This window comes from Chrysoperla carnea, chromosome 3, assembly GCF_905475395.1.
Source record: "Chrysoperla carnea chromosome 3, inChrCarn1.1, whole genome shotgun sequence".
Taxonomy (NCBI): Eukaryota; Metazoa; Arthropoda; class Insecta; order Neuroptera; family Chrysopidae; genus Chrysoperla; species Chrysoperla carnea.
This window is the reverse complement of record NC_058339.1, coordinates 82069090-83222522: the sequence shown is the minus strand read 5'-3', so window position 1 is coordinate 83222522 and position 1153433 is coordinate 82069090. Positions and strand designations below refer to the sequence as shown.

Here is a 1153433-nt window from a genome sequence, read left to right as displayed (position 1 = left end):
TGAAAAAATTTTGGTATAGATGATTATCAAATCACCTTTTTTTCTTTCAAGGGTCCAAAGTAGAGAAAAAATTTCCATTTTCTCGAAAAACATAAAAGATAGAGAGTTGAAAAATTGTAGACGGCTTCAAATAGTTAGTCTTTTGATTCTAATTTTATATTAATCAAACCAATAATATTTAGGATTTCTTCGGAGTAATTTTTTAAGCAAAAAATTTATTTCAGGTCATTTAGATTCCAAGAGGCAAACAAATAAAGCTTCTAGAATAAATTTTCGTGGAAAAAATGGATGCCTATTAAACGGTTTTTATATTTAATCGTACATCTTACTTATAAAATTAATACTAGCACTGATATTCAACTTTGTCTATATAGGATATTACAACTAATTTTTACAATTGTTTATTTCACTTGTTTTATGCAATTTTCTTCTAATTTTAACAATGAACGACTTCGTAATTTTGAAGCTATGAGCGCATATAAATATTTTCAACGCCCATAACAACAGCGTCTCAAATTCCCAACGTTTCAGAAACATATTTGGGCAAATAAATTCAAAAAGGAATTTAATATTTCCATTCTCCTTACTTTTAAGAGAAACCAACCCAAAGAGTTTTTTCTAAGAGATATTACTTCCAGGTCATATAAGTTTGGTCATAATTAAAGCTTCACCGAAGTCAAATACTGTTGATATAAAAAATAAACTGTATTATTTATTTATAAATTATTTAGCATTTTATTCATATTTGATTATGTTGTCATGTCTAGTATTTGTCAACAGATTCACATAAATATTTCAATGGGCATGAAAATCATGCTGCTGACATGATTTTACATACAATTTTAAATGTATCATAACTATCCTAACTAATATAATAATTGCTAAAGAAACTTTGTTTGTCTGTCTATCTGCCTGTCTGTTATGTTTTCACACCTAAGCCGCTGAAACAATTTTGCTGGCTTCCGATATAGAAATAAATTGCACTCAACAAAATTACACAACTTTTTGCGGCATCAATAATACTTGTTTAGGTTTGTCTGGGATAAATGTATTGGATCGTAACTTTGATAATAGTTTAAGTTAGTACTCATAGATGTAGTTATACATGTACATTTATATTAAAATGAAATCATTATCGCTATAACTGATGTATGAGTTGTTCTAAAATAAAGCTTAGAAAGCTTAAATTAAAGTTTATAGGTTTATAAATTGTATCACGATGTTGTTGTTTTTTTTTTAACTGAAAAAAATATATGCGTTCTTTGTGATAGCCATCTATTTCCATGAAATGGAAACTGATTGATCGATCAACGCATAGCTAAAACAGCTCGGCCTAGAAGAATAAAATTTTACAAACGTTTCCTAAATGAGGTAAGTGTGAACTAAGAAGGTATTTTTAGAAACTCAATTCCCTTATGGGATAAAGTTAGGGTTGAAAGTTTGCATGACTAATTTTTTCAAAAAATTCATTCTTCAAGGAAATAAAAACGGGGTGAAAAGTTTACATAAACCTTTGCCATTTTTTATTTAAGTTAGAAATGTATACATTAATATATCATGGTTTGAGACCTTATATTCTTGCAATTGACGTGATTGTTGAACAACCCATTTTTTGAGCGTGTTAGTCTGTTAGTGTATCAGTACTTTGAATATAATGCATGAACTTATGAAAACGTAACAATGACATTGCATACGTTATTTCTAAGAAATTGGAATAATGATACGAAATCAATAACATGCACCATTTTTAACAGGTATACTGCAGAAATTAATTTAATTAAACTAATTTCTTTCATTCATTTGAAAATTAGACACGAACATAAATTTAATGAATTATAAATATTTCCATAAAAATTTTGTTGTGGAATGGCCATGGAACATCTATGTATTATGTGAGTTTTGTTACGAAATAAAACAAATGGCTCCAGAGATTTTATCACGAATATTTTTGTAATTTTTGTCTGGTAAAAATAACACTTAATTATAAAACTTAATTATATAAAAAAGTGCTTAAAAATACTTAGTTTTAGAAGCTTTATTCAGAAATGAGCACTATTAATCGCAATAACGCAACCGCTCTCAGGTACCGAACATGCTTCATCCCTATTTAATTTCAATAAGAAAAGAAAAATCGAAAATTCAGCGGAATCTTGAAATAAACTTATTTGTGACATTAGGTTGGGTTAGAGTGACTGCCCTGGGGTGGTACACAGTTAAAACATATGTTTGTTGTGATACCGAAAAGAGACCTGACCGATCCGGGGTCACTACTACATGATCACTTGAAGGTCTTTAAGACGGATTTGTTATCAAAGAAAGGCTGATACAATAGTCGCGACGATTTTGCTTATACAAGCCCTTTGAAGCTGTTTTAGATCTTCGGAACGCCTACGATTGTACTCAGACCATATATTTTTAGCAGTACCAAGTGCGGAACTCTCAACTCTCTCTGTCTAAGATTGGCCTTTCTTAAGATATCATCCTTCAGGAGCACATTGATTTATAAGATATCTTCATTCAGGATACAATTGATTTTGGAATAATGATAAAGAATGCATACCGAACACCTTACGAGTGCCATGTCAGTGTGTATATGGAGGTCTATTATGAAGGCATACTCCCCCCTTCTACTAGAGTAATATTTAACGATATGATGTCTATATTCTTGGTAAAATACAGATACATAATCATATTAATTAAATATTATTTGATATGAATTCATAGTAAATACTAAAAATAATATTTGTAAAGGGTGTTCTCAAATGAACGTTAGAAATAATGTAAATTTTTCATTGATTCATTTGTAAACATTATAAGGTTTTGTATGAAACAGCATATCGTTCAAAATTTGTAGCATATGGTGTAAAACTTCACCATTTACCAACAAAAACGAGCTTTTTTGTCGAAATTAGTTTTGCCCATTTTGTATAAATGTTGCTAAATATATACTGTTGATGCAACTCTAATTTTATTTCCCGAAGGCATAGATGGTTACCGAATTATTAATATAATGCTTGGATGTCAAAAGTTTTGATATAAAAAATGAAATTTTCTTTGCACATTCGAAACAGCTCAATCATTATTCTCACTTAACTTTCTTTCTTTGCTCTTTACCGCAGTTTACCGCACTCATATGATAATCCCTATCCCTATCCCTATATCCCTGTATATATTATAAAGGTGAAAGAAATGATGTTTGTTTGTTTGTTTGTTACGCTTTCACGCAAAAACTGCCGAACGAATTTGAATGAAACTGTACAGCAATATAGCTCATACATCAGAATAACATGTGAGCTATAATTTATAAAGATATATATTTATTTTTTTAAATAAAAAAATTAAATTTAATCTGACATTTTACTGCTCCATCTATAACCATCACTTTGAACCATTAATTAAATATTTCTGTAAAAATTTAAAATAGACAACCAACTCATGGCTTTCTTTTCTGATATACTGTGCATATATTTTAGCTGTGTAAAGCAATCCCTGCGAGTGTTGTGGAAGGAAGATAAGTGAGATTGTGAGAGGTGGTGGCTATTAAGCGGTGGTTTTTACTTTTAAGTCCAGTGAAGCGGACGAGTATCACGCTAGCAATAATTTCACATCAAAAGAGCAATAATCTAAGATAAACTTTAATAAATATTTTCATAAAAAATTTTAATTAAAACAAATTAATTTTTTTGACCTTTCACTGCGTTCTATCTATGATCATCATTGCAAAGCATGAATTAAAAATTTCTATAAAAAGGATGAAAGATACAATTTATGGGTATCTGTTCAACCAAGTATTTCTAACATACTCAATGCATTATGACTATTTTACATTTCTTTAACAAAATTGCAAACTGCACATACACTTCTACTTTTTACACTTTTACATGTGCAAATGTGTAAAACAATTCCTCTTTCGAGTGTTATGGAAGAAGAATAAGTGAGAGCAAGTAAAATGAAGGCTACAACGCCCGCGATGGTCTTTACTCCAGCGAAGCGGGCGGGTATCATGCTAGTATTCTATCAAAATGTACAATATTAATTAGTACGTAATTTCTTGTTTGTTCTTCATTTATTTCAATTAATGATAACTGCACCTACTTCCTTGTCCTAGATTTTAAAATATTATTTATTACGTGTGTTCATGTTGAACGTGAGACCAATGAGAAATGGAAAAAGACAAGAGAGAATCAGCATTTCATTCATTCATTTTAATATTACGTCAAATGCTAGAGATCGGAAATACTTGTGTATAAGGTTGTTAAATCAAAAGGTCAAAACAGTTATTTACTAACAGTTAGGTGTAAGTACTAATTTCGACAAAAAATAGTTCCGAGAAACCTCAATCGATTTTCATTAGTCTATGAGGTCATAAAAAGGTAATGCGCATAATCCGTTTTAAGATTGCCACTTCGAAATTCCGTAAAGTGGGGATATAAATAAGAAATCCGGAGTATAGTGAAAATAATCTGATTATATCACCGAATTATAACACTATACAATATTATAATAATTTGTATCGCCTCTTTTAACCTCCAAACTAAAAAAAAGGGGTTTGATCGCTATGTTTGTGTGTGTGTGTGTGTGTGTCTGTCTGTCTGTGGCATCGTAGTGCCTAAACGTATGAATCGTTGTTTTGTTTTTGTTTCATTGGATAGGTAATTTAATGGAGAGTTTTCGAAGATATCTTTCAAATGCGAGTTTTGGATTCCGTACACGAAAGATTTGTCGAGAAATTCTTAAATTTTGTAAATTTCACTGAAGTCACTCGATCAAATGTGAAAAAGCGTAAGGAGTCGCTTTAATAAAGCTTGTTTTCTTACACGGTCATACATGCATGGCCTTTATTACAACATAAAGTATCTGATAATACTATAATATTGCCGTAAAATTTATAAATATGGCGTTACTTAGAATACTGTATGTCGTAAAACTTTTGCGCCAATTACATTAGTACAGTATTGCGTTCACGTCTATACTTTGAGAGGGATATCAGCAAATTTCATATTTTGATATTATGTTGAATCTTTTTATCATACTAATCCATGGTTTAATAAGAAATTAAATACCTCAGCACAGGTGCATCGTCATTTTAATTCACAACTTTAAAAGACATCATGTTGTAGGAAACTCGTAATATAGCATCGTTTGATAGTTTATGTGTAAATATGTAGTCGAACAAAAGAGACGTTCATATATTCACAAATTATATATTTACATGTGTAACGGTCTGTAACCAATTCACATGCTACATACTATAGAAGCTAAAACTTCAGACATTATTAACACAGAATCTTGTCCAACATGTTTAACCTACTAAGTGTTTTATAAATATCTAACTAATATATATCAAGAGCCAAACAAGCAAAATTTTGACCTTCTTGCACCGTGTTATAGTTAAAATGCGATTTTTTTGTATAAGAACTGACAACACCACGGTAAAGTTTATTTCAAGATTTCTGAATTTTGGATGTTTGTTTGCTGATTGAAATATGGGATGAATACTTTCTGGTATCTAAGAACGGTTTACTGTGTTTGCTAGTGCATATTCCCGAAAAATCTGCAAATATTACTGATTTTTAAATAATTTTAGCATATTAATTTAGTAATTATAATTGTGAGACAGTTTTGCTATAGTAAGCTACATATATTATTCTAATAACTACAAGAATTTTTTAAATCATTTCAGTGTGGCTTTAATTTTAATATGACTTAGTTTGATTATTAAAAAATCTAATTTGATTTTGCTTGACAGAAGTTTGGTTCTATTACTAGCATTCCGCATTAGTTAAGCCGTACTTATGTGCAAGACATAGTTATAGGAATGTTTGGGAAATTTACTGGAACATTCGTATCGGTTTAATTATAATTGGGAGAAGTTATGTGGTTGTTAAAAATTTTATAAAACGAATATTATATTGAAGAAAAAAAAAACGATGAAAATCATGCATGAAAATAATATTGAAACTGTCCTCCTTGCTTCCGCGCGTTGGGTGGATGGAACTTTAATTTAAAAAAATGTTCGGCACCGATTGATATTTCTTTGTAGTTTATTATTTTGAAATATTAAGTATTCTAAATGAAGGCATGGTTTTGTGGTTACGGTGCTCGTAAACTTTCGCTCTTTTTTCGGTAATAATGAGTAAGTGTATCCTCTATCCCATTCTCTATGGCCTTGGCTGCTATTTACAAGTATATTACCAGCAATATGGTGGTAGAAGAAGTTCGTGAAAGAATCAACCTCTTTATACCAAAGATTATTGTAATTTATAAATCTGCCCTTCGCCAATTAGTTTAGACAGCTCATATTGTTACTTTGCCTGTATATAGCAATGTGAAAGCCCAGCGTCCATTAAAAATTTGACAATTCTGGCTCTTAGTTTATAGAAATAAAATGTAATGAATCATTTTATTAAAATTCATTTGTGTGTAACATTTAATTTGTCATAAAATTATGAATATATTATATGAATTAATTTGTCTTAAGATTATGAATAAATATTATAAAACGAGAAATACAAAAGTGATGATATTTGTCGAAGATTGAGGACAGATTTTATAATTATTTGATGTTAAATTAAAATAAGTATAAAATAGTTTAAAAAACTAAAAAACACGCTTTTAGCACGCACTAAAAATTACAAAAGTGCATTTCAAATAGCCTGTCCTCCATCTTTGACGTCCGCCATATTGCATTAAAGTCATGTGACTATTTTTTTCGTATTCCTGACAGAAAACCCTTTCATTTGATATCCATATCATGGGGGTGGATTTCAAACAGCCAGTCCGCCATCTTGGGGAGGCGGCCATATGGATTTGTAATGACGTTTCTTAGCTAGTCGGGTATTGTCATCAGAACTCAGAGCGTGTGCAAAATTTCATCCTAATCGTACACCGGGAAGTGGGTCAAATTAAGATTCCAAGATTTTCTTACATACATAGTTATTAGTTAGTTACAAATGAAGCGAATAAAAGCGTCTTAAAAATTCCGTAGATTCCAAAATTACGAAAAAATTAAAAACTTACAGCAAAAACTATAATCGAGGAATTTTGTCTTTGCTATTGTGTCTATAACAGTTGCAAACTTTATTGTATTCATGTGTTTAAAATCTCATGTTGCATTTTACTTATTTGATATTTTATAAGGATAGGCCTGTAGTTCTTAAATTGAGTGATGCATTGAAAAACTCCTATGATTTGGAAAAGTAGGAAATACAATTTACCTTGGTTAAAAATATATATTTGGGCTAGAAGACTTTATCGAAATGTTATAAATTTTTTATTCATTCTTCGAGACATGTAAATGTTAATGAAGTATAGATAAAGTTAAAAAATGTAAGATTTATTTTGGGAAACTTGGTAGGAACTCGTTGTAATACCTATCGTTTCTTTTAGATATCAACTTCAAAACATCATTGTTTCGAAATTTGATATTGAATAATGTAAGCGAAATATGAATAATATCTACTAAATTCCATATAAAATTTTATTTTGATAGTTCAACGTTTTATGGAGTGAACTTTATCATGTGATATGTCACTACAAAAAAATAAAATATCATAACTGTAAACAAAAGTATTATACTTTAAAAAAATTTTATGAATATTTTACATTTAAATAAAACAAAAACCACTCCATTTCTTTGAAAAATAATTCGCGTTTTCTTTCGTCACCTCTTGAGACTATATGACACACGTAGCATACATAGTATGGTTATCATCTTAGCCATTATATAAATGCTATAAAAAAATAAAAACAATTCTTGCTGCTTAAGACTTTTAGAGACTTATCATAAATTTATTTTTACAGCTTTTATTTGGTCTTAGAATAACTTAAAATTTGAAAAATGGTGGCATTTTCTCTTACAACTCTTTCGACTGTAACTATAGTGTATATAATATAGAATGTTTATGGCATCGAAATTTTATTTGTAGGTTCCCATATTACAAATACCGTTTTTATTCGATTGTTATTTTTCGATTGTTTTTTATTTTTTATTTAAAAGACAAGGGAAATTTTACAAAATTTAAAAACCCCCGAGAAATTTTTCGGAACGGAATCCAAAACTCGCATTTGAAACATATCTAAGAACACTCTCCACTAAATTATCTTTTTCCTAAAAGCCTTTTCCAAACATAACCGATTTTGAAGATCATCACCAATGTTTTCTTTTTTTCGAGTACAGAACTCTTACCTTCCACTTGAATCATAGCTAAGAATACTCACCATTAAATTATCTTTCAAATGAAACAAAAACAAAAAACCGGTTAATTCGTTTAGGCGCTACGATGATACAGATAGACACACACACATAGCGGCCGAACTTATAAAACCCCTTTTTTTAGTTCGGGGGTTAAAAAATATATTAAATCATAAAATGTAAGCACTTTTTATGGGCTCTATTAATACAATATAATAATATGAGATTATTTGCAAAAGCAAGTGTAATATTCTATTGATTTAATAAGTCTCTCCGTGAAAGATTACAACAACAATGTGATCATAAACATACATAGACGAAGAGAAACATACATCCACACTAACACTCGTAACATTGCGAACATTAAGAATGAAATTTGATTGATTTTGATTTTCAGGAAATAAAATATTAACTTTCTATCAAAACCTTTAAAAACAACAAATAAAACTTTCAAGTAAATATAATGTGCTAAAATTCGTTTTTTAAAACCATAATAACACAACAGTGAACATATTGTCACACCAAGTTTATATCTAAATTGTGTCATTACTGTCTGACGAGAAAAATGGGTTTTAAAAAGGTGTAAAAATGTATACAACACCACCGCAGCAACAACACATTTCACACATTTGGATAACGACAACATTATTTAGTGTACAAAAAACAAACTAAAAATATTCGTTCTTTTTAAAAAACACAAAAACTTCATATTGTTACAACAATACAGAAGGAAGAAAACACAAACCGACCACCACCAGTTTAACAACGAAAATCATGCCTTAGTTATTACCCAGTTGGTATCTAGAAAAGTGTTCTTACACAATGTACTAAAAGTTTTACATAAATATGTTAAAGGCAAAGTAAAGGTATCATATGTCACCAGATATATCTTACATTAAAAGATTCTCTTTAGGGGGTGGCGGGTATATGGTATTCGAAGGGTATTATTTTTTCAGGGAGGATTTTTTTATACTAAATAATAATGCTATTAATTAAACACATTTTAGATGCTTAAAATCCACTTTATTTAAGATATTGTCTATCTAAATATTTTGTTTATGTACATTTCGACTTGTTAATCATCTTCACAACACTCCTGACTAACAAGTCGAAATGTACATAAACAAAATATTTTGATAGACAATATCTTAAATAAAGTGGATTTTAAGCAACTAAAATGTGTTTAATTAATGTTAATAACTTCCACAAATTAACGCTCTCAAACTTAAATTAATAATGCTATGTCGCAAATTAAGCTCAGTTCGGTACTTGATAATAATGAGTTCAACATTCAACTATTATTTCCTTTAATTGCCACCTACGTGCTAAATATGCCGCAGAAGGGTTTATCGACACTGAATTACCAGTCACAATGATGCGGGATTTAAAATTATTTCGGATTATTTATAGATTTTAAACCGCTATCGCTGATAAAGTCATTCAAAGGCAATAACTATGAAATCATAAAGAAAGCCGGAGAAACATGATGTCAGATTAAGAGAATTATTTACTCGAAGTTTCGATAAAATATTGATATTAGACAGATAGAGTGAACACTGAATAAAAGGTCACAAATGCCGACCACTGAGATTTGCGAAAGATAAAGAAGAAGCTATCGGTTATTAAGAGTACCGATGTTCGAAAATGAATGAGTGCATGACAAAATATTTAATGTTAAAGTTCAAAGAAAGATTTCTAAATTGTTTCGAAACGGCAACCGATTTGAATGTCTTCCACATAGCGGTAATGTCTCAAGGTGAAATTACACCCTCTAAAATATATGGCTCGCACCTACTAAAATGTCGGCATTAAATGGCGACATACCGCGGGCGGAATTGGTTACGCCTAAAGCAGTAGCACTAACCGGAACATAAGCGTCAAATTGAAACTTATTCGAACAGATTTAGAAAAGGGTCATACGTAGCCTTATAAATTTCGTACATCCTGTATGCGTATGGTGCCTAGGATACTACCACATATAAATAAGATAAGATTTATCTACTTATGAAAGGTAGTATACACGTGTGCATACATGCATGTTTGTATATGTGTGTCGGTTATAATAATACATCATTGTATTTAAGTATTTTTAAATGTAACTATGTACAACAGGAGTATGGGAGATTGTTCTCTCACTGTAAACCATGGAATGCAAAGTATTACATACATATTTACAAGATAAATCTTCCTATGTTAGTTTTGTTAAGAAAATCCTTTCTTAAATCGCAAAATAGTTTAGTTTAGCAGAGAATGGTAACAACGTTCGTTCTTCTTATTCTCACTAGAGATCTAAAACCGTGCTTTTATGATGATTATTATTATTACGATATTCTTTTACTACTCATATTTCTGAATATTTTTCTTTTATAAATATGATAAGGAATTATTTTCATGTACACAAAGTACAGGTAGGAAAATTAGAAATAACCATTCGTCAATACCAATAATAAACGGTAGTATTGCTGTCCAAGATTATGTAACTGTTCTCTGGTATACCAAAACCCTCGCGCACCCTTTTATATTACAACTACATGTATGGATAATGTAAAAATTAACCGCAAGCAATGATGCACCTTTGGCGAAATACTCAATTACACTTATCATCAGCTACTGGCCTATTTCAGTTCTTCTTATCATCGTATTGTTTGCCTGGTGTTCTGCACTGCATTTCATGACACAATGTGGAGCAAATATCAACTAACTCACTCAAGGTCTAAATGTTTTATTACAACAATTTTGGTTAAGAACAGGCATGTTATTGCCTTCTGCGCGTGTAGAAATTAACATCTAGTTTAATAAATACTGCGATCTTCTTCAAGAATTACAATAACTACTCCCTAAACGATTCTTTTCATCAACGATTGCCAAGTCGAAATCTCTCCAAACAGAGACAAGATTTTTTAAGCTGCTTTGCAGAAGGCATACTAGAAATGAGAGACGTAAGAGAGCAGGAGAGACATTCATGCCTTAATATATGAGGTCATTGAAACCAAACATAATAATTGGGACAGTAAGTACGTATCGCATGACCTTGGAATATATACCCGTTATCCACTTACCCTCTTCGAAAGACCCTTCTATGATAAAAATAATCATAATGAGTTCACAATCAAGATTGTCAAGACTGCTCTTAAATTCTTGTTAATGGCTGCGAATATGGACACATTATACTTTGAAGATGTTATCCATCACATCACATGTAATAGTTACATCATATTTTTATTTTAAATTACTTAGTGATTATATGTCACGGAAGAGAGAGAAAGACTGAATATTTTAAGAAAAATTTAAAACGTATGGCAGGCTTAAATAGAATAAGACAACATGTTCACGTTTTATCATGTAATATGAAAAGAAAGCGTGGGTATTTTATACTTTTAGGAAAATAGGATAGAGAATATATTTGTCTAAACAGTAAAATGTATTTTTTGTATTAAAAACAAAGATAATACATTTTTAAAAAACCTTTGCATAAAATATTAACTGAAATTGTATAGCCAAAAATTTATGAATCTCAAATTGTAATTCTATTAATTCTTTTAACTCGCAGGCAAAGGAATTCGATCGATTCCAAGAAAGGTCAATCATTATCACGGGAATACTTTCCTGCTACCAAACGTGAAGCAAATTAAAAATGCTGAAGCAATTAATATTTTTGCAAACAAATGTTTATGCTTTAAAGAAAAGCCTGAAGGTCGAGGGTTGGGTATGGTTAGTTTAGAACATCGGGCTCCTTGTGATACCATACATCTATTTTACCATTTTTGTCGCCCATAATTACATTTACCAGCTCCTCAAATATTTTGAGAGGTTCAGTGCACCTTCTTCATTTATATAGCATGCACCAACCTATCAAAACCATTAACTAACTTAATTTTTTGTTGAGACGGCAGGAATCGAACCCGCTACTCTATGCATACCGCGTACAGAATTGGTTTCGCTTTAACCAACTGATCTGCTAGGGTTGACGATAAGGCCGTAGATATAAAGTAGCGAATAATTATTTTACTTATTTGCAATAATTCAGATATTTATATAGACCTAGTTCTTAGATAGTTTAATAATACTTTGAAAGCTATGAGCATCGCTTCAAGCTTTTTTCTAGAGAGCTGCATCAAGCTTTTTTCTGAGAGGCGATTTTCTAGAGAGCTGCCCTTTAACTTATTGACTTTGATTCGGCAAGTTGCCGGATTAAAGTCAATAAATTAAAGGGCAGCTCTCTCGAAACTCGCTCTTGTTCTCACATAGATCGGCTTTAGAACTGAAATCAACGAAATTTTTAAATAAAAATCGACGTGCACATCGATATGCAAAGATTTACGTGTTTATTCATCATTTTCAACTAATTTTTATAAATTTTGATTAAAAGTTTTTCAATACATATAAATTTTATTACTTTATAAAATAAAAGTGTTAAAGAAAAAAAATAAACGAAAACTCTCGTGACTTAGTTAACTGAAAACGATAAACGAAAATGATTTAAACAATTTCCTTGTTTCTTATCCATTCATTCAATCAAATGTCATCGAAATAAAAAATAAAAAAGGTAATAATTTCAAGAACATTCAATATTGTATAATTCACCCAGAGTAGGATCATCTATAAAAGAGTTGATATGAGTTCATTGTTGGAATGTAAAGATAGTGTTGATTACGCAATCGTTTGTTTTTTTACGTCATATAAGTAAGGAAAGAAAGCCAAACATATATAAATACATGCCACACACACTTAACTGATATTTCCATATAATACATACTATATAATTTGCGACTAATTTGAGCTCTCAACAGTGATGTTTACGAAAAAATGATTCAAACAAAAGTTGTTTATTTTTTTATATTCATCAATATTTTTAGCGTTAAAAACTGGGGCCTAAAGTTAGTATACCTTGATATATTTCATATACATAGTATTAAAAGAAAGAAAAAGATAAAAATATTTCAACAACCAAATTATGCCAGAAATATAAACAACAATTTCGTTAATTTACAGAGAAATTATGCAAATTTTGTTATTTTTATTGCTATAAAATTACAATTAAAAAATAACAGAACAATTCAATTCGAAATAGTAATTGAAAAATAATTTTTTTAACTACATTTTCAAAACCGCCTCTGTTCAATGTACATAAAAAAAGACATTAATATACTTTATAATGGCGTATACAATGAAAATTAGTTTTCATTTTAAAAATTATATAAAAGTTGATAATTTGAAAATAATAATAATGTATAGAATATACAAAAAATGAAAGAAAAAAACCGTACTTATACAGGACGTTTCAAGATTGCATGGCACTATTAAGATATAATTTAAGAATATAACTGTAAGAGTAACTATTGTTCCTACCACCATAAACTGAATCTTTAATTCGTTATCAAATATGCTACGGATTAAATATAACCTAAGCAACGCCTGTTCATGTCCGCCTGTGCGGACTGAAATTCATTCAGTCCGCGCACAAAAGAATCTACAAGTGAAAAAATGGGAATCTGGATGGCGTTTAAAGAGGTCTAGAAGTACTCACATGAACTGTTTTGTTTATCTAAGTCTAGAGAACACATAACATTAAATAGTGCCGCACAATTTTGAAATCCCCTGTATCGCAATATAATACATTCGATTCAATATATTTTCCATAGTTTTTTTTTTTCAACAACAACACATTTAACGTTATGTGGGAAGACAAACTTTGATTCAAGACAAAATAAGTAGTATGAAGAGGGTAAGATGTAGTATCTAGATTAAATCATTTTGTGTTTCTCGGTAGAAATTGATACTAACTGAGTAGCATTTATATTGAAAGGGTCGTATTTCATCAGAATGCAGGTAAGCAAACGGCTGGTTAACAATGTAGTTTGTTTTGGAAAAAGTAAAAATTAAATTTGTTAATTCTTCAGATTGTCTATTTACAAGCTGAATAGAAAATATTTTATAATCCATGCCCAACGTAAACACGTAAACCGTTGGAAATACATAAAAGTGGTATACCTTGAATCTTACAACATAATGTACCTTGATACATGGGATCGATGCATGATAATATGCATGCACTTGTATGAAAATTATACTCCAATTTTTTGTTCATGAGCAAAGAAAAAAAAAAGCCAGTTGAAACTTGTGTTGGACTTTCAATAATTCATTCACATACATTCTATAATGCTGTTAACAATTAAATGCAGTAAACTGTAACAATTACATGTTGCAGAGAGCATTTTTATAGTTATAATCAGTGGGGGTGATTCTAGGTTCATTTGAGAGTATTATCTATGGTACATTATGAAGTTGTATGTACCCTGGATTACAAGTTTTTATCGATAGTTGTACTCTAATTCTCAAAAAAAAATACATAATGTTGAGGAATAACAGTGGTATAAACTAAGACACATGAAGTTGCCCTCTTAGCTCAGTTGATTAAGGCGTAACCAATTCCGTCCGCGGTATGCATAGCAGAGCAGGTTTGATTCCCGCCGTTAATTAATAGTTGTGATGGGCTGGTGTAGTGCATGGTATATACATGAAGGATAAATGAAATTATCACCCTATCCTTCTGGGACTGCTTATATAATCTAGCCTAATCCAACCTAAAATATACAAATGTAAATGTTGATTATAGGTACAACATCTTCCCCTGCATTAAATGAATAAAAAATTTGTTATAATGATATAGTAATTATCAAGTAAATATTTCATACATATTTAAATGAATAAATGTCTAGGCAGTTTGTTTGAATTTTTTTTATGATATTGGTGGGTTTGTTTTCTAACTAAAGTTACTAGAAATTATACTATTGTAATGTTTTATTATTTATAGTATTATGTCTTTATTAAACTTCTCATATAGATTCAATATTCTTTTGTTATACAAGAATGTATTTATAGTTTTGTTATAATATGTAATTATTCGCTCCGTGCATGAGTTTTATTTCAAGCTGTCACCATAAAAACGAAACACTAATCTATGGATTTTGAGGTTTACCTTAAAATTCAATACTATTTTCTAACAAATTTTAATAAGTTATTTTGTTAATTTTTATCCCTGAACCAAAAAAAGGGGTGTTATAAGTTTGACCGCTATGTGTGTGTGTGTCTGCCTGTCTGTGGCATGGTAGCGCCTAAAAGGGTAAACCGATTTGGACTTTTTTTTGCTCCGCTTGAAAGGTAATTTAATAGAGAGTGTTCTTAGCTATGTTTTTTAGGGATTCGTACTCGGAACAACTAAAAAATGGGCCATGATCTTCAAAATCGGTCCAGTCAAAAAAGGTTATTTCATGTAAAGTTTTCTGATATATGTTTCAAGTGCGAGTTAAGGGTTCCGCACCCTAAAAGTTTGTCGGGTTTTTTTTTTTTTTAAATTTTGTAAATTTCACTTGTACTTTTATAAAATATTATTTATGTAATTTCATCTCTTATCTCTCGTCTCCAATGCAAAAAGTTTAAATTATTGTTATTTTTCAATAATTCTAATTCAATATTTACTATATCGTTAACAAGAAAACAATTGGAAATAAGTTATCACTGGAAGCGCTGACGTCGATCTGATTCTCCCTATCATAACAACGTACGGAGTCAATACCCTTTTCATGACTTTGTTAAGTTCAATCCTAATTTTTTAACGCTTAGAAATATTGATTTTTGTGAGTGTCCTCATAATATTACCTAATGTTTACACGACTACCAAAAACGAAAACAATTTGTTTTGTGATTTTTATAAAATAAAAGGTTAAAATTATTAATAATTCTTTGGCGAATTTAAGCATTTCGTTATTTACAGTATAGCAACAAACTGTTTGTGTTTGTTTTATATTTTCCACTAAAGCTTTTCAACTCAACTTAACTGCATCAAATATAGTTCTTATACCTTCTAATATTATTAGTACAAAAACGATATACAGGAATAAATAACAATAAACACAAAACAAGGAGGTACCTTCTATATTTAGAACGTTTAATGTGGAATTATATAAAACACATTAAATACGGGCAGAGTGTTTGAAAAATTACATATAGGTAAATAATAATGCTTTTTTAAAGATTTATTTATTTGAGTTGGCAATACTTTTGTTCGTTAACCGATTTGACTGCTATTTGTTTAGTTAGGTTTGCCATTTCATAATGAATGACTAACGACTAAATTATTAAATTTTTTTTTAATAAAAATTTCTGTAATATTGTATTAATTTCACGTAATGAATCTATTGAATTGAATTTAGCCCCATTTAATTTTTTTTTGCGTGTATGTCACTTGTCTACGCTGATAAACCGGACACGGTTGAAAATTTGGAATACAACAGTCAGAAACTACTAGCAGAGTACGTCGGAGGTAATAACTATTTCCCGCTAGAGTTGTTTGAAATACTACTGAACTATTGCAAACTGACGACTGAAATATTGCAAAAAATTGCGAAGTTACAAAAAATGATGAATTTTGAACAACTTTTCTTTGGAAACTATTGGGCCTTCAGTGACGATTTTATATTGTAGAAAATTTAGTCTACTTTAAAAAGGTACATTTTAAAAAGGAAACTTCAAAAACTACCTATTCAGTGTTGATAATTGAAAAAATCTGAAGAAAAAAATGAAATTATTTCGCGTTTTTTTATTTTTGACAAAGTTGCGTTCGTCGCTCGAGGTCATCAACTTGGATTATTCATTGGAATAACATCATAAACAAGTCTGCTAAAAATCAGAACTACCAGATTTGATGCAGACTGTAATATATAAAGTTGCTGTAATATTATGACTTCTCTCCCTTATGTTTTCCGTAGCCCACTGTATTGAAGTAAAATATTAAATATTTAAATGTTGCATTGTTTAAATAATACAGAATATTTGTTGTATGTCTTATATATTGTGTACATAAATTTTATAATACAGAATATAAAATCTAATTTAGCAATCACTTACAGTACAGTAACTAACTATTTCATTATTATTTTAGTTTATTTATAAACAGCAGATTTATTAAAAGACTAGCGGCCCCGACGGACGTTGTCCCGTAAAAACGTAACTCCAATTCATGAATACCTATACTACGTTTAGCCTGTCCGCTAAACCCATCCCGCTAAACCCCAATTTAACTCCTATTTATTGGAGTGGCCTGACCTTCGACCTTTGGCCTGACCTTTGATAGTAGAGCTCGCTGCGCTCGCATATGGCTCTAATAAATGCCTATTGACAATACCTGAATACTGTTAAAAATACATAGTACACATAGTATACATAATGTGATATGATTTATATGCGCTCCCACCATTTAATGAAATTTCATTTTTTTGGTACGGAGCCCTCAAAAACAGTTGTACTGGACCAAATTGTAAATCTAAACCATCCTCGAATCCCCTTGAACTCACACAAAAAATTTCATCAAAATCGGTCCAGCCGTCTAGGAGGAGTTCAGTCACATACACACGAACACAAGAAATATATATATTAAGAAGATTTAAAATTTTAACTTTTCAATTAAGTACTATACAATCGTTACATGATTGTTAAGTGAATATATAATAATTTTATTAAAAACTTAAAGAAACCCCCGGCATAAAATCAGGTCTGATCGCTTGGTTTGTAGCATCGTAGTTCCTTAAAAATTTTCAATATGAACACGAAAGTGTTACCCAACAAACTGAAATTTTGTGTGTCAATTAACGAGTATTTAATACGTCTTCTGTATAAATTTCAAATCGATTCTCTGAACTGTTTATGATAAATTAATTATTAAAAACAGCCCTTTTTAAATGGTATCATTTGAAGAAGTGGTATTAAATGTTGCTTCGTCGTCTTTTGTGAAAAAAGACCTATAAAAAAATCATATCGATTCTCTGTACGGTTTATGAGAAATGTGCCCTTTTTTTTGGTAAAAAAAAAAATGACTTTGATAGTTAGTTTTTCCTAAACCGTTCAGAGAATCGAAATGCATTTTTCAAAAGACGTATCAAAGGTGATTATTTATTTATTTTTACATTTATCACTTAATGATTAATTAAGTGATAAATGAAATTTCAAACTTTTTGGATAATTTTCATTTTTTTTGGTATCAAAATACCTTAATACCTTAATATCAATTTAAATATTTGAAAGGTTATTTAATCAAGAGTGTTTTAAGATATGTTTCAAGCAAATCTACTCAGCCGTTTGAAGATCATTGCCTCTTTTACAGTTACACTATCGATCATAATCGCTTCATTCGTATAGAGGCTACGACGCCACAGATAGATACACAGTCACGATAAACTTATAACAGCTCGCTTTTAAGCCGGTGGTTAAAAAGGCAGTCAAAGCTGGTTATAGTATGTACTTATGTATACATACTGGCCGTAATAACCGAAAATACACTGAAAATACTAAACTGAAAATAAAGTTATAGGATTCAAAGTGGTATTCGTTCGTTAGTATTATTAGGTCATTATGGTCGATATGTCTGCCTTAAATTTCAATGAATGTCTGTGGTATCGTAGCTTGTAACGGTTGAACTGATTTTGATGATATTTTTTTGTTTGCTAGATAATTTGATCGAGATTGTTCTGTGCTTCAGAATGGTGTTTGAACTCTGATGACGTCACAAAGTAAAAAATTTCATTTTTTGATAGCACAGGCAAATTGGATCCGATCTTATTGGAATATTTTTTGAAATCCATTAATTTTGGGTTGTTCTTTTCAGCTGTGATGACAGTTTTTCGCTAGCTATCATTTATGTGCGTAATTTTGGGAAAAGGACTTCACATTCTTGAAACCTCTTAGAGCTAGGTTTATTTCGATCATCAATTTGAAAGGTTTGACCCAAATTTAGTAGGATTAAATACTTGGTTTATCAAAATTGGATAAAATTTGGATGTGATAGTAAAACAAACAAAAATAAAACTCGGTTCATCAGTTTAAAAGCAGCAATGCCATGAGTTAATTGATCAAAACTGTCTTTATGCCGAGAGTTTCTATAAATTTTCAATTTAAAATCATTCTTAATACACGCAGACATAAAAATCGAAATATGAAAATTGAAAGACAAAAATCTAAATTGAATTGATTTCATGAGACACGGTTGAAATCACTTTTTCTGTTTTTTCAAACCTATATAAATCCGAACGTCAGACAAAAAGACTGACAAAAGTTTCACCACATTATGGGCTACCGGTCTAATAATAACAAACTAACTTTTTTTTTCCTCAATATATGTCAAATAATAACTAATAAGACGAAAATGCTATTTTTATCGGTAATAAAATTCAATATCAAATAAATTTTTCTATATAAATATTTAATTTACAGTTTTGCAAATGAAAATAATAAATGGTGTGTATATGCATCGACAACGTCAGTAAATACAGGAAGAAACTTTTATTATGATAATAATGTTTGAAATCCGTTCGGTAGAATGTTTACTATACGCAATATAAATATCTGATTAATAAAATTAATGATAATAAGTTAAATATTTAAATAATATTTTACAGCGAATGCAATAATATTGTTGTTTATTAAATAACCTTTAATCTTTATTAAAGGATTTTTAAATAAATTTTTGCTACAGACGTTACAATACACAGGGTTACTACGAAACATTGACCACATTTTGTGGACTTATAGTTGGCAAAATCGTTAACCGTGCTGGATTGTACGAATAAATAATTGAATGAACATATATTCAAGTTTTGTTTGCGCTGTTGCAAGTTTAGGAGAACTTCCTTGTGTCCAAATAAATTTCAAGGCAACTTTGTGAAATAGTCAGTTTCATCATACTCCAACATATAAAGTTTTGTTGGTATTGGGGATTTGAATTCAAGAGATTCTACAATAACGTAAACAAAACTTGAAAAAGTTTCTTTTCATTGGCCGTTTGTTCAAACAGATACGCTCTTTATTTCAGTTTTTGATAAAAATACCGACTGTATCTCCCTCGTGAAAAAATAAAGTAAGTAATATAATCGAAAAGTTTGTTTTTTGGAGTTTTCCCGGAAATATTGAATTTGAGCATGTCTTGTTTTCTTGATGTCTTCTTTTACTATTTTGGAACTTAGTTAACAATCCTTCATTACTATCATGATAATTTTTATATTTTTAGTTTTTGTGACTTATTTGTTCTGCTATGTACTAAACTAGTAGGTAATAAAGGAAATCAATTGTATAATAGCATCTTTCTTCCACTATATCTAATATATACGGCATGATTAAAATTTCAATTTTGTTATGTACAATAAAAAAAAAAAGAAATCCTTTTTAAAATTTAACACAATTTCCACATTGTTGCAATGATAATCATTGTAAAAGTTTACAAGTAAGTGTACAAATAATAGTATTTAACACCCAATCAATTTAATTGTACTCCTAACTATTATGTATCAATGTGTTACATTGTAGCAGAATGTAACGAAATTACTAGAACTAGACTATCATAAAGATAAATGTAGCACGAATATTGGTAAATGTTAAATTGAAAGAATCTATGAATTGTTAATCAGAAAATAAATTTACCAAAAAATATATAAAAACTGTTATAGAGAAGGTAAAAAGAAAGTGTTTTGTAGAAATTGTCTAGGCTTGGTAAAAGATTCTTCATTAAGGTAGTACAAGCAAGCATATACTTGTGGTTAAAATTATTTGTAACTTATTTTAAAATTTGATTATGAATATTGTTAAAACTTCATGAATGTAGACGAAAAATAAGAATAAAAATTTTCTGTATCTGCCTTGATTTTCGAAATATAGCTAAATAATTAAACAAAATTTTCAATTTTCGATATTTTGAAAATTACTCCAGATACCGAAAAATTTTATTCTTATATTGTCAAGTTATAATGTAATCCACCATTAAAATTGAAAATGGTTGTTTTTTTAATTGGTGTTCACTACCGAGTCTATACATCCTTAATAAGTCGGGCTCAACGGGCTTTTATTGTTTTCAATAAATTATTAAGGCTTTTACTTTAATGTCAATAGTTTTTTTTTTTTAATTTCCACCGAAAAGTTTTGGAGAAATCTATGAAAACATATCTACCGTTTTACGATAAGCCAACTGTTAAATATGCCTACTTTTAAAGTCATTTATTTGTTTAAATAATCGGGCAAAATCCCTCTTCCCCTTAAATTTTCAGTTTTGAGTTAGATTTAGCCCAACTTCATATAAAAAATCAAGCCTTTTATCCAGAATTGCCATGGCGCTCATACATTATTAAGAGATTTTAAAAAGTTATTCTCGAAGTTACGTTACTTTTATTTTATGAGTACACTCAGAAGCGGATCTACTAGCGGTACACTCAGGAGCGGAGTGCCTTTTGAATTGCAGCCCGATATCCAATAGATACAAAAGGGTTCCATGAATTCTAATGGATTAGCAAGACATAAATATGGAACACGCAGATCTGGAAAGTGTAAGTAATAATATTGATTACTAACCAGATGACGTAGACGAACATTCAATGACATATATTTCAGTTTAAAAGAAAAATTCTTATCCACAAGAAAAACATTTCTTTGAATATTTCCTCGAAATTAGAAGAATCATTTTTTTCAAAGCAGTTTCGTTTTTAAAATGTGGTATTATTATAGGATGAAAATTAAATCTTTATGTGTTACAATTAGTATAATGCCTTTGTTATTTCATAAATAAGTTTAGTATAGTAATCCCAATTGCAAGAACCTTATCGGTGGATGGATTTATCTATTAACCTCTCGAGAATTTATATACACGTTTTATTTATCGTATAAATTGTGCGTGCTTTATTAAAACAAAATAATATTCACAACAAATGAATCGAAAAACAAAACCATCTTATAACTTTTTGCAGTTTGTACAATTTTTAACTCGACTGCCAAAAAGTGGTTATGTTTTTCGCACTTATCTTGTATGTATGTATATTTATTTTGTAAATTTCTTTATTACGTCGTATCTTCCAAACAGCTGGATGAATTTTCGAAATTTCGAAAAAAGCAATTATCCTTAGATAGGTGTTGGGGATTTAAATTGGAAAGATTTGAGCCGGTCTAGATTTTAATGGAACCCGAAAGTTAAAGCCGCTGTGTGAAGTACTGGACTTCTTAGTTTCTTTTCAGTTTTTATTTAACGAAGTCGGGAATTTTTTATCAAAAAAAAAATTTTTTTTTAATCGTCGCTTGAACGAGACGAACGAAGATGAAATATGTGAAGATTTTAAGAAAGAAAAGACTGCCCTAATAGACTTTTGTATTCTTAAAATTTGTGTCCTCCGCAGATTTCTTTCATAGGCGTGACAATTAGGTCCAGTGACTCTAATGGCTTCTTTTGGCGTGGTTTCTTTTTTGCTTAAACTAATCGAGACGAAAAATAATGTATATTGTACTAAATTGTTAGCAGTTGTGGTACATCATCAAGACATGAATTATTAGTGCTGAACGATTGCAGACAGCTTCATGCTTTATAAAAAACTGTGATTATCATAGTTTTATTACAGCTGTCCGCGAAAAATTCTTAGAAGACGAATGTTTCCACACATTGTGCCACAACTTAACTACAACAACATAACACACTTATTATTTCTTATAAACAGAAGCTGTTATCATAAAGGTTCACAAAGTGATGAAATTTTCATAGAAATATCTTATTGCACATATAATAAATTCAAAGTAAAATAAATTTTAAAGCTGAAAGAACACTGAAGAAAAATACATTAGGATAACTCTTACATATCGAATTTCACAACGATGTAGATATTTTCAAACATCGAAAACTAATACATACCATGAGATGCAACCAAACAGCAGCAATCGAAATTGAGAATATAAAATCACTATTATTTGTTTGTACAGTAATATGTGTTACGAAGGTGGTGATTCTGATTGGTTCCAGTATTGGAATAAGTAGTTGTTACATACAAGAGATGTGACCTCCTTCTGGTCTTCTTCTGGATATAATATAAATTGAATGTGTAGCCTTGTGCATGTAGATATGTATGCGATCTGTGGTTTTACAATACAATGTGTGGTTTTTCATCGAATGTAAGCACGCATTCTCAGAACATGTTCGAAACACAAAGAATGTAATGTAATTCATTTTGTTTTTAATTTTTTTTTTTTTTCGTTTTGAAAGTTATTTTAAATCCAAACTGCTATAAATTTTTTTAGAAAAACACAAAATTATAGGTAGTTATAGAGACTGCCAACAGAAGCGAAAACTTAACTGCCTTTTTTGGAATAGGCTTTTGTCCTTAATTTGAAAAATTGGTTTGTACGTTACATTAGTATCTTATTTACACCAAAAAAAAAAGTATTATATATAAAAATTACTATTTACAGTATGTATTTTGCATTTTAAAAAAACAATTCAAATTTACTTCTTAAACAGTGTTGAGTATCATGGCGTCTTGAATGCCATCTTGAATGACTTGGCATACAACCACTTTTGTATATGCAAGCTACAAGTATTTGCTAGTTTACATGTTTTTGTTTTTGTAAGCTTACATAGCCTTTCATATGGCGTGACGTAGTACCTTTAAAGTACATCTGATTTTTGTTTGCTGTCATGTGACCGAGTGTACAATTTTAATGAATTTATTTTTTTTAAATAACAATAATTCTTATATTTTATAAAAATTAATTTTGTGTTTTGTTATTTTAATCCAATTGATTTATTCTTAGTAAACAAAAGCCTATTTATTAAATATCAAAAATATGTTCTCTTTGTAAGAACAGCCAGTTTCTGATAGAAGAAAATAATATTCAAATTTTTCCTTTTTCACTTAAAAGCAACATTCAGTTAGTTCTTTTATGTCTTGATGATATTACGAAATCCCATGTTCATTTCGAGATTTTGATGCTTCTTTCATGACCTTTTTTTTTATATATATACACATTTAAAAGCTCCCATTTTGCACTTAAATTTTATATTATAAAATAAAACAGTAAAATTATACATAATAATAATGTTTGAAGCATTGAAGCACATACATACCAACCTAAAAAAATCTTATATTATATAAAAAGATATAACGGATAGGTGTCCTCAAGTATTCATGTGACTTCAACTCAGACAAGTAGAGTACACTACCAGAGGATCATGATAGTAGGAGAAGGTGTAGTATCAAGGAAAAAAATTAAAAATTCAACTTTTAAAATATCCAAATGGAACTTATCTCTGTTCATAGCACTATTACCCCACTAGAAATAATAGAATATTTATCACCGATCGATAAATACGTATGATCCATGATACCTCAATAAAGTGATCTATGATTCCTTAAGAGTTCCATGGTACAATATCATAATAGACCACGGGCTTCTATAATACCTGAAAGTGCTCTCTTCAAACTGTTACAGTTCATTAAAGGACAGAGATCTTACAGGAATTTTGTCGTCTGAACGCCTACTAAAACCTTCAACTGGTATTTTTAATGAATCGGGGTGAATGAAACTTCTTCTTTTTACTTTACATACGCTAACTTGTACATGGTAACCTTTTACAAAGGAGAAAACCATTGTAAGATTTAGTGTTAATCTCTTATCATGTATCCGTGGCATAACAAGTTGCTTGATTCAAGGTACATCACGGTGTATCTTTTTAAACTTTGCCTTTACCAAAAAACAAAAGTAGAAGTCAAGTTTGCAGTTTCGATGACCAATTATTTCTACTTCCCTTGAAATCAAATGCACATGAATAATCATTCTCTATATTGCTTACCGTTTTGTAACTAAACTTTGGCGTCGTATAACTGCTATCTTATAAACAGCAGCAATATTTATCAAGAAAGAACAAACCATAGTAAATTCTATTCTTGGTACTACATCTTACCCTGTAATACTATAATATTCTCCTATATTCCTCCCATATATCCATAGTCTCCAACAGACCAACAACAACTACTCATTATAAATGGTTTGTTTGGTGTTGTCTATCTCTAAGGAGCTATCGTACCATTACCCATTGGAGATGTTTTGAAGAGAACTTGTCGATGTAATGCTAAATGTAATGGACTTTAACAAAACACCAACGCCAACACGATTCTATGCTGGACTCTTTCTCTCTCTTTCTCTCTGGCTGGATGATAAATTTACATAATTCCTAGTCGATATGCCAGGATCATGATGACACCAAACATTGTATTTTAAGTTTAGTATCCAAGAGGATCTTCTCACAATGATGCTTCTCTGAATGAGGTGAATGAATGGTTGAATGCCATGATTCTATATATAATTTCTGAACTACTATCTTCTAAACTATAAAGTAGATATACTTTCATTTATTCTTCACTTAGTTCTGGATGTTATAACAATGCTGATATTGCACAAAGTTTGAAAATAACTTAATATTGGTGTGTATGTGTGTTTGCAGTTGATTGAGCGACTGACCAAATTATATTCAACAGTCGAAAATATGGGTAATATTTTAAAGCATACTTGAAAATATGTTAATTGTATTTAGGTAAATTTTCTTGAAGAAAGTAAGTCATATAAGTTTAAATTTTTTTGAAATATATACAGGATGGCTTTTTTAAGCTGACATATGCTTGAATCTCAATTAATAAATTTAATCAAGGAAAAGGTTATGAACGAAAATTGTGAATTTCAAAGGCATACATCTTCTACTGACATCGAATTCGATATAACTTTTCAGGTTCAATTAAAACGTCACTCTGATTTATAACTGATGATAGTGCCGGGTCAATATTTTTAATTATAAGGTATTAAATAATTATTTATGTAGTATTAAATGAATAATTAAGGAATAAAATCGTATAATAGGCTGGGATGCACGATTGATCCTGTCTATTATACGGTTATTTCACTTCATTATCGATTATATACTATTTAAATAATTAGTTAATACATTATATTTATAAATATTTACCCTGTACTAAGGTATGTATCGCTGAGATACTGTTTGCCTGAAAGCTATTTTTATACGTTGGACCGTTTTTGAAATAAAAGAACGCAGAAGATGGAACGCTTAGCTATACGTACCTTCGCGCAGGGTCAATATTTATAAATACAGGGTACTAAATAATTATTTAAGTAGTCTTTTATCGATAATTGAATGAAAAAATTGTATGATAGACAGGGTTAATCGTGAATCCCAGTCGAATATGCGATTTTTTTCCTTAATTATTCATTAAATACTACTTAAATAATTATTTAATACCTTATATTTACAATTATTGACCAAGCACTGAATTATTTTAAGCTGAGCGCACCATCTTCTGCGCCCTCTATTTCAAAAACAGTTCAACGTAAAAAAAAAAAATCAAACCAAATTTGTAGAAAAGACAAAAAAACGAGATATTCACAAAAAACTGATTTTCGTGACCTTTGATTTTGAATATCTAAGGACGCGAATGCGTGATCATATGTGGTTTTGAGACAACATTTGTTCTATCAAAATAAAGGTTTGTATAAACCCTAAGATGATTGGAGTAATACATATAGCCTATTTTAAGCAGTTACTTAGGGAACTTGGGTTCATTTAATTAGTTTCAGTTGAAAACAAAGAATTTTTATATTCACAGAGCTTGTTTTTCTTCAGTCAAACTTTAAAATGTTTTTAATATAAAATAAATATTTGAAAACTAAAATATATTTATACATAATATTTAATATAATAAATAATAAAACAATGTTCTCTAATTCCTTTGAACTAGTTTTGTAATTAAATTTTAAGTAAAATGTTAATACATATAATTCTATCATATTAATCTCTTATTATGTTGCCAGAATTTATTACATATTTTATTTAATATAAGGAATATGAAATTAACCTTTACTTCATTACAATATTATGTACGTTCTATGTTATTCATTGGCAATGCAGAGACATCTTAACAATGACATCATGACTAAAACATGAGAACCACATTTTGTTAAATAATAATACATTATAAGTATATGCAAGATGAACAAAAATTGAACTGATCAATATCTTCAATAATTTGGTTTTTGAGCTGAAATGGGAATTCATACAGTAGGCAATATTACATGTCAACGGATGTGGTAAGGAAGTATATCTAGATTCTAAGAGGAAAGGAGAACTTCGTCCTATCTATCCAAAAAATATATAAGCATCAACCATAAAATCGACGATAAAATTTTTTTTATGCATACCACTTTTTTGCAGTCTTTAAACATAGAATAACAGTCATCCAGTCACCTTTCTTCTTAGAAGAAATATACGGTCAATTTACGTTTCTAGGCTAGTTTTTGGTAAATATGTGAACTTTAACCCCTTCCTCCTTATCTCAAAAAATCAAAAGTTAAGGAGTTTTGTGATTGCAGATACCTTTGATTAATCATGCAGAGTATCAGAATACACCGTTTCTGTAATTTTGAACGAATGCCACATTATAAATCATTCGGGAGCCTTTGATTATAAAAAGTCACCCCTCCATAATTTGAAACACTTGAATTTTTCATTAACCCTGGTTTTGAGTATCGAGGTTAATCCTTATTGCTATAGAGGTTTCTATTCAATTTTCATTCAATGATGAATTTCGTGAATCTATTATGGCTAGGTATGCATTCAAGTTTTGGAACACGAAGAAGCTTATGAAGAATTATTTGCCTTATTAATAGCTCAGAAATAGTTACAAAATTCTACTAAATTTTTTTAAAATTTCTGACCAATGAAAGCGATGTTGGAATAGGGCCCGATTTACATCGCTTTTTTATAACTACTAACGTCAAGAAAACAAATACTTTCGAATAATCTATAAATTTGAGCTTTCAGATTCGGTTTGATACTATTAAATAGTGAATAAATTTGTTGTATTTCTCTTATTATTACAAAAAAAAATTCAAAATTCAAAAATTCTTAGTAATTTCTCAATTGCAATTTTATTATTATTTGTTTAGACGTTAACTGCCATTTTTGCTTAATTTGAAAAATAAAATTAGGGCATAAATTCAAGCTAAATCTTTATGATTTTGTCAAATTTGCTCAGATTTTTTTAAAACGTGTGTATAATGTACAACAGATGATAATTATGAAGAGATGACGGAACGTAACATGTGGCCCAATATACCATAGGATCACACATAGGTGTACATATTTGATAATGTAGAGAAGAAACTGAAGACAAACGAAGGACTGGTTTGCTTATGATATTTTATATACATTCATATAGTTGTGGAGGTCAAATAGCGGAAATGTGGGCCCGCGGGCATATTGTACCATTATTGTGTATACATAATCCCAAAACAGAAGCTATATTGTAATATTATTAAATATCTATGTATATATTTATTTTTAATCGAATTTCCATTGAGAGCGTCTAAATTTTAGACTTAAATTTAACCTTTATATATAACTAGCATGATACCCACCCGCTTCGCTGGATTTAAAAGTAAAAATTGATAAAGACCACCCTGTTATAGCCTCCACCTCTTTTTGTTTCACTCATCCTCTTTTTATAACATTCGAAGTAATGATAGGGATTGTTTTACACAGATAAAATATACGGTTTTCTGTTTTTTTAAATATAAAATAGACATAATTCATTGAGTATATCAGAAAAGATAGGCCATGAAATTTTTTATTTGACTATTTTTAGTAAAAATAAAAATTCTTTAAATTTGACATTACTATAAATTTACAGGTTCCTGTAAAAAATTTTTACTGAAATCTGTAATTTATGGTAATGTCAAATTTAATTTAATTAAAAATTTTTTTAAAAATTATATATCTTTATAAATTAGTTTTTGCGGGAAAGCGTAACAAACAACAAACAAATAAACAAACAGACACACAGACAAAAAACAAACAATTTTAACTACTCAAAACAACAAACATCAGCTTTAGTTCTAAGTTTGTACCGCTTAGAGGTATTGATGGTTAGAAAAAAATGTGAGTATGGGCGTTTTTAAAATAACTTAATTAGTTCATGCCCGTTTGTCCGTCCGTCCATCCGTTATGATCATAACTCAAAAACGAAAAGAAATATCAAGATGAAATTTTTAAAAGGTGCTCAGGACGTAAAAAGCTACTTTGAGTTCGTAAATGAGTAACATACCCTGTGAATTATGGAAAAATTCATAGGCTTTTCCAATAAAACAAATTTTCAAATATTTCTCATATTAAAGTTCCGACACTTAAGTTAATGGATAACTTTTTGGTGAAATACCGGGTGTGTTTTTTGTGGGTAATCTGAGATAATTTGTATCATCCTATCACACGTTCGTTGAACTTTATTTGTAAATATTTTGTTTTAATATGTGTCATGTTTATGTCATTTTAAATCGATTGTGTATCTGGAATCAAGTCTGTTTCTGCATTGGGTTTTGGAAAAAGGATTATAGACTGTCACCACGTGACAGGAAAATCAAGTATTTTACAAGAAAGTATATTTAAAAAAAGTAATAGTTTTAAAAACTAAAAATAACGATTTATTGAACTAAAAAGCATAAAATCATTTTTGTAATGCTACATTCAAAGCTTGAGATGCTCTAGACTAGGTTTTTTTTATTTGCTGATTTGAAAGAAAACGGCTACCCAACTTTTTTAGTTTTACATTACAATAAAAAGCGTATTTTTTAGTTTTATAAACTATTTTTTCTTTTTTCTTTTTTTTAAATCTTGCTAAATGCAAGATTCTGTAGGTAATAAAATCTTTTAAGTTATTAAAAAAGAATACAAAATAATCTATTAACTGGGATGGAATCGAACTCATAGCCTTCCGCATGCGGATTGGACACTATTTAAAGAAAATATTACTAAAGTAGGATGAAGTTATTAAATTATTGATTATTAACAAAAATAAATATAAAATTTTCTTATCTTTTATAAAAATTTTAAAACCGCACACATATTTTACCTATTAACAGCTCAGAAGGCTCTTAGGAAAAGAGCTTATTGCCAACATATAATAACAATCATACAAAAACCGGTTAATTAAGTAAAATATAAATATAAAATGATTGTATAAAAGGAAGTCGTAAAAATACTTTAGGCAACATATTAATATTATAAAATTAACAGGTCGAAAAAAAATTTATATCGAAAATAAAACTAATTTGAACACATATCACCTTCGAATTTTCGACATATTGTTAAATAGATATTATTTAATGTTTTACAAGCATACATACATATAGACCTTTCAGAAACACTAATGGTTTCTATATGTGCAAACGAAAAGGTCATATGTAATATATTTATAAGTAGTTTTTCATTCTATTTTAAATTTTCATTGTGATAGGGCTGGGTGGTTTTTTTCGAAGTACATATTCTAACTGATATACTAACTACATATATGTGTCTACTTGTCACAGCGTTCATGTAGAAATTGTGTTAGGTATATTGTGATAGAAAAGGTTAATATGGCGGCAATACGACTATTTTTAGAAATGTTGTTAAATTGAAGTGTTCATTCTTTCTACTTGTTTCTATAATGTTTCTTGGTGGAAATTAGGTTAGTTGATTTTATTACATTCTTTAAATTTGTTTTTTAAGCGTGTTTTTTGAATGGATTTAGTGGTAAAACTTGTGTTTAAATGAGGTTTGATTAGATTTGGTTGGAAAATTTATTCTTGTGGAATAATTTGAAATTGAAATGTTATTTAAGCTTTCTTTTTTCGATTTCACACTGTTGATTATGTATACACTTGATAGTTGAAAAAATCACGGCGAGATAAAAAAAAGTACGAGCTGCGGAAGTTTTCGAGTAATCAAGATTTAAAAATTATTAATAATTATAAAATTACTTTGGACGTATGAGGAATGTCTTGGTAATGCCTGTTTCAATCAAATTTTCTTAAAACGCTTCTAAGAAACCGTGTTTTCATAGATCATATACGGTGGGTCATATTAATCGGTACATCTAAGAAACTCCTCAAATAGACTACCTGCAAAAACTGTTACATCCAAAAATTATTGAATTGAAAGGAGGATATTTATTTGAAAAATTTTTTCTGAAAGGATATCATATTCTAAGCACTTTTTTCTTATAATATGACCGAAGAAATTGAGCCCACGAAATCTTGAAGTTTTTATTAGTTCACAGTCTACACCCGCTTTTTGTGGAACAAGTTCATTTGTTGTAAATTGGGTCCATAATATCCGCTGGAAGCGACGCAGGAACCACATTTTTGTCGCAGCTAATAGTTTTTAGCAGCAGCTGACACTGTCCATATTTCACATGCATATAATAAAACCGGCCAAACATAGCATTTTAAAATATTAATTTTGGTTTTATTACTTTTGTTCTCGTTTATTAATAACTGTTCTTATTATTAAATATTACCTTCGATAAAGCCACAGTCCAACTTTGCGCAGTCAGAATTTAGATTCATTTTGAGGTTATCTTATTTGGAAATTATCATACATTTAGTTTTTTTGCACTAATTGTTAAGCCGTATGTTTTACATGCTTTAAGAACGTTGATTATTAAAGCTTGTAAACTGTCTTCACTGTCACTTATCAACACAGTATCACCCGCATACCGCAACTTATTGACATTTTTTCCACCTACGTTAACCCCCTTAATATCCTCGATATTTTCAAAAACCAGTTCTGCGTATAAGTTAAATAATTCAGGTGAAAGAATACATCCCTGTCTCACTCCCTTCTTTATTGTTACGTATTCGGATACACCACCATTAAACTTTATTGCTGCCGTTTGATTCCAATATAAAGATTTTATGATTTTCAAGTCTTTTTCGTCGATGTGGATTTTTTCGAGATGCTTTACTGAAATCCAGGAAACAGATATATAGTGATTTATTTAACTCTAAAGATTATTCGCATAACACTCTGAATTGGAACAATAATTCATTGCGTGTGTCTTTCCAATGAACGAAACCACTTTGGTCCTTATACAACCCAAGTCTTTATACAACCCAATAAATACAAAAAATCAGAATCAATCAGGTCTGATTCTATAACGGAGGTTCCTTGAAATTTTTAATTTATTATTATGTAATATGATTTTTATTTCGATTTTTGGGTTGAAAAGAAAAGTTTCTTTCAGAGAGTTAATAACAAGCGCAACAAATATTTAACATCTACGTAGAATGTATGTGTATTCGAGGATGATACACATCAAATATTTTTTTATGTGTTTATATTTTTGTTTTAGAGAGAAGAAAAATACGCTACTTCAATTGAATATCCGTTTTGATACGCATTCTAAGTTTTCTACATTTTGATTTCGAATAAAAAAAATTGTTAAATCATAAAATAAAAAGTAGGTTAAACTTGTTCAAAATATTATGAAATTATAAAAATTTATATAATCGGTAACTTTTCAAGTATGTTAGTTTTATTACTTTGTTTTTATTTTAGAAACTTGCTTTTTGAACTTCTTTGTTTATCTTCAATAACATCGGGTGTGAAAATTTTCTCAGATTCATTGGTTACCCCTAGAATGAAATCGAATGTACCTTATGAGCTGTTCTAAACTTATTGGAATCAAAATCATGAGGCCCCAAAAAAAAAAATCTTCGCACTTATCTTCTATACGAGCTTAAATGTCTCTTGATCTGGAATTTAGGAGCAAATAACGAGGAAACTCATTCATTGTAACTTTACAGAAAAACATCGTCCTGAAAAAGAAGTTCATATATTTCAAGAAAATATTGATTTTTTGAAAAAATGTTTCAAGCTGTATGTATTTATAAAATAAATTGTTGCATGTCTGTATAGAATAAATATTTTTTGTGCCTAAATATTTTCTGCACCTCTCCAATTTTTCTTGACGATGCTTTCAAGGTGAGCACAGAATAGTAATTCGTCTGTATTCGTGCTCTCTATGTTACTCTGCAAATCACAAATTCCTCTTTCATACAGAATAAAGCGTCTTAATGAAACTAATATCTATAAGTACGAGTTTCATTGAAAAAAAATTATGGAGCTTTTAACTAAATCTGTAGTAGAGTAAAAGCTTTTCAAAGCACAATATTTATATGAAAATATAATGAACAGATAAATAAACAATCAAAATCAAAGTATTATACACAATCTATTTTGAGTGAGAGCTATAGTTTGTTATTAAAGCTGTTATTTGTTTCATTCATTTGTTTACAGTTGATGAAAATCTCTATAGTTATAATAAACAATACAGAAAATAATAACACACTTTTAATATTAACATCATTCCCCAACTGACTATCTTTATGTATTTGCTTAATGTTACCAACTCGCTTCGATGGGCAACTGCAATTTTAATTATAAAGACTATTGCGTTATAAACTTCATTTCATTCATTTGCCTTCATTATCCCCGCTTTTGTCCAAAATTTCGCTGGTTTTAATTTTTGATGCAAATTCTAAATTTTTTTGAAAGCAAAACACACCCGTCTTTGTTACTCGCTGGTCATTCTATTAGTAGAATAATTTTTAAAATCGCTTCGGTAGTTTTTCAATTCATCTACTTAAATGTATTTAAAAACTTAGTCCTAGATCCCGGGAATTATGGCTGTTCGATGATAAGTCATTCAGTCTGTTATTCTTTTATTTGTTATCATAACATTTGCACACCCACTACACCGGACGCGCAGATATAATATGTATATAAAAAACTGAAGGGATTGATTTTTCTGTTCTGATTCGTGTAATATTTATTAAGTTGGATGGCAAATTTAATACTTACAAGAGAAAACAAACAATTGACTGAGTTAGTTTTCGATATACCATGTATGGACAGTGTTGATTACTCTGTCTGATACTATAACTGATATAACCATAACATACATACTATACAATTTTGTGCTCTCACGGGTATGTTGTTTAATATTTTAAAGGAACATTTTTTACATTTAAATTTTTGTTCTATCTCTAGCGGTTTACAAGATAGGTCCTACGCAGCAAAGACCCAAATGACCTTATGACTCCTTAGAAAAATTCGAAAAAATCGTAAAAAATTATTTGTTTCGGAATTTGATGAAACTCAGTTTATAAGGTAATTTTGACCCAAGAAATTCAAAAATCGAGTTTATTTGGCGATTGGCCGAATAATTTTCGAAAAAAATGATATTTCGGATCGGTTTCCGGTATTATCTCGAGAATTATTCGCCCAATCGTTAAATGAAACCGATTTTTGTATTTTGTGGGTCAAAATTACCTTATATACAGAGTTTTATCGAAATTGGAGACGATAAATTTGTATCGATTTTTTGCAATTTTTTCAAGGGGTACCCCTTAGAAAAATTCGAAAAAATCGTAAAAAATTATTTGTTTCGGAATTTGATGAAACTTAGTTTATAAGGTAATTTTGACCCAAGAAATTCAAAAATCGAGTTTATTTGGTGATTGGCCGAGTAATTTTCGAAAAAAAACGATATTTCGGATCGATTTCCGGTATTATCTCGAGAATTATTCACCCAATCGTTAAATGAAACCGATTTTTGTATTTTTTGGGTCAAAATTACCTTATATACAGAGTTTTATCGAAATTGGAGACGATAAATTTGTATCGATTTTTTGCAATTTTTTCAAGGGGTACCCCTTAGAAAAGTTCGAAAAAATCGTAAAAAATTATTTGGCCGAGTATTTTTCGAAAAAAACGATATTTCGGATCGATTTCCGATCGATTTACCTATACCCAAATTTTTTTCGTAGCATCAATATTTTTAAGTTACAAACTTGGGACTAAACTTAATATACTATGTATATTTCATATATACATGGTATAAAAATATGATCTGATCTGATCTAATAATAAGATGAGATATATTTTTTATAAAATTTTATTGATTGATAAACACGCCTATGATAGCTTGTTTATTGAACAAAGTTGATGTCTATTTTTCAATTATGCTATTATTTTCATAACTTAATTATTTTTCTTCTGACGCCAATTTCGATTGGTTAACAGATCGATGTATTTACCTATATTGACTTATCTGTTCTTACCGACGGTAACTTGACCAATATGTTAACCAATCAAAATTGGTATAAGAAGAAAAAATAATTTAATTACGAAAATATTGGTATAAGTTTGACTGCTAAATCCGTTATGAAAACAAGTGAAATATACAAAATTTGAAAAAACTCCGCAAATGCGATTTTTGGAAACTTAGCTATAAAATGTTCTCAATCAAGACGGTTCGACCGTTTAGGGGCTACTATGCCACTGAGAAACACACAGACGCACAGATAAACTTTAGACTTTATAGACTTTAAAAGGATACTCAGAGAGCTATCATTTTTTGGGACAAATTTTTGGAAATATTTTAATTGAAATGGAAAAATTTTAACTGAAATTGAAATATTTGTGTTGAGTTTGTTCTTTTGAATTATTGTTTTTAATTACCTAATTATTTTACCATTTCACTTTTCAAAATGAATTGAGACAGGTTTATTTGACCATTCATTTCAAACTGAATCAATTTTAAAGATCATGGCCAATTTTTTAGTTTTTTCGAGAACGGAACTCGTGAGCTTGCACTGGAAACACTCACCGTTAAATTACCTTTCAAATGAAACCAAAAGAATTAAAATCGATTCATGCGCTTAGACCCTACGGAGCCACAGACAGACAAACACACAGACACACACATACATAGCGGCCAAACTTATAACACCCCTTTTTTTAATTCGGGGGTTAACAAATTGATTAAAATTAATTTCATTGAAAAAAGTCATGAACACTTTTCATGTTTTAACCAATGATGACCATTGACTATGACCTCATCAGATTAGAAGGTCATGAATATCAAAAATGAACTATACAGATGACATACTTTATGCTTGTACACCTACAAAGTACACTCATATAATATAAATATACCTCTACAATTCATATAATAAAATTGGAAGTATATGATAGAATGATATTAATATAGTTGAGTTGGTTGATTGTGGTTTTGTCAGTAGGTATATGTTGTATATATATATATATATAAATGTAGTGGCTGGTTCACAAGTAATTAATGTCATTGTGGCTTTTATTTGAAACAGCAGCATTTACAATACATATAAACATATAATATGTTATATAACAATTTAAATATATACATACATGTAATATGGAAAGTAAATGGTACTACAATGTTTCAAGTATTATTATTTGTATATATTAATTATTGTTTTAAAAGTGGAAGAGCTAGTGACTATGAATTAAATAACAATTATCTGTAGGTTTGATCAAAATTTGATTTGTTAGAAATAATATGATATCGTAAATGACAGAGTTGTAAATATTATACATTTATTGGATAAAAAATGATGATCAATTTCTTGAATATCTTATTATTATAAAAAGTATTTTTCCGTTCAACCATTAATGATAGCGGGATCTTGGTATTTGTCTTGGCTAAACATAAAAAGAAACAAGGGAAAACAGACAATTGACTAAGTAAGTTATTAAAATATAATGTATAGACAGTCTTGATTACACATTCAATTGTATTTGTACGACATGTAAGTAAAGAAAGATAAACAAATACACACATACATAATATATGCAACATATAAACAATAGGTACTTATATATAGTTCGATTTTAGAAAAATTAAATTTCTGTAAATTAATTATTTAAAAATATTTATTTATTTATTTATTATAATTTGCAATTCCACTCTTTTATTTAAAAATACGTTAACATGTTTCGGGTTTTATCCCATTGTCGAAACTAACTAAGAAATATACAACAGGTGACAGAGTATTTTTACAAAAAATCTTTTACAGTGGGATAAAACCCGAAACATGGTAACGAATTTTTAAATAAAAGAGTGGAATTGCAAATTATAATAAATAAATAAATATTTTTAAATAATTAATTTACAAAATTTTATTTTTCTAAAATCGAATTAAAATGAACTTCCACAAATTAAAGCTCACAACAATCAATTAAATACTTATATATAGATATAATATAATGTTTCTAAGCTAATTTGCGTTCTAACGGATAAACAGTGATGTTTAAGAAAAATATTTCAAACAAAAGTTGTCTAATTTTTTATAAGAAACATTTTTTACATTTAAACTTGTGTTGTTGTACCTCTAACGGTTTACAAGATGAGTCCTACAGTCCGTTTACTAGTTAAGATCGCTTACAAAAACGTACAAACAACCATGTCAAACTTTTAACACCCCCACTTTTTGCCGGGAATGTAATTTATAAATCACCTGTAGAATATTTAATATAATTTAAACAGTAAAGTTTCGAACAGTAACTAAATACGAACGTGCTATTATTATTTATAATAATTTCAGTATTAAACAGAAATATGACGTCTAATGTCGGTTGGCTCATAATATTATTAAATGAAATTCAATAAATAGGTAAAATATGGTTGGTAGACTTATTATTACGATTGTTATCTTGCTACCTAATAACTAAATTAAAATGATTTTATCTACCTATATTTGTTTTAATAATGAAATGTGTGTGTGAGATAATGAGAAACTAAAAATATTAAATTTGTTTTTAATCCTAGCTCCATCAAAATTTCTAAATAAATAGATAATAAATATACACAAACAAATATTTAAAGGAACAATATTTTTACATAGAATTCTATCCCAATTTCAAACAGCTGTATGAAAAATTATCGAATTTGAACCCAAAATAGCTCATTTGAAAACTTCCTCTTTCTAATTTGAGAATCCTTGGCGTAATATTTTTTTCCAACTCTTGTCACGTTGAACGGAGGAACGTTGAACGCGTTGAATGAGAAATGTTGTTCCTATACTCTATATGAGTTTAGATTCGTAACAAAATTGAAAAAGTTTACGACAAATTTGTTTAGGACACTCGAAATCTTTTATAAAATTTCCCGTATGAGCTTTTTAAACCAAAATATTCGCTTTCCAAGCAAAGTTGACACTTTTGGATTCAAAATTCTGAATTTACTTTGGTGGAGTTATGGATGGTCTCGTTATTGAGAATTAACTATACAGGCTTCGCCAGGATCAATACATTGTTTGCTCATTGTACAAAACCCTACTTATTACTATACAAACAGTACCTGCTTTTTTTCGAGCACTTCAAACTACTTCTAGTGAGAGTGTGCTCGTACATTTACATGGTGTCATAAAAAAGCACTATTTCGTCATTTTCTGTAAATTTTGCGTTATTTTCTACCGATCATGAACAAATTTACTGGTAGAAATCATCGAAAACATGTATCGCCTTTACTTACACATAATATTTAGATGTATGTTCATAAATTATATTTTTTTATTACTAAACTTTTGCGCGCATTATGGTATGGAATCCTAAATAAAACAAGAGTTCATAGTGCACTCTTGGGATAGTAATAAATTTTTAACGTATATAATATCCATTCGGAAAATTTCATAATAGCAGCTATGTGCAAGTAAAGTAAGCAGAGAAAAAACAACAACAAACAATTTAACTATAAATTATGAAAAATTTTAATGTTTTCTAAAGGAATTTAAAAAATAATATCATTTCCTTTTTAAAAATATTTCTAGAATGAGGACATATAATTGAAGTAACATACCTACAAATTTATAGGTCTAGGGCTACATGAAATATTTGGCAGTTTTCATAGCCGATGTTTTTTTTTTTTTTTTTTGAAGGATCAAACAAATTTTTAATTGCTTGGCTAGCTTAAGTTTATTGAATATTTATTGAAGGCGATATTCAAGATAATTGAAAACAGCGCTTTTTCTATCTGACTTAAAGACAACACGAGACACACAGATGTCATCCATAGCAATGAGATACTAGCAAAATAAGTCGAGAGTGTGGTAGTGAATGCTTTACTTCGGCTTGCTCTATTGAGAATTCAAGACGAGGTCATCCCGTCCTTCAATTGCCAGAAAAATGATTTTTTTTTATTTTGTGCAATTTTCAGATCTCTTTAAAAAGATACACCCGGTTATGAGAATTTTCGTTGCGTAAAAATTTGTAGCCGCGTCGCCTCTTTGACAACAATCTGTCAAATTTCCAGTCTTTCTCAAATTACGGTTTAGGACGAAATGAGAAATTCTACGCCTTACTCAAGATCTAATAGTTATTCTACATGTATGGTTAAATGTTAAATTAGACATTATCCTTTCAAATAAATCACCCTCAACAATTTAATAAGGAAAGTAAACGGTTTCTTCTCTTTACTCTATGTGTATGTCTTTACTCTAGGTATGTCTGGTTAATAGGAGTTAGTACAATGTTACCTCTACAATATTTTATTGCATAGTTACTATTATAATGTGGTTCAAAGGTCTACCTCTTGAGATACATAGTAGCGTCACTTTGGGGAAGATGCAGAATTGCCTTCGAAAAAAAACAAGCACAACAAACCTTCCGTCTTCCTTATGCGAAAACATTTATAATGTATTGCAATACAACCTCGTTAAATAAAAGGGCTTATAACAAAACGGCAACCCAGTCTTTAAAATCATTATTCCATCTCGAAACAGGGGTTTAAAATCCACACATTTGAGAGCTTGTCATTCCCGTGATATTTTCCTGTGAAGCAAAATCACTGATGCACTTTGATATTGTTTTAAATAACGAGAATAGCTCAAACAACAAATTTTGCGAAAGTTTTTCTTAACCTTGATTTATGGCATGAAAATAACTTCTGTACGGAGGTGTGAAAATCATATTTTTGTATTGTAACAAACATGTAGATATTTGTCCTAGCTATCCGGATTGAGAGCTTTCGCAGCAGTTGTTGCAATTTCGATGTCAGTCATACCAATAAGGTACTTGCGAAGTAAAACGAATTTGTGATAAGTAGTGAATGCTTTACTTCAGCTAACTTTGGCGAGTATTCTCGACAAGGACGATTGGCAAGACTGTGGCTAAGGAGTAAGGAATACGCGGAAATGTTTTATAACTTTTAAAATATTAGAATCATACAATACTAAGGTAGGTATGTATCTACATAAAATTAAAGTTAGATGGTGGTATTTCATTAACGTATATATAATCATAATATCTACATAATATCCATAACAGCATTAAATTAACCGTGAATAATTATGCTTACCTACTTACATTAAAGCACTATGTATCAACCATACCATACTATGTGGTACAAAAGCGTCCCAATAGGTGGCGAACGGGTAAGTAATATATCTACGGGTATACTGTACATATTCATATAGAAGTCATATTTAAGAGGTGTATGAATATGTCACCCTCAAATACATCGAACTTTTGACTAGGCGAAAAATTTGTTGTAGAAAATACTTGATTCAAGATCCTATTAACCTGTATATATAATCATAATATCTACATAATATCCATAACAGCATTAAATTAACCGTGAATAATTATGCTTACCTACTTACATTAAAGCACTATGTATCAACCATACCATACTATGTGGTACAAAAGCGTCCCAATAGGTGGCGAACGGGTAAGTAATATATCTACGGGTATACTGTACATATTCATATAGAAGTCATATTTAAGAGGTGTATGAATATGTCACCCTCAAATACATCGAACTTTTGACTAGGCGAAAAATTTGTTGTAGAAAATACTTGATTCAAGATCCTATTAACCTGAATAGATACTTCTAGTTTGAGGCTGACTCAATGTGATGGATGAAATGTCATTGAATGGAAGTATGAAGCTCTGACTGACAAATCCGGATATCCTTAAATCAATTAAGTGATTATCAATGAATCAACAAATATAACTGAGGAGTTACATAATGTTTCTCCAAATGGTATTTAAGGTTTTTGTATAGTGTAATTTATCTACCATCAAAATTTAATTACGATACAACAAAAATTGAAGGCTCTACACACAAAAATCTGAAGGTACACCTTCAGCATAGATTTTTCGTATGACCACTTACTTTATTCAAAGCAAAAAGAGAACTTGTGTTTTTTTTTTATCTAGAAGTGATATCGATGAACTCATCAATTTACAAAGAAAATTTTATTAAGTTCACTTTGTTCAAATCCCATAAATCAGCAAAAAGCCAAAGATATTTAGATTATAAGATTTAAGACTAAATTTTTTGAAACAACTTTATTGCATTTTATGTAATAAGATTAGAATTTGCCTAAAATTGGGAGTATTGTAAATACGATAATGTTATGAAGGAAGACGTATACACAGTATCAGAAAGTTGCAAATTTTTGGTTATGATAATTTGAAAAGAAATTCGAAAGTAGATAGTTAAAATCTCAAATTATAAGAAATGTTAAGCATATCCTTGCAATCATACATTAGAACTAAATATACATTTTTTTTAATTGTTTTATGGTTTTTCTCAAAATAGATTCTATGAACTTGGTTCGCCTTTGCTTCATCCAGCTCCTCATTATAAATTGAATTTGGAGGTGCTACCTTCATACAGATTAACTCTTTAATGACAACAATATTATATCTGGACACATTCACATATATATACATGGTTATAATTATTTAAATTACATTAAATATTCTGTAAATTAGATTTTCATTTAGAACAATACACTACATTAATTTTTAGTTAATATAATAATAAAAAGCTTTATTTAACACGTTTTAAGATTAAGACAATAACTTACTTCCTTTTTAAATGTTTTATCGTTAATGGTTGAGAGATGTTTTAATTTTAACAATCACAATTAGAAACTTGTGTTACCCGATGTGCCATTATATCATGTTGTAAGGGTTGAAAAATTTATTTTCAAGTCTAACAGCAGTTTTTGTCAAAATATATATTTTAGCTCCATAGAAACAAAACACAAACTTATAAATAAAATAAAAAAATTTTGATTCATTTGAAAATAGAGCAGACGCTATATAAGGTTGATTGTGCAAAAATCAAGGACACGTAAAGATGTTAAAAAAATTTTAGAACCCTCTCTGGAATGTTATTGACCCTATCTGGTAAAATGATGTTGATACATTTAACATATTCGTGATTTTGCTATAAAAGATTGCTTTGCAAACAAAACTAGATATGTATGTGAATAAACAAATTACTATGTTTTGAGCCTAACTAGGATTTAATTGACCATTTAGTTTACCAAAAACCAATAAACAAAGAATACTTTTTTACGAATATTAATCATAATCCAGAAGTGAATTGTACAAATGGCAACGTAATTTTTATCTACTTCATTGTGATGCTTGATATAATATGTACACTGTAGAGCAACATACGGTAGTATTTGTTGTAGCTTTGATAGATTTACTACGCTTATACAACTACTGTTTAGAAAACCATATTTTTTCTCTTTCTTAGCTATCACGTTCTCACTTACGTCGATAAAAATATCTTAAATGTTTTCAAATGAAATTTAAAATGTATTTTGTTGAAAATACAATTTATAATTTAATTGAAACTACAATTTATATAATTTTCTAAAATGTTTTTTAGGTGGTAAAAAAATAATTTGGAACAATTGATTCATTTTGAAGAATATTTGGTATAATCCAGAGGTGAATTGTACAAAAGGCAACGTTGTTCAATTAACGTGCTGGCTGTGCGACAGTTGTGTTGCTTGCTATACCATGAACATAGATGAGAAATACATCAGAGTATTCGTTGCAGCGTTGACAGATTTACTGAGGTAATACAACTACTATTTAGAGAATTATCATTAGAAAAACCAGATAAGTGATAAAACAAACACACTGTATAGTATAATCCATTATTATCTAAAATAATAATTTTGAATGGCCCAATGAAAAACCTTAACATTAAACTTTTAATAAACATTTTTCTCTGTTATTAAACAATATTATGGTACCTACTTTAATTAAAACATACAATATTTATAACAAATATAAATGTATGTGTGTATAGATATAAATGTGAGCAAACGGTACGAATGAATGGAAAACAAAGTTTTTGTTGAGAAACAAACTCCTTTAAAAAAAAAAATGCAGAAACAGAAAACCGAAATTTGTACAAAACTATTCCGTAGGAAAATATTTGAATAAAGTTTTTTGTTATGTTTATGAACAAAACAAAAATATTATAATATTTAAAACCACACTTCATAAATAAATAAAAAATTTAATAATGTTTTGGAATTTTGTAATTACCTTGATTGCGTTCGATGTACTCATTTGGGAGTGATAAAAAAAGTTATATAGCAAAAACAACTCTGACACATTATTGCACTTAATAAGGTAAAATCACAGCAAAATCACATTACGCGGCGTTTCATATGCAAATCGATAAAAAATTCAGATCATTTCTTCTTCATATTTTCATGTTGAGCTTAAACAATTACGTCAATTGAGTTCGTTTTTACGGATAATACACTAATATCGTCGTTAAAATAGGAAATGTTTTTAATCGAGGTGCAAGCTTCGATTTTACTAACTTCTATACATCATGTCAATGTTTCAATCGCAAACACATTTTAAAAAATAAAGTCTGTTTCAAAATAAAAATTTGCTGGGTAACGTTCTGTATTTAAATAAGAAACGGTAAATAATTTTCATCAATTAAGAAACCGAAATTTCTTCATATTACCTAATTGGTATCCAATCTCGCATATTTGATTGTTTCTAACTGTGTTAAGCCACCGTTAATATTTTTTCAGTCACGGATGTAAGATACGACGATATTTGGCTAACGAAAAAATCGTTTGGCATATTAAAACATTACTGTTTGGCAGATATTTTCGATATGGCACTAATTGACTCGTATTAACATTTTTTATACGTATAGAAATTAACTGTTTTGTTTATTTTATCGCTAGGATCATACATCCCTTTTCTTAACTTATGTTAACTTATGTAGTTTTTGTAAAGAACTAATTTTTTATGTTTATTCTCATTGTCTTTGTATTTTATTCATCAAAAAATTATTCTATTACTGATTGGTAATCATAGTTTTGATTTTTAACCGACTTCCAGCAAAAAAGGAGGAAGTTATCAATTCGACTTTTTTATTTTTTATGTTTGAACTTTCGACTGGGTGAACCGATTTTGATGATTCTTTATCTATTTGAAATCTGGTGCTTCCCGTGTGGTCCCGTTTTATTTTGGTCCAGTTCTGACAACGGCATCAATGAGAAAACCATAAAAGTCTTAAATTTGCATGCACGACAAGAGGACGAATAACTCAATATCACACCCACCGATTTCGATGATTTTTTTTAGTGACAAATTAGTTAATATATTTTTGATTCACTATAAATCACAAAATAAAAAAAAAAAACTTTTAACAAAAAGAAGACCGACTTCAAAAGAAAAACTTTTCCAAAACTTTGGAAATAACCATATTAATTTGTTTTGGAAAAGTTTTTCTTTTGAAGTCGATTTTCTTTTTGTTAAAAGTTTTTTCATGGTTATATACTTTCGAATGAATTGTACCATTGTCAAAAGTACAATATTTGAGTAACAATCGAAGCTAATGCTAGTGAAAATGGGTTAATTATAAACAGGGAATGCAGCACTTATATAAAACGAAGATCAAATTCGAAAAAGTATCTGTCAATAAAATTATGTAATGAATTTTCCTATCAACCCTATGTCCTTTTGTACAGCATTTTTCAACCTTGGTATTTCCACCCACAAGAGATTTATCGATTATATTTATGTGTAAAAGCTGCACTAAATTTCCCATACCGAAAATACTGACCCTAAGACTTTTATTCTTCTCTAGTTTTGGTGTACCTGAGGGAAATCATTTCACAATTTCTATTTTAATACTTATAAAAATTACAAATATATTGATAGCATTTTTATTCAAATTTTTTTTTTTTGTTTTGATTTGACAATCTTTTAAGTACTATTTTTATTATCAGAAAAAACATCCTTGACAAAGAAAATTCGATAAAAATTCAATAAATTTATGTATTAAGTATAACAATTTTCGAAAAAAAAATTCTATGAATTATATATTAGATGGAATGGAATACAAAAATGCAATTGATGTTCAATTTTCGAGGGGTTGATTGTAATCTGTTGAAGTATAGAATATCTTCGAACTTTTATGTGAAGGGGAAAAAGAATATTTACCTTTATGTCATATTATATTGAAATAACGAAACACAGACACTGATTGATAGGATGATAAAGAAGATATTAAATAAATATGAGTGAAAAGAATAAAATGGTAAAAAGTTTTTTGCTTCAAGTTGTTTTAAAAGACTCAAATGGAAATCTTTTATCATCATGCAATGTAATTATATATTGACGGTATTGATGTCGCAGTTTTATTATCAAAGATGTTTTACTATAAAAATTCTCTCAACTTATTCAAAATTCCTACTTGCGATTTTATTCTTTCATATATTTCCAGTCTTAAAATACGTGAGTTAATCATAAAAAATAATGATCGCTTATTCCAAATTCGTTTGTAAGGTTTAAAAAAAATCGTTGGCTAAGCTTTTTTTAGAGAAAACAACAAATAATATTGTAAATTTTTTAATGACTTGGGCTTCAAAACAATGATAATTTGAATGTTTCTGTTAATTTTTTATTCTCTTGGTGTCTAGTCTAGAATATTTCTTCAAAAAAGAATAAAAGCAGAAGAACTATTATCTCAAATATGCTTCACAAAGAGATCGATAGAAATATCCCTTCTAAATTGTTGTGTATTGTGATAAAGGGAAACGGTATATAGATGCATTTGATTGTATCGATAATTTTTGGAAAAGGTTGCTCTAACCAAACCACCAGAAGGTGTTGCACAACTTATTAATTATGTACATTTGAATAAAATACCTTTGTTCTATCTTACATTTTTATCACGGGTAGTTTAATGACAGTCAGCGGCTTGTAAATAATGATGTGGGTGGTATCTTTAAAGCTTCATTCTTGTATAACTATTATCACTTGAATAAAACCAGATCCACATATGAGCTTCATATTTAAAATAAATGATTAACAATCATGCAGACTGCTGACAGAAGTAAAAACCTAAAACTTTAGACCAACTGTGTTTTTATACCATGTATATATGAAATATACATAGTATATTAAATTTAGTCCCAAGTTTGTAACGCTTAAAAATATTGATGCTACGAAAAAAATTAATGCTATAATGCTATAAAAAAAATTATCCGTCTGTCCGTCTGTCTGTCAACACGATAACTCAAAAAAGAAAAGAGATATCAAGCTGAAATTTTTATAGCGTACTCAGTGGGTAAAAAGTGAGATCGAATTCGTAAGTGAAAAGTTTTTTTTTTGAAACATTTTTTTGTAACCATCACTGTTTACCCACGAGGGCGTTAATTAGGTGCAAATTTTATAGTATGTATTAATATAGGAATATTAGTTTTGTTTGTGTGGCTATTTAAAAGTGGATATCTTTTGTTTTTTACGTGACGTCAAAAAACAAACGATTGCGTCATCAACACTGTCTGTGCATGGTATTTCAACAATTAACTCAGTCAAATGTTTGTTTTCACTTGTTTTTAATATTAATTATAGTATGAATAATTAAAGTTACCTAATTTAAATTGAATATTCATATACTTGCTGAGAGAGATTCTGTCAAGTCCGGGATATTTATTATTGGGGAGAGTATCAATTTTATTTTTTAATTCTTTTGGAGGTATATGGATTTTGTGGATTGCTTAGGGATCGAGTAATGCGGGATCATAATTTAGGAGTTTGGTGGCATTTTCAACCGTCCCGGATGGGAGAGTAATTATTGCCATTTATTTTGTCATTGGGAATTTAAGAGGTAGTGTAGTGTAACTAAGGTTTTATGGTCCGATTAAGCCTGTTTATTTCGATTTTAAGGCCTGGTCACCTTATTTTTGGTAGGATATCCTTACGTTGTTTCGATCTTTTATAAGATCTTGAATTTCTAATAGTAACTAAGGTTGTATGGTCCGATAAAGTCTGTTTGTTTCGATTTTTAAAAATAAAATAAGATCTTTGATTTCTAAGAGTTAGAGTTATTACAATTAAGTAGGTTTTGATAATTGAACTGCATTTTATACATAGTAGATAAAATGAAAAGTTAAAAAAGTTGATGAAAAGTTCTTGGGTTACTAAATAATACACCGGCTTTTTTTATGAAATATGTTATTATAGATCATTGTATTTGCATTTAATGTAGTTTTCCTTTTTTCATATTATTTTTATATTCATTTTTCATATTATTAAACGTGCAACAATTTCCGTTCAAATTCCACAAATATTTTTCTATAGAAATATATTAATATAGGTATATGTATAACATATTAAATATTAGTAATATTTATGTTTTTAAAACTTATGAAATATTATTAATATTAGGGAAAAAAAATTCCTAAAATATTTTTGAGGAATAATTTTTTATTGCTTATCTTGATATTAATTTTTATGCATAAATTAAACATTTTAGAATTCAGTTTCTAGGTTTAGTGAATGTTTCAACTACCTGCTTCAAAAATGAAAATGGTAAATGTTTCAATGCCAGTACTCAGTTCAGTCGTTAAAATCTACTACTAAATGAAAATACTTTGTATGAATCCTGCTCTTAATTATGAAAGCACGATTTTAAATGCCGTTAGTTTTTATTATAAAACATTATTTAAAAAAAAAAAAGAAATTAAATTAAATTAAATCGATTAAAAATATTATTTATCTGAACTAAATATTTTTGTTATTCAATTATTTAAAAAAATGTATTTTTAACTTTTTTAACTAACTAAAAAACAACTTTTTTAACTTTTCATTTTATCTACTATGCATAAAATGCAGTTCAATTATTAAAAACTACTTAATTGTAATAGCTCATAGAAATCAAAGATCTTAATTACATCGAAACAACGTAAGGAAACTCCACCCAAAAATAAGGTGACCAGGCCTAAAAATCGAAACAAACAGGCCTAATTGGACCATACAACCTTAGTTACTCTTAGAAATCCAAGATCTTATAATAGATCTAAACACTCCTTTTATATTTTTTTATATCGAAAAGTGTTAATGGCTATTTTTAATTAAATAGAAATTAAAATTAATTTTAAGCAATTTTTTCCATGAATAGCAAGCCTATAGCATTATTTTCGTAATTAAATTATTTTTTCTGATAACAATTTGGATTGGTTAACAGATCGATGTAGTCCTATATTGACTTACACCTGTTCATATGGTATCAACAGATCTACACCTATCTTATAACCAATTGAATTTTGAATCACTAGAAAAATAATATAATTACGATAATAATGGTATTGAATTGCGTTTCATGCGAAAAAATTGATTAAAATTATTTAAAAATAGCCATGAGCACTTTTCAATAAAAAAATTATGATAGAAGTGTTTAAAAGTCAATAAAATTTCATAAAAATACGTCTCATATAGCTATCAGATGGGTAAAGATCGCTCATACACCGTCTTTTTTTTTCTAATAAAGTAACCTAGGCTTTCTTTGAATATATTTATTGTGTAGATTCAAATAAATACCATTACAAACCTTAGTGACTCTCCGGCACGGGCGTATCCGTAAACCGGCACTTTAAAAATTTCAATTTACAAAGTATTAATCTATCTTTCTACTAAACTATTAAGGGTGGAGGCGCAATTGAAAAAAAAAAAAAAATGGAACTACTACGCTGTATATATTTATCAATTATAGAAATTACAATTTTCACCACCCGTTAAAAATTTAAGATCAACGACCTAGTGAATGACTAAACTGTTACACCTATATTTTCATGAAAATAATATAAAAGGTTGGGTTTATAATTATAATAATAATAACTAAAAATAACATACAAAAATAATAAATATTTGTTGTACAAACTACATCATTCGTTTTTTTATATTTAAAATAATATGTTTATTCATTTATAAAATTATTTATATTAAATTAATCCATTAAAATTTTTTTTATATATCGTATGCAAAAAAAATTGTAAAAAATAAAATAGTATATTTTACACACAAAACAAATAAATTTTTTTCTATTTCTGAATCATTGATTCTATTTTATATTTTACGGCAATCATTTGGTTGTAGCTTTCGAGTAAACGTATTATGGACTACAGTATGGTATAGTTGGAAACAAAATCATGTTCGCTTATTTTATATAGGGGGTTTTCCAATAAGAGTGCTACTTTTCTCACATTTGAATAAAAAATTATATTAAATTGAAAATTCATAGAAAGTCCTTGGCTTAAAATCAAGTCTGTTCGGTTCGTTCGTGGAATCGTAGCTCCTAAACAGATTAACCGGCATTGAATTTTTGTTTGTGTGAATTGAAATTTGGTCGAAAATTTTCTTAGCTGTTTCTTTAAAAAATCAAAATAGGTTCATCCGTTTAGGAGCGAAGATGCCAAACACATAGATGCAGTTAAACTGATAATACGCTTATTTTTAATCGACAGTCCGTATTACTGCCTATCATTTTTTTTTCAAATTCTAAAAAGTATTATTCTTATTGAAAGACCCTATATATTAAATGTACAGTATGGTATATAGTTATGTACATTCAAGACAAACAAAATTGTAACAGTCTTCAAAAAAATTCTGAAGAGAATAGCATAGGTCATGTTGCCGCATGTGGATATTTTATAATGTTTGTCACAGAATAATTTTTGCAACTATGTTCCTTATCGCACGATATTTGTTTGCTGGTTGGGAGTTCAAACCAAAAAAAAAAATGCAACAGGCATCAAAAACCGACATCTAGGTTACCTAGGAAACTAAAAATTTTTCAATCGATCAGGTTGAAATGAATTTTGAGAGAATGCAAAAATCTTTTTATAACTGTCAATTTGTACTTTTTGTCCATATTTTATGTTTTATTATTTTAAAAAATTGACTTGTGAAAGTTTTCAGAAGTTAAGGAAAACAGATAATTTAAAATAAGTACAATGCAAATTTTATGTTATGTCATAATAACTATCCTAATAACACAGTAAAAATTAAAAGTAATTATAAAATTAAATTGTTAAATCAAACAAGTATTTCACTTCTAAAATTTATTCCTTAAATTCTCAGTATAATATCTTGTACAAAAGAAATACAGTTCCTACCAGGTGTCCCACGACACCTCTCGATCTTTTTTCTCTTCTTGTATATTTTATAGTATCAATACTTCTTGGACATCAAAAGTGAAGATGTTTGAATCGTTGACTATTTTCATTCAACTCATTTTCACAATTTCACTCTCAATTTTAGTTTAACATATTCATTCAATTTTTCCGATCACAAAAGTACACATACACACACACAAACACACATACACACACACACACACACACACACACATACATGTTCATTTTGACATAAGGTTTGAACTATGTGCAAGTGCATTTGAAATGGTATAAAAATCGTTGTTTAATTTAATTTTCAATTCTAAATTGAGTTGTTTTTGTTTTTTTTTTTTATCGATACAATAAATATTGATTACGAATGGAAATAATTTGACCGAGGTTAATAAATTTGTTGAACGTGAAATTTTTTTAATCTCAATCCATTTATATAATTATATGAATAGTTCGTTTTTTTTAAATGTAATGTGATGAAATCATTAGTCGTTGTTAGCATTCCGTACCATCAATTATATTATTTTAATTTGGATTAAATGGTCATGGATTAACATGGACAGTGGTGTGCATTACATATAGAAAAAAAATTACAGATAGATAGAAAGACACTGCCTACCCTACATAATAGGGTATTTGGTTTCACACATTTTCTTACGATTACTTCGATGTCCATGCATCATCACTTACTGAATAACCCTCACGGTTTGCCCATTCGTCGATTTGTTTCACGAAAATAATTTTGGCTTTAATTTTTTAGCTTAATGATGAGTGGAAGTGAGTATATTTTGAATCCTCCCTCCACTTTAAGAGTTCCTTCTTATAAATACGTTTTCGCTAACACTCAAATTTGGAAAATAACATAACCGACACTAAACTATTCCAACAAAATTTTGGATTCTTACTCCAGTGGTTAGATATAAACTTATTTTTAGGGTTTATCTTTGCAGAATTTTATTTCATCGAAGCAAGCTCCGTATATACTATTCCACATCTAACCGTGCAAATATTAGTAATGTTTTCATTCACCACATTATTGAATTTGTGAATCCAGAAGAACCTAGCTTAGCCCAGTGCCGAGTCTCTGTCAGACATAAATTAATTGCTATATGGCAACACAGTTCATTATAATTTTAAATCCTGCAAATCTGATGGAAAAGCGTAAATTTATTACGAATATGATAATAATAATTTTAATGTGAAACATCATATTTTCAACATAGCTGCAATAATTTGTTATAAATACGCTTTTTTCCATAATTGTTGTATATTTTTTACATAACCATCTACATTATTTTTCATAATTATAAAAATATTATATCATATACAATTTAAAAAAAAAAAAAAACAAAACAAAACAAAACATATTTTATTCGTATAATATATCCTTTTTTTATAATATAGTTGTAGAAATAGTTATGGATTATTCACCTCATTAACTAGGTCAAATTTTACAGAAAGTCTTAAAGGTAATTATGTATAAAATATCATACGTATTTAAATCTATGTATAGTTCATAAATACATGTCTTTTTTACCTTTTTAGCTGGAATATGTAACATAAAATACGAATATCTACCCAGTTTTATGCAACCAGAAGTCGTTTTGGTAGTGAAGATTGATTCCAATTCATTATGATTAGGAAAATAATCAAAAACTGAATTCGCGTCTGTTTTTGAAACGTGTGTTAAACTAAGCTATTCACACTAATTTTGACGTGCGTGAGAATTCTTTTTGACAAACATAATACTAAGAAACGTTTGTTTGAATGAACGTGTGTTGAGAAAAACTGTTTAAAATGTTTTCTTCTCACTAAACTTTTCTTTTCGATTTATTTCGTATAAAGCTTTCTAAAATGAGAGATAGAAAGTTTATTTTCTTCTAAATTAAAATCTCATACGATAAACTGGCAAGATTGCCGACTTTTTTGAAGCGGTGCTTGAGCAAGAAAGAATCTAAGGTCTTCTTATTAAAAAGCCACGTGAAATCATAATTATTCTTGTTTTATGAATTTTTTTCTTGGACAAAATTATGGTTTTTGTTTGAAGGCTGTAGGAGTATATTCTCATCAATGCCAATAGTATGGCCTAGCAACTTACATATTATCGCAAGTATATCTACCAGAACAAATATATCTAATTTTATTTTTTCAGTGATTTGCGAGGTGAGTTCGAAGATGACAATTTCTTGAAGCCATTTGCTTCAGTAACTGTGTGTTTAAACAAAAATAAAAAAAGAATCCGACTGTGTAAAATAAAATCTGAAAAGGATGAAATAAATCTAGTAGTTTACATAGCGACGTTAACAGTTGGAGCCCATTACTAGGAAGATCTACATCGATCTAGATTTTAATGGGCGCCGAAATTTAGAGTCGCTATTTAAACTACTAGGCTTGTTTCTTCCTTTTCAGATTTTATTTTACACAGTCGGGTTTTTAATTTTTTTTATTATTATTTATTTTATTATAGACTTTAGCGTCCCAGTACTAAAAAACCCTCTCATAATACTATATTAAAATTTTAAGCCCATTTATCCCTTGTAATAATAATAATAATAATGGGGTTTAACCTCCGTTTCTTTGACATATGCGCCCATAACAGAGGCCACCCTCATCATTATTTGTTAATCTTTATTTATTTAACTTCATACATGTTTACAATTTGATGTGGGTGAATTCGAAGCGACGACAATGTGATCAATTCTACCTTCCTCATTATTATTATTTTATTAAATTGTTCACACTGCTGCCGCCAAGATTCGAACCCGCAACCTAAGTCTAAATAGACAACCAGCCAGAGTCTAATGCCTTAGACCGCTCGGCCATTTAGAGCCTAAATGGCCTTTATCCTTTGTAATAAAATTATTAAAGGTGTATGTTATATATATTTTTGAAATGCCCTTTTAATTTCCATTATTTTGATACCCTTTGATAGGTTTTGTAAACTTTTTTTTTATTAACGGATTACTATTTCGCTCCAAAAATCCGCCCTCTTGTTTTGTTTTTACAATAACCTATGAATGGGCACTTGGATTTTTGAGACAAATATAACGATATCTTAAATATTGAAATCCATTGTGCCGTTTGGAAGATACGAGGTAATAAAGAAATTTACAAACAAATATACGTTCATACAATACATACATACTAGATACGCGAGAAAAACATAATCACTTCTTGACAGTCGGGTAAAAAGGAAATAAATATTTGGCCATGCACATTTATTTATTAAAAACAATATAACGTTGAGTATAATTTAAAATTATGATTTGTATATTTGAAAATGTAACCATAAATACAAAATTGAATGTAATCACTGGCATTCATTTAAATAAGTATATTCTGCACGTAGAGCTAACTAGCAAGTTTATTAATAATTGAAATTACATAATTCGATGATGATGAGTATCGGATATACCGAACGATCCATTCATACATTTATACTAAAATTAGTAAAATTATATTCAATTAGAAACAAAATAATGAATAATATTATTGTGTATTTGATTATGAAATTATTTTGAATTGCCTCAGTACTCCATTATCATCTTAACTGAAATATCAGCCCAACAGTGTGGAATGAACCAAATCAGAATATTTCCGTTTATATCTGGAAGCGAAGTTAAATTAAACATGTAAAACAAACAATTGACTGAGTTAATTGTTGAAATACCATGTCATACATAAAAGTCACACACTCAGATGATCCACTTGACTTTTGTTGGTCATTCACGAACTCGACTTCACTTTTTACGTCCTAAGCACGCTATAAAAATTTCAGCTTGATATCTTTTTTTCGTTTTTCATCTATAGAAAAAATCACCAGAGTACTTTTTTGCTTAAAACTGATAAAAAATATTTTTTATTTTGATAAAATTCAAAATTTTGTGTTTCTCGATCATTTCACCGTTAATTGCCCAAAATATGCTTGGCAAAGTAAAAATAATGAATTCGTCTATTTATCAACAGGTTTTATTCCACTGGTGAATAATCGGCTTGTGTATTTGATAATATAATTGGATACACATATTATTATTAGCGTAGTATTCAATTGATATATTCAATTATTATTAATCATATCTAATTTTCAAATTATTAGGTATATCTATATAATATTATAATATAATCATTTACAAATAATGATTCCTATAAACTTTATTTATATTTGTTTTATATTATATTTTCACTTAGCAAATATGTATATTGTTTTGATTTTACACACACGCGTCTTATCATATACGCCAGTAAAATCTTACAAAAAAAAATAACAACCATGCTATTTGAACTCCTAAGGGGAGTATGAAACTACGTTTTGCACTCAAAGAAAAGTTGTTATAATTGCGGAATACGTGAAAAACTGCAAAATTTTTAGACCTGTTTTCAGTTTTTGCGAATCAATTTAAAAACTATGAGCTTTTGAAAGTATATTATATTTGAAGCAATTGAAGCCAACCCACAGTTACAACCTACTCCGTATGTCTAATAGTTTTTGAGATATTATGCTTGAGAAATTTATATGGTTTTCAGAAATGTTAAAATTTTGAGTTTTGCTGATATGAAACCATTAGAGATTGAATAAAAATTTAAATGTAAAAAATGTTTCTTAAAAAGAATAAACAACTTTTGTTTGAAACTATTTTTCTTTAACTCTATTGCTTTCTCGGAGGAGGCAAATTAGGGAAAACTTTGATATCCATTTTTGCCAAAAATACACAGATGAAAATTTTAGGATTCAACTAATAAGATTTTGAATGATGGTCAACCTACTTACAAATGACGGCCAGGAGGCGATTTATTGCTTTTTGGTAGGTTAGTTTAACCCCTTACAGGAGTGTGAAACTACGTTTTGCGAACAAAAAAGTGGTGTTACCTGCGTAATAGGTGAAAAACTTAGAAAAAGGCAGAAAATTTGGATCGCTAATTTTTTTTCTTGCAAAACGTAGTTTAACACTACCCTAAGGGGTCCAAATAGCATACCAAAAAAAACAGCTTTACATCGCTTTGGTCGATTTTTATGTCAAATTTCACTGGCGTATTATAGGTATTATTAAATAATAAATTAAATAATGTTATTGCACTAAAAAACAAAAAGAAATTGGTTTATAATTTTAAAATATTAGTTAAAGGGTCAATAAAATAAATTAATAAAACTAATTATTTATGTTTATTTACTATATTTTGTTTACCAAGGCAAAAAGACTTTGTCTTGGATTCATGCCAAGCAAATAAAACTGATAGAAACATCTGTATCAAAATATTTTAATCTTACTCTTATCAACTTCAATTTAAGAATATTAAGAATAAAGTGCTGCATTTAAGAAAATTACGAAAATTTGTATTCACTTCGGGTATGCAATTTCAAGACATATTAAAAAACCAATGTCAATATAAGAATACGACTTCGCTTACCAAACATCATAATGGAATTCAAAAATACGATACGAAATAGAAATTTGAATGGTAAAAGCCACAAAAAGACGAAATATGCTTTTTTAAACGCTAAAAATCACGCTTTATTATCCGAGAAAATGGATGAAAAAGAAAGAAATAATTTTTCTGAAATAATAATATTGAGAAACGATAAAAATTATAATTAGCGTCTTGAATTTCTACAATTGAAATTTTTACAAGAAAATTTGGTATTCAATTCAAATTGATATAAATGGCTAATTACCTAACTTACCAAACTTACAAGTGGTTAATTTATTCCGATTTTTTAGTTCCTTTACCTAAATAGACTGCAAATTGTAAACCGATGAATTAATTTTTCTTAATGATAAAAAAAAACTTTTTCATCGAAGTTATAGAGATTTATGTCAATCTTTTTTGACGCGTTAAATGTCAAGAAGTTTTCTACCAAATATTATTAAGTATTAACGTTTTCATTTAGCTCTTTGCTTGTGGTATACGATATCTGTCTATCCACTGTATCACCGCGAATGATAAGTAAAAATCTATCCATTACTTTCCAATGCCTAACAACGACACAATAGTAATTATAGAATATAGAAAAAACACATTGCGGTATTCATGAATAAAATATAATTTTTTTCCACCAATCTTTTAACCATATTTATCTCTACAATTTTATTTTTAATTTGATTTATTTTAATTTTCTGTTTGATAGAATATGAATTGACGGTTGAGGTTTAAAATTATTTTGTACGGCTTTTCTGATAATAATAATTAATTAATGTAAATGATTGACTTTTACCGCATGAAAAACATCACATCGAATGTTTTATATTACTAATCAAGTATAAAATTTTATATTTGTAATCTTGAATGTGAAATGCACAACTATTCAGGTGCAAATATATCCCAAAGCAAACGCTTATTGGGACAATAATAAAGATAATCCTATTCCAATGGATCTTCGACTTACTAGAATACTTCAAGTCAAAACAATATTTAAAGAAATAATAACTAGTATATAATGATCCTAGGTCAGAAAATTAAATTTTTTGGCGAAAGTGATATATAATTTATAACAATAAGTAAAGTTTGGAAACATGGAATTCGTTACCGGACACATTTTACTGTTTGAAGAAGCTGGCTCGTGCTATTTTATCATATATTCATCTATCTATGCCTGCAAGTCATTATTTCCAGAGATAAATAACATTAAAGAAATCTTTCAACAGATGACTCCAATTAGCCTTTTTCCTCTGAAGATTAAAAAATGATCCTCTACATGATCCTCTACATTCATTCTACTAAAACAAGCCTCTTACTATCCTAATATAAGTAAAAAGTCATTTGTCATCTAATCTGCAATAGTCACACTAATGACACTTTAATTTAAATTATGCGTATAACTGAGAATTCGCAAAAGATTTCTGTTTGTTTTTGTAGTCAATAAAGTCAAAATTATTTGACGGCATGTCTATGACCTCATTATGCGGACGTTGATGCTTAAAGAGTCGCCACTCCTGAACTATTCATTTATCTATTACAGTTTTGGAGGATGGCGGAAAGATAACACGGTGCAAACCGGAATAAAACAAAATATCAGATCAAAACATACTTTTGGTAGTTAAAGCCTTCATATAAACAAATTTCAGTGATAAAAAAAGATTTATAGAAAATTTCCATCACGAGAGAACTATGAACAGAAAATTACAATAACCCGATTAATATCTAAAAAATTATAAAATTTGGGATAAATTAATTTCACTCGTCATCATCCAGTGTTATTAATAAACATTCAAGACATGGAATAAGCGAGCTAAAATGCCCTGAAATGAAAACACAAAATTTGGAATTTATAAGAGATAAATAAGTTTATCATAACTTTAGCTGTAAAAAAAACAAATTTTACTACAAGTTTGCATCATAGTTTAGTTTAAATCATCTTTTTGTACCCATTACAGGAAACATTATACTCGACAAAATTTCGTTTTTACTAGACACAAATAGTGATATCGAAAATTTTCAAATTTCAAAAGAAATGTTCATTATAATTATCCTAAAATCATTTTTTAGTAATTAATGAGCACACAAAAAGTTCACATTGTGTGTGTTGAAGATTTTTCAACAGATTTTTCGTTTACATTTACATACCTACCTAATGAAATCAATAATTCATTTAACCATTTTGATGAAAGGTAGATTGAGAGTAGTAGATATATTCAGAGTTAAAAGTAAAAACCACTTAAACCATTAATGTCATTATTTTGTCCAATAGTAAGCGAAATTATAAATTTATTTTAACCGGTGCATATTTTAAATATGTAATTATATACAACTTTATTGAATTAGTTGTAATTATAATAATTGTGTTTTTCACTTGTACATTGTGTTTTATAAAACATTCGTTGTTTTTGCGCTAAATAATAAAAGTTGTGCTATTTTATATCCTATATAACATTTTTCTTGCTTATTTTTTCTAGATACGCGAAATCTTTCTTATTATTTTTTCAATTTCCATGATTTTTGCCACGGGTACCGCATTTCGCATGACTCGAGTTAGTAAAAGCATACTATTCTTCTATTAACATTCTAGTTTTGACGACATTTTTAATCTCTTATCATTAATCGGACACATGAGCAATGACAAAAAGCTGATGAGCTTTAAACCTAGCTACTAATTGATAATTAGAATTGTATCAAATAAAGTTAATAAAAGTTCTTATTGAATCAGACAGACATGTAATAAAAATACTCTAATGAAAACACTTCATCAGTTTGTGAACTAGGACCACACAGATGGGTGTTTAGTCAAGAAAGGAAATTTAATATACTGATAGCATATTTAGTCACTTAAGTGGCTTAAATATCTTTCGCTTGGAGCTTTACTCAACAAAAATATTAAAAACAACTTGCATTATTCGACATGTTATACCCTGTATAAATGAAATTTATATCAAGGTACACTAATTTTAAACCCAAGTTTGTAAAAGAATCAATTTAAACTTAAAGGAAATAATTAATGAAATGTAGCGGACGCTGTTAAATAAAACAAAAGTAGTTCCCCGTAGGAACAGCTAATTGGATAATGGAACCAAAACTTTGAATACAAAATTTTAAGAGGTGTTTTCAAAACCACAAAACACTTATTAAAGTCAATTTGTATATGCAGAAGAAAAACATTTTGAAGTTCTGGCCTAAATTTGTTGAGAACAAACTAAACTAAGAAATCGGAGGAAAAATAACATGCAACACTACTCAGCGGTTATAATTTCAAATATAAAGACGACACGGTAAAAAAAATTCTGGATTGAAGCAAGTGAGTTTGCTTACTAGTACTCTTTTTCTCCGTATAACATAAAATATTAATGTTAGGTTCTACAAAAATACAATAAAAGTTCTAACTAAGTATTATATATCTATTCTACTTTTTAAAGTAAATAAATAAATAAAATAAAAAACCATTTAGAATTTTCTTCAATTCATCCCTTTAAAAAAAAGTTTTTTTTTATCCAGTCACGTTTCAATACACTTCACCTCTTAGACCATGTGCTCATAATGAAGTAAAACTTTGATGATTTGGAGAAAAAAGAGAATAATATTTTAATAAAGAAATAGTTTTTCCAATCCTAATGTGAATATAAATTATTTAATATTTCTTTCCGGTTACAGCAATTAAAATTAAGAATATATACCTAAGTATATACAGAATTTAATTGAAATCACTTATCAAAGCAATTCATGATAAACTTCCAATCGTTTGTGTTGTGTTGTTTTAAATAGAGACTCGATTACTATAATTTCTACTTGTCCGATTAACTAGAAAATTTGCACTGATATACACAACAATTTGATAATAATTCCAATTGAACAATTTCATAAAAATTTTAATTTTATTTTAGTAGCCTTTTCAGGATCACTAAAAATAATAATCTAAACTTGTATATGTTATTCGCTTTTCATGCAGATCGTCGTACGGTGGAAACATGGATTGGTTTCGGCCGTAGGATCATCCACAATAGATGTCATTTACATTATCAGACCGTTGATCGCATTTTTTTAATTCTATTTTGTTATCCAAAGAGAGTTTGACGTAGCGAGACTGAATAATAATAATTAAATTCTAGTTTAACAAATGAAGACAAACAATTGACTGAGTTAATTGTTGAAATACTATGTATAGACAGTGTTGATTACTCTATCACATTACACATACCCAAATAATATATACGAAAAATGTTTGAAACAAGTTTTTTTTTTTATAAGAAACATTTTTTACGTTTAAACTTTTGTGCTATCTCTAACGGTTTACAAGATGGGTCCTACGTACACAAGACCCAATTGACCTACGATGCTCATTTACGATCTTGACCTTACTTTATACGCCCTGAGCATGCTTTAAAATTTCAACATGATCTTTTTTGAGTTGTCGTGTACACAGATGGACAGACGGACAGAGAAACTACCTAAAATGGACTAATTAGGTTATTTTATGAACACCTATATCAAAATTTGTTCGTAGCATCAATATTTTTAAGCGTTACAAACTTAGGACTAAACTTAGTATACTTTGAAATATATTTCATATATGCATGGTATAAAAACTAAAAACACGCTTTATTGCAATACAAAGTTGAAAGTAATTTTAATTGTAATGCAAAATTCAAAGAGTGCTCGATATGAGTCATATTAGTTAATTTAAAAATGAATGTTTTCTAGTTTTCTATAATATATATCTTTATTATCAAACCTGTCTTTATTAATTCCCCAAATGATCGATAAAAAGAATAATTCGAATTGGGCTTAATTATAGGCTCACGGTCTGTAGGTAGTAGTTTTCTATGTTTTATCAAAACAATCTATATACACCCATTTTATACAAATACAAAAACATTCACCATGAATAAATTGTAAATGGATTAAAATTAATTATTAAAACATGGCATAGTAATAAAAACTATATTATACATTAATATTATTGTTATGTCTAAATTCAACAAAAAAAGACTAAACACAAAAAAAAAACCGTTCTGCGATTTTCGTATGACCTTAACAGGGCAGATCAATAAGTTTGGGATTCGATAAATCAATGGATTCATTTCCTAAAATGAAAATTTATGATCAGCAAATAAAAATAATAATTATATTGTTAAATAATTCAAACACAGATAATTCATAAAAACTCGACAAATAATGGCAAAAGTGTAAAAGGCAGTACATGGATGCTGACAATTTATTTATCAAAAACCAGATGAAATAATTGTAGTTTTAGTTTAAAAAAAGACATACTTCTGATTTAGTTGTCAACCCAATATGTGAGTACATTTGTACATTTTTTGATTTGATTAAGATATTTATTATGACATAACATAAAAATTGCATTGTTCTTACTTTAAATTATCTCTGTTTTCTTTAACTTCTGAAAACTTTCACCACTCAATTTTTTGAATGATTAAACATAAAATTTAGACAAAAATTACCAATTGACAGCTATAAAAAGATTTTTGTATTTTCTCAAAACTCATGGCAACCTGAATCGGTTGAAAAAGTTAATTATAACGTGCCCAAGCCAATCATAAAATCTAGAATTTCTATTTTCGTGAAGAAAATAGAAATATTTTTCGAGGAAATAAAAAATAAAAAAACTATTTAATTATTAAAATGGTTTTTTATTTGTGTTTGTTGTATTCAATTGTAGAGTAGAGAAAAAAAATGTTTAACAAAATTTTTCGAATTATGAAAATAAATATTCTGTCTTCATATTAAAGTAATTATTTATAAAATGGTTGGAAAGAAAACTGTGTATTTTATAATTTTTTTAGTTGATATAAATTATTTAATATATCTTTCCGGTAAAAGAAATTATAATTAAGAATATATACCTAAGTATACAGAAACAAAGGGAAATAACTTATCAAACTTCTTCCGATCTAAATACAACATCATATTTTTTCAAATACGAAATTTCACGTTAAGAATTTGTGTCTGAACTTGGGGTATACATTTTTATTATTATCTAGTTTGGATTAACATATTCATTTTCAATTGATTTTCACCCACAGTGTCGGATGATTTTTCTTAAAGGGCACAAACAGCATAAATAAGTTTTAAGAGGAGTTCACATTACATAACTGGCGTATTCAAATTAAAGAATTGAGATCCGTTCAAGAGTTAAAGCTATAAACTATTTTGATTTATTTCACTCTGTAAGCAGGATTAGTATTTCTCTTTTACAAAGGAATTTGTTTTATTGAAGGGTCATATAGAGGTCATATAGGCGCTATGAGTTTTCAAGAGGGAAAGATTTCGGCAAACCATGTTGCATAATCGATGTTTCGTAAGCGGCCTAAAATAAAACCTCATCTGTTTTTGTTTGGAAGATTGTGTGACCTGTAATGATATATATTTTTGAAACAGATTATCGTTTAGGAAATTATAAAATACCGTTGTCAAACTTTTAAATTGTCAGGGGAAACGTAAAGAGAGAAAAACTACTTTTTTCAAATGAATTAAAGTATTGTTGCATATTTTCTTTTCTTAAAATATGAAAGTCTATTATTATAAAATTATTACAGTTACTTTATACATTACAGTCTGCATCAAATCCGGTAGTTCCATTTTTTGCAGACTTGTTTATAATGTTATTCGAATGAATAATCCAAGTTTGTGACCTTGAAAGCCAAACGTAATAATAATTTTGGATTTTGGCGTTTTTAACCCTAAAAAACTAGTTTTTTTATGGAACCTTTTCAGAACGTTTTTAAGAAAACTAAATTTACTACGATATGAGATTAGAATGGACTCTGCAGACCCAATACTTTCCGAGATAAAGCCTTTCAAAATTTATCGACGTAACTCTATAAATCTACCGGACTTGACGTTATCTCGGATGTATAAAGTTACGACGATACATTTTGAAAGGCTTTATCTCGGAAAGTATTTGGTCTAAAAAAGATTTCAACAAAAAATTAGTCCTTTAGGGTTATAATCGCCAAAATCCCAAATTCTTACGGATTTTTGATTTTTGACAAAGTTGCGTTTGGCGCTCGAGGTCCCAAACTTGGATTATTCATTGAAATAGCATCATAAAGAAGCCTGCAAAAAATTAGAACTACCGGATTTGATGCAGACTACCCCGTACTTTCAAACGACAAGGTTACTGTATTAAATATACTATTCATTAATATAATAAACAGCCTATCAGCAAAAAGGTTATAATTATTTTGGCACATGAACATCGAAAATGTCATAACAAATTTTACTATAATTGATTGATCGATTTATCTCATGAAAAAGTAAATTTAAAAAAAATTAATTTTCGTATAATGCTTGAAAAATGCTTACATCCTTAACACTCTTATATTTTTAATTTAATATAAGCCATAATTAATTCAAATAACTTTCAAACACAATTTTATGTTTATTAACACAAAAATACAGGGAATTCCAAAAAAATGTATCATAGAAAACTCTGAACATTATGGCAGCCGGAAGCTACCAGATTGTTAAACCTACATTAAAACAAATCTTCGCCTTTTATAGGAAGCAAATAAAAAATATGTATAAAGTTTTTCTTCAACTACCAAGTGTGACATAACAAGTTTGATCGCGGTTTTTGGCTTTTATTGTATTGGGCGTTATTTTTATTCGAAAGATTGTCGAGACAATGCAAATGTAAGAATAGTTTTTGATAGGTCTACCAAATGCAGGAAAAATTTGGGTTGAATAGTGTAAATCAAAATACATTCTAGAAAAAACTGAAATTGGCTGTAAAATTTTGTAGTTATCTAGATTTCAAGATTTACTTTCAAGATAATTCTTCATTACAAATTGTGTGTTAACATAGACTCTCATTCTTAGAAAATTTGAATCTCTTTCGACATAAGCCTAGTTTTTTTACCAAATGACTGTGCTTGCAATACTATCCTAAGTCGACAATATTCTTGTAATACTCGAGGAGTAAATTTCGTTTGGAAAATCATATTTAATTTTTATCCAGAGTAGTTTTTAATTGAAAAACCTTGTAGAAAGATAAATTTTTTGTCCTTTGGAACACCCAATACTCATTTTTATTAAAACTGAGCTCGCTACAATGATTATTAAAACTAATAAAACTGATGAACGTCTTAAAAAATTATAATATTCTTTTTTGTATTCTTTGAAAGCTGTAAAAAAAAGTCATGATGATTAAAAATAGGCATAAAAAATTTGCATAAAATAACAAAGTAGTCATAATAATTTATATTTTTATTTGTACCTTTAAGCATAAAATACGTATAGTCGTAATAAAATGACATATTTGTTTTATTTTATGTAAGACTTTTATCATTATTACACATCAAAGAGTTTTTTGATTAGTTCATAAAATGATTATACACTTTGGGAAAATTTTAACTATTTTTAATATTTATTTTATGATAAAATTCATTATTATCGTAATTTTTCTGAAACCTAAAATGATGAGTTTAAAAAAAGTTATAAAAGGTTAATAATCATTTTTAATATTTACGATAATACTTAAATTCTTTCGTGATTCGTCCTTACGTACTGTCGTCTAATGTTTGTTTACAAAACGTGCAAAAAGAGGAAAAGAGGTGGAAAAATTATCGAAAACAGTTTATAAGGTTTAATTCTTTTTAAATTAATCAATGGAAAGTTTAAAATAGTTCCATTGCAAAAATCAGATTGACAAGCGTTACTCTGTGATTTTAAGAAAACTGCGATTGGATTTCGGCCGGTGTTGAATAAATAGATGAATAAAAAGCAACCTAAGTAATTTATAACGATCTTGTTAAAATGAAATGAATGAACTTTATTGTCATTCATAACTCGCTATTATTATGACCTAATTATTCCATTTTTTTCACATTAAGACCGGCATAATATCATGATTTTCGCGATAGAACATATTTCTTTAATAAATCCTATACGATTCTTATGGGTAGTCACGATTTTTAAATTTCTCAAATTATCGATTCTGATAATTTGCTAATTCTTAGTGTAAACATCAAATTATCGATTCTGATAATTTGATGTTTACACTTAGATTATGGAGATGTGGCGCTAACGTTGTAACGCAGATAAAAACATACACCTTCAGGAGGGTACATTTGACATTTGATTTGCTAGAGGAGAAATTTCACTGGAGAACTTAGATTCATTGTATTATGAAAATTTTTATTTTCTTGTTCCACGTTTTGTGATTATCATTGAAGACTTTAAAAATAGGATATAAGTCTTTGAATAACTTGTATCCTCACGCGAAATTTCCGCCAGATAAGCTCCTGAGTAAGTGAATTCAGCTAAGAAAACGTAGAATCCTGTTGAACTTCAAAACTGAGAGCGAAAGCGATTTTCCATAAAGCATAGTGGAGCCCTAATTATTTAGATATACAAATCAATCACATACCATTTAAAGATAAATGCTTATATTTATTTAGTTTACTAATCGATACTCTTCAAAATCTCTCAAGCATGTTGAATACAATATTATTAATTAAATTTCATTTAAACTGTCTTTACGGGAAGCAGAGAGCTTTAACTTTTTGACCATTGGAATTCGGTGTATTCGCTCTGAGTCATTTATTTACATAAGTGAAAATTTAATTTGGTAACATATTTCCTCATAAGCTACACGCATTTCCCTACAAAAATTGGTGATAAAATTATATTTTAAAGGGTTTAAATTTTGACAAACATACAATTACATAAAATTCATATAAATGTAATAAATTATCAGGCTATAAAAGAGTTACTGTTACCCCCCTACACAAACCCACAAAATACATAAAACGGAAAGTTTTCTTGGAAAATAAGCGACAAGATTTTCAAAGTAAATAATTATATTCATCCCAGTTTATTATTCATCATTATACTTGATAAAACATTTTTAGGAGTAATATAACTTTATTTAATAAGTTCAAGAATGTTTTCCCAAAAATATTTTCTACATTGTTTATGTTAACTAACATCTATTGTTTTCGATCTTACTACTAATAATGTGTGAACATGGATACATAAGTACATACGTAAAGGGTTAGACAGAGAAATGTTCGATTTTGAAAACGAGGTGAAATCTAAAAAAACATAAAAAAAAACATTTATAAATTAAGTTAATTAAGTTATAAATTAGTCGGATTTAACTACTTGCGACTTTACCTTGTAATTTTAACTGAAAATAAAAGAATCAGTAGTGTAGAATACTTTATCAGGATGGCTGACCACTAATATTTGAAGCTCTGTGAGAACAGAATCCTAGAAGAATGTGCATGTCTCAATAGACATCATATTACAAGAGTTATTATTTGAACTCATTTATATTTAGTTAGTGTTCTTAAGGTATTTCTAACGACATATAACTAATAGTAATTTTGCAAGAAATTGTTCAAAAACGATGTTTTCAACGACATAAAGTTACAAAAAAAATTGTAGATGCATTGACCGTCTCTGGTAGCTGCTACAAATTTTTAAAGATGCCGGTATTTAACAGGTAAAAGATAGGAATCCATACCATTTAGAAAGGATTTTAGTGGAACTAGGATGCTTCTTGCCTAAATAGAATTTAATTGACCTACTAGTTAACGAAAAAACAATAAGCAAAAAATAATTTTTGACGAATATTAATCATAATCCAGAAGTGAATTGTAAAAATTACAACGTAATTCAATTTACCTACTTCATTGTGCTGCTTGATATAATATGTGCACTGTATAGCAACATACGGTAGTATTGATTCTAGTGTTGAGAGATTTACTACGCTTATACAACTACTGTTTAGATAACTATATTTTTTCTCTTTCTAAGATATCGCGTTCTCACTCACGTCAATAAAAATACCTTAATTAAATGTTTTCAAATGAAATTTAAAATGTATTTTGTTGAAAATACAATTTATAATTCAATTGAAACTACAATTTATATAATTTTCTTAAATGCTTTTTAGGTGGTAAAAAAATAATTTGAAACAATTGATGATGGGATTAACAACGTTTTCAAAATTGTACAATTCTCTGTTCCATTCTGTACTAACATATATACACACGTACCTACATGAACACTCTTTTTGTAAAACATTGCTTGTTGATTAAATTTTATTTAGTCGAAATAATATAGGAAATATTAATAAACTTTATTGCTTAAATAAAGTCATAAATGAGTGATGTGAAAGCTTTACGGAAAACAAATCAACTTTTTTTTAAATTTAAGAAACAAGTATTTTGAATAATAGTAATAATGTTATAACTAATAGAATAAAAGATTTTCCAAAAATAATATATTTTTCGGGATATATCACTGATTAGATAATGTATAACAAAACCGTTATAAGTAAACCGTTGATAAACTTCGAAAAGTCTTATGGGTGTTGCTATAATTGATACTATTAGCTTCATCAATATGTTATGTAACACTCTAAATTTTAGTTTTTGGTTTTAATTCATGATAGTAAATTTTCTTCTTGGAGGAATTTGAGGACACATAAGAACCAATCCCTCCAACCGCAAACGAATTTTGGAATTTAAGAGTTAAATTATTTTCTTATTTAATTTTATTAAAATCCGAACAAAAATTGTGAAGTGTTTTTGTCCTACAAAAACAGAACTAGACTCTTTAGGATTATTTTAAATCAAACAACAAGTTCGGAGACATATGAATGCCTACATAAATTTTCAATTAGTTAGAAATTATTTCAATGTGCTATAATTGGATCTAAAACATTTTACAACCTAAATGTCTGTCACTTTTTAAACTTCTTGTAACAAATTAGCATACGCACATATATATTAAAACATCTTGTCACGCATCTACTTCGTGATTAATTATTCTTTGCGTACAGAAGAAATGTGTATTTTTTTTACATTTTAATGAAATATTATTTAATTTTTTTTTTTTTCATTCTTCTTATTTTTTTTATCCAGTAAAATTAATATCCTTATTAATTAAGAAAAATATTTGTGAAGCACTTACATAATAAGTTAAAATAATAAATTAATCGTAAATATTTTTCTTATTCTTGTGTGTCAAAATAATTGCCCTTACTTCTCACACGGTATCGTAAAAATAAAAATTATTAAGTAACACTATTCCCGATGATTATTTATACTGGTTTACTTACTGCATGAAACTCCACTAAAGTTATTTATTAGGTGTTTAAAATTTTTTTTTTTCGGGCATATGTAGAAAAAAATTTTAATAAAAAATGCTTTTTAAGGGACAAACTTTGACTGTACTAAAAAGTAGAAAATAATTTTATCACACCCGACTATTTGTAGAACCTTAAGCCGCTCAATTCAAAATATCAAAAATGAATCGGAAAGCTTCATCTACTCTACATGCCTGATTGTTTTTCGATTCATTCTTGATATTAAGCGCCTCAAGCTTTTACAACAATCAGGTATGAGTGACTCATAGATTAAATTATTTTCAATTTTTTAGTAAAATAAAAGCTTGTCCCTTTAAAAGTATTATTTATTAAAATTTTTAATTTCACAACCTCTTAATTTTAGCATGGGCTTGTAGTCAGTCTTTAACGACGCCAAGTAGTCAATAAGCATTCCTAAGAAGGTTCAAATGTTAAAACTAAAATAATAGCGGAATATGAAATGACTAAGTCATTAAAAGAATGGTCTCCAAAGCATGTAACTCACAAGTTCATTCATCTATTCAATACCTGCTGAAACCCAATTTAAGTTAATTACTTATCATAGTTATATTTTTAGCCACCAGTTGTCGCATGGTAAAAAGGATTTCCCTAATAGGTTATTAGAAACTTAACAATAATGTGAGATGTGTTATTTGCATTTTGTGTTAATTTTTCAAAGTAACCGCCACAATGACGTAGATATCAGTGACGCATAAAATATTCACGTGTAAATAGACACACTCCACATTATATACATGATATGATAATTAATATCACAAAGTATACGTTACGTGTATTTTCATGACAAGTAAAAGTAGGTAATATGATGACTACCCATCATTATTATTATTATGGGTGATGAAAAGAGAGTCTTTTACATTTACAACACAAACTACAAAACCGAAACGTAATGTACATTAATTAAATGTTGTTTCCAGTAATAATACAAGTCCTGGGTATGACCCTCACAAGGTATCTCAATAATTCTTTTGATAAGTAGTTTCTTTTTTTATATTATTTGAAATCAGAAACCTTTCAGATGTGGTTAATAATCTGGAGGGGAATAGGCAATGTCGCGAATGATATATCGACGACTAGCCTGCCCGCTACTGATAGAAGTTTTGAATTTCGAGAAGATTTTGGTTATATGCTTTAGGTGTCACATAGGAAAGGATTTTTTGAAATTCATCCCCTAACAGGGTGTAATAAGGGATGCAACTTTGTATGAAAATATATATAAACCGTCATTTTCGAGTTCACTACTTAACCGATTTTAAAAGGTCTTTCATCTATTGAATGCTACGTTATCAGCAAATAAAATGAACTGTATTTTATTAAAAAAATTAAGGTTCCTCACCAAAAGTAAAAATCCATTAAATATTGAAACCGACATTTTTGAGTTCACTACGTAACCGATTTTAAAAGTTCTTTCACCTACATTATCACCAATTAATATGGGTTGAACTTTTTTTCAAAAAAGTTAGGATTTTCGGATTAATTACAAAATCTTTGCACTTCCCACCCTACATTGGTTGGAAAGTTACAAACTGGAAACACTAAATAAAAATACTAAAATATCTACTATTAAAATAAAATACTACTTATATGAAATAGTCAAATTATTTGTCAAAATTAAGTTTCTAAAACTTTCTTTACGATTAGCATTTCCATTTTACTAATAAATAATACAACCAAACTCCAAATTAATTTTCTGAGAAATATACTGCCATCATTTAAAAGTTCATAGACCTCATCCAAACTGTCGCAGAGTATTCACGACGAATACACTCGTTAAAGTTAGCCGAAGTGAAGCGCTTACTACCATACTCTCGTCTTACTTCGCAAGTATTTCACTGCTATGGCTAACATCGAAGCGGCAACATCTGCTGCGGTAGCTCTTTAGTACAATTTATCTTGATTTTTTATTTCAATGAAAAACTATAATTTGAAAAAACATTGTTTTAAGCTACAATAGCTACGGAAATATACATGTAATCACGAGAATGTGGAGAACGATGCTTGCCTGTTTTGTCTGAATGCCTCGTACTGGCTGATTGGGACACAAATAACCGCTTTTTGTCCAAAACCTAAGTCTGAAAATTTCAAGACGATTATAGGTGAAACATCACAAGTATCACTTCCACATTTCTACATTCTCGTTCCTCGACCGACTTTGTGCTACTTCGACAGAGTGTGATGGAAGCTATACTGATCCCAGAATACAAAGTTACACAAAACAGTATTTTTAAATGATTTAAAAAATCGTAAGGATCAAATGATTTCCCGCTTTCGATTTTCAGAGTGAGCAAACAACGACTGTCTACCAAAATATCCATCAATACTCACCTATTGAATATTATTTTCAGAACAAATAGATTGTTCAGTAGATGAGGTAAGTAAGTCATTTAAATTGATCGGTTTCAACGTCAGTATAATATTTTAGTATGCAAAATATTAAGGATCTAGAATATTTAATATGTAGGTATGTAATTGTATACGAAACATTGGTAGGATAATTAGATCCCAAGTTAATTGATTCAGTTTGAATATTCATTATTTTAATATTGCATCATTAGCAGAAGCTAAGTCACCTGGTTTTGAGATGAAAACAGGGAGAGAAAGGTGATAATGGTTTAAGGATTACCCATCGATATTTATAGCCCAGTTGAAATAACACATTGATGAAGACTTTTTCAGTTCTCAATTTATCCTGGATTTGAATATTCTCAAGAATTTTGCTAATACTTAAAAATATAAAAATAAAATTGTAAAAATCAAATAATTTAAAAAAGCCAATAAATGTTCCTTATCGCGTAATCGACAGATGTGGGCTAGAAGGTTTATACTTGACAGCCATTGTTTATTGTATTAAAATATTAATGGTATTCGAGTCCTAGTCAATCAACTAATTTTTAATTTTAATTTTTAACTACATAGTATTCTCAATGAGGGCGTTGTTTTGTGCTTACGGTGCCTGCTTCTCATGAAAAATGTCGTCAGGTCAAAAAATTTTTTTTAAATTTTTAATTAAAAAAAATTAAGCTGATTATCTAGAAATATACATAGTGTTCTGAATGAGGTCATGGTCTTGTGGTTATGATGCTCGTACACATGATAAAAAACTGGATTAAAGCTTGAATCAGTAACAGAACAGATTCGAAAAGAGGTAGTACAAATACCACCTGCAAAACTTAACAACTTAAATCGCCTGCAAAAGTATCTAGGTCTAGATGGACGTCATTTTGAAGGAGTGAAAAGGTGATTTTGCTTCACAGCACTACATTTGTTTAAAACATGCCTAGGTAAATAATTTTCTTTAGTGCATGGGTAATTTTTTTTAAAATAATTTTTTATAAAATTTAAGGTGGTAAAAAAAAATTTAGAAAAACTTGATGAGATTTCTTTGTACCTGTACATCAAAATTCGTAGTCTTTTCAGTGCAGATTCTAATGAAAAACCTTTTACCCAAGTTGAATTTAGTAAAGAAAAAAGAGTTCTATCTAAGCATAAAAATTGATGTCATCTCTTTCATATTTTACATACAAAACATACTCTGTTTTTCTATTCATATAATTTACAAATAAACACAAACACAGAAAAAGATATAGAAGAAAGTAAGGAAGCTTCAATCTTCTACCACAAAACGTGTCAAACATTTTTGGTATGTTTTATACACAAAATCACTATTTTATTCACGTTATATGTAACAAGAGAAAAAGAAAATAGACAAGGTAGAAATAAATATACGTTTAACAATATGATATTGTATGATGATTTACCAACCCATAATTGGTACAAAGAACTTTTATTTTATGTTTTAGATGAAACTTATGCTTTTTATATGAAAATATTTTTTATATTGACATTAATTTAATTTCAAATATATTGGAACAATAAGAACAATATGTGGGTGAATAATAACATAATGGCTTAAGAAAAAGTATATCTTATAGAAGAAAATAAAGAAAAATTCCTGAAGTTATCGGAAAATTCCTGAAGTTATGGTTGGAATAATCCACAAGTTTGTCGGCACTAATATTTTTTATTACATTGGTACTATTGTTTTATCGAAATCCTGCAAAGATTTCAATCAAAAGTATTGCGAACAATTAGTAACTCCCCGTGATGTGTGCGTAATGACCACAGTGCGTGAAGAAATTGCGCTTTTCAGTGATACATACCTTGAACGCATTGAGCAGCATCCAAACTCTTGGACAAGTGTGACAGTGTGAACAGACTAAACAGACAAAACGTGCTAGATTTAAAATTTAGATTTATTTAACAGTCATTGTGAACAGACTTCACAGACAAAACGTGATAGATTCAAGATTTAGATTTTAAAAATCATTCTGAACAGACAAAAGTTGCTAGATTTAAAATTTTGCTTTATTTGACACAATCATAAGATTAAGGCAATTCATATACTTAGTTTAAGCATATTAAGGTGATCACCAGTGGATAGATTACCATTCAAGTCAACATTTTAGTCACTAGATCTATTTATAGTACTTTTAGTAACTGATAATAGAAAATAGGAAAAAATTACATTGGTAGAACATATAGCATCCAAAAACGATTCGTAGAAAGATAGAGGCTAAAGGCATTAGGATGCAATTTTTCACAATTCTTCGATGCCATATACATTAAAGTGCCATCCGTAATCATTTCATTCCAAAAACCTCCCAACCCTTCATAAAAAATTGATTTTTAACGTGCAGATTAATATTTTTACCTTTTAGAAACCTTATATGAAATCAAAATGTACCAATTTTAAACCTTAGTTTATAACACCTAGAAATATTGATGTCGTATTAATAAAATTTTGGTATAGGTGCTCTTAAAATTACCTAATAAGTCCATTTTCAATTGCCTGTCTCTCTATACAACCGTCTGAAGCTGAAATTTTTATAGCATGCTCAAGACGTTGAGGTAAACATAAGTCAATTGAGTCTTGAATCCATAGGACCCATCTCGTAAGAAATGGAAGCAAAGTTTAAATGTAAAAATCCTTATATAAACTAAACAACTTTGGTTTGAAACTTTTTTCGTAAACATTATTGTTTACCAGCCAGGGCGCAAATTAGGACAAAAGGTGTCCATTTTCACTTAAACTATAATAGAAAGGAATTTCAATATTTGCAGGTAGTTTCATTTGATGGCCATTGAATACTTGCAAAAAAATTTTGAGTATTCGAAACCAGACTATAACTATTCTAATTAATTAAAAATAATGCAAGTACAGACATTCAACACTTTTCTTCACAGGATATTTCAACAATTAACACAGTCAATTGTTTGTTTTCACTTGCTAAATTGGAATAATTTAACAGAATGTTGTTTTTCAATTATTCCAAAACTTAATTTTTTTTTTAAATATTAATTAACCATCAAAAATCATTAATTTCCTTAAAACTTAAACCACATTTTCTTTATTTCCTCACAAATATGAAAATCTCACACTTCTTCAACTATGGGCCAGAATTGAAAGAATTATTTAATTTCCACGAAAAAGATTTTCATAATGTTTATAAGGTCCTGAAAAAAAATTATCCACTCTCACAATAAATTTATAATTGTCTTAGTGAAGCAGATCAGTATTTCAAGTTTTTTAAACAGTCTCTTTTTGAGACAATCGGTTTCTTTGATAATATTGTTTGAAGTAGCAGCATATTTTTATATTTCTTATAACAAGATAAAATATAATTTATTGACATTTACATAAAATATAACGCAAAAAAAAATATTAGAATACAAGTTGGCATCAATTCTCAATATTAAACTATTCAATAGATAAAATGACATTTTTAATAGACAGAAAAATAATAAACTGAAATATTAGTTGTGTCACAAAATACACTATTATTCAACTATAATAGACTATGTAGAAAAAAATGTTCTTATCGATTAGATTGGATGATAATAAAAATATTATTGGCATTATTTATTCGCTTTTATAGTAGAAAAATATTACTTTGTCAAGGTTAAGTTGAAAATGTTACACATTGTGCCAAGGGCCCACAGGGCCCAGTTAATTAAGATACTTGATATGAATCTAAAGGATCCGAGTTACTCCTGATATGTGTATATTATTAACCTACTTCACACCAAAAAGAAAGAGGTTCTCAATTGGAGTGTTTTTTTTTTTTATGTTTGTTACCTCGGAACTTTTGACTGGGTGAACCGATTTGGATGATTCTTTATCTATTTGAACACAATTTGGTCCAGTTCTGACAATGGTATTCAAGGGAAAACAATATAAGTCTAAAATTTTCATTAAGTATGTGCGCGAAAAATGGGGGAATAGCTCAGTATCACGCCAGCCGATTTCGATGATTCTTTTTTTAGTGACAAAATAGTTAGTGTACTGCAGATTCACTTAAATCATAAAATAAAAAACCTTTTAACAAGTTTCCTTGGCTGACACCAACTCCAAAAATAACAATAATTGTAACTACATTATATTTTCGTTATTTTTTACTTTTTAGTGCATATAAATTTGTTTTTTTTTTTCTTTTAAATTTTCTATTTTCATTTTCCTTGAGTTAAACTCGACGGGCTATTTGTTTCTTAAGTTTACACCTTTGTATTGCATATAAGAAGCATCAATAGTAATCTGACGCTTACATTTCCTTGTAACGGGATTAATTTATAAATTTCGACCATACTGTAAAATTGGCTTTTTCCTAAATATTTTACAAAACATAGAGTTTGAGCAGATCTTTTCTATAGTTTCATTCCATAAAACTTAACCAACAGCCATGTATTTTTTTTGCTTTTTTCTACGTTTTTGAAAATTCATTCTTGCTATTGAAATTGACATCTTAAGATACCTTGGAAATAGGGATTATAATCGCTTCAATTTCTTCATTCATTGGCAAAGAAAAATGCGTGAGCATTCAGAATTTTAAAAAAAATGTTTTCAATGATTTTCACAAATATTTTTATTCAGCAACACTATTAGCGACACAGTAGCTCGGATAGTAAAATATCATTTTATTTAAATATAAATAAAATGAAATTATCGCTCATTTTCGATAGTTGTGTGTTTTGATCTTTTAATACTGGTAACGCTTAAAAAAATTAACTAATAAAAATCAATCCGTTGAATTTTTCCAATCCTAATACCAATATAGCCCAATGAGGCATACGACAAAATCCGTTTAAAACAAATAATAAAGAACTTCCACTATAAATTGTTAGCGTACTCTTAATTGATAAAACGATCATACATTCTATGACGATATATTCGTCGAAAAACATACTTTTTTTATTTTTTTTATTTTTTTTAGCATTTTTTATTTTTGTTTTTAAATTGAAACTGAAACAGTTTTAAAGCGAAATAGAAAATTAATAAAGAGGACAATGCTCTCTGGGTTTAATAAATATTCTATACACTTTCGTTAAATAGAAAATTTATTGAATACATCGTATGTTACTTCCATACTAATTTTGAAAGTGTGCAGTTTTAAAAATAAAATATTCATGACATTTTTTTTGGTTCATATATTTTTTTCCATAACTTTATTGGCTGGACATTTCAATTAGCCATTTTCCTGGGAAGATTAAAAAAAGATCCGCTAGATGGCAACACTAGGGGGAGGGGTACAAATATATCCTGCCATTTATAGGATCTTTTTTTAATCTTCCCAGGAAAAAGGTTAATTAAACTACCACTCAAAAAAAAAAAAAATAAAGTGTTTAAATAAAGCATTTTATCCGGTTAGAGCTAAGATACCACAGATAGACACACACATACACACGTTTAACTTATAAACCCCTCTTTTAACTTGAGGGAAAAAACAAATTTAAATATGTAAATTGGTATCTGTAATTTGTAATAGAATTTGCACCATTGAGCAATGGAAGTGAAAACTTTATTTCTTGTGTTGGTATTGTGGTAAAAGTATCCATATAAATACCAACCAAAAAAAAAAAAAAAATCGTATAGATACTATTTTAAATTCTAAATGTTTCGGAGCATACAGGTATTATATAATATATATTGTACGTTAGAAATGTGAAAACTTAGGTAGATAAAGATAGTTTGTTAGAAATTGATAGAAGCGTTACATACAATTTATTTTTTGCAATATTTAGTGATATAGCTTTGATTAGTACCAAATTATAAAAATAATCTATTTTTATATTGCGTGTGTTGTTAGTTTCCTGTAGTATCGTTTTACATACTTTTTATGTTTAATTGGTTAATACACGAAAATATTCTAAAATTAAATACCATCGAAGCTTTCTAATGTACACATTTAAAATTCTTTTTAATTGCCTTGTGAAATAAAAATGTTGATGATCTTCTAAATACTAAATTTTTCTTGAGCCATCGATATTAGGGCGTTTCGATGTTCAGAAAGAAAGTGTTACTTACCAAACAACTGAAATTGTGTGTCTGTTAATGAGTATTTAATACGCCTACTGTTTAAATTTCAAGTGGGTTCTCTTCAAGGTTTACGATAAATTGATTATTAAAAGCCTTTTTTATCTGATGGTATTTGAAGAGTGAATAAGTAGGTATTTTAAAATGTTTAACCATTTACATCCCAAAATTAAGAACTGTGCATAAATGGAAAAACTTTTTTTGGTTAAAACGCTGACTTTGATAGTTAATTTCTCCTAAATCGTACAGAGTTAATTTCTCATAAACAATTCAGAGAATCGATATGAATTTTTCACAAAAGTGAAAAATTTTTAATTGATAATTAAAATTTCAAATTTATTGGATCATTTTAATTTTTCCGATATTTAAATACCTTATGAATTGATGAATGAAAATATGTACTGCTTAAATCAATGCATAGCAAGTTGTTTGTTACTGTGTAAGATAATTTCATGAGACACATCAAAATTTTCGAGTTTATGCTTCAACAAAAAAATGCAAATCAGAGAAAATTCTCAATGTTTAAAATGTACCCTGTATAATTATCCGGGTTTCTCTCGACATGTATGGGTAGTTATATTTATATAGTTGTATAATACAGATAGAAATAGGTATATATTTAGTTTGAATTTCAAATTTGTCTCTGGATACTTAATTCTGTACATAAACTCTATTTCAATATAATAATAGAATTTCTATCTGAATATGTACATGCCTGAATGTTTTCAAATGACTGTAAGCCCTATTTATGTATTAATTTATATACTCATACATACTGTTGAGTTAGAAGATGTTGTACCTCGGATATACTTTACCTTGAATCAATAGATATTGTGAGATAGACTCAGTATCACGACAAAATTTACCTACTAGAAGACAAGCAGTCGATAGTCTTCAAGTAAAATACAAATAACTTCTAATCTTTTTGTATTTTAAAGTAAAAATTTGTCTTTTATTAATTATTTATTTATTTCTTACAATTGTGTTTTGTTTTTTACCCGACTGTAGAACGCAAAGGAGTGCTAATGTTGTTTCTCATCAGTTTACATATGTATGTATGAATGTTTGGCCATTTGTAAGACACTATATACCAAACACGTGAACTGATTTGGATGAGTCTAACGTCAATCGATGCGTCTTAATCTTGCGAGGGTCGACACTGAAGATATGGCAGTAATTAAAATTTAGTATATGGCAGTTATGAAAGTTTAATATATTTTTTCCACAATATGGCGTCAGCATTGATCATTGATTAGGTATTGAAAAACCGAAAAAATTAAATTTAAAAAAATCAGAATAATGTGTTAAATAAACACTGCAAAGAAAAAAATCTGTTTAGTAGTGTACACAGCAACTTTAACAGTCAGAGGTCCAATAAAATCTAGACCGACTCAAAGTCGAGTTCAGGATGTTTACAAAGGAAACTAGTAGAGTTTACAATGTTTGAATCACATACATTGTAAAACGCTCTTCTCTAAAGTGAATTGTTAAGACAACATTTTAAATGAGCGGCTTCATCTACAATCGATAGCGCTGACCCTAGAAAAAGTAGGGTTTAATTCACAGTGCATAACGATTTTGTCTCAAGTGTCACACGTATTCATCGCTTTAGCTTAAAACATACAAAGTATATATGAATAATAGTGCTACAAACAAAGACGATTTCTATTGTCTTATTTCAGACAAAGGACTATTAAGTAAAAACATGAAAATTTTATTTCCTGGCACTATATTCTCCACTACTCTTATACGTATGGTATCGGTTTTAAGTTTAAAATCTACCTCGTAGATTAAACTACACATTTCACCGTAAACAACTTAACTAAAATAGTATATTTCATTCTATTAAATAACCATTTTTAATGAGGTAAAACGTGTCTACTTCGTCCATAGGGATATAATATGTTTTGCAAGTGTAAATTTCAATATATGTTTAACTACTCCCACATAATACACAACTTATTCGTCTACGCAATAAATTGATATTATTTAAAAAACAGGATTAATTTCCTTATTAATATTTGATAGATTTATGGTTTTTAATTGGTCATCTAATACGTTTGCCTAATGAATAATTGGAGATAAGGTATTTTTATGGCTTTAATACTGAAGTAAATTTATTTGATTATTCTGAAAGAAAGATGAGTGATGGGGTGTGTAACAGAGGAAGTGTGTAAAAACTGTTAGTCAGGCATTGCAACTGCCGGTAGAAGTAAAATCTTAAAAATTTGGAATAACTGTGTGTTTTTTTTTAATTTTTTAATTAATTATAGCATGAATAATTAAAATTGCATAATTTGAAAATTGAAATTATTAACATACTAGCCGAATTCGAGATGTCAAGACTCTGGAGTATAAATACAACTCACATGTCAGAATTTCAAGTCAATTCATCGACTATTATGGTTAAGAGCTCAATTTGTAGTTAATCAAAAATTAAAAAAAAAAAAAAACTTTAACAAAAGTTGTAGAGTTGGATGGGAGACACCATGTTCTACCGTTAGATTGGACCTAGTTCTCCGAGTTGCTATATAGTCATTTAGATCCCAAAAGTTAAGAGATAAAAATTCTAAAGTTATCCTAAAAAAAATATTTTCGATAATCGTTAGCTTTCGGGTTAAATTTTTTAGTAAAATGTTATCAAGGACAATAAAGGTCATTCATTTGTGTTAATAGCTTTTAAGTCCAGGTAAGTTTGAAGCGCCTTTGAAAGGCAAGATCAAATGACCTTGAAACAAGAATTTCAGATAAAAAGTGATGGACACAGACAAATATTCTCTATCGCCCTTGACAGCTTCTGGCTAAAGCATTTTTCTGTAGCTAGCGTATTTTCTTTCGATAAAATGAAATAATAACATATTTTTAAGTCGCATTTACCTCGAAAGCTTTTTGAAAAAATGTTTATAATAAAAAATAATAATGTTTTTGAGGATCAACTTTCGAATTTAAAGTGTTACTCTTATCTTTTAGTATTTAAATCAACTATTGAAGCAACGTGGAGATAAAGGTTCAATCTAATGAAAATATTTAAATAAAAAGTATTTTTTGAGTCAACAATCACAATACATAATTCAAAAAAAATAAGTTTGATTGCTTAAAATTTAAACTATAAAAAAAAAATATTTTCTTGAATCAAGAAATTATTTGCCATAATGAGAATATATTTTTGTTGCAAATAGTACTTTTTTAATGTAGTTACCAAAATCTTCATACTACCTTCATAGCTTTCCACAACCACCGTCCTTCTTAAAAACTTGAAAATGATGTGAGGTCATGAAAACGTGGCAAGGTTTAAAAAAAGGTACAGTTTTAAAGAAAAAAATAATGAATATTGAAAACTGCATATCGAAAATAATTTGTTCGTGTAAAAATCATCTCTAGGGACTTGATTTCCGTTTAACATTCATATGATATTATTTTATTACCCATATCATGTATTTTTTTTTCACAGTAAGGTAAAAATTTTTCTATATTTTTCGGGATATGATTTATTTTATTGTCGAATAGATTTTTCCAGAAATCTGATACAAATAAATCTTCACTTTTACATTTATGGTGAAATAAATACTAACATATCGGAAAACCACATACATAAAACCTAATAACAGTCGATGTGTTGTTGTACAGTAATAGAAATCAAAGCTTGGATGTATAAAATCTATATAATATTTAGATATGTGTTTTGTCTTTTTCCTTCTTTTTTTAACCGGGTGCTTATAATTCTCAGAAAAATTCTTCAATATTTTAAATTGTCGATAGTTGGCGATTACTTAAAGGTGATCAAATACGATTTCTATTTAAATTATAATGAAACAAAACCATATAAGATATGCACATGATATCATTTTTTATTTTAGATCGTAGTATTTGTGTTTGAAAATGATTTAATGGACATATCCTTTAAGAAGTACTGAGGGCAGAGTGAAGGACTTACGAACACTTAAGAAAAAAAATGAGAATTTTGCTTAAGGTATTAAAAAAAAACATGTTCTGATTAATAACATTCTTAGAATGGCTACCAAGCTATTATATAAAAAAGAAAAATAATTTTTGCAATAACACGTTAGAGCAATAACAATTTATATGTATCTTCAATGGTGATATCGGGCAATGACGTCACTAACTTGTATCTTATTCTTTGTTTAATATGGAATTTTAGAAATTCATATTTTGCGTACTTCTTGTATTTCAAAAATCAACTTCACTTTTTTGTCCGTGCTGTAAGAATTCTTCACTGTGAAGTGGTAAAAAAATTTAGCCAACATGCCTATTACACTTCCATACCACAAATACACCAAACTGTTATTTTTTTGTGAATGTTAACGTGATTAATTTATATGTGGAGTTCAAATGAGGCAATTTCTCTAATCAAACAGATCCATGATTGTATGAAAAAACAGATGCAGCATATTTTTGGTTAAATGGCATAGGGTAATAAGCATTTCTAGTTTGTAGCCCAATAAGACTATTTATTAATCATGTATGCACTCAAAAAAAAGTAATAGGTTGGTTTTGTTTTGTAGTATGGAAGTGTAAATGGATATATTCTTGCAAAAGAAAATTCCTTTAATAAATATAACATGATTCAATGTCTAAAATCTGTTAGATATCTTTTATTTAAATGTATAAATATAATTTGATCTCCTGGTATTATCTATGCATGTGCTTATTTCTGGAATTATCCCTTGCTATAAAATTATTTGTTTCGGTAAAATTATTTGAAACTCCTTCGAAAATTATCAATGATGCATTCGGTATAAAAAGCACTGTACCACAAATGGATATTATCCTTGTACCACAAATTTTACAATTAATTACAACTAAACATAATTGGAGATATAAATGGGGATAACACCAAAATGCATTACCTTGCTTGTTACTTCTACATATATTTCCAAGTCCAAAACACCGGGTACAATATGTGTAGTAAATAACCGTATTAAGTACTTTGACTCCTACATGTATGTACTATATGCATATAGAAGATAGTAGGTACTAGCCTAACCAAGAGACGTCGATTTTGTAGAACGAGGTACTTCACCTTTTATGTATAGTATTAACCCAGTACAATACATATTGTTAACTTTCTGATAAATAATTATTTTTTTCATCCTAAAAATCAATCCAAATTAAAAATGATTCAAATAAAAAGGTTTCAAAGGCTTCCCATTTTTAGGTAATTGTCTTGCTTTGGACATAGCGTCAGACAGTTCTAAATACTTATTGAGGGTATTATAATACAATTACCATCAAAATGTGGATATCAAAAAATGAAATAGCTTCACAGTGTTTGTATTAACTTTTTTAATTCTGGAAAATTTATATAAGAAAAGGCATAGTCTTCTCATCTTTAACCTTGTCAGAACACAAATATTTTTTGGGAATGAAAGAGATTGGGAAGTAAATTTTAGTATATCCATGGCATAGCCCAAAAGTTGTAACATCTGATTGCTTATTTCTTCCTTAATGATAGAGACCTCTTTTTTAAAACACTCATGTAAAAATTACTTGATGCAGTTTTCTCTCAGAAAATTTTTTGTTTTCATGAAGATTGTATATCAATAGGCATCCAGGAATTCCGTTTGAGAGCTGCAAGATGCTCCTGAATGAAAATATCTTAAGAAAGGCCAATCAAAGATTTAGGGAGGAACGCACTTGTAGCACTATAAGGTAGATATGATGTGACTACAATCGTAGGAATTCCAAGGATCTTATATCGCTTCAAAGGTACCCTATTAGCAAACCCGCTGTGGCGATTGCAGGACACTGGCTAGATGGCAGATATGCTAAACGACTGGTATGTCCCAGTGAATCACGACTGTAGGTCTCATCTTCTCTGTCATTTACTAAATGCTATTTTGAGTCAGCTTTTCTTTGAAAATCTCTGAAGTTTTTTGACGTCAAAGCACTATTGCGGTTCTTAAACATTTTCAAATGGTTCTTGGAACTGTGTATGTATATCCCACCTTAAGACAGCCACTATAACCTAACCTCAATCTATGAAACGTCACTTTTTTATATCTTTTTTTCTGTATAAAAGGCCTAATATTTAGGTACAGTTTTTTTTCGTTTTCAAATACAAATTTTGTAATTTCAAGAAAAATTTATAAATGAGAAATATTTTTATAACGATTTTACCATACATTATTAGTTAGTGGTTTAGCATCTTAAGCTCATATCCTCTACGTTTTGTTAGTTTGGTTGCATTCTGCTTTTGTTCAAACTACTTCGTCAATTCATCGTAAAACGTAAAGGTATGGTATAGAGTAGGTAATGATACGTTACGTTACCTATAAGCAAACTACCTTTTTGGTCGAAGGGCTTTAACCATCTAACAACTATACATATACATAATATAGGTAAATGTGTACATACTATCTTATAAGTCCGTACGTTTTACATATGGGATGTCTGTAATGTTTTGGTCTTTCCTCTTTTATATGCATATATATATATATATATATATATATATATATATATATATATATATATAGAGTCAGTCCTCACTCTAGCTAGAGAGTATAGCTTCTATCTGAACTTTGATTTATATTATCATGTGCAGTCAATCTAGTTTCTTTGTTCCAATTGAAATTATGGGTAGGTATGTATGTGTTGTGGTTACATAGCTTTTGACTTTTTTTTAAAATATATATAGCGTGTCAAATCTTAAAGGATCTGTTTTGTAAAAATCTAGATCGCTGGAGTGTGTTTTCCCATAATGAACAAACAAAAACAAAACTAAATCTGCCACAAAAACAATACTGAAACTGTAATAACCATTACTTTGCCAGTGTCCAAAGAGATTGTATTAGTTGCAGTTTTGTTTCTTTTCAACTCAAGTTTAGTTTTGTTTTTGTTTGTCCGTTTAGCAGAAATAAGGCATTAGGAAGATATAATAGACATTTGAGGTATCTGAATTGATAAAATTGAACATTCTAACGGACAATAAAATCTGATGTTTGAAATTGATTCGAGAAATTGCTTGTCGTATGAGAAGAAAACGATATCTTTTATTGATTTTTGACGATTATGATAATTTTTTACGTTCGAAAACTGCTCATTCTATCATTAAATTAACTTGTTTTTTGTTTTGTTATTGGATCTTTACTTTATAAACTGAGTTTTATCAAATTGCCAAACAAAATATTTTTTAAGGGATAGGTACCGCTTAAAAAATCGAAAAAATCATGAAGAAAGTATTATTTCGGAATTTGATAAGACTCAGTTTATATGGAAAGGTAATTTGATCCAAAAAAATTCAAAATCGAGTTAATTGATCATGGTTAGGAGAAAGTTGAAAAATTCATTTATTTTATTAATTCCTTACAATGAGAAAATCGATATACTTGAGTTTAACATTGCTTGAAGATCGGTTAAATCCTTGTACTGACAGCTCTACGTGCTTTAAGAAATGTCATTTCTTGTGTGTTGAAAAGTAAATTACTTTTACGATTACAAATTAAAAGCAAGTTTTCTAGTCCAACTGCAAATCATTCTATTTCTTGCAAATAGAAAGGTTAGAAATTAATATATTGGCAAGGATGATAATTGAAAAATATTACATCAGTGCCGCTTTTATATAAAAAAAAAAACCAAAGTTATGTAGTGCAAATTAAACTGTTCAACTAGAAACTGAATTTAAACAAGAATGACAAATAATTTGTATTCTACCATGTTCAGATACCACTTGCCATTAGAATTGTATATATATTTATTAAATTCATTTATAATATCGAAATATCAAAAACAAGTGAAGTTAATGATCTTTCTAGTACTCTCCAATATGATTTTGAAATGAAAAAAAAATAATAGAAGTTCATTTTAACCCAAATCAAATTACATAAACAAGTCCCAAACAAACACACTTTAATAAAATTATCTGTCTTAAAGAATGTTTTTTCTAATTATATTTTAATACAATTTATATATATTATTTTTATAAAATCGAATATCGAATCGAACATGGTACCTAAACAATAGCAAAATCAATTGGTCGGAAAATATGAGCTTTTATTGTGAACATTATCATATATTGAATTTCTCATATTTTCATGTCATTTTCTCTTTAATAATTATTATACCCAAAATAGAAATCAATAATCATTAACGATAATGTAGTTTATTCGTGCTCAGTATAGGAGCAAAATCAGTAATTACCAGTTCACTATTTCAATAAATTTTACTTGTAAGTTGACAAAGTTTAATTGTAAGACTCGAAAAAAATCAATTAAATATTATTTTTCCTTCAATTTACCAAAACATTTTTAAGACAAAAATTGGGAGGCTATCAAAGCACATCTGTAGCGATTTTTCTTTCGCATATTATCATAGCCACGGAATTCTCTTTAATACGTCCGGGAAGTTTTGCATTGCATGGTAATTACTGAGTATAAGTGATGAGTATACGTCGAAGATAATAACAAGAACAATGAATCTCGACAAAAAAAGTATCCTTTGGCGTCATCGACATTTTTAAAATTGTAATCTTAAAAGAGAAGAAGAAAGAAGTTCAAATACACAACATTAACAAAAACCTCATTTCTCCCCTTGCTAAAATCCCCTTGCACACTGGACCTACATTTTTAATGCGATAAAACCGTAGAAAAATTGAGGCTGTGGGGAACAACTGAAGTTAAATCAGAGTGGTAAAATTGATTGAAATTTCTATATCGTATACTGTATTATTCGAAGACTAAAATAATTAAATAATTAATATTGGAATTGGATAAATGCGAATTGCGTCTGCTATCCGAGACTCAATCAGATGGTAACCGTTTGTTTGTCTCGTTATTTAAACCGATTTTCAACAGTTGGAGGCTAGTATATTAACAACAGATTAGTATCCGATTGGTCTAATAACCGAGTACTGATATTTGTAAAAATTATCGACCAAACGGAGTATGGTATTATCGTCATTTTGGTATAAAAACGTTGTGCAAACTTCATTAAAGGGGGTAAAATATATAAAAACATGCTCTTGTTGAAGGATAAACCAAGAAACAAGCATACTGCCGAGCTCATCAACCACATACCAAAACCCAAAGGTTTTTTTTATCAACGTCGTTATACTGAAAGGTATCCAATCGATTTCAAAGTACAATAAGAAGACTCATTCAGGGAAAAAAATTTCAGCCATGGAAAGTTTTGTGTTATTTGTTTCCAAATTTATATTCAATCAGTAAACATAATTTTTGAAAAAAAATAAAAACTAACTAAAATGTAAAAACTAAAAACTAAAGGTCCTTTCGAACCTTTTTAGTTCATACTTCAATTAAAGTGTATGTTGACTTCTTTTTAATAATTTTTTGTTTAAAATGTAAACTAATTTTAATGTACATAGCTAATCAGAATATGAATTAAAATTTATTGACTTAGGATCCATCGAGTCAATTGGAAACAATTAATTTAACAAACATGTCAAATAATTTTTCGAATAACATTTGAAGTGAAGAAAATCAATTGAACGGAAAATTGTAAATATTATCATTTAAATATTTGTGTATGATGTTATCATGTAATGTTTCTCTTGACAATAATTATTATACACACACAATAAAAATCAATAATCATTAACGATAACGTAATTTAACTAATTTATTATTTAAAAATTATAAGTAAAAAGTTTTAGTAGGTAGGTATATGTTTTTAAAACTTACACAAAACAATTAATTGGTATGTTTCAAATGACTTTGAGTTGACTTTTCACTTACCTGAAACAGAAAAGAAACATTAAAATTAGAAAATTATTTTTAAATAAATTATATGTGTATAAATATATATCACTTTTTTTAAATTGACCCTGTAACGTTGTAAAATTACTTATTAATAAATTTCTAATAATTTTTAACATCAATATTTTTACATGTAAAATTTTCAAATATCGAAGAGGTTTATCATATTTCTTATTTACATTTTTTCCATATTCCATTGATATTTGATGAAAGGCGATCTATTAAAGTCTTTTACAGTAAATAAACCCAAAAGCTATGGCCTATTCTAGATTAAAATGCCGGTTTTTTTTCTTACAAATAAGCCAATTAATCAAAATCGTGGAAGATGTTAGTGTAAATATTTTTTCTGAGGCGGGTGTCTTCGGCCTGGTACTCCTGGTACTCCTTACAATTAAGATATTCCTTTGAATTATTTTTTACATAATCTTAAAATAATAATAACTAAGTGATTAAATCCGCAAAGTTCTATCTCTTCAAAGTTCACCAAGAACCAATTCTCGAAAAATGCTAAAAAATGGGCTGTGACACTGAAGGGCTTCCTTACATAATAATTTGATAATATATGATCTGACTGAGGTATCTTTATTATTAGTTTTTTGATTATTTATATAAAAAAATAGCAGCTACGTGTCCACTTCGTTGGACAATTTCTATGTTAAAACAAAGGCTACTGCGATGTAGCATGCACTTTCCTTGTCCTCATCTATCTCTTCTCTTGCTCACAATTTCATGAGTTTTAATTTTCTGGTACACAACCCCAATTTTTTTTTAATAAAATACATCCCATGTTCATTTTTTTCACCACCTAAGGAGCTAAATTTCTTAAAATTCTTTAAAAGGTGTAAGCTTCACATAATGATTAACTGTGCTAAGATCTGGGGTATAGTTTTAAAGATCTTGTGCTAGTCAGTCAATCAGCCAGTCAATTGTATTTCGCTTATTTATATTTAGAATAATTGAATATATTAACTGTATCAACCGCCTCTAGATTTTATAAATGCATTTTCCTAGCTAACCATATGATTTTTCATTGCAAACTAATTTTTAAATAAATCATAGCTACCTGTACGAGAAAAAAAAATAAAAGTTTGTATGAAGAAGCACATCTTTTCATTGCAAACTAATTTTTAAATATGTATGTATTAAAATCATAATCATCACTACCTGTAAGAGAAAAAAAAAAAAAAGTTTTTATGAAGAAGCACATCTGTATCTCACTTTACAGGTAGTGTAAGGCGGTAAAATCAATATTAAATTTTTTATGTCAGTTCCTCTAACGTCAATATTCAAAGATATCATCAATCCACTAATTTAATAACAGTGTTTTGTTTTCAAAAAGCTGTAGATTTGTCATATCAAGTTTTAATACCAAACAGAAATCTGTTGAGTTTCTATATTAGAGAAAAATATTGAGAATAAAATTACGAACATTCAGAGAATTGGGAAAAAAATATGTCTGTATGTTATTGACATACAAATATAAAAATCAAAAAAAAAGTACACGATACTCTGAGCTCCGTGTATATAATATAGCTTTTGTATAAGCTCCCATATAATATGAACTTTACATATATAGGACATATACGTTCTGTTTTAGTGTGTCTGTATATGTATGTGTACATTATATTCACAGGGCTTTTAAAAAGCTCCCTCGACATCCTTGATTAAAACTCACACTTTAAATTTTATACCATTTCCCCGTAAGCTATATTCTATTGATGAGAATATTTTTCAAATCAGAAAAAATATTTTTAACTTTACGTTATACGGAATTTTGTTTGATTTGTTGATGTGTTGTAAATAAAACGTTCTTTTGTTTATTTTTCAAAGATCCTACCACAGAAACATCCTACCGAAAATTTCAAGAATAATTCCGAAGGTCTAGTATACATTGTAAGCAATACTTGTTCTTGATCGACGATAATGTGCTATAGAAAAATCAAAGCAAGGTATTGCGATCATGGGAGCTTAGTCATAAGTACTCCAATTTCAGCACATTCAATTTCAGCTTCGGAAGCATATTGTTTAGCTGATAGAAAATCTCAGAAAACCTTTTACTTAAAAAAAGAAAGAGATTACCCACGATAGATCAATTGGTTGAGTGGTGGACTTGTAGAGGGCTGGACTCCAGCTCGAGAAAATTTAAATTAAAAAATAGATAAAAATGGACAGTTTACGTGAATGATGATTTCAGTTTTTCTTTCAATTCTCGAAAAATTTTCGAGAAAGAGTCACCGCCAATTAATCGTACATGATCTTTTTTTAACCCATTTAATTTATAAAAATAATACAAGCACTGATTCAAGACTTTATAAATATTATTTCAACAATTAACTCAATCAATTGTTTATTATAATCATAAGACTTATCTTGTAAACCGTAAGAGATAGAACAAAAGTTGAAATGTAAAAGTTGTTCTTGTAAAATATACTTTTTTTTATACTTTCGTTTGAAATATTTTTTCGTAAATATTCTATCAATATCACTACTTTTTTTCTCAACCACAGTAACTCAGTTGTTTAAAGAGTAACCAATTCCGTTCACAGTATACAGGAGGTACACTCAGGCTCTCAAAATAATTGAGGAGCTAATAAATATATTATCAGCGGAATAGGTGTTTAAAACACATATATGGTATCACAATGGCTTAGGCTTTATGTCGTGATGGAGCAAATTAAAACAAAACTTAAGGCCTCTTCTAGTCGTCTCCTGAAAAAAATTCAAAAAACCAAAAAAGAATTTCAGAAAATTTTTCTAATTTATTAAAAATTATAGAAGCGCTGGCCTTCAAAAATTTCTATACACAGACAATGTTTTAACAACTTACTTAGTTAATTTTTATTTCCAATTGTTTTTAATTTGATTTACCCAGGTAGAATTGTTTTATAAAATTTTTTGTAGATAAGGTAAAAAGGTATTATTGAATAACTTATACATATAATATAGAACCACCTATTCAATATAGGCCATTAATACTACACTCATCTATTCAATATTATTTTGTATCTAAAAAGTTTTTTGACATACATTTAAAAGTTCGCCAGAGGGTTATACCTATTTTTGTAGAATATAGTAGTGTGCCTCTATCTACGTTCTGCGAATTAAATACATTTATATATTTATAGAATATGTAGGTAGAAAACTATATATTCATGAATAGAAAACGTTAACTGTTGTATATATTGGTTTACCACAAAATAAAATTCTTTAAAGAAGTTAGTTCATATACATTTATAATGTGTTTGATTTTATTATAATGAGAGTCTATAAATTATTGAAGAATGAATATGAAATCTACCTTAGTTTTAAGGAAACAACACATTAAGAGAACGCATTTTGTTAACTTCCCAGAGGAAGTTAATGTAATGCGGCTGATTTTAGAAAATTTTCAGTTTTTACATATTTCCGCGGTTTCAAGGCCGCAACACCCGAATTGAAATAGCAAATATATTAATGGGCAAAGGATTGGTTATTCCTTTCTAAGAGAAGTTCTACCAAGCAGTTAAAAAAAGCTCAGATGATAGTCTGGCATTGTAAGTAATCAAAATATTTAAAATACTTAATATACTATATGGAGCCAGATCGACACTTATCAGGAGCTATTTAAAATACGCTATGTTGTTTAAAGGAGGTTGTTTATTAAGAATATCGAAGTTTATAAATCGGGTATTTTTAACAACTCTTGAATGATTTAGACTTCTTAAAATGACTAGAGGGCATAAAATGTAAAAGCATCCCTAAGCATTTATAATTAAATATATATATGAGCTATCTTAATTAATCTTACCTTGTTAGATTAATTTTCAAAAACCATCTGCCTTTATAATTTTATGAACTCTCTGTATATTACATCTGTGCAATATGTTCTTTATATGAAACCTAGTATGTATATTATTTGCTTTCAACTAAAGCGATTATACAATAGCAGTTACATACAAGAGAATCGTATGAAAACGATTTTGATTTTTTCCAGAGAAAAATACCATCTGATATAATCTTATAATATGAAATGAAATTTTCTTATACGTAAAAGTATTGGAAAGTAGAGCTTCTTATCAGTTTATATATTTTCATCTTGCATTAATCAAAAAAAATTGTTTTCTATTCATTGTATTGAATATTTTCTGAAATCAATACGTGTAGGGTTATTTCCAGAAATAATAGGAACTGTTATGATAGTAGCGAAAAACCACTTAATGAATGAACCACTTAATGAATCATTTCCCAAACGTGAGTCGTTTTAAAGTTTACATTTTTAATTATAAGGCTCTAAATAAAATTCTAAAATAATAAATTCGGATCATACAAATATTGTAAGGGAAGTATAGAGCAGCAAGTTATGTTTAACTCGTGCATCAAAAAGCTGTCTGTTAAACAAAATCGGATAAAGCAAGGCGAAACACTACAAGTATCACATGCACCCATTCGTGCTAAGTTCGTGCTACTTCGTCAGAATGTAGAGGAGGTTCGAGAATTAAAAACTCCATCTCATTCTCGTGGATATGACCTAATCGTTTTCTAAAGACTACAATTAAAACTAGGAAGGTAGATATGTAAAGTAACCTGATAAAAAAGTTCGAACTTTGAAACAAAAAACAGGAAAGTTCTTTATTCCCATTTTTATACCTTTAGAAATTATTGTTGACAAATATTGACGCGGAAAAATGATTATTTACAGAGACATAACGATTTTATCATATTAAACATCTGATTAGATATAAAAAACAATTACTTATTTTGTAATATTTTACGATACAACAGGAAATGGAAATAATATAATGGATCGACTGCCATATACAAGGTGGACCATTTTATTCTAGTATGACTTACAGCTTGTTTTGTAGTTAACCAATATAAAAATAACTGAACCAAAATTTGCATAGTTTGAAAGAGAACATCTTTTCTGACATCAGATTGGACCTAGTTTCTCCTGGTTGCTTTAATAGTCAATTTAGATCCAAAAAAGTAAGAGATAGAATAACACTTAAAATTATAAAGTTGACTCTCATAAGGAAAACCAACATTTTTTTATTTAAAAGATTTTTCCAAAATCGTTTGCTTTCGGAGGAAATGCAACATAAAAATGTGTCATTATTTCATTTATTTGAAAGAAAATACGATAGCTAAAGAAACTTTTTTTACCCAAAAGTTATCAAGGACAATAAGGAACAATAAAGTCCTGGTAAATGTTCAAGATTCTTTCAAGATCAAGGTCAAATGAGTAGAAGTTGAGTCAAGGACAACTTTTGGCCAAGCATTTTTCTGTAGCTACCGTGTTTTCTTTCGATTAAATTCAATAATGACAGATTTTTCCGAAAACTCACGATTTTATTAGCCATGATAAATTAAAATGTTCCACCTTGTATATAATATATTCGAATATCTTTTCAGAATAACATTTACCACGTGTATCAGAAATAACAGGAATACAGATGAAAGATGTTTTTACAATCCCTCAAAGAGTGGTGAGGGTATCCAAACTACATAGTTATTGAAATAAATACCACGATACTCAAAATAAAATTGTATATAAGGAAATTTTATTACAATAATTCTATTCAACAGACTTACATGTCGCTTAATATCGATATTTCGATTGTAACGCAATCATCGTCAGTAGCAAAATTTATTCTTATAACACATTACAAACATTTCACACAAAATTAAAACTAAATAGCGCAGCTATAACTGACGAGAATTCTTTTATGGCTTGAACTAAAAAATATGGCTTGACGATGATTGCGTTGCAATCGAAATTTCGATATTTAGCAACATGTAACTCTGTTGTATGTTTTTTAATTGTATTTTTTAAATAGAATTTCCTAATATTCTATTTTATGTTGAGTATCGTGGTATTTATTTCAATAAGTATGCTCATGGCGAAGTCAACAAAAATTCATCCCATATCCAAACTACATTTAAAATTAAGTAAATTTCTCAAATACTCTTTCAAAAATGTGAAGATGGTACTTCCATAGTGATCTAAATTTCAATTTATTTTAAATAAGAGTTTTCGCATGTGGACACAAAAATAGATTCTTTTCATAATTTTTCCAAACCACACTCACATATTTTTATTAATATTAACCAGTAAAAATCATTATTTTTCTAACAAAATCAAAACATCAGCATTTTTTTTTTAAATTTCTCTAAAATATAATAATGTTAGGTTCTTATAAGTTCATATAAACTTCTGCAATGTTGGAAGTAAAAATTTATATATATATATATATATATTATTCGAGATCACGGAATGTATAGGGTAGCAGGTTCGATTCCCTCCATCGCAACAAAATTAATTTAATTAATAGTTGTGATGGACTGGTGTATTGCATGGTATATGCATGAAGGAGGTGCACTCAGCCTCTGAAATTGAAGAGCTGATAAATTAAATTATAAGCGGCAAGGTGGTAAAACACATATATGTTATCACAATGGGCTCTATAACCTAAGTGTGTCCTTCGTGGACAGCCAAAGAAACCTAACCTAACCTACTTTGAATAATGACTATAAAAATTTACCTTGAAGTATTAACCGTTACTTCTGTTACAGATAGTATATATAGTATTTATACATGGAAAAATACAATCCATTTTCATTTCTAAGTGTTAAATACATTTTCACATGATAAATGATGATGATAAAAATAAAAGACAAAAATATAATATTTTGTATTTGTATGATATGTATACAAAAAAATAAAAATATCAACCTAAACCTGTATTTGGATGAAATGAATGAAAATGGTTTTATAAAATTAATAAATCCTTTTTATTTATTTTATTTTATTTTTATTTAGTATTAACTAATATTCCCATCTATGAAATTGGCTGGTGGTTATGTTTTTTTGTTTTTATCCCTTACAGCTTAATGATTATCCTCTTGTAGGACTAAAACCAAGCGTATTATTTAATAGTGGTTTCAGAATGGTAGGAAATTTGACTGCTTTGAAAATTGTCTATAATGAGTTCTGTTAGTGAAAACTTCTTTACTCGTGTTGAGTGATTTTATAAGAAAAGTTTTTAAGCAGGGGGTAAAAAATCGGTTTGTGGTCACCATAGCTTGGATCGTCACCTCGGAAACATCATGCATACCACGCTAATAACCGTGGTTCATGATTAATCACTGAACAATCACAAGCTAAGCAACATTGGGGGAATGCATATTTTATATATAAAAATTAATCTTTCGCATATTTATGGTAGCAAAACTCAAGCGGTAGTTGCTAAAGTAGTTGAAAAAACGGATTTTACATTTTCGATTCCATAATCTTCATTTTTGGATATCATCCTAAATAAATAATTCACCAATTTTAAGTTTGCTGATTGAGTTTCTCAAATTTCAAGTTGTTCTGAAAGGGCTGCCAAATACTTCACCTGATCCTAGACCTAAAGAAACCATAATGACAATGTATATTGGTTCGTTAAATAATTCAAGGAATAAATATTTGTAAAGTATTTTTAAAACCGGAAAATAAATAGAATTAAATTTTGGTATCAGAGTAAATTATTTTTTATACACTGTATGTTAAAAGTTCAAGCAACAAGACATTCTTTGCTTGACTCCTGAGCATATGAATAACACCTATGGACTCGCAATATTAGAAACTATTAAATTACATATGTAAGGCTGTAATAAGAAAAAATTAGAACAGAAATAAAAAAACAAGCATGATATTGAATGATTTGCCATTGGAGCTTGATCCTTGATCCTTCATATGAGGAGATAAGCTCAAAAACTACACTGAACTACGAGAGGGGAGGGTGGAAATGAAGTAAAACTACGTCATTTTCTTAGAATTTTTTTCTTGCAATGAAAATAATTTGCAGTTTAAGTTGCGATATATGGATATTTAATTATAAACATTGCTTATTTTTTGTATTTGAAACTATATATTTATATTTGAAACTGAAAGCTATAAAGAATGTTCGATTTACATCTAGGCATATAAATATCACGAGTATGACAGAGTAGATGCGTTAAGCAATGCATCTAAGTAAGAGGTTATTATAGGTGTTATATGAAATGGCAAAGTGACTTGTATCGTGGCTTATCTGTTGTAGTTCATCTATTCAACTAAGAAACTCCGACTCTCCAAGCGTCTTACAACTATCAAACGCACTTCGAAGCTTCAACACATGTTTATAACACCTCTCTCTTAGATATATCGTTTAACGCATGTATTCTGTCATACTCGTAATAATTATATGCCTAGATGTAAATCAAACATGTCGTATTCTTACAATGTCGTACGTACGCGTCACTTGTAGTCGTATATTGTACGGCTTCTATGGATTTATCACGTTCTAACAAGCCTACATGACAGGACGAGTAGGTAGACTACATGGAGGGAGGGATTACAAAATGGCTGAAGTTGAGTCAAGTAGCTAATGTATGCTCCCTCATAGTAACTCAAAGGTTGTGTACTTGCTATGAAACCAAACTTTCATGTGAAACATTTCGCTTACACTGGTTATATAAACGCGAAAGCTATTATCAAGTTTATATTATTAAAAAACCACAACATAAAATTGTAATCATAAACACAGTGTTTTAAGACTTTTAAAGAAAATAAAATAAAGTCAACATTGTAATAAATATATTGTTGATACCAACCAACCAAGAGTGGCAGTATTAAGTCAGTGACATTGCCTCTTGGGGCTAGAGCAGCACAAATTTTAAAATGTGTTTGCTTATGCTACATAATATGTACAATTGTCACATAACCTTTATGCATTTAAAATTGTCATAATATTATATATATCTCTTGTGATGTTACACGACATAGCTTATTTTATTCTTCTGCTATATGTTTATTTTTTTTTGTCTACAGTTTTACTACTCTGCATTAATAATGTCCCTTATGATTTGTTACATTTGTTAGATAGAGATATATAAAATATCCTACGGTTGAGGTATGTCTGTGTGTCAATCTTGCAAATAATCCATCATCTTTTATATCAATGCATACCTGGGATTTTGCTCTGGTAAAATAATTTGGTCAAGTGAGAGCCTGACTAGCGCACGAAGGGTTCCGTACCATCATACAAAGTAAATTTATTTTATATATTATCCTGATATCCGACCACTTCGCTGGGGGCTCGAAATAGGGATAGAGATTGTATTACACAGGTAAAATATATACCATTTTTTTGATTAAATATATATTAGTCATACTTCATTGGGTATATAAGAACAGATGCCCATGCATTTTTACCATTTTCACATTTTTACGTTTATAATGTTTCAAAATGGTATTATTTATGATTCAAAATGTTGGTCATAGATGGCTTTGGCGCAGTGTAATGTCAAAATCAAAGATATATATAAAAACGACCATGGTAAATTTAATAACAGAAGGTATCCTTCTATGAGTAAAGGCAAAAACTATCATTGGAAATGGGAATTACAGAAGAATATACATGGATTTAGCCAAAAAATTATAAATCCTAGAACTTTACAATATTTTCCATACAAAAGAAACGAAAAATATTTTTTGTGCTTGTTCAATATTTGTACATCTACAACATGGTTACTTTAGTTATGCAATACTTCTGCACAATAGTGGATAAACTTTACAATATGCGCTAGTACAAATTTTTCCACACTAACCCCTTACTTCATTGTGGAGGCTGGTGGAGGTTATGCAAGTTAGATAACAAATAACATAAGCATTGCTGACGTATGAAAAAGTTATACAAAAGTATGTGTTTGATAGTTTTGTATAATACAAGTATAACTTGTATGTGGTTTTTATCATAACTCTGATTTATTATTTATATTTCAAATGTGCATAACATGTTTTCATATTTTGTAAGAGGTTCTCAAATATCCATACAAAATATTGAAATTAATTATTTGTTAAATCTTAAATGAGGTTTTTTTTTATATATGTAATTCAAGCCGCCTTCTACAATTTCTATCTTTCTTGTTCACTGTCTAGTTTTTGATACGGTGCAAACGAAAAGTATGATACATGTAATAAGAACGGCGACAATGTGGTTATCTTTGAAAAATTTGTTTCTTATCCCTCGATCGGCAAATGGGAGCTAAAAAAAAGAAAAAAAGATAGTCAGCTAAGGGGAATGTCGACTTTAGTGAAAACTTGAAGGTTTGGAATAGCTGGCCTTCAGCCTTTCTCCCGCCCCTTGGCATAGGAGCTCGCTACACTCGCATATAGGTCGAATAAATGCTTATTCACAATACCTGAATAGTAATAAATAATACCTCAATACTATTTAAATAGCTGTTCACAATTCTAGAAAAATTGGTGGAAGCGCAAATAAATACATTTGAATAGTAAAGTGCAATGTAATAATTATTTATTTGCGTTTCCACCATTTATTTCAATTGGTTTTAATATTTTGATGTGGAATCCTCAAAAAAATGCATTCACGTGAACACACACACAAAAATTCATCAATCTCGACACATCCGTTTAGGAGGAGTTCAATTACAAACACCGATGACGCGAGTTTTGATTTTTAATCACCTAAAAAGTGCTCAATGTGCAAAAAGAAGTTGTCTGGCCGATGCTTTTGTATAGTTTTCTTCTTGAAATAGAAGAAGTCTTCTGAATGAAATCTTGGTCTTATGTTTACGGTGCTCGCTTCTAATAATAAAAATAAAAAACTTTCGAATGTCAATATTATTTTTTTTTTTTTTGGTGGACGAGCTTAAAAATTAAAAAATACAAAAGAGAATCATAATCATTATAAGTAAAAAAAATGGTGAAGAATTCAAAACATACATTAACTAAACACAAAAAGAAGAATCATTACTAAACACAAATGTGGCAGAGAAAATAAAAATTGTATATGAAATGAAATGAAAAGAGTGTTTTTAAACGGTTTTTATTAAAAATGTCCGTTTTAATTTATTAAGTAAACTTAATCTGATTAAATACGAGGATTATGTTAGACATTTCTATACATAATACAAAACGTTCTACAACTACATCACAACTAACTGAATATAATAACGATGGTGAAATGTTTTAAATAATATGTTATTTTCCTAAATGTATTACATACATACATGTCACAATTCTAATGTTAAAGCTGCATTAACATAATAAATCTAATAATACTATAAAGTAGCTAACCCGGAAAACTTCGTACCGCCTAACAGTCGATTCTTTTTTTTTTAGCTTATTCGGCTATTTGGGATACATCGTTACAGAAAGCAGCTGGATTCAAACTTCACGGGTCTGTCTTAACCGAATTCTTTCACGTTCATTGCGATTTTCACGTTCCTGGGCAGTACGATTAGATTGATAATTAATTTGATTTGTTGCATTAAGGGTTCTTCTGCCTAAATTTGTCCGCCGCCTTATAGGAGGCATATTTAGTAAGTCACAAACACACAGCACTTTTTTAATTTTATAGAAATTTTTAGCTTTTAGATTTAATATTATTATAGATGCATAGAGACGTTTACATTTCAATTGATATTTTACCCCAGACAATTTACATTTTACCATCGACAATTTGTTTTTGAGTAATGTTAAAATAGTATAAATATTCATAAATATTGACATTAATATTTATACGATACTAAAGTCACTCAATTTCTTTGCTTTCCCGGAACCCCTCTACTAACACTGAAACTTTATGGTATGATATTAAAGTTCAAATTGACTTTTAATTATTATTACGAATTTTCTGTATGGGAATATAGAAAAGTGTTGTTTTTAGACTTTTTCAGACAATTTTTAAATTTTTCTCTCTGTAAAACCATCCTCGTACTTCAAGGAATATTATAAAAAAAGAATTCGTGAAATCGGTTCAGCTGCTCTCCTGATTAGCGCTTAGAAACACATTAAGTGAATCATTTTTATATTATATATTAACGGCTAAATGTAAAATCCAAATACGCAAAATATAACTCAAGAAAAAAGTATAGAAAACAAAAATTCGGATTCCATTTGAATGGTTTTGGATTAAACAATTTTTTAAAATCAAATTCCAAACTCAAAATAGAACCAGAATTGTTATTTTTCTCTATATTTTATGTTCTTTTTGAGCTTTTGTATAGTCAGCTTTACATTTTAACTGTTGATTTAATTATTTTTCGGTTGAAATACCTTAAATTTGATAACAATCACAATATATAATCTTGAAATATTTGTATCTATAGCTTTGTTACAAAGTCCTGGACAATTGTTTTGAAATGCATAAGGTATACTTTTTTACCATTCAAGAGCTTTTAGTACAGTTAAAGATGTTATAAAAAAAGGAAAATGTAACAAACCGCTCGCATTTTGGTAAAACATCATGGAATGTGTGTCTGAGGTGAAAAATATCATTACTAACGCATGAGGCGCAAATGTTTCTATTTGTTAATAAACAATAAATTGTTAATTCAATGGATTATTTAACAATTACATCATACAAGTTGCCGAGTTACTATTTTTTTAAGTGAACTTTAATATTGATCGTTTTATTGAATTAAAAGTTTATCGTTTATTAACAAATAGAAATATTTGCGCCAATAACTCATGCGCTACTAATGTTATTTGAAACCTAAGAAACGCATTCTATGAGGTTTTAGCAAAATATGAGCATTTTCATTCATTTTTCATTATTTTGCGATTTTTGTAACATCTTTTACTGTACTATTTCATATGATATCAAATGAAAGTCGCAAATGTGTCGAGTCAGCTAAACATAATACATTTTGCAAATTTTTTTTTTTTTTTTAGTTGGTCGAATATCGCGAGTATCACATTCATTTTTATTTGTTAGGAAAAACATATAAATATGTACAAGCTAAAAATGCTTTAGGTAGTTAAGGAATAACAGCTAGAAATTTTCTAATGAAGTGGCTTTGATTATTTGGTTGTATCATATATCCATCCATACTATTTTCACAAAATTGTACGGATTGTATTTTGATATACGAATATATATACTTGCTGTTTTTTAACTGTTTAAGTTTTTAATTGTTACACTTTTATGTGCCAAAGTGTCACAACAAATTAAATTTTGTTGTAAAAATTTTTAATAATGCTTTAAAAGATATTTTAATAAGTTTTTGTTACCACATTTTTATACAAATTTAATTATCAATTTGATTTTTTAGAAGCTTTTAGGTTATTATTTAAATGTCGACAATACAACGACTTAGTTTTATATTCGGAAAATCACTAATGACGTTAAATAGTCAATATAGCAGTTAAAAGCAGTTTGAAATTTTAAAAATAACGGCAGTGGTCTATTTAATAACTAGACTTTTAAATATTGGCTAAATTATATTAGACAGCTATCGTCTCTTAAAAGAAGGTTCTATACACATTTTTCAATGGTGTGAAATCATTATTTGATTGGCGTGAAACTTTATAATTTTTTTAAGACTCCTCTTAAATATTCATTGGTGGAAAAACAAATTTTATAAAGAAAAGCGGTTTTCCAGATAAGAATGGTTAAAGTTACAATTAAATTTCAAGAACTGCGTTTATACCCTTTAATCTATCAATTTGAAAATTGGATATGTTATAGGTACTCATATTTGCCCTGGTTACTTTTATTTTTCGAAAATCCTGTTAATTTTCACAATTTTCCTTTGTCGCATCCAATTATAGTGGAATACGAAAAAGTACCTAAGTTTGACTATTCTTTTCGTCTGAGGAGATGTTTGACCTTTGCAATTGGTCTGGCTGATGAGATATAATTTTGTAATAGTTTCCTGAATAACGTATTTAAAAATCAAGCATTTGCAAATATAAGTGAAGATCATTAATTTTTCTTTGCGCTTTAAAGCGTTTGTCAGTAGTTGTGGTCAGTGAAAAGTGTATGGCGACACTGGATACTACTTTAGAGTGATATTTTACAAGTCAACCATAAAAATTTAAGTAAAGTGACTCTTATTTTTATTCACCTTTCTCCTCTTGTACCTCATTTGCCACAGACTCAACTTTGTGATTGCGCAAGCGTTCTTACTAGATGAAAACACTACCCAGAACGTAAGATTTCCTTTCTTTAAATATAAGTGACGTCTATTCGCTCTAGGATCTTAGTCTAATAGAATTAATATTATGTTTCATTAAATCGGATTACTAGACTGCTAAGACTGCATTACTCTTGTCCTGTATATAATTTAAATAATAATCACAAAATTTATTTTAGTTAAGAGTGATGTTAAATGTATATTTATATAGTTAAATAAAAATCAATCAACTACAAAAAGTATAGTGATGAATGAGTCACGGAAAATTCAATGGAAATCCGAGAGAAAAATTTACACATTATTATGCCATGTTTATATTTTATATATCTAAACTACCACGAGTCTAAAAATACGTTTTTTTATAACTGGTAAAATTTACGAGTTATTCTTAAGGTAGTACGAGCGCCAAGGCAATTTTAAACTTAGGATTGAAATTATTCGTATCTTAATGATAATGAATTTTGTTATAACTTCATGAATGTAGACGAAAAATAAGAATAGAATCTTTCGATATCTGCCTTAGTTTTCGAAATATCGAAGTTAAATGGTTAAACAAAATTTTCAATTTGCGATATTTTGAAAATTACTCTATATATCGAAAAATTTTATTCTTACTTTTCGTCTTGTATTGTCAAATTATAACATAGTTCATCAACAAAATTAAAAAAAAAATATATTTTTTTTTTTAAATTTGTCTCTCCACCATCATGCTCATGTCCTTAATTAGTCGGGCAAAACGGGTTCTTTAGTTCACCAATAATTTAAATAGTTCTTTTTTTGTTTTAACTTCCACCGAAAAGTTTATATCCGCCACGATGTTAGCAACGGAAAAACTGCCTGATATTTTTAATTTATATTATTCAAAGAATATTTTAAAATCCACAATTTTCGCGGCTTTTTCAAATTTACGCACAAGTTAACATAGTAAGAGCATCAGGAGCTAGGCGCACTTCCTTCCTACCCAAATTATAAATCCGAAAAGAAATATCGAAGATCGAGCCATTTTAAAATCAAATTTTTTGTGAAGTTACTATACCATTCTTATAAGTACAGAAAGAAAGCTGAATATTTTAAGACAATGTGTAAATTTTGAGCAAGAATAATATTTATGTTTTACAAAATACAAATGCGTGTAAAGTTTAGTTACACATTTGTTTTATATACATTTGGATAGCTACCATAACTTGAATAACTAACGCTCTACATTCTATGCTAATGTTTGTGTAATGAAAAAAGGTTTTTCATATTATTAGGCATTTTTTCTACGAAATTATAGACTTATGCACCTGCTTATGATTTATGCATCAAAAAGTCAACGGAGAGGGTCGAGGATAGGTTATTAATTCATTTTGTAGGCCCTACAATACTATTATAGTAGTTTTGACCTATATAGTAGAAAATAAATAAATATATCCCTGTATATATTATAAATGTGAAAGTAAGGTTGTTTGTTTGTTTGTTTGTTACGATTTCACGAAAAATTTATTGAATAGATTTGAATGAAACTGTGCAATAATATAGCTCGTATGATGTATGACAATTTAAAAAGATATATTAAAAAAAAAAAAAAAAAGTAAGTAAGTCTACGACATTTCACTGCGCTCTATAAGAATCTATGAGAATCATTTTGAAACATAATTTCTGTAGAATAGGAGAACGTAGAATTTCTGTAAATTTCTCTAGAAATGGTGAACGGGATACAATTCATGACCACCTATTCTGATATATTCATCAAGATTCATCTAAAATTCATCAAAACATTTTTAAGATTAATTTTTTTTCGTAGTATAAAATATAACGTGTAAATTATTATGATATTATTATTATTATTATATAACCACCTAATTAGTAATTTTTATAATCTAACAATTTTGTTCGTGATATAATATTTTTTTTTAGCATAATAATTAATTTAGTTTTTTTAGGGGTAGAGTTTGTTATATTTTTATTTTTGTTAAGTAAACAAAAATATTTCTTCTAAAATATGTGAATTATTTTATTTTTTTATTTATATCTAAAGTGGTTTTTAACTAATTATTTACAATTGCAAACAATTCACGAATTTTTAATGAGAACAATTTTTTTTTTAATTTTTTTAAATCTTATATTTGATTGTATCTCTATTCCTTTTTGTGAGGAAACTTTTAATTAGGGTTAGCATGGCGAAAAAATTTTTTGAAAAAAAAAATTTGAACCAAATTTAAATTTCATGAATATTCCCTATTTTCTACCATTTTTTTATAATTTAAAATAAAATTTTGATATTTTATCTTAGGTTTGTGTGGATATTTGAAAATTTCATTATATAACACTAGCTCAATACATCAAATTTCCCGTAATTTTTGGTATCTAATAAAAGTACTATTTGTTATACTTCGATAATCAAAGTAAAGTATATACATTTGCTATGAAAATACCTAAAATATTTAAAATTCTACAGAAATTTATATTGAAATGTTTGATATACAAAATATTTTCGTTAAAATTTATGTCTCATTATTCAACAAAGATCTAGCTAATACTCCAAACAAATTTTCTTTTTGATAAAAAAAAAGGAAGAAGAAAATAATGTTAAAATTGTTTTTAAATATGTTTTTATGTCTATAGAAATACATATATGGACATCAATATAGAAAATGAGAAAATGGGATTTCAAACAAAGTTTTTTCTTCTACATAAAAATACATAATGTATTAATAAAAATGAATACAAATATCATAGAAACAGAATGTATCGTAAAAATTGTCCAGAATCTTCATATTATGTTTTCATATTGATTTTCTGTTTCTACTCAACCGTTTGAAGATCATCATCTTTTTTCTAGTTGTTTTAAGATTAGTTATTAACTTCTAGGTATTTTAGAATTCGACAAGGTATGCTCGATGGAGGACGAGTTTTGGTTCAGTTCGCGCACTGACCCAGTTGACGCCATCTTAGCTTGTTCCCACTTCTTGATTCAAAAAATGTTTTAAAAAACCTGAATACGTTTGTGTTAAGAATCCTTGTGTGAAAAATAGTTCCTTACAATAAATGAATAATTAATGATTAATTAACTTTTTCCGCCTCAGATTTTTTCTATTTTTATGACACAACTTGATATTGCAAATATCTAAACAATACATTGACCGACTTGAAAGCTCGAATGGAATAGTAAAGGCGCTGAGTGCTTCGCGCCGATCTTATGTAAAATCATTTTTGTTTACAATTTACCATATCTCCGATTATATTGGTCCTATCAGCGGGTCAAATTACGTCGAAATACACTCCTTGTTCGGTAGGACCTACACTATGAACAAATAAGCAATACGGCGGTGACTGAGTACCATGCGAGAGAGTGGGAGAAATACCCCATCCTACTCCTACCTGCATAAGAGCATACATTCTCTAGTTCTACCATGGTTTTAGGTATGGAACTCTAAACTAGCACTTGAAACATAGCTAAGAACATTCTTGATATACCTTGCACATAAAAAAACAAAATATGTTCATCCGCTTAGAAGCTATTAGGATGCCACAGACAGACCCGCAGATACACAGGTACGTTAAAAGTATAAGACTACACTTTTTAGTCGGTGGTTCAAAATAGACCTAAACGTACTGATGGTTCGTGTATTGCCATAGATTTTGAAATTTTAAAGTACCATATCATTGTACATGTACAATGTTAATTTTAATGTCAATAGGAAATGAATACGCGTGTGTTAATAGCATATCTCGTTCATTTTTTAGGTGAGTGTATAAGAGAGTTCGCATTATACAGTTATTCTATTCTCTCTCTTCCACTTCCACAATAAATTCGTATTCATATACATAATTACACAGACCCAAAAATAAAACTTTCGAAAGCACGATCTTTTGTTTTCATATATATGGAATCAAAACATGTTCTGGATACTTTTCTACTTAGGGTACTTTATTTGTAACACTCTGAATGTTGGTATTTGTATTAAGTATAGAAAATATCATCTGTAAAACACATGTAACTTTTATTGAAAAACATTTCTACTCTTACTTTCACAAAAGAATATTATATATGGGTATATATGTATACCGTTTTTCCAAATCAACACAAAGTATAAAGAAATGTTTCACTTCAATTCTTTATAACATTGGTTGAAGTATTATAAGCAATATTAGTATTATTGTTGTTATACAAGGTTATTCATCACAGTTGATATTAGCAGCACTGGAAATGTTGTAAAACATCAACTACATATTACTAATTTTAATCGATCTGTTATTGCTATGTTCGATTTGAGATCATCTATTTTGTTTAAATTAGATTAAAGGGATCATTTGGCAATTTCTATGAAAACTAGAGCACATTTTGAATCAATTAGTTACAATCATCTTTGAGTCTTCGAGAGTTTTATTCTTGGCGAAAATGTGTTTATATCGTGTGAAGTATCAGGTTACCATATCAAATCCACAAAAAAGTATCTATTGAAATTATCGTTTACATTTTACGACGTTGTTTTTAAAATTGGGAATTTGTTTTTGAATAGTAGGAGTTTTTGGAAGTAAATGCCATAACGAAGTTTTGTGATCTTACACGGTGAAAATTGCTTACCGAAACCTATAAAACCATAGACTACAATCAACATAATTCTTTCTTAAGACAAAAGGTGTATATATTGCTGCCATACTTCATATTTTGAAATTTAAGGTAAAAACGATATTTCTGAACCAAATATTGTGGTGAGAAAACCAATTACCATAGAAATGAATGCATTTCTTTCAAAGCCATTCGTAAGACAAACGGACTTACTTCTTAATCGGAATGCCTTGGTTCTTCTACATAAGATTGTTCGCCTTTCAAGTTGTTTAGCATATCCTTATTCATGTAAGTATGAATCTCATCATAGACTAAAAGCCCATGCTAAAATGTTTTCCCTGATGAAATGACTCACTAGGAATTATGTTGAAAAAGATGCTCCTATATGTAAAAGTAAGTAAGCACCATAACGTCTGTTTTGCGCGGCCTCTCCCTTGGTGGCTCATCCCTGCACCAGCAAATATGTATGGCGATGCCAGATACTAACTCTGGATAAGTATTCAAAGCGAATGATCTAAATTCCTTACCGAAATAAAGCACGTAGAAATTCGAAAACTAACGGGAGATCAAAAAAATTTTTTTGCTTCCGGTACTGTAATTACCGAATTTATTTATGTACGAAATTTATGTAATTCATTTCGAATACTTATGCAGTGCTAGTATCTATCAACGCCGTACATATTTGCTGGTACAGGAGTGATACACCAAGGTATGTGACATTCATATTCTCACCTGTACTCACCTGTACCGAGTAAAACTGAGGCCATGGTGCTTAAGCTTATTTCTACATCTAAAATCACAACATTCAGGGACCTATAATTTATAACCCATGATGTACAAGTGTAATAAAAAAATTTTATATTTCATGGAAAATTTTACAATTTTTGCAAAGCTGTTCTCAAATTCAATTCAAAATATAACGGGATTTGGCATGCACAATCTGAACATGAAAATCCTAGGATTGAGTAAATCCAAGCCTTTTTTTGTTTGTGCCTGCCAAATTCCACAGCATTTCGATAATTATTTTTATAGTAAAAGCTTCGCAAAGCATTTCATCATAAAGCATTTTTTTTAGAAAATATAAACAGAAATGCATACATACATTTTACCACAAAATAAATTCAAAATTAAAAAATTTTAAAGTTGTTACCTCTTCTACTTGAAATAATCCTGTATAAAACAATATAAATGCTTATTATAGTTTATTCAAAACCATTCATCTTAAAATATCAATGATGATGTAAATTATTATTATATGAAATTCAGATGTATAAGAAAAAACACATATAATGAAACGAATATTAACATATACTAAAAAAAAAAAGATAATATTGTATTGTGAAGGTAACTTATTCCAAAATAAAGAAAATTTTATTTTTTATTTTTTTGTATAACTTTCTCCATGTTTTTTCGTTTTTCATAAAAGTAATAAACGTAAAACAGTTCAAGCTCCTATAACAGTAACAAGTAGATTCATTATCAAACACACACTGATTCTTTGCATTACGAATAGCAGCTTAATGCAAAATTTCGTAAAAGTTATATCAGTTTCAATGTTTTGAATTAAAATTTGCCCTGAAGTATTTTCACTCATTTTGATGAGACGTCGCGTCGTGCATTATGGCCAGTCATAAGCAGGCATTAAAAGAGTAAGCTACTTTTTATTAGACAGTCCAATCATTTGAACAATATTATTTTCAGTTACTATGGTTTCTTAAAACGCCTCATTAAACCAAGTTTAAGTAAATTATTATGGTTCTATTTTGAGCCACCAATTTTCGCAAGGCAAAATGACTTTTTCAACAACTTCATTTTTGCGAATATTTTACTATAAAAATAATTACCGAAATGTTGTGGAATTTGGCAGGCACAAGCCACAAAAGGCTTGGATTGACTCTATCCGAGGATTTTTATGTTAATAATGTGCATGCCAAATCCCGAATTGAATTTGAGAAACACGTTTGCAAAAATTGTAAAATTATCCATGAAATATAAAATTTTTTTATTGTTACACACTTATACAATATGGGTTATAAATTAAAGGTCCCTGAATTTTGTGATTTATTTAATAAGAGCAGTCATTGCTTTGAAATGGCTTTTGTACTGACATGCAAGCTGTGTGCTCGTGTAAAATTGTGTACTATAAAATCAAATATTTCAATGAAAAGTTTTTGGAAACCGATGAATGATTATATGGATGACATAGTAATATAAACAAGCTTGGTTTTGTATCATTGAGTTTTGTGTAGACAGTATGTCCAATTAAGTCGTGTAAAATGAACAGCATATAGAAAACTTCTTTTATTGTTTGTTTTATGCAACAAAACTTGTTCTTGATACAAAGTTTAGCATGACCTAAAACGCAAAATGAAATAATTAGAAGAGTGAAGTTTTTTCAAAATTTATTGACAAGAGTTGATTGAATTGAAAACTAGGGTCAGATTAGTCCAATCAATCTACAGAACTACTGCAGACAATTGAAGGCCGAAAACAAAAAATTAGCGTATAGAAGAATTGATTCCAAGAAAGATTGCGGGTTTATTTCCGGAATTTCATTAGCGAACTGAACCTTAAATATTCCCAAAAGTCAAATGAAACCCTACTTAAGTTAAACTAAGAAATAAATGTTATGCTCGAATCCGAAAAGATTAAGTAGGAAATTTTTAGGTGTTGAAAATATCTTTCGATTTATGTGTTGTTCAATATCAATTTGAAACTTTTTTTTGGTAACAATAATGCTTTTGGCCATCTGAATCTTTTTCAATCATCAGATTGACAAAAAAAGGTATTTAAAATAAACCCTTTTCGTGAAATCCGACTTTATCCACCTATGAAAAAAATTGATTATTTTTACCAACTCTTCTCTGTGTTATCATTGATAATATATGTCTACAGATCAACGTATAGACAATTGGCTTTACACAAAACTAGACAGTGCCTGCCTAAATGTCGAGAAGAGTTAGTAGAAATCACAAAATGTGTTATGTCATGGTAGATAGATACTACTGGATATCTGGCCGTAGTTTTTGATTAGAATCAACTTTTTTCCATAAAAATTGTCGATATTGTAAAAAATAAAACTACTTTACTCTTGAGCAAAATTGACATTTTGCGACAAATCTTGTATACGAATGCACAAAATTGATGTCTAATTATTTCATATTGCGTTCGGGGCCATGCAGAATTTTTTATCAAAAAATTTTTTTCCATAAAATAAATGATAAAAAAGTTTAACATATGGTGTCGACTTAATTGGACACACTGTATACATAGTTCTTCTGTAATATATATAGGTCAAACTTTTTAGATTCAAATTCAGTTTTCTGAGTTATAAAGGGAAAAAAACAATATAATGAAAGTTGTTTCCACAGAATATCAATTCATAAAAATACGTGAATTAATGTTCAAGTATATTTTGTTTGTAGGCTTGTTTGTTCGGTTGTTTGTTTTTTTTTACGAAAGTTTTGTATTTTTTATTACGAATCATGCCTATATTTTTCTGTTGTGCAAACTGAATATGTAATAATATCTTTCTCGTCATTTAATAAAAGGTTTTCTCAAAATATTTTTTTAGTTTTCTAGGATATATTTTCTGTTCCGCCTAACAAAGAGGAGGGGGTGTAATAAGGCTAGCGGGTCTGTGTTTCTGTGTGTCTGCCTGTATCTTCGTAGCACTAAACGGATGAACCTATTCTGATTTTTTTAAAGGCATTTTGAACAAGTTATTAAGTCTAACAATGTTTCAAGTTCTAACGTAGACGATAACATCTAGAAAAGAGATGATGATCCTCAAACAGATGAGTAGATTTACTGAAAACGTGTAAAATGTGTAAAAACACAGCTAAGAGCTCTATCAATTAAATCATATTTCAAACAAACAAAAATCTTCCGTTTTGGAGCTACCAAGCCACAAATGAATCAATCGGACCAGATTTTGTGTCGGGCGTTCCTTTAAATTTTTAATTTAAGAGACCTTCTAAATTGACTGCAATGGCGTTAATGTTACGTTGTATGATTCTTACAAAAACAAAGAATTCTTAAAAAATACAATAATTAAAACAAGTGAAAACAAACAATTGACTGATTTAGTTGTTGAAATATCATGTAAAGACAATCTTGATTACACTTTCACATTACACAAATATACATGTCACACATACATAACTGATATTCCCCTATAATATATACTACAATTTGCGCCTAATCTGCGCCCTCGCGGGTAAACAGTGACGTTTATGAAAAAATATTTAGAACAAAAGTTGTTTATTTTTTTATAAAGAACATTTTTTACATTTAAACTTTTGTTCTACCTCAAACGGCATACAATATGGGTCTACAAGACCCAATTAGGTACACAAGACTCAATTAACCATGCTATAAAAATTTCAGCATGATATATTTTTTCGTTTTTGAGTTATCGTCTACACACACGAACAGACAAACAACCGGAAATGGACTAATTAGGTGATTTTATGAACATTTATACCAAAATTTTGTTAATAGCATCAATATTTTTAAGCGTTACTAAACTTAGTATACCTTGATATATGTAACATATATACATGGCATAAAAATAAAAGAGTTATGACTTTGAAATATACATTGAAGTTAATTTTTATCATTTTTTAAGTTCCTTGCAAAAAGAGATGTTTTTATTTGAAATTTCTAATGTAGGTTCCAATTAATCTTGACTTCCTTCCGAGTCAAGACCAAGATCTTTGATTACAACTCTTTGAACCCTTCAACCTTTCTTTACTTTTCAAAAACAATTTTTTTCCGAATAATGCTAAGAGAATATAGTTTTATTTCGTTTGTATGTTTTCTTTTAATAAAGGTTTCTCTCTTTAAAACTTGAAAAATTACAGTTTAAGTTCTGTAAAAATCTCTTATACAACTAACTATAATTGTTTTATCCACTAACCTCAATAGAAAGAAGAAAGTATTTTATACATAAAGTTTACATGAAAATAAAAATTCATTTTATTACGTTTAATTCAATTTTTCACTTAGAAATCCAATTGAAGCAATTTCATTATCAATAATTTTACATCAAATTTTTTTATTTTACTTATTGCAAGTTTTTTTTTTTTTTTTTGTAAATTTACTTTTAAATCTCCCACATAAACATTGAAAGACTATTTAGCATTACTTTTCAAGGAAAGATGTATAAAATAAAAAATATTAAGGTCTAGATCCAAGCGTAGTATTTGATTCTACTCTGACAATATTAACACGCTTTTATATGCTTGACCTGTATTGTATGGATGTAACGGAATCATTGAACGTAATTATCACCGAGTTGTAGATGTCCAAGTGCATAATTCATCAAATCGGTTCCGTAGTTTTTAAAATATTAACTAATGTAAGTGGCTGTGTTTACTGTGTGCAAAGGTAGACCTAAGCTCATTAAAAGGTATAAAATGAAATAAAATCGACAAAAAATTCACAAAAAAGTAACAAATAATTTTGCCACTCTATTAGCGAAAGTTGGTTAAGGCGTAACCAATTCCGTCCGCGGTATGTTGAGGGTAGCGGGTTCGATTCCCGCCTTTTAATTTAATTAATAGATGTGATGGGCTGGTGTAGTGCATGGTATATGCATGAAGGAGGTGCACTCAGCCTCTAAAATTGAGGAGCTGATAAATGAAATTATCAGCGAAAAGGTAGTAAAACACATATATTGCATCACAATGGGGTCTATTAGCCTAAGTGTTTGCTTCGTGGACAGTCAATATAGCCTAACCTAACCTTAAAAATAATTTTGAAGTACTGACCCCAATCAATGATTTCCTTGCGAGAGGCAACGCTTTGAAATCGATGCTAATGAAATGATTCTTATCTAAAGATATGGAATTTTTCGTCGGTTCCATTATTTGCAAAAAATGTTTATTCATTCAAATATCTTATTTTATCGTGCAACTGAAGTTCCCGCCTATGGACATTTGCGAAGATAACAAAGTCATTAAGTAGTTAACTACAAATACTACGATTGACTCTAAACCAAGAACGGTCGCTGTGAGTTCTCTGATGTTTAGAGATAAAACAACCTAACGTAGTTACCGTCGAAATAAAATTTAAATAGTCAATGGTGTTTTTTCTTATTTTGTGTATTTTATATAGGGCAGTTTCGTTGGGAAACGAATAAAAAGATAATAATATTTGTATAAGTCATCTCCCAATAGGGTATAATGTGAATTTTACATAAATATTAACCTCACTTTAATATAATTTAATTTTAAAGTACATGTCACTAGATGGGTGCGTCATATTGTTATTTCAATTTTAGACCGGTCCTCAGTCCGAGTAATAGATCGGAATTCTGAACAGAACGCTATTCATATGAATTGTAACAAAACATACAAAACACACTTATAACTTTCTCCAATAATTCTCATTCAAGTTTACTTCGAAAAATAACGATTTAACAATATTGATCTTTGAAGCATTTTTATGCTGCAATAATTACCCGGCCAAATTAAATAAAAAAATATTAGTAAAGGTACAAAAGCGAAAATTTTAGATCAGATAATTAATTTAAGAATATCTCTTTACTTTTTTCCCTGGGAGCCATCGTTTCGGAGATATAACGATTCAAAAAGTTGGAAAGGTTGTTACCGTCATTATGTGTATAAGTACACTATACATCACTGAAGATGTACAATACAAGAAAAATATTTTTCTATTGGTCAGTGTAACTTGCATATAAACAATTTTTACTTTCATATATCCGTTGGGTGCATAGTCCTGATAGGGATAATCAAATCGACGCCAGTGAATAAGTTTGGCGTAAAGGTGGCTGTTATGACTAATTTTCAATTCTTTACATGTAAATGGTATAGTAAATGCACAGTTAAAATTATTGAAATATAGCAATTAAACTTGTTGCATTAGAAATTGTGAAATAAGATACGAAATTGTATAAATAACATTTTTTTATATGTAAATTCACGCAATAACCGGTTGCGAATTTTTGTATCTTTGGATGTTTAAATTGACCGGATAATAATTTTAAAGCAGTTATACTCAAGCCATTGAAATGAAATTTTGCCTATAAATTACGTTTGAATAACAATCCATGACTTGGTAAGTGACGTCATTCTGAAACCAAGATGGTGATTAAGATACTTATTTTTCATGCTATCCTATGATATGGGTATTAAATGAAAGGGTTTCTTGAGAAGAATGCGAATAACATATGTAAATCGGAAGACAATGCCATTTTGATAGAAAGCGCGACCCGATTTTATCATAGCTTCCACCATATATGATATCCATACTTTTTTAAAGTAAAAAAAAAAAATTTTTTTTCAATTCCTCGTACATGACTATTCGTTAAAGTCTGAGATGCTTCATGTCAACCTTGGTATTTAAGACTCATAGAAATAATTATTTTATACTTTTTAGTACAATAAAAACTTTAAAAGTGCTTTTACTTTTTTTTTTTTTTATTTCCAAAGATTTTAATAAAATACAAATCAAGTCTCAAGGATTAAAACAATGTAACTTATTAAATACTTGACCATAATAAAGAAAAATGAGTTACGAGTAGAAGTCCTTTAACCATTACTCATTCAACTATTTGTATAGTTAAATATGACGAGTTTAACAGCCAATAAGAACAAAGTAGAATAACTTTTATTCGTAGCAATATATTATACATGTGTATATTTCATATTCATTCATCCACAAAGGAATGTGAATAATCCATAGGGACAATATACAATTCTCTATATAATACATATTGTGGTATGGTAGGTGTAATAACAAACGCACGCAACGCAAGTCGTAGGTATACATATAGATTAATACATATGATTCGCGTATTTAATACCCGTTCGTTCCTATTGTAATCTATAAAAATATGTCATGTTTAAAAATAAAAATGACAAATATTGTAAATAATATAAATATAGTAAAAAGTGTTTATAACAGTTTTGGTCCTTCTCCACACTCTTCCAAATTGACACAAAGTCGGGCGACAAAGGAGTTGGTGCAAGAAAAACTTTTGGTGGTCACCTGTACTCACTTTGCCTTCGCAAGACAAAAGCAACACGAAGCAGTCAAACGAATACAGACTAATTTCATCTCTACATTCTCGTGATTACTGGTGCTGTTCAAAAGCTATAACTTAGATTAGGTTAGGTTAGGTTATATCGACTGTCCACTTGAGACACACTTTGGCCACAGAGAACTATCACAGCAGCTGTTGCAACCTCTATGTCTATGTCAGTGAAAGCAATCAGATACCTGCGAAGTATGATAAAAGTGTGGTAGTGAGTGCTTAATTTTGGCTAAATTAGGCAAGCATAATCGGCGAGGATACTCCAAGGGAGTGTAGATGAGAGGGTAGAGAACCGGCTGGTTCAGATTGTAAGAAAAAGTTAGGTTAAAAGTATCTTGTGTATCTAGTTCCCAGTCACTACGTCTTGAACCATTAAAATACAATGGAGGAGTGTTTAAGCGTAAACTGCTTACAAATAAGATCATAAAATTATGACTGGTTCATATCGGACAGTCGTCTCATGGCGAGAGCTTGATTATGACAAACGAGGTAATTCTTCGTTGTTTATTTCTATTTATTGTGGCAAGGAAAAAACCAATGAACTGAGTAGCAAAAATTCTAAAAATCATGCCTACAATCCCCTCCTGATATGAATTTTTAAAAGCATTAACCATTAGTAGTAAAAATTATTGACAAAATATTGTATTGGCTATTGAGAAAATCATTTCCCTAAGAAACAACCTTTTTGTTTAAACAGAACAAAACTTGGCTTAAACTGGGTTCCATCAGACGTTTAATAAATTAAGAAACCCTAGCAATTTACAATAATACTGTTAAAATGTATGTATACTAGCCACTCTTTTAATTGTATAACCATTCCATATACCACTGCTGTTTTTTTAAGATTTAAGCCTGCTTATGCCTGTCATATTGACTATTTAACATCATTAGTGATTTTCCAAATGTAATCATGACATGAATCAAGCAATTAAAAACTAACTTGTGTTTTTTTATTGGCTAACATTTGTGTTTTAAAACAGCATTGGGGTATTATCGTGCTATCGTGGATATATAAAATGATTCTTCTGTCGATGTAAAGATATTTCACTGTATTTTGTTCAAATAAACATGTATTCTGGCATTGTTTATAGGATTTAAAATGATATAGTTTACTTGTAATATGATAAATGGGTGCAATTCATAAGTGTATTGTCATTTTCAAAATAAAATTCAATAAGTAATGTTAAATATCTCCTATATTTAGTGTTGATTAACAAACAAAAATAAATGGCCCAATCGTTAAAAAAGTAAATTTTCTCTCATAGGACATTTATACGGCAGAGCAGCCATTTTCAAGATAGAGGGGAAGAAGAAAATAAAATTATTAAAAACTGAGACCAATTTCTGCTCCTTACCCAATAAGCTCGCTAATGATCGTACAAGCGCTACATACTGCTGGCAAATATTCCTCCCTACTCCTCCTCCCAAACGCCCGAAAAAGGGTAACATGGTTTGATTGATATAAGTCCCGAAGGGAAGATGGATTATGTCTGCTGGTATTATGTAGCATTTGTGCAGTCGTTATAGTTAGAACTTATTTGGCAAGGGGCTGAAACTTTTTTCAATTTTTACTCCTTTTATTCTCGACTTCCCCTCTACCTCGAAAATGGATACTCTGCCATGTATATGACACACGAGAGAAAGCTCCACATCGACTCAGGAGCTTATTTACCACAGCAGAAAGTTAGGGCTCATGGATTTTTTTACCTGCCATATCTTAGAATATAAGTTCATTCATACATTTGACCAGTTTTGTATTAAATTAAAATTCCCCGATTGTCGCATAGAAAAATAACTTTCACAACATATTTTATAACCGTACCCTGTCTTTTGCGTTTTATAATAAAAATATTAAAACTTTTCAATCATTTTGATAATTTAAGCGCATATAAACGCGTATTATTTTTAATCAAGAACTTTATAAAAACTTGTATTATTTGCATTATTTTTAATGTATTCATCATATTGCATGCTTTTATAATTATAACATTTCCATAATAATGTCACACCTTTGGTTTTAATTACTCATAGTTGCACTGCCCACAACATTAAGTGTTTCGACTTACCCACTTTATATTCTAGTAAGCATTTAATATAATGGTAATAGATTGAATTTAAAATTATATAATATATTAAAAGCATCGATTTAATGCAACCATATAATAATCCGATTATATCATACAATGTCCTATTGTATTGATCATAAATTAATTATTTATAAAATAATCTCGATCTCGATTATTGTAAATATTGATTCTTTAATATTTTACAAGGTTTTATTCAGTGTTTGTATGTATATATGTTTGTTTGTTCGGAGCAAATCTTTTAATTGATTGTTGTTATAATTACGAAAAGGATACTGCTCCAAATATCAAATATCAAAGATGGTACAGGCGATGAGAAAATTAGAACATGCTTACCAAAAGAATGTCGATTTATTAGCTCAGTATGCTTCTTGTAGAGGGTTCGATTCCCGCCGTCGCAACAAAATTAATTTAATCAATAGTTGTGATGGGCTGATGTAGTGCATGGTATATGCATGAAGGAGGGGCACTCAGCCTCTGAAATTGAGAAGCTGATAGATGAAATTATTATTAATTATGAAATTATGGTATCGCAAGGGGCTCTATAGCCTAAGTGTGTCCTTCGTGGGGACAACCAATATAGCCTAACCTAACCTACCATAAGAATGCCACCATTTCATTTGATATTCAAATTTTGAAAATAATTTTTAATTATTTGGATGCTGTTTTTTATGCCGACCAAATTATTTGTCATTCTTGCAACTGAATTTTAAAGCAGCTATGATATCCTCAACTGATTGGGCTGAAATTTTGCAAACACGTTCAGTTTCGATGACAATGCATGGCTAGGTAAGTGACTTCTTTCTAAATCTAATATGACGGCCCAACCAACATAGCAGACTAGCTTTAAAAAAAATTCCTGTACGAATGAGTTGTACAAAGACATTTTTATTTTAATTTTTTTATTGCAATAGAAACAAGAATGCAAGGAAAGTATGCAATTAAATTTGCTACTTTGTAATATTTATCTGATTTTTTTATATTTAGAGTATTATTTTCTAACATTTTTCTTGTTAGTATTATTTGTTTACGATCAATTAAGGGTGAAGAAGTGCAATAAAGAAAACGCATTATTTAAATAATAAAATTAGAGTATCGCAATCTCATCTGATAAAACCAACAAAAGTCAAGCTCTGTACAATAAAAAATATAAATAAAAACTGTATGATACCACCTGAGCACACACTAAATGTATGTCAAGAAACATGAAACCTCATATTTATATCAAAAAGAGTAAACAACACCCTCACTGAACAACAACAAACCTACCTCAGTAGGAATGAAGTTGGAATAAAAAGTAATCAAACAACGAGCATGATTGCGTGTACATAATCAAAACATAGTTTTGCATTTCATTGTAAAATAAAACGAATGAAAAAAAAAAAACAACCACTTTCTTCTATACCTCTCCTCGACTAGGGTTATTTATAATACTTTCACTAAAAAGGGTATTAGTTATACCTTATGGTTAAACTAATAACTTAAAAGTGACAAATTCTAACAATAGTATAAATGTGTTTTTATTACATGGAAACATGTCGACGGAACCGAAAAAAAATAACAATATGGTAAACGATTTTAGTTTTTTTTTCTGTTTGATTTGTAGTTTATGTGTTCGTTTATAGTTTTCGATATAAATTTATGGAGCAAACAAAGCCTAGAAAAATATTTGTGTATCAATTGAAGCTACCTGCTGTTGAAAAGTCATTCAATAGAAATCCATCATATCTTACTCAAATTTATTTTATCAATTTAAAACAAGTGAAAATAAACAATTGACTGAGCCAATTGTTGAAATACCCGGGGTATCTCGTCGAGTATACTCGCCAAAATTAACCGAAGTGAAGCACAAAATACCTACCACACTTTCGTCTTACTTCGCATGACTATGAGTGACATTAAAATGGTAAAAGTTGCTGCGGTAGCTCTCCAAGTGTACTCTAGTACCATTATTGTTTTGATTGTTAAATATTCACCGTTATCAATAACACAATAATGTTTTTCTCTCTCACACCACGGGAGCAAACAAAAAATGCCTAAGATCTTATGTTCATTGCCGAACGACGCGAGCTTTTGTTCCCTAGATGTGATAAAACTATTTTTTTAATCCACAATTTATTTTTTAGCCAAAACTAAACTACAAAAGTATTCACGATACTATGGAGATGAAGCTCAACTGTACTCATCTGGGTGCCTCGTGTTTTCATTCACGAAGTCGAGGTGAGGCTCTGGGCAGTACATTTTTACGAGTCCTTTTTAAACATTAAATTTAACCTTACGAGCTTTTTGTTTTGCAAATGTGTCGATGACAGTGTCGAAATTAGTAGTATGCGAAATATCCTGAGCCATAGTTGATCTCAAATACTTTTCGATCAATTTTAATTTTTAGAACGACCATTCAGTACTCAAGAGGAATTTTTTAGCGCGAAACATGGGCTGTGGACAGGGCCACTGACGACGAAGAAGTTTCATCACGGAATTATCGTCCCTCAAGCGACTATTTACTATACTTTACGAGAGTGTGGAGGTAGGGGGCTTTATATTAAGAAGTGTGTTAATGCACCAGTGATTATTCAACATGTTTCATCCACAATTATTATATTCGTTGAAAATTAATTTCGCCATTTGTATAATATATTGTTTTGTGGTTATCAGAGTGTACCTACCCATTCGGTAATACTAACCTATAATCCACCTACTACTACCTACCATATTGTTATTAAAAGCGAGGTAAAATAATGAAATGCGTGACTTATAATGTAATTGTGGTCAATTGCGTTCTTTTCTTTTTTTTAATATAAATTATTATTGATTAAATAATATATTACCCCTTCTTTTTTGGCTGTTGTGTGTATGTGAAGTATTTATTGTTGACACGAAACTTCGAAAAACTAATTTGTTACTTTAAAAAAAAAAAATGTTTTAATTATATCAAAAATTTAATAAACCTGTTGAATTATTATTATTCGACCATTTAGTGTTTGTTACTAGAATGAATAATGATCCGTAGGGAAATGAAAGAGTAGGTATGGTATTTTTAGAAAATAAATTTATGTGTTCATGAAATGAAAAACCTTCTCTCTGATTATTGTTATTAGATTCGTTTTTGGTATATAATTTATTTTATTTATTTATGTTATCAATGGTATTTATGTTTTAAAGGTTGGCTTAATGTTTAATAATTATGTTTTTTGGTGAAAAAATTTAATTTATAGACCGTGGGAGAGAAAAGATGCTTTGTTAAATGATTAATACATACTTGAAACTTCGCAAGTGACTTCCTTTTGGCGAGTCTGACAAATTTCTCTTTACTCTTTATTATTCTTTAATAGGGCGAAATTTCGCCCTATTAGCTCAGTTGATCAAGGCGTTACTAATTACGTCCGCGGTATGCTTAGCCTTAGCCTTTTTCCTCTGAAGATTAAAAAAAGATCCTCTAGATGTCAGGATATATTTGCACCCCCTCCCCTACTGTTGCCATCTAGCGGATCTTTTTTTAATCTTCGTAGTAAAAAGGCTAATTAAAGCATTATATTTTTTAAATAATACTAATAAAAATTTTTAACTAACTACATAAGACAAATTATAAACATTAACATATTATCATTAAATCCGGACATACAATAATTAATAATTCTAGGCCTTTTTCCTCTGAAGATTAAAAAAAGATCCGTTAGATGGCAAAACTAGGGGGGTAAAAATATATCCTGCCATCTAGAGGATCTTTTTTTAATCTTCAGAGGAAAAAAGCTAATTAATTAATGGTTGTGATGGGCTGGCGTAGTGCATCTAGTAGTGTAAACTATCTAAAACATCCTCCGTTCGTCGGTATAAAATAAAATGGATACGGTCCACATTTTGATTGTTTCCATGTAATTTTACCTTAAAATCATTTTACAAAGTAGGCATTGTATTTTGTCAGAATTGTTTTTTTACTGACAGCTTTACACAATATACATCGAATCACTTTTATACATCGAATATGAACATGTAATTTTAATATGGATCCAGAATTAACAATAAATTCAGAAGTGAACGAAATGGTATGTTTTCTAAAAAAATTTTCACATCATATTTCCAGTTTTTATTTAAACAATTCTACATGAAAAGTTGCAGGAAGTCGAAAGTCAAATCTTTAAAAAAATTGTGAACGAGATAATAAACAAAAAGAAAGTGGTTTACATAAAATTATATCTTCCAAATTGAGATTTTAAAAGCATATTGACAAATCAAAAAAAATTTATATAGCTTTACAAAATCAGTTGAATTTTTACGTTTACGGTGTTAATGATCGGGTTCGGCATTGACCCATTTAAAATAAATTGATCCAAGTTTATACAAATTTTGCAAAACCGCAAACGATTAATCAAATTTTGATAATTCGAATAATATAAGAATGAATTATCGAATAAAACTTCTTTACGAAATAGATCTTTGTAAAATTGTTGTCCGTTTCCGAAAAAGTAAATTATATTTTAAGTAAATTTTAATTTTTCATTACAAATCCAAATTTGTCAATTTCTTTCCACTTGAATATTCAGAAAATTAAATAAAGTTTACTTTTATTAGAATGTCGTCGAAAAAAGAAATGTAGACAATAAAGAAGATATAGACAAAAAGGAAGACAGAACAGAAAAAGTTGTCGACGACATTGTAACCAAAACAGAGGACGGAGATAAATCAACCTTAGAAAATATTTTAAGCAAAACAGAAGACGGAGATAAATTCATTCCTAACAAAATAGAAAAGGAGGTCGATTCCACAGATTCATCAAAAACAGAATCGATTGTACCAGAATTACCGGATATCAAAAAAAGTGAAGCCAAAAACACTAGAACAGATATTATAGCAACGAAAGCACTTGTTGAGAAAAAGCCGAGTAAATTCAAACTATGGTTTTTACGAACATTTTTTTTCAAGAAGTTTAATAAAACAAAAATTGATTTGAAACGTAAAAGACACGATTTAACTGTAACGGAAAGTGGTGTAGAACGTTCTACGTCAGTAACACCATCGTCTAGTTCATCAAGTAGTGTAGCTCCAATTGAAACTATTTCAGAAAATAAAGACAAATTAGGGCAACAAATGATATGTGCTCCAGTCTCTGTTGTTACTGAACTTGTTAAAGAATGTGGAATCATTGATTAATTATGTACTATATTTTCGACATTCATTTCAAAACACTTCCTGACAATCATCAAAATTTTTTTGTTAATAATGGAGAACTTTTTTATTTTCAAATGTAAAAGGAAATTTTGAATAAAAACATTATACCTTTTCGAATTTTGTTAATTAGAATTTTGCAAACCTGAATTACCAGTTATACTTAATAAGATATTTACGTTCAATATTCTGAATAATAAAAAAAATTTCCCCACATTTAGATCTTCCGGGAAAAATTTTTTGTATTTTATACTTTTACAAAATCTCAAAAGCTTAGATGATAAAGATTATCGATTAAGATTTATTATTATTATCGATTTTTTTTAAAGAAATAGTCGATAATTAAAAATTCCTATCCGCCTATTGGAAATAATAGGATGGATCTAAAAACTGTGAAAGAACTTTCTAAACAACTATTGCGTTGGTATTGGGACTTTTAATATTCAATAAAAACTTTTCTCACAAGCAAAGGCTTCTTTAAAAAGTGTAGAAGTGTTTAAAAACGGTCTTATCAACAATTTGCTGTTCTGATGATTTGAAATTTATATGGTCTGAATTAATGAATCCGGACGTGTATTCATCCCCCGAATCATACTTACGAATTTGGAATGAGCCGGCTGGAGATGATAATTTCGACCAAGCAAATAAAAATAAATAATTTGCATATATAAACATTTATATCTCATTGAACGAGCCAACAAGATATTAATACACAACAACAAAAAATGATAAATATCTTTTTCGGGGGAATGAAAAAGATGTGTAAGTCGGTCGTTGTACGCATAATTTTATTTTCTTATAAACAATGTTTATATTATAAACAATGCATAAATTATTTTTGAAAGTCTATTGGGAAATGTATTATCATGTTGAAGAAAAATTGGCTTTCGGTGTACCCACACACTCCATTCGAAAAAGTCATACCAACAACGTAACGGTGAAAAAAAACTGATTCTTCTTGTGATAAGTATCTAAATGTTTCTTACACAACAATACATAGGTTGATGTCTGTTTGAATATATTGGTCGTAGAATAAAACTGTATACGACCTTTTTCTTTTTTATAGACAATCACCTATTTCGGGTTTATTTTACGACCAATTTCTTTTATCGTGGAACGAAACGATAAACTTGTTTTTTTTCTATGATTTTAGAGTACAGTACCTATGCTCTGACAAAGCTAGGTACAAAATTTTGAAAATATAATGAAAATTCAGAAATTATTTTTAACCCTCGAACTAAAAAAGGGGGTGTTATAAGTTTGATCGCTATGTTTTGTGTATCTGTCTGTCTGTGGTATCGTAGGGCCTAAGCGGATGAACCGATTTTGATTTTTTTGTTTCGTTTGAAAGTTAATTTAATGAAAAGAGCTTTTAGCTATGTTTCAAATACGAGTTTAGGGTTCCGTACCCGAAAAAACTAAAAAATTGGTGATGACCTTCAAAATCGGCTTAGTTTAGAAAAGGCTTTAAGGAAAAAGCTAATTTGTCGGGGGATTTTTAAATTTTGTAAATTTCACTTGTTGTTTTAAGAAATTAGTTGGTGTTCACTTTAAAGTTTTTCGAACAATTCTGAGTTAGAATCAAAGCTTAGAGCTGAATGCTATTTGGGGCTGATACAGCATCACACGTTGCTTTTGATAATCGTTGCTAAATATACCCTGAGAAACCTGAAATTAAGTAGTTTTTGTAATCGTCCCCCTTCCAATATTTTTTTCAGTTTTGTTGAATTCTAGTAGGAACTTTGTTTCTTTATTTTATTATTAACAAGAGAAAACAAACAATTGACTGAGTTAATTGTCGAAATACCATGTATGGAAAGTGTTGATTACCTGTCTGATACTATAACTGATATAACCATAACATACATACTATACAATTTTGTGCTCTCGCGGGTAAACAGTGATGTTTACGAAAAAATGTTGTTTAATATTTTATAAGGAACATTTTTTACATTTAAATTTTTGTTCTATCTCTAACGGTTTACTAGATAGGTCCTACGCAGCAAAGACCCAAATGACCTTATGACTCGAAAAAATCGTAAGAAATTAATTGTTTCGGAATTTGATGAAACTCAGTTTATAAGGTAATTTTGACCCAAGAAATTCAAAAATCGAGTTTATTTGGCGATTGGCCGAGTAATTTTCGAAAAAAACGATATTTCGGATCGATTTCCGGTATTATCTCGAGAATTATTCGCCCAATCGTTAAATGAAACCGATTTTTGTATTTTTTGGGTCAAAATTACCTTATATACAGAGTTTTATCGAAATTGGAGACGATAAATTTGTATCGATTTTTTGCAATTTTTTCAAGGGGTACCCCTTAGAAAAATTCGAAAAAATCGTAAAAAATTATTTGTTTCGGAATTTGATGAAACTCAGTTTATAAGGTAATTTTGACCCAAGAAATTCAAAAATCGAGTTTATTTGGCGATTGGCCGAGTAATTTTCGAAAAAAAACGATATTTCGGATCGATTTACGGTATTATCTCGAGAATTATTCGCCCAATCGTTAAATGAAACCGATTTTTGTATTTTTTGGGTCAAAATTACCTTATAAACAGACTTTTATCGAAATTGGAGACGATAAATTTGTATCGATTTTTTGCAATTTTTTCAAGGGGTACCCCTTAGAAAAATTCGAAAAAATCGTAAAAAATTAATTGTTTCGGAATTTGATGAAACTCAGTTTATAAGGTAATTTTGACCCAAGAAATTCAAAAATCGAGTTTATTTGGCGATTGGCCGAGTAATTTTGGAAAAAAATGATATTTCGGATCGATTTACGGTATTATCTCGAGAATTATTCGCCCAATCGTTAAATGAAACCGATTTTTGTATTTTTTGGGTCAAAATTACCTTATATACAGAGTTTTATCGAAATTGGAGACGATAAATTTTTATCGATTTTTTGCAATTTTTTCAAGGGGTACCCCTTAGAAAAATTCGAAAAAATCGTAAAAAATTATTTGTTTCGGAATTTGATGAAACTCAGTTTATAAGGTAATTTTGACCCAAGAAATTCAAAAATCGAGTTTATTTGGCGATTGGCCGAGTAATTTTCGAAAAAAACGATATTTCGGATCGATTTACGGTATTATCTCGAGAATTATTCGCCCAATCGTTAAATGAAACCGATTTTTGTATTTTTTGGGTCAAAATTACCTTATAAACAGACTTTTATCGAAATTGGAGACGATAAATATTTTTAAGCGTTACAAACTTTGGACTTAACTTAATATACTATGTATATTTCATATATACATGGTATAATTATTACTATAAAAATATTTATTATTCAATATGTATATTTAAATTATACATATATAGCGCTTCTACATATAAAATTATTTAATGGATTGGTATCTATTTAATTTTATTGGTAAATTACCAGATTAGAATAATTTTGTTTTGATTGCTACGAAAAGATGTATTCATGTTTAATGTCAAAAGCCATCGCTGAACATTAATCAGAAGTTACTAGAGTTATAGTTGATATGGATGCGTTTCGACGTGATGAACTTACACTCGAGAAACGAGTATCGAAAGCACAATACTACGCGTCATTGAGAATACTATTAATTTATTGCAAGATAATAAATTATAAACAAGTGTCGTTCAAGCTTTTCTAGGCCCCATCCGCCGAACGTGCGATAAGGAACATAGTTCCAATGAAATGATCCTCATTTGTAATTAAATTCCATAAAATAATTGAATTTTAAGTTAACCGTGGTACTCAAACCCATTCGTCAAATACATACTCAAAACTAAATAGTAAATAGATATTTCTGGCATTATATATTATACAATACATTAACTAAACAAAACTATTTTAAATTGAAAAACTTAACAAGTTGTATATAGTTGACAGTAATAGTTACCACATAAAACTATTTAAACTATAGTATACACATTATACATTTAAATCATTATAGTAGAAATGATTTAAATATTTTATCAAATGAAAATTGTTCTATTTTATTATTTTGTAAAAGTATTTCAATTGTAGCTAATGCACGAAATTGGCGTTTGCTATGATTTTCTTTCCGAAACGCGTAAAGAGTGGCTGACATCAAAGAGTTTTTAAATTTACAAAACATTAATGCAAATAATATTCTCAATAGGAAATATGGTAATAGGTCTTGAAAACCGAAAATTTCTGAACAAGTGTAGAGAGGGAGCAGCCTCATTTTGTTTTCCGTGAAGATCTGTTAATGACCGATATTGATTGATTAAGTGATTTTGTGCGAGCCTTGTAAGGTTTGTTCAATTGATACTATTAGCGAAAACATATAATTGTCGATTTTTTAATTTTCTGCTTTATTAAAGAAAAATTCTACCAGTCTATGTTCAGTAACCGCTGAATAGACGATGATTCATAGGCGAGGTGAACGTTATACTTGAACGAATTTTGGATGATTTTAACTTTCCGCAAGAGGTGCTTTGTGAGATTCGCGTTTTGACTATAAACATAACCAAATACATAAAACCATTTGAAGGTATGAACATTTGAGTGCATTTACAATAGGTTATGGATAAAAAAATTGAGTCAATAACCGAATTCACGAATAATAAACACGCTATTATTTTGTATATAAATGTATATTTAATATTTGTTGTAAATTCAATAATATAAGAGTCAATATTGAAAATTATGTTTACAACATAAATATACAAAATTATATTAATATCAGTTTATATGAAATTCTATTTGAATGGTATTAATCATATCATCAGGGTATAATGATTTATATACAGTATACAAAATATGTTCCAAATTTGTATTGCTTTTAAATTTACCTTTGCAGTTCCAAAAGCCCGTAGATGTTTTAGATGTTTTGGAAATAGTAAAACGCTTTGTATGGACGCCACATTAAATTATCAAATAGGTATAGAGACGCCATATTCAGTCAAAAAAAATTTTATTTATTTTATTTAAGGTCGCCTTAGTCAAAAATTATTTATTTTATAATAAAAGGAAAAAAAATTGGTAGGTAGGCAGCATATGATTAAAATAAATTAAAATTCTAACGAAATGAGTAATATTTTTCCTTTGACCAATCATAAAGTCGTTTTAAAGTGGACACAACATTTTAAATCCGGCCGAATTAACAGATAAACTTCTGTATCATAATAATACTCCTAATTTGATGAAAAATTTGGTGAAATTTTTACCAAATTCGCTCAGAGAGAAAAAAATCTAGCGAGGGGAGACATGTCTCTCTGCAGATAAAAAAAAATCCGGAAAATAATGACGAGAATAAATAATAATGTGGTCGAAATACGTAAATATCTATAATTTATTAAAGAATCTAGGTTTTGAGGCTAATTTGAAATTATTTTATATGTATGCTTGCCTTTTCTGTTTAATTTCTTTCCATGGTATTTCAGATAACGTAGAATCTATCGTCTTCTAATCGCCATGCTTGATCGAAGCCCAAAAATCCACAGATTTTTTTATCCAAGTTACGGAACTTACAAGGAAAATAAAATTTGTATTACAACAATTTGAACATTATTCTTATAAAAATTCGGTAGTAAAACAAAGAATACATTTCACATATCGATAATCTTCGAAATCTAATTTTCAAATAATTCGGGTCCTCCATTATCTTGGAAATTTTTTCCAATTTGCTATAGGTACTTAAATCAATGTTTCTTAACGTTGTTATTCTAGAATTCTTCCCTTTAAAGAAATGCAATAGAATTTTCATGTTAAAAGGACATGTAATAAAGTACAGGATTATCTATTCGTATCCTCAACAAAGTATACAAATGAATAAAATCTGTTCTTTAGTAAAATGTGCAAAAAAATAATTCCTTCGAAAAGAAATAAAACAAATTTTTAAGCTATTTTCACAAAAGAAAAAAAAAAAAAAAAACAAACAAACATTTGTAATTTATATCAAGCAATAAATTTTACTGTTGTGGTTTTTGGTATCGATACCTGCATTTTGTAAATGCATCTGTTACACTTTTTTTGTACTCTACTAAATGTAAATTTTGTATTGTGTATGGTCGATGTATCAATATGTAAATATAAACTAAAAAACAAAAATGCAAAAAAATTGCACGGCAATGCAATAATTTGTTCAACTTGTTAAAAATGTTTCATTTTCAAAATGCATATTCATTTTATGCATATTCCAATCATTTGGATAGCGTGTTAAAAATATTTATAAAATTCCATTAGAAATGCGAGATTTTCATTTAAAGGATAGTCCGTTTTAATTTAAAAGTAAAGTAAAATAAAACAGGAGGTTGAAATTTTCACATTCGTTCCGTGCGGGCTTAGTATGGTACTTACAGGAGAGGGAGTGTAGACAGATGATTCTGAAAAGTCCCATGAATTAAGAACAAGCCAAGACGTTCCAAACCAAGTCCCAAACCTCAAATATTGTAAAGCCCGTGAGACAATTATGTTCTTAAATCAGTGATAGTGAACCATATTACGGGAGTCTACCGTAATTAGGGAAAATAAGAAGTAATTAGTCTGCTAGTTTAATTGTAAAAAGATACCCGATTTTTGTATTATTTTTTTTGTCAAAATTACTCTAGAAAGTGATTCTTATTCAAATCAGAGATAAATTCCTTGTTTTTTTTCCTCGATTTAAGGTTGTTTAATTTTTCAAACCCGTTATCTCTTGTTCCAATCGTTGTACATACGTTTTATCTTTGAATAGATTGACTGATTGAGTTTATTGCAAACACTATGTATTTTGTTTATAGATTTATCTGAAATATAAATGATTGGATATGCTCTTCGATTTGAATTTAACTGATATTTTAATATATCAAATATACATAACATAAACAATATCACATATCTATCGACACACAATTGTATATAAAAAACAAAACGCTTAACTCAAACTAAAACTGAAAAACAGGTCGTATTTACTCATTCAAAAATAGTTTCGTATACAAACTATATTATTGAGATTAATGTGAATTGTGTTCTGTTTGGGTAAAATGTTACCCAAAACACACACGGGAATAAACAATACATGATATAAAGACAAACAGGTGTATTATGTTGAATAGATGGGATCTTAAAAAACCATTGTAATTTACAACAATAGTGTTCAAATGGATGAATAAAGTGTCTAGTAACATTTACAAAATTTAAAAAAACCCCCGACATATTTTTCGGGCACGGAAGCTTAAACTCGCTCTTGAAACATGTCTAAGAACACTCTCCATTAAATTACTTTTTTCTTTTCAGCCTTTTCCAAACTGAGCCGATTTTGAGGATCATGGCCAAATTTTTAGTTTTTTCGGGTACGGAACCTTAAACTCGCAATTAAAACATAGCTAAGAGCATTCCCCATTAAATTACCTTTCAAACAAAACACCCGCTTAGGCAGATCGCTGCCATAGACAGATCGACAGATAGACACACAGCCAGAAACATACAAATACCGGTCAAACTTATACCACCCCTTTTTTTAGCTCGGTGGTTAAAAATAGTAAATTCAATGGTCTAGTCTACGTACAGAACACTGTGATGTTGTTCAGCCTACTTATGACTGCCATGTTAACTAATTGATGCTATTAGTGATTCATACTTGAATCTTCGTGCGTGGCTTCCTTTTGACGAGCCTACCAAACTTTCCTCTATGTTTTTTTTTTCGAAAAGAAAAATTATTAATGTCATCAAGTGCTCATAGTGTCCGAAAAATTCCCTTATGCGTTTTTCACAACGATAACTCAAATATGACGTTATCATGCTCATTTAAAAATGCAGCCTTTTCGAAAAAAAATCGTAGAGGAAAGTGTGGTAGATTAGTCAAAAGTAAGCCACTCAAGAAGTTTAAAAAAAACCCGCGTTGTCCTACGGTCTAAAACTCAATTAAAAATTCAATTTCGGGCTCAAATTTTCGCACTTAAAATCGAAATATTCTTCATATAAGACTCATGACAATTTAAATACATTCCAATTTGAAAATTAAATAAATTTTCGTTAAAATTAAAACTAAAAAGATTTCCGATTTTTTCTTTAATTTTTTCTAATGATACTGTTAAGAAATTCGTAAAAATTTCGAAAAATATTTGCCTCCCCAAGCAGTTAGAACCTGACGGAAACAGGATTGTATTCAAAATATGATCAACTAGTAACGTAAATATTTAAATAGGCAGACAACTCGTTCAAGTAACTTTGGTTTTCGTAAATTTTCGATCAAAATTACCTATATTCATGATTTTCATAATTTTTTCTTTCCATGTTAAGATAATCGTAAAAGTTGGATAAAGTATGTGTTTTTATTTTTCAGGAATAGTTCAGTTTGTATCAAAATTATTCTTGATTTGTAATGGATTTAAATGAAAATTTTTTAAGTACTAATTAATAGGAAAGTTTCCGATGGCAGACGCGTGGACAATTCTCGAAGCCTATAGTCTTCTAGGCGGTTATGCTTTTGGTGGCCTAAGGGCAGAAAATTTTCAAATAACTTCTGATTTAACGTGTCTGTGTATCTATAAGTTTATCTGTGGCATCGTAGCCTTCTAACAGGATGGACAGATTTTGAATTTATTGTTGTTTTTGTTTGAAAGGAAATTTGATCTAGAGTGTTTAGCTATGTTTAAAGTAAGAGTTTAAGGTTTCGTACCCGACGACAACTATAAAAGTGGTGATAATTTTCTAACGGATGAACAGATTTCCGATCAGATCGAGAATTCGCGGATGATCAGATTCGAGTATACTTATGAATCGATCAAACCCGATTTTGTGTCGAGGGTTTTATTAATTGTGTGGAATACCACAACTACTTAGTGAACACCATGGGATAAATAGATAGTTTACGATGATACATTTCAACATGATGCCATAGACGATAGAGAAACAATAGTATGTACAGGCTTATAAACAAAACACATTGTAGAATCGGATAAATAATATTCAATGCATTTTATTTATTTATTTACGTGTTTTTAGTCAAATAGTTAATCAATTACCAAAGCTGTTAGCTTTATTTAACTGTTTCACTAACAAAAAAACTTTGGTTTTTTTTACAGAAAAATACTGTTTTTTAATCTCGAAAATGTAACGAAATAATATTTTGTTAAATTTTCAATGTTTATTAGTTTATTGGTATTTAAATGAATTCTGGATATCTGTGAAAATGTGAAAAATTTGTTGTTTACCTCTATTCTTAACCGACTTCAAACAAAAAAAGGAGGAGATTATCAATTTGACTCTATTTTTGTTAATGTGTGTTACCTCAGAACTTTAGACAGGGAGAACCAATTTTAATGATTCTTTATCTGTTTGAAAGCTGGTGTTTTTTCCGTGGTCCCATTTAATTTTGGTCCAGTTCTGACAACGGCATCAATGAGAAAACCATAAAAGTCTTAAATTTGCATTAAGTATGCACGACAGGAGGACGAATAACGCAATATCACGCCAACCGATTTCGATGATTCTTTTTGTAGTGACAAATTAGTTAGTGTACTTCAGATTCACTAAAAATCACAAAATAAAAAAAAGTTTTTCTTTTGAAGTCGTTTTCGTTTTGTTAAAAGTTTTTTTTTATTTTGCATGATTTTATTAAAAAAAAAAAGTTGTTCATGTGATACCCTTATGGTCGCCACTATCCAAATTTCCATTTCTATTCATGATGAAAGAACTTTTTTTAACTACTCAAAAACAGGTTTATATAGCACGCCTAGAGTTTTGTTAGACGCTCTGTATGCAAGAGGTACTAGAATTAAATATCGATATTTAATGAAAAATTAAAAAAAAAATCCTATTCAAATTCATAAAATCAATAATTATTGTTTAAGCCGTGAGCACTCTCTCAAGCTATGTGCATTTTGCTTATGTTCGATATAAGACATAGCTCTGTGCCCAAAAAATAAGGTGACATTTTATTTATTTTGAAAATTCTTTATTTATTCTTTCAAATCAATTTCACCCCCTTCAAAGTAATCCCCTCCCGATGCTCTTATGCTAACGGATTTTCCAAACTTCGAAACATTGGTTGTAGTCACTTTCCGGGATTGCCTTCAGTTCCGTCTTCGCTGCGGCTTGAATTTCCTCTATCGTATCAAAACGTTATCGTCGGAGCGATCTTTTGAGCTTGCTGAACAGCCAGAAGTCGCACGGGCTAGATCAGGTGAGTACGGTGGTTGCGGCAAGATATGGGTTGAGTTTTTGACGAAATGATCTAGAATTATGAGTGAAGTATGGGAGATGTATTATCGTGGTGTAAAAACCATGAATTGTCTTTCCACGATTCCGGCCTTTTTAGGCGGATAGCGTTACGCAAATGACGCATAACGTTCAAATAATATTCCTTGTTGACTGTTTGGCTGGGCGGAAGGAATTCATAATGCACAACAAACGCGCGCAGTTTAAATTCAAATGTCACCATGTCAATGGTATTTGTGGTTGAAATTTGTTCTATTTTAATATAATTTTACCTATTTTAAAATTAAAAATTTTTCAAATTTTTTTAAAAATAAATTTTTGAATTTCTATCAACTTGGTAAAAGAAAAAAATATTTGTTAAATTTGCAAGAATTATCTCTTTATGTAAGGAGAAGTGTGTTTCTCTATGGTGGACAATAATAAAATAACACTCATTTCTACCATCACCCACTTTTCGTCCAATCTTGACACATCAGTAACCTAACGAAGATTGGCGTTTGGCCCAGTTTATATTTGGGCTAATACAAATGATGCTATTTGACATTTTGAACAATTGGAAAATATTTTGTGAACTAATTTCAAAATATTGTTTTAAAATAACTTTTTGACTAAAACATAGAAAAGACCAACTAGAATCAATAAAGTGAAAAAGAGCAATCTAGAAGGTGTAGCAAAGTTCTTTTTCAAATGCTTTAATTTCTCGATAAAATGAATTATTTACTAAGCGACCCTTACATTTCCGGGGTTCGTCGTATAGGATCTTGAGATGACTGGATGGTACTTTTCCAAAAGGAGGAAATCTGTAAAAGCTTGTGTTAAATAATTTATGAAAAAACAAGTAATTGAATATCGTTTTGAAAGTTTTTGAGCTTGTACGAAAAGTCTAACAGTTTTTTCCAGCCTTTAAACTTCATTAAGAAATAAATTGATACATTACACAGGTAGGTACCTGTTTAAGATTTTACATTTAATTCTTGTTCTGTTTTTTCTTTTTCTTTCACAAAAACTCTTAATTTGTTCGTTTATTTTTTAATTATTACTGATTTTGCTCCAACGATACCTCTTTTGTCTATACAAAACTAAAGAATATATCAGGAATCGCTGTTGTTGTGGGAAAATAAAGGAACAATAAATGTAAAAATAATTCAAATCTCGTGTAACGTTAAGCCCGGAAATTCAAACAATGCAGTGTTGTTGTATTGTTTATGATGATGGCCAAAATCCAAGCTTTCAACTTCGAAATACAAAATTAGACTATGTTTTAGGCCGAAACCGTCTCTGTAAAAGAAGTTTTCTAATTCAGCCTGCGGAACCTTGGACTATTCATTCGACCAACATAAAAGAAATGAGCGAGAGATGTCATGGAGCACTCGCTAGGAAATATATCTTTTTATATTTATGTAGGCACTTTTAATTAAAAAATTTGACTAATTTTTTTTAAATAAAAAAAAAAACTTTTGATGTGAATGTGTATTGACTGGACCCACTCTTGTCAAAATTGAAAATTTTTAGAGCTGAATATTTTTTTTTTAATACTATCACGTATACATAGTGAAAGGATAAATAAACTTCTAAATAATTTCTTAACACCTTGTATCTGTATACATATATTGCTCATTTAAAATAATGACTAGAGTCATACAATAATAATATTCTATAAAAGTTTATGATTATAATATGTTTAAAACTAAAAGTTTCTGGTTCCTCTATAACATTTATAGCATATTAAAATAATAAAATATATGTAGCTATAATAATAATATGATATTTTAAGTAAAATCTTTTATCAGAATATGTCATCAAAATTGAAACTTATACAATAATTAATGACAATATGAATGAAATAAAATTGAACTTTTGTTATATTATTGTATTATTATAATTCATATTTTGCACGAAATAAATTTTATTGCATGTTTTATGTGCTACTGACTTCTCTATTTCTATATGGAAGAGCTTTCATTAAGAGTGTCCTATCTTGAAACAAAACAATTTATGATATCATAATTTAAAAAAAAAAATACATTATGACAATCTTGTCAATAAGCCGCTCTTGGAAATACATATAGTTTCTTTATATCGTTTTAACTTCTGTATCATTTCATCATATGCTTACTTTAATATTTCTAACAATGATTTCCTCATTTATGAAATAATGTTGCCTATATCTATAAATAATTCATTTTATTATTTAAAAAATAAAGGCAATATTATTACATAAATGATACCAACATGGTGAAACAGATATGTCTTCAAAATAGCCTATGTGATCGGGTAATAGGAACATTGTATTTTATGCTTACGCTTCCCCCAGTGAAGATGTATGTGATCATTTCAAATGATCCACGCTTAATAACTCTTGACTTGATGTGATCATTATTTTAAGTGAAAACACGTTTATTTAGATATCGAGGGGGAAGTTCAAAAATGGTACCTACAGAATTTTAAAAAAGGCAAATGGCACCTTATGATACATCATTTCAAAGGTCATAAAATTATCTTTAGACCAGAAGATTGAATTCATATCCTCCATCCTCTGTGTAGTATTTCTTAAGAACCAATCGAAAGATTTCATTTTTCTTTATCATGGTTAAAGCGAGAATTTTATGCCCCTTCTAATGAGGCAGAACAAAATGAAACGAATGTGAAGGAATGAACTCTGAAATTTTCTAGATACCTTTCCCGTCGATATCTAAATCGATGTGTTTTCACTCAAAACAATAATCACTTCAGGACAATAGTTATTACGGGTGTATGCTTTTGAAATAATCACACTTCTATATAAATTGCCGTCACAGTGTCCGATATTCAAACTATTAAACAACTTGTATCTCAGATGTCATAAAATCTGATAAACAAGTGGTTTAATAGTTTGAATTTCGGAAACTCTTTATGTAAAACACTATATATGAACTTCTATTATATATATTTTAGAACTATAAATTATGATTATTTGAATAATATGTTGTGTGAATATTGCAAAGGATTCCTTGAATTTATTGTATGTAATGATCTATTTTTCTATTATTCAGTATTATTAGGTTAGTTATTTGTATGCGGAAAATGTTGTTTTTCCTTGGTTAGATTTCAAATAATCCTATAAAAAAATGTGTTGTATAAGATAAATAATACTGCGGTTTTCATACAGTACAACAAATTTGCAAAACCTTTTTTTGTGATTTCGTATCGTCGCAGATTGTTCGAATTTTAGGCGATTTTTTCTCGTCTGTCGAAATATCAAATTTTGAAAAGTAATTTTTGTCTTTGCTGAAACACTACAACAAGGAAATAGGGTAGTAAATTCAAATCTTGAAGTTTTCTTTTTTTTTAATGGTTGGTAAAAGCGTTTCTTTGAAAGAAAATGTAAGTATTAAAATTATCACAAAAAGGGGAAGTTATTGTTGAAAATAGTCCTTCAAATGTGTATTTAAGGAAAATTGAATCAAAATAGAAATGTAAAATAGTTCTATATAGATTCAATTTTCCTTAAATACAAAATATTTTTTTTAGGTTAAAAATGTACCGCGAACAAGAAATTCGAGAACATATAAATATGGGAAAATTTGAGTTCGGTAACTTCAAAACATTTCTAGATAGCCTTGTTCTCGTTCTATAGAATTTTTTTAATGTGAAAATGTATGAAAAATTATTAAAAAATAGTCATCAAACTGATTGTTTCAAATGCAAAATTGAAAATTTTAAAAACGATTAATACGATAGAGTTTCAGTCTCTTTAAATATTATTTGAACCACTGATGATAGAAAAGTAGTGACATACTTTTAAATGGAATATATTTTTTTATTTTTGTAAACATATTTTGGTGGAAATTTTAAAATTTATGAAACACTAAAATGTCTATCCCGGTTCGCCAATTTATAAAATCATAAACGATTTTACAATATTAAATTCGCCATTGAAATGAATAAATTTGAAACATTTGCCCTAACACGCATAATTTTTCTCATTTTCTTACCCTAACGTCAAATTGATAACATGAAATCAAAGAATTGATTTCGTTTTTCGACACATAAAATCATTCATTCTTCAAATATAAAAATTCAAAATTCAATAAACGTACATGTAAATATAACAGACATCATCAGAGAATGGTTGAAGACATGAGAATGGTTGAATAACAGATATAACACGATCTTAACATCACATAGAATAGAATTTCGAACAAACAAAACAACCCCCTGAACTGTATTTCCGAGTATTTGTTCTGTGTGTTAATAATTAATGTTGAAGAAGTTTACTTGTGCTAACATACACAAAGGTATTATAATTTTCTAAACAGAATATTTCGATAACAAAGAAGTCGTATTCATATATTTTTTAAAATTCTATAACGTATTTATAGGTCTGTTTTACTTAAGCAATAACAGAAATGTGTCTTGAACAGTATGTACGGATCCAATCAAGTAACCAGGAAATGGTTTACGCTGAGTGATTAACAGTGCACCAATCACACCATAGGAAATATATAAAAGAAGTAGTCTAATATTTCTATGTAGTAGAAAACCTAACCTATATAACCTATATAGAAAAAATCATCGTGAAACAGTCACCATATTAGTGATGAATAACATTTCTCAGGAAAATAATTACTATTAGCTAATTGACACTAATAATGAATGTATAATTAGAGTCAAAATATGTTAATAATATGGAAGTATTTTTAATATAATGAAATTGATCAGGCATTTGACCGAAACTTTTATTTCGCATACATTTTTTTTTTTGAAATTTTATTTCAAATATCTAGGTTTTTTATAAATTATCTTTGACGATTATACATAAACCAGGAAATGTTCAGATGAATTAGGAAGTTTCTATTTTTGCCATACATTTTATATGAAGTCTTATAAAGAATGAATAAAACAAAACAAAATTTTGTTGTATTTAAAATTGACTAACTCAAGATTTGAAACTGGTGCAATAATTAAGCACAAAAGTGATAGCTAGGGAAAAACTGACATAACAGTCAGTTATCTCAGTTTTGGGTCTGAAAAGAATGACCCAATATTAGTGGGTTTCAAAAAAAATTCTAATTAAGATCGGATCAAATTTGCCTTTGTTATCAAAAATATCGAATTTTTTGACTTCATGACGTCATCGGAATTAAAAAAATTTAATTGCATTCTATCATCAGAGCCATAACGTAAACTGATAGTATTATACATAAGAAATTTAATAAGATTGGTGACATCCATTCAGAAACGCGAAGAAACAAAATTTTTCCACAATATTCACTGACCGTTTTCCAACCGCTACCCCTTCCCCTCAGAATAATTGCTTATAACTTTGAAATTACTTTCTATAAAAATTAAATTAAAATCTGCCACTCTGAACATGGTTTAAATGATAATGTGCAGAAATTTTAACCATTCAATGTCAAAATTTGAAAATAATTTGAAAATGTCTTATACATTTATTTTTACCGATTTGTTCAATACAATCGACCTTATAACAGATCGACCAAAATTATTGGGATAATATAAGTGTTCTATTTTTAAAGTCTATAACGAGCTGATCAAAGTTCACATTCTTTACTTATACCTTTACACAATAAATATACGCCTTCCTCATTTTCGATCACATTTTTTATTTATCGAAATATTTTCCAGTTTATGAATTACACTCATTCGAAGTCAACAAATCATTTATCATTCTATTTTCGGCAAAAAAAATTATGTAACGCACACCAAACAAAATAACAAAAATAAACATGTAAAGCGTACAGACAAGCAGACGACAACAACTCTCTACGTATAAAAATTAAATAAATTGCCTCCTATATTTTATCCATAAAAACCGGCATTAAAAATTGATAAACAAATATAATATATTACTAAAAAAAAAATACTAATGTGGACGCCATATTACTTCCTCGCATACATTATACTATAAACAGGTACATGGCCAAAAAGATGGATCGAAACTATCTCCAAAACACAATTATAGTCTACTTCGATAAATTTCATTCACTTTTTCTTCGGAAAATAACGGATTTTTTTTTGTTACTCAAATAGGACGTGACGAACAAAGAAATGGCACAATAGTGCTAAGTCTATAATTTTTACGACAAATGGTTTGTGACTGATGAGAAATATAAGAAGATGTCAATAAGGGTATAAGAACATCTACAATTGTTCTAACAGGCCCATATCTTGAATTTCAAAATTTTACAACTTGGACTTTTTGAGTTATACGAAATAATTACGAACGTTACGTTTAGTTGTCACGCTAAAATTAGTCCAAAGAGATTATGCGATATTCAAAAAGAATATTTAAGTTGAAAATCGTTTGCTTTGAACAAGGAAGTAAAAAACCTTATATACAAATTATTTTTATATTATAAAAATAAAAACATACCTATTCAAGGTTTTTGTGTGGGAAATAATATACTACACACAAACATACACACCATAAAAATTACAACATGGAATCCGGAGAAAAAAAAGCACATCATACAACAAAAATCATCTCGAAATTCTCAATGAACAAAAAAAAAAAGTTTTTTAATTTTCAGATAGGATGAACGGAACGGTTATGTAATAATAATAAACAGGGCTATACGTATATGGTACACTTGAAATGAAAAAAATTGAAATAATTTGTTGTTAAGATGCTTTGATGCGTCAGTAAATACGCCCTTGAAAAAACTTTTAGTCCGAGAACTGGAAAGTAGTTCAGATCTGTAGGGAGGATGAAGAACGTCTTACATACGAGAGTGGTTGCGTTAATTAACACGGGATGTGCACTTATAAAGCAATATAATTTCTGTCTGGCAAATTAAAATAACATTCTTTAAATATTAAAATGGCAGTCATAATAAAATGATTTGAATACATTTAATCTTGCTCCTATAATTTATATTGGGTTTTTCGTTGAATTTCACCCCATAATGTCATACACATTAACCGTTATTCTCAATGAAACAACTTTGAGATGTTTAAACGCAGTCTTTTGGCGCTCTCTGTTGATGACGTATTAATATGTGATCTGTCAAATGGTGACAGTTTAATGTATAATTTACACTTTAAAAAAATGAATTTAGAACACAGAATTTACACTCGTTGTTATTAAAATTTCTAATGAAAAGCCGTAGAATAATATAACTCAATGTAATACCATACAAAATGTAAGTAATTAATACCATACAGTATGTCAATGTTTGGCTTGTCAACAAATTTGACAAGTCAATACTATGATGTCACGTCCGTTTAAAAATTTGAATTTTCGTTTTAGAAATTTCAAATTTCTTTCACTGAATTTGTACTTTTATTAATTAATTTTAAGTAATTAAAAAGATAATTACTAAAATAATGGTGTAGTTGAAATCTCCAGCCAATAAAGTTACGAAAAAATAATATTTAAACCAAATTATTATGTCAAATTTTTTTTTAAAATTTATAGTTCGAAACGAAACGAAAACAGAAATACAATTTTTATTCCATGGAAAGAAAAAATTAAGAACAGACAAACAAAAATTTGGGTGTATTGATGTTGTTGTGAACAACAGATTGCTTAGCGACGATGTGGGTTCTTATTAAAAACGCTAGATAAAGTATTTCTTACCTAGGAAACCCATGGCTAAAATCACATGAAAAAATTATGTGACAATAATTTTAGAATCAACAATTTTTCGAGAATACGGTCTTGGAAAAATGCAATATCCGTAAACACTCTCAGGTTATTCATACTTAATTAATTTCTCTCTTATTTCAATAAGAAATGAAATATCCTAAATTCAGCCTTCTTAAAAACTTTTTCGTGGACGCTTCCAGCTGTTATACGTAAATTACATATCATATGTAAATTACGTTTTCCATTGAATATCAGTTCAATTTTCCAGCAAAACTGTGTACAAATATCTCTATATAATAATAATATGTAAACATACAAAATGATTAAATGGTGTTAAAGAAAATTGGGAAGGAAGAAAATAGAATAATTTCCTTCTCTCGTTTCCTATTTGTTACACATGTTGTTATGTGTATGTATATCTATGTCTATACGTACGTACGTGCATGTACGTGTATTTATAATACATGAAAATTCCACACAAATTCACGCAGTTCCTACTTCATATAACGTGTGATAATAATATAAGAACTTGGTAAGGTTTGGTAAAGTATTCGTCGATAATAGTACATATAAATATATTATTGTATGTAGTTTGGTTTTTGTGTTTGTATAAATCACATACATGTTCTTCTCTTATTATTATTATTATTATTATTATTTGTTCAATCTTTGATTTTATTATGTTAGTATTCGGTGTATTTATACGTTCCTATGATTTTCGGAGAAAAAATATTTACGGAATGGATGTAATTATACCATGTATATATAAAATATACATAGTATATTAAGTTTAGTCCCAAGTTTGTAACGCTTAAAAATATTGATGCAACGAAAAAAAATTTGGTATAGATGTTCATAGAATCATCTATTAGTCCATTTCCGGTTGTCCGTCCGTCCGTTCGTCTGTCAACTCGATAACTCAAAAACGAAATATGATAATAAGCTAAATATTTACGGCGTGCTCAGGACATAAAAAGTGAGATAACAGAGATCATTTAAAGTAAGTACAATAAAATTTGTAACTTTTGTAATAATAAATATCCTGATCAAACCAAACGTAATGTACGGATATATTGAGTTGACTACTAAATCAGAATATTACATGTAATTCACATAGTAAATACTATAAAGTTAGTACAAGTAGCTATAAAATTAAATTATTTAAAGAATCAAACAAGTAGTCGTCTTCAGAAAAATTTTCAGGAAAATATCTTGTTAATAAAAGAAGTAAGCGCTGCATGTATAATGTACCAAGGTACGAAAGGAATATAGTTCTTACTGGGTGCTCGACGACATCTATCGATTTTCTTTTTCCATTAAATAGTATCATTAGAAAAAATATCGTAGGAAAAACAAGAGTTTTCAGTGGCAATTCCAAGTTAATTTACTAAATAATATTGTATTAATTGTTCTTTTATAGATTCTATAAATATTTTTATACCATTTTCTAGGCTGTAATAGTAAAATATTGTAACTCGATTCCGAGTTATTATTATTATGGAATTTTAATAAAGTGTAAAAACGTTTGTTGTGAGAACGGTAACAAAAAAAAAAGTTCATAAATTATATTTTAATTGGTGTTACTTGGAAATGTAATCAAATGAATTTTTTATCACATAGCAGCAACTACACCACCACATTCAGTCATTACTATATTACTATCAACAGAAAAACAGCAATAAACACGCTATATAATTTATTTATTACCTATATAGTATTACGATAGATGATAGTCTTCAAGTTCTCCCTTTATGTTTATTTGATTTCAAGTTGTTCGGATTGGACTGCAAAAAGTGACAGTATATGATACGCCAGTAAAATCATACAAAAAAAAAAAAAAAAAACAACTAAAATCGCAAAACGCGATGTAAAGCTGTTTTTTTGATGTGTTATTTGAACTTTATAAGAGAGTGTAAAACTACGTTTTGTAAACAAAGAAACGTTGTGCTATCTGCGTAATCCGTTAAAAACTGCAAAATTTTCGGACTATTTTCAGTTTTTGCAGTTCAATTAAAAAATTATGAGCTTCTGACATTACAAGCTACTATCAATTTGAAAGTATATCAAATCTGAAACGCAATGTAATAATTGAAATGGTTGTCATGGAACTTTGAAATGTTTCAAAGCAAAGATAATCTAAGAACAGATTATGGATTTTTTGGCACAGGGCTGAGCAATGGACCACAAGTATTCAAATCAGTGTCAGTGACTGCTTGATTGCCGAACACCTTTAACCAAAACTTCGATGAGTATTTAGTCATTATATTACTACTTATCAGCGATAGAAAAAATAGCAATAAACACGCTATATAATTTATTTATTACCTATAATAGTAATAATTTTAGATATACTATAGATAAATACAGTTAGTCAGTCATGTTCGTTCTTGGTTCTCCCCACACACTTAATGTTTGTTTGATTTCAAGTTTGCTTCCATGTTGAATTGTATGTACTATACGTAGGTACTACATAATTGTGACATATATTTTTTATTTTCATGTCACAATATAAAATTGTTGTCAATATGTATCTACTAAAATCTAATAAATTATTTATTAACTGAATGAAAATTAACTACGAATAAAACTTATCGTTTATCGTTTAGAATGTAATAAACACATATTTATCAACCGGAATTTTTAGTTATCGAATCGATATGTATCAGCACTATGTTTGACTAAACATTTGGTGTAGGAGAACATGGGGTAATGAGAGCCCGCGGATAATGGGAGCGAGTCCAAAATGGACTTCCCTAATGCCCGTAATTATGTCAATGAAGTTTGAATGTTTGTTTGATAGAGGTAGCCTAAATCGTACAATGACTTAGTTGCACTCATTCAGTTGTACGGGACGATTGTTTGTTTTTTGCTACACTGTTACAACAAATGCAAAATAATAATGTCCCAGGTGAGCATTAAAATACATACGTTTAATATTGCATTTACGTTATTTATATCTCTAAATCTATCTAATTAAAGGTATGACTATTGAAATTTTGGTGGATTCAAGGTTAAGCCTGTAATGAGAGCTGTATTGCTCTCATTACCGCATCGCAAGATTTTTTATTCCTCGTACCCATAACAATTTGAAGTTGGAAATAGGAAAAAATACGACGGTTATAATGTTCATTCCACCTCTTTTTATTTTTCCACGTCACAACACTTACCCCAGCGGGAAAAAGATGGATCACTGGGAGCTATCTACACCTGCTCCCATAATGGTTGGATAAACGAAACCATTTTGTCACCAAATGTTCCTTTTGTTATTTAATTCTTTGGTATATAAGATTAGATTTATTTGAGCCTGACTGAAATTAAAGATAATACTACTCTAGACTGATTAAAATTTAAATGGCTCCCATTCGACTAATGGGACATTTATTGCCTCCTATTTTCCGAACGTTTGGGTAATTGGAGCGAAGACACAATTCAGAATTTTTTTAATTTTCGCCAAACGTTAATTAGGTTTCAGATTTTTCTGTGATTTTCTGGTTATCAGATAAGCACAGCTTACGTTCATAATAAATAAAAATTTAATTTAAAGAAATTATGAGTTTTATTACCAATCGTCCTTAGATGGTGCTAATTACCCCACGCTCCATTAAGTCTTGCTATTCGTCAGCATATATATATTCTTATGAAGAAACCTCTTTTGTTACACCGACGTTAATATATTTCAAATTTTTGTTTACCTTTTATTTAAGTCAAAGTCCTTCATATATGATATTTTTAACAGCTTTGCCACATTAACATATGATACCACTTGTCTTGGTCAAAGCTAGTGCAAAATCCAAGACAAAGATATTACCACTTCCTTGCGTCACGTAGTCGGGTAAAAATATGGTTACAGCGCTGGGTACATTTGCAGGAGGATTCAAAAAATATGATAATTTGAGAAATAATTTTCTTCGCCATTTGCGTGAGCCTTTGAGTGAAATTGACGTTTTGACGATTGTACACTTTTTGGGGTTACTACAGTAAAGAGATCGAAAAAGGAATAAAGTCCCATCAAAAGAGAAGTTTATCAAGAAATGTAAATAGATACATTAAATTTTGTTAGCGCCGCTTGCAAGGTTCCTCAAACTGAATAAAGGGTATAAATTAATACCGTGTGTTATTTCATTTTTTGTTTTCTTTAAAACAACTGTTCTTCAAACACAAAAAGACGATTTGTTTTACCTTTACCTTTTATTTGTAAAGCTCTTAAAACATAGATTTAAAAAAATTGTTAATCTCTTTGTAAATTCTAAAACAATTTTTAATTTGGAAAACAGATTTACAATTTTTTCTATTTTCTGATATAAAGTAGTTGTGTCCCTCCTCAAAAAATCGAGATTAAAATTGTAAGTCACGTTTGAAATGTCTACAAGGTATCCATTTTATCGAATTCAAACGTTTCAAACGATTAGTTGAATAACAGGCTTTTAATGTGGTTGTTTAGTAATTTTGTGAGAAATAAGCTAAGTTGTTGTTTTCTAACTACATAAACTCAATTGTCGATAATCATGTTCTGAACGCCGCTTCTCGAAAAGGCAGCTTCTGCTAACTATGGTCCACTTGAACAACTTATATGTCATTGAAAGACTTATATGTAGGACCAGTCAGACCTACGCATACTGGTTTGAATCGGATAGAGCGTACTACAATTCGTTTCTTGCAAAAGATGGAGAGGAACTGAAAAGTCTTGAATTGTCAAGAATGAAAAGTCTTGAAATGCCGTGTATTGCGCTTAGCAGAGGACGTATTGACGATGAAAAAGCTGAGGAGTGTACAACGACGTGTGTCTAACAACGAATTCAGGGCCAGGCTGCAGTAATGTAAAATAGGCAATGTCACAATTTTTTGTGTTTTTTGAAAAACTTTTATTATCATGTTGTAGTTCATGTAAGGAAGAAGTAGAATTGGACGTTAAAAGTGTAAAATCTTCGAAAACACATATCTCAATTACCTATCTGTGCCATAAAGTTGTTCTTCCCCCTTCCGTTGATTTTCTTATCACTTCCAAAATTAACTAAACAGTCTCATATTTTCATTATCAATAATTAAATTAAATAAATACGACATAATATGCCCATAGTTTACGAAGAAGTTGACCAGTTTTTGCTTTTCTTAAATATAAAATTTGTAATTTCCTTATTAGTATTTGTGAAATGGACATATTTAGCACAAGTAACGTATATAACATTAATTGGGTTTGCCAGAAAGTAATTAATCTTGCATCTAAAGACCAAATCTACCACAACTTGTGTTTTGTTCTAATATTTCTTTGCGCGTTTGAACTTGGTAAATTGCAAATATAATATGAAAAAGCGCTTGTTGTTTGTTTGTTTATCGTGTATAGCCAGTATACATATATTTGATGAAAAACAACATAAAAACCCAAACAAAACAAAACAAAAATACATATATAAACCTTTGGTGTATAAAGAACCTAGAATTATACATAGAAACATGCAATATTCGTGTGAGATGTGTCTCTCACATGTGTAAACGGTTAACGGTTTATATAAAAAAAAAAGGGTAATGTGTAGTATCCCGGATACAATATACGTTGAATCACTTTATATGCCAGTCAAATCCTACATTAAAATCGCAAAGAGCGATGTAAACCTGCTTTTTTGGTATGTTATTTGGACACCTTAGGGGAGTGTAAAACTACGTTTTACAAGCAAAAAAAAGTTGCACTACCTGCGTAATACGTGAAAAACTGCTAATTATGGGTTTTTTTATCAGTATTTTCTAGAAAATTAATTTGATTTATTTCATAAAGCTCGCAAGTTGAAGCTTTCTAGACACCAAAGCAAAATAGACACCAAAGTATTGCCCTCATTTGTCCCTGCACGAGAAAACAATGATGTTTACGAAAATTTTTTTCAAACAAAAGTTGTTTAATTAAGTATATGGAACATTTTTACATTTAAACTTTTGTTCTGTCTCTAACGGTTTAACAAAAGCATAAGTCAAAATTATTATTAATGAAATTTTTCAAGCATCATATATCAAAAACTATAATACATGAAGTGCAAAAATTGAAAAAAGTCAGAAAATTTTTCAGTTTTTCACGTATTACGCCGGTAATACAACCTTTTTTTGCTTGCAAAGCGTAGTTTCACACTCCCCTAAGGGGTCCAAATAACATATCAAAAATGTAGCTTTACATCACGTTTGATGATTTTATCTGTTTTTTTTTTTTTTGTAAGATTTTACAGGCGTATTTATTGTTTCTCGATGGAACTAGTAACTACATGAAGAGAAAGTTTATTACTAGATGGAAAACAACTAAGATAATGAATATCTATTTCATTTGTTTACAATTGAAATAGAAATAACATAGTGTTTCAAAACAAAAAGTTTTGCACCTAAAATACTACTTATTGGTAAGTATTTCATATTTCAATTTTCCACGTAAAGTAAACTGATAAGGAAAACAAGTTTGAGCAAAAGTTACAATTATTTATTTTAGATTAGTTTTCAATTATTTATTTAGATTACCATGTATGCAATAAACCAGAACAAGGATTGCAGCACAGTAAAAGTGGTAAAAATCTCGTTCAACTAGGACCCATAAAAATGCAAGTTGAAGTTACTTTAAGGTACTCAGAGAAAAGGATACCAGAGAGGGATACTTATAAGGCCTTCAACGGGTCGATATTATAAATTGTATTATGCTGTTCCCTTGAGTGAACGATAAGGTTTACATGTTGAAGAGAGTACCTTCAGGGGCAATCAGTGGGGAGAGTTTTTGGGTACAAAGTAGTGTGAAATATGGCAGACTATGATTTTGTACCATGATTCATGGTTGTACAATGAATCGCGAAATTTTATCGATAGCTGTTTAATATTTAAAAAAATAACTGTGTTGAAGAACTGTAGTGCTAAAGTGAGGGTATTTTTATTGTTATCTATGTGTATATAGATGCGTTAAGCAATGCATCTAAGTAAGAGGTATTATAGATGTTATATGAAATTGCAAAAGTATGTCTTACAACTTCTAGCGTCTTACAACTAACTCAACGCATACTGAAACTTCAACACATGTCTTTAACACCTCTTTCTTAGATGAATTGCTTAACGCATGTATTCTGTCATACTCGTGGTAGGCCTATGCCTAGATGTAAACTGAACACTAGGTATATTGCGAGTAGTATATAGAAGGGAAAAGGGAAGTAATGATAGGTTCTCTAAATGAATCAATGATTCACTAAATGAATCATTTATGGAATCCATTGTAATGAATCATTATCACGGGGGAAACCATGGAAGGTTGCAAGTTTTTAAAAATGTTAAATGATAAATGTTTGTTTACTGGTACTATACTCAACCTTTTTACACATAATAATGTAAAAAAACTTCTTTTAAAAAGTTGTTAGTACTTTTTTTTCCTTAAAGGTTGGTAAACTAAAGAGATTGGAGTAGCTTTACCAATATGTTACAAAAATGTTGTTACATAAACAAACACACATGTTCGAATTGGTTCTCCCGTTTTTTTATGTTATTTTATACGTCACGTTAAAACTGGTGGATACAAAAGGATTTGTTTGCTGGTTTTAATATAATTTTTCACCTTAATTATACATTTTTTGTGTGGAATTTTCAATGTACTTTGTAGTATACAGGATACACAAGGAAAATTGTTGTCAATAAAATATGCTTTATGTCTATTTTTTTTTTTTTTTTTTTTTTAATTTATTAGTCAAAAATATCCTATTTTTTTTTTTTAAATTACAATATATTCTATTCAAATAAAAAAAACTAACCAAAACAAAATATTAATTTTTCTTTTATACTGTCCTCACCCACTCACTTCAAATACCTATTTTTGACTTCTTCATATTTTTTCCAGAAGTATCAGATAGCATCACTCACACACTTGTCTTTTCTATTTAAAATTTCCACTGCACTTTATAGTAGTTGCAAAATGGTTTCGACTTAAATAAGAACAAATTAAATTAGACTTGTATATTAGTAGCTTTATAATGGTAGTTGACATGCGTTCCTGTAACATCTAAATGTTAAATGACTACGAAGACTACAATGAATGAATTTATCCTCTTCATTTGTGAAACTAATTATTTTTAGACCGTCAATTCATGAAATTATTTGGATAAAAACCAAATCCGAGATGATCACCACTGCCTAAAGCCAAGTACTGGAGAATTCGGACATCAAATTTTTTTGCACTGCGCATTCCAGTTGGTTTGTGCTAGAATTAGTTTTAGTTGATTTTTTTAAACGGGTAGTATTGTAAAAAAAAAAATCTGCCTGAAGTAAACAAACCCTTTTCCACTAAAACTAATGTACAAATCAACCCGATTTGGCAATGCAATAAAATGATTTCGAATTTAGTTTTATTTTCAGACTGTGATCATTCAGACTGTGACTTGTGATAAAATGAAGTTCTAGAATGAAGCTTTATAAAGTAAGTTGATAAACCGTTGTAGATAGCCATTGTAGTCTCTTTAGAGGCTAGGAGAATATATGCTAACAACCACTTCTAGAATCCTCCATATTGACGTCTTTTTGGCTAGGTTTTCAAAAAACTACACACAGACTAGGTAGAGAGTTAAGGAAATTTATTATACATTATGATTATGTGAAGATTATGGCTCTGGCACAATTAGAAATAGCTGAAATTTTGGATGCAACTATCAATGTTAAAATAATATTTTTGAAATTTAAAAACACATTGGTTTTGCAATTACATAGTTTTGCGATATTGATTTCCCCATCACATGGTATTTTTCTTTGTATATTCCATGTACTTTGTGGTATGTATGTTTGATACTACTTACAATGATTTAAAAAAAAAATTACTACAAACAGTTTACAAGATTTATTTTGTGAAATATTATTAAACATACTTTTTTTGTCTTTTAATATAATTTGCATCAGTTTGTTTTGTTTTTTTTGCTATTGAACCATTTTTGGAGTTGTTGTATGAACAAAATATGTGTGATGTCGATAATTTTATAAAATAATTATGTATTTATAAATATTATAAAAACAATGAGTGTTAGTCCACGGGCCCACGCCCAAATAATTTACTGATTACACCGTTGAAACTTTGTGTATGTGTGTAACATAAGGATGTTCTTGCCGACAGCAAATACATCTTACATTAGACAAATCTTGGAAGCAGGGTGTTATTTTCATAGGATTTGGAAAGCTCTTGGTTGCGCCCCTAAGCTTTAAATTGAAAGGAATTTGTTTTATTGATATTCTTACAGAAAGATAATTGCAAAGGAAATGAAAAATAATGAGGCCCAGCTTTCAATAAAACGGAAGGTTTTTGACTGAATATAAAAAAATTGCGATTTTGTGAGCGACTGTTATGGAGCATTCGCCAGACAAAATTTTTCATTTGTTATTCGATTATCTTGCTGTCAAAATTTTTAATGATTATCTTTCTTTATTTGTGTGAATTAAATTATTAATATAAACGAAGTAAATTATTAATAATATTATTAATAATTGAAGCCTCCTGAAAGAGAAGTCTTGGCTATGAAAAGTGTCGCCACAGCTTCTCAAACGTTTTTCGCTACCAAAATGTACCCTGACCCGTAACCTATACAGTTTTACATAACAAATTATTTTAAAATTAATTTGTTTTTTAAAAATGAACGAGGGTGTTAAATTATAATTAACTGGAATTTATTTTTATACTAAAATTAACTAAAACCGATCAAATTTTTTTATAATTATTTTTAATTTTATGTTTAACACTTGTTTATACATAGCAAAAAAATAAAATTAATAAAAACAATGGATAACATTAAATATTGCAGATCGTATGACGTTGCTTCATATTTTAATCTCAAATACTGATTGCAATTACGAGGGAATCGAGAGCCAACTGTTATAGTATGTTAATGTTTATTGTTTAGTTTAATATCAAGGAGCTGATGTTTATATACTGGGCCTGTATAATTGTGCAAGTTTATGGATACATCCATTACGATTGGCCTCTACGAGCAACCACCGAAATTCAAGAGGACAGCGCTATACACAGCTTAAAATGATACTAAATTCATGCAATGATACTGTTTATTCCGGTACGAGATTGTGGTTTATAAATCTATAGTGTTAAGCAACCTTTAACTAATTAATTTAAGAATAAAGCAGCTTTTGTTACTTTGTTAACAATTTAAAGAAAAGCGAGTTTTAACTATAGAATTCAAAAATAAGACTTTTGTAGTGATTAGGTACAAATAAAAATATTCTAAGAAAACTAATTTAGCTAATGAAAATACAAGAGAAAACAGTTTAATACTGTTTATTTCAAGATAACTGCATTAAATGTATATAAAAAAAGTGAAGAAAAACAATTGACTGAGTTAATTGTTGAAATACCATATATAGACAGTGTTGATTACTCTATCACATTACACATATACCTATACATGTCACACATACATATCTGATAATCCCATATTAATACGTACTATAAAATTTGTGCCTTCTAATGTGTGCCCTCGTGAGTAATCAGTGATGTTTACAAAAAAATGTTTCAAACAAAAGTTGTTTATTTTTTTATAGGGAACATTTTTTTACATTAAACTTTTGTTCTATCTCTAACTGTTTACAAGATAAGTTCTACGGACCCAAGACCCAATTGACTTACGTTGCTCATTTATCTCTCCTCATTTTTTACGTCCTAAGTGCGCTGTACAAATTTCAGCTTGATATCTTTTTTCGTTTTTGAGCTATCGTGTTCACAGACGGACGGTCAGACAACCGAAAATGGACTAATTAGATGATTTTATAAACACATATACCAAACTTTTTTTCGTAGCATCAATATTTTTAAGCGTTACCAACTTGGTACTAAACCACGGGTCTAGTAATTATAGTAGGGATGTAGTATAAAGTCCTACTTTAGACGAGGGGGGTGTATCACTCAGGGGGGAAGCAATGTGCCTACTTTTGATTGGCTGCGGCTCTCATTTGCGGGAAATTCAAACAGAACGATAATACTTCGTGTGTTTTAGATTTTAATAGTTCTATATCCATGGTTTTAGATTGCCTCAAGCAATATGCCTGCTTTTGATTGGCGGTGACTGTTCGCACTCTCGATTGCGGGAAAATTAAAATGGGTAACGAATTCTGCGTGTGTTGTAGATTGGTCCGAGCAAAAAATCTTTCTATTTAAAGTAAAATCTTTTACCTTAAAGAAAAAAATGTATTTTTTTTAAAATACAATTTAGAAATTAATTACAATATTATAATATTTTTAAATAATTATCCTTGGATGAAGACTTATTTTAAACTTCACTTATTTAAAGTAAGATTAGGATCACGGGTACATAATTCAATACATAAATAAGTAATAATTTTCCCAAATAAATTTTTACATGTTTTAAAAATTCTATAATACGTTGAAATTTAGTATTGAAAATTATCGACGTATTTTCGAGACATTCTTAAGAATTATATTAGTTAACTTATAATAGTTGTAACACTAGGATTGAAGATTGAATATTCACTAAATTGAATAGAATATTGTTGCCTTTAGGTTACTTATATCGTTGAAAAAATTGTTTTAAAACAAGCATAAATACTTCACGTATTTATTTTTCCTTACAAATTCTACTTTTCTTTTGAATATAAGATTATTTATTTATGATTATGTTGTCCACACACGTCAATCATATGTCAAACATGTTTCCATTCTTAGAAACGAATTAAAAACACGTAAAGAAGGCTTTGAGCATACTTTCAGCATGCATCTAGCTAACAGCCAATAGAAAGTAGGTGCAATGATACCCTGCCTCTTCCCCCTGAGTGAGACTCACCTCACTCGGTTATACTCCATCCCTTTTAAAATATTCCTATATCCATGGACTAAACTTAATAAACTATGTATATTTCATATATACATGGTATAAAAAATTTTTATATAAAATGAAGGTACTTTCTGAATCATTATTTTCCATGTATAAGACATAATAATGCTTAAATCCATTGTAGCTATTGTAAAAAAAAAATAAAAAAAGATTCTCAATATAAATTTTTTTTTTACTCATTATTAATTGCAGTATTAAAAAATCAATATGTGTAACCATGACTTCCACATTAATAATAGGAAAAAATGTACTACAAAGTGTATATTTATTAGAATGCCACAAGTGGTATCTTTGTAATTTTGATTTAGAAGCCACAGGTTGAAAGTGCATGGTGAGTGAAAATCACTGTCGAAGAAATACTTTTTTCGGTATTTGCACACCTGATGTAATTTATTTATATTTTGAAACTGTGGTTATTTAGTTTAGTTTTTGAATTAAAGTTACCTACGATTTACAACGATATTTATTAGGTTACTTAAAAATTTTTTATTGCTAATGCATAGAATTTGCATAGGCAGAATTATAAGCCTGCCGACATTTTTCGGAACAACTTGTCAATGAGTAGGACGAAATGCTATATTTTTTATTTCTTACGCTAAAAGTTTTAAATTATATTTTACTCGAAAACAAAAACATATGAACAATCACTATTACCTTTTCTTGTATTTTAGCAGGTTCCTTTGGTTTAATTTTTTTTCCCTTAGATGTCGCTATTTTTAATATAAAGAGTTCTTTTTTTAATATTGATAGATTTTGCGCCCCACATACTTCACTAGAATTGGTATAAAAACAGGAAATATTAATCCATTTTCAACGAGTACGCAATTTAAAATATTGCAAATCTAGGGCTTAAAAAGTGCAGCTGTCACGATAACACCCTTTCTCAATGTTGCTTTACTAAGAATTATTCCCAAACAAATTTTTGACCTGCTACAAACTAAGCCAAATAGAGACGGCAGCTTTATACATAGAATGAAAACTTGAGTTTTGAAAAATTTGTGGCACTATAGTAATGCTGTTTATTAAACAGACTAAGGGTAGGTATAAGTACTCTATCCACTTTGAACGATTAAATAACGATGAGAGACCATTACCGAATAGAAGCCTGCGAGATTGGAGTTTATACATAATTTATTGGCTTTGTACAAGCAACATTTTTTTTTTTATATAATAATAATATTATTATTATAATTTAATAAGATTATACTATATAATATATACTTTATGAGTAGAACAATATTTTTTATTTATAATAATTTTTTTTCTATGCTCGTATCTCTAATAAACACATTTCCAACAAAAGAATTTCCAACCATTTTCTAAGGTAATATTTTATTGCGAGCTAAATAGGTTTTTTTTCTTTATTTTTATTTCTGGAAAAGCGAATGTTAGGATTTATATAAAGTCACATTTTTCTTCAAATCGGATATTACATTTTTAATTTTTCAATAATTTTTATTTCGAAAACTCTAGAGAAAAAGTCAATAGCGTACTTCTTTGCTTAAAACTGATCCAAATATTTTTTGTTTTGAATAATATTCAAAATTTGGTACGTATATAGATTTGTTTAATCAAGAATAACTGTTTTCGATAAACAAATAATAAAAACTTTAGTATTGTGCCGAGTTAATTGGACACGTGGTATATGAAAACAAACAGTAACTACCAAAGTCTTTATACAAAAATAAAATTTACCTTAACTAGCTTATGACGATGCCAGTTTTTCAACATATTCCTTATGACATTTTACTAGAAATTACCACATAATGCATAATGCTGCTTATAGTCGTATAGATTAATATATCGTAAGAATATGATTAAATGTTACTCAATCAAAAAAATAGTATCGATGGCATTTTAGTTTCATTTTGAAATTGTAAGTTCAATTAGTTTCATGTCTTGTTCATGTTATATGGCTCGATGATTTTCAAAATATTCATTACAACGCGCGACCTAAAGCAGCTGTGATTGCCATTTGGCTGGGATAACGTACCACACAAGTGAATGATACTATATACTCAAATTGTTCAATTTACGATTATAGAAAGGAAATTCTTAATGGAAAACCCATTTCAAGATTTTTTGGATAATTATTAATAAGAAGAATTTTTAAAATATTTCTTACTAATCAAGTTAGATAAAAAAGTTTTGACCAGGAATGGTTCTAAGTGACTCAGGGGACTGATAGTGCAGAAATGAATTTACCCGTATTAGTTTTCGAGAGATACTAGATTCAATACAAGATGTTTTTATCTCTGCTCATGGCTTCGTTTTTAGTCTTTGAATAATAAATAGGCCTAATATTAAATGAAAAATGCCTTCATCATAGACATAGATAATCGTCTGAGCGTTGTCTACCCAACTATGAAGTAAGTATGAACATAAACTTGTCAGATAGACGAAGCAATTGTGCGGCCGGTTGATCGTTCTCTATGCTTTGTTAAAGGAATAGGGATTAGAGACAGGTATTGAGTGCACTGATATTTTCTCCCGTTCTAGAAAGTGGTAAATGTTAGGATATTATTGCATCTTCTCTTTATGTTTGTTATCTTACTAAGTCTAAAGTAATTTCTCACTCTTTATTCGAAATTATATGGCAACAAAATGTGGAAACAATGAACAAGCAGCAAGTATCACAAACTATCCGAAGGTTTTATATGTGATGGTTGCCTTGTTTTGTATGTCAAACGCGTTCCAACAGTATTAGTAGTTGTGGCAGTGACTGGCATCTGTTTGACAGTCAAATAATATACCATCAGTTTGATGTCAGTCGTCAGTCATTCAGGCGGCACAATAATAAATTTTATACAAATAGACAACAACATGTATATTGGAGAATAGAATTATAGATTGGATATTGAATTGATCAATTTTACATTGTAAAATTTTACAATTAGAACAAACAAAAAAAGTTATCGATGCAGTTATATCACATTTTTTTATGTGTGTATTCTACTATTATTATTTTTGTCATAAATACGTTCGTGTCAAATTGCTTGGAAATTGTCACATAAAAAAAATGGAATCAACGATAAAATCACGATTCTAGTTTCGTTTTTTTGTTAGTTAGTTTTATTACGATTGTGAGTAAAATTTACTGTATCTTATAAATAAAGTATGGGAAATTAAATTGGACTTTCTAAGATCAGAGAAATTAAGAAAATATTACACAATACTATCCTGAAATAAAGCACTCTCTAGGAAAGTAGAAATTGTCACCTTTTTTCAAGAGACAGGCATTATGCTCTCCATACCTATCTCACGTTTTTCTTTCACCCATTTCTTCCCGTACTAACTTTATAGCTGAAGTTATGAAGAAGACACGTTGCACTTAGTATTAGTCCTTTTGTTCAAGGAATAATAACGAAGCCTAGAGTAACTTTCTAATCTCTGTTCCTCGCTATGCCTGAAAACAAAAGATCTTTGACTCGATATCTTGATAAATTATTCGCTCCATTATCGTTTCCCTGATTCACCTAGAACCATTTCTGGTTTAAATTTTTTGTGTTTTGTTCAATAAAATTAAAAGTGCCGCTTTATTTTGTGTGTTCTAAAGTGAACGGGAATCGATTATTTTGTTTGCCACAGAAATCTTTTCAACAGAAATTGAGAAATTCTTATCTGCTGACTCTGTAGTCAGCAGATATAACAATTATGCAAAGAAGAAATATATGCAAACCAGAATTTATCCGTGGCTTCCTTGCTTGCTTAAAGGGGTAATGTTTGTCAGTAGGCAGTTAGATTGAAGAGTAAGTCCGTCGCTCCCTCGGTGGCCAAAGGTCCAATGTGTTATCCTATATGTATTTTACCACCTTTTTCACTGATTTTTAAACCATGTATATGAAATATACCAAGGTATACTAAGTTAAGTCCCAAGTTTGTAACGCTTAAAAATATTGATGCGATGAACAAAATTTTGGTATAGATGTTCATAAAATTACCTAATTAGTCCACTTTCGGTTGTCTGTCTGTCTGCCGTCTGCGTCTGTCCGTCTGTCATCAAGATTACTCAAAAACGAAAAAAGATACCAAGCTGAAATTTTTATAGCGTGCTGAGGACGTAAAAAGTGAAGTCGAATTCGTAAATGAGCAACATAGGTTATTTGGGTCTTGGGCCCGTGTTTAAATGTAAAAAAAATTAAAAAACTTTAGCCTGAAACATTATTTCGTAAACATCACTGTTTACCCGTGGGAGCTCATATTATGCGCAAACTGTAGAATCATATGGGTATATTAGTTGTATGTGTGTGACATGTATGTATGTGCAATGTGACAAAGTTATCAACACTGTCTATACATGGTATTTCTACAATTAACTCAGTCAATTGTTTGTTTTCACTTGTATTTATAATTTTATTATTTATTTATTTTAGAACACTGAGTACACCTCTTTGATGCATATACCATGCATTACACTGGCCCATTACAAATACTCTACGCAGAGTTCGTACGGCATTGGTTTGAGAGAGTTAACTACAGAGGTAAATAAGTTATTCTTCTTTAATAACTATTGTGCACTTATTCAAACTAATATGTAATTTGACAAAACTATCCTCAAGAAATGAGATATTTTTTAAGATAAAAAGTAGTGTTATTCACTGGATTTCTCATTTTCTATGTGCATAAACTTATGTAGATCAAATGCTCTGTTTCGATTTGAACAAGAAACAAAAAAAAGACAAAAAAAAGCCTATTTCGAGTTATGGTTGCTATGGAGTAACTATTACAGTAGCCTTTTTTATCAAAAGTTAAAACGAAACTCGAAACCGTAATCCTCTTTTCGACAGTATTATTACACTTAACTAATCGATATGTCGAACCAATACATTTATACTTCTCAAGAATTTAATGAAATAACATGGAACCAGAATTACGTCGTTTTACAATACACAAAGCAAAAGATTATAATAAAACGAACAGAATAGAAACATACTCTAGAATTCTCGGAAACAAAATATTTCCCTTTATAATATGAAGTACAAAGACATAGAATGAATAGATGCATAGATTCGAATAATCGATTACAATTTTCTTTTATATATAAAACTGTAAATTAATTTGTATTTCTATTTTTAGTAATATTTCGATTAATTCTATTTCTATTTTCAACTACAAAATCAACATCATCCATGCAGCTATAGTTTGTTGTTTTTTAATTAATCTTTTAATCTAATTTATAATTGATTATTACTTGCATATCTTAATTCTTTCATTACGAGACTATAGTTCGAAAGCTTATGGTTCTTTTCTAATATTTTAGTATGTGTTTTGCCTGTATTACAGTGTGTAAAAATCTTGTATAGAAAAAACCTTCTTTTTTTTTTTTAGATTTGATACTTCTTTCCCGAATTGCCAATTTTGTCAAAGTTTTGGAAATCTTGTTATACCATGTATCTGAAAATCAAGGTATACTGAGTTTAGTCCCAAGTTTGTAACGCGTAAAAATATTGATGCTACCAACAAAATTTTGGTATAAGGTTTCATAAAATCACCTAATTAGTCAATTTCCGACTGTCCGTCCGTTCGTCTGTTAACACGATAACTCAAGAAAGAAAAAAGATATCAAGCTGAAATTCTTACAGCGTACACAGGACGTAAAAAGTGAAATCGAGTTTGTAAATGAACAACATAAGTCAATTGGGTCTTGGGTACGTAGGAAAGAAAGTTTAAACGTAAAAAATGTTCCTTATAAAAAAATAAACAACTTTTTTTCTTAAACATCACTGTTTACCCGCGAGAGTGCAAATTGTATAGTATGTATTATATGGGAATATCAGTTACATATGTGTGACATGTATGTATGTGTTATATGACAGATTAGTCAACATTGTCTATTTATGCATGGTATTTCAACAATTAACTCAGTCAATTGTTTGTTTTCACTTGTTTAATCTTAATTTCTTGTAGAAAAGAGAAGAATCCACATCTTTCATCTAAATGACCTTGACTTTGAAAAATTTATAGCAATTAATAACTACAAATGACCATCAATGATATTTTTCCGAAATTGAACAATTCTTGAGATAGACAATAAATATTTTATCTGAAATATGGGTTACATACAAAAACGAAAAGAAATTTTTAGGATTATTGTAGAACCAATCCAAAGGATCCAGATTGTAAAAGTTCTATGAATTCGTTATCGATCTTTTTTACAAGATATATTCTTCTTTAAAAGACTACCTCAATATACAATCAGAAACTTGAATAACCAAGAACAAAGTCTCGTTTAGAGCCGATGTCAAAGTAGACATAAAATATTACAGAAATTCAGTAGCTTAAATGAGAGAAATTTCTTTATTCTTCTAAGCCTATATCGTAAGAATATTCATAAACAACATCAAAATTTTTATTTTTTGGGTATGAGAACACTAACGAAGTCATTCAATCTTAGACAATATTTCAACATTAGCAAGAATTTTGAAAATGACATCATTTGAGATAGATTTTTTCAGCGTTTTTTATTCGTTTTTGGGGTGAATCAGGCGGGAATCTTTAAAACGCGGTGTTTATCATCAAATTGGAGATTTTCCAAAACAAATATTTATAAAAAAAGGCGGAATATTACTGAGAGTTTGTTTTCCCTTGTTTGTTATTGAGATAAAAACTGTTTTTATTGATCAAAAAAAGACAGCTGGTGCTAAGAGTATTAAAATTTTTATTAAATGAGTATAAAAAGCTAAAAAGGTTTTATTTTTAAAATTCAGTATGAGTGTATAATCAACTCAACTCCATTTTATTAATTTTTTAATGTAATCTTGTGAACTTACAGCTTCATGTATATAGTTTTATGGTTTCAAAGAGAGCATATGAAATGCATTTACATGTAAATATTTTATTAATATCCAGTATAAGCTGCCATTAGTTCGTTCAGAGTATAGTTATATATTCTTTGTTCTAAGAATTTTAGTGGCTGCAATTTTAAATGAAAACCAATATGGAATAATGAAAGTCGTAAAATTTTTATGCATTGCTTAGAAATACAGTAATTTGGATTTAAATATTTTCATTTAGATGAAAAATGTTTTTGGTTAAGTCTTTTTGTCATGCTACAATCGGTGAATTATAACAGAACTACGATAACAGGCTTACTCTGGGTTTCGAAAGGTTTTGAATAATTTTGCATAGATTTTCATTGGAGCGTACTTATTTTTTGTAATACATTTTCTCGTATTTATTTATCGATTATTTTCTTTATTTTATCAACTTTTTGAAGAAAAAAATATGGTGTTTTACTTTCGAGGTTAAATTCGCTTTTTATTGTGACATCTAACGAGATTCTAGTTTCTTCTAGTTTCACTCCAATATCTTGGTTCCGGAGATATTGAAGTGAAACCCAATACACTACATACCTTTTTTAATACGCTTTTGTTAGCTTTTTACGTATGTTAGTGTGTAACGGAAAATTTGAACATGATTTTGGCGGAACGGAAACTTTGAACATGATTTTGGCTCCCTTCAAAACGTCGGATAAACTCGAAATACTACTCAAGAACCGATGACAATACAATAATTTCGATAAATTTATTTGATTCAGGATTTTATTTGATAATCCACATCAGGATAAACGATTTCCATATCTGAAAATATACACATTTATTTGCACTCCCATCATATTTACACTGAATTTTTGATAAATAAATAATATAGAAACTAAAAAACACAAAATAAATAATAATTCCAAAAAACTTAAAAACATGTTTCTGTAACTAGCTGAACTTAAAGGTAGAAAATAATTCCTTTAACTTCAAAAAACTTTTTTTATCGTAAAAAGCGTAGGGTGCTTTTTAATATATTTTATAATGACTTTACTTTTACCGGTATCTGTCTGTAAAATATTTACAATAATTGAAATTTGGCACTCTATGTTTTTTTACGATCAAAGGATATTTTTGAATTTAAAGAATTTATTTTCTACCTTTTAGTTAGCTTACTTTTAGTTAGTACCAGTCAGTTACAAAGGGTGTTTTTTAGTTTTTTTCGATTAGTATTTATTAAACTAAATTTTTAACCTCTGACAAAAATTTTAAAATAAATTTTATAAGAAGCTTTTGCATGTGTGACCACCAATCATTATAGAACCACGTTGAGTATCTCCTAAAAATTTTAATTGAAATAATTCAGTCCTATTTGGGTAAAATCTGATAATGAATTTGTGAAAGTGCTGCCAACAGTTCAATGTTTAACTTTTTATATGAGTAACATGCAAATGTATAATTTACCAGCAATCACAAAAAAATTTAAGCATTCAATTTTCCTCACACATCTTGAAGAAAATAATTTTTAATGTATGTGCAATATTATACTAATTATTCTAATTATGTTAAATGAATAAATATCTTCTGTAGGTGAATTACAACAATGCTCTTCTAATAATACAAAACGCATATTAAAAACCATAATTGTGATTACATGACTGACTATAATATACTATAGAAATAAATACATTGTTTCACATACCATAAATTAAAATATATATAGCATTCATTATTGTACTTAAGGATGATTGTTTTTAGAATAAAAAAAGTTAAAACAAACAATTGACTTAGTTCATTGTTGAAATACCATATATAGACAGTGTTGATGACCGAATTAGTTTTTTTTAACGTCATGTAAATAAAGAATCATCCACTCTTAGATAGCCACACACATGTAACTGATATTTCCATATAATATTTACTAAAAAATTTGCACTTAATTTGCGCCCTCGCGGGGCAAACAGTGATGTTTACGAAAAAGTTTTTCAAACCAAAATTGTTTATAAGGAACATTCAAGGAACTCAATCTTACTGAACGTCCTTAGCACGTTATAAAAGTTTCAACTACATATCTCTTTTCGTTTTTGAGTTATCGTGTTGACAGGCAGACGGACAGACGGACAGACAAGTGAAAACGGACTAATTTGATGATTTTATAAACATCTGCACCAAAATTTTGTTGGTAGCACCAATATTTTCAAGCGTTACAAACTTGGGACTAAACTTAATATACCTTGTATATATTTTATATACATGATATAATATATGTATGTCAATGTATACGTATGAAAAGTCCCGAAGTACAAAAACAAATTTTTCGATAAAATTTACAAATGTTATTACACTTTATTATGGAAGAGTTAGAAAATAACGGTTTACACTATACCATTAATAAAAACATAGGCAGTCATAGAGACTCCTGACATAAGTGTAAAATTAAAACTTTGAAACAACTGTGCTTTTTGGAATTTTATAATTAATAATAGTATATAGTTTTGTAATTTAAAAATTTTAATATTTAACCTACTAGCCAAGCCCTTCCACGTTTCGATCTGGCTTTGTCTGATATTTACTTTTAGGGGAGTAAATAGAAATTATATAGGATGATAGTTTTTGAGTTATTTTTAAATATTCATTCTCATAAGAACCTCGGGATGCAAAGTATGAATAAACATTCTTGGGTATTCAAATCAATTAATTTTTATATAAGACATACAGTGGGTATAAAAAACTATTAACAATAATAAAAAGGCAATAGCACATTTCGTCGTCAAGCGGTTTTGCAGCCAAATACTGACTGTACCTTTTTAAAAGTGGTTATGTTTAAGTGGTTAATTATATCACGTGATATGCAAGGCGCTTCCAAGGCTACGATCCAAACCATGGTTCCCACTAAACTAGAATTTTTATCCCTTACTTAAATATTATAATAATAAAATCGATCATCGTGGCTAAGAAAGTTTTCGTTTCTTACAGTCTAACACATTTTAGAAAAGATTTGAAAAGGTATTTCTTGTGCTTTGTCTTTTTTAAGCTTTATTTTGATATAGAGTAGGCCTCCTAAGGCTTTTTATACCATGTATATATGAAATATACATAGTATATTAAGCTTAGTCCCAAGTTTGTAACGCTTAAAAATACTGATGCTACGAACAAAATTTTGGTATAGGTGTTCATAGAATCATCTAATAAGGCCATTTTCAAGATATCAAGGTGAAATTTACGCACTCAGAACGTAAAAAGTGAGATCAAGTTCGTAAATGATCAATATAGGTCCATTGGGTCTTGGGTCCGGAGGACCCATCTTGTAAACCGTTAGAGATAGAACAAAAGTTTAAATATAAAAAATATTCCTTATCAAAAAATAAACAACTTGTTTGAAATATTTTTTTGTAAACATCACTGTTTACTCACGAGGGCACACATTAGATGCAAATTTTATAATTTGTATTAATATGGGATTATCAGTTACGCATGTGTGACATATATAGGTATATGTGTTACAATATGATAGAGTAATCAACACTGTCTACACATGGTATTTCAACAATTAACTCAGTCAATTGTTTGTTTTCACTTATTTGTGCAAGAATTTTGAATAAGAAATAACCAATGTTTTATTAAATAAATTGGAACTTCTGTATTGAAAAGCTGGCCTCCTTAGGCTTTTTTGTGCAAGAGTTTTAAGTAAGAAATAACCAATTTTTTATGAAATAAAATGGAACTTCTGTAATTAAAAGCTGATTTCCTTGTTACAAAATTACGCATCAAAAATCATATCGTCCAAATGTTAACACCATAGCCTCGTTTAACTATTTAATTTTTAAGAATTTCTATTTATGTTTGTTTTTGAAAAGTAAAATAAAATGAATCTTGTCATAAATAAAACCATCCTATACATCAAAACAAAGTAACATTACATAAGTGCTGAAATCATGTAAAAGTTCTGGAATGTATAAACTAAGTTACGCGATTCAGGATAATATATGTATGGCATGTATATATACGTATACTGGGTGGTCCAAGTTATGATACCAAGACGTTATCAAATGGGAGATAACATTAAGGTAATGACTTTTTCACTTCACATGGTGTTGGAAGAAAAATGATTCTGAGTATTGCGAAAACACCTGTTTAGAAAAATTGTAAATTTGACAGTATGAGCTAAAAATCCTCCAGGAGGCTTTGCTGATAAATTACGAAAATCAACACTAGATACATGGGTGTCTTATCACCCCGTTTCGATTTTTTTAAAAATCTTTAACACCACTGAAATTTTTTTAATTTTTTTTATTCCCATTTTCTATTATAAGTTCTTAGAAGATCTGTAAGTAGATCTAGTGACTAAAAGGTTGACTTGAACGGTAATCTACCATCTGGTGATCACCTTAATATGCTGAAACAAAGTATATGAATTGCCTTACTCTAATGAGTATGTTAAATAAATCTCAATTTTAAATCTAGCACATTTTGTCTGTTAAGTCTGTTCACAATGACTGTTAAATAAAACTTAATTTTAAATCTAGCACGTTTTGTCTGTTCAGGCTGTTCACACTGTTACAATTGTCCAAGAGTTTGATCACAACAGAGTTTGGATTCTGCTCAATGTGTGCAAGGTTTCTATCACTGAAACGCGCAATTTCTTCACGCACTGTGGTCACTTCGAGACTTCGGTGAATATTGTCATTACGCACATATCACGGAGAATCACTAATTGTTCGCAACATTTTTGATTGAAATCTTTGCAGAATTTCGATATAACTATTGCTAACAGTTCCCCAAAGCTGAATGCCATAGGTCCACCCAGGTTTATACACTAAAACTTTATTGTTCCATGATAGCTTAGAATTTGGACCCAAGTTTTTAAAATCTTTGTTGTTATAATCCAATACTGTTATACAATATACTCTATTGACAACTGAGAAGCGTGCTTTAATAATTAGGGCTTACTTTACGTTGCAAATGTAAAAACAATGTGACAAATAATATCATTATTCCAATGTTAATTATCTACCATTTGATGAAATCCTGTTGTTCTAACTTAGACCACCCAGTAAATGCACATTATATGAGTAAGTATGGAAATCCGTACGTAGTATTACGGAAATATGAACAATATAAATAGTTGTTAAAACTATTTAAACGTGTTCTTGAGAAACATGTTTTATAGGTATATACATCTCATCTAAATAATATCCTTTCCTTCCTTTAATAATTTATATATTGTACGTAAGTTTAAAAAAAAAGCTCATGTGGTATGTAACTTTAACGTTTTTTATATTATTATTTTATTTTTCAGCTATAAAAAAGTGAACATCAAATAAATTCCTATATTTCTGCGGTTATTATGGACAAATAACATTGGTAAGCAAGCAATTATGATAATAGAATCAAATTATGTTTGAAGCATTGAAATTTTGGTCCCTATAAACAGAGTTTGAAAATTTCTATATGAATAACACCACTCTTTTTGGATGGAGACTTAAAAACTATTGTATTTTTGTTATAAAAGATGATCCAATTGGAATTCCCTAACCTGTTCTTTTTAACACTCAAATTGTAATTATTATCATAATTATATTTTTAATAATATAATATTAAGTATAATTCATTAACATGACAAATAATGTCAGCTGAGTGAAGGTCTAGCACTGGTCTTCTTCGGCGCATTAATAACTTCGGGTTTTCTGCTACGCTATCAATTACAGAAGCAATATTCTCGGTTGATCGCTTCGCCTTAATAAAGCGTTCGCCTTATATTATCTTCAATGCTTTCAGTAACCTCGAGCTTTAGCACAATGTTATGAATAATTTGCTTAGTAAGGCGATTAAATTGAACATAATCTTCCCGTAAAAGTCTATAAAAAGCCAAATAAAACCGCTTTCAATTGAAAACGAAACATGGCGTTAGTTTTATACCGAGTGGGATACACAAACGTACGTTAATCCTACGATGGTTTTCACATTTTTTCAACTATCGGTGCATACAATAACGAGTTTTTTAGAATTTTGTGAGTGATACAAATTCCATATTTATTTGTTTATGAAATCAAATTTTTGTATACATTATATAAGTTATTCCTATAAATTTTGAAATTATGATACTTGTGATAAATCTTATTTTAAGTTCCAAAGTTTCTGAATGTCTTGTCACTAATTTTATCCATATTGTTTGTCTATAATAGTCACTTACATAGACTTTTAAACGTCATAATTTAATGTGAAAAATCTGATAAAGTGAATATATCAACAATAATATCCGAGAATAGGTAAACTATGTTCACTAATCATTAACTTCTTTGTAATGTTATTTAAGGTTACCCGGACACTACTTTTATATTTCTTTATATGTATAAAGTAAAATCTTAGAATTGATTCATTTAAAAAATGATCAAAGTTATTTACTCACAATTTGTAATGTTTAAAAAAAGTAATTAAAGCAAAGTGGCTATTCGAACAGGAGTAAGAGTAGCAGTTAACTTTCTATTTTACAAGCTTATAAAGAATGAATGTCCGGCGTTTCTCCGTTCTGATATGAAGGTAATTGCATTAAACATATATTCGTTAAATTTGAAATTTCTCTATGACAAAAAAAAAATACTTTGAGGAAAGTGTTAGGCAAATCAAAGTTAGGTCATCACACCGAGACTATGTATTATTTTACTAGGACTACTCTACATATGGCCAAAAACTTGTTTAATGAAAAATATTATATTTTATTGCCACATACAAGAGCTTTAAAAATTAAAAAAAATTATTCTCTGATAATTTTTAAAATTAATGCAAAAATAAAGTGATAACCATCTTTTTTATGTTTATGTTATGCATGATTTAGCTCAATAATTAATTATTAACAAAAAGCATTTCTGTTTTTCATGAAAAAGGTCTATTCACAGCATTCTGAATTTACAGATCTGCAAACATAGAAAACTGAAATTAGATCACTCTTTATTATAGAATTGATTATTTTTTCATAAACATGAATGTTATTATCATTTTAAACATGTGACAAATAAATAATTAAATTTGTTCAAAATAATAAAAACGAAAATACTTTAAATAAATAAATACTTACACATCCTGGATTACATAACTCTTATAAACGTGTTACGTTATAATTACAATATTAAATTGAAAAAAGAGAGCAAATTTTGTATGCTCCATATAATTTTCCTTTAAAAAAAACAAATATCCACATACCTACACGTATATAATAAATCTCTGGCTGTTTTCAAAGTATAAAAATTTTCATTTCTGACATCCATCTTTTTTCTTCTCATCTTTCTTTATTCAAATAATTTTTTTTAGTTGAACCTAGAGCCGAACACAAATGACAAACAAAAGCAAATATAATGTCTTCTTATCAAAAAATAGAATAAAATATGTTTATCACAATATTTTTAGTATGAAAAATGATTCTTATATGAAATTTATATTATTACTTACCGTCAGTAGGTACAATATATGATTTTTACAATGTGTGCGATAATAATTGAAGGGCGAGAGACCAGAGAAACGATACGAGAGTTCGTAGTCAACGAGAGACGAGACGATAATAGGAAACTTGATTTTCGATAACTTCAATAGATAGACAACAGATGTTCGTGAGATGGTACTTATCAGCAAGCTTGTTACTTTGGCTCAAGAGCGTTTAACGTAAACGACTTGTTGCTTCTTGTTTTTCGTGGAGCAGTTGGGTAATTGACTTTCGCAAACAAATAATAAAGATCCAACACAATAATTCACTTTATTTATAAAATACTCGTTTAAAATTCCTAACACTTATACACTGCTTGTATTTTGGGTCATACAGTTGGTGATAATAATAATAAATAATAATAATAATAATTAATTCTATTAACTATCGAGCCAACTGCAGGACAAAGGCCACCCCCAAATCCCTCCACTGGTTACGATCAATGGGGAGTCTATTCCACATTACTCCTGTGTAACTCACAAGACTATCTCTCCATCGCTTAATCTGCCGTCTCTTCCTTCTTTTGCAGTTGTATGGCGTCCAGTTTGTGGTGCGCACTGTCCATCGGTCGTCTAATAGTCTAGTTATGTGCCCAGCCCATTTCCACTATAATTTGTTTACACAAACCGTAACGTCTTTTAGTTAGATTTTATTGCGAATAGTTAAAGATCTTATTTTGTCTCTTAGTTTTACTTGGAACATGCTCCTCTCCATGCTTTGCTGACAAGTTTTTTTCAAGTCAGAGGTATTGTAAACTAGGGTCTGAGCGCCGTAAGTGAGGACTAGACGAATGCAACTGTCAAATACTTTGCGTTTCAGGGCCAACGGTAAATTGGTAATACGTTAATTAATTCGCAGTCCAGAAATCAATCATTTAGACTCAAAACAGGTATATTTTCCCCTGGAACACCTCATATTTGATGTATAATATATACGTAACATATTTTTTTTTATTTATAATGTTTTTATTTTTGCTGCTTCACTGAATATGTATACAATTTTCGTTCCATATTATTATTTATTCATGTTTAATATTTTGTTTATGTATTCTAGGTAGATAGCAAACATGATCTACGCTTGTATGATTGAACGCTGTATGCGCAGCCTACCTAGAGCCTAGCTACCTAACTAGCAGCTTTCAATAAAAAAATTTATTTATTTATGTTTTTTAGTCAGTATGGAATGAAATGTAAATTTTTCTATTAATCAATATCGATCAAAATTTTTTAATAATACAGTGAAAATTATTTATTATTAAAAATTAAAAAAATTATTCAAATATTGTTTGTTTTAGCTATTCTTTTTTATATATTTTATTCATGTACAGGGGTGGCGGGGGGTAGAAAAATTTGCAATTTGGAAAACGTTGTGAAACAAAAACTCTTCAATCTTAAAACACATAAAAAAACATTAACAAATAATAATATATAACGAGAGTTGTCGTGTGATACTCGGTGGGAATTATGTTCCTTTCGTTATAAACTATTTATTATTGAATTGTAACAATATTAGTTTTTTATGAGGATCAACTTTCTTATTTATTCTACCTCTTTCCTTAACTAGAATCTAAATTGACTATGAAAGAAATCAGATTAACTACGGTGCTTTAGTAGTCAATCTAATGTCAGGACATGATAAATTCCATCAAACTATGCAACTTTTTGCCACTAATTAATTTTTGATTATTCACAAAAAAATAATTTTCAAATATTGTGTTTGGTTTTGGTTATTCATTAATTTATCATTAAAAAAAATAATTGATCCAATTTTTCCTTAGTACCATTTAGAAAGATATGACCCCATTTTTTACACAGCCACTACAGTACATATTTATTCAAAAATAGCATAGTTTTTCGAAAATTAACAAATTGTTTTGTGTTACTTTTTGATTATTTACAAAAAAAATTATTTTCAAATATTGTATATGTTTTTGCTCTATTCATTCATTAATCATACAAAAAAAAATTTTGATAAAAATCAGAAAAATTATATCATAGAGTTTTAACATATTCGCTGATATAAAATTTATACAATATTATTTTACGAAGAATTGAATTATTTTTATTTTGCCGAAAAATTGCAGTCAATAATAATTAAAAAATAATTTGCTTATTAATGTAAAATTTTCGCTTTACATTTTAAGACTTAAGAAATATTTGATTGGTCCTAAAGTGATTGGACTAAATTAAATACTGAAACGCGATGTAAAGATATAAGAGGGAAAAACAGGGGAGGCTAGTGTACTATATTTCATACGTCGTCTTTTATATTCATATACGAGCTATATTCGGGCTTCCGTTTTGTTTATATCTTTTCCACTTTGAAGCAGTTTTCAGACAGACTTAACTATAATTATATTTTAATTCCCGATGTTAAAATTGCTAATTTTCTTTTTTTTTAAGTCGTAAATGAACTGTAAATATTCAAAGGTTTAGAAATTTGAATACAGGTACGAGAATTAGTAACGTATTTGAGAGTTAATTGTAAGAGGACTCAATTGCGGATATTTCTTTCGGTATTGAACGTAGGTAAGGAAGAAGTACATTTAATTTCCAAAGTAATGCAATTAAATTTCTGAGTATCTCAAATGGTTTTAAAATCGGCGATATTCGCAGACTTTTTCGGGATTGTGAACCTGTAAACGAAACCGTATTCAGATATCAGCTTCATGCTTGCCTAAGTTTGTATGAGAAAGGAAATATTAAAATTCCATCCGTCTTGAAATCAATTTTCTCGTATATAAGCTACTCCAATAATTGAATGTAAAATTTAAATAAATTACTTGTTTCAAAGTAAAACTAAATCTTAAACGATCATAAAATTAAAAATAAAATTATTCATGATATTCAAAATTATTTATAAAATTCAAACGATTCAAATCAATGCTCCCATTCTTGTTGCCCTTCTATAAATACAAAACACAATAAAGCAATAAAGAACCAATATTTGAGAGTAAAAAAAAAGCATATAAAATTCATTATTTAAAATTTCATCTCCGTTTATATTTTATTTTATTTAACTTTTTAAAAGTTTTTAGTAACTTTTTTTACCCTTATTCTCAAATAAATACTAGAGAGTCAGCCGTTCAGTACACCAGGAGTGTATACCCTTCGTGTGCGGTAGCAGCTACATTTTATTTTTGTTGACTTTATAAATAGCACGTATATATCTTCACGTTTTGTTATATTTACTTACTGTGTTTTCATGTAAGTTTCTATAGTAAGTTTTGCAATTGATTCTTCAGTTTTTGAAGATTTCCAATATGTTTGTGATATGACCAATCTTTCATCTTACTAGTTAGTGTAAATTTACACTTACCTAAGAAGTTCCTTAACATATGTCCGACTCCAATATACCGCCACTTTTTTTTAAAGTTTATAGTCTGGAAAATATTAATTATTTTATCAATCAGACCGTTGTCTCTTCTGGTTGCAGTACCCGCTCCTCATGGGGCAGGGCAACACACCAAAACCCATGCAAGTAAATAAAATAATTTAAACAAATAATAGAAAATACATAAATGATATTGAAAAAAATACGCTCTTCTTTTTTTAAGTTTAATGAAGTGAACTCAACCGAGAATTGAAATAGTTAGAAAAAGTTTAAGCTACTTCCTTCCTCCAGTATCAACAATTCGCATTAATTCTGTAAACCTCGAAAGAAAATTGTTTTTAAACATTAAATTTCCGTTCCGGATTTCATGAATTATAAATTGATAGACCTATTGACTCTAACAACTTAACAACGTAGAAACGACATTACTTGTTTTTATTATTTGTCCAATTATAAGCGCCTGTGGATATTAACGGGATTTATTTACAAAATGCATGATAAGAAGTGAAGTCACCAAGGTTAACCAAGATGATAACGCTGATATGAAAGATGCGTAAGCACGATTTAGTTGAGTCATCACAATGTACACAGACTTCCCTTATTTCACATTAGTCCGCACAAATCGAACGTATTATTTGCAGTTCTGGCAATGCAACAATAAATGGGTTTGGCAAGATTGATTGATTGATTTATTTATTAAATGTCAGCTATAGAGCAAAATAGCCGAGAATATTCGAATGATGTTTGATCATGCAAATAAGAAAAAAGGAAAAAAAATTCTGATATGCGAAAGACTGGCAAAGGGTAACAGAAAATTAAAGAGAAATAAAATAGTTTCGTCTGATGCAAGTGTTGTCAGTTTTACATAAGGGTTATAATTATTTCGAGAAAAATTAGGCACCGCGAATGATTGATTGATTATAACTTCAGATTTAGGGACAGGTGTCTACACGAATAAACAATAGAGACAGTTTTATTCTTGACCTTGGTTCAATAAAGCCGATAAAGTTCGATACAGATGACTAGTCCTGATTATGAAGGTATATAGATTAAAAAAAGAAAATAATATGAACGGATTTTCTGTACGATAACCATTTTCTTATGAAAAAAATAGTGATATACAAAAAAATTTCGACTTAATAAAATAATATTTAACTTTTTACAAAAAAATTTTCTGCTTAATGGAGCGTAAAGTTAAAAGAAATGATAAAATATTAATGATTTGTAAGTAATAGTGCTATCCACATTTGATAATGGTTTGTAGGAATATCGGGACTTCTATGTTTAGGTAATTAGTGTAGAGGTCTATTAATGGTGACAACTTTTGTATGTAAAAAAACTGGGCAACCTGCTATGACAGCACATATCGTGGCAACAGTTAATTTGTTATTTCTTTAATTTTTTTTCCTTATGTAAAAAAAAAGCTATTAATTTAAAACAAGTAGATAATACATAAATAAAAAAGTTTAAAGAAACTCTCAATAGAAAATCAGTTCTGATCGATCGGTTTGTGGCATCGTACATCCTTAACGATTGAACCGATTTGGATTTTTTTTAAAGGAATTTGATGATTTCTCTGCCATTAGAAAATCATGCCCATGAAACACAGCTAAGAACATTCTAGATGAAATAATCTTTCAAACAAACAAACAAAAATTCAAAATCGATTCATCCGTTTAGGAGCTACGATGACACAAACAAATATGTAGATAAACAAATACACAGGCACGTTAAACTTACAACATTCGTCTATTTCGTCGGGGATTAATAATTGAGAAAAATTTTTTATAGTTACTGCAATCAAGGAGGGTTATTTAAACGTAAAAGAGATGTATATACAGGTGTTGTGGCGTTCACACCATATTCTTTTAATGCAATTTGTCCCTCATATGTGTATTGTGGTTTTCGAGAATTACTTTGTTGGAAAAAAAAAAAACTAATATTAAAAAAATGATTTTCAGTTTTTTTTTTCATTTTTTACAACTCAATGACTTTTCAAAATTTTTTTCGATAAACATATACAATATGGTCCTGGTTTTAGTAATAATGATTATTATATTTTGTATTAATACTAGGCAGAAACGAGATATTTATCGTTAAGGTAAATGTACCATATTACGGGATGTTTAGGTATAAAGCACTTTGAAGCTGATTATTGAAATAAATTTTAATATTTTCACTATAAAAATTGGTTTGTCGTACAAAATGATTTATTGGAAATTAGTTTCAATTATTTTTCACGCCTTAGTCTTTAATTTATAGTATTAAACGTTAATTTTCTTTACTTCGACTTTGCCTCTAACTCCGTGACAAAATTTGGATTTGATTCCTGATTTCGAGAATGAAAGTATATGATTCCGGGATACACACTTTACATAGGTAATTGAAAAAAATTGTTTTGTTTAATGAAATCAAGAACATTGATTATTTTCATTTAAAATTTGATTGGAAAACAACATTATTAAATTTTTTTATATTAAAAAAAAAAATTATTACAAATTATATTGCTGAATACTTACTATTGGTAATAAATCACAGGTATTATAATTATTTTCGTTATTAAGTTAAATAAGTTAATAGAAAATTTTATTTTCTGATTCTTGTAATAATAATAAGAGTTATTTTATCGTAAAAAATCATCGAAAACTTATTCAAATAACAAAATATAAATCAATGGGATACTCCCGGAATTGCATACATGAGTTTAAACTTTGCGCATTATTCCGGGAGTTAAAAACACATTAGATACTTTTCATAAAAAGCAAGTATTTAAGAATTAATTAGACAAATTAAAAAAAAAAAAAACATATTCCGTAATTACCTCACAAAAATCTACGGTATCCACTGCTTCTATTGGTATAAAAATATTTTAATAATTATAACACCAATTTAAAATGAGAGTTAAAATAATTACTTGTTGTTTTCCCAAATTACGTTAGACTACCGTTATATGGTTCACTATCAATGATTTAAGAACATAATTACGGGAATCATAATTTAAAGAAAATAATTAAAACGATTTATTTATTCATTCGAATCAATATTTTTACATATTAAAAATATGTAAAAATATTTATTATTTTAAATATGATAAACTTACCAGTAAACTAAAAAAACCTTAACAATCCAACTGTGTCACCTTACGTATACAAACAACATATTCTTAATAAAACCAGATGTTAACTGATTCGTCACATTTTCGTTCGATATAAGTATTTGCTTGTGATTAGGTTTGTTAAAATTTTAGTTCTAGAGGCTCTGTTACTTTATAAAATTAAAAATTTATTTAGTGTTTCCTATTTTTTGAATAAAATAAAAAAACACCCAGAATAACGTCATACACAGTAATAATGTACATTTACCTTAAGTTCTAGCCCACAATCCAATAATACTACTATAGTACTAGAGTCGTAGAGCTACTGCGGTTAGAGAGTATTTCATATACTGATTTGTTTATATGTTTTGTTGGTTAAATGAAATTGTTACAACGATTTTCAACGTCTTTTTTATTGCATTTTTTTTTTACCGCATAATGTTTTTTTTATTTTCTTTATTGTTTGCAAAATTGTAGTTTATTCCAAAGTTTTGGTTAGTAATTGAAATTGTGGTTTATTCCAAAGTTTTGGTTAGTAATTGAAATTGTGGTTTATTCCAAAGTTTTGGTTAGTAATTGAAATTTATTTCAGAAAGTTTTTTTTTTCGTGAGGCAGTTGTCTTGCTTTGGGAATAGAGTCAGAATAATCAAAGCATTCTCAGATTCTAAGAATAAGCATAGTGTCAAAAAGGATATTATAATACAATTATAATAAAATTTTGAAGTCAATTGACTTTAACTCTAAAAATAAAGTTCAAGTAATTAAAACGCCAGAGCATGGGAGAGGTTGTACTATTAACAAACTTTTTAATTTTAGAAATAAGCAAGTGAAAACAAACAATTGACTGAGTTAATTTTTGAAATACCATGTATAGACAGTGTTGATTACGGAGTCGTGTGTTTTTTCATGTAAGTAAAGAGATAGCCAGCCATACATATATGTCACACACACATGACTGATATTCCCATATAATACATACTATACAATATTCGAGCCTAATTTGTGCCCTCACGGGTAAACAGTGATGCTTTCGAAAAAATGGTTCAAGCAAAAGTTGTTTATTTCTTTATAAGGAAAATTTCTTACATTTAAACTCTTGTTGTATCTCTTACAAGATAGATCCCAAGGACCCAAGATCTAATTTACCTGTGTTGCTCATTTACGAACTCGACCTCACTTTTTACGTCTTGAGCACGCTGTAAAAATTTCAACTTGAAACCTTTTTTTGTTTTTTAGTTATCGTGTTGTCGGACGAACATACAGACATGGCAGACAACTGGGCATGGACTAATTAGGTGAATTTATAAACACCTATACTTAAATTATGCTTATTGCATCAATATTTTTAAGCGTTACAAATTTGGGACTAAACTTAGTATACGTTAATATATATTTCATACACATGGTATAAAAACTAACCGAAAAATTTAAGTAGAGTTCCGATTTTAATTTAATATTATTAATTTTAATATTTTGACTTAATATATTTGTCTAAATATCATTCACCAAGCCTTTCAAAAATAAGTAGTCTTTGTCATTATATGAACGTTGTGCATATATTAATATTAAAATTGTTATTTTATCTTCGTTGTTGCAATTTGAGTGCAACCTTACAATTAATTCATCAACGAATTAAATGAAAGAATAAGGATTTAAAACTTTAAATCATCTTATATTTAATATGCGATTACAAAGCATTTTTCTATCGCGCCCAGTATTGTAATTTTCAAAACTTGTCACAATCAAAGGGTGAGTCCATTATACAAAATATTTCTTTATCATTAAAATAATTAATAAATTAATAATAGGAGAAGTTACATTAAATTTATGAGTTTATATTAATATTAATAATATAGTTCAAATTTTAATATTAAAAACGCAAGCCGGTTGGTTTCTTAATTAGTATAAAATCTAATAATATGAAAGTCATTAGTAAAATTAATTATTTTAAGTAAAATAGATCATAAAATAAAATCATTTTAAATATATTACATATTCATAATATTAATTGAAATTATTTCAATAAAAATTTTAGAAAGAGACAAATAGAATCAGGTAATATTTTTCGTATTTATTGGTTCATTTTTACTTTTATTAGTTACATAATATAGAATTATAAAATAATTATCGATAATATTGTTTAACGACAATCTATTTTATGTTGTGTTAAAAGACGAATAGAAGACGTTTTATTCGATAATTTCTAGACTTGAATAAGAATCAAACATATTGCTTTTAAATTCTTTCCAAATTATGCTTCTCAATTTTCAAATCCAATGGTTTAACAGCGTTCGTCATATCTGGAAATACTGTCTAAACAAATTTTTATTTTATATATTTATTTATATATATTTCTTTATTTATATTTTATCTTTGGAGTTTGAAAAACATTTTTTTTTTTAATATTTTATCCAAGCAATTTCTGTTAAGATAATCGTAAGAATTTGATAAAAACTTGTTTCTTTAATATTCAAAATTCCTTCGTTTCAGGCTATTTTTAATATGAAGAAAACTATTCAACTCGTTTCGTTTCAAGTTATAATTCTCGAGATAAAAGATCACAGAAATTAAATCTAAAAGCCAATGAACCGAAAAAAGTCAGTGAGTTATTAAGAAAACGTCAAGCAGCTTTCTGTACAGCAAATTCTACCATACTTTACCTTCTGCATAAAAAAACCACTTTGTACCTACAAAAATTAAATGGTATTATACTAAACACGAAACGTCCATTTATATCCATTGAGTAGAAATTTTCTCTAAATATTTTCTAAGCAATGGTAGGCGTATGTTATACTATGTAGGCTTTTTCCATTTGTTGTTATACTTTTATATTAGCTGACACTAAATAAATATCTTTTGAAAAAAAGAAAATACATCGAATTTCATTTAGTTGAATAGCTGAAGCCATACATAACAAATCCTTGTTTGTACTAACGCCTATAGTGCTTAAGATTAATCTTTATGTAGAAATAAATTATAACAAATTACTTTTATACACTAAACAACATAACATACGAATGAATCAAGTATATTGGGTGGATTAGCAGGACTTCATCGAACGGTAGGCAACTTTAAAACAATGAGAATTTTTTTATATACTTATAGCCGAAAAAGTGCGTTTTTCTTGATAAATTATTTTGAAATTTCGGAAATAAAATAATAATTTAGTGAAAATGCCAGCGAAAAAAAAAGATGATATAATCTTAGAATCTTTCATGATTTGACTCTTATGACGATCATTGTCAGTTTAAATTCAGCACAAATGCCATTTTATTCTTGTAAGCCGATTTTTGGAAACTTAGTTATAAAATGTTCTCAATCAAGTCGGTTTTACCGTTTAGGGGTACGATGTCACTGAGAAACACACAGACGCACAAATAAACACTCCTTCTTAAATCATCAAAGTGATGGTCAAGGACATCAGATGAGATGAAAAGGATACTTAGAGAGTATCCTAAACTATGATCCTTAACATTCATAAATTGTATTATTTTTCAAAATTTTCTTGCCGTATTCTTCACGTTCTTATTTTCCAAGTCTTTCATGGCTCTTTTCTATCTGAAGAATTCCGTAATTTCATCAAAATCAATTACAAGCTTTTATTGAACTTCACTTGTAAGTATGTCCTATAATTTTTCAGTCAATATTTCATCGACTTCCACTCAAGATATCGGACTGCCATTAGGCACACACGTTTGGCTCTCGGGACAATGCAATTTATGGTATGATCTGATTTTCCCATCACTTCCACCAAATTTTATATACATACGTTTTATGGTTTAACATTAAAATATTTAAATAAAAATAATTTTTTAGAGACAAGATTTAAACCGACTTTATTGCAGATACAATAACGTTGCGGTAAAATGCAATATTCACTATAATATTTTTTTTAGCAATATTCACAATAATATCCTTTTTTTCTACAATTTGAACATCGTATCAAGAAAAGGATGCTTTATTGGCTATCGTTGTATTAAGAAATTTTCAATATGTTAGCGTACCATCCTGTGTAAAGTATATAAAAACACTTTACTAACATATACTAGTATTTAAAGAATTAGTCTTAGATAAAATATTTTCCACTGAGTGTTGCAATATTATATTTAACTTAAAAATAAATTTAGCATTATAATGTTTGGAATGTGTTTAAAACACGTTAAATAATAATAATAATAATAATAAAAAATACAATAAAATAAAAAATAAAAACTAAAAGGACCTTCCACACAAAAATCCAAAGTCTGTCTGAAAGAAGTCAGTTTATTGCATTTGGTGGGAGCGGAAGTAAATAAATATTACTTATACTGGGGCTATTTTCGAGAGACCTACCTTTAAAAAATCATTTAATGTTTTTAAATCACACCATTTAATTTAACTGGTTTGTTCCTCTAATATTGTTTTAAAATAACTTATTTGAAGCAAAATTATAAATTAGAATTAATGAAATTTTGCAAGTTAATTCGAAAACACATTTTGAAGTTCCTAAGTTCCGACTCTCTAAAATAATTATAGGGACTATTTTAAAGGGTCAATAAAGAAATACTGTAATCTTATTTAACTATTACTTGACCTTAAAATCAAAGTACAGATAAAAATGAAAATTTCTCATTTTGAGTAGTTGCTAAAGCTTCTAAAGCTTAGTTTTATAATTTTGAAGCCCCTTGTAAGATATGTACTTACTGTAAAGCAAGTAATTAGATCGTACGCTATTGTGGCGCCATAATTATCTATATATCTGTAATTTATCATATAGACTACTTTTTCATCCTTGCGATTTGATTTTCTTTCAAATAGACAGTGAACTGATGTAAAATCGATTTGAGTTTAAAAAAAACTGTTATAATAGTAAAAATTTTAAAATTTGTTAAATCGTATTCATCTCAGACAAAATTTCGAAATTGATGGGCCTTTAATTAGCCCCCGAACCAAAAAAAAAGGGGCGTTATAAGTTTAACCGCTATGTGTATGTGTCTGTGTGTTCTCTGTCTGTGGCATCGTAGCCCCTAAACGGTCGAACCGACTCGATTGAGAATGTTTTATAGCTAAGTTTCCAAAAATCGGTATGACTTGTTTAGTTGTAGGTTAACATGATGAGACTATAGTGGCCAAATTTATACAAGAGTAAATTATTTTATTTGTGCAGGCAATCAATGGATATTGTTTTTTGAGACCAAAAAGATGAAAGTATTCTGGGTCTCGTTGAACAAACGGTATGATTGAAATTTTATTCTAAATAGACAACAATTCATCTATTATAGACAACTGTAATTAAGTCGTTAATTGTTTTTGTAAAAATTTTCTACGAAATATGAATCCTTCATAATATATTGCCTCACAGAGCGGTGATCATATTGCAGACATCGTTCTAAAATGAAGGAAACATCCTTTAAGATGCGAATTTTTAACACTATATAAATGTAAATGTGGTTTTAACATTAATTTTATTCTCAAAAGAAAATTGATTACTTACAAGCTCGGTCATACAAAAGTAATAATATAAATGGTACTAAACGTCTCGTACTTTTTAAAAAATATTTTTTAAAGTTCATTTATTTACTTTTTCAATTTATTTTATAGCTTAAATTCTAACAGAATAAATGGTTAGATTGAAAATAATGTTCGTTTACCAAGAGAATAGCGCAAGCAATATGAATAAAATAATAAATTTAAAAAAATTCACAAGTGTGAATTATGTGACCACACTGAATGAGACCTAGTAGGTTTTAAGAAATACGCCAGAAAAAGTAACATTTGAATTTGTTAGTGAAATAAGACTCTCAAAACCTCAACATCGTCCATGATTTTTAACTTTTAATTCCGTTTTCAGTTTTGTTTTGAATCCATGAAATTAAAAGTTTATCTTAATATATATATTTCTTGTGTGCTTGTGTACGTGACTGAACTCCTCCTAGACGGCTGGACCGATTTCGATGAAATTTTTTGTGTGAGTTCAAGGGGATTGGAGAATGGTTTAGATGTACAATTTGGTCCAGTACAACTGTTTTTGAGGGCTCCGTACCAAAAAAATGAAATTTCATTAAATGGTGGGAGCGCATATAAATCATATCACATTATGTATACTATGTGTACTATGTATTTTTAATAGTATTCAGGTATTGGCATTTATTAGAGCCATATGCGAGCGCAGCGAGCTCTACTATCAAAGGTCAGGCCAAAGGTCGAAGGTCAGGCCACTCCAATAAATAGGAGTTAAATTGGGGTTTAGCGGGATGGGTTTAGCGGACAGGCTAAACGTAGTATAGGTATTCATGAATTGGAGTTACGTTTTTACGGGACAACGTCCGTCGGGGCCGCTAGTTTTCTTATAAAAATTATTATTTATATGAGGTATTTGGTAATTAGATTAATCCTTGTAAAAAATGTACGGACCAATTAAATATGATCTGGAAGAGTGAACCGACGAAGAATTAAATAAATTCAACAAAAAAGATGACACAAAAATACTTGAATATAAAAAACGACTTGAATATAAATATATCAAATAACTTCCATTATTTCGGTACTTCTTATTTTTTTCGATATCTTATTTCGATAACTTACAAGGTTATCATACATTTTGATAACTTACAAGGTTAAAAGGTAAGGTTATTTACTTTCAAGGTTGTGAGTATAACACTTGCAATAAGCAAAAAATGTATGTGGGCGTAGTCCTACGAGAGAGGCTAACAATATTGATCAAGCGCTACATCGAGAGAGCTGAAAGATAAGGACTCTGATATTGGTACGAAACATGATAAACCCACTGATACGACACATAATAAAGCGGCGCATTTGTTGTGCAAGACTTTCAAATTTAATATCCATATTAAAATTTTAAATGGATCTACGGTCGCTATGCTGAATGTCGGAAGAAAATTGATTTTGTCGCAGAGTTAAAAAATCGAAGCCCTCATATTTTAGGACCAAAAAATTTTACAGTTTTAATTTACACATGAAATTAGAGGGAAATACACATCTATATTCTATTAAATTTGCGTGATTTCATTTATTTTCTCACAGAATATTATAAAAGTTTACAATAAAGAATATTCATGTTTTTATACCATGCATTTATGTAATATGCAAGGTATACTAAGTTTAGTCCCAAGTTTGTAACGCTTACAAATATTGATGCTATGAACAAAATTTTGGTATAGGTGTTCATAAAATCACCTTATCCATTTTCGATTGTCTGTCCGTTTGTCCGCCTGTCTGTCAACACGATAACTCAAAAACGAAAATAATCAACCTGAAATTTTTACAGCGTAGTCAAGACGTAAAATGTGAAATCGAGTTCGTGAATGAGCAACATAGGTCAATTGGGTCTTGGGTCCGTAGAACCCATCTTGTAAAGCATCACTGTTTCCCGTGAGGGCGCAAATTAGACGTAAATTTCATAGTAGTATTATATGGGGATATCAGTTATCCCCATATAATGTGACATGTATGTATGTGTAATGTGACAGTGTAATCAACACTATCTATGCATGGTTTTTCCACAATTAACTCAGTCAATTGTTTGTTTTCACTTTTTTTTTTTAATATTTTTAATTCATTGTTTACACCGTTATAACAAAGTTAAAAATATAAATACTGTTTAAAAATGCTGTAATTAACTGTAAAGAAATATTTAAAATACAGAATAATTTTGAGATGTTTAAACGCAGTCTTTTGGCGCTCTCTGTTGATGAGGTATAAGTACGTGAACTGTCAGTTGGCGACAGTTCAATTTATAACTTACACTTTAAACAAATGAATTTCTATTCGTTATTTTTAAGCTTTCTAATAAAAAGCCGTAGAATAATATAACTCAATGTAATACCATATAAAATTTAAGTAGTAAATACCATAAAAGCCAGTACTATGATGTCACGTCCGTATAAAAATTTGAATTTCCGTTTTCGAAATTTTTAAATCCCCACACTGAATTTGTACTTTTATTATTTAATTTTCAATATTTATAAAGATTTACTAAAATAATGGTTTAGTTGAAATGTCCAGTCAATAAAGTTACGGAAAAAAATTTTTAGAAACTAATTTAAATTTCATGAATATTCCCTATTTGATACTTTTACTCTTCAATTAGTTACCATTGGCAAGGACTCACTTTCCCAATTCCAATAATAAGCGGAAGTATTATGAATTTTTTTTTTCTATATTTCAAAAAAATCAATACACATAGATTGTAGACATACCTATACATATATGCCTACAAAAATAAATATAATATAAATGTCTTTTCCTACTTTATAACAGTAATTAATATAAGTATAAAAAAGAAGGTATTCATTTTATAATTTAAAAAGGTAGTAGGTACGCTTAATTAATCATGAAAATTTGAAAGAATCTTTTAAAAAATGTGTATTTCACTTTAAATTTATTCATATTATATTTTTAATGTATATACAGGTTGTCTCAAATAAATACTTTTCTATGTTTGAAATTATGTAAATTACAATGTTATAAATACTTTCGCTTGTTTAAAAATAATATTTCTGTAAGAACTGTGTAAAGACTTTCACGGGAAGATTATGACCAATTTAATTGTCCTAGTTAGTAAACAATTTGCATGATTATGTTAAAATTCGAGGAAACTGTTTCTGTATTATTATACATAGATCAGTCCCTAAACGAAAAATGCCCCACATTGTAGCAGTTGTAAGAATCCTTTCAAGAAAATGTTATTTTATTCTACCAGTAAAAACACTGCTTAAAATATGAGTGAGTCATTTCACCAACTCAAAACTGATTACAAATAACAACTGTCTTCAAAAATCCAAATTACGAATTGTAAAAACAAGTCAAATCGTTAATTTTCGAAGTAAAAGTGGATGAGAGCTGTGAGAGAAGTGTCAGATTCGAGTTCTGATCCATTTTTCGGGCTGTTGGACCCGGATCTCGTGGATTCATCCAAAGCACCTAAACCAATTGGACCATATATATGTTTTAGACACAACGTGTAATTTTTTCAACTAAACAAATTTAATTTTTTTTATGATGATAAAATCTTTATCCAAGTCCGCATTGCTCAAAGAGGAGGAAGCAAGACGAGTATATGAATCTTCTTCCTATCTCAGTTGCTCTAATAGTAATGAGATAAGTACAAAAAAATGTTGTCTCTGTCTTACTCGTATTTTTGGTTGTCACTGTCTTACTCGTTTTTTAGATACAATAGTCTGAGGGACTTCCATAAGCCACGTTTGCCCATGCCTGGCTTAATGATGACAGTCAATTAAAAAAAAAATCGTTTTGTTGAAAAAATTACACATTGTACCTAAAGTAAATATAGTCCAGTTGGTTAAGGCCCTTGGCAAGAATCCAAGAGAATAAGACTCCTCATACATGCGTATTCTTTTCTCTTAAATTAAATATACTCTACAGTTCTATACACCCTGTAAAAAACAGTATGAACCATCATAAAAAAAAAAACCTATTTGAATTTATTATCTGTAATAAAATTAAATTACGTAGGATTTCCTTTGGAAAAATTTTTATTGAGTGATTTCTTTTAAACGAATTGGTTACGTTTATGTACATTGAGGAATGACATTTTTAAATTGTAATAAGGACGTGTGTATACTGTACATTATAACGAGATATACAGTATTTACATGGCACAGTGGAGTATTTGTATCAAATTTCTGGACAAAATATAAAAAAAGGATTTTTAAGCTCACAATTGATTAAAAAGATTATTCAAACCCAATTATTTCATTTTCTACTTGAATCTATTAAAAGTTTTCTGAGCCACTTTTTATCGTATCGATGTTTGCTTTTGTTTCCACGTAATGTGATTTTTTTTGGAATTAGAAGTTACAAAGTTTCACTGAAAAACTGCTTGCTCCTTTTTTGACTTTTGCCTTAAGCTATCTGAATCTTTATTCTTATCCTTGTGCAAAAAGAAACGGTGCAAGTTCGCGTAAGATTTTTTCTCATACAACATTTAAGAATGCTTAAACGTTGCATTGATAGAAAAAATTTTGCCCGAGTTGAGTTTTCTGACTTTTGTTCAGAAATTTGATATAAATACTCCACTGTTCATCGGATCGTGGTGTTTATGTTAGTACCCCAATGTGTACACGTATTTATGTGTATAGTCAGCATTAAATGATTGGCAGCAGTAGCTACAACAATTTAGATTTACCCTAGGTATATGCTAGAGATGATGTGCATATATTTGTTCGGCGAATCTTCCTAATTTAAAACTCAAGTAGTTAAAATATTTTGTTCTTTGTGATTATATTTATTGATGAAAATTGAATATGCAAATACAAGGAACAAATGTACAGAACAATTGTATTTTAAAATAATGAAAAACAATACTAATGATTCTAGGAAAGTTTTTTATTATAGATTTATAGATTTTATTATAGATTTATAGATTTATTATAGTGTTTTTTTCATATACTTTTATAAATTCAACGTTAAAGCAGCAATTTTGTTTAATATCAGACTTATATTTATCAATCTTTCAAAAAGTTAATTGAAAGAATAGTAGAAATTTCGTTTCATTATAGATTCACGGATTATTATCCTCAATTAATTCGTTAATCTGGACACCCCATTATATCCATTCGTGAGATGCTCTTTGCTAGTGGTGTCATCTAAGAGTTTGAGAAAATGATTCAAACAACAATTTTTTTGTATTTGGATGGTAAATTTTTGTCATATTGTATTTAGTGTGCCTTCTAGGGCACACTCCCGGCAAAATGATATTGCTGATTGTCATTTTAAGGCTCAATGTCGGTATTTTACTCTGATAATTAGAAAAATGTTTTGAAATTTATAATTTAAAAATTTATTTTTTTACGACAGAAATGTGGTTGCTTGATTAGTGTATATCTAGCTATCTCTTTCAAAGTTCAATAAGAAATATCTGACATTCAGCAGTTTTAACTATTATACCATAAAAAATAGATTTATGTAAAAAAGTCGATCTTGTTTGTGAATATATTCGTTTTAAAAACTATTAAAAACTTAAAAGAGCGACCAAAATTGAATTTTCAATTTGATTATTTGATTGTTATTGAATTTTTAATACATTTTTAATATCATTCAAATTACCTACATTCAAAATAAAATTCAATTTTTAAAATAGTTTTGTTAATAAACAATTTCATTTTATTAGAGTCAATAACTATTAAACTATTTTTATTGTTATTATGATTTCAAACGTTAAATATAATAAAATCGTGACAACAACACTGCTGCTCCTATATCGTTTCATGACTTCGCCAGAGTTTTGATAGACACTTTTTTAGTATTTATTATGGTGTAGATTATGTTTAAAATGTCTGTCTGATGATGACTACTTATTTTATTTAATCACTGTTTGGTATAGGGGTTGTTCTACAAACCAAAGCAAAAATGAGTCTATTTTATCAAAATCTAAATAAATAACTTGATCAAAGGGGTCTTTCGAAAAAAAATTGAAAACAACTCTTCTTTCAGAATTTGATAAAACTGAGTAGATACTATAATCTTGATCCAAAAACTTCAAAAATTTATTTCGTAATGTGATTTTAGAAACTAGAAATACGTGTAAATCACAATATAATATACAAATAAATTAATTTGTAACTCAGTTTTCATGATATTTTAGCTGATATAACAAAAAATTCATAGTTTGTAGAACTACCCATACAACACCTTCGTGTGTGTAGATGCTACACGTCCAGTAGACATTTTAATATTAAAAATATTTATTTTTATGACTCATCACATTAAATATGCTTTTACGAGAAGCTGGAGTTTGCAAGCATATTTTTAAACTTAAGTTGGCCCACCTAGAGCTGGGATAGGCCATGGAATTTCGTTTCAATTGATACATATTACGCGCATGGCTACTTTTATTTGCTTCTGAATTAATAAAGTGATTCTGGTTTTTCATGAATTGCGTAAAATACGAATTGATTTTCTTTCCCAATTTTAATACGAATTTATTACATTTTGCCATTTTTAAATATAACCAAAAGATTTCCAGAAATTTTTTTTTCTGTCCATGAAATGGCTTAAAATACGGTGGCATAAAAATAATTTAAGTTATTTAGACTTATTAAATTGATTACTACAAGAAGTTTTAATTCAAAACATAGTGCGATTTCATTACTTATGTTTTACTCCAAATTTTAATATTTTAAATTTTCTTCTTTTGAATTTTAGACTCTTTTGACTTTTAACAAAAATAAAACCGATTTCAAAAGAAAACTTTTCCAAAACAAATTAATATGCACTAACAAGTAAAACCTAACGATAATATAATGAAGTTAAAATTATTGTTATTTTTGGAGTCGGTGTCAGTCAAGGAAACAAGAAAGGACAGAACAGTTTGCTACATATAGCTTGGCTGACAAAATGGGACCACACGGGAAAGGGATCAAAATCGGTTCACCCAGTCGACAGTTCTGAGGTTACACACATTAAAAAAAAAATACAGTCGAATTGATAACCTCTTCCTTTTTGTTTTGAAGTCGGTTAAAAATAAAAATGTGCCCAGAAACTTTAAAAAAAAATTTTTTACCTAATAATAATTAAAACATCATACAATTCAGTTACATGAGTTCCCTATTTTTTTTCGATTATAAATAACAAACATAGATTTTGCGTGTATAGTATATTATTTTCCATGCTGAAATTATAATAAAAATATGACTATCTAACATTCTACATAGAATTATGAAATTATAATGTAAAAAATGTATATTATTATAATATTTTATCCATATTGAATCAAACAATATTTTATTGCTTTATTGATAACATGAAAATAATATAATCATAAATTTTATTTATATATATTTTATTATATATAATAATAAATTGTACTATTTTAATACCATGTGTGGATGCGTGAATAATAAATGATATTGGATAGCGAAAATTTTGGGACAAGCCTTCATGACAAGTGTTACATAGTTAATTTTTTTTGGCGTAATTAACCTGTCACAGCCCGAGTCAACCATGCTATAATCTTCAGTCACGTGATCAAAAATTTGCGAACTCGTTCTGAACATGCGTCAAATATTTCGCGAGTTAAATAACAATTATCTTTTTAAATCATTACTTATACATAATTTTATATATATATATGTTTAAAAATGCACTAACTTATTAAAAAGTGAATGTGGAAATATTGGAGTAGAGAAATAAACTAAATAATTAAATTTATTTTTACTTATTTCACAATATTTCTTCATGTTTTTAATTTATTGAGTACAACAGGCCTAAAAATTTCCGAAGCTGATGTGTTATTCCTGACACTTGTGATGAAAGAAATTCTCACAAATTCTCGAACTCGAGAAGCGTAAAATCGAACTGTAACATATCTAAGAACACGATCAAATTACATTAAAAAAATCAAAATCGTTGCATTTATTTTGAAGCTACGATGCCAAAGGCAGACACAAAGATACACAGGTATACAGGTTTACAGGTTCAGGTTAAATTTATATACACCTCCTTGTTAGTTTGGGGATAAAAATGATTCCAAGTTTAATTTTTGGACTTACTGCTGCATAAACCTGAGTTGGATGTAGTTACACTAAAAATAATATTTGTCCTATTTCTTTTAAAAGACTAGCCCACACAACGTCATATGAAGCTTATGCATGTGAATTTTTTTTCCAGAATCAATGTTATTCAACTTTTGTTGCCGATTATGGTATTTATATATATATATATATATATATATATATATATATATATATATATATATATATATATATATATATATTTATAGTCTCAAAATTATTAATATTTCATATGCATATTTGTGTCCACAAGTTAACTATTACCCTTAGCCACAACACCAACTGACTCAGTATTATAAATAAAATACAAAAACTGAGTACCATTGTATTTGTTTGAATTTGTTTTTAATAGGAAAAAAATTTGTGCCAAAATAGAGAAAACAACATTATAAAGTTTAAATTCGTATAAAAATGATTTATAATTACTTTAGTTGTGTAATGTACTTTTAAATTAAAAAATAAATTCGAACATGTATGCACATATCGAAGCACATTCGTGTTTCGTATGAATCCTCAAAAATAGAAAAAGGTAGCTTCTTCAGGAGTAGCTTACGACAACATGAAGTAAAAATATTATGTAAATATTTACCGTCTCCGTTAGCTGCTACAAAGTTTTCGATATTTAACGAGTTAAACAAAGTAGCTCAATTGCTTAGAAAGTAACCAATTTCGTACGCGGTCTGCATAGCGCAGCGGGTTCGATGCCGCCGCCAAAACAAAAATTATTTTATTTAATGGTTTTGACGGGCTGGTGCTATATGCATGAAAGAGGTACATTCTGCCAATATAACTGAGAAGCTGAAAAAGAAATTATCATCTGGTAGTAAAACACATGTCTGGTATCACAATAGGCCCTATGACCTAAGTATGTCTTTCGAGGGCAGCCAACATTCCTTTACACATTAAGGATAGGAGTTCATACAGTTAAGTAGACATTATTGAACAATTTCGTTTTTTTGCTATAGAAAGTAATTTAGCGTACATAACTAGATGTCAGTAAATAAACAAATTAGGGATTCTTCTATCTTTAATATTCCATGTAGTTTACGAAAAGACTACTAACAAAGATTACTGTTTGCTTAACCCAGAAGTAAATTATACAAGCCACATCGTTATTTTACTTTACTTTACGTTACTTTAAGCAATGTGCTGATTGCTATGCTGCGTGTAAAAATAACAAACATGCATGCATCATACGTCATTATGAAATACTTTTGTCCATAGTGTTGCCACAGCTTTTTTTATACGGTACCCTAATATTTGAGTAGATTTTGTTTATAAAACACAGTGAAGTACAAAAAGTGTTAAATTCATAGAAAATACTAATTATATAGAAATAAAAAATTAGTTAGAAAGCTGTTGGGGTTCGAGATAAACATATAATGAGGTTATTTTTACGATGCCATCTACAAATTTTTTCGTTGTTTTGTTTTCATCCGACGATAACGGTTCTAGCAAAAAAAAAAATTATGTATAAAAAAGAGACCAACTGTGTTTGTTATGTGGTTAGCTAATGCTTGTAAGCATACCATTTTTGCGTGTTTATGTGTTTCGTTACTTTTAATGTTTATACTCCTTGGGAGGAAATTATCATAATTCACCAATTATTCGTCTATTCCGAATACGAAACGTCTTATGTGTTTGTATTATCACTAATAAAACTGGATGTTTTTAGTATTCAAGTAGCAATATGTTATTCTGGTGTCTTCATTCAAGTCAAACACTAAAATTGTTGGGATTTAGCCACCATATTTCAGATTCATATTTGATTTTTGGATATATATTGATACAATGTGTATTCAGAAACAGATAATTTATAATTTCTTGAAATCTTTTAATTTTTTAAAAATGTTTGACTTTGTTTAACAAAATATAAATGCCCAATTTTTGGATTTTTTGATGGTACCATTAATTTGTCAAAATTTTTAAGATTCTTTTAAAGGTAGATTAACTCCTCACCGCACTATAATCAAAACAGTTCCAGAATTTAAATTTCAATTAATATCAAATACACGCCAATCTCTAAAATAGCCTGTTTCTCAAGTAAGTTTTCAAATGAGTTTACATGAGATTTTGATTACCCGCGTTTTTTTACTTAAGACCCAAATTCCAAATATCCAAATATTATAATATTTTTAATATGGAGCTGGTTAAAGAGCACTATATGACTCTTTTGTGGACAGGATATATTTTATTTGGCCCTAAAAGTTAGGAGGAGCTTAAAAGGTTAAAAATAAGAATAAAATAATATAAAATTTATTTGAGAAAAACTGTTATCAATTTTCGTTTTTGTGAGAATATTTTTTCAGCTTCATTCATAAAAATTAACCATCAAAATATTGTAAATGGCAAGAAAAAATTCCAAATTTCACAAAAAAGTATTCTCCCCAATTTTAATTTAAAATTTTCTCGGTAAAGTCACTTTACGAAAATATTCTCGTATTAATATAATATTTAATTAAATTTCGTATAATCTTTTTCCTTAATAAGTGAATTTAATTATTTTGACAATGAGAGTATACAGTAAAAAGAGTGGACAGTGTTTCTATTATGAAAATAAGGTTTAGTTCATACATTTATACAGAATATTTAAATACGGAAAACTAGAAAATGGTAGATTATTTCTTTATCCGAGAGTAGGTAGTAAGGTTCACCTATTTTACATTTATTCAAAAAATATGTTAAATAATTTTTTAATCAAATGCAAATAAATGCTTATATATCATATACTTACTTATACCTTATAAGAGGTGATTCAATTTTGATTTCCATATCACAAAGCTTAATATTTGTCAATCTTCAAGTTTTCGCTAGTATTTAAATTTTGTTAAGGTCATCCATCGTCACTATTATGAATTCTTACTTTAAATTATAAATTTTGTAGAGTGAGAGTCAGCGCTTGCCAGACATACGTTATAAAAGCTGAAATTTACACAGAATGTTCAAATGACCATTCTAAGTCAATATTGAACAAGAGAAAACAAACAATTGACTGAGTTAATTGTCGAAATACCATGTATGGACAGTGTTGATTACTCTGTCTGATACTATAACTGATATAACCATAACATACATACTATACAGATTTGTGCTCTCACGGGTAAACAGTGATATTTACGAAAAAATGTTGTTTAATATTTTATAAGGAACATTTTTTACATTTAAATTTTTGTTCTATCTCTAACGGTTTACAAGATAGGTCCTACGCGGCAAAGACCCAAATGACCTTGATGACTCCTTAGAAAAATTCGAAAAAATCGTAAAAAATGATTTGTTTCGGAATTTGATGAAACTCAGTTTATAAGGTAATTTTGACCCAAGAAATTCAAAAATCGAGTTTATTTGGCGATTAGCCGGGTAATTTTCGAAAAAAACGATATTTCCGATCGATTTCCGGCATTATCTCGAGAATTATTCGCCCAACCGTTAAATGAAACCGATTTTTGTATTTTTTGGGTCAAAATTACCTTATATACAGAGTTTTATCGAAATTGGAGACGATAAATTTGTATCGATTTTTTGCAATTTTTTCAAGGGGCCCTTAGAAAAATTCGAAAAAATCGTAAAAAATTATTTGTTTCGGAATTTGATGAAACTCAGTTTATAAGGTAATTTTGACCCAAGAAATTCAAAAATCGAGTTTATTTGGCGATTGGCCGAGTAATTTTCGAAAAAAACGATATTTCGGATCGATTTCCGGTATTATCTCGAGAATTATTCTCCCAATCGTTAAATGAAACCGATTTTTGTATTTTTTGGGTCAAAATTACCTTATATACAAAGTTTTATCGAAATTGGAGACGATAAATTCGTATCGATTTTTTGCAATTTTTTCAACCCCTTAGAAAAATTCGAAAAAATCGTCAAAAATTTTTTGGCCGAGTAATTTCGAAAAAAACGATATTTCGGATCGATTTACCTATACCAAAATTTTTTTCGTAGCATCAATATTTTTAAGCGTTACAAATTTGAGACTAAACTTAATATACTATGTATATTTCATAAATACATGGTATAAAAAGCCAGACCTATCCGAAGGGTCGAACACTCCTCCAGAAGCGGTAGAAGGTCAAATGCACAAAATACACAATCTACATTTTATTCCATGATTATGAACTTATTTCACTGCAATTTTACTTCTAAAATTTTCTTTCGAAACACTACCTTCGACTTATATATTAAAATATTAAAATATTAGAGTGATATTCCGATGAATATTATTATTACTACAGGTAATATAGAAGTAGTTACTCTTGTCTATAATGCACTATATTGCAGGAGTTATTTTATTATTTAAATATTTTCAGTATCACATACTGAATGTAAAAGCACAAAATCTTTACAAAAATAGGCGAGGGAAGTGTCTCCATTTTAAGGAAAACCGTTTCATGTTCTTAAGTTACATGCCAAAAGATAAAGGACAATCTTAATCAAAAAGTTATTTTTTTTAATAGCTGATACCTTTTTTAAACCCTTTTTTTGTCTGTATATTATTTAATTGATGGAAATTGAACAGAGAAGTGACTTTTTAGAAAATAGAAAAATTTTTACATTTAAAAGGCAAAATTGAATCACCTGTATTTTAACTATGGTGTTTTGTTTGCTGTGTACATTACTTGATCATGATAATATGCTTTTCGTAAATATGTTGACATGTTTTCATTGAGGTTGTTCACTTACCTAAAACAAAAAGAAAAATTTATTTTTATACATATTTTAAAATAAACTTTATAAAATTTTATGTATATGGTAATTGAATAAAATGCCAGTTTATAATCTGCAGCGATAGCCTTCATTTTATAGTCGTTAGTCGTTATAATAAAATAAAAAAACGAAAGACTTAAAAGGCAATTCGAAATATTTTATGTTTATTTTATAATGGCTACAGAAAATCATCCAGTTACAAAAAATCAAATCATCCAGTTACAGATATAGAGCTTTCACGATCTCAAATTTTATATTTAAGGCTGGAATACGCTGGAAAAATATCAGTTTATTATCTCTTTTCGAATTTAATTAACGCCATCAGGGATGAAAGGACGAAGGGCCAACCAGAATGGAATAATTTAGTGATTTTATGAACACTTATACCAAAATTTTGTTCATATCATCAACATTTTTAAGTTTTATAAATTTGGGACTAAAATAATAAACCTTATAATTTTATATATTTCATATACATGGTATAAAAGTATAATTATTAATAAATTTTAATAAATGTTTATAAATAAAATGTACATAATGCTTTATATTTTTTTTTTTTTAATCACAATTAAGTGAAAGCTTTTTATATAATAACAAATCAGAATGTATGTATGTTTTTATATTTATTAATAAATGTTTTATGATTTTTCGATAACTCCATTCATCACAATCAATTTCTATACAATCATAAATAACAGAAAATAAACAAGCCGTAGTAGATATAACCTATAGAAGTCCGGCTATATACTTCCTGATCAAAAAAAGAAAATCAATCAAGAAAAAATTATTTGTTGATGAAAAAAATAAGGCATCCGAAATTTTTATTTTTGCTTTCTTCCTCAGGATCATCACTCCCAATCAACTGTAAAAGTCTCGTCCTCCACGAATATTTTCCAAACTTGTAGGATGCATTATAGACGGTCGTGGGGTCATGCTTACTGAAAGAACTGCGAGCCTAAAACTGGGAGACGGGCACAATTGTTGCAAGTGGCATGATTTTGGAAATCAGGTTTTCTCACAAAAAATGTTGGCATAAGGTATGTTAGTAAATAGTTAAATGAGAAAATTTCTCTAAAAATGAAAATCCGAAATAATAAAATCAACTTTAAAGTATACCATTAATTACTTAGATATTTATTAATAATCAGAATAATATGCACAAACTTTAGAAAAATAGACAAATTTGTAGCGCAGGAGCTGCGTTAGCTAAGCGAATTCCCTCAGAGATTGAAAAAAAAAAAAACACATTTTTCTTAAAATCGATTATTGCATTTTTAACTTTTTAAAAATTATTATTTTGAAAAAAAAGCTACCAGAGAAAAAATCACAATAGTACTTTCTTTCTTAAAACTGATGAAAAAATTTTTTTATTTTGAAAAGATTTAAACCTTTGTACTTACTGCAATTTGTACCTTCGAAAATTCGTTAAAAATTTTTTTTTCGATGTGGGTAACAACACCACATCCAGTTCACTGACGAGAACCCAACGAAAATTACGCCGTGAGCTTAAATGCAAACAGATTTATGGTTTTCAAGATATCCGCTCCATATCCGTGAAATACGAATCCAAGAAAATTGCCTGTCTAGTGTTTTGAAATTTATAGTTTGAGCAATTTATACATTGAGATTTTTGTGGTAACTTATATTTTCTTTCCTATTTTGATAAAAACTTAAATTTAAGCTAATTTGAACCCAGCGAATACTAACATGAGCTAAAATCCAATTTAATTGATGCTTTTCGAGATATCAGCCATATATCCGGAAAAGTTGACTATCTATTATTTTGAAATTTTACTTCGGGTATGGATACGTTTTTTGTAATATTTTTGTAATTGTCCTCTCATTCAAGTCAACATTGTGTCCTTTCCAAGGCAACAGCGAGAGAATTATACAGTAAAACTGTTATTATCTTATGCTCTGTGAAAATTTTGTTTTGGTTATCGAAGTGGAAACAATTGATTTCTATTAGTATTTTAATAAATCTATATTGTATATCTTGTATAGGTTAATGTTCATAAAATAGATGAATAGATATTTTATCCATGTAGTCGAATCTATAAATGAAATGCAAAAATTCATTTCAATTGAATGGCTAAAGTTGTTATGTTGTTATCATGATATTGAGTGAACAAACATCAATTTTGATGAATGTACATATAGTGATGATGAATACGGTGAACGAAAGTTTTGGTTAACTATTTTGCATATGAGCATTAATATAGAATGAGCCATAAGTTATTTCTAGTACGAGGAAGTTTGATTCTGAAGCGATTAAAAAAAAAAGAGCTTACTTCTCATGTTTTTTGAAATAGTAAAATATAGCAAATTTTGCTTAACTTTCTACGACACGTAACCCAACATATATAATTTATTCGAAATCACAGAAAAAATTCACACAATCGGCAAATGTGTCTGGTTTTTGTATTTTGTGGGTCAAAATGCCTTTAACAAATATTTTTATCAAAATCTGAGAAAAAAAATTCGAAAATTGAAAAAATCACAAAAATTTATGTGTGTGTTTATATACATGGTTTTATTTTGCGATCAAACACCGAAGTTTTCGAGGTATCGATCGAAAAATTTGCCTGAACATACCATTCCATGTAAACGGCTTAAGAATTCCATATTGAAGAAACTACACGGTAATAAATGCGTGGCGTTTACTACAATGCTGTTATGGTATGGCAGATACTTATAGTATTTGTGCTAGCATATGTAATATTACAGTATCGAAATGTATGACACCCATACTGCGTTGACTCGTTCACCATAACTATTATTATTGAGGGAATGGTATCCCCTCAATACAGTATAAAGTATGGCGTTTACACCGATATCCACAAAATATTTCTCACCGTGTGGCCTTAGAAAATCATGCATATTCAAATTGGAAACGAAACAATTTTACCGATTTTCACAAAAAAAAAAAATTTTGTTTCCGAAGTTGAAATCAGGTTAATTTATAGCTTGGTTTTTTGAGATGCGAATACCTTGTACGAAAATTCGAATAATACGACAATAATCTTGTACGAAAATGTGTCAAATGTGCTGTATTTATAAGTTTTATGGCTCCTGATCTTAAATAATCCAAATCTGATTTTGGAGAATTTGTATTTTAGTTTCTGAAATATCGGCTGAAGAAATTACTTCAGGATTTCAATCCTTCCATATGCTTTTAGTTCTTATCTCAAAAACTACTCATCTAATTGTGAAAGGTATACGATTTTTTCAAAAATAGTTGTCCGACTGCATTATGGATTGTGGCTAGATTTTTTGGTTGACAAGAAACTTTTTTTATATTTGATTCTCATGATATTGTGAACCTGTATATAATCACACCCTGTATATAACCATTTTATTGTATAAATGTGTAGATATTTATCACTTTATTCAATCAAACATATTAATTGTTTTACTATGTAAGGGATTTATTTAATCAAAAACGAAATTATTGTACAGGTAGGTTATAGATATCACCTAATTATAAGGTATACGATATTATTCACAATACTTACGTATTAGGATTCATTAAATTAAAATGTTCTTTTATATTCTAAAAAGGAATTATTACCTAAAACTATATTGTTACTCTTTGTGTAAGTTTGATATATCTCTATATAGGTAGATATTTATTACCTATTATATGTATTTATCGAAAAACATTAAGGTTTTAGTTATTGATGTGATATATCGAACTTAATTCATTATTCATTGAAGTAAATTAATTAACACAAATAATTATTAGATAAAACAAGTTGATGATTATATATAATAATGTATCAGATGTGAAGGATATAACGTATATTATCGGGCCAATTCTATTATAAGAAATATTAGGTTTAAAAATTGTAAGCTGAGTCTGTAAATGATAAGATAAATACAAATATTATTTGACCCCTACAAGACAGATATCGTCTGAGTACAATCGTACGAGTTCCGAAGATCTTATATCACTTCCAAGGACTTCTGTTCGCAAAGTTGTTGCAGCTATTACAGGACCTGGGTCTGATAGTGTATCACGACTATTGCAGGAACTGTCACAATGGTGAGAAGGAGGAAACAATGTCTCATCTTCTCTGTCATTGCCCAGATCTTGATATGAGCAGATGGACTTACTTGAGCCAACCTCTCTTTGACGACCTCTCCGACCTAAAGTCCGTCGACGTCAAAGCTCTACTACCCTTCTTAAACAGTTCCAAATGGTTCATGGTGTAGTGGTCGGGGATGGGCCAACCCTTTTTTGGTATAAAAACGGACCCTTTGGTCCAAGTGTGTCCCACCCCAGGACAGCCACTCTAACCTAAGCTTACCTTGACCCGTTATAATTTTGCAAAAACATTTTATTGAATTTTAAAAAGGAGGCAAAAATTTTCTTTGGGGAAAAATGTCTAGTGCCACGAAATAATATATTTCTTCGTGGCGTCATTTGTCTATTTGTACTAAATATACGAAAATTCCGTTCTAATTTTCGTTTTCTTTTGAATGAAGTTATTGTTATGGGACCGATTATCGAAATCGAAATTTTCAACATATCATTAAGTTTTATAGTCAGGGAAAGGCATTAACAGCAATTTGAAGAAGAAGTACGTGTGAGTGTATATACGTACGTAAGTATGTTCGTGGTCATTTTTTCGTGATCAACGTTGCGATGAAAACGTTAATTAATTTTAGAACTTGTAATATTGATTGTGTAATCTTGAACGTGATTCATACTGTACATATTTTAAAAGGATTACATATCAATATATTAAGATAAAATTATCAAATTATTAAGAATTTATACAAAATAAATTTAATTTACCACAATGATTTCGTGTATTTAAATTTGGTGTTTTAATAACTCATCAGAAATATCAAATTCTCTACCACACATAAATATTTACTTTAAATTATGAATTATGAAATCTAAATGAAAATAAAAAAACTTTTAACAAAAACAAACCGACTTCAAAAGAAACATATCAAAAACAAATTTATATGCACTAAAAAGTAAATAATAACGAAAATATAATGTAAAAAGTTTTTTTATTTTATGATTTTCAGTGAATCTACACTAGTACACCAACAAATTTATCACTAAAAAAAGAATCATCGAAATCGGTAGGCGTGATACTGAGTTATTTGTCCATTTGTCGCGCACATACTTAATGCAAATTTAAGACTTATATGGTTTTCACATGGATACTATTTTCAGAACTGGACCAAATTAAAATGGGACCACACGGGAAGCACAAGCTTTCAAATAGGTAATGAATCATCGAAATCGGTGAATAACGATAATATAATGTAGTTAAAGTTATTGTTATTTTTGGAGTCGGTCAGTCAGGCTAATGTAGCAAACTGTTCTGTCAGAGTTGTTTCCTTGGCTGACACCGCCTCCAAAAATAAGATTATTTTAACTACATTATATTATCGTTATTTTTTTACTTTTTAGCGCATATTAATTTGTTTTGGAAAAGTTTTTCTTTGAAGTCGGTTTTCTTTTTGTTAAAAGTTTTTTTTATTTATAGGTAATTCATGCTTCACTGCCATATATCAAAACCGGGTAACTATAGTACTTTGAAAACCGTAACTTTGCTTTAACACTTGTTTTTTGTTTGTATTAATAGTATCGATATAATTGTAGACATAAATTTTATTCAAAGTATAGATATAGATATATTGTATGATCAGTAAATAATACTCTAAATTCAATTATGTAACATGTATTGTTTAATATTATTAGGTATACACATATAATAATATAAACCAAACATTCTAATTAAACTAATTAATATAAATTGAATAATTATGCTGGTATATGATATTATTACCAAAACATAATATTCTTAACAATACATGCTTAATAACAACGGTTGTAAGTGTTCTTTGAGGTACAGAGTTGACAGAGTTGGATTATTAAAAAAGTGTTCAAATTTCAGTTGCGTATGTTTGAAACTCTGTAAATTAGAATAGGTACTTTCACTTGTTTCAATCGTCAAATGTTAATTTGAACTATTCCTTTTACGATATGAATCATTTGATTAACGCCCAACAAAGCTCAAATTGCTGACTTGTAGCCTAAGTAGGAGTATTGTACACTTCATGTAAGGAAAATGAATGACTAGAAATGTAAATTATATAGATATAAAATGAAATAAAGCATAAACACAATATTGAAAGTAAATATTTAAAAAAAATATATATATATATATATATATATATATAATATATTGATTAACCATAAATAATATTAATGGTGTAATTATTGGCAAATGTGAATTTAACTAATATTGAAAACAATGATTTATATTGTCATGGGCATACAATAAATCAGTATCATATATTGTGAGTTTATACTGTTACCATACCATATATTCCAGCATCTTTTTTTAAACCATTGTAAAACATCCTACCACGTATTACCATATTGATATCAATGTAATCAATATATTAGTATTTTATTACTAGTTTTTAAGACCCGATGAGCATTTCGAACCCTGTTTTTTTTTTTTTTAATATTCCCTGAAAATATAGTCTAATACACTGTATTGAAGGTCAAAGCTGATTGGTGGAGGTGTGTTAATAACCCGTTTTATGATCCATAGAACACGATTGATGGGGTTTTAGTAATATTGGAAATTCGGTATGTATTGTTGCATACAAGGCAGTTTGATGTTACAAAAAAAAAAAACAAAAGAAAACCGACTTCAAAAAAAACAAATTAATATGCACTTAAAAGTAAAAAATAACGAAAATATAATGTAGTTACAATTATTGTTATTTTTGGAGTCGGTGTCAGCCAAGGAAACAACTGTGACAGAACAGTTTGCTACATTAGCTTGGCTAACACCGACTCCAAAAATAACAATAATTGTTTTTTCCATGATTTTTAGCGAATCAGAAGTACACTAACTAATTTGTCACTAAGAAAAGAATCATCGAAATCGGTTGGCGTGATACTGAGTTATTCGTCCATTTGTCCCGCACTGCAAATTTAAGACTTAACGACGAAGTACCAGCTTTCAAATAGATAAAGAATCATCAAAAAGGTTCACCCAGTCAAAAGTTCTGAGGTAACAAACAAAATTAAAAAAAAAAAAATAATACAATCGAATTGAGAACCTCTTTCTTTTTAGTTTGAAGTCGGTTAAAAAGCAATGCACTACTGTTTTCGATCTAAAAGTCAGTTTGGAAAAAGTTGAAAAAATTTAAAAAACTCGCTTTTCTAACAATTTTAAAAAGAAAGAACATGAAGAAAAAAATCAGTTTATCGTAAAAAGCGAGGTTTGGTATACATCAATTATTGTTAATATTTTATTGAGAGATATTGGTAGTCATTATAATATACCTTACAAAAGCACCCCACGGTTTTTATACGATTAAATTTTTTCGTAATCACACAGTATTTTTTTTTTTTGTGACCTTTTTAGTTGGTTACAATAGCGAGTAGTTTTATTTTTTTTATTCTACTTTTCAGTTCAGCTAGTAGTTACAAAGGCGTGTTTTTTTAATTTTTTAAACAATTATTAATTTATATTATGGAAGGTTATCTGCCCTTTCACCATCAAAGAGTTTCAATTCCAACGGTAGGAATAATGCGAAACTTCTCAATATTGAGGAATAATGAGAAACTTTTCAATATTTAGGAATAATGAGAAACTTCTCAACATGGTTACTACTCAACGAATTCAACGCAATTCAACGAAAAACTTGTGGATATAAAATACAAAGAATTTTAATTATTTTAAATAATTATATTAAACTATGCGGTCACACCCACTTAACTCGGTGATTCAAGTGTAAACAAACTCGAATCAAATTAGTTTTTAATTTGAGTAAGATTTTAATAAATTCAGTCGAATCACTTAAGTAGAAAAAGGACTCGAGTTGCATCACTAGGGCAGATTATTATTTAGTCAATTTAAGAGCGATATTCATGCTTCTTATAAAATCATTATTTTGGTCACAATGTAAACATAGTATAATTGCATTCGCTATAAGCAGTGTATTATAGAAGTTATTGATTTAAATTCCAACATTAAATTGTTTATAACATATACTAATTATATTATAACTATTTAGATATTCATATTTTAATAAAATAATAATGATTGTATATGGGTAGATATTATAAAAACAAGTTACCATCTATATAATAGCCATTAAATATAAAAAAAATAGATTTCTGTCATATACATGTAGTGAAACTAAAGTAAGTAAGCACATGAGAGAAGGTGATTGATTAAGACTGTAATGTACAAATTTTAAACATTCTTTGATTACCGTGAAACTATATAATTTTTTTAAAAATCCTCTTAAATATTCATTGGTGGAAAAAAAATTTATAAAGAAAAACGATTTTCCAGATAAGACTGGTAAAAGTTACAATTGAATTTCAAGTACAGCGATTACACTTTTTACTCTATCGATTAGAAATTGGAATATGTTATAGGTATTTATTTTTCAAAAATCCTGTTTATTTGTCAATTTTCATTTTTATACCCAGGTATAGTTGAACAAGAAAAATTTAAAACCCAAGAGGTCATTTCCATGTAGCTGGACTCGCAGACTATATATACAAAGTAGTCTAAGCTTCGGTAGCTAGACTTCAATTTTCAATTCCTAGAAATCGTTAAAATAATGACAATTTCTACTCCTATAGCCGGGAAAGCGTTCGTTTCTATATAAAGTGTGTTGAAATTTTACAAAAAACGATGTCAATTGTAAATAATGTCAAGAAGGTTCCTGAAAAATTTTTAAAATTTAACACACAATGTCCCAAGCATGGAACATTGCACTAAGTTATTGTACACCCACGTATACCACCGTAAGTCATAAATTCTGAAAAATCCTGAGCTCACATTATCAAATTTTCAATTTATTTTTGCAGGCATATAGAAAATCTTCGCAAATATTATTTTTCTTCAAAAAGTTCAAGGTAAAAAAAGGACTCTTTCTCGGCAATGTGTGAATTGAGTAATTGTCAATATTTTAATATTATCTACCATTTGAGGAAAACCTATTGTGGTAACTTGGATCACTCTGTACATATCTAATATTTTAATATTTTAATAGTAATAGCTTTGCTAACTAATATTATTTTAATATATGTATGAAGTGTATATTTATTATATTATTATAGTAGTAACTAGTTACGATAGAGGCACTTTATAAAATATCTACATGTTTAAATATAATCTATTACACTAATAATGTGTGTACTTAGTGTTGGAAAAAATTTGAAGATGAAAAACTAGCTGTGAATTTTAAAATAGTTTAGTAAAAACGAGAGGTGTCGTGGGAAACGCGATAGGAAGTATGTTACTATCGTATCTTCGTACATGGTTTGAATGATTGATTAAGCACATGTTCAATTTTGTAAGATCATTTTGTGCGATTTTATTCTGTCTTTATCTTTAAAAATAATCAGCGCGACTTGTAGTCGGTTTGTTATCAAAATCAAAACCACAATTCCAAAAAAATGAAAATAAACAACAGGATAAGAATTCTTTCAAAATACAAATAACTGTATTAGTAATTAATTATAAACATACTGTTTGCATAGCTGTGCATTGGTCATTCTGAAAATTTCACGATTTAATTTAAGAAGTCAAATATTTGTTTTATTGTTTAAAGAGTTAAATATTATAGCTACTTAAACTCTATACTTTATGAATTATTTGTAATATTACTTTAAAAAAAAAACATACTTCTGATTTAGTAGTCAACACAATATTTGCGTACATTACCCACAATTTGTTTAATCAGGATATTACATAAAATAAAATTTTCTTGTACCTACTTTAAACTATCTCTATTATGTTTAGCTTCTGATAACTCCCAACTCATTTTTTGAATGAAAAAATAAAAATTTTGGACAAGAAATACAAATTGACAAGATACAAATTAAAATATTTTTGCATATTCTCAAAATTCATGGCAAGCTGAATTAGTTAAAAAAGTATTACTTTTTTAGGTAATCTACTTGTCGTATTTTGGGATTGTTTTTATATTTGTTGCACTTTTTTGATTTTAACTAACCAGCAAACATATCATAACGTACGATAAGGAACATAGTTTCAAAAATACTTTGTACTAATGAACAAAACGATATTTTTTCTTGGATCATCCAAGATTGTATGTAAGATCTTGAGGCGTTCAATTTCAAAACAAACAGGAAGATTCTGAATGCCTCAAGCTTTAGAAAATCTAATCTCTACGTCGTATTATAATAATACACATATCAAAAATCCAGCTTAAAATCAACTATTTCGCGATATTGCTAGCCCAGACATAACCATTTTCAAGCATTCGTTATTTATATTTAAAATCATACTCTGAAAGCGCCGGGCAGAGAAACTCCTTGTTGTTGTGAAATAACAATTATAGAAAATTTGAGTTTTATTTAGTAAATATTTAGTATAATCAAAACCAAAGATAAATATCGGCGTATATGATTTCATTAATTCTTAACTTTAAATTTTTCTCTGGGGCACAAATTGTAAACACTTTGAGTAGTTATAAATCCTTTATTTCTTCTTCTCGAAAGGGTTAGAAATATTACCCAAAAATAGTGTTATATCGAATAATATGTGACGTTAAACATTTACAAACTTCCATTAAATAATTTTAATGTTGGTAACAGTTAACCAACTAAATAATGAAACCAGACTCTATTAAAATTTACACTATTACCATTCAATTATAAATTACTGCTTAGAAACATGCTATTTATGAATATTGCTTAAAACATTAGGTACCCAACTATAGTTTTATGCTATTCACGTATGCAAGCTATAATTACCAAGAGAAAAAAAGATTAATAATACGGTATTTATTAGAGTTATATTTTAGGTAATATTTAAGAAAAATGTATTTACACAATGTGAACATACCTTTACATAATGTTTTAGCCCGAATTTTTGATTTATTATATGTGACTATACCTAGAACCAAACTTAATATTTGACATTGTCATTTCTGAATTAGAAATGTGAGAGGCTTTTATTAAGGCTGAGTCTAACTACTACTTCTCTTTCAAAGGACCTGACAAACTATTGACTTGTATGGGCTAAAAATAAACTATTGACTTGTATGGGCTTTGTTTGATGACATTAAGCATACGCAGAGGGCATCGTAAACCACAAGATCGCTGCCCCATTGAGAATACTATTAATTATAAACTATAAAAAAGAGACGATCAGTCAGTGTTGGACACTTTTAATAGTATATCTCCCACTCATCGAACGAACGATAAGGATCATAGTTTCAAAAACTCAGAAATTCACAAAATTTATCGGACGACGGACAACCAGTTATGTGGAGTGTCGAGCAAAGCAACTAAATATTTATTGAATGATCTCAATACTTCAAGAAAACAAGTATTTGATTTCAAATAACCCAGACATTTGATTAAGAAATGTAATTACAATCCAACGATATATAAATGTCATTTCTCTTAAATTAAAATTCAGTTAATTAAAAACAAAAGCAACTATTTCATTTCTATAGAATAATAATAATAATAAAACTTTCCGAGTTGCATAATAAAGTTTCTAATCAAAAATTGAAGACACTACAATATCGTAGAACACATATAGAATACATACATTTCTATAATCGATTATCTTTTTCAAACAATTTTGTAGTAAAATAATGTAGTATATAATTTATATGGAAAAAGACAAATAAATGTTATTTCTTGTTCGTAATAGTGAAAATTCCCAATAGAAAGTGTCACTATCCTGTTGGAATGACTTCTGAATTTAAACAGCATGTAGCAGAACAAGTGATTATTAATGAAACAGGTCTAATATGAGATATGTCTTTTTTAACTTGACATATAATACTTGAAACTTGATAAATAAATTTAATCGGGTAAAATACTTTAAAGTTAGTTTCAAAGGCACACATCTTATAACGGCATGGAATTTGATCTAAGTTTTTAAGTTCAATTAAGCCTCACTCAAATACATAACTGACAAACATTACATTCAAATTATAAACTTGATCTTTATAAATATGCAAACATTTTTTGTAAACCGAGTAGTTGACAATAATTGATTAAAAAATCTAGTTCTTTGTGCGTTTATTCATTTAATTTGCAAAATAAGGTTTTATAGAAAAACAATCCGCCGTTGTTGGATTTCTTGTTATCGTATATTTTCAATTATACGATATAATAATTTTGATATAACGATTTTTAAGTAATAACAACTTTCTAATTTAAAGATTACAACTATCGATAACCAGTTATGGAGTAAAAGGAAGTTTTCATTAAGCTTGATAACCTAGGTCAAGTTTAATATCTGCGTAAGATACGCTCCTACATACCCAAGATTTTTCGCTTGAAGCATTTCTATCGATAAAAGTTATTATTCGAGTTTCAAGCATATGTCAACTTAACAAAACCACCCTGTATATATCTGAATTCATCTCTTCAGAGCAGAGCTACAAATGTGGGTGTGAAATTCTGCACACGCTTTAGAATTTGTACCAAATTCGTTGGCCTTTGAAAAAAATGTTTCTTCTTATTATAAAAACTTGTTGATATTTTCATTCGAAACATTTTCTTACTGAAAGTGTTTTCCTAGCAGTTTTGGGTTATCTTTTACAAAGCTTTAAAAAAATAGAAAAGAAAAATGCTCCTCGTTAAAAAACCAGCAACAACTAAATATTTTTTTTAATATTTAGTTTACACTTATGCATCATATTAAAAACATCAATTATAATCGAAGAGACCATGATGTAAATAGATAGCGTATGCACGATTAAAAGTAAACAACAAAAAGTTTTTTAAAATGATTTTCTTTTTATGTTCTGTACGATCATTTGTTCTAACTCATCCAGTAAACTAGGTATAAACTGCTTTATAAGTATCATCTATATCTATGTAGATAGACATGAATTGGAAAGTGATGAACAATGCACATTAATCTAAAGTTCTCTAGTCACATTTGTAATACAAAAAACGAATATCTATTCAAAAATCGATTCTATGGTATTTTATTATTTGAATATTTTGGTAGTTCGGGCAAATAGTAAAAGTTTTTATCATGAATACATAAAATCGATCTGAGCTACCAAATAAAAAACCGGTAATATTTTCGAAAACACAAAAATTTATTAAACTTAAGCTATAATACTGCATACCTATCTGTCCTTGTCAGTGTGAAACAAATAAACACAAACGTTATCTCGAAAATTACGACTAAAAAAATCGTAATACCGTAATTAATTTTTAGGAATTTACAAAATCGAATAAAGATTCAATGAAACGGATTCATTTTATAAATAAAAAATATGTCCTATCTATAACAGTTTTCTTTCTGAATTATCGCCTGTTCAAAGAAGCACGGTTACTTTTATAACTTGTTAATATTGGAGTTTTTATCAGTACAAGCATTATTAACTGCGAAATTTGAGAAATTTCCTGTGAAGTATTTGGACAATCGCAGAGGTATGTTAATAATGCGTTCACACGTATATAGTACAAAATTTTATCTAAAATGCCTCTAAAATGTGAAAATAAACGATAATTTTTATTAAAAATTTAGAAGAAATAATTCATTTTCACACTAGGGCGGTAATGAAATATTTATCTCCACGCATACTGAGTAAGAAGAGCACTTCTTTCTGACGAGCGTAGATAAAGCTTATTTTATAGGTTGATGATAATTAGATTCAAATGAACCAACGAACTAAACAAGTATTTTTTTTGACTGAATTCATTTTTTTAATTAAAGAGGTAAATGCAACATCCATGAAACCTCTGTTTCTAATTGTCGACTGTTATAAGGTCTAGATTGACTTTTCTAACTCTTTAATATTCGATTCATATTTCACAATTTCCGTTTAACGTAAGGAAGAAATTTTGAATGCATATTTCTTTTATCGGTTGATCTAATTTGAGTTATACTTCGATATAGGAATGAATTCTAAGCAAAAGGTGCCACTGAAACATATTACGAAAAGTTAATACTTTCCGAGTTATTGGCGATTGAAATTTAATTGAAATTTGATGTACTATAAAAACCTCGAAAATGGAAAAAGTTTCAATTCACTTGCATCAAAATTGAGTTATGATGAAAACAAGGTTTATCGGACCTTTCTTTTTATGTTTGATTCAGTACAAAAATTGATAATTACCATGGGAACTAAAATTAATGCTTGCCACTTTCCAATTTGAATATTCTAGCAGTTTCGAATAAATGTATTTTAAAATATTGCCACCCCCCGGGAAAGATCGCACAAATTATTTGTATCTTCTTTAAATGAGCTTTAAACAATGCAGTCGCACAGTTTTTATAAAGATTCATTGAATTTTCCTGGATTCCAAAATTTTAAGATGTTTAAACATTTCGGTCCTCTATTAAACGGTTTGTTTCATTAAAAATATTTGTTTTTTCAACAAACAAAATAATTGTTGCTGCTTATTTTTAACGAAAACATTTATTTGTATTTATTGTAATAAACATGAAGATATTTGTATTAGATACACGCACGGATAGCTACCGCGGCAGCTGTTCCCACTTCGATGTCAGTCATAGCAATGAGATACTTCCGAAGTAAAACCAGATCGTGGTAGTGACTTTTCACGAGAGTGTAAATGAGGGGTTGCAGGGAAAAAATTCGTAGGCTGTTAGGACGTTGTTAGTGCGTGGATTGGTAAGTTAGAAAAATTAATCAAGTGATAACAGACTATGGAAAAATAAAATTAAATCTTGTATCATCTAAATCAATTAAGTGGAGACTAACCAAACATTTTTACATACATACTACATAAAAAAATAAATTTTATTCCAGACATACATTTTTATGTTTCATACAAAACGTGTGGTATATAAAACAAGATTTAATATTGTCAAGATATTAAATGTGAGATAAACACGACATAGATTGTTTCCGCAAATAAATTACAGAAAGACGATTAAAGAGACTGACTACATATATATATATATATATATATATATATATATATATATATATATATATATATATATATATATATATATATATATTAGTTTTCATTCATTTTAGTCTCTGATTTAAAATTATACATCTGTGAGAATAGACCGTGAGCCTATAATTAAGGACTTTCATAGATTCTTTTTGTCGTTTGAATAATCGATAAAGTTAGCTGGCCAACACAAATTTTGCCACAGACGCATGACTTTACTTTTTGAAAAGTTTTCGACGTGCTGAATATGAATCTGAGCGCAAAATTGCTTCAGCACGTCACGTTATCGAGAAATTCGATAACGATATAAATACTTATAAGTATAGAATTAAATAATTATACATATACAATGTATAGGTATTTTAACAATAATAAATTTCATTTTATTTTTGGAAGAGCAAAAAGGATATTGGATTGATTCAAAAAGTATTTTAAAGGAAGAGGGAAGAAAAAGAAAAAATATAATTATATAGAAAAATGAGGTTTGAATTGCGAGTCAGTTTTCGAATTTATGGAAATCCTGTATTTCGATTTTGATGTTTCATTTTTGGTAATTAGACGATTGTTTTTGTTTACCGAATAAATTGAAACAAAGTCAGTGAAAACACCACACATGTAGACAAATGGGAGAAAACTGTAAGCATTTTAAAAATTGTTTTGAAAAATCAAGTAATTATCATCTATTTTTCAATCTCTGCGGTGGTTTTAAACTTCTTGTCAATTGTTACTGTTCATTCTGTTCTCAATGACTGTCTGAATATATGAAGCAGGCATTTAAGTCACATCAGATAAACTCTCATTTTTCTTTATTTTCAAATTTATCTTTATTCATTGGTAGACAAGAATAATAAAAAGTTTATTATGAGCTCACGATCTAAATTGTTTTACATACATGTTTGTACATTATTAAAAGTGACAAACAAATAAAATTTATCACTCACAAAACTTTTGTATTTCACATATAATTACATATAATTTAATTAATAATTACACAAATAATAACGAGTTTATGCACAGAATCTTTTTTTATATATTATTTACGTGAAACGGAATACAAGCCTTGAGCGAATGTCTCCTAATCGAGCTATTTAGTGATTGTGAAATGTATTTGACAAGTCGGAATGTTTTCGGGATATTGTTTTGAATTCAACTTCCGAGAAAAGCTCGAAAAACAATCAAAATTTTTAAGTTATCTAAAATTGAATTTTGTGATTTAAAACCAAAATATGTATCCCAGGAGCTGCGTTAGCTAAGCGAATTCGCTCAGGGATCAAGAATTTTTATTTCGAAAACTAAGCGTGCTTAGAGAAAAAATCACAAGAGTAATTTTTGGTTAAAACTAATAAAAAATTCAAAATTTTGTACTTTGCGCACATTTGTTTTAAAAATATTAACGACGTTCTAATTTTTGACATGTATTAGGTACAAAACAGTACAAAATCTGTAATTTGTGTTCATAAAATTTTGGTGTCGTGAGCGACACGAGATGTCAAACTTTGCCAGGAAGATATACAAATATTTTACCAGGAAGTAAAAATACAATACTGATGTTTCTGTTATGGTTCATTTTTCGTTCACTTAAACACACGTTTTCTAAATAATTTTTTATAAACTTCTTTCTATAACTTCTACAAGAGTATTAAAATTGTATTTAGAGTAAAATTAAATGAAAAATTTAAATAGAGAAAAAAAGCTCTCCGTGATTTGTTTTCAGGTTAACTTAACAAAAATAGCCTAATACTTAAATGAAAACATGTGTATTTATGTTTAAGACATATCGAAAGAAAATAAAAATGGAAATTATTTATTTCCGATGAAAAATATTTTTCATGACCACAGTAATTTCTGTTGTTTATATGTTCATGAATGAATTAAGTTGAACAAGAAAGTCAAATAAATTGAACACGAAGGAATAAGGACAGGAGATGGATTTTTAAATAATGATTAATTTTATTTTGAATTTAAACAACTTCATCATCATTCACAATCGGTTTCTCTTTCTTCTTTTATTATTATTATTTTTTTACTTTATAATAATGTATAGAACACATAATTACTTCCGATTACATTGAACAATGAATATATATAGAAGTATTTCGTGAGGATAATCGAGTTTTCGTGTTTGCAATAACAAACACTATACGTATACAGTTTGTCTGTTTAATAGATAGATATTCTTTAATTTTTGCTTCTTAATCCTTAAGAATCGAATTTCAGAAGTAATATTTTTGTGTGTCCTTGTTGGTCATCTAAATTTATCATAAAATCACATGAACCTTTTTTATGATTACCACATAAAACAAAATTCGTCAAAAAGTGTTTTTAATAGAATCGATATGAAGTTTTCACAAAACGGCGATTAATTCATAAATAAAATAAATGAATTGGCAGTATATAGTCAGTGTGGCACTGAAGTCGTGTGAGTGTTGATCCCTGCCACTGTAGTCCACACGACTAACTTCCCAGAGATGGAAAAAACATTAAAAAAAGGTCTTGTTAGCCTTCATAAATTATTCTTCGAACATGTACTGCAGCTTATGCTGCAACGATCATTATCTCCATAGATAAGTGATATGTTTTATCCATTTTTCAGATTCTGTTTATTCAGTTTTTTCCAGTTTTTTATTACTATTAAAAAACGGCTCAACTAATTCTGCTGCTCTTTCAAATACGCGATTACGCGACGAATAAGCCCAGTCACGTGTTAATGTCATAACTACATACAGTATACAGTAATGAATCATATTAAGGAACTGGTCTAAGGAGATTTAGAAAAAGTCGCTATATACTCTTGCTGTGCAGGTAATAAAACGCTGCTTTTCCCTTTAATTACCTGCGAAGCATCAGCATATAGCGCCTGTTTCTAAACCTCCTTAGACCAGTTCCTAAAAATTTCAGGGTTAACAATATAGCAAAAGCAGATTGTCTAACCAGTGACAACAGCAATACGAGTGTAACAGAACCAATAGATAATATTGTTTCAGCGATAGACGAAGAAATATATCTGGAACAAAAATCGACACATTGAGGGCTTCAGTAGAATAAGCATAGACAATTCGCGAATTTGATTTGCTAAAGTAAACCAGGAGTGATCTAATAAATTTGAAGGCAACTTGTATATTCTCAATATGCCTGAAATCGTTTGTGTAAAAAATATGATTGAAGTAAAATTATTAGATTGCTTTTGACTATATGTTGTATAAGCACACATATATCATAGTTTTCTTACTAGAAGAATTTCTAATGTAGTTATTTAATGTACCTTGAAGCTTTTCCATGGAGAAATTAGTAGTTGGATCCCTTTGTTCTCCGGTAATTAGTTTTAGTTAAATATTAAGCACGTTATTGTTAAAAGCATGCTTTTGGATAATTTACTGCGTTATCTTTTGATGCGCCATGTGTTGCTACGAGAGACTACAGTAGCATGTCTATTGTATTGCCTTGAATTGTAAATTTTTCTATCATAAAGTAAAAGAAGTAAAAGAAGTCTTACAACTTTGCCTAAATTTTCTGAATAGTAAATTTTTTATAAAACTCAATAGGTAATAGTTTTAAACCCACCAGTTTTAAACCGATAGGTAATAGTTTTTTTGATAAAAATAGGTCATGGTATTGTTTATTTTATTAATTTCTCAATTAAAATAACATTTTTTAAATAAAATTATATTTTTCATCAAAGTAATGTTGATTTATTTATATATTTATTTTTTATTATGATTTTTTTTTTTCATTTAATTTCAAACAAAATAATAAATTAAAATATTTTTATGATAAATGAATTCATAAAATTTTGTATATGCTAATTTACTACAATGATTAATGATATTTTCCATATATGAAGAATGCAATTTTTTAAATATTAATAAAAAGTAATATAACATTACACTAGCCGTTATTCATCTGCGACGCAGGACAATTCCATTCTTATACCCAAATATTACCAGTGAATATTGTACCTTGTCCCTTCTTAAGCCCTTTCACGTTGACAGAGCTTATTTTAACTTTTTCAGTGCTCACTAGATTTGGAATTTGGGTAGATAGGTAATGAGATTAATACCTTTTCAAACTTAAAATATATGTGTATGGTATTAATTACTTTTTGTTTTTGTTTACTTTTAATCATGTATACGATATTTATTTACATCATGATCTCTCGATTATAATTGATGATTTATATTATGATACATGCGGCGTAAACTAAATATTGACAAATATCTTATCTAGTAATCATAATTAAAGAGAATTGAAAAAAATACACTTAAAAAGGACTCGAACCCGAAACACGAAAAAGGACTCGAACCCGGACTTCTTGGATTCATATCAAGCACCCTACCAATTAGGCCATTCGAGTTCTAGATAAAACTTTAAACTTTGGAATCATTCCGTTTTTTGAATTTATAAGTTAATTATAGTATGAATAATTAAAATTTCGTAATTTGAAATTATTAACATACTATCTAAACTTGGCCCATTTTCGCTGTGACTTTTAACATTTTTATGACTTTCATCCCCTTTTTTCAATTATTTTTAAATATTTGAACTTGCGGATGTATAAACACTTTTGGATATTAATACAATGACCTGTTTAAACTTTGTGTTCATAAACATACGGCAGCTTATATATAATGTATATATATATAATGGATACAAAAAACTATTATAAATAATAAAAAGGCGACTACACAGAATGTTCTTAAGCTGTCTCCCGCCCAAATACTGACTGTGCCTAATGTTGCTTACATTCTGTGACGAGTCCTGAACCGGTATGCATGTCACATAGTATGTATGTCACTTGGTATAAGTCCGAAGGGACGATCCAATCCATGGTGACCATCAAACTACCTTTCAATAACAAATTGTATTATTCAAAGTTTTTCTTCTTTAAAATTCTTCAAGTACTTCAGAAGGTGCACGATTACAAACAGGCGCTACAACGATGGGTATGTATGTAAAGATTATGTGATGATATCATGAAAACACAAAGAATAAAGAATAAACATTATAAATTCAGGATATTTGAACTTTAATAATAAATGTGATGGCAAGTCATATTAGAGGTTTATTGAACATAAAATACATTATCTTTCGAAATCAATCATAAATTTATGAAATATTCACATTTGCATCATTTTATGCAATGTTTTATATGCTTTTTTTATATTCCAATTTAAAAACTTTGAGGTGAAATTTTCAAAATTTAAAAACTTGTATTTTCTTTATTCTACTATGCATGAGTACTACTACGTTAGTACTCATACATTGAGAAAATCACTTTGCCATAGGACAACTCCAAAAAGCTTGTCGGGAAAGGGTAACACAAGTGAGTCCATCTCTTCATGGTAACATCTGAATAGTGATGAAGAGGACGATGCATATCACTTCTTCTTCTTACCACTGGGGTCGCACCTGGAATCATTGTATTGCACTGGTAGCATTATAGCCCCCGGACAGCATCGGTTTTGTCAAATGATAACTACATACTTGAAACTTGGCGTGAGTGGCTTCCTTTTGGCGACTCTACGAAACTTTCTCTCTACGACTTTTTTCAAAAGTGCTGTGTTTTCAAAAAAGCATTACAACGTCATATGTAAGCAACTGGGAATTTGTAGAAACCATTTGGCAACATTAATAATTATTAAGCAATAAAATATTTTGTTCGATAAAAATACTGTATCGATTAGCTTGTTTACTGCGGAGAGAAAGTATGGTTGATTTGCCAAAAGGAAGTTTCAAGTATGTATTTATCATTTAACAAAAAGGGTGCTGTCCCGCATTCTAGATGTGCAGGAATTTATAGTTTTAAGTCGGAATGAGTCAATAAATAAACCGATTAATTTAATTAGAATTACCCAATATAACTTAGTCGCTAACAAATGTATTTTTATTGTAAATATTTTCAAAATAACCACTAGTCAATTGTTTGAATGCCAACTTTTCAACATTTCAACACACAAATTATGTAAAATAATTTATAAATTTCGTCTCCTACATGTCTACATTCTAAACTCTTTTCAACATATTTATTACAGTAGTTTAGCAATATATTTATTTTTAATATTAAAAATTAAAAAAAAAAAATATATATTAAAAGCATCTTAAAAAACGTCATAAATAAGAATTTAATTTTAAAAACAACAGTATTTTATATTATCAAATTTCATTTTTGATTATAAACGAAAGTATTAATAATATTTCCGGAAATATTTGATGATGAAAATAAAAAAGATTGAAACGATTACATATGTATACAGGGTGCATTTTTTTATACTTTTTTAACTCTCTGATTATGCGTTTGACCAATGAAACTGGACTTTCTTATCATGCTCTATACTGGTTGTCGTTATCTAGGTAACTACCTATTCAATCATCTTTGGCAGGCGATTTTTGTATTTCTCTTTCGAAAATTACTCAATATAAAGACTTGTATCCATATCAAAGACCAAAATAGGATCGCCATTTTTTTTTGCATTCAAGTTTATTTAACATTTGGACGAATAATTTGAGATGTAACGTAGAATTTTGCATAGTCAGCTTTTATTTTTGAGTGATTCTTCCTCGAAAGATACTCATTTGATCGTTTAATGAGGTGGATGTTATGCTATTTGTTTCTCGTTAATATAAATAACTCATGAAGTATGGATGGAAAATAATACTTCGGGTTATCACCCCTTTTACATAATTCTAGTTGATATCTCAGAAACTTGTATTCAAATCGTTTAAAAGACCAGATTTTTGTATTTTTGGGGTCAAAATGATTCTTAAAAATGATTTTTATCAAAGAATTAAAAGTAGCGCTTTGCGGCCACTTTTGGTTATTAAGTACTACTCAAGACACACAAATTTTTTTTAACCATAAAAAGGTTTTTAACCATAATACTCTAAAATTCAAAGGAAACAAAATTACGTACGAAACAGGGGGGGGGAGGTTCAATAATTTGTTACAATATGTTACATAGAGGCGTAGGGGTTGAAAAGTCGTTCTAAATGTGTTACGTAATTTAAGTACAGCCGCAAGTGTCATTACTATATAACAGTACATGCAACTCACATATAAAGTTATACTTAACTAACTTGAAATAAAGTGCAAAAGCCGATTTTTAGAAGCGATTCTGGAAACAACTCGAGAGACACTGCCAGTTATGTGCTTGTTCATTGAAGAAGCAATTTTTCGCTGAAGCTGTGTTTGCTTTTTTCGTACATATATTACTTAACATCCGACTGCATCTTACAGCGCACCCAATAGGTGTATCTATTTAATACAATAGATAAACCAAAAACAAATATGAAATTCCAAAAAAATATAAAAATAATAATTAATGACCTAAATAATTTTATTTATTACCTTAAAATATGTTTTAATACATTTTTCTATTTATTATGTTCAAAACAACAACAACAAAAATAACACAATTTATTTGTCAAAAAAAAAAAAAAATCACAAAATGAAATTAACACTAAATCTTCTTTAAATTTTTTTCACCATGTAAAATATATGATACTTTGGCATGTATCCAAAATATATTATAGGGAATAGAGTTATTATTTTCCTACCTTCTACCAACCAACCAACTCATCGAGTCGTCCGTCCTTCGGTTCGCTATATTTTTCATGACAGTATCATGTTATCCAATATAAATAATTTTTTTTAAATAATAATTTATAATGTCATCGCGCGCGGTATATAATTTGTGGCTTTAAAACTACTCCTCTTTTGTATATCAACTAACCCTAATCTACTAAATTGTTCATATGCAATATTTCATAGTTTTTTTATTTATAGTAAGCACGATGTGATGGATACGACCTTCAGAAGGCATATAAAGGTAGATATCTTTTTATACCATGTATATATGAAATATAACAAGGTATATTAAGTTTAGTCCCAAGTTTGTAACGCCTAAAACTATTGCTGCTACGAAAAAAATTTTGGTATAGGTGTTCATAGAATCACCTAATTAATTCATTTCCGATCTTCTGTTTGTCTGTCTGTCGTCTGTCGTCTGCCCGCCTGTCGTCACGATTACTCAAAAACGAAAAAATATAAAATTAAGGTCGACTTCGTAAATGAGCAACATAGGTCGACTGGATCTTGAGTCTGAATGACCCACCCATCTTGTGAACCGTTAGAGATGGAACAAAAGTTAAAATATAAAAAATGTTCCATATATAAAAATAAACCACCATTGTTTGAAACATTTTTTCGTATACATCATTGTTTACCCGTGAGAGCGCAAATTGTATAGTATGTATTATATGGGTATATCAGTTATATGTGTGTGACATGTATGCATGTGTAATGTGACAGAGTAATTAACACTGTCTGTACATGGTATTCCAACAAATAACTCAGTTAATTGTTTGTTTTCACTTGTTGATTAAGTAAATTAGTATATTCGTGAGAATAAAGAGGATGAAATATTATGAATTATATTGTCACTAGCTTGATAGCTGCCCATTTCGCTGGGTTTAAAAGTAAAACTTGTAAAGACCGCCACGTTATAGCCTTCATTTCACGTATCTCCCTTCAATAACACTCGAAATGGGTGGTAGGGATTGTTTTACACAGGTAAAATTGTACAGTTTTCAATATTGTAAATTTAAAATAGTCATTATTCATTGAGGATATCAGATCAGATGGCCATAAATTGTATTTTTACCACTTTTATGTTTACATTACAGAAATATTTAATTTATGTTTCAAAATGGTGCTCATAGATGGCGCAGTGAAATGTTAGACAAAATTTAATTTTTTAATTTATAAGAAATAAAATGTTACTTTGATGTATGAGTTATATTATTGTAGAGTTTCAATCAAATCCATTCTGTAGTTTTGGTGTGAAAGCGTCACAGACAAACAAAAAACCTTACTTTCACATTTAAAATATAAAGGGATACGAAATTTGATCATTCTTTTGTTATTTTTGAATCTTATCATTGGCCAAGGAAATTTATAAAATATTTGTTTCAAATCGTTAGTTAAAGTTTTTCATCTGTTTGAATTAAATATGCTATCCTCGGAATACCGCTCAACCACAAGAAAAGACAAACATTCAATTTAATCGCATTTATTTTCCACAGGTGTTGTCTATTATAACTATTTTCATTTTATTGTAATTTTCATAAACAGTTAATTTCCGAATTTTATGTTTCTCCTCGCTCCACAAATTATACTTCTCTATCCTCTCTGTTGAGTGAAAATCCAATACACTAAAAACTAATTTTCAAAAAGCATGGTAGATTCCGAAAAACTATAATGATATCATAAAACTTTTGTTCCCATTTTCAAGGCGAAGATATTAACTTTCTATTTGAAAGTAAACAATATTTACACAGGAAAATGTTATATATAACCTGTGTTTATCCGAGGAAAAGTAACAAGTTATGATATTATCTATAATGTAATTATGTATAGATGTTACGGTAAAACCTTGGGAATGAAAATTGCTATGAACATAAGGTCAAGTTTATCAAACGAATAGCGGAATAGCCAAACAGAAAATCTTTCGCGGATTTCTTCAATTTGCTATTATTAAAATTGAATTATTTCACACTAATGCTTCCACATTAATGAAGACACCGGTTGATTGGTGATTATAACAAGCTTTTAGAAAACTGATTATTAAAATTAACAGTGACGTGTATATGTTTAATAAGAAAATGTACTATGTAAAGGTTAAATAACACGTTTTTGATGCAAGAAGTTCAGTAATGAGTATGAGAAAGTATAGAACTAAAATAAAATTCTTAAAAAATAAAACGATTGGGTCCTATCACCATCACTCTTATATTTATATAACCACTATTGATTTGATAAACAAAATTGATTTAACAAAAAGAAAAACCGACTTTAAAAGAAAAACTCGTCCAAAATAAATTAATATGCACTAGAAAGTAAAAAAATAACGATAATATAATGTAGTTAAAAAACAACAAATTTTAACTGCATTATATTATCGTTATTTTTTTACTTTTAAGTGCATTTTAATTTGTTTTGGAAAAGTTTTTCTTTTGAAGTCGGTTTTCTATTTGTTAAAAGTTTTTTTTATTTTGTGATTTTTAGTGAATCTGAAATACACGAACTAATTTGTCACTAAAAATGAATCATTGAACTCGGTTGACTTGATATTTAGTTTTTGTTTGGAGTCTGTTAAAAATATAAACAACCATTTCATGAAAAATCTCAACATGAGAAACTGAGCAAATGTTTCGAAGCGATCGATTCTATGGAAGTTTCTTTAAGCAGTTCGGAATATGAAACTTTTAATCAATTTAAATCAAAGATGCTATTTTGTATTATTTATGACACTGAAAAAGTTTCGTACAAGGAATATTCTCAAGAATTTATGCCACAAAAAGTCTAACAAAACCAATGATGTAAGATAATGTTTCGAAACTTAACCGCAGAAATAATATATTCTTGTTAGAAAAACTTTTTGAATATAACAAACTGTATCAAAATGTAATATATTTGGATGTAAACCAAAATAAATTTTTTGATACAATATATAATTTTGAACAAGTTAAAATTAATATGTGTGACCTTCGTGGGTGAGAAAACAGGTGAACACAGAAGAAGAAAAGAAGAAAAGTGTAAAATTGTAGAGTACTTTAACAACCGCATCAGTATTATATTAAAGTTTCTCTCATTAAAGATTTGTCAAATAAATAAATACAGTGAAATCAGCTTATAAAGACTCCTCGAATTTCGGATGTACGATTTTTAACCAAAGTAACTCACTTAACGCATATAAATAAATTTAGTATCATTAACTAGAATTTTCTTGTTATGAAAATAAAATTACTTGTGAGAAATAACGAATTTTTTGGAATTTCCTTATATCTAATAGAATTTCTGTCAAGTAAGCTTAGGTTAGGTTATATTGGCTGTCCACGAAGGACACACTTAAGCTATAAGGCCCATTGTGATACCATATATGTGTTTTACCACCTTTCCGCTGATAATTTCATTTATCAGCTCCTGACCACCGGCCCATCACAACTATTAATTATGTGGCGACGGTGGGAATCGAGGCCGCTACCCTAAGCATACCGCGGACAGAATTGGTTACACCTTAACCATCTGAGCTAATAGGGCGACTCATTTTGTCAAGTTTGTAATGAATAAATTTATAAAGGAAAACTCTGCAAATTTTAACTAGGTTTATAAAGGCCAGGTTGAAGAGAGAATAATTAAATTTCAATTTTGCTAAACTGCGGAATAAATCTATTGTGAGCAATGAGCGAAGAGAACCCCAAGGAGACCATAAAGAAAAACCATCCACAACGGAGAATTCAACCGAAGGCAAACATCAGAGAAAAACTTGTAGGTGAAGAAGATTTCCAAAAAAATTCTTCTCGTTTTCATATCTAGTCAGAAGACATTCTGTATATAAACAGTTTTTACAGAAAAAAAAACAAATGTTCAAAAAAGTAAAACTGTGTAGATGTAAGAAAAGTGAAAAACTTTTAATAATATAATAACGCATTCTCCTTAGGGAAACAATAATACTTTTCACACCTTTAAAAGCATTTACCAATTTCCTTCCATCAAGAGTTGAACTAAATTTCCCACTTTGATCTAGTTTTTCAAGTATAAACGAAACAAACAGAATATACGAAAATGTGTAGGTATTAATATTTAATGATTTTAAAAACAGATTATTAAATTTTATGACATGGCGATGTTTTAGGGTTCAAAAATGTTATGTTGGGTTTGAAAATATGGAATCCTTATAGAAATTTTCTTTTCACTTTTATCTTCATTTTTCTATAAATTATAAGAAACATATCAGAACAGATAGTAGGGAAAAAAGAAGAAAAATTACTTCAAAATTGAAATTTTACTAGCCATAATTTTGGCTATAAAATAATAAAATTTTCGGTTACTACAAAGCATTTGACGTCATTTGAGAGTATTCATGGATATGTTTTAAATTCGAGTTTAAGGTTCCGAACCCGGAAAATTTGTCGGGGGTTTTTAAAATTTTGTAAATTTCACTAGTTAAAAGCAAACAATTTCTAAGATCCTCGAATTTAAATTACTTTTTTAGGTATTCATGATTCCTGTATATAATCGCTTACTTTCACACTTTATTAATTTTTTGTTACAATTTTATTAAAACATTAACATAATTATGACGAAATTTATTTATTATTAAGATTATGAGGTACACTTTTAATTCGAGTGTGAGTTTTCATATATTATTAAAGTAGATATTTTCATAAGAAAATTTTCCCTTCTCCTGCTTCATTTCGAAAATTCTTTAAATCTAATATAATTTAATGTGTATCTTCAGAAGAATCAATTTTAAATTATTAAAAAAAAATTTGTTTTGATTAATATTATGAAAAGAAAAACTAGGCTGTGTAAACGGGAAAATTTTCTATCGAGAGTGATTTTTTAATAAAATAAATAACACATGTTTATATAAATAAACGGTGGAGAATGATATATATTTACGTAGATAAAGTTTACAGTACAAATATTATGTACACTTCGAAGTTGAAAAAAATAAGTAGTCAAATCCCTGTATATTATAAATGTGAAAGTAAGCATGTTTGTAAAAATTTCAGCTGGATATCATTTTTCGTTTTTGAGTTATCGTGTTGACAGACAGACGGACAGATGGACAGACAACCGAAAATGGACTAATTTGGTGATTTTATAAACACCTATACCAAAATTTTTTTGTAGGATCAATATTTTAAGTGTTACAAACTTGGGACTAAACTTAGTATACCTTTCATGTTACATATATGCAAGGTATAAAAAGTATTTAAAAAGAAACTTTATTTTATTTTAAGTTAATTATTTTACGATTCTATTGGGTTCAATTTTATTGCACAAAAGTATTTGTTTCAAAAAACCAAATAAAATGAAATATTTATAAATTGATTTTGATTTTATTTTATTTATTTTTTCTTCTATTTTTTTGCAACAGAGTTAATATATTTTCCAAGATTGTCAGTTTCTGTTATATATGGTTTATATGTCGTATGCGAATTTTTTTATTTTATTTTTGTCTCTGAATATTACGGAGAAAATTTTGCATGTAATGCATTTAAATTTTTCAATAAAAGCTGTCGTATATGAAATATTGAATTTAATAGAAGTATTAATTCTAATACGACTAGAAAAAGTTTTCAATAGTTTAAAATTAATTAAATGCAATATATTTCTTGAGTATTAAACAGCTGATCATAAATTTAGACAAGTGTCTTGCTGGAACAATCGGACAGAACATTTCTAGCTCATTTGAGGTTTTTTCTTCATTTTTACCCCGACTATACAATGGCGAGGGCTATGTGTTTGGTACATATGTCTGTTTGTTCATCTGTTCGGACCTAGCTTCTAAACTTCTTATCATAATTTGACAAATGAGGTATCGTTAAAAGCGTCTTGATCGCCCGCTGGTTATAGGCTATGAGGCGTTAAAATTGACTACGACGCCCTTGAGAGGACATAAATTTATGATCGAAAACCAAATTTCGATTTAATGAGAGCGTGATTGGTATCAAATTAAAGGGCGTAATTAGCACTTTTCAAAAATATATTTACTTCGTATGGTTACTATTAAGTATGGTTAGCAAATTTCGTTAAATCTGAAAACCAATTTTATCAATACAAATACAAAAGTGCTTGATAAATGGTATACAAGTCAGTTATATAATGTAAACTAAAAACCGATCCGAAAAAGGACAGGAAATTTGTTATTCATGCATACTCTTGTATTAAGCTATTAAAATTCATAGTTGATAATAATGATAAAATGAAAAATTTTAATTGGTGACAAATTTATTTGGAAGATTTTTCAAATAAAAAAATTTATTTGTCAAAAAAATTTATTTGTCGTAATTAAATGTAATTTAAATACTTATTTTTCGCTGCATTTAACTCTTTTTGAGTTTCTATCATGTGATTGTCGTCCTATTGGCTCAGTTGGTTAAAACGTAACCACTTCGGTCTGCAGCATACTTAGGGTAGCGGGTTCCATTCATGTCGTCGCAATAAAATTAATTTAATTAATAGTTGTGATGGGTCGGTGTAGCACATGTTATATGCATGAAGGAGGTGCACTCAGCCTCTGAAATTCAGGAGCTGATAAATGAAATTATGAGCGGAAAGGAATTTAAAGAAAACACTTGTTATGGACTCTATAATAACCATCTAATGATGAACATTTACAAAAACCAATCAATTGCTCGATTGGCTTTTTTTGTTTAGTACTAAATAAAACATTTTAATGCAATAAATCGAAGAGATAATATTGTTAGAAGAAAAAAGCCCCAAACCAACATAAAAATAATATAACTAGAGTTTAATAATAATAAAATTGGTTATTCAAATAAAATTATCACGGAATAGCATTTTGACTATTTTCATATGCCACAACCATTTACATAAATTTTTCTTCAAATATACCAATTTATATCTACAATTCAAGCAATGAAATTTTATTGATATGAAAAATATTATACTACACAACACTATTTCCAGTCTATATATGTAGATCTGACGACCAGTTAAATATCGTCATATATTTAAATAATATGATTTTTGTAGAAATCAACTTGGAACATGTAACAGCAGCAAAAATTTTCCAATGCATTTTTGTTATATATATATTTTTCATTTTCGATGTTTTGTTTGATATTATATCAAAAAATATGGTGCTAAATATTCACGCGATCTCTATATTCACAGCAAGTGTGTTTTATCTAATCATGTTACGTATGTTATTTGAAGTTATTTCGTGTGTAATGTTTTCGTGGGTTGAAAATTAGAAGAACATCTACAAATCTCCACTCCGAATTAATTGTGAGATAGGCAGATGCATATTTTTAGAAAACAAAGGGGCAAGTGTTAAAATAATTACATGCTTTTGAGGAAGGTTTTGGAAATTTTGAAGAGATATATTAGGGAATATTCATTTATTTTTATTTCTATTTTATATCTTTGATTCATTCATTCATTCTAGACACCGGTAGAACATAGTAACAAATAGAAATACTTTTTAAAAATACGTTAATTAAGTGTAAAAAAATATTTAAAATACAGAATAATTTTGAGATATTTAAACATAGTCTTTTGGCGCTCTCTGTTGATGACGTATTAATATGTTACCTGTCAATTGGTGACAGTTCAATGTATAATTTACACTTAAAAAAATGAATTTACAACATAGAATTTACACACGTTACACTCGTTATTATTAAGTTTTCTAATAAGAAATCGTAAAATAATATAACTCAATGTAATACCGTACAAAATATAAGTAATTAATATAGCAAAGTATGTCAACGAATTTGACAAGCCAATACTATGACGTTATGTTCGTTTTAAAATTTGAATTTCCGTTTTAGAAATTTTGAATTTCTCTCACTCAATTTGCACTTTTATTAATTAATTTTAAGTGATTAAAAGGATATTAATTACTAAAATAATGTTTTATAGAAAATCAGATAATCAGTTTATAGAAAAGTGCACTATTCCGGCTTGAAAAATTGTCATTAATTTTATCTACTCTATTGTGAAATTCTGCTGTTAAAGCCTAAATCATTTTATATAAGCCCTGAAACTACATACATCTGCAAAATATCAATTTTCAACGTGATTTCATATTACCTAGTTGCAAATAAATTTTAAACGTTAATAGTACAAAATCTACACAAAATCACTTAAAAATAAAAGTTTAACTTCAAATACCTCTACAATACTTTCAAATAATATTTTCAAGAAGTATCAATCAATATACAGAGGTAAAAATCTTATAAACACAATTTACTTTTTGTATCTTCTTTATATTATATTTACTTTTTTTTTTTATATATTTATGAGAACCAAAAATCAATAAAAATAAAAAACAAATCTTTTACGAGAGCAGGGAAAAATATTACCATGTTTTGTGTGTGACAAAAGTATTTTACATCACACGACGTTCGAGGGAAATGTTATTGGAAGATATGAAAAGATGAAAAAAAAAAAAAAAAAAGAAGCATGCAAAATAGGTGTGGGTTTTGTTGTTATATGGATGTTAAAAATAATCAAAAGTACATGAAGATTTGATTCGGGGGAAAAAATTATTATTTTTTTCAATTTATAGGATGCTTTCGAAAAATGTATTTTTATTTCTCATCGTATAAATCCAATGCAATCTTATTATTACAAAATTGTGTGTTCTACGATTCTTTTTCTAGTAATTCGATAAAAATAAAAAGGCACAAATTTTATCACTAATATAAGAACTAATTAAAATGTTTCCACACAAATACCAATTTGAATTTCCCGGTAACGTACTTTATTTCGTCGCCAATAGATGTCAGGAAGAGGCACATTTTGACAAATGACTTTTTTTTTTAAATAATCCTAGGTGGATCGATTTTTCGCGCCAAAAAACCCCTCAATACGGCGTGGGAGCCGGTTCCGAAATTGCTATATATATATTTTTAAGAATTGCTCGTTTTAATATATAAGATATTACATTATAGTAAAAGTTGCAAATTAGGATCGCCCTTAATCCTACTGCTTACCGTATGCATTAGGATCCCCCTTATTACTTCTGCTTTATCAAAAGTGAAATGTTAACAGGTATGCCTGCAAAGGGTTGTCCAAAAAAAGTGGTCAAGACTATATTAAAAATAATAAGAGTAAAATTATTTGGAGTTTTTCAATCACTTGTATATTCTTTTAATATGCAGCAGTTGATTTGCCTGCCTATTTGCTTTCTTTTTTGTCGCATATATACAAATGGTAATAGTAATTACCTTCATCTGGTAATTGATTGAATCTTATATCAAACGAAAAATAATTTTGTTGCAAATATGGGTGGTATATGACTGTCCGTGAAATATCGGCCAAAAACTGACGTTTGCAAGTTTTCAAAGTTTGAATATTATTTTTAAAACAAATTTTTTAAATTTACATTTATTAAAAAATAACTTTTATTCTGTGAGTAGATCGCTGCAAGTTGACTCGGATTCAGATCATGTACTATTAAAATCAAGCCATGAAACAGTTATCATCCGTTAACTACTAGCCTGTAAGATATTTAATTATTATGACTGTACATACGGCTGTAAATACTTATTAAACAATATTATTAACAATATTATTGTAGATAACATTTTGGAAATCACAATACACACAATACACAAGAACATCAATGCAAATTCACAATACACATATTAATAAAAAATATTTTTTATCACTTCAGGTGAATAATTCTGACTGCATGGGTAGAAAAGTGAAGTTAGTTTTTGAAAATTTTGAGTACGCAAAATATGAAGGTTTAAAATTCCTAAATAAACAAAGAGTAAGATACAGGTTAGAGGGTTCATTCAATCAATTTTAATTTCACTTTCAAATTTTGTCATGTTATCAAGTATAGTTTTACATTTTTATGGGTACTATGACAAATTCGACGTCTGGCAACTACCGTATTAGTCATCACATGAATATTGGAAGACTCTTTTATTTACTATAGTTGGCTGTAGTGTTGATATTCAAAATAATAATATGACATTTTGAACTAATATGAAAAAAATTTTAATAGAAATGCAATTTACAAAGTTAAAAAATCCTCGACAAATTTTTGGGGTTAGGAACCTTAAACTCGCACTTGAAACATAGCTAAGAACACTCTCGATTAAATTACCTTTTTTCTTAAAGTCTTCTCCAAACTGAGCTGATTTTGAAAAGATCATTGCCAGTTTTTTAGTTTTTTCGGATATATAGGAGTACAGCTTATAACATCCCTTTTTTAAGTTCGGGGGTTAAAAACATACTTTTTAAAGAAAAAACTTTCATTGTACTAAAAGGTAGAAAGTAATTATTTCTGTGAATCACACCATACATGACTATTTGTAATTGGGGAAAATGGATACATCCATCAGAGAAAGCCTATGCCACTTAATGGTTAAATCATTAATCCATCGAATAGCTAACAAAATAACTTTTACACTTTGATAACTTTTGGTCGTTTTCGAGGGACAGACGTCTTACAGTCTATGTAGATAAAAATATAAAAGTTTTAGACAAATAAATATATTAAATAGAGTTCAAATTTTATAACACTCTGTAGAAGTTAAAAATATTTTTTTTAAATACGTCTCTTGTATGTATAAGAAAGTAATAAGTTTTGTCAAAATGGAAACAACAAACATGAAAATCGGAAAAAATACAAGAAATGAACAAAAAATAAAGCTTCTGAATACACACGTATTATAAGACGATGTTTATTTTATCTATCAGCTTTTTTCAAGGATATAAATGTTCGATTTTCTGTTTATAACTTCGACCTACAACCACGAGTATTGTTACCCTAAAATAGTGTTAATAGTTTTTTTATTATACATTAGTACTTTGAACGAGAACATTTTTACATATACTTATTTACTAAACACTATATTTGTATAAATAGATTTAACTTTAAATAAATTTGTAGAATTTTGATGAGAATTTTTTAATAAATATTCCCCAGGTAAAGAAAAAATCGGTGGTGACCTTATACTTAATAACAGGGTGCTTTTACGCTGATTACTTCATCTAGTTTCTTAAAATAGAACTTTTCCAATTCTGATCTTTTAAAATCTGGCTGAAACTTTCCTTCTTGAAACTTGAAATATAATTGACTTGTTAATTATAATATAATTGACTTATAAATGGAAACACAGTGTGGCAAGGAATTCATAACTTATATCATAGTGCCATTAAATATATGTTAAAAATAATCCTGATTTTCTGGTAATATTTGAGAAGCGAGGCAGTTATTTTCTAATATTGCGCTCAATTCATGACTAATCGCACTGCATCAATCTAGAAACTAAATTTTCTAACCCAGTTTCACTATACATCAACAAAAATATATTGATAAATTGTATTGTAGAAATTACATATTCGAACCGTGCATGAGTTTTATTTCGGCATTTTCCACGGTAACGATACACTACTTTATTAATATAATTTAAAGTACGAACATTCAAGTCTATGATTTGTATATATGGTTTGCATTGAAAAGTTAATATTGTTTTCTAACAAAATAAAATAACTTTTTATGTTTATTTCCATTAAAATTTACAATTTAATTATGCAACAAGTTTAAATAATTGATATTGATTAATAATTTTTATTTTATATTTACCAATTACATGCACAAATATAGAAAAATATTCATTTTTTTAAATAAATCGTTTCTTGCAAATTTCATACTAAAGAACCGCGGCAATTCAGTTGCTCCCTTTCCCCACCTTTATTTCACAAAACGAAACTGAAGCGAAATTTGTATGTTTCCTATTTTTTTTAATAATTGTACTCATTTTCAATCCTTTCGGCGGTTTTTTTAATTTCCGAACCTACTTTTGAAAATTCTCAAAAACACAAACAAAAATATTTTTGAAAAAATGTATATGGGTTTACGGTATAATATACACAACCAAAAACTTCTTGATTAAAAAAACACTTAGATAGAGTGATAAAATATTGATAAAATGAATTGGTTTATCCAAACATAAATTCATTTTATAATATAATTTATACATAAACAGGATGATCTAAGCTATAACAGTCTAAGCTATAATAAAGTTAATTTTGACACTTGTACCCGGAAAACTGTTTTTTTTCTAGGTACAGAGCTTGGAAGAAATGCATGTTTTTTTCAATATCGTCAAATAAATTTCTTTCATGTCAAATTAACTGATTTCCTAGATCAGTTTTTTGTATTTTATAAATACGTATTTCGACTTCCAAGTAGTCATCATCAGTAAGAATTAGCTAGTCGTGATTACTCTTATTATGAATGTTACTCTTTCCTAATTTGGTGGCGGACTGCGTGCAACAATCGAAATTTATTTCGAAATATCCTAGAGTTCTCATTTATTATCTTCGATAATATTTATAATATCGTCAAAACTTTTGCTTCGTAATTTTCAAAAATTCAATACGAACTAGTCTGCTACTTCTGGTTTACGTAATGAAATATCTTTTTTACGTTTTAGAAATCCTTCTAAAACGTATTGTGCAGCTTTTTGCTTTTGTGTGTTAAATCCATGGAAGAAACTATTTCTTTCTGCCATCTTGAAAGCTAATTCTTGAATCGATATCAGTAATTTCAAATACTAATTCTCCTGCTTTTCCATATCAGGTGGAAACGTAGCATTCCAACATCCCAGACCTTTTAAATTGGTCTCCAAAGTTTTATTACCCAAAGCATGTCTTCAGAGCGCCGCTTGTGGAACAGTTATATTAAAAAATGTCATTATATCATTTGTACTTACCATTTGATAAAGTGCTGTTAATATAACTTAAATCATCTTGTATACCACCTATATAACATAGTTATACAAACTTGCATGTTATATAGATTTCGATGGATTACTGTGTCCTTCGCTTCTTCTACACACAGTTATATATATAATTCTGTTAGCTTCACACAATATTGGTGTCTACAAAACTTAACTCTCTATATTTTAACTGAATATACATAAAACTTTAACGTTATATTGTAAAGTTTGTCATGAAATGATATATTATATGTATAAGATATATCAACGTGTTTGTAATTTTATAATATTGTTACGAAAATCACGTTATAAAGTATGTACACTTTGCACGGATAAGACAATGTGGAGAGTTACGTGTGAAGAGTAGACGATTAGATGGTGTCTGTTTTATTCACCATATGACTACGGATGTTGCTCCTATATCGATAAGTACTAGCCACGGTTCTTAAACTAATAGACTGATGTTGAATCCGTCAAATCTGCACTCATCAATTTCTTGTATGCCTTCAAAAATCATTTCTATAGTTCGAAATCCCGTTTCCATCGAAAAATAACGAAATATCAGTGTAAAATTCAAATTTTAGGAAATATTTGTTACAAGTCTAAAGTTTCTAAAGTTTGTGAAAACACAGTCTCTAAGATACCTGACTATACGTTAAGGAATGGTGCTTTTGAGAAAATGAAACCCAGAATGGATAATGGCAAATTCTTGAAAATAAATAGAAAGAAATTAATAAGCATTACAGTACTAGATAATATAAATTATTACCTAAAATTTTATTCCAAAACACTTGCAGACATGGCTGATTACTTATTATATACAGACATTGTTTGCGCGCAAGACAATAATCTAAGTTTTATTAGTAATCCTTTACAAAATAGCAATTATTATCAAATTGAGGATGATTTTTATCAATTTCAATCTATTTTTGATTACTTATTTAGTAGGAAACATCGTACGTTCTTTTTGTTAGTTAAATTGCACACTTGTGTTAGTTAATTAATTCTATTATCACAAATGTAAACATACATAATACAGAGCAACGTCGAAAATTCAAATTTTATACGAAACGGTAGTTTGATAAGAGTATTGTATAGTTTACAACTTTTCATAAAACAATAGGTAAAATTGGCCAAAAAATTCTTCTTGAACGAATATAATAAACATAAACTTCAAATTGCAAGCTAGGACACTATGTAAAATTTTTTTTTAAGATATTGAGAAACCTTATATAAAAACTATAAAAGTTTTTGATCTAACAATAAAACGCACTGATGATTTGACTTTCATAACCATTTAGATCTAAAAATTTTATCAAACAAATGAAAACAAATAATTGACTGAGTTAATTATTGAAATACCATATATAGACAAGTGTTGATGACGCAATAGTTTGTTTTTTGACGTCATGTAAATAAAGAAAGATAACCACTATTAAATAGCCACACACACATAACTGATATTCCCATATTAATACAAACTATAAAATTTGCACCTAATTAGCGCCCTCGTGGATAAACAGTGATGTTTACAAAAAAATGTTTCAAACAAAAGTTATTTATATTTTTATAAGGAACATTTTTTATATTTAAACTTTTGTTCTTCCTTTAACGGTTTACAATATGGGTCCTACAGACCCCAAGACCCAGTTGACCCATGCTCATTTACGAACTTGACCTTACTTTTTACGTCCTAAGCACGCTATAAAAATTTCAGCTTGATATCTTTTTTCGTTTTTGAGTTATCGTGCTTACGGACAGACAACCGGAAATGGACTAATTAGGTAATTCTATGACCACCTATACCAAAATTTTTTTCGTAGCATCAATATTTTTAAGCGTTACAAACTTGGGACTAAACTTAATATACTATGTATATTTCACGTATACATATGGTATAACAATCAATTGAAAGCTAAAGAAAAATGTTGTATATACTTAGAAAATTTGAAGACACATAATTTGACATTATTTCATTTCATAAGATATTACTAGAAATTATTTCTTATTCATTTTGGGGGAATTTCTCAGGTTATTCGTAATTACATTTAAGTCAAGGATAATTAAGGTTTTTTCAGGGGTATACTTTTACTTGATTATAGAACACTTTTTATTATCAAGGTTTTACTGTACCTGCTTCTAACATTTATACACAACCATAAAAATTAAGTTTACTGTGGTAAGGTTTGTTCATTTTATTTTTTAATCATATCCGTTGAAATAATTCAAAAAAATAGGTAAACAAAATAACAAGCTTAAAGCTACTGTTTGTATACTTTTAAACTCAAAAGGTTAGTTATATTTAGTAGTTACTACTATAGTTGTTACTACAAAAGAAAACAAAATTAAAACGAACAATAATATTTTCGCTAGTGAAATAATTATAACAACGACTATAATAATTTTTTATTTATATATATAAATAAAAAATTAAACGAGAAATTCATTCATTGTGAATAAATAATAAAAATGTGGAAGTGTATATAATACGGTGTATTTTTACAGAATGTTTCAGGTTACTGTATGACATCCCTATCCCTATTCTTATCCCTATTCTTATCCCTATCCCTATCCCTATATATTATTAATGTGAAAGTAAGCATGTTTGTTTGTTTGTTACGCTTTCACGCTAAAACTTGCAAATGGATTTTAATGAAACTGTACAGAAATATAGCTGATATATTAGAATAACACATGAACTATAATCTATAAAAATATATATTTAAAAAAATAAAAAAATTTAATTTAATTTGATATTTACCATTTTTTTAATTTTTACAGAAATTTATATTTATGGTTAAAAATGATGATTATAGATGGATCAGATCTATGATCATCATTTTGAACCATAAATAGTCAAATAAATCATGGCCAACTATTCTGATATACTCAATGAATCATGACTTTTTTACAATTAAAAAAATTGAAAACTGTGTATATCAAGAGAGGGTGGAGGCTATAAAGCAGTGGTTTTTACTTTTGAGACCAATCTAGTGCATACATAAATGAGTCTTATCATAGATAAAAATATTTATATTATACTCTTACTATAACTGAAACATATAGCTTATATAAAAGGGTACTTTCGGTAGTGAAAAATAAATTATGAAATTTGAAAAAAGTTAAAATTTATGTAAAAATATACTTAAATATTCTGATTTCGAGTCATAAAAGCACATTTTTTTTTTATAATATTAAAATTAAAAATCGCAATTTTTAAACCATATATCACGTGACCCAAAACGTGGGCAAGCCCTGATATGATGCCATATCGGTATGAACCATAGACCATCAATTAGTTTAGTGTAGATAGCTGGGTATAATATATCCCACAAAAAACATTCTGTAAAAAACTAGCCAAGTCTCGATGGAGCTGCTTGTTTATCTCTAAAAAGTAATGCAATCTAGACAAAGGCGTGCCAAGTCTAAGATTCCTTACTGCGATTTCTTTATTATTATAGTTAATGTTGTGTGACTTGGCCGTTGAAGGGTACACAAGGGTACAAAACCAGGTGCTCCATGACACCATTACACCAATCGGAGACCACGTTAACGTCCACGGACAAGTCACACAACATTAACTATAATAATAAAGAGATCGCAGTTTGCACCAATCTAGAGTCCACGTCTAAGTGGGGTTTGGATTTTAAGTATGTGATTATAGCTTATTGGATGACAAAAATTTCTGCGTTCTGGTCTCATACAGAGATTCTCAAATTAGGGATCTGAAAATGCGGCGAAATGGTTCCAGTAAAGTGTTTGCTTCGCGCTCGACTAGTCGGGGGCCCTACCGAGCCCCCGATAATTATTGTAAGCTATATTTAAAAAATATGATCAAAAATTCTTTGTATTGTAACACCACTGTTTTACAGATTTATTTTTACATAATTAAAATATTTTCGAATACTATTTCGCTCTTGCGAAACTTAAAACATACTGTATTTATATTGTATCCACTTAGTTACTTACTCACTGGATAAATAATAGTTTTTCAGTATAAAAAGAAAATAGTGAAAAAAAAAGAAACTACGTACTACACGATACAAAGTCTACAAGAATAAATTTCTTTCGGAATAGTTGTATATAAGTTCTGGCTCTTCTATACAAAACAAAATACTATATATAAAAAATAAATAAAGCAAAATAAAGTTTTCTTTTCTGTATATTTTTACAAAACCAGAACACAAATCCTAAAGAATTGTGAAGAATAAGAAGAAGAAGACTGTGTATAATCTTTTCTTTCAATTTTGTATTTAATATGAAAAAATAACATTTTTCTTTGTATTATTATTATGATTATGATTATTATTTAATTTCACTATCGTACTAATTAAGTTTATTATTATGATTGTTTTTGTTGTTTGTTTATTGTTGTGATTATAATTCGTATCCATATGTTCGCCTCTGTTAAAACTGTATCAAAAAAGTTTTTTTACCATGTATATATGAAATATACATAGTATATTAAGTTTAGTCCCAAGTTTGTAATGCTTAAAAATATTGATTTTGTGTCTGTCTTTTGTTGTCTGACCGTCTGTCTGTCTGTAAACACGATAACTCAAAAACGAAAAGAGGTATCAAGCTGAAATACAGCGCACTCAAGACAAAAAAGTGAGGTCGAGTTCGTAAATGAGCAACATGGGTCAATTGGGTTTTAGGTCCGTAGGACCCATCTTGTAAAACGTTAGAGATAGAATAAAAGTTTAAATGTAAAAAATGTTCCTTATAAAAAAATAAACAACTTTTGTTTGAAATATTTTTTCGTAAATATCACTGTTTACTCACGAGGGCGCAAGTTAGGCGCAAATTAAATAGTATGGATTATATGGTAATATCAGTTATGTATGTATGACATGTGTGTATGAGTAATATGACAGTGTAATTAACACTGTCTATACATGGTATTTCAACAATTAACTCAGTCAATTGTTTGTTTTCACTTGTTTTGTTTTTATGTCTTTGCAAAAGAATTTTTTTTTATAATAGTGTGTAACATATTGTATACATTTTAATGTGTTTTTTGGTCTGTTCGATGATATCGTTTTTAATATATACTGAGTTAGAACTTTTTTTGTTTTATATAAAAAAACATTTTTCTTGTCTAACGTTTTTCTATTATCAGTCCTCCAAAATCAAATTAAAAATTGACCTACTTTATGAAAACATGTATTGAATAGAAAATTTTCGTTTTAATCTGAAAATCACCTATATCATTTTTCGTGATGTTCATAGACGAAATTAGCTATTGTAAATTGTCCATAAATTGTGAAAATATAATTTTGTAAGCTTTTTTATTTAACTGTTTCACATGTTTTTCCGGGGCTACAGTAAATACTTACATCGAGTTCTGTAGTCTGTGGTTGCCAATTACCCTGTTGGCTGAGTATGCCCTTTATTTATTTCAATGGTTAATATGCTCAATAAGCATCGTGTTTTTTTTTTTGAACCAATTAAATTACGTTTTTTACAATAATCATTGATGACTTCGCTTAGAAATAATAATTCTGTCTGTTTATTATTGCAACTACATTTCCCATCGCGTGTTCGGCGAATAGGGATAGACAAGAAAAGTATCTGACACCGACTGTCCAACCGACACTTTTACTATATACCGATACAGTGATGTTCTCAATGAGGCCGTGGTCTTGTGGTTACAAATTAATTTAATTAATAGTTGTGATGGGCTGGTGTAGTGCATGGTATATGCATGAAGGAGGTGCACTCAGCCTCCGAAATTGAGGAGCTGATAAATGAAATTATCAGCGGAAAGGTGGTAAACCACATATATGGTATCACAATGGGCTCTGTAACCTAAGTGTGTCCTTGGTAGACAGCCAATATAACCTAACCTAACCTAACCTTTATTGAGATCCTCATCAAAATTCATTATGGAGCTCTGATAGACAATATATTCAAAGTATATTTTATCATTCACAATTAAAAACAACGTATTGAATTCGAATATTCTTTACAGGTTTTATGATTACAATCTACATAGAATTTTAAACTTAAAACTTAAAAGAAAGTAATAAATAAATACATTTTCAAGTAACTTTAATCAGATAAAATTAAAAAGCATTAAGAAGAAACACATACAAAGTTAAAATTAAGTTGATCCATATACAATATACATATTAATATTAAGTGATATTTATTTTAATGTCAATGATATGTAAATTAATAAAAAGGTATATAAAGGCCCATAAAAATAAACATTAAATGTAAAAAACATGTCTACCTTTTGTACTTATATCTAATACTAAAGGTAATGTATAGAAGCATATAGGATGTCTGTCCTTCATGTTTTTCTTGACGTTCTATTAAGTTGAATCCGGCTTAGTACTTGCGTTAGAGCCACGAATTCTTTGTTCATTGGCTTCAAACTTAGAAATAATGTTTCCTAAGAAGATTGTACACGAAAATAATTTTGTAAAAATATTTGATGTTGGTTTATACAACAAAAATATCAAGAAACATTCAGATGTTTCGGTTCAATATTGATAAGAAGGTGGTGAAACACATATATGGTAACACAATGGGCTCTATAGCCTAAGTGTGTCCTTCATGGATAGCCAATATAACCTAACTTCTTATAGTACAAAGAAATTTACAAAATTTAAAAATTCTTCGACAAATTATTCGAGTACGGAACCCTAAACTTGCACTTGAAACATATCTAAGAATTTCTTAATTAAATTACCTTATTCCTTAAAGCCTTTTGCAAACTGAACCGATTTTGAAGATTATCGCCCATTTTTTAGTTTTTACGGGTCCGGAACGCTAAACTCGCACTTGAAACTAAGAGTACTCTCCATTAAATTACCTTTCAAACAAAACAAAAAAAGTCAAAATCGGTGCATTCGTTTAGACACTACGATGCCGCAGACAGACACACGCACATAGCGGTCAAACTTATACCACCCCCTTTTTTAGTTAGGGGGTTAAAAAATATACTTTTCTTTGCCTGTTAACAAAGTTATAAATAATTCTTCAGCTGCCGTGTTTAAATTTTTATAACCAAATAAATTCTGTATTAATTTTTGTGTGCACACCACGGGTGGGTAAAATTCGAATTTATCCATTGCAATAGTCGTTGTTATCAAAACTTGCGGCATTTATGTAAATTACTTAGCTTTAACCTTGAGCTCATGTTTTTGCTCGATAAACCGGCGTCAATAATAAATTATTCCATAAATTTACGAAAAACAAATATTTTAAATTTCAGGATCATATAACTTACCTTTATTTTAATGTAAAAATTATGTTTGTAAAATTATAAGCTACAGCGGACGGATAGTTCTAGCAAACTTTAAGGACATACTGTACATAGAACAGATCAGGATACAATTGAAAAAGTAACAATTTTAAAAACACTTTTAACATAAACGTTGTTAACACTTTATGTAAGACAATAATTTAGCTGTGATAATAGACCTTTTTTGTAACATTTATGTATTGGAATATTTTAATGAAATTTATATATTCACAAAATTTCATGTAATTACATTTTCAAGTACATTTAATTTTAAACGTAATCTCTATATAATTTTTTGAATTGGTACCTACGTTACAGTGTATTAAATTTTTTTACAGTGTATTAAGTTTACCTATAAGCACTTCTAATATTTTTCAATTGAAACAAATTTTTCGAATATGATTTTTTATTTTATTGTCTTTGAAATATTTTAATGTAGAAACTTTAAAAGTGACCTTCTAGGCCAATAACCGGGTTTTTTTTTCTGCCATTTACTGCAGAAATTTTTTTCGTCTTGGAAAATATTTAGGGGTATTTTCCGGGTGTAAATCCAAATTGGCGGGACGCAGGAGTGTGAGTTTCAGCCGCCATCACGTTTTATCAAATATCTCGTTAACCGGGCATCGTATAAGATTTTCTAGAAATTTTATTGGAATTTTTTTCTGTATAATTCAACGAGTTTTATTTATACCGCTCCAAACTTTTCTTAATATGGTTATTACTAAATATATAGTTAACGGTTCATGGCACATGAAAAATGGTAATAAACAAATTTTTAGAACATATAATTTCCAATAAATATCGTAAGAAACTTTTTGTCGTAGCATTCATAGTTTAAGAGCTATAGGCCATTAACCAGGTTTTTTTTCTACAATTAATTGCAAAATATCAGGTTATTGGCCTATAGCTCTTAAACTCCGAATATTACGGCAAAAATTTTTGAATAGAATTTATTGGAAAATAAATGTTTTACAAATTTGTTTATCACCATTTTTAATATATCGTGAACCGTTAACTATATAAATAAAAACCTATGCATTCAAAAGAAAAAAATTTCGAATAAAAGTCATAAAAAATGTTATTCTGTATGAAAATGGTCCCTATGGTTTTTTTATACGATGCCCGGCTTACGAGATATTTGATAAAACGTGTTTTACAAGATGGCGGCTGAAGCTCACGCCCCTGCGTTTCGCCAATTTGGATTTACACTCGGAGGATATCCTTAAATATGTTCCAAGACGAAAAAAAAATTCTGCAGCAAATTGCATTATGAAACTGCTTTTTTTGCTCTGGCTATTGGGGCATTCGACTATTAATTTGATACAGAAAACTAAAGCAATGTTTTAAAAATGTATTTGGTTCTGCAGCGATTTTTCAAATTTCGAATTAAAACAAATGATAAAAAATTTTGTTGAGTATTATTTAAAAATAATTTTACCTATAGTATTTGATACACACAAAAATGTTTCTGATTTATCTTAACAACATGATAAAATATTACAATTTACACCAATTACTAATAGTTCCGTAAAAACACTTAAAAGCGACAATTGTATATTTCTATAGAAATTGAGAAATTAAAACGTTTTCTCCGTGTTTTAATTTTCAATAAATATGCAATACTTTTTTTAAATATAACCTTTTTCTATAAATAAAATACAAAATCACTTCAACAAATTATTTAAATACAATTTTTCCTAGAATTCTTGTGTAGGAGTATAATAACTTTTCTAGAAAAAAAAATCGTGCAAAGTTTTTTATTTTTTGCATTTATTTTAGAAATTGATATTTTTTATATACAAAATGTCCTCTGCCATATACCATGTCATTTTCAAGCCCACATTTGTATACCCATATGAAATATATATCATTTATAAATTAAGTTTATAAGCCAATAGAATAACGAAAAAAGATATGGATTACGTGTTGTTGTCGGTTACAGGTCAGAAGTGGTTTTCATCTATGGAGGAAGGTACTCACATAATGGACCTCCCAAGTCCTCTCACTCAAAACCACCCGTCCAGTCCCCAGTTATTAAGCAACTTCGACATTGTTTGCAAATAATTCTTTTAAAAAAAATTTACCCCTACATCTTATAGCTGATACCTCACAGAACAAAATTACCTTTGAAACGTTTGATTTTATCTAATAGTTTCTGTACAATTTCATTTTGCACTAGGTGTGAAAAAAAAGTTATTGAGTTTGAGCAGGCCGCATAGCCTGAGTTTTTATCCGATCGCAATTTTAATGACCGGAATCGAAAGAGCAAAATGTCAGATTTATTTATAAATTTTGTTGTCTATACCCATATTCAATATTAACTACAGTTACAGCGGTATAGAAAATGGCAAGAATTTCTTAGTTGCAAAATTTTCTCAACGAATTTTCAACTTAACGAGATGTGGTTTTAAAATTTGCTTCAAAAAGTAACTAGAAAAGAATAGTTTTTAAAAAATAATTCTCTCTAACACAGTTTGGGTCCAGTCTCCAGGTTCCAGGCGAGTGGACTCAGGAGGTCCATTATATGAGTACCCTATTGGCATATTAGTCCCAAGTTTGTGATGCTTAAAAATATTGATACCACAAACAAAATTTTGGTAAAGTTGTTCATAAAATCGTCTACAGAGTCCATTTTTGATTCCATTCGTCCATTTCGTTTAGTAATCGTGTTCTATAATTGACTACAGAACTTTTGACTTCCTAAATGAGCTTATAACAAGTGAGCTTTACAAATTTTTAAAAAACCCCGATAAGTTTTTTAGGTATGGAACCCTAAGCTCATTTTTAGGTATGAAACATATCAAAGAATATTCTCCATTAAATTACCTTTTTTTGTGCCTACTCCAAACTAAACCGATTTTGAGGATCATTGCCTCTGATTTAGATTGTTCTGGGTACGAAACCCTAAACTCGCACTTGAAACACAGGTAAGAGCACTCTTCATTAAATTGCCTTTAGACGAAACAAAAAAAAAGCAAAATCGATTCATCCGTTTAAGCGCTATGAAGCCACAGACAGATAGATAGATAGACATACACACACACACATAGCGGTTAAACTTATAATACCCCACTTTAGATTCGGGGGTTAAAACAAAAGGGAAAAGTTTTTATCATAAGAGCCCTAACTTCCGAGATATTTAACCAAATCGATTAATTATTGTATCCAATGACAGAGCATCTAGAAATAGAAAGATAACGTAATGTACGCGATTTAATTTATGAAAGTAGAAGTTTAAAACTACAGATGGCGGAGAAATATTGTGGAACATGCATTATCGAAAATGTATGCGATCATTCAACATTTGCCATTCAGAACATGTCAAAATTTCAATTTTTAATAAGACCTTCGTCATATTTCTTCCGAAAAATTATTTTATAAGTTTGAGTTAGCAATTAATAACATATCAAAAATTCTGATTAACATAAATTTATAATTTATGACTACGGGTAAATAAAATTTGTTATGGTTTTAATGCTTCCATGATTGCTCCTCCATTGATTCAACTAGTTTTAAAATGCTATTATATAATTTGTATGAGAAAGTATTATGCAGTTGTAGAAAAAAAAAAGTTTCATATTATTTAATAATATCTATGGAGTAGTAATACTTTAAAGAATCTAAGTATAGAAAAGAAAAACTTGTATATATAATTTGATAGAATACATTATACTTGGTGAATTCAAAAAATATTCCTTCTTATTTTTCTCTCTGCTGTACGTCCTTTTTATGCAATTGAAAATTTACATAAAATATTGTGTCTGACAATAAACCTCCAAGTTATGATAAAATTACTATATTAAATTTATTACCATCTTTTCAACTTACATATAAAGGAAGGTACACAATTTTTATATCGCACCAGTAATTCTATTATTGATTTTATTTAGTAAATGTACCGCTACACACAAATGGTGGCTAGTAAATAGAACACTTTTTATCTGCGAATTCGGACCTTAAGAATCTTTCCAGTTTTAAGAAGAAAGAAATTTATTATTTTTTGCATTTTTATGATAGTTAAATGTGTTTAGAATACTCCAAAAAATGTTATGAAACTAAAAGTTGAAAAACAGCAACTTGGGAAATAGGTGGAAACATTATGAGGAATTATTTGTCTTATCATATGGTCTATAAATCGCTTAGTAATGACAAATTAATTGTGTATTGTAAACCTAAAAAGCCTTTTTTGTGATTTTACAAAACGATTATCGCGATTCAGAAAAAATTATTTATGCTAAGGCTTGTTGAAAATAGTCCTCAAGTGTTCAAAATCTATCAAAAAATAAAAAATAAATAAACAGTTTTTTCTTATTGTCATTTTTTTAACAATTTTTGAGAAAGAAATAACCCGTTTAATAATTGCGTTTTATAGTATGAAATACTTGCATGAATTTATCTTATATTCTATAAATAATAGTTTTTCCGAAAACAATGTCCATAAAACGTCAATATTTTCACTGAAAAACTAAAACCAGGATATTTTGTATACACTAATTTTTTGTGGTTGTCAGGGGTGTAACGAAGGTCATTTAATAATAATATGTAGGTTTAGTTAATGCACAAAAATGTTGCTGGTTCAAGTTATAACAGCCGGACTTCATCGAATCGATAAAGTAAAAATATACATAATTGAAAGCCAGAAACGCGGCTTTTTCTAAATATAGGTTAAAATTAAAAATAAAAATTTGTAGCGAAGAAGCTGCGTCAGTTAAGCAAATTTCCTCAGAGATTGAAAAAAAACACATTTTTCTTAAAATCGTATATTACATTTGTAGTTTTCCAAGAATTTTTATTTCGAAAACTAAGTGTCTGGAGAAAAAATCACAGGAGTACTTTTTTACTTAAAACTGATTAAAAAATACAAAAATCTTTTTTATTTCAAAAAAAATTTATAATTTTGTACTTTGCTTAAAATAATTGAAAATATGATTTGCTTAGTTTTACCATAAACCTAGAATGAAGAATGATCTTAGCTCAGACTGACAACGTACTAAATTTTCTACGCAGACATATCCTTGGTTATAACTTGAACCTCCCTGTGTAAGAAACATTTTTAAATTTATTTTACTGCCATTGGAGGAGTAGAACTACTTTATGTGATCTGGATTTCCAAATTTATTTTATAACCTTAAGTAAGTGCTCAGTTTACTAGCACCTCACACATTATATACTTTTGCCTGCCATGGTACTAGGGTACGGTGGACCGTATGTGGTAGCAGGTATTATATTATTATAGGTCGTGTTTTATTGGTTTAATAATAAAAAATAAAAAAAACTTTATTAATTTATTTTAGGTAAGAAAATACGATGTTCCATGTATTTATACGAAAATCGTTTTAGATACTTTCATTCAAAAAAATAAATATAATACCTTTTAAGTAAATTAAATGGTGGTATCTTCCTGAAAACTAATACAATATTTCGATAGAAAATTATATTTTCATATAATTTTAAGGTATTATGTCCATTTTATGTTCATAAAAACGTGCTCAAGTAGATCATGGGAGCATGATCGAAATATGTCGGATACATGAGTTTTTCTTTCTTGACGAATATATACTTAGTGCAGATAATTAAATAAGATGAGAACCAACCACCACGAGCATGCCGTATTTACGCATTTTTGTTTTTCAAAACATACATAGTTCATTTTTGCTGAGTTGTTTAATAATTATTAATGCTATCAAGTGGCCCTAGTGTCCTACAAATTTTTTGCTACATTCTTTCAGACCGATATTTTAAATATAAAATTATCATGAGATTATATCTTCTGATTATTGCAAGCCTCATTCAAATTTTTTTTTGTGTTCGAACTAGGCACTAGATTCTTATTATGTTTTTGTTCGTGCACAAAATTTCTGCTGCATGACTTAAAAAATGTGTGTATATGTGTCGCCAAAATCTGCAAAAAAAAAACCTGATGCCAATCAAATTTATAAAAATTAAGGTCTTATGACAAAAGTACTCGCTGTATGCCGTATATTCACAGATAACTAAATAAGAAAAAATTTAAATTTTTTATAACGCTAAAAATTTTATGCAAAGTTCCTGCTCAATCAACTTTGAAAGTTATATAACAGCTTATGAAAAAGTGGTCTTACGGACATTCAACCTTAAGCTAATTATATGTTTATAAGCTTCATTCTATTTAGTATTTAAATTTTTTATTTTTGTACCTATAAAATACATAATATTGTTTTACGTGAACCATGGGAATTTCTTATATATTTAAAATGAGATACAAGATGTCAAATGAATGTCTGTTAACTTTGTAAACGAAGTGTGCGTGGGCTGTATTATATTCTTGTCAATATAAATCATAATGCAGTTGTATAACTGACACTTTAGTCAGTAACAGAAGCCACCTGTATCATATCCAGTTTCAAACCTTAGTTACACTACTTGTATAACATTATTATTTACTAGCAGATACTCACCCGATTTTAATTCTAAAAACAATTTTAACTCTAAAATCAAAGACTACCGCGTTATAGCTTACAGCTCTCACTTTCCTTGGCCACACTTGTCCACCGTTTTGTTCATAATTTAGAGATTTTAATTTTTTGGTGCGGAAACCTAATTTTTTAGAAAATAAAATGAAAATATGATATTCGCTGATAATGTAACTTTCTATGGGTGAAATAATTTTAAGCTGTCGAGGAATTATTGTAAGTAGCTGTGTTAAGTATTATAGAAGCTGTTCAGTACCAAAAGTAGGTCAGAACTGAATTTGAATAAAGTGTGCGTTTAGCAGAAAAAAGCGCTAGGAAGCGCTTATAAGCAATATGGCGATTGTTAAGCGGTAAGCGCTGTCAAATAGTAAATAGCTATATTCCTCTAGGACGCTAAGTTAGCTCCAACCGGGGCTATTCATATTAAAAAATTACCAATTATGAATAATATATTAAATAATGTTGTGAATGTGTTAGCAAACATGTCCTGGCCGAAAACTGTACAGTTTGTTTTTCAGCGCTAGTAAGCACTCTCAAGCGCTTTTTTCTGCCAAACGCACCCAATGATATATTAATACGACTGTTGACACTGTTTTACTGCCATTGCTTGTCGGATTGACATCACAGATCAAGTGTGCGGTGGAGCAAAAAAAAATCGTTTTAAATTATTTCAAATATGTGACTTTTTTACAATTTTTTCATAGTGTTTTTTTTTGTTAAAAATGCGTAATTTTCGAGTTACAGGCTCTACTCGACCGATGTTTCATAAAAAAATTAACAAAAAGCATTTCTATTTTTCATGAAAAAGGTCTATTATATACAAATTTATATGCTCGATAAATGTTGGGAAATATTGAATATTTATTTTTGAAAGTAAATTAATTCATTTATCAAAATATGAAAAACACAACATTGTAAACTCGTTGTATAAAAACGTCAGACTATTGTGTAAACCAATTATGATTGGATTGTTAGAATTAGCTACTTCATATCCAACCGAGGCAATTATCTGAATAAATTATTATTCCATTCTTAACTGAGAATTTTATCTAGAAAATAAATTACTAATCAATGGGAAATACTTCTTGTATCTGTATTAAATATACAATTTTAAAAACAAACTAAAAGATGCCTCACCCTATATTTCTAATATGCAAAAATATACATTGTATAACATTATTTAACATATTCCAAAAAACAGTAAATATACGAACAAATATAAAATTGTCTCGAGAATTTTAAAATCCTCGAATTTAATATTATATTATGATGATTGTAAATGTAAATGAAAATCTCTAATAACGATCTAAAATGTATATTTTCCATAATAATTTCCATAATAAATACATTAAAATGATACAATAAATATGTTGTCGATTGATAAAATATATTGTAAATTTTCACTTCCTTGTACAAAGATATATCCTTGAAATGTCTCTTTAAAGAGATCCTTTCAGTTTTCGGACAAAACATCGACGTTTTTTGGATTTTTGAAATAAATTTTATTATTTACTGCAAAAATATATTATGTAATATTTCAACTAAAAAGGCATTTTTAACACGTTGACGGTGATTGTTCTTAAAAGCGGGTGAGAATCGCTTTCCACTCTAGCATCGCTTTTAGTGGTTGGAATGATAAACAATGCCATTAGTTGTTTTATCGTTTTCTATTCCATAAATGTCAAAATTAGTGATAGTTAAAGCTTTTTAGGCAATTGGCTAAGTTTGGGACTCCTAGTAGTTAGCAACTATATATTTTGGCTGTACCTGAAACCATTTTGTAAATAAAAAGCACGATAATCTCGTGGGACACCTAATGGGAACTCTTTTCCTTTCGATAAAAATTGTATCTAATTGAATAACGGGCACAATGAGGGAATGGTTATACCAAATTTTTTTTTCTTCAAGTTTTCGGTTATCCTCTTTTGAAAAACGACATTTCATTCTTAATTGTTATTAAAAATTTATATCCAGATATAAAATTATTTTATGGATGGGTATCTTTTAAATTTTATCGGTAAACTACCAAAAATCAGAATAATTTTCTTTTGATAATAGTAATCATGGTAAAAAAAACAACAAATTTTTTTCAAATTTTATGTCAAAATCCATCTATGAACAGTAGTTGGAATATACCCAAGATCAGAATCAGAAGTTATTTAACAAAGTAGGATTTAAAAACAAATGTTGGTGTGAATGGTTTTTGACCTGATGATTGTCCGAATAAAGAGCACTCACCGTAACCACAAGACCGTCGCATTATTGAGAATACTTTTAAATTTCGACTGCCAAGTTGTTATCATCAGTATGAATTAGCTAATAGGAATCACTCTTATTGTGTCACTCAAAAAATTGGAGCAAAAATCGAAATATATTTCGAAATATCCTAGAGTTCTCATTTATTATCTTTGATAATATTTATATATGAAAAAAGTATCGACCAGCCACTTTCTTTGTCTAGCTTTGTCCCCATTCGCCAAACGCGCGATAAGGAGCTAAGTTTCAAAAAAAGGTACAGGGGAGTCATGAGGTGACACTGGATTTTTACTACAATATACGTATATTCTTGAGTAATACCTATATTTTATTACTTAATTATTATGATTATATACGTTATATAAGAGTGTAAGTATACTACAACATATAGTACCAACCTATAATAATAAAAATTTTAAATAAATATATGTATGTAAATATAAAAATTTATATTTTCGTTTATCGTATTTGTCATAAAATAATAATATATCAGCACTTAGTGTTAATAGCATTATTGTTTTTTGTCTATAATAATAATAATAATAATAATAATGTCTACACATATATCTTGAATATCCACCGAAATTCTATCCTGATCCATCTAGGTTTAGGGAATTCGCGTCGTGTATGAGTTTTGCTTCAGGAATTTCCATGGTTTAAATAGAAAAATTTAATAATATTTTCTAACAAATTTAAATGAGGTATTATGCTAATTATACATTTAAAAAATATTATTTTAGCAATTGCTTTGTCCTGAATGACTGACGGATCATTGCACAGCCCAAATCGCTGATCTTAGAGACCTGAAACTTGGAGAGTGTGTTCTTTGTATGACGTAGGCATCCAATAAGTAGGCATAGGATTTTCAAAATACACCTCCAAGGGGGTAAAAAGGGTATGCTAATTTTGTATATGGAAAACCCATGTTAATAATTTTATAGACAAGTATAGATCAACGTATGCATGTTTGTCATGTTACTATATTTTTTTTTGAATTCATGTAGTTTATAGTATTTGACAGAGAATTTTAATTTTTGTTCTCACAAGCGGTATGTGGGGAATACTTAGTTATGAAGTGAAAGTCTGAAACTTAATTAATGTTGATCCAATAAGTATAAAATCAGATTAATTCAGTGATTGGTAGCAGAGTTTCTGAGATATCGCAATATTTGGATCGATTTTAGTCCGTATCTCAAAAACTATTCCACCAGTCGTCAAATGTACCTGATTTTTGTACTTTTTGGTTCAAAATTACCATATACTGAATTTTATCGAAACTGGAAATAAATTTCTCGATTTTTTGCAATTTTTTTAAGAAGTCTTTGAAAAAATCGAGAAAAAAAAAAAAAAAATTGTGTTTTGGAATTTGATGAAACTCAGTGGATGATGTAATTTTGATCCAAAAAGAAAATCAGGTTAATTTAATGATTGGACTTATAGAAAGGTCCAATGTCAGCCATAAAATTGTGAACAAAAGGGAGGATAAGTGAGGGGGCTATAACGTGATAGTCTTTGTTTTTAAAAGAGAAATTGCCCAGCAAATCGGGCGGGTATTTGCCAGTTAATAATAATTATTCAACAATTTTTATTTAGCTTTTACTACACCATTTCCATGTTAACCATTAAAAATAGTCATATTTTTTACATTAAACGATTTATCGCAAATTTCATAAGGTAGCAGCGCTGCGATTGATTCAGCTGCCCCCCCTACCTTCTTTGCACACGACGAAGTATTTATTTTGTACAGTGAAAATTTTTTTGTATTATTACTAAAACTATAGGAGATACAGGCCGGATGCATATTTTTAAAGGAACAATGTTTCGGTTGTATATTGGAATTTATTAAAAAAAACGTCTCTTGTATTAAATGCTTTTCCTCGAATCTAGATATTTTTGGATATTTTCTTGTGAAAAAATGTGGAAGTTAAATGAAATATAAAAATTAAATATTTAAATTATATGAGGTAAAGGTGAAATTAGGCAACAATTCATTACAGATTAAAAAATACATCCAAGGCCTACATTGAATTTCTAAATAGTCATATACTTTTGCTGGCGTTGTGATTTCAAAACAATCTCAACCAACTACACCTTCTACAATTAATAATTTTGTTCCTAAATCTGTGTGAACAAAATTACGAAAGGTATTGTTAAACAAGTGAAAACAAACAATTGACTGAGTTAATTGCTGAATTACTTGGTATAGACAGTCTTGATTACTCTGTCACATTAAACATACATACATGCCACACACATATAACTGCTATTCCCATATGATACATGCTATACAATTTGCGCATTATTTGCGCTCTTATGGGTAAACAGTGATGTTTATGAAGCTTTTGTTCTATCTCTAACAGTTTACAAGATAGGTCTTACGGACCCAAGACCCAATTGACTCATGTTGCTTATTTACGAATACGACCTCACTTACGTCCTGAGCACGCTATAAAAGTTTCAGTTTAATATCTCTTTTCGTTTTTGAGTTATCGTGATGACCGACGGACAGACGACAGACAGACAGACAACCGGAAATGGACTAATTAGGTGATTTTATGAACACCTATACTACAATTTTGTTCATAGCACAATATTTTTAAGCGTTACAAACTTGGGACTAGACCTTGATATATTTCATGTACATTGTATAAAAACTACCAATTGAAAACAAATAAAGTCAATGTCTATGCTAGTTTTTAACTGGTTTTTCTCGTAATAGTAATAATTTAAAAAATAATAAAAAGTTTTAAATAAATATTTATTTATTAAAGCACTAGTTATAACATTGTAATAATATTTATTGTATGTACGTAGTACCATGAACCAAAAATAAACGTTTATTTTTTCTGCTAAAAATTTTATGAAAATAGTTTTATATAGTCAAAAGTATCCTTAATGCGTTTGTCTATAAAATATTTAATTCACAGAAATTATTATTATTTTGTATTTATAGATTTACATTTTTATTTTAAAAGTCAAATTTCGTACTTTAATTTAACAAAATATTCACATTTGCTTAAAATATTTATGATAATACTAGATTGATACCAGCCCGCTTCACTGGGATTTATAGTAAAAACCACCGCTTTCTTGCCTCCACCCTCTCTTGATATACACAGTTTTCAATTTAGTTAAATGTAAAATAGTCATAATATATTGAGTATATCAGAATAGTTGGGCATGATTTGCTTGACATTTACTAGTTTAAATTTTTACAGAATTTTTTAATTTAAGGTTCAAAAAGATGATCATAGATCTGCTCCAACTATAATCATCATTTTGAACCATAAATTAAAGTTTGCTGTCAAAATTTAAAAATGGTAAAAAATGTCAAATTAAATTTAATTTTTAATTTTTTTAAAAATATATCTTTATAAATTATAGTTCATGTGTTATTCTGATATATCAGTTATATTGCTGTATTTATAATATATAGAGATTAAAGCGAAAGCCATCGATTACGATGTTTAATAAATTTTTTAAATTTGTTTCAGTTTTTTACATCAAACTAGAACTTACTCGCCCGCTTCGCTGGATCTTTCTTGTCTTCACTTATTCCCCCATCCATAACACTCGAAATATATGTTACTTTTTATAATGAAATCAAATTATTTTGCTTTTAAAATTGAAATCGTCCAGCGAAACGAGCAGATAACTGCCGGTTACTTTTATCTGCTATTTTGATGTATAAGCTATAGTACTGTAAAGTTTCATTACAATCCATTCAGCATTTTTTGCTTGAAAGAGTAACAAACATCAAGGCAACTTTCGTCACAAACTTTCACGATTATTATACAGTGTGATCTTTTCAAAAGTATCCACCCTGAATAACACTTGATCTGATGTGATTATTGTTTCGAGTAAAAACATGTCGATTTAGATATCGAGGGGGAAGTTCAAAAGTGGTATTTAGAGAATTTAAGGTTTAATCTCACGGCCCCAGCTACCCCAACTTTGAAATCAAAAGGCATCCCCTACTTTGGTACAAGAGAGTTCTTAAGAGAGACTACATGGCAGATGGAAGTTATCCACCCTTAACAACTCTTGACCTGATATGATTATTGTTTTGAATGAAAACACGTCGATGTATCAAACAGGAAGTTCAAAAATGATACTTGGAGAATATAGAAAGATAATACTGAAAACTGGCTTCCTCAGAATATTTTTCCATCACTTCCACCATATTATATTATGACTTTGAAATGTATCACCAATCATTTGAAAAAAAAATTACTTAGTGTTATAAAATTTATTATCTTTATCGAAATATTTGTATAGAAATATATCGCATTTAACTACAGGTCATTAACCAAAAACGGTACAAATATAATTTACATGACTTACATTCTTTAAAAAACGCTGTTGTACATAATATGCTAACGAATATTCTTGAAAAAACAAACAGATTTATTGCATACTAAGCAACATTTTCATCATCGTATCTTGTAGGAGGATAATTTTGTAATTTATAGTCGAAAATTTATTAAATCTTCTAAAACATTGTTCATTTATTGTATGCATATGCAACATTGTATGTTTGCATTCAGAGTAAATGTGCATTACTTTAAAACGAATAGCGTTGAATTAGTTTTCGGGTTGGTAAATATTTTAATAAATATATCAAACATTTCAAAATGTTGATGAGAAACTTTAAATTTATTACCAAATTATCTTGGATATGGTTATCTTTTTAAAGTAATTTATTTTAATTATGCATATTAATTATCTAAAACTAGAATCTTTGTTTACCGTTGTGCAATGGAGATGAACTAAAGAACACTGATTAATTGAATTGATTTGTTAAATGAGTGATTATTATTCTTTGCCCAGTAATGCACATTTGAAATGTACTTTTTCTTTTAAATCTGATCGCCATTTTTATCAGTACAAACTAAAAGTGCTTGATAAATTTTAAATGGGTTAGTGATGGAACTTTAATTTAAGATGGCAAATTTGATATAGACTTATGGTTACAAATTTCAAACACATTCGGCTGCATCGGTAAGGGTACTGCTTTTAAGAGATATTATTATATTTTTTGTTAATTCATAGAAAGCCTAGCCTACTTCGAAAATTTTAATTAACATTTCCTTCGAAATATAACAAATTAAAATTTTTTTATCTAATCAATACAAATCTGATCGATAAATTACTTGCAAGCAAATGAGTTACTAATTTTTAATTTAAATTTAAAATTGATTCAAAAAGGCATTGAAAATTTGACATACAAACGTTTAATAGTCTGAATTTCTTTAAAATATTCAAGAGTCCTAAAGCCATTTGTTGGGAATTTTTCTCCAAACAAAAGTTAGAAATGAGGTAGCAGACTGAATTAAATTTTTGTACTTACATGTGTGTTTTTCGATGATGTTTCGATAGCATTTAGATTTGGTCGGATAGATGAGGGAAAAGGAAAATAGTTTTACGGAAGATCAAACCTTAATTGCTAGATAATCCGTGATCGATGTGATTATATGATCTTACATCGATTTTCTAATAAAAACACATACTGAGTTTAAGATATATCTAAAATTTGTAAAGTTCAGCTGAATTCACCTGGAAGAACACACGATTCCTTTAAGTTATACACTCTTTACCACAAGAAATAAAGTTTGAATCAAGACACACAACCACTACTAGGTTACAAAAGCACGTAAAAGTTTACGTTGAAAAATAAAACTTAAATTAAAATTAGCACTTACGAACGCAATGAATAAAAATGAATTCAGAAAAGTTGGAAAAAGATATTTCTCCATCGAGCGTATTAAGTTAAGTTAAATTAAACTTTTAAATGAATTTGAGAAATGGCGTCAACCATCAATGATATAACTGTCAAAGACAAAACATTTAGTGCGCGTTCAACACTTTCATGATTGCACGACCTAACCATCATTAATCAATTTTGTTTGAGTTTCGCATCTTTTATCGATGTCAGCTGTGTCTTGATCCAATTTTCATTACAAAAACAAACAATCGTTAAACCTGATCTTCTATTTGTACAATTTTTGGGTGAGATATGAAAAAAAGAAAAAAATTTCATCTATAACCACTTTTTTTGTACTTTTCATAAAACATAATTAAAAGGTTATCCATAAAATCCAATTGAACTTATTACAAGAAAAGGTATCTATTATTTTGAGGCATAATTCTTATAGAAAATTCTTTGCTTAAAGGAAAGGACATGACAAAATTAGGAAATTTCAAGGCAAGTAATCAAATTCTTAGAACAAATTTTATTCCAATATACAAATATGTATTCTATAAGTTCCAAATAATATACTTGAATTTAAAGTAAGGTTTTTCTCGATCATTAAATTGAACGTATCATATACTGCAGAAAATATTATTGGTTAGAATACATTTTGATAATGTGAACTTGTGAATATTTTCAACTTTATATTGGCACTATATTTTTAAATTAAACTACAAAAAAAATTGTGTCTATAAAAGTATATTGGGTATGTATACGATACGTTTCCACTCAATATGGGAAATGCAAGTAGAATATACAGGTCATTATTCTGGACTCAACATTGTCTCTGTATAACCTTCCTACCAGTATGATCGAATCATTATATGAAACAGTACAAGGTATATATCTATCTACACACTAACAACTCGAAAGGTCTATCTGGATAGACAGGTAGACAGATAAATGAAGCTTTATTTTTACAATGTGATCCATGTTAGAAATTTATCGAGAAATATTTCTGGTTATGCTTACGAAACAGATCAACAAGGCTGAAATTAAGAAATCAAATATCTTCTATATGCTACATCGTATTGTAATAAGTTTGGTATTTTGGGTAGCTGTAAAGGTCATTTTTAAAAGAATACAGTGAAATCTGGCATCTAAGATGACTGTGTCCAATGACAAAAATAGTATATGGTCTCCATGGAAACGGCTTATATATTAAATCACACTTATGAGTACTATAATATAACAAGTCATTCGATATGAAGAGTTCAGTATGAGTAGTTTATATGAAGAATCCTCCATGGGCAGCTTTTGCTAACGGACGCTATTATAGTATAGTGCTCAAAATAAGTTTGAACTATTTTTAAATGTATTGGTTGTCTTAAATACATAAATATTGTAAATTGTGCGAATAATTAACGTTCCAATATCAAGGTACCTTTTTCGAGATTATGAAGAAAGTTTATTTTGAACTTGAAATATCACCAGCACGTCGACAATCTTCTTTTGAAAGTTTTATAATAACCATCATTTTCAGATGCCTTGGTTTTCAACAGAGAGCTGGATTTCATTCTTAATGTCATTACTTTAAAATCTAACCAAAAAGCGTAGTTGTATGTAGTTTAGGCCAAATATACTCGTCTGGGTCGTATTAAGAAAAACTGCAAGAATTGCAGAAAAAGACAAAGGTATCGGCAGTCAATTTGGCATGCGGACAAAATTAAGTTTTGTAATTTTCTTCCAATGCAAATATTCACACATGTTTACTTATAAATATCACCAGTAATGTTCAAAAGGTGTCTTAAGACCATTTTTTGTTTAAATGTGCGAGTTTGAATGAACTAAATCGCAAATTAATAGTGGCAAGGAGAAGTTCTTGGCCTACAATATAAGGTTTTTAGGATATAAAAAAAATAAGTGGTCAATCAAATTAATTTGAATGATAAAATCAACCTGCTCATAAATATGAAATATCCAGTTTTGTTAAGCATCGACTCCCGAACGGTGTCAAAACCATTAATCACTTTCTGATTTTAACATGCTAATCAAAAACATACAGAAGACATTTTACTGATTAAATCTGTTTTTATCTTAAACAGTGCCATTAAGTCTAATCTATTCTATATAACAACTAAACCACAAATTTAATGATAATGCTTTCTGGCACAAATTTAAGCAAACATAGTTTAGTATAATACGTGATGGACTCTGTAAAGTATCTCAATTAACCCCATATAAATATACATTGGCCATGCAATGTATTATCTCAACTGCACAGCTGAACTTATTATACATATACCTATATGTATAATATGTATACAATGTGTTCCAGTAGTCATAAGCTACCCTTTATTAAGAAATAATTAGGATAAATTATATACCGGTAAAATTGTTTAGGTGGATATAAGGTGCTATTTATTTCAAGAAGGTTTTTTTTTCATGTTTTGTGAAACTGTGAGGTATGTAAAATTATAATATTGGCTAAAATCGATGATTTTTAGACATTAAATAAAAGGAGGGGAATTTGAAAAGCTCACATCTCCAAAAAGAACATTGTTGACTCCAACTTCAATGGAAATTGATTTTGTAGTGAAATTTAGAGGGTGAATTGCTTAAGGAACAAGTGACCTTCTTTTAAGAAGACTCCATTCTTTTAAGCCTTAAGCTCAAGTCAGAGAGGCTCTAAAAGTCGCAAAGCCTTAAAATCAGCAAAACCCCATGATTATTAGATATAAAAATGAACTGGGGAGGTGGTGACACCAGCAAAAAGGCACTTTCTCACTTTCTTGACACGAGCACAATCTGCATACAAATTTTCAAATCCCTTGCGCATAATAAAGGGGCAATACAGGTAAAGGGGCGATCGAGTACTGTTATTATAAAAGTAGCGGGAAAAACAATTGGAAACATCTAAAAGACAACCCGAGTTCGTAACTTATTATAAGATCGCTCATTTTAAATACGAAAGTTGTTCCTTATAATATGGCAAACGTTTTATGCTCAAAACATTCTGCCGGAATATCAATGGATTTGGTAAAGTTCAAATTCTCACTGTCTAAAATCTTGTGAAAATTATTTATAAAAAATGATTCCAATATTGTTAATTTTACAGCCTACTAGTTTCTAATTTGAAAAGGTCAAGAATCTCTTGTCAAGTATGAACCCCAATTAATTTTTATATTACCTTAAGATATTTCGTTAAAGTTCAACAACTTCGGATCGAAACATTTTTCGCATTTTGCTTAAACCTACACGAAATTTCTGATAAATGGGTGGCTTAGGACTCATGGAACATACTGTAAATACACGTATTTATATTTACATACACCGACCTGGTAGAGATGGTTGGTATAGATGTGTCCAAATTACAATATCATGAAGTATTTGAATGTTTTAATTAAAATATGATGATTTAACTACTCGGCTGAACTCAATTTTCGTTGCAATATTATTATGCATTAGTATTAATATATTATGTGCTAGAGAGCTAATACGTGTATAAGGTCTTTCAATACGGGTGAGGAATTAACAAGCAAGCTAGTTGTAGCCGGAGTCGCTCACCGTTTGTTTACTAGAACAATTCATAATTGGATCGTCATCGTTTTTTCTTAGTAGCCGTACTAAGAAAAAGCTTCAGTCTGATGAAAAGTTCACAAAAAGTAAAACATTAACCGCCCGATGGGGGAAATGTGGAAACTACAGCGATCAATATTACTTAAAGGAAACTGAAACAATAGAGGATAATCCTGATGTCGAATTGGCTATATTACCCAGACTTGATACCATGACAAAATTTGAAAATGAAATTACAATTGATTAAAAAACGAATAAGTTATAAGCAATTAAAGATTGCATTCAAAGGTTTCCCATCTTCTTTTAGCAAAACAAACTTTTATATGTAATCTCTACGATGATACCCACGTATGACGGTCACTAGCGGGTATCTCCCTGTTTGTTTAATTAGGAATTTTTAACGTTCATATACTGCATGATAGCAAAGATTTTTAAAAATCAACTTCCATTTTCTCTTCGTAAAGTGAGAATTCTTCATCTGAAGTGATAAAAAAATTTTGATTGATCGCCTATTGCTGAATAAAGCGACGTTCCGACAAGAGAAGAAATCAAATTGAGGCAGATTGCATTAAGAGAAAAGAGATTTTATTGAATTTAATCGTTTGAATAGCAAATAAGAAAGGACCCTACATTCAACTTAAGTGGTACTGAAGCTCCGTCACATTGTCGACAATTTTCCTGCTTTTTTGGAGTAAATGAATCCGGTGTAACTAAATGTTTACTTAAGAGTCCAATAAAAGTATATTACATTTGCGGTAATTAATATTTCACTTCCCAAATAATGGTCATAGTGGTAAGCCCTTAAGCATAGGTTTTCTCGTTATAGTCAAAGTGACATCAGGAAAGACGAGATCAGTTGCACTTTTTGGTAATAAAAACTGTTTGTAATTCAGCCAGTTTAACGAGGCTTCGGTATGCTATGAATTGGTCCATGGGGGCGGGGCAATACACTGAACGTTGCAGATATTACTTCACTTTTATTATTAATTACTATAAACTGAAGTGGTTATTTCGAAACTACTGAAAAACTAAAGTCGAAAAATCGTTATTGTAAAAGCTATCGATCTGACTAAAAGACCCTGTATATACGTTTTAAGTTATTTGATGTTATGAAAATTTTGTTATGTTACTTAAAATTAAGAGTTTGCCATTATGAAATTGAAGTTTATATTAAAATTTATTTCCTAAAAGCATTATTAACAATTTACTTTAAATTCTAATGCAAATCTAATGTGTTATAAAATGGTTATTAGCAGTGCTTTACCGGTGATTATACTTGATTAAAAATTAAAAAAACTTAAAATTCTATCCATAAAAATGAATTTGAAAATAATTAATTGAACAAATTGTTTCTCTTTATAAATACAAAATGTAAAAATTTTTATGATTTTTGACTTACCAAGTCTTCATTTTTCAATCAAAACATTTTGCCAAATTTTATGTTTTTTTCAGATTTGACCAATTTTTATCAAATGAGAATATGATTGAAATACAAATACGTAGTTAACAAATCATTAAATTCCAGGAATACTTAGTAATATTAAGAAGTAAATTTCTAGTTAACAGCAAACTTACCTGTAACAATAAAAAAATATTAAGTTAGCTGGTCTTTCTTATAAACAGGGTAAAGACAATTATTGAGGCCAGTCTCTTGGAAAAAATTACAAAAATAAATAAATAAATTTTTATTTGCAAGGAAATTCATTCACTAAGGTTATTGTGACTCAAAAATTATGAAAATCATATTAATTTGTACAAATTAATATTATTTAGTAATTTTTACAAATTAATATGATTGTTAACCGACTTCAAGCAAAAAAAGGAGGAGGTTATCGTTAGGAACTTTTGACTGAGTGAACCGATTTTGATATTTCTTTATTTATTTTAAAGCTGGTGCTTCCCATGTGGTCCCATTTTAATTTGGCCCAGCTCTGACAGCGGCATCCATGAGAAAACCATAAAAGTCACGACAAGAGGACGAATAACTCAATATCATACCAACCGATTTCGATTATTCTTTTTTTAGTAGTGTCCAATTAGTTAGTGTACTTCAAATTCACTAAAAATCACAAAATAAAAAAAACTTTTCCAAAACAAATTAATATGCACTAAAAAGTAAAAAAATAACGATAATATAATGTAGTTAAAATTATTGTTTTTTTTGGAGTCGGTGTCAGCCAAGCTAATGTAGCAAACTGTTCTGTCAGAGTCGTTTCCTTGGCTGACACCGACTCCAAAAAAAAAAAAACAATAATTTTAACTACATTATATTATCGTTATTTTTTTTACTTTTTAGTGCATATTAATTTGTTTTGGAAAAGTTTTTCTTTTGAAGTCGGTTTTCTTTTTGTTAAAAGTTTTTTTATTGAAATCTTGGAATCTTTGATCTGAAAATGACATTTCAATATCTATAATCCTGAATAAGGTGTAAAACTCTAAATTGGAATATTTAGTCAATTAAAAGTTTACGAAAACATATAAATATTGATTAAAATTATTTAATCAACTGTGATAAACTTCACACGAAGGAATTTTAAATATCATGTACTCTCATTTACATTGTGATCGATGAGGAAAAATAAAATTGAAAACAAAAAAGCAAATAAATAATAATCAAGATACATTAAAAACAAAAGCAGATTGTGATTTTCATCAATAAATAATAAAAATTATTGATATAATTCTATGTTACTAATTTATTTATTATGTCAATACTGTAACATGAAATATTATACAATAGAAGGTTGTGAGGGTGAAATAAGGGGAAACTGTTGTGCCTTAAACTACAATTTAGATTAATATACGATTGCGATTTAAAACAATATAACAATGCATACGGAAAAGTCCTACCTTTTAGGATCGTAAATTAATCGTAAGGAATGGACATGTATTTTTTTTAGAATTTAAAAAACAATAATATTATACCCATAATGTATGATGAATCTTACTCCAGCATACCTTGATCACTAAAAAATTATACCTGTGAGAGCTCCCGTCAGTTTGTCTGCCTATATTTATTCACCAAGATTAAATTATATTCACCAGGGAACAACTTCACAAGAAGTTAAACAATATTAAGGTTTCTACTTCTTCGAGCGTCATATAAAAAGTTCAAGGGCTTTTTTAATTGAGTAACAAACATAAAAATTTGTTTGTTACTCATATTATGTGGCATGCTGATTTATAATAAAATAATTTTAATACCAAGAACATATGTTCATTGATCACTCTTACACGACGGTATGTTGAACTAATGTATGAGACAGTACGTTCTTTCAGAATTTATTTCCCCAACATTCTATGTTGTCCATGTTTAAAACAGAAAGATGGTAAGGCCCTAAACAGTCTTTTAAGTAAAATATGATTTAAAAATAAATAAACAGAAAAGTAAATCTTTATAGGTCTTTACAAAATTTGTATTTCTGTTTGACTTGCAAAAATAACCATATTGGGTTAAACAGTTGCAAAAAGAACAGTGGGTTAAAATAAAACTACGATTTCGATACCGAAATAAACTGCTAGTTATTTTTAGATGTGAGGTTAGCTTGGATAGGATTGCCACTGTTTGAAGTCATTAGCGATTTTCTCAAGATTCACTGCCTTATAGATATCTTTCAAGAAACTGAATAGGGAATATTCATAAAATTTAAATTTATTTCAAATATTTTTTTTCCGTAACTTTTTATTGGCTGAAAATTTTAACTAAAACATTATTTTAGTGATTAATATCTTTTTAATTACTTAAGATTAATTAATAAAAGTGCAAATTCAGTGAGAGAAATGCAAAATATCTAAAACGGAAATTGGCTTGTTAAAATTTGTTGACATACTGCACGGTATTAATTACTTATATTTTGTATGGTATTACATTGAGTTATATTATTCTACGACTTTTTATTAGAAAACTTAATAATAACGAGTGTAAATTGTGTGTTATAAATTAATTTTTTTTAAAGTGTAAATTATACATTGAACCGTCACCGATTGACAGGTCACATATTAATACGTCTTCATCAGAGAGCGCCCAAAAGACGCGTTTAAACATCACAAAATTATTTTGTATTTTAAATATTTTTTTACACTTAATTAACTCATTTTTAAACAGTATTTATATTTTTTACTATGTTATAACGGTGTAAGCAATGGATTAAAAATATTTAAAAAAAATATATGAATATTTCCATTTATGCTCCAAAACACTGCATCATAACGGTACAACAATTTACCATATATTGCTGGGTAGGTACTATTTATTGTATAAATCTATATACGTATGTAGATTGTAGGTATTGTATAATGTAATAATCGTATTTCAGATGGATTTTTATTTTCTGTATGAGACACATATTCAGTATAAAAATTGACTATAATTGTACCTATTGTTCCAATTATTACTGTATGAATACACGTCCGCGTCGTCTATACACATATGTTGCATATGAAATTAACATGCATGTACGATGGTTGAATATGGTAAACAGACAATAATATTATGTTCCGTAAATAGCTACCGACCAATATACTTGAAAACATAACCGGCGTTAAACATATTATCGTATTATATATATCTTTAACATCTTTTAAAAGGTCCTTGGCGTAAATATTTCTTGAATTTGTTGTTTGAACTCGCACGTAGTTGAATTAGATTTTCACTACCAACTTCTACGCTTATTTTCACTACCAACTTCATATCTTAAATTGGGATGAGTTATAACGAGTTGAGTAGACACAGTCTTAATTGTTATGGAATGCCCTGTTTTCGATATCAAATTGACACCAAATTTCAAGCCATTTGTCACAGTTATCATTGTATATCATTGAAAGAAAAATTGTGGTGATGATGGCCAGAGCGCTAGTAGTCGAAGAACGATTAAAAGAATTTATTACAGGCGTTATTTTATTTGATAAGGTTTACTTTTTTCAATTCACGAAAATAATTGTCATACTTTTTGCAATGTGCCAAATATTCACCACACTATCCTGAAGTAATATTTGCAGTGGTTTAGCAGCTATTAAATGCCAGAAACCACATTGAATGTAATCATGTTATCTAAGCCCACTTAAATTATATAAATTGAATTTAATGGACGATTATACGGAATAAGAAAAAAAAATTGATTTAAAAATAAATTTCCAATGGATATAGTTGGACTAAGTCTAAATCAATTACTTCAAATGTAGGCATATTTAACATTGGTCTTATGGGAAAACGGCAGATGGATGATATGTTTTTATAGATTTCTCCAAAATTAGTTGAAAATTATAAAAAAATATTTAAATTAAAGCTAAAACCCTTAATAAATAATTGAAAAAACAGGTTGTGTCCGCCTAATTAACGGTGTATGAGCACGGTAGTGGCGATACAAATTTCAAAAAAGAAATATTTTTCCAATTTTGATGGTGAATTATTCTATTACTTGACAATATAACATGAAAATTAATAAAAAATTTTTAGATATCGGTAGTAATTTTGAAAATATCGAAAATTTTATTTAATTATTTAGCTTCCATTATTTCGAAAACCAAGGAACATATCGAAAAATTTAAGACTTATTTTTCGTGAAGTTATAACAAAAAAGTTGGAAATAAGGTACAAAAAATTTCAACCACAAGTATAAACTTGCCTTGGCCTCGAACTACCATAAAACCAAGTGAGGGATCAAATTTTTTCCACTGGTTTCCACTATGGATGAATACAGTCATAATTTCAATAATATAGGTTGGAGAGACCACGACTATATATGCAGGGTGTTCTGTTATTGATAGTAGAAAAGTATGCCAGTAAAGTAAGCTTATCAAGACAAATGGAACCAGACTGATGCGGGCGATGTAGCTATGGGCTAAATAGAAAGATTTATAAATTACAGACCAATCCAATTCATTAAATTAGTAGATGTCACTTTAGAATAAAGAGGGGACTATTATAAAACAATAATTGATTGTAAATTGATTTAATTGAGTAGCGAATACTAAAAAATATATTTTGTTGTCTTTATTTATAAAGAAAACATAAAGAACAAGAGACATTTATCAAACAAGTGAAAACAAACAATTGACTGAGTTAATTGTTGAAATACCATGTATAGGCAGTGTTGATAACTCTGTCACATTTCACATACATACATATCTGACATATTTAACTGATATTCTCATATAATGCGCAAGTGTTGATGCGCAATCGTTTGTTTTTTTTGACGTCATGTAAATAACAAAAGATATTCACTTTGATATTCCTATATTAATACATACTATAAAATTTGTACCTAATTAACGCCCTCGTGGGTAAACAGTGATGCTTACAAAAAAATGTTTCAAACAAAAGTTTTTATTTTTTTATAAGGAACATTTTTTACATTTAAACTTTTGTTCTATCTCTAACGGTTTACAAGATGGGTCCTACGGACCCAAGACCCAATTGACCTATGATGCTCATTTACGAACTTGACCTGACTTTTTACGTTCTGAGTACGCTGTAAAAATTTCAGATCGATATCTTTTTTCGTTTTTGAGTTATCGTGTCCACAGACGGACGGACGGACGGACAACCGGAAATAGATAAATTAGGTGATTCTATGAACACCTATAACAAATTTTGTTCGTAGCATCAATATTTTTAAGCGTTACAAACTTGGGACGAAACTTAATATACTATGTATATTTCATATATACATGGTATAATTATCTCACCAATACAGAGGCACTTTGATGTGAGTGGTATCAAAATATACATACGGAGGGGGGGGGATTAAATTGTGTAATACTTAACACATAATGTCCGTATGTATAATTTGATACTTTAAACTTAATTTACTGGTATAATTTTCTGCTATCAATAAGCGAACAACCTGTATACTAGATACATAACAATATTATTTATTTTTTTTCGGTAGTAATATGAAATTCAATTATTCATTATACAAACAAATTTTTGCTTTCGGCTATTTATATTTGTAAATGAAATGTAAATTTGACAAATATATACATTTTGTATATATTCAAAATGTGTTTAGTTTGTTTGTATATATGTGTATATGTTATAACAATAACGTACGATTATATTTTGGACAAAAATTTAATTTTATTCTTGTATGGTTTGTTTGATAAACGTGTATAAGCTTTTGAAAATTCAGTTTTGTGTTTAAATTGAATTTTATTATTATGAAAACGAATTGTTTATTCTTGTTATGATTGCAAAAGTGCTATTAATCCTTTATAAGTAAGCTAATATTTCTTTAACGAATAAAATGCAAATACTAATTGTTTAATTTAAATTTGATTTGTTTGCTCCTTTTTAACGAAGGACTAACTGCAACATACACCAAAAACCAATATCTAGGAAACGAAGGAAACTAACATTTTTCCAATGGGTTCAGGTTGCCTTGAATTTTGAGAAAATGCAAAAAAAATTTTATAACTGTCAATTAGTATTTTTTATCAAAATGAATACAAGGCAATTTTTATGATATGTCATTTCTTACAGTAAAAACTAAAGGTAGCAATAAAATTAAATTACTTAAAGAATCAAAATCAAAAGAGAGAAAAGTAAATGTTATGCACAGAGAGTATTAGAAAGCTGCAAAGCGCCATAATCTAAAGTTTTTCTCGACAACATATTTTAGTTCTTCGCAATGAATTACTGACTATAATAACGTAGCAATCCAGCCCAGGTGCATAGATGATTCGGGCGAAACTTTGGTCCCCTCAAGTAGGCATCACTAAGTATGCATCCGGATTACTCTCAAGTAGATCTACGGTGAAGTTTTTTCGAAATCTAAAAGAATCTATGTAGACAGAAATATCTACATGATGGTGTAAACAGCTTATAAGCGTGGTTTTGAAGGAGTTGAACGTGGCGAATAAACAGACATACGGATAGACCGACGCAGATAGCGCCTTTTTTTATACTATGTATAGCTCCACCCGTGAGGAATTTCGCAGTGCAGTACCCTTGGCTAAAAACAGGCAAGAAAAATCATATATAAATACACACAATAAATAAGTCTGTTTCTTTCTTATTCTAGTCTGTTTTTTCCTTAGTGGTATATTTTTTAACCTTGAGTCTATTTTTCGTCATTAGCCAACACGATCACCCTTAAAATGGGGCATAAATGATGCAATTTGATACTGGAATAAGGAGGATCTCCCGTGGACAGTAACAAGCAAGCTAGAGAAATAATATAATAGATAATAACAGAAATGAAAAGACCACTGACGCGAAATGTGGTAAATGTGCAAATTGATCATTTTTTATTGCCATAAATATTTATATTTTTTTATAGACCACCCATCTTTTGTATTTGTCACACTAATGGATATAATTGATTTAACATTAAAACAAAGTAGTGGTTATTAGTTTCTAACAGTTTTATAAGTTAATTATAAAATATAATTGAAAAATTACATTATCATGATAAACACTATTCGAAAAAAAATAAAAATAAATAAATAAAAGCTCTATTATTTAATAACCTTGAAGAATGTCATCATTTAAACAAAGGAGGTGAAAGAAAATACTGTAATAGAAAAAAAAAAAAAAACGAACGCAAATATTACCATCAGGCGACATTTGTTAATGGAAACTATAAAATGCATTTTCCATGAATTACCTTTATACTATTATTATTATTATAACATATTACTTATTGGTTTACATTTCTTGAAATGTTATTAAAAATTACTTATATTTTTATTGTTTTAATATTTATTGTTGATATTTATTTATTTATCAAATTATAATTTTTGTTGTTTGCTTAAAACATTAGTATTTACTTTCTCTGTTTGATGTTTATCATTAATTTTTATCTTCAAATGTTGCAATTTCTTTGTTCAAGCTTATCAATTATTTCAAGATTATTCATTAATCAGTGTCCATTTTTTGTTTCCGACATGCAATTTCAGTTGAGTGTGATTTTGTTTTGTAAATGTGGTTTTGTGTGCTTTGAGAGTGTAAACTGGCTATAGTTTTACAAAAAAAACAAAAAAAAACAAAAAAAAAACAAAAAAAAAAACAATATTTTTGTGGCCCCTAAGAGGCGATTATTTATGTGAAATCATATTTAAAATAAAAATTCCATGAAGTTTGTTCATCATCAGAAGTTATCTGATATTCTATAATAACTGAATATTATATAGTTCTGTCCTTATATTATTTACTGGCAGTTATTCGTGCGCGTCACTGCATAATTTCAAATATAAAAACAAAAACTATCGCGTTTTAGCCTTCACTTTTTTTGCCCTGCCTTTTGTTCCAAATTTCATAGGCTTTAATTTTTTGGCGCGGAACACTAATTGTTTTGAAAATACAATTCTGTCCAAGGAATTTTTAAAATCGCTTAAGTAGTGGGTTCAAAAATTATGGCTTTCATACAAACTTTCATCCACTATTTCTGATTTCATATATGCCGCTTTTCCACTAAACGGACAGTTGAGTTTTGTTGAAAAACAAAAACAAAACTGAAGCGGTAATGGCTATTACATCGCCAGCCTTGAAAAAGTTTATAAAAAGTTGCAGTTTGTTTTTTTGACACGAGTTTCTGTTTTGTTTTTGTTTTTGTTTGCCGTTTAGCGAAAAACCAGTTTAAGGAGTCAAATTTTCAAAAATTGGTTCTTAGGAAGCAAATTTTAAATCAATCGGGTGTATAGTATTAGAAATCTCACGATGAGTCAAGCAGTCAGTCAGTGGTATTTCTCTTAAATTTATACAAATTATTCCCTTTTTGCTAAAAAGTAAGAAGAATTCCAGTAACAAAATTGCAAATTTAATGATTCAAGGAATCTTTTAAAAATCAACATAACTATTCATGTGTAATATTTTCTACATCAATTTTTTGACATAACATAATGAAATATGCTTTTGAACAAATACAAATTCAATAGAAAAAATTGAGAGAAACTATTTGAAATATTTCATTCACAAATTATATAAAGTAATATCAAACAAAATTGTTTTAATTATTCCATTATTATTAAAATATAAGTAAAATTGTTGCTACAACATACAACATACAATAACTACACAAATTAGTACACAAATTTATATTGTAAATATTAAAATAAACAACAATTGTAAAAATAATATTACATAAAAAAAAAAAAAATTATGTAAAAATTTGTGTAAAATTATAAAAAATATCTACGGGCACCAAATGGTAAAAGGTTGTACGTTGATATAATAATACATTCTGTATATGATTGTTTTTCCAGTAAATTCATTGAAATATATTATTAAAAATATTTTCTGGAATAAAAAACACGATATTTTGTTGTTGCTACATATGAAAATTATGTGTAAAAGTACAATCAAATTTAAATAAATTGAATCAAATTTACATTTTTATTCCAAAAGCACTGAACCGTACACCAACAAATTATTTCCTCGAGAAAAAAAACAAAAACTCGTAAGCCTTAAGTCGTTGAGAGATATTTAATGAACATCTGTCGTAGGAAAAACGATAATGATGAAAAACGGTAGAACAGCTGCTGTCGATGCGTGACACTAAAAAACTGGCGTTTTAACTTTTTAGGACTAGAAACTGGGAATTCTTCAAGACGAAGATTCAAGGTAAAATTTGTTCGCAAATTTCTAATCGAGAACTGAATATATAACAATTTGAAAATCTATGGTCGCAGATACTCCTAAAAATTGATAGCTGTTATAGAATTGATTTGAATTTGCTTAGTTTTTTTATGAATGCGAAGGATTCATATATTTTTAAATGAAGGAGGTATGAGCATGGTAGTGGGGGCAAAATTTAAAAAAAATATATTTTCAATTTTGATGGTAAATTATATTATAACTTGACGATATAAAACGAAAAGTTGGAATAAAATTTTGCGATACCTGGCGTAATTTTCAAAATATCGAAAATTGGAAATTTTTTTTTAACTATTCCGCTTTCGATATTTCGCAAACCAAGGCACATATCGAAAAATAACATAATTCATCATTAAAGTTGAAAATAAGATGAAAATAATTTCAACCCTAAATCACCATGCTCTCACATCCCTTATATGGACGGAGACTATTTTTTTTTATACGGAGACTCTTGTTTTTTAAATGTGTACTTTCTATTAAAATTTTTCTTAAATTTGTTTCCATTCATTTCAAGTGAAAATTATCATAAACTTTCAAAAAATGTCGTTTTTGAGATTCCCCCATAAGAGCTAATGTATTTTTTATCGATTTTCAATGACTTTTTTCTTGCACAGATACCTATGCTGAAATTTTAACCACATATTTTTTGAGTAAAAGTTAGCCTATATAAAATTTGAGCCTTAAAATCAAACATTGTTGTCATGCTCATACATCCTTAAAGATGCTGATATACAAACCATTGTCTCAGAATTAGCACTGCTGGCTAGGTTCTTCAACTGAAGGTCCATCAACGATTTGGTTCAGTAACACTCAAACACATCCAAAATCGTAGTGTAAGCTATGAATAAATATTCCTGAAATTTCTTTCAATGAGCAATTCTTTTTAGAATCGTAATTAAGACCACTAGAAGTGCTGAATAATCTGTTAAATTCTCTTAATACAACCTGAACTATAACAATTACAAATTAGAGATGTGTAAGAGAAATGTTTCATTGTTTGATAGTAGAGTACTTTTACGATTCCCATGTATATAAAATTTAAAAACCTAAAAAAAAATGTTTCCATTCATTGAGATCCATTATTTTTCACTAGCTGTGTACCTGCTAGTGCTGGGGTTATAATAACTGGGTGATAGCGTCAACATCACTAGGTTTGTGACATAATAATGTTAGTTGACCATCATCATATTTCGACATTCACAAGTTTATATTATATGTTTCGTATATATGCTATCTAACATATTATATATGAATAAAACGTATAGTATAATATGATGAATGTAGACGAGTTATTATATTTGAATAATCACGTTGAAAATATAACAATCTCTCGTCTTTTCAGAAGATGAGAAATTGTTTTTTATTCTAAAAAGAGCAGATTTTTTTTGTTTTTCCTAAATGGTTTTTTGTGGGTACGTATAGAATTTTGCAATTTGCATCATAGAATTTTGTATGATTCGTATGATCTTGATCACCTTGATCAGATGTTATGTTGGATTTTGGACAAAATAGACCGGAAAAAATAGACCCGAAAAGAGTACACAGAAAAAAATTTCTGTAATAGTTTCCTATTTTTGAACGCAAGGGCTAAAATCATAAGAACCCAACCAACTTCTCTATACTCGACAAACTCAACCCAAGTAACTCAGAAAGATTAAGTTTATTCGATAATGGCAAGAAAAAAATAGAGAATGTTTGGAGGAAAATTGATAATGGTTGCAATTTCTCTAGTTGTATAAGTAAAAAACGCAAAAATTTATAGCAAAGCATTTGATATTTTAACTGAATAAAAATCGTTTGGTAATGTCTTTTAGCAATTGAACATTAAAGCATTTTAGAAAAAAAACGAAATGAGTATAAAACAAAGTCATTAATCACACCCGGGAGTTTTCTAAATGTAAAAATAGATTATTTACCTAAATAAATGGTTTATTGCTCCGAAGGAACGGAACGTTTATTTTTTATTGTAATAAGTGAAGTAAGAAGACTGCCACATCTATATCAGTTGGCTGAAGGAGAACAATTGCAAGACTTGCAAGGAAAACGAAATATTCCATAGATGATAAAAATTTCTTCTACTCTAGTCTAGAATGATTCAAGTGAATATTACAAGTGAAAGATTACTCAGCGTAACGAATTTCCTTTCAATTTATTTCTAAAAAATAATGCTATTTAACCAGAAATTTAATCTTTCATAGATCTGTAAATCAGAAACGAACACTTTGGATACTTTTTCTAGCTGTAATAGAGTAACAGTTAATAGAAAATTTATGTATCCATGGTAGATAGAAAAAACAGTTTTTATTTCATTAATGGTATATGAGCTTAAATATCGGGCAAGGAATTTTCTACTTCGATTATTATTTATTCGTATGGTTGAATTTTTCGTCATACAATTTTCTTCACTTTTCCAAGACATGAAATATTATGCAAATTTAATAAAACTGAGCTTTTTTCGTGTAAAATATGTCGAATTTCATATATCATACATCGGACAAACCATAAAATGTATGACATATTCTGTTATACATATGATATAGTTGACAGCCGATTAGCATGCTAGACGGCTTATATGTTGATTGTAAAATATTAATTTAAAAAAAAGAAAAAAAAAACATAACATACGTACAATATTTATTACATGAGAAATAAATACATAACGTCCTTTGCATACTGAATTCGGTTGGTTATTATCATTTTTTATGACTATCTATGAATATATCAGTATAACTATAACATTGTGTCTGTACGTATATATGTGGATGACATACAAGTAATACTGTATAGTTAGTTATTTTTTGAGTGAGAGATTCGAGATTTTATAACGAAATATAAAAATTTAGTTTATTTTTTACCACTTTATACACATAGTCAGTATACTGATTTAATTTAAAACGTTTTTTGATTATTTTATTATGAATCTTGGTTAATTTTTTATTGTTAAATGAAACCGATTTTTGTATTTTTTGGGTCAATATTACCTTACTTACAGAGTTTTATCGAAATTGGAGACGATATATTTGTATCGATTTTTTGCAATTTTTTCAAGGGGTACCCCTTAGAAAAATTCGAAAAAATCGTAAAAAATTATTTGTTTCGGAATTTGTTGAAACTCAGTTTATAAGGTAATTTTGTCCCAAGAAATTCAAAAATCGTGTTTATTTGGCGATTGACGGCATAATTTTCGAAAAAAACGATATTTCGGATCGATTTCCGGTATTATCTCGAGAATTATTCGCCCAATCGTTAAATGAAACCGATTTTTGTATTTTTTGGGTCAAAATTACCTTATATACAGAGTTTTATCGAAATTGGAGACGATATATTTGTATCGATTTTTTGCAATTTTTTCAAGGGGTACCCCTTAGAAAAATTCGAAAAAATCGTAAAAAATTATTTGTTTCGGAATTTGTTGAAACTCAGTTTATAAGGTAATTTTGTCCCAAGAAATTCAAAAATCGTGTTTATTTGGCGATTGACGGCATAATTTTCGAAAAAAAACGATATTTCGGATCGATTTCCGGTATTATCTCGAGAATTATTCGCCCAATCGTTAAATGAAACCGATTTTTGTATTTTTTGGGTCAAAATTACCTTATATACAGAGTTTTATCGAAATTGGAGACGATATATTTGTATCGATTTTTTGCAATTTTTTCAAGGGGTACCCCTTAGAAAAATTCGAAAAAATCGTTAAAAATTATTTGTTTCGGAATTTGATGAAACTCAGTTTATAAGGTAATTTTGACCCAAGAAATTCAAAAATCGAGTTTATTTGGCGATTGGCCGAGTAGTTTTCGAAAAAAACGATATTTCGGATCGATTTCCGGTATTATCTCGAGAATTATTGGCCCAATCGTTAAATGAAACCGATTTTTGTATTTTTTGGGTCAAAATTACCTTATATACAGAGTTTTATCGAAATTGGAGACGATAAATTTGTATCGATTTTTTGCAATTTTTTCAAGGGGTACCCCTTAGAAAAATTCGAAAAAATCGTTAAAAATTATTTGTTTCGGAATTTGATGAAACTCAGTTTATAAGGTAATTTTGACCCAAGAAATTCAAAAATCGAGTTTATTTGGCGATTGGCCGAGTAGTTTTCGAAAAAAACGATATTTCGGATCGATTTCCGGTATTATCTCGAGAATTATTGGCCCAATCGTTAAATGAAACCGATTTTTGTATTTTTTGGGTCAAAATTACCTTATATACAGAGTTTTATCGAAATTGGAGACGATAAATTTGTATCGATTTTTTGCAATTTGTTCAAGGTACCCTTAGAAAAATTCGAAAAAATCGTAAAAAATCTTTATGAATTCTTCAAGAGTGTCGTTTGTAGCCTAAACTGCGAAAAAAACAAATTTATTGCGAGTTTATATTATACACGTAGGGACTAGATTTGATGTTTTATCATTGGAAAGAAATCAACGTTTCTATTTATATTTTTTGTGCCATACTCAAAGAATTTTTAATACTTGATGGCCAGAAATGTAAAAATGATTGTAAGACTTTAACACGTAACGATCAAGTGCCTTAAATAAATCAAATAAGCTATCTTTTACTATGAACGCTCGTAATATTTGCAATTTTATCAATTGTATAGAATAAAAACCTGATTTTGTTACAAACACATTTTCCAAATAAATTACATCTGCACGTATTTGTTAAACGATTTGTTCTTTTAAAATGAATTTCAAGTATATACGCAATACATAAAAAAAAGTATACATAAATACCATTTAATGGTTAAATAATAATAAGCTCTTGAACAAAAAAATACTGCATTGAACAAAAACAATAAGCCAAACTCTCGGTTCGACTGCTATTTGGCAATAGTACGTACTTTAGATTCACATACCACCTATTTGTAAATAATTTCCATTTAATAATATTAAAATAAAATATTTATAAATTTCAACCAGAATAATTTATTGATTGCCGTTTAATTGCGTTGTCTATGTGTTTTATTCACAATATTTTACAGTAAAACTACTTCTACACAATTATTAAAATTAACATTTTAATTGCCTCGATTTATTATTACAATCTCCACTTGGATCAACTCATATAATTTAATTATATAAATGACTTGTGAGTACTGAAAAAGTTTATTAACAAAAAAGCTTTACCTATTAAAAATTCTTTTAAGGTACTTGTACACAGTAGATAGAGATTTTTCTGGTAGATAATTTCTGGTAAAAAAGGGAACGTTCACACGGTATCTGTTTTATATATACTGCTACATTTAAATCAATCAAACTGTGAGCTTGATTTATATAATATTTTTGAAGTTTTAGTAAGATCTAGCTAGAACTGTTGTGTTCTCTATTTAGATCGTAGAACGCTCTCTACAAATCTAGCTAGCAATATAAATATGGCAACATCGAGTTTAATAAAATATCTTAACTTTTAAGCAAAAGTTCAAACATGGAATAAAATGCCGAACGGGAGATTAAAAAGTCATGGTTTCAAGGTTTGTTGATATAGTTTCAGTCTGTATAGAGATTCTGTCATTAACATTTGCAAAAGTTGCGCCTACGTACAGAATTTATAAAATCTTGTAGTTTTCATTAAGGATTAGATGTTGGAACCAATATACGAAATAACAAAGTATACTTATATGTGTTTTTTTACTTAGAATCTAGTTCTGGTTTGTCTCTAGCGAGCTAGGAAATCTACCCACACAATTTTTGATTATATTACTAAAGATAATTCGCGGAATATCTTTAACGTATTTACTAGCAATTCGTATACAAGAAATAAAATGCGATAAAAATTTTACTGCAAAAATTCACAATAAATAGTTTATTATTAAATATAAATTATTCTACTCTTGTTTAAAAAACACATACATTATATCTACAAAGGTACGTACATGTTTGTATGATAATTTGATATGGAATACATTCTAACAAATATTGTAAATGTAAAAGTAACTCAGCCTGTTTGTCTCTTTTTTCCATTCGACGCTATAAAAAGTCAAATAAACAGAAATCTCAAAAAAATCTAAAATATACGTTACATGTCTCCCCTCCCTCCCCATCAAATGGAAAACACCCTGAAATCAACCTTTTTCCTTCCATATATGCTAGAGATTTTGCTATCGAACTGAAATAAACTAAGTAAAAATAATAAAATTAAAGTAAACGTAATTTTAGTTTTCACCGCTACCCATCCCCATGCAAAATTGTTTCATTTAGTTTTATTTAAATCATGGACTATTTTTGTCTGCGGTGTGGGGTCATGGCTGGAGTCACGCTTGCGAACAATTCCGTTCACAGCAATCTCCGTAGCCAAAGGCCGCCTGCTTCCTTGCCGGGGATGGTTTGTTTCAAGAGGGCTGGCTAAGCGGTAAGCTGGCGAGGGTAATTGCTTTAAAAGATTAAGTAGTGATTCTCCAAATGTATCATTTTGAAATTAAAATGAATTGAAATGTATCATTTTGGGGCGGGAAAAATCTAGTAATATTATAGAAACTAATATCATACTAAATAATAGTCATTACAATGAATTACTATTCGTTGTACGTTGTACAGAGACCTTTTAAATTCGGCAGCAATCTATGAAAATTTAGGGTAACTGATTCACGATTCAAACGAAAATAATTCTATTCCTTAATAGAATCGAAGATACGCAAAAATCTGTCAGTAAGGTAAATAAGCAATTTAAGTAAAAACAACAGATATAATCAATTCGAATCTCAGTTTGCTCATGTTAAGGTAGTTCCTCCGCGACCGTCCAGTCAAAAAGTTTTGGACTAATACTATCATTCAGTGCATTAACTGTGCTATGACTATTATACATATACCATATATTATTTTCACAAGACTGTAGTTACTCACTAACAAATCTTCTATACGTATACACACACACATACTTTGATATATACCTTTACCATTAGTTTTTATATGCTTTCCACAAAAATTATCGCTAAAACGAGTTATTTATTTAAGTTTTTTATCGAAACTATATGGTAAATAATTTTTATTTTTATTTATATATTTTCTAAATATAGTATTCTACATTATATTAGTTTTTCATAGAGATGGTGGACGTCATTCATTGGTAAATAAATATAATATTTGTAAATTTGTGTATTTTTATACACTTCTCCCATGTACACGTACAAATTGCGTCACTTTTAATTGCTAATATCTCATGTATGGCATGGTAAATCATCTTCTAATTTTAACAGCAAGTGTATTATGAATTAAATATTTTATATTCTGAGTTTTGAGAAATTCATGGAATATCACTTTCGTGTAGGTACTACCTTAATGTAAATCTTCTTAAATATCGCATGAAAGTACTCAGAGAATGTCTTTGGTTGGAGAAAAATCGTAGCTTTTATCGTTTGTTCTTATTTCAATCATTCTTATTTCTTATTTCGTACTACATTTTGACTAACATTAAATCCCTTCTATTTACTTATTACCAAAAACCGTATAATATCTGTATCATCACCCTGTACACGAATGAATAATATTCTATATTCTATAAATATATAAATATAGAGGAAAAAAGCTCTAATAAGCATTTATTTTTAACCGTTTTTCGTAAATGTTATCGAATATATATAAAAGTTTCAAACTGATTTGAATAAATCAAGAATTGGAAGGCAATGGTATACCAACTAACATCATCATACATTTATTTTGCATTCCCCATGTCTATTTTTATTCCAAATGTTATCAAGTTTTCGTTTTTTGAGTTAATCATGTAAACATTTTTTTTTTTTTTTTTTTGAACTTGTAAATTATTCAAAATTTCGTTAACAAAAAAAAGGAGCTTGACCCATTTTATATGTTATATGATAGTAAAATGGATATATATTCTGACTACTTCATTTTAAGCATCAAGTTTGTATTTGAACTTTTACCCAAGAGATTTATTTCGAGAGTGATGTATATTAAAGTAGATTGTTTGGGATAATTTTTCTTAAAAAAAGTGTCGAAAAATTTTGTTGAATTGATGAATGGTTCACTAAATTTCTTTTTTTCTTTTGTAAATGATATAGACATACGGATTATATGTATTTTAGGCTACGAATTAACTTAAAAGTTAAGTATTGGAAGTCTTCGGCTTTTGACTGTTAAAAATAGATTCGTAATTATTGGTTCCTAGACTTAACTTGTATTGCGTGCCATTTATGTAAGTAGGCCTTTATCTAAACAAGGAATTTAGTTCACAAAAATCTTTTTTGAGATACTGTGATAAGTGGCCGATCATCTTCAAATGTTTGATCATATGTCAGTTAAATATGACTCTTGTAGTAAAGATTGCACAAATTTTTGCTTAAAAATTGGAATAAAAAATTGCTGAAAGAACTAATAATCCAGTTTCTCCAATATTTAGAAGAATGGTTTTGATATATTATTAAATCTTCTACTTATAAAATTTAAGCTGGTGGCATTTTTTTTTTGCCTATAATTGCATACCTACATTGTTTTCATAATCTAAAAAACAAACAAAATTGTTTTTTTTACTAAAAAATCAAAAATTAATTAAAAAACAAAAATTTTTTGTGAAACAACCTTTTTAATCAGGAATAAAACCTTATCGATGTTTCAGTTGTTCTAAACAAAAAATTCCTCGATGGACGAGCTAAAAATTCAGCAGTTAATTAATTTTATTCAATAAAACCAGTAATTGTCGAAGAAAAAGATTATTTTGGAACTTTCTTCTATACATCTTAACACTCGTTTATTTTCTAATTCTCTATCTCAATATTTCTTTTTTCTATCGAAATATTTAGATCTGTTCCCTTATGTTTCATCATTAACCAAAATAAGTAAAGTTTTTAGCTCTCCAGACTTGATTAGTCATTATTCATTCTATTTTATCCCGTCTATTTCTATAATGTTTGACTTTTATAAAAACAAAAATATGATGATACGCTTATATTATACTCTACACAAGTTCATTAAGCATTCCAAAATCATATCAAAATACATAATACCATAATAATATATATAAATAAGAAGATTATTATCTCTGATGAAAATCTGAATTCGATAATGCTACTACTATACTTAATGTTTCTGAGAGAAAATCATCTCATATAAATGAGGTCACAAAACAGGAAACAAAAGGAAAATTGGTCATAATAAAACAAAAGTAGATCACATATTTTATATAAACAACTCATACCCTACATATATATACTTTATGCTACTTGGTAGTATTTAAACGCCCATCGATTTCAATTCTTACGAACTGTTATTGTGCATTGTATGTGTGGTCCTGATATATATCTTCTTACATAATAATACCAAAAAGAAGGTAAACATGTAGAGCTGAGAAAAAATTTTTACCTTTTTTGAAAAATTAACGGCCATAAAAGTCTTTATATTTTACAAAATAGAATCAAAGACAACAAAAAGGCAATGTCTTATGCAACAAATTGTTACTCCTAATGAATTGGTTCATGCATTTCATTTAATGACATGAAAAATATATCAATACAATTTTTAACGTGTTGGGAAGTTTCAGATTTAAAAAGACTACCAAAATACACAATAAAATTTTAAAATTAAAAGCTGAATTTTGACTTCTTTCAAACAAATTAGTGTATTATGGTGGGAGCGCAAATAAGTGCATGATATAGAGAAAATGTACATGCTATATAACTTAATTGTTCTTCTACCATTTTATTCTGTATTTATAAAAACACTAGAGTGATACCATACTCACCCGCTTCGCTTTGTATAAAAGAACAGATAAAGATTGCTCTCGCTTATTCTCTTGCTATATCACTCGAAATAATGGTAAGGATTGTTTTACACAGGTAAAATATATGTATGGTTTTCTATTTTTTTTGTAATTATTCATTGAGTATATCAGAAAAGATGGCCTTGAAATATTTTACATTGACTATTTCCACAGAAATCTGTAATTTATGGTAATGTCAAATTAAATTAAATTAAATTAAATTTTTTTTTATTAATATAACTTTATAACTTATATCTCATGTGTTATTCTGAAGTATGAGCTATATTGCTGTACAGTTTCATTAAAAACCATTCGCTAGTTTTTGCGTGAAAGTATAACAAACAAACAAACAAACAAACATGCTTACTTTCACATTTATAATATATAGAGATTTCTATACTTGAGTTGATTTATCAAGTCAAACATTTAAAAAAAAAACAAAGTACAACTTTAAAGCGCATAGTTCAATTTAATTGTAGGTACTATTTAGCTCGAAAACAAACTTTAGAGTTTACAAAGTTTACCTCGATAAAACAACTCAAGTATAATTCAAATTAAGATGAGCATTTCTGTGGGCTGTATTATGCATTTTGTTAAAATATATCTCCTTCTGGACCCACAATAGAAATATTTAGCTAGATTTATAAAATTATTATTAATTAGCTATAGCAAATCTCTAGTCTATACCTAGTCTTGAGAGCTAATTAATAATAATTTTATAAATCTAGCTAAATATTTTTTTATTCCGTCCCGGAGGGGATGTATTTAAACAAAATGCAATTCAAGTATAGATCCTTATTATTAAGTTTATTTGTAAGAAACAATAAAATTTTTCAAACTTCAACAAACTATTTTATTTCTTGGCAGACTTCTAGGTCAAGTTTTATATTGCTAAGAATAAGTATTGACAAAAATGTTAAATCAAATCGAAAATATTTTCAATTTAAAATATTTGTTTAGCAATTGTTATTAGTACTTAAATACGGCACAGGGCCACACCTGATATATCGTAAAAAAAGGATGCCTAAACTATTATTTAATTTTTCGTTTAAATGGGGAAACTAAGCAGGAAATTGAATGTGGAATTAAACTCCAGCTATTTACTTAATAGCGACGTTTCAAATTTATGTATTTCTATATGAAGCTTTTTGAAAATTAACTTGAAGTTATAAGTTATACAATATGCATTTTTTTAAGGAATTGAAAAAAAAAAATAATGCTTTGAGGTTGAAAGCAAGACTTTCGAACGGAGCAACTTTTTTAGTAGAACTTGAAAGTCAAATTGACAAAAAGCAAAACTATATAGGTATGGTTCATACTTATTATATGGTAATAATATATCGAATAACGCATCATATAATGTATATTGGAAGATAAAACATAACCTCTTCTTGGTATTATACAAAATAATGTATTCCAATATATTTAAATAGATTGTCAATGATGAAATTTATAGTCGAACAAAATACATTACCGATTTTAATATGAAATTTATCCGCATAAAATATGAAATATTTAAAATTTTAAAATGTATTGTTATCGTATTAAATACGCTTTATAATGCTGGAGTACGATAATTGAAGATCAAATAGAGATTCAGATCCAAAAACATGTCAAGATAATGGTTCAAAATGTGTTTTTAACGTCCGGGAAAAATGGTGTTCGAAGTTCAGATATACATTACCACAAAAAGTTATGTAGTTCAGTGAATAAATAAATGTTCTTCAAGCTAACTTGAATATATGCCTCGTTCTCAATATTATGCTATTCATCGTTAATGTTCGTTAAAAAGTCCTTTCAAATGTTTGAGCCCAGTTTTTCTGAAACCTGAAACCTCAAAATTACGATGAAGGTTCTTTCAAATAAAAGCAAACGTATGGAAACTCGGCATAAAAAGAAGAATTTATGACTTTGCTATTTCTTTCAAAATCTTGCATATACCTTCTCTCAAATTTTAAGCTTCGATGGGAGATTTAAAAAAAGTTGGCTTCACTAATCGAAAGATGGTTGAAAGTCTCTCTTGTAGAAATTGAAGCTATTTCTTTAAATAGTAGCCATCAAGAGATTTTAAGAAGTCTGAATTTTGGTTATGATTTAATAGAAATATAGTATATTTTAGAGCGCGCTAGTGAAGCAATCTTACTCCTGCCAGGCAAAATAAAATTGCGTTCCTAAATTATAAAACTAAATCATATTGAAATTACAATCACGGTAAATGCCGGTGTTACCATTATAATTTATACTGCTTAAGTGAATTATTTTAAAAAATTGTCCATAAACGATCATCAATTTTTGAATATTTTTTCGGGAATGCGCATACGTATTTTTAACTAACGCAATCGTTGTCAGCTGCCAAGCATACTTCCCTACTTAGTTTCTACAAGAAAAAAAATCCAAAATTGCTTAAAATCAACTTTTTCGTATTGTTACCGCTCTTTCATTTTTTTTACAACCATATATTTAAAATTCAATAAAAATAATGAGAAAAAAATTTAGCTAATATACGTTCTTCTGATATATCGTTTTTAACGATAGCCAATTATTTTTTACGATTATATCGTGTTTGATAAAAAAACAAAAATAGTGTGAAATATATTTTTTTTATCCACCTACTTTTACTAATTTACATAAACATAAATAATTTGTGATTTATATTCAAATCACAACTTGTTTAATATACTATTGAAAGTTTATTAAATTTTCATTAAAATATTAGACCGTGAACTCATAATGGAGTGAAATTTACAAGATTCTTTTTGTATACCTTTTTGAGACCAAATAAAGGTAAACTTAATAGTCAAGAAAATAAAAATTTTAGCACAGTCTCAGGGTGAATTTATGGAAAGTTAATTGTTTTCGTATTTTCAGGCGAATAATTTTTGTTTGCCGTAAAAACAAAAACTATATTGCCACAATACACGAAAATAAGCACATATATTTTCAACTTTTAAAATAATTGTCAAATCAACTGTAATTGTTAAAATAAAGTCATTTTTGAATCCGTTAAAAGTTGCGCACTTTCTGTTATTTTTTCTAGTAATGTGTAGTTAATGATTTTATTTTAAAATTTTCGAAAAAAATATTCGCCTTAAAGGTCTAATTTCATAAATTTGATACTTGCCTCAGAAAGGCAAACAAAAATAATCCAGAAATGCATTTTGTTAAAATATATCCCCTTAAGGACCCACAATAAAAATATTTAGCTAGATTATAAAATTATTAATTAGCTAGACCGGTTTCGATTGCTTTGGCAATCCTCTTCAGTAGCATTAAACCTCTTAAAATTAAAAAGTCTTAAAATTAAAAAATATTTACAAATCCGAAAAAAGAACCGCATCAATCTGAAACAAATAATAATAAAATATTACCCTTAAAATTAAAATAAAATTATTTACCCGATTATAATAATAATAAATCTTTATGTTACACCCTCTAAAATAATGTAACTGCCTGCTTTCACCTAAAACACAATAAAATATTAAGTTTTAATCCTAAGATAGGGTTATCGTTATGAAAATATCAGAAAACTAAGGGATTAAGCCTGAAAATAAAATGTAAGATAAGAAACGTTGTAAATATAAAATAAAAAACACAGAAATAAAAATAAAGAGAAAATTAGATTACCAACAAAATAAACATTTTAATCCTCGGTATACCTAAAACAGAATAAATAATTAGAATTTAGAAAAACCTGCAACAAACCAAAATAAAATTAAATGAAAATAAGCAAATTAAAAACAAAAATTAAAAAATAAAAATAGAATTAATTAAAGAACAATAGAATAAGTATTACCAAATGAAGTAAAATGGTGTACCTAAAACAGAAGAAATTATTAATTAGCGTACCTAAAACAGAAGAAATTATTAATTAGCGTACCTAAAACAGAAGAAATTATTAATTAGTGTACCTAAAACAGAAGAAATTATTAATTAGCGTACCTAAAACAGAAGAAATTATTAATTAGTGTACCTAAAACAGAAGAAATTATTAGTTAGTGTACCTAAAACAGAATAAAATATAAAATAAATAAAAAAATGAAAGTGAGCAAAATTATAAAAATACAAGAAAATAAGTTGAAAAAATAAAAAATTTTACCAAATGACAAACTGAAACAAACAAAAAATCAAATTAAGTAAAAATGATAAGCAAAAATAAAAAATAAAAATTAAATCAAAAAATAATAATAGGAAAGATAAATAAAAAAGATGAAAAATAGCATAAAATATCGATTCTCGAGACAACACAAATGAAACAGGTAACTAAAAGAAACCCTGCCCAAATTGTGTTGTTTTTCGATCACCATTCAAATAAAACAGGTAAAAAGTGTACACCACAAGTATAATTAAGCAATAAACTTAATCGTCACATGTACTCTAGTTAACTGTTAAAAATTTGGTGATTTTCGCTTGTCTTATATGCTTCGTTCGTTGAGGTACCGGCCCTTGATTGGTTCTTTTATTTGAATCCAATGGCTGGCCGACCTTTGTTGATTGGCTGGCATCTACACATAGGCTGTACAGGTCAGAGAATGGTACTGGACCTTTGTCGCTATTCAAAGCGTTCTTTCCCATTCTGTTGATGTACAAACTTTCGTAGGCATCAAGTTTCGATGGAATGTTGACTAATTTTAACAACTTTATCTCACCGATCTGATGTCCCGTTTCCATGGCGTGTGATGCCACTGATGACTTTTCCTTCCTTTTATTGTTGAAATGCGCTATATGCTCTTTGTAGCGTACGCTAAGGGAACGGGCTGTTTGGCCAATATAACCTTTCGAGCAATCTGCGCAATCAACTTTATATATACCTGACTTTTTGTTGTTTGGAATACGATCCTTCGTATTACATAACATTGACCTCAATTTCCCTTTCGATGTATATGCCACTTGTAGGTTTGTGTTATATTTTTGCATGGCCTCCGATACTTGGCTGGTTTTTTTGCCATAAAAGGTCAATGATGTTCTTAGGACTGGTTCTTCCGTTGACAATGTTGTTGTTTCTTTAAGGGACTTCCGCCATTTCGCCTTTTTCAATAATTGGTCAATTACGTTCGTTGAATATCCGTTGAGTACCGCCACATTTTTTATGTAATCCAATTCCTTCTTATAGTTTGTTGTTGATAATGGGTATGTTGTTAACCTGTGAACAAGAAAATTAAAAGCGGCCATTTTGTGGCTCCAATGAGAAAAGGAGTCCTTTGGAATAAACCTATCTACATTTGTCGGTTTCCTGTAAATGTTGAACGCCAACTTATCGCTATCTCTGGATATTTCGAGATCCAGAAATGGTAATTTTTCATCCTGCTCCTCTTCCACGGTGAATTTGATGCTGGGTTCCGCTTTATTCAAAAATTCCAAAAAATCGTGTACGCTCGTTTTCTTAGTATCTATAATTGTAAATATGTCATCTACATAACGATACCAATGTTGTGGGAAATACTCCGCTGCTTGTTTTAAATTCCTTTCCAATCTTGACATGAATATGTTTGCTAAAAAAGGGCTCAATGGGTTGCCCATACTGGTTCCATGTACCTGCTTATAAAATTTTTCATTAAATTGGAAATAAGTTTGTTCCATGCATAATCTGGTTAATTGGAGATATTCTCCTCTTTCCAGTTCAGGCACATTGTTCTCCGTCAACCATTCCTCCAGGTGGTCCAACGCTTTATTAATTGGCACACTAGGAAAAAGGGCCGTTACGTCAAAAGATACAAACTTATCCCCATCTACTAAATTTACACCCTTAAGTTTTTCTATGAGTTCCATAGAATTCAAGACACTATCACCTGTCGGCTTGTTGAATTTATTAAATTCTGACACAAGCCATTTCGCGATCTTGTATGTTGGTGAGTTGATCCCGGATACAATGGGCCGCATACCATCTCCTTCCTTGTGAATTTTCGGCAATCCGTACAATCTAGAAGTTAGTGGGTTTGATGATTGTAACTTCAAACGATCTCTGCTTCCAATCAGCGCCTGACATTGTTTGATCACCTCTTTTACCTCTTTGATATTCTTTTGGAGTGGATCCTTCTCGACACGTTCATATGGCCCTTCCCGTAATAGTTTTTCCATCCGTCGAATGTAATCTTCTTTATCTAAAACAACAACAGCATTACCTTTATCTGCCTTGGTGATCGTGACTTCTTTTTCCGTAAGCGATTTTACAGCTTTGTGATGAGTTATATGATGGTTGATTTCTTTTTCCTCTGGTCGTAGGATGGGTAAAACGTTTCTCCTGATCTGGTGCTTTACACTTTCTGGAGCTCTTTTGATGGTTGTTTCTACGTCGGCGATGATGTCAATGATCGGTGTTTTTAGGGGTTTCAAAGAAAAATTGAGACCTTTATTTAATAATTGCAGTTCCTCCGTTGAAAGTTCCTTTCAACGGAGGAAAAAAAAAGGAACTTTCAACGGAGGAACTGCAATTATTAAATAAAGGTCTCAATTTTTCTTTGAAACCCCTAAAAACACCGATCATTGACATCATCGCCGACGTAGAAACAACCATCAAAAGAGCTCCAGAAAGTGTAAAGCACCAGATCAGGAGAAACGTTTTACCCATCCTACGACCAGAGGAAAAAGAAATCAACCATCATATAACTCATCACAAAGCTGTAAAATCGCTTACGGAAAAAGAAGTCACGATCACCAAGGCAGATAAAGGTAATGCTGTTGTTGTTTTAGATAAAGAAGATTACATTCGACGGATGGAAAAACTATTACGGGAAGGGCCATATGAACGTGTCGAGAAGGATCCACTCCAAAAGAATATCAAAGAGGTAAAAGAGGTGATCAAACAATGTCAGGCGCTGATTGGAAGCAGAGATCGTTTGAAGTTACAATCATCAAACCCACTAACTTCTAGATTGTACGGATTGCCGAAAATTCACAAGGAAGGAGATGGTATGCGGCCCATTGTATCCGGGATCAACTCACCAACATACAAGATCGCGAAATGGCTTGTGTCAGAATTTAATAAATTCAACAAGCCGACAGGTGATAGTGTCTTGAATTCTATGGAACTCATAGAAAAACTTAAGGGTGTAAATTTAGTAGATGGGGATAAGTTTGTATCTTTTGACGTAACGGCCCTTTTTCCTAGTGTGCCAATTAATAAAGCGTTGGACCACCTGGAGGAATGGTTGACGGAGAACAATGTGCCTGAACTGGAAAGAGGAGAATATCTCCAATTAACCAGATTATGCATGGAACAAACTTATTTCCAATTTAATGAAAAATTTTATAAGCAGGTACATGGAACCAGTATGGGCAACCCATTGAGCCCTTTTTTAGCAAACATATTCATGTCAAGATTGGAAAGGAATTTAAAACAAGCAGCGGAGTATTTCCCACAACATTGGTATCGTTATGTAGATGACATATTTACAATTATAGATACTAAGAAAACGAGCGTACACGATTTTTTGGAATTTTTGAATAAAGCGGAACCCAGCATCAAATTCACCGTGGAAGAGGAGCAGGATGAAAAATTACCATTTCTGGATCTCGAAATATCCAGAGATAGCGATAAGTTGGCGTTCAACATTTACAGGAAACCGACAAATGTAGATAGGTTTATTCCAAAGGACTCCTTTTCTCATTGGAGCCACAAAATGGCCGCTTTTAATTTTCTTGTTCACAGGTTAACAACATACCCATTATCAACAACAAACTATAAGAAGGAATTGGATTACATAAAAAATGTGGCGGTACTCAACGGATATTCAACGAACGTAATTGACCAATTATTGAAAAAGGCGAAATGGCGGAAGTCCCTTAAAGAAACAACAACATTGTCAACGGAAGAACCAGTCCTAAGAACATCATTGACCTTTTATGGCAAAAAAAACCAGCCAAGTATCGGAGGCCATGCAAAAATATAACACAAACCTACAAGTGGCATATACATCGAAAGGGAAATTGAGGTCAATGTTATGTAATACGAAGGATCGTATTCCAAACAACAAAAAGTCAGGTATATATAAAGTTGATTGCGCAGATTGCTCGAAAGGTTATATTGGCCAAACAGCCCGTTCCCTTAGCGTACGCTACAAAGAGCATATAGCGCATTTCAACAATAAAAGGAAGGAAAAGTCATCAGTGGCATCACACGCCATGGAAACGGGACATCAGATCGGTGAGATAAAGTTGTTAAAATTAGTCAACATTCCATCGAAACTTGATGCCTACGAAAGTTTGTACATCAACAGAATGGGAAAGAACGCTTTGAATAGCGACAAAGGTCCAGTACCATTCTCTGACCTGTACAGCCTATGTGTAGATGCCAGCCAATCAACAAAGGTCGGCCAGCCATTGGATTCAAATAAAAGAACCAATCAAGGGCCGGTACCTCAACGAACGAAGCATATAAGACAAGCGAAAATCACCAAATTTTTAACAGTTAACTAGAGTACATGTGACGATTAAGTTTATTGCTTAATTATACTTGTGGTGTACACTTTTTACCTGTTTTATTTGAATGGTGATCGAAAAACAACACAATTTGGGCAGGGTTTCTTTTAGTTACCTGTTTCATTTGTGTTGTCTCGAGAATCGATATTTTATGCTATTTTTCATCTTTTTTATTTATCTTTCCTATTATTATTTTTTGATTTAATTTTTATTTTTTATTTTTGCTTATCATTTTTACTTAATTTGATTTTTTGTTTGTTTCAGTTTGTCATTTGGTAAAATTTTTTATTTTTTCAACTTATTTTCTTGTATTTTTATAATTTTGCTCACTTTCATTTTTTTATTTATTTTATATTTTATTCTGTTTTAGGTACACTAACTAATAATTTCTTCTGTTTTAGGTACACTAATTAATAATTTCTTCTGTTTTAGGTACGCTAATTAATAATTTCTTCTGTTTTAGGTACACTAATTAATAATTTCTTCTGTTTTAGGTACGCTAATTAATAATTTCTTCTGTTTTAGGTACGCTAATTAATAATTTCTTCTGTTTTAGGTACACCATTTTACTTCATTTGGTAATACTTATTCTATTGTTCTTTAATTAATTCTATTTTTATTTTTTAATTTTTGTTTTTAATTTGCTTATTTTCATTTAATTTTATTTTGGTTTGTTGCAGGTTTTTCTAAATTCTAATTATTTATTCTGTTTTAGGTATACCGAGGATTAAAATGTTTATTTTGTTGGTAATCTAATTTTCTCTTTATTTTTATTTCTGTGTTTTTTATTTTATATTTACAACGTTTCTTATCTTACATTTTATTTTCAGGCTTAATCCCTTAGTTTTCTGATATTTTCATAACGATAACCCTATCTTAGGATTAAAACTTAATATTTTATTGTGTTTTAGGTGAAAGCAGGCAGTTACATTATTTTAGAGGGTGTAACATAAAGATTTATTATTATTATAATCGGGTAAATAATTTTATTTTAATTTTAAGGGTAATATTTTATTATTATTTGTTTCAGATTGATGCGGTTCTTTTTTCGGATTTGTAAATATTTTTTAATTTTAAGACTTTTTAATTTTAAGAGGTTTAATGCTACTGAAGAGGATTGCCAAAGCAATCGAAACCGGTCTAGCTAATTAATAATTTTATAATCTAGCTAAATATTTTTATTGTGGGTCCTTAAGGGGATATATTTTAACAAAATGCATAATACAGCCCACAGAAATGCTCATCTTAATTTGAATAATAATCCAGAAATGTTCACTTAATTATAAGCTTACGGACGGTATATATACAAGAAAAACAGTATAAAAGATCTGTATCACATAAATATACGTACGTTCGTATACCACGAAATACATTTTTAATGCCTTAAGCACCAATAAGAGCTTTAAAAAATGTATATTACAAGCAGTTGTTTATAATTTGAAATCAATAAAAAAATACATTTTATTTCGAAAATGTATTCTAATCGATTTTTCAGTACGTGTTTTTATCTTACTTCAAATTTAGTAATAAATTTTAGACAGACATATTTCAGATTACTATTTCTCCTAAGAAACAATATATACTCAATATACTTCGGTAAAAAAAGATAAGCAGAAAGATACTAACATATAGAGCCTGTAAATTTGCGTTCAAAGATTGTCAAAAATGGTTCATAGTACAAAAAGAATGACTCTTTAAATGTAGAAAGAAAAAATAAATCACCAGTCCTCATTCAATTTTGAGCACTGGATCAGTATCGCGGTATTATTGTTTCTATCGATCCGATATTGTAGAAGAGACAAATATTAACTCCTTGTATCTTGAAAAGACCACAGCCAAATCACAGTGGTCTGTCGAAAATCACGTTCTTTACAGGATTCGGTATTTTTGACGACAAGTAATATACGAAACTGAAGTATTTCACATGTCGTCATCTTAAGGAAACTCTATTTTCACTAATTTTAAAATTAATCAAACTTAATCCTACAGGAAATTAATATTTCCTGTAGGACAAAAAAGAATGAACGAAGGTTAAATAAATTGAATAAGGAACCCTTAAAATTTCGCAAATATTCAAAAATCCCATCGAATTTTTACACAATTTTATTATTTTTGACAAAAACAATTTTTAAAATTATTTTTCTTCAGACAATTTTTAAGAAAATCTTTTTATACAGGCAAAAAATTCAATAAAAATTTTTTTTCAAGAAAGCTTGCTATTTTTATTACTTTATTACTTTAAGAATAAGGACATACCACATTGTTTCGTGAATTATATTTAAATCTTCTAACAACAAGAAAAATAAATAAATTCTAAGCATATTCTTTTAAATATGTAGAAAAACAAATGTTAAACACAAAAATTCTTTTTAGCTATTTTTTTGTTTGATTTTCTAATAAAATATAAAAATATAAAAACAAGTAACTCGAAGAAAAAATTGACATGTAAGTACTTCAAGCTGAAATATAAAAAATAAATCGTGAGCAGCACCCAGCCATCATTAAGGTCATTTTTACCCCCCCCCCCTCTTATTAGGTGCTTACTAGTATTTATTCTTATACCCTGTATTTATGAAATAATTTACTCTAATTTTAGTCCCAAGTTTGTAAAGCCTAGAAATATTGATGATAAGAACAAAATTTTGGTGTTCATAAAATCACCTAACTAGTCCACTTGTTGTTGTCCGACCGTTCGTCTGATTATGATCGCGAACTCAAAAAAGAAAACATATCGAGCTGAAATTTTAATAGCATGCTCAGGATTTAAAAAGAGAGGTTGAGTTCGTTAGTGTCAAACGTAGGCCAATTGGATCTTGGGTCTGTAGGATCTATCTTGTAAACCATTAGAGATAGAGCAAAAGTTTAAAATAAGAGATAGAAAAAATTAGGGCAACACTTTAGTTTATATTTTTCATAAACTATACAAGATAGTGAGTTGTGTTTTTCCCTGACAATTTTTTCCAAATTTCAGAAATCAACAACCAATCTTACATCATTTGAACTCATTTGAACTAAAGGAGGCTATTGGTCTATATTTTTGTGAAAAATATGACCGAAAAAAAAAAACCAGAGTAAAAGGACAATATTTTTTTTATAAAATAATACTCTCAAAGTGTAGTAATCTTTACAATTTGAAGATCAAAGCCATCACTATTTGAATTTTCATACAAATTTTTCTTATCTTTTCCAAAAATAATACTATGTCAAATTTTCAAATATATTACTTTCTTTTTTTTATTTGCTAACATTTTGCTAAAATTAATTTCGAAATTTCCTTCGATGTTAATTTCTCATTAATTATATTCAAAAATTTATTTATTTTCATTTTGTTGAATCAAACAATTCAAAAAGAAGAGCCTATTTCACACAAAGAATTATTATCTGTTTTATTGCTTTCAAGTTGATAAAAGTTATTTGTATAAAGATCATGAAATTGTTTTCTTTTCTTGGATAAAGCATTTTAACAAATAATATAATCAACACCAATGTCAGGAGAAAATAACACTAGAATTTTGTAAAATTCGCAAATTCAAAAAATAAAATAAAATAAAAAATATCGTCGGGTGCTAAAAAATTATTTTATTTTCAAAGAAGCACAGTAGAGCGGGCGCTGGATGGGGTTGAGTGTGCAAAATATGAGTACCTACCGCATTTTGTCAATTGATTCTTGGTCAGAAAAGCTTATTGATTAATATTCTAGATCTAGCCAGAAACCCCATTAATCCAATTTTTGCATACCTCAAAGAAATTTACGAAAATATCACAAAGAGGCTTTTTGACGTTAAATGACCCATAGAACTTAGAGTAACTTTTACTTGAATCAAAAAAATGACAATTAAATGTTTCTGTGGTGGGGGGGAGGGTATGCAAAAATTGGACCAATGGGGTTATAAGCCTTTCTGATCAAGAATCAATTGACAAAATGCGGTACTCATATTTTGCATACTCAACCCCATATAGAGCCTGTACTACAGGGACATTCTAGGCCACCAAAACTAAGGTTCAAACCATTAAATCGTCCCAGCTTTTTTACGTTTCTGTAATTAATGAAATATCTTTATAAATAGCAAGAAAGTTGATAATTTTTATAAACGGCTGAAAAGAATAACTGTAATAGGAATCATTATTTAATTTATTCTTGGGAATTATTATTAAATTTCGATAATTCGGATTTGTGTCTTTTTTTTGTTGGCTAATCCTTATTTCAGGTTATAGTATCGTTACAAGGAACTATTTTTGTACATTCTGGTTATTTTGTTTACTCTAGTAGAACCTCCTTCTTATGTCGGTTAAAAACAATATACAGAGAGTCAATTACATTTAACTGACTAATGTTTCATTATTCATTTATTCCTTCAAATTGTTTTTTTCTCCGTAAATTATCATTCTACGAAATAACTTCAAAAATTTCATACAGTTAAAAGTTCTTTTGTTTTATTAAACGATAGGAACACCATTTCAGAAAGTAAGTAAGAGTAAATTGTTGTATTGAGAATGAAGTGATGTAGAATTATTTAAAATAATAATAAAACAAAGTTTAAAATGAAATAAATTTTACAACAAATATTTAACCAAGTGTTAAAACATTTCTTCATTTTGTGTTGTTCATAATATAAATTATAATAATGTAAGTATCTGCTAAAAGAGTAAGTAAAGGATAGATAGTGTTTTATTATACGTTGATGATGTTAATGAAACAACTTTTAATTTTTATAATAGTTGGTGTAAATATAGGCTTGTTAAACGGTAAGACATAAAACATCTTTGAAATTTGAACTATATAGATATACGTACAGATTGAGATGATAAATATTTGGGTATAAGCATTTATTACATTGCAATCTAGACCAGGCATGGGCGAGTTATTTTAAGTCAAAATTACTATTGTTATAACTTTATTGTATATCATAAATTTTATTGTGTGTCTCTTTATCGCATTGCTCATACAGGAGGAAGCGAGACGGGTAGTAATGATAGGTAGAAAAAAATGTTGTCTCTCTGTCTTACTCGTATTTTTGGTTGTCACTGGTTAGGTTATCACTGTCTTTTTCGTATGTTCGTTACAGAAGTCTTCGGGACTTCTCTAAGCCATGTTTGCACATGCCTGAACTAGACACAGTACTTACATACTAAAGTGATGTCCCGAGTGTAATATCTCCTGTATTTATTGATAGTTGAGAGCTTCCATTTGTTGAAGTCTATAATGACGATTTAACAAAAGTAAACAACTTTTATGGCTCGTTATCGTTCTGATTTGTTTGCTGGTTGGGAGGCAAAACCAAAAAAAGGTCCAAAAATAAACGCCTCCAAAAACCGAGATATAGGTGATCTAGGAAACTGAAACATTTCAATTGGTATTTCAGCTTGCCATTAATTTTGAGAAAATGCAAACATATTGTCAATTTTTAATTTTTGCCAAAATTTTATGTTTTATCATTTAAAAAAAATGGATTTGTGAAAGTCAAAGATTATAGAGATAATAATTTAAAGTAAGTACAATGAAATTTGTTGTTATGTCATAATAAATAACCTGATCAAACCAAACGTAATTTACGCACATATTAGGTTGTCTTTTTTTAAACTAATATTATAATTAACTCATACAGTAAAAATTAAAAGTAGCTATAAAATTAAATTATTTTAAGAATTAATTAAGTATTTGACTCTTGAATTAATTACTTAAATTTTCAGAAAAATATTTTGTAAATAAACAAATAAGCGCCACATTTATAATGTTTCCAGGTACGAAAGGGATATAGTTCCTATCTGCTGTCACACGACACCTCTAGTTCTTTTTTTCATTCATTCCTTTATTTATTTTTTGAAAATCCACTTTTATATAACAAAATTCTTAATATGTTTCCGGTTTCATACTATTATTGAAACTGTGACTGCTAAAGTTTTGATAACGGGATGAAATCTGAAACATATCAACAATTTTATCAAATAAAAGATAGAAGTTGCTTGTAAAGGTAATTTACCTTTGACAAAAAACCATATCCTATTTTTATTTTACCGCTAAAGCAAGTTCGTCGTCTAATATTTTCCTCTAATTTTGCCCGCTCTAGATTCTATAGATTTTTTGAAATATTAAAAAAAATCATTTTTTTAGAGTAGTAATGATTATAATTATTTCTTGTTGGTTTATCGTTGGAGTTTTTTGAAACAATAAAGATTAGGTTTAAATTAAATCAGTATCAGCAAAATCCCTTTCTTTTTCGTTATTTGTGTATTTTTACAGATAAACGTCCATAAAAAAACTAAAAAACACGCTTTTGTAACTAGCTGAACTAATAAAAGCGTGTTAATAAAAATTATTTCGTTTCTATGCAGAGATGTTTTTAGTTCTGATGTACATTGGTGTGAACACTCGGCTAGGATACTTTCTGAGAGTATAGGCGGTTAAACTTCGATCCCAAAATAATTCTGTCGTCAACTGTATTATAACAACCGTATCCTACTAGGCGCTAGACGGTATCGTATGATGATATATTTAACATATACAACAAAATAGTAGTACAACACATAAAGTTTTCTGTTTCTGAACCCCACATATATAACATTTAACACAAATCACAAATTACATACAATTCTCTCGTTCATTTTATTGTTGTACGTATTATTATTATTATTATTATTATTACTATTATTTCTTTAAACAACTGCAGACTTAAACGTACAAATTATTAATTGCTAAAGAACTTGTGAAAGGGGGAAAAAATAATTCCTTCGTAAATTATAACAATACATAAATACATATATTTAAGGTATATTCATTCGTTGTATATTGTATGTACCTTCTTCTGTGATTATAGTCCAGGTCTAAAAGGTGCATGAATGCCGAAAATCTTTCATTAGGTTCTCTTAAGTGGTCATGATTGTTTCCGAAAACCCTCAAAAAAAGAAGCATGGCTTATTTGAGCTTTTTGCTGCTCGGTTAAATGGTATTTCTGAAAATCCATTGAACTCTTTAAAAAATCAACGAAAATTTAGTCCAAAAATTTTCTGTGTTCGTGCGCCACTATGACCCTCACTACTAAGGTTATTTATATGACTGTTTAAATGTAATATAAAGTATAAATTTTTAACAGTGACGACATTTCTTAAGATAGTAAACATGATTTTGGATTAACTATGGGTTTTTTTATATCTTTTTTATGTCACTCTTGTAATTCATATAGCACAGCCAAAGAGGGATACAAACGAGAGGTAATTGGTACCAAATTATTTAACGATTGAGTATTTTTTCCGAAAAATCTCCAACTTCAAGCTTGTAGATTATTTGCGTTCTTAATATAATATACGTACCAGATTATTATATGATTTAGTATTTTTACAAAAAATCTTCAACATTTCAGCGAAATGCACGCAAGAAATCCCAGTTTATACCAAGTTTTATCAAATTCTAAATAAAAATTTTTTTTGAGATTTTACTTTTATCTAATAAATATAATAAGGAGGTTCCTTTGATGTTTGGATGAGTATTTTCTCATATGTCAATAAGGGGTAAAATCCAGGAAAAATTTCAGTTATTCTAAAAACTTCTTTTTTTTTGCTGGAGTAAATACCAAAAAACTGCTTAAACAAATAAACAACGACCACGAAAAAAAATTAGATTGAAAGATACTCGAAAATAATTCATGAACAGAAGAGATCCTAATAATAGGAATTTTATTTACATAGTTTTGGAATTATGTTCTTTATCACACGATATTTGATAATGGGTTGGAAGGTAAAGCCAAAAATCGACATCTAGGTTACCTAGGAAAATAAAACTTTTTCAATCCTAAAATGCACAAAATTTTCCGATCCAAACTGGTACTTTCTTTAAAAATAATTGTCTTAGTCATATTTATTCTACAAAAAGTCGGTGATATTTTAGCAAAAGAATATGCGATATCTCTCGAAAAGGTTACAATTTCCAACCCATGATACTGTATGGTAAAATTTGTGCTCTAAGCCCTCGTTCTTCAAATAAAGCATTTTCAAATATACCATTAAATGTTTTGATGAGAATTTATAAAGAAGCATTTGTTTCCTTAATGCCATATCTAATATAGTTGGAATTTTAGACAACAGTCGAAGTTATCGAGTGACACTTCTTTAAGAACGGAAGTCGTATATTCTATGACATAGCTATGTATCTAGAAATAAAGTGTGTATAATTTTGTTAAACTAGAGACGTTCAATGTTTTGTGTCCAATCACATCATAGAAAAACATTTGGAAAAACTGTTGGAACTTTTAGGAATTTTGCATTAAGGTAAACCATATGACACTTGAGAAGTTTTCTATGAAAAAAACACCAAAATTTTTCGGGGGATTTTATCGCTTAAATAATTTGTTATCCAAAGAATCGTACGAACATAAAATTTTCAACCTAAAAGCTTACAATATAATACAGCCTATGGAGAAATTTTTCCTGCATTAAATTACAGGAGTTTTTTTTATTTCAATAGGCTCTCTATTTTAAGGAAAAGTGTTTTGACTGATTAATTCTTTTTAATTAATCTATTTTGTTATAGATACCATGTATATATGAAATATACATAGTATATTAAGCTTCGTCCCAAGTTTGTAACGCTTAAAAATATTGATGCTACGAAAAAATTTTGGTATAGGTGTTCATAGAATCACCTAATTAGTCGATTTCCGGTTGTCTGTTCGCCTGTCCGTCTGTCCGTCTGTCTGTCAACACGATAACTCAAAAACGAAATGAGATATCAAGCTGAAATTTTTATAGCGTACTCAGCACGTAAAAAATGAGGTCGAGTTCGTAAATGAGCAATATAGGTCAATGGGGTCTTGGGTCCGTAGGACCCACCTTGTAAACCGATAGAGATAGAACAAAAATTTACATGTAAAAAATGTTCCCCATAAAAAATAAACAACTTTTGGCTGAAACATTTTTTTGTAAACATCACTGTTTACCCACGAGGGCGCTAATTAGGTGCAAATTTTATAGTATGAATTAATATGAGAAAATCAGTTATGTATGTGTAGCCATTTAAAAGTGGATATCTTTTTTTTTTACGTGACGTCAAAAAACAAATGACTACGTCATCAACCACTGTCTATACATGGTATTTCAACAATTATCTCAGTCAATTGTTTGTTTTCACTTCTTTTTATATTATTTTTGTATCACTTAATGTTTACTCCTTGTACGACCATTACGATATAATTCTAATAACTTTCTACAAATTTCCTACAACTTTTACTCCAAGCTTCTTCTTTTACAATTTATATTTATGAAGTTATAACGCGCCCAAGCACATTAAATTCTCGACTCATTTCTAACATTTTCTCTTAAATTTAAGTAAAACAACTAATCCATATGCGATTTAATAAAATTTTAAATAGAAATAAAAAACAAATGCAAATCGTTAAATTTGGGAAATAAACATAAATGTAAATTATCGGTGTTAACTAGAAATATTTTTTGAAGGAATTCTTACAAAAGAAGAATGACCTAAATTATTTTTATCACTTCAGATGAAGAATCCTCACTTTACGAATAAAAACGTAAATTTGGTTTTTAAGGTTTAAAATTCCTAATTAAACAAAGAGGAAGATACCCACTATAGTGACGTCATACGTGGGTATCTCCATAGAGATTACATATAAAACTTTGGTTTGCTAAAAGGAGTTGGGCAACCTTTGAATGCAATATTTGAATGTTTTTAATTGCTTTGTTCTATAATCAATTTTAATTTCATTTATAAATTTTGTCATGGTACCAAGTCTAGTTTTACATTTTAATAGGTAATATGGCCAATTCGACATCAGGATTATTGTAGAGATTTTAGCTGTTCTTAGATATTACTAAACTGCTACCATGTATTCTTTCAACATGCTTTCATTTTTGTATTATATATTATTATTAAATACTAACAATATCATAAATAGCAAAAGTCATAACAATTATTTACAATAATAATTTTACTCAATTGTTTATTTCATCATTAGTAAAATGTGACAATAAAACAATTGGAACAATGATAAAGACACCCATTTATTATCTTTGTTTTATATGAAAGCATACATTTTACCATACGGAGCTGTAGGTACTTACTTACTGTGCTAAATGAAAACTTTTAGAAAGCATATTATATTCAACCATATAATTTTATTCTTTGTATTTGGTAGCTGGTAGCTAACTGAATTCATGGTAGCTTGTCTAGAATTGTGATCTAGTTTCTAAAAAGTCATTTAAGTAGTAGTATATGAGCATCTATTATTAAGTAATAATTACGTATCTTTATATGTGTCTAAATTGAATATCATTCATAAATTTGGTAGCATTTAAAGTATTTGTAGCCAAATTTATTTAGTTTTAGTTTTAACTGCATGATAAACTTTCGTTACTTCCATATAAACGGGACAAAAACTTTTATCATTGTTTTTTTTGAGGAATGTTTTTCTGTTTCAGTTTTTGCTGTTGTTACTCTTATCTACTTTAAGTAATTCAGAAGGATTAAAGCTAAACTTGCAACTAGCAAAATCTTAAACTAAACTCTGAAACGTGACCGAAAAGCTGGAGTAAATACCAAAAAACAGCATAAACAAATAAACAACGACCTCAAAAAAAAAAAAATTTATTGAAAGATAATAATTCATGAACAAAAGAGATACTAATAAAAGGAATTTTATCTAAATAGTTTTGGAATTATGTTCTTCATCTCACGATATTTGATAAAGGGTTGGAAGGTAAAGGCAAAAATACTGCAACAGACACCAAAAATCAACATTTAGGTTGCCTAGGAAAATAAAACTTTTTCAATCGAGTCAGGTTCCCATGAATTTTGAGAAAATGCGAAATCTTTTTATAACTGTCAATTTGTATTTTTTATCAAAATATTATGTTTTATCATTTAAAACAATTTATTTGTGAAAGTTATCAAAAGTTAAAGAAAACAGAGATTATTTAAAGTAAGTACAATGCAATTATTATGTTAGGTTATAACAAATATCGTAATCAAACCACACGTAATGGAATCACATATTGGATTGACTACTAAATCAGAAGTACGCCTTTTTTAAACTTATACAAAACTTTCATACAGCAAAAACTAAAAGTAGCTCTAAAATTAAATTCTTTAAAGAATCAAACAAGTATTTGAATACCTTGAATTTTCAGAAAAATATCTTGTAAATAAAACAAGTAAGTGCTACATGCATAATGTACCAAGGTACGAAAGGACCATATTTGTTACCGGGTGGCCCGCGACACCTCTCAATGTTTTTACAAAAATATGCCCTACTTTATCAACAAATCAAACCAAATTCTCAAAATGAAAGGGTTGGATGAATTTTTTCTTCAAACAAAGATTTTGAAGCAGTTTTTAACAAAACAATTAACCCAAGGTTCAAATATAACCGGCTTTGTACATGAAGCACGCCTTTGGAGCCTTCACAGAAATGTACACGAATATTTTTAAAGATAGTATAATTTACGTTATTTTACACAGACTTAGACAAACGGCAGATCGAAGGAGGGTAGAAAAACAAAAATAAAACAGCCTTATTATACACCTGTAGTTTATTATTTATAGGCGCCAAAGAAATTGAAACTGCCACGATTTGTCAAATTTTAATCGTGCACAAAGAAGTGAATGAATTCGATCCTAAAGTATTTTCTTGTCTCTGGTTGTCGTTACAATCGATTGGTAATTATTTTTTTCCGACCAGACTTTATATAAAATACATAAATTTTGCATCAATCAATTTCACAAGTCAATATTTTTGCAATCCATATTCAGTTTGTTGTAAACAAAAATTTAAAAACTATATTTCTGTAAATAAGGTTATGGCTTGACTTGGCTATGTATTACGTGGTGTTTATGGTAATTGAATTTGACATCGTGATACATAAAAATAACATCGTTCTATTTTTCAACAATATACTTTACTTCTTTTTAACAGAAATAGTGATGGAATGAAAATAATTTTATAATCATTGCATTAAAAGTCCAAAACCATATAAAACCATATAATGTCGAATTATGCTCAGAGCCAAAGAAGATATGTAAGAGTCAAATTTGAGAAGGCATGAAAATAAAAATCAAGATAATTTATAAAAAGAGCGAGAAGGGAACACTCGACAGGAACTACGTTCCTTTCGCAATAATTTATGAATTTTTTTATTTATTAAAAACTAAAAAAAAAATCTATTGACGTGGGTTGGCTTTAAGGTTCGAGACATGGGTCCCTTATTGACAATGCTATTCATATTTCAAGATAATAAAAACGCAACGCGGTCAGTTTTTTTGGTCTATTTTTTGTCAAGCCTCCATTCACTAAACGCGCGATAAAGAACTTAGTTCATATGACAAATGAATTTTGCTTAAATTTTCGAAAATTGTGGATTCTGGTCGTTTTTGCCTAGTAATTCAAAACTCTCCATGAGCACAAAGCTCTGTTTTAGGTATATGCTTCGAAGTTCAGTAATAAAGATTAACGGCTTCAAAAGCTTATACTTTATAGTTTATAAATAATATTCGCCTGAAGAGGAAAGTCACTAAAAACATATTCCGATTTTCGCAGACTTTTCATACAATATCCAACAAATCGGTTTGCAGGGAAATAAAATTTGTATCCGTTAATTTTATGATTAGAATCTTAGCAGTTACTTAGTTGCTAACTAGTAACTGCTGTTGTCAACTTAAAAAAAAATTGTTAGTAGACAAAAAATTTGTAAACTTGAACTAGTGAGTATGCAACACTGAATCTTATGTAAAGACCCTGACAGAAAGAAAGGTCAAAGATGAAAATCTTTCTTTTTACGTACCTACTCTATTGTGGAAGGTAAAGTCGGATTTACAGTAAGTGAATCTAAAATTAAACAACAAAACAATCGCCTCATTTCTGAATCAGATTTTTTTCAGTACAACACTAAATCGAAAATAGTAAACCGATGATTTTATCTCTTTTCAACTAGATAGATCTAGAAACAAATATTCTTCAGCGTATTTAGGGTAAAAACTTTATGAGATACGAAATTTTTATTACTACATGCATGGACACAATTTTGAAATATATCACCATTATTCATTCTCATTTTGATTCGCTTGAAATTTTTGATTTTATTGTTTCTAAAATATACATACACATTGAACGTATATATATTTTAGGAAATAAAACATTATATTATTATTGCCCGATCAATTTGATAAAACCAGCCAAAACAACAATAAAAAATTTATCAATTTTTTTAATTTTTTTGTATATTGTGTTCTGGTATAATCATTTTTATATTTTCGGAACAATAAAATAATATTTATTTTATATAAACCCGAAATCCAAAAAGAATACGATGTTTTGTAGGAATCAAAATTTGGTTTTTTTTTCCAATAATTTCTCACTAACTCATTAAAACGTTTGTATTATTTCGTAAAATGATCTAAATCTACAATATTTAAAAAAGTTTCAACATAAGATGATTTTTAAATCACCGATTCGTTTCCATTAACCACCCCTGGAAAATCATCCCAATTGAATCATTCGAATTATTATTAAGTATATCCCTCTATATAAATATTTGACAGCTATGATGTTCCAGACAAATTGGTGGAAGTTTAGGGTACAATCAATTATGTGACAGAAGTCTTGGAAGCGCTAATTCGCGATTTTTCTTATCTAGTTTTTCAAAGTTTTTTCTTGGTATTGTTAACCCCCCGACTAACAAAGAGGGTTGTTTAATGTGCCGGTGTATCTTCTGTGATTTAAATTAGAAAATAGGTGATCTTCCTCAAACTGCTGACCAAGTTTATTTGAAACATAACTAAGGAGCAACGATGACAGGAACGAATCTATCGAACCTGAATTTTTGTCGGGTGTTTTTTTTAATCTTTAATGTATTGTTGCAAATAAAATACAAAAGGCACATCTGAATAAAAAAAATTTAATTCAACGTTATTGCGAATGCGCTCCAACCCAAAATGAACATATTAAAACTTTGTTCTAATTTTCATAGATGTTAGGGATATTAGGATAAATTGTCCAATGTAATTATCGTACAATTACAAGTTAGTAGTTTATTTAAATTTTTGCACAATGGATGTAATATGAGCCTACAACCTACAACCAACAACCTTAATTTAAATATTTACAAAAACTTTTGTCGTTATTTGACATTTATAATTAGTTTTTCTTGTAAAACATTTTTAACAAATAATGGGTTCATATACATTTCATATAATAATAATTAGTGGTTTATAAAATATTTTTTATGAATTTCAACGCAATGTTAATTTGGAGCCTGGTGAAATTTAAACTGTTTAATTAACATGCATTATTCTATCATTACTTTAATCGGAATATTTAATAAGAAAAGCGTATATCATTTATTTTACTTTAATTAAACCCTGGATACAAAATTTCATTTTCTTTTTATTTATAAACAAAACTACAAAATTTGAGAAAATGTGATCATAAATTTCTCTTGGTGAAACACCTTTTTTTATTTTTTTTAAACAGTATTTATGTTGAAATTTATAAAAAAATTTATGTGTAATTGGTAAATATTTCTATCATTTCATCTTAAACGGACAAGTAAGGAAATAACTAGTCATTATTCAACTTTATTCAAGAACGTATCACCGTAAAAAAAATTCATAAAAATGTAAAAAAACAAGTGAAAACAAACAATTGACTGAATTAATTGTTGAAATACCATGTTTAGACAGTGTTGATTACTCTGTCGCATTACACATACATACATCCTACGGACCTAAGACCCAATAGATCTATGTTGCTCATTGACGACCTAGACCTCACTTTGTACGTCCTCAGGACGCTACAAAAATTTCAGCTTGATATCTCTTTTCGTTTTTGCGTAATAGCGATGACAGACGGGCAGACAGACGAGAGACAGTGGACAGACAGACGACTGACAGGCGACAGACAGACAGACAGACAACCGGAAATTTACTAATTAGGTGATTCTATGAACACGTATACCAAAATTTTTTTTCGTAGCATCAATATTTTTAAGCGATACAAACTTGCGACTAAACTTAATATACTAAGTTTATTTCATATATACATGGTATAATAATTTTTGTTGAGAAAAGATTTTGTGTTGTCAAGGAAACGAATGTTTAAAAACTGGTTTAAAACTTTTTTTAAGCGATTGTTGAGCTCCACACAGCTTAAATCTCAAGTTTCTTTTGAAGCCAAGCTTAACAATATCAATTCTTCAAACAATACCTACACTAAAAAAGTCAAAGGATTTCTTCTTTATTCTGTGATCAAAGACTGATAATTTTTTGAAAAATACTCAAAAAACAAATCATAGGATGTATATTTAGGTATCACTAATTTTTGAATGTTCTGGTAGGCTAAGGTAGAATTTTAATTTTGGAAATGTGCCCGAGGAGATTACTGCACCACAATACAAATAAATGTTTAATCATATAGAACACAATAAAATGTATAACACACAAAACTCATATATTCATGGCGATAATATACGTAAATATAATATGTCTATTGTATTATATATTATATTATATTATATTATATTACCAAAAGATCTGTTATTTTAACCAAAAAAATTACTAATATTCATTCAAATATTTCTGTAAAAGAGTAGTAGCAGTTATGGCTAGGTTAGGTTATACTGGCTGTCCACGAAGGCTATAGAGCCCATTGTGATAGCATATATGTATTTTACCACTTTTCTGCTGACAATTTCATTTATCAGCCATTTTCAGAGGCTGAGTGCACACCCTTCATGCACTGCACTAGTACATCAAAACTATGAATTAAATTAATTTTTTGGCGACGGCGGAAATCGAACCGGGTACCCTAAGTATACCGCGAACGGAATTGGTTACGCTTTTAACCAACTAAGCTAATAGGGCGACAAGTAGCAATTATAAGATGTAGAAAGTACACTTTTAATTGATTCTAGTGAAGTTATGTGATCAATTATGAAAATTTTATACCACCAATTGACCAAAGATGTTTTTGGGCGTTCGAGTAACTTTAATTTTAACATACGACTATTTTGAATTACGGCGACGATGTACAATTTCAAACATTATTCTTTATGTAGTATTCTTTTATTTGTTACCTATATAAAAATGTGACGTCAGAATACAATTTTCTTGCTTTTTGAATTACAAATTTTACTTCGTTTCACATGAAATTTTATAAACTCTTCAAGTTCTTTTATTAATTTAGCTCGAACATTTCTTTTTAAATTTAAATTATTCATACAAATACGGAGTATGGTGATTATTGTAAGAAGATCGTATTTGGGACTAAGCTTATAATTATAAACATTTTAAGGCCTCTTTTTTATGTATGACCGTTAGTGAGCCGAATATTTGCATGCCACAATTTGTAGAAAAATCAAAAATATATACAAACAAGTTAAAACAAACAAATGACTGAGATAATTGTTGAAATACCATGTATAGACAGTGTTGATGACCCAATCGTTTGTTTTTTTACGTTATGTAAATAAAGAAAGGTGTCCACTTTTAGATAGCCAAACACATGTAACTGATATTCCCATATAACACATACTAAAAAATTTGCACCTAATTTACGCCCTTACAGTAGTGGTTGGGTAAACAGTAGTGTTTACGAAAAAATGTTTCAAACAAAAATTGTTTATTTTTTTATAAGGAACATTTTTTGTAGATTAATTTTTGTTCTATCTCTAAAGGCTTACAAGATGGGTCCTAAGGACCCAAGACCCAATTAACCTGGTTACTCATTTACGAACTTAACCTTACTTTTTACGTCCTAAGCACGCCATAAAAATTTCAACTTGATATCTCTTTTCGTTTTTAAGTTTTCGTTTTCGTTTTTGCGACAGACGGACAAGCGGACAGACAGACGGACAGACGGATGGACAACCTAAAACGGACTAATTAAGTGATTTTATGAGCACCTGTACCAAAATCTTGTTGTCAGTATCAATATTTTTAAGTGTTACAAACTTGGGACTAAACTTAATATACCTTTATATATTTCATATACATGGAATAAGGTAGGGGTAAATTTTAAAGATATAACTACACAGAATATGAAAGTCATGAGATGATTTTATGTCCTTTCAAATGAGGTATGACAAGGTAAGAGGTGCCATATGAAGTTTCAAAGTTGAGGGTACACTACCACGCTAGGCTAATCTAGCATGATCATGAATATTTGTCGAAAGAATACAAGCTGTGTTCCAATTCTTGAAGGAATTAAAAATAAAATTTACGGTCTTATTAAAAACAAAATTCGCTTCCACGTATGGTGCTTACAGATACCTACATTGATTGCTAGGTATCGAATAGCAGGATTCGAAACCCTTAGCTTATTCCTTTCCGTTCTGGGTCTCTTTAAATGCAGCCAGAGTTCATAGTCCATAGAAGATGTGTTCCATCCTAAAAACCACAGGATGGGGTCTATGAATGTTGACGTGAGAGATCTAGTTTCGGTACGCGCTTTTCGTCAGTAACCGTTACCAATAAGTATAATAAATTATAAACTTAATCTACCTTCAAATATTTGACAACTATCATTACGGAGAAAAAAACAAAAAAAAACGAATAATTTATCTCGGATATATTATCTCGAACCAAGTATATTATAAATAGGAACAAAAAAAAAACTTTTTACGATCACACACAATTCTTCCAAATAAAATAAGAAAGAAAATAGATCCATTCAATAAAATTAACGATTTCGTGTAATAAAATGTTAAAAAAAATCAGCATTTCTTTTAATACACATCGCCATAAAATAAAATAACACAAATTTCGCCAGAAGACAATGGTTTGCGCTGGTTTGATGTTCGTATCGTATATAAAATACAGTTATAAATAAAACATTATTCATTCGTAAAAATTTTTGTAAAATAGAGAAAGAAAGGAACAATAAATTTAAAATTTTTAACTTCCATACAAAGCATCTCTATATGCAGGAATCCGAACACGATATCTTCGAAAAACTATTCAATAGTATGTAGGCTCAGTGTATATTTTAGTGATGCATTTTGTAAGGAGAAATATTTGAGAGGTTATTTTTAAGGTCGAGTTCAAATTCTATAAGTTATTTTCGGACAGAATTGTGGAGGGATTTAATTTCTCACTTCAGTTGACCTGACAATAAACTCTACTGTATAATAAATTAACAAGTAAGTTTCGTAAATTATGATGTTGAGAATTTTTGTGTTGTCCCAAACGTAAAGTATTTCGCTATTATTTTCGATATTTTTTGAAAAGTCTAACGATTAATCAACATCTTTCTGGAACAAAAAATAAAGTTACTGCTTGGGATAAATTCACGGTTTGAAGTAGTTAAAGCTGTACATGGAGGTAGTGTGACGTTAACTCTCAAAATTTTAATGTTTTATTTTTTATTGATACTCATATACAAACAGAATTTTATTTTTATTATCGGATCAATGAGCTTAAAATTTAAATTAACGATAGCAATGTAGAGAGTATTAAATATAATGAAATAAATAATGTGGATGTCACACTCACACAGGTAATGAGTGTACTACTTCTTCTATATTCAAACAGATTTATTTTTAACCGATTTCAAAATGTTAAAAGAGAAGAAATTTAATTGTTTCAATTAATGTAAACCAGAACCAGAGTTGAATAAAAAGCGTAGATGTAAGTTTTTGTTTTAACGCAGAACATTTGTAGATGTTGTAATAATCGTAATACGATTGAAAATTGAACACTCATTTCAAAACGGCTGGAAATTTGAGAGACTTTGAACAAAATTGTGTCCTTAAACTTTTGGGGACTGAAATATTCTTAATTGTTCATCAAGTTTAAATTTGATGAATATTTATTGAGAATGAAGATCAAATCAGAAGATAAATAATCGAAAAGTGCAAAAATAATGATGTAGATCGTTGCTCAACATTTGAACAGTTGTATTTGAAAGATATTAAAAGGCGAACGCTTTGTTGACGGAAAAATTAGTTTTGCATTTGCTTTAAATTCATTTAGCTTCTGATTTGAACACCAACCTCAATATAAAGAAAAATGATCGATTTTGAGCACGGTTTGCAATTAAAAATATTCTAAGATTCGAAGACAGAATTGTTTAATTGATGGTTTAAAATGATGATCATCTGCTCCATCTACAATCATCATTTTGAACCATAAATAAAATATTTCTGTAAAAATTCAAAAGCGGTAAATGTCAAATTAAAATTAATTTTTTTATTTATTTTTTAATATATCTTTATAAATTATAGTTCATGTGTTATTCTGATACAGTTTCAGCTACATTACTGTACAGTTTCATTAAAAACTATTCGCTAGTTCTAGCGTGAAAGCGTAACAAACAAACAAACATGTTTACTTTCACATTTATAATATATAGGGATATCACTAATTATGACAATATTATTCATATTGTCAAATAACCTATTCTGCTTGTTTATTTTTGGAACTTTAAGGTCGGTTGTATTTTTTATTCAAAAATTGTTTTTTTGTTATTAATGTGTTTGAAAATGGAACTTTATAATATCATAATTATTTTATTTATTTATGTTTTTCAATGTTTATTTCAACTAAATATACAAAAAAGTATATATATTTTAATATTGAATATAAATTGATTATTTATCACATATATTTTTAATTATAAAAATAAATATTTATTATATCTGTTCACCAAAATTATAAGCTTTATGTGCTTATTTAATTGAATTAAATTGTTTTAAATTAATATCAAAATTCATTTACAGTCAAATTGGTCATACGGAAAAGAATTATAAAACATTTTAGCAAAGCCCACTGTTACAATAGAATTGCAATACAGTGTCCTCCCAACTTGTTTGAAAACAGGTGTACCAAAAATTACGCTAAGCGTTTTTCGTCTATTTAAGCAATTTACCGTTCCTTTTCTGCGATTTTTTATCGCAATCGATTGAAAAGTTTCCTGTTTTTTATATAAATTAAATATACCTAGATTAACATGAATTCAATGTCATCAAATTCTTAGGAAAAGTGGGTTTGTGGCTACTTTAAATAATTTTGGAGTTGGTCAATGCAGTAATATGTGCTCAATTTTATTGCAACTTGCGATCAAGATTATTCATGTAATTTGTTTGAAATATGTTTTCTAAACTACAAAAATAATTGTTACTTTCTAAAATACAAAATTGATTATCAAAAATAAAAAAAAAATTTCAAATTGATAATAATCCTAAATTCGGAAAATAAATTGATATTTTCTGAAATAATTCTTATTAAGATATAATACGAGATGCACAGCCTAAAATCGGTCATTATTTTCAAGAGTGCTTAAGCTATTTCAATTTAATGATTCGAAAACCTGCTAAAATCGTTGAAAAAATTTAGTTTGAGAAAATATCTTTTGAGCCAGAACCGAGTAAAAGTGTCAAGTAAAAATATGTAAACGTTTCAATTAGATCGCTACCAAATTTTCTTTCCTAAATTTTCAATGTGATTTGAAAACTATTTGATAATAAATTGAGAATTTTCAAACCAACTTGAATTTATATTGTGAACACGAAGGAAAACACAATGTTGATATTCTTGATAAAATAGAAAATATTTTAATTTTAGAATCTTATTTTCTTGTGGTACCTTCCGGATTACATGCACACACACTTTTTATAAGTACAAGATAAATAGATGTAGTAACCTACTATGTGTATAAAATGTACACAGCATAAAAATAACAGTGTTGGTAGAAATACTTCCAATTTAACCAGTTAACTCCAGTTAACTGCTAAATAAATCTGTTACCTGTCAGTCTGTTTGTAAACGCATGTCCTGAAAATTTTTTGAAGGGATCAGCATCAAATTTTCATGGGCATTTTTAGAGTCAAGTTAATCCGTGAAAAAACAGTTTTGAAAGAATTAGAATTTGATGACGATACAATAAGGAGTGATTTGAATTCATTTCATCAGGTGTTAGGTTTTTGAGTTATTGCTTGAATACTTCAAGATATTTTATACATTACCTAAATTCGATGCCTTTTGATGTATTGTCTAAAATGCTGCAGTTATACTTTTATTTCATGGCAATTCCGGAGTTTTTATGATTTTAGGTCCTACTACCCCACCCATTATTCAAAATTATTTTCTGATGAAAAATAATTTAAGCCTTCAATAATTTAATAAATGGATATATAAATGAAAGAATCATCCATCTAAAGTATTACTTATTGTTGTTGTTTACATTTAATCATGCACACAATATTTACATCATGGTCTATTCGAATAATTTTGATATATAATATGTTACACATTCGTAAAACTAATCTAAAGTATATTTAAGTAATTCTTTTTTATTTCTCTTAATAGATCTTTGTAATCTTCCGAAAAATAAAAATAAAATAAAAAAACATGCCACTTCTTTATTGGTTTATTAGATAATTAAGGCCCTGAGTTCATTCAGTAAAATGAGAGACCTGATCTATCTATTGATTACCGTACGGTCAAATGGAAGAAATTTTAATTTCACTTTGAACGATGTCCAGATTATATAGCAATACATGTAAACAGTATAACTCTTTAGGTTTTTCTTACTTTCTACGGTTTAATTATATTTTCATTCATTCTGTATATTTATTGATATTGTATTATAGTTAAAGTCTTAAGACTGTTGTGTAACTAAGTTCACCTAGTTGAGTTATTGCTTGAATACTTACCTAAAGATAATGCCTTTTGAAATATTGTCTAAAATCCTGGGGTTATACTTTTATTTCGGAATAATTCCGGAGTTTTAATGATTTTAGGCCCTACTACTCCACCCATTAGTTAAAATTATTTTCCGATGAAAAATAAGTTATACCTTTAATAATTTAGATACTTTTTGTAAGAAGATAAATACCTACGTTAGTGAATATACTTTTCATTTAGTTTATTTAAATATTATGTAGATATTTCTCGTTATCCTATTGTATCATTTCCTTTTGCTACCATATACTTTTTTACTCTACTTATACTTTACGTAGGTATCTCTTCTTCTCTACTCACAAGGTATTTATTTTCCATTACGTTTTTACAAACTTTTTGATATAAAAATTACCATAATATTGGCTTATTACCACAAATTGTTTGAATTTTAATTTAACAAGAGAAAATTTTTTGTGTGATAATAAATATTTCATGCGTGTAGGTATGAATGAATGTTCATTTTCTCTTCTTTTTTTTTGGTAAAATGGAAATTTGTTGGTTATACAGAGGAAATTTAACTTTTTTTCTCACAAATTAAGGTTTGTATTTTGAATATCAATACATACAATTTCTAGATACAATATGGGGTAGAAAATTTTTTCATTGGTTTTGATCTAATCATTTGGATACGTTACTTTAATCTATTTAATTTAAATTAAAGTTGTTTGGTAAATTAAGCTTAAATTGATTTTAAAAATTCTTAGCTAACCAACCACCTGCTTCTATCTCAAACATTTTTGTAACCAATTTTTTCAAATAGAATGTGATCTTTTTATTTAAGATATTGATGTGATTATAAAAAAAAAATCTGAATCCGAGATTTAAAAAAATTCAATTCCTTTTTCTTGATAACACCGATTTTAGGAAGCAAAACCTCTTCCAGTTGGTACACAAGCATAAATTTTCAAGAATATTGTTTGTATGCATAGACAACTGATAGTATAATATAAATATTTATTATCTATGTTTGAATGTATCTGATGTGGTTTAGAGGTGAAAATTCACCTTCAATTTATCCGGTAAGAGCACAGGGTTCGTTTTATTTGCAATCGATATAGCTAGCGAAATAATATATTAGGTGAACTCAATTTACCTAGAAACGGACTTCATTAGGCGGTAACGCTGATGGTGTGAATAACCCTATATAATCCGTGACGTCCATGTTATCAGAAATTTTTTACCTTTGACAAGTACCCTTAATTTGCGAGTAAGTGTATCATTATTTTTGCATTTTTGTCATAAATGGCTTAAGAAATTCGTGCTTTCATTCAAATAAAAATCGAAAATTTTTGTAATTTTTTAGGTTTTTTTAGTTATTTATAAATGATACACAATTTATCCAGAATAATCAATTTCTTGCTAAACAGGTCTCAAGGTACTCTATGGTTTGGTCAAAATGATCTACAAAATTCCTGACATCGGTCAAAATGGGCCTCAAAACATATAAGCTTCATAGGCTCAAAATCTATATGAGATACAAACGTATTATTATTATCCCTTATTCATGTAGCTAAATCATAGAATGTTATTAAAACGATCGGTTGTCGGTCCATTACGAATAAGTGCTCTTCAAGAATACCCTCTGCATATTTAATAAAACACAAGGTATAAAAAATCTTTTAAACTTGATGACATATATAAATATATTGATGGTAAGATTGGTGGTAAAAGATTTTCTTCTACTAACTTATAAATGTACAAACATGATATCCGTCCAATTCGCTGGGCAATTTCTAGTTTAAAAGTAAAACTGCGTAATATCGTTCACTTTCTTTTCTCCTACTTATTCTCCTTTCATATCACGCAAAACACTTTTTATTATGAATCCAAATTATTTAGTTTTTGCTATTAAAATAGAAAGCAAAGCGAGCGGTATATCAATAAATTATGTGTTATTGTAATGCATGAGCTATATTATTGTTAAGTTTCAATTAATTCCATTTTGTAGTTATTTCGTGAAAGCATAATAAACAAACAAACAAACTCACTTGCGCTTTTATAATATATATCGAGATAGGGATTTACGTATCTTTCAAATAAAGGGTGTCTTCACAGAGGTCTATCATAAACACAAGGGGTCAAAATAAGCTAAGCTAGACTTACTTCATCACAAGTGATCTATTATCTCAGTTGGTTAAAGCGTAACCAATTCCGTCCACGGTATGCTTAGGGTAGAAGGCTCGATTTCCGACGCCGCAACAAAATTAATTTAATAAATGTGATGGGCTAGTGTAGTGCATGGTATATGCATGAAGGAGGTGCACTCAGCCTCTAAAATTGAGGAGCTGATAAATGAAATTATCAGCGGAAAAGTGGTAAAACACATATATGGTATCACAATAGGTTCTATAGCCTAAGTATGCCCTTCGCGGACAGCCAATATAACCTAACCTAACCTCCTTCATTACAATATCATCGTTCTATTTGCTTGTAAAAGTATTAACCAACAAAAACCCTGGTTCCTTAGAAACTTAAAAATAGATTTTCTTTATCTTTTCAAAGATTAAGAAATGTTACTAGGATCACTATGGTACTTTATTTGAGCCGTAATAAACGTGGTAAAGACGTTGTAAGGACCTCTTTAGCGTTACCCTGTATATGCACTTTTTTTTATGTATACCTAAATTAAAAAGAAAAACATTTTACGAAGTAAAATACGTATAATCAGTTTAAATAATATCTTATATAATCAATTTAATTTTCCTTACTTATACTTACGTTGGTGATGCTGTTGCCAGCGTTACTTGAAAACGAATTAAGAAACTTTATGCTAGCTTGTATATCTTCGGTGCTTATGTATAAGTTACTTATTTACTGGTATAACCAAGAATACATGTCTTCATGGAAAGTACAAAAATATTATTATATACTTTACAATTTGCGACAAAAAAAAAGTCAAAAAATGAAAGGTTGCATGAAATGAAATTAATGAAAAGTTATTCATCTCATCGAGTGAAGGAAAACTAACAATGTTTTCTTGCTCACAATGACTGCATTGTAGTTGTTATACATTTTTACAATAAAAAAATAGATTGGCAATGGGCTGAAATTAGTTTTATAATTAATTTTACAACGATTGAATTTGCCAAATATACATTTTCATCCAGATGTTTGGAGGCCGGAACTAGCAGATGGGCGTTGAAAATTCCACAAAGACGCTCAGCCATCAGCCACCATGCGAGCTAAGAAATTTTGCAAAATTGACAAAATAAAGGGGAGTATGTGAGCGAGCTTTGCGGATACTGGACCCTTCGTAGACCTCATAAATATATTTCTGATGGAACTCACTGTTCATGAAAATAGAGAAGTTGCATAATTTTTTTTTTCACAAATGGATATATAAATGAAAGAATCATTCATATAAAGTATATTTAAGTAATTCTTTTTAAAAATTAATAATTCCATTTTTTTATTAATTATTAACAAAAAAAAGTTATATTTTTGAATAAATAAAACAGTAGTGACATATTAACCTCCATTGAGGCTGTGATCCAATCGGTTTCAATGAAAATTTGCGTTATAACATAGTGAAAGCTAGCTGAGCAACAAGGCCTTTAATCATAATTCATGTTATATTATCATTTCTACGTACGATTGCGATACGAAAGCGAGATGTTGGCGTCACTACCGTTTGAATAAAAAAAATTTAATTTTTCTTAATAGATCTTTGTAATCTTTCGAAAAATAAAAATAAAATAAAAAAACATGCCACTTCTCTATTGTTTCTTTAGATAATTAAGGCCCTGTATGAGAGTTCATTCAGTAAAATGTATAGAGACCTGATCTATCTATTGATTACCTTACGGTCAAATTGAAGATATTTTTATTTCACTTTGAAAGATATCCAGATTATATAGCAATACATGTGTACAGTATAACTCTTCTACGGTTTATTTTCTACGGTTTAATTATATTTTCATTCATTCTGTATATTTATTGATATTGTATTATAGTTAAAGTCTTAAGACTGTTGTGTAACTAAGTTCACGTAGTTAATTAATTCTAGTTAGTTTGGCACTTTTTAGGAGGCGACCACCGTTTTGTATACACTGAAAGAGAGAGAGATAAATGTACTATGTTATTTATGTTTTAGGAAGTATAGGTTTTTTTTTTAAACAAAAACTAATTATTATCTTTATTTTGTGTTCGAAAAAAATTTACCTTTTATAGGTTTAAATATAAACGTTATCAATATATAAAAAAAACTTTTTACCCACTAATATAAAAAACATTGGAACGGAGATAACGAGAAACGATTTTAATTTAAATTACGATAAGATATTTATAATATATTGATTTTATAAGGTAGAATATCCTTAAACCCACTTTTTTTACAGAATGAAATAAAATGGTGGATTAACTACGTTGAGACAGACAGCGGTTTCTTACCTAAAACTACTAATCGATTATTTAACAAAGCCTCATTTAATAAAGGCATAACGGACAATTGCAATTAAAAAAATTTTTGTATTTTGTATATCTGGAACAAATAGAAACATTGATTGAGATTTTTACATAACATTATAATCTAATAATCAGTTGTAAACATTTAATTATGGAAATTATTCATGAATTAATTTCATAACCTATTATCATAATATATCTCATTAGTAGATCATTTGATTATGTAAATCATTTGTAACTACCTACCACAAAAAAAATGTAATTATTAATAAAATTGATTGAATAAAAAAAAAAAAAAAAAACGTTGGAGGGAAAACTGTAAGTTTGATATCATCTACAGAGTGTTCCAAAAGTAGTTAACAGCAGAAAAATAGTGGATAGGAGATGTAATTTGCAAATGCAAAGTTTTGTATTTTTTCATCCGTCTCCCCACTTACGAAGTAAGACTTTGGTATTATCATTTTTAATTTTACGATTTCCTCAACTTATACATAAAACTTATCAACTTATATATTCCTCAACTATAAGTAAAACTGAAAGTGTTATAGTAGTCAAAGTAGTATGAAACAAATTTACTATACCTTTCAAAAGTTTATAGAGAAATTTACGTTCAAAGTTCTAAAATACAAAATTTGAATTATTTTTCAAATTTTTCATTGATTATTAAATTTAGCGAATAATAAATTAAAGTAAATTTTAATTTCTACAATATCGCTTATTACAAAACATTCATTTTCCCTAAAGTTAGCAAATAATTTTTAAAATTAAAAACGATAACCAACCAAGCCCAAGAGTTCTTCCGATCGAAAATTAAGTTTTTCGGTTTAAAATACCATCCTCTTAACACAATTTTCTATTGTCCACTATTTTTAGAATTTTGCCGTAACTGCGTAATGTGAAGTGGGCCATACTCTTCTTCACTCCACTGAAAATGTTACCGTGCGATTTTTTGCCAAGCGGTCAAAATCGTATAATGTCGTTCGTTGCAGAACGATGCAACGGATTGATTAAATTATTTTCTCAGGATTCTTAATTATAATTTAAGTTTCTGTATATATTTTTAACTTAAATAGGAAATAAGAGTGCCTCGACATTTATTTAAAAAAAATTCAAAAAAATACATATGCAAAAGATTATGCCTTAATTTATACCGAATTATGTATATGTATTATATATATCCATCTTTTATTGGGAATCTTTTATAAAGTTCACTTGGTCGTCTCGTAGAAAGAAATTAGGTAAGAAATTTGTTATTTTGCTTGAAAATTGTCAAATTGACAGCAAATTTTAAAAAGTTTTGTTTTTGTTTTGAAGAAAATTCAGTGCTTTTTATTTTTTTGCATAGAATATGTTTAAAATTAAAAATATAACGCCAGCACTCCCAGTTGCAAATTTTCATAAAATGTACTCCTTCAATTTTAAATGCGATTGGTCTAAGCATAGGAAATATGAAACGAAGTTCAGGGGGTCAGCTTCTTTATATATATATATATATATATATATATATATATATATATATATATATATATATATATATATATATATATATATATATATATATATAAATATTATTTAAAATAAGAAACCTTTCAATAGCGCCGAATGATACTATCAATGTCCAGCCTAAATCACTAATTATAGAAGTTTGACATGTTTTGCGAGTTTTGATGACGAAAGGTTTATATAAAATCATTTTAGGTTTTATAAATTTGTAATGTTGCAAAACTGTTGATACAAGTTTGAGTGTTACACAAATCAACATTCACTCAATAAACTTTAAAAATTTCCTTATTTAATAAGGCTGGGTTTCATGGACGAAATTTTGGGAACAACTGCGTCTCCAGAGAGTACTACATCTAGTTGTACTGTTTACAAAGATGATGGTACAAATTCTGAAGATTTTAGACTTTCGGTTGTGGATAAAGCATTTCGATGTAAAACCAATCTGTGCAAATGTAGCAGTCAACAAAGTAATCTTGGATATCTACAAAGTGCATCGACATACAATTCAGGTGATTTCTCTAACCTTGAACAGAATGGATTATATTTCACATCCGATGAAGTAGTTGTTCATAATAAACCTGAGGATATTTGGGTATCGTATCTTGGTAATGTATACGATTTGACTCCTCTTATTAAAAAACATAAAGGAACTAGAGAAATAAAACCGTTGCTAGCATTTCCTGGTAAAGATATTAGTAACTGGTTTAATCAAAACGGTGAACTGCGTCACTGTATACATCCAAATACCGGTGTACGAGTACCATATTTACCATACGGACCGATACCAGATGTTCGTCCTCATGTTCCAACAACAATATGGCGACCGAACTGTGAATGTTCGTTTGAGGAAAATGATAAACAAGGGAATCCATTAAGGCCATGGTGGCGCAGTACGAGGTAAAAATATTTTTTATTTAAAATATTTAAGGTAGTAGGTACGAGCGGAAGGCAATTTTGAGCCGACTTAGCGTTTAAATTATTTGTACCATACTTGCATTGCTAATGAATTTGGTTGTTACTTCATGAATGTAGAGGAATAATACAATTTTTCGATATTTGCCTTGGTTTTCGAAATAAACAAAATTTTCAATTTTCGATATTTTGAAAATTACCTACTCCAGATATCGAAAAATTTTATTCTTACTTTTCCTCTTAGATTGTCAAGATATAAATTATAATTCACCATCAAAATTGAAAATATATTTTTTTTTTAAATTCGTATCCTCACTACCGTGCTCATGCATACTTAATCATTCGGGCACAAAGGATTTTTTTTCAATAATTTATTGTTTTAACTTTAAATAATTTTTATTTCCACCATAGATTTTGGAGAAATCTATGAAAACATATCATCAATCTATACCGTTTTACCATAATACCAATGTTAAATATGCTTACTTTTGAAGTAATTTATTTAAAAAATTTTCAAAATTGATTGAGACTTAGCACACCTGCATATAAAAAACATCAAGCCTTTTATCCAAAATTGTCCTGGCGCTCGTATATCCTCAAATACTTGCAACAAAGGTTAATTTTTTTTTGTTCCAGATATTTAATTGGTAAATTAACAAAATGTGCTCGACCCATACGTATTGTAAATATGTTAACATTAGATGAGTGTACGTTAAACGTGTGCAGCGAAGATAAATTAAGTCGAATTTTAGAACGTTTATTAATGTTTAATTCACAAGCATCAAGTTATACATTTAAATATGATTCACGCGTATTGGATATGGATAAAACATTGGATGAAAATCATATTTTTGATGAGCGTGAATCTTTTTTAGCCAATTATTTACCAGAAGACATTTATATACCGGCTATACATTTATATTTTAATGATGATTTACAATGGGATTTAGATTCATCAGATGAATGTGAAGATTTAGAATACAATTCTATAAGTGGTCATCCACATTAACGTTCATATGCTCATTAAATAAAATAAATAAAAAATTAAAAAGCCTTTCTGCTAATTAATGTACACTAATTAGTTACTAAATGTTTTAAAATCTATATTCTCATTTACATAAATTTTTTTATAAATATTTATGTATTTTTGTGGTATTTTTGATAACTGGGAATTGCACCTCGATAACTGGCTGTAATAATAATAATCCGTATTTTAGCGAAGGATGTCAAGGCGAGGTGAGCGCAGGTTTCACAACACAATTATCACTTCCACAGAAACGAGACCTCAACTGACTTTGTGTTACTTCGCGAGAGCGTAGAAGATGCACCCAACAAGGAAAATAATCCTATGTGGATAAAAAATAATATCTTATCAATACTTAATGAAAAGTGAAAAGTTTCATCTAAACACCTATGCCTTTGTATAATTTTTCTTTAGCAAATAACTTTCTAGAAAATACTGACTGACTGAAGAAGAATCTACCGATTGAATATAGTTACAGACACACACATACACACTCAAACATTTATTTGAAGTTAGAAGCAGAGTGCGAGAGCTGGCAACATTTTTGAGACTTCATTTTAGGACGTCTGAATTTCGGATAATTCTTTCCTTACTTAGCTCACAAATACGAGCGGTTGCTTTATCTTAAATAGGATGCACACTATATAAGCAACATAATTTCTGTCTGATTAATTTCAATCATATAATTGACGAATCTAAATCATACTAAAATTATAGTCACACTAAAAAGATTTGAAAAAGGTCTATATAATTAAAATAATGACAACTATAATTTTCCAACGTCCATACGATACGAACTACTTATGTCATTCATTTGACGTAGGATAAATATTTTATTACTGCACGCAATTTTATTACTAAACTTACTATCACCCAATCAAATTAACTAAATTTCTGTCAAAATCTGAATTAATTACTCTTTACAAGTTAGTATAGTAACTTTTTTAATGTTCTAGGTTTTGTAATAACTCTATAATGAAAAATTTTAAATTATAATTACAATTTTTTTCTTTTAATTTTAGAAGCGTCGATAAAGTTTTGTACGATATACGTGTGTTTTGCGGTGGTCTAACTCGTGTAACGCATTCGATGAGCAAACTTCGCATGCGTACGCTAATAATTTTCTTACCACACTTGTATCGTCATCCTTAAAGGACATGAAAAACAATTTGTTATCTTATTCTCGCAACTTTTTATACCATGTATATATGAAATATACATAGTATATTAAGTTTCGTCCTAAGTTTGTAACGCTTAAAAATATTGATGCTACGAACAAAATTTTGGTATAGGTGTTCATAGAATCACCTAATTAATCCATTTCCGGTTGTCCGTCCGTCCGTCCGTCTGTGGACACGATAACTCAAAAACGAAAAAATATATCGATCTGAAATTTTTACAGCGTACTCAGGACGTAAAAAGTCAGGTCAAGTTCGTAAATGAGCATCATAGGTCAATTGGGTCTTGGGTCCGTAGGACCCATCTTGTAAACCGTTAGAGATAGAACAAAAGTTTAAATGTAAAAAATGTTGCTTATAAAAAAATAAAAAACTTTTGTGTGAAAATTTTTTTTGTAAACATCACTGTTTACCCACGAGGGCGTTAATTAGGTGCAAATTTTATAGTATGTATTAATATAGGAATATCAAAGTGAATATCTTTTGTTATTTACGTGACGTCAAAAAAACAAACGATTGCGCATCAACACTTGCGCATTATATGAGAATCTCAGTTAAATATGTATGTGAAATGTGACAGATTTATCAACACTGCCTATACATGGTATTTCAACAATTAACTCAGTCAATTGTTTGTTTTCACTTGTTTTTCTAGAATTCCGCACTAGTAAACGTAGTTAATGGTTTCAGATGCCACGCGTATTTAATCTATAACTGATTTCAATATTAACAGAAATATTCAAAATTAAGCCGTCTTGAAATCAATTTTTTCGTGACGTTGTTGGCTCTAATACTAAAAGAAAATAGGTCGTAACATCAATCCATAAATTCATGAGAATAAACCGTTTATATTCAGTTGTGATTTTTATTTTTATTTTCATGTAAATTCAATTTACTAAAGTAACAATAAACTCTTCTGTTAATGTATTTTTCACGTCCGTTTAACATTTGATTCGTTCACTTCTTATACGTAAATGGATATTACCTGAACGTCATTGTATAATAATGGTGTAACACTACTTATACGTAACACTACTTATACTTGAAATGTGTAATGTGTACACCTAATACCTATCGATATCGCAAATAATGACGATGTGATTTTAAATAATTGATAGTCAAAACATGATTAAACATTTCCTTTTTAACGGAATTCATTAAACTTGTTCCAATCATCTTATTTGTAATTAAATTTATTTTATTTGTAGACTTTTTATTTGCCTTTTCCAAAAACAGAGTGTTTGCATGTCATGTGAAGTTTTACGATTTTTGGCACATTATCCAGTTTAAAAAAGTATTTGTGTGAAAATATTATAAAATAAGTCTTTGAACTTGACTATGAAAATTTCTTATGAAAAATAATAATTTAATTTACATATTTCTGAAAACTGAATAGAAAATGTTTAAATCATCAAAAACTTTCCACACATTTTTTCGCATGAAATTTATGTAACTCATTGCGCTACAGTTTTTCAAAAGAGTTTTAGCAATAAAAGTGTTTAAAATATTATGACTCGATTTACTTTAACGATTTATCTGATTATTGTAATGAAATATTTTTCTCTATTTTAAACATAAATTTCCCATATTTTCCAAACTAAAAAAACATTTATATAAACATTTATTAAATATTAAAACGTATCAAAAATGAATTGAGGAACACGATGGACCAAACACGTCTGAATCATCTCACTTTGTTGAATACCGAGCTTGATTTGCTTAAAGAAGTTGATATTGAAAGTGTTGTCTCTAAATTTTCCCATATTAAATCCAGAACAGTTTATTTGTAACAGTTGTGTTTTATTTAACACCCTAAACTTGAGAACCTAAAGCAAACCAACAGGGCCCGCGCTGGCTTAATCCGGCACTGCTTTCATATATGAATAAAGATTGTATATTTGTGATAAAAACTTTTACTTAACTGAGTTGATAACAATAAAATTATATTTCTACTAAAATTAAAAGTGAATATACATGTTGAGAAATTATGATTTGTATTTTTGGGGATTATTAAGGTCTTCCATATTACTACGTGTACTTATAGTATAGACAATAACACTTAATAAAAACAAGAAATATATTTTGAATATTACGGACATGTTAAAGTGTTTCATATAAAAATTAATTACATGAAAAATAATCGAATTTTTTATATGTACTTATTTCTGATATAATACTCCTTTTTATTCAAATAGTTACAGTTAGAATTGTGTATGTTTCGTTTCATGTGAGAGAAAATTGACGAGAATACTTTTCTTTTAATGACACTGCCTTTTATATCGATAAGGCCTTTTATGTCATTACCATTAAATTGAAATAATGAAGAAAAGTTTTCGAGGTTTTAACATGGCTAACATACGAATAAGCTTCCTATTTTTCAAATCAACTGCTATTTTGAGAGCTCTGGCTTGTCTACTGAATCAATTTGATGGTAGAACCTTGAAAACGATAGGTAAGGATTACTAATGGGAAAGAGGTTGTAACAGGGAAAGATAATGACAATTTCCTAGGTTTTATTGATATTTTTTAACTTTTTCTGCGTTCAAAAGAATAAAAAGAATCTCGCGAAGCTTAAATATTGGCATAAAGTCCACGAATGGTTAAGTAAAAGGGCCTGCAGTGTGAAAAACTTATTTTTCGATGTTTCTCGCTTATGGTTTTTACTAAATTTATTATACAAATTTTAACTCATACATCAGAATAACACATGAGCTAAAATTTATAGATATATTAAAAAAAATGTATGTATATTAAGTCTATGACATTTCCCTACGCAATCTATGAGCATAACTTTGAACCATAAATTGAAGATTTCTGTAAAAAACGAGCAAAAATTCATGGCCACCTGTTCTGATACACTCAATGAATCAAGACTATATAACATTTAATAAAAATTGAAATCAGTACATATATTTTACTTGTACAAAACAATCCATACCCTTTTTTCGAGTGTTATGAAAGTGGGATAAGTAAAAGCAAGCGAGCTAAAGGCTGCAACGTGGTGGCCTTTACTTATAATTCTAGCATTGCAGGCTGGTATCAAGCTAGTATTAATTAAATAATACGAACATCTATACACCCTTAACCATAGACTGACTAGCACATTACAGATCCACTACTTTTGAATAAATTTGTTCATAGTTAACGTTATAATTACTTTATACATAAATATTACTTAATGTATGCTTTATGAAAAATCTAATTTAATTTTAGCCCTGAATAAAATTGTTTCTTATATAATTATTTCTGTTTGCTTTTCATAGTAAACCATGACACGAAAAACTAGTTGAAATATAAACAATACAGCAATGGTTTTTAACCCCCGAACAAAAAAAGCGGAGTTGTAAGTTTAAATGCTATATCTGTCTGTCTGTGGATACGTTTTAAGTGTTAGTTAAGCGTTACTTACTCGAAAAATTTCTCGGGGGTTTTTAAATTTTGTTAATTTCACTTGTATTTATTGTATCTGGAATTTTGATACAGCCCAAAACATTTCCCCTATTAAAAAAAAAATAAATTGTATACCTATTTTTTATAATTTTTATTGGCAACTCCTTCCTCAAAGAGTCATTTTTTCCCGGAAATTAGGTAAGTTATATAGTTATAGTTCTATTTTTGAATAAAGTTTACGTATATAATAATTAATAATTAATAGTTAAATCATCACATCTTTCTGTTTAAAAATTAAAACAAATCTGATTATCTTACCTTACTAATCTCTTCTGAGATATGGAATGACATTGCACATGGCACAACGAACATTCATGTTAATTGTATTTCATGATAAACCTAAGCTACATCATAACAAGTTTGTTATTGTACATCATGATGTGTATTTCTCTCTTATTATTATTATAAAACCTAATGTTTTAAAAAGTTTTCTCGATGTTTCTTGTAAAATATTATATATATTATTCCTAGATATTCTTTAGAGAATCTCAACATCATATTCATTAATAGTAATTGTTCAAGATTTAACAGGCACTGTGTGCAAAAATATCCGAGACCCTCCCTGAACGAACAATAACCGAGACCTTATGGATTTGATATTAACAATGATCATGATGGTCTCTTCAAGGGAAAGTGATTTTTTCAAACGGTATTCTTTAATGATGAAATGATTAAATGAATTCACTATAAATTGCTGAATGGTTTTCATAACTTTGCATTGAAATACAAAAAGAACTGAATACATTTAACAATCAGTCGTTTTTACGTGAGTGTTCGCTTTGTGACGGGACCTTTTTTTGAAGTACTGCGTGCTAATTTTTCATCTAAAATTCGGTAAGAACTCTTATAATCAAAGGCTGGAAGCAATGAAGTAAAAGATTAGAAAATTAGACTTTAATGTTTGTTAGTCATTATTTGCTAAAATTTGTTTTGTGTCAAATTTTTTGAACACCTTGTATATTCACTAAACGTAACTTTGGGAGTATAATAACGAAACAATAGCCGTATGTATGTAGATAAGACAAGAAAATGTTAATTTTTGTTGTAGAAAGCATGGAAAAGTTAATTGAATTAATAAAGAATATTAAGGATATTCGATCAATTAACACAAAGTTTCGATAACTTACGTTTAACGAATTAAACGAATTATTTGTACGAGGAATATGTAAAAATACTATTTTTCTTTGTCCGCGAATATTTATTTTATCAAAAAGAGATCTGAACAATTTTTACTCAAAATTTAATCTTTTGTTTTATAGTTAGGTACATGACTCCGAAAATCACAAAAAAAAATTGTTTTGAGATATTAGATATATTCAAATAAGGATATCCTTAATTTTAAAGGTGTACTAAAGTGTCAATTTTTTACCTTTGAGGTAACATTGGTTTTCAGAATATTACACACATTATATTTATTATATTCAGCTCAGTGGCTCCCTCCAACTACATTTAGTTCATTTTTAACTAATTTATTTTGTAAGCTATTGCAATTCAAATTGATATCCTCGCTTTCTTTGATGAAAAGAAATAAAAATTTTAAAAATTCCTCTCAATTATAATTTTTAATGGCATTTTAATTGAAAGTTATGGTTTCATATATATGCACACACATTATATAAAATTCACAAATTACCGACAAATTAAAAGTAATATAATAATAGCAGCGAAAAATCTTTCAATTATATGAAATAATAATAAATTATATGTTTTTAAAAAGGTGAACTATTCTACCATAGAAGGTATATAAGGGAGGGTTGCCTAGATAGGTTTTCGACCTAAGTCAGCTGACAGCTATTTTTTTTAAATGTTTTTTTAATTAGCTATTATGGATAATGCCTCATTTTCATTTACTTTTTCTAACTGTAATTAATTCTTTTATGTCTTGGAAATACATGTGTTTTGAAATCAGTGGCATACAACTTTAATTATTAAGAAAAGAAACATAGGAGTATCATAGTTGGTATTGTGAAGGAGAAAAGATTTGAAAATATCCCATGCTGGATGTAATTTTCACCATAAAGCTACTAAAGCTACTTTAACTATTTTGTGGCTTACTTGTAATTTCAATTAATAAAAAAAAATTTCCACAAATTTTATACTACTAATTTAATTAAATTCATTCACTACTAAGTTGATTAAATTCATTTTCCACATTATTTATTATAATTTTATCAAGAATTTCAAAGGCCGAAATATGAACCTTGAAAATAAATAAAATTAAAACCTTGAAAAAAATAAATTTTGGATCCATGTTCGTTGTGACGCATTCAACGGATGGGGGCTAGACAAAAAAAGTGTTCGATCGACTGACTGACACTTTTTTCACTGTTTATTATGATTTTGAAATATAAATAGTACGTTCTCTCATGTGAATTTCGTTAGATCAAAATCCATCCACGTGAATACATTTTTTTTAAATGTTTAATTAATTTTATTTTTGAGTATCCCATGGCAGTTTTTAATCCTTTTTATCTTTCAAATGCCTTTTACGTTATTCTCAATAATCTAATCCGTTAGCGCCAAAGAGAAAATGTCTAAAGAGAAAATGTCTCGTTTTAAACAATTATCTTGGATTTTCCAAATTGTTTTTTAAACGTATTTTTTTAAACTAAATTTAAGGCTGACCTGGATGCCCTTCCCATATACACATTAAAGGAGTACATATAGATAGGTAGGTAGTTGGTATCTTCTACCTTAAATATAATTAACTTTTATAAACAATTTATTTATTTTGTATAAAGGCATAAAGTAAGATGAATTAAAATAGAAGTTAATGGAACACAAACAAAAGATAGTTAGAAATAAATTTTATAAATTTATAACAAAAAGTCTATTCTATGGTGTTGTGTGTGTCTGTTATATCATATGCTTCTATACGGTGCAGGTGCTCTACAACAAACTAAGTACATATGGATTACGAAAAAAGATACCAATCCTTCGTAAGCAAATACATATTCAGTGACGTTGATTTTCAACCTATATTTATGTGCTTCTTCTTTGTGTAATCCAATGCAAATTTGTAGATAATGGCCCAAGTTATTACAACACCACTTTATCAAATGGAAGGTAACGTTAAAATAATGGGAATTTTTTGAAACACTTCGGGAAAATGCCTTTTTCTAGTTACAGAATGTTGAAATGTCAGAAAAAAATTTTTATTTTGAATATTACTGCTTCTCTGAAAAATTGGAACACCTCCAAGCATGAGGCATTATTTTGTATGGGAGTAACTAACTGTATTTTTAATTAAACAGTGATATTTACCGAAGGTTCCCGTAGTTTATCGTAAGACTTAAATATTTTGTAAAACTAAAAAACAGGAACTTGCGGAACAGGAAGAAGCTGATGAGCATTTATTTGGCTAATTACAGGCTGAAAAACGCTGACACCAGGTATATTATAATAATTATATTCATAATATATCATTAAATAAAAATTTTAAACTTATTTTCTTCGAAATGTGGTTTAACAAAAGATTTCCGACACTTCTGAAAAAACTATTTTGCTCATCGCCTTAAATCTTTGTACAACTTGTTGAAAATCGCTAAAACCAGACCCCAAATTTCTGTCGAAACATAAACAAAAAACAAGTGTTTCCACAAAAACATGTGTAATTTTTTTAAATGGGAAAAATTTTGACATTTAGGTTCTCGAAATCGAAATTATTAACAATTTTTTGTTTATTTATGTTTGTTTCCTACCACTGAAATCGATGCTAGATTGGGAACCGATTTCTAGAGCTATCACCATCAACGTGTTGTAAACATGTGTTCTTAGTCTAAAAAAAATTAATAAATAAGTTTTTTCTTATATTCTTTAATATTTGTGTCGATTTCTTGTCATAAACACAAGAGAGACACCATGAAATAGATCAATTTATTTGACCAGAAGTATAACTTGCTACGATGTTTTATAAAGTAAAGAGATACTACTTGTGTTATTGTTAGTGTGTACATACATACCTTATCCTATCTCTATACTTCATTCATCGCATTCTTCTTCTTGTTATATGTTCTTGTATAGGGGGTATTGTGTTATAATATAAAGTTTAAAAATTTTATCTTCTTGTTCATGGTGCTCTCTTGGTGCTGTTTTGTGTTCGTGGATGGATCGAACCGAACGAACGATGGGTGGCATGATCATCTATATTATTATTACAACATACATTATTATTTGTTATCTATTTTTCTTTATTTTCTTTATGTATTATTATTATCAATTGTATGATATTTATAAAGTTCATAGCTGAGACTTGTTGAAGAATCAACTAGGAAAAGTTATACTATATGTAGAAAATATTTTTACAATTATTTCAAGCTGATTTTTGCATCTTTGTTTGTGAATTCCAAGTTTATAGTTTTTAGGAGACCCATAAATATATGTCTCGTCTTTCTTCTAACTTCCTACCTCCTAAACTCAACAATCAAATCCTGCCTCTGTGCTCAAAATGTTTCAATCAAAAGAGATTATAGGCATCATAGGTTGAACTTTAAACTTCAAGGCTAATCAATGCGTTTGCAAGCTGAAGACGATGTCTGTGTCATGCCTGTGTCATAATTTCTTCTGGACTAAATGATTTTAGAGGATTTTTTCGAAGGAAGCTTATGCTTGGATACAAAAAAGAGATAGAAAACAATTTTAAATCAGAAAGTGATTTCTTATGAAATCACTTACATTTTATTTACACATTTTTCCGAAATATGAATAGTTTTATTAGAAATTTTATGTAAAAATCTACTTTAGCTATTAAATTTTGACTATAATTTTGGGACTTGCGAAAGATTTAAAAAAAAACGCTATTCAAAAGAGCACTCCAAAAATCCTTTCTTATGACCAAGCAAAGTTTTCAAAAAAATATAAAAGTTCAAAAAAAAAAAAATGTTTCAAACAAAAAATTGTTGTTTTATAAAGAAATCTTATTTAGGGTAGTTTCCTTCCCACACGAAGTTAATTTTGTGGGGCCGATTTTGAAAATCTCCAGTTTTACATATTTCCGCGGTTTCCGGGGTTAAAATATCCGAATCAAACGTTTACCATGTGATGTCTGTGTGTGTGTGTACGTATTTGCGTATGTTCATTCGGATTCTTCCGCCTCGATTATCTCGCGAACCAATTATGATATTAACACGTGATTGGGCTTATTTGACGCATAATCACGTATTTAAGATCTGAAAGAGTTTGAGCGAAATTTTTTTCAGCCAGGCAAAAGGTACACGACATTGTATTTTCAAGGAAAATGTAGTTAATGACGTTTTTAAGCTCATGTATCTTCTTTCTTTATTTTTTTAAGTATAAAGAATACATTTTTATTTTTTAAAAAACATTTATCTTATTACCAATACGAGAATTAATATTAATTACATTTCATTCCTTAATAAATGTATTTTGTAATTTATATTGTTTAAAATACAAAAAGATAATGTTGAATTAATATAAATAATAATGGCGAATGAGAGTTTGAATGATATAAGGTGTTCTATAATGACCGCATTTGAACAATACATGATACAAAGAAGATATAAGGTTAAGGAGAAGTTTTTCTTAGAAATTTTGTTATCCAATTAATAATCCATTTATTTGATAATACTTAAGAATTGGAAGGAATCTATTTTCATTTAAAGGAGATAGACAGTTTTGTGGCATAAAGTGGATCAAATTGGCCCAAAAAGTATTGGCAGGGAGGGGTAGATTTTCCATTAAACCGAGTGGTTAACAAAGCAAAAAAATTGTGTTCGATTTTAAAAATAATTTCCAATCAAGCTGTCATAAAGACGCTGAATGTTTAATCTATACCTGTGACCGACAGCAGTGATCTATGGATCAACTAGATCATTAAAAATATAGTTTATTGAATATACTGTTCATTCAAACACGTGGACAGTATTGTTATAAATTTCTATGGTTTGTTAATACACATCTATTATTTGTACGATTGTTGAAAATCAATTTATCCTTGTTCTGGTTTAAGCTTCAGAAATTTAGATATTCATTTTATAATAGAGTGAATAGAATTAGAAAACAACTGTCATATAAGGTTGCAAGCTCGCCTGACGTTAGCCCTCTTCTGTCAACGAACTCCCTTCCGCCGGCAAACCTGCTCCCCACCAACAGTACTTCAACAACAACAGAAGGGACAGGCACGGCAAGCTTGAGCAACATAGCAACCTCGTCAAATATTCCCCCCTTTTCCAACTGCAAAAAACAGGCCACTGGGATCAACACAACATGCTTTCTCGAAACGTCCACTCTCCTTAACATCTTCTTCTGACATGTAAATGGAAATAGACCCAGTCAAGGCGGCAAGAACCGCACCCAGAAACTTGAAAAAAGCCAACCTCAAAAAGGTCAAAACTGACAGAGATCTTAGTTCTGCAACAACATTTATAATTCCCTTATAATCAATGAAGTGATCCTGAAAAACCCGGCAAAATACAAATACGACTTCGACCATCTCCAAAACCTTTTGGACAAAATTGTCATCGCAGACTCCCTAAAGGAGGTGTTTGATGAATGCAGCCTCGATCCAATCGTGACCAGGTCCATGCTGACAAATCTCTACAACAACTTACCACACAGAGGGTCCAAACCCAAATTCACAAAGTTAAGAAACAGAATTACCGAGGAGTTCAACTTTCCGTCCGTTGAAAAAACCGAACAGCCATTTGGATTCGAATCCGAAGCAGACCTACAGACCTACTCAGTTCATCCAAACATTGTATTTAAGTGCAGTCGCCAAGGACCTGTGTTGTCAGAGCGACTTTATATAAACACGATAAAAAAAAGGTAGCAAGTAATAAAACAATTAAGATAAAGTAATTTTGTAAGGAAGCATAGCAATTTGCCACGCTTCATATGCCTGCCATTCTACAGAATGGAAGAAGATTATAAATATAGTGAAGCCCATAAAAAAATACTGACATAAGGTCTACAAACGGCTGAGTATAAAGGGTTCGAAACATTTTTACTCGTTGTTTTGGCAGAAGCTAAAAGATTAAGTACTTTAATTAATCGAAGTCTCACGGTCTATTCTGTCTAGTCTGCGATTATTAATTGTATCTCCTATTTTTAAAACTATGTATAAATTTTTTTCGTAGGCTTTACAGCCATATTAAACAAATATAATTACAAATTTCGTGAATCAAGATACAGATCGTCGGAAATTACGTTAATTGAACGTGTTTTTTTATTTATTTAGAACAGTGTTTTTGTACTGCGAAGATAAACTCATAACAAAAGCCAGACACGTGATTTAGAAAGTTTCAATCAAAGTTTTTAGACAATGTATGATAAAATGATAATTTTAATTTACAATAGACACCACCATCATATAAAAGAAAACTATATAAACTTTTTATCCGTTAAGTTTCATAACATTATGTGGTAAACACGTGTAAGTAAGAACTTTTCGAGAATAAAAATATTTTTATTAAATGGAGAATATGTGCGGTTCAGAAAAAGTTTAGTTACAAACAAATTTCTATATTTATTTTACGGAAAGAAAAATATGATTATTTATGTAAATATCATTAAAAACAAATACAGAAAATATAACAGATATATTTTATATTTTTTTTAAAGAAAAATGACTTAACTAATTAAAAAATTTTCAAGTTTATCTTATCGTTAATTAAAAAGTTTATTTTCGAAAATAAAATAAGTATATGTATTATTTTTATTTGATTCTCAAAGGATTTAAATATATATATCAAATACGAACATGTTATATGGTTTTTAAATTTATTATTTTTCCATGATTCGTTTTTACAGTAATTCGGTTAGTACGACGCATAGAGAGAGTAAGGTAAATGTACCATATTACAGGATGTTTACGTATAACGCACTTTGAAGCTGATTATTGAAATAAATATAAATATTTCCACTAGAAAAAGTTGTTTGGCATACAAATGATTTCTTGAGAATTAGTTTTGATCATTTTTACACGCCCAAGAATTTAATTTATAGTATTAAACGTTAATTTTCTGGACTTCGATGTTTTTCACGCCCAAGAATTTAATTTATAGTATTAAACGTTAATTTTCTGGACTTCGATGTTGTATCTAATTCCGTGATACAATTTGGCTTTGAACCTGATTCCGGGAATGGAAGTGCATAATTCCGGGATACACACTTTACATAGGTAACTTAAAAAAATGAAACACCAATTTAAAATGAGAGTTAAAGATAATAACTTCTGATTTTCCCTAGTTACGGTAGACTCCAGTTACATGGTTTACTATCACAAATTTAAGAACATATTTACGGTAATCATAATTTAAAGAAAATAGTTAATTAAAGTAATTTGAAAAAGCCTTAAACCGGTTTATTTAATCATTCCAATCAATATTTTTAGATATTTAAATATGATAAACTTACCAGTAAAAAAATCTTAAAAATCCAACACTGTCACTTTACGTATACAGACAACATATTTGTAATAAAACGAAATGTTAACTGATCGATCACTTTTCCGATCGATATGAGTATTTAATTGTGATTAGGTTTGTTCAAAAGTCGATTTTTTTGTTCATATTTTAGTTCTGGAGATTCTATTACTTTTTAAAATTAAAAATGTATTTAGTGTTTCTTATTTTTTGAATAAAATAAAAACTCTCGGAATAATGTACATTTACCTTAAATATCACAAGAAATAATAAAAAAAAAGGTTTAAATTGATTGTCTGGTTTCCAGTTCTTACAAAAATTGGTTTAAGTTAGTGTCTACATTAACTGAAAAGAAGGATATTGAAAAAAGTTAATAATTGCTGCGAATGATTCGTTTCTTTATCGTATTTTGATTTAAAACTTAAAAACACTATTATCACCACCGAAAATTTTAAAACCGGAAAAAAACAAGTTCAGTCATATCTATTTGTTTTTCAGCTTGACGTTCTAAATTGAACAGGGTGGTAAATTTGGATAATATTATTCACACAGTCTTAGCTGTATTTAGATTTGCTTAAATTCATGTTTGTAAAAAATCAATTTTGTTGGAAATAAAAACTTATGCAAAAATTATGGGGGCAGGTGCAACTGTTTTTTGAAATATTTCTGAGGCAATATATGCGGCACATGACGAAATGTGGTCTGGCTCTTGGATATTTGGTCTTATGAAATTCCGTTTGAAGACCTTGGAACACTGCATAAATATACAAATACTAATAACGAACAAAAAATTTGCTTTTACGTCAGGTCAATCTTTAATTTTAATAATTTCACTTTATTTTTATAATTCGTTGATTTATTCATCGAAAACTCATTTTACGAATAATGCAAAATAAATTAATATATTTGATTTCTTTCTGTCTGTAAATAAAATAAAAAGCCATTAAATTTTATGTAATATATTATATCTACATTATTGTAAATTACACAATAAATTATAAAATATTTATAAAAAAAAATTAGCTCAGCAAAATAATAATAATATTATATGTATAAAGCTCTGTATAAATAGAGAGAGCTTTTATTTAGTTAATAAATTATTATGGTAAAGAAAATAATAAATTTAATGCTCTTCATATACTTTTAAAATCCTTTACAATAAAAATATATTTGCACAATTATGAAATATAAATTATTTAAAACAAAATGGACATTATATTTCAATGAATTGAAAAAATTTCACTCTGTGTCTAGAACTCGAATGGCCTAATTGGTAGGGCGCTTAACATGAACCCAAGAAGTCTGGTTTTGAGTCCTGGTTCGAGTCCTGGTTCGAGTCCTGGTTCGAGTCCTGGTTCGAGTATATTTTTTTCAATTCTCCTTAATTAAGATTACTAGACAAGATATTTGTCAATATTTATATTAGATTAAAAGTAAACGAAAACAAAAAATAATTTTGGAATTACTTATAAATACGCATTAGTTATCAGAAACTGATTTGTTTAATGTTCGTTTGCCCTCTCATATTGGACTTGTTCTTTTTAAACATTCTGTAATATTTATTGTATTTATAATAATAACAAGTTTGTTTTAATTATAAAGAACACTACAGTAAAGCAATAGAATTTTATGTATCGTGAAAATAATATCTAAATTATATTTTTATACAGATTTATAATTACAAACGAAGGAAAAAAAACCATTATCTTTGATAAAATCAAATTCGTTAACATCACATGTTTATACTCGTATTGTTGTTTAATCTAATGACTGTCTTCGATAAGAGAAAAACATTGTTAGAAGTTTTCTTATCTGTCATGTTTAGAAAAAAAAACTATAAAGAGAAATAGCTATGCTACAAGTCCAAATAACTATATCAATAAATACTGATAATCCGATTGTAAGCTACAAATTGTGTCGAAGTTGTGATCTACTTATCTTATATAGTTACTTTTTGGCACAAACTTTTGAAATTAGTATAATTTGTGCATTAGTTTGAATCACTAAGAAAATGTTTCAAGGAATTACATAGAAATCTTTTAATGGGCATTTTTCAGAAATGGATGCAAAAAACTTCTTTAGTTATGCATTATCGATTATCCTCCTAAGAAATATGGTAATATTTCGGAACTCTTAAATAAACAGAAGTGCGCAAGAAGGTCCGCTATATGATGTATTTTACTATTATTTACCTTTAAAGACCTATTATTTATTTAGAACTTGCTTATTATTTGCACAGTGAAGTAATAATTGACATAAAATTTAGAAAAAAAAAATTACAATTTGAGTTGACAACTAAAACAACAACATGGAATCATCATGATGGACAACCTTCATCTTGGAAAATCTGCCAAAGAGTTATTGCAATGAATGGTTCAGTGAGACCATGTCAATTTCATCAGTTTTCGAAGGGAACAACAATAATAATGTCGAATTGAATTCGAGTAAGATAAATATAGATAATATAAAAAAAAACTTTTAACAAAAAGAAAACCGACTTCAAAAGAAAAACTTTTCCAAAACAAATTAATATGCAAAAAAGTAAAAAAATAACGATGTAAAGAATAAACGATATAATGTATTTAAAATTATTGTTCTTTTTGGAGTCGATGTCAGTCAAGGAAACAACTCTGACAGAACAGTTTGCTACATTAACTTGGCTGACACCGACTCCAAAAATAACAATAATATTAACTACATTATATTATCATTATTTTTTTACTTTTGAGTGCATATTAATTTGTTTTGGAAAAGTTTCTCTTTTGAAGTCGGTTTTTTTTTTGTTAAAAGTTTTTTTTATTTTGTGATTTTTAGTGAATCTGAAGTACACTAACTAATTTGTCACAAAAAAAGAATCATCGAAATCGGTTGGCGTGACATTGAGTTATTCTTCGTCTTGTCCTGCACACTTCATGCACATTTAAGACTTTTTTGGTTTTCCCGTAGATGCCGTTGTCAGAACTGGACCAAAATGAAATGGCACCACACGGCAAGCACCAGCTTTCAAATAGATAAAGAGTTAACAAAATCGGTTCACCTAGTCTAAGGTTCTAAGTAACATACATAAAAAAAAATACAGTCGAATTGATAATCTCGTTTGAAGTCGGTTAAAAATAAATCGACGAGGATGTTTGAAGAAATTCTCATCGAAATATTAAAAATATGAGAGCAAACTCAAGAGAGGAAAAATTCAAATAAATTGAAGCCAAAAAGTACAAATAATCTTGATAACTCGCATGCCAAAAATACATCACCAGATTTACATTTAATGTCTTTTGAAAATTTTTTTTTGTAAAATATTTATTTCATGGTTTGTAAATATTTCTGATAACTTTAAAAGTGTCCTGTGATTACACTTTTCAAAAATATAAACGACAGTAATTTACAAACATGCATATTTGTTTCGTAGCTACACAAATACAAATTTGACCCCAACTTTTATACATAAACTTCAAAAACTACAAATCCATTTATAATATCAAACATATAATAAAATAATGAAAGTTAAATTCAATATGACAGATTACTTAATCCACGGTATAAATAATATTATTAATTTTAAATAGAAACAACATAACCAGTCATTTAAACTATAAAATAATGTATTTTTATACCTTGCGTTTGTGAAATATATATCAGGTGTATACTAATTTCAGTCCCGAGTTTGTAACGCAAAGAAATAGTCATGATTCGAACAAAATTTGGGTATAGGTATCCATAAAATGAATTAATTAGTATATTTCCGTTTGTCTGTCCGTCGGCCTGACGGTCTGTCAGCACAATAGCTCAAAAACGAAAAGAGATATCGAGCTGAAATTTATAATAATTGCGTGTTCAGGGCGTAAAATTGAACAACATAGGTCAATTGGGTCTTGGATCTGCCAAACTCATCTTGTAAACTGTAAGAGATAGAACAAAAGTTTAATTTGAAAAAAATATTGCTTATACAAAAATAAAAAATTTTTGTTTGAAAATTTTTTTCGTAAACATCATTGTTTTTCCTTGAAGACGCAAATTAAGGCAAAATTTTAGTGTCCATTTCCTCCAAAACTATACAATATAGAGAGTTGAAATTTTTACACAGCTACAACTAGTAAGCTTTATAAAATTCTAAAAAATATTTTCGAAAATATGGTATCCAACAAAGAGTGTTTCAATAATTCCCTGAGTCAATTGTTTATTTTCACTTGTGTTAGTAATTTTCTGACTTCCATATACATATACAAATTACTAAAAGAAACTATTGTAATTAAAAAGGTATAAAACGTAATTATTGCTATAAAGTTTTACAAAGAGTAAAAATACTTTTTTTGGGAATTGGACGAAATTTGAATTTATAAAGGAAGGTTTTGGATCCGAAAACTACAAAAATAAACCATCAAGAATCGTACCAGAAAAGCTTTTATTTCGGAGGAATTGTTGAGATACAATAATAATAATCTAATCGGCAAATGAACTATATATATTTTTTATGTCTAAATTACACTAAATAATCAAAAAGGCAGTGACTTAGGTGCTGAAAATCACCTATCATAAAATATTTTAATCGATATCTCAGAAAATAATCTGGTCCAATAGTCCAATAAACTTGATTTATGTATATTTGAGATTCAAATTACCTACTCTAGAAAATCAAATATGTGAAATGTGACACTGAGTTCTTAAAGGTACTGAGTACCTATTTGAAAAAATTCAGCAATTTCGTTACATCATTTGATTGAACGAGAAATTTTTGAAACGTAGACTATAGATTGTTCCCGGTTATCAAAGCACTCATGTACAATTTTAGTCAGGTCATGCTTACCATTCAAATAACATACACTATTCGTATTCATCTCAACAAACCCTTTCATTTGACACCCTTATAATGGTAACTCATGAAAAACACTAATCTGTCGTATGGAATTTAGAATAACGTCTCTTAGCTAGTATGCATTGTCATTCATTCTTAACGTGTATGCAAAATTTCAACTCAATCGGTTGGATGTATAATTGCTATAAATGTGGCAAGATTTAACCCGAACAACCATACATAAGAAGGTACATACAAAAATATATGTATTCACTACTAATCAACATCAGATTAACATTCAGCTTTAACTCTATCCATATGCTTTATATAGAAGTTCTATGAGTAGATTAAACCAATTTTTTTTTTTTAATAAAATTTATGGTTTGTATAATTTCAACTTTATATTTTTCATACTTATTTGATTTATTATGTTAAATGTTCATATAGTAAAAATATATAAATGTATGACTTTAAAGTTAGAGTAACAAATTAGTGGTTTTACATTTTTATATTTTAGTTCTTTGTTATTCGTTGTGTGCGTAGTCATGGTAGACACAATAAAATCGATGCCAGCGCTTCCAGTGAAAAATTTTGGCGATAAAGGAGGCTATTAATTAAACTTAATGCATTGAAATTGTGAAATAAAAAATCAAATTGCACAAATATTATTTTTTAAATGTAAATTATCATAATTATTTATTTAAATTTGTGAGACAATAATATTAAATTTTCAATGTAAGTGATAAATGCAATCCATACAATTCTATAATTAAAGTAGTGTATCGTTACGATGGAAACGCCTCCAATAAAACTCATACACGGTGCGAATACATAAAAAGGTAATCGATATTGATTTAGTATTGCATTAGTTTTATTGGCAAGCATAACATAACGACTTTTGTTATTTTATTATAAAATTTAATAAAATGTGTGTTTGTAGGGTAACCAAGTTTTATTTTGCCTTGAAAGTTTTCTACACATGGAAAATATCAGTGTTCTATTTATTATAGAACATGAGAAAAAAAACTACCATTAAAGTAAATTTTGAAAAATTTGGCTTCAATATTTATTTGAAATCAATGATTTTCATTTTGACCATCAAGTGAAAAATCTCTTATTAGTATTATCTCTTCAAGTATTGTATTGGCTATGTAATTCAGTATTCGATTACTTCGAATGTAATTCAGTATTTATATCTTTCTGAGGCATCATTCTCAGATCAAGCTCAAAATTGAAAATAAAATATAGATTTGGAAGACACACAAGGAAATTGTCAGCCTAAATTAAGTTTCCAGCACGAGATACTCAAATACTGATATTAAAAAGTTTGCTATAAAAAACTGTTCAGAGCAGTTCAAAAGATAATTTTTAACCCCCTACTAAAAAATGATGTTATAAGCCTATCGTGTTAACGTATCTTTGTATATGTGTATCTGTGTGTTTAATTTATTTGAAAGGAAAATTTGATTAAGAATATTCTTAGCTCTATGTCAATGCCGTGTTTATGATTCCGTGCCCAATTACAACTAGAAAAAAGGTGATGATTTCCAAACGCCGGAGCAGATTTTATTGAATAGCTAAGAACACTCTCAATCAAATTACAAAAAATTTTTCCTACTTACAAAAATAATGAAACCCCCAACCAAATGAAGGGGTGTACTATGTGTTTGACCGCTATGTGTATCTGTGTGTCTGTCTGTGGCATTATATATATATTTTTTGTTTCGTTTGAAAGGTAATTTAATAGGGAGTGTTCTTAGCTATGTTTCAAATGCGAGTTTAGAGTTCTGTACCCCAAAATTTGTCGGGGATTTTTAAATTTTGCAAACTTCACTTGTCACTAGTTTTATATACATTTGATGACAAAAACACTAATTTTGTTGCACATACTAAAACATTGCATTTTATTATTTGCAACTTATAATTATACAAAAGTACAAATATAAAAAGATTATTTAGATAATAATCACAATATCATAATTTATAATATTATTTTAGTATAGTTAGTGGTGAAAAACTTAATTATATACCAACAAATGGTAAAAATATAGTAAATATAATAAATACAAAGCACAAATAGAAAGAAAAGTATAATATAACACTAAGCTATTGATAAACATCTAAAAAAGTAATATTAAAAAAAATTAATGGATACATTATGTTGTTACAGAACAACTCACATAAGTCTAGGACCAGGAGAAGAATTTGATGTTCTTTTCAGAACGTGTGGAAATTTGAAGTGATTTTGTCACAGTTTAGAGTTGAAAGAAGCGCTTTCTGGGAGACTGGGAACATTGATTGATTGATTGATGAAGTTTAATTGAAAACGGCAAAAAAAAGATTATTGAATAGAAATTGTACAAGTATGAACTGAAAATAGTTCCTAACCAAGCCACTGATGCTGCTTTCTTTCATTTTTCCTATCTCATTTTTATGACATGTTCTGTACAATGTTGCGTTGTTTAGAAAAGAATGAATAAATTGAATTGAATTCCATTAAGCTTGAAATACAGTTACAAATTACTCAGTCATTCTGATTGAGAAGCCCTCAGCTATGAAAACGATTTCTCTCAAATGTCCAACCTATAGGAAATGACTATCAACTTCTACATCACCTAGCCTAAGGCCTATTTGCTATTAGATGACTGTAGAAGTATGAACTGACGGTACCTTTTATTTTATTATATTAAAAAGAAAATGTTTTCGCAATCATAATAATTTTATTTCCTTTTTAAATAATATGAAAAAAAAAAAACCGTTGACAACATTCTTCTATATAGATTACATTACGATTTCATCGTATTGTTATTGTAAGTACATGTAAATGTATTATTTACAGGGTGTCAGAATACCAAGAAGCAAAGTACAGAATGTTCGATTTACATCTAGGCATATAAATATCACGAGTATGATAGAGTACATGCTAAGTTAGAGGTATTATAGGTATTATATGAAATTGAAAAAATGACTTGTATCGTGGCTTATCTGTTGTAGCTCATCTATTCAACTAAGAAACTACCGCTCTCCGAGCGTCTTGCAACTATCTCAACGCATATCGAAGCTTCAACACATGTATATAATACCTCTCACTTAGATGAATTGCTAAGCCTATGTATTCTGTCATACTCGTGATATTTATATGTTTAGATGTAAATCGAACATTCTGTATATTTTCAGACAGAAGCGCGAATAATAATATTAATTGTAATTTCATCGGTTACAAAATCTTAGAGATTTTAAAAACTAATCAAAACATGTCTTGTTTGGAGCACCGAATTTTGATTGTATTCCCAAAAATAACAGCTGGGGCTGTACACAGAAACAGTGCTCTTATCAATAAGTAAAATGATTTTCGTTCCAATTTTGACTTTTTGTTTGAAAGGTTATTTGATCGAAAGTGTTCTTAGCTATGTTTCGAGTGCAAGTTGAGGAATACGTATCCGATAAGAATTAGAAAAGAGGCAATGATCGTCTAACCTATGAGCAGATTTTCTTAAAGCATAGCTAAGAACATCCGCCATAAAATAAGCTTTCAAAAAGAAAATCAATCAAAATCGGTCAAAACCTGGCGAGCTTAGGTTTCCCATACCTGAAACAACTCGAAAAGAGGCAGTGATCTTCAAATGGCTGAGTAGATTTTTTTGATAAATATAGCTAAGAACACTTACGATCAAAATACCTTTCAAATAAACATAAAATCATAATTGGTTCAGCCGTTTAGGTGTTACGATGCCACCAACTAACTAATTGGATTCCCTTAAATTTTTTTTTAGAGCTATTAAAATTTATACTAAAAACAAAAACATTGTTAGTTTTACATATGATTCGTTTTATTACAAGTCAAACAATGATGAAAAACTTTCAAAAGCCTTGAATTAATTTTTTTTTATTAAAATTTTTAGTACCATCTTTCATGTGGAAATAAAGTAAGTACATATTTATAAAATAAACATAACTATGTCGCCTAAAAGCAATAATCAATACAAACCCCCAGAGAATGTATCATAAACTTTTTTTGTAATTCTAGATGTCTAAAGCTTCTTGAAATAATCGCAGATCAACTTTTTGGTATCGTGATAACTTTGTTCAATCATCCCTTGAAACGCGATCGAAAATAAACGATTTTTTTCCTTGTTTACGATTTTTTACTTTTATTTCTCCAACGTTACACAAAAAATGGATTGATAATCACTAGTATATTAACTATTCCAAAACGGTATAAGACCTGCAACAACTACGCAACTACCAAGTTACGTTTCTCGTCTATACCAAGAATATTTTGTCTTTTGGGTTTCGTAATTGAGAAATTTTCGACCTTTCCTCAAAGATTTGGATCAAAATCATTTTGCAAGAGAGTTTTTGCTATGCAAAAACATGCATTGGGCGTGGTAAACCTAAAATTCCTATTTACTCCCTCTCTTAGGCCAAAAACTGGGTACATCCATGAAGACATATCAATATAGTTCGACAAATCTTACCAAAATTAAAGCATTTAACGATGCATACATAGTTTCGGATGAATCAATAACGATTAAAGCGTAAAATATTATAAAGGAGAAGATAGAAGATTATTTTCTTTACAATTCAAATTAATAAATCTCAATTCCTTCGTTTTGAAGTTTATTTCATGCGTCCGAGACTTTGAGATTATTCAAAGTTAACGCTTAGAAATTTTATAGATGAAAATTTCAATAGCAATATATTCTAACCATTTTATTTTTATCAATAAAAAAAACTTTTAACAAAAAGAAAACCGACTTCAGAGAAAAACTTTTCCAAAATAAATTAATATGCACTAAAAAGTAAAAAAATAACGATAATATAATGCAGTTACAATCATTGTAATTTTTGGAGTCAACTTGACACCGATTCCAAAATAACAATAATTTTAGCTACATTATATAACGATTATATTAGCTACATATTATAATCGTTATTTTTTTACTTTCTAGTGCATATTAATTTATTTTGGAAAAGTTTTTTTTTGAAGTCGGTTTTTTTATCCTATAAATTTTTTGTTGTTGTGATTTTAAGTGAATCTGAAGGACACTAACTAATTTGTCCCTAAAAAAATAATAATCGAAATCGGTAGGCATGATATTGAGTTATTCGCCCTTTTGTCGTGCATATTTTATGCAAATTTAAGACTTTTATGGTTTTATCATGGATGCCGATGTCAGAACTGAACCAAAATGGAATGAGACCACACGGGAAGCAACAGCTTTCAAACAAATAAATCTATTCGGTTCACCCAGTCGAATCCCATCCTCCGTTTTTGTTTGAAGTCGGTTAAAAAGAAAGAAGAAAAGTATATGCAAATTTTTATATTTTCCTAATAATTGATGCCTTTATAGCATTGAAGACTAGCTTTTGTACCTTTGTTAGATTCTATTCACTTCAATTAGCGATCTAAGTGCAATATAAATATCGATGTCACATTACATACAGTACATATAAACATAATTATAAATGTATTTGCTAAAATTATATGCAAACATTTCTTTTGTGATAAGAAAAGTAATAATTGAGTTACATATATGTATATTGAGTCAGTTGTATCGTTTTTATTTGTAGTGCTGATGTGTGCTGATTTCGTGACGTTCAAATTGTAATATATGCTAATGGTTATTGACATGCATTTATATGTTTTCTATTAAAAAATACTGGGTGTCAAAAATGATATTATACGCACTATTTCAATCATTAACGATATGATTAAGTATTTATGTTTTGCCATTGAAAAACAAATCAATAAATTTCTTTTGGGTCCCAAGCCACGTAGGAATTCCTGGAAATGAAGAAGTGGACCAAGCTGCTATGGAGGCACACCATTCAAGGATCCTTTTACCAACAATAGACTGCAAAGATCTTCTTAACTACATTAACAAGCAAAAACTAAATTAAGTTAATGAAAAATGGTTCCTTTCAAATTCACAAACCCATTTACGGCAGCTTAAAGCTACATTTCAAGAATGGGAAACAGCCCATCAAAAAAATCGTTCGTTTGAAGTAGCCCTAGCAAGGCTTCGCATTGTTCACTGTAAAGCAACCCATTCATACTTAATTAACTATTCAAGACCACCAACTTGTTCTTTCTGTCAAGTACCTCTAACAACAATCCATGTACTCTCTTGCAAAAAATTTGAAGGCATTAAAAATAAATTACATATTACTAGGACATTCAAGTTGCTCTTGGAAACGACCAAAAAGAACAGGATGAGCTTTTCAAATACCTGTAAGGAATCAAATTACTATCCAAAATCTCAAATCTCTATTCTAACATTGCACTCTTGACCTAGAAGTAACAAACGCAGTATAGTTTAAAAAAAAAAAAAAACAAGATATGATACGCACCTGATACAATCATAGAGAGGTGCTATGTGTTTGACGAATAAAGCAATTTTAATTTACTTTTTTGAAGAAACTCTATAGGCACGCTTGACTGGGAGAGTAAACAGGCGAATGTATGTTCAAAATGTAACGAAAATGTGTGAGCAAGCTTGTAAAGAAAAGCGTGATAAAGTTGAGAGGAAGACATAAGTTAGTGAGGATAAAAAGAGATTAAGGTTGTTACGAACAGTATGATTATGCTGAGAGGGACATATTAGTTGAAAATAGAAAGAGAGAGAGTTGCGTTTCAACAACGTAACAAGCATCAATGTCACACTATCAGTATTTAAAATATTATACATTTACACAGAGACCCAGTAACTTATTGGTAGAACACTTAACTCCGATACCGATACCGATATTCTAGACTTGGCTTTGATAAGACAAATCACTTTCGTGCTACCTGTAAGTTAAAACTAGCAAGCAATATCTTTGTAAATTGCGACTTTGGCCATTTCAAGGAAACAGATTGTTTCAAGAACTTCAAAAATACCGGAAAAGTATCAGGAGATGAGCTGAAGTGTTCTTAAAACAATTGCTATTCTCGAGACCAAAAGTTTCGTAATTCTCTGAAGATATATTTTGGCTAATCAAAAGCTAATACATTATTTATGACATCCAGTATTTGTATGTACATAATATGCTAAATATTATTACATACCCTGTACTTTGTCATAGGATTAAAATGTACTTATTACCCCTACAGTTATGAACATAATTGTTGATAGTTCCAGGAATATTAAAAAAATGCTGTTATTAAAAAATAGTTTTGCAAATATTATTGTGTGATTTTGTTGAATATTATAAGATTTTTTTCAACTATTGAATTCATAAAAATGTTTAACTGAAATGTTTTCACGTATTTCTAAATTCTAAGTTTTTTTTATTAAATCCTTCGAATTTATAATATGTAAAACGGTTTTCAGGCCAAGGTTATCTCTTTATGTGAGCTTCACTTTAGTCAAAGATGCCATTCATTCTAAGGATGTTAAAACTCAAACAGGTTAACTGACACATGAGAAGAAATTAAACGAGCTTTTTTTTTTTTAATAAAACTTTCGAGCAATATTGCAAAAAAAAAGTTTTTCGTGAGTAACTCGTGAGGATTTCCGAATATTTGTCATTGAATACTATCGAACGTTGGTTGTATGGTGCAAGTATCTATTCTTGCAGGTAGAAAAATATAATTTTGAATTATTCATTTTCATACTCAAAAACTTAATTATTAGTTTAGCAAATTCATAATGTTTCCACCCTTTTATCTGTGAATACACATCAATCACTCATTACTTTTAAAAAACACCTCAAAGTGATTTTTAATAATGCAAAATAAAAATAAAAATGTGAATAACAAATTTATATTTAAACGACAGCGCAAATAAAAACTTTAGAGAAATAATTTTCACAAACTTATATTTCATAAATAAGAAAGTCACAAAAGAGGAATCATTTTCCTGAAACAAGTTAAAACAGCTGTTCAAGAAGGTCACACTTAAGCTATTAAAACCAATTGTAATTCACGCAAAAGGAATCGTCACACAATCATTCCTTGAAATATTTTCAAGAAAAGTATAAGGGACTAGAAAGCTACCAATTTCCACACTTTAAGAGGTTAGATAGTTCTAGAAGCATGACAATCTCTCTTGTCATAGCAACAGTTGTGAAGTGACAAAAAAAGTTGGCCATCGATTGTTTTTCCTCTTCCTCACTGACAGCTCCTTAAATAATTGATGTTTTCTATAAAGTTCAATATTCTAGTTATAAATTTCTTTGTAGAAATCATAAAATTTGTTATCTCGATTTTTGGAGTAAATCAATGATTTTCATAGAAAATACCAGAAAACTTTTTGACGTGTGAAAGTATTTTGAAATTATTGATTGACTAAAACGTTAGCTTTTAAATTGACATATCATTTATATTTTTTTAAATGTATTAAGGTAATAAAAATAATAATTCATTAAGTTATACGATTGCGAGTAAAAAAAGGGGTTTTTCATTTAAAATGATGAACTTTAAACTCGTACTTGTGGTACTGCAAGCCAGATATGGTCTTAGCACAATCGTATGCATTCCGAAGATCTAATATCACTTCTAAGGGCAACTGTTCGCAAAGTTGTTGCAGCTATTAAAGCACACTGGTTGGGCGGCAGGCATGCTGAATGCCTGGGCTTGGCAGTGTATCACGACTACTGCAGGAGCTGCAGTGATGCGACAGTGGTGAGAAGGAGGAGACAATGTTTCATTTTCTCTCTATCACTGCCCAGCTCTTGTCATGAGAAGATGGACTTACTAGAGCCAGCCTCTACATTGACGACCTCTACGCCCTGGAGTCCGTCGACGTCAAAGCTCTCCTGCTGTTCTTAAACAGATCCAAATAGTTCATGCAGTAGTGGCCGTGGATGGGCCAACCCTTTTTCGGTATCACAACGGACCTTATGGTCAAGTGTTTTCCACGCCTGGACAGCCACTCTAACCTCACCTATCTAAACTGAAACATCACATGTGTGTAAGATAAATAATTTAAAAAAAAAACAAAATTTATGGCAATTTATGTGATAAATGTTACAGCTTACAGTTGTAGATTACCTACAGCTTAGCACGGCAGCGCGACAAAGTTAATATTGGAAAAATCATCATTTAACATTGGATGCAGTATCGGAACAGCGCAAACAAATTAAAGACCTTTTTCAAACAGAGAGTTCATAAATATCAGATTATTATTGGTTTTAAATCAACTGATTCACAAGATAATTAAACAAAATGCGAACCGACGAAGGGTGAAGTTTGATTGAATACCCTTAAAAGTAAGCACAACAATGCTACCGGTATTTGTATCACACCAATTGTCATAAGTCATTATTTCAAATAACAACTAAACTTTTATATCTCGTTGACAAGTTAAAATTTATTTATTTTTAGAATCTATCATTTTAAATGGAAAACAATTTTTATTATCGTTACATTTCAAGTGTTATATATTTTTCACATCAAAGGAAAATCTAACAGAAAAACTAATTAGTTTTTATTATAAATAAGTTTCTTTTTCAAATTATTATACATTTTCTCTTTCATGACCAAAATTTTATGATTATTGTAATATAAATAATATTAATATACATATATATACATTTTGTCATTTATATTTTATATTATTTCATATGAAAATTTATAGCAAATTTCCCAATGGAAATGTGAAAAAACTTATTTATTTTTACTTGTTTCAAAAACTTTTGTGTTTATTGTAGTAGAGTAAGTCATTTGAAGTTATAATTGCAAAACTGTAAATTATTCAAAAATAAGCAAGAAATAAATAAATATCTAGGAGTTTAATGTACTGTAAAAATATGTCACTTTAGTTACATAATAACTTTTCATTTCTTAACCTCCAACAAAAATTGATAACTTTAACTCGATATGAGTGTTTATATCTTTGAAACTACAACTCTCAAACAGATTGATCACTTATCTGGGATACCACTACATACATGGGATGTATGCCCGTCATTGGATAGGAAAATTTTCGAATCCTATTATGAGAATCCTCATGGAAGGAAAGCTGTGAGATTAAGCATGACAAAGCCACTCAAATAGTTTTAGAAATTTATTTATTTATCAATGGCATCTTAGCCTGACAGACACTAGAATTAAGAAGTTGAAGGTAAAAAAATCGTCTAAAGCAAAACAGAGAGAATCTAGTCTTGAGACCGTATGTTACCTCGGATGTCCCGCTGGTAGAACAAAAATTGAAATCAACAGTAGTAAACAAGGGCTGTATATATGTGGAAACCTCACACAGGGTAGGTTTCCTGTTTCGTCAAATTAGGAACGGGGATGGGAACAATGTTTTTGTACCATTATATGTGAAATATATCAAGGTATACTAAGTTTAGTACCAAGTTTGTAACGCCTAAAGATATTGCTGCTACGAACAAAATTTTGGTACAGGTGTTCATAAATTCACTCAATGAGTACATTTTTGGTTGTGCCTCTGCCCGTCTGCATGTCTGTCAACACGAGAACTCAAAAACAAAAATAGATATCGTAAAAGAGTTCGTAAATGAGTAACATAGCTCAATTGGGTCTTTGTGTCCATCTATAGGACCCGTCTTGTAAACCGTTAGAGATAGAAACTGATTTTCCAACTTACCATTTCGTATTTATTTATTTTCAAGTGTATGATTTTTTTTCCAAATGTATATCAAATAAAATTAAAATAATAAAATTAAATTCGTTGGGTTCATTATCAAGTGTCGTCAAGAGCGAAAGTGAGCGAAGATGGCCTTGAGACCGTAGTTTTTCTTGGAGATCCGGCTGGTATAACAAAAATTGAGATCAATAGTAGTACACAAATGTATTTCTATTCTAAATTATGAGAACTATTTTCTGTTTCGGGGTTCGGGGAGAATTGGGGGAAACTACATTTCATATCCAGGAAATTATTGGTATCTGACCTCTTTTTTGTTCGAAGCTAGCTTCCTGCTGAAACCAACATGATAAAATATTTTTTATTTCTCTACTTTAAACTGAATTTAATTGCCAACTGAAACTCATTTTCTAACTCAGCATTTGGTATTTATTTATTTTCAAGCGTATGCATTTTTTTTTTTGTCAAATGTATATCAAATATACTTCAAAGACTAAAGTAAATGCGTTGGGTTCATTATCAAGTCAAGAATGTGTACAAAGCACGTTCGTGAATACATTTTTATTTTTATTTACTGTCTATTATGGAAAAATACTATACCGAGGGTGTGTGTGTGTGTATTTTTGTAAAGAGTGTAATGCAACGCAGTGTTAATATTTGTAGAGATTTTTTGTTTATTACATTTTATTTTATTAAAGTAAAGCTTGGCTGAGTTTTCAGTAAGTAGTATTTTAAGAGAAAAGCTGGTAAATAATGTACATAAAATGATGATTCATTAAAACTTTATAAGCTTAACTATACCCAAATAAAAGCTTTGGGGAAATAAATAACGTTTATATAAATTATAAAAATCAAAAATATGAAAATCACTCTAAAATATTTGTATGACAGAGTAATTCCATTTCTATTAGGGTATCGTTTTGCCATGCGACAATCGGCTTTAAATATGACAGCAATAACAGGCTTAAACTGGATTTAAATAATGACGTTAAATAAATAGATCGATAAACCATAGTAATTTATAAAATTATTGTTTAAATGTATGAATGAATTGTTACATAAAAAATAGTTCACTCATTTTATTGTTTTAGCCATTTCACAGACTTTTGCTGTTTTTCTTAAGTTTAATCCAGCTTATTACTGCAATATTGACAGTTTGATGCCATTAGTGATTTTTTTTTTGAAACCCAATAGTGTTATGAGAATTACTCGTTACAACGGGTGGGTAGCATTCATCTTTACTGGAGTTTCTGAAATATAGCTCAGATACAGCCGATAGATTTTCTAAAATAGTCCAGATAGAGACTGGATGCCCAATCGTCAAAGATTTCTGTATTGTTTGATAAAAATTACTCTTAAACATAATTCTAAACAAAATTGGAATTAAAAAAACTTTCTTAGGGATACAAAAAAAACAGAAATAGAGATCATAAAAAGATTGTTTCGGTAGATTTTGAGATATCGCCAGCATTTCTTTGCGAAAAGCTTATATTTGTTCTTAACAATCCTCATTATGAAATAAACAAGAATGAGAGATGTCGACGGGACACCCGGCACGAACTACATTTCTTTCGTTATAAAGTATGTATTATTGAATAACCAGCACAATCAGGGAATAGTAATAAAATTTTATTTTTGCAAGTCTTCGTTTATAAAGTAATGAGAATAGACATTTTATTATTATTTATTGTAATAAAAATTTATATTATAAAATATATATATTTAAATTATATATGAGCAGTACATTTAGATTTAAAATTATTAATGGTAAGTTGCTTTCGAATTTTTTTGGTAAATTATCACCAAAGGTTAGAATTATTTTATTTTAATTACTGTCCATAAGAATCAAAACAAAACATGTACCAAGTGTCAAAATCTATAGTTATTTAAGAAAGTATAATTTAAAAAAATCTATTGACGTAGATGGGGTTCGATACGATGACCTACCACATGAGGAGCGAGTCTAGTTTCCCCACACTATAAAATTAGACTCGCGGGTATAGATTTTGAATATAGCCTCTCGTTTATATGTCCTTCAATTTTAAAACAACTTTACAGGTACGTTCACAAAACTGTACAAACCAATAAATTATCAATTATAAAGTGTCTATAATTTACACATCCCCAAATTTATTATGGAAATGTAGAAAAAAAAAAGAAAGAAAAACTAGAAAATATACAGTCCAACAATGACATGAAGATTCAATACGAAAATGTGACACCATGGTACCACACTCTACTTCGTCCACCATATCTCTGTGGTAACACCATCACACTAGATTGGATGGTAAAATGGTGTGGTTTTAAAAAGGATCGTAGCATGTACGGTTTTAAATAATATGTTTCACATTTGTTTGGTGTTACACCACTCATACCACGACTCTGTACACTCTCACACACATATTCTCACCAAATGGTGTGCGCACCATGTTGTGGCAGGAAAGGATGACTGGACAACTATTTAGCAAAAAGAACACAATATGCATCATGTATGTGAGTATATAATATTAAGTATGGTATTGTATCATTGTATCGTTTATCAAAAATTTGTTCTTTAACCTGTGACAGCATGGTGATTCTTTTCTTTTATTGATCTTATACAAGATCAATTAGATCCATGGTCACCATCTCGTATTCAAGCAAAATTAGTCAATGGGGCGTTTTTTAAAGGAGTAGTCACATTAATGTCAAATTAGCTGAAACAATATTCTTATTGGATCCATTTAAGTATACTTTTTTATTTGGTGAAAGATTATTTTATGTAAGGTAATCCTGTAATAAAGTATAATATGTATATATGTATTTTTAAAACAACAAAACAATAAGTTGCACGTCTATACACAAACAAATTACATGTCTATACAAGTTACTTATTATTTTGCTGTTTCATAAATATATATTATACTTTAAACTGTGATATTCTTATTAGATTCTCCATGTGATATTCTAATTACATAAAATAATATCGAACCAATTAAAAAAGTATATTTAAATGAATTCAATAAGTATATTGTTTCAGCTACCTTGACATTGTATTGGTAAATGTGGCTACTCCTTTTAAAAACTCCCCATGGGCTAGCTTTTTTGAAAAACCTTTTATATTACTCTGGGTTCGCTAACCAATTGCCCTTAGAAAGTGGGCTTCAAACTATACTCATGCAGTTTTCATTCTTGTTCATTGTTCATCATTTCATATCTAGGAACAAGATCCTCCATTTGGTTCAGATACCAGGAATCGAACCAGAGCCTCCTGGATGAGAGGCAGTTTTCCCTTTTTTTTCTTATTTTAGGAGGGTGTAATGTAATGACATGGTGATTCTTATTTCTAATTGTTCTCCTACACCTTTCTTTATAATCTTTACAACCATTAACAAGTTAGTATTTATACTTTTTATGGTTTTAATACACGTTTTTCTAAAACTTTCGGGTGAGTTAATCGCTTTACAAGAGTTTAGAGGTTTCTTGTCAAGTTTTTCTTATAATGAATCAAAGCTTTTTGGTTTTTAATGATCGTTTGCGTAAATGCGTCATAAACGTCGTTCCAGTTTTAAAAACGCAATAAAGATTTAGCGTCGCTCACCGATTTGTTTAGAATTCGGTTCAAATCATACGCCAGTACCGTTAGATGTATATGGACTATAACTATTTTTCTATTTCAAATTTCTTAATGAAATTTTAAGAGTATTCCTATGATAAGAACGAAAATTTTTAAATAAACAATTGTTATTATATTTGTATTGTTATTTAATTATATTTTTAAATAAACAAGTTTACTACACCCACATTTATTAGCCGATTTTATTGTTCAGTCTCAATTTCGAATATTTTATAAGCTTTTTATAAATTGAATAATTCTATTTCAACGTGGATACCACTCTAAAATACCTGAATACGAAATTACAAACTAAAACACTAAACACATATAAAATAAATAATTTTATCTTGAAGTGAAAACATAAAATTTCAATAGTCATCCCAACACATTTCATTCAATTGAATTAAATTACATATATTCGTCCATTGCATAACATTACATTATAGTCCACGTTCCCTTGGCAATAATAAATACGTCATAAATTGACATAAAAAATTAAACGATACAAATGATAGCAAAAAAAAATGGTAAATTTAGAGTTTGACTTTTATTTTCGGAAATTATAAAAATAACAACAACAAAAATTAACCAAAAGAATTAAAATAACACTTCTGAAAAATACAGCTCATTTCTACAACATGTTTACTTTACCAGTATATCAAAAGAGCCATTCTTTATCATTACTTATTCTTATCCTGTATTATATATGAAATACTAGCGACCCGCCCCGGCTTCGCACGGGTGCAATGCTGATACTAAATACACTACAGAAAAACTGTGAACGTTGTATATAAAAACATAGCGGCCCGCTCTGGCTTCGCACGGGTATAAAATATATAGCCTATGTGATTAAAATCGGAAAAAATGTAATTATTTACGACATCACATTAGAAACCTCAAAAATAGCAGTACTTCTCCACTATTTAATGGATGTTATTATACATATAAACCTTCCTCTTGAATCACTCTATCTATTAAAAAAAAGTCGCATCAAAATCCGTTGCGTAGTTTCAAAGATTTAAGCATACAAAGGGACATAGGGACAGAGAAAGCGACTTTGTTTTATACTATGTAGTGATATATCAAAGTACACAAGTTTTGGTAAAGGTGCTATTTTTTTTTTTGGTATCCTAATATTCTATTATCAGTTCCTAAAGGAACTTTAAATAGGTCTGATGAATAGATAGCATGCAAACCATAATTAAATCTATTTACGTAAATCTAAATCTTAAATCTACAACACTTCGTCTATTTAATCTATTTACTCTTTCACTATTGTCTAAGAGACTGATTACTTCAACATTTAGGTGCCTTCCAAGGCGAGTCAAGTAAATTAACCGCACTTAACCGCGTAATTTCTTCACGTACTGTAAGAACTTCAAGACTACGGTGAATGTCGTCATTACGCAAGTACCAGGGAGATTCACTAATTGTTCGTGACACTTTTGAATGAAACCGTTGAATAATCTCGATGTTACTGTTGCTAGCAGTTCCTCATACTTGAATCTCATAAGTCCACACAGGTTTCAAAATTATTTTATACACTAGCACTTTATTATCTAATGATAACTTAGATTTATGGCCTAACAGCCAGTAAAGTTTTGAGAATTTTAAATTTAATTGTGTTCTCTTAGACCAGATGTGTTTGCGTCAAGTTAAGTCCTGGTCTATGGATAATATAGCAGAATCATCTAGAAAAGTAGCTATGGTACTTTTTCTGTAGCTACTTTTGCAGATGATGAAGGTGCTCTTTAAAAACAAAATAGTTAGAAGTATAAGAAATCACTATCTTGTAGTGACTATTTCAAACTTAAGAGAGTGTTCATAAAATCACCCTATTACCCCATTTCCAGTTATATGACCGTTTGTACGCCCGTGGACACGATAACTCAAAAACTAACGGAGATATCAATTTGAAATTATTATAGCGTGCTCAAGACGCGCTGGATCTGTAGGATCGAACCTACCTCCTGTTTGTCAATGTTTGTCATTAAAACATAAACAAGTTTTGTTTGAAACATTTTTTCGTAAACATCACATATTACACATGAAGGCGCAAATTAGGATAGAACTTTGGTGATGAGTGCGAGTGAGATAGTCGTACGAATTGCATAACATAGAACACACATAGTCATAGTGTTATTTATTTTTTTTTTAAACTTTTCTAATTTATTGAAAATAATGCAAGCGCTGACATTCAAGAATTCATATACAGGGTATTTCAACAAATAACTTATCCAATTGTTTGTTTTCACTTGTTGTTGGCTATTTTTGGCTAATTTTAACTCCCAACACTTTCGATCAAATTATCTGTCAAACAAACAAAATAAAAATCAATTCATCTGCCGAAACGATGAGAAAAAAATATATCTATTATATATTAACACATTTCGTGTCGAGGTTTCTTTAAATTTTTAATTGACCATTTATTTTGGATATTTTTGGATAAATGTATTGGTTTGAGATATCGCAATGCATGATTGGACTATTAACATCATTTAGCCAGTCGAGTTAAATAGTATAACATTAAACTCACATCATTCACTCACTATAATACGTTTGGTTGTATTTTTGCAATCCACTCCACAAACAATAACTAACAAGCTAATGGCAACACACTCACACACACACACACATAGATAGCAATAAGCGCTCGCAATAAACAAGTAAAGCTAAATAATATTATATACATAGATAAATTATATAAAAGCGTAAATATATGTGTTTATAAACTATATACATGGTGTTTAACATAATTTGCAAGTCAGAACATTTAAAAATTACTTGAAATCTGCAATATTCCAAGTAAAGAGCATCTTAACCTTTCGTCCACACTTCCTCGGAGTATCCTTGCCGAGTGTATTCGAAATAGTTCAAAACAAAAAGTTTTGTAAGGTTATCGAAAAACTGTGTTCATGAGATTACCCGTAAATTTAAAAACATGCTACAATAACTGATATATGAAAAAAATTATTATTTTTTATATTAGTGTGGAATTAAATAGTTTTACTGAAAGCCAGTTCGAATAAAAACATACATCCATTTTCTAATAAATACATTACCCTCTTGTTGGCAATCAATGTACGGGCCTTATGAAATGGTTATTATAAACAATGATTCTTTGACAAATATTATAGTTACACTCATTAGTCATTGACTAATGTTAATGGTTACATCCTATACAATCGTTAACACATATATAATAAAAGTTACTGAAACTGGAACTAAATCACCACAAATTTGTAAATATACCGGCCGCAACAAATAAAATTTTGTATTTAATAACAATAATAATTATTATTGATTACAATCACCACACACACATAATCTTGAAATAAATTATGGGTTTGGAAATTCTATTTCGGAAAAACACACATATTAAGTTATTAATTCCATTTAGACTGTGCTAAATCCATATATAAAATTAATTTTTCTAGACAAAATATATATTCTATATGTCTGCTCAGTGACATAGATTGAAATCTACTGTTATGGATATATTTTTCATCTAAATTAATTCTTTCTAATGATTTATAAATATGAATGAATATGTGAAATAAAAATATAATTAGTCATGTATGTATATAAAAAAATTTAATAAAACAAGTAAAAATCAACAATTGACTGAGCTAATTGTTGAAAAACACTGTATAGAAAATGTTGAATATGAGTGCTTTCATTATTTTTAATATATTAGTTAGTTGGAAAAAACTTCCGGTCGCCATTTGACCTAGTTTACGAATACTTAAAAAAGTATTTTTGTAAAACTTTTTCAATAATTTTTTATAAAGCCTACTAGCTGAAGCTTCCTACAAATTTTCATCTCTCTATCTTAAGTGTTTTGGACAAAATGTTCACCAAAGTTTTGTCCATTTTTCTCCCGCACGGTAAAACAATGTTGTTAACGAAAAGAAGTTTTAAACAAAAGTCATTCACTTTTTTTTATAAAGAACATTTTTTACTTTTGTTACATCTCTAACGGTTTACACGATAGATCCTGCGGGCTCAAGACTTAATTGACCTATGTTTCCAATTTACGAACTCTAACTCAATTTTTAAGTCTTGAGCTCGCTATAAATATTTCTGCTTAATATCTCATTTCGTTTTTTACTAAGGTCATCTAAAGAAAACCTATACTAAATTTTTTCTAATAATCAAAAATAAACATTCGATGGAGTTGATAACCCCGGGTTTGACTTAAGGTGCGAGTGTATTTTTCCAATTTTCTTTAATTAAGAATGACTGAACAAGATATTTGTCTCTTAATAGTTTTCATCATTTATATCGTAATAAATACGTCAAAAATAATCGAGAGACTTTGTCGATCAATTCAAATTATAAACATGAATAAAATCAACAAACATAAATAATAAATAATATTTCAAAGCGTTTCATTTTAGTCCCACAAACTTGTGACTAAAACTGATATACCATGATATATATTTCACATATACAGAGTATAATAAGAGCTGAAAACCTCTCGAAACATTCGATTTCAAAAACTGTTGAACTACTGTGTGGTACCTGAGACACGTTACGTTTTCTGCGTTTATCAAATTGCATCTCTGAAAAAAATTTTCATCTCCTTCAAGCAATATAAATTATATTTGTCCTAATTCCGGGCCTGATATTATTCTTATAAGTAATGCTTATATGAATTACTTCTATAATTAAAGAGTTAATTTAGTTAGTTATAGCAACAGCCCTCAGGTGGAAGATGTATTTCGCCCTAATCAAACTTTCTTTTGTATTTTTTTGGAGTAAGTTCGCCATTTACATTGAATATTTGCGAGAGCGATATACAGCAGAGATTCAGCTTATATCTCAGAAACTACATGCTGAATCGTCCAATGAAGCAACTTGAATAAATACAATTTAGAACATTTTGTACATAAAATCGTATAGCGGGCATAACGTATTCGCATGTATGGTATTTTATAGATGTTGTCATATACATAACATAAATAATATGCATTTCATACATAAATGTATGTATTTTCAACCAAAATCCAACCGACTCAATTGCCTACCTTCACAATATCACATTATAATAGTTTGCTATTGCTATTTTAAAACTGTATACATAATTTTGTCGATTGTTCGATGTCTTCATTCGAATGTCTACGATTATTTGTAAGTCTGAAATATTGTAGTCAAATAATCGCTGAATTGCCACAAACGATTAAAAAAGAATCATTATTGGTGGTCTTGAAATTATTTATTTTTTCAATTTGTTAAATTTTTTTGTATTTTATTTATAAGTGTTACTGCAGTTTTTTGGTAATGTACTACTTATTTTCTTTCAAATTTGTAAGAAATGTTTCTAATGTAAATTTAGCTACTGATGATAGTTCCGTAGCAATCGAAATATCCATATTGAGCGAAATGTAAGTCGGTTGTATGTTTTTCAATTATATTTTTTTTATTAAATTTCATAATTTAAAATTTTATTTAGAGAATTGTGGTATTTGTTTCAATTACTATCATGCCTACCTACTATCTATTCCAAATTTGAATATTTACGGAGATACTTGAAATTAAAGTCTCTTTCCGAATAGAAAACCTTATCGTCCTATGCAAATTTCTCAACCGTATCAAAACTTCTTAAAAGTAACCTTAAGAAATGTGCTTCGAGTGTACACAAGTACTCTTCATGGGAAACAGATTTTGTCAATAATATAAAAGCCGAATTAATTTCGACGAATGGTCTTAGAGCCAAATTAAGATTTAAATTAGCCCATCTGCTTACCGCATGAAAGTTATTTCCCTGCAAAAGGTTTCCATAAATATTGTGGTCAAGCCTAGACCTATTATATGTATTCTTTTTTAAATTATCTGAAATTATCCTCCTTGTATTAGACAATTTTGGAATTTGAATTTTTCCCGTCTAAATTCTAATCGAATTGATTGAGTGTCTTCTTATGTTTCCCACCCAAAAGCATGAAATATATACAGTCCTTTGTTTTTGCTTCACCGTAATAGTATGCCTAAGAGGGTCATATAATGTTTATATATTTATAATTTATTGTTTGATTGTGTTAGGTATATATTTTTCAACGGATTTCAAAAACAACATATAATAAATATGAAATGTTTAACGGATATACTGCGTTCCTATATGAATACATTAAATATACAAAATCGAATTTTTCTATTAAATATTGAGGTCGTTGATTTAATTTTTGAATTGACAAGGTTAACGTAGGAAATTGGCAAAAAAAAATTGATGCTCACGAAAAAACATATAACCATATTTTACTTTAATATAATTTTCGAATAAACTTTTGATAAAAACCAACGCTATTTTTTTCAAAGGAAATCTTTTAAATTATAGATATGATAATTATTTTAAATTTTCTGCTTATTCTGGCTACCTTTATTTTGTGAAGCTTTTTTCTTAAGTATTTAAAAGGTTGGATATACGCATGTAGTTTGACTAAAGAAACTTCGTTTGATCAAAACTTCAAAAGTTTCATTTTAGATTTATTAGAACTTTTGAAATTTTAACATTTATATGAAATTATTTCGCGATATTTATAAATATTTAATAAATTTATCGGTGAAATACGTTTTCTTTTGGGTATTTACAAATTTTTTTATGAAACTTAATTAGCTGACGTTAAATTTTATTTTTTTTAACTCATGGGTAACTTTAATACCCTAGAAAAATTTTTAAAAATTTTATCTAGGGAGCGTCAAATATACCTAAACCAGTAGGTAGGTATACAATTAAAAAACATTTAACTCTAGGAAGTACTTTATTAAAATTGACCTTTCGTTGTTGTTTTACAATTGTATTTTTAAACATAAAAAAAAGAAAATAAGGAAATGTTCAATGTAAATTCATTATGCATGTCCTTCCGTCTTCTATAATCATTCCCACTTAAAAAGAAAAAAAAAAAGAATTCGTTTGATGTATGAATTGTTCTATATTGAAAAATCATAAATAAAATATTTTTGTCAGATTCAGCTGGTAACCTTTTCTAGATTTCAAGTAAAATTTGCTTGACGATAAATTTTCTTAATTGATAATAAAATTACATTTACTCTTAGGTACACGGTGTTTCAAAATAAATTTAAAGTTTGTATTCCACACTAATGGGCTTTAACGGAGCACAACAAGTCAATCACGTTCAGATTGTATGACAAAGCATGGTTCGTTAAGCTTTTCTTATCCTTAAAACTAGAAAAAAATTATTTCTATCAGTTACTCATACATGACTTTTTGTAAAAAGTCAAGTTTTTACAATAGTCATATATGAGTGACTCATAGTAATGATTATTTTCTACTTCCTGGTATAACAAAAGCTTGCCCTCTTTAAGGTATTTTTTTATTATAAGACAGTTCAATCATTCATTATGGAACAGTATTGTTGTAAATTATTATGGTTCTTCAATAAACAAGTTAAAGTTAAAGCATGATACCGTAGTGAAGATAGTATGAATTCATTTTTTTGCATTTTGTCGTCTGAATTACATGATAACAGTTGGTATGCTCATTAAATTAAAACAGTGTTATAATAAGTTTCCATAAAATTAATTCCGTTTTAATATTTCATACTTTATTAAAACATTATAAACAAAAATAAATTATTAATACATCGGACATATCATCATCCTCATGACTCCATTCGTGTTATGTGGTATTTTGATTTTATGAAATTATTATTATTATTAAATTTTCATAATAAAATATCAAATAATACAACAATGATAGATATATATTCTATTTATAATAAATATATATTTATATGAATAAAATATTCATTTAAATAAAAGCCGATATCTAGCTTTTCAATTTAAGGCTGTTATGTACAAATTTTAATTAGCGTGGAACATTCTTTGATTGACTTGAAGCTTTATAATATGGTCCAGAAATCACTAATGATAGGGATTATATTGATAATATACATACAAAAAATTTTATTTTATTGCTATTTTTATTTCAATTTTTCAAAACTCATGCCCATTTATATTTGTTTTATTAATTATTGACAAAAGAGGAATAAGAAGACGATATTCATGATAAATTTGTTTGAATTTTTTTGTTTCTGACCACTGAAAGCGAAGCTATGCTTTAAGACCTATCACGTCGTTGTAAAATTGTGATTTTAGTCGAAAAAAATCTCTATATATTATAACTGCGAAAGTAAGCATGTTTGTTTGTTTGTTTGTTTGTTACGCTTTCACGCTAAAACTAGCGAATGTTTTTTAATGAAACTGTAAAGCAATATAGCTCATACTTCAGAATAACACATGAGATATAATTTATAAAGATATATTAATAAAAAAAAAATTTTTTTTAATTAAAAATTAATTTTATTTGACATTATCATAAATTACAGATTTCTGTAAAAATAGTCTATATACTTTATTTCACGGCCACCTTTTCTGATATACTCAAAGAACAATAACGACTATTAAACATTTAAAATAATAGAAAACCATACATATATTTTAACTGTGTAAAACCATCCTTACCATTATTTCGAGTGTTATAGAAACGGGATAAGCGAGAGCAATCTTTATCAATCTTTGCTTTTATACCCAGCGAAGCGGGTGAATATCACTCTAGTATATAATAAATTTTGAAATTACCGGATTAGTTTTGCGTGAGTTTTTTGAAAATAGTACTAAAGATTCAATTAATGGCATCCACATTAGAGTGACAATCCATTTTTCCAAGCTAGATTTCCGGTCCAATACACATGTTCGAATATATAGAATCCATAGACATATAATATCAATAAACAACCATAAAATATACCACGATACAAATAAATACGAATGAATAATATATTCAATGATTATGGTTGAAAAATAAAAATATTATATGTTTCTGTGTTATTTTCTTGTTTCTGTTGTTGTTGAGTATATTTGTGCAATGCTGTTATGTTCGTACAGTGAGTGTATAGAGGGTATTAAATTCATAGATAATAAGCTTTCCTGCACACATGATATAAATACACATGGTCCAAAAAAATTTACACATCCTACAAAAACATATAGAATTTTCATTTATACAAACTACTTAAAATGGAGCTATTATTTAAAAACTACTAGGTTAATAATAATTAAAAAAATGTAACTTTTATCTTACAGTATTTCTTCAAGGAAGAAAGATAATGAAGTCATCGATTTAAATATATGAATGGCTGAAAACTAACAGACCCGTTAAATATATCGGACACTTTCCATAATCACAAAATAAAATAACTTTTAAGAAAAACAAACTATTCCAAAACAAATGATAATGCACTAAAAAGTAAAAAAATAACGATAGTATAATGTAGTTACAGTTATTGTTATTTTTGGAGTTGGTGTAAGCCAAGTTAGTGTAGCAAACTGTTCTGCCACAGTAGTTTCCTTGACTGACACCGACTCCAAAAATAACAATAAATGTAACAACATTATATTATCGTTATTTTTTAATTTTAAGTGCATATTCATTTGTTTTAGAATATATATTTATTTTTTTTTGAAGTCGGTTTTTTTTTGTTATAAGTTTTTTTTTTATATTTGTGACGACACTTAAGGTTGTAGTATAGCAGTGGCAAGAGTAGTTACTTAATACTTTTTTTAAATTAATTCAAAATTCATTATTATCTTAATTAGGAGAACAAAAATTAAAAGGGGATTACAAATATACACATGATTTTTTATGAGTGATTTTTTTTTGTGCCGGGACAAAAAAGAAAAAAAGAAAAAGTCATAAATAAAAAGTCTAAAAAGTCGAAAATAAAATTAATAATTCAATAATTAAAACCCAACTGTGTTAAATAAAATCTGAAAAGAAAGAAACAAGTCCAGTAGTTTACATAGTGACTTTTACAGTCGGGGGCCATTATTGTGAAGATTTGAGCCCCGACTGGGTCCCGACTGTTAAAATCGCTATGTAAACTACTGTATTTGTTTCTTTCCTATCAGATTTTATGAAACACGACCAAGTTTTTGAATTATTTTTTTATTCGGTTCAATTTATTTGTAACTTTATATTACATGTTGAAAAAACCAAGCCAATGAAAATACACAACCACAGACAATAGCCCAAACAATGAGATATCACTACACTTAGTTTATACGAGTATACGTGTAATATTCTATCGTAAAATTTATATATACAGTGATGATAGATTGTAATGCGCTGCTATTTACTATACTATACCAAAGAAACCCCTTTACTATACCTACATGTAGAAAGTAGATACTATATGTCTACATATATGTATAGAAAAATATTTATATGATAGAAAAATTGCACACAAAAGGGTGATATTTGATATTATAAATATTGTTATTTTCACTACAAAAACATAAACAAGAATCTATTTTTAAAATGACATCGTAGCGAAAATATCATAACGTATATTTATCCACAAAAATATAAATAAATATCAAGATAAACATATTTCTCTAATGCAATTTTCTTAGAAAATATATTTTTATCTAGAAATTTATGCATGAATTATCTAGAAGATAGAAGATTTTTTATAAAGTAAAGGACAAAATGGTCCAACAAGCTATGACCGCAGGACATCATCAAATAGATGACGTTATAAAAAAAAACCGACTTAAAAAAAGAAACTATTTCAAAACAAATTAATATGCACTAAAAAGTAAAAAATAATTGCGTATTCTTCTGAATAACAACATATTTTTTAGATTCCTCTTGAGTAATTTGAAATAAAAAATATTAAACTACTTAAAAGACTGCAAATATATTAGACTACAACGAAATAGTTTGTAGACTACAAATTATTTCGATAATATAATGTAGTTATTTACAATTATTGCTATTTTTAGAGTCGGTGTCAGCCAAGGAAACAACTGTGACAGAACAGTTTGTTACATTAATTTAGCTGACACCAACTTCAAAAATAGCAATAATTGTAACTACATTATTTCTTCATTTTTAGTGAATCTGAAGTATACTAACTAATTTTTCACTGAAAAAGAATCATCGAATTCGGTTGGCGTAATATAAATTCGTTCATTTGTCGCGCACATACTTAAATGGGACAACAGGGGAAGCACCAGCTTTCAAATAGAAAAAGAATTATCGGTTCACTCAGTCGAAAGTTATGAGGTGACAAACATAAAAAAATACAGTCGAATTGAGAACCTCCTCCTTTTTTGTTTGAAGTTGGTTAAAAATAATGAACACTTCTCTCATGAAAACTCCAATATTTCATAAATCCAAGAAAGCGTTCTTTTTTTAATACAAGGTACCTGGTTAAAAAAACGAAAATCATCAGAGCGACATAGATGTGCCAATTCGATATTAGAAATAAAATCTCTAGTTCCCCTGCAGTCATAGTGCCACTATCATGACTTTCTTGCAAATACAATAAAGTTACGCAATACCCTAACCTGGAAGCATTAGGTGCCAAATGTTTAATTTTTTTAAGCTGCCGTTTTCTCAATATGCACAATAATATCATTATTTTCTTGTTAATTTTAGTAGCATGGATCTAGAAAGGGACGCTTTCCCAGTTATAAGTTTATAGAGAAATTGTCATTATTTTAACGTTATTTAAATTTGTTCTTTATATAAAACACGGTTTAAAAATATATTTCGTAGAAGACAGATATATAAGTAAAATTTTCTTGGCGTCGAAAACTAATTAGTAACACATTTCCAAGTATGGTCCCATGATTATTTTATGGTTAAGCAGCTTCTTTTTAAACAAATTGCATTTCTATGTTATGTAAGCAGATTTCGTCGAACTGAAAGATGAAAAAAGAGTATTCAAAATTCAACAAGTTTTTCGGATTAATCGAAACAATTTTTTTGTCAAAAGGACCGAATTATATTGCAATGAAAGAAATCTAAATTATAAAATAATATGGCATTATAACTTTTATTTAGGACTGTGGCCCGTGATCTGCGACTGTTAAACTATTTAGTGTTTCGTGAAAAAAATTAAGTGATATTGGAAGTATGTAGTTCAATATTTCTACTATTGATTATTGTCTTGGCGAATATTAGTAACGTCGATTTAAAAACAACAAATTTAGACATTAATGTCTTCTTCTGCTAGCAGATTAAAATTAAGAACAGAAATTATTATTGTAACATTGCTGTAAAAATATGATAATACTACATTATTTTAGGGTAATAATTTTATTCCAAACATTTATTATGTTCTGTGATAATCTTATATCCACTACCATACTTAATTTAATTATATTTCCGTTTCGGTTGTATTTTCAAACGCATTACGACACCATCAAGGAATATACTTTCTGTTACGAGATAAACAGTAAAAACCGTTTATAACGACATCGAATGAGCTTTCATTGATCAAGGTTATTTGGATATCGGTAGTACTTACACATTTAGTATTGGAATTTGGGGTGAAACTATCTAGGAACAATACATGGAATAAGTTAAATTAAGAATGGGCTTCGTTCAATTTATTTAAAGAGACAGGCAAATGAAAATTCCATTTTGGAAGATATAGAACACCGTGAAATGATATAAGCGCATGAATAATTTTTTTCCCATTTTTTTGTTTTATAGCCTTTTAATGATTTACTTTTATACAATTTGTTAATACTCTTTGTTATTTTTATTAAATAAAAAAATTTGTATCTATTTTCCGAAGAAATTGATTTAATAAACTGTATCTGAGTCCTATAAATAAGGTTTTCATTTTCTATCATTCTATCAATAAAAACACATGTCACCATAACAGATTTTCATTGTATATTATTTAATTTGATTTAGTAGCAAAAATAATAAAATAACTTTTTATCATAACGACACGACATGCTGATTTGTTTTAATAGAGTTCTCTTTTTTTGTAACAACGTACCTAAAATATTCCTTTATCAATTATGTCATTTTATTTTCTTAACGCGAATGGTGTTGGCTGTATGTATACCGTTAAAAAAAGTTTCATTTTAAACTGTTAATACTTAATTAAATGATAATTTTTAGAAAAAATATTTTTACATGTGAGCAGGTAAAAAAATTTTGTAAAAATGTATATTTTGTGTAAATTTTTTTTATCAGTTCCTTGCAAACATCATTTAAGGTTGATCGGATATTAAGGCAATGTAATGAAAAAAATCTAAATTTCGACACCTATGTTATTAACTGCAAGCTTATACGAACAAAATCATTTTTGGTAAAATCCTAAAAATAAGCAATAAAATAATTACACAAATTCGATTACTAATGATTTTAGATTCACTCGAAATTTACATAATTAAGCAATGCAAATTCTTTATTTCTGTTAAATAAAATTTATAGTGTCCTGTCAAATTGAAATTTACTGCCTGATTAACTTTAAAAGATACTCTCCAGTTCCTACTCAGGGGGAGAAGGGAAAATTCCTGCAATTCAAGATTGATTTTAATAATGGAGCTTTTATTGTAGTTTTATTTGAATGAAAATTCACTTCTTAAATGATATTTTTGTATGCAATTAATTTTTCATAAATCTTTTTTTTTTTTTTTAAAGCTGACTGAGGTATCCTTTTTGATCCATATTGCATTATTTAAATTAGAAGAAAAAAGTTTTTCGGTTCTCAGATAAGACTTTCTGGCTGAACTTTGTTTATTGCTTTTCTAATTCAAATTGGCAAAGGATAAAGTACACCTGTGGTCTAAATTCCTTCTTGAATATCATTTAAAGAGAAAATTGCTAGGACGTCGCCATATATTATTTTCAAATTATTTAATTATGATTTAATATTATTTACCGGCGACATTAGATACAAGTCATGCTACATCCCAGTCTTAGTTCAATAACTAACTCACGAAAACGTTCCCAACCCACGGATCTCGGACATATTGACTGAATAAAATTCGGTAATTCAAGCCATTAAAAATAGCTATATAAACCACAGTATTATAACTTTAACCATTTGACTTTATATGTCATATTAAATCATATAAAATTTAAACTTTATTCGGAAGTTAAAATAACAATTTATGTTATTTTATTTAATAATTTATTAATTATGGAAGTTATATCATATAGCAACACTTTTTAGTCATTATTATTTAAGGAATAATAATATACACACAAACATATACTCGTACACATTCTTTTTTTAAAGAGATAACATTATTTTATGAAAATTTACGAAATCCCTCGAGTCATTTTCTCTATAGAAGTATAAAAAATACACACGCAATTAGCATAAATTTACTATGTATACGCGATAAATATAAGGAAGTTATAATATTCAGTTGAATAAATACATAAACAGATGCAAATTATCTAAAAACACTTCTTTTTTTTTATAAAATGATACCAAATTACTCTTACTTTTCGTTCTTGACATAAACGAATTTATTCCATTTTTAGAGGAAAAGTTCATTTATACTTGTTTGGAGGTGAAACAAAAAATCTTTTTGAAAAATTTTACTAGTGAGCTATTAATTGTTTAATAATTATGAATCTTATCAAGATGGTCATAATATTCGGGGTGATTTTGCTATTAGGCTGAGTGGATAACGTCAAAAATCGATCCGAAACATAGTTATCCTCATAAACAGCCCAAAGATCCTCATTTTTTAACTTTTTGGACATAGAAAGTTTTGGAATTTTCTTGTTTTTTTTTTTTTTTTAATTTGAGAAAAACGTTTTCGATTTGAATAAAACTCATGATTTAACATTTGGTCGAGCAACTTAAAACATAATGTCAAAAATCGATCCGAGATAAAGTTTTTTTTGCAACCACTTTACCACAATCGTTGCTATTCAACCATCATAACTATCTTAAATAAAAATAATATATGAGTTATTAAATATAATTTATATTACATAAATTTCTATAAAATTTTCCATCAATTGTAATTTTTCCTCACAAACACAAATACATAAATCAAATAATCAATATTTAAAATTTGAATATCTCTACCTCTAATATACATTATTAGCTAATAAAATTGTCATTGATACATTATTTGTGTTATTAGGAAGAGAGTCGGAAGAAGTGTGAGAGGGAAAGAGCTGTTAAACGAATTTATATTTGTTATTGATTAACTATGAAATAAATAATGTATATATTATTATGTTGAATGTACTACCTAAGGTATTTTGTTCTTGAAAATATATAAATTATTGTTTAAACAAGTGAAAACAAACAATTGACTGACTTAATGGGTGAAATACCATGTATAGATTGTGTTGATTACACTGTCACAATACACATAAATGTACATAACTGATAGTCCCATATAATTAATACATACTATACAATTTGCGCCTAATTTGCACTCTCACGGGTAAACAGTGATGTTAACGAAAAAATGTTTCAATTATTAAAAATGTTATTATTTTTTTTTTTTTTCTAAGCAACATTTTTAACATTTAAACTTTTGTTCTATCTCTATTGACCTATGTTGCTCATTTACGAACTCGACCTCATTTTTTAAGTCCTTAGCACGCTATGCAGCTTGATATCTCTTTTCATTTTTGAGTTATTGTACGGACAGACAACCGGAATGGACTAATTTGGTGATTCTATGAACACCTTTACCAATTTTTCTTTCGTAGCATCAATATTTTTAAGCGTAACAAACTTGGGACTAAACTTAATATACTCTGACTAGCTTTCGCCCACGGCTTCGCTCGTGATAATGATTTATTTGATTCATTTCAATATTTTCCGTAAATGATTCATTTAATGAATCGTTGATTCATTTCTTCCTATTTTAGAATAATGAACAATGAATTTTTCGAAAATAGTAATATATATTGTTCAAAAGAAAAGTTTATATATATATATATATATATATATATATATATATATATATATATATATATATATATATATATATATATATATATATATATATATATATATATATATATATATATATATATATATATATATATATATATATATATACGAGAACATAAATGAATTTGTACAATCTTACCTTAAAAAATGACAACGTTTCATATCAATTTTTACCTCCAATTTTAGAATAAAGAACAAAGAATTTTTCGAAAATAGCTTTAATACAAGAAGCGGTGTATGGATGATCTTTAATTAACTTTTGACTTTTTTTTAGCTAATTTTATTCAATTTTTTTCCGTGGAAGCAAGCCAAAACCATCATTTTCTTAATTAAATTATCTTTTCCCTTATGCCAAATTCTATTAGTTAACAGATCGTTGTACATCTGTTGATACCAAATGAACAGGGATATAGATGATCATCATTTTGAACCATAAATTAAAGAATTATGTAAAAATTTAAAATAGTTAATGTCAAACAAATCATGGCCAACTATTTTGATATACATCAATGAATTATGACTATTTTACATTTAATAAAATTGAAAACTGTGTATATCAAGAGAGGGTGGAAGCTATAAAGCGGTGGTTTTTACTTTTAAGCCCAGTGAAGCGGGCGGGTATCAATCTAATATCATTAATAAATTTCAACAGAAACGATAACTTTAACTTTAAAATTAGTAGCTTCAAAAATTGCTAGTTTATAGTATAAACAATGCTCTATAAATATTATATCTAAAAAAAAAAAAAAAACAAAACAGTTTTTTTTATGGTTTATTAACGAAACACTTTACAAGCGTAAAAATTATTTATTCAAATATATAACCCATATATGCAAATATTATTATGAAAATTTTAAAAATATTATTTTGTTTGAAAAAATACATTAAAAATTATGATAATTCCGGTTGCATTGTAAAAACTATTTTGCATATATAATGGTTAATTATAAAAAATTTTGTACAAAAATTATACACTTCTCGGCGAAAATTTTTTTAATAAATATAAAACACTTCGTTTGTACATGCATTCAGTGTTTTCAAAATACATAATACTATCATCCTGTTTTTTATCGTAAAGAAGTGAATTTAAAAATTTTTATAGGATGCTTTTTATATTTTTAATGAGTACCAATTCTATTCCGTTAGAATGAAATAGAAATTCGAGAGTATGTTCGTTTTAAATTCTATTCCGAGAGATTGAAATAAAAATTCGAGCGTATATTTTTACTAAATTTAATGTTTTTACACCATTGGATTTTAACCCCGTTTTATTACTAATTTAGATTCTATATTTCTTATTACTTTCAATTAATTAACAATTTCAATCACTTTTTGTGAAATATAAATAAATGGAGTGTAGAGAAAATATATCGAAGGAATTCTTAAAATATTGAAATCAATACCTAAATATCCTGTATTTTTAAATTCGTAATGAATCATTGGTTATTATAACATGTATCTACGTCAATTTTCTCATAAACAAGAATTTTAGATTAAAATACATAAAGCTAGTTTTTTAGAATTAATAGCAAGAAATAATTAACGCGTAATAAGGAACATAGTTCCAAAAATATTTACATTAAAATTCGAACATCCTGTATACAAAAGGATAAACTTCCTGTATAACAGTGTACATAAAAAGGTAATACACGTTTATATATATTTTTTTTGACTCAATACAATTCTCTCTATTACTTGGCAACCTATGAATTTGGCATGAAGTTTCAATTGTGTTTACTGGCTAGTAGTACGTCTTGCTCCTAGATGTTCGTTTACTATATAAATACACAATACATATGCGAATACACGGATTAAATGCCAAATTACCAAACACAAAAATACAAATAATAATTCTCAATGAAAAACTTGAAGAAACGTTTATTACTATTTTCTGATAACTAATATTTAGGAAAAACCAAAATAATTGACATTATTTTAAATTGTTTTGGTATATAGTTTGAGTTTTGTTTTAAGAAATAAACAACCAACGGAACAAATTTAACAATATTTTTATTTGTCAAATGTAATTTGTTAAAACTTTATTTATATATTAAATTTGTTCAATTTTATTTTTAACCGACTTCAAACAAAAAAGGAGGAGGTTATCAATTCAACTGTATTTTTTTTATACGTGCTACCTCAGAACTTTCGATTGGATAAACCAATTTTTATGATTCTTTATATATTTGAATCACATGGTGCTTCCCTTGTGATCCCATTTCATTTTGGCCAGTTCTTATAACGGCATTCATCTTTTCCGATTTAAATCGGTAGAGGTCAGCTCAGTATTATGAAGTCGCGAATAAAAATTTAAAAATCATTGATTTTTAGTCTGAAAAATCATTGATTTTTAGTCAAAAATACATTCTAGCTCTGCTAAAGCTACCAGAAAATTTACAAGCATAAGCTATGAGTGATCATCGTTGAAAATCAGCGGGACTATGGTCAAATGTTTAACAAAAGGGTAGGTATAATATACTAACATCTCTTACTCCTTATTCCGAGGTGGATTTGGTAAAGCAGTAAAGCCTGCTCCGACATACCGCCTTTTTGATAACAATTTGTTGATAACATTTTAACAGTTTTAAGTTCTTAAGAACATATGTTATGCCACCTTTCTTGCAATATATCAAAATACTAAAATACTGATCTTTTAATATAAATGGATAGAACACGCTATGCTATCAATTTTATTATCATTATTATATTATGATAGCTTTGTATAGATACAAAACAAGATAATAACAATTTCACGTAGACCTACGTAGTAGGTACAGCCTAACCTAACCTACCTGTACGTATGTGTGTGCAGAAGGTAATGTGTAGTACCTCAAGTCAAGTATTCGTTGTGTGCAAAGTAGATGAAGTGCTGTCGTCTTATAAAATTTGTAATAAATCATTCTTTTTATTTAAAATATGACTATTTTTCAACTTTTTTCATGTTATTGGTATAGTAAATGTAAAATTAAAATTATTGCAAAATAATAATTAATCAAACTTGTCTCATGCAAAATTCCTCAACTAAAACTTATGCACGGATCAAATACTTTGAATCGATTAAGTATGTTGTAAGATATCAGTTTCTATAAAACGGCCAGTATACAAAGATAAAGTTTACTTAATAGGATGAGATTGAGAATTTCTTTTCAAGTAAAATGGAAATTACATTTTTTCGTGTGTTAAAAAATAAGCTTTAAGTAACTCTTCATTTAATTACAATCTTATAACTATGTTAAATAGCATTCTAAATCACTGCTTATTTGTTGGTAATTTAACACATAAAATATCGAGGAGATGATAAGTGAATTGTACTTAATTTTACAACTCACCGATGTAAAAGTAGTAAAAAATAAGTCCGCCAAATCAACAAAAATACCAGTTGAAAGAGTTACTGATGCTGTAGGACGATGAACTGTTCAGAGTATATGGAGGATGTGATCCATGCTACATTATGATGTGATCATTACTACATTATGTACTATTGTTCAGACATGTTTTCTCAAATCTCAAGTTTTAATCGATAGTTTAATAATTAATATTTCAAAATGGTGTGTCTGAATAATTTTGTGATAAGGAAAGTACATTAATAAAATTTCGATCCATGTTACTAGACTCTCCCCTATACTGTATACTCTAATGTGAACATAAAACCTTTAATAGAGTAACATTACCTATTATTTATTGTTATTTACCTTATGGGTACAATAACAATTCATCAATAGACACACACAATTGGTATAAAACTATTCCAAGCCAATTTATCTAAATAAAATTATATACGAACTATTATTATTCTTTGTGTTTTCAACTTGCCTGAGAGAAACTTATTGTTTTCACCACGAAAAGCGAAGGAGTTTTAGGATGTCCAAAAATGTCGAATGCATCTAATTTACAAAACTTTAATTTAAATAAAAACATTTGTATTTACTACCACTAGTTATAAGTTATTAGTTATAAATGTAATTATTAAATTCCTATAATTATTAAAAATTTTACTTAAGGTAGTACCAGCATGAAATCACTTTTCGACAGATTTGGCCGAATTTTTTTTCTCGGGTTAATGATAGCTTTATTTATGAATTCCTAAAATTTCATAATTTTTGACCGTTTAGATCGCGAGATATTTAAAGACAAAGTTCGCGATTTTGAGGGTCATGTCCCATTTAAAGCATGTAAAATGTCCGGTCTCTCCAACTATTTTTTATGATATTATTATATATTGAAGAAAAAGTAGAAAAAAATGTTTATACAATATATTTCTAAAAAAAAAATTTAGAAATTTATTTTCACTTTCGAGATATTAATTTTGACGTAAATTGATCGAAATTGGGACGTTGGCATAATTATTTCCCATTTTAAACGGTCAAAATTTCTGAAACTTTGGGAATTAATAGTAAGCATTATTAAATTCTTAAATTTAATTTTTCGTTAAATTCTGTCGAAAAAAAAATTGTACCATTGCTTTAACATAGAAACTGCAAATACTATGCTGGAACATCGTTAAATGTTTGCCTTCATGATTAAATATTGGAAATTGGAATTAAATTACAATTGAATATTGTGTATGTAGATTCACGGATAAGATGGATACTTCGCAATGATAAAGTACTTTTTTATTTAACCCTCAAATTTTTTGTTAAATATAATAAATATTATTATACTGGCCATCAACCCGTTTATAATTGTATTGTTACAAATTTTGAAAGACTAAGCAAAGTACCTGTCTTGCAAGAGCAGCTCTACCTATATAAAAACAAATTTCTTTAAACTTTTTAAATTTAATAACAAAACGTGTTTTCCTGTGATGAGAGGCAGGTTGAAATATTAGTGTTGCCATAAAAAGTCAAGATCAGATTGCCATAAAAAAAACCAAGGTTACCGAAAAAGGATAAAAGCGAACAAATATAAATTGGAAAAATAAATTGCCTTATATTATTCATTTAATAGTACTTTTCCTAGCAAGCAATCGAGTCGTTCATACCATAGTTAGGTGGTTGTTATTTAGGCGACAGATGATTTTGAGTTAAATCTAGCTTAAAATTCTTTGTAGCGATATTAAGGAGAAATTTCGAATTTAAGAATAATTAAAAATAGGATAGTGTCGTTAATACATTCTTAAAAGAAAGGTTATAAGAACTATAATTACCTCAGATTGGAAAGTTAATGGTCTAGCCCTGGAAAATCATGTTCGCGATCGCTTCTTGTTATGTATTATCTATTTTATCTATTTATACGTTGTTCGTACAAATACTCAAACCTCATTCTTCTTCTTCTTCTTTACATGTTGTATTTTGTGGGTTCCATTTGAAAACCGTTTTATTTGATTATCGTTATAAATAAAAAATCATTTTTGTACGATATCAATAAGGACTATGTAGGTGTTAATTTAACCTTGATATAATCGAACCTTTTTAATTTTTCTTTGATTTTTCACACGCATTAAATTCAATTAACTGCTTTTTTTAATCCGCCTGAACAAAATTTTATGTAAAAGCAACTTTTCAAAGGTGACCTTACAAACGATTGAAATTGAAATAAAAATTATTTATGTTAAGTGACCATGGTGCTGAGATTTTAAGGCTCATGTAGTTTTCCAATGTTGCTTTAACTTTATACAAGGACTAATTAAATTAAATTCGTTACTTAATTTAATCCGTCTGCAAACAAAAACTTACAAAAATCTCTTTAAATATCATTTCTTGAAAACAAATGAAAAAATTATTTACCCCAGTATGATAATTTATAAATCTTTGCATTGAAATTTGAAGGACTCATTGAGTAGTTTCAAGTTTCCTTTATTTAAGTTTTAAATGAAAATTTTCCGTAACAAAAAATCGTATCTTGAGCTTCTAATACATTTTGTAAAAATGTTAAAGAATTTTCAGACAAAATTCAAAAAGAAGACTTTCTAGATCTCGCCTTAAGAATTTTTCGCCCGTTGTCTATAAGTGCAATTTTTTGTTTTCAAATACAGAAAAAGTAATTAAAAACTATTCGAAATATTTTTGAAGAAAATATAATTTATTGGCACATACAAATGTGAATGTATGATCCGATCTAAAAACACTTTAGTGACCCACAGGGGATAGCATTATTTAAAAATCATAATTATTTATGATGCAGCATAAAATAATTCAAGCTTATATTACTAAGTAATCGTTGAAGAAAAAAAAAGAAGGGATTATTTTCAATCATTTTCAATTATTTTAAAATTAATCTCTATATTGAAATTATATTCTTGATATGTCATACACTGGAAATTTTAATCGAATACCTTCCGCTAATCCAGAAACCTTCAACTTTCTCATTTCAAAAAAAATTTACTTTTTGAAAAAATTAAAAAAAATAAATAGTTTCTGGCATATGGTTTGGAAAGCCAAAAATTTTTTTTAAATTTTGTATTCTAATTGCTTATGAAAATTTTTGTAGTTTTCAATAAAAACAGTTTTGTTAATCGATTAAACCTGCTGCATACACCAACAACTGTGTGATATACATATGCATAAGAAAAACTTCGCTACAAGCTACATTGTAGCGATAAAAAATACTAAAGTTAATTTAAATGAAAATGGTTAAATTCAGAATTGAATTGCATTAAAATAATTTCCTAAAACAATGAAAATGAGGGACAAGAAAATTAGGGACCTTTCAATTTTTTATTAGCAAGGAAGTGTAAGAAGGAAATATAATTTAAAAAAAAAGGAGATACGGTCAAGAAACCTTCGGTAGGAGTAATAAATGAATGCATTAATTTTCGTATTTATGCAATAGTGACCAAAACCAGATAAAAAGGCAGAGTAATCTTCAAAAAAATACAGGGTAAGATTTATTAGAATAATTTTTCAATCATGGATGAATTAATGCCATTAGTTTAAAAATATATTAAGTAAAAAAAAAAAATGAAAATATGATGGAAGCGCAATTTATCTAATATGGAATGCATGGAAAAGTTTGTAAAATTATGAAAAAATAGTGAATTTTAAAAAAAAACTTTTTTTTTACTAAATATAACTTACATATTAATAAGAAATAATTGATAAGTAAAATCCTCAACCACAAATCCATTGTAGCGAAGAAAAGAAACAATTACAACAATATCCCAATTTGAAAACGATTTACAAAAACTCACACTTCAAAACTTAGTTAATCATAATATTATTTAAACAATCGTTTTCATCAAAAACAGAGAAAATTAAATCACAAAACCACCAGTGAAAAAAAAATGATTAAAAAGCCACCACCAGAAAAAATTTCTTAAATAAAAAAAAAACGAAAATAATTTTTTTTTTTTGGTTTAATATGTTATAATTAATTTAATTTTAATTAGTTCTGAAAAGAAGAAATCATTAAAAACCATTCAACGACTTAGAAGCACTAATTTTATAATAAATTAGTGTTTTAATAAATTTATGACACCTGAAAAAATCATCACCCAGAATTATTATAATAAACACAACACCATAGTGTATGCGATATACGATAAAGAACGCGATATACGATATACGACGTATACGATATACCGTTGAATACGAGAGCTATATCTCACCGTTAATAACAACGCACATAACCAAACCGTTGTCGGTTCAAGAATGGAAATAATACGATGTTATGCGTGGTACTTGCCAGATGTTCGGTATATACTAGGCAAGCGCTATATATGATTTTCAATTGTACAAACAACGACGGAGCTATACCATATTTTATATTCGTTGAAAAGAGCTAGAAATAGGTATTTTCAGGTAGGTATTTTATTTTTCACACAGCTTTAATTTGTGCATCAGTGTGATGTATATTTTTACTACTGACTTACTTCATTCGCTTTTAGATGGGAACAAATTTTTTGATTGGGGTAGGTATAGTACCTAATAAAAAAAAATTCTTTAAAGAGTTTTTGTTAAATTTCACAATGGAAATTATCTCTGTTCATAGCACTGTTATAACTCAACATTATACATTTTTTATAACTCAACATTATTATTTTTTATTTTTAAATTGAAATATTAAACAACTATCGATAAAAACGTGTGAACCATTGTACATGGAGTGTGTTTCTTGGTACAATACCGTAACATATCATGAATCACATACTTCTGTACCTAGAATCATCTTAACCGTTACACTTGCAGGAGCTCTCTTCAATATCCAATCGTTACAGTTTACTTTATGGAACAGCAACATGAATGTATGAGATTGATGAATCCAACACGCATCCACTATTCTAAGCGTCCAGCAACATATTCAACCAGTATTGTTAATGACTCGGAGGTAATGAGACTTTTTTTATATCCCTATGCTTTGATCTTTAAAACTGCGAAAGGGATTTTGATTTAATCAGTCAATATTTGTAATAGATGGAGCGGTTCAAGAGGAAGGTTTTTATGTATAAAACATGCATAATATAGAAGAGTAAGGGGTTGAAAGGGATGTGCTTCAAAAAATTGAAAAGTTGTGCGTCGATTAAGCTTAAATATTGACAAGTTATACAACCAGATTCAAGAATTGTTTTTATGTATTTTTAACCTTCGGGGAGTGGAAAGGTGGAGCGAGAAAGTGGGGATGAATAATCGAATATTTTCAAATATACCCAAGTGGTGTATCAAATAAAAGAGCATGATGACGTGTACATTACAAAAACTGTAACCCCTACACAAGGGTATATGGGGAAGGGATGAAAGAAAGGAATACGCACAGCGGGTAGTTCGCAGCTAGGATACCATAAAAAACAAGAATATAATATTTAAATTTAGTGCATACTGATAACCATTTATCATTGGTACATTATGTTGTTGGTTCAAGGTACATTACTTTGCGGCTTTGAAACTTTACATATTCAAAATTTAAGGTATGTTTAAAACGGGAATATGGTAAAACAACTTACTCACCATTGATTTACATTAAGTATGATTTATAATACAATATGCATGCAAGCTTGTTAAAAATCAATCAAAAAACGCCAGTTTTTTATTTTTGGCTCAAATTTTTAATTTTACCTTATTCGAAAACAAATCCTCGTTAACTCTTCAGCCTACCTCCATTCTAATAAATTATATTCATTTCAATACAAATTATTTCTCATTTGTCTCTAGGTACTACATCTTACCCTATATTATTATATATGTATATAAATTGGATGGTTTTTTACACTTTGACCACACACGTTACTTGAAAAATTAATATAAACATTAACCTTATTTTATATTTGGCTCAATAATATGTTTATATATTGTATGGAGAGAACGACTCGACTAAACTCGACTATTTAATGTTTTCATTGTGGTAAAAAGATCGTTATAAATTTATTTAATTATTAATTTTTTATTTACCCTATACTTAATAAGAACTATAAATATTTCAGATACGTTTACAATATGTTTAATTTAATAAATTCAGTTCTTGAGACAAGATCAAATACGATTGTTACTTGGAGCACAATTTCGGGCGATGGTTACTGTAAATAGGAAATATACATAATGTTTTTTTTTTGCTTTAATGAAGCTCATGCATTGAACAAACATCTGTAACTTCTGCAGTAGGTTAGGTTAGGTTAGGTTATATTGGCTGTCCACGATGGACACACTTAGGCTATAGAGCCCATTGTGATATCAGATATATGTTTTTCCACTTTTCCGCTGATAATTTCATTTATCAGCTCCTCAATTTCAGAGGCTGAGTGCACCTCCTTCATGCATATACCATGCACAACACCAGCCCATCACAACTATTACTTAAATTAATTTTGTTGCGACGGCGGGAATCGACTCGCTACCCTAAGCATACCGCGGACGGAATTGGTTACGCCTTAACCAACTGAACTAATAGGGCTACTTCTGCAGTAACAAAACAAAATTTTTATTATATTTGTTTTTTTGAATAACAAGGTTGGATGGCTTTTATCATCGATGCTTTGTTTGCTCCTTCTAATACAAAATAATTCAGCATGGAGCCCTTATCGCAAACTTAGTATGTAACGTACAATATTATGTACGATCTCTCTATCTAGTTAGTAGTATAAAATTCTCGTATCATACGTAGTTTTTTGCAGTTTAAATTTGAATTTCACTTTCTGTCACCTCTTTAACGATATTTTCAAACTTAGTTAAGAAATGTGAAAAAAAATTCCATTCATAATCCATATTGTTGGATTCTTTCAAATGGCGTAGAATGTTTTTTAAACGATTTTTATTTGAATTTCTCTGGAAAAGTTAATAATTTATTTTTATGATTAGAATATTTGAGAGCAAAGCAAAGAAAGGAAAAGTTTGTCCAATTTTTTTTTTCAAAGACGAAGCAAGTGATATCACGGGACCCTCAGACACATGTAAATAACATCTATTAACATGGATGGGATTGATCTTACGATTTTTCCAATAAAGAGCGGGCACTATTATCACAAGACTCAACCCTCCTTTAGAATAATTTGAATATTTCAAGATCATATACAATAAAAAAAGTGTCGGTATTTTTTTTTGGTCTAGACCCTATTCGCGTTACGAGCTATAAGAAACATAGTTCTAATAGTTCCAATAATAGATGGTGGGACTTCTCTCTTCGATACTTCTTGTTATATAGACATTTTTTTTTGCCTTTTTTAACCTTTCTACAAAAAAAAAAAAAATTCTTGTTACAAAATCGTCCATATAAATTTTTTTTATTACTTAAAATCAATTTATATCAAATCAATTAAAAATTACCAATAATTTAAACAAAATAACAGAAATAAAAAACAAAAAAACAAAAACTTTAAATGATTAAATTAAAACGTTTAATTTGTGGCATGATATAGACGAAAAAATAAATAAAAGCTTATTAATAGCAATCAATAAATTAAATAAGTGGATACACAATTGAAACATTCAAAATAATATATGGATTCTTATGAATATTATAAATGCGAATGTTACACTGTCTGTCTGTCTATTTGCCTTTCAAGGCTCATAATGGCCGAATGGGTTAGTGACTAAATTTTGTATAGTAGAATAAATTGAACTCTGAATATAAGCATATGCTACTGTCCTTTCTGAAAAAATGTGAAAAATAGTTTTGTAATGAAAAATAGAATTACTTACATTCAAAAAATTTGTATGATTATTTAAATTATACGTAAGGATTCTTCAATTTGTTTGCGAAGAATGTTTTAGACTAGATACACATACTATAAAGCTTGAAAAAACAAAGATACTTCATATGAAATCAATGTTCAATTTTATTTACTATCAATAAATATTATTTTCTGTTAAAATGGCACAAATACAACTATACATATACCACAAGTTCGATTTACATCTAGGCATATAAATATCACGAGTATGACAGAATACATGCGTTAAGCAATGCCTCTAAGGGAGAGATGTTATATACATATGTTGACCCCCACTTTCTACAGTTACACAGCAGAAGGACTGTTGTATAACTTAAAAGGCACCGAAGCCACACGATATATGTAACTCTTGCAATTTCATATAACATCTATAATACCTCTTACTTAGATGCATTGCTTAACGCATGTAATCTGTCATACTCGTGATGGTTACATGCCTAGATGTAAATCGAGCTAGTGGTATATTTTTACCTGCACACATAGAGTATACACACTAAGGTTTTACTAAATGTAAGATTGGTGTGTACGATATTATAATTGACAGTCATATTTAGCCATTATGTGAGTCGCAAGGAACTTGGGTACCATTTGCAATTTCAATTAAAAGAAAAGTATTTTTAATGCATTGTAAGTAGCTGTGGTTTCCTGAGTGCTCTTTTATAAGCCATAGTTTCTGTTGTACAAAAATGTCAATCCATTTACGATATTTTGATATTTTGATAGAGTGCTAAACTACCTGGGGGCCTTCACTTCACTAATAAACAGAATTTTGCTGTTAACATAATGTAAATTATATACAGGCACCCGGGTGCTTTGTCACTTTGATATATATATATATATCACGGAATCTCCGAGACTATCGGTCCGATTAACTTCAAATTTCGCATACTTAACTCTTTCGCGACATAGACGTCCGCCAAGAACGAATTTTACGAATTTTCCGTTGTCTATAAGTTTGTAAATACAGTTATAGAGGTAGAAGATACTGTTCACTATCCTGTCGAGTTTCTACACACACTTAACCCACAGGGAATACCACCTCATGTTCTTCATCTAAAAACTGGTGCACCAATAATGTTGTAGCGTATTTTCAATCCCCCAAAATTGTGTAATGGCACCAGAGTACGAGTAAAAACCATGCAAAGAAACGTTTTTTGAAGCAACAGTTAAAAAAATTTTGAAAATTTGTTCTTTTATGGTGGCAATTTTTTCGTGGTGTAAGCCTACTGGGGATTCCGCCACAATAAATAACGGGAACCATCCCAATACACGGTATCTCATGGGTGATGTGTAAATTTGTGTATTCATTGACTGGCACTATATTTTCCTATTTAAAATTTGAAAAATTTACAATAAATATTAAATAGAAATTTCGTTAATAAAAGAAGTAGAGACATTCAAATGGTTAGCGTGCTCAGCAAAGCAGGCGGGAATCAGCTAGTAAATAAATAAATACTTACTTGTGAACCTACACCTAGAAAATAAAATTGATAACCACCACCATATATGTAGCTAACAGCCAAGTGTTTGTGAACAATGACTTTAATTGATCGAATTATTTGACAACTTGCATGTGTTCCAGAATTAATTCAAATTAAAGTGTATATCTATCTATATGTATAATAGTATAGCTTTGTGTGTGTTTTTAGTTTGGTAATGTTAGTAGATCTATTATTTGATAACATAAATTTTACCTTGTTTTATATTAAAACAATTTCATTAATTATGCTCTGTTAGTATTATAGTATACGAATATATGTGTATATAAACAGTTGAAACATATGTACTCAGTTTAAATGTGTTCAAGTTTTTCAGTATGTTTCGGGTATTTTTTAATATTTTAATACAAATTCTTCGACTGACTGCCATAAAAAAATTACTTTTTAAAGGACAAGGTTTTATGTACTGAAAAGTAGAAAATAATTATTTCCATGAGTCACTCATGCATGACTTATTTTTATACCATGTATATATGAAATATACATAGTATATTAAGTTTAGTCCCAAGTTTATAACGCTTAAAAATACTGGTGCTACGAAAAAAATTTTGGTATAGGTAAATCGATCGGAAATCGATCCAAAATATCGTTTTTTTTCGAAAATTACTCGGCCAATCGCCAAATAAACTCGATTTTTGAATTTCTTGGGTCATAATTATCTTATAAACTGAGTTTCATCAAATTTCGAAACAAATAATTTTTTACGATTTTTTCGAATTTTTCTAAGGGTACGTACCCCTTGAAAAAATTGCAAAAAATCGATACAAATTTATCGTCTCCAATTTCGATAAAACTCTGTATATAAGGTAATTTTGACCCAAAAAATACAAAAATCGGTTTCATTTAACGATTGGGCGAATAATTCTCGATATAATACCGGAAATCGATCCGAAATATGATTTTTTTCGAAAACTACTCGGCCAATCGCCAAATAAACTTGATTTTTGAATTTCTTGGGTCAAAATTACCTTATAAACTGAGTTTCATCAAATTCCGAAACAAATAATTTTTTACGATTTTTTCGAATTTTTCTAAGGGGTACCCCTTGAAAAAATTGCAAAAAATCGATACAAATTTATCGTCTCCAATTTCGATAAAACTCTGTATATAAGGTAATTTTGACCCAAAAAATACAAAAATCGGTTTCATTTAACGATTGGGCGAATAATTCTCGAAATAATACCGGAAATCGTTCCGAAATATGATTTTTTTCGAAAACTACTTGGCCAATCGCCAAATAAACTTCATTTTTGAATTTCTTGGGTCAAAATTACCTTATAAACTGAGTTTCATCAAATTCCGAAACAAATAATTTTTTACGATTTTTTCGAATTTTTCACAAAAATATCTTGCGAATAAAACAGTAATGAATAAAACAGTATGATGATATTTTATTAACAAAAAATGTATGTTAAATCAAATTTAATGTATGCACATATTGGGTTGACTACTAAATCATTAGTATGTCCTTTCAAAATTAATATTACAATTAATTCAAACAGTAAAAATTAAAGGCAGCTTTAAAATTTAATTCATACAGTAAAAAGTAGCTATAATCTTTAAAAAATAAAACAAGTATTTGACTTTTAAAATTATTACCTTATTTTCACAAAAATATCTTGCGAATAAAACAGTAAGCGCTACATTTATAATGTAGATACGAAGCATGGAACATAGACCTTATCGAGTGTTCCACAGCATCTCTCGTTATTTTGCCTTGAAATTTGTGTATTTTATTGAATGCGAGGTACAAAATGTACAGTCTCTAGCTGATAAGCTAACAGGATGTAAATATTTTTTTTAATGAATAGAATAACCATATTTATTGCAAACAAATCCTTATAGCGCATGTTACTAAAATTGTTTCTCAAATTTCATATTAGTACCTACACTAAATGCGTAGGTAGATACATTTAATATTTTGTAACCACTTATTAGAGGAGCTCGTATGGGAGCATCCGTTGGGAAAAACTTCTTATTCGATTTGCTAGCACATTCTTATTATTTAATAGTGGCTATCCGTCCGCCTTGTTGGTAAGATCCAACTTTAAGAAGAAAGACTTAGTTTTGTTTCTAAATTTCATGATTTTTACTTTTCTGGTGCGGAGCCTTAGCTGATTATCCTTAATAGAAGTATTTTGAAGAAGAATTTGGAAAGAAATGTTAAATATTTTCCATCGAATACACCCGTACGAGCTACTGTAACTGATTTTAGGCATAACGTACATTTAAGGTACACAAATATTATTAAAATAATTAGTAGAAATTCAAAATGTTTTTTACTAGAAATTTAAAATTAACATTTACACACTAAACTACTTTATCTGGGTCAAAACAATTACATTACAAAATGATAATAGATGTAATGGAAAATCTTTTGCCAGCACACGACGGTACACAGCTATTACACGTTCTCTATGCTTTCTTGAATATTCAAGTACCTATACTTCGTATGGTGGCTTGGTAGAAAACATCCATTAAAAATGTAATTGTATGGTGTAATGGGTTCAAACTATACACAAAATAACACATACAAAAAACAGGATAAAAATAAAAATAAAAACATATTTAAAGTAGTTTACCGAAAAAAACAACAAGGCATCACTTCCTTTTAAATTGGTTGTATTTTAAGTCTTATTAGCATGTATAAAAAAATATATTACATAATAATATAAGAAGAAGAATTGAGGAAATTGAGGAAAAAACAGGCTATTTTTACACTGCATGCATTGCAATTTTTTAAATGTATTGAGACTCTTTTTTTGAAATATGAACTAAGTTAGACAATAGGGTATCCTACTATTTTTGAAAAAGTACTTCAAGATGTTGATTTTGTTAATAAAAAGGCATCAAAAATTTATTTCGGAAAAATACTCACGCTTTTTTGCCAAAAACTTAAATTAAATTTTAACCTTTTCTTAAACTGTCAAAAACACTGGCATCCAATTTGGTGACATAATATCGGTATCATTATACGAAAGCTCTACGGTGGTAGACAAGCTCTTCAGTGCAGTATATTTGCGAGACAAAATATTTTATTATTTAATTATTATGAATGTTATCAAATTGTCATATTGTCAAACAATTTGCCTACTGTGTTTTTTCGGACCGATAGCTTTAATATGACGTATCGTCCTCATTTCAAAAAGCAGCCCTTTCGAAAATGTCGTAGAGAAAAAGGTTTGGTAGACACGTCAAAAGAAAGCCAAACTCACAAAGTTTTAAGTATTTATTGATACCAGGGGTGCTGTTCCACGAGCTATATACTTGTTTCGTTGGATGTCGAAAAAAAATAAATTTCGAAATTGCTTTTGATATTTGTGAATGTGAATGGCCATAGAAAAGCTTCAGGCTTGCTAATAGCACCCTTGCTCAGTGTTGTTAGAGTAGGGACCTTTAGACTATACACATACAAAAATTTGTAACTAGATTAGAATTATTATATAAAAATTTGTTTCGAAATTTTAAAAGTTAAAGAGAAAGCTATCTTTTCTAGTTTTCGGGTACAGAATCCTTCACTAGAACTTGAAACTTAACTTCAAACACACTGGATAAAATTATTTTAAAATAAATCAAATTCGGTGCATCAGTTTATATATCCGTTATTAAAAGATACGGTGCCATAGACAAGCACATAGACACACAGATGCATAGACACGTTAAACTAATAATACCCCTACTTTAAGCCGTGCGTTAAAAATACCTAACAATAGGTTTTAGATGATTATTCTTGTTTCACAAAAAAAGTCAACCAACAACTACAAAAGGTTAAAACTGTTTAGTATGATATAAGGTATATAACATACACGCTATCCCATAAGTTAAAGGTTTGTATGTCTGTCATATTAAAACCTACCACAATTTGTGACATCAGATCATGTACAGTTGTTATATATAGACGTAATAATGGCTTAGTTTGTTGGTTTGCACCCTTAATACTGTCATCAAATTAGGTGAAATTTACTGAAGTTTTCAATGCAGTTATGTCACCCATCTATGCCAATTTTAAGCATTTTACCTGTAAATAAAAATTTTCCTATGCGCAGAAAAAAGTAAAATTTCGGAAAATCAACGATTTTCTACTTTATTCTACAATTTTTGGAAAGTTACTAAAAAGTTTAACTATACAAATCGATCGAAAATTTTACACCCAGTAACTTAGGACCAACCTTTTTTTAACCCCCGAACTAAAAAAGAGATGTTATAAGTTCAACCACTATGTGTGTATGTCTGTGTGATTGCCTGTCTGTGACATCGTAGTGCCTAAACGTATGAACCGATGAACCGAAAATATTTTATCAGATTCAATATCAAATATATCGGGTCATACAGTATGTTCCAGGAGTCTTTGGACACCCTTTATTGAAATATTTTTTCTAAAGTAAGTCAGATACAGAACAATGTTTCAAGTTGGAGATTTTTGTTTCAACGGGAAAAATGCCATATTCATCCTGGCCTTCCACGCCAAGGAAAGGTTAACTAGTTTTTGTGACTGGTAATTGATAGAAGACCGCTATAAATAAGATCGCTATAAAACAATGAGCATTTTCTGTTTGAAACATTTCGTCGAAAAATAAATAGGTTTAACAGAAATTGAGTGTATAAATCTATTAAAACCATACAATTTTTCAAATTTTAAATTTGCAAGTTTTGGTTTTGGGGAAGATTTAAAAGAGATTTGAGCGGATTCAAAAAAGGCGCACCAAAATTCTAATCTCAGCACTGTGCCAAAATTATTCATAGGTAATTCAAGAAAAATTTACGAACAAAAAAATAGTTTTTATATTTTAAGTGCAGGTTTTCTGTCTGTTACCAGTAACGAAAACAAGTAGTGTTTAATTAAACTTCAAGTTCACCTTCCAATCCAAGGAATCGATAAGATGCTAATCTTTGATATGAAAAACGTTTGCCTGAATTTTTCTTACCTTAAAAGAATGATCGCTTTAAGTAACTATGAACTTTTGGGACATTTTGATTAAGCGAACGCCTAAATCTCTTGTTATAAAGTATCAAAATATTTCGTTACTAATAAAAAATCAGTATAATCTAGTTATTTTTTCTAGTTATTTAGACCATTCAGTTTATTCTTGTTACTGCAAGCAAGTTGAATTTTGTTTACGCCCCTGATAATAACGTATGAAACTAGACATTTAGATCAATTTTGTTACCCTAAACTTAAACTACTTACATAACATTTTTTCTAATTCTATAAATAAATAACAGTATTTATTTTTAAAAGCCCATAAAGTCAATAGCTACTACTATTTTAAGGGTTTGTAGTGCACTTTCACATTGACTTAATTAAAAGATTACATCATCATTGACAATTTATTTCCCTTGCAAGCAAAATGAACAGAATACTATCGTAAATGAAATTTCTAGTTACTTCCTCTCCACAAATTGATTAAAATAAATACATTAATATGTTCCCAAAAAACCAAAATGAAAAATAGCAATCAATATGATTTGTATCATGTCAAAAAACTATAAAATAACATAAAATTTTATTATTATTAAATTTTATAAAAGATATCATTATTTTGAAATAAAATAGCCATTGATGTTTTTCGGTTAGTAAATTACAAAGACCAATGTTTTGTAAAAGACGATGTTTGCTCCACCTTATACCATATGTTATTTAAGGTAGGTATAAATTTTGTATTCCAATGTATTTTAAAATTAATAATCCCTCTTTTCAAAAAATAAATTGTAGTTTAAGAAAGCTAAAAAAAAGACGCTCTCTTGCACTAAAAATCGGAAAATATTTTAATTTTCCATTACAATTAAAATTATTTTCCACTTTTTAGTGAAACAAAGAGTGTTAAAAATTTTTTTTATACCATGCATATATGAAATATACATAGTATATTCAGTTTAGTCCCAAGTTTGTATCGCTTAAAAATAATGATGCTAGGAAAAAAATTTTGTCGTAGGTGTTCATAAAATCACCTAATTAGTCCATTTCCGGTTGTCCGTCCGTCCGTCCGTCGGTGGACACGATAACTCAAAAACGAAAAAAGATATCGAGCTGAAATTTTTACGGCGTACTCAGGACGTAAAAAGTGAGGTTAAGTTCGTAAATGAGCATCATAGGTCAATTGGGTCTTGGGTCCGTAAGAACCATCTTGTAAACCGTTAGAGATAGAACAAAAGTTTAAATGTAAAAAATGTTCCTTATCAAAAATTAAACAACTTTTGTTTGAAACATTTTTTCGTAAACATCACTGTTTACCTGTGAGGGCGCCAAGCAGGCGGAAATTTTATAATATGTACTATACTTGAATATCAGTTATGTATGTGTCACATGTTTGTATGTGTTATGTGATAAAGAAATCAACACTGACTATGCATGGTATTTCAACAATTAACTCAGTCAATTGTTTGTTTTCACTTGTTTAACTTAAATAAATTTTCTGATTTTTAAGTGTACTCTTTAATTGGGTAATAAAATAAAAATTTTAAAAATATATATATTAACGCAGTTGGGTTTTGACCTGATGACCTTCCAAATTAAAAAGGAGTTCCATAACACTTAACAAACAAACAAACAAACACACAAACAAACAAACAAACAAACAAACATCCTTACTTTCACATTTATAATATATAGGGATAGGGATTTTAGTGATTATAAAATTAATGCTAAGCAGTGAAATTATGATGGGTACACAGTTTTGTGAACCATTGTATCGCATAGTTAATATTAGATATTGTTGTTAGATGTGTATATATCACCATTTTTAAATGAGTTGAAAATCACAATAACAGTCTATTTCAGTTTTTCCTGTATTAAGTGTAGTAGAGTAGGTATGTTAGTGATGTGTTTCAGGCTCCATTTCTTTATAATCAGTAAATGCAATCTAAACTTCCTCCATGCTGTGAGTTGTTTGTTTGAATGAAATAATTTTGCGTGATCCTAACAATAATCATTAGCAAACTGACTGACTATGGTATGTATAAAGTATTAAGGGGTCGTGATTATATATTGAAGATACATATATTATTATAAAGTTCATGATGATTTTAAATTTATTTTTGAATGAGACAAAAAACTCTAGTTGAAAAATCAATCAACTTTACACTCATTTAAGGATGTACGAGCGCCAGGGCAATTTTGAATAAAAGATAGATTTTTTTGTATATGAAGTTCGACTTAGTCTAAATCAATTCTGAAATTTTTTGGGGGGGAGGGGATTGCCTGACTATTTAAATAAATAAATAACTTCAAAAGTAGACATATTAAACATGTCTACTTTTGAAATAATTTATGTAAAAACTTATGTCTTATGTAAAAACGGTAGATCGATGATAGGTTTTCACAGATATTTCCAAAACTAGTCGGTGGAAATTAAAAAAAAATCTATTTAAATTAAAGAAAAATCTTAATAAATTATAGAAGACAAAAAAACGTTGTGTCCGACTTATTAAGAATGTATGAGCACGGGGACACAAATTAAAAAAATGATTTTCAATTTTAATGGTGAATTATGTTATTACTTGATAATATAAGACGAAAAGTAAGAATATAATTTTTCGATATCTGTAGTAGTTTTTAAAATATAGAAAATTATAATTTCGTTTAATTATTTATTTAGCTTTCGATATTTATAAAACCAAGGCAGATATCGAAAAATTATATTCTTATTTTTCGTCTATACTCATGAAATTATAACGAAGTTTGCACGAAAGTTGAAAGTAAAGTACAAATAATTTCAACTAAAAGTCTAAATTTGCCTTGGCGCTCGTACTATCTTAACAAAATAGACCTCTCTGTTTTGCTCGAGTATTTTGATTTGAAAAGTCAACAAATGCTTACTTAAGTATATTTTCACCAATATGGGTGTAATAGCCAACAAGATTTAATTTAACATGATGACTAATTTTATCTCATCTATTTCCAGCAGCTTTTCCATTTACAGCTTTCACTAGAAATATTTTCCTCTGAAAAATAATATAGTAAATAAACAACTTATACATAATATTACTTGTACATTAAAAATTTTCACATTTTCACAATTTCGACACGAGGACGAATAACTCAATACCACGCTAACCGATTTCGATGATTCTTTTTTTAGTGACAATTACTTAGTGTACTTCAGATTCACTAAAAATCATAAAATAAAAAAACTTTATTCTTTTAAAACAAAAAGAAAACCGACTTCAAAAGAAAAACCATTAATATGCACTAAAAAGTAAAAAAATAACGATAATATAATGTAGTTAAAATTATTATTTTTATAGTCGGTGTCAGCCAAGCTAATGTAGCAAACTGCTCTGTCAGAGTTGTTTCCTTGTCTGACACCGGCTTTAAAATTAACAATAATTTTAACTTCATTATTTAAGTCGGTTTTCTTTTTGTTAAAACTGTTTTTATTAAAACTTGATGTGTATAATGTCATACGGTGAGTGGTATTGAATATCGTGAATACCACCTTCTCCTGCAACTTGGCAAGTGTACATTCCCGATAATTATAATACACACAATGATGATTTAAATATATTTTTTGAAATAAGCATGATTCTACAATTTAAAAGGAAATACATGAAGTTTATGTCTAGAATTGTTTATTTAAAGATGTTTGTTCATAATTAAATGACACGTGGATCGTGACATGACATACACTTTTTGATGATGCATAAGTCGTAAATTAATAACTAAATATATCTACCCTATTTTTATACCCTGTATTTGTGAAAATATATATCGAGGTATAATAATTTTGGTCCCAAGTTTGTAACGCTTAAAAATGTTGATGAAAAATCACCTAAGTTGGTTATTTCCGCTGATTCGTCTGTCTGTACGTCCATCCGTCGTCACGCTCAACTCAAAATCGAAAAGAGATTTTTTAAAAATTTTTGGGCCGAAGCTAAAATTTTTCGAGTGAAATGACCCACCTGGAATCATATTGAAAAAGATGCTCCTATTTTTATTTTTACATAATCTTGTTGAAAGTGAAAATTGTATTATGATGAGAAAAGTATTAAATTTATTAAGACAGAGACCACATATTTTTACAAGCCGTTTTAAATGGAAATTCATTTAAATTAAAAAGAAAAATAACGCAAAGATACAAAATTATATATTTTATTGATTTTAATTTTCTAACTTGTTTCAAGAACATTTATTATGTAACTTTTAATTAATCTAATTATTTTTATTTTTAATTAGATTAATTATTAACAATTTTCATTTTTCATGTACTTAATATTATTTTTCATTCAATTCCTTCTTTGATATTCACGATTACAATTCATTACTACCAATGTTTTATTCTTAAGATAACATAAAAAACATCTTTATTTTGGAAGACATTATTTGTCCATCTTGAGTATTATTTGTTGGTCCAAAAGCAGTACATTGTCCCACAAACTTGATAAAAGAACTCCAGTTTACTGAGCTGGTTCTGGAGGGAATTGACTATGCAAAATATGAAGAACTTGATTTGTTGACAGATTGGTAAATCAGAGACCCGCATAAATCCAAAAAAGCCATTTTTCAGGTTGAAAAGCACCGATTTTCGTTTTGCAAAATGATTTTTCCAATAAACTTCAACACTTAGAAAAACGCAAAGAAAGCTTAAATTACTGGATTAAAGGCACTTTCCCTTAATAAGAGTATTGTATCAGGTGAGGAATAACTTAGAAGTTTCTCATGCTATGTTTTCACCGCTAGTAATATATAATAACATTCTAAATTTTATCTATGAATTAGATAGCGTGTAAGTATTTTCAACCTAAATACACATGGGAATATTAAATATGTGAAAACAAATTAGTAAATTACAGATATTAGGTTCTAAATAAACATTTTAAGTTAGGATAAGAAACTTTTTAATTAAGAGAGATCCGTAAGGTATAAATATGTTAAAAGCTCGGAATCCGGGGAAAGTCAAGGAATCTTTATAAAAAATGTTCGAATGCATTGTTTAAAGCTTCCTTAAAGAAGTTAAAAACAAAAATTTGTGCGATCTTGCCCAGGGGGTGGAGGAAACCCCTTCTTGGAGGTGGAAAAGTTTATGTAAAATATGACAACAGGAATCGACAGAAAGATGAATTCTAAGCAAAAAAGTCATTTAAGTATCTTTCGAAAAGTCAATACTTTCCAAGTTGTTGCCGATTGAAATCCGGAGTATTTGACGTCAAATAACTGAAAAATTTGAAGTTTCTGGAAGAAAGTATATGGTACACTTTTTAAAAACGATGAAAATGGGAAAAGTTTTAAGTCATTTGCATGAAAATTGAGAGAGTCAATGGTAAGTTCATCAGTTTTTGTACTAAATAAAACATAAACAGAAAGGTCCGAGAAACTTTGCTTACATTATAACTCCGCCAATTTTCATGAAAATGACTTTAAATTTTTGTTCATGGTTTTTTATAGTATTGTAAAAAGTGTATGATATACTTTTTTCAAAAAACTTCAAATTTGTCAGTTATTTGACGTTAAATACTCCAAATTTCAATTCCCAATCACTCGGAAACTATTGACTTCTCGAAATATGCTTAAATGACTTTTTTTGCTTAGAATTCATCCTTCTATCGATTTTCTTTGTCATTTTTAACATACATTTTTCGACCTCTGGCAAGGGGTGGCTCTCACGCCCTAGGGCAAGATCGCACAAATTTTTGTTTTTAACTTCCATAAGTAAGCTTTAACCAATGCAGTCGATCAGTTTTTATAAAGATTCGACTATCCCAGGATTCAGAGGTATAAATCTAACGGCTCTCCACTAAATATAAATAAGGGACTTGTTAACCTTTAGATATGATGATAATGCATTTAATCCATAAAATAAGAATATATTATTATACTTCAATAATTATAATTTGGTATCTATTAACGCTGCGCTAATCCTATTACCAAATAGGAAACTTCTAAAGATATATCAGTCAAAATTGTTTATAACGACATTGATGAGACCAACAGTAATGATCGTTATAATCAGTATTCGTTATAAGCGATAGGTACATGTACATAAATTGGGCGTTATTGCTGACCAAATGCAATGGTAATGGGTTGTTACTAGAGCCGATATAAATAGTATCGCATTAACGATGAAGACACCTTCGTTTTTACGTTATTTATAGGAATATCGATTGAAATTTTGCACAGTCGTTTAAACTCAAATTGACAAATAGGGTCGATTATTAATATTTTGTCTTTCTTACTTTTGTTTGACTAGTAACGGCTCGACCAAATGATACGAAATTTTTTTCGTATCATATTGCTGTTAATACGCTTCGATCGACACCTCGATATAGATCGCGAAAAAATAACCACGAACGTACGTACACACAGACACACACACAAACTTCTTCTCTAAAATGGCGTTAAATGTCTCGTCATGACCATGAAACGTAAAGATTTGTTGAAATTCCGGTTTTGAAAATCGGACCTATTACAATAACTTCCTATACTGGGAAGTTAATAAACATTGCATTTTAATTAACTTTATCTACTACAATAATAAATTTCAAAACAATACTATAATATTATTACCCATTTTCATCGCTTGAGGTTAATTTATGTCATTAAAAAATATCAAACTATGAATGGCTATAAAAGTTAATTATTAATTAATATTATTTTTACAAAGAATGAAAAACAGTGGCATCATTTATTTGCTTTGGTAAGTATTAATCGTTATTTTCTATTTAAAAGCACCACAAATTACTTATATTGTTAGTATCTACGTTTTTTTTAAGAATATTTTGTCTTCGAAAACTGAATGTTGACCGTCTAGAATTATGGAATTTATAAAATAAATTATATTAATCAGTTTTATTTCTGTTACGCCACTGAGTATGATGAGCTTTGTTATACAAATATACAAAGTGATTCATTTATATAAAAAAATCCAAGCTTAGAAATAAGATATGATCAAATTTGAGCTAAGAGTAAATCTTAGAAGATCTTTTACACTGCAATCAATTTTTGCATATTATACCCTCTTCACTTCGAAAGGAGCTTCGAAAGTCCTAGAGCTTTAATTAACTGTAGAATATTTGTGAGTAACAGTTCATTTATTTTTTTTTTAAATTTTATTTTTCGTGTATTTTTACTAAAATCTGAATTTCCTAATCTGTAAATTCATTTGTCAGTGACGTCAACATACCATTTTAGTAACCCCATTACACTGAGAATGGATAAAATAGCATGCTGAATGGTAAATGGATTTCTGTCAACTTGTTTTCACTATATTAGAATATAATTTTACATGAAAACAATCCGAAAAATGTGAATTTAGCGGAATTACGATTTGTTCCCAGCCTCAACGGATTTCAAGAAGTCACAACCAATCACAAGTCTTTTTTTATTTAAAATTGTAATAATTTTTTTTTAATTTAAAAAATTGGAATTTTTAATTTAAAAAAAACAAAGCACTTAACTATATTTTAGATTAATTATTCTTTCACTTATTACCAATTTCGTTCGCGGTACGCCTAGGGTAGCAGGTTCGCTTTCCGCCGTCACAGCAAAAATTAATTTCATTAACAATTTTGATAGGCTAGTATAGTGTATGGAATATGCATGAAGTAGATGCACGCAGCATCTGAAAATAATTGATTAGCTGATGATGTTATCAGTGGTAAAGGTGATAAAACAGATAATGATATCACAATGGGCTTTATGACCAAAGTGTGACCTTCGTGGAAAGCAAATTTAACCAAACCTAACCAATTATTAATTTTTGCAAAAAAAAAAAAATTAATGCAAATTCTCTAATAGGTAATTCAATTAAACCTCTTGAAGGGTAATGTTCCACCAGAAGGTCTGAATATTATAGTTTTCAGAGAATATTTAATCACACTTTATATGAAGCTCCCCAAAAACAACCTTTAGGAAAAGCATTACAAAGAACTATACCATTTTCAATGAATTTTCCTGTATCTAGACAATTCATTCAATACACTTATATAATACTATTCTAGTATAGATATTAATATTATCTTTTCTAGTTAATCTTAATTATCAATAGAATTCAAACGACATTAGAACATAAGACATTATTTCATTACGATTAAAATAAAGTATGGGTAAACTATTTTAAAGTAGTATTATGTACTACTACACAGGTTAGACGACGACGCGACGTTAACTAATATACATAACTAACGTGCATGGATATCGATTAACAGAGAAATTAAATGTTAATGTTAAGCTTAGCATGTGAGGTAAAGTGCTGTGCCATGGGAACAACATACGTCGGATCAATATTAAGTTTCCCACAATGTTGATTTACCAGACGGCATGCAACCAAGAGATTAACTTAACATATGCTTTTATTTTTAACCCCCAAATCAAATAAAGAGGTGTTCAAAGTGTGTCTGTATGCCTGTAGCATCGTAGCGCCTAAACGTATGAACCAATTTGAAATTTTCGGTTTCGTTTGAAAGGTAATTTAAAGGGGAGTGAACTTAGAGAATATTTACTTACAACTAGTACTTTGTTAAATGTATTTAAAAATACTTTTAAACAAAAAATATCTAGTTTGTAGGCATAATAATAGCATTATTATATTTTCAAAAATATCTTTAAAAAACATAGAAATGTTATTCTTGGAACAATACTATCCCATGTATGATGATGTATGCATCTGAAATATTAAGAGATTACTTAAATACTGTAGGTTATTGATTTTGAAATTATATATCCGTAAAGTAATATAATATGTACCTTTGCAATAATAATTTCAATGGACAAATTAAATGATAATTATTATTCATTATTAGTTGGTATTTATTAATATATCATGGCATGTTACGAGTATTACGAGTATGGTTTTTTATTTGTATTAATTGTACAAAAGAAACAATGAAAAGTCTCTGAAAATACATGTGGAGTTTTCAGTTAGTTTACATAATTTTTAGCAAAAACTGGTTTACAAAACTCCTCCCGTCATTACCGAAAAGCTTAGACACATAATTATGCAAAAATGTAGACCAATTACCGCGAGAAATTTGTCAAAGTTCATGAGGAGGATGCCATTTGAAATTTCAAATCAGCTGGGGGCAAAGAGATGAAACCTAAAATTCTGTATTTTTTAACTTACGACTCGGTATCTAAATGACGTGTTTTCAATCAGGCATCGTAGTTTCAATCAGGTCAAGAGTTATTAAGCATGGATACTTTTGGATACTTTTGAAATAAACACTTTGTATAGATATCACACTGTGTTTAACACATGCCTTGTATACCAATGTCGAAAAGTAAATAATTTTGTAGAACGAAAAGAAGGTTAGTTTTTTTCTTGTAAGCATCGAAAACTGTTAGGACTACAATGAGTAAAGTCTACAGTTTTTGGTGATATGAATGTTTACTGCTATAGCCTCTGACGAAATTTTACTATCGTCTATAACGATAATATAATGCAGTTATAATTATTGTTATTTTTGGATTCGGTGTCAGATGATGACAGATCAGTTTGCTACATTAACTTGGCTGACACCGATTCTGAATTAATTTGTTTTGGAATTTTTTTTTTCTTGAAATCGCTTCTTTTTTTTTGAAATCATCAAATTTGGTTCACCCAGTCGAAAGCTATGAGGTAACAAACATGAAAAAATACCGTTGAATTGAAAAACCTTCTCCTTTTGTTGAAGTCCGTTAAAAAATAGCATCATTTTGTTTTCAACAGGTTTTCATGATCATTGTATTTATAATACGATATCAATTCCAATATCGGGTTTTACTTTATACAAAAGGTATGTGTAGTAATATGTTACTGTAAAGGTGCTACAAAATTTACTTGTTTTTGTTTAGATTAAAAGAGTCACGTTGTCATTTATGTAACAAAGTAAACTGTTCAGCAGCAACAACAACAATAATAATAATAACAAGAACAAGAACAAGACTATCTCAACTATCGAATCTTTATGCAATCTAGCGACAACTATGTATTTGATACTATAAAACAAATGAAAATCGCCTTGTCTTTTTGTTTTTTCTCTTGTTGTCTTCTTTATCCTTTTACATTAAGTAAATGACTATAGAGAGATCGTTTTAAGGACAAGTTCAGTCTATTCACATGTTAGCGGGATGAAAGGTCTTTACATTTCTTACGCGTGAACTGTAGCATTTACCTGGTTGCACCCTGGCCATTATAATAAAATACCAATCTACGATATTAGATCAATATAATGCTAAGTCAAAATACTCCCAAGATACCCAAAAAGGCGCGAGGTGGAAATGTGGAAGCTTTAGTTCGCATTAATAACTATAATCAGCTCCGAAAGAAAATGGTTCTGAGAAAAAAGATTAATGGTACACTCGGATATGTATGTATGTACGTCTATGGTTTTTGTTAGTCTTTGGTCGAATGTGAGTGAGTATTTTTGTTTTTTTTTTGCTTTCGATTGATTGTCGATTGCACTTCAGGCTATCTTCTTTAACAACTATCGAGTTTTCCGATCAAGATAATTTATGATGAATTATCCACTTTTTTTTACCAACGTGGGCCCTAATCAGGGTCTCCTGGTGCTACTCTGTGGCCACAGTATCAAGACTGAACCTCCTGGGCTCTCCGGAAATATCAAAATTGAAAATATAAATTTTTTTTAAATTTGTGGCCCACTACCGTGCTCATACATCCTTAATTAGTCGGGCACAACGAGTTTTTTTTTATTTTCAATAATTTATTAAGGTTTTAAATGTAATTAAATTTTTTTTTTTATTTCCACTGACTAGTTGTGGAGAAATCTATAAAACCATATCTCCGATCTACCGTTTTCCCATAAAAAGCCTTAAAAAAACTAACTTAAACAAAAAAAATTTTCAAACGTTAACGTGTGGCATAATCTGTTACTAAACATATTTATATGTATATATGTGTCAGTTTATCCGTTACCTCCACAATCTCCTTGTTATCTTTCAGATGCTACTTCAATATTATAAAAACGTTTGTCTTCATCGTCGTGAAGATTGTCGTCGTCTCGGCCACGCTATAATATTTGTAGTAAAGACTATATATTTTAAAGTGAATATACACCACCATAGAATGATAGAACCTAGAACCTAAAACACAAACAGTGTGTAAAATACTTTATGTAATGACTTTTAGAGTACGTGTATTCTGTTATTTAACTTGTAGGTACATTGTATCATAGTAAATAGTTACATATAAAATTTACAAGTTGTGTTTGAAAAAAATTTCAATGAAAAATACTTGTCAGGAACAAGCTTTTATAGTACTGAAAAATAGAAAATATCTATTTCATATTATTGCATCACTCATGCATGTCTACTTGTAGAACCTGGAAGTGCTCATTTTCTAAATATCAAGGATGATTTAAAGCAAAGCCAGTGATCATCGAGGGTCAGCCTGAGAGATCAAAAACATTCAAAAGAAGCAAGACAAGAGGATAGCCTTGAAATCGCACGTACGTCGTTGTAAAATAGGCTACGTTAAACCTTACTCGTTAAAAGTAGCACTAAATGATCCCTCTGATAGTGATAACAAGGCTACATAATAGATAGATGACGTCATAAAAAGAGTTGTGGAAGCTTCTCGATGCCGACGGAACGGATGCTACAAAATTCGTAGTTGAAATAACTTTTGATGCGCATTATGTACATAAACTATTACTTACAAGTTCTACTTGAAATCCCCCTTCTCTGAAATCAAAGTGCAAGCAAGCAATTTAAGTTTCTGAAAACAATTGATTAAGTATAACAAAGTCCGAAATGTATTTTCATATCATTTTACATTCAATTTCACTTCAATTTTTCCTTTTTTAACCCCCGAAACAAATAAAAAAAAAGGGTGTTATAAGTTTGACCGCTATGTGTGTCTAACTATCTGTCTGCCTACCTGCCTGCCTGTGTCATCGTAGTTCCTAAGCGGATGGATCTATTTTGATTTTTTTCGTTTGAAAGGTAACTTAATGGAGAGTGATTCCTATGTAAGTATAGGGTTCCGTATCCGAAAAACTTGTACGGCTTTTCTAAATTTTGTAAATTTCACTTGTTGGTAGAAATTAAAGTTTTATCAATTGTTTTCAGAGAACAACCTTTCTTTAAAGTTATTTTTCAAGTTTTCAACGAGAAAATGTAACCTTAAGTCAATTTCATCCTCAATTAATTGATGATTCGTTAAGAATTTTCGAATAAATTTTCCTTAAACTTTTTAACCAACAATTATCTGAAGCCACTACACGAAACAAGTTCACATGTGAAGCTGAAATTGTGAAGTGCCAATTTATCAGTGATCCAATTTTTGTTATCACAGGTACCAGGATAAAGAAGTTTTAATGCTTTTTCTTATACTTCTATTTAAAAGACAGCAAATTTATTCGGAATTTTTCATAATAATTTTCCTTGAAAATGAATTCTATTTTTAAAAAAAAATCGAATTTCTGATTGCAAATTTCGTGTTCTGTCTTCATTGTATCGACATTTCAAACTTTGTTTAGACCGATATGGAAGTATCATACTTTATAGACAAAATAATCAAACATAAATTGTTTGACGTAAAATATTTACAGCACTGACAATATACTACGATTCTTCTAACTTTGCCCAATTTTGCTATTGAATAGTTTCTAGAAAATCAGAAAAGGATCCTTCTTTGCATTGGTGGTACGCAAAACCCATGCGTAGTAAAAAAATCATGCGTAGAAAAAAAAGTTGGATGTTACAGACTTAAAACAATTGCCCGTTTGTGTATCAGTTACGTGGGCTACCTCCATTATGTATGATGAATAAGTAATCAATTGCCTGAATAATCAGATCTGTCTGGGGCCAATAATTGGAACACTCCTAGAGATATTTGCTAAAAGTAATTTTTTTTAAGTGTATAATCCGGAGTTGAATTTTAAGCAGATAAGAATAGTAAAGAGAATTTAAACTGTTGTGCATTTCGATAATAATAATTTTTTGCATGATAAAAATATTACGGGTTCAAGTTAAGACTTTTGTGAACTTTTATACAGACAAGTGTATTCTTAAACTAAATATAGTATAACTAAACTACAAAGACATCATAAATTCCGATGGTTATGTAATGGATTGTTAAAACATTACGGTGACATTTTATCCGTTTCATGTTTGTTATATAGACGAAGATTTATGATATGCCATTATGAATCATATATACAACTAGATACTTCATATTATGTTGTTCTTTTATATATAAACACTTTCACTAAATTGGAAGGTTTAATAATCTCCGTCTTCTTAAAATTTATTGTTTCTTTAGAAAAAATTTAGTATCTATACAAGAAAAAAATTGAAGTGTTTTTAGAATATATTGACGTATAAAATATCTAAAGGTTATACTATACGGCCTTTATCATTTAAAAAGTTTTTTATTTTAACTGGTGAAAAGCTTTTAAACATTATGTTATGTTTACAAAACAATCCAAACGGAAACGAGTTTGTCTGTAAATTTTCAGTAAATCAGTTCCTCCTACAAGTGAAATTTACAAAATTTAAAAAATTTACCCAAGTTTTCTTGCACGGAACCCTTAACTCGCACTTGAAACCTATCTAGGAACACTCTCCATTAAATTACCCTTTTCCGTAAAGTCTTTTCCAAACTGAGGCGCATTTGAAGAGCATCGTCAATATTTAGTTTTTCGGGTACGAAACCGTAAACTCACACTTGAACCATAGCAAATAACACTCTCCATTAAATTACCTTTCAAACGCAAAAAAATCAAAGTCAGTTCACTCGTTTAGGCGCTACGATACCATAGACAGACAGACACATGTACATATTGGTCAAACTTATAACACCTCTATGTTTTAGTTCGGGGGTTAAAAATACGAAACGAAAAAATGTGATTTATCACTTGAACATCAATTTCTTGCTAAATTATAGTCTCTCTTGCAAACAAATCACTTACTGATTAATGGTATAATTTTAAGATATTATACTCCACAAGTGAAGGTGAAATTCAAGGTTGTCATAATATTCCCGTTTATCCTTGAGTAGTGTGTTCGAAAAAACAATTTTCCGAGTTTGTATGTGTAAAGTTAAAAAAAGCCCTGTATGTATGTGCCTGACTTTTTGATTACAAAATCTCAGTCTGCAATCTTTTAAAACTATATAATACTTGTAGATTCTTAATGAAACATACTTTTTTACTAAATTTACTCATGAAAGCTATTAAAAAATATCCGGCATGTAATAACCTTAGATTATTTACTTACTACATGAATTATATATCGTTTCACTGTCATGTATCGTGAACGACACATTTCGCCTCCCCCCTATTCTAGTAAACATTATGTATCTAAGCATGAAATTTCGAATTGTCATATAGTTTAAACTTAAAGCTAAGCAAATGTACACATATTATAATTAACTATTATGTTGTACAAATACTCCTGCACTGTTTTCGACATATGTTTTGTGTAAATATTATACAGGTTGAATTTAAAAGATAAGAATATATAATTTAAAACAGAGCGAGAGGTATTGTGGGACACCCGGTGGGAACTGTAATGTGTCTATCGACATAATTCTGATATTTTGAACTTTTTTTTTAAATTAAATATTTAAAAAAGTATTTTTTGACGTTGATAGGTTTTTAACTGACATCCTTCACATAAAGAGCGTGCATCGTTACCACAAGACTACTGTCTCATTGAAAAAACTATTATTATTTCGAGATAATTATCTAAAACAAAGATTCAAAACTAAGAAGACTTATGATTCAAATGAGGTCCTATTTCTCCCATATCCACCGAAGTTTATTTTTCTATATTGTTCCCGCTTTAATCAAAAACTTATATGGACCACTGCACTCAAATGTATCGTACTTTTGGGGTCAAACAAAATCTTGTGCATGGTGTATCAATGCACATCTCATAAACTAATCAATGTTCAGTCAAATGTATTTTTGTTTATTTACTCAGTTTTGTAAAAACAAAAAAAAAAAAAAATATTTCAAGTCGATCGAACTCAAAAAGATCGAACTCCGGTCTATTGGATCCTTGCCAAGAGCCTTACCAACTGGACCATATATGGGTTTTTTATTATAGCTAAATTTTGAATACAAATTTAAACACAAAGTCGATTTTTGATTATTAATTATCTCTATGATTATGAATTGAAGTTGGACATTTCTGTCCAAATATCAAGGAAACCGTTAGTGAAACTTGAGGAAAAATTATGCGACCTTTTTTCAAATAAGACGATGCCTAAGTTTTTTTGAGACGTTGCCTAAAACCACTATTTCTTTACTTTGGCAAAAATCACGAAAAAGTATTCGTCCAATCGACAAAACTAAGATACAACAAATTACCTTCAAATAAAAATGAAAATTAATTTGCAATTTTCTTACAACTTATGCTTTTTAGGTTCTCATTTCTTTTTTCTATCATAATGAAACTTAAACGTGCAAAAATGCAACTGCTCAAATAACTGGTTTTTATATGTCACTGAATATTCCATTCAAATATCCCGCCTTCGTAAAGGATCTCAGTAAAATTTCTAAAATGGCTAATTTAAAATTCATATTGTATACATGATTTTACAAATTAAAACTATTTTGTAGCTGTGAACTCATATATGATTATGGTTTAACTAATCCAAGCTTAGATAAATTTCAATATAACTTTCTATTTAAAATAGAGAATCACTTTCCTGCTTATCATTCTCACACACACCCAGTGTTAGCATATTCGTAGGGATAGCATTTATTATAAAATATCGGGTGTGTCATGAATAGAGTTCAAAACTTATTTGAAATCCTAAAAAATCAATTCCATAACCTTTGAAGCTCCTGATATTACGCTTTTTAATTGAATGTACGGTTTTAAAATTTTCCGCGAAAAACCATTAAAGTTTATGGCTATACGTACATTAGTTTATATTTTAATTTAAAAAAGTACTCATAGTAAAAGGTAACATATTGCATTCAATATGATACCAGAAATTCGAATAAATAACTAAAATATGAACAATTACGTCAGCTATAACTTTTGTATGAAACTTTTTTTAGTTAAAACAAACTTTTAAATTTATATGAAAAACACTCAAATTTTATGTTATTTTGTATTTCTCAAATTTTACCGGTAGTAGATGAAATTAAATTTTCATCTAATTCATGTAATTTTTAATACGTTTTCCATGTTACACCTGGTATTTGTTGATATGGTAATAGCATAATAACAATAACATCTTACATATTATGCGAAATGAAATGAAATGAAGTACTTAATATACTATATTTACTTTATGGATATCATAACTACTAATAACTTTTTATAATAACAATTTGTGGGTATTAGAATGGTAATAAATGAAAAAATATGCTGTAGGTTATGCTCTGAAATGATAACAAGTAAGCATCGGATCCCTACACAACTTGGTAAACCCTCAGTCCTCACTTTATAGAAAGTTTATACTAACAATTACAAATTGTTTATTAATATCGTTGAGTAGTCCTCCTATCATTAAAAATTTCAAAAAAAAAAAAAACCGATTCATCCCTTGGAAAGGCGTGACGTCACATATATAAATCAATTAATATAAAAATTACAACAAAAACTCATTGTAAATTTTGGACATCAAAGAAACTTATACGTTTTGCCTACAAATGTAAGCATATAAAATTTAAAAAATATCATTTGATAAAATAAACTTTCTTTGAAGATTTATTTTATTACAGACGTGAAAAGATTTTTTGTTATCATGCTTATATTTATTAAAATTAAAAAATTTACTACGTTGGCAGCATTGAAATTTATAATAAATCGTAGTAAATATAAAATTAAATTTTTTGTATGTTTCACTTTGACACATTTCGCACTCTCAAATTTTTTAAATATTCGAAATATAATGTTAAAAACTTTAAACTCTTGTATCGGGGTACAAATATCATGAAATTCGCAAAATAGCGGATATCTTACAGCAAAAATAATCATACCTATGATATGAATCAATCGTGATGAATTAGTCAATGATATTTTGATCAATGTTATGTGATAAACAAAAACGATTTAGGAATCAATTGATGTAAATCAATTGGGCAAGTTTTTCTTAGTTTGTTCAAAGTTTGTCTCCAAGATTTCAATAAAAACCTTGGTTAAAAGACAAAGTTTAAAAAATTAATAAAATTAATTAATTAATTTTATTTAATAATATTATAATATTTTTGTACGGCTCTAAGTGGTGCGAAACACGTTGTTTCCAGATAAAATATATGTGATTCACGCGATCTAAAAATGGTAGCCAGATGTTTTTTAAGGATTATAAGGATTTTGAAGCAATAAAATCTCAGCTTATTTTCTCGTTATAATTGTATTTTTTTTCGACATATTTTGATAGAAGCAGCGAAGTTGGAGCATTGAGGAGGAGGAGAACAATAAAAATTGCAATTTACTTTAATAGGCCATCTCTTTTCTTTTACACTGTTGCGGAGTATTCGTACAAGTCTACACATTCTCGTTCCTAGGCTGACTTCAGACTACTTCGCAAGAGTGTGAAGGAGGATTTAATCTAAAGAAACTGGAAATTAAAATAAAAAATTTTTGTACTTGCCGAGAGATGTCCGAGAGTCCTAGGATCTCTTTCATAGAAAGCTCGTATTTAGGTTCCAACTACATATCTCTCTCTCTAGTTTTACTTTTTAAAACAGTAATAAAAAGTTATTTTCTTGAACTAGTACACTGATGGTCGATACCACAAGGGTCGCACTCACATTATCATATCTTGCATTCCAATTATTACCCATTTTCGCCTCATTTATTTACAAATGTTACACCGATACGATAAATTTGGTTAGTTTGTCGTTTAGTTAAAAGACTCAGTCAACATAATGGAGAAAAAAGTCGAAAGAATTGAAAAAATAATATACATTTGTAAATGGAAAATTATTCTTTAGTCACTAGGCAGGAAAGCACCCAATATAGGACAATTCTCTGTGAGAAGGTAATAAAGCCAAAATGTAATAAAACAATAGAGTGAAGGTAAATAGGTTTAGATATTGATAGATACTTGTTATTTTGTATAATAATGACATCATTATAATATCGTCAAATTGTACATCAACATTATCCTCATCGGTTATAACAATAATAATACCATACCACGTACATACTTGGTGATGCTTCGCTGTATTCATGGAAGGTATAACCAAGTCAGTCAGTCTTTATTACGTAGAGAGAACAAAAGCAGAACATAATGTTCCAGATAAAACAATGGGCTTATGTCAGAAATGCAACAATCTGTATCGATTCTATAATCTATCTATAAACTTCTAGGGACATGTCATGTACAGGGAATTTGGCACTGTGTCCGTTTTTCCACTTTTTTACCCGACTGTCAAGGAGTGATTATGTTTTTTGCGCCTATGTATGTATATATGTTTGTTTGTAAATTTCCTTATAACCGTGTATCTTCCAAACGGCTCGGTATATTTCCGTAGTTTAGGTATCGTTACAAACGTCTAAAAAACCTAAGAATCCATAGAAAGGTTTTTGAAAATAAAATGCAGGAAATAGAAATACGTTAATAGAAAAATTAACCAAATCAATCTAGTAAGGTTTGGTTCAAATTTAATAATAAATAATAAATTGCTTTAAAAAGTTCTATTATAGAAAAAAAGGGATTTTTATTGCCGAGATACTAAAAAGTCTAAAATAAAAGAAATAATTAAAAAAATTAAAAACCCGGCTACGTTGAATAAAATCTGAAAAGAACGAACCAGTCCTGTTGTTCAAATCTTCTCAATTATGGGCCCCGGCTGTCAAAATCGCTATGTTAACTACTGGAATAGTTTCTACCTTATCAGATTTTATTTAACACAGTTGGGTTAATATCTCATTCTCATGCGTAAGATGTCGTATCTATAGAGTATAATGTTCTTTCTCTTTAAATGCCGGTAGACTGAAGACTGATAGTCAATGTGGTTTTGTTTGCAAATAATCAACAAGTGAAATTTATAAAATTTAAAAAACCCCGTCAAATTTTTTGGATAGAGAACTTCAAACTCACACTTGAAGCATATCTTACAACACTCTCCATTAAAACAACTTTTTCCTTAGAACCTTCTTCGAACTGAACTGATTTTAAGGATTATTATCTATTTTATAGTTGTTCCAGGTACGGAACCCTAATCGAAACATAGCTAAGAACACTTTCCATTATATTACCTTTCAATCGAAAGAAAAAAATCAAAATAGGTTCATCTGTTTAGGCGGTATAATGCCACAGGTAGACATGCAGACAGACACACACACATAGCGGTCAAACTTATAACACCCCTTTTTTTAGTTTTTTTTTTGTAGGCTGACTATAGCATATTGCTTTATAAATCTATACTCAAAGTAAAAATCGTTGGTTATATTGATGAGTGGAAAAAAAGAAGTCTCAGGGACTCCGAGTAAAGACAAATCCAGTTCAAATTGTTGTTGGACACTCAGTAAAATGGCTGCTTATAAGAGAAACGTGTAGTCTTTTCAATCATTCAATCACATAGATATTCTATGTCCGCTCCGCCATTTTGTTCGTTACTGTACTAAAAACAGGTTTCTGTCCACATTTTTTCCAAATGACACTCCTTCTGCCTCACTTATATTGATAGGTGTTTATAAGACAAAATGACTATCAGTTTTAACCGCCTTCAAACAAAAAGGGAGGAGGTTATCAATTCGACTGTATTTTTTTATGTTTGTTATCTCAGAACTTTCGACTGGGTGAACCGATTCTTTATCTATTTGAAAGCTGGCGCTTCCCGTGTGTTCCCATTTTATTTAGGTCCAGTTCTGACAATGGCATCCATGAGAAAACCATAAAAGTCTTAAATTTGCATGTACGACAAGAGGACGACAAGTATGGACGACAAGAGGATGAATAATTCAATATCACGCTAACCGATTTCGATGATTCTTTTTTTGGTGACAAATTAGTTATTGTACTTCATATGAATAAAAAATCACAAAATAAAAAAAATTTAACAAAAAGACAACCGACTTCAAAAGAAAAACTTTTCCAAAACAAATTAATATGCACTTAAAAGTAAAAAAATTACCATAATATAATGTAATGTTCAGCCAAGCTAATGTAGCAAACTGTTCTGTCAGAGTTGTTTCCTTGGCTTATACCGAATCCAAGAATAACAATATTTAACTACATTATATTTTCGTTATTTTTTATTTTTAAGTGCATATTAATTTGTTTTGGAAAAGTTTTTTTTGGAAGTCGGTTGTCTTTTTGTTAAAATTTTTTTTTTTAAGCTACAAGATATTCTTGTAGGATATTTTTCCTAAATGTACATAAAAAAAATTTTTGTTATTTATAAGAAAACTGCTTGTTTCAATTTAATTTTATTTAAATACACAAAATAGTTCGTCAAAATTATCCTGAAAAAAATTTCAAATACTTTGTATCCATCACCCGGTTTGGTATTGTTCCAATAAAAATAGAAAATATCATAAACATAATACAATCGATATTTTTAATTGATGCCCAAGGGTACAAAAATGTGAGTACAAAATATAATATTCTACCTACGACGCTAGGTATCCGTATTATTTCAAGTCAACAAACAACATCTTCTTCATTATTGTCAAATTAAAAAATATTTACCATGTGAACATGGTATCTACGTGGGGGTAATTCAGAGGAGTAAGTAGATATATTACGTAATGAGTACCATTGAGACTTTAATAAGATACACTGATGGATCATCTTAAAAAACACGAATACTTATTTATTATCATTATTGTAAGAAAATAATGCTTGATCAGGTAAAAAGCATGTGTTGTTCTTAAGAAAGTATGTGTTAGACTATGCCTAGTTGCAAAGACATTCAATTAGAATATCTTTTTTTAATTTTAATTAAAAATTATTTAAAGAACGCTTTTATTGTACTAAAAAGTAGAAAATAATAATTTCTCTGAATCTATATAGTAATGTATGAGTGACTCACAGAAATTAATATTTATAAGAATTTTATAGAACACTTCTTAAATATTTCTAAAATATTTGTCTTTTAATGCTTTAAGTTTTGACATTAAAAACCTTGGTAAACAGAGCCATTTTTAACCGACTTTAAACAAAAAAGGAGGAGGTTATCAATTCGACTGTATTTTTTTTTATATGTGTTACCTCAGAACTTTCGACTAGGTGAACCGATTTTCATGATTCTTTATCTATTTGAAAGCTGGTGCTTCCCGTGTGGTCTCATTTCATTTTGGTCCAGTTCTGACAGCGGCATCCATGAGAAAGCCATAAAAGTCTTATATTTGCATTAAGTATGTACGAAAAGAGGACTAATAACTCAATATCACGCCAACCGATTTTGATGATTCTTTTTTTAGTGAAAAATTGGTAATTGTACTTCATAAAACAAAAACTTTTCCAAAACAAATTAATATGCACTAAAAATTAAAAAAATAACGATAATATAATTTAGTTAAAATTATTGTTATTTTTGGAGTCGGTGTCAGCCAAGCAAATGTAGCAAACTGTTCTGTCAGAGTTGTTTCCTTGGCTGACACAGACTCCAAAAATGACAATAATTTTAACTACATTATATTATCGTTATTTTTTTACCTTTTAGTGCCTATTTTACCTGTTAATTTATTTTGGAAAAGTTTTTCTTTTGAAGTCGGTTTTCTTTTTGTTAAAGGGTTTGAGAAAGTGAGAAAAGGAAGCATCTTGACTTGCCATCTCTTGTTTCAAAGTCATGTCATTATTTGTTTCAAACTCAAACTTCATAGATCCAAATTAAAAATTTGAAACCGTATAGTGTATTGTATAAAAGTTCAGCAGTGGAAAGGAAGTAAACGTCTTGAATACTTTTGTGATTGTGTAGAAAAGAAATATAACGGTTATATAAATGAATCTTCAAAACGAGGTCGTAGCCGTTCTTATATCATTCATAATGGAAAAATCCAAAACTAGAGCATGTCAAAAAGCAGAATCGTGTTTAAAGTTCAATTGTACTTATTATTGTAAAAGTTTGAATTGTTTAAAACTTTTGTTCGAAACTTTCTTATTTAATATAATAAATGGTACCCTCTAATTTTAGTATATTAATTATTAATTTTCATACATAGATAATAAAATGAAATGCATTATAACCAGAGAGAAGAAACAGGTGAAATTTTCTGAAAGATCTTGAATAGATTTATTATAATTCTATGTAGAATTGTATATTATGTTGTTTATGTCAAGAAATCTACGACATAATCTAATGAAATATGGATTATATCCTTTCAAATATTATAAATGCGAATGTGAGTTTGTCTGTCTGTCTACTTGGCTTTCATGGCTAAACGAACGATCTTACATTATCCTGATTTCTTAAAATCAATCCTTAAAGGACCGAAATATGACAAATCCATTTTTTTTAAATCATCAGCATTCGAAGGAAATTCGACTTAAAAATATGTCATGATTTCAGTTAATCGAAAGAAACTACGCTTACTACGGAAAAATGCTTTCGTCAAAAGTTGTCAATTTTTTAGCTACAATTATCGATAAAATTTAAGCGTATTTTCTATGGATTAAATGCAATAATGACATATTATTAAGTTGCACTTCCTCCGAACGCTGACGTTTTTGGAAAAAATGTTTTTAACAAAAACTGTTATTTTTATGAGGGTCAACTTTCTAACTTAAAGACTTTCTAACTTGTTATTCTAGCTCTTAATTTTTGAAATCTAAATTGGCTATTATGGCAAACGAAGAACTAGGTATGTATAATCTGATATCAGAACATCAAACTCTACAAGTTTTGTTTAAGTCACAACAAAGCTTACCTTGATTGCTTTTTTTTCGATTGTGAAACTTAAAATTGGGGTCAAAGGGGTAAGATGCTTAATGAGTTTATGGTTCTATGAAGAATAAGAGGGCAAACTAACGTATTGTTTAGTTTTGTAAAAGCATTCATTCTTCACAATACTTTAGAAAATTATTTTTGGAAAAGTTTGAATCGTGCCAACGAGGCAGACGGGTAACGGCTAATATACTAATAAATTCAATGTATATGGTATGATGAATGGTTTATATCTATTGTTGAACTATTTTGGTTTAAATCTAAAACGTAATAAAAAAACACCTATTATAATTCGAAATCGACATTAATCATGTAGGTACATAAGAACATATATAATATAAAGGACATAAAACTGCTATGCCGAGCTATAAGCGCCCGTGGCTGAATTTACGGTACCTATCTGGGTGGGGTCTAATTAAAAATTGGTATAAAATTAATATTTATGAAATTTACAAATTGAATTCGTCATTTTATTAATTTTGGGTCTTGGCTGTATGCATGAATTAAAAATTTATAAAATAAAAATAATTATTTAATTAAAAGAAGTTTTAAATTTTCCGAATTTATAAAGTATCTTTAAATATATCTAAATATTCAGTATCTTTAAATGTATCTAAATATTTTTTTAAATGTATCTGTATGTAGATATATTTTACTGTAAATATCTGTATCTATATCTAGACACATTTTACAAGAATCTATTACAGCACAGATGCTTTCCATGTGAAATACTTTCCAACCTTAAAAAATTTTCCAAGCAGAATTTCATACTTTTCATAGAAATTTTCAATGAATAGTAAGTACATACCAATTGCTACAATTTTTTGTCTTTAATATGTACAAACGATAGTAAGTTTACTTAGCAAGCAAAACTAAATTTATATTTATGAAATATGTCTGCTATAAACTCACGTCTCATATAGAAAAACGAAATACCCAACAGGATGTTCAAACAAGCGAGATTGACTGTAATGTCAATGAATGAATGCGTTTATTCATCAAGTGAGTGATCTATTTAAAAATTCTTTACAAATATGGATATTATGTATGGTTTAATCCCAAATGATAAAATGCGTTTACAATGAAATATTTATTTTAGTTTAACAAAAACTACATTAAAATAAATTGAAATATTCCAACTTTATGATAGAGCGTTTAATGTTTCACTCGGAAAATTGAAAAAAAAGAAGATCTTAACACAGTTCAATCATGAAATGGATTTTCTTAGGAATTTCATAGGAATTCAATAAAATTTGAATATAAGATTTAAATTTAAAAAAAAAAAAAAACAGGCAGTCGTAGGGACTGCCGATAGAAGTGAAAACGGAACTATTAAATTAAGACTAATTGAAATTATATGCAAAAATTATATGCAATTTTTTAAGCTATTGGCCTATATTCACAAGGTCATATCAACTACCGCTTTTGCTATTTTTGTATTGAAATAAAAAACTGACGAATTATAAAACGGAAATAAAAATAAGCTTTTTATAGGGTGGTTATTTTCATTGATTTTAAATATCACGTTGAATTTTCTCTCTGATGAGATCACCAGCGAAATTACATACTAGTCTCGTGAACTACATACGTGTTTGAAACACAGAAGGAACATGAGTTTGACCGTATTTCTGGAATATTTCCAAATATTTTCCAGAGTTGTTTTGTGTTTTTTTTTTTAATGATTACTTATTTACTAAATGTGAGAATGTTGTGTGACAATATAATGTTACATTATATATTATACAGAGTGTTCCGTAAAGCGATGGACATAACTCAAAAACGTATTCTTTGGATAATTTTTTGTCAAAAGTGTCTCATATACTTTTGTTCAAAACTCAATAGTTAAGGAGCTATGGACACTATTGAATTAAACCATTAAATTAAAGACATTGTTTTATGCCATTGATTATAACCATCTTGTAAACCGTTAGAGATAAAACAAAAGTTTAAAGGTAAAATACAAAAATAAACAACTTTTGTTTGAAACATTTTTTTGTAAACTTCACCGTTTACCCACAAGGGCGCTAATTAGGTACCAAGTTTATAGTATGTATTTATATGGGAATATCAGTTATGTGTGTGTGGTTATATAAGAGTGGATATCTTTCTTTATTTACGTGACGTCAAAAAACAAACGATTACGTCATCAACACTCATGTACATGGTATTTCAACAATTAACTCAGTCAATTTTTTTTCACTTGATTTTTTCAAAACTTGCATTAATAATTACAGGAGAACAAAAACGAAAAATTTGCTATCAGGAATGTGAAAAATTATTTACTACAGGAAGGAATTGAGCCTCTCATCATCGCAACGCGATTTCAATTCGATATTTATCATTACTACAAATTATATTTCTTTTTTAAGTTCAAGATGTTTAAAATTGCAAACATAAAAAGGATCAAAATTTCATATTTATATTTTTCAAAGAACGAAAAAAAAAACATCAAAAACAAAGATAAAAAATGTCACTATTAATTTATTTCTATACATAATATCTTATGTTATAGTTTCCAAAATAAAAATAAAATAAAAATATCTATAAAAAAGGATACACGAACCATTTCTATAATCCTTTTGTCAATTTATAACTACTTCTTTTAGATCTTATATCTAATCCTAATGTAAACCTATCACATAAATAAATGTTTAGTGTTTATTCAACTTTAATATAAATACAAACTTTATATTTGAGTTAGAGATATGAATCTATAAAAGTACATATATTTATTATTGGTTGCACCTGAAAACGGCCTATTCATAAATAATATTTAATGAAAGTTTGCGAATTTAAGGTTGGTATGAAGTTATAGGGCATATCGATTTTTATCTCATTTGTTAACAAAATATGAAATCAGAAATAGTAAAATGAAATTAAGATCGTCCCAGAAATATGAATGATTAGCTTTTACCCGCGGCTCCGCACGCGTTTCCGCGTTTTTGTCCATAAATAACTGGCAACATCTTTAAAAAGTGAATAAAATAATATGATTTTTTTTTATTGCCTTAAAGGTGACATAAAAATGGAAAATTCCATAAATCTTTCATGTTTTATGAAATGTCAAATACTTAGTAAGTTTTTAATTTTTTTTAAACGTAAAAAGTATATCTGATAGCCTTGATTGTCCATAGATGTCCATAAGTTGATTCCGTTACCCTGATTTATGAAATGTCAAAAAAATAAATTTAATTAATTCAATTTTTTTTAAATATATCTTTTATAAATTTTAGCTCATGTGTCATTCTGATGTATGAGCTTTATAACTGTACAGTTTCATTCAAATAAATTCGCTAATTTTTGCGTGAAAGCTTAACAAAGGGAATTTAAGTATTTTAAACTACTAATTCGACAGTTATAAGAGTTTATTTTAATTATCTTTTCAGAAACAAAAATATTAACATTTTAAAATTAAATAGAAAATAATCAAATATAGTGTAGTATGATAATTTTAAGAAAACCTCTACCACTGGAACTGCGTTAGCTAAGCGAATTCCTTCTTAAGAGATTGAAAAACATTTTTGTTAAAAAAAATCACAATACGAACATCAATAGCTCAAATTTGTACAATAAAGACTCTAAATATTTTTTATTTGGAAAAAAATTCAAAATTTTGTACTTTTCGCACCAACTATTCTGATATACTCAACGAATTATGACTATTTTACATTTAACAAAATTGAAAACTGTGTATATCAAGGGAGGATGAAGGCTGTAAAACGGTGGTTTTTACTTTTAAGCCCAGTGAAGCGGGCGGGTATCAATCTAGTAGGTATATAATAACTACATACGCGACTACAAGAAAGCGTGTTTTTTTTGCCGAAATGTATATTTTTTGTGACTTTTTATTAGGAAAACACTTTGAAGTACATTTTCAAACATAGTAGAATACCCGATTTTGTATTTTATGCAGTCCAACCTAGTTGCTTGGTTTTATACTATTACCACAATTAATTCCTAATTATGAATAATAAATTATTATAATAATACTCATCTAATCGTGTGTTCTCGTCTATAATGTAAATCGGTTAACCAGAAATTTATTAAATTTTCTAGATATAAATTAGTATTTAATATAATAATTATATACAGAATTTATTTGAATGGATCGAATCGAACTCGATCAGTCATCATATACGGAGAATAGCCTATTCATTCATTTGTTTATATTAATTTTAATAATTAAAACATTATACCAAATCGATGATTATTTAATATATATATATATATCTAGGTTCGAGTGAATGGTAGTGTGTTTTTAACACTTTGCAATTATAGAATCGTAGTACATATAATAATGTTATTACTTAATAGTACAGTCAAAAAAATGTTTGTGTTTCTCAAGTGTCAAATACCATTCGTGAGTCATAAGCTGGTGGGGCAAATGTTTCTATTTGTTAATCACTATATCCCCACACACCTATATCCCCATGTATCGCTTTTCGCTATATATATTATAAATGTTTGTTTAACAATATAGCTCACATATCAGAATAACACTTGATCTATAATTTCTAAAGATATATTAAAAAAAATTTAATTAATTCTGAGATTTTACTGCTTCATCGATGGTCATCATTTTGAATCATCAATTAACAAACTGTTAAATTTTAAAATAGTAAATGTAAAAACAATTCATGGCCATCTTTTCTGAAAAACTCAATGAATTATAACTATTTCAATATGGAAGAGGGATTACTGAAATCAAGAGAGGTGGAGGCTATAAAGCGAAAGTTTTTACTTTTAAACCCAGTGAAGCGGGTGGGTAGCAAGATAGCATATTAGAAATGTGAAAGTAAGGATGTTTGTTTGTTTGTTTGTTACACTTTCACGCAAAAACTACCGAAAGTATTTGAATGAAACGAGAAATAATATAGCTCATACACCATACAAACACATGAGCTATAATTTATAAAAATATATTTGAAAATTTAAAAAAATTAATTTTAGTCTATGACATTTCACTGCGCTATCTATGTGAAATTGTGAACGAGATACCTGTTATGATACACTCCATGAATCACGACCATACAAAAAAAAAATTTTAATTGAAATTGTACATATATTTTACCTGTGAAAAACAATCTCTACCCCTATTTCGAGTGTTCTGGAAGAACTTTTACTTTTAAGGTCAGCGAAGTGGGCGGGTATCAAGATAGTATTAACAATAAATTGTTAAACAATGAAATAACCCATATGAAGTTAATAATTCTTTAAATACGTATGTAATATACACCGCATATACGTTTGATTTTACTTTTAGAAATCGAATAAATTTCTAAATAATTAAAAATATCAAATTTCTCTGTTTATAAAATGTATAAGCTCGAAATGAAAATATTACTTTAAGCAAGTCGATGAAGGTATTTGTGCTCAATATAAATAAATATATATCTATATAAATATATATCTATATAAATATATATAACTACGACATTAATATAAGTGCCATTGAAAATCCTTCAAATTTTGTAGGTCATAATAATTATTTTGTTTAAATCGTGGAAATTTTACGACCGAGGTATTCAGTTACAAGACTAAATTTGGCTAAATCTAGGTAGAAATTAAAAATAATCCCATTTTCAAAATAAAAATAATTTAATTAGATGCAAATCAGTGCAAGACTCTTTTTGATTTAATAAACGATAAAATAATTGGGATATAATTCATACCAATTATATTGAATATAACACGTATAATATGTAATATGTAAACATATCAAATCCATAATTAGTTATCAACATTAATTAATTTACTGTATTTACATTTCTTAATCACAAAATTATCTTCTCTCTGAAATTAACTATACGGTGTTTAAGAGTGACAATAAAAATTTGGAACTTGAAAGATAACAAATTAATTTTTAAATGTTAGTTTCTACAGTAACAATAGAAATAGCATCCTGGCGGACATAAAACACGTATAATGTAAAATTCTAAGTTTGGTTGCTCTATACATTCATTCTTTCAATTAGCTGATTAGGCAGGTGTCGAGCACCCCGCACTTTGAATTTTAAATTACAATTGAAATTATTATCCACTTTTTGATGCAATAAAGCGTATTTTATAGTTTTTTTAAACTGTAATTCTTCATATTTTTGAGTCTTACTAAGTAAAAGATTCTGTAATTTTTTGATAACAAAGTATAAAAAATCTATGCCCTTAGATTTCGTCACATTCATATTTCGAGATCAAACTTATAAAAGCGTATTAATAATTTTTTTTTTAAATCACACTAGAAATATGCTGAATAGGATCTCCAAATATTACTATTGAATATTATTCGACTTTATGACTGATATTTACCAAATCAATAAAGTTTAGTACTAACCTATGTGGATGCGGATGGTAATATATAATATTTTAGGTTATCTAGGGATTGTGCATCATCAAATAATTACATATGAGTTGTTGGAATGTGATCGATTTTATCCTTCGGGAGTTCACTCAAATCACTATAGATAGATATACATATATTAATAAGCACACAAATCAACACATAAAGCGGGAATAAGAGACATGCAACAGGGATTTTATGAAACCGTTTTGACCATTATTAACATAAAGAGTGTCTATTTTACGTTAAAACTGAGTTATTGCTCGAAAAAGAAACAGACGCATAATTTATAGTCGTACTAAACTTTTTTTTTCGAACGAATAATACATTCAGCATGAAAATGAAACAAAATTTTACTTTTTAATACGCTTATATTATTTTCACTTGTAACTAACAATGTAATAAAATGTTACATTAATGACAATTATTTCTAATTGGCCGATTACTTTTGTAAACCGCCTTTTTGTAAAAATGGAATCGGTTTTTATTCTTTTATCCCTCACAGGTATTGGGGCAAGGGTTAACTTTTATATACCTCGTAAGCCGAGGCATTATTATGGTGCCAACTGAGTATAAGCTTTTATGCTTTACAAATTTCGTTTCATTATTTTTTTCAAAATCACACTTTTTCGAGTAAAAATGAGACAGTAGTTTTTGATAACTGCCCGAAAAATGGGCGAATCTGTAAAAATTTTAATTCAATTCCTGCAGATGTTTCAATATTAATAAGATAAATATTTAGGAATCATATTTTCATCGTTAAATGTCGATTTATCCATGTTACTTATTCAAAACAGCCTCTTTGAATTCTATATAGTGAATAATACTGTATTTCACATACAAACGATACATCATCGAAATACTATAAAAAAAAACCTTCGCTTGCTTATAGCACATTGTTTTTATTTAAAAAAATTTGATATGGTTTATTTATATCATGTCAATAAGTTACACAATTGTTGATAACATTAAAATAAATATAAAAATCTACATATCTGAAATATCGAATAAAAAAAAATGATATTTTAATTGAATAGGTGTTATTTATTTATCTATACTCGTGAGATAAGAACTACTTTTCTCACTCATTTTGCGTGTGAAAAATAGTTGACTACTAACTTTTTTGTTACCACACTCATTTTCAACCAATCAAATTATCTTAAAAAGGAGTTATTCAAGTAACTTTTTTAGTGTTGAATTTTTTTCTCAATAAAACAAACTTTTATCAACGTTTATTTTCACATTTTAGAGGCGTAGATAAACTTTTACAATATAGGTGTGATAACGCATTACTAACGTATTTCTGTGATTGCATAACTTGTGCTACGCACTCGTTGTGCAAATTTCACTTTTATACGTTAACAATGCTCTTATCCCACTTGTATCATAAATACCTAATTTGTATTTGATTTGTTATAGAAATACTGTTTGATTTTATATGTATCGATGAGAAACTTTTCATTTAAAAATCAGAACTTGGTATTTTCTAGGCCAGAGCTCTATCGAGTTTTCGAAAATAACATCGAACATAATTCACAATATACTGTAAGCTATATAGCCCATTGTGATACTATGTATATGTTTTACCGACTTTCCCCTGATAATTTCATTTATCAGCTCCTGAATTTCAGAGGCTGAGTACACTTCCTTCATGCATATATGTCATACCATGCATACACCAGTCCATCACAACTATTAATTAAATTAATTTTGTTGCGACGGCGGGAATCGAAACCACTACCTTCCCGTTAGGTTACGCCTTAACCTAACCTAACCTAACCTGACCCTCCCTAGGTAGGAGGTAGCAGTAGTGTGAGGTTTTTAAAAAGTTGTAAAAAGAAACTTCTTCAATGTTTTCAAAATATCTTTATTACCTTAAACAACATTAAATAGCCATTTTGACCACATTTGAGAATGTTGCAAAAATGTGTAAATACCTAAGCGGATTTCATCTTGTCACAATTTCCTATACAAGTTGCTTAATTTTTTTTGTTTAGGATTAGGAAAAGATTTTGTTGAAACTACTCTGCGCCATTCTGTATGATGAAGCAAATTGTTCATACGTATGTTTAATATTGAATACAACTTCAGTCAAATAGTTCAGGAGAAGTGTGGACTATAATAACCTAAGATGGCGTAGACATCAAAGTTGGCTAGTTAATCATAACCTGGACTTCGTGTATAATTATTATATCGAATGAATTTGCTCCAATATCTGAATTAAAATAAAGAACTCTGTAAATAAAAGAACAATATAGAGCTGTTGGCTTAGTTCAGAAACAATTGAAATGAAAGTTCCAGTCAATTTGACCAATAGTGTTCAACATATCTAACAAATAATTAACATTAGATTAACAAAACACATAGTGTCGTCACTCACAAAACTTTCAATAAACACTAATACAGTAGTAATAATAAGGGAGGATCATGTACCATAAATCAAAATTTTACTTATGTATTTTTTTCAACCATTTCTAAATCAAAAATTTCTCTGTTTATAGCACTCTGTTTATTCCTCACAGCAATGTATTTTTTGAGAATTTTGAGAATAAATAAACAACTGTCGATAAAAACTATACATGGTACGTGATATGTGTTCCATGATAGCCATCTATGGTATAGACTCTAATATACCTAGGATCACTCCCTCCGATTGTACCTTTAGGCGTTCTCTTCCATATCCCACTTGTAACAGTTCACTCCGGATAACATCATAGAATATACAGTGTGTCGCATTTAAGATGAAGACTCTCTCATATTTACATTATTTATAGAAATATCGATTTAAAATATGATGCCTAGCGTCAGAGATATCGAAAAAAATAATCTGAAAAAGTTGCTTAAAAAAATTTTTTATAACCATATATCGATTTTCATGACAAATTTCACATTTTTAATTTTTTTCATTATTTTGATCCAGGCTCATAATTATTACAACTTAATTGAAATATTTGAATTCATAGCACTATTATATTTTCAATTTGTCCAGTTTTTACATTCCATAGCATACTAGTTATAAAAGTTTATTATTGAATTTATAATTTTTTACCCAAACAAATTCCTACTGATTAGTTTTGTGTCTACTTGCACTCTGATACATTTATATAAAAATGCATATGTTGTTTAGAAATAGATGTACCTTAGGTACTACATCTTATCCTATTCTACATGTTCCAAGTAATACGTGAAACTAAAATATCAACTATATGTACTAACATTTTATTATATGTATAATGCAAGTCGCGGTGGGCAAGATCTTTACAAGCCAGATCAACAGCTTACCGATTCTTGTATTCTTTGCTAAATTTTAATGCAATTTATTTAGTTTCACTTCCATTGGGTACCTGTTTTAGCTATCGACAAAGTACAACGTACGATAAAAACCTGATATGGTCACTTGTTCATAATAACAGGTTCAATGAGGTCATCAGTAATGGCAGAAAACTTACGGCCTATTTATCTCTAGAAATCCAGCAGTGTATTATTTGCGAGCTGGAAGGTACTTTTGAATTAAAACATCGTAGAAAAGCCAATATTTATTGGCTGTGCATTTTAGCATCAAAATTTCATTTTAATTCTCAGGGTGAAAATTTTACTTTTAATCAGAAAGTCAATATCTAGAAACCGTCTGTTTGTTTGAAAATTACTTACAATCTCTCTCTCATCGTTGTCGAGTCGAAACTTACTTGGAAAAGTTTTCATAAACCCAATACACATATAGATATATATTATATATAGGAAGTGTGCAAAGGGAATCCAATCGAATGTTTCAGTGTGCAATTCATGTATTCATTATGCATTGTACATAACTATGACTAGAATATTCTAGTATAACACAAACTCTTCTTCTAGTTCTAACATACATACATAACGTTACTTAAAACTCACTAGCGAGCTAAGTTAGTCGCTATTAGACCGGTCCATATCTCAAAAATGGGTCGAGATTCTGATACCGATACATCTCATATCAATTGCTAGGACCGTTTTATTAAATATTCCTAAGTTACTTCAATAATTTTTATTTTATACATCCATTTGTAACGCTTTTTCAGTTTCAACTCTGTAAATTAGAATGCTGTGAATACTCGCTTGTCAACTTTCTGCTCACTGTGCAAAACGAAGTTAGCGTTTTTCGCCAACGCCGGTAAGAAAAATAGTATACACACCGTGGGAGCTAGTGAATAATATCTCAGATCTCATGTTCGTTGTCACCCGAGGCGAATATCTCGTACTTTGAACACCTCCACCCCTTGTTTATCTATCGGTTTTTCTCATTAACGAACTTGATCTTCAAATACCAAAACCTTTCTTGATACCAAATTTTATTCAATTTAGACCTAAATGGCGACCGCTAGAGAGTTTACAAACACATAGACGTATAAATATATATATATATATATATATATATATATATATATATATATATATATATATATATATATATATATATATATATATATATATATATATTTATATTTTAACGATGGTCATTTTTGACATCTATTAGGAAATTATTTTTAGAATTCTGTCATCAGTACAAAAGCAATAGGTGTATTTGCTTGGGAAATTCACTAATATGTAGGTATATATCCAGACACCATTTAAAAATTTAGTTTTAGTTTTATATTCTTCATCGTTGGTATAAACGGTGATCAGATCCAACTTATAAATTTTAAAAAAAAGATCGTCAAATTGTTTTTTTGAAATCAATGTGAATAAGAATTATCGGAGTTTCCGTATCCCTTATTATTGAAATTACAATCGGTATGTATGCATGTGGTACATTGAGCCAAGCCTTTAAAATTTGTACCGTAATATAGACGTCTGACATTAGAAAATATCAAAACAGTGATAAGTTTTAAGCCCAGCAGACAATCCAAATTTGACAGGCTTGGCTCTCGGTCTATGTGTATGCATTATGTATGTAAAACTGGTGTAGATTGGTGAGTATTGAAGTTTTGAAGTAGGTACACATATTCACTTTACTTAATATTTGCTGGAGTATTCTATTATTATATTTTGTATGAATATTTTGAATACTAAGTAAGATATAGTTTTTATTTTAATAATTCAGAAAAATAATAAAATATAAAAAGTTTAAGAAATCAAAAACCTCGAATTTTCTTTATGTCACAAAGAACCAATCATATTCGACTCTCAAAACACTTTAAAAATTACCATTCTTTCTTTAAAAAATTACCTCTTTATATCATATCTTTTGCCACTTGCAACTCCGATGCTTATTGTTGCCCAACAAAAAATTTAAAGAAAGACCTCCGAAAGAAAATAAGGTCTGATCGGTTCGTTGGTGGCATCGTAGCTCTTAAACAAATGAGTCTGATTTTTGGTTTTTAATGGTGATTCGATCGAGAGTATTCTAAGCTTGAGAAAGTCTGCTCAGATGGTTGAAGACCATCACCATTGAATATCTCTATTAAGCCTATAACTAAACTTATATACTTTTTAGCCCTGTTCAAGGTAGTGATATACAATTCGAGATATTCAAGCAAAAGTTTAATAGCTTTTAAGTTTCAATATTCAAGGTTTCTAATTTGAAACTAATACAAAGCTGCAAAAGACAATTGGCACAAAATTAATAATAAAAATTGTTTTAAGGACTTTTTCATTAATAACTCATAAATAAAACTATATTTTATGCATGATCCCTTCTTGATATTATCCTTGATATAAAAAATAAACATATTTTAAATAAATGAAGTAAAGTCATAATGCCTATTTAATATCCATTTATTTTAAAATGTACGCATACGCACAGATACGCACATATAACATCGCATCTTGTCCTTTTACACCCTCGTAGTTTTTAAATAAATTTATGTGTTTAAAATATACAAAACACATCCTTATATTTGTACAAAATATCACGGGTTTTTTAATATATATTATTTGTATGTACTGACTCACAGTATTTGGTGGAGCATATAGACGTAAGTACAGGACTTCCACCTGAATTCATATACAAAGATTACATTAAATCCATTGTACAGTTTTCCAACAGTGAAACTAAAATCCCGTTCAGTGTTAAAAAAATGCCTGCAATTTTATTCAAACCTACAGAGTTGTTCCATACGATGTTAGGGTTGTGCCATACGATTAACTTTTCAGTCACTCTTGCCACCCCGCTAGCTCGTGATATTGCGCTTACCACTGCCACTACGAAGCCGTTGCCAAATGTTGCTTGCAACATGCGAAGAATATATCTATGTGGGGTTATCCAAGCTATGCTGGCCTTGAATGTAAGCAACCTGTAGGTCCCATTCTGGCCTGGGTTGAGACTAGTCTTCAAGTATGCCATAGATTTGCAAGCTATCAGCCTTGAAAGCTGTATGCTTGCCACTAACCATACTCAGCCCTTGCGGTGCATAGACAGTTAACACACAGACCTCTTAGTTTAATGGGCTTTCCTTCCCATTCGCTTTTTATTCCCCTTTTACAACAAGCAGAGCTTACTGCGGGAATATTCTACTAGCAAGTGTAAGCTAGTAAATTACACAAGTAATCTCGAGAATGTGGTAATAAAACTCGTCTGTGTGCCTAGTTATGCCTTTGACTTGAGTAAAAAACCGCCTTTTAAGCGAAATCAAGCAGCACAAGGCAAAAACAGGCAAGACATCACGGGTATCATCTCCACATTTTCGTTCCTCTACGTTCAACTCTGTTCTGCGCCGTGAGAGTGTGTTCAGGAGGTTTAAGTCCGATAAAAATATCCTTCTTTCGACTGTATATTATATTTATGATTTTTTGGGGGGAAAACCAACTTGTATGTTTGATGTCTATTTATCATATACTGTTTCTACGTGAAGATAAATGATATTTTTGGATTACACCTGTTATCGTAATATTTCAAAATATGTTTTTCAAAAATATATACTTTATGTCATATTTTATGTATATGTAGATGATATTTATATGCACAAACAAAATATTGAAAACAATTCGATAAAATATGAGCGTGTCTGTTTCTCAAAGTCTATTCAAATAGAGAGTTTTATCTACAAAAGTAAAACAATTGAATATATTGACATTTTAAACTATACTTGTATGATAGAAATGTAAATAAAATTCAGTGAAAATAGATATTCGAAGAGATCAGGGACCTTAGAAGTGGACACTTAAAGCAATATCATAACGTCTATGACATGACAGTATTTCAAAAAATACTAGTTTAAACGGAAGACGGCTCCTAAATGGATGGACCGAATTTGCTTTTATGTTGGTTGTTTGAGAGGTAATTTGATCGAAAACTTTCCAGTGCTATTTTAGGCTTCCGTACCAGATAACAATAAATAATTGATGATTTTTACACGGCTGAGCTCTTCTTGAAACATAGGTAGGAACACTCCCTATGAAAAAAATAAAATCAAATTTGGTTCATCCGTTTTTGAGCTACAATGCCACAAACCAACTAGTCAGGCCTGATTTTGTGTCGGAGGTTTCTTTAAATTTTTAATTTAATATTTTTTTTAAGGATGTACGAGCGCCATTGCAATTTTGGATAAAAGGCTTGTTTTCTTTTATACTAAAAATAAATCTCTAAATCGATACTGAACATTTTTGGGAGGCTTCCCGATTATTTAATAATAATAATAATAATGGGGGTTTAACCTCCCTTCTTTATGACATACGCCTTATCACAGAGGCCAACCACATCATTATTTGTTAATCTTTATTTATTCAATTACAAACATATTTACAATTACATTTTTGATGTGGGTGGAGTCGGTTATTTCGTTCTTATCCAAACTAAATAAATTGTTCACACTGCCGCTGCCTGGATTCGAACCCGCAACCTAACTCTTATTAGTCCAACGTTCTAAGACTAACGCCTTAGACCGCTCGGCCATTTAGGCTCTTCGACAATTAAAGTAAATAAATGACTTAAAAAATATTAATATTAAACATTGGTCTTATGGTAAAATTGTAGATGGATAATATGTTTTCACAGATTTCTCCAAAACTAGTCGGTGGACATTAATGAAAAAAAATTATTATACCTTGTAAATTTATCATAGTATATTAAGTTTAGTCTCAAGTTTGTAACGCTTAAAAATATTAAAGCTACGAACAACTTTGGTATAGGTGTTCATAAAATCAGTTAATTAGTTATTAATTTTCGGTTGTCCGTCCATCTGTACGTCTGTCTTTAGACACGATAGCTCAAAAAAGAATTGAGATATCAAGCTGAAATTTATAGCGTGCTTAGGGTAGTATTTTTTTTATTAACATCACCGTTTACCCACGCGCAAATTGGGTACAAATTTTATAGTATGTATTATACGGAAATATCAGTTATGAATATCAGTTATGCCATCCTAAGAGATGGTATTTTTAGTCACTTACATGACGTCTAAAAATAAACGATTGCGTCATCAACACTGTCTATACATGGTATTTTAACTATTAACTCAGTCCAGTGTTTGTTTCCACTTGTTTAAATTAAAGAAAAATATTAATAAATTATTGAAAACAAAAAATACCCGTTGTGCCCGTCTAATTAAGTTTGTAAGTTGTGTCTTACTTTTCGTCTACATTCATGAAGTTATAACAGAATTCATCATCAAAGTTAAAGATAAGGTACAATAATTTCAACAACAAGTCAAAACTTGCCTTGGCGCTTGTACTTCCTTAAATTTATAATATTTCATTTTTTATTTTATAATAAAGTCGCTTATCACTTCTTTACCATTATATTCTTTATCAAAACACCTTAGCAATATATTTACCATGTTATGATATTGAAAGTAAATTATATTGCCAACAAGCACATACATCCAACCAAAGATATTGTAATAGTATCCAACATTCCTGTCTGCATGTCTGTTTCATACACTCCCACACACACACAATAAATTTTACTATATCAGTTAGATTGGTATTAATGTCAACAAATATTACATTTATAATACCATCTAATCTTTGACAGTAGATTGTCATGTATAGTAATAAAAGTTGATGCATTTTATATCATAACAAATCATTTATAGTATAAATATAGAAATATACGTATGATGACTGTTTAGCAGTTTGATTTTAAATATCGTTCAGGAGCGTAGCTACCGCCGTATCAGCCGTATCAATGATACGGGATCCCCGGGCTCCTAGAGGCCCCTAACGTGTGTAAGCAAAAATTAGTAAAATGTTATGAACAATTAATTGCTCTGAAAACATGCTTAAAATCTGAAATTAAAAGAATGCATTCCATTAAGGAAGTAATTATTGCTGATAAAATTCAATAACAGCATGCTTTCTATTCTTGACCCTTTCAGATACAACCGCAACAGCCGAAAGAGGTTTTTCAAAGTTAAAACTGATTAAAAATGACCTAAGGACTTCGATAGAACAGGAAAAAACTGTAATCATATTCAGCTATGATTTAATAAATTAATTTGCCGAAAAAAATAAAATAAAAAAAGTATATATTTAATTTGAATTGTTTGGCTAGCTCAATTTCTAGGAGAAAGTGATAACTTAAAATCAGTACATATTTTATTTAATTTAATGCACTCATTTTTGTTTCATTTGTGAGAAATCTTAATCCTTAACTTGCTCCCCTCACCCCCAATTAATTTTGATACAGGGCCTCTCCAAGGCAAGCTACGCCACTGATATCGTTTTCTGTGAATAAAAACCTTAAAAGTGTATATTTACCCCCAAAAGTGTATATATTCTTAACAGTCTTCGGCCTTTCTTATTTAAATACCCAATTCATTTTTTTTACCGATTCTTCAAGGTAGTTTTGCAAGTAATAGTTTTTAACTCCATTGAGCCCGCAGCCTAGTGTTCGTTGCGATATCTCCCTTGTCTTTGCCTCGTCATGTAAGACTTCGCTAAAAAAAAGGCGGTTTATGTTGGTTTTTGCAAATAATAAAAAATTATGTAATTAAAAGTTCTAGCTTAAGTAATTGTGCACATTTTTTTTCGGCTATAACTTGATTCTTAATTGACCCACATTTGTCAAGGGGCAATTTTATAAGCCGTTTATGTAGACCAAAATTTTAAATGTAAAAGTTATTCCTGATGAAAATATTTCCTTTTTCGAAAATATATCACAAGGTCAGTCATTGAAACTACCTGCAGATTTTCAACTCAATCTCTTATAGTTTTGGAGCAAATGGACAAGGAAGTTTTGTGTTTTGTGATGTTTACGAAAAAATGTTTTTTACAAAAGTTGTTTATTTATTTATTTATTTTTTTTGGATTTTGAAAATTGGCATATGGCTCGGTCAATTTTGAAACTAGAAAGTCGAAAAAAAACATAAATGTGCACAATTACTTCAGTTAGAACTTTTATTTGAATTTTTTGAGAGGTCTGACCTCCCAAAAAGGGAGGTCAGGCTCTCATAAATCCAATGTGTGGCCAATTTCATAAATCAGAGACTTTCTATTTTATAAGCATGGTTTTTTATTTAATTTTGTTGTTCTATTATATTACAAATAAATACTTAATATATATTGTTAGGGATTTTAAGAAATGTATTTTAATTATTTAAATAAAGTACTTTATTTTTAAAAAATCTACCTATTAACACTATTTACATAATTATAAAAATGTACCTACAAGAATGAAAACTATTATACAATTTTCATAGAAAGTGTTGTTAATTCTTGTTGGCTGCATATTTTATGACGATATAATGTACATACAGTCGAATTGTAATGGGCTCTAATGCTAACAAATGCGAAACAATATTGCTGTTATTTACTTCTATAGTATATAAAATAATAAACATGCCGTTCTTCATATGATCCTCAGAGCCCAACTATCAACAACTACTACCTTGCTGATAGTAAATATCAGTTTATTTTTACTACCTTGCTGATAGTAAATGTTCTAATATTATTCGAAAATTTTTTTTCTAGATAATTCAACACGAACATATATGTGTATTAGAGTGATATCCACCCGCTTTGCTGGGTTTAAAAGTTAAGATTGATAAAGATTGCTCTCGCTTATCCCTTGTCTATAACACTCCAAATAATGGTAAGGATTGTTTTACACAGGTAAAATATATGTATGGTTTTCTATTTTTTTTAAATATATAATAGTCGTAATTATTCATTGAGTACATCAGAAAAGATGGCCGTGAAATATTTTATATTGACTATTTTTACCGAAATCTGTTATTTATGGTAACGTCAAATGACTACTTTTACAGAAATCTGTATTTTATGGTAATGTAAATTTCGATTTTAACTTCTTTAAGTGAGATTCAAACAATGCAGTCGCACAGTTTTTATAACGATTCATTGACTTTCCCTGGATTTGAAATTTTAAGATATTTATACCTTACTGCTCTCTGTTAGATTTCCATTTTCGGGATGAAACCAACACATTTCTATCAGGAAGTTATTATATATTATATGATTCTCTTTTGTTTTACAATGAATGATGAATGGGTGAAGAATTGAATGAATGTCAACAGTTTTAGTTATTATATAAAACAACAAAAACATAGGTTTATATATGAATTACTAATAAAACATTATTTACTCATGTGTTTATTATTTGTGTATATACAGGGCGTTCTGTTATTAACTGCAGATCGTTGGCCTACAGAATAAGCTCATAAAGACGAAGGAAAAAGTCATTTACCAATTTTGGATCTGAGCCCTAATTTGGGCGCTACAGGTATGACAAAAATTGATAAATTGGTAAATTCACTGGCTATCATTCGATAACCAGTAACCAATGAAAATCAGTAGATATTAATAAATGTCATTTGATAATATTCAACTAAAGAAGGGGTATGAACTGATTTCAATTGGTTTATATTATTTTGAAAAAAACATTAAAAAAAACTATTATATTATTTCATTGGTTTGGACAATCCCCACTTTTTTTTATTATTATATTTTTGCAAGAAAACATTAGATTCTTAGTAAAAAAACAAATAACGTCACAAAGAAGGCGTTTTTTGTTTATTTACGCTAAATTAAAAAAACTCTTTTTGTGACGTTATTTGTTTTTTTACTAAGAATCTAATGTTTTCTTGCAAAAATATAATAATAAAAAAAAGTGGGGATTGTCCAAACCAATGAAATAATATAATAGTTTTTTTTAAATGTTTTTTTCAAAATAATATAATCCAATTGAAATCAGTTCATACCCCTTCTTTAGTTGAATATTATCAAATGACATTTATTAATATCTACTGATTATCATTGGCTACTTTTTATCGAATGATAGCCAGTGAATTTACCAATTTATCAATTTTTGTCATACCTGTAGCGCCCAAATTAGGGCTCAGATCCAAAATTGGTAGATGACTTTTTCCTTCGTCTTTATGAGCTTATTCTGTAGGCCGACGATCTGCAGTCAATAACAGAACGCCCTGTATATGAACTATAAATACTAGAGTTTTAGTAATAATTGTAGTACCTACCTCTACCTACCAATGTATAGTAGGTACCTACCTGTTACCTACCTAATACTATATTGTATAGAGTTAGTTACCGTATTATATACTTCTATGAACCTATATTGTTCACCAGATTTATTAAAGCTCAGCTTTGCTCGTATATAGGCATATTAAGATTTCTTGTTGTAGTATATGCTCTCTATACAGTAAGTAACCTTGTCGTTTGAAAGTACGAGTACAGTTTGAAAGTAGTAAATAATCCAAGTTTGTGACCTCGAGCGCTGAACGCAACTTTGTCAAAAATCGACAAATCCGTGAAAATTTTAGATTTTGGTTATTATAAGCCAAACTACTAGCCCCTAAAAGGACTAGTTTTTTTATTAATCCTTTTTAGAAAATTTTAAAGTTAGACTACTTAGTCAAAAATCGAGAAAACCCGTGAAAATTTCGGCTTTTTTTCTGATTTTGTCGATTATAACCATAAACGGGTAGTTTGAAGTAGCTTTTCAAGATGTTTTAAAAGTAGAATAAATTTGCTACAATATGCGATTAGAGACTCGTCATTGAAGACCCAATAGCTCCCGAGAAAAATTTTTAGTTTTTTCTGTTACAAAACTCTAAGCACGCATATGAAAGCTAAGATCACTCTCCGTTAAATTACCTTTCAAATGAAATAAAAAAAAAAAAATTAAAATCGGTTCATCCGTTTAGGCGCTACGATGTCACAGATAGACAAACACACAGACACTTACACATAGCGGTTGAACTTATAACACCCCTTTTTTAAGTTCGGGAGTTAAAAAAGACGCATGTCTAGTAGTTTCCATAGCGACTTTAATAGTCGGGATTAAAATCTAGACCAGCCCAAATCTTCCCAATAATAAACCCCGATTGTTAAAGTCGCTATGTAAACTACTGGACTTCTTTCTCTTCAGATTTTTAAAATATTTATTTATTTTTATTTTTTTCTCTGACTCCAACCTAAAAAACGATAATAATGTTTGTTTTAAATCGATTACCTACCAGAATATATTTTATTATTTTCGTATAAATCACAACAAACATTGAATCCCTTCAACATATACTTTTAAAGGTAACCAACCAACCCACACGTGTGTCTGTTTGTGTGTATAGCTTTTCAAAACATACACACAAAATGAATGAATGAATAAATGCATTTAAAAACAAAACGTAGACCTTTTTTTTCGATATAGAAGTAGGCGTAAAGGATTATGATCACATAAATACACATATGACAAAGACAAAAAAGTTTGAAGGATAACGACAAAAACAACAACAAGAATATATGAAGCGTGAATATACACGTATGTGCACAAATCATCATATACAAACAAACAATGCAGTCACAAAATAAACATTTTTTTTTTTTTCGCAAAAACAAGAGGCATGAAAATGTTTAATGAAAAACATATTGGAAATCATAGAGTTAAAAACATGATGTAAATAATTTTATGATTAGTAAAAAATTACTAGTAGGATAGTAAATTCCAATGAAAAATTGTACACAAAGTTCCAGATCCCCATAGGTGGGTGGCTTTTTTAATTATCACATTTTAGCCGACTTTGAAAAAGGGAGGAGGTTCTTAATTCGACTGTTCAGTTCTGACAATGGCATCCATGAGAAATTTATATGAGTCTGAAATTTGCATTATGTATGTGCACGAAAAATGGACGAATAACTTAATATCACGCCAACCGATTTCGATGATTCTTTTTTTAGTAAGTGTACTTCATAGAGGGAGAGTCGGTGACCAATTTTAGTTATTTCAAAAGTTACTTAGTTTTTTCAAAAGTCATGAAACTTTTCATAAAAAAACCTACAGATACTGAAAAGCCACTTCTGGCAACCATGTGTGGCCGGGGTGGACTACCCTAAATTTATAAAGAGGGTAAGAGAAATAAGGCTTATTTTGGTTAAAGTATAAGTCATAAAATCTAAGGAAATTACTTTCGGCAATATTCTTACTTCATACAATTGTTACCAGAACGCTATAAATATTTAGTTTAAAAAAATCCAATTTTGTCATTTCATCAGTCTTGAAATTTTAACAGAATAAATAAAATAAATTACTAATTCATAATATCTAATGCCAGAACGAAATTCCATCACCAACAGTCTGCCAGAGCGAAAAACGTGTCCGTGCTAGTGCGTGCAATGCATATGGAAATCTGTGAGTCAGATTTTTGAGCATATTATTTTGTTTTGGAGTAGTTTATTTTTGAAGTCGGTTTTTTTTTGTTATGTATATATACAGTTTTTTTCTCGTTTAAAGAAAATTTCAAATAGGCAGTAGATAAAAGAAAATATCTAAATAATTTTGTTTGGTATTCTTGGTGAATTTCGTATGTAGTTTATTTTGCAACCAATCAATGGAAAGTTCTGTAAAATTATATTATTTTTTTAATAATAAAAGTAATAATATTTATTGATATTAGTTTTTATTTTTTAATAGATAAAATAAATAAAAATTATATGTTGGGTTATTTTAAATTTAATATTTTTTTAATGTTATTTATTTATTTTATACATCGAAAAATAATGTTGATCACGTTTCAATAACAAAAATTATAAAATAATAAAAATATTTATACAATATTATTTTTTTTAAATAAAACAAGAAAAATCATCATCAAACGCAATATTAAACAATAACCACGATAACTTTGAGTCATAAACAAATATCGTTGTGGCTTGCCATTATCATGCCTTGCATTTTTCTAACGGTAACCAATATTTTCTTTCCCTCTTGAGTTCTTCACAAATCACCTTTCCTGTTGCTTGATACTGGCATCTTTCTGTTTTAATTTGCACCTCCCTAATCTCGGACGTATCATCTCTATCTCTATCTTTATATATTATAAATGCGAAAGTAAGCATGTTTGTTTGTTTATTTGTTATACTTTCACGCTAAAACTAGCGAATGGTTTTGAATGAAACTGTACAGCAATATAACTCAAACTTCAGAATAACACATGAGAAATAATTTATAAAGACATATTAATACAAAAAAAAAATTAAAAATTAATTTATTTTGACATTACCATAAATTACAGATTTCTGTAAAAATTGTCAATATAAAATATTTCACCGCCATCTTTTCTGATGTACTCAATGAATAATTACGACTATTATAAATTTAAAAAAATAGAAAACCATACATATATTTTACCTGTGTAAAACAATCCTTGCTATTATTTCGAGTGCTATGCAAAGGGGATAAGCGAGAGCAATCTTTACTTTTAAACCCAGCGAAGCGGGTGGGTATCACTCTAGTATCATATATAAAAAAGTCTTAGCTGAAATTTTGGCATACAGCCTACTGTTTTTATCAAAATGCACCCTGAGCCAAAATTTACATTAAATGGTAGGCTTCGCGGGAATTCAGAAAATAAAAAAGATTGCTTCAGAAAATCAATTACGTTACGGTTAAAATTGTGAAATGAAAAAACTAAAATTTTCATTGATCCTTGATCCTTTCATTGATAATATTAAAAATCTTCTTATCATTAAAAATTTGTGATATAAAGTAATTTTCTTTTGTTTACTAAGTACTTCCGGGTAAAAATAACATTGTCATTAGCTTTAGATAAAAATAAATAGAAAAAATATAAGTAGAATTAATTACTTAAGAGATACTAAACAAAAATGATATCGTGAATAATAGACCTCTATGTACAGATTTGTTAATATATCACTCAGGAGCTGTAGAATTTAAGCTACTTTTGGAAATCGATATAAGGTACTTTTAATATTTTTGAATCGATAGTTACCATTTTGTACCAAGAAAACGCTCACAAAAATCTGTCCCTCCTTTGTGAATAATGAAAATATCTATGGTAAGAAAAGATAAAGTAATTAATCGTTTGATTATCTTTAATTGTAGTATTGATTACCTATTTGCAGCTCTAATGTTCTACTTGTATTGACAATTATTTTTGTAAGTAATGTTACCATGGTAATACAGAGCTGTTCTACATTCTGCTTCGTTCAAGAAAAGGGGACAAATATTCGATCCAATTATACCTTCATGCCACAAACACACCCCAAAATTTATGTGGATGTGAGTGTTATTTTTGCGGTTTCATTGCAGAGAGACATATTTATATCCACGAACATTAATAATTTGGATTGGTTTTTTGGTATAAAAGTGCAAATGAAAAATAGTTTCTGCAAAAGAAAAAAGCATGGTTTAACCGCGAAAGGGCATTTATTTACATTAAAGAGTTCTTTTCCTCCGACTAAAGAGAGGAGTGTGTATCTGTGTTTATGTGTGGCATTGTAGCTCCTAAACGGTTGGACCTACTTTTATTTATTTATTTATTTTTTTTAAGACGTGTTCTTAGCTATATTTCACCTACGTGTCTAGAGTTCGGTACCCGAAAACAACGAGAAAAGAGGTGATGATATTGAAACGGATGAGCCGATTTTCTTAAAACAACAATCTCGATCAAATTATCTTTCGAATAAACAAAAAATTAAAATCGGTTCATCTGTTTAAGACCAAGAATGTCACAAACGAATCGATCAGAATTGATTTTATATGTCGTTTTATAATATAAATAAAATTTGTTTTTATTTCAAATTAAAAATGTACAAATTTTATCCCCCTATATTATCAAATGTATAGAGGTGAAAATCATTTTAAATTGACATATAAAGATTAAAATGAAAAAGAAACCAAGAAAAATGAAAATAAATAAAAAGAATGAAATAACAGTAACTTAATGTAGGTATATATTATAACGCAACAAAATTTTATACAAACATTTAACTTACCATACTACTAAAGTAATCTATTGCCATTGTCTATGAAACGGAAATGCCTGTTACAAGTAAGCCAATGAAGTAGGTAGTGCCACTTCCGTTTTCAATGTATATAATATACCTTTGCATTATTATACCTACGTTATAATATGTCTTTGTAACAAAATGTTACCTACACTTTTCTATATCCCAGCATTTATAATAACAAAATGTAGGTAAGTAAACAATCGTAACTTTATGCATATCATGAATATAGTAGAACTCGTCTATTATGATTTTTAATAGAACTATTTAATCTTTAAAAATCAAAAAATTATGCACCACCAGAGATCACCATTTAGATCCTTGCACAAAAATAAGACAAATTTTCCTCTTATTTTTTAAACACAATACGAAACAAAAGAGCCTTAGATAAAATTTTATTCCACCAGTCATAACTTTTCTTTTCTATATAGAAGGAATCTCACTTAAATTAAAACAAATTATTTTCTCAATTAATGATTTGTTTTATATTATATGTTAAATTAAAAGTCGTAGAAAACAAAATACGTAAATAATGGCGTAAAATGGTGTGCTAGTATCAAATAACTTAAAATATTTATTATAAATATTTATTAACTAAACTTATTACCTTCAGCTATCCTCCATCTCCATACGATATAAGCTAACAGACTAATAATTTTTCATAATTTTTAGCAATTATATTTCCAAAAATATTTTTTTTAATCATTAATTCGAGATGAATTACTAAGTAATAACTAGGGATAAATTCATTTGAAAATAACAAAGGATTATTTTTTCAATGGAAAACCAATTTGCTCATCGACGTTATATTAGCCGGGACATTGTCTATTCCCCCTCCAGATTATTTCCCCCCTATGAAATGTTTCTGATTTTAAATAATATACAAAAAGAATCATTTTGAAAAAAAAAATCATCAAAATCGGTGCTGTTATTGAGGACTCCTGAGTAAAAGTCTCTTTCAGGATTTTTTCATATATTGTTAAGAAATGCGAAAAAAAAATCATCGATATTCACTATTTTAATAATTAATTAAAAAGTATAAACATATTTATTGAAACAAAATCATAATAATACGAAATACTATCGTTTTTTATTAAGTCTTAACCCAGTGTATTATAATAGACTCTACAGAGTTCAACATATATACACATTAAACCAAAAGAAGTAATTATTCCTCAGTGAATAACGGTAATTTTTAATTAAAACCGTAGCTTGTATTAATGTATAATATATATAGAATGGTATACGTATAGAATATATGGTGTGTTAGAAAATAGTTAATTCGAAATTAAAGGATTGAATTCATAAAAATTCATTGAGATAAAAAATATTGAGATGAAATCTTAACTCATATTTTAAATTTGAAAGTAGTTCTGGTAGTCTGTCTGTTTATCTGTTTGTACGCCTAAACCCAACAAATATTTATGATTTCCGACGTGAAGTTTTTAAAAATTTTATTCAAAAATTTCAAAACTTGTATGTGATATCAATGATTTTTCAAATTGGGGCTAGTTTATTCACAGAATTATAGGCTATGATCTGTTTTAATATTTATTTTAATATCTAAATCGTAACTCCCCGAAAAGCAAAATATCCCCAAAACTACCCCTTTCACATCTATTCTCGCTAGAGTAATGAGGTTTTTTCCACTCGATGCATGATAAAGTTTAAAAAAAAAAGAAAAAATTCTTAAAACTATAAGATATACGTTGCTACTCCTCGAAAATGGGAAAAAATTCCCCCTAAACTACTTCTATGTGAGATGAAAAGATGCGATTTATGTCTTTCGGCGTGAAATTTTATGAAACTTATGGTTAAATTCGAAAATTTTCACCGCAAACCAACCCCTACCCCTACCGAAAATTGATTAATTTGATTTTTTTTTAACTTTTTTGTTTCATTATACATTGTTTATTCCTACCCCCCTCTGTCCAAAATTGATTAATTTGAATGTTTTATTTAATTTTTTGTAACCTTATGGGCTGTTTTTTTCTGTGATATGGGGTTATGACGATTGCAAAGTTGGTGTTAAAGAGGTAAGCAAGTGAAGTGGCTGTGTAAACATAAAATTTAATAGTTTCTTGAAGCAAGGTAGTACATATTCCTTGTACCTGTTTAAGTAAGTAACTAGTACCTGTTTTACAATGTATGATGCAAGTCCTTTTGGAACACTCTTTATTGGAAAGAAAACGATTCTACAAGTTGTTTATCATAAATAATGAAGAGTTCAACTAGAAAAACAGAATAAATGAAAAACAGAGCCAGTGCACTTACGTATAACATGCATTATAAAACAGCATTTTATATAGAATAGGAATAAATTTTAGTATAAATTTGGTTCAATGAACAATAGATACAACGTTTAATAATGGTAATAGAGCTGGTAACATCACGAAAAGGTTGATTTTACAAGAGGGCTGAATTTTGGACATTTCTCTTCTCATTGAAATAAGACCACAATGTAGTTATGCCTGGAATCTGGAAGTGATTGCGTTTAATAACGTTCAATCATTCATACCCTTTTAACAATGTAGATTATACAGTGTGTCCATTTAAGTCGGCACCATATAGATTATTTTTTATTATTTGTTTTATGAAAAAAGTTATTTTTGATAAAAAGTTCTGCATGTGTAGGTCACGCAATATGTAATAATCAGATATCATAATGTTTTGCATTCGAATACGGGGTTTGTCGAAAAATGTAAATTTTCGTCAGAAGTAAAGCAGGTACCTTTTTACCTTTAGCTACCGTAACATTTTTTGACAGACCTTGTATAAAGATGCAAATAATTTATATCTAAATATTTAATTTTGAGCCTTAAGCCATGCAGCAGCTACAACTTTGTATGTGGAATAGGTTTTTTTCAAAAAACAAATGATAAAAAAGTTTTGCTTATTCTAATAATTTCTTAAAAAGTTTTCAAATTTGTTATTAAGCTTCATAATCAAGAATGTTAGCTTAATTTATCAGAGATAAATTTTTTTTTGCGCTATTTCAGTGTTGATTGCACACAAGTTGGACTGTCTTAAATTGAACTCTCAAAAACGTTACCAGCCACCGTACAAAAAACAGTGTAACTTTTGATAGTCTTACGTATATACTTACACTTTACAATGCAACGGTATTCTTTTTAATTTTCCGATTTAACTTTGATTTAAAATCTCTCTATACAAAATGCAACTCGTTCTTCTAATGATTACATTATATTACATTTCACAGGAAAATTAAGGTTGCTTCGAGTAGAAGGACTCATACAGAAATGCTAACTCTCACTTAGAGCCCTGTAGCCGCTGCCTCATCTCTTCTCAGCCATCGATTATTGAAATATTTTAACATTTCGCAATATATTTAAATTTTTATCTTAAACTTTAGAGGAACGACTTTTTAGTGTCACACAACCCCAGATTGTTTACCATTTCTTCTTTCTTGAATCTGGTTCTCTGTTGTTCCACATATCGTTAACTATTTCTCATTTCGTCTTGATTCTTTTTGAGTAGTCATTTAGTGCTGCTTAGAAAATTTTTTGCGCCACGAAATTTTCTTTCTACAGTTAAATTTTTTGTCGATCCAATAAAAATACTCCTTTTTGTCTGGGCGGGGTAGAAAAGTAGTAAAATTTGTGTGCAGAAACTTTATCAAGTTAATTTAATAAAAACAAAAAAAAAATGTTTTAAAACTTTTTGTTTTAAAACAATAACCCAGTTTATAAATAAATTTAAAAAAATAACTGTATAATAAAATTTTATATCAACTTTCTACATTAATATTAATTATAACAAAAAATTTTTGCAAAAGCTGACCACAAACTAACTTTTAAGTAGTATAATATTATACTTTAGCTACGCCCGTGAGAAAGTGCCTTTCTCACTCAGTATGTGTGGGAAAAATAGTTCATTACCGAACTAGGACGATAATGAATTCATTATCACACTCCAAATTACTGTCAAATTTTAAACTAATAACAAGTGACTATAGTTACTTTTTTATTTTTCCATTTTTCTCAATAAGCCATGACAAATTTTAAATAAACGTTATTTTCATATTTTAGAGGCGTAGATAAAGTTTTGTACTATACACGTGTGATAACGTATTAGTTACGTACTGCCGCGAAGGTCCGGCTCGCGCTATGAACTCGTTGTGCAAATTTCGCAGATGTACTATAATACTGCGTACTGGTTTACTATAATATAATATTTATTATTTAGCTATTCTATTTCTGCATAATTATTTCTTCTCCCACATGCAAATAACATCTCCATGAACTCAATTTTGATCTCAATATTGACTTTTGGTGGAATATTTTTCATTTTTCGATGCTCTGTTGTAAGTTAATATCAGCGTTCTTTTGGAACAGCTGTGACCATGAATAAATAATCGATTGAGTTCTTTATCATCGAAATACTGCTTTATAGATTTTGATTCAATAATTTAAGATAGGATTAATTTGATAATATTATATGTATTAATTTTAGGTCTAGCGTAGTCAGTTCAATGCATCTTAAACTTGAGTCCTGTGTTTTAGTGGAGTCGTTTTTACCGATTCAAACAAGCTTAAAAATCGGATTTATATAAGGGTCATTTTTGCTTGCTGCAAGATCTTATGAAAATAGTATTGAATGTAATATTTGAGCCCAATCAAGCTGATACTTAGTCAACCACAATCTGGAGCGAACTTTTTTTATATTTTCCACAAAATTAAAAATAGCATAGGTAAATAATGTATCTTTTTGGCCTCCTTTTAATTATGCAGTGGAACCTCGATAACTTGAACCTCATTAAGTATCCTCAGTAATCCTCAGAAAGTCGAAATGTAATGCCATTCCTTTCCACTGAACCCCTAAATACGCGGTATCTTGAATTATTTTAACTTTGTAATTCGAACAAAATGTTATTTCCCTGCGAAGTACATATTTTTTCTCCGTAACTTGAATTTAAAAAAGTAGTTAGTAAAATATAATGACGAAATATGTATAATATGATTTAAGTCGAAATATAAAATATGGTTTAAGTCGAAATTTGAGCAATTAAATCCTCAGTATGTCGAACTACTTGTAAAACCGAAAACTTATTTACTTCAAATTTTTTGCATTTCTCTTGTGGTTTGAGTTATCGATGTTCTACAGTATATAGCTTGATGAATCCAATCAAAGTTCAACAACCTTCATTCCAAATATAACGTTGATTTTTCTTTATACCTTTTATTATTGTTTTTTTCAATAATAAATTATTTTTCAATAAACAAATAAAAATTAAATCTATACACAATAAATATTATTGTTTTTTTTTCCTGTCATAATAATAACAAATAATAATGATTATGATCATGACACTGGATAATATGAAGTACTTATTACTAGTAAGCAAAAATAAAAATAATAACGAAATAAAAAATAATATAAAAAAAATCCACTTCATTTTATCCAATTTTACACATCACAAAGCATTTTTATAACAATATAAGTGAACTCAATAATAGAATTGTGTGTGGGTTTTTCCTACGTTTATTTAAGTGTCTGATATACCTACTCTGGTATAGCACGTAATAAGTGTATACCGATTGTTTTTGAAATAATTTGAAATGCCGAATGTATCATAGATGACAAATTTCATATGACGCTGCTGCATCTGCAGAGAAGAGGGAATATTCTCTGATGAATGATGAATATTTAATTCATTGTTTACACCGTTATAACAAAGTAACAAATATAAATACTGTTTAAAAATGCTGTAATTAAGTGTAAAAAAATATTTAAAATATAGTATAATTTTGAGATATTTAAACGCAGTTTTTTGGCGCTCTCTTTTGATGACGTATAAGTACGTGGTCTGTCAATTGGTGACAGTTCAATGTATAATTTACACTTTAAAAAAATTAATTTACAACATAGAATTTATACTCGTTATCATTAAGTTTCTAATAAAAAGCCTTAGAATAATATAACTCATTGTGATACCACACAAAATGTAAGTAATTAATACCATGCAGTATGTCAACAAATTTGACAAGCCAGTACTATGATGTCACGTCTTCTTAAAAATTTGAATTTCCGTTTTAGAAATTTTTTAATTCCCTTACTGAATTTGTACTTTTATTAATTAATTTAAAGTAAATGAAAATATATTAATTACTAAAATAATGGTTTAGTTGAAATGCCCAGCCAATAAAGTTACGGAAAAAAAATATTTGAACCAAATTTAAATTTCATGAATATTCCTTATTAAGGAGTCTTTTCAGCTTTCAAAAAAGAGTATACCGATTTTTTTTCATTTTGTTTTATTATTTAATGTGTTCAGAACAAGTACACTCCGAAAATTAAAAAGTGCAGGACAAAATATACCAATTTTTTTAACGCGTTATTCAACAATAGCTTTTAAAAAACTAAAACAACAAAACACAAAAATTGAAGAACAGGAAGAAGTTTATGAGGTTTTATTTCGGTTTTTACAACTATTTGACCTATCGGATGAAATGTTAGTGCAACTTATTGAAATTATTTAAAACCAGCCCCCCAAAGTCACAAATCTGTGAAAAACAAATCAATTTGTTGCAATATAAGCGGTTACTATTTCGAGGACGCAATCAATAAAAACGTAGGCAAATTTTTATTGTTTTTTATTTAATAATGGCTAATTTTGTTATTTAGGGAGTAGGACACTAAAACAGATCACTAATAACATCTTCTTCTTTATTATTCCGATTCGCACCGCCTTCGAATAAAACTTTCACCGTCAACATATTGTAAACATGTCTTTATAATCGAAAAAATTTGTGTAAAACTGTTTAATACTTTTTTACCCTAAATAATTAAGTTTCTCCAAAACAAATATCCAAAAACAGCGATTTTTTGACTAAACTACTGCAAAGACTCTTTAATGTTAATACAGTCAATTTAAGTCGAATAATACTTAAAAGTTTTCTGATCCGATGTAGGGACAATAAAGATAATTATAACATCAAATTTTGAAAATTTCTTGATTAATAAGGAAAATTATATAAGATTTATAAGAAATATAAATAATTCAGAATTCATATTGTTAATGGCTTTCGGTTAAATTTGTTGAACATTTTGTGGACGGTAGATTTTACATGTGGGTAAAAGTTTCGTATTTCTGCATGAACTAGTTTATATAAGTTCATTTCACTAGTTTACTAACCCGTAACAAATTTCACTAACCCGTAACAAATCTTCGAAAATATTCATATATTAAATCATCTGAAAAACGATCGGTATATAAGTATGTTTAAGAGCACTGTAATGTTTTCTATTCGATTTCATATTCGAAGTGGCATAGGTGTTTCGAAGTTCTTAGAAAATCTTCTAAAGCAAGTTTATAAAAAGGTTTCCTTTCGGAGCGACTTTTTCTTGGAACTTTTAAAGAAACTATATATTTTAAAGGATAAAATTAAATAGAAAATTTTTGAATAGAAAACAATAGAAAATTGGCTTTATTGCCTTTATAACTTGCGACAAAAATAATTTTTAAGATTATAAAATTTTTTTTTTAATTTAATGATTAATCTATAATTTAATTCTTAAAAAAGAAAGCAAAGATAATTAAGAAAAATATTTTAACAATGTTAGTTTAGTTTTTACCAAAGGACATTTTCGCGCTTGAATTTTTTTTTAATCTCTTACAGCTTTCTAGATTGGCTCCACGAAACCAAGACTCAATTAACCTTTATTGCTCGTTTAATAACTCAAAGTCACAGTTAACGCCCTGAGCACGCTTTAACATTTTCAGCTCGACATCTCTTTTCGTTTTTGAGTTATCGTGAAGAAGGCCAGGCATGGTCAAACGAAAACGGACTGATTGGTGCTAGCCATTTCTAAGTATTAAAAACTTGGTACTCAAATTAATATACTCTGATATATTTCTTATATAGGATAAAAAAAATGCAAGTTCGGGCACTTCAGAGAGAATGTCATATCATATCAAAGTGATAAATATGAAATCTGAGAAATTTCAGATTATATTTGCAAACTTTTTTTATGCTAAAATTGAACGTTGGCGTGAAGAAAATTCTTAGAGCTCGAATCTGGCTATAACGAAAAAGTCGAATCTGGTCAAAATAAATATTGTTTCAAGAAAAAAATTACCCTCAATTTGCTTGAAACCATTGTAATACACTCGTGGGAAAAATTGTTAGTGCTAATAATTCACATAATCTTACATAATAAAATTTGGTAAAGATACCGGTTTCTACGTGGTAATGCTCGGCTTTCTCATTTTTGTTTTCGGGTACTCAAGATGTATCTACGATCATAAAACACAAAATCCGCTCTACTTTTCGTTGTCGTTTAGCTGTTGTGTCGGTGGTGGAGTCATCAGCAAAGGAAAGCGAAATCCCCACATTGAGAGTTGCATTTCAAAATTAATAATTTCGAGATATTAAAGTGGAAAGATTAATCTCAAAAACAACTCACAGGTTCGTATAGTTCTATCAAACCAAAATGGCACTGAGCAAGAGAGTGTGTAGATATAATTGCACTACATATATATCTCTTGCTCAGTGGCACTTTGGTTTGATAGAACTATAGCCATAAATTTTGCCCGGAAGATCACGGGTATAGAAAATAGCATGTTGTCGATTGACATCTCTTTAAAGCACGAATCACATCTGGAATATTCTAGAGTTAAATTTTACTGCGTTTTCAAAAATATCAACTAGAAATGTTGGAATGGCTTCAATCGTACACAAACAGATTATACACGCGACAATGCAATAATAATACGTATAGAATACATTGAAATATAGAGATATTTGCATAGGTTTTTGAAACTTATGTTACGAATATATGAAAAATATCACCATACAAGAAACCATACATATAGACGCGCTACTTCAATACAGACGACAAACATATATCTCTAGAGATTTTTTTTTATTCGCACAATTCAATGTAAATAATAGTGCTGATATTAAGCAAACATTTAATAGGTGTATGCTAATATGTTGTATAGGAATATTGTCACGTTAAAAAAATGTAGGGAAGATTGTAGTACGGGGGATTTAAATTTTCATTTATGAATTTTTAAGATCGTTCATGTGCCACCGTTTTCTCTTTGTATGTTCATAGGGACGTTTATAAATGAATACAAAATTGAAAAATTGGGAAAATTTAGATAATAATTATTAACTTAGTTATTTTTAAGAAATGTTAATTTTTATAGTCCGTTTAGTTCCATGCATAACCGGCATTCGGCGCGAAGTTGCTTGAACTATACGAGAAAAATCGAAAATTTCAACTGTATTAGCCTTTTTCCACTGAAGATTAAAAAAAGTTCCTCTAGATGGCAGGATATATTTGTATTCGCCCCCCATCCTAGTGTTGCCATCTAGCGGATCTTTTTTTAATCTTCAGAGGAAAAAGGCTAATTGTATTGTAATCGTTTGGAAAATTTGACAAACCCTTGGAAACTGTGTTATTCTGTTCTATTAATGCTAGAAAGATGAGATTTTCACTAATCGACCAAAAATAAAGTCAAATTAACAGATAAGTAATCACTACCCCCGGGAAAATCCGAAAAATAACCATTTCCAGTTCCGCTAGATAGATGGAATTTTCACGAATGGTATTTTCACATGCAATATATATCGATAAAAAAGTGTCATTTAAGATGGTCCATGGTTATTTAACATAAGATTCAAAGCAATATGTATCCGGGGTACTACACCTTACCTTAGGTATTATACACTGCTATTATGTACGCTTATATTACGCTCGCTCATAAAACATCATTAAATGCTTTCGTTAAAAGTGTCAAAATATAATTGACATAAATGTTTTAACAACTTCAATTCGTGTTCCTTAATGCTGTTTACTTTGTGAAAATAATATTGTTTACCTTAAGATTTTCTTGTAAAAGCACCACACCTTAGCTGCGTTAAGAACAGCAATAATATGGAATGTTTGAACTAAACTCACTCTTCCGTTACATATTTAAAAGTTATTCAGATTCCGGCGTGTGTGGTTTAGGCTTTTCTCATATTGATACAAATTTTAAAACTTTATTCCCTATCCCGCGCTTGGTAACAAACAAACAAACAAACAAACAAACATGCTCACTTTCGCATTTTCAATAGATAGAAGTTTGTCAATTTGTATTTTTGTTCAACATTTTATGTTTTTTCATGGTAAAAAATGATTTGTGAAAGTGAATTAACGAAAATCACAGATAAAAGGAATAATTTTAAGTAAGCATAAGGAAATTTTATGTTATGTCATAATGAAACCCAGATCAAATTGAATGGAGGTAATCTACGCACATATTGGGTTGACTACTAAATCAGAAGAATGTATTTTTTTAAACTAATATTACAATTAATTCAAACAATAAAAAAGTAAAAGTAGGTATAAAAATAAATTATAGAATAAAGCAAGTATTTGCCTTCTAAAATTAATACCTTCTTGTAAATAAAAATGTAAGCGCTACATTGGTAATTGGTAATGTACACTCTGTGTAACAAAAAATGCACTTTTTTACCATTCCAACTGTTAAAGTAATATCAAATAGAATTGTCAAACTTTTGCGTTTATTTCGACATTTATGGCATGAAAATCGGGAAACTAAATTTTCATTAACTTTACACTCGAGTCACGGATCACACCATTTTTTTGATTACTAAACCTTAATCATTCCTCCAAAATCTTCATCTGACTTGATAATATATTGGTAGTAAAAATTTGTTAAGTTGAACTATTAATCGAACAGTGACCCATCGACAAAGCTAATTATGTGGAAAAACTGGTTAGTTGTATTCGGTTTTAAACGATGTATAACAAATGAAATATTGTCGATATAGTAAAGTGACAAATCATCCAATATATTTATTATATGTTGGATAGTACATGAGATATATTTCCAAATCAGTTCACTTAATACCAAGAGAAAGAAATTTGATGAATAATATCGAAAAAAGTATTTATTTATTTATAAGGGTATTGATATTTTTACTTCTATAAAGTACTGGTTTAACCTATAATCAAAGTGTGAAAAGAAAAAATAATTCAAAATCATTTACAGTAAAAAATGTTTTTAGCAATTTTTAAAGCCCGGCTAAAAAGAAGGGTGTTTTAAGTTTAACATGTCTGTGTACCATATTTTTGTATGTCTGAGGCATCGGATCTCCTAAACAGACGAAACGATTTTGATTTTTTGTTTCTTTGCAAGGTAATTTCATCATATTCAGTACCCAAAGCGACTAGAAAAGAGGCGATGATCTTCAACCTTCTGAGTAGATTTTCTTGACACACAACTAACAACACTACCTATCAAATCACCTTTAAATAACAAAAAATAAATAAAACAGAAGTCGAATTCAGTTTATACGTGATTTCACAAAGAATCGATCAGACCTGGTTTTATGTCGGAGGTTTCTTACAATTTTTATTTTAATATTATATACCAAGTTTTATACATTGTGTAAGTTTTATTTTATTGATTTCTACTTGATTAATTTTAAATTTTATACGAAATCCTAATAGCAACTTTTGGAAAATTGATTTTCTTCAACAATTTTTGTTCTTTTACCTAATAGACTGGTTTTTATCACGAGAAACGGATTGTTTAAACGGTGGTAATTCCAATTTAAGAATTCAAAAAAAAAAAAAACCTTTACGTTTGCTTTAAACAAATAACTTACCAATTTTTCAACTTTATTAATCGGTAGATCACTGTTCGATTAATATTTCTAACATTTCGTCCTCCCAGCTTTTACCACCTTTTTTATTCGAAGTAAACATGAATTTAAGTAATCGGTGGCTACGAATGTTTTACGCATGAATTACCGTGAGCTACATCAGGACCTGAAAACTGATTCATTTTTTGGGAGAATGATCGGTCAGCAATTCCTTATCAACCGCAGGGACAACAAAGCATCTTTACAGAAAAAACTTTTCAAATAGCCTTAAACTTCTATTAAATTTGTTCTTTTAAACTCAAGGTAGTACTATCGGTAATAGACTTTGCATCCAGAATTTAATGAAATTTGGCATAGTCCATTATTATATCATAATTAACCAGTTAAATTTTTAGGTGCCTTCAGAGAACTGAAAAAAAGATATTTTAACATTGATCCTTATGGGAAATCACAGATTTTATTTTATTTCACAAAACTGGACGTTCAGATTTTCAGTTCTCTGAAGGCCCCTAAAAATTTAACTGGTTTATGATATAATAATGGACAACTATGCCAAGTTTCATTAAATTCTGAATGTAAAGTCTATTATCGATAGTACTACCTTAACCAGTAAACTTTGGTAAAGCAATAGTTTAATGGAAATATGGACACGCCAAATACTTACTTCAATTCTTACAAATTATATAATTATATTAATTATTACTTTTATTTCATATTAAAAAATGTAGTAAGTTAAAATAAATCATCCTGTACATGCTGTAACGTGACCCGTAACTGCGTACGGTAGATAACTAATGTAATTTACTCACGTTTGTAAGTATAGAATATTTTCAATAGTGTGAACGCCCTTAATAAAATTACAAAACAGTCATAAGCAAGAGATATTAAATTTACTGAAGAGGATTAAAAGAAAATACACATATACCAGGAACCGAGCCCGAGTCTCTTGAAATTCATATCAAGCGCCTTAACCAACTGGGTGCAGTTTTGAATTAGGATTAACTCGGAGTTATTTAACTTTATAATTTATGCTATTATATCAAAAACAATAATAATAATCGTAAATCGACTTTGATGTTTTTTGTATACAAAATAATTACTACCAAAAATATTAAATAGAGCAAATTTAAATATGCAAAATGTAAACAATTAAGTCACACAGGCCAGTGCAATCCCCATTACATACTTTTTTAGGTGCTTTCACGTGGCAGGTTTGATTATATACCATACTAGAGTGATACCCACCCGCTTCGCTTGGTTTAAAAGTAAAGATAAAGATTGCTTCTCGATTATCCGCTTTCTATAACACTCGAAATAATGGTAAGGATTGTTTTACACAGGTAAAATATATATATGGTTTTCTATTTTTTTAAATGTAGGGTCGTAATTATTCATTGAGTATATCAAAGAAGATGGCCGTGAAATATTGTATATTGACTATTTTTACAGAAATCTGTAATTTATGGTAATGTCAAATTAAAAGTTTAAATTTTTTTTTTTATTAACATATCTTTATAAATTATATCTCATGTGTTATTCTGAAGTATGAGCTATATTTCTGTTCAGTTTCATTAGAAACCATTCGCTTGTTTTAGCGTGAAAGCGTAACAAACAAACAAACAAACATGCTTACTTTCCGTCCAAAAGGTGGCTATTATTATGTGGCTACATTTACAAACCAAGATGTTGAAACACTCGTATATCAATCATAACTATTATAAACCATTAAGAAAGTTATCGTGGGACACCCGGTAGGAACTATTTTCTTTTCGTGAAAATAACCATATTCGTAATTAATTAAAACTGTTAGTTTTGTAGTACGCTACCTTGTAGGCTTAGTGTAATTAGTTTCTTTTAACTGTTTTTTTTTTCTCTCGATACTTTTTGCATTTCTGTGCGTTAGTACTGTTAGATTTAATTTGTGTTTTTTTTATTTTTTTCTTGCACGATACTGTTTCCATATCTGTGCATTGGTAGCTCAAAATTTAAAGTATTATTAAAGTATTATTAATTTAAGAAGTCAAACTTTTGTTTTATAACACTTGTTTTATTGTTTAAATAATTAAATATTATAGCTACTTTAACTCTATACTTTATAAATTAATTGTAATGTTCGTTTAAAAAAGACCCCATATGGGGTTTTACCACTGGGCAGTGCATCGGCCAATATCGGTGGCCGAGCTTCCGAGCCTCGGCCAAGTTCCGGCTGAGCACATTACCAGCTTATGGCCGATGTTCGGTTGTCCATTTACCGTATGATTACCAATCTACTGAATTAACCTAAATTGCCAGTTGTATTATTTTTGAAGTATTAAATACACTAGACAAAGATACCAAAGATAAGCTATTTTAAAATAGCAAAATAAAAAACATAAATTTTGTTAAACAACTTAATTTTTTTACTCTTATCTAGGTCCTAGGAACTCCAGAAATATGTCATTCTTATTATTCATTGGAAAAAATTTTTCTTGTAAAACAACATCCAATTTTTAAAAAATATATAAATTTTGACGTTATTTTTTACGGTTTCAAAAAAATTTATAAGTTCAACTTATGCATAATATTTTAACAACTCTCACAGTATGTTTATTTCTACTAGTAAAATCATGGTAATATAAGTAAGGTTAGGCATACGAACGGCAGCCGTGACTCGAGTATACTCTCTATAGAGAAAATTGTCTCTGGCGCCACGGTATTAGCCGAACTTCGGCAAATCAACGGTAACCGAGGATCGCCCAAGGTTCGGTCTTCGGCAAAATGCTCGGTCACCCCATATGGGACCTACTATTGATTTAATAGTCAACCAAATATGTATACATTACCCAGAATTTAATAGGCCAGGATATTTAATTTGACATAACATAAAATTTCCTTGTACTTAATTTAAATTATCTCTATTTTGTTTAATTTCTGAAAACTTTCTAAAGCAAAATTACAAATTGACAGTTTGTAAAACATTTTTGCATATTATGATTTAAATGTTTTAGTATCCTAGGTAACCGACAATGTTGGATTTTGGGGTCTGTTGCACTTTTTGTGATTGTACGTCCCAACCAGTAAACAAATTATAACGTGCGGTAAGGAAGAAAGTTCCAAAAATGATCCTCTTTCATTGAATATTGTTCATCGAAAATTATTTCAACTTTTTCGAAATATTCCATACATGGTTAAGTGCATAGTTATCCATTTATATGAAACACCTTCGAGTCACTAATCCACTTTTCTGTTTTGTGTCAATGCTTATGTTCATAACATCGAATGTTACTAAGCACACTCTCTGATGATAGTACCATACCTAGTTTACTCAATTTCACAGTTTACTACGCCAAAATTTATCTATCTTAGAGTAGTTACATTTACATAGGTATACAATGTATGTGCTTGTTAGATTTTCGCTAAAGCCAAAACTGTACAATATCTGTATAATAATATGTGATTATATATCGCCCTATTTATTGCATACTAAAAGTTGCAATTGAAAATTGAATAATAAACCCCTTAAATAATGTTCAAGAGTATATATACACAATACTGAATTAAATAATTGTGATTTTATGGTTAATCAATTTAATTAAGGTATTTTGAAACCGTATGCACTTCCAAATATTAATACAGGTTATACAGAAACTAGTTACTCTTGTCCATAATGCACTAAATTACAGAATGTATTTTATTATTTAAATAGGTTCAGTGTTACGTACTGAATGTAAATGCACAAAATCCTTACAAAAATAGGCGGGGGAAGTTTTAATCAATAACAACTTTCTAATTTAAAGTGTTTATTTATCGATTACCAGTTATGTAATAGAGTGAGCCTTTCATTGAAAGTGAAAATCTGGATCAAATGTAATATGTCTGCGTAAGATGTGCGCCCACACACCCAAGATTTCTCGCTTGAAATATTTTTATCGATAAAAGTTATTTTTCGAATTTCAAGCATATCTCAACTTAAAAAAGACTAATGCACGGAGCAAATAAGCACTTTAATATATCTTAATTTTCATGCATTCAAATAAACACACACACGAAATAAAAGCTATTAAATACGCTGAATAAAAAAATGTTTTCGTTTGTATGAAAATTCATATTAGCAATTAATCAAAACTAGGGATAGATAATACACTAATATTAAACAAAATATTTTCTTTTAATTTATTTTAAATTTTATACTATCAATTTTCATATTTGTACATATAAGGGAAGGAGTAGTACCTAGAATCAAAATTAAATATATTCTGTAATTTCAAAAGGTTGTATGGCAAAACAAGCATTAATAGAAATATTCAACTACTCAACACGAATTTAAACAATTTTGTAAGAGATACAATTACTGGTATAGAACGCGAGGGTGGATACGTTGAGGCAAAAACTGAAGATAACTGTTTAGGAAGAAATTGTTAACAATGATAATTTTTTGACCACTTTTACTTTTGCACCATAATTTTTAATTAAATTTTGCAAATCCTACTTATAAAACACGTTATTTTTTATCCAAATTAATCAGTTATCGTAATTAAAATGTTTATTTGCGAATTTGAAAAATTTGTGACAAAATAATTAATACAGAACAATATTATTTTTCATTCATTACGTTAAAATTTATATTGTTGCCGTAAGTAAAAACAGTTATTATACCATGTATATATGAAATATACATAGTATATTAAGTTTAGTCCCAAGTTTGTAACGCTTAAAAATAATGATGTTAGGAAAAAAATTTTGTCATAGGTGTTCATAAAATCACCTAATTAATCCATTTCCGGTTGTCCGTCCGTCCGTCCGTCTGTGGACACGATAACTCAAAAACGAAAAAAGATATCGAGTTGAAATTTTTACAGCGTACTGAGGACGTAAAAAGTGAGGTCAAGTTCGTAAATGAGCATCATAGGTCAATTGGGTCTTGGGTCCGTAGGATCCATCTTGTAAACCGTTAGAGATCACTGTTTACCCGTGAGAGCGCCAATTAGGCGGAAATTTTATAATATGTACTATACTTGATTATCAGTTATGTATGCGTCACATGTTTGTATGTGTAATGTGATAAAGAAATCAACACTGACTATGCATGGTATTTCAACAATTAACTCAGTCAATTGTTTATTTTCACTTGTTTTCAATTCGTTTTTCCATGCATGTACTTGTTCATTTACAAAATACACTCCTACATGTCTCGGGAGTGATTTCTTGAACCGTTTCTCTTATTAGATGTTCAAAATGACCTACATTTCTAAACGACAATTAACATTCTTATCGAACTTGCTCAATTTGTGAACACCCTATACATTCTATGTCAACAGTGCATAGCTAGACGTTAATATTTTTAAAAGGAGAGTTTTTTTATAAAGAATAAATTTTTTTCGTAAATCTTATAATAAAAAAGTTTTTCATATGTTGCGAACTTAGCTAGACACCCTGTAAAGCAACATCTGTCGAGATTTACACCCTAGGTACTACATCTTATCTTCTATTGTAGAGTAAACGAGAATTATATTAAATAACTAAAAAATTTTATGAAAGCTTTTATCCATTATATTGTATGTTGATGTTACTAAAAATACAGGATATTGTAGTTGACACCGGATATTAATACTTTATTATACTCATTTTTGTAAGTGATTGTTGTATCTATATTGGAATCTATATTAAAATATTATAAACTGAACCAATCTTCTTTGTTTTCATTGCTTAGTTATTTTTTTTCTTTATTATATTTATTATTTTTATGGAGAAAACACACATACAAAGAAATTTATAGTTAACGTATATTAGAAGATAATGAGAAGCCTAATCAAAATTTTATTCGATTTTTTAGTAAAGATCTTTACCAATATTTAGCTTTTTGTAATCAAAGGATTGACTCTAAAGATCCGGGTTTCAGGATAAATGGTCAATAATCTGAGGAGATAAGGCACACAAAAACAAGCATAATCTTATAAAGAATATTTGTCCGGGAAAACTTCTTTTAAAAGTGACACCTACCAATTTCACTAGATTTTCAATAAGTTGTTTAAATTTAGAGCTAGTTTTGCTTTTTATTCTCAAGTTGATTAACAATTTTTCGGCATCTCTAACAATTTGAAAACCCAACGAATCGGGAAGAATTTCCAAATGTCTCGGAAGTTATCAATTCAATCCAATATATTTGACATATAACGGGTCAAAGTCATTGACATATGGTAATGTCCTCTGTGGTAGTGTTTTCTTTCGATTAAATACAATAATTACTGAGGATTCACTTTCTAATTTTAATTGTTATCCTATATCTTACCATTTATAATCTAACTTGACTATTAAAGCAACCTGTTGTCCATCAAACTCTGCAACTTTTTTTGATTATTAAGGTACAGAACGAGCTATTTGTCATAATAGATTAAAATGGTCCACTCTGTATAATATTACAACAAAAAGTTTTTTTACTGAATGTAAAATCAAAAAAATGTTCTTTTTAATTTTCTAAATCGGTGTGTTCTTCCAATATCGAGTATTACAAAACTTTTTATTTTAAATACCATAAGCAAATTAAAATTATAAATTTATTCATCAAACGCGTTAATTTATCAATTATCAAACACGTGGTAAAACAAATATTTTACTTCGGAAAAGCTAAGCTTCGATGGAAATTTTCAAACATAAAATACAAAGATATCTAAAAGTACTTATAAATTAATAAACACTGTTCTTAGTATAAACATAAAGATTTCGACACTAATGTTTTAACTCATCATTTTCAACCACTCGAACTCGTTAAAAATAATGAAAATAACGTTTAAAAATGTGCTCCTTAAAAATTCTTTACTGTCTTTATTCAAAAATAGTAGAGTTATCAAAATGGGTAAGAAAATGTTAAATTTTAAAACAAAAGTACTGTTACCGTTAAATTATTTTTATTCTAAAAAAGTAATATTACATTAGAGCTTTATTCAAATTAATGACAAAGGCTACTTAATTATTTAACTTCCGATATGTTGAACATTTTCGATTGTATAAATATCTGATTAATAACAAACGTATATGATGATCTATTTATTCCAATGAAAACTTAATAATTTTACAACTATGTTCCTTATCGCACGTTTCGGATTAGTTTGCGGGCTGATTGATTAGACCAAAAATATTTTAACAATTTTTTATGTAATAAACATTATCGCTATGGTAACAAAATATAGAGTAACGAAAAAACGACTGCTATGTAAAAATTATCAATGCTGTACAATTAATTGATTCTGATCTTTGTTACTTCTGATTCTTGTTCATAGATAGTGTTTGCATAAAATTTTAAAAATAACATGAAATTGGTTTCTTTATTTTTTTTAAACATGTTTTTAATAAGTCGCGTTTTAAATGTCCGGGTGGAATTTTGTAATTGATTTTAAACTAACTTCCCGGTGAGCTAGAGACTTGAAATTTATGCCATAGCTCAGAAGTGGATGGAAAGTATAAAATAATAAATAGCTATTAAAATACTCTTAAGGTTGGAAACGAAAAATGGTCCACCTGCAATACATAACTATAAAGACTGTTATGTCTGCCGCATGGGCTCCATGTTTTTCGTTTCCAATATTACAAGTATTTTAATAGCTAATTATTATAATAATAAATAATAAGAAAATGTCTTTAATCATGACTTGATGAACGAAAACTTGAAGAAAACTATTAAATACAATTTTATTATCATTCCTTCATCATCATCTTATCCTACCGGATGTTCCACGACATATGTCCTTTTTCTATTAATTATTGCATACAACATACATTAAGATAGGTAAAATTGAATTTTTGTAAAGGGCTAATTTTTGAAGAAAATACGATTCTCTCATTTTAAAGTTTACATTTACCTACAGCGATATCAAATTTTTATTTTAGATTCCTAATTTATATAAACATTAACGTTAAATTTGCAACAAACATATACAAGGTGTTCTCTGAAATGGGTGTTAGATTAAAATTTTGCAGAAAAGTTATGGGATATAGTATGATATCCACACATTGTACATTTTTCTGTATTGAAATACTAGCTGTGAACTACCCGCTTTGCTGGGCAACATCCCCACTTTCACCCCTCCCTCCACATTTCCTTGCGTGGGATAACAGTTTTGTAATGTACACGTCATGCTCTTTTATTTGATACCCCACTTAGGTATATTTGTAAATATTCGATAATTCCTTCCCACTTTCTCGCTACACCTTTCTACCCTCCGAAGGTTAAAAGTTGATAAAAACAATAGATCTTTGAAGCTGGTTGTATATCGTGTCAATATTTGAGCTTAATCGATGCACAACTTTTTTAGTTTTTGAAGCATATCCCTTTCAACCCCTATTTCAACCCCTTACTCTACTATAATATGAATGTATTATACATAAAAACCTTCCTCTTGAATCACTCTATCTATTAAAAATAACCGCATCAAAATCCGTTGCGTAGTTTCAAAGATTTAAGCGTACAAAGGGACATAGGGACAGAAAAAGCGACTTTGTTTTATAATGTGTAGTGATAGTGAAGAAAATTCACTTTTCACCTCCTGGTATTGAATTTCGTTACAAGTTTCTTAAACAGTACTTAAATATTTGCAATAACCCATAAATATATATAAAATAAAATAAAAGATTTTATTGGAATTAAAAAATGCTTACATTATTTTTAAAAATATGTAATTTTGTAAATGTACCGCTATATCATTGCCTTTTCTCAGGCGAAATAATGACCATTTACATATCCTCCTGTTCCTTCTCTAATTTTTCTCTTAACTTTGTACAAAATTGATTATTGGCTTTAAATTTATCATTTGGACAATTTAACAATATTTCACGCATTTGACATCGGAAAAATCCAGAGGTTTGTGGATCACATACAAAACTAATATTTTTCTGCTTTTCCGCAATTTTAATTGTGAATTTTTTTGACGCTTCAATACAAATTTCATAAGATTTTTCCATTTGTTCTTGTCGCCATGTATCAGGATCAAATTTTTTATATTCTTCCACGAAATTTGCTTTGTCAACAATTTCATCATCATTAGCCTTAAAACAAAATTATAATTTTTAATATCAACTGTAGCTTTTAAACGTAACATAAAATTCTCCTACATTTAACTTTGATTGCCGATTGCCAAACTTAGGGACATTACGGAAGAAACAAGCCGCGAGATGGGTCTGGTACGACCCATAATAAAGTGCTATAAAAAAACTAAAAATAAAAACTCGACCGATTCGGAACGATTCGACCGAATGTTACGAAATTCTTGGCGTTAATTGGCTTCGATTGACACCTAAAGTTGAAACCATTTTTTGTTCGTGCAATATTAATCAGGTAAAAAATGACCACGAACGAGCACACACAAACAATACAATAATTTCCTATACAGGGAAGTTAGTTAGTGACTTCAGACAATTTATTGGGAATGTCACTAATGGTGTCAAATTGCGAGTATGGCATCCATGAACAGGCTTTAATATTATAAAAAGCACCAGTGGTTTATGGAATGACAAGACAGTCATATATGTGAACATAATTGTTGTAAATTACTATGATATCTTAAAATCCATCTATTTAGTCAACGCCTGTTTTAAGCCTATTGTCGTAGGTCTTAAGACAAAGATTTTTGCATAGGAAAATAAATTTTCCAATAATATACTTGAAATTGACTATGCTTGTTAGATATATTTTTAAAAGTTATTAAGCACTAATATACCATTTACTGTTAAGAAAACAGCTACTACGGCAAAACAATAATACAAAAATTCGTAGCGCAGGAGCTGCCTTAGGTACCTAAACAAATTTCCTTTTAAGAGATTGAAACAATATATATTTTTCTTTAAAAAAATTCGATGCCGACACCACAATACAATCAACAGTAACAGAATTCTTTTAATATTTATTTCGAAAACTAAGCTAAGTCTAGAGAAAAAGTCACTTAAAATAAGCCTAGTACTTAAGACATCACAGAGTACTTCTTTGTTTACAACTGATCAATATATACAAAGATATTTTTTATTTTCAATAAATTCAAAATTTTGTATTTTGCACACCCTACCCCTCCCCCTACTCCTTGTTCATCTGCCGATTTTTCTCATTAACGAACTTTAGTTTCAAATTAGACACATAAACGTATAGATATAAATATATGTATATACATATATTTTAACGATGGTCATTTTTTACATCTATTAGGTAAGATCGATTAGGTAACATTTTTTCGAAATTCCATCATCAGTACAAAAGCAATACCTCCATTTCCTTCAAAGGAAATTCGCTAAAATATTAAGAGTAATTATGGTTTTAATAGAAAATACAACTCACCAAATTCCGCTTTTTCGCAATGCATTTTGCTAGGCACTGAAAATGTAAAATTAGTGATTTATCAATAAAGTCTCAAAATTGTTAGTTATTACCCATCTCGCATTTAATTTGTCTTCTTGACTTTTTGGCCAACCACTTTTAAATATACTTTGGAAACATTCTTCTATCATTTCCTTCTTGTCTTCTTCTTTTGGTTGATCACCACAACAATTCATTTCATATCCTGGGTGCCACTTGGATCGTGATCTCCGATGTTCCTTATCTCCATTTGCTAAATGGTTTGATAATATTTCCATTGAAAAATCATCTGAAAATATTACAAAAATTATTTATATACTCTTGTTTTAGAATATGTAGATAGAAAAATATTATTTATTTTTTATATGGGTAGTTTTTTGGCCTAAATTGACTAATAATCCAATTTCTTTGTAAAGCTGAACGTTTAAGTCTGTTATCTTACTCTAATATTCTTAAAGCCAAACTTTTAAATTGCAGTTTCAAATTATGGTATGCACCAGATTTCAATTTACTAAATCATTTATGCAAAATTTTACCATTATTGCTATGAACGCCATTACTTTGACTGAGAAACACTAGCGCAGTTATCATTAAACAGGTAATGCGTAACATAATAATTACATGTTTAACTTATTCATTAATATGTCACTTATATTTATATGAATGTGTAGGAAGTGATAAAAAATAATCGGAAATTATTATTTTAAATGAAAATAGTTATTTTATATTAAAAATCTATCGTTTTGCACATTTTTTTCAGAATTTTTTTTTTTTTTTTCAATTATGAATTAAGTAACGTTCATGTGAGTCATCTATAATATAAAAATGAATCACTGAATGTGTTGCTAAGCGCAAATATTCGAGATCAGCTAAACCAATTTCGATAATTTTTTTAAAATAATATTCCTTGAAGAACGAGGATGGTTCTTACGGAGACACAAATTAAAAAAATTGACTGAAAAAGTCAAAAAACAACACTTTTCTATATTCCCAAACAGAAGATTCGTAATAATAATTAAAAGTCAATTTGAACTTTAATTTACCATACCATAAAGTTTAAATGTTAGTAGAAGGGTTCCGGGAAAGCAATACAATACAACTACTATAAATATTTACATAATCACAACAGTCGAATGATGATTTTAAAATAGATATTTTTTACTATGTCATGAATAGGTATATCCTATGTGAATTAAGCGTAGTTTTTTCCAAGGTTATCAAAGACATTTTTAGACGGTAGTTCAATGTAGCACGGAATGTTTAACATAAATGAAACTTACAAAATTTGAAAAACCTCGGACAAATTTTTCGATTACGGAACCCTTATCTCGCACTTGAAACATATCTAAGAACACTCGCCATTCAATTTCCTTTCAAACGAAAAAAAAAATTCAAAATCGATTCCTCCGTTGAGGCGCTACAATGCCACAGACAGACTGACAGACAGACGGACGGATACTCACACATAGCAGTCAAACTGTTAACACCCCTTATTTATAGCTCGGGAGTTAAAAATAAATGTGTTTGGATATTTACCTTAGCTACTTTAATCAAACAAACAATATGTATTATTATTGTTGTTATCATGTATTGTAAATGTATTGTATTGAAGACTTCAATCATCCAGAACTGTCAATCCAGAATCAAGAATTTAAATCTACAAAAATGTAAAAATAATCTGGGTTCCGTCTCACCAAGGTATAAGATGAAATGAATTAGCAGACAAAGAAAGTAAAGAAGCTACGATCACAAATACAGATCTAACCCAAAAACTTCCTACAACTGCCGCCGACTTCAAAAAGGCAGTAACGAATCACATCACCAACGAATTTAACACTCGCTGGCCTAACAATCAGTCTCACCTCCTCAAAAGCAGAAACAATGTAACTGAATCAAGACCATATACTCAGTTATTTGTTCACATATAAGTTTATCCAAATATTGTGTTTAAGTGCAGTCGTCAAGGACCTGGGTTGTCAGAGTGACTTTAAATAAACACAATAAAAAAATAAAAAAAACTTCAACATATCAAATAATTTGAGGGCCCCCATTTAATGTGGAGCCTCACACATTTTTATTGTTATTTTATTGTAATGGTTTAAGTAGGGAGTAAAAATACCAGCTTGGCGACTTCATCGTCCCTTCGGTAGCGACATGCATACCACCTTGAAGACACAGGATTACGACCTATCACGAAAGTCAAGCGAAATTGGGTACTTGGTTGGAAAGCCAATTGAGAACATTTTGTGCTGTTGTCTTTTTTATTTATAATATTTTTTTATACCCGTTTATATATACAAAAAATTTAGGTGCAGTGAGTTTATGGGCACAAAACTCGAAAAGTAGTAGTCAAAGTAGATGAACTTGAAATTTTGACAGGTCTTTGCAATAGTGCTTATATATACTTATTCTCACGGGATCGAATTCTATGGGCAGTCCCCATGATTATAATTTTAATTTCGATCGATATGACTTGATTGCATACTATTTTAATTTCTGTGGATGCTAAATAAAACATTTGATTACAATAAAATGTTCAAATTATGGTGGTGAATTCATTTAAAATTTTTCATACCTAATAATATGTCTATGCAAAATTATTGATTTTCATCAAATAAATGTTTGATTTCGAAGAGAAGTTGAAACACAATTGTAAGAATTGTCCATTAATATTAATAAAATTTAAAATCTATTATTATGACCATGTCAGACTATAAATTTTACAACTACTTGTCAACGGATTACTTTTTCGTTATATTTAATATTTACTTTCAAAAACTCTACTATCAAAGCAATTATACTTCTCGAATATAAATTTCAGCGTAGAAGCTGCTATGCCAGGACACTGGTTGCTAGACCAGCATGGTCTCCACAGTGAGGAGGGGGCGAAACTATGCACCCCTTTCTGTTACTATCAGAATATTGACATATTTGAGTCAATCATTCTTTGACCACCTATTGGAAAAAAATTGGTGGACGTGAAATCTCTTCATGGAATAAGTGCTCCCCGTGGTTAGCCGCTGTAACCTAACCTTACCTAATATTCTGATATACCTAATTAGATAAAAGTTTTACAAAGACGTTGTGGGATGTAGTATAAGTAAATTAATAGTAAATTTTGCTTCATTTAATTGAAAAATTTAAAAAAAAAAAAAAACATGAGTACAATGAAAGCCTACAACATAACATTATAAAAAATATTATATATCCTCTATCGTCTCTGGTGACTTGTCTCTGTGACTTGTCTGTGACTTGTCTCTGATTTTAGCACAATATCCTTTATTGGTATTAAATTTATCATCTGGACAATTTAATATAATTTCACGCATTTGACAATGGGAAAATCCCGCGGCTTGTGGATTACAACTAAAATTTCCATGCTTTTCTGCCTTTTTCTGTTTGAATTTTTCTGCTGCTTCAATACAAATGTCATAAGATTTTTCCACTTGTTCCTGTCGCCATGTATCAGGATCAATTTTTTTATATTCTTCCACGAAAGCTGCTTTGTCAACAATTCCATTATCATTTGCCTTCAAACAAAATGATAAAAGTCGTTTTTAATGTTGCTTAAGGACACATATGTATATACGTTCAAGAAACTTGTTATTAGAAAAATAAGCATTTATTATAATACAAATGTTTAAATAATTTGAATGATTTAAAAAAGAAAAAATATACTGTTATCGAGTTAATTTCTTCGAATTTTAACTTACTGTTTCGCTATGAACGCACATAGCGAAAATGGGGTGAACGAACGTCCTTAAAATAATTCCAAAAATTTATAATTGGTTAGAAGTTATTAGAATATTCAAATTATAAATTTAAAAATATAAAAAAAATTAGATACAATTAATAATTCAACTTTTTATAAAGAAATTACTCACAATGTTCATTTTTTTCGCAATACATTCCGCTACACACTGAAAACGTAAAAGTTGTGAGTTTTCAATTAATTATTAGAATTTAAAATTATTTTACCAATCCTCGTTTCATTCCACCTCCTTTGCCGTGTGGCCGATCACGTTTCTGTCTATTTTTTAAACAGTCTTTTAACAATTCTCTACTTTCTTCAATCGGTGGTGGATCGCCACAACAATCCATTTTATGATGCGGGTGCGGATCTCGCTTGAATCTTTGACCCAAATGTTCATGCCCTTCATCACTTAGAAGATTTGAGAATATTTCTATTGAAAAATTATTTTGAAGTGTTAAAAGTGTGCAATTGTCCAGTCCATACGCTTTTCCGTAAGGTTAACCGTAAGGCAAAGATTAAAGAATAGGGTAGTACGTTATAAATAAACTACTGTGTCTATATAGTTTGGATACAATGCAAATAATTGAATTTATTTTTTATCGTTTTTAGGTTTGTACGGAGAGATTTCCAAAACAAAATCCAAAAATCAAAATGTTTCCAAAACGCGATGGAAAAACAAAAAACGTGAAAACACGTATCAGACCATTTTCACAGACCAGAGAACAGAATAGAACAGAGATCAACATTTTTTTAACCTGATTTCAGGTGTTTCAAAAAAGTTTTTAACCAACAAATTTTCAAAATAATAATTTTTTTTACAGATTCCTATTTTTATTGAAAACCAAATATCTATTATTTTCTGACAATTTTTAGCCTTTATAAAACGTAAAATGTGGTTCTGACAATAGAGGTCTAAGAAATATCTTAATTAAAAATGTTTCTATACACCGAATTTTTCTGTAATGTACTTCTTATGCCTTCACTAAATCTAGCTTTTCTATAATTTTTGCCATAGATTTTGAATTAAAATTGGAATGATCGTTTACTTATACAAAAATTTACCATCAATATTAACATCATAACTTTGGCTAAAAGACACAAGCGCGGTGATTACTGAACAGATAATTAGCAACATAATTATAGCAAATTAATTAATTAAATGTGTTGATATTGAATATTTTTTAACTTATGATAATTTACATAAACTTTTATTTTGTATATATATATATATATATAAATATACAGGAAGTTAATAAAAAACGACGGAAATCATTATTTCGAATAAAACTAATAGAAAAAATATTGGACAAATTCATGTGAAAAAAGTGTAGGAATTTTGTTTAAATTTATCAATTAATAACTTTCATGCAAGTCATTAAATAAACAATTACCAGACAAATAAAAATTAATTTCTAATTGCAATACTTTGATAATTAACGCTCGTTTTTTTTATGAACTCTTCACCTGTCTGGTAAGAAAATAATTGAAATAATTATTTAACAAAATTATAGTTATTGTTTTCTAAGATTTTCTAACAATACAAAACCCTCTACGAATTTTTCCGGTACAGAACCCTAAACTTGCACTTGAAACATATCTAAGAATACTCTCTATTAAATTACCTTTTTCCTTAGAAGCCTTCTCCAAAGTGAACCGATCATTGAGGAGCATCGCATATTTTTTTGATGTTCTGTGTACGGAACAGTAAATTCGGACTTAAAGCATAGCTAAGAACACTACCCATTAAATTACAAATCAAACGAAAAAAAAAAAAATCCATAGTGATTCATCCGTTTAGGCACTACCATGTCACTGACAGGCACACAGACAGACACACGTAGCGATCAAGGTGCAGACACCCCTCTTTTGGTTTCTGGGTTAAAAATGGGAATAGGAAAAGAATTTATACCCCCTAGAAGAAAGTATAATATTTTTATAAAACTTTGGGCTAAAACTTAATTTTATATAACAAAAAATGTACATAATTTTTAAAGTCGAATGATGATTTTCAACATCTAACTATTAACATGCAGTTTTACCCAAGGTTAAACAAAGATTTTTTTTATTAATTAGATTAATATTTTATATCTACACAAAAGATTCAGAGTGTTCGTTTAGCTAGAATTTAGTTCTGTTCGGAAAATTTTAAAAGTGAGATAAAATTATTATTATTTAAAAACTTTTTCTAATTTGAGTTCTAGAAAACTAGAAAAAAACAGAGCTGTGATAGTGTTAAAAGATCTTTTCTACAACGTACAAAAATTTGTATACACAATTAGAGTTACAATTAAAGAAATTTTTAGAACAGGACTCAATATATCTAATTCAGAATTGTTCAAATCGAAAATAGAACTGCACTTTAAAAAAAAGCTAAGCGAATTCTCTTTTAAGAATACTAAAAAATAGTTATAATTAACAATAAAATAATATGCTTATTATCAGATTTTTTTTTTTCAGTTTAATATAAAAGTGCTTTAACTGATAGCATTGTACTTATACCAATTATAACTTCTAATTCGAGGGATTTAATGTATATAACATGATTTTTCTGTAGCTGGAAACTGAAATACTAATGGTGTTCAATTTAGAATTAATTAAATTAGGCAAAATGATTTTAGAAAATTTAATAAAAATCTATTACGTTTTTACTACTATTAATGGAGAAATTCCAAGAATAGTGTTTCATCTCCACTCTTAGCTCTTGTTGCATACATTCCCAACGAGGGTTATTTTCCATAGGTACGCCAATTAGATAGTTATCCCAGATTCATAAGCAATAATTCTTGATAGGTTTTGTTGGAGAGTTGAAACACAATTTTAAAAATTTATCCATTAGTATTAGTAAAATTATGTTACAAAGTCGTTTACATTTCTTCTATGCTCCTCTCTAACATTTCTTTTAACCAAGTACATTTTTTTTGATCAGCTTTGAATTTATCATCTGGACAATTTTTAACTATTCCACGCATTTGGCAATGGAAAAACCCAGCGGCAAGTGGATCACATTCTAAATCAGAAATTTTTTCCGCCATTTTTACTTTGAACTTTTCTGCTGCTTCAATGCAAATGTCATAAGATTTTTCCATTTGTTCTTGGCGCCATTCATCAGAATCATATTTTTTTAATTCTACCACGAATGTTGCTTTATCAACAATCCCATTATCATTTACCTTAAAATAGAAATGTTTTAGTAAAATATTTAATATTTTTACAGTTAGCAAAAATTACAGCATTGCTTAAAGCAATCTAAAAATATGGTAATAGAAAATAGCAACTCACCACTTTGCGTATTTTTCCAACACAGTCCGCTAAGCACTGAAAATATAAAACAGATTTAATGACTTTTGAATGAAATTTGAAAATTATCTCTTTTTACCAATCCTCTATTCATTCCCTCTTCGTCGCTGTTAGGCCGACCACGTGCTTTCATACTTTCGAAACATTCTTTTACCATTTCCATAGTATCTTGATTCGGTGGATCACCACAACACTCCATTTCATCTCGTGGGTGGGGATGTCGCTTGAATCGTTGTCCCAAATGTTCATACCCCCAATCATTTAGAAGTTCTGAGAATATTTCTGTTGAAAAATCATCTACAAAATTTCAAACACAATTTTGTTAGTTTTCTTTTTTTGTCACAGATTAAAATTTGAATAATTATTTATTTATGTACCAGCAATATTAACTCCATCACTCTGACTTAATGAAACTAGCGCAATAATCAGAAAACAGATAATTCGTAACATAATTATAGCAATTTAATTAATTAAATATGTAAATAATATGGAATACTTTTTAAATAATGATGAATTTAATTTTATCACCTGTATTTATATGAATGTGTAGGACTAGGAAGTCATTAAAATATCGGAAATTATTATTTTGAATAAAAATAAAAATGTTTTTGTTAAAATTTTTTTTCAGAAATTATTGTTATTTTTTTCAGGTAATTTTAACTTTGTTATGAGTCATTAAAAATGAATTAACTAGCCTAATAAAAGTTGTGTATAATTTTCATAATTTGATAATAAATTTAAATAATAGGAAAATTAATCGCTTACTCCGGTTTCTCCTAAGGCATTTTTTTTATCTTCGAAGAATGTTTTTTATCTGTTTTAAATTTGTCATATAGACAATTTGATATAATTTCACGTATTTGATAATGGAACAAGTAAAAACAAACAATTGACTGAGTTAGTTGTTGAAATACCATGTATAAACAATGTTGATTACTTTGTCATATTATACATACATACATTTCACACATATATAACTGATATAGCCATAACATATATACTATAGAATTTGCACATAGTTTGCGCTCTCACGGGTAAACAGTGATGTTTACGAAAAAAGTTTCAAACAAGTTGTTAATTTTTTTATAAGAAACATTTTTAACATATAAACTTTTGTGTTATCTCTAATGGTTCATATCTCTTTTCGTTTTTGAGTAATCGTGATGACAGGCGGGCAGACAGACGACAGACAGACAGACAACCGGAAATTGACTAGTTAAGTGATTCTATGAACACCTATATCAAAATATTTTTCGTAGCATCAATATGTTTAAGCGTTACAAACTTAATATACTATGTATATTTCATATGTACATGGTATAAAAACAGCAGGGACGTTTAAGCGCATACACTAAAAGCTTTGTCGTTGAACTATCGGTTACTACGAAAATCTTCTTTCTTCCGTCATTGATTTCTGAAAAATGATCTATTTCTTTTGTAAATTTTTGGGAAAAATTTTGATTTCTTAGAGTTTTCTTTGGATATTTTTTATATTTAACAAATTATATAAGTCGCAAAGAAAGTTAATAGTCATTAAATTGGTGATACTTCAATTCAATCAACTATCATTTTGATGAAAGTATCATCAAATTACCGACGACTAATATTTATCTAGAGTGAGAACATAGAAATGTTGTAAAAAGTTGTTATTTTTACTTGTTTAAGCTTAAGTTCAATCATTCTGTAAATTTTAAACATATCCATAGAATTAATGAATATAATATGATCGTATCAATATGACTTACTATAATAGGGTAAAATGTTACACCTCGATGATAATTTACACCGTTAATTTTCTTGAAAAATATTGCTTTCTTTCAGATAAAAACTTCTTCTATATGAAGATAAACTTTACTTACCAGAGAGCAAGCAGTCAAAACAATAGTTGTCTATGTCTAATAATTTTCAAATAATAGAGAAATACATTTTTTTAGTGAATAAAGTAAACAATTTTATTTTTACTGTTTGCTTATTTACAAATTGAAAATTGTATTTTGTATTCAAAATCTCATACAAAAAAACTGCTTATTGCTCAGTATCTTATTATGCCTTATTTCAGTTTTTAACATCAAGTGAAATATTTAGAATTTAAGATTCTAGATAAGACGCACTGTTATGTACCTTGAATCAACACTGGCCAATCCGATTAGAGGATTACCTAGTAGAAAATTTAGAAACATATACTGTGTAAAAATTATTTGTTGAATGGAACACCATGGTATGAATGGTATGATCCATTATAAATTTTGGTCGTTTACCATGGATCACATTTTAATTGAATATATACAGTTTTTGTAGCTGTTTAGAATTTATTATATCAGAAAATATTAAAAAATATTTAAACATAAATTTTAATCCAAACACTACTACCCGTACAAAGAATGATTTTGAAAACATTTTAAAATGTTTTTTATTTACTTTACATAAGAAAAATGAAAGTATTTCGTTCCATAATCGAGTTTGCATAATCGAGCTAACGAATGTATTTTGTAACCCCCGAACCAAAGAAAAGGGTGTTATAAGTTTGGCCGCTATGTGTGTCTGTCTGTGGCATCGTAGTGCCTAAACGGATGAACCAATTTAGATTTTTTTGTTTCGTTTTTGGCTATGTTTGAAGTGCTCGTTTAGGATTTTGTACCCGGATTAACTGCTAAATAGGCGATGATTCTCGATTTGGAGAAGGCTCTAAGTAAAAAGGTAATTTAATGAATAATGTTCTTAGATACGTTACAAGTGCAAGTTTAGGGATCCGCACCTTTTAAATTTTACTTGTATCAATATCAAACTAATAACTTTTGTAGTCATTGATTACGGTGGCATTCAATAGTATTGCAAAAGTATCCTACCTAGGTCAAAATAAATATCGGAAGGAGTCAAAAGAGAGACCACTATGAAATTGTGGCAGACCTCTGTTACAGCACTCTCTCCTATATACACATATAGGTGTACTATGTACATATACATACATATGTACCAACTCAATAAATAATAATACAGTTCAGTAAACTTCATCATCATCGATGTACTACATGTTGATCATATATTGATAATATATTGAATATTTATATGTATGAAAATGTCAGTTGACAGTCGTCAGTGTCATCTCATACAACACAAAGTATATTGAACAATACACAAAACTAGTTGATATTAACACAATATAACATATAAATCATTTATAGATCATCAACTGACCAATAAATCTACATACATAGGTACCTACTTGTATTATATACATATGTAGTATGTAACATATATTAAACATATTTAGTAGGTATGTAGTATTTAAATTTTGTAAAATGTCAAATACAGAATGTATATACTACAAGAGTATATATGCAATGTTATTTAAATATACATGTATATACTCTGGATAATCCACGATTAATTCGAAGTCCACAAATTTTTGTTTGTTGAAGTTAAGTACCTACACGAAAGTGATATTTCAAGAATTTCTCAAAACTCAGAATATAAAATATTTAATTCATAATACACATGCTGTTAAAATTAGAAGATGATTTACCATGTCATACATGAGATATTAGCAATTAAAAGTGACGCAATTTGTACGTGTACATGGGAGAAACGTATAAAAATACACAAATTTACAAATATTATATTTATTTATCAATGAATGACGTTCACCATCTCTATGAAAAACTAATATAATGTAGAATACTATATTTAGAAAATATATAAAAAAAAAATAAAAATTATTTACCATATAGTTTCGATAAAAAACTTAAATAAATAACTCGTTTTAGCGATAATTTTTTATGGAGAGGATATAAAGACTAATGGTAAAGGTATATATCACAGTGTGTGTGTTTATACGTATAGGAGATACAGTAGTGAGGAACTACAGTCTTGTGAAAATAATACATGTAATAGTCATAGTAGTCATAGCACAGTTAATGCGCTGAATGATAGTATTAGTCCAAAACTGGACTGTCGCGGAGGAACTACCTTAAACATGTATGTATATACTCTGGATAATCTACGATTAATTCCGAAGTCCACAAATATTTCTTTGTTGAAGTTAAGATGAAAATTTCTGAAATCATTTCTTAAGTCAACTCTAGTAGCTCAGTTGGTTAAGGTGTAACCAATTCCGTTCGCGGTATGCCTAGGTTAGCAGATTCGATTCCCGCCGTCACAACAAAAATTAATTTAATTAATAGTTGTGATAGGCTGGTGTAGTGCATGGTATATGCATGAAGAAGATGAAAATCACTCAAAATAATTGAGGAGCTAATAAATGAAATTACCAGCGAAAAAGGTGGTAAAATACATATATGGTACCACAATGAGCTCTATAGCGTATGTGTGCCCTTCGTGGACAGCCAATTAATTAAGCACAAGAATATGGATGTGATACTTACAGTTTCTAATAAAAACGGGTTTTTGTACCCGAATCAATGATAGCATCAAATACTTATAGAAATAAACTAGCTGTGAACTACCCGCTTTGCTGGGCAACATCCCCACTTTCACCCCTCCCTCCACATTTCCTTGCGTGGGATAACAGTGTAATGTACACGTTCTGCTCTTTTATTTGATACCCCACTTAGGTATATTTGTAAATATTCGATAATTCCTTCCCACTTTCTCGCTACACCTTTTTACCCTCCGAAGGTTAAAAGTAGATAAAAACAATAGATCTTTGAAGCTGGTTGTATATCGTGTCAATATTTGAGCTTAATCGATGCACAACTTTTTTAGTTTTTGAAGCATATCCCTTTCAACCCCTATTTCAACCCCTTACTCTACTATAATATGGATTTATTATACATAAAAACCTTCCTCTTGAATCACTCTATCTATTAAAAAAACCGCATCAAAATCCGTTGCGTAGATTCAAAGATTTAAGCATACAAAGGAACATAGGGACATAGGGACAGAGAAAGCGACTTTGTTTTATACTATGTATTGAAGTAAGCTTCATCTCCACATTCTCGTGATTAGCTGTGCATTTCAGTAGGTATCTCTAAATAAAACCTTTTTGGACTGGCGATATAACTTGTATTGTATTTTTGTATTTTTTTTGAGCCACTGCAGATTCAGCAACCCATTTTTTAAATATTCTTTAATTCGAAACATTTCCAAAGTTTTGCTGCTCGTTTCAGTCAGTTTTATCAACTTTCATCAACAGACAATAAAAAACCACTAAAATACCACTGTATTACCAGAATACATGAAGACACGAGGGAAGTGATGGAGGTATATTGTTGAGTTCAGTGTCCTTTTCTCAAAACAACTACTCAAATTTTTTAACCTGGGTAAGAATACATTTCGTGTTTTGATTATTCCATTCGTTAAATAGGACATTTTACCAAATAACCTATTCAAATAGAGTTGTGTGAGCATTCTAGCTCTTCTAAACCACACATATAACACTCACAAGCCAGTTAGTCAGTAAAGCATAATCCAGTCTAGTACTAATTATTCTCTATAAGTTATAAAATGTGTTAAATCTACATGCATGTATGTACAGTCATATCTAGAACTGTATAAATGTAATACCTTCTAACAATTGAAACTAATACATATAATTTTCAGTAGTAGACATACAAGTCGAGTAATAACTAATGAAACAATATAGACCATGGAGATATATGGCTGTAGTAATATTGAGAAACTATTACTAATTATGAAGTACAAGTAAATTAAAAAATGTACCGTGGAAAGTATTCATATTTTAGTTAAATTATATAAGTAGGGTAGTTCAATGCCGTAGCTTCGTATACGCGCCACAAAAATGACTATTAAATATTGTTTTTTAATATTGAAAAATATTTTTGATCGTACTTAACAGAGATCAACACAATTAATATTAATATTCATAAAATACACCCAATCCTTCTAGATTGTTCTTGTTTAAAGGTTTAAATTGATTCCGAATGTATTGTTTCGGAATGTCCCCGATAATGAAACCATTCATCACACATCATTGTTATTTTTATTCTTACGTCATTTGGGTGCGAAAAGTTCCTCACACTTTTGCCCTTTCAAATTCTCATTCCGAGAAATATCTACTTTTTGATTTCTGGTTATTAAAGTAAATGATGCCACCTTTCACAACTACATATTCTAACAATATTTTGTTTATAAGGGATGTTATAAGTTAAAAGGCGTGTTATATGTTTGACCGATATGTATGTGTGCCTGTCTGCCTGTCTGTGGCATCATAGCTCCTAAACGGATAAACCAATTTTATTTTTGTTTGATTTCGTTGTAAAGGTAATTTAACGGAGAGTGTTTTATCTATGTCTCAAGTGTGAGTTTGGATTCAGTATCCGAAAATAGCTGGTAGAACAAATATTTACGCTCTTAGATTTCGCTGAGTATTTATCGTATATATATAAACGAGCAACTTATATATATATATATATATATATATATATATATATATATATATATATATATATATATATATATATATATATATATATATATATATATATATATTCTCGTGATTAGCTGTGCATTTCAGTAGGTATCTCTAAATAAAACCTTTTGAGCAACCCATTTTTTAAATATTCTTTAATTCGAAACATTTCCAAAGTTTTGCTGCTAGTTCCACTAAAATACCACTGTATTACCAGAATATTTTTCGATTTTTATTACAAAACTTTCAACAATTAGCATAAAAAGGTAAATAGGAACACCAATTTCTGTCTACTAAAGAAAAAGTAATACCACTAATTTTAATGGTAAAACCACTGAATTGGCAACACTGGTTTCTGTGAAACAAGCAACGAAAAACGGTCCTTGCATATGACTCCCAAACTAAATATCCAAGTTTATCAGAATAATGCTCTATTTATCAATCGTTGTAAAATTAAAGACGATTGCTGGCAGAGTATCATATATAGGACTTTAGCAATGGTAACTAATCGTTGCAATCTTCACTTTTAGTATATATAAAGAATTTTGTCGTGGTTTTTGCATGCAATTTACAGTGTAAATTTAATATGCTAAAACCATGTGAGTTCAATTACGAGGCAACTATTAGTCAACATTTTGTATTCAAGCATCGATACAATATCATTCATAAATAGCAATTGTTATTAAACAATCTCGAAAACGGCTCCAAAACGATTTTCCTGAAAATTAGCATAATCCCAAAAACCCCCCCTTTGGGGCCAAATATCTATCTAGGTAAGTTTCATTTTCCTGACATCAACTGGAGACGAAATAAAGTACATTTCCGCGCCATTCAAATTGGTATTTGTGCGTAAACTTCGGTCATCCAGGTACTATATCTTTAAAGTTAATTACTACGAAAGGCAAGACCGATAAAATAGCTTAGAGTTCCATATTTTAATATATATTAGTAAAGAAATTTTCATCATGATATTATCGCGGTGGTCCCGTTTACTTTCTCGCAAATAATACTGGTTTTTATACATCTTTCAATATTCTCGGAAGTATAAATGGGAAATATACCGAAAGATATCTGTTGCCATTTTTCAGACCATGTTTAAAAATATATTTTCTTATTTTTGTGATAGAGATTTCATATAAAGTTAAAACAAATTGCATATTGGCTATCACACGTTTATATAATTTTTTTACTTACACCGGCGGTTTTTTAAACTCTGTAAGTTTCTTTTTAAACATGAATCCATTTTTGTATATTCATCCTATATTTAGGTCTTGTGTCTGTAAGTATGACACCAATCCCCTACACATGTAGATGTAACTTCAATTACAATCCGATTTGTTATATTTCTACATTAATGTATACCGTAGCATGTTAGGTAACACTAAGTAACCATTGACATCAATATCAATTATTTTACTAATTATTTCATCATACTAATCCACTTTGTATTTAGAATCCAATTCCATTTGTATAATAGATTGTTTGAATAGCGTATCTATATGGTTTGATATGGGCTTACACTAATATTTTCATCCATCAACCTCAGGCTACATTTTAATTTTTTGATGTAAGTAAAAAAATATGTAACAAACAGAACATATATTGGAAAAATTGGCAAATTTGGAAAACTGGCAAATTTTTTCTCAATAATTTACATATAGGCATATAAATGTGCGATTATAAAAACGATAAAGCAACAAACATCTATCAATATTTACATCTACAAAAATTCAAAAATCCGACTGCGTTAAATAAAATCTAAAAAAAAAAGAATTAAATCCAGTAGTTTGCATGGCGACCTGAAACAATCGGGGCCCATTGTTGGGAAGATTTGAGTTGTGTAAATTTAAATGGGCCCCGATAGTTAAACATCTGGATTTGTTCCTTTCTTTTTAGATTTTATTTAACGCAGCCGGGCTATTGGTTTTTTGTTTTATTTGAGACATTTTCGTGTCCCAGCACTAAAAAAACCCTCTTGTTAGACTATTTTACAACTTTCTATACCAATTAATTATTCCTTATTAAATTAAATCATGTAATTTATTAGTGATCCCCTTTAAATTTCCTTTATTTTGATGCTCCACTCGGTAGGTTTTGTTATTAACGTTTTTTTTTTATTAAACGCTATACTATTTCGGATTGATTAACAGATCGATGTAGTTATCTATATTGACTTACACCTGTTCATTTGGTATCGACAGATCTTCACCGATCTGTTAACCAATTCAATTTGTTATCAAGAGAAAGATAATTAAATTAAGAAAATGATGGCATTGGCTTGGGTTCATGGAAAAAACTGATTAAAATTAAGTAAAAATAGCCACACACAAAAAATAGTGAAAAGTAAATTAAAAATTTTATTGTCTCATCTGATTAATTATCAGATGGGCGAATATCAATTATACACTATTTTATTGAACGTATTTTTTTTTTAATTTATTCCTTAAGGGGTCATTTTTTAAGGTAGTATTGTACAAATTGATATATGTGTTCATGGTTTGAGAAAGAAGTATACTGTACCACACTTTTATTTCATTCCTTAAAGGAGCACAGCGAAATACGTCACCAAATGCTGCCTTATTTTCCAACGGGATGTAAGTAAAGCTGACCTTTAGTGGGCGGTCTTAGCATTTGGGTCTTCAAAGTTGCCATTGTGTGTATTGCAGTAAATAGAGGGGATTAGTGAGATAAAGGTTGGATCTCTAAATGAATTAATGATTCACTAAATGAATCATTATCAGAAGCAATTGAGAGAAAAGTATACTGTATCATTTTTTTATATCATTCTTTAAAGGAGCACAGCGAACTTCATGGACGAATGCCACGTTGTTTTCAAACGTGATGTAAGTAAAGTTGGTTCTCTTAGTCTTTAAAATTGGTTCTCTAAATGAATCAACGATTCATTAATGAATCATTTATAGAATACATTAAAATGAATCATAATCACGAGCGAAGCCGTGGGCAAAAGCTGGATACAAATAATTTTCTTTAAGGTTCCATTTCAGTTTCCAAGGTGTTCAAGTAAAACGTCAAAACTTTTATAAGACCATGGATTTTGTAACCTTATTACAAACAAATTTTGTATTAATTAATTTAATCTCTTGAAAATGAATGAAAGATAGTTTTTATTATTTTTTAAATATTTATTGTATATATGTACTACCAAAAACCAAATATAAATTCAATTAACATATTTATGCATTTGAAGATGATATGGAAATAGCTTGAACATTTACACAGTCTTCTGCTTGTATAAGCACCAAAGTAAGTATTTCATACTTAATATTCAAAGTTTGGTTGACTCTAACTGGGCTCCAGTAGTCGCGAGCTCCTATATTGTATAATCTATGATTGTTATTATTATTCTGAAGACATATAAAGACTATTTCTTAAACCGCGTTCATAATATAAACAATGGATACTAACAATTTTGATAATATGTGTATAATGATTACATTTATGTACAATAAGTCTAGCATATTAATCAGTTTTCTTAAGAAAATAACAATCAAGAAATCCATTTATGTTCCTTCAGCTAGATATTGTAAAGTGGGAACACCTCATATTGTTGATTTTGAGTCAATAAAGTTTATTTTATAAAATGAAGTTTAAATTTTCCGTTGAAACAAGTCTCTCCATCAAATGTAAATATACTCATATCTAACTATTAGCAATATAGAATTACTATTAACAATATAATGTTGTTGATTTTGTAGAAAAGCATTAAATACAACTCACAGGTTCTACTGGGAAGGTAAAATTTCTCGAAAACCTTAAATTTAATCTTAAATTGCGAAGACTTTTAAGGTGGAACGAGCACCAAGAAAATTTTAGATTTAGGGTTGAAATCATTTGTACCATATTTTCAACTTTGATGATGAATTTTGTTATAACTTCCTGAATGTAGACGAAAATAAGAAAATAATATCTCGATATCTATCTTGGTTTTCGAAATATCGAGGACTATATAACTAAACAAAATTTTCGATTTTTGATATTTTGAAAATTACTCCAGATATCGAAAAATTGTATTCTTACTTTTCGTCCTATATTGTCAAAATATAACATAATTCACCATCAAAATTGAAAATATATATTTTTTTTAAATTTGTGTCCCACTGCCGTGCTCATACATCATTCATTAGTTTGCGCACAGCGGGTTTTTTTTAATAATTAATTGAGGTTTTAACTTTAATTTAAATAGTTATTTTTTTAAATTTCCACTAGTTTTGGAGACATCTATGAAAACATATCATCCATCTACAATTTTAGTATAAAATCAATGTTAAATATACCTACTTTTGGAGTCATTTATGTTTAAATAATCGGGAAACCCCTTCTTAAATTTTCCGAATTGATTTAGACTTAGTCTAACTTCATATAAAAAAATAAGCTTATTTAAAATTGAGTTGGTGTTCGTACACCCTTATGCATTAGTTTATTAAACCAATATAAACATACAATTTATTCAGAAAATAGGTGAATAATATTTCTAAAATCAACACAATATATCCCATAGAGAATATTTAAAGAGTTCTAAACTATATAATTAACTTATAAAAATTTATATTAATTACAAACAAAAGTTTATAATACATTTAATAATCTCTTTGACTAAAATTTCAATTCAAGAATTATCTATCCATAAGTAAATGATTTAATATATTTATGTATACATACATACATATAGATAGTGTAATTACAATTTTGTAGTATTGTCCCACAGGATATGTATTTTATATAAAAGGAATATAATATTCACATTCTGTTCTGCTATGAGTGTTAAAATCAAATTTAATCACATACACACGGGGTGAGACAGAGAAATGTGCTACTTTGAAAACGCTATAAAACAAACACACATCAATTTTAAAAGCTTTTATTTTAACTTGACTTAATATGTATGTCCTGGAATTTTGCAATCAAAATTGGACCATCTATTCTATTCAGTTGAAATTCCGCATGCATGCTTATGGTAAAAATGACCTGATTTTCCCATCTTTATTACCATATTTGATACACATACGTTTTTTTAGTTTTAAATAAGAAAAGAATATCCCCAGATAACTTGGCGTGCATCAAACTTTTAGTACAAAAAGTCAAGTGGCTCAAATAAAAAAATATTATTTACTTTTTAATAAAAGCCTGTTCCTTATAAACTATTTTTATTTAAATTTTTATCTTTCCAATTTATTAACCTGTTAATGTTAATGACACACGAGGCACCAACCGAAGCAGAGCCGGGTATGTTGTTCCAAATCCAACATCCCAATCGCCGAACGCGCGATCAAGATCATAGTTCCAAAAAACTATTCTAGAAAATAAATTGTAAATGACTTTAAAAATTACTTCAATAAGATAACGTACTCTTTCGACCGATCAAGTAATTTGTTACATTCAAAACGATTTGAATCACATATTGTCAGTTCCTGTCTCTCAATGCTTCAACTATCGGTGATAAGCTGTGCTAATATAGTTGTTTACTATTTCTCAATTATTGAAGTAGTATTTAATGAATAATTAAGTAAAAAAACCATATATCAGACAGGGTAAAAAGTGAATCCCGGTCTTTTATGCGCTTTTTTAACATAATTATTCATTAAATACTACTTAAATAATTATTTAATAACTTATATTTATAAATATTGACCTTGCACTAAGGTGCGTATAACTGAGCACTCCAATTTCTGCGTGCTCTATTTTCAAAACGGCCCAATGTATAAAATAAGATTTCCAGAAATTTGTAGAGACTTTTAGCCTCTACAATTTTTATATTAAATGATAATACAATTAAAGGCAAACGAAACGGGATGTTCTCAAAAAAAGTGATTTTCGCGATCTTTGTTCTTGAATATCTAAGAACGTGCACACGTGACCACATGTGACTTTTCAGATAATATTTGTACTATCAAAATAAACGTTTGTGCAAAAATAGCTCATGTCGTTTGATTCCGACCAGGTTAAATTGTAGGTATATCAACTTACAATTCACTCTGTAAATTATTATTTGAGTTGAGTTGGTATATTTGTATTTGAATTTGTACATTTTATTGGTACATATGTTATATTATATTACAAAGAGTACTGCTATATGTACTATGTGCTAGGTACTACTGATGATGCTTCTACTATAACTGTTGTAATACTTAGGGATTAGTTGAAAATATGTTGAAGTGTTATAATATTTGTCTTAGATTTAATACAAATATAAATGGTACACCATCTTATATTTTCATAATATAAATAATAATACCTACCATCTTTATTTTGGGTTTAAGAAATTTTTAGAGTGGATATGTGTTTGTGTCATTTTCAAATAGGTTATTAACATCTACTGCGGGTTGAAACTGTAAGCTGATTATAAAAACAAGTGAAAGTTTTCTTCCCATTTCATATTTTAATATTCTTAAAGAACATAACTAATTTTCACGTCGAAACTCCATGATATATCCATCAATATTTATTCTTTTCGGTTTTTTTTTTTAACCCCTTATGAATTAAGCAACCCCCTTACACTGTGGTTGAAATAGTTGCTCGTATTTTTACTATTGAATTGTTCGACCAAATAACCACTTGCTTTTTTTAAATCTCCACTAAACTCTATCAATAGACAAATAAAATACTGCATCTCCTACGATAATAGTCAGCTAATAACTTCCATTCAAACATTTTTTCTCTCCAATAAAATTAATAATAACCACTCTAAGTTTGTAAGTCTACTATACATTTTCGAAAAATATTAACGATACGTTAAATTGTGCAAAATATTTGAAAAGTGTGACCCAAAATTAGTGTGATTATTAGTTGCATTCTTGATTTATCCAAATTGGATAAAATTTGCGTAATAAAGTTCAAAAAATCTATTTTTTTGATATTGTAGCTAAATAATATAGTATTTGAATGCAATTTTTTTTTTTTTAAATCCACTAATTTTGGGTCATATTTTGCATTTTTTGAAGATACGTAAATTTATTGAGTTGCGTTCAATTTGATAAAATATTTTTGACCCAAAATTAGTGGGATTCCATACTGGATTGATACAAAATGGATAAAATTTTCTTGTGATAGAGAAATAATATAGTATAGAGATAGCCAAATAATATAGCATTAATGAAATTTTTTTTAAAACCCACTAATTTTATCGTATTTGAATGAGTTCTTTTTTGAAACCCACTAATTTTGGGTCATATTTTTCATTTTTCGTGGTAGTTATTCGTTCATATTAACTCTTTTTTTGAAAGATATATTTATGTACAATCCTCCACGCCATTTTACGCCGATTGGCGTACCGTAACCAATTAAGTGGTATACAGTAATAATCCAAGTGGTTGTGTCTGACACTCTTGATACTTATAATATTATACTTAACTGTAAGTATGAATGTATCGGAATCTTTCAACGTAATTAAAAAAATTTCTGATCAAAGACAATAATTTTAAATTTATATCCAAGTTAAGACCTTTTTCGCATTTTTTTTCTTTTTTTTAAATGAAAGTAAATGTCTTGATAAATGGGCTGATTTTTTTCCCCGATTTTTTTGAAGCCATATGACCGAGAAAACAGACAATGGAAATCTTTAAAATTCATACTGGCGAAAACGATCCGGAAACACACGATGTTACACGAAGGTTGGTTTGACGTCATTTAAAGTTGATAATAGTGATATATTAATACAACTGTTGACATCACAGATCACGTGTTTATAGCACAAAAAAGTGGATAATAATGTTGATTTGAATGTAAAATTCAAAGCTTGGGGTGTTTGATATCAGTCAAAATGATAAAGAATGAATATAGAGAGCAAACCACTTTTAATTTTACATTACAATTAAAATTATTATCCACTACTTAGTGCAATAAAAGTATTTATACCATGTATATATGAAATATATATATATATAGTATATTAATTTTAGTCCCAAGTTTGTAACGCTTAAAAATATTGATGCTACGAAAAAAAATTTGGTATTGGTGTTCATAAAGAATCATCTAATTAGTCCATTTTCAAGATATCAAGCTGAAATTTTTACAGCGCACACGTAGAAAGTGACATCGAGTTCGTAAATGAGCAACATAGGTCAATTGGGTCTTGGGTCCGAAGGACCCATCTTGCAAACCGTTAGAGATAGAACAAAAGTTTTAATATAAAAAATGTTCCTTATCAAAAAATAAACAACTTTTGTTTGAAACATTTTTTGTAAACATTACTTTTTACTCACGAGGGCACACATTAGATGTGTAATTTTATAGTATGTGTTAATTTGGGGTAATTTTATAGTATCAGTTATGTATGTGTGACATGTATAGGTATATGTGTAATGTGATAGAGTAATCAACACTGTCTATACATGGTGTTTCAACAATTTACTCAGTCAATTGTTTGTTTTCATTTGTTTTTTAATTACCCTCTATTTATTCATTGAATCGTCTAGATAAAATATAGATTTTTTAGTATATCCTTCGATTATCAATACTAGGAACTTTTTGAAAAACTCTGTATATCCTAAGCTGGGAAATATATTGAGTATTTTCTTATGTTGATTTCTCATATCTTTATTTAAATTATCATATTTGATTCGAGCGATTACTTTTAAAGACATACATGTTAGTATATACGATAGATAGATAGGTACTATTATTGTACTTCCACAAGTATTAAATATATGTATTTTGTAATATTTGATATGTAATATATGTTATCAAACATTTAATATTAAAATAAATCTTACTTCTAATAGTACAAGAGACGGTATAAAGTCGATATTCACTCATTTCCTAATCAGAAAAGACATACTTTTTAACTCCCGAACTAAAAAAGGGGTGTTATAAGTTTGAGCGCTTAGTGTGTGTGTCTGTCTGTCTGCCTATCTGTCTGTCTGTCTGTCTGTTTGTTTGTTGCATCGTAGCGCCTAAACGGATGAACCGATTTTTATTTTTTTGGTTAGTATGAAAGGTAATTTAATTGAGAGTGTTCTTAGCTATGTTTTAAGTGCGCTTTTAAGGTTCTGTACTAAAAATCGAAAAAATTAGCAAAAGTTTCACCGCCAGGCAACACCGCCCCCCCCCCCCAAATTGATTATCTTTATTTTTTTATTAACCTTTTTTTACATCATAGACAGTATATTTCAATGATTTGGGGCCATTCCTGCGAGAGAAGCACGGTTGGTATTAAGGGGAGCGTGGGCAAAACGAGGCAAGTAGGTTCAACGAAATCATGTGGTGGTTTTTTTTAAGTTGGCATTTTCTATATTTCGCGTGGTATATACCTAAAGAGGAGAAGTGAGGACAAGGAACTTTCTCTAAATGAATCAATACACTAAATGAATCATTTAGTGCATATATTGAAATAAATCGGAGCGAAGCCGCGGAAAAAGTTTGTCAATAAATAAATTTAAATTAAAAAATTACTTTTTATTGAAAAATTACAAACATGCAGCAAGTTAATTGGTGATTGATGGATGGATAGATGTGTATACGAATCACTGTATAAATAGGATTGGATGGATGTACCCTAATTTTAAACTGTTACATAAATAGATTGCTTAAAAATTTAATAACATTTTCATTATATATTAATGTTACTGATGAAATTCAATTAAAGAGTACATTAAATATTTTGATTTTTTTTTTTTACAATATACTGTGTGTTTCAAAATTGTTTCAAAAGGATTTAAAATAAAAAGAATTGAAAAAATTACGCACTTATCAGGAGTCAAACCCGGGGTCCTTCGATTTCATGCCAAAGGACTTAACCAACTGGGATACAATATCAGTGAAAATTATTTTTGTTTTAAATAACAATTCAATTGTAATTATTTTTATACCATGCATATATGAAATATACATAGTATATTAACTTTACTCCCAAGTTTTTAACGCTTAAAAATAATGATGCTAGGAAAAAAATTTGGTCATAGGTGTTCATAAAATCACCTAATTAGTCCATTTCCGGTTGTCCGTCCGTCTGTGGACACGATAACTCAAAAACGAAAAAAGATATCCAGCTGAAGTTTTTTCAGCGTACTCAGGACTTAAAAGTGAGGTCAAGTTCGTAAATGAGCATCAAAGGTCAATTGAGTCCTGGGTCCGTAGGACCCATCTTGTAAACCGTTAGAGATAGAACAAAAGTTTAAATGTAAAAAATGTTCCTTATCAAAACAACTTTTGTTTGAAACATTTTTTCGTAAACATCACTGTTTACCCGTGAGGGCGCCAATTAGGCGGAAATTTTATAATATGTACTATACTTGATTAACAGTTATGTAAGTATGTGTCACATGTTTGTATGTGTAATGTGATAAAGAAATCAACACTGACTATGCATGGTATTTCAACAATTAACTCAGTCAATTGTTTGTTCTCACTTGTTTATTTATTTGTTTTAATTAAAATATACAGGTAGGTAGTAAATATATACATATATTATATATAATTTTAGAATTCAATAAAATCTGACAGAACTGTAAATGAATTATTTGTAAAAATCTTTTTTATTTCAAAAAAACCAATTTAATGTTTATAGTTTAAAATTGAAATTTTTTATTAAAATAAAAAAGATTTTTACAAATAATTCATTTACAGTTCTGTCAGATTTTATTGAATTCTAAAATTGTATTTAAAATATTTAATTAATTCAATCGTAATTAAAATTATTTTTAGTGAACAAGTGACGTTCCGATAATTATTTTATCCTTTTCAAGCTCTACAATTAAAAAATCCAATATATTATTATTTACAATTAAAATGAAACACTTATATTATTTACAATTTAAACAATTTTGCTATTCGCACCGTGCGTGAGGTTTATAGGAGGCGTTTCCATGGTAACGACTCACAACTTTAATTATAGAATTGTATGGATGCATGTATAATTGTATGGATTGCATTTATGACTTCCAATTGAAGATTTAATATTATTGTCTCACAAATTTAAATAAATAATTATGATAATTTACATTTGAAAAATAATATTTGTGCAATTTGATTTCTTATTTTCACAATTTTTTATGCATTAAGTTTAATTAATTAGTGTTTTTCAAATATTTTTATTTGACATTTACTATAACATTTACATATAAAGAACTGCAAATTAGTCCTAACAGACTTCTTTATCGCCAAATTTTTCACTGGAAGCGCTGGTATCGATTTTATTGTCCCTACATGAAGACTATTGACTATACGCACACAACGAATATTAAAATAATTTTGACAAGAAACGTTGAAACAAATTTTTTTTCAACGAGTTTTTTTTTTTTAAACTAGAAATTTAAGATGAAGTCGGGAACGGTAAGAGAGTGTGGATACTTCGAAGTAATGGAAGCTGTTTTTTGTGTACTTTGACATAAAAAGATTTGAAGATAAAAGCCAGTCCAATTTAAATGAATAGAACTATATAAATAAATAGATATTCGTTGTGTGCGTAGTCATGGTGGGGATAATAAAATCGATGCCAGCGCTTTAAGTGAAAAATTTTGGAGATAAAGTGGGCTGTTATGACTAATTTGCAATTATTTACATGTTAATGATATAGAAACTGTCAAATTAAAATGATTGAAAAACACTAATTAATTAAACTTAATGCATTAAAAATTGTGAAAATAAGAAATCAAATTGTACAAATATTATTTTTCAAATGTTAATTATCGTAATTATTTATTTAAATTTGTGAAACAAGAATATTAAATTTTAAATGTAAGTTTTCAATGCAATCCACACAATTATATATGCATCCATTAATTCTATAATTAAAGTAGTGTATCGTTGTCATGGAAACGAAATTCACGCTCGGAGCGAATAGACCAAAACGTAAAAAAAGCAATTTTCCAATATGGCGACGAAAGGATTAATTTCCCGAATAATCTAGTGTCAAAACTTTTGGGTCAATCCGTAAGGGCAATGGAGTATAGTTAATTCTGTAGAACATGGTACCTTTTAAAAAAATGTGAGTAAGGAAGATTTTTGTTTTTTTGTAAATGTTTGATTGAAATAAATGTTGAATAAAGTACCAACCATCGTATTACGTAATGAGTATTTTTATTCATAATACACAATACATAAAATTTATCGTCAATAAATAACAAATTAGCATCATGAATGTTTGTCTGTTTATACATTAAAATGTATTTACCATACAACCAACCCTAAAGAAGTTATTGTTTCCCCATACATTTTTTTGTTGTTGATTAAATTAACTCGTTTATTTAGATAATTTAGATTTTTGTTTTAAATATTACTCATCTCTTTAATTAACATGAATCTGATTTTTAAATAGCAGACAGTAACACTCCAACTTTAGGCTGTTCTTTGAAATTTTTTATTTAATAAATGAAGGATACTTAATACTTGATTTTCCCATAATTTGAATTATGTGCTCTTTCCTTTTTTTATTATGGAACGTCCCTTTTAGAAGAAATAACTTCCCAAATCATACACTACTCCTGATCAAATCTTAACTTTAAAAAAACCATTAAAAAACACGCTTCCTGTATGATATCCCATAGGAACCGTGCATTTTATCAGGGGTAAAAATTAGCTTATGTTATTTTCTGGCCACTAAACTGCCACTTCCTATGCAAAAAATTATGTTGATTCTTTGTTTGCTCTATGAAAAAATAAAACAAATCTATCCCACGAGAACCATACATTTTACCAGGATAATAAGTAGCCTATGTGCTATTCCAGTACTATAATCTATCCCTTGCGCCAAATTTCATCCTGAGTGAAAGAGTAACAATTATCTATCCATCCAAACTTTCACACTTATAATATACTAGCTTCATACCCGCACGTTTCACTGGGCTTAAAAGTAAAAACCACAGCTTTATAGCCTCTACCTCTATTGATCTCACTTATCCCCCTTCAATAACACACGAAAGAATTGTTAAAATATATGATAGCTAAAATATATGCACCATCGTAGATACTAAATATATGAAGCAATAAAATAGCATATTAAATTAAATTAAATTTTTTTTTTGAATATACCTTTATTAATTATAACTCATTTGTTATTCTGATATATAAGCTACATTGTTGTAGTTTCATTCAAATCCAATTGGTAGCTTTTGTGTGAAAGCGTAACAAATAAACAAATAAAGAATAACTTACTTTACTTTAACATTTGTAATAAAAGGGATAGGGATATCAGATTCTGTGAATTAGAAACATTGTTAGTTACCTGTATAAAAGTCATTTAAGATTTTTGCACAAAAAATCACCCGTAAATCATTTTAGTCATAAAAATAATGTCAATCATATATACATATAATACCATATACTTACTTAAAGCTTACTCCTTATGTAAACACATTAGGCACAAATATTTGAGTTTCAAGTATCATTTTTATTAATGCAAAAGTAATGTTTTTATATGTTTATTTACTGTTTGTCTGTCTGCGTTTATACTTAAAGCATCATTATCATTATCAACATTTGATATACCTATCTATCTACGGACGGAACTGAGAAGGGTAGGGGACACAAGGTTGGATATTGTAAATATGTATTTTTATATACAAAAATATAAGGAGGAGTTGGAAAAAAGATTTTTTGCTTCTGTTCCTAAATAGTTACTATGTGTGATGGTATCACGATATGATGTCAATTTACCTTTATACAATACAAATTGATGACATCGTATCGTGATACCATCACATATAACATCTATTTAGGAACAGAAGTTTAATATGAAAGACAAAATCATACTTGTAATTTAATAAGTAAAAGTCAATACTCTAATGTAGGTACGTTATTATTACTCATATAATGTACGTTGATAAAATAAAAGTCTAATTTTTCGTTGAAAGGTTGGCATCATAAAAAGAAAATCAGTTTTCTTTCACGAGATTTCATAGGAATGACACACCACTTTATTAATATAATTTTATTGATGGACATATAAGTCTTTGGTTTCTATATTTATGGTATATATTGAAAATTTAATAGTACTTTCTAACAAATTTAAATAAGTTATTATGTTAAGGAGGTAAAAGATATCGACTAAACTAGTCAAGTGCTTAAAAGTCTTAACGTTTTCATACTTTAAAATTCTTGGATTTGAATTTCGACGTCGGTTATACATTGACAACTATAATTGTTCATATTATAAAGCGGTTAATTTATTAAGTTTTCATCGCATGAACAATTACAAAATAGCTACACTGAAAAAAAAATTAAAATTATGACAACCTCATCTCGAAGTTGTTTCATATTGAAATAAAGTATAAATAATTTCAAACAATTTCCTAATGATTGGAACAAGTACATCTAAATATGAACAAGTACATCTAAATATGAACAAGTACATCTAAATATTTGTATTTACAATAAAATGGGATTGAATTTAAAATATGAATTCATTGAAACAAAATCACTGAAGTTAAATAAACAAAATCATTACTTCAATGAAAAAGATTGATTTTAGTTTTAAGTCATACATTTTATTGATGGGAAATAAACTTGTACTTTGTTGGAATATATAATCGTGTAAATAAACTAATTGATCATTTTTATAATATATAGGATATTTTTGTAGTTGTATAACAATCTTTTATTTTTTTTACCTGCTCATGCAGTTGTCATACCAGTATTTTGTTATAATATTTATAAGTGGTAGAACCAATAAAAAAAGATTGTTTCAAACTATGTTGTATTTCAAAACAACAATATTTAAAATATATTAATTTCATACAAACAAGTCATGCGTTTATATCAACTTCACAATATTTCATATCGGTTGATATTAAGAATTTTTTTCAGTATAGTTTTCTGCAGTTGACCTACACAGACAAATGGTATTGTTCCCTTAAAAAGACGACTGCATTCGCATCACCTATGCGAATTCTGAATCTTCAACCAATTCTCTTTCTTCCAACCACAATATTGCAAAATGGAAATAGTTTTTATACCATGTATATATGAAATAAATATAGTATATTAAGTTTAGTCCCAAGTTTATAACGCTAAAAATACTGATACTACGAAAAAAATTTTGGTATAGGTAAATCGATCGGAAATCGATCCGAAAAATCGTTTTTTTCGAAAATTACTCGGCCAATCGCCAAATAAACTCGATTTTTGAATTTCTTGGGTCAAAATTACTTTATAAACTGAGTTTCATCAAATTCCGAAAAAAATAATTTTTTACGATTTTTTCGAATTTTTCTAAGGGGTACCCCTTGAAAAAATTGCAAAAAATCGATACAAATTTATCGTCTCCAATTTCGATAAAACTCTGTATATAAGGTAATTTTGACCCAAAAAATACAAAAATCGGTTTCATATAACGATTGGGCGAATAATTTTCGATATAATACTGGAAATCGATCCAAAATATGATTTTTTTCGAAAACTACTCGGCCAATCGCCAAATTAACTCGATTTTTGAATTTCTTGGGTCAAAATTACTTTATAAACTGAGTTTCATCAAATTCCGAAACAAATAATTTTTTACGATTTTTTCGAATTTTTCTAAGGGGTACCCCTTGAAAAAATTGCAAAAAATCGATACAAATTTATCGTCTCCAATTTCGATAAAACTCTGTATATAAGGTAACTTTGACCCAAAAAATACAAAAATCGGTTTCATTTAACGATTGGGCGAATAATTCTCGAGATAATAACGGAAATCGTTCCGAAATATGATTTTTTTCGAAAACTACTCGGCCAATCGCCAAATAAACTCGATTTTTGAATTTCTTGGGTCAAAATTACCTTATAAACTGAGTTTCATCAAAATCCGAAACAAATAATTTTTTACGATTTTTTCGAATTTTTCTAAGGGGTACCCCTTGAAAAAATTGCAAAAAATCGATACAAATTTATCGTCTCCAATTTCGATAAAACTCTGTATATAAGGTAATTTTGACCCAAAAAATACAAAAATCGGTTTCATATAACGATTGGGCGAATAATTCTCGAGATAATACTGGAAATCGATCCAAAATATGATTTTTTTCGAAAACTACTCGGCCAATCGCCAAATTAACTCGATTTTTGAATTTCTTGGGTCAAAATTACTTTATAAACTGAGTTTCATCAAATTCCGAAACAAATAATTTTTTACGATTTTTTTCGAATTTTTCTAAGGGGTACCCCTTGAAAAAATTGCAAAAAATCGATACAAATTTATCGTCTCCAATTTCGATAAAACTCTGTATATAAGGTAATTTTGACCCAAAAAATACAAAAATCGGTTTCATATAACGATTGGGCGAATAATTTTCGAGATAATACTGGAAATCGATCCAAAATATGATTTTTTTCGAAAACTACTCGGCCAATCGCCAAATTAACTCGATTTTTGAATTTCTTGGGTCAAAATTACCTTATAAACTGAGTTTCATCAAAATCCGAAACAAATAATTTTTTACGACTTTTTCGAATTTTTCTAAGGGGTACGCCTTGAAAAAATTGCAAAAAATCGATACAAATTTATCGTCTCCAATTTCGATAAAACTCTGTATATAAGGTAATTTTGACCCAAAAAATACAAAAATCGGTTTCATATAACGATTGGGCGAATAATTCTCGAGATAATACCGGAAATCGATCCAAAATATGATTTTTTTCGAAAACTACTCGGCCAATCGCCAAATTAACTCGATTTTTGAATTTCTTGGGTCAAAATTACCTTTAAACTGAGTTTCATCAAAATCCGAAACAAATAATTTTTTACGACTTTTTCGAATTTTTCTAAGGGGTACCCCTTGAAAAAATTGCAAAAAATCGATACAAATTTATCGTCTCCAATTTCGATAAAACTCTGTATATAAGGTAATTTTGACCCAAAAAATACAAAAATCGGTTTCATATAACGATTGGGCGAATAATTTTCGAGATAATACTGGAAATCGATCCAAAATATGATTTTTTTCGAAAACTACTCGGCCAATCGCCAAATTAACTCGATTTTTGAATTTCTTGGGTCAAAATTACCTTATAAACTGAGTTTCATCAAAATCCGAAACAAATAATTTTTTACGACTTTTTCGAATTTTTCTAAGGGGTACGCCTTGAAAAAATTGCAAAAAATCGATACAAATTTATCGTCTCCAATTTCGATAAAACTCTGTATATAAGGTAATTTTGACCCAAAAAATACAAAAATCGGTTTCATATAACGATTGGGCGAATAATTCTCGAGATAATACCGGAAATCGATCCAAAATATGATTTTTTTCGAAAACTACTCGGCCAATCGCCAAATTAACTCGATTTTTGAATTTCTTGGGTCAAAATTACCTTTAAACTGAGTTTCATCAAAATCCGAAACAAATAATTTTTTACGACTTTTTCGAATTTTTCTAAGGGGTACCCCTTGAAAAAATTGCAAAAAATCGATACAAATTTATCGTCTCCAATTTCGATAAAACTCTGTATATAAGGTAATTTTGACCCAAAAAATACAAAAATCGGTTTCATATAACGATTGGGCGAATAATTTTCGAGATAATACTGGAAATCGATCCAAAATATGATTTTTTTCGAAAACTACTCGGCCAATCGCCAAATTAACTCGATTTTTGAATTTCTTGGGTCAAAATTACCTTATAAACTGAGTTTCATCAAAATCCGAAACAAATAATTTTTTACGACTTTTTCGAATTTTTCTAAGGGGTACGCCTTGAAAAAATTGCAAAAAATCGATACAAATTTATCGTCTCCAATTTCGATAAAACTCTGTATATAAGGTAATTTTGACCCAAAAAATACAAAAATCGGTTTCATATAACGATTGGGCGAATAATTCTCGAGATAATACCGGAAATCGATCCAAAATATGATTTTTTTCGAAAACTACTCGGCCAATCGCCAAATTAACTCGATTTTTGAATTTCTTTGGTCAAAATTACCTTTAAACTGAGTTTCATCAAAATCCGAAACAAATAATTTTTTACGACTTTTTCGAATTTTTCTAAGGGGTACCCCTTGAAAAAATTGCAAAAAATCGATACAAATTTATCGTCTCCAATTTCGATAAAACTCTGTATATAAGGTAATTTTGACCCAAAAAATACAAAAATCGGTTTCATATAACGATTGGGCGAATAATTCTCGAGATAATACTGGAAATCGATCCAAAATATGATTTTTTTCGAAAACTACTCGGCCAATCGCCAAATTAACTCGATTTTTGAATTTCTTGGGTCAAAATTACCTTATAAACTGAGTTTCATCAAAATCCGAAACAAATAATTTTTTACGACTTTTTCGAATTTTTCTAAGGGGTACCCCTTGAAAAAATTGCAAAAAATCGATACAAATTTATCGTCTCCAATTTCGATAAAACTCTGTATATAAGGTAATTTTGACCCAAAAAATACAAAAATCGGTTTCATATAACGATTGGGCGAATAATTCTCGAGATAATACCGGAAATCGATCCAAAATATGATTTTTTTCGAAAACTACTCGGCCAATCGCCAAATTAACTCGATTTTTGAATTTCTTGGGTCAAAATTACCTTTAAACTGAGTTTCATCAAAATCCGAAACAAATAATTTTTTACGACTTTTTCGAATTTTTCTAAGGGGTACCCCTTGAAAAAATTGCAAAAAATCGATACAAATTTATCGTCTCCAATTTCGATAAAACTCTGTATATAAGGTAATTTTGACCCAAAAAATACAAAAATCGGTTTCATATAACGATTGGGCGAATAATTTTCGAGATAATACTGGAAATCGATCCAAAATATGATTTTTTTCGAAAACTACTCGGCCAATCGCCAAATTAACTCGATTTTTGAATTTCTTGGGTCAAAATTACCTTATAAACTGAGTTTCATCAAAATCCGAAACAAATAATTTTTTACGACTTTTTCGAATTTTTCTAAGGGGTACGCCTTGAAAAAATTGCAAAAAATCGATACAAATTTATCGTCTCCAATTTCGATAAAACTCTGTATATAAGGTAATTTTGACCCAAAAAATACAAAAATCGGTTTCATATAACGATTGGGCGAATAATTCTCGAGATAATACCGGAAATCGATCCAAAATATGATTTTTTTCGAAAACTACTCGGCCAATCGCCAAATTAACTCGATTTTTGAATTTCTTTGGTCAAAATTACCTTTAAACTGAGTTTCATCAAAATCCGAAACAAATAATTTTTTACGACTTTTTCGAATTTTTCTAAGGGAAGGGGTCATAAGGTCATTTGGGTCTTTGCTGAGTAGGACCTATCTTGTAAACCGTTAGAGATAGAACAAAAATTTAAATGTAAAAAATGTTCCTTATTATATGTTAAACAACATTTTTTCGTAAACATCACTGTTTACCCGTGAGAGCACAAAATTGTATATTATGTATGTTATGGTTATATCAGTTATAGTATCAGACAGAGTAATCAACACTGTCCATACATGATATTTCAACAATTAACTCAGTCAATTGTTTGTTTTCTCTTGTTAATAAATAAAGATTAGAAAATTCAAAAATAATCATGTGGGTTTCCTGTATTAATGTGTACATTGTTTCTTTCAAGTCTTCAAATTGAGATATAAAATACATGCAATAAAAACGAATTTAAAATATGTAATAAATTTTATTTTGTTATGAAACTTTCTTCTAAAATCCTTTCTTTTTTTAAAGTCCATCGAGTTCCATCAGAAAACATACAAAGCTTCGTTTTAATTTTCGGAATAGTAAACGGAATTTTTATGAATGTACTATTTAACTGTCCAACGCTAGTTTAACAAAAATTTAATTTATTAAATTTTTTAATTTTTTTTTTATAATTTAAACAATTTAATTAAAAAATATTTTATTCATATTTTTCAGAAACAAAATAACACATAAACTAAAAATTTTAAGAAACCCCCGACACAAAATCATATCTGATCGATTCTTTTGAGGCACCGTAGCTTTTAAACGGATGATCCGATTTTAATTTTTAGTATGCTTGAAAGGTAGTTTTATCGAGAGGGTTTATAGCTACATTTCAAGAAAATTTACTCAGCTGTTTCAAGACCATTATTTCTTTTCTAGTTGTTATTAGATACGCATACCCTTAACTCGAACCACCGAACACTCTCGACCAAATAACCTTTCAAACAAAAATAACAAATTAAAATCGGATCATTCGCTGAGGATCTAACATGTCTCAAAATCAGGTGTGAATGAATAGTTTGTGGCATCGTAGCTCTAAACGGAAAATCATCAGCTCTTTTATGGTTTTCATCAGCTCTTTTATGGTTTATATCTTTTATATATTTTTTATTTATGGTACGGAACACTAAAGTCTAACTTGAAACATTCCTTAAAACACCCTCGATCAACTTACCTTTAAAACACAAAAAAATCAAAATCAGTTCATCCGTTTTGAAGCTACTAATCGACGGACAGACACAAGGATGCGCTAAACTTATAACGACCCTGTATGTAGTCGGGGGTTAAAAATAAAGAGTTTCAATTGAAGTACATATTTTGATAAAACTAATTTTGCATATTTTAATTTTATTATTTTCATATATTTATATAGTATGTATTTTTCTAAAATAAAATAAAGTTTTCAGATAATAATTTATTTTAATCAATTCATTCAAAATAATAATTGTTTGTACAACTTTATTAATATTTGGTGCGCTTGTACTCGCTGATGATGAATAAGTTATGATATTTCATACAAAATGTATATATTATTATTTTAGAATATATAGATATATACAATATTATATACAATAAATATATCAGAAATATAGCAGCAATAGCAACAAACTTTTAAAGCATAAAATGAATAAAACAAATCTATTTTATTTAACAATTTATTTTAAATACAATGTAAAATATTTTACTGTTTATATGATTTATTGTGTGTTTCAAGTAAAAATGTTGAACAAACTTTAATATTTAAGTTACTGATAATTGAACTTTAAAATATATGAACTTAAAAAACACGCTTTTGTAACTAGCTGAACTATAATGTAAAAAATTATTTCTTTGAATTCAAAAAAATCATTTTATTGTAAAAAAGCGTGGGGTTGCTGAATTTCAATTTTGTAAATATTTTATAGACAAATATTGGTAAAGTTAAGGTCATTATAACATATATACATTTTTTTTTAAATTTAAAGAAAATATTTTTTACCTTTTAGCTCAACTAGTTACAAAAGCGTGTCTTTAAGTTTTTTTAAAACTATTTTTAATTTTGTGTTTTTTAGTTTTTTAGACTATGTATTTATTTATCAAAAATTCAGTATAAATATGGTGGGAACGCAAATAAATGTATATTTCAGATATAAAAATCGTGAATCCTGAAATCTTGATGAGGATAATCAATTAAACTTAATTATTGAATTGCCATCGGTCCTTGATAAGTATTCCAAATTTCGACTTAATCCGACCTTTTGAAGGGTGTCAAAATCATGTTCCAAGTTTCCGGTATATACTCTAAGATACTAAAATACGCATGAAGCTAATAAAAGCGTGTTAATATAACTGAAAGCTGAAATCGATTATATATTAAAACCAACACGTATGTTAAAATAAAGATAATATTACTATTGCTTCATTTTCGTTCTCAGTCAAATCGACTGAGAGATAATCACCGAAAAAAAGGAAATGCCGGTAAATGAAAAATTTTAAGAATTATTTCTTTTGCTGAAAGTTGTAGAAATTCTTTAGTATTTCAAAATAAGAAGAAACAAACATTCTTCATTTTAAAATCTTAATATCTTAAATTTTTCTTGCAGAAAAAAAAAAGCAATATTCAGCATTTAAAGGGCTTGAACATATTTTTAAAAATTGTATATGGATTGAAAAAACTGAAAAATTCCTAATTCGAAAATTTATAAAATGATATGAAAATACAAAAGTTTTCAAATCGTGCGTGAGCAAAATGCTCATAAGGCAAATGCTGACAGGAGTTAAATTATATCAACATGTTGTCACATGGGTTAAGAATGCTTTTTTAACACGCTTACTTAACTTCACTTGTAACAAACAACTTAATAAGATCTTAGAAGTAAAGAAATCTTAGAAGTACTTATTTGTAAAAAATTTTTTAATGTCATAATATATATTTGTGTAATAATTTTAGTAATAATAATTATAATGTGATAGTAATTAATGATTATTAATTAATTCTAATAATAATTATGAGAAATGCATAAAACGTCTGTAAGCAAAATTTTTTTTGATTTATTTATATTATAATTTTTATTGAAAGCATCCTTACTTGTATATAACCTATAAGTATATTTATTTTCCATATAAAATTATTCAATTCAAATTCGTTCTCAGTAATTAGAGCATATTTAAGGCACGACATATTTCACGCATGTGTAGAACGTGTGAACAAATCTCAAATCACGAGACTAATGATTACTGAACGGTTTCCGGAAATGCTGAAGAGTTAATGACTTTTCACATTTGAACGCTATGGAACGTTATCTAAAATACTGTACTGACTCATTGGTGTCTTGCATAAAACATAACTCATAAAACACTCTGTACTAATATATACATAAATTGAACCAAATAACAGAATTATTACACATTTACATGGTATAAAACTGTTGTTTTTGAATTGGATGGTGGATTGGTGGCTGCTGTTTTGGTGTGTTTTTATATACAACACAAACGTTCAAATAGTTGTTATTTCGTGTATAAAACACAGTCAGTGTAATATTTGAATTTGTTGTTTACTTTAAATTAATGGCTTTATTAATATTTATAATATTTTGTAATACAATAAAACCAAAGTCATTTATATTTTAAGCCATTTATGTACGTTGTTCATATAATCAGTTTCATCATTTATATCATCTACCTATTCCAATCGAATGTCTGAAATATATTCGAAATATATTCGATAAAATATATATTCTCAACCAAACGCATAGTTTTTAATTCTTGATTCATGCGCTTTTTGAAATAGTGACGAATTCTTAAGGTAGTGCGAGCGCAAAGGTAAGTTTAGACTAAGTTGAAATTATTTTTACCTTATTTTCAACTTTGATGATGAATTTTGTTATAACTTCATGAATGTAGATGAAAAATAAGATTAAACTTTTTCAATATCTGCCTTGGTTTTAGCAATATCGAAAGCTAAATAGTTAAACTAAATTTTCAATTATCGATATTTCTTTTTTTCTTAAATTGAAAATTTTATTCTTACTTTTGGTCTTATATTACCGAGTTATAACATAATTCACCATCAAAATTGAAAATAAATATTTTTTTAATTTGTGTTCCCGCCACCGTTCTCATACATCCTTAATTAGTCGGGCACAACGAGTTTTTTTGTTTTCAATAATTTATTAAGGTTTTAAATTTAAAAAGTTTAGATTTTCTCCGAATAGTTTTGGAGAAATCTACGAAAATATATCATCCATCTCAATGAAATCTATGAAAACTTATGATTCACCGTTTGCCCATAAGACGTTAAATATGCCTACTTTTGAAGTCATTTATTTTATTAAATAATCGGATAAACTCCGCTAAAGTTTTCAGAATTGGTTTAAACTTAGTCCAACTTCATATTTAAAAAAATCAATTTTTTACCAAAATTGTCCTGACGCTCGTACATCCCTCAGCATATAGCATCGGTAGAAAAGATTTCCTTGGAATTTTTCTCTTCAATTGAAATTATTGTATATGTATTTTATTGTATCAGAACTAGCTAAAGAAACTTAGGAGGGCATTTTTCCCCATTTCCCAAGAGTGACACTTTGTGTAAACCTGGCCCTAAAGGCTATATATTATATGATATATCTCCCATTTTGGATATAAAGCCTCCCACACATTTGTGACTTACACGTCAATGTGTTTGTTTGTTACAGTGAAGTGATAAACTAGACTTACCAATCACACTATGTGCAAATCAAGATTTTCGTTCGGCTTGGAGTTCGTAAATGAATACTCTACTTAACACAATTCTTAAATTGATATGAATAGTTACAGATACAAGTATGTAATAATTGATAGACCAGTTAATTTAATAGCTAATAATTAAGAAACCCGTACACTACTCCAACGAACGAATATAAGTATCAAAATAGATACGTGATTCTTTAATTATATCTATAATCATAAATTACTTATACAGTATAATATTACTGCTTCTAGTAGAGAAGAATAAATGATTTTCGATTTATTTAATTACATAACACTTTTTCATATTATGTTTTTCCAAACTATAAGGGTCGAAAATTCGAACAAGCCCACTTACTTTTATTTATGAATGTAGGAAATCATGTCGATATGGAGTTGTCGGCGTTTAATAAATAGATTTTGTTAAAAGTTTTTTTATTTTTTTGTCATGAGAATATGCAATTATATTTGTTACTGTTAGACTTAACGCTACTAGGAATTGAGCGTGCAGAAACTGGTGATAAAATTTTTACTTTGGAATGAAATATTAGAGAAATCATTGAATGTTACGTCGCGTCGTACGTAGATATTCCAATTTCATAAGTTAAAGTTAATCTTTTATGATAAATAGTCAATCACTTGTTTAAGTAAGACTAATTATGATAAGCTTGATAAAAGTTTTGATTTCCGCAATAATAATTGCAAAGCAGCATAATAATTTCTGGAAGCTACTACTTCCTGTTTCAAGTTTAGTCGACAGCATAATAAAAATTGCTAGATTGAACCGGAATTTGTCTCCGTATACAGTGGCGTATCGAGTGAAGGACAGGTTAGGGTAGCTGCCTAATTACTATGATTTACTTGGCCTAGTTGTAAATTGGCAAAAACTCCTTTGCTCAAAAACTTTTTACGCATATGAATAAAATTGTATATTATTGTACTTTTTCATACTCTCGTATGCTAAAAATCCTCTGAAAACGGAAAAGTTTTTTGTAAAGGTTAGGCTTTATTTTTTATACCACCTCGAATATGGTCATTATGTCAGAACCTTTGTTAATTTTAATATTTTTTACATGCTACTTGCAAATTCTAACAAACATGTTACGATTCTTAGAATTAATTATTAATAATTTCAGAAAATTTTTACCGGAATTATATGCATTCTTATACTTCGACTACCCTCAACTTTTCAAAAAATATCAGATATGGAATTTTGCATTCAACTGGAAGTTTCAACTAGTTCCCGATTTTAATAAATAAATTGCGAAAGCAATTTTCCGAGTTTTTACAAACACATAGAAAATATAAATTCTGCAGACGTTCGAATCAAGTTGAAAACTATTTGTCAATTTTTCATTTAGAAAATTAATTACTGTTTGAACAACGAATATTGAAAATATTGAAACAGATTCAAATTTAATCATTTAAAGAATTATAGGTAAGTATACTTCAAACATCAAATTTCAATTATCTGCCAATTTAGGTGTATCACTCGTTTTTTTCTGATTTCACTATGTACATCATAAATTAGAATTTGTTCAAATTATTCTTTATTTTTTTTATGCTTTTATTTTTAAATTATTTACGGGGTCAATAGAAAGTTTTAAGAACCCTGGAAAATATTACAGAATCATATAAATATGTATTTCGACTATCATGTAGGCATCTTCAGTATGAATTAGCTAATCGTAATTACACTTATAAATAGCGTATGTTCCTGGTTGAATATAAGCTACTTATAAGTGTAATTACGATTAGCTAATTCATACTGATGATGACTACATGCTTATCGAAATAGGTATTAATATTATACAACTGATATAAGAAACTGGGGAAAAAGCGAAATTTATAATATAATATTTCATGGTATCACCACAGCAGTTGAAAAACAGTATAACGAGAAAAAATGGATTCACCGTTTTTTTTAAACTACTTTTCACAAAATTTTTTAAGCTGCTTTCTTAAAAATTCATAAAATTTTATCATGGGAATTGTCAGGTGATCCTATCCCCACAATTTAACGATAGCTCTTTAATTTGTGATAACCCATGCGCGAAGCAGAAAATGAAATGCGAAAACGTGCTAAGAGGGGCATCAAGAAAAAGAAAAAAGTGTTTCAAAGACAAAAAAGCCTGAATTGTTCCAATTCCGGCTTTTTTGAATTTTATAAATCACTTCTGCAAGAAAATTTAATGTAATCGAAGAAAATGACTATTATTTTTAACCAACTTAACAAAAGGAGTAGGTTATCAATTCGATTGTTTTTTTTTTTATGTGTTACTTCAGAACTTTCGACTGGGTGAGCCGATTTTGATGATTTTTTCTGTTTGAAAGCCGGTGCTTGCCGTGTGGTCTCATTTCATTTTGGATTTTGGTTCAGTTCTGACAACGGCATTCATGAAAAAACCATAAAAGTCTTAAATTTACACTAAGTATGCACTAAAAGTGGCTCCTAATTCCTTGTGTACTACACTTTGAATTGCTTTCTTGCTCGAGTAGGTACTTCAGATTTGACCCATATCGACTATTACCTATTGTGTTTTCATTTTTAAAGGATGTTACTAGGTAATTAAAAGCTTAAAAAAGATACGAAGTCGTCATCTATATGTCAATGTCAAGGGGCTATTCATTAATTACGTAATCATTTTGAGGTTGAGGAAAATTTTACAAATCTATACATGCCCTTATAGGGGAAGGGAGTGGGGTTTAAACACATTCTTACGTAAGATTTTATAAGTTATTTAATGAGGATAAAATTCATCACAGTTTGACGTAAATTGTTAATTTACGTCAAACTGTGAGTTTTAGTGTAACTGATCCTTTTCTAACAACGTTTTATTATTCGGCAAAACGAGATTGAATCTTACGCAAGAAGAGGGGGGGTGCGAGAAATCTTATCTATGCTTATGTGGTGGGAGGTGGGTGTCAAAAAATTATCAAAATTGCGCTTACGTAATTAATAAATGGCCCCCAATATATGAAATTTAAAACTCTTCGGAGTGTTGTATGACATCCTATATGTGATCCTAAAATTGATACAAAAAGGATTTGACCACTTGGTTAGTTTATTTTTTTATTATCATGTTCATGCATGTAATTCATATCAATTATCATGCCGCATACAGGTACACATAAATACACACATAGACACACATTCATATACTTTCTAGGTAATATTTTTCAATAAAAATTCAACCCACAATCTCCGTATGTAACAGCTCCAGAGAGCTCTCGTTACCTATCTCGCAGCGAAGAGTAGCAGCTATAAACTAATTAAACAGATATAATATTTTTTTAAAGCAATTTAGCAAATCAACTAACGGAGATTATATACTATAATATTTTTTTTTATTCTATTCTTTTGTGTGTTCTAGCCATTTTTTTAAAAAATTTTATTCTGCTCAGTACGGTAAAATGTAGTGCCTATGCTTACGTTTTATGGGTTTTATAGGTGAGCGAAGCATAAGTGAGGAACAGAAGTTTCATTCACTCCCAGCCATTAAAATAATATGAGGCTACGTGGCCGAGCGGTCTAAGACGTTATACTTTGACCATTCGTCTACTAAGACTTAAGGTTGCGAGTTCGAATCCAGGCAGGGTAGTGTCAACAATTATGGAGGCGGTAGAATTGATCACATTGTCGTCGCTTGGATAAGAACGAAGTAACCGACTCCACCCACATCAAAATTGTAATTGTAAATATGGATGTAGTTAAAATAAATAAAGGTTAATAAATAGTGATGTAGGTGGCCTTTGTTATAGGCGTATATGCCACAGAAACGAAGGTTAAACCCTATTATTATTATTAATAATTACAAGTTGAAGAAAGCAACTGTAGGTACAATCGGTGAGAGTGATTCTAGATATATTAGGATGTGAATGGTACAATTCGCAATTCGCACATGGTTCAGACGTTTTAATCTATTGTTAATTTTTTAAATTCTCACAAAAATGTTTTAAGGAATAATAATGCTGTTAATAGAGAAAATTTTCATTTTGATATCTAACTGCATGCCTTTAAAAGTCCAAAAGTTTAGTTTCAAGGCATTACACCTTCTCTTATTCAGTAACGACTAAATAAATGCCCAGGAGCATATGAAAGTTGGTAATATAAAATATGATTTTACATTTATGCAGTAGCAGGGTAAGCAACTAACTTAATATTTATATCCAGAAAATTGTAATAGCTGTGTGCCTAGAGTAAAAAAATTATTAAATTAGATTTTGTTTTTGGTTTGTAGGAGGTAAGTTTTGGTAGGATCTTATTTTATAAATATGTTTGCGAATAAACTATATAACCAGCTGTCTGATAAAAGACTTCACTTAAATTCGAAGCTCTATATGCAATAAATTTCTTAGAAATTACTTATTGTACACTGCATGTCATTAAGAAGCCTCGAGTTAAAACATTCTAAGTATTATTACCAAAATATTACATGTGTACATCTTTATTGTTTTAACTAGTGAAATTTTAATGAAATCGAGTATTCAATGTCCTAGTTGAAGTACAGAAATTTGACAGATAATAATAAAACTGCTCCTGTAATTAAGAAGAATAGTAAAACAAAGTTGCAGTATTTCCCGAGACATTTAAAAAATATGTAGAAAATTACGCCTTCATATAGAAATATTTACAAGAACAATTAATGTAACGTGAACCAAATATTTAAATATCCTTGGTTAAAGTTTCAGTTTCAAAAAAATACTGTATGTAAAAAAGCCCTCCCTTGAAGTTGATTTTAATTTTATACTTATACGTTTTTCGTTTCAAGATATTGGCGTGTTTTACTTTTTAAGTTTCAAGGGGCTATTTCCCCATGCTTTTTTACGATAAAATGGTTTATTTAATTTGCAGAAATTATTTTCTACCTTTTAATTAAGCTAGTTACAAAAGCTTGTTTTTTAGTTTTTTTAAACTATCATTTATTTTGTGTTTTTAGTTGTTTAAACTATTATTTATTTATAAAAATTAAGTATAAATATGGGAGGAGCGAAAATAAATGTATATATTTTTTATAAAAAAATCATTAATCCTGAAAGTCCTAATGAGGATAATCAAATAAACTTATTAAATTATTGTATTGTCATTGGATTTTGATAATTATACCAAATTTGGATTTAATCCGACCTTTTGAAGGGGTCAAAATCATCTTCAAAGTTCCGTTACATACTAACATACTAACATACTAACATACTAACATATGTATGCTACTAATAAAAGCTTGTTAAAAATAGGATATGATCTTCAAAATCAGTTCAGTTTGGAGAATGCTCTACGGAAAAAGGTGATTTAATGTAGAGTGTTCTTAAATATGATTCAAGTGCAAGTTTGTGGTTCCGAGCCCGAAAAATTAGTCGGGTGTCTGTTAAATTTTGTAAATTTCACTTCTTAATAAATTTAAAATGATACAAAATAGGTATTGCTACTACGGCTTTCATTTTTTTGTTAAAATGAAACAAATTTTCAGTTGAAAAATATTTTTTACCACCAAATAATAATGCTTTAAAAAAATATCTTAAAATTGTCCACTTTTGATATGAGAAGCTATGCCACCGGTACATTTTCTAATAGAAAATATTCTTAATTAAATAACACATGTTGTCTTACTTGTTCACCTATAATATCTATTTGTAGAATAGTGAATAATAAATGAAACTTTGTGTTTCTAAACACCAAACTTATAAAATTATAAAAGACTGTTGATCTCTTTCAAAGCTCATAAATATATTTTAATCTTTTGAGTAATATATTTATATTCAAAAGGATACAAAATATTAAAATAACAGAACATTCTTAATAATATAATATTAAGTATTAGTAATAATATTATGATATTATGATTAGTTTAATAAGATAATTTAAATGCAAAACTAAAACCAGAATGTAATTTGTTTTCTTAAGCCACCACCAGTTGAAATTGTATCCTAATGCAATATGCAACAATATATGCAGAAATGCAAATAAATCTTTTTGCATATGTACGATACTGTATGTACGATACTGTATATTATATTATACCAGTTACCAGATACCTGCCTTCATCAGAAATTCATATACAAATACATTATATTATTATAATACAACATGTATATATCTTAAACATATAATATGAAACTGGTATAAATTATAATTTACAGAATGGAACTCGATCTGTTATCAATTATTGAGAAAATTACTAATGACACCAAACAGTCATATACAGAACTAGCTGGGAACTACCCGCTTTGCTGGGCAACATCCCCTCTTGCACCCCTCCCTCCACATTTCCTTGCGTTGGATAACAGTTTTGTAATGTACACGTCATGCTCTTTTATTTGATACCCCACTTAGGTATATTTGTAAATATTCGATATTTCCTTCCCACTTTCTCGCTACACCTTTCTACCCTCCGAAGGTTAAAAAAATTTCTAAATGTAATTTAAAACATTCTGACCAAGTTTTGAACTATTAAAAGCCATAATTGAAAAATATGAATTTTTTATTCATGAACACCCCCGCAACCCCCCTTGTGGGTGGAATTTCGTAAAATCCGTTCTTAGCTGACCTCTACTTCCAAAAGGCAAAAGGAATATTCCTGCCAAATTTGAAGTGTCTAGGTCTTATAGTTCCAGAGATATCGTGATGAGTGACTATCTATATCTATAGAAAGTCTCCTATATATTTATAGATAAATCTTTCAAAACAGCGTCAGTAGTCTTTGGAATGATTTAGTGAATGAAATGGTAAGGAATGGTTTATTCATTCTAAGGTATATAATAACAGTATAATAATTAAGTACACAAGTGAAATTTACAAAATTTTAAAAAATCCCCGCCAAATGCGATTTATTCCTTGTAAACCGATTTTTGGAAACTTTGCCATAAAATTTTCTCAATCGAGTCGGTTCGACCGTTTAGGGGCTACGATGCTACTGGGAAACACACAGACGCACAGATAAACACTTTAAACTTATAACACTTCTTCTTAAATCAATATCAAAGTGATATTCAAGGACATCAGATGAAATGAAAAGGATACTGAGAGAACTATCATTTTTTGGGACAAATTTTTGAAATATTTTAATTGAATTATTATTTTAAATTACCTAACTATTTTACCATTTCACTTTTCGAAATGAATTGAAGCAGGTCTATTTGACCATTCATTTCCATAGTAATTATTTATATGTCATGCCTTTTCCAAACTGAATCGATTTTGAAGATCATCGCCATTTTTTTGGTTTTTTCGGGTGCGGAAGATTAAACTCGTACTTGAAACATAGCTAAGAACATTATAACACTTCTTTTTGTCATATTAAATGATCCAAGAATCGCTGAATATTAGTGATCGATAAGTATACAACTTGTTAGAAGTAGCTAAAACCAGTGCTCAAATTTCGGAATAACTAAAGCCGCTTTTTTCACAAAAATATATACAATTTTTTGGTTTTTTTTTTTACTAGAAGACAATATTCCTAACAAAATTTCGATAAATTTTATTGTGTCTGAACACTGGATTGCGGTGCTAGATTGGGAACCAAATTTCTTCCCTTTCTACCGCCAATGCGTTGTGAACTTGTAAAAATTTTGTTCTAATCTTTAATACTTGCATGATATTATGTATTTTTTTGGGGAGCAAATAATAAAATTTCTCCAAAACAAATCCAAAAATGCAAATTTTTCGTGTAAGAAACTGACAAAAGATCCTTTAGGAAAAGCATAGTTAACTAATAGTTAAAAATACACTTTGTTAAAGAAAAATGTGTCTAAATAATTGATGTCATATCCTGCTATTCTTTTCTGAAAAAAATGATATTTTCGAATTATGTACTTAATGCCTTAACTTGTACTTAGATTTCTTTAAGACCGTTTACTTTCAACAGTACTTGTATATATCGAATTTAAATACCATTAAACATCACCCACTTTAAAGTTGTTTTTTTGTACCAAAGTCTTCTCGAATCTATTAACATGTGCGTTAAATTTTTGTAAATGTTATAGTCACTACGAATAAAATCAAGTAGTTTGTCGTTAATGGATAATACTTTGTTTTGGAACTATGTTCCTTATCGCTTATTTGTTTGCTGGTTGGGAGTTAAAACCAAAAACACTGCAACAACCACAAAAAACTGACATCTAGGTTATCTAGGAAACTAAAACTGTTTCAATCGATTCACGTTGCCATGAATTTTGAGAAAATGCAACATCTTTTTATAACTGTCAATTTGCATTTTTTGTCAAAATTTTATGTTTTATCATTTTAAAAAATTGAGTTGTGAAAGTTATCAGAAGTTAAGGAAAACAGAGATAAGTTAAAGTAAGTACAATGCAATTTTGATGTAGTAATGTACTCACATATTGGGTTGACTATTAAATCAGAAGAAGTATGCCTTTTTTAAACTAATACTACAATTATTTCAAACAGTAAAAATAAAGTAGCTATAAAATTAAATTCTTCAAAAAAGTATTTGACTTCTAAAATAAATACCTAAAATTTTCAGAAAAATATAGTGTAAATAAAAAAAGTAGGCGCTACATTTATAATATACGAAGGCACGAAAGGCATAGAGTTCCTGCCGGGCTTTCCAAGACACCCATCTTTTTTTCTTTTTTCATGTCTTAAGAGATTTCAATAATTTTTTGTGATTTTTCAGAGCTTGTGTGCGCTTACTTATTAAAACGTGGTAGGCGTAAGTACAATCGGCAGCTAAGAGAATTGAAGATTATAATATCTTATTTAGATCACTTAAGAATCCTTAGTCCTCTAACCATTATACTCCAATTAATCACTCTCATGTTTGAATATCATATATACTCTACTAGCTATGAACTACCCGCTTTGCTGGGCAACATCCCTACTTGCACCCCTCCCTCCACATTTCCTTGCGTGGGATAACAGTTTTGTAATGTACACGTCATGCTCTTTTATTTGATACCCCACTTAGGTATATTTGTAAATATTCGATAATTCCTTCCCACTTTCTCGCTACACCTTTCTACCCTCCGAAGGTTAAAAGTAGATAAAAACAATAGATCTTTGAAGCTGCTTGTATATCGTGTCAATATTTGAGCTTAATCGATGCACAACTTTTTTATTTTTTGAAGCATATCCCTTTCAACCCCTATTTCAACCCCTTACTCTACTATAATATGAATGTATTATACATAAAAACCTTCCTCTTGAATCACTCTATCTATTAAAAAAATCCGCATCAAAATCCGTTGCGTAGTTTCAAAGATTTAAGCATACAAAGGGACATTGGGACATAGGGACAGAGAAAGCGACTTTGTTTTATACTATGTATTGATTAGGTTCATCTACTTAAATTACCTTGACATTTAAGATCTGTCATAATAGATGATGCACTTCTAGCTACACGTAAGTAGTAACAATCTGTAAAATATATTCAATTGTATACGAATAGATATTAATATTAAACTAAATATATATAGGTACAATTATAGGGTATCGTATTACATTTTAGAAGGTATAATGTTATAGAGAGTTAGATAAAGATGTGTATATATGTATATGATAATCATGTGTATTCAAATCAGTGAAAATATGATTCAACTTTACTCGAATCAATATGTGGCTTAGGGTGGTACTTTTTCTTATGGAAAAAAATTTCTCTTTTTTCTCTCTTTAATTTCGCGGGGCACCACCTAATTTGGTTTTAGATTTACTTTGCTAAGAAAGTATATCAGTACTTTTTTGAATTTTTTAAATGACATTTAGAGGTCGCTACCAAGGTTTAAATTTCAAATAAAATCTCAAAATTTGTTTCTCTTAGAATCCTTTATTTTTGTACCCAGGTCTTAAAAAATATTACATAATTACATAGCGATTTTAACAGTCGAGTCCCATTAAAATCTAGACCGACTCAAATTTTCTCAATAATGGGCCCCTGACTGTTAAGATGGCTATGTAGTATTTTACTGGTCTTGTTTCATTCTTTTCAGATTTTATTTAACACGGGTTTTTATTTTTTCAACTCTATGATAAATTTTTACTTTGTTTATCAATATTAATCAATCCTCAAACTTAAATTAGCATAATTGAACTTTGCAATTTTAATTTTGTTTATAATACAATGGCATAGACTATAAAATTTCTTAAAAATTAGCTCTATAAATACCTTCAAACAACACTGCCCCAGCTTCTCTCGGCATAACTACACACACTCATCTAAATTAAGTGTTAACATAAAATCATTTTCTCACACATAATATCAATAATATATACCACACCAATGTAGTATAAACATACGCATTTATAATAGTTATTAATATATGATAATAATTTACATATTATAATTTATTGTTAATTCAATTAACAATTATTAACTTAATTGAATTCATTCAGGTTGAATATTTACTGGTAATATTTATTTACCTATAAATGTATTTAATTGTAATAATAGTTAAAACATAGCCATAGACCTCGTCAAAACATTAACAGAAAAAAAAAAGTTCAAAAAACTAAAACCCAAAACTACAAAATCACGCTTTAAAAAATATGAAAACAAGATAATGTTATGATTATCAAAATTGTCATTTCAGTCGGGGACCGCAAAGAGCAAAAACGATTGTCCATAGGATGGTCCCCGCAGGACGGTTTAAGAGTTGTGGGACTTCTAAGATTTAAAAGTTTTCCACAGGATGGTGCCCCGATGAATTTCAAATGAAAATATTTTCATTTTCATAATTTTATCAGCGTGCTTTTGCAGTTAGCGTGATTTTGTAATAATTTTTTTTTTTGGGATTAATATTTCATAATAAAAAAAAAACGATATCATTAAATAAAAATTTTTTTTAGTTCTAGAGTTTATGTCTTCTAGAGTGCGCCATATTGAATTTACTAGGACGTCTTTTAACCTACAACCAGCAGAAGTAAAAGACGCTTTCAACGATACTTCATTTGTTAAATTATGATAAGAAGTTAAGAAATTATGAGGAAACAAATAAACATACAAACATACATACATACCGGTAAAACACATAAGCCTCGCCGCCGTCGGGATAAGTAACGTTTTATTTTACTATTTATATCAACAACAAAAAAAATATACCTATATTTAATGTATTTCCAAGAAGAAAAATTGAATAAATTTAAAAGTTCTCTAAAAATCAGAATTCACCGAATTCCACTAATTTAGTTCGGTTATACTTACAGCAAATTTTTCAGATAAGATTATTTCATGCAATTTTTAGCTATGTCACATTTTTATACCACGTATATATTATGCAATACACAAGGTATACTAAGTTTTAATCTCAAGTTTGTAACGCTTAAAAATATTGAGGTTACCAACAAAATTTTGGTAAAGGTGTTCATAAAATCGCCCAATTAGTCCATTTTCGGTTGTCCGTCCGTCCGTCCGTCTGTGAACACGATAACTCAAAAACGAAAAAATATATCAAGCTGAAATTTGTCGCAAATTGTATAGTATGTGTTATATGGGAATATCAGTTATGTATGTGTGACATGTACGTAAATATAATGTGATAGAGTCATCAACACTATCTATACATGTTATTTCAACAATTAACTCAGTCAATTGTTTGTTTTCACTTGTTTAAAATCATTTATCACTGTTCAGAGGAACAAATACATAAGATATTCAAGAAAATTAATCATATGAGAATAATAATAATAAAGCACATATCGATAACATGTATACATGTTGTTATTTAAAATGAACATTTCAAAATATTCTGACCAATCAGCGGTTTATATTTCCGTGAAATATTTAATGAAAACATTGAATAATTTACAATTTCATTGAAAATTCAATGAATCTAGAGTATAAAAAAATCATAAGAATATTTGTGACGCTAGAATAATTACGGCAATGACAGCAGGATAGCGTAATTTCTTTGTCTTAATTATATGTATTGATCCCACCTTCACATTTGAAAGTGGCACCAAAATAGCCAATAGTTGCATATCTTTACAAACGTTAGTAGAAGAAGTTATGTTAAATACGAATTAGTGAATCCTAACACTAATTCGTATTTAACATAACTACATTGTAGTCCAAATGCGTATTTATAATACAAAAATTGATCTCGAAATCGAGGCAAATTTGAAAGTTTATACAAAGAAGGGTGTTATAGATTTAATGTGTCCGCGTACCTGTCTGTGGCATTTTAGCTACTAAATAGGTAAATCGATTTTATTTTTTTGTTTAAAGGGAATTTTATCGATTTATCGATAGAGTTCTAAGCTATGTTTTAACAAGCTTTACTCAACCGGTTGTAGTATACTATCTCTTTTCTATTTGCTGATAAAGAGATATCAACTAAAAAAAGTAATGGTCTTCAAACATGGCTGAGCAGATTTTCTTGAAACATAGATTAAAAAAACACACTCGAAAATATTTTCAAACAAAATAAAAAATCAAAATCGGTTCATCCGATGCCTCAAACGAATCGATCAGACCTTTGTGTCGCAAATTTCTCTGAATTTTTATACCATGTATATATGTAATATACATCAAGGTATACTAAGTTTAATCCCAAGTTTGTAACGCTTAAAAATATTGATGTTATGAAGAAAATTTTGGTATAGGTGTTCATAAAATCACCTTATTAGTTCATTTTCGGTTTTTCGTCCGTCCGTCTGTAAACAAAATAACTCAAAAATGAAAAAATAAATTAAGCTGAAATTTTTACAGCGTACTCAGGACGTAAAAAGGGAGGTCGAGTTCGTAAATGACCAACATAGGCCAATAGGATTTTGTCCGTAGGACCCATCTTGTAAATCGTTATAGATAGAACCAAAGTTTGAATGTAAAAAATGTTGCTTATAAAAAAAAATTGTATACTATGTATTATATGGAAATATCAGTTATGTATTGTATGTGTAATGTGATAATCAACACTGTCTATAAATGGTATTTCAACTATTGATTCAGTTAATTCACTTGTTTTATTTAATTTTGAAGCTATTAACACAAAGTGTAGTGTTTGTTATCCATATAATTTGCCCACCCACTATTTGATTAAAGATATCAAGTGAGTCATAAAATAAAATAAACCTCCGAATGGTATGTATGTATACTTTTGACTACAAAACTAAAATGCAGTTTTATTAATATTTCAGTTTAATTACATATTATAAGAACTAGAAATAAAAGAGGGTAAGTATCGTCCCCCTTGAAGCTTCCTCATCCATCCCTCTGGGTGCTTTTTAATGTTATATAATTAAAACATAGTTATTAATATTATATGCACTACAACATATATTTTATTAAAAATATTAAATAACTTTCAAATTTCTATCATATTTAATTTGAGAAAAATAATAATTTGATTTTTGGTTTTAAAATAAAATGAAACTATGAGTAAAAATATGAAATCAAACCACATAGCTTGACTAAAATATTCAATCAAAAATTATAATTAATTTGTAATATTTCAAACATTTTTTTAAAATTCATAGATGCTAAAAACAATTCCAGATAGAAGGTTGTGCTGGCAGAGAATTTTTGGAACTAGAAAGATTTCAAAATGTAAAAATGTGTTGTCAAAGGGAATTCTGAAACTAAAGATCTAAATATCTCAGTCCAATATCTACAGTTATATCCTTGCGTATATAGGGTGAGACATATTTTGATACGTTTTTAGTGATACGTTTTAGGCCAGTCATATTGTACACAAAAAATCGCTTAAATCGCAAGAGAACGGCTAGTTCTGATTTTTTATTATACTTTATTATGTAAGAACCACTACCAGTAGCGTATTTCCAAGTTTGCAGCTTCGAAAGACCTGTGCTAACTGCACAGAACTCGAAAAATCTCCTTAAAAAAAGTATTTGTCCTTTTTTTAGTTTTCTCAATATAAATCCAAAACTATGCGTTTTTTTTAGGAAATAGGATATAAGGGAATAGGGCTATTGTGGATGTACATGATTTATTCTTTTAAACTACCTTCCAACCATTATGAGAAATAAACAGAACAAATTGACGAAAAATGCAGTCCTCCTTTTTGGATTTATAAGATCAAAATCATATCCTCATTTCATCGTTTTTGTCGACAAAATCATACTACAAAAATGAAAGATGAAATTCCTTGTGTGTCCCGTAGCGAGAAAGGTAGAATTCAAATCTAATTAACTCAATAAATCAATTAACTCAACTAATGTTATAATGCAATTAATGACATTAAAATTAAAACAATTAAATAATATAACTGTTGACAGATTGTAAAACTATAAATTTAGATTCTAATGTTCTTGAAATATGAAGAAAATGTAAGTTAGTTTTTTTGAATGACATTAATATAATTGCATCAATTGCATCATTTGATAAGAAAATGAATGCGAGAAAGTAATATATGAGAGAATAAGATACCAAACACATTCACTCATACTGAAGCCTTCCACTATACTTAATTATATGATTTCCACAGACAGTTAAAAGTTCATTCACAAAATGAATCTTAAAAACATAAATGATAATAATATAATTATATATGCAAATAATTGGCTGTCCAAAAAATTACGAAAAATTTTTACTCCTGAGTAAGTACCTTGTCTTTATAATACCTAGTATTAGTCCGCGCGACAGCACCCCTTTTTGTTAATTGGTCTATAAATACGATATATTTGGTAGACTCGCTTCATTTTGGCGAGTCTAACAAACTTTTTTTGAACGACTTTTTTCGAAAGTGCTACGTTTTCAAATTAGCATAATAACGTCATATTAAAGCTATCACTCGGAAAAATTCAGCAGGGAATTTTCGGGACGTATGACCATTTGATAACATTAAAATTATTAAACAATAAAAAATTTTTTCCGAGAAATATACTACATCGATGAGCTTGTTTAGCACCTCAAATAACAAACCAAATATTTCTAACCCAAAACCCATAATATATCCTCAAATCCTTTGACTTGATGCATTTCAAGCTTTGTACAGTATAGTCTTGTTAACCTCTTAAATTGCGGCTTACTGAAAACTACTACTACTACACTCGGAACTGGTACAGCAAATGTTAAGTAGCTTCCCCTTTTCTTGTCTTTCTTGCAGTAACTTTATGTTTTCCACTTTGGGTTGGGTATCCCAGCTTCACTGTTTCCGATGAGTCCTTCGATTGTATTGCGTTCTTTGCCAATATATCCAGACTGATTTTCTCCTCTGTTAGCTTCCTCCACTTACTACCAACAGTGCCATTACGTTGATAGTAATGGCACTGTTGCTAGATACGTAGGGCAAAAAAATGTTTATGAACTTATGAAAATATTTTTCGTTATCTTATTTTGCAACACTCAATAAATGTAAGGCAATAAACGAAAGGTCTCTTCCTTTTCTTATATAGGTACATGTATATAAAAACATACAGATGAGCATACTGTGACGTAAAGAAGAATCACAAGTGTGCTTGACTGAACACCAAGAGTGCTGCCTTGCTTACTTCTTACCCCCTCTTTGCAACATAGCATACAATTTCACAGTTTTCTTTCTATTTATATAATAGTATGGTGGAAGAAAGTTAGTAAAGTGATATACTTACCTCTATACATTTTTTGGTATATCTATCTTATTAAATATCATCACATTTATACAGCATGATTTTAAAGTAAGTATCATCAGTTTCATTTTTTGCATACAAATGGCACAAAAACCATGGGATTAATATTCAATATTTCACTGAATTAATTTTTGAAACTCGGACGCATTTTTTTTTTTTTTTTTTGAGATTTTTAGTGATTCTGAAGTACACTCACTAATTTATCACTTAAAAATGAATCATCAAAATCGGTTGGGGTGATTGCGTTATTCGCCAGTTTGTCGCGCAAATACTTGCAATTTAAGACTTATATAGTTTTGTCATGGATTCCATTGTCAGAACTGTACAAAATTGAAATGAGACTACACGGTAAGCATCAGCATTCAAATAAAAAAGAATCATCAAAATCGATTTACCTACTCGAAAGTTCTGAGGTAATAAACATTAAAAAAATACAACCGTTTATAGAACCTTCTCCTGTTTGAAGTCGGTTAAAAATACAACCTACTAGTAGGAAAATTTTGTAACCAATGTATAATGTAACCAATGAAATTAAAGATCACAAAAAAATTTTTACTCTTTAAACCAAAAAGATGCCGTAGTTCCCTAGGTCACTATTCGATGTGTAAAGTTCTATGGAGAGGCATTACTATCGCTGTTTTATCGGTATATAGGTATCTTAATACAGGAAATTAAAAGTATCACGATAGTTGGTAAAATATGATACTTGTCATAATAGCTAAAAATTTATACAATTATGGCGTGTTGACAATGTTTAAGCTTGATAAAGCTGATAACAAAGAAAATAAAAATAATGAAAACATATTAAATTAATTACAATAATTAATCTAAAAGCAAAGAAACAGATACAATTGTTTGATGATATCAGCGTACTTCATTAAAATAATTAAATTTTAATGTGTATATATATTTTTTTAAATCAATTAAATAATTTTAAATCGTAATTGTAAAAAGATAATGCAACATTATTACATATACAGTATTTATCTGAAAAACGGAGAAAAAACTTTATTAAAAATCACAATCATTGCTTCACAACGAAACGTTTCTGCTGCACGAGTGTAATGATTTGTTTAAATATCAGAAAAACATTTATGGAAGAAAAATCTTCCCCAGCATTCCAAAATCATAGTTTTAATAAATCGACAACCCCATAAACTATGGATCATTATCTACAAAACTTTTTCTCATTTTCTTAATATTTTCATTAAACTGTTTTCTCTCGAGTGAATCAATCTAAAATGTAGTTAAAAACTAATGTTTTGACTAAACATTTAGCTTTGTAATATCCACAACGTTTTTATTAATTGTGAGATACTAAAATTGAATAAAGTTTTGTCTGTATCATCACGATGGTTCTTTTTGCCTCAATGTGGTATACTGAGTGTAAGTAGAAAAAGATTGTGCTATTATAGTACAATTAGTCTTTCCTTTTCTATTTACTCTTAGTTGTAAATAGTGTAAAAAAGAACATATGTTAATATATTTTGATGATGCACTATTAAAATAGATTTAAAGTTGCAACTTAAACTTCTGTGTATGCACACATTCTCTAATAAAATTAACTTACCAATCATCCAATATAAATTATAACATTCTTATGTGAAATTTACATATATTCACACAGCAAGCAGCAAACTTGAAATGCATAAGCATAGACAAGGATAGATGTAAGTAAGGATATATATACTTAACGATGGATGTGAATGTTTCTTCTTCCGTCTGTGTTTATATGATAGAGAAACGGTTTGTTAAATAAGTTATAACTTATCCAGTTGAAAGATGAATTCCTCTCATAAGATAATTTTATAAGATACGTTGTTGTCAAAGCCAAGAATGCCTTTTTACTAATTAAAAATAATAATGATGAAAGGTACCGAGTCTAATCTTAGGCAAAAAGTCGTTTTATGTCCAAGAAACAACTTCATCTTGAAGTAAAAACACAATTACCATAAGATAATTGAGCCGGAGCTTCTTAATATAAGATAAAAGTAATTTGATAAAAGGGATGGATTCAAAACAGAAATAGGGTCAAAAAAATACTCTTAATAACGGACAAGAAACATTTCAGTTAAAAAAAATATAATTTTCATTTCAAAATATATTGTGAAATAAAATGAAAAAAAAGAGAAATTTACAAAATTTAAAAAACCCCCGGCAAATTTTTCGGGTACGGAATCTTAAATTCTCCATTTAATTACCTTTTTTCGTAGAGTCTTCTAAAAACTGAACCAATTTTAAGGATAATGGCCTATATTTTATTAATTCCGGGAACGGGCCCCTAAACTCGAACTTGAAACATATCTAAGAACACTCTCCATCAAATTACCTTTCAAACGAAACAAAAAAATTAAGATTGATTCACCCGATTAGATGCTTCAATGCCACAGACAGACAGACAAACAGACATACACACACATAGCGGTCAAACTTATAACACCTTATAACACTCCTTTTTTTCTGGTTCGGGGGGTTAAAAATGAAAAGTTCAAAAACGCTTTGGAGTGAATAAAATATCTGAAATTAGGTAAATTTGAGCAAATCATTTTTAGTATGAAATCTAGGCAGTAAATAATCGGTGAAAAAAAAATTGTCCAAAATTAAAATACTCATTGAGTAATTAATGGAAAAGACTGCCTAGAGTCATTATTGGAATGGCTGACCGCTCAAAAGAGGACAATTTACCCTTATTAATGTCTAAATAAAATTGATATTTTTATTGAAGTTGAAAATCGACAATTTTCGACACCACGACTGAGGGAGCGAACACCATCGCCACTATGCCATGTTATCTGAACATTGAGATAACTTTTAATATTTCAAAATCATGCCTCCTCGACACTTTCGCGAAGTTTCACAAAGATGGAAGAAAAATGCGAGGGGGAGAAATGTGAAGGTGATGATTGCTTGGTATGGTATTCTTGTTCAAATGTGTTGTTATAGCAAACAGAGAGCTACCGCAGCAGCTTTTGCCACTTCGATATCAACCGTAGCAATGAGATACTTGCGAAGTAATTTGAGAGTGTGTGGTGAGTGCTTCACTTTGGCTAACTTTGATTAGTATACTTGTCGAGGATTCCCCGCGAGAATGTAATAAAGATAAGACACTTTAATAAAGTAATAAAGTTAAGATTTTCGTATCGTGGTGAACCTACAGAGGCTACTAAGGAAAAGTTTTTAATTTATTGCTAAGGCAAAGTTTTCTACTACAAGTTAGGGAAGAAAATGTGGAAAGATTCCGTTCCATTAACACATACATGCAAGCTTATAAAAACGTGTTAAAGTTGATTGCTACGTACAAGGAAGTTCCTCTTAAATTAAAATTCGCAAGATTCTACATTTTCAGTTATGCAAGATGTATGATTATACGAAGACCACAATACTTCCTTGTAGAATAAAGTAAAAGTGTAAATTTGACAACAATGTACCTTAAGACAAGATTATGTTGGTGGTATTTCTTGTAAAGATGTAGAAGGTATCTCTTTTGATACACACTCTACAAAGAGTAAGGGAATGAAAACAAGATGCACACACATAGAAGGTGAAGCGTCATGTAGAAAATCTACGAATGTTTGAAGCACCGATACTCAAACGAACTTAACACATTTAGAATACCTATCTGTATACATAAACTATATAGTATACTTCTCTATACCCAAATAAAAAAATAAATAAAAAGAAAACGAAACCTGAAAATTTGCAAATCAACAACGTTATATACATACCTACAGTAAAAGCCGTATATAAATTAAAAGACGTAGCTTTATACAGTTGATAAGTCAGACAACGAAATTGAGACTAAAAAGATCTTAAATGAACACAATGTCAAAAGTACATATTTCAAAATATTAAAAATAAAAAAAATAATGTACAGGCATTGATGAAAATAACAAAGTAAGAATTCTTCCCCAATTTTTCTTAAAATATAGTAATGGAATCTCATGATATCTGTCGACTACTATGGTAGAGTAAAATAACTAATAATTGTGAATGGATTAAAAGTTCGGGCAGCGAAACTTTGGGGTTTTTCTTTTCACATCAAAGTAAGTGTTTTTTTAAATTTTTTACTTTCGCGGAGTGGTGCAACATGTCTAACCAACAAAATGGCGTCAAAAATGGAATTTTTTTCAGAAATTTTATCATTTTTATTTTATATTCGCAAGAGGTAGGTTTGTAGTCAATATATATATATATATATATATATATATATATATATATATATATATATATATATATATATATATATATATATATATATATATATTGACTACAAACCTACCTCTTGCGAATATAAAATAAAAATGATAAAATTTCTGAAAAAAATTCCATTATTGTGTGTTTTTTTAGTCATTAGGTCAGGAAACTCAATTTTAATAACCTTTAATTCTGGTTATCATTCACTAACATATCCAAATGAGTCTTGAAACAAAATTTATATGTTTTATGAACCTTCTCGAGCTGGCGATGGCTTTTCTAATAATGGGTAAGAAAGAAAATCTTCTATTCATCGTAAAAGCTAACAAAGCAGATGGATGGCTCAAATTTCAAAGACTATACATACCTTTTGCCACCAAGATAAATGAGTGAAAGAGAGAGACTGCAAGATTACTACACTACACGAATGACTCTTAGCTAGAACAGGGGTAATAAGAAGCTGGAGCATGCATAGAAAGTAGAAGTGTTTGGATCCCCCAAAATCAATAGCATACATGTTGGGTATATCAGCTCGACTTGAACAATTGCATTCAGAGCTTTAAAGTCAGCTGCAAAACTTTCCAAATCAAGGTCAACCGTTCTGGTCATTGTCAAAAAGAGGAAAGACAAACTTCCTAATTGGGTTGCTTGAGCATCCCTGTCGGCTTAGACACTTATACATCTTCGGGTCTATGACGAGGAATGGCACGTTGTTTCATTTTTAAAACGATGCCCTTGAAAGGATAAATTGGACTATTTAAGCATAAGCTTGAGTGAAATGCTGAAGCTGGATGTAAAAAAATAGAATTGGGACTCTTTTGTATCATTTGTAATGAATACTGCTATCAGTTTTCATTAATACTGTTCCTATGAACGGTATTAATAAAATGGGAAGTAATTAACGAACTAGACGTGGCTAAAAATGGTAGCGGATGTTAAAAAAAACTTTTAAAGGGTTACTTGGAGGTTTATGACTTCAATCCTACTATACACTATTGATTCGTTTTTTGATTTTGATTTATGACTTTTTTTATATCCTCCATAAACAATTTTCACTGTAATATTATAAAATAAAGAGAAACCTCTACATTGTGCATTGAGCGCAACGATCGCGATATAACCATCTCTTCTTTTTATAAAAACACATTCTACACTTACACTACAGTACACTACACTTTACTCAGTCAGTCACTAATGAAAGAAAAAGTTTTCATATTAAATTTACAAGAAGAAGACTTTGTTCGTTTGTTGTTGTTCATCTTATTAAATGAAAACTTTGCAAATTATATTATTATGTACAATTATTTATTTATTTTATTTTTATGTTTTTTTATTTTATTTTAGTTTAGTAGAAGAAGAAAACTTCTTTACCAACCACCAATGATGGTTTGATCATTTTATTTATTTATTACATGGTTTTTAGAGTTTCTTTGGTTTTTTACTGTGTATGTTTTCGTAATTTTTAATTTTGAAAGTAGCTACTTTATTAAAAATATCTTTCTGAAATTATATAATTATTGATATTAATGTTATACTATGCAGTTAGTATAAAAATAGAAAAGTTAAAACAATTTATATGTTCTTCCTATAACATTACATGCGATGAATAGTAGTCGAGTATTAAAAATGAGTATTCGCACCGTGCATGAGATATATTTCAAGAGTTTCCATGGTAATGACACAAAACTTAATATAATTTTATGAATGGGCAAATAAGTCTATGAATTGTTATGTGCTTAATTAATGGCTATTGTTGAATATAATTTGTATTCATTTACTATAAACAATTGAAAAATAGTCATATTTTATATAAAACGTGTGATTTATTGCAAATTTCTTAAGGGAGCAGCGCTGCAATCGATTAAGTTGTCGCCTCGACTTACTTTTGATTCAAATGGGTTTTTCTTTTAAAAAAATATTATGTGCACGGAAAAACGTGTCGTACTCAGAATAATGTTTTTTTCAAAATTCCAACAACACTTGTTGGTAATAATGCAATTTTTATAAATATTAACTAATAAAATAGTGTTCTTAAAACTGAAGAATAAGTTTTCTTCATTTTCTCACAAGCATAAAACAATTACTTGAGTCACTATGATTCTACCATCCTCACATTGATTTTTTGCAAGGAATATTTAAGATATGCGATTCTTAACAATATTAATTTTGTCCTGAAGAGATTTTTTAAGTGAAAATACCCCTTGAAAAAATTGCAAAAACTCGATACAAATTTATCGTCTCCAATTTCGATAAAACTCTGTATATAAGGTAATTTTGACCCAAAAAATACAAAAATCGGTTTCTTTTAACGATTGGGCGAATAATTCTCGAGATAATACCGGAAATCGATCCGAAATATCGTTTTTTTTCGAAAATTTCTCGGCCAATCGCCAAATAAACTCGATTTTTGAATTTCTTGGGTCAAAATTACCTTATAAACTGAGTTTCATCAAATTCCGAAACAAATAATTTTTTACGATTTTTTCGAATTTTTCTAAGGGGTCATAAGGTCATTTGGGTCTTTGCTGCGTAGGACCTATCTTGTAAACCATTAGAGATAGAACAAAAATTTAAATGTAAAAAATGTTCCTTATAAAATATTATACAACATTTTTTCGTAAACATCACTGTATAGTGTATACCCGTGAGAGCAAAAAATTGTATAGTATGTATGTAATGGTTATATCAGTTATAGTATCAGACAGAGTAATCAACACTGTCCATAGATGGTATTTCGACAACTAACTCAGTCAATTGTTTGTTTTCTCTTGTTTTAACCCGTATTTTACACTTCTATTTACTCTTCTAAATAAATACCTTCTCTTTAAAATAAAAAGTACATTTCAAATATAAAATTGTTGTGCAAAATAAAGTTTATTTTACAATTGAATTGATTAGTTTGTTGGGTTAGTGAAGACGAATATTTATCATCATTAAAAAACTTGGAAACCATTTATAGAGAAAAATGATAAAAATAAAAATATGTGTACTTTGTATCGGTAGTTGATTTTTTATATACATATTATTCCAAATCTGTTGAATCGTATATTCATGCCATACAGTTGAAATTGGCATATAATATTTAGTCTTTGACAACTCATTTAATTAAGACTACAAATTAAAGAAACTGAATTTGAATATCCGTTGATATTCAAATTGATAACTGAGGGCGTAGCTTAAAAAATATGGATACGTTAAGTGTGAAAGCAAGTTTTTGACCGTTTTTTTTAATAAAATGTTTTTTCTAACCGAAATTTTAATTACTTTTTTCTCTGAAGACTGGAGGGGGGGAGGGGTACAACTTCATTTTACAATTAATTCATTTAACTAAATCAAAATAGTTTATTGAAAATCTTTTATTGAAATCTAGATCATAACCTCATAAAATGAATGTGTACTCCCCCCCCCCAAGTCTTGAGAGGAATTGGTCCGATAAAATTCTATAAAATTTGGTAAAAAGAATGAAATATAAATAGTGATGTTTTGAGTTTCTGAGGACTATGTTTGCAAAGTGTTCATTTTAGAGATCGACTACATGAAATAATTGAATCAGTGACAAAAAATTTTATGAAATTTTTTTCATAAAATGATAAAAAACATGAATACTAAGAACAAGTAAGCATTTAGGCCTTAAATTATTATTCTTTAGCTTTTAGCCTACCACCTATCGCTAGATTATATTAAAGATGTACGAGCGCCAGGGCAATGTTGGATAAAAGCCCTGGTTTGTTATATATAGTAGGACTAAATCTAAATCAATCCTGAAAATTTGGTGGGGGGGGGGGTATTTACACGATAATTTAAAAAAATAAATGATTCCAAAAATAGGTATATTAAATATTAGTCTTATGGGAAAACGGCAGATGGATTATATGTTTTCATAGATTTTTTCTAGCCCGTAGAAATTTAAAAAAATATTTAAATTAAATTTAAAACCTTAATAAAATAGAGAAAAGAAAAAAAAACCGTTGTGCCCGACTTATTAAGGATGTATGAGAACGTTAGAGGGGGCATAAATTTAAATAATTTATTTTTTTTCAATTTTGATGGTAAATTATGTTATTACTTGGCAATGTAAGACGAAAAATTAGAATACAATTTTTCGATATCTAAAATAATTTTCAAAATATCGAAAATTGAAAATTTTGTTTAGTTATTTAGCTGTCGATATTTCGGAAACCAAAGCAGTTCTACCCGATCAATTCTGGTTTTATCACATCAACGAAACGGAAAGCTAAGAATATGAAAAATAAATTTTAAAAACCAAAGATCTGGTATATGTTTAACAAAAACACCCACTCCGTCGTAATACATTGTACACTATCTCCACTGTATACGGTATGTCCGCATAACGTTTATTCATTGCAATATCTTGTGTATAGTACAACATTTTTGTTGTACGACATACAAACTAAACAAAATATGTGTCTTTTTTTTATAGTATTTTATCAGTCCGATGAAAAATTAAATTCAATATCTCAATGTCACACAAAACATACAGTGCGAGGTGTTGTGTCTCTATTCCATTGTGGGTCCTTTATTTAGTGGTCGAAGCGTGTACGTACTGTATGTCGTGTTGCTGAGGGAATGTTGTAGTCAGGAATAGTATTTTTTTATTGTTTGTAGTAATATTTACTATTCTATATGCCAAGCAGAAGCTTTTGTGACAGTAAGATGATATCAGATCAGAATGCCTCATTTTATCGCTTCTATCACCCAGGAGTTTAAAAAGTAGGTGAGATTAGCGTATTGCATACTGAGCATAGTTTTCTCAAATCTGGTGGTTTTTATGGGAAATCTGACGATTAAGGTAGTACAAGCGCCAAGGCAAGTTTTGAAGTGTGGTTGAAAGTATTTGTACCTTGTTTTCAACTTTGATGTATTTTGATATAACTTCATGAATGTAGACCAAACATAAGATTACAATTTTTCGATATCTGCCTTGGTATTAGAAATATCGAGAGCTAAATAATTAAACAAAGTTTTCAATTTTCGATATTTTGAAAACTACTCCAGATATCGAAAAATTTTATTCTTACTTTTCCATCAAAATTGAAAATATATATTTTTATATTTTTAGGTTTGTACCTAATGAATTCTATGATAGAAGAAGGGGCAGTAATCTATCACACCCTTACGGTCTACTTCAAGTTTCATATACTTTGTTAAATGTTGAAAAAACGTACTTGCGGACCATAAAATGATTGATTGTTTTTTGTACGTGTGACAAACAGTTGACAAACTGTGGTAGTCATCAATTTTTGTGCACTTTGACGTCATGTTCTTCAAAGTAATTAATTTTGAAGATATTTACTTGATACGTTTTCTAAACATTTAAAAATAACAAAATGGTAAAATTTTTGTTTTTAGGAGTCGGAAAAGATGTTGAAGAATATCTAAAAAACATTATATTTGATAGAGTACTCCACATTACATGCACTACTGTCTATCCTTCGATAATTCGGAAGTACTTTGGTTATCAATTTTGGGACACAGGTTTCAATCTATCGATTATTAAGTCAATCTCTCTTATTTATTGTATAATTTTTCTGAATATTGCTTTAACCATGTTACCTATTCCATAGATATAAAAATTATCCTTCTTTTGTCGAAACTTGCTTCAGTGATTGATTATTGTAAAACAAAGACACCACTGAATTGTTGGATAACTTACAACTAGGATTGTGAATGCATTAGGGAAATACCTAGAAGAGAGCTGGAAATGATTTGAAAAGAATTTCAAAGCTTTCAAATTTTATAGCTTTTAATATTATCCTATTTAATCTAACCAATCAATAAAAGTATTTTCGATTTTTAATTTATTTTATATATTTAGTTTAAACTTTCTTCTAAAGCTAACGTATTTTCATTACATTAAATGCAATAATGACATATTTTAAGCCTCATTTCCTCCGATAGCTAACGATTTTCGAAAAAAAATTTTAAATAAAAAATGTTTGTCTTTTATGAGGATGGACTTTCTAAGTTTAAAGTTTTATTCTATCTCTTATCTTTTATACCATGTATATATGAAATATACATAGTATATTAAGTTTAGTCCCAAGTTTGTAACGCTTAAAAATAATGATGCTAGGAAAAAAATTGTGTCATAGGTGTTCATAAAATCACTTAATTAGTCCATTTCCGGTTGACTGTGGACACGATAACTCAAAAACAAAAAAAGATATCGAGCTGAAATTTTTACAGCGTACTCAGGACGTAAAAAGTGAGGTCAAGTTCGTAAATGAGCATCATAGGTCAATTGGGTCTTGGGTCCGTAGGACCCATCTTGTAAACCGTTAGAGATAGAACAAAAGTTTAAATGTAAAAAATGTTCCTTGTCAAAAATTAAACAACTTTTGTTTGAAACATTTTTTCATAAACATCACTGTTTACCCGTAGGAGCTGCAATTAGGCGAAAATTTTATAATATATACTATACTTGATTATCAGTTATGTAATCAACACTGACTATGCATGGTATTTCAACAATTAACTCAGTCAATTGTTTGTTTTCACTTGTTAGTATATAAATTGACTATTGAAGCAACCCGGAGAACCAGGTCCAATCGGATATCAGAACATGATGTTCCCCATCAAACTCTGAAACTTTTGTATATGTTATTTGTTGATTGGTTAGCTACAAAACGAGCTATTGGCTATAATAGATTAAAATGGTCCACCGGATATGTATTCATTCGCATTTGTTCCAACATTCACGTAGGACATATGTGCGCTTAAATGATTTTTTCTTAGAACTACCACTCATTATTTTGGAAATGTTTCGTTTTCGGTTATAATATGCACTTTCCTTCATAAAATTGACTCCAGAATATGTTCTGAAATTTTGTAAATTCACTTAGGAAACATCATGTATACAAGAAAATTCAAACTTCATGGTCGAATAGCCTTAAGCAAACCAATTATGTATTTAAGTATTTCCAAAAATACCATCAACAATAAAATAACCTAAAATATGCAAAATAAAAAAAAGTAAAAATGTGTACCCTATACCTTCCATCGCTGTATGATGGGTTTTTGTCGGTCAGTCAAATAAAATAAGAAAATTTATTATTTGTCTGCATATTATACTGTAAAAGGCAAGTTATACAAAATACTGCATCAATTTATTTTTATATTTTGACGGATATAGTTTTTTTCCCTTGACATTTTCTCTAACAGTGTATTGTTGTAGGTATTTGTGAATAATAAGTTACACACAAGTTTGAAAAGAGGAAAACCCTTGTAATTTTTAACGTAAGTAAGTACCTATAGCTAGAATTCAGAAACATTTCTTAAGAACCAACTTAAAATTTAGCAAGCATTTGTTTAAAATTTACTTAAAGAGTTTTAAGTTTCAATTTAAATTTCAAACAACTTTGATTCATAATACAGAATTATAACTTCTACTTTCCAAATTTTTGAGGTATCAACAACCCAAAGAGAAGAATATACATAATTCAAGATGGAGCATAAAGACCTTGAAAATATTGATTTCCACCGCGTAATATACCACCTAATGTTTTGCAGATTTTTGCAGGAGCTTAGCTTATCTGTCTTATGTACATTGCTACATTCTAAGTGTGATTTTAAAGATGCCATTCCAGTAATTTCTCAAACTACGATCAAGAATAGAAATTTTCTCAGTTTAAAAAAAAATCATTTCGTTCAAGAGTACAAAACGGGACGTGCGCAATAAAAGGTTACAACAATACGAGCTCCAAAATTTCAAAATTTTACACCTAATCCTTTTTAAATTATGTAAGATCTTATCGTTTATTAAATGTACACGTTTATTTCCAAATTTTTTTAACAAATAACGATAGTTATTTTGTTCGAAAGAAGAAATTCTGGAATTAGTCCTGAAACTTATTATTTAACTTAGAATTTTTAGTTTTTCTATATTTCAAGAATCTCTATATTTTAATCATTTTATTTTCTTTCAAGGTATCTTTAAAATAAATACGTCCCTAAATACTCTCCAAGTGTATGCATGTGGCCAATTCGTGTATACAAATTATTGTTTCTATGGTCCGTTTAAACGCAAGATAACCCTTACTACATACATATTACAAATATTGTTGTTTATTTACTAAACTTCTACAAAGAATTTTTCTTTCGTTAAATCATTTAATTTTCTTCTAGACATACAGTCTTAAATATATTTACATTTATAAAATTTTTTGTTTACCCTTCTCGTGTCTTTTTTTATTGTATTTGCAATATGAAGTTATAGAAAGGCGATGATGTTATCACAATTGATGATAAAATGAAGTAAAAATGAGTGCCAACTGTCAAATATATTTTAGAATTCATATGTAGATAAATTGCAATTTTTACAAGTTTTAATTTAACTTATATCGTTTCGTCGCCCTTTTAGCTCAGTTGGCTACGGCGTTACCAATTCCGTACGCGGTATGCTTACAATGTAAGTGTTACCTCATATGATATGTATCTTCTTTTCACCACAGAAAAATTTTTAACTAATGCTAAATTTCTAGAAGAACGACCGCGTCTTTTTCCAGCCGAACAGAGTGATTTGTATCTGAAAAGTTCCGAAAAGAATCTTCCTGGGAAGATGTTAGGCTGAAAATCACAAGTCCCGCATAAACTGGAACATACTATATGATAAAAATTATATTTAAAATGATTTTGCAAGTAATTTTTTATAAATCATAATAAAACAGAATCAAGGACCCCAACTTATGGCTTCGATTTCGAAGGTGACTGAATCAATTTTAATTAAAATAAAAGGAAATTTATGAAGGTATCACAACTTTTGGTACCTTATCAAGTTTGTAAATTTCCACCAAGAAAATTTCTTGCCAGAAATTTTTAAAATAATAAATTTCATACAAATTTTATTTTTTTATTGAGAAACAAATAAATTTTATCAGAAAAGTGTTTTTCCTCTACTATTATTATGTTTGATCATGAAGACATCTCCGTAAAAGAAAGAAAAATAGTAAAGTTAGTGACAAAAATCAATACTACATTTTTTTCTTCGTAAAAACGTGATTTCACCGATACATGATTTCACGTTTTTAGATTTAAATTATTCCGCTTTCAAAATATAAGGATGGAAACTTTTTTAAAAAAAATCACCTGTATATTTAGAAATTAACAAATTACGAAAACAAAAACTTAGAAAACATAACAGAATAATAATCATAGACGCAGTCATCGACCCTTGCAAAATATTTTTAATTGAAAGATATTTACTCAAAGAGTATATCTTACGATCGGGAAGAAGTTATTTACATTTTTCACCCTTCTAACGAGAAACTATTTTGATGAAATGCCATTTAAATATTTACTAAGTCTGATACGATTTTTCTTTTTTGCAATTTATCTAAAACAAGTAAATAAGGAAAAATATTATTTTAAGAAAAAGATGGTGTATTGAATATATTATTCAAAATTTCATTTTCATTTCATCAAAATAAAATGCTTTGATCTGCCAATATAAATAATATTATATAAAGTGTACATTTTTATTTTACATAAATCATATATTTTATACTTTGATATGTGTATTTTATAACAAATCACAAACAGCGTTCTTTACCTAAATAAACTATGTAGATTAATTATATACCCACTATAATTTTTTGCAAAATTACATAATACGAGTGAAATGTTCAAAATTTTAAAAACCCCCGACAAATTTTTCGGGTATGGAACCCTAAATTCGCGTTTGAAACATACGTAAGAACACACGTCATTAAATTTCCTTTTTCCTTGAAGCCTTTTCCAAACTGAGCTGATTAATTTGCATTTGAAACGTAGCTTAGAACACTGTCCATTAAATTACCTTTCAAACACCACCAAAAAAATCAACATTGGATCATCCGTTTAGACGCTTCGATGCCACAGACAGACAAAGAGACACACATACATAGCGGTCATACTTATAACACATTAACACCCCTTTTTTTAGTTCGGGGGTTAAAAATAAAGTTTCAATAAACTTTAAACAAAATTTTGTCGGTTTTACGCATTTTTTTCCAAGTATCCTTCAAAAAAATCGTAAAAATATTGGTTCTTCAATTTTGACATCAATTTAGCGTAATTTAAATTTGGTCAGGTAAAATACGCTCCGAGTAATGGTTCACAAGATATTAGCTTCAAAGCTAATATGATAAGAAAATGTAAAAATGCCCTTTATATTACCAATGATTCTTATCAAATTGATGACTAATAATATTTTTTCTATTTATATTTTACCAATTTTTCTACATTTGAAAAAAAATCTAATTATTTATCTCTATTTAAGTAATAAAAGTCATAAAAATAAACTTACAATTAGGACAACAAAAGTAAGAATGAGATCTCGAAAACATTTATTTTAAAACATATTTTCAAAGAACATATTTGTAAAATTTATAGAATAAAATAAAAAAAAATTGCAACGAACATAGAAAGAAACTGTTGTATATTTTTCACGGAAAATATTAAAAAGTTCAAATTGTTTAAGGTAAAAAGTTTTTTAAGTTTAATGGAGTATCTTCATTCATCTAAAACTGCCCAAGAAAAACAACTAACTATATCTAACTTTTCAACACATATTCATTCTCTACCTTTTTCTAGATATCCAACTGAGGATATATTTATATTTGAATCAATAAATAAAACTTACCATTTATGTATTACATTTTACCTGGAAGGGGTCAATTTTATAAAATAAACGATTTTATACTATAAAAATAAATTTTCTTGGTGATTAAACTAATTTTTAATTCAAGCGTAATTTACAAAATTTTTAAAAAATTCGACTAGGCACAACTGTTTAAATTCTCATAAAGAATATTCTAAACCATAGAATGCATTAGAAAAATTTTAAGAAATTCCTAGAATCACTACTATTTTCCAAAATTTTTTTTAAATAATTGTGACAGATTTTTTTAATAGAATAAAAAAGGTGTAAGTATACCCGGAGTTTCTCTACATCGATGGGACTCACCCTGATGAAAGTTTTCAAAGATAGAAATGTCGATGAATGTTTTAATTTTTATATTAGATCGGGCTAGATCCATCTTCAGTATAAGTATCAATATCCATCATCAATATTCGAATTCAAGTTTTAGATGACATTCTATTCGAAATGTATTATTGTAAATAAAAGTGCATTGATAGTCCCAAAATACCGTTTGAGTGTTGTTTAATCTAATTATTTGTAATTCATAAAAAAATGATTTACAGATATTTTAGGTCACCTGTACTCAACTCAATCATTATTTTTCGAAATAAAACTGCATTATCAAAGTATGCCTAGATTTCTTTTCGAAAGAATCTTACTTATTTATACATGTTGGATCCTTATCAAGTCTTTGAAAAAGCATTATTCTTGGCAAAGAAAATAAAACATATAAACCAATCCTTCTTCACTTGATGAGGCTTACATTAATTGTTGGGACTCCATTAAAAAACATTTCAGCCAACTCGTTTATAACTAATGATAAAGGACTGAAACAAACTTAATGAATGGCATCTGAATTTATAAATTTTTGGACCAAAGTAAAAATTTGAAAATTTTTACTTTGTTCCTAAAATATATATACATGGATGGATTTCAACCTGACAACCATCCGTATAAGAGACGGAAACCGTAACCACAAGGAAAATTGGCGGTTGGTCGGTGTCGGACACTTTATTTTGTATAACCCCGGCATAATTAAATATTATGGGAGAAGCTTAGTTATTTTTTTCAGAGGAATCTGAACAATTGAACTCCGGTCCATTTTTAGATCTAAGGACTGGGCTAATATTATCTAGGAAACATTTTATCTTATTTTGTGGCAAAACTATATAGTATTTATACAAGCAAAATATCCATAAATATTGTCGACTAGAACTAGGTTAGCAGTAATTTCTTAAAATATCCACATACTTATCTAGTTTTAAATTAAAAGTCATAAATATTTTTAAAATAGTTTGTTGCTGGCTGTACCTTACTTTACAATGTATTTTTTAATTTATGTAATTCTCATTAAAACGTACATCTATTAACATAAAAGAGTTACAACGACATTCTACTGTCATTATAAAGCATTTATATAAGCACATTTAATAGTAGTAGTTGCTGCATCATCCTAGGCGAGGTTAGTGTTGCCAACACTAGTTAAGCTATATTTTGTTAATGTAATGAATTTATTCATGAACGGGAGCGTATTTTTATGGAGGTGAGAGAGGGATATACTTATGGTGGTCGGAAAGTAAGAAATTTGCCTCAATAATATAAGTATATCAAAATAATTACTAATTAAGGGCAGTAACGGATAAGCCACGTAGCAAGAGAAGCTAATGATACAACGATGACAAGCATTTTTAGGCACTTACGTCTGAGTGAACGTTTTGATAAGATCGCCCACACTTACGGTTTTCCGATACCGTAAAAATGAAAATGATACTAAAAATTTTAAATAATATTCATCAATTAATCATCGTTTTATACGTCTTTTGTGAAAAATGCATATCGATTTTCTGTATGGTTTATGAGAAATTAACTATGAACCAGTTCTTTTCTACCAATTCTTAATTTTTGTATGTTTTGAAGTTTAAAACTATGATTTTGAAGAATATTGATAAAAGTTTTTTATAAATGGTAATATTTTGAAAAGCACTTATTGGCTGTTTTAATAATTAATTTATCGTAAACCGTACAGAGAATTGACTAGAAATTTATACGGAGAGCGTATTAAATACTCATTAATTGGCACACAGTTTCAATTTTTTGATAACACTTTCATTTTGGTACCGCAGCGCTTTCAAAAACAGCCTCCTGATGGATTAATAAAAACTAAACAAGGGAACGAAGAAGCCATTTTTTAACATTTGCGTTTTATTTAACACCTTAAGTTCAAGAACTTTATTAAAGATAATAACTAAATGATTGAAATAATTGATGATTATGGCAATTCACGTACATTAAAAGCAATATTTAATGCAGTTATTTTGGCAAAGTTTCTTAGCAGATCGGTCGATTTTAGCAGAAATAATGAAATAGTAGAACAATCTGCGCTTTTATATACAGTTAGTAGAGATATTACGTGGGCATTAATGTTACATAACGTAGGGTGATTAGGAATTGGTGGATATTCGGAACTGGTGGATTGTCGCCAAATTACCTACTAACAAGCATTTCGAATAAAAGTTGTTTTTTCTTTTATAAATATTGATCCTGCTTTTCCATTTTTTCTGTTAAAATCGCCCAAACTATTAATTTCCTTAAGGACTCACCAGTAACTCATACCGGCCATTAATTTTGTTTTTCACATATAGAATTTTATCCCTTATAAAACAAATGTTACCAGGATGTATAAGATCAAAGCCTATCGTGTATTTTTACGGTGAATTATATTGTTCAAGACAGAAAATTGTGCGTTACGTCCCTGTTTTAGCACATAAAATAATATCTCTTTTTTCTTGAAATGAATTTATTCAAAACTCTTTGAAATGACTTCAAGTACACAAGTATGTGTTATCTAATGCAAATTATTTTGTTAAGTATTAAATATTTATGCCTCAATTTAAATTTAATAAATTATTAATTAAACCAAATAAAACCGTCTATTCGCGATTTAAACAGGAAAACTATTTAGATTAAAAAACGTTTTCTACTAATTAAGAATATATCAGATCAACAGGTTTTTGATAAAAATGAAATTAATGATCCTGAAAAAAATTTTATATTTCTTTTTACTTTTATGGACGTGATAGTTAATTTATGAACTATTGAAAGAAGTATTACCTACTATTGTCAGGCCTGGATTTATGTATTAGGCCACATGGACCATGATCCTAAGTAAAATAATAATAACAATGGGGCTTAACCTCCGTTTCTCTGGCATATACTCTTATAACAAATGCCACTCACATTATTATTTGTTAATCTTTATTTTATTATTCAAACATGTTTACAATTACATTTTAATGTGGGTGGAGCTGGTTACTTCGTTCTTATCCAAGCCACGACAATGTGGTAAATTCTACCGCCTCCATTAATCGTAATTGTTCACACTGTCTGAATTCAAACCAGCAACCTAAGTCTAAGTAGACAAACAGTCAAAATCTAACGCCGTAGACCGCTCGGCCATTTAGGCTCTTTGACATGATCTTAGACATGACTTTTGAATTTCACAAACATATTCTCAACCATACATATAATTTTTAAATCCTGATTCGTACACTTTCCGAAATAATATCGAATTCTTAATCTCTCTTTTCACTTCAAATTGTTTATGTATTTTATTGTATCAGAACTTGCTGAAGAAACTTAGGGCGGCATTTTTTACCATTTCCCAAGTACGGTATTTTTTGTCATTACTCTAGAGCGGCGCTTTGTGTAAATCCAGCCCTAGCTGTTGTATTTGATACTTTTCCATGCATAATTTATTTGTAAAATTGACGTTTAATAACCACTGTCTGGTAGAAACACCTCTACGGATACGTTTTACCAACGGAGGTATTTATCGTTCCTTTACTTTGACATTGATGTCATGTATCCGAACAAATGTTACACTCGCCTGGAGTGTTCCAAAACTGATGGAAGTGACAGCCGGAAGATAAATATTTCGTTTGCATGGTTTAAATAAATCGAATCTACAATGAGATGATATTTTCTGTGGAATATTCATTGCATTAAACGAATCTGTATAATATATTTCAATTTTAACCATTAATTATCACTACACAAAAACAAAAAAATTTATCCTGAAGGGTTTGTTTTTCCAACAAATCTAATAAGCAACCCTTCCAAAAAAAAAAAAAAAAAAAATTAACAAGTAAATATCATGTAAATATTTTCTGTAGGTACACATATGCATATGTACATAAAATATTATTCATTTATTTAAATATAATATATTGTAATATAAAATTTAATAAATATATCATGGCTAGTGGCATTAATTTAGCCATAATATAACAACAGAATAATATAGCCAACATCACCAGGAATTACATACCTATAAACTCTAATAATTATTATTACATTTCTTCATTTTAAATTATTATTATTACATTTCCCCCATTATAAAAAAATATATTATATTCAAATGTATAATATGATTGTGCAGCAAGAGACGAATATCATGTCTTTTTATACCATGTACAGTCAAACCTGGGTAAGTAAGAAAACTCTATAAGTGAGGGTAATAACCAAGACCCGTCATTTTAAGCTCCCAAAACCTCTATTAACGAGAAACAAAAACCTCTGTAAGAGAGAGTCGTTTTTCCCTCACGAACCTCCGTAAGTGAGCCTGCAACTAATATTTAGCTCTATAAGCGACAGTCGAGCTTTATTTATTTATATTATTTAGGAGGAACGACAGCTACAATTTACTACATTAGTATTTACTGTGACTTGTTATTGATGCGTAACTCTATAAGAGAGAAACGCTACCCATGTACCTGCATTAGCGAGAAACTCGGGTTAGTGAGAAACCTCTATATAAGCGTGAATGAGATTGTGCTCCCTTAAACTCTCGCTTATCCAAGTTTGACTGTATATGAAATATATCAAGGTATACTAAGTTTAGTCCCAAGTTTGTAACGCTTAAAAATATTGATGCTACGAAGAAAATTTTGGTATAGGTGTTTGTCTGTCGTCTGTCCGTCTAATCATCACGATAACTCAAAAACGAACAAAGTTGATATCAAGTTGACATTTTTACAGCGTGGGTCTTGGGTCCATAGGACCCATCTTGTAAACCGTTAGAGATAGAACAAAAGTTTAAATATAAAAAATGCTCCTTATAAAAAAATAAACAACATTTTTTTGTATACATATCTGTTTATCCACGAGGGCGCAAATTAGATTCAAATTTTGTAGTATGTATTGTATGAGAATATCATTTATGAATGTGTGGCTATCTAAAAATGGATATCTTTCTTTACTAACGTGCCGTCAAAAAACAAACGATTGCGTCTTCAACACTATTTCTACATGGTATTTCGATACTCAACTCAACGAATTGTTTGTTTTCACTTGTTATAACTATTTTATCACTTGCAGCAGTAAAAAAAAGTGAAATGTTAAGTATTTCTTACATTTTCAACCGAATCGAAAGCTTATAAAATATTCGCAAGTTATGATGATTTCTGATCTAGAGTTCAATGAAAATAGACCAAAAGTGTCATTTTTCAATATCTTCTTGTAATTTTCCAATTATCCAAATGAGAAAATGAATATAGTTGAATGAATTATTAAAGAAGACCCCACTTTATCGCAGTTCACCATTTAAGTGACACAAATTCCATCCTTATAAGAAATGAAAAAACGGATGACCCCATTATTTTCTGGAGAAACATTTCTGGTTCAAATATCAATCACAAATTTAAAGCATAAAACAAATATAAGTTATTCTAGAGTTTGTAACAAAAATTCTACAATATCGAGCTTCCAAAGATGTGCAGAAATTCCTTATTGACGTTACAGATGGCATGCACTGTACAACCATTATTTATAATTATTAATATCAAAAAGAGTCAACGTATATGAATTATTATTAACAATTATAATAGATGACTTCAACATAGTAGAAAAGAATAGCTCGTAGCATGTGGCTGTGGGATGCCTTAACGATTGTGATTAAATAAATATCCATTTTTCGATATCATATTTTATATGTATATTTACAAATATGTACTTTCATTTGTTAATGTCTGTTCAGGCATAAAATCTTACAAAAATATGTAGTTTATTTAAAAGCAAAAAGGGGATGAAATTATTGCAATTTTATGTTGTTGATGATTGTTCTTGTACAGGGTACGAATATATGCACATATGACAGTATATCCTAAAGGCTTTTTAATATACTGTTGAGAGTTTATGAAATATCGAAGAAAGAATACTATTTATACTACAAACTTTTTGAATTTGTACACTTCATATCAATTAAAACAAGAACGATATATGTAAAGATTTAAATCCTGGCTTTCATTATTAAATTCAAGATCATTGTAATAATCAAGAAACTCTTATTTTAGTTTGTTTTCTAAAAAAAAATTAGGAGTTTGATTTTTCTATATATTTCTAGTTTTCAACGTTTATCTTGTTGGATTTTGGTTTACTTCAATGATATATTTGTTTACAGAATCTTTAACTTATTTATTTTATACCAAACAAATACATTTATCTTAAAGTTTATTTAAAGTTCAAAACTTTGTCGCTTATCAAATGTGCCATACTGTATGGTTTCTAAAAAAATATACTTATTCCTCAATCAATTCTCTTGCACTCTCTAAAGTACTTAATCGTTTCAGCATATAAGACAACATATTTAATTTCCTTCAACTGTCAGCGAGAAATAGCGCTGGTACACTTTTAAATACGTGCGTATTTTGGGATGGTATACAATTTTTCTCTCCATATAAGTGTCATTCCAAATTGGGTTTTTAGCGGGCTTAACGTAATCAAATTTGTGTTATGGTAAAATGAACTGTCTATACTCAAATACTTATACCAATTTTTATTTTTAAGTACAATCCCTACCTTATTTCAATAATAAAAGAAATATTCAAAATCAAACCGCCTTAAAAACAATTTTTTGGGTACGTTGCCCTAATTTTTTAAACCGCTTTACACCCAAAACTACTTGAACTTTTTATGAACGTTTTGTATAATTTCGTATAAGTACACATACAGCACACATACGTTCATGTATATGTACATATTATAACCCTCAATATAAACAGGAATATTCCCAACGGACAGGAATTCAATCCCTTCTTTAACACACATACACATACAAAATTTACACATAAAGTGAGATAACATATTCATATTGTAGACTTACACATGTATAAAGAAGGATAATAAATATGTAAGGGTTTTGTGTGTATTTTTTTTTCATCTATGTTTTGAGATGTATGGTTATATGCTCTGTTCATACACATCCATGAAGGAAAAAACCCTATGTTTGTATTGCTAATGTGATATGCCATCATAATCTTACTGTTGACGATGTCTTCAACTCCTCTCTAAAATGCAAGCTTGTTTTTCGTGTGTAAGACGAAAAAAATTTCGGTTAAATAATGAATAAAGTAGATAAGGTAAAGGATTCCATTGATGGTTTTCATTTTCAAGAAAAATTCGGAAAATAAAATACCCATGCAGAATGCTTATGGAAAATGACTCTGGTTCTAGTTCCTGAAAATTTTTGGAATTTTAGTTCTTGAAAAGTAGAACAAAAGTAGATCTTCTCCCATCTGATACCCAGATACGACATATTTTTTATGAAATTTTATAGATTTTTAAACTCTGTTGTTATCATCCATTTTCTATCGAAAAGTGTTTATTGCTGTTTTTAATTAAATTATTTTAATTTTAAGCAAGCCATTATTTTCGTAGTTAAATTACCTTTCTCCTGTTACCAATTTCGATCGGTTAAAACATAGGTTCAATTACCCATATTGACTTACTTACCTGTTCATATGGTATGATTAGATCTACACCGATCTATTAACCAATCGAAATTGGTTTCAGAAGAAAGATCATGAAATTACAAAAATGATGGTATAGAAAAAACCATTCATAGAAATAATTGATTATAATTTATTTAATTAAATATAGCCATTAGTAATTTAAATAAAAGAAATATCCAAAATCAAGAATTTAAAATTGTAACTTTGAATCATCCTGTGGTTTACGTAAAGTTTCTCAAAATACTACAAAATGGTAAGGATCCTAAAATCGTTAAGTTATTTCATTTTCTTTTATGTTATAAATGCTATTTTATTAGATTTTTTTTCATACTTCGGGTGAAGGAACATCGAATGAAAAATGTCCACCAAGACTACTATATGAATTTTTAAATTAACGCCTTCAAAAAAATAAAATAAGTTCGTTTTCTGCTTTTTGAGATATTATTATTTTAATGAAATGACTCAATTTCAACGAAACATAGAATCTTTTATTCTACCTATAATCCTTTGTACTGCAAAGAAGTATAAAGAGTTTTTATCAAAGTATAAATAGTGTATGTTTTTATGTTTTTATTTCTACGAAAATGCGTTTTGTCGTATATATATATATATATATATATATATATATATATATATATATATATATATATATATATATATATATATATATATATATATATGCACAGTGAACAAGATATTTACAATTATCGAGAATATTACGAATTACCTTTTCAACGCATCCACCATTTATTTTCTATGTATAACATACGAGTAAAGTTCTATACAGTACACATTTATTCTCTTATGATCTATTTCGAACCAACAGCTAATTCGACCTCCCTTAAGAATGTTTACTCGGCACGTTCGAAAACCATACTCTCCCGCTGGATATATGGAACTAATTAAAATAATAGAGTAAAATACATTGACTGTTTTTATTAATTTCTAAAATAGAAACATGTATTATTAATTTTTACTACAACAGTTGTAAAAGGTACAGACCGTGAGCCCATAAATCTTTGGTTATTTTTGTCTTCCATTTGAAAGATTGATAAAGAGAGGTTTGCTTAAAGACCGTGACTCGGGTGTCGAATTTCTGTTAATCGAATTGTTAGTCGATAATATAATACCTGGAAACAAAAAACACAATGTTTGTAACTGTCAAAAAGATAAAGAAAAGGTTTCGAAAATTATTTATTTCTACGGATTATGCTATCAATAACTTTCTTTTAACAAAAAAATAACGTGCAAAATTCTTGGTTCAAGAAATTTCTTTGCGTCAAGAATTGCTTTTGATAAAAGATCGAACAACAAGAATGGGGTGATTTACGCTACATTCCCGCAAAGAGCAGACAAAATTGTTGATTTTAAAACCATTTTTAAGAAAATTTCTCATGTTTTTAAGCAAGGTAGTAGATAATTTTAGTATTGCTATATTAATATTAATCCAGTAATTAAAAATAAACGTATTGAAATTATTTTATTATGGCTGCAATTTTGTTATACAGCTATTCGATTTCTTTACTAGCAATCATCTAGCGTTAAGTTTAATAACCGTTCTCAGATGCTAGGCATACTTTATTTATAAATAAATTATATCAGTAAAGAATTATCGAAAATTCAGACAGCTGCCGGATCATTTTTTTCGAATGCAGAAACTTTGGTTCATTATACACTTACGGCCTATTTGATTATATTATATTACATATGTTACCTAGAATTTTAGAACGTACATAGAAATAATTCTATAATTATGGTTACTCAAAATAATCCCTATAAAATATAACAAAGCAATAATATGATAACAAAGGTATTATATTTACTTGTTTGTATATGTATGTATAATGAAAGATTCTAAAACATCCTGCAAGAAAATGCTTCTAGAATTAATAACAACAATATACAAAATGTCACAAAGAACGAGACGATTTTAAAACATGGATTATATGGTACACAGATACAAATTTATTCCAAAGGAACGTTCAATGTGCCCTGCGCTATTAACTATATTTGTTGAACCAATCGACTTTCGAAATTTCAAATAATAAAAGCTGTTTTTTCATAATCTGGTATTTATTTCAAAAAATGGTTCGCTGTTCTGTATGTCAGTGTATGACTGTACGACGTGATCACAGACATAGAAAATAGATGTCTAGTTGCCAAATGAAGTTTTACAAAAAAAGGGCTCCGTGATCTTTATGTTCCGAGAACCTCCAAAAGTGCAAAAGATTAAACCTCCCACTGCTCCTAGCCATAAAGTTTTTAAACACGCTTTCATTAGCTTCATACGTATGTTAGTATGTAACGAAATCTTTGGACATGATTTTGACCCAAAATCTTTGAACATGATTTTAACCTCGAAATTTGGCATACTTATCAAGGACTGTTAACAATACAATAATTTAATAAATTTATTTGATTATCCTGATGAGGATTTTCAGCATGATTTCCATAATATTTATTCTAAATTTTTGATAAATAAATAAAAATAAATAAAATGCAAAATAAAAAGCGGTCTAGATGCGACCCGAAAGGTCCACACGACTAACTTCCCAGCGGAAAAGATAAAATATCCTTTTTTTTATCCTTTATTTATGATATTTTTCAGATTTTCTTTTTATTAATGATATTAGTGCACAACGTAAACTTGTCAAAAGCTGATACGTTATTTGACGTTATCATGTTATTATTACTTTTATTATTTTTTATATCGTTTTTATTTATTTATTTTTTTTGTTTGTAAACAATTTTTTTTTCATTTCAGGGGGCTTTGCCCCCCGAACTCCCAGTAATTTTATAAAACCAGCTTTTGTTACAAGCTGAACTAAAAGCTAGAAAATAATATTTTAATTCAAAAAAATCTTTTGTAAAAAAGCGTGGGGTGCTTTTTAAGATATTTTGTAATGACTTTACTTTTACTAATATCTGTCTATAAAATATATTTACAATAATTGAAATTAAGCACCCCAGCATTTTTTTTTTAATTTAAAAGATTGATTATTTTCTACCTTTTAGTTCACCTAGTTCCAAAAGAGTGTTTTAAAGTTTTTTTAACTATTATTTATTTATGAAACATTTTTCAGATGTGGGTTTTCTTAATGGAATAAATTGATCCGATGCTCATTTACTGAAAAAATGAAAATTTATTTTTATTTTATACCAAAGGATAGAAAATTATTAGTTTGACGGAAATTAGCAAACAGCTTTTAAAATCATAAGACAACCCATGTTAATGCTAATATTTATGGTTCTTTATTTAACCTTTCATACCTCACATTCCAAACTACTTTTGCAGTAGTAAATTTTTATTGTCGTAAATAGGTTGTAAAGTAGAATGACTTGGTCCATAGATATTACACAAAACATTATTAAAATGCATAAAGCACTGCAAATATCTTTAATGTAGGGCTAGGGACAGGCAAAATAAAAATGACCGCCAGCATAAATAATTCTTAATTAGATCATAAGATAAATTAAATTTTTCAAAATTTAAAACGAATGTGAAACAACTTGCTTGTAGCGATAGGGTGGCTCCGAGTTTGTAGGGTGGTTCATTTTCGATATTTCTTTCCTTAAGGAACTTAGGTGCGGATGAAGAACGTACGGTACCATAGAGCGATTGCGTTGACTTATAAGTGAATGTGCGCTAATCACTGAAACATGCCACGGTAATAATACAGTGAATAAGCCAGAAAAGCGTAACGATAGTGGAAAAATTGGTAAACAGCACTGATTTTAATGAAACATTTTGAAACGGAACCCATGGAACATTCAGCCAACTTAATCTAGTCATACGGGGGCATATTACCCCAGGGAGCACCAGATTACACGGATTCTGTCAAGTATTCAGAAAATCGTTCCATTTTTGACCGAAAATTCCATTTTATGGCACAAAATCGGCAAACTAAGTATTCATCGAAGAAACTGTGCTCTAGAAGGTAATTTTCGTCAGTGATTACGAATCCGATCCGAAATCCAGCCATCTTGAAATCAATCTTAGTTAGTTTGCTGGTTTTAATCCCATTGGGAAGATTTGCTATGGCCCTATACCAGTAGAATCATCTTGCTTGACCATACCGCTTTACTCTTTGATATTACACCAGTGCATAATAACAATAATAATCATAATAATAATAATATGAATTACATTATTTAGATAAAAATGAAATAATAAATTCTTCACATTAGAAAGAAGACATGTCGCTTCTATGTACTTGCAAACTAAAAATATTACAATAGTAGTGTAACTAGACTTATACACTACATACTACGTTCTAGTAAATAAAGCTTTATTTTATACCATTATAGTTGAAAACTGAATGATGATACACACAACACAGTAGCTACCAACAACACAAAATAAGTCTCAGAGAAGAAGACTACATGAAATATAGATTGTTGCTTCTTTTTTTTGTATATCATATCATAGATATGAACACCATCATATCGGATGTCCCAAAAGTATGAAAACTCCTAAAGATCTCGCACAGTCAGAGGGGAAAAAAAGAAAAATACCTCACCCTCTTGTCTTGTCCTATGAAAAATATCTCTGAGCTTGGAATGAGCTTGAAGATCATGGTCAAAGTCATATATGGACATGCTCTTTCCAAATATGCAATAAAAAATAGGGGTTTGCATTTGAAAATCAATTTTTGCTTCACTGTAGTTTTAAGGTTATGATCAAGGTCAAATACAAGGTCAATTGGACAAATAAAATTGGATTTCTCAATGATGCTATCTCTCAGGGGTTGCCATTGCAAAAATTACCTTGAAGAATAACCTTGAAGATCATGATCAAATCTGAAATAAAAAGTGGGGTTTCCCATTTGAAAAATCGACTTTTGGTTCGCTGTAGCGAATCCAAAGTCACCATTGGCTTTCTCGTCAATCTGACTCTGCGAGATCTGCAGGAGCTTCCATACTTTTGGAGCAGCATGTAAGACAAACACATCAGAAAATAGATAATGAAAATAAACTATCCGTGTTTCTGATTATACAGGATGTAACAATAGCACATATGTTGTGTGAAGTACTAATAGCAAGGCTTTCGTAGCACATATGTTGTGGGAATTACTAATAGCAAGGCTTAATACGTAGCCGAGAGCTTGACTTGACTTCGCTATGACTTCTAAAATATAAAATTGAAAAATATGAAAATATTTCTAATGAAAATTTGTTTCAATTTAGTATAAATTAATATTACAGAGTTATTGTTGATATAAAAATTAAATGAAAAAAAATTGATTAAAGTGAAATTATAAGTGGAAATGATAAATCTATACATTAAAACCAGTAAAATGTCTATTTTTTTCTCTTAGTTATTTCTGATCATTAGGGCATATGATCACTTTACAAAAATATGATATTTAACGTTGAATTCATTTTATTTCACTTTATATGTCATCGAATTTTATGCATTTTGATAAAATTTTTATTTTAAGGGAAGATTGATACTCTAAGAAGTTGCTCATACATTTAAATGCTGGAATGGAGAAGAAATAACAACAACCATTTGACGTCTTTAAATCCACTTTCTGAGGGTAATTGGTTCTTTGTGTAACCAAAGTAATATGTACGAGATGGTAACCATCGATCTCATTGATCTTGCATACGATCAATAAGAAATAAGAATCACCAGCCCGTTACAATAGGGCTTTTCATTTACAAAATGATTCTTTTTTGTTTCGAACTGTTTCCAATCAAGTAAAGACATATCTTATATATCTTCTATCTTTGTCAAAAGCGCTGCTTGAAAAGATATAATATATTTAACTTTCTTAGATTGAATAGTTTTTTGACAATAGATTTTTGTTATTTCGCATCGGCATGTTGATTCACATTATCGGTTACATGAATGATTTAGAAAACGAATACTTCCTACAAAAATGATATCCCGACTAGATAAAGTTAGACACGAGTATCTTGCTTGGCGTCTGTGATGCCAAATATGATGTCATAAATAAATTGGTTAAATTTAGCTAAAAACCTAAAATGTAACAGAAATATTTTTAGTACATGCTGTACATATTTATTCACGTTTTAATAATAATAATGCAAACAATTTAATTTCACTATGCACATTTTTGTATTAAAAATTTTTATTTTAATATTATATTCATTTATATTATTATATATGACATTACTTTTTTTATATATCATCTTTAAGATTATTTTATTATTTCTTCAAGCGATAAAAATTTATTAAAAATGGTTCGTGTCATTCGTTTTTTAATTTTTATTTATATTTTTATATTATTATTAATATTTAAAACAAGATATTAATAGTAATTTAATTATCACATAAATTAAATATAGTTTTTATTGCTAGGATTGTTCGAAGAGGATAGAAATTTTTTAGTTTTTCAAGTAACTATTTTTTTTGGACTTAAAATGTTTATAATCGCCAAGCAAGAGTCTTTGCCATAAAACGCTGGCATAAAAAGTTGGAAAAAATTTGAAATAATAAACTATGATCTCATAGTGGCTCAATCCTATCACATGTTCGATTGTGATGAGACAATATTGACTGTTACCAAAGTCGGACCGTTTGTGTGATTTAAGTTAATGTATTTCAGTGCTACAAAATATAAATAACATGAAAAATTCGATTAAAATAGTAAATAAAAATTAGAAAATGTCATATTTATGTATTTTTTGCAACCATGAAGTAGTTTTTCATGATATTTGAAAAAAGTTTCAGTAATTTGAGCGGAAAAATTCAACAAGTTTGATTTTTTATTTCGTTTAACTCAATTTCTACATCATTTTAAAATTCCAGCATGTATTTCGTCGATTACCAGCAATCAGGGGCCGAATTCGAACACATTTTTTAAATAATCATTACTTTTGATACAAAATATTCCGTTTTCCCGGATCTTCGAAAACGAAAAAGTTTTGAACCAAAATCAACAGTATAGCTAACCTTCTCATTCTTACTCTTTTTTTTAAATAAATCGATTACAACTATACATATCTCACATAAAAATTTTGATTTCAATTCTCCTAAGACTGTTTGAAATAAAAACAAGTGAAAACAAACAATTGACTGAGTTAATTGTTGTAATACTATGTATAGACAGTGTTGATTACTCTATCACATTACACATATACATGTCACACATGCATAGCTGATAATCCCATATTAATACATACTATAAAATTTGCAGCTAATGTGTGCCCTTGTGAGTAAACAGTGATGTTTACAAAAATGTTTTAAGCAAAAGTTTATTTTTCAAAAAAAAATGTTTCAAACAAAAGTTGTTTATTTTTTTATAAGAAACATTTTTTACCTTTAAACTTTTATTCTATCTCTAACGGTTTACAAGATGAGTCCTACGGACTCAAGACCCAATTGATCTATTTTGCTCCTTTACAAACTCGACCTCACTTTTTACGTCCTCAGTGTGTTTCACAAATTTCAGCTTGATGCCTTTTTTCGTTTTTAAGTTATCGTGTTCACAGACGGACGGGCGGACGGACAACCGAAAATGGACTAATTAGGTGATTCTATGAACACCTATACCAAAAGTTTTTTCGTAGTATAAATATTTTTAAGCGTTACAAACTTGGAAATAAACATAATATACCTTAATATATATTACATATATACATGGTACAAAAATCCGTTACAAAGCAGTAATGACCAGCTCAATGAATTAGATAGAAGAACTCGGTCTACAGGATAAGAAATCAGCAGTTCTGTTACATCCTATATGTAAATTAAATTTTAGTTTTAAATAAATGATTTGTGTTTATTTACATTCATTTTAAAATAAGTTTTTGGTTTCATTAAGTATAATAATTTGATAAGGGTTAAGTGTATATAAATCTTATTGTACTTACTGGTTTAATCTATAATCCAATTCAAAAAGCAATATTTTATATTGAACATTTAAAAGGTTATTTGATTGGGACAAATACTACCTATTTTATATAGATAGGATATAACAAATACATTCATATATGTAAGTAAGTAAGGTCAACACCAGAGGTTCATTTAAACATTAACGAAACATCTATTTAAAAGCTAACCTGTAATTGTTTTTCCCAAAAATTCATTTCTTCATAGATAATTAAAATACAAGTAAAATTTACAAAATTTAAAAAAATCCCCACAAATTTTTCGGGTATGGAACCCTGAACTCGCACTTAAAACATTTGTAAGAACAGACTCCATTAAATTAACTTTTTCCTTAGAGTCTTCTCCAAACTGAATCAATTTTGAGGATCATGGCCAATTTTTAAGTTGTTCCGAGTACGAAACCCTAAACTCGCACTTGAAACATAGCTAAGAAAACTCTTCATTAAATTATCTTTCAAACAAAACCAGAAAATCAAAGTCTGACAGACACACACACATAGCGGTCAAACTTATAAAACCCCCTTTTTTGGTTCGGGGGTTAAAAATTAAATTAATGACTAAACCCCCCCCCCCGTAATTCACAATCTTGCGGGATATCCTCATTGGGTATCTTTACCAAAGTTAGCTGGAGTGGAAAACGCATGTCCATGTGGCCTTGTCAGTTTTGGTTGATAGCTGTTGTGATATATACGTATATCGTAGTTAATAAAGTGCATTACCGCGACATTCAAATTAGTATTTGGGTAGAGACATTCTAAACAGTTCTTATATTAGTGATAAAATTTTTCTTTTTAACTAACTTGGTCATCCAGGTATTTTTTATTTGGGTGAGAAATCAAAGATTATATGTATAGGTATAATACAAATAATATAAAATTAATTCTTCATTTTTTATAAATACTTTAATTGACCTTCGAAGATTTTGGGATACCATAGTTATACAGATGACATTAATGAAATGACAAAAGTTTTTGGAAAATTTTCATTGCAATAATTCGGTATGAAAGTACTGAATAGTTCGGATCATCACACTTTAAAAAATGCCATTAACGTGTACATTAGATTAAACATTATTTATATATTGTTAGCGTGTAAATAATAACGCCACATATTAAAATGTGGTAGATATACGAATATTCCTATCACATTCACCCATCCCTCTCTCATGGATATAGATTTATTGAACCAATTCTTTTTTGATAATATTTAACAAAGCTAATTAATATAATCCAATAACGGTTACGTATATATCAATATGATTATATCAATGTTGTATTTTATATGTAGTTAATTATTTTACTAATTATTATTGAATTTTTTTTTTATTTACTCTTGTCACTTTTTTGGTCTACTAATGTTTTTTTGAAAATTTAACGCCAAACAAGTTTTTTGTGTAATATGACCCTAGCACGATTTTTTGAAAAAATTATAGTGCATCAATGCTGTGCAATTACTTAAAAATCGATGTTTGGATTTTTGCATAAATGGAATTTTTAGAATAAATAAAGTGCCTTAGGTTAGGTTAGGTTGGGTTAGATAAGGTTAGGAAATCTGAACTTTAAACTCATCTTACTACAAATTGGCAACTAGGGCCGATTCTTAATATTTTGTCTAGCGTCAGAGACGGCTAGAGATATCGACAAAAAAAAATATAAGAAAAAGTTGCTTAGAATAAATTTGTATACCCATATATCGATTTTCATGACAAAATTTGCATTTATAATTTTTTAATTATTTTAGTATTATTCTTTTGATCCACATTCAAAATTTATTGAAATATTTGAATACATAACACTATTAAATTATCAATTTGTCCAGTTTTTACGTTTCATAGAACACTAGTTATAAAATTAAAAATAAACTTGTAATTATTTTAAATAAAGACAAAATAGAGAAAAAATTAAAAATTTTGTCATTAAAATCGGTATATAGGTATAAAAAATATTCTAAACAACTTTTTCTAATAATTTTTTTCGATATCTCTAATCACCTCTGGTGGTAGATATAATATTAAGAACCGGCTCTAGTTGCTAATTTGTAGGCTGGTTGGTCAATTAGTAGGCTGAGTTTAAAAGTTCAGATTTTGGTTTTTTTGTTTAGTCTAAATACAAGTATTTTTCATGTAACTCTAAATTTTTTTTTCTTTTTTGCTTTAAAAGGAGTTTGAAGCATATTTTGGGAGGACTGTCAAAATCACGATATTTTCTTGCACATTCACGAGGATAATGTACAAGAAAATATCGTGAATATCGTAATGTAATTGGGAAATAATCGAGAAGCCCAAGTAAGGTAAGAATTTAAAGCTATGGCTTACTACGACTAGAATAAGCCAGGATAAGATACTTAAGATAAGCTGAGATCACTGGCTATTAGAAGTGTAAAATTTGATTTTCAAAAATTTAGAAAGAAAAATATATTTTAAGCAAAATAAACCATTTTAACAAGTTTTTCTCAGATAGAAAGATTTGTGTCTAACTCACAACCAGTCAAAAATTAATTAGCTTTAACATTACATGGCAATTTATTCAATTGAAAAACACATTCTTTTTTTTTTAAGAATAAAATATGGCTACAATGTTCAACTTATGTTACAAATAAACAAAAGATAAAAATATATATAGTACCGTGGTACGTAGTTAGTTTATTGTTACATAGTGTAACATCGTTGAGATTTTTTAATGTCACACACGCATAAAATAAATAAACAAACACGCAATCGTGGAAAAACTTCGCAAGGGTTGCAAATATAAAAGTATCATCAAGGATCATATCATCAGAGGGCTTGAACTTGAATATTGAACCGTATACAAACGAGCAGGGAATAAAATATATTTTCCAAGCGTAGTTTTTATACTCTGTTTCACTATTTTAAATGAAATCAAAAATTGTGGAAATAATTAAAATCTGGGTAGAGTTTAATACAGATATTGTCATTGATTGGTCCGTTCTATGGCACAATTATAAAGTTAATTTTTGATTCATGCTTCTTCAATTTGTATAATTTCCTAGTTCTCAGAAGAATTCAATCAGGAGACAAATTTTTTTACCATTTTCAAGTTATACTTGTTTCTACGTACGACGAAACAAACCACTAAACAATGTGAGATATATTATACACACGTAAGAAATGACACCTTCTCCCGACATTTCGGACAAAAGTGTGTCAAAAAGTGAGTTTCAAAAAAATTTCATTTAAATCGGATAAAATTAGAGTGTAATATAACAAAAATCGAATTTTTGAACTTAATGACGTCATGAAATTACAAAAATTAAATTTTGCTCTATCACATCCAAATTTTATCCATTTTCGATAAACTATACAACTAATCCTACTAAATTTGGGTTATACTTTTCAAATTTGTGGTCAAATTTAACTTAGCTGTTTTAGGTTTCAAGACACTGGACATATGCTCCAGATATTTAACACAAAAATGAATGGTAGTAAAAAAGTGACATCATAGATGAAAAGTGTGGCCCAAAATTAGTGGGTTACATTCAAATCGGGTAAAATTTGAGTGAAATATGACAAAAATAGATTTTTTTTAACTTAATGACGTCATGAAATTCCAATAATTGAATTAGGCTCTATCACATCCTAATTTTATCCATTTTCGATAAACGAAACAACTAATTCTACGAAATTGGGGTCATAATTTTTAAATTTGTGGTCAAATTCAGTCTAACTATTTTAGGTTTCAAGATACTGGACGCCTGCTACAGATATTTCACCCAAAGGTGAATGGTAGCGAAAAAGTTCTCTACTTTTCTGACGTAATAAAAGCTTGTCCTTAAAGTAGTATTTTTATTTAAAATAATTTAATAACTATTTTATTTTATAGCTTAATATTATCTACTCCTATAACGGACATTTTTTCTTACCTTTCAGTACTACCAGGGCCTTAGTCATAAGCCCATTTAGTGAAATCTACCACCATTTTTCAGTCCAGGCGTAAATTCTGTTGAAAACCCAAAAATCAAAATAACAGGGTACAATAAAATATGTATATCTGAAAAGCCTAAAGGATGGATATCTTCTATCCATATTTTATATTCATTGAAACGTATTACATACGGTTTGAGCACACACAACAGCATGTAAAATATGAACATTATTATAGAAAAGGGTTCATCAACACATACACACACACACAGAACAAAACCCCTTTAAAATTTGATGCATCACGCATAATATTGTGCTTACATACTTTTCACATCCTTAAGTACTTGACCATATACATTTGTACAGAGTACTCGTGTACCTACTTTTGGGTTAGATATTTCCATCAAACTTATTCCAATACTTGAGATTATAGGCACACAATGGATAATGAGACGTCATTTTTAACCGACGAAAAAAGGAGGGAGGTTCTCAATTCAAACCGTAAATATTTTTTAATATATGACCACGCATAAATTTTGACAGAATAGTTCTATTTCGAAAATTTTGATAAGGATATAGCTCGAAGTCCGTACCTTGTAAATTTAAAGAAAAAACAATTACGATCCTAAGAGTAACCCGCTGAATTTTTCATCTGTGAACCTATTCTTATGTTTGTCCAAATATAAGGGGATAATCCTGATGTCTAATTGGCAAAAATACCCATACAAATGTAAAACTATACTTGATAACAAAACAAAATTTGAAAGTGAAATAAAAATTAATTCAAATACGAAGAAGTTATAAGCAATCAAAGATTGCATTCAAATGTTGCTCATCTCCTTTTAGCAAAACAAAGTTTTAAATGTAATTTCTATGGCAATACCCACGTACGACGTCACTAGTGAGTATCTTCTTTGTTTGATTAGAAATTTTAAACGTCATATCTTGCATACTATTAAAGATTTTAAAAACCAACATCACTTTTCTGCGCGTTCAGTAAAAATTATTCACCTAAAGTGATAAAAAAAATTTGTTTGATCCCCTATTGTGAAGCGGTTTTGAAAAATTCGAAAGGGTATTCTTCAGATGTTATCATATTTTTTTTCATCAAAATCGGTTCAGTAGTTTTTAAGACATATACTAATACGTGTAACTGACTTTGTTTATTACGTGTATAACGTATAAAGGCAGACAAACTCACGAAGGTGAGCAATTACGCTTTAGAGTTGTCTTAAAAGCGCACTAGATCACAAGGAAATTATAGATAGGAGTCGGTACATTATTAAAATTATTTGTTACTTTTTTAAGCATATTTTGTTGGTTCTATTTTTTTTTTAAATATTTATTTTATACTTTCATCATATGGTGTCTTTGAATAGGAGATGAATAATGATTTTTCACTTGCATAAAAAATAAAGGATGGGAAATACAGGATAATGAAATTAGTTTAATTTGATTAAAAATGGTAATACTTTTGTTATGGGGAGATATTTATAGGACTATGTTATAATTTAAACACTTGCAATGGCGAACGAAATACTACATGGTAACAAGTTTCATGTAGGAAGATAAAGTCCGTTACAATATGCGGTGCATCACCCACATCGAGTATGACGATTGTAATTTGAGTATTTTTAACAATTTTTGCCTGTGATTGGACAAATAGAAATGACATGGGCCAAAATGAATTTGGATCAGGTCAAAAGTTGTGTTTGGGCAAACACGCGATGTTTAGCAAATTCAAAAAGTATGGCAAATACAGAATGAAATGGATTCCTCTGGTTGAGTATACTCAAACACTGCCACATTAACCACATTAACATTAATATTTTTTTTTTTCAACTCATGCTGTCAATTGATGAAATACTTCAAACTTACAGAACAGAATCATTTAGTATCGAGTAGTAGAATTATTAATATGGATGTGTTACGTTACGTATAGACTTCCAAAATAGTTAGAAAAGTTAATATTTCAACTTATTACTTGGCTCCCCTAATTATGAGGACCCCTAAATATGATAGTCGAGATCTGGATGAAGGGTAGCAGCATCCTACCAGCCCTTGAATGTTTTTAAAGAAAGAATCGTTAAGTTAGATATTTATACAATTGAAAAATCAAAAAGCCAGACCCGTCGGTTGGCAAAAAAATCGATATTCTCTATTGGTCCAGCAGACATATTTAATTCCATTTGTTCTTGACAAGTGGAAATACTAACCTCTTTCATAGGTCTCAATAGTTAGCGATTCGCAATATCATTAACGGTAAATAGGTATTGGTTTTAGATATTTCCACAGTATAATTCCATAACAATAGTTATGCATTGTTACAGCAAAAAAAAATAAATAAATATAAATATTAAAAAAAAAAATTAAAATGAAGAGAGATGATTATGACAACAAACTACACCTCGTGCCATAATAATATCCGTCTTTTTCATTATAAATTTTACAATGAAAACAAAACAGGAAAAATGTGATGTTGATGATGAACAACATCATAGTTTAGTTGTTTGTTTATTTGTTTGTATGTTGGCAACATCATACGATTGTAGAGAGTTTATTAAATACCGAAGGCAAAATTATTATAAATTAGATTTTGATTTGATTTTGACTGTATAACAACCTTTACTCGAACTATTTGAACGAAAACAATTAGTTAAATACAAAGGCTATTTGGAGTTTAAAACTGGGTCCACCATAATGTTTGCCGTTATCCGTTCATTTTGCAGGACATTCTCTTGATTTACTTCTTGAGTCTCTTCATTTGGAAAACACAAAGGCTTTGAACCTGCAGATATTTAGAATAATAGAAAGCTTCGGCATGGTTTCGTATTTCAACCTCGAATCTCACTTTACCCTCAAATTGAAATCCTTCGTAATAACAGATTACATACAGACGCACCAACGATTGTAAACAGCGTGGTCCAAGTTATAACATCCTGACTTCAGATGATTGATAACGTTAAAATAATGACAAATTTTCAATACACTTATAATCGGGAAAGACCAGTTCTAAATACAGCTGGGGTTGAGATTTTAGCAAAAAGATATTTTTGTGAAATTTAGCACATAATGAACCAAACATAGGGCATTGCACAGTGTGATTACGTTTTCAATAAAGTCAGTGGTACTAGAGATTTTTTCTCAAAACGGGATGATGACACACCTTCATCTCTACCATTGGTTTCCGTAATTTATCACCATAAATCCTAAATCATAAAAAATCCCTAGCGTATACTGTTAAATTTTCAATGTTTCTAGGCAAGTGTTTTGGTGTATATTATTACCTATTTTTGTGCTTTCGTATATTTAGCAATTATCCATGAAGTATCGTTTTATCGGGGCTATATTCGAACCAAGGAAAAAATTTTGTATAAGGTATGTGACAGATTTACTACTGAAGATTTATACTATCAAAATTTTCCGATTTCCCTTTACAAATAAAGAGCATGGAAGCAAGCAAACAGGCAGGCAGGCAGACAACTCGTATCTATTATAAGTAGAATATAATGTCATGGCTCATAGATTTTTTTGTTTTGCTTTTGTAATATGTTTACAACCACGACTACTGATTATTTTATTTTTATTTTAAAGTAAATTTATTATCATCGTTTATTTATTTATTAATTCTTTTATTATAATTATTATTAACAATAATGTAATACAGGTGGCATTAATATAATTAGTTCCTTATCAATTAGTACTTACCTTCTTGCTTCCTTTTATACTATATTTTCATTGAATCCCGCAGTAATTCTATTAGTCTGCTCGAAGGCATGGATCAATTTAGTTGCAAACCAAACGAAAAAAACTTCATAATAGTCCCCAACGCGAGGTCGCTTAGTGTCTTTGAATAAGCTACAATGACAAGTGGGCATTTGGCGCTCGACATATTTAAAAAAATCATTTTCAAACGAAAAAACTGTGTTTTATCGATTTTTTACAGCCACTTCGAATAGAAAACAATAGTTTACAAAATAAAAGTCATGGCTATCCAGTGAATTTCACAACGTTTTGTTTAGTGGCAATAACTAAATGCAAACATATATTTGATTCATTTTTATTACGTCTATCATCACATTTGATTTTTAGACTTATTTTTAAACTTTGTAAAAGCTTAAGATAATACTAGCATAGCTTTAAAGCATTTCAGAGCCATTTTTTCATAAATAATTTCAAGTACTTATGCTTCATTTTCCTTCCTTTCGGAAAGAGACTAGGACCAGACCATATTAGGTGAATACTACTAATCTACTTTAATGGACACAAGGGACAATTGGTGGTCTAGTTTAAGAGACAAATAAATTCAAGATAAAAGCTAAGGCGATTCATTTTTATTATTTTTTTAAAATTGTTGTAGGCTTTTTTTGTTAAACAAAATTAATTAATATTTTGGATACATCAAGTGTTAGATTTTTTTCATAATTTTGTTCAAACTCTTTTCACTTCAATAAGAAAAATCGTTTTTCATTAAATGACAAAAACCATGTAAACTAGTGCGGTTTTTAAATGATTACTTAGAATTGGAAGAACTTAATTCATTATTATCAATTTGAAACGGATTTTATAGAAGGACCAGGATCTAATTTAAATTAACATTTGAAAATCCAAAATGATTCACTGAAATATTCATAAATTCGAAAGCTATTACATTAAACAAAATTTTGAAATATACATGTGCTTATATACCACACAATCTCTGAATATCATAAAGAATAAATAGTTTTATTCGAATTTATTTAAAAACAATCCAACCACATTTTTAATTAAATATTTAATTCGGCAGTGTATACTAAACACACATAAATATTCTACCAAACTTTAATAAATCATTTAAAAATTGAAATAGTTTTCCAAAGAAAAACTATTTAAAACATGTTTGAAGAAAAACTAATTTTAAAATAATATTACCCAACTAATAAATTTTAAATATTTTTATTAAAATACTTTTTATAATAAATATGTAATAACATTAAATACTCTGTTGTAATTAATTTATATTGAAATAAAATTAAGTAATTGTTTTCAAACTTACGTTCTTAGTTGTGTAAATTATATGAAAAACTAAAATAATATTAAGATATTAAAAATAATTTACATATTTCTTCAATTTGTTTAACTATATAAATGTATTTACAGCAATAATTTGGGCATAAAATAACATGAACAATTAATAATAATATAATGTCCAATGTACCCGGTTTTGTGGCAATACTTGGTAATTAAAAATTTTGGCTTCTTATATTTGTATATTTGACTTTGTAAGAAATCAAACATATAAGGAACAAAAGTTTTTACAAATAGAGGATATAAAATAAATATACTTAAATCTATCCATAATACAACTTGCGAAGCTATTTCTAAGTCACCTAATAGCAAAAAAAGGTTATCTATTAATTTCAAATGAAAGAAAAATCACGTACAAGGCACAGAGCAACACCTCGTCTAAAGAATATGGACAAACATTTAATAAATACTTAAATGATTAGGAACAATTCAAAAAATTATCTTCGTTAAGCTATGGCAGTCATAATTGTTTCAGAAGTTGGGACTTTTCCATGGTAAATTTTAAATATCCATAGATAGATTGAAAAATAAAACTCTTTTTTCCTCCTATCCATAGATTATAAAATTATTATAGGGAATTAGAGAACCAGTATTTGACATGGTACCTTCTCCCGAATATCATCGCGTTTTTTAGAAAATAGAATCGTAAGTGCCCAAATAACGATGATTCTATGTTGACGCACTACTAAAACCATATTCTTTATCTCCGTCTTCATTTATGTGTCACGTATATTTTATATTAACATTGTACAATAAAGAAGAAAGAACATGACACCACCATCTTAATACCATTCCTAGAATGACACATACCATTTACAGGTTGTATTATTTCGACCCGTTTATAGTTCTTTTGGAGTGAGATATATTTGACCTCCAAATACCATTTATCCTCATTTTCTCAAAGAAATCTCATACTTTCTCTTACTTCATAAATAATTAATGTGTAAAAATTAATATTATTATATCATGTATATGAAATAGACCAAGGTATACTAAGTTTAGTCCCAAGTTTTTACCGCTTAAAAATATTGATACTATGAACAAAATTTTGGTGTAGGTGTCTAGTTTGGTTGTCTGTCTGTCCGTCTGTCATCACGAGTACTCAAAAATGAAAAAAGGTACCTGCTGAAATTTTTATAGCATGCTAAGGACGTAAAAAGTGAGATCAAGTTCGTAAATTAGCAACATAGGTCAAATGGGTCTTGGGTTGTAGGACCCATCTTGTAAATCGTTAGAGATAGAACAAAAGTGTAAATGCAAAAAATGTTCCTTATAAAAATAAACAACTTTTGTTTGAAATATTTTTTCGTAAATATCACTGTTTACCCGTGAGAGCGCAAATTGTATACTATGTATTATATGAGAATATCAGCTATATATGTGTGACATGTATGTATGTGTAATGCGACAGAGTAATTAACACTATACATGGTATTTCAACAATTAACTCAATTGTCAATTGTTTGTTTTCACTTGTTTGTCAAAATTTAACTTGGATCACTATGAATCTACCGTTCCCAAATATTTTATTAGATGAAGTAAAAAAAGGTGGAGACGCAATTAAATAAAGTAATACATCAATTCTTACTATACATTAGGTATTTTTTTGCACTTCCACCAAATATAATAAACTTATTTACAAAATTTGACTGGTCTTAGGAAACCATTTCAGATTATTAGATGGTATTTATAAACCTACAAAAAGTGTTTACTCTTAATTATTTTATATATTTTTCATAAAAAAAAATAAGAAAGCTTGATTTTAAGAACCCATCGAAACGGTATTTGAAATATAGGAATAAAAGTTTTGTTCCTTATACAGTTTTGAAAAATGCAACCTGAATTTGAAATACTATGTATAAAGCTAATGCTATGACTATAAACTATTTCGTACACAACGGGTATACTTCACGTTGAAATAAGTGTCGACGAAAAATTCACGTGGTTAGTTTTGCGTATATTATTCTATCTGAAAAGGTTCATGTTCCTAACAGCAGTATACAGTAAAATCTGTTTATAGAAATACATTTTACCTTTACAACATATTTTAAAGGGGGGAGGGGCGTCGATGAGGCCTTATTTCCGCCCCAAAATAACGAAAAATATACCAGACAAGTTAAACGGTTGAATGTTTTCTTTATATAATCCTTATAAAAGAATATATTTTTTTTTTGTATACTACAATTAACGACGCAAAACTTTAGTCAATTGTTTTTTTTGCTCAAAATGTTGCATTTCAGTTACATTTCAACTTTTTTCTGTAGAGCGCGTTTAAGAAGCACTTTCTTTTTTATCAACTGCCCAGAGGAAGCTAATGTAGTGGTGCCGATTTTGAAAATCTCCAGTTTTACATATTTCCGCGGTTTCAAGGCCTTAATATCCGAATCAAACCTTTTCAATGTGATGTCTGTGTGTGTGTGTGTGTGTGTGTGTGTGTGTGTGTGTGTGTGTGTGTGTGTGTGTGTGTGTGTATACGTATGTGCGTATGTTCGCTCGGATTCTTTCGAATCGATTATCTCGCGAACCTGTTACATCAACACGTGACTGAGCTTATTGGACGCGTAATCGCGTATTTAAAAACTGGGAAGTTTTTCATGTGGATCTCGAAGGTCGCACCAGGCTCAATTTATTTTATTTTAATTTTATAAATTTTTTTTATAAAGAAGCAGCTGTTTCATCTGAAAAACTTGATAAAGTTGAAGAAAAATCGGATATTCTTTAAGCAGTTTTTACTATACATTCTTAGAAGTTACGTGTATGAATCTTGTCTTTATGCGACTAGGGTGTTTTATAACAACAAAAATCAACTGGTAGTTTATCATTGAAACCAGTCACCAAGCAAGATGAAAACTCCTACCTACGCTTTCAATCTCATAATTCTTTAGCAGATGGTAATTGTTACTACAATCAAAGATAAAAACAAGAAGTGTACTATTAATGTTGACACATACTGTCGGAAGAATGAGCTGATATACTTCTATAACTAAAAAAGTCCGTACGTTTATTGCTTAAATTAGAACAAAATTTAGAAATGTGTACCGATGTGAAAAAATCGGTTTTCTGATGTTTTATATAATTTTTTCTGGCATTAAGTACAATACGAGTTTGTCCTGTATTTAAAACTAAATTTTATCATTCAGACTCAATTGACTTGTTTAAAAGCATGGTACGTCTGCTTGTAACATAATCGAATTTTGTCAAGATAATGATTTTTTCCTTATTAGCCTTTCTCTTTGACTCCATGTCCACCTGGTGCAAACTTGTGATGGAATATAGCCTAACAAATGTAGCTAAAACTAGGCCCAAAGCTTCTTCAGTACCATCACCAGCGGGGCCCGTTCTGTAGTGGTTTAAGCACTGTGGATACCACATATATTTATAGGGGCGTAAATACTCTATTTCCTGAGAACTAAGTATGAAGCCATATTCCCCATGCTTCCTCACTCTTTTTTTATCCTCTCACAAATCTATTCCTTTTTATTCCTTCTTTTAAAAAATACAATATATCTTTTTCTCTTTTTATATTGTTTATATTTATTTCTATTTTTTTGATTTTTTTTAAACATTTTTATATCAATTAAGTATATAAATTAGCAAAACTATAACGGAGTAATGAACCTTATTCTATTTTTCCCAAATGAATACATTGTATAATGTTATACCAATGCAAATTTTTACATTGGTTTTGCATTTCAACTTAATAAAATTTAAAAAATATTACTTGAAAAACTCTCAAAAACTTCCATATACTACTATATTTTTTTTTTACAGATACCTCATTAAAAAAACCTTTTCAAAAAACAACCTTAAAAAAACAATTCACTATTTGACAATAAATATATAAGTGAATAATTTTTTATGAATAGAAGTCAACACTAATAGTCACTTGAAAATTATCTTGTATCCCACTTTCTTTTTATTTGTCACCTATATCTAAGAATAGAGAGAGGGTAGAAATTGTCTTTTGTCAACTAGAAAATTTTGAGGAACAAAGTTTCGACCCATTAGTAATAAATATTAACGTTATCTGACTGGCAACTGCAAAATGCATCAGGTCGAAAATGAATTAGGAATTAACTTTCAAAGTATTGTCTAACTATTGAAAATAGTCTTAAAAAACTATATATCATGAGGCTGACATCTTTGTTAATATTTATCCCTTCTCACTCTTAATTACTCGTAAAGGCTTATCTTATTAACACACTATAAAACTCTTAAATTCTTCAAAAGGCAAATAAAAGAATCATTAAAAGTTAAAGTTTTGTATGAAACAAATTTTTAATGATAAGATTTTTCTTGAAATTAGAACTAAAGAAACTTGGGTACTTTCTAATATTGTTTAAATAATCAAATAAATGTCTAACTAATGTTATTTTATTATTTATATGTCCAATTAACGACCTTTTGAAAAGAAAAATGATTGTAATTTTGCTAATATGTGTGGATACCCTAACTATTCCCTATCCTTTCCCACATATGATATTTAAGGATAAAATATAACGATACTAAAAACCACACATACAAACCTCTTGACTAATACGAATTTGTCAAACAAAGATGCGATTATAAGCATTTAATATAAATTTATATATTTTTCCTTTTTATAAAACTAAAATAAAATTTACAAAAACACATTTTCCCATAGGATGTACCATATATAACAAGCCAGAGGTTTGTTATAGACTTTGGGAAGAAGATCAATAATTTAATGAAGTTTATAGAACTTTATAAAAGTATTACATTGAGCATTAAAATCGTAAAATATTTTTGTAAATAAAAGAGGTATAGACACTCTTCATTTTGAACCATAAATCAAAGAATTCTGTAATAATTTAAAATAGTAAATGCCAAACAAATCATGGCCAACTTTTCTGATATACTCAATGAATTGTGACTATTTTACATTTCAACAAAATTGAAAACTGTGTATATCAAGAGAGGGTGGAGGCTATAAAACGGTGGTTTGTACTTTTAAGCCCAGTAAAGCGGACTGGTATCAATCTAGTATTTAATATGTATTGTATTGTACCTTATTTTCAATTTTGATCATGGATTTTGTAATAACTTCATGAATCTACACGAAAAATAAGAATAAAATTTTTCGTCGGTGAAAATTAACATTGGCCTGATAGGAAAACGTTAGATGGATGATATGTTTTCAGATTTCTCCAAAAATATGTTTTCATTGAACTAGTCGGTGGAAATTTAAAAACAAAAAAAAAAGACTAATTAAGAATGTATGAGCACGGTAGTAGGACAGAAATTTAAGTTAATTATATACTATCCATTTTGATGGTGAATTATGTTAAAACTTGAAAATACATATAAGACGAAAAATAAGAATTTTTCGATATCTGAAATAATTTTCAAAATATTGATGAATAAAATTTTGTTTAATTATTTAGCTTTCGATATTTCGAAAGCCAAGGCTGATATCGAACAATTGCATTCTTATTTTTGGTGTACATTCATGAAGTTATAACAAAATTCATCATCAAAATTGAAAATAAGACAACAATAATTTTAACCACAAGTCTACCTACTATCTTCATATTCAATTAATTTTTTATTCTAATAAAAAGATGATGATCTCAATAAGAATCACTTTTTCCAACATATCCATTTTCTGGTCCTCCAAAAATTGAAATTTGCATAGTTCCAGAAAATGAACATCCTTTTAAATAGAATGTCAAACAAAATTTCAACGTCATAATTTTGGCCTCTAAGTGATCTTTATATGAAAAGAGCAAATAGGTATTTTGGACTATAAGTGCTATTCGGCTTACAGAACAAATACACCTATGATAAATTCAAATAAAATTGATCCAATTTTCTTATATTTTAGTTGAAAAGTTCCAATTTGACGGCCAATCTCTGATCGATTCTTCACAGAACCTCAACATCGTATCAGTCCATCATGGTACAAAACTTTGACGAAAAGCACAATAGCAAATTATGGATATGTCAAATGATTTTTAAAAAAATTGTTATTTTCGGGAGTTGAATCAAAAACTTTCGTTTAGAAAGTTAATAATAGTGCACTTGCTTTCACATTTATATAGGGAGTGAAATAAGTGCATTGGCCTGGAACACATATCTCTTATCAGCATAATAGCGAAACAACATTACACTCACTGACGACAAAAGTGATGAGAGAATTTATGAGTTACAATGTTTTCACATTGAACCTATTATGGTTTGTGTGTACGAACGAATGGCGGGAGGAGATTAAATTGAAAACAATTTACAATTGAAGTGAGAAAATATTTCATATTTGATTGTATATTATATGTCATATGATACATTTTATTCATATAATATATTCTTCAGCCCCCTTTGTGTACTTCCTTATACTTAATGCCCAGTGAGTAGTTTGGTAGGTGTATCCCTTTTTTTGGTCATTTTATATACTAATGTATAATATTTATCAAATATATGACTATTAAAATTATTTAGGATGCTGTGAGGTAAAAAGTGCAATTTTAAGGATAACACTTTGCGTTTTACAGGGGAGACTGGGTACAATAGTAACGGCGGGTCAAAAGTAACAAATACTTTGTAGGTTTATCTAACAGTCAAAAAATTGCTTCCCTACCGTCAAATGATAGCCTATCTGTCAGATTTTGTGAGAGAACAATACGTGATTTTACATATCAAAAGTAGGACTTTTGAAGTTTACTTATTTCATATTTACGTCGTATTAATAGCCTGATATTGATCTAAGAGTTTGCAAATTATTTCTTGATTACATTGTTTTTTTTTACAACTTACGATTTTTTTAAGTCTATGTGATTCATACAAAATATACAATTACATATAAGGAAAATCAAGATACTAATGTAAAGAGCATGCACGGAAGTTATATATGGATATAATAATTTCATTAAAATACTAACAGTCTAACACCTAACCAGCAACCAAGGTGAAAGTACAAAGTGTTAGTTTCGTACCAGGTCTCCAGCCAGGAAAAAAATATTGTAAGCCGCTTAAAAGTTGAAATGTTTTACGGTGTACTATAAGAAACAATGAATTGAATAAGAAACAATGCTAACCGAGTCAGTAAAAAAATACATATAGGGCCCATTCATTAATTACGTAAGCATTGGGGGGGAGGGGGTGTGGTATCAAAAAATCTATTCATGTGCTTATGTGGGGGGGGGGGTTAACACCCATTCTTACCTAAAATTTTACGAGATGAATTTTAATATTAGAAATAACTGATTCTTTTCTAACAACGTTTTATTTTTCGGCAAAACAAGATTAAATCTTACGTAAGAAAGAGGAGGGGAAACTTATGTATGCTTACATGGGGAGAGGGGTTTGTCAAAAATCATCAAAATTATGCTTACATAATTAATTAATGGCACCATAGAACGCCAACCGCATTTTTTGTGGCATACATTTCTATGTGAAATATAGCGATTTAGATTTTTCTGTGTGAGTCTACTGTATCAATTAATTTCATGGCAACCCAATCCGTCGAATCTCGCAAGTGGAAGGAAGAAATGTTTATGAACAAATTTCTATAAATAATTCGATTGTACCGAAATAATTTCAGATTATAAATTGTACGAAAATTTATTTACACCTAACTAAAAATAACCAATGGGATTCTTAAGGTCTGATAGCCTGTTTTTCACGAGTCTTCACATTCAAAAAAGCAACGTTTTTTAATTTGTCAAAACTTTTAACTAATAAAACATTAACTCTTTCTATGTTTTGAATGGAAAGGCTAAATCGCCTTTTATACGGAATTATACAAAAATCAATACGATCACTTTTAGGAAGATATGATTTGTCCAAATATGATGAGAATTAATTATAGCAATAACAAGAATAAAGGCGTGATTCCAAACTGTAACTTATATTTTCAATTTTTTTTTAAGCAAGAAAAACAATTGTGTAAATTATTCAAAATCGTAAGCGTAGGTATTTGGAATTTTATTTTGTACTCAAAAGTAACCACCTATCACTAAACACAGAAGAATATACATACTTAACAAAATTTTATTAAAGTATTTGCATTTATTATTGTCCCTAACAGAAATTGTTTTCATCCAAAAGGAAAACACAGACTTGAAAACGGTCGTATGTGTGATATACAAAGTATTATATGTATGTGAACGCACTATTTACATTATGAATTTAATACAATAGAACAATTTTAAATTACATTATGACTGCGTATAAAAGATATACATCTAGACTAGAAATATATATGTTACCGATAAAGGAAATAATGCAAGATTCTATACAATACAATACAGTAAAATCTCGTTTTTCGGGCCTTCGATCAAAAGAGCTTCTGCGTTATGTGAATTAACAGGCTTATCAGAGCAGTCCGCATTAATTGAGGTGTATGCTCGAAAATACTTTTAATATTTTGAAATTACTATACTGTTTCTTTATTTCTTACGTGTTATCGAAGTTTTAGCTTATCCGAGGTACCTCCTCCTCACATTATCTCGGATAAACGGAATTTTGCTGAATTCCTGTAGGTAAAATGAAAAATTATTTTTGGCTACTATTAAATAATCAGTATCGTACTCCTTAACTTTAGTGAGCAAGAACATCAATTTTATATACTTTAAAAAAAAAAAATTTTTTATCAAATGATCATCAAATCAAAGTTTTACCTGTTGATAACAAAACAAAAATAGTAATATACAATTAATCATAAATTTAATTTTTATTTGATAAAAATTGCTCAAAAAATATATAAAAACCTTAAATATACGTAATTTATTTTATGTCACTTCAAGCACAAAAAGTTTTCTTTGAAAGATTTTTCTGTAACTTACCCTACATATTAAAGGGCTGAGGAATTATAAAACCCGAGATCTAAGCATACATAGGGGCATAAGGTTAAACAGTGGGAAGCGACTTTGTATTATACTATGTATTGAAGGTTTATTATATCCGTCAACGTCTGTAAACAGACATGACACATCATCATCATCATCATCATTGAAGGTTTAATTAATCGATTTACTAAAATCGAAAAACACGTGTTGAATTAAATGAAGAGTATAAAAAAAAGGTTTGCGTCATAAATATTCGTTCTATCAATGAATTGTATTTTTATCGGTGAAAGTAAAAGAATTAATTTTTCTTACCCTATATCTATATACCCTTACCTTTTTCTTATCTTTTATAAAATTGATCCAAATTAATATTCCTATCTTAAATTTTTTTAAACATTTAAATATTTCGTTTTGGAGCTAATCAATCAAAAAAAAACTTATACCTACAAAAGTTGCACAGTTTGATGGGGAACATTCTTTTGTGAGATTAGATCGAACCTAGTTCTTCGGGTTTCCTTAATAGCCAATTTAGATCCTAAACGGTAACAGATAGAAAAACACTTTAATTTAGAAAGTTGGTCCTTATTTAAAAAAAAAAAAAAAAAAAAAAAAAAAAAAAAAATAACAATTTCGGCTCAAAATATTTTTTTCGAAAAATGTCAGCTTTCGGAAGAAATGCGACTTGAAAATATGTCATTATTGCATTTAATTGAAAGAAAGCTCCTTAACTATGGAAAAATGAGTTAGCCAAAAGTTATCAAGGGCAATAGAGGATTCGCCTGTGTCCATGAATTTTACCTACAATTATCGATAAACTTTACACGTGATTTCTTTCGATTTTATGAAGTATGAAGTATATATTTTTAAGTCGCATTTCCTCCGAAGGCTAACGTTTTTCGAAATAATCTTTTGAACAAAAATTGTTAGTTTTTTATGAGAAAAAACTTTTCAATTTAAAGTATTATTCTATCTCTGACAGTTTAGGATCTAAATTGGCTATTAAAGAAACCCGAAGAACTAGATCGAATCTGATGACAGAACATGATGTCTCCCATCAAACTTTGCTATTTATGTTTAAGTTATTTTTTTATTGGTTAACTAAAAAAACGATATATTTAGGTGTATAGATTAAAATGGTCCACCCTGTATATTATTCGATATAAACGCTTGAATCATTTATTATTTACTTTACCAGTAACAGATACAACAGAATATATGAAAATATTATATTTTTTTCCCTTGCGAATAATAACTAATAAATAATCAGTGTTTAATGAAACTTAAAATATTCATATTTTATTCTATTTATAAATGTTATTAAATTACCCATATCGTCTGGTTTCATTCGAGTGTATAATTCACCTATGGTTACGAAATATACATATATTGACATATATGTTTACAACGACTTAAAATGCAGTTTTGCTATACCCAATGAGTTGGTAGAATTAATCAAAATACATTGTTTTAAATTTTCCAATCAATTGAAGATGTCTTAATCTGATGTGGAGCAATAAAAAAAATAATTTACATTTCACCCTATAATATTTCTCCCTGTTATTAAATCAAGACATAATGAAAAGATTGATAAAGTTTTACTGTTTGTTTGTGCAGAAAATAATTTAACGTTAACGACGCTTTCTTGCAAAGAACGCGCCACATCAAACTCCCAAACTCACGCCACATGTGAAACCAAAATATTTTGAAAACAGGAAACGTTCATTCGAAGATCATGTGCACTTTCATTGTGTGACCACCTAATCGAACGGAGCTATTTTGATACAATTTTTATATAGGTTAAATCGGGTAACAAATCATATATGCCTAATTATTTCGTTAAAATTTTTTAATTATTTAAAGTAAATAATTAAATTGTTTTCGAACTTAAAAATTGAATAAAATTAATTATTTACACCGTTAAAAACACATTTTAAGGTTGATGTCAAGTCAGTTAGCTATTTCAAATTACTACAAACTATACGATTCGATAAATTATACGACTTTGGCTTTAAGAACGTCTTTCGTTTTTAGGTATTATGTATACCTACATCGATCGACACGAATATACAGTCGTAGCTTAATTCCACATCATACAAACTATAGTTTGCTATTTTTATGAATATTATTCCAATCTCAAGAAATTACAGTATTAAAAATAAAATTTGAAGCAGAACTGTATGTTTCGAAACTAATTTTTTCGAGTGCGCCTAGTCGACAAAAACCCTCCAAGAAACGTTTCTACCTAGAATTTTACATTCCTGTATATTTTTGTCTCCTTTTCAGGGCAAAAAATTAGCAATATTTAATTTTTAAGGCATAATTTAATGTATTTGATTTAAAGTAGTTTTACGAAAGGAGCCCAGTATTAACCAGGGTACTCCAAATCCTGGATATTTATGTTAAAATCCCAACGACGAATTTTAGTAGTAAGAAATTGGTTTTTGGAATTCCATCAATATAAAAAATCGAAATTATAAATTTTACTTATTTTGCTTGTATAATATTGTGTTCGATTAGGATTGTATCAGTGAAGAAAGCGATAGTAGACGTTAGTATATCTTTTTCTAGCTACATATTCTAGCCCATTGTTCTCCGTAGAACATCGTTATATTTTCTCCTAGCTCATTTTCACTTGAATTTCACTTCCTTTTTCATGTTTTATTACATTAGAAAATGAAAACAGTATTGCTGGCAAATCATTAATAACGTTCAAACTCAAACTTGTTTTCTTTTTTGTTTTTTTGCTTATTTATTATTGTTTTGTTGGAATGATTTAGTCTGTAAATTGTAAATAAAATTGCTTTTAAAATAAATGATACGACACGTTACACAGACTTTCTAATAATTGGTGAAAAATAATGAACCTACAAAAGTTCATTCAAAGTCACTTTTAAAGGAGGAAAGAGTTGCATAACGGTTCTTCGTTCTTATCAGGTGGTTTTTATACCATGTACATATGAAATATACATAGTACATTAAGTTTAGTCCCAAGTTTATATCGCTTAAAAATTGTGAAGCTGCGAAAAAAATTTTGGTATAGGTGTTCATAGAATCGCCTTATAGCGTATTCAGGACGTAAAAAGTGAAGTTCGAGTTGGTAAATGAGCAATATAGGTCAATTGGGTCTTGAATCTTGGTCTGTAGCACCCATCTTGTAAACCGTTAGAGATAGAACAAAAGTTTAAATATAAAAAATGTTCCTTATAAAAAAAAAAAAAAATTTTTTTTCAAAACATTTTTTGTAAACATCACTGTTTACCCACGAGGACGTTAATTAGGTGCAAATTTTTAATATGATTGGTTATATCAGTTATAACTACTGTAACACATATATGTGTATGTGCCTATTTAAAAGTAGATAACGTTAATTAGGTGTAAATTTTATAGTATGTATTAATATGGTTATATCAGTTATAACTACCATAACACATATATATGTGTGTGCCTATTTAAAAGTGGATATCTTTTTTTATTTACGGGACGTCAAAAAACAAACGATTGCGTTATCAACACTGTCTTTAGATGGTATTTTAACAAGTAACTCAGTCAATTGTTTGTTTTCATTTGTTTCATTATAGGTTTTTATATGACCTCGAATACAGCTTTAAAACTCAAGGACATCTAGAAGCCAACTCAACTTCGTAACTCATAAAGAAAATCACTTTTAATAAGAAGAATGTTCGTTGTTAAAAGCCATATGTTTTTTTCATAAATTGAATACATACAAAAATTGTCTTCCACAAAAACTTTTGTTTGAATTATATTTCTGAAAACTTTTGTTTGGAATATTTACCTTTTGGAGGATAAGGAATTATCAAACATACCGTTTAAGAATTTTTATTATAAATGGAATAATACTGGCAAAAGATTTTGAGATGATCATTTTTCATGCTGTAAAATAATTTTCTGTAAAGTTTACAAGAAACAATTCAACAACGATCAGATCTGATTTTATGACGGGGGTTAAAATTTATTTAATTCTTAATTTATGACATTTATTCCAGTCCAACATTATCAATTATTATTCTTCCGGTGAAGTGGTTCCCACATCTCCAAGTTCGACATTTACAGGTTTTTCATCTCCAGAATCGCCATTTAAAGTTCCATTTTTCGGTGCACCAGCAGCATCATCAGCACCAGCAGTTATATTAGCGGTAGTATCATTACTTCCTCCACTGTAGGCTTCCCAACTTATACATTTCGACCTAGCATAGTGTAAAGGACCAAGACGACAATAGCCTGGTGCACAAGCACATCCAGGCATGCATAATAATTTACATGGTCTCACTGCCATTTCACATTGTGGTTGACAATGTCCAGAGCAAGGATCGTAGACTTCATTTGCACGAGTTGGACACACTATTATTTAAAAAAAAAATATTTCTTTAATTGAAGTTCATTCACAGGTAAAACTAAGTTATTAGAAGTCCGTTAGAATATTCCATAAACAAAAGGATTTTTAAGAAAGTATGCTAATTAAGCTATTTTCAGTTTTTATGTTGATTTTTTCCCTTTAAAATATTTTTAAACGAGCCATTCACGAGAGTGTGTCCGATATATTAGAACGGAAAATGATCAGATAATAAAATTTAATCCAATTTGCTTCCTCTATCTTTCAACCTCCTAATTTTTAAATGCCGCTAATTTGGATTTAAGAAAAAATAGATAAAAACATTTCTGAAATAATGTCTCATTTTTGAACGCAAGAGGGCTAAAAACTTCAGAACCGAACCTACTCCTCTATAGTCGACAAACTCCACCCTACCAACTAGTAGTTACAACAATACTCCGGGCCTCTAAAATTTTCGGTCTATTTTCTCAGATTACCCGCTCATCTTCAATCGCGAGGTATTCATCAGTAAAAAATTAATGCTTACCGATATGACCCTAACAATAACAGTAATATACCTATCGCCCTGGCTATAAAATGCCGTGGGTCCAATTAATACGAGTATCCAATTAATTCGGCACAATATGGTAAACTTTTTTATTATGTGTTCTTTGAAAAAAAATTATTCTTGACAAAAAATTAAATTTTGCATGGTCTAGAATGAATTTTTTTTTATCGACCATATTTATTAAGACAAGTTGATCCGAATTGAAAACTATATGATCAGATATCCAATATTATTCATCTCCCATGAAAAAAAATTTGTATTATTTTTACTAACTTTTCTCTGTATTAGAATTGATAATTTATGTCTTTATCAGTGCATCCTGTAGGTTTCAATTTGAATCAACTATTCATAAAAAAAAAGTGCTTTAATATTTGGCAAAATTTACAATTACCACAAAACTCGTATACGAATGCAAAATATTCATTATGCATTCTAGGCCATGCAGAACTATTTATCAAGAACTACTTGTTTTCATAAAACAAACAATAAAAATTTTTTCCATATGGTGCCGACATAATTGGACCCACTGTATAAAAATATGTTCTGAAATTCCATACCCGTTTCAATAACTCTACAAACCTTTCTTAAAACAATCAGCATCTCCCATTTCACACAAACGTTTCGGATCACGATAAGGAACTATTTGTGATATTCCAAGTGTGATGCAAAATAGAAAACTACAGGTGACAACACAGGAATACATTTTTTTAGCCCACACCGTTCAGTTCAATTTTTAAATCTGTGCAAATACAAAATAAAAATCTGTATAAGTCTAAAAACAATCAAAAATCACTATGAAATCGCAATAAAAGCATTTGTGTAATTAAAATTTTTGATACAGGATGATCAAAATTTAGATTTTCCATAAAAAGTATGTAAAATAAATATTTAGTTATAAGTTTAGTCTGTTACTTTTAGCCAAAACACTTTTCGTAAAGGTTTAAGGCTATTTTCTTTAAAAGTTCTGGATTATAAGCACGGTAAGAGTAAATAAGCTTATAGTGAAATAATGTATAATTTTTATCTATACTGTACCACTCAACAATTTCTCATACAAAAAAAAGTAGACAATGACTTGTTTAAAATTATTTTTATCCCCCGAACTAAAAAAGAGATGTTATCATAAGATTGATCGCTACGTGTGTGTGTGTGGCGATGGTCTTCAAAATCGGCTCAGTTTGGAAAAGACTTAAAGGAAAAAAGTAATTTAATGGAGAGTGTTCTAAGATGTATTTCACGTGTGAGTTTAGGTGCCCATACCCGCAAAATTTGTTAGGGGTTTTTTAACTTTTGTAAATTTCACTTGTATATATAATTATTTCTCTTCAACCACAATACTTTAACTATATAGTCGTTTCTGTTCAACTATAAAATGTTTTAGCTTTGCATCATGATTTTTTTCTAGAATTAAAAAACTTGTTAAAAACACAACCTAATACAATGCTTTTCATGTTAATTATCCGAACTTTAATTAAAGTTATCTGGAGACGGTTAATAGACTTCAAAATCTTATGGTAATTATATTATACTATCCTTAATAAGTATAAAATTTAAAATTTTATGCCCGTTGCGAGATGGCAATGTTTCGATATGTTTTGAGGCTGCCCATACGTATATACATTCGAAATAAATCGATCCTTAACCCAAATATTTTCCTGTATTTGGTAACAGAATAATTTTCCTAATGTACAGTTTTGGTTGGTAATTTATATCAAGGGACTCGTTCACCTGTTTAATATAATTATTATACGAATTATAATAACATGTCACTAATACATTATTGCCTGATGTAAATTAGGTTGGTTATAACAATTAACACTATAGTTTTAATTTGAATCTATTGATAACAATGCACTCAGGTAATTTGATCGGAAATTTTACAATATCCTCAATAGCGTTCATAACATATAATTTCATTATATTGTAACATGTATCCTTAATACCACAAAACCGTAATCTGTTTTCGCTATGTGCATTCAAATGAGGTATCGTTGAAAGCGTCTTAATCGTTCGCTGGTTATACGTCACATTAAATTAAATTTGGCGACCCCAGCGAACATACAGTCATGAAGTAAAAATAAATTTTTATTTAATGATACCGTGTTAGGTATCCAATGAAAGGGCGGGATTATCACTTATCAAATATATAAATAATAAGTACAGTAATTGGAACACCCCCGTATTTTATTGAGTCTTTGAGTCCAATCTCAATTAATGAGACTCTACTGTACTAATTGCTGTCGGGTTTGTAAGTGTAGGAATCATAAAATTCTTAAAAACTTAGAATTAACATAGATTCTTTCGTGCATAAATAAACACAGGCACAGACAGAAATAAGTCTGTCGAAAATATACGTATACTTATACCTACTCGATGGAGAAAGTTGCATCAAGGAAACTGCTAAATTTGAGTTATTTTTAAATGTGGTTGTGTTTATAAAAGAAATAACTGAATGATTCTATGCAGATTATAAAAGACGTTGATGACTATTTTTCCTTATAATATGGCCATAGACCAAAGATGAAAAACATAGACAAAGGGAAAACATTTGGGGGTTCGTAAGAAGTAAGGATTTGAAAAGTACAAAGTCACGAACATTAGATAGTTTTTTTCTATACAACTATTTGGTTCTATACTTCATTCACGAAGAGACGGATTACAATTTTATTAAGTATTAATATTAATTTTATTGAATGCGTGTAGAAGTCAATTTAGTGCTGTGAAAGAAAATAATTATAACATATTTTAATTATATTATCATTTTTCAAACAAATTTGTATGACAATATTTCTTATCACTTTGTTTTATGCAATAATATTACAAAAACGATGAAATTTTTGTATGAAAACTCATATTAATAGTAATATAATCAAAAGATAGGTTAGGTTAGGTTAGGTTAGAGTGGTTGTCCTGAGGTAGGACACACAGATCATTGGGTCCGTTGTGATACCGAAATAGAGTTGACCCATCCTCGGTCACTACTCCATGGACCATTTATCAAAAAATATATAAATTTAAAATATTTCCACGCTAAATTATTGCATATTCTGCTATTACGACCTTGATGAGTTAAAATATATTAAAATTAAGACAATTAATTAATATTGGAACTAAACGATTTATTTTAGACTTTCCGATTTATTTTAAAATTGATTTTAGATATACAATCAATTATTTAATTTTTACACCATAATTGATTTCTCAAAGGTAGTAACAATTTTGTTTTTAATTATTTCATTTTAATTAGTGAAACTAATATACTTAGTGTTTTATTACAAAGTTTTGAAAATTTAACGGAGCAGCAGAAGCGTTAATCTTAGCGAATATTTCCATAAAAATTCATAATTTTTATTGAATGTGAAACTGTTATTGGTAAACTTTTCGATTCTGGCCAATAGGGGCTTATTCAGAATAATGCTCAAAAATATTAAAAGATAGTGGCAGCTTTTGGATAATTAAAAGAAGTATGTGTGGTTCTGCATTGTAAAATTACCTTTTCTTGTATTCTTTGTTTCTGATGTTTTTTTATTTCTGATGAGCCTTCTATAAGCCAAAAATCAATATTTCCCCTCCCCCTTTTGACCAAAACATGAGTCCGCTTATGATCTATGAATTCTATTTTTTCATCGGGTAGAACCATTAAATAGAGGAATGTTGTAAGTTGCCGTTTTTCGTGACATTGTAAATTTTCACGCGAGACAAAAATTTTTTCGCCTGTATATATTACTTCCATTTTACAGTCCTTATATATTACTTTCAATTTTTCTTCCAACTAGACCTATATAGAAAGATTATTTTAAGCTTTTGTTTATAAAAAAGTATAAATTGATCTCGATAATGAAAAATATCGTGTATGTAAATCAGAATTTTAAAATTATTTTCCAAAACTATGTGATGCACTTTAATAGGTATCTACTATGAAGAAAGGTTGGGTTATTCGAACGAAATAACCAAGTACACACACATATTTAGAATGCAATCAACTTTGTTTTTTCTACCCATAAACTATATAGGGTAAAGTTGTTTAGGTCTTCCTAGTACCACTTATTAATAATTTCTTTTTTCGTTTTCGTCACTTTAAAATACTGACATGGCCTTTACTTGTTTAATTATGAACTCGTTAGTAGGATGTGAACATTCTTTTTGAATTTTTGTATTGTTGAATGTGTTTAAAATACACTCGTAAATCTGGTTTTACAAAACAGTTCCGCGATTCAAAAAAATCTGCTAGTCCTGCCGACTTAAATCTTTAAAAAACTTGTTGCAAATAGCTAAAATCACTTTCCAAATGATCAAAATCTGTCAAAAACCTGAAATAAAAAGAACCTTTAAAAACCTTTCTGAACAAAAAATCCCTTTTTCTTTTTCACAAGGAATGTGCAATTTTTTTTGTTTTTGAATTTTGACTAATTAATTTTGACATTCAAAGACATTCAGGGATATCGATATTATTAACAAAATTATGTATGGTTTCTATTTTTCTATGACCACAGAAATCGATGCTAGAGTGGAACCGATTCACATTCTCTTTTTAGAGCTATCACCTTCAGTGTGTTAGAGATATCACCTTCAAGGATGTAGAGCAGAGTAGCAACTTTCTATGACCACAGAAATCGATGCTAGAGTGGAACCGATTCACATTCTCTTTTTAGAGCTATCACCTTCAGTGTGTTAGAGATATCACCTTCAAGGATGTAGAGCAGAGTAGCAACTTTCAGTAAAAGTCACAAATGAAAAATGATGTATTTTCAATTTTGATTCAATGATGTTGTATCTTGTCGATATAAGACGAAAAAGTAAAAATAAAATTTTTCAATTTCTGGCATAATTTTCAAAACATTGGCAATTGAAAATTTTGTTTAATTATTCAGCTTTCTATACTTCGAAAATCATGGCAGATATCGAAAAATTGTATTCTTATTTTTCGTCTAAATTCATGAAGTTATAACAAAATTCATCACCAAAGTTAAAAATTATTTCATCATCAAAGTTAAAAATTATTTCATCATCAAAGTTAAAAATGAGATAAAAATAAATTCAATCCTAAGCCTACTCTGCTCGTACAATCCCTACATGAACAGTGACACTTGGTTTTTTCTTTTCTATGCTCTTGCTTTAATCTTTTTTTATTCGTCTTCTTTTTTAAGTAGTGAAAATTAGCAAAAACTTTCAAAATATGTCGTTTTTTGAAATTTCTCCTTAAGATCAATTCATGAAAACTTTAACTTTAACATGAATAATTAATTAAAGACCCTGGTGCCCCCCTCCTGAAACTTTGATAATTGATTTGTAAATTTTTAACTACATAAAATAACCAAGCCTTAATCTTCAAATTGCTACCCTGCTCCTTATCACAGGATATTATAAATAATAAATAAAAAGTTTCTCCAAAAAATAAAAATAAAAATAAAAACGTCGATTTTTTGTCTAGGAAACTCAAAAGCTCCCTTAGGTGGATCTTGACGATCCTCCCATGCAGTTTATACATTATATGAAATTGTTTGTTATATCTTTTATCGAAGTTCTATCAAAGTCATGATCTGTGTATGTTGTTATAAAGCATATCTACAAGCTGTTTACTACTATTAGGTTACTGCAGAAAGAAGAAGGGTATCATCTCATTCGTGAATGATTATATTTCACTATAATATTGTTGAACATTTTGAAAATGGTTTTACTATACTAGCTGCTATCAAATTTGAAAAATTTACTTCCTGCCGTATATCTTAAGCAAGCGCGTATATAGATAGCATTACATGAGCATTTTTGGTTAATTAATAACTTTATAACACTCTTAAAATTAGTTTGTTTCGTTAACTACTGCGTTAAACAACTAACTAACTCGTTTACGATTTTGGTTAATCTCTCAGAAACTATTACTATTAAATTACAATTAAATTAAATTTCTAACGAAACAAAAAAATCAAAATCGGTTCATCTGTTTAGGCGTTATGATGCCACAGACAGACAGACACTCAGTCACACATAGCGGTCAAACTTATAACACCCCTTTTTTTTGGTTCGGGGGTTAAAAATGACTTTTATCAAAACCAGAGACAACAAAATTTTCACGGTTTTTTGCAAATTTCTTAACAGGTACCTGCCCCCTTTAAATGAATCTAGAAAATCATAGAAAAATGTTTGTTTCGGAATTTGATAAATCATAGTATAAAGGACAATATTGATATATTTGGATCTTAACTTTGCGATTAAACGACTTTATTAGATATCGGCAGAAGCTTCGTAGGTACGGGATAAAGAAATAGGTCCAGCCTTTCATCCCTCGTATTGATTTCAGTCGATTTTTAGAGACAACTCTCCAATAACAAAAACTAAAATATCCCCCTTTCTTTTTTACATTTGTTTAAGCATTTCAATTATTATTTACCTATATTCAATTGAATCCCATTTTATTTGTCAATCAGTGTATAAAATATATAAAATACCAAACTATAATGTATCCTTATTTGTCCACTATATGTATAAGTACTCCTATCTTTTACTGTATATGTCTTTAAGAAAACATATTCTTTAGCTTTGTCAACTACACAAGTTGGTAACAATAAGTCCACTTTGCTTTTTCTCTATGCTTCTTATTTCAATTTTCAATATAATAATATATCGAGTACACAAAATAGAAAATTTATTTTTTAAAACAAAAATAAAAGATATACATATTATTGATTTTTAAAGAATAAACTACAAACGGCCAGAAAATTGTTTTATTTATTTTATTTACATTAATTTTTATATTCTTTGAATTATTTGAAGTCAGATAAAGTCGTAAGTTTGACAATTTAAGACATTATTTACTGATGGGTATATGACAAACTTTACTAATCAATTTTGAAGCGACTGTCCAAACTATAAAAGCTTATTTTTATTATTATAATCCATTATTCTTTAAATAAAATTATTTTTCGCAGGTTTTTTATCGAAACCTTATAACAAATTTAAATAAACAACAACTTTTGTTTGAAGCATTTTTTCGTAAACATCACTGTTTATGCGTGAGGGAGCAAATTAGGTCAGAGCAAAAATTAGGTCAGAACATTAACGAACAGTATAGTATGTATTATATGAGAATATCAGTTATGTGTGTATGACACCACTGTCGGCTATACATACGCGACTGTGGCTATCTGAGAGTGACTATCTTTCTTTACTTACATGACGTAAAAAAGATATCGATTGCGTATTCAGCATTGTCTATACATGGTATTTCAACAACTTACTCAGTAAATTGTTTGGTTTTACTTGTTTTGTTTAAATTTTTTTACTTGTTTTAACGTAATGTAGGAGATTTAACTTATAAAAGTAAAAGTTTTTACTTTTTAATCAACATTAAAATGCATGTATGCGTTCATTCACTTTATAACATATACAGCGTATAGCATATATGTAATACAAGTTGCATATTTATTAATTTTTTAAGTAAACTTCATTTGGATGATTTCATTAATTAACAATTAATAATGTTGATTATCAAATAGAAACAATCTACCAAGTTTTAGCGAAAAGCGAGCGGTTTATTTCATTATTCTTAATTTGTTGATGTTTGTTACATCTTTATCTATACAAACATTTAAAAAAATAGGTACTATCTTCAAGAATTGTTAACTTGATATTTTTTTTAAGTCGACTAAAAATTCACACAATAAGACCGAACTGGACGTTGTAAATTAATGAAGGAGCATATACAAAAACAATAAAAATTACCTCATTGCATGATTATAAAATATACCAAGTCCATTATTAAAGTTTACGTTAAATAAAGATTAAATTAGAAGCTTTTATAATAAATAATAAAGGTAGTACCTATATAGTGTAATAAATAATATTATTGCATCAACAATAACAACAACACACAAAACAATTTTAGTTTATATAAAATTAGGTCAACATTTACCTTGAAACAATCAAGGAACCTTTTTGTTATATTAAGTTATCTTAAAACACAACTGTTATTTTATTAGTAGTTATACACACCACCACACTATTAGATGTGCTGTGCAAGTTGCCTACCTACCTACCTACCTACCTAAGTGTGGTAAACTTTATATTATAACAACTGACGGTGTTTATGTTTTGTGTCTTTTTATCAATGTTCACAATAATAAAATATTATTATGTTGTTTGATAAAGAAAATGAGACAACTTTCAATATGAAAGACTAGTAATGAAACTAAAACTTCATGTCTTCAGCTGAGAAGTTTCGAAAATATGAACTGAATCATAGTACTAAATACTCTGAAATAAACAATAATTTATAGGTTTTTTAAAATATCTGAGCTGTAAAAATATTTTTATTTAATTGTTTATTTGATTGCGAAGTCTGAATTTACTTACGAGGGTATTATACCAATGCAAAAATGGTCAAAGTATTAGATAGAAGAAATAGATTTTGGAATGTAAGCACGAAAATAACGTAATTCTTAAGGGCACTCATCCTGATTCTATAGTGCTATTTGTTATCATTTTTCCAAAAAATCCCAACGTATTACTTCATAAATAATTGATTTTTATTTATTTTTATAGACACCTAGCTATTAACCAGTAAAAAAATTTTAATAAAAAGTACTTTTTAGGAGCAAGCTATTATTATACTAAAAAGTGGAAAATAATTTATCTTATGAATCAATCATGACTATTAGTAAAAGCTGGACACGCTCAATTAAAAATATCAATAATGATGTGAAGCGCCTCAAGCTTTTGCTAATAGTCATGTATGAGAGACCCATAAGAAAATTTTCTACTTTTTAGTACAATAAAAACTTGTCCCTATTTATTTAAATTTTTTATTTAAATCTAAGCAAGTGAAAACAAACAATTGACTGAGTTAACTGTTGAAATACCATGCATAGACAGTGTTGATTACTCTATCACATTACACATGCATACATGTCGTACATACATAAATAATATTCCCATATAATATATACAAAAAAATTTACGCTTAATTTGCTCCTTCACGGCTAAACAGTGATGGTTACGCAAAAATTTGTCAAACAAAAGTTTGAAACAAGGTGGTTATTTTTTTATAATGAATATTTTTTACATTTAAACTTTTATTCGACCTCTAACGGTTGACAAGATGGGTCCTACGGACCCAAAACCCAATTGACCAATGTTGCTCATTTACGAACTCGACCTCACTTTTTACGCCCTAAGTACGCTGTAAAAATTTCAGCTTGATATTTTTTTTCGTTTTTGAGTTATCGTGTCCACAGACAGACGGACGGACGGACAATCGGAAATAGACTAATTAGGTGATTTTATAACACCTATACTAAAATTTTGTGCGTAGCATCAATATTTTGAAGCTTGGAAGTTTGGAGAAGGCTCAAAGGAAAAATATAATTTAATGAAGAGTGTTCTTAAATACGTTTCAAGTGCGAGTTTAGGGTTCCGTATCCGAAAAATTTCTCGGGGTTTTTTTAAATTTCGTAAATTTTACTTATTTTCTCACATATATAAATACCTGTTACTTGGATCATATTGATTCTAACATTATCATATATTTTTTTTATATTTTCATTGATCCTCCTTATTCTTCTAAACGTCATGAAACTTGATATATTCTCAAACTTTCAAGTTTCAAAACATTCATTTATGTCTCATTTTCTGAAAACGCATGTGTACAAATAAATGGGTTTATTATTATTGTTGTTATTATAACGAATAAACAAAATGTTTTATTATTACATAAAATTTATACAAAATATTACATTAAATTTTCACCAGTACCGAATTTAGTATTATGAAAGTGAGCTAATTGCCCTAATCTAGCGGCACAATTTAAAGGGCGACAGAATTTAGGAAACTTAACAAAATTTTATGCCTGAACAGCAAAACAGATTAAGGTCAAAAAAATAGGGAATGTAATTTAATAAAATTGTATCATTCATAAAATTTGTATCATTCAATTTTCGAATTTGTATCAACTCAATCGATTTTCATTTTAAATTTTCATTACTATATGTATTTCAAGAAATCTCTAAATAGCCGTTTATAAACTACGTCATGCTTAATTACGCCTCCCTACGTTACGCTGCATCAATATTACATCACGAAAGCTAGATCCCTCTTCCTCTTGTCACATCATGTCGCACATCTTGCCTACCCCTTTTAGTACGCGTAGGTATTTTATGAACGGCCCCATGTTCTATGTGTATAGAAAACAAGAATTTTTGAACCTGTGGGGCAAATCAGAAATTTTTGCATCTTAATTTCATAAACTAAACAGTATTTTTTTCATAATTAGCCAACTAAATCAATGGTTAGTTTAGTACGAGCACCTATCCTGACCTGCCGGAAAAAATATTTATTACCATTCCAAAACCTAGCGAATCTTGGAAACTCGCTAAAATATTTAATACAAGTAATGATACCTATTGGAGAAGTGGTAAAAGTTAAATAACAATCCAATCGACAGGAATGTTTACAAGTATATCTAAAGCAAAGATTACGAATTTTAACAATAGATGTCTAAAAATATGCATTCAAACCAGGGCTGTAACGAGGGTACATAGTGCCGGTGGCAAGTATTTAGGTAATATATCGGGATCGGCGCTAACGATTTTGATGAAAATTCGTATACTGATAGTAATGAACATAAGAGTAAAGGCAAAATTGGGGAGAGTAATCATAATCGTGTCATTTCACCTTAAAGAGCCGGTACATTTAATTCATAAACTTTTTTAATTTATTCAAGTGATAGAGTATCAAAATTAAGGTGTCGATTGCTTTCTACTTTTCGGAGCAAAACATATTTTTAAGGAACTCATTACTCTCCTAAATGATACTGGAGTATTTTGCATAAGGAACTGATTAATCTCCAAAATCAAAATGATGTTGATAATTTCAGTTTCCAAAAAAAATTCCAATAAGATAGGATCGAATTTGCCAGTGTTATAATAAGCTAATTTTCTACCTTTAGGACGTCATCGGAATCCAAAAAATTTAATTTTGCTCTATCCTATCCAAATTTTACTTTCGCATTTAAGTATAATATTAATTAAGATTGTCAGAAATAAGAGAGAAAATTATGAATTTTGTGAGGGAAAAAGGAAAAGTTTCATAGGGTGCAATTTGGATATAAATTAAAACATTTCTTATATTGTTATGCATATACTTGTTTTATATATTTTATCGCGGAATTAATTTTGTACGTCAGTCTTATTAACAAAAGGATATTGCCATTGATTTGCAACTGATACATTTTGTAAACCATGACGTCCTTTTAAATGTTTTATAAAATTTGAATTATTTGTAAAATTATGATTACATTCAAGGCATGAATATGGTCGTTCTCCCGTATGTTGTCGTAAATGAACCTGTAAAGAGATAAAAAATCATTTAAAAAAATTTAATCAACTTTTGATTTATTTTTGTTGTTTTACCCTTAAATTAGTTTTTTCTCTAAAACGTTTTGGACAATGTTCACACTCGTACGGTAGTTGATTGGTATGTATTAGTCCATGTTGCTTTAACGCACGTTTATATTTAAACCTTCGTAAACATATATCACATTTGAATGGCTGCCCTTCTATATGACTTTTTTTATGACGATTTAAGCTATATACATTTTTAAAACTGAAAATTTTCATATTTATTTTATTTATTTAGTTTAGTAGAAAAATTAACTCTTAAACTCATGACAAAATCTCCTACTACCAAAAACTTAATAGAAGAAATAATTGCAGACAAAAGTAATAAATTTTTAAATGCGTTTAGTTTAATGAAACCAAACTTTTTGCATTAGCGTGACTTTTGGATCAATAGAAAACCGAAGCTAGAATTTCAAGAAACCTTTTATTTCTTATGAGAGTTTAGCGGATGCCTTTCTTCTACTTTTTAAAATAAAATGCCAGTAACAGTATGTACTAGTGATGTGATAACAATAATAAATCGAACATTGCCGAGCCGATACTGGTTGAATAAATAAAATTTGCCGCATACAGTTTATTCGAAATCGGAGCCCTAATTAAAGCTCTTGGGTATGGTGTGTTAACAACTGATAGATTAGACCGTGAGACAGAAAGGGTGTTTGTAAAATGATTAATACGTCTCCAAAATAAATCTACAAACTTTTCTCTACGACTGTTTTTCGAAAGTGTCGAGTTCTCTAATGATCACGATAACATCATATTTAAGCTATTAATTGGTCTAAAAAAACGCAGCATAGAATTTGTCGGACACTATTACCACTTGATAACATTAATAATTATTAAAGAATTCAACGAAAAATGAATTATGCATGTATTGAAAGGCAAAAATACTTAAGTCCAGCATGTTCGAGGGCGTAGACAAGCTCATCGGTGCAGTATTTTTGTCGGACAAAATATTTTATTGTTTAATTATTATTAATGTTATCAAGTGGTCACAGTATCCGACAAAAATTCCCTGCTGCGTTTTTTCAGACCAATAACTTAAATATGACGTTATCGTGCACATTTGAGAACGCAGCATTTTCGAAAAAAGCCGTAGAGAGAAGTTTGATAGATTCACCAAAAGGAAGCCACTCACGAAGTTTCAAGTATGTATTAATCATTTTATAAAACACTCTTTCTGTCCCACGATCTAACTATATTTTAATCATACGATAATCTATTTTCTTATCTCCGCTTTGAAATCTCCAATTTATTCGGTATCAGTGGTGATATGATACGCTTCTAGAGCAATATTTAAGTAATAATAGTGAAAAATTATTCGAGTTACCCTACTTCGAACAATTCAAATGGCAGTGATCAGTTCCTACTTCAACCTCATGCGGAAGTTGATTTTTTTCCTCATTTTACGATATTCGATTTCTTTTTACTTTAAAATACAAATTTAAAAGTTAATTAAAAATTTTTATTTTTCTTATTTTATTAAAAACTTACGCTTTTGGACATTTATCACAACGGAATTCAGCAGTACTCAAATGTATTGTCATATGTACGGTTAAACTCTCTTTACGACTAAAATTATTACCACACTGATCGCAAACAAATTTTTTAACTGGTTCTAAAATAAAATTTATCGAAATATTACAACTAAAATTATTAGAAAGAAAACCTCTATTTTACAATTACCTCCTGGATTATGATTTTCTTTATGATAATTTAAATTTGCTTTTTTTGCAAATGTTCTGGGGCATAATTCACATGAGTATACTTTTGTATTTTTTTTCTTAATACCTTCGGGTAAATGTACATTTCGATGTCGTTGTAAACATTCTTTACTTTTGAAACTAAACAAAAAATTTTGAATATATGAGACAAAAGGAATCAAAAAATAAATTAAATTAAATTAAAAACTTTTATATGACACAATTCTGTTACTCCTTAAGTCTCTCGTTTATTTCAAATAAGTACTAACGATTTATTACATTCTGTGCAAGAGAATGGCGTTAACGATGAATGTGTTTCCATATGTCGTTTTAATGATGAATAACAAATTTTATTACATATTTTACATATAAGTTTCCGTCCACTATGTTGCATTCGTCTATGTTCTAAAAAACTTTCATATTTATCATATTTTTTCGTACACTCAGGACAAGGATAATCAGCTTCTTTTTTATGTACATGTAAGTAATGATTACAATATTGTTTATGAGTTGGTAAAAATATGTTACATTCAATACATTTCCATTTTTCTCGACATTTGACTTTTTTCGTTTCTGTAACGTTTTAGATAATATGTTAATTTTTATAACAAGGATTTATATACTTGATTTAGAAGGGAAGATGTATAAATTACACCATCGATTTCCATTACCCGCACAAAACTCGGATGAAATTCGTAGTTTCTGAGGAGTATACTCCTTTGTAGAGTTTTCACGGAGTATATTTGAAGTTTAGGCGGTGTTTTGACGATGGAAATGCAGAGTCTTATTTGCAGTAACTTCTTAAAGTGACGGACTATTATTCCGTGAGATGTATAACTCCGATATTATTATACTTCGTAAGAACACCAACAATACGGTGTCGCAACCAGCGCCGGACCAAGGGTGGAGCAAGTGGAGCGCACATAAAACTCCGCTAAAGCTCTGCTTAAACTGTATCGATACTACGATTTTCAGACGAGTTTTTTTGGAGTTTCGGCAGTGACGCTTAAGCTGTTAGGATTAGATATTGAATACCGTCGGCTTCGGTTAACGCGAAATGGTAATGACTCAGCCGAATCCTTTTACAGACATGCAATCTTTGCAAAAAATATTTACGACACTTTATTACGTAAAGTCCAACTCTAAATAAATCGATTTAACCCAAATTATTATTTTTTATTGAAAAGTTATTCAGTTTAGGTATTGTATGGCAAATTTGGCATCCCTTTTAAAATTTAAAAAAAAAAATTAAGTTTTCACTTTTGCTTAATGCAAAATATGAACAATATTTTATTCTACGGTAAAACTCATTATTCGAATGGTTTAATCAGAATTTCTCATCATTCGTAGCAATTTTTAAATAAAAATTACAAAAAAATATAATTTTCATAAGCAGAGAGTACAAAACTTTTTAACTCATAATTGTGGGATGCGCCTAGCATTAAATTTAATCCCTAAATTAAATTATAATCCCTAAATACATCTTCCCTCCCTATTAAACTATACCTTGAACTTCACATTTATCATCACCATCTGAAACATAATCCTGTTTTGGTGATAAACTATTTTGGGAATCCTAACAAAAAAATATACATTATTATATTACCATTAAAGTATTAATCAAACCATTTAAAATTTACCTCTAATGAACTTTTACTTTCCAAAAAAGTATTTCCATCTTCTAAGTTGTCAGTTGTATCAGATTCATTTTCTATGAAAATACAAAAATCTTATACTGATTTATATTTTGTACTAAATTACGAAATTTACCCCAATCTGTCACTAAGTCATGATATCATCTGAGGACACCCCTGGTTAAGTTTTATCGGAAATTTTTTTAAAGTAATAAATTTAAAAAGGAAATTTTTGTTCTGGAGTAGTTTAAAATTTAGTTAAACATAGAAGTGAAACCATGTCTGTCTGAAATGAGCGAAATGATCTAAACTGCAGGATCTATGGAAGAAATTTGATTGATGTAAGTAACGTCCAGATCAGAGTTTCACCCCTCTATTCAAACTAAAACCGGTCTATATTCAAATGATTTTTTATCTTAATCGTCATATAATGCTGTAAAAAGTTCGATAGGTAAACACCCATGATTTTTTCCTAATTCCAAAAGGGACGCTCCCAAATTATCACTATGTTACGGTTGATTAGCATAAATTTTCCATCTTATGTGTGGACAATTAATGTAATCACTAATAAAAGGTGTACCGTGTAAATGGGTCCCTACCATCTAGACCAAGGGAGCCTCTATACCCAACAATTAGACTAAATACCTGTTTTTGTATTGATTGAAAAATCATCTTCGTATTTCTCATTATCATTATTTAAATGAAAATCTTTTTTTGTGCATACATCACTATCAACTTTTTCATGTTTTACTTCCACATACATAATATTAACATCGACATTAATTTGTTTTGCTAGAAATTCTTGTGACTTATGAACCAATTCATGAAATTCAAAAGCATTAATCACTTTATCACAGCAATTCAAACAAACATGTCTCGGTAGGATATCATCAGCGGTAATTTTCACATTATAACAATGTAAAATCTTATTTGCTAAATTCATATTCACGGCTTTAACGTCCGTGATTTTTAATAAATGATAATCGGGCTGTAATTCAGCACATAAACGGCAAAATATATTTTTGGAATCCATGTGTTTGTTATGTTTTTGTCATTTGTCACTTTGACAATTTAAAATTGACAATGGTGTATGCTAAAGCCTTTGCTTCAGTGTATATAGTGTTGCATATCGTTTCAATTGTATTTTTAAAAAAGATAGGTTAGTTCATAATTATTATCGTATTGACATTTTATTGCATTTCAGGCAAGTACATGAAAAATTGTTAAAAACATTATAAAACAAATGGTTTGTAAATAAGTATTGTATAAAAGTGGTAATTATGTCGAAACGAAAATTTGTTGAGTTTGATAATGATGATCTATCGGAACTTATTGAAAAAGGTTCGAAAATACAAAAGAAACAAGACGATAAGAAAAAACATTCACTAGATTCAGATGAAGAGGATGACAATAATGATGCATATGATATTATGCACGAAGATGATATTGAAGGAGCTGAAGATGGTGTCGCTGAAATGGATGGCGAAACCAGGTATAATATTTCACTTGTTCCCATTATTAAATATGTAAGCCCATTATCTGAAAAAACTCTCTTGGAAAGGTTACTTGTCATTAAACTTTAGACGTTGTTCTAGTAGAGTATCTGGATGTAACTAATATTAAATTAACTTCTTGAAAGCTTCCTTTTTCATCAAGGAAACTTCCAATTTGATAATTCTAAATTCTCACCCTAATATGTATTTTAGGTATACGGCTTTTAATATGAAAGAAGAAATGGAAGAAGGTCATTTTGATACTCAGGGGCATTTTCTATGGAAAAAAGAAAAATTAATACAAGATAATTGGTTGGATAGTATTGATTGGCAAAGAATTAAAAAAATTGATAATAAAAGCAAAAAAAGCAGTGAAGAAAAAGGTTTAGGTGAAGATAGTGACAGTGAATCCGATTCAGAAAAGCCAAGTGAAATAGAATTATATAAAAAAATTGTTGAATATTTGAAACCTAAAGAGACGGTTGCAAAAGCTATTAAACGTTTAGGTGGTCAACAAAAAATATCAAGTCAAGAACGATGGAAACGAAAAAAAGCGGGTCTTGATGAACCAAAACCCTCCGAAGAAGTTACAAAACTAACGGAATTTGCTAACATGTTGTTAACAGCGACAGGAAATATGGATATTTATCAAGAAACGTTTGAACAAATCACGAATAAAATTCAATCGATTGGTAAAAAGAGTATGAAAGAAGACGCTGTTGATGATATGTTTGCCGATGATTTTGAAGAAAAAGAAAAATCGAAATTAAGTGAATCAACTTCTAATAATGAACCAGGTACATCGTCATCTTCTGCTGATGCTACTGCTACAAATTCAACGAATTGGGAATTTAAATGGACACAAGATGCAACGGAAGTATATGGTCCACATACTACTCAACAAATGCAACAATGGGTAGAAGAAGGTTACTTTAAAACTGGTGTTTGGGTGAGAAAGATTGGACAAGAAGGTCCATTTTATACATCATCTAGAATTGATTTTGAATTATATTATTAAAAATTAGGTAATAAAAACAGTTGAAAATGTTTACTCAAAGATTAATTATGATCATTTTAGTAATAGTACGTCACCTGTCCGTAAATTACTTTGCCTCTTTTTTCAGGATATACCTCCAGCCATTTCTACTAGGTCCCATTTTGTGTGAAGGTCATTTTTCACTGCCATACGCATTTGCTATTTCCCATACCACGCAATAATTTCCATCTCTAGTTCTTTCCCAGACAACTCTGAAAATGGAATGTTATTGAAGAGGGGAAAAATTTTTTACAAAAAATGTCTTGCTCCATGAGCTTATAAAGAGACAGAGACACTACAAGCCGCTTTTCATAAAAATTGGAAACATAGTTTAGAATTTGATAAAACATAGTATAGGGTAATTTTGGCCAAAAAAATACAACAATCGGGTTTATTTAGCGATTGGGTGAGTAGCTTTTGAGATATAGCCTACAGTCCTCTATGAAGACCTTTACTCGTAGTTATTTTGAAAAATATTGATGTATTCTTGGGTTCTACCATAATCCAAAAAAATGCAAATTTGTACTGTTTGAATAAATGACTGGAATTTCACCACTCGCTAAGCCGTGCGTGATTTTAGTTGATATCTCAGAAATCTAAGTCAAGGTGCTCGATTATTGTTAATTTCGAGTTAAAATTACTCTAGAAAATGATTTCCTTTATCAAAATATTTTCCTTTTATTTTTTACAATTTGCTTAAGGGAATGAACAATTTCATTCCTTTGCAAAAATCGAGAAAATGAATAGTTTTATTTTCGGAATTTGATGCATCTTGATATAAAAGATAATTTTTAGTCCAAAAAATACCAAAATCGTATTCATCAATCATTCATATCGACTAAAATCTTTTACGAAATAGAGCTAGTCAAATGAGCTAGATGTTTTTATGGGCTTAATTAAAAAAATTTTTTTTTCACTGGTAATTTCGACGAGTTATTTCCTCGGTACTTTCAGGGGCAATGTTTGCATAATTTTTTTACAAGATAATCGAAAAGAATGCAGGTATGAAGTCTCGGGTATAACTTGCTATTATAAAGTTATTATTTTAATTTAAAAAAAATTTACTTTTTCACAAATCCTTTTTCTCAAATTTAAAAGTGTAAAAATGATAATAATAAACTAAAATATATCAAACACGTGTTTTATTATTCCAAGATTTCTGACACATAATACTAAAACTTATTTATAAGACTTAAATTAAATATTAAACAAATTATCACAATTTTTCCGTCAAAAACATCGATACGTTATTTCTTACGGAATAGCTATGATAATCTTAAATAGGGCCTGTTTAGTCGATACAATGCAGCGTGAATAACCCTATCGATCAACCAATAAGAAATTATAAATGATTTCTTAATATTTGATTTTTAAGAGCATCGGCATGCTTTTTATCAGCTTCGCAAGCCCATTAATTATAATACATCATATAACTAAACTATAATGTATACAACTTTATGGAGAATAATTTTAGAATCTATGAATTAAATATTATTTATAGGGCAGATTAGTTTTTTAATAATTTTTCCATACATTTTAGACCTGGGACACCACGGGTTTTTTAAATGATAAATACATTTTTATAACTCCTGAGTGTCTTTCTTTTGACGATTCTATCAAACTTGACTGGATTTGACGATTTTTTTTGAAAAGGTTGCGTTTTCTTGACGTTTATTTGATAATAATAATATAATTAAATGAACTATACAATCTGTAAGAGATCGACTTCTTAAGAGGAGACCATGTATCCAGTTTTTTTAGAATGTAAATTAAAGAAAATAACTGACAATGAGACATCATATTAGCATATTAAGAATGCTACATAAAATTAGCTTCATTAAAAGAAGCAGTTGGAAGTCTTGGCAACAGATCAACATATATAGAAAAGAGAGGCGATATTTTTTATTGCAATCCAACTTTTTGAAATTCGAAAAATATGCATGAATATTTATAATTTATTTTATTAATCGCAATTAGCCGCAGTGGATAAAATTCATCTCAGTATTAGCAATTTTCCAACTTTATTATTTTTATAATGAACATTTACATGATATAGTAAGTTTCGGTTTAAATATAAACATACTTTTTGCTAAGACCTAAAACTAAAAAGTTTGTCGTAAAATTGAAAAAGTTGTAGTATTTTATTTCAGCGTCTAAGATGTACTGGGATGAAATCCATACGCTGTGGCAGTGAATCGATATAGGTGTGTGGTTGAATAGGAATACAAGCAAACCATCAAAGGATTTTACAGACGTTGGGTTGGTTCTTTCACATAGTTTCAATTGAATATTGTCATCAATTGATTGTGGGTTGGATTTTACAAGTCGGTCAATTATGAGGTTCACAACAGTTATAATCTTAAGAAAAAAATTTATAGACAACTTTAGACAATAAAATTCTCAGTTATGAATTCCATAGCTGTAATGTAAAATAAAAACATTGTCCCAAATAATATCAGTATTCAATCGTCTATAAAAATTCAAAAAAAAAGATATTTAAAAAAAAAACTCTAATATCTTCCTGAACGTCCTTCTCGTCGTGGTGGTTCCGGTCCTTTACGTCCTCTAGATCGAGAACGTCGATCTCGAGATCTAGATCGTCTACGACCACCACCTCCTCCACCGCCGCCACCTCCTCGTGGTGAACGCGAACGTGTTCTTGATCGACGTCTACCTCCACCTACACCTGCACCTCCTTTTCTTCGAGAATATAGATATCGCCTTAATTCACGTGAAATTGGTTTCAAGTGCATGAAATTGCAAAATCCGGAACGTGTACATTCTCCCATCTCGTATTGTCGGCAACAAGCTTCGCGAAAATCAGTCACTGGTGATAATTCAGCATAAACGGGACGGCCACCAAACCAACGATTATTTAAATCGTTTACAGCCCTTTCGGCATCCTCCTCACGGCGAAACTAAATGTTAATATATTGAGAAAAAAAAAATTAATTTTTAGTTTTGTAAATGCAAATTTTAATATACAGAGTGTTTCATATATTAAGACCTCTTAAGACAAATATTTGCCTTGTAGAAACGCTTACCTTAATATAAACATTTCCTACTAAATGATCTCCAAGATTATCACAAACATTCATCTCTTCAATTTCCCCATACTTATCTTCACATTCAACAAATACATCTTCAAAGAAATTATCGTAATGCTCTTGCATTTCTTCATCCGAAACATTTGCAACCACTAAAATCAATATTAAAAAGATTTTAGAGGAAAAATTGTTCAACTTTAACTATTGGATATTATACTAAATGCAATACTCACAATGACTACCATCTGCCGATTTAGCAGAATTCTGTGGATTTACATAAAGATTTTGTAATAACACGGTTTGTGAAAATGTTGGTTTATTATGTATTCGAGAACATCGATCTCCATGTCTACATGCTCCGATTTTAAAGTAAAATGAACAATTTACTCTAGAAAAAAATAACCAAAATTAGTTGCAGACAAACATTTTATATTATAGAAAGTACTTACTTATCCTTTTCAGTTCCGAAAATCGATGCAAGATACTCAGCCATTATGAAAAACTTTAATTATCAAAAGTTTAAATTTCATTTATAAAACTTGTATTAATATGGAAATTGTTTTTTTTCTGAAATTGTAAGCTTCTGGTAAAATTAGATGAATCTACCGATGTATTTTAGAATAATATCTATTACTATTCGAGGCTTCACTTTTATCACGAATTATAAATATAACGGAATATACTGTTAGTGTTAACTAAAGGTCAGTTTAGATTAAAACGAAAACATGCCTAAGCCATATTATGTGCTTGATATTTAATAATACAATGTATGCGCTATTAATGTTTTTAATTAAAAGAGTTGATGCAAATTTAATATTAAATGCTAATCACGAGGTGAATTCAGGACAAAAACTCATATTTTATCATTCTATATTTTGTGTACCAAAGGGAGGGCAGATCGTGGCAATTGCTCTTCCCTGGATATGTATTTACCTTTCATTTGGTTGGCTGTGTATGTGTTTATGCCAAATTACCAATAAGAACAAAACTATCTGATTTCCTCCTCCCTTCTAGAACAAAAATCCTCCCTTTCCTCCTTTGCATGATCATCATAATTATCACGGCGTAAAAATGTTATTTTTCTTGAAGATCATTTTCTAAACCATTATCTTTGTTTCAACAGTTACAAAATTTCAAAACAAATCTTGAATAGGACAACACCTTCCATTGTGTACAACAGTAATATGATATGAATGAACCTTTTTTCAAATAAACAGTTAAAAATGGCCGGATACAACGCTTTATCTACAATTTCTAATAATGAAATATTTAAACAAGTACGTGATTAACACATGATCGTTAGCATTTTTTAAAAAGATTTTATTCATTTGTTTCAGTTTGTTCATGCAACAATCGATGATTTAGTAAAAAAAAATTGTATAACCTACAATACATTTTACAATGAAATAGAATGGACAAAACAAGATTACCTATTAGCTGTAAAAACATTACAAGACTTGTTTCAAAATGCAGCATTAAAATCTGATTTTAATTTAGCTGAAGAAATTGACGATCTGTTAGATTTATCAAAACAAGAATGTATTGTAAAATGTTTTAATGTTAGAGAACAAGAAATTTTTAATTATTTAATAGAACTAAAATATTCTGCGGAAGCTCAATTGATGACTGACTTTGATTGGAGAGTAAAATTAGTCATGGGAAGTGCTAAATTATCAAACTTTGTTGAACCATTGGTTCAATTAAATTTACAAACTTGTGAAAGCAATCATAATGAAACAAATTATAGAAATATTAATATGGAAATGAATAAAACGGAACTAGAGGAGTTAATTACGGCATTACAATCTGGAATTAACGCTTCGTGAAAATTTCGAAATAAATTTGTTTTATTTGTTTGTTTAAAATATCATATTGATAAGAAATATTTTTTATTATAACCGTTTATTAAAATATTTATAGTATATTTTTTAAATATAAGTTTTTATTATTTCTACTTAATTCAAAGCTATATGAATTATTCTATTATGTACAATCATAATTTTTATCTTGCTGTATGGTTAGAGTTTATTTTGAGCTGGAACACTCAAAAAAAAAATCGAACTAATTACTTTTTTATAATTGTACATCTACAAGTAAACTACTACTGGAAAAATGCACTTTTTATCTGCTTAGAAAACTCTTCTCCGTTAGCCGGAGAAGAGTTTTCTAAGCGTTATCCGGGAATAACTTTAATATATTTAGCGTGTCTGAAACCATATTTTATATTACGATTCATTTTTGCTTTGTTTATATTTGCGATTGTTATACTAAATGGATTTGTTTATGTCGAATTAAAAAGCTTGGCCGAATAAATTGTTCTCCACAAATATCACATAAAAAAAGTTTTTCTCCTGTATGCGTCCGTTTATGTGTGACTAAAGTAGATAGATGACTAAACGATTTCTTACAAATGTCACATGAATAAGGTTTCTCTCCCGTGTGCACGCGTTTATGTTGAACTAATTGACGTAGATCTATAAATGTTTTATCACAAGCATCACATAAAAAAGGTTTATATCCAGCATGAATTTGTTTATGTTTTGCAAATGTGCTTTGTCGACTAAATGTTTTATTGCAAATATCACACGCAAACGGTTTTTCCCCGGTATGCGTACGTTTGTGTTCCGCTAAACCATTTCGCTGAGAAAATGTTTTATCACAAACATCACATGAAAACTGTGCTTCTTTATTATGCAAACGTTTATGTTGAAGTAAATAATGGTTCATGTTAAATGTTTTATTACAAACTTTGCATGCAAAATGTTTCGCTATTCGTTTATGTCGTATCAATTCTTTTTTACGATCATATGTTTCACGACACAAATCACATGAAAACATCATTTTTCCAGTATGTATTTCTTTTTTGTGTCTAAGCAAATATCTTCGAAGTGTAAATTTTTTGTCACAAACTTCACATGGAAAAGACTTTGTGACAGCACTATGTATTAATTTATGTCCATATAAACTATGTTGCCGTTTAAAAGTTTTTCCGCAAACTTCGCATGAATAAGATCTCTCTTCAGTGTGAGTTTTGTTGTGTTGTACTAATTTGTACCGCCGATTAAATTTTTTATCACAAATATTACATGACCGTATTTTCGCAATATGAACTTGTTTATGTTCGAACAATTTTCTTCGTTTGGTAAATGTTTTGTCACAATCATCGCATGAATATGGTTTCTGTCCAGTATGAGTTTGTTTGTGTGCTGATAGTGTACCTTGTCGATTAAACTTTTTATTACAAAACTCACATGATAACGGCCTTTCTCCAGTATGAACTCGTTCGTGTTCAACCAAATACCTTCGCTCAGAATATGTTTTCTTACAAACATCGCATGAAAAAGGTCTTTTTCCGGTATGAATTTGTTTGTGTCGAACTAATGAACGTTTTTGATAAAACTTCTTATCACAAATATCACATGAAAATGGCATTTCTCCTTTATGAACTCGTTCATGTTCAATTAAATTATTTTTTTCGGAAAATTTTTTGTTACACACATCACATGAAAAATTTGTTTTTTCAGTATGAATACGTTTATGTTGAACTAAATAGATTTCCAAAGTAAATGTTTTGTCGCAAATATTACATGTAAAACATTTCCGTGTAGCATGATTTCGTTTATGTTGAACTAAATGCTGTTGCGATGTAAATATTTGATCACAAGCATCGCAAGGAAACGATTTTTCTTCAGTTTTACATGTGCCTTGTACATAAGATGTGTTATTAAAATTATTACATGAAAACTGTATTTCTTCAGTATGGATTCGTTTATGTTCAAACAAATTTTTTTGCTGGGAAAATGCTTTACCACAATCATCGCATGAAAAATATTTCCCTTCAGTTTTATTTTGTTTAAGTGGTCTTATTGTGCACTTCCCAGTAAATGTCGTAATATACGGCATTTCTTTTTTATGTTCAACTAAATTATTTTGCTGGGTTAATGTTTTGTCATAATAATCACATTGAAAAGATTTCACTGCAGCATGTATTCGTTTATGTTCGATTAATTCATGTTTTAATGTAAATGTTTTGTCACAATCATCACAAGAAATAGATTTCTCTTCAGTTTTATTTTGTTTAAGTGGTCCCATTGAGCTCTGTCCAGTAAATTTCGTATTATACGGCATTTCTTCTTGATATTCAACCAAATTTTTTTGTTGGGTCAATATTTTGTCATAATAATCACATTGCAAAGATTTCACTGTAGCATGTGTTCGTTTATGTTCGATTAATTCATGTTTTAATGTAAATGTTTTATCACAAAAATCGCAAGAAATAGATTCCTCTTCAATTTTAATTTGTTTGGGTGGTTCTATTGTGCTTTGTTCATTAAATGTGTTATAAATATCACATGAAAACTGCATTACCCCAGTATGAACTCGTTTATGTTGAACCAAATTATCTTGCTCGGAAAATGTTTTATTGCAAACTATACCTGCTGTATGCATTTCTTTGTGTTGATCTAAATCATGTTGGAAGATAAATTTTTTATCACAAGCATCGCATGAAAAATATTTCTCTTCAGTTTTCATTTGCTTAACTTGTCCATTAAATTTGTTATTAGAAATATCACATGAAAACGGTATTTCTGCGATATGGATTTGTTTATGTTCAATCAAACTATTTTGATCAGAATATATTTGTTCACAAAAATCACATGAAAAAATCTTTAGTGCAGCATGTGTTCGTTTATGTGTAGCTAAATGATGTGGTTGTGTAAATGTTTTATCACAACCGTCACATGAAAAAGGTCTCTCTCCACTATGAGTTTGTTTGTGCCGAACTAATGTGTTTTGTCGATTAAATCTTTTATTACAGATATCACATGAAAATGGCTTTTCTCCAGTATGAACTCGTTTATGGTCATACAAATTTTTACGCTGGGTAAATGATTTATCGCAAACATCACATGAGAAATATTTTCCTTTAATGTGAATACGTTTATGCTGAACTAGTTTGATCTCATGAGTAAATGCTTTGTCACAAACATTACATGAAAAAGATTGTGGAATGTGAGTTCGTTTATGTTGGGTCAAATGCTGTTTCAGGGTAAATGATTTGTTACAAACATCACATGAAAATGGCTTTTCCCCCGAATGGATTCTTTTATGTCGCATTAAAGTGGATTTTTCAGTAAATATTTTACCACAATTATCACATACAAAAGGTTTAACTTCTCCAGTATGCTTCCGTTGTTTATGTTTAATTAAATTGGCTAGCTGTGAAAATGACTGAGTACAAAAGTCACATGAAAATGGTTTTTCTCCAGTATGCGTTCGTTTATGTTGTATTAAATACTGTTGAAGTGTAAATGTTTTATCACAAACATCACATGCAAACGACTTTTCTTGAGAATGAATTTTCTTGTGAAGTGCATATGTGGTTTGTCGGTTAAATGATTTACTACAAATGGAACATGAATACGGCATTTCTCCAGTATGAATTCGTTTATGTTCAACCAATTTATTTCGATAAGAAAATGTTTTGTCACAAATATCACAAGAAATATACGTTCCTCCGTGATGAATACGTTTATGTTGAACTAAACTAAGATGGGAAGTAAATGTCTTATCACAAATGTCACAAGGAAAACACTTCTGTTTATCGTGAATCCATTTATGTTTGATCAAATTATGATGATGAGTAAATGTTCTATCACAAACATCGCACACAAATGTATGTTGAACTCTATCGTGAATTTGTTTATGTTCAGTTAAAGCGCTTTGCCAAGTAAATCGTTTACCACAAATATCGCATACAAAAGGTTTTTGTCCCATATGAGTCTTTTTATGTTGATTTAAACTGTATTTCCGTGTGTATTTTTTATTACAAATATCACATGAAAAAGGTTTTTCTCCAGTATGAACTTGTTTATGTTGAACTAAATGATGTGGTCGAGTAAATGATTTACCACATACTTCACATGAATATGGTTTTTCATGAGTTGTTTTATGTTCAAGTAAAACACTTTTCTCTTGTATTTCTTCTTTAATAATTACCTCCGTGTGTAATTCTTGTTCTGTTTTAATGTTATCATTCGTAGTTATTTCTGTGGGTAATTCGTTTTCAAAGTTTTTGTTTTCTTCTTTAATTATTATTTCCGAGTGCATTTCTTCATTATTTATGTTTTCCTTTTTAATTTTAAGTTGTTCTGTTTCAAACGAATCATTTTTTATTTTTATATCTTCATCCAATAATTCTTTATCTACATGCTCAATTTTAATGTTTTTATCTTTAATAAACAAAGGATCGTTCGTATTTTGAAATAGAAGATTTGACATTTTAATCTCAGGTTTTTCTAAACTTTTATGCGGTTGAATTCTCGCATCAGTCGAAGAAAAATCAGTATCTGTTGCTAAGAAATGTATGCAATTTTGTTTAAATAGCTAGGATCATTGTTTTTATAAAAGCGTCAAAACCCACTGCAGGTTTCATATATTCTGGTAGTTCATTTGCTTTAAATAACATGATTTTTTCTATAGCTTTTAGATGCATAGTTGAATTATCTGCAGAAGTATATTTTATTTTCCTGTTATCTACTTTTAGGTTAAACATAGCGTTTTTTTAGTAATGTCAGAATGACATTTCTGTGTTTGTTTTGATCATTTTTACACGCTTGAGAGTTCTTGAAAATTAGAAAACTTTATCTTCGATGGCATTGTAGTACTGGTAAATTATTGACATCATTCTTTGATTCTTCTAATGTGAGCTACAGGAAAGGCAAACCTGTGATAACTCAAACTGGTTTGAAAAGACAATGAATGTTTTTTTAGTAGCTAATATTGGAGAGATTCGTGTCAATTTTGATTACAAGCAAAAAGAAGTTGTGCTACCGGTGTAATGCAGGTATCATTTTGAAAGCATACTAAATTTGAAACAATTGAAGCCGACCTATAGTTCAATATGTCTAATAGTTTTAATAGAGATATGATGCTTGAAAAATTTCAGAAATGCTGAAATTTTGAGTTTTGCTTATGTTAAACCGTTAGAGATAGAACAAAAGTTTTAATATAAACAAGTGAAAACAAACAATTGACTGAGTTAATTGTTGAAATACCATGCATAGACAGTGTAGATGATTCTATCACATTACACACAAACACATAACTGATATTCCCATAATTACATACTATACAATTTACGCCTAATTTGCGCCCTCACGGGTAAACAGTGATATTTACGAAAAAATGTTTCAAACAAAAGTTGGTTATTTTTTTATAAGGAATATTTTTTACTTTTAAACTTTTGTTCTATCTCTAACGGTTTACAAGATGGGTTCTACGGACCCAAGACCCAATTGAGTTATGTTACTCATTTACGAACTCGACCTCACTTTTTACTTCCTAAGCATGCTATAAAAATTTCAACTTGATATCTTTTTTCGTTTTTGAGTAATCGTGATGACAGACGGGCAGACAGGCGAAAGATAACAGACAGACAACCGGAAATAGACTAATTATGTGATTTTATGAACACATATACCAAAATTTTTTGCTTAGCATCAATATTTTTAAGCGTTACAAACTTGAGACTAAACTTAGTATACCTTGCATATTACTTATATGCATGGTATAAAAATGTTCCTCATACCAAAATAAACAACTTTTGTTTGAAAAAATTTTTACTAGATATCGAATTGCTCAGAAATAAAAACATTTTGTCGATATCTGATAAACTACTCAGTCAATTCAAAATGAGCCCGTTTTTTTTATTTGTGTACTCTTAAATACGTCAAACTAAAATTGATGTACGTCAAATAATCTAGAGTTGCACGAAAAAATTTTTTGGATTTGCGCTTAAATAAGGTAATTAAAAACATTCTAGGGGCAAACTTATACAAAAAATTATACCACATAATATTATAATATATTTTATTTAAAAAAATCTTTACAACATTAAATTAAAAAATACATTTTTCTTTATATACTTAAAACTTTATAAATTGTGCGTAAATGCATATTTTATAATTTATAAAAAATAATCATAATATCGATAACATATTACGTAAAATTTTTAATAATTAATTTAAAATTATTAATCACATTGTGGATATATTTGGTAATTGTTATCTTCTTTACAATGAAATTAATCTACAACTTTAAAAACATTATTGACATTTAAAGCACCAATGACGTGAACAAATAGCTACTTGTAGCGCCACTTGTGGTAAAAATGATTTGTTGTACAAAATCGTCGCTAATAGTTGTCTATCCCTGGCTTTATAATTTTTCTTGATTTCCTACTGTTTATTTTTTATTTTATTGGAAAGAAATCAGACATACACTTTCGTAAGTGATTAGAGCTGTTTAGTAACAACAATATTAACCTATTTGGATCAGCTATTTTGCATATCCCAAACATGCAAAAAAACTTGCAAGTTTGCATAGACTCTCACTAAACATTTGCATAAATTAACTAATCACTTGCATTTCCACTTTTACTGATTGAACTCGCATTTAAATAAACTCTTATTTGAGTCTGAATGCAGGTAAAGGAACCTGATAATTCAACTAATTTATTGTCGTTTGTCGAAAATTTAGTGTCGCTACAAGGACACTGGGTTCCAAAGAAACAACCTCACGAAAATGAAATTAATATTAATAGTGAATTTTACTGGGTACCATGGAATTTTTATTCAAATATTCGCCAATAAAATGCGATTAGCTTATTTTAATCAGTCACTGTTATGTATACAAATTGGTCGCAGAAAAATTTGAGGCTTATAATCGCCAAAATTAAGTGACGGTTATTATATAAAGTAAATACTTGCAAGTTTTAAAATCGTTTGAAAATACGATCATAATTACAACATTTACGATCAGACTTATAAAATTAAATCGTGAATTACAAAAAGTATTGTGGAACGTAGGACATTCATACAATTTAATATAGTTTTGTTTCAAATAGTTTATTCACAAAAATGGCTTAAAATCATTATGTGAATTTTTCTCTGTTTTGGAAAAATTCAAAAATGGCATTATTAATAGTTTATTTTTTAATTTTAAAAAAAGAATGTGTTTCTTAAAAAAAGTATGACATAATCATTATTTAGGATTTATATGTTCCAATGAAACTTCCACAATTTGGACAATATAGATTTGCATTATTACAGGAAAATCATTTTTTGAATTTTTCTCTGCTTTGGAAAAATTCAAAAATGGCGTTTAATTGTTTAATTTTTATTTTTAAAAAATAATGTGTTTCTTAAAAAAAATATGACATAATCATTATTTAGGATTTATATGATCCAATGAAACTTCCACAATTTGGACAATAATGATTTGCATTATTACAGGAGTCCATACAGTATGGTATACAACAACATGGCCAACATCTGGAAAAAAGAAAATCAAAATTTTATTTTAAAATTTACCAAATACTGCAATTTCAGATATCAAGACTTGCTAATTATAAAGCTAAAATTGAATAAAAATTATAAGCTAAAATTGAATTTTATATTTAAAGCAATTCATTCATTTATTCGGAAAGACTTCCAAGGAGACTTTCAAGAGATAAACATTAATAGGCACAATATGTAGGAACTGGCAACACTTACAATACATAAAAAAAAGAAGATTTTTTGACGCAAATTTTTTAAAAATTGTTTAAGGTAGACACAAATTTACTAGAGGCGAGTAAATTTTATCTTTTTTTTCTGTGCGTTTAAAATGCAAACTGCGTAGTATAAATTTAACCGTTAAATTACTAACACATTTAAAGGTAAAATAAAGTAAATTCTGGTAAATAAGGGCAAATAGAACAGAGCTAAAATTAAATAGTTATGAATATCTTACCCAATTAGAAACAATAAAAGTGCAAACAAATGTGTTTTAGTAGTAGATTCGTATTCTATTCTGGTTCGGATGTTTGCTCGACAACTGGGACATGTGATCGTTGCAGGATCGGGCCCAACATTACTAGGAACTAAAACTGTAAAATAAAAAATATATAAAAATTACTTCCACACACCATATCTCACTAACATTTTTCTTAGAAATTGTTTAATGATTTTTATGTTTATCGTTTTATAAGTATAGTGTTTAAATTTAACCGTACACGGTACACCCTGTACAAATATAATTATTACTTTGTTTATCAAAATTGGATAAAATTTCGATGTGATAGAGCAAAATTAAATATTTTGAATTTTGATGACGTCATCAAGTTCAAAAATTCGATTTTTTTAATAACACAGGCAATTTTGATCCGATCTTATTGGAATTTTTTTTGAAACCCACTAATTTTGGGTCATTCTTTTCAGCTGTGATGTCAGTTTTTCGCTAGTTATCACTTATGTGCTTAATTCCGAAACCAGACCTCCACATTCTTGAAACCCATTAGTGTAAAGTTAATTTTGACCAAAAATTTGAAAAGTATGGTCCAAATTTAGTAGGATTACATACTTTGTTTATCAAAATTGGATAAAATTTCGATGTAATAGAGCATAATTAAATTTTGTGGATTTTGATGACGTCATCAAGTTTAAAAATTCGATTTTTTTAATAACACAGGCAATTTTGATCCGATCTTATTGGTATTTTTTTTGAAACCCACTAATTTTGGGTCATTCTTTTCAGCTGTGATGTCAGTTTTTCGCTAGTTATCACTTATGTGCTTAATTCCGGGACCAGACCTCCACATTCTTGAAATCTAATAGAGCTAGGTTAATTTTGACCAAAAATTTGAAAAGTATGGCCCAAATTTAGTAGGATTACATACTTTGTTGATCAAAATTGGATAAAATTTCGATGCAATAGAGCAAAATTAAATATTTTGAATTTTGATGACGTCATCAAGTTCAAAAATTCGATTTTTTTAAATAACACAGGCAATTTTGATCCGATCTTATTGGAATTTTTTTTGAAACCCACTAATTTTGGGTCATTCTTTTCAGCTGTGATATCAGTTTTTCGCTAGTTATCACTTATGACCTTAATTCCTAAACCCGACCTCCACATTCTTGAAATCTAATAGAGCTAGGTTAATTTTGACCAAAAATTTGAAAAGTATGGCCCAAATTTAGTAGGATTACATACTTTGTTTATCAAAATTGGATAAAATTTCGATGTAATAGAGCAAAATTAAATATTTTGAATTTTGATGACGTCATCAAGTTCAAAAATTCGATTTTTTTAATAACACAGGCAATTTTGATCCGATCTTATTGGTATTTTTTTTGAAACCCACTAATTTTGGGTCATTCTTTTCAGCTGTGATGTCAGTTTTTCGCTAGTTATCACTTATGTGCTTAATTCCGGGACCAGACCTCCACATTCTTGAAATCTAATAGAGCTAGGTTAATTTTGACCAAAAATTTGAAAAGTATGGCCCAAATTTAGTAGGATTACATACTTTGTTGATCAAAATTGGATAAAATTTCGATGCAATAGAGCAAAATTAAATATTTTGAATTTTGATGACGTCATCAAGTTCAAAAATTCGATTTTTTTAAATAACACAGGCAATTTTGATCCGATCTTATTGGTATTTTTTTTGAAACCCACTAATTTTGGGTCATTCTTTTCAGCTGTGATATCAGTTTTTCGCTAGTTATCACTTATGACCTTAATTCCTAAACCCGACCTCCACATTCTTGAAATCTAATAGAGCTAGGTTAATTTTGACCAAAAATTTGAAAAGTATGGCCCAAATTTAGTAGGATTACATACTTTGTTTATCAAAATTGGATAAAATTTCGATGTAATAGAGCAAAATTAAATATTTTGAATTTTGATGACGTCATCAAGTTCAAAAATTCGATTTTTTTAATAACACAGGCAATTTTGATCCGATCTTATTGGTATTTTTTTTGAAACCCACTAATTTTGGGTCATTCTTTTCAGCTGTGATGTCAGTTTTTCGCTAGTTATCACTTATGTGCTTAATTCCGGGACCAGACCTCCACATTCTTGAAATCTAATAGAGCTAGGTTAATTTTGACCAAAAATTTGAAAAGTATGGCCCAAATTTAGTAGGATTACATACTTTGTTGATCAAAATTGGATAAAATTTCGATGCAATAGAGCAAAATTAAATATTTTGAATTTTGATGACGTCATCAAGTTCAAAAATTCGATTTTTTTAAATAACACAGGCAATTTTGATCCGATCTTATTGGAATTTTTTTTGAAACCCACTAATTTTGGGTCATTCTTTTCAGCTGTGATATCAGTTTTTCGCTAGTTATCACTTATGACCTTAATTCCTAAACCCGACCTCCACATTCTTGAAATCTAATAGAGCTAGGTTAATTTTGACCAAAAATTTGAAAAGTATGGCCCAAATTTAGTAGGATTACATACTTTGTTTATCAAAATTGGATAAAATTTCGATGTAATAGAGCAAAATTAAATATTTTGAATTTTGATGACGTCATCAAGTTCAAAAATTCGATTTTTTTAAATAACACAGGCAATTTTGATCCGATCTTATTGGTATTTTTTTTGAAACCCACTAATTTTGGGTCATTCTTTTCAGCTGTGATGTCAGTTTTTCGCTAGTTATCACTTATGACCTTAATTCCTAAACCCGACCTCCACATTCTTGAAATCTAATAGAGCTAGGTTAATTTTGACCAAAAATTTGAAAAGTATGGTCCAAATTTAGTAGGATTACATACTTTGTTTATCAAAATTGGATAAAATTTCGATGTAATAGAGCATAATTAAATTTTGTGGATTTTGATGACGTCATCAAGTTTAAAAATTCGATTTTTTTAATAACACAGGCAATTTTGATCCGATCTTATTGGTATTTTTTTTGAAACCCACTAATTTTGGGTCATTCTTTTCAGCTGTGATGTCAGTTTTTCGCTAGTTATCACTTATGTGCTTAATTCCGGGACCAGACCTCCACATTCTTGAAATCTAATAGAGCTAGGTTAATTTTGACCAAAAATTTGAAAAGTATGGCCCAAATTTAGTAGGATTACATACTTTGTTGATCAAAATTGGATAAAATTTCGATGCAATAGAGCAAAATTAAATATTTTGAATTTTGATGACGTCATCAAGTTCAAAAATTCGATTTTTTTAAATAACACAGGCAATTTTGATCCGATCTTATTGGAATTTTTTTTGAAACCCACTAATTTTGGGTCATTCTTTTCAGCTGTGATATCAGTTTTTCGCTAGTTATCACTTATGACCTTAATTCCTAAACCCGACCTCCACATTCTTGAAATCTAATAGAGCTAGGTTAATTTTGACCAAAAATTTGAAAAGTATGGCCCAAATTTAGTAGGATTACATACTTTGTTTATCAAAATTGGATAAAATTTCGATGTAATAGAGCAAAATTAAATATTTTGAATTTTGATGACGTCATCAAGTTCAAAAATTCGATTTTTTTAATAACACAGGCAATTTTGATCCGATCTTATTGGTATTTTTTTTGAAACCCACTAATTTTGGGTCATTCTTTTCAGCTGTGATGTCAGTTTTTCGCTAGTTATCACTTATGTGCTTAATTCCGGGACCAGACCTCCACATTCTTGAAATCTAATAGAGCTAGGTTAATTTTGACCAAAAATTTGAAAAGTATGGCCCAAATTTAGTAGGATTACATACTTTGTTGATCAAAATTGGATAAAATTTCGATGCAATAGAGCAAAATTAAATATTTTGAATTTTGATGACGTCATCAAGTTCAAAAATTCGATTTTTTTAAATAACACAGGCAATTTTGATCCGATCTTATTGGAATTTTTTTTGAAACCCACTAATTTTGGGTCATTCTTTTCAGCTGTGATATCAGTTTTTCGCTAGTTATCACTTATGACCTTAATTCCTAAACCCGACCTCCACATTCTTGAAATCTAATAGAGCTAGGTTAATTTTGACCAAAAATTTGAAAAGTATGGCCCAAATTTAGTAGGATTACATACTTTGTTTATCAAAATTGGATAAAATTTCGATGTAATAGAGCAAAATTAAATATTTTGAATTTTGATGACGTCATCAAGTTCAAAAATTCGATTTTTTTAATAACACAGGCAATTTTGATCCGATCTTATTGGTATTTTTTTTGAAACCCACTAATTTTGGGTCATTCTTTTCAGCTGTGATGTCAGTTTTTCGCTAGTTATCACTTATGTGCTTAATTCCGGGACCAGACCTCCACATTCTTGAAATCTAATAGAGCTAGGTTAATTTTGACCAAAAATTTGAAAAGTATGGCCCAAATTTAGTAGGATTACATACTTTGTTGATCAAAATTGGATAAAATTTCGATGCAATAGAGCAAAATTAAATATTTTGAATTTTGATGACGTCATCAAGTTCAAAAATTCGATTTTTTTAAATAACACAGGCAATTTTGATCCGATCTTATTGGAATTTTTTTTGAAACCCACTAATTTTGGGTCATTCTTTTCAGCTGTGATATCAGTTTTTCGCTAGTTATCACTTATGACCTTAATTCCTAAACCCGACCTCCACATTCTTGAAATCTAATAGAGCTAGGTTAATTTTGACCAAAAATTTGAAAAGTATGGCCCAAATTTAGTAGGATTACATACTTTGTTTATCAAAATTGGATAAAATTTCGATGTAATAGAGCAAAATTAAATATTTTGAATTTTGATGACGTCATCAAGTTCAAAAATTCGATTTTTTTAAATAACACAGGCAATTTTGATCCGATCTTATTGGTATTTTTTTTGAAACCCACTAATTTTGGGTCATTCTTTTCAGCTGTGATGTCAGTTTTTCGCTAGTTATCACTTATGACCTTAATTCCTAAACCCGACCTCCACATTCTTGAAATCTAATAGAGCTAGGTTAATTTTGACCAAAAATTTGAAAAGTATGGCCCAAATTTAGTAGGATTACATACTTTGTTTATCAAAATTGGATAAAATTTCGATGTAATAGAGCAAAATTAAATATTTTGAATTTTGATGACGTCATCAAGTTCAAAAATTCGATTTTTTTAAATAACACAGGCAATTTTGATCCGATCTTATTGGTATTTTTTTTGAAACCCACTAATTTTGGGTCATTCTTTTCAGCTGTGATGTCAGTTTTTCGCTAGTTATCACTTATGTGCTTAATTCCGGGACCAGACCTCCACATTCTTGAAATCTAATAGAGCTAGGTTAATTTTGACCAAAAATTTGAAAAGTATGGCCCAAATTTAGTAGGATTACATACTTTGTTGATCAAAATTGGATAAAATTTCGATGCAATAGAGCAAAATTAAATATTTTGAATTTTGATGACGTCATCAAGTTCAAAAATTCGATTTTTTTAAATAACACAGGCAATTTTGATCCGATCTTATTGGTATTTTTTTTGAAATCCACTAATTTTGGGTCATTCTTTTCAGCTGTGATGTCAGTTTTTCGCTAGTTATCACTTATGACCTTAATTCCTAAACCCGACCTCCACATTCTTGAAATCTAATAGAGCTAGGTTAATTTTGACCAAAAATTTGAAAAGTATGGCCCAAATTTAGTAGGATTACATACTTTGTTTATCAAAATTGGATAAAATTTCGATGTAATAGAGCAAAATTAAATATTTTGAATTTTGATGACGTCATCAAGTTCAAAAATTCGATTTTTTTAAATAACACAGGCAATTTTGATCCGATCTTATTGGTATTTTTTTTGAAACCCACTAATTTTGGGTCATTCTTTTCAGCTGTGATGTCAGTTTTTCGCTAGTTATCACTTATGACCTTAATTCCTAAACCCGACCTCCACATTCTTGAAATCTAATAGAGCTAGGTTAATTTTGACCAAAAATTTGAAAAGTATGGCCCAAATTTAGTAGGATTACATACTTTGTTTATCAAAATTGGATAAAATTTCGATGTAATAGAGCAAAATTAAATATTTTGAATTTTGATGACGTCATCAAGTTCAAAAATTCGATTTTTTTAAATAACACAGGCAATTTTGATCCGATCTTATTGGTATTTTTTTTGAAACCCACTAATTTTGGGTCATTCTTTTCAGCTGTGATGTCAGTTTTTCGCTAGTTATCACTTATGACCTTAATTCCTAAACCCGACCTCCACATTCTTGAAATCTAATAGAGCTAGGTTAATTTTGACCAAAAATTTGAAAAGTATGGCCCAAATTTAGTAGGATTACATACTTTGTTTATCAAAATTGGATAAAATTTCGATGTAATAGAGCAAAATTAAATATTTTGAATTTTGATGACGTCATCAAGTTCAAAAATTCGATTTTTTTAAATAACACAGGCAATTTTGATCCGATCTTATTGGTATTTTTTTTGAAACCCACTAATTTTGGGTCATTCTTTTCAGCTGTGATGTCAGTTTTTCGCTAGTTATCACTTATGTGCTTAATTCCGGGACCAGACCTCCACATTCTTGAAATCTAATAGAGCTAGGTTAATTTTGACCAAAAATTTGAAAAGTATGGCCCAAATTTAGTAGGATTACATACTTTGTTGATCAAAATTGGATAAAATTTCGATGCAATAGAGCAAAATTAAATATTTTGAATTTTGATGACGGTCATCAAGTTGAAAAATTCGATTTTTTTAAATAACACAGGCAATTTTAATCCGATCTTATTGGAATTTTTTTTGAAACCCACTAATTTTGGGTCATTCTTTTCAGCTGTGATGTCAGTTTTTCGCTAGTTATCACTTATGTGCTTAATTCCGGGACCAGACCTCCACATTCTTGAAACCTATTAGTGCTAGGTTAATTTTGACCACAAATTTGAAAAGTATGGCCCAAATTTAGTAGGATTACATACTATTAAACATAGATATGAAATTAAAGAAAATTGATAATTACCTACGGGTGGTGGAGCCGTTGGAGGAACATGAAATCCAGGTCCTGGTGGGGGAGCTTGTGAATATGGTGGTGGGTTACCGTGTTGTTTATTATCCATTTTGTTTCTGAAAGTAAAAAAACACTGACTTAAAACTGTTTATATATATATTAATTTTAAATAATGAAAAAAAGACCAACTCTTAAAAGATTTTCTTTCTACTCAATCTTTGTTAATAAATCGAAAATTTGAAACAATCGAAAAAATTACTGGAAGAAGATTTAAGTATAGTGCGTCACAGTCGACTTGTTAATGACTATTAAACATGAAAATCAATGATTTGCAGATAAATTTTTTGAGATACATCTCGTTGAGAAAAAAATTCCCAATTTTGAATGCACGATCATATTATTATTTAATTAGGGTTGCCAAGTTTTTTAGATTCAAATTCACACTAGCGTTTATTTCTATGGGCTGTGTTATGAATTTTGATAAAATATATCTCTTCTAAAACCCACAATGAAAATATTTAGCTAATTTTATTTTAAAATAGTGAAAACAAACAATTGATTGAGTTAATTGTTGAAACCATGCATAGACTGTGTTGATTACGCAACCGTTAGTTTTTTTACATCAGTAAATAAGGAAAAATAAACAAACAAACACATACATAATATATGTATTAATTTTAGACAATAGGTACCTGTATAGTTTTTTATTTTTCTATAAGGAACATTTTTTACAACTTTTATTCTATCTCTAGCGGTTTACAAGATGTAATCGCTATGTCGCTCCTTTAGTAACTCGATCTCACTTTTTACGTCCTGAGCACGCTATAAAAATTTTATTATGCTTGATATCTCTTTTTCTTTTCGAGTTATCGTATTGATAGAGGGACGGACGGACAACCGAAAATGGGCTAGTTGGGTGATTTTATGCAGACATATATCAGAATTTTGTTCGTAGTATCAATATTTTTAAGCGTTACAAACTTGGGACTAAACTTAGTATACCTTGATATATTTCATATATACGTGGTATAAAAATTGAGCAAAAGAAACCGGTTTAGCTAATTAATTTTTTTTAAATTAATTTTGCTAAATATTTTTATTGTGGGTTTTTTAACAAAATGCAACTTTTTGTGAGTAAATTATAGTATCTTGCTTCTTAGTCGAAAAAAATAGTATTTGATAAAAAGATCTATTATTTTTTAAGTTTGGACTATTATTTTCTTAAAAACATCGGGACAAATCTCTTTCCAGAACGTTACACATAGTTAATAACCAGAATGAAATACCTACCTAGTAATTAATACTTAATAAAGTAAGCAAACTTTAACATTAATATCAGCATGTTATCTAGGCTTTCTGAATAAATGTCCTAATGGACACAAACAAAAATAATGAAGGGTTTTGCAGTCATTACGCATTTATCCATTGATAAAGTAATATTTCATTCTCATTTCATCACAATAGCTGTTTAGTTAACTAAGAGATATTACATAAGTGATGGATATTTTCTTGTATAACCTTGGATGTAGCATTGAATCAAAAATTATTCTCGTTTCACAATGTAAATATTTTTTGATATTTTATTGAAAATTTTCATTATTATACAAAAAAATATGCAAATACGAAAGGACAAACGGAAATGAACTAGACGATTTTCTGAACATTTATACCAAAATTTTGTTAATAGCATTAATATTTCTAAGCGTTACAAACTTGGGACTAAAATTAGTAGGTATGCCTTGATATATATTTCATATATAACCGGGTATAAAAATAAAATACAGTCCATGTTACTCGCTGATTATGTAATTTTTCGAATTCGACGGGCAGTTTCAGAAATTAGCGCGTTTAAAATCACGAACGAATAATCCAACAAACAAACTCTTCAGCTTTATTATAGTAGTATAGAGAATTTTTTATACTTTCATAAAAATGCAAACTGATTCGAATCCTGCGAAAATAATACCGCTAATTAATGGACTCCGAAGTATATACAAAATAGAAAAATTACTCCAATTAACCGATTTCAAGAGTATTAAAACGCAAAAATAAGAACCAAACCTAAATGGAAACATCTTATTGTAACAGGCAGATGAGCATCAACGTGCATATATGATCAGACTAGACAGACCTGTTTTGGATTCTTATGGCGCCGGTGGGTGATTAATGTCAATTTAAGCAGTGAAATAAATTAAAAATTTAATTGTGGTATACTATAGTCCAGTACAAATGAACTATGTTTAATTAATAAAAATTATATTTTAATAGATAAAATATAATATATGAGTACAATATCACGTAATCCAAATTTTCAAGGAATAGAAATATCAAACATCCTTTTTATACTGATATAGATAATAATTGATTACGGGGAAATTTGAAAATAACTTTATCAAAATTCATAAAACGGATTGTAATAATTATAAGATTAACATTTTTTTTAAAATAGTTATTCATTAGAAACAATTTTGATAAGAATTATTAAAAATGAAAATGAAAAGTTGATAAATTTTCTTTTTAAAACTTTATTCCTATTGAAACAGCAATTCTGATGCATTGAATTATGAATTTATTTTTAAATGAAACCAACCTTTCTCATTTAAATTCACTTTTACTAGACGTCAATTCTCATTTTTTTAATAAATTCCCTTTAAAACAAATATTGAAAGGACCCCGCATGATTAGATAGGAAAATGGCATTCTGTGAAACTTTTCCAAACCACATTCTGTGAAACTTATCCAATTAGCCATGGTCATATGTAAGAAGCTAAGCTCCTCATATTTCCAATCGGAAACATTCTTTTCTTATACATCTACAGGAAAATCAAAAGAAAAAATAATTTGAAAAATTTTCCTAAGAAGCCCATATGCTCTAAACTAAATAACATAAAATTAAAAAAGTTTTCCTTGTAATAAAGAACATTTCATAGAATATTATAATATGTCACGTGTTGTAAATACCAAACTATAATATTGTTCTGGCCAAGGTCAGAAAACATGAGTAATTCAACAGTTTTTTGTTTAAACCACTCGTCAATGGAAAAAACAGACATTTTTTTTTTTATTAAATCGAATAAAATTTGTTTTTATTTTGTGTTTCTTTTTTTTTTTTTTTACTTTTAACAGTTCCGAATTTATACTGAACGAAATTACTAAACGGGGCCACAACCTTGAGCGACAAGAATGTGATTGCGGCAAATTTTAGCTGTAATTTATACTAGTGTGGGAAAAAATACTAGATTGAAACTAAATTAAAACGCAAGAGCTAATAATCCTTTTTAGAAAACGAATCTACCCATTTGTTGTTTATTTTGAATCTATCCATCAAAGGCTCTTCAAAAATGGGGGGTCGGTACCCTCAGGAGTGGTCGATGAACAGAGAGCCCCAATTTCAAAATTCGTTTACATTTAATAGACCCTCGTTTTGAGAAAAATGTACAACATTAACATGTAAAGAATTGCAAATTAGTCATAACAGCCTCCTTTATCGCCAAAATATTTCACTGGAAGCGCTGGCATCGATTTTATTGGCCCTACCATGACTACGCACATAACGCATAAACAAAATACAAACATTATACCTACTTAACTAATGAGGCAGGTGCAGATCCAGGAGTTTGTTAGGTGTGGGGGGGGATCTATCCAAAAAATCAATATATATATATATATATATATATATATATATATATATATATATATACGGTACCCTCAGGAGTAGTCGCTGAACAGAGGGCCCCAATTTCACAATTCGTGTACATTTTCCCCCCACCTAACAAGCTCCTGGATCTGCACCTGCCTCATTAGTTAAGTAGGTATAATGTTTGTATTTTGTTTATTCGTTATGTGCGTAGTCATGGTAAGGACAATAAAATCGACGCCAGCGCTTCCAGTGAAAAATTCTTTACATGTTAATGTTATAAAAAATGTCCAATTAAAATTATTGCATTACAACATTAATTAATTAAACTTAATGCATTAAAAATTGTGAAATAAGATATCAAATTGCACAAATATTATTTTGCAAATGTAAATTATCATAATTATTTATTTAAATTTGTGAGACAATAATATTAAATTTTCAATGTAAGTCATAAATGCAATCCATACAATTATATACGCATCCATACAATTCTATAATTAAAGTAGTGTATCGTTACCATGGAAACGCTTCCAATAAAACTCACGCACGGTGTGAATAATGTTTTTTTTTTTTTTGGTATAATGTTAAATTCTCTAACTAGAGCAATTATACCGATCGATAAAATATGTTATTTAGAAAATAAAAGTACATACCTACAATATTTACTTTGTTTATTTATATCTTATCGATAGAGTGTACTTAAAACAAATAATACTTCAAAACGTACCAATTGAATTTTTTAATTGAAAAAATTACAAATCTATTTTGTTAGATAATAAAAAAAAAATTGATAAAGGTCTCAAAATCAATTTTCAAAAATCACAAATTACACAATAATTTCATAAAACTATTCAATTTTGAATGCATTAAAATATTAAAATATTACGATTATTATCAATATTCGATACTTCAAACGGTAAATTATCGATGTTCTACTGTATGAAACGCTTTATTTAAAGTTTCTAACATTTAGAAAGATTGTTGTCACGTATTCAGATAAAATATTAGTAGGGTAGTAAGCGAAACATATTTTGATTAAAAGAAGAGGAAACGTTGGAGAAGAGTTCAGAAAAATTTTCAAAACCTTGACCGATGTCTACGATGAATACGACATAGAAGTGCGGAAGCCAACGTTCTTAACAGACGCTCGAATATACAGAGTGATTCGGTTGAAAATTATAGATCGAATTTTGATTATAGATCGTCTCTTTCTTGACAAAATGCAAATTTTTAATGAAAACTCTTGCTCGACTTTCTGGACTGGAATATTCATTATTGCACGATGATTTCCGTGACATCTGAATGGACAACTTTGGCGAAAACGCATTGCCAGGCGGGGTGCCAACAATTCACAAAAGTTGGAACCCCCTCCCCTTGGATAATTTTTGCGCACGGACCTGGTATCCGGTTTTTGGCCCGAACCGAACACATACAAAGCCAACATTTATAGTAAAATGCCGTTCAGGGGGAGAGGCAGATCAGGGCAGCAACAAGAATGCTGAAATATTAGGACTATTGTAACAGTACTAGTTATGTAGTGTCCATATCAGATTTTTTTATAAAAATTACTCAATATTAGTGTCGCAAGTTCAAATTTAAGAACTTTAAATATACAGAGTATATAAATAATTAACTCAGTAATTGTCAAATATCTCATTAAAACACTTTTTTTTTAATAATTTACGATTATTGTTATATATTATTCTTACTTTAATTAATATTCTAGCCTTGATCGCTTAATCGCTTAAAATTCTAGCTTTATAAGTTCGAAGAATTTTTTATGAAAAACAATAAAAATAATTTTTTTTTTTTTTTTTTTAATAAGCGACTAGTGTTTAGAACTCTTTTTCATTAAATTAAAAGGTTTCGCTTTAAATTCAAATTCCAAAACATAAAAATGCATCTTTTATAAATAATTTTTTTTATTAAAAACAAAATTTTTTTTTCAAAAATAAATAAAAATCCTATTAAAAACAAGAATCGGCAACGCCCTTGACAAGTTTTTACGACTAATAATAATTCATCAATTAACCGCTAATGAATAATTAATTTAAACTCGAACTCGTGCCATTTAGTTCATCATTTTCAAAATATAAAAACACATATTTATGACAAATAAACACTTTTTTTTAAATATTGCATAATATTAAAAAAAATATAAAAATAACAATAAATTGTACACACCTTTCTTTCGTCTTCCTAATTCCTATATGAATTATTTAGTTCAGGTACAATGGTCCGCCGCACTTCAAATATTAGGATACAATAAAACTAAATATTGTTTTTTAGAAATTTAAATTATTTATTTTATTATAACAACACTTTGGAGTGAACCACGCAAGTGTAAATAAATTTATGTTTATATTGTATATACAAGGTTTTTTTATATATTGTTAAGTTAGGAACGTGATAATGCACGATGTTCTACGATTATTTATCAATAGGCAAGACGCTTGATGGAATTGATAGTAAACAATAATCGCCCATCGAAATTTTCCATCTAAAGGTACTTATACACCCTTGATAGATTTTCTAACTAGAGTGTAAATATGTGTTCCAGGTTGTTCGGTATCTTACTAGAGCTATAGATCAAATCTAGTAACAGTGTATTGAGAAAATCATTAATGACGTCAAACAGTCAATATGGCATGTCATAAGAAGGTTTAAATCTTTTAAAAAATGCAGACAATGATTATACACCATTAAAAGAGAAGGATGCGTTTTATTTGACGGTTCAATATACTTGTGAACAGTATTGTTGTAAATTACTGTGATTTCTTAATATCAATAAATTTATTCAATGTCTGTTGGAACTCAATTTAAGCATGCTATCGTAGTTTTATTAGAAACCACCGGTTATGTACCAATATGCAACTTAATCAAGGATAAAAAAAAAACCATGTTACCAGATTGGAAAGTCGTCGATGTACGACATTACAACAACCTATATAATATTATAAAACAGTCAAACTGTGTTTTTGTTATTTGCATTCAAAACTGGAAAACGGCTAAAATTATCAAGACGTAATTTTTGATTTTCTTTGTAAAAACAACACTGACCAAATCATCAATAAAAAATAGTTCAATTTTAAGTTAAAATAGGCAATTCATCAGCATAGGATAAATCAAACAGCTAGACAAATGACTTGGATCGATAACTTTCAATTACTGACCTAACCTAGCCATTTAAATTTAAATCCATTTTCTGCCACCTGGCGCTTGTTGGTATTTCTCACAGCTTGATTGCGTTTACGCAAAAAAAAAAGTACAATGGAAGAGTGTAGTGGCAAAAAGTTGAAACCAAGTATGGTACTAAAAACTGTTTCTCACGGCAAGAGTTTCAATGCTCAGATACAAACTATGTCGATGAAATTCCAGAAAGTCAAATCTCTTTGAGAGAGAATGTTACAAGTCAGTAATTTTTTGGTGGCCAGGTATTCCAAGTGTAGTTGTAGCCCTGCTGTGAATCAAAGTATTTAAATACCATAGAAGATTGGATCCTTGCGGATCCAAATACCATAGAAGTTTAACTCGTGTTAACAAATAATATTTTAATTACTAACTTTTTCCGCAGATTTCAAGCAATTCCCCGTCGAATGCAAAAAATCGCATCTTTCTAGCATGTCTAGAACTTCTTCACAGTGAGGTCAGATGAGTTTCGCTGGAGCTATACATTATTATAGATGCCACCCAGCGCCTTGACTACGTTGCGCATTAATTTTACGCAGTTGTTGAATAGGCTGTTCATGTGAAACCTGTAGATATCAGTACTAGTCAACAATTAATGATAAACTGAACTTTTACCTACGTAAGATACCTACGTAGAAGTAATTATTAAAATGAACTGGTTAATCATACGACTAAAATTAGATGACTGTTTTAATCGCGATTAGTTATTTAATCTTGTGCAATCTTCCAATGGGGAATGATTTGTGATTGTTTATTTCTTTTTTGTTCTTGAGTTCAGCTTCTAACTACACACAATATATCTATATTTAATTAAAAAACTTGTATAGACGCGAAAATAAACCCTCTTTTTGTTCCGAAAAACAAAATTTATTAATATTGGCCGTAATGAATGAAGAATAGCTTGAAGTTTTTTGAAATATTTTCCGAATTTTATTTGAATAATTTGCGATCAATGCAAACTGTCGGATGATATTAAAATGTATCAAAGCTTAGCTTTAAAAAATTACTAAAAATCCAAAACAAAATTTGGTTCCAATTATTTTATTTTCTAGCTAGAGTAATTAAGATCCAAAAATTAGGAAAATCCGGTGCATTTAATCATCAGAAAAATAGTTTCTAAGAACCTGAATTCGGCCCAAGAATTATTGATGTTTGTATGAGACTTTTAGCGATATCTCAGAAACAATAACGCATCCAATCGTCAAATGAACTCGATTTTTGTATTTTTTGGGTTAAAATTACCTTGTATACTGGGTTTTATCGAAATTTGATACAAATATTTTTTCTTGATTTTTACTTATTTCTTAAGACGTCCCATGGGAAAACTAAAAAAATCGCAAACAACTTTTTATTACGGAATTTGTTAAAACTCGATATAGGTACAAGTATGATAATTTAGTTGTGATTTGGACCAAAATCACTATCCAATTATAGGTAAAGGTAGTTTAATTCGTTGGATAGTTTCCAAATTTAACCTATTCGACTAATGAAATAGTTAATGTCGAAATATTGATATCTTTATCAAAAAGAGAGATTTTATATTTTGCACAATTAATCTAACAACTGTGCTATTGTTCTGTGATTGATAACCTAGTTCTCTGAAATATTTTTAATCAAAAATAAAACAATAAATTTAAAGGAAGAATTTTAACAGAATCGATACTCAAATTAAGTACTTGAAAAATTAATCCGCTGCACAATTTTGTTTTCGAATCTTTCGGTACTCATTTTTATTACAAAACTTATAAAGAAATAAATTTTTGTCTGTCGATAATACTTTTTATTTTAAAGTTTGCCGTTTTTCTGGATTCTTTTAAATTTTATTTTGTTTCCCTTAAAAAAACCCGGGGAAAAAATAATATCAAGTTTTGATAGTTGTTTTTCGACTTCGTAAAAAAAGCTAAAAAATAAAAGTAAATTTTCCTAGTTTTCTTTGAAAAATTTTGAAAATTAAAATTAAGGTATTTTTACGTCACGTTGTATTAACAACATAACTAAAATGAAGTAGTGTTAACAATTACTCGGTGTAAGTAGACAAGGATACTCTTATTGTTGTAGATAGCACTATCGTTTTATACTTACACTGAGTGTAAAAGGTGTCAGTAAAACGAACATCCCCATTATGTTTTGGCATTCAAGTTACTGCATCATTCCAATTTTTGTTTATTTAAGAATGAAAATTTAAATTTAATCATAATTAAAAATTTACTGGCACTTTACGTTGTTTTCTTATTTTGGAAAATTTAGCAGCAAAACGAAAATTATAAAAAGAATTCAATTTAGAAAATGCTGGCATTGAACTCCCTATAAATACATTTTTTTTTTATCAATATGATTAATATTAATTTTTGTTAATTTTATTTTTGTTGTTATTTCTATTATTAGAAAGTTTTTAATTATTATGTGTGTCAACCCACATTATAAAATTCTCTGGGCTTTCAATTTCATTAATTTTAAGTGAATTCAATTTAGTTAATCGAGGACAAGGATGTTTTATCGTTTAATCTCGATTTCATTAACAACTTCTTCACGTAATTCTATAAAATAGTCGATTTTAACATATAACCCAAAGAGTATAAGATAGAGGAGAAGACTCCCTTTACTGGGAATGTTGAAAAAGAGAAACGAGTTTCAACGCCTCTGTGATTGTGTCGAGTCATAAACGCTCTTCACTTCCATAATTTTGTTAAAAACAAGTGAAAACAAACAATTGACTGAGTTAATTGTTGAAATACCATGTATAGGCAGTGTTGATAACTCTGTCACATTTCACATACATACATATCTGACATATTTAACTGATATTCTCATATAATGCGCAAGTGTTGAAGCGCAATCGTTTGTTTTTTTGACGTCACGTAAATAACAAAAGATATTCCTATATTAATACATACTATAAAATTTGCACCTAATTAACGCCCTCGTGGGTAAACAGTGATATTTACAAAAAAATGTTTCAAACAAAAGTTTTTTAGTTTTTTATAAGGAACATTTTTTACATTTAAACTTTTGTTCTGTCTCTAACGGTTTACAAGATGGGTCTTACGGACCCAAGACCCAATTGACCTATGATGCTCATTTACGAACTTGACCTCACTTTTTACGTCCTGAGTACGCTGTAAAAATTTCAGCTCGATATCTTTTTTCGTTTTTGAGTTATCGTGTCCACAGACGGACGGACGGACGGACGGACGGACAACCGGAAATGGATTAATTAGGTGATTCTATGAACACCTATACCAAAATTTTTTTCGTAGCATCAATATTTTTAAGCGTTACAAACTTGGGACGAAACTTAATATACTATGTATATTTCATATATACATGGTATAAAAATTACGGACTTCTGTGTTATGGGCCCAACACGCTTCCACTGCACCACTCTACTCTGTGTAATAATATTGTAATAACAGTACTGTTCTGTTGTAAATACAGTAGTATTTACAAGATCCAAATACCAGATGGCATTCGTGCCTGTATACTCGACTTTCTTCTCTATCTTATAACTCTTTGATATTATCTACGTATAGAGGATTAAACAAATCAGCGCGTTTATTTCACACAAAGATATTGTAATACAGGATCTAAAGAAAATACGTAAGGAATTTGATTGCTAAAATTCTTATAGGCTACTATTTTGAGGTTTGTCTAAATTTAAAGAATATTAAGTTTTACTACTAAGTACGAAAGATTTCCTGAGATTTCCTTTGCTTTATTTTTTTAACATATTTTTATGTGTAGAATCACAATAATATATATCAACAAAAAGATTGGAATATACAAATAACTTTCTGAGATCGCATTTTAAATTATAACTAATTAATATTATAAGAGGCACTTCAATTTGCTTTGCCGTGACGTCATTCTGTTAAGATGGAAATTTTGAATGATATGAATAACTATCAAGAGACAAAATATAAGATTTATTTTATCACATAAACAATTATAATTTTAATACATAAATAATGATACTAAAGCCAATTGAAATGAAATCACAGGCATTATTTTACATGGTTAAACTAAAGTAATTTTGTTTATTTTTTAAAATTAATTAACTGCTGTCAAAATATGACTGCTATTATTTCTATAAATAAATTAATTAATTAAAATATTTATTGTTTGCTGAATTGATGCATTGTGTACTTGGGGAATCCCGATACTAATTTAGCCATGAACCATAAAGTTGAACTGTTAAAAAAAATTTCATTTCTTTTCTCATATAGGCAATTGATTGAACTGCCAGTAATGATTTTTCTTCTTCCATTGTTAGTACACTAAAATGGTTATTATACCGTGAATATATATATATTTTCCCGTCAAAATCTTACCTTTTAAACTTAAAAGTTTATCGAAATCTGCAATAAGAAATTTTCTTAATAAAGTTGAGTTGACACTGAAAGGTAGACAAAATAAAAGATTGAATATTGAAAATAAAAAAATTTTATTGAAAAAAGTATTTTCATACAGTAAAGAAAATTATTCACTTTCCACTTCCATTTTATTTTCCTCTTTTGGTGTAATTCGTTCAAATACAGCCACAAAAAATCCATTAGTAAGATCCACTTCCGGTTTTGCATATATACATCTTTTCAAAATTTTTTTATATTCTCCATCATTTTCATTATTCATTGAATTAATCCATTTCGTTTTTAATCCTTTTCTAGCATTTTTTAATTTGAAATTCTTACAATTCTCCATAACTTTTTTCACAATCATTTCATTTTCTTCGGGATAGATAGAACATGTTGAGTAAACAATTCTTTTTACTTTTGGAAAATTTTTTAACGCATGATAAAGTATTTTCTTTTGAAATCCGGCTAATTTTTCGATGCGTTCAGCATTACGCTGTTCATCGGTGTTATCGTCGTACATTAATCGATCTGTCATACCTGTAAACAAATTTTTTGATAAGAAAATAAACAAAATGCACGTCAAATTGAAAGAAAGTGGCCATTCAAGCACTTTAGTTAAACGATTTGGGAAAAAGGAATACTTTTTTTTTGCTGGCATTGCGAATTGAATGAGGTAATAATAAAAAAGTTACACTTAAAAATTTAATGCCACATTGCCTATATCAATTCAAAGAGGTCGCAGAACAAGAGATTTCAAATAAATATTTTAAGGCATCTCCAAATAGATTTAAACCAAAAAAACATCTAATCGATGTTTAGTAATCGTAATAAAAAGTTAGTAAGTTTTTAGATTGGTTCGGTATATTGGATAATGTGGCTTTTAAATATTTACCAGAGCCGGTACAACTGGGATCAAGTAAAATATATTCAACATCTGGGAATTCCTTATCGCTTAAAGTTAATACGTCGCGATTTACTGTTTTAACACATGTTGCACCAACTGTTTCCATAATTTGTGTGAGACTTTGAAAACGGCGTTGATCCTTTTCCACAGCATATACTAAACCTTCGTTGTTCATGGCTGCTGCTAACTGACTTGTTTTCATACCAGGAGCAGCGCACATATCCAAAACAACAGAATTTGGAGTTGGATTTAATAATAACGCTGGTATACAACTTGCCTACAAATTAAAATTTTTAAAATTCAACGCACTTCTTTTTTAATATGCCACTATAAATTCAGTAGTTATGTCGGTTACGAAGGAGTTAATTTCCATCCTTATAAGAAGAAAATATTTTTGTGTGTACAATGTGTCAATTTTATTAGTCGAAATATTGCACCATGGAGGAAATTATGCACTTTATTTAAATAAAATTTAATTCACTGGCTTGATTCACATTTTGGCATTACCAGAAAAAACTCTCTTGTAAGAACTCAAATTTCAATAATTTTATTTTCGTTTAAGCCAGCAAACGAAACACTGATCAAATCGCGTGGTCAGTTTTGTATTGAGTCCTTGGATACTTTTTTAACATTTTATCATGCCGATAAAAACTAACTTCTTCATAACCATTTCCTTCGTGGAAAGATTACTAAATGAAAATACTTTATCCTGTAAAATAATCGAGCCATCTTGGTAGCACGGATGCGTATAAAAATTAGTTCCTTGTGGAAAAACAAGCAAGTCAGGTACATGTAAATCAGTTGTAAATTGATTTTCTTCTAAAGTTCGTATCATTTGAAGAAAATCTTCATAAACTGTATGATTATTTCGTACAAAAATCCATCCTTCATCACGGAATCCATTAATTGCATCAGCAACTGTCATTACGAGCGTGTTTATTCGCACATATCTTGGCTTGGTAACTTAAAAAAATAAATTAAACACAAGGTAAAATTTGTAAAAATTTATTTTAATGATTTTATTTACATGGTTTAAGAAATTTTAACTACATATAACATACTAAGTTCCCTTTTACTCTAAGAGCAAAAATAATATATAGACTAACAATGCCAATACTGAATCGTGTTCGTAATCGAGCCTGCTTAGGTAGAGAAGGACTTAATTACATGTAAAATGGGAAGCATTAGTCACGTGATTTTTAATCGTACAAAAGTATGCATCAAGTGAGTGCGAAATCTGAAACCATTTTTTTCAAAACGAACTTCAATTAGTTACACTTCTGTACCGTAACGCGGTTTATACAATGAACAGAATTTTGAACAAAACTTGTTTTAAATTTTATGTTTTGGGAAGTAATTCGAGAACCGGTTACCGAAACATGGTTTTAATTAAAGGCATCATTTTAAAAGTAATAAAAAATTTCCAATTAGGCCATGAGGGGTAGATACCATATGATAGTTGTCTATAATTATTTTGCTTTCGTCCGCTATAAAATCGCTTGAAAAACATTGACGATCAATAGAGTACCGCAAATATTTTTGGTTAATTCCCATATTCATCTTTGGTCCTAATAATTGTTTGTAACAGAAATTAAAAATACCTTTAAGTGGTATGTTTTTCTTTTTAATAATCTTTGGAGTAAAATTGAAGATAAAATACGAAATGTTATATGGGCATTACTAGTCTATGCATATTTTACCTTTGATCGATATAAACACATAACAAAATTAAAAAATAATACAATGTCTTTAAACAATATGACGTTACAAATATTTAATGCTACGAAAATTAAATCTTATATTCTGTGAGAAAATATTTACGTTTCAAAGAATGATTTGAAAAGGACAATAGAAGAAAGAAAAGATGCCTATGTAGTGAAATCAAGACGTAAATGTTTTCTCCGTGAATGGAATTTTTTTTAAATCGAATCGATAATATTCAAACAAATTTTGATCATATTTAATCTTGTTTTTTAGAAATCGGTGCACTTTGGTCAATTAAATTTCCATCCTCATCATATTCTGGTTCATGATACGCTCTATACGCATACGCCAAAATAATAATATTTACCGTAACAACCGCCGCTACAATGGACCATACTGTGTTCGTAAATCCATCTATGTGGAATGTATCGTTAAGTACATGACGTACATAGAAAAATGCGACAAACGGTAACGTAAACATAGCCAAACTATACGCTAAAAACCATAACATAACAACTCCGATACGTCGTGTGTGAACTGGCAAAAGCGTATCATCCTCTCTCGTCGGATTTTGATCAAAATTATCCATTTTGTGTGTTATAGAGGGAGCAACTTAGTACGAAATTGTAATTAAATTCTCTGTAATAATAAAAAAAATAAATAAATTTACCTTTTTTTGGTTTAATAATCTCCTTTGATTCTATTAATTTGTCTAAAATTGATTTTAATTTTGTCTCATAGCTTAATATTGTTTGTATTGGTTTTGCATCTCCCGCCAAACGTTTTTTACCCCATAATAATTCGGTAATTAATATTCTCGCTAGCCATGGATCAAAACGTGCTTCATTCATTAATATTTTACTTTTTCGTAATATGTAATCCAAATGTTTGCCATTTTGTAATGTTTGAGTTACAAGTGCTAATATGGCTGGATAATTCTACAAATAATTAGAATTAAGTGTTAAAATTTTTTAGTGAGATCAATACAGCTTTTTACGGAATCAAGAAAGTGGACTAATCTTGATTTCCATATTTGGAAGGAAGTAAGTTTGAACACGAAAAACCGATAAATTTTTAGTGCATTGAACATCTTGCCTTTTATTCAAATGCATGGCAGACTGTAAAAAGTTATTCTCTTTGTTTTACAAACAAATGTTAATTTTTAGCTATGCATTAATGAAGTCCCCTATCATTGGCAGACTGTAAAAATGGATCATTTTTATAGAATGCCATAGAATATACTCTTTGCATCGACTGTGATCCATGGTGATTAAGATACAAAAAACAAAATATTATAGTTTTCTTGACGATACAAAGAGTATCTGTTTCCAAAATATCACAGTAAATGACTCCGGCATGTCACTTTTCGTATAAAATATAGGGTAACGGGAAATTTGCATTATCATTGTGAATGTAGATTATTAATTATACTGGCCTTGATTCGATTAAATTCAATATCTAAAGTAATTAATCGCCAAAAGGATTTATTTTATGTGCTTTTGGGGTCATAATTAACCATGGAACATTACACGAAAGGTAGTTTTCATTACAAATTGTAATTACTGATAGAATTGGATTTTAAAGCGAAATAGCTTCTAAAGGATCAAGTATTAAAATTAACTTTATCAAAAATCTAAATTATCTTATCAAAATTCATACTTACAGGATGTTTTGCTTGGTAAACCAAATGTTTAATACTAGCACCTTCTTCTCGAACTTGTTGTACGATTTTGGCTGCAATTTTATATAGGCGTGGAACTTTTACTGAATGTTTAAATCCGTTTTCTTGCATTATGAAGTCATTCTTTCGAAATATTTTCAATATAAATTAGAGATATTTCAATTTTAACCTACAAGTTTGTTTAGATTAATTTTTAAGATCACGTTTGAGTAGATTAATCATAGACTTACAAAATGTCTAATATTAGTTCTTCAAGCATGTGTAGGATTTTTAAGCAGCTGACTCTGTTAGTTGTTATTTTTTAGAACATAACATTACTAACAATCCCCACCTTGTCTTACTTTAAATTACTAAAAAAAAGCTATATCGACTATTTATTTAGCTAAAAACGTGGCATTATAATAGATGATAGAGGAACATTTTGAAAGTCTATGGCTACGTTAAGATACTAAGTATTGGTAACATTGATTTCGTTATTATTTATATTTGTCATAAAATCTCAACAATGTCAACATATTTTGCTTGTCAACTGATATTTTCTTTCAAATAAAATATTTATATCATTTCCTTTTAGAATATCTTACCTTTAATAATTTAATGCCTTTATACTTTCTTCAGATTTTCTAGAACATTTAAAATAAACTATATACAAGTTAAATAATATAATTGAGAAATAAACCTGATAAAATTGACAGACATTTTTCAAAAGTAGGGAAATTTTTTGATTTTCCAAGTATTGTACTAGATGTGTCATTCTTTAATTATAAAATGGTGGATAGTTTGTTGTTATTACTTTATTTACAAATATTATTTCATCAAAAAATCATTTTGTAAAAATTTAAAGAATGCCATTTAAATGAACTAGATAGAGTGTTATAGTGAAATAATTAATTAATTTTATACTAAAATTTTTTAAATTATAAATAATTCTAATATTAATAAGTTATTTTAATTTGGATTTTATAATAACAATTTTTTTTAATATTTAAAAAAAATGAATAATATATTTAATAAATTTTATCGGAATTAGTTTCAAATAAACGTACGGATTATGTACGACAGGACGTGTTTCACCTTTCGGGGTATAATGTGTACCTAGTGTGAATTATTATAAATTCCATAAAAATGGTTCCAATACCTGAATATACATATGATTTTTGGATACGAGGTCAAATTGACCCTATCGTGTTAACTTGCTTAATGCCTAATGGAATTCTTATACCTTTGGAAGCAAGTAAAAATGCCACCCTTCTGGAAATTAAGGAGGTAATGTTAACGTCTTTTTATAAGACCTTAACGAGTTTGCTAAAAATTGAATTAAAATAATTTTTACTTAAATTTTCCATATGAAATCAGTCAAATTTATATATATTTATCAAATTTTAGGACTTGTGGGAGGAGGCCAGCAAATATCCTCTCCATGGAATGTTACACGATATGTCTGTTTACGTTTTTGCATGTATTAATAACATGTCAGAAACGGAACAGTTGGTTGATGAAACTCGAAGGCTTTGCGATGTACGACCATTTTGTTGCATTTTACGAGTTACGGAATGTAAAGGCGATAAACCAGATCGCACTTTAAATACCCAAATTAGTCATCTTATCGGAAAAAGTATATAAGAATTTCAGATTAGTTAATAATTTCAAATCAAACTAACTTTTTCTTTTTAATGCAGGTTTGCATGAATTTAAAGCGTTAAAAGATCGTGAAGTTAATGATTTTCGATTACATATGAGACATTTGGGTGGTGCAATATGCAGAGATCGATTAACAAAAACATGGGAGGAAAAATTATATTATCAATTTCCACCACGATTAGCGGTATCTATTGAGGTTCCAAAGACTATATTAATGAAATTACGAGAGGGTAATATAATTCTTTCGGTGAAATTCGAAAATACAGAGGTAATTATATATAAAAATAATAGCATATCGGGCATGTCTCATAGTGAGTTGTTTATTGCTTCACTGGGTCGAATTTATATGAATCTTTTGTGTTTTTTCGATCCACGTTGGAGACTCTCTTGTTTACGAATGCAATCACCTTATTTATATCCAAATTTTTGCTCTAATTTTCACAAAAAGATACGTAAGTCCATCTTTCCAAGAGCTTTTATTTAGCGAAATATTCACGTGATTTATAGACTTATTTAAAAATATCCTGTTTAATTTTTTTTCAGTAAATATTTCTTCAGAATGAGATTTAGAGAAAATTTTTATTACGAAAAACTTGTTACTTGTTAACTACTTCAAATAGTTCCATGACTGACACATAGATGACGAATTTAATAAGAAATACACGCGATTATTAGTTAGTATCAATCATCGAATTCTTCGCGACTCTTCCACTAAGATAGTGTACCGTTTTACTAATCGATTTCAGGGGGATTAGCTTCTGTATTCACAAAATTTTGATACGGAAATTCTATGCGTCAGTCATACTCTTCCAAATCACCTGTAAGATAGTGTTGCATTTTTATTGACCGTAAGATACTCAAAGAGAAAAACATAATATAAAAATCCCAGAAAATATATAGGCTGTCCATTTCCGATTAAAAATAACTATTTTAAATATTTTAAAGTGTCATCAAATAATTGTGTGAGTGTGTTAAATAATAGTTAATAACCGTTATTTTTTAGACAACCTTTACATTTGGCGTGCCATACACGATGACTCCACACAAACTGTTAATAACGATCTTAAATAAAAAAGCCAATACATTAAATCAACGTGGTGAAAGGCCGAATGATTTTGTCTTAAAAGTATGCGGCCAAGATGAATATCTTGTTGGTGATTACCCCTTAGTACAATTCCTTTACATACAAGACTCAATTTTACGTGATGTAACACCTGTTGTCGTAACAACATCTGTCGAAAATGTTCCAAGTAAGTTTGGTGTTAATATTCTTTAAAAACTTAACGTGAATATTAATTTGATTCCATAAATTTTAGTTGTTTCGGATAATGTTTATGAAAATCCAGAGGATTTAGATATACAAACAGCACGACCACAACCGTCAACATTAACAATGCAAAGGAAAAAAGGGAAATATGTGTCATCATGGAAAATTGAACAATCATTTACGTGTGAAATATCTGCAATATGTGGCTTAAACTGTGATATTAATAGAACTATTGAGGTATTATACAAAAAATTTCAGTAATTATCTATTCTTCAAGAAATTAAGTTAAGTTTTAAGCATTCTCCGTCGTCCATAGCTTTGACATAATTAGTTCTATGGTTTCCTTTAACATTACTAAATACTCGTTGGCACATATTTTTGTTTTTATTTTTATTTTTTTGAATTTTGTTTAGGTAAGAGTGAAAGCTGGTTTATTTCATGGTGGTAAACCATTATGTGAAACACAAAAAACAAGTGATAAACAAGTATCTAGAGAGGGTAGCGTAGAATTTAATGAAAATTTCACATTTGATATAAATGTATGTGATATACCACGAATGGCACGATTATGTTTTGTTGTATATGAAATTAGTAAAATTGCTAAAAGTGTTAAATCACGTCGATTAAAAGAATCAAATAAGGTAAGTGTTCACCTTATTGGAACATCAAAAAAAAATTATTCAATTTCCAGTAAAAGTTACTATAATTTACAATGATAAAATTTGGTTTTTACAGGAGTTATATATAAATCCTTTAGCATGGGTGAACACGACTGTATATGATTATAAAAGTCAATTAAAAACAGGCGCAATGACCTTATACATGTGGACGTATGCAGATGACATACAAAGTGAAGATTTACTTCAACCTCTAGGTACTGTTGTATCAAATCCTAATAGAGAACAGGCTGCTGCATTAACGTTATCATTTGATAAGTAAGTTTTTTTTTTTTTTGTTGAAGTATTCTATTTCAAAATACTAACTAACTTCCCTGATCCACACTCTCTCCCAATATACTTTCAAATTCTCGTCTTACTTCGAAAGAATCTCATTGCTATGATTGACATTAGCTATCTCTGTGCGTATAGCTAGTATCTTCATGTTAAAAATTTAACCGTTATATTTATACGAATTTTTGAATAATAAGGTTTTATACAAGTCAAAATAGCTACTGATTACTGAACTACACAAGTAATCACGAGAACATGGTGATGAAGCTCGCCTGTACTTGTCTGGGTGCTCGTATTATCTTTGACACAAGCATCATATATACATTATCTTGCCTTAATGCTTCGCGAGAGTGTAAAGGAGTACAATTATTGTTTATACGAATTCATAAACATTTGTTAATTAATTTCAAGTCATTATTTACTAAGTCTCTACTAAATGTTATTTATTTGAATAAATAATTTGAATAGGGGTCATTGTTTGAAGATGAAAACTACGTTAAAATGTAAATTACTTAAAAATATAATAAATCTACTCCAATTTACTTATGATTTTTGATCCACATGGCGTACTTTTGGTGAAGACCCACTAAATTAGAGGCACGCCTAGATGCCTAAATAGTAAATGCGACACTGACTGTACTATTAGCGCCTATCTACTGTAAAATTATTATGAATTTCAAGAAAATATGTCATTAAGTACAAATTACAAGAATGTTATCTGGGTTAATCTGAATGCGCAAATTTTAATTGGGATTTCATTTGCAGTTATGGTCAAGAACAATCAATTATGTATCCACCTGTTGAAAAATTAATTGAATATGCTCATCAAAAGAATTTAACATCAAAAAATTCAAATATTGATCTTAATACACCAAATCGTTCCTATGAATATTTTAAGAAATTTGCTGAAAGTGATCCATTGCATGAACTTCATGAACAAGTAAGTTTAAAAAGGCTCCAATAATAACTAAAATATGTTTCCATGTTAGTTTGATTTTTGTATGGTTAGTTAACATATAAACTTTTGAATTTTCTAGGAACGTAAAACAATTTGGTCACAACGTTACTATTGTCTTCAGTATGTACCTGCATTGTTACCACGATTATTACATTGCGTTGAATGGAATGATCGATATGAAGTGTGTGAAATAACAGCATTGTTAGATAAATGGCCAATATTACGTATTGAAAAAGCATTAGAGTTATTAGATTATGCTTATGCTGATCAAACTGTACGAAGTTTTGCTGTTAAGTGTTTAAAAAACATTGGGTATGTTATTTTTGTAGTTTTATTTCGTATGGCACCAGTGTTTTTTTTGGAAATAGTAGATTTTTTAAATAAACTCTTCAAAAACTAAACGCCCTTAAGTTCAATTATCTTAAGTTCTGATTGGTTAAGGTTCAAATTGTACAAATTTACAAGTTGAAATTACCAAGGTCCAATTTCCAAAATTATTTTGGTGTGGAACTAAATTTTTGTGTGCCTGTTTATGAGTTTCTTTGGGTAATTACGATCCAAAATTTCATTTCATTTGATAATTGAATGGTTGGTCTTTGTGTTCGTTTTAAATGACTCCAGGATGCTGATTATTTATTTAGGATTTCTGAGAAATTACGCGTCCAATCGTCAAAGGAACTAGATTATCGTATTTTGTGAGTTAAAAATTTCGTTCGTGTAGTATTAAGTCAGTTTGCGATGTATTGTTTGTAACTATTTTATAAAGAGCCTAAATGGCCGAGCGGTCTAAGGCATTAGACTCAGACCGGTCGTGTATTTAGACTTAGGTTGCGGGTTCGAATCCAGGCAGCGGCAGTGTGAACAATTTAATAAATAATAATAATGAGGGCGGTAGAATTGATTACATTGTCGTCGCTTGGATAAGAACGTAGCAGCCGAATCCACCCACATCAAATTGTAATTGTAAACATGTATGAAATTAAATAAAATAAAGATTAACAAATAATGATGTGGGTGGCCTCTGTTATAGGCGCATATGTCAGAGAAACGGAGGTTAAACCCCATTATTATCATTATTAACTATTTTATAAATAATAAAAAAGCGATAATATTAATACTTAATTTATTAATGCTTACAGCGATGAAGAACTTTCATTGTACCTGCTTCAATTAGTACAAGCATTAAAACATGAATCGTATTTATCATGTGATTTAGTAATATTTCTTTTACGACGTGCATTACATAATCAAAAAATTGGTCATTTTGTGTTTTGGCATTTAAGGTAATTTATTTTTAATGATGTCTACCTAAAAAACATTCTATAGATCCTTAAAAATTGGTAAATAAATAAATAATTATTTTTCAGATCGGAAATGCAAATGGCTTCAGTATCCGTACGTTTTGGTTTAATTTTAGAAGCGTATTGTTTAGGTAGTCCTGAACATATACCAATATTAACACGTCAAATGGAATGTTTAGAAAAATTAAAAGCTAGTAGTGAATTAGTACGGCAACGTCAAAATAAAGATAAAGCTCGTTCATGTTTACAAGATTGTTTAACTGAACGATTGTGTGAAGAGACTGTTAATAATGTGTTAAATCCTTTAAATCCTAGTTATAGATGTAAACGAATCAAGTAAATAATTCTACATATACTTTTTTTTTTAAATTTCTTAGTGTTCCGTATCAGAAATAAATAGTAGAACCTTAAAGAAGTCACATTTTAAGTTATTAGAAAGACCAAATACTTAGTCACTAGACTTAGAATTTAGTTTCAAAACAATACAAAATAATCAGCGTACATAATATCAGAACATATAAAAATAGTACCCATTTCCCGCGGTTTCGCTCGCGATAATAATTATTGATTTCAATTCATCTCAATTAATTCACTATATGATTCATTTAGTGAAGTATATTTCCCAGAAGATGCAAATATTTGCTGAAATTGTTGTTATTTTTTATTCTGAATAAATGTACGCTGAAATAATGTTATACAGACCGTGTTTAAAAACATTTCTATTAGAAAATTAATGTTAAATAAATATTAAAAAAATATTGACTATAAAATTATACAAAACAAGTTAAAACAAACAATTGACTGAGTTATTTGTTGAAATACCATGTATAGACAGTGTTGATTACTCTGTCACATTACACATACATACTCTATTAGCAATGATCATTGTTTTTTAACACAAATCGCATGCAAAACTACTGCGGTGACATTTTTTTTATGAACTAAATTGTTTTTGTTTGCGGATTTGCAACTTTCTCAACAATAGTTAATTAATGAATTATCATATTTTTAGATTAGAAAAATGTCGAATTATGGATAGTAAAATGAGACCATTATGGATTGTTTTCGAAAACGCGGATCCATATGGTGATGATATTTATATTATATTAAAAAATGGAGATGATCTTAGGCAAGATATGTTAACGTTACAAATGTTACGAATTATGGATAAGTTATGGAAAAATGAGGGATTAGATCTTAGGTATTAATATAATTGTGAAAATTTTATAAATATTATTAAAAATTTTATTTCATTTGATTCAGGATGATTCCATATAATTGTATATCAACGGAACACAGGGTAGGAATGATTGAAGTTGTTTTAAATGCTGAAACTATTGCAAATATACAAAAAGAAAAAGGAATGTTTTCTGCAACGTCAGCGTTTCGACGTGGATCATTATTAGGTAAGTACAGATAATTAAAAATAGTTAACTCATAAGCCCATAGGAAAAAGGAAATTTTTTAGCCGTATTATGGTAATTAATTTTAAAATAAATTTGGATTACTTACATCAATTTGGAGGAACAAAAGGAATCGGCCCTTTTCCTCTCTTAATTACTGAAATGTATCACCGTTTCTAGCCAACCCTAGTAGCTCAGGTTGCTGGTGTAGTGCATGGTATTTGCATGAAGGAGGTGTTACTCTGACTTTCAAAATAATTGAGGAGCTGATAAATGAAATTATATGCGGAAAACGTGTTAAAAATATATATGGGATCACAATGGGCCCTAAGGCCTAACTGTGTAAGGCCTAACCATCCTCGCTTCTAACATGTTTTGCTCAGTAATCATCCATACATAACAATTTCAACTTATTTGGAATAAAGAGCACCGCTAGAAGTGCTCAAATGTTGTGAAAGGAGGAGAGGCTATGAAACAGCTAAATGACCAAAATTTACAATGATTATTCAAATTTAAAAACGTTAAATTGTTTTTGTAGCATGGTTGAGAGATTACAATCCCACCGAAGCGGCATTAAAAAAGGCAATCGAAGAATTTACATTATCATGTGCGGGATATTGTGTTGCCACCTACGTATTAGGTGTAGCAGATCGACATTCTGATAATATAATGGTAAAAAGAACTGGACAACTATTTCATATAGATTTTGGTCATATTTTGGGCCATTTTAAAGAGAAATTTGGTGTGCGACGTGAACGTGTACCATTCGTATTAACGCATGATTTTGTATATGTAATCAATAAAGGTAAACGTGATGCGCTAGAATTTCAAATATTTCAAAAGCATTGTGAACAAGCCTTTATGATCTTACGGAAACATGGTTGTTTAATATTATCGTTGTTTGCTATGATGATTTCAACTGGTCTCCCGGAATTAAGTTCTGAAAAAGATTTAAATTATTTACGTGATACTTTGGTAAGTATTTTTTTTTGGTAATTTTTGGATACAAAAAAGTAAAGCCACCATGTCATGAGAAATATCATTAATCGCAGGCTGTGCCGTTTTACGCAGAGTGGCCAAAAACCAAATAATTCTGAAATTATTGTGATAATTAGGGAATTCTAAGAACGATTAATTGTTTTTTTTAACTATCTGTAACGATTTTTAGACAATTACTAACGATTATAATATTTGTTCAAAGGTTTTGGATTTATCTGAACAAGAAGCATTAACACATTTTCGAGCGAAATTTGAGGAAGCGTTATCGAATTCTTGGAAAACATCATTGAATTGGGCATCACATAACTTTGCAAAAAATAATAAGCAATAATAATTCATTCAAATTGCCTTCAGTCAACAAATAGTACGATTCTAGTGTTGTTTTTTGTTTTTTATACATATAATAGTCTAAATATAAGATGTTTCAAAGTTGCACGGTATTATTTTAATTGCGTGTTCTTTAGTTTAATGTATGAGCAAAAAAGTTCATATAAAAATATGCCCGAAAATAATTTACTACCGAGATATTGGAGCAAAAAAATTTAACAATACGATATTCCAAGTAGCCGAACTTTGTAGAATGAAGCATTTAGACTGACGATTCTTGATAGTTGTTGCGGCTTCTAAATCCGTATTTATAAAATATTGTCACGGTATCTTCGGAGTAACGCGCCATTTTATTGTTCTAAACATTCTATTTTCTCCTAACAAACAGACAGACTGAGTTACTTTCAAATTTATAATATTAGCTAGGATTGATTAACAGATTGTAATGACATACAATTATTTTAAAGAGTCTTAAACCACGACTACTTGATTTCGTACTTGATTAACATCTTACTTTAAAAAAATACTTCTTTAACCTTCTGTATCTCTGAAATAAATTATTTTAGGTCATATTTTAGGTGAACTTTTTTTGTTTATTTTGAGCTAGAGAACACGCATCAAAAATAGCACTGTGTAATTTCAAAACATCCTGTATAATATGTTTTTCTTTTGTGTGTGCCTAATATTGTATCCAAGAACATATGCTGTACATATCGATGATGGTAAGGATAATCGTGAGTTTTCTTCAAAGATTTTCTTGTGTTTTCCTTTCTTTTTTTTCTTTTTTTAAATATTTTTCTAGAATAATATTGTGATGGTGATACACTTTATGGACATTATCGCGGCATTACAAGCTAAGCCTAAACTGAAATATTTAGACGTAGTGAGAAATTTATAATTTGTTGTTGAATTGTAGAAAATTCGAAAATAAATTATTTTAGGGTCTAGGAGACGGTTGACAGTTATTTTATAATGTCTGAAAAATTTTCATAGTTCAGGGTCTACTTTTTGAATAAAAAAATTTTTTAAAAATTTTGTCCGACACTAAGAAGACCAAAGTTAGAGATAACTGTTCTTTTCATAATCATTCATTCAACTTGATACGTAATAAAAAAATTTTTAGGTCTCTTAAAAATGTAACCCCTGCTATTTAAATATTTATAGAGGAAAAAGCCATTATAAAATGACTGTCAAATATCGTGCCTGGGTCTAGATGTAAATTTTTTTTGTGAGTTTTCTGCATTAATTTGTGTTAAGTAAATACACTGATATTTGTGTTGTATGTGACCGAGAACATAAAAACGTTAAACGAGTAAAGGCGATTGATTAAAGGGTACGTTTTTAGCAATACATTGCATTAATTAAAATGCACATTGTAATGTGAACTCATTTTAACGCAATGTATTGTTAAAATTGTACGTTAAAATCAACGATATTTTTAAAGTTCGCGTGTCCGTAGCCTTAAAATCTAATTTTTATTTCTGTGACATTTAAACGTATTACAATCTAACCTCTTATGTGAATCGATGTTTTAGACTGAGTCTATGAGATTAAATCCGTTTTATGGATTTAATAAGATTTGAAGGACTTAACAGCTCCCTAAATTACAAATAAATATTTTTGGTTTGAAAAGTCAAATTTTGTCGAAAAATTATAAATTCACTTTCTTTTGGGAAGCATGACCCACATTGCTGATAGAACATGGTTTGTCAGATAAAATTGTTCTAAAAGTTCTTTAAAATTCTGCCAATAATGTCACAAAGGCTTTTCGTTTTCATTCTATCAATTTTTCACAAGATTCATCCTGCAAAAGCCATCAAATTAGACTGCCATAAAATTAACAATTAATGGGGGCTAAGACTGAACAGAATCGAATATTAGTCAAAATGTTATAACCAAAAATATCGATTATGTCACAAAAAATTATTTTTAAGGACATCGAAATATAATAATGTATTTACATTTTCACAATTTTAATTTTTTTTTCTGTTTTAAAACGTTGATTCTTTTGAATTTTAAAACATATTTTTTTAATTATTTGCTATTTTAATAATTTGAATTATATTTGTCGAAACTCATCTTTTCTGAACAGTTTAAATTTTCGAGGGGTTCCAGCACTGCACTTTTTTGTTTATATGAAAGAGTCGCCATCCAATGATTGACTTTTTCCTCTTTTCCGATTCACAGAGATTTAAGGTTTTAGAATCAACAAATTTCATGATTCTTTACCAAATTCCTAGACAACGTGATCGAAATATTCGTTGGGTTTGTTTTATAAAAACAACTCTCGATGACTTTTATTAATAATGCAATTTTTGTTCCTAAAAATTTCATAAAACTTTTTAAAGTGTATGTAACCTTGGACTTCGCTTTTGATAGATAAAAATCTGAAAGTATTATTTTATACAGGATTGTTCGGTAAGATGTTACCTACCTTACGTACTTGACTATCTTTGTTTAACACATTGATGTTAAACAAAGATATTCAGACTTTAACATCTTACTGAACAAGCTGTATTTCAATCTGACTACTACTTTGGCTCAAAAATTTTTATCAGTATTGATCTCTCCTAATCACCGAGCTTCTTATTTACTGTCACGAATTTCACATATTTTTCACGATTGTACAATCAGAAAATAGCAAATTACAGAAAAAAACAAACGTTTTAAAATCTTAATTATAAAAATCGATCCCTTTTATGTAAATATCAAAATTACGAAAAAAAAATGTGGGATAGAACCTCGCAAATTGATTTTGTAAAATAATTGATGCTGATATGGGTGCTTTAAAACAACATCGATCGGTTTGAATTATTTTCATGTTAAATAATTATTTTATTTTTTAATTTTAGACCGTAAGATAGTGAGATAGTTTTGATTGCCTCTTTTTCTCGTTTTTGCTCTAGACAGAAGTATTCAAAGTGTTGACTAGAATGTGGAAAAATTTCTAAAGTTTCTACGTGGAAGTTACTTGACCATTCGCTGACCTAATGCTAATATTTTATCTAGACTTCATTTTCGTGTTTTCGATTGGAAGAAAAGTTTTAAACTTGACAAAATATTGTCAAGTTTCCTCTGAAAATCAGGCCATTATTGCATACTTTTTCCCACTAGCAACCCATATGGATACCGTTTTCTAGTGCTAGATTTCATAAACAGCAATGCCGATAAAATCGTAAATTTTTTGAAAAATAGAAAACTAATTTTCTCTATATCATAGACACAGGGAAACCAGGAAATTTTTCTAATTGTAATCAAAATTGATGTTTTTCTGCATTTTACGAGACAGAATGTTACCATTTTACGGTCTTTATCGATAAACCCTATTAAAAAACAAATGATTCATTATTATTAAGCGCCCGTTGAAGCTGACTGCCTGTTTAATTATTAAAAAATTTGTAAATACTTAAATAAATAAATAAAATTTGCAACAATAGTATACAAAAAACAGATATTTAAGCAATATATATTGTAAATTAATTAATAATATATTATAAAAATTTTTATACGAATTTTGATGCCATGAAAAAAAATACATTTAAACAAAAATAAAATCGATAATTTGATATGTGTTTTGCCATTTTGTGGGTTGTTTGACATAATTTTGAAGCATTTTTAAAAATAAAAGACACTTTTTCCGATTAAAAATCAATATATACTAGCTCAACCCGTTCGGAATTCCGCTCCCATGGCTATCGGAACCTGTGGCTATCCTGTACCCCTTGAAAAAAATCAAAAGTTCTTAAATTAATATCAGGAGAATATATTTTAAAAATAGTTTAATTTGAATCTTTACAGTTGCTGTTACTTCTTAATGATGTCTTCAGTATTTAGAGAACATCTATAAAAACTGTTGTATTTAAACTTATTTATGATATTTTTTCGATAATAAATAATTTTTTGATGGCTTTATCTTTCGAAGTAAAAGCTAAGTTCTTCGTCACTAAGTTTTTCGTCTAATTTAGGATCATTATTAAATAAACTCTATTAAATTTTATATGTTTATCTTTGAAACATTTTGAAATATTTAAATCTTAAAATCAAAATGAGATTACTTTATATTTATAAATTATATAATTAACAAATTTTAAACGTTATTTAAAAATAACGCTTGAGAAAGGAGAGGGAGCAACGATCTTTTGTTAATTTTTTAATAATTTATTTAAACTTGTTTTATCTTTTTAAATCAGAGATGGGATTTAAATCTACTCTTTTTATATTTCGTGCTACTTGTCTCCATTATTGTGTCAAAAACCCCAACGACAAATAATTAAAAACGTTATTGTACAAGGCTAATAAAAATGGATAACTATTTCTCATTTACTACATCATTTTGTGACATCGTCTGATGTAGAGAGAGTGTTATAAATTATCACAATTAATGTTTCAAAATATATTAAATTTTCAATAGTTTTGAGAAGAAAATGCATGAATTTTATTCAACAATAAGAAAATAATAGTAGTTTATGTATTTATTGGGAAAAGTAATACATTCGCGGACAACAATGAAAACCTTTCTGGTATTTTAAATAGTTACCGGAAATAAAACAAATAAAAGTTCGGGAAAGTAAATTTTCTGGACTAAATTTACTTTTCCGCACTGTTATTTGTTTTATTGTCGGTAATCATTTAAAATACCAGACAAGTTAAATTTACCAAATTAATAAAACTATGGACAAATTCTCATTTTTTCTTGTAACTCTGCTCTAAAGTAAACCGATTTTTCAAATCACCTTTCAAACATAGCGATCAAACTTATAACACCGCTCTTTTCCGCCGGGGTGTACAGAGTTACGGGTTAAAAAACGGTTTATGTTCCTGATTTATAAAGGCGTTATTTTTTATACAAAATACTCTGTGTATAAACTTTTAGCTCGTATTTTAAGAAATAGTTAACCTATAAATTACCTGTGTACAAGTACTGTTGATATAGATGCTAAATTCGTGATTATTCAATTAAATTTAAGATAATAAATTTTAAGTTTTATTGATTAATCTAAATGTGACTTTTCATGTACGACTTATAAAATAAAAGGTGTATTGCCAAGATTATCAGTATGGTTGTTCATAAGAAATAGTTTTAATTTTTGTAACTTTCCAGTAATCTGACGATTTCGATTATATAACACACGTCTGATCTTTTATGTGCCAGACTAGTGAGAGTCTATAGTGTATTGATCGCATGTTCTACCATAATTTCTAAATTTAAGAATTTCATTATGTGGCATAAATTTGATTTCTCAAATAAAGTGTTTAAACGTCAGCATGATCAGGCATTATAAAGCTTCGTTCAGATTTTATTCAGATGTGGGCGTGCCTTAAAATTTGGCATCTATATTTATATTGTAACATAAAAAATATTTATGGCTGTTATTTTATCATGCAAACAATCGTTGTAATTAAAAACAAAACATTTCATTTTGCATCACAAATTAATTAAAAAATCAAACAAAAATAAAAATAAATTAAATTCCATTACATTAAACTTTTGTTTTAATTGTTAACCTTACCTAATTAATAACCTTCTCCCTGCATTTATTCACAAACACTTTTCGTACAGGATTTTAGCTTATATTTCTAAAAGTACCAATCGTTAAATGAACGATTTTTGTATTTCTTGGGTTAAAATTACCCTACAGAGCCCTACAGTGTAGTTCCTGAGGTGTCGCCTAAATCATGTATAAAAGGCGATAATTACTCGAAAAATCTTATAAAAGTTTATATAGCTTTCGCCAAAAAAATTTTCTGGATTCACACTTGACTAAGGTAAGTTTAGTTAAATCGAGAAGTGGACCTTTGATCCTTTCCTTCTACATTGAAATCCATAGTAACGATGTTTATGGCTTAGAAAAATAAACAACTTTTTTGAATTTTTTTTTTACATTTTGTGCTCTTTCTAAAATTTGGCTGTTTGACTTTGCTATTATTCGCTAGTATCGTTATATTTTTCTTCGATACATTATTTTTATGTATTGATTGTTATAATTTAATTGTGAATTATGTGGCAAGATATATTTAAACAAACCAGTAAAGCGAATAAAAATCAGAGTGTAAGAGATGAGCTGGTTGAGTATTTTCTAATGAGTATGTTACCATATGCAGCTGAAAGTTGGAATTTTACACCGTTTGAAAGTGATGGAAACCTCATGTTTGTGACCGAGAAAGCTGAAGAAACTGAAGCCGTACCAGATAAAAATGGTGAGTTAGTTATTGCAAATTTGATGTTTACGATAAAGACTATTTAGTCCAAAATCGGACATTGATATCAATATGTAACAAGCATCGTTACTTTTAAGAATATTTAAGGGATTAAATAAGAAATTTTTATTTAATTTTCCCTAAAGATACATATCGATAGTATCTCAATATCGATAGTATAGTAAAATCAATCGTCAAACACGAAAATTAAAATCGCTATTTTCATATACCGGACACTCGAATCATGATTCAAAATAATTTTCTTGATTAAGTGCCCAAGTTATACATTTTTCAAAATCGATTAAATTGATCCAACCTATACCTATCTACTAATTATTTTCAATATAATTCATAAAAAAATTAATTCTAATTTTTTGAAAGGTTTCAGATATGCTGCAACTGAAGTTACTAGTGAAATGAGTGAATTGGAACCATCTAAATCTAGAAAAAGAAATGCAACTCCGAGTCATCTGCTCTCATCCCTTTCAGCATCTTCCTTTTTATCTTCTGAATCTCTCCCTCTTGCTAGCAAAAGCACTCTTCATACTCTTAATTCGTTGGTAAATTAATACAGTTCACAAATTTTCTTAGTATTTTCAAAAATAATTTTGATTGTGTTTATTTTAAAGCCCTTTGAAGAAAGATACATGGATAGTAGTCATATTAGTGAAGTTAGCTGGAAAAATTCCAATGGTTGTTTTATAAAATTTCGAAATGGAAATACTTATGTTGGTAAATTTAAGGGTTTGAATTTCGATGGCTATGGTATTTACCGATGGTCTGATGGTTCAAGTTATAAGGTGTGCATTATTTTTGTGGCAATTACTGACTGACCTTGCCCGATTATAAATCTTTGATCTTCATTCATCTCTCTACCGTGTCAGCTCTTTCTACATACATGGAGTGTACCAAAATCTTAGTATTTAAAAGAGTAAAATGAAATATAATGTCAAATTCTAATTTCTTTTACAGTTACCGTTAAAGAGATTCGTTAATTAGTTTTTGTAATTGAGAATCCTTCGAATAACATTATGATATCAAATTGAAACTTTTTATACTAAGCAAATTTTCTTCCAATTTTAAGTTTCGAATTCTAAAACACAAAATTTAAATTTTAATAATTCAATTTGACTAAAACTAAATTGAGAAAGTCTCGTAATTACGGACGATAATCTCTATATCACTGTTTTCTTCTAATGCGATAGTTTTGGGGATATTATATAATAAGTCGTATGTATTTAGGGTAAATTTCGGAATAGCAGAATAAATGGCGAAGGAATAATGATTTGGCCAGATTTGAGTTGGTATCAAGGTCAATTTACTGAAGGATTTCGTCATGGTTTTGGAACATTTTATTTAGCATTTTCACCCATTGTATACCACGGAGAATGGAGTTGGGGTGAAAGACACGGAAAAGGTTTTTTGCTGTATTCAGACAATACTTTTTATGATGGTGAATGGAGTAGAAATTATCGTGAAGGAGAAGGTGAATTATTATATCCAAATGGTTGCCATTATTTTGGGAGATGGTCATTTCATCAGCGTAATGGTTTTGGAATTTTATGTTGGCCGAATAATGATGTTAGCAATATTTTCTCTGAAACAATCAACTCTACAATATTAAGAAATATTGAATTATTTAATTTATATACACTCGATGCTAAAATTAAAAGCAGAAACCACTGATGCGTGTGTGCGACAGTCGGAAGAAATGATAATGTATTGCACGAATTGCAAAATTGCCAGGTTTTCGATAGCAAGTTCCAACTTGAGAAATGGAGAAATGATGCATCTTGCAATAGCACATTTCCTCCAACCTACTTTCATAAGAGTAATAATTTGCACAACTTGCGACTTTATCTGAATTAAATTAATATTTTATTAAATTTTCACGAAGTTAGTGATTATTTGAAGTTGATTGAAATACTGAGAAATGCAGTTTCTTAATCATTTCCTGTTTGTACTTTGGAATACCACCAAAAAAAAAAAACGGAAAAAAAATTAAATTGACTTCATGGGTTTGTGGTAGTCGTTTATTTGATACGATCTTTTATTATACCAATGAATGAATTATTAGCTATTCCTAACCAAAATCGAATATAAATGCTCACATTCCACGGAACTACAGCTAAAGACCTTATTCTATACCTTATTTTATAATGCTGTAACAACTAGGAAATGTAATGATTGTTAAAAGAAAATTGTTCCATATTTCAGTGCTACAAAGGAAATTGGTTAAATGGTGAAATGCACGATTATGGTGAATACGTTTGGAATGCTGTAAAAAGTATGAATTTCTACTTTCCGATAGAGAATGTTTACCGTGGTAACTGGAAACATGGACTTCGTGATGGCATAGGTATTATCTTATATAACAAATATATAAAAATCCCGCCTCACAATGTTTGTTTACGCTAAGCTCCGAAACCAATCAACCGATTTCAATGAAATTTTGTACATGTGTATTTTTTGGTTCAACTTTTAAGATAGGAAGTTTTTATGTCGATCTTTTTTTATTGCGAATTTAAGGTTTTTCAAAGAGAAAGCGTTCCGTAAATGAACATCGTGGTACGAACTTTTAATATAACAAATAGCACGAGCTTATTACAGACCTTTCGATAGCTGCTACTTCCTGCTATTTTATTAGCGCATTGTGTTGTCAAAATTATTGAAAAACTCGATTTTTATAAAATTGACTGTTCAACCTGAATTTTCTGCTTAAATAAGCGTTCCTTTATCAATTATCAAAAAGCCCAAGAAAATGAATCATAGATATTTCGTTTCATTGTGGACTCACGGTCTATATAAGCCTATTTTATAAGCTTTTATTTAGTTTCATTTGCCCGTTGTTTGGTAATAAAATTTAATAAGTTAAATTTGACCCAATTTTCGGTTTCCGATTGAACTGAAATTTTGCATTTGTAAATAAAAAATCATTTTTAGGGGTAAGCTTTTACTGTACAAAAAAGTAGAAAATAATTTTTCTTCTGAGTCACCTGAGTCACTCCTGCATGATTATTGTAAAAACTAAAGGCACTCGGAATAATTTTTGATATTTTAAACTGAGTACGTCCAGCTTTTACTCATGTATGAATGACTTATGAGAACAATTATTTTATACTTTTTAGTACAATAAAAACTTGTTCTTATAAACGTATTTTTTTAAATAATTCAATTTGATTTTAATTGATTAGGTAAATTAGAATTTGGTTTTATAAATTGTGGACTTTACTATGGTCAATTCAGATCAAATTTAAAACATGGTGATGGTAAAATTATTTGTGGAAATGGTCGTGTAATTGATGGGAAACCGTTATTCTTTAATGATAAACCGATACATTTAGCAAGTAATGATTTATATGCCACTTTCATGAACACACGTAATTCAGTAATATCAGAAAATTCTTTTGCTGCACCGAAACGTGTTTACGAAACAACAAAACATCATGGTTTATTATATTTTCAATGTGCAAAAACAATTGAAATTCCAATACATGTGCCAATGTATGAAATTGATTTTACATATCACCTAAAAAAGGCTTATAAACAGTTATTTCCATATCCGAAAGATGGAGAAAAGATTCAAAGTAATTTAGAATCACATAAACTTCAATGTTTTGAGAAAACTATTAAACAGAATTTATTGATTTTATGGAAAATTTATAATTACTATAGTCGTACCGGTTAGTGTTATGCCAACTACAACGCGTAGTATGTGATAGTCATTTCAGAACATCTCGAAATTCCTATGGTTGTTGCAAGGTCATGGCAGATCACTTTTCCTCTACGAAAATTTTTAATGTCAAGGACTTCTCTTTCAGGAGGTCTGGATTTTTTTGTATTGCGCGACAAGATTATATTTGATGGAATTTTATTGAAGAGGACATTTCATTTCGTCTGATATTCGAAATAACAACGACGAAATGTCCGTTGCCCGACGCCTTAAAGATTGCAATTTTTCGTGTGTCAGACGGATACCTTCCTTTGCCGAATTTGGTTCAAAATGACCTTTTTTTATTTATTATCTTCTGAAATTAAAATTTTGCATTCTTCCTGACTGAGAAATCTCGGTCATTATAATTTTCGTAGAGGAAAAAGTTGTTAAGAGCCCTAGACTTATAAGATGTTCATCAGCATTTTACACCTAAACATAAATTACCTAATTTAATTCTGCCATAGGTTGCGTAACAATTACACGGCGTCCATGCATTATGATACGGCTAAGTTTGTGGCAGTTTTATCGCGATTGTAACATTAATAAGAAAATGTCTTTAGTGAAAATTGATAAATTATTATATGCATGCGATAACATATTATTGGAAACCATCCACCATCCATTTGAAAGAATATATTTTTGGCAATTTCTTCATAGTCTATTTTGCGTTGCATGGAGCTTATATTCATATCCATTAGAAGGTGGGAAAGGTGTTCCTGATTCTATTGCTTTTACTTTTACTAAACTGTTAGAACTAGATATTTATCCATTTGCATTTAAAAATAATGGTAAGTTTTATATATATGCAATTAATGCCTATGCAAAAAATCAATAATTAAAAAAATTAAAAAACACGATTACCCTGGCAAAAAACGAACATCCAAATTTTTTCAATCATTTAGAAGTTATGGTAGTACAAAGAAATTCACATACATCATTAGGTTTCACTCAAAATTTTCGAAATTATAGAATTGATAGTTCTTGATTGTAGATCTACAGTCTCCACCAGTATAAAGTCCTAAAACCACGATATTTTGAAATAAGACCATAGTTCAAACTTAGACAATAATGCGCGTCTTTGTAAATTTTTGTAACGTTAATATAACTTGTATAGCGTTAAACTTACAGCATAATGTTTTTATTGATTTGTTTGTAGGGTTTCTGTTTAAATACCTTGATATTGTACCCTTGACTGCAATGTATAAGCATTATCAAGATGTGGGTGAACCTTTATCAATTAGAAAGTTTTTGAAAAGACTGTTGAGTGCAACCGTAAAATATTCGAGATTTAAAGATTTAAAATTAGACGATTCAATGCATTACAATGGAAAAAATACCGTAAATTTTGGAACCTATATAGAATATAAACCAGGTAACATTTTTTTTTGATAATCTATTTAATACCATTTTTGTATTTAATGTCCGAAATACACAAGATCAAGTTTCTTTAAGTCATCGTTATATCCTGATTTGCTTTTTTGGTTTGGCACATAGATAGAGCGCGGTTTAATCGTATAGGTACACCAGTTAATCAGGTGTAAATTTGGTCGATCCAGAGCAAACAGCAAGAACATAGAAAAAATTTTATTTAAGTCAGTAGGTTAAAAAAATATAATCTCATCAAATTTACTACGATATCAAGTCATAAATTAAACCAAAATAATAATGCATTTCATTATTTTTTCACACCCTGGGTAATACTTTATTTCTTTCTGCACCTAATTTTGAGGCCCATGAATGACAGATGCTCAGTTTCCTGCTGTTTGATTTGTATTAAATGGCCATAAATCTGGCTGCTCCACTAAACATAGACTCAAAATCGTTATATTCTTGATATTGGAATGAATTTAGCAATTAGAAAGTATAAAAAATGTCGCTCTGAAATCAGACTCATTTTCTATCTTATTTTGCAAACCAATCCATATAGTGATGTATGCAGTGATTAAAACAGCATTTGTATCATGGACACTACACGAGGATACTCTGCTCTTTGTAATAAAATGTCTGCCAAAAACAGATGACAGCAGTGTTCCTTTTGCACCTTGCACCATGATAAAGATTCAAATCAATTTAGAAGATTATTGAACCTGCAGACATTAAATTAATTTTTATTTATAAAAAATAAATCTAACAATATGGCAAATATAATACTATAATTAATTCATTCTTATTTATTATACTATGTATTCACTTCGGTACAAAAGGAACACCAGCGACGCTATAATTTCTGCCTATATTTTTGTCAATTACTCTCGTTTAAGTTTAGTATTTTTGTGTAGTGTCCATGATTTGTATTCTCCATTTATAAAGCACATACATAAAAAGAAATAAATATGTGATTGATTTAAAAATAAAAAGTGGAATATCTAATTTGTTTTTATAGTTGAAACTAATTTAGAAGACCCAATAAACAGATTGACGTATGAGCCAATATGCGAGAGCCATATATTTTTTGAGATGTTACAAGTACTTAAGGTGAATGATTTAATTAATATTATGATCTATGTATGTCCATTAATTGAAGAACAATCACATATCGTTAAATTGGATTATGAATTAACATTTTTAGAATATTTTGAAATAATTATCTGTTGTCTTCATATTTATTACGATATATGTAAAAGTAAACGCATCTTAAATCTTTTAATGTACAAATATTCACATTCCGATAGATTATTATCGATAAGGCGATCTTGTTTCTAATCTATACATATTCTATATACCTATAGCGGATTTCATCTAGGTTATAGTCTACTCAGTTTTTTATACCAAAATCCTCCACTCGCTCCGAGAAATATTTATCGATGCATAATATATGATATATTTTTAACATCGATGTAAAATAAGAATAATTTTTTATAAATAAAATGTTTATAAGCAAAATGAGTTTTTATTCTGGAAAAGTGCTCTCGTATGTTCAAAAATATGTTTTTACTGAAATGAATTCGAAAAAATTATGTTCGGCGGCACCTTGATATGATGATATTTCAAAAACTATTTACTGAGTCATCCAATGAATTAAATTTTTATGTGTTTTGAGTCTAAGTTAACCCAGGGAATTTCATAATCAAAGACTTTGATGACTTTATGTCTTTGATTATGAAATTCCCTGGGTTAACTTAGACTTAAAACACATAAAAATTTAATTCATTGGATGATACTCAGTAAATAGTTTTTGAAATATCGTCCAAAATCGCTATTGTATAAGTTTTAGTAATATCAGCTATTCATAAAATAACTATAAAAATAAAAACATATTTTTTTAATTTTTTGGGTCACAATTACCCAAAATTGGGAAATAATATATTCATGTATTTTTTTTTATATTTTTAATTCATTGATTGCACCATTATAACAAAGTAAAAAATATAAATACTGCTTAAAAATGCTGTATTATAACTTAATTTGTGTTTGATTTTTTTTGGAATTTTTTGCTGGAGGTATTTTGATTTGGGTATAGACAAAATAACTAAGAAGCGATTACAAAACAATTTGAAAGAAAGAATCAAGTATTTCATTTGAAATATGAAAATACGAAAAACATTATTTATATCTCGAATTAAATCTCAAATAATTATTTATTGCATGTGATGATATACTGCGTATTCAAAATTTAATTAACGCATACTAAAACAAGTGAAAACAAACAATTGACTGAGTTAATTGTTGAAATACCATGCATAGACAGTTGCCAATTGCGTTTACATTTTACCCAGAATTGCTTTAATCTAAGATCCCACTTTCCCAAATGAAAGCTTACCCTGATAAAAAATAGAAAGAGTATTAAGTCTGTTTGAGTCTTGAATCACTTTTGTAAGATACTTGAACTATGTGAGGCGTGCCATTGAATTACACAAGAAAAATTTAATTAAGATAAAAATCAAAGTATCAAAATATTTGGAATAAATAAGAAAGATATCTAGGACATATCGACAAAGAAACTGAATTTGAAAGAAAACAAATAAAAAAAAAGAGTCTAGTAATCAGATTAAAGTAATTATCTTGTAATAAAATTAAAAAATTGTTTAACTGTTGAAAACAATACGTATTACACCGCCAGTATGCCTCTGCCCCGTAGAACAGTCATGCACAATGCCAACGGTGGTCGATCGACGTGCTATGAGTGAAAGTAAATAATTTTGGTTGATGCCGGCTCAGCTCGACTCGGCTTCTATTTATAAATTCATGATATTCATAATTACATATTTTGTTTCAAGTATTAAATAATGCCCTTAATTTATTACATGTACTGCAACTCTGCCAGTCATTTTATTTAATATCAAGTATTTTATAACTCAATTTTACTGTAATTACCTGTGAATGACATCGGTAAAGATCGATTTAACACGATCTTAAGAATTCAGTGCAAATTTTAAATAAAAAAATAATAAAATGTTTAAAGCTTGTTTCTTTCTTGACAATCGAAGATACAAATAAGGTTTTTTATTTCGCATTTTATACTATTTTACGCATATAGGGACTGATTAATCTAGTTGGGAAAAATGTTCTGGGAACATGAATTCTGGATATACAGGGTAGAACATTTTAATCTATTATGGCTAAAATAGTTCGTTCAGATTGAATCTAGTTTTTGGGGTTGCTTTATTAATCAATTTTAATCCTAAAAAATGTAAGAGATAGCATAACACATTAAATTAGGAAATTGGTTGAAAATATTCTTTCGAAAATTGTAAGATTTCGGAGGAAATACGACGAAATACGAAAAATATATCATTGTTGCATTGAATCGAAAGAAAAAAAAAACGCAAGATACAGAAAAATGCTTAAGCAAAAGTTGTCCAAATGTTAAAATAATAAAATAATATTTGCAACTAATTTAACAGCACTTAGAATCGATATCCTAAGCCAATATTTATTTTCTAGTGATCAATTAATAAATTATTAATTTATAAAGAAATAAAAAGCACAAATTTTATTACAAATTTTATATTTTCCGGCATTGAAACTTTATGACAACTTCAAATATAATTTATATGAAACAAAATATTGAATCACGAAAACCATTGAATCTTGTTGAGTTGGATAAATGTTGTTTTGGATGACTTATTTACAAGAAACATAAAACAAATACTCACGTGTGCTGTTAAGTCTGTTGTTTGTTTAAATGTTTGTTGATATTATTTATATTCGATGGATATACTTGAAATTTTGGCAGATCGTTGCATTTTTAGCCAAGATTGTCATTTGTAACCCAAAATTCTCACTGTAAAAGAAAATCATTATAAAAGAAATTTGTATCCGTTTCCACACTACCATTGAGGTAGGATACATCAGCGCGTTTTTTTTTACGTGGTATCCCCTATAGGCCTAATCCACGATCTTTTCCTTCTATTTAAGTGCATCCGGTTACATTTAAACAGAAGAAAAAGATAAATAATCATCCAATTTGTCGTGACCGGAACATGACAAATTGGATAACATTATCGCAATTCCTAAAAAAAAAAAATTCACAATCCCCAAATACTATCAGCCTAAATTTGACATCACTTAAGATAATTACAGGACAGGTATTCCTAAAATATAAGAAAGAGATAAAAAAAAACATAAACCTGGGAAAAAATTCAATTATTTTAAAAAGAAAAGGAATAAATAAAAATTGCTTAATTTACAATAACCTTTATGCATAAATATTTCTGAAGGTCCATTTGAATTAACCATATCAACCTAGTTATAAGTAGACTTACCCCAGAATGAAACCAATCCAAAATATCACAGGCTATAACACAGGCGAAAAATCCATGTAACCAAGATCATTTTTTCCGTACATTATCTGTCTAGATATACCTAACTCACTTTAAGCGATGACTGCGCTTTTTTGCATGTTCCGTCTCACCGTCATCATGAGTTGATACAATCCCCTATCGAGGCGCTTGGCTTATAGACAGACATAACGAGAAAAAATTGATTTTTGACTACACAATTTCTCATAGTATTATAACACATGCAACAAATCGAACGAGTTCTTCCTGAGAAACATCATACTAACCTTAGTTAGTCAACGTCGCTTCTCAGAATTTAGGGCAGACCGAATTTACAAATTTAAAATAATATATTTAAAAAAGAAAATAAAAAAAATTTAAAAAGAAAAATTAGGCAATTTTTCAACCCAGTTATAAGTAGACTTACCCCAGAATGAAACCAATCCAAAATATCACAGGCTATAACACAGGCGAAAAATCCATGTAATCAAGATCATTTTTTCCGTACATTATCTGTCTAGATATACCTAACTCACTTTAAGCGATGACTGCGCTTTTTTGCATGTTCCGTCTCACCGTCATCATGAGTTGATACAATCCCCTATCGAGGCGCTTGGCTTATAGACAGACATAACGAGAAAAAATTGATTTTTGACTACACAATTTCTCATAGTGTTATAACACATGCAACAAATCGAAGGAGTTTTTCCTGAGAAACATCATACTAACCTTAGTTAGTCAACGTCGCTTCTCAGGATATAGGGCAGACCGATTTTACAAATTTAAATTAATGAACTGATATTTAGAGTAAAATAAATTGAAAAAAAACCAAAAATATCTCTGGGCATAAAAGTTAAAAATTGCTTAATTTGCAATAATATTTATGCATAAACAATTAAAGAAAGTTCTAGGATAGGATATGATAAAAAAAGATAATTCTAGGATAGGATATGAATTTTACAAGTCACAAACACAGAATTATACAAATGACAATGTCGGAGATGAAAAAGCATAAATATCTCTGGAAAAAAATTCAATTATTTTAAAAAGAAAAGGAATAAATAAAAATTGCTTAATTTACAATAACCTTTATGCATAAATATTTCTGAAGGTCCATTTGAATTAACCATATCAACCTAGTTATAAGTAGACTTACCCCAGAATGAAACCAATCCAAAATATCACAGGCTATAACACAGGCGAAAAATCCATGTAATCAAGATCATTTTTCCGTACATTATCTGTCTAAATATACCTAACTCACTTTAAGCGATGACTGCGCTTTTTTGCATGTTCCGTCTCACCGTCATCATGAGTTGATACAATCCCCTATCGAGGCGCTTGGCTTATAGACAGACATAACGAGAAAAAATTGATTTTTGACTACACAATTTCTCATAGTGTTATAACACATGCAACAAATCGAACGAGTTTTTCCTGAGAAACATCATACTAACCTTAGTTAGTCAACGTCGCTTCTCAGAATTTAGGGCAGACCGAATTTACAAATTTAAAATAATATATTTAAAAAAGAAAATAAAAAAAATTTAAAAAGAAAAATTAGGCAATTTTTCAACCCAGTTATAAGTAGACTTACCCCAGAATGAAACCAATCCAAAATATCACAGGCTATAACACAGGCGAAAAATCCATGTAATCAAGATCATTTTTTCCGTACATTATCTGTCTAGATATACCTAACTCACTTTAAGCGATGACTGCGCTTTTTTGCATGTTCCGTCTCACCGTCATCATGAGTTGATACAATCCCCTATCGAGGCGCTTGGCTTATAGACAGACATAACGAGAAAAAATTGATTTTTGACTACACAATTTCTCATAGTGTTATAACACATGCAACAAATCGAACGAGTTTTTCCTGAGAAACATCATACTAACCTTAGTTAGTCAACGTCGCTTCTCAGGATATAGGGCAGACCGATTTTACAAATTTAAATTAATGAACTGATATTTAGAGTAAAATAAATTGAAAAAAACCAAAAATATCTCTGGGCATAAAAGTTAAAAATTGCTTAATTTGCAATAATATTTATGCATAAACAATTAAAGAAAGTTCTAGGATAGGATATGATAAAAAAAGATAATTCTAGGATAGGATATGAATTTTACAAGTCACAAACACAGAATTATACAAATGACAATGTCGGAGATGAAAAAGCATAAATATCTCTGGAAAAAAATTCAATTATTTTAAAAAGAAAAGGAATAAATAAAAATTGCTTAATTTACAATAACCTTCATGCATAAATATTTCTGAAGGTCCATTTGAATTAACCATATCAACCTAGTTATAAGTAGACTTACCCCAGAATGAAACCAATCCAAAATATCACAGGCTATAACACAGGCGAAAAATCCATGTAATCAAGATCATTTTTCCGTACATTATCTGTCTAAATATACCTAACTCACTTTAAGCGATGACTGCGCTTTTTTGCATGTTCCGTCTCACCGTCATCATGAGTTGATACAATCCCCTATCGAGGCGCTTGGCTTATAGACAGACATAACGAGAAAAAATTGATTTTTGACTACACAATTTCTCATAGTGTTATAACACATGCAACAAATCGAACGAGTTTTTCCTGAGAAACATCATACTAACCTTAGTTAGTCAACGTCGCTTCTCAGAATTTAGGGCAGACCGAATTTACAAATTTAAAATAATATATTTAAAAAAGAAAATAAAAAAAATTTAAAAAGAAAAATTAGGCAATTTTTCAACCCAGTTATAAGTAGACTTACCCCAGAATGAAACCAATCCAAAATATCACAGGCTATAACACAGGCGAAAAATCCATGTAATCAAGATCATTTTTTCCGTACATTATCTGTCTAGATATACCTAACTCACTTTAAGCGATGACTGCGCTTTTTTGCATGTTCCGTCTCACCGTCATCATGAGTTGATACAATCCCCTATCGAGGCGCTTGGCTTATAGACAGACATAACGAGAAAAAATTGATTTTTGACTACACAATTTCTCATAGTGTTATAACACATGCAACAAATCGAACGAGTTTTTCCTGAGAAACATCATACTAACCTTAGTTAGTCAACGTCGCTTTTCAGGATATAGGGCAGACCGATTTTACAAATTTAAATTAATGAACTGATATTTAGAGTAAAATAAATTGAAAAAAAACAAAAATATCTCTGGGCATAAAAGTTAAAAATTGCTTAATTTGCAATAATATTTATGCATAAACAATTAAAGATGGCTCATTTAATCTTAATTTACCTTTATTAACATAAACTTACTTAGAAACAAACCCGAAAATGAAATTTAAGATTTGGAATTCAAATGAAGGGAATAGATAAATGTCAAATAAATAAGCTATTCATAGTGAATAGTAAAACACACACTCAAATTAATTATATTACTAAGAATAAATTATCACATGAGATTTAGAAAAATAAAAATTTTACTTACCTGGATTTTGAACTCCATACCTGTGTAAGAGGAGTAGGACTCGCTATACTCTCTGCCACACGACTTGATGCTTGTTACAATTTAAACGGCCATAATCGGTGGTAAAACTGGACCAACCTAATGAATAAATATATTTTAGTGATAAATAATTAAAATAATTAAAAATAATTTTATTATTAGTGTATGTACAAATATCAGCCAATTGATTCTCTGTAGGTATATGTTCAATTTTTAAATTATCTTTTTTTAATTCTGATCGAATGAAATGGTATTTAATGCCAATATGTTTACTTCTTTTACTTTCCCAATTCTTAACTTATTGAATACTTGATTGATTATCCTCAAAAATTACTGGTTTAACGATAATATTAAAACATTCATTTTACAAACCGCAGCTAGCTAATGCAACAATATTCTGTTTTTTAGATTTTCAAAATATATTATTTCCAAATAATTGAAGGGCGTACATGCGTCAACGATAATAGTAGAGAAATAAAAAACAATATGGTAATGCGATAGTTTAAATGATTTTCTATGATTTAAGACAAGAAAAAAAACCTGTTATCGAATTATTTTCATTGAATTTTAAGTTTAAAAAATTGACTAAAAGTAAGATTTAATATGGGACTAAATGGAAAATATAAATAAGATATTTTTCTAAAATTATATCGATACCAATACTTTTTTTTACAAGCTTTTACCAGGTAATAAGTATTTAAACTTTTAATAGAATTTCAAAAAAATTTCTATTAATTTAAAATTCTTTAAAATTTACATACTGGTTTCCTATGAACGCACGTAGCAAAACAGGTTCACGCATGTACGTGAACTTAAATTACATTTCATTCGATTAGAATTTAAAAAAAAATTGATTATATACCTACAAAAAATGAACTGGCTGATATTTGTACCAAAGGTTTATCAAATCAAAAATTTCACAAATTTGCTAAGTCCATAGGAATCTGTTTTGTTTGAATTGAGCGGAGTGTTGAAATCAATTGAATACAAATTTAGTTTTATTTATTATTTTGATAGAATTTTTTTCGATATTTAGTAACGGAGTTGTTGATTAAAACAATAATATTAAAACATTTCATTAATACATATTATGAATATTCAAGTGATTGTAGAGTTATTTAGTTATTCATTTAAGGACGTACATTCATGAGACTTGTAAGTAGACAAATAAAAATAATTATGATGATAAAAAAGTTTAAATGATTTTGAATGATTTAAGAAAGAAAAGATATACAATTATATAAATTAATCGAAACGTAATTAATGTTAAATTTTAAATTCAAAAAGTGACAAAAATTAATCTTTAACATAGGTTTAATTGGAAAATATAAATCGATATTTCTCAAAAATTATATCGATAACTATACTTGAAACTTTTATCAGTTAGTAATTATTAAAAATTTTAATAAAATTTCAAAAAAAAAATTCAAAATTATTTCAAATTTAAATACTGTTTCCATATAAACGCACATAGCAAAACAGGTTGATGAATGAACGTCTTTAAATAAAAATTATAATTATTAATATTAAAACTGTGTGTTTATTAGTAAACTCTACATCTAAAATAACACTAACGTAAAAAAATTTTATCGAACTATAGTACATATTCATTTTGTTATATTTATTATAATTAAATTTTGTATAAATGAGATTGAATCTCTTGGGAATAAACGCAAGCTCGAAAAATTTTGAAATCAAATAAAAATACTTGTAGTCAATCACTAATAATAAAACAACTAATTCTAGAATGTGATTTCAATTGGAAAAAATAAACAAATGATTCAAACATAATTTTTTTAAATTAATATTAAAAGTTTTGTGTAAAAAAGTATTTGGACAAAATGTGAAACAAATTAAATATAATATAGAATTTTACAATGTACAAAAAAAGAATTAGAAAAATGTAAATTAAAACAAAAACTTACTCAGAAACAAATTCGAAAATGAAATTTGACGTTTGGAAGTCAAATGAAGGTGAAACACAAAGCACAAATGTAACCAACTAACCACTATGAACGATGAAACACTACTGACCTAATGAATAATTTTGATTGACCACACCCGAAAAAAGCGCGGAAATTTAACACGCATTTAAATTAATGAAATTAATTTGAATAAATCAGAACATGAAATGTAGAGAAAAAATTTAAAATTTTTATTTGCCCGAGCTTTGAACCATAGACCTTCGATATACGAGTCGCATGCGCTTAACACTGAGCTGCGACACCTCTTATATGATGAAACAATATCAAGAGACATTATCGGTGATAAAGCTGTACAAACCTAATGAAAAACTTTGAGTGACTAAAACACCTGTGGGATTGTTACACAAACTTAAATTAATAACGTAGGGAAAAAAAAAATTTTTTACCTTAGTGGGTCTCGAACCCACGATCTTACTACTACGAGTCGGACTCGCTCACCACTTCGCCATATGATCCGATATATATACATACAATTTACACAACCAATATCAGTGAGAAAATTATATTAACCTAATGAATAAATAAATTTAACTTATTCCAAAATAAATGCGTATTCAAATTAATTTAATTGATTTGCAAAAAATACATGAAATACCATGTATAGACAGTGTTGATGCGCAATCGTATAGAAAGTGTTGACGTCACGTAAATAACAAAAGATATTCACTTTTAAATACACAACACACACACAACTGATATTCCTATATTAATACATACTATAAAATTTGCACCTATTTAACGCCCTCGTGGGTAAACAGTGATGTTTACAAAAAAATGTTTCAAACAAAAGTTTTTTATTTATCTATAAGGAACATTTTTTACATTTAAACTTTTGTTCTATCTCTAACGGTTTACAAGATGGGTTTACAAGACCCAATTGACCTATGATGCTCATTTACGAACTTGACCTCACTTTTTACGTCCTGAGTACGCTGTAAAAATTTCAGCTCGATATCTTTTTTCGTTTTTGAGTTATCGTGTCCACAGACGGACGGACGGACGGACGGACGGACAACCGGAAATGGATTAATTAGGTGATTCTATGAACACCTATACCAAAATTTTTTTCGTAGCATCAATATTTTTAAGCGTTACAAACTTGGGACGAAACTTAATATACTATGTATATTTCATATATACATGGTATAATAATAACACTTAAAGTGTTATTAATATAAATTAACTTTTATTAAATTGTTTATGATATTATATGAAAGATTTTGACCTTAAAATATTTGATTTTCGAAAAATATAAATTCAAACAATGCTTCTTTATATTGGAATGTACAATTGTTGAAGGACATCGATTGCAACTACCTCTTCCCCTATATTGCTGTGGTAATTTTATTTAAAAATATATATATATTTGTTTCTCGTTATTAATCACTTGATCCGAAATTGCGGATCAAGTGATTAATAGACCCGGAATGATGTACTTGGCATGTGGGTGGAATTTTGATATGCTGTATTTAGCACGTAAGCACAATTATTTATTTTATTAAATTTTAGCAATTTTTTATCTTTAATTTACATTTTGTAGTAAATAATTTTTGTAATGAACGCATGCCAATTTATTCGCGGTGCAAATGGTTAATGATGTTTCATTTAAAAAAAAATTGTTTACTACGAACAAAAAATCATTTACAAGTACAATTTTTTCCAATTTTGCAAAAATAACAATAAGTAGTGGTTTCACTTTTGCATAAGCTTGTAGATAAAACCCGGAGTTTCTCAGTATTTTCTTAACTGAACTATTCTCTACCACTTAAACATTTAGACGTCATACTTAGTGTGTGATTTTGTGGCTTTATTTTCCTTCGACTGTTTTTTTTTAACTATGTAGAAATAAAGGTAGGCTCTCCTAACAAGGATTAATGAATAGGAAAATCTGATTAAATAATATTATATAATGCACTATTATTTACACATTGTAAGTATTTTGATCTATATTATATGCTAGCTAAAAACAATGGCATATCTGGCGAGAGATCTCAGCGTGAAATGGAGCTCCAATTTGAAAACACATTAAAAAATATAGTTTTGTAATTGTAGAACAAAGAATAGATTAATATAGTATTTATTTTGGTTTTTAATTTTATCAAAGAATTTTCAAAAATGAAACAGTTTTTAATAGGTGTGTTAACTCTACAGTGAAAATTGTTTTGCTATACATTAAACATAAAAAAGTAAAAAAATAAAACAATACTTAAAACTTCCCTTTTATTGGAAAAGAAACGAACACTCATTTTTTTTTCTTTTGCAACAAGTGAGGCAATTTATTTTATTTGCCAATTTATTAGCTCTGATCTTTGAAAACTCTAATAATTTGAATACGATAAACACCAAATACTTTTCAATTAAATAATGATAAATATTATTGTAAGAATAACGTGTACTATATAGACAAATCATCTCGAATAAATTTGTAAAATTTGTGAAACAAATATGTAAGTCGAATAATTGAGCGAAATTAGTTGTTTCCATTAAACAAATGATGGCTAAACCTAGTTGTACAAATCATTAAATATTCGTTATTAAATAGTTATTGACATTGCGTTCTAGGAAAATTAATAAATCGGTAAAATTTGTGAAATAAGTGTGTAAGTCTAATATATATTGGCAAAATTGAGTATGGATAAGTTTTAATTCAACAATTATGAAATGATGACTAAGTCGTGTTGTAAAAATTATTGTAATTAATTGTTAGTTATTTACACTGCGGCCTAGGAAACTTGAATTGTAAATCTAAATTAAATTTGAACAAATGACTAACTCAAGTAAATAAGTGACTCAAGTCTTAAGGGGTTATATCCTTTTAGAAATTTTAAAGAATCGATTTTTTGCATTTCCGGAATGTACATATATATTTAACTATATTCTCTGCAAATTTCAAGTTGATCCGAGAAATATTCAGGAAACTTTTTCTGCTCATCCTCCAAGGACCTCCAAGAGATCGCCTACAGTAGCAGCTTAGATTGTTGCTAGATTTTTGCAAGCATAGATTGTTCTGCTAGTTTTTTCAATGAATAATTAAAGTTAGAGTTTTCTTTTAACATTAAAGTTAAAAAATTTGTAGGTATTGTAATAAGTAATTACCTACAATATATTAATAAAAAATCAATTTTTTTTTTTACATATTTAATTTTAACACGAGTTTACTGTATAATATTTAATTACTATTGTTTTAACATTGAGTATTAATCATGTACAAAATAATAAGTAATACAATTATTTCATTTGACAAATTCGAAAAAAAAAGTCTAGTGTAGTCATACATATTTTTCGTTATCATGTGATGAATTTATATAGATTTTATAAATTATTGTAAAAAAAAATTTCATTGTTTTTTGTAGTAGTATAAACAAAACAATGATATAGGATTATTATTATTATTATTATATTATTATATACTTATAGACATCAATTATTCTTTGACCGCTGGGCTAATTAATAATATGTGGTGGTCATATGACTTTTAAGACACATACTTATTTATTATATAAATATACACATTTATTAATTTAAAATTGGTTTGTGTACATCATGTGATTTGACTTAATTAATTGTAGTAGTAAAGTAATTTTTAAAGTAATAGATCTAAGGTCCAGTGTTTTTTTAAGCAAGTTTTAGAACTACACAAAAAATGATTTAGGACTGCACAAATTGGAAGTGGAATTGGATGTTAAAAAAAGTCTATAGAACAGCTGAATTTTGAACTTTTTTGTCTCAGGAGGATTTTTAATTCAACGATAAGTTTAAAATTGTTTTGATCCGGCACTCAAAAGAACTGTTTTTCCCGAATCCTTAAAAATTGTAATTCTTAGTTGTAATTCAATAGATTTTGACCCTTATTCACACACATAAATTATAAGATATCTAAATTATCTCGGCTTATTCAAGGAAAATAGTTTTTCAAAAAATAGCCCTGGTGAAAAAAATATTTGGGGAAAGAGTAAGTCTTAGTAAGTCTCAGAAACTTTGAAAAAGTCTTTGGAACTCTGAATAACTCCGAATTTCTCAACGTTTTTGTACTATCTAATTTAGATTTACAAGTCTGGATAACTCTGAATTAGACAGTCCAAAAACTTTGAGAAATTCAGAGTTATTTAGAGTTGCTAAGACTTATTTAGATTTATCCTTTCTTCAAATATTTTTTCCACCAGGGAGATTAAAAGCAAAAAAGAATAACTACAAAGAAAATAATTAATAATTATTAATTTTCTATATGTCAGTCGGCTTTCTTGCCCGACTTGTACTCCCTAAAGAAAGTGAAATTCTCGGCTATACAAATTTTCGTAGAGCAAAAAGTTGTTAAGCATAAGCTTCACAACAGAGCTGCACAAATTTCCATTCGTTTTGAAATGATTTTCAAATACTTTGTCTGGCCTTAGAAGTATAAAGTACTTTTAAAGTAGTTTCTCGTGCTACTCTGTTTGAATTGTCTACGTGTGTAGATGAATGATGTGCATTTTTTGTGGGTACAAAAAATTCCAATTTATTGTTTGTTAGGATTTTGTACCAAAATAATTGAATTTGACAAACAAGCCCACTTTTGTAAATATCTCACTCAAACTTTGGGAAGTCAAGAGATCCATATTTTAAAGTTTGTTACATTCTTACAAGAATGATTTTTGGAGGTCGAAAAGACGAGAGGTGGCAATGAAGAAGAGCAATAAATAAGGAGTCAAGAAACAATTAATAAGAATGAATAAAATGGGATATGCTTTTTTTATGCAGGGAAAAATAAATAGGAAGAAAATGTGAAGGTAATTTTCTTCTCTTTTCAAGAGATTATTATCGATCATCGAACGAGTTTGATTTTTATTCGATTTAAATTAATTATCGTTACGTGGAACGTCTTTATATATTATACGCCATAAATTATAAGATAATACGTAATTGAATGTATTATATTTATTTGACGTAAATCCATTCGAGAAAAATAGTTTTTCAAGGCGATTAAAAATAAATAATAGATTAACCATTAAAAGCAAAAAAGATTAACCACAAAGAACATAATTAATAATTTTCTGTAAGCTATTAATACCTAATAATAATTAAGTATGATAATTTTATTAGCTTATCTGGTAATCAATTATTATATTAATCATTGATTTTGAAACCTCTTTGGGGTATAAGAGAAAGCATTCATAAAAATTTAATGGGCGCTATCTTTTTTTATTAAATTGTAGGTGTTTACAACTTAGAATCGATTCGGTTTTCTCACTTAGACTTAGATGCAGCTATTTCAATTTCTCTTTATATTCTCATTTATCGCTTAGCTACTTAAATAATAATAATAATAATAATAATTCTTTATTAATTCTCTTTTTTTACAATAGTCATTGTACAGAATAAGTCAAAAATAATAGGATGGGGCATGTGTAAGGAATGGGAAGGTTGTGCAGCTATGGCTGACTAAGTTAGGAACTATCCCAGTATTCACCTATGTGCAAGCCAATGGAAAACCATAGAAAACCATTGGCAAGGATAGCCGGCATCCGATAAACAAATGCCTACCGAATATCATAAGTGATTCGGTTGAGGATAAGGAGTACAATTATACTCTGATGGAGTACGCATACAATAAAAAAAAAAAAAAAAAAAAAAAAAAAATCTGCAAAATTACAGCCGTCAATGAATTATATTCCCAGCTGAATAGATACAAGATCAAAGAGCAAAAATTCATTTAATAATAAATGAAACCAGCTCAATATCAATTAAGAAACTAATGTAAAGATCAGGCGATTTTAGATCTGCCGTTAGATAACACAGGGGCTTAAAAATAGCACGTGTTTTTTAAACAAAGGGAGAGTTAAATTTTGATTCATAACGTTATTTTTTATAAAAGAACCAACAACTTTTGTTCAAAAAATTTTTGTAAAATATTTAGCAGAAATCGAAGGCTAAATAAAATTTTTTATTTTCCACCTAATTTAATAAGTTTACAGGAAAATGAACAAATGTTGTTTATTACTTTAAATAGAATATCTTTCACTATAAATTTTCTTTTATCTCTTATTATGAATAAGAGCTATTGTTTTGTCCTCTATGCTATGTAACACATAGGCATAAAATTTTGCATTTCGCACTTCGCATAAGGAACTATCAGCATTTCTGTAAAAATTGGGTTTGTGTTTACGTATTAGAATCGAATACATTGCCTCAAAAAATGTATTTTTCGAATCCCTTATTATATCCTCATTTGCCACTTAGTTGCTTATCTAATATCTACTAAATTTTAATACTATAGAATATAGATTATTATTAATTGTCCATTGATCACAAAAATACACGTAATATTTAACAAGGCGGGCGTTCACTTATTAATTGTTTTGATTTTATTATAATAAAATTTTTAAAGATCTAAACATTTTTTTATTTAAGGAATTGAATTTATTATATAATTAATCATATTGTTTTCATTATGTAACAATTATAATTATTATCACAAGCTTTTAATTAAAGTTGTTTACTTTCTGTTGTTTATGTATATTTTTGGAATTAATTAGCTATATAATTAAAAAAAATTTGTATTAGTTATGAGCGATAGGCAACTTATGAAACATTTATGTAATTATCTCTTGTAGTACAGTAAACCTATATAACTATAAAAACTATTGCACCAAAAAGTTAAGTCCGGCACAGGATACATATTTATTTTATCTTTGAATTGGTCAAAGGCGATCATTACAGGATACCGTATTTAGACTAAAATAAATATATACTTTTGTGAAAATTTTCCAAAGTGTTGGAAATTGAATCATCATCTGGAAGTGTTGAAAGTTGAATCAATAGCCTGCGGAAAGTACACAATATCTTTTCAGAATTTACCACGAATTATCTTGTAATAATAATAGGTAAACGATGTTTTTTGTTTGTTTATTATTTATAATGTCATTTTGAAATAAATGTTTATCGTTTGCAGGCGGTTTGATAAGAGGGAATTACTTCATTTAAAAAAAAAAAACTCATGTGAAATCGCTACACAACTTCCATATACGAAATTGAATTTGTCCATCAAAATTTTATCCATTACTGAATATAATTTGGAAATGACTTGAAATTTAACGTCATAATCCAATTATTAAGAATAGAAGCCGGTTATGAGATTTGTAAACATTGAATTTGCCATGTTACTATTTTTTTTTGTGATTTAATTATCTATTCATTAATTTTACAATATCAAGTAATAGTTGTAATTGTAATTTTTACTTACCTACATGTATTTTACTTCTAGGCATTTGTAAAAGTAATACGAGATAACAAGTAACTAAGGGAAAATATTTCTACACGTGCATGTGATGAAAATCTGAAAAATATGATTTCCCAATTTTTACATATTTAGCGATTGATAATGGTAATTATTGAGTTATTGAATAATTTTGTTATTAGGTGAGTTTTTATACCATGTATATATGAAATATACATAGTATATTAAGTTAAGTCCCAAGTTTGTAACGCTTAAAAATATTGATGCTACGAAAAAAATTTTGGTATAGGTAAATCGATCGGAAATCGATCCAAAATATCGTTTTTTTCGAAAATTACTCGGCCAAATAATTTTTTACGATTTTTTCGAAATTTTCTAAGGGATACCCCTTGAAAAAATTGCGAAAAATCGATACAAATTTATCGTCTCCAATTTCGATAAAACTCTGTATATAAGGTAATTTTGACCCAAAAAATACAAAAATCGGTTTCATTTAACGATTGGGCGAATAATTCTCGAGATAATACCGGAAATCGATCCGAAATATCGTTTTTTTCGAAAATTACTCGGCCAATCGCCAAATAAACTCAATTTTTGAATTTCTTGGGTCAAAATTACCTTATAAACTGAGTTTCATCAAATTCCGAAACAAATAATTTTTTACGATTTTTTCGAATTTTTCTAAGGGGTACCCCTTGAAAAAATTGCAAAAAATCGATACAAATTTATCGTCTCCAATTTCGATAAAACTCTGTATATAAGGTAATTTTGACCCAAAAAATACAAAAATCGGTTTCATTTAACGATTGGGCGAATAATTCTCGAGATAATACCGGAAATCGATCCGAAATATCGTTTTTTTCGAAAATTACTCGGCCAATCGCCAAATAAACTCAATTTTTGAATTTCTTGGGTCAAAATTACCTTATAAACTGAGTTTCATCAAATTCCGAAACAAATAATTTTTTACGATTTTTTCGAATTTTTCTAAGGGGTACCCCTTGAAAAAATTGCAAAAAATCGATACAAATTTATCGTCTCCAATTTCGATAAAACTCTGTATATAAGGTAATTTTGACCCAAAAAATACAAAAATCGGTTTCATTTAACGATTGGGCGAATAATTCTCGAGATAATACCGGAAATCGATCCGAAATATCGTTTTTTTTCGAAAATTACTCGGCCAATCGCCAAATAAACTCAATTTTTGAATTTCTTGGGTCAAAATTACCTTATAAACTGAGTTTCATCAAATTCCGAAACAAATAATTTTTTACGATTTTTTCGAATTTTTCTAAGGGGTACCCCTTGAAAAAATTGCAAAAAATCGATACAAATTTATCGTCTCCAATTTCAATAAAACTCTGTATATAAGGTAATTTTGACCCAAAAAATACAAAAATCGGTTTCATTTAACGATTGGGCGAATAATTCTCGAGATAATACCGGAAATCGATCCGAAATATTGTTTTTTTCGAAAATTACTCGGCCAATCGCCAAATAAACTCAAATGAGGATATAAAATGCCTTAACTAGTAGATATTTATGTATTTCATCATAGTCTCGGTGATGGATCGATTACTCAAATCTTGTGTCATATTGCATACCTACTAATTATTATGAAGATTTCTTTGTAAAGATATTTCGAAATAATCAAAACTAGTTTATATAATATTTTTAGACAATACGCCAAAAAATGGTTGTAGATTGTATTTAGTCATTAGAGCATAGATAGGCTTAGTTACCTACCTACAGGAAAAAAAAATCCATGTATGGGTAATACCCATAAATTAAATTTCCTATTCACGTAATATCATATGTGAAGGGCTTTGTGGTATAATAAACATATCAAAACCCACAATTAATAGATTGTTTTTCAATTAGGGGGTTTTTAAATCATAAAATTATAATGATTTTGTTTTGATTTTAAAACACCTGTGATATGATAAAAGTAGACACGACCTTTAACCTACGACAAATTTTAACAAAAATCTATTTTTGTCAATATTTACCTATTCAGTTATTAATAAAAAAGTGAAATCAAAATCGGATATCTTAAAATATCCGCCATTGCCTTCGGTAAAATATTGTCTTTTCTATAATTAAGACTTAATTTTGTTTATAAAGTTATTACTAGGAAACTGCGACAAAATACATATTTGTTGATGGCGGAAATTATCCTAGAATTGGTAAGTTTCAACCGCGCTTTCGAATGCGTTTAAATGATGCTTCATGCGTATACTTGAAGGTCCTAATAATATATCAAGCTCAATAACCTAGCTTAAAGCAAATAAAAGTAGTATAAATTGAGAAATATTTCTGCCCCTTACCAAATAAGCTATCTAATGATTGTACCACGAGTCAGAAAGTTAGAGCTCATCAATTTTTGACGCGCCACATCCTAGAATATATCGAACTCTTTATAAAAATTAAAAAAAGTTAACATTAGGTATTATGTTATATTACAAACTAAGTATCTAAGAAATGTAAAAAAAATAAACAACTAAAAAGCATCGAAACTGTTTAAAACTCTTAATTTTGTATTTCATTTAGGGTTCGTTGTAGAAAAAATATTTACAATGATGAAAATTCAAAATTGTAAAGTTAATAAAAAAAAGATATTTTAGACAAATTTAAAAGTTCAAAAGACAAAAAGAGAGAATTTAAGAGTATATACCTAATTTATCAAATTATATACTGAACCAAAGTATTAAAGAAAACATTTTTTAAAACAAAATTTCAAACAGCTGTATCTCTGCGAAAAATCATCGAATTTGGAACAATTATTTTTGAATAATAGATTCTAAAACTTTTTAAAATTTTGTGATAAAAATTTTTCTTTTAATACTTTGTTTCAGTATATTTGAAAATTTATTTATTTATTTAAAATATTTTTATTGTTTATATCTCATAAATTATTTAGCTTTAGTAATGGCACTAAAAACAATTTAAGAACATGTCATTTGACAATTTATAAACATGTTAAGAACATCTAATTTTTCTTTTGTAAATTGACCTTGATTTTGAGGAATATATTTTTAATAAGAGGAAAATAAAAATACTTTTGTGAAGAATATAAAGTTTTGCATTTCATGACTGAGTTTCAAAACATGTGATTCACAATGTGATTGAATAGTATGATGAAAAAATTAAGCACGCTTGGCTTCACATAAAATCCCTCAAAAAACATCTTCGATAAAAATGTGACCCCATAAAAAATCCTGACAAAAAAAAACTTTAGAAAATAAAATAAAGGTTTATCTACATGAACAACCAAACCTTTTTAATTTTTGTGACTGAGCTATGTTGACCCTGTTCATAGATTCAATAACTCAATAACTCCTCCCCCCAATCATCATGGGTTAGAAGTAGTATCCATTCTGATTTCCAGATATTGTTCCTTCGAGGACCAGTTCATCGATTGTTTCGTTCTTAAGTGAGTCCTCGAGTCATTGAAGAAATATATTTGAGAATTAAGGAAGAAGTTATTTTGGCGGAATAAATTTATTACTGAAATATAATTGTTTATTAATAGCAAATTTGTAGCAAAAAATTTTCTTTATATAATCGGGACATTATGGCTCTAACCTGTAAGGGATGAATTGTAAAATTTCAAGTTTATAAATACAGAAGAGTCCCGATAATCGGTACTCAATAAAACCAGGGATATTCTGATTCCTGAAATAGTATGGAAAAATTCATTATAAATAAAACAAAGTATTGCAAAAACGATGGAGCATTTAAGAGAGACTGTACACACGGCATTTTAAACACGTATTATTGCGAATATTTTAGAATCATAAAAATGAAACAAATTAGAACAAACATACCATTTTTGAGCGATTGACGGATCTGTGTGGAAAATTCGGGGGTTCGAAAAGTATTTCGATTACTGGGCGTTTTCGATTATCAAAACCCTACTGTACAATGCTTGAGGAAAAAGAAAAAATTTTTCCCTCTGTTGATGATGATGATTCTGTTGACATGCTATTCCACAGGCTTCGATCGTATGCCGTGTGAATTATTTTTTCAGTGGTTCAATTTGCACAAGGAAGGTTGCTTAGGTAGCTGGCTCTTTTTCTACCCCTACCGGATTTACCCTCAACCTTCCCCGTGAGTACCACTGCTTCAATGCCCCCTCTTACGAATAATGTGTCCCAAAAATTTCAGTTGCCGTTTCTGAATCGTTCGAACCAAATATTTTTTTGAACCAATTTTTCTCAATATTTTATCGTTGGATACAAAGTCTGCCCATTTTATTTTAAAAATTTTTCTCCTGCACCATACCTCACAAGCCTCTAATGACTTCAATAAGTTTTTATTAATATTCCAACTTTCACAGCGATAACCTAACACTGACCACACACATGATTTTAAGATTTCCCCTTTATTAAGTTTTCCATAAATAAAAGACAACATTATTTACCTTATGAATAAATATTTGTAATATATCCTTGGGGTTTTCAGTGAATTGCCCATCACAAATAGAAAAATATTTCCTGAAAATAGCTCAACGGAATTTTTGGTTTTAAAATAATTACGCAAAATAATAATTACGCAGAATTTCTAAATTTTTAAGAATAAATTTTCATAATTTTTGATTTGTCAAAAAAATTGTTTATAAAAGTTTTTAAATTTCAAATTAATGAAAACAATTTTTTATTTTAATTGAAAACCACTTTTTTATTTAATATTTATGAAATTAAAAAGTTTTCCATAATTTAAAGAAAACATTGATTACTTTCTAAATAATACAAAATTGTCCTTGAGTTTTTCACTGAATTACTCATACAATCACAAATTGATAAAAAGTCCTGCGGAATAATTCAGTTAGAAAATAAATAATTACGCAAGTTTTTATCAAATTAATGAATGAAAACGTAATAGCAAAAAAATATTTATGCGTGTCTACAATATTCAAGCCGGTTTAATTAAGAATGAATCAGTTATTAGCCGAAAACTTTAGCAAGGGCAACTTGTTTTTTATTTAATTGTTTTGAACAAAAATATGTTAATAAACTATTGTAATTAAGACATAAAAAAACTGTTATACTTTAAAATTGTGGGCTTTGAGTTTTAAAGTAGGGGAAAGTGGTCTATAATGATCCCATAGGGTAAAATGATCCCTCGTTGTTTTAAGTAAACCATTAAAGCCTTCTAGTATATTTATCGATATATGGTTTCCGCGCGATCAAATTAATCGTTCAACAAAGACTTATGGTGATGTATAAGCTAATTTGTGTTTCATTGCAAAAATTTTGATTTTACTGCTTATGATTTATAGTGAGACAAATTTCAACGTAAAATTTGTTTTTTTGTATTAGTTTTTGCAGGCTGTCTGTTCTACTCTTGGCTTTTGTTGATTTTTAATAATATTATAACACATTATCATAGGCGTATAATAAATTTTAAGGTCAGTTTTTATGACGAAATTAAAATATATCGTTACGGGTAAAATGATCCTTTTTATGTATGATCCCTATTTTTTGTGTAAAATTATAATAGATAAAATGATCCCCCATCATGTAACAGGTATTGAATGTGTTGATTTAGATGAATTTACCAGTGATTTTTGTTTTCATACTAATCGTTGATGCAATGTAAAAGAACATATAATTTTAATTCGCAAAAATTATATAATAATAACAAACTTTTGTGGATTCCTTTTTATGTTTTTTTTTGTTAAAATTTTTACATAAACAACGGAAAATTATAAAAAGAAATAAATAGAATTTGACGCACGAGTTAAACAAGGATAACAAGATTTTTGTTTGTAAATAAATTTATCATAGAAGAAAGTAAAAATTTTATTTGGTACTTTTTTTTCAATTCTTTTGAAATGCCTTAAGCAAAATTGTGCTTAATTAAATGCCATATGTTTTTATTATTAATGAATTTTATATAAAATGCAGTCTTTAGCAGGCGATAATTATGTTTGAATACATCATGCGACTACAATGTGATACTCGTTTGTTGGAATAAGCCAGAAAGGTATATTTCGAAGAAGTATTTATAATTATTTATATAGATTAATTTGTCATGAATGTTGGGAAATTTCAGAATAACTTTGTAAAATAAACCAATTTATTCTTAAAATATTTTTAAATAATATAAACTTATTATAATAATAATAATCGTGGCTGTGGTTTTCTGGTTGATCTAATTTTTATTTTGAATTAAATTAAAACTTAAAACTACAAAAATAGACAGATTTCTGATGAAAAATTGATCAAAATTAACGAATTTACTAGATATTTTATGGAAAATCGAATTTCTCTTGTTAAAACTGTTTTAATAGGAAAATTTTTGTATTTATTTTGAATTAATTACTGAAAGTTTTCTAAATTATTTATAATAAAATTACCGATGCTGTACAATTTGTGCAGGCTAAATATTCAGTCTTCTTCTTATAACAGGGTCTTCCAGAAGAGAGCTCAATAATAATTTGACACGTTCAATTTCAGTCAAAATTAAGTTGCCATGAAATGATTTTCAATTTAACAATTATTGCAGGTTTCGCAACCTCTTTTAGGTTCCAGGCGCACTTCTTCCCTAACTAATTTTAATGAGAAAAGATATATCCGAAGTTCGATCGTCTTTTTCGTACCAAATTCTTCATTATTTTGCATAAATCGAAAAGGGCCACTTTTGCAATTTAAGATTTATTGCTATTTTTCTAAAGAATTGTATACAAATTGTCCGATACTTAAGTATCACAAGAGTAGTGTGTGTATAATAGATACTTTTGAAACTTTGGTATATTTTATTATTTGTAGATAGAGGGTCAAAATTTCAACCATATTTCTCACTGAAAAGAAATATCTTATATGTAGCATCAGAATTTATGTATAAAAAATGCACTTTATACTTCTGTAAATATAGTTTTTTTTTTTTTTTGCAAAAACTAACTCAAAATGATATTGATAATTAACCCACCTGAATGTTTACATAAAACAGGTTTGACTGCTTTCTGTTGTACGAGCTCGTAACAGATGAGGGGAGTACCATTAATTATATGATATCATGTTATTCGTTTCATCACGAAACTATCAGATGATTGTCTAATTAAATAATAAAGTTTTTGGATTTATTTATTTTTTACAAATTCCAAAATATGAATAATTCAATGGATTGAAACTAGTTTCTTCTGTAAATATTTTGTTAATACCAGATTTTTAGTGCCCAAAACTACTTCAAAGAACAAAATAATTTTATGTTATTTATTTATTCTTTTTTTAAACAATACAATATTGTACATACCATGTTATTAAAAAGGGATATGGAAAAAGAAAGGAAGGGGAAGGTATGCAGCTATGGCTGACTTTGTTAGGAACTATCCCGGCATTAACCTCGTGCAAACCTAATGGAAAATCATAGAAAACCATTGGTAAGATAGTCGGCATCTGATAAAAGATCAAATGCCTCCCGTGTATCACTCAAAGTGTGATTCGGTTAAGGATTTGGAATACAAGTGGTACTTAGATGAAGTACATAATAAAATTAAACTGTAAATTGTATAGGTCAAACTAAAATATTTTTCTCAGTTGAATAGATATGTTATAACATAAAAAATAAAAAAAATCATTTCTTTTGAAATGAAACCAATATAATTTAAAGTTCAATGTTCTCATTATTATCAATTCAACTGAGAAGTAAAACATTTAAGGAATATATATCCTTACAATAAAATACTTATAAATAAATAAATCCATCCGTAATACAATTTGCAAATAAATTTGTAAGTCACCTAATAACAAAGTGTTTGTATCAATAGATAGCAAATAAAAAGAACAAAAACAAAATATCGTCTAAGGCTCATAGCAACACTTCGTCTAGAGAATACGGACAAATAGCCAATAAGTACTTTTTCACTACAGTTATACAAGTCGATTTCCCTTTCTCCATTATAGAATTAATTGTCTTACAACTAATAAATTTATTATACAGGCGAATTGCCTGGTTTCGAGGTCCTAAATCTACACATTTGTAAATCGTTAAAAGGAACATGACTCACTTCTACCTGTTTTGCTATCAATTTCAGAATGCAATAACTACGCACCTGTTCTGCCAAGTTGATTGTTTGTAGGTATTTAGTTATAATTGATATGACGATACACATATAAACAATAATCTATATTACATTAACGTAGGTAAATAAACACTGAACGAACTATAGTCAAAGCCATTAAAAATAGTATACAATCAAGACAATTTCATGAATAACCAGCCAGCCAGCCAAAGCACGTGGTTTTTACAGAGTCAAGTGTGGTTTCTATATATCATAGTAAATGTAAAAATGTTGATGATGTCGTGGATGCCGCTTCGGCTACTCATGCCTAGGAGGAAAACATGTTTATAACAGTTTTCATATAAACATCACCGGTCATTTAATGATTAGCTATTATTGAACGCGGATCATAGTAAATCGATTGTTGTGTGTTTTTACAACAGACGAAGAAATAAAACGATCTTCTAAATAGTGTTTATTTATATTATTAATATTATTGTTGAAAGACTTTGAAGTGATTTTCTTTTCGTTTAAATGGAATTTTTCGTATAATTGTTCCATTTTTCTATATTTTATTTTGTTTTTATTTTGATTTTTTTTCTACATTTTAATGTAAGTATTTTGTTTGTTTATTTTTTAGTCCTTTTTGTAAGGAGTGTTCCTTGGGGTACGCCTGGCTTAAATTAAAACAGGAAATTATTATTTTCTTAGTAAATTTAAAGCGAATTATTATAATAATAATTTACGACTTTTTTAAATTAATATGCTTAAAATTACACTCGGCACCATCTCAAGGATCATCCTTTTATAATCGCATTTAAAATTTCTCTGAACGATTTGTAATTTATTTAATTATGAATGAATTTTGTAAAAAAGAGAAATTTGTACAGAAAATTACAAACTAATTTTTGTAAACAAACCGGTTTATATGGCGTTATTTATTTTACAAAAATTAATTTTGTAATATTTATGTGAAATTTTAAAAAAATATTATTTATTTGGAAATAGTTTTTAATACCTACTAGAAAAATTCAAAATTTCTTAGAATATTTTTTTCGATTTTTTAACAATTTAATTCGATTATTTTTTATATTTATCTCACTTATATATTTAATACCTGTATAAATTTTTAAATGCATTATTAGTTTAATCTTAAATGTGTAACAGAAAGAAAAATTTAATTTTGATACTCCTTTTCACCCAGCCTTCAGTTTATTTACATTTATTAAATTTTACTAGCGTAGATATTTTGGAGCTCAAAATGAGTTCCAGGCGAACAGGCAGCATCCAGTCAAAATAATTAAACCAAATTTATTTTCAAATCATATAAATAATAAATGAAAAGTTCAAATACAAAAAAATTCCCCCTTTTTAAATAAAAATAAACAAATTTAATAAAAACTTTTAGCAGAAAAATTGAATGATTAAATGTTATCATAAGTCGGAATAGACAGGGGATTTTTTTTTTTATAAAATTCTATTAGTTGTTACAAATATTTAACAAAATACCGACATTTTAAACAATGTCACTTTCATGTTTGAGGAAAATAATATGCTAATCAGAAATTTTTATGGCCTATTTAAAAATTCTAAAAATTTTCTCCTACATAAATACCAAATATTACTATCAACATGGAGAGATAAAAATGAAATGAAATTGCATAATAGGTAAAAATTTTATCAACAAAAAAAATTCCATGAAATTCCTTTGGTAAAAACGTTTAAAACGGATAATGTTTTTAAATTCCAAAAAAATCATTTTATTTTTGATTTGATATAAGCTAAATAATTTTTAAATACAATTTTATGGTAAAGGTATAATGTGCCGTTTTAAGAGTCCTGTGATCTTTTCAAGAATTTACTAGGTGCCCTTACTTTTTACATACATTCTCGTATTTAATTGTGTGAATTTTCTCTTAATAGTTCGTTAAAAAAATAATTATTCTTCTGGAGTTTTCGGGCTCTCATCAAAATATATCAATTTTCTCGGGGGTATATTCAAATACACCGATAACTTCTTGAAACCTTAAGGCTTGTGCGGATTCCTTTTAATTAGATTAATGTGAAAATGTTTAAAAAATATGGTATAAAAGGTATATATATAGTGGTAGTAACGATATCGGTAGGAATGAAATACGCCTGGAATCTGAGTTAACTAGAGCGTATTCTCGAAATATAGAGGCAAAAATTGATTTTAAGATCATTTTAATACAGTTTTTCATGTTCTCACGTTTAAAATCAATTTAGTATGGCTGTAATTTTAATATGAAATTGCTTTTATGATTTAAAAATGTAAATTTAATTTGGCAGGCAGAAATTCGGATGCTATACTAGCGCGACTCAGCGCAACACTATCGTTCTCAGATGTGAGACTTCATCCCCATACTTAAGTTCAATAAGGAAAGAAAATATGCGAAATTCATCCATCTTATATTAAGCTCTCAAAAACATTTCGAACTCTTGTATCAATAGGAATTTGTAAATATGTAAATAGATTGATTAAAAATAAAACCTTGGCCCATACTGCCAAAAAAACAATATTCGCTTGTTGACTCGTCATGACACAGAGACGGAAGACAAAGAAGGCTATTCGATTAAAATAACTTTGCTTGACAATTAATATTTTACTAAATTGAAGATCAATGATATTTGTTGTGTTTTAATTATAAAAATTTGCATTCATAGAAAAGAGTCATTTAAACAAATTAACCTTAATATACAGGCAATGTATGTATAATTGAGGCAATAAATAAGTGAAAAAGAAATAAAGGAAAAAAAAGTTTGCATAGACGTTCATCACTCAATCAGCTCTCAGAGTCATGTGATTTTGTTTGAAACAAGAATTTTAATAGTACTTTTATTTATTTATTCAGTTCTTCTTTTTTAATTATGATAAAATTCTATTGGGCTTAAAGTCCAAACGCTGGTGTGGTCTTTTTTGTTGTAAAAATTTAAAAAACAATTAATAGATCTAAGACTAGATGAAGTTTTTGACAGAAATTTCAGAACAGCCGATAATTTGAGAGAATGTTGTTTGAGTCGTGGTAAGAACTTTTTCCTCTACGAAAATTTGCATAGCCGAGGAATTTTTTAGGGGAATTATTTTTGAGGACCTAATTTGGATATTTCTCAATTTTAGGCTTGCAGGTCAACCTAAATCGTACGATACCTTAAAAATGGCAATTTTAAGGTATCGGACAATAGGCACTCGTTAGGGAGCGTCCATAAACTACGTGGCTCAATTCCAGCCTCTTTGGAACATCTTCCACCCTCCATATAGCCTACTTTAGCCTTGACTATGATCCCTCCCCCTCGGATGAAACGTAGTTTTGTTATTATCAAGTCAAGAAAACATTTTATATTTTCTTTAAGGATGTACGAGCACCAGGACAATTTTGGATAAAAGGCTTGATTTTTTTTATATGAAGTTGGACTACGTCTAAATCAATTCTGAAAATTTGGGGGGGGGGGTTGCTCAATTATTTAAATAAATAAATGACTTCAAAAGTAGGAATATTTATCATTGGTCTTATTTGAAATCCATAGATGAATGATATGCCTTCATAGATTTCTCCAACACTAGTCAGTGGAAATTAAGGAAAAAAACTATTTTAATTAAAGTTAAAACCTTAATAAATTATTAAACACAAAAAAAAATCTGCCCGACTAATTAAGGATGTATGAGCATGGTAGTGGGGACACAAATTAAAAAATATATATATTTTCATTTTTGATGATTAATTATGTTATAACTTGACAATATAAGACGAAAAGTAAAAATTTTTCAATGTCTGGAGTAATTTTCAAAATGTAGGCGAAAAATTTATTTTTCGTCTACATTCATGAAGTTTTAACAAAATTTATCATCAAAGAAAAAAAAATTGCAAATACCTTAACGGTATATTCTAAACCAAATGTAGTATTTACCAAAACCCACCGCTTCCACCATTATTTCTTTAAAATTAAAGAAAAACAACTAGCCATTAGCGTACAGACTAAAACTAATTTATACAGAATACTTTGGTTGACGTAAATTAAATGAAGTTTAATATATTATATACTTTTTTTTCTAAAAAAAAACCCGATTTAGAAATTATTTCATATCTTCTGGCGGTATTAAGAGAAACGAGATATTAATTAAAAATTATTTATTAATCACTGTGTTATGAATTATAAGTATATAAACTGATTTCAGTTACCTGCACAAGTATTATCTAAGACTTGTAGTGTATATAATTAATTTTTGTTTTTTGAATTTATGGTGGAAGCGAGTAATTTTTTTTTCTTAAACCTTTTTTTTTTATTTAAATTAAAATATTTTATTAATGAACTTAAACTCTCAGACGTACTGAAACATTATTGAATACATAATAATCTTGGCCTTGTTGGGTGATATATATTTACCTATATAATATGACGTGTTGTTTTAATCAGTAGAGTAGAACGATTAGAATTAATGACCAGGGAGAATAAACAAATTCAAAAATTATAATATTTAGAATTCGAAGAATATATCACGAAAAAAAAAATGTTGTAGGTATATATCATGCGTTTTGAAGAATTTCTTATCTCTGAATTTTGGCTTCCGCCCAAAAAATATATTTATGGCTTAATAAAAACGTTTTCAACTACGTTTGATGAGTTTAGTTTTTCGATTCCGCTTAAGGATTTTCTGTATTTTTTTTTATTGATTAGTTTTACGAATCCTCACATTTGCAGGATATGTGTGTGCATTCAAATTTCCTGTTTGTAAAAAAATTAATCATTCGTTGCGCCTCCACCATTGTATGTTAATTCCTTTCTATTATACGGAAAAGGAGTCCATTGTTTCCCAGTAAATTCCATATTTATGAGTTCATGAACTAGAACGAGAACTCTACTAAACGATCCAGAATCTTATCTTAGAATACTAAAAGCGCAACAAAATATAAAATAATACAAAATAGGGATAGAAAATGAAAATACTTGTGGTTAAGGCTGCATAAATGTTTTTATAAAATGTGTCTTTATAAGAAAATTGAAGAAACTGATGCACTACCGTTGACTCAATATGCATAAGAATTTGACAAAATTAGTTTTATAAGAAATATTTTTACATATTTTTTAAATTATCAAATCAAGCGTGAATGCAACTAATACAATTGTGGTGCTGGTAAATTAGATGCAATATCCTAAAATACATATATTTAACGATAATTATTTAAATTTGAAGAATTTTAACTACACTAATTGCAATTTTGTTGAGTTAAAACTGGTTTCAAGGTACTGTTTTACAATATGTTCCAAAAAAAAATTCAAAATACTGTTTTAAAACTGTAAATAAACCTTGGTGGGAAATTTTAAATGAATTATTCTGCGTACTGTATAAATATTATGTATTTGCAAATTAAATTTTTTAGACTATTAGGCTAATAGCAAAAACAAATAAAACTTAATAGATCAGGTAGTATGGGTGTTTTCACGCTGAAGTGAATTCATATTACATAATTATTTTTATGAGAATCTGGTTAGAAAATTATGAAGATCACGGTAACTCTCAATAATCACCCAACAAACTAAACCTGGCGGTCTTCAATTAAGAAAATAAATAGAAATAAGAATGGTTTCCGTGCGGTAAACGTCATTAAACACTTTTTGCCTACATTCTGATCTTTTTGCCCATCTACTTTGGAACGACAGAGCCAAAATCTATACTCGTCTATAGAGGGTAATTAATGTCTAAATGAAATATTTTCATTTGTTGACGGCCTTTTAAAATGGAAAATTTTATCATAGGACTCAAAAATTTATGTTATGTTAAATTATTGGTAGTACTTTTCCTATCATAAAAGAAGTTTACGTTTTGTTTTCAAGGCACGAAGGTTACTTTAAACCCTGAATTTTTTTAATAGATATCTATATGACAAAAAACCGTGTTAGGATTAATGAGAATCGCAAACTTTACCTTATCTATAATATTTTTTTATTTATTTAACAACTATATGAATAAATAATACAATAATTTTTTTTGTACAAACTCATGTGACTTGCATATCGTTATTGGTTTTACTTTACGATGTTTATTTCAAAAAATGGAATAATATTTAACCGTCCTACACCATGTGTTATTTCCTTGCTCCCGAGAAAAGCGATCTATGTATAAATTATATGAATTATAGTTGGCTAGGTAAGGTTAGATGAAAAAGTTTGGGTATCTAAATGCAGTCTTTGTACTCGAAATCTGTGAATTAAAAGAAAATTTGCGCTATTGCCACTTGTTGACCTAAAAAACTGTATTCCTTGTTGCAATGGAGTATTAGTTTTATTTCACTTGAAGTGAGAAGAACTACTACTCAGCAACGATAACTACAGCTAAGGATTTCCACATTTGCATGCTAAGACTGCTTTCTTCTGTTCGAGCGAGTTTATCGTTTCAACGCATATCACATGCCAAGACTATTTTCACCAAGCTTTGAAAAGCAATCTGTTTTAATGTCTTGTTCTTCTTCAAGTAAGTTTACTCGGCACGACCCAGCCCCAACAAAGACTGAAATCCGAATGCAACCTGATTATGCGCGTCTAATGTTTTTACACTTAATCGTATAGCTTCGTATCACTGTAATGAAAAATATATTTATATGAAGTTAAAAATATGGAAAAGATATAAAATTATTGTAAAATATAAAAATTTCCTAAAATCTTCGCCGTTTAGTTATGCCTCCTTTTCATCGAGTATACCTTCGCTTAGGATCATTCTAGCATTGAAAATTCATCTGTTTTAATATTATCTTTCATGTTATTTTCCTCGAGGCCAATCCCCGTGCAGGTTGACCTCCGTGCTACATGATTATTTATTTAAATTTATCGTATTGCATCGTATTTTCTCGTTCAAGAATGTGCTCATATGAAAGTAAAAATAGGAAAAAGATATAAAAACACTGTAACATATAAAATTGAGATAAAACTGTAATCATATGCATATTAAATAATTGCTTCATATAGTTTATTATTTATTATAATAATTTTGCATCATTATTGTTCCTTGAATAATAAAAATTCTTTTAAATAAATGTTAAATAAATAATTCGTTATTTTTTTTTGTTTTGTATAGAAATATGTATTTGTTACGGTACTTGATGTAGAAAATATTTACATTTTGATAAAGAATTAAATCAGTGGAAAAAATATGAAATATTTGAAATTCCTTCCTGAATCATCTGTTTTGTCTTTTTTATTGTCTGACTCAAATTTTTATCATCTTTATTTGCCATCTTATGATTAACACGAAAATAAATCATAATCTAGACTAGCTTAGTAAAAAAATCAGCGTAATGAGAAAGTCTAGGAAAATAGTGGTAAAAATATATTTTCTGAATAAAATTATTACCCATTAACCAGGATCGATATTTATGATTCCCAAAGGATGTGAAAAAGTTATTCCCTGCTTTTCCTCTATATTATTGGAATAATACTGCCGTCATGAAAATTGAATTTCATCAATTCTTTTTGTACACAATTGGTACGGCAAAATTGGTTTAAATCGAGGAGTTCTTTTTTATAAGTAAACGGAAAAATTATTTCTTTGAATATGAAAAATTCTATGTTTGAACAAATAACACAATTTGAGTTGTTTTAAGAAGGAAATATTTGGATTTAGAATAAATAAATAGTTAAACATTCAGACTTTGGGAATAATTTTATTCGATATTTACATAAAAATTTTAACCAATAAAATCAAAATTATAATTTATTCCGTAACATTTTTATATAAATAGAAGCCACCTAAAAATAAGCTAAAATTTAAAATTAGCAAACATCGATGATTACGTTAAAAAAAATCACATGGATATGTAATAATTCAATATTAGGTATTAGTGACGCATATTCTAAATCAGATTATCTAATATTATAAAATAACAACTTTTAATCTTTTGATTCGATTTTGTAATACATATGCTAATTTTGCTAATAATAAGGATTAATAATTAACAAATAAATATAAGAGAGGAAAGTTTTTGGCTATAATAAATTTAGAGGAAAACAAATTTAATCGATTTTAAATCCTTTAAAATTGGATTCATAGAATTGTAAATATTCAAGTTTATCAAAAGCTTTGAAGGATTATGAAGAATTAATTTTAATTATGTGAAGAAAAACACGATTTGTCCAGGGACAGAATCGTTTTGGAATTTTATTAACGATAGAAAACGAAATTGAAAAATATTTTTCCTGTGGGAAAATTTGCATTGTTTGGAAGTGTAAGTTCGGGAAGTTATCAGAGAAATCGAATAATTTTTAATTGAACGGCAAACATAAAACTTTGTATTCTTTTAAGTATCAAATTCCTTGACGGGGACGTACCCAGATACGAGAATTTTCGTAGAAGAAAAAGTAATCATGTAAAAATTTATTCCATACTAGAGTGAACCCACTCGCTTCGCTGGGCTTAAAATTAAAGATTGATAAAGATTGCTATCGCTTATTCCCTTTCACTCGAAACACTCGAAATAATGGTAGGGCTTGTTTTACACAGGTAAAATATATGTATGGTTTTCTATTTTTTTAAAAGTATAATAGTCATAATTATTCATTGAGTATATCAGAAAAAATGGCCGTGAAATATTTTATATTGACTATTTTTACAGAAATCTGTAGTTTATAGTAATGTCAAATGGCTACTTTTACAGAAATTTGAAATTTATTTTTTTTATTAATATATTTTTATAAATTATGTCTCATGTCTTATTCTGATATATCAGCTATATTGCTGTACAGTTTCATTAAAAACCATTCGCTAGTTTTAGCGTGAAAGCATAACAAACAAACAAACATGCTTACTTTCGCATTTATAATATATAGAGATAGAGATTATTTTGTGAATTTTGTTTTCAAGGAATCTACTTTTCAGTACTTTTGTTCAAAGGTATATTTTGGTCATTGATTTTGATCATATTTATTAAAATCAATAATTTTTGCAAGGTCTTAATGACAAACAAAATTTTTCAAACAAGTTTCAATAATTGCCTTAGATTATTTAAAAAAAAAAACATATCGTCCTACCCTCATCTATAATATCGATCCATTGATTTCATTAGATATACTCATAAGTAAAGCAAGGTTTTTTTCTAAACAAGGTACCCTACACAATATAGCGGTAATTTTTTGATGGATTTTATTTTTGAAAATAATTCAAAACTTTTTTTTGTCATTTATTGGATGTAATCGATCAATTGACCTCTATTGACAAATAAAATGGTTTGTATTTTAAATTTATTGCTAGTAATTTATTTTAATTTTCCTGAAAACATAAATCTTTTTAAATATGATTCTATAATTGATCTGTCGAAGTACAAAACCATCTTGTGAGTCTTGTTCTCTTTTGTTTTTATCTCCACTTCATTAGTGACACTCGACATGTGTCTGATCATTGAATCGGGTACCGGCTATCCTACCTGCAGTCTACTATGGATTAATCGAATATTGCATTTTTAATTCTTCAAGAATTTTTATTTTTTGAAAATTTTTGTCTGGCAATTACAATTTCTAAATGAACATATGAAAAATGATTTTAAATAGAATTGTCTTCAAATGATTTTAAAATCAACAATTTCGCAGCTGTTTTCGCGTTGTTTAAGAAAAGAAATATTCAAAATCTAGTAGCCTTCTTGAAATCAACTTTTTCGTAAAATAGCCTAGTTCTTATGCCATCCATAATATCATTTCTTTAACTTTTGCCTGAAAATACTTTTAGTAAGTTTTAAAATTTTTTTGATTTTTACTTTTATTATTTCTCCCAGTTTGTTACGGAAAACATTGCCCAAAAATTATAGGATACTGGCTATAAGTAGTAAATTCATTTATAAATATTTTACATAGAAACATGATTTTCTTCGGTCAATAATATTTTAAAAAAAAAACCACAAAAATTTGCAGAAAATAATATTTTTTTTGTAGGATAAAAGATTAGAAAAAAAATTGAAAATTAATTATTTAAATTTAGATAGCATCTAACATTACTAGTAATCGGATTTATGTATTTATTTAGTTACTAAAAATAATAAATAATCATATTTTGACTACGTCCTTGTTGGCGGACGAAAATTTTCGTGAATTTTTATCTTTTTAATTAAGATATTTACATAACTCTTCGTCACAATATTTAAAAAAAACAAATAATGTACGATTCTAATCTATGGAAGGTGAAGCGACATGCTCGAAAATGTTAAAATTCCAATTTTCAATCATTAAGTACATGAAAACTCTTCGACAGATTTTTTTCAAAAATTATTTAATTAATTAATTATTTTTCATATGAGTATCATAACAAAAATTCAGATTTTGGTCTAAATATTCATTGCCTTAATGTTCGATCAACCTTAAATCTAAAAAGAGTATGATTGCAGTATTATTGTTTCTTCAACAAGTTTTTTTTTTAATTACTGAAAAAGTACAAGGTTAAATAATATATAATAGAGTTCAGGGGTAAATGATTGGCGTACGTAATACTTTCACCGCTTTAAATGAAGGGTCTTAAATTATAAAAAAGATTTAATGATTACGTAAGAAAATCTGTCTGGCGATTAATTAAAAGTTTGTACCAAATCCTTCCAATCGCATCATAAATTATTACAAAATTAGCAGGTCAAGTTTGTAAAGACATACGCTTTTTATTATACATCATTGATATTTTCAGAATCAGATATAGTATAGTAAATATCGACGAACGAGTATCGAAAAATATTCGGTGAGTATTAATGTTCTGATTATTGACGTTTAGTTTCAACTTCAGGCGGAACCGGAAGAAACGATTAGCGTCTCAATGACACCAATTTTTCTATTTGAAATGCATTAAAGAGTTTTGAAGGCAATATTTCCAAAACGGCGTCATTTTTTTGGAAACTTTATCAATAAATTCTTGGATCGATCAAACAAAAGATGTTGTTACACTTCCCGGAAAGAGAGACGAAGGCTAATAAATTGCATATCCTATTGAAAATACCTATAGATATTTTTAAATAGTGCATAGCTTTCAAATCTGATTTGCTGATACATACTAGACTAATATGCGTTTGAATAAATGAGTATTTGCAAATTTTAAGGTCATTTTCATATTATGTACGACTTTACCTCTAAAATCTATGAATAAAAATGACATTTAGAAAAAGATTTACAATATGAAAAACGTATAAAATTTCTATTTCAAGCACATTTTTTTATAGTTCCGGCAGGAAAAATTATATTCTACAAAATTTTCATGGGTAGATAAATTTATTTATCATATAATATGTAAATTCTTAAAATTGATGACAATTTTTCCGATTAAAAAATATCCTACCTGTCCTTCATAACAAACACATTTTTCACCTTGAAATATTATCATTTTTATGAAATACTTCGGACTAAGATAGGAAGTTTTTGTTGACAGAAAAAGAACTTGACCTAGATTTGGTAAGAACAAACCAAACAAATTTTTACTTTTTTAATTAAAAAATCTTTCCCGTGACCGTCTCTCACATGAGACTGCATACCGGGGGTGCAAGGGATGTTTGACCACCTAAAACGCAGAAACTCAAAGTCACAAGCCAAGCCTTATAAATAGGTCAGATATATTTTATGAGTTGGAATTGCTGTCTTTATTTTTTATAATTAAAAACACGACCAGACCATGCATGTTAAATTAGGTATATTGATTTATTCCAATAATTTAATTTCATCGTTTCTTAATATTTCAACATCCTTACGCACACATTTAACACTTCCTGTGATAGTAGTAGAAGGTGAAGGATCTTTTTTTAAATTGAAAATAATAAGAAACTTTTTACGATCAACCATATTCCAAAATAGATTGACACATTTGGCCATAAAAAATATCGAATCAAAGTAGATTTTAAAACACACAATATTATTAAATAGTTTCCTAAAAGGCAGAAGAATTAAATATAATGTTTAAAAATATACCTTTCTTTATTTTATAAATAAAATAAAAATGGAACTAAATTTTTATTGCCAATGCGTTTGCAGGTTGATTTTCGCTCCTCACTCCCAATATGGTTAAAAGGGTCCTGTTCTTTACAACTTTTTTCATTAATGGAAGTGATTATCTCAGAGAAATGAAGCAGTCGGTATAAATTTATTTATTGATTATAGTAGTTGTACTATGCACTAGGTATATACGGTGAATAAACTTGATTGTCAAGGTAATTCCAAGTCATGATGTCTATTTATTTGCTAATTATATGAAACAATCAGAGACGGGTTAAGAAATTTTGCCGCTCGTAGAAATTTTCAAAAATTGTCGCTTCCCGTAATAATAATCTATCAATAAAGATCTTTTTCTTAGTTCTATAGTTTCAAGTTCTCTATTTCTTACTTTCTTAGATCCTGTAAAATCGCATTGATAGTTCGAGGCAATTTTCGAGCTCGAATTATCGTTATTAAATAAGAATGTACATTCATCAAATGTTATAAATAAATCAAAAATTACTTTTCTAAACCACCAGAATTTATCGATAAAAACGAATATTTACTGTAAAAACTGCTGTAAAATTCTCGCGTCCTTTGAAGTTCAATCACAACACAAGTCTTTTTATAATTACTAGAAATACTGTCACTCTGAATGTTTCGCGACCAGATAATGAAGAAGTAATATCTTCGGCAGATTCATATCTGCTGTAAGCTTTCTCTTCCGTGTCCTCCTTGTGTTTTTTCTATATTCTGACTATGTTGAGAGTTTCAAGGCTTGTTGATCATTGTATATGAAATATATCAAGGTATAGTCTCCAGTTTGTAACGCTTCAAAATATTAATGCTATGAACAAAATTTTGGTATATGTATTCATAAAATCACCTAATTAGTTCATTTCCGGTTGTCCGTCTGTTTATCTGTCTGTCCGTCTGTCATCACGATAACTCAAAAACAAAAAAAATATCAAGTTGAATTTTTTACAGCGTGTTCAGGTCGTAAAATTAACGTCGAGTTCGTAAACGAGCAACATAGGTCAATTGGTTCTTGGGTCCTTAGGACATATCTTATTAATCGTTAGATATAGGACAAAAGTTTAATGGTAAAAAATGTTCCTGGTGAAAAAATAAACAACTGCAGTTGTTTGAAACATTTTTTCGAAAACCTCACTGTTTACCCGTGAGGACGCTAATTATTTTCGAATATTGTATTGTATGTATTATATGGGAATACCAGTCATGTGTATGTGACATGTATTTATGGTTGGCTATCTCTCTTTACTCATACGACGTGAAAAAACAGATGATTCCGTAATAAACACTGTCTATACATGGTATTTCTACAATTAACTCAGTTAATTGTTTGTTTTCCCTTTTTTTTACTAAATATTCTATTTCTGCAGAAATTATATGAATTAGACGCGCTTGAGGATTGTGCCTACTTTGTCTTATGAATAGTCCGCCTCTGGAAACAATAATATTAAAAAAATATTTATTATCTTCATTTTGTTGACATCATGAACTAGGTAATCCGACATTTTATTCTGGTTTTTTGTTTTAGTTTTTTTACCAAATATGGAAATCGACATGTATTTCATTTAATATTTGAAACTATTCTAAATCTAATAAATTCAATTTTTGAAATTATTGTCAATTTAATGAAATAAAGATGTTGAATAAAAAGGAAACTTTTTTTCTCGAATGATTATCGTGGAAACTAGAACAGTTGTTATGTTAGGAGTGTAAAAAAGGATTGTGATTAGTTATCGAGGATTACTTATTTAACATTCTGGTAATTTTTGTTTGAGTTATGGGCTGATTTATATTATTACGAAGGGTTTCTAGAAAATTTCACTACCAACTTAAAAGAAAAAATGTTTTGAGAAAAAAAGCTAGAAAATAATTTCTTTAAATTCAAAATAATTTTTTTTTCATTAAAAAGCGTGGCGTGCTAAATTTCAGTTATTGTAAATATTTTATGTACAGATATTGGTAAAAGAAAAGTCAAATTAAAATATCTTAGAAAGCACCCCACGCTTTTTTACGATAGATTTTTTTGAATTTAAAGAAATTATTTTTTACTTTTAGTTTAGCTGGTTAGAAAAGCGTGTTTTTTAATTAGCGAGTTTAAGTTTTTAAGTTTTTTAATTTTTTTTAACTATTATTATTTTGTGTTTTTTATTTTTTTAGACTATTATTTATTTACCAAAATTCAGTATAAATATGGTGGGAGCGCAAATAAATGTATATAATTTCAAATATGGAAATCGTTAATCCTGAAAATCCTGATCAGGATAATCAAATAAAATTATTTTATTATTGTATTGTCATCAATCCTTGATAAATATGTCATTTAGAGTTAATTCGACGTTTTGAAGGGAATCAAAATCATGTTCAAGTTTCCGTTACATATACTAACATACTAACATACGTATGAAGCTAATTAAAGCGTGTTAAAAATAAAAGCGCCAGAAAACTTAATTGTCTATAACTGGGTAAACTTTACTCCTTAAGACTTACATTTTCCGATAATATTTCTTATAAGTTGTAGTATCAGAAAAAAAATTGTTTTTCAGCAAATTACCTTAAATCTAGAATGAAAAAATTTTCTGACGAATTTTCTTAAATATAATTTACAAATAAATTCAAGTTTATTTCTAATTGAAATTTTAAAAAATATATAATATTTAATATTTCAATGTCTTTTTATTATTATTATTATTATATATATTAATAAATTATTTTAATAGATTATAATTATTATTAATATGACTTGTTTATTTGTTTTAAATATTATTACAGGTTAAACGTGTTTACAATAACTAACATGTGCTTATAATAATAATATAATAGCTAACAATGTAAATTAATATTATTTACACCTTTATAAAATAATGTAGATAAATTTTAATTGAATTAGATAAACAACTAATAATTTGTTAAACAAATATATTAAAATTCTACCTACGCTACTGATAAAATAGTGCCTAGACAAAAATAATAATCCTACTAATAATGTTGTTGTTTATAGATTCAAATTTGCATATATTGCTTTTATAGGCCAATCAATAAACTATTTGTAAGCTAATTAGATTGGAGAAAGCTGGAAATAGTTTTAGTCTGTCCATTTGCATGTCAAAAGAGTTTTTTTGAAGTTTGCTTCAATTTTCTGATTTCGAACCCTTTTTAGCTTTTATACCATGTATATATGAAATATATCAAGGTATACTAAGTTTAGTCCCAAGTTTGAAACGCTTAAAAATATTGATGCTATGAACAAAATTTTGGTATAGGTGTTCATAAAATCACGAAACTAGTCCATTTCCGGTTGTCTGCATGTCTATTTTCTGTCTGTCCGTTTGTCATCACGATTACTCAAAAATGAAAAGAGATATCGAGCTGATTTTTATAGAGTACTTAAGACTTAAACAGTTAGATCGATTTCGTAAATGAGCAACATAAGTCAATGTTGCTGTTTGTCTTGGGTCCGTGGGACCCATCTGGTAAACCGTTAGAGGTAGAACAAAAGTTTATTTGTAAAAAATATTCCTCATAAAAAATAAACAACTTTTGTTTGAAATAGTTTTTCGTATACGTCACTGTTTACCCGTTAAGGTGCAAATTAGGTTAGGAACAAATGGTATGTAATATGTACACATGTTGTAATTTGTGTGGAAGAGGAGTGAATATCTTTCTTTACTTACATGATGTAAAAAAATAAACAATTGTGTAGTCAAGACTGTCTGTACATGTTATTTCAACAATTTATTCAGTCAATTGTTTGTTTTCACTGTCATTTCTTAAATTTACTAAAATTTTAAAATTCTTAATAGTAGATATATCAATTTTTACGTCAATTGAGTAAGTACCATAAATTTTTAATTATGTCGAGTCGCTAGTTTATATTAGCCGTCCACGAGGGACACACTTAGGCCATAAGGCCCATTGTAATAGCATTATGTGTATTACCACCTTTTCTACTGATAATTTCATTAATTAGCTCCTCGCTGAGTTCACCTCCTTCATGCATATACCATGCACTACACCAACCCATCACTACTATTAATTAAATTAATTTGTTATGACGACAAGAATCGAGCCCGCTACCCTAGGCATACCGCGAACGAAATTGGTTTTGCTTTAACCAACTGAGCCTTTAGATATCAAGTCTTTAAAAGGATGCGAGTTTTAAAATAATCATTTCTCTCATTTAAAATGAAAATGAACAGATTACAATCGTTGTTAGCTTTTTGTACTTAATTATCAGATTATCAAATTATCTTAAATTTTGACGGTTAGTTTCATCTAATAGCTTACTCTTTAGAAATTATTTTCTTGCCAAAAGTTATTCTTGTTGTAGGTTTCCAAAAAAGCAAATTTTAAAAGCATTTAAAATTATAGAATGTAATTTTGATTTCAAATATTTATTTCCGGAAAATCGTCAATTTATAATCAATTAAAAAATCAATATTGATTCATTTGACAAACGACTTAACGCCTACCTTGCGGGTAGTTAATAATAAGTAATATGAACAGTATATGCCGTTCATTAACAAATGACCAGATAATATCATTCATTCATAAGGTAATCCAGTTATTTTTCAATAATATGCGGCAGTAAAAAAAATATTGCAAAAAAAATTCGTTTCTACATGGGAGAGATTACTTACCTATTTATTTATAAATATATACGCACATTATTTGACATCGATCGATTGCTGTACAGATATCTTTATTTAGATACACTTATCGTGTTTAGTGACACGCTAGCGTAATTTATTTTACTTTATCTCACGTGAATGTTATTATCAATTTTTATTTATTATGATATTTCATTTTTATTTATATTTTTAAATTTAACTTAAAAAAAAAAATTAATTAGCTGTGGCTACTATTAACCTAAGACGCTAAAACAATAAATTTTATTTTTGACCATTAAAACGTAAATTTCTTCGTAAATATTAACCTTTATGATAATAACATCTAGTAATTTTCAAATTTTTTGCTAATAGTAGATCAAACAATTGATTGAGTTGATTGTTGAAATACCATGAATACACAGTGTTTATTACGAAATCGTTTGTTCTTTATGTCATGTAAGTAAAGAAAGATAGCCACTCTTAGATAGTCACACAGAACATATATTGCCTTATTATTAATGCGATATAATTTGCCTCTGATTTGTGCCAACAAAGGGTAAACAGTGATGATTACGAAGAAATGTTTCAAACAAAAGTTGTTTATTTTTGTACATGGAATATTTTTTTGTTTAAACTATTGTTCTATCTCTAACTGCTTACAAGATGGGTCCTACGGACCCAGTTTTTATAAATTCGGTGCTATAGCGTGTGAATAAACCTTGGCGTATTGATTATTGATTCCTGTTTTCTTAAAAAATAAATAAATAAATAAGTACATAAATATCATTTGTTATAGTTATTATTCATAATTAATCATAAAATAATGAATGGTGTGTAAAAACAGACATTATAAAAGTGATATATAATATTAATACACATTTTGAGGTGTACTCTAGCTCAAGGCGATCTATCATGGTTATCTTGCAAAAAATTCAATATAATTTATATAGACTCTATTATTAATATTTTTATTTATTAAATTTGTCAATTTTACTTTATTATGTATGACAAATTTGTATGACAATTTTAAAAGATTTATTACTTTGATTTCTTGGAAATTATATTAAATTATGGAAATGTCTAGAGTATTACAAGTATAAGTTGAGCACTTTTTATTCCAAATATATATCAAGGTATATTAAGTTTAGTCCCAAGTTTGTAACGCTTAAAAATGTTAATGCTACCAACAAAATTTTGGTATAAAATCACCTAACTAGACCATTTTCGGTTGTCTGTCTTTCTTTCTGCCTGTCGACACGATAACTCAAAAACGAAAAGAGATACCTAGCTGAATTGTGGCGCTGAAAATTAATGGCGTGTTCAAGACGTAAAAATTGAGGTCGAGTTCGTAAATGAACAGTTAGGCGGGCAAGACTCAACTTGTAAACCGTTAGAGATAGAACAGAAGTTTAAATATAAAATGTGAAAGAGTGATCAATACATGGTATTTCAACAATTAACTCAGTCATTTGTTTGTTTTCCCTTGTTAGATGATAAAACGGATCTAGGTCAACTTTCTCTTATAATTTTTCTCTCTATTAAAGTTTACGGCGACCTCTTTTTTGGGGGCTTGGAAAATATTCAACTGTTTTAGGGCACTATACAGCAACAAAAATTTTAAATTCAAATCAAATGATAAGAAGCCTTCGTGCCATTTTATTCGTAGGTATGTTCAAGCATGAATCATGATGATCAAAGTCAAGAAATGTTATTTAATATGATGTATGTACATATAATGACTAACAGTAAACAAAATACTTAAAATTTTATAGTTTAAGTATTAAATAATATAATTAATAAGTCTATTAAATATTAAATTGTTTATTTATTATTATAAAGTAATTTGCCATTGGGGTGCAAAAGTTCATTGAGACTTGTTATTATTATATTAATATTGATAGATTGATTTTATGGAAATCAATCAATTTTATTATATTTAATTATTCAGTTCCGATCAAAATTTCTATTGTTCAGTGAAATGAAAATTTTAAATCTTATTTTAAAATATACAAGTGCACAAATGTTCGGAATGTTGCTGTTTTTTAATTTATTCTTTTTGTTATTACATCTTAAAACTTAATTAACTTCTTCAAAACTCATCCGAAGTATTCACGCTTGGCTAATAATTTTCGACGAAAAATCAATGTAGATATTTGCATTCAATAACAATAAATTTGCATTTAATACGTAATTTGATTTTATGCCCAAAACTTTCAAAATTATAAAACTTGGAATGTTAATATCTTCGTTGAAATTAAAATTAGAGGAAATATTTTGGAGAAAAAATTTGCAGTTAGTTATATTTTCAATTTTACTAATATTTTTCGTCCAATTTTAAAATAACAAACGATAATTAACGAAGTCGTATCTAGGTAATGGTACTTTAAACTACAAACGATCTTTTTGGTGGAAGCTCGATGTAGAATTAATTGTTTTCGCCTGTCTGCAGTTATCTGGAATATAAAATGTAATAGAAAATACCCATAAAGTTGTCAGTATGCTTTTGAGATTTTTTGCTAAAAAATGAATAGTCGATATTAATTATTATTATTATTATTTATTTATTTGAAGTCGTTTTTTAACAGCGAGGTCATTAAGACTACTATTTACAAAACAATAATTTGCTAAATTTTATCTAATAAATTCACACTTTTAAGAAGGGGGATGGCTCAAAGATATTGTTCTTGATTATTAAATATTACTTTGATGTTGTTTGACAGACCCACGAGTCTTCGTTGTTGTGGAGGCTCTCACATTCCACCATTATATGTGGAATGGTCAGTATGGCTCCACAATTTTGGCATGCCTCTGGGTTTGTCTTCGTTATCAGGTGCGAGTGAGTGAGTTTTGTGTGTTCAATTCTCATTCTGGTCATCAGAACTTGGTTTCGTCTGCCAAATTTGGGAACACACTCTCACGTATCTAGTGTATCTTGGTTCTGCCTAAGTTGCGCCACTGTTGGTCCCAATGTGATTTCAGTCTGCATCTGATGAGTTTCATAGCATCTCTGTGGGTGATTGCGATATATTTGTATCGAGCTCTACGAGAATTGAATCCTTTGCCGCTTTGTCAGTTAACTCGTTTCCATTTATACCTTGGTGAGCCGGAACCCATACAAACGCAACTGATTTCTGGAGGGCTGCTGCTTTCGATATTAATTCCATAATAGAAAAATTCAATGTTCAGCGCCCGATAGTTCAAAAAACAACTGCTTAGGGAATATTTTTTACTTTTTAGTACTTTTTTTTCAAAATTTTTTTAATAAATTTTTATTATTTATTTATTATAATAAAAACATATAATAATATGTAGTTTATAATAACATATTGTGGTAATAAGTTTCTAATATAATTATCTATTTTAAATTTTTCTTTATTAAATATTCATATTAAATTATTCGTAAATATTTCAATTCAATTTTTTTTTCATATACACAGGTGGTAAAATAAATCATTCACAAAGAAGACAAAATAATATATAAATCATTGATAAAATTTGTGTTAAAACAGTCAGATTGACTGACAGCAACACGTGGATTTAACATGCCTTCATTTAAAATTTTATAAAAATATTTGCATAAAATATGTATAAATGTATATTTATTAAATTGAAAAAATAAATTCACTATTGTTATAATTATTTAATAATATAATATTTTGTTAATAAACTATTATGTTGATAATAAACTATAATTTAGACTAGAAGATGAAAGCCAAAATTATCGAATAAGCATATTTACTGACACATTTTTGACATGACAAAAAAGGAGGAGGTTATCAATTCGACAGTATTTTTCTTTTGAATGTTCGTTACCTCAGAACTTTTGACTGGGTGAACCGATTTTGATGATTCTTTATCTATTTGAAAGCTGGTGCTTTCCGTGTGGTCCAGTTTTTCCAACGGCATCCATTAGAAAACCATAAAAGTTTTAAATTTGCATTAAATATGCACGACAAGAGGACGAATAACTCAATATCACGCCAACCGATTTCGATTATATTTTTTTTAGTGAAAAATTAGTTAGTGTACTTCAGATTCACTAAAAATCACAAAATAAAAAAAAAACTTTTCTAAAACAAATTAATATGCACTAAAAAGTAAAAAAAATAACGATAATATAATGTAGTTAAAATTATTGTTATTTTTGGAGTCGGTGTTAATGCTAATGTAGCAAACTGTTCTGTCAGGTTGTTTCCTTGACTGACACCGACTCCAAAAATAACAATAATTTTAACTACATTATAATATCGTTATTTTTGTACTTTTTAGTCCATATTAATTTGTTTTAGAAAAGTTTTTCTTTTGAAGTCGGTTTTCTTTTTGTTAAAAGTTTGTTTTTTTTTTATAACTGATCATATTTATGCAAAATGCAATTAAAAAAATTTGTTCTACGCGACATGAATGGGTGGAAATAAACCCTTCAAATGTTGAAAATCGTTTATTATGAAAGCTTGTTTATCGATTTTTTATTAATATAAAAGCAACAATAATTTACATTACTAACAATAAAGATCGCATCCTTCGGTCATTTCTTATTAATTTGTTTTTCATGAACTTTATTTAAAAAAAAATAATAATTTATGATAATGATTTAATAGATTAATATTTGCTGATAATAATCTATCGTACATTGTCATAAAAACTTTGGAATATCTACGGAGATATTTGTTAGGGTATTAATCATTTAGATTCCAACAATTTTGAAAAGTAAATAAAGGGTACACGAAAAAAGTAATATCAGACTCTCCAGAGGATTGGAACATTGAATAAAGTGGACTCTGATTGTTTTTCCCCTGTACCTTTCAAGTATAGTAATTTCAAAAAAATATTTGCTCATGATAAATTTTAAAAAATATAACTATTGTTAAAATTATTTAATGAGACAATATTTGCTAAATAAACTATTGTACGCATTGTGATAAAGACTTTGACATTTCGACGAGTATTATGATTTTAAATTCATTTATATTAGACCGTACCATAATTAACTTATTAGTTTTCATATTTTTTTCGGCACGAAGCGTAGTGTTTCATTTAATTTATTCAACGAATAGTGGCACAATTGAAATTTACGTAAGTTGTCATATTTATTTTTGTCTGAAAAGAAAATATTATATTTAAGAAAATATTAGTCCGCAGGTCTTATTCTTTTTAAAAATCTAGTTACAATTGATTGATAAAATATAATTCAATATGAGTTGATTTTGAGTTCCTTAAATTCTTCAATTGAAAAAATCTAACATTGTGCAAATAACCCTGTATTACTTACGAATTAAGTTAGCGATCGATAAATCTTCAAAAGAACTCAAGTAAAAACAAATTCTCTTTCGTCAAATTCAAAATTAAATGTGTGATAATTAGTGTACCTATATTTTTATTAAGCATATCAAGGTATACTAAGTTTAGTCCCAGGTTGTCTGTCTGACTGTCCGCCTGCCCGTCTGTGATCACGATAACTCAAAAACGAAAAGAGATATCAAGCTGAAATTTTTATTGCGTGATTAGGATATAAAAAGTGAATTTGATTTCGAAACGAACAACATAGGGCAATTGAGTCTTGGGCCCGCAGTACTCATCTTGTAAACATTTAGAGATAGAACAAAAGTTTGAATACAAAAAATGTTCCTTTTACAAAAATTAACAACTTTTGTTTCAAACATTTTTTCGTAAACATCACTATTTACCCGTGACAACACAAATTAAGTTCGAAACATTATATAGTCTGTATACAAGTATTGTATATATTTTAAATTTATACGTAAAAAATATGCATGTATTTGTTTGTTATATCATATACTATGTGTGTAAGAGTGGCTATCTTTCTTTACTTCTTACATGACAAACATACGATTCCGTAAGCAACACTGTCTATACATGATATTTCAACAATTATTTCAGTCTATTGTTTGTTTTCACATGTTTGCACAAAAATTAACGCACGAAAATGTGTAAAAAAATTTTACATCGATAAATAAACAAAAAATGAGTAAAAACAATAAACTTTCCTATCTTTAAAGTGAATATTTAAATGAATTTAGTTTGTTACAAATAATTACTCATGAATGCATACATATTTAAAAAATAAAATTAACATTTTTTGCAAAGTGCATAATTTAAAAAATTACAATTTTTTATTATTATTATTAATATCCTATATATTTTACTAAACTGGTTATCCTCTATCTTAGCATATATTAACACAAATTCCTTCGTGAAGAGGGAAATTTTTCACATTAAGTATAGGTTTTTTTTACTCATATATTTAATAAATAATGTACTACGGTCGCGCTTTTGCAGTGGCAATGAAAATTTAATAAGTGATTATAAAAATGTCTAGGTATAATAATAATCAATATAATAATAATATAGGTCTGGGACTAGGCATAGAATTTGACAATCATTTTAAAACGGTTGGTAATTTTGGAGTCGGCTGTCAAGGTTGCGCATAGCAACTTTTTTCCCTACTTTTTTATTTCGAAATCAAACGAATTTTTTTCCAATTTTTGTGTACTATTTTTATAAGTCAAAGTGCCTCATAAATGATATTTTAATAGCTTTTGCCATATTACCACATTGCATTTGAGGGAGATACAAATTTTTCTTCTCTACTCTTCATGGCTGAGAAATTATCTTACAGAAAGCCTTGTTAATTATACAATATCTGGATGACCGAGCTATTTGCTCGGTATATTTTTAGTTAAAAAGACACAAATTTTATCACTAATATAAGAACCGTTTAAATCTATATAAATACCAATTTGAATGTCGCGGTAATGTACTTTATTTCGATATACACCAACTACGATATACGATATACACCAATAGAAGTCAAGAACCTATATACACCAATAGATGTCCTATTTTGCAGTGTATGTTTCAGTTTTTCATGAAAAGGCGGATAAAACGACGTTTCTTAAAAATGAAACCTAGCTAGATCGATTTTTCGGCCCAAAAAACTCCTGCATACTCATTTTCATGAAAATCGTTGCAGCCATTTCCAAGATCGTTGATATACATAAATATATGTATATCTTAATATATATATTTCTTGTGTGCGTGTGTATGTGACTGAACTCCTCCTAGACGGCTGGACCGATTTCGATGAAATGTTTTGTGTGAGTTCAAGGGGATTGGATAATGGTTTAGATTTACCATTCGGTCCACTACAACTGTTTTTAAGGGTTCCACACCAAAAAAGTTAAATCTCATTAAATGGTGGGAGCGCATATAAATCATATCACATTATATTACAACTTACTATGTGTACTATGTATTTTTTATTGTCAATAGGCATTTATTAGAGCCATATGCGAGCGCAGCGAGCTCCACTGCCTAAGACCAGGCAAAAGGTCGAAGCTCAGGCTGGTCCAATAAATGGGAGTTAAATTGGGGTTTAGCGGGATGAGTGTAGCAGACAGGCTAAACGTAGTATAGGTATTAATGAATTGTAGTTACGTTTCCACAGGACAACGTCTGTTTGGGCCGCTAAATAATTTTGTGAATTCAGAAAAGACGTGTGTACAGGACAACGTCTGTCGGGTCCGCTAGTATATTATATATACAAGAATTGCTCGTTTAAATATGTAAGATGCCAAACTTTAATTGTATAAAAATCAAATAAAGCATCCCAAAAATCGTTTTTTAAAGAGTTCGATAACGGACATATTGTTCACTCGAGTGTTGGTGAAAATGATTTGTGTATTTAACTATTTATTATTTATCAATTATCGTCCTCTTAAATAATTGTCTGGCACTAGTATTATAATTTATATATCATAATTTATTAATAAAAATATAACATATTTTTTTAATAAAAGTTTATATTTAGTTAATTTTTAGGCAAAGAAATCATGTGACTTAAAAAGAGGAAATAAAATGTAAACACAATTGTTTTTTATATATAAAAACTTTATTTATTATTTATTTAATTTATTAAAAAATTTATTCTTGTTATTTTTTTTTTGTTACTATGTAAGTACTCGATCAAAATCACATGACTCTTTTTAAAGTGAATTAATACAAAAAAATATCCCATTTCATTTGCATATAAAAAAAATAAAAACAGTTTTATGTGTAAAATTTTTAAAAATCTTTCGTCTTATAGGAAAAAGATTTTTTTTTTTTTTAAATTACTGTTTAATGTTTTGGCTAAAGAACATGTGACTAAAGAAAAAAGTAATGTATACAGTTATTAATTTACAAAAATTTATTATTATTATTAAATTTTTTTTTTTTATTAATTTTTGTTCTATCAATATCATGTGATTCAGTTAAAGAAAGTAATGCAAAAAATAATTTAATATTCCTTGATTTTCTTTGTTAATAAAACTAACAGAACAGTGAGTAAACCTGAATGTCTGCTAGGATTATTAATTGACATTCTTTTTAGACTGACATGGGATTTTGGTCATGAATTTAGTATAATATTTGTCTTTTAGAGTGGTTTTTGAACTCTCATAATCGCAGAGGGATCGAATAACTAGGTTAACTAGACTAGAAAATACTTAAAATTTTATTTTTAAATATAATCAACTTTTATATAAAATAAAATATCCGCTCGAAAAATTACGCTTATTTCGGAATAAAACATAAATTTCTTTTGTTTTGTCACCAAAATTTTTACCAAAAATTTGTATCTTTATAAGATAATTTTATACTGAAACAAAAAATAAGATTTGTATTTTTTAACCAAAAGTAATAAACTAATTATTAGAAGGTTCAAGACTATTCCATATTCCATATTTCACACCCATATTATTACCTAATTAAAATGAAAAAAATGACATCGATTATCAATCAATAGTAATTAAATGTCTTAATTAACAGTTATATCTTATGTTTATTTAGATAATGAGAACATAAAAATCATTTTATTTAATTACAAAATATTAATAATTATCAATTAAATTTTTTTTTGTAACCTAATTGCAATTACTGTTAAAACGGCTAAAATTTTTACAAAATTTACTATTAAACGGCTTAACGTAAGGTATTTTTAGAATTTTAAAATAATTCTACTATTATTTACATGATAAAAATCGCCAGAAAAAAAACTCATTCCTACTGAAACACAATTTTTGAATATTTAAATAGTTCCTAATTGTTTTAATAATTAAATTTTCCTTTTTGGTTTTAGATTGCAAAATGAGGGCTGGCAATCATGTCAATTTAAATGGTGGAACGGGAGGATGTTATACAAATCCTGAATACAATGGTTCCAATACGAATTTAAATCAAGAAATCAGTGGCGGTTTACATGGTAGTAATGATTTTATTTGTAAGTGTCATGATGAAACTTAGTTAGAATTCTCTTAACAATGCATGCGCATGTTTTAATAATATTAAAAAAATCTTGCAATAAACTTTATTCTTATGATTTGTAATTTTTTGTACGAAATAAATCCCGATATAAATTTGAGTGTTTATTTTGAATGTTACGGTGTAGACTTGAAACATTCTGAGGCCATAAGTTTTTACAATATTTGTAAAAACTGTATTGCTTGAAAATGGAATTAATTTTCACCTAACCGTCGCAAGAAAATAAATGCTTTAAATGTACATAATAAATCACAATAAATACGAAGATTTTTTTAGGAGGCTTTCACTATTTACAAAAAAAATTAGATTATTTAAAGCACGAATTTCTATGAACTTGTATCTTCGCAAATAAATCGTTCTATTCTGTTCCACTCTCAATTTTTTAGATATGAGCTAATATCAAATGCTATTTTCGAAATTCGTTAATGCCTATTTTTTGCCGAAAAATTGCACAATAAGAAAATAAATAAATAAAAGAAATTGTGAAAAAATATCGAAGATTATATATTTTGTTCATAACTAAATAGCAACGTATAGCTTGTATTTAATAATTATTATTAATGCAAATCTACCAAAACCAATAAATTAAAATATCAAATCTAAATTTTCTTTCTAGTAATTGAAAATAATGATCGTCGAAAAAGTAGCACGACAAGTGAACGATTACGTGCAATGGTACCATGGGCGACACAAAAAGCGAAAAGTGGTTTAACGAAGAAAATGTTATATAGACGTTTACCGATTTTAACATGGTTACCAAAATATAATGGACAAGATGCTGTGGGTGATTTAGTAGCGGGTATTACTGTTGGTTTAACTGTTATACCACAATCGTTGGCATATTCAAATATTGCGGGTTTACCACCACAGGTAAGAATTAAGATAGTTTTTGTCAAATAAGTAGATGATAAATCTCCGAATTCCCTTTAAAATTCAAATTTCCATATGGCTGTTAGAGTGCGAGTACACGGTAAGAAATGTATGGCGTTTACTACAATGATGGTATGGTATATTATCTATGTTAGCATAAGTAATATTACAGTATTAAATAAGGCTATCCACCAGAAGTATTGTGGGTACCGATAACCAGTATGGGCCTGACCCCCCATCGAAACTGACATAGTGTTATCCACAAATAATTTCTTACAGTGTAGCTTCACGTAGACTAAGGCTTGATATAGGCTCTCATCTTCTATTGGAGGCGGAAATTAAGATAATAAATGTTTTGTTATTTAAATAAATTAGATTTTTATTAACTAAGCGGAAAGTTTTTCAATAAAGTAAATTCAATCAGTGCTTTTCCATAAGTTGTCATGTGATAAAGCTTTATTAAAAAATACCACGAGGTATTTTAATGCACCTGCATGTTAATAAATATCCTTTATCTATTTATGTATATAATTTAAAATCAATTTTAACAAGGAAAATTAAACAAATCTGAAAATAATTTGTATAAGTAGCAAATTTTTCCTCGTCGCTTTGTCATTATGTTAAAATACCACATGAGATTGAGAGCAATAATTTTTTTTTTAAATATCTCGATAAAGATATTTACTCATTACAGAACTTTGAAACTCTCTTGTGAGTTTGCCAAAACCTAGGCCATTAAAACTAACTACAGAATTTATTTATAACAAAAAAACGTACCTGTTATAAACGAGTGTAGCAACTAAATGTTTCGATATCTTTCAATGCGCGATTGAAATGAGCCATTTTTTAAACATAACACTACCTTATCGTAGTAGCTTTTCCAGCAATTAGGCGAAACTAAATCCTTGAAAGATTTTCCGATAACTTCTCCATCCGTAACCATTGATCCCTACATATTATAAATGTGAAAGTAAGCATGTTTGTTTGTTTGTTACGCTTTCACGCTAAAACTAGAGTTTCATTTTAATGAAACTGTACAGCATAGCTACAGCATAGCTACAGCATAGCTATATACAGAAACTGTATATAGCTGATATATCAGACTAACACATGAACTATAATTTATAAAAATATATTTAAAAAAAATAAAAAAATTTAATTTAATTTGACATTAACCATTTTTTAAATTTTTACAGAAATCTTTAATTTATGGTTTAAAATGAGGATTATAGATGGAGTAGATCTATGATCATCATTTTGAACCTTAAATTAAAGAATTCTGTAAGAATTTAAAATAATAAATGCTAAACAAATCATGGCCAACTATTCTGATATACTCAATGAATTATGACTATTTTATATTTAACAAAATTGAAAACTGTGTGTATCAAGAGAGGGTTGAGGCTTTAAAGCAGTGGTTTTTACTTTTAAGCCCAGTGAAGCGGACGGATATCAATCTAGTATGAAATAATGAGTGAAATTCATTTTTAACGATACGGTAAATCTGTTTAAATATATTGTAGTTTTCAAGATTTATATTTAATTTCATTTATCTGTATATCTCATTGTAGAAACTTGTTACAGCTATATTCGGAAATTCCACACGTGTAATGTGCAAATAATTCTTTTCTGTTAATAGACAACAATAAATTAATTTCCTGTGTTTTAATTACTCTTGAAAATAATCCCTATTTAAGATAAAATAACTTTTATTTATTAAGGATATTAACTATAATAGATTAACAAATTTTTTGGTATTTGTATAGAATTTTTTTATTTGCAATAATTCTAATAATTACTTTTGATACCTTGAATAAAAAATTTTACAATCAATAAAAGTTTTGTAATAGTTGTCATTTTTTTAAAAAATATTTTTAAAATTAATACTGATATAAAGAAATTTACGTCCGAGCGAGAATCGAACTGTCAACCTTTTAGTTTTCGGATCAATGGTCTAATTTCCGGACCAACGCTCAATTATGTCATGAATTTTATTTTATTTTATCGACAATCCACACTTTATTAATAGGATTCTATATACGGAGGTGATTATTAAAAAATTATTAATTTAGTAATTTTTTTTTTTGCAGTATGGATTATATGGTTCGTTTCTTGGATGTATGATTTATATAATTTTTGGAAGTTGTAAAGATATTCCTATGGGACCAACGGCTATTATTTCTTTGTTAACGTATCAATCAATTCAAGGGTCAGTGGAAAATGCGGTATTATTATGTTTTCTAAGTGGGATCGTGATGGTTCTGATGGGTGTACTAGGCTTAGGTAATTAAATTTTTTTGAGCTATTCACACCTTTTGAACAAACACTTTTACTGGCTTCGAACACAAATTCTAAAAGTCAATAGTCTACAAAATGGTGACCGAAACTTATTTTTCGGGCATTTTTTATTTAAAACGGACAATTGCAATGGCATACTCTTTAGAAAACTTTTCCTGGATGTTAATAACAAATTTAATTTTTCGTTTCAGGTTTTATAATTGATTTTGTCTCTGGTCCTGTCTCTTCTGGATTTACATCTGCTGTAGCTTTAATTATAATTACATCGCAAGTAAAAGATATACTTGGAATTACAGCCAAAGGTAGTACATTTGTTCAAATGTGGATCTCCATTTCTCAAGACATCCATAACACATCTATGTGGGATATGCTTGTTGGATGCACATGTATTGTGATTTTATTAATTTTAAGGGTAAATATTTTTTTTTATTCAATTATTTTGTTTTAGAATTTTATTTTCTAAAGGAATTTTTTATTTTAGCTGGTTGCTAATATCCAAATTCAAGATACTGACGATGAAGGTTTCCCAATTGGTGTAATTAAGACACGAACAAAAATTATTAACAAGTCATTATGGTTATTTGGAACATCACGTAACGCTATTTTGGTTATATTTTGTGGATTTTTGGGATATTTTTATACAATGGCAGGCGATGCACCATTTAAAATAATTGGTAAGTGAAAAAAAAGATTAAAATAATAACAAGTGAAATTTAACTTTCAAACAAAAAATCGAAAATGGTTCATCCGGTTAGAAGCTACTACGAGAAGACACACAGATACACACGATAAACTTACAACACTTCTTTTTTAGCCGGGGATTAAAAATATATTTCCAAGAATCATTATAATAATCTAAAGCCTTATTTCGGGGTGGGTCTTAAATAATAGGTTTCGCATTGTAATAATCTAAAGCCTTGCTTTTGCATTTAGATCTTTTGATAAAGGGCACATTTTTTTCTGTTCAAGACAACTTGAGGTTCTACAATCAGCTTATGTGGAAACTAGATAACAAACAGCTAAGAATTTAAAAACATTTCTTTGAAATTTTGACGTGTGGCTAATCATATTTCTAATAAAATTTTTTTACTTGATTTTGCATGTAATTTTAAAATTGAAAAATGGTTTTTCTAAACTATAAATTCAAACGGCAGTGACGTCAACACCTCGCTTTTGTAACGCCATCGCACGGATTGATGATAAAATAACATGAATAATGATAAATAGTTTGCCTCTCAGCTCGCTTTCGTTATATTATAACGTAAATTTCCATAGAAAACGATTGGCTCACTGCCTCATACGTCACTACCGTTTTATTTATTCAAAAATATAACTATTTTAATAATAAAATAAAAAATATAAATATAACTATTATTTATTAATAATTAATAAAAAAATGAAAATATTCAATTAAAAAAAATTACATAAAATACACTAAAGATGAATTATTCTTTCATTTATATATAAAGTGGCGAAAAAAAAATTAATGCAACTTTCCTGCTCTCGAGTTTTTATCTAATAGTCGAAATGTAATTTTACTCTTATTCGATGAATTAATCCAAGCAATTTTTTTTATTTTTAGGCTATATTCCACCTGGTTTACCAGAATTCAAAGTGCCAATATTTAGCTACGAAACAGAGGGTGGTACTTTAATGACCTTATACGATATGTGTGCTCAACTAGGATCTGGCATTATCGTAATTCCCTTGGTGGCTTTATTAGAAGATATTTCCGTTTGTAAAGCTTTTGGTAAGTAATCGATATTTTCTATTATTTTATACTTAATAAATCAAAAGAATTCTAATTATTTATTTAATTTCTCTAGCTAATGGTAAAACAATTGATGCAACCCAGGAATTAATTGCTGTTGGATTATCCAATCTTGGTAATTCATTTGTACAAGCATTCCCTGGTTCTGGATCATTATCACGTAGTGCAGTTATTAATTCCAGTGGTGTAAGAACACCATTAAGTGGACTTTATACAGGTAAATTTATGTTCCAATAGTTTTCAAGTTCCTTTCGATTCCATAAACTAATAAACTTAAATTTATTCTAGGTTTATTGGTAATTGGTGCTTTAATGTTTTTCACACCATATTTTTCCTACATTCCAAAAGCTGCATTAGCTGCAGTTATTATAGCTGCCGTTATTTTCATGGTTGAAGTAAAAGTTGTAAAACCAATGTGGCGAACAAAAAGTAAGATTTTTCTTAATTATTAAAGTTTGCAATAGTTAATTCCATGTTAATTAACAAAAATCGTGTTTTTCTTTTGCAGAAAGTGATTTAATACCAGGATTAGCTACATTTATATCATGTTTAATATTCCCATTGGAAATGGGAATTTTGGTGGGAGTTGGTGTAAATATTATATTCATTTTGTATCATGCAGCAAGACCAAAGATTACTATCGAAAATTTAGTGGTACGTATTTTTAATATTAAATCTCTTTTGAGAATAAGTCAATTCTTTTTAAAACAGGCGTGTTCTTTACGGCAGTTATATACTTTAACGAAAGGTCTTTTCGATTTTAATTTACTCCCAAAATGGTTAAACATATAGAAATCGTAGTTCAGTCAATTGGATTTTTTGAATTTTCTGAAGTAAATGAAATCCAAAAAGAGCAAAAATCTAGTTTATTTGATATTCCGGGATATTGAATTTCATTTACAATTTAAGGCCATAATTCATAAACGGAAAGTAGTAGAAAATAAAGTAGAAAGGGACATAATTCATCATCGTCAATATACATACTTTATTAAATTCTGAAATAAAATGTTGATAAATGATTTTTTCAAACTCTTTCAAGGTTCGTATCTCTTCTAAAATATGCAAACAAATGGAGAAAACTTTTGATTTCTGATTTAGATAAGGCCCAGACAATTTTGACCCAAACAATTCAAAGATGGAGTTTACTTGACGCCTTAGAAATTCAAATATTAAAAAATCCTTTATGATTTAGTTTATGACTTTCTTTTCGAAATTGTTTTCAAACTGAATCAATTTTTTCTAATAATACTTTTTATTTTACAGAGTCGAGGGGGAGTCGAATATTTAATGCTAACACCAGATCGTTGTTTAATATTCCCATCCGTGGATTATGTACGTCACTTAGTCAACAAACATTCCATTAAACAAGCTTGTCCTGTTGTAATCGATTGTTCTCATATTTATGGTGCTGATTATACAGCAGCTAAAGTCATTGAGTTAATTACACAAGATTTTGCTGTACGTGATCAACCATTATTCTTCTATAACTTAAAACCAAGTGTAAGTTCTGTATTTGAAGGACTATCGCCAAGTGACTTTATTGTATATTATTCCGAGGATGAATTAGATGAATTATTGAAAAATAAATTTTTCAAAGCGAAAGACATTTTTAAAGTTTAGTATTTTAAATATTAATTATGAGTTATTGTAATTTATTATTTATTTTAGCACAATTTTTTTATTATTTTTTTAATTTTTATTAAGTTAATCAAGACGAGCGTGTGAGCATTTGTGTGTCAATTAAAAGTTTCGCACACAAAATTTTTAGTTTGGAAACTTAAATTACTTACTTATTTTTCAATAATTTAAAAAGTACTTTCACCAAAAATTGTATTGATATGTTTTGCACAAGTATATCTTTAAAAAAAACGATCTTATTTATGGATTTTAAACTTCGATTCAACTTTCCATAGGCAATGAAAAGTTATTTAATTGTAAATGTAGGCAACATGTATAACATTCGAGTGATAACTATTGTATTCACTAATAATTACAAATGAATAATCATGTAAATCAGTTTAAAAGTAGCAACTAACAAGTCAAGACAAACAATTGACTGAGTTAATTGTTGAAATACTATTAATAGACAGTGTTGATTACGCAATCGTTTGTTTTTTACGTCATATGAGTAAAGAAAGATAGTCACTCTAACACACAAAGTAATAAGAGTATCTTTCTTCTCACTTCCTCAGTGAAATTATTATTAACAAATACCTACATAAAATAAATGTATACTTGATACAATACAATACATGTGTAATGCTTTAACCTAATTTACGCCCTCGCGAGTAAACAGTGATGTTAACGAAAAAATGTTTCAAACAAGAGTTATTTATTTTTTTATAAGGAACATTTACATTTAAAATTTTCTTCTATTACTAACGGTTTACAAGATGGGCCCTACTTAAGACCCAATTAACCTCTATTGCTCATTTACGAAATTAGCCTGACTTTTTATGCCCTGAGCAGGCTCTAAAAATTTCAGCTGGATATCTCTTTTCGTTTTGGAGTTGTCCGAATTGAATTTTATGAATACCTATACAAAAATTTTGTTCGTAGCATCAATATTTTTAAGCGTTAACTTGTTACTAAACTTAGTATACCTGGGATATATTTATAATATAAATGGTATAATAAGGAGTTGGATTGCCAAGGGTGTTTCGAAGGAAGGGCAGGTCACGGCAGCTATCCTCCTGGATCTGGATTTGTATATCTAAAGAAATGTGTACTCTTTGATTTATTTAAACATTTTTTTAGTACAGTCTTATTTTTACCTTAAAAGACATATAAATTAATTTTAACGCTGAGCTACATATTCGCTATTTTAAGAATGCTTATCAGCAAATTTTTGCCAACCAACAAATAAATGAACATCTATTTATTGGTAAATACTTTGAGTTCGAAATTAAAAAACGAATATTTGTTCGATATTCACCAAACAGTGAATGTGTGGCATGCATTTTTATGTATATAATATAAATATTTTAGTTAAATTAATATAAATTTTATTTATTGTAAGTTGTTTGTAAAAAATCGACGATATTATTTATATTTATCATGTCATTATTAATTAATTTTTTTAATTGGATCATATTAATCAATCATGTAAACATGGCTTTATATTTTATATCAAATACTATTTTTTTAACATTTAAGAAAATTATTATCCCACTAAAATTATTATATATCTGTGATAATAAATAGTTTTGAAATATAGTTTTTTATTTATTTTTTATCAATTCCAGTTTTCATATTTTAGGACCCAAGAGTTGGCAACTTCACAAAAAGTTTATTTTAGGTGGCTAAATTTGGGATATTTCTTTGCTTTTTGAAATAGGTAAAGATGAGGTACGCCTGACAACTGAGAGTTGCGATTACTACGTTTAAGTGAGATCTCCGATCCATTCTTCGGTCTAGGCACTTACGTATAAAGAAAATTGAAAAAACTTTTGTTGCCTCTAATTTCAAACAAAATTTTGCTGCCTCTAAGTTCGATAAAACTAAAAAACTCAATGCAATAATCAATCGGGTTCATCTAAAAGTCAAGTGAAATTTATCTCTTATCTCTTCAATTTTATCTTTTATGTTTCTGCATATCCAAGAACAGAACTTAAAGAACCTATGTTGATCATTCACGAACTCAAACTCACTTTTTACGTCTTAAGCACACTTTAAAAATTTTAGCTTGATATCTATTTTCGTTTTGGAGCTATCGTGATTGATGGACAAACTGAAATAGACTAATTAGGTGAATTTATGAGCACCTTTACCAAAATTTTACTCGAATCACAAAAATGCATTTGGTAGATCTGATATTGAAAGCCTGACGAACAGGTCGAAAATAAGACTATAATTTAGAAAAGTTATGCGTACTTGGTATGTTCAAATCAAATTTTTGTTCGATTTTAATGATTTTTGATCATTAACTATAAATGTTATTATGAATGATTTTTTAAAGAAAATACTTACCTACCTGTTTTGTTACACTGAACTCAATTATTTTGCTTGGAATGATTTCTTGTAGAAAAATTGTGGCAGCACTCAGTTCAGATAGGCGCAATCATGATATTTTCAGAAAATGGGATATTTTTTAAGAAATAAAAACAAATTGTTCGTTTGATTGCAACTTAAATCTATTTGAATATATTTACAAAAATTATTAAACAATAAATAATTACAAAATAACAAAATAATAATAATAATAACGAATATTTTGTCATTCATAACAAAGTAGTCCAATTTTTTCTACAAACTAATGGGGAAATAGACTAAATAGCTCAGTCAATATCGCTTCAGAAGAAAAATAATTTTACAACTTGGATAGAGTGTGATAGCTATATGGCTAGAAAATCTACCGATTATTGATCAACGAATACAAAAAATAAAATCAAACCCTACTCAAAATGTAAAGTCGAATGTGAAATTGACTGAACTATTTATGAAAAAATATATATCTATAATAATTATATACAATTGAGTATGTACAAACTGGACACCATGACTAATAAAAGAAATAATGGCACAAGACGAATTCGGATCATGTAGGTAAATCGGAAAAGTATATTTTCCTATTTGTTCTTTTTATTAATAACTATGGTAAGTATCTTAAACTACAATTATTTATAATTAAAAAAATATTAGTAGTAATTTTTACAAGAAATTTGTACAGAATTTATTTTATCAGTGGTTTAAAATCGCTGATAAAAATTGTTATAAAAAATATATTACTTTATAATTTATTAATTCTTGTATGAATTATGATTTGTAAAAAAAATAAGACCTCTTAAAACAATCACCAAATCAGGTGACCGAAGAAACTGAAGAAAATCTGAAGACTATATAGCAGTTGAAATTCTTATTAATATTTATTTAAAAATTGGAATGGATTTGAAATCTTTCAAACTGACTACTACTCTAAAATGGAATTTTTGTTGAAAAAAAGTTCATTGACCTTCAAATTTCCAAAAATTTTTTCTTTTGGCACTAAATAATTTTTTTGGTTTATAAAATTTCTTTAAGAGTAGATCTTTTTTTACATATCTTAAACACACACATATTCCTAACAGCAAAGTTAGGCAGTTTACTATAACATACGTGCTATAACGGTTGCATAAGTAAGAAAAAAAATTTAACATGGATTTTTATACAAATAACTAAAAGTGTGTTTTATTAATTATTATGACTACTGATATTGATTCCATGCTACGAAAATGATTCACTAGAATTCCAGATGATATTTCATTTTTGTAAAAGCTTGCCGTTCATTTTGAAAAAAATATAAGCAGTGTTGATTTAAATCACTGAAGGAACCATTATTGTTTCAAGGCTCGCCAGTATTTAAAATTAATTGGCTTTAGAAGGTTCGTATAGTCCTTTAAATTGGGAGGGAATATAATTTAAAGACATTCTAGAATTAATAGATATGCTGTTGCTTGGAACTTTATCGATATAAATTCGATTTAAATAAAACCTTGATAGATTTGTACGAGCTTAAATTACGAATCGAATGCTGATTAAAACACTGGACGATCAGTTGTGCTTCCCTAAGAAATTTAGTTTTGTTGGAACAAGAGATATAACTACAATTTAAATAGGAGGATCTAAAGACCCAAAGGATAGGTTCCTTGCAAACTGATATCTAAACATTTCAAAGAGGTGTTAGTCCGAACAAAGGGTAATCAGGAAATATTACTTATGCATTTATGTTATAATAATATGGTCTCAAGAATTTCATTAATAATGATATTTTAATTCACGAAATAAAAACCGTGGCTATTTGCTTACGAAAATATTTAATTATTGAAATAAATGAAGTCGTTGAGGATTAAGGGGTTAGAAATGGGTTATTTTTGTAAATATTATCGATTTAACTATTTAGAAAATTTACTAAGTAACTATTCGAAAAAAACAGTAACAAATTTTTATAAAATATTTTTAAAAAAATTTCGAAACAGACGTAAATTATTTTTGGCTAGATACTATTAATACGATTTATAGAGAGATTCAAAATTAATTTCTAAATAACAAAATTATTTTACAATAATTATTTCTAAGAAATTCGATCAAAATTATTAATTATATAATAATGATCTGGGATTCGATACTAGAAAAAAACATACCCCGAAATCTGTTAATAGAATTAGATAATGCTTGAAGGGAAGATTGCCATTCATATAAACGAGCTTTTTGTCAAAAAAAAGTTATTTCGCATTTTGTCTCGAATTTGTGCAAGATTCAAAGTTTTATATTTTGCTTAGTTCTCAACAATTTTATTTTGTCTCGTCTCGAAAGTGTAGGTAAATATAATCCTACTGTCTTGAGGTTGTCTTTAAATTTTGAAAAGCTTTAAAACATTTTAAATTTGAATGGATGGGCAAAATTGTAAAAAAGAAAGAAATCATTAAAATGTTTTCTGAAATATTTTGGGTAAATTTCAGTCTCTTGATTTTACCCAAAAAATCGAAATCATTTTGTGCTAATTGCAAATAATTGTATGGGTAGTTTTGAAAAGAAGAGACTAAGGGAAGCAATATCGATCAACGATGGTCATTACTCCCAATTTTTTCTAATAAATTACATCGATTTCATCCCGGTTTGTATGAATTTCATCGCTCTGTCACGGATTTAAATTTCTCTAATCAAAAACTTACTCTGGAAGTTTTATCCAAATCTGAGATTCTGATAATTACTGCTTATTAATATCAGAAAAAGTATTCAGGTAGATTTTTTGAAAGTGAAATCTTTCTTTAAGCATTATCTCAGACTATTTAGAGGTGAGGGTAATATTTTCTGTAATCGGATCCCGAAAAATATAAAAAAAGACTTAATATTAAAACATATTCAGACTTTTTGACTCGATTAATATTACCGTACCAAATAAAGATACGTTCACGCTAAGAAAGATTTAGAGAGATACAAATTGTTAAATTTTATTAGGAAATGAATTCATAATGAACGTATTCAAAAATATTTGAACGATAAATTTTTAAACCTAAAAACTTTATAGGTGCAAGGATTTGTGTGTCAATTTATTTAATTTTTTTTTAAATTTATTTATACAAAAAAATTAACGTTTTGCTTTGTCTTTTTTTTGTGATTTTATTCTCCTTTGTACGTTTTGGATAATAATGCTAAAAATGCCAAAAATCTAAACAAACATATTAATCCCAATAAACTGATTATGTCCCATGGTAAATGTTGCTAAAAAATAAAATAAAAATTGATTATTTAAATGAATAAATAGATTGTTAATTTTATACGTGAGAAAATGATTGAATGTTAAAAGAAAATAATCAAATTGTTTACGTACTTTTTGTTCTTATAGAATTCTGACGTAAGTCCCACTACTTATGTCTTTTCAGATTCCTTTTCAGGTTTAAGTACGAGAGCTGATAACGTTCGTTTCGAGGGGTAATCTTAGGTAGGAGGACGTGCGCTAGTAAAGCAACCGAATTTTTGCCTTGTCCTAATAAACAACTAAATCATATAAAATTACCTTCATTCGAAAATGATTTATTTTAATTATAAGAATAATGTCAGGTGAGGTGTTGATTTTTGGGAATACACTTGCAGTAACGCAGTAAGCGCAATCAATTTCAGAATCTAGACGTAGGGAATGGTAGGCCAAACGGGTTAGCAGTCATACGCTTCTGTATCAAGCATTAGCGGTTTGTACGCGTGCGTGGTCTACTTTAAGTCTAGCTCTAACTAGTTTTACTCAGCTATGCTTGTTCGCGAGAATTGTTTATAAATACAGAAGTTTTAAATAACAGTTTTATTTTCTATTTATATAGTTTCGCCGAAAGTCGTTAGAATTGCCGAATTGTTCGCATAATCGTTTTATTTTAGTTTATAAGTTTGAAATTAGATAAAAATTTTGCCAGCTCTTTCTACCTTTTTTGAGGTAATTTAGATTTCATAAAAGACAATGCTCTCGACTACAACAGGTAGCCTGCTCTCGACCACAACAGGTAGCCTGCTCTCGATCACAACAGGCTACTTTCCTCTACCTCATCTTTACCGAATTTCGATAAGAAAAGTTGTCTTGAAATCAACTTTTTCGTGACGTTTTTATGCTTTTATGTTATTTATATCAAATTATTTGATTATGCAACATTCAATCATATTCTCAACAATTTAAAAAATATATTTTACCTCTTCAAAATTATACATTTGTAAGACAACATGACCACTTTGAGGACAACTGTAATTTGATCGTGTACAATCAATCTCATTTATTCCTTCCCATTGATTAATTAATAATGCTTCATTACCATATCGGAACCATGACAGGTATGATAACCATTTAAAATAGAATGGCACTGATCTGCAAAAAAAATTGATTGATTATTATAATTAAATAATTCAAATGCTTGCAGTATAAATTACTTTGTGGGTGAGGCACAGCAAAAAACTTTATTGGATTTATTATTAAAAGTATTAAAAAAAAAAAGAAAGAAAATTTAAAATAAACAAGAGAAAACAAACAATTGACTGAGTTAATTGTCGAAATACCATGTTTGTTCTATCTCTAACGGTTTACCAGATAGGTCCTATGCAGCAAAGACCCAAATGACCTTATGACTCCTTAGAAAAATTCGAAAAAATCGTAAAAAAATATTTGTTTCGGAATTTGATGAAACTCAGTTTGTAAGGTAATTTTGACCCAAGAAATTCAAAAATCGAGTTTATTTGGCGATTGGCCGAGTAATTTTCGAAAAAAACGATATTTCAGATCGATTTCCGGTATTATCTCGAGAATTAGTCGGCCAATCGTTAAATGAAACCGATTTTTGTATTTTTTGGGTCAAAATTACCTTATATACAGAGTTTTATCGAAATTGGAGACGATAAATTTGTATCGATTTTTTGCAATTTTTTCAAGGGGTACCCCTCAGAAAAATTCGAAAAAATCGTAAGAAATTATTTGTTTCGGAATTTGATGAAACTCAGTTTATAAGGTAATTTTGACCCAAGAAATTCAAATATTGTGTTTATTTGGCGATTGGCCGAGAAATTTTCGAAAAAAAACGATAGTTCGGATAGATTTCCGGTATTATCTCGAGAATTATTCGCCCAATCGTTAAATGAAACCGATTTTTGTATTTTTTGGGTCAAAATTACCTTATATACAGAGTTTTATCGAAATTGGAGACGATAAATTTGTATCGATTTTTTGCAATTTTTTCAAGGGGTACCCTTAGTTGTCTATTCAAAAATAAGACTAGCAATGCCACAGGTCTTTTTTTATGTGCAATAAACTTTTAATTAAACAACCTGTATACATTTAAGCCATATTTTACTATAAATATTATTATTACAAATAAGTCAGGGTGAATTATAAAATGTAATTTGAGAACATGTAAGGTGAATGTCAGCGTGTGCCAGAAATATACAATATCATTCTTTATACTAACTGAAAGAAGCAGTAAAAAATATAAAAAATATTTATTGTTAAATCTGCAAAATATTAAATTAAGGGTTCTATACCAATAATTGTAAGAAGCAAAACAAAAACACGAGGACTAAACCTTGAATTTTGAGCTCCCAAGTTCTTTCATTCCTTCTTTATGCGTCTTTTTGTTGATGTCATTACATGCAGAGGTGAAATTTTGCACCCGGAGGCAGTTTAAAAAATTTTGTATAAGATTTAAACAGTATAGGTATCTACACTTATTGCGAAACTTAAAATCAAAATTTGACAGATAGTACTTATTAAATAATTAATTCATTTTATGGTTAACAAAGTGATAAGATCTTGTCAAATTAAAATTTTTAGTAGCAATTTAATTTTATCACGAATATCAATCAATACATAGTATAAAACAAAGTCGCTTCCCGCTGCCTGTCCCTATGTCCCTATGCATAAAACTCCACAACAGATTTTGATGCGGTTTGTTTTCTAATAGATAGAGTGATTCAAAAGGAAGATTTTTATGTATAATACATGCATAATACAGCAGAGTAACATTGATAAATTTTGTAGGTTAAACGAAATGGTGAACAAAAGGAGGGTAAGTGACTGCATATGAAGTGAAGTTCAAGGGCAATAATCTTTGTATTTAAAATTGAAGTTGCCTTAGAATAGAACAGATCAAGCATAGATAATAGATTTTTTTAATCTGTTATTTAAAATGGCCAAAAAGCAAAATGAAGTCATAATCGAGAAACAAAATCATTTTTCAACCAAAAGTTGATTTTCAGGCTCGGTCTCTTGTATTCAAGCCTTAGTCTAATGGTTTTCGATAAAATATTGTTCAAATTCGTAATCATAAGAGAAGTATTTTAATTAATTTTACCAAACGGAATCCTGAAATAAAACCAGTAGCCATCGATATAATCGATACAACACATATACACTATTAAATAATATTAAATCATATTATAAGTATTAACTTACCCGGTGTTAAGGAAGAAGCCACCAAATAACATAAATGGAATAATTACAGGCGGTCCAATAGATAATGCCATCGAAACACCGGAACTAATGCAGGAAATTAAGTATCCTGTTGAGTATAAAACAAAAAAAATGTCAAAAATAGATAAAAATTACTTATTTTGTCTATTATTCAAAAATGTAATATAATCATGTTGGTTTGATATGTCTTTTAAAAGTGTTGATAGATTCTAACAAAAATCTATTAAATGCACTAGGGATGACTGGACTTTCATATAATAAAGGTGATATTTTTGGTAAAATTATATCCGGAAACGATATAATTTTAATACAGGTAGGGAATATAGAAACTCGTTACTCTTGTCCATAATGCACTAAATTACAGCATGTTATTTTTTTATTTAAATAGGTTCAGTATCACGTACTGAATGTAAATGAAAACATTGGACATCCTACTTCAGTTAAGAACGTTCCCAAGGAAGGACCAAAAATCACGGTTTCTTGGGATCATCTTTAAATCATGTATAATGAATTCTCATTTTAAAAATGAAATGATGTTAAAGTTTGTATCTTTGATAAGCAAACGCTATATTGGTGTATTTTTAAAGGGATGTTTTATTATGTCACAACGGTAACTTTCCTATTATTAATTTAGAAAACTAATAATTTATTAGTTAAAAACAAGACGAATATATTCCTATAAAGAAAATCTAACAAGCGGAACTCATTTTTTTATAAAATACATTTAGAGTGATGAAATCAAATTTTTTGCATTTTTTTGTTATTTCTTGTTTCGAAAACTATGAATATATCGCAAATTTCTTCTCTTAATTTTTGTGTAGTTTTCCCAAATTCTAACAGAATCATAATGCTCTTTAGAACATTATAAACTTTATTTTGAGTGTCATTGACATTATTAAGGTCTTTATTAACTTATATATCGGATATAACGACTAATTGTCGTTGGAATTAGCAATAATGGTTTCAATCTAAAAATGTACATTTCGCTTATATAGATTATCGATTATAACTAACAAAATTGTTCGTCTCTTCAATGTTAAAGATGATAATAGTTGCGTCACAAAATTATTCTTATTTTCGCGAGCTAATGAAGAAATAATTTAACATGAAATTTTTTTTTCAATTAGGAAGAAAAAACGATGATAGAAATGATAAATTATGTTTTGAAATAAAACATGCACTTATTTCTAAATTAATTTCACTAGTACTTTATATGCTTCACTAAATAAGTGATTGATATCAATCATGATAAGAATCTCTAATTCTAATACCAAAAGAATCTTAAAAAAAAAAACGATACAAGGGGACGCATAAGTTACTGCACAGTAAAATATCACTATCTATGGGTACAAAAAAAGTTTATTTAGCTGGTTACAATGAATTTAGAATACAAAAAATAAAAAGCTCATAATTCTTTATTGCTTAATTAGCCAGTGCTGGGGACAAAAAACGCTCTTCTTCGTCAGACCAACCGCAACAACATCGTGCTAGAATTCACATTTTATCTTTAAGGGCGTTCTCAAAAAATTTCTTAGACTCATCTTTGAATAGTGTATATACATTCTCATTAATGCCCTTTAAAAGCAGGTAAATTTTTTCAATATCTCTTACATTAATTTGGAAAACTAGTATTAATTAGGAAAAATCATGACAAATATTCTCCTGTAAACAAAATTATAACAAGCGGTACTCTTTTTTCCATAAAATACATTTAAAGTGATGAAATGAATGACATTAGTAAGTAACCGTTTCCCAACCAAATAACAAAAACTAAATTTCCCCAATGAAATAGAATTAAACCTCTCCCGCCATATCTATTCGACATCAATAACAGGTATACCTTATTTTTTGCACACCGTGCAATAAAATAGTTGATAAATATTAAGGTACGATACAAGTTAGCATAAAGAAAATCAATGGGGGTATAACAAAGACACAAATACTTTTTATAATCGTATACCTACTTATGCAGAATTCTGTATTAAACAAAAGTTATGTTATATAATCTAACAATTTTTATTTTAAAAATTAAATATTTTTCCGTCTCAAATAAATTTTTATTTTTTAATTAATTTATTAAAATATATGAATAGATATAAAAATATAAACTTGTATTTGTAGAAACTTATCCAACCAGCTTATGGCTTGAATTTTGAATATCAAACTGTTTTATAGGCCAGCAGGTAACGATGAAAAAAAATCTTCCTTCCATTCTTTTGTTTAATATTTGTGCTATTATTTATAATAATTTAATATTATAATTCAAAAATATTTTTTTGAAATTTTAGCGAATTCATTTTGTCACGACAATTTTTGGTTATTCCCAAACTAGGTATTGAAAATGTGCCAAAGTATTTTACAGTAGTAAAAAAAGTGATTTTGTTGCACATTCGAAATTATTAAATATAATTACTGTGATGGATGTGAGGATTAAGATATAATCGCAAACTGGTAAGCGCTAAATACGTAATTACTTATTTCTGGAAGCTTACTTATCGTGAGAGAAAAAAAAGTTTAAATTTAAAAATGTTATTTAAAAAATTACAACTTTTACTTGAAATATTTTTTCTTGAGTATAACCACGAGATATTTCGTATGAGAGCGAATTGGTAAATCAGTGTTTCTAAAGTTTTGCTAATTTGACCATTTACTACCAGACTATGCATCAATAAAAAATCAACTGATTTATTACAATAGATTGAAACCACCTATTAGACAAAGTCTATAATAATCTATCTACTTTTATTGATAAATAGAATGGATTTTTGAATTAATTAATAATAAAAAATTTGGTATTTTAAATCTCTCATAATTAAATGAGTAGCGATATGCGACTTAACAACACCATAAATTTTTTAAAACAATAAAAATGGTTGAAAAAAATTGTTATGTAAAATAAGCGGTATATTTGTCAAAATATTTTGATTTAAAAATTTAGATAAATAATTTGAATCAGGAATTTATTAATACAGAAAAGTTCTTTGAATTTTTGTGTGTTTTTAAGACGATGACATCGACTTAATTGAGCATTTTTAAGTCGAGGAAAGTGTCCCCCCGAATAATTGTGATAACGGAAGGATTTCGTTCTTAAAGTTAGTAAATTTATCGAGCGATAACCCAAATACGGTTTTATTTTTTGGTACTACTCGGTAGAATCATTCTATCCTCATTCCGACACAGTGTTAAGTATTATATTACTTCAAAAATGCCAAAAATTCAAAAAATTTTATTTTAATTCTACGTTTAAGAACAAATAACCCTAAAACCACATTAACTATCCAAAACTTAGCTATCAAAAACAACTAGCTATTGAATTCTCAGTGGATGAAATTCGATCCTTTCAACATGCGTGTTGATAATCAGATAAAACCTTTTAGAATAAAAATAAATAAATAGAATAAAATATTTTTTTTTTAACTTAATACGCATGTAAAATTATTGAGTAACTTTTTCTGCTTATTCTAATGTGGAATAGATTTTAATGGTTTGATATGAAATACGAATATATGTGGGTTTCTATAAAAAAACCTTGAGCAGCAGAGCACCACCACAAAAGTCATATTTCTCCTTCATTTGGTACTTATTATTTAATGCTTGCTATTCAAATGGGATTTTTATTTTTTCGTGTAAATATTTACATAAAAGGGCTAGAAGAGGGCCGGAGGGTTGACGCCAGCACTCGCGTTATAAGCATTTGGCTCACGTTCGATTTAAAACAAAAATAACTTTTATTTTCAACTGTGTACTTTCTATTAATGTACTTTCGTTAGTTAAATATAAGTCGTACTCAGTAAATTAAAAAAACTGGTGATAGAAACATGGAAAAATTAGTTAAAATGAATTGAACTACTTAGATTATTTCATTGCTCTAATATTTTCACTCAAACTATTTTTAATTAGCTAGTGCACTAAAAAATAAATTTATATAAAATTATGTAGAGGTTATGATTTACAATATTTTCTCTAATATTTTCAATCTCAAACATCATTCTCTAATCACGTAATCAAACTATCTTTAATTAGCTAGTGCATTAAAAAATAAATTTATATAAAATTATGTAGAGGTTATGATTTACAAAGTTAACCTTTACATTTTTAACGCTCAAATTCAATTTAGGGAGATGTAGAAATGTGTACCAATATAAAAAAAGGAAGGGCATGGGAATTAGCTAATTCCGTCAATAGGTACTAGCTCCTTGACACAAACTCAGCCTCCATACAGAGTTTTAACTTTCAATCTCAATTTATCGAGGCTGGATAGACGTGCAGAATCATAAAAACCTCGATAAAAGTGCTTCTTCCCTCGGCAATTCCAGTCAAAATAGCTGAAAAAACTCTCTACTTTATATGTACAACTTAACAAGCCGTATTTCAGCTTGTTTTAACTAAAGGAAGAAACCGAAATTTGCAGTGTTCTAAATGTTATAAGACAAATTTATAACGCACCCCAATATTTCTCCGTTGCCGTTCGAAACAGTGTATAAGTGTCTATTTTTGGGGAAAATATGCTTAATAACCACATTGAGGTGTAAATATTATTTCTTCTTTTTCCAATAAAATGTCAATAAAAAATACTCTTGATTTATTTTTATCAATAAATAATTAATAAGAAAAAATAATATTTATTTCTGTGTTCTTATATTCTTTGGTTTTGTGGTATTTAGGTAAAAGATACTTCCATAAATAGATTGATATATTAAGAGGCTGATTGAATTTCTTTACCATTTCTTTTATTGATTTTTAATTTATTTGAAATGACGCAATAATTAATAATTTTTATGTCAATAATTTTTTCTCTCAATTGTTCACCAAATGTGATTTATATAAATACAATTTTTTTTTTCAGAACAAAAATTTCAGATTTTATTGTAAAAAGTAGTGTATTTCAATCAATTTTTACGCAAGAATGCTGAATGAAAAATAAAAATGCGTAAAATCAATTAAAAATTTGTCGTTTGAAACTTTTTTCCCATTTAACACATAGTTTTCATGTTTATTCGGTTGGAACTAAAGCTACCCCATTTCATCTCTTTGAAGAATAGAGCACACCTTCGTTATCGTTAGACAATTTATTAAACACATTGTACTCGATTTCCTTGAAATTCTAAAGTATATTAAGACATCTTGGAGTTTGACCTGCTTTATTATGAAATATACTGTCATATAATAGACTAGAATACTAGATTATAAATGCGCTAATAAAAAGTTTGCTTTAAATTTTATGTTAAATTATGTGAATGGAATTTAATCTCCATTATTTCTAGTTAAAGACATATCAATCCCAAATAATGAAATAGTACAAGAATTAAAAAATGGCAAAGATTGTTTACTTACCAAATGAAATAGCAACATTTGCAACCAGTGCAACAATAATTGCTGTAATAAATACTCGTGGTTGTTCTGGATTCAAACCAATCATATAATAGCAGATAAATGCGAATATCATTGGAATGGCAAGGAATACAGGTGCTTCAGCTAATGTTTTACATAAAAAGTATATATCCGTTCGATACATACCATTTCGATTTTCACGTAAGAACACTGGTAATTCGTTACAGAATACCTGAAACAAAATAAAATAATTGAAATTACTAAAAGATTAAGAATAAGATAATTGGATGTAAAAACACAACATGATTCCAAGCCAAGGAAACAACCCTGACAGAACAGTTTGCTACATTAGCTTGGCAGACACCGACTCCAAAAATAACAATAATTTTACTACATTATATTATCGTTATTTTTTTTATCTTTTTAGTGCATATTAATTTGGTTTGGAAAAGTTTTTTTCTTGAAGTCGGTTTTCTTTTTGTTAAAAGCTTTTTTTATTTTGTGATTTTTAGTGAATCTGAAGTATAATAACTAATTTGTCACTAAAAAAGAATCATCGAAATCGGTTGGCGTGATATTGAGTTATTCGCCCTCTTTTCGTGCATACTTAATGGAAATTTAAGACTTTTATGATTTTCTCATGGAAACCGTTGTCACAACTGGACCAAAATGAAATAGGACCATATGGGAAGCACCAGCTTTCAAATAGATAAAGAATCATATAAATCTGTTTAACCATTCGAAAGTACTGAGGTAACAAACATTAAAAAAAATACATTCGAATTGAGAACCTCCTTTTTTTGTTTCAAGTCGGTTAAAAATCGGTATATGGATTTAAAAAAATATTCAAAGAAACTTTTTCTAATAGTTTTTTTTTTCGATATCTTTTACCATCTCTGACGCTAGGCTGAGTTTAAAGGTTTCAGTTAAGTATTTTTTTAAATGTGATCTATCACCCTGTATTTCTGTGCAAAATTTCAAATCGATATTCCTCTCAATAACGAAAATATGAGGGTGTCTTCATTTTAAATGCGACACACTGTATATTCTTAGCCCTGATTAATGATTTTTTGGCAGCCTTGGTCAATTTCTAAGTATTAGCATAAAAACCTCGCCGTTTTGTTGGTACCCTTCCCACAATCATTAATTTATGTATCTATATTCAATTAGTGTTAAAAATTTTGCATTATTATTTTTGCATTAAATTTTTGCTATCAAAAACCAATGAGTGTATAATATTAAGAGATAATAATAATTATTGCAAAAACAAATTACATAAGTTCTATAACAACTCGTAATAAAACTTATTTCAGTTCATTAAATAATCTGTACCTATATCAATTTATTATATTCTTTACTTACAATATGCAAATTTAAAAAAAGTATCAATTCATTTGCATATTATAATAAATAACTTATTTTTAGTTATATTTGTTTTGTTTTAAACGTTATATTTTTATAATATAATGAATAATTATAATAATTTGCATAGATTTATTCTAGATGAGGAGATTGTCGCGCGAAAGTTGTGAAATTTTTTTTGCGTTTTTCTTAATATTCAACTTTTTTTTATGAATACAACGTGTTCTGTTATTGACTGCAGAAACCGAAAATAAGCTCATCAAGAGCAACAAAAAACTCTTTTTCTAATTTGGATCTGAGGCCTAATTTGGGAGATACGGATATGGAAAAAATTGATACATTTGTTCATTCATTAACTTTCATTCGATAACCAGTATCCAATGATAATCAATAGATATTAGTAAGTTTCACTTCAATATCTTTCAAAATTAATCCAAAATTAGTGTAATTACATTCCCGTTTTTTCTGAAAATTGTTCGAAGTTTGTGTGTGATCTACAAAAATTTTTATGAACTTTAGCAATGTCTTCCAGTTGCAGTTGTGTAAAAATAAGGCCCAACTTCAATACGATTGCATTTCAAGGTTTATGAAAATTGTTTCAAATTAAAGTGTGGTTAAGAAAATCAATTTTTATGAATTTTGATGGATTTTTTGGGTAATACAAAATAAATTAATTTTTTTATTATGTTAACAAAACCAGATTTTGATTTTACGGATTATTTACCTAGTTTAATTTGATTCATTATGTAAAATCAATCAAAAAATTTGAAAAAAGGTAACCTTAGTGGAATTATATTCCTGGTTTGTTAAAAACGATTTCAATTTGGATCTAAAGCATAAAAATCAATTTTTTTTTTGTTTTTTGATGACGTCACTAAGTACAAAAGGTTTTATTGAATCTAAATATAGCTTTCGAAAATTTTCGAATATCATTCCCATTATCTCCTAGTTTATACTTTATACATTTAAAAAAAAAATAATATTTACAATTGCAAAATAATGGCTGTATAGTTTTTTTTTCTTCTTTTAAAAAATAATATAATAGGTTTAGTATATTTTACATTTAATTAAGAACAACATATAATATTTTATAATGTCTCAATAAAAACTTTCAATATTTTCAATACTTAAGGTAGTTTGACTATTATATAGCTACTATTTGTGACTGACAACAGTTGTCATTGTACATAATACTTAGACGTAGTGTATATACATATATTCAATACACAAACACATACAACTACATATATATGTAAGAAAGAATTTTTGGTGACTTCAAGTTGTGCATTATTTAAAAAATGTCTTTTGGTTTATCTAATTTTCTACTAAAAATGCTTTTAAGATATTACACAAAATTAAGTTAAGCCCTTTTCTATAGTTTATCTGCCCGTTGCATATTAATTACGAGTCCTTTATTTATAAATATCTCACTTTACAATCGATGGAAAAAATTCATTTTTTTTTTAATAATTTTCACTATATTTTAATTTTATCAAATTCTAGAAAAAATGTTTTTATGGACAAACTACCATAAGTATATTAAAACCTGCACCATGTGTTAGTAATTTTCCATAAAATACAACATTGATTTTTATTACCTATAATATCAAATCATTATGCAATAATCTTTATACATTGTAAATTATATCGTGTCTTGTGTGATATTATTTCTTAGAAATACAAATCGTCATCGTTCAAGTTATTGATTTTGTCTAATTTTGATTGCAACTTGTAAGCTTGAATAATAAATGTTCAAAATTAAAAAATCGCACTTATATTCAAATAAAATATAAAAATTCAAAGTAATCCAATGAAATTTGAAAATTCCAAATAATATCAGTATCCAAAAGGCAGTGCAAAAGGAGAGATATACAAATGAATGTTGCAACAGTACTAAATTTATCTTTAACAAGGAAGTAAAAATATATTTATTTGCCAACGTGGCTTTCGGTAACTTATTTTTAGTAGAATTTTATGAACAGCCAATAAGCTACTTTTATGCAGTTTATATAAATGAGCCCTGTTGTGCACATATTTCAGTATTTTGAGTTATTTCTAAATATGTATTTGTTTCCATCGGTATTGAAAAATAAATTTCGTTAAATTTTTGTACAGCAAGAAATCCAAATATTTGAAATTTTTGAAGTCAAATTCATAAGAAAAATTTGCTTTTTATTTTATTTTCGGATAATTTTTTATTTTCAAGATACTAGTTCTTTTTAAGTACTTTTACAGCAGGTGACCGACTTATTTTTGAAAACTCGAGAAGATTTGAATTTATTTTTTCTTATTTTATGTACCATTATTATTTTGTTATTTTATGATCTATTGATAGTTAAAATATTTTTGGTAAGAAACATATCGTTCCCTACACCCTCTTTCTTATTAGACACTGTGGGAAACTGGTCAGAGCCCCACCATTCACGGGGACCCCAAATCTTTAAGCTACTACCAAAGGACTTCAAGATTGTGAGTAAAAGTAGTATATGAAGGTGTTCGTATCATAATAAAAAGTTGCCTCGACCCCAAAAAGACCTCCGTGAATATTTTACAGCACAAGGGCTCCGTGAGCCTAAAATGTCCAGGACTCCGAAAATATTAAAAATGGCCCTAAGCACACACCTTATTTTTGTTTTTATTTTAGAAAAAAATTTTATTTTGACAAATTATTTTTTAAGTTTTAATCAATTTCCTTTAAGTTACAAGTGGGAGGATCCTCCCAATGTTAAAATATCAATTACACTTTGACTCAAAGCAACATTCTTTAATATGTTAATTTTGAAAAAAAAATTTAATTGAATATTTGATTCATCTTGTGGTAAATTAATAATTTTTAATTTAATATTTTAATCATCTTATGATAAATTAATGGGTGTATAAATCTTCTGACACCCAATCATTTGTCAAAATGATTTTTATATATATGTGTCATATAATGTCGTAGAATTAGTAACAGTTTTAAAAAGACGTGTTTACGAGTTTTAATTTTGTTTTAATATTTAATATAAAAAAAATATTATTTTATCTAAAACTAGTTTATGATTTAATCATATAAAAACGTTTTTAAATGTAAGTACATACTAAGTGTAATTAAAATTTATGTTAGAAGTTGCATAGAGCATACATAACAACTTGTCATACATTCAGATAAGAATTATAAATTGTATTTTATTATAAAAAAAAATTGAAGAGCGTAGTCTGAAATACTATTCAACCTCTATATATTGGTTATCCGGTCAAATTAATTCAAAAAATAGGAGTGAAGGTATCCAGCTCAAAATTGGTAGGATTAATCAAAACACCATCATAAAGAAATCTAAAAAGCCTCATCGATCGGATTAAATGAAATCTAAAAAGCCTCATTTCCACGATTTTCAATAAAATGGTAAGTTTTATCATAAAATTACAGACGAAAATCGTGGATCAGATAATTAAATATAAAAAATGTCTAAATATATTTTTTCCTAAGAACCACCGTTTCTGAGATATAACGATTAAAAACACAGATTCAGTACTTATTCCCAATCAAACTTTTGTTTAAGTCGTTTTTTGATTAGTTAACTACAAAACGAGCTTTTAGGATTAGCCATTATAGATTAAAATAGTACACACTGTATCAATTTTTTTTAGAATTAGCAAGATTTTTCATTGCAGCAATTCACATGATACTGAGCAATTATACTTTTTAACCGACTTCAAACAAACAAGGAGGAAGTTATCAATTCGATAGCTGGTGTTTCCCGTATGGCCCCATTTCATTTTGGTATAGTTCTGACAACGGTATCCGTGGAAATTAAGTATGCACGGCAAGAAGACGAATAACTCAATATCATGCCAACCGATTTCGATGATTCTTTTTTAGTGACAAATTAGTTAGTGTACTTCAAGATTCACTAAAAATCACAAAATAAAAAAAAATTTTAACAAAAAGAAAACCGACTTCAAAAGAAAAACTTTTCCAAAACAAATTATTATGCACTAAAAAGTAAAAAAATAACGATAATATAATGTAGTTAAAATAACAATAATAAAATTTTTCTTTTGAAGTCGGTTTTCTTTTTGTTAAAATTTTTGTTTATTGAATACTTGTTTTCATGATTGTTCTTGTATATGGAGGAAAAAAATCTTTTTAGTTCTTTAAAATCGCACAAAGTATATAAATATATATAAACTAATTAAGCCGTGGGACATAAAATTCCTATTTCAAATCTTCATACGGATAATTAATAATAGATAATTAAAATTGTCCTAGAAATAATTTCCAAGGAACTTAATTTTATATACACATAATTTATTAGCTTTCCACTAGTGGGAAGTTATCATATATCATATGGAAAGAACATATTGTGTAGACATAAGTTTGAAAGTTATATTTTTTTCTATTTAAGTAATGGCTCGTGGCCAACAATTATGAGTATATCGTCAAAATGTGCTTAAAAGAGACCAGCCAAAGATGACGTGTAAAAATTGGAGGTTTTGAGGAGATACGAAAGACAAAAATTGAAATATTATGGTAAAATGTAAACAAATTTACTTAGAAAATTTCTAGGAAATTTTGATCATACAAAAATAGATCTTTTTCCTGAGAGAAATACAGCCAATTAAAATTTAGATTCAAGTGATGCTTAAATAACTGTACAAATACATATAATTTGTTTATAAATTATCGAAAATAAATTAAATTATTAATGACCGTGTAAGTTCAATAGAATCAAACCTGATTAAAGGAGGGCGGCAGGCATGCTGAACGCCTGAGCCTGGCAGTGTATCACGACTATTGTAGGAGCTGTCACAGTGGTGAGGAGAAAGAGACAATGTCTCATCTTCTCTGTCACTGCCTAGCTCTTGCCATGAGGAGATGGACTTACTTGAGCCAGCCTATCTTTGACGACCTCTCCGACCTGGAGTCCGTCGACGTCAAAGCTCTCCTGTTGTTCTTAAACAGCACCAAATGGTTCATGGATATCACAACGGACCCTATGGTCTAAGTGTGTTCCACCCCAGGACAGCCACTCTAACCTAAGATATTCAGAGATTTTCGGCTCGGATTATTTTTCCTTGTACATAAATTCATATCATTGCGACTGACGACTATATCAACGATTCAATAAAAAAACAAAGCTTTAAAATTATAATTATATAATATAACATAGTGTTTTATCAAAGGATTGGGGTAGGGGGCCGAGCTTATTCATCCCCCGGGACCATATTTCAAGTATGAATCATGAATTCAGGTCGAAATATTTGATTTTTATAGAATTTAAAAACTAACTACTTTTACGATTAACAAGCACCTAATGTTAAATTTTTGCGAATTTCAGTAAAATAATCAATTTAACATTATTTATTCTGAAAGTCTAAGCCGCCAAGTAGGTATTACAAATTATTGCATTTTTTATTAAATAATCAGAAAAGGGGACATCCGGTAACTACACAAACTGAAAGTGATTGACAATATGTCAGAATACTATTTATTTTTAAATAGAAAATTTGAACTCGTAAAAAGGTAAAATAATGGTCTAATCATTATCATATAAAAATATGATATTTTTTAACTGGCAAAGAAGACAGGGTCGGACTATAGGGTAGGTAAAAAGGAGCGTCTTACTTCTCGTTTAAGAGCACTCGTCTGGGTCCTTAGGTAAATTTACCTGGATTAAAAAAAGGGATGAGTGTATGGAAATAGAACTAAATAGATAAACAAATTTTTAGGTAAAGGGCTCCCGTCGGGGCAATGAGGTAGATTTATGAAGCAAACTTTGTTCAAGTAGTTCCCTTTGAAGATGAAGAGAGATTTACGAAGAGAAAAAAGGCGACAGTATCATCCATGACGTAGAACCGGAAAAACCTAAGTCCGTCCCTGTAAACTAAGTAACATATTGTAGACGTCATCAAGAATACCTCTGCCATGCGATTATAAATGAAATTTAATATCTTTAACTGTTATGAACTTAATAAAATATATTCAATTACATAATAATAATAATTATTATTTATTATTTACGGCAAACTTTATATAAGGTCATTCACAGGTATTTTAAATACAAATTAATAGGAAATTCTTTTATTTATTTATTTTTTTTAAAATAAATTCATTTAATTTTTAAAAAACTAAAAAAAAAAATATTAATTTTTTTATTTAAATTTTAATAAGCAGTTGGGGTTATACAACTCTTGGAAATTAGATCAACAGTTTTCTGTTTAAGTTACAGGTCCTCCCGTACTTAACATTGAAAGGTTCAATGAATTAAAAACGGGTATACAATCGTTCGAAAGAACACAATTGCCAGCTTAATAGAATTATTCCCGTATAAAAAGAATTCGACTCTTTATTTTACTAAAGCACCAACTTATAAGAATTTTTCTTTCGATTAAATGCAATAATGACATATTTTTACGTCACATTTCCTCCGAAAGCTAAGGATTTTCGAAAAAATATTGTGATCAAAAATTGTCTGTTTTTTACGAGGAACACCTTTCTAAAAGTGTTATTCTATCTGTTACTTTTTAGGATCTTAATGGGCTATTAAGGAAACCCGAAGAACTAAGTGCAATCTGATGTTAGAACATGATGCCTCCATCAAACTTTGCAACTTTGTTTAAGTTATCTTTTGATAAAATACAAAACAAGATATTCAGATGCATAGATTAAAGTAACCCAACGCTATATATGTTAGAGTGTCATAAAAATCGAAGGGCTTAAAATATTTTGACCAAAAACGAACATTATATTCTATTATTTTTGAAAATTATGCCTGATATCTTACAAATTTTAATCTTGTGGACTGAACTTGAAGAGAAACTTTACCCTGCTAATACAATGTGCACAAAAATGAAATTAGCAATTACTCATTTTTTTGGAAAGTAAACAATATTACCAGATGATAAACAAGTTGTGATTTCGATTTTCGTAGTGAATAAAATAACTTTCTATTAAAATAACAAAATTTATCATAATAATAACATATTCATAATCAGATTTTAAAAGTTTTTGTTTGGTAAACAAATGCCCGTGAGATTTAAAAGATGAATTAATTAAATTTTAGTTGTTTTTATTTCTCATAAATTTTAAAGATTATCGATGTTGAAATCGTATGAGATTACTGGGTTACCCAGTTCATTGATAAATATTATCTGATTTTACTATTCAAGTATTTATCGCCAATAAATAAAAATCGTTTTTGAAAATTCTTAATTTTTAATAAATAATTAATTTATAAGGAGAATATTGAAATTACCAAATTCAAAGAAAGGGCTATTTTATGGATCAAGGGCGTCGCCAGCCGATGGCAAAGAGGGAATTTAGTAGAATTTTATTTTTTTAAAGCAAGTGGGTGCTTTGAACCATTTTTGTGAATCTCTAGAGCAGCCATGAGCAAACGTGGCTTAGAGAAGACACTCATACGTCTGTATCTAAAATACGAGTAAGACAATGACAACCTAACCAGTGACAACCAAAAATACGAGTAAAACAGAGAGACAACATTTTTTTCTACCTCTCTCTATCTCATTACTATAAGAGAAACTGAGATAGGTAGACAAGTCGTATATCCGTCTCGCTTCCTCCTCGATGAGCAATGCCGTCTTGGATAAAGGGACATACAATAAAGTTTATGGCACCCAATAAAGTTATAACAATGATGGCTTTGACTTAAAATAACTCGTCCATGGCTGCTCTAGAGGGAGGCAGCTGCCAATATCTGCTTTCCTTGGTGCCGCTGGTGATGTTATGCATGATTTGTATCAATGTAAATGAGGATGTAATTAGTAATGTTTAATAAAAGTCAATAATAAAATGTTTACTTACACTTATAACCGAAAACACATTCTGGAACGTCATGTTTGTTAAAAATAAGAAAATAGCACCATTTATATTCATAACACCATCTTGATTTAATACCTGTCCAAAGTATATTAAACCAATTAAAAAGGACACTAGCTGTAAAAAAAAAAAAACAAATTAAAAATTATATTAATTTAAAAAAAATAATCGGTCCGAAACATCGGACAAGAGTTTGTTATATTATAAAATTGATATATTATTCCGCGGACGGAATTAGTATCGCCTTAACCAACTGAGCTAACAGGGGGACCTCGAGCGAATCAAATTTATATTACATTAATAACATCAAAGTTTTTGAGAAACTAAAAGAAGTGTGGTATAAAAAATTATTTCAAATATTAAGTCCAACTTACAACTGATTGCAATAATCTAACTTTAATTAAAATTGGCTCTTTGATAACACTAATCCATGACCGCCAAAGTACAGCCCGAAATTGTCGTATCCAATTCGCTTTATATGGGCTACGTCGTTCCGTCATCGATTCCATAACAGTTTGACCACCAAAACGATATTGATTATTTGCTGCTTCTGCAGCTTCGAGTGTAACTCGTTGCCCTAAATCTGATGTTTGATAATTATCACAAATCATATCAATGGTTTGACGGCATGAATCTTCACGATTTGGAACGACAGCTAACAGTTGGACATAATAATCGGCAGGATTATATGTAATTGGGCACGTAGCACCCAGGCTGTAAAAAATACAATAAATATAACAACTAACATAGTTGGTTTAAGTAAACTGTAAGTACAGGATGTCTGTCTTTTTTAAGTTGGCATATGTTTGAAACTCGATAAATAAATTTAATTGTGGAAAATGCTTCAAACGAAAAATGTTAGTTTCAAGGACATACATCTTATACTGGTATCGAAGTTTTCAGGTTCAATTAAAAGCTTACTCTGATTCATTTCTGACAAACATTAAATGACCGCTTTAAATAAGAAGTTGCTCTTTATAAATACACAAATATTTGTTTGTTTGGAACATTTATTTGTAAAACAAATAGTTTAGACAAGAATTGATAGCAAAACTCTAGCTTTTTCTGCGTTTGTTCATTCAATTTGAACAAAAATGGTCTTTATAGAAAAACAAACTACTTGTTTTGGATTTATTGTAAAAATTTGTTTCGAAGAGCGCCTAGATTTTGCAGATACAATTATATGAATTAATAATTTTGATACGAAAAACAGTTTTGGGTAAAATTTGTCAGTATCAACTTTCTAATTTAAAATATTCACCTTTCGATTACCAGCTATGCAGTAGACTGACCTTTTCATTGAGCTTGAAAACCTTGGTCAAGATTAATGTCTGCGCAAAATGTGCGCCTACACACCCAACATTTAACAAATAATCGATAGCAACAACAATAACTTACTTGGAAAAGAAATTATACGCTTCAGATGGTTTTCCTAAAAATGCTACACGTCCTTCGGCCATTAATAACAATTTATCAAACATAGAATATAACTCCGAAGATGGTTGATGAATTGTGCAAACAACAGTTTTACCAGATTGTGCTAATGTTTTTAAAACTTGTACAACATTTTGTGCCATAAATGAATCTAAACCTGATGTGGGTTCATCACAAAACATTAATGGTGGATTCGTTAATACTTCAGCAGCGAATGATAGACGTTTCATTTCACCACCAGAAATTCCACGCAAACGTCCCGGGATACCAATTGTTGTATTTTGACATTTTAATAAGGCTAACTGAAATTAGGTCAAATACAAAAAATCATTTAGTAGAACGATTGGGAAATCTTATTCGACTTTCGAGCAAGGAAATGTGATTATTTGCAATCAGAGATGTGTTGCAAGTAAATTAACCGATTAATTTTGTTTTTAATATTGAAATCAACTTCAATCTGTTTTCCAGCTTTAAATTAACGAATATCTGTTTTTTTTTTTTTTTTTTTTTTTTTTTGTAATTCTATATGCATAAAAAAGAATAAATAAATCCCACAATCGTCAAATCCCACAATATTGAGAAAAATTGTAATTTTCAGTGTCAGACAACGCACATCCATCTCCTATTTTATCCCTCGTGTTGGAAAAAGTGTTGATGTTGTAGGTTTCTTCATAACTTATCTTCTAATTAGAATAACAAAAAATTATGTGCAGACTGACAAATTATGTGCAACGCAAGACAAATCGCAAATACAAAGAGAACTCGATAAACAATTATTCTTGCAATATACATAAAAATTGGAAAAAGGATGAAGTTTACCTCTGATAATACTTCGTTCACTCGTTGCATACGTTGTTTATATGGTATATTTCGATCCATACGAACTAAGGCCTAGAAAGAAAAGAAAACGAAAAATACATAAACCTTTTGTCAACTAAACAAATATTTTTTAAATTTAAACTTATATATGTTACATTCAAATTCTGTATTGGATGATAGCGAATTTCACTATAAAAAAATTTGAGTTATTAATGGGTTGGATTAGTTTCTTTGCCCTAGAAAAAATAGTCGCTAAAAATTCAAAAATTTTTATGTTGCTTTAACTCGACAGTTTTAATAACTTGAAAAAAAAGTTTTACTGAGAAAAATATTTCAAATGAAAAAGAATTAAGTAAGTTGTTCCTTTTAAAAATACATCTTTTTTGGATTAAATAATTTTTCCATAAACAGAATATATTTGGCTCGATATGCTAAAGAGTTTTCAAGAACACGAAAATAAGATTAAAAGACATAGGTGTAAATATGCGTAAACAAATAAATAAAAAAACGGAAAATAAAAATTTATTAAAATGCAAATTGTTTAATGATTTTAATGAATTCTTTTAACGGATCATTAAAATATCTTCATTATCACCCAAACATTCGCACTAATCAATAACTGATACAATCATGTTTTCAATTCCCAAGCGATTTTAATAATTTAATAAAGATCCAAAGATCCAGTAATAGATATATTTGTTAAAAATCTCAAGGGATTATTTTATCACTTTTTGTATATTTCTACTATTTATCTTCTTCTCCTTGGGGACTATAATTTTAAATAATTTTAGAAAATAAGTATTGACTCTTAGCAGGGTATTTTCCGTTAGATTTTAAAAACCCGCAAGCGTTCTTTTTTTCAAAACATATGCGAGACAAGTTTTTTTAAATTTATTTTTGAATTTCTCAACAAAAACAAAATTTAGCAATTATTGGATGTCCGATTAATATTGCAAAAATACTTAAGGGGGGATTCTTTACACAAAAATAAAGAAAAAATTTCATATAAAGCTATTTTCCATTAAAAGCTCTTTAGTGATAGTTAAGGCAGTCTAGTCTCATTTGGTATATCTGATTCGAAAAGAACTTTTGTCTAAGAATTTTGGAGCCGATCAGTTAATTTTTTTCTGCATGTTCTGAAATTTCATATGAAAGTTTTATTTGAAATATCTCAAGAAATTTTACGTTAAATGTGTATTACTTAAAATAAAAAAATTTTCGAACTTACTTGAAAAACTAAATGTTCCTTAACCGTAAGCGTTCCAATAAATAAGTCATCTTGTTGTACATATGCAGACATACTACGCAATGATGTATTATTTATAGGAATACCATTAATGCACCTGGTTCCACTGACAATGACACTCGCCGGCGAGCAAAATGTTAATGTATTTAATAAAGTAGTTTTACCAGCACCAGATGAGCCCATAATTGCTAATAATTCACCAGGTCGAGCTATTCCATGAACTGAAACAAAAATAAGATAAATTGTAAATTGTAAAAGAAAAAATTCTTGCGAAAATTAACAAATTATGATTTCTTATTAGTGTTTATAGAATTATAGCGTATTTATAGGAAATTGTGCTGTCGGAAATACTTCACAAAAAATGAGGTTTTGATAACTTTTGCAAGAAATTCCAAACTTGAAGACCCAACGCACTGATTGTTGGAAAAAGGTTTTCTATAGAGACTTAAATTTGTTCAAAGAGTAATTTTGACAGGGATTAGGCTAATATGTTATTACAGGGTAGTCTAACGAGCTCCAGACTTCTGACTCGAGATAGTTAATGAAGTTGCAGAGAAAAACAGCTTAGTTCTTTAAGAATGAATAAAATAAAAACAAGTCGTGAAAACGATGAAAAGGATGCGAGCTAAGTAAAAAAAAACTCTTTTCAGTCACTCATGTATTTCAGCCATTTTTGCGTTATTTTCTTTTGGCGAAGGCTCGAATTACCTATGTAAGAAAATGGCCAACGATGTTGTCAGAAAATAGCTAAGCAATGGTCGTTAGTCTAAACGTAGCTTTAGCCTTACCCCTACTTATGCATTCTTTTGTCCTTCAATTTCAAGTGATAAATTTTTTGTGCGTAACCCTAATTTTTATAAATAAAATACTGCTCATGTTACTCACTGATAATGTAGATTTATATTTGTGAAAGAATTCTTAAAATCGGTCCAGTAGTTTTTGAGCTTATCCATTACAAACAAAAAAACAATTCCTTTTTATAATATAAGTGTAAATAAGTAACATATAAACTACTGCAAATGGTTTTTGCATACAATACATGCAACGATTTTTACAACGATAAAATATTGATGATTTTAATCTTCTAAATCGGAGTCACTTCAATAAATCTCGAGCCACTTTTATATTACCTTGTTTTCATGGCTATTTAATTGCTAAAATTATTATTTAATAATGATTTTATAAAACGGCACAGAAAAACCAGTTGAAAATTGAAAGTATTCTTTCTTATATGTGTACTGATGTGGAGAAACTTCGGTAATCTTTGAATGGCTCGAGATAAGGGATTGCAATTTTCATTAGTTCAATGTGACTATAATATCTATCTTTTAAAGATACCTCGTTTAAAACCATTTACCTATTTCTTGATGGGGGCCCAAGGGCAATGATAAACGGGTCATTTCAGGGACAGAGATGCATGACTCGTCTTTTCCAAAATAAAGTAAACCTAGGTTATTGAAATAAATAACATGATACACGATATAAAATTATTTCGATTTATTTCGAGTATAGTAGTATTTATTTCCATATCTGTGCCTCAACTCGAAAAATCACCCTCGACAGTAAACCTATTTGAAAAACCGGTAGCAGTTCGAAGTAACTCGAAATTTTATTATATTATTCAGAAACGTTTTGTGCTTTCGACATCAGATAGAGAGCGAGCCTTTAAGATAATTGTTTACAAATGAAGTAAAAAAATAGCGAAGGTGAATTAAATTTTAGCGTTAAGTGCAATAATCTATCAATCATCGCTTCATACACTTTAATTGAAATATAATTTGCAATAGGAAGCTATAAAACAATCAAATAATACTTATACACTTAACTTATGACATAATGTCTGAAATGGTGCTGATTGTTTTAAAATTAAATCATCTATCTAATTAACAATGTATGTTAGTAGTTAATTAGTAAATAATTATTTTAATAATTAATAATATTTATGGAAAAAATTACTTTATTTATTATTATTATTATCTATTAAATTTTACCTCCATATACAAAGTAATGTTTTATTTTGTTTATTATTGTTTTGGAGCAGTATAAAAAGTACGCTTGTAGGCCGTTTCTCTTGTCAATTCTAGTAATTTGTTTCATGGGAAAAAGTTATTCGCAGTGTGGAATGACTTCTAATATAGGGAAAATTGGTTTTTAACCCCCGAACTAAAAAATGGGGATTGAAGTTTGACCGCTTTGTGTGTGTGTGTGTCTGTGTTTGTCTGTCTGTGGCATCGTAGCGCCTGAACCGATTTTAATTTTTTTTGGTTTTATTTGAAAGGGTATTTAACGGAGAGTGTTCTTACCTATGTTTCAAGTGCTCAGGTTTCCGTACCTGAAAAAACTAAAAAATTGGGGATGATTTTCAAAATCGATTCAGTTTAGAAAAGGCATGACATAATAACAAATAATAACTATGGAAATGAAAGGTGAAATAAACCTGGTTCAATTCATTTCGAAAAGTGAAATAGTAAAATAATTAGGTAATTTAAAACAATAATTCAAAGAACAAAGTCAAATCAAATATTTCGATTTCAATTAAAATATTTCCAAAAATTTGTTCCAAAAAATGATAAGCTCTCTAAGTATCCTTTTCATTTCATCTGATGTCCTTGATCATCACTTTGATAATGATTGAAGAAGGAGTGTTATAAGTTTAAAGTGTTTATCTGTGCGTCTGTGTGTTTCTCAGTAACATCGTAGCCCCTAAACGGTCGAACCGAATCGGTTGAGGACATTTTATAGCAATGTTTCCAAAAATCGGTTTACAAGGAATGTATCGCATTTGTCGGAGATTTTTTAAATTATGTAAATTTCACTTGTTTCCCATATTTAGTGATGTGCTAGAGAAATTTTGAGCTCAGATTCGGCTTATAAATTATATCACAGTATTATTTATTATCTCTATTGTGGAAGGGAAAGAGAACTTATTTGTTGAAAATATTTTAATAAAAAATTTATATTTTTTACTCTTCCGTCCATATTCTTATCTTTCATATTTTTATCAGATCAAATTCTCGACTATAAACGACTATAAATTTATACATGTTCAGAGGACTTAAGTTTGAGGTTTATAAATTGGAAAGTACTTTAACTTGAGATTTAGAGGAAACAGTTTGAGATTTTTGATAAAATTATGTATTTTTACGAATCTATAAGTTAGATATACTCTTGTGTATAGAAGTCATGTGAGTGTTTAACATCATATATTTAATACTAGTAAGTACTTAGCAGTTATTACATAGTAAGTATATAATAAATAATTATCGTAAATTAAAATCTTTTACATTAAAAATTTTATATTTATAAACATAATTTGTATAATAGACCAACATTTAGCCCAAAAAATGGGTCGAAAACTCTGATACTAGCACCATTCACTTCAATACTTGGGATTCCTCCAAATAACAATTTTAGCATACTAATAACTTTCGTTTACGTTTACTTCGAAATATAATGAAAATAATAATCATTTTCTGTTTTGTATTGTCATAAATAGCGATTAAATTTAAGAAAAAGTATTTGAAATTATTATATTTCGAAGTTTATGTGAATGCAAATTATAAGAGTGGACTAAAATGTTGATGGAAGCAATCACTGCAACAATTTTCCGTAGGTTCGAAACATTAAATACATTTAGAATTCTTTGAAACTTTGATATATTTTTGAATTATCCTAAAATTTATTTATGACAAACCAAACAACACACGTCAATCCACGAAAAAGAACATATAAGCGATGTCAAGAATTATCGAATCGAGAAATCTTGCATCGCGGACCATGTTCTAAATACAGAACACCAAATTCTACGTGCCAAGTTAATTAAACTGTTAAAAGACTCTGAACTGGGATAAAGGTCCTATATCTGACTCTGAATTGATAAAATGGAAAACTGTTAAAGCTCAAGCCATAAAACAATTTTCGTCAGTTATAGTGAACTTGGACAAACCCCAAACTTTTACAAACTTTTACAAAAAAAAACGATTGCGTCATCAACACTGTCTATACATGGTATTTCAACAATTAACTTAGTCAATTGTTCGTTTTCACTTATTCGGTTTTCATTAAGAAACTGCAAATTGATATGATTCCTAAAGCTCATATTCTTTACCTATTTCTTTATATTTTAATAAATGGAGATATTTAAACGATATTTGTAAGTTAAGTAGATAGTACCCACATAAAGACCTTTAAATCAATACATCAACTTTAATATGCAAAAATCTTACTATGCAACTTAAAATGACTAAAAAACATGAATTTAATATGCATATAATTATATTGTTTGCTTTTTATGTCATGCTAATTTATATTTTTTTTTTTTAATAAAGACCAGTTTCCAATATACTTACATATGAAAACATATAAATTAATTATTATATAAATTTTAAAATCATTAAGATTATAATTATAATTATAATAAAATTATATATTAATTTTGTATTAATACTTGATAATCATAATTTAAATTTAACGAGAAACAATAATCTGGACAAGTTATACGTTTTTACCCCACCTGGTACTTTGACTTACTTAGAAAGTAGTATATTATTTGTATCTATTCATAATTATAAAAGACTAAATCAAAGTACCATGTAGGAAACACGTATAAATTAAACAGTATTTTATTTCTAATTTGTTTACTTAAGAAAATGCAATAAAATAACTCCAAAATAATTTAAAAAAAATAAACTTACAAATCTAAAATCTCGACTAGTGTGCAAAATCACACTCTAAAATGTATGAAACAAGAAAATATTCTCATCTGAAATTGTTATGATACGTAAAATTGTCTTTACAGTCGCGGAACCGTTCTTTCCCGTCGCGGAACCGAGTTCCCCGACACTAATGACGATTTTATTTGTCATAAGAATTTTATATAGAACAAGTTTAAACATTCTAAATAAAACTATTCAACGTTAAGTATCAGTGATAATGCGAATACACTGTAAAAATGTGCAACTAGAATGAAATAATTGTTATTGATATGTTGCGTGGTATGTAAGTTGCTGTGTATGATGTTGATGAATGTTCTGTTTTATGGTATTTAAGTTGCTATTTTACTTATAACTTACACATAATTTACAAAAATACAAACTTGCTAGAGATTATGTTCTGCTTATTAAAATTAAATTTTATTAAAATTAATATTATGAAATATTTGTAATGGTCAACTTGTTTGGCCCCCCTATTAGCATGAGTATTGTACAATATTTCCAAATTACTCCAAATTTAAATTCCAGTAGAAATTTTTATTGATATACTAATGCTTTGTTAACAAGGTTAGTCCTTTCCTCTAGTGAACTTTTCTCTAGTTTATTCTATTCAAACTTAAGAATTAAGAAATTGAATATTGTTTTTATTTCACTTAGAGATTCATTTAGCTTTTTGATTCAACTCGTTAAACGAGTGTTACATAAATGGAGTATTATTTACTTCTTTAAACTATGTCCCCTGCATTAAATTACAACAGCCATATAATTAAATATACACTAGTTATTAATTTTAGCAATAATTTATAATAAAAATATATTGCTTGTAATTTTTGTTTATAAACACTTGTTTACAAATGGATTTATTATAGATTGTACTATAATTAATACAGATTAATTATAATTATAGATATACCTTCATTATCTGTGACAATAATCATGCTACTGCACATAATACTTAGACGTAATGTGTATACATATACTCAATACACACACGCAACTACATATTTATAAGTTTTTATTTTTAATTTTAATTTAATATCTGAATGGAAATATATTTAATTCTTATTTATTATATTTGAAAATTAATATCATTAACTAATATTTAAAAATAATTAACATCGTATTTATCTTCATTTATTTTTGTAAAATATTTATGAAAAAAGTATTTGTCACATTGAATAATAAAAAATATCCCCCACGGTCAATTATTAAAATATATATACTGAATATAAATGTTTAAAAAAATTTATAAATAATTTTAATTGTATGTATTTATTATAAATATATTCAATAAACAAGCTTTATTTATCAATATTACTTATTCATATAATCATATAAGAAATTGTTTCTTTATCTAACGAAGATATAGCAAGATTCTTAAAATATATATGTTTCTAATAAATTATGCATGGATTACTTTTTTGAAATTTATTTAAAAAAATTAGTGCCAAATTTATCCTATATATAAAATACTCTCTTATTTTCTATCTTTTTCATACAAAATAATTACATAGCGAGTGCTAAATTTTCAGAGATAGATTTCGTGTTTTTCTCTACTGGACACTTCCATTGGCATAATAATATAATGGATAGGTGATTTCAAAAAAGTACATACAAAAAGTATCTACATGCTTTTAAGTTTTGTTAAGCTAGGTTTTTAAAATTCAAAAAGAAATTTTTTTTTGTTCCTAAATAAAAATGACTTAAAATTCCCAGCAACTGGGCACACATTTTTAGTAAATATTGCTATTAAAGATACCCAGTTACAAAAATTTAATAAAACAGCGTCGAAATATTTTAACTTTTTTTTAGTATTGATTTCGATCCAGTATTTTTACTTAAAAGTTGTATTTTTACTTACTAGTTGTTAGTGACAGCATAATTTTTTCACTTAAAAGAAAAACTATGCAATCATAAAATTCCATAAATTATATTCCATGAACTGTTCGATATTTAAGAATAAGAATAAAAAGAATTTTTATTGGTTAGACCATGAATAATATGATGAACTATTGCATAATAATATTAAAAATTAAAAAATAAAATTTTTTTGAACCATAACTTGGGATACTTTGTATAATTAAGCGTATTTTAATATTATATGAAAAATGATTAATGGCACTGTTTAGATAATTTTTAAAATCCAGTTTCTAATTTAATCGTTACTCCCATAGAAGATACACTATGAGATCGCTGGTTTATAAAACGCATATGATGGCCAAGGAGTTGTTTCTTTTGTGAATTTGATGGATCATCGAAGAGGTATTATTTTTTTGAACTTACTTCTAAAGTTGTTTCAAGGAGATGGAAGCAATGTTGGCCATATTTAAAGTTGCTAGTTTTCAAAAGATTTATCAAAAGTCTAAAGGCATGCGTTTCATTTGTGCAACTCCTCTAAATAAATGGAATTTTCGAACGAATACCTTTGTCTTTTGAAAAGACATAGATTATTTTCAACGAGGAATGGGAAAGAGAATAAGGGAAACGAATTAACTGCACATACTCTACGTTGCAGCGAAAAGCATTACCATGGTAGAGCGAATATATTACTGATATGATATGACGAATAGATGAACGAATTTGGAACCAATCTACTCAATAATTAGATAACAGAATTTAAAATTTTAAATATTGATTATATTTTCACAAATCGTTTTTATATTGTAACTAGCATATACATAAAATATTGTAACTAGCAGATAAAAACAAAGACTATCCCGTTATAGCCCTCACTTATTCTCTCTTTTGTTCTTTGACTTTTATGGTTTTCTTATGGACGCCGTTGTCAGAACTGCACCAAAATGAAGTGGGACTACACGGGAAGCACCAGCTTTCAAATAGATAAAGAATCATCAAAATCGGTTCATCCAGCCGAAAGGTCTGAGGTAACACACATAAAAAAATACAGTCGAATTGATAACCTCCTCCTTTTTTGTTTGAAGTCGGTTCAAAATAAACAAAGTACAAGACAAGCAACATGATAGAATCTGATTCGGAAATCGAAATATCATAAAATTTGAGAGTAAAATTGTAAGAATGTAAAAATTTCTGATTGTACATAGAGGTTATTTAGCATTTTTAACAGATTTAAAAAAAAAAAAAGATTAATAATATTTAGAGAGAAATTTGAAGTAATTATTAATTATCCCCTATCCGACGACATGGATCAAGACAAATTTTAATGAATGTGTATATTATGCATACTTATTAAACATTAAATATTTTGGAAATTATAATAATGAACCGCAAATAATTTATTTATTTTTTATGGTAAACGAGGAAACTTGTTTTACATTTACAAAATTATTTTGTATAAAATATTTTAAATAAAGAAATATTTATCGTAAACTAGATTTCTCCACTTAGGTGTTAAGAATATGCACTCAATTTTGAATCATTTTAATTAAAGGTGTTTAACCCGTAATTTAAGGAGTTTGCCTTTAATTTAATTTAATTATTTACAAAAACTAAATGATATTAAATCGATATTTTGATACCAAAAAGGTTGTAAAGTATATCGATAAAAAAGAAAGCTCTTAGCTTTAAATAGAAGGGAAAAATTGAAGAATGGATGAAAAGGAAAAAATAAATATTGACTTACAGAATAAAATAGATAAAAAATATTCGAGAAGGAATAAGTAATATATAATCAGGAATAATAATTAGTCAATAATACTCTAAATTTACACTGCAATAATAAGGTCCCTAATTACTTTCAAATCTTTTATATTGTTGGAAAGCCATAATTATGGAAGTCAAAACATAGAGTCACTAAAAAACAAGTAGACAAACGGATAGTCGTTAAAAATTTCAGCTGTCAGGAAAAATTCTCAACGTGTAACACTGGTTTCTAGATTTGGTTGCTGTGGTTGTTTTCTGAAGTTGTTTGTGGTTCTCATGAAATACACTCACACCATAGAGCCATTTGGGATTTGGCATCCTGAATTGGCAACCACTTGTTTTGTTTGCAAGTAATTGAGTCGAAAGCAACAGACAATTTAGGGAAAACTCAGGAAAACGTAGTTGGCATTCATATTATTCGTCGGTAATAACTTCGAAAAGCTGGTGAGCTTTTGACTCTCTTCTGGAAATGAATGCCAGTTATAAAGGAGAACGAACTTTTAATATTAGAATCACTAATAGGCATAAGACTGAAATTCGAAGTCGTAATTTCACAACATACATAAACAGCCCGTCAGTTTTTACGGCCATAACATCCAAAAAGCAGATTCACATAAGAGCTCTTATAGACAGTAAAGTGGAGGAATTCGGGCAGAAGAGCTGGCAAAGCTAAGCGTTGGTAAAATTAAAACTAATAACATAACTATTGTTATACAAAGTAAAGTAAGATACTTACCACCCTTTAAAATATGTTTCCGTTCTATATGTGGTGTCATTTCTGGTGTAGGATCTTTTTGTGTTATACCACTTATTAACCGATTTCGACCTGCTCGTTTTGCAATAATTCCATACACGTTCATATCATACCATGTGTATGTTATACGATCCATATGACGAAAAGCATTTTCTGGATCACCAGCATAATCACCACCTCCACTATCACCAATTGAACCATATCGTGGTTTACTTTCGGTCAATAATGATTCCAATTGAAATGCGTGACCATTTCCGCCCTGAAAAACAAAGAAAATTCGTATTATTTGACGAATTCGTTAAATCGATTTTTATCATTTTTAAATTTTTATTCTGAGAGAGCTAAGCGTAGGAAACATTTTTTTTAAGAAAGCCTATAACAAGTGAGTCAAAGTCATAAAGAATTAAAGCTTTGCTCATCCCTATATCTTATCCAAATCGAGGATTACAAATTTGTAAAAAGATTCAGATAGTGTCAATTTATGGATTTTTGAGGATAGATTGAATACGTTTACAGTCTCTCCAAATTGAGTTCAAGTTTTGGAAATTAGTATGTCAGTTGAATAAATGAATTATAATTACACTAAATCAACTCGGAGAAAATATGACTACAAATATTCAGTACACAATTATTTTGTTCTAAAAACTTGTTTGCCTTTAATGATTTTCTTAATTAATTATTCAGTGGTAATTATTATTATTGAATTATTTAGTTACTTACGAAAGTTTTATACTTTTATATATATTTATTCTAAAAGGTTTTCCATTTAAAATGATAGCAGAACTATGAACTAAAATTAAACAACTTGTATATGACGTATCATCAATATTAGCTTCCGACTTCACCGAGGAACGTGAAATAATTAATTTTGAGTTAATCATCTTGCAATATTCTTTATATGCAAGGGCGAACAGCGTATCTGAAGAACTTTTTTAGAAGTATAAAACTCTTTGACCGCGTTGAGCGATTCTATTATAATTGTTTTTTACAATGGTGTAAAATTTTAGTCTGGTGGTCATCATGGTTAAGATCACCCAATTCCTGAAATTAAGCAATATTCAGCACAACCAGTACTTGGATGGGAGACCGCTTGGTAACTTTGTAAGCTGCTGCCTTTTTATTATTTAAACTATTTTTTTATACCAATTGTATATCTTATATACGAAACTTTAGCTTCCGTATGTTTATTGCCCCACAAATTCGAAAATTGTCGATGTATTGACTTGTAATTTTAACAGGTTGTTGTTGCATTTATACCCATGAGTGTTTGTACATACTTTTCATACCAAAGTTCTAACGGGAGCAAACATTTAAAAATAAGAGAAAAAAAGGATGAAAGTAATATAAATGTCAAATCTGTATCTAGACTATTTTTATTTACTCCTCTAATAATTAATATCAGACTAAGCAATAGCGAAACATGCCGGAGTTTAGATAGTATGTTAACAATTTCAATATTCAGATTATGAAATTTTAATTATTCATGTTATAATTAACTTAAAAATTCAAAAAAACACAGTTATTCGAAAGTTTTAAGGTTTTACTTCTGTCGGTAGCTCCATGACTGCCTGTCATTTAAAAAAAATTAAAATAAATGGCCACTTTGAGCTTCTTACCTATATTACTTAATTTTCTATTTTTCATATTGTTAAAATGACTTCACTATTCATCGCTTTGGAAGTTTAATAAAAATTCATAATCTCTCATACACAAATTGTTTAAGCTCAAAGTTCTATCATTTTAAATGAAAAACCCTTTATATTGTTAAATACCTAACAACTGCCATAACATATTAGAAAATCTAATAACTTTTTTTAAGATAAGCAAATATTATGTAATAAATTATTGATTTGATTATAAGTCTAGTCTGATGAAGAAATAAATAAGAATTTATTTATTTTTTAATTAATTTATAAATTATTAATAATTTTTTAATAATAGAATTATTTTATAAGCTTATATACATTTTTTATAATTATATCGTAAATTATGAGATTAAGGGATAAATGATATAATTGGATCGGTTTGTTGGCACTGTCTGTGAAATTAGCAAATCAAAATTTACAGTTCCTAAAATTAAACGGTGTAATTTTCATGAAAGGAGCATCAAAGCTGAGTTCAAATTACGCAGTAGGTACTTTTTCAGGTAAAGGGCACTATTACTTTCTGCAAATCGTAATTTTCAATTACATCATACTTTAAACTTATTTAATAAAATGAAGGCACGGAACATTTTTTTTACACTAGAAACTTATGGAACAATCAAAATTCTATAATAATTTTTTCTGTCTTTCTGAGGTTTGATAAAAGTACGTTTAGTATTTAAGCAAATTGAAGTTTTAACCGTGGTTAAAGTGTACAAGTACATGAAAATCAAGTTTTGGCTTTTCGTGTGTTTTTCGATGCTTATTTTTGCAAGCTTTATATGTTAAAAGACAGTCATTGAAAAAACAAATTCGTTAAAATATCGCTGAATATTTTTAATCAAAATTTTCAACATTTTTTCAAAACGTAAATTTTATCAACTAATTTTATTTACTTAATTAGTAGACAATAAAATCGTCGTAAAACACAACTCTCCGGTGGCAGCTAAAACCTAAATGTTCTTAGCTCTGAAGCTAATGTCAATCGCCTAGGCAGAAGGCAGAAAAAAAGAATAATCGAATTTCCACTTTCTCATGAGTCCATGTATATGAAATAAACCAAGGTATACTAAGTTTAGTCCCAAGTTTGTAACGCTTAAAAATATTAATGCTATAACAAAATTTTGGTATAGGTATGGACTAATTTTGATTAGTACATTTCCGGTTGTCTGCCTGTCTGTCTGTCTATCGTCTGTCCATCTGTCATCACGATAACTCAAAAACGAAAAGAGATATCAAGCTGATTGTCAATCAATTCTTATAGTGTGCTGAGGACGTAAAAAGTGAGGTCGAGTTCGTAAATGAGCAACATAGATCAATTAGGTCTTGGGTCCGTAGGACCCATCTTGTAAACCGTTAGAGATAAAACAAAAGTTTAAATGTAAAAAATGTTCCTTCTCTAAAAATATACAACTTATGTTTGAAACATTTTTTCGCGAACATCACTGCTTACCTGTGAGAGCGCAAATTATGCACAAATTGTATAGTATCTATATATTATATGGGTATATCAGTTATAAATATGTGACATGTATGTATGTGTTAATGGGACAGAGTAATCTACACTGTCTATACATGGTATTTCAACAATTTACTCAGTCAATTGTGTATTTTCACTTGTTTACTTTGCCAATGATTAATAACTATTTTATATTTTTAATCTTTTAATTGATCACACATTAACATTTGTCGCCATTTTTACTTATATAAATAAATAAATAAATAAAATAAAAATATTATTGTTTATTACAAAACAAGCATCATAATTTTCCAGGTAAAATAACAACCTAGCTACTAAATCAGACTAATTAATACAATAAATATAAACTTAATATTGTGTAAATAATTATTGATTTATGCTTGAAATATTATTTTAAATAAATAAATATTATCAACTATAATAATTTTATTTATGCATTATTATAAATTTATTATGTTTATACAGAATCTACCACCAACCATAAACATAATATGCAAATAATATTTTAATGCCTAATCTGACGTAGACACCCAGACACTCATAAAACTCCCTTGTAAGCCTAACAAAATATTGACTGCAATTGTCAATCATTGACAAATTTGCTTATTTCGAAATTAACTTAAGCAGGGATGAAGTACGTATGGCATCTGAGATCGGTGTTGTTTACTGCTTTTACTAGTGGGCATTCACGAAAAAAGCTGCAAAAATTGCTGAACAATTTCAAGTGAATGTTTTAAGAATCATTTTTCATGCCAATTAATCAATATTAATTTTAATAGGGAATATTCATGAAATTTAAATTTGGTTCAAATATTTGTTTTCCGTAACTTTATTAGCTGGACATTTCAACTAAACCATTATTTTAGTAATAAATATCTTTTTAATTACTTAAAATTAATTAATAAAAGTGCAAATTCAGTGAGAGAAATTCAAAATTTCTAAAACGGAAATTGAAATTTGAAAACGTCATAACGTCATAGTATTGGCTTGTCAAATTAGTTGACGTACTGTATGGTATTAATTACTTATATTTTGTATGGTAATACATTGGGTTATATTAATCTACTGTAAATTATTCATTTTTAAACAGTATTTATATGTTTTACTAAGTTAAGACGGTGTAAACAATGAATTAAAAATCTAAAAAAATACATGAATTTTCTCTATTGCCGGACAATTTTTCTGTTTGGGAAATTTTTTTAAAAAACCCAAGGATTTTATCAAATAAAAATACTTTTAAAGTTTTTATTGTACTGAAAAGGCATGTGTATCAGACATGGTGGAAGCGATGGGAAAATCAGGACCACACTTACCTTTCCAAATAATACTTTGCACAAGGAAGTAATATTTAAATGACAAATCGTTTATTTATTATATTTGAATGAAAAATCATATAACCATTACATATTTTAATGGAAAATCATGTAATCATTACTTTAAGGTAATACTATCGGTAATAGCATTCAGAATTTACTGAAACTTGGCATAGTTGTTCATTATTATATCTTAATTAACCAGATAAATTTTTTAGGGGCCTTCAGAGAACTGGAAAAAAAATATTTTAAAGATTATTTAACGTTGATCCTTATGGGAAATCACAGATTTTATTTTATTTCACAAAACTGGACGTTCAGATTTTCAGTTCTCTGAAGGCCCCTAAAAATTTAGCTGGTTAATTATGATATAATAATGGACAATTATGCCAAGTTTCATTAAATTCTGAATGCAAAGTCTATGACCGATAGTACAACCTTAAATTTTTCTTTCATATTTTTACGACGTATTAAATTTTATGGAAAGATTAATCGATTATTTATAGAACAAAGAAAATATTTATCGTTTTCTTACCATTTAAGATTAAATACTAATTTGAGTTTTATATACCGAGTGAAACAAAAGAAAAAGTCCTGACCAGGTCATCGCATGCACTGAGAAGTTATTCGCGAAAGGAACAAAGTATAAACGTGATTACAAATTATTAAACTATTTGAACAAAAATTAACAATCGTTTATTAAATTTTCAATAATCTCTTATAAACAGATTGAATTGATAATCTCTTATAAAAGGTAATTAAACTCTCTTTTCATCAATAGTTGTCATTAAAAAAAATGTACTTTGTTTGAACAAGCAAATATAACACATGTGGAAATAATCACAATTTTTTGTTCGTTGATAATCAATTATAATTAATGAATTGGGGATATCATTAACTGTCATACAAAAAAAAATTATTAACAATATAGCCTAGAATTCGCACATTAACATATATAAGATCTTAGTCACGTTCTTACCAGATTCCATAGACATATAACTGACAGAGATAATTATATACATGTTATACAATAATTTACTCTATGGAGAATATGGAATCTGGTTGTTACGTGACTGCGTATAGATGATAGCTCGGGGGGCCAATGACTCTTTCTTTTAAATTCTCAAAAAAACAGCACTCTGTGGATGGACTAGACTGTAAAAAGAGTGGGCTATTCTTTTATTAGACAGTTCATACATTTGAACAATATTGTTGTGAATTACTACGCTTTCTTAACATTCAACTATCAAAAGTTTTAGGAAATTTGTAGATTTAAAAGTTAAGTTATTATCATTTTCTTGTTTAAACAAATATTAGAAGAGATATGGGTCAAATAGTCAAAAAGTAAATCGTCATAGTCGTATAAGTCATTTTTGGTTTTTACCATTTTTGGTCTTAAGTGCACAGTTATGGAGATATAGCTTAAAACGGGTTTCCTTAAAATGGGGGCACTTACTCCGCTTATTTTTTGTAAGGATTTTGTGCATTTACTTTCAGTACGTGATACTGAACCTATAACTCTAAACTATAAATAAATAATAAAATAACTCCTGTAATTTAGTGCATTATGGACGAGAGTAATGAGTTTCTATATTACTTGTAGTAATATCCCAATTACAGTTGAAGTAAGTCAAATTTTCTTCAAATTTTTTTCATTACTGATATAGAGTGATTCAAATTCTTATATATTTTTAATTTGAAATAAAAGCAAATTGGTATGCAATAAGAATATGATTTATTTTTAACTTTATCCAAAATGAAAAAGACGTTTTATTAAAAATATTGGAATCGAAAAAATTCATTATACGGATAAAAAAATATTGACATCGATTTAAATCTCATATTAATCCCTCATGTAATCCCTCTTGCTAGCGACTGGAGTAACTGTACGTTAAAAAAAGTCTGGTCTATTAATAAATTTCATTAATTATCATTTAATATTTTTTAATTACACAATCATGTTTAGCTACACCCTTTCCTTGTTGTTGAAATAAGTTAAATTCTTTTTAAGTTATTTTATTAAAAATATTCCATTGAAATTGTTTTATTTTTCATTAACATATATTGACTCACTTTAGTATTCGATTGAAAACGACAAAAATTATTTGGTTTTTTTTCTTTTTTTTTTTATAAAAAAGGTTTTTTCTTAAAAACAATAATTATTTATTATAAAATAAACAAGTTTTCAGTTTTTCTATATAAATAAAAATCTGATGAGACAAAGGTATATAACCTCCATCTTCATTACTATACAAAAAATATGAAATTTTTTGATTAGTCGAATTGTTTTCATTTTTAATTTTAACGCATTTTCATCCATTCAAACTAGACAAATTTTGCTTACATGTTTACTCTCGTGATGAACGAAATTCACACAATTTCTGAAGGACTTGATAAAATATATTTAAAAAAAACTGCAAATAGTTTGGAAAATTTTGAAAAATTAATAATTCGAAAATAGATAAAATTATCCACCCGCTTCGTTGGGTTTAAAAGTAAATAATAATAAAGACCACCGTGTTATAGCCCACTTGTTATAACACTCGAAATAATGATAGGCATTGTTTTACACAGGTAAAATATATGTACGGTTTTCTGTTTTTTTATTTTTTTTAAAATGTAAAATAGTCCTATTTCATTGAGTTTATCAGAAAAGATGGCGATGAAATTTTTATATTGACTATTTTTAATAAAAATAAAAATTATTTAAATTTGACATTACCATAAATTACAGATTTCTGTAAAAAATTTTTAAAGAAATATGTAATTTATGGTAATGTCAAATTTAATTTAATTTTTTTTTTCTTTTTTAAAAACCTACATCTTTATAAATTATAGTTAATGTGCTATTCTGATATATCAGCTATATTGCTGTACAGTTTCATTAAAAACTATTCGCTAGTTTTAGCGTGAAAGCGTAACAAACAAACAAACAAACAAACATGCTTACTTTCACATTTATAATATATAGGGATAGAGATTGAAAAAGTTTCAACCAAATATACCATTTGTAAAATAAAAGTTATTTATGTTTTCGAGCGAGAAATCAAGCATGAGCAGAATCTTCATAACGTGAATGTTGACAGGTTAAATCCTCGAAAGAGTTAAATCCGCGATTGTACGTTTGTGCCTTTAAAATCAGTTACAAAAGTAATAATTTAAAAATCCCATGTGAGATATAAATTTAAGGATATCAATTTTATCGAAGATTATTTGAATTGTTTGCATCCGGGCGAAGTGCATTAACTTGAGACCTGACTCAAGAAAACTTATATATAGAGGTTATAATATAAAGGGTATATTTGTGTATCTTGTTGGTTGCCATTACATATATTAAAGAAAAAGATTAATAAATGATAAAAACTTTAAAACTAACAAGGTTGTTTTACTATTGAAACTTGTTTTTAATGAACCTCCACACATTCACTTACTTTAGTCTTCTACATCCAAGATTTTTGTACCATAGCTATATTTATAGCTCTATCTCTTTTCCTTTCTCTCTATACATCAGTTTGAATGAATAATGGTAATATAGCTTCGTTTTATTCGTGTTTATAAAAAACGTCAGAGTTTTATTATATAATACGTTAAAATCATATTACTTCATGTCACTTCCATTAGTTAACCTTATTCTGGCATGCCTTAATTCTTTACCATGTTGGAATTATCTACCATAATAGTAATTAATGATTTATACTCTTTTTTGTTGGTATTACCCAGCAAATTAAGAATTCCATTGTTTGGGATGTGATTTGTAGCCTCCGAGCGGAGACTGGTACGTATCTCCCTCCCTCCTTGGGAATTTTTGATACATTTTTTTTGTATTGACATGAATTTTAATGTCTTAGGCGTTTGCGACTTGCGAATTACAGAATATCCCGGAAAAACACAAAAATTTATTTTTCGGAATATACAGTAATATAAAAAGGGCAAACAATTGAATTCTAAATCTGGTAGGCAGTGCCAACAAAAAAGTATAAGTAATAAATTCCCACAGGGGGGGGGGGCTTCATATTAGTGGCTCGTGGTCAATATAATGTCACAATGTATTTTTATGTATAAAGTGATGTTTTACAGGTAAAGTTTAGGCTAGTAACCATAATTTTAAGATGTTTTGTAATAACATATCGTAAATTGACGATTAACAAACTAATTTCAACTTATAGCAAAGCTTGAATTTACAGTTTCTTACTGTTACTTCGCAATTTAGAAAATGTATTCGATAATAGCTAATTTCCGTAGTATAATCAACATTACAGTTCAATGTCGATTCATTTAATATTCAATTTTCCAATCTATAATTAATTTCCAAAAATTTTACCGAGGTTTTTGTTTTGTTGAGTAGATAAGAATTTTTTGTTAAGTGATCACTCTCTACTTTCAAAATGTTCAAAATTAAGTCGAAATCGACCACTCCGAAGAAAAATGGATTTGTATATGTAATGCAACAGCATCCCTTATAAGAACACTAGCTGTAGTAATAGTTATACAGAAGAGAAAAATCAAAACATTGACGACTACCCAAAATTAAAATATTTCGCATCATTTTTGAATCTTTTGATGGGATCTGTCCACTAGGATATAATAGTGTAGCTTAGAGCTTTTTAGGATCATCATAGTAATGCTAGAGTAAGATTTAATTGCGCCACAAAATAAGTGGATCTAGAAAATTATTGTTAATAATGGAAGTTTGTAATATATAAAATTGAGGTATGTACATTACAAACGACAAATCAACCTAACAGCTATATATTTTATGTACAAAAATTTTAAACTTTGAAAAGGATACAAAACAAAAATAAAACAGACTCTGCTGATAGTTTTTAATAATAATCATCTTATACGAATTATAAATATACATAACACAGGTATATGGCTAGGTAGTATCTTCTTCCTACAGAGTTTACCTACCTACAGACAGAGAGTACACTTTTCACCTGTTAATTTGTTAACACAGTCATAAAGAAATAATAAGATATTCACCTACATTGAGCAGATATAAAGGTTTGTATACATTGGCTCTGTTGATTTAAATATTCGAAACTACTGATTATTAGAATGAATATGTAATCACCAAATTAACCAGACTTTCGTGTCTTTTGATTATTTTGTTAATGGGTATTCAGAAAACTTAAAGGATAATATGGGTATTTTTTCTAGATATCACAGGATTTTAGGCGATAGCTCGAAAACCAATTATCCAATCGTAAAATGAACCAAATTTTTGTAATTTTTGAAAGTTACTTGTTACAAAGTTTTATCAAATTCAAAAACATCTTTTTTATTAATTTTTTCAAAGGATCTCTTAAGAAAAGGTACCTATTTAAAAAAAACTGTGAAAAATAAAGGAAAATTTTTCGTCTCCTATTTATATAATAGTAAATAGCACATCAAGGAAGCAAAAGTAAAGAGTGTCTCAAATCTCATATCAATTCCGAGCCGAGGAAGACATTAAAGCCGAGAAAGATAATCATGAAATCTGATACATTCTTTACTTGATCCCGAGGTGTGTATATTATTTTTTTACTAGGCGTACACAAGGCAACTACGTTTACCGTTGACACTTTCCGCCCGGAAGGAAAGAAAATCTTTATTTTTAGGGTAATCTAAACCTAAAAAGACACAAAAATTGAGGTCAATTGCTAGGTGCAAGTCATGCAGACAAAGGAGTCGTGCGCACGTAGATATAGGAGCAATATTAATCGATATTTTAGAAACTTGTCGTTCAACGAAACAAACTAAAAAGTAAGAGCATTCATTATTTTAAAAAGAAAGAGTTGGGCCAATATCTTGACATCTTAAAGTCGATTGGTACTTAGGACTTTATATGGTAAACATTCATTTCCAAAAGCTTGATTTCAATCTCATTGCTGGATCAATATGCTAATCTCATTGCCTGATCAATGTACCTAAGTTATTATTTTCGAAATTGGAGGTTTAATATAACCATGAAACTTTCAAAGAAGGAAAGGAGAGGAAAAGTTCATGACAAATATCAACTCACAAAAAGCTTATATGAAACCTCTTACATTACTTTGAAAAAGAAGTATTTCGTTTTGCAGTGTACACAACCCTTAAGTCCAAAAAAAATATTATTTGACTATTTAAATTATGTTTGTTTCCACATAGAATATCTATTATATTCAGTGAACCGAATCTATTAATACTAATAATTAATTAATTTTTTTTTTTACAGATAATCAATAAATATTAAAATAATAATACAATGTCTGGGAAAGATTTGATTTATGTTAAAATGATAACAAAAAATTTTATTAAAGAGATAATATACAAATTGTAAGCAAAGATTTGAATAAGTCTTCATTCTAGCCTAAAAAATTTCTATGAAACTCCCAAAACATGATTTCTTCTTCTTATTTACGCTACTTGTAAAATGAAGTTATTGGCCATTTTTTCAGTCCCTTACATATCACAAAAGGTTTGTTTCTAAGTTGATGAACAGTACACACTATAAATGACTTAGTTATTAGGAAACTTTTGTTTAGTTCTAGGCTCAAATCAGAAATTTATTGCTTAAACTGTTGCTGCTTTCATTGATAAGAAGTTGAAGGAGCTGGTTATTCTTGTGAAGAGTTTTTCAGTAAGTTCTGCTACAAATCTGAATGCAGTCTCCAATTCTATCCGTCTTATAAACCTCCCAACACTATGCATAATAAAATAAGGAATAATCTGTTTAAACAACTTAAAACAGACAAGTTTTTGGACTTCCATAACTAGCCCCAAGCAGATATACAAAGAATAAAAGGGTGGTTGATTCAATCGTGGAGTTGGGACATAAAAAAGTAAGCCTGCGTCTGCATGTCAAGAGTGGGTTAAATTTAAAAATAAAATTACAAATAATAATAGTGATGTGAGTGGCTTCTGTTGAATGTAATAAAAATAAAAGTAAATTCTTACTATTATTATGATTTTTTTCTCTTTATATTAATGGAGAAGATTTTTCGACGCAACGTTCAATTTTGATGTTTGTGAATGTAAAGAAAAGGTTCGATACGGTAGGTAATGCAATTAATAAATTTACTTAAAAAAAGACGAGAAGATATATCAGATTGTCTTTTACTTTTGGCGACATTCACTTACAAATAAGTATGAAAGGTGCCGAGTTTTATGGTACATATAAAATTTGACAAAGAAATTAATCTCCTTAATTAGGATTTATTTTTTTTTTATGTTAGCCCTTTATTTACAAGAAGCCCTGTTTTAGTCCCAATAATAAAATATTGATTTGATTTCTTTGCATCAAATGTCAACCAGATTTTATTTGAAAATTAAAAGGTAGTTTTAAGAAAATAAGGTCTGTAATATTAAACCGAGATCTTAGGGTATATAGGGATCATAGATAAACTCCAACAAATATTTTTGTTTGGTTAAACTCTTTGAATAGATTGTTTTCTATTGTTATATAATTCGACACAGTATGGGATAAATATCTAAATTATAAACGATTTTCAAAAAGATGTTTTAACAACTTAATTAAGACTTATGAAAAAAAAAGAGCCAAATGGCATTTTGTATTGATTAATTGACGAAAGTTCATTTTAAATGTAAAATAAAAAGCAGTTTTTGAATTTTTCGTCAAAATTATTTATTTGCGACAATTGTTTCGAGATCACTGTCTCGATCTTCCGAAACCCTCAATCACAGAGTTTTTCTGCCAATTCATGCGAGTGACATTCGGATCAAAATTCGTACTCATTTTTTCGGCTAAGGGCTTATGTAATAAGTGCCTAAATATAATATTATGAATAGTTTTTTGAAAAATGTAAAAGAGTGGATTTACGAAGGAAGTTATTTTTATTTTTAATCGTAAACATTCCATTTTATGTAAATTTATATCTTTTAGGTAGTAAAATATGTTTAACATACCCTCGCTAAAATTCAAACGGATAAGTTTTGTCATAACTATTTTTATGCCAAATGCAGGGACATAATATTATAAACTTGATTTTATTACTTGCATTGTTATTAATAAATTAAAAAAGTTCAAAAAATCAATACAATTATTTGTTTTGATTTTAGAAAGTTTATTCTAGAATTTTTTTTCTTTTCTCCAGAATCTTTCACCAGTTGTACCTACCTGCAAATTTTCAACTCCCTATCTTTTATAGTTGGAAAAAATGTACACCAAAACTTAGATTTCAAACATTAGATGTTTATTTTTTTTGTAAGGGACATATTTTAAATTTAAAATTTTGTTTTATCTCTAACGGTTTAAAAGGTGGGTCTTACGGACTCAAGACTCTATTGACTATGTTGCTCACTTATTAACACAAACTTACCTTTTACGTCTTAACTGCACTTTAAAAATTTTGTTTGATTTCTCCGTTCGATATTTTCTTTCGAGTTCTCGTGTTCACTGGCAGATAGACAGACAAACGGACTAATTAGAAAAATGGAAATGGACTAATTAGATGCTATTAACACCTATATCAAAATTTTGTTCGTATCACCAATATTTCGAAAATTAGTATACCTTGATTTCATATATACAGGTATAATAAAAGTGCCAATTTTTACACCCAAATTCAAAAACCTTCATTGCATTACATTAACATGGCAATAAATTTCAACCATACGTATATTATTATAAGATTTAAAAAATAACGTCCAGTTGAATCTTACACTATTTTGCCTTTTAAAATATAAGTAGTTTTATCGATGGGGAGTCTTTGTGCCCTTTTGTAAGAAAAACATTTTTTTAAATATAATATTATTTGGTTTGACCTCAAACATCATTTCGTTTTCTTACAAATATTATTTTGTTCCGTCTCGTTATAATGACTTGATTTATGTAACAAACAAGTAATTAAAAATACCCTCCACCTGAGTTACTTGCTGTTATACAATGGGTGTCAAAACATTTGGTTAAGGGTGTACGATCACGCCATGCTAATTTTTTTCGTTGATAAGAAATAAAACTTGTGTCTGTATTCGTGCAAAAAGCCTTACGAAAATTATTTTGTTTTGATAACGTTAAAAAAATTCGCTGTTCTTGCGAAGTTCTTTCTACGTAATAAGTTAATTTTGATTCTGCGTAGTAACATGCTAGAAATATGACGGGAGCTCAAGTAACTATGATTACTTGAAACACTAATTCTAGCTTATTTTGAAAACCTTTGCTCTCACGTTTAAATCGGTATTAAAATTTAAAGTGAAAGTTGCAATTGGGGTAGGTACGACGGCCTTAGACTTCAAATGAAATTAAAAAGATTCGAGAAATGATTTGAAGCTGTGTTAGCCCAAGGAATTTCATCTTAAAAGACACCACAATACAAACACCAGTAGCCGAATTTTATAAATTTTTATTTCAAAAACTATAAGCGTCTGGAAAAAAAAAGCAAGATTAGTTTTTGCTTAAAACTAACCAAAAAATACAAAAATATATTTTATTTTAAAAAAATTCAAAATTTTGTGTTTCTAAAAGATTTGGGACTCACATAGCAATATTAAAATATAATAGAATTTAAGGACAATCAACTACTAATAAATAATTAAGGTATTTACTTGGTCTAAAATGAGGAGTAGGATTTTTACATAAAAATGCATGTCAATTCCTAGACCATTAGTCTTGATTTGCATTAATTTTCGATTTGCATATAATAAATTTGTTACCTAGTTGAAATAATCAACATAATAAATATAAGTTCATAAATATTTTTATATCTATATTATGTTAATTTAAAAAATTTTACATTTAACATATACTATTTACAATATCGAAGTGCATAAAATAAGAAGCTTGCGACGAAGTTAAGCAAGTTTTTTTATTATTATTATACGAGTAGGTATTATAATAATCAAACGAAATGATTAGCTTTTTTATTTAAATGATAATCAAATTTTTTCAATTGGTTCTTACAATATTAAAAAAGAAATTGAAAAAATTCCAAATGTCTTTTTTATGAAATATAAATTTTCCATTTAATGGACAACAGTCGTAATTTAATGAATTATTTAATTTGAAAGTTACATATTATGTAACAAGAGAATTTTTTGGATATAATTTTAAATTATTCTATAAAATGATATTCTAGCGAATTCAACGCGTGGAATGCAATAAAACGACCATGTAGTAGTAAGTATGTTTTATCTGTCTACAAATTTGTTGCGCTAATGTCTGTTGGGCCTTACGAAGGCAATCTCGAAGTTCCCCGAAGATGGTAATATTTGACTTCAAACCTAGAAGACTTTGACAAAGGCAATTTCGAGTTGATAATTGTAAGATGGAAATATTTTTCTTACCAAAATTTTTAACAAAATTTTTTTTTAAACAAAAATTTTTATGTGTGTGTGACCCGTCCCTTATGGTCCCCAACACCAGAAAATGAAAACAACTGTATATCTTCCTTAAGTCCTGCATTACTAATTATTTTATTATAACAAAGATATGTAGCTTTGAGGCTAAACGCGCTCTTTCTGTGCAAGAGGTCCTAGGAAGAAAACACCCGGAACTTAAAAAAGTTGTATAAATTTTATGTAATAAAATTCAATTCCGTCCGCGATATGCTTAGGGTAGTAGGTTCGATTCCTGCCGTCGAACCGTAGTGCATCGTATATGCATGAAAGAGGTGCACTCAGCCTCTGAAATTGAGGAGCTGATAAATGAAATTATCAGCGGAAAGGTGGTAAAACACATATAAGGTATCACAATGGGCTCTATAGCCTAAGTGTGTCCTTCGTGGGCAACCAATATAACCTAACCTACTTTTATAGGAAAAATGATTAGATGATAAATTATTATTTTTTAATTGATTAATTGATTTTCTAGAACCTTACTAATTATCAAAATTTCCAATTTCTTAATTTTAACTGAAAAATTCCAATGCTTAATTTTAACTGAAAAATTCCAATGCTTAATTTTCTTCTTTCCCTCAACGCTTCAATTTCTACTCGCCGCTGTTGTCGGTTTTTTTCAACACATTTTGATGATATTACGTAATAGGTATAATAATTTAATCAGGAAGAAAAAAGTTCCTTTGAAGATCATACTCCCCATGGTTTGTTGCATTTTGTTTCTGGGAAGGACAAAGATAGATATTTCGTAACAAAAATAAAATTTTCAAACTAAAACATTTTGGTGGTTTTGTTCAAAGTGTCAAAAATTAATTTGGAACATGAAATTTATCGACTTCAAAAAAATTGTTACCTGTTTTCAGATCTGTAAACAAAGTGGACACTTTTTTTTTTCATTTAATCATTATTTATATTATATTCTATACATAAAATAAATACACCCATAATTTACGTTGTACCTAAAAATACTTGATGTGTTCTAAGATAAAAAAATATATCTAACAGATTTTTTTATTTTGAAAATGTAGAATACTCGTGGGAAGTTGAGGTAGGTTAAACTAAAAAATAAAGTTGATTTTTCAAATAAATCAACAATTTCTTTTGTGTAAATAAAAATTGCATAAAATCATAGTAATTTTGTTCCATATAATGTTGTTCTTTTGTTGCTCCCATAAAAATTTGTAAATTATTTGCACGGAATCTTTTCAAAAGCAAGAGAGCAAAAACCTTCTATAAAAAAAATCTTTCAAACAAAAAATATTATTTATTTCTGACTGAGCTAACTGACGTTAATATCAATGCACGTTACAGCCATTTAATTCTATTAAATTTCGTTAAAACTGCATTTAAATTGGCAAATAGGTGACTGCAGCCTAATATAGATATACCTTTGGCAAATAGAAATTTTAGAATTTAAATAGAAAGGAAATCAGAAAAGTCTTTACAAATTTTTTTAATCAGATGTTTTAACAATTATGTGATCTTGAATTTATTTTAATTAATTGGAAAAGTTTACACCCATAATTATATAAAAAGGTGTGGCTTATGTGATGGAAAAATGTGATAAGCGGAAGAAAAATATATTGCTCCTCCTAAATACATTAATTTCTGAAGCATCCTTGTAAATTATCTCAGATAATTGATTAGTATTTCAAGTATTTTAAATAAAATTTCCAATCCAGCGTAAATGATTATAAAAATGTGTTTCGAGTAAATAACAAGAAGATGGCATAGAATCACTGTTTTCTAAATAACCACTAAAGATAAACAACGTTTTTTTAGTCACCTAAAGAAAACACCGAACTCGGCAAGGATTCCGTGATCTTTTCACTAAAGTGATCGGATAGATGTTAAATGGACGAAGATATCTGTAGCTGGACACAACGTTAAGTAAATCTTTCATAAATGTATGATTTACTGAATCGTAAGTAATTATTTTGTATGCTGCCCGTCACTAATTTCATGACTATTTCAAGTTTTATCTGAATCATACTAATTTAGTCCAACACTACAATAAAATGTTGATACTTTTCTCTAAACGTATAGTCTCACCCGGTCAGTATTATTGCATCGATATTATTAACTCAATGTACGCTGAAATTAAGGTGCCTTCAAACGTGCAAAAATATTTCGTCCGTCCGCCCGTCTGTAACACGATAAATCAAAAACAAAAAAAGATATCAAGCTGAAATTTTTACAGCGCACTCAGGACGTAAAAAATGAGGTCGAGTTTGTAAATGAGCAACCGTAAACCGTAAGAGATAGTACAAAAGATAAAATGTAAAAAATGTTCCTTATCAAAAAATAAACAACTTTTATTTGAAACATTTTTTTGTAAACATCACTGTTTACTCATGAGGGCACACATTAGATACAAATTTAATTTATATATGTGTGACATGTATATATATAATTGTAATGTGATAGAGTAATCAACACTGTCTATACATAGTATTTCAACAATTAACTCAGTCAATTTTTATTTCAATATACTTTTTCGACGATCAACACATTCTTTAATATCGATATATCGGTTCAGTGACATTAACCGTGTGAGACTGGCTTAATAATAATGATTCAGAAATGCATAATAATAAAATTATTGACAATATAAATCAATTTTATTACTTTTAATTTTTTCTAACTAGTTATAGTTCGTTAGTTACAACATAAACTCTATTAAACTGGTTTTGTACAATAATATTTAACACGCATAGTTACACGCATAAGTATCAAATATTTATTTTATTTATTATAAATTATGTTCAACTATTAAGTATTCAAACATTTGTAAAGATGTTTTAATAATAATGTTTTAAGGAGGTCTCCATTCTGCATTGGTAAAAAATAAGTATAGAAAATATCTTAATTTTAATTAACTTCGCATTTAGTTATTGTAATAGGTTCCAAAATTCTAATCGAAACTTACAGAATAGTTTTACGTCTCATAGTCTGGATAATGCCTTAATACTACGGTTTTGACTTTTGTTTTTGTTAATTTATAAAGATGATTCGCACCAAATTTCAGAAGAATCGGTCGAGTAGAACCTGAGATATCATGTCAATCACCTCGAAAATGTAGTTAAAGAAAAACACGTTTTAAGCATGAGAAACAATTCCGGTAGACAAGATAATAATATTACTCTCTTTGGATTAATCGGCGATCACAGATACATACATTGGGCCTCCCTCTACTTCATATGCAATGTCTTGCAAAGTTATTTCTGTTAACCGACCTGTTTTGACTTCTTTTGAAGCAGCAGAAGCTCGTAGGACAGAGCGATCAATTTGAACTTCATTACCAGAAAATCTCCGAAACTTCGTTTAAGGATATTTTCTTAAGAGTCTAACCTTAAGAAATATGCTATAAAAATTGATTTCATCAAAATTCTAGACCAGAATACTAACTTTAGAAAATTAAAAAAATTGTATATATCCGAATTGAATAAAAATCATTTTTTAGACAATTTTGAATCAAAAAATACAAGTAAGAAATGTATGGCGGTTACTACAATGGTATGGACACAGATACTATAGTATTTATGTAAGAATAAGTAATATTACAATGTTGAATAGCGCTATCCACCAGATGTATTGTGGGTATCGCCAACCAGTAAGAGCTTGACGCCCATACTGCATTGACCCGATACTGGCATAGTGATATCGACAAAAAATTTCTTACCGTGTACTAACTGAATCGTTAATATCTGTTTATTCTACAAAATATAATCGGCTTTAAAAAATAAAAAAATCTTTACAATTTACATGACTCTACTAATCAATAAAGAATAAATTTCTCCTTAATCATAAAATATTAAATAATCAAACATTACAATTTGCCACGGACGTTTTTCCAAATATAATTTACATGTTTTAAAATATTGATTAGTGTTTTTAAACGGTTCATAATTATATACTTGGGTTAAATAGTCTATAATTTTATGGATTAATTCAATGTTAAATTTCTTAAACAACTTATAATTAAAAAAAAACATTAAAATTTAACAAATTATGTGTTACAAAGTTACGTAATATATATTGCCCAATAATTTTAGGGAGAGAAAAGTTTTCACAAGAAATTAATTTGATGGCAGAACATTTTTGATACATTGTTTTAGCACAACCTTCAGTAATTTCATTAGGACTGTGATTCTAAATATAGTCTTTTCTATTTTGGTTATGACTTTTTACGTATGCAAAGAAAAATATATATTTAATTGAACTAGTCCCAGATTGAAAACTGAATATTTGTAAAAAAATTATTTAAAAGTTGTAAATGGAACCTACTTGCTATATTAATATAATGGAGACTCCAACGCCCGACAAGGCAGCGAACTGCAATAATATTTAGGCTTGACATGGTACAATCGTCGAAATTAAGCAGTTCATTAAGACGTATAGTGCATATCTTGTAGAAGAAGTATACTAAAGAATAATTGATTCACAAATCCAATCAAAACTGGAAGTAAGATTCATGGCAAGTTATTATTATTTAAAATTTTTAGCTCTTTAGTCATAATTTTGGAACAACCTGTATACGTAGTTCAATTATTCACAGTTGCGACAAGAAACTCAATTGATTAGTAGACACCACGTGTTAAATTTTGTTGGAAAAACTGATATAAGCTTCGAGAGAAAACATGGAATATTTCTAAAACCGTGATGTATAACTTAATGAAAATCAGTTTTATTTTGATTATAGAATCTGAAAATGAAATAATAAACAGGTTGTTCCTTTAAAAAAAATAAAACCCTGTATCTATTCCGTGTCATACAGCGAAAACAGACCTGTATTTGTTAAATTTTTAAAGCCTCTAAAAGTAAGGATAGTGATTCCTATACCGCTATAGCATAGTTTATCACTTCTATAAGTGAGAAACTGGTTTACTGAGAATCCTCGATAAGCGAAAAAAAGATTGCGGTATTTTGAACTCTCGCTTATACAGGTTCTACTGTATAAGTTTTTATTTCTTAAGACAAATATTACATTAAAAAGAATCAAACTGCTATACAAAATAATATATAATTAATAATATACTCAGACAATTGTATATATAAGATCAATATAATCAATAATTATAACCATCTAGTTTTAATGTTTAAAATCAATTCATTGCAACAACTAGCTGCACCTGAAGGCATTTTACATTTATTTATTTTATTATCTGCTTAAGTAGACAAGATTAAGTAAGACAGAAAACCTATAATTTGAGATTATACAAAACCATTGTCGGCAATTTACCTGAAAATATTTGTCAAGAAGATATACTTAGATATATCAATTTCAGATCTATCAAAATTATTGACAATTTACAAGAAATATCAATTATATTCTCGATTGAAAGGCTATTTCATTTAACCTGTTTTCTTAAAGAAGTTTAAGATATCATTGAAAGCTTCAGCTTTTATTAGCATGCGTATTTGAACTTCACAAACACTCCACACGCCTCGATAAAATTTACAATAATTTTTTTTTCGGCAAGATTTTATGAAAAAAATATTCAAACATGTACTTATTATCTTGGAAAATTATAGAATGTATTACTAAAACTACCTTAAGCAGGCATGGGCGAGTTATTTTAAGTCGAAGTCACCATTGTTGTAACATGATTGTGTGCCACTTTATTGTGTGTCTCTTTACCCAAATCCGCATTCCTATTTGCCCATGCCTGACCTACAGATTCACAAAGTATCAGTTTTTTTTTTTTAATTTTATGTCCTATCCGTTTTCGTTTTTGAATTATCGTGTTAACAGACGGACGGACGGGCGGACAACAGAAAATGGACTAATTAGATGGTTCTATGAAAACCTATACCAAAATTTTTTTCGTAGCATCAATATTTTTAAGCGTTACAAACTTGGGGCTAAACTCAATATACTATGTATATTTCATATATACCTGGTATAAAAATTAAACTGGTTCAATTTTTACATTAAGTTTTCAAAATTTCACAAAAATAAACCATTTTCTATAACAAATCGGTAAATTTGTTTAATAAATAAAATATTTATTATCTTTTCATAAATATTTAAAAATAATTTAATTTTTGTTATCTTTATATTAAAATCAAAATAATAATTAAGGAAATTGTCTAATCTACCTATAATTTTAATTTTATGTTCACAATATATTTTATTACTTTAAAACTTTCCCAATTTAAAACAAAACGTATTAAAATGAGTATGTAGAGGTACATCTACTTATGAACATTTTTAGAATATTTATTAAATCTTTAAAAAGAATCATTTAACTTGGGGCAATGTCCTAATATATTTAAAGTTGTATTTCTATATATGCTTAATTATTAGACTTATAAATACGATTTGAATATTATCGGTGATTTTAAATTTTAATTTTCAAATTGACTTTATTTTGAAATCAACAACTATGCTTGCTTGAACGCTTCACTATTTGGTCTATATAACTTTTCAATGCTTCACTGGACCACTTTTATTTATTTAAAAGTCATTTGTAAATATGTAATTAATCTTATTTAGGTATTTTATGTATATCAAAGAATTTATTAAATTAATGTTATGTGTAAAATCATTTTAATGAAAATTCCCAATTCATTGTTTCAAATTATAAATTTCCTATAAGAGTTTCATAAGTATAGAATTTGCGAAGCTCGGACCATCTTTCCTAGTTTATGATGCAGTTCGGTTCGGTTACACCATTATATAAATTTAGAAACGACCTGATAAATAACACTAATTTAGTTACAAACATTTATGTTTTATATTAACATAAATGAATAGAATACACTCCCAAATAATTATTTACATATCCAAAAATTATCTAATTTAATGTGACAACTGGTTACAAACAATAGCTGTACAGATATGGAGGGTAAAAATTAATACAATAGATAGCGGTCCTATGTACACACGTATTTTATTTATACTATTTAAAGACTCCGTAGGTCTTAAAAACTATTTATTTGTTTATTTTCTCTGGTTATCTTTTCATTATGACTCTAAATCAAATATTTACCTCAATTTTCTGTTAGTTTTGGCATCACTAAGGGTTTTTAATTTAAGGTACACTGAATACAGTATCAAATAGGTACATCGCAAAATGAATATCTATTTCCATTGCGTGTTGTAACCATGGAGTTTAGGCTTAGGGACAGCCCTTAGACCTTCAGTAAGTTGTTGTTTGAGAGTTCGTTGGAAATATGTTCCTTCACGCGTGTCCGACCAACACTTTTTTTATTATTATCTTGAAATATAGAATATTTTTTTAAAATTTCTACTTTGTTAAATAATTTCTGATTCTGATCTTTGGTAACTTCTGATTAAGGTTTATAGGTGGTTTTTGGAATAAAATTTTCGAAAACATTTTTTGCTTTGATTTTATTTTGGTTTTTTGGATAAGTTAACGATAAATTAAAAAAAATATCTATCTATTAAAAAGATATAAAATTATTTTATATATATATAATAAATAATAAAATGGCAATTTTTATAACTTGAAAAGCGAAAACTCGAAAAAAATTATTAAATGCAATTTTATTACCATTCCTTTCAGTGTACTTGTCATTGAACAATACATAATTTATAACGAAAGGAGTATAGTTCTTACCGAGTGCTCTATAGTAGCTCTCGTTCTTTTTATTTGTTCTATTTTTTTCAAAATAGAATTTAATGGAACTACTACGTAGCAATTATAAATTTCGTAACATTTAGAAAGCCTACCAAATCATTCATCTAAAAACATCTACCTACGCCCAAACACCTACCAAAAATTTCTTGGTTATGAATTAGCAATGTTTTTTTTTTTTTTTTTTTTTTTTAATTGGCAAATTACATAATTTGTAGTTGGTTGATTTTAAACAACAGTATCTATTTTCTTAGGACAAACTCGTATTTCATTTCAAACAATTTTCTTTAAATTCAAAATATGGCTGGAAATTTATACGTAACTAACTAGTTGTAGTGCTAAAAAATATAAAGTCGCTGACTTTTGTTTAAGTTATATCGTGTTGCCAGATATGATGTCAAATAGATGTTAGTAAATATTTGGTTTTAGCCCAAAAGCGAATATAGATAGCGAAGTGATATTTTTACAACTCAAATTTAAAATGAAAAAACTTTTATCTATATATATATAGATTTAATTAGATGCAGAATATTTAAACAAATAGCTATGTTGGTACAAACTTTCCGTTTTTTTCCAATTTATTTAATAATAAATTTCATTTGTTTTATGAATAATATAATTTATTTAATTATTTAAGAAAAATATTAATAATATAAATTAAAACTAATTAAAAAATAAAGTAATTTAAATTTTAAAATTTATTATATGGATAGTGCATTATTTAAATGAAAAAATCTGGTTAGAACACAACCTCTGTAATACGAAATGCGGCTACTTCGACTTTGAAAAATATTAATTATGAGTTAAAAATCAACATAATTCACTTTATCCACAACATCCGATATGATGAATAAATATTAAGAGATAATCTTTATAACGATTTATTATCCGTATAAATAAACGATTTATACAATTTTAACGATTATTTACAATAAAATACTATGGGTAAATATTAAAATTGTCTATTGAACATCACTATTTAGTAGTTAGTATTCAATATTATATGGAACCCTGTAGAGATTGTATTTTATAAGATTGCGGCTTAACTATATTAAAGGTGTGTATACACCAGAAGAATAAGTTTTTCGATATTATGTAAATGTCTAACCGAAACTACACATTGGTGATTTTTTAAAAAAATTTCCAGCATTGTATTTGGAAAACGAAATGTAAGTATGCAAGATACTAGCGAAAAACATAACCAAAACTCCTTGACAGTCGGGTAAAAAAATTTATCGCAAAAAAAAAAATTGACCCTTGTTTAATCGTAAGAAGTCTCACTCAATACAAAATTTTCATTGTCCCTAAAAATTAGTCGATACGTGTTTTTTTGTTTTATGATTTTCTATTTCGTTATCGATATATGAATATGGAAACTGTTTAAAAAATCTACTTGTATAGGGAGAATTAATTTGTAATTAATGAAATTTTGACAATACAGTGATATAGAAAATTTTTGTCTCCATTGAAGTATTGATTGAAGAAATTATTCTGGGATATTATACCTCAGTGTACGATATTGTAGTTCGTATCCCACAACTTTCGCGCAATCGTCAAAGGAGCCAGAATTTGGTATTTTTTTAACCAATATAATATTACTTTTTTGCAATATTCTTAATGGAAAATCATGAAAAATCGGATTTATTTAACGATTGGGGAGTAATTTTTTCAATATCGCTCTTTGGACAAAAAGATTGTCTTTTGCAATGTTTCTACTGAAGAAATATTCTGAGGAATTTCGCAAACTAAATGTGTGGCTATTAAATACGAAAATATTAATCTACTTGAGGACGTTGTTTTGGCAACAGTTTTCAATATGCTAACTGTCAAAATATGCACTGGTATTGGCACTGACTACCTTAAAACAAAATGACCTCAAATGCTAAACACAATGCTATGACGAAACATGTGGCACGGCGGCGTTTAATTAAAAATGTCGTTATTCGCATTTTCGAATATGAATTCACGTTATCGGTTTTCTTGCATGAAAAATTTTTCTTGTAGGAAAAAGGTTGACGATGATTAATATACACTAAAATATGATTCGTACAATAATAATTTTGTCTACAGAAAATAATAATAAGAAGAAATATATTTGTTTACAGAGAAGAATGTTTGGCTTGCTGTTTGCACAATTTAGTCTACCAGTGTGTACAAGGCCTTACACAAGTATTCTTCAACTAATACTTCTACCCACTAATAGTACCACAGGTAAGTTAAAAGTATCTTTAACTAACAACATAAAATACCATTCATTTACCTACAGTAACAACAAGTTACATGGTTATATAACATCCAATCTACCTTGAAAATGTAATTCGGTGATGTTTGTGAGTCATTATTTTTATAAAATATACATTTATTTTACATTTATATTCATTAATTATCATACAGAATATTTTTTACATAAAAATTCTTTTATTCTGATACGTTAAGGTAGTACCTACACGAAAGTGATATTCCAAGAATTTCTCAAAACTCAGAATATAAAATATTTAATTCATAATACACATGCTGTTAAAATTAGAAGATGATTTACCATGCCATACATGAGATATTAGCAATTAAAAGTGACGCAATTTGTACGTGTACATGGGAGAAGTGTATAAAAATACACAAATTTACAAATATTATATTTATTTACCAATGAATGACGTCCACCATCTCTATGAAAAACTAATATAATGTAGAATACTATATTTAGAAAATATATAAATAAAAATAAAAATTATTTACCATATAGTTTCGATAAAAAACTTAAATAAATAACTCGTTTTAGCGATATTTTTTTATGGAGAGGATATAATAACTAATGGTAAAGTTATATATCATAGTATGTGTGTGTATACGTATAGAAGATTTGTTAGTGAGGAACTACAGTCTTGTGAAAATAATATATGGTATATGTATAATAGTCATAGCACAGTTAATGCACTGAATGATAGTATTAGTCCAAAACTTTTTGACTGGACGGTCGCGGAGGAACTACCTTAAGTATCATTTTTAAAACTATAAAATAAATTAAGGCTGTTGTCTTGCTACAATGTTGTCAAAAGTGTTGGATTATGTACACGGTAAGAGTATATAAGATTGTAGTGGAATAATGCATAATTGTTATCTATACTATACCACTCAACAGTTTCTCATACAATAAACAGTGTGTAATGAGTTCTTTAAAATTCGGCTAATATCGTTATTTCTCTTCAATCACAACACTCTAACTAATGTCGTTTATATTCAACTATAAAATTTTAACTTTGTATTATGATATTTCGACAATGAAACGGTCAATAATTTTTGTTTTCTTTTTTTAAGTCAGAACAAATACATAAATGAACAGTTAGTTCTTTAAAAATTTCTAACTGTTAGTTATTTTTCTAGAATTAAATTAATGAACCGAGCTTTTGTGAATCGACTTTAACTTTTGTAATATCCTTTAGAACTTTCTGACACTATGCTTATAGCATGACAACAGCCTTCATATGATGAATTTAACAAACCAACATGATAAGTTTTATGCATCAAAGATTATTTCTTACAAAAATAATTACATCTGAAAAGAAACAGATTTTTATTAAGGCAGTTTGGTCCTCATTATACAAGAGAGTCATATACAAACTTGCTCATGGACAGAGTGGTACAAATTATAATAGCTTCCACAAATGATAGATAGGTTAGGTTAGGTTAGGTTATATTGGCTGTCCACGAAGGACACACTTTGGCTATAGAACCCATTGTAAAACCATATATGTGTTTTACCACCTTTCCGCTGGTAGTTTAATTCATCAGCTCCTCAATTTCATTGCCTGAGTGCACCTCCTTCATGCATATACCATGCAATAGACCCGGAAATCGAACCCGCCCTAAGCATACCGCGGACGGAATCGGTTACGCCTAAACCAACTGAGCTAATAGGGCGAAATGATAGATAACATTAATAAGATTGCAATTTCTTAATACTCTTATAGCCGGGAAAGCGTTGTTTTCTAGATATTATTTGTGAAAACAGTCATGTTATTGTACGTAATACCTAGACGAAGTGTGTATACATATTCTCAATACAAACACACAAATGCATATTTATAAGTTGTTTTCTAAACTTAAATTTGGTATTTTTGATATTTTTTATCTATCTTTGCTCTCGTTTTTGTTGTCAGCAACTAAATTTTTCAAAAATCCTGAGTTTATCATGAGCTTAAACTTCGAATAATATGGTTTTAAAATAAAGAATTTGATTCACTTTCATAATTTATAACGCATGACCTTAGTGAAAGAATTCTTTATTATTTCAATTTTTTAAAACTTAATTCAAATATATCAAAAATTTTGATATAGGTTAATCAGATTAGTGACTAGTAAATCTTTATTCAAACATCTATTCATACTTGAAATACAATGTATTAGAACCTAAAAAACTGACTTTAATCTCTTAAATAATGTGTGAACATTCAACAATTCAAAAGTGAAATTTTGTCTTCTTTTTGATATATATACATACTAGTGGCCCCGACGGACGTTGTCCCGTAAAAACGTAACTCCAATTCATGAATACCTATACTACGTTTAGCCTGTCCGCTAAACCCATCCCGCTAAACCCCAATTTAACTCCTATTTATTGGAGTGGCCTGACCTTCGACCTTTGGCCTGACCTTTGATAGTAGAGCTCGCTGCGCTCGCATATGGCTCTAATAAATGCCTATTGACAATACCTGAATACTATTAAAAATACATAGTACACATAGTATACATAATGTGATATGATTTATATGCGCTCCCACCATTTAATGAAATTTCATTTTTTTGGTACGGAGCCCTCAAAAACAGTTGTACTGGACCAAATTGTAAATCTAAACCATTCTCGAATCTCCACGAACACACACAAAAAATTTCATCAAAATCGGTCCAGCCGTCTAGGAGGAGTTCAATTACATACACACGCACACAAGAAATATATATATTAAGATATATAAATAACATGGAAACTTCAACGCATAATAGACACCAAACCCTCCAAAAAAATTACAGTTTTAAATAATAATTAGTTATTCTAATGGTTTTGAGTAGGCACTCGTGAATTAAAAATTAAAAGTGGGACTTGTGGTTGGTATTTTCTTTTTTACATAATCTTTGAGACTATTTATAGTCGCAGAAACGAAGCAATGAAGATCGAAAAGGTTGAACACAAAGTCAGATTTGAATGCGGTTTTCGGCATTCGATTTGTTAGAGCGTCAAGAACTATTGTGACCTAAATTGAATTAAAAATATGCAATTTGTATAAGTATTATAAATTTTATAATTGCATTTTAAATTAATTTATTAAATTTAATTAACCGTAAATATACTAAATTTACAATTCGGTTAATAGTGATGAAAATGATTCCAAACTTATTACACGGGAGTTTTTGGTTTAGTCTCCGAGGTATCTGGTGCCCAGGATAAACGATATTCCCACCGTCTCCTGGAGTTTTCGGGAAATTCGTTATATAATCGGTCCAATCTCGTTACTTGGGAGATTTAGGAGTCGCTGATCACGAATATTGCGTCAAAATTGATCTCCGAGGTTTCTGATGGCAGGGCACCCGAAATATCCTGGATACCCCGGGTTCTCCTACGATATTCGTGTTCAGCGATTCCAAAACCCCCCAAGTTTAGTAGATTTGAAACGAATTTTTTAAATATAAATTTTTAATGTACTAAAAGTGTACTACAGATTTTAAGTTCAATCAGCTAATGTTGCCGCACTACCAATATGAATATGCAACCAAAATAAATTTTTCATAAGCTGAAAAAAATTTCAAAAATCCTCCACTGACAATTTTATTAAAAGAGTAGGTTATCGATGCAGTTAACTAGCTTCTAGATAAATAAAATGAATGAAAATATTTATAATGTTACAACAATTGCATCCGTTTAACTTGCTATTTATTTACAAAACAACCTTGCAGCTAAAATAATAATAAAGAGATATGCAATAAGTTTTGATTGATAGGTTTATGGGTAGAATGGATAATTATCAATGGTGAATTAGATAACCAAACAACAATTAAAACTCATTTTACATTGAACATAATGTACATAAAAATATAATTAAACACGCAATAGCATTTAAAATATATTTTTTGCTAACGGCAATCTATTTGTAAATAAGATGTGAAAAGTTATTTTTGCAAACTTAATAATATGGATGAATGTTTGTTTGACATTTATACTTCCATTTAGATTGAAACGACAAAAAACATACAGTGTGTTCATTTCAAAAGAATCCACCCTTAATACTCTTGGTCCGCTTAATGTTTTTACATGAAAACGGCCAAATATATATTTATATACTAATTAATAATATCTTGAAATTAATTGAATTTATAAAAAAAAATTTCAAACAAAAGTTGTTGGAAAATTGTTTTCCTAAATAAAATGTAGAGTGAACAATTTCGATATATTTAGCCGTTTTCAAAACGATCAATTTCATATAAATTTTTGTAATTATTCAATCAGTATCAGAGAAATATATATAAACTCTATATTTTTTTTAGGAAAACAATTTACCAACAACTTTCTTTTGAAAATTTTTTTTATAAAATCAATTAGTTTCATGATATTGTTAATTAGCATATAAATATATAAATTTGGCCGTTTTTCCCGACTCACGGGAAAATGGCTGAAGATATCAAAAATTTTGATGCGACATTTTTTAAAGGGAAAAATTTCCGACTGTTTTGGATTGAAACTATTTTTCATAAAGTTGAAGGTCTCAGAGATATTGGCCAAAAATCGTTTTTCTGTATATAAAGCGTTAATTAACGTGACCCTAGCACTTCTAAGATTGCGCGTTAGAAGGGTCCTAAACTAGATGCCAAAACCAAAGAATTTAAATAAGGTATCACAAAGTAGGGGGTACCATTTGAAATTTAAAAGTTGGAGTGGCTGAGGGTGAACGGAAGAAAGCTGAAGGTACCATTTTTGAACTTCCCCCTTGTTATCTAAATCGACTGGTTTTCACTCAAAACAATAATCACATCAGGTCAAAAGATATTAATGATATTTTTGAAATGAACATACTGTATAAGAAATGGGAGCTAAAAAATTAATTTATTAAAAAACTAGCAACAACACACCCTGCTTTAGGAATGACTTTAGGAATGTCTATTGTTCTCTTATTGAGCTATCCCGAAGCAAGAGATAGGAGTCAAAAAGTTGTACTTTACATGGAAACGTTTAGATATTGGGTATTGTGAAAATTGGAAGAACACAGCCTGAACAATAATTTAAATCTAATTTTCTATAACTTTTAAGGCCACGGTTTATACGACATTTTATTTATTTATTAATTTTTTTTTTGCAATGTAAATTTTTCCTTCAAACGGAATTTATTTTCTTCGATTATTGGTTGTGATTATTTTATATATTCATAGTTTATTTTGTACTATTGTAAGTTTGAATAGATTCTCAATGATCATAAGAGCACGTTTAGCTTAAAACACACTGTATTCTAAAAATCTATATTGTGTCTGCCACATTGTATTAGTGATTATTTTTAGCTAGATGAATAATTTCAAGTAAAAATTTGAAGAAGAATTTTTTTTTGTTGAATTATGAACGACAGTTTATTATTTTAAGTAAATAAATAATAATTTTGTTTAATTTAAACAAAATATTTACTGACAGTTTTATTGAAAATAATTCAAAACATTAGCAAATATTTGCACAGTTATGCATCAAATATACCTAAAAAATGTTGATTTAAGAAATTCACAAATTTGACAGCTATGTTACTTTTTAAACACAATTGGCCTTATGAGAATTGGCTTCCAGCAAAATGGGCTGGATTTTGTAGTTCTAAGCATTCTGAATAAATAGACAAATGGACAAAACGAAAAAAAAATGAACAATTTTGTTATTTCGCATTTTCTCCACTCATAAAGTTATATATTTCCATCCTTATTAGTTAGTGATGTTTGAGTTCTTGAAATTATGGAATTAGTAGCCATTGACGAGATTTTCGTTTATCTCTTAAGATGCCTGGAAAATTTTTATGTAGCGAAAAGTATGAAATTGATAATGAAATTGATTAGGCCAGTCAAACCACGCATGCTGCCGCCTAAAAAGGTATAAATGACCTAAACTTGCTACTTTTATCTTTATCTTTATTATACTTTTCTCTAAGAAAAATAAGAAACGGTAGGTTTCAGAACGAATGAATTATTCGGTGAGTTTAAGCTTTTACGATGTGAATTCAGTAAATTTGTTATTCGAACAATATTCTGAGTGTTGAAATAATATTTTTATAATTTAAAAAAATATTATACGAAATTGGAATATACAATGTTTTCTAAAATTCAGGATAGCCAATTAATTATCCATTAACTATGGTTGCAAACCAGTTTTTTAGCATCAATTTGCTAATCAAAATGAAATAAATGCAAATAACCACGGAAATCGACATGTTTGCAACTTAATATCCAACCGGTTTACAATCGTGTGAGCAGGGCCTAACATAAATATAAGTAACTAAGTAAAAAACTAATAATGAATAATAAACTTTTGTAGAAAGTAAGTACTTGATACGATAACCATAATGCGAAAATTTTAAATTGCATGCATGAAATTTTCATTTCTAAACATCTCTGATTTTAATAAGCAATTATAAAACATCCAAGGCAATATATTTCATATTGTCTATTAAAACACTGATTTAGGCGATTTGGATATTATTAAAAGGATTTACATTTCATATACTTGATAGTTGCTGGATGGTGGATATGACCACTAGAGATCCGACTAAAAAATTTCCGATTGAGTAAATTATCGAATCATTTTGCCATGCAATGATAGATGCGATTTTTAATAAAACTACGGTGACAGGCTTAAGAATTTCAGCATTTCTAGTTTTTGAAAAAATCGAAACTAAGGTTTGACTCACACGGTAAACAAGGATATTAACGAATAATGTTTCATATAAAAGTTGTTTCATAAGAGGCAATTTTTACATTGAAACTTTCATTATATCCCTTACGATTTATAAGAGAGGTTCTACTTATCCAAAGTACAAAGCTCAAACTTACTTTTTAGATCTTGGGTACTCCATAAAAACTTCAGCTCGATATCTTTTTTTGTTTTTCAGTTCTCATGATTCCGGATATTCGAAAATGGACTAATTGCTCTGAACAACTATACCAAAATATTATTTGTATCATCAATATTTTTAAGCGATTAAAACTTGGGGCTAAACTTAATATACTCTGATATATTTTAATAAAATTTTCATACTTGACTTTAAAACCTAAAGATATCATAAAAATTTAATTTTGATTATCGAGTTGAAAACAATAATTACACCTATCAGATTATTAAATGAACTGAGTACCATTCAAGTTGGTTATACTATTTTTGTTGTTCAAAAGCAACAAGTTTGTTGCAAATTTGAATGGCAGATCATTAAATTAGAAACTGACAAATGAATTTATAATTATTACCTGTAACTTTGTTGGTTTTAAAATAAAAGGTTTTCCATTAAGAACATCTCAACTGTCTAGTTGAAAAAAAATAAACTCGAACCTGGACTTCTTGGATTCATGTCCGGGTTCGAGCCCTGGTTCGAGTGTATTTTTTCAATCCTTTTTAATTAAGATTACTAGACAAGATATTTGTCAATATTTAGTTTGAGCTGTATGTATCATATTCAACATCGTCTATTATAATCGAGAGACCATGATGTAAATAAATTTCGTAGACATGATTAAAAGTAAACAAAAACAAAAAGAAATAATAATAAACAAGTGAATAAACAAAGTAAAAATAAAAATTCAATGAGTTGAAAAAATTGAAATTGAAAAAATTGCAAAAATTGCATTTTTAGAACTCGAATGGCCTAATTGGTAGGGCGCTTGACATGAATCCAAGAAATCCGGGCTCGAGTGTATTTTTTTCAATTCTCTTACACAGAAAACTGTTAATTCTTGTGAATCTTTATCGTTCAAAGGTAGAGAGGTTTATCTAGAGATTTTTTAACTTCAAATGCGGAAATTTCTGTGTTCAAGCACGATCCATTATTTCATGTAAAAATTGATGAAGCATTTTTTTGATTAAATGGTCGGATGATTGGCAAAATTGTCACTTTAGAATCAAAAATATTGTTCATTAATAATGTTTACATCTATAAAAATTAGTAGTTAGCCGTTAGGTTTCGTGGTATGGAACTGTAAACAGACTATATTTTTCCAAAAGAAATGCGGACTATCTTTTTCCAATGTACAAAATTGAAATGAAATCATGTTGCTATCTGATACCGTTTTGCACTGGGCACACCAATTTTGATTTAAAATAAAGTTCAATAATTTACGCAAGCGTTGATCAATGTTGCATGTGATGTTGAATGATGCTGAATTGATGTTTTATCAGTATTAATTACTCATATACAAATTAATTGAAGTTTAAAGTTAGAACAATCTTAATGGAAAACTTTTTGTAATGAAATATAATATACACACACTTAGTTCGGGCAGTGTATCAGTTCTTAAATAGCAAACGATTAATTTTTATCTCAATGTTACCTGCAAGGCGTTCATAATCAATCTGTCCAATAAGTTTTAAATGCGTAAATAATATATTTTTCACATGGATAGAGTTGTAAAGTTTTTTTTTTAAATTTATCTTACCCGCTGGCTGAAAGTAAATTGTAAACTTTTCCCAAGGAAGTAATAAATTGCGAACTTTTTCCGTAAGAGAGTAATCCGCACTTGCTACGTCAAGGTTTTAAAAGGAAACAAAGTTCGATGCTTTCATAGCGATATCAGTGATCAAATATTTCCTAAAATTTATATATCAAGAATTATTATTCATGATTAGCTAAGTGACGTTTATCTGAATCGAATATGGTGAGCCACCCAAAATGGCGGACTAGTTTCTTATTGCACTTCCTTTCCAATCTTAATAGCATATGTAATTTGGGTGACAATGTATTTGTATGGTAAGTATGACTTGATTTTTTCATCGCTTCCACCATATTTGGTATAACTACCTTTTATAATTTTAAACTAAAAATTAAAATAAAAAATACATTTTTAAGGACAAGCTTTTATTGTACTAAAAAGTAGTAAATAATTACTTCTATGAGTCACTAATACATAGATGTGTGTGATTTTAGCTTTTGCAAATGGACATGTATCATAGACATAAATTATTTTCTATTTTTTAGAAGGTACAATAAGTATTTTCTACTTTTTATTTCAAACTATCAACTTTAAATTTATTATGAAATCTGCCAAAATTCATTTTTATGGTAAAGTTTATTGTCAATTAAAAATATGAACATTGATTTTTAATTAAAAATAAATTAAAAATTATCGGCGTGTTTTAATTATTTTATTGTCATTTACACCATCTTGTACGAATATGGTCATTAAAATAGAAATTATATTATAATTTTTTTTTATAAATCAATAAAAGTTGTTATAAATGTTTAAGAAGAGAAAAAAAATGATATGATCGATATGTAGGATTTGCGTAAACTAAGCGAATTCCCAGTTAAGAACAATTACAAATAAAATTATCAGTCAGAAATTTCAAAATTGAATATCAATAAAATTAAAATTATCAGTTTCAAACACCTATATTAATATTCATAATGAAAAAATAGATAATATTTATTCCGGGCATCAACCAATCGGCCACATTAAATATATGTAAAACTAATACTGTGAAAGTAATAATTTTTAAATTATTAAATAAAAAAATTGTTAAATAAATCGTGAAATAATAAATAAGTAAAATTTATAGTTTTTAACTTCGCTTATTATAAAAAAAAATCACTGAAGAACTGTTTGCGAAATTCCATCAAGGATACAAAAACAATAGCTCATTCTCTTTAAATCGGCTATTCGCTAAAACAGAAATAAATGCTATATAGCAGTATATAATCGTTTTCAAATGACCTTCTATTTGCCATTTTATTTTTATTTATGGGAAATGATAGGTTTTTATTTTTTTTAAAAGCATTTTATTGTTTTTAATCTTAACATCGTGGTATAATCATGGATGAATTGTAGGTAAAAGGGCCTTTGAAAATCAATTAAAAATATTTCTGAACCACCTGACGTATTTGGACATTTTATTACACAGAATGATTCAAAAGTACTACCTCAAACTTCAGGGCTCATTGCTTTAAAAGAAACAACAATTTTTGGATTTTAATGAAGTGTTTTTAGATTTTTTAATAATAAATGATAAAAATTACATTACTTGAGTAATTTTTCCAAGCAAACAGTTTAATTTGTGTGGTTTGATTTTTAATTCTGATTTAAAATAACTTATACAGTCAAACCTGGGTAAGTGAGAAAACTCTATAAGTGAGAGTAATAGCCAGAACTCGTCATTTTAAGCTCCCAAAACCTCTATTAGCGAGAAACAGAAACCTCTGTAAGAGAGAGTCGTTTTTCCCTCATGGACCTCCGTAAGTGAGACTGCTACTTATCGATACCTCTATAAGAGACAGTCGAGCTTTATTTATTTATATTATTTAGGAGGAACTAAAGCTACATATTTACTACATTCGTACTTGCTGTGACTTGTTATTGCTGCGTACCTCTATAAGAGAGAAACGCTACCCATGTACCGGCATTAGCGAGAAACTCGGGCTAGTGAGAAACCTCTATAAGCGAGAATGAGATTGTCCTCCCTTGAACTCTCGCTTATCCAGGTTTGGCTGTATTTAGCAATAAATTCGAATCAATTAAATTGTACTATAAAGCTCGAAAACACACTTAAAAGTTCAAAAAATTGACTTCAGTAAAATACCTTAAGTATAGTTATTTTGATCTCGAAAACCAGAGATTAAAAAAACCGTAGAGCACTCTATCAACGATATATCAGGCAATTTTTACAGAACAAATGTAATGGCAGAATAAGTCTAACCATTGAAATTGTTTCTAGTTGTTGAAAGTCGCAAAACTTTTTAATGTAAAATGTGAAAGACGGTTGTATGTGCTACAAAAAAACAGGAGGACTATGAAATAGCTTATGTTCGAGGCTGGTAAAAAATCATTTATAAGCGAAAATCTTGTTTTTTGCATTCGATATTAGTTGAATTTATTTAGTTTATGAAAAAATGTCTCTAACATAAGTTGTAAATATATTTGTATGTATTTTTCAATATACATTTACTTTAATTTTACCAATCACGATTATGAGCTATATCGTGGTCCCTACGACCGCATTAAATTTCAAATGCTACATTAACGCGTTACTGTAGTTTGACCGCGTTACTATAAATAACACAAAGTCAATACACAGCCTCATGTTTATTAGTTGTTTTTTGTGTTTGTTTCAACATAAGTCGATAAAAAACAGTTTCATTTCTAAATTTTCCCAATTCTTTGTTTTTTTTTTCTCAATTATAATATAAGTTTTTGGAGTTCTGTATTTATACTTCATCGGATCATTGCATGTTCTATATATGCACTTAAATTATAAAAGTTTCGCTCCACAATCGATAGAATTTTTTTTTTGTACAAATTAAATACAGCAAATACTATTTTCATTTCGTCAAATTCGTAAGAAAACTTGGTTTGAAGCTAAACTTTAAGAACTCTTTCCTTTTACAGTTATATAACATCGACAATCAAGTAAAATTTCGTAAGCTACATACATTGAAAATTATCTTTATTTCCAATATTCAAAAGAGAATATTATTCTGCCATTTCATTTTTTTGTATACTTTTCCCGATCTACAATTGATAGATCAAATTTTTCCGCAAAATGATCTTTATAGTAAAAAAAAAATAAATTAGAAACACTTACAGAAGAATAATTAGATCGTTGATTTTCACCCGAATTATTCAACAATTCATGTTCCTCACTGATAGTCATTTTGGATTGAAAATTTTCCGAAACTTATCACAAATCAAATTCACTTACAATTAAAAAAAATTAGAAACACACGTTAATCTGTTTTCACACAGATCTGAAAACTCTTTTCAATAAAAAATGAAAAGTTAAAATAAAACTTTATTAAAAAATAAAAAGTTAGGTAACAACGTGAGTGAATAAATTTAACCGGCCGGCCAACAACAAAATACCGTGTTGTGTAATAATAAAAAAGGTAAGAAATGCCTGCTCGCCTCAACCAACACACGATTGATACGAAACACTTGTTTGTTGACTACTAAGTTGTATTTCTACACTTACCACGTGAAATCAAGCATGTTTGCCTACTTTTTTGTTTGTTACCTACCATCTATTAAAGGTAATTAAGAAATGGAATCTTATTTTAGTGTACCATGTAGCGGCACATGCGTGGAAAATTATCTGACCAATAAAACTTGTACTTTTCCAATTATCAGTCTCGGAACAGAGTACATTTTCTTAGTTTATTGTAATTAAGGACAGTTCGAGTGGCTGTTATCAAATTTACGTTTTGAAACCTGAAAAATCTTGAAACCACGACAAACTTAAAATTAAACATAAGTGAAAAAATAATTATAAATAATTTGTTCGTCACTTGAAACACAAGATACTTGTCCAACTTAACAAAAATTATTCCATGTCTAAAGTGTAAAGTGTAAGTTTGGACAAAATATCTATTCAATGGTGATCGACGGAAATATACCATCGTAACCATTGAAACTTATCCTGGGAGTGGGACCTCAATTAATGCCGTTTTTCCTAGTTACTCTCTCCAAACTGAACTACTTTTCTTTAAACATAGCTAGGAATACTCTTCATAAACTACCTTTCCAACAAAATAAAAATACTAAAATTATTTCGTTTAGACAGACATATATAAACACGCACACATAGATCAAACTTATAACACCCCTCTTGTTTTGTCGGGGGATAAAAGGGAGAATAGAGGCACCGGGGCTATAATAGCTATACTATTATACCCTGTGTATATGAAATATATATCAAGTTATACTTACTAAGTTTATTCCCTAGTTTATAGCACTTAAAATTATTGATGTTACGATCAAAATTTTGGTATAGGTAGGGGTTCTAAAATCACCTAATTAGTTCATTTCCGGACGAAAGGAGATATCAAGCTGAAATTTTTATAGCGTGCTCAGGACGTAAAAGAAATTTCAATTGTAAAGGTGTATAATATAATTGTTGTAATTATTATTGTTGTAATTATTATTGTTAATGTATTATGTTGTAATTAGTATATGTCAGAGACATCTATGAATGGATTGGGGTGTTTATAAAGTAGATAATAAAAGGCTACTGTTTGTGTGGAAACACACCATTATACTACCGTACACGATGTTAAACATATATGTGTATTAGTTTAAGGAATCTAAAAAAAATTGTGTAGCGTTTCGAGATAAACATACCAGTCAGCCAGTTTTCCGCAATGTACGTTTTATGTTTACCAAAACATAAACGAATCGGAAACCATCGAAAATCGATTTCAAAATTCATCAGTAGAAAAGCCAATTATCCAGCAATAAGAAAATTCCAATAATCGAATATTCAGAAAGAAAATTCAGTAAAAAAGGTCTGCAAACATTTAATTTATGATGGATTGTATAAGTCAGAGACATCTATGCATTTATTGTGACATATTTACAAAGTAAACGATAAAAGCATACTGTTAGTGTGGAAACACACCATCATTAGCAGATAAATACCCATTAAAAAAAGTTTATTATATTTTACTGTACATGGCGTTACTTAACTATAGTTCATTAAAATTATTCACGAGAAAATTTTAGCTAGTTCCTACATGTAGGCAGCCAATAATAAACTTTCTAAGGTCCTTACTTCGGCTAGGAGCCTTCGGGAAAGGTCTAAAGAAAAGGGACAAATTTGTATGAGAAGCGTTTCCTCAAGGGAATTGACAAATAATTATGAGAAAGGCACCTACAAGGGACAACAAAGAGGCTTAAGAAGACTAAAAAAACTGGCGCCGTTTGATTTTCACACTGCCTAGGGGCTCCGCGAAATAACCAATATTAAAATAATTAATATTACTTATTTAATAATTAATGAATTATTGAATTTTGAAATTCTTCGTTATCTTTTATAAGTCCATCGATCCAAGATGCCTCGGGGACCCTCTGTTGAAAAAAAGTACAAAAAGCGAAAAAAATATTTTCCTATGTTTTTCATTCAACAATGTGCAAACAATATTTTTCATTAATTAAATACAATATATTTTTCACAAAAAAATCCTAATAAGCGTTTTTTTATTTATTTAGAAAAAGATTAATTCCTTAAAGAAAATTTCATCTTGATGATTTTGGAAACTACTTTTATTTCAATACATACATGAGCGTATCTAGTATTTAATCCAAGGGGAGAAATCGTAAACATGCAATTTTTAATTATTTTAATGATAAATTATTTAAATAAAAATCATTTTATAATTAATGATATACGAATAATTCTTATGGTTTGTTTAAAAAGGTAATTTATGGGTGTTTAGTTTATGAAAATAACACATTACCAATATACAAGGCTATGACCAACCGACAATTATAACTATTATATAGTTAACATTGCTTATTAATTACTAATGCATCATCAATATAAGGATGAGTGTAGTACCAGCAATCAAAATTTATATTATGCATTTTTTACAACTACGCATTAAAAAAAAGATAGTCAGTCATGGGGACTGTCGACGGAAGTGAAAACTTAAAACTTTGGAATAGAGTGGAGTGAAACTCACAGCCGTCGCATATACCTCTAATAAATACCTATTCCCAATACCTGAATAATAATCAGTAATACTTCAAGTAGCTGTTAACAATTTTAGGTAAGTATTGTGGGAGCGCAAATAAATACATTTGAATACTAAGATGCAATGTAATATAATATTTATATGCGTTTCCACCATTTATTTCATGGGTTTTAATTTTTGGTGCGTAACCCTAAAAAACATTTTGAAGTGGACCGAATTGTGTGTGAATCTAAACCATCTTCGCATTCTCTAGGAGGAGTTCAATTACAAACACAGATGACGGTGACTATGACGCGAGTCAAATGTTTTTTGGTTCACCCAAAAAGTGCTCAACGTGCCAAAAGAAGTTCTTCAAGTACTTAAATAATGATGTTCAACATAAAATAGAGGATGTTTGTTATTTAAATGCTTTTTGTTAATATGGGATTTTTATCTTTTCATGTTTTTCAACATATGAAACATTTACATAAAAGAGTCACTTTAGGCTTCTGGGGATGGGGCTCTTATGCTATAAAATATCCGTGAGTCTTCAATCCACGGACACCTTCGAATCCATTTTACAGGCAATCCCGAAGTATTTTGGCAGTAGTTTAAGAATTTGAAAACCCTGGAAACTAGCCCACAGTGCCTCGTAGGAAAAAGGGCCACCCGACAATCACTCTCGTTTGTATAGTTTTATCAATCTTTTTTCACAAACCCAGATTGAACTTCAATTTATTTCTCTTCTCTGGAATTCACACCACTTTAATAAGCCAACATTTCAAACTTACCTGTTCAATATATTATATATACGGTGTTATTATATGGTTTTGTAGCCTATTGGTAACATCATTGAATAAAAGAATCTTCTGTAATAGCATAAACACTTTAGAATCTTTTTTTTGTACCTTATATTATTATATTATATTTTATCCAACAAGTTAAAGGTGATGTTAGGTGATAATTTACAACTGAGAAAGTAAAATTATTTTGAAATGTTACCGCATTCCATTATTTTTAAACCCCGAACTAAAAAAAGGGGTGTTATAAGTTTGACCGCTATGTGTGTGTGTCTTTGTGTTTGTTTGTTTGGGGCATCGTAGCGCTTGAACGGATGAACCGATTTTAATTTTTTTGGTTTCATTTGAAAGGTAATTAATGGAGAGTGTTCTTAGCTATTTTTTATTTAAACTCGAGTTAGTTCTGCGAGTTAGTTCTGTGATGATAATTCTATTCAAAACACGAACTTTTGAAATAAAAAATCATTTGATGTCATATTATTTCGTGATTTCACCAAGTTTGGTGAGTCTAATGTCTTCTGGCCACCAACTACAAAGTTGGTACTTCGTGATTATTATTTTTTATAGCTTCACAGCTATTTTAATTCTTTAATGGGAAGGAAGTACTGATTTTACTTAGGTTTTGTAACAAACAAAAACGAAAACTGAGGAAGACCTGGGAGAGTCCCCAAGTTTTTTTTTTTCAAATTTGATAGCTATTTATACTAATACGAAACTGGAAGTAAGAAATCAATTAAATAGCGTATGAATTATTCCTTTTACTTTTAATTCGAAAATGATTTAAAAACTTACTAGGATTCTCACATATAAGGGCTTTTCTTTAACAGCTTGACTTGCCCTAATGTATATAAAAATCCCTATAATATTTACTAGTTCTCCTTGAGATTTTGCTTGGGGGATCGTAGCTTGGCAATATTTTCGTATCAATATTTTATTGGAAGTCAAAAAATTAATATTAATATTATAACGTATAACGTGTAACTGCGGCTTTATAACTTTTTATTCAATAAAATATTCAATTCTCTCATATTTGTAGGTATTTACGCATTGCTTATAAAACATCACACTTAAATATGACATGCGAATAATAGCTAAGCGGGTGGTTTCAGGATACTTGATCCTTTGACCAGAATCATAATAAAATATTATATATTTGATATTAAAAAAATAATGATAATAGTGATACTTGAACGAGTAGCCACTGTGTTGGGCATTTTATAGTCCAAGAGTAGGCGCAGCTCTAAAACAACGAGCAATACCAATGAATAACTTAAAGTGGTTCCGCTATCCGCTGTCACGTGACTAGTCAACTAGTCAACTAGGCAATTTGTATGACGTAAATATAAGAAAAAGCTCTAAAAATATCGTAAACTAGGCAATTTGTATGACGTAGATGTAAAAAAATGCTCTAAAAATATCGAAAAAGCATCAAAAACCAAAGTTTTTATGTTTTTTTTTTGGAAAGCATCGTAAGGTAATGTTTTTTTTTGCATAGACAGAAACTGTGATAAATTTTCTTCATGATAAAAACTTTTTTGAAGGAACATTATTGTTCTTCCATAAACTACTATGTTAAAAATCACAATTTTAAAATGAAATAATTCAAAATTTTGCCCTGCAAGAGGTCCCAAAACTGTGTTTATTGTGATCAAGGGACTTTGAAGTATCGTTCACCGCAAAAAAATGAATATTCACGGTACTTGCTCAAAAACTTTGGAAAAACTTTATTATTTATGGTCAATCAAACATATTACGTAATATTTTGCAAATATTAAAGAAAATAAAAAAAATTAAAATTGGTCATATTTTAAATAAAACGCATGATTTATTGTAAATTTTATAAGATAGCAGCGTTGCGGTCGATTTAGCTTTAGATTTAGGTCAATATACTAATATTATTTTTAACTTACCTAATAAAAATTATACAAATTTTGCTTTAGATTAACAATTTCAGAGTTACTGAAAATTGGTGTGTAAGTTGAGTTATTGTCAAGAATGTGAATTTTGGGGCTGCCAACTTCAAACCCGATATTACCTTTTAAATATCACCTATAATGAATCATATTTTTAAAAAGAATTTTTGTTTGAAAACATTTCATGTTTTACAGAAACAATAATTGAGGCGGATATATGACTTAAAGATGACGGCCTGAAGTGAAAAATATTTCGTATTTGGAAAGTGGACGCAAGTTCGGGGGTTGATGGCTCTTAGACTATTCTTGGACTATGTAACAATCGTCCAGTAGAAATAATATTATTTTTATTATTGAAGTTTAAGAAACAGTTAACAAGTAATGTCAATAATCATATCTATTTTATGTGTTCGTAAAGAAACCAACCATTGCATTGCATGGATCCAAAAGAAAAAAAATACTGATATTCATTGTTCAAATTTAAATTTTTTATTATTATTTTTTTGTTATAAATTATATTTTACCAAGTCATTTATGGATTATAAATTAAAAAATAATTGTTTATAATATTTTGTCTTCATCCGTTTTTATAGCGTACTTTTTGAGTGAAATATTTTTGAACAATTAAGGAACATAGCCCTTAGGTCCTTTTCCAGATTCTTGTAGTGATATTTACCTAGCCCAAAGTTTTCATTGCGATACGACTTAAATTAAGGCACATATAAAAACCTGAACCCGCGCGAATACGACTTTTTCCCGTAGATTTGTATGACGGTTCAATTGGTTTAAAACTAAAAAGTATTTCAATATAAAGACCTGGCTCGTATGTCCCATTATATTTGCAAAAAACCGAAAACGTTCGAATTGGATAAATGAAAACGTATTTCATTTATGTTATAAAATGCAAATTTTGTCCAAAACTGGACATTTTTTATTTAAATTAATGGAAGAAGGTCGTATAAACAGTTTTCGAAAAATTGAAAATTTTAGTATGGTAATTTGAATAGAATTATTTTGAGTTCAAGAATAGAATTATTTTGAGTTCAAAAAGAGATAGATAATGCTTTAAATTAAAAGAAATTTTAAGTCTAAGACAACCTTGAAAAATCGTAAGTTGGCTTCAAAATACACTTTTTGAACTTCTTATAAGATGCATAGATTCAAACTTATAGGGACTACTAGAAAAATTTGCTCGTATTCCAGGAATTTAATTAAATAGATTTTCAAGACCTTGAAACACTAAGTGATAATTAATGACTCTTGAACGAACAGGAAGAATTAGCATTAATAAATAAAGTAAATTTTATTTAAAAATATATTTAAATTAATGATTATTACGTAATCATGTCGCGTGTCCAATATTGTTAATTTATAATTTTCCAATACAACATTAAACTAATTAATACAATAAAAAAATAAATAAATAAATTATAATAAAATATAAAATTTTAAAAATTGTTAATCATCAACTTTTTTATGTTTTATGTTTTTGGGATTCTCCTAGTCAAGAAAAACTGAGCTATTGGCTTTGCACCGCTGATGAAATTTTGAAAACTTTGAGGTATCAGCTACAAGATATGTGGGTTAATTTTTTTTAAAGCAATTATTTACAAACAATTAAATTCATTTTAAAAATAGCGTTCTCTCGGCATTTTTTCACAGCACCGGTATTCTAAAGTGCACCATTTACGAGTTACATCGCTTACACGAAAACAAAAAAAAAATTTTTAGCCTAATTTGCTTAATAACTCCAGTCTCCAGGTTCCAGCCGAGAGGACTCGGCAGGTCCATTATGTGAGTACCTCCCTCCATAGATTAAATCCACATCTGACTTGTAACCGACAACAACACGTAAGCCATATCCTTTTCCGTTATTCTATTGGCCTAAACACCCTAATTACATTTTTAGTTATTCTTAAAGGAGAAATTCTCTATGTTTGCGTTGCTCCTATGTGACGAACTTTTATTTCTATTATTTTAGAATATCGTATTAATTAATTATACATTTTAATAATTTTTTTTAACTTATTATTAATTTATATTCAAACATATAAATTATGTACACAAACATGTATATTGTATATAAATAAGGGGTCATAAGTTTACATATTTAGAATTAAAAAAAAAAAAATACGTTAATTAATTAAATGATCGTTTTGTTTATCAAGAACTAAGCATTAAAAAAATACTTCCATGCTTTTTATCTTATCAAAATGCATAGGTACAGTTTGATACCCTTAACATGAATCAAGATGAATTTAAAAGTTTTTAGGTCTTAAACTTCACAATTCGATACACTTTTCGTTCGACCGCCTTTTCCACATCGTTCTCTGTCATTCACATGATCTTATTTATAATGCATTTTTCAAGACAATCTCAGTAATCGGAAAAAATCCAGTGAGCGGAACACTTCTGGATTTGTGTAGTCCCGATTATTGAGACCCTAAGGTATTTTAATTTTGCTTCATTGGTTTATTTGAATGGACACTTAAGTAATTTAATTAAAGGTTTGCAATTGAAACATTGAAAATCTGACAAGTTTATCTTATAGGCATCCACTGTTCTAAGTGCCCAGCAACAGCTTCATTATCTAGCATTTTTAATGAACGGGAGTGAATGAAAAATTTTTCCCTTTAATAATTCTACCTATACTTGGGAAACCATTAAACACAGGAGTATAATTGTAAAATATAATACGTACATATGAACATGTATCAATGGTACATTACGTTCTTAGATTCAAGGTACATACATATTTAAAAACGCAATACTGTATGACAACTTATTCACCAATTATTAATGATTTAGTTTCAGTATATTTTATAAAACAATATGCAATGATCAGCTTGTAAATAGTCAGGAAGAAAAATCAAAAATTTTGCTTTTAAATTTATTTGTATTTAAACAACCACATAGACATCCAGCCTTCAATCTATCCACATTTCGCAATACATTCTAGAAAATATCAATATCTGATGAAAAACTGCAACAATTGTATTATTCAGGGATAGATGTTGATATTTTCTTTAAATATCATAATATTTATGCTAATTCTAAACTAAAAATATGATTTTTATATGTTTATGTTAATTTTTAATGTTCTAATACTTTAAACAATAAACATAATGCACATAGGTGTATTAATAAAAATTTAAATAAAAATATATTTTATTGCTTTTATAATAATTAATAAAAATAATATTATATATATTTCTAATAATAGTGTTTATTATCTGCTTTGTGTATTGTTAGAAATGTATACTAATATAATTAGTTATTATTTATTAATGATTATTATTTATGTTATTATAAATTATGCTTTTATTTGTTGAAATATTATGGAAAATAAGATTTAATGTATGGAGGTAAAGCATTGAAAGTGTTGAATTTTGTGCTACATAAAAGGTATTCCCCGTAGGAATTGTTTATTTTTATGGCTTAAAAAAACTTTAAACATTGGAATCAGTTTCAATAAAAAAGCTGAACTATGAAAAATTTTGTTCAACAGTATCAGATATATTTAATTCTTTAAATTTTGGTTGAATTAAACAGTTAATTGCGAGAAAAATTATATTTTTCTGATATGTGGTTGGTAAGACTCCATAATCACCCGAGAATGCATTCCTTTTCTTACTTAACACACAAACTACTATTTGTTAATAGAAAGCAATGATTCTACCGGGCGCATAAACATATATCCTCTTCGGAGCTACAGGTGTTTGAAACTTAGCATATCGGGTCGAATTTCTGCCGAATCCGCTGGGTTCTCGATAAATTGTTTCAGATAAAAGTAGTTGGTATTTTTACGATCGTGAGATATAGTAAAACTTAAAATATAAAAAGTGTAGTTTCATTTAAAAAAAAGTGTAGTTTCAAAAGTACTTATGCTTTTGAACTTTAACACCTTCTAGATTATTGACCATTTATTATGAAATACCCGGTATAAAATCAATACAGGTAGATAGAAAGTTAGGCAAGTTTACTATTGATATGACTTACAAGTCACATAACAAAAACAATTATTCTTCATTAGCTCCACATCATTTTTCTATTACTTTCAGTTTTCAAATAACTCGAAACGGAATTCTAATACATAAAAACAAATATGAATTGCTTAGAAAAGTTTTACAATTACACATCACTGGTGTAAATATGTAGTTGAAGGTAAATTTATCAAACTTTAAAATACTATAAAATTATATAATCGAAAAATTTCAATGCAAATTGGAACCACCTGTATTTTAGAAGCAACGAATATAATACCAGATAAGAGCCAAGTAGAAGTAGGAGGGAAATGCTAGTTGAACGAGTCTGGGTTTGAGTTTAAGTTTGAATTCGTTTCTAAGATATAATATTGTAAGATATAATCATCCTGAAAAAGTCAGATATAGAGTTTACGGAAATCTTCATGTTTGAGGTTTTTGTGCGTGTGTGATTTATTTTGTGAATACGTTACAGGATACGTTTGAGTGTTAGAAATCTAATTCAGTATTTACATCGTTAATCAGGAGACGAAGCTCACTAATGTTTTAGGAAAAATCGTAAGAAGGGAAGAGGTAGAATCTATTAGATCAAAATGAAAAAGTTTAAACGGTGATATATTTATTTTATAGACACAAAACTTTTGTTTGAATGTTTGTTCCATATATAATTAATAATTCGAAATAAATTTTTGACTGAAATCCATTTTCCTTTCGTATTCAGTATGTTGAAACTCGTGCAATAAAATCAAAGTTATTTGCATTATGAGATTACTTAAAATTACCATAATTGTTTCGACATTTAACATTTTTTTGATTAAAATGAATACGAAGTCGATCATAAAGTACAAAGGAACTAAAGTGCTTCAATCTTATTTCTAAACATTTAAATTTTCCATTTTATTTTAATAGGTATTTCGACATTTAATTTACAAAGGGATACATGTATGATAAAACTGCGTGGAGTTTCATTCCAGATTGTTTTAATATTGATAGCTCAAGCTGAATTTACCTACAGCCGGAACAAATACAAATACAATATTGTTTTGTATGAAAAAGATAAAAATTTATTATTGATAGTTAATATATTTAGATTTATTGTTTTATAAATAATATATATTATCCATGTAATAAACAATTATTCATCGTTTAACTAAATGTCATCATCATCTTTAAAATATAATTATTTATTCATTTTAAATATTATTATTACCTATTACTTGTCTATTTATTTGTTTGTTTGTATGAGCGATGCGATGAGAACCATGTTCATTTGTTCTAATAGGTTTAGGGCCAGGGATCCTATTATTGGATCTTTAAACTTCGTGCAGGTTCAGTAATATTTTTAGTAATATTTTCTATGATTTCACAATCTTCAATGTCGAAAGATTTAAGAATAGGGATTCTGGATTTCATAGTCATTTTAGAAAGGCTGGAAATTTGCGGTTTTGTCTTAGGAAGGTACTTACTGTGCAAAATTGGATACTGTGCAAAAAATTCAAAACCCCTCTTGTCCGATACTCGAAATTACCAGATGTTCCTTAAAAATCGCACTTTTCAAAGAATTGGACGCCAGGCATTTGTTTTGTTCAATGTCGGACAAAATGATTTTTCCATTTTGTAAGCTTCTTCAAAACGCTATTCAAGAATAACCCGTAAGTTACAAATTGGTCCAATCTCGCCACCTAAATTATTTGGAAAGCCTGAGTACACCTCCTTTATGCATATAACATGCACTACAACAGTCCATCACTACTATTAATTAAATTAATTCTTTGTTGTGACGGCTGGAATTGAACCCGTTACCCTAAGTATACCGAGAACGTAACGCTTTAACCAACTGAGCTACTAGGGTTGACGATCAAAAACTAATTTTATTTTGACTTTCAACACTAAGCCGTCAACGTTTACAAAATCGTACACTTCTCCACCTCGTGTCCTGAAAGAGCAGTCATCGGCTATGCAAATTTTTGTAGAGTTAAAAGTTTTTTATTAGATCTTGTAATTGATCTCTTAAAATTCTAGCCGTTCTGAAATGACTGGACAAATGTCAAATATCACTGGACCTTAATCTATAAGGAATTTTTTTAACATATAACAAAAATAAAAATAAATATAAGAAAGAAATAACCACCTACCTAAATATATGGTTTATTTATCTGTTTTTGTGATGCTAATTGTTTGGTTGGATGATACGTACTTACATGAATACATATATTACATATTACAACACCTTTCAATTATAAAATACCTTTGTATTTCAATACTGGGCAATATTCGTCAATCTAGAAGATCTGAAATGTTATTATTCACTATTTATTCAAGTACATCAGAAGGTAGCATTTTGGCAATCTGTTCAATAAATGTCCAGGGCTGAAACTGCAATAAGGCAACCGGGAGAGTGCTACAAAGCACCCAAGGCGAGGACCCCTTGAAATTTACATCCTTTTGGCGTACAAAATTATTTGTTGTACATACAAAATTATTTGTTGTACTAGATTAAATTTATATTTAAGCGTTTGCTATATCAATTATTTTAAACTTCACTTCACTTCAATTGATTTACATCAAATATGTATCTAAATCTAAGCATATAAATAAGTTAAATAAAGTTTGTAAATTTAAATCCCTTTGCCTTAAAATATCCCTTTTATTCAGAACGTTTTCTTATAAACAAACTTGACTTTTAGTTCTATTAGCAAAAACATATCAATCAGCTACTAAATTTTATTCTGGAAAAATTAATTTAAGTTATCATGAGCGATAAAAGTTTTGGAGTTTTCAATATATTATTCTTATCGCCAAATTATTCGACAGGGTAAGATTCACAATCGAAATTTTCTAGAGAAATTTGGATCGATTCCTTGCTTAAGCTTATGTAATCCTTAGACGAAGATGTACTATGCCTTAAGTTTGCGTTTGGAGTAAATTTTTTGTTTTAATTCAACTAGTTGCTCAGTTTTTTTTTTAAATTCATACATCATTAGGTCAATATGAAATATGTTATTTAATTTGCATATCTAAACTTTTTTTTCAAAACTAAATAATTTAGTTGCTAAAAAATTTAGGTCGTGATGTTTAGTTTTCTTCAGTTCAACCCAACATATTTGATGCTACAAATTTATTATTTATATTTTGGGGCTATGTTTAATTATCAGTTTAAATTTATGGTTAAAATATTAGATTTATTCGAAGCATGAGATATAATATTTTGAAATAAACCTTTTAACTGTAATGAAAAATAAACTCTTGAAATGTTCTTAAAATAATTTCTACTCATTTATCTCCTTCGTATTTGAGAAATGAACTTTTCCACAAAAAAAAATTCAGTTTCAAATTTAATTTTCGTTTTTGGTAATGAAATTATTTGCACGAAACATTGGTAAATAAAACTTTTTAGTATATAAGCCTTGAATAATTCGATACCGAATTAGTAGTCGTTTCGGACTACTAAGAATATGAACAATTTTTAAACGACTATGTAATACAGTAACCTTGTCGTTTGGAAGTACGGAGTAGTTTGCATCAAATTCGATAGTTCTGATTTTTTGCAAACTTGTTTATGATGTTGGTCGAGTAAATGATCCAAGTTTGGGACCTCGAGCGCTGAACGCAACTTTGTCAAAAATCAAAAAATCCGTCAAAATCAGAAAAAAACCGAAATTTTCACGGGATTTTTCGATTTTTAACGAAGATGCGTTCGACGCTCGAGGTCACAAACTTGGATTATTCATTAGGGAAACATCTCAAACAAGTCTGCTAAAAATCAGAACTACCTATTTAAACGTTAGCTGTGATGTATAAAGTTACGTCCATAAATTTTGAAAGGCTTTATCTCGAAAAGTATTGAGTCCATTCTCATCTCATATTGTAGCAAATTTAGTCTACGTTCTGAAAAGGATTTATCAAAAAACTAGTCTTTTAGAGTCATAGTCGCCAAAATTTTCAAAGATTTTTCGATTTTTGACAAAGTTGCGTTCGGCGCTCGATTTTACAAACTTGGATTATTCATTGGAATAACATCATAAACAATTCTGCGAAAAATCAGAGCTACCGGATTTGATGCAGACTGTAATGTATAAAGTTATACTGTAATAATAGTTTCTGTTTACTTAATTTCAGAAACATTTAATATTTTATTGATTATAGTGGGTTTGGGAAATGCAGTTACAATCTGTTTCGGTACAGCTTATATCGAGAGGAAATTCTAATTTAACTATAGATATTCGATAATAATCAGTAATTTATCATTTAGGAAAGCTTCGTGTGCGAGACCGTGTCTAGTTTCAGCTATTTATAAATATAGCTGCAATTAATAAATCATTTTAATTATAATTTTATTTTGAATATAAATAAATTATTAACAAAAAAAATTTTTTAACAGAGACATCAACATTTTTGGTGGTACTTGATTTAAGCATTAAAAATATTAAAATATTATAATTTAACAAAAATATAATTTATTAAGTTATAATAATAGTTATTAAAATTTGTATACATGGTGCTACAAAAATACGTAACGGACTATGCAGTAAGTTCAGTAACTTATTTTCGATTTCGAAATTTTTGTAGCTGCTGATTTTTATGGAATATAATTATGAAATTATTGAATTATCGCAGTTTTGAAGTGTGTTTTATGTATGTTAATGATTTTTGAGCTCAGAACAATAGCTTTAGTTTGAGTTTTTTTTTGCAAAAAACAAATCCACAAATTAAGGCTAGTTTAAACGAAAATGGAAAACAAGTTATTGAACAGTTTTATATCCTGTGTATTTGTAATATATATACCAAGATACTAAGTTTAGTTCCAAGTTTGTAACGCTTAAAAATATTAATGCTATCTCGACTATTTTCGATTATATGTCTAGAACAAAACTTTAGTGTCAATGTTCTAAAGAACTATAAAAGATAAAAAGTTGAAAATATATTTCATTTTGCATTTTTGTAGCCTTTTGTATATTCTAAAAATAAAACTAATATGCAATATGAATATTTTGAGCAAAGCGCTTAAATTACAGCATAAATTTATAGAAAAACACGTTTTTTTAATAAAAATATAAAAAAATAAATGTTTCCTTCATCAGATTGATTTAGGTAATAGAAATGTTTTTGTAAATTTTATAGGAATTATTATTACTTATTTACATTTTGGAAATTAATGGCTTCGCTAATTTATTGGTATTCTTTTGAAATATAAGATGGGTCATAGTAAAACTAGATGAAATTGATAGGTGGTGAAGATTAAATATTGAAGAAAATTTATCGTAAATTTATGGCCATTGACATCCAACTTTTTTCTATTTTTATTTCTAAGCGGTCTAGTTCTGTCATCCATTGTTAATAAATGACTTCTACAATACCGTTTACTCTAATTTCACATTATATATTTATTAAGTATATGTTTATCATTTTGCAATCCTATTTCATAGTTGGCGCATTTTCTTTTAAATTCAGGGTGTATTATCTTGAAAAATGAGCAAATTACTCAAAAATTCATTTAGAAATTTACCGGTCAAACTTATAACTCCCCGTTTTTTAGTTCGGGGGTTAAAAAAAGAACTACATACAGGAAAGTAAATGTTTCCTTGAATATTTGCAATACTTTATATTTTTAAGAAGTTGAATATATATTTTCTTGAATTAAGTATTGAGATCGTTGATTGACGAATACCTACTTGTTACAAGAACATCATACAGCGTGCATTTCAATCCAGTTATTTTTTTACTGTGTGCAAAAAACGACTTTCTTTTAACAAGTTCTTGCAAATTTCTCAAAGGATTTAATATTATTTAAGCACTATATATACAAGTGAATAAAATAACGGATTATTTTCAATTTTATATAGGTTCTTTTTACTTCATAATACCATAACTAACCAAAAAAATAAAAATAAAAATAAAATATATAAAAAATAAAATAATAATATTTATTTGCTTGCTCCAAGCAATAATAACACATGAATATAAAAATAATAATAATAATAATTGTATATAAATAAAAATTTTTTAACTTTCCAGAAATCATAACTGGTTTCCTGATACTGATGATGTAATGTTTATTAGTAATTAACATCTGATCGTATCAACAACATTATAATAACAATGTATTTGAAAAGTATGCTGCATACAAGAAATTCTGGTACTTTTTGAAGTGAAAATTTGACGAAGAGTTTTAAAATGTTGTAAATAGCTGTTGAATGAACGCATACATTTTGTATGATAATGTTATTCTTTCAGATTCAGAAAATTCTACTTTTTAACCGACTTCAAACAAAAATAGGGGAGATCAATTCGATTGTATTTTTTTTAATGTGTGTTTCCTCAGAACTTTCGACTGGGTGAATCGATTTTGAAAACTGGTGCTTCCCGTTTGGTGCCATTTAATTTTGGTCCAGTTCTGACAACGGCATCCATGAGAAAACTAAAAAAGTCTTACATTTGCATTAAGTATATGCACGACAAGAGGACGAATAACTCAATATCACACCAACCGATTTCGTTGATTCTTTTTTTAGTGACAAATTAGTTAGTGTACAGATTCACTAAAAATCACAAAATAAAAAAACTAAAAAGAAAACCGACTTCAAAAGAAAAACTTTTCCAAAACAAATTAATACGATTATGACAAATTAATAACTTCTTTGAGTACTTTTTGGGTGAACAAAAATCATCGAACTCGCGTCATCACATGCTTGTAATGGAATTACTCCTGAGAGGATTGACGAATTTGGATAGAATTTTTTGTGTGTGTTCAAGTATATGCGGGGATGGTTTAGATTCACAATTCAGTCCACTACAAAATGTTTTTGAGGGTTCCGCATCAAAAAATTAAAACCCATGAAATAAATGGTGAAAACGCATATAAATAATATATTACATTACATCTTACTATTCAAATGTTGTTATTTGCGCTCCCTCCATATTTATCTTGAATTGTGAACAGCTATTTGAATAGTATTGAGGTATTATTTATTGTTATTCAGGTATTGTGAATAGGTATTTATTAAAGCTATATGCAAACGCAGCAAGTACATTGCCGAAGTCTTCAGCTAGACCAAAGGCCAGTTATTCAAAAGTTTTAAGTTTTCACTTCCGTTGACAGTCCCCATGATTGAATATCTTTTTTTTCTCTCTTGTTTCGTTGAATAGAATTTACAACGATTTTAATATATCCAATTATATGTTGAATAACTTTTGATGCACATTGTCTATAAATGAATAGAACCGTGTAATATATGTATAGTTGCACAGATCGTTGCTACGCGTAGGTGGTATGAAATATCTGTTAAAATCTTTTACCTATATAATACAAAAAAAAATATCTTCTTTCTAAATATTTTATTAAAACGATTCAGTACGTTATGCTAAATTATAAATAGTTATAAAAAAACTCTTTAGCTGCTTTTAATATGAACAAAAAAAATATTCACCTGATAGACGAGTTATTTCAACTTCGGGCATCAAAATTTTACACAAAAAATTGTTTTTATATGTTTATAAATAAATACTTTACGGATTTATATTTATTAGGTTTAGTAAGGTTACGTTGCAATATTAGTCATATAAATAGATAATATGTATTATAAACAGTTTTACTGACCTTTTTTTGGAGGATCTTTCAACTGTTTTCTTTCAGCTGAAATTTTTCTTATGGTATAAGTATTAATATGTGAGCTTCCATTATAATACTGCCAACTAAGGATTGAATTTCTAAATATAGCTTTCACCAGGAGGCTCGGGTTCGATTCCCGGTATCGGAACCATTGTGTATGAACTTGCTCATACATTTCAATGCTGGAATATGGAGAAGAAATAACAACAACCATTTGACGTCTTTAAATCCACTTTCTGGTGGTAATCAGTTGTTTTGTGTAACCAAAGTAATATGTACGAGATGGTAACCATGGATCTTATTGATATTGCATACGATCAATAAGAAATAAGAATCACCAGCCCGTTACATTATCTTTACAATTATATTTGATGATTATATAATTTTTAGCCATTGAAACATTAGTTTTCACGTATGTAATATTCGGTTCAATTCAATTCAATCTTTATTCATGTTTTTAATCATTGTACAGAATGTCATAATACATGGATAGGGTAAATTAAAGAAAGGGGCAGGTACGCCGTTGTGTTATATTAAAATCAAAAGTAACACTTTGTACTTTCACCTTGATTGTTAGTTAGGTGTTAGTATTTTAATGAAATTATTATATCCATATATAAATTCCGTGCATGCTCTTTACATCAGTATCTTCATTTTCCTTATAATTGTATATTCTGTATGAATCACATAGACTTAAAAATAATTCGTTGTTTCTTTAGACACGTTAGCGGGTCGAAAGTAACAATGTGGCGGGTCGAAAGTAACACGAAAGTTTAAGGACAAAGGCGTTTGACATAACTATGCTATGATATAATAAATCCACAAATGACTTATTAGAAAAGTTTATATGAACAAGAAAAATATAAAAAATTTGATTTTCTTCAAAAAGCTGTACAAAAAATTATCGAAATTTTGCTTAGTTTACCAGATCTTTGGAAAAAACCAAATCATAAATTTCCACCCTCTAATTTAATAGCAGTCTGCGGTTTTTTCTTCTTTAATAACCCATTGAACGATTCCTGCAATAAAAAACCGTGAACGCCTTAGTTCCGTATTTCCCCTGTTTTTAAGCCTCTGAACTAAAAAAAGGGTTGTTAGAAGTTTGAACGCTATGCGTGTCTGTCTGTTTGTGGCATCGTAGTGCCTAAACGGATGAACCGATTTGTATTTTTTTTGTTTCGATTGAAGATTAATTTAATGGGGTGTGCTCTGAGATATGTTTCAAATTTCTTATAAAAAAATAAACAACTTTTGTTTGAAACATTTTTTGTTAACATTACTGTTTGTTTACCCACGAGGGCGCAAATTAGATGCAAATTTTATAGTATGTATTATATGGGAATATCGGCTATGGGTGCTATCTAAAAGTGATCTAAATTTTTCTTTACGTAGGTGTCGTCAAAGAACAAACGATTGCGTCATCAACACAGTCTATACATGGTATTTCAATAATTAACTCAGTCAATTGTTAGTTTTCACTTTTTAAAAAAAAAATATATATTCTAAATATCTTTCTTGTATAGAGTACAATCTATCGGTGAATTAAATAATCATAGAACATAATAATAATAAAATACAATATATTTGATATATGCATGCTTTGCTTGTGTTTCCTAGCAACAAGAACTCTATACAGTCTACAGTCTACACTTATAATACAACATGAAGTATACTGACTGTAATATACATTTATAAAATATACATTACATTCATTCATTGGTCAATTTTATCTACCAATCAAATTTATATTTACATTTTTATTTATTACTTTTTTATATTCATACATTATTTTATTTTATTATTTATTTATTTATTCATTCATAATTTTATTATTTATATTTATTGTAATTATGTTAATTATGTTTAAAAAAAAAAAGAAGAATGTTATATGTTTTTATATTGTTAATAATAATAGTCAATAGTGTGGAATTAGAAGTGGAGAAAATAAAAATGGTGGAGTATGTATGCTTTTCTTGTTTGATTTTCATTAGTTACACTGCGAGATGCTGATCATTCTCGACTTTTCGTTTTCTCTTTACTCCTTGAAGACTCAGTATAGCTTTGTAAGTTTCAGCTTGGTTTCTTACATTGGCCTTAGAAATCGATTTGCTCGCATGAGCTGGTTTTTAATTAATACTCCTTGCCTTCTAATAATAATCAATAGTAGAATTAAGAGTGGAGAAAATAAAAGGGTGGACTAAGTATGTCTTTTTTCTTGTTTGATTTTCATTTGTTTCATTGTCTTCTAGTCTTGTCGTTTTTGAGTATCCTTATCCTCTTTACTGCTTAAAGACTTCATCAAGCTTCCGTTTCAGCCTGGTTTCTGATTTTGGTTTCAGATCTTGCTTCGATCGCGACTTCGTGACTTTGTTTTTGCTTATTAATCCTTTTCCGCTTCCTGTGAGTCACTTAAATTTTTTAATACTTATAGTACTTACTTTATACGAGGAATATATTCCAAACTTTTGTGATCGCAAAAACAAAGCACCCTGGTTACGGCCATTTTGTTATTTTCGGGATACTATATGGTACTCCAGACACTAAGATGAATTAATCCATTTGCTGGAATTTCGAAAATACAAATTTCTATCTCCCTTTCAAATAGAAAACATAGTTAATGCTCCATACTATAGTGTTCTCATTTTCGAAAGCACAAATTGTGACACTTTTGTATTCCAAAAGTTTCTCTTGAATTTTTCAAAACATTGAATATTCGTATTTAATGATTCAAAGAATATGTAACACATTATGTATTTATACCAAGAGTCATACAACTACAAACGACTCTTCCATTTCGGTGAAAGACCTTTCCTTTCCCGATGGAAGCAACCTTCAATGGAAACGTTACGTTAACTTTCCAGAACCTTTGGCAATAATGCTCGTGAAATACATTCGGTAAAAATTGATTGAGATATATGAGATATTCGAGTCTATTTTACCATATTCCCTAGAGTTGGTTCCCCAAGAAAATTTATTAGGTATTCTCTAGATTATCTGCTATTATAGTTACTATCGGCTTGTGAAATTTTGTATTGTTCTAGTGAAAAAGTAAGTAATATATCGAGAAAAAAATAAAAATATGGATAAGTAATAACCAGACGGAATTGTTAGGCGCTACTTTAGTGCTAGTAGGAATTTTTCGAACTTAATATAAAACTTTCTATAAAAGATTTCGAATTCGTTATGACATATGGTAAAAATGTCTTCTTCTTCAAAGATTTCCAGTATCTCTCATCGTTTTAATTGTTTCGTCTCCTGTAAAGTGTTAATCATCCTCTCTCCCGATTCTTCTCTTCCAAAAAACAATAGCTGTCTTTGTCTCTGTATTCAATATGTATCAACAGTCAAATAGAGTGGCCAGTATCACGAAAAAGGAGCCACCTCTAAAACAAAAAAATTTAATCGTGAGTTCTTAAAATATAAAATAATGACGAAAAATCAAAAACTAGGTAGTGAGGACATAAATAAAAAAAATATACTTGATAATATTAGACGAATATTTCGATATTTCGAAAATCAAGGCAGATATCGAAAAACTTTATTCTTACTTTTCATCTACATTCATGAAGTTTTAAAAAAAATTCATAATCGAAGATGAAAGTAAGATACAAATAATTTCAACCACACGTCGAAACTTGCCTCGGCGTTCGTATTACCTTAAACTCAAGTTATACGTAAATTTTTGATTTTTTCAAAATATCATCCAAAAAAACGTCCACCTCACACAACGAAGATTATGCATAATATTTATAATATTATTAGCTATTATTTTTTTGAAAACGGGTATTTAATTTTGTATTTAAATGTAAAGATCTCTTCTATATAAAAGTGTAAGTTATAAGTATTGTATGAAGAGTATATCCTAGCAAACAAGTTTACCCACCTACACTCATATAATATTATTAGCTAAGTTCGTACCGTACGTCTTCTTTGTATTGTATTGTATTATATTATAACTATAGCTACACATAAGTATAAGTATTTAGCATTCATTTCATCACAATTATTTACAATCACTAATTTAAATCAAAATATTAGCTATTGTAATGTAATGTCGTATGTTATAAAGTATTTAAGGTAGTACCTACACGAAAGTGATATTTCAAGAATTTATTTCTCAAAACTCAGAATATAAAATATTTAATTCATAATACACATGCTGTTAAAATTAGAAGATGATTTACCATGCCATACATGAGATATTAGCAATTAAAAGTGACGCAATTTGTACGTGTACATGGGAGAAGCGTAAAAAAATACACAAATTTACAAATATTATATTTATTTATCAATGAATAGCGTTCACCATCTCTATGAAAAACTAATATAATGTAGAATACTATATTTAGAAAATATATAATAAAAAAATAAAAATTATTTACCATATAGTTTCGATAAAAAACTTAAATAAATAACTCGTTTTAGCGATGTTTTTTTGTGGAGAGGATATAAAGACTAATGGTAAAGGTATATATCAAAGTGTGTGTGTTTATACGTATAGGAGATACAGAAGTGAGGAACTACAGTCTTGTGAAAATAATATATGGTATAGTCATAGTAGTCATAGCACAGTTAATGCGCTGAATGATAGTATTAGTCCAAAACTTTTTGACTGGACTGTTGCGGAGGAACTACCTTAAATAGATATATGTAGCTAATTTAAGCTTATTCTCTACCAGCTGCACAATGTGTGTATACATACCTCTGCATTCTATGTGAGATGGTCATGGTACCTCAATTTTATTCTTCGGCTTCGAAGAGACCTGATAAGTATTTTGGTGTCGACTAAGCAGAATCAGGCGGATAAGAAGAACCCGTCGTCATGTTAAAAATGATAGTCAAAATATTAATAATTGGGATTAACCTCCGTTTCTCAGGCCACGTCTATAACAGAGCCCACCTACATCATTATTTTTAATATTTATTTATTTATTACACTAAATCCGAATAAACAAATAATTTTGTGATGTGGATGGAGTCGGTTACTTCGTTCTTATCCAAGCGAAGACAATGTGATCTATTTACCGCCCCAATAACTATTTTCGTTCGCACTGCCGATGCCTGGATTCAAACCCACAACCTCCCAGCTAGTAGTCAAAGCAAGTAAAGAACCAGTCGTCATGTTCGATTGGCAGAAGTTCTTCGTATAAATGCATAAATTCTACGCGAAATACTCATAAATGACCACTCACACACTTTATGGAAATGAGCTCCCAACCAAATTGCCTGAAGTTTTGATATATCGTAGTTCTAAGCATTCTGAATAAATATCACAATGAGCACAGCAAAAATTAATGTTTTGGTGTTATTAAACGTTAAGGGAAATAGCAAATAGGATATAAACACCTAAAAATAAACAATTGACTGAGCTAATTGTAGAAATACCAAGTATAGATAATGTTGAGTAGCAGTGCTTGGATTATTTTTAATAAATTAGAGCTAACAAATTTATGGCGGTCTTCCAGCCGTCATTTGTCCTAGTTTTCAAATTTTTTGCAAAAGTTGTGTTTTCTAGAAAACTTTTTTTTAATCTTTTAAATGAAAAATATTATTTAATAAGGGATCGGACTAAATTTGTTTTTATCACATCAGATGAAGAATTCTCATTTCACGAATAGAAAAGTGAAGGTGGTTTTTACAAATCTTTATTAGTATGTAAGATATGAACGTTAAAGTCACTAGTGACGTCATACATGAGTGTAGCCCTAGAGATTACATATACAACTTTGTTTTGCTTAAATGAGATGGATAGTCTTTGAATGCAATCTTTGATTGCTTATAAATTCTTCGTTTTTTAATCAATTTTAATTTCACTTTCAAATTTTGTCATGGTATTAAGTTTTATGGATAATATGGAAAAATTTGACATCAGGATTATCCCCTATTAGTGAAGAAAATGCAGAATTTTGTGGAAAAGAAGCTGCGTATCATAAGTTGTTAAAATTAACTGTCTAAAGATACCTACGCATTTTAATTAGTTTTAACTACTGACTCGATTTGTGTAAGCCGAGACTAAAGTTATACAAAGCTTCAATTAAAAGTTCAAAGAAATTCAAAGTTTATTTAAGAATTCGTCAACTATATTGTTGAGCAGCTGACATCAAAAACTACGAGAGTTTGATAAATCTTTTTACAATTTTGCCGTCATATTTTTTGTTTATTATCTACGGTACAATAGAATGCCTGATAAAACTTATTTTAATTATAAAAAATTTTGTAATTAAAATTAAATTAAATTAAAATAAATAATTTCCAATAAATATTTAGTTTAATACATAAATCAATAAATTCCATAAATATTCAATTGTGGCAAAAAAAAAAAAATCATAATTCTGCATAAATGTGTCAAATTAAAAAAAAAAAAATACACATTCTCGTACAAAACTAAACGGCCCTCTAATTCAAATTCTTATCTTTTATCTGGGCACTAACTTAGTAAACTTACTTATATTGGCCCTTAGGGTTTAACTTGAAATTTCCAAATTATAATCATTCGTTTACTGAAGCTAATCTTGAAGATTGGATTCATAGAAGGTCAATTGAGGAAGGAATTAATTGGTATCTTTAAAAAATAAGAAAGTCGACTTTTTTTAAATAAAAAATCAGAAATGAACTTCATTTTCTTATTTTTTGGGGCAAACTTATCCTGAAATACCAAGTTCCAATAAATTTTAAACAAAAAAATATTTTTCGATTTTCAAGATTTGTACAAAAGAGTCCAAGAAAATTACAAAAATCGGGAAAAGCTTTTTCTTCTGTTTTGATGTAAATCTAGAGTAATTTTCTAGAGTAATTTAAACTTAAAAATTAAAACATTCGGATCACTTTGGAGATTGAAAGTCTAGTTTTGAGATATATAACTGAAATCGTACACGTGAGGTTCATTCTCGGAACAATTTTTTTAGTAATTATATCAGAAACTTGTCATTTTAACATAAAATTAGACAAATTTTCATATCTTAAGGTGCAATTTTTCTCTCCAATTCGGATTAAAATTATTTTCAAGAGTATTATGCAGAAAACATAAAAATCGGATTTTAGATGAACGAGCAATGTTTTGACATACCAACTAAAATACTACGCAGACTAATGAAATTAAATCATAAATCAGAAAAATGTTATAAAATTTCCAAACAGAATTTTATGCTTTTTTTCCAAGAAAATCAAAGATCCATTGACAGAAGACCAAGAAACAAACTAAACAAAAATCCATGTTGCTTTCGCCATAAAATTCTGAAGAAAATATGTGACCAATGTTACAAAAAGCACGGCATTTTATTTTCCTGGAAGAAAATTTTTGCACTTCGAGTTTTAGTGAAATATTCTTTTACTTTCCGCCAGTATTGTTGTATTAATAAATATCAGAAATCAAACTTCTCGAGTAAGTATTAAAGAATAATGCTCAGCTTACACATACACCCTTCTTATCAAACAAACAAAAAATTAAATAAATAAATAAAAAATTTATTAAGAACTGATAATAAATAAAATGATTACAGCAAGACTTACTACAACAATTCTTAACTTTTTAGAATGAAACGTGAAAAAAAGTACATACATATACTTTATACAACGCGAGACAAACAGACAGACATGATAAAATAGATACCTGTAAAACTAACAGACTTTCATTAAAAAGGTAAATTAAAAGAGATAAAATATGAAAATTATATAAAAAAGACAAAGACATGATGTTTTTTTTCAGATCATATAGAGTGGAATCATATTTTGTTATTACTAAGTGTGGAGACTTTTTATACCTCTCACTTATTCCAATGGTCAACATCTAAAACAGTTGGCGCACATATGTTGTAAAAGAAACACGCGCTCTTATCACATATTCAACTCTCTCTCGGTCAAGCGGATCCGTTTTTAACGATCGATCTGCTTGTACACACAACAATCCAAACACGTTGTTTTTGCGGATTTCATTTATTCATTCATATAAAACATACCAGAAAACGCATGCTCTGAGGAAAAACTAAAGTGATGAAGAGTTAGCTCTTTTTAGTGGAGAAACAAACCTGTGTATTGTTGAGTGTATATAATTATTTCTTTTTTGAGACGTTAAGTTTGTGTATTGTTGTGCCTTATAGTGTTTTTTTTTTGGGTCGGATCGGGTCAAAAAAATAACAAAACAAAACAGTTGACATTTTTTTGATATATTATCCTCTGGTAGACTAAATATATATATTTATGATTAATAATAGTGTCCTTTCAAAGTAAAAAACCACAATATAATGTGATCCATTGTTATTTTTGAAAGTGTCAAAATAGTGTTAAATTTATGAGAGCCCCCCATTTTATTTCACAACAAAAAGTATTAAATTGAATATTAAAAACACTGTATGCACTTAATTTTCGTTTATTCGCGTCGTTTCTCAAGTGTCTCTAAGGTGTGAAATTTGTTGTACGGTGGAAAACGTTTTTCAATTTGTTTTTTTTTTTACGGTGATTTGATTTTGTGACTCTGTGTTAAAAGAAGATAACGAAGAGAGAAAAGTTCCCAATTTCATATTGGGAACTTTTATTGTGGATCGTCATTGGCTATGGACACGGGGGACTGTTGTATTGTATTGAGGGCCCCCGGTGCCGTCGCCCCGTCGAATACGACCGGTGATCAAATTGTTCCTGCACATCCTGGTGATTGTTGGTCAACCAACACAATTAATACGATTAATCAGTCACAGTATATTGATTGGTTACAAATGCAGGTTAGTTTATTTTACTACAAAATCTATTCTCGAATTGCTTTAATGGTGTAAGGGTTGCCCAGTTTTAAAACTTTAGAAGGCACATTGTTTGGTGGAAGATAGATACCCTGAAAAATATTCGAAAACTTTCGGAAAAGAAAAAATTTTTGAAGTGGTGTAAAATTTGATTTACGAATTTTTTCATTTGTTTAAAATTGAAATGTTGAATCCTGAAAAAGTTTAAAAATAGTCTAGTCGGCTGAAAATGAGCTTTGTGAGGAGGAAAAGTTGAAAAATTCGAATAAATATTGACACTTTCTTACCAGGCAAGATCTCTTGAAATTTTGTTTACAGCTCTGATGACAATATTATAATAAGCTTGCGAATTGCTTTTCGAAAATATACAAATAAAGCGTATGTAAGAAAATGGTGGAAGCGCCGTGAAGATGAATGTCATAATAATTATTAGTTTTGATTGCTAAAAACTCAAGCAAACTTAATTTTTAAAGACAAGATTTACCAAAATGAACTATACTTAAATTTAAATGAATTAAAAAGTGTAAAATACGTCTGAAAAAGAAAAACTTCATGTTATTAGGCTTAAAATGTTCAGAAAATGACCATGCACAAACCTTATGGGAATTGGCTCTGAAGTAAATTATTTAAATTTTTGACATGTTGTTGTCATAAGCCCATCAAAAATAGTATTTAAATTAATTTGTCTCCACTCCAGGCGGATAGTGTAAATTTTCGCCCCGCTGTTGACGATGTTTCCCCTTTCAGTCTCCGTTGAGAAGAAAAGTAGTTTATACATAACGAGAGCAAGTATATGATGACTCAAATCTCGGTTTTGGTCTGGGACATTGAACTTGTGATCTGAGACATTCATTATTTTTATTATAGGCAACGTTTTAACAACTGAGCCAGCGATAATAAAACTTATTATTTGAGAATCGATTTGAGAAAAAAAAACTTTGTCTGAAATTTAATTTGGAGTATAAAATCTAACTCATTTTCTTAAATTTATTGAAGACAAAGAATATTATTTTTAAATACCAAGAAAAAGCTGTTAATTTTCTTTTAAAACGCAATTGAATCTATAATTTAATTTACTTAAAATCTTGGATGTGTTTAGAAAGTAATTAAATTATTTAGAAAATTACCCTACACAAAAAAAAGGTACAATTTAATATTGAAGGGTTGTATTTTATCGGTTATATCCATCTTTGTTTATTTAACGGCGTGAATCTATAAAATATGACCTCTGTGTATTATCAGCTTTCATCAATACTAAATAAAATTTAATAAGTTAACAAGCCAAAATCTGGTATTGGGTGTCTCCATTAATGATTTTGACCCTATGTATTAAAAAAAAAAAAGCAATTGGTTTGTTAAATTTGGGACAAAGATCGTAGGTTTGAAACTAGGAAACAACTGTTTCTCATTCCCAAGGAGAAGTCTGCTAAAAATAAATAATTTTAATTAATGAGCTCTTACCTTTTTAAAATACCCACCGTAGAATAAATAAGAACAAATTAATAGTCTTTTTCTTTGACAGTTTTCTCCAATTACCCGAAAGACGTTACTCATAAAGAAGCTCCAGTTACTCATAAGGAAGCGTGCTGAAAGTGTACAACTCGCCAATTTATAGTACTTTCCTTTTCTTTCATAAGTCATGCAATTTAAATATTCTTAACAAAGATTACAAAACAGTCTTGCGAGTGGTCTCTGACATGGATTAAACGAAGATACAATTCAATCTCTTTTCAGTCATGACGTGATAACACACCAATTTGGTGATAACACACCAATCACATTTCGTTTCACAAGCCGGAAAAAAATTTTATTACCCATAAGTATCTCACTTTGTTTTGATTTTAGCTAGTAAAGAGAAACTTAACTAATGACTTGATCTTTTGGGAATATTAACTAGATATTACTTGTGTACCTGAAATTCCTCCGAAAATCTCAATTAGAGTGATAAAAAAAATGAACTATTAAATGATTTTAGAATGTACTTTTGATGAATTTTATAATTCCAGTCCAAAGGCAGCCATAATACTTTTAAGGCGACTATCAAGACTTTCACGCTCTTGTCTTCCTTGGGATATTGTGGTCTTGGATTCAAGTATATTTTTGTATAGGTTTTTAATTATTTTGTAAGTGCTTTGATTGTAAGTCTTCATCATGTTTCAGTGACAATCGAATTTCAATACTTAAGTATCTAAATTCAATAAAAATACAAGATCCTAAACTTGTTTAGTTTCCACATTTTTGAAAACCGAAAACAAAAGAAAGATGATATCTTAACCAGTAATAGGTGAAATTTTCCGCGCGATACCCACGGAATCCTTTAATAGAGGATTGCATTAAAAGATTTGAGACAAAAATTGATCGTTTACCAATTTGACGTATTTAATTGAAAAAGAGTGACTTCCGGTATGTTTTTTCAGTATCGACGCTTTTCGAACATATGAAAAATTGTTAATGTTTCGCGCACACGCGAACATATTATGTAATATTGTGAAAAATATTATTATTATTAAGGGTTGTTTGACTAAGTGGTGGGATTAGAATGTGGTTACTGGTTATTTTCCTTGTATTATAGGGGTAATCATGTGATGTTGGGGGTTCTGAAATGTATAATGTTTAAGGGGTAGTAAATATGTTTTTTTTTATGTGGCTTATTAGAGTGTGATTGGGGTTAATGTTGATATTGTAATTTGATTTCTTTTTCATTTCATTAATCTAATGGTTTTACCTTCACCTGCATTGTTTAGGTAAAACATTCTTACCGGGTATCTCGAAAGTATGTATGTTTTTATCTGGTGACTTCTTTTTGTATTTGAAATGAATTCTTAGATCGTTTTGGAAGATAATCTGAGAAGACAAATTTTTTTAAAAATTACTTATCACATACATACGTGATTATAAAATTGCTAATTGAGGATAATTTTTTTAAAGAGTAAAATCAGTTATAACGACATTGAGGGACCAACAAATTTCGTCGTTATAAACGATAGTCCCTCTAAGCAATATGTACATTTTTTAATTTTAAATTTCTATATTTCAATAGTGAGAGTTTGGGTATATATGTACATATTTTCAATTGTAATTGCTGACTAATTCCAATGAAGATTGGTCGTTATAACCGATATATGCGCAAATAAGAAGCAATATAATGTCAATAAGATGGCATTTAAGATATTGTTTTGTCTAACTGAAAAGTATGTACATGCACAAAAAGTGTGTTTGTACATGCGTTCGTCATTTTAGCCGATACATTAGCTTATAATTTCAATGAATCTTGGCCGCTATAGCCGGTATGCAGTGAAAATTCAGACATTCACGTAAGTGTTTATATAGTGGAACTTTCATTTTCGTAACTGATATCATTATAGTTCTATAATTGTGACTATACTTTTTTTTTGTTTACAGATCTAATGTTTAATGTGATTCTTACCATTCTTTTTAAATGTAATTTAATTAAAATTTGGTATTTTTAACGGTCAATACAAAGAAGAAAATTGGAGAGTTTAGAAAATTAGACAATTACTTGTCTGTAGCATTGTAGATTTCAATCAAATGACTTCAGTGGGTTCTAATTCGGATTATTGAGAAAGTAATGAGTAAAGGTTAAGAAAACGTTTTAAACGGCAATGTTAGATAGTTCCTAAAGATTTGCTTTTAAACGTCGCAGTTTATTTTTTAAATTTTGTAAATATTCACCAGATTGGCTGAAGCGTGTAACAATATTTTGTTTCTCCTCATTTTATCCTAGCCATAGACACTACACCAGCCATATTATAAATTTTCAGCAATGAATGTATTGGAGAAATTAATTTGCAATGTAATGATAATCAGTGCCTTAAAATAAAACTGCGATAATAGACTGAAAGTGAGTTTCAGAGGGCTTTAAATAATTTACGACAATATTGCTCAAATGTATGAATAAACTGTCAAAATCTTTCACAGAAATTTTTGTGAATAAATTATTATAATTATTTTAATATAATTACGATATTAAATTAAGGCTCAATTCTGACATTTAGTAACGTATGAGAAAATGTTGTTAAAAATAATTGTAAAAATAAGTTGTTTAATACACAGGTACTTATGCACAGAAATTCACCAAAAATACTTCTGTAATCGGATAATGTAATCTCCTGCTGAAAAATAAACGTTTAAATAAAATTTTAAAAAATATATACAAAATAAGTTTTTGGGAAATTTCGAATATAAAATCAATAATAAGTTAAGTAATTGAATCTTCAAAATCAAAAAATTTAATGAAATGTACTAATTATTAATGATTTTAAAAGCAATTGTTTGATTTGGTAAATCAAATTTCAAACGAAAACATTGTGTAAATTCATAAAACGTAATTTTTATTAAACTTTTCTTAAATTTTAAGGAAAAATTGAAAATGGATTTGAATTAAGTATAATTTTCAGAACTGCGTATATAATTATGCCAAGAGGAAAGCTAAATTTCTTATGTTCTTTCTTTAATAACATTTCTTATGTTCGCACATTATGTATATATTTAACTGGCTAATAATATTCCTGAGATGATATTCCTGTTTTAATCACCATACTGACAAAAAGCTATATTTTTTATATTATTATTCCAATTATATATTTTTTAAATTTCTTTTGACACGTACATTTCTTGTAATCGGTAGTTGAATTTCTAAGATAGAAACATTTGTATATTTTGTTTTATGAGCTCATATAAAATCAGACATCTTCATTATATTTTTCATTGTGAAGATTCAAGTAAATTGGCATTATTCCGAATAAAATCAATTTAAGTTTTAACACGCTTTTATTAGCTTTATACGTATGTTAGTATGTTAGTATGTAACGGATAATTTGAACATGATTAAGACCTTCTTCGAAATTTTGGATTAACTCGAAATTTGGCATACTTATCAAGGATGATAATATAATAATTTAATTAGTATATTTGATTATCCTGATCAGGATTTTCAGGATAAGGGATTTCTATATCTGAAACTATATACATTTATTTGCGCTCCCACCAAATTTATTTAAATTTTTTGATAAATAAATAGTAGTCTAAAAAACTAAAAAGCACAAAATACATAATAGTTTAAAAAAACTAATAAACACGCTTTTTTAACTAGCTGAACTAAAAGGTAGAAAATAATAGAATTGAAATCGTAAAAAAGCATTGGATGCTTTTCAAATATTTTATAGAGACTTAACATTTACCAATATCTGTCTATAAAATATTTGCAATAATTGGAATTTAGCACCCCATGCTTTTTTACGATAAAATGATTTTTTTTGAATTTGAAGAAATTATTTTCTACCTTTTAGTTCAGCTAGTTACAAAAACGTGTTGTTAAAACAAGATATCATATATAATTTTTTTGATAAATTCCAATTTATGTTTCATTAAAAGCAGTTAATTATGGAAAAATTCTCAATTATTTTTAAAATAAAAAAACAATAAATATTATTTAAAAATAAATTTGATTTTTTTTAAATGTATAAAAAGGAAATGAAATATCTAAAAGACAATATAAGCAATATAATAATATTCAGTGAACAAAATAATATTTATAAATTTTGTTTGTAATTTATAAGGGCATTATTGTCTATAATGTAATAAAACATTTATTATAATGAATATTATATAAAAATAAATATAATAATAATAATTGTTGATCACATACACGATAAACCGTTTAGTAAGTAACTGGCTTGGTAATTTAGTGATCAAATTGTCCGTGTTATTATTCAGTGCATCCAACCATTAGATTAAATAATATTATATATATATATATATATATATATATATATATATATAAAATGTTGTCTTCCTATGTTAAAATGTTTTTAAATTATATAAAAATAGACGGAATTTGTAATTTTGAAATGCGCAATAAAGAAATTAAAAAATTTTGTACGGGATAGTAGGCATAATCGTAGTATTTTTTATAGTCTAGTTGACAAGTTTAAATTGGTGAAATATAGAGATAATGTTTATAATTATTATTAAACAAAGTATTAAAATTTTTGTCTCTATTATAATTATTCAAAAATTTAACCATCTTAGGATTTCATCTCCGAAAAAGCGAATACAAAGAAAATATTTTGGAAACCTTCCGTGTGATGAATAGAATCAGATAACAAAAAGTTTTCTGAGACGGGCGCGAATTATATATATTTTGGACATTTTCTGCTCGGATAAACTTTGATTGCAATCATCTCCGAAAATATTCAAGCTCCAAAAAAGTCATATTATTGAGAAGATCGTTAAATTCTCTGTAAAAAAGGTATCTATCAAAACTTTGAACAGAAACCGAGTAAAATCTTTGAAAATATTTACTTACCTGTGATGCATGCCCACTTTTAAATATTCCTTGCAAATAAAACAATATCTAACCATTTTTTAGAAATTTAAACCGGAATTAATTAAACAAACAGTAACTATTGAAGCAGCTAACATCCGAAAATACGAGCATGCGCATTGAATACCATGCTCAGGTATTGTGTTTCTCTGTCAGCTGTTTGAATATTGTCTTGTTGTCTTTGTGAATCTTCTCTGTGAAACAAGACAGTACATACTTGGTAATAGATGACCTAAGAGTAAAACGCGATTGAAAAATTGCTTGTCGTTGTTTAGAACTACCATCTAATAATTTTAAAAAAAAATTTCGATTACCGTTTACAAAAACGGCTATATCTTAACGACGATAGAACGACAAAACGCTCGGCAAGAAAATATGTATCAAATATAAGTAGAAAAATAAAGGTTTCTTAAGAATATAACTTAAATTTTTGTATTGTAATGGAGAAATTTATTTCAATGCTACCGAATTGAATTTTTTGTGTCATCGTAGAAGCAAATGGTTTCCAATTATTAAAAACTAATATTTATCAATTAAATACAATTGATTTTTTTTTAAAAAACACTAGGTACTTTGTTTTGTTAATAATGTACACTGTTTTTAATCTTAACGACGAAATATTTTTGAATTTTATTTTTCGAAATTATTCCATATTCCATTTTTTTGTAGGTTTACGAAATAAACTGTTTTAAATGACCGTATTACATAAATTTTAAATTGTAAATTAAATTTAACAAAACAAATTTTTATAATTTAATTATTTGTTATAAATTAAACTATATTGTAAATCTGTTCCGTATATTCTTTCTGTTAGTTTTTTTTTTGTTAGATTGTTTCACTAATAAGCGTATAAATTAAATTTGAAATGGCTCATTTTATGTGTTTTTTTTCTCCATCCTTTGAGAGAAGACACTAATAGGGCACGAGTGATTTAGGTAATGTAACATATTTTTTACACCTGGTAATAACCATTAACTAAAACGACTATGGCTATATTTATTCAAACACTACATGACTTATCTATAAAAAAAATTCATTGATCGTAAAAATAACTATAGTTTTTTTGTGTTGAAATTTTTTTAGGAATACGTACCGATTGAAAAATTGGTTTTTGTTTTAGAACCTTGTCCAAAATGTATAAGCTTTTGTAAAAAAGACTTTCTCAAAAATATAACATATTTAATTTTCGAATTGTCAGCGCTTGATTGCCTTTAAGTATATGTAAACTTCAAATGCTTCAAGTTAAAATTTTCTTGAAAATGATTTGAATTCAAAGTGGAAAAGCAAAATTTTTTAGATGTATCTTCGCGGTACCATCGTTGATAAAGCATCAGAGAATGTATTTCAGTGATCTTGTAGACGAGACCATCAGATATTCGGAGCCCAAAATTTTCTAGTATTCTTACTGTTTCTCCACTTACCTACTTCTTTATAAAAAAAAATGCTATAAAATTGTTGGTTTTTTTTATTAAAATGAAATAACATTATTATAAAATTAATATAATTGATATATATTTATCTCTTTTTAAAAAATAATAAATTTTTTAATTATTTTAATGTACAATATTAAGGTACTTGTCATAAATAAAGAGATTGATTCTATAGAGTCAGTCCTATCATATCCTTAAGAATGTAATGGCCAACCATATTGTCTGTTATCTCTGTATCAAATCATTATGAGGGTTTTTATTTTTTTTATTAATATTATAGTTTAATGTTGGTATGCTTGAATTGAATCCATATGTTCCACACGTCATAATAAGTTAAAAATTTTGTTAAACTGGTAAGGAAATTGAATCATTCTAATATAGATATCAATATTTATGTTCCATCATTCGTAAATTCGATCAAATTGTACCAAACTACGTTTATATATTTAAATTTATTTGAAAAAGTTGGAAATATTGAATTCTATGTTAAGGTGTTATTGAGAAATCCTTTCTCTATCAAAATAATTAACATCAATGGGTCTTCGAAATCTTAATATTATCACGCTGAATCTTATGTGCGATCGCCAAATAAATGCCAGAGTATCATTTGATTGGTGATACTGAAAATTTCAAAAAGAACTATACTGAATAACTCCATGAAATTGTGGTTGAAAAATATGTTGTTTGGTAAAAATTCCAAGTCATTGCACATTTCTGTGTCACAGACTAAAAAATAGTCGATTCTAGTATCTATGCTTTGTCGGTTGTACTTATGCTCAAGCAATTGATCAAACTTAAAATGTATCTTCACCAGCTTTAAGAGTCCATATTGAGCAAAATTCTTAAAAAGAACAGCGTACTTAATATTAACTGTGGTACGACTTGCTAACATCTATTAGAATTCTTCTTACATAAATATTGTCACTTACACAGTCCTTCTTCCATAATCGACGTGTAGATATTATATATTATTTTCAACAATATAACCCTAGTTATATTTATGTTTTAGCTTTAACTAATATTTTTTTCTTCTAAAAATATCAATTCAATTTGAAATGTATAACATTTTTATGTAACATTTTTTGTTGTTTTTGTTTAGTGAATTATAGCTGTTTAATTTATTTATTGAGGCTATAAATAATTTTGGTATCGATCATATATAATACAATCATATAACATTTGAAATACATTAAAAAACCCGCATTAAAAAAATATATTATTACTATTATTAATATTATTTTAAATACAAATGATGTACAACGTTTTGATGTATTTATTGAGTAGACTAAATAAATTTTATTGATTTAAAATTTTTATTTAGTTCAAGTAAAGTTAATTCATGTTTTATCTACCCCTAAAATATCCGGACTTTTCAATTAAATATCTTTGATAATAAAATGGTAAGCCAATACTTGCATGTAAAATGCTAATGTTCCATTTTTGCTACCTCAATTTCTTCACCTGAAAAAATTTCTGTGTTTTATTTGAAAAAGTTATTAATTCGTCTTAAAATGAGGGTAAATATCAAATCAAACCTTGGAAATCATTCTCATTCGTCCTCGTCATTTTTTTTAACCGTCGACTGAATTGATCGTTGATGACATACTTTTTGCTAGCTAACAATGCCTTTAGTAAAGGATTAAGAAATTTAAAACTGAATAGGGAATATTCATGTATTTTTTTATATTTTTAATTCATTGTTTACACCTCTTTAACAAAGTAAAAAATATAAATACTGCTTAAAAATGCTGTATTTAAGTGCAAACAAATATTTAAATACATTATAATTTTGAGATATTTAAACGCAATTTTTTGGCGCTATCTGTTGATGACGTATAAGTACGTGATCTGCCAATTGGTGACAGTTCAATGTATAATTTTCACTTAAAAAAATTGAATTTACAACACAGAATTTACACTCGTTATTAGTAAGTTTTCTAATAAAAAGCCGTAGAATAGTATAATTTAATGAAATACCATATAAAATGTAAGTAATTAATATCATACAGTATGTCAACAAGTTTGACAAGCCAGTACTATGATTTATTAAATGCCCTCACTGAATTAGTACTATTATTAATTAATTTTAAGTAATTAAAAAGATATTAATTACTAAAATAATGGTTTAGTTGAAATCTCCAGTCATAGAAGTTACGGCAGAGAAATATTGGAACCAAATTTAAATTTCATGATTATTCCCTATTCTTAAAAGAATGAAGCTGATCACTGCTTTCTCTATTTCGATTTTGTCATAATATATTTTACACAGCAGCATAAAATTCGTGAAACTGTAATACAAAAAAATTACTCCTAGTTTTATGCGTACAAATTTTCTCTTCAGTTACAACACATCCTTAAAATTTTTGCATTAATATTAATTTTTCTAAAAATTTATAAATTTTTGCATTAATATTAATTTTTCTAAAAATTTATAAATTTTTGAATTAATATAAATTTATCATCCATCTCGTAGAATTAGGAGCTTTTGAAAATCAATAAGAAAGCTATGTTAAATCCAACGGTACAAACTTTTGTTACTCTTTAAAAAATTTTGCAGTATATTAAGTACTAGCATCTTGAAAGTTGTTTATATTTAAAGATACTTAAAATAAAATTACCACATCAAATTATCAACAAAAGATAACTTAAATGTGAATTTAAATTCTCTAATAAAATACAAATTATAATCCATAAACTTCATAAAATCATCAATTATAGCTTAACCAAAGAAACAATAGCCTTAAATAGCTTAGTTAAAAAGTAATAAACCTACAGCCTTAGGTTACAAAGAAAAAAAATTGTACAATTCGCATACCATAATTATATAAAAATAATTTCTATTTGCTTAGCTAAAAATATTAAACAATAAGTAATTTAAATATTACAATTAATGCGAATCGTGAATTAACAATTAATTAATTAAATATTAAATATGTGAAATGAATGATCATATTACAATGATAAAAAACATTATTTTACAAAAATAGTAAATTAATTTTTTTAAATTAATGATTGTGAAGAAATTAATCACGCGACGTCCATATGGAAAGTTAATTGTCAGCAAAATCAATATATTGTACTTTATATTTGAATACAAGTTTTGCATTTTATATTTAACCGACTTCAAATTCAAAAAAGGAGGTTCTCAATTCGACTGTATTTTTTTTATGTTTGTTACCTCAGAACTTTCAACCGAGTAAACCGATTTTGATGAATCTTTTTTTATTTGAAAGTTGATGCTTCGACGTGTGGTCTCATTTCAGTTTGGTCCAGTTCTGACAATGGAATTCATGAGAAAACCATATAAGTCTTGAATTTGCATTAATTATGTGCGCGACAAATGGACGAATAACTCAATATCACGATAACCGATTTCGATGATTCATTTTTAGTGACGAATTAGTTAATGTACTTCAGATTCACTTAAAATCACAAAATAAAAAAAGAAAACCGATTTCAAGAAGTAAAAAATAAAATGCACTAAAAAGTAAAAAAATAACGACAATATAATGTAGTTATAATTATTGTTATTTTTGGAGTCGGTGTCAGCCAAGTTAATGTAGCCAACTGTTTTGTCACTGTTGTTTCCTTGACTGACACCGATTCTAAAAATAATAATAATTATAACTACATTATGTTGTCGTTATTTTTTTACTTTTAGTGCATTTTTATTATTTACTTTTTGAAGTCGGTTTTCTTTTGGTTAAAAGTTTTTCTTCGTACAAAAATAGTAGTTTTTAAGAAAACATATACTTTGCAAAAAAAGGGGAGTGTAGGAAAAAAAAATTGAGTCTGGCTAATGTTAAATCCGTCCGAAACATTACGCGAGGAGACGGTTTTATTTCCTTTTTCACCATTTATTTTCTCGACTTGTAAGGCTCAAATTGTAGCTTTTACTTTTATTTCGGCACAAGTTACGAAAATGCAAAAGAATGTGATTCGAAAAGATCGTGTGTAATCGGTAGCGACGCCTCTTGCGGCAATTTAAAAAAAGCATTGTATATGTTAAAAGTTACTCGAATACGAAAGGATAATTATTAATCTTGTAGATGCAAGGTAGAAATCGAAAACGTAAAGAAAAACGAGAGTTTATTTTCTTAAAAACTACTTTTTCTCTCCTAAACGAGGGTTTATGGCCAAAAAGATTTGCATAGTTTTTAATCGAAGTGAAACCTTTTTATAAAGATATTCCAGTACGTAAGTATTATATAGAGGTAAAATTACTCTTCTAAAATATAAATATGTAATCATATTATTTGAAAATTATAACTTAGCAAATTAAATTAAAATAGCTTAAAGTGAAACACGTAACTTAAAAACCTAATCATTATGAAATTCAAGACTCATTTATATAATTCTTATAAAATACTCTATAATTAGTTAATAAATAAACGTTTTTATTATTTTTATTAATTGTATATCATTTGAGCTGTGAGCGCTACAAATGAATTCTATTTTTTTTGTTTGACATAATATGATGGTCAATTAATTTTTGATTAGTCAGATTTGATTTATTTTGTGAGTCAGTAGTCAATCATAATTTTTTCAAGGAAAATTTTATAAGGCATATAATTTAATTCATCGCACGCTTGGTTTTATTTGGTTTTGTGTATATAAAATAATTCCGTGATTAATTGAGCCACAAGGACTAAGCAGCTTAAGGTAGAATACCCGCTTTTTTACATATTGAAATCAAATTTTTAGTATAGAAGTATAAAACGGATATTATACCTTAAAGTAGAAATATCAGAGTTTGTCTGAAAAGTCTTATATCATTAATCATACATTAAGAGGAAAAATCAACTTGTGTTTTGACCGAAGTTGTTAATACTCAATATTTTCCATGTTTTCCAAAAATTCGTAGCGCAGGAGCTGCGTTAGCTAATCAAATTCCTCAGAGATTGAAAAAAATAACACAGTTTTCTTAAAATCGAATATTGCAGTTTTAATTTTTTTTAAATTACTTTTTTGCTTAAAACTGATCAATTTTTAATTTTGAAAAATACAAAAATTTGTACTTTGCCATTCCATTTTCTTCAGAAATTCGCTAAAAAGTCATTTTCTTGTTCTTTTATAGACTCATATTTAATTTCTTATAAGGATTAGTTTAAGTGTTTCAGAAATTTATCTGGGTTTTCTACTCACATATACACGGAATTTATTATTTGCTACATAAAATTGGTTTTTCCATACAAAATTTAATATTAATCTAAATTACGGAACTTAAATTTGATAATAAAATTTATAACTGTCATAATAATAATAGAAAATTAATACTTTATTTATTTAAAAATAATTATTATTTTATAAAGAATTAACTATAAATAGCTGAAGTAGTTAATCGATCAGTTGAAGTATTTTTCTCTAATTATAAAATATAATAATAAATACTTGATAAATAAAAAATTGTCAAAGCCAATTTATAATTATATTAATTGATTTGAAATTATTTTTGTAAAGAATGAATAGGCGACTGATATTAAAATGTTAAAAAATTCAGGAATTATGTAAGTATTCAATATACCATCAGATTATGATAATTCAAGTTTTGCCATTTTCTTTCTTCCCGAAAAATGAAAAACAATTTTTTATTTGTGTCCCATGGGACAGCTAGTTAGTTGTAAGATATCATTATTTCATGTGAAAACCTCATTTTTCTTCAATCTGGCAAAAATTTGCAGCTTCTATGACACAGAAGCGAGAAACTAAATCATTCTTAAGATTTAACTACTTGCTTTTGATTCAATGATTACATTTTGAATATTCTTCAGGTTAAACCGGTATGTAAAAAAAATTCTTTGCAATTTATGAATCTAATAAAAATGTTTGAAGATCCTTTTTTGTTGGACTTTTCAGTCTAGAATCAATCGAATTTTCGATGATTTATTATAGTAAATAATCAATTATCCATAACATTGTTCCAGCATATGAATCATATGAAGTAATTTTTAAAATGATATCATTATTTCATGGCTAATTAAGTTTTATAAAGAAATTAACATACTTGAAGTTTTTTTTCAGTTATTTAAAAAAATGTAAATTCAAGTACTCATCAAATGTTTTTAGAATGATCTCAAAAGAATACTTGATAGATAATATTATAAGTATTTTAAAATATTGACCATTATGGGCAGAGAAATAAATTTATCTTGAAAGCCTTGACCACTAACTAACTAACCACTTCAGTAATTTTTTAGAAGAATATCTGTACGTCTTTGTCTACGCTAATTACAATTTGCATTAGGAAATTATAGTTGAAACTGAAAGAGATGAATATTTTGGCTATACGCACAGTCAGAACATTCGATAAAGAATCCGAATTTTTTCTATTAAAACAAGTATTCAACCTCTGTTTCAAGATATCGAAAACATAAAAGAGAGAGGAACATGTTGATTCGGATCTTAAGCAATGCAGATATAAAAATTTGAATTATTAATTGATATATTAACGAAATTCGTAAGTTACGTTAAAATTTAAAAAAATAGTCTCACGAAGAGTTTTTTAAATATCTTAATTAAAAAGATAGAAAATTAATGCAAATTTTCGTCCGCCAAGACGAACTGTGTCAAAAGACGATTATTTATTACTTTTAGTAATTAAATAATTACATAAATTCGAGTACTAGTGATGATAGATTGTATTATCTACATATAATTAATTAATTTTCAGATTAAAATTTTTAATTTCTATTAAAACGATTTTAGGTATATTGTAAAATTGCAATGTATCTACGTTCGATCATTATTCGTTGTGTGCGTAGTCATGGTAGGGACAATAAAATCGATGCCAGCGCTTCCAGTGAAAAAGCCCCTTTTGGCGTTAAAGGGGGCTGTTATTACTAATTTGCAGTTCTTTACATGTTAATGTTATAGAAATGTCCAATTAAAATTATTGTAAAACATGAATTAATTAAACTTAAATGCATTAAAAATTGTGAAAATAAGAAATCAAATTGCACAAATATTATTTTTCAAATGTAAATTATCATAATTATTTACTTAAATTTGTGAGACAATAATATTAAATTTTCAATGTAAGTCTTAAATGCAATCCATACAATTATATATGCATCCATAGAATTCTATAATTAAAGTAGTGTATCGTTACCATGGAAACGAAACTCACGCACGGAGCGAATAAAAAAAAAACTAATTTTTTTAAATTATCAATTCTTAGGCAAGAATTTATAACTTTCAATAGTTGAAAGTTTTGAAAACATTGAACAATAACAATAATAATAAACATAACAATATATCAAATTTCATATCAATAAAGAAAAGCAAAATTAAGTATTTTGAATTATTTGGTAAAAATAATAATAGAAAAGAATACTTCGAAAGGGACGTAGTTAATCCTATCCTTAAAAACAATTAAAACTACCACCGACAATTGTTAAAATATTTTTCCGGAAAAAATCAAGCTAATGATCTCTATTAGGAATATTCCGCTCCAGGGTTTTTATCCATACTACCTATCTACATGGATGTAACCTACATGGATGAGAAATAGTTGACGACTTTTGAATGATATTTTCCGAAAAAGATTCCTTTCGAGGGCTTTTACCCATACTACCTATCTTGAGTATATTCCGATGAGAAATGAATATACACCAGCAGACAGTTATACAAAGAAAGCTGTATCTACAGCTTCAGAAATATGATAAAACTAACATAGACGCCGGCGTTTTAAAGACACGGGTAAAATTGATCTATACAGCGTGTAATAATAAAAATTAATAAGACATATAGCAATATTTATTTATTATTACTGTAAATATTTAATTTGAGTAGGTATTATAGATACCTTCTTTTCATGTTTTACCGATATAATATTATTATATTATCTATATCTAATATCAAAATGTCGTTCTTTTCATAGACAACAAGTCATGACAATCGTGTGACGATGATGACAATTGATGACTGATGATGACTACTATATATTATATTATGTACTACGTATTATATTAGAGTTGATGTCAACAATATCATAGAGACATAGAGTCATCATTTTGTATAAACATTGTATTTATTTCTAATTTTTTTTATTATTATTTACTTCCTGATCAAGGAGTTGTGATTTTCATCTCGAAAATCAAATTGGCAACAATTATTGTAGGTCACGCGAAAGTCTCGGAGTTGGTGACTTGTCTTCTACAGCAGTTGAAGTTGAGCGTAGGCATTAAATAATTCATTCATGATTTTGTGATCGGTTTCAAAATATTACTAACGTAGGGATTTAAAAGCTCTAAAAAACGGAAGATTCAGGAGGAAAATCTGAGTGAAAATAGAGGAAACCTATCGTTAAAACAGGAGATATGCCAACCTTTGGGCTAAAAGATTTAAGAGAGAGTGTAAAATTTGAAACTTTTTGGTTATTAATCGTAGGCAAAGTTGCAGAGAATATATTTTACTAGAATTTGTTATCTTAACATTTTTTTCAAGTCACATTTTTACGAAATAAAGCAGAACTTCGATTATTACTAGTCAAATAAAAATAGTTATCACAAGTTAATAAAATCCATCATTTATCAATTAATAAAAAAAATAACTTAATCGGAAAGCTATGCACCTGATTTTTGATGGTGAAATCCACCATAACTTGTTAGTAAAAGAATTATTATTAGAAAATTATATCAAATTATATTTTATCTGTATAGTTGTTATTTTTTATATTTACTAGAAATTATATGCTGTATAAATAGATAACATTTATATTACAGTGTGTCAATTACATGGTATCATGATAATATCAGCATTATGTGTATAGAATATAATATTTTATTATAATGGAATAAATTCGGATTAATTTGTGTAGGTCTTTGTTAATATGAGCACTCATTTTCTCGTGAATAAAATTATTTTTATTGACAAATTAAAAATTTTTGAAATTTTTTTAACTTTTAGCAATACATTTTTATTGTACAGAACATACAATTATAATAAAATAAAGCAAATGCAGGAAAAGGGAAGAGTATACATATGCCTGGTTTTGATTGGAACTATTCCAGTTTTTACCATTGTGAAAAGTATACATTATTCCATACCTGTATTATTTGATTAAATCCAATTTTAGAGCTCATTACTCTCATTCAAGTAGATCTCACCAGATTGTTAGTGACTGATTAGTTTTTTCGGACAACTAGAAAATATAAATATCAAGTGAAAACAAACAATTGACGGTGTTAATTATTGAAATACCATGTATAGACAGTGTTGATGACTCTTATCACATTACACATACATACATGTCACACATATATAACTGATATTCCCATATAATTTGCGCATAATTTGCGCTCTCACAGGTAAACAGTGATGTTTACGAAAAAATATTTCAAACAAAAGTTGTTTATTTTTTGATAAGGAAGATTTTTTACACTTAAACTTTTGTTCTATCTCTAACGGTTTATAAAATGGGTACTACGGTCCCAAGACCTAATTGACCTATGTTGCTCATTTACGAACTTGACTTATCGTGACGACAGACGGACAGACGTCAGACAAACAATAGACACACGACAGACAGACAGACAACCGGAAATCGACTAATTGGGTGATTTTATGAACACCTATACCAAAATTTTGTTCATAGTATCAATATTTTTAAGCGTTACAAACTTGGGACTAAACTTAGTCTACCTCGGTATATTTCATATACATAGTATAATAACTGAAAATTTATATTTATTTCGCTATTTAATAATAGCTAATTTCATCGCTTTTATTTTCAATTCACATAGATTTAAGTAAATAAATCTGGATAACATAAAAATAAATTTTCGAAAAAGGTGTTGAAATGTAAAAAAATTAAAAATAAATAAGCATAAAAAAAACAATAAATATAAAATTTAATTATAAAACACAGCCATTCATTCATTTGCTTATAATAGAAAATAGAAAAAACAAAAATGACTAGCGAAAAAAAATAACAATATCTATCTTTTTATATTTTAAATCATAATATTTTATTAATTTTTAATAAACTTTCATATTGTAAAAAATAAATTAGATTTTATTAAAAAAAATCTGTGATACCTACTCTGATTGTGTTGTTGGAGAAGAGAAATATTATCTAAATTATTTATTGTACGAAAAATGTATAATCCATCACAAAAAAACTGCTTCAAATTAATCAATCTATAATAATCATTCAGGAAAGATTATTTACTTTATGCTAACAAATACACTTTTACTTCTGTTGGCTTTGAAAAATTTGTAAAACAGTTGGAATTAGGAAAAATACTTACTCCTGAACGTTACCACAGATAAATGCTGATTTTCATGTGACTTCCGACTTCTTGAAATAAACTACAAAATCAAAATTATATTGGGATTCGGCAGGTGTTTAATAAGTACAAGGATATTAGGAAACCATAGTAATTTACAGCAATACTGTTTAAATGTCTCAAACTGCTGCTTCATATTCTAAGTTAAGGTTAAAAAAAATGTTTCTTAGATATCGTTAGTTAGGTTAGACTGCCCACGAAGGACACACTTAGGCCGTAGAGCTCATTGTGATACCGTATATGTGTTTTACCACTTTTCCGCTGATAATGTGTGCTCAATTTCAGAGGCTGAGTGGACCTCCTTCATGCATATACCATGCACTACACCAGCCCATCACAACTATTAATTTAATTAATTTTGTTGTGACGCCGGGAATCGAGCCCGCTACCTTAAGCATACCGTGGACGGAATTGGTTACGTCTTAACCAACTGAGCTAATAGGGCGACGTCGTTAGCTAGATAGAAAAATACAAATTATTTAAAAATAATTTATAAAAGAGTTGTTCCAATGAAGTTTATATGCTACTAAAGCAAGTTTAATTCACTTTCCGGAAAATCACAATCGATATTCATTAAATTTTATGGCAAACAATATTCTTTTATTAACTATATTAGCAAGAGTAAGTCCTGATTACAAAGTTAAAATCACTATTGTTCATTTTTCTTGGTTTTGATTGTACTTATATGACTTCATTTTAATATATTATATCGGTAGTACCTACATAATATAATATATTATATATTTGTATGAAATATATTTTACATATTTTAAACTTTCACCGTTTAGAGCAATATTCATAATTTATCTTATTATTTTAAACTACATACAGCCATGTATGTGTGTATGTATGTATGTATGTAAGCATGCATGCATTGGATGTTACCTTAATCTGAACTGCGTAAGTGTTGCTTGCGATTTTATTAACTTAAGTAATGTGGATACAAAATCGCTTTTATGAAAGCTTTATAACTGTTATTAAAAAAGATTTACGAAAAATAAATTTATTTAAAAAAACTAGTAAATAAAAAGTAAACAAGCGAAAGCAAACAGTTGCCTGTGTTAATTGTTGAAATACCATGTATAGGCAGTGTTGATTACTCTGTAACGTTACACATACATGCATGTCACACATATATAACCGATATTCCCATATAATACATACTATATGTAAATATTTCTTTCATCTCTAACGGTTTACAAGATGCAAGACCTAATTGACCCATGTTGCACATTTAGGAACTCGATCTCACTTTTTACGTCTTGAGTACGCTGTAAAAATTTCAGCTTGATATCATTTTTCGTTTTTGAGTTATAATGTTCACAGACGGACGGTCAAAAGGAAATGGACTAATTAGGTGATTTTATGAACACCTATACCAAACTTGGGACTAAACTTAGTATACCTGGATATATAATACATATATACATGGTGTAAAAATGATTTTCTGCCTTATCTATATTTTTCTCAATCATTATACATAGGAGATTCTTAGTGTCTGCACGAACATTTTTTCTAGTAAATAATACTCAAAAATTTGAGGCCACTGGAATAACGCATAAGTCGTGTCAGTATGATTTTCAATTCATTATTAAACTGTCTATTAGTGGAATAAAAATATTTTTTTTTAAAGAAAATTTACAGAAAATAAATTTTACTTATCAATGAATAAACAGTACTAGAACTTAGTCAAGAAATTATTGATTTAATCTTTGAAAATTACCCACGCAAGTTTTTAAGTTTTATTTTATCGATTATATCGTGCTAAAAGTATAAAAATTCATAAAACCGTTTACGCACTGATTAAAACTGTAAAGGTATTTAAATGTTTACTCCAAATGTAATAATTCCCACATTCGATCAATTTATTCACTGAATTTTTTATAAATGTTTAGCAATAAGCTTAATCGATTAATCGTTTTTGATATAATATATTATGCATTTAGGGGGAAATATCAATGACTACTACTTGTTGATATCACCCACCTGTGTTCAAATTACCGTAACGAATCATAACAGTTTTTACCCTTTGTTATTAAAATTTCAGTAAATATTATTAATAATTTTTAGTTTTGATAAAAATTCCCATACATGTATGATTTTAGTTCCAATATTATTAAATAACTGCGTTTTTAATTGCTAAGTCCGGATATTATTATTTTTTAATTATATAAATTATATTTTTCGTTAAGAATTCATTTATTGCCTGCCGATATAGTGAATTGTTAGATTATTTTTGAAACTGCAACAAAAAATTTAGCAAATAAAATAAAAGTGAGAAGTGTCGTGGGACACCCGGTAAAAACTATATTCTTTTCGTACCTTGGTAAGTTCGTACATTATAAACGCATCGCTTACTTTTATTTTTTACAAGATATTTGTCTGGAAATTTAAGATATGAATTTTAGAAGAGAAATACTTGTTTCATTTTTTAAGGAATTTAATTTTGTAGCTACTTTTTAGTCTTTACTGTATGAATTATTTGTAATATTAGTCTAAAAAAGACTTACCTCTGATTTAGTAGTCAATCTAATTTGTTCGCACATTACGTTCGGTTTGATCAGGATATTTATTATGAATATTATAAATATTCAGAACTGATTGACTGACTGATAAGTTCTAAAAAAGTAAAACTTTAAATTTCTTATACCTAACGCAGAAAAAGTTTAATTTATCCTCTGGCACTCAAGGTGAACTGTCTTTTGAGATCTTTGAGTAAGCAATGGCTTACTTTATATTGGATTTATGGCAATTGTACTCGAAATTCATTGATTTTTTAAAAGTTTCGGTATAAGTAACCATTTTGATGTTTAATTCATTTATGCTAAAAAAATTAAATATCCCACGACAATAATTACCAATAATTCAAGTAACTACAAAAACCCCTCAAGCAATTTTATATTAAATTCACAAATAATTACAATACTTTTTGTCTTGTAATTGAAAGAAAAATTGACAGATCAAATTATTTATTTATTTTCACAAAGATTTATGTGAGATAAAAAAAGTTTTCGCTTTGATTTTTTAATTAAATTCTTATTTTCATTAAATTAAAAACGTAATTTTTATTATTTATTAATTTTTAGTAAATATATAAATAAAAAATAAGCCTTGATATACATGTCCTTGGAAAATAAACCAATAATTTTCTGGCTATATTGTATTCGTCAGTAATAATACCTAGACTACAAGCTCATATTTAAATTTTTCGGGTGAAATGACTCACCAGGAATCATGTTGAAACTGATGCTCCTACATAATGCAAAAGCAAATTAAAGCAACATGGCGTTAGTTTTGCGCCGTAAAGTTGTAAATTTAAACAGTTCTTGATTTTGATTTTTGGGCTGAATGCCATACATTTCTACCAAAAATTTAAATATAAAAATAATAATTTAATATCCGATTTATATTATAATAATTTTTGATCAAAATAATAAAATAAAAAAGAAAATTAAATAATCAAAATTCAAATGTGTTCCGGAAATAATGAATTATCGTTAATATTCATTCGTGTAACAATAATTCCAATATAATATCATTTTGGTAACATATAGGAAGATTAAATTACAATATTTATAATATGTTACAACGGAGTTACACAGCAATGATATTCGTAATAGATACAAACATATCATTCGTAAATGTGTGTGATGGTTTTTAAATTTAAGGATACCGTATCGTTTTTTATCGTATTTCTTTGGTGACAGTCGGAGATAAACATCAAATAAACTTGGTTATACCATAAATTAGAAGAAAGCGACCACATAGTTATATTTAATACGATTATTTTATTTTTATTCCAGGAAATTATTTCATTTTTATAATTAATACTTAGAAAAGTTAACAGCTATCGAAAATATCGCGAAGACGAAATTTTATATAACTTTGACTTTGCTCTGAACTATCTTCCATTATTTCTTTCGACGTCAACATTTGCAAAGATTTTTAGTTGGTGCAAATTGGTGGAGTCAATTATTTAAATAAAAAAAATAAAAAAATTTAAACGAAGTGAGATACTATTCCTTAAAAAAATGGTGTTTTTCCTCTTCATGGATATCTCGGTAGCCAACTTCGAACGAAAAATACATCTTCTTTCAGGCCATTGCTCGTATTTGCCTCTTGTTGTGTACAGTTCTGCGCACTTTTTTTTAAACTCACAGCGACATTCAAATGGTGTGCAAGATTTCTTCATGTTCTTTTCTGAAAATGATAAATACAAGAAGAATTATGAAGCCTTTGTGTAAGTTTTGAACTTCACACTCCTAAATACTAAAAATTTTATATTCTTGACTTGAAAAGGGTTTGAAAACGTATTAAGGATGTACGAGCGCCAATGCAATTTTGGATAAAAGGTTTTTTTTTTTTTTTTAAATTATGAAGTTGAACTAAGGCTAAATCAATTCTGAGAATTTTAGGAGGGTTTTCCGATTATTTAAATAAATAAATGACTTCAAAAGAAGGCATATTTAACATTGTTCTGATGGGAAAGCGGTAGATGAATGATTTATAGTTTTCATCAAAACTAGTCGGTGGAAATTAAGAAAAAAATTTAAAGTTAAAACCTTCATAAATTATTAGTAAAAAACCCGTTGTATCCTACTAATTAAGGATGTATGAGCACGATATTGGGGCCAAAAAAATATATTTTTTCAATTTTGATGGTGAATTATGTTATAGCTTGACAATATAAAACGAAAAGTAAGAATCATTTTTCGATATCTGGAGTAATTTTCAAAATATCGAAAATTAAGAATTTTGTTTAATCATTTAGCTTTCGATATTTCAAAAACCAAGGCAAATATCGAAAAATTGTATTCTTATTTTTTGTCTACATTCATGAAGTTATAACAAAATTCATCATCAAAGTTGAAAATAAGGTACAAATAATTTCAATCACAAGTCTAAACTTGCCTTGGCGCTCGTACTACCTTAAGCTTACTTAGCATGCGCGGTGTTTGTAAATATAACAAAATTGTATTTAAAAAAATGATTTTTGTTTTTCTCAAAAATTCAAAATAATTAATGAATTTCTGTTTCATTTAAATAAAACTTTATTAACCTACGTCATTTAATCGTATACAATTTCCCTAGTGATCCACAAATAATTTACTCACACACATAGGTTTTTTTATAACAATAATAAAGTCATTATATAAAAAATCAATTAATGGACGCCATCCTGTTTTAATCGTAATAAACATAATGATTTTCGTTCGAACTCATAAAATACATATTAAATTATTTGTATAACAATTGTTTTGAGTTCACCAATCACAGAACACGGTATTCAAAACTAAAATTTTAATAATTCTTGTATGTAAAAATAGTTCAAGTGTGTAAACATTTTCATAATAATATTTATTAATAATAATAAAGTATCAACCAATGAACAACCATTAAAAAAAATTTGTATTTTTTTTTACCAGTAATTATATTGTTAATGACACGGTCCATGCATTTCAATTTCTGATTATATCCTGTCTCTTCATTATGAAATGTATCTATTGTATGTAGCTATCTTTGTTTAATCTATTATATTTGTCCATTTTAAAACGATTTTTTTTACCTCCCTTCGAAATAATATCATTAAATCACAACGATTAAGTGCGAACCAAGTGTAATGAAATTGTGTATAGAGGTAGTTTTCAACGGCATAAACTTGTTACAAAAATTGTACAATCGTTACTCTGTTAGACGCTATAGATTTTCAAACTGGTCGATATTTAACATTTTAAGGATAGGCAGAAAAGGATCCATGGATTATTAATAAATCGTTTTATATAGTTTATCTACAAAATAATTCGTTAAAAATCTCAAAAATCTAAAAACAAGAGGAAAATGATAAAATAAGCAATTCCCCTAAGACGAAATCCTGGATCCGTTACTGAGGATAGGAGTCATGCTATTGAGAAGACGTTTTTGAACATTTTTGAATGGGAAAAAATATTCATTAATGGGAATGGGGAAAAAAATTCATTTGATGATTCATTCAAACTGTAAATACCTATTATATACTCTTATTCCAGCATTTATAAGGAACGATAATTGTAAGCACAACAATTTTTCTTGGTTGGGGATGATTAAAAAAATATATTTCCCACAAAATTTCATTTAACTAGTTAAAATTTGCCATCTGTTTGAAGGAAATAAAAAACTTAATTTAAATAACAACATTAAGATATCTGAGTAAAATTTAATTACCCATCAACAAAAATAAAAGTGAGATTATTACCAAATTAAAGTGTTAAAAGTTTTTTCACAAAATTTCTTTTAAAAATATAAAAAAAACAAATCAGGTTATAAAACACATCAGATTTGATGAAAAAGATTTGTTGTGATTTGAGGTGATTTTTTTAATATTTTTTTTTTAGAAACTAAAAATTTCTATATTTGGTTAAAATGTACATTAAAACAGGAATTAATTAAGACATAATTATATATAAAACTACGTATTATATTTATATCTAAAGTTTTGATTGATTTATTAAAGTTTAAATCATGTTAACAATTATTATTAAAGAATAATTAATGTCAAATAAAAACTTGTGATATATTTTATAGGAACTAACTGTTTGATACAATTGCGTCTTAATATATCATTTTGTTACTCACACATTCATTATCCGGTTATTTTGATCTGAACGTTTTTGGACTTATTGAAGATTATCGTCAGTGTAATTCCAAAAGATTGTATGCCAATTTCAAAAGACTAATTTGTTCTATTTATGCCATTTTTCGTTTCCAGTAAGTTTTGTAAATCGTTTCGATTAAGAAATATAAAACCAATCATTGGTTGCTTTAAAATGCTTTTGGACGTAACGAAAAAGAATTAATTTCTTCAATCGACTGAAATTATTGAAGTGAAAGTGCTGGAGAAACTAAAACGTACGCCTAAAGTTCAATTTGAATTCAATCTGGTCTAGTGAATCTATGGTAACGCTAATGTACTGCTAGCGAAAAAGTTTGTAATCTAAGATGATTTTTTTGGATTTCTTGTTATTTTTACTTTTCAAAATATTGGGAAAGTCATTTTGTCATAATACTACCGGTGGCTTAAAATATAAGAACGATAACAGGCTTAAATGATGTTACTGCAGGCGTTGAATAAATAGATGGATACTGAGAAACCATATTAATTTATAATAATACTGATCAAATGTATGATTAAAACTAGCCTACTTTTTTAATGGTTATTTAACAGACCATTTATAAGATTTAAGCTCTTTCATGACTGCCATATTGTTTGCTAGACGCCATCATTGATTTATCCAGATACTGGATTTAAAAAATTTTCTATTAAAGTTGATATGTTGAAAGCAATACATTGTAATGTGACCCAAATTAAAATTAATGTTGAAGATAAGTAAACTTTTTTTTCTGACAACCCAGGTCCTTTGCGACTACACTTAAATAAAATGTTTGGATGACCTTAGTAAGTCTATAGGTCTGTTTCGGATTCGGATCCAGAAAACTGTTCGGTTTTTTCAATGGGCGAAAGTTCGAACTCTTCGGTAATTCTGTTTCTTAACTTTGTGAATTTGGTTTTGGACCCTATATTTGGTAAGATAGGTAAATTTATTAGTGATAATAATAGATGTATAAATACACATTTTAAGGTAGTTCCTCCGCGACCGTCCAGTCAAAAAGTTTTGGACTAATACTATCATTCAGTGCATTATCTGTGCTATGACTATTATACATATACCATATATTATTTTCAAAAGACTGTAGTTACTCACAATTATATATTCTATACGTATACACACACATACTTTGATATCTATCTTTACCATTAGTTTTTATATGCTTTCCACAAAAATCATCGCTAAAACGAGTTATTTATTTAAGTTTTTTATCGAAACTATATGGTAAATAATTTTTATTTTTATTTATATATTTTCTAAATATAGTATTCTACATTATATTAGTTTTTCATAGAGATGGTGGACGTCATTCATTGGTAAATAAATATAATATTTGTAAATTTGTGTATTTTTATACACTTCTCCCATGTACACGTACAAATTGCGTCACTTTTAATTGCTAATATCTCATGTATGGCATGGTAAATCATCTTCTAATTTTAACAGCAAGTGTATTATGAATTAAATATTTTATATTCTGAGTTTTGAGAAATTCTTGGAATATCACTTTCGTGTAGGTACTACCTTAATCAAATAAACGTTTCTTAGTTTTCTTGAAACACAAAAGTGCATTTTCTTTAAAGTGATTTTATTTTAATTGTTTTTTTCTATTTATTCATGCACACGTTTCAAATAAAAGTTAAAAAAAGTCAAGAATAAATCAATTATTCAAGGCCATATTATGATAATTTACGCAGCCGTAAATTGATTGAAATTTTTTGGCAACATTTAAGATTTATGTTTTAACAACCATAAAATAAATTATTTTTTGAAAACTTTTAAAATGTAATTTTTATATTTTGATTTTATTTAACCAAACACGGAAATGATCTCACGTTCAGAATTGAATACAATAAAAATAATATTCGGCAAATAAAAGTTTAAAACTTATTGAATTGATTTGCATTCAATACCATTAATGTGTACGATGTTTACTGTTTACTAATTTATAAATTAATACAAGCCGTGTTGCACATCATTTTGGAGGGCTACATCAATAACTTTCTGATTAAGTTAATTATTGTTTTCATTGACTAAACTAAAACTTTAATCTACCTATAATTTACTATAATTTAACTGATGATAAATATTTCCATTTTAATAATTGACGATATTCAGAATATTTTAATTTTACTTTAGTAAAAATCCAAAAGACTGGGAATCGAATACAATTAGAGGGATTTTTAGTGCTCATTTGGTAAACAATAGAAAATAAATGCATCCACTTTATCCATGTTATCTGCCTTTCATTTTTCCGGAAAGGGAAAATACTAAAACGTCAATTCAATCCAAGAAACGATTTAAGCGTTCAAAAGTTCGTCAATTAAAAAAAAAATAACGAGGCGATATGATAATGATTTATAATATAAATGAAAGCAGTAATTTTGTTAGAGATAGAATATTTTCGGCTGAAAACTGTTTTTAATTAATTTTCCATTCTTTATTTATTATTAATTTTATTTGTTATTTTGAAAATTTTATCCTTTTTATTCATAAATTCTAAACTGGGCCGTGCGAGCTTCAGCTACTTGTATAGTTCGAGTACTACAAAACTTTCAATCAAATTTTAAAAATTTTATTTTGATATTGTGTAGATTTTTTCATTTCATTTATACGATTTTCGGGGAAAAAGAATGCTTTGCTGTCAGTACGTTAATAAAAACGTATGTACAGTTTAATATTAACATTTTAACAAGAAGTATTAAAATTACTGTAAGTTGGTATGTAATTTTAGTGTTAAAACAAAATAATTTTTATATACGTTATACTAACTAGTATGCATTCAACATTCAAAATATGTACTTCAATATACATTATTTTTATTTTTTAAATTAAAAAAAAAAAAAAAAAAACATTGATTTTTTTTATACAAAAAAGCATGTTACATGTTTAATAAAAATGTGTTTCTATTTTGGCTACTTGTCTTTAAAATTCACTGTATTTTACATATTACATGAAAAATACCAAAAATAAAAGTAAAAAATTCGTTTAGCTGTTCATTTGAGGTTTGGTTATAGTTGTTGTGTACACACACATACTGCGGTCAGTCAAGCGAACGATAGAACAGGGATCAGATATATGCTATCGAAACGAATATGTTTTACGTGGTACTTAAAAGAATTTACTAAAGCTGAAAATTGTAATACAGCTTGTATATTACATATAGATAACAGTTATGACAGTCAATTAGTTAAACGTTAGAACAGAGCTGGTCAGTCAGCCCTTATTTATGAACAATAAATAGAAAAAATTCATTTATGATTTCCGTGGTATTTAAATGAATTTATTAAAGCTGAAAATTGTTATACAGCAATATACAAGCCGTATAATAATTTTCTATTTTACTAAATACATTTAAATACCACGGAAATCATAAATGATTTTTATTTATTTAGTGTTTATAAATGAGGGCTGACTGACCAGCCCTATTCTTACACCTAACTGAATGGCAATCATAAATGTTATTTATATGCAATAAACAATCTGTATAAAAATTTTCAGCTTTAGTAAATTCGTTTTAGTACCACGTAAAACTGTACCGTTTCCAAAGCATATATCTGACTCCTGTTCTATCGTTCGCTTGACTGACCACAGTATGTGTACACAACTACTATAACCAATCCTCAAATTTTCAGATTAAGTAAATTCAACGAAGTTTTTTTGACCTGGTTCTTAATCAATTCGCTTTTTATAAAAAAAATTATACTTTTGGTGGAAGATAAATATCGAAAACGAAGCTATAAAGTTTATTTCCGTTATTCAATAAATTTTGAAGTAATTTAATTTTTTTAATATAGTAATCTCAACCCCGAATTATTAATTTAATACGATTATTTGTCCTTAAGTATTAAAAAATAATATTTGTTTTTACTGAAAGTTTGAATTTTTATTTTTTTCGGTATTGTAGTTTTAAGAAATTTTTGAATAAATTTACGATCATACATAACTTTTTTTTTTTAAATACAATAAAATAAAAATTTTAATTTAATTTATTTGAATTTCAATAACTTGTAAGTACAATTATTTAAAGAAAATATTAAAAGAACATATTTTTTACAATTTATTTAATTTTTTTTTTTGTTCAAAAATAAAACTGAATATTTATGTGATTAGAATTAATTTGTGTGCACAATATATTAACATTTAACAACGGTATAAAAATATAGATGGGAGAGTACTGTACCTTGGTTTTTGCTATCCTATGAGACTTCAACTATGTAGGTTTACTTACGAGGAGACAAGAAATCAAGAGAATAGGTATCCATGTACATTGGTTTTTAAGTAAAATAGGGATGGAAATATGGGAAAGATTAATCAAAAATTTGGATTTACTGTTTATTTATTATTATGTTGAATGATATTTTTTGGCGCTAATTCTACGTAAATCGCTACTATTTGTAGGTGACTTGGTATGCCATATTTCAGTTTTAAATTTAGTTCTGAATTTGATTAAGTCTTAAAAAATGAATGCTGCCTGCTTATGTACATTTGATCAAAAAAAACGTTCTCCAGCGGTGATCAGCGAGTAGAATCATTTTGTCTGTACACCCTATATCAATGAATCATTTACTGGACGCTGAAACGACCTTTTGTACCTTTGATCACACTAAATATAGTTTTAGATGTTTAGTATTTTAATTTTCTAAAACACATAGCGTGATAGGGATAATAGTACCCTCAGGAGTAGGAATAGCAGTTCTCTCTCTCTCTATTTAATGGTTAAAATGGCTATAAAAATGACTTAACGTGAAACGCAATTCAGAGTACAGCACTCTCCCATATAATTACATTCACTATTGTTAATACGCTTACTTATTCATTTAATAATTTGTGTAAAGTTATCTTTGCTAGCTGGGGCTCTTTGAGCACTGCTGCTAAGTAAGTAATGATGACATACTAACAAAAAAATATTAAAAAATAAGTAAAAAAAAATTTAACATTACTAAATAATTTCTTTTTATAAAAATATTAAAAAAATATATATATAAATTTAATAAGCGTATAATTCGATTTCATGGAGGCTTAACGCGTTATTTGGTATTTGTTATAAATTATCGATTATAAATCGTTTTTTTTTTTAAATATAATTTTTTTCATACTAATATGATAAGGCTATTTAATAGCTATTAACACTTCTTTATTAATAGTTACAAAAAAATAAATTTCTTTTTTTGAAAATTATTTTAATTTAAGTGGTTATTAAACTGCGTTTGATTTTAGTTAAGGTAATTTTCTTCGGTTTGTTATGAGGATATTTCCACTGACCGTAAGTGAACATGCGATTTTTACACTTTCTGCTTCAAACTTACTTATCGATTGAGTTTTATTGAAGTGAAAAATTGCAATTTTCTTAAGGGGCTCTCTTTAAATGTAGCAAGTTTTTGTTTTTTCCGAAATAGCTCTACGTGTTATGTAATTTGTAACAAAAAAGTACAAAAATAACGTTCATTTTTCAATTTGACGAATGGCTTGCGGGTGGTCACTTGTAATCGTACTCAATAACGATATCGTTAATTGATTTTAGACGATGTCACGAGAAATTTTCGTTCAACCATTACATGATCGCGATTTTCGTAATTTGTTTATTAAAATAAGTTTGTGATTTTTTGAGGGGGGCTAATAAATAGTTTTTCTGCTATAGAAATTTGACAAAGAATTCTCAACATTCGTAAATGGGCAATAATGTTAACAACAATAATAAATATCGCGATAAATATCTCAAAAAGAATGTAAATGCACCATTGAATACAAAATAAATTTCTATACAAAAGCCTTAAACAACCGTAGACTTACTGACAATCGTTACAACTTCGACATTACCAGAATGCAAAATGTGTAATTTTTTTTAAATATTAATTTTGATTGGTTTTATGTTTTTTTTTCGTGTTAGGTGGTAAAATAACAGGAAAAAACAAATGTTTTATTTATTAAAATTCTGAAAAAATTATCGTTAAAAAATGATAATTGATAATAATTACAACTGAGTTGTAATTATTACTTATTGTGTGTTCAATAAATGATTTTAATCAAGAATCTTATAGAAATTATCTTAAAAAAACAATTGAAAATTAATAAGTAATATTAAGTATCTAGACAATTTTCTTGGTAACGATAAATAGAAGACGCTGCTAGTGAGATTACAGTCAATATTGTCTCACGATAACGACTCTCGTTTAATCAAGAACTCATTATCGAAAAGCTTATAATTATTCTCTTACAAGCTTCACATTGTTATATTTTCTCACACAAAATCATTAGTGCAGTAATCGAAACACTTTTCGTCCGCTAGCTGTCTATCATCTAACTCAAAAATGATATTGTTTGTTTGTATATAGTACATTTAATATAATTCATTGTAAAGGTGTGTACAGTTCCGCTCAAATACATACATTACTCTATTTTATTTATAATGAATTTTTCTATTAATGTAATCGGAAAAAGCCTGCTTTTTATTGAGTTCAAATTATGGAAACTGTGCTGTATTTTCTATCTTGGCCTAGTGCATGTTTTAAAAAAATATGAGCTACTTCCCGTCTCCTAGGGCTTTTGTGAAAAATATATCTTCTCGCTGCTTTGACTTCTGAAACTATAAAAAGGAATTCCTCATTTCTAACAAACTTTGCCTTTTAAAGTTGTTATGTCTATATAGTTACCATACCTTACGCAAGCGTAATTTTAGTGTCAAAGACGAATTTAACAACCTCTTTCAAAATACTTTCCTTGTAAATTCAAGGAAGTGTAAGGTTTTGAACATATGACCAGTCGTCTTGGCTAGTATTCAGTCAGTATAAACAATTAAGGAGATTTAAAAAATTGTGACAGACAATCAAAAATTGTAGAAGAATTTTTGAAGACTGCTTTTAATCATCGAATTATGAAGGAAAACTCTCCACTCTGTTTTTTTAGAAATAAAGTAATGTGAACATCGAATTTACTTTAAACCAAAAGCCATAAAAAAAACTACATACAAAATTGGAAAAATGACTATTAGCTTCAAGCAGTCATAAGCAGGCTTCAATATTTAAAACCAATAGCGGCCTACGGAATGAGTAGATCATTAACTGAGTTGGGCTATTTTTTATTAGCGAGTTTGTACTATGGTTTCCTAATATCCATCCATTTATTCAACGCCTGTACTGAAACCTAGTTTAAGTCGGTTATCGTAGTTCTGATATAAGCAACCGGTTGTCGCATGGCAAAATGATTTCCCCAATACCGAGAAGGATAATTGAAATGTTTCAAAATTAATAATGTTTCAAAACATTATGAGATAAAATATTTCAATTACTATTAAAAAGAACTTTGACACATAATCCATTTTAAAATAAATCAACACGGAAGTAAAATTACCATATAATTATCTCACAAATAACTCTATGTAATAAAGTTTGTTGATTGAATAATTTAATTAACCATTTTTTTGTAGGTATATACATACTATTTTGAAGTTAAAATATAAAATTTGACCTTTATATTGTTAGTACAAGGTCGATGTAACTTTATTGAAAATACATAGTTCTTGTAATATTAAAAATTCATATCACATGTTTGGTGAAACAGTGGTATTACATGATCATAATATAATACTAACAAAAAGCATATAATACCTACAATATGTTTTATGTGTTTAATTTTACATATAAACATATTATTTATAAATTATTACATTATATTACAGCTACAGAATGTTCCAAAGCGTTGGGATGGACAGACAATCTGACGTTTTTCAATAAAGGATGTTCCAAAAAGAACGCCCAAATAATAACTTTAAACTTACCTTTTTTTAGAAATCAATATATATAATTGCACACATCCATCCGTCAAGTTCTAAAAATTCAAAAATTTGAGAATTCACGGACTTAAAAACGCAAAGATCTGTAGATTTTATTACATAAATAATATCTGCATGACAAATGTGAAACATTAGAATTAAATTCAATTATAATAATAAAATTAAAGCAAGGTTAGGTTAGGTTAGTTATATTGGCTGTCCACGAAGGACACATTTAAGCTATAGAGCCTATTGTGATTTCAGAGGCTGAGTGCACCTCTTTCATGCACATACCATGCACTACACCAGCCTATCACAACTATTAATTAAATTAATTTTGTTACGACGGCGGGAATCGAACCCGCTTTCCTAAGCATACCGCGGGCGGAGTTGGCTACGCCTTAACCAAATTAAAGCAAACTTAAGTATAATAATAATAAATAAAAATTCTGGAAATTATTCAATTTGGATGGTTTCAGATTTTTTGAAATAATACTTCCCTGGTTATGCAGATTAGGTGGTCGCTTGGTATCGCCGATATCAATCTTTGTCGCAAATTGTGAACTATGATCCAATTAATTCGATTCGGTTATATTTAATTTCATTAAGATTTAATCGGGAGGTTTTTAGGTCTTCTGGCAATTCTTACCCCAGCATCACAATAATTCTACTCACTATTGTGTTTGCCTTCATATTTCTGTTAATGTAATATACATAACACATGCTTACTTTGATAAAATTAACTTAATTGGAGAAACCACCTCGAAATAATGGTAATAATAAAAATTCACTCGGAGTTCAAGAGACAATGCCAGAAAAAGTAAATAAAACAAAGAAGCAACTTAAACCTCATTTCCAAGCTTGTCCAATGCCAAAGAAAATTTACTTTCAATTAGTATCTATTTGTTATACTATCTGGGTTTTAAGGTGTTGAACGGAAAATAAATTTTCGTGAGTTTTTATATCTTTAGTTAAAATATTTACAAAAACTCTTCATCAGGCTATTTTTTTTTTTATTTGGACGAAATCTAGGAGATTTAATTAATAAAAGTAGATATTCTTTTACTTTTTTATCTATAAAAGGAGCAGCAGATTTTACAAAAACAATTTAGCAGTGAATAGCATATCAAAAATTCTTTATCTATACAATGTCCAATCAGTCTTAATATAAATTGTTGCATACTTATTGATACGTCCTTACGATTACCTCCTTAATAAATTATTGATTTTATATAACAGATATTATTGATTTAAATAAAAAGCCAATCATATTATTTATTATATATAAAGTTTATTAACTTTTTCAACAAAGTTTATTAATATTTACAACAAATCACATCAGTAATAATAATCATCAACATTGAACACATATTTATGCGTATTTATTACATCAATTATATATTATGTACGTACGCAATACCATACATTGTATGATACATAATAAATATAAATAATATTCAAACAAAATTTAAAAATAATTCAAAAACTATCGCACGAAGAACGTCATACGACCTCTGTGTATACAGATAATAAGTGAAAAAATCTTTCAGAACGTTACAAAGAATAAAAAATTGGGGTTTCAAAATTTTTCTACACGCTAACAATTTCTAGGAATGTGAGGAATTGGCTAGTGTTTTTGGGTTTTTTTTATTGGCATTTGGATCGATATTTTAAAAAAAGATCGATTAAGTCTGAAAAAATACGCCTCTACCGGGCTCCAACCAAAACAGCAGCTCAATGATCACAATAAAAGGGCAATCTAATTTTGAATAACTAAAAATATCATATTCTCACAAAAAATTAATTTCTAAGATCGGTATTGCTAATCACCTTTAGAATAAACTTTTGCAAAAACTACCGAAGATATTGGACTGCTATCTTATAGTAATCCTTTGTTCAAAACTGAAACATACATTGTGTGTATTCTTGAGCCGAAAGCGTAATTGTAGAGTGTCGAAACTTCGGCTTTAGGATGTTGTAAGTATATTAAGCTATACATCGCAACACGTGTAAGTACTTGATACAATATTTATACCATGTTTATATGTAATATATATCAAGGTATACTAAGTTTAGTCCCAAGTTTGTCACGCTTTAAAATATTGAAGCTCCCATCAAACTTTTGGTATAGATGTTCATGAAATCAACTAATTAGTACATTTTCGGTTGTCTGTCCGTTCGTAAGTAAGCCCGCCCATCTGACAACACGATAACTCAAAAAGATTTAAAGCTGAAATTTTTACAGCGTACTCAGGCCGTAAAAAGTGAGGTTGAGGTCCTAAATGAGCAACATAGATCAATTCATAAACATCACTGTCTACCCATGAGGACCCAAATTAGGCGCAAATTGTATAGTATGTATTATATGTATTATATGTGAAATGTGATAGAGTAATCAACACTGTCTATACATGGTATTTCAACAATTGACTCAATCAATTGTTTGTTTTCACTTGTTCTCACATACATTTGGTATAAGTAATTGGTGTTTTTAACTTAGCATGATCGTTGACAATGGACACATTCCAAAGCCAGAATCATAATCCGAAATTTGAAATCGATTTTCAAGAAATCAGTTTAACTATCTGGTGAATTTAGGAAGAGGAGAAATATTTGAGACATTATGTATGCCAACTGAAAATAATATGGGATTTGAGTCTTCACATTTAGTTTTTACTTTCATCAAAAACAATTACTATGTTGTTTTGGTTTTGGGGATTTTGGTGTTATATTTTGGTCATCAGAAGATATTAGAAGTTGAATATATTTTGTAAACCCAACATGAACTATTAATTTTGCAAACGACATTGTAGTCTGTTTATAGAAGTAAAAACTATTAATATCAATTTATTTAAATTTATTATATTTTTTTATTATTTTTAAACAGAAATGTAAATGACAAAAAAAAAACCATAAATGATATTCATATTAAATATTTATAAATTAATTTGTAAAAATGTAAATATCTATAAATGTTTTTTTTTTTAAATTTATATTTATTAAAATATTATTTTAAATATTACTAATTTGTATGTTGTAAGTAATTATATGAAATTAATTTTATATGCATTTACATTTTTATTTAATATTATTTAAAAAAAAATTATTTCATTAATTTCATTTTTAAAGTTAATAAAATGTTTTAAATGATTTTTTAAATAAATTAAATTACGGACAAATTTGTATACATAAAGCAATCAAACGTTTCATTTCATTCAAACGTGAGAAAAGCTCAAATAACAACATGTGTTAAAACTATTTTTATAACATTTTAGAAAACAGGAAAAACAGTTTTCTTGAAATCAAAGATTTTCTTGAGACCCGAAACAAATTTTTTGGGATAAGAAAACTTTTCTTAATGTCTTGGTGAGCTTATAATTATAATAACGTGTTTTCGGCCAATGATGAATGTGGCATTATACTGAAGCAATAATTTTTTTAATTAGCTTTTTCTTAAGCATTGTTAATTGCTTCTCGTATTGCGTATAAATGGAGATAATACACTTTCTACCTTTTAATATAGCCTAATATAAAATCCGTTGAAAAGGTACAAAAATCGAAAAACTTCCATAAATACGATCGATATATGAATCATAGTCAAAAATCTCAATTTTTTTCATTACCAAACTCACTTTAACGAATCATACAAAAGACATTTACCAAATTATAGAATTTCCTCTACACTATGTAATAAATATTTGATAACAATTTCATAATTTTGCGAATGTGAGTTCTATCCCAAATCATTAATTTTATTTTAAATTTCGAACGATTAATCTGCAAACGCGATTAAAATAAAAAGTACACAGTAAAAAAAACTACTGGATTACTCGTTCACTTGACTGCTGATCTTATTAAGCAACTAAATATACCTTGAATTAAGTATCTAAATAATTAATTCATGAAAATAATAATAATTGGATTGATTGAAGCCGATCTCACTTTTCTGCATCCCGAGCAGACACCGATTTTACAAAAATAAATTTTTAAAAACAAAGGCTTACAACTCAAGGAGAATCAAATACCAAAAACCAATTAGCAACAAATGTACAATCATGGCCACATAAAATGTATGTTACGTTTGTTATTTTGATAAGATAATTGATCATTTAGTATTATTAATTATTACTTACCTACTACATACACACAATGAATGTTTTAAGTAATTAGTTTGTTAATTACTTATGTATGTAATTAATAAACGTTGTCTAATTATGTAACGCACACATATATGTACCTAATAAAAATCTAATAAACACTTTAAATAAAAGATGTAGAAGATGGGTACCAACTTTAGTACTTATTTAAGTAACTTGTTGTACTTAGTAAGTAATATATTAAGTATATTATTAACTAAAAATATTAGGAAAATTATTTTTATATTGAATGATCGATGTTCGGATATCCAGAAATGAATAAAAAATTAGCCGAAACCTAAAGAAGAAGACCCTTTGAGACATATTCAATAATGTTTTTCAATGGTAGAAGCTCAATGAAGTAGTAAATTATAAAATATATTAACTTTTATACCATGTATATATGAAATATACATAGTATTATAAGTTTAGTCCCAAGTTTGTAACGCCTAAAAATATTGATGCTACAAAAAAAAAATTGGTATAGGTGTCCATAAAATCACCTAATTAATCCATTTCCGGTTGTCCGTCCGTCCGTCTGTGGTCACGATTACTCAAAAACGAAAAGAGATATCAAGCTGAAATTTTTACAGCGTGCTTAGGACGTAAAAAGTGAGGTCAAGTTCGTAAATGAGCAACATGGGTCAATTGGGTCATGGGTCCGTAGTTCATGTCCGTAGGTCATGGGTCATCTTGTAAACCGTTAGAGATAGAATAAAAGTAAAAAATGTTCCTTACAAAAAAATAAACAACTTTTGTTTGAAACATTTTTTTGTAAAGATTATTGTTTACATGTGACAGCGCAAATTAGTTCAGAACATAATTGATATGTTATATATAACACATAGTATCAATTATTTGCATAGCAACAACATTGTTTATTTCAAACATATACGTCACTTATAAGATTGTATTATTTGTTTGTGTATCCATCTGTGGACACGATAACTCAAAAACGAAAAAAGATATCGAGCTGAAATTTTTACAGCGTACTCAGGACGTAAAAAGTGAGGTCAAGTTCGTAAATGAGTATCATAGGTCAATTGGGACTTGAGTCCGTAGGACCCATCTTGTAAACCGTTAGAGATAGAACAAAAGTTTAAATGTAAAAAATGTTCCTTATCAAAAATTAAACAACTTTAGTTTGAAACATTTTTTCGTAAACATCACTGTTTACCCGTGAGGGCGACAATTAGGGCGGAAATTTTATAATATGTACTATACTTGATTATCAGTTATGTACTATACTTGATTATAGCATGTTGGTATATGTAATGTGATAAAGAAATCAACACTGACTATACATGGTATTTCAACAATTAACTCAGTCAATTGTTTGTTTTCACTTGTTTAATTTAGTTTGTGCACTAAATTTTGTATACAATAAACGTCAAAGCCTTTCGAATATTAATATTGTTTATGATAAAATAGCAAACATTTTTAAGTCAATTAACACGTACGTTATTTTAAATCTTCGGCAATCAAGAAATTGTTTTCATAGAATTATTGATTTTGATTGAAAATTTTCCACAAACAATAAAAAAATTCGGATAACCGGAGGAGTATTGCACAATTTTCAACGAGTTTTACATGTCATGTTAAGTATATTATTAGTAAAAATATTAGAAAATACAAAAATATATAAAAATAAAAAACCTATTAATGATATTTACTTAAAAACACTAAAAGACACTTTATGTAAAGTGCCGCTATTTATACAGATTACAACAATACAATATGAATTGTTTACAACTATCTTTAATATTTTTTAAAATTTTAATACAAAATTTAAAATAAAAATTTTATGTCTACACATATTATGAAATTGTTCTTTTTATGAAATTTTCATAACTATTCCATGATCATTTTCTACAAATGTTTTTATGAATAATTTACCAATAATTTACCTCCTTAATATTTAACAATGTCAATCCATCATTCATCAATAAAATACTAAAACTTAATTACCAACTTAATAGTAACACATGGATCATTAATTTCCTAGTGCTTGGTATGTTAGTTAATTTTGTATTAACTTTCTTGCTAGTAACAATGTATTTGTAAAAAAATTGAAAATTGTCTCCATGAAGGCTGGGTTAGGTTAGGTTATATTGGCAGCCCACGAAGGACACACTTAGGCTATAGAGCCCATTGTGATACCATATATGTGATTTATCACCTTTCCGATGATAATTTCATTTATCAGCTCCTCAATTTCAGAGGCTGAGTGCACTACACTAGCCCATCACAACTATTAATTAAATTAATTTTGTTGCTACGGCGGGAATCGAACCCGCTATCCTAAGCATACCCCGGACGGAATTGATTACGTCTTAACCAACTGAGATAATAGGGCAACTTGTCTCATGGAACACTACACAATATTTTTATTCAGATAAGAAGTGAAAATAATTAAAATATAGTACCATTTTTGAGGAAAATCTTCTTTGTATACGCAGTTTCAACGTGACGAATATTTAACATTTAATTATTAAAGACATATTGTCATGATTAATATATATCGATTATTAAATCGAAAACATGACTCATATTGAGTCATTTATTCTAAATATTAAATGTGTAATACCTAATAATTTATAATTATTAAAATATTAATAAAACTGTACTTACTTAAAGAGTAAGTAAGTAACTTAAGTATAAATAAAGTATCTTAAATCATTTAGAAGTATGAAATTAAATTAAAATTCCGTATATGATCTAATAAAACAATATTAAATGTTCATGTTTAATAAGTAAATGAATACCTACCGAGGTATTATTACACATAGATACCTTATTTCATTAGGGGAAATTAGGATAAAAGAACAAATAGTTATATAAACAGTAGCTTTGAATTGTCTATGATTGTTTTTATTCTAATTAGATTAATTAAGTTTTCTTCCTCGTTAAATTTAATTTATAAGTTTCTAACCGGGAAATATGATCTCAAATAGGGAATATTCGCATATTTTTAAAAATATTTCAAATACAGTAAAAAAATATTTAAAATACTGAATAATTTTGAGATGTTTAAACGCAGTCTTTTGGCGCTCTCTGTTGATGACTTATTAATATGTGACCTGTCAATTGGTGACAATTCAATGTATAATTTACACTTAAAAAAATGAGTTTACAACACAGAATTTACTCTCGTTATTATTAACTTATGTAATAAAAAGCCGTAGAATAACATAACTCAATGTAATACCATACAAAATGTAAGTAATTAATACCATACAGTATGCCAACGAATTTGACAAGCCAATACTATGAAGTTATGTCCGTTTTAAAAATTTTGAATTTCTCTCACTGAATTAGCACTTTTATTAATTAATTAAAAAAAAATGAAAATGATATTAATTACTAAAATAATGGTTAAGTTGGAATGTCCAGCCAATAAAGTTACGGAAAAAAATATTTGAACCAAATTTAAATTTCATGAATGTTCCCTATTCATCTGAAAACAGTTTTTTTTTTTAAATTTTTTTAGCACAGCAAAAACATGTAAAATTTTATTATCCAATGACTAAAACTTACTGAAATAATCTTACTGATTACTTTCACCGTTTTGTTTATGTTACAATTAAAAAAGTATATAATGTATTATTCTGCCTCCTTTTAAAAAATTGAAACTGTAACAAATCTAGAAATTATTTCGTAAATGATAAACTCAGTTTAACCCTATTATCAATTAGTTTCAAATCTAAAAATGTATAACCTGTATCTGATTGATCATCGTTAAAAGATTTAAACTGAAACAAATGTGGAAATTATTTCGTAAATGGTAAAATTATAGCAGATTTACCCTATTATCAATCAGTTGCTCTGCACACCACAGTATTACTAGGCATATCGTGCATAAGTCTTTTGGTTTTTTTTTTTTAAATATTTATTTTGTTGTTTTCTGTTGTCTCATGAGTTATTTTACTTTAATCGGTATGGATTAGCAATAACAAAACAACAGAACCCATAATGTACAAACATGCATACATACATACATACATACATTAGAATGCTTACAAAATAAAACAGCATGCAATCATATACATATTATATTGCTAAATCATGCTAATGGTCAAAAATTTTAAAAGCTAAACCCATTTGTTTTACTTAAAACGCTAAGCGTTTGTATGAGTATGACTTTAAACTTGATCAAAAAAATTTCTTGAAAAATTTTCGAGTACATTTTTGGGCATTTTAAAATTAATACAAATCATACAAGTGAAATTTACAAAATTTTAAAAACCCCCGACAAATGCGATTTATTCCTTGTAAACCGATTTTTGGAAACTCAGCTATAAAATGTTCTCAATCAAGGCGGTTCGACCGTTTAGTGGTGGGCTATGGTGTCACTGAGAAACACACAGACGCGATAAACACGTTGGACTTATAACATTCCTTCATAAATCATTATTAAAGTGATGATCAAATGAGATGAAAAGGATACTTAGAGAGCTATCATTTTTTGGGACAGATTTTTAGAAATATTTTAATTGAAATTGAAATATTTAAGTTGACTTTGTTCTTTTGAATTATTGTTTTAAATTATCTAATTATTTTACCTTTTCACTTTTCGAAATAAATTGAGCCAGGTTTATTTGACCATTCATTTCCATAGTAATTATTTATATAGTACAAATTATATGCCATGCCTTTCCAAACTGAATCGATTTTGAAGATCATCGCCAATTTTTTAGTTTTTTCAGGTACGGAAACCTAAGCTCGCACATGAAACATACCTTAGAACACTTTCCGTTAAATTATCTTTCAAAAAAAAAAAAACAAAAAAAATTTAAATCAGTTCATCAGTTTAGGCCCTACGATGCCACAGACAGACAAACACATAGACACCCACACATAGCGGTCACACTTATTACACCCCCTTTTTAATTCGGGGGGTAAAAACTTATTTGAATTAAATTATTTCTTTTGAATATGTAGTTGAAGTCTAAAAATCTTCCAACGTGAAATAAGTACCGCTTGAGCTAAAAACTGGTATTAGATTCGCAAGCGAAGGAAAATCATTTGAATACTTTTTTTCTATGTCTAAAGGGGAAAATAGTTTTCCTTTCATTCTTCAGTTTTATTCATAGGACAATTCTGTTTTATACTTTGACTAATGCAAAATTATTTGTCTAATATTATTTTGTAGGAACTCAAATTGTGAAATCATGTTGTTGTAAGGGCCCATTTTATCTCGTGCAGTAAATTTTTTAACCATTGATCTTGATTATTTGGAAGAAATGTATAGAGAAAAATTTATATTACTCGAAAATCAAGAATATCTTTTTTGTTTAGTTCTGTATTTTATTATGAAATTTGGTCATAAATACTTGTAATTTTACTCCAGGCTATATATTTTTGTAACTTACTGTAGTTACAATAATATATTTATTGATATAAAATAAATAGCATTGAGGACTTGTGTGGATTATGGCTGTGTGTTGCATTCATTTGTTTTCTGTAAGCGTTTTTTTTTCTTTTAAAAAAAAAAAAAAAAACTGATCTAATCAGTTTAAAAATTCTCCCCCAAAACACACAACAAAACTGATGACTTTTTGTAGTTTTTGTGTTAACCATAACGAATAAGAATGTATATTATATGTATCTATGGATTTTTATTTTGCTCATTTTTTTTTTCTTACTTTTTTATTGTATTCTGAGTAAGAGCCACCAAGTAGTCACACTACAGCTACACAGGGTGTCTCAGATAGCTACTAAAAAAAATTATTCCACCCAAAAAGTTTTTTTGTAGTTTATTAAGGATGTATGAGCATGACAACAATGTTTGATTTAAATGCTCAAAATTTGTTTGTAGGTAGTCTTTTACTCAAAGAATATGTGGTTAAAATTTCAGCTTAGGTAACCGTGCAAATTTTTAAGAAAAAAGTCATTAAAAATCGATATAAAATACATTGGCTCTTATGGAGGAATCTCAAAAAACGACATATTTTGGTTTTTGATAATTTTCATTTGGAATGAATGAAAACAAATTAAAAAAAAACTTTTTAATAGAAAGTAAACATATTAGCAATGAATTAGAAAAGAAAAAAACTAAGTGTCACCGTCCATATAAGGCATGTAAGAGCAGGGTAGATTAAGGGTTGAAATTATTTTTATCTTATTTTCAACTTTGATGATGAATTTTGTTATAACTTCATGAATGTAGACGAAAAATAAGAATAAAATTAAAAATGAACTTGAAATTTGGATATACGACTTTTTGAAATTATAAGTGCCGTTATCTCGTTAATGCTACATCGATTTCAAAAACTGTATTTTGGATGAAAATTACTGGTATTATTTTGTTTGTATTTATATTAACCACTCTGTACACTGATATGTGCAACACATTGAAGTATTGAATATGTATAAAGGCAAAAAAAGTTGATATCATAGCATTAATTCACCCAATGTGGTTGCATGTAAATATGTGGTAATGTGTTTTATTTTTTGTTATTTGACATGTGGGTGATCAAAACAGTAAAATACATTCGATTAAGTCTGCAAAAAGCGAGTATATCAAGGATTCTCAAAATAAAAAATGATCGTGGACTACGGGCTCGATAATCTTTAATTTAATACCAATTATTGGAAATATTTTTGGGAGCTAGTGTAGTGCAGATTAAACCTTGGGTATAAAAATTTTCAGTACTTCAGATTACTTAAGTGGCAATCTTTAACCAGAAATCGGTGTTTAAACATTGATAGATGTGTATTTTATCCTGGCGAACAGAAGATCTTTTTATCTAATCTAATCGGTCGTAGATGAAAAAATATAGATAGGGCTATAAAAGAGTTAATAATATAAATGGAAATATTTATATTTATTCCCCCAAAAATCGAAAATACAGTATAAAGTGTCAATTATCGTAAACGTCCAGTAATTGGGTCTCTTTTCGCTCGCCCGAATTTTGCACACCGCTCTCTGTCAATCACTCAAAAGTGACATTGATTGTTTGTATATATCTAAACTGATTCATTGCTATGATGCTATAAACACAAAAGCATCACAATAGGGATTGACAGAGAGCGGTGTGCAAAATTCGGGCGAGCGAAAAGAGACCCAATTACTGGACGTTTACGATTATTGATACTCTATACTGTATTTTCGATGTTCGGGGGAAAACAGAAAATTAGAAACTTTCCGTTTAATATAAAAAAAGCAAAGTTATGAAAAACAATTTTTACTACAATTTATTATTTCCTATAAATTTGTAGGAAATCAATATGACGATAATATAAATTTAAATTAAATATATTTGAAAGATCGGAAAAACTTTCAGATAAATTATTTGTTACCTTTTGCAAACGTATGAAAACCGGAAAAATTTTTGTTTGTATATAAATTTCCATATGTTATTGATAAAAATTTCCATATCGTAAGAAGTTCAAACTTCTACCAAAATGTGTCATCAATTACAGCTACATAATTATAAAATTATTCATATCACGATTGTACAAACTAATAAAAAACCCCTAAAGCAAAAAACCTGATAATAATTATTTACACAAATATGCAAGAAAATTATTATTATCCTTTCTCAAACATTCTTCTACATTTTACATGAAAAAAATTCTACATTTACAATCAACAGAGATTTATTAAAATGATTTTTTCAATAAAATCAATTTACATAATTATGCATAAAAAATTATTAATAATAATTTACTTTTGTAAATATTATAAAGCATATAAATGTAATAAATTTTAATCATAGAATAAAAGTAAACAAAAAAAATCGTTTGGAATTATGTTAAGACATTTTCTTGCAATATTCATAAATAAAGTAATGCAAATTATGTTGTATTGAAGAATTATAAATGATTGACTGTTACATAATCAATGCACGACACGAATTTGCTACAGGATTTACGCTAAGAATTTATGGCGCCCTTTACGCAACCGTGTCGTTCAATTAATCTATACTACATTCATTGTAAAACAAAATACTATTTCTGTGCAATTTCTAGGATTTCCACCTGTCCAGATTTAATTGGGAGACTCCAGAAATTGTGTAGTTCCTTCCTACTCCCAATATCAACATTAATAACCAAAAGTTCAGTATATAAAGAGGAATTTAGGATTGTTTGATACTTTTTTTTATTTTAGTTTATAGATGCATTTGAAAGAAATTTGTTAAAATTTTTAATTATTTTAAGTGGGTATATCAAAAATAAAAATATCGTATTCGTTGTGTGCAAAGTCATGGTAGGGGCAATATTGATGAAAATCGATGCCAGCGTTTCCAGTGAAAAATTTTTGGTGATAAACGAGGCTGTTATGATTAATTTGCAGTTCATTACATGTATTTTAGAAAATGTCAAATTAAAATTATTGAAAAACATTAATTAATTAAATTTAATGCATTAAAAATAGTGAAAATGAGAAATCAAATTGCACAAATATTATTTTTTAAATGTAAATTATCATAATTATTTATTTAAATTTGTGAGACAATAATATTAAATTTTCAATGTAAGTCATAAATGCAATCCATACAATTATATATGCATCCATACAATTTTATAATTAAAGTAGTGTATCGTTACCATGGAAACGCTTTCTATTAAACTCACGCACGGTGCGAATACCAAAAATAAACTATCGTATAGTACTATGATTCGGTGATATGATTAGATTAATTTGATTTCCCGACTTTCTAGTTGATCTCTTGACGTCAACCGGAACTTTGAGGTTGGAAACCTACTTGAAGAACGTAAAACGACAAAGCAGACATACCACATTCACTCACTCAGAAACGGCACATGCATTATTCAAAGCTCATTATTTTCTCAAAGGCTATTTCCGAAGTCTCTTCCAGACTATTAAAAAACCTTGCCCCGTGACTTAAAGGCACTATCCATGCGCATGTTGTTATTCTATTTCAAAGCGATTTTCTAAATTTTTTATAGCATTTTAAATAGCATGCTATAGCATGTCTGCGACGAAAGCTATTACATAACAATCATTAATTTTTGTAGACTCTGTATAATAAAAAAAATTTAAATTCCAAGTCATTTCATGATGGAATAAATTATATCACAAAAATCTGACATAATTTTAATTGACTTTTATTGACAGCAGAGCATGAATGTAGTAAGTCAACAAATTTGACATGTCATGTGTTGAAATTAAATTATTTTGTTTATGAGAAAATATATTAAGATGTCAAATGATAAATACTTTTATGTAAGAAATTATTGTTGTCTTTATTCGTGACAATCGTCTTTGTTTCCGTCCATTTTTAATTTCATCGATCATTTTTAAATCATGAAGCAATGCAATCGTTAAAAAAATTAGAGCAATAAAATCATTTAACAATCACTTCTCTGCTTGCATCGACAAATTGTAATAAGCTACAAAAAAACTCTGTATTGATACCATTTAGGAAACATATTTGGACAGAATCCTTATAATTAATTAAAAATATTTTATAAAATTGATCTCATCAAATAACAAATTGATCAGTTTTTATAAGAAAGTAGAAACGCTTAGAAACGGCAATCGGAAGAAATAGACTCGAAAAAAGTATTCCCCGAAAAATAGTTGTTGGAGTATTGTTGAAATTACGAGTGGGTTGGGTTGAGTTTAACGACTATAAGGGAATTGGTTGGGCTCTGAAATTGTTAGCCCTTGCCTTAAAAAATGGGACACTATTGCAGAAATGTTTTTCTGTCTGTTTTTTGGGTTTATTTTTTTCGGTCTATTTTTCTTAAACCTTTAGAAACATATCAAAATGGGTTACGACCCAGTGCGAGAAAGCACCGGTACACAATAAGTTACTCTCCCCACCATAAGTTCAGCCAAAAGAAATCAAAATGAATATTTCTGTTCAAAACTCAAAACATGATTTTCCGTAATTTTTTAGAAAAAGGGTTGTAACTTCGATCGGTAATGAGCTACTCCTCCCTTAAATTCCTTTAATCAGGCTATTTTTGCTTTCTTTTCTCAGTTATTTTACTAATTTAATTTTTTCTCTTTTTCAGGTAAGGAATCGATTTTTACCTTATAAGACTTGAAAAATAATGTAGGTATTCAAAAGTAAATGTGGATAAGTTTGGTAAGAATCGAACTTTCTTTGTCTATTTTCTCTTTTACAGTTTGTGGGATGAAATTAAAAAAAAATACAAGATTTTTAATTTTGTAAACCGTAATAATTACTTTTGGGAGCATTGTTCACAATTTCACGATTTTATACACTTTGTAAAAAAGTTTGTTTTTAGCTTATTCCATTCAAGGAATTAAATTTATGTCTTTACCTTATTCAGAAAAACAAAGCCAAATTGTTTAGAAAAAAAATTCGAAACCTATTAAATTAAAATAAAAATGTTTTTTAAGTTGCTTTCTAACTCGACTAACTTTCAAAGTTAATAAAATGTTTGTTGATAACAGTTGATAAAATAAATTACTTAAGTAAATTACTATAATTAAATATTATATTTTATGATTCAATTTTATTCTCATTTTTCATTCAATTTTAAAACATTTTATTATTTGAATTCTATCTTTTTTAACAATCGCATGTACGTTTTAGACATTTTATAAAATTACTAGCCTCTTTAAAACGTTTTCAGCCCTTCGTGGATATTACATTCGAATAAGCAAAAAATTGGTTAAAAAGATATGCATAAACAAGTGAAATTTACAAAATTAAAAATTAAATAACCTTTCAAACAAAACCAAAAAAAATCGGTTCATCCGTTTAGGCGTTACGATGCCACAGCAGATAGACAGGCAGAAACACAGACAGACACACACACACAGTGATCAAACTTATAACATACCTTTTTTTAGTCCGGGAGTTAAAAATGAAAAATCATACATTTTTTGTTAAATAAAAATATCTATTATAAATAAAGTATTAAAATTTTTTAAACTCTTTTGGCGTGATCTTGTTAAATAAAAAGGGATCCACGAAGCCAAAATAATCTTACGCCAATTCTTTAAAAAATTTTAAACGGTAATAAATTCTTTAATGTGTTCAGAATACACCATGATTTGTTAAAATTTTTTTAAATAATATTTAATACCTAAAAAAAATTATTCAGTTTTTTCAGATACTCGTTTTTGAATCTATTAATTACAACCATGTAAAAATGACGCAAAAAGGCCAGTTTTCAGCGTTAAATTGAAATTATAAATAATGGGGATAGACTTCCGGGGGAGAAAGTTTTTTATTGCAAATTTCCCCTTCTTCAAGAATCTTTTAATATAAATAGTTTATGAAATAAATTAAATTTCATAAATATAAATAGTTCGGTGAAACAAATGAAATATCGGTGAAACACTATATACCCTTTTTTGTCATTTTTAACTGTTAATACCATTTGTATTTTTGTATGCCCTAAAAAACGCTTCTAAACATCATTTCGGATCCAACGGGTTATCGTACCTATTTTTAAAAGTATTATCTCTTTTTTTTCGTCATTTTCAACAATTCGGCAATAATTCCATGAAACTGTTCCTTAGATTGAACTGTAGCTATTGCTTTACTGAGAAGAGTGCCTTCTGGTACAACCGATGGGCATGATTCTTGGTACATTAGGCTGTGAATCATATCACATTATCATCTTTTAGCATTTTTTGAGTCTATGTATGGCTGATTTCCCCATGTATTTAAATCAGCAATGTAATAAATAGTCCAGACATTTTTACAACATAATTATTTCACAATAACAATTGGCACACACATATAATGTATAAGTGAGTATACATTTTATAAAATGTTATAAACATTGTTTATTTATATATTTTATATTGTTTGTAAACAGTTTGTTTGTTGTGTTGTTTGTTTTGTTATTAACGTTTGTTTTGTGTCTCTTTTGTTATGTCTTGTGAACAGCAAACAACAAGCAACAAGCAACAAGTAGATATTTTTAAAAATAATAAATGTTTTGTATGAAGTTAGTGAAATAATAATAAAATGGCTTTTTAACTACGTATATGGATTTTAAAAGTTTCTTTATCTACACCAAGAGCCAAACTTGACAACAGAGTGAGTACCACGTCTCCAAGATGATTGAGAAGGATAATAAATGACGGATCATGATTATTGATACGCATGCCTTAATGTACAGTATAATATCCTGGCGCATATTTACAACAAAATAATTGCCGGTTAATAAATATTATCTAATAATAAAACTTTACTAACTTGTAGTGTCCGACCGAAGGTCGATTTTTGGCCGAAGCCGAAGCCGATTAATCAGCTATCGCCACAACTTTCGGCCGAAGCCGAAGGTTTAAAAACATGATTTTAAAACTTTAATATAAAAGTTGATCTTTAGAAGTTGATCTAGAGATTATGATCTTTAGAAGTTGATCTAGAGATTATGATCTTTAGAAGTTGATCTAGAAGTCAATCTAAAGATGATTAAAAAAATTATCTTGAAATTTATTTCAAAATAATAACATTTAGAACAATTCGTTCAAAAAGTGGCCGAAGCCGAAGCCGAAGTCGAAGCTTCTATCGGACACTACTAACTTGCGATACATGTCCACTTTAAAATATTCCTTGCAAAAAAACAATATCGAACCATTTTTTAAAAATTTTACACAGAATTAATTAAACAAACAGTAACTATTCAAGCAGCTGACTTCCGTCAATATGATCATGCGCATTGAATAACATGCTTTGTTATTGTGTTTCTCAGTCTGCTGTTTAATTATTGAATTGTCTTTTTTGATCATGTCTGTGAAGCAAAAAATTACCTACTTGGTACACGATGAGCAAAGTTAGTAATATATGATCTGAGGTGCCAAATATGGGACCATTCGTTATTCCCTATGGGGCCATTAATTAATTTCGTAAGCATAATCTTGACGATTTTTGACCCCATCCCCCTCACGTGAGCATACATAAGATTTATCGAACCCCCCATCTCCTCTTTACGTATGATTCAATCGCGTTTTGCCGAATAATAAAACGATGTTAGAAAAGGATCAGTTACACTAAAACTCACAGTTTGACGTAAATTAAAAATTTTTATTGTTCAATACTAAGACAATAGTTCGCGATGTACATACATTATTTCTAACATTAAATTTCAACTCAACTAAAATCTTTCTTATGAATGGGTTTAAGCTACCCCTCTCCCCCGTATAAGCACATGAAAAGATTTTGAACCCTCCCTCCCCCAAAATGCTTATATAATTAATGAATGTCCCCTATTACAAAAAAGGCAAAGAATAGCTTTACGCGCGTTTAGGGAGTAGTTTGTATCTATAAAATATCGTTTGCAAAACTTGCAGTCAAGATATATCGCCTCCCTTATTGCTATCCACTAATAAAGGAGCCTAGTACTAAATCAAAATATGGCAGGACTGGCTCTAAGTGTACTTTTTTGTTGTTAATAACAATAATAATGAAGCTTAAATAATAATAATAGTGAGTTTAGTTAGGATAAATTTATATAATTAGGTAATCATTCTCATTATTTAGCCTTTTATATGTGGCTTGTTAAAATAGAATAATCATTTGTTCGTTATTATATGGCTCCTTTTTTTGGCTAATTACAGTTTTTTTTTTTGCATTGATTAATATGCAATTTATATTAAATTATAAAGATTGTTGGAATGTATTTAAAAGTCTTGCACATCAAATGTTATAGCTTGAAAATACTGTAAAAGATATGGCAAAAGGCTAATTCAAATTAAAATCGGCTAAAAAATACGGATGGTATAAAAGTTTTAAACTGGTAATTATACAGATATTATATAATCTAATTGAAATCAGTTCATATCCCTTCTTTAGTTTAATATTCTTGAATGAAATATACTAATATCTACTGATTATCATTGGCTGCTGGTTATCGAATCATAGTCAGTGAATGAACAAATTTATCAATTTTTGCCATACCTGCAGCGCCCAAACTAGGGCTCAAATCCAAAATTGGTAAATGACTTTTTCCTTCGTCTTTATGAGCTTATTTTGTAGGCCCACGATCTGCAGTCAATGACAGAACACCCTGTATAGTATTTGACCTCATATAGGTACTATTGCCTAAGTTGATTAGTTTGATTTGATAAGAAGTTTATTTGATTAAATTCTACAAAACCCAAAAGTGAAATTGAAACAGTGATTGCTAATCCCAGCTATCATAATTTAAATGATTTATCTCGATCAAACTGACTTTTAAATTTTTGACCGGATTATCCGGATAGAACTGCTATAAATAGAAAAGTTTTTACCCATCAATTTCATTTTTTTAAATATTCCTATATCCATGATTTCATTAGGATTGTATCAAATTACATCATCAGAAATTCAATTTATTTGGAACAAACGATTCGAAAAAACATAAATAATTACAATATTTATTGTAAATAATAAGCATACGTAAAACTGAACGCCATATAATCTATAATGTATGATATAATAATATCAACAAACGGTGTTGAATGTAACCTTCAGATATCATATCAATAATATCTTACTTAAGTTTGGGTCTTCAATCTACCAACTGAGCACAATGCTGCCGATAGTGTAAAATCTTTCATATCATGAATGTCACACAACCTAATATTTTCATTTTAGGAATGCTTAACCAAATAATTTCAAGTATTGTATTACCCCCTAAAAACGCCTATACCCCTGACCCAAGAGATAGATGTGAGTTTGGGAACAGACATTGAGTACTTACTTTTCTTCGCCAAAATAAAGGGAGTGAAATAAGAAAAATAAGAAAAACATCCCTAAAACGATCCATTTAACTTCTATTCACGCCAGAATGATGGAGTTTTTTCCATTCAACGCGTTATAAATTCAATTTAAATGAAAACTTCGAAAAATGTTTAGATAAACGTCGCAACTTCGAAAGATGCGGTTTTTTTTAATTTGTCATGAAATTCCATGTTACTTAGGGTAAATATAGAAAACTTTAATATTTTCTCTGAAAATAATTTACACCTCTTCAAAGTTAATTAATCTGAATATTTTATGGCCTTTTTTATATCATTATATCCAAGCAATTGTGAGCGCAGTGATCTGCGTGGATGAAGGCCGCCTGTCTTGTTGTCCAAGGGAAGTAAAGTCGCTTTTAAGGTGGTGGGCTAAGCGAGGGCAACTGGGTTAAATAATAGATTATAGTGAATTTGTCTTTAAGATTGGCAATTTCTATATTGGTGGCAATTCTCTAAATAAATCAATGATTTAAAATATATCGAAGAATACAGTATTTCAATTTTCGGGATGAATATAATAACTTCCTGTTAGAAAGTTAAAAACGTTTAAAAATAAATTTTTTGTATTTACACATCAATAATTTTAAAGTATATCCGTTTTTGTTCATACACATAGCCTAGGTAAGATAAATTGATTAGGTAAATATTTGTAACTTAAACAGGAAATTACCTATTATTTATTCGTTTTTACATATACATATACATACATCCAATCCATACATTATGGAGAGAAAACAAAATTAAAATAAATATGATTAAACGGGTCAACGATTACAGTATTTTTTTTTTTAATTTTATTTGTAGCTGATAATACCATACAGCGAAAAAAATATAGGGGGAGTCATGTTGGTTGCAGTGACTGTTACATTGATGGTAATTTATTATTTTATCCTGTGACAATTTATTTATTTATTGTATACGGACGGCTAGTTGATGATTGATGATGATTTTACTATGAAACGATTGTTTAAATATGGGATTTGAGTTGTTGAAATTATCAGGAATATTGATCTAAAGTAAAGTAAAGGGTTAAGAACGACGCATCAGTAGTTACAGGCGAGAGAATTTTAAAAATCATTTCTATAAATTTTAAAACCCATTTTAAACTCCAAAAATAAGCCAAGAGTTCCTTTTAAGGCCTAGTCTTGAGCCCAAGGGATGCTGATTTTTTTAATTTGTGGTGCAGAGACATAACACTTGGAATGAAACTAGTAATTTCTTACACTTTTTGATTAACTTTGAGCTCCATTCGAAATATTTTCTGATATGAACTAATTTATACCAGTGGACTCAATAAAAAACCTTTCTCAAGTAATCAGTGGGTACATTATTTCGATGGGTAGTTAAGAAACGTTTATCGTTTTGGATTCCGGTATTTTGTAGTGTAGAAATTATGATTTTTAATTGAAAACTGCAATTTTATCGATACTTTTGTATTATACATTTCAAAAATATACCAACTATTTTAGTTCACCCATATTCAAACTCCAGCTTAAGAAGGGAGAATTTTGAAAAACGATAAAAATTAAACATATTTTGTTCAGCTCTTCACGCTAAAACTAACCAAATTGGAGCCGATTGTTAAGCGGTAAGCGCTGTCAAATAGTAAATAGCTATATTCCTCTAGGACGCTAAGTTAGCTTTAACCGGGGAACCTAACCTAATTTAAATATATGTTTGTAAATTATTCATATTAAAAAATTACCAATAATGAATAATATATTAAATAATGTTGTGAATGACGGATTGTGTCAGCGCAACTGAAGTTAGCAAACATGTCCTGGCCGAAAACTGTACAGTTTGTTTTTCAGCGCTAATAAGCGCTCTCAAGCGCTTTTTTCTGCCAAACGCACCCAATATATTGAACCTAAAATATTTTTGCTCAATGACCAGAAATGACGTCCCAAATTATCAATAGCAAAGTCAAGAGACAGTAGACACATTACTTGGTGGTAGAAACTGCATGTATGTATTTGTTAAATTATTTAAAAAGTCAAGTAACTACATATTCATTCAACTTTCAAAAAAAAGAACAAGATACAAATTGAAATAATACAAATATCGAATTTCAATGTTGTTCCAATTATTTTATTAAATTGTTCAATTTAATCCCCATGTAAAAATAATATACTTATACTGATATTTATTTATATGTTATGTTACATATATTATTTTATTTTGCAGCCGCAAGCAATACCAGACCAGTATTTTTTGTTTTCATGAATTTTAAATCAAAAAAACTTGATAAATTTAATTTTATTTTTGTATTTAAAAATACCAAAAATATATTTAAGTAGTTCTGTTGTTAAATTGTTACAGAAAATTGTAATCCGTATACTTTCAGGATATAGGTATTTTATTGATTAAATATTTTTTTAACATACTTAAAAAATTAGAAAATTAGAAAAAATTATCATTTAACGTACCCATTTTCAACCTATTATATTAATACGCCATTTCCCGGCCATCTTGTCTGATATAGTCAATGAATAATTACGACTATTATACATTTAAAAAAATAGAAAACCATGCATATATTTTACCTGTGTAAAACAATCCTTACCATTTTTACGAGTGTTATAGAAAGGGGATAAGCGAGAGCAATCTTTATCAATCTTTAATTTTAAACCAAGCAAGCGTTTGGGTACCACTCTAGTATACAATAAGAATTGTTAGCTATTTTTTGAAGTTGATGTATACAAACTTATTACTTTAGCTTCCTTCATAAGAATCTGGGGAATGATAAAATTGTGGATGTGCGTAAAGTATTTATTGTAGTTTCCACATTTATAATTTAATATGAATTTCCTTGCGAATTTTTTAAAACTCAACGCAGTTTGTGTGGGAGTCAATTAAGAATGCTTTGTTCTTTACTTGAGTATTTAAAATTTTAAATTAATAGCTTTATATAAATAATTTTTATTCTTATTATTCTTGTTTCTTGGTAGTAATGACCATGACATTTCTATTAAAGAATAGTAAATAGTAAGTTAAACTACTACATTTTTAATACAATAAATTAACAAAAGGTTAATAAAACTGCATTTAATATAACATTATTAGTCAATATTAATAGATATAAATATATCCGTGATTTAGTATATAAATCAATAGTTTACCATATAATTAATTTGATTGATTAATTATATAAATATTATAAATTAATATATATATTAAAATTTATTGTATGACTATATTAGTAATTTGAATGCCTAAATAACCAGAATAATAAAATTATCAAAAAAATATACAGTTATTTTCCAAAGACCAGTATAATAAGGCAAAAATTAATCTTGATTTAAAAAAATTAACTCATCATTACTTAAGATCAAATTATTAAAAAAATTTCCTAACGAATTTTAGGCCAACCATACGACCTACGCCTTTTTTTTATTAATTATTAAAAACAAAATAGTTGCATTTTTGAATTAAAAAAACGGTAGTGACGTATTTACAACCGTTGAGACTATGAGTCAATCGGTTTCTATGGAAATATGCGTTATAATACAGTGAAATTCAGTTAAGAGACAAACCGATGACATACGATGAAGTGTTAACGTCACTGCCACTTGAATTTATAGTTTAGAAAAACCATTTTCAATTGTAAATTTTCCATGAAATTATAAAAAAGTTAATAATTTTGTAAAACAGCAAAGCATAATAAATAATTCAATAAATTTTCTTTTAATATCATCACAATTTATTATTCTACAAATAACTTTAAGATCGTTTATTCTTGTAACATCTAATAACCTACATAGGTGTACTCTCAAACAGACATTTTAATGCATATTACAATAATTTTATTCTAATATTATATAATTATTTAATTTAATATTTATTATGTAATAACATTAAAAACGATTATTATTGTAGGTATTATAAGAATATTAGTTTTTATCGATGATTCATGATTTTAAAATAATATACGACGATTTTTATTTTAAACTTTATGAAATCAATGTGAAATGAGGAATATATCAATATTTTATTATTTATATTTATTTAATATTATTATTATTATTATATTATTCATAAAATAATATATAGTTTTAACCCATTTTGTTTATAAATTATTTATATTTGCCAAAGGGCCAATTTTGTAATAATATTTTTATTTAATTTTACAATTAGTTAATTTTATTTTTTCTATGTCTGTCTAGTTTTTCAAAAACGTGTCTTTTAATTATTGCCGAGTAGGCTATATTTTTAATTTTAATCATTTTTGGCATAAATTTTAAGTGCGTAATTCTAAGATTTGTGTATTGGTAGTCAAGCTTTGCCTTGTGCATTTAAGCCGATGCATTTGTGCATTTAAGTATTAGACTCCTGCCTTAACATTACCGGCTATAAAGGCAGACAGTAATAGTACCCTACATACGAGCAAGAGGTTGAAAGCAACTGCCTATTCAGTGGTGTTGTGATCACAAAAGTGTAGACCAACAAAGCGATAGTAATTTATAGTAATTGGCCACTTTTTCCGAAAGAATTGCAGTGAATGCAATGTATAGTATATCACATTCAATATAAAGGCTTTTTTTTGAAAGCTATATGTATTTACGATAGCTTTTTTTATCAACAACATATTAAAAACACAAAATACATTTGACATTTTAAGCAAAGCATTACAAACACAGTTTTTGAAACGATATATATAAAAGAATGGCAGAGAATATTTTACTACAATATGTGTAACTTAAAATGTCAAAACGTGCAGATCATAGTGTCAGAGTTAAATATTGTTACGTTAACTATACACATATATTTATTATTTGTAAGCTATTAAAAGTGGTCAAACATCATATGAATTGGATAGAGTATTGTACCTTGAATCACAAGGTACTTTCGATTACCTTCTAGTTTTTTGAAAGATATCACTATCTAAAAGACAGAAACTATAAGAAGATAAAATTTACTTACCAAAGTGCAAGCACACAAATGAATGGTTGTCCAGGTGCTTCTGTTTTCAATAAAAGAAATAGAAATAAAATCTTTAGAATAAAATTCATTTAATTTCGTAATCAGAGATTTTCGATGAGTATTTTATAATCTAAAGTAAGTTTTTTTAGGGTATCTAAAGTTTAAAGAGACTGTCATGTAATTTGGATCAAAAGAAGGTTCTTTCTAGAGAAACTCTTTCTAGAGGGGGGACGGTTAATCTTCCAATCATATACATCATAATCCCTAAATATGTCAGAGTTATTTAGAGTGAACTGTAAGGATTACATATTAAACGGGGTACAATCGTTTACAATAATGTTACACAAAACTGGCGCTATATTTCTTGTGCCATATGGATTACATATAACTAAAATACATGAATTTCGATAATCGAAACGCCATAAAAACTACACACATCCATGTGCTCTTATTTATTTCGATTACTGGGACTTATATACATGTATTTATGCTGTTGTGCTTTTAGAATCATAACATCATATTAGATATAAATACAATCAAACAATATCATTTTTGAGTGATTGTTTGAGTGCGGTGTGGACGTTTCAATTTTTCGAGACCCTACTATATTTTCTTCGATACATTTGTTCTATAAAAATAATTTTTTCGGCCGTATAAAAAAGTATAAAGTGTAGTCAAAGGTACAACACTCTCGTTCATAGATATACGGTTTAGTTAAATAGCACGCGTTTTGATATTATAAAATAGATAAGCTAAATTATTTATATGCTTTGAATTTTATTTTATTTTATAACTAAATAGTCTTGTGGTATTAATAACAATATACCCTAAAGAATAATGAACAAAGATTTTTATATCATTTCGGCATAGATATGTGTGATAGATTGTTGTCAAAAAATATATGACGTGTAACACTTAAATACATGGCCCAACTACTAGTGTATATTAATATTTTTGATTTAAAGGAAACATTTCGAAATTCATATACTTCATGGGAGATCCACGTATTTTCTGTCAAAATTTATTCGCAGCTTTACGAAGACTATTTTTGCTTCAGTTAAGATTTATATACAGCAAATTCTAAATCAAAAACAAAAATATACAGCTATGAAACCATATCCAATCCTTATATTTCGAAGTGGAATAAGAATGCAAAAGAAAAAATTAAATAAATTCGAAAACGCATTGCAAATTATTTTTGGGGGTAATGAAAATACTGTTTTTAATTTTCGTATACGGGTTTGTCTTCTTAAAGGGGAGTCAATTTTGCTTTTTTTAGTGGGACTAAAATTTTCGTATCTTGACGCAAAAAAGCAACTTTTAATATAAATTAAATTAAATTAAAAATCTTTAAGATAAAATCGGGTCTATTTCGTTTGTGTTATCGAAGATCCTAAGCGGATGAACTGATTTCTATCTTTTTATTTGTGATTTCAGTTTTTAAATGTAGGTAATCGAGAGTGTCCTTAGCTATATTACAAGAAAATCTGCTCTGCCGCTTTAAGATCATCTCCCTCTTTCTAATTGTTGTAAAGTACCCTAATCTTGTAATTGGAACATAGCTTCAACTTGACAGGCACACAGATATACAGATACGTTAAACTTATTACACATTACACCCCTATTTTTAGTCGGGGGCCTGTATTTTCATAGATTGAAAAGAAATTTTTTTGGAATTTGGAATTAAAGAGAAATTTGATAAGCCAAATTGTAGTGCGTAATTTTTTTTATTCTTAAATATTATCATTCTCATTTTCTATTAAGCCTAAATTATGCATTGATATTTGTAGTTTAATATTATTGTCTCTTAATTACTTTTAACACTAGTCTTAACTAATTGCAGACCCATTTTGCCTTATAACAGAAATCAATTTTCACATAAAATGTTACGAATTTAATAGGTCATTGGATCAAAATAATGAATACTAATATTGAAAATAAATGTTTTAATTTAATAAAAGTATAACAGAACCAAAAAATTCCTTTTAAATGAATTTCAAGAAGAATTTGAATTTGGTAAATAAATCCAAAAATTATTATTTTTGTGGTTTTCATCAATTGTAACATTTTAAGTATCTTTTTTTCGAAGTATGTTAGTATATATATATTAATAAAATCTATTAAACACGATTCAATTTAGAAGTCCAAAATTAGAAATTATTTCTTCTTGTGGTTTCTTTTTATGGAGGCGAACAATTTTTATATTTTATTACAACCTTGCATAAAATTTTATATACAAAATCTTGTTGTGTAGTGTGATAAATTAATTTGATGATGATAACGCGGCCACACACATAAAAAAATGAGTTTTTTATCGTTATAAATCTTAAAATGAACATAATTGTCAAGAATCCGTATCAAAAATTTACAAAAATTAAAAATAGTTTTCCAATAAGAATGTCCGATACACTAAAATTCAACACTTAGACAATAGACACTTAAATTAAATTGTACCTAAATTAAATGTATTTAATTCGTTTTTTCATTCGATTTTCTGTGAGAAATAACAATTTCGCACAAAAAATCGCATGAAAAACACACATTTTTTTTTATTAAATATTTTACAAGCTCTTTTTTAACTTGCAAATTTTAACCGGAACAAACATACAAGTTTGGTTTAAATCTTGAAATAGAATTTTTAAGCAGTTTGTTTCGATGGCAATGCTTGGCTAGTTAAGTAACGTCATTCTATATCCAATATGGCGGACCACCCAAGATCGTAGACTAGAAAATTTTTAAGCATTCCCGTGACATGAATATTAAATGAGAGAATTTGTTGAGAAGAATACGATTAACATTTGTAATATATGTATGGTAAACATGGCTTGATTTTTCCATCGCTTCCACCATAATTTATAAAGGTCCATACCTTTTAGTACTAGAGTAAAAATCAAATTAAAAATACTTTTAAAGGACAATCTCTTAACGTACTCAAATGTAGAAAAAAAAATTCTTTATGAATTACTGATACATCTATATGTTAAAGCTTGAGGCGCTAAGAATAATCCTTGTTATTTTAAAAGTGAGCATAGAAGTTATTAATTTCTATTTTTTAATACCTTAAAAGCTTGTCCTTCTTACCATGTAATTTGTAACTTTTATTATCCCATATTGATACGGGCGAATTTTTTCAGTTAATTTTATTTATTTGAAAACATTCATGATTTTTTAACAGAGACACTTAAAAGCTCTTTGCTAACATATATTTTTTCCATACTTGGCAACCCTTTACTAACTTATTCGTTCCATACTTAACTACTACTGAACTTATTTACTGCTGAATTATAATTAGAATTTTTTGTGAGATGATTTCAATACCTTGATATGAGTGAATCGAAATAAATGTATATAAAATGTGACAAAAAAACCGAAAATAAATTTATTTGATCCGATTAATTGTATGTATTAAAAAAAAAACTGCTTTTGCTACCGGGCAAAAAATTAATGTTAGTTAATTGAAGGTTTCATTGAATATATTATTTAAATTTATTAATAATTAATTTTTCAAACGTTGTATCTGTATGAATAATGGTTTCAAATCTGCTATAGTAGGGTACCTACACAATTTTAATTTATTATTTATAGTAAACATTTATTGAAATAAAAAACTATTGAACTCGAATTAGAAAATATTTAAAAACATAGTTAATAAAGTCGTGTTATTATCAGAAAAGAAATACGTGTTTTTCATAATTGCTATTCGCAATGTGCATGAGTTTTTTTGGAGTTTGCATGATAATGCCACTTTATTAACATAATTTTATGGTTGAACATATAAGTCTCCTAAGTTATACGAAATAAGGACCTATGAGTTATACCATGTATATGAAATATACCAAGGTATACTAAGTTTAGTTCCAAGTTTGTAAGGCTTAAAAATATTGATGCTATGAACAAAATTTGGGTATAGGTGTTCATAAAATCATCTAATTAGTCCATTTTCGGTTGTCTGTCTGTCTTCACTTTTTGGTATCGAAATATCTTAAATTATGAAGAATCTATAGCTCATACTGTGATTTTTTTCTATGTGCAGACGTTTTGGCAATATTCACAAAAATATTTCTATCAAAATTTTCTCTTTCTTCCAAAATTTTGATGTATTTAGTAAAGGACGCTTTCCCAGCATTAAGTATATTGAGAAATTATCAATAATTTAACAGCATCTACTATTTGATGAAATCCTGCTGTTATGCCTTGAATCACCCTTTATAGCAGGCATGGGCAAACGTGACTTAGAGAAGTCCCTCAGACTTCTCTAACTAAAATACGAGTAATAAGATAGTGACAACCTAACCAATGAAAACCACAAATACGCGTAAGACGAGAGACAACATTTTTTTTCTACCTATCTTATTGCTCACTATTAGGGAAACTGTGATATGTAGAAGAGTAATATACCCGTCTTGCTTCCTCCTCTATTAGCAATGCGGGCTTGGATCAAGAAACACACAATAAAGTTTATGGCACACAGTAAAGTTATAACAATGGTGACTTCGACTTAAAATAATTAGCCAATGCCTGCTTTATAGCGATATTAATCTTCCAAGAGGAAAAATATTGATATTAAAGCCTGAAGTGGAACATTCTGTTTTACCCATGTGAATGAATATATATAATAATCTCTTGTGTAAGTAATCTAGTGCGGTGTTTTTTTTTTGTATTGAATCGAATCTGTTGCTGTTATAATAAATAGATTTTAATATAGGTATATATTTTAATTACCGTTATTTTATAAACCTTGAAAATTATACTTCTAGTTCAATAAATGACGTTGTTCATATAATGTTTTGATCTTAGTTAGTTAAACCACTTTTTATCTCCATTGAGAGTATTTTATTAAAGGTAAAATTTATTTGTATCAAGTTTAATGTTAAATATTGAATTTACATATTTGGATGTTTGATTGAAGCATAAATTTTTCATAACTTAATTAATTGCCAAAACAGTCATATTTTTTGTTTATTCTCTGGACATTTTTCATCCATCTGAAGTATATAATATTCACATTTTTTATACCATGTATAAATGTAATATATATCAAGGTATACTAAGTTTAGTTCGAAGTTTGATCGAACACGATAATTAAAAAACGAAAAAAGATATCAAGCTGAAATTTTTACAGCGCCGTCAAGAGGTAAAGTTCGTAAATGAGCATCATAACTCAACTGGGTTTTGTCATCTTGTAAACCGTTAGAGATAGAACTAGTTTAAAGGTAAAAAATGTCCCAAAAGTAGTCATGTCAAGGACAATAAAATCGTTCCTATCGCTTCCAGTGAAAAATTTTAGCGATAAAGGAGGCTGTTATGACTTCTTTGTAGGTCTTTACATGTTAATGTTATAGCAAATGTTAAATTAAAATTATTGAAAGACACTAATTAATTAAACTTAATGAATTAAAAATTGTGAAAATAAGAAATCAAATTGCACAAATATCATTTTTCAAATGTAAATTATCATAATTATTTATTTTAATTTGTGAGACAATAATATTACATTTTCAATGTTATTCGTAAATGTAATCCATGCAATTATATATGCATCCATACAATTCTATAATTAAAATAGTGTATCGTTACCATGGAAACGCCTCCAATAAAACTCACGCACGGTGCGAATATATGCAAGCAATATTTCAGCTCAATTGGAAACTGGGAAGCTGATCAAATTTAATCGCAATCAGGACATACAAGTGAAATTAAATAAAAGCTTTTAAAAAGGTAGCGCTATGATCTTAGAAAAAAATTTTTAAATCGACGTTAGCGATTTATAGTTGTGGACAACCATTCCTTGTTTTTAGGCGTAATATCCAACAGTGTATTGTTACGAAGAATATCTAGCAATCTTTATCTAATATATGCATTTTCTAGAAAATATTTTGAATGATTCTAAGAGCATCTGGGAGTAATTAAACAGAAATTTAATGGAAATTTTCCAGAGTTTACAAGAAAGTTTAATAATGTTTAGAATATTCCTGGTTGCCCTACAATGACGAGGAATTTCTCATATTTTTGAAGAATGTTTAAAATGTTTGTGATTGATCCAGTAAAGTCTGGAATATTAAAATAAGTAATATAATTTTCTAAAACATTCCTTCATTATGTGGAATTTTAAAGAATGATTTATCATGTAACAGATTATTCGAGAATGTTGTGGAATTTTCAAAAAAAGAAAATTCCAAAATGGTCATGAATGAAATTTTTCTAGAAATGATACGACAGAGACATGTTTGAGTAGATTCTATTCTATCAAACATGTGATATATCCTTGCTCAACGCCATAAATTGCAGCTAGATGCATTATATAAGACAAATTTAAGTAATTAGGTCAGATATTTCATCACATAATTAATCATATGATACAAATTGAATAATTGTATCTCGGACATTCGATGTCGTACCAAAATAAAAATAAAAACAGGTGAATCACATAAAAAACCTACCGTATACAATAATGAATACCTACAATAATTTTTCACATAAATGCTTATAGCGGACAACGTGATTAAATGAAAGTGGGAGAGAGCGAAGCGCTGAAGAGATGAAGCAAGTGAGCAGGCGGGGGTCGTTGTCTTTGTCGATATCGTTGTCGTGTAGGTAGAATTATAAATACTGATACTGTTTATTTGCTTGTCTAGGGTCAAGCATAGAATTTGACAGTCATCTTTAAGTTACAGCCATATCGGTAACTTACAGTATAGCTGTTGTTAAAAACGTGTCTTACAATGTTTTCTTCTACAAAGATTATTCATAAGTTTCAAATGTATTCATATCCAATGCAGCTGGCATTGGATAGTAAGAAGAAAATTGAATTTAAAAAAAATTTATTAATTTTATCGAGCGATGAGTGCTTTGTAAAGATTCGCCATGAATAATTTGTGCCTTTTTTATTTTATTATCTTCTGATAAAGAGTCTTTGGCAATGAAAATTTTCAGAAAGAAATTAGTTTCCGCTCTTCTTTGCCTTATCTTATCTCATAGCGTTACAGTTGGTAGCGTTACAGTACCTCCCGAATAACCGTCTCTCACTTAGTCTTCAACGTTTCTTACCTCCATCCACCTAAAGTTCTCTTACATCATCTCTCTGTCTCTTCTTTGGTTCTCATTTCATTTTTCTCCCCTTCTTTATTTTGACAGTGAACATTTTCTTGCATGCCCTGTTGCCCGATATGTGTTCTACATTATCAGCTCAGCAAATCCTTTGTCTTTTTTTATTGACCACAATACTTTCGTGGTTTTTATATCTTCGAAGATTGGACTGTATATCTCTCTCAAACCTTCAACCCTTTTGAAATAACTATCAAATACCATGCCTGGTTCTGACCTAATACTGTTTATTTGTGTTTGTTTGTGTGTTGTTGTTATAATCCCTAAGGGCATAAAGATCGACTCGACGGACCATTGCTTGTCAATGTAATACAATGTGGGTATGTAAGTATTTGTATCTATATGGAGAAAGTGAACCCGTTATTACGATTATTATTATGATTATTATTATTAAAATACATCTTGCTTGTACAAGAAACTGTATTAGTTATTGTTCATTCAAAAATACCAACTTTGGACTTTTTTTTTGCAAGATATTAATATTTATAGGAGGTTGCCGCGTGATTCAAAACTATCATCTTGGCAAAGTTATATTAAATTTATTTTTCTTGTTTTCGCTCTACTTCGGTTCGATTTCTCAAATAGTTCCACAAAAACCAATGCTCATTTCGAAACCACCCATCCAATTCACAAATTTTCATGATGTTTGTACTTTTGGATCAAAAATACCCAATATACCACGAAAAATTTGTCCTGAGAAAATAAAAACGGGGTTTTTAATGATTGGTTGTATAGTTCTTGATATATCATCACAATCGATTCAATGAACGATTTCAGGAATATCCTTGAAACTACCCGGCTAACCATCAAATGAATCTGAGTTTTGTATATTATGGGTCAAATCTTTGATAAAAGAGCAAAGAATCATGAAAATAATATGAAATAAAGTGTAATATAATTCTGACGGTTTAAGCAAAATAATTTGATGATAAATCTGAATGAACTATATTTCCATTTATCGCATACAAGAAATGAACTACTCAATAGTTTTGCTACAAGCTAAAAAATTCTACATCATATAACACAGATTAAAAAATAAAAAATTTCAGTTTGTGTGTCTGTTCACTTACTTATTTTTTAATTATTTAATTTATAAAAATCTCTTGTTGAAATTTTTTCTTTTAATTATAATTATTAGGTATTTAGTTGTTTTAGTATTTTGTTTGTACAAAACTACTTCATGTAATACAAATTTTACGTGATGTCTTTTATTTGATTTATTCTAAAACAAGATATAATAATTTGTTAGACCTTTGAGAATTGACAAGCACAGTCTATTGTTTTTACTTTTCATAGCGGGAGATCAAATTTTTTTTGTATTGATAATATTATGACAAAAGTAAAAACTTTTGATGATCTAGGTGTAATTTACATGACGTTTATTTGAGGTGATTCGATGCTTGAATTATTTCAGGTAATATTTCTAGTGACGTTGTCAACTTTTTTAATATATACTCTTCAATGCGCTTCCACCAAAATAATATGTTTTTTAGCCTTTTTCCTCTGAAGATTAAAAAAAGATCCTCTAGATGGCAGGATATATTTGTACCCTCCCCCCTTGTGTTGCCATCTAGCGGATCTTTTTTTAAAGTTCAGAGGAAAAAAGCCTGGTTCACTGCGACCATAACTTCGATCGCCGGTAAAACTGACCGATTTTGATCTAGAATATGCAAATAAGCTTAACAAATGATAGCTGAAATGTTTTCTGCGTCAAGTTTAAACTTATACAAGTTTGAATAAAGAACGTATTTGTCCCATTTTGAAAACATAAGTCTAAAAATTATGCAGAAATAATTGAAACACCACAAAAATTTCATAAAATAATAATTGCCACAATTTAAAAAAACAAAAACGCAATTTGTATTAGTTAATAAAATTACCGATACCAATCATTATTTATTTAAATGATCTATTAACTAGGTTTTTTTTTACCGGGGCTTACCACACTAGATCAGTCGGGTCAGTATAAAAACAGTGGTATAATATCCATGTTTAATATGGTTTATTAAGTTATGTGGTCAATGCGGTTATGGTTTTTTGCTTTTGTATTTGATACCGGTAAAGATTAAAACTTTCAGACAATCTCTAAGATGTCAAAACCGCAGTTAGCTATGTGTATTATAATAAAGCTTCTAAATTTTTAATTTTTTACTAAAAAATTTTATCTAAATTCTGGGAATACATAAGAATTACTGGAAAGGGTAAAAAAAGGGTTTTCCAAGCTCCATCGAGTGGCTAATATTTTATGTAGATTTAGAACAAATTACTTTTGTAGTAAAAAAACGTCTCTCATTTCAAATTCTGCCAAATTTTTGCTGGAATTCTATATCCCTAATCCCTAGACTATTTTCATATATTCTTTAGACAACGTGTATAATGGTTGCATAAAATTGAACAATTGTATACTTTTCCTAGCTGTTAGAGTTCGGTAATGTATGAAATGCTTGCGTTTGATACTTTTCCGGTAACATATACCTAAATAAATGCTTTATTTATTAATTAAAGTATCGTTCTGCAAACCGATGTAATATTGTCCGAGGTTACAAACAAAAAATATCGATTTTATTTTTATAATGATTTTTTTTGTAACACTTTCTTTTCTTTCTGTTAATTTTTTGTTTTTTTGTTCTTTGAAAAAATTTAATACACTAATTGTGAGATTTATGAGTGAAATTTAATTGGAAATTAATTTTTTAGTAATTAGATAATAAGTTGTTTGTTAAATTTTTTTTAAATTTTCAGTATTATTTCATGTTTTGAAAATGAAAAAAATAACTTCAATGTGTCTGTTTTTATACCATGTATATATGAAATATACATAGTATATTAACTTTAGTCCCAAGTTTGTAACGCTTAAAAATAATGATGCTAGGAAAAAAATTTTGGTATAGGTAAATCGATCCGAAATATCGTTTTTTTTGAAAATTACTCGGCCAATCGCCAAATAAACTCGATTATTTAATTTTTTGGGTCAAAATTACCTTATAAACTGAGTTTCATCAAATTCCGAAACAAATAATTTTTTACGATTTTTTCGAATTTTTCTAAGGGGTACGTACCCCTTGAAAAAATTGCAAAAAATCGATACAAATTTATCGTCTCCAATTTCGATAAAACTCTGTATATAAGGTAATTTTGACCCAAAAAATACAAAAATCGGTTTCATTTAACGATTGGGCGAATAATTCTCTAGATAATACCGGATATCGATCCGAAATATGGTTTTTTTCAAAAATTACTCGGCCAATCGCCAAATAAACTCGATTTTTTAATTTCTTGGGTCAAAATTACCTTATAAACTGAGTTTTATCAAATTCCGAAACAAATAATTTTTTACGATTTTTTCGAATTTTTCTAAGGGGTACCCCTTGAAAAAATTGCAAAAAATCGATACAAATTTATCATCTCCAATTTCGATAAAACTCTGTATATAAGGTAATTTTGACCCAAAAAATACAAAAATCGGTTTCATTTAACGATTGGGCGAATAATTCTCTAGATAATACCGGAAATCGATCCGAAATATGGTTTTTTTCAAAAATTACTCGGCCAATCGCCAAATAAACTCGATTTTTTAATTTCTTGGGTCAAAATTACCTTATAAACTGAGTTTTATCTAATTCCGAAACAAATAATTTTTTACGATTTTTTCGAATTTTTCTAAGGGGTACCCCTTGAAAAAATTGCAAAAAATCGATACAAATTTATCATCTCCAATTTCGATAAAACTCTGTATATAAGGTAATTTTGACCCAAAAGATACAAAAATCGGTTTCATTTAACGATTGGGCGAATAATTCTCGAGATAATACCGGAAATCGATCCGAAATATGGTTTTTTTCAAAAATTATTCGGCCAATCGCCAAATAAACTCGATTTTTGAATTTCTTGGGTCAAAATTACCTTATAAACTGAGTTTTATCAAATTCCGAAATCTTGTAAGCCGTTAGAGATAGAACAAAAATTTAAATGTAAAAAATGTTCCTTATAAAATATTAAACAACATTTTTTCGTATACATCACTGTTTACCCGTGAGAGCACAAGATTGTATAGTATGTATGTTATGGTTATATCAGTTATAGTATCAGACAGAGTAATCAACACTGTCCATACATGGTATTTCGACAATTAACTCAGTCAATTGTTTGTTTTGTCTTGTTTAATAATTATGTTATGCACTCAAAATATTATCTAAAATCACGAATTTTTAAATCTTATAATTATTTTGTCGATATAGTTAAGAATTCCATAAGTAATACCAAAAGTGAAAACTATTAATTAATGTGTACACTAGTTATTAATTAAATACCAATATTTTAATTAATATTTTTAGTGAAAACAACATGCATGAGAGATTTAAATTAAATTACTAATTAAATTTTTGTTTATTAAATGTAGGGAAATATTTTTTTTTTAAATTTTCGATAATTTTACTTTATAGCTATAATTCATATTACTTGGTTTATAGTGTGTTCACAAAAAAAAGAAGAACAGCTTTGGATCACAGAAACTAACCAATCTGGTGTTCGTTGGCTCTCAAAATACTCATAGTATTGGATCTGAGAGATTGGGGGCTAGTAAGCGATGATTATTTTAGTAAACTACCGTTGTATAAGGACGAATTAATCGACAGTGCTAGTTAAAAGTTTCCTTTCGAGAAATATGGACGATAGAATACGAAATGAACGATGTAGATAAAATTTCTAAAAAAATTCTGGCTGCATCTACTTAATATGTACTAATAAACAGTCTTTATATGATTGGCCCAAGTTTTTTTCTTGCAATTAGTCATGAAGAATCCTTAGCTCATAATTTATCCTTTTTATACCATGTATGTATGTAATATACAAGGTATACTAAGTTTAGTCTCAAGTTTGTAACGCTTAAAAATATTGATGCTACCAACAAAATTTTGGTATAGGTGTTCATAAAATCACCTAATTAATCCATTTCTGATTGTACGTCCTCCCTCCGCCCGTCTGTGAACACGATAACTAAAAAACGAAAAAAGATGTCAAGCTGAAACTTTTACAGCGTACTCAAAACGTACAAAGTGAGGTCGAGTTCGTAAATGACCAACATAGGTCAATTGAGTATTCCGTAGGACCCATTTCATAAACGGTTAGAGATAGAACAAAAGTTTAAATATAAAAAAATGTACCTTATAGAAAAATAAACAACTTTTGTTCTAAAATTTTTTTTCCTAAACATCACTGTTTACCTGTGAGAGTGCAAATTAGGCGCAAATTGTATATTTTGTATTATATGGGAATATCAATTATGTATATGTGACATGAATGTATATCTTATATGATAAAAGTCATCAACACTGTCTGTACATGTTATTTCAACAATTAACTTAGTCAATTGTTTGTTTTCACTTGTTATTCTTAAATTTCAGCATCCTATATCTCGAAAATGACGCTTTCTCGGTTTTAAGTGTGTTTAGAAATGTTTCTATCTACCATTATAACTTGAACCATTGCTAAATATGCTTGACTCTCTCAGCGAGTCTTAAACTTAATTAATCCTGAGAAATTCTAGAAAATAAACTTTTTAGTATAATTAATTGTCTTTCAATTCATCTAGAAGATTTAGGAAAATGGAATTACCGCTTAGAATAACCTCGTAACTGTTTCAATGGACCACCTCATACGTTTTTAGTTTTTACATAAGTTTCTTGTTTTAATAACATAATAATCTTTAACCATAAATCTATCTGGAACAAGGTGTTAAACCTTTAGGCACTTTAACTGTGGTGACCTAACATAACAAATTATTGTGACATTCTTCTTTCTTCTTCTTCATAGATATTATCAACGCACATTCAACAAACAACGTATTATTATAAATTTTAAAATCGATTACAAATCTTTTAATGTAATAATGAATGTCTGTTCTGTTCTTTGGTGTTTGACTGCAGCAGTATTTTATTATTGTATATCTGTGAGATTATTTACGAGAATATTAAATTGAAGTCTATGATTATAATTTTAATAGGTTTTTACAGACTCACAAACTGATAGAAATCGATTTATTAAAGTTTTTGCTAAAATATGATTATATAAAAAACTTGATTTTGTTGGTGATTCCAATTTTTAAAAAGAACTTGTATTTTAAGAGACGAATTTCATTTTTTAAGCATGATCGTATGTTAAATGAAAAAAATTGATTTTTGAGGTGAATGACTGAAAATTTAATAAAAGAATATTCAAAACAAAATATTGTTGTTTTTGAAAATGTAATTTCTTAAATTTGAATAAGTGTACACCGTATACTGAAGACAGAGGAGACAGTACAGGCTCAAGACTGGGCTGTAAATTGAAAAAATAATCAATAAAAAAGGTGATAGGATAGGATTTAATTAATTTCATCAGTTTTTATCCTTAATTTCATCAACATTGTCCACTTCTTACGATTTATCTTTCTAGAAAAGTGGATCAATTTGCTTGATTACGAACTCAAAACTGCCTTTAAACTTGTCATGTTTAAATATTTCTCTTTTTATACCCAGCATATATGTAATATACAAGGTATACTAAGTTTTGTCCCAAGTTTGTGACGCTTAAGAATAGTGATTAGGCCCAAATTGTAAAGTGTGTATTATATGGGAATATCAGTTATGTATATGTGACATGTATGTACGTGTAATGTGATACAGTCATCAAAACTGTCTATACATGGTATTTCAACAAAGAACTCAGTCAATTGTTTGTTTTCACTTGTTTATTATAATTTTGCTTTCTTTCATCGAGATAGTGAGTGCTTGTCTCAAAAAAATATCTGTTCTCAAATTATGTAAATTTTTCATATAATATGTATTATTAATAGACTTATTATGTATAGATTTGAATCTGTGTCAATATGTCTTTTAAGATATATTATTACAAACAATTTACAATAATTAATTACTGTTTATTATTTTAAATACAAAAAATGTAATAATAACTTGAAAATAAAAAAAATAATAACATTAGAAAATTTTTTGACAACACAACTATCATGTTACAAAATAAAAATAATATTTATACAAATAATAATAATATTTCATTATTTAATAAATATATAGATTTTTATCTGTTAATTGTTCTTGAGTTTTATTTGTAAGTTGTTATTTTTTTTAAATATTATGAAGTATTAAAGTTTCAAAATCATTTTTATTTCAATATAATCATTGAAATATATCTACTTCACAGGACTTTAGTAAGCTAACCAACCATTTACAAAATTATTTAGAAAGGATCAATTTTTAAAAACAATTTTTTTTCAAAAGAACTCAAAGTTAAATTTAAGGTGGATAAAAATGAGAAAATCGACAGGAAAAAAACGGATAACATATGATGTCCTTTTTCAGATGAATGGTGAATTATAAATAAACCAAATTTTAGCTATCCCTTAATCTTCTTTGCGTTCTTTAAAATCTTCTTAGGCTTGCCGCATGTTTGATCAAATTTTTCTTTCTTGTATATAAATTTACTAGCGTGATACCTGCCCGTTTCATTGGTTTTAAAAGCAAAAAACACCGCTTTATAGCCTCCATCTCTCCTGATGTGTACAGTTTTCAAATTTGTAAATCTAAAATAGTCCTTATTCATTGAGTATATCAGAAAAGTTGGCCATGAATGGTTTGACGTTTACCATTTTAAATTTGTACAGAACACTTTAATTTATGGATCAAAATGATGTATATAGATCTGCTCCATTAAAATAGTAAATGTCAGATTAAGTTTTATTTTTTATTTCTTTTAAATATATCTTTATAAATTATAGTTCATGTGTTATTCTGATGTATGAGCTATACTGCTGTACAGTTTCATTAGAAACCATTCGCCAGTTTAAGCGTGAAAGCGTAACAAACAAACAAACAAACATCCTTACTTTCGCATTTATAATATATAGAGATGAATTTCACTATAATTCAATAAATTACAGTTTAAAAACATAGTTATTACATAAATTAAAATGTACCATTTATTAAATTACACAAAGAATTAAAACTATTTAATATTAAAAATTAAAAATTTATGTATAAAATTGTTTTGTTTGCTAAACAAAAGTCAATAAAAGATATTGTTTATTTATTTATGTTATGTTTTTAAAGTTTCAAAAAAAAAAAAAAAAAACATTAAATATAAATTTTTTGAAACACATGTATCTATTTTAAAATATAAATTTTATTTATTTAAATATCATTTTAAATGAAATATTGATAGGGTATTTAATTTGAATGTATATTATTTTATGATTAGTATAAAATAGTTGTTTTTTGAAATTATTTGATACTGTTGTTAAATGTTACCTATATTACCATCAAGGTTCGAATTAAAGTATAATCATATTCGTTTAAACATAATATATTTAGAATTGTAATCTAATTTTATTTCTGTTTAGCATCATTTCCATCTAGTTTTAGCTAGTAACGGTCGAAATAAAAAAGAATAAAATACGAAATAACATCGTTTGGTTTTTTTAATTCTTATAAATAATTTTTCATTCTGGGATTTCTCGAATTTTTAGATATGATTTAATTTAAAATGAATTATAAAAATATCCACTACTGTCGAAATAATCATTTTCTTAAACAAAACTTTGTGTAGCATTTAAGAACGAAGAACCATATTAAAAAAATGAACAGCAAAAAATATTTACAGTGGAGTTTATTTTTAACCGACTTCAAACAAAAAAGGAGGAGGTTATCAATTCGACCGTATTTTTTTTAATGTATGCTACCTCAGAACTTTCGAACCAAATTTGGGGTGAACCAGATTTGATGATTCTTTATCTATTTGAAAGCTGGTGCTTCCCGGGTGATCCCATTTCATTTTGGTGAAGTTCTGACAATGACATCCATTAGAAAACCATAAAAGTTTTAAATTTGCATTAGGTATGCGCGGCAAGAGGACGAATAACTTAGTATCACGCCAACCGATTTCGATGATTCTTTTTTTAGTGACAAATTAGTTAGTGTACTTCAGATTCACTAAAAATGAAAATAAACTTTCAACAAAGAGAAAACCGATTAAAAAGTAAAAAATTACTATAATATTATGTAGTTAAAATAATTGTTATTTTTGGAGTCGGTGTCAGAGAAGCTAATGTAGCAAACTGTTCTGTCAGAGTTGGCTGACACCGTCCTTGGCTGACACCGTCTCCAAAAATAACAATAATTTTAACTACATTATATAATCGTAATTTTTTTACTTTTTGGTGCATATTAAGTTGTTTTGGAAAAGTTTTTCTTTTGAAGTCGGTTGTCAATTGAAATGGAAATTATGAAGTAGCAAATGAAGTATCAGTAATCATCATCAAGGACAACGGTACTCGAAGACCCTCAAACAATTTATTAAATTCGAATTTTTAAAATTTTTTAAATCAAAACATGTTGATCATATACCAATGTCCACGTCTATGTAGGTACTACCAAAACTTTCCGGAATTATTGGAAAATGGAAACATTTTTTTTAAAAGTAAATATGATAGATATAATTGCATCAGTTTATTTTGCCCTTTCTGAAGGCAAGTATTTATAAAGAGTTCACAAAAAATATGTACCTCAAAATATATCAAAATAAGAATGCTAGCTTTGTAAACAAATACATTTTTTCCACACATTTATGTGTCGAGGCATTTGGTTCAGTAACTTTCTACATTTTTTAAACGTAATTCTTATTGCATAAAAAGTGTGTAAAAGCAAATCCCCTTCAATTTGTTACCTCTGAACTAACATGAACTAAATTTGTTCTTACTGCATGTAAAACTATAGACTTGAAACTTCAAAGAACGAACTTATTTGGATTTCGATTTTTTTCCAAATCGTGGGTATAAATTTTTCATAAATCGGACTTGAATGCTGACATAAAATAAATAGTTTTTATATAAAACTGTCGGTATGTTTCTATCAAACTCAACTCTCAGTCAGAGTCAGTATTGCAGTCAGTATATTTTCAACTGATTTCATAATCATTATTGAATATCAACAAAACATTAAGAGAAACATTACATTACTATTTACAACAAGATCAAAACACGATAAATATTTATGTCAAAAATATATACCTAATACCTATAGTATTTAGAGAGCTGGCTGAGAGCTGCTACGGACGCACGGACGAAGTAAAACATGTCTATTTATATCTATCTGTTCAATATTCATTATTTTTATCTTGGCTAAAAACTTTTTGATTAGTGATGATTTATTGTTTTGATATTTTATTTCTACTGTTATTCAATCTATGCGAGTATTGACTGTTAAGAAGTTGGGGGAGGGAGGATCATGAATAGTTACTACATACGATGAAGCAAGTTTTCTTTGAGGTCAGTAGATAAAAATCAAGTAACAAACTTGGGTTAATATAACATTAATCTAATCTAATATAAGTAATATCATCTAAGATTTACTCTCCACAGCAAATAGTTGTATGTTCAACTTGAATCCGTCAAAATTTCCCAATTTTTAACCTCAAATGATCCTTGAAATTTATGTGTATTTAGTTCTTAGACTGCTTAATACTCCTGAGGCAGAACAATATTGAAAGAGTTGCTTTCATTTAAGTTCTGAATCCAAAAAATTTCTTCTCACTTGGCCGGCTTAAAATTAGTTAGTATCAACACACTATCGACTTTAGAGCGACGCTCTGTATATAGTACAGCACATTGAAAATCTCAAAGTGCAAAGCAATAGATTCATCACTATTTTGAAAGCCACACAAAAATCGGTAATGTCGGAAATTCATGTTCTTATTAGAGTAAATAAAAGCAGAACTTTATCTATTTTTAGTTTGAGGACCAATTCAACTTTTGGCAGGACAAGTAGTTGGGCTGCTTTCTCGATATTAACCTCGATCAGTGTTATATAAGAGCTAAGTTCATCAGAATTTTGAGACCTTTTTGTCAACTATATCCTGGCTATCAAAAACATTTTGAAGAAAATATCTTTTTATTTCGTATGCGTAGTACATTCTGTACCTCTATATGTGATAAATGATTTGTATCGGTTATTTTGTAAATCAGTTTTACAAAATTAGATAATTTTTATTGATAATAAATATTTCGACAATAATTATTAAAAAACGAATGATCTTTTTAATATCGATACATAATATCTCTACTATGTTCTGCAATAATAATATAAAAATATATATCTTTTTTCAATTGTGTAATTTGGTATAGATAGAATTAAGGTATTTATTACCTACTACTATAAATATATTGTAAGTAGATCTATATTAATAATATTTAGGTCATGGTCTTTAGTTTTTACAAAATTGATTTGAACTAAAACTGATTATTACTTTTATATAAAGTATCGTTTAGTTTGTGATTAAATTACTGAGTCAATTGTATAAGAGATAATTCCTTTGAGACGGATTCATATTTGTGTTATATCTTTGTATCTTTTATATAAATGACTATGATAAGATTTATAAACTAAATTCAGCTTGTAATTGATCAAAAAAAGCATAAAACAAATGCTTGGAGATTGGTAATTCGCAAAATATAATTAATGTGTACTATTAGTATTTATTGGAATAAAATTCACCCTTATTTCACAAATACAGAATCCAATTTTAAGGTAGTACAGCAGTATCGAGGCGGGAATCAGTTTAGTCAAATCAGCAATCATTTATATATAATTAATTAAAATATGATATGATAATCGTATAATCAATTAAAATAATCGAATATAATATTTTATTGATCAAATTCAATACGTATAAACATTAATTAAAAGTTATAAACAATTTCAAAAAACTCAATTGACTAAAATTTAATTGTCAAATTCAATGAATAAGCTGTTGTTTAAATTCATAAACTTAACCTTAATTTTCCATTTTTCCAACGGCAACGTACTTTTAGTTTATATATTCTTTTAAAGATTATAAAGAAAATAAAACTTATAATATATATTATTAACATTCATTACTATTTATTAATATATATTATTAATATTTGATGGAATTTAATTCTGTGTTATGTATAATCTAAGGAATTTTTTACGATTAGCAACAGAAACAGAAAACAAATTGTACTAAAACTATGCGTTAAATCGATTATAATTTTTGCAGTGTACGTTTGAGACATAAACCATTTCTATATATTCTATAATTTTTTCACAACCTGTCAATTTCCGGCGTTATTGAACAGAGACACTTATAAGAGTCTATGTAATTTCGCATAATGTTGTTAATTTCATCTCACAAACGGTTCGGTAAAGAAATAACTAAGGAAACTATGATCTTTGATTAACTTTTAAAAAACAGTAGTTAATTGTGACCCTCGATACTGTTATCCAACCTTAATTTAACGAAATACTTTCTTTATAAGTTGTGACTTAGTATATGATGTGTTGTTTATGCCCTGTTCCAGAACTTCTTATGTGATTTTGGGTAGCGGAGTATTCAGTTTCATGGATTTAGGAAAATTGTTGACTGCTGAAATAGTTTCTTTAGTTAAACGAAACTGTTAGACAAAATAATTTTTTCATTTATCATTCGATTCGATTCAAGTTTTTTATAGGAGTATAATAATGGAGCTGATTTCTCATAGTGCATTAAAAATTTTACACCTAGAAATAAGTGAAAAAAAACTTTGTTTTAATATAAATTTATATCCATTGTAATATATAAAATCATCTCTTAAGGTATACATTCATTGATTATATTGAACGATAAATCAATAAATAAATCAATAAATGATTTTCACTTTTATACATTATATTATAAATAAAATCAATAGTATCAATACATATTATATATTTCTACATAAAATTAAAGGTTATTTAACTATTAAGAGATTATATTATGCATACATCCATTACATGTAATTTAAAATTCAGAAACATAAATATAAATAAATATTAAATTAAAACCACGATTTTCAATTTATATCAACAAACAACTTACAATAATTATTGATAATTGTGTAAAAATTATGTGTGTATGTAAATTATTAAGGGAACTCAAGTTTTGAATTGATTATCAAAAATATCGTTTAAATACATTAGCCAATTTATTAAAGTCTAAGACGATGCGATAATGTTTAGGAGGTTTGCAGTTTTAATAAATGAAAAAGATCAAGCAAGACACCCGGTAGAAACTATTGGGACACCCGGTGGGAACTACATTCCTGTCGTACCTTGGTACATCATAAGTGTACCGCTTACTTTTTTTATTTACAAGATATTTTTCTAAAAATTTAAGGTATGAATTTTAGAAGACAAATACTTGTTTGATTCTTTAAAGTATTTAATTTTATTGCTACTTTTAGTTTTTACTGTATGAAGTAATTAGTTTAAAAAGTAGTATTAGTTTAAAAAAAGACATACTGCTGATTTAGTAGTCAACCCAATGTGTGAGTACATTACTTTTGGTTTGATTAGGATATTTATTATGATTTAACATCAATTGTATTTACTTTAAATTATCTCTGTTTTCTTTAACTTCTAATAACTTTCACAGCACAATTTTTGTAAATGATAAAAATTAAAACTTTGACAAAAAATACAAATTGACAGTTACATAAATTTTTTTTTTTTTCAAAATTAATGGCAAGCTGAATGGATTTAAAATCTTTTAGTTTGCTAAATAACCTAGATGTCGTTTTTTGTTGTCTATTGCAGTTGTTTTGGTTTTAGCTCCCAACCACCAAACAAATATCATGCGATGAGAAACATATTTCCAAAAATATCATTTTGATAAAGATTTGTTTTTTAAGAGGGCTATTGTGCACAAAATTTGACGACGAGTCAAATATATATATTTTTCTTATAAAATATCTAATTTATTTTTAGTATAAAAATTAATGAACAAGTCAAAAGATTACACGAATATTGGAGATCGAACCAAGGGCTTGTCATTTTACGACAGACAGACAATAAGGAATTGTCATTTACAAAAATAAATTACAAATAAACTACTGAAAATTCGTAAAATTGTGTTTAAGGTGCTCAGCGCGAAAAATTCACCTATTAGCACATTTCTTTTGATAAAGCTTTATGACTTATTCTATGATCAAAGACATATTTACAGTCTCCTTAATAGAAATTTATATGTAAATGAGTATAAACATTAAATTGGATAAAAAAAACACAAAATTAGTTTTACACATCAAATAATTGATTAGTGATGTGATTGCTGATCATTGGCAGCGTCACCATCTTAAATAAATTGTTGTCTAGGTATAGATTTAAAACAAAGTTAACAGTTTTATGTGACAATGTCTAGTTTTCAACTATTATTTTAATTTACTTTAAAAACATCTGAATTGAATGTCTTAGTATATATTTAGGTATTGGTTGGTATAAGAAAGATATCGATGGACATTTGAAGAGAATTAAATTTTGTAACAAAGATTTATAATATTATAATACTATTGAACTGCCATACGATGCTATGGCAGTTGTAGTTGATGCTATTATCAACTATTCAATTACTTACTGAGTTGTATTGAAAATAACAAAAACTACATTGGATTGAATGCTACCTATATATGTTGTTAGATTTGAATGTTGAAATTAATTATACATAGTGTTTACTGTAAAAGTGATAATGCAAAAATAATGGAACTTAAAAATATGTTTAGTTTTAACACATTTAAAATTGGTTTCATTTTTATTATTAATATTACACACTTTTTGTGCATTAAAACTACAAATTAAAAAATGTCTGAAAGTTACGCACGCCAGTTTTCCAGGTAGTACGAGCGTCCAGACAAGTTTAGGCTTGAAATTGGTTGAAATTATTTATACCTAATTGAAAAAAAAAAGAAAAAAATTTTTCTATACCTATCTGTGTTGATTTTCGAAATAGAGAAAGCTAAATAATTAAACAAAAGTTTCAATTTTTGTTTTTTTGAAAATTTCACGAAATATATCGAAAAGATATCGAACAATTTTATTCTTACTCTACATGTTATATTGTTAAGTTATAACATAATTCACCATCAAAATGAATTTATTTTAGGTTTTTGGTAGTACATACTATATTATAATAAATAATTAAAATAATTGAAATTTTGAGATCAAATAAAAAAACTTGTAGTCATACACTAATAATGAAAAAAAATTTTTTTTTTTTTTTTTAATATGGGTCTCTACTACCGTGATCATACATCCTTAATTAGTCGGGCGCAACTGCTGTTTTTTAATTGATTAAGGTTTTAACTTTAATTTAATTTTTTTTTAATTTCCACAGATTCCAGACAAGTTTTGGAGAAATTTATGAAAACATAACATTCATCCAATCACCCCTCTCTATAATTTTTAGAATTGGTTTAGGCTTAGCCCAACTTCATATAAAGAAAAATCAAGCCTTTTATCCAAAATTGTCTTAGCGCTCGTACATTCTTAAATATGTGTATAATTTTAATATTTGATGGTTTAATATTATACATTTTTTGTAAAATAGGAAAAACTTTTCAATGAGAAAATTTGTAACAAGCCAAGATGAGTCTTTAAAAATCAGGGCGAGATTCCTCTATTAATTTTTGTTCGCCTTAAAATTCTAAATTTCTAAATTATTTAATATTTTCTCTAATTAAAGTTTTTTCTTTTATTTTTCCAGGTAAGAGATATTTCATCTAATTCACTTTGGAAATTGACAAAATTCACAAGTAACGTTGGGTAGTTTTGGTAAGATTTATAACTAAAATACTGTATCAATTTCATTAATAACTGATGAGAATAATATTAAAATAATTTTATTGTATGAAGAAATTCAAAAAATTATGTTTTATAACATTAAAACCGTATAAACCTACTTTGTACCTGTAAGGCTTATAGAAAACTTATTGTTTGCGACTCTATGTATAGTACATTTCTATTTGTTATTCGCAAAACACTAAATTTTGTTTTCGTTCATATGAATCGCGAGTTTGTTATCTTTTTTAACACTAGGTTAGGTTTTGAGGAGCTTTTTTTCGAAGATCTCGAATTAAAATAATCCATTCTATTATCTTTCTATTTTGTTTCAAAAATTTCATTTTATTATTTATGTCTTGTCACTAAAAAAACTGCTAGAAAACGAAATTCTTGGAGAAAATTGATAAGGTGGAAATAAATTTTTCTGTACGCACCTGTTATATATATTGTGTATATATTTCACATAAAAAAATAATAATAAATGAAATAAATATATGAAGCTGACTGACCATTTGAAATATATATTTATTATATTTATTGTACGTTGAAGTTAAGTTAAAGGATATACATATAATAAAAGTAACATTATGATTGTCCATAAATGGTACTTCAAAGTTATAGCGATGACACGGTCTGTCACATACAGCGGGAACATCATTCAATATATCCATCGCTTAATTTAAGTAAGTATTTATACGCTTAATACTTTGATTTGTATAATAAAAAATAAAAAGGCAGTAAATTATTTTATATTTTATTAGATAAATACCGAGTCATACTCTCAAATTTACTGTACAGAACTTGGACGATGTTGTTTTAAAACTTATTATAAAAAGTAACAATTTTACATTATTTTCAATGAACTTTTCGTAGATTAAAAAAAGTGGATTGCATCTAAATGATTTACTTAGTTCTAATTTATATCTAAGCTCCCTTTGTTTGGGAGAATTTTAACTTTTCTACAAATTCAGTCAAATAAACAGACCAATGACTAAAAGTGGTATTTTTTTGACATAAAAATGGAACACGCAGCAATAATAATGCAATTTAGTGCATTATTTGAACATTGGTAATCGAACTTTTTAGAGGGAAACATTACTTACCTCTAAATGTTATTATAACATTTATAGAAGAAAAATATCCTGACTACCAAAAACACTATAGAAAAATCAGAACATATTAATCATAATTTTTGTTATTTTAAAACTACAATATATTTTTTAAAAATTCTCTGTGTCTTTAGTAAGTCAAAGTTAATCACAGTTAATATTTTTAATAGAGCTTTTGCTTTATTATAAGAGCGAGAACCCCCTGCAATAAAATAAACACAAATTTCGTTTTTCCATTTAAAAAATATAAAGAAAAGAAAAATTTTCTCAGAAATCTAAAATCGAAAAGAGGTTCCTCTTCATATCCAGCCACTGTGTCATTTTATTTTTTTTAATGCTGTTTTTCAACTTTAAAACATAAAGTCAAAAATAATTAGTAATTTTGTCTCAAATCATTTTGTATAAATTAAAATGATTTTTAGAATGAGGAACTAATTATAATGACTTTAAAATAATTAAATTTACACAAATACAATTAAAGTAAATAAAATAAAATAGATAATATAGAAGTACTCAACTATGCAAAATAGTGTTTTAAAACCAATTGGTAAATAATTAAAAGTGCTAATCTATTAAATGAATCTACAACTTAAAAATAATAATAAGATACACTTTAAGCAATAGCAAGCATAGGTATACAAAAATACTATCTATTTCAAAAATAGAAAACATAGTTTGTGGTTTTTAATTCGACCTTTTATTCCTCCATATTCAAGATTAACATTTATTAAAATCGATAAATTGATTGTTTGATTTTTTTTATCCACTTTTAACATTACATCTATTTGTTTACTGAAATGTTATTAAATATATCACGGCTATCTTTTCTCATTTACTCAATGAATAATTACGACTATTATACATTTAAAAAAATAGAAAACCATACATACATATATTTTACCTGTGTAAAACAATCCTTACCATTATTTCGAGTGTTATAGAAAGGGGATAAGCGAGAGCAATCTTTACTTTTAAACCCAGCGAAGCGGGTGGGTATCACTCTAGTATTTAAATAAAAATGAATTTCATGTTTTTTCAGTCCAACTTATACCAAAAACAACAAATTTTGAATCCATTGAATAGTAGAATTAAATGTCCGACTGGCTTTATATTTTCGATAACTCCATCCGATTTTGTTCCTTCATGAGGAAGGTCCAGTATTTTTTTTTTGGAATCCAATTTTTACGGGATCAGTGAAGGGATATAATCAGATTCGTCACGTTGATAGTAAGACTCGAAACATGGACGTTGTATGGATATTCACAAACAACAAATTTTTAAAATAAATAAAATTATAATTTCTATTGAATCTTACTTGATACAAACAAACTACTAATTAATATTATTATTATTAGTAACTAATATTAATTAAACAAATATAGTACGAACAACTGAACTGAAACGGAATACTATTTAGATACGATACCTATACATATTATTAATATAATAAATAAATGATACTTATCTTACACTTCTTATATACATATTATTATTATTATTATTATTATTATTTGTATTTTATAATTAATTTTTAATAAATAATAAAAACAAATACGTATTTTTGATTATAATAATAATTATTATTAGTATATGTACAGAATATAATTGATAATATATTAAAATTTAATTAAAAATGAAAGTTATTTGTAGGTTTTATTTCACTCATCCGTATAAAAATATGTGCCAAAAATATTTTAATAAAAACTAAGAAAAAATTTCATCCCCGAAGGCAAAATTCAACTACAAGAAATAAAAAGCATGAACATGTTTCACTAACGCACTTATAAAGAGAAACGGGTAGTCGATGTATTGATATCGATGAGAATATCAACTAATAAACTATGCCCCAAACAAAAAATATTTATTGCACGCTAGGATAGGTTAGGTTATATTGGCTGTCCACGAAGGACACACTTAGGCTAGAGAGCCCATTGTGATATATGTGTTTTACCACCTTTTCCGCTGATAATTTCATTTATCAGCTCCTCAATTATTTTCAGTGGCTGAGTGCATCTATTTCATACACATACACCAGCCCATCACTACCATTAATTAAATAAATTTTTGTTGTGGTGGGTGCTACAAGTGCATGCCAAAAACCACATAAATTTCCCATAAACCGATTAAAGAATCGTATTTAGAAAGTATACAGTTATTAGCTGTGCTCCACGGCGTTACCCGCGATTAAAGAGATTTTATTTTTACTGTAAAATTAATCAAGCCTTATTGAGAAAAATGCGCTTAAAATATATTTCAAGTATTTTTACAAAAACCCTTTAAAACACACGGTTCCTGTACGCTACCATACATTTTTCCTGGATAAAAATTACCCTTTGTCATTTTCTGTCCCTGAACATTCACTACCTATGCAAAAAATCATGTTAATCCTTTGCTAAATGAAAAATAAAAACAAATCTATCACACAGAAAACATACATTTTACCGCGATAAAGCGTAGCCCATGTGTTATTTCAGACTATCTCTGTGGCAAATTTAATCCAGATTCTTTCAGCGGTTCTGTCATGAACGAGCAACAAATATCCATCCAAATTTTCACGATAATAATATCGTATAACTGCAAATAATTTCAAAAACTTTGAATTACTTTTCCATACAAAATTTATTAAAACCGAAGAATGTTTTTATACATTTTTATGAATATCATATTTTATTAAATATTACCCCATTATTTAAATTAATAAATAATTATTTCACATTGATTTTAAATATTAGTTTAGTGACAATTTAATAATATATTATAAAATATATATAAATGTAAAATAAATAAATAAATAAATACAAGCTTGTCTACCTGATTTTAATAAAATATATATTAAATAATAAAATAGCAACAAATATTAAATTATTATAAACAATATCAAACAAATAATGTTTAAAAGTCTAACATATCACTTTTATTTATAAAAGATGTTTAATATTATAATATTTAAAGAGTAAAATTGTTTATAACAGTTTGACATTTCCGAGAGAATATGCGATTTTATAATTTTATTTTATAGATATTTTATGAAAGAATAGTTCTCTTAAATATATACGCTGTGAGGGAATATTTTGATATGTTGTCGCGACATATTACAAGTATTTTTAATCAAGTAATATAGCTCATTTACACTTTTTTAAGTGTAACTGCTTAATATTTGGACAACATTTGCACTAAGCACTTGCAAGAGTTATGTCGCCCTATTAGCTCAGTTGGTTCAGTCGTAACCAATTCCGTTCGCGGTATGCTAAGAGTAAAATTAATTTAATTAATAGTTGTGATGGGCTGGTGTAGTGCATGGTACCTATATTCATGATGGAGGTGCACTCAGCCTCTGAAATTGAGGAGTTGATAAATAAAATTATCAGCGGAAAGGTGGTAAAATACATATATGGTATCACAATGGGCTCTATAGCCTAAATGTGTTCTTCATGGACAGCCAAAATAACCTACCTAACCTAACCTAACCTGCAAGAATTATCGAAACACTTGCACTTGAACTTTAACTAATCAAAGCCTTCCTTGATTATTTCTACTGAATTGACTCACGAATACTTCTCCTTTGTACACCAAAGCTTCCCCGCGGAGTTTTCGTGTTTTTTTCACTTGTTTAGCAAATGACTGGAGTTTTTAAAAAGGGCTTTGCCATATTCTTTAAAATATATGGCAGATAAAAAGTTTGTGGGACAAGTCCAATTACTTTTGTGACTTATAATTCTTTAAAAGTAACATATATTAGAAAAATTTGAAAATAATCTAATGAAAATTACGTGGACTTTAAAATTTAATTTTACAAACATTAAGATATTAAATTTTCAAATAAAAAGGTCTAACATATAAATTTTATAATATAGTTATTAATTTGTCTGTCTTGTTTGCACTCATTATTAATTGATTAACTTTGTAATGACGACTAACTAAAAAGTACCTACACAACATGTTATAAATTAATTTAGTACAACAATAAATTAATTTTATGTAAATATCAAGGCTTTTGTTTTAGAGCTAAGCTACGATTAGTTGAAGTTTAACTTGAAATTTTATGTTTATTAAACGTGTTAATTTGTATCTAAATGCAAATCATGAAAAATTGATCTGAGAAAATAATTTATTAAGTGGGTAGTAGCTATAACCATGTTATAAGTTATAAGTGATTCGCTAAAGCAATTTTCCGTTTTACAAAATTTGTTTATACACACATCAATACTTAATATTCCTAATTCGAAAGTGTTTTGTGCGATTGTGTGTTTGTTTTTCCTTCTTTTATATGAAAACAGGATAACGGACCCAGTTAGTTAAAAAAAATATATATAAAAAGATTCATTTAAAATATTTGGGACAAATCTCTACTAAAACATAAGATGATGACCGTTCAAAATGCGCAATGAGAAATTTTAAGATATCTGAGTGGCTAACATACCTTCAATTTTTCTTATACGATTTTGTCAAGTATTTCATGTTTACTGAACGAAGTCTACGATAGACTTTAGTGAAACGAAACGCAAAAGAGTTGCCAGCGGCAAAGGGGTTGAATTTAAGAAGTATTCAGCTAACCCAGAGTATAAAACTGAGTAATACTGAGGTCCAAAACAATATGTTTTCCACGCAGTTGGGGTATAATTTGGCAAGTTAAATTAAACTGACCGACATCACAAAATAGCTCAATCAATTAAAATACCAAAAATAAAAAATTTTCATAACTTTAAAAATAGAAAAAGCATTCAGCAGTCGATATTTTTTAAATGAAATTCTAATAATGTTTTAAATAGCCTTTTTTCCCTAGAGTTTTACATTTTCATAAATCATTACGACTGTTATTTATAACTTTAATACATAATAAATAAAAAAATCATAATGAAATAAAATAAATATAAAAAGATCTAAAAATGTGATATATTATTAATAATATTCATAATAATTTTTATTATAAAATAATATTTAAAAATAAATTCATACTATTTGATTCCAAGGACATTTTATATTTTCATATTTATTATTAAATTTGTAAAACCAGTTTGAATAAAAATTTGCAATTTTATTTTTTATTATATGAAATATTAAAAGAATTTTTTTTATCTTGTATCTATTTTTCTAAAATAATAAAATATTCATATGCAAAAAGCGAGTTATTGTGTTTTAAGATTGAATTTTTAAACTTTTTACAAAATCGAAAATTCTATTTATTATATTAAAATATTTTTACAATTCATAAATTTGCATTTAATTTTAATCAAAGTTCAATTCATCAATGAAATAATGACAAAAGTCAATTAGTTCGGACACTCTATCTGTTCGGAAAATCAATAATGACGTTATTCTGTTAATATGCCTTAAATTTAACAAAAAACAGCAGTTGTTTACGGAATCACTAGACCTTAAAAGTGTAGATTATTTTTAATAATCAGTTAATTATTAGACAGTTAATTTACACAGTATCTATTTTGCTAACGTTTGTTGAAACTCGGTTTGAACCTGTTAAGTTTTTTTTTTTAAAGTCACCGGTTGTTGCATGGAAAAAATTATTTTCCCATACGAAAATTTATTTTATGAGGTAATAAATATATTTTATGACTTTAGATCTCTGTGAGTTACAGGCATTTATTTAATTTCCACTAATGATGATAAAATAAATCGAAAATATTGGAATGTGTTTTTAATTTTAACATTTTCTTACACCCCAAATGGATAATGTCAATAGTTAGAATAAAAAATGAACAGCAAAATAACAACAATCGATTCCAAATTAAATTTGCCTTAAATGGTGTGATGTATCAACTACTGTTTTTTCTTAACACAATAAAATAATCTTTCTTTATTTATGCAAAAGAATTGCCGAAAACAAAACGTTTACTAAATACTTTTTCCAGTAAAACATATTTTAAAGTTTAGTACTATATTAGTTCATACAAAAAATTGTACATTTTTATCGCTAAAATGTTTTTTAACCGACTGCATATAATAATTTGCAAAATATACAAGTATATTATTATACTGGTGCGGGAAATTGTCAACTGCGCATGCGGGTACAGCTTGAAGTACAAACAATGTGTGACATTTTTGTTTATAAATGCATTAGTTCTGAAATTTTGTACGATTTGCCGTGCAATGACATAAAATTAGCTATTTGTCTCACGAAAAAGGGGAAGGAAGGTTTAGTACTTATGCTTCAACAGTGCACAAAAAGACTCTAATAAATAAAATCACGAAGATGGAAAAAATGCTTTGAGAAATATATATAAATAATTTTACAGTTAATACTTTTATCAATTTAAAGTTTCTCCAAAAAAACTAAACCTAACTAAAACAGTAAAGTGTTGTTCCGCAAGGCTCAGTACTGGGACCTAATTTGTTGAATATATACCCAATATAATTAATGCATAACGCCATTATATTTTTTACAATTAAATGTATTTTGTGAACTTGGTTCTAAAATTTTCTACCATTAAAAAAAAATTTTTATTGTTAAAATAATACTCAAATGAAATCTTAACAAGCGGTAAGTTGTTAACACGATTTTGTAGCTAACAATATGCTTGATAGCGTTGTCGTAAGGCAATATTATATGTGATCGTGCTTCCTAGCAATAATAAACTTTTTTTTGTAAGTAATAATGATTCATATTACAATTGTATTTATACACAATTGCTTTGCTACCAAACAACAATGGCTTTGCTGCTGCTACCACAAAACAAACAAACAATTGAGATTAACTGTGTTTGTAATATAACAAAACAAACAAACAAGTAAACGAATAAAACAGAAATAACATACGTTATAACATTATATTTAGTATTTTCTAAACAAGAAATAAATAAGGAACACAACTTTGAATAGAATTAATTTTTGAAATTGGGAAGCTATTGAAATTGAAAAACTCCTTTCATTCTTTTACTGATTTTTAATGAGCAATTGAAGAATGTTGGGGTTTTAGATTAGATCAAAAGTTTCCATTAGTTCATTTATTTGATGACAAAAATACTTCAAGTCATCAAGAAGCCATCGGTCTATGATTGTGATTATGTAGTTTAAGGACATTTCTCGGGAACGACCAAAATAATCTAGTTTTATTTATTTATTTATTGAAACCAGTAAAATTTACATTTATATAAGTAAGTAAATCAAACAGAGGCAAACCCAAATACCAGTTCTTAGAAAAATTTTTAAATCGTTTATATGCATTATCATTAAAGCTTTTTATAAACAGGAAATTTTTTAATACTACTCATTGTCTTAGATTTATACATCTTGGCTGTTGAAGTTTGCGTTCAGCCGTTAAAAGGCTTAGTTTTTTAAGAAAAATTTGGGCAACTAATATTTATTGGTTAAATGGAGCTTGTTTTTCCATAAAAGTCATTTAAAACTTTGAAATTACATGAATTTGTGTGTTATTCCTTCCATAAGTGATTTTATCTAAATCTTCAGACATTAATATTTCAAAAAGAATGGTATATATCGAAAAATTCTACTCTTAATTTTTGTCTAATTTTCCTAAGATCAAATTAATTAATTTTCCTAAGTTACAGAATTTATAACTAAAATCTGAAACAGAAGCCTCATGCATGAAACCCCATCACTAACAAATAAAATTTAACTCTAAATAAGAAAAATAAATTTCGATTTTTTCTAATGATTTTGACGATGAAAAGTTGTTTTAATGTCCAAAACTTTATGTTATTATTAACATGGTTAATTTTTTATCTTTTTTAAGAAAATTGATGAAGTTAAGGCCTTTTAAATTTCGACGATATTATATTTTTAAGCATCATTTCTAAGATGTTGACTGACTGTACAAATCGTACTGAGTAAGCCCAATCACTTCATTTGCCGTTTTTTAACATTTTATCTCTTCGAAAGAAATTCAATAAACTCTCCTATAAAAAAAATAACAACCCGTGGGTAGGGTCTGGTGCTTCCCTCTAGGTCAACACTTAATAACATATCTTGTCCTAATCCTGAAACGTAAAGATACATTGAAAATTTTGATTTCGAAAATTGCTGGCTTGCATGTTCTTTAAAACAAATAAACAAGCCATCATAAAAAATAGAAAAAACATGCATTTTATTATTCTTATAAAATACAGCTAAGCCATTTATAAGAATTCAAGGACAAGTTTATAAGTTTTTAAAGGACATTAAAATAATAATTAACATTTATTTATTATATTTTCAATATGCATACGTTTATAATGTTTTCTTTTTTGCTATATAATAATAAAAAATGACCTAAATGTTACTCAGGTGTGGGTGCAAATAACAAGTTATATATCAATAGAACTAACATATTTATAAGAAAAAAACATAACAAATATATCTCAAGTATAATTATTTTAATTTATAGTTAGCAGAAGTAAAATACCTTAGTTATAAAACTAACTACATGATGGATGCAGGCTAATTTCTATTGTACGGATTGTATTCTTTGGAAGTGTTTATAGAGAATTGAGAAGGTTAATATACAACATATAAATAATTAAACATTGAATCGAATTTAAAATGTAAACTATGTTGTATAGCTATGGTGGAAGTGCCAATAAATATATGATACATTAACATATTTGCGCTTCCACCTTTTATTTATTTCAAACCACTCCCTCGCTCTCGCGCATTCCGTCCCTACACTTTGCATACTTCAAAAAATACTATTAATCAGTCACTTAAGATTTGCTGTGACTAAAGAATAGACCTTGGAATAAAAAATTTCACAAATATCAATCATCATCTTCGAAAATCAGTTTTCCTTCATTAACTATTTTTTGTCTAAAAATATTAAGATTAAGATTAAATAGCGGATTTGGTTATCACAATATATTTTTAACACCATAGAAATAAAAGAAAACAAAATTGAAAATTCGAATTAATTTATATTAAACAATTTGTTGTTTCTAAAATTTGATAGTTCAAAATAATACGTGATCTGTAAGGCAGATAATAATTTAGATGAAGAATATTAGTAAAATTATAGGAATGGAGAAAAATGGTGATCATTCGAACATTGATATATAACAAGTGAAATTTACAAAATTTAAAACTCAAATTTAATAGACAGATTTTTCGAGTACGGAACCCCAAACTCGCACTTGAAACAGCTAAGAATATTCTTCATTAAATTACCTTGCAAACGAAACAAAAACATCAAAATCGGTTGATTCTTTTAGGCGTTACGATGCCACAGACAGTCAGACATACACATAGTTGTCAATCTTTTAACACCCCCTTTTTTTTAATGGAAGGTTAAATAACATTTAATATGAGCATTCTATTCTGAATTAAATGTGTGTGTACACTTTAAAAAAATACATTCTGTATAAAATCAATCAAATATATAAAGAGATACTCTCAATGTGACCTTGGAATATTTCTATGTTTTGTATTGTGCAGAGCATGATTTTTTGTTATTAAATATCATTATTTATTGTTATGATGTTTTAATAATTATTATTATGCAATTTTACGCTTAATAATTTATAACAAATATAAAAAAAATAAATAAAAATAATAAATGCTTAAATACTGTTTTTAGTGGTGAATTCTACACAATATCTAGGTAAAATCCAATTTGAAAATATTTTAGATGAACTCATAGATAAAGTATATAATTTTCTTGATTTACAAGGTTGAAAATGTCACAACATTGATCGTTTTAAGTTGAATGTTGTTTAATGGAAAGCCTTGAGCAAATCTTTAGCTGAATTGATTCAAATTTTACATTATTTAAGAATATCCGTGATATATTTGTGTAAAATAAGATTTTTGTCTGATTATCCAGTCTTCGTATCGGCTAAATCAATCATTTCGAACTATAATATGAATGCAAAATTACTTTTTATGCCAAAAACGCGAACTAAACATGTAAATGTCTTTTGACTGGTAAGGACACCCATACTTTACATGTTAAATATTGAAAATTTTACTTTTATCTTTGAAAATTTATAGCAGCTAACAGAGACGATCAATGGACCTGAAAATTTTTTACAACTTTATGTCGTTGAAAACACCATAGTTGGAATTTTTTAATCTGCGAGAGTGTCTGATAAAATCGCAACTTGTTCAAATTAAGAGGGCTTAAAATAAATTAAAAACTTAAAATCAAGTTTTAGCCTCCTTATTTTGCTCCTTAAAGCTTCTTAAATTTTGTAAATTTATTTATTATTTTCTATTTGTTCAGTAAAACTAAGAATGAATATAAAATTTATCGATAAAAAAAAAGTATTATTCTTTTTTTATTTAAATTGAAATAGTATTAAAAATGTTAATGTTAATTTTCATTGCATATAATTATATGTAATAATAATAATTCCTTATTATATGTAATGTTATACACATTTATATTTAAACATATTAATAATTATATTAATGTTTTAAAATATACATTACATTACATCCAAAACATACATTTATTCTTGTATATATTCATTCTGAGTACTCAATAGCATCAAATGATTCTTCTTTATTTGTATGAATTCAATTGCAAAATGAGTAGGCGATTATAATTACTTGTTTATACTTAACAAAAATTAATAATATTCATCCTTAATATTAGTTTCTAATAATATCTTTAACGTTATACATGCTTCAAAAATACCTCGATTTGAAATAAATTTGTTGAGTTTCCGCATGGAATATCCAAAAAATTTCTTAGTTATCTTTTCTTAGATATGTTCGTTGGATGAAATATATGATAGAGCTTCAGATCGACAGTGTTAGAAAATACAATAATTTTCTGCATTTCAGAAGTTTTAGTCAACTGAAAGTGAATATTGCGTTTCTCACAAAATATCACTGATTTATTGAAAAATGAAATAAGAATTTTATTGATGTGTTATTTTTTTTTTTTTTTACCTATAATTTGATGCATCCAAATACATCAATTACGCTCGGCATATTGTTAGCAAATGATAGAAGTTTAAAAAATGATTTAATAACGTACTTTGAGAAATTATTAATAAATTAGAGAAAAAAAAGCATAAATCGAAGCTTGTGAAATTACAGATATTGTACAAGAATTTCACATATCGAAAATAAGAGAACAGGAATCCCACAACACTCAATTTTGCGTCCTTTATTATTTCTCTTGTTGATGAATAAATCGCTAACTAGATTTCTTAAAGTTGTTACTATCATTTTATTTTTTTCAAATCAGTGACGATAGGATAGAAATCAAATTTGGAATCGTACAAGGCTCGATTTCGGGCCCTTTATTTTTCTGTGACCATAAACTATAGAAATAACAGAAATAATAAAGGGCCCAAAATCGAGTCTTGTGTTACCTACTCCGGATTTGAATCCTATATGTACATAATTTGATTAAAACAAGTGAAAACAAACAATTGACTGAGTTAATTGTTGAAATACCATGTATAGGCAATGTTGATAACTCTGTCACATTTCACATACATACATATCTGACATATTTAACTGATATTCTCATATAATGCGCAAGTGTTGATGCGCAATCGTTTGTTTTTTTGACGTCACGTAAATAACAAAAGATATTCACTTTGATATTCCTATATTAATACATACTATAAAATTTGCACCTAATTAACGCCCTCGTGGGTAAACAGTGATGTTTACAAAAAAATGTTTCAAACAAAAGTTTTATATTTTTTTATAAGCAACATTTTTTACATTTAAACTTTTGTTCTATCTCTAACGGTTTACAAGATGGGTCCTACGGACCCAAGACCCAATTGACCTATGATGCTCATTTACGAACTTGACCTGAATTTTTACGTCCTGAGTACGCTGTAAAAATTTCAGATCGATATCTTTTTTCGTTTTTGAGTTATCATGACCACAGACGGACGGACGGACAACCGGAAATGGATTAATTAAGTGATTCTATGAACACCTATACCAAAATTTTGTTCGTAGCATCAATATTTTTAAGCGTTACAAACTTGGGACGAAACTTAATATACTATGTATATTTCATATATACATGGTATAATAAAATTAACATTAAACAACTCGAACATATTTAATTGATATATTTAAAATCGTAGGAAGTATAATTAAAAACCAAACACTGACATGAGACATACAAAATTACAAACAGATTAATATTTTATTTCAAAGTTTTTTTTATTTGAAAAACGACATACAACAAACACCGACTACAAACAAACAAACAAACAAACTAAAAAACATGAACTAAACAACAACAATATATAGACATAAAATATAGTATGAAGGAAGAACTAAAACGAATATATTTAAGAGTCTTAAAAAAAAAAAGTCTAAGATATATAAACATGAATTGTGCACATATTACAATTTATGATTATATTAAATTCAATTCTTTAGTGAGTCTTTTTTTTTTCTATTACCATCCACACAATTAAACAATTGATACATAAATCACCAACAATGTAGTATGAACTGTAGTCGTACTTGTAGAATTGTAGAAGAGCATTATAGAATGAACCATAGACTTGGTATATACATGGTGTTTAGCGTGACATATTAAAAAGAAAGTCTATGAATCAACTTAGTATATTTATATTTATATACATATTATTATTATTACTATGGTTCTACAGATGGTATATGAATATATATTTCAAAAATACGATCAAAGAAGGGCAAAATTTTTCAAGCCACTAAAAAAATCTATGTCAAACTTTTAATTCAAAAGATAATCGCAAGTCCTTATTATCCGCAAGCTATTTTAAAGAAACAAAATGTAAGGATATCGCTTAAGAGCGTTCCCAAATAAGTGATGAAGTAATGAAGTATAAAATTAATTGAGACTATCGTTTAAAATTTTCAGGCTGGATTCTGTTAGAACTGGAAAAAAGTAGACCAAAAATTATAAGTAAATTATGTTTGAAAAATCTTAAGATTTATAGGAAATCACTTTCAGTAGAAATAACTCACAAATAACAGTAATCTCTAAATGTATTTTATGGAAAAACGAGTTCCGCTTATTTTTTCTTTATAGGAATATATTTGTCATATTTTTATTGATATGTGAAAAATTCAAACTTTAACAGAATAAATCTATAAAAGCACCGAAAGGGCTATTTAAAAAATTTACCTGATTATAAAGGACATTAATGAGAATACATATACGATTTAAAGACAATCCTAAGAAAACGTGATTTTTTGTCCTTTCCGAGGAACTTCCTAAAGGAATACAAAATGTTTAGAAACTTCCAAATCCTGATCGGAATAATTACCAACATAATATTTTGCATTCTTTACCATTTACAAAATTCATTAGTTAGTGGTTTTGTAATTCCTACAAAATTTCCAACTAATCTTTTCCTCATAATAAAAACCCAGTCAAAACATTTTTCAATTCATTAATTCATTTCAAGTTTGCTATACTGCTTGGTTCCTAGAGATTGAGTGCTATTTGTGTATGAATTGAAAATTAAAAGTGGTTCAATTGAAAATTAAAATTAAAATTTGGTTTATTTACCTGTGCCAGTACCATTTTTTTTTATACAGAAACCAAAAGAAAAAAGTATTTAATTTTAAACTCTTAGTTTAAAATTTAATTTCAACTAATTTATTGAAACCATTTTCGTTGATAAATTTTTCTAGAAACTAATGTTGGTGTATGCTAATTGAAAATTTCTGTACAACTATAATTTTATACAGAACTAGTAAATCTTGAGAATTAAATACAAAATTACAGTTGAAAAATTTTAAGTGTCCTTTTCTATACAAATAAGACAACTACAAAATCGCTTTGAAAAAAATGATAAAAAAAAATTGTATACAATGGTGAAATATGGTTTAAATTGAATAGTATACAATTTATAAAATAGCATAGCAATTTTATTATCAAAACAGAATGGATAAAAAGGCGTTATAGAATTTTGATTTTTTTTTAACACGACAAGTATCATTTTTAATATTTTTGATACCTGACTTTAAGGATTTGAAATCCGTTTAAGAATTCATTTTCATTCAAAGACAATCATAAGAAGGTAATCTTGAATTTCATTGGGCAACTCTATAAGCCCGATATAAAAATATAGAATACTAGAGTGATACCCACTCGCTTCGCTGGGTTTAAAAGTAAAGATTGATAAAGACCACCGTGTTATAGCCTCCACATCTCTTGCTCTCTCTTATCCCCTGTCTATAACACTCGAAATACTGGTAGGCATTGTTTTACACAGATAAAATATATGTATGGTTTTCTATTTTTTTTAAATGTACAATAGTAGTAATTATTCATTGAGTATATCAGAAAAAATGGCCATGAAATATTTTATATTGACTATTTTTACAGAAAGCTGTAAGTTATGGCAATGTAAAATGACTACTTTTACCGAAATCTGTAATTTATAGTAATGTCAAATTAAATCAATTTTTAATTTCTTTTTTTTTTTTTAATTTATCTTTATAAATTATAGATCATGTGTTATTCTACTGTTTGAGCTATATTATTATTAAGTTTCGTTCAAATCCATTCGTTAGTTTTTGCGTGAAAGTGGAACAAACAAACAAACAAACATCCTTACTTTCACATTTATAATACATAGGGATTCCTTGTGAAAGTTCACATCCTCAGATTTGGCAACACTCTTTCGCTTGATAACCGTTTTGATAGCAGACAGTTGCTTTGTGTTAGTTTGGTTTGTAATAACAATCTTTTCAATTTTTACGCACTCGACTTGCAGTGCTTGGTTTATCCGATATGGCTAGAGAAAGCATCCTATTTCTCTGAACCTACTGTCTTTGAAGAAAAAATTTTGTGATAATTTCTACAAATCTATTTTAAGTGAAAGGTTCTTCTTCGTTTACGGAAGTTCATTTTTGTACAAAAGGCTTGGCGCTCATTGAAATGAATTTGTAATTTCTATAATTGTTTCATATTTTTTTCTTGTATTAAAGAAGAATTGTTGTTGAAAGTTCAATTTTTTTTTTACAAATAAATTGTTGACAAATTTAAAGGATGGGCAGAAACAAATGAAACACCGAAATAAAATAAATAATAAATAAATTACATGCGATGATACTTAAGAAGTAACTTTCTGTAATGATGCGCCTACTCTTGTAAAATTTAATTTATTGTTTACGTAATTGTTTTAACAAATTTGTAAAAATTAATTTTTTTGAAACACGATAGATAAGAGACTCTATGGCAACATTTCATAAGTTTTTTACAATATTTACAATAGTTTAAAATTCCAATAATTCTCTCAACCGCAAATTCAAAATTACAAAAAAAACATACTTTTATAATTTCTTTAAATTTATCGTGATTTCAAGATTCTTTTTGCACTCCGCGCATTGTTGTGGATGAAAAGAATATTACGAAATTATTTCAATCGATGAAACAGTTCAATTATTTATTATTGATATGGATTTAAGAAGTAGGCTGATCGTATATAAACCAAAAGCAGGATGTTTGGTCTAAGTAGATTAATAAAACATGCATTAAAAAAATTATTAATAAACAGCAATATTTAACGTTCTGATAAATTGATTGTAATTTTGGTCATAAAAAAGTTACGGTTGCTTTATAATTAGGATATCGTTTCAATATAAGTATTAGTACCTATCTACAGAAATTCCATTACTTAACACTTTTCATTCGACTTAATTCAATTTTTGTGCTCATTGTTATATCCAGGTGAAATTTAACAAACCTTTCAAGAAAAATTTCATGCTTCTGAGTTTTCTTAATTTTTTCAAAAGTATATATTCATTTCTTTGAAACCTGATTATATTTAGCGTTAAACTTATATTTTTACCAATTAATTCAAACGATTTTTTCAAATGAGTGTTAAGAGATGCTGACCCGTTACTAAACAAAAACTATTTTGTGGTATCAAACTGCCTTGAGTTAGAATGCGAGCGTAATTATACCCTGATATATGTAATAAATATCAAGGTACACTTAATTTAGTCCCAAGTTTGTAACGCTTAAAAATATTGATGTTACAAACAAAACTTTGGTATTGCTGTTTATAAAATTACCAAATTAGTCTTTTTCTGGTTGTCCGTCTGTCTGTTGTCTGCCTGTCTGTCTGTCCGTCTGTTATCACGATTACTCAAAAACGAAAAGAGATATCAATTTGAGAGATATCAAGTGAGGGCGCAAATAAGGAGCAAATTGTATAGTGTGTATTATATGGGAATATCAGTTATGTATTTGTAATGTGACAGTGTAATCAACAGTGTCTATAAATGGTATTTCAGCAATTAACTCGGTCAATTGTTTGTTTTCACTTGTTTTAAAAACACTTTTATTGTAAATTTTGAAACTTTCATGTTAATTGCATTCTAATTTTGATTTTTATTTGTTTCAGGTAATTATCACGTATTTTAATAATTAAAAAAGTCATCATTAATTATGCTCATTAATCTCCAAATAGTCGTAAGTTTTTTAATCTGTAATTAATACATTTTTCAAAGGAATTATTATCATTACTTAATTTCAATTACAATATTTTATGAATTAATAATGAAATAAATAAATTATTAATAATTATTTAATTAGTAATAGGTTATCATGCATACATACGTTTTAAAAGTTGATAAGAATTCATAAAACAATTTTTTTAAATGAATAAGTATAACTTAGTTTTAAAGTAAAAAGATTAAATTTCAAAGTCACTTTTATTTAAATACAGCAAAGTTATTTACCTGTGTTAATAAATATATTTTATATTATTTATTATATTATCAGAACAACAAAATTGATTATAAGAAGAGTTATTTCTAAATAAATATTGATTTTTTGATAATCGATTTTATTATTGTTAGTTTGTATGAGATAAAAATTTATACCTATTGACGTTTCTTAAACTTTGATTTTTTTTTTAGTAAAGTTGTTTAATGAACGCAAAAAAATTTAGTTAATTCGGTAATTTCTGGTTTAAAATCGACCTCTTTCAATCTTACCAAAAGACTTGAGACTTGAGAAAAGTGCATTTGTAGACAAGTATCATTTGTATGTTAGAGTACTTTAAGATGTTTTCTGAGAATAGTGTAAATAAAATCAAATTAAAATGGTAAGTTTATAAAATACAGACAGCTAGATTTTATGTAGGTATTCACGTGGGAAATATTTTGATCAAAACGGGAAAAGTTTGGATATTCCCTACTATGATCATTAAAATCACTTCTAAATTAAGTAACAAACTAATTTTTCTTAGAAAAATTTAATGGTTGTGAAAACGACGCCTCAATTCAAATGCAGAAGAGTGCCATTAGAATTGGTACCCTTAATCTTCGACTTTCGAATGTAATTATTGTCAAAAAAATTAATTAATAATACTTAAATTATAAAAATGTTTATTGCATTTACACGCTTTAACCAAAGCCTTTTTGATTATTCATTGCGATAGCCGTTTGTAAATTGTAGGAATAATTATTTCCTACTACTCATGATAATTCTTTTTATTGGACTTTAAATTATAAAACTGTTACTATTTGTTTTAGATTTTTGAAAGCGTAAAAATCATTGTTTTCTACAGCTTTGTTTGTAATAAATACTTCCTTTTTTATTCATCGTAATTGAAAATTTTCAAATTTTGTGTTTCCATGCTCCATAAAGCACTATCATCTGCAAAATCAACCGCAACATTTTTTTCAAGTTTATCAACGTGTTGCATAAAGCAGACCAAAAATATGACAAAAATATTTTAACATTTCGAAATTTCAAATCTTATTTTTTATAAAAATTGCATCACTTGGTATAAATAAATTTTCAAAATCGTGTGATTTTTCGTTAAAATTATATCACACCAAAAAATTAAATTGCACAGAAATTCCAATGAATTTTTCAAGTGTTTGAACCTATGTATTTTTGATAAATATTTTAAGATAATAAAGTTAAAAAAAAGTTAAAATTTACTTAATATTTAACGAATTTCTTAAGAAATTTAATTATGTATATACCATGTATAGGTATTTTTGCGTTTGTAATATTATTAAATAAATGATTCATATTTTAGAAAACTATAGATTATTTCATATTCATAAATAATAAAATTTTATCTCATGTTTACTTTCTGATCAAAAATTATTATATTCAACCCGGAAATTAACATAAAATGTAATAGTGATGATTCTATGATAGTATGATTCTATGATAGTATGATTCTATGATAGTATGATTCTTCTTACTCGACTCTCGGACAATTGATGAAAATTGAGAATTTATGAAAGATGAGGATTTTCTAATTTATGGAAATAGAGGAAAATGAAATGAATGACGACAAAAAAAAAAACAGCGTGAGGTGTCTTGGGGGATTCGGTTTGACTTTGTTCCCTTTCGCTTTAAATTGAAAATTAAAGAAAACCTATTGAAGTGAATGACTTACCATCTGATGACTTTCCGCATGAGACGTTTGCACCCTAACAAGCCCATATTTCCGTTTAGAATCGTTGCTACCAATGTTTCATCATAGCAGACTTCAGAAAAAGTACTTTTCAGTTTTTGTAGTCTAGGCAATTACTATGATACTCACCGAGCCTTTTTCGTGAATATTTTGTCTTGTTTTTAGTCCCGATTTAGTCGCCCTATTAGCTCAGTTGGTTAAGGCGTAACCAATTCCGTCCGCGGTATGCTTATCGTAGCGGGTTCGATTCCCGCCGTCGCAACAAAATTAATGTAATCAATAGCTGTGATGGGTTGGTGTAGCGTGAAGTGTAGTCATGCATATAGCCTCTGAAATTGAGGAGCTGATAAATGAAATTATCAGCGGAAAGGTGGTAAAACACATATGGTATCACAATGGGCTCTGTAGCCTGTGTCCTTCGTGGACAGCCAATATAACCTAACGTAACCTAGTCCCGATAATATTTTCTTTACGATATATCAATATATAAAAAGACAAATCTTAATTTAAAAAAGTTAATGGTCTTGCCCTTAACGGTTATTACCAATAAGACATGTTAAATAAATGATTTTTACAAAAGTATCAATATTTCAAATAAGACCTAAGTAAATATTAATAATATATATTGACGTGTTTCGGTATGAGTTATATCCGTAATCTTATCAATTTTGTGTATAAACATTAAAATTTCTTAATATTGAATATTTATTGTTAAGAATATCATAATATTTAAAATTATTAGCAATATATTACTCAAAAGGTATATTTTTAAGTTCTTGACAAAAATATTTTGATATGAGACAAGTGGAAATTATTAATTGGCTCTTAGCTAATAAAAAAAATCAGTATACACACGCCTACACGTGCAGTGGATTTAATTTGGGCCGAATCAATGAATTATAAATTATGAGATGAAATTTTTGATAAATATCAATATTTCTGAACTTTTAAAGTCATATTTAATTGTTTGATAACATTCAAATTAACGGGGGACATATTAAATGAATGAGAAAGAACATTTTTTTTATTCCCTACCTTTTGTAGAACTTTATTTACAAGAGTGGAAATATTCCAAAGTATAAATCGTTAAAAGTACAGTTTTTTAAAAATATTAAAGGAGGAGTTTTTGTTAAGTACAGTAGAACGCCGATTATCCGAATTAATTGGAACCGGGGTCGAATCGGATAATCAAAAATTCGGGTAATCGGACATAGACTGGTAATAAAGAAAAATGAACTGTCGCACATAGAATAAACTTTATTAACAAACACAGTTCTACAAAACAGTGTCTTGCCTCTAATTTTCAACCATAACAATTGAAATATATCTGGACTCCAAAGAGTTCCAACTTGTTACAATAAAACAAAACAAAAATTACATACATATTTGGTTTTAATTTTTTATATTACGGTGATTCGGATAATTGGCGATTCGGTTAATCGGCGTTCTACTGTGTTATTATTTGGGAATAAATTTTATTTCCAATATAGTTTTTTTTTTTAAAAAAAAGAAGTATATTGGAGTAAAATTATAAAATATTAGCTTAGAACAATTTAAAAAATGATGTTTCAAAAAATAAATTTTCATACATCATGTTACAAGTTACCATACTTTTATAGGCTAGCGGTGATTTATTATGTTCCGAGTCTTTTGTGATATATATTTCAGGAAAAAGTTTAATTTGAAACCAAAACTGTCTTTTTGATCTCATGAAATGTTCTTCCAATAAACAAAATTCAAAAATTAACATTTATTTAAGAACCAAACCCCCAAAACTAATTCGTTTAGTGAGTATGACAAGTAGTTAATTGTCTTTCTATTAGCATTTGAAATAACCGTTATCTAACGAAACAAAAGATCTCTAAGAATACAATATAAAAATTTAACGATATATTACACGTCTAAAAATATTCAATTAAGGTTCTACTATCACTGAAACTATTGTAAGGCAGAAGCTACATATCTGTTTATATTTAACAATTTATGGATATATCTTCGATCTATGAAATAAATCTGACACGAAGAAAGCTAATTTAGAAAAAAAACACTTAGTAACCCTGTTCATGTGGTTGTGCCTATCACTATTTTGTTATATGGTAGAACCCATCAAAAAAAGATTGTTTAAAACTATGTTGTATTTATGTCCCCACTCGCCATGTTTGATCTCGCAATGAGTTTAAGACAACTTCTACTATCGGTTGATATTAAGAATTTTTTTCAGTGCATGCAAGTGGTCTGTATGCCGTTCAAAGGAGAACGATTAATTACTAATAATCGGTGCAAGATTCAACTACTACAACGAAGAAATGCTTCATTAATTTTGCCTAATAAAAACTGAAAAACGCCACAAATATTTTCGTTCTTTATTATAAGAGCTTTTTGAGCGTCTTAGTAGAACACTAACATTGTATTGTCTAATCAATGTTTATAATAGAAAGTTATTAACAGATCTTTAGTTGAATTAAATATTCAATCCCTCATGGCTACCGTGATCGAACTGATTTAAAATATTGACATAATCTTTTTTCTGTTCATGTATGTCTAACTACATAATAATACACCGTGTATGATGCCAGATCAATAACAATAACACTAAGTACACATCACCCAAAATAAAATAATAACTATTTATTTTAACAAAAAACAAATTTTTTTGGGAACAATATTCAATAATAATATGTACGAAGTAATTAATATATTCTTAATTAACAAAAGAAATAAATAAATAAAAAGGTAAAGAGAAAGAATTTGACAATAAATTAAATGAATAAAGATATGAAATACTGTGTTGAACAGAAATAAATATTCTTTTTCTTAATTTTTTTGATAAATGTATAAACTAATATTGACATAACCGTGTTTTTTTTGTGGTATTTAATCTATCTACAGAATATATTATTGATTCAATATCTTTGTGTTTCTTAAACTTTTTTGTAAGATATTTTTTAAATAACTGTACTCTAAGGTCGAAGGAAAACTTTCAAATTTTGAATGAAATTTTTAAATGGATTGAAATCTGGTGGAAGAGCCGTTGAGCGTAAAAAGTAAGAATATTATATATAGGGTGTCCCCGGATAGAGGTAACTATACTTGTAAATTTTCTTATTTTGCTTTTAATGAAAAAATTCATTCTTTACAAAAAAAATTTCCTTATTCTGAAAAGTATGTAGAAATATTTAAAACTTTTAAATAATGTATAGGGTATCGAAAAATTTGGTATCACTATTTTTTTTCTTTTGGTAAACTATCCATCCTTTTTATAAGTTGACAAAATGTTACTAAGAAAAGTTGCTCGAAATTAACAATTATCACTCAAGATTCAAATTCATGACTGAATTTCAAGAAGAGCTTTCCAACTTTTTTAATTCTTAGTGAATGTTTATCCGAGAAAATAAATTTTCTTTTTAATTTTTTAACCTAGTCCACAAAAAACTACACTCTCGAATAGTACATGTTAATTGATTTATTATTATTTTCTTTGTTACGTTTTTTTGTAATTACAACTTTTGTTCAAATAAAAAATGATGCTATAATTAAAGTACACGGATCTTCTTGATATTTTGTATAACTTGATTGATAATTGTTAATTGCGAGCAACTTTTCTGAATAGCATTCTGTCAACTTATAAAAAGGAAGGGTAGTTTACCAAAAAGAAAAAAAGTGATTTCAATTTTTTGGCTACCCTGTATATTATTTATAAGTTTTTTTTTCTTAAAATGAAAAATAAGAAAATTTACTATAGTTACGTCTATCCAGGGACACACTATATAATTAAAAATTTCACGTTTTCTACTTAAATATAAATTTTGAGTATCCCTGAATTTATTGTCCCTAGAAATCAATATGTACTTATGCAGACCTCAAACGAATACTATCACTTTTGGCGATTCCTTGTACGTGGCGATATCGAAAATAGCATCATACGATAATGAAAAGTAATTGAATTAAAAATATCCAAGGAAAATGGTGGAAGCGCAGTGAATATATTAACTGATGCAGGCATCAAAAAGCATTGAGACAAAATGTTTATGTCTAGAAAGAGAATCTAAAAACTGTTTTTGACATGTCGTTAAGGTGGTTTATATTGAAACCTTTTTCACTATGTACGTTCTTAGGGAAACAGAATATAAATTTTAAATGAATGAAATTGGAAAATTTTTTCAAATTTTGAATATTTAGGCAACAATTATTTACTTTTTAAAATTTAATGTATCGTTTTCGAGGTAATGTTGAGAAATATCGCTTTATATTGTCCATTTGGTCTCATATATAAACCTTGCTTTTTGTTACTTTTTGAACTTAAAATTAAATCGATAAAAGTATATATCTTACTTAAATCGTTCTAAATCATTTTAACTTTTGTATTATTATAACTATTTTTATCTCTCTACGTATTAGTAGAGACATGAACGTCCTTAATGGACACTTAACATGATTGATGTCATCAATTATCAAGTCAAATACTAGTTGGAAAAACATAATTTTCTTAACCAAATGGTTTTGCGATTCGATTGAAGCGCTCTTTTAATCCTGTTTCATCAACATTCATTACTTGCCAAAATATTATAATACTTTTTGTATTATTAAATTTTTTTTTATCAAAAAGTTTTGTTTGATAAGGTTAAATTGATTTTGTTCGATGAGGTCAACGCTTCAATATTTTGTTTCAACGCATCCAAAACGTGCAATATTTTACGCAAAATAGCAATAAAATAAGTAGATTGCATTTATTGAATATTAAAAAACGTGAAAAAAACAAAATAGATTAAAAATATTGATATAAAAAAACTAAAATTACTTTTATTTTTAATTTCATTTATTTTATTATTCTTTTCCATTTCATTTGCGCCTATAAACAAAATGAAATCATCATTTGTAATAATTTTTTCATAAATATTATTATTATATTTTGTTATCTAATAAAAAAATCAGTGACGGCTTATAGCTATAAATAATGATTATGCAGTTTTTTTTGTTTTAAATACTGTTCGTATCTAAAGGTATTAAATGTAATTGATCATAATAAAATAAAAACTTAATTAATTATTTAATTTATATATGGATATGGTGAAGTTATATAAAACGAATGTTACCCTAGGTGAAATGGGTGCTGTATTTCAATGTATGTTCATAAGCTTGAATCTCATTGACTCATGTCGTCAATATTCACCGTATTTGGTAAAAAAAAGTTAAAATCAACTAATTTAGAACTACGTCTGGTGTCTATGATTTCTTAAAAATGAAAAGAGAGCTATCGTTGATCTTAAACCGAATCTTTGTGGTCAAGTAATCGAAATTGTAAAACACTCGTCGAAAATATCAGCCTACATCTGAAAATGGTCAGCCAGGTGATTTTTTACACACTTACCGTACTAAAAATTGACTCTGAATCTACTTCATGAATATTTCTTAGTGTTAAAACATTAACCTTGTTATAAAAAATATTACTTCAAACCAATGATTTACTAAGTGTTCTGGATTTTTCATAATTGAAATGATTGATGTTTTGAAACCATTCAATATGATTTCGCTCTAAGGTGGGAGCACCCAAACATCCTAGTCTATCTAATATATTTTATTAATATTTTGATATTATTTTAGTTTATATTTATTAATATTTTTGTATATAAAGGCGTGTATGTTTGTATGTTTGTATGTTTATTATATGTCTTGTATTGTCTGTTTTGTCTTGTATGTTATTTATATTTTATTTGTATGCAAATGTAGGTTATATGTGGCTGATTCAATTAGACAAATTTAATATATATATATATATGTTATATACGTTTTAATTATGGCTTTTTATGTGTTTTGTGTCCATTCTAACTACATATTTATGTTGTTAATATGTTGAAATATTCACTATGGCTGTAATTTATCATCTTTTTGCATCATGAAGGCTAGAAAATTGAGCCATTTCTTAAGACACGTTTTTCTCTTTGGTCTTCATATTGCTACACTATAAAATAAAATTTTTTACCCATTACAAATTTCTTTTTTTTGTCGGTTGCTCGATCATTGTATACAGGTATTATAATTGACACTTAAAGTATTTTACTCGTTAGTGTGAAGTCCATTCAGACTTGCTCTTATAATTTTTCACTATTTGTGACAACAGTGTACGATACGAAGGCATTATATCTGTGCATAATACATATACTCGATACACACACACTAATTTTTTTTATTGGACACATTAGTGTAAATAAGGGAAATTTTAATATCCAACTAGGAATTTTTGTCTGGAATAAATATCATCAAAATCTACCTATTCAGCTTTCCCTTCTGATATAAATCATAAATCGCGGATATTGATTATTTTTCTAGTTACCTACTTTCAAATCGAACAGATTAAAATTGATTGTATTTGGTAATTTAGATTTTCATATTATTGATACATATTAAATTAATTCATCTTCAAAATTACCTATAATTTAAAATCAATCATTTGAATTTGAAACGGTTATCATTCACTTTTAAAAATATATCAATTTTAAAATTTTATTTATATTGAAAGTTTATAAAGTATTGGAGGTTGAATAGATTCTAGTTTTAAAAAGAAATATTTACATTTATTTATTTTTGTTACTTTAATTCACGAAGACTTATAGGATTTAGAAGACTTGTAATCATAAATGAAACCAAAAGGCGAGAAACTGAAATGATCATTATTTTAGAGGTAAAAAGAAATTATACCTTCGAAATTAAAAAAACTTTCTGTATTGATTTTAAAAATCATAATAAAACATAATAATATTTAATATAATTTTGTAATTTAATTAAATTATTGATTTAATTTTAAAATAACGTGCAAATAATTTTTAATAAAAAATATAATATTTACATCAAATAAAATAATTTTTTTTTATTAAAAATCATTTAACCTATTAAATAATAGAAATTTAATACACATTACTTTCATTTATTACACAGGTCAGGTCATTATACACCCTACTAGTATTTATAATGAAAGTATGAACAAAAAGTGATGAACCGTATTTTTATTTAATCAAAATAATTCATGTAAATCATTTTTAAGGTGTAACAAAAACCATGTTTTATTACTTTAAAATAATAAATTTTTTTGTCATTAGTACTTTCGTTTTTATGAGTAATAATAGAAACATTAATTCTGACGAATTGAAGATTATGGAACATGTCCGGAATTAACTAATGGAATTGTATTTTTGCGAATTAAATTTAAACAAAATAGTCCAAATTGAACAAAAATATTATTACGTAAATTTTTTATTTTTGTTACAAAAATTAGGAGTATAATTGTATTAAAATTCGTAAAGGCAAAAAATAAGTGTTAATTAGTCCGAACCCATGTTGTTTTCGTATCACATTCTCATTTTTCTCTACCCAGCTCTGCAATTACTGTGGTGATAGTCCAAAAGTGAGATTAGAGTGATTTGCAATACCGAAAAGCTGGTGGGTGGTCGATTCACGGCCACTACTCCATAAACCATTGGAGTTTTTTAAGAACAGCTGTGTTTTGGCTTTAACGGACTTCAGATTGAGCATAGCATCAAAGAAACACTGACTCAATATTCTCATGACAAGAACTGAACACTGATAGAGAACTGAACACTGAAGATGCGATATCATTTCATCCTCGTTTTCACTAGAAGGTTCAATCGTTCAGCGTGACTATTATTATTTTTGGAACTTTTCATATACCAGGGTCAAGGAGACAACTTATGGACATCTGCAAATCAAAGTTATCAGACAGATACTTTTTACATTTAAAAAAATAATTGAAAACTGATTAATAATTTGACATTTCATAAAACATGAAAGATGTTATTTATTGCCTTTTCCATTTTATGTCGCCTATAAGGAAATAAAAAAAAGGTTTCATATTATTTTATTCACTTTTTAAAGATCTTGCCAGTTATTTACGGACAAAAACGCGGCTGGAGCCGCGGGTAAACGCTAGTTAAAATATATTTTGTATTGAAGACGTGTTGTAAATAATAGTAAATATCTATTATTTATATAAAAAATGATTATTTAAAAGAATATATACATAAAACATTATATAATACACATCATCGTATCAATGTTATATTTGTATAAAAAGATTATTATTGTATGATTTCAAAACTATAATAAAGTTAGTAATAACTAGTACCAACAACCAGATTCCATCAAGAAAGAGAACATGAAAATTGATATATATATATATGAATAAATATGCAATGGAAAAAGATAAATGTATCAAATAATCGTTCTGTGCTTGAATTTATATATCATTCTATAAATATAGTTTATATTTTTGATGTTGAGTTTATAATATTACTCGTGACTGAATACAATCAACATTTAATTAAATTAAAATATATATATCTTTTATTATATATATTATTTTATGTATATTTATATTTTATTATATTTTAATAAATATGAAAACAAAAAGTGAATGGTTTTTAGATGTTTATGCATTATTTTAGGTATATTTTATTGTAAATCAATACTAAAAAATTATTTATTATTTTAGTATTATTATAATATAATAATATATTATATCAAGTATAGAGTGGTTGATCTTATTGTAAAAAATTTTCACTTTTATACCATGTATATATGAAATATTCATAATATGTTTAGTCCCCAGTTTGTAACGCTTAAAAATACTGATGCTACGAAAAAAATTTTGGTATAGGTAAATCGATCGGAAATCGATCCGAAATATCGTTTTTTTTCGAAAATTACTCGGCCAATCGCCCAATAAACACGATTTTTGAATTTCTTTGGTCAAAATTACCTTATAAACTGAGTTTCCTCAAATTCCGAAACAAGTAATTTTTTACGATTTTTTCGAATTTTTCTAAGGGGTACCCCTTGAAAAAATTGCAAAAAATCGATACAAATGTATCGTCTCCAATTTCGATAAAACTCTGTATATAAGGTAATTTTGACCCAAAAAATACAAAAATCGGTTTCATTTAACGATTGGGCGAATAACTCTCGAGATAACACCAGAAATCGATCCGAAATATCGTTTTTTTCGAAAATTACTCGGCCAATCGCCCAATAAACACGATTTTTGAATTTCTTTGGTCAAAATTACCTTATAAACTGAGTTTCATCAAATTCCGAAACAAATAATTTTTTTCGATTTTTTCGAATTTTTCTAAGGGGTACCCCTTGAAAAAATTGCAAAAAATCGATACAAATTTATCGTCTCCAATTTCGATAAAACTCTGTATATTATGTAATTATGACCCAAAAAATACAAAAATCAGTTTCATTTAACGATTGGGCGAATAATTCTCGAGATAATGCCGGAAATCGATCCGAAATATCGTTTTTTTCGAAAATTACTCGGCCAATCGTCAAATAAACTCGATTTTTGAATTTCTTGGGTCAAAATTACCTTATCAACTGAGTTTCATCAAATTCCGAAACAAATAATTTTTTACGATTTTTTAAAACACAACCTGTAGCTATATTTATGTATATTAAATTGTGTTTATAAAATCTTTTATTTATGAACAATTGTTGAGTTTAATTATTTATATACTTTTAAGATTATTTGCATAAATTTATTGTGATAGCTAAGAAAAGCCGATCACGTCTTTCTTCTAATATTGCTTCAATGAATAATATTTTTAATTAAATGGCTTATAATTAACCAGACATTAATTTTTACGATGTGTTTCGCAATGTATTTCAAAACTTTGTGGTTTATCAGTTTTTTATTTTAATTTTAATGGGCGTTAGGACTCTTACAGATTTTATCAATACCGTGTTCGGATCTTTTGTTTGTGTTTCTAGACAAATATAGCCCAACATTTGCTATGATTAATGACACTAAGATTTTTTTAACTTCATTATGGCTTATAATATTTATAAAAGAAAATTCTAAAAAGTCTTCGCAGTATCAACGTGGTGGCGATTTTTATATACGAAATACCTGGAACAATGATTATTATGTGGGATGTGGGTGGCATATATATAATTGAAATTCCAGGTAACCTAAGTATTTTTTAAGTATGCACAGGTGAAATTTATAAAACTAAAAATACTCGAGCCTCTACCCCTGAGATTTACCTTTAAAATAACAAAAACTCATTCAAATCGGTTCACCCGTTTAAGGGCTACGCTTCCACAGACAGATACACATGACGGTCAATTATATCACTCTCAAGTTAATGTCATTAAGAATAAAAAGTTTAATGCCATCCGCGTGGGAAACAATTAGTTAAATTTAAAATAAAAAAAATTTTTTTAATAATTTTTCAAGAAAATAAAAAACAAATTGTAAAAGTAAAATATTTAAATTTTTAACGGAATATTCAAAAAATAGTATAAATTTTTATTTATTTTTTAATTTGTTGTAAAAATATAAATTTTTTATTGTACAAGTAATGCGATGGATTTTAACACTTATCAATAAAATGTATTAGAATTTAAATTTAAAAATAACAATTTTATGATTCTTATTTTTTTTATTGATTGTTTGATTAGAATTATCATATATATACAAATTAACACATTTGTATAACAATCACGTTGTCTTCAGTACACGGGGCCATCAAGATGAGTCCCTTGTGAGTGTGTAAGTAAATGTTCACTTTTTTATAAATTTTATTACGCATTTTAGTTGAAGCGCGTTGAAAAATCTATTAAACTCCAATTAGTGCAATAATTTTATTGAATTTTAAATAATCGATTTTAATTAGAGGCTACTAAACAATTTACCATTTTACAACGTTTCAAATATTTAGAAAAAAAAAGTATTTATAAGGTTAAAGGTTTGGAAAAATATTTCAATTATAAAAATATTTTAAAATGATTTACTTATATAATAATTTATAAATAATAATTAATATAAAATAACATTAATAAAACAAAGAATATCATTATATTGACTATAAAAATTTAATAACAACAATATAATAACATAATTATAGAAATTATTATTAAAACTATATAAATATCCTATAAATCGTACGTTTTTTTATAACTACTAAAAATTATAATAAATAATTGGATTTATAGCAATAATGGAAAAAAATAATCAATTTTTGCATTTTAAATTAGTGATTATCTACCGTAAGCCCCAAGTATTTCTATAGTAATCGACAGATAAAATACATTTGCACAGTATATTAGTAAAGATGGCCGTGAATTGTTTGACATTTACTATTTTAAATTTTTATAGAAATCTTTAATTTATAGTTCAAAGTGATGGCCATAAGTGGAGTAGTAAAATGTCAAATTTAATTTAATTTTTTAATTATTATTTTTTAAATATATCTGAATAAATTATAGCTCATGTGTTATTCTGATGTTTGAGCTATATTCTTGTACAGTTTCATTCAAATCCGTTCGGTATTTTTGCGTGAAAAGCGTAACAAACAAACAAACAAACATCCTTACTTTTACATTTATAATAGAAAGGGATAGAATTTCTAGGATTTCTCAAGTATAGTAAAGCCAAGAGTGTAATATTTATTCAAACTATGGCTTAAACATTTTAACTCTTAGTTAAGCAATTCATTATATGATCGCTATATTTGATTAGTGTGGCTTTATATGTTTTTTTGCGTAGCTTTTTTAGATAAATTCCAGAACTAGACATAGAATTACCATATATTTAATACTATCAACGATGACTCTCAAAATTTGAAAAAATATACATTTGAATTGTCAAAAAATGGAAGACATAAGTTAATATTTTTTCTAAAATAATTAGTGTTTCACGAATGTTGTTGCAGGATGATCACTTAGTTCTTATTTAAATGACATTCGGTCTATAAACTTTAAATCGTTTCTCATTTAAAGAATTGAATACTGATCAAAAAACGTCTGCATTTTCGACGAGAGATGAAACTGGCCGAGTTTTACAAAGTCAGTATGAAAATTGTTCGTTCGAGATGTAAAAAATTCATTTTAGTTAAAGAATACTAAAAAATTGTACGCAATAATTTAAAGAAAATAATTAAACACTATGTGAATGTCTATAGTATTCATTTTAATTGGACAATATTATTAAATAAATGCATACCATACTATTTTGCAATGTTAATCTACTTTTAATGTAAATAAATGCATAAGAAACATACTAATTATATAAAAAAAATAAAATAAAAACTTATTAATTAGTATTCGTCAAATGCATTAAATTAAATAACTTACTAAATTCAAATATTTTCCATGTCATGTCACTAAATAACAAATAAACTGTAGTCATTTTATATTAGGAACAAAAATAAAAATGGTACATTTTACCTTTTTATATTTCTGGTATGCCTCAAGTTAAGCTAAAAATTTGGGAGGCTGTTGTTATGGTCGTGTTTAACAATTTTTTCCTCAAGAAACATTTTCGGTAGCGAGATGTTCTCTTTCACAAAGAATATAAACATGCTCAAATTTCATTAATTTTTATTGAACACGATATTAATACGATAGTTGAATAAAAAGTGCAAAAATAAATTTTGTCCGATATTTAGCAAAGCAAACAAATTGATTTTTGCAATTTTTTAGTCAATTATCGTCATTTTTGAGCATAGTTCTTAGGTATTTAGTAATTTTATTTAAAAGTGTTTAAATTTACGGATTATTACCTGAAGCTTGTAGGAAATACTTTTTTATGTGTTTTTGTTAATTAATATTAAATTAATGCATAACAAAACTTCATGCTTTAATTCTTCGATTTCTATTCCGATATGTTTTGAAATTGAAAAGACCTTGTTTTATCTTAATTATAAAATGACAGTAAATAATAATATTTATCAACTATTCTGTACTTATGGTTAATTAAATGACATAAAAATATTTCATTCTTTTTTATTTACTTATTTATTTTTCTAATTTAATTCTCATAATAAACAATTAATTTTTTTTTATATATTTATTTAGTCTGTAAGACAATATAATAATAGTTTTTATATAGTTATTAAATTAAAATTGACTTTACATAATCAGTTCATGGCTCAGGGTTAAGGAATTCATCACGAATGCAAGATGACGCCGTAAGTTTGATTCCCGACCATGTCGAAAACGTTAGAATTTCTTTTCACCGCCTAAAAATTTAATTTATAATTGTATATATTGAGAATCAAGATAATTAAAACTAAGCCGATTATTTTAAATAGTGTTTAAGTATTAAATATAATCGAGAATAGTAGGTAAATTTTATTTATGACTTACATTAGTAAAATATATATTTTTAGTACATACTATGCAATCATAAAATGGTATATTTTTTTTGTATAATGAATACATTTTTTTCAATTAAACTTGAATCTAGTTATATTCTAATAATTATTAAACAGATACGATTATAAAAATGTTTATTTAAATTAAAAATAAAATACCGAAATAATAATTATTTTTACCGTCAAATATTCCGATTGTCCATGATCTTTGATCTGACTGAAAACTATTTCAGTCTTGAGTAAAATGGAGGGAGAATTAGTTATTCAATCGCGGGAATGTCGAATAATTAGTTTCCCTTTCTTTACACCCCTTGCGGGGTAACTTTGTTTATCATTTTAAAGATGTACGAGCACCAGGGCAATTTTCGGTATTATCATACAGAATACGTGATAAATGAACAGTCGAGTTAAAAGCATGTTAAAATTAATACTTATTTGAGTGTGCTAAGTATATCTATACGTACATACCACTGCTGTATGATATAGTACACTATTTTTACAATATTATACAAAGATTAATACTTTAATTGTCAGAAATTTCTAAAACATGGAAAATTTTCATATTTTCTTACAAAATCAAGTCGTTATTTTTTTTGCCCTTAGCAAAAATCAATTAGTAAACATGGCAGACAAAATCGTACGTGTTTGGAAAAAAAAATTTGTTTATATCTTGAATTAGCTTTTACCTAAATAAAACTCCTTCGAGCTTATCAACTCTTAAATTATCTGACGTGAATTTTGAAGTTTCTTTTACATTAAAGAATTAAATTTTCTTTATTATAAAACTTGTATAGAAAATATATTCTGACTAGCTGACCCGGTGAACTTCGTATCACCTGCAACTTTTTTTTTACAACTTTTGGTTCGTGATTATGTCAACCTTTAGACTCTAATTTATTTTTGTCAAAAATTAACACTGGTTAATAAATTTGGATTTCTTTAGTTTAATTTTTGGGTTTTTTTTTAATTTAGTTTAGTTTAATTTTGAAAATCGGTCCAGCCGTTTTTCAGTTTTAGCCAGACTAACGCACAGCAATTTATTTTTATATATAAAGATCAATAAAATTGAAAAAAAACCCAATTCAACCCACACCCACACCACCACCAGCACCACCACCAGCACCACCAACACCACCACCACCCACACCCACACCCACACCACCACCACCCACACCCACACCACCACCCACACCACCACCACCACCCACACCCACACCCACACCCACACCCACACCCACACCCACACCCACACCCACACCCACACCCACACCCACACCCACACCCACACCCACACCCACACCCACACCCACACCCACACCACCACCCACACCCACACCCACACCCACACCCACACCCACACCCACACCCACACCCACACTCAACCCAAACCAACCCAACACAACCCAACCCAACCCAACCCAACCCAACCCAACCCAACCCAACCCAATCCAACCCAACCCAACCCAACCCAACCCAACCCAACCTAACCCAACCTAACCCAACCTAACCCAACCTAACCCAACCCAACCCAACCCAACCCAACCAAAAATTACAAATATTGTGTTTTTTTGAATTTTTTATGATTTTTTCGATTTTTACAAATTGCAAAAAGTGTAAAAAAAGTTTTTGTTTCCGATTTCGATAAAACTAAGTTTATAAGGTAATTTTGACCCGAAAATTACAAAAATCGTGTTTATTTGACCATTAAATGAGTAATTTTCGAGATATTTTATGAATCTGACTGTAGAGCCAACATTTTCATTCCGTTCAGTCTCTGAAATTATTCCGCATTGAATCTAATTATTCCGAAATTGTCCTTTTCACTGCAATTACGATTCATTACTGTTTCGGACACACAGTAATAAGTTGGACAAAGACCCAAGATATTTGTTATTCATTTTATTACATTAGTTTTTTAAGAAACTGTCCGAAACAAAAGGTAATCAATTTTTAAAATGAAAATGATTTTTTTTCCGAATCATCCCTGAACTATAGCGAACAAAACAAAAACAAAAATTTTGAAAATCGGTCCAGCCGTTTTTTAGTTTTAGCGCGACTAACGCACAGCAATTTATTTTTATATATACAGATTAAAAACTCGAATAAAATTTCCATAACTCCTACCATGTGTATTTAAATAGGAAATTATTAAAATTTGCATAACAATTAAAATACCTTTTTGTCTTCCATTCTAGTCATAAAGAAAATGAACTTGACCTTAAAAATGACAAGTACATAAATCTGTAGGAAATCATATTGATTATGTTATATTATTATAATATAAATGTATAGAATCTAATAAAAATAGTTTACATATTCTAAACCAAACATCAACATTAATTATACCAACTAAATGGAAAACCTTCGATAGAAAAAAATAGACTGATTTAGTGGCAGAATATAAAATATGAAAACTATGCATATATAAAAACATTCACAGAGTTGATATTTAACCTTGATTTATGTTAGTTATAGCCACATTGATATAGTTTAAATTCGAAATCAGTTAGTCTTTATATGATCGTAAAAATTTTTATTTAATATTTATAATATTTACTAGAGTGATACCCAACCGGTTCGCTGAGTTTAAAAATAAAAATTTAGAAAGATTGCTCTCGCTTATCATTCGAAATAATGGTAAGGTTTGCTTACACAGGTAAAATATATGTGTGGTTTTCTATTTTTTTAAATGGATAATAGTCGTAATTATTCATTGAGTATATCAGAAAAGATGGCCGTGAAATATTTTATATTGACTATTTTTACAGAAATCTGTAATTTATGGTAATGTCAAATTAAAATTAATAAAAATTTTTTTTTTTATTAATTAATCTTTATAAATTATATCTCATGTGTTATTCAGTCCACTTTTTTTTTTAATCTCAAAAAAATCCTTTTTTTATTTAGCCGTAAACAAAAAACGCTGTCTTTCTTGGATTGTTCACTGCTATAACAACGTATTTTTTGTTTACTGATGGCAATTTTGTCATCCGTTTCGCAAATTAATTAGATTACAAGCTTTTTTGACGTGTTTGCAACAAACATGTGTCTGGTAGTGGTCCTAAAGTAGTCCAACGACAGTGAGGAAGGTTGTTAATAAGGATGTGTTAAATTCAAGAAAGTTGATAATTTCGTCACCATCTTTAAATTGTTTAATATCTGCTTTCTTTCTCATTCAATTTAGAAAGTAAAAGGCTCCTTAATTCTGTTGATTTTTACTCGACACTTGACAATGTGTGCGTCGTTTTTGAGGAAGGGCTGACTCCGTACAAAGCTTTGACGTGTTGAAAATACGTCTAAAAAATTTACCCCAGCTTTATTCTTATACAGTTAAAAAATAACTAGATGAAAACTCTCCATCTGAGCCTGGCTAAGATATCCCTATTCGGAAGAAGCCTGCAATTCCCAAACGTAACTCCTGGATGTCTTTTGATGCATATGTCAGACAGCATTGTGCCCTTTCTAGCAAGCCCATTGGCTTCAAAATTTCCTGGAATGTTCTTGGTCTCAGTACTCACACAAGTACTAAGTAAAATTTTTAGTTAATCAAATTAAAATGATGATTTACATGCTATAAAATTTAATAAATACAATTTAAAAGAAATTTGTTTATTCAATAAAAAAAACATAATTTGGAGGTTATTTATAAATAAAATTCTCCTATACTTTAAAATTAATAATGTGTATCATATATATTCATATGTAGCATGGCCTTAATATAAATTTTTATTAATTAATGACCTTGTCTTAAATAAGATACGAGTATATATTTAAATTACCTCAAATTAAATTGTTCAGATTGATTTTTTTTTATATTATCTTACATTTTTAATACCTTAAGAAATTTATAAAATCTGTTTTTAAAAATTCATATCACTTGTTTTGAAATAAATCGGATGCATTTGATTCTACAACGTTTTCTTTTTCATGCAGATCTCATGTCTCGTTTACTTATTGGGTCTTGAAGATTTCAGCGCCATAGAGTCACAATATCAACCCTAATCTTCGATAAAACAACTGTTTTTTGTCAAATATTTTTCGTCTGGTCAAGTAAATCATGATATAAATTCGGCTTATCTCTAAAAGCATTTTTGTATCAAACAATATTTTCACAACATATACCAGAAAAAAATAAGCAACGCGGGAGCTGCGTTAGCTAAGCAAATTTGAAAAAATAACACATTTTTCTTGAATCTTGCATTTTTAATTTTCCAAGAATTTTTATTTTGACAAGTGAAATTTACAAAATATTCTCAATCAAGTTGGTTTGACCGTTCAAGGGCTACGATGTCACTGAGAAACACACGGACGCACAGATAAATCTTTTAAATATCATATATATCATGCCTTTTTCAAACTGAAACGATTTTTTGGATCATTTGCTAATTTTTTAGTTTTTCGGATACAAAACTCTAAGCTCGCAAATAAAACATAGCTAAGAATACTCTCCGTTAAATTTCCTTTCAAATGAAACCACCAAAATTAAAATTGTTTCAGCCGTTTAGGCGCTACGATGCCAAAGACAGACAAACACACAGACACACGCACATAGCGGTCAAACTTATGCCAGTAATCGGTACACTCCTAATTTTTATTGAGTCCCAACTATCGAGACTACTATAAATTACTAAAATCATCTGATTATCTTAAACTTATTTCTCATAAAGCTAATTCTGCATGTCCATCGTAAAAGAAAACCAACGGTAAAAAAAAGAAGATTAAAAAATTCAACTTGTGAGTTCTTCTCAAATAAAAATGCAAATTAATTACTACAATATTTTTAATTTTTTATGGTGTGAATTTGCATATAATTATTTTCTCTTATGTAATTGAATACACCAACCACTTAATAATATTTTTTTCTTTTAAACAAAATAAAAATTATTTATTTTAATAAATTATTATCAAATTTGTGACAATTAGTATGCGTGTAAAGGATACCACAATGCAAAATAAGTGTAAAAGACTTGAATATCAATGTAATTATTTTTATTTATGAAGCCGATGGTATAAGCAAAAAATATCAGAGTTCTTACAAGATTCTGTAGTTATTCTTAAGAGAATTTTCGTAAAAATCAAAATGTTTTAAAGACCCTGACATATTATTTGTGAATAATTTGAAAAAAAAAACGTTGGTCTTCACAATAGTGTTTATTTAGAAAAATTTGGGCAATTTCATATCGTGAACTGATTTTGAGGAATTTTTTATGCATTCACTCTCCATGTGGTGCCATAATTGTTTCATCAAAATAGGATTAGTAGTTTTTAAAATTAGGATTTATTGGAGTAAGAGACTTTGTTTATTATGAACGAAGGAAGACCTTCACTCACTAGAAACTATAAAATAAAATGTTTTTCAAACAATAAAACCTTCCAAAAATGTATAAGAGAAAAAAAAAATTTTCAGTACTGACTCTAATGAGTAATTTCGGTTTGAGCAATTGAGCTTTGAAATTGAAAAAGTGTGTTCACAAGGACATTATTGATTGTAGCCGGTACTTTAAATGAGTTTTTACTTTGTGTTTCTTCGGTCAGTTATATTTTAGCAAAAATTTTGTTTTATATTATTGCTCATTATAAACGTGAATAATAAAATTAGAAATAAAATAAAAATAATAAGAAGAAAACTTAACCAAACTTAAACTTTAAAGTAGTGGTGAATGGATGGATAAATTAACAAAACATACATACATAGATACATACAGGTATAGATAGGTATACAAACATATTATTAAATAAAGTAGTGTTGAAAGAATTCCAATCAAAGGTATTTAAACGTTTTTAGCTGCTTCATTCTATTCAACTTTACTTTACTATAATGTATAATGTATAATATACAACAATATTCCGCATTCTTATAAGGTCGCTATATACTATAACGTCACATCACATACAGTGGCTACCAAAATTGTAGGCATATAGTTGACAGAAGAGTTGAATGAGCTATAACTAAGACCCTGGACTGTAAACTTTCATCGAGTGCTGCACTAGCGTACATCGACAAGGACAACGGTAGACACTTTATCATCCACAAAATTAGAGATGAAAGATGGTGTCTTTAGAAATAAAACTTCTTTTTTTCTTTCTAGAAATTTGATTATTACAAGTAGTTATTGTATTGCTCACATATGAAAAAATGTCGATATAATTGAGTTTCCTTAATTTCGATTGCTATTTTGGCCAATCGGTTTCGAATCCAAATATTAATAGAAAGACAAAATTTTAACTTTAACCTCGAAATTCTTAAAACAACTTAACTTTAACTAATTAATAAAACATTAAATTTGGATTGATTCAAACAATGTTTTTTAAACAAATTTTTTATATCTGTTCATATTAAATTATTTCAAATTTTCTTAGAATTTTGAGAAAAAATTTATTATGCCAACATTCTTAAATGGTGTGGCTTCAGTTTCACTATCTGAATAAAAATATTGCATTTTTAATTAATTCGAAATAAGCTACGTAACATATTAATGCCAAGCAAAGATTAAATTCCAAATAATATACCATCGGCAAAAGTATTTCAGAGAGTTTACATGAAATTCACGTTCTTCTTAAGGAAAACTCATTGATAGAAAGTTCGAGGATCTATCGCGTGACTATCAAGTTCCGATTCAAATTCAATACACCAAAATATTAAAGCCTAAATGATTTTATCGGTTCCTAAATAATTTGGCTTCTACACAAGCAAAGAATTCGACAGACATAACGTCTCCAAGTGACACAACAGTGAAATTGATGCTTTCTTCTTTGAAATCTGTTTCCACCACCAAGATTCATTTAGTCTGTTATTAAGCTTCTGAATTAATTACTCCAACGATTATTTTATCAAAAACGAACTCATTAACCTCCAAACCAAAAAAAAGGGTGTTATAAGTTTGACCGTCTATGTGTGTCTGTCTGTGATATCACCCTTAGCACCTAAACGGATGAACCGATTTGGATTTTTGTGTTTCATATAAAAGGTAATTTAATGGGGAGTGTTCTTATCTATGTTCCAAGTGCAAATTTAGTGTTCCGTACCCGGAATAAATAAAAAATAGGAGATGATCCTCTAAATCAGTTCAGTTTGGAGAAGACTCTAAGGAAAAAGGTAATTTAATGGAGAGTGTTCTTAGATACATTTCGAGTGCGAGTTTCAGATTCCGTACTAGAAAAATGTCTCCGAGGTTTTTTAATTTTGGTAAATGGTTTTTATTTAAGTTTTCAAAAAAATTACCCACATTAGATACGTCTCGTCCCTATAAAGTTGGTATAACCTGATTGAAAAAGCCTTAACATGGATAATGGGAAGTTTCCACAAACCAACTCGATTCCCGGTTGCATATACATTTATTTTATGCAAACTACAATGCATATAATGGTTTTTAGATCACCCATTACATCATCATAGATGCATTGGTGGAGTTAAAGTAGTGTTTATTGCATTACATGGTTTACTTGATCTGTGTTATAATTACTAACTGTTATTTGTTAATGTTTTACTTTATTATTTTTATTATATTTTATCTTTGTTTAACTTACTTAAGTACTATACTCATTTTTGAATTATTATTTTACATAATCTTACTTAACTTTGTTTACTTTAAAATATATTTATGTATGTGTGTATGCACTTTTTTAATGAAATCATACATGAAGATGTTTTATTTATAAATCTTATTTCTGGGTGAAAGATTATGTGTATAAAGTATAAAACAAGATTTTTATTTAAAAAGGTTAAAATTTTATTCTCATTGTGGGTTTTTTAAATTAGGTGTACTAAGATTTTAACACGGATATATGTTATAGTGATAAGTGAGTGGAACACAAGCGCAAGCGATATGACACTCCAAGGTCATATCGCTTACTATGATATCGTTTTTCACTGATTTTTGTGAAAAGCGTTTCTTTCAGACGAATATATAGACATAAATTATATGTAGAAATGAAAATAAAGCAATGAGAGCTGTTGCTCTGGGTTTTTGTGCAAATTCAAAAGTAATAGATCTTTTTAGCTGCTAATGATTTGAACGTAGTATTTGAAAGTCCTTTTATAACACCTGGAAATTAAGAAGAAGAATGGAAGACTGAAAAAAAAATGTAAATTCAAATGAGAATTATGACCTAAAATTATGAAAAATAAAATTGTATTTAGTTGGAATATATAATCATGTTAATAAAGCGACTCACATACATATCCACACATATGTGATTGAGCCAACCACGTGAAGATTGTTGTTACTAACAGAAAGTTTGAAATAAACTTATGGATCATGTTTATAATATTTACGATATTTCTTAGTATATATTAATATACATAACAAGCATCGGTAGCGGAGTTGGTTAGGCTGTAGACTTAGGACACTAAAATCAATAGTAACCCATATGTCGCTGGTTCAAATCCAACTAGAATTCTTGCTCATGTATTTGTGACAATATCACATAAGTATTTTGTTATAATATATTTATTAGTGGTAAAATCAATCAAAAAAAGATTGTTAAAAACTATGTTGCATTTCAATACAACAACATCTGAAATTTTGTTAGACAGTATATTACTTTCATACAAACAACTCAGGCGTTTGTGTCAACTTCACCAATCAACTCCGTACGGTAATTGTATCACATTCGTCGCACCATTCGCCATTACTGGATCTCGCGATAAGGTTGAGACAACCTCATACCGGTTGGTATTAAGAATTTTATTTTGTTAATGTAGAAACGAAATAAAGCCATTCATATAAATTGATACAGGTTGATACAAAACGTTAGGACTTGCAGTCACTAAGATATGTAATGATGTCAAAGTTGAATCCATTTTATTGTTAATATATTTTATTCTCGTAATAATAATAATAATTTTTAATATTATTTACTAATCGTAATCGATTGGTTTTACTTTCATTATAATAACATTATTTTTAGTGAGAGATATAAATAATTACATTTTTAATATAAGGAAGTGTTTAGAACGAATTACAATAGAAAATCATATAATAATAATATTTATTATTATTTTATAGATTTATTTATTATGATTAGCTATGATTTAACGACGTGAAGAACATCGAGAGTACATGCAGAAAACGTGTAATCATAAATTTTTATATAATAAAAGTTAATATAAAAAAAAAATTAGTTCATATTACCGATCGAGGTCTCTTAATTTAATTTATTTTAAGTAACTTCTTGAAATTTTACGATACGGTTGATTGAGAAAAATTACCCAACAAGGAAATCGATACATTAATTTCTTACATCTATTCTTATGGGAAATTCTTTTATTCTTGTAGCGGTTATTGATACTTTCCAAGATAATTTTAAAAACCAAAATTTATTCAACGGTCAATCTATATGAGCTGCTATCGGATATTGAAGTTGAAGTTTTTGATTCTTCGAGCGTGATTAGACAAAACTGAACATTCATCGATCTTTATTCAATAGTGTACTTGTTTTTGGATAATCAGGAACATAGCTGTCGTCAAAAATGGAAATACTGATTTTTAACTTCTAATAATATCCCGATGAACGAAGCTACGTTTTTATAAAGGGGTATATACACATTGTAGTGTTAACAATTAACCCGCCAATATAAATAATCTTTAGAAAATTCTAAAAAGAAACAAATAATATCGTTTTATATTACTTAAACAGAGATAAAAACATATAAAAGTAAAATATATGCAATAGAACATCTGTGACGGTTCTAGAATTTGCTAGACTGTACGGTAACAATTGATTGTAACTATATAAATAGAGCACAGTATACGATACCGGGAGATTACAATACAGATTCTTCAAGTTAACTACAGTCAAGTTTTATCATCTATCAGAATAACATTAAAATACAAGTATTGTGAAACATATTGTATTTGTATGTAGTAACAATAAAAAACTTAACAATAAAAATTCGTATAAGTGTTTAAGTATAGACAGTTCATTTTTCATTACACAAATTTAATTACGTTAAACCCGCTACAACATAAATAGACTGAAAGTAATAAAAAGCACTTCTGGTGGTAGCGTTGGACATATTAAATATTATTGCAAATCAAAGGTATGTTTAATGTAGTAACTTGCGGCCCCACCACAGTTACCTACCAAAATCAGGAAAAATTACATTTCAACTCGTAAGGATTTTTTCCACATACATGTAGCTTACAATTGCCTTCTAAACAATAGCTTTCTTTTAAAGATATGTGTAACAAAAAATATTGTTCTTATAATGAAAGTCAAACCAATCGATTAATTTAGAAACAAAACATTAACAATAAATAAAATGAAGTCAACTTTGACATTTCTTTTCAAAATAATAAAAAATTTATATAAAATATATTATTTTAAAATTGCATCTTTTTGTTATTTTAAAATCACATAAAGTATCGATCGATTCAAATACTATTAGTAAAATGTTTAAAAATATTTTATTTTTATTTTTTATAATTTAATATTTTATTTATTATAAATTTTAAAATAATTGAACCGTGAGAAGACAACAGTGGATATATTTTATTTTATTTTCTATATATTATTATTATTATTTTATTTATTTAATAATAATAGCTGAGTGAAACATGTTGAAAATTCAACGATGTAGTTGTTCTCGCCTTTCTTTTTGTAAATCCTTGTGTAAGAACTTAAATGTTTAAATTACGTTCTTTCAATTTTTTTGTGGCCAGTAGTAACAATAGGCTGACATTTGCATTTTTCTAACAATGAGCAATGTAGTTTTCTAATAGATATTTAACAAGCCTAAACTTTGACTTTGAATTCAATGCCAGCAGAGTCCATGGTTCACAAACTTTACTTTATATATGGTAATCTTTTACTTTATATATGGTAAAATTTTGCAATTCTTCTATATAGAACTAAGTTGTTTATAACACTCTTCAGAAGCAATAAAACTTAGTTTATCTCTTGCATAAATTCAGTCAGGTGATATTGGATAAAAAACATTCAATAATTATTTATCGATGACAATATTGTAAATCATTTTTTACCATATTAGATCCACACATTCTTAAATAATAAAATTTATATGTAAAAATTTTTATTTGCTATTATTTTATTCAACATTTTATGAATTGTAAATATATTGTATAAGAATGCTGAGTATAATGTCATCTTTATTCCTAGGTTTTATATAAGTCAAATAAAACAAAAAACTATAATTATTTATTATTATTTGAAGCCCACTTTATCTCTACTTATATGTGTCATTACCTCAAGCTTTTTCAGATGGTTTTAGTTATTTATTTCTAAATCAGGATGAAAAATGATAATATTCCATGTTTTTCAATTTTGACATTATCATAGAATAAGGGAAATTATTATTAAAAGATAAAAAATCAAGGTCAAAAACTAAACGTAACTCAAAGCACATCTTCTAGAACTAAAATGCCTGTCATAATAAATTTGTTTCTTTAATTTCTTAACCTTTTCCGACTCTAATGAGTAAACCGATATCAATTAAGCTTTCTAATTTCTCGTAGCATTATAGTAAAAAAATTCTTAAATCTCTCATAATTCGATAACCTCAAAGAGTCGGAGTAATTCTGAATAAATTGAAATTGAATAATTAATATCCAATTCTGCTATGTCAATTTTCACTCATTATACGACAGAGCTTAATATGAGTTATACCATTATATACCATTATTATGTTATGTATTCGGGATTTCCTTACCTTGCATAATATATGAAAATTCGAATGACTTTGTACTTATTAACATTACACGTATAAAATAAATACCAATATCTTCAATACAAATAATACATAAATATTAAACATATTTAAGTTATTTTTTTATAAAATAAAATAATTATAAATAATAAATTTCATAAATAAAGTTAATATTATTATTATTGATGATGATAATATTATTATTTTAATATAATTTATCTTTCACATTTACTTAATACACCATCCATATAATATCGATTATCATGGATCATAGTAGCTTTTAATACTACAAAATATCATAATCGTGAAAATACCAACCCTAGCTCTTTGCTAGAGTTCTTAGAGAGTATATGTCTCCACTTTAATAAAATATATCTATTTTATTATGAATGTTATATTATCGCCTCTAACTATCTGTGTAGTTTAGTGCTTTTATTCAATAAATTTAATTTATTGAATATTTTTAAAGAAGAAATTTTCTAATATCTTACTTAATCAACTTGTTTTTTGTATGAAATATTGATGTCAATTTTTGTGTTGAAGTTATTCTTTATGGGTGTTAATTAATTTATTTAGCTTGAAAGTGGGCACCTCTTTTGTCTATGGTATTTAGCAATTCACGGTGAGTTTCGATTTTTATCAAAAAATCTCCTAGACATTTCTTCAAATAGAGGCTAAATTAATGGTACCGCAATCTCTTCGAAAATAATTTTCTGTATTGTATATCCCTATCCCTAAATATTATAAGTGTGAAAGTAAGCATGTTTGTATGTTTGTTTGTTTACTTCTTTTTTACGCTTTCACGGTAAAACTAGTGAATGGTTTTTAAGAATAAGCTGATATGTAAGAATAACACACGAACAATTATTTATAAAGGTATATTAAAAATTATAAAAAAATTTAATTTAATTTTTTACCATTTTTTTAATTTTTGCAGAAATCTTTAATTTATGGTTCAAAATGATGATTATAGATGGAACAGATTTATGATTTTCATTTTGAACCATAAATTAAAAAATTCTGTAAAAATTGAAAATAGTAAATATCAAACAAATCATGGCCAACTTTTCTGATATACTCAATGAATTATGACTATTTTACATATAATAAAATTAAAAACTGTGTATATCAAGAGAGGGTTGAGGCTATTAAGTGGTGGTTTTTAATTTTAAGCCAAGTGAAGCGGGCGGTCAGATCAATCTAGTGTGTGTATAAATTTTAATGATGACCCGTCTAATTTCGAATAAAGGTATGTTTATCGAATTGGTATAATTAATATAAAATACCCAAAATATCACTTGTGCAATACCAATTTATTCAATAATATTAATTTTACTGCCTAGAAAATTCGCAGCGTAGGATTTATAATTAAAGTTTTTGTTTTTATAAAATAATAAAAGTACCTACATAAAATAAATACAAAAAAAAGAGTTATGGAAAGTTATTTTTAAAAGAAAATCCTTGACAATTTTTTATTGAACATTCTAGAAATTATCCACACTCAATAATAATAATATGTTCATAATTTTTTTTCCAAAATCATACATTAAGTATTTTATTTTTATTTTGTATACCATATCGGAAATTTTGCTTTTATTCTCTTCATAGCCTTGTAAATTGTATATGAATATACATAGTAATTTTACCAGAATGTTCGAATCGAAAGCAATTCTTTGTTCAGAATCCTTATTTGCTCAAATGTTTTTGAAAATAAACCTAAAGCTCCCTCTTTACGAACAATACCAATCTTATTAAAGACAATTTTTGCATAGTATAAAATCGGTAGTTAATCTCACAGATTTCTCTCATAGGTCAATTGTGTGTGGGGTCCGTAGGACCCATCTTGTAAACCGTTAGAGATAGAATAAAAGCTTAAATATAAAAAATGTTCCTTATAAAAAAGTAATCAACTTTTGTATCAAACATTTTTTCGTAAACATCACTGTTTACCCGTGAGAGCGCAAATTATGCGCAAATTGTATAGCTAATACATGGGAATATTATTTATATATGTGTGACATGTATGTATGTATAATGTGACAGAAAAATTTACTCTGTCTATTTCAACAATTAATTCAGTCAATTGTTTGTTTTCACTTGTTTTGAATTCCTAAGAAAAGTCATTTCACGATTGACATTGCCTTTGAGTGTCCAATATTGTATAAAATTTAAATTATATATTACGATAGATATAAATAAATGCTGTTATATAGTATTTGTATTATGTTGCAATAGATATTATACCTGGAACCTCTAAGTAATATACAAAGATGTATATGTATAAAGGCAGCTATCTACATGCTTGAGTAGACCACTAGTACTGCATTACTGTAATACCTGCAATAGCTGTAATACTACATATATCGGACAAACGAAACAACACTCATCTATAGAATGCTATTATACGCTCGCTCTTTTAGCTACTAAAATGCTAATAATATTCTGCTGTGTGTGTTTTTTTTATTTTTTGTAGATGAATGAAAATGATTATATTATTATTATTATTTTACATGCTAATGAATGAGTAAAATTGAACAACTATTTAAATTAATGAATAAATGAATGTGTATATGTGTACTTGCTTTGCGTGTAAAGTATATTTGACTTAAGTTATGTGTAGATTAGACTTAGCATCAATATAAGATTACTTAGCACCGTGTATATTTATATTAAATGTGATTTCTATTATTAAATAATAATTATTTAACACCAATTATAAGATATATGTTCTATGTATGAATGTATATTTCTATAGTTAATATTATTATAATTTTAAACAATTTATCGCAGAAAAAGAAGTCAAAAGACCATCTTTTTTTTTCTTCAAAATTTTAAATAGCGTACAAAATTTAATACACACATTATCATAATAATTAAACTGATTTTATAACAATTGATAATACATAAAATTCTATTACTTACAAAAAAAAAAAAAAAGATAAGTATTTTGACCATTCATTTGATTAGTCGTAGTTATATCGACATATTATACTCTAAAAATCTTCTGTATCATAATGATAATAATAAATTTGGCAATGTTACAACGGTTTAAAGCACCGAGCTATAGTTTTTTTTGATTTTCGGAGTCGATTGTCTATTTTATAAAAACAATTTTTTTTTACATATTAATTAAACTTGTTAACCGATGTCAATGACTTCTGTTAATGATTTTTAAAGTTATCATACTCATAATGAAACATACGGAAATTACAATGTGAAGTATGGTTAATCGTTAATATTTTTTTATAGTGATCGATAACATATCATATGAGGCTCTTCGTATTTTGGTCAAAAATTGTGGTCTTTAAATTTACGCGCTTAAAAGTTCGTAATAACCAATCGTGCTGAAAAGTTATGAGAAAAAAAAACTATTGGATCTCATATTTTGAATGTTACGTTATTTTGATGAAAAATTGATTAAATATTTGATTCGAAACCAATTGGATCTAATATTTTATACTTTTCTAAACAATTTTTTACATATAACTTTTTTCCTACTAAAAAGCCGTTTTTGAGATGTCAACGTTCCAAAAAAAAATTTTGAGTTAAATTTTGTTATAAACAAGTGACGATTATGGAGTGGTTTTGATCAAGTATCGGATTAGAAAATTAACTTATTTTATATTTTCAACTATTGTTATCTCGCCCAAAAGATTAAGAACTAAATAACCAAGAAAATAAAAATCTATTTTTTTGTTTCTTTTTTTTTTCAACTCCTATATGCCGAAAACGGTAAGGAAGGGTAAAAAATGTCAAGATGTAAAATGTGTTTAAAATAATTAAAAATAGAAAATTTGGTTTTTATTGAATATTTGATAAAAACTACTCGATAATTTAATCATCAAATTTGTTCATTACAAAACTTTAGCCTAAAAACTCACACATTTTTTTTAAACCGGTGACATCTTGAATGCGCAAGATTAGATGAAAATAGTCACATGACAAAAATTGTTTATAATTAGTTAAAACTCTTTTTGTTGCAATTTTCAATCAAAATTATTTTTGTTGCAATTTCGAACATTTTACTTTTATTTAGCAAAATTGGTACCTCTTGTTAAGCAATACTGTATATTAGAGATGTTAGTTAGCATCGAGTGATGAAGAACAATTTTTTTTCCTAAGAGAAAATTAAGTAAAAAAAAATTATTCTGCAGACATAATGTATTTTGGCTTATCGATCAAAATTAAACTGATAAAAATTCTTTTAAATTAATTTGAAAAAACTTTATTACAACTAGCTAATTTATATTCAAAACCGTCAGTGAGAACGCAACCTGATTTTATCTTTAAATCATCGTCATCATTCTTTAAGATTTACTGGAATGCAGAAATGACATCTAATTTCCATACAAATTGCAAATACTTCTTTCAAGTCTTTGGTGACCCATATAATACAGTTCATTTACTATATAGTTTCTTGGCTTTAAAGTAACTGCATTATGTTTTTAATATATTTATAGACAGTGGCAAAGGAAAGCACTTTTTCGTGTCTAGAAAGAAGTTGTTGAATAAAAATTTACGTAAAGAATATACTTAAATATTCTGATTTCGAGTCATAAAAGCACTTTTTTTTGTAATATTAAAATTAAAAATCGTAATTTTTAAACTGTATATCACGTGATCTAAAACGCAAGCCCTGATGTGATGTCATATCGGTATGAACCATAGACCATCAGTTAGTTCAGTGTAGACAGCTGGGTATAATATATCCATAGATAATAAATATTTATATTTATTATAATTAGTTGTCTATGAATATATCTGTCAAACTTGTCAGTGTTATTTCGTATAATGATACCGATATTACGTCACCAAATTGGATGCCCGCGTTTTTGACAGTTTAAAAAAGGTTTAAAACTTAATTTAAGTTTTTGGCAAGAAAGCGTGTGTATTTTCCCTAAATAAATTTTTGGTGGCTTTTTATTAGCAAAATCAAAATTTTGAATTTTTTTTCAAATATAGTAGAATTTAATAGAAAATCATAGAAAACCCTATGATCATCTCCATCTAAATTTGATATCGGAGAAAATACTTTAACCTAAGATGATGTTGGCATTTTGATCAAGCTGAAGTATTGAAAAAATCAAGTCAAGCAGTCGATATGACAGTCATAAGCTTTACATCATAAGCAAGCAACAGTGGCTTATGGAATTATTAGACAATTAAAAGAGTTGAGGATTTCCATTAGACGGCTCATTCATACATTTGAACAGTATTGTTGCAAATTACTATGGTTTCCTAATGTGCATCAATAAAGACTTATTCAACGTCTACTAAATTCCAGTTTAAGTCTGTTATCGTAATTATATGTAAAGGCATCGGTTGCGAAAGGACAGAATGATTTTCCTAATAATCGACAATTGTATTCTGATTGTATAGGTATTTTCCTACCGAATTTTGTAGGAATGTTCTTGACCCGGGGGTGAAATTTTATCTCGGTAAAGTAAAACTGGATAAAATATCATAACATGTAATTAGTTAAATTATTTCCATTAATAATTTGGTCAAAATTATTTTAAAGGTCTCGGGAATCTTTTACAATCTATCAATAATTTTCTAAAAACTAACTAGATATTCGATGCCGCTTAAATTCATTCGGTCAACACTTGGATTCAAAGACCTAAAAGACCTATTCTTATTTTATAAACCCCACTTCTGAACAATAATTATTTTGATTTATTGTTAATACACTTTTGTAAGTATTTTCTTAATACCTTTTTAAAAACATCTTAAGAGTGTCATTAATTTTAAATATTTTTATAAAAAAAAATTTCTTTATTTAAGGTAAAAAAATATCTTTTTATGTAATATAATAAAAAAGATGAAAAATTATTTACATAAAAATACGTTTTATTAGTCAAAATAGTAATTCGTTTTACTTAAAAAATTATCTAAAGAAACTTAGAGGAGATATTATGTTTGTTGAAAAGATGTATTCAAATGAAAACTTGAATAATAGGATATGTCAACAACATTGGTTTCAAGATAATATACTGAAGAAAAAAAAATTATCAAATAAATATTAAAAGAAAAATTTATTAAATAATAAAAGTTTGTGGTTTCTATTTTATAAATTTTTTAAGCAAAAAATGGATCTGTTTTAACTTACAGCCATTTGAAATTGTTTAAGTTTTTAGAATACTAAAATTAATGGTCATATTGAATAATCCAACATTTAAGTACCTGCCCTTTTATTATTTACCACTGAAATTTCGACTGTTTAAATGTGCTGAATTGTATTCTGTCCTTTAAAATATTTTAAATCTCAGCCCTTCTAATTTGATACTTGCTATTACTGTACCTAATTTATATTGCCTAAGCTAAGAGGAACGGTATATCGACTATAGCGAGAATTTGTTTATCTAATAGCTTTATCGTATTCATTCTTGAATTACAGGGATAAGTTTACAGAAATAAGTTTATACAACACAAATAATACGTTAATCGATTACTGGCTACAATTTTGAGTTTTTTGGCAAAAAGCAGTTTTTTTTTTTTAAATATGTGGCAAAGTTCATTCTTTTGTTTGGTGAGATTAAAAAAGGCCCCTTAGAATCAGCAATACTGTTGACTTTGGAAATATTCCAAACCTTGTTGATAGATCGATGATTTTTGCGAGCTGTTTCACTGTGATTCGTAGAAGAAGAATCCAGCGGAAAATCTAAACACACAAAAATCGTAGCAGAAACAACATTATATTATTTTTAATGTCTGAATAATATATAATATTTTATTGCAAGGAAAAAATCGACATTTCAGCAGGTTTTACAAAAGGTTTAATTTTCTAAGAAGCCAAAACAGACTTATTTATTTATTATATTAATAAATGATAAATAGATAAATATTTCATAAGAATATTAACAAACTAAATAGTAATATAGTAATACAGTGTTTCGTTTAAAATCATACTTTAACGTACTTACGTTATCTTATATTTTGGCCACATTTACTAAAGTCATATATTTCATACTTAAATATTATTCTACTTTATAAACATATAAATGTCTCTTACATCATATTATAATTTTTTTTTAATGAAAGTACATTTTTATTTGATTTAACCTTAATCACTGATAATCCGTATTGATTAAAACAAGTATGTTATGTACATTTTAATGAAATCATTAATTAAAAACAACACGTGTCAAAAATTAGTATAATGAAATAATTTATGCGACAATAAAATTATATTGAAGAATATTTATACTTTAAATTGTACATATATAGTATGGTATGAAACGGCGTTGATATATTGACCGATGCATCAATGTGGACGTTGCAAAATTAATGGGATTTAAAACTTACTTGCGAAAATATTTTTTTGGAATTATTAGTAAATATTTGAAAATTTTGTAGAATACTAGGATATTTTTTACAAATAATGTACTTTTGTGAGCCTGATTTAGTTATTTATTGGAACTATTTTCGCTATCGCACGATATTTGTTTCCTGGTTGGGATTTAAAACCAAAAAACGAGCAGCAGATATCAACTGAAAGTTTTTCAATCGATTCAGGTTGCCATGAATTTTGAGAAAATGCAAAAATATTGAAAAAATGAAACTGTCAATTTGTATTTTTTGTGAAAATTTTATGATCATTTAAAAAAATTGAGTTGTGAAAGTTATCAGAAGCTAAAGAAAATAGAGTACAATTTAATAAGTTTTTATGTTATGTCATACTAAATCAAAAGTCTTTTTTAAAATAATACGACAATAATTATTTCATGCAGTTATAACTAAAAGTAGCTCTATAAAATTAAATTCTTTAAAGAATCAAATGAGTATTTGACGTAAAAAATAAATACCTTCAATTTCAGAAAAATCTTGTAAATAAAAAAAGTAAGCGCCACATTTATAATGTACCAAGGTATGATCGGAATATCGTTCCTACCGGGGGTCCCACGATTTGTTTAATTTTAGTTTGCATTTATGATTTTAATTCACTTTTTATAAAAATATTATCTTAAAACAATATAAACGCTGGAATTTTAAGAGGAATAAAATGAATGTATCCATTTTAGGCTTTTATCAAATTGAATTTTTTCATCCATTCTCTCCGAATAGTTTTCGATATCTGTAAGCCATTTCATACTTGATTAATTGTGTAAATTTTCTTATCATCAACATATTAACAAATAAACAAAACAAAAAAATTACACCAACAAAAATGTATGAAAAAAAGATGAAAAATCAGAACTAGTTTCTTAACAAATAAATCCGTCTCTTTTTAATAAAGTGATAAAAATTACATAAATAATAAATAAGATCAAAATGATGATTATTAATAAAATAAAAACAAAACAAAGAGATCTTAAACAAGAACAAAACATACTCATTTCCATATAAAATTGATATCATCATTTATTTTTAATATACTTTATCACAATATTTGTATTATTATTTATTATATGCAATAGTAATTCACTTGTTTATTTCATTTCATGAACTACTTTGCAGTATTTATTAAAAATATATAATATAAAAAAAAAGAATAAATAAAGATGGCCGCTAGGCAATTTCTGCTGTATATGTTTATAGGTTAAATATTTATTATTTACGCATTTTAAAAAACCATATAATAGTAAAAGAGATAAAATCATTTATATTAATGTAATATGAATGTAGCTATCTTTATCAATTATTTACACATTTAGTTTATAAATATGTAATATTTAATATTATATATGTATAATGAAATTTATGATCTCGACTGACATATTTCGTACCAATATTTAAGTTGAAAAAAAAAGTAACATACTCTTATAAAGAATTTCTATATAAATTAAAAAGATTTTTTCTACGTCTATACACAGGATTTTCGCGTAATATGAAAGCAAGATGTTTTTAAAATCATTGCCGAGTTTGCAACAAATAGTATATGTATTTTTGTTGTTTTGTAAACATAGTTTTTTCATAATTTGCTCTAAGTAAAAGCTGCTCAGAACTGTAAAATTTACCTGAATAATCAAAAATCTATTATTTACTGAATTCTGGAGGATTTATGTTAAAAGCGACAAGTGGGAGAAACTATACAATCTCCGGAGTCTTCCGATCACATCTGGTGGATTAGAACCTTAATACTTCCTAAAAAACCAACACAAAAAATATGTTTTTGAATGAAATATATCTTATAGTATTAAACCATGCGCCGTGCGTAGGATAGTGATTATTGCGAGACAGGGCAAATCTAGTTTCCGCTGTCAAGAAGACTTGAAACTATTCTGGTGGTAAATTCTTTCAATTGGATAAACACTTCTAAAATAAAGTTTTTTAAAGAAAATTAAGTCCTTATTTCAACTTCCCAGCCACTGGCAACTGAAATGCCCTTAGTTTCATTCTACAAATATTGCCGACACATAAAAACATTAAAACTGCCCTTCTTAAGAAGAGCAACTTAATCTTTCGTCATTTTAAGAAAGACTTGATGAGTTGACAATATAATATTTTGGTGTATACGATTCCAAATCGAAAATTTAAAAATACGATATAGAAATTTTAAATTTAGTGGAAGAAGTGGGAAGAAATATATTTATGTTAGCTGGAAGTTAATACTAACAAGTTTTTGAAATGTTTTCATGATATATTTTCCAAAATATCTTTCTCATATTGAGCTATAATATTGTTAATAGCCTGTGCATGGAGGTCTGTGGCAGTCTCATTAATTTCTTTTTTCTTTAGCCGTGTACATTACATATGTCCGTGTATTTGTTTATTTGTTTGTTTATGTATAAGCAGACGCCTACTTTTTTTTTCTTTCAATTTCTTTGAATATGTGAAATCAGAAATCTCTAGCTTATCTCTTAAAAACGGTTGATTTTAAATATAATCTATAAACGTCTAAACAGTTATAGATAGAAATTTGATTTACTGTATAAAAATAGAACTAATGGTGATTTGACTCTCTAGATAATTGAAATTTATTTGGAGACAAGATCAAGATTAATTGGCATTTTTTTGATTTCAAGAACACGTCAAAAATCAAATACCCACATAAGATTTAATTGTGCAATCCTCAGCTATTACCATTATTTTGTCGAGTTTTTTTTTTTCGCAATTTATGAAGTTCATCAAAGCAAAAAATTTACGTTGGATATTGACTGGGAGATTTTTCATTAGCCAGTTTATTTTATTGTTTTGCTAACTATTTACTTAAAAAGTTTGGAACATATTTCTTTCTAGATTTGTTTAATCTGCTGCCTTTTTCATTGTGCTTAGAAAAATTAACCCGAAAATATTACATCGTTTATTCTCCATAAACTTTATTGTTTAATTGCATCGCAACTAATTGATCGTCTTATGTTTGAAAATTAATTGAAAATTTTCAAACGCAAAAATTCATTTATCAATAACAATCTTAAAATGCAAAACAATTAATTGTATCTTTTACATTAAAATGCTACCAAAAAAACAATATGACTTTTTTTTTTTTGTTTCAAAAAATAATATTATATTGATTGATTATATCGCCTAGAGGTAATCAATATCACTTTATATATATATTGATGGCTTCCTTACATAGCAATGTTTGTACAGCTGTAAAGCCTACATATGATATTCATTTGATATTTCTCAAGGAAAATGATTTTAACAGCAGTTTTTAAAAAAAAAAAAAAGGACAACTTAAATTATTAAAGATTGAATAAGATTAAATACACATCAATTTAAAAACGAGATACTTAAAATCAGCTTTTAAAGTCAGCTTATTTAAATTTGTTTGAATTTATCGCTTATATTAACTCGGTATATTCCACCTGTGGTCGATTCAGTGCGGTCTATCTGGGGTAGTGTACTTACTTTCCAGTATTTTTCATTTTTGAAAAACACGAATACGACAATATTTTATTGGGCGAATATAGTTTTTAGGAAGTGGCATATCTAAGGTGTAGTACAAAAGGCAAAGTTTATCAAAATATTATAAATTCAGACTTTGGATTTACAGACTCTTGTCTTTGATAAGATTTGCCATAAAAGGGGCTTCATTTGAGCCTTAAACACAGCATAAATTTATGATATGTGAAACAGATTTTATTCCGTCAAGGAACCCTTCAATTTCCTCTACTAATTCCTATTTTTATTTGTTTCAGGTAATTATCATGTAATTTGAGTAAGCAAAAATCATTATTTTCAATTTCATTAATCTTCAAAAATCGTAAGTTATTCTAATCTACAACTCGTTATCTATAAGCTTTTACATATAAATTATCGATATTAAGAAAAGAAAGCAATTTAACCATCACACACAATTTAACATGCCAACACTTCTAATGCACACATTTCTTTTTGCCCCATCTTGAAAGTTAAGTCTTAGTTACGAGTTTAAAAAAATCACCAATTTATTCAATTAGGTAAAAGTAGTTATGAAATTATTTCGAATAAATAGCATAATATAATATATTTCAAAAACGGTTCCTACCATTTTTTCTCAAAGCAACGTATTGGAACATTAATTTATGACGAAAACACACACAAAAAATTCATAAAAATGCCGCTGTGTATGTATGATTTTTATATGTATAGCTACATTGTCTTGGTATTGTACACTATTGTCACAAATATTTCAGGAATAGAAGAGCATGGCCTTGATTATCAGGGTCGAACTGCCTTAATATTAACGCTTATTCTTCAAGATACATCGACTTTTTATGATAGATTGGACTAGATACACTGAAGAATCTCTATTGATAACAATTTCTAAGACTGGCGACGACGTTAACGGTTGTAATAATAAGTGAAAGCATTTTACCTTAAACGAAGAAATCAGATTTTACGTTCTAAATATTAATAATATTACGCTGTAGGCCAACGCTATTTTATGCATAAAACATTAATGTTCAATTTTATGATATTTCTACAATAGATATATAAACTAATGTTAGTGACTAAACATTTTGTAACCAGTAAACAAGTATTTTTTTTTACAACATTTAATAATAATAGTCTTATAGTGAATAAATATTCGTCACAGATTATAAAATTTCTATAAACTATCGTAACAACAAAGTGGCTATTCTGCTATAGATACTATATAATATTTTGTAAAATATGTCTACAATTTAATATTTTATATATTCATACATCATGGATAATATGTATATTTATTATGTATTATTGGATGTATAATATACCTTTGAAATATACAAGTATATTATTGATCAATAAACTTGAAGGATTTCTGGGAAAAGAGTGAAAGTAGTTCTAGATTTTGTTTGGTATGTGATGTGTTGATGTTTGTCACGTAATAACCTTGCTTTTCTCAATTATTATAACTTTAAAATTATGTTAAGTCTTAATAATATGGTTCAACTGAGAAATAAGTATTCAGATGAAAACAAGTCCAAAAAAAATTCAAATGAAAAAGACTTTTGATCGAAGGTTAATAATTTCGGTTGAAAATCTACGAAAGCCGGTTAATATTATTGCTGAATGAAATAATATTAAAAAACCGCGAGGTGTCGTGCTTTTTTTGCTGGTTTGAATGATTGATTATACATGATAAGCTGAATCCATTTATAAATAATTAGTTTCCTAGGTAACATCGTCGGATTGCGATAAGGAAAATAGTATCAAAAATATCAGAAACGCTTAGTTAGAGTCTAAAAGGATGCCCATTATAGCTTAAAAAATAATTAAAATTAATAAAAAGTTAGAATATATTATGTTTCCATTCCACAATTAAAACTACTGAATTTTTTTAACGAATTAGACATCTTTGTTTTTTTTTCAAATCCTACACTATCATTTTAAAACGTAGCAAAAACTTAGCTAACGCACTTTTTAATACACGAAAGAAATTTTGCTATTTTATTTCCAATATAAGGTGCAACTTGTTGTCAAATTTTCTTTTTTTTCCGTTTGTATGTGTGCCTCTAACACAAGGAATTTGAAAGACGTATTACAAAGTGAAAATCACGTCTTGTTAGCTAGCAAATGTCGCCATTCTACGTAAGATGAGATAAAGACTTTTACTATCATCTATGGTTGAGTAAAAAGACGTTTCTTGTATAAAAAAAATCTTATCTTGTTTTCTATTGGAATACATGAATTCTGTTCATCAATTTTTGTTTTGAAAACATATATAACTGATTTTTTTCGGATATGATTAACATTTTCAATATGATATTACATTTCTATATTTGTGAACAAGATTTGTGAATCTGAATTATAAGTCATATTCAACTGGCTCAATTTTTTCACATTTGAATGTATTCATTTATTTGTACATTTCTCTGTAACTATAATAGAAGTTTAATTACACTTCTTGTAATAATTTAATATATTAAACATTAAACCATTTGACATAATCAGAAAATTATTATATTACATAACTGTTTAACTTTTGAATTGCTCTATGAAACTGACTATTCAGTGTGCATTATTAATCATAGTTTTATGTCTAAAAATATGCAAATCATAATTTTTTTTTAAATTGCAAAAATTTATTGTCAAAAATTTCAAATTTAATTGTCCGTCGTAGGCGTTTTTAATAGATCATAAAGTTATACAATTATTTTGAAATTGATCTGCTGTCTACAAAAAATGACTAACTTTTTTCGAGCGAATAACTCAATAACTTTTTTGTTTCAAATTTTCACACGCTTTTCTATTTGTTTGCGAACGCTGCATCTTCTCTTGGATGTTAAATGATTTTAAAAAAATCAACTCGTACGTTCTTGTAAAGATTTTCGCGTTTCGAGTTTGGCTTGTGCTCTGAGCCCGTGATGTGATCGCCTTGGGGATAGTCCTCCTTTGAAAACTAACCTTTTTCATGATGGCTTATGCACTAGTTATATTATACAATATTAGTACAAACAGCTGAATGTCACTATATTGTATGCATAGAAATAAAACCCAAAGGACTGCAAAGTGCCGGCTACAAAGAGAGGGCACAGAGAAAGTAGGTGCGTATAGTTGTCTTCAACTCTCTCATACGCCTGCAATTTATGTCTCTTTCTACCTCTCTCACTGTAGTCAAGAATTCACTTATTTCTTTATAATTGCATACCTTTTGTTTTAACCAAGTAGAAGGCACTCAGTGCCCCTAAATATATTTATATGCTAAATATTTTTTTGCACCGAAGCTTTATAATTGAAAAATTTCTGTTCAAGATCGTCAAAACTTTCAAAGTATCAAAAGATTTATCAATCAACAGAAATTCAAGTGAAATTTTATCTTTGATTTGATTTGCTTTAAATTAATTGCCGAACATTTTTTAAGTAATGTTACGTAACCAAAGTAAAAGTAACTGATAATCACAATACGTTAACTATACAGAGAGTTGTAAAAATATTCAATGTTCTGTTTTGAAATCTTTAGTGTTGCCTATCATAGTCTTAATTTTTAACCTTAGTTTGGTAATAAAAGTACTAACCTAATATTGTGTTTTTTAGTTATTACATTTTTTACTTATTTTTAATTGAGATTTTTTAATTATCTGAAAAGTAAGCCTTTATTGCCTCTATGTATCCGAACCAATTTCAACGAGTGATATTTCTATCGATTCGTAAACTATCTCAATAAAACTATCAACGCTTTCAAGGTGATAGCAACAGTCTCAATTTATACTTTGGCGCAGGGAAGTAAATTTTACATAACATTTTAACACGATAGCTTAAATTGAATAATTTTAAATATCATACTTACACACATGCAATTTTCCAAATTTCATCTTTTCTCAATAGTTAATCAATACACATTTAATTTGTTTCTGAGCTAAAAAAGTTAAAAAAAATCCGTGGTTTGATGTATCCTTGATACAGCCGTAAGTTTTACATGGATACGACTATGTATAACAAGATACTCATACTTACCGATTTCGTTCAACAGATGACGTTGTCGATACAGTAGTACTTATACTTACCGCCTACCAGAGGGCGTTTGTGAATGAGGACCTGTTCACAAAATGACCTCATATTAAAACGAAGGCATAGAGATATCCATGCCAAAAAAGAAAGAAAATTTATTGTTAAATTTTAATCACTATTCCACCTTGGTTCTGTTACAAACTTCATGTACTTGCAGTCTCGAAATCAAACAAAGATATACTATTTTCTATTTATAAAATAAAATAACTATAATAATATAAATTAATGATCCATATTATTATTTTATAAGACAAGACATAAAGACAACCATCAACCAACAACATACAAAAAATGAAACAAAGATAACGAATCAAAATAAAAATACATGATATTAACACACTAACTTGTAACATATTTTAATTGTGCAGGTCAAGTTTTTTTATTTTTATTTTTTAAATATTGTTTTTAATGATAACACAAACAAGATACACAGTGTAGAGTAGACGAAGTTGAAGAGAAGAATTAATAAAATTGAAAGTGAATTTAAAAAATAAAATATCATTTTGAAATTGTTGACAGTTTTCTGTTTTGTTTTTATATGCTACAGTCAATTTTACTAACTTTACCATAGAGTATTCACATGTAAGTATAGACAGACCTATTTGCTTTATGAATATCTGATTTTAACGTCATTCTGAGTAATTACATATTTAGTTACTCAATTGTATTAAGCCCTTAGATTCCGACGACACTCTCAAGTTTCTTCATTGAATTTTGAATTTTAGTTTCTTCATTGAAATATTCTAGAAATTACGAATCTGTTTTTAGATACCAATTGGTGGCTCAGTTGGTTAAGATGTAATCGTTTCCGTCCGCGGTATGCCCAGGGTAGAGGGCTCGATTTCCGCCGTCGCAACAAAAAATAATTTAATTATTAGTCGTCATGGGCTGGTGTAGTAGTGCATGGTATACGCATGAAGGAGGTGCACTCAGCCTCTGAAATTGAAGAGCTGATAAATGAAATTATCAGCGGAAAAGGTGGTAAAAAAACATGTATGGTATCAAAATGGGCTCTATAGCCTAAGTGTGTCCCTCGTGGACAGCCAATATAACCTAACCTAACCTTTGATACCAATATAATAAGTGCACTTTATATTAGAATTTGATATTATTGAAATAATTATTGGAGTCCTAGATTAGTTAGTCACATGAATAAGTCTACTTTAGTACAATGTCTATAGATTGATAACTTCCTTTATTTTTTATTTCTCATTAAAAAGTTACTTTTTTTTGATTAGTTAGACATACATTTGCGTTTCATTTTCATATCTTGTTTTCTCCTACAATACCCATATAAATACCTTACAGCTTGTATTAAATGAATGGATTTTTTAACTTTGTATAAAAGATTATATTTTTTTATTGAATTAAATATGTTGTTATTATTATCAACTAAATTCAATACATATTAAATATTCTTTTTTTTCTATAAGAAACGTGGTGTGATCACTATAATAAACTCAATCGACCATTTGATTTATAGCTTTTGGAAAAAAAATGTACCACATATGGTTGAACATAGTATGTTTCTTTTATTCTATTTAACTTTTTCATAATATTATTTCGAAAAAAAAAATTGTTTAGAACATAACCATATGTAGAGGATAAATGCTTTTAAAAGTCAGTCCAATAATTTCAACTGCAAGAAAACAGCTTTTTTATGGTTCGATAGCATTGTAACACTCAAGCAAGCCTGAAAAGCTCTATATACTTGTTGCTGAGGGATTCGTTTAAAACATAACCATCCATGCACGGGGAATTCAATTTTCTGGCCGAGGGTCTTAATATATTATGTTTTCAGATAATCTGATAACATTCATTGACTTGGTTGCCACACTAAACAAAATCTTCTTAGTACCAACCGATATGAGGTTGTCTCAACCTCATCTCGAAATCAAATATGGTGAATAGTGCCACGAATATGATACAACTATCGGACGGGTTTGAGTGGTGAAGTTGACACAAACGCATGAATTGTTTATATGAAAGTTATATACTGTCTAACAAAATACTGTTGTTTTGAAACGCAACATAGTTTAAAACAATCTTTTTTTGATTGGTTTACCACTTATAAATATTATAACAAAATACTTATGTGATTGTCACAACTACATGAGCAGGTAAAGTAGGTAAGTCTACAGCTTAATCAACTGCGCTACCCATGCTTGTTATATATATACCAAAACTGGTATTTATTATAAAAAGGATCAATAAGTTTATTTCAAACCTTCTGTAAGTTAGTAACAATAATCTTCAAGTAGTTGGCTCAATCACATATGGACTATACATGATAGATATGTGATCATTATAACCAAATTCTCTATTTAAAGCAAATGCAAAGAAAATTCCTTTTAATTCGTCGAGTCGCTTTATTTACACGATTATATATTCCAACTAAGTACAATTTTATTTTCCATCAATAAAGTGAATGACTTTTAACTGAAATCAATTTTTTTCATAGAAGTACGATTTTGTTTGTTTAACTTCAGTGATTTTGTATCAATGAATTCATATTTTAAATTAAATCCCTTTCTATTGTAAATACAAATATTTAGCTGTACTTGTTCTAATTGTTAGGCAGTACTTTATTTCAATATAAAACAACCAACTTCGGAATGAGATTGTCATTATTTAATTTTTTTCAGTGCATTTATTTCCTTTTCATTTTATCGCTCTTTTTAGGTCCCTTTAAATTGCAAAATTATTGGTCTTGAAGTCTTCTTATTCACCAGAGTTTGTTGCTTCTGGAAATACATACATTTTGAAACACTTTTAGCCCAAAAGGTGTTGATTGGAACATAGAGACTACTATATCGGCAAAGGTATTTTTTAGATTTATTTTAAACCTTTTCAGATATTTAATATTGTCATTTTAGGTAAATAAATACATAAAAACACAAGAAGTTAAATTAAAATTGATGAAGTTTAAAAAAACATTGATTGTAAAATATGATGTCGTGTGTTTTGCTTTCTACTACATGTTTTAAAAAAATATAATCTTCATCACAATATATTTAGACTTAATAAACGTAAGCACAGGCATTTTAAATGACGTTATACGAGTATATACCCATTTGATGGAGACATCGATAGTTGATCAAGAAACAAACCTGACAGTCACTATAGTTAAGTTAGTGTGTTAAAGCAGATCATAGGTGCTAATGTACTAAATTTTATTTGGTTCAAAATTGTTTTTTCTATAAAATGTTTTTAAAACTGTTTGCACTTTAAGCTTAAAATGGGACATTTAAGTACTTTTAAACCGCATATACAGGATGGGTAATTTTTATCTATAATGACTAATAGCTCGTTTGGTAGCTAAACAATCAAAAAATAACTTAAACAAAAGTCGCAGAGTATATTAACCAATTTTTTGAGGGACATCATGGTCTGACATCCGATTGAACCTAGTTCTTCAGGTTTTCTAAAAGCCAATTTACATCTTGAACGTTAAGAGATAGAACACTTTGAATTAGAAAGTTGATCCTCATAAAAAACTGACATTTTTCATCTAAACCATTTTTTCGATAATCGTCAGGTTTCGGAGGAAATGGGACTTTAATCGAAAGAAAACACACTAAATGCGGAAAAATGCTTTAGTTAAAAGTTGTCCAGGACAATAGAGAAAATTCGCCTGTGTCCATGACTTTGGCTTACAATTATCTATAAACTTTAAGCATTTTTCGATTAAATGCAATAATGACGTTTTTCGAAAAAATGATTTAAACAAAAATCACTACTTTTTTTATACAGACTTTCTTCGGCGGGGCATTTATGAAGCCCGTCAATCAAAACAGGCACTGGGGACACTGAGACCAGTCTTCTCAGGGAAAAAAATGGGAAAAAATTGCATGCGAAATGAAAAGGATTTTGTATGTTCAGTCAATGACGTTCTAAATTAATGCTCTTGCAGAAAACTAGCCAATTTTCGTTCTTGAACTTACTGAATATAGACAATTTTAATGCTATTATTAACCTTTTTAAGCTTTAAGCAATTTTTGAATACAGCAAAAAAGACAATTAAGAAAAATATCTTTATGATTTCAAGCTTTAATTGTTAATGCGATGTTTGATCACCAATTTGTTGAATCAGGTTAAAATATGTGATTGTCTGATAATGTTACTATTTTACACACTTATTTATGTGTTATTGTATGTACAAATACTATGTAAAAGATAAAACAGACCTAATAATAATATTCACACATTCAAACATTTTAAAACAGCATTTTATTTTGATTCAATAAATATAAATATAATGGTTAAGTCAGTTTACAACAACAAGAAACAACAATCAACATACAAGCTGAACCAGTAACCAATACTTACTTAGTTTAAGTTAGTTAGTTAGGCAAGCAACTTTTGTTCCAATTTATGAGCAAACCTTCATCTGATTATCAATCGAGTGTAAACTAACACATACTCTGTGTCAGGTAATTAAATAGAATATAACGATCGGATTCTAGATATGGAATTCGACATCGACATCGACATTATATGTTATGTATGTGTTCCACAAGCACCTATAGCTGGTTTAGTTTATACATTTATATTTATTGGATTTGTATATTTACCTACAGTGTGTTTCAAGGTAGTGATGTAATGCTTAATTTTATTTTTGTCCCTCTGTGAAGGTATTTATCAGGAAAAATCACAATTAATTAAAACAACGGCAGTTTTTTATGTGATTATTGTTTATCAGACAATTCATTCATACATTCGAACAATATTTTTGTAAAATACTGTGGTTCCTTAAAATATATCTATTAATTAAAAGCATACTGAAGCCTTCTTTAAGCCTGTTATCAAATTTTTATTTATAGGCCAATAAAGATTTTAGGAAGCTGATATTCAGTTAATTGATGAATCTGTATTAGTCCTATTAGTCCGAGAGCCCGCTGAAACAATTTTCAATATACTCCAAAGTGTAGTACATTTATATATACTTATACATTTATATATAAATTTATTATAAAAGAATAAATTTTTTTACCATACCTTCAGCTAATCGTTGATAACTTCAAACTACTCTCAAAGTGTAAATGTTTTTTAACACACAGGTAGCATTATCGCGTAACACCTTCAAACTTTAAGTTACTTTTAAAATATTCAGCGCCTATCATGACATCAATGAGTGAAACCACAAGACTTCTCAGAATGATACCATATGTATTCGCAAAATGAATTTATTGTTAATAATCCTGAAACATCCTGTTATTTTGTTTCTTAAATATATACTTATATCTACTTTTTGTCGTGTTAAAATATTATTATTCCTTTTTACACCGGATATATGTTTGGAGAAAAAAAGTGATGATATGTATCTCTTTTCAGAAAGAAAAAAAATGGCATCAAATTTATAATAAAATAAATTGGAATAGTTTTTTTGTGGATTTTTTATTTCTATATCAAGTGATTATTTCTTTTTTGTCTCTTAATTAGTGCAAGAGAACTCTATTTTATCTATAAAATTCAATTTATTGTTAATTAAAAATTATGCTGAAAATGATAATTATAATTATCGTTGGGGGATTTTGTTAATTAAATGCAGAGGTAAACTTTTAAAATGAGTCCTTTTTGTTTTTTTTTTTTTAATATTTAAAATCAATTCAGGTTTTTTTAATGTGTACGATTTAAGCTTATCAATAAAGTTTGTTTCTTTGAAACGAGTTGCCGTTTTATGTTTTTTCTTACGCCGTCAAAATAATTACTATTAATTACATTTTTATCTTTCGTGTATTAATTTCACTGCATAAAAAAGTCAATGTTTTAGATAAAAATATCGAAATCGTTCTCATATTCTTTAAAAAGGTTTATCCAGCTTTGAAATTTTTATGGATGAATTATAAAGTATTACTTTCAACTCGTGAGCGTTGAATTGGATTTTTATCTCTTTTTTTCATAAGTAAGTTGATTTTGCTGGCAGAACGAATTTCGTATCCAATGTGGCGGGGAAAACATGATACTGAAACTTTTTTTTTATTCTTTTATCATGCCATGTTTGAAGAAAGAAGCTTTGTATTTTAGAATACAAAGCTTCCAGTATTATATCGGAAAATAATGAATGAAATAAAGTAAATGGTTTTGATCAAACGTTCACGTTTCATAGCTTTTCTTGAGAATGCTAATTTTGTTCTTAACTTCTCAACATTATGTAATTTGTTTGAGAATAAAAATATTAGTCAACTCTCGATAAAAACGTGTAGACCATGGAACAACATCATAATACACCAAGCGCACAGCCTGATGTACCTAGAATAAATCCCATCGATTAAGCGTGAAGACGTTCTTTACATATTTTCTACAAAAATATGTTACAAATTTTTGTAGAAAATTAACTGATCTACAAAAATTGTCTCCTTCGTTTAACAGATTACTGTCAGCGTTTAAAGATATTCGTAACCAAAGTTTAAAGCATATCGATTTTCGAAGTTTTTAATAATTGTCTTAGTTAATATGATTTTAATTCGTTTAATTTTTACAAATTCAAGGATAAAAAAACTTGTCCGCCCAATTTAGTAAACAAAATTCTTTATATTTTTCCTTAACAGCGTATTTTCTTGCCAAACCGTGGGTGCAAATGTACCTCCTTGCACCCACCTCCCTGCGCTCATGAGCAATTCTACTTTATCTACCCTTTCAAAATAATTTTTGTCAAAAACTTCACCTCTATTCGATTAGCAATATTTAATACAAATTTTTTTTCTTTTCGTATTACTTAAAAGCCTTTTTTTTCCCAATTACATCTTAAGTAACTACATATTACCTTTATAAAGTTGAATAATATTCGTTAAAAAAAAAAAGTGGTATTTTTATGACTTGTACATAAAATGTCACAAGAAGATGATTGGCTCTTGTCACATTATATCTAAAATGCCATGGGACATTATAAACACTTTTTGTATAATACAGGTTATATAGTTATTACAGCACACAATGGTTTATAATAGAATTCATTGAAAGACGATACATCTTCATTCATAAAATGAAATCTCATTCAAAAAGCCTATAGTAAGTATATATAGAAACCATATTATAATAGGCCTGCTGTCAGTGATACCTCTTACATTCAAATGTATTTAGATTGGTCTTTACTTTGTATGGATACAAATATTTCATTCTTAATTTCAAATGCTTATCTAAATACTCGTTGGTTAAAAATAGGCTTTTAAAATTGATTTGGAATGAGTTTTACAATATAAGTTAGACCTTAATAAAGACCTAAAATCAATTAAATTCTGTATTAATTAAGAAATGATGATTATGATCTTTTTTTAAACATTTTTAACTTGGATCCATTACTTGCATTGGTCAATGTAATGGAAATTTGTTAGGTTTAGATCTTCAAAAGTTTGTGTGTCCTACCATTTCGTGGGCTACTAATAAAAAGTTAAATGCAGATCTTTCAAAGCTAAATCTTACTCGAATTAATAGTCTACAGTACAGCGACGTGGTATAGTTTCGTGATTAACACACTTACGAAACTTCGTGAGTGACTTCATTTCAGTGTAACTTAAAACCTTTACATTTATGAAAACTTTGAAATTGGGACAATTTCAATATGGGGAAGAAGGGAAACAAGTCACGACCTAATGAAAAAATATGAACAATCGTTTGCTTTCTTCTTGAATGCAAGATATATGAATATAATATAAGAGAAAATAATAGTGGCCAGAAAAATATTGGGCCGTTTGGTGACCTCCAAAATGTCGGAAAAACGATGGTATGAAAATTTATGAACAACCGGCTAATTTTTACACAGTTGTTTAATACATATAAGTAAAATTAAATGTACATACTGGCTTACATATTTCATGAGCCGTTTTCTCAGACCTACGCGTTAAACATGTCAGTTTAACAACTATTTGTTTTATTATGCTAACGCCACAATTTCCAAAGTTTTTGTAAATAAAAATGTTTTAGGTTACACTGAAATGAAGCCACTCACGAAGTTTCGCGAGTGTGTTAGTCATGCTGTAGACTATAAAGTATTGTCTTTGAAATAAGAAAACCATTCAAATAAATTCTGTATTCAGGTATTTCGATAATTAATTATTCAAAAACCGAATAAATTAATTACAAAAAAAAAAAAATTAGTTATTTATCAATAATCATCCTTTTATACGTCTTTTGTGATAATCTATATCGATTTTCTATACGGTTTAAGAGAAATTAACTATTAAAGTCAGTAATTTTTATCAAAAAAAAGTTTTTCATTTTCATGCAGTGCTCTCAATTTCAAAATAATTTTTAAGGTTAAAACTAGGAATATTTATAAAAAATTTTATGCTAATGGTTACGTTTTTAAAAACCCTTATTGATTAAAAAATCCACATTTAATCCGACTTTCTCATAAACCACCATGTAAAAAGGGCTGCTTTTAACGATTAATTTATCGTAAACCGTTCAGAGAATCGACTTGCAATTTATACAGAAAACGCATGAAATACTCTAGCAAAAAACTGAAATTTTGTGTATCAATTAATACACAAAATTTTAGTTTTTTGTTAACACTTTTGTTCTGGTATCGACACTGATTACGATCTTTTATGAACATTTAAACATGGATTCATTAGTTGGTCAATTCAATGAAAACTTACTCGAATAAAACTAATGCCTTGAAAATAAATAGAACCTTTCTAGAAAAGTTCATATTTTTTAATTCTTATTTACAAGTTTTATTTATTACATTTTTGTATGTAAAAATAGCTTAAACTTATTATCTTATCAAAATATTAGAGGTTTACAAATTAAATTTTTCAAATTTTTTGTGGATTTATTTTATTGTTATCAACAGCAACAATTCATCATATATTCATAATCACGACATAATCCTCTAGTATCCAATGGACAACTTAAATGTCCTGGGCATGATATTGGTAAGCTCTCTGAAAATAATTACAGATATATTATTTATTTTATTAAATATCTAATATAATTCAAATCTCTTTTATAACACAGAAAGTACTTAAAGTTGAAAACTTCTAGAAAGGTAAGAAGAATTTCTAGAAATTTTCTGCCGTACAATTAAAAACTAATAGTTTAAGCCTTGTTTCCACGGTGATGTCTTTATCTCCTAATTAAGAGATTAACCAATTTGAATAAGGGATATTTTTATTGCCATCAAAGCATGGCATATCCCATACCAAACTGGTTGAAATATAAATCTACCAAAGCTTAACGAATAATTACTTACCGAACAGCCGAGCACACCCACAGCAGTATCCATGAATTATAGCTGGATCGTCATTGCAATAATGTGATGGACACCCCGTGCATCGTTGATTATTTAAGTTCAAAAAATTAGGCAATCGAACTAGAAAATTATTCAAAATAATAATGAAGAGATTTTATGAGAGTATTTTATGTTTATAATAGATGAACTTCCGCAAATCAATAAATCAATAATTTCCAATCAATAATAAATACATACATCTACGTCCAATACGTGCTTCTGGTTCTCCTTTAACTGTTTCTAGCATCATAATAGATGATGAAATTATTAACAATATTACAATATAATTCATCGTTTCTAAATAATTTTTTTGTTATATTTATTATTCTAATACTTATAAACACTAAATCATTTTTGTTGTAAACACCTTGTTTTTATAGGGTAATTAACGCTTTAAGGTAATTAGTAAAATTTTTGAGTCATATTTTATAATATTTAATATTTTAACCCAAATTGTTTTGATAATTTTTTCATCGTATTTATAAAATATGAGCTAGTTTTACCGTGTCTAGCAGCAATGCAATTATTCTCTTGTAGCATTGAATTCGTCTGTTGCGTTTATCTAATTCCTGTCGTAATTATGACTACATAGTATTGCGTTTTAGGCGCGTTTTAATTAGAGAAATTAAGACGATAAGACTGATTTTTCAAAGAAAAAATTTTGTGAATCAAAAGTGAATACCGTTCAAAGTACAAAAAGTATGGCTTCTGTCTGAAAATGATTCATTTTTCGATAAATTCCAAAGAAAGCAAGCACATGGTTTTCAGAATCATCAACACATGTTTCAATATGATGTTTTTGTAAAAATATAAAACTTTTATGAAAGACCTTGTATGATATAAACCTTTGATGTTTCAAAAGCCTTATCATTTCTAGACATAATTACTTTTGTAAAATACTATAATATGAAGTTGAATTTTTATTTTTCAAATGCGCACACAAAGGACAATATTCTTAAAGGTCATGACATGTAAACATTGAGTTTTATGACTATCACAAAACTCGTTTTCATTTTTCATATTTTCACAAAAGTGATCATGCTATGATTTTATGATACAGACGGGATTGTTTTAAGGTTATTGAATCATTAACTCTTTGTTCAACAGTCAAACTTACTTCATGAAAAATTCCCTTCTTCATTTTTTTAACCTCGAAAACATTTTACAATGCAAAGAAACAATTGCATTTCAAGCAAGTTGAAGTCAAAACCACTTTCTCCTAAAACCTCTATACTTTACAACAACTTCTGTCTACCTTCTTATGTTTGAAAGTCCTGCAGGCATTTCAAAGTAATTGCAAAGTAATTAAACTTCTTTATCATATTTTTTACTCAATGTAAGATGTTTTGACTTTTATCAATGGGAATAGCTTTTGAAGGGGCCAACAGCTATGGTCTTTTTAACCCGTAGTCGTTATAAGCGGGATGCACATTTTTATATAAAAGTGAAATTATGTCCATATGTTATTATCAAAATATTTTTTCATAAGACAAAACGATATTCTGTCATGAGGACTATTTCTCCAGTGAAAACTTAAAAACTTTAAACTTTGGAATAACTAGGCTTCGGCAGTGGAGCTCGTTGCGCTCGCATCTTGGTTTAATAAATACCTATGCAACAATTTTAGATAAATATGGTGGGAGCATAAATAAATACATTTGAATGGTAAGATGTAATGCAATATATTATTTATATGCGTTTCCACCATTCATTTCATGGATTTTAATTTTTTTTCGGAACCATCAAAAACATTTTATGGTGGACCGAATAGTGAATCTGAGCCATCTTCACATCCACTTTAACACACACACAAAATTTCATCAAAATCAATCCATCCATTTCGGGGGAGTTCCAAAAGAAGTTTTCACTTCAAAAACATGCTATTTGATCTTGAATGAAATTAATTCGATAAAAATGATTTACTTGGACAGACACAAAAGACGATAGTAGTAGACAATTGTAACATTATGACGGTGAAATCTTAATTGTACAACCCGATAACTGATTCCAGTTGTACATTTTTCTAAATCACCTGTATCGGTAGACTTAACTGGTGAGAATTATAAGAATAAAAAAAGAATTAAAAGTATTTATATGGTTATTTTGTATTATAGTAAAAATACCTGTAGGCATTTTTAATAGTTTTTAAATGTTTGCATTTCCCATACACACATAATACACTAACGTTGTGACTATTGTACGTTCTTATTAACTTCTACTGTTGCTGTTAGTTAAAGTAACCACAAAGATTGAACGAACGTATGTTAGTAAACATAATTTAGCTGTCAAATAGCCATCACATATTTATACTATTTAGTTGATAAGTCAATAACAATAACAATATATAGCTGTAGTGGTGGATATGACCGTAAAAGGCCAGAACAAACAGCTTTCTAATTATCTCAAATATTGCCAAAATATGTGTCAGCTAAAATTTCGAAAAACTAATTTATTTGCATGTCATATTTTTTTTTCATCTATTTCTAACTGGTCCTTAAAAATAGTTTATAAAAATAAACACTTTACTAAGTTACTTGTGCAAATGTCAATCCTAGTAGCTCAGTTGGTTAAGGCATTAATTCCGTTCGTGGTATTCCTAGGGTAAGAGGTTCAATTTCCGCCGTTACAACAAAAAATTATTGAATTAATAGTTATGATGGGCTGGTGTAGTGTATGGTATATGCATGGAGGTAGTGCACTCAGGAAATAATTGGGGAGCTGATAAATGAAATTATCAGTGGAAATATAGCCAATATAACCTAGCCTATCCCAACCTAATTGTGGAAATATCCTGTTTTGACAGTGTCGAATATCAGATCTAGTATTGTTTTACAAATTTACCAAATTCCTACACGATTATCGTCTTCTTTTTCTTCTTTTCTAACCACCCTTTTTCTTCGATAAAAACGGTTTCTCTCAAAGCATGAAAATTCAAAGCACTTCAAAAAGTCAATATATAACTCATATTTTTCGATTTTCGGGATTGAAATAACCAGTTTTTAAATAGAAATTTTACACAAGCACAAATTCTACAAATATTTTTAAATGAATGTATATAAAAACGTTTCGATGGTCGTGACATTTACCGTAACTACATAATTATTATAAAAATTATTATTAATTTTATGATTACATTTGTTAATTTCTTCGTTAATGCGAAAATAATAATAATTGCAAATAATAAATTTTATAAAACGATAAAAATTTCTTTGAAAAGTTATTTTTATCAAGTTTAAACGTAAATATTTATTATATAAGAATACCCATTGGTTTCGATTCAATGGAATAGAAGGGAATGCATCTCCGGTCAAGAACGATACTTAGAGAGGAAAATAAATTAAGGAGTTGTTTAGTAAATAAAACTGTGCTTTAACATTTTTGAAACCATACCTTCATTTCAAACATAAGTAATAATTTATTATTAAATTTTTTCAGGAAATAAATATTGATGAAATTTAAAAAGTTCATGTCGAATTAATTTCTATTTTGTCCAATAACCAACCATATGTAAAAAAATTATTAATAAAATTATCATCAATTCATTTAATTTTTATAGCAAAACTTATTTGATGGCAATATTAAAATGTAATTAATATTCATAATTTTTTAATAATTTTGGCAAATTGTCATATTAATTTTATTACTAAAATAAATTTATAACAATTTTTTACCAAATAAATTAATAAAAATTATTAATATATTAAAATTTTATAGAAAACCTACACAATAAAGAAAAGAATTTTTATGTTAAATTTATTAATGACAAATCAAAATTATTATCATCTATAAATTTCAGACATATTTTTTTTTTGGTGTTGAATAAATTTTCAAATATAAAGTCAATTCAGACCCACAAACAAATAATTTTTTAATAACTCATCGTTCAATAAACATACAAAATTACGATGTGTAATGAGTTATTAGGAAACAATCTGCTTGTAGCTCTGAAATGAGTTTATAATAATTCGACTTCTAAATATAATATTTAGTAGTTTTGAATTTTTTATATGTTCTGTATATTGTACGCTTTTGAAGTATGTCGGATCGCAGCAGGCCTTATATTATCATTACTTGATAAATATATCATCGAAGAAATAAATTCATATTTTATATACATATGTTTAATTTTTTTTTTACATTTTGTATTTAAATAAATTGTATTTTTGCTTTGATTACAGTGAAATGTGTTCCTGACTCTAGTAAGAAATTCCAAGAAAATGAGACTCAATTCTCATTTTTTCAACATTCTAAATGTGTAATCCGGTCTATTAACGTATTTAAATATGTTTAACTGTATTAATTTCAAGATATTTCTATTTAGAGGTTTCATATTGCATACTTTTGGCTCATACATACACAAAAATGAATAAAAAGTTACTAACCTGCTCCTGTAACACACTTGAAAAGTGTAAAATTAAAACGTTTATTTTCAGAATAAAGATGCAATTTAAAAGAATATGGAACTGATATTATTGAAAACCTTAGAATGGATTAATAGAGGCTTCTTTAACAGCTCAAGGCTTTTAAAAGCATTTTACGTTGGATTTGATATTGATATCGTTTCTAAATTTATCTATTTCTAGCTAACATTCTAAAGAGGACAGTTTTTTTTATCTCTCATGCCTCAGTTTCATAAAGCTTTTTTTTTTAAATCTGAACTCATGATATAAATACCAAAAGGACTAACAAGTAAAAATTACAAAATTTAAAAAAAAAAAAACCTTCTTAAAAAAATCTTCAAACATTCTCTATTAAATTACTTTTTTCCTTATAGCCTTTTCCTAACTGAGCCGATTTTGAAGATTATCCCCATTTTTTAGTTTTTTCGGGTACATAACGCTAAGCTCGCACTTGAAAGTATGTAATCCTACTAAATTTGGGCCATACTTTTCAAATTTGTGGTTAAAATTAACCTAGCACTAATAGGTTTCAAGAATGTGGAGGTCTGGTTTCGGAATTAAGCACATAAGTGATAATTAGCGAAAAACTGACATCACAGCTGAAAAGAATGACCCAAAATTAGTGGGTTTCAAAAAAAATACCAATAAGATCGGATCAAAATCGCCTGTGTTATAAAAAAAATCGAATTTTTTAACTTGATGACGTCATCAAAATTCAAAATATTTAATTTTGCTCTATTACATCGAAATTTTATCCAATTTTGATAAACAAAGTATGTAATCCTACTAAATTTGGGCCATACTTTTCAAATTTTTGGTCAAAATTAACCTAGCACTAATAGGTTTCAAGAATGTGGAGGTCTGGTTTCGGAATTAAGCACATAAGTGATAACTAGCGAAAAACTGACATCACAGCTGAAAAGAATGACCCAAAATTAGTGGGTTTCAAAAAAAATTCCAATAAGATCGGATCAAAATTGCCTGTGTTATTAAAAAAATCTAATTTTTGAACTTGATGTCGTCATCAAAATTGAAAATATTTAATTTTGCTCTATTACATCGAAATTTTATCCAATTTTGATAAACAAAGTATGTAATCCTACTAAATTTGGGCCAAACTTTTCAAATTTGTGGTCAAAATTAACCTAGCACTAATAGATTTCAAGAATGTGGAGGTCTGGTTTCGGAATTAAGCACATAAGTGATAACTAGTTAAAAACTGACATCACAGCTGAAAAGAATGACCCAAAATTAGTGGGTTTCAAAAAAAATTCCAATAAGATCGGATTAAAATTGCCTGTGTTATTAAAAAAATCGAATTTTTGGAACTTGATGACGTCATCAAAATTCAAAATATTTAATTTTGCTCTATTACTTCGAAATTTTATCCAATTTTGATAAACAAAGTATGTAATCCTACTAAATTTGGGCCATACTTTTTAAATTTTTGGTCAAAATTAACCTAGCACTAAAAGGTTTCAAGAATGTGGAGGTCTGGTTTCGGAATTAAGCACATAAGTGATAACTAGCGAAAAACTGACATCACAGCTGCAAAGAATGACCCAAACTTAGTGGGTTTCAAAAAAAATTCCAATAAGATGCGATAAAAATTGCCTGTGTTATTTAAAAAAATCGAATTTTTGAACTTGATGACGTCATCAAAATTCAAAATATTTAATTTTTCTCTATTACATCGAAATTTTATCCAATTTTGATAAACAAAGTATGTAATCCTACTAAATTTGGGCCATACTTTTCAAATTTGTGGTCAAAATTAACCTAGCACTAATAGGTTTCAAGAATGTGGAGGTCTGGTTTCGGAATTAAGCACATCAGTGATAACTAGCGAAAAACTGACATCACAGCTGAAAAGAATGACCCAAAGTTAGTGGGTTTCAAAAAAAATTCCAATAAGATTGGATCAAAATTGCCTGTGTTATTTAAAAAAATCGAATTTTTTAACTTGATGACGTCATCAAAATTCAAAATATTTAATTTTTCTCTATTACATCGAAATTTTATCCAATTTTGATAAACAAAGTATGTAATCCTACTAAATTTGGGCCATACTTTTCAAATTTGTGGTTAAAATTAACCTAGCACTAATATGTTTCAAGAATGTGGAGGTCTGGTTTCGGAATTAAGCACATAAGTGATAATTAGCGAAAAACTGACATCACAGCTGAAAAGAATGACCCAAAATTAGTGGGTTTCGAAAAAAATTCCAATAAGATCGGATCAGAATTGCCTGTGTTATTAAAAAATCGAAACTGCCTGTTTTTAAAGTAGTTTCACTGTTCAAGCACAGCAACCACTGAGTGTATAATATTAATAAAATACTATAAGGAAGTTGTCATATACCGCGTCATTTCAAACTAATTCAATTAATCTTGTACATACTATAAATGTTTAAAAATTCTATAGAGAAATTTTATAGTTAAAAAATATTAATAAAATTAATTTAATGTAATCATTTAACGTATTTATTTTATTAAATATATTCTTATTGAAATGAAATATTGCTATTATTGTGAAATTTTATCCATTTCAAATGGTTTATACATACATTCATACATTTTTTTTTATTTTTGTTTGTTTCAGGTTAGAGAAATTATTTATGTTCTATTTAGTTTCTAAAACATATAAAAATTATTCACTTGTTTTATTTTGCTTTGTGCCCAAGAAATTTTAATTCTTTTTGCATGAGTTAATGTAAATAAGTTTTAATTATGTGTGATTGTTATACCATAAAAATTTATGAAGGTAGAAAATTGAGTTGGAGACCTGTTGAAGATAAAAATTCCTCACCAATGAGTGCCCTCATCTAGAATGCGATTTTAATTCATTTTTCTTTTTCTCAATTTCCCAATTTCCTTCCCACTTGATAAGCATAATACTTTTACAATTTTTAATGAGGTAGCTATTTGAAAATACGGAGTGTACCATTAAGAGCGTTCGAAAACATCATTAAATTTAAAAAAAAAATTTTAAACACCATTACAAAATACAATAAGTGAGGTTTTTTCTAAACAAATTAAATTAACCATGTAACCACATCAATTCTTATATAATTTAATGAAGTTGCGGTTACAGCGTACAGCATACTTCCATAAAATAATTTATAGTAACGTAGACGTGTGCAAAGAAATCAATTTATTAATAATAATATCCAGGAATTTGTATGATAACTGGGCACTAGTCTTTTCTCATCTCTTGGTAAAAAATTTCAATTGTTTTTTTTTTTCATAATATCGTCAAATGAATCAAATATTCGTGAACTTTAGCAAAATTGTCTTGAAAAAATAACTAAAATTTTAACTGATTGGTATAATTTTCGTAAATAACCTTCCAGTTTCTTTGAAAGTATATTATTTCTATTAAAAAATATCCCATTTTTAAATGGTCTTGTAATTCCGCAGCCCTGTACTGATTTGACATCATTAGGGATTTTTTAATGGGAACAACATATTTCTATCTTGTTACATATTTTGAAAATTTTAAAATTGAAATAATTGGATTATGTTCACTGGTACTCCTTCTTTGAATTAAAATCGATAACTTCTTTTCGGAATTGAATTTGTTTACAAAATGGTGTTCACTGTCTAAGCTTTTCTACCAGAACCACTTCTCTGAAGTAGCAAACCCTAGGTAGATATCCAATTCATCCTTCAAAATAGCTTCATTCTTTTTTTCGGTGTCTGGTAAAAATGAATTCAATCTTTTCTAAAGAATTCTAAAGAAATTGCTTAAAAATGAGAAATATGTCTAGAAACTAGTAGCGATTCTAGGCAGTTTTGAAATTCTAAAAGGTACCTGTACGGTTTTTGCTAGATAGCAACGATTTCAACGAAAATGATGAAATTTCCCAACTAAAGTCATAGCACGTAATATGCTTAAAAACCATCAGCTATTAAATAAATCGTCACTATTTTCAATTGAAAAATAATTTTTTAGAACAAAGCTCTTATGTACTTTAATGCCCAGGTTATTGTAGTTGTTTCATTATCGGTATATATAGGATTAATTATATTTTTCAAAATAAGAAATCATTTTCAAATACGAATCTAAAGACGGAAGTAATATTTATTTTAGCGGTTCGTTGTGTTGTGTGTAAAAATGAATTGTTTGTTGTTATTTCAACAATAATAACGTAAATAAATAATAAAATATTAAGTTATGATTATTAACTTATTTTGCTTTAGGATGTGATGTATAAACATATAAAAAATGTTTAATAAAGTGTATTTTTATTATTTATATGAAAATGAATAGAATATTTTAATTTATGTACATCATTACGAATATCTAAAAATGTAAAGACACGAGCCACATACTATTATAACAACTGTGTTCCAGTACCTATTATAGTCCAAGAAGCACGGCTTTGTTAAACTCCTGGCAGAAACTTTATTGGAATTAGCTACCATCTTAAATGTCAGAAGTTTATTTTATACATATTCTCTGAATAAATATCTGAAGAGGAATATCTCAGTTTTGAAGCAAGTAAGCATTTTATCTATTGATTAATATTTCAATATAGATAGTTTAATATTTTGATTTTTAGTACCATGGAATTAGTATTGGAATTAGGAATTAATATTTATCAATACAGACAACAGATATTTATTTTGAGGATTGAGGAAAAATAGACCGGCAAAAAAACCCAGAAAAAAATCTGGGCTAAACACTTCAGAACCAAACCAACACCTCTATAGTCGAAAAACCGAACCCAACCAACTTGTTAATATAGAATTCTAGTCTATAAAATTTTCGGTCTTTCTTTTTTTGGTTCTTCTTTTCTGCAACCTGAATATTTGAAGGGATTTAGATCTCATAGATTTCATCATCTGTTAGAATTTCGAATTGATATTATGTTGAAAATATGATCTCGCTCTCGGACTAATACAATCATATCCTCACAATTTATTTATATTAATTTTTTTAAGTAGGTGTTTAATATTAAAAGAAAACAAAAAATATTGTTAGAACAGTTCTTACATAAATAATAATAAAATACCTTAAGATGTAGTTCTTTTTTTTGAACTAAGGCGATTGTATAAAGTCTTGCACAGGTTAAAACTGTTAAGCGAGTTATATTCGGATCATTAAGGTTTATTTTTTTTAGGGTATCCTAATAACATTTTTCCATTTTAGAAATATAAATCAGGAGTCCCAAATGTTCAAAACAATATTCATCAAAATGCTCTGTAGTGTTATTGAGTTAGGTCTTCACAGAAAAATTTATATTAGAAAAAATGTCTTCGGGAAAATATCAATGGTATTATTTTCAACCTAACTTTGTATCAAGTGCATACCAAAAAAAATACTTGTCGCAAGAACATATGTTCTGACCCTGGAACCAAGTAAATATTTTTTAGATTCAAAAAAATATTTACTTTCACCCTATTAGCTCAGTTGGTTAAGGCGTAACCAATTCCGTCCGCGGTACGCTTAGGGTAGCGGGTTCGATTCCCGCAGTCGCAACAAAATTAATTTAATTAATAAATGTGATGGGCGGGTGTAGTGGATGGTATACGCATGAAGAGGGTGCACTCAGCCACTGAAATTGAGGATCTGATAAATGAAATTAACAGCGGAAAGGTGGTAAAACACATATATGGTATCACAATGGAATCTATAGCCGAAGTGTGTCCTTCATGGACACCCAATATAACCTAACCTAACTTAACCTATTTACTTCCTATACTTTAATTTTTAAGCAGTGTAATTCCTATTTATTTAAATTAAGTAATAAGATCGTTGAACCAGGAAATATTTACTTGTTATAAGAACATCAGTCGCCAAGTTAATGTGTGTAAAACAATTATTGGGTGAAAGAACGTCGTACCATCAATATTTTAAACATTTTCGGGTAGATGAAAGGTTCTTTAAAAGTAGAATTCAGGGCTCTAATTTTCGCCTCTGTAGATACGGAACTCTGAAAAAGAAACTGTAGAATCAAATTACATAATTGCGTAGGAAAAGTTTAATGATATTCTTAATGGTTGAAATAATTCAGTAGTTAAAACAATTTTTTTTAAACATGATTAAAAATATTTCTATTTTAATATCAAATTTTATTTAAATGAATTAATGTCTTTTTCCGTATTTAAAAAATATATTAAGGTTCACGTTTATAATATTTTGTGAGAATAGAACAAAAATTTCAAATGATTTATACAAAGAAATTGTTATTTTTGGTACAAACAAAGGATCAAAAGATCCTTCAAATTAAATTCGATTAGAATTGAAAACAAAATTCCTTTGATTTTTTTTATATGGATTAATTTTTACCCAAAAAATGAAAAAATCCATTTCAACTGAGTATATTTTCTGAGATATCGTCCAAAGTTCTTAAGAGCAGTTTCCCGAATCAAATTCAGAGAATTTCTTTGTGGGTATACAGATTTTTTAAACTTTTTGGCATTTATTATTTTTATTTAAAATTTTATTTGCAATTTTCTTAGTTTACCGTGACGATTTTCTGTAAACTACAATAGGAAGAATATCGTTTAGGTGACTTAGGGAAAAATGTATTTTGTATTTCGAACTGCTGGAAGCTACTTTGAAAAGAAGAGTCCAATCAAAAATTAAGTTCCATCCAAACACCTCCAAAATTTCACACTAATCCAACAGAAAACAAAACACTATACTCAAGGATTTATGGAAATATAAAGTTAAATTATACATATAAAAAGTTAAACTGATATTTTGATTTCCGGTAAAACAATGGAGAACTTTTGTATCATTAAGTTTTTTTTTGTCTTTGAAATCCAAAAGAAATCATAATCACCACATTGTTCTATAAATTCCAACCCATTTGGTCGTTTTTATTTATTAATAACAATAATAAAATAAGAAATATATAATTTTTTTATTTTTCAAAAATAATTTTTCCACATAACAAAACCGCCCTTTATTATATTCTCTTGTTGATTGAATTATTGTTATTGAATTTTTTTTGTTTTTATTCCTCCGTAGGTAAATAATTGTTCATGATATTATGGTCTGCTTTTAAAATGTATCATTAAAACTAGAGACTATTGGATTCACGATTCTCTATTGTTTTCAAATCACAGGTGATTCGCTTATTATTTTGAACTCGTGTCTTAGAAAAATGAGAGACAATAAATTTATTGATTTTATAAATCAAATAAAAGAGTTCAACATACTCAAATATATCTACAAACATCTAGACCTTCCAAATTTTGATGCAGAACTTCTTGCGTTTGTATACATCGATAAGGCTCTACGTGAAGGCTTTAAACTTTTTTTTGTCTTCTAAAATATTGCTAGTCATATTATTCTTAATATATTTTTGCAACCTTGATTGCTTTAGACTTTTATCATAGACCTTTTCATCGATTTGCTTTTGTTTCGGACAGTTCTCAAAACACTATTTAACGTAAGAAAGTTAAATATATTTTATCTTTTTCAAGCAGCGCTTTTTTACAAGAATAGAAGATATAAGATATGTTTTTACTTGATTGAAAACAGTCCGAAACAAAGAAGAATCATTTTGTAAATGAAAAGCCCTATTTTTGGCGAATCGTCAATCCATATCCTTGGAAACAATTGCTGCATTTAATGAGTAACTGTTTATGACGAATGACATTTTAAAAAGCAACAAACGAAATCACGTATCTTTTAAGGTGATTGTAAACCTACGGTATTGTAAAAAAGTTTTGGTTTATTGCACGGTACATACATATAAACCAAATACATGCTTTGTAGTCAAATAATGTGTTTTTTATAGCTTTACAATACACCGCAGCTACAAAACTATACTATCTATTGTGTGCAAGTGCTGCCTATAAATTTGATAATATAGATATCACTCTTCAATCATCAATATTCTAAGTATAGTAAAAAATATCCTTTAAGATATTTTAAACATTTTTTTTAAATTCTTGGTATTATCATGGATAAATTAATTATACATTATTTTTAATGTGTGATTTATAATTTTAAAAAATTTTTGAAGTAAAGCATAAATTTTAATGACACATATATATATTTTTATTTCCTAAAAAATTCTCGCAATTATAAATATTTATTTTCTTATCAAAATTAATTGAGATTATTATTATTTTTTTGTTCAATCTAACTAGATATACATACAGGAACAAAAATATATTTATTTTGAAAATTAATTTATATATTATTCATTTTTGGTATGTGTCCATAACAAATGTTCGTTCAATGTCATCCAAAGAAATTTTCACATTTATCAGCTAATTTGATCGAAAATGGACATAAACCACTGTCCAATGGTTCATATAGTGGAACTATAATTACAATATTCTTGATTATATTTAGCATTCATTTGCAGGAACACATCGATCTAAACGATTTCGTAGGAAACCATCTTTACAAACACATCCTGGTGTACACGATAATATGCACACTTTTGGATCAGGTATTGCACATGTTGGCTCACATTCACGACATCGCCGATATTTTTCATTATCTCGTTTTGAACATTCTAAAAAATAAATGACAAAAAATTAATTTATGAAATCCAAATTTGATCAGATCTTGTTAAAAAAGTAAATGTTATAAAGAATTTAAAATTAAAATTAATTTTTGTTTAATTTAATAAAATTTCCGTAATATAATTTATATTTTTAGTTCTCATGCGATGAATCATAAAAAAGAGTGAGTAATCTCGGTTTTAGTTGGGTATGTAAGCAAAGAAAAAGTTACTGAAATGATATTTTTATTTCTCAAATTTGACAGCCATTTTGATTGTGATTTTTGAAAAAATTTTGTTCTAAAAACGTTTGCAAGGGTACGGCATTGCTCTACCTGATTTTGTCCAAGCATATGTAAGTCCATAAGAGACTTTACAGGGGTTCATTAATTAAAAAATACTGGGCTCATCAGTTAACACAACTTAATAAACCTTTTTATGAATTTAATGCAGCTAAACAGCCTCTGCAATGGACGTAAAGATTTATCAAAGGGGCCCATCATTAATGTTTGAGTAGAAACGATAATTCTTGTACCTGCCGCTTCATCACTAATTTTTCAAGATGAACCATTTAATTTCAAATTTCTTCTTCATGTCATTTAAAAAAATTTATTAACAATTTACCAGTTTGAGTTTGGTTTAGCCTCTGTTTTGAGTTACGGATCCCTAAAATTATTGTTGATACAAACATGCAATATAACCGGCAAGTATTGCGTGTTATAAACAAAATTTTAGACGTATATTATTGTTTTAAATACGCGTTAAACGAGATCCTATTCAATGGATTTTATTTACATACCTTCTTCGAAAACTTTCGCCTGACAATTTTCAAAATCTGGACTACGATGATCACATCGTATTTGTTGAGTTAAATGACCATTATTAAACTGTTCACCAGACACACTTAAAATTGTTACACAAATAATCGATAAAACTAATGTTAAACGCATCATTTTTCCAACAAATTTTCCACGTACGTAGTAGCTAATAAGTAAGTGCTATTTGCTTTTTGATAACAATAACAAGTTAATTATTGATTTCTATTAAAGTATGTATAGTTCTTAAGTCGGTTTCAAACTGATTTATATTGAATACAATATGCTTGTATAAATTTTATACAATTTTTAAAATGACCTTGGAAAAATTATTGTAATATAACATACAAACTTTATAATATTGGAATTCCCCAGATTCTATTGTTTCATTTTTATATGTAAATCACCCTAGCTAGTGGATGTGACGATTCATATAATTGAGACGTCATCAAAAAATTTCTGCTAGTATTTCCAAAATTTAAAAAAAAAAATTTTTTTCAGTTTAAATTCGTAAAATCAATGCTTAAATAAAAAACAAAAGTAAATATCGTATTTTTATCAAGTAACGGGAAAAATTCGGACGATTCGTATTCGAACGATTGAATAATCGACCGGCAAAACATTTAAAATAGTGAAAAAGAAGTGTCATGTGCATTTTTTTTTTCCAAAAGATGCCGAAAACTGCGGGACTTATCGAAAATGGTGTTACAAATACATTAACAGAATAATAAACTTTTAACATCGTCGATTCAGCACATTTTTTGTACTAGTACTACAAAAAATAAAATTGTAGTCGCGAATAAACAAAATTGCGGCTTTAAAGTTTTAAATACTGTTTAATTTAATTTGCAGCTTGCTGAGGTTTTGTGGTGTGAAAGTGTCAATGGCCTACATTATTTTAAAAAGGAAATGGTATTGTCTACCTAAATGAGGTGTTGCCATCCAAATTCCATGAACCAAAGTCTAAAATTAAACTGAAATCATATTGATATCACATAGCGCTTTGTTTTGATTTCAAATTAAAAATGTATAACTTGATTGCCCTATCTTTTTCAAGGCACTGTTTTGATCGGACTAATTTTCACAACAAATGTAAACAAATTGATTTTTATCAATAATATCAATTGAAATAGCCTTCAAACTCTTTAAGGACAGTTAAAAATAACAAATAATTTCTTGATTAGAAAGTTTTCCTCGGAAATCTTAGCTTGTATTTTTCCTATGATCTTCTTGTAGGTTAATTATCACACTTTGCATAACTGCTTTTTCGAAGTGTCTAAAATTGTATTGTTTTTTTTCTCTTGATATTATTTTTGCAGGAATGTTTGAAATTTAGCATTTATCTTTCTTGAAACCTAAAAATCATATAAATTGAAGCTTTAATCAAAAATTAATTTTACAATAAAATTATTTTTTCTGCAATTAATTTATCTATTCTCATACAATGGAATTACAATTTCACGTAAAAAAGAAATTTAATTTTTAATTTAAAAATTAATAATTTGTATTTTATTTTTTTTTTGAAAGTAGATTTTAAGAAAAGAAAAGACACCAACAGTACCAAAAATCTTTCACAATAATAATACAATAATTATAATCGTCCATTGTATGATAATTTTTTATAATACAAAATCATAATCGGTTTTATGACATTGACACATTGGTTTGATTAGTTTGAATGAGGCCCTTTTGATAACAATCAATAATTTATATTTATTTATTTATTTTTTGGAGAAAAAAATAATAATCAGTTGTGATGTTTTTATTAAATTTGTTGGTTTAGTTTGAAACGATTATCGAATGTATCGTGTGTTCTCATTCAAAAAATTTGTATAGAATAATTTTTTATAAAATCGATAAATCTGGAAACATAAATTCATTATCGGACATCCGTGCTGTTCAGATCGAAGATTGAAACCTTTTGGGTAATATATTTGGGTAATTATTTTTGTTTTTCAATATATACATAGTTAGTTCACTTTTGCTGAATTGTTTAACTATTATTATTGTCACCAGAGGGTGATATCGTCCGAAAAAATTTTTCAGACCGATAGCTTAAGTATGACGTTATCATGCTCATTTGAAAATGCAACATTTTCGAAGAAAGTCGTAGAGGGGAAGTTTGGTAGATTTGACAAAAAGAAGCCATTCCCGAAATTTCAAGTATGTATAGATTATTTAACAAAATGGGTACTGCCCTGCGGACTATGACACATTGTCAATAAAGGTTTTTGTATCGAAATTTTATTATCACAAATCTAAAATTTTTACATTCTTCGACTCAAAATGTATATTTCCGAGGAAAACTCAACGTTGATTTCTTTGAGATTATTATGATTGATTTTAAAAAAGTAAATATTATATTTGTTTTCGAAAGCGAGAGCTGAAATTTCCTTTACGTGGTATTTGTAAGAGTTTGATTGACCCACACATTTGGCGCCTATGCTTTAATAATATTGGCTTGTAATAACAAAGAGCACGTAATAATAAAGAATTTAAAATTATAAATTTTGTATAGATATTGTGTTCAAAATTAATCGGATCTAAATATTTAATCCATAAGTTGCATTTATTGATAAATATAGTATTATTTATTACTATGTAAATATTACATTAATTTCTATTGAATACAGTGAAACTTGTGAATATGATTTTGTGTCATTTAATTAGACGGTCAAAAACTGTATAATTATTCTTAAAAATTTGAGTGTCTTTCTCCAACTTCTAAGTTTGAAAGTTTACTTAAAAGTTTGAGAATATATTCAAAAATTTTATTCTCCTGGAATATCAAAACAACCTCAAATATTCAAATGTTTTGGTTGTGTTGATATTCCAGGAGAAGTATTCCAGAAATAGGAGAAATACTTCCTTTTTATTACAAAGGATAGATGCTTCCGCTAAAAAGGAACTTTTTATAGCAAATAATTATAATTTTTGTGAAAACAATTATCTCCTTTTACATATATTCATAATTAAGGAATACATAAAGGCTTGTGTGAGAACAGATGTTGAATTTTCGTTCAAGTAAAAAATTTATTTTAATTTATCAGAAGTTTTCCTCTAAGTTTCAGAATTACGAAGATTTACATTGAATGTTTTTATATACAAAAATCTCAATTCGACTAATGTTAATCGAAAAATTCTCAAATTTATACATGATAATTGGACGAAGCCTCTGTATTGCTATGTTATATTCAAAGACTGTTAAGGAAATTCTTCTTAAAATTTCATCTCTTTATCACTTTGGTCTTTTAAAGCGGTAATTTTGTTCATCCCGTATATAAAAAAAATGAAATGATTGGCACTGTTCCATTGAAATTCTTTTAAAATTTTACGTGAAAAAATAGACGATAAACAAGAAAGTCAAAATGCATTTAAAAAAACATTTGTATGCGTGCCTTTTTATGGACCACCGTGTATATATAGCATTAATTTCGAGTAGCAAGCTGTATGTCTTTTAGAGTGTTAACCTAGGCTCTTAAAATACTTAATAAATAAGTATAGTTAGATATGTATCTTTATAATAAGCTTATTTTGAAATCAAACAGCTACCAATTATGTGGAAGGTATTATCAAAATATCACAGCTCCATACTCATAATAATATAAACATTTATCTTATAAACTATACAAATACCATCTTATACAAAATATTATGTATTTCTAGTTAATCAATCATCATTATTCATTTTTTTTAAGCTAAAATACGATTCGACAGCATTTTGAAAGTCATTATTTGTATTATTATCTATTAAAAAAAAAAAAAGATTTGGTTATAGTTGCAAATAATTTAATTTAGTGAAAGCCAGTGTTTGTTCTTTGGAATTATCTGCAACAAGTCAAACAGACGTTGCCCTTAGATGAATGGTTACGTTATAAATCACCAGAGAACTACAAACTAAAGCTCAGTGGATCATACAGTGGATGGAATCTCAGGATTAACGCAAGAGCCAAAAAAAACAGATCCGTGCCAGCTCTATCAGAGGCATGGCTGTAAACTGTAGAACGCCTATGAATATTAATCACAGGGTTAACACAAATGTCTAACACCCCGCAGACCCATTCAACTCGACTCAATTAAAGCCATGGCCAACACGATAATCACCTGTGTTTTTACAAACTAAAATAGATTGAAATTTATATAAATAAGAGAAAACCTAATTTTCAAATTTGCATGTTCGTTATTATTATTTTGAACATCATTTTCGAAAGATTTGTTTTGAAGTTTTTCATTTAATTGAGTACATTCATAAAATCGTAAAATTTTGGCTTTTTAATTCAAAATATGTTTTATCTTGAGAAAACTTTGTTATAAACATGCATAAAACGAAAAAATGAGTCTTACTTACATTCTTTCATACATACAAAATAATCGAAAAATCCAGTCAATTTGGAAGTCAAATTTTTGTGTTTGTTATCACTCCAAATTTTAGAGTTTGTATTAGAGTAAAAGTTGTCTATTACTTTACTCAAGAAACAGATTTGTCCGTGACAACACTCGCGTGTTTTACCACCTTTTCGCAAATTGCTTCAGCTCCTCAATTATTTTGATAGGTTGTGCACACATTAGTAAACTATTTTTTTAACAATTTAGCCATCGAAACCATTAGTTGGCTAAAAATGGGTGATAGTATTTACTATTATTCATAATTTATATATTGAAGTACGAAAAAAAAAAAACAATAAAATATTTATGTATGTGTAGTAAATAAACTGAATTTGCGACTGCGGCTTAGTAAATAAACAATTCTTTAAGGTACGCAGGTACAGATAACAAATAGACAGACAAGTAATTGCTGTGCCTGTAATGTTTATGTGAAAATTACAAAGAATTGTCACTATCGTATCTGAAAACAAATAATAATGTAATTAATATGTTTAAAACTGTGTACGTTAAAAAAAATATATAACGGGTGTTCTACGAAACAAGATACTATTGATAAAAGAAAACACTTCGTTCGGTGAAACCGAAACTAGAGGATATATAAAAAAAGAACGAGAGGTGTCATGGAATACCTGGTTGGAACTATGTGCCTTTCGTTATTCATTATGTATTGCAGAATAAGAATCAAATGTAGGAATAATTTAATTTTCTATTTTTCTTGATAAGTCATGACAAATTTTTAATAATAACGATAAATTTTAAATAGTAGTTATCGTTTATTTTCACATTTTAAAAGTGTAGATAAAGTTTTGTACGATATACGTGTGATAAGGCATTATTAACGTACTTCTGCGGTTGTCCAACTCGTGCTACGCACTCGTTGTGCATATTTAGCAGGCATACGTTAATAATGCTTTTATCCCACTAGTATCGTTAATATCATAATGGCTGGGTTTCTTTTTAATTTTATTGGTAAATTACCAGAGATAATTTTGTTTTGATTACTGTTTTTAGTGATCAACACAAAATATGTTTTTATGAACAATAATCAGAAGTTGCCAAAGATCAAAATAAGAAGTTATTTAACAAAGTAGAATTAAAAAAAAATCTTTGTATTAATTTATTTAAAATAAGTGGAAAACTTTTTTTATTTTTCAAAATATCTGCGACATTTGTTCACAAAATGAATCCTATTATCAAAACTTCATCAAGGACATAAATTTGTAAAAAAATACTGCAATGTTTTGCGTTTTAATTGAAAATGAAAAAAGGACCTTACGTAAGTGAAAAATACAAATAGTTTGGTCGTAAGATCCGTTATAAATAACCCAAATAAAATTTAATTGAAAATCGTCGCATTTTAATCAAGACTGAAAATTTAGCACTTGAAAATGTGTGATGATTTTCACTATCTAATGATGAAAATTCGTGTAAAGTTTTGGGGCAACTTATGGGATTAACACTGTAGATAAGTATATTATATATTTTTATTATAATATCTGTTTTCTATGGTACCTTATGTGAATTGTAGATATTCTCTTATTTAGACAATACATATATATTTTATGAATAAGTTGTATAAGTAATGTATTTAAGTACTTAACTCAGTCTGTTAGTCTACTCTACGTACGTATACGGTATAGAACGTATGCACGTAGTGCTAATTGGTTATTTACATCCTTATTTGTTTCATTCATTAATGAAAATTATAATGAATTTATATTTTATACAAGAATGTGTGTATATTTCTGTTAATGGTTTGAAAAACAGCGACATTCTGAAACAGACATTTTTATTAAATTGCGGAATCATTTATAAGAAATTAAAAAAGAGTGTACGGCCAAGCACTCCGTGTCAGATATTTTACAAATAAATTAGGACATACTTGTTAAACTCGAGAAAAAGTTTATAATTCGTTTTGTATTAGCATATAAAAAATACAAAAACTGTACCTCATTTTACAATCGTAAATTAAATTCCCCATTAAACCCTTTCATAACAAAGACAATCGAAATGCATATTGATTAATTTCGGGAAGTTAGGTTGTACGGGGTTGTCTTTTCATGTCTACTATCCCATGTAATACAAGATTCGTTAACTACCGAAATTTTATAAATCAATGTAACGCTGATCTGTGCATTTCCCTTGTCTAAATTCCTTGTTTGAAAGAAATATCCAAAATTACCGGTATTAGATTTCAATTAAAGCTATTTAAAGTTTTTTAGTTCATTCATGGCAAAATTATAGGGTTTACAAAGAAACTGTTTACAATTATACAATAATATTAAATGAAAAATTACTAGCATAGTAGCTCCTAAACGCAAGAACCGATTTCGTTTTTGTTTGAAAGGTAATTTGATTGAGATTGTTCTTACCTATGTTTCAAGAAAATCTGCCCATTCACTAGACGGCTATCACCACTATTAACTTTAAACTCGCCCTAAAAAATAAAATCAAAATTGATCCATCCGTTTAGGAGTTAAAATGCCACAGACGAGCACACAGATTCATTCAACACTCTCAACACTCCTTTTTTTTTAATAGGGGATTAAAAACATTGTTTATAATTTAATTTGGAAGAAATTATATAATTTCTTGGCTTAAGTAATAAGATCGTTGACTCAAGAAATACTTACTTTTTATAAGAACACTAACAGCCAAATGAATGCATTTCCTTCAATCCAGGATTTTTTATACTGTGCATGTATTAAAATAGAAATGTTCAGAAATTCAAAACGTATTATATACACGATTTTTCTAAGCGGATATGATTGATAAGGAAACAATTATTATAAAAAATTTAGGATTAAATAATTATTAATTTGATAATAGTTTTTGGAAAATTGTATGAATTCAGTGTAAGTAGATTTTATTAAATTTTAAATATTTTCCGACAGTTTTAATCGCAATAATTTTTATTTAACCTATTATTCGTCATATTTTTTAAGTTAACGATCATTAGAAATTTGAAAGTATGTAATAAAGTAGAAATATTCAAAAAAATTTTACATTATATACAGGCTTTCCAAAACGGATATCAGTGATAAGCGTTAAATAAAGTATTTTCGATAAAAAATATAAAATTAGGTGTTTTTAAAATAAAATAAATTCACATAATTTGTTGTGTAAAGAAAATTACAAATTTTAACAATGTTTTAAATAACCTAGAAATGGTGGAATAGTTAAATTATACAATTTATTATTTACAAATAAATACTGTTGGTGATTTTTTTTTTTTTAATTTCTTGTTTAGATAAAATATCAAATACCATAAACTATGAGAATTTTACTTAGAATTTATAATCTAAATCGATATATAAAATAAGTTTATTTAATAAAACGGGGCACTAAAGAACGAATACTTTTGAATCATGTAAAGTTGTCTAAGGATGTTGGGAAAATTACTAATGACGTTAAGCAGTTAATATGGCTGCTAAGAGTAGGCTTAAAAAAGTGCGTTTTTTAAGACTGTTCGTTCTTACATTTGCACAGTTTTGGTGTAAATTACTATGGTTTCTTAATATCCATTTATTTGACACGTTCTAAATCGAAAAGTACGCCTGCTATCGTAGTAACATTTAAATCCACCGGTTGTCACATGGTAAAATGATTTTCTCAATATCTCAAAAGTTATTTCGATCTAAAAAATAGAAAATCTAAAAAAAAGAAACAATTTTTCGTCCTATATGTTCCTAATTTTTTATGTTTATCGACAAACAATCGAGGAATTTGTAAAACCGTTTCACAAAATTATTTGGATAAGAGTCCTCTAAATTCATTATTTTGATAAAAATTGTAAAATCAAATGGATTCAAATTTGAGCATGGTTTAATTTCCATCAGTCCGATTTCTCCATTTCTCGACTACGCATGCTTACGCAACGACTACGCATGCTTACGCAAAAAGGATATCGCCGTTGCATTTTACTACTTTTACAATATAAAAAGATAATTTTAAGTTAAAAACAAAACACACACACAAATGTGTGTGTTTCTTTTCCAGTGCCCTTTATTTTCCAAATAATGAACCTAGTTTACCTATTTTTGCCCAGTTTTTATAATCATTTAATGGCTATAAATATTACAAAATAAATATGTACATATTATATCGAATTGAAAATTGAAATAAGAGATAACAAAAATTAACGTCGTGTACTTGAATATGTTTGTGTTGCTATGTTCAATTCAATCTACGTGTTAATGGTACTTGTTACTACATTCATATACATTTCTATAAAGTATTACCATATTCATATTATCAATTGTTTTCCAATTCTTGCAATAATTTTTATATATATATATAGAAAACATGTAATTATAGATGATTTTTAACTTCCCAGTATAGAGATTCTTCTTGTAATCGGTTCGAAAATCCAAATCGAAATTTTCGGGGATAACTCATGAATATTTTTGTGCTGAATGTGCTGAACAGATTTTTTAAAATTGAGCGTAGTAATTAGGACGAAGGGGGGAGAAGAAAAATGAATTTTTTATTTATTTTGATGGCACCTTTAACTGACTGAACACGAAAGTCTGCTTCAGCTCAAGTGGATTCAAAATTTTAAATTATGAATCATAACACGTAAGTAATTACCTACAGTATATGTAAACAATCCGTTTAACTAAATAAAATTTGAGATTCGAGTCCCTTTAACGTCTAGTATCTGTACACCCGCTCAGAGGCTACTTTAAATCGGAAATCTCAATTAGTAAAGTGTCATATTAATTAAATAATATATGTATTTATAGAGAATGAAAAATCATTGAACATTTAAAAAATAGATTGCAATTATTTTTTACATTATTTAAAATTCTTTATTTTTATACCGTGTGCAAAGAAAATCTTATTCAGTTTTTGAAAACGAAAATACAATCCTGAATATATGAATTAAAACCAGTTATCTTTAATTTTTTCTCATCTGTTTATCTAAGCAATGATTAATCATGATATGTAGACAACAAAACACAAAATTAATTTTTATAAAATATAAGGATTATTATTATTTTTTTTAACTTCATTCGGTCACGTGATAGCAAACATCAAACAGATGCACTTTGAAGGTACTGTGTCACGCCATATGAAAGGCAATGTAAACTTACAAATACAAGAACATGAAAACTTGTAAACTTACATAAACAAAAATGATTGTATGTTACACTTTGTTTTCATTCAAGACGCCATGACACTCTACACTGTTCTAGAAGTAAATTTGAATGTTTTTAAGTAAATTAAAATGCAAAATAAATAGTTTTCTCTAATGCTGGAGCTTTATTCTATATTCTATGTCGTTCTATTATTTCTGACAGGGGTATGGAATTTTGAAAACTATTATTCAATATGATGGTGAAATCAAATTAACTCCCGTATTGTGAAGAGATGAAAAAGAAAGAGAAAATATGTTCAAAACAATTATATATTTCTTTGTGTTGAGAAAATAGGAAAAAGGAATCAACTTTTTTCTCAAAATAAGAAATTAGTACTGCTCATCTATTTCGGTTTTCTGCCAAGGTTTAATTTTCGGGTATTGTTTTCGATTCTTAAAATTAAGTTAAAATTTGAGTAAGAAGAACTTCGAACGTATAAGGCCTTGTGTACTGCGATCATTTGACCCATTATTCTTCACTTACTTTAAAGTGTTCTTCGCTTTACTTCAGTGATCTCTGGTGTCGTTTGAGAGAAAGGCTTTCGCATTCACACAGAATTCGTATTTCAGCTTCTTCCTCATCATGACAAAACCCACAGGAGATTGCTGTGAAAACGTTTAAAATCATCATTCGGTATAAATTTAATTGATATCAGCCAATTATTATAAAATTGTCAACTTGTTTTTTTTTTTTTTCATTATTTTTAATTATGATATTTATTTAGGTATAGAAGCTAGCCGTCCGTCGTCCGTGTTTGTAATTCGAGTTAGTTAGTAATTGTCTAATTAGGGTGGCATTACTTATTTATATCTATTTTATCTGTAAATGGTTATTTTATAATCAATCAATAAATATATACATAAATAATCAATACTTAATTGAATTGATAAGAACGAATGATAATATATGGAATGAAAGAAACAAATCTTGTTTTAAAACCATTTTTATCAATCACAAGTGAAATTGATTATACCATTCTAATTTGCAAAAATATTATCTGATAATAATTCAATTCTTATTTGTGCAAATACTAGCAACGTCGCGAAAAAGTTTTCCTAGACATATAATTGTATTTGTAATCTATATATATATATATATATATATATATATATATATATATATATATATATATATATATATATAAATGTTGTGTTGGTTTGTGTACGCTTCAAAAACTCAAAAGGCTCTATACGATTCAGCTCAAAGTTTTACACGATATACAACCCGCTTAGAGGATGGTTTTTATCTATTTTTACCCTCGGCGCAAGTGGGTTATGGAGGGGGAAGTGGGGATGAACTATCAATTATTTTCAAATATACCCAAGTAAGGTATCGAATAAAAGAGCACGACGTGTACATTACCTACATAACTATAACCCCCGATGTAAGGGGATATGGGAGTTGAGTGGAAGTGGAGACGAACAATCTGAACTCGGGTACATTTTTACAAAAAAATATCAAATAATGAAACCGATTTCAGAATAAATGATAAATTTGTGTTTATTAAATTAAAAATAATAACACGAAAAATAATTTATCAATATTAAGTTTTAATCTACGACATCAATAAACAAATTTAATTAAAAACGACTAAAAATGTAAATATCTTTTGGACCAGAATAAATTTTCATAAATACATAAATTAAAATTTTTAATTTGCCATTTTATTAATTGAAATTAATAATACTAATAAATAAAATCGATTTTTAAAAGTTAATTTATTCTTTGAAATAATTTTTCATTGTTAATTGGTCGAATATACCCTGTGTTTTTCGAAAGATTTGACCTATTTTGACAAAATGGATATCCCATTTTAAGAATTTTCATTCTTACCAGGTTGCATACACCATCATCTTTTCGTCGCTCTAAGAATTAATTCTGTCATCATGATGTGGGTGGTATTATTCTAAACAGCAGTAGATAGAGAGACGTCGATATAGTTTCTAGTCTTGCCTTCGATCTTTTTTTTGCTATTAGTAGTAAGTCAGTCCCAAGAAGCTTCTTGGATACATAAAGCACTATTCAAAATAATGAGAATGATATTCTAGTCAATAAAAGAGCGTGATTCGTAAGGCCACTGATTTGTTTTAGGTCAGTGCATAGAAAAAATTTAATAGGTATGGTTAAACTGTATACTACTTCCGATCAAAGAATAGAGGTAGTTAAACACACAGTATAATTTTAAATAAAAAAAAGAAAAAAGAAAAGAGCTTGTAATGAACATACACTTTTTCAAATATTCATGTTAATTAACTTACAAAACCCTGCAAGCAATCCATATTAAAATTATTGAGACCAAATTTTGTAATCAAATTTTTGTATTAAATGGGGCTGAATAAAATAAAATCATCCTGTATAAATCAAATACGATTAATTATCAATTTAGCTTCTGTATTTAACAGTTTTAAAGTTCAACTAAAAGTATATTAATAAATGTCGAGGATTAATTTTACACCAACCAGTATAAAATCAAAAGAAGCAAGTATATTGATTGTATAATAAGTAATTCAGACCCATCGGCTAAATTTTTATCTCTTGTATATTAAAAAACATTGTATGTATATTGTAAAGAAATAAAAGGTTTTCTCTAATTCTTGTTAACTAGAAAGTTAACCATTTATTTGTAATCATTTAACTGATTTGATTGCAAATGAATAATAATAATTTTTTTAATGGAGTAGTAATTCTTACGATTCAATTTTTTCACATATAATGAAATAAAACTGAAAGTCGATGGCTATTAGCGCAGGCTGGATTTTTTGGAGGAATGTCGCATACTTTAATATACCTTTTGAGGTCATTTCTTACACACTCGGTTTTTTCGCAAAAAATTTCACAAAATCCAAACCAATTTTCTGGAAATCTGGCTTAAGTTTGAATTTTAAAGCAAACAGTATAGACTCTCGAAATTAAGTTTTTTTCATCCTTATTTGAATAATTTTTAAGCTATCGCTTAGAATCGATTCGAGAAATCACTTTTCAATTTTCTGGCTTAGGTATGGGTTTTCATGAAAAATTCGAGTCAAAAATCTCGAAAACTCAGTTCTTTTCGCATCTTGTTGAATAATTTTCAATATATCGCCTAGAATCGATTCAAGACATCACTCTTCAAATGTCATTCTTCGACAATATGTCAAAATAACCCATCTTAACATCAAATGAATCTGATTTTCATAGTTTTTGGCTCAAAATTACCTTTAATGCCATTTTAACTACCTTTTTGAAAAAAGCACTAACAAGTTTTTGTTTCAGAATTTGATAAGAATACTTTCTACGGAAATTTCAATCCAATTAAATTGAAAATGGGTTTAGTTGACAATCAAGTGAAATTCTTCGAAAGGGGATCTACAAACAATTTCCGAGGATATTTAAAATAAATAGTATTCCCATCGTCAAACAAACTTGATTTTGGTATTTCTTGAAGTCATAATTCATTAAGCATAGAGCTGAAATACTATACGCAAAATATTTCACGAAGATTTTATTTCCTTGACAGGCTGGAGTCGTTTGGAAAAAATGTCTCATTTTCTTGTTTTCGGCATTTAATAAAAATCAGTTGATCTGAAAAAAATATGTTTACATTTTTGGGGATTGATTTTATAGCTTTAATCTAAGTCGTACTAGTCATACAGCCATTGTAGCGATTTTAACACAATACAAAAAACAGATGTATGACATTAGGCCTACAGGTAAAAATTAATATGTTTGTTAAAGGTACCTATTATTGTTGTTACATTGATACAAAAAACCATAATTCGTAATCATTATAAAAATGTTAATAATACTGAAGAAATAAATTTCATATATTTTATTTATAAATTTAAATGCAAAAAAAAAAAAAAAAATAAATAAATAAATAAATAACATACATGTGAATTGAGCTTTATAATTTATTTATTTGATTCTATACAGCAGTAAGTTAAGTTCTACATTTTACCATTATAACCAATATATTTTAAATATGCCTTTAAGCAATCGTTATTGTGAATAGTACTAACTATATAGCTTTTATGTTTGCTTGCTTATATGGGAAACTGTTGCATCTACAATCACACTTTACATTCTTTAGAATGTAGCTTGCACACGACATTCACTTCCCAGTTTAAAGAATTTCTGGTAACCGTTCTGAAAATTGAAATCGAAATTTTAATGTTCTGAACATCATTTTTAGTTTTATGGCTGTGTGCGTTTTTGGTCATTTTTTCGTTAACGATTATTCGTGAATGAAAAGTGATACGGTCTCGAGTTCGCTTCAATCGTTACATAACAATATACAAAAGATGCTTTGAAAATACTGCCAGAAGTTGCGCATAGAAATTGGAGCATTGGAGACAAGCAGAAAAATTAAACCTAAATTTTTCTGTTAATATTAAAGAAATAAAAATTTGATACTTAGTAAAGTTGTAGAAAATTACTTTAATTTACCTTTTGATGATTTTATTTTGTAAAACTAATATTTACAAAAATATCTACGATATTTGATTTTATAAATTTGTAAAGAAACTAAAAAACATGTTTCCTAGTGTCGATTATTGATTGATCTCAGTACCTCTTCCATGGAAGCGCGTAGTAATAAACTTCTAAGCTACACATCTCTGTTTTAATAAAATAGTTTTATTTAAGTAAAAAATTATAGAGTTGGAATATTACAGGTTAAAATCAAAAGAAGAATTATTATAATTAACAGAGATCCGTAAGGTATAAATATGTTAACAGCTCGGAATCCAGGAATAGTCAATAAATATTTATAAAAACTGTTCGATTGAATTATTTAAAGCTTACTTAAAGAAGTTAAAAACATAACTTTGTGCGATATTGCCCAGGGGGGTGGGTGCTACCCTTTCTTGGGGATGGAATAGTTTATGTTAATAATGACAACGGAAATCGATAGAAGGATGAATTTTAACCAAAAAAATTCATTTATGTAAGAGTAATTAACGTCAAATTAATTAAAAATTTGAAGTTTTTTGAAGAAAGTATATGGTACACTTTTTTAAGTACTATAAAAACCATTAAAATAGAAAAAATTTAAAGGCATTTGCATGAATAAAAGCTGAATAAAAGCTAAATTTTTTCCCTCAAAACTATTTTCTGTAACTTGAGTTGAAATATTATAGGTTAAAATCAAAAGAAAGATTATTATAATTAAATCCTGTATATCTTTCTGAAATTGAAGTCTAATTCAAGGCACAACACTCTAACCAATGCTATAATAGTACCTATATGTTTAAAGTCTCTGTTTTCTGTTTGTTAGTTAGAATTTATTTATTTATTTATTTATTTATTTATTTACAGATAACATTAATGTCTATCTATCGTAAGTAACTGATTACTTACACAGTTAGAGATAGATAGGTAGATACAGATACAGATATATCTATAGAAATATCTTACACACACAAGTTAAAGATCTTTTTTTTATAAAAATATTATTAACAGTCATATGGAGAAAACAACTCATTACGACAAAAACAATAATTAAAGATTGGTTATTTAACTTTCATATGCTTTTTTATATGGAGGTATTTAAACAGCGTCCTCTCATCAAAATCTATCAAGTGCAACCTTCTTTTATCATCACCTAACACTATCATTATCCTTCCTCACTTCTCGAGAACTCTCACTTTAACTATCAAAATTCGATATTTTATAAAGACTATAGAAAGCAGTGAATTTCCAAAATCAAATTGGATCAAAATTTGTTTAATTAGCGAAATTTGTAAGTCAAATTTTGGTGGAAAAGTTGTACAGCCAAAATCGCTATAGCGACGGTTGGTTTTATTGACGAAAATGAAAGATCCCGACCAAAATCACATAAATGAATATATGAACATATATGGATAGTAATATATTGGCTATAATGACATATCGATTATAGCGATCAATATTTAACGGAATTTTAAGCTGATATACAGGCTTTAACGACCAACGCATGTGCAAACATGTTCCCACTGGAAATTTTAATTAATATATCACTTATTATGACTCTCGGTAAAAACAACCAAAATTATTGAACCGATTTTGACTTTATTTTTTTGTAAAGCAGACATTTTACCAACTAATGATCAGCTCTCACTTACCAATGAATTTTGACCGACGGATGGTGAATTGAATATTATCAAATGATAACAATAAATTTTTGTGTGTAGGGCGGTGGTCATTTGAGGTACTTTTTATAAATTAGAATTGTAGGTAAAATATATTTTCACAATAAACATAAATATTGTGTATGTTAATTCTAACAAATACATAACTCTATTTCCTAGACAACATTTTAACGTTATTTTACATTTTACAAAGTAACAACGCGATGAATTTGAAATTCTGTTTCTTTGATAACTCATAGTCACTTTTAGTGCCTTATGAAACATTAAAATGCTTAAACTATTTTGAGCAAAACAAAAAGAATGTGAATAGCAAGAAAAAAAAACGGCATTGTCAACCAATGAATCTATTTGTAGCACGTTCAGATTCAGTTTGTATAGTTTCAACGTGACACATGATCGCAGAGAGGTAAATTTTGGATTTAGGGACCGATGTAGCATTTATTTGGAAACCTCGTCTTTCGCATTTCGTTATAAGTAGCGCTATAGCTTTTCAGATTTTCTTTTAAAATACCAACTTTGACTGTCCCCGAATTCATTTTCATAAATTTAATACTATAATAGCTGTAGAGACTATTTGCTGCTCCTATCAAGTATAAGGTAAGTTGCAATACCTAGAGTAAAATTTACCTTAAATCATTCTATATTTTTAAGCAGATTGCTATTATCTGAATAATTTTTTTCAAATGAGTGTGTTTGAACAGAATGTAGGTTGGCTGAAGACTGGTTGCTAATGTGGTTTTTCGTTCCGTACTTCAGATAGTCTATTTACAATCTGACCAGTTCCAATTGCTTTATAAATCATAGTTAACGTAGATCTTTGATTATTGGTGGCTAAGTTATTTATATCATCTTCCAATTTTAAATTTTGAAGAGGTAGCGTTTCGAATACGTAAAAATAAAATTTTTCTCAAATCTTTAAAAATAAAATACGGTGATCGTTTTTGACGCAAAGAATTTGAATACGATAAACTGTTTCTCTGTTAGTTAGTTATAAAATTTCATGGAATTAAATATGTAACACACTAATTGTCAGTATATAAAGCAAAAATTGTCAAAAAATAAAAATATATGGACACAATGTCATTAAAAAAATTGCAGTAAGTTTAAAAACCTTCTTTTCAAAAAAATAAAAATTATTAGTACAATTATTATTAACTTATCTCCATATCATAATTTAAATACATTTTATATTCTATAATAATAATAATAATACGAATGACATGTATATGTGTTTTGTAAATTATTGTAACGAAAAAACATGTTGAAATGTATTTATACCGGGTGTTTACTGTAAAGTAAATAGTATATAATCAACGCAAAGCATATTTTCCACCAATATTTAAATAGAATCTCCCAAAAACAAAATAGATATCAGTTCATTTCTATTCCCGAAACTATTTATTCTGTATAGGATTTTGTCGCTCTTCGTTATTTATTCTAATCGAAGCATACCGACAGCTATCAAATCACATTCTCAGAATCAGGAAGGCAAATTTTTTTCCGAGTATTGTAGAATAATTTATCCAAAATGATGAGTATATAAACTTTATATGATCAGGTGAAAGGTGTTCCTGTATTTTTTAAGTCATGGAAATTTTCTAAAATCATTGGGAAAAATGAAAAGAAATATTTTGTATTCATGTCTTCGTTGATAAATTCATTTTTCAAGGTACCGGGTACTCCTTTTTTGTAACAATTCTACATCCTGTAGACAATTTTTCGAAAAAATCAACTTTTAATGTTGACATCAAAAGAATTCATTTCCATTTTTGCAAATCTTTTTTACGTTTTACATTATAAGAACCGTTGATTTCTGGGGATGTGATTACACGCTATAGGTCAAAATTTCAAAAAATTGAATTTTTCATTCGCCTGATTCGTAAAATGCTGAATGCAGCGCTTTTGAAATCTTGTTTTTTAATTCAAAACTCGCTGAATATATTAAGTTTACGGGAGAATATTTTGTAAAGACATTTGTGTTTTTCGAAGTATATAAATTAAGTTTATAAAAGTAGAGTTTGTATTTGCAATAATTTTCTTGCAAAAATAATGTGTGTGAACGTTGGTGCAGGGAAGGTTCAGTCATACTGTATTATCGGTGTGCAATTTTGATTATTCCAAAAATTCAAAATCATTTTTTAATGATTTTATATAATTAAACTAAATTTATGATAAACTCATGGTACAACCATTATTATTGTTATTATTATTAAAGGTAAAAAAATTTAAGGTAGTTGCGTTATACATACGTAGATATTTTTTTAGTTGGTCATACTGATTTATGAAGTCTATTCTACAACTGTTTCATACCAACGACTCAGATAAACCAGATTACAGGCGGCTGCAAACGACTCGCTTGCGTGGGCGATTTATCTCTCTATGTGTGTACAATTTTTTTTTCCTCTGTGTATTTTTTCGTCGTCTTTTTCTTTTAGTCCTCATTATATTTATTTTATTTTTTTTATACTTTTTTAGTTATTTTTTCTTTTTTTTTTTTTTTTGTAGTTTATTTATTTGGTTTGTTACGTCATACATTTTATTCATTTTACTTTTTATTTAGTTCAGATTCGTTATGATCATTTAAAAAGGTTTTTGAAAGGAACATGTTTGGTTGTGTGTTCCACCATAATAGTATGATAATAATGGGTTTCGAAAAAGAATATTTACGCGTTTTTGTTTGAAATGACAACCGTATATTAAGGTGGCTGAGTGTTTTAAATAAAATGTATAGTATGATTATGAATTCCCCAGAGATTGTCATTGTTCTGTCAAAATATGATCTGAAGAAAATTAGCCAATTAACAGTAAAATGTTTTTCCGTAACTCTTATTTTGAAGATTCGATGTAATATGCCGAATATTTGATCAGACAGCACCAAGGCAATTTTAAATAAAAAGGTTGAATTTTTTTATATGAAGTTGGGCAAAGTCTAAATCAATTCTGATAATTTTATAGGAGTTATCCGATTACTTAAATAAATAAGTGATTTCAAAAGTAGACATATTTAACATTGGTCTTATGGGAAAACGATAGATGGATGATAAGTTTTCACAGATTTCTTCTAAACTAGTAGGTGGAAATTAAAAAAAAACTATTTAAATTAAGGTTAAAAACCTTAAGAAATTATTGAAAAAAAACTGGTAGTGCCCGACTAATAAAGGATGTATGAGCACCGTAGTGGGGACAAAAATATATTTTTTCAATTTTAATGGTGTATTATAACTTGAATATAAAACGAAAAGTAAGAATAAAATTTTTCAATATCTGGAATAGTTTTCAAAATATCGAAAATTCAAAATTTTGTTTAATTTACCTTTTGATATTTCGAAAACCAAGGCAGATATTGAAAAATTTTAATATTATTTTTTGTCTTCATTCATGAAGTTATAACAAAATTCATCATTAAGGTTGAAAAAAAATGGGGAAATAATTTCAACTCCAAATCTTAAATTGAATAATTGCCTTGGTGTTCGTATTACCTTTAATCTTGTAAACATTTTTTTTTCTCTGTACTTACTAACTTTGTTTTTTTTTTTGTTTCAGGTAAATTCCTTTTTATAGACAACTTTTCGAATAGAATTAAGGTAAAATTTACTATTTTGTAAGGAAGCCAAGCCAAAAAAGTTTAAGAGTAAACAGTGTAAGTTAAACTATCCCATTTTTATTCATAGAAACCTTTATAAAATCACCAGTATCTCGTAGAAGTCCCGATTCTGCAGAGATGACAGTCACAGCCGTATGCCCATATATTCTTCATTTTTCCTATCATATATTATGACATGTTCTCTACAATGTATGCGTTAGACCGTACAGGAAGCCTAGTTTGAAACTGATTATGATAATAGGGCAACTTTTCTGTTTTTCATCAGAGTATGTAATTATAACATAAAAATAATAAAAACACATCATAAAATCAATCAAATTAATTAATTAAAAATATTTTTTCTTATCAAATCTACTCAATCATATTAAATTTATGTTTATTAAATAAAATTTAATCTCGATTCTAACTTGAAATTCATTGTGTAAAAAACAGACTTAAACTCTGTAACTTCTTGATAATAATAACAAGCAACGTATATAATATACCTAAGATAGAATGAATATAACTTCAATATTAATCAATATTTACAACGTAATCAATTGATTTGATGAATGCATAGTAAGTACATATTGTTACACTTCATTGATTATTATTACACCGATCAATATATTGTATTTAACTACTTATAACGTCAAATTTAATTTTATATAGAAGTGAGTTAAGTTACATTGTAATATAAAATAAATTACTTAATAGTGTATAGCTTAGTTAGTTTTGTTGGTAACGAGAGTGTAACATACCACGCATTATTAAAGTAAACAGTGGAAACAGAACATTATTACCTCAACTACCTGACATTGTTGAGTTGTTTTTAAAGTATATTGCTTTAAAAAATAATGATTTTATAAGAAAATATATTGGATTATTATTAAATCAGAAAAAGGAAGTTTTAAGATCGCACCAGATACAAAGCAGCAGAGTTTTGAAAATAAAATTTTTTTGCTTTTATCTAAGAATATCTTTAATAAATCACATTAAGAAATTTATTTAGTATAAGTACATATAGTTTCAGTTCAGGTTTTCTTCATACTCAAAAATCAATAACTCTAAAGAATCAAAAGTTCTTCTCTAAAGACTCTTGCACAAAATTTTTAAGTATTCTCGATTATCCTAATATGAGAGCTGGCAATTTTGTCGATGGTTTATATAATAACACATAATTTTGGGGTTTTTTATCCATTGTTAGTTTAGGTAGAGGGGGGGGGGGTTCAAAGTTCGTCTAACGTGAGAGCGGTTGGGATAACTAATGATTAATGCACGCTAGTAAAGCAATCGAATTCTCGCCAGGTAAATGACAATCACATTAATTATAAATCTAAATCATTAAAACTACACACAAGTAAAACTTACGAAACTTAAAAAACCCCCGACATATTTCTCGACTATGGAACCCTAAATGTGCATTTGAAATAAATCTAACTAAGGACACTATGCATTAAATTACTTTTTCTTAAAGCCTTTTCCAAAGCGATTTGGAAGATCATCGCCAATTTTTTGTTTTTTCGGGTACGGAACCCTAAATTCGCACTTCAAACCAAAAAAATAAAAATCGGTTCATCCGTTTAGGTGCTACGATGCCAGACAGACACACAGATAGACACACACACATAGCGGTCAAATTTATAATATCCCTTTTTTTAATTCGGGAGTTAAAAAAGGAATGTTCCTAAAAGGACGTAAAAATAAATTGTTAATAAATTGTTTTAAGAATATTTTTCATGAATGATTCAACTGAATTTCGTGAATGAATTACGTCACAAGTAAACGCACTAAATACAACCACTTTTTCGTGGCACTTCTTGTTTGAAATCTTTTTTAAATTTTGTCAGACCGACGTTCGTTAAAATTTTATTACTAAAAGGAAGATTATATTATATTTTTGAAACCTGCAGAATAGTTTTGTTTATCTGACATTGTTTATCTGATTGAAAATATTTGCTTGCTCTACTGACTACCGTGCTCCCTTTTTTGAAGATCCGAAAGAAAAAGATTGAAAGAAAATAACTTACTTAACTTGTTTACATTTTGAATATTCATTTAAATGTCTTACAGTTTTTAAAAACAATTCTAAAACAAAAGTGAAATGTATAACTAAGTAGCCATAACGGATTAAAGAACAGGTTAATTGAACTGCAGTTTTATACCTACCACGCTTCAGTTTCAATTCATAACATAATGACCAAAAGAACATTTTCTACTACTCAATTATAACATCTTAATCTGTTTTAAAACAATAATATGTGGATGAATTGATTTAGCCATTAAAGTCTTACCAATTTAACAAATTTATCAAATATTTCCAGTTCATGAGTCCTTGTTCTATCTATAAAACTTTATGTTTTTGAAAAAAAATGACAAGGAGTTGAATTTTTTAAAACAAACGTAGTCAGGCAGCTTGGATCGAGCACGCTTATCAGCGAGCTTTTTAGTTCAGAGCTCGATAAATTTCAATATCAACCTGACCTCATGAAATTAATATTTTTGTGTTCTACCCTCACTTTTGTGTTATACTTGTTTAAAGCAAAGGTTAATTAATTATTCAAATAAATTTACAATCTTGATTTACAAATATATTCACACCGTTTACATTGACTGTCCTTAGGAAATCATCATATAAAGTTTTATTCATGAACTCTCTATTCGCACCGTGCGTGAGTTTTATTGGAGGCGTTTCCATGGTAACGATAATTATAGAATTGTATGGATGCATATATAATTGTATGGATTGCATTTATGACTTACATTGAAAGTTTAATATGATTGTCTCACAAATTTATATAAATAATTATGATAATTTATATTTGAAAAATAAGATTTGTGCAATTAGATTTCTTATTTTCACAATTTTCAATAATTTTAATTTGACATCTTCTATAAAATTAATATGTAAATAATTGTAAATTAGTCATAACAGGCTCCTTTATCGCCAAATTTTCACTGGAAGCGCTGGCATCGATTTTATTGTCTCTAGAATAGCTACACTTTACATATTTGCCGTCTTCATGGAAAACATAGACTATTTTTGTTATTCGCACAGCCACCTTCGATGTCAACTTAATTGTATTATTCTAGAAACGAATTTCACAAACAACCACATAACCAAACTCGTTACAATATTTTTATTGTTAAGCAAGAAGATAATCGAATAATTACCAATTAAAAATTTTTTGTCATACATTCCACCTTTTGTTAAATGCTGTCGTTTTATAGTTTATGGATTCATATTTCTTAATAACTTGGTGCTCTCAAAACTAAAAAATAAAACTGAAATTGTTATCAGAGACGGTTTATTTCAAGGAGCTCTTAAAATATTATAACGATCTTTTTTACAAGCTTTTATTTCACTTGGAATGCTTATATGTTTGTTCGAGTTACATCTTGAAACTGAAATTTAAAGCAGTTTTCTTCAAATGATTGAGCTGAAATTTTGCATACACGTGGATGATAATACATGACTACCTAAGTGACGTCAAGCTAAATTCAACATGGAGTATCATCCAGGATGGTGGACTAATTGCTTTTTATGTACTACCATTATATGGGTATCAAATGAAAGGATTTCTTGAGAAGAATACGAATGTGTAAATTAGAAGACTATACATTTTTATGGTAAACATGGCCTAGTATTCCCATCACTTCCACTTTATTTGATATACATACCATTTTTATTTTCAAATTAAAATTTCAATAAAAAAAGCTTTCATTGTACTAAGAAGTACAAAATAATCGTTTCTATGAGTGACTATCTGCAAAAGCTTGAAGGGCTCTGAATTGTCTGTGATATTTTTACTTGAGCCCCTTCAGCTTTTACAAATGTATGAGTGACTCACAGAATTAAATCTTTTTCTTTTTAGTATAATAAAGCTTGTCTTTTTAGAATTATTTTTTAATTTTTTTGTTCTCATGATTGAAGAGTTACTTTTTATAAAATCCCCACATGTCCACCAGTAGTTAATTACCATATTTTAATATACATGTTATTCTAATTTTAATAGACTATGACCTAAAGTTTTTATTTTTAATATACACCTCTGCAATTGAAACTAGAAGGCAATTAAACAGGAATGTAAATTACTGTATACAGAGGTATAACATTACTGTTTTAACAACTTTCAAGTACATACAATTATTATATTATTTTTGTTTTATGATTTATTAACGTTAATGTATTTATTTTTTCTTTTGTATTGTTTTCTTTTTTGAATTGTTCTTAATCGTTAATTATAATGTTTTAAAGTTAAAAATATAAAGCTTTATGTTTAATAAAAAATATGTATACAATCTTACATGAGTCATATGTACAATTATTTTTATGTCAAATATTTATTGTCAATGTAAAGAGTTTTGTAGGATCAAATCAAGCCTCATTATATTAATAATTTTTCTGAGGCCATTTTATTTATTAAAAAAAAAATATTCAACCAGGCACTAGATTATTTATTAATAAAACTAATTTTTTCTGTCCGATTGACTTTAAATGAAGGATTAGTGATGGTCACCGCAAGGAGCTTCGGTTGGAACTGGATCAACACAAACAGCCATTACTTTTAAAATTATTAATTTTTTTTTCAAATTTCTGTCAAGGCAAGTCAAAACTTTATTGACAAAAAAAATTTTTTTAATTGCCATTTTCTCATGTCTCTGACTACACTTTCCCCATAAGGAACCCCTTCGAAGAATTTTGAAGAAGCCAAAAACAATGTTTTTACTTCAGAATTAGCTGAAATTTATTACCAAGTGTAATTTTTACCCGAAAAATATAAAAATTGGTTTGGAATAATTAAATTAATTTGATGGTTGAGCGAGTAATTTCAAAGATAAAGCCAATAATTCCAAATAAATTATTATATATCGAATCGATTACGGTCTACTATTTGTCTATTGGAAAAATTAAATGAATATTCATTTAGCCATGGAGTCAGTGGTTTCTAAAATATTTATAGCTGTTTTTGTAATAACTTGGTATTTAATATTTAACCTTTTATAAGTCGTATATTTTCATACATGATCGATATTAATTTTATTATAATAATTTTTAAAGTAATGATAATTATTGTCTAACTATACAGTGTTGTATAATTGTTTGAATGTATGTATGTTAAAATTATTATTTATAAATAATAATATTATTATTATTAATAATGGAATTGTTTGTTAAACATGTAAAATTAACATATCTATCATATTTATAAATAATAAGTATATAAAGAACTATAGAACTGTTGTAGATCTATAATATATTATAATATTATTACGTAGTAGTTATAACAATTTATTATTGTTAATTATTAGTTGTTAATAATACCTACAAGTTTATACATAATCTTGTAATGTAGACTTTTTAATGTTAAATTTACCTATATATGTGTAATACATTATTACTATACTTAAAGTATATTAAATATCGAAGGGGAAGTTACGCTACTTTCAAAGAGCAATGAAATCAAAATTTAAATACCACAAGTGAAAACAAACAATTGACTGAGATAATTGTTAATACTATGTATAGATAGTGTTGATGACACAATCGTTTGTTTTTTGAAGTCACGTAAGTAAAGAAAGATAATCTCTCTCAGATAGCCACACATTCATAACCGATATACTCATATAATACACACTATAAAATTCGTGTCTCATTTGCGCCCTCGTGAGTAAAAAGTGATGTTTACAAAAAAATGTTTCAAACAAAATTTTATAGGAATATTTTCTATATTTAAACTTTTATTCTATCTCGGTTTACAACCCACGGACCCAAGACCGAATTGACCAATTTTGCTCATTTACGAACTCGACTTCACTTTTTATATCCTGAGCACACTATACAAATTTCAGCAAGATATCTTTTTTTCGTTTTTGAGCAATTGTGTTGATAGACAGACGGACAAGCAGACAGACAACCGAAAATGGACTAATTTGGTGATTTTATGAATACTTATACCAAAATTTTGTTGGTAGCATCAATATTTTTAGCGTTGCAAACTTGAGACTAAACTTAATATACTATGATAAAAAAATTAATGAACGAGTATTAAAACTTCATTGCCATCTCGCAGGGATTGTTTCACACAGTTGAAACGTATGCACAGTATATCAGAAAAGATGGCCATGGATTGTTGACATTTACTATTTTAAATTTTTTAAGAAAAATGTAATTTGTGGTTCAAAATGGTGATTATAGGTGGAGCAGTAAAATGTCAGATTAAAATAAATTTTTTTAATATATATATATATATTTTTTTTTTTCAAATATATTTTTATAAATTATAGCTCATACGTTATTTTGATGTATTAGCTATCTTGTTGTTCAGTTACATTCAAATCCATTCGGTAGTTGTTGCGTGAAAACGTAACAAACACACAAACAAACGAACAAGCAAACAAACAAAAAAACATCCTTACTTTCACATTTATAATAGATAGGGATATTGTAAATTGATTTTGTATAGAATATTTAATGTAACTTTGCATTCGATATTATACTTTAAATTTTAACAAAGTTTTCAGAGAATTCACAAAAAAAACTAAATTATTATCTTAATTTTCTTTATACTTTTTGTGTGAATATTTGTATTGTTCAATCAAAATAAAATGATTTGATTCTTATAACATTAAGGATATTCCACTTTCAATATTTAGTAAACTCACTGCAAAGACATTATAAATTTACTTGTTTTTCTTAAATCAGTCACTTTCATTTAAAAAGCATTCATTAAACATTCTAATAATAAGCATTTATTTATTATAATTATTATAATCAGAAACAAATGCGTAGTACTTATGCAAATGTTCCACAATGCTAATACATGAAAGAAAACTGCAGAGCTTAGCTTTTGCAGGTAAAATCACAAAATTTCACTTAATATATTTAATGATTGTTTTTTAATTTCATTTTACTAATTTGAAATACATTAAAATAATATTCAATAAAAAACTTAATTTGTCTCATTATTTTTGACTTAAGATAAATGTTTTTTTTAATTTTAAATTTTAATCAACTAAAATAAGGAAAATCAATTTTTCTCAGGATTGCGTACGACTTATTAGGTGGTTTCGCTAAAAATCGGTTATATCAACGAAAATGAAAGGTCTCGGCTAAATACCAACTTATAAATAAATGTATTGGTTATAGCGACACTGGTTATAAGGACATATCCGATGTTCATACTTTTCGTGTTTAACAAGATACCATAGTTATACAATTTAAATCTGACATTTTACTGCACCATCTATGATCATCATTTTGAACCATAAATTAAAGATTTCTGTAGAGATTTAAAATAATATATGAACTTAAATAAATTCAGGGCCATCTTTTCTGATATACTCAATGAGCTATAAATGTTTTACACTTAAAAAAATTGATAACGCATATTTTAGCTCTGTAAAAGGTGGAACGGGGATAAAGGAGATCAAGAGAACTGGAGGCTATAAAACGGTAGTTGTTACTTTTAAGCCCAGTGAAGCGGGCGGATATCAAGATTGTGTATAAATAAAAGTTATAATTAATAATTTGAGCACAAATCATTTAATCGACCTCACACGAAAGTATTACTATAGAAATTTTTCCAAGTATCATTATTTAAAAATGGTGTTAACAACTCAATTTTAAACGATTTTTTTTAATAGAAAAGTAAATATTTTCGTTAAAAACTCAATACATACAATGAAAATACTTGTAATAAACTCTTGTAAAAATATTATTTACACTTTTTTTTTATAACTTTATACAATAAAAATGTATGTTTTTGAACAATTTAAAATGTTACAATGATGTATATGTAGAAGAGACCTATCTTACCGATGCGATGATGACAATGCAAATTTTATTGTAATAATAATATATTATAATAAATAATAATAATACAAAATTCAAATTGAATATTATATTATGACACAGAGGAGAATATTAACAATGGAGCACTGCGTTCCATACAATAACAATGATAGTGGTTTTTATTTAAAAAAATAAAAGGATTCGAATGTAGATTGTAAGAGAAAAGAAGCTGGGCAAAAGAAGTGTTTTTAATAGAAAACAATGAATGAAGAAAATTTCCACTTTATTTGGAGTTCTTGGCCTCGATTGAAAGAAGTTATAAAAGATTCAAAAAAGTTATAATATTCAAAATTCTAATAAAATAAAAAATATTAAAAATAAATTTTAACTCTAGCAACCACAAAAATTATAATGAAATGTTTTCAAATAAACGTAATTTATAAATTTTTTGAGTTCTATGATTTGCTTTTTGCCTGGTAACAAAGAAAGTTGAGGTTTAAATCGTAGTTCGCAAGTAAAATTCAATCAAATCGAATGTTGAAAACACAGCACGCACATAATAGCAGGAATTTTTCAAATTATCGTGTTGTATCATCAATGGAATCAATGCTTCTTTTTTTTAAATAATACGGCAGATATTTATTTAAAAATTCGATTTTTATAAGCTTAAAATATGAGTCATGATAATTCAATCTCAAATTTTCATATTATCGAATTTATTTCTTTATTATAATTCTCTAATATTCACAGATTTTTTGCTTTATTATGACGTTGCAATCTATATCCCCTGCAAAATAGGCAATATTTACTATACTGACGTAATTAATTGTTGTGTTTGAACTTGACATGACTCTATAATCGTAACAGTCGATAATTTAAGACTTCCAGTAATCGGAACACTTTTCGTGTACAGTCTCTGCTGTTTTTGCCAATGATGTTTAATTTTATTTATAATTCATTTTTTTCATGCAACCCAATCGGAACTAATTATGGTATTTGTTGAGTCTCAATTATCGAAACTCTACTATATATAATTATCGGCGCTTCCACCATTTAAATTCTATTTTTTCATATTTAAAATCTTACCAATAAAACCTTGCTCTTTTTAGGATGAGCTATTTTTCACCATGGCCTAATTGCTACTAAAATAACACAAAATCAGATAGTGACCTGCTAATCTTACGTCTTCTAAAACTAAAGAGTTTTAAAGATAGAAAAATTTTGGTATAGGCGATCATATAATTATCTAATTAGTCCATTTTCGGTTTTTCGACCGCCCATCCGATAACTCAAAAACGAAAAAAGATATCAAGCTGAAATTTTTATAGCTGACTCAGGACGTAAAGAGAGAGGTCGAGTTCGTAAATGAGCAACATAGGTCAATTGTGTCTTGGATCCGTCGGACCCATCTTGTAAACCGTTAGAGATAGAACAAAAGTTTAAATGTAAAAAAAGTTTGTTATCCAAAAATAAACAGCTTTTGTTTGAAACATTTTTTTGTAAACATCACTGTTTACTCACGAGGACACACATTAGATGCAAATTTCATAGTATGTTATATATGGGATTAGCAGTTATGTATGTGTGACATGTATATTATGTGTAATGTGATACAGTAATCAACACTGTCTATACATGGTATTTCAACATTTAACTCAGTCAACTGTTTGTTTTTACTTGTTTTTTTTTTTATAGAAATTAAATAGGTTACAATATATGCAAGGTATTTAACGCATTGATTATGTTAGCTGTTGAATCTTTTGTTTTTAAACTTTTTACCAAGAATTTGCTCAGCTGGTGTTTTATCAAAACATGATTTTTGGTCTCTGACTCAAAAGGATGCTGAGTTGTGCCATGTTAAAAATACTCTTATGCTATATATATATATATTCATCATACTTTTATGTTCATATAACATTATGCTCCGTTTGGTTCTTATGTTCTGTTATACATAAAATAAATGTTTTGATTTGAATGATGCATAACAGAGGCGTAACAATCATGTTTATATATTTATGTGTCATTTTTTATATAAATATGATTGACATTTTATTATTATTATTATTATATAAATTGTTTAGTACCACTGATGTGACATGATTTTTTATAATACACCTTGCTTGTAACTTATGGTGTTTGTGGACAGCCCTGTTGGATACTTTTTACCATGTAATTTCAAAATAAATTGAAAGTGTTTTGAATTTTTTTTACGGCTGTGTATGTATGAATTATTTGAATCGTTTTTCATTTTAAACTTGATATATTATTGAAAAATTTCTGAGCTATAGCTTCTTCATACACTGTCGTTAGCAACCTCTAGTAGGCATCACCAAGTATACACCCGGTTTATCCTCAAGTAGACACGCGTTCTTTCGTTTCACGATAGTATGTCTAAATAAAAGTATAAATCTTAAGAATTTATAATTTAAATTTAATCAATTATTTTAAGTTACAAAATTTTCATTAGAATGCTACTATACACAAAAACTTTCCGGAAAAAAAATCTACACGATGGTGAAAATCGTTTCAAAACCCGTTACGTGGTTTAGAAATATTATTTTGTCTGCATAGATTGAAGACAAAACAAATATGGTAATTTCAATCGAAGTTGAAGAGAAAGTTTATTCTGCCTCAACAAAGCAGAAAATCTCAAAGTAAAAAGGCTAGACTAATTATTCGTTTTGCAGTTAGAGTGTTGATGAAGAATCAGAAAATATGAAGAAATACTTATGAGAAAAGGCGGCATTCTAATCCAATTGGTGCTGATTATTCAAATCAAGGTAGCTTTGTCAAACAAATCAAACACGTGGCCACATAATCTAAATATAATTATACAAGAGTCTAAATAATAAAATAATCTAAACATAATACAAAAGTCGGGCTCCACCTCTAACAGTTTATCCGCTTGCTCCATCTTAGTCATCTAACGGATTTAAACCATTATGAAAAATTTTACAAGCGTACTTCGGAATTAAAAGGCGAAAAAATTTACCTTTCTATGAAGTAGTTTCTTGAATTTTATGGCTTTCTGAACGTTTTGATTTTCGAAGAAAATATATATCGTCAACGCCTTTCTCATTACACTGTAAAAGAGGCACTGCAATGAAATAAAAAAACTTTTAACTAAAACAAAACCGACCTCAAAAGCAAAAAAGATGTGCAGCATTATACTACTGATTCAGAAAAGCTTTTCAAACGAAATTATTAACCATCTTATCGATATCTAAAAGTTATTAATAAATATAGGTAATATTGACAGAATAATAAGAATTTCAATAAATTTTAATAATTTATATAATTTATTTAATCTAATATTATCAATTAATTTCAATTATAATATATCAATATCTGGCTTATAATATTGTAAGTTGTAACCAATAAGGCACATACGATTATTACTTCCAACTCATAGTTTATTCATTTTTTCTTAAATAAATTTATGACACCTATCTAAAAGAACAGATTTTAGACTTAGCAATGGTAGTTTATTAATTACATGATTTGTTGATGGAAATAAATGAAATAATTAATTACTTAATTAAATGTTTGATAATCTAAACATAATACATAACCATCTATAAGCATTATCGGAAATAAAATAAGCGACAACGAAACTGGGCACGACGATAATATCTTTAACTCGGAAGATATTAACAAGAGTTCCTCAAAGTAGTGTCCTGGGACCTAAAATGTTTTACCACTATATAAAATGTATTGTCAAAATTGTATGCTATTGGCACCATGTGTGAGTTTAATTGAAGGCGTTTCCATGGTAACAATACACTACTTTAATTATATAATTGTATGGATGCATATATAATTGTATGGATTGCACTTATGAATAATATTTGTGCAATTTGATTTCTTATTTTCACAATTTTTAATGCATTAAGTTTAATTAATTAATGTTTTTCAATAATTTTAAATTTGACATTTTCTATAACATATAAAGAATTGCAAATTAGTCATACCAACCTCTTTTATCGCCAAAATTTTTAACTGGAAGTACTGGAATCGATTTTATTGTCCCTACCATGACTACGCACACAACGAATTATGGGGATATACAAAATGTTCATTTGAAAAAAAAAAATATTTATTTACTATATTCATAATAAAGTCGATTATCAAGTTAAAAAGGAATCGTTTAACATTATCGATACTATTATATAATTTTTGTCACATCCTGTAAAAGTTGTACCATAGTTGTATGTTAAATAAAAGTGTGGATAGTTTGATTGATATTATCCATATAATTATTTGACAGTTCTCTGTTAAAATAGAAGGTGGTAACTACCAATAAATATAAATGCTAGATATGAAAACCTAGTTCAAGTAATATACCTGTATATATATTATATATTACAGGTATTTTATCAATATTGTTATTTATATAGGTGCTATGTTTGTGTCCTAGTGTTATTATGATTGGTGTGAATTTATTATTTAAATATGTTACATGTTATTATTGAATATAATTTATCATTTTAAATACATCAATCATATTTAATCATCATTCTAACGTTTGGATGAGGAATGATGAATTTTGGTTCCTTTTTTGGGTATTTATTCACTTTTGTTTTAACATAACATTCTTCTTTACTTCTGCCATTCTCTGTTTTTACTTTGAATGCAATATGTTCACATTTGAGAATAAAAAATGTAGAAATATGAATATTTTATAATTGATATTTTTGAAAATAAAATCATAATTTTTACTACTCTTCAGGATTTGAATTTTCGTCAAATTTCTTAATTATGAAAGATAAGTCCTAGTTCAATAAAATGAAGATTTAAACTACTATCAAAACGGAAGTCTGCATTTTTGAATTATTATTTAACTATTGAGGCGGTAGAAAAACATTAAAAACTACCCCCAAAATTACTTGTTGAAAATGTCTCGAAAACATTCGAAGATATGGAAAGTTTTATATAATAGTAGATATCAAAATTTTCTATAAAATAATTTCTAATCACTTTTGACGTATTAGAAAACGAGATATTTGCAATAAACAAATATCAATCAGAAGATTTGCAACCGAATTGCTCATAAAAGCCATAGAATTGAAAACCGTAATTTTGGGTGGTTTTCAGATTTTCCGGAAAGAAATCTTTCCTGCTGAGCAATAAATTAAATTTGTATATTGCTAATATCTCGGGTTCTATTGCAAATAAGCCAAAAGTTATAATAAATGATTTTATGGAAAATTTTGATATCTATTTTTTTAATCTAAGATTTTTGTCCATATCTTGGGGGAGTTGGGACTTAGATGGTTCAATTTTGAAGCTTTAGAAATGGTGGACAATGTGGTCCTTAATCCTAAACTATCTCTACCCAAAATTTTTAAAAAATTGATCCAAACACAAATTCTATTTTATTTGTGCAGAGCTTTGAGCTTAAGAAATATCCTTATGTGGGATCAAAGATTTGAGCATAGGTTTTGTAGGTAAATACATGAATCCACTAGAACTTACCAAATCGTTAGAGTTCTTTGGCGAGCTTGTAAAAAAATAGTGAAATCTAGATGCCATGATTATTAAAACGTAAAACGTTTTACGAAAATCGTTGGCTCTATAATTTTTTATTAGGTATAAATTGAGGCTTAATTAAAGTGATATCAATTTCAAATTGAATTAATGCCGTTAATAGTTAATTAATTATATGCCTCGTTCAATAATTCAAAATCCATTTAATATAAATTATCTAAGTTAAGACAACACAATATATTTCTTGGAATGTTCTACCTATTTCATTTCGAACATGTCACTAATAAATTTTACAAAAAATTAAAAATCATTCAAACAATGATAAACGATTGAATATCAAATAACCTTGGTTCGATGTTTATATATTTTATTTTATATTATTTATTTTTTGATAAATTGATTTATTTAATAATACCAAGGAACAAGTACTTTACACTTTTATTTATTTACTATATCAGACAGGCGAGAGAATGGATAGGAACCATGAAGGATTCAGTACTTATTAGTAATTAACATAAAAAAAATTATACTTCAAGTAAACTTTAAAACGTTTCAAGTCACTTGACTAAGAGTCTGTGGCTATGTTTAATTTTCTATTTAAAAAAAAAAACCGCATAAAATCGATTAATACCTTCGATACCTTCGATCAAATAGATACACATAAAAACAATCGTGTCAAAGGTCCTACTAATCTACCGCTAGTCGTAAGTTGAAAATTGAATTTATTTTCTTCAATATGTTCTAGTGGGAAAAACGAAAGTGTACTGGAGGCGATTTGTTAAGATTCACAGATACGGAATGCTGAAACTTTAAGATTATTACTATGGAATATTTGGAAATATATAGGTACTTAATTTTGTCATTATTTACAAAACCTTATCTCAGCAGCAAGAAGGGATATGATTGTAAATTTGTTTTTCATGTCATATTTTAGCTAATCAGGGTGTCAATATCTTGCAAAACGTCATTTTTTATTTACTAAATTAATTTACATTTTTGATAATAAATAAAATAATCAAAAATTCCATTGGCATCAACACTTCCAGATTCCAGATTCTATGCGACTTTAAATCAGTGCTACCTAGATCAATGATAGTCGGTGAGCAAATAACTTCAAGTCTTTTTTTGTTTAAAGTTATTCTGACATCCAATCCGTCCGCGGAATGCTTAGGGTAGCGGGTTCGATTCCTGCCGTCGCAACAAAATTAATTTAATTAATAGTCGTGATGGGCTGGTGTAGTGCATGGTATATGCATGAAGCAGGTGCATTCAGCCTCTGAAATTGAGGAGCTGATAAATGAAATTACCGGAAGGGTGGTAAAACAAATAAATGGTATCACAATGAGCTCTATAGCCTAAGTGTGTCCTTCGTGGACAGCCAATATAACATTACCTAACCTATTCTGACATTATTCTGGAACTCGCGAAAAACACTTATTGACAACTCCGTTCTTACCCATATCTATACAATAATGGACTTATCAATTAATAGACGGCTGATGCTTACCGTGCATGGTCATAAATTTTCCAAACTAAATGTGCATGCGAAATTTCAGCCCAATCGGTTGAAGATATCTACTTCAAAATTGAGTTCAAAGAATCCACCGTAATATCCTTACATTGCAAGGTAAATAAAAGTTTTTAAAAAAGGTACCCAATTGATCAGGGGAATTTCCTGAGCACTATGCACCCAAAAAATAATCTGGAACCTATAAAAATAGAAAACTGAAGAAAAGCTAAATGGATGGCGGCCAGATTAATTATAAAAAAATTATTTTTTGAAAGTGAAAAGTTCACTTATTTTAAAATTTACTTCTCATCGAACATATATTAATTTCAATAATGAAACTAAAAGTACAAATTCATTCTAATATAATATCAAATCAGATAAACCTACAATAATACCTCTTCAAAAATAAAAAGCCAGAAATCTAAAACTAGGTTAATAAAACATATCATTATTTATTATTTTAAATTATATTTATAAAAACTTCATATCATTAATGAATGTTTTGCGCATAATCTTTCATAAATAGCTCACAAATAAACGCCTGGAGGTTTTATAACAATAATAATAATGCTTTAATGACCTTTGTTGTAGTATGATGTAGTCATGTAATATGGTATTGTTGTACCATATGACCTGCGCACCTAATGCACAGTTGGACGCGTGTTCGAACTCCGCCTACATAGAAAAAATAATCTGCCATTGTCACGCACAACAAAACACCTTTTTTTTTCTCCTCGTTATTCTTTGTGTCTATGTAACGTTAAAATAATCAATCGACTTTTTAGTTCAGAATGACAGACATATTGTGTGTTAAACGATTTTTTTTCCTTGCAACAATATAACAAAAGTGAATTATTTATTATTTTTTGAAATATTAAAATTATTATATTTGAGTACAGGATGATCTGAAAGGTGTATGGATTGTGCCTACACATTTACTGTCACTTTCTCTTAAAAAAAAAAACATATTTCATTGATATATTGGTTATTGTTTTTTTACCGGAAATTGTTTGGTGAAGTCTGATTGATCTTTTATTATGCATAAAACTAGCGCATATGTCGTGGAAATATTCTAAGAAAATTGAAAATTTGGGAACTTTCTCATCTTTCGTAAATTGCATTAGTCTCATCTTTGTGAACAAAAAAAATTCTTATTTACAATAAATTATACAATATCTTGAGAAAACTTTTGAGCAAGATATATAAAAGCTAACATGGTTTGGGTAGATTAAAGTGGCTGTCCTGGGGTTGGACACACTTAGACAATAGGGTCCGTTGTGATACCGAAAAAGAGTTGACCCATCCCCGGCCACCACTCCATGAACTATTATGAGCTGTTGAAGAACAGCAGGAGAGCTTTGACGTCCAGGTCGGAAAGGTCGTCAAAGATATATAAAAGCTAACATGGTTAGGTTAGATTAAAGTGGCTGTCCTGGGGTTGGACACACTTAGACAATAGGGTCCGTTGTGATACCGAAAAAGAGTTGACCCATCCCCGGCCACCACTCCATGAACCATTATGAGCTGTTGAAGAACAGCAGGAGAGCTTTGACGTCCAGGTCGGAAAGGTCGTCAAAGAGAGGCTGACTCAAGTAAGTCCATCTCCTTATGACAAGAGCTGGGCAGTGACAGAGAAGATGAGACATTGTCTCCTCCTCCCCACCACTGTGACAGCTTCTGCAGAAGTCGTGATACACCGCCAGGCCTAGCGTTCAGCATGCCTGCCGCCCCACCAGTGTCCTGTAATAGCCGCAACGTCTTTGCGAACAGAGGCCCTTGGAAGTGATATAAGATCTTGTACGCCTGCGATTGTACTCAGATCATATCTGTGTTGTAGTACCATAAGTACGTTCCTCCCTCCATCTAAAATTGACCCTTTTTAAGATATCCTCTTTGAGGAGCCACTTGCAGTTCGCAAATGGAACTCCCGGATATTTATTGATGCTTGTGTCCGGCAGCATTGTGCCATTTATGGCAAGCTCGTCGGATTCGCAATTTCCTGGATTGTCCCTAAAAGCTGACATAATATTAAAAAATCATTTTGCCATGCGTTAACCGGTGCCTTAAAATAAACTGGATTCCAGACATTGAATAAATAGATAAATAGAAATAAAGAAAACATACCATCTAACGACATTCTATAGGCCACTGCTGAATTTTTTTAAGGATAACGTCTGCTTATGGCTGCCATGTTGACGTCATTGGTGATTTTCTAAAATACTTTGTCTATTCTGAGTTGTATGCCAGGTTTAAAAAAAATAGTTTGGATTTTAAAAATAATATTTTTGTCGAATTACTTTTCTACAATCTCTAACGAATTGAACAATATATCTTTTAAAAAACACTGTCAATATTGTATCATAAACATTAACAATAATCGAAAATCAGTTTTGACACAAATTAGCTTAGATAAAATGCACATATTTGCATAAATCACGAAAATAGGTCATTGCTTTATCAGTTTTTAAAAAAAATACTTTAAATACGCATAAAATATAAAATTTCTGCCTTAAATATACTTAATCCTTTAGAAGAAGACACATGTCTTGGGGTGGCTGATTTCTTAACTTGTTTCAATTACTAGAAAAACTTATCATTGATTTGTCGAATAAAATAAAATTTAAATTAAAAGAAACTGTACTTCATAAATATTTAAATTTCTAAAATATTATAATTCATCATAAACTAACCTTACTTTATGATTATTTCACAAACCAAAAGACCTACAAATCAATTGAATTTAATTATTTATTTATTTTTATAAACTATTGTTATAGCAGAAAATATTATACTTATAGCTACAGTCAAGTCAGTCTAACTTAGCTAATTCTTAGCTTTCACTTACTTTAAATATTATGACGAAGTTGAAGGAATTTTTAACATAATTTATCATAAATGAATTTTTATAACAAAATGCGCTGACTCATTTTTTTCTGCTCATAGATCAACAATAATACTATTAATAATATTTTATAGATTTTAAAAGTATTATTTGAATATATAGATAATTAATTGTTTTATTATTTAAAATAATTTTTAAGATCAAAGTCGAATCAGATCTCCAGTATTTGGGTCCAATATTAAAGATATGTATAAACGGGTGTTATTTTCAGTTTAGAAATTTGCTCAATTTTAAACCTAACTGTTCCTTCTTTTGAACTTTTGGAAGTTTTTTTAATATTTGTATGAATACAGGAAAATGACGTCTTTCAGATGGCTTCTCGTAAACTTCTCAGTAAGACGGTTTTATTCGTTAGGGGGAAAACGAATTTTTCCTTTAAGAGAAATCTGTTCCTCCAAAAATGCCATGTTTATAAGAGCTTTTTTTTCTATTTTTTTTTGTTAAAAACAATTATTTTAGTTTTTATATATGTGTAATGTGATAATCAACACTGTTTATACATGGTATTTTAACAACTAACACAGTCAATTGTTTGCTTTCACTTGTTTCTTCTTAAAATTTTATTTTAAAATAACTAAAATACCTATACACGTGTAAATTCATGTTTTGCATATCCATGTTTAGTTTCTAAAATAATTTGATTATTTTTTCATAAGGTATATAAAGCCGATACTTATTATTAGTACAATAAATAATCCAAAAGACCCTGATTTAATTAAAAAATTGTTTATATTTAAACCTACTATAATATATACTGGATTAATTTAATATCTAAAAATATTTTTTGATCTATAAATTATGTAAAATAGTTTTTTTAAAATTTCATATTTGTTTAGAATTAATTGTGTCTCAAATTGATAAATCATAGATATTATCTGGTAATTATGAGTGATGAATGTACATTTTGGCATGGCTAGCACGAGGTTATGCAAATTAAACTCAGTGGGTATTGTATCCGTTTCTTGTGAATATAGTCAACTAAATTCATTTTCAATTTTTAAGAGAAATTTAATATTATTTTTACTTTTTGTGTTTGTTTACTTTTAATCATGTATACGATATTGATTTACATCATGGTTTCTCGATTACAATTGATGATTTTTAATATGATACATACAGCGTAAACTGAATATTGACAAATATCTTGTCTAAAAAGAATTGAAAAAATACAGTCGAACCAGGATTCGAACTCGAACTTCTTTCATTCATGTCAAGCGCCCTTCCAATTATAAGCTGTTCGAGCTCAAGACATAGAGGGCAATTTTTTCAACTCATTGAATTTTTATTTTTACTTTGTTTATTCATTTAATTTTTTGATTTTTATTATTACAATAGTAGGTAAAAATTCTTATGCAAACGGAATTTTCAATATCTTGTCTTATCTCACAAACAAAGCATTGTTACTTGTGTAGCTATATCTTATAAGCAAGGCCGTCGACAAAGTTTTTCTTGTAGTGAAAAGTGTGATGTACAGTGAAAAAAGTTAGCACTCCGTACTTTTCTTGGTGTCTCAAACTTAACTCTAAATACTATGTCATTTCGGTTCATAATTCAATAGATGTGAGTTTCAATAAAAGTTTTTTTCATTGGTTATTTAAGCTATAATTTTTAATTAATGTGATAATCAGATCAAAAGTCAATTATATTCAAGCAGGGTCAAACTAAATACACACTTTATAATATCAATAATAATAAATTCAATAAACACTCATATTATCTTTGTTTTTACCTTATTTAATGTAATAAACAAAATGTTTATGTATTTTGAATTTAAAAAAATATAAAAGACAAAAAGGTAAGTAAATTAAAGGTATCATCATCCGTACAATACGTTTGTTTGTATGTATATGTATTTGAACATTACTGCCAATTAAAAATAATGGATTTTACTGCATTCGTTAGTCATTAATAAAGATAAGAATACTTAAATATTACTGGTAGTAGTATATACTTACTTTTATATACAGGTATAAAAAGTATATATATATCTAATAATGTATGTAATATATACAATAAAATGTGTTATCTATGCAAATAATTAACACCATATATAATATATAGACGAAGAACTCTTAAATACTGGCTGCTTTTTAAGTACAGTTAGTACAATTTTCATAAATTAATAAAATGGAAACGATCGAATAAAATCCCTTTAATTTTGTTATATAAAAAACTTTTTTCAGCTAATTGAAAGTTTGTATATACGTGACTATTAACATGTGATTACGTTGAATTAACGTACTACAAAAAAAGCTCAATTTTTTTAAATAATAATCTAAAAAGCTTCAAAGCACTAACTATTTGTAAAATATTATTTCAAAGTACTTCATGTAATAATCAGAAAACATTTGGAAATAACTGGAAGCAATATAAGAAAACTCTTCAACTGATTTTGATCAAATTTTGTGTGTGTTTCGGTAAATTCACAATTCGGTTTACTACAAAAGTTTTATGAGGGTTCCGCACCAAAAAATTAAAACCCAAAAAATATTACATTACATCTTATTATCCAAATGTATTTATTTTCGGTCCCACCTTATTTATCTAGAACTGTGAACTGCGATTTGAATAGTATTGAGGTATTATTTTTCAGGTATTGTGAAAAGGTTACTCATGAGAGTTAAACGTGAGTGTAGCGAGCTCTATTGCCGAAGGTCACACTTTTCCAAGGAAGTTTTAGGTGTTCACTTCCGTCGACAGTCCCCATGACTTACTATCCTTTTTAGATTTATTTATTTAAGGAAGAAAACTATTACTTAACGTGATAGCTACACAAAAACGTACACACACACAGACATCAATCTAAAAGTCCTTATATTGGGAAATTAATAAGTTTACTCTTTTTAGAACTGTAATTATTGCACATTTTGTCAACTAAATTGGACACAGTGTATTTTAAGTCTATATGTATACATGCGTATTATTAACAATATATTATTAAAAAATACACATACAGTGCAACCTCGATATAACGAATCTGAAGGGAACCAGTAAATATTCGTTATATCAAGTAATTCGTTAAACTGAGGTTTGTTATATTGAGGTTAAGTTGGTCTAAAATTCGTTATAAAGAGGAAAAAAGTGTCGGAACCTCTCGCGACATGAATTACATACTATGGAGTATACTAACTGTCATATATTGGTGGGACTTTATACGTTATATAAAGGTTTTGAATTGACGAATTTCGTTATTTAGAGGTATTTAAATTTTTTATGTAGTTGAAAATTCGTTATAAAGAGACTGTTCGCAAAAAATATTCGTAATGTAGAGGTATATTTTATATTGACTCTTATGGACAATTCAAGGGGATTGCGAAAAATTTGTTAAATCGAGGAATTCGTTATATTGAGGTTCGTTATATTAAGGTTGCACTGTATATTGTTGTAATATAAATTTTACTATTTTTTAATATTATTTACTAGTTAGCTAATAATAATAATAATTGTAATATGCCAACGATAAATTATTACCTTCTGTGTTATCAGTTAACCAATAATTACTATAATGCAAAAACTTACATACATATAATTGTGTCGATCTATGGTTCATTCCAACGATCAACCAGATTCAAGAATGCAACGTTCTCTATCGACTACATGTATGTGAGTACATTTAGTTTATGAGTTTTATACATAATTGAATCTGGAACTGGAGTGGATTAAAGTAAGTATATCTATTTTATGGTGCCAAAGACATTGTAGAAACTATATACAAAGATATCAGTAATAAATATTATTTATTAATATCATATTAAAAGCATTAATTTGTAATATAAATAATTATTATGCTTATCTTAATGTAATTATTTATTTAAATAGCTTCTAAAAATTATAATTTATTGGGACGAAATTTAAAAAAAAAATTATTTATTGTCTATTTAGTCATGATCTATTCGTGGTTAATCCAGGAAAAAACAGTATCAACGGAAATCTAGATATTTCAATATAAAATAATATATGCACCAGAAAAATCCTTAGTTTATGCGCAAAACAAAATTAAGTGCGCCAAACTGAAGTTAAAAACGATGAAAATCGTTGAATAACAATTATTTTTTGCAAAAAATTAAAGGTTTTGATTTGGAAAGCTGTCGGTTTCAATAACGTGACTTTACTTGTGGCTCCCTTCATTGGATGGAACTAAAAGTATTACGTATGAGAGACTTTGACCTAAAAAGTACACAAAAATTTGAAATAAATGCAAAAAGTTTAGTTTCGTAATAAAAATATGTAATTTGTATGACTTGTATAGAAGTACGAAATGTTTGTGAAAGCAGGAGTGGCGGATTTGGTTACGTCCTAGACCGGATATCTAGAGCACACAGGTTCGAGTCCCACTTCTGTGCAAGATGTTTGATATATTACCTACACGAAATTTTCCAACATTGCATAATTTCACGTTTTAATGCTGGTCACTGTTTCTGAATTTATATGTTAAATAAAAATGAAAATAAAACTTTTCACGCGTTAAATTTAAATCACGCGTTATATTTTACTCAAATTCATGTGACCTGTTATGTGTACAAGTCTTAGTTAGTTTAACTTTCTTAACTAAAATTTTCATTTTCAAGAATTTTTCCAAATGTTTTCACGTCTTAAAAGAGATGTATTTTTTGTAGCTCAAAGCATGATATTTATGTTTTAAAAATGTTCTGAACTAAGACAAAGATATAAACTACTCACTGAATGATTTCCGTCTTCGATTCTAATTTCCGTCTTCGAATATTTTATTGAGTTCAAAGAAACTCTTTTTATACCATGTATGTATGAAATATATCAAGGTATACTAAGTTTAATTTCAAGTTTGTAACGCTTAAAAACATTGATGCTTTAGTCTGCCCGACCGTCAGGCTGTCTGTTCGTCTGACATCACGAAAACTCAAGAACGAAAAAAGTTAAAATTTTTATAGCGTGCTCAGGACATAAAAAGTGAGGTTGAGTTTGTAAATGAGCTACATAGTTCAATTGAATCTGTGATTCGTAGGACTCATCTTGTAAACCGTCAGAGATAGAACTAAATTTTAAGTGTAAAAAATGTTCTTTATAAAAAAAAAAACTTTTGTTTAAAACATGAGTGGCTATCTAAGAGTGGGTATCTTTTCCTTGCGTGACGTCAAAAAAAGACGATTGTGTCCTCGACACTGTCTTTACATGGTATTTCAACAATTAACTCAATCAATTGTTTGTTTTCACTTGTTTATTTTATATTTATTTTTCCGTAATAAATTTTATAGTTGTTTTAAAAAAAGTCACATAAATTTGAGTAGAGCGAGTTGCCTACCTTCAATATAGATATAGTACTTTGGCTTGATACCAAGGTATATCATATGATGATGAGGTAGACTTGATGATGACTATGATGATGATGATGGGGTCAGATAGCGTGGTTAGTTAGGTTGGTGGTCAGTTAGACAACGGACTACTATATGTATATAATAAATAAGTCCATTACCAGTCCATTTCATTAATTAAATGTACATTATCTTTTGGTCGTTTAAGTTTTACCTACCACTGTGTAGTGTGTACTGACGGTTTGGTGGTAGCAAACGAACGAAGGTAAACGAAAAAGTGTATACATTATCGACTTAAATATACAGGATGATTTTTAAAAAATTTCCTCCAAAATTTTTCGTAAACGTATTGGAATATCAAGAAGAGGGTAAATTCGAGTCTCCTTATAATCGTGATGGGAACAGATGAGATAACTTTGAACTTTCTGTGTTTTTTTTTTTTTAATTTTTTATTTAATTATAGTATGAATAATAAAAATTGCATAATTTTAAAACTTAAATTATTATAGTATTTTAGTAATTTTATTTTCAAATTACATATATGCAACCCTGTCATGTTTCGCTGTAACTCTGTCTGATTTTAATTATTAGGAGTGTAAGTAAATATAGTCTACATTTGACATTTAAATGACCTAAATCCGTTTTTTCGGTTATTTTTAAATATTCGTTCCCGTAAGAATTTCAGGATATATTCAAGCCAATCCATCGACTATTATTGAAGTCTTGCGGCCATAAACATATGGAAGCTAAATTTTAATAAGATATACAATGGGTATAAAACAAACTATTATAAATAATAAAGAGGCAATAGCACACAGTGTTCTCAAGAAGTCTCCCATCAAACAAACTGAATTGTGTCCAACGTCAGTTATTAGTCGTGAACCGAAGCTTTCGAGGTGACGATCCAAATCATGGTGAACACAAAAACTACAATTTTTAAGCCCTACCAAAAACTATTTCAAACTCGCGCTTGTTCTTGTTGGTAAGAACACTCTCCATTAAATTACCTTTCAAATCGAACAAAAAAATACAAATCGGTTCATCCGTTTTGGTGCTACAATGCCAAAGACAGATACACAAACAGACAGACATATAGAGCGGTCAAACTGATAACACCCTTTTTTTGGTTCGGGGGTTGAAAATCGCTCAACGCGATAAAAGAAATTTTCACTTCAAAAAGCGTCTAGTTTTCTTTTCAGAGGTAACTTTCCGTACCAAACGATGATTAATTTTGTTTTTTGAATTGATATTACCAACTTTTTTGTAACAGATTCTGATTTTTTACCTCAAAATATCAACTTTTTTTAAAATTATTGAACTTCTCCGTAAAATTATTATAATTATTCAAGAAAACCATTACTCCAAAGTACGTCCAATTCCTATTCATTGAAAGTTCAAATGACAAACAGGCATATTAAAAATATTTATAGCAAGTAATTAAAAAATGGAAAAAAGAAAAATTACTTTACTCATTCCGTGTAATGGAATGAATAATTGTTATAAAAATAATGAAATGTAAAAAAATAAAATAAAACAAAAAAAGTACAAAATAAGTTTAATATATTCAGCCAACATTTAAATAGATGTGTATATAATATTTGACACGCGAAGATGTCACGAGCGGGAGGCCTTCTCAACACTGTAGGAGGTCGTTTTTAACGTGGTGTTTTTGCTTTTTTTTTTTTTTTTAGTTTTGTATATTCATCAAGAATAGATAATAATGCACTAGTTTTGTGTATAATATATGATGTATTTAACTTTGTTAATGTGTTACAAAAACATTCAAAAGTTTCCAAAAACTTTTCTGTTCAAGCTTTACACAAAATATACAAAACGTAGATTTTTGCGTCCTGGGAAAGCTCTACTCATGTTCAAAGATGCCAAACTAATTCGACATTGGAACTTGGAAAGTAGACACTCACTCAAGAGGATCCTCGAGGTTAACCCAAACAACATACCGAATTGTCAACCCTTTAGATCAATTTTAGGAAGCTGTACATATTTTCAAAGTCTTAATAACCGTGTAAAATAGAATATTTGGACATAAAAGGGGGTCGGAAAGTTGAGACACCCCTAAAGGCTGATCCTCGGCACTAACCTAGCCTTCATTCCAATTTATCGTCTTCCATCTCAACTGGAGAGACTGTACAGATGTGCAAAGCAAACATATAATTTTATGACATAAAAAAGAGAGAAAGTAATTGGAAAGCTGATACCACCAGAAGTCAAAAGTTATTTTTCTTTACAATTTAAGACATTTTTTGTTGGATTATTTGGCATATAAAAAAATCAAACTTACGTGGTTTCTTGGCATTGGAGGAGGAAGTATAATATTCGTTCCCAGCATGGTGGAAGGTGTTTATCGTCACAAATAATCAAAATGTTAGCGATAAAATTTTATTAAGGTAAAAAGTGCATGGTTTTTTTGTATGGCTTCTGTTGTCCTGTATGTGTCTCAAATACATGAAAAGACTTTTTGTATCAAGCAGAATTTTGCAAACAAATTTCTTTTTATTCTAGCATAATCCATAATTGAGAAAAAAAGTTCATTTTTGTAAAATATGTTTACTTTCAAATAAATTTTGTTTAACTTTTTGAAATCTCGGTATTTGGGTATTAAAAACACATAGGTATAAGTGTGTTAAAATCATGTTTGTCACGCTGTCACGCACGTATTATCAACTAAAACAACTTTGGTAAAAAAAAATTATAATGTCTAACTAAATGAATATGTAAAACGGAAACTAATGAAATTGTAAGAATTGATTGAAATTGTGATAGATGATTTTTTCATTAATTCTGCATTGCAAAATAATATTTTATCCGTATTTATTATACCATGTATATATGAAATATACATAGTATATTAAGTTTAGTCCCAAGTTTGTAATGCTTAAAAATATTGATGCTACGAAAAAATTTTGGTATAGGTAAATCGATTGGAAATCGATCCGAAATATCCTTTTTTTTCGAAAATTACTCGACCAAATAATTTTTTACGAAATTGAAAAAATTGCAAAAAATCGATACAAATTTATCGTCTCCAATTTCGATAAAACTCTGTATATAAGGTAATTTTGACCCAAAAAATACAAAAATCGGTTTCATTTAACGATTGGGCGAATAATTCTCGAGATAATACCGGAAATCGATCCGAAATATCGTTTTCTTCGAAAATGACTCGGCCAATCGCCAAATAAACACGATTTTTGAATTTCTTGGGTCAAAATTACCTTATAAACTGAGTTTCATCAAATTCCGAAACAAATAATTTTTTACGATTTTTTCGAATTTTTCTAAGGGGTACCCCTTGAAAAAATTGCAAAAAATCGATACAAATTTATCGTCTCCAATTTCGATAAAACTTTGTATATAAGGTAATTTTGACCCAAAAAATACAAAAATCGGTGTCATTTTACGATTGGGCGAATAATTCTCGAGATAATACCGGAAATCGATCCAAAATATCGTTTTTTTTCGAAAATGACTCGGCCAATCGCCAAATAAACTCGATTTTTGAGTTTCTTGGGTCAAAATTACCTTATAAACTGAGTTTCATCAAATTCCGAAACAAATAATTTTTTACGATTTTTTCGAATTTTTCTAAGGGGTACCCCTTGAAAAAATTGCAAAAAATCGATACAAATTTATCGTCTCCAATTTCGATAAAACTCTGTATATAAGGTAATTTTGACCCAAAAAATACAAAAATCGGTTTCATTTAACGATTGGGCGAATAATTCTCGAGATAATACCGGAAATCGATTCGAAATATCGTTTTTTTCGAAAATTACTCGGCCAATCGCCAAATAAACTCGATTATTGAATTTCTTGGGTCAAAATTACCTTATAAACTGAGTTTCATCAAATTCCGAAATAAATAATTTTTTTTTGTAAATTTCTTGTAAACAAAAAAAGTAAGCCTCTCGATCTTTTCTTTTATCATTTGGAAAGTTGATTAAATTTATTAAATGTTTTTAAGTAAACAATAGCAAATAGAATTCAACGTATTTAATCGCATATATCAAACAGAAATAAAATTTTCTTCGAATTTTACATCAATAAACTTTTCATACAACACCTCTTTCGCTCTTATTCAAACAACACTGTGAATGAAATTTGTTTTACTAATAAATTGAAAGTAAAAAAAGAGTAAACTGGTTAAATAAATTTCCCTATCACATTTAATAATATTCAAATACACACACACACACACGAAAAAATATATATTGGACATACACATCACATTTTCATCCGGCAATTACTTGAACAAACACATATATCATCATATGAATGATATCATGTATGCAAAGGTCAACATATTGTTATTACTTAGGTAGACCAGACAATAATGAATGGTGAAGGCCATATCATTTTAACTAGGAAAGTTAAAAAGGGATGAGTGAAAACGACTAATAATGATAATATTTCATCACATACATCATATTCATATTATCCAAACGATCCCTCATTGGAAGTTTACAACCCTTAATTTAATATTTGTGAGTAAAATAGAAAATACGTCTATAAATTACTTGACAGGGAATTACTGTGTTCGTCCCGAAAATCGAAATTAAAAGTTGTGTTCTACAATACACACATTTTTTAATCATTTAACATGACTATTATATAGTTAAACTGTGATATTCTAGTTTGTTGTGACAATCCTCATAATACTGTTATAATACTTAGACGTAATGTGTATACATATACTCAGTTTTCACACAAAACTGTACATTTATAAGTTTTAACAAATCTTTGTTTCATCAAATATTAATTTTTTAAGAGCACTCGTAAAAACGATTTTTGAGGTATTACGATAACCGAGCGGTAAGCGGTAATCGGTAATCTTTAGTCCCATGATGAAAAGTTTATAGAAGAAGGGAAATACCAAATTTAGAAAGGAAGGTCAATTAAGGAAGGTCAATTTGAGGAGATATTTACTTTTAGGCCTTTTTTTTTCTTGTGAACAGATACAAAAACTGAATTAATCAGAAAGGTATGTGTTTATGTGTAAAGGATCTTACTCTTGACGGTCGATATTTATATGTTTTTAACACGTGCCAAGTACTGTATTACGCACAATATTCAAGGGAAATGAATATTGATAGCTTAAGGAAATTATTACACGTGATATAATGTGTAATTGTGTAATTGGTTGGTGTAAGCTTTTTAATTTGACTTCCTTCTCTTGCATTCGATTGGAAATTTCATTTTAAATAATAAAAATAAATTCACTTTCCCAAGACACACGGCTTATTATTTTTTTCACATATATACGCTTCCAGTCATCATACCTTTATATTTGAGTATATAATTCTATTTTGCGATCAGTCAAATGTCTTTTTTTTTGTTTGTTACCGAAATCAAAACTGCAGTGACAATTTTAGCTCGATCAGAAACTTGGACTGTGATAGAAAAATAAATGGCAATTAATTTAACAAAAAGAGACAAGCACTGGCCTACAAAATTACAGGATTGAAGTAAACACGTTTTCTTAGCTGTATGTTTTTATAACAAATAAACATTTCTTGAGGCAACGATCTCAGTACTTAATTAAAGAAAATGAGTATTTTACTGCTTAAAAATGAAATTATAGCAAATGAATATTTTGTAGAACCAAGAAAATATTTATTTATTTTTTATGTTTAAAATGGCAGTTTTATATAAAAAATAAACATACTTAAAGGCTATGTAACAGTAAGAATGCTTTCAATAAAAATTATAATATAAATAAATCATAAAAAAGTTACTTGCAACAACGTTAACTGCATTTATTACTCTTTTTATTCAAATTATTTAATAATTAATAATTATTACACAATTAATTCGAAAAAAAAAAATTATATGAAGATAGAAAAAGTTTCAAATACATATATCATTTGGAAAATAAAAGTTATTTATGTTGAGTTAAGTCCAGCGTGAGCAAAATTTTCGAAACGAAAGTTCTGATGGTAAAACAATATCGTTACTTCCTACCATTTTAAGAAGCAATTTCTTGCAACTAGTAATTGTCTTTACTGTGCACTATCCAGGCAATTTGATCTTCCATAATTCTGGGTACGGTAAGATAAGGAAATAAACTACTCTCACAGGAACACTTCTATGAAATAATCGATTAAAGTTGATTAACGTCTCAACAAAAAAATTAACATAATTTCGTTATAAACTTCTTTACTCATCAACTAAAGAATACTCAATCCATTGAAGCTCTGTCATAAAATATCAGGATATGACTACATTATAAGTTTACCCCGCAGCGAAAATTATTTCTGTGTTCACACATTTAATTACAAAACTGAAAAGTTTATTAATAACGATATAAAGCCATATAAATTTTGTCAAAAATATTATTATTATTAGATGTTAGAAGCTAACATTAATCGTTTCCAATCGGTGAACAAAAAAACGTTACCAAAGCAATTAGTAATATTTTAAAGTGAGTACTTTTTATTTTTGAAAGATATAAATTATCTACAATAAATTTGTTAAAATTGCTTCAAGGCAACGATGTAATTTAAGGATGCTCTTTTTAAGAAATTGTATATAATCGTGTTTTTTTTTTTTCGTTTTTGTCTTCTTGACTTTTTTTTTTGGTTTAATAATAATAGTTCTTCTAACTTGTTTTATGTTTTGATAGATTGATCAAATGGGCGGTTACATCGCTACTGCATTACAATTTATAAACACGTATATATGTTTTTATAAAAGATGAGAAAAAAATATATTTATATAAATTTTTTTTCGTTTATGTATTTAATATTCTAAAGTGCTGCTGTTGTAACTTGATTTTAGGTACTTCCAATATTTTTTATAACATAAAATCCTTATAAAGTGGTTTGGTAAGGCAATCAAATCTCTAAATGAGAGTCCCATATTATTGTTTCCCATCTGCAGAATTGAAAAGGATAATGATGGTAATAACGAAAATAGAATCTTTTATAAAGGCTCCGATGATAAAATAACGAACAGTGAGTTTTTAATTTTCAATTATCAAGACCAGAATAAGTAAACACCTTTGCCAAATATCAAAAAACCTTGCCAAAAACATATAAATTTGTCTCAAAACTTACTAAGACTATTTCTTTACCAACGTTTTGTCTTTTAAGGTTTTGAAAAAAACTCTGGAAACGTAAAAACCTTGGAAAATGATACTCTTTCATCCTCAGAAACTATAAAACGCAGCAAAATGAAAACTTGGATAATAAAAAATACGTTGAGATAGTATTCCAGATGATAATATTTTATCTTTTAGATAGAATCCTATCCTTCAAATGTTTTTTTGGGTCCTTTTTGTTATTTTTGGACGTGGTTGTATTTTTAGTTTACTGCATCAACAATCTAACATTCAAGACATTACATTTTCAAATACTGTATAGAAATTTTTTGAATTTAAAAAAATGTTACGTCCTTTGAAATGCAAAATAGTAAATTGTGCGAAGTAAAGATTCAAAATTTATTTCTTTTAGTCCATTACTCGAGCGAAATAGCTAATATTTATAAAGTTTCACAATAATCCATCTAAGAGAGGACCCCCGAATTAGTTTATAGTTATGAGAGGAAAAAATAATAATAATAATAATAATAATGGGGTTTAACCTGCGTTTCTCTGACATTTACGCCAAAAACAGAGGCCACCCACATCATTATTTGTTAATCTTTATTTATTTTATTACAAACATATTTACAATTACATTTTGATGTGGGTGGAGTCGGTTACTTCGTTCTTATCCAAGCGACAACAATGTGATCAATTCTACCGCCTCCATTAATCATAACTGTTCACACCGGCGCTGCCTGGATTCGAACGCGCAACTCTAGGCTAAGTAGACAAACGGTCAAAGACAAGCGCCTGAGACCGCTCGATCATTTAGGCTCTCTATGAATATATTATATTGGAAGTATCAAATATAATATTATATTTATCATATATAAGATGATTACCTATGTAATTACATCTCAGCTCCTAGTACGTAAAACCTAAGCAATAATGCATCATCAGTTAAGGAGTTGATTTCTATTCAAATGTTAAAAAATTTAATTTATCACATTCAATAAAAAATAATACATTTATTAAGAGTGGGTAACTAAACCATTCAAACGAAGTTCATTCTACGCGTATCTAGTTTGTTGATGATAACTCGTCATTAAGGTAATTTTTCTTCAATTTCTTAACGACAACTTAATAACCTAAGTTAAGTTATGTTACTTTAGTTACTTAAAGTTTTCGATTTATTTTTAAAAATAATTAAGAATATTGTTTATATTAAGCAATCAATGAATTTTTTAGTTTCTATTCAATTAAAAATTTGAGTAATGATATGATTAAATTAACACTAAATTACTTCAATTAATTTTCATTTAAGATAATTTTCTTAGTAATTTAATTCTTTTTTAAAATCATTATTAAAAAACTTTTTTTAAATTTATTAAATTCCATTAATTTTTTTTTTTTTTTTTTTTTAATATATTTATTATACTGTATTTTCAACAGATAATGTTATTTATATTGATATATATTAAATTGTTTAACACTTTATTTTAAATTTAACTTAAAAACAAAACAAAAGTTTATATATCTGTTTTTGAAATCTCTGAGATATTTAATTTCTAGAAAATTTTGGTTACAAGTATTTCTTTGGTAATACCTCTAACATATGCGCTTACGAAAGCAATTATAAGGATGCTAACATCAATCGATACTATGAAATGTATAAACAAAACATAAAATACTAAATATTTTGTGCCCAGATAAATATTGTGAACAAAATGCAAAATTCATGTGAAAGTTTTTTAAATTAGAATCGTAATAAATATTTTAAGATCTGTGCTTATTGTGACGTGTTTTGTGCTTTTTGAATTTGCTGATTTTCTGTTTTCTCTGAACTTCTTTTCAATAATATAAATTTAATTTTTTGTCAGCTAAAACATATCACCCTTTACATTATCAAATGTTCTTTTCAAATTAACAGTAGTACATTAAAATAACATCAAACAACTACCATTTTTACTAATGAATCAAAAGATCTCCAAATGTGTTTTTTGTCCAAAAATAAAAACTACCATCTTTGGTTTAAAAAAAAAAACAAGTGACAACATTGAATTTTTTTTAACACAGGCAATACTTAACATTCAAAATCATTCATAATACGTTTTTTAAATTTACTACATAGACCGTAAAATGATGACAAATCGGAGTGCCCTACTTTCTTCATTCTTCTTACAAAATATATCAATTTTGGCTAGAACGAAATTACTTTTCGGAATAGATACGGTTTTGTTGGATCTACCTTCTCTACTAAGTAAATTAAATGCAGAAACCGAGATTCAAATAACGATAAAATAATCATTTTCTGGTGTTTTTTTTTTTCTATGATTTCGAAACATTTTGGAATTATTCGGTTAATGTACGACGTATATAAAAATATTGTTATAAACTTTGTGAATGGCCAGGAAAGATTAATTGTCTGAAGAAATGTAATTTAAAAAAAAAACTAGACAAATTAGGGTTTTCCCTGGTAGAAATTTTCATTTTTGAAATATAGCTACGGACGCTCGCCATTAAATCACCCTTCAAACCGTTTAATATGTTTGGGAGCTACGCTACGAGGCCAATCGCAAGTTTGCTCACCAGGTCAGTCGACATTTTAATACTGTTTAACCCCCGAACTAAAAAAGGGATGTTATAAGTGTTGACCGCTATTTGTGTGTCTGTCTGTGACAATGTAGCGCTTGAACGGATGAACCGATTTTAATTCTTTTGGTTTGATTTGAAAGGTAATTAAACGAAGAGTGTTCGTAGCTAAGCGAGCTTAGGTTTCCGTACCCGAAAAAACTTAAAAATTGGCGATGATCTTCAAAATCGATTCAGTTTGAAAAAGGCATGACATATAAATGATTACTATGCAAATGAATGGTGAAAGAAACCTGGTTCAATTCATTCCGAAGAGTAAAATGATAAAATAATTAGGTAATTGAAAACAATAATATTTTCAAAAATTTATTCTCAAAAAATGATAGCTCTCCATGTATCCTTTTCATCTCATCTGATGTCCTTGACCATCACTTTGATATTGATTTGAGAGGGGTATTATAAGTTTAAAGTGCTTCTCTGTGCGTCTGTGTTTTTCTCAGTGGCATCGTGGCCACTGTGGCCACAAAAATCGGTTTACAAGGAATAAATCGCATTTGTCGGGGGTTTTTTAAATTTTGTACATTTCTGTAAATGTACTAAATACTTTTAAATTCTGTACATGTACTTGTTTACTTTCCCCATGGCTAAAACGAAAATATAAGTCGCGTAATTGTGTCACTACCTTCCAGTCTAATTATAGAAATGATGCTGTGCTTGGTGGTAGAGATGAAAAAGCAATCATTTATGTTTTGAAGATAAATATAAATCAAAAAAACCATATTAAAAAAAACTAAAAAAAAAGCTTAAAAAACATTCTTTCTATTCATTCATATAAATAATAATATAATGATAGACTTGTGATATCCAATATCCAAATCATTTATAAATGTTACTAAACCAATCGTACATCATTAGTTTTAATAAAAATAAATATAATGTTGATTATATTTATTTTTAAATAAAATTCAAGCTTCTGTTTTTATTTTTTTTATATATAATGAACCATTAAGATAGGATATATATTTGTTTAATTATATTTCTTAACAGTAACGGCTAAGCTAGCATGAAAATGGCTCTTTATAAAAATTTTTTGTGAGCCTATTTCCATATTTAGATCATATTCAAAAAGTGCATTCAAACATTCGAAATAAGAAATCTTCACATTAGGTTATTTTCAGGTTTTTTTTTTAAGTTTAGGATACCAAGTCAGTCATAGCTGAATTATATATCCGTTTCCCAGATTCTTCTTTTCTATGAAAAGAATTTATTAGTTCAATGTAAAAGATTTTTAACCATTTTTCATTTAAAAAAGTTTTTTTTTTAATTTACCCCAGTTTTCACAGGATCAAAACCAGTAAGTATACAGTTATGGAAACCTTGCAGAAATTAGATGTGATTCAGTTTAACTTAAATTAATAAAAAATTAATAAATCAATTGAATATTTTCTTTAATTTTATTAATATGGGAATTTGATGCTTTTTGGGGCCATTTTACTACGTAAATGGCGATGGTCGTTCTCTTTCAACATAAATAAGAAGTGAAATTTCAAACCAAATAAAATTCAATAATATCTGTTTTGTTGACCATACAATTCACCATGTCCAAGTTTTTTAAAGAAATCGAGGCAATGTTTTCATCGGTTTTAAAACATTAATGGTCGAGTTATTTAAAAACATTAACAAATTAAACTTCTTTTTATGATTTAGGGGAACTAAGCTTCTACACTTTTTCAGAAAATATTAGCTTCTAAATTTTTACGTAATACATGCATTAATAATTATTCACCATTTATTTAATTATCGCAGCATTTCTATTAAACAAATTTTTTTTCTTTGTTACAGGTAAATATCTCGAAAATTCAAAACATGTTTTATAGAGAAAACATATTTGTAAGAAAAGTGTCATATATTTCAAGTTTATTTACGTCAGATCTGTAAGTAAAAATTTCTTTTGATAAAAGCTATTTAATCGTTTGGAAGTTATGGCTTCATCCGTAATCCAATACTCGTTCTTTTGCAGTCTATTTACATTTTTGTATTAACGAGCCAAATTTAAGTATAAATGTTCATAAAATTACCTGGGAAGTCCATTTCAAAAAACGAAAAGATAAATCTACCTGAAATTTTTATAGCATCCTAAGGACGTAAAAAGTGAGCTTGAGTTCATAAATGAGCAACATAGGTCAGTTGGGTTTTCTTGTGAATCAAAGAAGATAGAACAAAAGTTTAAATGTAAAATTTGTTTCTCATAAAAAAAAAACTTTAGTTTGAAACATTTTTCAAACATTTAGTTTCCATTTTCTCCAAAATTATAAATGATGCGAACTTGTGGATAGCTTCAACTAATAGTCTTGAAAAAGATTTTCGAAAAAAAAAATTTCTAGAAAATATTTTCGAAAACAAAAAGAACTTGTGTTTTTTTTAGTTTTCTAATTTATTAAAATTAATGTAAGCACTGACATCCAACACTTTCTATACAGAGTGTTTGAATAATTTACTTAGTCAATTATTTGTTTTCATTTGTTCGGAGTAATTTCAAGCATTTTGTTCAACAAAAGTTTTTTTCCCTTTTTTGTGATTACAAACGTAGTGTTTTTTACACTGTCATTTTGATGGATAACAATTCTTTCATTTACAAATATATTCAGATTTTTATAAAAAATTACAACACACACAACTTTTTTTTTTTTGAAATATTATTCCAAAAAAAAATTTTGTAATATGATATTTTTGAATATAATCATTTCTCTTAAACACTGCTAACCTTTCATTTACAATATTTTAATGTAATGTTTCAAAAATGAATATAATATTTATTATTTTTACAATTCATTAACAAATGGATAATTTGAAATAATTAGTTAATATCGTCTTAAGAGCATGTTTTAGTGAGTGTGTTGTTAACTGTTAAGAGTGCTTAAGAATTTTTATATGTAATCAAATATGTTTTTGTATATAATTACATAATAATTTACAAACATAGTAGAATAATTCATTCATTTGTCAGCGAGATGGAGCGAAATGTGCAGCTTCATTTACGTGTATATTCGATTGGTTTTAGATTGTGAGCCACACATAGAAGTCAATAATTTTTGGTCTGACTTTTGAAGAAATCGATCAACTGGAATCTCATCTCATGTCCTTGGCCATCACTTTGAAAATGATTTAAGAAGGACTGTTATAAGTTTAAAGTGTTTATCTGTGCATCTGTGTGTTTCTTAGTGTCATCGTAGCCCCTAAGCGGTACAACCGCCTGGATTGAGAATATTTTATAGCCAAGTTTCCAAACCTCGGATTACAAGGAGTTAATCGCATTTGTCGAGGGTTTTGTTAAATTTTGTAAATTCCACTTGTAAGTTTAAAAAATACTATCCCTTGAAAATTTTGTTCTTTGTTCGTATTAGACAACAAAAACATTTCGTCGGTAATTGTAGACATGTGGAGCTCTATTTTATGGTTAAATTAAATCATTAAACCGCATTAAAAACATTTTCTTATCATATTCAATCAAAAATAACCCCAAGCTTTTGTTGTGTTTTAATCACAAAATCATGTTTTTTACATGTTTTTTGTTTTAACTTTTGAATAATTAGTTAATAATTTACACAACACTAATTTAATTTACAGCTGTTTTTTTTTCAAAACAAAAGAAACAACTGTAATAAATTATTACGATGACCATTATTTGTCTAAATATTAAATAAATTATGTAAAATATGTAAAATATTATATTAGGGTTAATGTAAAATCAATATTTTTATCAGATGGTTTATGTCTGTTATATATGCATAAATAAGGGTATATTCACCTTTTATGCCATTTTTCTGTTTGTCCTCATTACATATGAAAATAAAATGTATACAAGTTGACATAGAAGACAGAAAAATGTAGACAAGGCGAATAAGTAAAAGAAAAATTTCGATTTTCCGAATCAATCACTATAAGTCGATGGTCAAGGACATCAAGTGAGATGAAAAGGATACTTAGAGAGCTATCATTTTTTGGGACAAATTTTTGGAAATATTTTTATTGAAATTGAAATATTTGAGTGAACTTTGTTCTTTTGAATTATTGTTTTGAATTACCTAATTATTTTACCATTTCACTTTTCGAAATGCATTTAGTCAGGCTTATTTGTTATACCTTTTTCAAGCTTAATCGATTTTTAAGATCATCACCAATTTTTTAGTTTTTTCGGTAACGGAAACCAAAGCTCGCACTGGAAACATGGCTTAGAATACTCTCCGTTAAACTACCTTTCAAATGAAACCAAAAAATTAAATTAAAATCGATTATTCCGTTCAGGCGCTACAATACCACAGCCAGACACTCACACAGACACATATACATAACGGCCAAACTTTGAGTTGGAAGGTTAAACACCCCTTTTTGAACCAACCTATCTTATCTCAAATGAAAAAAAAATTGTTTTCGACAAACCGAAACTTTTATTAAGAACTAACTTTTTATTGAATGGAAATAAGCCACAATATAAAATTGTTCGTACGAAACTATTTCAAACAGTTACCCTCTATAATACGTAATATAATTGTAGATAATATAATATACATGCATTATATAATTTACAATGTAAACGGAACTAAACATTTTGTAAGCCATTAACATCTGTATGCGTGTATATTATTATTATATTATAATTAATATAGATTATATATAAACACGTTACACACGTCATGGAACTTTGATTTTAGATTACAAAATATAATGTATGTATATAGAGTGATTGAGAATTATATACGACAATTATTTACCGTAAAAAAACCCATAAGTTCTTCTTTAGTACCTGAGTTCCCGATTTCAAACCAGATATTAATTAAAACTTTGCCACAGAAAGTTATAAAATACCCGTTAAAATTTAGAGTAAAATCCTAAAGAAGCTTGAGTGAAAAAAATCCTTTCGAAAAAGCAAAAAACAAACCTTTGCAATAAAGTCGTACAGTGTTTTAAATTAGGAATGCGACGTTGTCATAATTTGATTTTTTAACTATCAACCCTATATATTTAAACGAAATTTAGTATGTAGATGGTTTTTGAGGGCGTAAAATCGATCTATTTTTCATTTTTTGAAAAGCATTTTATCCGTGTTTTCAGGAAAAACTGACACATAACCTGCAAAATATTACTCTTCCTGACATCTCTTGGCGAGTAAATTCATTATGTATTGAATAGGGTGCCGCCCGTGTGGTTGATGTGATCATTCCGATTCTTCCGAGACATTCAAATTGGTATTTGTGCGGAGTCATTTTAAAGGGTTCTTATATTAGTGATCAAATCTGTGTCTTTTTAAATCAAAACCACACTCACCCCACACATCTTTTCCATTCACCTAAAAAATCTATCATGGCAAAGAATCACCTGGACCAGAGCAGTTACGAAAGAAAAAATACCTATAAGTCTATTTCTCTGCAATTATTTGAAAAAGAAAGCTTGATTTTCACGAAATAATTTTTAAAGATCTCGAAAATTTTTGAAAGTTTATTAATGAAAATAAATCTCGTATCACATATAGAACACAGAAGCGTTTAGTGTTTTGGTTATGTTTTAAATTTAAAGTTTCTTGTATATTTTTTTAAAAACATGTATCTTCTGTTTGGTGTATATAAGTTGAAAGGTGATGAATTTTCAACTATAAATTATTTTGGTAGCGCATAACTTAATTTTAAACAACATTATTCATTTTTCTGTCTTCATTTATTATAATTTTTAAAAACACACATCATTTATACCGAAGAACATATCAGAGAAGTTTTTTTTTATAATGTCCAGTTTATTTTTTTTTTTGAAGTTTTTAAAGCGTGTTCGGTCATCAAAAATATATTAATTCATATTTTATTTTGTAAAATAATATTTATTAACTTTTTGAATAGTAATTTTTAGTTCATAAATGATATATACATCTGTTGGTTTAAACATTTGCATTTTTGAAATTAAACATGATCAAAATTAATTATATTAAAATTAATCATTTCTCTACAAAATTGATACTTGTAACTATTCGTTGTGTGCGTAGTCATGGTAGGGACAATAAAATCGCTGCCAGCGCTTCCAGTGAAGTTTTTTGCGATAAAGGAGGTTGTTATGACTAATTTGCAATTCTTTACATGTTAATGTTGTAGAAAATGTCAAATTAAAATTATTGAAAAACACTAATTAATTAAACTTAATGCATTAATAATTGTGAAAATAATAAATCAAATTGCACAGATATTATATTTTTCAAATGTAAATTATCATAATTATTTATTTAAATTTGTAAGACAATAATATTAAATTTTCAATGTAAGTCATAAATGCAATCCATATAATTATATATGCATCCAAACAATTCTATAAGTAAAGTAGTGTATCGTTACCATGCAAACGCCTCCAATAAAACTCACGCACGGTGCGAATACATAAACATACTACTAGCTCAGTAGATAGCATACTTGACTCTGGTTACAGTATCGCAGTTCGTATTCTGCTAGAGTGCATAAAATTTCGAATTATGACGATGCGCAATGCAAGTGGCGCTATACTAGCTTATTTTTTAAAGTGTACTATCCACAAGTATAAAATCAACTTTTAAAAAAGTCACTAGTTCACTTTCAAAAAGTGCACTTGTGGCATTGTGGCATTATATGTCCGGATTTAATAATAATATGATTTATAATTTGTCTTATATAGTTAGTTAAAAATTTAATGCTTTAATTGTTGATGTTTTTCTTTTGCATCTGCACATTTCTAATTTCTAACCTTTAAAAGTATTATTAAGTGTTTATTATGACGTTTAATTAGAAATCTGTACATCTGACAAAATACCGACATCTTCAAAAAGGTTCGTTTCCATAATACCACAAGTCTAAGTGCACTTGTTGAAACTGAACTAGTGACTTTTTTAAAAGTTGATTTTATACTTGTGGGTAGTACACATTTAAAAACTAAGCTAGTGTAGCGCCACTTCCTCATAAATTGACAGTCAGCCATTCAGGCTTCCGTACTATTTACATTTGAGTTTAAAAACTTCCTACATTCTTAACAATTTTGACGAATTTTATTCGGTTTATATAGGTTTAGAAGGATATAAATGTTAAGGTGACTTGAATCGCATTGCATTGATAAAATTGTAAAAATCGCACGTGAAGTTGCATACATTGAAAATTATTTTAACAATATAATTTATATGATTAAATTCCTCTAAGTATAAATAAACGATTAATCAAAACTGATCTTTAAAAACCAAAAATAAAAACGAAGAAACACAATACAATATCAGTGGCATTTTGATGTTCACTAGAATGTTTTATACTCTATCCAGTGAGAATTATGAGATTAAAGTCCATGGTTGTTGCAATGGATTGCGGTTGGTTTCATGCAGTTTTATGAATAGTAGGGTTTCTTAAATTCATCCATCCATGGTGGCTGCTGCGTTTGCTTTGATGTGTGCAGTATTTATGACTATTACGATCCACTAAGTATTTTTTATTTCCTGGTAGAAAATTATTATATTACGATCGAGAATTGAAAGAAAAATGTTTACTAATTCCATTTTATTCACCACACATGCTAAAAATTAATATTTATTATAATATTAAGTTAATACAGACAAGTTTTATTTATTTTTCCCAATATTCATTGTAATCAATAGCTAACTTACTAAACTTAAATTAAATATTTGCACAATCAAAATTATTTAAGTGTCTTTTATTTTTTATTCCGACAATTCAAGTACAATTCAGCATATTCAGAGGTCTTTTGTTAAACAATTTTCTTAATTGATTCACTTTTTTAACACGCTTTTATTAGCTACATACGCATGTTAGAATGTTAGTATGTTAGTATGTTAGTATGTAACGGAATCTTTGAACGTGAGTTTGACCCTCTTCAAAATGTCGGATTAACTCGCAACTTATCAAGGCCCGATGACAATACAATAATTTAATAAGTTTTTTATTTGATTACCTTGATTAGGATTATCAGGATTTCCATATCTGAAATCATATACATTTACTTGCGCTTCCACCATATTTATACTGAATTTTTGATAAATTAATAATAGTCTATAAAACTAAAAAACACTAAATAAATAATAGTTTAAATAACTAAAAAACACGCTTTGGTAACTAGCTGAACTAAAAGGTAGAAAATAATTTCTTAAAATTCCAAAAAATCATGTTATTGTAAGCGTGGGCTGCTTTTTAAGATATTGACTGATATAATGACTACTTTTACCAATATCTGTCTGTAAAATATTCAAAATAATTGAAATTTCGCACACTACGCTTTTTTACAATAAAGTGATTTTTGTTTGTTTGAATTTTTAGAAATTATTTTTTACAGTTTAGTTCAGCTAGTTAAAAAAGCGTGTTTTTTAATTTTTAAACTATTATTTTTTTATTTATTTAAATTCTTTAAAGTTTAAATTATATATTTTAAAAATAGATGCCATATGCCAATTTGACAGATCCGGAAAACTTGTTAATAAATATCATTTATTTAGTCAGAAAGCTGTTCATGTGGCTTCCACAGGTCCTATTCACTACGACTTCTTTTTTTAATTTTAAAGTTGATGATGTTAATAGTTTTTAATTTTTATTTAATAAAATATACTATTATATTAAAAATATGATGTTTAATGGACGCGTTTGTTTTAGAGTCCGCAGTCGGTCGGTATATCAGACTCTTCTAGTATAAGAAGGGCGCTCTCACTCACTTAGCGCGGTTGGGTGGTCTCATGACATACACATGATGAATTATATCGTTGAAGTTTTTGAAATCTTTCCATCTTTTTGTAGAGCGTTTTTTTTTTTTAAATTTTTATTTTCGTTATCAATAAAGGTTTAAATGTTTCGTTTTGTTTTAATGTGTAGTGGCTCCAGCATTATGTTCAATTGTACCTATGGGAAAGTTTTATGCCAAGACATCGTCATTTAAACTCCACTTTTTTAGCAATCCACTTTTCCAAGGAGATTATTTTGTATGTAATTATAAATTAAAATATTATTTCTTATAATAATTTTGGGACCAAAAAAATGAAAAAAATAAAAATTTGAATTTTGTCATGAAAATCGATATTTGGGTATAAAAAAATATTCTCAGCATATTTTTCTTATACTTTTTTTTCGACATCTCTAACCATCTCCGACGTTAGACAAAATACTAAGAATCGACCCTATTTTTCAATTAGTAGTAGGCAGAAGTTTCAGTTTTCAGTTTCAGCGTATTTCAGTTAAGAATCTTAAAAAATGTGACCCATTACCCTGTATAATTGTGCAAAATTTCAAATCAATAATCCTTTCAATAACTAGGGTGTCTTCATCTTAAATCTGTGACACACTGTCTGTGCAAGACCTTTTGCAAATAAAAATAAATATACATGAATAAAAATATTTCTTTTAAATTACAATTAGATATGGACCGATTTTTTGTTGGTTGATACATAACAAACTACTTCTACCAATAGTATCGTTTGTTATTGAATAATAGGTAAATTCTCTCAACTATTATTTTAAAAATACTAAATCAAATCGATTTTATTCCACTTTTCAGGAAGTTCAAACTATCGTTGAAACGACCTTTTTATTTGATTATTTTTAATGAAGATTTATTATTGCATTAATTTTATTAAAGTAAGCGGTGTTATTATTTTATCGACGTAAAGCGTGTATATGAATCTTTAAAATATGCAAATTTATTATATTATATTAAAAATAAATAAAAATCTATAAATATAAAATTATTAGCATAAGAAATAATGGTTACATTTATTATATTTACTTATAATAACTATTCTTCTAATAAATTCCAAATATCATATACCTACAGGGAGTCTAAGTCTATACTCCGAAAAATTGAATAGGCCATAGATTTATTCATATCTAGTTGTATGTAAATAAATAAAGTTACCTAATTTTTATTTATTTCCTTTTATTCATTGGATTCAATTTGCTTTTCCCGAGAAAATTTTTTTAATCAGAAAATTCGATCTTTATTGATCAAACTAAAAATAATCAGAAATATGGAGTGAAAAGGAGTGCTATTTTATGCTTACTTTTACACCCAATGATTCGAAAACGAAGCTCGAAAACATATAAGTTCTTTTGAAATTTTCTTCGTGTGTTCGAAGATATACCGCTTATTTAATTTAACATTCAAAACCATGGACACTCTGTATTTTCTTATTTTTCTAATAAATATACAATTCTACATATAATACAAATTCTTCTTATTTATAGAATTTTTTTTTTTCTAAATAACAATTTTAATAAAAATAATGTTTTCTATTTTAATTGAGTTTTTTTTTACCTACTTGGTTTTTAAAGTAAATGAAATAAATATTACTAATAAATGAAACAATAACGTTTATTTTATTTATATTATTTTAAAATACAGTGTGTTTTAAAAGTTGGCAAAAATGAAAGTTTGTTTCATATTCATTTCAAAGTTTTTGTTCAGTTAAATTGTATTCATATTTAGTGTACTTTTTAAAATTTTTTATGGAAGTAGTAGAATCCCTGTATAGAAATAATGGGTGCGTTTGGCAGAAAAAAGCGCTTGAGAGCGCTTACTAGCGCTGACAAACAAACTGTACAGTTTTCGACCAGGACATGTTTGCTAACTTCAGTTGCGCTGACACAATCCGCCATTTAATATATTAATATATATTATATATTTAATATATTATTCATTATCGGTAATTTTTTAATATGAATAATTTACAAACATATATTTTAATTAGGTTAGGTTCCCCGGTTAAAGATAACTTAGCGTCCTAGAGGAATATAGCTATTTACTATTTGACAGCGCTTACCGCTTAACAATCGCCATTTTGCTTACAAGCGCTTCCTAGCGCTTTTTTCTGCTAAACGCACCCAATGATTTTAATTTAAGTTTCATAAATTGATCCTTTTTACGAAATGACGTCATGAAATTTCATTAAAAAAATAAGCAACATTTTCAAAACAGCATTGAACGAATGGGATTAATTTTTCAATTTAATTTGTTTCACGACTGTCAACTATACATATATTTTACCTGTGTTAAACAATCCCTCTCTCTGTTTCAGTGTTAAGGAAGAGGGATAAGTGATAGCAAAGGAGATATAGGATATAATGAAATGGTCTTTACCTTTATGCCCAGCCAAGCGGGTTGATTCCCACCCGCTAGTAAATAATAAATAGGAAGCTCATGTTTTTAATACATACTTAGAGGCAGAACATTGAATTTTACAATGAACGAATCACAAATTGATCTTGATTTGGCACACTTAGTTTTTAAGCGCACAGTACAATCGCTATTTGTTTTATATAAAATATTTTTTTATACTTAATATTATATAAGCTCTAAAGTATATTGTTTTTATATTATTTACATAACCTTTTGACAAAAAACAAGTAATAAAAACAATTCAGTAGTACCAGTCAGCTATAGTAGTAAAGTTAAAGCTACAAACTACAAATAAATATACTTTTTATGTTTAATAATAATAGTAAGAAGTAAGATTTTCTTCTTATGACTCTTTAAAGTTTCTCACGATTCATTATTTAAATAGTCGTGTTAAAATAATGTAATAATTTTATGCGGGTTCTCGTATACCTACCTACTGAAGTCTACCTAAGCTAGGTGTATTGAACAATTTACATTTTAACTTACATTTACTACATTTACTCTAAAAGATGTATTATAGATGTTAAAATAGTACAAGCGTAGCGGAGAAAGCAGGTTTTATTGGGTTTTTCAGCTAAAAGATACTCTATCTTGCGTTATAAATAAGAACCTCTATCGTTGCCGAAGAACCTATTGATAACAACAACATCAATACCCCAATAAATGTTTGTTTTTTGTATTGCAAGAAAATTAGTATTGCTTTTTAATTGTCGCATGTGAAATTTACGAAATTATAAAACCCCCGGGAAATTTTTTGATTACGGAACTTTACACTCGCACTTGAAACATACCTATCTAAGAAGACTATCCATTAAATTACCTTTTTCCTTTAAACTATTTCCAATCTGAGCCGATTTTGATGATCATCAACAATTTTTTAGTTTTTTCCGGTACGGAACCCTGAACTCGTATTTGAAACATAGCTAAGAACACTCGTCATTGAAATACCTATCATACGAAACAAAGTAATCAAAATCGGTTCATCCGTTTAGGTGCTACGATGTCACATACAGACGGACAGACAGACACACAGACCGGCACACATACATAGCGGTCAAACTTATAACACCTCTTTTTTTATTTCGGGGATTCAAAGATTACGAAAAAAGACTAAAAGTTATTGGTAACAAAAAAAATATATTTTTAGCATAGTAGAAATAAAATATTATCATGGACGAGGCAAGTATTTTCTTGCTATATACTTTTATTTTTAATCAGTCAAGTATTATTTCCTTGAGTTAAGTACTGAGATGAGTCAAGAAATATTTACTTGTTATAACAACATCAATTACCAAGTAAACGCGTTACTTGAATCCAGCTTTTGCGGTGCCATATTCAGAATAAATTGGACTTCGAAATTAGAGAAATTTTTACTCGATTTTTCGCAATTATCTTAATACAAAAAATCGAAAAAAATCACAATAAGATATTTGTTTTCTAAATTTGATAAAACTTTGTTTAAAGGGTAAACTTATTAAAAAAACAAAAGCTGATATTTATTTAGATATAGTCCGAATTTCTAAATAAGTTTTTGTTTTCAAATCACTTTTGAATGAAACAAACGCAGAACAATTTTTTGGTTTATTTTAGTCAAACCTAACCTTTGATGTGTGAATTAAGAATTTCTTTTGACTACATTGTCCTTCCGGATTATTTTGGGATAAATATAACTAAACGAGCCCAAAATCGATAATTTTTACTTGTCTGTCTTCTAACGTCTGTACTATATAACTTGTATTATAATAACATTATACATTTTCTATATAAACAGTAAACTTATAATACAATATTTATAAATATAAACTAATATTTTAATATAATAATTCATTATATCATAGGTGTTAATTCAAAAATTCATATAATCATATAATATTTAAAATATTTATTTATTAATATAACTTGGTTAGTTGTTTATACATTTATATTTATTTATTTGTGGTTTATATACCGTGGTATATTAGTTATGATGTGAGATATTGCTTTCTGCGTGTGAATTTTTTAATTTATGCATTTCAATAGCTTTTATGCATAAATATAAATAATATGGTTTTTTATTAGTAATGAATATGAATTACCTAATTCTTTTTTTTTTTTGCATTGGAATAATTTATATTTGTCTTTACGGTAAAGCACATGGTAAAACACACAACCATAAGAAGCATTTGTGTCACAGTCGAATAAAATTTAGTCAATTGTAAAAAGCCGCAATTATGTGGTTCACTTCAAATTGAAATTTGGCACGGTTGATAAATTTTCTACGCTAATAAGAGCCCGAGTTTATTTAACTCTAAGACAAATATTTCAAGGCATAATTCTGACAAAAATTAAAAAATTTTTTTTAAAGGACAAGCTTTTATTTTACTAATAAGTAGAACTACAAAGAAGAAAATATTTTTTTATAAGAGTCACTCATAACTGACTATTTGTAAAAGCTGGAAGCACTCGATTTAGAATATCAATCATCAAGATTTTAAGAATAGTCATGTATATATATGACTCTCGTAGAAATAATTGCTTTCTACTTTTAAGTAGGTATAATGGTTAGGTTAGGTTATATTGGCTATCCACGAAGGACACACTTAGGCTATAGAGCCCATTGTGATACCATATATGTGTTTTACCACCTTTCCGCTGATAATTTCATTTATCAGCTCCTCAATTTCAGAGGCTGAGTGCACCTCCTTCATGCATATACCATGCACTACACCAGCCCATCACAACTATTAATTAAATTGATTTTGTTGCGACGGCGGGAATCGAACCCGCTACTCTCAGCATACCGCGGACGGAATTAGTTACGCCTTAACCAACTGAGTTAATAGGTACAATAAGGGCTGGTATATAAAACTAAAAAAATATATGTATTTCAAATATCGTGGAATAGTTGGGAAAATCAGATCCCGCTTACCACAAAAATGCATTGTCGCCCGATTCACATATTATGTTACTCATATTCTTCTCAACAAACTCTTTCATTTGATACCCCTATCTTGGAGGCACATAAAAAACAACTTGTACCCATCTTCTCCGACAAATTGACTTTAGAATGAAGAATAAGTTATGTGCATTTGCGGTTAAAATTACTTAATGCAAGATGTTTTTTTAAATTTAACAAACATAATTTTCCCATTTTTCCCAGGTAAAATAAAATTACAATAAAGAAGTTATTTCAAAAGTTGATAGAGTTCGTTTTATAAATCATGGTTCTAAAGATACAAAAATTTGGTTCATTTTAGATGAATAATAGGTAGAGTTCAAGCTGTCCTACGCAGGGTTGTTCAGTAAGACGTTATCACGTAAATGAAAAATTTTTTGTCCAAATAATTGCCACTAAATTATCTTGTATGTTGGACAAAATTTCTCCTATTACGTGATAACATATTACTGATAAACCTTCTATAAAGATTTTTTTTAGATATTTCGAGATTTATTCTTCCAGACAAATGACGTAGATATTTGTATTTGGCTATCAGAAACAAACTTTTGCCATTTTAACCATAAGAACCTCTAAAAATTAGATGCCAGTATTATCAAAAACAAAACCGCTCTGTAAATATTTTCTGTAGACATAACTATAATGTTACAAGCAATTTATATAATTTTAATGATTATATATTCGAAAATGTTTGTATATACACAAATATATAATTTACATAATCCAGAATTGATGATAATGTCAATGGAATGTATGTATGGACATCAAGACAACACAAAGATATCAAAATATTTTTGAAACTTTATTTTATAAAAAATTAAAAGCTATGTTGTGCAGACATACTCGCCATGTGACTATGGTCAAAACATGGGTGAACATGGTGTGAAATAAAGGTTTTGAAAAATTTGTTTACTTACAAAAAAATATATCAAAAATAAATTGTTGTTATTAAACAAAAATTATTCTGAACGTAATTGTTAGTGATTTGTCATGTCATTAGCTTTATTTTTTGGAATGTCTGGTTATTACATTTTTTTTTTATTTGGGACATTTTTCAATAAAAAAGGTTTTATTTTTTAATGGCGTCAATATTTTAATATAAACATCATTTTCGTATAAGAAAGCATTATTTAAAATACGTTGAAAGAAATATTTTATTATTATTTAATACAAGCTTGATACCCGCCCGCTTCACGGGGATTAAAAGTAAAAACCACCGTTTTATAGCCTCCATCTCTCTTGATCTCACTTAGCCCCCTTCCATACCAACCGAAGGGATTGTTTTATACAGCTAAAATATAGGCACAGTTTTCAATTTTTTTAAGTGTAAAAATAGTCATAATTCAATTTTTATAAGTGTAAAAACAATCATAATTCAAATTTTTACAGAAATCTTCAATTTAAGGTTCAAAATGATAATCATAGATGGAGCAGAAAAATGTCAGATTAAAGTATTTTTTATATATGTATGAGCTGTATGGTGTTACAGTTTCATTAAAATCCATTCTCTGGTTTTTGCGTGAAAGCGTAACAAACAAACAAACAGACAATCAAACATCCTTACTTTCACATTTATAATATATAGGCATTACCTGAAAACTACCACAGATCGATCTGCACTTTGTATAGTTATTTTCCCAAGAATACTTTAAAAAATTGCGAAAAATCAAAAACAATTTTGCTACGAAGGTCTGATTATTTTAATTGGTATCTTTTAAAGTCTCCCTTGAACGACCGATTTTTTATACAAAAACAAAATATATCAACTGAAGACATAACAAATTTTTGTTTATTTAAAAACAATAATTTATATAAATAATAAACCTACATTAAAAGAACAGAAAATTACCATTTCCTGTACAAATTCTATTGTTTCTGTCACATCGACTCAAACAACAAGAATGCTTTTGTTTCAACTCTCAACAACAAAAATTAAAAATAATTCAAGAAAAACAGTTATAAATACAAAACTTCAAAATAAAACCATCCATAATTTTAAATAATAATTATTTATTCATATTCAAACAAATACAATAAAATGATATATTCAAGTTGTGCACACTTTGTAATTAACAGATCCACTACGAAATAGCGACATTAAAAATATATCATCATATCATTATAATAGTTACATGTAGACAATATGGTACTTTATTGTAGACAATGTAGACAATATCGAAGATGTCATTTTCAATTTAATAATATAGGATTTTTATTTGATATAGATACATTGTGTAAGCCACGTGTCATTACGAAATACATTCAATATTAAATCATTCTATAGTTTATTGACTGGGCAGCATTTATATTGAAATGAAGGTATTTTATGATAATTCAGGTAGGCTGAAGACTGTTTGTCAATGTAGTTTTGTTTGCAAAAAAATAAAAAATTTATTTTCTTGGAAAAATATTATTTTTTAAATTTTACTTTGTTATACCGAATTCTGGTTTTAATTATAATATGAAATTTTTAGAGGAATATATGGGTAACGAGGTATAGCCTAGCAAAATATTATCGGAAGAAAAAAGTTTAATTGCCCCCCCCCCCCTCAGTCATTAAAAATATCTGTTGAAGCTGTTGCTGGACGATATTTCCTAATAATTTGCCAATAGACATGAAAAAACTAAATTTGATACTATAAAAAAATTTGAAAGTTAAATTAAAAGACAAAAAAGCTAAAAGCTTTCAAAGATTGTCGCTCGTCTCTTTCTTACAAAATAAAGTTTTATACGCATTCACAAATAATTTTTATTGAGCCCCTATTATGGAAACTCTACTGTACTTAAGTATGTTTAGAGACAGCCTGCGTTTTTGGTATTACGATTCCAGAAACTTATAAAGATAAAATACAATGGCTTGCGTTTCCACTATTTAAACCTTCAATGGGGATGCCGAACAAATTTTTTTTATCACTTCAGGAGAAGAATTCTCACTGTATAGACAGAAAGGTGAAACTAGTTTTTGAAAATCTTTAGACGTATGCAAAGTATGAACGTCATATATGTAATACTAAAGGTATATGGGCAGTTGGTACGGGAAAGAATGTCCAAACTTTACGGTGACGACAATATTTGTTTTCTCTCTCGTTCGAGACATTTTATCTATACTGCGCATGCTTGAGAATTCTCTAAAATATGGTAACCATGGTTACCATTTAAAAATTTTAAATAGTGCGCACGAAAAATGCGCAGAGCTGACAAATGCGATCGGAAGAGTGAGAGAACGATACACTATCTGTTTCACTTAGTCCGAACGCCTTCCACTTATAGGAACTGCCCATATACCTTTAGTATTACATATATGATGAACGTTTAAAGCACCTAATTAAAGAGGAAGATATCACTATTTCATATCTTCCTCTTGGTATAATTAGGAGCTTTAATCTTTTGCATACTTCTAAAAATTTTCAAAAACTAGCTTCATTTTTCTGTCCATGCAAAGAGAATTCGTCATCTGAAGTAATAAAAAAAATTCAGGCAACATACTCATTGAAGATTTAAATAGCAGAGACGCAAATAAATGTATTAGAAATATTTTTTTGTAACAAAATTGAGTCTAATCTGCTCTTCCATCAGAATTAAATTATTTGTATCTTTATATGTTTCTGGAATCTTAATTCTAATAGCTTATACTGTCCCTAAAAGTATTAAAATACAGTAGAATTTCGGTAAAAGGGGCTCAATAAATATCATGTTTGTGTTCCGATTAATGTAATTGTAAATTGTCGACGCAGCTTTAAGCACGTGTTATGACATTATTGTGTTTTTATACAATAGCGTATACCTGGAGTACCTGTAAGTACTGGACATTGGACATTTTCGATTATCGAGACTTTACTGTACTGCTTTAGAGACAGTTCAAATTTTACTGCGTAGAATTTTATTTAACTCATAGCCTATTTTGTTTTTTGTTTTGTAAGTGAGTGGTACATTAACGATAGCCCCTCTGAATTGTATTATACACATAATACAATGTAAATATTAGAACATTGACTAAGTGACTTAAAGGGCATTATTATTATTTATTTATAAAGGATATATAGCGGCTGACTGCAATGCAATGCGATGCTGTAATAATAGAGCACACGTGCGACACACACTACACGCACACGGTTCAACAAACGCACACAAGACACAATGACGTATGGTGCATACGTGTATGTAGTATACCTTTATACGTGTGTTACCTTTTTAAAGATAATATGATGAGCGAGTTTCCTGCTATTTACATTTAAAAAAAAGTAAAGAAATATTACGTTAAAAACAACCTTAAAATTATGATGATTATTAATTAAAAAAATGTAACTGTGTGTTGATTTTTATTCCTGGTTAGATTTATATCAATTTCAGTTATAATTGATTCAAAAATACCTAAATAATTGAAACTATGTTCCTTATCGCACGGTACTTGTTTGATGGTTGGTAGTTAAAACCAAAAAAACAGCAACAAACACCAACAACCGACATCAAGGTTACCTAGGAAACTAAAACTTTTTCAATCGATTCAGGCTGCCATGAGTTTTGAGAAAATGCAAAAATCTTTTTATAGCTGGCAATTTGTATTTTTTTGTCAAAATTGTATGTTTTATCGTTTAAAAAATTGATTTGTGAAAGTTATCAGAAGTAAAAGAAATCAAAGACAATTTAAAGTCAGTATGCAATCAAACAATGCATGTGATTGCTACTTGGGTTGACTACTAAATCAGAAGTATGTCTTTTTTAAACTAATTACAATTATTTCATACAGTAAAAATAAAAATTATTTGCCCAAACAAGTATTTGACTTCAAAAATAAATACCTTAAATTTTAAGAAAAATATCTTGTAAATAAAAAAAGTAAGCGCTACTTTTATAATGTACCAAGGTACGAATTGAATATAGTTCCTACCGAGTGTGCCACGACCTCTAGATCTTTTTTACTGTAATGTAAATAAAGAGAATTTAAAGCATATATGTTTGTATTTTTGAAGGAGGTATAGACAATTGTTTGTTTTCTGTATTTTAAGAATTCAAAGCATGTTTTTTTTTATATCATTTTTGGAATATGGTTTTTATAAAATAACACCGCGGAAGAATTGAAAACAGACAAAAAAAATTAAAAGCTCTAGCGGGCTATACATATTTTTATTTTATAATATTAAATCAAAATAATTAGGTTTTAAAAAAATAAGAAATTCTCAGCTAAATTAAGTACTACAAAATTTAATGGAAGAATTTCGAAAGCTCTCTTGCAATTCTTCTTGTAATAACTCTTCTTGATGGACATCTTTATGTCAATAAATTAGTTTGGTCCTAGTTATGTAATATTAAGCATACAATTGTCTTTGTTTCACAAGTAGCTGAGTTTTTTTATTGTAACCTAAAATACGCAATTTAAATTTTATGTGTTAGATTAAATGCTTAGATTAAAACCATAAACCAACTGTTTCCTAATACTATTTCTTAAAAAAGATGGTTATATAAGCTATTTATAGAATAATTAAGTAACCATTAAAATGATTTATATTGATAGTTAAAAATTTTGATTGAATTATTAATATTTTCAAAAATTTTAGTGCTCATAAACAATAATTTTACGCAATTATTTATAATAAAAAACTATTTTCAGACAGAGCAGAATAGAATTAAATAAGCGAAAAAAACAACCGCATAAGTTTTGCAGGAGCAGTTTGAATGGATTTTAAATTTTTTATCTCCTAGAAATTAATTCTCAGTTTTTCGTTTATTCAAGGGAAGCCATTGGCTTTGCTCTGAAGTGAAGGAACTCTTTTTTACAATGACCAAAATATACCTGAATACACAGTTAAAAAATTCGTAGACCAGGATCTGCGTTAGCTAATCGAATTTAATTTTTCAAGAATTTTCATTTCAAAACTAAGCGTTTAGAGGCAAAGTTACAGGAGTACTTTTTTGCTTAAAACTGATTAAAAAACGCAAAATTATTTTTTTTTTTGAAAATATTCAAAATATTATACTAAGCACATCCACCTTATCCCTTGTTTATCGATCAATTTTTCTAATTAACGAACTTGACCTTTCAAATATCAAAATCCTTCTTGATACTATATTTTATTTAAATCGGATCATGTTTGATATCTATTAGGTAGGATCGATGAACATTTGTAGAAATTTTTTCAAAATACTATCATCAGTACAAGATCAATAGCTCCATTTCCCTCGACAATTCGCTAAAAAATATAATTGAATTCAAATAAGCACGTTTTCTTAGCTGTTGATGTTCTCATATTTGAAAGCTTATTTAAGAAAATAAATAATGAACTGCTAAAAAAAATAAAAAAAAATTTTGACAAAAAGAAAAACTTTTTCAAAACAAATTAATATGCACTCAAAAGTAAAAAAATAACGATAGTATAATGTAGTTAGAATTATTGTCATTTTTGAAGTCGGTGTCAGCCAAGGAAACAACTCTGACAGAACCTTTTGCTACATTAGCTTGGCTGACACCGGCTCCAAAAATAACAATAATTTTAACTACATTATATTATCGTTATTTTTTTACTTTTGAGTGCATATTAATTTGTTTTGGAAAAGTTTTTCTTGAGAAGTCGGTTTTCTTTTTGTTTGTGATTTTTAGTGAAAAGGAAGTACATTAACATGTTTGTCACTAAAAAAAGAATTATCGATATCAGCTGGCGTTATACTGAGTTATTCGTCCTCTTGCCGCGCATACTTAATGCAAATTTAAGACTTTTATGGTTTTCTCATGGATGCTGTCGTCAGAACTAGACGAAAATGAAATGGAACCACACGGGAAGCACCAGCTTTCAAATTGATAAAGAATCATCAAAATCGGTTCATCCAGTCGAAAGTTCTGAGGTTACAAACATAAAAGAAAAATACAGTCGAATTGAGAACCTACTTTTTTTTGAAGTCGGTTAATCAGAGTATATCAAATAAATATTTTCTGGAGTTAAGAAAAAATTTACTTACTACCATGTAAAGTACATATTTTCATGCAACGAGACTTTTTTTTGCTGTGTAGCTCCATAAGCAAAATAATTTATCATTCAAAATTCGACTGAAATTTTTCTTTAAACAAAAAAATATGCAATTAAATTTTACCATATAAAGCCCTGGATAAACGTTCATTGTTATTTACATTCAATTAATTTTCCAAATACTGTATAATTAAATATGTTTCACTGTAATAATTCCAAGTAAATCATAGAACTACCATTTCATAGAAAATCATTTTTTATAAGATGACAAATGTTCAATCTCTATTTATATATTTGGTAATAATTTTATGCATAATTTATTTCTTTTGCGAAATATATTTAACCTAAATTTATATTTAACTCTGGTTTTTAATGACGTCAAATATTTCAAAGAATTTTTTGATTACACATCTCAATGTTTGAAATTAGTTTTAATACGTGGTTATTAAATGAATTATAATGGTGTATTATATAAATTATAATGTTTTTAAATTGGTTTAAATCACCTGTTTTATAAAAAAAGAAATCGGTTTCAAGTTTCAGAAATTTCATGTTCTAATTGATATATGACCATAAATATTCAAATTTCGACTATAAAGAAAAAGTATTGAAAAATTTAACAAATCAATCTTTTGATGATCCTTAGATTTTTTTCTCAATGAAAGAATCTGGTATTGAATTCACAGCGACGAGTGAATTATTTTACGTAAGAACAAATAGTATAAGAAAAGGAACGAATTTTAAATTTGTAAAAAATCAATTACTATCGAATTCAAAAGATAAGATTTGAGTTTCTCAGATTTGGCTGAATTTAACTTACGATATACAGCTGCCTTGAGATATTCTTCGCCGATATTTTGAACAAAAAGGCTGTTGTATTCGACAACTCGGTTACCAAATGTGAATATTTGGCAACATTGCTGGGAAAAAATGCTAATAGTGGAGAGCCGTTTTGCATCGGAATCCAGGGATAGTCAATGAATCTTTATAAAAACTGTTCGGCTGCATTGTTTAAAGCTCACTTAAAGAAGTTAAAAACAAAAATTTGTGCGATCTTTTTCAGGGGGTGGAGGGCATCGACTATCCTTGCATTCCGTGCTTTTTACATTTTTATAACTTACGGATCTCTGTTATAAATAATTGAAGATAAAGTAGGAAGAATATCTATTTGACAAAATTAATTTTTCAAAGAAACGTAACAGAGCTGATATCAATATATCAATGATCAATAATAATATTTTATTAATTACGTAATAAAACATAAATTTCATAAATGAAATTTATTTTTTAATTAAACCATACATGTATGAGGACTGACTTTATATATATAATAACTTCATATTTATAATAATAACTATTATTATTAAATATTCATTTAGAAAGGCATCTAATCACTAATTTAATCAATTCAATCAAAACATTTATTATTATTAGTTATAGTTATATAGATTTTAATTAATTGATTATAATAAATAGCTTAACTAAATCAGTATAATCATATATTATATGCTAATAATCAATTTATGTCTGAAGGGTATTCTGTTGGTTTTATAGTAAAAGTCGCAAAATTATTTTTATTGTAAAATAGATGATATTATTAATTTATAAATAATGAACGTTTGAAGAATATTGAGAGTTGATTAATTTCTATTCTAGACTGCATGATATGATTGTAATGAATATATCCGAAATATATAAAATTTAGTCTTAAGTTTATAAGTTATTTGTCCATCCGTATATATGGTGGCCAGGTTATTCTAGATCTAAACAATAACTTTGAGTTCCCTATCAGCAAGTGAAATTGCCAAAAATTGATATATTATTATTGGAAAGTTTTGTTCAAAAAAAAGATAGACCTAAGAAGAAATTTGTTTTCCAGTTTCTTAGATGCAGACTCTTATTTTTAAGTGTACTTTCGATTGGTAGAAGTTTCTAAAACGTACACTATTTCTATGTTTTCTTTCAAAATCATGACCTAGTTTGTTTGTCCTGGCGGTACAGTTGAATAAAACAAAGTGGATGAAATGGTAGCTAATTCAAAAATCTAAAACGAAATTTTCGACATCTGATCAACCTGGATCATTCTCAAATTTCTTTTCATTATGGTCTACTTAGAAATAGTATTTAGTCGTCTCTGACACGTACACAAAAAAGAAACCAGAATCTACCACCTTCTTATGGTCTTGTTCATCTTTATTTGTGCAGGGAATGAGGCACCCTAACCATCCTATGATCTACAATTTTATTGCGTTTAGATGATTGATGTTCTGGGGTATATGTATAACGGGAGAAGATTAAAAATTAGAAAAGGTGAACATTGGAGATACTGGGGGAAAAAACAGGTGAATCGGCATTTGCGGATCACCTAATTCAAGGAGGACACATTCCTGACCAAGAAATAGAAATTTTGCATGTTGGCCAAATGGGTCAAACATTAAATCTATGGAAAGCTATTGAGATATACAAACAAACGAGAGGAATTTCAACTTTACTAAACGACCAAACCGGCTTCTATTAGACCTTTTTCGATATTATCCAATGCAATCTGAAAAAAAAATTATCTTTATTTTAACGACAAAGTCATTAGGTTAGGTTAGGTTATATTGGCTGTCCACGAAGGACACACTTAGGCTATAGATGTGTTTTACCACCTTTCCGCTGGTAATTTCATTTATCAGCTCCTCAATTTTAGAGGCTTAGTGCACCTCCCTCATGCATATACACCATTCATTACACCAGCCCACCACCATTATTAATTAAATTAATTTTCTTTTGACGGCGGGAATAGAACCCGCTACTCTGGGCATACCGCGTACGGTTACACCCTAACCAACTGAGTTAATAATTGTTGAATATTGTAACACATTCTTTAAAAATACGTTGCGATAATTTTGGTATATAAACCAAAAACAATGAAATATACTTTACAGTTTTGAAAATGTCTATGTTAGATGAAACAATATATTTTAAATTATTAAAATATTAAAAAATATGTGGACTAAGCATAGAACATTAGAAGTTTTTTTTCTTCAAAATCCTAATAATGGAGTTCCACAAAGTAAAGCTCTCTACAATTAATTATTTTAAATACCACCTTCGGTAATACGGAATCTCTCGGTATATAACTACAAATTTCTTACGATATTTCGCCGGTTCTTAAGTATGATAATTATAGAGTATCATATATGTTAATAATTATGTGTTAGTAGGTGACATCTAGTAATCGAAACAAAATAATTTTTAGAAAAAAATTTTCAAGCATATAAAAGTTTTTTTTTTTCATTTTAGTAGAACATTAAAAAATATCTAAACATTTTTTTAATGAGCATTAATAGTAATTAAAATTTTTTTATTACAGTCTTTTAAATAAACATATTAATTAAATTTCGAAAATAAAATATGAAAAAAAAAAAAAACTAAATTTGTGTCTATGTTTATTGTCATGTAAAAATTTTATAATTTAATTATTTATTTTGATAATATAATTTTGTTTAGGTCCATTAAGCCAATTAAACCATAAAAGTATGTTTTTTTTTTCGTTTCTATGTCGGTTTTTATGGTTAATTAAGTAGTTGCGGTGAATTAACATGTTAGAAAAAATTATTTTTATATTCTAATTTAGTGACAGGTTTGGATGCGTCATTTCCTCGTTTCTGCGTTGGACGGAGAAGAAAAATATTTCACTACTGACTAAAACGGAAGAAAATAAGTGAGTGAACTACATGGATAACATACCAAAAAAATTATTTCTCCATTTTTTAGGTCGTTAATCTTAAATTGTCACTTGCCGACTTCAGAATTACGAAATCCACTAGTCCACTTTCAATTGTCAAAAACTCTCTAAAGCACAACTATTTGTTTAGTTTGCTTTGACAACGACGTCTTCTTTGAAACTCAAACAAAATAGGGAACATTAATTCCCAACTACTGATCACAAATTAAAACTTTACTTCTTATTTCCGATATCCTACATTCTCGAAATCAAAAAAAAAAATAATAAAAATGGCTTCCCATATGTGGTTGTTTTAACACTTCATTATAAAATTCATTTGACATAAATCGGTTTGAAGATAAAACGCAGATAAGTCCAGCGACACACCAATCATCAAATTTTAATGGATAGAATTCAAAATATGGACCAAAAGACAAAAAAGTCATTTTCCAAGATGGCGACAAATGGGTTTATTTCGCGAATAAACAAAATTAGATTTAAGGTCTCCAACCAACTGCCTATTCAATGAATAAAAAATCTAGTACACAAACTTTTTGGTCACCTCACTTCGATTTTCGCAAATAGACTGGATTAATAGCTAACTATATTGAAATAAGAATGAAAAATATGACTTTTCAGTGGAGGAAATGTTTAATAACTCTAAAACAAAACTTTATTTCTTTTGTGCCAAATGAAACATTTATTTAAAATACTAAGAACAACAACATATCCAAAATTAAGACAGTTTATTTGAACATTTGTTCTTCATGATTATCCGTTATTTGATTACCCGATTTGCGTTAGTGTTCCCCCCTTCGTAAGTTAGTATTGGGTCAAGAACCAAGAAACCTGATCAAAAAGGCAATCTTTCGTTTCATTTTAGAAAAAAAAAATTGTAAAAATATTGTTAACACGAGACCCTTTTACAAAAAATCTCTTTCCATAGATCAATAAAATGATGTTGAAATCAATGTATAAATTGAACAATATTACTTTTACATTACATAGTTACATAGTTTGTTCAAGTTAGTTACATACATTCGTTACATGATGCGATTTATATTAAATTCATATTGCAATTCTTTCTTTTTAATAATAACCCTAGTGACCCTTCTGGTATACGGAAACGTGTTTCTATTCGTTATATTATATTACTTATCGATAAAAATATGTTAAATCAATGCAATATTGAAACTTTATTATTTATACATTTATATGTTAGTTTTTTAGAATTACAAATTCTAACAATTTTTTATTATTATTAAAACACCGTGTATAGATGATGCATGTTGACGTTCTTTTTAGTATTCCGTACCATAATGATATTGTTGAATTGAATTGAATTGAATTTTTATCAGTACTCCTTATGAAGCTGAACAGTGTACAATACTAAGACATTGTATCTATACATATAAAAAACCATTTTCTTGGTACAAACAAATTCAACATTAATGTTTGGATAGATTGTTTTTGAAAAAAGTGGTAAAAACCTATATAAAAAATCTATCTATTTTTGTATCCCCGGTATAGGTACCTCCACCAAGTAAATTATGTTTCGTTTGCTTGTAAATATCTCATTTCAAAAGCGGTGAAAAAATTTTCTCTTTTTTATTAAATTCAGAATACTTTTATGAAGATCGAGAGGTGTCGGAGGAGACCCGGTACAAACTATATTCCTTTCGTATCTTGGCACATTTTAAATGTAGCGCTTACTTTTTTATTTACAAGATATTTTTATAAAAATTTAAGCTGTTAATTTTAGAAGTACTTTTTTGATTCTGTAAGGAATTTAATTTTATAGCTACTTTTAGTTTTTACTGTATGAAATAATTGTAGGATTAATTTAAAAAAAGACATACCTACTTCTGATTTAGTATATTTATTATGGCATAACATAAAAATTGTACTTACTTTAAATTATCTCTGTTTTCTTTAACTTCTGATAACTTTCACAACTCAATTTTTTTTAATGATAAAACATAAAATTTCGACAAAAAATACAAATTGATAGTTATAAAGAGATTTTTGGATTTTCTCAAAATTCTTGGCAACCTGAATCGATTGAGAAAGTTTTAGTTTCCTAGGTAACCTAGGTCAGCAAACCTTCCCAGTCAGCAAACCAATATCGTGCGCTAATAAGCATAGTTCCAAAATTTTACGAATGACTAAAAGCAATTTTACCCAGTGTATAAAATTCTATAAACTGCAGTAAATTTATTTGCGGTCGTAACATATTGATTAAATAGATTTGTTTGAGATTAGCGCAGTTTCTTGAAACTTAATTGAATTTTAGTGAAACGACGCGACGCTCAAGATGATTCCTAAACAACTCAAACAGTGGCCATCAACTGTATCTTTTTGGCTCATACTTAATCAAATTCATTTTGTCTACATGAATTTTTAAAAATTAATTTTTATTTTCATTATTTTATTAAAAGAGTTTCTTATGTTTCTCCATGTATTCGCTTGTCATTTCTCATTTCCACACAATAATAAAATAATATTTTTTTGTTGTAGTTATTTCTTAGTTAGTTACTTCTTGATTGTTATTATTTATTGTTATCTAGGTCAAATATCAAAATATTTAAAATAATAATTTCATCTTAACATACATAAATACATACATTATTACATACAAACTTGTGAAATATTTTTGTGTTGTATTCATGTCTGATGTAGTCGAGTATTTTGTATATTAACATGTACTTATTATAATCGATTAAATTATATGTTTTAAAAAATAATGGAATTAATAATGGTTTAAAAACAAAATAAATATATTAATATTTATATTTAAATTAATAAAATATATTGTACTAATTTGAGCTTAGTCGGCCACAATTTTCAAGAAGTCTTAGAACTGATGATACGCAAATAAGTCCGTATTTTTAACTTTCCAGAGGAAGTTAATGTAATGGGGCCGATTTTCAAAATCTCCAGTTTTACATATTTCCACGGTTTCAAGGCCGCAAAATCCGAATCAAACCTTTTCAATGTGATGTCTGTGGGTGTGTGTTATCTCGCGAACCAGTTATGACATTAACACGTGACTGGGATTATTCGACAAGACTTTTTTTAAATGGTTTTTTCCCCCTCTGGGAAGTTAGTTGTGTGGACTACAGAGGTCGCACTCACACGACTTCTATCGATTGCAACGATTGGATTCTTTCGATTGCAACGAAAATGATGACGGAGGTCTATTAAATTCCAATATATTTTCTTTAAATTTCTTAATGAATGAATTTAGAAAAGCAAAGTTGTAAAAAGTAAATTTTACTAGAAATTATACCGTCTGGTAGTTTTTTCTTTGAGCGAGTTTAATATTTTTAGATGAAGTTGTACAAAAATTCATCGCTTGATAAATTTATTTTGATTTTAATGTTCTTAAACAGAAAACTTGGAATTGCAGCCTAAAAATTCCTAAGAAGACAATAACTGAATAAAGAATATAACTCAAAGAATATATGAAATTTCATAAAATAAAGTTCATAAATTTCAAATCAAACATTGTCGAGACCAGTTGTAAAATACACAATTTCTTACGTTCCTGAAACCACGCGTACATTATTTCTCGAATATATAACGGTTGTTAAAATACGTTTGTTTGATTAAATTTACATTAAAAGACGAATTACATTAAAAGTTTACAACTTACAACCACAAGGGTATAAAAAAAAGCTGAAAGAAATTAAAAACAGTACTACATAATAACTTCAATGGTAAATCAATCAATCAATCAATTTCTTGATAGCACATATTTCATGCACATTGTATGAGTATGATTGCAATGAAGTGAGGTAAGTTTTTTTTTTGCCCCTAGTTTGTTTTGTTTTTAATTCTTTTGCAGTTATAGTTAATTCTTTTTTTTCATTAAATTTTTTTATATTTGGCGCCATCTACAACATATTTTATCAATTGCAAAATATTATAAATTCTTTGATGAATTATCGATTAACAATTGTTATTATTATAAAAAAAGAATATAATAAGTTTTGCTTGTTTTTTAAATTCAATTTAATATACTTTTGTTCAAGAAAGAAACAGTTATAAATATCATAAATACAGGCTTAATTTACTACTATAGTAAAGAAGCCCATTCATTGAAAAATTTGCTCAAAGCTACGCCCACGTCTCATAGTGTATCTGATAAAAAGGTTCAGGAAAAATCAAGGTTATATATTGTACACGCCAAGGCAACCAAAATTCTGGAGATGGATTGTTTACTATTTTTCTTGATCCCTTAGCCGCAAGTACAATCTACCGCATCTACATTATTGTTATGCTACCGAAACACAGAAATGAAACCCATTAAAATGGCGGTTTTTTTTTAATTTCCTCCGGCTAGTTTTGGATAAATCTATGAAAACGTATCACCTATCTACAGTTTTCTCATAAAACCAATGTTAAACATGCCCTCCAAATATTTCAGCATTGATTTCGACTTTAAGTCCAACTTCATTTAAAAAAATCATGCATTTTATTTAAAATTACCTTCGTGCCCGTACATCCTTAAGGACATCTACGATCTATTAAGTGTTTTAAAATTGTTCTCTTGCACAATACCCTCATAAAACGCATACAATCTTTCTACGTATGGACTATTTTACAGTTAAGAAAAAAAAACGTATTGAATGATGAACAAATGTCGTCACTGGAACATGAATGAATCGAGATATAGAAGATTGATAGAAATATGCAAGTTTAAGTTATAATAAATAACAGACAACAAATAAATGAACATCATCAACTGAAAACTGTAGTACTTACGTACTTGTGACAACTTTAAAAGGTTGAATTGGGTCCTGTTCGGCCGGTTATTGTTTTATATTAAAAAAAAACTGAATAAAGTGTATCGGGAGACGATAAAGATGACGGTAAATGTTTGTTTTGCTCTAAATACCAAGTGTAAAAAAAGTATCTGGATTTATTTCAATTAGATAAATAAATCCACATTTATTTATTTCATACTGCTTTGGAATTTTAAGAATTCTTTTGGTAGTATATTTTCAGCCTGCAAAAACCTATTCTAAAAATGATATATTCTGAAAACATCTTCGAAAAGGTTTTCTCCCATTAACTAGTTGAAAACTTAGATAGGAATATTTGCAGTTAGCAATTAGTTTCGGCGTTGTCTCTAATTAGTCTGACAACTCTTAGCAAGGGTGCTATTGAAAAAGCTGCGCTTTTAAAGTGCTTAGTTCTTGAAGCTTTTGGAAATTTGTAGTATTTATGAATCATTATTTTCAATTTTCTAACTCTGGTAGGTTTATTCTCTGGTAGGTGTATATGGAATTGAGCTTTAACTTGAGTTTTAATTTGAGTTTCTCTGTGGAACTATGTGTCAGAGGTTACGAGGTAACTGCTTGCAGTTCGTTTATCGCAATGCAGATTAAATAGAGATCTCTGGAAGGGGCGCCTTTATAATTTTTGACTCTCAGAACCATATTTGGAATCTAAGAATATAAATTTCGTCTGCTTGACTATTTTTTGTATCAGCCAATGACCAAAAACGCAAAAGGTACAGAAGGCAGTTGGAAAGTTTATCAAATGAAAGATGATTACAATATCTCTGCCTGGCTCTTTTGGAAAAATTTAAAAGATATAAAGCTCTTGGTTAGGATGTTTATTAGTCATCACTCAAAAAGCCCCTTTCTCTCATGAAGCTTGAGGATAGAGATAAAAAGCTGCCATATCTACTTAAGGGCAGAATTAGATATCTAGACTTGCACTCTATGGCTATCGAGATAAAACAACATTGTAAGGTGTTTAGGTTTTGCATTAACCTACCGCTTGAGAAACCTAATCATGCTTCATAGAAGGTAAAAAGGTTTTGAGTAAGGGTTTATTGGGAGCTGTTAGGATGGCCAACATAGACAAATTGACACACGGTAGAAACTAAACGCTAAATATATTTACGTAATGTTGTTCAACAACTTAACGTACAAAACATAAAGATATTAACAATGATCTGGTCGCTTTTAATATGTTCACTGTTGTCGGTCAATTCCGATTCCGTTTGTGCATGTTTGCAGTTTTTTTTTTTTTTTATTGCAATCATAAATACTTCACGATGTCCTTTATATGAGCAATTTAATTTTGTTCGTCAACAAAACCTCTTCAGTCCCAGTGCCCATCCACATATAATGTCCTTGAAAAATATACTTCAAAAATTGGATTCTTGTTTTTGATCGTAGAGAAAGGTTTAAATTGGCCGTTATTTGTATATAGGTTGTTCTCGGTAATCGCAAAATATTTCAAAAATTGATGTATTGTTTTTTCGAAGAACATATTTTTTGATCGTAGGGGTGGGTTTAAATTGACCGTTATTTGTATGTTGTTCTAGGTAATCGAAAGACATTGACCCAGAAAATATAGACAGAAAAAAAAACCGAAAAGTTTATAGACTCGGAGTATTATTATAATTACGAGTTTGAGGGTTTAGTTTGTCGACTATAAAGGACTTACTTGGTATCTGAAGGTTTTAACCTTTGCATTTAAAAATGGTATACTATTACAGAAATTTTTTCGTTCTTTTTTTGTTGTCTATTTTTCCCAAATCCGTTGTTCTAATACTAAGGAAATTAAATATGAAATGAAACAGAAATTAGCAGTTAATAATACAATCAAAATCAACAGTTGAAAATACAGTCATTTTTTTAAATTTTTAGGATATTGGGCAACGGGCTTTTTAAGTTAGTGGTGATAAAAAAGAACTTTTAATCGATTATCCCCTTCATAGAATAACAAACAAAACAAATCTGATTTTGGTCAAATTGAAGCTTACCCGTGTTTTCAAAACTGATAATCAAAATTGTTGAAACTTACTCAGAAAGTTTTGGTAGAAGAAAAAGTTGCTACACTAGGCTTAGTTAAGGTACATATCAATTTTTACAGGTTGAATTTATCAATGGCAATATATGCTGATCGGCATCGGGACTAGAATCTCTCTTTATATAAACAAACAACAAACGAAGAGGCCGTTTGTTGCGGGTATTATTTAATACTAATAAACTGGTTATTGTTGTAAGAGATGCGGTTGTGTTAACAATACTTCCATAAAAATTACACCAATATTTCCGTATTTTTTTTTCTAATACCTACTCATAATAATAATGAACGTTATATTCTTCATTTTTCACGATAATAAAAATGGTTTTGTTTTTTTTTTTCTTTTTATTACTGAATGTGTGCAGGTTTTATCGATTTTTAGAGAAGGTAAAAAATAATAACTTGTTAATTACTTGATAGAAAATTATAGTATTCATCCCGAAAATCAAAACAAAAATTTCAAAGTTTATTTTTTTTTTGAATGTCAATTGTTTACTTTCTTTTTGCATAAATATAATAAGTATATGGGTCTAATATTAGATTTGTAGTCCAATTGGGAGATCATGGGAAGAGAAAAATAAAATTTGAAATTTTTTCGGTAAGGAAATTTTATAAGGTAATAAAAAATATTCGTTATGGATAGGCCTGCAAAAAACAAAAACAAATCTTACAGTAACCTTTTCCTCCAATTTTGCATATTTTAGTTGTATCTGCTTCTTCACACAGACGATGAATTTTTTTTAAATTAAATAAACAATACTTTTATTAATTATGAAGATTTTTAATGATAATCTATTAATCTTTTCCTTAAAATTGAACTGCTTTAAGGGTAGTACTAGTGCCAAATCAAGTTTAGACTTGTAGTTGAAATTATTTGTACCCTATTTTCAACTTTGATGATTAATTCTGTTTTTCACTATGAATGTAGACGAAAAATAAAACTAAAATTTTTCAATATCTGCCTTGGTTTTCGAAATATAAGTTAAATAATTAAACAAAATTTTCAATTTTCGATATTTTGAAAATTACTCCAGATACCGAAAAATTTTATTCTTACTTTTCGTCTTATATTGCAAGTTAAAAGAAAATTTACCATCAAAACCATTTTCACCATTCACCATAGTCTGGCACAACGTATTTTGTTTCTATCCAATAATTTGTTAAGGTTTTTACTTTAATTTAAATTTTTACCGTTTTTCAGTATGACCAATGTTAAATATGCCTACTTTTGAAGTAATTTATTTATTTACAAAATCGAGAAGCCTCTCCTAAAATTTTCAAGTGCATATAAAAAAATCAAGTCTTTTATCCAAAATTGCCCTGGCACTTGTAGGTACAGCGTTAATGAAAAAAAGTTGTCATAGCGTATTATTGAAACATACCACTTAAAGTCATATTCACCACAACTGGTAAAGCAACGTCTGGAAAACTAAAGATAGAATTTATATTAGAATTCTAAGAACTTTTTACAAATTTATAGTAAAAAGAATTTAATTCATTTTTGTATAAATAAAAATGTAATTGATTATAAGTTTTAATACCGTATTAAAACTCTTATAAAGCGTTAACAGTTGATACGTTGATATTCGAGTTTCGAACCAAATGTATATATTAGAAAGTTGTCATCGAACGAGAAACGGTTTTTATCATTTTTAACTGTTAATTGTGAAATTATAATGTTTTTTTATGAATCAATCATTATGTCGCGTCAATGATACCAAAAATTATTAAACAGAACGGAAACTTGTCAAGAATTTACCATAAAAATAGCGTTGGCGATATGAATAAAAGATGATTGGTATTTGATATCCTCGGTCAACTAGTAATCAGCACTTTAAACATTTCTATTTACGAGATGGTAAAAAAGAAATGGTTGGTCCAAGTCAAAACAGTAAGACTGGTTAGAAAAATTAGTAATTTGACAATGTGTTTTAAGACTTATGATGATAAATTACGAAAATCAGCCAGAAAGATATGGATGTGCCATTACCCCGTTTCAAGAAAAAACAATGCTCCATGCTTGCCCTAAGCACCCAATCAATGCTCCAAATGCCAATAATATCCTTTTTCTTCCAAAATTTTAACACTCTGTATCTTGGAAAAGACCGTTTCCCAGCTATAAATGTATTGAGAAATTACCATTATTTTAACGTTATATTTGCTGAAGTCCTGCTCTTATAATTTGTACCATCCTGTATACTTATAAATAAAAAGAACGAACAAAATTGGAAGTTCACTTTTAGTTTATTTTTGGGTTTTTTTAGATACTAAGCTATTTTTAACGGAATGAGAGAGAACATGATATCTTAAAAAGATAGAAAAGATATTTGTCTAAATCGTAGGTACGTTGATGCAGTAAATCTGGCAACTGTGAGCACGGCATAGCAAGCAGCACATGATAAAAAACTAAATATTCTAGATTGAAATGAAATTTATAAGTTCCTTCATAGGCACAATTTTAGAGAGTAGTTCAAAAAACTTTACCAATAGTCACCAATTAATGAAGAAGAATTTTACCAATAATTTTACCAATTAATGAAGAATTATTTTTCTCTAAAAACTGAATTCTTAATCATTCTAAACGTGTGATATGTTTATGGTCAATGTCTAATAAAAATGTTTAGAAAAAAAAAGATATAAGCAAGAATAAACTATGAACAAACACAAGCGATAAAATTTATATATAAATGGTTTTAAAATACAAAAATATCCATAATGTTATGAAAATTAGAATTAAATTCACTAGAAAAGACGAACCATGCAAGAAATGGCATGCATTCGTATTGCATGATATTGCTGCATTGATACATCACAATCAATACCTACAGAATGCCTTGTTACCTTTGTACAAGAAGAAATATTCTTTCCATTTATGTATTCAAAAAATTACATTAATTTACTGTGTAATTCATTTATGAAGAGTATTATTTTCATTAACTATATTATCAATTAGATAATTGTTACCAGTAAGCAAGCCGTGAATTGTTCCTTTGGACATTCAAAATTGATATTTCACAGCTTTGATTATTATTAGCTTTAAAAATATAGGCAATACAGACTATTATAGCAAAACGAGCTAGAATAGTTTTATAGGAAATGGCTCAATTTTGGAAATGATATGGAAGTTTCAATGGAAACATATATTTATTTCACTTCAAAATAAATTATTTCATTATAATTTTTTTTAAACTCATGAATCTATCTAACAAAATTTCCTCAAAGGAATAAGTTTATGAACTAATATTGGGAGCTAATTATTATTCAATTGATTCAAACAAAATATACTATTTTATGGCAGATTTTAACATGCTGTGATCGCATATTGGCTTTCTTTAAAAAGTATATGTTCAAAATTACTTAAAAAGCTATGGATACTTTTAACCTGTAATAAATATGATTATTTGATTAACAGAAAATTTATTTAAAATAATTAAATTATTAATTTAATCATCATAATATATTCATATAAAACTTGAAGAAAACACGCGGAGGATGTCTATAGATTTTAAACTTCCTCTCTTTAAAATGAAGAGATATGGTGAAATTTAGATGCTTATGTCAATCGTGACCAAAGTTAAGTAACAGTAGGGAAAAAATTTTGGTAATAGTAGTATAAGAGATAGGCGATTTATGATTGCTAGTGGATATTAGAACTGTTTCCTAAACCGTTCCATTGAATATAAACCGGCCAAATGTTTAGGACAAAATGGAATATACTTTAAAAAAATCCTTCTTTTATTTTGAACATCAAATAATACAAATGTTTAAAATGTCTACTTAAAGTGTATTAAACATAAACATGTATTGAAACACACTTAGTTCAATACATGGACTTATAATAGATGGATAACGCATTCAATTCCATAAGACCTCGGTAAACTGTCGCCCGATAGTTCAAAATTATTTAAATACATTGACAAAAAATTCTTACTACCTTGCACACAATTACAGGTGATTTTGTTATTATTTTCTCTTTAACATTCCACGCATTTCAAAAACATCTTTTATGTCTTGAAATTTTTTTTTTCGAAAATTTATTGGCTGGACATTTGAACTAAACCGTTATTTGAGAAATTAATATCTTTTTTATTACTTAAAATTAATTAATAAAAGTACAAATTCAGTGACAGAAATTCATATTTTAAAACAGACCTGACGTCATAGTATGTGGCTTGACAGACTTGTTGACATACTGTATGTTATCAATTACTTATATTTTGTATGGTATTACCATGGATGTATATTATAATTACTACACCCATGGGTATTACCTGTAATACCTATAGTAAACAGTACATTGAACTGTCACCAAATGACGGATCACATATTAATACGTCATCAACAGATAGCGTCAAAAGGACTGCGTTTAAACATCTCAAAATTATTCTCTATTTTAAAAATTTTTTACTCTACAACATTTTTAAACAGTATTTATATTTTTTTAAATACGTTATAACGGTTTAAAAAATGAAATAAAATTATTTAAAAAAAATACATGAATATTCCCTTTTCCCCACTACAGTTTAAATAAGATAGATAATCTCATGCGTTCTGTGTTTACGTGTAGGAAAGGTAAGCTTCGATTCGTAATATACAACGAAATTTTTGTAGATCAGACTCGCGGTGAGACAAGTGGATAGTCCATTTATTTACGTCCTTGGATTTAAGATGCATAAATGTGTTTAGCGTTTGTTTAGTTTTTAATTCTGTATAATGTTTATTGATCGTTACAATAGACATCCTATCACGATAAATTCACAAGCTTAACGTTTCCTGACATATCTCTTACAGTTTGGTTATGCCTGCCTTCAATTGATAAAGAATTCTTACTCAATTTTTATTTATTTTTTTCAAAGGCATTGAAAATTGTACTTCAAGTTTAAAAGAATTTTAATTTTTTTCCTTTTTTTAATAAAAACTCGATTTTATTTTATATATGGCATAATTTCCATTAAGTGTTAAATTTACGATGTTTTAAATTATTTTATAGTTTCTATATCTTGTAAATAGCAATTTATTTCAAAAACTGGCTTTAGTTTTGTGATCTTTGATTTGTCATTTAGAATTAAGATTATTTTTTCCTCAAGGTTTTCTTGTACCCTTCATTGAGGGTGACAGCTAGAAGTAGATTATCCCTAGGTGTGAGGTTACAAAGTGGAAGTTTTTCAACAAACAGTCTAGTTATTATATAAGTACTAGTTAACATTTATAATAGAGAATACTCTTGACATTTAATCCGCCTCTGGTAACAGCTGAAGTTGTAGCTCAAAGAAAATTCATTTTTCAAAAAAAATAAATATTTTCATACAAACTTTATTAACGTGCTTCAAAACGGATAAATCGACTTCTATTCGAGTGTTGTATCTATATTTGATTGAAATATGAAAAGTCTTTGGGTATTTTTTTAACAATTTTTAAATAAAAGTACTCCTAAATAATATTACTCAAAAAATCCGGTTTAATATTTTCCTACTCCAAAATAATTATTCTCTCACGGGCAAAAATTTTGAATTGGGCAATACTCAATGAGATGGATCTGCTCTTAATTCTTAATACTTGTTAAATTTTATTGCATGCTGTAAAAACGCAGTTTCACGGATATTATTTATCTTTATGTATAGAATTTTGCTTTGATGGCTTTCGAAATTTGTGTTTTTATAGAGAATTTTTAATTTCATCATAATTGAAAATAATTTTTTTATTACATATATTTTATTAATTAACTTTCATTAATAAACTTTATAACTCTCAAATCTTACTCACTTACCAAGGCAAAATAATTGAATGTATAATATTTACATTTGCTATTTATATGTAATTGAATATTAATTTTATAATTAACAGAGGTCATCCACATCATAAATATTACTTATTCATATAAATTTTTCTTTTCTGTTACAGGTAAATATGATATTCTTAGTAATATTATTACAAATAAAAACAACATTTACACCTTCAACCAGGTAATTAATTATTTCATTTAATCAGGGGCAGAAAGTATCTACTTTATAAATGATATGGATTAAAATTTGCATACAGGATGCTCATAAAAAAAATTATCGGAGGAAAATTTAACTAGAGCTAATATGTGATAAATATTCATCAATGAATGTTTTTCTGTAATAAGTTTTTGAGGTTTTGTGGCAGTTTTCAAGGTAACAAGAATTAACATACCTACAAATAACGTTCAACAAACTTGCGTTATTTAGTAAAAATGTTATGAAATGTTAAAAGCATATTACTTAAAAAGATGCACCTTTCTGAAATTTCTTTCTCAATGACGTTGGATTTTCTAACGACTGTGTTTCCACAGATGTATAAGCTGCTTGTTTTTCGAATGAATGCGCCTTTTTACGACTGGAAAGATCCAGATTCAGCTGGAAAGATTGTTGTAAACGTTTGAATCTACTCAAAATTTGAAATGAGAACTTACACTCATTTCAGAATTTGAGAAGATTCAAACTTTTCAAACACTCTTTCTTGAGTGAATAGTTTCTATTTTTCACTTTTTGGAAAGGATTATTTAATTTACGCACTTCTAGTCTAATTAAATGGCTACATTTATGCGTACCTATACGATCTGACAATTTAAAGTCAAACAGAACGCGATATACCTTTGCAGACAGATTTCGCACATCCTTGATTTTTAACTTTCCCAAATCGTACCTGTGTGGGGAATCAAGATTTCAGGAATCAAAAATATTGTCAAATTATTGCTGCCATCACAGATTATTATTCATTACAATTAAAAGAGTCTGCGTTACAGATGTGAATAAAAAATTAAAGTCACTTTTATAAACATAAAAAGTATCACTCTTTTTCAAAATTGAGTACTGATAAGACAAATGTTGCCCCAATTTTGAAAATTAGAAAACAGTAATAGTAGTTCAACAAATCTACATAATTCGTTTAATATAAAATAGATACAAGAAGCATTTTAATGTTTTTTCATCAATTTTAATCAATAATGACAATATGTCTGATTGAAGAGAAATTTATTATTCTGAAATCAATAAAGAATATATCGTAAAAAAATATTTGTAGATCAAGTGGAATATTAACTATACCCTGCTTTGAACATAGTACAAGCGATAAAGGATTCAAATCCAAAAATGCATTGAGCTGAGTAATAAAACCGTACAAGCTCTTTTTTTCTGAGAGAAATTTCGACAAAAAATCGATCATAATCTTATTTAATCACTAGCCTGGACATTTTTCTGTATCTTTGATTGCGGCTCTTAAAATTTTTCATAGATGCCTAGTAAAAGCCTTTACAGAGAATTCGGAGGCCAGAAAAAATTTTGAAATATTTTAGTTTGTCACAGTACCATGACTTCAAAAAGCTGGTAGTATATTAGGAAAAAGATATGAGTCGTATGTGATAGAAGGAAAAAAAAGATACGCTACCAAGCTCTCAATTTATGAAGACGCACCTTCTTGGGTTTATCAATATCGCTAAGAAGATAAATCCAAAGTAGGAAATAAATCCTAGATATTTGCTTAACTAGGTATCTCACTTTGAACTATCTCTGTGGGCAAATAGTGCAATTGCTTGTTACTGGGTAGTGTAAGTTATGTAGAAGAAAAACAAGCAAACGTGTAGAGCTACGAAGGGCCCCAGGAAATAGCTCCAGGTCTTGCCAAAAGACCTAGGAAAAGGAAGAAATAAAACTCAATTCCGCCAATTTTCAGCTCTACCACTAAGAAGATCTATCCTTTTTGATTATTGATGCTTCTTTTTCAATCTCTCTGATTTAAAATATGCTCCTTTGACTATCACAATAGATCTAAGTAATATTTTAGTTAGCGTCCAATTGTGTATTTGAGCATGTCATAAGCTAATCTAGTCTCTGCCTTAACGTATGAATTATTTTATCTTCTGAGGTTGAATTCTTACTTACAAATACGATTCTATTAACTAGGTAGAAATCTACTCTTTTGCGCCTGTACTATAACAGGCATAGTAAATATATTGAAATGATAAGAAATGTTTATTTAATACATAAAATTTACTTAAAAAAAATGAACTGTATAAGAGAAAATTGCAATAATAATAATATTATTTACTTAAATAAAATATAAAATAAATATATTTATATTAAAAAAATAGTAATATTATTAAATCAAATCGAGTGTAAGCAATAAATATTGATAAATCAGGTGATATTAATCTAGAAATACCAGTACAACTTAGTAATAAGAAGTATTTTATTTTATTTTATGTATATAAATATGTATTAAAAATCAAATACCATGTATTAAATGGCTGATGCTTTTTTTTCGCTCTTTTTTTACACTTCCATGACCATATTTTGTTTTACGTCAAGTGATGACGTCTCATTAATTTTTTTTTCTTCTTTGTGATGACCATTTTTGTAAATATTTCCAACATGACCATTTTTGACACAGGAAATTCATGTACATTATTCAGCAATATAACATAACCATTACAAAAGCTGCTAAGTTGAGCATCTCTGCAATTATCCATCTCTTCCGGGATAGTGAATGAGAATTCACTCACCTTGGTCAACCATTCTTCGAACACCTCTTCATTTTAATGCGTTTACACCAAAACACTTTTGCTCTTCGTAAATTACTCCCACTGATTCAAAGTATAGCGGCTAGAAATGAACCAGGCTAATTTTTAAGATATTAGGACAAACTCTAGGTTGAAAATATGTCTTAGCATGGGATGTGACTTTATATACCTTCTTGCAGTAATAATGAAAAAAGGTGCTGTTTCTTTGGTACGCTTTCCTTTAAGTCGTGCCTTATAAAAAAAGTGGAGTTTTCCCAATATCTCGATTGCACATTGCAGTGCAGGTATCCAAAATCCTTTAAATTATTAAATTTACAAAGAAGACAAAGTAGGAGATGTTACGACAGTTCGCAATTTAAAATTCACGTCGTTTTGCGGCTAAATGGTCCATGTGAGGTACATATACACCTCTCTAAATTCTGACATTCAGAAGATACATCGATACTAGTCAAAAATTGATTCATTTTTCGAGGTAGCAAAACTTTTCTTTGTACATAGATTTAAAATGGGACTCATGTAGCAGTTTTATGCACGAATGGGTAATAAACTTGAAGACTTCGAATAATTATAGCAATAATGGATGTTACGTGATGTTTTATTATATAAAAAAATTTTTTTCTATAACTATTAATGTAGAGTAATTCTTGTTTTCACTGTTATAAAGTAAAAACAGTTTACAGATTATTATGATTATTATGGCACGGGTACTGACACGCGTAGACATAAATTGTATAACAGTGATTCTAAAACATTCGTTCGTATATCTAGACATTCTTATTAGAAAGAATATTTCTACGATTGGAAAACTAAAATCGTTTATTCTTTATAAAATTGTTACCAGCTACTTTTTGTTGAAAATTCTCGTTCATAAGTTCAGTTAAAATCCTGAAACATTTTTTCAAGCAATACAATGAAGTTGCAGATATTGGCAAGGATTTGGTACTCATTAGCTATGTCAGTTTTTCGCAATCGGCATTTTGTTTCAGTTTCAAACCATCAAAAATCGATTTTACTGTTCAAATAAACAGAGGAAATTGCTTGAGGCTTATGGTATGTATAACTATGAGATATAGGCTACAGCGAGTAATCTTCGTTCCAATTATCGGCAACATATCGCCTATAATGACCAACGCATGAACATAAATACTTTTGTTACATGAACATATTTATATACCTTATAAACTTTATTTTAGTCCATATTAACTCATATATCCGTTATAATGACCAATTGTCATTAGGTTTGGCTAGCAATAACGACCAAAATATGTGTACATAAACACATTTTGATTTTAATATAAAAAGACAGACATTGCTTACAATGACCATCGGTTATAACGATCAATGTTTGTGTTTATTCGTAAAAAAATGTTTTTTTAGTATTTAAACTGAAAAATTGTTAATAAATAGTAATGAGTCAGTAATTTTCAGTGGTTTTTTTTATAAATTTATTTTTCTCTCTTTCAAATTTAAACACGCAATGCTTCACTTTAGTGTTACAAATATACCTGGGTAGCCACCAGAGTGAGCTACAGCTTAGGGATATTATTAGTAATTACATTTATTTATCAAAATTGTACTATCTAAGGTGTGGTCATCACCTTCACAATTATACATCACAAACATTACTATATTTAATTTGAACGAAATTAATGGTTCAGTACCAGGAAGGATAATTTTCAGAAAATGCATATCGAAGTTATCGTTTGAAATCAAATATGAAGATTTGTTATATCAAAAACTGCAGATACACCGTGTTATTGAACTAATTTTCTAAAATCAATTACAAAGGTAATTACTAATTACAGTGTTAAAATTAACACAAAAATAAAATTTCTTCAAAAATAACTTCAATACAAACAATTATTAACTGAACTAATGATTAACATTTAGAAATTAATAATAATTTATGACATGTTAACATACAAATTAGAATTTTATTTTTTGTTTAAATTTTAGAAATAATTTTTGTTTAAAAAAACAACACAGTTTAGCCATTAAAAATGAAGCCTGTTTGTTGGTAATTCATTTATGTATTTAAAAGTAAATAACTTTTTTGGGTAATATATATTTAGTAATTACCAAAATTTTTAAATGTTTAAATACTTTTATATTTATTTATTCTATTTTTTAAACAAAAAGACAATTAATTTGTACAAACGTAGTTCATTGGTTTATACTTTTTGTTGTTAAATAAATTAAGTATTTAAAAAATATAAATTAATAGTTTTTTTTCAGGTTGTAGTTTGCAACCAGATCTTAAAAGAGTAAAATTATATAATAATAAATTTCAGCTTTATAAAATTAAATTTACTTTTTGGACAACACATTTAATGCGTTCATTAATTTAATTTGAATGCCACCCAATAAACTTTTAGGTATTTTGGTGTCAAATTTTGATTACATATTTGTTACTTTTAATACAAGTAAAAATTGTTTAACATAATATTTTCGACATTTTAGTATTACCATATAAAAGTGTACAGCTAAAGCTTTAAAAAACTTTTCTACCTTATCTATCTATTTATTCGTATTTTTCTATATCCTATTGATAAATTTAACCGACTAATTTCATATTCTTTAATTTGGTTACAAAACAGCTTACGAAAACTGCCAATGAAACGGTGATATCTCTAAGAGATCTAAAGCAGTACCGGAATTATTTGGAGTCTATGCTCATTTTTAATACGTTTTAAAAGAAAACGTAAAACAATTTGGTGTTTTAGGATGGGAGTTAACTTTGTAAAATTCATTTGCTTTCCAAATACGTTTAGTTACGAGTCAAACCAAACTGATATCCAAGTTTCATTCTTTTTTTTAAAACAAAATATTTAAAACATTCACACTTAAATTTTTTACCGTCTCTGATCGTACTTCATACACATTTCCCGACTTATACACCCAAAATATATAAAGTATTAAAAAACCCATATAAAATAAAAAAGAATTTTTTATTTTTATTAATATCAATTTTCAATTTACACATCGAACGAACATCAATTACAATACTTTTAACACAACTAACATCTGTCTGCTTGTCTGCCCGTGTGTTCTGTCCATCTTATATCTATCTACGGAATTCTATAGCATGAATGTCATGTCATGTTGTAATATATTTTATTATTTTTTATTATAAAAATGTAGAATGGCATAAATTATTCAATTTTTATTGATTTTAAAATTTTTATTTCATTTTTTGTATGTTTTAGTACTCAAAATCGTGATAAATTATAGATTTTTTACACAAAAAAAAAATTAATAAAAACTAATAAATAACCGAATAATTAATAATAATTAAAGGAACAATAAAATAATGACAAGCGGAAGTTGGTATTTAGCGTGTGTTTTTCATTAAAATAAAAATAAATAAAAAACACAAAAGATTAATCGCCACGTGAATCCACTTTTTTATATCTTGTGTAGTGACTTCATTGCATTTTTTTTATTTTTAATATTATCCGGCATCTTATATTATTTATTTTTAATATTAAGTTTAAAGAGGTATTTTTAATGAATTTTGATCTTTAATGCTCTTTTTCCCATCGCTTCCACCATCAAATACATATTTATCTACATTTGAAGTGGAATAAAAATCATTAAATAAAGTTATCATTTTACCACTTGATTATCATCGACTACTATTACATTCAGAATATCTACTTGAAGCAATTATTTTCTATCAGGTATAGGTTCTGAACTTAAAGTTCGTATGCTGAGCCATGAAGCGTAGACATAATCATAATTTTTACCCTTGCTAGCTCATTACATTCGAAATCGTTCTATTCAAATGCTTTGTGAAACGAAAAGACTTGTCATATACCATTTAAATTTAATATAAAAACCGACAAAAAATTTCCGAAAAAGTAAAAAATAGTTTTAGTACTGACCTCAATAAATAATTTCCTTGTAAGCAATTGCGTTTTGAAGTTGACACCAATGAACCGAATTTTAGGTAAGGATTTATTTAGCGTGGACTTCAAAACGGGCTACCATTGTACATAGTAAGAAAAATCTACTGAACTTTAAAAACTAAAAAATTTCTCAACTTTTTTTGTTCAGCAATAATGAAACCACCCGCAGAATATATCCTTTTAAACAAATAAATCGGCCCTTAATTGGCGAAGAAATCGGTGATCATAGATTAGAGTAGGGTCAAAGGTGAAACTTCAGTGGGTGAACTATAATGTCATTCATCTATTTTTCTACCCTTAGGGGAAAATTTATTTCTCCAAGTTTATATGTTACTTCGAAGTATACCCTTTACAAAAGATATACATTAATTATAACCTGTATGAAAAAATATACGGATTGACGGATTGACTTGAGAAATTCTTCGTTTTCCTTTTCTCGGTCTTTTGATATGCGTCTTTTGTCTCATAATAAATGTACTTTATCCACTTCTCTGAACAACCTCAAGTATGAAGTAAATCGGAAGGTTATGTATGGTTTCTTCAAGTTTTTGTTATCTCCTACTGTTCTATGACATAAGAACAGATTTCTAATCCCCTGGTATACACATTTTGATCGAAGGATCTGGAGGATCTTCTTAGTTAACTTTTTTATACCATGTATATGTGTAATATATATCAAGGTATACTAATTTTAGTCCCGTTTCAAGTTTGTAACGCTTAAAAATATTGATGCTACGAACAAAATTTTGGTAAACGTGCTTATAAAATCACCTAATTAGTCCATTTCCGGTTGTCCGTCCATCCGTCTGTACGCACGGTACCTCAAAACGAGAGAAGATATCAAGCTGAAATTTTTACAGCGTTCTCAGCACGTAAAAAGTGTGGTCGAGTATGTAAATGGGTAACATAGATCAGTTGGGTCTTGAACCGTTAGAGGTATAACAAAAGTTTAAATATAAAACTGTTCCTTAAAAAAGTAAACAACTTTTGTTTAAAACATTTTTTCGTATACGTCACTGTTTACCCGTGAGAGCGCAAATTATGCGCAAATTGTATAGTATGTATTATATGGGAATATCAGTTATATGTGTGACATGTATGTATATGTAATGTGGCAGAGTAATCAACACTGTCTATACATGGTATTTCAACAATTAACTCAGTCAATTGTTGGTTTTCACCTGTTTAAAGTTATTTGAGCTAATACGAATCAAAACCGTAGTTCAGATAAAAACTCAACATATTTAATTTACAACATATTTTAATGTTTCATTAATTAAAACCTATGTACTCATATCATTTTTTTTCCACTACATTAAATATTCCACCCACATACAATACCGACTACTACCACAAACATATAAATATAAAAATATACTGTAAATAATAAATTAATTTATGATTTATTGTGTTTAATAATAGTAACAAAAAAAAATTTAATAAATAAATAAAAAAGTAAATACCGTTAACAGCGGAGTAGGTATAATATTAAAAGAAAAAAAAAACCTTTTATGAATTATATTTATGAAGTAAAAATTACTTAGAATAATTATTTTATTAATAAATATTAAAAATATTAAAAGATTATAATAAATTTTATAATTATATTCTATTTAAATCAAATTAATTACAATCGATTTTTATTATTTAATAAGCAGAAATTGGATAGTTAATTAATCCTTTAATTTAGTTCTTTTTTTATGCAAATTTGAAAGGCTGTAAGCGATTGAATTAAAATGTTGGGATTTAATTTTACAATTTTTTCTGTAGAGGGCTTCCGTTGTTATAAAGGATTTTTCATTGAGCATATCTTAAATCAAACAATTTTTGTATGAGATATCATAAATGAATTCAGATAAATATCATAGCTTTGCCTGTCTGTCTGCCTGTGATATCGTAGCGCCTAAACGTTTGAAAGGTAATTTAATGGGGAGTGTTTTTAGCTTTCAAGTGCAAGTTTAGGGTTTCGTACCCGAAAAAACTAAAAATGCGATGATATTCAAAATCGGCTCAGTTTGGAGAAGGCTTTAAGGAAAAAGGTAATTTAATCGACAGTGTTCTTAGATATGATTCAAGTGCAAGTTAGGGGTTCTGTATCCGAAAAACTTGTCGGGGGTTTTTTAAATTTTGTAAATTTCACTTGCATGAAAATTATGTGATTTAGGATCAAATAACAGGTTTTCTTTGCGTAAATATATTTTTAACCATAGGAACACAATAACAAAATTGGAAATTTTTATTATTTTATGTCAATTATAATTGTTTTTAATTTTGGACAGTTCGAAATTTCACTATTTTTTTTGAAATTTTTTGATAAATAATTTACAAATTAATAAAACAATACAATTTTGCTTCTTTAGAAAAAATTATTTTAATCGAACCATAATGGAGTGAATACAATGTAAATGCCTAAAAATTATTTATGTTTATTGATTGATGTTGATTAACAACAGCTTGGTCTTAGTTGGAAAATCAATAGGGAATTTTATATTTTGAGAGAAAAAAGTAACTCTTTGCTTCCCTCCAGCATAAACCGGAATACAATTACATTAACAGGTCATGTGAATATTTCATTTTCAATTTTTCCCATATTGATCAATTATGTATATAATATATATTATATATTGATTTGATTAATTCTTTCAATCATATATTAAGTGATCATTTATAATCAATCATTCAACATCATCGATTGTAAATCAATTAATAAAATGATTTTTATTGCTTTATTAACTATTAAATTGTAAAGAACTATATAGCTAGCTAAACGAACTCAAATAGGTTGCTAAATAATTTTATAGTAAATTATGTTACGCGTATTGTTTTATAGTAGCTTAATATAAGTATTCGAAATCAGTATTCTTAACTTAATACCTATATTTATTACCTACTTAAAGAGAAACACTTTTAGCTACATTACTACTAGATTAATTAACTAATTAAAATTTTAATCACGATTTAAAGAGCTATTCAAGAATAAAGTTGATTGTCATACATTCTTTGTAGATTTTATAGATTAGAAACCATCCAAAAACCACTTGGCCCAGGTTAAGAAGGAGAATTAGTTCAAAGCTTCACGCTGAGTATGTGAATGGGGGAGTGGCAAAGAAATTAAGCTGCGTATTTTTTTTAAGCATAATGAAAATAATTTGTAGTTTAAGTTACGATATATCCATATATTTAATTTTAAATTATTGGTTAAAACGAGCATGGTGAATATGAACCTGTGACTTCGTTCGAAATTATTTTTAACAAAAATACAAACTGCCTTTTTACTTGATAATAAAAAAACTTTCCTTATCCAGCTAAGGAGGAGAGGGTGGTAATCATAGTAAATGCCATAGTAGATAGCATGATGGAAAGGAAGTGTCCCAAAGTAGCTTGAATTGAGCCATGTAGTTTATGGACGTTCCCATAAGTCAGCTTAGTATCTCAACTACCAACGGAGATTTAATCGTCAACTTATTTTAGTCGTTTATGATTTTTGTATCAACTTTTTTAGAAATTATATTTTGACGATAATTTAAAAACATTTCTTTTTGTAAAACTACAAAAAACATCATTTTTTTTAAATAAAATTTGATTCTATTTTTCTGCATATCCTAAACGGGTAAGTGAGATTTTTATTTATATCAAATTCTCATGTTATTTTTGTGGTTTTACAAGGAAAGAATTTTATAAAATAAGTATAATAAAAAAGAAAAAAAAACCAACACAATATTTAAAAGTCGTGTTTAAACTGCATAATAACATTTCATTAGTGGCGTATTTAAAAACAAGAGATTGTTTATTCGTACGGTAACGTCCAAATAACTTTTAATTTCATTAAATTATAATGTTTAGATTCTTTATTATAATTCGCTGAAATTATTATCAGACGATGAATTAAGAGATAAATATTAATAAATCATAGTAATTAACAGCAACATTGTTCAATTATATGAATGAACTTTCTACTAAAAAGTAGCCTTCTCTTCTAATAATCTAGTCATTTCATAAACCACCGCTGTAACTTTTTAAGACTTAAGACTGTTATGATTGCCTTTTTTATACCATGTATATATGAAATATACATAGTATATTAAGTTTAGTCCCAAGTTTGTAACGCTTAAAAATATTGATGCTACGAAAAAAATTTTGGTATAGGTAAATCGATCGGAAATCGATCCGAAATATCGTTTTTTTCGAAAATTACTCGGCCAATCGCCAAATAAACTCGATTTTTTAATTTCTTGGGTCAAAATTACCTTGTAAACTGAGTTTCATCAAATTCCGAAACAAATAATTTTATACGATTTTTTCGAATTTTTCTAAGGGGTACCCCTTGAAAAAATTGCAAAAAATCGATACAAATTTATCGTCTCCAATTTCGATAAAACTCTGTATATAAGGTAATTTTGACCCAAAAAATACAAAAATCGGTTTCATTTAACGATTGGCCGACAAATTCTCGAGATAATACCGGAAATAGATCCGAAATATCGTTTTTTTCGAAAATTACTCGGCCTATCGCCAAATAAACTAGATTTTTGAATTTCTTGGGTCAAAATTACCTTATAAACTGAGTTTCATCAAATTCCGAAACAAATAATTTTATACGATTTTTTCGAATTTTTCTAAGGGGTACCCCTTGAAAAAATTGCAAAAAATCGATACAAATTTATCGTCTCCAATTTCGATAAAACTCTGTATATAAGGTAATTTTGACCCAAAAAATACAAAAATCGGTTTCATTTAACGATTGGCCGAATAATTCTCGAGATAATACCGGAAATAGATCCGAAATATCGTTTTTTTCGAAAATTACTCGGCCTATCGCCAAATAAACTAGATTTTTGAATTTCTTGGGTCAAAATTACCTTATAAACTGAGTTTCATCAAATTCCGAAACAAATAATTTTATACGATTTTTTCGAATTTTTCTAAGGGGTACCCCTTGAAAAAATTGCAAAAAATCGATACAAATTTATCGTCTCCAATTTCGATAAAACTCTGTATATAAGGTAATTTTGACCCAAAAAATACAAAAATCGGTTTCATTTAACGATTGGCCGAATAATTCTCCAGATAATACCGGAAATCGATCCGAAATATCTTTTTTTTCGAAAATTACTCGGCCAATCGCCAAATAAACTAGATTTTTGAATTTCTTGGGTCAAAATTACCTTGTAAACTGAGTTTCATCAAATTCCGAAACAAATAATTTTATACGATTTTTTCGAATTTTTCTAAGGGGTACCCCTTGAAAAAATTGCAAAAAATCGATACAAATTTATCGTCTCCAATTTCGATAAAACTCTGTATATAAGGTAATTTTGACCCAAAAAATACAAAAATCGGTTTCATTTAACGATTGGCCGACAAATTCTCGAGATAATACCGGAAATAGATCCGAAATATCGTTTTTTTCGAAAATTACTCGGCCTATCGCCAAATAAACTAGATTTTTGAATTTCTTGGGTCAAAATTACCTTGTAAACTGAGTTTCATCAAATTCCGAAACAAATAATTTTATACGATTTTTTCGAATTTTTCTAAGGGGTACCCCTTGAAAAAATTGCAAAAAATCGATACAAATTTATCGTCTCCAATTTCGATAAAACTCTGTATATAAGGTAATTTTGACCCAAAAAATACAAAAATCGGTTTCATTTAACGATTTGCCGACTAATTCTCGAGATAATACCGGAAATAGATCCGAAATATCGTTTTTTACGAAAATTACTCGGCCAATCGCCAAATAAACTCGATTTTTGAATTTCTTGGGTCAAAATTACCTTATAAACTGAGTTTCATCAAATTCCGAAACAAATAATTTTATACGATTTTTTCGAATTTTTCTAAGGGGTCATAAGGTCATTTGGGTCTTTGCTGCGTAGGACCTATCTTGTAATCCGTTAGAGATGGAACAAAAATTTAAATGTAAAAAATGTTCCTTATAAAATATTAAACAACATTTTTTCGTAAACATTTCTATTTACCCGTCAGAGCAAAAAATTGTATAGTATGTATGTTATGGTTATATCAGTTATAGTATCAGACAGAGTAATCAACACTGTCCATACATGGTATTTCGAGAATTAACTCAGTCAATTGTTTGTTTTCTCTTGTTACTTTATTATATTATAAATATAAAAAAAATCGATATCGGGGTTTCAACGGTAGGTTTGATATAAATCCTCTCTGGGACCCCTTCCTTTGGAGCCGTGGAGCTGGAGGGAATGAAATCGTCAAAAGTGGTCAAATCAACCCTACCCAAAATTGATCAAATATTGTTTAAAATGTCTTTTAAAGTAACTTTTGTAACTTGGTAATCTTTGCTGAACCTCACCCTTACCAAACTACATCCTCCTAAATATTATATTAAATCCAATAAATACCTAAGCCTGTTCCTCATTACTTGTTTTTAAATAATTCTTACAATTGGCTGCTTTCAATAAAAATATTACAAGAATAATATATCAATTTTATAATATAACTAGCTGTTACCCGCCCGCTTTGCGTGGCGTAAAATATACCCGCTTTGCTGGGCAACATCCCCACTTGCACCCCTCCCTCCACATTTCCTTGCGTTGGATAACAGTTTTGTAATGTACACGTCATGCTCTTTTATTTGATACCCCACTTAGGTATATTTGTAAATATTCGATATTTCCTTCCCACTTTCTCGCTACAACTTTCTACCCTCCGAAGGTAAAAAAAATTTCTAAATGTAATTTAAAACATTCTGACCAAGTTTTGAACTATTAAAAGCCATAATTTAAAAATATGAATTTTTTAGTCATGAACACCCCCGCAACCCCTCTTGTGGGTGGAATTTCGTAAAATCCGTTCTTAGCTGACCTCTACTTGGCAAAAGAAATATTCCTGCCAAATTTCAAGTCTCTAGGTCTTATAGTTCCAGAGATATCGTGATGAGTGACTATCTATCTATATCTATAGAAAGTCTCCTATATATTAATATAATAAAGTCTTGTCCGATGTTCGGACCGTTTATTTAGTATTTTTTAATGCACTAAAAGTGTATTATATTAAAGCTACACTCAACAACGAATTACACAGGTAAAACTTTTAATTTGAACAGAAGCGTGCAAATATGTTCCTAATTTGAAAGACAATTGACAAAAATATAAAAAGTTTTGTTTATCGATTTAAAAATACCTTAATAAAATATAACCTTAACTAACAAAAAAAATTGCATTTTAATGGACCCAACAAGGAAAAATACTGGTATTTACTTCTGTAATGAGTCATGAGTAAAAATGTATGAGTGTTGTTTGGTTTTGGGAGACAATAAATTTGACGAACAAAATTATTTCTCTAATTGAAATGTCACTTGAGTTTTTATATTATTATTATAGATTATTATGTATGCAAATTACTACCACTTTTAAAATTATGAGTCAGAATTTTACTTAAAAAAAATATAATTTTTGTAAATAATCCAGTTTTAATTTTGATTTTGTATTTATTAAGTTTTTGTGACTTTTTGCATTTGTGACATTTTTTTGTTTCTAATTTGTGTCTTGTTATTTTGGATACCTTGATACCCGAAATCAGGTTTATTTTGGAATATTTAAAGGTAAAATTCTTAAGAATAATATATTTAAATATTTTAAATTTGAAATAAAGTTTTGCTTTGGATGTTACACTCGCATTTACAACAATTTTAATTAACATATTAGTTTTTCCTACATTTTATTTTACAAGAAATCAATCACTATTCAAAAGCACTAACTCTATAAAAATATTATCTTTGACTATGATGTAAAATATCAGCTCAGTTGGTTAAGGCGTAACCATCTCCGTTCGCGGTATGCTTAAGGTAGCAGGTTCGATTCCCGCCGTCGTAACAAAATTAATTTAATTAAAAGTTGTGATGGGCTGGTGTAGTGCATGGTCTATGCATGAAGGAGGTGCACTCAGCCTCTGAAATTGAGGATCTGATAAATGAAATTATCAGCGGAAAGGTGGTAAAACACATATATGGTATCACAATGGGCTCCTTAGCTTAAGTGTGTCCTTCGTGGACACACTAACCTAACCTAACTTAACCTGATGTAAAAAGACAACAGATTTATGTACTTCTTGAAAAACAAAAAAATATTTTAAGCTGTAACAATCAATTTTTTTCTTTTTTAATAAAATATCATTTTTGTTCTAATATTTTTAATTTAAGAAAACATTGGGAATTTTAATTTAATACAAACTTAAATACTTTCAAGAGAATTTAATAAACGCTCAATTTAACAATATTTCTCAGTTCCCAAATTTTAATTTTAATTCTTAACTTATTAATAAATTAACAAATTTTCGTTTGAATATATTTGACATGATTGGACAATAAATTTAGAATTTTTTTTAAAAACATAATTATTTCCAAACGCCGTAGTTATAAAGGTACTAATAAAAATTAAATATCTAAACAATTTTTTTCTTCCAAAAAAAAAAAAAACTATAAGTGATGATTCACGATTATTAATAAATATAATTTATTATTATGATTATTATAATTTTTATTTTTAATTTGACACTAAATTTTTTAAATTATCAATATATTAAAAAAAAATATTAAACATAAATAATATATTTACATTTATTATGCATAAACTATGATTTTTATACCATGTATATATGAAATGTACATAGTATATTAAGTTTAGTCCCAAATTTGTAACGCTTAAAAATATTGATGTTACGAAAAAATTTTGGTACAGGTGTCCGTCTGTCCGTTTGTCAACTCGATAACTCAAAAACGAAAAATGATATCAAGCTGAAATTTTTACAGCGTGCTCAGGACATAAAAAGTGAGGTCGAGTTCGTAAATGGACAACATAGGTCAAATAAATCTTGGGTCCATAGTACCCATTTTGTAAACCGTTAGAGATAGAACAAAAGTTTAAATGTTAAAAAATGTTCCTTAAAAAATAAACAACTTTTGTTTCAAATATTTTTCGTTAACATCACTGTGTACCCGTGAGAGCGCAAATTAGACGCAACTTACATAGTATGTATTATATAGCAATGTCAGTTATGTGTGTGTGACATGTATGTATGTGTAATGTGGCATTGTAATCAACACAGTCTATACATGGTATTTTAACAATTAACTCTGTCAATTGTTTGTTTTCACTTGTTCTAATGTTATTTTGCTTTATACAAATAGCTTCATTACTGTAACACATTTGTATTCCGTTCCAAATTATTTTAAAAAAAATGTTGTTACTTTTAATAGCTTCTGTTCATTTCATGAACTATCCCAATCTATCTAAATTATCCCAAATTAAAAAAGTTCTGAATCACAAATTAAACTTTAAGAAAATCGCTTATCAACATATGAAATAATTTTCGTGTTTTCGAGTCCAGTTAATGGTGTTCTTATGTGCTTAACAACGTTTAATTTGAAACCTTTTTGTCGATATAAATTTTTTTTCGATGTTTACCTAATTTTTTATTGCCTTAAAGTTTCATCCTTTAAGGTAAAGTAAAAATTTTTGTTTGTCAAGTAGATATGGTTTCTTGAGCTGAATATATGAGATTGTTTCACTTTTAATCGATTATATTTTTCTTACATAATAAAAACAATTTTAGTTATTATTTAAACTATTATGCAATAATAAAATAATAGTAATAATAACTAAACATATAATTATTATTACTAGTATTTTTGTGTATAAATACATTATTTATAAAAAGTTTTTATTTAATTCTATAAATTTCTTTCTTAAATTCAATAGCCATTGATGATAGTAATTACTTTGTAAAAAATTTATTTTAATAATCATTTTATTAATGGCTGTATTTTTTTATGGTTACTTTATCTTCTCTTTACTATTAAAAAACTGGTCTGCCTGTCAGTTTGTGTGTTTGCTCGAGCATTACACGAAACCTACTGGACCGACTTCGTTGAAAATTGTTTAAAAGCAGAGGAGCTAATTTCTCACATACTTATTACAAAATAATTATTTTAAATTTATACAATCAAGATCTTTAAACAATACAATCTAAACCAAATTATATTTCGAGTGAATTAAGCTCTTAGGTTATAACGCGTTAATGTACAAGGGGTGGAAATTAAGCCAAAATAAAAGAAGGAAAACGCAAATTAAAACAAGTGAAAACAAAAATTTGACTGAGCTAATTGTTGAAACACCATGTATAGACAGTGTTGATTACTCTATCGCATTACACATATACATATTCACAGACGGACGACCGGACAACCGAAAATGGACTAATTAGATGATTCTATGAACACCTATGCCAGAATGTTTTTCGTAGCATCAATATTTTGTCCCAGTGTTACTTGGGACTAAACTTAATATACTATGTATATTTCATATATTCATGGTATAAAAAAAGGAAGATAGTTAAAATTACTTTTAAGCTTAGCATTCTCCAGTAATTTGGACAGATAACAGCTAGTATTTAATTAAAATTATGATTATTTAAATTGACTTTAATAACTACTACATTAATATTCTATATTTGTTTGTTGTGAAGTGACAATAAAATCTATTTAAAAATATTTATTATATTTTTATACTATTCATTGTATAATTGAAGATCATTCACAATTATTTTTTATCTACTGTTATTTCATTTAATCAGCCATTTAAAGACAACCATAAAAACTGAGTGTTTGAGCAAATCGTGCATGTTAACATTAAAACGATTCATCGAGTAAATATAGTTTGTATAATTTTAACTATTATTTTTCGTTTGAATTCCCTGGGGAAGTTAAAATTAATTCTGAAACTATATACGAAAATTTTACTTAATTAAATGCAACTTGTAGTGTGTTGTATATCTGAATGTAGTTCTCTGTAGTCCTGATAATTTAAATGACCCGAGTCTCCTTTTTTTATAAATTTCACTCACTATATTTTATCAATTAATGAAAAAACTGGATTCGAAGTGTTAAACAATCTTTTTTCTATTAATAGAATTTTAATTTTAAAAATGTATTCAAGATTTCCATAAGAATTTGAGAATGATTTCATTAATAAAATCTATTCTCTCAAATTGTGTTGGAATTTCAATATTAGAAGAATAATTGAAATTAAAAATATAGTTAAATAAGTGTATTTTGACGTTAAATATGTCAGCCTATAATTTATCATTCAGCATACAACTATTAATTAACAACTCTACTACACTTATTTAAGTAAGTTTTAAATAAAAAAAATTAGTAAATAGCTAGTAATTTAATATCAAACACCATAGCTTAGTTCTATCATTTATTTTATATTCAAACAGTAGTCATTAAAAAAAAAGTACTAACAAGATATGTAAGTGGAAATCATGAAGGGTTCGAAAGTATTTGTTACATTAAAAATAATTTTAGTTAAAACGACACAAATTTTATTACTTATATAAGAACCTTTTAAAATATATCCACACAAATACTAAGTTGAATGTCCCGCTATTGTACTTTATTTCGTTAGTTACGATATACGTATATATCACAACAGCTATCTATCAACCAAAACTGAAAAGCCACACGGACTTCACACTATACCAATACATTCAAAGCAAACCACGTACAATGGAAATCCTCGCCAATAGATGTCAGGAAGAATCATATTTTGCAGTTGATATGAAAATTCATATTCATGAAAATCATTGGAGCCATTTTCGAGATTCTTAATATATACAAGAACTGCTCGATTAAATACATAAAATGAATATTGGTCGCTATAGCCGATATGTTGTTATAACCGATGTTGTTTAAGCCAATGCATTCATGTAATTGCTTATACATGGATTGGGACGAGAATTTTCATTTTCTTCGTTATATCCGATATAGTTATAACTGGTTTTGTCAGTATTTAACTTCTGACAAAAAATAATTGTTAATGGGTTAATTTATTTGTCGGTAAGTGTATTTATTTAGTGCCGGAGTAGCTCCCAAACGTATTGAATGATTTCAAGGCAATTTTTTATTAGTTGAAAATTTATTTCTTCAACGCCCCAATTAAAAGCTTGATTTTGACCTAAAGATCTTCATTAAGGTATTTTCTACTGAATCACCCATTACATTACATTAAACACGCACATAACTATTATACACGATCGGTACATACCGTACATTTATTTATATATAAATGTGACTGAACACCGCAATCGTGAGGGCACCCGATTATCATTTCTTTATAAGAAAGTAAATATTTTATTGGTAAATACCTTATATTTACCGTGAATATGTATACTATATACCAATGAAACTGAATCAACTTAAAATACCTTTGGTCTTAAACAAAAATGCATCTAAAAACACTCTTTTTCTATCAACGAACGGATATCTTGTTTTGTTAAATGCCAGGCAAAATTATTTTTTTAATAAAAGTCTCTTCTTATTGGAATATTGCAATTAAAAAATTCTAAAATAAAAGGGGTCTTGATAGAGAAGCAGAGGTTTTGAAAGTGCCAAAAGTTGTTACACCAGATTTTGACAAAAGTCCAGCAATTATAGTCGAAATCGCCAAGAAACCCTAGCCATAATTAGAAAACGGAATTTTATATGAAATTTCTATAGCGAAACAAAAAAGTGACGTCACTTCAATGTAGACTGTGTCCCATAAAACTCACGGATTTTCATAGAGTGTATATGTAAATTCTTGCGTTTTTTGTTACACAGAATGTATCTCTCTCTTTGCTTAATTAGAAGTTTTAATGAAACGTTCATACTTTGATTATTTCTAAAAAATTTTCTGTCTTTGTAGTAGGTAGGAATTCTCCGCCTGAAGTGATAAAAAAAATTCTATTTGATATGCAACAAAATTTGTATTTATAACCGGAAACGTTTGAAAGTGATACAATAAGTGGCTTATTTCTAATAAAAACAAATTCGCAGGAGCTGCGTTAGCTAAGCGAATCAAAATTATGTACTTTGCTCCATTTCTTTCGGAAATTCGTTAAAAAGTCTTAAAATGTGTTGAAAATCTCTCGTTGTTCTTGATTCATCAGCTGAGTAAAATTGGTACGATTTTATTTAGCATGACCGTACACCTGCAATGCACACACACTTAGGTGATGGTCACAAAGTCATGATATGACGCTGATGATGTGATCAATCAGGAACACATACAAACTTACATACATAGATAGAAAGCCTTAGGACATTATATTGGACTAAGCTATAGTGAATGTTGGGGTACATTGACCTACAGGGCACTTGTTCGCTATGTCATCATATAAATATATCGATACAATACCGTATCGCACGTTATAAGAATATTAATCAACCATGTACGAATGTTTATAATATGTACGTACTTATGTTTTTGTAATAAAGAGTTACGTGTATTTAAAGAAAAAATACTTTATTAGCGGCTTCTAAACAAGTGGCATTTGTTTTAATTTATTAATTATAAATGTAATAATTTATTTCTTAAATCGGTTTTTATTCTTTAAATGGGTTTTAATCGACTGCAAATCCGAAAAGAAACTCTTCTCGATTCTGTTAAGTAAATTATGGATAACGTCAAGCAGTCAACAATGGCATAATCAGGCTAAAATCTTTAAAAAAAAAAAAGCAATGGTCTAAGGAATGGCTAGACCTTTAAAAGATTGGGCTGTTTTTTATTAACAGATATTTCAGTAAAACCTTGAAACAGTACATATTGTTGTAAATTACTATGGTTTCTTTATATTCATCTATTTATTAAACAGCTTGTAAAACTAAGTTTGTTGTCGTAGTTCTATTTAAAGGCAGAGATTGCGCATGACAAAATGAATGGGTTACTTCTTTTGATATATTACGTTTCAAAATTAAATTCAAAATAGAGGGAAATTAACGCGAATCGTATTTAAGGGTGCAATGACGAACAAAAGATATTTAAATTCATTATGCTTGCGCACGCAATCAAAACCATAGCGAATTTGCTGAAAGAGAGCACTCTTCTTACTCCAATTTTCTAAGAGGGAAAAATTCTTAGACTAAGCATAACTAAGCCACACAAAGATTCTGAAGGTGTATTTACCAATGGCCATGATATGCTGGTGGACATCGATATTGGGAGATTTCATATTGAAGTTCATTAATACTTTATTTTGCGTGCGTCAATGAAATATTTAATTGAAAAGGCAATTCGATAATGCAGAAAAATATTTATTAGCTGAAAAGCACTTCAAAAAATGTATATCACTAAAAAAAATTGTAAAAGCTTAAATAGGACCTTTTTTATTTAAAGAATTCGAGGCTTTTTGTAAGAGTTTCCACCCATAAAATACATATATTTTTAAAAAAATACAACTCGAAATCTTTTGGATGGAAAAATTTTAGATCCTCTCAATCACTTATGACAAGCTGATTTAACCATTTTAAGAAACAATTCATCATTAATTTAATTTTTGACCAAGCAAAAAATGGTCATATAGGGTCATAATTCAAACTATAGTTTTTTCCCCCAAATTCATTTCACGTTAATAAAAAAGTATAAAAAGCATATTTTGAATACTTTTTCAAGATTTTACCCAATATCCAACAAATTATTTTTAATTTCAAACCCAAAAAACATATCTGATTATCAGGCATAACAGCACGATTACAGTACTTTCTTACGCCTATTCTAGCTTGAAGTAAAAAAATATATATTTCGATTAAGCCATGAAGATGATAATCTTAATATTTTAGTGACCTCTATGACCAGAGTCTTCTAATTTATAGCTAAAAAAATCAATTTATCTTTTTAATAAATATTCAATAATAAAATAATAAAAACAATATATAAAAGTAAAAACCTATAATTAAAAACTAAAAGTTATATCTTTATTTTCGATAAAATATTTTAAAGAAACCAAATTTATTAACTTTTTGATAAACTATTATTGTTTTCAACTCGAAATTTGAGATCAACATTTAGTCAACGTCCTGGGATCAATACTTGGCATTTTTAATGATATTTATTATACTAATTCATATAATTTTATATCGGTTAATATTTCTGCTCGTTAAATATTAATTATACAAAAAAAATGGTCTGAAGATAAATTGTTTAATTAACTTTAACTTTACTATCAAAATTTCTAGTTTTATAATATTGATAAAATAATTTCCAGTTAATTATTCTCCTCATCCCAACGCCCCAAATTTTATGCTCCGCTTTTTCAATATTTTTTTTAACACATCTTGTCGTCATACATGCGTTCACACTGACCTAATGACTGAATAATGCAGACTTTTAAACGTAATAATATGTTAAGAATTTCGATATGTTAAGAATGTATTTTCCAAAGCAAGAACTTCTCTATGGGAAATTTGATTTACTAGCTTGATACAAGCCAGCTTCGCAGGATTAAAAAGTAAAGATAGGTAAAGTTCACCGCGTTATAGCCTGCACATCCCTTGCTCTCACTTATCCCTCTTCTATTACACTCGAAATAGGAGTAGGAATGGTTTCACACAGATAAAATATATGTAGTTTTCAATTTTTTTTGTTAAACGTAAATCAGTCATAATTCATTGAGAATATCAAAACAGACGGCCGTGTGAAATGTACTTTGTTAACCATTTTTACAGAAATATTTAATTTATAGTTGATAATGCTGCTCGTAAATGGCGCAGCGAAATGTAAAGCTAAATTTAATTTTTTAAGATATCTTTGTAAATTAAAGCTCATGTGTTATTCTGATGTATGGACTATATTTCAGAATCAGAATTCAGAAAGCTATTGGACTAACGTTTAAGGATCGAATGTACTTGGTTTTATTTGGCTTAGAGAAAACATTTTTTGAAGATACGATGGCCACTACACCGTACAGTGTCGAAATAAAAATATTATTATAGGTTACAATATATTATGTACATATTATCAGTCTTGAAAAAATAAAAAGTTAAAAAAAAAAAATTAAACAATATGCCACACGCGAGGTCATGGCTTACGATATACAAACACAACACGACCCGACCGGCTGGCATGGCGTTTAGACATCTCTTGAACGAACATATAATTTTATTTTTATTATTTAAATATTATAATATGAATAATATACTTTTATAAATAATTACATATGTATTGAATTTATTGTTATATCACAGGTACTTGGACTAAGAAGTGTAATCGAAGGAATTCTTGTGTGTATCAGCCAGGGTTTTGTACCTGAGTTAACTTTTGGCAAACGGAATGAAAATGGTTTAAACCATTTGAATGAATTTTAATAATTCATTTAACTTTTGTCTTTAGCTTTAAAAAAGCTTTCATTGTGTCGTTTTCTGTGGAAAATACTTTTCATTGCACCTGTTTTTGGAGAAAATTGTCCATTCTTCAAATTGATTCCCAAGCCATTTTCGTAATTTGGATATCTTCGGAAAGATTGACAATAAGTATTTCATGTTGGAGATTAGCAATGGAGATGTTTGCTTTTCTTGACAGAATATGCCCAAAATTATGTATTCGTTGTGTGCGAAGTAGGCGGAGGGATTAACTGAATCTGAAGAGCAGCACTGATCCCAGTGCTGCTCTTTTATGAAATAACATCAAATTACAAGTTTTATTTAAAATATGACTATTTTTCAACTGTTTACAAGTATTTGGTATAGTAAATGTAAAACAAAAAATTATTTAATAATAGGAATTAATTAAGCTTGTGGCAATTGGGACTGTGAAAAATAAAAGAAGAAATTGCATAAATAACAATTTTTAAATGTAACATGATAACTTCTTTAAATTTGTTGGAAAATAATATTTAATTGTCAATACGAATGTATAAACAATATATAGACTTGTAGGTCCATCCATAAAATTATATTAATAAAGTAGTGAGTCATTACCATGGAAACTCCTGATATAAAACTCATGCACGGTACAAATGTATTAAGTCTTTATAGTAACTAACTATTTATTTCTCGCTATATTTGGGCATCTCCAGACTCCCATTTTGCAAATGAGCTTAAAATTGATACGTAGATTGAATAAGTGATTAAGTACATTTTAACGATGTTTCCAGCTCCTGGATCTCCTTTCCTATGTCAAATATCGTACTTTATCGCCGTTGTTAAGACTTTTTGTACCTCAGCAACCCCACTAAGGTGATATAAAGGATTAAAAATTTGTTTTAAAATTGAGCTAATGTTAAAGAAGTTTTAATTTAATTTGAAATTCCTATATTTTTTTAATGATATAAGTTCAATGCATCAATGTGTCCAAAAGTTAGGGTTTTGAATTACACTTAATCGATTTATTATTACTTTTTCATAAAATAATACTTGACAAAAATATTAAATAATAATTTTATTATTTATTTATTTATTTTTTGTTCAAATGGCATTATATATTTTTAGTGTTATTATTAATGTTATTTCTTGTATGAATATAACGGACAAAATATAAAAAATAATAATCTTTAAATAAAATGTCAATGGCTTTTACTTTTTTCATTTTATTTTTTAATAAATAATTTTAAATAAATTCAATAATTTTTAAACAATTTGTTTATAAATTTTTTATTTTAATTTTTATAATAATTAAATTTTATAGGTTTTGGAAATATACAATAATTTTGTTTATTTATAATTAACTTGGGCATGTTATTAATTGCCATGCAAAATAACTTGCTAATTAAGTTAATGACTGGTTAATAAATTAATAATGGAATTTCAATGATTTTGATGTTTTTTTTTTGTTGCAAATTTCTGATAATTAAAAGTTTTCGTATAATTTAACCATGCCCCTATCAAAATCTAAAAACTTTTAGAGTTAATTGCTTAAACAATCGTATTTTCTGTACAAGAAATTACAGAAGTTACGACGAACTATTGTAGGAGAGAATTTCGATCGATTTTCTGGTTCGATATATACTCCTAACATATTTTTATTATATCTGAAAATTTTTGTTTTGAAATGCACAATGCCCACTTTAAAGCTAATATACTTCATTTTTAGTATCTGATAAACGCATAAACGCCAAGCAAAATTTAAGTCAATTTTGCGACACACATACGAAAGGCTAAAAATGTTTACCCTTTCACGAAACTTTAGAAATTAGTTGACTAAGGTACACAAATAATTAGTTTTCATTAAGAATTTTAAATTTTTTAGATAATGGCAAAGGGAGCAGCTACAAAATTTGATGTGATGACAACTAAAATTTGTATTATCTCGATGACGTTGCATAAGCTTAAATTTGCAGGTGTTAAATCTGTACGTTTTTGGACCGTCACTTTCACACATTCTAAATAAATAAATTAATATTAAAATATATTGTGTGATTTTAATTATGTCCAGAAATATAATAAATATAAATAAATACAAATATAAACAATAAGAAATTTTTATTATAATATTTGTCATACATTAAATTATTATTAAATTAAATACAACACTACTTAGCGGGATATTCATATTTAAAAAATACAATCGTATTATTTATAAACAAAAATAAATGTCCCCAATAAATAATTAAAAAACAACTTGTTAACTGTCATGAAGTGCAAAAAAATACTACAAAAAAATTAAAAAACTAAAATAAATTCTAACGTTTGCTACCGAGTGTTCATTTAAACTTATGGTGATTTTGAATGCTACGATTTTCTCAATCTTATTTCAAATGTTGAAATAATTTAAAAGAAAGGGCTAAAAGACTACAAAAGGAAAGGAAAAGACTACAGGCTTCAATTTATAAAAATATAATTTAGTTTAATTTTTTTCTCAAAAAATTTGTGTTTTTTGTAAGAGATGATTGTTCAAGGGTCTATTTGGCTAAATGCTCTGAACCAATGCTTCGAGGTCCGATGCTCGAGCATGGCCCGCTAACCTCTATACTCATACTCATACTCAAGAGATGATTGTTGAATTTCAATAAAACCTAATAACAAAATCACAAATAACTTTTCATTTATAAATCGCAAGAAAGTGGCAAATTTGGAGGATTAAATTTTCCACTTTTTTTTTCAATATTGATTAACGTAACGGGAAATTTGCAAGTAAACTGCTTGGGTATTATATCAAAAATCTGTTTTCCGTTTTCCATCCCTTTCTCAGCCATTCGTAGACAATATGCCAATTTTTGATGGGGCATAATATCACTTTCATAATTTCAATTGACAGAACACTTCTAGACAGCATAAAATTTCCAAATTTCTTTAAAAAATAGAAGAGAATAGAATATGAAAGTAGAAAAGTTTATTTAACATTTGTTTTTTTCTTGCATTTAGGCTTTTTTTCTTGTAAAATATTCTACTCATCAAAACCATGAAAAAAAGTCTATCAACCCTTTTAAGGGCTATCTCAGAAAGGGATGAGGAATGGCTTAGGATGATAACAAATCAGTCAATCCTAACCACAGTGACAAAACGAAACATATTGCTCCTCTTGTTTTCATCCTTCAACTTTTTTCAAACTCTTCTTCATAATGGATCCAATTTGTGCAAATATTAATAAAAGAAAGCACTATTTAAAAACAATTATACTAAAATGAATACAATATAAATGATTTATCATACAATAGAATTATTATTTTTAGTATTAAATTATTTAACTTTTTATTTTTGTTAAAAACATATCATTGTAGTATAACGCCCTTTTAAGTAAAGACCACATACTGTTTTAACATGACTATCCGTATAGAATATCAATGTATATGTGTTTTTTTGTCTTTGATTAATAATAATTATTAACTATAGCTTTTAATAAAGATATTAAAAATATTTAAATTTAATATATTTAATTATTTTGTTAGAAATTATTTTATTAGAGTTAGTTAGTTGTCTGATTGAAAGTTGCCATGTTGATCCCGCAAATAGAAACTAAAGAGTAAAATATTATGCCTCCTCCGCACTCTCGCAAAGTAGCACGAAATTGAGCGAAGAAAGCCAATGTGAAGTTGATGCCCAAAGAGCATAAGAGGAGAAGGTTCCTATTACTAGTAATGTTAAGAAAGAGTATAAGAGTTTCAACGCCTTCTGTGGTTTGGTTGGCTCCAGTTATAAACGCTGTTCACTTTCAAAATTTTTTTAAACATTCTGTTAGCGGAGCGTAGTTTCGAACTAAGAACCTCTGGGCTATGAGCCCAGCATCAGTAATAACATACTGATTCTGTTGTGAATACAGTAGTATTTACGGAACCCAAACACTGATAGATCGTACCTGTATACGCTACCTTCTATTCTATCTTATATTCTTTGGATGATACTTGTGGTATCTCGTTTATCCTCGCCTTGGCTTGCCCGACTTTGCTAAAACGTGATTCTTTGTGCTCGAGTCAAAGGCAAAACGAGGCATCAAAGAGAATACCAGTGAGAATTATTTCCATGTGTGGTTGCGTGGCTATTCTGGCTTATATATTCGGAAAAGTAAAAGATTGTCATTCGATTCCTGCTAGATATGCTATAATTTTCAAACTCAAAAACACAAAAATTAGTATTTCGTAACTTAAAGGTATTTATTATAGACAAAGTTATTGGATATCAATTTTTTTACAATTTATAAACAAATAAAAAAAAATTTAATCACAACATTATGAATCTACCGTCTAAAGTCATAGTTTCAACGACATGTTCATTAATTTTTTGTTACTTAATTAAGACTTTTTTTTCTAGTTAATAAAAATCGAAATTTGTTTGTTAATTTATTTAACGCATTTTAACCGCATGATAATTTGGATAATCCATTTTAATGTTTTTATTAAACAAATTTTCAACTTGTGGATGGATAGAGTGAAGTTTTATTATGAAATAAATAGGTTTTATTAAATTATTCTCGAAAGCATGTCCAAAATTATGCTATAAAATCTATAATTAAATACTTTTTATTTAAATAAACGTTAATAAAAAAATCTGAATACAAATGTTTTCATTTGAATTCTTTGGCTCCGTGATGCTTATGTATGCTTTACATTTTATGACTATAAAGGAGTTGGAGTGTTTGTACATTCGACTTCATTCAAATTATTCTATTTATATACTATTTTTTTTCCTGGGGATGTACGAGCAAAAAAACTGGGAATTAAATATTCTAAAATTTCTGTTTGGAATTTTACTAAGTGGACGTTAATTTTATGTGCATCTATCAAAAACGAAATACAGAGAGTGGACCGGAAAAAAATACGTGACGTAATCACTTTGGAAATTAAAGAAAGTTGATGCTTCGCTCCATTTTCGTTTTCTTCTTTTTCTTGCTGTCTAATAAAACTATAATCTCATTTCCCATTCACAGGTGGCACTCGAGTTCTAAAATTTAAAAATAGTTCTAATTCTCATTCGAAGATGGCGCTCTTGTACTAAAATTTGCCAATAGTTCTATTTTCTAGTCACAGATGGCAATACATTGACATTCTACAAAATCATTATAAATATTCACAATTTATATAAGGTTCATTTCAGTCGTGGCTCCTTCGACCAATTATTTTTTAACCTTTAGTTTCGCAACCGAAAAATTCCCCTAAATGAAATCTCGTAAGCCAGAATTAAATTGATTATGCTTAAGAAATTTCTATTGAAGCTCCCATTGAACTGAAACATAGGGAAGATCAATCAAGATGTTTTCAAATAAATTTCAATGAACCCTCAAACTACATAAATATAGAACTTTGAATAGATCCAAATTATTATTAACTATAATAGTATTTTATTTAATAATAGTCTTACATTAAACATATAATATAAAAATAAAGTTATGGCGCCAAATATAAAGAACCAAAAACATATAATAATAACAATAATAAGAGTTTTATGTGTCCTAAAATGTATATTATTTGTATAACAAAAATATATAATATTAAAAAAACAGAAAATAAAAGAACTGGTTATTTAAGACGAAACAGTTTATTATTTAAAACTGAATTATTATAATTTTTTATATCCTAATAGAAAATTATTTTATTTGTCCTGAAAATCGAAATCAAAAAGTGTATAGTTGAATAGTAATAAGTGCAAAAATCACTTTCTTGAGTCGTCCAACATTTGAAGTGCAGAATGCAATGACTCAATACACTTGTCGTAATTTACGAATTTTGTAGTTTTGCAATTTTCTTTATTAATCAATAACACAAATTTTATTAATTTTAAACTTTCCACTCAAGGAATGAAATATGTGTTTTAATACGGCCCCATTGGGAGATACGGGAGATAAATACACAATCAAGTTCGAATTTGTAAAGCTATAAGTACCCTAGTGAATATTTAAGTTAAAAAACCTTAGAATAGACTGGGATTCACAATTGCCCCTGTACTAAGGAAAGTATAGCTGAGATCTACATCTTCTATTTCAAAAAAGGTTCAACGTATACAAAATGTTTCAGGCAAAATGTAGAGAATTTTATCCTTTACCACTTATTTTGCCACTTTTAATTTGTATAATTATCTAAGTACGATTGAAGGCAAAGGAAACGGGATATTATCAAAAAACTGATTTTTGCAACCTGTGACCCTGTATATCTAAGGACGCTGACACATGATATGTAACATTTAAGACAGCATTTTTACTATCAAAATAAAGGTTTAAGCAAATATTAAGTTTATTCCGATAGATTCCGAGGTTGACACCTTTTTTTGACTAAGATAATCGGAATCTCTTAGAAAACAATTGTTTTTTTGGATGCCTTAAGCTCCGCTTTCGAATACAAATAATATAACAGGCATGTTGACTAAATTTTTTTTATCATTCCAGGTGAAGAATACTCACTGCACGGACAGAAAAGTGGCAAAATCTCTTTAAGTACCCAAAATATGAACGTTTAAAATTCCTAATTAAACAAAGAGAAAGATATAGGTTAGTGACGTCTCTGTCCGATATCACCATAGAGATACACATAAAATATATATAAAACTTTGTTTTGCTTAAAGGAGATGAGCAAAAATCTTGGAAAGCTTATCTACTACTTCGTTTTTTAATCAATTTTAATTTCACTTTCAAATTTTTTCATGGTATCAAGTCTAGTTTTACATTTTAATGTATTTCCATACACGTAATATGGCAAATTCGACATCAGGCAACTACCGTATTGCAACTCTTCAATAAATATATATTTTAAGAAGCCAACCTCTGAGTTGGCTTCTAAGAGTTACATCCACTTCGTTTTGATTTTCAATTTATAATAGTAGACTTTAGTCGTGGATGAGGTGGAATATTTATTTCAATGAATGAATAGATCTCGCGCACACATCGTCCATAACACGTCTTAAGAACAATATCCAATCATTAGTAAATGTCCACGTGCTTTGGTGGTCCCTATAATCATAATACTAAAAGTCCACAAAGGAATTTAAAAAAACTTATTATTGTAAATACATTGCACAGAAAAATTGGATTATTGTTTCATTCATGTCAAATTTTGTTTTATAAATATCAAATGAGGTACAGGTATGTGGTGTTAAATGATATTATTTTGAAGAATAGTATAATGTTACCAAAGATATGGTTTATTTTCTTGACCAGTGCTTGATTACCAAAACTTTAAATAAAAATATCATAATAAAGAGATTTTTGTTTATAAATCATTTCTTGCCTGCAAAAATTTCTTTTTAAACAATTTCAAAACAGTGACAGATATTATAAATAACTTGGATGTTATAAATAAATATATTTTTTTCTGTAGAATTTCTTTAGTTTTGAGTTTTGGAATCAAAAAGTATATTTTATATACAAATTTTGACATCGATATAATTATTTCTTAGATACTATTTTCTTTATAATTTCGACAAACAACAGTATTTCTTTCTATACCTTTAGAAAAAGTTTGATAATACTTTTTTTTCAACGTTGAAAATAGAGATTGACTACAATATTCATCTATGCCAGAGTATAAAAAGAGCCATTGATTTATAGTGCGAAATGCTTCTCAAAATTATCATTTTATATGAATTATATTTGATGCGGTCATCTGGAATGAAGTATTTCTACCAAATTTTCGGTATTTCTTACAAAACAGGGGGGGGGGCGAGATTGAGGTAACTCAAGTGACCTATTTGTGATGGAGTGGTTATCTAACTTCAACAAAAAACAACTTGCAATGCAAAACAAAAGAGTTTAGTTTTCTGACTTTTGTCTGATACGATCTTTTATTAACTTAACTAACAAGATTGAACTATACAAGATACAGAAAATAAATTCTAGAAAGTATGTGTGTAGAATTTTTTTACCTGATGCCGCGGTTACTTTAAACTTTGCAAGGCAAAATTCAACAAATTTCTTGTTATCGGTTTAATTTGCTGATTAATGGCATTTATAGTTCAATATTTTGATCTTAGATGCTCCGTGAGAGATAGCGCAACCAATGTAGTTGAATACTTAAATGAAGCACTGGTGGTACACCGAATAAAATTTCAGTTCACTGAAAGTAGAATCAATCATTGTTGAAACATCTAAAATGTTTTCGAAGGAAGGAAACAATATTTGACTGAGCTATACCTTGTCTTGATTTACTAATTTCTCGATAACCAGGTGGCATGTTTGGTAAAAAAAACTTTCAAACGATAATTTTTGCACTCACAAGTTTTTAACCTAAGAAACAAGATTCATTCCGTGCAACCTTTGTCGTTGTATGACTCATATACTCTATCACAGCTGTTTTTTTTATTAAATTATTTATAAAAAATTCCAGCATGTTTTTAAGTAGATATTTTATATTTAAATAGTAAATGTTTGTTGAATGAACGTATCTATCTTTTATTATATGTTTATCTAAATAACTTATCTGCAAACATGTAGGTGTGAGATATGATTCTATGAAGTATCTATACCTATGTGAAGTCACTTGATATCTCTTTTTACTTAGCAAGCTAGCTCTTGAGTTTGTACGACAGGCTATTATTAATTTTATGCGATTACTATGGCCAGTTTACACAATCAACAATTTAATATTTATGTAATTTAATTAAAATTGAGAGGCTCTTAAAAACATCAGATTGTTATGAGGAAGAAGATATATCAAGAGCCGTGGTAGAATTAGAGAAGGTATGTTCTTGGCTCGGTCTGAGCATTTGGACCTGGCACCGCCATCTTAGGTTTATCATGCCGTTCAACTTAAATGACGTGATTATTATCAATGTAGAATCTTAGTTGAATTCTAGTTAAATGAAAGGGAAAATCACATTTATGTAGATGAAAAGTTTGTTACAGTCAATTTAGTTAAATTTTTGTAAAATCCAGTTTTTACAAGTTTTCATGTGACACATGTCCGACATCGTGGTATATGATCAAATGACAGATGTAAATAAAGATCAAATATGACGCTGAGAGTCAATATTCCGCACCAAACTTCATCATGCGCAAGAACATATCTTCTCTCAATAATTTTTTTCTTGAATCTGAGCACCATTTATGTCAATACATAACTAAAAGTGCTTGATAAATCTTTATTGGTTAGTTAAGACGGTTCTATACACATTTTTGATTGGCATGAAATCATTCTTTGATTAGCCTGAAACTTTATAGTTTTTTTAAGAATCCTCTTAACTATTCATTTTTGGGGAAAAAATTTTATAAAGAAAGGTGGTTTTCCAAATAAGAATGGTTAAAGTTACAATTGAATTTCAAGCACTACGATTACAGCCATTCTCTATCGATTTGAAATTTGGATATGCTATAGGTATTCATATTCTACCTGTCCTGGTTATTTTTCGAAAATTCTGTTAATTTTCCCATTTATTATTGTTCAGATGCTGGTACTTTTTCTTATTCCACTATACCTGGATGTAAACAATGAAAATCGGAAAAATTAACAGGATTCGAAAAATAAAAGTCAACAGGACAGACACAGTATGAGTACCTATAACATCCAAATTTCAGATCGATAGAGTAAAGGGTAAAATTGCAGTACTTGAAGTTCAATTTTAACTTAAACCATTCCTATCTCGAAAACCGCTTTTATTTATAAATTTGTTTTTCCTACAATGAATATTTAATAGTATCTAGTCTAAAAAAAAATTATAAAGACCAAGCAAAAAATGATTTCACGCCAATCAAAAATTTGTATAGAACAGCCTTAATTTATTGGAATATGGCTTAACGTTTGATTTACATAGAAATTTATATATCATATTTTTATCTTGCAATGAAGCTGATAAATCAAGATGAGTAAATTGATTGTCTTTTTGAGTGAAGTCGCATAACTGCGAATTAAAGCTTCAAAACAATGTTAACATTATAAATAAACATCATTTCAATTTTACAGTAAAATAAATAGCCATGTATACTACGAATTAATGACCATTATATATAAACTTTATTGTATATGACATGTAGAAGAATCAAATAATAAAGTGTACTTACATTTTTTAAAGAGTTTTTATGCGATAACCAACATATGTGGACAATAGGTATGGTATTGAAAGGTGGAAATGAAGTATTAACGAATACCCTTCGAGACCGTGGTAGTAAAACTTCACTTAAACGGATTTAGAAATTTCGCATTTGAATCAATACTATTTAACGAAAGGTACAATATGGACTAGGTGTGCCAGGGTTTATCCTGACAGAAATTCAGGATTTTTTTAACTGGCGTGATAAATATATTGGTCAAGTTTTAAGCTGTCACATCGAGATTTTTCGAAAGAGGAACTAAAACGAATAAACTAAAAAAAATAAAAATTCCGAGATAAGGGTTAAATTTTATTAGCTTTATATATTAAAAATAAGTGTAACAGACCTTTCTGCCGCTATAAGAGCTTACACACCAAATTTCCCTGAAAAAAGATAAAATTTGAAATAAAATGGTCTCTTACAAATTAATTTCCATAAAAGTGCAAAGTACTTGCAATTATTAAAGATACAAAAATTTATAAAAAATATTTCTGCCAGGATAAACCCTGGCACATCTAGTTTTTATTGTGACAATCGTTAAATAGCATTGATTCATATGCAACATTTCGAAATCCGTATCGTACTTTCGCGAATTGTACCTTATAAACTAAGTTGAAGATAGCTTATAAACTTTTATCGAATTCGGGTAAAGAACATTTTTGGTGATATTTTTTAAAGAGCCCTGAATGACATTGTTAAAAATCGAGAAAATTTTTGATCGAATCAGTAGTTTCTGAACTATTAATTAAAATCGCTTTGAAATATCCAAAAGTTTAATAGAGCAAGTGAGAGAGCAGTTTTCGTAGTCTGATCAGGTTATTTTATAAGACCGACCAACAGCCAACCAAAAGTTAAACTTAACTACCTTACTAGAAGGTACTTGAACTCCCATACGTGTTGCTTTTGGTTTAGAGTCGAGCACTATATTTGCAGTACCATACCTTTTGTATGTACACCATAGTGACAGATAACATTAAATTATTCAAAGCATGAATTCAATTCAATCTTATTATAATAATATACCAACCATATAACCTAGCTCTAACCAGCCAAACTCGTAAGTACATCAATGATGGTTTTTACCTTTGTGTGTAAATAACACAAAATGTTTTGTTATTACGTCATTGATATTATCTACACCTTATTTAGAAAACCACTTACAAAAATTATTTTTATCAGCAAAGGGGAAATTGTAATAAAATATAATTATTAGATGTATTATGAAGACAAGAAAATTTCATTTCATTTAATTATTTTAAAGTTTAATATTTTATGTAAAACCTACTTACAAAACAGAAAGGGGTTTAACATCAAAGGTCATATCATGTCAAGGCCATTTTAAATAAAAAGAAAATCATGAAAAATTATCCTCTCTGTTTAAAGAACAACTTCGCACGTAATTTGTGCCTTAAACATCTATAAGCCCTTTTTTCCACTAAGAGCAAGTGTCTAGATCCTCGCGATTCACTGTGGCCCTGGCTTGCCCTCAACAAATTATTCTTTGCAGCCGTCGTTCTATTCTATGCATTAAGTACATAATTTAATAACAAATTAATTGATTTAGAATGCATTTTCGAAGTTTCTAGACCCAATATAATGAAATATTTTTAATATCTTTCTTTTATTGGTTTTATATAATTTAATTAGGTTCAATTGAACATTGAAACCAATTCGATGCTATTTTCTAATGTATCTTAACTATAAAAATACATAAAATCAGATGAAATGCGGCAGTGGCATTGAATAATTAACTAATTAACGTACTAACTGACTTGAAAAACTTATCCTGAGTTTTTCGAACTGCTAGTATTTTGTATTTCGTTTTATGCCAATGATGCTGTGATCGCAGATATCGAAAATACAGTGCTTTCTAGATCTACCAGTCAAAGGTAAAGAAAAAAAGAGGCCACGTGATCCTTATGTGTCTAGGCCCTACAAAACGGAGTTTAGGCGGCCTTGTATATCTTTAAACACTTATCATTGGTTAAATCGCAAGACACTTTAGTATTATTAGGGAAAAAGTTGGCACCGATAGAACAGTTAGCTTTAACTATAAAACTTCCATCAACAAAATATATTTTAAAAAAAAGTCAACCTTCTGAAAATCGATTAAAATAACATAGTTCCATTGATAACAAATTACTCAATAAATTTAAGCATAGTTTTAAGATATTAAGTAAGAATTATAATTAATAAAATACCGCGCGATGAATCTTTAATTAAAATTCAAAATAAAAGTTTTAAATTTTTATAGTAAACATAAATGTTAATAGCTTCTGTATTTTTTTTCAACAAATATATTTTAAATTTTTTCAATTATTCATATAAATATTCAATATATAAATATTTTAATTTATTCGGTATAAAAAATGGATAAAGAAATACACTACAACGTTCTTTTTAAAATATCACATAAATTTTTATTAATATATATTAAAAAATAATAAATTTTTTAGATAAGAACTATTTCGATACTTTTTCAATGTTTACAATACTCTGAATATGGACCTGGGACTAATATACCATATCTTATATGTAATATTTTAACTGATTTAAATAAATTTGACTATAATTTGAACTAATCCTATATCATTAAAATTAAATATATTTTTTAAAATATTTCTATAAATTATATACAAAAATTGTTTAAAAAATAATAAAATTTAAGTAGCTACAAAGATGTGTATCGATTTTAAATAATCGATAAACATTTTGTAATATACTATAAATATTAAAATGAGAAAAAACTTTTATGATTTACCTAGATTAAGAAAACTTATGTAAATAAATAAATTGGCAGTAAATTGGAGTCCGACCCTTGTAGCCCACACGACTGACTTTCCAGAGGGGAAAAAAACACTAAAAAAAGGTCTTGTTAGCCTTCATAGATTATTCTTCGAACATGTACTGCAGCTTATGCTGAAACGATCATTATCTCCATAGATAAAAGATGTGTTTTACCCACTCTTCAGATTCTGTTTATTCAGTTTTTTCAAGTTTTTTTATTACCATTAAAAAACGGCTCAAGTAATTCTGCTGAAAACTCTTTCAGTTCTTAAATACGCGATTTCGCGTCGAATAAGCCTATTCACGTGTTTATTTCATAACTGATTCGCGAGATAATCGAGGCGAAACAATCCGAGTGAATACGCACACACACACACACAGACATCACATTGAAAAGGTTTGATTCGGATATTGCGGCCTTGAAACCGCGAAAAAATGTAAAACTGGAGATATTCGAATTCGGCCCCATTACATTAACTTCCTCTGGGAAGTTAAAAATGTTTTATATATATTAAATGTTTTATTTTAAAGGATTAAAAATAGAAAATAAACTTTTTTCTACCATAATACCATACATTTATGGTAAAATTCACAAAATCTTAAATTCATAATAATTCTAAATATAAAATTAAATCCAAGAAATTTTTGTTAAAAGAAATCAAAAATTCTTTGAAATTAACAGTAAAAAAAAAAAAACAGTTTCTTACACTGACTTATTTTATTAAATCATCTTCCGCGTCACGTCCGTATCATAAACTATCGTTTAAAAACACAGGTAAACATGACAGGACCATTCATTTTTTACTTCAAAAAAATATATGACTGCTAAAATAAATTATGGCATTAAGACATGCTCGTTCTTCGGCAACCATTTATATATATGTATGTACACTTGCAAGAAAAATTATGATTATTTTAAATGAAATAAATAATAATTATTTAAGAAAAAAATAACTTTAAAAAGTTCGTAAATTGTAATTAAATACTTTTTGAAAATAAAAATCTATATAATTACTGTCAATTTTAATTGAATTAAAATTTACATGAATATTTAAAAATTATCTTTTTTTTTGAAATATCAACTTTTTGTTAAGTAAAAATGTATGTACTTTTTTTATGAACAAAAAATTAAAATACACCCACGTGTAAAAATAAATTATTAAAATTACATATTTTAAATAATATACGCAATTATGAAATTTATGTTAAGAAAATTAATTTTATTCTGTAATTTTGTAATAAAAAAATACTATTTACCTGATATTATTAAACTACTGGAAAAGTGATATGAAGTGATGAAATAACAAACATTTTAAGAACCATTGACTACTGCCCTGCGCCAATATCAATACATAGTAAAAAAAATATACTTGTTGCAAAAAATATCCCAACAAAAACATTCTGTAAAAAGCTAGCCAAGTCTCGATGGAGCTGCTTGTTTATCTCTAATAAAGTAATGAAATCTAGACAAAGTCGTGCCAAGTCTAAAGTGCCTTACTGCGATTTCTTTATTATTATAGTTAATGTTGTGTGACTTGGCCGTGAACGTTGACGTGGTCTCAGATTGGTGCAATGGTGTCATGGAGCACCTGGTTTTGTACTCTTGTGTATCCTTGAACGGCCAAATCACACAACATTAACTATAATAATAAAGAAATCGCAGTAAGGAACCTTAGACTTGGCACGACTTTGTCTAGATTTCATAAATTTTTAGAACTAAACAAGCAGCTACATCGAGACTTGGCTAGTTTTTTACAGAATGTTTTTGGTGGGATTTCACTTCCTTTTGTAGAAACGTGGGCATATTGATTTTTTTTTCAGGGTCACTAGGTACTCCAGATCGTCGATTATCCTAGTTTTCCCTTTATCTGGCCATTAAACCCTAACTCTGTACCAAATTTCAGCTCTCCGAGTTTATGGGAAGTACTAGTGTCATAAATGCGAAACTTTTCTTTCGCTTAACTTCGGAACTAAATGACCTACAGACTTGAAATTTTGGATTTTAAGTATATGATTATAGCTTACTGGATGACGAAACTGACTGGAGATTGACTGGATCTGCGTTCTGGTCTGGTCCAGACATTCTCAAATAGGGTATTTATTAACTCAGCAAAATTTCAGTTTTACTTTTTGTAATCTTGCAACAAAATTGCTTAAAACTGCTGGTCACAGAAGTGTAACCAGTTTTACGGATAGTTTATAAATCGATATAAATCGCAGAGCTACGCTGGCTTAGCGAATTTAAGATTCTCCCAACTTCTTGTTTAGCTAAAAAAAAATTTCTTATTAACAATAGCTCCATTTTCTTCGGAAGAAATTGGTTTATAATAAAACAGAAATACTACGAATGGTTTAATAGAGTGGCACTCTGGAATTCAGTACGTAAAGCAAAAACTAAATTTTGTTTAAAATTGTTAATGAAACAGTTGAAAGCAGTCTACGTTATACTCAAAAACTGTCAATATTCTTGTTCTCACCTATAACATTTAAATATCTTTCTTATTAAATAAACAATAATTGTTTATTTAATCATTTACAATTTTATTTATAAACATAAATAGTAAAATTAACACAGCATGAATTAAACATTTCAAATCATTATTAGTATGTTGTGATAGATTTCTAAACATCTTTATGTTAATTTTTTTAAGATCATGCGTGTACATACACATACAAAAAATAACTCTGATGTATGTGACTGAGTCAGATCTACAACTTTCTGATTACATATATTATTTTTTTTCTCATTGAGAATTGATTATTGAAAAGAACTTCTACTCGTGCCCCACTCAAAAAAGATATATAGAGAGTGAATCTTGGAATATTTCGAATTTTATTATTATGTTATAGTAATCGAAAAAATTCTAATTTTTTCTTTCGTCAGTATTTCCAAGCATTAAACTTACAGGAACATGATCTAATAATTAAATTCTATGAAAACTTATTATAACTTTGCTTATGATAAATATTTAATAAGATTGAAGTGTTGTTTGACAAAATTTATCGCATTTTTTTCACATGAAAAGACAAGCTTTTACAAAATTTAACCGCATTTAAGTACGAAACCCTTGACTCGCACTTGAAAAATATCTATGAGCACTCTCTATTATGTTACCTTTTTCCTTAGAGGCTTTTTCAAATTGAACCGATTTTGAGCTTAGGTTTCCGTACCCAAAAAAAACTAAAAACTTGGCGATGATATTCAAAATCGATTCACTTTGGAAAAGGCATGACATATAATAAAAATTACTATGGAAATGAAAGGTTAAATGAACCTGGTATAGGTAATTTAAAACAATAATTCAAAAGAACAAAGTCAACTCAAATATTTCAATTTCAATTAAAATATTTCCAAAAATTTGTCCCAAAAAATGATAGAAGGAGTGTTGTTTAAAGTATTTATCTGTGCGTTTGTGTGTTTCTCAGTGGCATCGTAGCCCCTTAACGGTCGAACCAACTTGATTGAGAACATTTTATAGCTAAGTTTCCAAAAATCGGTTTACAAGGAATAACTCGCTTTTGTCGGGGGGTTTTTTTAAATTTTGTAAATTTCGCTTGTTATTATGAAAACAGTGACCTGCTATCAGAAAATGTCTTCCTGATTCTTCATAACATTATAGAGTTATTATATTTTGAATTATATTATCAATTAAATTTTATTGCTACCAAATAACATTACAATACTTATGTACAACGTTTATATACATAATTTTTGTGGGCAGAATGACTATGATAGTTCTTTATTTTTGAGTAAATAGTAAAATTATGCCGCTATTTTATTATATTCTTATAAACATATTTTTTCATGTTCATATAGTTAATTTTTTTGTGAGTTAGTTAAAGTTCATAAAACTGCTGGTTTAATGTTAATTTATTTATATTTTTATTAATATGAATGATAATTTTTTATTATTTGATTTCTTAAACAGGAAAGTCTCTTATTTAGATACTTACGAAATTTAGAGTTCAATTCTCTGATTTTTAACTATTATATCCAAAATTATAATTTGTTTCTATTATCAAACCGATTTATCTTTTCAAAATAACAATTTTTTTTTATATTTACACTATGATTAAGAAATATGACGACAGGAATGCACTTCTGTTAACGTAACCAATTTTCTTGAAGGTCGATTTCATCCATCTGATAACCAGATGAGACATAGTTTTTATGAAATTTTATCGACTTATAAAGACGCCTCATCATAGTTTTTCTATCGAAAAGTGTTCATGTCTATCCATTTTTAATTAAATTAATTTTAATCAATTTTTTCTTTTAACGGTTGGCTATATCGTTATTTTCGTAATTCAATGATCTTTCCGATACCGATTTCGATCGGCTAACAGATTGGTGTGGTTATCTATATTGACTTACCTGCGTTTATATGGCATAGATTCGATCAACACTCATTTGTTAACCAATTGAAATTGGTATCAAAAGAAAGAAAATTTAATTACGAAAATAATTGTATATGCTTGCCTGAAAAATACCGTTCGTAGAAAAAATTGATTAAAATTATTTTAATATATAGGCGTGTTTACACATCAATAAAATTTGATATAAAATATGTATATCTGGTTATCAGATGGGTGAAGTTCGACCTTATGCCGTCTCTTGTACTATAGGGAAACATGTAGGTAGGTATCCTAATTTATTTAACTTCTTTTAGTAGTGGTTTTAAAAAGAACGTCATTTATCAGTCAATAATATAAAAGTCAAGCATTTCTTGAATTTTCCTTTATTTAAACTAAGACAAATAATTCCATTTGAAAGAGCTTTGCCTCGATAAGGACTAAAAGTTCTACTAATTTATTCGTAAGCACTCCAGATTTTAAAAGTTCCGCCAATTTAAGAAGGATTAAGAATGAATCAAGAATGAATTAATGAATTTTTTGGACCTTTATTATTTAATTCTGGCTACAAATTATAGTATAACTTTTAAAATCAAACGTATTTTAGATTGAAATTTACTTATATATGTATATTCTTGATTTTAATTTATGTATCGAAATCGATACTCTTTATACATTTACACACTTATACAATTCGTACCTTTATAGGTAATCACGATATATTTTTTAATCAATAAATATCTTAATTCCATTTTTATCTACTTTTGAGAAAAGTTTCAACTTAATGTTTATTCATTTTGAAATGAAATTCAATACGATTATCACAATTTATCTTTATATACGTACGTTGTTGCGTCCATCGTATAAACGTATACATTTTTTTCCCCTCCAAGTGTTCAAAATGACAATATTTGTTTTATATCTATAATAAAAATGTTAAAATATAATTGTAAAGTAATAGTATAAACACATAGTATAAAAATGTATCGTATTAAATTTACATAAAACAGATATGTGGAGCTTATACAGAATGTAACAAAACAGCGTAGTTTTGGGAGAATTTTGTTACATCTAAATTGGTCTATCGTAAATTGAGACGCAAGTAAGGTCGGTGGAGATTTTGTTGATGTAAATGAGCAACGCCGGTGAAATGACGTAACATATCGAGATGTGATGTGACGTAGTCTCGTCTGAAATATTATCAATTTATCTATCTGCATCTCGATTTTCAATAAGCTTAAAAATGGACAATAATTTTTCTTTTCAATCATTGTACAAGATCTTGAACTTTTCATGTGAGATATCCAAAAGTTTCAACTAGTATGAAGACCTGAAAAACGGCCAGCAATAGCATAAACATTCAACAACCAAGTGAAACTTCGGTAAACAGAAATTGTATACTTCTTTTTCTGTGCATCTGAAATGTTAGTTGTAACAAGAATAAAATTCAATGAATATTCTTTTAACAAAAAGTGTGTCGGACACTTTCGAAATTGTGAGTTTTAGGATCTCGAAAATCAAATAGAAAGTTATTATAATACTTCCTTGCTTGTTGGAAAATTTTTCCTTCAACTAGTCATTTTAAACAAATATTTAAATATCCTACTCAACGAAAATTGGAACAGAACTATACAAATAATATAAAAATAAAAAAAAATTCTAAAAATTGGTTTTTAAATCGGATTAAATGTTGAATAATACATTATTTCTGTAACTAGCTTGATCCGATTCGTGCGGAATTCTACAGTACAGTAAAAATGTGACTAAAAAGATAATTTACTTTCTATTTATAGGCAATTTTATTACAGATATGCTATACAAATTACATACTAAGAAAAAAATTAAAAGTAAATATTATTTTTCTAGCCTGTTTTTTCTTTAGCGGTAACCAGTACGATAAGCTTTGTAAATGCAAGCTAAATCATGAAATTTGATATATTAATAAGAGATATTACATCGACAAAAAAAATCAGACAAACTTGAGAAAAAATATATAAAATTTATTTAAAAGTATTTTACAATCTACGCTTATATTCACAAAGTATCAAGCAAAAACGTTGAGGCATTTGTTTTGATAATTCACTGGTCAACAAAATTTGATTATTTTTTTATCACTTTGATGTGATAAAACATTTCTTATAATTTTTTGGATACTGAATTCGAAATCGCATTCAGAATTTCTGTAATACATAAAGTTTACGAAATATTTTTACCTCAACAAGGGAAAAATCCGTTTTGGGTTATATTCGATATTCCGTAACACCGTAATTATTTTCTCATATGGAAATTGGAAGCCTCTCTTTTCCTCTCCCTTCCCTTAAAAAATTTTTTGAATTTTTTCGTTATCCTTTTTGTTCTTCGAGAAATCATATAATTTGTATTATTGTTAAACTACATATTGTATTAACACTAATATCTACATTTAGGTATAATTAATTAATTAGACTTAAATATTACCTATTTATTCTATTTCCTGGAAAAGGATTTCAAAATCGTTTTTGAAGGAGAATGGATGGTATTTTCTGATTACGTTATTTTTATTATAAGACAAAATTATTCACCGGTGAAACATTACTTCGAATTTAGTTGAAAACCAAGTTTTCTCACATTAAATTGCGCTCAGATTCGTATTCATCCCGTCAAAAACCTTTCAAAAAGTAAACTCATGCTTCTTGGACAAAATTTGTGTTGATCAGTGTAATTATCATCGATATTTGTGTGAAATATATTCTATAGGATTAAATCATAAAATTTATGGCAACCCCTAGGTTAACGACTTGTGAGGATCTTGTTGAAAAATATAATATTTGAATTTTGTTAAAAAATATAGTACAGAAACAGCTTTTATAGTGGGAAATTTGAAACAATGGGGTCAAAACAATACCTAATATAATATCTTAAGATCCTCCAATTACCCACATATCTATAGTTGAATGAATGATACATCTTGTATATTTACTATAACATTGCCTCTAGGCCACTTGGGCCATATTATTATTACAATAGAGAATTATATTATTATTATACATCGATAGATAAAACACCTTTTTATAAAAATAATAAAAAAAGCACTTTTTATTTAAAAAAAAAAAAAAAAAAAAAAAAAAACCATACAGACCACCTGAGTTGTTTATATTATTACAGAATATCGCTGTGATATTCTAAACTTTTATATAGAATACGGTTTTTTTTGTTGTTGTTGTTGGTATTTAAACGTACTAAAAATAAAAAAATTATCGAAAATAATATAATATTGTAATATTTTAAAGAAAAATATAATTTTTTTTTATTTGAGTACACCGTGAATTATTTGACATATACTGAACAATAAAGTGGCTTCTATTTATATTATTTTAATTTTTTTAAGAAATTTATTAATATAATTTATTTTATTTTTATTATATCTACAAATATTGAAATAATTTTTAAAACTAACATCATACATTCAATTATGCGTATTCGTTGTGTGCGTAGTCATGATAGCTAGCGCTTTCAGTGAAAAATTTTGGCGTTAAAGGAAGCTGTTATGACTAATTTGCAATTCTTTACATGTAAATGTTATAGTGAATGTCAAATTAAAATTATTGAAAAACACTAATTAACTAAACTTAATGCATAAAAAATTGTGAAAAAAAGAAATCAAATTGCACAAATATTATTTTTAAAATGTAAATTATCATAATTATTTATTTAAATTTGTGAGACAATAATATTAAATTTTCAAAGTCATAAATACAATCCATACAATTATATAATTAAAGTAGTGTATCGTTACCATGGAAACGCCTCCAATAAAACTCAAACACGGTGCGAATATTCAATTTTTAAGGTCTATATAACAATCAATCTAAAAAGTAGGTAATCGAAAAAAAAAAATCTGAGATGAGAAAGAATAAGTTTTTCAAACAAAAACATTACACTTTCGATGACATTAAGAATCGGAGCTTTATCACTTAAGGCTTAAACGGAATGGAAAAAATGAAATGTTGCTTAATGAAAATGAAATGCACATTGAAAATGAATCAATTTGGAAGCTCCGAAACTACGGATACGCAAAAAGTAAAATCTCATCGAACTTGTATTTCTTCTTTCCTAGGGGGAGGGGGGTTAAATCAGATAATAAAACTCAATGAGACTTAAAGATCGAATAAAAAATTCAAGTATTTTACACTAAATACCTCCAAGCTTGAGAATATTAGCCTGAGTACAAAATATTTTCCCAAAGATATGTACCTGAATTTCTTTCAATGTATACTTTTTCACAGAATTTGTCGCTTAAAAGTCCTGTAATTATTGTATTGTGTTCCTGTAGTTTTATGATAACTATCTGACTTTGAATTGCTCCTATAAAGTTATTCCCTTAGAAAACCTCTAAAAAAATAAATAAATTAAAATTATTGTTTCTTTTTGTTTCAGACAAGTGAATTGGATGCCTTCCTGTGTAAACAGGAACTAGATCGTTTACAACAATTAGAAGATGAAGCCGCTGAGTTAGAAAGTAAACCACGTCGTGAATCTGCATCACAAATTGATGATTTCTTTGAGCCCCCATCCCCCTTACATCCCCACCATCATCAGCATCACTCACAGCATCATCACCAAAGTTTTCATCACACACAACTCACTTCACATCATCCCCATCATAATCCTCACCATCATACGCAGCATCATGGCGCGCCGCATGCTCAACGCAATCATCATGTTCAAGGTCAAACACAAAATATCCAATCACCAGGAAATCAACAACAACAATCATATCCGGTAACAATGAGTTACGTCTCAATGCGATCAATATCCTCGAATGAGGATGATGTATTTCTACGACCACCTTTGTGGGAGGACATTGCATCAAGTATACAAAATATTGATCCAGAAAATGCAAATATGTTGGGAACGTTAGCGGCGGCAGCTGGTTATAACAATGGTTCAGGATTACATCAAACATCCCCACCCCCACCACAAATACCAGTTGCACCGCATGTGAAATTAGAAGTAATGGATGATCCAATATCGTCGTGTGCTCCAACGCCGTTATTAAGTCCCTTAGAAATTAAAACAGAAAAAAATCTACCACAAAATTCGACGACGTTGCATTTAATTGGAACGCCAATATCACCCTTTAGTAATAATAATAATAATAATAGTAATTTTAATAATAATAATAATAATAATAGTAATTTCCCATCAATGGTTGGAATGCATCCTGTTGGAGTACATAATAGTCCTGTAATATCCTATCAAAAATACACGAATAACAATACAACTAGTAATAATAATAATCAAATTGGTGTTCACAATCATAATGGTGTGGGTCCTCCTCCTCCGGGAATTCCACCTCCTGGGGGTGCACCTCCACCACTACCACCTGGGGGAACAGCTGCAATAACAGCGCCATCATATCCTATGTCACGTTTAATGTATGGTTCACCGTTAACACCACCAAGCTCGGAGCCAGGATCACCTGGTGGTAATACATTACAGCAAGGCGGACCACCACGACGAACTCCGCCTCCACCATATCCTGCACCAATCGGTGTACCATCAAGTGGTGGTCATCCACCAACGTCACAACAACCCCCGCCGCCGCCACCTCCGCCAACAGTTTTACATCCTGCAGTGATCAATCAACAGCAAACGCAACAAAGTTCACATCCGCCACCACCTCATAGTCATAGAATCACACAACATTCGACGCATGTTACAAAGTTTAATAGACGTAATAATCCCGAATTGGAGAAGCGACGGGTACATCACTGTGATTTTATTGGTAAGTTTCCTTTCATTTTTATGTCATAATCGTTTCTCTGAAATATTGAAAGGCTGGTTAAATAAATTTTCTTTTCTAAATGCAGGGAGTTGCAAAAGCATTATTTTTTCTTCAAATTTTGAATTAGAGACTATCAAAGTCTTTTATTTTCAATATAAAGTTACAGTCTTTCAATATAAAGCTACAGTCAAGCGGCGAATCAAATACTTTAAAATTTAGACGTTTTTGTCACGAAACCTATAACTCTTAAGTTATAATGCTTTAGTTTCCTCGATCTTTTGCACAATGATGCGAATTGTTCGCTCTCTAAGACGATTAAATTTGCCATAATCTTCTCGTAAAAGTCTATACACACTTGTTACAGAAATGTTATTACAGTTGAACAAGTGATCAATTTGAGCTTTGTTGAGTGTTAGCTAAACGATTCATATTGTAAATGAAATGTTCCAATGTGACATTTCGAGAGTATTTCCATAATTCTAAGTTTCAGAGTTGCAAACATAGAAAACATTGGACCTTTATTAAACTCACTTCTCTAGGCTTCCAAGTTTGGTATGGCATGGTTTCGCAATCTTTTTACACTTCATTTAGTAGCAGATTTGGCAATTCAAATCTATTCGGTCTAGAACTTTCGTTGTAAGACTTTTGAGGGAAATTTCCAAAAAAAGACGTTAATATCTATCTACTCAATACAAATAGTCATTAAAAAATATGATTTGGCTTTTTTACTCTTTTACGAACTCTTTCTAAAGATACGTAATAAGCGTATAAGAAAGACATCAATTAACTAATACCTTTTCTTCTTATAAAATAAGAATAATTAGGTAAAAAATTGTTTATTTATTTAAATAAGTTTGACATTTGACATTCCTGACATTTAAAATCAAAGTCAGACTTTTTGACATAAATATATTGTCATTATATTTTAATACAATACCAGGATTAATTGATATTAATTTTAAATAAAATAAAATTACATCATCGCTGTTTTTTGAATTCTGGTGTGAATGCTATACAACCTCTATGTATTTAAATCAAAAGATTTGAATCCGGTATAAGTTTATATAAATACTCGAATTCGTACTTTTAGTCTCATGAAGATCGGTGCCCAAATTTTCTAATTTTTGCCTAAGAAGGGAATAAAAAGAAAAGCCTAATTGGTAGGGCGCTTGACATGAATCCAAGAAGTCCGGGTTCGAGTCCTGGTTCGAGTGTATTTTTTTCAATTCTTTTTAATTAAAAATAAAAGCAGTTTAAATTTCAAAAAGAATAAATTTGTGGGATTATAATGTTTAGTTAAGAAACTTTTTGATAGAACCGCATATCGAAAAAAGATTGGCATAAGGGCTTCAAGTGGCAATTCTACCAATCGAAAGTATGAAAGGGAAACTCATTAGGCCTACATAAAATATTGGCATGTAATCATGATCTGATTCTAGAAGGTTAGAAAACTATTTTTCGAAGTATAAAAGTAAATATTTGAAACATAGATAAAACATTGATGTAATCGGAGGGTCAAATTAAGGGTCAAATTAAAAAAATTTTTGTTATCCATGTACATTAATAGTAAATTTTTTCTTGTCAACGCTGTGATAAAGTTTCAACTAACAGTTGTCAGATATATTTGATTTTATAGGCTATCCATTTGTACGTGAAAGCTTCTTTTGTAGCGTGCAACGACTTTATTACAATAATTTTTTAGCAGAAGTGACATGCATACCACGTAGACTCACATACCATCGGTTTATGACCGATAACTGAAATTAAGCAACATTGGGAGTACAGGAGATTGCTTGAGAACATTGTGCAGAGCTGTTGCATCTTTATTATTTATAATAGTTTTTTATACTTACTGTATTTTTTATACCTATTAGTCTGCCTGGAAATTTTTTAGTTATATTGCCTGATAATTTTCCAATTTTTTAGAGGAACTTGAGTTTATACCCAAGAGTGTTCTCTGCGGAAGAATATTTAAAGATAATTGAAGAATGTGTTTCTGGACTATTTTTATTCACTCCTTTAATAGTTAATATCAGACAAAGCCAAAGCAAAAACACAGTTATTCGGGTTATTCGAAGTTTGAAGTTTCAATATTCATTTTTAGGAAACTGTTCTACCTTCCATTAATTCCTGCGATCTTACATTTACCGCAAGCGTCAATGCCGCCATATTATACTTCTTATATAGAGGTCAAAATGAATTATAATTGCATGCATATTGACTGCATTCCAATAATATAAAATAATGTTTAAACAAAACACCTAAAGGTATTAATTGGCTGAGTTCTGACTGTTTGCTACTAATATTAATAATATTAATATTAATAATAATAAAAAAATGATAACAATAATAATTAATCACAAATGACTGAATTTGTTTGCTACCCATGAAGATTTATGGATTATTGATTTTATTTATAGAAATTATTTATTAAGTGTGTGTGTGTGTGTATCGTATAACGGTTTGTGTCCTCGGTACAATTCAAAATCAGAACATTATTGATAAAACATTATACCGTATGTATGCTTTAAAAATTTATTCTTCGCAGAAATCCAAAACTTTTATTAACATATTTCGATAAAGCTGGGAAAACAACTGCGTTTATGCTTAGGGAAAACAGTCTAATGAAGTCCTAGCACCAGGTGAAGTTCGTTTCACCCACAATCATCATCATTTGATTATAACTTCTTCCATCAATTCTGTTAAAGAATGTTTATGCAAAATTTGAAGCGGATTGGATCAAAGATTGACGTTATCATATAAAAACTTTGCCCCTGTTTTCAACTCCTTAGGAATATAATTTTGGAACGGATACCTGCGTCATACAAAGAACACACTCTCCAATTTTCAGGTCTTTACAGTCAGCGGTTGAGGCGGTGCGTTGATCCGTCAGTCACTCATTCAGGACAATGCCTTTTATATGTATAGAAAATGGTTTTCGAAATGCGACCCCTGCCGTAAATCTGAGCCATAATTACCCACGCCTTGTATCCTGCATATTGTTAAATAGGTGAAATATAGTTTCCTTTTTTAGTTTCGATGATTAGAGTTACTTGTAGGGAGTCGTTGAAAAGGCTTTAATGGCATTTCCTAGCTGTTACATTATTTCCAGATGGCAAATTTCTTCGTTAATTAATGCCATTCGGTTAAGATACCTGTAGAACGCAAGAGACAGGGACGCAAGGACACTTCTGCCAATGCAACAATTTGAAGTGCTGTACGAAATTAAAAACAAATGATGTTTAAATCTCGATCATGATTTTCCATAGGTTAGGTTAGGTTGTTTTTGTGGATGTATAAATCTCGATCATGATTTTTCATAATTATAGACAAAAAATGATTACAGAACTAAAAGCGAAAATTCATACATCGTTTTCAGATACATACTGCTCGCGATTAGACTGAAAATGGAAAATCTACCCTCCCAGAATCGTTCTGCTTATATTGGTGTCTTTTAGTATTATCACAAAATAGGAAAAGTTATTTTCAAATAATAAAGTTATTGTTACATGTATGTATAATAGTTTTTATTTCATAAATATATCTTTCGTTTTACAATAAACACACTATATAAATAATTAATCCAATAAAGTAGCAATAAAATCTATCTTATAAACTTATTATTACAGTTTTAATTGAACAGTATTTTGCATTTGTATTTGTTTAAAATAAGTAATCTTACACATTATTATTAAAAATCGCTTACATATTATTTTAATATTGAATACAAGAAGTTACTTACTTAGACACTATCACAAAGACGGACTGGACTCAGTAATTGTGTAGACCTTAACACAGTTAACCAATCAATATAACGCAATACAAGGCAAATTCCTACAACTATCATATATACCTATAATTATAATAATACCCATTACCCATGCATATAATATTAAAGAAGCGAATGCCCGTCACTTACAAATCTTAAGGTTTTATAACACAGACAATATTTTTTCAGTACCCCTCACCTTAAGGCGTTAAATTAAGCTTTTCATCGTTTGCTAGGCGGTTTATGTAACGTAGCCTGATCAAACTATGATTGGCTATAACTGTAAAGAAAAATTTACATTATGAGAGATACCAAATCATTTCTTACTGGTTTGACTGAAAAATAACGGCATTGTCATAACTGTTACCTTACTAATTCCCCTCTGCAATCTAATTTCCACACTCTGCTGTAGTATCCCGTGTAGAAACTATAATCTTGGGCATTTTAGTTTGTGACTAACATCATTAAATACAGCTTAAGGTAGCTCACTCGTTATAGTCAAGCCCATAAAAATATGCTCTTAAATTCGTGCACTATTTTTAACAACAGTGTACAATACCAAGACATTGTATCTATACATATACTGAATAAGGGCCGCATCTACACTAAAGCCGTCCTTAGACAATGGCAAAAAATTTTACCGTTTTGAATTTGAGTTGAAGATGAAAATTCCACGCAAATCTTTTTTATCGATGCTATATGCTTAAGAATTCGTCATTATTTCAGAAAGTGTATGAACCAGTGTTTAAAAATTATACGTTTGGTTCAGAACATGTTTGTGAAATTCAAAAGTCAAAAATTTTTCATAAACATTTTTCGTCATAATAATTTGCCCCCCAGGGCCATGGATCATGTGACCTAATATGCAAATTGAGACCTGTACTCAATATAAGACACAACTTGAAATTTACAAGTTATTTTTTGCTTATGTTTTCAACAAATCGTCTCAATACCTACGTTGGTTTTGAAAAAAATGGTAACCGATTTCGAGATATGTAGAAAAGTTTTCATTTTTTATACTCAAGCATGTGAATTATGCATATTTTGATTGTTAACACCTCATTCCATAGACGATGAAAAAATTTCCTTTATTTATTAAATACAAAATACTTTTATTAAACTTATATTTCAATTTTATCCAAAGAAAAGCCTTTTCACGATTGAACTGTCTTAAAATAATAATGAATTTTATATAATGAATTGGGAATAAATAGATGTATAAAACTGTATAATAACGGGAAATGTCCGCTAATTTTTGAAAAAACCTTCAACTCAGTACCTACATGGTCAATTATAATAAAGAAAAATTAAAAACCATATTGATAACTGAATTCATTTTCCAGAAATGAATGCACATAGCAAAAACAGCCTACAATTTTATAATTTTATAGATTTTAATAATACCCATACAATATTATTTTATTATTAATCTTTACTTTGGCCGAGTCGAGCTGCGTGAACAAATTTATATTTTTATTTGACATTTAAAAATTTAATTGTCTTATTGTTTTTTTCAATTTAAATAAATAATAATTGATAATTTATTGAGTCTTTTGTTCACAAGTAATTTGTATATAATATGGTATTTTTTAATTAGGCTTTTTGTTTTGTAAATATAATCACGCATTATCTTATTGGCAATTCGTTGACTAAATTAAGCAAATTGATCAATTATTACGAAATTAAATTGCCGTACCCTGCAGCTTGTATCGTGTCAAATACCAATTTGTTGGGTGCATTAGTTTCATTATCTATATAATTTAATGTCAAACTTAAGAATTTTAATTGATGTATAGGGCAACAAAATTAAATCAATGAGACAATTTTTGTCGATATATCTACGAAAATTGAATTTTTTACTCTATTTCTAAGGTTTTTCATTCTTGTGAACTTTTTATTTTCTAGCGAGGGAAATAAAAACATATCTGAAAATAACTAACTAAATCGTTTAAGATCAACTCTCGTAGTCGATGGTCCCCCAAGGCTGTTTACTCCTAAATTCAGTAAACTTCAAAACATGTAGGGATTTTTCAACTTTTATATTACGATACTTTAAATCAGCAATGACCCAAGCTCGTACAGGATCTTCTGTTGATCATTCAAATTGCCTCAATTCTGATTTCAAGAATTTATTCCAATTTTTCTTAGGCATTCGGATGAAATTTTTGTATTGGTCCATTGGATCTTGGATCCGTATGACCCATCTTGTAAACCATAATAGATCTCACAAAATTTCAAATATAAAAAATGTTCCCTATCAAAAAATAAAGAACTTTTATTTGAAACAATTTTTTGTAAATAACTTTGGTTCCATATGAGGGCCCAAATTGGGACAAAACTTTAGTTTTCGTTTCAACAAAAACTATAAAAGATAGAGAGTTGAAAATTGGAAAAATTTTAGACAGCTTCAATTAGTCATATATCTTCAATTGATTCTCATTTCATATTAAGCCCTCCGATATTATTGAGAGGCCAAAGGAGACAATTTTCGGGGATAAATTTTTTGTTTTAAAACATGTCAGTCCAAAAAAACGAAAGAATAATTTTCGAAATTTTCAGGAAAAAATAACATTTTGTCCTACAACAATCCTTTTGTATTTTTAACCCCAGAACCAAAAAAGGGGTGTTATAAGTTTGATCTGTCTGTGGCACCGTAGCACCTAAACGGATGGGCTGATTTTGATTTTTTTGTTTCGTTTGAAAAGTAATTTAATGGAGAGTGTTATAAGTTATGTTTCAAGTTCGAGTTTAAGGTTCCTTACCCGTAACAGCAAAAAAATAGGAGATGATTCTCAAAATCGATTCAGTTTAGACTCTAAGGATAAAGGTAATTAAATGGAAAGTGTTCTTAGATATGTTTCAAGTGCAAATTTAGGGTTCAGTACATGAAAAAATCATCGGCGGTTTTTTAAAATTGGTAAATTTCACTTATTCATAACAAGAATGCAAGCACTGATATTCAACACTGTCTATATAGGGTATTTCAACAATTAACCCAGTCAATCTTTTCATTTTTAACGAATAAAGAGAATCATTGTTACCACAGCCATTCGTCAATTCGAACGTTGAAGCAAAAGAGAGCATCTACTCTTCTTGTGGCAAATAGAAAGGTTTAATAAATATGTACCTTCTCTAATTATAAAGTGACAATTGAAATAAAAATTACATTTATAGCCTAAAGTAAATTTTATCACATTTTAAAGACAATGTACCTACATCATAACGTTTGTACGCATAACCTATTTCAAATGTTGAGAGTGTATTTAACCATCATTGAATATACAATAACGGTATTATAGCGAATGTTTATATTAAACTATCTAAATTCCAACGAAGAACCAGATTCCAGCATATGCAACGTTCTCTATAATGTATATGCACGCATGTATATACTTACCGCTGTCTAACTTAGGTGTTATGTACAGAATGTAATCTGAAAGTGGAATGATGTAAAGTATATGTATATAGATTATTATCGTGACTGGTTTGTATGAAGTACCTTTGTATATAAAACCATGGTGGATTATTTTCATTCATAAAATATTGTATAAAATAGCCTTTAGGTGTGGTATGTGTGTCTAATTGTAATGGAAGTTACTGGAAGTACTTTGTACACCTATTATATGTCAAAGTATTCAGTTAAATTCAATGAAAAGATTTTATAAGTCTGTAAAAATTTAACTGCAAGTGCATATATAATCTTTATGGAACTTTCTGTACGCACAGGACAGTGTGTTCATAAAATTCCCTAATTATATCCATTTCCGTAAAGGCTATTTTGTACATTTTTGATTCGCTAAGATTCCTCTTAAAAATTCATTGGTGGAAAAAAAATTTAAAAAGAAAAGCGGTTTTCCAATAGTTATAGTTACTATTGAATTTCAAGCATTGCGATTATACTCTGTACTCTATCGATTTGAAATTTGTATATGTTATAGGTATATTTTTCGAAAATCCTGTTAATTTTCGCAATTTTCATCGTTTATATCCAGGTGGAAAAAGGAAAAAATACTGGATAAAATTGACTGGATTTTCGAAAAAAAGTCACATAATTTCCAAATCTAAATTTCAATTCGATAGAGTAAAGGGTAAAATCGCAGTGCTTGAAATTTAATTATAACTTTAGCCATTCTTATCTGGAAAACCGCTTTTCTTTTTAAATTTTTTTTACTATGCATGAATATTTGAATTTTTTTTTAAATTATACATTTTCACGCCAATCAAAAATGTGTTTAGAACCGTCTTAAGGAAAAACGAAGATTTCCGTTAACGGTAAACGTAAACACGATAACTCAAAAACTAAAAATTTACCACGCTTAAATTTTTATAGCGTGTCAAGAGGTAAAAAGTACGTTAAGTTCGTAAATGAGTAGCATAAATCAATTGGGCCTTGGTTCCTTTCAGTTCTTGTAAACTGTTAAAGAACAAAAGTTTAAATGTAAAAAATGGTTCATTTTGTAATTCACTTCCCAACTTAAAATGTCGTTCATTCCCCAGGAATAAAATTGGTATTACAGATTTCAACATAGCTTCCTTCACTATTTCCATTAATTTAAAATGGTAAAACATAGAGACCTATAGTTTTTTTTTCTGTCAAATTTGGCGTAATTTAATAATGTAGGAGTCAACCTCAGTCTCATTTTCTTTATAATACGTGATTGACGAACAATTGGTGAATGTTGTAGAATGATATGATATAAAATTGAATTTAAGTCCTTTTAAAAATCTGTTTCAAATAAAATTAATTATATTCTAAATGTTAAACATTTATAAAGTCACTTGGTTAAATATAATATAATTGAATGGCCGATGATTGATGTTGAATATCCGATGTTGATTACCTACACAAAAACATATCAAAATGTAGAGAAAATAATCAAAATGTTATTCAATTATTCTTAAATATTAATTGTAGTTGTAATTTATTTAATAAAAAGATTGCGGCAGTGGGACACTCGTTAGGAACGAATTTCCTAACGAAATTGTACAGAAACAAATGTAAACGTTAAATAAATGCATATAGGTAATCTGTTGAATCTTTAGTGTCAAGTAGGTAGGCTTCCAAGACTAACATGATTATAGTACACGAACTTTGCTATTTGTGTACTATTGATGTACTATGGATACATACATATCCATAACTAGTTATGGATACATACTAGTTTTGGATATAACTAGTAATAAATGCAAAATTCGTTTATTTATAAATAAAAATAATACAAACTAGGGTAACATAGCTTGGTTTCCATGGATACGGAACACACACACACACACCTACACAGACACACACAAAGCATGTCTCATTTTGTTACGTGACGGTTTTTGCCAGTTTGCTTACCATAGCAAGCCGCGTTAAGGAAGTTCGTTCCAATCATGCATAATTTTCAGATAATATTTTAAAAATTTATTTGTGACTTCTTAACATGTTAAACAATAATTTCTCAAATTTTCTAGTTAATTGTGTTTGTTTACTGTAGCTCCTCAACAACCTTAAGCTTATCAGAGTGTAGAGCATCATTTCAAACGCTTGGCGTATTTACCTTTACCTACTTAAAATTTCAATTACTAAATACCAAATGGAAGCCAAATTGAAAATCCAAATAAAGATCCAAATCTCTACATTGAAAAATGATATTAATAACATTATGTTTCCTTATTTTAACAAATTTCAACAACAATATCACTTGATAGTTTTAATATTAGTTTTCAACGGGTCTGGTAAATTTAATAATAAACACGATTAAGTTTTGTTAATTGATTGATTGACACATTATAATAAAAAAACTTTCTATATTATTATTACTGTTTGTTTATAATAAACACTAAAAATTAAATTAAAATAAATAAATCTTTATTTGACAAATGTTACATGTAATTATAAAATACATATATTTTAATCCATTACACTTCCAGATTCCCATTAACCATACTCGATTTAGAAAATGGTACGATGGATTCTGTTTGTTCGTTGAATTGAATTGTAACATTTACATTTATCAAATAAATATTGTAAATTATAAAATAGCCTTCAAAATATACGGGCTGGTTTTTTTAAAAAATTTCACCCTCATATTTCGAAGACAGTTTCATAATCAAACAGAGTCCAAGTTTGTTTTTTCGCTTATCTCAATTTCCGGTACTTTTAAAAAAGTTGAGGTTTATAAAAAAAAAACTTTAAACAAAATTTTTTTTGCTTTTTTGAGTCAAATAACTGGAATGTGTCACAAAATGTATGCGGGTCCATTTAAAAAGAACAAGGTTGATCCGTTTTTACTATGAAGGCTTGTAAAAAAACAAGATACATTATTTTCATTGGGATACATTTTCTGGTTTTGGTGAAAACTGTTAAAAAAATCATCCTCTATAAATATTATAAAGTGTTTTATATTTATAATTCATTAAATAATATTATAATTAATTAGATGTATTGTTTATGGTAATTAATGTTAATTATATTGCTTTAAAGAATTTGACAACTTAATAAACTAAATCAAGACAAAACGAAAAAAATATTTATAATTTAGAAATGAATATTTTAATAAATAAATTTAAATAATAATAAAAAAATTTAATGAATACGATTTAAATCAATTTTAAGACATTTTTGATTAAAACTTTTTTTGTTTGTAAATAGTTTCAGATTTTTTACGATTTACCATTCAAACGGGAAAGATTTTACCATCATAAAACATCCCGATTGTTCCTAGTGTTTTGGAGCTGAAAGTAATTATAGGCTAAGAATAATTTTTTTAGGCTAAAAATAACTGTGCATGTCTCGACAAAATGATTTTTGGATTTATAATTCATTTATATTCTGATTAGAATAACAATAGCAACGATTATTCTTGTGACGCAATCAATCGTTTTCCATGTCAAGTGAAAGAGAACAACCATCTAAAGAAATGGATCAATAACAAAAATGCGGACTCGTCTAGAATTTTTACTAATTCATTTCAAAGTAGTAGACAACGATCTAATTCAAAGTACTCAACAAGTTAGCAACAAAGTCGATAGTTTTACCATCTAAGGAAATTCTATTCTACAATGGAAAACCCTTAGGAATATATGACTTGCTTGTAAAAACACATAAAGTTTATTTAGAAAATGTCCCTTAACTTTTCAATCGTAAAAAAAAAGTTGAAAATAATCAAGCAAAATATTTAACTCATTTTGGGTGTAAAAGGCTGTCTGATGTAACAAATATAATAAATATTTACAGACAAAAAATGGGCATAAAAAGTTTATGTTCGCAATTTATTTATTCGTTAATTAAATAATTGATTAACCTAGGTAATTAGTAACAATCCCAAATTTGGTTATAGCAACATTTTTCCTCTCTGCTTTGTACTACCGCAGTTATAATTAACTGATAAAATACTCGTAAAAAGGAGATCTCCTTTTAAAAAACCTTGAGTGATTTTTTTCTGTTTGAACTTCTAACTATAATTATACTACGAAATCCAATTTTACACTGATGTTTTGTTGTAGAGGCCAAAGACGTTTTGTATAAAAAAAATTTTGAAGCACAATAATCAAATTTTTTCTATGAAAAGCATTCTATATGAAAATTCCAAATATTATTGTAATAGTTTAAGGTGCTATATCGAGTTTCGAGTGCAAAAAGCCACATTTTTTTATGAGTTTGTTTTGGGAAGACCATTTGTTTTACATAAATATAAAAAACGTATACATATGGGGATATTTCTGTAATTTTAAGATCCCGTTGTCCGATTTCGAAAATCTGATATGGTACTGCTTCTGTAGGCTATCTCCTGGAGGTCCTCTAAAGGTGGTGAGCACAATATGTCTGGTTTGATTTTTTTTTAATGAAAAAATCGAGAAAATTTCTTTAGTCGATAGATGATTGCGGGTATTAATCGAAGGAATAGTCAAAATATTGAATATTGACAAAATGACGGCTTCGCATTTAAAGTTTCAAAAGCTAAATTTACACTCAGTTAAATTTTTTCTTATGCGCTTATCTTCGTGAATGTTTCCAAGATTAACTTGAAATTTTCAGAGAATATACCTAAATATATGTACATTCCGGAAATGCAAAAAAAAAAGATTCTTCGAAGATTCTACTGGATATAATCCCTTATACTCACATTGATTAGATATGTTCATCCGAAACGTAGCTATTCAAAATTTTTTTGCAATATTTCATCACATAAAAATCAAACATATTGTCTTTGTATACAAAATTTCTTTGAGTATAACGTTTCGTTTTGTTCACCAACATTTGTTTGATCAGTGCTCATCTATTCTTATTTAATACAATCAATCTATGTAGATTGTACTGGAATGTTTCTTCTCAAAACATTGAACCGAGTTACTTTTTTTTGTCTATATTTTTTTAAACCCTGAGCATTTTTGTTTTTTTTTCGTAGAAATAATAGGAGTGGAAATTAATGTATTTCATCTTTGATCTTTCATTCTGCCTCCATTTCAAAAAAAACCCATAACCATTAAACTCCTTCTTTAGTAAAATTGATTAAATTGTACGTGAGCTATCTTTAAGGTACTAACGATTCCCAGGAGGCCAAGAATAAATTCAACGCTCATCTACTTATTTAGATCCACACAGCCACACCACAAGCTCTAATCAAAGTCATAGTCACTTCAGAACATGGCCACAGGTGTCCAGCATAGAATTATTAATACCTACGTATGTTCAAGCGAATCAAACTAACCTGTATAGAATTTAATAAACTCAATTAACATTAATTATCGAGCCAATTGGAACCAGAATGTCTGGTTTATAAAGTTGATTATTTATTTATATTATCAATTTGTAAATATTTTTTTTTTTAATATTTTTACTTAGTAATTTGTATCGATTACAAAAAAATTATTTTATATATTAAAAATATAATGTCTTCTGGGTGTTCTATTTATTATGTTATTCAGTGTATTACAATATTATAATTTTTTTAGACACTTGAAAAAGTGGATATGTACTTTTATAAATTTAATTGCAATTTTCTACAAGATGTCTCAGGGAAACGTCTTTCACAATTTTTAACTCTGTATTAAAGTGTTTTTCTAAACTTCTTTTTGGATTACTGTAAAAATTTATAATAGTAAATTTCAAACAATTCATGACTTTCTTTTCTGATATAGGTACTCAATGAATTATGGCTATTTTACACTTTAAAAAATTATGCAAATATATTTTAACTGTGTAAACAATTCCTTCCTAAGCCCATTGAAGCGGGCGGGTATCAAGCTATTATGATATAAAAAGGATCACACCAAGGCAGTAAAACTATAGCTTGCGTATAGTAAGAATAAGAAGCACTTAATTTATTTCAAAAATGTATTTTCCTGGTGATTTTATTTACAATGATAATATTTATTTGCTAATAGTTAACTGTGAATTCTTTTTCTGTGGCACACTGTAAATTAAAAACTCATACATAATTATTTCTTTTCCATAAATTAACTCTATGATTAAATCCACATTTTGTTGCTGATTGATTTCATTAAAATAATAAAAATAATCAACTCTCGCATTGCTATTGTTATTCAAATACAAAATCAACAAGTTATATTTTATGCAAGTCGTTTTCTAATTATTGTTAATACTACTTTTTCTTGAAATGTCTTTAGTCTTCAAGGATATTTTCTTTCTTTTGTGAAGATTATTTTATTAAATTATTCTGATTATAATAATTAGCCAGAATTCATCCAATAAAGATGGTCTCTGTTCTAAACGTAAGGAATTTTGGCCCTTTTCATATTTGAAGGTCGATATTTCAAAGGTTTTGTCTCAACAGATTTAGAAGAATTCGATTCAAGAGTTTCATCTAAACCCCAAGAAGTAGACGGGATATAATATTCATCTTGTAATTTTATTTTTCCATTTCTCCAAGCATCCTTACCACCTTAAAAAGATAAAATTGTTAACCAATAATGTAATTGAGAAGCCAGATGCAAGAAGGGAGCAAGTTCATAAAGTATAATGCTCCGAAGATACATATCGCTGTGTTCAAGGTTTTGTCTCAAAGTATTTGGGAAAATTCGATTTAAGAGTCTCATTTGCACGCAAATATGTATAAGCGACATTATATGCGTTTCGCATATTTATAAAACTTTGAATTCCATTTCGCCAAGCCCCGCTACTACCTTAAAAAAATCACATTTTTAATCAATTAATGTAATTATTGAATAATAATAATCGAATATTTATTATAAATTCCAGTGAAATTATGATTAACATTTTAATAAAATATAAGTCATTGCTAATTAATAATATAAAAAAATTGAAAAAAAAACATTTTTCTAAAAAAAATCGAATATTGCATTTTGAAATTTTTTTTTTCGAAAACTAAACGGCTAGAGACAAAATCACAAGGCAGTAGGAAATATTCATGTATTTTGTTGATGGCGTATTAGTATGTGAGCTGTCATTTGGTGACAGTTCAATGTACTGTTTACTACAGGTGTAATTTCCACGAATGTAGTAATTATAGTATATAAGTCTGACAAGCCACATACTATGAATTGACCTATCTTCCTTAGTTCTTTTTTCTGTATTGCTAGCATTTTGGCCGAATTTTTCGCAAAAAAGTTGTTATCGACGAAAAGACCCCGATCATGTTGAGAATATATTACCCTGTGTATCATATGAGCGCATTTAGAAAAATACAAATAAGCATTTTTTATTAGGCACTATAATATAGTGCCAACGACAGTTCTATACCTATAAATTCCCTCGGGAATTGATAATTCTGAACCGTTTTTTGGGAATCGCACGTTATTTATATTTATCGTTATTTAAGAATCCTAAAGAAGAAAAAATCAATACAAAAAAGCTATAACCCAAAAATATGAGATACCAGAAGGAAGAAAATAAGAAAATAAACAAATTCAATATTTACAAAAATAAAATAAGTTTTATTCAAATAATAATTACAACAGCAACAAAGAAAAAGAAATAAATAATTAGCTCAATAATAAATTCATATTCTTATTTACCACATTGCGATTTTGTTACACAAGCTCCAACATTATTTCTTACGAAACCTGTTTCACAAATACATCCTAACGGACAACTTAAGGGGCATACTCGAGGTCCCTCTGGTTGTTCACAATCTGGTTGACAAATAGCACATCCATGGCGTTCATGTGCACCACGTTTTTTGCATTCTACAATAGAAAAATAACATTTCGAAATTTTACCATTCCTAGAAACTCGATACGTCTAGTACAGTAAAAGATGTTACAAAAATCGGCTAATAAAGAAAAATGAAAGTAACCGCTCAATGTTAAATTCCCTTAAAAAATTAGTAAATAGACAACTTGTATGACGTAAATGTTAAGTGTTTGTCAAATAATCGAAAACTATTTTACGTCTATAACGTATACGTAATTCAAGTTGCCTATTTTTTAATTTTGTAAGTCAAGTCTAACATTGTTCGTTTCATTGAATTAACAATTTATTGTTTATTAAGAAATAGAAACATTTGAACCACTAACTCATGCCTTACTAATGATATTTGACACTTAAGATGGACATTTCATGGTTTTAGCAAAATGCGATTCTTTTATTTTCATTTATTTGTAACATCTTTAACTGTACTAGTCAGGACTGTGACGATTCATAGATATCTGTATTAATAACTTTAAATTCTGATTATTCTGGGAGGAATATATAATAAAGAAATTTATTGTTCGTATTCCTCTCACAGAAATAAGAAAAAAAATTTAACATATCGCAACAGAACTCATTTTCAATTTAACCAAATGATGATCAAGTTCAAAATACAAATACTAAAATGTTTTTATTAAAAATTTTATTTTTATTAAATTAGAGACTACTTTTAAGGAAGTAAAAAAATAAGTTGGCTGTCGAGATATTTCAACGATATAATCACACAAATGTTTTCTTAAAAATATGATTTTGTTTCGGAAATTATAAAAGAAAATAATAGTTTAAAAAAAAACTTACCAGCATTGTAACAATCGTATAATTTTGAGCCAGTCAAATGGGCACAAATTTTGGAATCTAAGTAATCTTTGCTATTGTCGTACGCACTTACTGCACATACTAAGCATAACAATGCACATATTGTTGTTAGTAATAATTTCATTTTATTTTTCTTTGAATAGCTTGTTCTGACTTGAAGTTTGGAAGTAATATAATTTTATACAAATATTGTTGAGATTTATTTATACGCGAGGCTAAGTAATAATTTTTTATATTAAATTTATTTATAAAATTTAATTTTTTGGAAATAATCATGCCTTTTTTGTTGAATTGGAATATTTATTTTTAGTTTTATAATTATACAGTTGTTGTAACAAGTTTGGGACTTTATTGACGTTTATGGCACTTTTTTATATTCATTTGTAGCTATGTTGTGTTATAGCAGTGTTTCTAGGGTGGGTCGAGTGATGCCTCTTTATCAGGTGCCCTTATCATATAAGGATGCTAGAACCTCAACTAATTTTCGAATTTTTTATAAATATTTATCAACCTTTTTGCTTTGTTAACGTATGAATGGTCCTAGCAAGTATCCCCCTCCGTTAAAAATATACTCAAAGACAATACTATACTCTGGATTATTGGACATTTTAGACAATAATATCGCTAATATCGATCTAAATAGTATAATTACAAATACAAAAAGATCAATTGATAAATTGTAAAACATTTTTTTATTTTTCAACGTTGCTTATGGCAAATTTTTTTATTTTTAAACCCCCGACACTAAAAGAGAGGTGTTAGACCTGTGTACCTGTGATCTATGTAGTTGTGTGTCTGTCTGTGGCATCGTAGCTTCTAAACGGATAAACTTATTTTGAATTGTTTTTTTTATAAGTCATTTGATTGAAAGTGATCATCTATGTTTCAAGAAAATCGGTTTAGTGGTATAGGTATAGTTTATTTGGTATAGGTATTTAGTAAATTGTTAAATGGCATGACCGAATTAGTTTGAATTAGCGGATTTCTTTATTATTTCATTATAAAGTAATCGAAATAATTTTTTTTGTTCGAATTAATCCTTTTGTTTAACTTTTGTGAATAACTGTACCGACTGTTTTGTAAAAATGACAACAATTTTTGTTTCGATTACACAAAAAAAGTAATCAAAAATAATTTAATGAATAACTGCACAGATAAAAATTGCTTACCAAAAAATTATATTGATAGACAAATTGATAATCATATCAATTTTCTTATCGTTTTTACGATTTATAGAAACTTCTAAAAATTTATAAACAACAAAAACCGGTCGAAAGCGTATCGGGCTTGTAAAACCAGGATTCCGTAACAAAATTATGTAAACAAAGAATGTCATTTTTTCTTGCACACAATATTTTCTAGGTTCAATAAAGCATATTATACAGGTAAGCAAACAAATTGAAGGGATTTCTTCAAATATGGTTTTCATTGTACATGCGTCCGACGAGTGACTAACGACTTTCAATGAATAATGGGCTTAAAAGCATACCTTTTGAAATTTTTCTATTTTTGATTTGCATCATTATTGTCTTAAATAGCTTCAAAGTCTGCTTTGACCATATTTTACAAATAAATATACAATTATCATAGATATGCTAACAAATTAGTAAATTTTTCACGATCCCAACTTTTCTTAATGACTTTATAAGAACTAAATCAAAAATTAAGAGCAAAAATATTCCGTTTATTATTTTAAGAAATGAGTTCAGTAGTTTATCAAATCCATAAAATGTATTCATGTAAATATTATTATTTATCAAAATGTATTTACATATAAGTATTATTATTTCTCAAAAAGTAATTACAACACACGCTTGGCTTTGTCAACAAATTTTTTAAGTGCACAAATTATTAATCCAAAAAAACATTTCCAAGAAAACGAATTAAAATTGTATTTATTTTTATTTATAAGCATTTTATTAAAAAATATATTGGATTCAGATTCAAACTATTTTGCTCCAAGAAAAATTATCTTTATAATGAATAAAATAAAAATTTTTGTATTTTTCATAAAAATGCGCCTGATATAAAGTAGCCAAAAGAGTCTAGAGCTTTTATTATCCCTTGAAGCTACCAAATTATCTCTAAGCGCAGCTTCACAATATCAATATTAAAATTTCCATCGATTGAACTAAATTAAAAAAAATTATGGTCTACAAAATTGATTGTGACAATTTTAAATTCGAACCAAAATAGTTTATTCTCAATATTTCAAGCAGAATCCTGGTAACGTTATAGCAGTTTTCTTGTATCTGAAAAATGTGGGACAAAAAATAAATCAATCAAATTTTTATATCTCTTATCTTGTTCAGAATCGTATACAAAAATGACGTCACACTAATTTATATAATTATATATGATTTATTAATTTCTAATCAATATTTAATCATAGCTTTGAATATTGTGTATGATTTTCTTGAATGTCATATGTCCTACGTCCGATGGACTTGACGGAGGTGATTCAAATGATTTTAAAATGAATAATTCTCATAGTTTTTTGCGAGAATTCGCACTAGTAAACGTAGTAAGCGCAGGCCCCATCAGATGCCACCCTTACTTCATCCCAACTTAGTTTCATTAAGTCTAGAAATATTTAAAATTGAGTTGTCTTGAAATCAACTTTTTGTAATGTTGCTAGCTGAAAAATATTTTAAAGTAGTATTAAAATGTAAAACGTTCTTAGTCTGGAATGAGGTCATCCATCAATAATCCTTTTAAAACCAAAATTGGGCTATTAGACAACGTCGAATTTTCAACGAGTTTTTAAATCAATTATTAATACCATCAATTTTTGACTGTCGATAATCAATATAAATATTTATTCTCATAATGCAAAAATATATTTATTAGTTAAAGAATTTTTGATAACTTCCGCTAGTTATTATTATTTTCTCAATAAAATTAATACTAGAAGCACATTGATTTTAAATAATAAGTTTATTCATTTTTTTAAATCATTCATATTCACACACACACACTTTTTTAGTACCTACATTGATTATGATGAGAATATGTCCTCCGGGAATACAAAGAAGAAATCTAGTTTAATAAAAACATCACTTTTACTGCCATAATTTTATATACTTTCTTATTAATAATTGTTATTTATTTGTAGGCAAACATATTCGTGCTGAATTTTTCAAAGAAACTTTGCAAACTAAGATTTCCACTATTCCCTTTCATTTTCATTATAAAAAAATTTTATTCGTGTCTGTATTAAAAAGTGCTTTTCAAATACCTTACTTCATCGTACAATTCTGAACATTGCTCAGTAGCCTGGGGAAAAATTCTCACCTAAAACTTCTCGTTTCAACGATTAAAGGTCTTTCCGGACATCTATTTGCATTTATTCTTCGAGACCTGACATCGTATATAGAATAAGTATATACCGTCCCGATTGACAATATAAAGTAATACAAGAAATTCGGTAAATAACGAATATTTGGCAGGCCTAGCTTTTGGTAAAGTTATCCCTTTGTCCTTTAAGACATTTCGTTTTTGATCACCTCTTGTATAGCCTATAAGTTTAACCTTGCCAATCAATTTCACATTACCTGCCACTTTACTGCGACGTCGCTAGCCAGAAACGTCTAAAATAAGTAATGATATCCACGATTAGCCAATCCAGTTGTCGAGAAGATTGACATATGGATTGACTTATAATATTTCAGCTCTCAAAGTATTTTCTTGAATTCCATTTTATGTTTTAAAAATGTTGTATTTAATTATCTGACTTCCAATAGTAGTGAAATATGCATATCATAAATCTTCGCTCAATACAACCAATACTGTTAATTTCCACTTTAAGAAAATCAAGTAACACTGTTTTTTAAATTACTAAAAGCAATTATCTATTTCCATATTGATTTAATCTAGGTTTAACTAGTTTGATTTAAAATTAAAACATCAATCTCAATTCAGACAGAAGAAATTTATTTAATTTTATATTAAATTTATTTATGCAAAATTTTATAGTATGAGATCTTAGTACAGTATGAGATAAATGTTGAATTTTGTACTACAAACATTCAACCATATTCGTTGAGAAAAATGACTATGTGAACCCTTCCAACTTGAGATCGAGGGTATTTACTCAATGCACGGTAAGAAATTGTTTGTGGAAATCACTATGTCAGTATAGGTGAAAACGTCATATTGATTTCACCATTGAGGGGATATTAACATTAGCAGTGGTTATAGCGGACGACTCAATGCACTATGGGTGATACATACAATACTTCTGGCTAATAGCCCTTTTCAATACTGTAATATTAATGTTAACATAGATACTATATATGTCTGACCTTTTACGAGTATAATATAATTATTGAAGAATCGTTTGGAACCTAATAAATTTGGTGAGCTTCTCTGGAGCAATAGCAGATTAAGTTATGTGATTTTAAGCTGGGAACATTTGACACAATTTTGATAACAAGTTTATAACGGAAGTAAGATGATTTTAATTATGATATATGCGATATTTCTCACAAAATTTTTTAAATAAAATTTTCTCTCATGTATTCATTGAATATACGGCATTCTTTTTAATGTTACGTTATTGATTAATAATATTTTACTATAAACTAGCCGCTATCAGTGAGTTTCGTTTGAAAAATCTTTATACACAAATAAGACCACATAATATTTCCCTTTACTCTCTAGAACCCAGACAAGGTTTCGTTGCGCCCCCTTTTTAAATCACTAAATAGCGATACTTTCGGCATCATTTTATTTATATTTTTTGAAGAGTAGCCAAAAGTTCATTAATTACCATTTCCTCGGCCTTCGACATTACTTTATTTATACCCCACAGGGAAGTCGAAAAGGAGAGACAAAAGTTCAAGGATACCTTCGATCTTCCTCAAGAATCGCCAACAACAATTTACAATCTCTTTAATGTTTTGAGTATTTGTATTCCCAGTTTATAGTCCTAAATTGCGGTAAAGAAAGAGTAACCAAGATGGCTTCGAATTGACTTTGGTCATCAATCTGGTTTCAACATCAGTCTCTTGGGTAGAAAAGATTGAAAAATCACCGTCTTGGCAAAACAAATTATTTCATGTCATAGATTGTTCAGAAACTACGACTACAAACAGACGCGCCAGCGATTATCTATATAAACAATTTTAAATGAAAAAATCTATAATTAATTATCATGTTTTTATAAGCTTCAATTTATGCAAAGAATGTGCTCTAATAATTTTTACTGTTTCATCTAATTTATGAGTGTTTCTTTGGTATATTCTTCTAACATCTTCTTGCTTTATAAATAAAAGATTTAGTATGTCGTTGGAAAGACGAGATCGTGTGGTTTTACTTTTTCAATACTTATTTTTGAAAAATAAAATTAATAATTAATTAAAATGAAAATAATAATTTATGCTCTGATATATATTTTTTTCGATCATATAAAATATAATTTTTACCGTTATCATTATATTATAATCTATAGATACATTATTTATGAAATAATTAATGTCAAAAATAAAAATAATTAGTTTAGTAACTCCCAGATAAATGTTAGTGAGAAAAAAAAATTGATATGTAAATTTTTGGGTTATGTAAGTTAAAAGGCCAATTTTATGTTATAATTATTATTAATGTGACAAAATATTAATACATGTCTTTTTTAACTGAAATCATAATTTTTCCGTACATAAATACAGTTATTTTTGAATTAAATGTGTACAATGATTTTTAAATGTAATGTAAAATTTGTAAAAACAATTGAAAACAAACAATTGACTGAGTTAATTGTTTAAATACCAAGCATAGACAGTGTTGATTACTTTATCACATTACACATACATACATGCCACACATACACTTGGGTAAACAGTGATGTTTACGAAAAAATTGTGCAGACAAAAGTTGGTTATTTTTTAAAAGAAATATTTTTTACACTAAACTTTTGTTCTATCTCTAATGGTTTACAAGATGGATCCTACGGACCCAAGATTCCATTGACCTATGTTGCTCATTTACGAACTCGACCTCACTTTTTACGTCCTGACTAGCATCCATAGCATCAATATTTTAAAGCGTTACAAACTTGGGACTAAACTTAATATACCTTGCATATTACATAATTATATGCATGGTATAAAACGGTCACCTATATTTATTTCCTCCCTTACAGACACTGAACATCTCACGCTTTCTTAAATTTATTTTTGCGTTACATTAAAAATGACTTTGTAATTCCTATCCGCATTATTCACTATTATTTATCATCCCAGCAACCCCACCAAATTTCAAGATTTTATTTTATTGGTACCTTAAGAATTTTTTAGATTTTTATTTGCATCTAATGATTAGAGAATACAATTGTTACTGATTTTCTTCTTAGACCTAGTATTTTCTTCTTTGACTTAGACATTCTGCTTTCTTTTTTTTTTTAATTTACGGCAAACTCTTCAAAAAAATTCAAAATAAAAAAATGTGTTACAATTATACAATTATTACAACTCGTTAATTCTATTTAAAAAAGTAAGATTTTAATTTAATTTTTTTTTTTTTTAATTTCAGGTTGTACAAAAGTGTACACGAAAAGTTCCCATTTAAAAGCTCATCAAAGAATACACACCGGTAAGTCTATTTAATATTAATTAAAAAAATTTTTTTTAAATAATCATAAATTTGATATTAAAATTTTAAACGTACACTTTAACATTTGATAAAAAATAATTCATTACTCAAATTAAGTCTTTAATTTATCTCATTTACAGCAAATCTAGATATGAATTTTTCGTAGAATGCCGTTTTATAAATCATTTTCTAAGCATACCGTTTTTTACTAATTCTACGAAACATTAATCTCAAAAAATGTACATTTTATGAAACAGTGGTTTTCTACGTGATGTTCACGAATGGTCTTTTTGTTTTGTAAAATTATATTTCAAGGTATGAATTATATAAAAAATATTAAAAATAATAAATAATTTTTTTGTTTGTGTAACTTTTAAATGTTGATTTTTATACAAATTAAATTATATCATAAATTCAATTATTACGAAATATAAATCTATTCTGAACATATTAATATTCAAAATGCGTGTAATATTTTTGTATACAATGTATCCATTATGTTTGTTTAAATGTATGTTCGTTGAATTTATAGTTGTATAAAGTGTTTAATGAAAATGTGTACCGTGTTCTTAGAAACAATATCTGATGTAGTACCTCGAGGATATTAGCGAAAATAGGAAATATAAATTCCAAAAGGATGCTGTGGGTTTCAATATTGTATGAAAATCGTCAATTTAAGTCCTGAAAATCTAGGGTTCCGAAGTACAATAGCAATGTTGGCGATATCAATTCCTTGACTAATTTTTTTTCATTTCTCTAAATTAGCATCTTAAACAATCGAACTCTAATTGAAGATGATCAAATAATATTAAAACGAGCGTTGCAATGCTAAAAGCTAAACTAAGATTAATAACTAAGGCTTCACGAAGTATAACTGGACCATTTAATTTTTTAATAAACAATAAACACATATACTGGATATTCGTCTGTGGCCCTCGTAGGAACATCACTCGATGAAAAGTTTTGTTATAAGCAAACTAAACAGATTCTGTTATGGTCCCCAATTTCTTTAATGAGATTGTTTCTAGGATAAACAGGGACAGTGTTTCGGACCCAAGTCTATACCTGACTTTCTGTGGCTTCTACAAGGAAAAACAGAATTAATAGTTTCATACTCTTTAATATATACCCTAGATGTGGGATCGTTTTAGAATCTTTGATTATTATCATCATTAATAATCAAAGATTCTAGGGAGCTTTTTTTAACAAAATTCCTTCACGTGGCTTGCAATGGTGAAAAAAATGGTAGAAATCGTCACGTAAGCATGTGAGAAATGCTGTGTGTGTACCATATCCATGGAACCACTAATATGTTCACCCACTTGACACTAACTATATTCATTACTATTGTCAGGTGTCAAAGGAACAACAATTTATAAACGTTAATTATTTAATAAATTATTATAAGTAATCAGTTTATATTTTTATTTGAGCAATCAGAAACAGATTATATGTATAATAGAGATATAAAAAATAAGTTAATAAAATTTTGTATAAGTATTTATTTAACGTTTAGGTTTGTTTCGTAAGAAATTTTGTTCCTAACGGAGGCTCCATTACCACACTCTTTTTTTTTTACATAAAGATACTTTTAACGTTCGTTAGTATTTAAAGTTTTCGATATGTTATTAATACATTTAGTTAAAACATGCGTTTATCTATCTTTTTAATAACTCCGGGATAGGAAAATTGGCTAAGATTAGTCTGAGACGAATTTTTTTCAATAGATTTTATAGTAAACACACGATATATTTATTTAGTATGATGACTTTATTGCTGTCAACAACATCTTTCCAACGAAGTGTTGTATTATAATATTTCCATTTTATATTAACAAACATACAAACATATAAATACAAAATTTTAAAAATGTTATATTATATTAGTTTGTGTTCGGTAAATTGTTCATGCTGAGCATTACAAAAACGTTACAAGCATGTTGTAAAAAATAATGTTACCATGTTGTAGATGTTATGGTCAAAATATACAACAAACAATAATAATCATAACCGAACATACTACAAGAAACATATCTGAGAAATGAATAAACAAAAAAAAAATTATTATGTTTATTTGTGAAACAAAATACATGGACAAATAAATTTTAACGAAAAAAATAAATATGAAAGAATGATTTCGCCAGTTATTATATGGAACTTTTTAAAGAAAATATAACCGAAAGTTGAAAAAAAGTACTTTCTTCATTTTCCTCTCATACCAACAAATTCAGTCATAATAAATATACAAAAAAAAAAAAAAACTATTTTAGTAATCCATCAATTAATTAACCAAGATATTTCATTAATATTGAACATTCATGAAATTTAAATTTGGTTCAAATATATTTCAACTAAACCATTATTTTAGTAAATAATTACTTCTGTATGGTATTAATTACTTACATTTTATATGGTATTACATTGAGTTATATTATTCTACGTCTTTTTATTAGAAAACTTAATAATAACGAGTTTAAATTCTGTGTTGTAAATTCTACATTGATTGATTTACACATTTTAAATATTTTTTTACACTTAATTGCACCATTTTAAACAGTATTTATATTTTTTACTTTGTTATAACAGTGTAAACAATGAATAAAAAATATTTAAAAAATACATGAATATTCCCTATTGGAATCGTTCTAGTCAGACGAGTTACAGTATGCACGATAGATCCGTAATTATTTGTTAAAAACGAAAAAATGCGAAAATATTTCTAAATAATACACCTGTTGAGCGTGGATCACGAAAATTTTATGTTTATTTCTATAAATCAATTCGCCTAAATTAGTATACCGAAATTAATAGCAAATACAATTTTTTTTCTAAATAGCTAATTTTTGTGGCCAGTTTGGTAGAAAATAAACAGAATTAGACCGAATTTAAACTGTAAGGCGATACTGAAGGGAGTTTTTTTCTGCCTTTTTAAGGATTAGTAAAGATAAGTTTGATGATAAAGACAGTTAAAGTGGAAATCGAGATTGGCAATACATTACGCGAAAAATGTAGTGAAGTTTGTTTTTATCAATAGAATTGAAAATTGGAATAATTTTTTTCACTTATTGTATTTTCTCTCACTGAAAAACACAATTTTCATCAACTGGACATGGGAGCTATGGTTAAGAATTTTTTTTTAATCAAACCTACCTAAAATGGAATCGTCAAAAATACAGACAAAATGAATCATGGAAATTTTCTTCACTATTGAACTCAAGCTACTATCAGATCATAAAATAAAATCCATACTTTTATAATCTAAAAATATTTTTTAATTTTTTAAGATTGCAGTTCGATTAAAACATTCCATTTGTAATATAAAAATATCAAAAAAATACCGAAATAAGAAAGGTAAAAACAAACTGATATATTTGGACAAGCTGTTTATAAGAAATAAATTTATTGTTTATTATTTAATAATTAATTAAATATCAATTAAATATATTATTATTTAACCGTATATGTACGTATAAACAATTTGTTTATTTAATGATTTTATTAATAATTCATTTAGTGATCATATCAATTATTATTGAAAATCAATTACTTCCAATAAATTATATAGTACATAGTACATTATTTTATTTTAGTATATTTACGGTAGACTTTTTATTCGAGATTTGCAAGCTCAATTATACACATTTGATTGATCGTGAATATAAGACGAAGAAAGATACATCTGCTGTATTTTAAGGATTCTTTATTCATCAATATTAATTACAACAATATGCAACAATATTTTCATTGTATTGTCTTTAGATTCAACTTATTAAGTTATTATGAAAAGAAATAATTTCTCTTATGGATTGATTTCTCTATAATTTCTTTCAAATGGATTTTTTCTGGAATGTTTATTTTTTTTTATCGGCCGACAAAAAGGATCTTGGACGCCTCTATCACTTTTAGCTCGTTAAGAAAACCTTGAAATAAAGTATCAAAGCTCTCCTACCACACAGTATCTTGTGTTTTTAGTGAAAACAACAAAATTAATTTAATTAATAGTTGTGATGGGCTGGTGTTAGGTATATGCATGAAGGAGGTGCACTCAGCCTCTGAAATTGAGGAGCTGATAAATGAAATTAACAGCGGAAAGGTGGTATAACAAATAAATGGTACCACATTGGGCTCTATAGCCCAAGTGTGTCCTTCGTGGACAGCCAATATGACCTAACCTAACCTAACCTAACCTAACCTAACCTTCGCTACAATTACTGCAACTGATCATCTTTGTACCAACAAAATTTCACAGAATTCTGTAGATGCTGATGTCTCGTGCTCTTTAGTTACTCTGATACAATCTCAATCCTTTCTTGTATATTGTACTAATCATAGGATATGTAGCTATATTTTAAGCGTAATTATGGGACTTCCAATTATTCAATAACGTGTATCAGAAGTAATATACATTCATACAAAAATAAAAATATAATATTATATGATTATATATTCTCTTATAATCCTTCTTACACTGTTGTATTTGGTATGGTTTGGTACATATTATCGATTATACATATAAAACCAATACGTTTATTGATACTTTATATTCAATATTATTATATTATTATCATATTATATTATATTTATCATTATACCAATCATCTTATAATATATATTTTATTTTTAAAGAATCGTATATAAGAATAATATCAGAATATAAAAAAAATAAAAAGTTGAGTATCGTTTTAAACCGGATACATAAATTTAATATCGATTGATTTTGTGCGTTTAAAACTTCATTCACAAAGAGTGATTGATCACATAGGTATTGTGTATGTGTCAATGGAATGTTAAATTATATTTTACTAAATGTTAGCCGTCTGCTTCGGTGGACTATTTCAACTTTATAAGCAATTAATATTACTTTTTTTTTTTAATCCTCAAAAGTTATCCTTTTTGCCGTTCTTATAGAAACCAAGGCTTAAAGGGGAGCATAGAAAAGAAGAATAATAGAGGAGGCCATTAATTTTGATCTCAAATTAACACACCTAAGATAAATACGATATATTTACCCCCAATGCTTATATATTAGGAATAATTCAAGGGAGGCAGATCAAGGAAGCTTTCGATTTCTTTTCGGCTTTAGACTTTGAGCTTACTAAGTTTGCATATTTAGAAAGCCAAAGAGATTGTAAAGGGTAGCCAATATTGCAAACAACCATCGACTCACCTAAACAAATTTATTGTGAGAATTTTTCCTAAATCTGTCCTAAATCCGTTTTTCCTAAAGTCGCTCAGTGAAAGTTACACAATTACAAACAGACGCACCCACGATTATACTTTAAAAGAAAAGTTTATATTTATTGATGTGATGACGATATTCGGATTCTCCGTTTTTTATTATTATCGATATTTATTTTATTATTTAATTTTTATTTAGTTTTAATGTCTAGTCGTATAAATATTGTGCGTTTGATTATAAGACTGATCGGAGAATAAAGCTGTTGAAAATATTTACGTTCGGAAAAATTTAATGAAAGGCAGAAAGTAATTTTATTAATTAAATAGATTATTCAGTTATAAAACTGAATGCTGAAGTATTAGCAATACAATTTCATTTTTTATTATTTTGTTTGATAAATCTTTTCTTTGATAAATCATATTTTTCTTTTAGAGCCTTTTCTTTCAGGATATTCAAAAATGTTTTCATTGAACTTGTAAAATTGATTATGAATAAAAGAAAAACATGGCTGTTTTAAAGAGAAGTAATAAATTTATAAGGGTTTTACTGTAAAATCTACGAAGTAAAAAAATTATTTAAAGTCTTATGTAATGTAATAAAAGAACTATAGTTCACAAGATTTATCTTAGAATTTTTTACATGATGTCAAATAATTATTGACATAAATACATTAAAATTCAATTATCAACAATATTTTTATGAACATTTTATATTATATTAAATATATATTAAAATATCTCAATTTTCAATCTATCTGTGTAACAAGTTACAAGTTTACAATGTATCAACATTTTACAACGTATTTACTTTATTCTTGTAATTCTAGCTGAGCAAAATAATTTCAATCGTCAATAGTTTTTCAATTCAAAAACAGTTTTTCAATTGAAAGGCAAATGAGGGATCATCTAGTTTCATACTTTAGAAGCACTTCCGGAAATAAGCAGCTTTTGTTAAGGTGTGATTTCTTTTACAAAAAAAATTTCGCTTGATATCTATCCTTTAGAAAAAGACTTTAAACGCACTAAAAATGTGACCACTAAACGCACACAATCGGTCCAATACATGCGATTTAATATAGTAAGTCTATACATATCATAATGATAGTAAGTTTATTTAGATGTAAAAGAACTCAGTTGTCAATAGTGATCTTCGTTTGGATTAGGTTAAATTTGATCACAAATTTGAAAGGTATGACCCAATTTTAGTATAAAGCCCTACTAAGTTGGAGATGATAGAGCAAAATTCAATTTTTTGAGTTTTGATGACATAATTCAGTTCAAAAGTTTTTTTCATGTTCCAACCAAATTTTTTTCAATCTGAATGGAATTTTTTTGGAAACTTACTAATTTTTGGTCAAACTTTTTATTTTTGGTATTATTTTTAGGCTTGCATTCACGTTTGTTCGAAATATCGGTACCAGGACAACACTATCTTCAAAAATTTGATAGTTAGGTTAAATTTGAACCCAAATTTGAAAATTATGACCCAAATTTAGTATAATTCCATACTTGGTTTACTAAAATTCGATATAATTTGGAGGTGATAGGGCAAAATTTAATTTTTAGGATTTTAATCATTTCATAAAGTTCAAAGAATCGGTTTTTTTCTTATTGCACCCAAATTTTATCTGAATGGAATTTTTTTTGAAACTTACTAATTTTGGGTCAGAATTTTATTTCTGATTTTATTTTGAAGCTTACATTCACCTTTGTTCAAAATACCGGTACCAGGACACCACTATCTTCAAGGACACCACTTTCATTGGTACGTAAGTTTGACCTCAAATTTAAAAAGTATGAACCAAATTTAGTATAATGTTTGGTTTATTAAAATTGGATGTAATTTGAATGTTATAGACCAAAATTGGTCATAATTTTTCAAATACTGCCCAGCTTTAAGTCTAAGTCTCTATGCCTGTATATGTAAATATGAATACACACAAGTTATAAGACTTATTATGACAGATTTGAAAAAGAATTGTTACACCTCCACTATTGAATTTTATATACGTATTAAATAAAATACTTCAATCTTTTATAAATCGTACTTCACTAGGAATATATCTGAATATAGTACTTACCTGTATGTATATGAATGAATATGAGATTTATACGTAGAACATGTGTAGGACGAAGACTTAGATAAAGATAGTATATATTCAGTTTAAAAGGGATAATATAAGAAAGAAAAAATGAAACAAATAAACATCATTCAGAATCAATTCACTCGTTTATAATCATTATAATAATAATCATATTGTACATATTGACAAATTTTTATACAGGGTATGATAAAATTAATAGTTTTTTATCGGAATAGACGTTGATTTAATCACTCTTGCGTCTTCAGCTTTAAAACTGGCTCAGTATTCGCAAAAGGAGTCTAGAAGTAAAATATAGTGATGAAACGAATATTTCTCAAGATATTTATAATTTTATATCATGAATTGTTAGTGAGAAAGTACTTTGGAAAGTAACTTTGTGTGATATTTTCTCGATTGATTCCAGATTGAAGTTGAGAAAATCGAAGAAAAAAAAACTAACATAGTTTCTCAACCATTTTAAGATAATATTACATATTAAATAATTAAACAGATATCCTGTTTATAGACTATTTTTAAGGTATTGTTTGCTCGGAGATTACAAAGATTGATATTTTGAATTTGTTTTCCTCAAACTTTTTCAGATTTACATCTAAAACTAAAACAAACGAAAAATTAAGTATATTTGTGACTATATCCCTTAGATTTCAGCCATTTCTCAGGACCAAATAATTGTTATTGTGATAAATTAATTCCATAACGTGCTTGGATTTGGAGATACAGATCTATGAGGGAAAAGAGAGAAAATCAATTTTCTCTTATAGAGATTTCTGTTCCTCATTTTAGAGATTTTAAAATAATGAAACCTGGCAATTATTCTCAATTGTAGAATTCTCTCATTTATCAAAAATATAATAGTCGCGAAAACGAAGCACTGAAGTTCGAATAAAGTGAACAGTAAGACGCATTTGAATACGATTTTCTGCATTCGATTCGTTGGAGTGTCAGGAAACTTTGTGACCTTAATCGATTAATACGAAATTAAAAATAATATGCATTTTATATTGACAGTAAATAGTAAAATCACAATTCGGTAAAAAGTGTTGAAAATGATTCCAAAACCGTTAGGGTTTTGTAGTCGCTGAACACGAATATCGCCACAGAATTGATTTCCAAGGTACCTGGTGCCCACGGTACGGTATCCTTACTGTTCAAATGTTTCGAACTTTGATCGTTTTTAGTGGTTCGTTTCCGCGACTACAAAACCCATTCTGTGATTTAAAAATCACCTCTATATACGACTTTTAAAACATTATATAGAAATGGTACTGTATATTAAAGTCAACTATCTTAACCAAAGAAAACTAGTTATCCCTCCATGAAGTGGTCTTTTTCTTTTTGGTCCAAACTTAAAGTCAAGTCACCATAATAATAATATATCCACATATTATATTATTATATATTATAATATAATATCCACATCCATTCAAGATAAAAACTATTATACAATCATCAAATATAAAACAAAGGATTATGGGTGGCATTAATAAACCAAACCAAAGCAGACTTGTGCTGTATGCTGTGTGCTCTATGTAACACACTTATGTAAATTATTATTATTTTAATATATTCATATTATTATTATTATCATATTTTGTTGTTGGTTTTTTAGTTTTTATTTTACTCTTATTTTTAGTTTTTTATTTTCTTTATGTTCTTTTTTTTCTACAGTTAATTTAATAAAAGACAAGTGAAAAGAAACAATTGACTGAGTTAATTGTTGAAATACCATGCATAGTCAGTGTTGATTTCTTTCTCACATTACACATACAAACATGTGACACATACATAACTGATAATCAAGTATAGTACATATTATAAAATTTCCGTCTAATTGGCGCCCTCACGAGTAAACAGTGATGTTTACGAAAAAATGTTTCAAACAAAAGTTGTTTAATTTTTTATAAGGAACATTTTTTATATTTAAACTTTTGTTCTATCTCTAACGGTTTACAAGATGGGTCCTACGGACACAAGACCCAATTGACCTATGATGCTCATTTAGGAACTTGACCTCACTACGTCCTGAGTACGCTGTAAAAATTCAGCTCGATATCTTTTTTAGTTTTTGAGTTATCGTGTCCACAGACGGACGGACGGACGGACAACCGTAAATGGACTAATTATGTAATTTATTTTATGAACACCTATGACAAAATTTTTTTCCTAGCATCATTATTTTTAAGCGTTACAAACTTGGGACTAAACTTAATATACTATGTATATTTCATATATACATGGTATAAAAATCAAGAGACACGCGTTAAATGACAAAATGAATTAATAACTCTGTTTAGGTAGTACGATCATCAAGGCAAGTTTAGACTTGTGGTTGAAATTATTTTTACCTTATTTTCAACTTTGATGATAATTTCTGTTATAACTTCATGAATGTACACAAAAATAACAATAAAATGTTTCGATCAGCCTTGGTTTCCGAAATATCGAAACTAAATAATTAAACAAAATTTTCAATTTTCGATATATTGAAAATTAATCCAGATATCGAAAAACTTTATTCATACTTTTCGTCTTAAATTGTCAAGTTATAATATAATTTACCATCAAAATTTGCATTCATTTTCATTATTTTTCATTCCTGTTCGGTCATTTTTTGGAAGCAGCACTAAACTTTCGTCTGCTCATACCTGTAACGAAAATTTTCTTAGTAATATTGTAACTAGGTTAAGATATATATTAGCTACCCACGAAGGACACACTTAGGCTATAGAGCCCATTGTGATACCATACATCACAATACAATTGTGTTTTACCACCTTTCCGCTGATAATTTCATATCGCAGCATCTCAATTTCGAAGGCTGATTGTACCTCCTTCATGCATATACCATACACCAGCCCATCACAATTATGTATTAAATTAATTTTGTTTCGATGGCGGGAATCGAACACACTACCTAATAGGGCGACTAATGTTGTAACTAAGACATTTAGAACCAAATTTGTTTTTTTAATTTTTTATGTTCAATTGTTCTTTTAAGTTTTTCGCGATTTGTAGAAGTAACCCAGATCTCACAATGTATTAAGTATAGCAGCTGATTTGTATTTTTATGTAAACATCTGAAATGAGTAGGGGAAAATTTTTGAAAAGTTGGTGCTAAGACAAAAACTTTTGGTTAGGAAACTCGGCGTTTTTGATATATTTAGCTTTGCGCGCCAAATTTTTTTCTAGTACCGATTTCTCCAGACCACGTAGTTGATTTGGTATTCGGTAATACCCAATTAGAAGCTCAGACAACGGTTTTGAATTCAATCCACTCTAGCGGAATTTTTACATAAAAATACATGTCATCTCCTATACCAATATAATTAAAACAAATAAAAGTAAAGATTAACACTTAATAAACTTCAATTCTTTCATTAATGACTATTATTTATTATTGCTGCTATTTCTCTAACCGTAAATTAAAGTTAATGATTAGTTAAATTACATTTATTTTTTTTAACTTGCCTTTATGGTGGGGTCACAACATATTCTCGGTACTTGTAGATGACTTGTTGTCATTAACAGTTGATGATGCGTAAATTAATCAGGTGTTAACGAACAAATCGTTTTTATTATTTTATTGATATATTACTTCTTTTATTAATATGGAAAAAAAATTGACTTTCATATTAATTAAAGAGTCATAAAAATTATAGTTGTTGAGAACAAAATTAAATTTTGAAAAGTGTTTATAGTAAAATTTTGACAAATATGTTGTTATAGGCTATAAGTAATGAGAGCCTACAAAATAAGCCTACAAAGAACAGCGTATTGTTTCTAGACCGAAGTTATTCAACATTTTTTTTCTAGGAGTGTGAAATACTATATAGACAAATGATTTTCTTAAAGGCAGTACGACGAATAATGAAATGCAAATCATCAAATTAGTCTTTTTCTAAAACGAAATGAATGACCCAGGTGCGGATTCAAGGGGGGAGGGTCACAGGGAGTCATGACCCCCTTCCCCAAAACAGCCCGCATTTCAAAAAATAAAACTAAACTAATTTTTATAAAACTGAAAAACAAAAGAAAACCCAAAAGAACAAAACCTACTTTTTGCAAACTATAAAAAAGGAAACTAACCAAGCGACCTAAATTAACTCACTTTTTTGCACTTCTGGAAAAATTGGAATTAAAAAATGATTGAATCAACAAAATTCACTGATTTTCTTACACAATACTGACTTTTATATTTTTTTTGTTATTTTTGATTTTTTTTTATCTTGTGACCCCCTCCGGAAAAAAATTCTAGAACCGCGCCTGGAATGACCTCTTTAAAAGTTTGAAAAATCGGTCGGCGCCCGTGTGACTTTTGAGAAGACTAGCATTTGGAAAACTTCAGAAAACTCTCAGAAACAGTGAATAATTCTTAATAAATAGATCTCAATGGGCAAAAAATTCTAAAAATTCGATTCTTTGAAAAATGGAAGATCATGTATATATTTAGAGGATCATAGTTTCTAAAAATTGAAAGGCTGATTTAGTCCACTTAATATTAGTTCATACCAATATTTGTGAAAAATCTTATATTTTACATATTTGTATTTAAAAATTAAATCCACCAAGAAAAATTACCGAATAACTTTTGAAATTTAAATGGAAAATATTAATTGAAATATTTACTGTACAAGAGAAATTTACAAAATTTAAAAAACAGATGCGATTTATTTTTTGTAAGCCGATTTTTGGAAACTTAGCCATAAAATCTAAGTTACTCAGAAACATACGGACGACAGATAAACACTTTAAACTTATAACACTCCTTTTCTAATCAATATCAAAGTGATGGTCAAGGATATCAGATGAAATGAAAAGGATACTTAGTCAGCTATCATTTTTTGGGACAAATTTTTGGAAATATTTAAATTGAAATTGAAACATTTGAGTTGACTTTGTTGAGTCATGTTTGTTTGACCATTCATTTCTATAGTAATTATTTATATGTTAAAATTATATGTTATGCCTTTTCCAAACTGAATCGATTTTGAAAATCATCGTCAATTTTTTAGTTTTTTCGGTTACAAACGCACAGACACACGGTCAAACTTATAAAACCCCTTTTTTTTAGTTCGGGGGTTAAAAATTATTATTTCTTTGTTTTTGGTGGATATTTTGAAATCGGTTTGTGTAGCCTTTCTTCAATACATGTACGATTGAGATAAAATCTAAGCAATGTTTAAAATATGCATGTTTTTTATGCAAAAATAACTAATCAATAATAAAACGTTATAGTTTTTCGTAGAAACGTTATTAAAAATCACAATAATTTAATTGATTTAACAATATTTTATATTGTAGATGAACATAACAATCAATATCTATTATTGTTTATTAGATAAAGTACTAAAGATAAATATTTTAATATTTATTTATACTTATTTTTATTGTTTAAATTATTACAACATTTAATAACAAAGAGTTTTCCATTAAGAATGATAGAAATTGAAACTTTAATTAAAGGACTTGGATGTAAGATTATTAATAAATCATAATTTGCAAAGCAGTTTTCTTTAGCACTTTGTGTGATATACTCAAATCACAGCTTCGCTGGCCGGAGTGGTGAATTTGATATTGGAAAAACCTTCATGCAGCATCAAAGGCAATAATGAACAAGGCATTCGAATTATTGAACTTTTTTTATCAAAGTAAGTGCTCAGTTCGAGTTACTTACATTATATTAGATGATTTTCATTGGCTCATGTTTCTAAGGTAGTACTAGCGCCAAGGCAAGTTTAGACTTGTAGTTGAAATTATTTGTATCTGAATTTTCTTATGACTTCATGAATGTAGACAAAAAATACAAATAACATTTTTCGATATCTGGCTTAATTTTCGATATATCGAAAGTTAAATATTCAAACAAAATTTTCAATTTGCGACATTTTGAAAATTACTCCAGATAACGAAAAATTATATTCTTACTTTTCGTCTTTTATTATCAAGTTATAACATAATTCTCCATCAAAATTGAACAAATATTTTTTTTTAATTTGTGTCCCCACTACCGTGCTCATTCATCCTTAATTAATCGGGCACAACAGTTTTTTTAAAATTATTTATTAAGGTTTAAACTTAAATTTTTAATTTAACTAGTTTTGGAGAAATCTATGAAAGCATATCATCCATCTACCGTTTTTCCATAAGACCAATATTAAATATGCCTACTTATTTAATTCATTTATTTATTTAATTAATCGACCAAACCTACCTTAAATTTTCAGAGTTAATTAAGACTTAGTCCATCTACATATAAAAAAAGCAACCCTTTAATCCAACCTCACCTTGGCCCTCGTACATCCTTAATATGAGTAGACTCTTCATCATTTAGTAAAAAAATGCATATCAATAGGGCTTTTCATTTTAAAATCACGATTCACATTTGTTTCGTACTAAATGATTTATAACCAATGTGATAAAATGAATAACAAATATCTTCTATCTTAGTCCTACTTATTGCTGTCAGTACGAAAAAATAAACTCTGCACTTGCGCTTATGACATGATGAAAAGGCCTATTGCTTCAGCAAATAATTAAATTAGACCTAACGAAAGTCTAGATCTTTTATTTTTTTGAATCTAATCGAGTGTCCTTGATGGAAAGTACAAACAATCCCAGGGCTGATATCAAACCGAATGTATGCGATCAATGTTTAAAATTAGCTCATTCTCAATGGAAAACCTTTTATTATAAGTGTGTATGTGAATTAGAGTTCAATCAAACCAAAGTGGCACCGAGCAAGAGAGAGTGTATGATGTATATGTATGTGCACTCGTATCTATACTCTCTCTTGTTCAGTGCCACTTAGTTTTGATAGAACTCTACACGATTTGTATGTGTTTTATGAATTACACATTTTGTATGTGCATTACACATTTGTATGTGTAATTGTGATTGTATGTAAAAACTATAAAGTACTTTTAGTGTAAGTACAAAACGGATGTGATATGTTCGTTTTTTTTTTTTCTAAAAAAACGTATATACGTTGTGTGTGTGTCTGACAAATGTTTTAAGTGTCATGAACAATGTACACATTTAACAAAAACATCTACACATACTTATTATACATAACATTATTATTGGTAAGTAATATACTGGAATATCAAAAATATTATTGTAGAGTAATGGATCTTTCACGTTCGTTATTGAGCCAAAACATAGTGCTAAGTTTTTGGATAACATCAAAAACTACGAAAATTTGAAATGATTGAAATGTACAAATAGAAAGATAGGAAAATAACCCTTGATGACGTCATAACCTGTAATTTCCATACGACTACATATTAAAAACTGTTTTAACATGAATAAGATAGAAAAATCATTTAATTGGTTATATTTTTTATGTTTAGCAATCGATTTTAATTTTGATTTCAGATTTTATCATCTATTCTCGCACATTTCAAATTTTAACGAAATATACGTTGAAATCGACATCAAGACAAAGGTCTATTCTGGTTAATTATTCGTCAATTCTGGTTAAATACAGAGCCTTTGAATAAGAAGTATTATTTAAAATTTAAAAAAAAAAAAAAAAAGAAGCTATTTTTATAAAAATAGCTGATAATTTTATTTAATTCGAAGTATAGCCTGTGAGGTTAGTAATGAATCAGAATATCTCTCAGATATCCGCCAAGGCACTTCTTGACTATGACCATTCTTTGGTGAAGTTTTTCATCAAATAAAAATAGTTACATCAAATAAAAATATTGGCGTAGAATTTATTTATGGCGTCTTGTAGCATTTTGATATACCTCCCAAACTTCCTTAATAATAAATTATATCTCAACCACAATACTTCATAAATAAAAACAGAATACATATCTATTTTCTGCATTATAAAAATAGTAAATCGTGAGTTTAGCTAATTTCAATCTGCTGTCTTGAAAAAAACACAGCACTGGAACGGATCCTTGAAGCCAAAAAAAAAAAAAAAAAATGGTAGTATAGCTGATATTAATCAAAATTTCAAAAATTTTTTAGAAAACTTAAAGAAATCTAATTTAGTTAATGTTACTACAGATTCAAAACCTGTAGTTTTCTTCTCTGAATATGGTATTCTACTATTTTTGAAAAACTACTTCAAAATGTTCATTTTGCTAATAAAAAGCCATCAAAAATTTATTTCGGAAAAATACACACGCTTTCTTGCCAAAAACTAAAATTAAATTTTAAACCTTTTTTAAACTGTTAAAAACGCGAGCATATGACGTAATATGGGTATCATTACACGAAATAACACAAATAAGTTTGACAGATATATTCATAGACATCTGATTATAATAAATATAAATACTTATTATCTATGGATATATTATACCCAGCTGTCTACACTAAACTAATTGATTGTCTATAGCTCATACCGATATGATATCACAGCAAAGCTTGCCCGCTTACGATAATACTTTAAAAGAAAAATGTGCTTTTATCGTCTTTTACTCGAAATCAGAATATTTAAGTATATTTTAACATAAATTTTAACTTTTTTTCAAATTTCATAATTTATTTTTGACTAACGATAATACCCTATTCTATCCTCCATACAATAATATTTTTGGTACATATGTACTACATTATTGAATGTACAATATTTCTACATTATACATATGAATACATATTTATTGGTAACTGAATAAGATGTATAATACATTCTATTTATTGAATGAGTATTGGTAATATAATGTAGGTAATACATACAAAGTTAATTGTATTCAAGACTAAACTTTACTGGCTAATAATGTTACCTCTATAAATACGTTCTTTTTGTATCATGGTGTATACACTATTTACACTAGGTGTAAAAAAAACTAGCTTTATATCCTTATAAACTTACACTTAGTGTACTACACCGAGACAAAAAGAACAAATTTGTATGTATGTATGTTTAAATTACAACAAATAATGTTACTTAAAAGTTCATTGAATTTCTAATAAAATATATGTCTTATTTTTTTATTGTAATGTTAAGTACACTTTTGTAGTTCATGTTACAGACTTTTTCTATAAATTATGTCATCTGATATTCTTAAGTAGTAATATTATACCGAGATTTAAGGGCTGCCACCAACGATGATGATAATTTTGAGATCGTAATTACCTTTTATTTGATACCAATATATTTGATATTTTTTAGTCGGACACTCGACAACTAGAATACCCATTGATTGATCAAAAATTGCAATTTTGGGTATAAAATTTCCCGAACGCCGATCTGTTAGAGGGAAAAAATAAATAATTTTTTTATTCCAATATGATTTGACTCAAATATCATCATTATTGTCGTCCTATTAGCTCAGTTGGTTAAGGTATAACCAATTCCGTCCGCGGTATGCATAGGGTAGCGGGTTCGATTCCTGCCGCCGAAAAAAAGTTAATTTAATTAATAGTTGTGGTGGGCTGGTGTAGTGCATGGTATATGCATGAAGGAGATGCACTCAGCCTCTGATATTGAAGAGCTGACAAATGAAATTATCAGCGGAAAGGTGGTAAAACACATATATGGTATCAAAATGGGCTTTATAGCCTAAGTGTGTCCTTCGTGGACAACCAATATAACCTAACCTAACCTACATTTATTATTCCCTAAAATCAATTTAAAATCTTGATTTTCCAAATAGATTCACTACTATATATACTAATAATTCGACAACAAGTGTTTGCATTGCACTGTTGTAACAACTGTCCACATTGAACTCTCTACATCGACTGACTTGTTATTTTTTACTCATAAACTACACTTTTACATATAATCCGTTTAAATGGAAACGATGTACAATTTTTATTATCCATCGCTGCTCTAGATTCCAGACTTAATTGCATTCTTCGAGGAAAAACCTTTACAGTTAGCCACGATTCCAGACCCGCGATACAAACCAAGGTTACTACCCGGAACCTCCACCATTTTAACTAAAACTGTGATAGCACTCTGCATCATTAAGTAATTTAGAACTGATACGTTTATAGAATTATTTAACGAAGTTAAAGAATTATTTAAGCAGGTGAAAAGTTCAATTTAATTTACTTAAAATAAATAATAAACATATTTCAACTGCAGTAAATTAAAATAAAGAAATACAGTAAAAAAAAGCTAATTGATATTATACAGGCGCCAATTTTAAAATATATATATTTATATGATAATTTTATTTCTTTTTGAATGATCAGTAATTGAATTAAAAAGTATCTTTTAATTTAATTAAAATAAAATAAAAAATTTGTTAACAAATTATGTGGCTCAGACATGTTTCAATGTAAGTAATTTGATACTTTCATATAAATTTTATTGAAAACTAATACAGAAAAACAATTATTTATTTATTTATGTATTTATAATAATATAAACAATTTAAATGAAATAAATTATTACAAAATTATTCACAATTTTTTTTTTTATTAAATTTATAATATCGATTAAATTTCAATTTATTAAATTTATTAAATTAGTGTGATGTATTTATTAGAATTGTATTGTTGATGTAATTATTGGTACAAATCGTATTTGGTCAAAGAATTTCTGTACTTGTTTTTGTACGTGTATTATGGATTAGAAAATTTACATATATAATGAAGATCGTGGACTCAGAAAATAATATAATTATTAAGCATTGAACAAATGGTGTAGGAATGTCAATTATATTTCGTGTAAAATTTATGAACCTATATTTACATCATTATTCTTTTTCCCTTGTGCAGAGAAAAAGAACTATTTATATCCCTGAATCCAATTTGGCGAAGTCAAGTGGGGACAGCTTCATTTTCTTTTATTATTTTTATTATATACCTATAACAACAGTTGTTTATAAAATGTTAGATAACCTTAAAATAGGCATAATTTCTTAAGGGGTTATATCTAGTTGCGAGCACAAAAAAATGAGTTTTTTTTGGAAGACCATTAAAAAACGTATACATATAGGGCATTTCTTTAAATTTAAGATCCCGTTGTCCGATTTTAAAAATTTAATATGGTATGCTCCTGTAGGCGATCTCCTGGAGGTTCTCTAATAAAAGCTGTCTGGCGGTGAGCACTACGACTCTGATTTGGACTATCTAAAATCAAAAAATCAAAAAAAAAAAAAAAAAAATTCAAAATTCTTCATTCAAACTTCAAAGTAGTCTAAAATATCGAAATAATGAACAGAAGTCTAATTCCTTCTATTAAAACCTGGGGAAAATATCTTAGGAGATTGTGTAAAAATTCGAAACCAAACGGTCGAGTCGTTTCAGAGAAATCTTGCTCGCCGACTTTGAAAATGCTGTTCCAGAAAAATTCGTTTAAAGTTTTAAAAAAAGACATTTACACTCAGTTCAATTTTTTTTTATGCCTTTATCTTCGTGAATATTTATTGGATCAACTTGAAATTTTCAGAAAATATACTTAAATATATATGTACATTCTAGAAAGGCAAAAAAATCGATTCTTTAAAAATTCTAATTGGATAAACCCCTGAATACACTTTGTTTAAATATTTTGAATATTAAAGGCTGCTTAAGAACATTTTGAATTTAGTCCACAATGCACCAAGAATAGAGTAATGTATAACATTATTTTATTTGCAGTATTGCTCCAATGGAGTCAGTGGAGCCAGAGATTTCTGGAAACCGGATAGCGTCATACTTATGTCCCTAACGCTGAATTTTGTAATTTATAAGTGTTAAATCATGATATATTTTTAGCTTATTCTGCCCAATTTTCATTTTTCTAAGCAGGCGATATTCTCAATATTCACAATAATATTCTTTATTATAATTTGACATCCTGTATCTACAAAATCACAAATTGTCGATTAATATATTCGTTGAAAAATTCGGTTATGATCTTTTACTTTTATTTAACTACAATAACATATTTTGCAATGAACAGACAAATATCAAAATCCTCCTTTAAAATTTTCCACTATTATAGAAATATTTCTTATTGATCACCAATAGAAACAATGAAATAAATCACTTCTAGATAATCGATAATAAAATGACACATTCTTATTTGTAAAATTTATTTATTACATATTTATTTATTTAAATAATAAAATTATTATTATAATATTTTTTTCATACATACAATAGACTTATAAATACTAGACAACTTGTTTTATTCACTATCATAAAACATAACATAGACATGCTGGTACTGTAATATGTCATACATTTTAAACAGAGTGGTGGCATAAGTACATATACAGTTCTAATAATATTTGATTCAATATTATAAATCAAAGTACTTTAGAAAAAATTGAAAAAACAATGGTCTATGAAATGACTAGGCCATTAAAAGAGTTGACTATCTATTATTAGACAGTTCATTCATTTTGAATAGTATTGCTCTATGCTACTATGGTTTCTTAAAATCCATCTATATATTCCAGGTCTGCTAAAACCTAGATTAGGCCTGTTATCGTGGTTATATTTTAAGCCACCGGTTTTCGCATGTTAAAATGACTTTTCCCTGCGAACAGCATTACAACTATATATCTACTTATGCCTCACTATGTATGGTATGAAATATTAAAAATATTTATTAGATGACTCAAACATACAATAATAATGCGTAGTAGTATTTTAAAAAACTGTTTGAAATTGAAATGTCTTATGAAATTATAAATCGTTGAATTACATCAGTAAATGAAAAATCGAAGAAAAATGATTTTGGTTCGAGGCGAAAAATATTCTACAAAATAATCTTTAATGTATGTACAAAGTGGTTTTTGAAATACAATGTTATGAAACCGTAAAATCTAATATATAAAAATATCGTGAAACAGCGTTTGCGGTCGAACTTCGCTGAATTGGCTAGACTCATTATAATCAAATTTTTTTTGTATATTCAGTAGGTATAAGAAAAAAGTATTTTTCACTCTCTTACCCTCAAATTAGTTACATTACGATCAAAATCTAAACTAATATAATAACAACTGACAATAGTAACTTTTTTAATGTTCTAGTTTTTACAATAATTCATTACAGTTAATAACAAATTTTAAATTATGAATACCATGCGTGGTGTTTAATGGGAAAGCGGACAAAAAATCTTATTTAAAACCTTGTTATTTTCGCCAATGTTTCGTTAACTTTGTTGACTTTCTCAGGGCTCTGTGGTGAGAAGCAAAGTTTTATTAACAATGTTTTAATTACATAAATAACAAAGCTTGTGCGTAAACGTGTGATAATTCATTATTAGCGTACTTCTACGATTGCCCAACTCGTGCTGTGCAAATTTCGCATGCGTACGTTAATATTGCTCTTTACCTCCTTGTATCGTTATCGTTAATAACTGTTTCAGTATTTTTATCGCAATACTTAAAATTATTGATATCACTGTAAGTACAGTACATATTTTATTAGTTACATATTCTTAAAATATGTTTTACAGTGAATGTAATTACAATATATTTATATTCAATTTACAAGTTACATATTTATTTTTAATAATAGTTGAATAATAGATCAATTTCATACACACACGTACGTACGTAAATCAATAATAAATATATTTTAATATCAATATGTGTATAATTATTATCAAATATTTTATCTGTTTTAATAAAATTTTACATATCTCCTATGACATATAAGTCGATATTTAATGTTGAATTGTTAAAATGTATCGATATTGTTAAAATATTTTTCATATCAGATTGAAAGATTGTTAATTTTTGATGAAAATTTCACAGGAAAAACATATGATGCCAATTAAAGGTATACTGATTTGTAAATTAGTCAGATAAGATTGGGAACAAAAAATTTCAAACTATTATCTTGCAAATATATTCTCAATTAATTCAATTAACTTTTGTAATTAAATTTAATTATAATGGGTTGACTTTTTTGATGCATTGATCGATATAAAGATACACTAGTAATTCGTACGTTGTATGATGTGAACATGGACAATTTCTTCAAAAATTTATTTATTTATTTATTTGGTTCGGTGAAGTCAAAACATTTTTGCTCTTCTTAAACAGCTAAAATGATTTATAGAGTAGTGATTAGTGATGTACCAAACTTTTTCGGTTTCATAACAGACCCTTTAGTCTAAGTGTGGCCCATCCCAACCTAACCTAATTAATTTATAGACAAATCACAATAAATTTGGTGAAAATGTAGAGAAATATCCCAAATTTCAACATGTAGTTAAAAAATTTTCCAACGATTGACTAAAATCTTATTTCGTCACGGGGTTTAAGAACTTGCAAAATTGTTCATGGTAATAACTAGCCCAGTGAGTAATGTGTTTGTCTTTAGTGCTAATGTTGTCAAAGTTCCAATGTTCGATTCCCAGACAGAATATACTTTTTTTAATTCTCTTATAATCATGGGTTATTTGGGTTGATAAGTTTACAAGATAGTTATTTGAATAAATGGATTGAGTATAAGAAATTGGCATTATTTCTCAGTCTATAAAATTCTTGATATTAATATATGTCCACTTTTATTGGCTATTATAAATTTATAATAATATTTAATTACAATCTTAAATAATATTTTGACAGTGGTCATGCTGATACGTAATACCATAATCAAATAATTTCATGTTGATTTTTAATTAAGATATTAATTTTAATAAAATTTTAATGTTGTTCAATTTTTACTTTCGATTTACAAGATCGTTATTGAAAAATTTGTAATTTATTCTTTTCAATGCCTGAAATAAAAACTTAGTAGAATACTTCATTTTCTTTATTCCCTCCTTTGACAAAAGCTAATATCATTTCGCGAAAGTAAGTGTCGCAGCAACCATTAACAGACTTAATTGATACTGATTTAAAAAATACTTCTGAGACCTTCTGTGTAATGTCTGCGAACCTCACAAAAAAAGATAATGAACAATTCTTCTCTTAGTGAAATGAAGTAGGAATGAAATACGTCTGGCATCTGATAGCGGCGATATTAATTATATTTACTAGTGTGCATTCCCAAGAAAAACTTTGAAATTTATCGATTTTCAAACTTTTAAGGCAGTCTTTCTTAAATCATCACTCATGCCCTTTGACAGTTTCGCCGATGCTTCCATCTTGCCAAATATTATTTTTATAATTTAAAAAAAATAGTATCCAAATTATTTTAGTATGCCTATAATTAAAATATTATTAAGTTTTGTTAACTTCGAACTAAAAAAAGGATGGTTTTGATTTTTTTGTTCCGTACTCGAACAAATTAAAAAATTAGCGATGATCTTTATAGTCGGCACAGTTTGGAAAATGCTTTAATTAAAAAGGTAATTTAGCAGAATCACAATACATTTAATGGCACTAACATTGTAAAAGATGTGATTTGTATCAAATCATTCTGTTTTCTCATTGAAGGTTAACACTTACTACATTCTCTTACAAGAAATAATAATAATAATAATAATGACCTATTGACGTGTCTTGTTTGTACACAAATTAACTTACAACATCAAAGTAAATACCTACATAATACCGATACATTATTAAAAACCTATTGTTTTACAAATTTATATTTATTTGTTGTATTATGTGAATTAAAAAGCAAATATTATTTATTTAATTTAGTAATGAAATAAATTTTATATAATATTAATATTATTCACATTTTTAGTGACAAATAGCCATGTAAAGTATTACCTATACACTACCCACACATAACACAAGTTAATGCTCATTAGAATAATTTTATTATTAGTTCAAAAAAAACAAAATAAACACAATGAAAATTATACGAGTTGTATTCATGTGTTGGAAAGTTGCATGCGACAAATAAAATTTATATTTTGAATAAAAAGCATAAAATATTGAGAATAAAAACAAAAAGAAAAATGACTTCAAAAGAAAAACTTTTTCAAAATAAATTAATATGCACTAAAAAGTAAAAAAATAACGATAATATAATGTAGTTAAAATTATTGTTATTTTTGGTGTCGGTGTCAGCCAAGGAAACAACTCTGGCAGAATAGTTTACTACATTAACTTGGCTGAACCCGACTCCAAAAATAACAATAATTTTAACTACATTATATTATCGTCATTTTTTTACTTTTTAGTGCATAATAATTTGTTTTGTAAAAGTTTTTCTTTTGAAGTCGTTTTTCTTTTTGTTAAAAGTTTTTTGTTTATTTTGTGATTTTTAGAGAATCTGAAGTACACTAACTAATTTGTCACTAAAAAAAGAATCATCGAAATCGGTTGGCGTGATGTTGAGTTATTCGTCCTCTTGTCGTGTATACTTAATGCAAATTTAAGACTTTTATAGTTTTCTCATGCATGCCGTTGTCAGAACTGGGCCACAATGAACTGAGACCACAGGGAAAGCAACAGCTTTCAAATAGATAAAGAATCATCAAAATCGGTTTACCCAGTCGAAGGTTCTGAGGTTACAAACATTAAAAAATTGAATTGAGAACCTCCTTTTTTGTTTGAAGTCGGTTACAAAGGGTTTAATATTAATTCGGGATTTAAAAAAATTTAATTTTTTGCATATTTTATTTAGGAAATACTACTTTAATTTTAAATATAGGTATTGTAAAAATGTTTTTTTTTTGTAAATTATAATATAATTGCATTATATATTACTTGTATACTGGGCGAAAAATTAATATAGAAAGTTATTTTGATTAATATGAAGTTCTCTTTTCAAATTAAATGCAGTTTTTAACCCCCGAACTAAAAAAAGGGGTGATATTTGTTTGGTCGCTATGTGTGTGTGTGTCTGTGTATTTGTCTATATGTGACATATGTAATTACTATGGAAATGAATGGTGAAACAAGAGAAAACAAACAATTGACTGAGTTAATTGTCGAAATACCATGTATGGACAGTGTTGATTACTCTGTCTGATACTATAACTGATATAACCATAACATATATACTATACAATTGTGTGCTCTCACGGGTAAACAGTGATGTTTACGAAAAAATGTTGTTTAATATTTTATAAGGAACATTTTTTACATTTAAATTTTTGTTCTATCTCTAACGGTTTACAAGATAGGTCCTACGCAGCAAAGACCCAAATGACCTTATGACTCCTTAGAAAAATTCGAAAAAATCGTAAAAAATTATTTGTTTCGGAATTTGATGAAACTCAGTTTATAAGGTAATTTTGACCCAAGAAATTCAAAAATCGAGTTTATTTGGCGATTGGCCGAGTAATTTTCGAAAAAAACTATATTTCGGATCGATTTCCGGAATTATCTCGATAATTATTCGCCCAATCGTTCAATGAAACCGATTTTTGTATTTTTTGGGTCAAAATTACCTTATGTACAGAGTTTTATCGAAATTGGAGACGATAAATTTGTATCGATTTTTTGCAATTTTTTCAATGGGTACCCCTTAGAAAAATTCGAAAAAAATCGTAAAAAATTATTTGTTTCGGAATTTGATGAAACTCAGTTTATAAGGTAATTTTGACCCACGAAATTCAAAAATAGAGTTTATTTGGCGATTGGCCGAGCAATTTTCGAAAAAAACTATATTTCGGATCGATTTCCGGAATTATCTCGATAATTATTCGCCCAATCGTTCAATGAAACCGATTTTTGTATTTTTTGGGTCAAAATTACCTTATATAAAGAGTTTTATCGAAATTGGAGACGATAAAATTGTATCGATTTTTTGCAATTTTTTCAAGGAGTACTCCTTAGAAAAATTCGAAAAATCGTAAAAAATTATTTGGCCGAGTAATTTTCGAAAAAAACGACATTTCGGATCGATTTCCGATCGATTTACCTATACCAAAATTTTGTTCGTAGCATCAATATTTTTAAGCGTTACAAACTTGGGACTAAACTTAATATACTATGTATATTTCATATATACATGGTATAATAAACCAGGCTGAATTCATTTCGAAAAGTGAAAAGGTAAAATAATTAGGTAATTCAAAACAATAATTCAATAGAATAAAATCAACTCAAATATTTCAATTTCAAAAAAATATTTCCAAAAATTTGTCCTAAAAAATGATAGCTCTCTAAGTATCCTTTTCATCTCATCTGATGTCCTTGACCATCACTTTGATATTGATTTAAGAAGGAGTGTTATAAGTTTAAAGTGTTTATCTGTGGGTCTACGTGTTTTTCAGTGCCATCGTAGCCCTTAAACGATCGAGCCGACTTGATTGAGAACATTTTATAGCAAAGTTTCCAAAAATCGGTTTACAAGGAATAAATTGCATTTGTCGGGGGTTTTTTAAATTTTGTAAATTTCACTTGTATTCTGAAATAAGATACCTAAATAATTATATTCATATAAAAAAATACATATTATCGGAAAATTTTACAAAATCAATCATTTTTAATTAAATAATTAAAAATTTTTACTTTCTATCGTAGATATATATAATATGATTTTGTATTTCGATTAAAACATGATAATTTTTTTCCTATCCGCAGCAAATATATTATCTATGCAGTATTATTAAAAATAAAAAATGTTTATAATTTATATTAGTTATATTTTATATAATTTTTATACAATTATCATATTAGCACATTATTATCAAATTATCAACAAGTAGCCGTTATACAGGTTTAAAGGAATGATATTATGTATCTAATGCAATTCATATAATTAAAAACCGTATACTACAAAATATACTATTAATTAACTTTTTTTTTATCAATAATAATTATTATTGATAAAAAATTATTAAGAATAGTATATAAATATCTCAAGTAACATTTTATAAAGTATTTATATTCAACTAGAGTAATACCCACCCGCTTCGCTGGCTTTAAAAGTAAAGATTGATAAAGATTGCTCCCGCTTATTCCCTTTCTATAACACTCGAAATAATGGTAAGGATTGTCTTACAAAGGTAAAATGTATGTATGGTTTTCTATTTTTTTAAATGTATAATAGTCGTAATTATTCAGTGAGTATATCAGAAAAGATGGCTGTGAAATATTTTATATTGACTATTTTACAGAAATCTGTTATTTATGGTAATGTCAAATGACTACTTTTACAGAAATCTGTAATTTATGGTAATGTCAAATTAAATTAATTTTTGATTTTTTTTTTTTATTAATATGTCTTTATAAGTTATATCGCATGTGTTATTCTGAAGTATGAGCTATATTGCTGTACAGTTACATTAAAAACCATTCGGTAGTTTTAGCGTGAAAGCGTAACAAACAAACATGCTTACTTTCGCATTTATAATATATAGAGATAGATATTTTCAGAAATTAAACAAACCGTTTTGACTTTTAAATTTTCAGTTTAAATAAATTGCTACATTTTTCTGGTATTTTAATATCCTGTTTTAATTCTGAAACTTTTCCTTGTTCTTAACAAGGGAGCAAGTAAATATTTACTTGATTCAAATGATCAATAAATATTAACTTCAATATAAGAATTTATACTTTGAACTTAAAATTAACTTTTTGCAAATAATTTCAAAAAATGAACACTGGAAATACACTTTATGGCCTTTACTCACTCAGTGTTAATCATTAACACTTTTTCCATCTTGATAACGCTTAGTTCTTTCGAATTAAAAAATCATGAGAGGTTTATACCTTGAGAAGTTGTTATTTTAATTTTTAATTAATGAAGTACATTTTTACTTTCTTTATCTGAATCTACGAATCCTGCTTGCTGCATAAAAACTTAACACCTACAGAAATACAATATAAAATAATGACTAAATGGTTTTATTATCCACCAAAAATAACTGATCTGTGACAATATTAATTATTTTTACATAGTTATCATACATTTTTATCTTAATCCATAATAAATCATTTTTTTTGTCTTATATTTTCTAATTATATATTTAAATTTAGTTTTAAAATTATTATTTTTTGTTTGTTTATTATGTCACTTAATTGAATGACAATTTGAATGTAGTTTTTATTGAGAAAAAAAAAACTGATCATAATGATCAATATCCGATTAGATCCAAGTCATTTTTATTACTGTTTCCTTGATATTTTTTCTTTAGTGTCAATTCTGTCACCTTTGAGTGACAAATTGAGTGCAGTTTTTATTGAAAAAATTGATTATATTAATTAAATTTGTTAAAAACTAGATTGATACCCGCCTGCTTCACTGGGCCACCCTCTCTTGATATACATAGTTTTCAATTTTGTTAAATGTAGTAGTCATAATTCATTGAGTATATCAGAAAAATTGGCCATGATTTTTTTTTTGGCATTTATTATTTTAAATTGTTACAGAATTCTTTAATTTATGGTTCAAAATGATTGCTGTACAGTTTCATTAAAAACCATTCGCTAGTTTTAGCGTGAAAACGTAACAAACAAACAAACATGCTTACTTTCGCATTTATAATAAATATATATGGATTTATAAAGTTCATACTTACTAAAACTGTCCTGTTGGAATGTTACTCACTTTGAAAAGCAATTTTTGGGAGTGCTCCGCAGGCCAATTGACATTAAATGCAGGCAATTAAATTTTCAAAGCATTAATTTCTGAGTTCGGATCTGTGCTGCGGCAGTTAAATGAATTGTTTAATTTTCAAAAGAAGTTAATAAAATCATAAATAAAACCTACACAAACCCATAATTTTCATATTATACATATTTTTTAATATCATTATTTTTGCATAATTTTGTGAAAGTTTTTATTTATTTAGTCTTTTTTTCTGAAAAACAGCGTAATTATATTTGGAGTACTATGATGGACAACAAAAGCAAATTTTTAATTCGATTTGAATCATATTAAATTCAGTTTTTGAAAAATTTACTATCCAAAAGTTTGCCTGGATCAATTGCAACCAATTGTATTCGCACCGTGCGTGAGTTTTTTGGAGGCGTTTCCATGGTAAAGATACTCTAATTATAGAATTGTATGGATGCATATATAATTGTATGGATTGCATTTATGACTTACATTGAAAATTTAATATTATTGTCTCACAAATTTAAATAAATAATTATAATTTGAAAAATAATATTTGTGCAATTTGATTTCTTATTTTCACAATTTTTAATGCATTAAATTTAATTAATTAGTGTTTTTCAATAAATTCAATTTGACATTTTCTATAATATTAACATGTAAAGAATCGCAAATTAGTCATAACAGCCCCCTTTAACGTAAAAATTTTCAGTAGAAGCGCTGGCATCGATTTTATTGCCCCTACCATGACTACGCATGCAACGAATAAGATTGTATGTTTCTTATAAACAAAAAATTTATAATGTAATTATTTAAAAAATGTTGAGGTATGTCCATAAATCAATTTTTCATATCGATAAATATAATTGTATAAAATTTATTTTAAAATTTATATCTGATATTTTATCTGTGATTAAAATATTTTTGGTGTGAAATATCTCATAGAATGGAATATTATTTATATTTTTATGAATATTATGAAAGTAAAGTATTAATTTCAGTAACTAGCAATTATATTTATTTTCTTAAGGTTGTCGGCGAAATAGATATAGTCGCTTACTCACTGTGCAATGTCCATTTTTCTGGTTAAAACTTTTTTAACAAGTATAATAAATATAACAATTTTTTTTTTACTTCGCCTTTATACAGGAATAATTTTTGGTGATATTAGGAACTAGTTCTTCAATTGTCAAATAAATTCGATTTTCAAAATTATATTTGGCACTAATTTTTATCAAACAAAAAATTAAATATAAAAAATATTTCTTAAAAAAATATAAACAACTTTTGTTTGAAATATTTTTTCGTAAACATCACTGTTTACCCGTGAAGGCGCAAATTAGGCGCAAATTGTATTATATGGGAATATCAGTTATGTACGTGTGACATGTATGTATCTGTAATGTTATCTACACTGTCTATACATGGTATTTCAACAATTAACTCAGTCAATTGTTTGTTTAAAATCAGTAGTATATTTGTTTGTATTTGAATTTAAGCTTACTCAGGAAACATTTTTATATTAAAGCACAGTACTATTTGTATTGGTTTTGTGATTATTGGATCCTTTTGATTGGTTTTAGGAAAAATTCCCACAAAAACAGTCTCTCTTCCCTTAACTACTGATTCGCTCAATTTATAAACTACAAAACTAACAAGAGGTATAAAAAAAATAAAATACGAAATAAATAAATAAAAAAACTATTTATTAATGTTTGCTGGTACAACTGAGAAAATTATATTTACATAGTAAATTAAAATAAATGTCATCCATAATTTTTTTCCAATAATAAATGGATTTAGGAAATGAATATTTACCTGGTTCACTTATTACAAACAATAGATATAGCTTGTATATATTGTATTCTAGGTAATGCTTACGTAGTACGTCCATTATAATTATTATAATCATTATTAATAATTTATTATCATTTTTAAATAATATAATTATATACGGAAGTTATAATGCGCATGTTTATATTGCTAAATACAAGAAGTTCATTTAGTATTGAATGTAGAATTTTTTGTTAAAATTTAATGATTTTCATTGTAAGATTTCAAAGAATTTAGAATTTATAATTTTATAGAATTTTCATTGTAAGATTATATAGAATATTTTACATCCAATTATAAAGATATTAAACTTTTACCATCTGATAATAAGATATTTTGATTGAAAACTATGGTTATTAGGTAATACCCTATCAAAAGTAAATTTAAAATAATGTATTTTGATAGACATTATCTTGGTATTTGTAGAATTATTCTGCTAATCATTTGATTTATATTATTAAAATTTGAAAAAAAAAAAAAAAAAACTATTTTATAACTTATATAGCTTTGACAGGGAAATAATAATATTGTATAAATTTAAGTTAAAGCCATAATAAATAATTTAAAACAAAACAAAAATTCGTTGTTTCCGATTAATTAATTATCTATGACCACGGAAGTTTGAACAAAAATATAAACAAATATATTTTCCAATTTTGATGATGAAAATATAAACAAATATATTTTTCCAATTATGTTATAACTTGACAATATAAGACGAAAAGTCAGAATAAAATTGTCCGATATCTGGAATAATTTTCAAAATATCGAGCAATTTTTTAAGTTATTTAGCTTTGCATATTTCGAAAACCAAGACAGGTATCGAAAAACTTTATTTTCATATTTTTCGTCTGCATTCATGAAGTTATAACAAATTCATCATCAAAGTTGTAAATAAGGTGCAAAAAATTTCAACCACAAGTCTAAGCTTGCCTTGACGCTCGTACTACCTTATATTTTAGCCAACTATTAATATTTTTTCAGTTGGAATTAGGCTGATTTTTTTATGAGAAAAGTGTTTTTTCACGGTGAAAACACATTTATATATTAGGACTTAAAAATTATGAAACAAATTAATCTAAATTAGCTAAAAATCACTTTATAGGTATATATTTTTTAAATTTATACAACTTTATGAGTTATCTATGATAAAATCACTAAAAATCCAAACAATTTAATAAAAACCAGGTGAGTATACCACACAGGTCAGGGTTGGTATCATATTAATATATATGCTTATTTTATATACTTTGTAAATTATATTGTAAAATATGCTTACAATATTATTTTTTTGATAATAATCATACATAATAAATTTCATATTTATATACTTTTAGCATTTTATATGATAATAAATAAGTCATTTTAATTTTAATAATAAAATACAAAACTATATTTAATAATAATATTATTATTATAATGGAATATTAATATATAAAATATATTTATAATATTGATTTGAGTGTCTTTGAATATTGTGGGTGTTAATTCAAGTAAATCAATAAATACTTGCATTACAATGTTGTACAATTTTATATCTAATAATCATGTAATATGAGTTCAATTGATTAGTATAGTTAGCGACAAATAAAATGAAACGTTCTGTATACCTCATCTAGGAGTCGTATATCTTGTAAAAAATTAACATCAATTGGTTGCAACATTAAAGAAAATAAGAATCTATACAATTGAAGTTTTTTGAATAACATTTCGAACGTTTCGATACAAATACCAACGAATACAGATTTATGTATCTGTATTCTTTGCAATACCTTCGTCAGCTATGGCAATTTTATCAAAATCATAACCTATAAATTGGATATAAGTAAAGTCAAATAATATAATTTAGTCACAGTCTTCAATTAGTTCAAAAAAACTTTTACGCTTTTGATAAATCCGAGCTTTATCAATACACGATAAGAAATTTTTGTAGATATCACTCAGTCAGTATCGGTGTGAACGTCATACTGAGTTGTCCATTGAGGGAATAGTAATATTATCAATAGTTATAGCGAACGAGTCAATGCAGTATGAGCGTCAGGCCCATACTGGTTGAGGATACCCACAATACTTCTGGTGGATAGCTCTATTCAAGACCGTAATATTACAACTACTGTAGTATTGTATAGTGTAAGAAAAACAACTATAGTAGAGAATTGAAAACAAATAGAGTATTGGGTGTGAGAAGCCTCCGCAGTCTAGTCCTACAGTCTTTGACAAAAATATGGCTGATTTCACTCAAAGTTCGTCTTCTCTTACTTTTCGACAATATTATATCTTTTCAGTTTCAAATCTCCTTACCAATCTAAACATATGATGTATTTTATTTATCAAATACTATACACAATTAAATCAAAGTAATATTAATAAAAAAATTAAATAATAATTTTATAGTTTTAAAAAATACTTTTAATAGTTTTAAAATTATGAGTTTGAATATAAAATAATTTATGAATTTGATTTAATAATAATTACTTAAAGTTTTATATTATTATTAATTATTCATTTTCAATATATAAGTATATTTAATGTGTGTGTGTTAATTATTTATTAGGTATAATACATATTTTATTAAGATGTTTTATTTATTTATATATATTTTACCACCTATTTATAACATTATTGAATATTATTTAAAAAATATTTATTATTATGATGTAATAATAATAATAATAATAATATATAATATTATATAGTTTTCTTGATCGATTTATTATTATTTTATAATAGTTGTCTTAAGTTTCACACTTCAAGGAATATATCAATCATAACAGTTTTAATTTTATTTAAATGATAAAATTATGCATAAATAAATCATAGTTAAAAAGAACTAAAAAAACGCGCTTTTGTAAAGATCAAAACTACAAAGTAGAAAATAATTTCTTTAAATTTAAAAAATCATTTATTTAATTTTCAATTATTGTAAATATTTTATTCGCACCGTGTGTGAGTTTTATTGGAGGCGTTTCCATGTTAAAAACTACTTCTCCAATTGTGGAAAAATCAATTTTTCTCGATTTTCTGAATTTTTTACGGGTTCCTTGGAGAAAATGAACAAAACACAAGTCGAGTTTAGGTATTTAACGGTTGGGCGTGAATTGGTTGAGTTGGGGAGTGATATCAAAATGACTCGATATCTCTGAGTGATTTTTTGTGGTATCTAAGAAAATACTTCGTCATATTTTAATTAAACTAATTTTTTGTGTTTCTGACTCAAAATTACCTCGATGCTTGAGAACAATTTCTGGTAACTTCCCAAAAACTAGTTTGCTTTTGAAAAAATGTATATTAAAAATATAATTTTTTTTTATAATTTTGATCACGCATATAAAGTATGATCATTGATTGGTACTATTATTAATAAGTAATTATTTTTGTATCACTTCTATAAAAATGTTCGATCTTGATGTGTCATTTTTTTATTTTATGTACTTAAAGATATTTTAAATAATAAAAGAAATATTTTGCTGGTTTGTCATTGATATTATATTAATAAAGAATGTGTTACAACTCTGATTGACCTTCAATTTTAATTATTTATAACTAATATATGAAGGCATACATAAGTAAAAATATTTAAAAAGAAGTCATCTATCATAAATAGGGGAAGGTAGCTCAAAATGGGTAAGCTAAGCGCGAAGGTAAAAAAAAAAACTGTGAAATTCGTGTCATACGATAGGGTTATGACTTTATAACTTATATATAAATGACTCCTATTTCTCCTGGCCACACTATAACTTGAGAACGCATGGAATGTGTCAGGCGAATTATTGTCAGGCGAAGGTTCTTATGAAAGAAAAATTAAGGAAGTTGAGCGGAACATTGGAAAATTTAAGACAAAAAAAATAAATTCAATAAATGGTGGAAACGCATATAAATGAAATATTATATCACCTTATTATGTACTAATGTATTTATTTGCGCTCCCACCATATTTATCTAGAATTGTGAACAGATATTTGAATATTATTGTGGTAGTACCTATTATTATTCGTGTATTGTGATTAGGTATTTATTAGAGCTATATGCGAGGTATTTAATGGAGCTACATACGGGCTTCACTGACAAAGGCTTCAGCCAGACCAAAGGCCTATCCTAGAGATAGTTTAAAGTAGTAAAATTTGTATAAAGCGGACAGGCTTAAAGGACTTAGCGGGCGGGCAAAGCATAGAATAGCAATTAATGAATTGGAACTGCAGGATAATTAGGATTAATAATTTGCCTTACTGATCAATAGTTTGACCTACGGCTAATCTGCCTCTGGTTGAATAGGAAGAGACATAATGATTACTAAGCTTGATCAAACAAAAAATCAACTTTGTATGAATGTCGCTAAGAAATAAAAAATTAAGACACAAATCTTTTATTGTACTAAATATAAAGTTTTAAATTTCCAAAACACATAAATCTTATTTTATTAAAAAAAAAAATGTTTTTTTGATATACTTTTTTATTTATACAATATTCTTTTTAATGCCTACTTTAATCAACAATTTAGGGAATAATAAAATTATACTTGTTTGTTTGAAACAACAAAATGATTTATAAAAACAGTAAACAGATTAACGACCCATTACTTACTTTACTAAGGTTATTTTGGAAGACTACTCAGCTAACTCGACTAAATGTTCATAAACAACAATATTCTGAGCTCTATGTTATTTTGTATGTTTTTTTGGAAAATAAAATGTTCCAGATAAAGGCTTACAGATACAATATTTAAGGTAATTTATACGAACTAATATTCTACTAAATGTGACATTATGTTTTTTTTTTATTAAAAGATTTATGTTATTACCAGCATTCAAAAATATACATTACTTATACAAGCAAGTCCCATGATATGTACATTATATAAAGGTGATTTTTTTTCTTTTGAGGCTATTCGGGTAAAAAATAAAATGGACACCGTAAGTATTCCTTGTAAGTAGTAACTTATAAACTTCAGTCAATATGGTTCAGGAATAGTTTAAACTAGCTCGACCCGTATGAAATTTCGGAGGGGGTACCCGTGGGTAAAATCAGGCTAGAGAATATACAAGTGATAAAAATTAACAGTAATTTAATTTCCTTTTATTTATAGGCAATGATTTACAGATTTTACAGTTATGATTTACAAATTACATACTGAACAAAATTAAATATTAATATTATTTCTCCAGCCTGGTTTTACGTAAGCGGTACATTTATAGATCGTGAGTATATTTTTTTATGAGGGGTAAATCATGGAAATTGATAAAAGAATGGCTCAAAAGGAAGTTCTCGCCTTACGACAGAAAGGTAGGCTTTAGAAATAATATATAAGATAAATACAGTAGAGTCTCGATAATACTAATCGGAACTTAGCCTTCCCTCCTCCTCGACGATTTCACTCCACGGTGTTTTTAAAAACACAATCACCACGTGGTTAAGCGTGTGTGTACTGTTTTAGCAATGCTTTATTTTATATATAATGAATTTTTATATACAATCCCAGTAATCGGTACACCTCCAGTTTGGATTGAATCCCGAGTCTCTATTGCATTTCCGTACAGTTACATAGTGGTAAGTGCACAATTCGATATTACAATAGTTTTAAATCCAAAACTTTTGTCCAAAAATCCTATTTTTTATTATGATTGAAAGATGTGAAACTGTCGAAATAACAGAGTTTTCTTTTGTTTGATTCAATTCCACGAAATTGCGTACTTTTAAATGCCTTTCGAAAAATTTGTATGAAAATAATAACATGGATAAGAGAACATTAAATTTTGAAGTAATCATAACAAGTCATTATATTAAAAGTATTTGATTTTAACTGCTATAGTGATACGATTTTGTCACATGAGGTAAAAAGTTAACGACTTCAAAGTGTAAATTAAAACATATAATCTGAATTCATTATAACTATGAATGTATATCGTCCAATGGCAACAAGTTTAGTGACATATCTCACAAGATTATATATCGGAAGTAAAAAGCAACAAAAACATTAATGACAGCCTTGAAATCATAAATATACATATATGTAATAATAACAATAATAATAATAATAATATATCTCAACTTAAAAAATAAAAAATAAACTAAAAGAGATAAAAATTTAAAATCAGAAAGTATGAATATATTTTAAAGTAAAACAAAAAAAAAAAACTGTATAAATGTATGTTTTTGTGTAATTAAACTGGGCAAAATAATCTTAAGCGATGGAAGATCATAGCGATAATGTTATAAATTATTGATGATTCACTTTTACTGTGTATAACATAAAGCGTGGTATCATTTTGAGTATTTCGGTGTCGAAAATTTCCTTCTTCACGGAAATAGTTTATACACTTTCATATTGAAAGACTATGGGGCCAATTATATAATAAAACAAACCTACGTATCTAAGAAACTGTTGTATGTATGTATATATGTTGTCAAATCAACTCTTTTGTTTTGAAGACTGTTTTTTGTAGTAGTTAGACAACCACTCCAGCACAGGCCATTTGAGTTACTTCAACCTCGCCCTTACCTATTTTTTCAGCTGCAACCTACCTGCTCTCCGATGCATGTTATTATTGTTGTCGCTCTCGATTTACCGTGTCATTCAATTTATGTTTACTGTGTTTGTGTAATTAAGTAAAAATTTGTATTGGGTATTGAAGACGAAGGTTTGTGCTATATTTATTAGTATTTCATTTTAATGTTTCTATTAATATAATTGAATATTTGTGATTCATACTTACGGTACTTTTATTCATAAAATTTATCATACTCAAAGCTTTTCTTTATGTGTCAGATTTTGTCTGGCAAAATGTTTTGTAACAAGACAAAGTTTAAGTATTCTAAAATATGTTTATGAAAAAATATATTGCTCTAACTTGCGCCTTCTCTTTTAAGACTAAGATAGGAATAAATTAAAATAGCTTAAGTCTTATAAAAAAGGAGCAAGCCGTTTTCCAGAGAAACTTTGCAACTTAAACTCCAGAGTACGTGGAAACAAAAGCAAGCATAGATAAAAGACAAAAAGTGGCTCCGAAGCTTAAATATTTGTGCCCATATCCACATCTCACATTTTGATTAAAGAAGATCTGTTGAGAAAGCGGCAATTAATGGAAATATTTCTCTGTATCGTAGTTATCTTGGGAAGAATCAAGCAATTTATTGCTCAGCTAAAATTTACCTTAGACTCATAAACAATTCATCATATTTGAATAATAATAATAATTGCTTCATACGTGCATACATATGCTCGTATATAATATTTACGTCAATTGTTTGTTACAATTTGATGCGTGGGTTGTTGGTTGATGTTTGCTTTGGTTGCACTTGAGAAAAGAAATAAGAAACTCTTTTTTGTATCTCATTTACAGATATAGGATACTTACATTTTATTATTATGTTTTATATACTTGTAACTATATTCAGGTATACAAGATACATATGTATCTTTTTTTTTATCTATTTATATTTATTTTACTATTGTACAAACGATATTTATTTACTATCTATTGATTATATGCGTAGAGTAAATATAGTATAAACCAAATATTTAAAACTACCAAGCGCATGAGTTGAAGATCAGAATAATTCAAAAATATTTACGAGAAATATGGTCCATGTTTTATCATGAAAAGCAAGAATGCCTGTGAATGCGATGGTCTTTCTTATAAACTAAATCATCACTTAGGATGCACTGATGCCCAATAAATGAAGTTTCGTCCAGAAGTATCTTAAAGTTTATTCAAGCTGTTCTGGAGAACCTTTGAATCAAAAGACATGCACTAAGACTATATCTTATAAGACTTACCTCCTGAATCAAATTTAAAATAATCTCTCTGGTCTTTGTAAGAATATTTTGATTTTAGTAAGTTTTCGAATCGGGATAGGATCGAGCTTTTTTTGGTTAAAATGAAAAACAACCCAAAACTTTTCCTGATTTGCAAGTAAAACAAAATTTGATGCCACCCTATAATTAGAAACTAAGAGTGGAAACCCGTTATTTTCCGAATAACTATAAAAACAAGCAAGATAAAAGCCATCCAGGATTTATTTCTATCTCTTTCTAACAAAATTTAGCATGAGTTCTTACGGCAAACATAGTATATGGCGTCAAATACTATGTCCGATCTTTCTGTCTAATTAGTAGTTTAAAATGCTCATGTAATGTACAATGCTCATGTAAGTAGTTTAATATGCTCATGGAATTGGCCAATTTTAATTTCAATTAATTAAAAAATCATTGATATTCCCTATTATTAACAGTTGTTACCTATAAAATTAAATTACCCTGTACACAAATATACATCTTGTAATAAAGTTTCTAACTGTATAAAATCATAATCGTAAATTTTACCTTTTAGATTTTGATTAAAAACGACAAAAAACAAAAAAATTGATTTTATTCACATTCAAAACAACCACCGCAAGTCTTAAGTAATAATATAATATAATACTAAGTAATCATGTACAGTAAAACCTCGATAAGTTAAACATTTTAACAACAAAGAGAAAACATTAAAAACTCATTCAAGTTGTATAGTTTTAAAGTTAAAAATTACGAAAGAAGTTCAATTTTAACATAAAGAGATGTTGTGGAGTATTCATAGAAAAATAGAATGATGTGTTGAGTTACTGAGACTCAATTCCAAAATTAAAATCATACTTAAAAGATAAGATATTTTAGCCTCTGTGAAAATTTCTTTTAACTTTATTAATTTATAAAGTTTTTATTTAGATTTGATTTAACCAGGTTCAACTGTATATTACTTAGTAAAGTTTTAGTTATAACATTGTAATTAAGTTGTTGATATATAAATTACTTATTTGCACGTTATATAAATAAAACATGGATAATTATTAAGTTTTAATAGAGTAAAAACAACTTACGGCATTTTAATAGCAAATATAATTGTATTTAACTCTCTTACTATTCACTTTACTTTACTTAAAAGTCTCTCATCAGTCTTAAGTCTGTTTCTTTGATGATGAGAGAATTATATTAAATAATGTAAAAGAATATATCTTCTCTGTTAAACCATCAGGGAGGCTTAAGTGAAATGTTTATGTAATATATTAGCATTCCGTAACTTTACGATTATCTTATCAGTTTGTCGTTTTTGATAGATTGTGCAATTTATACAATTAAATAGGCGATGGTTTATTTATCTTCGCATTTTTTTTTACAAGTTTTAGTTAGAATTTGCATATAATTCAAGTTAGCAATATTTTTGATTTAACCAAGGTTTGTTTTACAAAATATCTACTCGAAATCATGACTACTAAAAACTAAAATTTCAAAAACTTTAAAGCTAAGCTAATTTCTGGGAAAATCTGAATTTAAAATAACTAATTTTGTTAGGTAGGCATATACAGAGTGCTTTTTTAAGTTGACATATATGCTTGAAATTCGAAAATTAAGTTTTATCGATAAAAATGCTTCAAGAAAAAAATGTTAGGTGTATAGGCGGTATTAGATAGCTGATAGATGAACACTGTAAATTAGAAACAGTTTAAGATGAGATTAGACTTTAAGTTGTTATTGATTAAAAGAGTAACCTTTTTTGTTCGAAACATTTTCCCGCAAACCGTACAGTTTAGGCAAAAACTGTTTTTCGTATGTCTTCTGCGGAATCTGACACTCTTCGAAAAAAAAATTCCAATAAAAATGGCTTGTTTTTCCATAAAGACCATTTTTGTTCAAATTGAATGATGAAACGCGCAAAAATCTATAAAATGTTATTTCTTATAGGGTCCTATAGGATATTTTTGCTATCAATTACTGTATAAACTATTCGGCAAAAAATGTTTCAAACAAAAAATGTGCGTTTTTGTAAAGAACCACTTTCAAATTTAAGGATTTCATTTAATGTTTGTCAGTTTTGAATGAGACGAAGGTTTTAATTGAGCCGGAAAATTTAAGATAATTCAATACCCGTATAAGATGTGTGCCTTTGAAATTAACATTTATTTTTCGCTTGAAACATTTTGCTCCGCCCTCTATATTATCCACATCGTTTGGAAAATTTCACTAGAATAATGCAGCTCCTGAGTGATATTTTTTTCTTAAATTTACAAAAAAAAATTAGTTAATGCGTAGTAATAATGTAATATTGATTGCTTAAGACTTGTTTCGCATTTGATTGAATTTTTTTATAATAATTTAAAAAAATTTTTAAGCCTGAAGATATTTTATTAAATTAAATTATATTAATTATGTTATTGATGAAATTCTTATTAACATCTGATTTTATTGCACAATATTGGTTAATTTTGTCATTAAAAAATTTCGCTGTATATAATGAACTTCAAAGAAATTTCACTTTTTTTAAAATGTTTGCAATTTCAATATTGAAAATAATATTCGTGATTTAAGAAGAGCTATCTATACAAAAACTAATTACCATACTACACTATTTTTTCCATAGGAAAAATACCTCATTGAAATCGCTGAATCGTTTAAGACAAAGAGACTACCGTATCAAGCTTTCCCTATGTTTATAGTTATTAGTTAATCAATTTTATCAGAATTGTTAAGAAATATATCTAGTCGTTTTTATTGCAGTTATTTTTAGTATACAGAAGTCATGAGCCTTTAACACCAACGTTTTTTATTATTTAAACGCGCTGTTTTTTTTTTTTTTTTTTGCGATAACATCCTACATAACATGATTCCTTTTTTTATTTACTTTAATAAAATAAAGATTCCTATTTTATGATTTAATTTAATTTTGATACAAAACATATAACTGAATACCTACATACCAGAATATTACATTATTTAATGAATCCAGTAGTCACGAATTTTATATAAATATATACAAAACACAAATAATATGATACTAAATTAAACAGTAAATAAAAGGGGAGAGTGTTGTACCAAAGTTTAAAATTTACATGTATTATTTTTTTGAATAGGGAATATTCATGAAATTTAAATTTTGTTCAAATATTTTTTTTCAGTAACTTTGTTACCTGGATATTTCAACTAAACCATTATTATAGTAAATCTTTTTAGTTGCTTAAAATTAATTAATAAAATTGCAAATTCAGTAAGAGAAATTCAAAATTTCTAAAACGCAAATTCAAATTTTAAAACGGACATAACGTCATAGTATTGCCTTGTCAAATTCGTTGACATACTGTATGGTATTGATTACTTATATTTTGTATGGTATTACATTGAGTTATATTATTCTACGACTTTTTATTAGAAAACTTAATAATAACCAGTGTAAATTCTGTGTTATAAATTCATTCGTTTTAAGTGTAAATTATACATTGAACAGTCCCCAATTGACAGGTTACATATTAATACGTTATCAACCGAGAGCGCCAAAAGACTGCGTTTAAACATCTCAAAATTATAACGGTGTAGACAAAAATATATAAAAAATACATTAATATTCCCAATTACCGAGTTTTCAACATTTACTTGGCCAACATACTACTTTGATTATTATACTTTTATGCTAAACAAAAGCAGACTAAAATATGGTATAGCTAGAATAAGATTTAAAACAAAAAACATAATAATATTCAACTTGTGAAACATAAAGAGTAAATAGAAATTTTTATATTTCTGGCGCTAATTACTTGAAACCAAAATCACTTTAACAACCATCCCCTCGATTATTTGCTTTGTGGTTCACTTCAAGAAACGGCGAAAGGTTGACTCAACATTATCGTTTAGGCACAATACTAAACCTTACTAAATTAAACATTAAATAATATATTGTATTAAATATATTAAACTATGGCGCTGATACACACAACAGAGTTCATTTAATTAATGAAATAAAAATAGTAAATTATTTGAGAAATGTTTTTATATCATTTATTTGACATTTAATGTAATTATAAAAAAAAAAAAAAGAGTGTGTGTACTTATGTACACGCGTTAGAAGTTATACTTCTTTGGAGTATGAAAAAAATTTAAAATAACTCAAATGCAGTAGTAATCGACAATAAATATTAAAATCAATCAAAAAGATTTTGTTTAAATAAAAAATATTTTATTAACGTAAAAATATAACAATACAGTCCAAATATAAAATCATTAATCATTATGTGAATCAGTCAAATACATTTAAAAATATTTGAAATAAACTAAGCTATATTCGTAGATTCTTCTGATGGTGATTGAATAGGAATGTGAGTAACAAGAGGTTTGTGGTAGCTAAAATATGATATAAATGATCTTGTTGAAACGTTAGATAAATATCTTGTAAATACAGCATCAATAGTGGTGCCATGCCGTGTTGTAGAAACTATAGGGTCATTATTGATTAATAGATTTAAATCACCATTTAAAAAGTTAATAAGTGGCCCAGAAGTTTCTAAACTGAAGTTGACGTTAAAGTCTCCACTTAAAATTATGGGTAACTTATCCTCATTTCTACCCAAATATGATGCTCCAGCTGTTGTGTATGGAAATAGTGCCCGTTTCAGAAAATAAATTTCTGCATTAGTCATCGGCATCGCAACTAAAATGAAAAAAATCACAAATAAGTAACATTTAAATTATAGAACATGCTGTAAAATGTCTTCAAAAGAATTTGATTTTTTGATAGTATTCATGATTTTCGTGAATGAACTAATTTTGGACTTGCCAAGTATTAATATAGTTTACAATTAATCATTGTAAAATACATTAATTATTAATCTAAAATAAATAATGTTTCTTATTGAATATTTCATTATTTATTATTTATTAATTAACTTAGATAATTAATTTCTTTGTAATCAATATTTTCACAGTTAATAATTATCACTTGAATTAAAATACTTGCCAGTATATTGAAGTACAATGCTAGATGTTTTCTATTAAATGCCGGAAAATTATTCAAGTAATCTGTAATATAAATTAAAAAGAGATGATTAAAATTATTCGATTCGATTCACAAAATGATAAAATATTATTATCTAAAGTAATAAATAATAAATAATAAATAATTAAATTTTATTATTATTTGATTATTTGTTAGAAAAATAATAAGTTCTTTAGAAATATATCTATATATTATACTTACAAAATTAACCTCTAATATTTGAAAACACTTAAAGTTTTTACAGTTTTTTCACAACACAATGTCAAAAGTTTACAAATAATATTTATATATGTAATAAATTGAACAAAAATGAATAATTATATAAAATTGATATTCAAAATTAATTATTCATATGAATACTATATTTCACAACCATTGACTTGAACTGGCTCAGGGATATAAGTACTGTGTACTGTATAGTATGAACAGTCAGTACTGTAACTATATTCATTGTTGATATATTTTTTTATTATTTCAATTCTGTGGCTAACTTCACCATGTCGTTCGTGCGCGCGCAGCGCACAAATTCACTCTCATCAAAACGCGCCAAAAGAAGTATAACTTCAAAAATATAATACATTAAACATAGGTATTTATTATACAGTTAAATTTTGATATGATGTTATAGTAATTAAAATTTACACACATTTATCTACAACATCATGAAAGCAATATGCATGACTGACTGATAAAATGGTTGCGTATGTTGTATATGTTTAAATCGTAGTTACATCACATATGGATACATTTACAATCTGTGAAAGGGAAAATTTGTACAAATAAGCCATGTTTTCATAACGATACTTATTAGTTATAAAAATTCTGCTACCTAATTGAGTACCCTCCAGGAAATGAAAGTTAAAAGGATAGCCAATCGACTCAGAATGCACGAGTTACTAAGACTGCTCTACTAAGTCTTTTAGGAAATTGGGTAACGAGGCTTCTTTAACAGACTTGCAGGAAAAAAGTGGTAAGGTATGATGCTAATCCCATTATGGATAAATTCAATGGTAGAAACGCAAATAATCTTAAACTCTGTAATTCTTGTAATACTAGGTATATTATTCACGGCGCCAACACCTTTATTTATAGCTTTCTCAACATTTTTTGTCATTTTATTGCAAACCGTTAACAGTATTTACGTTTGGAATATTTTCAATCGATGTTAATTACATTTAGCGGCTTTCATTTGAATTTCATTAAAATACCATAAGATTAGATCTTAAAATATTTTAGCGTCATACTGGAGAGGATAAACAAAGATTGTCACTTATTCCGAAAGTAAATTATAAAATTCTTTAAAACATTTTTCAATATAAACTCAATCACTAATTGCAGTTTTAAATCAATTTAAAATCAATACAATTACTATTTTATTGCCTGATTGAAATAGTTGTATTCACTCTGAAAATCAAAAAAATTTACTTACCGTAAGATCATGATACGTCAAATCGGTCTGTTTTGACTCCGTCCTTTGAATGAAATAATACCAGATTTATGTTTACTGAATGATTTTTATAATAGAATTTAGCAAAAAAAGCCATAAGGTGAGTTGGAAAAGGCTTCCAATATATATCTGATTTTTCAAGGACACATGGCTATTTCCTTTCTTTTATAAGTGTTTTATTAAGCAAAAATATGAAAGTGGATATTTTTGGCACAGAAATTTATTGACATGAAGATTTTGATTAATTAAATAAGAATAAGAATTGAAATTCACTAAGGCATAAAATGAGACACACTATAAACGTCTTAAGGATCTAGGTTAGGTTATATTAGCTGTCCACGAAGGGCACACTTAGGCTATAAAGCCCATTATGATATCATATGTGTATACATTTTCCCGCTTTTCCGCTGATAATTTCATTTATCAGCTCCTCAATTTCACTTACAGCAGCCCTTACAACTATTCCTTCATACAACTATTTAAATTAACTTTGTTGCGACGGTGGAAATCTAACCCGCTACCCTAAGCATACCGCGGACGGAATTGGTTAAGCCGTAACCAACTGAGTTAATAGGAGCTTAAGGATCTAAAACTGGTCTGATCTAGAAGGATCATATCCACCATGGCTTCCTTTTTAAACTGTATAATAAATAAATTCTTCAATAGTATTTACCAATATTAATAACAAATAATAAAGCCGACTCGGCCAATCGACTGACATTAAACTATTAACTTCAATAAAGACAGCGCAATAAAGCAACACAATTAAGTTAACCTTGAGATCTATATTACAAATTTTTCTTCTTTCAAACATCTCACATAATTCTTTTCATTTTTTTTTTTTTTTGCTTGATGTTATGGAATATAACTGTAATATATTATTTCATTTTTTTTTTTTCTAGTAGAAAAATATTTCTTAATTCGTGACTTGCTACTGTGAACTGTGTTATTAATTTTATATTTATTTATTTGTTATATAAATATGTGTGTACAATTTTTTATTTTTTACGCCTCCCACAATTCCTTGATAGACGTATGATTTGACCATATTAGTTTTGTACAGATTATCCCCTTTAATCTGCAGAAATGAATATTTTCTCATTATTTACTGTAATTCAACTTGAAAGTAAAGTAAGAATAATGGTTTTTTAATTTGAATGGCATTTTGATTTGAAAAATATTTACGCTAGGTCAGAATTTCAAGCGATGCCAGCGCGTCCAGTGGAATAAAGGAGGCTGTTATGACTAATTTGCAATTTTTTACATGTTAATGTTATAGAAAATGTCAAATTAAAATTATTGAAAAACACTAATTAATTAAATTTAATGCATTAAAAATTGTGAAAATAAGAAATCAAATTGCACAAATATTATTTTTCAAATGTAAATTATCATAATTATTTATTTAAATTTGTGAAACAATTATATTAAATTTTCAATGTAAGTCATAAATGCGATCCATACAATTATATATGCATCCATACAATTCTATAATTAGTGTATCGTTACCATGGAAACGCCTCCAATAAAACTCACGCACGGTGCGAATTGAAAAAATGGTAAATTAAAACTTATTTTCAGTATATTTATTTTTCTATTAATAATTTGAAAAATTAACTTTTTCCTTAGTCTTCCAATTCAAAAACAAATAAGTAAAATTTATTAAAATTAACGAAGACTTGTATTCTGCAAACGGTTTGAACATTTTTCGATTTTTGATTTGGAATCCCGCGCGAGATGCCAATCAAAAAATAAGTAAATCATCTTAAGACGAGTGCCATCCAGTTATTTTTTAATATTTTGTAATATAATATTTGTGATATTATATGCTTATTTAATTTTAATATTCAATATACTTATATAATTATACAATTATACACGATTTAATCCAACTGCACGTTTTTCATATTCAATTCAAATTCAATTCAACTCAAATAATTATAATAATATAATTTATTATTTAATTAGATTTAAATACCTTCCATTTTTTTTTATAAATTAAATCTATATGTAAATGACATGACTTTAAATTATTGTATACAAGTTTTTTTTTTCATTTTATATTAGTTCTAAGTGTGATTTTCTATTTAATATTAATTAATTTTATACATGTGAATAAGTTAAGCGACTTTCTTCTTGAAAAAGTGAACTATTGGCTTGGTATTCATGACGTAATTTTGTAAAAAATTCTTGGAAATGAATTCATAAAAAATAGATTGAAAAGTTTTCGCAAACCAATGTATACCACTTTCTAAATTAAAGACCGTTTTTAATTACCGATTAATATAGCTTAAAATGCATTTATATAACGGACAACCAAAATTTTATAACGCGAAAGTAAAATTTACTACAATTTAACATCTATCCATTTTTTCAACGCCGACGCAACGGACTATGCGATATGACTTTTATACTTATAGTTTTTCATTTTTAGATTTTTCTTAAATAATAATTTTAAAATTCTGTTGAGTAAAGTCACCAAGTTTACGCAGCTCCTACGTAATGATTTATTTTTTATTTTTTTATTTTTTATAATTAAAAATATTATGTAAATTAAATCGATATTTTAATACAAATTATTAACTAGCTCTGCTTAAGGTAACAATTAATATGTTTTAAATTAATTCATTAAGAGAAAATTAAATTAGTTCGATTTTATTCTTAAAGGTAATTTAATTAACGAAAAACAACCTCTTTTATCGTTATGCTTCTGTGTTTATGATTGGTGTAGATATAGCGCATACGTCTAGAATATGAACCAATAGTTGTTCTATACAATAAAACAGCGTATCGTTGTAGGCGATATCGACGTTCCATTTTTCATTTGTAGGAATATTTGTTCGATAGGTATTTAGTTGTTCAATGAATGCTCTATTCAAGTTAAAATTTGTTGATTTTTGATTTATCTAATGTTAAAACTTGTTTAAATGTTAGAATAAAAGAAAATATCAAGTATTCCTCAATAAATCGAGACGGTGTTGAATCGTTTGTATTTTTATGTCATGTAAGTAAAGATAGTCACTCTTACAAACAAAGTAATAACAGTATCATTCCTCTCGCTTACTCAATGGATCAAAGTAATAAACAAACAAACACATACATAATACATGGAACGTATAAATTTAAAATATATGCAATATCTGCATACATACATATAATGTTTCTAACCTAATTTACAATTGTACACTAATTTACACGGGTAAACAGTGAAGTTTTCGGGAAAAATTTTTTTTTTAACAAAAGTTGTTTATTCTTTTATAAGGAACATTTGTTTCTTTTAACATTTTTGTTCTATCTCTATCGATTTACAACACGGGTCCTACGAACCCAAAACCTTGACCCACATGGCTCATTTTCAAACTCGACCTAACTTTGTGCGTTCTGAGCACCCTATAAAATTTCTGCTTGATATCCCTTTTCGTTTTTGAATTATCATGTTCACAAACAGACAGACGGACAACCGGAAATTGACTCTCTAGGTGATTTTATGAACACCTACACCAGGTATGGACGAGTTATTTAAGTTTAAGTCACCATTGTTATAACTTTATTGTGTGTCATAAACTTTACTCTGTGTCTTTTTATTCAAGTCCGCATTGCTCATAGAGTAGGAAGCGAAATGGGTATACGACTCTTCTACCTATCTAAGCTTCTCTAATTATCAGATAGGTAGAAAAAAAATGTTGTCTCTCTGTCTTACTCGTTTTGTAGGTTGCTACTGGTTAGGTTGTCACTGTCTTATTCGTATGTTAAGTTAAGAGTCCTAGGGACTTCTCGAGTCTCGTTTGCCTGACCTACACCAAAATTTTGTTCGTAGCATCAATATTTTTAAGTGTTAGAAACTTGCAACTAAACTTAATATACCTTGATATATATTACATATATACAGGGTATTATGGATATTAAGATCGCGCCTTAATATTTCATACCATGATATATTTCATATGTACATCCTATCCTGTCTTTTTCTCACTTTTTTAAAAGAGTAAGAGGAAAATCCTATTCCTAATATTATGTAGATTAACCAATTAATTTATATAATAATAAAAAATAAAATAATTAAATAAATTAAAATAAAAATAAATTTAAAATAACTGATAATATAATAAATATAATATTTAAAGTTGAATATAAGTAGCTAAATGAAATATGAGACTTAGTGTGCTAATTTCAATGCCATATAAAGATTTCATTCCGGTTTTTGATTTATTGAAGTGTTCTAAATAACATTTATCAGAGGGTCATAAATAGTTGAGAGCGTGCACGGTAGGGGTCCACCTTCTTATATACAGTTTTTTTTTGCTGCTGCTGCTGTACAAATGTACGTATCTCTTTATATTACATCGTGTATGATATTATACCGCCGCGTCGAGTTCTCTCCAGCCATTATGATATTTATATTTTGTGGCTTCGGGTGTGCCTACAGGGCAACAACGGCCCCCATATTATAATCAACTACCTAACATTACTTTTTCCTATAATAAGATATCGCATTGCTGTAAAATGTAAGTACAGTAAATATTTTTAATATAAAGTACTTTAAGGTTCTATGAACACTACCGTCATGTATGAATTAAATTCTGAAAATCTAATTGATGATTGAGTCGCCCTATTAGCTCGGTTGGTTAAGGCGTAACCAATTCCGTTTATGGTATGCTTAGGGTAGCGAGTTCGATTCCACCGCCGCAACAATTTTAATTAAATTAATAGTTGTAATGAGCTGGTGTAGTGCATGGTATATGCATGAAGAAGGTGCACTCAGCCTCTGCAATTGAGGAGCTGATAAATGAAACTATCAGCGTAAAGGTGGTAAAACACGTAAATGGTATCACAATGGGCTCTATAGCCTAAGTGTGTCCTTCGTGTACAGCCAATGTAACCTAACTTAACCTAACCCTATTGAGGATTGAACAACGGGAAGTCATGGTATCTCTTTTTATGATTTTTTTACCTGAGGGCTTGAAAAGTATAACAGTTTGGATTAAAATATGGAAAAATTTTGAGAATTTTCGTTAATATAATTTCTTGTTTCGAAAAAGCTACGAATTCTATGAGAGAGAATCTACCTTCGAAAAATATCATAAGGGATGTGAGTTTCTATGCTAACGTAGCAATTTTCTACGTTTTAGAAACACCTACTCTATTTAACTACTTTGATAATTTTTCCTCTGTTCATGGGGACTATCGACGGAAGTATAAACTTAAATTTTTTAAATAACTGGCTTTCGGTGTAGTTGAAGCCTTCGGTAGAGGAGCTTTTTGCGCTCGCATATAACTCTAATAAATACCTTTTTACAATACCTGAATAATAATAAATAATACCTCAATAGTATTCAAATAGCTGTTTGCAAATAAATATGGTGGGAGCGCAAATAAATACATTTGAATAGTCAGATGTAATGGGATATATCATTTATATGCGTTTCCACCATTTATTTCATGGGTTTTAATTCTTTGGTGTGGAACCATCAAAAACATTTTGCAGTGGATCGAATTGTGAATATAAAACATCTTAGCATCAACTTTGACACACACACAAAATTTCAAAATCGAACTTTTCGTTTAGGGGGAGTTCAATTACAACACCGACAACGCGAGTTCCATGATTTTTGTTTACCTTAAAAAGTGCCAAGTTTTCACTTCAAAAAATTGACATAAGATTTGCAAATGTCCTGTCAGGAGGATACTTTGATAATTTTTCCTTAGTCTGTTCGCTATTGAAATATTTTTACTACTTTACTATAATAATAGTATGCGTATAACCATAAAAATATTATCTTTCAATAAAATATGTTAAAATATAAATAAATAAACTTTGCATTAGTAGGCAGTCAGTCACTTAGTAACTAGTTTTTTGAAAGAGAAATCTATTTTCGAAAATATGTGCAAAATGAAAACACAAATTTGTAATATCATTCTACTTGAGATTGATAAATTTTTATAACCAAACAAACATCAAGAGTAAATTAGGCTCAAGTGATGGGAGTTTTATAAATAAGTCATGAATCACAACCGATCAAAATTACAAAACTAATTTTAACACATATACAAATGTCCTTTTAAGAGCTCACAAAAGCTCAGATGTATTATGTTATATTTTTCCCGTCCCTCATTTTCAAGCTAATCTAATCGTGCTGAATACTGACGAAAAATAGACTCACGATCTTAAAAATGTAGGTGCTTAGGAACAACAGGCTAGACAAATAATATAAACATCTAATTTTGAACATTATGTAATTTATATATCATATCTACAATAAAATTGCCTATAAATAAAAAGAAAGTAAATTTTTGTATCGCTTATATATTATTTATTTAGCCACGGATACCGCACTATGGACTTCCGCACGGGTTGAAAAAATAATAATAATTCTGAATTGCCTGAATTTCGGATAATTTAACAAAATATTATTTCCTTTCGCTACCACCATTGAAATTTTTTTTTTTTTGCACAATTAAATTGTATTGTTCTAGATCGCATGCTTTCTAAAATCTGCAAATTTTGCTTGTTATTTTTTGTTTTAAAATCTTGTAGATGGATGTGAATCTTAAATACAGAAAATGGCTCCAAGCAAGTTCAAAACCTTTCTGTGCATCTCAAATCGATATTTATCGGATAAAAAGAATATTGCATGCAATATATTATAAATAATGAATAAAATCATAATTTAAAAACCATGAACATCCAATTTACGATATCCTCTGGGTAAAGATATATCTAAAACTGTAAAAATTAGTGAGGTTAGTTTTCCGTATTTTATCAAAGATAAAATAAGCCAGTAAAGAATCAAATAGACTTGAATTTGTTAAAACGAATTTTTATAGAAATTAGTTTTATGAATTCTCGAAATACTAATTATTTCGTTCTTTTCACTATTTCTTTTTTTCATGAAATATAAATAGGTTTTTTAAATAAAATACCCAATTATTTTTTAGAAACACTCAGTGATAATGCCACATGGAGTTTTATCAATAGTAATTCGATTCTTCTAAATGCTCAAGTGTTTTTTCTATACAAAACCTCGGCAAGAAAACGCATAATGGGACGATCTGTAATTTTTTTCTAAAAGAGGAGGAAACAAGGCTTCGTACAGTAAACATAAACGAAAATCTCTCTCATAAACTTTGATTGAGGATTAAAAACCATCCAACCTCTTATCAAAACCTTTGACTTGTCAGAACATCTATGAACATCGCTTTATAGCCTCCAGCTCTCTTGATGGGCAAAGTTTTCAATTTTGTTAAATGTAAAATAGTCATAATTCATTGAGTATATCAGAAAAGTTGGCCATGAATGATTTGACATTTACTATTTTAAATTTTTACAGAATACTTTAATTTATGATTCAAAATGATGATTATAGATCTGTTACATCTATAATCATCATTTTGAACCATTAATTTTTAAATATATCTTTATAAATTATAGCTCATGTGTTATTCTGAAGTATTAGCTATATTGCTGTACAATTTCATTAAAAACCATTCGGTAGTTTTAGCGTAACAAACAAACATCCTTACTGCCGTATTAATAATATATAGAGATCTCTCAAAAGTTTTACTCATTCTCATTCCAATTGGCATTTATTCTATGACCTAGTTGGTTTTTCAACAGTTTTCATCTAATATTTTATATAACATAAAATATAAAATACATACGACTTTGTACATAAATATGACATACTGTTTGAATATGATAAATATTATGTATTTATGTTGTATTATAATTATGAGAATAATAATAATTATTAATATTTATAAATCTAATTTTACTTTATTGTTCATTATTAAACGATGAATGAATGAATGAATAATCAATAATAAATATAAAATATTATGACTTTTAAATACATATATCAATATGATTTTTTGTTTTGCTTTATTATTTAATGTAATTATTGTGTGAGTTAGGGTTTTTAATATTAAGTGCCTACGCATATTTTCTTAGATCTGTTGAATAAAAAACAATAATAGTTTTGATTTTAGTGGAGACTTTCACAATTAAGAAGTTGAAATATAAAACAAAAGTAGGGGAACGTGGGGCTAGTTTTAACGGGCGTAGATATTAACAGTTCTCTAACAACTAAACTATACACGATAAAGTGCTAACTTCAAGGTTTTAATTTTGGGCGATGCTAACGAACAAGTCGCATCACTCCAGTTTCCCGCCAGCTGCCGTGTTGTGTAGTTGTAGCACATAGGTGCTAAAATTGAGATAATTGATTATTTTTACATCGTGATTTTTTTGATTTGAGCTTTAATTGATTACTTATGTAACTGAGGATTCATATATATCTAATGTTTCTTAAGTGGAGAATTACATCTGCATGTTGTTTTGTTAAATTAATGCAAAATTATTTTTAAATAATGTTTTATGTTTGAAAAGTACCTCTGGGGCTAGTATTAACCAAATGCGTGGGGTTAGTATTAACCTATTAATATTTGCCCCCGACAAAGGTGTGAGGTTCAAAATTGTTATACAGCTTGTATATTGCATACAGATAACAGTTATGTCAGTCAGTCAGTTATAGCGACAATCTGATCAATTATAATTATTGGGGCGATAAATTGATCATACTGTCGTGGCTTGGATAAGAATGTAGTAGCCGAATCCACCCACATCATAAATTCAATTGTATATTCGTATGTTTCGTATAGTTTAAAATAAATACAGATTAAAAATAATGATGTGGGTAGCCTCTGTTGTAGATGGATGTCTGAAAAACGGAGATTAAACTCCATTACTATTATTATTATTATATTCATTTTCCTGCTTCTTTCTATTGGCAGATATTTCTGAAACTAGGAAAAAAATTCTTTTCAAAATTTTATTTCAACCCATTTCCTTTTTCTGAATGAAAGTATGACGGAGAAAACAGCAAATCCGTATCTGTTTCAAAAATAAAAAACCAAGCTTCATAATATTACCAACAGTATGATAGTATAATAGGACAAAATTTCCGAGCAAGATGGGTTGTCATAGATTCTTTTTCATAAAAAATCTCTTACTTTGAAACACAATGTTTCTGATTAACGAGATGAAAGAAAAAAGTTATCCACAAAGTTAAAGTCCAACAAAAATTCTATCCAGCCCTTCGCAGCAACAAACTCGGTCGTTTAAAAATAAACGAGGTTGCAATAATCGAACCAAAATCATGTTTCATCAGCTACTGCAAGAAATCATTTTCATTAAAAGCACTCTAAAAACTGTATAAATTTAAAAAATAAAAAGTTTATTTGAATAACTTAAGTGATGTTACTTACATATTTCAGCTACTTGTAAATATAATAGAAAGTATAATGATATGCTATCAAATATTATTGATATATTGATTGGTACCAATAAAATAAATATACAAATATGCATGCTTATACAATAATGATAAATAAATGATATATGTTATTGGATGAAGTGGCAATTACTGACAATATACATTATTGCATGTTTGTGTAATGTAGTTGGTGTGGGTGTAAGAAAGAGATGAGAAGATTACAGAATGAGATGGGTAGTTACATCATATATGTATACTAAATAATCATTTATAGGTAATATTGGTTCACACCTATGATATACATATATTTTTTAAATATTATATGATGTATAGAATGCTATGGAAAAAATTAAGAACCTTTAAAAGTGACTTGTCCGCTCAGAGAGATAGGTTATCGGGTTTTATGGAAGCTATCTCTCATTCGAATTCAAAATCCTTCAACAAGTTGACAGCTCAAGCTCAAGAAAATCTGGTTTCCAGTAACAACTTCACCGGCATCTCATAATTAGGTTTCCGTTAATACAATAATTATGATCAATAACCAATAGAGTAGTATTCTACTAAGTATGAAAAGCTACTTCAAAAGTTGATTTTTCTAATAAAAAGCCAAAAAAATATACATTTCAGCGAAATAGACACGCTTTCTTGCCTTAAAATTGAATTAAATTTTAAACCTTTTTTATTCTCCCAAAAACACTGAAAGCCATTTTGGTGACGTAATATTGGTAAAAACAACAGTCGTGTATGTTTTTATTATATGTATAAATAAAGTTGATTGTAACATAACCTACAATTACTATGAAAATCATAAACAAATTAGTAATTAATGCATATTATTTTTGCCTATATGATGCTACATCATGGTGGCTCGTGTTTTAGGGCACGTTATACAGATTAATTCAAAATCAAAATATTTTAGTAAATTTTTTATTTGTATCAAATCTCAAAATTTATTTTCACATCCGAATGTACCCTATTGAACAGAGGTAAATTCACAGAAATTTCGGTATAAAGTTTAACCAAAATCTCTTCATAAAGTCGAATTAATCTTTTGACTCACAAGCATGATAGCTAAAGCGACATACACGGTATAAAATCCTCGAGGTAAAATATCTTAAGAGAATTCATTCGGAGGAAATTGTTAAGTTATGTTCAAATATTTTACAATTGCGAGTTATGTTGATCAAACTTAAAAGTCCCGACACTTCAGAATTACACCCATCTTCGTGGATGCTTGCACAACAGCGATTTGTGTTTTAAGCTCGAATTTTAGTTCTTAAAGGTCAAATTGTGGCTACTCAAGAAATAAACCTATTAATTGTGTAGCTTTAGTTTTATTAACAATTTATTTTTTTCAATACTATTTTTTGTTACATTCGAAGTAAGTAAATATTTGGTTACATTCAAAGTAACTAGTTTCGACATTCGAATATACAAAATCGTTCCATTGGAATGAATATACATATTCGTACACCTTTATAAAGAATTTGTTTAAGAAAAAGATGAACATCAAAAGAATTAGTGTTACAATTTCAGAAAAATTCGTTACCAGACTTTACAAATTATTACAATAAAGCGATAAAAAATTACAATAAAATTCCAACCAAAAAAAAATCCAATACACAAACACAATCAATAATAAAAAGTTAACGTATAAATGTAAAGTTATAACTGAATTGCCAATAAATATTTACATATATGGTATACGATCAGTATAAATCACAGTTATTGTGTTAATAATAATGTTAAAAATTATTATTATTATTGTTAATATTGTTATTGTTGTTATTGGTTGCTCAATCACTTTTTAGATATAACACACAAAAACAACTTTACTTAACTCCTACCTGAATTAGTAAATGTTTATGTAAAATATGATTAACTTAAGATTATATATTTTATTTATATTATTTTTTTTATTTAAAGATCTTTATTTATTTAAAGATCATTTTCAATATAACGAAATACGCTACGCAAAACGTGCGTATGGTTAGGTTAGGTTAGGTGATATTAGCTGTCCACGAAGGACACACTTAGGCTTTAGAGCCCATTGTGATACCATATATGTGTATTACCACTTTTCCACTGACTGCACCTCCTTCATGCATATATCATGCACTTCAGCAGCTCATCACAACTATTAATTAATTTTGTTTCGACGGCGGGAATCGAGCCCGCTACCCTAAGCATCACACATGAGCTCCTTCGCCTTAATAAATTTTCTCCAAAGAAACAAAAACTTCAACAACAGCAATTAAACTCAGTTAAACCAGTTTTCTTTTCTTCAGTTTAATCCTTAAATTCCATAATCAGCCACCCGTTAATTGTAATTTAAACAAAAGTTGTTGAGTATAAAAAGCGTAAAATCTTCAAAGTTTATTACTATAAAAGCCAGTGTGTCTGTCTGTGGTATCGTAGCGTCTAAACAGATGGACCGATTTTAATTTTTTTGTTTCGTTTGAAAGGTAATTTAATGAGGAGTGTTCATAGCTATGTTTCAAGTGCGAGTTCCGTACCCGGGACAACTAATAAATAGCCGATGATCCTCAAAATCGGTTCAGTTTGGAGAAAGCTTTAAAGAAAAAGGTAATTTAATGGAAAGTGTTCTTTGATACGTTTCAAGTACGAGTTTAGGATTTCATATCCGAAAATTTTCTCGGTTTTTTTTTTTTAATTTTGTAAACTTCACTTGTGTTTGATCAAATTTTGATTATTCCGTCTACTTGATCTCTCTTATTCTTTTATATTCCACCTAATTTGCTTTTCAGCGATTTTTATAATGAATAGAACTATACCAAAATTTGCCCTCAGAATAAAGCATACTAAAGCTCCCAAAAGCAAAATATATACAGTTAAAATAAACAAAAAATCATACGGAACGATAAAAATTTACATTTTCATAGTATGTCATAATCGATAATATCTTAAATCAAAAGAACAATGAACACGAAATTTTCTAAAATAAAAATGCATCATTAGTCTCTTAATTTTTTCTAAATTTGCTGTTGTAATTTCTGATGAAAGTTTTAAGTTATATGTTTTTTATAACATTTCTAATTACTAATAATGTCGATCAGTATATTTATTATCTCTTCTATAATGGCGCTTTAAATAAGTGTAAATTTCACCATAAAATAATTCAATTATCTTACTTAAAATTGTGATTCAATTCTTATTATATTCGACCGAGTCATTATAAATTATTAACAATTACCTAATCAGTGAAATGTTATTTTATTTTCTAAAAATTACTTAAATTAAATAGCGAACTCTACGAACAGATTATTGAACGAAGCACTTAAGGTAATTTTGTTCTTCCCATTTTATAAGAGATTCCATAAAAGATCCAAATTATAACAGCTTCATCAAATGGTAGATAATGTAAAAATAATGGCAGGGCGTTAAAATTTTGGAAACCAAAGAATATTTTTATTAATTTTTGCAAAAACAAGCTTAAAAAATTAGAAATTTGACAAGATGAGTTAAAAAGCCTCCATGATAGGCTTATTATGATTAATTATGAAAACCAGCAGTAGAAATATGGGTGTACTGCCAACTCATTTTGAGAAAAGATCTATAGCTCCACTTACTTTATTACAAATAACATAATATTCTTTTTTTTTCTAAAATTTCATCTAGAAAAGCACGTTTTCCTATCTATAGGTTTATTGAAAAAAATGTCATTATTTTAACGTTATCTAACTTTTGATAAAGTCCTACTGTTATAACTTGAATCATTCTGTGTAACTATTACGATTTTATAACATTCCAGTAATTACAATATATATTAAGTATCGATTTTCAATATAATAATAGATCAAATAATATAGATAAAACATATTGGTAAGAATAATAAAAATAATCACAATACTTAGAATAGAATATACTTACATGAAAGTCGTGATTATATGAAGGCCACATTGATCAATAATAAATAAATAAATAAATAGTTATAAAGTTGATTAATGAAAATGTCAAAGGTATAAATGTAAAAGGTAAAACTTTACTATATTAAACCTATACTAACTAATATCTATTAAATAATATTATATTTTATATATGTATTTAACATAATATTAACATCTTTTAAGAAGTACTTAAATGTGATTTTTTCAACCTCTATGTTTAAGCTAAAATAATGTAATTATAGTATTTAAATAACAGGTTATGGACCCAGAGTTCATGATCAATGAAGATCTTTCATCATTTAAAAAAAAGTACGAAACGCAATCAAAATGTGACTTGATGGAAATTGATAATTTAGTAGTACTCTATGGCTTTGTCTTGATGATTGGCTAGGTTAGACTACCTTGAAGTGTTTGTTCCATTAAAGCGTGGTTCTCTTCGATTCGAAGAGCGGTGTTACATTCGTGCAAAGCTCGTTATCTTTTAAAACTTCTGCTACTTAATCCAAGTCCGTTAGAAAACTTTTATCCATCATGATGGTGCGTTTTCAACGTAGTGTAATAACAGGGCAATAGCTCAATTGTGATTTGTTGCTTTATTAAGGGCATCTCGGCCGAAAAGTTGCTTGTAATTTACGCCGCCGAAATTTTGGTATATAATATATTTTTAAACTCGTGCTTTTGGAACCCAATCTTGATAAACCAATAAATCTTTTGCAAAGGAGATAAATGTCTGAAAATTTTATAGTTTCTTAAATATCAAAATCAATATATAGTATAAAGCAATGTCGCTTCCCGCTGCCTATCCCTATGATAATATGTATGCTTAGATCTTTAAAACTACGCAACGGATATTGATGCGATTTTTTTATAGATAGAGTGATTCAAGAGAAAGGTATAATCCATGCATAATAATAAATAAAATAATTTTATGTATAATCCATGCATAATATAGTAGAGAAACACTGATAATTTTGTAGGTTGAACGCAATTGTGAACAAAATTAGGGTAAGTGACGGCATTCGAAGTAAAGGTTGTAACACAATAATCTTTATATTTAAAATTGAAGCTTCCGAGCGAAGCGGGTGGTTCACAGCTAGTATGTATGAAAATAAAATTTGATGATAACTAAGAAGAAAAAAATTAAAATTAAAAAATCCAACTTTTGTTAGATTTTTTGATACATTACCAACTAAGTTTTTGATACATTATTTGTATCTGGAGGTTATGTGGACACTTCACACCAGACTTTTCCATACATTACATGCATTAATACAATTGGCATTAAAATAAATCAATTCGATTATAAGATTATAAATAAAATAGATATTTTCAAGTAATTCTCAACATATTTTCCCATAATAATAAAATAAAAATTAATTCTCGTAAATTAATTTTTAATTATTTATATGGATTTCATGACTTATTAGATTACAATTGAAAATGTTTTAACTATACACTGGGGGACAAATGTATTTCATAATTATTTTTGAGTATAATAAATGTATGTTTTAAACGCGCTCAATGCTAATGCATCTTTTAAAGAGAATGTCTAGAGATTTAACCGATACGATGTCTTCTTTTTGGAATTAAGTATGAGAAATATAAGTTATGATGAATATAGTGGAAATCTAAAATTTTCAATATCACTTAATATTTGTAACAACAGTCTTAAGGTTTATCGGAAATTAAGACAACCTACAATAATATTATAAAGAGGAAACATTTGACATTTTGTTTGAAAATCAAAAACAACTGAACCGATTGTAAAAATTATTTCACCAATGTAAAGCTATATTCAGGAAATATCATGATCTGTATTTCCTAAAATCACTAAAACTGATTTTTGTATAATTTGGTATAAGAAAATAATCGAAGTAAAACACTTTATATACATAATCGTGCCAAAAATTAATGTAATTTATTATTAATTTATTCATATATTAAATAACTAATTGAATACGATTAAGATAATAACAAAAAACACGACATGTTATTTAAATTTTACAAACTTTAAAAAAAAAAGAAACAAAAACTAAACTAAAATATTTTTATTGACTTTAAATCAATAAAATTGTAATTCTAAGTAATATAAAACTAACTCTGATTGATTAATATACAATTTTATTTTATAAAACATATTTTGCATGTCAATTATTAAATTATTATCTATTATTTTTAAATTTATAAATAATAAATTTTAATTTTAATTTATATAATTAATTACTATTTTATTATTGTATTATAAAAATAAAAATATATGTCAAATAGAAATATTTATTAAATGTAGAGTATTTCTTGTATTGATGGAAAATTTTATTGCAGCATCATAGATTTTTTTTTATTAAATTTTTTATAAAATGCGTCATTTTACAGAATAATCTTGCAAATATCGTAATAATATTTTATTAAGAAAGTTCTGGGATAAATTCCAATCTAAAAGAAAATCGTTTTCAAAAAAACCATCTGAAAATATGTAAAACTAGAATGATACCCACCCGCTTCGCTGGGTATAAAGTAAAGATTGATAAAGATTGCTCTCGCTTATCCCCTTTCTATAACACTCGAAATAATGGTAAGGATTGTTTTACACAGGTAAAATATATGTATGGTTTTCTATTTTGTTTTAAATGTATAATAGTCGTAATTATTCATTGAATATATCAGAAAAGATGGCCGTGAAATATTTTATATTGACTATTTTTACAGAAATCTGTAATTTATGGTAATGTCAAATTAAATTAATTTTTAAATTTTTTATTCTTTTTATTAATTTATCTTTATAAATTATATCTCATGTGTTTACAGTTTCATTAAAAACCATTCGCTATGTGAAAACAATTTAGAAAAATTTTAAATGTAATTAGTTTCTATTTTATTTTCTTTTTCTGGAATATTATTTAAATACCAGAATATATCTTCGACGTGGCATCTATGCTCATGCGTTTCTCTAGAGTAATTTGGACCTAAAAATTTTTGTCTCTTTTACGAAAGGTAACATTCCAGAGAAATTTATGCAGTAGATGACCAATTAGAGGTATTTTTTGATATATATTCGAACTCGTTTCGAAATAAAAAGTTTTTCGAACCGCATTTTTGGCTATGTATCAAAAACTACTTATACCCAATGCAGACAATAACGCAAAACTTGTCGTTTAATCGCAAAAAGAACCAGAAAAATATAATGCCCATGAAAAGAATATATTGTTCCTTAGAAAATGTTAAATGTACGTTTAAATTATTCAAATTTCCTTGGACCAAGATTGCCTTAAATATTTTACTTTTGAAAAAATTGCAATTAAAAAATCACAAATTTCTTTCATTTATTTTTTTTTCTTCTAAAATTTAAGGCTCGTTTTTATTTGATACTTTGATATTAATTTTCTGCTTTCGTTTTGTTTCAGGTGAAAAACCTTATCAATGTCAATGGCCCGAATGTGAATGGCGATTTGCACGTAGTGATGAATTAACACGTCATTATCGAAAACATACGGGTGCAAAACCATTTAAGTGTGGTGTTTGTGAACGATCATTTGCACGCTCCGATCATTTAGCATTACATATGAAACGACATTTACCTAAAACAAATAATAAATGATGTTCAATCAAATATCAACAACTCGAATATATTAATAATAATTATTACTAAAAAGTCTCAGAAACTATAATATAAAAGACATTCATGTAAAATTATTTATTGCTGAGAAACAATTCACATATAGCATTATGTCACAAATAAAAATGCAAATGTCTTCACTTATGAAAAAATATTTTAAAAAAATTCGACACTGTTGCTATACTTAATATTTATTTAAAAAATTATTGTTTTTACAAAATATGAATTTTTAATTTTAATTTAAAAAACACTATTTTTAATATATAAATAAATGTATAAAAAATTTAATACTTAAATGTTTAAATATAATGAGAGATTCTAAATTATTGAAGGTGGAGAAAATTAATTAGTTTTGTGATTTATATTTTTTCTTAACACTTTTTTTAAATACATATACTCTGTGATTATTGTTGATTTAATTTAATTTTCAAGAAAGTTTTATGCCAAATTTTACATCAAAACACGTCCAG

At 28.3% G+C, this 1153433-nt stretch overlaps 22 protein-coding genes across 26 annotated transcripts; 8 read left to right on the top strand and 14 right to left on the bottom strand.

The window, feature by feature from the left end:
* The first annotated feature begins 118188 nt into the window (after window positions 1-118188).
* Window positions 118189-119470, top strand: LOC123296445. The gene is made up of 2 exons (XM_044877918.1): window positions 118189-118310; window positions 118837-119470. Exons 1-2 carry the CDS (start codon window positions 118269-118271, stop codon window positions 119413-119415), a joined length of 621 nt encoding a protein of 206 aa, XP_044733853.1. The 5' UTR covers window positions 118189-118268; the 3' UTR covers window positions 119416-119470.
* Window positions 119471-304383: 184913 nt separating this feature from the next.
* LOC123296304 (cytochrome b5 domain-containing protein 1) lies at window positions 304384-306598 on the top strand. The gene is made up of 3 exons (XM_044877765.1): window positions 304384-304412; window positions 304873-305574; window positions 306226-306598. The coding sequence occupies exons 2-3, from the start codon at window positions 304985-304987 to the stop codon at window positions 306596-306598; spliced, it is 963 nt and encodes a 320-aa protein (XP_044733700.1). The 5' UTR covers window positions 304384-304412; window positions 304873-304984.
* A 131837-nt stretch (window positions 306599-438435) lies between these two features.
* Window positions 438436-440732, bottom strand: LOC123296501 (general odorant-binding protein 66-like). Its single transcript, XM_044877991.1, has 4 exons — window positions 440664-440732; window positions 440198-440413; window positions 440106-440141; window positions 438436-438826 (listed from the first exon to the last, which is right to left on the bottom strand). The coding sequence occupies exons 1-4, from the start codon at window positions 440712-440714 to the stop codon at window positions 438515-438517; spliced, it is 615 nt and encodes a 204-aa protein (XP_044733926.1). The 5' UTR covers window positions 440715-440732; the 3' UTR covers window positions 438436-438514.
* Window positions 440733-443323: 2591 nt separating this feature from the next.
* On the bottom strand, window positions 443324-445058 carry LOC123296610. Its single transcript, XM_044878156.1, has 4 exons — window positions 444940-445058; window positions 444102-444307; window positions 444008-444043; window positions 443324-443653 (listed from the first exon to the last, which is right to left on the bottom strand). Exons 1-4 carry the CDS (start codon window positions 445010-445012, stop codon window positions 443324-443326), a joined length of 645 nt encoding a protein of 214 aa, XP_044734091.1. The 5' UTR covers window positions 445013-445058.
* Window positions 445059-446486: 1428 nt separating this feature from the next.
* On the bottom strand, window positions 446487-447627 carry LOC123296303 (the record flags this gene model as incomplete). The annotated part of the gene is made up of 4 exons (XM_044877764.1): window positions 446487-447047; window positions 447157-447192; window positions 447254-447471; window positions 447552-447627. Coding segments are annotated over 4 exons (636 nt in total), but the record flags the coding sequence as incomplete, so codon positions are not given.
* Window positions 447628-545136: 97509 nt separating this feature from the next.
* Window positions 545137-546730, bottom strand: LOC123296714. Its single transcript, XM_044878313.1, has 2 exons — window positions 546605-546730; window positions 545137-545486 (listed from the first exon to the last, which is right to left on the bottom strand). The coding sequence occupies exons 1-2, from the start codon at window positions 546726-546728 to the stop codon at window positions 545149-545151; spliced, it is 462 nt and encodes a 153-aa protein (XP_044734248.1). The 5' UTR covers window positions 546729-546730; the 3' UTR covers window positions 545137-545148.
* A 10452-nt stretch (window positions 546731-557182) lies between these two features.
* On the bottom strand, window positions 557183-561785 carry LOC123296302 (zinc finger protein 782-like). Its single transcript, XM_044877762.1, has 8 exons — window positions 561398-561785; window positions 560759-560829; window positions 560625-560694; window positions 559388-559691; window positions 559102-559259; window positions 558910-559033; window positions 557428-557620; window positions 557183-557361 (listed from the first exon to the last, which is right to left on the bottom strand). Exons 1-8 carry the CDS (start codon window positions 561783-561785, stop codon window positions 557185-557187), a joined length of 1485 nt encoding a protein of 494 aa, XP_044733697.1. The 3' UTR covers window positions 557183-557184.
* Window positions 561786-561945: 160 nt separating this feature from the next.
* LOC123295140 (CD2 antigen cytoplasmic tail-binding protein 2 homolog) lies at window positions 561946-563875 on the top strand. 2 transcript variants are annotated; one of them, XM_044876372.1, is made up of 3 exons: window positions 561946-562244; window positions 562459-563270; window positions 563370-563875. In XM_044876372.1, exons 1-2 carry the CDS (start codon window positions 562033-562035, stop codon window positions 563261-563263), a joined length of 1017 nt encoding a protein of 338 aa, XP_044732307.1. In that variant the 5' UTR covers window positions 561946-562032; the 3' UTR covers window positions 563264-563270; window positions 563370-563875. The 2 variants fall into 2 exon arrangements, with proteins under 2 accessions (XP_044732307.1, XP_044732306.1); XM_044876371.1 differs by lacking the exon at window positions 563370-563875 and having other exon boundaries at window positions 562459-563308.
* Window positions 563876-564406: 531 nt separating this feature from the next.
* On the bottom strand, window positions 564407-566943 carry LOC123295036 (splicing factor U2af 38 kDa subunit). Its single transcript, XM_044876240.1, has 4 exons — window positions 566778-566943; window positions 566562-566716; window positions 566326-566480; window positions 564407-566199 (listed from the first exon to the last, which is right to left on the bottom strand). Exons 1-4 carry the CDS (start codon window positions 566819-566821, stop codon window positions 565792-565794), a joined length of 762 nt encoding a protein of 253 aa, XP_044732175.1. The 5' UTR covers window positions 566822-566943; the 3' UTR covers window positions 564407-565791.
* A 608-nt stretch (window positions 566944-567551) lies between these two features.
* On the top strand, window positions 567552-568171 carry LOC123295037 (COMM domain-containing protein 8-like). The gene is made up of 2 exons (XM_044876241.1): window positions 567552-567605; window positions 567666-568171. Exons 1-2 carry the CDS (start codon window positions 567552-567554, stop codon window positions 568152-568154), a joined length of 543 nt encoding a protein of 180 aa, XP_044732176.1. The 3' UTR covers window positions 568155-568171.
* A 419-nt stretch (window positions 568172-568590) lies between these two features.
* LOC123296301 (zinc finger protein 271-like) lies at window positions 568591-569779 on the bottom strand. Its single transcript, XM_044877761.1, has one exon. The coding sequence runs from the start codon at window positions 569758-569760 to the stop codon at window positions 568591-568593; it is 1170 nt and encodes a 389-aa protein (XP_044733696.1). The 5' UTR covers window positions 569761-569779.
* An 84-nt stretch (window positions 569780-569863) lies between these two features.
* On the bottom strand, window positions 569864-572439 carry LOC123296300 (gastrula zinc finger protein XlCGF26.1-like). Its single transcript, XM_044877760.1, has 4 exons — window positions 572241-572439; window positions 571199-571760; window positions 570203-571135; window positions 569864-569873 (listed from the first exon to the last, which is right to left on the bottom strand). Exons 1-4 carry the CDS (start codon window positions 572437-572439, stop codon window positions 569864-569866), a joined length of 1704 nt encoding a protein of 567 aa, XP_044733695.1.
* Window positions 572440-575221: 2782 nt separating this feature from the next.
* Window positions 575222-589094, bottom strand: LOC123295648 (lipopolysaccharide-induced tumor necrosis factor-alpha factor homolog). The gene is made up of 4 exons (XM_044877066.1): window positions 588921-589094; window positions 583109-583212; window positions 576124-576259; window positions 575222-575663 (listed from the first exon to the last, which is right to left on the bottom strand). The coding sequence occupies exons 2-4, from the start codon at window positions 583203-583205 to the stop codon at window positions 575561-575563; spliced, it is 336 nt and encodes a 111-aa protein (XP_044733001.1). The 5' UTR covers window positions 583206-583212; window positions 588921-589094; the 3' UTR covers window positions 575222-575560.
* Window positions 589095-594400: 5306 nt separating this feature from the next.
* On the bottom strand, window positions 594401-599224 carry LOC123295689 (28S rRNA (cytosine-C(5))-methyltransferase). Of its 2 annotated transcripts, none has more exons than XM_044877111.1 (6): window positions 599151-599224; window positions 598549-598735; window positions 597556-597823; window positions 595885-596144; window positions 595170-595458; window positions 594401-594814 (listed from the first exon to the last, which is right to left on the bottom strand). In XM_044877111.1, exons 2-6 carry the CDS (start codon window positions 598675-598677, stop codon window positions 594402-594404), a joined length of 1359 nt encoding a protein of 452 aa, XP_044733046.1. In that variant the 5' UTR covers window positions 598678-598735; window positions 599151-599224; the 3' UTR covers window position 594401. The 2 variants fall into 2 exon arrangements, with proteins under 2 accessions (XP_044733046.1, XP_044733045.1); XM_044877110.1 differs by lacking the exon at window positions 599151-599224 and adding an exon at window positions 598797-598952.
* A 358-nt stretch (window positions 599225-599582) lies between these two features.
* LOC123295431 (phosphatidylinositol 4,5-bisphosphate 3-kinase catalytic subunit delta isoform) lies at window positions 599583-608778 on the top strand. Its single transcript, XM_044876776.1, has 15 exons — window positions 599583-599832; window positions 599953-600181; window positions 600246-600475; window positions 601211-601457; window positions 601524-601711; window positions 601888-602115; window positions 602210-602409; window positions 603190-603364; window positions 603462-603694; window positions 604522-604665; window positions 604750-605019; window positions 605696-605884; window positions 605947-606089; window positions 606625-607061; window positions 607288-608778. The coding sequence occupies exons 1-15, from the start codon at window positions 599692-599694 to the stop codon at window positions 607414-607416; spliced, it is 3183 nt and encodes a 1060-aa protein (XP_044732711.1). The 5' UTR covers window positions 599583-599691; the 3' UTR covers window positions 607417-608778.
* A 4633-nt stretch (window positions 608779-613411) lies between these two features.
* On the top strand, window positions 613412-620028 carry LOC123296298 (radial spoke head 10 homolog B-like). The gene is made up of 9 exons (XM_044877759.1): window positions 613412-613610; window positions 613992-614170; window positions 614240-614410; window positions 614853-615191; window positions 615828-615969; window positions 616805-617293; window positions 617790-618113; window positions 618482-618697; window positions 619709-620028. Exons 1-9 carry the CDS (start codon window positions 613412-613414, stop codon window positions 620026-620028), a joined length of 2379 nt encoding a protein of 792 aa, XP_044733694.1.
* A 24286-nt stretch (window positions 620029-644314) lies between these two features.
* LOC123294610 (sodium-independent sulfate anion transporter) lies at window positions 644315-676181 on the top strand. Of its 3 annotated transcripts, none has more exons than XM_044875694.1 (11): window positions 644315-644336; window positions 669441-669581; window positions 670239-670492; window positions 672583-672775; window positions 672982-673202; window positions 673272-673464; window positions 674373-674540; window positions 674617-674778; window positions 674850-674990; window positions 675070-675215; window positions 675825-676181. In XM_044875694.1, exons 2-11 carry the CDS (start codon window positions 669449-669451, stop codon window positions 676179-676181), a joined length of 1968 nt encoding a protein of 655 aa, XP_044731629.1. In that variant the 5' UTR covers window positions 644315-644336; window positions 669441-669448. The 3 variants fall into 3 exon arrangements, with proteins under 3 accessions (XP_044731629.1, XP_044731630.1, XP_044731628.1); XM_044875695.1 differs by lacking the exon at window positions 644315-644336 and adding an exon at window positions 665318-665377 and having other exon boundaries at window positions 669441-669563; XM_044875693.1 differs by lacking the exon at window positions 644315-644336 and adding an exon at window positions 665318-665377.
* Window positions 676182-680535: 4354 nt separating this feature from the next.
* On the bottom strand, window positions 680536-748614 carry LOC123295058 (protein white). The gene is made up of 11 exons (XM_044876267.1): window positions 748229-748614; window positions 712062-712338; window positions 702975-703213; window positions 701747-701818; window positions 700892-701229; window positions 699868-700207; window positions 699479-699610; window positions 690313-690541; window positions 684961-685066; window positions 682716-682887; window positions 680536-681761 (listed from the first exon to the last, which is right to left on the bottom strand). The coding sequence occupies exons 1-11, from the start codon at window positions 748295-748297 to the stop codon at window positions 681660-681662; spliced, it is 2076 nt and encodes a 691-aa protein (XP_044732202.1). The 5' UTR covers window positions 748298-748614; the 3' UTR covers window positions 680536-681659.
* A 25093-nt stretch (window positions 748615-773707) lies between these two features.
* On the top strand, window positions 773708-1152958 carry LOC123296888 (dendritic arbor reduction protein 1). The gene is made up of 4 exons (XM_044878585.1): window positions 773708-774110; window positions 1068811-1070161; window positions 1092430-1092489; window positions 1152752-1152958. The coding sequence occupies exons 1-4, from the start codon at window positions 773946-773948 to the stop codon at window positions 1152943-1152945; spliced, it is 1770 nt and encodes a 589-aa protein (XP_044734520.1). The 5' UTR covers window positions 773708-773945; the 3' UTR covers window positions 1152946-1152958.
* Window positions 920930-921757, bottom strand: LOC123296887. The gene is made up of 3 exons (XM_044878584.1): window positions 921645-921757; window positions 921408-921527; window positions 920930-921099 (listed from the first exon to the last, which is right to left on the bottom strand). The coding sequence occupies exons 1-3, from the start codon at window positions 921736-921738 to the stop codon at window positions 921002-921004; spliced, it is 312 nt and encodes a 103-aa protein (XP_044734519.1). The 5' UTR covers window positions 921739-921757; the 3' UTR covers window positions 920930-921001.
* Window positions 933984-935397, bottom strand: LOC123296885 (chymotrypsin inhibitor-like). Its single transcript, XM_044878582.1, has 2 exons — window positions 935119-935397; window positions 933984-934331 (listed from the first exon to the last, which is right to left on the bottom strand). Exons 1-2 carry the CDS (start codon window positions 935270-935272, stop codon window positions 934162-934164), a joined length of 324 nt encoding a protein of 107 aa, XP_044734517.1. The 5' UTR covers window positions 935273-935397; the 3' UTR covers window positions 933984-934161.
* Window positions 1084810-1086091, bottom strand: LOC123296886 (chymotrypsin inhibitor-like). The gene is made up of 2 exons (XM_044878583.1): window positions 1085884-1086091; window positions 1084810-1085081 (listed from the first exon to the last, which is right to left on the bottom strand). Exons 1-2 carry the CDS (start codon window positions 1086023-1086025, stop codon window positions 1084903-1084905), a joined length of 321 nt encoding a protein of 106 aa, XP_044734518.1. The 5' UTR covers window positions 1086026-1086091; the 3' UTR covers window positions 1084810-1084902.
* Window positions 1152959-1153433: the final 475 nt, after the last annotated feature.

Excerpts from the sequence above, each read along its gene's own strand:
- LOC123296887 (XM_044878584.1), bottom strand. The coding sequence starts at position 921,738 with ATGAATTATATTGTAATATTGTTAATAATTTCATCATCTATTATGATG. Across the intron at positions 921,528-921,644 it reads AGCACGTATTGGACGTAGAT|TTCGATTGCCTAATTTTTTG; the intron begins GTATGTATTTAT and ends ATAATTTTCTAG. Across the intron at positions 921,100-921,407 it reads TGGGTGTGCTCGGCTGTTCG|AGAGCTTACCAATATCATGC; the intron begins GTAAGTAATTAT and ends AATTATTTTCAG.
- LOC123296300 (XM_044877760.1), bottom strand. The coding sequence starts at position 572,439 with ATGCACTCGGAAATAATAATTAAAGAAGAAAACAAAAACTTTGAAAAC. Across the intron at positions 571,761-572,240 it reads ATATTCATGTGAAGTATGTG|AAATGCCGTATTCATGTTCC; the intron begins GTAAATCATTTA and ends TTCATACTGGAG. Across the intron at positions 571,136-571,198 it reads TTTACCCAGCGTAAAAATTT|ATTTAATCGACAAAACACAT; the intron begins GTATGACCATAA and ends CTGTAATAAAAG.
- LOC123295689 (XM_044877111.1), bottom strand. The coding sequence starts at position 598,677 with ATGCAAGAAAACGGATTTAAACATTCAGTAAAAGTTCCACGCCTATAT. Across the intron at positions 597,824-598,548 it reads TTTACCAAGCAAAACATCCT|AATTATCCAGCCATATTAGC; the intron begins GTAAGTATGAAT and ends AATTATTTGTAG. Across the intron at positions 595,459-595,884 it reads CGATTATTTTACAGGATAAA|GCAAGTTGTATACCAGCGTT; the intron begins GTATTTTCATTT and ends TTTAATTTGTAG.
- LOC123295431 (XM_044876776.1), top strand. The coding sequence starts at position 599,692 with ATGGTTCCAATACCTGAATATACATATGATTTTTGGATACGAGGTCAA. Across the intron at positions 603,365-603,461 it reads TGCATGAACTTCATGAACAA|GAACGTAAAACAATTTGGTC; the intron begins GTAAGTTTAAAA and ends TGAATTTTCTAG. Across the intron at positions 607,062-607,287 it reads ATTATTTACGTGATACTTTG|GTTTTGGATTTATCTGAACA; the intron begins GTAAGTATTTTT and ends ATTTGTTCAAAG.
- LOC123296885 (XM_044878582.1), bottom strand. The coding sequence starts at position 935,272 with ATGATGCGTTTAACATTAGTTTTATCGATTATTTGTGTAACAATTTTA. Across the intron at positions 934,332-935,118 it reads GGCGAAAGTTTTCGAAGAAG|AATGTTCAAAACGAGATAAT; the intron begins GTATGTAAATAA and ends TTTATTTTTTAG.
- LOC123296501 (XM_044877991.1), bottom strand. The coding sequence starts at position 440,714 with ATGATAACTGCGCTAGTGTTTCTCAGTCAAAGTAATGGCGTTCATAGC. Across the intron at positions 440,414-440,663 it reads GTAATGGCGTTCATAGCAAT|GATGATTTTTCAATGGAAAT; the intron begins AATGGTAAAATT and ends GTAATATTTTCA. Across the intron at positions 438,827-440,105 it reads TTGCGAAAAAGCGGAATTTG|GCTAATGATGATGAAATTGT; the intron begins GTGAGTTGTATT and ends TTTTGTTTTAAG.
- LOC123295058 (XM_044876267.1), bottom strand. The coding sequence starts at position 748,297 with ATGACTATCAGTGAGGAACATGAATTGTTGAATAATTCGGGTGAAAAT. Across the intron at positions 703,214-712,061 it reads GAAACATATTTTAAAGGGTG|TTCATGGAATAGCTCGACCT; the intron begins GTAAGTATCTTA and ends TTTTTGTTTCAG. Across the intron at positions 681,762-682,715 it reads AAATGTATAATTTTGAAGAG|CAACATTTACCATGGGACAT; the intron begins GTAAAATATATT and ends TTTATTTTTTAG.
- LOC123296886 (XM_044878583.1), bottom strand. The coding sequence starts at position 1,086,025 with ATGAAATTATTACTAACAACAATATGTGCATTGTTATGCTTAGTATGT. Across the intron at positions 1,085,082-1,085,883 it reads ATACGATTGTTACAATGCTG|AATGCAAAAAACGTGGTGCA; the intron begins GTAAGTTTTTTT and ends TTTCTATTGTAG.
- LOC123296302 (XM_044877762.1), bottom strand. The coding sequence starts at position 561,785 with ATGGATTCCAAAAATATATTTTGCCGTTTATGTGCTGAATTACAGCCC. Across the intron at positions 560,830-561,397 it reads TTCAATCAATACAAAAACAG|AAAATGAATCTGATACAACT; the intron begins GTATTTAGTCTA and ends GTATTTTCATAG. Across the intron at positions 557,621-558,909 it reads TGTGATAAATGTCCAAAAGC|TTTTAAAAATGTATATAGCT; the intron begins GTAAGTTTTTAA and ends GAAAATTTTCAG.
- LOC123296714 (XM_044878313.1), bottom strand. The coding sequence starts at position 546,728 with ATGTATTCCTGTGTTGTCACCTGTAGTTTTCTATTTTGCATCACACTT. Across the intron at positions 545,487-546,604 it reads TGCTGATTGTTTTAAGAAAG|TGTGTCCAACTCGTGCAAAT; the intron begins GTTTGTAGAGTT and ends TTTAAATAATAG.
- LOC123296301 (XM_044877761.1), bottom strand. The coding sequence starts at position 569,760 with ATGCCATTTTCATGTGATATTTGTGATAAGAAGTTTTATCAAAAACGT.
- LOC123295648 (XM_044877066.1), bottom strand. The coding sequence starts at position 583,205 with ATGGATAATAAACAACACGGTAACCCACCACCATATTCACAAGCTCCC. Across the intron at positions 576,260-583,108 it reads AACGGCTCCACCACCCGTAG|TTTTAGTTCCTAGTAATGTT; the intron begins GTAATTATCAAT and ends TTTATTTTACAG. Across the intron at positions 575,664-576,123 it reads CTTTTATTGTTTCTAATTGG|ATGTTGGCCATGTTGTTGTA; the intron begins GTAAGATATTCA and ends TCTTTTTTCCAG.
- LOC123294610 (XM_044875694.1), top strand. The coding sequence starts at position 669,449 with ATGAGGGCTGGCAATCATGTCAATTTAAATGGTGGAACGGGAGGATGT. Across the intron at positions 673,465-674,372 it reads TGCACCATTTAAAATAATTG|GCTATATTCCACCTGGTTTA; the intron begins GTAAGTGAAAAA and ends TTTTATTTTTAG. Across the intron at positions 674,541-674,616 it reads TTCCGTTTGTAAAGCTTTTG|CTAATGGTAAAACAATTGAT; the intron begins GTAAGTAATCGA and ends TAATTTCTCTAG.
- LOC123295140 (XM_044876372.1), top strand. The coding sequence starts at position 562,033 with ATGTCGAAACGAAAATTTGTTGAGTTTGATAATGATGATCTATCGGAA. Across the intron at positions 562,245-562,458 it reads GAAATGGATGGCGAAACCAG|GTATACGGCTTTTAATATGA; the intron begins GTATAATATTTC and ends TATGTATTTTAG.
- LOC123295037 (XM_044876241.1), top strand. The coding sequence starts at position 567,552 with ATGGCCGGATACAACGCTTTATCTACAATTTCTAATAATGAAATATTT. Across the intron at positions 567,606-567,665 it reads ATAATGAAATATTTAAACAA|TTTGTTCATGCAACAATCGA; the intron begins GTACGTGATTAA and ends CATTTGTTTCAG.
- LOC123296304 (XM_044877765.1), top strand. The coding sequence starts at position 304,985 with ATGGACGAAATTTTGGGAACAACTGCGTCTCCAGAGAGTACTACATCT. Across the intron at positions 305,575-306,225 it reads CCATGGTGGCGCAGTACGAG|ATATTTAATTGGTAAATTAA; the intron begins GTAAAAATATTT and ends TTTTTGTTCCAG.
- LOC123296888 (XM_044878585.1), top strand. The coding sequence starts at position 773,946 with ATGGACACGGGGGACTGTTGTATTGTATTGAGGGCCCCCGGTGCCGTC. Across the intron at positions 1,070,162-1,092,429 it reads ACATCACTGTGATTTTATTG|GTTGTACAAAAGTGTACACG; the intron begins GTAAGTTTCCTT and ends TTTTAATTTCAG. Across the intron at positions 1,092,490-1,152,751 it reads TCATCAAAGAATACACACCG|GTGAAAAACCTTATCAATGT; the intron begins GTAAGTCTATTT and ends GTTTTGTTTCAG.
- LOC123296445 (XM_044877918.1), top strand. The coding sequence starts at position 118,269 with ATGGATCCAGAATTAACAATAAATTCAGAAGTGAACGAAATG. Across the intron at positions 118,311-118,836 it reads ATTCAGAAGTGAACGAAATG|AATGTCGTCGAAAAAAGAAA; the intron begins GTATGTTTTCTA and ends TACTTTTATTAG.
- LOC123296298 (XM_044877759.1), top strand. The coding sequence starts at position 613,412 with ATGTGGCAAGATATATTTAAACAAACCAGTAAAGCGAATAAAAATCAG. Across the intron at positions 614,411-614,852 it reads CTGATGGTTCAAGTTATAAG|GGTAAATTTCGGAATAGCAG; the intron begins GTGTGCATTATT and ends GTATGTATTTAG. Across the intron at positions 618,114-618,481 it reads ATTTGCATTTAAAAATAATG|GGTTTCTGTTTAAATACCTT; the intron begins GTAAGTTTTATA and ends ATTTGTTTGTAG.
- LOC123295036 (XM_044876240.1), bottom strand. The coding sequence starts at position 566,821 with ATGGCTGAGTATCTTGCATCGATTTTCGGAACTGAAAAGGATAA. Across the intron at positions 566,481-566,561 it reads ATCGGCAGATGGTAGTCATT|TGGTTGCAAATGTTTCGGAT; the intron begins GTGAGTATTGCA and ends TATTGATTTTAG. Across the intron at positions 566,200-566,325 it reads TAGGAAATGTTTATATTAAG|TTTCGCCGTGAGGAGGATGC; the intron begins GTAAGCGTTTCT and ends ATTAACATTTAG.
- LOC123296610 (XM_044878156.1), bottom strand. The coding sequence starts at position 445,012 with ATGTTGCTAATTATCTGTTCAGTAATCACCGCGCTTGTGTCTTTTAGC. Across the intron at positions 444,044-444,101 it reads GTGGAATGAAACGAGGATTG|TGTGTAGCGGAATGTATTGC; the intron begins GTAAAATAATTT and ends TTACGTTTTCAG. Across the intron at positions 443,654-444,007 it reads TTGCGAAAAAAATGAACATT|GCAAATGATAATGGAATTGT; the intron begins GTGAGTAATTTC and ends TTTTGTTTGAAG.